Below are 1153433 nucleotides of genomic sequence, written 5' to 3'. Positions count from 1 at the left end.
TTCTGAAGAACAATGGAAGTGATCCGTAACATTTTTAAACTTCAGCAGAATACCCAAGAACAATGGAAGAGTACTGTAGCATTTATAAACTTCAGCAGAATTCCAAGAACAATGGAAGAGTTCCGTAGCATTTTTAAACTTCAGCAGAAATCCGAGAACAATGGAAGAGTTCCGCAGCAGTTTTAAACTTCACCAGAATTCCGAGAACAATGGAAGAGTTCCGTACCATTTTTAAACTTCACCAGAATTCCGAGAACAATGGAAGAGTTCCGTAGCATTTTTAAACTTCAGCAGAATTCTGAAGAACAATGGAAGAGTTCCGTAGCATTTTTAAACTTCAGTAGAATTAAGAATAACAATGGAAGAGTTCCGTAGCATTTTTAAACTTCACCAGAATTCCGTGAACAATGGAAGAGTTCCGTAGCATTTTTAAACTTCAGCAGAATTCCGAAGAACAAAGAAAGTGTTCCGTAGCATTTTTAAACTTCAGCAGATTTCCGAAGAACAATGGAAGAGTTCCGTAGCATTTTTAAACTTCAGCAGAATTCTGCAAAGCAATGGAAGAGTTCCGTAGCATTTTTAAACTTCAGCAGAATTCCGAAGAACAATCGAAGAGATCCGTAGCATTTTTAAACTTCTGCAGAATTCCGAAGAACAATGGAAGAGTTCCGTAGCATTTTTAAACTTCAGCAGAATTCCGAAGAACAATGGAAGAGTTCCGTAGCCTTTTTAAACTTCGTCAGAATTCCGAAGAACAATGGAAAAGTTCCGTAACATTTTTATACTTCAGCAGAATTCCGAGAACAATGGAAGAGTTCCATAGCATTTTTAAACTTCAGCAGAATTCCGAAGAACAATGGAAGAGTTCCGTAGCATTTTTAAACTTCAGCAGAATTCCGAAGAACAATGGAAGAGTTCCGTAGCATTTTTAAACTTCAGCAGAATTCCGAGAACAATGGAAGAGTTCCGTAGCATTTTTAAACTTCACCAGAATTCCGAGAACAATGGAATAGTTCCGTAGCATTTTTAAACTTCAGCAGAATTCTGAGAACAATGGAAGAGTTCCGTAGCATTTTTAAACTTCAGCAGAATTCCGAAGAACAATGGAAGAGTTCCGAAGCATTTTTAAACTTCAGCAGAATTCCGAAGAACAATGGAAGAGTTCCGGTGCAGTTTTAGGCTTCATCAGAATTCCGAAGAAAAATGGAAGAGTTCCGTAGCATTTTTAAACTTCAGCAGAATTCAGAAGAACAATGTAAGAGTTCCGTAGCATTTTTAAACTTCATCAGAATTCCGAAGAACAATGGAAAAGTTCCGTAGCATTTTGAAACTTCAGCAGAATTCCGAAGAACAATGGAAGAGTTCCGTAGCATTTTTAAACTTCAGCAGAATTCCGAAGAACAATGGAAGTGTTCCATAGCATTTTTAAACTTCATCAGAATTCTGAAGAACAATGGAAATGATCCGTAACATTTTTAAACTTCAGCAGAATTCCCAAGAACAATGGAAGAGTACCATAGAATTTATAAACTTCAGAAGAATTCTGAGAACAATGGAAGAGTTCCGTAGCATTTTTTAACTTCTGCAGAATTCCGAAGAACAATGGAAGAGTTCCGTAGCATTTTTAAAATTCATCAGAATTCCAAAGAACAATGGAAAAGTTCCGTAGCATTTTTAAACTTCAGCAGAATTCCGAAGAACAATGGAAGAGTTCCGTAGCATTTTTAAACTTCAGCAGAATTCCGAGAACAATGGAAGAGTTCCGTAGCATTTTTAAACTTCACCAGAATTACGAGAACAATGGAAGAGTTCCGTAGCATTTTTAAACTTCAACAGAATTCCGAGAACAATGGAAGAGTTCCGTAGCATTTTTAAACTTCAGCAGAATTCCGAAGAACAATGGAAGAGTTCCTTAGCATTTTTAAACTTCATCAAAATTCCGAAGAACAATGGAAAAGTTCCGTAGCATTTTTAAACTTCAGCAGAATTCCGAAGAACAATGGAAGTGTTCCATAGCATTTTTAAACTTCATCAGAATTCTGAAGAACAATGGAAGTGATCCGTAACATTTTTAAACTTCAGCAGAATACCCAAGAACAATGGAAGAGTACCGTAGCATTTATAAACTTCCGCAGAATTCCAAGAACAATGGAAGAGTTCCGTAGCATTTTTAAACTTCAGCAGAAATCCGAGAACAATGGAAGAGTTCCGCAGCAGTTTTAAACTTCACCAGAATTCCGAGAACAATAGAAGAGTTCCGTACCATTTTTAAACTTCACCAGAATTCCGAGAACAATGAAAGAGTTCCGTAGCATTTTTAAACTTCACCAGAATTCCGAGAACAATGGAAGAGTTCCGTAGCATTTTTAAACTTCAGCAGAATTCCGAGAACAATGGAAGAGTTCCGTAGCATTTTTAAACTTCAGCAGAATTCCGAAGAACAATAGAAGAGTTCCGAAGCATTTTTAAACTTCAGCAGAATTCCGAACAACAATGGAAGAGTTCCGTTGCAGTTTTAGGCTTCATCAGAATTCCGAAGAACAATGGAAGAGTTCCGTAGCATTTTTAAACTTCAGCAGAATTCAGAAGAACAATGTAAGAGTTCCATAGCATTTTTAAACTTCATCAGAATTCCGAAGAACAATGGAAAAGTTCCGTAGCATTTTTAAACTTCATCAGAATTCCGAAGAACAATGGAAGAGTTCCGTAGCATTTTTAAACTTCAGCAGAATTCCGAAGAACAATGGAAGTGTTCCATAACATTTTTAAACTTCATCAGAATTCTGAAGAACAATGGAAATGATCCGTAACATTTTTAAACTTCAACAGAATTCCCAAGAACAATGGAAGAGTACCATAGAATTTATAAACTTCAGAAGAATTCTGAGAACAATGGAAGAGTTCCGTAGCATTTTTTAACTTCTGCAGAATTCCGAAGAACAATGGAAGAGTTCCGTAGCATTTTTAAACTTCAGCAGAATTCCGAAGAACAATGGAAGAGTTCCGTAGCATTTTTAAAATTCATCAGAATTCCAAAGAACAATGGAAAAGTTCCGTAGCATTTTTAAACTTCAGCAGAATTCTGAAGAACAATGGAAGAGTTCCGTAGCATTTTTAAACTTCAGCAGAATTCCGAAGAACAATGGAAGAGTTGCGTTGCAGTTTTAGGCTTCATCAGAATTCCGAAGAACAATGGAAGAGTTCCGTAGCATTTTTAAACTTCAGCAGAATTCAGAAGAACAATGTAAGAGTTCCGTAGCATTTTTAAACTTCAGCAGAATTCCGAAGAACAATGGAAGAGTTCCGTAGCATTTTTAAGCTTCAGCAGAATTCCGAAGAACAATGGAAGAGTTCCGTTGCAGTTTTAAACTTCATCAGAATTCAGAAGAACAATGGAAGAGTTCCGTAGCATTTTTAAACTTCAGCAGAACTCAGAAGAACAATGGAAGAGTTCCGTAGCATTTTTAAACTTCAGCAGAATTCCGAAGAACAATGGAAGAGTTCCGTAGCATTTTTAAACTTCAGTAGAATTAAGAATAACAATGGAAGAGTTCCGTAGCATTTTTAAACTTCAGCAGAATTCTGCAAAGCAATGGAAGAGTTCCGTAGCATTTTTAAACTTCAGCAGAATTCCGAAGAAAAATCGAAGAGTTCCGTAGCATTTTTAAACTTCAGCAGAATTCCGAAGAACAATGGAGGAGTTCCGTAGCATTTTTAAACTTCAGCAGAATTCCGAAGAACAATGGAAATGATCCGTAACATTTTTAAACTTCAGCGGAATTCCGAAGAACAATGGAAGAGTACCATAGAATTTATAAACTTCAGAAGAATTCTGAGAACAATGGAAGAGTTCCGTAGCATTTTTAAACTTCACAAGAATTCCACGAACAATGGAAGAGTTCCGTAGCATTTTTTAACTTCTGCAGAATTCCGAAGAACAATGGAAGAGTTCCGTAGCATTTTTAAACTTCAGCAGAATTCCGAAGAACAATGGAAGAGTTCCGTAGCATTTTTAAAATTCATCAGAATTCCAAAGAACAATGGAAAAGTTCCGTAGCATTTTTAAACTTCAGCAGAATTCCGAAGAACAATGGAAGAGTTCCGTAGCATTTTTAAACTTCAGCAGAATTCCGAGAACAATGGAAGAGTTCCGTAGCATTTTTAAACTTCACCAGAATTACTAGAACAATGGAAGAGTTCCGTAGCATTTTTAAACTTCAACAGAATTCCGAGAACAATGGAAGAGTTCCGTAGCATTTTTAAACTTCAGCAGAATTCCGAAGAACAATGGAAGAGTTCCGTAGCATTTTTAAACTTCACCAGAATTCCGAAGAACAATGGAAAAGTTCCGTAGCATTTTTAAACTTCACCAGAATTCCGAGAACAATGGAAGAGTTCCGTAGCATTTTTAAACTTCACCAGAATTACGAGAACAATGGAAGAGTTCTGTAGCATTTTTAAACTTCAACAGAATTCCGAGAACAATGGAAGAGTTCCGTAGCATTTTTAAACTTCAGCAGAATTCCGAAGAACAATGGAAGAGTTCCGTAGCATTTTTAAACTTCATCAGAATTCCGAAGAACAATGGAAAAGTTCCGTATCATTTTTAAACTTCAGCAGAATTCCGAAGAACAATGGAAGAGTTCCGTAGCATTTTTAAACTTCAGCAGAATTCCGAAGAACAATGGAAGTGTTCCATAGCATTTTTAAACTTCATCAGAATTCTGAAGAACAATGGAAGTGATCCGTAACATTTTTAAACTTCAGCAGAATACCCAAGAACAATGGAAGAGTACCGTAGCATTTATAAACTTCCGCAGAATTCCAAGAACAATGGAAGAGTTCCGTAGCATTTTTAAACTTCAGCAGAAATCCGAGAACAATGGAAGAGTTCCGCAGCAGTTTTAAACTTCACCAGAATTCCGAGAACAATAGAAGAGTTCCGTACCATTTTTAAACTTCACCAGAATTCCGAGAACAATGAAAGAGTTCCGTAGCATTTTTAAACTTCACCAGAATTCCGAGAACAATGGAAGAGTTCCGTAGCATTTTTAAACTTCAGCAGAATTCCGAGAACAATGGAAGAGTTCCGTAGCATTTTTAAACTTCAGCAGAATTCCGAAGAACAATAGAAGAGTTCCGAAGCATTTTTAAACTTCAGCAGAATTCCGAACAACAATGGAAGAGTTCCGTTGCAGTTTTAGGCTTCATCAGAATTCCGAAGAACAATGGAAGAGTTCCGTAGCATTTTTAAACTTCAGCAGAATTCAGAAGAACAATGTAAGAGTTCCATAGCATTTTTAAACTTCATCAGAATTCCGAAGAACAATGGAAAAGTTCCGTAGCATTTTTAAACTTTATCAGAATTCCGAAGAACAATGGAAGAGTTCCGTAGCATTTTTAAACTTCAGCAGAATTCCGAAGAACAATGGAAGTGTTCCATAGCATTTTTAAACTTCATCAGAATTCTGAAGAACAATGGAAATGATCCGTAACATTTTTAAACTTCAGCAGAATTCCCAAGAACAATGGAAGAGTACCATAGAATTTATAAACTTCAGAAGAATTCTGAGAACAATGGAAGAGTTCCGTAGCATTTTTTAACTTCTGCAGAATTCCGAAGAACAATGGAAGAGTTCCGTAGCATTTTTAAACTTCAGCAGAATTCCGAAGAACAATGGAAGAGTTCCGTAGCATTTTTAAAATTCATCAGAATTCCAAAGAACAATGGAAAAGTTCCGTAGCATTTTTAAACTTCAGCAGAATTCTGAAGAACAATGGAAGAGTTCCGTAGCATTTTTAAACTTCAGCAGAATTCCGAAGAACAATGGAAGAGTTGCGTTGCAGTTTTAGGCTTCATCAGAATTCCGAAGAACAATGGAAGAGTTCCGTAGCATTTTTAAACTTCAGCAGAATTCAGAAGAACAATGTAAGAGTTCCGTAGCATTTTTAAACTTCAGCAGAATTCCGAAGAACAATGGAAGAGTTCCGTAGCATTTTTAAGCTTCAGCAGAATTCCGAAGAACAATGGAAGAGTTCCGTTGCAGTTTTAAACTTCATCAGAATTCCGAAGAACAATGGAAGAGTTCCGTAGCATTTTTAAACTTCAGCAGAACTCAGAAGAACAATGGAAGAGTTCCGTAGCATTTTTAAACTTCAGCAGAATTCCGAAGAACAATGGAAGCGTTCCGTAGCATTTTTAAACTTCAGTAGAATTAAGAATAACAATGGAAGAGTTCCGTAGCATTTTTAAACTTCAGCAGAATTCTGCAAAGCAATGGAAGAGTTCCGTAGCATTTTTAAACTTCAGCAGAATTCCGAAGAAAAATCGAAGAGTTCCGTAGCATTTTTAAACTTCAGCAGAATTCCGAAGAACAATGGAGGAGTTCCGTAGCATTTTTAAACTTCAGCAGAATTCCGAAGAACAATGGAAATGATCCGTAACATTTTTAAACTTCAGCGGAATTCCGAAGAACAATGGAAGAGTACCATAGAATTTATAAACTTCAGAAGAATTCTGAGAACAATGGAAGAGTTCCGTAGCATTTTTAAACTTCACAAGAATTCCACGAACAATGGAAGAGTTCCGTAGCATTTTTTAACTTCTGCAGAATTCCGAAGAACAATGGAAGAGTTCCGTAGCATTTTTAAACTTCAGCAGAATTCCGAAGAACAATGGAAGAGTTCCGTAGCATTTTTAAAATTCATCAGAATTCCAAAGAACAATGGAAAAGTTCCGTAGCATTTTTAAACTTCAGCAGAATTCCGAAGAACAATGGAAGAGTTCCGTAGCATTTTTAAACTTCAGCAGAATTCCGAGAACAATGGAAGAGTTCCGTAGCATTTTTAAACTTCACCAGAATTACTAGAACAATGGAAGAGTTCCGTAGCATTTTTAAACTTCAACAGAATTCCGAGAACAATGGAAGAGTTCCGTAGCATTTTTAAACTTCAGCAGAATTCCGAAGAACAATGGAAGAGTTCCGTAGCATTTTTAAACTTCATCAGAATTCCGAAGAACAATGGAAAAGTTCCGTAGCATTTTTAAACTTCACCAGAATTCCGAGAACAATGGAAGAGTTCCGTAGCATTTTTAAACTTCACCAGAATTACGAGAACAATGGAAGAGTTCTGTAGCATTTTTAAACTTCAACAGAATTCCGAGAACAATGGAAGAGTTCCGTAGCATTTTTAAACTTCAGCAGAATTCCGAAGAACAATGGAAGAGTTCCGTAGCATTTTTAAACTTCATCAGAATTCCGAAGAACAATGGAAAAGTTCCGTATCATTTTTAAACTTCAGCAGAATTCCGAAGAACAATGGAAGAGTTCCGTAGCATTTTTAAACTTCAGCAGAATTCCGAAGAACAATGGAAGTGTTCCATAGCATTTTTAAACTTCATCAGAATTCTGAAGAACAATGGAAGTGATCCGTAACATTTTTAAACTTCAGCAGAATACCCAAGAACAATGGAAGAGTACCGTAGCATTTATAAACTTCAGCAGAATTCTGAGAACAATGGAAGAGTTCCGTAGCATTTTAAACTTCAACAGAATTCCACGAACAATGGAAGAGTTCTGCAGCATTTTTAAACTTCAGCAGAAATCCGAGAACAATGGAAGAGTTCCGCAGCAGTTTTAAACTTCACCAGAATTCCGAGAACAATGGAAGAGTTCCGTACCATTTTTAAACTTCACCAGAATTCCGAGAACAATGGAAGAGTTCCGTACCATTTTTAAACTTCACCAGAATTCCCAGAACAATGGAAGAGTTCCGTAGCATTTTTAAACTTCAGCAGAATTCTGAAGAACAATGGAAGAGTTCCGTAGCATTTTTAAACTTCAGCAGAATTGCGAAGAACAATGGAAGTGTTCCATAGCATTTTTAAACTTCATCAGAATTCTGAAGAACAATGGAAGTGATCCGTAACATTTTTAAACTTCAGCAGAATTCCCAAGAACAATGGAAGAGTACCATAGAATTTATAAACTTCAGAAGAATTCTGAGAACAATGGAAGAGTTCCGTAGCATTTTTTAACTTCTGCAGAATTCCGAAGAACAATGGAAGAGTTCCGTAGCATTTTTAAAATTCATCAGAATTCCAAAGAACAATGGAAAAGTTCCGTAGCATTTTTAAACTTCAGCAGAATTCCGAAGAACAATGGAAGAGTTCCGTAGCATTTTTAAACTTCAGCAGAATTCCGAGAACAATGGAAGAGTTCCGTAGCATTTTTAAACTTCACCAGAATTACGAGAACAATGGAAGAGTTCCGTAGCATTTTTAAACTTCAACAGAATTCCGAGAACAATGGAAGAGTTCCGTAGCATTTTTAAACTTCAGCAGAATTCCGAAGAACAATGGAAGAGTTCCGTAGCATTTTTAAACTTCATCAAAATTCCGAAGAACAATGGAAAAGTTCCGTAGCATTTTTAAACTTCAGCAGAATTCCGAAGAACAATGGAAGAGTTCCGTAGCATTTTTAAACTTCAGCAGAATTCCGAAGAACAATGGAAGTGTTCCATAGCATTTTTAAACTTCATCAGAATTCTGAAGAACAATGGAAGTGATCCGTAACATTTTTAAACTTCAGCAGAATACCCAAGAACAATGGAAGAGTACCGTAGCATTTATAAACTTCCTCAGAATTCCAAGAACAATGGAAGAGTTCCGTAGCATTTTTAAACTTCAGCAGAAATCCGAGAACAATGGAAGAGTTCCGTAGCATTTTTAAACTTCACCAGAATTCCGAGAACAATGGAAGAGTTCCGTAGCATTTTTAAACTTCAGCAGAATTCCGAGAACAATGGAAGAGTTCCGTAGCATTTTTAAACTTCAGCAGAATTCCGAAGAACAATAGAAGAGTTCCGAAGCATTTTTAAACTTCAGCAGAATTCCGAAGAACAATGGAAGAGTTCCGTTGCAGTTTTAGGCTTCATCAGAATTCCGAAGAACAATGGAAGAGTTCCGTAGCATTTTTAAACTTCAGCAGAATTCAGAAGAACAATGTAAGAGTTCCATAGCATTTTTAAACTTCATCAGAATTCCGAAGAACAATGGAAAAGTTCCGTAGCATTTTTAAACTTCATCAGAATTCCGAAGAACAATGGAAGAGTTCCGTAGCATTTTTAAACTTCAGCAGAATTCCGAAGAACAATGGAAGTGTTCCATAGCATTTTTAAACTTCATCAGAATTCTGAAGAACAATGGAAATGATCCGTAACATTTTTAAACTTCAGCAGAATTCCCAAGAACAATGGAAGAGTACCATAGAATTTATAAACTTCAGAAGAATTCTGAGAACAATGGAAGAGTTCCGTAGCATTTTTTAACTTCTGCAGAATTCCGAAGAACAATGGAAGAGTTCCGTAGCATTTTTAAACTTCAGCAGAATTCCGAAGAACAATGGAAGAGTTCCGTAGCATTTTTAAAATTCATCAGAATTCCAAAGAACAATGGAAAAGTTCCGTAGCATTTTTAAACTTCAGCAGAATTCCGAAGAACAATGGAAGAGTTCCGTAGCATTTTTAAACTTCAGCAGAATTCCGAAGAACAATGGAAGAGTTGCGTTGCAGTTTTAGGCTTCATCAGAATTCCGAAGAACAATGGAAGAGTTCCGTAGCATTTTTAAACTTCAGCAGAATTCAGAAGAACAATGTAAGAGTTCCGTAGCATTTTTAAACTTCAGCAGAATTCCAAAGAACAATGGAAGAGTTCCGTAGCATTTTTAATCTTCAGCAGAATTCCGAAGAACAATGGAAGAGTTCCGTTGCAGTTTTAAACTTCATCAGAATTCCGAAGAACAATGGAAGAGTTCCGTAGCATTTTTAAACTTCAGCAGAACTCAGAAGAACAATGGAAGAGTTCCGTACCATTTTTAAACTTCAGCAGAATTCCGAAGAACAATGGAAGAGTTCCGTAGCATTTTTAAACTTCAGTAGAATTAAGAATAACAATGGAAGAGTTCCGTAGCATTTTTAAACTTCAGCAGAATTCTGCAAAGCAATGGAAGAGTTCCGTAGCATTTTTAAACTTCAGCAGAATTCCGAAGAAAAATCGAAGAGTTCCGTAGCATTTTGAAACTTCAGCAGAATTCCGAAGAACAATGGACGAGTTCCGTAGCATTTTTAAACTTCAGCAGAATTCCGAAGAACAATGGAAATGATCCGTAACATTTTTAAACTTCAGCAGAATTCCCAAGAACAATGGAAGAGTACCATAGAATTTATAAACTTCAGAAGAATTCTGAGAACAATGGAAGAGTTCCGTAGCATTTTTAAACTTCACAAGAATTCCACGAACAATGGAAGAGTTCCGTAGCATTTTTTAACTTCTGCAGAATTCCGAAGAACAATGGAAGAGTTCCATAGCATTTTTAAACTTCAGCAGAATTCCGAAGAACAATGGAAGAGTTCCGTAGCATTTTTAAAATTCATCAGAATTCCAAAGAACAATGGAAAAGTTCCGTAGCATTTTTAAACTTCAGCAGAATTCCGAAGAACAATGGAAGAGTTCCGTAGCATTTTTAAACTTCAGCAGAATTCCGAGAACAATGGAAGAGTTCCGTAGCATTTTTAAACTTCACCAGAATTACTAGAACAATGGAAGAGTTCCGTAGCATTTTTAAACTTCAACAGAATTCCGAGAACAATGGAAGAGTTCCGTAGCATTTTTAAACTTCAGCAGAATTCCGAAGAACAATGGAAGAGTTCCGTAGCATTTTTAAACTTCATCAGAATTCCGAAGAACAATGGAAAAGTTCCGTAGCATTTTTAAACTTCACCAGAATTCCGAGAACAATGGAAGAGTTCCGTAGCATTTTTAAACTTCACCAGAATTACGAGAACAATGGAAGAGTTCTGTAGCATTTTTAAACTTCAACAGAATTCCGAGAACAATGGAAGAGTTCCGTAGCATTTTTAAACTTCAGCAGAATTCCGAAGAACAATGGAAGAGTTCCGTAGCATTTTTAAACTTCATCAGAATTCCGAAGAACAATGGAAAAGTTCCGTATCATTTTTAAACTTCAGCAGAATTCCGAAGAACAATGGAAGAGTTCCGTAGCATTTTTAAACTTCAGCAGAATTCCGAAGAACAATGGAAGTGTTCCATAGCATTTTTAAACTTCATCAGAATTCTGAAGAACAATGGAAGTGATCCGTAACATTTTTAAACTTCAGCAGAATACCAAAGAACAATGGAAGAGTACCGTAGCATTTATAAACTTCAGCAGAATTCTGAGAACAATGGAAGAGTTCCGTAGCATTTTAAACTTCAACAGAATTCCACGAACAATGGAAGAGTTCCGCAGCATTTTTAAACTTCAGCAGAAATCCGAGAACAATGGAAGAGTTCCGCAGCAGTTTTAAACTTCACCAGAATTCCGAGAACAATGGAAGAGTTCCGTACCATTTTTAAACTTCACCAGAATTCCGAGAACAATGGAAGAGTTCCGTACCATTTTTAAACTTCACCAGAATTCCCAGAACAATGGAAGAGTTCCGTAGCATTTTTAAACTTCAGCAGAATTCTGAAGAACAATGGAAGAGTTCCGTAGCATTTTTAAACTTCAGCAGAATTGCGAAGAACAATGGAAGTGTTCCATAGCATTTTTAAACTTCATCAGAATTCTGAAGAACAATGGAAGTGATCCGTAACATTTTTAAACTTCAGCAGAATACCCAAGAACAATGGAAGAGTACCGTAGCATTTATAAACTTCAGCAGAATTCTGAGAACAATGGAAGAGTTCCGTAGCATTTTAAACTTCAACAGAATTCCAAGAACAATGGAAGAGTTCCGTAGCATTTTTAAACTTCAGCAGAAATCCGAGAACAATGGAAGAGTTCCGCAGCAGTTTTAAACTTCACCAGAATTCCGAGAACAATGGAAGAGTTCCGTACCATTTTTAAGCTTCACCAGAATTCCGAGAACAATGGAAGAGTTCCGTAGCATTTTTAAACTTCAACAGAATTCCGAGAACAATGGAAGAGTTCCGTAGCATTTTTAAACTTCAGCAGAATTCCGAAGAACAATGGAAGAGTTCCGTAGCATTTTTAAGCTTCACCAGAATTACGAGAACAATGGAAGAGTTCCGTAGCATTTTTAAACTTCAACAGAATTCCGAGAACAATGGAAGAGTTCCGTAGCATTTTTAAACTTCAGCAGAATTCCGAAGAACAATGGAAGAGTTCCGTAGCATTTTTAAACTTCATCAGAATTCCGAAGAACAATGGAAAAGTTCCGTAGCATTTTTAAACTTCAGCAGAATTCCGAAGAACAATGGAAGAGTTCCGTAGCACTTTTAAACTTCAGCAGAATTCCAAGAACAATGGAAGTGTTCCATAGCATTTTTAAACTTCATCAGAATTCTGAAGAACAATGGAAGTGATCCGTAACATTTTTAAACTTCAGCAGAATACCCAAGAACAATGGAAGAGTACCGTAGCATTTATAAACTTCAGCAGAATTCTGAGAACAATGGAAGAGTTCCGTAGCATTTTAAACTTCAACAGAATTCCAAGAACAATGGAAGAGTTCCGTAGCATTTTTAAACTTCAGCAGAAATCCGAGTACAATGGAAGAGTTCCGCAGCAGTTTTAAACTTCACCAGAATTCCGAGAACAATGGAAGAGTTCCGTACCATTTTTAAACTTCACCAGAATTCCGAGAACAATGGAAGAGTTCCGTACCATTTTTAAACTTCACCAGAATTCCCAGAACAATGGAAGAGTTCCGTAGCATTTTTAAACTTCAGCAGAATTCTGAAGAACAATGGAAGAGTTCCGTAGCATTTTTAAACTTCAGCAGAATTGTGAAGAACAATGGAAGTGTTCCATAGCATTTTTAAACTTCATCAGAATTCTGAAGAACAATGGAAGTGATCCGTAACATTTTTAAACTTCAGCAGAATACCCAAGAACAATGGAAGAGTACCGTAGCATTTATAAACTTCAGCAGAATTCTGAGAACAATGGAAAAGTTCCGTAGCATTTTAAACTTCAACAGAATTCCAAGAACAATGGAAGAGTTCCGTAGCATTTTTAAACTTCAGCAGAAATCCGAGAACAATGGAAGAGTTCCGCAGCAGTTTTAAACTTCACCAGAATTCCGAGAACAATGGAAGAGTTCCGTACCATTTTTAAGCTTCACCAGAATTCCGAGAACAATGGAAGAGTTCCGTAGCATTTTTAAACTTCAACAGAATTCCGAGAACAATGGAAGAGTTCCGTAGCATTTTTAAACTTCAGCAGAATTCCGAAGAACAATGGAAGAGTTCCGTAGCATTTTTAAACTTCACCAGAATTACGAGAACAATGGAAGAGTTCCGTAGCATTTTTAAACTTCAACAGAATTCCGAGAACAATGGAAGAGTTCCGTAGCATTTTTAAACTTCAGCAGAATTCCGAAGAACAATGGAAGAGTTCCGTAGCATTTTTAAACTTCATCAGAATTCTGAAGAACAATGGAAAAGTTCCGTAGCATTTTTAAACTTCAGCAGAATTCTGAAGAACAATGGAAGAGTTCCGTAGCATTTTTAAACTTCAGCAGAATTGCGAAGAACAATGGAAGTGTTCCATAGCATTTTTAAACTTCATCAGAATTCTGAAGAACAATGGAAGTGATCCGTAACATTTTTAAACTTCAGCAGAATACCCAAGAACAATGGAAGAGTACCGTAGCATTTATAAACTTCAGCAGAATTCTGAGAACAATGGAAGAGTTCCGTAGCATTTTAAACTTCAACAGAATTCCAAGAACAATGGAAGAGTTCCGTAGCATTTTTAAACTTCAGCAGAAATCCGAGAACAATGGAAGAGTTCCGCAGCAGTTTTAAACTTCACCAGAATTCCGAGAACAATGGAAGAGTTCCGTACCATTTTTAAGCTTCACCAGAATTCCGAGAACAATGGAAGAGTTCCGTAGCATTTTTAAACTTCACCAGAATTCCGAGAACAATGGAAGTGTTCCGTAGCATTTTTAAACTTCAGCAGAATTCCGAAGAACAATGGAAGAGTTCCGTAGCATTTTTAAACTTCAGCAGAATTCTGAAGAACAATGGAAGAGTTCCGTAGCATTTTTAAACTTCAGTAGAATTAAGAATAACAATGGAAGAGTTCCGTAGCATTTTTAAACTTCACCAGAATTCCGTGAACAATGGAAGAGTACCGTAGCATTTTTAAACTTCAGCAGAATTCCGAAGAACAAAGAAAGTGTTCCGTAGCATTTTTAAACTTCAGCAGATTTCCGAAGAACAATGGAAGAGTTCCGTAGCATTTTTAAACTTCAGCAGAATTCTGCAAAGCAATGGAAGAGTTCCGTAGCATTTTTAAACTTCAGCAGAATTCCGAAGAACAATCGAAGAGATCCGTAGCATTTTTAAACTTCTGCAGAATTCCGAAGAACAATGGAAGAGTTCCGTAGCATTTTTAAACTTCAGCAGAATTCTGAAGAACAATGAAAGAGTTCCGTAGCCTTTTTAAACTTCGTCAGAATTCCGAAGAACAATGGAAAAGTTGCGTAACATTTTTATACTTCAGCAGAATTCCGAGAACAATGGAAGAGTTCCATAGCATTTTTAAACTTCAGCAGAATTCCGAAGAACAATGGAAGAGTTCCGTAGCATTTTTAAACTTCAGCAGAATTCCGAGAACAATGGAAGAGTTCCGTAGCATTTTTAAACTTCAGCAGAATTCCGAGAACAATGGAAGAGTTCCGTAGCATTTTTAAACTTCAGCAGAATTCTGAGAACAATGGAAGAGTTCCGTAGCATTTTTAAACTTCAGCAGAATTCCGAAGAACAATGGAAGTGTTCCGAAGCATTTTTAGACTTCAGCAGAATTCCGAAGAACAATGGAAGAGTTCCGTAGCATTTTTAAACTTCAGCAGAAATCCGAGAACAATGGAAGAGTTCCGCAGCAGTTTTAAACTTCACCAGAATTCCGAGAACAATAGAAGAGTTCCGTACCATTTTTAAACTTCACCAGAATTCCGAGAACAATGAAAGAGTTCCGTAGCATTTTTAAACTTCACCAGAATTCCGAGAACAATGGAAGAGTTCCGTAGCATTTTTAAACTTCAGCAGAATTCCGAGAACAATGGAAGAGTTCCGTAGCATTTTTAAGCTTCAGCAGAATTCCGAAGAACAATAGAAGAGTTCCGAAGCATTTTTAAACTTCAGCAGAATTCCGAAGAACAATGGAAGAGTTCCGTTGCAGTTTTAGGCTTCATCAGAATTCCGAAGAACAATGGAAGAGTTCCGTAGCATTTTTAAACTTCAGCAGAATTCAGAAGAACAATGTAAGAGTTCCATAGCATTTTTAAACTTCATCAGAATTCCGAAGAACAATGGAAAAGTTCCGTAGCATTTTTAAACTTCATCAGAATTCCGAAGAACAATGGAAGAGTTCCGTAGCATTTTTAAACTTCAGCAGAATTCCGAAGAACAATGGAAGTGTTCCATAGCATTTTTAAACTTCATCAGAATTCTGAAGAACAATGGAAATTATCCGTAACATTTTTAAACTTCAGCAGAATTCCCAAGAACAATGGAAGAGTACCATAGAATTTATAAACTTCAGAAGAATTCTGAGAACAATGGAAGAGTTCCGTAGCATTTTTTAACTTCTGCAGAATTCCGAAGAACAATGGAAGAGTTCCGTAGCATTTTTAAACTTCAGCAGAATTCCGAAGAACAATGGAAGAGTTCCGTAGCATTTTTAAAATTCATCAGAATTCCAAAGAACAATGGAAAAGTTCCGTAGCATTTTTAAACTTCAGCAGAATTCCGAAGAACAATGGAAGAGTTCCGTAGCATTTTTAAACTTCAGCAGAATTCCGAAGAACAATGGAAGAGTTGCGTTGCAGTTTTAGGCTTCATCAGAATTCCGAAGAACAATGGAAGAGTTCCGTAGCATTTTTAAACTTCAGCAGAATTCAGAAGAACAATGTAAGAGTTCCGTAGCATTTTTAAACTTCAGCAGAATTCCGAAGAACAATGGAAGAGTTCAGTAGCATTTTTAAACTTCAGCAGAATTCCGAAGAACAATAGAAGAGTTCCGTTGCAGTTTTAAACTTCATCAGAATTCCGAAGAACAATGGAAGAGTTCCGTAGCATTTTTAAACTTCAGCAGAACTCAGAAGAACAATGGAAGAATTCCGTAGCATTTTTAAACTTCAGCAGAATTCCGAAGAACAATGGAAGAGTTCCGTAGCATTTTTAAACTTCAGTAGAATTAAGAATAAGAATGGAAGAGTTCCGTAGCATTTTTAAACTTCAGCAGAATTCTGCAAAGCAATGGAAGAGTTCTGTAGCATTTTTAAACTTCAGCAGAATTCCGAAGAAAAATCGAAGAGTTCCGTAGCATTTTTAAACTTCAGCAGAATTCCGAAGAACAATGGAGGAGTTCCGTAGCATTTTTAAACTTCAGCAGAATTCCGAAGAACAATGGAAATGATCCGTAACATTTTTAAACTTCAGCAGAATTCCCAAGAACAATGGAAGAGTACCATAGAATTTATAAACTTCAGAAGAATTCTGAGAACAATGGAAGAGTTCCGTAGCATTTTTAAACTTCACAAGAATTCCACGAACAATGGAAGAGTTCCGTAGCATTTTTTAACTTCTGCAGAATTCCGAAGAACAATGGAAGAGTTCCGTAGCATTTTTAAACTTCAGCAGAATTCCGAAGAACAATGGAAGAGTTCCGTAGCATTTTTAAAATTCATCAGAATTCCAAAGAACAATGGAAAAGTTCCGTAGCATTTTTAAACTTCAGCAGAATTCCGAAGAACAATGGAAGAGTTCCGTAGCATTTTTAAACTTCAGCAGAATTCCGAGAACAATGGAAGAGTTCCGTAGCATTTTTAAACTTCACCAGAATTACTAGAACAATGGAAGAGTTCCGTAGCATTTTTAAACTTCAACAGAATTCCGAGAACAATGGAAGAGTTCCGTAGCATTTTTAAACTTCAGCAGAATTCCGAAGAACAATGGAAGAGTTCCGTAGCATTTTTAAACTTCATCAGAATTCCGAAGAACAATGGAAAAGTTCTGTAGCATTTTTAAACTTCACCAGAATTCCGAGAACAATGGAAGAGTTCCGTAGCATTTTTAAACTTCACCAGAATTACGAGAACAATGGAAGAGTTCTGTAGCATTTTTAAACTTCAACAGAATTCCGAGAACAATGGAAGAGTTCCGTAGCATTTTTAAACTTCAGCAGAATTCCGAAGAACAATGGAAGAGTTCCGTAGCATTTTTAAACTTCATCAGAATTCCGAAGAACAATGGAAAAGTTCCGTATCATTTTTAAACTTCAGCAGAATTCCGAAGAACAATGGAAGAGTTCCGTAGCATTTTTAAACTTCAGCAGAATTCCGAAGAACAATGGAAGTGTTCCATAGCATTTTTAAACTTCATCAGAATTCTGAAGAACAATGGAAGTGATCCGTAACATTTTTAAACTTCAGCAGAATACCAAAGAACAATGGAAGAGTACCGTAGCATTTATAAACTTCAGCAGAATTCTGAGAACAATGGAAGAGTTCCGTAGCATTTTAAACTTCAACAGAATTCCACGAACAATGGAAGAGTTCCGCAGCATTTTTAAACTTCAGCAGAAATCCGAGAACAATGGAAGAGTTCCGCAGCAGTTTTAAACTTCACCAGAATTCCGAGAACAATGGAAGAGTTCCGTACCATTTTTAAACTTCAGCAGAATTCCGAGAACAATGGAAGAGTTCCGTACCATTTTTAAACTTCACCAGAATTCCCAGAACAATGGAAGAGTTCCGTAGCATTTTTAAACTTCAGCAGAATTCTGAAGAACAATGGAAGAGTTCCGTAGCATTTTTAAACTTCAGCAGTATTGCGAAGAACAATGGAAGTGTTCCATAGCATTTTTAAACTTCATCAGAATTCTGAAGAACAATGGAAGTGATCCGTAACATTTTTAAACTTCAGCAGAATACCCAAGAACAATGGAAGAGTACCGTAGCATTTATAAACTTCAGCAGAATTCTGAGAACAATGGAAGAGTTCCGTAGCATTTTAAACTTCAACAGAATTCCAAGAACAATGGAAGAGTTCCGTAGCATTTTTAAACTTCAGCAGAAATCCGAGAACAATGGAAGAGTTCCGCAGCAGTTTTAAACTTCACCAGAATTCCGAGAACAATGGAAGAGTTCCGTACCATTTTTAAGCTTCACCAGAATTCCGAGAACAATGGAAGAGTTCCGTAGCATTTTTAAACTTCAACAGAATTCCGAGAACAATGGAAGAGTTCCGTAGCATTTTTAAACTTCAGCAGAATTCCGAAGAACAATGGAAGAGTTCCGTAGCATTTTTAAACTTCACCAGAATTACGAGAACAATGGAAGAGTTCCGTAGCATTTTTAAACTTCAACAGAATTCCGAGAACAATGGAAGAGTTCCGTAGCATTTTTAAACTTCAGCAGAATTCCGAAGAACAATGGAAGAGTTCCGTAGCATTTTTAAACTTCATCAGAATTCCGAAGAACAATGGAAAAGTTCCGTAGCATTTTTAAACTTCATCAGAATTCCGAAGAACAATGGAAGAGTTCCGTAGCATTTTTAAACTTCAGCAGAATTCCAAGAACAATGGAAGTGTTCCATAGCATTTTTAAACTTCATCAGAATTCTGAAGAACAATGGAAGTGATCCGTAACATTTTTAAACTTCAGCAGAATACCCAAGAACAATGGAAGAGTACCGTAGCATTTATAAACTTCAGCAGAATTCTGAGAACAATGGAAGAGTTCCGTAGCATTTTAAACTTCAACAGAATTCCAAGAACAATGGAAGAGTTCCGTAGCATTTTTAAACTTCAGCAGAAATCCGAGTACAATGGAAGAGTTCCGCAGCAGTTTTAAACTTCACCAGAATTCCGAGAACAATGGAAGAGTTCCGTACCATTTTTAAACTTCACCAGAATTCCGAGAACAATGGAAGAGTTCCGTACCATTTTTAAACTTCACCAGAATTCCCAGAACAATGGAAGAGTTCCGTAGCATTTTTAAACTTCAGCAGAATTCTGAAGAACAATGCAAGAGTTCCGTAGCATTTTTAAACTTCAGCAGAATTGTGAAGAACAATGGAAGTGTTCCATAGCATTTTTAAACTTCATCAGAATTCTGAAGAACAATGGAAGTGATCCGTAACATTTTTAAACTTCAGCAGAATACCCAAGAACAATGGAAGAGTACCGTAGCATTTATAAACTTCAGCAGAATTCTGAGAACAATGGAAAAGTTCCGTAGCATTTTAAACTTCAACAGAATTCCAAGAACAATGGAAGAGTTCCGTAGCATTTTTAAACTTCAGCAGAAATCCGAGAACAATGGAAGAGTTCCGCAGCAGTTTTAAACTTCACCAGAATTCCGAGAACAATGGAAGAGTTCCGTACCATTTTTAAGCTTCACCAGAATTCCGAGAACAATGGAAGAGTTCCGTAGCATTTTTAAACTTCAACAGAATTCCGAGAACAATGGAAGAGTTCCGTAGCATTTTTAAACTTCAGCAGAATTCCGAAGAACAATGGAAGAGTTCCGTAGCATTTTTAAACTTCACCAGAATTACGAGAACAATGGAAGAGTTCCGTAGCATTTTTAAACTTCAACAGAATTCCGAGAACAATGGAAGAGTTCCGTAGCATTTTTAAACTTCAGCAGAATTCCGAAGAACAATGGAAGAGTTCCGTAGCATTTTTAAACTTCATCAGAATTCTGAAGAACAATGGAAAAGTTCCGTAGCATTTTTAAACTTCAGCAGAATTCCGAAGAACAATGGAAGAGTTCCGTAGCATTTTTAAACTTCAGCAGAATTCCGAAGAACAATGGAAGTGTTCCATAGCATTTTTAAACTTCATCAGAATTCTGAAGAACAATGGAAGTGATCCGTAACATTTTTAAACTTCAGCAGAATACCCAAGAACAATGGAAGAGTACCGTAGCATTTATAAACTTCAGCAGAATTCTGAGAACAATGGAAGAGTTCCGTAGCATTTTAAACTTCAACAGAATTCCAAAAACAATGGAAGAGTTCCGTAGCATTTTTAAACTTCAGCAGAAATCCGAGAACAATGGAAGAGTTCCGCAGCAGTTTTAAACTTCACCAGAATTCCGAGAACAATGGAAGAGTTCCGTACCATTTTTAAACTTCACCAGAATTCCGAGAACAATGGAAGAGTTCCGTACCATTTTTAAACTTCACCAGAATTCCCAGAACAATGGAAGAGTTCCGTAGCATTTTTAAACTTCAGCAGAATTCTGAAGAACAATGGAAGAGTTCCGTAGCATTTTTAAACTTCAGCAGAATTGCGAAGAACAATGGAAGTGTTCCATAGCATTTTTAAACTTCATCAGAATTCTGAAGAACAATGGAAGTGATCCGTAACATTTTTAAACTTCAGCAGAATACCCAAGAACAATGGAAGAGTACCGTAGCATTTATAAACTTCAGCAGAATTCTGAGAACAATGGAAGAGTTCCGTAGCATTTTAAACTTCAACAGAATTCCAAGAACAATGGAAGAGTTCCGTAGCATTTTTAAACTTCAGCAGAAATCCGAGAACAATGGAAGAGTTCCGCAGCAGTTTTAAACTTCACCAGAATTCCGAGAACAATGGAAGAGTTCCGTACCATTTTTAAGCTTCACCAGAATTCCGAGAACAATGGAAGAGTTCCGTAGCATTTATAAACTTCACCAGAATTCCGAGAACAATGGAAGTGTTCCGTAGCATTTTTAAACTTCAGCAGAATTCCGAAGAACAATGGAAGAGTTCCGTAGCATTTTTAAACTTCAGCAGAATTCTGAAGAACAATGGAAGAGTTCCGTAGCATTTTTAAACTTCAGTAGAATTAAGAATAACAATGGAAGAGTTCCGTAGCATTTTTAAACTTCACCAGAATTCCGTGAACAATGGAAGAGTACCGTAGCATTTTTAAACTTCAGCAGAATTCCGAAGAACAAAGAAAGTGTTCCGTAGCATTTTTAAACTTCAGCAGATTTCCGAAGAACAATGGAAGAGTTCCGTAGCATTTTTAAACTTCAGCAGAATTCTGCAAAGCAATGGAAGAGTTCCGTAGCATTTTTAAACTTCAGCAGAATTCCGAAGAACAATCGAAGAGATCCGTAGCATTTTTAAACTTCTGCAGAATTCCGAAGAACAATGGAAGAGTTCCGTAGCATTTTTAAACTTCAGCAGAATTCTGAAGAACAATGGAAGAGTCCCGTAGCCTTTTTAAACTTCGTCAGAATTCCGAAGAACAATGGAAAAGTTCCGTAACATTTTTATACTTCAGCAGAATTCCGAGAACAATGGAAGAGTTCCATAGCATTTTTAAACTTCAGCAGAATTCCGAAGAACAATGGAAGAGTTCCGTAGCATTTTTAAACTTCAGCAGAATTCCGAAGAACAATGGAAGAGTTCCGTAGCATTTTTAAACTTCAGCAGAATTCCGAGAACAATGGAAGAGTTCCGTAGCATTTTTAAACTTCACCAGAATTCCAAGAACAATGGAAGAGTTCCGTAGCATTTTTAAACTTCAGCAGAATTCTGAGAACAATGGAAGAGTTCCGTAGCATTTTTAAACTTCAGCAGAATTCCGAAGAACAATGGAAGAGTTCCGAAGCATTTTTAAACTTCAGCAGAATTCCGAAGAACAATGGAAGAGTTCCGGTGCAGTTTTAGGCTTCATCAGAATTCCGAAGAAAAATGGAAGAGTTCCGTAGCATTTTTAAACTTCAGCAGAATTCAGAAGAACAATGTAAGAGTTCCGTAGCATTTTTAAACTTCATCAGAATTCCGAAGAACAATGGAAAAGTTCCGTAGCATTTTTAAACTTCAGCAGAATTCCAAAGAACAATGGAAGAGTTCCGTAGCATTTTTAAACTTCAGCAGAATTCCGAAGAACAATGGAAGTGTTCCATAGCATTTTTAAACTTCATCAGAATTCTGAAGAACAATGGAAATGATCCGTAACATTTTTAAACTTCAGCAGAATTCCCAAGAACAATGGAAGAGTACCATAGAATTTATAAACTTCAGAAGAATTCTGAGAACAATGGAAGAGTTCCGTAGCATTTTTTAACTTCTGCAGAATTCCGAAGAACAATGGAAGAGTTCCGTAGCATTTTTAAAATTCATCAGAATTCCAAAGAACAATGGAAAAGTTCCGTAGCATTTTTAAACTTCAGCAGAATTCCGAAGAACAATGGAAGAGTTCCGTAGCATTTTTAAACTTCAGCAGAATTCCGAGAACAATGGAAGAGTTCCGTAGCATTTTTAAACTTCACCAGAATTACGAGAACAATGGAAGAGTTCCGTAGCATTTTTAAACTTCAACAGAATTCCGAGAACAATGGAAGAGTTCCGTAGCATTTTTAAACTTCAGCAGAATTCCGAAGAACAATGGAAGAGTTCCGTAGCATTTTTAAACTTCATCAAAATTCCGAAGAACAATGGAAAAGTTCCGTAGCATTTTTAAACTTCAGCAGAATTCCGAAGAACAATGGAAGAGTTCCGTAGCATTTTTAAACTTCAGCAGAATTCCGAAGAACAATGGAAGTGTTCCATAGCATTTTTAAACTTCATCAGAATTCTGAAGAACAATGGAAGTGATCCGTAACATTTTTAAACTTCAGCAGAATACCCAAGAACAATGGAAGAGTACCGTAGCATTTATAAACTTCCGCAGAATTCCAAGAACAATGGAAGAGTTCCGTAGCATTTTTAAACTTCAGCAGAAATCCGAGAACAATGGAAGAGTTCCGCAGCAGTTTTAAAATTTATCAGAATTCCAAAGAACAATGGAAAAGTTCCGTAGCATTTTTAAACTTCAGCAGAATTCCGAAGAACAATGGAAGAGTTCCGTAGCATTTTTAAACTTCAGCAGAATTCCGAAGAACAATGGAAGAGTTGCGTTGCAGTTTTAGGCTTCATCAGAATTCCGAAGAACAATGGAAGAGTTCCGTAGCATTTTTAAACTTCAGCAGAATTCAGAAGAACAATGTACGAGTTCCGTAGCATTTTTAAACTTCAGTAGAATTCCGAAGAACAATGGAAGAGTTCCGTAGCATTTTTAAACTTCAGCAGAATTCCGAAGAACAATGGAAGAGTTCCGTTGCAGTTTTAAACTTCATCAGAATTCCGAAGAACAATGGAAGAGTTCCGTTGCAGTTTTAAACTTCATCAGAATTCCGAAGAACAATGGAAGAGTTCCGTAGCATTTTTAAACTTCAGCAGAACTCAGAAGAACAATGGAAGAGTTCCGTAGCATTTTTAAACTTCAGCAGAATTCCGAAGAACAATGGAAGAGTTCCGTAGCATTTTTAAACTTCAGTAGAATTAAGAATAACAATGGAAGAGTTCCGTAGCATTTTTAAACTTCAGCAGAATTCTGCAAAGCAATGGAAGAGTTCCGTAGCATTTTTAAACTTCAGCAGAATTCCGAAGAAAAATCGAAGAGTTCCGTAGCATTTTTAAACTTCAGCAGAATTCCGAAGAACAATGGAGGAGTTCCGTAGCATTTTTAAACTTCAGCAGAATTCCGAAGAACAATGGAAATGATCCGTAACATTTTTAAACTTCAGCAGAATTCCCAAGAACAATGGAAGAGTACCATAGAATTTATAAACTTCAGAAGAATTCTGAGAACAATGGAAGAGTTCCGTAGCATTTTTAAACTTCACAAGAATTCCACGAACAATGGAAGAGTTCCGTAGCATTTTTTAACTTCTGCAGAATTCCGAAGAACAATGGAAGAGTTCCGTAGCATTTTTAAACTTCAACAGAATTCCGAGAACAATGGAAGAGTTCCGTAGCATTTTTAAACTTCAGCAGAATTCCGAAGAACAATGGAAGAGTTCCGTAGCATTTTTAAACTTCATCAGAATTCCGAAGAACAATGGAAAAGTTCCGTAGCATTTTTAAACTTCACCAGAATTACGAGAACAATGGAAAAGTTCTGTAGCATTTTTAAACTTCAACAGAATTCCGAGAACAATGGAAGAGTTCCGTAGCATTTTTAAACTTCACCAGAATTACGAGAACAATGGAAAAGTTCTGTAGCATTTTTAAACTTCAACAGAATTCCGAGAACAATGGAAGAGTTCCGTAGCATTTTTAAACTTCAGCAGAATTCCGAAGAACAATGGAAGAGTTCCGTAGCATTTTTAAACTTCATCAGAATTCCGAAGAACAATGGAAAAGTTCAGTATCATTTTTAAACTTCAGCAGAATTCCGAAGAACAATGGAAGAGTTCCGTAGCATTTTTAAACTTCAGCAGAATTCCGAAGAACAATGGAAGTGTTCCATAGCATTTTTAAACTTCATCAGAATTCTGAAGAACAATGGAAGTGATCCGTAACATTTTTAAACTTCAGCAGAATACCCAAGAACAATGGAAGAGTACCGTAGCATTTATAAACTTCAGCAGAATTCTGAGAACAATGGAAGAGTTCCGTAGCATTTTAAACTTCAACAGAATTCCACGAACAATGGAAGAGTTCCGCAGCATTTTTAAACTTCAGCAGAAATCCGAGAACAATGGAAGAGTTCCGCAGCAGTTTTAAACTTCACCAGAATTCCGAGAACAATGGAAGAGTTCCGTACCATTTTTAAATTCACCAGAATTCCGAGAACAATGGAAGAGTTCCGTACCATTTTTAAACTTCAACAGAATTCCCAGAACAATGGAAGAGTTCCGTAGCATTTTTAAACTTCAGCAGAATTCTGAAGAACAATGGAAGAGTTCCGTAGCATTTTTAAACTTCAGCAGAATTGCGAAGAACAATGGAAGTGTTCCATAGCATTTTTAAACTTCATCAGAATTCTGAAGAACAATGGAAGTGATCCGTAACATTTTTAAACTTCAGCAGAATACCCAAGAACAATGGAAGAGTACCGTAGCATTTATAAATTTCAGCAGAATTCTGAGAACAATGGAAGAGTTCCGTAGCATTTTAAACTTCAACAGAATTCCAAGAACAATGGAAGAGTTCCGTAGCATTTTTAAACTTCAGCAGAAATCCGAGAACAATGGAAGAGTTCCGCAGCAGTTTTAAACTTCACCAGAATTCCGAGAACAATGGAAGAGTTCCGTACCATTTTTAAGCTTCACCAGAATTCCGAGAACAATGGAAGAGTTCCGTAGCATTTTTAAACTTCAACAGAATTCCGAGAACAATGGAAGAGTTCCGTAGCATTTTTAAACTTCAGCAGAATTCCGAAGAACAATGGAAGAGTTCCGTAGCATTTTTAAACTTCACCAGAATTACGAGAACAATGGAAGAGTTCCGTAGCATTTTTAAACTTCAACAGAATTCCGAGAACAATGGAAGAGTTCCGTAGCATTTTTAAACTTCAGCAGAATTCCGAAGAACAATGGAAGAGTTCCGTAGCATTTTTAAACTTCATCAGAATTCCGAAGAACAATGGAAAAGTTCCGTAGCATTTTTAAACTTCAGCAGAATTCCGAAGAACAATGGAAGAGTTCCGTAGCATTTTTAAACTTCAGCAGAATTCCAAGAACAATGGAAGTGTTCCATAGCATTTTTAAACTTCATCAGAATTCTGAAGAACAATGGAAGTGATCCGTAACATTTTTAAACTTCAGCAGAATACCCAAGAACAATGGAAGAGTACCGTAGCATTTATAAACTTCAGCAGAATTCTGAGAACAATGGAAGAGTTCCGTAGCATTTTAAACTTCAACAGAATTCCAAGAACAATGGAAGAGTTCCGTAGCATTTTTAAACTTCAGCAGAAATCCGAGAACAATGGAAGAGTTCCGCAGCAGTTTTAAACTTCACCAGAATTCCGAGAACAATGGAAGAGTTCCGTACCATTTTTTAACTACACCAGAATTCCGAGAACAATGGAAGAGTTCCGTACCATTTTTAAACTTCACCAGAATTCCCAGAACAATGGAAGAGTTCCGTAGCATTTTTAAACTTCAGCAGAATTCTGAAGAACAATGGAAGAGTTCCGTAGCATTTTTAAACTTCAGCAGAATTGTGAAGAACAATGGAAGTGTTCCATAGCATTTTTAAACTTCATCAGAATTCTGAAGAACAATGGAAGTGATCCGTAACATTTTTAAACTTCAGCAGAATACCCAAGAACAATGGAAGAGTACCGTAGCATTTATAAACTTCAGCAGAATTCTGAGAACAATGGAAAAGTTCCGTAGCATTTTAAACTTCAACAGAATTCCAAGAACAATGGAAGAGTTCCGTAGCATTTTTAAACTTCAGCAGAAATCCGAAAACAATGGAAGAGTTCCGCAGCAGTTTTAAACTTCACCAGAATTCCGAGAACAATGGAAGAGTTCCGTACCATTTTTAAGCTTCACCAGAATTCCGAGAACAATGGAAGAGTTCCGTAGCATTTTTAAACTTCAACAGAATTCCGAGAACAATGGAAGAGTTCCGTAGCATTTTTAAACTTCAGCAGAATTCCGAAGAACAATGGAAGAGTTCCGTAGCATTTTTAAACTTCACCAGAATTCCGAGAACAATGGAAGAGTTCCGTAGCATTTTTAAACTTCAGCAGAATTCCGAAGAACAATGGAAGAGTTCCGTAGCATTTTTAAACTTCATCAGAATTCCGAAGAACAATGGAAAAGTTCCGTAGCATTTTTAAACTTCAGCAGAATTCCGAAGAACAATGGAAGAGTTCCGTAGCATTTTTAAACTTCAGCAGAATTCCGAAGAACAATGGAAGTGTTCCATAGAATTTTTAAACTTCATCAGAATTCTGAAGAACAATGGAAGTGATCCGTAACATTTTTAAACTTCAGCAGAATACCCAAGAACAATGGAAGAGAAGCGTAGCATTTATAAACTTCAGCAGAAGTCTGAGAACAATGGAAGAGTTCCGTAGCATTTTAAACTTCAACAGAATTCCAAGAACAATGGAAGAGTTCCGTAGCATTTTTAAACTTCAGCAGAAATCCGAGAACAATGGAAGAGTTCCGCAGCAGTTTTAAACTTCACCAGAATTCCGAGAACAATGGAAGAGTTCCGTACCATTTTTAAACTTCACCAGAATTCCGAGAACAATGGAAGAGTTCCGTACCATTTTTAAACTTCACCAGAATTCCCAGAACAATGGAAGAGTTCCGTAGCATTTTTAAACTTCAGCAGAATTCTGAAGAACAATGGAAGAGTTCCATAGCATTTTTAAACTTCAGCAGAATTGCGAAGAACAATGGAAGTGTTCCATAGCATTTTTAAACTTCAGCAGAATACCCAAGAACAATGGAAGAGTACCGTAGCATTTATAAACTTCAGCAGAATTCTGAGAACAATGGAAGAGTTCCGTAGCATTTTAAACTTCAACAGAATTCCAAGAACAATGGAAGAGTTCTGTAGCATTTTTAAACTTCAGCAGAAATCCGAGAACAATGGAAGAGTTCCGCAGCAGTTTTAAACTTCACCAGAATTCCGAGAACAATGGAAGAGTTCCGTACCATTTTTAAGCTTCACCAGAATTCCGAGAACAATGGAAGAGTTCCGTAGCATTTTTAAACTTCACCAGAATTCCGAGAACAATGGAAGTGTTCCGTAGCATTTTTAAACTTCAGCAGAATTCCGAAGAACAATGGAAGAGTTCCGTAGCATTTTTAAACTTCAGTAGAATTAAGAATAACAATGGAAGAGTTCCGTAGCATTTTTAAACTTCACCAGAATTCCGAAGAACAAAGAAAGTGTTCCGTAGCATTTTTAAACTTCAGCAGATTTCCGAAGAACAATGGAAGAGTTCCGTAGCATTTTTAAACTTCAGCAGAATTCCGAAGAACAATGGAAGAGTTCCGTAGCATTTTTAAACTTCAGTAGAATTAAGAATAACAATGGAAGAGTTCCGTAGCATTTTTAAACTTCAGCAGAATTCCGAAGAACAAAGAAAGTGTTCCGTAGCATTTTTAAACTTCAGCAGATTTCCGAAGAACAATGGAAGAGTTCCGTAGCATTTTTAAACTTCAGCAGAATTCTGCAAAACAATGTAAGAGTTCCGTAGCATTTTTAATCTTCAGCAGAATTCCGAAGAACAATCGAAGAGTTCCGTAGCATTTTTAAACTTCAGCAGAATTCCGAAAAACAATGGAAGAGTTCAGTAGCATTTTTAAACTTCAGCAGAATTCCGAAGAACAATGGAAATGATCCGTAACATTTTTAAACTTCAGCAGAATTCCCAAGAACAATGGAAGAGTACCATAGAATTTATAAACTTCAGAAGAATTCTGAGAACAATGGAAGAGTTCCGTAGCATTTTTAAACTTCACCAGAATTCCACGAACAATGGAAGAGTTCCGTAGCATTTTTAAACTTCAGCAGAATTCCGAAGAACAATGGAAGAGTTCCGTAGCATTTTTAAAATTCATCCAAATTCCAAAGAACAATGGAAAAGTTCCGTAGCATTTTTAAACTTCAGCAGAATTCCGAAGAACAATGGAAGAGTTCCGTAGCATTTTTAAACTTCAGCAGAATTCCGAGAACAATGGAAGAGTTCCGTAGCATTTTTAAACTTCACCAGAATTACGAGAACAATGGAAGAGTTCCGTAGCATTTTTAAACTTCAGCAGAATTCCGAAGAACAATGGAAGAGTTCCGTAGCATTTTTAAACTTCACCAGAATTACGAGAACAATGGAAGAGTTCCGTAGCATTTTTAAACTTCAACAGAATTCCGAGAACAATGGAAGAGTTCCGTAGCATTTTTAAACTTCAGCAGAATTCCGAAGAACAATGGAAGAGTTCCGTAGCATTTTTAAACTTCATCAGAATTCCGAAGAACAATGGAAAAGTTCCGTAGCATTTTTAAACTTCAGCAGAATTCCGAAGAACAATGGAAGAGTTCCGTAGCATTTTTAAACTTCAGCAGAATTCCGAAGAACAATGGAAGTGTTCCATAGCATTTTTAAACTTCATCAGAATTCTGAAGAACAATGGAAGTGATCCGTAACATTTTTAAACTTCAGCAGAATACCCAAGAACAATGGAAGAGTACCGTAGCATTTATAACTTCAGCAGAATTCTGAGAACAATGGAAGAGTTCCGTAGCATTTTAAACTTCAACAGAATTCCAAGAACAATGGAAGAGTTCCGTAGCATTTTTAAACTTCAGCAGAAATCCGAGAACAATGGAAGAGTTCCGCAGCAGTTTTAAACTTCACCAGAATTCCGAGAACAATGGAAGAGTTCCGTACCATTTTTAAACTTCACCAGAATTCCGAGAACAATGGAAGAGTTCCGTACCATTTTTAAACTTCACCAGAATTCCCAGAACAATGGAAGAGTTCCGTAGCATTTTTAAACTTCAGCAGAATTCTGAAGAACAATGGAAGAGTTCCATAGCATTTTTAAACTTCAGCAGAATTGCGAAGAACAATGGAAGTGTTCCATACCATTTTTAAACTTCATCAGAATTCTGAAGAACAATGGAAGTGATCCGTAACATTTTTAAACTTCAGCAGAATACCCAAGAACAATGGAAGAGTACCGTAGCATTTATAAACTTCAGCAGAATTCTGAGAACAATGGAAGAGTTCCGTAGCATTTTAAACTTCAACAGAATTCCAAGAACAATGGAAGAGTTCCGTAGCATTTTTAAACTTCAGCAGAAATCCGAGAACAATGGAAGAGTTCCGCAGCAGTTTTAAACTTCACCAGAATTCCGAGAACAATGGAAGAGTTCCGTACCATTTTTAAGCTTCACCAGAATTCCGAGAACAATGGAAGAGTTCCGTAGCATTTTTAAACTTCACTAGAATTCCGAGAACAATGGAAGTGTTCCGTAGCATTTTTAAACTTCAGCAGAATTCCGAAGAACAATGGAAGAGTTCCGTAGCATTTTTAAACTTCACCAGAATTCCGAAGAACAAAGAAAGTGTTCCGTAGCATTTTTAAACTTCAGCAGATTTCCGAAGAACAATGGAAGAGTTCCGTAGCATTTTTAAACTTCAGCAGAATTCCGAAGAACAATGGAAGAGTTCCGTAGCATTTTTAAACTTCAGTAGAATTAAGAATAACAATGGAAGAGTTCCGTAGCATTTTTAAACTTCAGCAGAATTCCGAAGAACAAAGAAAGTGTTCCGTAGCATTTTTAAACTTCAGCAGATTTCCGAAGAACAATGGAAGAGTTCCGTAGCATTTTTAAACTTCAGCAGAATTCTGCAAAACAATGTAAGAGTTCCGTAGCATTTTTAATCTTCAGCAGAATTCCGAAGAACAATCGAAGAGTTCCGTAGCATTTTTAAACTTCAGCAGAATTCCGAAAAACAATGGAAGAGTTCAGTAGCATTTTTAAACTTCAGCAGAATTCCGAAGAACAATGGAAATGATCCGTAACATTTTTAAACTTCAGCAGAATTCCCAAGAACAATGGAAGAGTACCATAGAATTTATAAACTTCAGAAGAATGCTGAGAACAATGGAAGAGTTCCGTAGCATTTTTAAACTTCACCAGAATTCCACGAACAATGGAAGAGTTCCGTAGCATTTTTAAAATTCATCCAAATTCCAAAGAACAATGGAAAAGTTCCGTAGCATTTTTAAACTTCAGCAGAATTCCGAAGAACAATGGAAGAGTTCCGTAGCATTTTTAAACTTCAGCAGAATTCCGAGAACAATGGAAGAGTTCCGTAGCATTTTTAAACTTCACCAGAATTACGAGAACAATGGAAGAGTTCCGTAGCATTTTTAAACTTCAGCAGAATTCCGAAGAACAATGGAAGAGTTCCGTAGCATTTTTAAACTTCACCAGAATTACGAGAACAATGGAAGAGTTCCGTAGCATTTTTAAACTTCAACAGAATTCCGAGAACAATGGAAGAGTTCCGTAGCATTTTTAAACTTCAGCAGAATTCCGAAGAACAATGGAAGAGTTCCGTAGCATTTTTAAACTTCATCAGAATTCCGAAGAACAATGGAAAAGTTCCGTAGCATTTTTAAACTTCAGCAGAATTCCGAAGAACAATGGAAGAGTTCCGTAGCATTTTTAAACTTCAGCAGAATTCCGAAGAACAATGGAAGTGTTCCATAGCATTTTTAAACTTCATCAGAATTCTGAAGAACAATGGAAGTGATCCGTAACATTTTTAAACTTCAGCAGAATACCCAAGAACAATGGAAGAGTACCGTAGCATTTATAACTTCAGCAGAATTCTGAGAACAATGGAAGAGTTCCGTAGCATTTTAAACTTCAACAGAATTCCAAGAACAATGGAAGAGTTCCGTAGCATTTTTAAACTTCAGCAGAAATCCGAGAACAATGGAAGAGTTCCGCAGCAGTTTTAAACTTCACCAGAATTCCGAGAACAATGGAAGAGTTCCGTACCATTTTTAAACTTCACCAGAATTCCGAGAACAATGGAAGAGTTCCGTACCATTTTTAAACTTCACCAGAATTCCCAGAACAATGGAAGAGTTCCGTAGCATTTTTAAACTTCAGCAGAATTCTGAAGAACAATGGAAGAGTTCCATAGCATTTTTAAACTTCAGCAGAATTGCGAAGAACAATGGAAGTGTTCCATAGCATTTTTAAACTTCATCAGAATTCTGAAGAACAATGGAAGTGATCCGTAACATTTTTAAACTTCAGCAGAATACCCAAGAACAATGGAAGAGTACCGTAGCATTTATAAACTTCAGCAGAATTCTGAGAACAATGGAAGAGTTCCGTAGCATTTTAAACTTCAACAGAATTCCAAGAACAATGGAAGAGTTCCGTAGCATTTTTAAACTTCAGCAGAAATCCGAGAACAATGGAAGAGTTCCGCAGCAGTTTTAAACTTCACCAGAATTCCGAGAACAATGGAAGAGTTCCGTACCATTTTTAAGCTTCACCAGAATTCCGAGAACAATGGAAGAGTTCCGTAGCATTTTTAAACTTCACTAGAATTCCGAGAACAATGGAAGTGTTCCGTAGCATTTTTAAACTTCAGCAGAATTCCGAAGAACAATGGAAGAGTTCCGTAGCATTTTTAAACTTCAGTAGAATTAAGAATAACAATGGAAGAGTTCCGTAGCATTTTTAAACTTCACCAGAATTCCGAAGAACAAAGAAAGTGTTCCGTAGCATTTTTAAACTTCAGCAGATTTCCGAAGAACAATGGAAGAGTTCCGTAGCATTTTTAAACTTCAGCAGAATTCCGAAGAACAATGGAAGAGTTCTGTAGCATTTTTAAACTTCAGTAGAATTAAGAATAACAATGGAAGAGTTCCGTAGCATTTTTAAACTTCAGCAGAATTCCGAAGAACAAAGAAAGTGTTCCGTAGCATTTTTAAACTTCAGCAGATTTCCGAAGAACAATGGAAGAGTTCCGTAGCATTTTTAAACTTCAGCAGAATTCTGCAAAACAATGGAAGAGTTCCGTAGCATTTTTAAACTTCAGCAGAATTCCGAAGAACAATCGAAGAGTTCCGTAGCATTTTTAAACTTCAGCAGAATTCCGAAAAACAATGGAAGAGTTCCGTAGCATTTTTAAACTTCAGCAGAATTCCGAAGAACAATGGAAATGATCCGTAACATTTTTAAACTTCAGCAGAATTCCCAAGAACAATGGAAGAGTACCATAGAATTTATAAACTTCAGAAGAATTCTGAGAACAATGGAAGAGTTCCGTAGCATTTTTAAACTTCACCAGAATTCCACGAACAATGGAAGAGTTCCGTAGCATTTTTAAACTTCAGCAGAATTCCGAAGAACAATGGAAGAGTTCCGTAGCATTTTTAAAATTCATCCAAATTCCAAAGAACAATGGAAAAGTTCCGTAGCATTTTTAAACTTCAGCAGAATTCCGAAGAACAATGGAAGAGTTCCGTAGCATTTTTAAACTTCAGCAGAATTCCGAGAACAATGGAAGAGTTCCGTAGCATTTTTAAACTTCACCAGAATTACGAGAACAATGGAAGAGTTCCGTAGCATTTTTAAACTTCAACAGAATTCCGATAACAATGGAAGAGTTCCGTAGCATTTTTAAACTTCAGCAGAATTCCAAAGAACAATGGAAGAGTTCCGTAGCATTTTTAAACTTCATCAGAATTCCGAAGAACAATGGAAAAGTTCCGTAGCATTTTTAAACTTCAGCGGAATTCCGAAGAACAATGGAAGAGTTCCGTAGCATTTTTAAACTTCAGCAGAATTCCGAAGAACAATGGAAGTGTTCCATAGCATTTTTAAACTTCATCAGAATTCTGAAGAACAATGGAAATGATCCGTAACATTTTTAAACTTCAGCAGAATTCCAAAGAAAAATGGAAGAGTACCATAGAATTTATAAACTTCAGAAGAATTCTGAGAACAATGGAAGAGTTCCGTAGCATTTTTTAACTTCTGCAGAATTCCGAAGAACAATGGAAGAGTTCCGTAGCATTTTTAAACTTCAGCAGAATTCCGAAGAACAATGGAAGAGTTCCGTAGCATTTTTAAAATTCATCAGAATTCCAAAGAACAATGGAAAAGTTCCGTAGCATTTTTAAACTTCAGCAGAATTCCGAAGAACAATGGAAGAGTTCCGTAGCATTTTTAAACTTCAGCAGAATTCCGAGAACAATGGAAGAGTTCCGTAGCATTTTTAAACTTCAGTAGAATTAAGAATAACAATGGAAGAGTTCCGTAGCATTTTTAAACTTCACCAGAATTCCGAAGAACAAAGAAAGTGTTCCGTAGCATTTTTAAACTTCAGCAGATTTCCGAAGAACAATGGAAGAGTTCCGTAGCATTTTTAAACTTCAGCAGAATTCCGAAGAACAATGGAAGAGTTCCGTAGCATTTTTAAACTTCAGTAGAATTAGGAATAACAATGGAAGAGTTCCGTAGCATTTTTAAACTTCAGCAGAATTCCGAAGAACAAAGAAAGTGTTCCGTAGCATTTTTAAACTTCAGCAGATTTCCGAAGAACAATGGAAGAGTTCCGTAGCATTTTTAAACTTCAGCAGAATTCTGCAAAACAATGGAAGAGTTCCGTAGCATTTTTAAACTTCAGCAGAATTCCGAAGAACAATCGAAGAGTTCCGTAGCATTTTTAAACTTCAGCAGAATTCCGAAAAACAATGGAAGATTACCGTAGCATTTTTAAACTTCAGCAGAATTCCGAAGAACAATGGAAATGATCCGTAACATTTTTAAACTTCAGCAGAATTCCCAAGAACAATGGAAGAGTACCATAGAATTTATAAACTTCAGAAGAATTCTGAGAACAATGGAAGAGTTCCGTAGCATTTTTAAACTTCACCAGAATTCCACGAACAATGGAAGAGTTCCGTAGCATTTTTAAACTTCAGCAGAATTCCGAAGAACAATGGAAGAGTTCCGTAGCATTTTTAAAATTCATCCAAATTCCAAGGAACAATGGAAAAGTTCCGTAGCATTTTTAAACTTCAGCAGAATTCCGAAGAACAATGGAAGAGTTCCGTAGCATTTTTAAACTTCAGCAGAATTCCGAGAACAATGGAAGAGTTCCGTAGCATTTTTAAACTTCACCAGAATTACGAGAACAATGCAAGAGTTCCGTAGCATTTTTAAACTTCAACAGAATTCCGATAACAATGGAAGAGTTCCGTAGCATTTTTAAACTTCAGCAGAATTCCAAAGAACAATGGAAGAGTTCCGTAGCATTTTTAAACTTCATCAGAATTCCGAAGAACAATGGAAAAGTTCCGTAACATTTTTAAACTTCAGCAGAATTCCGAAGAACAATGGAAGAGTTCCGTAGCATTTTTAAACTTCAGCAGAATTCCGAAGAACAATGGAAGTGTTCCATAGCATTTTTAAACTTCATCAGAATTCTGAAGAACAATGGAAATGATCCGTAACCTTTTTAAACTTCAGCAGAATTCCCAAGAAAAATGGAAGAGTACCATAGAATCTATAAACTTCAGAAGAATTCTGAGAACAATGGAAGAGTTCCGTAGCATTTTTTAACTTCTGCAGAATTCCGAAGAACAATGGAAGAGTTCCGTAGCATTTTTAAACTTCAGCAGAATTCCGAAGAACAATGGAAGAGTTCCGTAGCATTTTTAAAATTCATCAGAATTCCAAAGAACAATGGAAAAGTTCCGTAGCATTTTTAAACTTCAGCAGAATTCCGAAGAACAATGGAAGAGTTCCGTAGCATTTTTAAACTTCAGCAGAATTCCGAGAACAATGGAAGAGTTCCGTAGCATTTTTAAACTTCACCAGAATTACGAGAACAATGGAAGAGTTCCGTAGCATTTTTAAACTTCAACAGAATTCCGAGAACAATGGAAGAGTTCCGTAGCATTTTTAAACTTCAGCAGAATTCCGAAGAACAATGGAAGAGTTCCGTAGCATTTTTAAACTTCATCAAAATTCCGAAGAACAATGGAAAAGTTCCGTAGCATTTTTAAAGTTCAGCAGAATTCCGAAGAACAATGGAAGAGTTCCGTAGCATTTTTAAACTTCAGCAGAATTCCGAAGAACAATGGAAGTGTTCCATAGCATTTTTAAACTTCATCAGAATTCTGAAGAATAATGGAAGTGATCCGTAACATTTTTAAACTTCAGCAGAATACCCAAGAACAATGGAAGAGTACCGTAGCATTTATAAACTTCAGCAGAATTCCAAGAACAATGGAAGAGTTCCGTAGCATTTATAAACTTCAGCAGAATTCTGAGAACAATGGAAGAGTTCCGTAGTATTTTAAACTTCAACAGAATTCCAAGAACAATGGAAGAGTTCCGTAGCATTTTTAAACTTCAGCAGAAATCCGAGAACAATGGAAGAGTTCCGCAGCAGTTTTAAACTTCACCAGAATTCCGAAGAACAAAGAAAGTGTTCCGTAGCATTTTTAAACTTCAGCAGATTTCCGAAGAACAATGGAAGAGTTCCGTAGCATTTTTAAACTTCAGCAGAATTCCGAAGAACAATGGAAGAGTTCCGTAGCATTTTTAAACTTCAGTAGAATTAAGAATAACAATGGAAGAGTTCCGTAGCATTTTTAAACTTCAGCAGAATTCCGAAGAACAAAGAAAGTGTTCCGTAGCATTTTTAAACTTCAGCAGATTTCCGAAGAACAATGGAAGAGTTCCGTAGCATTTTTAAACTTCAGCAGAATTCTGCAAAACAATGGAAGAGTTCCGTAGCATTTTTAAACTTCAGCAGAATTCCGAAGAACAATCGAAGTGTTCCGTAGCATTTTTAAACTTCAGCAGAATTCCGAAAAACAATGGAAGAGTTCCGTAGCATTTTTAAACTTCAGCAGAATTCCGAAGAACAATGGAAATGATCGGTAACATTTTTAAACTTCAGCAGAATTCCCAAGAACAATGGAAGAGTACCATAGAATTTATAAGCTTCAGAAGAATTCTGAGAACAATGGAAGAGTTCCGTAGCATTTTTAAACTTCACCAGAATTCCACGAACAATGGAAGAGTTCCGTAGCATTTTTAAACTTCAGCAGAATTCCGAAGAACAATGGAAGAGTTCCGTAGCATTTTTAAAATTCATCCAAATTCCAAAGAACAATGGAAAAGTTCCGTAGCATTTTTAAACTTCAGCAGAATTCCGAAGAACAATGGAATAGTTCCGTAGCATTTTTAAACTTCAGCAGAATTCCGAGAACAATGGAAGAGTTCCGTAGCATTTTTAAACTTCACCAGAATTACGAGAACAATGGAAGAGTTCCGTAGCATTTTTAAACTTCAACAGAATTCCGATAACAATGGAAGAGTTCCGTAGCATTTTTAAACTTCAGCAGAATTCCGAAGAACAATGGAAGAGTTCCGTAGCATTTTTAAACTTCATCAGAATTCCGAAGAGCAATGGAAAAGTTCCGTAGCATTTTTAAACTTCAGCAGAATTCCGAAGAACAATGGAAGAGTTCCGTAGCATTTTTAAACTTCAGCAGAATTCCGAAGAACAATGGAAGTGTTCCATATCATTTTTAAACTTCATCAGAATTCTGAAGAACAATGGAAATGATCCGTAACATTTTTAAACTTCAGCAGAATTCCCAAGAACAATGGAAGAGTACCATAGAATTTATAAACTTCAGAACAATTCTGAGAACAATGGAAGAGTTCCGTAGCATTTTTTAACTTCTGCAGAATTCCGAAGAACAATGGAAGAGTTCGGTAGCATTTTTAAACTTCAGCAGAATTCCGAAGAACAATGGAAGAGTTCCGTAGCATTTTTAAAATTCATCAGAATTCCAAAGAACAATGGAAAAGTTCCGTAGCATTTTTAAGCTTCAGCAGAATTCCGAAAAACAATGGAAGAGTTCCGTAGCATTTTTAAACTTCAGTAGAATTAAGAATAACAATGGAAGAGTTCCGTAGCATTTTTAAACTTCAGCAGAATTCCGAAGAACAAAGAAAGTGTTCCGTAGCATTTTTAAACTTCAGCAGATTTCCGAAGAACAATGGAAGAGTTCCGTAGCATTTTTAAACTTCAGCAGAATTCTGCAAAACAATGGAAGAGTTCCGTAGCATTTTTAAACTTCAGCAGAATTCCGAAGAACAATCGAAGTGTTCCGTAGCATTTTTAAACTTCAGCAGAATTCCGAAAAACAATGGAAGAGTTCCGTAGCATTTTTAAACTTCAGCAGAATTCCGAAGAACAATGGAAATGATCGGTAACATTTTTAAACTTCAGCAGAATTCCCAAGAACAATGGAAGAGTACCATAGAATTTATAAACTTCAGAAGAATTCTGAGAACAATGGAAGAGTTCCGTAGCATTTTTAAACTTCAACAGAATTCCACGAACAATGGAAGAGTTCCGTAGCATTTTTAAACTTCAGCAGAATTCCGAAGAACAATGGAAGAGTTCCGTAGCATTTTTAAAATTCATCCAAATTCCAAAGAACAATGGAAAAGTTCCGTAGCATTTTTAAACTTCAGCAGAATTCCGAAGAACAATGGAAGAGTTCCGTAGCATTTTTAAACTTCAGCAGAATTCCGAGAACAATGGAAGAGTTCCGTAGCATTTTTAAACTTCACCAGAATTACGAGAACAATGGAAGAGTTCCGTAGCATTTTTAAACTTCAACAGAATTCCGATAACAATGGAAGAGTTCCGTAGCATTTTTAAACTTCAGCAGAATTCCGAAGAACAATGGAAGAGTTCCGTAGCATTTTTAAACTTCATCAGAATTCCGAAGAGCAATGGAAAAGTTCCGTAGCATTTTTAAACTTCAGCAGAATTCCGAAGAACAATGGAAGAGTTCCGTAGCATTTTTAAACTTCAGCAGAATTCCGAAGAACAATGGAAGTGTTCCATAGCATTTTTAAACTTCATCAGAATTCTGAAGAACAATGGAAATGATCCGTAACATTTTTAAACTTCAGCATAATTCCCAAGAACAATGGAAGAGTACCATAGAATTTATAAACTTCAGAAGAATTCTGAGAACAATGGAAGAGTTCCGTAGCATTTTTTAACTTCTGCAGAATTCCGAAGAACAATGGAAGAGTTCCGTAGCATTTTTAAACTTTAGCAGAATTCCGAAGAACAATGGAAGAGTTCCGTAGCATTTTTAAAATTCATCAGAATTCCAAAGAACAATGGAAAAGTTCCGTAGCATTTTTAAACTTCAGCAGAATTCCGAAGAACAATGGAAGAGTTCCGTAGCATTTTTAAACTTCAGCAGAATTCCGAGAACAATGGAAGAGTTCCGTAGCATTTTTAAACTTCACCAGAATTACGAGAACAATGGAAGAGTTCCGTAGCATTTTTAAACTTCAACAGAATTCCGAGAACAATGGAAGAGTTCCGTAGCATTTTTAAACTTCAGCAGAATTCCGAAGAACAATGGAAGAGTTCCGTAGCATTTTTAAACTTCATCAAAATTCCAAAGAACAATGGAAAAGTTCCGTAGCATTTTTAAACTTCAGCAGAATTCCGAAGAACAATGGAAGAGTTCCGTAGCATTTTTAAACTTCAGCAGAATTCCGAAGAACAATGGAAGTGTTCCATAGCATTTTTAAACTTCATCAGAATTCTGAAGAACAATGGAAGTGATCCGTAACATTTTTAAACTTCAGCAGAATACCCAAGAACAATGGAAGTGTACCGTAGCATTTATAAACTTCAGCAGAATTCCAAGAACAATGGAAGAGTTCCGTAGCATTTATAAACTTCAGCAGAATTCTGAGAACAATGGAAGAGTTCCGTAGTATTTTAAACTTCAACAGAATTCCAAGAACAATGGAAGAGTTCCGTAGCATTTTTAAACTTCAGCAGAAATCCGAGAACAATGGAAGAGTTCCGCAGCAGTTTTCAACTTCACCAGAATTCCGAGAACAATGGAAGAGTTCCGTACCATTTTGAAGCTTCACCAGAATTCCGAGAACAATGGAAGAGTTCCGTAGCATTTTTAAACTTCACCAGAATTCCGAGAACAATGGAAGAGTTCCGAAGCATTTTTAAACTTCAGTAGAATTAAGAATAACAATGGAAGAGTTCCGTAGCATTTTTAAACTTCACCAGAATTCCGTGAACAATGGAAGAGTTCCGTAGCATTTTTAAACTTAAGCAGAATTCCGAAGAACAAAGAAAGTGTTCCGTAGCATTTTTAAACTTCAGCAGATTTCCGAAGAACAATGGAAGAGTTCCGTAGCATTTTTAAACTTCAGCAGAATTCTGCAAAACAATGGAAGAGTTCCGTAGCATTTTTAAACTTCAGCAGAATTCCGAAGAACAATCGAAGAGTTCCGTAGCATTTTTAAACTTCAGCAGAATTCGGAAAAACAATGGAAGAGTTCCGTAGTATTTTTAAACTTCAGCAGAATTCCGAAGAACAATGGAAATGATCCGTAACATTTTTAAACTTCAGCAGAATTCCCAAGAACAATGGAAGAGTACCATAGAAGTTATAAACTTCAGAAGAATTCTGAGAACAATGGAAGAGTTCCGTAGCATTTTTAAACTTCACCAGAATTCCACGAACAATGGAAGAGTTCGGTAGCATTTTTTAACTTCTGCAGAATTCTGAAGAACAATGGAAGAGTTCCGTAGCATTTTTAAACTTCAGCAGAATTCCGAAGAACAATGGAAGAGTTCCGTAACATTTTTAAAAATCATCAGAATTCCAAAGAACAATGGAAAAGTTCCGTAGCATTTTTAAACTTCAGCAGAATTCCGAGAACAATGGAAGAGTTCTGTAGCATTTTTAAACTTCACCAGAATTACGAGAACAATGGTAGAGTTCCGTAGCATTTTTAAACTTCAACAGAATTCCGAGAACAATGGAAGAGTTCCGTAGCATTTTTAAACTTCAGCAGAATTCCGAAGAACAATGGAAGAGTTCCGTAGCATTTTTAAACTTCATCAGAATTCCGAAGAACAATGAAAAAGTTCCGTAGCATTTTTGTACTTCAGCAGAATTCCGAAGAACAATGGAAGAGTTCCGTAGCATTTTTAAACTTCAGCAGAATTCCGAAGAACAATGGAAGTGTTCCATAGCATTTTTAAACTTCATCAGAATTCTGAAGAACAATGGAAATGATCCGTAACATTTTTAAACTTCAGCAGAATTCCCAAGAACAATGGAAGAGTACCATAGAATTTATAAACTTCAGAAGAATTCTGAGAACAATGGAAGAGTTCCGTAGCATTTTTTAACTTCTGCAGAATTCCGAAGAACAATGGAAGAGTTCCGTAGCATTTTTAAACTTCAGCAGAATTCCGAAGAACAATGGAAGAGTTCCGTAGCATTTTTAAAATTCATCAGAATTCCAAAGAACAATGGAAAAGTTCCGTAGCATTTTTAAACTTCAGCAGAATTCCGAAGAACAATGGAAGAGTTCCGTAGCATTTTTAAACTTCAGCAGAATTCCGAGAACAATAGAAGAGTTCCGTAGCATTTTTAAACTTCACCAGAATCACGAGAACAATGGAAGAGTTCCGTAGCATTTTTAAACTTCACCAGAATTACGAGAACAATGGAAGAGTTCCGTAGCATTTTTAAACTTCAACAGAATTACGAGAACAATGAAAGAGTTCCGTAGCATTTTTAAACTTCACAAAATTCCGAAGAACAATGGAAAAGTTCCGTAGCATTTTTAAACTTCAGCAGAATTCCGAAGAACAATGGAAGAGTTCCGTAGCATTTTTAAACTTCAGCAGAATTCCGAAGAACAATGGAAGTGTTCCATAGCATTTTTAAACTTCATCAGAATTCTGAAGAACAATGGAAGTGATCCGTAACATTTTTAAACTTCAGCAGAATACCCAAGAACAATGGAAGAGTACAGTAGCATTTATAAACTTCAGCAGAATTCCAAGAACAATGGAAGAGTTCCGTAGCATTTTTAAACTTCAGCAGAATTCCGAAGAACAATGGAAGAGTTCCGTAGCATTTTTAAACTTCAGCAGAATTCCGAGAACAATGGAAGAGTTCCGTAGCATTTTTAAACTTCACCAGAATTACGAGAACAATGCAAGAGTTCCGTAGCATTTTTAAACTTCAACAGAATTCCGATAACAATGGAAGAGTTCCGTAGCATTTTTAAACTTCAGCAGAATTCCAAAGAACAATGGAAGAGTTCCGTAGCATTTTTAAACTTCATCAGAATTCCGAAGAACAATGGAAAAGTTCCGTAACATTTTTAAACTTCAGCAGAATTCCGAAGAACAATGGAAGAGTTCCGTAGCATTTTTAAACTTCAGCAGAATTCCGAAGAACAATGGAAGTGTTCCATAGCATTTTTAAACTTCATCAGAATTCTGAAGAACAATGGAAATGATCCGTAACATTTTTAAACTTCAGCAGAATTCCCAAGAAAAATGGAAGAGTACCATAGAATCTATAAACTTCAGAAGAATTCTGAGAACAATGGAAGAGTTCCGTAGCATTTTTAAACTTCAGCAGAATTCTGAAGAACAATGGAAGAGTTCCGTAGCATTTTTAAAATTCATCAGAATTCCAAAGAACAATGGAAAAGTTCCGTAGCATTTTTAAACTTCAGCAGAATTCCGAAGAACAATGGAAGAGTTCCGTAGCATTTTTAAACTTCAGCAGAATTCCGAGAACAATGGAAGAGTTCCGTAGCATTTTTAAACTTCACCAGAATTACGAGAACAATGGAAGAGTTCCGTAGCATTTTTAAACTTCAACAGAATTCCGAGAACAATGGAAGAGTTCCGTAGCATTTTTAAACTTCAGCAGAATTCCGAAGAACAATGGAAGAGTTCCGTAGCATTTTTAAACTTCATCAAAATTCCGAAGAACAATGGAAAAGTTCCGTAGCATTTTTAAAGTTCAGCAGAATTCCGAGGAACAATGGAAGAGTTCCGTAGCATTTTTAAACTTCAGCAGAATTCCGAAGAACAATGGAAGTGTTCCATAGCATTTTTAAACTTCATCAGAATTCTGAAGAATAATGGAAGTGATCCGTAACATTTTTAAACTTCAGCAGAATACCCAAGAACAATGGAAGAGTACCGTAGCATTTATAAACTTCAGCAGAATTCCAAGAACAATGGAAGAGTTCCGTAGCATTTATAAACTTCAGCAGAATTCTGAGAACAATGGAAGAGTTCCGTAGTATTTTAAACTTCAACAGAATTCCAAGAACAATGGAAGAGTTCCCTAGCATTTTTAAACTTCAGCAGAAATCCGAGAACAATGGAAGAGTTCTGCAGCAGTTTTAAACTTCACCAGAATTCCGAAGAACAAAGAAAGTGTTCCGTAGCATTTTTAAACTTCAGCAGAATTCCGAAAAACAATGGAAGAGTTCCGTAGCATTTTTAAACTTCAGCAGAATTCCGAAGAACAATGGAAATGATCGGTAACATTTTTAAACTTCAGCAGAATTCCCAAGAACAATGGAAGAGTACCATAGAATTTATAAACTTCAGAAGAATTCTGAGAACAATGGAAGAGTTCCGTAGCATTTTTAAACTTCACCAGAATTCCACGAACAATGGAAGAGTTCCGTAGCATTTTTAAACTTCAGCAGAATTCCGAAGAACAATGGAAGAGTTCCGTAGCATTTTTAAAATTCATCCAAATTCCAAAGAACAATGGAAAAGTTCCGTAGCATTTTTAAACTTCAGCAGAATTCCGAAGAACAATGGAATAGTTCCGTAGCATTTTTAAACTTCAGCAGAATTCCGAGAACAATGGAAGAGTTCCGTAGCATTTTTAAACTTCACCAGAATTACGAGAACAATGGAAGAGTTCCGTAGCATTTTTAAACTTCAACAGAATTCCGATAACAATGGAAGAGTTCCGTAGCATTTTTAAACTTCAGCAGAATTCCGAAGAACAATGGAAGAGTTCCGTAGCATTTTTAAACTTCATCAGAATTCCGAAGAGCAATGGAAAAGTTCCGTAGCATTTTTAAACTTCAGCAGAATTCCGAAGAACAATGGAAGAGTTCCGTAGCATTTTTAAACTTCAGCAGAATTCCGAAGAACAATGGAAGTGTTCCATAGCATTTTTAAACTTCATCAGAATTCTGAAGAACAATGGAAATGATCCGTAACATTTTTAAACTTCAGCAGAATTCCCAAGAACAATGGAAGAGTACCATAGAATTTATAAACTTCAGAACAATTCTGAGAACAATGGAAGAGTTCCGTAGCATTTTTTAACTTCTGCAGAATTCCGAAGAACAATGGAAGAGTTCGGTAGCATTTTTAAACTTCAGCAGAATTCCGAAGAACAATGGAAGAGTTCCGTAGCATTTTTAAAATTCATCAGAATTCCAAAGAACAATGGAAAAGTTCCGTAGCATTTTTAAACTTCAGCAGAATTCCGAAAAACAATGGAAGAGTTCCGTAGCATTTTTAAACTTCAGTAGAATTAAGAATAACAATGGAAGAGTTCCGTAGCATTTTTAAACTTCAGCAGAATTCCGAAGAACAAAGAAAGTGTTCCGTAGCATTTTTAAACTTCAGCAGATTTCCGAAGAACAATGGAAGAGTTCCGTAGCATTTTTAAACTTCAGCAGAATTCTGCAAAACAATGGAAGAGTTCCGTAGCATTTTTAAACTTCAGCAGAATTCCGAAGAACAATCGAAGTGTTCCGTAGCATTTTTAAACTTCAGCAGAATTCCGAAAAACAATGGAAGAGTTCCGTAGCATTTTTAAACTTCAGCAGAATTCCGAAGAACAATGGAAATGATCGGTAACATTTTTAAACTTCAGCAGAATTCCCAAGAACAATGGAAGAGTACCATAGAATTTATAAACTTCAGAAGAATTCTGAGAACAATGGAAGAGTTCCGTAGCATTTTTAAACTTCACCAGAATTCCACGAACAATGGAAGAGTTCCGTAGCATTTTTAAACTTCAGCAGAATTCCGAAGAACAATGGAAGAGTTCCGTAGCATTTTTAAAATTCATCCAAATTCCAAAGAACAATGGAAAAGTTCCGTAGCATTTTTAAACTTCAGCAGAATTCCGAAAAACAATGGAAGAGTTCCGTAGCATTTTTAAACTTCAGCAGAATTCCGAGAACAATGGAAGAGTTCCGTAGCATTTTTAAACTTCACCAGAATTACGAGAACAATGGAAGAGTTCCGTAGCATTTTTAAACTTCAACAGAATTCCGATAACAATGGAAGAGTTCCGTAGCATTTTTAAACTTCAGCAGAATTCCGAAGAACAATGGAAGAGTTCCGTAGCATTTTTAAACTTCATCAGAATTCCGAAGAGCAATGGAAAAGTTCCGTAGCATTTTTAAACTTCAGCAGAATTCCGAAGAACAATGGAAGAGTTCCGTAGCATTTTTAAACTTCAGCAGAATTCCGAAGAACAATGGAAGTGTTCCATAGCATTTTTAAACTTCATCAGAATTCTGAAGAACAATGGAAATGATCCGTAACATTTTTAAACTTCAGCATAATTCCCAAGAACAATGGAAGAGTACCATAGAATTTATAAACTTCAGAAGAATTCTGAGAACAATGGAAGAGTTCCGTAGCATTTTTTAACTTCTGCAGAATTCCGAAGAACAATGGAAGAGTTCCGTAGCATTTTTAAACTTCAGCAGAATTCCGAAGAACAATGGAAGAGTTCCGTAGCATTTTTAAAATTCATCAGAATTCCAAAGAACAATGGAAAAGTTCCGTAGCATTTTTAAACTTCAGCAGAATTCCGAAGAACAATGGAAGAGTTCCGTAGCATTTTTAAACTTCAGCAGAATTCCGAGAACAATGGAAGAGTTCCGTAGCATTTTTAAACTTCACCAGAATTACGAGAACAATGGAAGAGTTCCGTAGCATTTTTAAACTTCAACAGAATTCCGAGAACAATGGAAGAGTTCCGTAGCATTTTTAAACTTCAGCAGAATTCCGAAGAACAATGGAAGAGTTCCGTAGCATTTTTAAACTTCATCAAAATTCCGAAGAACAATGGAAAAGTTCCGTAGCATTTTTAAACTTCAGCAGAATTCCGAAGAACAATGGAAGAGTTCCGTAGCATTTTTAAACTTCAGCAGAATTCCGAAGAACAATGGAAGTGTTCCATAGCATTTTTAAACTTCATCAGAATTCTGAAGAACAATGGAAGTGATCCGTAACATTTTTAAACTTCAGCAGAATACCCAAGAACAATGGAAGTGTACCGTAGCATTTATAAACTTCAGCAGAATTCCAAGAACAATGGAAGAGTTCCGTAGCATTTATAAACTTCAGCAGAATTCTGAGAACAATGGAAGAGTTCCGTAGTATTTTAAACTTCAACAGAATTCCAAGAACAATGGAAGAGTTCCGTAGCATTTTTAAACTTCAGCAGAAATCCGAGAACAATGGAAGAGTTCCGCAGCAGTTTTCAACTTCACCAGAATTCCGAGAACAATGGAAGAGTTCCGTACCATTTTTAAGCTTCACCAGAATTCCGAGAACAATGGAAGAGTTCCGTAGCATTTTTAAACTTCACCAGAATTCCGAGAACAATGGAAGAGTTCCGTAGCATTTTTAAACTTCAGTAGAATTAAGAATAACAATGGAAGAGTTCCGTAGCATTTTTAAACTTCACCAGAATTCCGTGAACAATGGAAGAGTTCCGTAGCATTTTTAAACTTAAGCAGAATTCCGAAGAACAAAGAAAGTGTTCCGTAGCATTTTTAAACTTCAGCAGAAATCCGAGAACAATGGAAGAGTTCCGCAGCAGTTTTAAATTTCACCAGAATTCCGAGAACAATGGAAGAGTTCCGTACCATTTTTAAACTTCACCAGAATTCCGAGAACAATGGAAGAGTTCCATAGCATTTTTAAACTTCAGCAGAATTCTGAAGAACAATGGAAGAGTTCCGTAGCATTTTTAAACTTCAGTAGAATTAAGAATAACAATGGAAGAGTTCCGTAGCATTTTTAAACTTCACCAGAATTCCGTGAACAATGGAAGAGTTCCATAGCATTTTTAAACTTCAGCAGAATTCCGAAGAACAAAGAAAGTGTTCCGTAGCATTTTTAAACTTCAGCAGATTTCCGAAGAACAATGGAAGAGTTCCGTAGCATTTTTAAACTTCAGCAGAATTCCGAAGAACAATCGAAGAGTTCCGTAGCATTTTTAAACTTCTGCAGAATTCCGAAGAACAATGGAAGAGTTCCGTAGCATTTTTAAACTTCAGCAGAATTCCGAAGAACAATGGAAGAGTTCCGTAGCCTTTTTAAACTTCGTCAGAATTCCGAAGAACAATGGAAAAGTTCCGTAACATTTTTATACTTCAGCAGAATTCCGAGAACAATGGAAGAGTTCCATAGCATTTTTAAACTTCAGCAGAATTCCGAAGAACAATGGAAGAGTTCCGTAGCATTTTTAAACTTCAGCAGAATTCCGAAGAACAATGGAAGAGTCCCGTAGCATTTTTAAACTTCAGCAGAATTCCGAGAACAATGGAAGAGTTCCGTAGCATTTTTAAACTTCACCAGAATTCCGAGAACAATGGAAGAGTTCCGTAGCATTTTTAAACTTCAGCAGAATTCTGAGAACAATGGAAGAGTTCCGTAGCATTTTTAAACTTCAGCAGAATTCCGAAGAACAATGGAAGAGTTCCGAAGCATTTTTAAACTTCAGTAGAATTCCGAAGAACAATGGAAGAGTTCCGTTGCAGTTTTAGGCTTCATCAGAATTCCGAAGAACAATGGAAGAGTTCCGTAGCATTTTTAAACTTCAGCAGAATTCAGAAGAACAATGTAAGAGTTCCGTAGCATTTTTAAACTTCAGCAGAATTCCGAAGAACAATGGAAATGATCCGTAACATTTTTAAACTTCAGCAGAATTCCCAAGAACAATGGAAGAGTACTATAGAATTTATAAACTTCAGAAGAATTCTGAGAACAATGGAAGAGTTCCGTAGCATTTTTATACTTCACCAGAATTCCACGAACAATGGAAGAGTTCGGTAGCATTTTTTAACTTCTGCAGAATTCTGAAGAACAATGGAAGAGTTCCGTAGCATTTTTAAACTTCAGCAGAATTCCGAAGAACAATGGAAGAGTTCCGTAACATTTTTAAAAATCATCAGAATTCCAAAGAACAATGGAAAAGTTCCGTAGCATTTTTAAACTTCAGCAGAATTCCGAGAACAATGGAAGAGTTCTGTAGCATTTTTAAACTTCACCAGAATTACGAGAACAATGGTAGAGTTCCGTAGCATTTTTAAACTTCAACAGAATTCCGAGAACAATGGAAGAGTTCTGTAGCATTTTTAAACTTCAGCAGAATTCCGAAGAACAATGGAAGAGTTCCGTAGCATTTTTAAACTTAATCAGAATTCCGAAGAACAATGAAAAAGTTCCGTAGCATTTTTGTACTTCAGCAGAATTCCGAAGAACAATGGAAGAGTTCCGTAGCATTTTTAAACTTCAGCAGAATTCCGAAGAACAATGGAAGTGTTCCATAGCATTTTTAAATTTCATCAGAATTCTGAAGAACAATGGAAATGATCCGTAACATTTTTAAACTTCAGCAGAATTCCCAAGAACAATGGAAGAGTACCATAGAATTTATAAACTTCAGAAGAATTCTGAGAACAATGGAAGAGTTCCGTAGCATTTTTTAACTTCTGCAGAATTCCGAAGAACAATGGAAGAGTTCCGTAGCATTTTTAAACTTCAGCAGAATTCCGAAGAACAATGGAAGAGTTCCGTAGCATTTTTAAAATTCATCAGAATTCCAAAGAACAATGGAAAAGTTCCGTAGCATTTTTAAACTTCAGCAGAATTCCGAAGAACAATGGAAGAGTTCCGTAGCATTTTTAAACTTCAGCAGAATTCCGAGAACAATAGAAGAGTTCCGTAGCATTTTTAAACTTCACCAGAATTACGAGAACAATGGAAGAGTTCCGTAGCATTTTTAAACTTCACCAGAATTACGAGAACAATGGAAGAGTTCCGTAGCATTTTTAAACTTCAACAGAATTACGAGAACAATGAAAGAGTTCCGTAGCATTTTTAAACTTCACAAAATTCCGAAGAACAATGGAAAAGTTCCGTAGCATTTTTAAACTTCAGCAGAATTCCGAAGAACAATGGAAGAGTTCCGTAGCATTTTTAAACTTCAGCAGAATTCCGAAGAACAATGGAAGTGTTCCATAGCATTTTTAAACTTCATCAGAATTCTGAAGAACAATGGAAGTGATCCGTAACATGTTTAAACTTCAGTAGAATACCCAAGAACAATGGAAGAGTACCGTAGCATTTATAAACTTCAGCAGAATTCCAAGAACAATGGAAGAGTTCCGTAGCATTTTTAAACTTCAGCAGAAATCCGAGAACAATGGAAGAGTTCCGCAGCAGTTTTAAATTTCACCAGAATTCCGAGAACAATGGAAGAGTTCCGTACCATTTTTAAACTTCACCAGAATTCCGAGAACAATGGAAGAGTTCCATAGCATTTTTAAACTTCAGCAGAATTCTGAAGAACAATGGAAGAGTTCCGTAGCATTTTTAAACTTCAGTAGAATTAAGAATAACAATGGAAGAGTTCCGTAGCATTTTTAAACTTCACCAGAATTCCGTGAACAATGGAAGAGTTCCATAGCATTTTTAAACTTCAGCAGAATTCCGAAGAACAAAGAAAGTGTTCCGTAGCATTTTTAAACTTCAGCAGATTTCCGAAGAACAATGGAAGAGTTCCGTAGCATTTTTAAACTTCAGCAGAATTCCGAAGAACAATCGAAGAGTTCCGTAGCATTTTTAAACTTCTGCAGAATTCCGAAGAACAATGGAAGAGTTCCGTAGCATTTTTAAACTTCAGCAGAATTCCGAAGAACAATGGAAGAGTTCCGTAGCCTTTTTAAACTTCGTCAGAATTCCGAAGAACAATGGAAAAGTTCCGTAACATTTTTATACTTCAGCAGAATTCCGAGAACAATGGAAGAGTTCCATAGCATTTTTAAAGTTCAGCAGAATTCCGAAGAACAATGGAAGAGTTCCGTAGCATTTTTAAACTTCAGCAGAATTCCGAAGAACAATGGAAGAGTCCCGTAGCATTTTTAAACTTCAGCAGAATTCCGAGAACAATGGAAGAGTTCCGTAGCATTTTTAAACTTCACCAGAATTCCGAGAACAATGGAAGAGTTCCGTAGCATTTTTAAACTTCAGCAGAATTCTGAGAACAATGGAAGAGTTCCGTAGCATTTTTAAACTTCAGCAGAATTCCGAAGAACAATGGAAGAGTTCCGAAGCATTTTTAAACTTCAGTAGAATTCCGAAGAACAATGGAAGAGTTCCGTTGCAGTTTTAGGCTTCATCAGAATTCCGAAGAACAATGGAAGAGTTCCGTAGCATTTTTAAACTTCAGCAGAATTCAGAAGAACAATGTACGAGTTCCGTAGCATTTTTAAACTTCATCAGAATTCCGAAGAACAATGGAAAAGTTCCGTAGCATTTTTAAACTTCAGCAGAATTCCGAAGAACAATGGAAGAGTTCCGTAGCATTTTTAAACTTCAGCAGAATTCCGAAGAACAATGGAAGTGTTCCATAGCATTTTTAAACTTCATCAGAATTCTGAAGAACAATGGAAATGATCCGTAACATTTTTAAACTTCAGCAGAATTCCCAAGAACAATGGAAGAGTACCATAGAATTTATAAACTTCAGAAGAATTCTGAGAACAATGGAAGAGTTCCGTAGCATTTTTTAACTTCTGCAGAATTCCGAAGAACAATGGAAGAGTTCCGTAGCATTTTTAAAATTCATCAGAATTCCAAAGAACAATGGAAAAGTTCTGTAGCATTTTTAAACTTCAGCAGAATTCCGAAGAACAATGGAAGAGTTCCGTAGCATTTTTAAACTTCAGCAGAATTCCGAAGAACAATGGAAGAGTTCCGTAGCATTTTTAAACTTCAGCAGAATTCCGAGAACAATGGAAGAGTTCCGTAGCATTTTTAAACATCACCAGAATTACGAGAACAATGGAATAGTTCCGTAGCATTTTTAAACTTCAACAGAATTCCGAGAACAATGGAAGAGTTCCGTAGCATTTTTAAACTTCAGCAGAATTCCGAAGAACAATGGAAGAGTTCCGTAGCATTTTTAAACTTCATCAAAATTCCGAAGAACAATGGAAAAGTTCCGTAGCATTTTTAAACTTCAGCAGAATTCCGAAGAACAATGGAAGAGTTCCGTAGCATTTTTAAACTTCAGCACAATTCCGAAGAACAATGGAAGCGTTCCATAGCATTTTTAAACTTCATCAGAATTCTGAAGAACAATGGAAGTGAGCCGTAACATTTTTAAACTTCAGCAGAATACCCAAGAACAATGGAAGAGTACCGTAGCATTTATAAACTTCCGCAGAATTCCAAGAACAATGGAAGAGTTCCGTAGCATTTTTAAACTTCAGCAGAAATCCGAGAACAATGGAAGAGTTCCGCAGCAGTTTTAAACTTCACCAGAATTCCGAGAACAATAGAAGAGTTCCGTACCATTTTTAAACTTCACCAGAATTCCGAGAACAATGAAAGAGTTCCGTAGCATTTTTAAACTTCACCAGAATTCCGAGAACAATGGAAGAGTTCCGTAGCATTTTTAAACTTCAGCAGAATTCCGAGAACAATGGAAGAGTTCCGTAGCATTTTTAAACTTCAGCAGAATTCCGAAGAACAATGGAAGAGTTCCGAAGCATTTTTAAACTTCAGCAGAATTCCGAAGAACAATGGAAGAGTTCCGTTGCAGTTTTAGGCTTCATCAGAATTCCGAAGAACAATGGAAGAGTTCCGTAGCATTTTTAAACTTCAGCAGAATTCAGAAGAACAATGTAAGAGTTCCGTAGCATTTTTAAACTTCATCAGAATTCCGAAGAACAATGGAAAAGTTCCGTAGCATTTTTAAACTTCAGCAGAATTCCGAAGAACAATGGAAGAGTTCCGTAGCATTTTTAAACTTCAGCAGAATTCCGAAGAACAATGGAAGTGTTCCATAGCATTTTTAAACTTCATCAGAATTCTGAAGAACAATGGAAATGATCGGTAACATTTTTAAACTTCAGCAGAATTCCCAAGAACAATGGAAGAGTACCATAGAATTTATAAACTTCAGAAGAATTCTGAGAACAATGGAAGAGTTCCGTAGCATTTTTTAACTTCTGCAGAATTCCGAAGAACAATGGAAGAGTTCCATAGCATTTTTAAACTTCAGCAGAATTCCGAAGAACAATGGAAGAGTTCCGTAGCATTTTTAAACTTCACCAGAATTCCGTGAACAATGGAAGAGTTCCGTAGCATTTTTAAACTTCAGCAGAATTCCGAAGAACAATGGAAGAGTTCCGTAGCATTTTTAAACTTCAGCAGAATTCCGAAGAACAATGGAAGAGTTCCATAGCATTTTTAAACTTCAGCAGAATTCAGAAGAACAATGTAAGAGTTCCGTAGCATTTTTGAACTTCAGCAGAATTCCGAAGAACAATGGAAGAGTTCCGTAGCATTTTTAAACTTCAGCAGAATTCCGAAGAACAATGGAAGAGTTCCGTTGCAGTTTTAAACTTCATCAGAATTCCGAAGAACAATAGAAGAGTTCCGTAGCATTTTTAAACTTCAGCAGAACTCAGAAGAACAATGGAAGAGTTCCGTAGCATTTTTAAACTTCAGCAGAATTCCGAAGAACAATGGAAGAGTTCCGTAGCATTTTTAAACTTCAGTAGAATTAAGAATAACAATGGAAGAGTTCCGTAGCATTTTTAAACTTCACCAGAATTCCGTGAAGAATGGAAGAGTTCCGTAGCATTTTTAAACTTCAGCAGAATTCCGAAGAACAAAGAAAGTGTTCCGTAGCATTTTTAAACTTCAGCAGATTTCCGAAGAACAATGGAAGAGTTCCGTAGCATTTTTAAACTTCAGCAGAATTCTGCAAAGCAATGGAAGAGTTCCGTAGCATTTTTAAACTTCAGCAGAATTCCGAAGAACAATCGAAGAGTTCCGTAGCATTTTTAAACTTCAGCAGAATTCTGAAGACCAATGGAAGAGTTCCATAGCATTTTTAAACTTCAGCAGAATTCCGAAGAACAATGGAAATGATCCGTAACATTTTTAAACTTCAGCAGAATTCCCAAGAACAATGGAAGAGTACCATAGAATTTATAAACTTCAGAAGAATTCTGAGAACAATGGAAGAGTTCCGTAGCATTTTTAAACTTCACCAGAATTCCACGAACAATGGAAGAGTTCCGAAGCATTTTTTAACTTCTGCAGAATTCCGAAGAACAATGGAAGAGTTCCGTAGCATTTTTAAACTTCAGCAGAATTCCGAAGAACAATGGAAGAGTTCCGTAGCATTTTTAAAATTCATCAGAATTCCAAAGAACAATGGAAAAGTTCCGTAGCATTTTTAAACTTCAGCAGAATTCCGAAGAACAATGGAAGAGTTCCGTAGCATTTTTAAACTTCAGCAGAATTCCGAGAACAATGGAAGAGTTCCGTAGCATTTTTAAACTTCACCAGAATTACGAGAACAATGGAAGAGTTCCGTAGCATTTTTAAACTTCAACAGAATTCCGAGAACAATGGAAGAGTTTCGTAGCATTTTTAAACTTCAGCAGAATTCCGAAGAACAATGGAAGAGTTCCGTAGCATTTTTAAACTTCATCAGAATTCCGAAGAATAATGGAAAAGTTCCGTAGCATTTTTAAACTTCACCAGAATTCCGAGAACAATGGAAGAGTTCCGTAGCATTTTTAAACTTCACCAGAATTACGAGAACAATGGAAGAGTTCCGTAGCATTTTTAAACTTCAACAGGATTCCGAGAACAATGGAAGAGTTCCGTAGCATTTTTAAACTTCAGCAGAATTCCGAAGAACAATGGAAGAGTTCCGTAGCATTTTTAAACTTCATCAGAATTCCGAAGAACAATGGATAAGTTCCGTAGCATTTTTAAACTTCACCAGAATTCCGAGAACAATGGAAGAGTTCCGTAGCATTTTTAAACTTCAGCAGAATTCCGAGAACAATGGAAGAGTTCCGTAGCATTTTTAAACTTCAGCAGAATTCCGAAGAACAATGGAAGAGTTCCGAAGCATTTTTAAACTTCAGCAGAATTCCGAAGAACAATGGAAGAGTTCCGTTGCAGTTTTAGGCTTCATGAGAATTCCGAAGAACAATGGAAGAGTTCCGTAGCATTTTTAAACTTCAGCAGAATTCAGAAGAACAATGTAAGAGTTCCGTAGCATTTTTAAACTTCAGCAGAATTCCAAAGAACAATGGAAGAGTTCCGTAGCATTTTTAAACTTCAGCAGAATTCCGAAGAACAATGGAAGAGTTCCGTTGCAGTTTTAAACTTCATCAGAATTCTGAAGAACAATGGAAGAGTTCCGTAGCATTTTTAAACTTCAGCAGAACTCAGAAGAACAATGGAAGAGTTCCGTAGCATTTTTAAACTTCAGCAGAATTCCGAAGAACAATGGTAGAGTTCCGTAGCATTTTTAAACTTCAGTAGAATTAAGAATAACAATGGAAGAGTTCCGTAGCATTTTTAAACTTCACCAGAATACCGTGAAGAATGGAAGAGTTCCGTAGCATTTTTAAACTTCAGCAGAATTCTGAAGAACAAAGAAAGTGTTCCGTAGCATTTTTAAACTTCAGCAGATTTCCGAAGAACAATGGAAGAGTTCCGTAGCATTTTTAAACTTCAGCAGAATTCTGCAAAGCAATGGAAGAGTTCCGTAGCATTTTTAAACTTCAGCAGAATTCCGAAGAACAATCGAAGAGTTCCGTAGCATTTTTAAACTTCAGCAGAATTCCGAAGAACAATGGAAGAGTTCCGTAGCATTTTTAAACTTCAGCAGAATTCCGAAGAACAATGGAAATGATCCGTAACATTTTTAAACTTCAGCAGAATTCCCAAGAACAATGGAAGAGTACCATAGAATTTATAAACTTCAGAAGAATTCTGAGAACAATGGAAGAGTTCCGTAGCATTTTTAAACTTCACCAGAATTCCACGAACAATGGAAGAGTTCCGTAGCATTTTTTAACTTCTGCAGAATTCCGAAGAACAATGGAAGAGTTCCGTAGCATTTTTAAACTTCAGCAGAATTCCGAGAACAATGGAAGGGTTCCGTAGCATTTTTAAAATTCATCAGAATTCCAAAGAACAATGGAAAAGTTCCGTAGCATTTTTAAACTTCAGCAGAATTCCGAAGAACAATGGAAGAGTTCCGTAGCATTTTTAAACTTCAGCAGAATTCCGAGAACAATGGAAGAGTTCCGTAGCATTTTTAAACTTCACCAGAATTACGAGAACAATGGAAGAGTTCCGTAGCATTTTTAAACTTCAACAGAATTCCGAGAACAATGGAAGAGTTCCGTAGCATTTTTAAACTTCAGCAGAATTCCGAAGAACAATGGAAGAGTTCCGTAGCATTTTTAAACTTCATCAGAATTCCGAAGAACAATGGAAAAGTTCCGTAGCATTTTTAAACTTCACCAGAATTCCGAGAACAATGGAAGAGTTCCGTAGCATTTTTAAACTTCACCAGAATTACGAGAACAATGGAAGAGTTCCGTAGCATTTTTAAACTTCAACAGAATTCCAAGAACAATGGAAGAGTTCCGTAGCATTTTTAAACTTCAGCAGAATTCCGAAGAACAATGGAAGAGTTCCGTAGCATTTTTAAACTTCATCAGAATTCCGAAGAACAATGGAAAAGTTCCGTAGCATTTTTAAACTTCAGCAGAATTCCGAAGAACAATGGAAGAGTTCCGTAGCATTTTTAAACTTCAGCAGAATTCCGAAGAACAATGGAAGTGTTCCATAGCATTTTTAAACTTCATCAGAATTCTGAAGAACAATGGAAGTGATCCGTAACATTTTTAAACTTCAGCAGAATACCCAAGAACAATGGAAGAGTACCGTAGCATTTATAAACTTCAGCAGAATTCTGAGAACAATGGAAGAGTTCCGTAGCATTTTAAACTTCAACAGAATTCCAAGAACAATGGAAGAGTTCCGTAGCATTTTTAAACTTCAGCAGAAATACGAGAACAATGGAAGAGTTCCGCAGCAGTTTTAAACTTCACCAGAATTCCGAGAACAATGGAAGAGTTCCGTACCATTTTTAAACTTCACCAGAATTCCGAGAACAATGGAAGAGTTCCGTACCAGTTTTAAACTTCACCAGAATTCCGAGAACAATGGAAGAGTTCCGTAGCATTTTTAAACTTCAGCAGAATTCTGAAGAACAATGGAAGAGTTCCGTAGCATTTTTAAACTTCAGCAGAATTGCGAAGAACAATGGAAGTGTTCCGTAGCATTTTTAAACTTCATCAGAATTCTGAAGAACAATGGAAGTGATCCGTAACATTTTTAAACTTCAGCAGAATACCCAAGAACAATGGAAGAGTTACGTAGCATTTTTAAACTTCAGCAGAAATCCAAGAACAATGGAAGAGTTCCGCAGCAGTTTTAAACTTCACCAGAAATCCTAGAACAATGGAAGAGTTCCGTACCATTTTTAAGCTTCACCAGAATTCCGAGAACAATGGAAGAGTTCCGTAGCATTTTTAAACTTCACCAGAATTCCGAGAACAATGGAAGAGTTCCGTAGCATTTTTAAACTTCAGCAGAATTCCGAAGAACAATGGAAGAGTTCCGTAGCATTTTTAAACTTCAGTAGAATTAAGAATAACAATGGAAGAGTTCCGTAGCATTTTTAAACTTCACCAGAATTCCGTGAACAATGGAAGAGTTCCGTAGCATTTTTAAACTTCAGCAGAATTCCGAAGAACAATGGAAGAGTTCCGTAGCATTTTTAAACTTCAGCAGAATTCCGAAGAACAATGGAAGAGTTCCGTAGCATTTTTAAACTTCAGCAGAATTCAGAAGAACAATGTAAGAGTTCCGTAGCATTTTTAAACTTCAGCAGAATTCCGAAGAACAATGGAAGAGTTCCGTAGCATTTTTAAACTTCAGCAGAATTCCGAAGAACAATGGAAGAGTTCCGTTGCAGTTTTAAACTTCATCAGAATTCCGAAGAACAATGGAAGAGTTCCGTAGCATTTTTAAACTTCAGCAGAACTCAGAAGAACAATGGAAGAGTTCCGTAGCATTTTTAAACTTCAGCAGAATTCCGAAGAACAATGGAAGAGTTCCGTAGCATTTTTAAACTTCAGTAGAATTAAGAATAACAATGGAAGAGTTCCGTAGCATTTTTAAACTTCACCAGAATTCCGTGAAGAATGGAAGAGTTCCGTAGCATTTTTAAACTTCAGCAGAATTCCGAAGAACAAAGAAAGTGTTCCGTAGCATTTTTAAACTTCAGCAGATTTCCGAAGAACAATGGAAGAGTTCCGTAGCATTTTTAAACTTCAGCAGAATTCTGCAAAGCAATGGAAGAGTTCCGTAGCATTTTTAAACTTCAGCAGAATTCCGAAGAACAATCGAAGAGTTCCGTAGCATTTTTAAACTTCAGCAGAATTCCGAAGAACAATGGAAGAGTTCCGTAGCATTTTTAAACTTCAGCAGAATTCCGAAGAACAATGGAAATGATCCGTAACATTTTTAAACTTCAGCAGAATTCCCAAGAACAATGGAAAAGTACCAAAGAATTTATAAACTTCAGAAGAATTCTGAGAACAAGTTCTCAGAAGAGTTCCGTAGCATTTTTAAACTTCACCAGAATTCCACAAACAATTTAAGAGTTCCGTAGCATTTTTTAACTTCTGCAGAATTCCGAAGAACAATGGAAGAGTTCCGTAGCATTTTTAAACTTCAGCAGAATTCCGAAGAACAATGGAAGAGTTCCGTAGCATTTTTAAAATTCATCAGAATTCCAAAGAACAATGGAAAAGTTCCGTAGCATTTTTAAACTTCAGCAGAATTCCGAAGAACAATGGAAGAGTTCCGTAGCATTTTTAAACTTCAGCAGAATTCCGAGAACAATGGAAGAGTTCCGTAGCATTTTTAAACTTCACCAGAATTACGAGAACAATGGAAGAGTTCCGTAGCATTTTTAAACTTCAACAGAATTCCGAGAACAATGGAAGAGTTCCGTAGCATTTTTAAACTTCAGCAGAATTCCGAAGAACAATGGAAGAGTTCCGTAGCATTTTTAAACTTCATCAGAATTCCGAAGAACAATGGAAAAGTTCCGTAGCAATTTTTAAACTTCAGCAGAATTCCGAAGAACAATGGAAGAGTTCCGTAGCATTTTTAAACTTCAGCAGAATTCCGAAGAACAATGGAAGTGTTCCATAGCATTTTTAAACTTCATCAGAATTCTGAAGAACAATGGAAGTGATCCGTAACATTTTTAAACTTCAGCAGAATACCCAAGAACAATGGAAGAGTACCGTAGCATTTATAAACTTCAGCAGAATTCTGAGAACAATGGAAGAGATCCGTAGCATTTTAAACTTCAACAGAATTCCAAGAACAATGGAAGAGTACCGTAGCATTTTTAAACTTCAGCAGAAATCCGAGAACAATGGAAGAGTTCCGCAGCAGTTTTAAACTTCACCAGAATTCCGAGAACAATGGAAGAGTTCCGTACCATTTTTAAACTTCACCAGAATTCCGAGAACAATGGAAGAGTTCCGTATCATTTTTAAACTTCACCAGAATTCCGAGAACAATGGAAGAGTTCCGTAGCATTTTTAAACTTCAGCAGAATTCTGAAGAACAATGGATGAGTTCCGTAGCATTTTTAAACTTCAGCAGAATTGCGAAGAACAATGGAAGTGTTCTATAGCATTTTTAAACTTCATCAGAATTCTGAAGAACAATGGAAGTGATCCGTAACATTTTTAAACTTCAGCAGAATACCCAAGAACAATGGAAGAGTTCCGTAGCATTTTTAAACTTCAGCAGAAATCCGAGAACAATGGAAGAGTTCCGCAGCAGTTTTAAACTTCACCAGAATTCCGAGAACAATGGAAGAGTTCCGTACCATTTTTAAGCTTCACCAGAATTCCGAGAACAATGGAAGAGTTCCGTAGCATTTTTAAACTTCACCAGAATTCCGAGAACAATGGAAGAGTTCCGTAGCATTTTTAAACTTCAGCAGAATTCCGAAGAACAATGGAAGAGTTCCGTAGCATTTTTAAACTTCAGTAGAATTAAGAATAACAACGGAAGAGTTCCGTAGCATTTTTAAACTTCACCAGAATTCCGTGAACAATGGAAGAGTTCCGTAGCATTTTTAAACTTCAGCAGAATTCCGAAGAACAATGGAAGAGTTCCGTAGCATTTTTAAACTTCAGCAGAATTCCGAAGAACAATGGAAGAGTTCCGTAGCATTTTTAAACTTCAGCAGAATTCAGAAGAACAATGTAAGAGTTCCGTAGCATTTTTAAACTTCAGCAGAATTCCGTAGAACAATGGAAGAGTTCCGTAGCATTTTTAAACTTCAGCAGAATTCTGAAGAACAATGGAAGAGTTCCGTTGCAGTTTTAAACTTCATCAGAATTCCGAAGAACAATGGAAGAGTTCCGTAGCATTTTTAAACTTCAGCAGAACTCAGAAGAACAATGGAAGAGTTCCGTAGCATTTTTAAACTTCAGCAGAATTCCGAAGAACAATGGAAGAGTTCCGTAGCATTTTTAAACTTCAGTAGAATTAAGAATAACAATGGAAGAGTTCCGTAGCATTTTTAAACTTCACCAGAATTCCGTGAAGAATGGAAGAGTTCCGTAGCATTTTTAAACTTCAGCAGAATTCCGAAGAACAAAGAAAGTGTTCCGTAGCATTTTTAAACTTCAGCAGATTTCCGAAGAACAATGGAAGAGTTCCGTAGCATTTTTAAACTTCAGCAGAATTCTGCAAAGCAATGGAAGAGTTCCGTAGCATTTTTAAACTTCAGCAGAATTCCGAAGAAAAATCGAAGAGTTCCGTAGCATTTTTAAACTTCAGCAGAATTCCGAAGAACAATGGAAGAGTTCCGTAGCATTTTTAAACTTCAGCAGAATTCCGAAGAACAATGGAAATGATCCGTAACATTTTTAAACTTCAGCAGAATTCCCAAGAACAATGGAAGAGTACCATAGAATTTATAAACTTCAGAAGAATTCTGAGAACAATGGAAGAGTTCCGTAGCATTTTTAAACTTCAGCAGAATTCCACGAACAATGGAAGAGTTCCGTAGCATTTTTTAACTTCTGCAGAATTCCGAAGAACAATGGAAGAGTTCCGTAGCATTTTTAAACTTCAGCAGAATTCCGAAGAACAATGGAAGAGTTCCGTAGCATTTTTAAAATTCATCAGAATTCCAAAGAACAATGGAAAAGTTCCGTAGCATTTTTAAACTTCAGCAGAATTCCGAAGAACAATGGAAGAGTTCCGTAGCATTTTTAAACTTCAGCAGAATTCCGAGAACAATGGAAGAGTTCCGTAGCATTTTTAAACTTCACCAGAATTACGAGAACAATGGAAGAGTTCCGTAGCATTTTTAAACTTCAACAGAATTCCGAGAACAATGGAAGAGTTCCGTAGCATTTTTAAACTTCAGCAGAATTCCGAAGAACAATGGAAGAGTTCCGTAGCATTTTTAAACTTCATCAGAATTCCGAAGAACAATGGAAAAGTTCCGTAGCATTTTTAAACTTCAGCAGAATTCCGAAGAACAATGGAAGAGTTCCGTAGCATTTTTAAACTTCAGCAGAATTCCGAAGAACAATGGAAGTGTTCCATAGCATTTTTAAACTTCATCAGAATTCTGAAGAACAATGGAAGTGATCCGTAACATTTTTAAACTTCAGCAGAATACCCAAGAACAATGGAAGAGTACCGTAGCATTTATAAACTTCAGCAGAATTCTGAGAACAATGGAAGAGTTCCGTAGCATTTTAAACTTCAACAGAATTCCAAGAACAATGGAAGAGTTCCGTAGCATTTTTAAACTTCAGCAGAAATCCGAGAACAATGGAAGAGTTCCGCAGCAGTTTTAAACTTCACCAGAATTCCGAGAACAATGGAAGAGTTCCGTACCATTTTTAAACTTCACCAGAATTCCGAGAACAATGGAAGAGTTCCGTACCATTTTTAAACTTCACCAGAATTCCGAGAACAATGGAAGAGTTCCGTAGCATTTTTAAACTTCAGTAGAATTCTGAAGAACAATGGAAGAGTTCCGTAGCATTTTTAAACTTCAGCAGAATTGCGAAGAACAATGGAAGTGTTCCATAGCATTTTTAAACTTCATCAGAATTCTGAAGAACAATGGAAGTGATCCGTAACATTTTTAAACTTCATCAGAATACCCAAGAACAATGGAAGAGTACCGTAGCATTTATAAACTTCAGCAGAATTCCAAGAACAATGGAAGAGTTCCGTAGCATTTTAAACTTCAACAGAATTCCAAGAACAATGGAAGAGTTCCGTAGCATTTTTAAACTTCAGCAGAAATCCGAGAACAATGGAAGAGTTCCGCAGCAGTTTTAAACTTCACCAGAATTCTGAGAACAATGGAAGAGTTCCGTACCATTTTTAAGCTTCACCAGAATTCCGAGAACAATGGAAGAGTTCCGTAGCATTTTTAAACTTCACCAGAATTCCGAGAACAATGGAAGAGTTCCGTAGCATTTTTAAACTTCAGCAGAATTCCGAAGAACAATGGAAGATTTCCGTAGCATTTTTAAACTTCAGTAGAATTAAGAATAACAATGGAAGAGTTCCGTAGCATTTTTAAACTTCACCAGAATTCCGTGAACAATGGAAGAGTTCCGTAGCATTTTTAAACTTCAGCAGAATTCCGAAGAACAATGGAAGAGTTCCGTAGCATTTTTAAACTTCAGCAGAATTCCGAAGAACAATGGAAAAGTTCCGTAGCATTTTTAAACTTCAGCAGAATTCCGATGAACAATGGAAGAGTTCCGTAGCATTTTTAAACTTCAGCAGAATTCCGAAGAACAATGGAAGTGTTCCATAGCATTTTTAAACTTCATCAGAATTCTGAAGAACAATGGAAATGATCCGTAACATTTTTAAACTTCAGCAGAATTCCCAAGAACAATGGAAGAGTACCATAGAATTTATAAACTTCAGAAGAATTCTGAGAACAATGGAAGAGTTCCGTAGCATTTTTTAACTTCTGCAGAATTCCGAAGAACAATGGAAGAGTTCCGTAGCATTTTTAAACTTCAGCAGAATTCCGAAGAACAATGGAAGAGTTCCGTAGCATTTTTAAAATTCATCAGAATTCCAAAGAACAATGGAAAAGTTCCGTAGCATTTTTAAACTTCAGCAGAATTCCAAAGAACAATGGAAGAGTTCCGTAGCATTTTTAAACTTCAGCAGAATTCCGAGAACAATGGAAGAGTTCCGTAGCATTTTTAAACTTCACCAGAATTACGAGAACAATGGAAGAGTACCATAGAATTTATAAACTTCAGAAGAATTCTGAGAACAATGGAAGAGTTCCGTAGCATTTTTAAACTTCACCAGAATTCCACGAACAATGGAAGAGTTCCGTAGCATTTTTTAACTTCTGCAGAATTCCGAAGAACAATGGAAGAGTTCCGTAGCATTTTTAAACTTCAGCAGAATTCCGAAGAACAATGGAAGAGTTCCGTAGCATTTTTAAAATTCATCAGAATTCCAAAGAACAATGGAAAAGTTCCGTAGCATTTTTAAACTTCAGCAGAATTCCGAAGAACAATGGAAGAGTTCCGTAGCATTTTTAAACTTCAGCAGAATTCCGAGAACAATGGAAGAGTTCCGTAGCATTTTTAAACTTCACCAGAATTACGAGAACAATGGAAGAGTTCCGTAGCATTTTTAAACTTCAACAGAATTCCGAGAACAATGGAAGAGTTCCGTAGCATTTTTAAACTTCAGCAGAATTCCGAAGAACAATGGAAGAGTTCCGTAGCATTTTTAAACTTCATCAGAATTCCGAAGAACAATGGAAAAGTTCCGTAGCATTTTTAAACTTCAGCAGAATTCCGAAGAACAATGGAAGAGTTCCGTAGCATTTTTAAACTTCAGCAGAATTCCGAAGAACAATGGAAGTGTTCCATAGCATTTTTAAACTTCATCAGAATTCTGAAGAACAATGGAAGTGATCCGTAACATTTTTAAACTTCAGCAGAATACCCAAGAACAATGGAAGAGTACCGTAGCATTTATAAACTTCAGCAGAATTCTGAGAACAATGGAAGTGTTCCGTAGCATTTTAAACTTCAACATAATTCCAAGAACAATGGAAGAGTTCCGTAGCATTTTTAAACTTCAGCAGAAATCCGAGAACAATGGAAGAGTTCCGCAGCAGTTTTAAACTTCACCAGAATTCCGAGAACAATGGAAGAGTTCCGTACCATTTTTAAACTTCACCAGAATTCCGAGAACAATGGAAGAGTTCCGTACCATTTTTAAACTTCACCAGAATTCCGAGAACAATGGAAGAGTTCCGTAGCATTTTTAAACTTCAGCAGAATTCTGAAGAACAATGGAAGAGTTCCGTAGCATTTTTAAACTTCAGCAGAATTGCGAAGAACAATGGAAGTGTTCCATAGCATTTTTAAACTTCATCAGAATTCTGAAGAACAATGGAAGTGATCCGTAACATTTTTAAACTTCAGCAGAATACCCAAGAACAATGGAAGAGTACCGTAGCATTTATAAACTTCAGCAGAATTCCAAGAACAATGGAAGAGTTCCGTAGCATTTTAAACTTCAACAGAATTCCAAGAACAATGGAAGAGTTCCGCAGCATTTTTAAACTTCAGCAGAAATCCGAGAACAATGGAAGAGTTCCGCAGCAGTTTTAAACTTCACCAGAATTCCGAGAACAATGGAAGAGTTCCGTACCATTTTTAAGCTTCACCAGAATTCCGAGAACAATGGAAGAGTTCCGTAGCATTTTTAAACTTCACCAGAATTCCGAGAACAATGGAAGAGTTCCGTAGCATTTTTAAACTTCAGCAGAATTCCGAAGAACAATGGAAGATATCCGTAGCATTTTTAAACTTCAGTAGAATTAAGAATAACAATGGAAGAGTTCCGTAGCATTTTTAAACTTCACCAGAATTCCGTGAACAATGGAAGAGTTCCGTAGCATTTTTAAACTTCAGCAGAATTCCGAAGAACAATGGAAGAGTTCCGTAGCATTTTTAAACTTCAGCAGAATTCCGAAGAACAATGGAAAAGTTCCGTAGCATTTTTAAACTTCAGCAGAATTCCGAAGAACAATGGAAGAGTTCCGTAGCATTTTTAAACTTCAGCAGAATTCCGAAGAACAATGGAAGTGTTCCATAGCATTTTTAAACTTCATCAGAATTCTGAAGAACAATGGAAATGATCCGTAACATTTTTAAACTTCAGCAGAATTCCCAAGAACAATGGAAGAGTACCATAGAATTTATAAACTTCAGAAGAATTCTGAGAACAATGGAAGAGTTCCGTAGCATTTTTTAACTTCTGCAGAATTCCGAAGAACAATGGAAGAGTTCCGTAGCATTTTTAAACTTCAGCAGAATTCCGAAGAACAATGGAAGAGTTCCGTAGCATTTTTAAAATTCATCAGAATTCCAAAGAACAATGGAAAAGTTCCGTAGCATTTTTAAACTTCAGCAGAATTCCAAAGAACAATGGAAGAGTTCCGTAGCATTTTTAAACTTCAGCAGAATTCCGAGAACAATGGAAGAGTTCCGTAGCATTTTTAAACTTCACCAGAATTACGAGAACAATGGAAGAGTTCCGTAGCATTTTTAAACTTCAACAGAATTCCGAGAACAATGGAAGAGTTCCGTAGCATTTTTAAACTTCAGCAGAATTCCGAAGAACAATGGAAGAGTTCCGTAGCATTTTTAAACTTCATCAGAATTCCGAAGAACAATGGAAAAGTTCCGTAGCATTTTTAAACTTCAGCAGAATTCCGAAGAACAATGGAAGAGTTCCGTAGCATTTTTAAACTTCAGCAGAATTCCGAAGAACAATGGAATTGTTCCATAGCATTTTTAAACTTCATCAGAATTCTGAAGAACAATGGAAGTGATCCGTAACATTTTTAAACTTCAGCAGAATACCCAAGAACAATGGAAGAGTACCGTAGCATTTATAAACTTCAGCAGAATTCCAAGAACAATGGAAGAATTCCGTAGCATTTTTAAACTTCAGCAGAAATCCGAGAACAATGGAAGAGTTCCGCAGCAGTTTTAAACTTCACCAGAATTCCGAGAACAATGGAAGAGTTCCGTACCATTTTTAAACTTCACCAGAATTCCGAGAACAATGGAAGAGTTCCGTAGCATTTTTAAACTACAGCAGAATTCTGAAGAACAATGGAAGAGTTCCGTAGCATTTTTAAACTTCAGCAGAATTCCGAAGAACAATGGAAGAGTTCCTTTGCAGTTCTAAGCTTCATCAGAATTCCGAAGAACAATGGAAGAGTTTCGTAGCATTTTTAAACTTCAGCAGAATTCAGAAGAACAATGGAAGAGTTCCGTAGCATTTTTAAACTTCAGCAGAATTCCGAAGAACAATGGAAGAGTTCAGTAGCATTTTTAAACTTCAGCAGAATTAAGAATAACAATGGAAGAGTTCTGTAGCATTTTTAAACTTCACCAGAATTCCGTGAACAATGGAAGAGTTCCGTAGCATTTTCAAACTTCAGCAGAATTCCGAAGAACAAAGGAAGTGTTCCGTAGCATTTTTAAACTTCAGCAGTATTCTGAAGAACAATGGAAGAGTTCTGTAGCATTTTCAAACTTCAGAAGAATTCCGAGAACAATGGAAGAGTTCCACAGCATTTTTTAACTTCAGCAGAATTCCGAAAAACAATGGAAGAGTTCCGTAGCATTTTTAAACTTCAGCAGAATTCCGAAGAACAATGGAAGAGTTCCGTAGCATTTTTAAACTTCAGCAGAATTCCGAAGAACAATGGAAGAGTTCCGTAGCATTTTTAAATTACAGCAGAATTCCGAAGGACAATGGAAGAGTTCCGTAGCATTTTTAAACTTCAGCAGAATTCCGAGAACAATGGATGAGTACCGCAGCATTTTTAAACTTCACCAGAATTCCGAGAACAATGGAAGAGTTCCGTAGCATTTTTAATCTTCAGCAGAATTCCGAAGAACAATGGAAGAGTTCCGTAGCATTTTTAAACTTCAGCAGAATTCCAAAGAACAATGGAAGAGTTCCGTTGCAGTTTTAAATTTCATCAGAATTCCGAAGAACAATGGAAGAGTTCCGTAGCCTTTTTAAACTTCAGCAGAACTCAGAAGAACAATGGAAGAGTCCCGTAGCATTTTTAAACTTCAGCAGAATTCCGAAGAACAATGGAAGAGTTCTGTAGCATTTTTAAACTTCACCAGAATACTGTGAACAATGGAAGAGTTCTGTAGCATTTTTAAACTTCAGCAGAATTGCGAAGAACAAAGGAAGTGTTCCGTACCATTGTTAAACTTCAGCAGAATTCCGAAGAACAATGGAAGAGTTCCGTAGCATTTTTAAACTTCACCAGAATTCCAAGAACAATGGAAGAGTTCCGTAGCATTTTTAAACTTCTGCAGAATTCCGAAGAACAATGGAAGAGTTCCGTAGCATTTTTTAACTTCAGCAGAATTCAGAAGAACAATGGAAGAGTTCCGTAGCCTTTTTAAACTTCGTCAGAATTCCGAAGAACAATGGAAAAGTTCCGTACCATTTTTAAACTTCAGCAGAATTCCGAAGAACAATGGAAGAGTTCCGTAGCATTTTTAAACTTCAGCAGAATTCCGAGAACAATGGATGAGTTCCGTAGCATTTTTAAACTTCACCAGAATTCCGAGAACAATGGAAGAGTTACGTAGCATTTTTAAACTTCACCAGAATTCCGAGAACAATGGAAGAGTTCCGTAGCATTTTTAAACTTCACCAGAATTCCGAGAACAATGGAAGAGTTCCGTAGCCTTTTTAAACTTCAGCAGAACTCAGAAGAACAATGGAAGAGTCCCGTAGCATTTTTAAACTTCAGCAGAATTCCGAAGAACAATGGAAGAGTTCCGTAGCATTTTTAAACTTCAGTAGAATTAAAAATAACAATGGAAGAGTTCTGTAGCATTTTTAAACTTCACCAGAATACCGTGAACAATGGAAGAGTTCTGTAGCATTTTTAAACTTCAGCAGAATTCCGAGAACAATGGAAGAGTTCCGTAGCATTTTTAAACTTCACCAGAATTCCGAGAACAATGGAAGAGTTCCGTAGCATTTTTAAACTTCACCAGAATTCCGAGAACAATGGAAGAGTTCCGTAGCCTTTTTAAACTTAAGCAGAACTCAGAAGAACAATGGAAGAGTCCCGTAGCATTTTTAAACTTCAGCAGAATTCCGAAGAACAATGGAAGAGTTCCGTAGCATTTTTAAACTTCAGTAGAATTAAAAATAACAATGGAAGAGTTCTGTAGCATTTTTAAACTTCACCAGAATACCGTGAACAATGGAAGAGTTCTGTAGTATTTTTAAACTTCAGCAGAATTCCGAAGAACAAAGGAAGTGTTCCGTACCATTTTTAAACTTCAGCAGAATTCCGAAGAACAATGGAAGAGTTCCGTAGCATTTTTAAACTTCAGCAGAATTCCGAGAACAATGGATGAGTTCCGTAGCATTTTTATACTTCACCAGAATTCCGAGAACAATGGAAGAGTTCCGTAGCATTTTTAAACTTCAGCAGAATTCCGAAAACAATGGAAGAGTTCCGTAGCATTTTTAAACTTCACCAGAATTCCGAGAACAATGGAAGAGTTCCGTAGCATTTTTAAACTTCAGCAGAATTCCGTGAACAATGGAAGAGTTCCGTAGCATTTTTAAACTTCAGCAGAATTCCGAAGAACAATGGAAGAGTTCCGTAGCATTTTTAAACTTCAGCAGAATTCCGAAGAACAATGGAAGAGTTCCGTTGCAGTTTTAAGCTTCATCAGAATTCCGAAGAACAATGGAAGAGTTCCGTAGCATTTTTAAACTTCAGCAGAATTCAGAAGAACAATGGAAGAGTTCCGTAGCATTTTTAAACTTCAGCAGAATTCCGAAGAACAATGGAAGAGTTCCGTAGCATTTTTAAACTTCAGCAGAATTCCCAAGAACAATGGAAGAGTTCCGCAGCAGTTTTTAACTTCACCAGAATTCCGAGAACAATGGAAGAGTTCCGTATCATTTTTAAACTTCACCAGAATTCCGAGAACAATGGAAGAGTTCCGTAGCATTTTTAAACTTCAGCTGAATTCTGAAGAACAATGGAAAAGTTCCGTAGCATTTTTAAACTTAAGCAGAATTCCGAAGAACAATGGAAGAGTTCCGTTGCAGTTCTAAGCTTCATCAGAATTCCGAAGAACAATGGAAGAGTTTCGTAGCATTTTTAAACTTCAGCAGAATTCAGAAGAACAATGGAAGAGTTCCGTAGCATTTTTAAACTTCAGCAGAATTCCGAAGAACAATGGAAGAGTTCCGTAGCATTTTTAAACTTCAGCAGAATTAAGAATAACAATGGAAGAGTTCCGTAGCATTTTTAAACTTCACCAGAATTCCGTGAACAATGGAAGAGTTCCGTAGCATTTTTAAACTTCAGCAGAATTCCGAAGAACAAAGGAAGAGTTCCGTAGCATTTTCAAACTTCAGAAGAATTCCGAGAACAATGGAAGAGTTCCGTAGCATTTTCAAACTTCAGAAGAATTCCGAGAACAATGGAAGAGTTCCACAGCATTTTTAAACTTCAGCAGAATTCCGAAGAACAATGGAAGAGTTCCGTAGCATTTTTAAACTTCAGCAGAATTCCGAAGAACAATGGAAGAGTTCCGTAGCATTTTTAAATTACAGCAGAATTCCGAAGAACAATGGAAGAGTTCCGTAGCATTTTTAAACTTCAGCAGAATTCCGAGAACAATGGATGAGTTCCGCAGCATTTCTAAACTTCACCAGAATTCCGAGAACAATGGAAGAGTTCCGTAGCATTTTTAAACTTCAGCAGAATTCCGAAGAACAATGGAAGAGTTCCGTAGCATTTTTAAACTTCAGCAGAATTCCAAAGAACAATGGAAGAGTACTGTTGCAGTTTTAAACTTCATCAGAATTCCGAAGAACAATGGAAGAGTTCCGTAGCCTTTTTAAACTTCAGCAGAACTCAGAAGAACAATGGAAGAGTCCCGTAGCATTTTTAAACTTCAGCAGAATTCCGAAGAACAATGGAAGAGTTCCGTAGCATTTTTAAACTTCACCAGAATACCGTGAACAATGGAAGAGTTCTGTAGCATTTTTAAACTTCAGCAGAATTCCGAATAACAAAGGAAGTGTTCCGTAGCATTTTTAAACTTCAGCAGAATTCTGAAGAACAATGGAAGAGTTCTGTAGCATTTTTAAACTTCAGAAGAATTCCGAGAAAAATGGAAGAGTTCCGTAGCATTTTTAAACTTCAGCAGAATTCCGCAAAACAATGGAAGAGTTCCGTAGCATTTTTAAACTTCAGCAGAATTCCAAAGAACAATGGAAGAGTTCCGTAGCATTTTTAAACTTCAGCAGAATTCCGAAGAACAATGGAATTGATCCGTAACATTTTTAAACTTCAGCAGAATTCCCAAGAACAATGGAAGAGCACCGTAGAATTTATAAGCTTCAGCAGAATTCTGAGAACAATGGAAGAGTTCCGTAGCATTTTTAAACTTCACCAGAATTCCAGGAACAATGGAAGAGTTCCGTAGCATTTTTAAACTTCTGCAGAATTCCGAAGAATAATGGAAGAGTTCCGTAGCATTTTTAAACTTCAGCAGAATTCCGAAGAACAATGGAAGAGTTCCGTAGCATTTTTAAACTTCAGCAGAATTCCGGGAACAATGGATGAGTTCCGTAGCATTTTTAAACTTCACCAGAATTCCGAGAACAATGGAAGAGTTCCGTAGCATTTTTAAACTTCAGCAGAATTCCGAGAACAATGGAAGAGTTCCGTAGCATTTTTAAACTTCACCAGAATTCCGAGAACAATGGAAGAGTTCCGTAGCATTTTTAAACTTCAGCAGAATTCCGAGAACAATGGAAGAGTTCCGTAGCATTTTTAAACTTCAGCAGAATTCCGAGAACAATGGAAGAGTTCCGTAGCATTTTTAAACTTCAGCAGAATTCCGAAGAACAATGGAAGAGTTCCGTTGCAGTTTTAAGCTTCATCAGAATTCCGAAGAACAATGGAAGAGTTCCGTAGCATTTTTAAACTTCAGCAGAATTCAGAAGAACAATGGAAGAGTTCCGTAGCATTTTTAAACTTCAGCAGAATTCCGAAGAACAATGGAAGAGTTCCGTAGCATTTTTAAACTTCAGCAGAATTCCGAAGAACAATGGAAGAGTTCCGCAGCAGTTTTTAACTTCACCAGAATTCCGAGAACAATGGAAGAGTTCCGTACCATTTTTAAACTTCACCAGAATTCCGAGAACAATGGAAGAGTTCCGTAGCATTTTTAAACTTCAGCTGAATTCTGAAGAACAATGGAAAAGTTCGGTAGCATTTTTAAACTTCAGCAGAATTCCGAAGAACAATGGAAGAGTTCCGTTGCAGTTCTAAGCTTCATCAGAATTCCGAAGAACAATGGAAGAGTTTCGTAGCATTTTTAAACTTCAGCAGAATTCAGAAGAACAATGGAAGAGTTCCGTAGCATTTTTAAACTTCAGCAGAATTCCGAAGAACAATGGAAGAGTTCCTTAGCATTTTTAAACTTCAGCAGAATTAAGAATAACAATGGAAGAGTTCCGTAGCATTTTTAAACTTCACCAGAATTCCGTGAACAATGGAAGAGTTCCGTAGCATTTTTAAACTTCAGCAGAATTCCGAAGAACAAAGGAAGAGTTCCGTAGCATTTTCAAACTTCAGAAGAATTCCGAGAACAATGGAACAGTTCCGTAGCATTTTCAAACTTCAGAAGAATTCCGAGAACAATGGAAGAGTTCCACAGCATTTTTAAACTTCAGCAGAATTCCGAAGAACAATGGAAGAGTTCCGTAGCATTTTTAAACTTCAGCAGAATTCAGAAGAACAATGGAAGAGTTCCGTAGCATTTTTAAATTACAGCAGAATTCCGAAGAACAATGGAAGAGTTCCGTAGCATTTTTAAACTTCAGCAGAATTCCGAGAACAATGGATGAGTTCCGCAGCATTTTTAAACTTCACCAGAATTCCGAGAACAATGGAAGAGTTCCGTAGCATTTTTAAACTTCAGCAGAATTCTGAAGAACAATGGAAGAGTTCCGTAGCATTTTTAAACTTCAGCAGAATTCCGAAGAACAATGGAAGAGTTCTGTTGCAGTTTTAAACTTCATCAGAATTCCGAAGAACAATGGAAGAGTTCCGAAGCCTTTTTAAACTTCAGCAGAACTCAGAAGAACAATGGAAGAGTCCCGTAGCATTTTTAAACTTCAGCAGAATTCCGAAGAACAATGGAAGAGTTCCGTAGCATTTTTAAACTTCACCAGAATACCGTGAACAATGGAAGAGTTCTGTAGCATTTTTAAACTTCAGCAGAATTCCGAATAACAAAGGAAGTGTTCCGTAGCATTTTTAAACTTCAGCAGAATTCTGAAGAACAATGGAAGAGTTCTGTAGCATTTTTAAACTTCAGAAGAATTCCGAGAAAAATGGAAGAGTTCCGTAGCATTTTTAAACTTCAGCAGAATTCCGCAAAACAATGGAAGAGTTCCGTAGCATTTTTAAACTTCAGCAGAATTCCAAAGAACAATGGAAGAGTTCCGTAGCATTTTTAAACTTCAGCAGAATTCCGAAGAACAATGGAATTGATCCGTAACATTTTTAAACTTCAGCAGAATTCCCAAGAACAATGGAAGAGCACCGTAGAATTTATAAGCTTCAGCAGAATTCTGAGAACAATGGAAGAGTTCCGTAGCATTTTTAACTTCACCAGAATTCCAAGAACAATGGAAGAGTTCCGTAGCATTTTTAAACTTCTGCAGAATTCCGAAGAATAATGGAAGAGTTCCGTAGCATTTTTAAACTTCAGCAGAATTCCGAAGAACATTGGAAGAGTTCCGTAGCATTTTTAAACTTCAGCTGAATTCTGAAGAACAATGGAAAAGTTCCGTAGCATTTTTAAACTTCAGCAGATTTCCGAAGAACAATGGAAGAGTTCCGCAGCAGTTTTTAACTTCACCAGAATTCCGAGAACAATGGAAGAGTTCCGTACCATTTTTAAACTTCACCAGAATTCCGAGAACAATGGAAGAATTCCGTAGCATTTTTAAACTTCACCAGAATTCCGAGAACAATGGAAGAATTCCGTAGCATTTTTAAACTTCAGCAGAATTCCGAAGAACAATGGAAGAGTTCCGTTGCAGTTCTAAGCTTCATCAGAATTCCGAAGAACAATGGAAGAGTTTCGTAGCATTTTTAAACTTCAGCAGAATTCAGAAGAACAATGGAAGAGTTCCGTAGCATTTTTAAACTTCAGCAGAATTCCGAAGAACAATGGAAGAGTTCCGTAGCATTTTTAAACTTCAGCAGAATTAAGAATAACAATGGAAGAGTTCCGTAGCATTTTTAAACTTCACCAGAATTCCGTGAACAATGGAAGAGTTCCGTAGCATTTTTAAACTTCAGCAGAATTCCGAAGAACAAAGGAAGAGTTCCGTAGCATTTTCAAACTTCAGAAGAATTCCGAGAACAATGGAAGAGTTCCGTAGCATTTTTAAACTTCAGCAGAATTCCGAAGAACAATGGAATTGATCCGTAACATTTTTAAACTTCAGCAGAATTCCCAAGAACAATGGAAGAGCACCGTAGAATTTACAAGCTTCAGCAGAATTCTGAGAACAATGGAAGAGTTCCGTAGCATTTTTAAACTTCACCAGAATTCCAAGAACAATGGAAGAGTTCCGTAGCATTTTTAAACTTCTGCAGAATTCCGAAGAATAATGGAAGAGTTCCGTAGCATTTTTAAACTTCAGCAGAATTCCGAAGAACAATGGAAGAGTTCCGTAGCCTTTTTAAACTTCGTCAGAATTCCGAAGAACAATGGAAAAGTTCCGTACCATTTTTAAACTTCAGCAGAATTCCGAAGAACAATGGAAGAGTTCCGTAGCATTTTTAAACTTCAGCAGAATTCCGAGAACAATGGATGGGTTCCGTAGCATTTTTAAACTTCTGCAGAATTCCGAAGAATAATGGAAGAGTTCCGTAGCATTTTTAAACTTCAGCAGAATTCCGAAGAAGAATGGAAGAGTTCCGTAGCCTTTTTAAACTTCGTCAGAATTCCGAAGAACAATGGAAAAGTTCCGTAGCATTTTTAAACTTCAGCAGAATTCCGAAGAACAATGGAAGAGTTCCGTACCATTTTTAAACTTCACCAGAATTCCGAGAACAATGGAAGAGTTCCGTAGCATTTTTAAACTTCAGCTGAATTCTGAAGAACAATGGAAAAGTTCCGTAGCATTTTTAAACTTAAGCAGAATTCCGAAGAACAATGGAAGAGTTCCGTTGCAGTTCTAAGCTTCATCAGAATTTCGAAGAACAATGGAAGAGTTTCGTAGCATTTTTAAACTTCAGCAGAATTCAGAAGAACAATGGAAGAGTTCCGTAGCATTTTTAAACTTCAGCAGAATTCCGAAGAACAATGGAAGAGTTCCGTAGCATTTTTAAACTTCAGCAGAATTAAGAATAACAATGGAAGAGTTCCGTAGCATTTTTAAACTTCACCAGAATTCCGTGAACAATGGAAGAGTTCCGTAGCATTTTTAAACTTCAGCAGAATTCCGAAGAACAAAGGAAGAGTTCCGTAGCATTTTCAAACTTCAGAAGAATTCCGAGAACAATGGAAGAGTTCCGTAGCATTTTCAAACTTCAGAAGAATTCCGAGAACAATGGAAGAGTTCCACAGCATTTTTAAACTTCAGCAGAATTCAGAAGAACAATGGAAGAGTTCCGTAGCATTTTTAAACTTCAGCAGAATTCCGAAGAACAATGGAAGAGTTCCGTAGCATTTTTAAATTACAGCAGAATTCCGAAGAACAATGGAAGAGTTCCGTAGCATTTTTAAACTTCAGCAGAATTCCGAGAACAATGGATGAGTTCCGCAGCATTTTTAAACTTCACCAGAATTACGAGAACAATGGAAGAGTTCCGTAGCTTTTTTAAACTTCAGCAGAATTCCGAAGAACAATGGAAGAGTTCCGTAGCATTTTTAAACTTCAGCAGAATTCCGAAGAACAATGGAAGAGTTCTGTTGCAGTTTTAAACTTCATCAGAATTCCGAAGAACAATGGAAGAGTTCCGTAGCCTTTTTAAACTTCAGCAGAACTCAGAAGAACAATGGAAGAGTCCCGTAGCATTTTTAAACTTCAGCAGAATTCCGAAGAACAATGGAAGAGTTCCGTAGCATTTTTAAACTTCACCAGAATACCGTGAACAATGGAAGAGTTCTGTAGCATTTTTAAACTTCAGCAGAATTCCGAATAACAAAGGAAGTGTTCCGTAGCATTTTTAAACTTCAGCAGAATTCTGAAGAACAATGGAAGAGTTCTGTAGCATTTTTAAACTTCAGAAGAATTCCGAGAAAAATGGAAGAGTTCCGTAGCATTTTTAAACTTCAGCAGAATTCCGCAAAACAATGGAAGAGTTACGTAGCATTTTTAAACTTCAGCAGAATTCCAAAGAACAATGGAAGAGTTCCGTAGCATTTTTAAACTTCAGCAGAATTCCGAAGAACAATGGAATTGATCCGTAACATTTTTAAACTTCAGCAGAATTCCCAAGAACAATGGAAGAGCACCGTAGAATTTATAAGCTTCAGCAGAATTCTGAGAACAATGGAAGAGTTCCGTAGCATTTTTAAACTTCACCAGAATTCCAAGAACAATGGAAGAGTTCCGTAGCATTTTTAAACTTCTGCAGAATTCCGAAGAATAATGGAAGAGTTCCGTAGCATTTTTAAACTTCAGCAGAATTCCGAAGAACAATGGAAGAGTTCCGTAGCATTTTTAAACTTCAGCAGAATTCCGAGAACAATGGAAGAGTTCCGTAGCATTTTTAAACTTCAGCAGAATTCCGAGAACAATGGAAGAGTTCCGTAGCATTTTTAAACTTCATCAGAATTCCGAGAACAATGGAAGAGTTCCGTAGCATTTTTAAACTTCAGCAGAATTCCGAGAACAATGGAAGAGTTCCGTAGCATTTTTAAACTTCAGCAGAATTCCGAAGAAAAATGGAAGAGTTCCGTAGCATTTTTAAACTTCAGCAGAATTCCGAAGAACAATGGAAGAGTTCCGTTGCAGTTTTAAGCTTCATCAGAATTCCGAAGAACAATGGAAGAGTTCCGTAGCATTTTTAAACTTCAGCAGAATTCAGAAGAACAATGGAAGAGTTCTGTAGCATTTTTAAACTTCAGCAGAATTCCGAAGAACAATGGAAGAGTTCCGTAGCATTTTTAAACTTCAGCAGAATTCCGAAGAACAATGGAAGAGTTCCGCAGCAGTTTTTAACTTCACCAGAATTCCGAGAACAATGGAAGAGTTCCGTACCATTTTTAAACTTCACCAGAATTCCGAGAACAATGGAAGAGTTCCGTAGCATTTTTAAACTTCAGCTGAATTCTGAAGAACAATGGAAAAGTTCCGTAGCATTTTTAAACTTCAGCAGAATTCTGAAGAACAATGGAAGAGTTCCGTTGCAGTTCTAAGCTTCATCAGAATTCCGAAGAACAATGGAAGAGTTTCGTAGCATTTTTAAACTTCAGCAGAATTCAGAAGAACAATGGAAGAGTTCCGTAGCATTTTTAAACTTCAGCAGAATTCCGAAGAACAATGGAAGAGTTCCGTAGCATTTTTAAACTTCAGCAGAATTCCAAAGAACAATGGAAGAGTTCCGTAGCATTTTTAAACTTCAGCAGAATTCCGAAGAACAATGGAATTGATCCGTAACATTTTTAAACTTCAGCAGAATTCCCAAGATTAATGGAAGAGCACCGTAGAATTTATAAGCTTCAGCAGAATTCTGAGAACAATGGAAGAGTTCCGTAGCATTTTTAAACTTCACCAGAATTCCAAGAACAATGGAAGAGTTCCGTAGCATTTTTAAACTTCTGCAGAATTCCGAAGAATAATGGAAGAGTTCCGTAGCATTTTTAAACTTCAGCAGAATTCCGAAGAACAATGGAAGAGTTCCGTAGCATTTTTAAACTTCAGCTGAATTCTGAAGAACAATGGAAAAGTTCCGTAGCATTTTTAAACTTCACCAGAATTCCGAGAACAATGGAAGAATTCCGTAGCATTTTTAAACTTCAGCAGAATTCCGAAGAACAATGGAAGAGTTCCGTTGCAGTTCTAAGCTTCATCAGAATTCCGAAGAACAATGGAAGAGTTTCGTAGCATTTTTAAACTTCAGCAGAATTCAGAAGAACAATGGAAGAGTTCCGTAGCATTTTTAAACTTCAGCAGAATTCCGAAGAACAATGGAAGAGTTCCGTAGCATTTTTAAACTTCAGCAGAATTAAGAATAACAATGGAAGAGTTCCGTAGCATTTTTAAACTTCACCAGAATTCCGTGAACAATGGAAGAGTTCCGTAGCATTTTTAAACTTCAGCAGAATTCCGAAGAACAAAGGAAGAGTTCCGTAGCATTTTCAAACTTCAGAAGAATTCTGAGAACAATGGAAGAGTTCCGTAGCATTTTCCAACTTCAGAAGAATTCCGAGAACAATGGAAGAGTTCCACAGCATTTTTAAACTTCAGCAGAATTCCGAAGAACAATGGAAGAGTTCCGTAGCATTTTTAAACTTCAGCAGAATTCCGAAGAACAATGGAAGAGTTCCGTAGCATTTTTAAATTACAGCAGAATTCCGAAGAACAATGGAAGAGTTCCGTAGCATTTTTAAACTTCAGCAGAATTCCGAGAACAATGGATGAGTTCCGCAGCATTTTTAAACTTCACCAGAATTCCGAGAACAATGGAAGAGTTCCGTAGCATTTTTAAACTTCAGCAGAATTCCGAAGAAAAATGGAAGAGTTCCGTAGCATTTTTAAACTTCAGCAGAATTCCGAAGAACAATGGAAGAGTTCTGTTGCAGTTTTAAACTTCATCAGAATTCCGAAGAACAATGGAAGAGATCCGTAGCCTTTTTAAACTTCAGCAGAACTCAGAAGAACAATGGAAGAGTCCCGTAGCATTTTTAAACTTCAGCAGAATTCCGAAGAACAATGGAAGAGTTCCGTAGCATTTTTAAACTTCACCAGAATACCGTGAACAATGGAAGAGTTCTGTAGCATTTTTAAACTTCAGCAGAATTCCGAATAACAAAGGAAGTGTTCCGTAGCATTTTTAAACTTCAGCAGAATTCTGAAGAACAATGGAAGAGTTCTGTAGCATTTTTAAACTTCAGAAGAATTCCGAGAAAAATGGAAGAGTTCCGTAGCATTTTTAAACTTCAGCAGAATTCCGCAAAACAATGGAAGAGTTCCGTAGCATTTTTAAACTTCAGCAGAATTCCGAAGAACAATGGAATTGATCCGTAACATTTTTAAACTTCAGCAGAATTCCCAAGAACAATGGAAGAGCACCGTAGAATTTATAAGCTTCAGCAGAATTCTGAGAACAATGGAAGAGTTCCGTAGCATTTTTAAACTTCACCAGAATTCCAAGAACAATGGAAGAGTTCCGTAGCATTTTTAAACTTCTGCAGAATTCCGAAGAATAATGGAAGAGTTCCGTAGCATTTTTAAACTTCAGCAGAATTCCGAAGAACAATGGAAGAGTTCCGTAGCATTTTTAAACTTCAGCAGAATTCCGAGAACAATGGATGAGTTCCGTAGCATTTTTAAACTTCACCAGAATTCAGAGAACAATGGAAGAGTTCCGTAGCATTTTTAAACTTCAGCAGAATTCCGAGAACAATGGAAGAGTTCCGTAGCATTTTTAAACTTCACCAGAATTCCGAGAACAATGGAAGAGTTCCGTAGCATTTTTAAACTTCAGCAGAATTCCGAGAACAATGGAAGAGTTCCGTAGCATTTTTAAACTTCAGCAGAATTCCGAAGAACAATGGAAGAGTTCCGTAGCATTTTTAAACTTCAGCAGAATTCCGAAGAACAATGGAAGAGTTCCGTTGCAGTTTTAAGCTTCATCAGAATTCCGAAGAACAATGGAAGAGTTCCGTAGCATTTTTAAACTTCAGCAGAATTCAGAAGAACAATGGAAGAGTTCCGTAGCATTTTTAAACTTCAGCAGAATTCCGAAGAACAATGGAAGAGTTCCGTAGCATTTTTAAACTTCAGCAGAATTCCGAAGAACAATGGAAGAGTTCCGCAGCAGTTTTTAACTTCACCAGAATTCCGAGAACAATGGAAGAGTTCCGTACCATTTTTAAACTTCACCAGAATTCCGAGAACAATGGAAGAGTTCCGTAGCATTTTTAAACTTCAGCTATATTCTGAAGAACAATGGAAAAGTTCCGTAGCATTTTTAAACTTCAGCAGAATTCCGAAGAACAATGGAAGAGTTCCGTTGCAGTTCTAAGCTTCATCAGAATTCCGAAGAACAATGGAAGAGTTTCGTAGCATTTTTAAACTTCAGCAAAATTCAGAAGAACAATGGAAGAGTTCCGTAGCATTTTTAAACTTCAGCAGAATTCCGAAGAACAATGGAAGAGTTCCGTAGCATTTTTAAACTTCAGCAGAATTAAGAATAACAATGGAAGAGTTCCGTAGCATTTTTAAACTTCACCAGAATTCCGTGAACAATGGAAGAGTTCCGTAGCATTTTTAAACTTCAGCAGAATTCCGAAGAACAAAGGAAGAGTTCCGTAGCATTTTCAAACTTCAGAAGAATTCCGAGAACAATGGAAGAGTTCCGTAGCATTTTCAAACTTCAGAAGAATTCCGAGAACAATGGAAGTGTTCCACAGCATTTTTAAACTTCAGCAGAATTCCGAAGAACAATGGAAGAGTTCCGTAGCATTTTTAAACTTCAGCAGAATTCCGAAGAACAATGGAAGAGTTCCGTAGCATTTTTAAATTACAGCAGAATTCCGAAGAACAATGGAAGAGTTCCGTAGCATTTTTAAACTTCAGCAGAATTCCGAGAACAATGGATGAGTTCCGCAGCATTTTTAAACTTCACCAGAATTCCGAGAACAATGGAAGAGTTCCGTAGCATTTTTAAACTTCAGCAGAATTCCGAAGAACAATGGAAGAGTTCCGTAGCATTTTTAAACTTCAGCAGAATTCCGAAGAACAATGGAAGAGTTCTGTTGCAGTTTTAAACTTCATCAGAATTCCGAAGAACAATGGAAGAGTTCCGAAGCCTTTTTAAACTTCAGCAGAACTCAGAAGAACAATGGAAGAGTCCCGTAACATTTTTAAACTTCAGCAGAATTCCGAAGAACAATGGAAGAGTTCCGTAGCATTTTTAAACTTCACCAGAATACCGTGAACAATGGAAGAGTTCTGTAGCATTTTTAAACTTCAGCAGAATTCCGAATAACAAAGGAAGTGTTCCGTAGCATTTTTAAACTTCAGCAGAATTCTGAAGAACAATGGAAGAGTTCTGTAGCATTTTTAAACTTCAGAAGAATTCCGAGAAAAATGGAAGAGTTCCGTAGCATTTTTAAACTTCAGCAGAATTCCGCAAAACAATGGAAGAGTTCCGTAGCATTTTTAAACTTCAGCAGAATTCCAAAGAACAATGGAAGAGTTCCGTAGCATTTTTAAACTTCAGCAGAATTCCGAAGAACAATGGAATTGATCCGTAACATTTTTAAACTTCAGCAGAATTCCCAAGAACAATGGAAGAGCACCGTAGAATTTATAAGCTTCAGCAGAATTCTGAGAACAATGGAAGAGTTCCGTAGCATTTTTAAACTTCACCAGAATTCCAAGAACAATGGAAGAGTTCCGTAGCATTTTTAAACTTCTGCAGAATTCCGAAGAATAATGGAAGAGTTCCGTAGCATTTTTAAACTTCAGCAGAATTCCGAAGAACAATGGAAGAGTTCCGTAGCATTTTTAAACTTCAGCTGAATTCTGAAGAACAATGTAAAAGTTCCGTAGCATTTTTAAACTTCAGCAGATTTCCGAAGAACAATGGAAGAGTTCCGCAGCAGTTTTTAACTTCACCAGAATTCCGAGAACAATGGAAGAGTTCCGTACCATTTTTAAACTTCACCAGAATTCCGAGAACAATGGAAGAATTCCGTAGCATTTTTAAACTTCACCAGAATTCCGAGAACAATGGTAGAATTCCGTAGCATTTTTAAACTTCAGCAGAATTCCGAAGAACAATGGAAGAGTTCCGTTGCAGTTCTAAGATTCATCAGAATTCCGAAGAACAATGGAAGAGTTTCGTAGCATTTTTAAACTTCAGCAGAATTCAGAAGAACAATGGAAGAGTTCCGTAGCATTTTTAAACTTCAGCAGAATTCCGAAGAACAATGGAAGAGTTCCGTAGCATTTTTAAACTTCAGCAGAATTAAGAATAACAATGGAAGAGTTCCGTAGCATTTTTAAACTTCACCAGAATTCCGTGAACAATGGAAGAGTTCCGTAGCATTTTTAAACTTCAGCAGAATTCCGAAGAACAAAGGAAGAGTTCCGTAGCATTTTCAAACTTCAGAAGAATTCCAAGAACAATGGAAGAGTTCCGTAGCATTTTCAAACTTCAGAAGAATTCCGAGAACAATGGAAGAGTTCCACAGCATTTTTAAACTTCAGCAGAATTCCGAAGAACAATGGAAGAGTTCCGTAGCATTTTTAAACTTCAGCAGAATTCCGAAGAACAATGGAAGAGTTCCGTAGCATTTTTAAATTACAGCAGAATTCCGAAGAACAATGGAAGAGTTCCGTAGCATTTTTAAACTTCAGCAGAATTCCGAGAACAATGGATGAGTTCCGCAGCATTTTTAAACTTCACCAGAATTCCGAGAACAATGGAAGAGTTCCGTAGCATTTTTAAACTTCAGCAGAATTCCGAAGAACAATGGAAGAGTTCCGTAGCATTTTTAAACTTCAGCAGAATTCCGAAGAACAATGGAAGAGTTCTGTTGCAGTTTTAAACTTCATCAGAATTCCGAAGAACAATGGAAGAGTTCCGTAGCCTTTTTAAACTTCAGCAGAACTCAGAAGAACAATGGAAGAGTCCCGTAGCATTTTTAAACTTCAGCAGAATTCCGAAGAACAATGGAAGAGTTCCGTAGCATTTTTAAACTTCACCAGAATACCGTGAACAATGGAAGAGTTCTGTAGCATTTTTAAACTTCAGCAGAATTCCGAATAACAAAGGAAGTGTTCCGTAGCATTTTTAAACTTCAGCAGAATTCTGAAGAACAATGGAAGAGTTCTGTAGCATTTTTAAACTTCAGAAGAATTCCGAGAAAAATGGAAGAGTTCCGTAGCATTTTTAAACTTCAGCAGAATTCCGCAAAACAATGGAAGAGTTCCGTAGCATTTTTAAACTTCAGCAGAATTCCGAAGAACAATGGAAGAGTTCCGTTGCAGTTCTAAGCTTCATCAGAATTCCGAAGAACAATGGAAGAGTTTCGTAGCATTTTTAAACTTCAGCAGAATTCAGAAGAACAATGGAAGAGTTCCGTAGCATTTTTAAACTTCAGCAGAATTCCGAAGAACAATGGAAGAGTTCCGTAGCATTTTTAAACTTCAGCAGAATTAAGAATAACAATGGAAGAGTTCTGTAGCATTTTTAAACTTCACCAGAATTCCGTGAACAATGGAAGAGTTCCGTAGCATTTTTAAACTTCAGCAGAATTCCGAAGAACAAAGGAAGAGTTCCGTAGCATTTTCAAACTTCAGAAGAATTCCGAGAACAATGGAAGAGTTCCGTAGCATTTTCAAACTTCAGAAGAATTCCGAGAACAATGGAAGAGTTCCACAGCATTTTTAAACTTCAGCAGAATTCCGAAGAACAATGGAAGAGTTCCGTAGCATTTTTAAACTTCAGCAGAATTCCGAAGAACAATGGAAGAGTTCCGTAGCATTTTTAAATTACAGCAGAATTCCGAAGAACAATGGAAGAGTTCCGTAGCATTTTTAAACTTCAGCAGAATTCCGAGAACAATGGATGAGTTCCGCAGCATTTTTAAACTTCACCAGAATTCCGAGAACAATGGAAGAGTTCCGTAGCATTTTTAAACTTCAGCAGAATTCCGAAGAACAATGGAAGAGTTCCGTAGCATTTTTAAACTTCAGCAGAATTCCGAAGAACAATGGAAGAGTTCTGTTGCAGTTTTAAACTTCATCAGAAATCCGAAGAACAATGGAAGAGTTCCAAAGCCTTTTTAAACTTCAGCAGAACTCAGAAGAACAATGGAAGAGTCCCGTAGCATTTTTAAACTTCAGCAGAATTCCGAAGAACAATGGAAGAGTTCCGTAGCATTTTTAAACTTCACCAGAATACCGTGAACAATGGAAGAGTTCTGTAGCATTTTTAAACTTCAGCAGAATTCCGAATAACAAAGGAAGTGTTCCGTAGCATTTTTAAACTTCAGCAGAATTCTGAAGAACAATGGAAGAGTTCTGTAGCATTTTTAAACTTCAGAAGAATTCCGAGAAAAATGGAAGAGTTCCGTAGCATTTTTAAACTTCAGCAGAATTCCGCAAAACAATGGAAGAGTTCCGTAGCATTTTTAAACTTCAGCAGAATTCCAAAGAACAATGGAAGAGTTCCGTAGCATTTTTAAACTTCAGCAGAATTCCGAAGAACAATGGAATTGATCCGTAACATTTTTAAACTTCAGCAGAATTCCCAAGAACAATGGAAGAGCACCGTAGAATTTATAAGCTTCAGCAGAATTCTGAGAACAATGGAAGAGTTCCGTAGCATTTTTAAACTTCACCAGAATTCCAAGAACAATGGAAGAGTTCCGTAGCATTTTTAAACTTCTGCAGAATTCCGAAGAATAATGGAAGAGTTCCGTAGCATTTTTAAACTTCAGCAGAATTCCGAAGAACAATGGAAGAGTTCCGTAGCATTTTTAAACTTCAGCTGAATTCTGAAGAACAATGGAAAAGTTCCGTAGCATTTTTAAACTTCAGCAGATTTCCGAAGAACAATGGAAGAGTTCCGCAGCAGTTTTTAACTTCACCAGAATTCCGAGAACAATGGAAGAGTTCCGTACCATTTTTAAACTTCACCAGAATTCCGAGAACAATGGAAGAATTCCGTAGCATTTTTAAACTTCACCAGAATTCCGAGAACAATGGAAGAATTCCGTAGCATTTTTAAACTTCAGCAGAATTCCGAAGAACAATGGAAGAGTTCCGTTGCAGTTCTAAGCTTCATCAGAATTCCGAAGAACAATGGAAGAGTTTCGTAGCATTTTTAAACTTCAGCAGAATTCAGAAGAACAATGGAAGAGTTCCGTAGCATTTTTAAACTTCAGCAGAATTCCGAAGAACAATGGAAGAGTTCCGTAGCATTTTTAAACTTAAGCAGAATTAAGAATAACAATGGAAGAGTTCCGTAGCATTTTTAAACTTCACCAGAATTCCGTGAACAATGGAAGAGTTCCGTAGCATTTTTAAACTTCAGCAGAATTCCGAAGAACAAAGGAAGAGTTCCGTAGCATTTTCAAACTTCAGAAGAATTCCGAGAACAATGGAAGAGTTCCATAGCATTTTCAAACTTCAGAAGAATTCCGAGAACAATGGAAGAGTTCCACAGCATTTTTAAACTTCAGCAGAATTCCGAAGAACAATGGAAGAGTTCCGTAGCATTTTTAAACTTCAGCAGAATTCCGAAGAACAATGGAAGAGTTCCGTAGCATTTTTAAATTACAGCAGAATTCCGAAGAACAATGGAAGAGTTCCGTAGCATTTTTAAACTTCAGCAGAATTCCGAGAACAATGGATGAGTTCCGCAGCATTTTTAAACTTCACCAGAATTCCGAGAACAATGGAAGAGTTCCGTAGCATTTTTAAACTTCAGCAGAATTCCGAAGAACAATGGAAGAGTTCCGTAGCATTTTTAAACTTCAGCAGAATTCCGAAGAACAATGGAAGAGTTCTGTTGCAGTTTTAAACTTCATCAGAATTCCGAAGAACAATGGAAGAGTTCCGTAGCCTTTTTAAACTTCAGCAGAACTCAGAAGAACAATGGAAGAGTCCCGTAGCATTTTTAAACTTCAGCAGAATTCCGAAGAACAATGGAAGAGTTCCGTAGCATTTTTAAACTTCACCAGAATACCGTGAACAATGGAAGAGTTCTGTAGCATTTTTAAACTTCAGCAGAATTCCGAATAACAAAGGAAGTGTTCCGTAGCATTTTTAAACTTCAGCAGAATTCTGAAGAACAATGGAAGAGTTCTGTAGCATTTTTAAACTTCAGAAGAATTCCGAGAAAAATGGAAGAGTTCCGTAGCATTTTTAAACTTCAGCAGAATTCCGCAAAACAATGGAAGAGTTCCGTAGCATTTTTAAACTTCAGCAGAATTCCGAAGAACAATGGAATTGATCTGTAACATTTTTAAACTTCAGCAGAATTCCCAAGAACAATGGAAGAGCACCGTAGAATTTATATGCTTCAGCAGAATTCTGAGAACAATGGAAGAGTTCCGTAGCATTTTTAAACTTCACCAGAATTCCAAGAACAATGGAAGAGTTCCGTAGCATTTTTAAACTTATGCAGAATTCCGAAGAATAATGGAAGAGTTCCGTAGCATTTTTAAACTTCAGCAGAATTCCGAAGAACAATGGAAGAGTTCCGTAGCCTTTTTAAACTTCGTCAGAATTCCGAAGAACAATGGAAAAGTTCCGTACCATTTTTAAACTTCAGCAGAATTCCGAAGAACAATGGAAGAGTTCCGTAGCATTTTTAAACTTCAGCAGAATTCCGAGAACAATGGATGGGTTCCGTAGCATTTTTAAACTTCTGCAGAATTCCGAAGAATAATGGAAGAGTTCCGTAGCATTTTTAAACTTCAGCAGAATTCCGAAGAACAATGGAAGAGTTCCGTAGCCTTTTTAAACTTCGTCAGAATTCCAAAGAACAATGGAAAAGTTCCGTACCATTTTTAAACTTCAGCAGAATTCCGAAGAACAATGGAAGAGTTCCGTAGCATTTTTAAACTTCAGCAGAATTCCGAGAACAATGGATGGGTTCCGTAGCATTTTTAAACTTCACCAGAATTCCGAGAACAATGGAAGAGTTCCGTAGCATTTTTAAACTTCAGCAGAATTCCGAAGAACAATGGAAGAGTTCCGTAGCATTTTTAAACTTCAGCAGAATTCCGAGAACAATGGAAGAGTTCCGTAGCATTTTTAAACTTCACCAGAATTCCGAGAACAATGGAAGAGTTCCGTAGCATTTTTTAACTTCAGCAGAATTCCGAGAACAATGGAAGAGTTCCGTAGCATTTTTAAACTTCAGCAGAATTCCGAAGAACAATGGAAGAGTTCCGTAGCATTTTTAAACTTCAGCAGAATTCCGAAGAACAATGGAAGAGTTCCGTTGCAGTTTTAAGCTTCATCAGAATTCCGAAGAACAATGGAAGAGTTCCGTAGCATTTTTAAACTTCAGCAGAATTCCGAAGAACAACGTAAGAGTTCCGTGCATTTTTAAACTTCAGCAGAATTCCGAAGAACAATAGAAGAGTTCCGTAGCATTTTTAAACTTCAGCAGAAATCCAAAGAACAATGGAAGAGTTCCGTAGCATTTTTAAACTTCAGCAGAATTCCGAAGAACAATGGAAGAGTTCCGTTGCAGTTTTAAACTTCACCAGAATGCCGAAGAACAATGGAAGAGTTCCGCAGCATTTTTAAACTTCAGCAGAACTCAGAAGAACAATGGAAGAGTTCCGTAGCATTTTTAAACTTCAGCAGAACTCAGAAGAACAATGGAAGAGTTCCGTAGCATTTTTAAACTTCAGCAGAATTCCAAAGAACAATGGAAGAGTTCCGTAGCATTTTTAAACTTCAGCAGAATTCCGAAGAACAATGGAAGAGTTCCGTAGCATTTTTAAACTTCAGCAGAATTCCAAAGAACAATGGAAGAGTTCCGTAGCATTTTTAAACTTCAGCAGAATTCTGAAGAACAATGGAATTGATCCGTAACATTTTTACACTTCAGCAGAATTCCCAAGAACAATGGAAGAGCACCGTAGAATTTATAAAATTCAGCAGAATTCTGAGAACAATGGAAGAGTTCCGTAGCATTTTTAAACTTCACCAGAATTCCAAGAACAATGGAAGAGTTCCGTAGCATTTTTAAACTTCTGCAGAATTCCGAAGAACAATGGAAGAGTTCCGTAGCATTTTTAAACTTCAGCAGAATTCCGAAGAACAATGGAAGAGTTCCGTAGCCTTTTTAAACTTCGTCAGAATTCCGAAGAACAATGGAAAAGTTCCGTACCATTTTTAAACTTCAGCAGAATTCCGAAGAACAATGGAAGAGTTCCGTAGCATTTTTAAACTTCAGCAGAATTCTGAGAACAATGGATGAGTTCCGTAGCATTTTTAAACTTCACCAGAATTTCGAGAACAATGGAAGAGTTCCGTAGCATTTTTAAACTTCACCAGAATTCCGAGAACAATGGAAGAGTTCCATAGCATTTTTAAACTACAGCAGAATTCCGAAGAACAATGGAAGAGTTCCGTAGCATTTTTAAACTTCAGCAGAATTCCGAAGAACAATGGAAGAGTTCCGTAGCATTTTTAAACTTCAGCAGAATTCCGAGAACAATGGAAGAGTTCCGTAGCATTTTTAAACTTCACCAGAATTCCGAGAACAATGGAAGAGTTCCGTAGCATTTTTTAACTTCAGCAGAATTCCGAGAACAATGGAAGAGTTCCGTAGCATTTTTAAACTTCAGCAGAATTCCGAAGAACAATGGAAGAGTTCCGTTGCAGTTTTAAGCTTCATCAGAATTCCGAAGAACAATGGAAGAGTTCCGTAGCATTTTTAAACTTCAGCAGAATTCAGAAGAACAATGTAAGAGTTCCGTAGCATTTTTAAACTTCAGCAGAATTCCGAAGAACAATGGAAGAGTTCCGTTGCAGTTTTAAGCTTCATCAGAATTCCGAAGAACAATGGAAGAGTTCCGTAGCATTTTTAAACTTCAGCAGAATTCCGAAGAACAATGGAAGAGTTCCGTTGCAGTTTTAAACTTCATCAGAATTCCGAAGAACAATGGAGGAGTTGCGCAGCATTTTTAAACTTCAACAGAACTCAGAAGAACAATGGAAGAGTTCCGTAGCATTTTTAAACTTCAGCAGAATTCCAAAGAACAATGGAAGAGTTCCGTAGCATATTTAAACTTCAGCAGAATTCCAAAGAACAATGGAAATGATCCGTAACATTTTTAAACTTCAGCAGAATTCCCAAGAACAATGGAAGAGTACCGTAGAATTTATAAACTTCAGCAGAATTCTGAGAACAATGGAAGAGTTCCATAGCATTTTTAAACTTCACCAGAATTCCGAAGAACAATGGAAGAGTTCCGTAGCATTTTTAAACTTCAGCAGAATTCCGAAGAACAATGGAAGTGTTACATAGCATTTTTAAACTTCAGCAGAATTCTGAAGAACAATGGAAGAGTTCCTTAGCATTTTTAAACTTCATTAGAATTCCGAAGAACAATGGAAAAGTTCCGTAGCATTTTTAAACTTCAGCAGAATTCCGAAGAACAATGGAAGAGTTCCGTAGCATTTTTAAACTTCAGCAGAATTCCGGGAACAATGGAAGAGTTCAGTAGCATTTTTAAACTTCACCAGAATTCCGAGAACAATGGAAGAGTTCCGTAGCATTTTTAAACTTCAACAGAATTCCAAGAACAATGGAAGAGTTCCGTAGCATTTTTAAACTTCAGCAGAATTCCGAAGAACAATGGAAGAGTTCCGTAGCATTTTTAAACTTCAGCAGAATTCTGAAGAACAATGGAAGAGTTCCGTTGCAGTTTTAAACTTCATCAGAATTCCGAAGAACAATGGAAGAGTTCCGTAGCCTTTTTAAACTTCAGCAGAACTCAGAAGAACAATGGAAGAGTCCCGTAGCATTTTTAAACTTTGAACAATGGAAGAGTTCCGTAGCATTTTTAAACTTCACCAGAATACCGTGAACAATGGAAGAGTTCTGTAGCATTTTTAAACTTCAGCAGAATTCCGAAGAACAAAGGAAGTTTTCCGTAGCATTTTTAAACTTCAGCAGAATTCTGAAGAACAAGAGAAGAGTTCTGTAGCATTTTTAAACTTCAGAAGAATTCCGCAAAACAATGGAAGAGTTCCGTAGCATTTTTAAACTTCAGCAGAATTCCGAAGAACAATGGATGAGTTCCGTAGCATTTTTAAACTTCAGCAGAATTCTAAGAACAATGGAAGAGTTCCGTAGGATTTTTAAACTTCAGCAGAATTCTGAAGAACAATGGAATTGATCCGTAACATTTTTAAACTTCAGCAGAATTCCCAAGAACAATGGAAGGGCACCGTAGAATTTATAAGCTTCAGCAGAATTCTGAGAACAATGGAAGAGTTCCGTAGCATTTTTAAACTTCACCAGAATTCCAAGAACAATGGAAGAGTTCCGTAGCATTTTTAAACTTCTGCAGAATTCCGAAGAATAATGGAAGAGTTCCGTAGCATTTTTAAACTTCAGCAGAATTCCGAAGAACAATGGAAGAGTTCCGTAGCCTTTTTAAACTTCGTCAGAATTCCGAAGAACAATGGAAAAGTTCCGTACCATTTTTAAACTTCAGCAGAATTCCGAAGAACAATGGAAGAGTTCCGTAGCATTTTTAAACTTCAGCAGAATTCCGAGAACAATGGATGGGTTCCGTAGCATTTTTAAACTTCTGCAGAATTCCGAAGAATAATGGAAGAGTTCCGTAGCATTTTTAAACTTCAGCAGAATTCCGAAGAACAATGGAAGAGTTCCGTAGCCTTTTTAAACTTCATCAGAATTCCGAAGAACAATGGAAAAGTTCCGTACCATTTTTAAACTTCAGCAGAATTCCGAAGAACAATGGAAGAGTTCCGTAGCATTTTTAAACTTCAGCAGAATTCCGAGAACAATGGATGGGTTCCGTAGCATTTTTAAACTTCACCAGAATTCCGAGAACAATGGAAGAGTTCCGTAGCATTTTTAAACTTCAGCAGAATTCCGAGAACAATGGAAGAGTTCCATAGCATTTTTAAACTTCAGCAGAATTCCGAAGAACAATGGAAGAGTTCCGTAGCATTTTTAAACTTCAGCAGAATTCCGAAGAACAATGGAAGAGTTCCGTAGCATTTTTAAACTTCAGCAGAATTCCGAGAACAATGGAAGAGTTCCGTAGCATTTTTAAACTTCACCAGAATTCCGAGAACAATGGAAGAGTTCCGTAGCATTTTTAAACTTCAGCAGAATTCCGAAGAACAATGGAAGAGTTCCGTAGCATTTTTAAACTTCAGCAGAATTCCGGGAACAATGGAAGAGTTCAGTAGCATTTTTAAACTTCACCAGAATTCCGAGAACAATGGAAGAGTTCCGTAGCATTTTTAAACTTCAACAGAATTCCAAGAACAATGAAAGAGTTCCGTAGCATTTTTAAACTTCAGCAGAATTCCGAAGAACAATGGAAGAGTTCCGTAGCATTTTTAAACTTCAGCAGAATTCTGAAGAACAATGGAAGAGTTCCGTTGCAGTTTTAAACTTCATCAGAATTCCGAAGAACAATGGAAGAGTTCCGTAGCCTTTTTAAACTTCAGCAGAACTCAGAAGAACAATGGAAGAGTCCCGTAGCATTTTTAAACTTCAACAGAATTCCGAAGAACAATGGAAGAGTTCCGTAGCATTTTTAAACTTCACCAGAATACCGTGAACAATGGAAGAGTTCTGTAGCATTTTTAAACTTCAGCAGAATTCCGAAGAACAAAGGAAGTTTTCCGTAGCATTTTTAAACTTCAGCAGAATTCTGAAGAACAAGAGAAGAGTTCTGTAGCATTTTTAAACTTCAGAAGAATTCCGCAAAACAATGGAAGAGTTCCGTAGCATTTTTAAACTTCAGCAGAATTCCGAAGAACAATGGATGAGTTCCGTAGCATTTTTAAACTTCAGCAGAATTCTAAGAACAATGGAAGAGTTCCGTAGGATTTTTAAACTTCAGCAGAATTCTGAAGAACAATGGAATTGATCCGTAACATTTTTAAACTTCAGCAGAATTCCCAAGAACAATAGAAGGGCACCGTAGAATTTATAAGCTTCAGCAGAATTCTGAGAACAATGGAAGAGTTCCGTAGCATTTTTAAACTTCACCAGAATTCCAAGAACAATGGAAGAGTTCCGTAGCATTTTTAAACTTCTGCAGAATTCCGAAGAACAATGGAAGAGTTCCGTAGCATTTTTAAACTTCAGCAGAATTCCGAAGAACAATGGAAGAGTTCCGTAGCCTTTTTAAACTTCGTCAGAATTCCGAAGAACAATGGAAAAGTTCCGTACCATTTTTAAACTTCAGCAGAATTCCGAAGAACAATGGAAGAGTTCCGTAGCATTTTTAAACTTCAGCAGAATTCCGAGAACAATGGATGAGTTCCGTAGCATTTTTAAACTTCACCAGAATTCCGAGAACAATGGAAGAGTTCCGTAGCATTTTTAAACTTCACCAGAATTCCGAGAACAATGGAAGAGTTCCATAGCATTTTTAAACATCAGCAGAATTCCGAAGAACAATGGAAGAGTTCCGTAGCATTTTTAAACTTCAGCAGAATTCCGAAGAACAATGGAAGAGTTCCGTAGCATTTTTAAACTTCAGAAGAATTCCAAGAACAATGGAAGAGTTCCGTAGCATTTTTAAACTTCAGCAGAATTCCGAAGAACAATGGAAGAGTTCCGCAGCATTTTTAAACTTCAGCAGAATTCCGAAGAACAATGGAAGAGTTCCGTAGCCTTTTTAAACTTCGTCAGAATTCCGAAGAACAATGGAAAAGTTCCGTACCATTTTTAAACTTCAGCAGAATTCCGAAGAACAATGGAAGAGTTCCGTAGCATTTTTAAACTTCAGCAGAATTCTGAGAACAATCGATGAGTTCCGTAGCATTTTTAAACTTCACCAGAATTTCGAGAACAATGGAAGAGTTCCGTAGCATTTTTAAACTTCACCAGAATTCCGAGAACAATGGAAGAGTTCCATAGCATTTTTAAACTACAGCAGAATTCCGAAGAACAATGGAAGAGTTCCGTAGCATTTTTAAACTTCAGCAGAATTTCGAAGAACAATGGAAGAGTTCCGTAGCATTTTTAAACTTCAGCAGAATTCCGAGAACAATGGAAGAGTTCCGTAGCATTTTTAAACTTCACCAGAATTCCGAGAACAATGGAAGAGTTCCGTAGCATTTTTTAACTTCAGCAGAATTCCGAGAACAATGGAAGAGTTCCGTAGCATTTTTAAACTTCAGCAGAATTCCAAAGAACAATGGAAGAGTTCCGTTGCAGTTTTAAGCTTCATCAGAATTCCGAAGAACAATGGAAGAGTTCCGTAGCATTTTTAAACTTCAGCAGAATTCAGAAGAACAATGTAAGAGTTCCGTAGCATTTTTAAACTTCAGCAGAATTCCGAAGAACAATGGAAGAGTTCCGTTGCAGTTTTAAGCTTCATCAGAATTCCGAAGAACAATGGAAGAGTTCCGTAGCATTTTTAAACTTCAGCAGAATTCCGAAGAACAATGGAAGAGTTCCGTTGCAGTTTTAAACTTCATCAGAATTCCGAAGAACAATGGAGGAGTTGCGCAGCATTTTTAAACTTCAACAGAACTCAGAAGAACAATGGAAGAGTTCCGTAGCATTTTTAAACTTCAGCAGAATTCCAAAGAACAATGGAAGAGTTCCGTAGCATATTTAAACTTCAGCAGAATTCCAAAGAACAATGGAAATGATCCGTAACATTTTTAAACTTCAGCAGAATTCCCAAGAACAATGGAAGAGTACCGTAGAATTTATAAACTTCAGCAGAATTCTGAGAACAATGGAAGAGTTCCATAGCATTTTTAAACTTCACCAGAATTCCGAAGAACAATGGAAGAGTTCCGTAGCATTTTTAAACTTCAGCAGAATTCCGAAGAACAATGGAAGTGTTACATAGCATTTTTAAACTTCAGCAGAATTCTGAAGAACAATGGAAGAGTTCCTTAGCATTTTTAAACTTCATTAGAATTCCGAAGAACAATGGAAAAGTTCCGTAGCATTTTTAAACTTCAGCAGAATTCCGAAGAACAATGGAAGAGTTCCGTAGCATTTTTAAACTTCAGCAGAATTCCGGGAACAATGGAAGAGTTCAGTAGCATTTTTAAACTTCACCAGAATTCCGAGAACAATGGAAGAGTTCCGTAGCATTTTTAAACTTCAACAGAATTCCAAGAACAATGGAAGAGTTCCGTAGCATTTTTAAACTTCAGCAGAATTCCGAAGAACAATGGAAGAGTTCCGTAGCATTTTTAAACTTCAGCAGAATTCTGAAGAACAATGGAAGAGTTCCGTTGCAGTTTTAAACTTCATCAGAATTCCGAAGAACAATGGAAGAGTTCCGTAGCCTTTTTAAACTTCAGCAGAACTCAGAAGAACAATGGAAGAGTCCCGTAGCATTTTTAAACTTTGAACAATGGAAGAGTTCCGTAGCATTTTTAAACTTCACCAGAATACCGTGAACAATGGAAGAGTTCTGTAGCATTTTTAAACTTCAGCAGAATTCCGAAGAACAAAGGAAGTTTTCCGTAGCATTTTTAAACTTCAGCAGAATTCTGAAGAACAAGAGAAGAGTTCTGTAGCATTTTTAAACTTCAGAAGAATTCCGCAAAACAATGGAAGAGTTCCGTAGCATTTTTAAACTTCAGCAGAATTCCGAAGAACAATGGATGAGTTCCGTAGCATTTTTAAACTTCAGCAGAATTCTAAGAACAATGGAAGAGTTCCGTAGGATTTTTAAACTTCAGCAGAATTCTGAAGAACAATGGAATTGATCCGTAACATTTTTAAACTTCAGCAGAATTCCCAAGAACAATGGAAGGGCACCGTAGAATTTATAAGCTTCAGCAGAATTCTGAGAACAATGGAAGAGTTCCGTAGCATTTTTAAACTTCACCAGAATTCCAAGAACAATGGAAGAGTTCCGTAGCATTTTTAAACTTCTGCAGAATTCCGAAGAATAATGGAAGAGTTCCGTAGCATTTTTAAACTTCAGCAGAATTCCGAAGAACAATGGAAGAGTTCCGTAGCCTTTTTAAACTTCTTCAGAATTCCGAAGAACAATGGAAAAGTTCCGTACCATTTTTAAACTTCAGCAGAATTCCGAAGAACAATGGAAGAGTTCCGTAGCATTTTTAAACTTCAGCAGAATTCCGAGAACAATGGATGGGTTCTGTAGCATTTTTAAACTTCTGCAGAATTCCGAAGAATAATGGAAGAGTTCCGTAGCATTTTTAAACTTCAGCAGAATTCCGAAGAACAATGGAAGAGTTCCGTAGCCTTTTTAAACTTCGTCAGAATTCCGAAGAACAATGGAAAAGTTCCGTACCATTTTTAAACTTCAGCAGAATTCCGAAGAACAATGGAAGAGTTCCGTAGCATTTTTAAACTTCAGCAGAATTCCGAGAACAATGGATGGGTTCCGTAGCATTTTTAAACTTCACCAGAATTCCGAGAACAATGGAAGAGTTCCGTAGCATTTTTAAACTTCAGCAGAATTCCGAGAACAATGGAAGAGTTCCATAGCATTTTTAAACTTCAGCAGAATTCCGAAGAACAATGGAAGAGTTCCGTAGCATTTTTAAACTTCAGCAGAATTCCGAAGAACAATGGAAGAGTTCCGTAGCATTTTTAAACTTCAGCAGAATTCCGAGAACAATGGAAGAGTTCCGTAGCATTTTTAAACTTCACCAGAATTCCGAGAACAATGGAAGAGTTCCGTAGCATTTTTAAACTTCAGCAGAATTCCGAAGAACAATGGAAGAGTTCCGTAGCATTTTTAAACTTCAGCAGAATTCCGGGAACAATGGAAGAGTTCAGTAGCATTTTTAAACTTCACCAGAATTCCGAGAACAATGGAAGAGTTCCGTAGCATTTTTAAACTTCAACAGAATTCCAAGAACAATGGAAGAGTTCCGTAGCATTTTTAAACTTCAGCAGAATTCCGAAGAACAATGGAAGAGTTCCGTAGCATTTTTAAACTTCAGCAGAATTCTGAAGAACAATGGAAGAGTTCCGTTGCAGTTTTAAACTTCATCAGAATTCCGAAGAACAATGGAAGAGTTCCGTAGCCTTTTTAAACTTCAGCAGAACTCAGAAGAACAATGGAAGAGTTCCGTTGCAGTTTTAAACTTCATCAGAATTCCGAAGAACAATGGAAGAGTTTCGTAGCCTTTTTAAACTTCAGCAGAACTCAGAAGAACAATGGAAGAGTCCCGTAGCATTTTTAAACTTCAGCAGAATTCCGAAGAACAATGGAAGAGTTCCGTAGCATTTTTAAACTTCACCAGAATACCGTGAACAATGGAAGATTTCGGTAGCATTTTTAAACTTCAGCAGAATTCCGAAGAACAAAGGAAGTGTTCCGTAGCATTTTTAATCTTCAGCAGAATTCTGAAGAACAAGAGAAGAGTTCTGTAGCATTTTTAAACTTCAGCAGAATTCCGAAGAACAAAGGAAGTGTTCCGTAGCATTTTTAAACTTCAGCAGTATTCTGAAGAACAATGTAAGAGTTCCGTAGCATTTTCAAACTTCAGAAGAATTCCGAGAACAATGGAAGAGTTCCACAGCATTTTTAAACTTCAGCAGAATTCCGAAAAGCAATGGAAGAGTTCCGTAGCATTTTTAAACTTCAGCAGAATTCCGAAGAACAATGGAAGAGTTCCGTAGCATTTTTAAACTTCATCAGAATTCCGAAGAACAATGGAAGAGTTCCGTAGCATTTTTAAATTACAGCAGAATTCCGAAGAACAATGGAAGAGTTCCGCAGCATTTTTAAACTTCAGCAGAATTCCAAGAACAATGGATGAGTTCCGCAGCATTTTTAAACTTCACCAGAATTCCGAGAACAATGGAAGAGTTCCGTAGCATTTTTAAACTTCAGCAGAATTCCGAAGAACAATGGAAGAGTTCCGTAGCATTTTTAAACTTCAGCAGAATTCCGAAGAACAATGGAAGAGTTCCGTTGCAGTTTTAAACTTCATCAGAATTCCGAAGAACAATGGAAGAGTTCCGTAGCCTTTTTAAACTTCAGCAGAACTCAGAAGAACAATGGAAGAGTCCCGTAGCAATTTTAAACTTTAGCAGAATTCCGAAGAACAATGGAAGAGTTCCGTCGCATTTTTAAACTTCACCAGAATACCGTGAACAATGGAAGAGTTCTGTAGCATTTTTAAACTTCAGCAGAATTCCGAAGAACAAAGGAAGTGTTCCGTAGCATTTTTAAACTTCAGCAGAATTCTGAAGAACAAGAGAAGAGTTCTGTAGCATTTTTAAACTTCAGAAGAATTCCGCAAAACAATGGAAGAGTTCCGTAGCATTTTTAAACTTCAGCAAAATTCCGAAGAACAATGGATGAGTTCCGTAGCATTTTTAAACTTCAGCAGAATTCCGAAGAAAAATGGAAGAGATCCGTAGCATTTTTAAACTTCAGCAGAATTCCGAAGAACAATGGAATTGATCCGTAACATTTTTAAACTTCAGCAGAATTCCCAAGAACAATGGAAGAGCACCGTAGAATTTATAAGCTTCAGCAGAATTCTGAGAACAATGGAAGAGTTCCGTAGCATTTTTAAACTTCACCAGAATTCCAATAACAATGGAAGAGTTCCGTAGCATTTTTAAACTTCTGCAGAATTCCGAAGAACAATGGAAGAGTTCCGTAGCATTTTTAAACTTCAGCAGAATTCATAAGAACAATGGAAGAGTTCCGTAGCCTTTTTAAACTTCGTCAGCATTCCGAAGAACAATGGAAAAGTTCCGTACCATTTTTAAACTTCAGCAGAATTCCGAAGAACAATGGAAGAGTTCCGTAGCATTTCTAAACTTCAGCAGAATTCCGAGAACAATGGATGAGTTCCGTAGCATTTTTAAACTTCACCAGAATTCCGAGAACAATGGAAGAGTTCCGTAGCATTTTTAAACTTCAGCAGAATTCAGAAGAACAATGGAAGAGTTCCATAGCATTTTTAAACTTCAGCTGAATTCCGAAGAACAATGGAAGTGTTCCGTAGCATTTTTAAACTTCAGCAGAATTAAGAATACAATGGAAGAGTTCCATAGCATTTTTAAACTTCAGCAGAATTCCGAAGAACAATGGAAGAGTTCCGTAGCATTTTTAAACTTCAGCAGAATTCCGAAGAACAATGGAAGAGTTCCGTAGCATTTTTAAACTTCAGCAGAATTCCGAGAACAATGGAAGAGTTCCGTAGCATTTTTAAACTTCAGCAGAATTCCGAAGAACAATGGAAGAGTTCCGTAGCATTTTTAAACTTCAGCAGAATTCCGAAGAACAATGGAAGAGTTCCGTTGCAGTTTTAAACTTCATCAGAATTCCGAAGAGCAATGGAAGAGTTCCGCAGCATTTTTAAACTTCAGCAGAACTCAGAAGAACAATGGAAGAGTTCCGTAGCATTTTTAAACTTCAGCAGAATTCCGAAGAACAATGGAAGAGTTCCGTAGCATTTTTAAACTTCATCAGAATTCCGATGATCAATGGAAAAGTTCCGTAGCATTTTTAAACTTCAGCAGAATTCCGAAGAACAATGGAAGAGTTCCATAGCATTTTTAAACTTCAGCAGAATTCCGAGAACAATGGAAGAGTTCCGTTGCAGTTTTGAACTTCATCAGAATTCCGAAGAACAATGGAAGAGTTCCGTAGCCTTTTTAAACTTCAGCAGAACTCAGAAGAACAATGGAAGAGTCCCGTAGCAATTTTAAACTTCAGCAGAATTCCGAAGAACAATGGAAGAGTTCCGTAGCATTTTTAAACTTCACCAGAATACCGTGAACAATGGAAGAGTTCTGTAGCATTTTTAAACTTCAGCAGAATTCCGAAGAACAATGGAAGAGTTCCGTTGCAGTTTTAAACTTCATCAGAATTCCGAAGAACAATGGAAGAGTTCCTTAGCCTTTTTAAACTTCAGCAGAACTCAGAAGAACAATGGAAGAGTCCCGTAGCAATTTTAAACTTCAGCAGAATTCTGAAGAACAATGGAAGAGTTCCGTAGCATTTTTAAACTTAACAAGAATACCGTGAACAATGAAAGAGTTCTGTAGCATTTTTAAACTTCAGCAGAATTCCGAAGAACAAAGGAAGTGTTCCGTAGCATTTTTAAACTTCAGCAGAATTCTGAAGAACAAGAGAAGAGTTCTGTAGCATTTTTAAACTTCAGAAGAATTCAGCAAAACAATGGAAGAGTTCCGTAGCATTTTTAAACTTCAGAATTCCGAAGAACAATGGATGAGTTCCGTAGCATTTTTAAACTTCAGCAGAATTCCGAAGAACAATGGAAGAGTTCCGTAGCATTTTTAAACTTCAGCAGAATTCCGAAGAACAATGGAATTGATTCGTAACATTTTTAAACTTCAGCAGAATTCCCAAGAAAAATGGAAGAGCACCGTAGAATTTATAAGCTTCAGCAGAATTCTGAGAACAATGGAAGAGTTCCGTAGCATTTTTAAACTTCAGCAGAATTCCGAAGAACAATGGAAGAGTTCCGTAGCATTTTTAAATTACAGCAGAATTCCGAAGAACAATGGAAGAGTTCCGCAGCATTTTTAAACTTCAGCAGAATTCCAAGAACAATGGATGAGTTCCGCAGCATTTTTAAACTTCACCAGAATTCCGAGAACAATGGAAGAGTTCCGTAGCATTTTTAAACTTCAGCAGAATTCCGAAGAACAATGGAAGAGTTCCGTAGCATTTTTAAACTTCAGCAGAACTCAAAAGAACAATGGAAGAGTCCCGTAGCAATTTTAAACTTCAGCAGAATTCCGAAGAACAATGGAAGAGTTCCGTAGCATTTTTAAACTTCACCAGAATACCGTGAACAATGGAAGAGTTCTGTAGCATTTTTAAACTTCAGAAGAATTCCGAAGAACAAAGGAAGTGTTCCGTAGCAATTTTAAACTTCAGCAGAATTCTGAAGAACAAGAGAAGAGTTCTGTAGCATTTTTAAACTTCAGAAGAATTCCGCAAAACAATGGAAGAGTTCCGTAGCATTTTTAAACTTCAGCAAAATTCCGAAGAACAATGGATGAGTTCCGTAGCATTTTTAAACTTCAGCAGAATTCCGAAGAAAAATGGAAGAGATCCGTAGCATTTTTAAACTTCAGCAGAATTCCGAAGAACAATGGAATTGATCCGTAACATTTTTAAACTTCAGCAGAATTCCCAAGAACAATGGAAGAGTTCCGTAGCATTTTTAAACTTCACCAGAATTCCAATAACAATGGAAGAGTTCCGTAGCATTTTTAAACTTCTGCAGAATTCCGAAGAACAATGGAAGAGTTCCGTAGCATTTTTAAACTTCAGCAGAATTCCGAAGAACAATGGAAGAGTTCCGTAGCCTTTTTAAACTTCGTCAGCATTCCGAAGAACAATGGAAAAGTTCCGTACCATTTTTAAACTTCAGCAGAATTCCGAAGAACAATGGAAGAGTTCCGTAGCATTTTTAAACTTCAGCAGAATTCCGAGAACAATGGATGAGTTCCGTAGCATTTTTAAACTTCACCAGAATTCCGAGAACAATGGAAGAGTTCCGTAGCATTTTTAAACTTCAGCAGAATTCAGAAGAACAATGGAAGAGTTCCATAGCATTTTTAAACTTCAGCAGAATTCCGAAGAACAATGGAAGTGTTCCGTAGCATTTTTAAACTTCAGCAGAATTAAGAAAACAATGGAAGAGTTCCATAGCATTTTTAAACTTCAGCAGAATTCCGAAGAACAATGGAAGAGTTCCGTAGCATTTTTAAACTTCAGCAGAATTCCGAAGAACAATGGAAGAGTTCCGTAGCATTTTTAAACTTCAGCAGAATTCCGAGAACAATGGAAGAGTTCCGTAGCATTTTTAAACTTCAGCAGAATTCCGAAGAACAATGGAAGAGTTCCGTAGCATTTTTAAACTTCAGCAGAATTCCGAAGAACAATGGAAGAGTTCCGTTGCAGTTTTAAACTTCATCAGAATTCCGAAGAGCAATGGAAGAGTTCCGCAGCATTTTTAAACTTCAGCAGAACTCAGAAGAAAAATGGAAGAGTTCCGTAGCATTTTTAAACTTCAGCAGAATTCCGAAGAACAATGGAAGAGTTCCGTAGCATTTTTAAACTTCATCAGAATTCCGAAGAACAATGGAAAAGTTCCGTAGCATTTTTAAACTTCAGCAGAATTCCGAAGAACAATGGAAGAGTTCCATAGCATTTTTAAACTTCAGCAGAATTCCGAGAACAATGGAAGAGTTCTGTTGCAGTTTTGAACTTCATCAGAATTCCGAAGAACAATGGAAGAGTTCCGTAGCCTTTTTAAACTTCAGCAGAACTCAGAAGAACAATGGAAGAGTCCCGTAGCAATTTTAAACTTCAGCAGAATTCCGAAGAACAATGGAAGAGTTCCGTAGCATTTTTAAACTTCACCAGAATACCGTGAACAATGGAAGAGTTCTGTAGCATTTTTAAACTTCAGCAGAATTCCGAAGAACAATGGAAGAGTTCCGTTGCAGTTTTAAACTTCATCAGAATTCCGAAGAACAATGGAAGAGTTCCTTAGCCTTTTTAAACTTCAGCAGAACTCAGAAGAAAAATGGAAGAGTCCCGTAGCAATTTTAAACTTCAGCAGAATTCTGAAGAACAATGGAAGAGTTCCGTTGCATTTTTAAACTTCACCAGAATTCCAAGAACAATGGAAGAGTTCCGTAGCATTTTTAAACTTCTGAAGAATTCTGGAGAACAAGAGAAGAGTTCTGTAGCATTTTTAAACTTCAGAAGAATTCAGCAAAACAATGGAAGAGTTCCGTAGCATTTTTAAACTTCAGAATTCCGAAGAACAATGGATGAGTTCCGTAGCATTTTTAAACTTCAGCAGAATTCCGAAGAACAATGGAAGAGTTCCGTAGCATTTTTAAACTTCAGCAGAATTCCGAAGAACAATGGAATTGATTCGTAACAATTTTAAACTTCAGCAGAATTCCCAAGAACAATGGAAGAGCACCGTAGAATTTATAAGCTTCAGCAGAATTCTGAGAACAATGGAAGAGTTCCGTAGCATTTTTAAACTTCACCAGAATTCCAAGAACAATGGAAGAGTTCCGTAGCATTTTTAAACTTCTGCAGAATTCCGAAGAACAATGGAAGAGTTCCGTAGCATTTTTAAACTTCAGCAGAATTCCGAAGAACAATGGAAGAGTTCCGTAGCCTTTTTAAACTTCGTCAGAATTCCGAAGAACAATGGAAAAGTTCCGTACCATTTTTAAACTTCAGCAGAATTCCGAAGAACAATGGAAGAGTTCCGTAGCATTTTTAAACTTCAGCAGAATTCCGAGAACAATGGATGAGTTCCGTAGCATTTTTAAACTTCACCAGAATTCCGAGAACAATGGAAGAGTTCCGTAGCATTTTTAAACTTCACCAGAATTCCGAGAACAATGGAAGAGTTCCGTAGCATTTTTAAACTTCAGCAGAATTCCGAAGAACAATGGAAGAGTTCCGTAGCATTTTTAAACTTCAGCAGAATTCCGAAGAACAATGGAAGAGTTCCGTTGCAGTTTTAAACTTCATCAGAATTCCGAAGAACAATGGAAGAGTTCCGCAGCATTTTTAAACTTCAGCAGAATTAAGAATAACAATGGAAGAGTTCCGTAGCATTTTTAAACTTCAGCAGAATTCCGAAGAACAATGGAAGAGTTCCGTAGCATTTTTAAATTACAGCAGAATTCCGAAGAACAATGGAAGAGTTTCGTAGCATTTTTAAACTTCAGCAGAATTAAGAATAACAATGGAAGAGTTCCGTAGCATTTTTAAACTTCAGCAGAATTAAGAATAACAATGGAAGGGTTCCGTAGCATTTTTAAACTTCAGCAGAACTCAGAAGAACAATGGAAGAGTTCCGTAGCATTTTTAAACTTCAGCAGAATTCCGAAGAACAATCGAAGAGTTCCGTAGTATTTTTAAACTTCAGCAGAATTCCGAAGAACAATGGAAGAGTTCCATAGCATATTTAAACTTCAGCAGAATTCCGAAGAACAATGGAAATGATCCGTAACATTTTTAAACTTCAGCAGAATTCACAAGAACAATGGAAGAGTACCGTAGAATTTATAAACTTCAGCAGAATTCTGAGAACAATGGAAGAGTTCCGTAGCATTTTTAAACTTCACCAGAATTCCAAGAACAATGGACGAGTTCCGTAGCATTTTTAAACTTCTGCAGAATTCCGAAGAACAATGGAAGAGTTCCGTAGCATTTTTAAACTTCATCAGAATTCCGAAGAACAATGGAAGAGTTCCGTAGCATTTTTAAACTTCATCAGAATTCCGAAGAACAATGGAAAATTTCCGTAGCATTTTTAAACTTCAGCAGAATTCCAAAGAAAAATGGAAGAGTTCCATAGCATTTTTAAACTTCAGCAGAATTCCGAGAACAATGGAAGAGTTCCGTAGCATTTTTAAACTTCACCAGAATTCCGAGAACAATGGAAGAGCTCCGTAGCATTTTTAAACTTCAACAGAATTCCGAGAACAATGGAAGAGTTCCGTAGCATTTTTAAACTTCAGCAGAATTCCGAAGAACAATGGAAGAGTTCCATAGCAATTTTAAACTTCACCCGAATTCCGAAGAACAATGGAAGAGTTCCGTAGCATTTTTAAACTTCAGCAGAATTATGAATAGCAATGGAAGAGTTCCGTAGCATTTTTAAACTTCAGCAGAATTCCGTGAACAATAGAAGAGTTCCGTAGCATTTTTAAACTTCAGCAGAATTCAGAAGAACAATGGAAGAGTTCCATAGCATTTTTAAACTTCAGCAGAATTCCTAAGAACAATGGAAGAGTTCTGTAGCATTTGTAAACTTCAGCAGAATTAAGAATAACAATGGAAGAGTTCCGTAGCATTTTTAAACTTCACCAGAATTCCGTGAACAATGGAAGAGTTCCGTAGCATTTTTAAACTTCAGCAGAATTCCGAAGAACAAAGGAAGTGTTCCGTAGCATTTTTAAACTTCAGCAGTATTCTAAAGAACAATGGAAGAGTTCAGTAGCATTTTCAAACTTCAGAAGAATTCCGAGAACAATGGAAGAGCTCCACAGCATTTTTAAACTTCAGCAGAATTCTGAAAAACAATGGAAGAGTTCCGTAGCATTTTTAAACTTCAGCAGAATTCTGAAGAACAAGAGAAGAGTTCTGAAGCATTTTTAAACTTCAGAAGAATTCCGCAAAACAATGGAAGAGTTCCGTAGCATTTTTAAACTTCAGCAGAATTCCGAAGAACAATGGAAGAGTTCCATAGCAATTTTAAACTTCACCCGAATTCCGAAGAACAATGGAAGAGTTCCGTAGCATTTTTAAACTTCAGCAGAATTATGAATAGCAATGGAAGAGTTCCGTAGCATTTTTAAACTTCAGCAGAATTCCGTGAACAATGGAAGAGTTCCGTAGCATTTTTAAACTTCAGCAGAATTCAGAAGAACAATGGAAGAGTTCCATAGCATTTTCAAACTTCAGCAGAATTCCGAAGAACAATGGAAGAGTTCTGTAGCATTTGTAAACTTCAGCAGAATTAAGAATAACAATGGAAGAGTTCCGTAGCATTTTTAAACTTCACCAGAATTCCGTGAACAATGGAAGAGTTCCGTAGCATTTTTAAACTTCAGCAGAATTCCGAAGAACAAAGGAAGTGTTCCGTAGCATTTTTAAACTTCAGCAGTATTCTGAAGAACAATGGAAGAGTTCCGTAGCATTTTCAAACTTCAGAAGAATTCCGAGAACAATGGAAGAGCTCCACAGCATTTTTAAACTTCAGCAGAATTCTGAAAAACAATGGAAGAGTTCCGTAGCATTTTTAAACTTCAGCAGAATTCTGAAGAACAAGAAAAGAGTTCTGTAGCATTTTTAAACTTCAGAAGAATTCCGCAAAACAATGGAAGAGTTCCGTAGCATTTTTAAACTTCAGCAGAATTCCGAAGAACAATGGATGAGTTCTGTAGCATTTTTAAACTTCAGCAGAATTCCGAAGAACAATGGAAGAGTTCCGTAGCATTTTTAAACTTCAGCAGAATTCCAAAGAACAATGGAATTGATCCGTAACATTTTTAAACTTCAGCAGAATTCCCAAGAACAATGGAAGAGCACCGTAGAATTTATGAGCTTCAGCAGAATTCTGAGAACAATGGAAGAGTTCCGTAGCATTTTTAAACTTCACCAGAATTCCAAGAACAATTCAAGAGTTCCGTAGCATTTTTAAACTTCTGCAGAATTCCGAAGAACAATGGAAAAGTTCCGTAGCATTTTTAAACTTCAGCAGAATTCCGAAGAACAATGGAAGAGTTCCGTAGCCTTTTTAAACTTCGTCAGAATTCCGAAGAACAATGGAAAAGTTCCGTACCATTTTTAAACTTCAGCAGAATTCCGAAGAGCAATGGAAGAGTTCCGTAGCATTTTTAAACTTCAGCAGAATTCCGAGAACAATGGATGAGTTCCGTAGCATTTTTAAACTTCAGCAGAATTCCGAGAACATTGGAAGAGTTCCATAGCATTTTTAAACTTCACCAGAATTCCGAGAACAATGGAAGAGTTCCATAGCATTTTTAAACTTCAGCAGAATTCCGAAGAACAATGGAAGAGTTCCGTAGCATTTGTAAACTTCAGCAGAATTCCGAAGAACAATGAAAGAGTTCCATTGCAGTTTTAAACTTCATCAGAATTCCGAAGAACAATGGAAGAGTTCCGCAGCATTTTTAAACTTCAGCAGAATTAAGAATAACAATGGAAGAGTTCCGTAGCATTTTTAAACTTCAGCAGAATTCCAAAGAACAATGGAAGAGTTCCGTAGCATTTTTAAATTACAGCAGAATTCCGAAAAACAATGGAAGAGTTCCGTAGCATTTTTAAACTTCAGCAGAATTAAGAATAACAATGGAAGAGTTCCGTAGCATTTTTAAACTTCATCAGAATTCCGAAGAACAATGGAAGAGTTCCGCAGCATTTTTAAACTTCAGCAGAATTAAGAATAACAATGGAAGAGTTCCGTAGCATTTTTAAACTTCAGCAGAATTCCGAAAAACAATGGAAGAGTTCCGTAGCATTTTTAAATTACAGCAGAATTCCGAAGAACAATGGAAGAGTTCCGTAGCATTTTTAAACTTCAGCAGAATTCCAAGAACAATGGATGAGTTCCGCAGCATTTTTAAACTTCACCAGAATTCCGAGAACAATGGAAGAGTTCCGTAGCATTTTTAAACTTCAGCAGAATTCCGAGGAACAATGGAAGAGTTCCGTAGCATTTTTAAACTTCAGCAGAATTCCGAAGAACAATGGAAGAGTTCCGTTGCAGTTTTAAACTTCATCAGAATTCCGAAGAACAATGGAAGAGTTCCTTAGCCTTTTTAAACTTCAGCAGAACTCAGAAGAACAATGGAAGTGTCCCATAGCAATTTTAAACTTCAGCAGAATTCTGAAGAACAATGGAAGAGTTCCGTAGCATTTTTAAACTTCACAAGAATACCGTGAACAATGAAAGAGTTCTGTAGCATTTTTAAACTTCAGCAGAATTCCGAAGAACAAAGGAAGTGTTCCGTAGCATTTTTAAACTTCAGCAGAATTCTGAAGAACAAGAGAAGAGTTCTGTAGCATTTTTAAACTTCAGAAGAATTCAGCAAAACAATGGAAGAGTTCCGTAGCATTTTTAAACTTCAGAATTCCGAAGAACAATGGGTGAGTTCCGTAGCATTTTTAAACTTCAGCAGAATTCCGAAGAACAATGGAAGAGTTCCGTAGCATTTTTAAACTTCAGCAGAATTCCGAAGAACAATGGAAGAGTTCCATAGCATTTTTAAACTTCAGCAGAATTCCGAGAACAATGGAAGAGTTCCGTAGCATTTTTAAACTTCACCAGAATTCCGAGAACAATGGAAGTGTTCCGTAGCATTTTTAAACTTCAACAGAATTCCGAGAACAATGGAAGAGTTCCGTAGCATTTTTAAACTTCAGAATTCAGAAGAACAATGGAAGAGTTCCATAGCATTTTTAAACTTCAGCAGAATTCCGAAGAACAATGGAAGAGTTCCGTAGCATTTTTAAACTTCAGCAGAATTAAGAATAACAATGGAAGAGTTCCGTGGCATTTTTAAACTTCACCAGAATTCCGTGAACAATGGAACAGTTCTGTAGCATTTTTAAACTTCAGCAGAATTCAGAAGAACAATGGAAGAGTTCCATAGCATTTTTAATCTTCAGCAGAATTCCGAAGAACAATGGAAGAGTTCCGTAGCATTTGTAAACTTCAGCAGAATTAAGAATAACAATGGAAGAGTTCCGTAGCATATTTAAACTTCAGCAGAATTCCGAAGAACAATGGAAATGATCCGTAACATTTTTAAACTTCAGCAGAATTCCGAAGAACAATGGAAGAGTTCTGTAGCATTTGTAAACTTCAGCAGAATTAAGAATAACAATGGAAGAGTTCCGTAGCATTTTTAAACTTCACCAGAATTCCGTGAACAATGGAAGAGTTCCGTAGCATTTTTAAACTTCAGCAGAATTCCGAAAAACAATGGAAGAGTTCCGTAGCATTTTTAAACTTCAGCAGAATTCTGAAGAACAAGAGAAGAGTTCTGTAGCATTTTTAAACTTCAGAAGAATTCCGCAAAACAATGGAAGAGTTCCGTAGCATTTTTAAACTTCAGCAGAATTCCGAAGAACAATGGATGAGTTCTGTAGCATTTTTAAATTTCAGCAGAATTCCGAAGAACAATGGAAGAGTTCCGTAGCATTTTTAAACTTCAGCAGAATTCCAAAGAACAATGGAATTGATCCGTAACATTTTTAAACTTCAGCAGAATTCCCAAGAACAATGGAAGAGCACCGTAGAATTTATGAGCTTCAGCAGAATTCTGAGAACAATGGAAGAGTTCCATAGCATTTTTAAACTTCACCAGAATTCCAAGAACAATGGAAGAGTTCCATAGCATTTTTAAACTTCAGCAGAATTCCGAAGAAAAATGGAAGAGTTCCGTAGCATTTTTAAACTTCAGCAGAATTCCGAAGAACAATGGAAGAGTTCCGTAGCCTTTTTAAACTTCGTCAGAATTCCGAAGAACAATGGAAAAGTTCCGTACCATTTTTAAACTTCAGCAGAATTCCGAAGAGCAATGGAAGAGTTCCGTAGCATTTTTAAACTTCAGCAGAATTCCAAGAACAATGGATGAGTTCCGTAGCATTTTTAAACTTCAGCAGAATTCCGAGAACAATGGAAGAGTTCCGTAGCATTTTTAAACTTCACCAGAATTCCGAGAACAATGGAAGAGTTCCGTAGCATTTTTAAACTTCAGCAGAATTCCGAAGAACAATGGAAGAGTTCCGTAGCATTTGTAAACTTCAGCAGAATTCCGAAGAACAATGGAAGAGTTCCGTTGCAGTTTTAAACTTCATCAGAATTCCGAAGAACAATGGAAGACTTCCGCAGCATTTTTAAACTTCAGCAGAATTAAGAATAACAATGGAAGAGTTCCCTAGCATTTTTAAACTTCAGCAGAATTCCGAAGAACAATGGAAGAGTTCCGTAGCATTTTTAAATTACAGCAGAATTCCGAAAAACAATGGAAGAGTTCCGTAGCATTTTTAAACTTCAGCAGAATTAAGAAAAACAATGGAAGAGTTCGGTAGCATTTTTAAACTTCAGCAGAACTCAGAAGAACAATGGAAGAGTTCCGTAGCATTTTTAAACTTCAGCAGAATTCCGAAGAACAATCGAAGAGTTCCGTAGCATTTTTAAACTTCAGCAGAATTCCGAAGAACAATGGAAGAGTTCCGTAGCATATTTAAACTTCAGCAGAATTCCGAAGAACAATGGAAATGATCCGTAACATTTTTAAACTTCAGCAGAATTCCCAAGAACAATGGAAGAGTACCGTAGAATTTATAAACTTCAGCAGAATTCTGAGAACAATGGAAGAGTTCCGTAGCATTTTTAAACTTCACCAGAATTCCAAGAACAATGGAAAAGTTCCATAGCATTTTTAAACTTCTGCAGAATTCCGAAGAACAATGGAAGAGTTCCGTAGCATTTTTAAACTTCATCAGAATTCCGAAGAACAATGGAAGAGTTCCGCAGCATTTTTAAACTTCAGCAGAATTAAGAATAACAATGGAAGAGTTCCGTAGCATTTTTAAACTTCAGCAGAATTCCGAAGAACAATGGAAGAGTTCCGTAGCATTTTTAAATTACAGCAGAATTCTGAAGAACAATGGAAGAGTTCCGTAGCATTTTTAAACTTCAGCAGAATTAAGAATAACAATGGAAGAGTTCCGTAGCATTTTTAAACTTCAACAGAACTCAGAAGAACAATGGAAGAGTTCCGTAGCATTTTTAAACTTCAGCAGAATTCCGAAGAACAATCGAAGAGTTCCGTAGCATTTTTAAACTTCAGCAGAATTCCGAAGAACAATGGAAGAGTTCCGTAGCATATTTAAACTTCAGCAGAATTCCGAAGAACAATGGAAATGATCCGTAACATTTTTAAACTTCAGCAGAATTCCCAAGAACAATGGAAGAATTCCGTAGAATTTATAAACTTCAGCAGAATTCTGAGAACAATGGAAGAGTTCCGTAGCATTTTTAAACTTCACCAGAATTCCAAGAACAATGGAAGAGTTCCGTAGCATTTTTAAACTACTGCAGAATTCCGAAGAACAATGGAAGAGTTCCGTAGCATTTTTAAACTTCAGCAGAATTCCAAAGAACAATGGAAGAGTTCCGTAGCATTTTTAAACTTCAGCAGAATTCCGAGAACAATGGAAGAGTTCCGTAGCATTTTTAAACTTCAGCAGAATTCAGAAGAACAATGGAAGAGTTCCATAGCATTTTTAAACTTCAGCAGAATTCCGAAGAACAATGGAAGAGTTCCGTAGCATTTTTAAACTTCAGCAGAATTAAGAATAACAATGGAAGAGTTCCGTAGCATTTTTAAACTTCACCAGAATTCCGTGAACAATGGAAGAGTTCCGTAGCATTTTTAAACTTCAGCAGAATTCAGAAGAACAATGGAAGAGTTCCATAGCATTTTTAAACTTCAGCAGAATTCCGAAGAACAATGGAAGAGTTCCGTAGCATTTGTAAACTTCAGCAGAATTAAGAATAACAATGGAAGAGTTCCGTAGCATTTTTAAACTTCACCAGAATTCCGTGAACAATGGAAGAGTTCCGTAGCATTTTTAAACTTCAGCAGAATTCCGAAGAACAAAGGAAGTGTTCCGTAGCATTTTTAAATTTCAGCAGTATTCTGAAGAACAATGGAAGAGTTCCGTAGCATTTTCAAACTTCAGAAGAATTCCGAGAACAATGGAAGAGCTCCACAGCATTTTTAAACTTCAGCAGAATTCCGAAAAACAATGGGAGAGTTCCGTAGCATTTTTAAACTTCAGCAGAATTCCGAAGAACAATGGAAGAGTTCCGTTGCAGTTTTAAACTTCATCAGAAATCCGAAGAACAATGGAAGAGTTCCACAGCATTTTTAAACTTCAGCAGAACTCAGAAGAACAATGGAAGAGTTCCGTAGCATTTTTAAACTTCACCAGAATTCCGAGAACAATGGAAGAGTTCCGTAGCATTTTTAAACTTCAGCAGAATTCCGAAGAACAATGGAAGTGTTCCGTAGCATTTTTAAACTTCAGCAGAATTCCGAAGAACAATGGAAGAGTTCCGTTGCAGTTTTAAACTTCATCAGAATTCCGAAGAACAATGGAAGAGTTCCGTAGCATTTTTAAACTTCAGCAGAATTCCGAAGAACAATGGAAGAGTTCCGTAGCATTTTTAAACTTCACCAGAATACAGTGAACAATGGAAGAGTTCTGTAGCATTTTTAAACTTCAGCAGAATTCCGAAGAACAAAGGAAGTGTTCCGTAGCATTTTTAAACTTCAGCAGAATTCTGAAGAACAAGAGAAGAGTTCTGTAGCATTTTTAAACTTCAGCAGAATTCCGAAGAACAAAGGAAGTGTTCCGTAGCATTTTTAAACTTCAGCAGTATTCTGAAGAACAATGGAAGAGCTCCGTAGCATTTTCAAACTTCAGAAGAATTCCAAGAACAATGGAAGAGTTCCACAGCATTTTTAAACTTCAGCAGAATTCCGAAAAACAATGGAAGAGTTCCATAGCATTTTTAAACTTCAGCAGAATTCCGAAGAACAATGGAAGAGTTCCGTAGCATTTTTAAACTTCAGCAGAATTCCGAAGAACAATGGAAGAGTTCCGTAGCATTTTTAAATTACAGCAGAATTCCGAATAACAATGGAAGAGTTCCGTAGCATTTTTAAACTTCAGCAGAATTCCAAGAACAATGGATGAGTTCCGCAGCATTTTTAAACTTCACCAGAATTCCGAGAACAATGGAAGAGTTCCGTAGCATTTTTAAACTTCAGCAGAATTCCGAAGAACAATGGAAGAGTTCCGTAGCATTTTTAAACTTCAGCAGAATTCCGAAGAACAATGGAAGAGTTCCGTTGCAGTTTTAAACTTCATCAGAATTCCGAAGAACAATGGAAGAGTTCCGTAGCCTTTTTAAACTTCAGCAGAACTCAGAAGAACAATGGAAGAGTCCCGTAGCAATTTTAAACTTCAGCAGAATTCTGAAGAACAATGGAAGAGTTCCGTAGCATTTTTAAACTTCACCAGAATACCGTGAACAATGGAAGAGTTCTGTAGCATTTTTAAACTTCAGCAGAATTCCGAAGAACAAAGGAAGTGTTCCGGAGCATTTTTAAACTTCAGCAGAATTCTGAAGAACAAGAGAAGAGTTCTCTAGCATTTATAAACTTCAGAAGAATTCCGCAAAACAATGGAAGAGTTACGTAGCATTTTTAAACTTCAGCAGAATTCCGAAGAACAATGGAAGAGTTCCGTAGCATTTTTAAACTTCACCAGAATACCGTGAACAATGGAAGAGTTCTGTAGCATTTTTAAACTTCAGCAGAATTCCGAAGAACAAAGGAAGTGTTCCGTAGGATTTTTAAACTTCAGCAGAATTCTGAAGAACAATGGAAGAGTTCTGTAGCATTTTCAAACTTCAGAAGAATTCCGAGAACAATGGAAGAGCTCCACAGCATTTTTAAACTTCAGCAGAATTCCGAAGAACAATGGAAGAGTTCCGTAGCATTTTTAAACTTCAGCAGAATTCCGAAGAACAATGGAATTGATCCGTAACATTTTTAAACTTCTGCAGAATTCCGAAGAACAATGGAAGAGTTCTGTAGCATTTTTAAACTTCAGCAGAATTCCGAAGAACAATGGAAGAGTTCCGTAGCCTTTTTAAACTTCGTCAGAATTCCGAAGAACAATGGAAGAGTTCCGTAGCATTTTTAAACTTCACCAGAATTCCGAGAACAATGAAAGAGTTCCGTAGCATTTTCAAACTTCACCAGAATTCCGAGAACAATGGAAGAGTTCCATAGCATTTTTAAACTTCTGTAGAATTCCGAAGAACAATGGAAGAGTTCCGTAGCATTTTTAAACTTCAGCAGAATTCCGAAGAACAATGGAAGAGTTCCGTTGCAGTTTTAAACTTCATCAGAATTCCGAAGAACAATGGAAGAGTTCCACAGCATTTTTAAACTTCAGCAGAACTCAGAAGAACAATGGAAGAGTTCCGTAGCATTTTTATACTTCAGCAGAATTCCGAAGAACAATCGAAGAGTTGCGTAGCATTTTTAAACTTCAGCAGAATTCCGAAGAACAATGGAAGAGTTCCGTAGCATGTTTAAACTTCAGCAGAATTCCGAAGAACAATGGAAATGATCCGTAACATTTTTAAACTTCAGCAGAATTCCCAAGAACAATGGAAGAGTACCGTAGAATTTATAAGCTTCAGCAGAATTCTGAGAACAATGGAAGAGTTCCGTAGCATTTTTAAACTTCACCAGAATTCCAAGAACAATGGAAGAGTTCCGTAGCATTTTTAAACTTCTGCAGAATTCCGAAGAACAATGGAAGAGTTCCGTAGCATTTTTAAACTTCAGCAGAATTCCGAAGAACAATGGAAGAGTTCCACAGCATTTTTAAACTTCAGCAGAATTCCGAAGAACAATGGAAGAGTTCCGTAGCATTTTCAAACTTCAGCAGAATTCCGAAGAACAATGGAATTGATCCGTAACATTTTTAAACTTCAGCAGAATTCCCAAGAACAATGGAAGAGCACCGTAGAATTTATAAGCTTCAGCAGAATTCTGAGAACAATGGAAGAGTTCCGTAGCATTTTTAAACTTCACCAGAATTCCAAGATCAATGGAAGAGTTCCGTTGCAGTTTTAAACTTCATCAGAATTCCGAAGAACAATGGAAGAGTTCCGTAGCCTTTTTAAACTTCAGCAGAACTCAGAAGAACAATGGAAGAGTCCCGTAGCATTTTTAAACTTCAACAGAATTCCGAAGAACAATGGAAGAGTTCCGTAGCATTTTTAAACTTCACCAGAATACCGTGAACAATGGAAGAGTTCTGTAGCATTTTTAAACTTCAGCAGAATTCCGAAGAACAAAGGAACTGTTCCGTAGCATTTTTAAACTTCAGCAGAATTCTGAAGAACAAGAGAAGAGTTCTGTAGCATTTTTAAACTTCAGCAGTATTCTGAAGAACAATGAAAGAGTTCCGTAGCATTTTTAAACTTCACCAGAATTCCGAGAACAATGGAAGAGTTCCATAGCATTTTTAAACTTCTGTAGAATTCCGAAGAACAATGGAAGAGTTCCGTAGCATTTTTAAACTTCAGCAGAATTCCGAAGAACAATGGAAGAGTTCCGTTGAAGTTTTAAACTTCATCAGAATTCCGAAGAACAATGGAAGAGTTCCACAGCATTTTTAAACTTCAGCAGAACTCAGAAGAACAATGGAAGAGTTCCGTAGCATTTTTATACTTCAGCAGAATTCCGAAGAACAATCGAAGAGTTGCGTAGCATTTTTAAACTTCAGCAGAATTCCGAAGAACAATGGAAGAGTTCCGTAGCATGTTTAAACTTCAGCAGAATTCCGAAGAACAATGGAAATGATCCGTAACATTTTTAAACTTCAGCAGAATTCCCAAGAACAATGGAAGAGTACCGTAGAATTTATAAACTTCATCAGAAATCTGAGAACAATGGAAGAGTTCCGTAGCATTTTTAAACTTCACCAGAATTCCAAGAACAATGGAAGAGTTCCGTAGCATTTTTAAACTTCTGCAGAATTCCGAAGAACAATGGAAGAGTTCCGTAGCATTTTTAAACTTCAGCAGAATTCCGAAGAACAATGGAAGAGTTCCACAGCATTTTTAAACTTCAGCAGAATTCCGAAGAACAATGGAAGAGTTCCGTAGCATTTTCAAACTTCAGCAGAATTCCGAAGAACAATGGAATTGATCCGTAACATTTTTAAACTTCAGCAGAATTCCCAAGAACAATGGAAGAGCACCGTAGAATTTATAAGCTTCAGCAGAATTCTGAGAACAATGGAAGAGTTCCGTAGCATTTTTAAACTTCACCAGAATTCCAAGATCAATGGATGAGTTCCGTTGCAGTTTTAAACTTCATCAGAATTCCGAAGAACAATGGAAGAGTTCCGTAGCCTTTTTAAACTTCAGCAGAACTCAGAAGAACAATGGAAGAGTCCCGTAGCATTTTTAAACTTCAACAGAATTCCGAAGAACAATGGAAGAGTTCCGTAGCATTTTTAAACTTCACCAGAATACCGTGAACAATGGAAGAGTTCTGTAGCATTTTTAAATTTCAGCAGACATCCGAAGAACAAAGGAACTGTTCCGTAGCATTTTTAAACTTCAGCAGAATTCTGAAGAACAAGAGAAGAGTTCTGTAGCATTTTTAAACTTCAGCAGTATTCTGAAGAACAATGGAAGAGTTCCGTAGCATTTTCAAACTTCAGAAGAATTCCGAGAACAATGGAAGAGTTCCACAGCATTTTTAAACTTCAGCAGAATTCTGAAAAATAATGGAAGAGTTCCATAGCATTTTTAAACTTCAGCAGAATTCCGAAGAACAATGGAAGAGTTCCGTAGCATTTTTAAACTTCAGCAGAATTCCGAAGAACAATGGAAGAGTTCCGTAGCATTTTTTAATTACAGCAGAATTCCGAATAACAATGGAAGAGTTCCGTAGCATTTTTAAACTTCAGCAGAATTCCAAGAACAATGGATGAGTTCCGCAGCATTTTTAAACTTCACCAGAATTCCGAGAACAATGGAAGAGTTCCGTAGCATTTTTAAACTTCAGCAGAATTCCGAAGAACAATGGAAGAGTTCCGTAGCATTTTTAAACTTCAGCAGAATTCCGAAGAACAATGGAAGAGTTCCGTTGCAGTTTTAAACTTCATCAGAATTCCGAAGAACAATGGAAGAGTTCCGTAGCCTTTCTAAACTTCAGCAGAACTCAGAAGAACAATGGAAGAGTCCCGTAGCAATTTTAAACTTCAGCAGAATTCCGAAGAACAATGGAAGAGTTCCGTAGCATTTTTAAACTTCACCAGAATACCGTGAACAATGGAAGAGTTCTGTAGCATTTTAAACTTCAGCAGAATTCCGAAGAACAAAGGCAGTGTTCCGTAGCATTTTTAAACTTCAGCAGAATTCTGAAGAACAAGAGAAGAGTTCTGTAGCATTTATAAACTTCAGAAGAATTCCGCAAAACAATGGAAGAGTTACGTAGCATTTTTAAACTTCAGCAGAATTCCGAAGAACAATGGAAGAGTTCCGTAGCATTTTTAAACTTCACCAGAATACCGTGAACAATGGAAGAGTTCTGTAGCATTTTTAAACTTCAGCAGAATTCCGAAGAACAAAGGAAGTGTTCCGTAGCATTTTTAAACTTCAGCAGAATTCTGAAGAACAATGGAAGAGTTCCGTAGCATTTTCAAACTTCAGAAGAATTCCGAGAACAATGGAATAGCTCCACAGCATTTTTAAACTTCTGCAGAATTCCGAAAAACAATGGAAGAGTTCCGTAGCATTTTTAAACTTCAGCAGAATTCCGAAGAACAATGGAAGAGTTCCGTTGCAGTTTTAAACTTCATCAGAATTCCGAAGAACAATTGAAGAGTTCCACAGCATTTTTAAACTTCAGCAGAACTCAGAAGAACAATGGAAGAGTTCCGTAGCATTTTTAAACTTCAGCAGAATTCCGAGAACAATGGATGAGTTCCGCAGTCATTTTTAAACTTCACCAGAATTCCGAAAACAATGGAAGAGTTCCGTAGCATTTTTAAACTTCAGCAGAATTCTGAAGAACAAGAGAAGAGTTCTGCAGCATTTTTAAACTTCAGAAGAATTCCGAGAAAAATGGAAGAGTTCCGTAGCATTTTTAAACTTCAGCAGAATTCCGCAAAACAATGAAAGAGTTCTGTAGCATTTTTAAACTTCAGCAGAATTCCGAAGAACAATGGAAGAGTTCCGTAGCATTTTTAAACTTCAGCAGAATTCCGAAGAACAATGGAAGAGTTCCGTAGCATTTTTAAACTTCAGCAGAATTCCGAAGAACAATGGAATTGATCCGTAACATTTTTAAACTTCAGCAGAATTCCCAAGAACAATGGAAGAGCACCGTAGAATTCATAAGCTTCAGCAGAATTCTGAGAACAATGGAAGAGTTCCGTAGCATTTTTAAACTTCACCAGAATTCCAAGAACGATGGAAGAGTTCCGTAGCATTTTTAAACTTCTGCAGAATTCCGAAGAACAATGAAAGAATTCCGTAGCATTTTTAAACTTCAGCAGAATTCCGAAGAACAATGGAAGAGTTCCGTAGCATTTTTAAACTTCAGCAGAATTCCGAGAACAATGGATGAGTTCCGTAGCATTTTTAAACTTCACCAGAATTCCGAGAACAATGGAAGAGTTCCGTAGCATTTTTCAACTTCACCAGAATTCCAAGAACAATGGAAGAGTTCCATAGCATTTTTAAACTTCAGCAGAATTCCGAAGAACAATGGAAGAGTTCCGTAGCATTTTTAAACTTCAGCAGAATTCCGAAGAACAATGGAAGAGTTCCGTTGCAGTTTTAAACTTCATCAGAATTCCGAAGAACAATGGAAGAGTTCCGCAGCATTTTTAAACTTCAGCAGAACTCAGAAGAACAATGGAAGAGTTCCGTAGCATTTTTAAACTTCAGCAGAATTCCGAAGAACAATCGAACAGTTCCGTAGCATTTTTAAACTTCAGCAGAATTCCGAAGAACAATGGAAGAGTTCTGTAGCATATTTAAACTTCAGCAGAATTCCGAAGAACAATGGAAATGATCCGTAACATTTTTAAACTTCAGCAGAATTCCCAAGAACAATGGAAGAGTACCGCAGAATTTATAAGCTTCAGCAGAATTCTGAGAATAATGGAAGAGTTCCGTAGCATTTTTAAACTTCATCAGAATTCCAAAGAACAATGGAAAAGTTCCGTAGCATTTTTAAACTTCAGCAGAATTCCGAAGAACAATGGAAGAGTTCCATAGCATTTTTAAACTTCAGCAGAATTCCAAGAACAATGGAAGAGTTCCGTAGCATTTTTAAACTTCACCAGAATTGCGAGAACAATGGAAGAGTTCCGTAGCATTTTTAAACTTTAGCAGAATTCAGAAGAACAATGGATGAGTTCCATAGCATTTTTAAACTTCAGCAGAATTCCGAAGAACAATGGAAGAGTTCTGTAGCATTTTTAAACTTCAGCAGAATTAAGAATAACAATGGAAGAGTTCCGTAGCATTTTTAAACTTCAGCAGAATTCCGAGAACAATGGAAGAGTTCCGTAGCATTTTTAAACTTCAGCATAATTCCGAAGAACAAAGGAAGTGTTCCGTAGCATTTTTAAACTTCAGCAGTATTCTGAAGAACAATGGAAGAGTTCCGAAGCATTTTCAAACTTCAGAAGAATTCCGAGAACAATGGAAGAGTTCCACAGCATTTTTAAACTTCAGCAGAATTCCGAAAAACAATGGAAGAGTTCCGTAGCATTTTTAAACTTCAGCAGAATTCCGAAGAACAATGGAAGAGTTCCGTAGCATTTTTAAACTTCAGCAGAATTCCGAAGAACAATGGAAGAGTTCCGTAGCTTTTTTAAATTACAGCAGAATTCCGAAGAACAATGGAAAAGTTCCGTAGCATTTTTAAACTTCAGCAGAATTCCGAAGAACAATGGAAGAGTTCCGTAGCATTTTTAAATTACAGCAGAATTCCGAAGAACAATGGAAGAGTTCGGTAGCATTTTTAAACTTCAGCAGAATTCCGAGAACAATGGATGAGTTCCGCAGAATTTTAAACTTCACCAGAATTCCGAGAACAATGGAAGAGTTCCGTAGCATTTTTAAACTTCAGCAGAATTCCGTAGAACAATGGAAGAGTTCCGTAGCATTTGTAAACTTCAGCAGAATCCCGAAGAACAATGGAAGAGATCCGTTGCAGTTTTAAACTTCATCAGAATTCCGAAGAACAATGGAAGAGTTCCGTAGCCTTTTCAAACTTCAGCAGAACTCAGAAGAACAATGGAAGAGTCCCGTAGCATTTTTAAACTTCAGCAGAATTCCGAAGAACAATGGAATTGATCCGTAACATTTTTAAACTTCAGCAGAATTCCCAAGAACAATGGAAGAGCACCGTAGAATTTATAAGCTTCAGCAGAATTCTGAGAACAATGGAAGAGTTCCGTAGCATTTTTAAACTTCACCAGAATTCCAAGAACAATGGAAGAGTTCCGTAGAATTTTTAAACTTCTGCAGAATTCCGAAGAACAATGGAAGAGTTCCGTAGCATTTTTAAACTTCAGCAGAATTCCGAAGAACAATGGAAGAGTTCCGTAGCATTTTTAAACTTCGTCAGAATTCCGAAGAACAATGGGAAAGTTCCGTACCATTTTTAAACTTCAGCAGAATTCCGAAGAACAATGGAAGAGTTCCGTAGCATTTTTAAACTTCAGCAGAATTCCGAGAACAATGGATGAGTTCCGTAGCATTTTTAAACTTCACCAGAATTCCGAGAACAATGAAAGAGTTCCGTAGCATTTTTAAACTTCACCAGAATTCCGAGAACAATGGAAGAGTTCCATAGCATTTTTAAACTTCTGCAGAATTCCGAAGAACAATGGAAGAGTTCCGTAGCATTTTTAAACTTCACCAGAATTCCGTGAACAATGGAAGAGCTCCGTAGCATTTTCAAACTTCAGCAGAATTCCGAAGAACAATGGAATTGATCCGTAACATTTTTAAACTTCAGCAGAATTCCCAAGAACAATGGAAGAGCACCGTAGAATTTATAAGCTTCAGCAGAATTCTGAGAACAATGGAAGAGTTCCGTAGCATTTTTAAACTTCACCAGAATTCCAAGAACAATGGAAGAGTTCCGTAGCATTTTTAAACTTCTGCAGAATTTCGAAGAACAATGGAAGAGTTCCGTAGCATTTTTAAACTTCAGCAGAATTCCGAAGAACAATGGAAGAGTTCCGTAGCATTTTTAAACTTCAGCAGAATTCCGAAGAACAATGGAAGAGTTCCGTAGCTTTTTTAAATTACAGCAGAATTCCGAAGAACAATGGAAAAGTTCCGTAGCATTTTTAAACTTCAGCAGAATTCCGAAGAACAATGGAAGAGTTCCGTAGCATTTTTAAATTACAGCAGAATTCCGAAGAACAATGGAAGAGTTCGGTAGCATTTTTAAACTTCAGCAGAATTCCGAGAACAATGGATGAGTTCCGCAGAATTTTAAACTTCACCAGAATTCCGAGAACAATGGAAGAGTTCCGTAGCATTTTTAAACTTCAGCAGAATTCCGTAGAACAATGGAAGAGTTCCGTAGCATTTGTAAACTTCAGCAGAATCCCGAAGAACAATGGAAGAGATCCGTTGCAGTTTTAAACTTCATCAGAATTCCGAAGAACAATGGAAGAGTTCCGTAGCCTTTTCAAACTTCAGCAGAACTCAGAAGAACAATGGAAGAGTCCCGTAGCATTTTTAAACTTCAGCAGAATTCCGAAGAACAATGGAATTGATCCGTAACATTTTTAAACTTCAGCAGAATTCCCAAGAACAATGGAAGAGCACCGTAGAATTTATAAGCTTCAGCAGAATTCTGAGAACAATGGAAGAGTTCCGTAGCATTTTTAAACTTCACCAGAATTCCAAGAACAATGGAAGAGTTCCGTAGCATTTTTAAACTTCTGCAGAATTCCGAAGAACAATGGAAGAGTTCCGTAGCATTTTTAAACTTCAGCAGAATTCCGAAGAACAATGGAAGAGTTCCGTAGCATTTTTAAACTTCGTCAGAATTCCGAAGAACAATGGGAAAGTTCCGTACCATTTTTAAACTTCAGCAGAATTCCGAAGAACAATGGAAGAGTTCCGTAGCATTTTTAAACTTCAGCAGAATTCCGAGAACAATGGATGAGTTCCGTAGCATTTTTAAACTTCACCAGAATTCCGAGAACAATGAAAGAGTTCCGTAGCATTTTTAAACTTCACCAGAATTCCGAGAACAATGGAAGAGTTCCATAGCATTTTTAAACTTCTGCAGAATTCCGAAGAACAATGGAAGAGTTCCGTAGCATTTTTAAACTTCACCAGAATTCCGTGAACAATGGAAGAGCTCCGTAGCATTTTCAAGCTTCAGCAGAATTCCGAAGAACAATGGAATTGATCCGTAACATTTTTAAACTTCAGCAGAATTCCCAAGAACAATGGAAGAGCACCGTAGAATTTATAAGCTTCAGCAGAATTCTGAGAACAATGGAAGAGTTCCGTAGCATTTTTAAACTTCACCAGAATTCCAAGAACAATGGAAGAGTTCCGTAGCATTTTTAAACTTCTGCAGAATTTCGAAGAACAATGGAAGAGTTCCGTAGCATTTTTAAACTTCAGCAGAATTCCAAAGAACAATGGAAGAGTTCCGTAGCCTTTTAAAACTTCGTCAGAATTCCGAAGAACAATGGAAAAGTTCCGTACCATTTTTAAACTTCAGCAGAATTCCGAAGAACAATGGAAGAGTTCCGTAGCATTTTTAAACTTCAGCAGAATTCCGAGAACAATGGATGAGTTCCGTAGCATTTTTAAACTTCACCAGAATTCCGAGAACAATGGAAGAGTTCCGTAGCATTTTTAAACTTCACCAGAATTCCGAGAACAATGGAAGAGTTCCATAGCATTTTTAAACTTCAACAGAATTCCGAAGAACAATAGAAGAGTTCCGTAGCATTTTTAAACTTCAGCAGAATTCCGAAGAACAATGGAAGAGTTCCGTTGCAGTTTTAAACTTCATCAGAATTCCGAAGAACAATGGAAGAGTTCCGCAGCATTTTTAAACTTCAGCAGAACTCAGAAGAACAATGGAAGAGTTCCGTAGCATTTTTAAACTTCAGCAGAATTCCGAAGAACAATCGAAGAGTTCCGTAGCATTTTTAAACTTCAGCAGAATTCCAAAGAACAATGGAAGAGTTCCGTAGCATATTTAAACTTCAGCAGAATTCCGAAGAACAATGGAAATGATCCGTAACATTTTTAAACTTCAGCAGAATTCCCAAGAACAATGGAAGAGTACCGTAGAATTTATAAACTTCAGCAGAATTCTGAGAACAATGGAAGAGTTCCGTAGCATTTTTAAACTTCACCAGAATTCCAAGAACAATGGAAGAGTTCTGTAGCATTTTTAAACTTCTGCAGAATTCCGAAAAACAATGGAAGAGTTCCGTAGCATTTTTAAACTTCAGCAGAATTCCGAAGAACAATGGAAAAGTTCCGTAGCATTTTTAAACTTCAGCAGAATTCCGAAGAAAAATGGAAGAGTTCCGTAGCATTCTTAAACTTCTGCAGAATTCCGAAAAACAATGGAAGAGTTCCGTAGCATTTTTAAACTTCAGCAGAATTCCGAAGAACAATGGAAGAGTTCCGTAGCATTTTTAAACTTCATCAGAATTCCGAAGAACAATGGAAAAGTTCCGTAGCATTTTTAAACTTCAGCCGAATTCCGAAGAAAAATGGAAGAGTTCCGTAGCATTTTTAAACTTCATCAGAATTCCGAAGAACAATGGAAAAGTTCCGTAGCATTTTTAAACTTCAGCAGAATTCCGAAGAAAAATGGAAGAGTTCCGTAGCATTTTTAAACTTCAGCAGAATTCCGAGAACAATGGAAGAGTTCCGTAGCATTTTTAAACTTCACCAGAATACCGTGAACAATGGAAGAGTTCTGTAGCATTTTTAAACTTCAGCAGAATTCCGAAGAACAAAGGAAGTGTTCCGTAGCATTTTTAAACTTCAGCAGTATTCTGAAGAACAATGGAAGAGTTCCGTAGCATTTTCAAACTTCAAAAGAATTCCGAGAACAATGGAAGAGTTCCACAGCATTTTTAAACTTCGGCAGAATTCCGAAAAACAATGGAAGAGTTCCGTAGCATTTTTAAACTTCAGCAGAATTCCGAAGAACAATGGAAGAGTTCCGTAGCATTTTTAAACTTCAGTAGAATTCCGAAGAACAATGGAAGAGTTCCGTAGCATTTTTAAATTACAGCAGAATTCCGAAGAACAATTGAAGAGTTCCGTAGCATGTTTAAACTTCAGCAGAATTAAGAATAACAATGGAAGAGTTCCGTAGCATTTTTAAACTTCAGCAGAACTCAGAAGAACAATGGAAGAGTTCTGTAACATTTTTAAACTTCAGCAGAATTCCGAAGAACAATCAAAGAGTTCCGTAGCATTTTTAAACTTCAGCAGAATTCCGAAGAACAATGGAAGAGTTCCGTAGCATATTTAAACTTCAGCAGAATTCCGAAGAACAATGGAAATGATCCGTAACATTTTTAAACTTCAGCAGAATTCCCAAGAACAATGGAAGAGTACCGTAGCATTTATAAACTTCAGCAGAATTCTGAGAACAATGGAAGAGTTCCGTAGCATTTTTAAACTTCACCAGAATTCCAAGAACAATGGAAGATTTCCGTAGCATTTTTAAACTTCTGCAGAATTCCGAAGAACAATGGAAGAGTTCCGTAGCATTTTTAAACTTCAGCAGAATTCCGAAGAACAATGGAAGAGTTCCGTAGCATTTTTAAACTTCATCAGAATTCTGAAGAACAATGGAAAAGTTCCGTAGCATTTTTAAACTTCAGCAGAATTCCGAAGAACAATGGAAGAGTTCCATAGCATTTTTAAACTTCAGCAGAATTCTGAGAACAAAGGAAGAGTTCCGTAGCATTTTTAAACTTCACCAGAATTCCGAGAACAATGGAAGAGTTCCGTAGCATTTTTAAACTTCAACAGAATTCCGAGAACAATGGAAGAGTTCCGTAGCATTTTTAAACTTCAGCAGAATTCAGAAGAACAATGGAAGAGTTCCATAGCATTTTTAAACTTCAGCAGAATTCCGAAGAACAATGGAAGAGTTCCGTAGCATTTTTAAACTTCCGCAGAATTAAGAATAACCATGGAAGAGTTCCGTAGCATTTTTAAACTTCACCAGAATTCCGTGAACAATGGAAGAGTTCCGTAGCATTTTTAAACTTCAGCAGAATTCAGAAGAACAATGGAAGAGTTCCATAGCATTTTTAGACTTCAGCAGAATTCCGAAGAACAATGGAAGAGTTCCGTAGCATTTGTAAACTTCAGCAGAATTAAGAATAACAATGGAAGAGTTCCGTAGCATTTTTAAACTTCACCAGAATTCCGTGAACATTGGAAGAGTTCCGTAGCATTTTTAAACTTCAGCAGAATTCCGAAGAACAAAGGAAGTGTTCCGTAGCATTTTTAAACTTCAGCAGTATTCTGAAGAACAATGGAAGAGTTCCGTAGCATTTTCAAACTTCAGAAGAATTCCAAGAACAATGGAAGAGCTTCACAGCATTCTTAAACTTCAGCAGAATTCCGAAAAACAATGGAAGAGTTCCGTAGCATTTTTAAACTTCAGCAGAATTCCGAAGAACAATGGAAGAGTTCCGTAGCATTTTTAAATTACAGCAGAATTCCGAAGAACAATGGAAGAGTTCTGTAGCATTTTTAAACTTCAGCAGAATTCCGAGAACAATGGATGAGTTCGCAGTCATTTTTAAACTTCAGCAGAATTCCGAGAACAATGGAAGAGTTCCGTAGCATTTTTAAACTTCAGCAGAATTCCGAAGAACAATGGAAGTGTTCCGTAGCATTTTTAAACTTCAGCAGAATTCCGAAGAACAATGGAAGAGTTCCGTTGCAGTTTTAAACTTCATCAGAATTCCGAAGAACAATGGAAGAGTTCCGTAGCCTTTTTAAACTTCAGCAGAACTCAGAAGAACAATGGAAGAGTCCCGTAGCATTTTTAAACTTCAGCAGAATTCCGAAGAACAATGGAAGAGTTCCGTAGCATTTTTAAACTTCACCAGAATACCGTGAACAATGGAAGAGTTCTGTAGCATTTTTAAACTTCAGCAGAATTCGGAAGAACAAAGGAAGTGTTCCGTAGCATTTTTAAACTTCAGCAGAATTCTGAAGAACAAGAGAAGAGTTCTGTAGCATTTTTAAACTTCAGCAGAATTCCGAAGAACAAAGGAAGTGTTCCGTAGCATTTTTAAACTTCAGCAGTATTCTGAAGAACAATGGAAGAGTTCCGTAGCATTTTCAAACTTCAGAAGAATTCCGAAAACAATGGAAGAGTTCCACAGCATTTTTAAACTTCAGCAGAATTCCGAAAAACAATGGAAGAGTTCCATAGCATTTTTAAACTTCAGCAGAATTCCGAAGAACAATGGAAGAGTTCCGTAGCATTTTTAAATTACAGCAGAATTCCGAAGAACAATGGAAGAGTTCCGTAGCATTTTTAAACTTCATCAGAATTCCAAGAACAATGGATGAGTTCCGCAGCATTTTTAAACTTCACCAGAATTCCGAGAACAATGGAAGAGTTCCGTAGCATTTTTAAACTTCAGCAGAATTCCGAAGAACAATGGAAGAGTTCCGTAGCATTTTTCAACTTCAGCAGAATTCCGAAGAACAATGGAAGAGTTCCGTTGCAATTTTAAACTTCATCAGAATTCCAAAGAACAATGGAAGAGTTCCGTAGCCTTTTTAAACTTCAGCAGAACTCAGAAGAACAATGGAAGTGTCCCGTAGCAATTTTAAACTTCAGCAGAATTCCGAAGAACAATGGAAGAGTTCCGTAGCATTTTTAAACTTCACCAGAATACCGTGAACAATGGAAGAGTTCTGTAGCATTTTTAAACTTCAGCAGAATTCCGAAGAACAAAGGAAGTGTTCCGTAGCATTTTTAAACTTCAGCAGAATTCTGAAGAACAAGAGAAGAGTTCTGTAGCATTTATAAACTTCAGAAGAATTCCGCAAAACAAGGGAAGAGTTCCGTAGCATTTTTAAACTTCAGCAGAATTCCGAAGAACAATGGATGAGTTCCGTAGCATTTTTAAACTTCAGCAGAATTCCGAAGAACAATGGAAAAGTTCCGTAGCATTTTTAAACTTCAGCAGAATTCCGAAGAACAATGGAATTGATCCGTAACATTTTTAAACTTCAGCAGAATTCCCAAGAACAATGGAAGAGCACCGTAGAATTTATAAGCTTCAGCAGAATTCTGAGAACAATGGAAGAGTTCCGTAGCATTTTTAAACTTCACCAGAATTCCAAGAACAATGGAAGAGTTCCGTAGCATTTTTAAACTTCTGCAGAATTCCGAAGAACAATGGAAGAATTCCGTAGCATTTTTAAACTTCAGCAGAATTCCGAAGAACAATGGAAGAGTTCCGTAGCCTTTTTAAACTTCGTCAGAATTCCGAACAACAATGGGAAAGTTCCGTACCATTTTTAAACTTCAGCAGAATTCCGAAGAACAATGGAAGAGTTCCGTAGCATTTTTAAACTTCAGCAGAATTCCGAGAACAATGGATGAGTTCCGTAGCATTTTTAAACTTCACCAGAATTCCGAGAACAATGAAAGAGTTCCATAGCATTTTTAAACTTCACCAGAATTCCAAGAACAATGGAAGAGTTCCATAGCATTTTTAAACTTCTGCAGAATTCCAAAGAACAATGGAAGAGTTCCGTAGCATTTTTAAACTTCACCAGAATTCCGTGAACAATGGAAGAGCTCCGTAGCATTTTCAAACTTCAGCAGAATTCCGAAGAACAATGGAATTGATCCGTAACATTTTTAAACTTCAGCAGAATTCCCAAGAACAATGGAAGAGCACCGTAGAATTTATAAGCTTCAGCAGAATTCTGAGAACAATGGAAGAGTTCCGTAGCATTTTTAAACTTCACCAGAATTCCAAGAACAATGGAAGAGTTCCGTAGCATTTTTAAACTTCTGCAGAATTTCGAAGAACAATGGAAGAGTTCCGTAGCATTTTTAAACTTCAGCAGAATTCCGAAGAACAATGGAAGAGTTCCGTAGCCTTTTAAAACTTCGTCAGAATTCCGAAGAACAATGGAAAAGTTCCGTACCATTTTTAAACTTCAGCAGAATTCCGAAGAACAATGGAAGAGTTCCGTAGCATTTTTAAACTTCAGCAGAATTCCGAGAACAATGGATGAGTTCCGTAGCATTTTTAAACTTCACCAGAATTCCGAGAACAATGGAAGAGTTCCGTAGCATTTTTAAACTTCACCAGAATTCCGAGAAGAATGGAAGAGTTCCATAGCATTTTTAAACTTTAGCAGAATTCCGAAGAACAATAGAAGAGTTCCGTAGCATTTTTAAACTTCAGCAGAATTCCGAAGAACAATGGAAGAGTTCCGTTGCAGTTTTAAACTTCATCAGAATTCCGAAGAACAATGGAAGAGTTCCGCAGCATTTTTAAACTTCAGCAGAACTCAGAAGAACAATGGAAGAGTTCCGTAGCATTTTTAAACTTCAGCAGAATTCCGAAGAACAATCGAAGAGTTCCGTAGCATTTTTAAACTTCAGCAGAATTCCAAAGAACAATGGAAGAGTTCCGTAGCATATTTAAACTTCAGCAGAATTCCGAAGAACAATGGAAATGATCCGTAACATTTTTAAACTTCAGCAGAATTCCCAAGAACAATGGAAGAGTACCGTAGAATTTATAAACTTCAGCAGAATTCTGAGAACAATGGAAGAGTTCCGTAGCATTTTTAAACTTCACCAGAATTCCCAAGAACAATGGAAGAGTACCGTAGAATTTATAAACTTCAGAAGAATTCCGCAAAACAAGGGAAGAGTTCCGTAGCATTTTTAAACTTCAGCAGAATTCCCAAGAACAATGGAAGAGCACCGTAGAATTTATAAGCTTCAGCAGAATTCTGAGAACAATGGAAGAGTTCCGTAGCATTTTTAAACTTCACCAGAATTCCAAGAACAATGGAAGAGTTCCGTAGCATTTTTAAACTTCTGCAGAATTCCGAAGAACAATGGAAGAATTCCGTAGCATTTTTAAACTTCAGCAGAATTCCGAAGAACAATGGAAGAGTTCCGTAGCCTTTTTAAACTTCGTCAGAATTCCGAAGAACAATGGGAAAGTTCCGTACCATTTTTAAACTTCAGCAGAATTCCGAAGAACAATGGAAGAGTTCCGTAGCATTTTTAAACTTCAGCAGAATTCCGAGAACAATGGATGAGTTCCGTAGCATTTTTAAACTTCACCAGAATTCCGAGAACAATGAAAGAGTTCCGTAGCATTTTTAAACTTCACCAGAATTCCGAGAACAATGGAAGAGTTCCATAGCATTTTTAAACTTCTGCAGAATTCCAAAGAACAATGGAAGAGTTCCGTAGCATTTTTAAACTTCACTAGAATTCCGTGAACAATGGAAGAGCTCCGTAGCATTTTCAAACTTCAGCAGAATTCCGAAGAACAATGGAAGAGTTCCATAGCATTTTTAAACTTCAGCAGAATTCCGAAGAACAATAGAAGAGTTCCGTAGCATTTTTAAACTTCAGCAGAATTCCGAAGAACAATGGAAGAGTTCCGTTGCAGTTTTAAACTTCATCAGAATTCCGAAGAACAATGGAAGAGTTCCGCAGCATTTTTAAACTTCAGCAGAACTCAGAAGAACAATGGAAGAGTTCCGTAGCATTTTTAAACTTCAGCAGAATTCCGAAGAACAATCGAAGAGTTCCGTAGCATTTTTAAACTTCAGCAGAATTCCAAAGAACAATGGAAGAGTTCCGTAGCATATTTAAACTTCAGCAGAATTCCGAAGAACAATGGAAATGATCCGTAACATTTTTAAACTTCAGCAGAATTCCCAAGAACAATGGAAGAGTACCGTAGAATTTATAAACTTCAGCAGAATTCTGAGAACAATGGAAGAGTTCCGTAGCATTTTTAAACTTCACCAGAATTCCAAGAACAATGGAAGAGTTCCGTAGCATTTTTAAACTTCTGCAGAATTCCGAAAAACAATGGAAGAGTTCCGTAGCATTTTTAAACTTCAGCAGAATTCCGAAGAACAATGGAAGAGTTCCGTAGCATTTTTAAACTTCATCAGAATTCCGAAGAACAATGGAAAAGTTCCGTAGCATTTTTAAACTTCAGCAGAATTCCGAAGAAAAATGGAAGAGTTCCGTAGCATTTTTAAACTTCAGCAGAATTCCGAGAACAATGGAAGAGTTCCGTAGCATTTTTAAACTTCACCAGAATTCCGAGAACAATGGAAGAGTTCCGAAGCATTTTTAAACTTCAGCAGAATTCAGAAGAACAATGGAAGAGTTCCATAGCATTTTTAAACTTCAGCAGAATTCCAAAGAACAATGGAAGAGTTCCGTAGCATTTTTAAACTTCACCAGAATTCCGTGAACAATGGAAGAGTTCCGTAGCATTTTTAAACTTCAGCAGAATTCCGAAGAACAATGGAAGAGTTCCGTAGCATTTTCAAACTTCAGCAGAATTCCCAAGAACAATGGAAGAGCACCGTAGAATTTATAAGCTTCAGCAGAATTCTGAGAACAATGAAAGAGTTCCGTAGCATTTTTAAACTTCACCAGAATTCCAAGAACAATGGAAGAGTTCCGTAGCATTTTTAAACTTCTGCAGAATTCCGAAGAACAATGGAAGAGTTCCGTAGCATTTTTAAACTTCAGCAGAATTCCGAAGAACAATGGAAGAGTTCCGTAGCCTTTTTAAACTTCGTCAGAATTCCGAAGAACAATGGAAAAGTTCCGTACCATTTTTAAACTTCAGCAGAATTCTGAAGAACAATGGAAGAGTTCCGTAGCATTTTTAAACTTCAGCAGAATTCCGAGAACAATGGATGAGTTCCGTAGCATTTTTAAACTTCACCAGATTTCCGAGAACAATGGAAGAATTCCGTAGCATTTTTAAACTTCACCAGAATTCCGAGAACAATGGAAGAGTTCCATAGCATTTTTAAACTTCAGCAGAATTCCGAAGAACAATAGAAGAGTTCCGTAGCATTTTTAAACTTCAGCAGAATTCCGAAGAACAATGGAAGAGTTCCGTAGCATTTTTAAACTTCAGCAGAATTCCGAGAACAATGGATGAGTTCCGTAGCATTTTTAAACTTCACCAGAATTCCGAGAACAATGAAAGAGTTCCGTAGCATTTTTAAACTACACCAGAATTCCGAGAACAATGGAAGAGTTCCATAGCATTTTTAAACTTCTGCAGAATTCCAAAGAACAATGGAAGAGTTCCGTAGCATTTTTAAACTTCACTAGAATTCCGTGAACAATGGAAGAGCTCCGTAGCATTTTCAAACTTCAGCAGAATTCCGAAGAACAATGGAAGAGTTCCATAGCATTTTTAAACTTCAGCAGAATTCCGAAGAACAATAGAAGAGTTCCGTAGCATTTTTAAACTTCAGCAGAATTCCGAAGAACAATGGAAGAGTTCCGTTGCAGTTTTAAACTTCATCAGAATTCCGAAGAACAATGGAAGAGTTCCGCAGCATTTTTAAACTTCAGCAGAACTCAGAAGAACAATGGAAGAGTTCCGTAGCATTTTTAAACTTCAGCAGAATTCCGAAGAACAATCGAAGAGTTCCGTAGCATTTTTAAACTTCAGCAGAATTCCAAAGAACAATGGAAGAGTTCCGTAGCATATTTAAACTTCAGCAGAATTCCGAAGAACAATGGAAATGATCCGTAACATTTTTAAACTTCATCAGAATTCCCAAGAACAATGGAAGAGTACCGTAGAATTTATAAACTTCAGCAGAATTCTGAGAACAATGGAAGAGTTCCGTAGCATTTTTAAACTTCACCAGAATTCCAAGAACAATGGAAGAGTTCCGTAGCATTTTTAAACTTCTGCAGAATTCCGAAAAACAATGGAAGAGTTCCGTAGCATTTTTAAACTTCAGCAGAATTCCGAAGAACAATGGAAGAGTTCCGTAGCATTTTTAAACTTCATCAGAATTCCGAAGAACAATGGAAAAGTTCTGTAGCATTTTTAAACTTCAGCAGAATTCCGAAGAAAAATGGAAGAGTTCCGTAGCATTTTTAAACTTCAGCAGAATTCCGAGAACAATGGAAGAGTTCCGTAGCATTTTTAAACTTCACCAGAATTCCGAGAACAATGGAAGAGTTCCGAAGCATTTTTAAACTTCAGCAGAATTCAGAAGAACAATGGAAGAGTTCCATAGCATTTTTAAACTTCAGCAGAATTCCAAAGAACAATGGAAGAGTTCCGTAGCATTTTTAAACTTCACCAGAATTCCGTGAACAATGGAAGAGTTCCGTAGCATTTTTAAACTTCAGCAGAATTCCGAAGAACAAAGGAAGTGTTCCGTAGCATTTTTAAACTTCAGCAGAATTCCGAAGAACAATGGAAGAGTTCCGTAGCATTTTCAAACTTCAGCAGAATTCCCAAGAACAATGGAAGAGCACCGTAGAATTTATAAGCTTCAGCAGAATTCTGAGAACAATGAAAGAGTTCCGTAGCATTTTTAAACTTCACCAGAATTCCAAGAACAATGGAAGAGTTCCGTAGCATTTTTAAACTTCTGCAGAATTCCGAAGAACAATGGAAGAGTTCCGTAGCATTTTTAAACTTCAGCAGAATTCCGAAGAACAATGGAAGAGTTCCGTAGCCTTTTTAAACTTCGTCAGAATTCCGAAGAACAATGGAAAAGTTCCGTACCATTTTTAAACTTCAGCAGAATTCTGAAGAACAATGGAAGAGTTCCGTAGCATTTTTAAACTTCAGCAGAATTCCGAGAACAATGGATGAGTTCCGTAGCATTTTTAAACTTCACCAGATTTCCGAGAACAATGGAAGAATTCCGTAGCATTTTTAAACTTCACCAGAATTCCGAGAACAATGGAAGAGTTCCATAGCATTTTTAAACTTCAGCAGAATTCCGAAGAACAATAGAAGAGTTCCGTAGCATTTTTAAACTTCAGCAGAATTCCGAAGAACAATGGAAGAGTTCCGTTGCAGTTTTAAACTTCATCAGAATTCCGAAGAACAATGGAAGAGTTCCGCAGCATTTTTAAACTTCAGCAGAACTCAGAAGAACAATGGAAGAGTTCCGTAGCATTTTTAAACTTCAGCAGAATTCCAAAGAACAATCGAAGAGTTCCGTAGCATTTTTAAACTTCAGCAGAATTCCAAAGAACAATGGAAGAGTTCCGTAGTATATTTAAACTTCAGCAGAATTCCGAAGAACAATGGAAATGATCCGTAATATTTTTAAACTTCAGCAGAATTCCCAAGAACAATGGAAGAGTACCGTAGAATTCATAAACTTCAGCAGAATTCTGAGAACAATGGAAGAGTTCCGTAGCATTTTTAAACTTCACCAGAATTCCAAGAACAATGGAAGAGTTCCGTAGCATTTTTAAACTTCTGCAGAATTCCGAAGAACAATGGAAGAGTTCCGTAGCATTTTTAAACTTCAGCAGAATTCCGAAGAACAATGGAAGAGTTCCGTAGCATTTTTAAACTTCATCAGAATTCCGAAGAACAATGGAAAAGTTCCGTAGCATTTTTAAACTTCAGCAGAATTCCGAAGAACAATGGAAGAGTTCCATAGCATTTTTAAACTTCAGCAGAATTCCGAGAACAATGGAAGAGTTCCGTAGCATTTTTAAACTTCACCAGAATTCCGAGAACAATGGAAGAGTTCCGTAGCATTTTTAAACTTCAACAGAATTCCGAGAACAATGGAAGAGTTCCGTAGCATTTTTAAACTTCAGCAGAATTCAGAAGAACAATGGAAGAGTTCCATAGCATTTTTAAACTTCAGCAGAATTCCAAAGAACAATGGAAGAGTTCCTTAGCATTTTTAAACTTCACCAGAATTCCGTGAACAATGGAAGTGTTCCGTAGCATTTTCAAACTTCAGCAGAATTCCGAAGAACAATGGAATTGATCCGTAACATTTTTAAACTTCAGCAGAATTCCCAAGAACAATGGAAGAGCACCGTAGAATTTATAAGCTTCAGCAGAATTCTGAGAACAATGGAAGAGTTCCGTAGCATTTTTAAACTTCACCAGAATTCCAAGAACAATGGAAGAGTTCCGTAGCATTTTTAAACTTCTGCAGAATTCCGAAGAACAATGGAAGAGTTCCGTAGCATTTTTAAACTTCAGCAGAATTCCGAAGAACAATGGAAGAGTTCCGTAGCCTTTTTAAACTTCGTCAGAATTCCGAAGAACAATGGAAAAGTTCCGTACCATTTTTAAACTTCAGCAGAATTCCGAAGAACAATGGAAGAGTTCCGTAGCATTTTTAAACTTCAGCAGAATTCCGAGAACAATGGATGAGTTCCGCAGCATTTTTAAACTTCACCAGAATTCCGAGAACAATGGAAGAGTTCCGTAGCATTTTTAAACTTCACCAGAATACCGAGAACAATGGAAGATTTCCATAGCATTTTTAAACTTCAGCAGAATTCCGAAGAACAATAGAAGAGTTCCGTAGCATTTTTAAACTTCAGCAGAATTCCGAAGAACAATGTAAGAGTTCCGTTGCAGTTTTAAACTTCATCAGAATTCCGAAGAACAATGGAAGTGTTCCGCAGCATTTTTAAACTTCAGCAGAACTCAGAAGAACAATGGAAGAGTTCCGTAGCATTTTTAAACTTCAGCAGAATTCCGAAGAACAATCGAAGAGTTCCGTAGCATTTTTAAACTTCAGCAGAATTCCAAAGAACAATGGAAGAGTTCCGTAGAATATTTAAACTTCAGCAGAATTCCGAAGAACAATGGAAATGATCCGTAACATTTTTAAACTTCAGCAGAATTCCCAAGAACAATGGAAGAGTACCGTAGAATTTATAAACTTCAGCAGAATTCTGAGAACAATGGAAGAGTTCCGTAGCATTTTTAAACTTCACCAGAATTCCAAGAACAATGGAAGAGTTCCGTAGCATTTTTAAACTTCTGCAGAATTCCGAAGAACAATGGAAGAGTTCCGTAGCATTTTTAAACTTCAGCAGAATTCCGAACAACAATGGAAGAGTTCCACAGCATTTTTAAACTTCAGCAGAATTCCGAAGAACAATGGAAGAGTTCCGTAGTATTTTCTAACTTCAGCAGAATTCCAAAGAACAATGGAATTGATCCGTAACATTTTTAAACTTCAGCAGAATTCCCAAGAACAATGGAAGAGTTCCGTAGCATTTTTAAACTTCAGCAGAATTCCGAGAACAATGGAAGAGTTCCGTAGCATTTTTAAACTTCACCAGAATTCAGAGAACAATGGAAGAGTTCCGAAGCATTTTTAAACTTTAGCAGAATTCAGAAGAACAATGGAAGAGTTCCATAGCATTTTTAAACTTCAGCAGAATTCCAAAGAACAATGGAAGAGTTCCGTAGCATTTTTAAACTTCACCAGAATTCCGTGAACAATGGAAGAGTTCCGTAGCATTTTTAAACTTCAGCAGAATTCCGAAGAACAAAGGAAGTGTTCCGTAGCATTTTTAAACTTCAGCAGAATTCCGAAGAACAATGGAAGAGTTCCGTAGCATTTTCAAACTTCAGCAGAATTCCCAAGAACAATGGAAGAGCACCGTAGAATTTATAAGCTTCAGCAGAATTCTGAGAACAATGGAAGAGTTCCGTAGCATTTTTAAACTTCACCAGAATTCCAAGAACAATGGAAGAGTTCCGTAGCATTTTTAAACTTCTGCAGAATTCCGAAGAACAATGGAAGAGTTCCGTAGCATTTTTAAACTTCAGCAGAATTCTGAAGAACAATGGAAGAGTTCCGTAGCCTTTTTAAACTTCGTCAGAATTCCGAAGAACAATGGAAAAGTTCCGTACCATTTTTAAACTTCAGCAGAATTCCGAAGAACAATGGAAGAGTTCCGTAGCATTTTTAAACTTCAGCAGAATTCCGAGAACAATGGATGAGTTCCGTAGCATTTTTAAACTTCACCAGATTTCCGAGAACAATGGAAGAATTCCGTGGCATTTTTAAACTTCACCAGAATTCCGAGAACAATGGAAGAGTTCCATAGCATTTTTAAACTTCAGCAGAAATCCGAAGAACAATAGAAGAGTTCCGTAGCATTTTTAAACTTCAGCAGAATTCCGAAGAACAATGGAAGAGTTCCGTTGCAGTTTTAAACTTCATCAGAATTCCGAAGAACAATGGAAGAGTTCCGCAGCATTTTTAAACTTCAGCAGAACTCAGAAGAACAATGGAAGAGTTCCGTAGCATTTTTAAACTTCAGCAGAATTCCGAAGAACAATCGAAGAGTTCCGTAGCATTTTTAAACTTCAGCAGAATTCCAAAGAACAATGGAAGAGTTCCGTAGCATATTTAAACTTCAGCAGAATTCCGAAGAACAATGGAAATGATCCGTAATATTTTTAAACTTCAGCAGAATTCCCAAGAACAATGGAAGAGTACCGTAGAATTCATAAACTTCAGCAGAATTCTGAGAACAATGGAAGAGTTCCGTAGCATTTTTAAACTTCACCAGAATTCCAAGAACAATGGAAGAGTTCCGTAGCATTTTTAAACTTCTGCAGAATTCCGAAGAACAATGGAAGAGTTCCGTAGCATTTTTAAACTTCAGCAGAATTCCGAAGAACAATGGAAGAGTTCCGTAGCATTTTTAAACTTCATCAGAATTCCGAAGAACAATGGAAAAGTTCCGTAGCATTTTTAAACTTCAGCAGAATTCCGAAGAACAATGGAAGAGTTCCATAGCATTTTTAAACTTCAGCAGAATTCCGAGAACAATGGAAGAGTTCCGTAGCATTTTTAAACTTCAGCAGAATTCAGAAGAACAATGGAAGAGTTCCATAGCATTTTTAAACTTCAGCAGAATTCCAAAGAACAATGGAAGAGTTCCGTAGCATTTTTAAACTTCACCAGAATTCCGTGAACAATGGAAGAGTTCCGTAGCATTTTCAAACTTCAGCAGAATTCCGAAGAACAATGGAATTGATCCGTAACATTTTTAAACTTCAGCAGAATTCCCAAGAACAATGGAAGAGCACCGTAGAATTTATAAGCTTCAGCAGAATTCTGAGAACAATGGAAGAGTTCCGTAGCATTTTTAAACTTCACCAGAATTCCAAGAACAATGGAAGAGTTCCGTAGCATTTTTAAACTTCTGCAGAATTCCGAAGAACAATGGAAGAGTTCCGTAGCATTTTTAAACTTCAGCAGAATTCCGAAGAACAATGGAAGAGTTCCGTAGCCTTTTTAAACTTCGTCAGAATTCCGAAGAACAATGGAAAAGTTCCGTACCATTTTTAAACTTCAGCAGAATTCCGAAGAACAATGGAAGAGTTCCGTAGCATTTTTAAACTTCAGCAGAATTCCGAGAACAAAAGAAGAGTTCCGTAGCATTTTTAAACTTCACCAGAATTCCGAGAACAATGGAAGAGTTCCGTAGCATTTTTAAACTTCACCAGAATTCCGAGAACAATGGAAGATTTCCATAGCATTTTTAAACTTCAGCAGAATTCCGAAGAACAATAGAAGAGTTCCGTAGCATTTTTAAACTTCAGCAGAATTCCGAAGAACAATGGAAGAGTTCCGTTGCAGTTTTAAACTTCATCAGAATTCCGAAGAACAATGGAAGAGTTCCGCAGCATTTTTAAACTTCAGCAGAACTCAGAAGAACAATGGAAGAGTTCCGTAGCATTTTTAAACTTCAGCAGAATTCCGAAGAACAATCGAAGAGTTCCGTAGCATTTTTAAACTTCAGCAGAATTCCAAAGAACAATGGAAGAGTTCCGTAGCATATTTAAACTTCAGCAGAATTCCGAAGAACAATGGAAATGATCCGTAACATTTTTAAACTTCATCAGAATTCCCAAGAACAATGGAAGAGTACCGTAGAATTTATAAACTTCAGCAGAATTCTGAGAACAATGGAAGAGTTCCGTAGCATTTTTAAACTTCACCAGAATTCCAAGAACAATGGAAGAGTTCCGTAGCATTTTTAAACTTCTGCAGAATTCCAAAGAACAATGGAAGAGTTCCGTAGCATTTTTAAACTTCAGCAGAATTCCGAAGAACAATGGAAGAGTTCCGTAGCATTTTTAAACTTCATCAGAATTCCGAAGAACAATGGAAAAGTTCCATAGCATTTTTAAACTTCAGCAGAATTCCGAAGAACAATGGAAGAGTTCCATAGCATTTTTAAACTTCAGCAGAATTCCGAGAACAATGGAAGAGTTCCGTAGCATTTTTAAACTTCACCAGAATTCCGAGAACAATGGAAGAGTTCCGTAGCATTTTTAAACTTCAACAGAATTCCGAGAACAATGGAAGAGTTCCGTAGCATTTTTAAACTTCAGCAGAATTCCGAAGAACAATGGAAGAGTTCCGTAGCATTTTTAAACTTCATCAGAATTCCGAAGAACAATGGAAAAGTTCCGTAGCATTTTTAAACTTCAGCAGAATTCCGAAGAACAATGGAAGAGTTCCATAGCATTTTTAAACTTCAGCAGAATTCCGAGAACAATGGAAGAGTTCCGTAGCATTTTTAAACTTCAGCAGAATTCAGAAGAACAATGGAAGAGTTCCATAGCATTTTTAAACTTCAGCAGAATTCCAAAGAACAATGGAAGAGTTCCGTAGCATTTTTAAACTTCACCAGAATTCCGTGAACAATGGAAGAGTTCCGTAGCATTTTCAAACTTCAGCAGAATTCCGAAGAACAATGGAATTGATCCGTAACATTTTTAAACTTCAGCAGAATTCCCAAGAACAATGGAAGAGCACCGTAGAATTTATAAGCTTCAGCAGAATTCTGAGAACAATGGAAGAGTTCCGTAGCATTTTTAAACTTCACCAGAATTCCAAGAACAATGGAAGAGTTCCGTAGCATTTTTAAACTTCTGCAGAATTCCGAAGAACAATGGAAGCGTTCCGTAGCATTTTTAAACTTCAGCAGAATTCCGAAGAACAATGGAAGAGTTCCGTAGCCTTTTTAAACTTCGTCAGAATTCCGAAGAACAATGGAAAAGTTCCGTACCATTTTTAAACTTCAGCAGAATTCCGAAGAACAATGGAAGAGTTCCGTAGCATTTTTAAACTTCAGCAGAATTCCGAGAACAAAAGAAGAGTTCCGTAGCATTTTTAAACTTCACCAGAATTCCGAGAACAATGGAAGAGTTCCGTAGCATTTTTAAACTTCACCAGAATTCCGAGAACAATGGAAGATTTCCATAGCATTTTTAAACTTCAGCAGAATTCCGAAGAACAATAGAAGAGTTCCGTAGCATTTTTAAACTTCAGCAGAATTCCGAAGAACAATGTAAGAGTTCCGTTGCAGTTTTAAACTTCATCAGAATTCCGAAGAACAATGGAAGTGTTCCGCAGCATTTTTAAACTTCAGCAGAACTCAGAAGAACAATGGAAGAGTTCCGTAGCATTTTTAAACTTCAGCAGAATTCCGAAGAACAATCGAAGAGTTCCGTAGCATTTTTAAACTTCAGCAGAATTCCAAAGAACAATGGAAGAGTTCCGTAGAATATTTAAACTTCAGCAGAATTCCGAAGAACAATGGAAATGATCCGTAACATTTTTAAACTTCAGCAGAATTCCCAAGAACAATGGAAGAGTACCGTAGAATTTATAAACTTCAGCAGAATTCTGAGAACAATGGAAGAGTTCCGTAGCATTTTTAAACTTCACCAGAATTCCAAGAACAATGGAAGAGTTCCGTAGCATTTTTAAACTTCTGCAGAATTCCGAAGAACAATGGAAGAGTTCCGTAGCATTTTTAAACTTCAGCAGAATTCCGAACAACAATGGAAGAGTTCCACAGCATTTTTAAACTTCAGCAGAATTCCGAAGAACAATGGAAGAGTTCCGTAGTATTTTCTAACTTCAGCAGAATTCCAAAGAACAATGGAATTGATCCGTAACATTTTTAAACTTCAGCAGAATTCCCAAGAACAATGGAAGAGTTCCGTAGCATTTTTAAACTTCAGCAGAATTCCGAGAACAATGGAAGAGTTCCGTAGCATTTTTAAACTTCACCAGAATTCCGAGAACAATGGAAGAGTTCCGAAGCATTTTTAAACTTTAGCAGAATTCAGAAGAACAATGGAAGAGTTCCATAGCATTTTTAAACTTCAGCAGAATTCCAAAGAACAATGGAAGAGTTCCGTAGCATTTTTAAACTTCACCAGAATTCCGTGAACAATGGAAGAGTTCCGTAGCATTTTTAAACTTCAGCAGAATTCCGAAGAACAAAGGAAGTGTTCCGTAGCATTTTTAAACTTCAGCAGAATTCCGAAGAACAATGGAAGAGTTCCGTAGCATTTTCAAACTTCAGCAGAATTCCCAAGAACAATGGAAGAGCACCGTAGAATTTATAAGCTTCAGCAGAATTCTGAGAACAATGGAAGAGTTCCGTAGCATTTTTAAACTTCACCAGAATTCCAAGAACAATGGAAGAGTTCCGTAGCATTTTTAAACTTCTGCAGAATTCCGAAGAACAATGGAAGAGTTCCGTAGCATTTTTAAACTTCAGCAGAATTCTGAAGAACAATGGAAGAGTTCCGTAGCCTTTTTAAACTTCGTCAGAATTCCGAAGAACAATGGAAAAGTTCCGTACCATTTTTAAACTTCAGCAGAATTCCGAAGAACAATGGAAGAGTTCCGTAGCATTTTTAAACTTCAGCAGAATTCCGAGAACAATGGATGAGTTCCGTAGCATTTTTAAACTTCACCAGATTTCCGAGAACAATGGAAGAATTCCGTGGCATTTTTAAACTTCACCAGAATTCCGAGAACAATGGAAGAGTTCCATAGCATTTTTAAACTTCAGCAGAAATCCGAAGAACAATAGAAGAGTTCCGTAGCATTTTTAAACTTCAGCAGAATTCCGAAGAACAATGGAAGAGTTCCGTTGCAGTTTTAAACTTCATCAGAATTCCGAAGAACAATGGAAGAGTTCCGCAGCATTTTTAAACTTCAGCAGAACTCAGAAGAACAATGGAAGAGTTCCGTAGCATTTTTAAACTTCAGCAGAATTCCGAAGAACAATCGAAGAGTTCCGTAGCATTTTTAAACTTCAGCAGAATTCCAAAGAACAATGGAAGAGTTCCGTAGCATATTTAAACTTCAGCAGAATTCCGAAGAACAATGGAAATGATCCGTAATATTTTTAAACTTCAGCAGAATTCCCAAGAACAATGGAAGAGTACCGTAGAATTCATAAACTTCAGCAGAATTCTGAGAACAATGGAAGAGTTCCGTAGCATTTTTAAACTTCACCAGAATTCCAAGAACAATGGAAGGGTTCCGTAACATTTTTAAACTTCTGCAGAATTCCGAAGAACAATGGAAGAGTTCCGTAGCATTTTTAAACTTCAGCAGAATTCCGAAGAACAATGGAAGAGTTCCGTAGCATTTTTAAACTTCATCAGAATTCCGAAGAACAATGGAAAAGTTCCGTAGCATTTTTAAACTTCAGCAGAATTCCGAAGAACAATGGAAGAGTTCCATAGCATTTTTAAACTTCAGCAGAATTCCGAGAACAATGGAAGAGTTCCGTAGCATTTTTAAACTTCAGCAGAATTCAGAAGAACAATGGAAGAGTTCCATAGCATTTTTAAACTTCAGCAGAATTCCAAAGAACAATGGAAGAGTTCCGTAGCATTTTTAAACTTCACCAGAATTCCGTGAACAATGGAAGAGTTCCGTAGCATTTTCAAACTTCAGCAGAATTCCGAAGAACAATGGAATTGATCCGTAACATTTTTAAACTTCAGCAGAATTCCCAAGAACAATGGAAGAGCACCGTAGAATTTATAAGCTTCAGCAGAATTCTGAGAACAATGGAAGAGTTCCGTAGCATTTTTAAACTTCACCAGAATTCCAAGAACAATGGAAGAGTTCCGTAGCATTTTTAAACTTCTGCAGAATTCCGAAGAACAATGGAAGAGTTCCGTAGCATTTTTAAACTTCAGCAGAATTCCGAAGAACAATGGAAGAGTTCCGTAGCCTTTTTAAACTTCGTCAGAATTCCGAAGAACAATGGAAAAGTTCCGTACCATTTTTAAACTTCAGCAGAATTCCGAAGAACAATGGAAGAGTTCCGTAGCATTTTTAAACTTCAGCAGAATTCCGAGAACAAAAGAAGAGTTCCGTAGCATTTTTAAACTTCACCAGAATTCCGAGAACAATGGAAGAGTTCCGTAGCATTTTTAAACTTCACCAGAATTCCGAGAACAATGGAAGATTTCCATAGCATTTTTAAACTTCAGCAGAATTCCGAAGAACAATAGAAGAGTTCCGTAGCATTTTTAAACTTCAGCAGAATTCCGAAGAACAATGGAAGAGTTCCGTTGCAGTTTTAAACTTCATCAGAATTCCGAAGAACAATGGAAGAGTTCCGCAGCATTTTTAAACTTCAGCAGAACTCAGAAGAACAATGGAAGAGTTCCGTAGCATTTTTAAACTTCAGCAGAATTCCGAAGAACAATCGAAGAGTTCCGTAGCATTTTTAAACTTCAGCAGAATTCCAAAGAACAATGGAAGAGTTCCGTAGCATATTTAAACTTCAGCAGAATTCCGAAGAACAATGGAAATGATCCGTAACATTTTTAAACTTCATCAGAATTCCCAAGAACAATGGAAGAGTACCGTAGAATTTATAAACTTCAGCAGAATTCTGAGAACAATGGAAGAGTTCCGTAGCATTTTTAAACTTCACCAGAATTCCAAGAACAATGGAAGAGTTCCGTAGCATTTTTAAACTTCTGCAGAATTCCAAAGAACAATGGAAGAGTTCCGTAGCATTTTTAAACTTCAGCAGAATTCCGAAGAACAATGGAAGAGTTCCGTAGCATTTTTAAACTTCATCAGAATTCCGAAGAACAATGGAAAAGTTCCATAGCATTTTTAAACTTCAGCAGAATTCCGAAGAACAATGGAAGAGTTCCATAGCATTTTTAAACTTCAGCAGAATTCCGAGAACAATGGAAGAGTTCCGTAGCATTTTTAAACTTCACCAGAATTCCGAGAACAATGGAAGAGTTCCGTAGCATTTTTAAACTTCAACAGAATTCCGAGAACAATGGAAGAGTTCCGTAGCATTTTTAAACTTCAGCAGAATTCCGAAGAACAATGGAAGAGTTCCGTAGCATTTTTAAACTTCATCAGAATTCCGAAGAACAATGGAAAAGTTCCGTAGCATTTTTAAACTTCAGCAGAATTCCGAAGAACAATGGAAGAGTTCCATAGCATTTTTAAACTTCAGCAGAATTCCGAGAACAATGGAAGAGTTCCGTAGCATTTTTAAACTTCAGCAGAATTCAGAAGAACAATGGAAGAGTTCCATAGCATTTTTAAACTTCAGCAGAATTCCAAAGAACAATGGAAGAGTTCCGTAGCATTTTTAAACTTCACCAGAATTCCGTGAACAATGGAAGAGTTCCGTAGCATTTTCAAACTTCAGCAGAATTCCGAAGAACAATGGAATTGATCCGTAACATTTTTAAACTTCAGCAGAATTCCCAAGAACAATGGAAGAGCACCGTAGAATTTATAAGCTTCAGCAGAATTCTGAGAACAATGGAAGAGTTCCGTAGCATTTTTAAACTTCACCAGAATTCCAAGAACAATGGAAGAGTTCCGTAGCATTTTTAAACTTCTGCAGAATTCCGAAGAACAATGGAAGAGTTCCGTAGCATTTTTAAACTTCAGCAGAATTCCGAAGAACAATGGAAGAGTTCCGTAGCCTTTTTAAACTTCGTCAGAATTCCGAAGAACAATGGAAAAGTTCCGTACCATTTTTAAACTTCAGCAGAATTCCGAAGAACAATGGAAGAGTTCCGTAGCATTTTTAAACTTCAGCAGAATTCCGAGAACAAAAGAAGAGTTCCGTAGCATTTTTAAACTTCACCAGAATTCCGAGAACAATGGAAGAGTTCCGTAGCATTTTTAAACTTCACCAGAATTCCGAGAACAATGGAAGATTTCCATAGCATTTTTAAACTTCAGCAGAATTCCGAAGAACAATAGAAGAGTTCCGTAGCATTTTTAAACTTCAGCAGAATTCCGAAGAACAATGGAAGAGTTCCGTTGCAGTTTTAAACTTCATCAGAATTCCGAAGAACAATGGAAGAGTTCCGCAGCATTTTTAAACTTCAGCAGAACTCAGAAGAACAATGGAAGAGTTCCGTAGCATTTTTAAACTTCAGCAGAATTCCGAAGAACAATCGAAGAGTTCCGTAGCATTTTTAAACTTCAGCAGAATTCCAAAGAACAATGGAAGAGTTCCGTAGCATATTTAAACTTCAGCAGAATTCCGAAGAACAATGGAAATGATCCGTAACATTTTTAAACTTCATCAGAATTCCCAAGAACAATGGAAGAGTACCGTAGAATTTATAAACTTCAGCAGAATTCTGAGAACAATGGAAGAGTTCCGTAGCATTTTTAAACTTCACCAGAATTCCAAGAACAATGGAAGAGTTCCGTAGCATTTTTAATCTTCTGCAGAATTCCAAAGAACAATGGAAGAGTTCCGTAGCATTTTTAAACTTCAGCAGAATTCCGAAGAACAATGGAAGAGTTCCGTAGCATTTTTAAACTTCATCAGAATTCCAAAGAACAATGGAAAAGTTCCATAGCATTTTTAAACTTCAGCAGAATTCCGAAGAACAATGGAAGAGTTCCATAGCATTTTTAAACTTCAGCAGAATTCCGAGAACAATGGAAGCGTTCCGTAGCATTTTTAAACTTCACCAGAATTCCGAGAACAATGGAAGAGTTCCGTAGCATTTTTAAACTTCAACAGAATTCCGAGAACAATGGAAGAGTTCCGTAGCATTTTTAAACTTCAGCAGAATTCAGAAGAACAATGGAAGAGTTCCATAGCATTTTTAAACTTCAGCAGAATTCCAAAGAACAATGGAAGAGTTCCGTAGCATTTTTAAACTTCACCAGAATTCCATGAACAATGGAAGAGTTCCGTAGCATTTTTAAACTTCAGCAGAATTCCGAAGAACAAAGGAAGTGTTCCGTAGCATTTTTAAACTTCAGCAGAATTCCGAAGAACAATGGAAGAGTTCCGTAGCATTTTTAAACTTCACCAGAATTCCAAGAACAATGGAAGAGTTCCATAGCATTTTTAAACTTCTGCAGAATTCCGAAGAACAATGGAAGAGTTCCGTAGCATTTTTAAACTTCAGCAGAATTCCGAACAACAATGGAAGAGTTCCACAGCATTTTTAAACTTCAGCAGAATTCCGAAGAACAATGGAAGAGTTCCGTAGCATTTTCTAACTTCAGCAGAATTCCAAAGAACAATGGAATTGATCCGTAACATTTTTAAACTTCAGCAGAATTCCCAAGAACAATGGAAGAGTTCCGTAGCATTTTTAAACTTCAGCAGAATTCCGAGAACAATGGAAGAGTTCCGTAGCATTTTTAAACTTCACCAGAATTCCGAGAACAATGGAAGAGTTCCGAAGCATTTTTAAACTTTAGCAGAATTCAGAAGAACAATGGAAGAGTTCCATAGCATTTTTAAACTTCAGCAGAATTCCAAAGAACAATGGAAGAGTTCCGTAGCATTTTTAAACTTCACCAGAATTCCGTGAACAATGGAAGAGTTCCGTAGCATTTTTAAACTTCAGCAGAATTCCGAAGAACAAAGGAAGTGTTCCGTAGCATTTTTAAACTTCAGCAGAATTCCGAAGAACAATGGAAGAGTTCCGTAGCATTTTCAAACTTCAGCAGAATTCCCAAGAACAATGGAAGAGCACCGTAGAATTTATAAGCTTCAGCAGAATTCTGAGAACAATGGAAGAGTTCCGTAGCATTTTTAAACTTCACCAGAATTCCAAGAACAATGGAAGAGTTCCGTAGCATTTTTAAACTTCTGCAGAATTCCGAAGAACAATGGAAGAGTTCCGTAGCATTTTTAAACTTCAGCAGAATTCCGAAGAACAATGGAAGTGTTCCGTAGCCTTTTTAAACTTCGTCAGAATTCCGAAGAACAATGGAAAAGTTCCGTACCATTTTTAAACTTCAGCAGAATTCCGAAGAACAATGGAAGAGTTCCGTAGCATTTTTAAACTTCAGCAGAATTCCGAGAACAATGGATGAGTTCCGTAGCATTTTTAAACTTCACCAGATTTCCGAGAACAATGGAAGAATTCCGTGGCATTTTTAAACTTCACCAGAATTCCGAGAACAATGGAAGAGTTCCATAGCATTTTTAAACTTCAGCAGAAATCCGAAGAACAATAGAAGAGTTCCGTAGCATTTTTAAACTTCAGCAGAATTCCGAAGAACAATGGAAGAGTTCCGTTGCAGTTTTAAACTTCATCAGAATTCCGAAGAACAATGGAAGAGTTCCGCAGCATTTTTAAACTTCAGCAGAACTCAGAAGTACAATGGAAGAGTTCCGTAGCATTTTTAAACTTCAGCAGAATTCCGAAGAACAATCGAAGAGTTCCGTAGCATTTTTAAACTTCAGCAGAATTCCAAAGAACAATGGAAGAGTTCCGTAGCATATTTAAACTTCAGCAGAATTCCGAAGAACAATGGAAATGATCCGTAATATTTTTAAACTTCAGCAGAATTCCCAAGAACAATGGAAGAGTACCGTAGAATTCATAAACTTCAGCAGAATTCTGAGAACAATGGAAGAGTTCCGTAGCATTTTTAAACTTCACCAGAATTCCAAGAACAATGGAAGAGTTCCGTAGCATTTTTAAACTTCTGCAGAATTCCGAAGAACAATGGAAGAGTTCCGTAGCATTTTTAAACTTCAGTAGAATTCCGAAGAACAATGGAAGAGTTCCGTAGCATTTTTAAACTTCATCAGAATTCCGAAGAACAATGGAAAAGTTCCGTAGCATTTTTAAACTTCAGCAGAATTCCGAAGAACAATGGAAGAGTTCCATAGCATTTTTAAACTTCAGCAGAATTCCGAGAACAATGGAAGAGTTCCGTAGCATTTTTAAACTTCAGCAGAATTCAGAAGAACAATGGAAGAGTTCCATAGCATTTTTAAACTTCAGCAGAATTCCAAAGAACAATGGAAGAGTTCCGTAGCATTTTTAAACTTCACCAGAATTCCGTGAACAATGGAAGAGTTCCGTAGCATTTTCAAACTTCAGCAGAATTCCGAAGAACAATGGAATTGATCCGTAACATTTTTAAACTTCAGCAGAATTCCCAAGAACAATGGAAGAGCACCGTAGAATTTATAAGCTTCAGCAGAATTCTGAGAACAATGGAAGAGTTCCGTAGCATTTTTAAACTTCACCAGAATTCCAAGAACAATGGAAGAGTTCCGTAGCATTTTTAAACTTCTGCAGAATTCCGAAGAACAATGGAAGAGTTCCGTAGCATTTTTAAACTTCAGCAGAATTCCGAAGAACAATGGAAGAGTTCCGTAGCCTTTTTAAACTTCGTCAGAATTCCGAAGAACAATGGAAAAGTTCCGTACCATTTTTAAACTTCAGCAGAATTCCGAAGAACAATGGAAGAGTTCCGTAGCATTTTTAAACTTCAGCAGAATTCCGAGAACAAAAGAAGAGTTCCGTAGCATTTTTAAACTTCACCAGAATTCCGAGAACAATGGAAGAGTTCCGTAGCATTTTTAAACTTCACCAGAATTCCGAGAACAATGGAAGATTTCCATAGCATTTTTAAACTTCAGCAGAATTCCGAAGAACAATAGAAGAGTTCCGTAGCATTTTTAAATTTCAGCAGAATTCCGAAGAACAATGGAAGAGTTCCGTTGCAGTTTTAAACTTCATCAGAATTCCGAAGAACAATGGAAGAGTTCCGCAGCATTTTTAAACTTCAGCAGAACTCAGAAGAACAATGGAAGAGTTCCGTAGCATTTTTAAACTTCAGCAGAATTCCGAAGAACAATCGAAGAGTTCCGTAGCATTTTTAAACTTCAGCAGAATTCCAAAGAACAATGGAAGAGTTCCGTAGCATATTTAAACTTCAGCAGAATTCCGAAGAACAATGGAAATGATCCGTAACATTTTTAAACTTCAGCAGAATTCCCAAGAACAATGGAAGAGTATCGTAGAATTTATAAACTTCAGCAGAATTCTGAGAACAATGGAAGAGTTCCGTAGCATTTTTAAACTTCACCAGAATTCCAAGAACAATGGAAGAGTTCCGTAGCATTTTTAAACTTCAGCAGAATTCCGAAGAACAATGGAAGAGTTCCGTAGCATTTTTAAACTTCATCAGAATTCCGAAGAACAATGGAAAAGTTCCATAGCATTTTTAAACTTCAGCAGAATTCCGAAGAACAATGGAAGAGTTCCATAGCATTTTTAAACTTCAGCAGAATTCCGAGAACAATGGAAGAGTTCCGTAGCATTTTTAAACTTCACCAGAATTCCGAGAACAATGGAAGAGTTCCGTAGCATTTTTAAACTTCAACAGAATTCCGAGAACAATGGAAGAGTTCCGTAGCATTTTTAAACTTCAGCAGAATTCAGAAGAACAATGGAAGAGTTCCATAGCATTTTTAAACTTCAGCAGAATTCCAAAGAACAATGGAAGAGTTCCGTAGCATTTTTAAACTTCACCAGAATTCCATGAACAATGGAAGAGTTCCGTAGCATTTTTAAACTTCAGCAGAATTCCGAAGAACAAAGGAAGTGTTCCGTAGCATTTTTAAACTTCAGCAGAATTCCGAAGAACAATGGAAGAGTTCCGTAGCATTTTCAAACTTCAGCAGAATTCCCAAGAACAATGGAAGAGAACCGTAGAATTTATAAGCTTCAGCAGAATTCTGAGTACAATGGAAGAGTTCCGTAGCATTTTTAAACTTCACCAGAATTCCAAGAACAATGGAAGAGTTCCGTAGCATTTTTAAACTTCTGCAGAATTCCGAAGAACAATGGAAGAGTTCCGTAGCATTTTTAAACTTCGTCAGAATTCCGAAGAACAATGGAAAAGTTCCGTACCATTTTTAAACTTCAGCAGAATTCCGAAGAACAATGGAAGAGTTCCGTAGCATTTTTAAACTTCAGCAGAATTCCGAGAACAATGGATGAGTTCCGTAGCATTTTTAAACTTCACCAGATTTCCGAGAACAATGGAAGAATTCCGTAGCATTTTTAAACTTCACCAGAATTCCGAGAACAATGGAAGAGTTCCATAGCATTTTTAAACTTCAGCAGAATTCCGAAGAACAATAGAAGAGTTCCGTAGCATTTTTAAACTTCAGCAGAATTCCGAAGAACAATGGAAGAGTTCCGTTGCAGTTTTAAACTTCATCAGAATTCCGAAGAACAATGGAAGAGTTCCGCAGCATTTTTAAACTTCAGCAGAACTCAGAAGAACAATGGAAGAGTTCCGTAGCATTTTTAAACTTCAGCAGAATTCCGAAGAACAATCGAAGAGTTCCGTAGTATTTTTAAACTTCAGCAGAATTCCAAAGAACAATGGAAGAGTTCCGTAGCATATTTAAACTTCAGCAGAATTCCGAAGAACAATGGAAATGATCCGTAATATTTTTAAACTTCAGCAGAATTCCCAAGAACAATGGAAGAGTACCATAGAATTCATAAACTTCAGCAGAATTCTGAGAACAGTGGAAGAGTTCCGTAGCATTTTTAAACTTCACCAGAATTCCAAGAACAATGGAAGAGTTCCGTAGCATTTTTAAACTTCTGCAGAATTCCGAAGAACAATGGAAGAGTTCCGTAGCATTTTTAAACTTCAGCAGAATTCCGAAGAACAATGGAAGAGTTCCGTAGCATTTTTAAACTTCATCAGAATTCCGAAGAACAATGGAAAAGTTCCGTAGCATTTTTAAACTTCAGCAGAATTCCGAAGAACAATGGAAGAGTTCCATAGCATTTTTAAACTTCAGCAGAATTCCGAGAACAATGGAAGAGTTCTGTAGCATTTTTAAACTTCACCAGAATTCCGAGAACAATGGAAGAGTTCCGTAGCATTTTTAAACTTCAACAGAATTCCGAGAACAATGGAAGAGTTCCGTAGCATTTTTAAACTTCAGCAGAATTCAGAAGAACAATGGAAGAGTTCCATAGCATTTTTAAACTTCAGCAGAATTCCAAAGAACAATGGAAGAGTTCCGTAGCATTTTTAAACTTCACCAGAATTCCGTGAACAATGGAAGAGTTCCGTAGCATTTTCAAACTTCAGCAGAATTCCGAAGAACAATGGAATTGATCCGTAACATTTTTAAACTTCAGCAGAATTCCCAAGAACAATGGAAGAGCACCGTAGAATTTATAAGCTTCAGCAGAATTCTGAGAACAATGGAAGAGTTCCGTAGCATTTTTAAACTTCACCAGAATTCCAAGAACAATGGAAGAGTTCCGTAGCATTTTTAAACTTCGTCAGAATTCCGAAGAACAATGGAAAAGTTCCGTACCATTTTTAAACTTCAGCAGAATTCCGAAGAACAATGGAAGAGTTCCGTAGCATTTTTAAACTTCAGCAGAATTCCGAGAACAATGGATGAGTTCCGTAGCATTTTTAAACTTCACCAGAATTCCGAGAACAATGGAAGAGTTCCGTAGCATTTTTAAACTTCACCAGAATTCCGAGAACAATGGAAGATTTCCATAGCATTTTTAAACTTCAGCAGAATTCCGAAGAACAATAGAAGAGTTCCGTAGCATTTTTAAACTTCAGCAGAATTCCGAAGAACAATGGAAGAGTTCCGTTGCAGTTTTAAACTTCATCAAGATTCCGAAGAACAATGGAAGAGTTCCGCAGCATTTTTAAACTTCAGCAGAACTCAGAAGAACAATGGAAGAGTTCCGTAGCATTTTTAAACTTCAGCAGAATTCCGAAGAACAATCGAAGAGTTCCGTAGCATTTTTAAACTTCAGCAGAATTCCAAAGAACAATGGAAGAGTTCCGTAGCATATTTAAACTTCAGCAGAATTCCGAAGAACAATGGAAATGATCCGTAACATTTTTAAACTTCAGCAGAATTCCCAAGAACAATGGAAGAGTACCGTAGAATTTATAAACTTCAGCAGAATTCTGAGAACAATGGAAGAGTTCCGTAGCATTTTTAAACTTCACCAGAATTCCAAGAACAATGGAAGAGTTCCGTAGCATTTTTAAACTTCTGCAGAATTCCGAAGAACAATGGAAGAGTTCCGTAGCATTTTTAAACTTCAGCAGAATTCCGAAGAACAATGGAAGAGTTCCGTAGCATTTTTAAACTTCATCAGAATTCCGAAGAACAATGGAAAAGTTCCGTAGCATTTTTAAACTTCAGCAGAATTCCGAAGAACAATGGAAGAGTTCCATAGCATTTTTAAACTTCAGCAGAATTCCGAGAACAATGGAAGAGTTCCGTAGCATTTTTAAACTTCACTAGAATTCCGAGAACAATGGAAGAATTCCGTAGCATTTTTAAACTTCAACAGAATTCCGAGAACAATGGAAGAGTTCCGTAGCATTTTTAAACTTCAGCAGAATTCAGAAGAACAATGGAAGAGTTCCATAGCATTTTTAAACTTCAGCAGAATTCCAAAGAACAATGGAAGAGTTCTGTAGCATTTTTAAACTTCACCAGAATTCCGTGAACAATGGAAGAGTTCCGTAGCATTTTTAAACTTCAGCAGAATTCCGAAGAACAAAGGATGTGTTCCGTACCATTTTTAAACTTCAGCAGTATTCTGAAGAACAATGGAAGAGTTCCGTAGCATTTTCAAACTTCAGAAGAATTCCGAGAACAATGGAAGAGTTCCACAGCATTTTTAAACTTCAGCAGAATTCCGAAAAACAATGGAAGAGTTCCGTAGCATTTTTAAACTTCAGCAGAATTCCGAAGAACAATGGAAGAGTTCCGTAGCATTTTTAAACTTCAGCAGAATTCCGAAGAACAATGGAAGAGTTCCATAGCATTTTTAAATTACAGCAGAATTCCGAAGAACAATGGAAGAGTTCCGTAGCATTTTTAAACTTCAGCAGAATTCCAAGAACAATGGATGAGTTCCGCAGCATTTTTAAACTTCACCAGAATTCCGAGAACAATGGAAGAATTCCATAGCATTTTTAAACTTCAGCAGAATTCCGAAGAACAATGGAAGAGTTCCGTAGCCTTTTTAAACTTCAGCAGAATTCCGAAGAACAATGGAAGAGTTCCGTTGCAGTTTTAAACTTCAGCAGAATTCCGAAGAACAATGGAAGAGTTCCGTAGCCTTTTTAAACTTCAGCAGAACTCAGAAGAACAATGGAAGAGTCCCGTAGCATTTTTAAACTTCAGCAGAATTCCGAAGAACAATGGAAGAGTTCCGTAGCATTTTTAAACTTCACCAGAATACCGTGAACAATGGAAGAGTTCTGTAGCATTTTTAAACTTCAGCAGAATTCCGAAGAACAAAGGAAGTGTTCCGTAGCATTTTTAAACTTCAGCAGAATTCTGAAGAGCAAGAGAGTTCTGTAGCATTTTTAAACTTCAGAAGAATTCCGCAAAACAATGGAAGAGTTCCGTAGCATTTTTAAACTTCAGCAGAATTCCGAAGAACATTGGATGAGTTCCGTAGCATTTTTAAACTTCAGCAGAATTCCGAAGAACAATGGAAAAGTTCCGTAGCATTTTTAAACTTCAGCAGAATTCCGAAGAACAATGGAATTGATCCGTAACATTTTTAAACTTCAGCAGAATTCCCAAGAACAATGGAAGAGCACCGTAGAATTTATAAGCTTCAGCAGAATTCTGAGAACAATGGAAGAGTTCTGTAGCATTTTTAAACTTCTGCAGAATTCCAAGAACAATGGAAGAGTTCCGTAGCATTTTTAAACTTCTGCAGAATTCCGAAGAACAATGGAAGAGTTCCGTAGCATTTTTAAACTTCATCAGAATTCCGAAGAACAATGGAAGAGTTCCGTAGCCTTTTTAAACTTCGTCAGAATTCCGAAGAACAATGGAAAAGTTCCGTACCATTTTTAAACTTCAGCAGAATTCCGAAGAACAATGGAAGAATTCCGCAGCATTTTTAAACTTCAGCAGAATTCCGAGAACAATGGATGAGTTCCGTAGCATTTTTAAACTTCACCAGAATTCCGAGAACAATGGAAGAGTTCCGTAGCATTTTTCAACTTCACCAGAATTCCGAGAACAATGGAAGAGTTCCATAGCATTTTTAAACTTCAGCAGAATTCCGAAGAACAATGGAAGAGTTCCGTAGCATTTTTAAACTTCAGCAGAATTCCGAAGAACAATGGAAGAGTTCCGTTGCAGTTTTAAACTTCATCAGAATTCCGAAGAACAATGGAAGAGTTCCGCAGCATTTTTAAACTTCAGCAGAACTCAGAAGAACAATGGAAGAGTTCCGTAGCATTTTTAAACTTCAGCAGAATTCCGAAGAACAATCGAAGAGTTCCGTAGCATTTTTAAACTTCAGCAGAATTCCGAAGAACAATGGAAGAGTTCCTTAGCATATTTAAACTTCAGCCGAATTCCAAAGAACAATGGAAATGATCCGTAACATTTTTAAACTTCAGCAGAATTCCCAAGAACAATGGAAGAGTACCGTAGAATTTATAAACTTCAGCAGAATTCTGAGAACAATGGAAGAGTTCCATAGCATTTTTAAACTTCACCAGAATTCCAAGAACAATGGAAGAGATCCGTAGCATTTTTAAACTTCTGCAGAATTCCGAAGAACAATGGAAGAGTTCCGTAGCATTTTTAAACTTCAGCAGAATTCCGAAGAACAATGGAAGAGTTCCGTAGCATTTTTAAACTTCATCAGAATTACGAAGAACAATGGAAAAGTTCCGTAGCATTTTTAAACTTCAGCAGAATTCCGAAGAACAATGGAAGAGTTCCATAGCATTTTTAAACTTCAGCAGAATTCCGAGAACAATGGAAGAGTTCCGTAGCATTTTTAAACTTCACTAGAATTCCGAGAACAATGGAAGAGTTCCGTAGCATTTTTAAACTTCAACAGAATTCCGAGAACAATGGAAGAGTTCCGTAGCATTTTTAAACTTCAGCAGAATTCAGAAGAACAATGGAAGAGTTCCATAGCATTTTTAAACTTCAGCAGAATTCCAAAGAACAATGGAAGAGTTCCGTAGCATTTTTAAACTTCACCAGAATTCCGTGAACAATGGAAGAGTTCCGTAGCATTTTTAAACTTCAGCAGAATTCCGAAGAACAAAGGATGTGTTCCGTACCATTTTTAAACTTCAGCAGTATTCTGAAGAACAATGGAAGAGTTCCGTAGCATTTTCAAACTTCAGAAGAATTCGAGAACAATGGAAGAGTTCCACAGCATTTTTAAACTTCAGCAGAATTCTGAAAAACAATGGAAGAGTTCCGTAGCATTTTTAAACTTCAGCAGAATTCCGAAGAACAATGGAAGAGTTCCGTAGCATTTTTAAACTTCAGCAGAATTCCGAAGAACAATGGAAGAGTTCCGTAGCATTTTTAAATTACAGCAAAATTCCGAAGAACAATGGAAGAGTTCCGTAGCATTTTTAAACTTCAGCAGAATTCCAAGAACAATGGATGAGTTCCGCAGCATTTTTAAACTTCACCAGAATTCCGAGAACAATGGAAGAATTCCATAGCATTTTTAAACTTCAGCAGAATTCCGAAGAACAATGGAAGAGTTCCGTAGCCTTTTTAAACTTCAGCAGAATTCCGAAGAACAATGGAAGAGTTCCGTTGCAGTTTTAAAGTTCAGCAGAATTCCGAAGAACAATGGAAGAGTTCCGTAGCCTTTTTAAACTTCAGCAGAACTCAGAAGAACAATGGAAGAGTCCCGTAGCATTTTTAAACTTCAGCAGAATTCCGAAGAACAATGGAAGAGTTCCGTAGCATTTTTAAACTTCACCAGAATACCGTGAACAATGGAAGAGTTCTGTAGCATTTTTAAACTTCAGCAGAATTCCGAAGAACAAAGGAAGTGTTCCGTAGCATTTTTAAACTTCAGCAGAATTCTGAAGAGCAAGAGAGTTCTGTAGCATTTTTAAACTTCAGAAGAATTCCGCAAAACAATGGAAGAGTTCCGTAGCATTTTTAAACTTCAGCAGAATTCCGAAGAACATTGGATGAGTTCCGTAGCATTTTTAAACTTCAGCAGAATTCCGAAGAACAATGGAAAAGTTCCGTAGCATTTTTAAACTTCAGCAGAATTCCGAAGAACAATGGAATTGATCCGTAACATTTTTAAACTTCAGCAGAATTCCCAAGAACAATGGAAGAGCACCGTAGAATTTATAAGCTTCAGCAGAATTCTGAGAACAATGGAAGAGTTCTGTAGCATTTTTAAACTTCTGCAGAATTCCAAGAACAATGGAAGAGTTCCGTAGCATTTTTAAACTTCTGCAGAATTCCGAAGAACAATGGAAGAGTTCCGTAGCATTTTTAAACTTCAGCAGAATTCCGAAGAACAATGGAAGAGTTCCGTAGCCTTTTTAAACTTCGTCAGAATTCCGAAGAACAATGGAAAAGTTCCGTACCATTTTTAAACTTCAGCAGAATTCCGAAGAACAATGGAAGAATTCTGCAGCATTTTTAAACTTCAGCAGAATTCCGAGAACAATGGATGAGTTCCGTAGCATTTTTAAACTTCACCAGAATTCCGAGAACAATGGAAGAGTTCCGTAGCATTTTTCAACTTCACCAGAATTCCGAGAACAATGGAAGAGTTCCATAGCATTTTTAAACTTCAGCAGAATTCCGAAGAACAATGGAAGAGTTCCGTAGCATTTTTAAACTTCAGCAGAATTCCGAAGAACAATGGAAGAGTTCCGTTGCAGTTTTAAACTTCATCAGAATTCCGAAGAACAATGGAAGAGTTCCGCAGCATTTTTAAACTTCAGCAGAACTCAGAAGAACAATGGAAGAGTTCCGTAGCATTTTTAAACTTCAGCAGAATTCCGAAGAAAAATCGAAGAGTTCCGTAGCATTTTTAAACTTCAGCAGAATTCCGAAGAACAATGGAAGAGTTCCTTAGCATATTTAAACTTCAGCCGAATTCCAAAGAACAATGGAAATGATCCGTAACATTTTTAAACTTCAGCAGAATTCCCAAGAACAATGGAAGAGTACCGTAGAATTTGTAAACTTCAGCAGAATTCTGAGAACAATGGAAGAGTTCCATAGCATTTTTAAACTTCACCAGAATTCCAAGAACAATGGAAGAGATCCGTAGCATTTTTAAACTTCTGCAGAATTCCGAAGAACAATGGAAGAGTTCCGTAGCATTTTTAAACTTCAGCAGAATTCCGAAGAACAATGGAAGAGTTCCGTAGCATTTTTAAACTTCATCAGAATTCCGAAGAACAATGGAAAAGTTCCGTAGCATTATTAAACTTCAGCAGAATTCCGAAGAACAATGGAAGAGTTCCATAGCATTTTTAAACTTCAGCAGAATTCTGAGAACAATGGAAGAGTTCCGTAGCATTTTTAAACTTCACCAGAATTCCGAGAACAATGGAAGAGTTCCGTAGCATTTTTAAACTTTATCAGAATTCAGAAGAACAATGGATGAGTTCCATAGCATTTTTAAACTTCAGCAGAATTCCGAAGAACAATGGAAGAGTTCCGTAGCATTTTTAAACTTCAGCAGAATTAAGAATAACAATGGAAGAGTTCCGTAGCATTTTTAAACTTCACCAGAATTCCGTGAACAATGGAAGAGTTCCGTAGCATTTTTAAACTTCAGCAGAATTCCGAAGAACAAAGGAAGTGTTCCATAGCATTTTTAAACTTCAGCAGTATTCTGAAGAACAATGGAAGAGTTCCGTAGCATTTTCAAACTTCAGAAGAATTCCGAGAACAATGGAAGAGTTCCACAGCATTTTTAAACTTCAGCAGAATTCCGAAAAACAATGGAAGAGTTCCGTAGCATTTTTAAACTTCAGCAGAATTCCGAAGAACAATGGAAGAGTTCCGTAGCATTTTTAAATTAAAGCAGAGTTCCGAAGAACAATGGAAGAGTTTGGTAGCATTTTTAAACTTCAGCAGAATTCCGAGAACAATGGATGAGTTCCGCAGCATTTTTAACTTCACCAGAATTCCGAGAACAATGGAAGAGTTCCGTAGCATTTTTAAACTTCAGCAGAATTCCGAAGAACAATGGAAGAGTTCCGTAGCATTTTTAAACTTCAGCAGAATTCCGAAGAACAATGGAAGAGTTCCGTTGCAGTTTTAAACTTCATCAGAATTCCGAAGAACAATGGAAGAGTTCCGCAGCATTTTTAAACTTCAGCAGAACTCAGAAGAACAATGGAAGAGTTCCGTAGCATTTTTAAACTTCAGCAGAATTCCGAAGAACAATCGAAGAGTTCCGTAGCATTTTTAAACTTCAGCAGAATTCCGAAGAACAATGGAAGAGTTCCTTAGCATATTTAAACTTCAGCAGAATTCCGAAGAACAATGGAAATGATCCGTAACATTTTTAAACTTCAGCAGAATTCCCAAGAAAAATGGAAGAGTACCGTAGAATTTATAAACTTCAGCAGAATTCTGAGAATAATGGAAGAGTTCCATAGCATTTTTAAACTTCACCAGAATTCCAAGAACAATGGAAGAGATCCGTAGCATTTTTAAACTTCTGCAGAATTCCGAAGAACAATGGAAGAGTTCCGTAGCATTTTTAAACTTCAGCAGAATTCCGAAGAACAATGGAAGAGTTCCGTAGCATTTTTAAACTTCATCAGAATTCCGAAGAACAATGGAAAAGTTCCGTAGCATTATTAAACTTCAGCAGAATTCCGAAGAACAATGGAAGAGTTCCATAGCATTTTTAAACTTCAGCAGAATTCTGAGAACAATGGAAGAGTTCCGTAGCATTTTTAAACTTCACCAGAATTCCGAGAACAATGGAAGAGTTCCGTAGCATTTTTAAACTTTAGCAGAATTCAGAAGAACAATGGATGAGTTCCATAGCATTTTTAAACTTCAGCAGAATTCCGAAGAACAATGGAAGAGTTCCGTACCATTTTTAAACTTCAGCAGAATTAAGAATAACAATGGAAGAGTTCCGTAGCATTTTTAAACTTCACCAGAATTCCGTGAACAATGGAAGAGTTCCGTAGCATTTTTAAACTTCAGCAGAATTCCGAAGAACAAAGGAAGTGTTCCGTAGCATTTTTAAACTTCAGCAGTATTCTGAAGAACAATGAAAGAGTTCCGTAGCATTTTCAAACTTCAGAAGAATTCCGAGAACAATGGAAGAGTTCCACAGCATTTTTAAACTTCAGCAGAATTCCGAAAAACAATGGAAGAGTTCCGTAGCATTTTTAAACTTCAGCAGAATTCCGAAGAACAATGGAAGAGTTCCGTAGCATTTTTAAACTTCAGCAGAATTCCGAAGAACAATGGAAGAGATCCGTAGCATTTTTAAACTTCAGCAGAATTCCGAAGAACAATGGAATTGATCCGTAACATTTTTAAACTTCAGCAGAATTCCCAAGAACAATGGAAGAGCACCATAGAATTTATAAGCTTCAGCAGAATTCTGAGAACAATGGAAGAGTTCCGTAGCATTTTTAAACTTCACCAGAATTCCAAGAACGATGGAAGAGTTCCGTAGCATTTTTAAACTTCTGCAGAATTCCGAAGAACAATGAAAGAGTTCCGTAGCATTTTTAAACTTCAGCAGAATTCCGAAGAACAATGGAAGAGTTCCGTAGCCTTTTTAAACTACGTCAGAATTCCGAAGAACAATGGAAAAGTTCCGTACCATTTTTAAACTTCAGCAGAATTCCGAAGAACAATGGAAGAGTTCCGTAGCATTTTTAAACTTCAGCAGAATTCCGAGAACAATGGATGAGTTCCGTAGCATTTTTAAACTTCACCAGAATTCCGAGAATAATGGAAGAGTTCCGTAGCATTTTTCAACTTCACCAGAATTCCGAGAACAATGGAAGAGTTCCATAGCATTTTTAAACTTCAGCAGAATTCCGAAGAACAATGCAAGAGTTCCGTAGCATTTTTAAACTTCAGCAGAATTCCAAAGAACAATGGAAATGATCCGTAACATTTTTAAACTTCAGCAGAATTCCCAAGAACAATGGAAGAGCACCGCAGAATTTATAAACTTCACCAGAATTCTGAGAATAATGGAAGAGTTCCGTAGCATTTTTAAACTTCACCAGAATTCCAAGAACAATGGAAGAGTTCCGTAGCATTTTTAAACTTCTGCAGAATTCCGAAGAACAATGGAAGAGTTCCGTAGCATTTTTAAACTTCATCAGAATGCCAAAGAACAATGGAAAAGTTCCGTAGCATTTTTAAACTTCAGCAGAATTCCGAAGAACAATGGAAGAGTTCCATAGCATTTTTAAACTTCAGTAGAATTCCGAGAACAATGGAAGAGTTCCGTAGCATTTTTAAACTTCACCAGAATTCCGAGAACAATGGAAGAGTTCCGTAGCATTTTTAAACATTAGCAGAATTCAGAAGAACAATGGAAGAGTTCCATAGCATTTTTAAACTTCAGCAGAATTCCGAAGAACAATGGAAGAGTTCCGTAGCATTTTTAAACTTCACCAGAATTCCGTGAACAATTGAAGAGTTCCGTAGCATTTTTAAACTTCAGCAGAATTCCGAAGAACAAAGGAAGTGTTCCGTAGCATTTTTAAACTTCAGCAGTATTCTGAAGAACAATGGAAGAGTTCCGTAGCATTTTCAAACTTCAGAAGAATTCCGAGAACAATGGAAGAGTTCCACAGCATTTTTAAACTTCAGCAGAATTCCAAAAAACAATGGAAGAGTTCCGTAGCATTTTTAAACTTCAGCAGAATTCCGAAGAACAATGGAAGAGTTCCGTAGCATTTTTAAACTTCAGCAGAATTCCGAAGAACAATGGAAGAGTTCCGTAGCTTTTTGAAATTACAGCAGAATTCCGAAGAACAATGGAAAAGTTCCGTAGCATTTTTAAACTTCAGCAGAATTCCGAAGAACAATGGAAGAGTTCCGTAGCATTTTTAAACTTCATCAGAATGCCAAAGAACAATGGAAAAGTTCCGTACCATTTTTAAACTTCAGCAGAATTCCGAAGAACAATGGAAGAGTTCCATAGCATTTTTAAACTTCAGCAGAATTCCGAGAACAATGGAAGAGTTCCGTAGCGTTTTTAAACTTCAGCAGAATTCCGAAGAACAATGGAATTGATCCGTAACATTTTTAAACTTCAGCAGAATTCCCAAGAACAATGGAAGAGCACCATAGAATTTATAAGCTTCAGCAGAATTCTGAGAACAATGGAAGAGTTCCGCAGCATTTTTAAACTTCAACAGAATTCCAAGAACGATGGAAGAGTTCCGTAGCATTTTTAAACTTCTGCAGAATTCCGAAGAACAATGAAAGAGTTCCGTAGCATATTTAAACTTCAGCAGAATTCCGAAGAACAATGGAAGAGTTCCGTAGCCTTTTTAAACTACGTCAGAATTCCGAAGAACAATGGAAAAGTTCCGTACCATTTTTAAACTTCAGCAGAATTCCGAAGAACAATGGAAGAGTTCCGTAGCATTTTTAAACTTCAGCAGAATTCCGAGAACAATGGATGAGTTCCGTAGCATTTTTAAACTTCACCAGAATTCCGAGAATAATGGAAGAGTTCCGTAGCATTTTTCAACTTCACCAGAATTCCGAGAACAATGGAAGAGTTCCATAGCATTTTTAAACTTCAGCAGAATTCCGAAGAACAATGCAAGAGTTCCGTAGCATTTTTAAACTTCAGCAGAATTCCAAAGACCAATGGAAATGATCCGTAACATTTTTAAACTTCAGCAGAATTCCCAAGAACAATGGAAGAGTACCGCAGAATTTATAAACTTCACCAGAATTCTGAGAATAATGGAAGAGTTCCGTAGCATTTTTAAACTTCACCAGAATTCCAAGAACAATGGAAGAGTTCCGTAGCATTTTTAAACTTCTGCAGAATTCCGAAGAACAATGGAAGAGTTCCGTAGCATTTTTAAACTTCATCAGAATGCCAAAGAACAATGGAAAAGTTCCGTACCATTTTTAAACTTCAGCAGAATTCGGAAGAACAATGGAAGAGTTCCATAGCATTTTTAAACTTCACCAGAATTCCGAGAACAATGGAAGAGTTCCGTAGCATTTTTAAACATTAGCAGAATTCAGAAGAACAATGGAAGAGTTCCATAGCATTTTTAAACTTCAGCAGAATTCCGAAGAACAATGGAAGAGTTCCGTAGCATTTTTAAACTTCACCAGAATTCCGTGAACAATGGAAGAGTTCCGTAGCATTTTTAAACTTCAGCAGAATTCCGAAGAACAAAGGAAGTGTTCCGTAGCATTTTTAAACTTCAGCAGTATTCTGAAGAACAATGGAAGAGTTCCGTAGCATTTTCAAACTTCAGAAGAATTCCGAGAACAATGGAAGAGTTCCACAGCATTTTTAAACTTCAGCAGAATTCCAAAAACAATGGAAGAGTTCCGTAGCATTTTTAAACTTCAGCAGAATTCCGAAGAACAATGGAAGAGTTCCGTAGCATTTTTAAACTTCAGCAGAATTCCGAAGAACAATGGAAGAGTTCCGTAGCTTTTTGAAATTACAGCAGAATTCCGAAGAACAATGGAAAAGTTCCGTAGCATTTTTAAACTTCAGCAGAATTCCGAAGAACAATGGAAGAGTTCCGTAGCATTTTTAAACTTCATCAGAATGCCAAAGAACAATGGAAAAGTTCCGTACCATTTTTAAACTTCAGCAGAATTCCGAAGAACAATGGAAGAGTTCCATAGCATTTTTAAACTTCAGCAGAATTCCGAGAACAATGGAAGAGTTCCGTAGCATTTTTAAACTTCACCAGAATTCCGAGAACAATGGAAGAGTTCCGTAGCATTTTTAAACATTAGCAGAATTCAGAAGAACAATGGAAGAGTTCCATAGCATTTTTAAACTTCAGCAGAATTCCGAAGAACAATGGAAGAGTTCCGTAGCATTTTTAAACTTCACCAGAATTCCGTGAACAATGGAAGAGTTCCGTAGCATTTTTAAACTTCAGCAGAATTCCGAAGAACAAAGGAAGTGTTCCGTAGCATTTTTAAACTTCAGCAGTATTCTGAAGAACAATGGAAGAGTTCCGTAGCATTTTCAAACTTCAGAAGAATTCCGAGAACAATGGAAGAGTTCCACAGCATTTTTAAACTTCAGCAGAATTCCAAAAAACAATGGAAGAGTTCCGTAGCATTTTTAAACTTCAGCAGAATTCCGAAGAACAATGGAAGAGTTCCGTAGCATTTTTAAACTTCAGCAGAATTCCGAAGAACAATGGAAGAGTTCCGTAGCTTTTTGAAATTACAGCAGAATTCCGAAGAACAATGGAAAAGTTCCGTAGCATTTTTAAACTTCAGCAGAATTCCGAAGAACAATGGAAGAGTTCCATAGCATTTTTAAACTTCAGCAGAATTCCGAGAACAATGGAAGAGTTCCGTAGCATTTTTAAACTTCACCAGAATTCCGAGAACAATGGAAGAGTTCCGTAGCATTTTTAAACTTTAGCAGAATTCAGAAGAACAATGGAGGAGTTCCGTAGCATTTTTAAACTTCAGCAGAATTCCGAAGAACAATGGAAGAGTTCCGTAGCATTTTTAAATTACAGCAGAATTCCGAAGAACAATGGAAGAGTTCGGTAGCATTTTTAAACTTCAGCAGAATTCCGAGAACAATGGATGAGTTCCGCAGAATTTTAAACTTCACCAGAATTCCGAGAACAATGGAAGAGTTCCGTAGCATTTTTAAACTTCAGCAGAATTCCGAAGAACAATGGAAGAGTTCCGTAGCATTTTTAAACTTCAGCAGAATTCCGAAGAACAATGGAAGAGATCCGTTGCAGTTTTAAACTTCATCAGAATTCCGAAGAACAATGGAAGAGTTCCGTAGCCTTTTTAAACTTCAGCAGAACTCAGAAGAACAATGGAAGAGTCCCGTAGCATTTTTAAACTTCAGCAGAATTCCGAAGAACAATGGAAGAGTTCCGTAGCATTTTTAAACTTCACCAGAATACCGTGAACAATGGAAGAGTTCTGTAGCATTTTTAAACTTCAGCAGAATTCCGAAGAACAAAGGAAGTGTTCCGTAGCATTTTTAAACTTCAGCAGAATTCTGAAGAACAAGAGAAGAGTTCTGTAGCATTTTTAAACTTCAGAAGAATTCCGAGAAAAATGGAAGAGTTCCGTACCATTTTTAAACTTCAGCAGAATTCCGAAGAACAATGGAAAAGTTCCGTAGCATTATTAAACTTCAGCAGAATTCCGAAGAACAATGGAAGAGTTCCATAGCATTTTTAAACTTCAGCAGAATTCTGAGAACAATGGAAGAGTTCCGTAGCATTTTTAAACTTCACCAGAATTCCGAGAACAATGGAAGAGTTCCGTAGCATTTTTAAACTTTAGCAGAATTCAGAAGAACAATGGAAGAGTTCCGTAGCATTTTTAAACTTCAGCAGAATTCCGAAGAACAATGGAAGAGTTCCGTAGCATTTTTAAACTTCAGCAGAATTAAGAATAACAATGGAAGAGTTCCGTAGCATTTTTAAACTTCACCAGAATTCCGTAAACAATGGAAGAGTTCCGTAGCATTTTTAAACTTCAGCAGAATTCCGAAGAACAAAGGAAGTGTTCCGTAGCATTTTTAAACTTCAGCAGTATTCTGAAGAACAATGGAAGAGTTCCGTAGCATTTTCAAACTTCAGAAGAATTCCGAGAACAATGGAAGGGTTCCACAGCATTTTTAAACTTCAGCAGAATTCCGAAAAACAATGGAAGAGTTACGTAGCATTTTTAAACTTCAGCAGAATTCCGTAGAACAATGGAAGAGTTCCGTAGCATTTTTAAACTTCAGCAGAATTCCGAAGAACAATGGAAGAGTTCCGTAGCATTTTTAAATTACAGCAGAGTTCCGAAGAACAATGGAAGAGTTCAGTAGCATTTTTAAACTTCAGCAGAATTCCGAGAACAATGGATGAGTTCCGCAGCATTTTTAAACTTCACCAGAATTCCGAGAACAATGGAAGAGTTCCGTAGCATTTTTAAACTTCAGCAGAATTCCGAAGAACAATGGAAGAGTTCCGTAGCATTTTTAAACTTCAGCAGAATTCCGAAGAAAAATGGAAGAGTTCCGTTGCAGTTTTAAACTTCATCAGAATTCCGAAGAACAATGGAAGAGTTCCGTAGCCTTTTTAAACTTCAGCAGAACTCAGAAGAACAATGGAAGAGTCCCGTAGCATTTTTAAACTTCAGCAGAATTCAGAAGAACAATGGAAGAGTTCCGTAGCAGTTTTAAACTTCACCAGAATACCGTGAACAATGGAAGAGTTCTGTAGCATTTTTAAACTTCAGCAGAATTCCAAAGAACAAAGGAAGTGTTCCGTAGCATTTTTAAACTTCAGCAGAATTCTGAAGAACAAGAGAAGAGTTCCGTAGCATTTTTAAACTTCAGCAGAATTCCGCAAAACAATGGAAGAGTTCTGTAGCATTTTTAAACTTCAGCAGAATTCCAAAGAACAATGTAATTGATCCGTAACATTTTTAAACTTCAGCAGAATTCCCAAGAACAATGGAAGAGCACCGTAGAATTTATAAGCTTCAGCAGAATTCTGAGAACAATGAAAGAGTTCAGCAGCATTTTTAAACTTCACCAGAATTCCAAGAACGATGGAAGAGTTCCGTAGCATTTTTAAACTTCTGCAGAATTCCGAAGAACGATGAAAGAGTTCCGTAGCATTTTTAAACTTCAGCAGAATTCCGAAGAACAATGGAAGAGTTCCGTAGCCTTTTTAAACTTCAGCAGAATTCCGAAGAACAATGGAAGAGTTCCGTAGCCTTTTTAAACTACGTCAGAATTCCGAAGAACAATGGAAAAGTTCCGTACCATTTTTAAACTTCAGCAGAATTTCGAAGAACAATGGAAGAGTTCCGTAGCATTTTTAAACTTCAGCAGAATTCCGAGAACAATGGACGAGTTCCGTAGCATTTTTAAACTTCACCAGAATTCCGAGAATAATGGAAGAGTTATGTAGCATTTTTCAACTTCACCAGAATTCCGAGAACAATGGAAGAGTTCCATAGCATTTTTAAACTTCAGCAGAATTCCGAAGAACAATGCAAGAGTTCCGTAGCATTTTTAAACTTCATCAGAATGCCAAAGAACAATGGAAAAGTTCCGTACCATTTTTAAACTTCAGCAGAATTCCGAAGAACAATGGAAGAGTTCCATAGCATTTTTAAACTTCAGCAGAATTCCGAGAACAATGGAAGAGTTCCGTAGCATTTTTAAACTTCACCAGAATTCCGAGAACAATGGAAGAGTTCCGTAGCATTTTTAAACATTAGCAGAATTCAGAAGAACAATGGAAGAGTTCCATAGCATTTTTAAACTTCAGCAGAATTCCGAAGAACAATGGAAGAGTTCCGTAGCATTTTTAAACTTCACCAGAATTCCGTGAACAATGGAAGAGTTCCGTAGCATTTTTAAACTTCAGCAGAATTCCGAAGAACAAAGGAAGTGTTCCGTAGCATTTTTAAACTTCAGCAGTATTCTGAAGAACAATGGAAGAGTTCCGTAGCATTTTCAAACTTCAGAAGAATTCCGAGAACAATGGAAGAGTTCCACAGCATTTTTAAACTTCAGCAGAATTCCAAAAAACAATGGAAGAGTTCCGTAGCATTTTTAAACTTCAGCAGAATTCCGAAGAACAATGGAAGAGTTCCGCAGCATTTTTAAACTTCAGCAGAATTCCGAAGAACAATGGAAGAGTTCCGTAGCTTTTTTAAATTACAGCAGAATTCCGAAGAACAATGGAAAAGTTCCGTAGCATTTTTAAACTTCACCAGAATACCGTGAACAATGGAAGAGTTCTGTAGCATTTTTAAACTTCAGCAGAATTCCGAAGAACAAAGGAAGTGTTCCGTAGCATTTTTAAACTTCAGCAGAATTCTGAAGAACAAGAGAAGAGTTCTGTAGCATTTTTAAACTTCAGAAGAATTCCGAGAAAAATGGAAGAGTTCCGTACCATTTTTAAACTTCAGCAGAATTCCGAAGAACAATGGAAGAGTTCCGTAGCATTTTTAAACTTCAGCAGAATTCCGAGAACAATGTATGAGTTCCTTAGCATTTTTAAACTTCACCAGAATTCCGAGAACAATGGAAGAGTTCCGTAGCATTTTTAAAATTCACCAGAATTCCGAGAACAATGGAAGAGTTCCATAGCATTTTTAAACTTCAGCAGAATTCCGAAGAACAATGGAAGAGTTCCATTGCAGTTTTAAGCTACATCAGAATTCTGAAGAACAATGGAAGAGTTCCGTAGCATTTTTAAACTTCAGCAGAATTCAGAAGAACAATGTAAGAGTTCCGTTGCATTTTTAAACTTCAGCAGAATTCCGAAGAACAATGGAAGAGTTCCGTAGCATTTTTAAACTTCAGCAGAATTCCGAAGAACAATGGAATAGTTCCGTTGCAGTTTTAAACTTCATCAGAATTTCGAAGAACAATGGAAGTGTTCCGCAGCATTTTTAAACTTCAGCAGAATTCCGAAGAACAATCGAAGAGTTCCGTAGCATTTTTAAACTTCACCAGAATACCGTGAACAATGGAAGAGTTCTGTAGCATTTTTAAACTTCAGCAGAATTCCGAAGAACAAAGGAAGTGTTCCGTAGCATTTTTAAACTTCAGCAGAATTCTGAAGAACAAGAGAAGAGTTCTGTAGCATTTTTAAACTTCAGAAGAATTCCGAGAAAAATGGAAGAGTTCCGTACCATTTTTAAACTTCAGCAGAATTCCGAAGAACAATGGAAAAGTTCCGTAGCATTATTAAACTTCAGCAGAATTCCGAAGAACAATGGAAGAGTTCCGTAGCATTTTTAAACTTCAGCAGAATTCCGAAGAACAATGGAATAGTTCCGTTGCAGTTTTAAACTTCATCAGAATTTCGAAGAACAATGGAAGTGTTCCGCAGCATTTTTAAACTTCAGCAGAATTCCGAAGAACAATGGAAGAGTTCCGTAGCATTTTTAAACTTCACCAGAATACCGTGAACAATGGAAGAGTTCTGTAGCATTTTTAAACTTCAGCAGAATTCCGAAGAACAAAGGAAGTGTTCCGTAGCATTTTTAAACTTCAGCAGAATTCTGAAGAACAAGAGAAGAGTTCTGTAGCATTTTTAAACTTCAGAAGAATTCCGAGAAAAATGGAAGAGTTCCGTACCATTTTTAAACTTCAGCAGAATTCCGAAGAACAATGGAAAAGTTCCGTAGCATTATTAAACTTCAGCAGAATTCCGAAGAACAATGGAAGAGTTCCATAGCATTTTTAAACTTCAGCAGAATTCTGAGAACAATGGAAGAGTTCCGTAGCATTTTTAAACTTCACCAGAATTCCGAGAACAATGGAAGAGTTCCGTAGCATTTTTAAACTTTAGCAGAATTCAGAAGAACAATGGAAGAGTTCCGTAGCATTTTTAAACTTCAGCAGAATTCCGAAGAACAATGGAAGAGTTCCGTAGCATTTTTAAACTTCAGCAGAATTAAGAATAACAATGGAAGAGTTCCGTAGCATTTTTAAACTTCACCAGAATTCCGTAAACAATGGAAGAGTTCCGTAGCATTTTTAAACTTCAGCAGAATTCCGAAGAACAAAGGAAGTGTTCCGTAGCATTTTTAAACTTCAGCAGTATTCTGAAGAACAATGGAAGAGTTCCGTAGCATTTTCAAACTTCAGAAGAATTCCGAGAACAATGGAAGGGTTCCACAGCATTTTTAAACTTCAGCAGAATTCCGAAAAACAATGGAAGAGTTACGTAGCATTTTTAAACTTCAGCAGAATTCCGTAGAACAATGGAAGAGTTCCGTAGCATTTTTAAACTTCAGCAGAATTCCGAAGAACAATGGAAGAGTTCCGTAGCATTTTTAAATTACAGCAGAGTTCCGAAGAACAATGGAAGAGTTCAGTAGCATTTTTAAACTTCAGCAGAATTCCGAGAACAATGGATGAGTTCCGCAGCATTTTTAAACTTCACCAGAATTCCGAGAACAATGGAAGAGTTCCGTAGCATTTTTAAACTTCAGCAGAATTCCGAAGAACAATGGAAGAGTTCCGTAGCATTTTTAAACTTCAGCAGAATTCCGAAGAAAAATGGAAGAGTTCCGTTGCAGTTTTAAACTTCATCAGAATTCCGAAGAACAATGGAAGAGTTCCGTAGCCTTTTTAAACTTCAGCAGAACTCAGAAGAACAATGGAAGAGTCCCGTAGCATTTTTAAACTTCAGCAGAATTCAGAAGAACAATGGAAGAGTTCCGTAGCAGTTTTAAACTTCACCAGAATACCGTGAACAATGGAAGAGTTCTGTAGCATTTTTAAACTTCAGCAGAATTCCAAAGAACAAAGGAAGTGTTCCGTAGCATTTTTAAACTTCAGCAGAATTCTGAAGAACAAGAGAAGAGTTCCGTAGCATTTTTAAACTTCAGCAGAATTCCGCAAAACAATGGAAGAGTTCTGTAGCATTTTTAAACTTCAGCAGAATTCCAAAGAACAATGTAATTGATCCGTAACATTTTTAAACTTCAGCAGAATTCCCAAGAACAATGGAAGAGCACCGTAGAATTTATAAGCTTCAGCAGAATTCTGAGAACAATGAAAGAGTTCAGCAGCATTTTTAAACTTCACCAGAATTCCAAGAACGATGGAAGAGTTCCGTAGCATTTTTAAACTTCTGCAGAATTCCGAAGAACGATGAAAGAGTTCCGTAGCATTTTTAAACTTCAGCAGAATTCCGAAGAACAATGGAAGAGTTCCGTAGCCTTTTTAAACTTCAGCAGAATTCCGAAGAACAATGGAAGAGTTCCGTAGCCTTTTTAAACTACGTCAGAATTCCGAAGAACAATGGAAAAGTTCCGTACCATTTTTAAACTTCAGCAGAATTTCGAAGAACAATGGAAGAGTTCCGTAGCATTTTTAAACTTCAGCAGAATTCCGAGAACAATGGACGAGTTCCGTAGCATTTTTAAACTTCACCAGAATTCCGAGAATAATGGAAGAGTTATGTAGCATTTTTCAACTTCACCAGAATTCCGAGAACAATGGAAGAGTTCCATAGCATTTTTAAACTTCAGCAGAATTCCGAAGAACAATGCAAGAGTTCCGTAGCATTTTTAAACTTCATCAGAATGCCAAAGAACAATGGAAAAGTTCCGTACCATTTTTAAACTTCAGCAGAATTCCGAAGAACAATGGAAGAGTTCCATAGCATTTTTAAACTTCAGCAGAATTCCGAGAACAATGGAAGAGTTCCGTAGCATTTTTAAACTTCACCAGAATTCCGAGAACAATGGAAGAGTTCCGTAGCATTTTTAAACATTAGCAGAATTCAGAAGAACAATGGAAGAGTTCCATAGCATTTTTAAACTTCAGCAGAATTCCGAAGAACAATGGAAGAGTTCCGTAGCATTTTTAAACTTCACCAGAATTCCGTGAACAATGGAAGAGTTCCGTAGCATTTTTAAACTTCAGCAGAATTCCGAAGAACAAAGGAAGTGTTCCGTAGCATTTTTAAACTTCAGCAGTATTCTGAAGAACAATGGAAGAGTTCCGTAGCATTTTCAAACTTCAGAAGAATTCCGAGAACAATGGAAGAGTTCCACAGCATTTTTAAACTTCAGCAGAATTCCAAAAAACAATGGAAGAGTTCCGTAGCATTTTTAAACTTCAGCAGAATTCCGAAGAACAATGGAAGAGTTCCGCAGCATTTTTAAACTTCAGCAGAATTCCGAAGAACAATGGAAGAGTTCCGTAGCTTTTTTAAATTACAGCAGAATTCCGAAGAACAATGGAAAAGTTCCGTAGCATTTTTAAACTTCACCAGAATACCGTGAACAATGGAAGAGTTCTGTAGCATTTTTAAACTTCAGCAGAATTCCGAAGAACAAAGGAAGTGTTCCGTAGCATTTTTAAACTTCAGCAGAATTCTGAAGAACAAGAGAAGAGTTCTGTAGCATTTTTAAACTTCAGAAGAATTCCGAGAAAAATGGAAGAGTTCCGTACCATTTTTAAACTTCAGCAGAATTCCGAAGAACAATGGAAGAGTTCCGTAGCATTTTTAAACTTCAGCAGAATTCCGAGAACAATGTATGAGTTCCTTAGCATTTTTAAACTTCACCAGAATTCCGAGAACAATGGAAGAGTTCCGTAGCATTTTTAAAATTCACCAGAATTCCGAGAACAATGGAAGAGTTCCATAGCATTTTTAAACTTCAGCAGAATTCCGAAGAACAATGGAAGAGTTCCATTGCAGTTTTAAGCTACATCAGAATTCTGAAGAACAATGGAAGAGTTCCGTAGCATTTTTAAACTTCAGCAGAATTCAGAAGAACAATGTAAGAGTTCCGTTGCATTTTTAAACTTCAGCAGAATTCCGAAGAACAATGGAAGAGTTCCGTAGCATTTTTAAACTTCAGCAGAATTCCGAAGAACAATGGAATAGTTCCGTTGCAGTTTTAAACTTCATCAGAATTTCGAAGAACAATGGAAGTGTTCCGCAGCATTTTTAAACTTCAGCAGAATTCCGAAGAACAATCGAAGAGTTCCATAGCATTTTTAAACTTCAGCAGAATTCCGAAGAACAATGGAAGAGTTCCGTAGCATATTTAAACTTCAGCAGAATTCCAAAGAACAATGGAAATGATCCGTAACATTTTTAAACTTCAGCAGAATTCCCAAGAACAATGGAAGAATACCGTAGAATTTATAAACTTCAGCAGAATTCTGAGAACAATGGAAGAGTTCCGTAGCATTTTTAAACTTCACCAGAATTCCAAGAACAATGGAAGAGTTCCGTAGCATTTTTAAACTTCTTCAGAATTCCGAAGAACAATGGAAGAGTTCCGTAGCATTTTTAAACTTCAGCAGAATTCCGAAGAACAATGGAAGAGTTCCGTAGCATTTTTAAACTTCATCAGAATTCCGAAGAACAATGGAAAAGTTCTGTAGCATTTCTAATCTTCAGCAGTATTCTGAAGAACAATGGAAGAGTTCCGTAGCATTTTCAAACTTCAGAAGAATTCCGAGAACAATGGAAGAGTTCCACAGCATTTTTAAACTTCAGCAGAATTCCGAAAAACAATGGAAGAGTTCCGTAGCATTTTTAAACTTCAGCAGAATTCCGAAGAACAATGGAAGAGTTCCGTAGCATTTTTAAACTTCAGCAGAATTCCGAAGAACAATGGAAGAGTTCCATAGCATTTTTAAATTACAGCAGAATTCCGAAGAACAATGGAAGAGTTCCGTAGCATTTTTAAACTTCAGCAGAATTCCGAGAACAATGGATGAGTTCCGCAGCATTTTTAAACTTCACCAGAATTCCGAGGAACAATGGAAGAGTTCTGTAGCATTTTTAAACTTCACCAGAATACCGTGAACAATGGAAGAGTTCTGTAGCATTTTTAAACTTCAGCAGAATTCCGAAGAACAAAGGAATTGTTCCGTAGCATTTTTAAACTTCAGCAGAATTCTGAAGAACAAGAGAAGAGTTCTGTAGTATTTTTAAACTTCAGAAGAATTCCGAGAAAAATGGAAGAGTTCCGTAGCATTTTTAAACTTCAGCAGAATTCCGCAAAACAATGGAAGAGTTCCGTAGCATTTTTAAACTTCAGCAGAATTCCGAAGAACAATGGAAGAGTTCCGCAGCATTTTTAAACTTCAGCAGAATTCCGAAGAACAATGGAAGAGTTCCGTAGCATTTTTAAACTTAAGCAGAATTCCGAAGAACAATGGAAGAGTTCCGTAGCTTTTTTAAATTACAGCAGAATTCCGAAGAACAATGGAAAAGTTCCGTAGCATTTTTAAACTTCAGCAGAATTCCGAAGAACAATGGAAGAGTTCCATAGCATTTTTAAACTTCAGCAGAATTCCGAGAACACTGGAAGAGTTCCGTAGCATTTTTAAACTTCACCAGAATTCCGAGAACAATGGAAGAGTTCCGTAGCATTTTTAAACTTTAGCAGAATTCAGAAGAAAATGAAGGAGTTCCGTAGCATTTTTAAACTTCAGCAGAATTCCGAAGAACAATGGAAGAGTTCCGTAGCATTTTTAAACTTCAGCAGAATTCCGAAGAACAATGGAAGAGTTCCATAGCATTTTTAAACTTCAGCAGAATTCCGAGAACACTGGAAGAGTTCCGTAGCATTTTTAAACTTCACCAGAATTCCGAGAACAATGGAAGAGTTCCGTAGCATTTTTAAACTTTAGCAGAATTCAGAAGAACAATGGAGGAGTTCCGTAGCATTTTTAAACTTCAGCAGAATTCCGAAGAACAATGGAAGAGTTCCGTAGCATTTTTAAACTTCACCAGAATACCGTGAACAATGGAAGAGTTCTGTAGCATTTTTAAACTTCAGCAGAATTCCGAAGAACAAAGGGAAGTGTTCCGTAGCATTTTTAAACTTCAGCAGAATTCTGAAGAACAAGAGAAGAGTTCTGTAGCATTTTTAAACTTCAGAAGAATTCCGAGAAAAATGGAAGAGTTCCGTACCATTTTTAAACTTCAGCAGAATTCCGAAGAACAATGGAAGAGTTCCGTAGCATTTTTAAACTTCAGCAGAATTCCGAGAACAATGTATGAGTTCCTTAGCATTTTTAAACTTCACCAGAATTCCGAGAACAATGGAAGAGTTCCGTAGCATTTTTAAAATTCACCAGAATTCCGAGAACAATGGAAGAGTTCCATAGCATTTTTAAACTTCAGCAGAATTCCGAAGCACAATGGAAGAGTTCCATTGCAGTTTTAAGCTTCATCAGAATTCTGAAGAACAATGGAAGAGTTCCGTAGCATTTTTAAACTTCTTCAGAATTCCGAAGAACAATGGAAGAGTTCCGTAGCATTTTTAAACTTCAGCAGAATTCCGAAGAACAATGGAAGAGTTCCGTAGCATTTTTAAACTTCATCAGAATTCCGAAGAACAATGGAAAAGTTCTGTAGCATTTCTAATCTTCAGCAGTATTCTGAAGAACAATGGAAGAGTTCCGTAGCATTTTCAAACTTCAGAAGAATTCCGAGAACAATGGAAGAGTTCCACAGCATTTTTAAACTTCAGCAGAATTCCGAAAAACAATGGAAGAGTTCCGTAGCATTTTTAAACTTCAGCAGAATTCCGAAGAACAATGGAAGAGTTCCGTAGCATTTTTAAACTTCAGCAGAATTCCGAAGAACAAAGGAAGAGTTCCATAGCATTTTTAAATTACAGCAGAATTCCGAAGAACAATGGAAGAGTTCCGTAGCATTTTTAAACTTCAGCAGAATTCCGAGAACAATGGATGAGTTCCGCAGCATTTTTAAACTTCACCAGAATTCCGAGGAACAATGTAAGAGTTCTGTAGCATTTTTAAACTTCACCAGAATACCGTGAACAATGGAAGAGTTCTGTAGCATTTTTAAACTTCAGCAGAATTCCGAAGAACAAAGGAATTGTTCCGTAGCATTTTTAAACTTCAGCAGAATTCTGAAGAACAAGAGAAGAGTTCTGTAGTATTTTTAAACTTCAGAAGAATTCCGAGAAAAATGGAAGAGTTCCGTAGCATTTTTAAACTTCAGCAGAATTCCGCAAAACAATGGAAAAGTTCCGTAGCATTTTTAAACTTCAGCAGAATTCCGAAGAACAATGGAAGAGTTCCGCAGCATTTTTAAACTTCAGCAGAATTCCGAAGAACAATGGAAGAGTTCCGTAGCATTTTTAAACTTAAGCAGAATTCCGAAGAACAATGGAAGAGTTCCGTAGCTTTTTTAAATTACAGCAGAATTCCGAAGAACAATGGAAAAGTTCCGTAGCATTTTTAAACTTCAGCAGAATTCCGAAGAACAATGGAAGAGTTCCATAGCATTTTTAAACTTCAGCAGAATTCCGAGAACACTGGAAGAGTTCCGTAGCATTTTTAAACTTCACCAGAATTCCGAGAACAATGGAAGAGTTCCGTAGCATTTTTAAACTTTAGCAGAATTCAGAAGAAAATGGAGGAGTTCCGTAGCATTTTTAAACTTCAGCAGAATACCGTGAACAAAGGAAGAGTTCTGTAGCATTTTTAAACTTCAGCAGAATTCCGAAGAACAAAGGAAGTGTTCCGTAGCATTTTTAAACTTCAGCAGAATTCTGAAGAACAAGAGAAGAGTTCTGTAGCATTTTTAAACTTCAGAAGAATTCCGAGAAAAATGGAAGAGTTCCGTACCATTTTTAAACTTCAGCAGAATTCCGAAGAACAATGGAAGAGTTCCGTAGCATTTTTAAACTTCAGCAGAATTCCGAGAACAATGTATGAGTTCCTTAGCATTTTTAAACTTCACCAGAATTCCGAGAACAATGGAAGAGTTCCGTAGCATTTTTAAAATTCACCAGAATTCCGAGAACAATGGAAGAGTTCCATAGCATTTTTAAACTTCAGCAGAATTCCGAAGAACAATGGAAGAGTTCCATTGCAGTTTTAAGCTTCATCAGAATTCTGAAGAACAATGGAAGAGTTCCGTAGCATTTTTAAACTTCAGCAGAATTCAGAAGAACAATGTAAGAGTTCCGTTGCATTTTTAAACTTCAGCAGAATTCCGAAGAACAATGGAAGAGTTCCGTAGCATTTTTAAACTTCAGCAGAATTCCGAAGAACAATGGAATAGTTCCGTTGCAGTTTTAAACTTCATCAGAATTCCGAAGAACAATGGAAGTGTTCCGCAGCATTTTTAAACTTCAGCAGAATTCCGAAGAACAATCGAAGAGTTCCATAGCATTTTTAAACTTCAGCAGAATTTCGAAGAACAATGGAAGAGTTCCGTAGCATATTTAAACTTCAGCAGAATTCCGAAGAACAATGGAAATGATCCGTAACATTTTTAAACTTCAGCAGAATTTCCAAGAACAATGGAAGAATACCGTAGAATTTATAAACTTCAGCAGAATTCTGAGAACAATGGAAGAGTTCCGTAGCATTTTTAAACTTCACCAGAATTCCAAGAACAATGGAAGAGTTCCGTAGCATTTTTAAACTTCTTCAGAATTCCGAAGAACAATGGAAGAGTTCCGTAGCATTTTTAAACTTCAGCAGAATTCCGAAGAACAATGGAAGAGTTCCGTAGCATTTTTAAACTTCATCAGAATTCCGAAGAACAATGGAAAAGTTCTGTAGCATTTCTAATCTTCAGCAGTATTCTGAAGAACAATGGAAGAGTTCCGTAGCATTTTCAAACTTCAGAAGAATTCCGAGAACAATGGAAGAGTTCCACAGCATTTTTAAACTTCAGCAGAATTCCGAAAAACAATGGAAGAGTTCCGTAGCATTTTTAAACTTCAGCAGAATTCCGAAGAACAATGGAAGAGTTCCGTAGCATTTTTAAACTTCAGCAGAATTCCGAAGAACAATGGAAGAGTTCCATAGCATTTTTAAATTACAGCAGAATTCCGAAGAACAATGGAAGAGTTCCGTAGCATTTTTAAACTTCAGCAGAATTCCGAGAACAATGGATGAGTTCTGCAGCATTTTTAAACTTCACCAGAATTCCGAGGAACAATGGAAGAGTTCTGTAGCATTTTTAAACTTCACCAGAATACCGTGAACAATGGAAGAGTTCTGTAGCATTTTTAAACTTCAGCAGAATTCCGAAGAACAAAGGAATTGTTCCGTAGCATTTTTAAACTTCAGCAGAATTCTGAAGAACAAGAGAAGAGTTCTGTAGTATTTTTAAACTTCAGAAGAATTCTGAGAAAAATGGAAGAGTTCCGTAGCATTTTTAAACTTCAGCAGAATTCCGCAAAACAATGGAAGAGTTCCGTAGCATTTTTAAACTTCAGCAGAATTCCGAAGAACAATGGAAGAGTTCCGCAGCATTTTTAAACTTCAGCAGAATTCCGAAGAACAATGGAAGAGTTCCGTAGCATTTTTAAACTTAAGCAGAATTCCGAAGAACAATGGAATTGATCCGTAACATTTTTAAACTTCAGCAGAATTCCCAAGAAAAATGGAAGAGCACCGTAGAATTTATAAGCTTCAGCAGAATTCTGAGAACAATGGAAGAGTTCCGTAGCATTTTTAAACTTCACAGGAATTCCAAGAACAATGGAAGAGTTCCGTAGCATTTTTAAACTTCAGCAGAATTCCGAAGAACAATGGAAGAGTTCCGTAGCATTTTTAAACTTCAGCAGAATTCCGAAAACAATGGAAGAGTTCCGTAGCATTTTTAAACTTCAGCAGAATTCCGAGAACAATGGAAGAGTTCCGTAGCATTTTTAAACTTCAGCAGAATTCCGAAGAACAATGGAAGAGCTCCGTAGCATTTTTAAACTTCAGCAGAATTCCGAGAACAATGGAAGAGTTCCATAGCATTTTTAAGCTTCAGCAGAATTCCGAGAACAATGGAAGAGTTCCGTAGCATTTTTAAACTTCAGCAGAATTCCGAAGAACAATGGAAGAGTTCCGTAGCATTTTTAAACTTCAGTAGAATTCAGAAGAACAATGTAAGAGTTCCGTAGCATTTTTAATCTTCAGCAGAATTCCGAAGAACAATGGAAGAGTTCCGTAGCATTTTTAAACTTCAGCAGAATTCCGAAGAACAATGGAAGAGTTCCGTTGCAGTTTTAAACTTCAGCAGAATTCCGAAGAACAAAGGAAGTGTTCCGTAGCATTTTTAAACTTCAGCAGTATTCTGAAGAACAATGGAAGAGTTCCGTAGCATTTTCAGACTTCAGAAGAATTCCGAGAACAATGGAAGAGTTCCACAGCATTTTTAAACTTCAGCAGAATTCCAAAAAACAATGGAAGAGTTCCGTAGCATTTTTAAACTTCAGCAGAATTCCGAAGAACAATGGAAGAGTTCCGTAGCATTTTTAAACTTCAGCAGAATTCCGAAGAACAATGGAAGAGTTCCGTAGCTTTTTTAAATTACAGCAGAATTCCGAAGAACAATGGAAAAGTTCCGTAGCATTTTTAAACTTCAGCAGAATTCCGAAGAACAATGGAAGAGTTCCATAGCATTTTTAAACTTCAGCAGAATTCCGAGAACACTGGAAGAGTTCCGTAGCATTTTTAAACTTCACCAGAATTCCGAGAACAATGGAAGAGTTCCGTAGCATTTTTAAACTTTAGCAGAATTCAGAAGAACAATGGAGGAGTTCCGTAGCATTTTTAAACTTCAGCAGAATTCCGAAGAACAATGGAAGAGTTCCGTAGCATTTTTAAACTTCACCAGAATACCGTGAACAATGGAAGAGTTCTGTAGCATTTTTAAACTTCAGCAGAATTCCGAAGAACAAAGGGAAGTGTTCCGTAGCATTTTTAAACTTCAGCAGAATTCTGAAGAACAAGAGAAGAGTTCTGTAGCATTTTTAAACTTCAGAAGAATTCCGAGAAAAATGGAAGAGTTCCGTACCATTTTTAAACTTCAGCAGAATTCCGAAGAACAATGGAAGAGTTCCGTAGCATTTTTAAACTTCAGCAGAATTCCGAGAACAATGTATGAGTTCCTTAGCATTTTTAAACTTCACCAGAATTCCGAGAACAATGGAAGAGTTCCGTAGCATTTTTAAAATTCACCAGAATTCCGAGAACAATGGAAGAGTTCCATAGCATTTTTAAACTTCAGCAGAATTCCGAAGAACAATGGAAGAGTTCCATTGCAGTTTTAAGCTTCATCAGAATTCTGAAGAACAATGGAAGAGTTCCGTAGCATTTTTAAACTTCAGCAGAATTCAGAAGAACAATGTAAGAGTTCCGTAGCATTTTTAAACTTCAGCAGAATTCCGAAGAACAATGGAAGAGTTCCGTAGCATTTTTAAACTTCAGCAGAATTCCGAAGAACAATGGAATAGTTCCGTTGCAGTTTTAAACTTCATCAGAATTCCGAAGAACAATGGAAGTGTTCCGCAGCATTTTTAAACTTCAGCAGAATTCCGAAGAACAATCGAAGAGTTCCATAGCATTTTTAAACTTCAGCAGAATTCCGAAGAACAATGGAAGAGTTCCGTAGCATATTTAAACTTCAGCAGAATTCCGAAGAACAATGGAAATGATCCGTAACATTTTTAAACTTCAGCTGAATTCCCAAGAACAATGGAAGAATACCGGAGAATTTATAAACTTCAGCAGAATTCTGAGAACAATGGAAGAGTTCCGTAGTATTTTTAAACTTCACCAGAATTCCAAGAACAATGGAAGAGTTCCGTAGCATTTTTAAACTTCTTCAGAATTCCGAAGAACAATGGAAGAGTTCCGTAGCATTTTTAAACTTCAGCAGAATTCCGAAGAACAATGGAAGAGTTCCGTAGCATTTTTAAACTTCATCAGAATTCCAAAGAACAATGGAAAAGTTCTGTAGCATTTCTAATCTTCAGCAGTATTCTGAAGAACAATGGAAGAGTTCCGTAGCATTTTCAAACTTCAGAAGAATTCCGAGAACAATGGAAGAGTTCCACAGCATTTTTAAACTTCAGCAGAATTCCGAAAAACAATGGAAGAGTTCCGTAGCATTTTTAAACTTCAGCAGAATTCCGAAGAACAATGGAAGAGTTCCGTAGCATTTTTAAACTTCAGCAGAATTCCGAAGAACAATGGAAGAGTTCCATAGCATTTTTAAATTACAGCAGAATTCCGAAGAACAATGGAAGAGTTCCGTAGCATTTTTAAACTTCAGCAGAATTCCGAGAACAATGGATGAGTTCCGCAGCATTTTTAAACTTCACCAGAATTCCGAGGAACAATGGAAGAGTTCTGTAGCATTTTTAAACTTCACCAGAATACCGTGAACAATGGAAGAGTTCTGTAGCATTTTTAAACTTCAGCAGAATTCCGAAGAACAAAGGAATTGTTCCGTAGCATTTTTAAACTTCAGCAGAATTCTGAAGAACAAGAGAAGAGTTCTGTAGTATTTTTAAACTTCAGAAGAATTCCGAGAAAAATGGAAGAGTTCCGTAGCATTTTTAAACTTCAGCAGAATTCCGCAAAACAATGGAAGAGTTCCGTAGCATTTTTAAACTTCAGCAGAATTCCGAAGAACAATGGAAGAGTTCCGCAGCATTTTTAAACTTCAGCAGAATTCCGAAGAACAATGGAAGAGTTCCGTAGCATTTTTAAACTTAAGCAGAATTCCGAAGAACAATGGAAGAGTTCCGTAGCTTTTTTAAATTACAGCAGAATTCCGAAGAACAATGGAAAAGTTCCGTAGCATTTTTAAACTTCAGCAGAATTCCGAAGAACAATGGAAGAGTTCCATAGCATTTTTAAACTTCAGCAGAATTCCGAGAACACTGGAAGAGTTCCGTAGCATTTTTAAACTTCACCAGAATTCCGAGAACAATGGAAGAGTTCCGTAGCATTTTTAAACTTTAGCAGAATTCAGAAGAAAATGAAGGAGTTCCGTAGCATTTTTAAACTTCAGCAGAATTCCGAAGAACAATGGAAGAGTTCCGTAGCATTTTTAAACTTCACCAGAATACCGTGAACAATGGAAGAGTTCTGTAGCATTTTTAAACTTCAGCAGAATTCCGAAGAACAAAGGAAGTGTTCCGTAGAATTTTTAAACTTCAGCAGAATTCTGAAGAACAAGAGAAGAGTTCTGTAGCATTTTTAAACTTCAGAAGAATTCCGAGAAAAATGGAAGAGTTCCGTACCATTTTTAAACTTCAGCAGAATTCCGAAGAACAATGGAAGAGTTCCGTAGCATTTTTAAACTTCAGCAGAATTCCGAGAACAATGTATGAGTTCCTTAGCATTTTTAAACTTCACCAGAATTCCGAGAACAATGGAAGAGTTCCGTAGCATTTTTAAAATTCACCAGAATTCCAAGAACAAAGGAATTGTTCCGTAGCATTTTTAAACTTCAGCAGAATTCTGAAGAACAAGAGAAGAGTTCTGTAGTATTTTTAAACTTCAGAAGAATTCTGAGAAAAATGGAAGAGTTCCGTAGCATTTTTAAACTTCAGCAGAATTCCGCAAAACAATGGAAGAGTTCCGTAGCATTTTTAAACTTCAGCAGAATTCCGAAGAACAATGGAAGAGTTCCGCAGCATTTTTAAACTTCAGCAGAATTCCGAAGAACAATGGAAGAGTTCCGTAGCATTTTTAAACTTAAGCAGAATTCCGAAGAACAATGGAATTGATCCGTAACATTTTTAAACTTCAGCAGAATTCCCAAGAAAAATGGAAGAGCACCGTAGAATTTATAAGCTTCAGCAGAATTCTGAGAACAATGGAAGAGTTCCGTAGCATTTTTAAACTTCACAGGAATTCCAAGAACAATGGAAGAGTTCCGTAGCATTTTTAAACTTCAGCAGAATTCCGAAGAACAATGGAAGAGTTCCGTAGCATTTTTAAACTTCAGCAGAATTCCGAAAACAATGGAAGAGTTCCGTAGCATTTTTAAACTTCAGCAGAATTCCGAGAACAATGGAAGAGTTCCGTAGCATTTTTAAACTTCAGCAGAATTCCGAAGAACAATGGAAGAGCTCCGTAGCATTTTTAAACTTCAGCAGAATTCCGAGAACAATGGAAGAGTTCCATAGCATTTTTAAGCTTCAGCAGAATTCCGAGAACAATGGAAGAGTTCCGTAGCATTTTTAAACTTCAGCAGAATTCCGAAGAACAATGGAAGAGTTCCGTAGCATTTTTAAACTTCAGTAGAATTCAGAAGAACAATGTAAGAGTTCCGTAGCATTTTTAATCTTCAGCAGAATTCCGAAGAACAATGGAAGAGTTCCGTAGCATTTTTAAACTTCAGCAGAATTCCGAAGAACAATGGAAGAGTTCCGTTGCAGTTTTAAACTTCAGCAGAATTCCGAAGAACAAAGGAAGTGTTCCGTAGCATTTTTAAACTTCAGCAGTATTCTGAAGAACAATGGAAGAGTTCCGTAGCATTTTCAGACTTCAGAAGAATTCCGAGAACAATGGAAGAGTTCCACAGCATTTTTAAACTTCAGCAGAATTCCAAAAAACAATGGAAGAGTTCCGTAGCATTTTTAAACTTCAGCAGAATTCCGAAGAACAATGGAAGAGTTCCGTAGCATTTTTAAACTTCAGCAGAATTCCGAAGAACAATGGAAGAGTTCCGTAGCTTTTTTAAATTACAGCAGAATTCCGAAGAACAATGGAAAAGTTCCGTAGCATTTTTAAACTTCAGCAGAATTCCGAAGAACAATGGAAGAGTTCCATAGCATTTTTAAACTTCAGCAGAATTCCGAGAACACTGGAAGAGTTCCGTAGCATTTTTAAACTTCACCAGAATTCCGAGAACAATGGAAGAGTTCCGTAGCATTTTTAAACTTTAGCAGAATTCAGAAGAACAATGGAGGAGTTCCGTAGCATTTTTAAACTTCAGCAGAATTCCGAAGAACAATGGAAGAGTTCCGTAGCATTTTTAAACTTCACCAGAATACCGTGAACAATGGAAGAGTTCTGTAGCATTTTTAAACTTCAGCAGAATTCCGAAGAACAAAGGGAAGTGTTCCGTAGCATTTTTAAACTTCAGCAGAATTCTGAAGAACAAGAGAAGAGTTCTGTAGCATTTTTAAACTTCAGAAGAATTCCGAGAAAAATGGAAGAGTTCCGTACCATTTTTAAACTTCAGCAGAATTCCGAAGAACAATGGAAGAGTTCCGTAGCATTTTTAAACTTCAGCAGAATTCCGAGAACAATGTATGAGTTCCTTAGCATTTTTAAACTTCACCAGAATTCCGAGAACAATGGAAGAGTTCCGTAGCATTTTTAAAATTCACCAGAATTCCGAGAACAATGGAAGAGTTCCATAGCATTTTTAAACTTCAGCAGAATTCCGAAGAACAATGGAAGAGTTCCATTGCAGTTTTAAGCTTCATCAGAATTCTGAAGAACAATGGAAGAGTTCCGTAGCATTTTTAAACTTCAGCAGAATTCAGAAGAACAATGTAAGAGTTCCGTAGCATTTTTAAACTTCAGCAGAATTCCGAAGAACAATGGAAGAGTTCCGTAGCATTTTTAAACTTCAGCAGAATTCCGAAGAACAATGGAATAGTTCCGTTGCAGTTTTAAACTTCATCAGAATTCCGAAGAACAATGGAAGTGTTCCGCAGCATTTTTAAACTTCAGCAGAATTCCGAAGAAAAATCGAAGAGTTCCATAGCATTTTTAAACTTCAGCAGAATTCCGAAGAACAATGGAAGAGTTCCGTAGCATATTTAAACTTCAGCAGAATTCCGAAGAACAATGGAAATGATCCGTAACATTTTTAAACTTCAGCTGAATTCCCAAGAACAATGGAAGAATACCGGAGAATTTATAAACTTCAGCAGAATTCTGAGAACAATGGAAGAGTTCCGTAGTATTTTTAAACTTCACCAGAATTCCAAGAACAATGGAAGAGTTCCGTAGCATTTTTAAACTTCTTCAGAATTCCGAAGAACAATGGAAGAGTTCCGTAGCATTTTTAAACTTCAGCAGAATTCCGAAGAACAATGGAAGAGTTCCGTAGCATTTTTAAACTTCATCAGAATTCCGAAGAACAATGGAAAAGTTCTGTAGCATTTCTAATCTTCAGCAGTATTCTGAAGAACAATGGAAGAGTTCCGTAGCATTTTCAAACTTCAGAAGAATTCCGAGAACAATGGAAGAGTTCCACAGCATTTTTAAACTTCAGCAGAATTCCGAAAAACAATGGAAGAGTTCCGTAGCATTTTTAAACTTCAGCAGAATTCCGAAGAACAATGGAAGAGTTCCGTAGCATTTTTAAACTTCAGCAGAATTCCGAAGAACAATGGAAGAGTTCCATAGCATTTTTAAATTACAGCAGAATTCCGAAGAACAATGGAAGAGTTCCGTAGCATTTTTAAACTTCAGCAGAATTCCGAGAACAATGGATGAGTTCCGCAGCATTTTTAAACTTCACCAGAATTCCGAGGAACAATGGAAGAGTTCTGTAGCATTTTTAAACTTCACCAGAATACCGTGAACAATGGAAAAGTTCTGTAGCATTTTTAAACTTCAGCAGAATTCCGAAGAACAAAGGAATTGTTCCGTAGCATTTTTAAACTTCAGCAGAATTCTGAAGAACAAGAGAAGAGTTCTGTAGTATTTTTAAACTTCAGAAGAATTCCGAGAAAAATGGAAGAGTTCCGTAGCATTTTTAAACTTCAGCAGAATTCCGCAAAACAATGGAAGAGTTCCGTAGCATTTTTAAACTTCAGCAGAATTCCGAAGAACAATGGAAGAGTTCCGCAGCATTTTTAAACTTCAGCAGAATTCCGAAGAACAATGGAAGAGTTCCGTAGCATTTTTAAACTTAAGCAGAATTCCGAAGAACAATGGAAGAGTTCCGTAGCTTTTTTAAATTACAGCAGAATTCCGAAGAACAATGGAAAAGTTCCGTAGCATTTTTAAACTTCAGCAGAATTCCGAAGAACAATGGAAGAGTTCCATAGCATTTTTAAACTTCAGCAGAATTCCGAGAACACTGGAAGAGTTCCGTAGCATTTTTAAACTTCACCAGAATTCCGAGAACAATGGAAGAGTTCCGTAGCATTTTTAAACTTTAGCAGAATTCAGAAGAAAATGAAGGAGTTCCGTAGCATTTTTAAACTTCAGCAGAATTCCGAAGAACAATGGAAGAGTTCCGTAGCATTTTTAAACTTCACCAGAATACCGTGAACAATGGAAGAGTTCTGTAGCATTTTTAAACTTCAGCAGAATTCCGAAGAACAAAGGAAGTGTTCCGTAGCATTTTTAAACTTCAGCAGAATTCTGAAGAACAAGAGAAGAGTTCTGTAGCATTTTTAAACTTCAGAAGAATTCCGAGAAAAATGGAAGAGTTCCGTACCATTTTTAAACTTCAGCAGAATTCCGAAGAACAATGGAAGAGTTCCGTAGCATTTTTAAACTTCAGCAGAATTCCGAGAACAATGTATGAGTTCCTTAGCATTTTTAAACTTCACCAGAATTCCGAGAACAATGGAAGAGTTCCGTAGCATTTTTAAAATTCACCAGAATTCCGAGAACAATGGAAGAGTTCCATAGCATTTTTAAACTTCAGCAGAATTCCGAAGAACAATGGAAGAGTTCCATTGCAGTTTTAAGCTTCATCAGAATTCTGAAGAACAATGGAAGAGTTCCGTAGCATTTTTAAACTTCTTCAGAATTCCGAAGAACAATGGAAGAGTTCCGTAGCATTTTTAAACTTCAGCAGAATTCCGAAGAACAATGGAAGAGTTCCGTAGCATTTTTAAACTTCATCAGAATTCCGAAGAACAATGGAAAAGTTCTGTAGCATTTCTAATCTTCAGCAGTATTCTGAAGAACAATGGAAGAGTTCCGTAGCATTTTCAAACTTCAGAAGAATTCCGAGAACAATGGAAGAGTTCCACAGCATTTTTAAACTTCAGCAGAATTCCGAAAAACAATGGAAGAGTTCCGTAGCATTTTTAAACTTCAGCAGAATTCCGAAGAACAATGGAAGAGTTCCGTAGCATTTTTAAACTTCAGCAGAATTCCGAAGAACAAAGGAAGAGTTCCATAGCATTTTTAAATTACAGCAGAATTCCGAAGAACAATGGAAGAGTTCCGTAGCATTTTTAAACTTCAGCAGAATTCCGAGAACAATGGATGAGTTCCGCAGCATTTTTAAACTTCACCAGAATTCCGAGGAACAATGAAAGAGTTCTGTAGCATTTTTAAACTTCACCAGAATACCGTGAACAATGGAAGAGTTCTGTAGCATTTTTAAACTTCAGCAGAATTCCGAAGAACAAAGGAATTGTTCCGTAGCATTTTTAAACTTCAGCAGAATTCTGAAGAACAAGAGAAGAGTTCTGTAGTATTTTTAAACTTCAGAAGAATTCCGAGAAAAATGGAAGAGTTCCGTAGCATTTTTAAACTTCAGCAGAATTCCGCAAAACAATGGAAAAGTTCCGTAGCATTTTTAAACTTCAGCAGAATTCCGAAGAACAATGGAAGAGTTCCGCAGCATTTTTAAACTTCAGCAGAATTCCGAAGAACAATGGAAGAGTTCCGTAGCATTTTTAAACTTAAGCAGAATTCCGAAGAACAATGGAAGAGTTCCGTAGCATTTTTAAACTTCAGCAGAATTCCGAGAACACTGGAAGAGTTCCGTAGCATTTTTAAACTTCACCAGAATTCCGAGAACAATGGAAGAGTTCCGTAGCATTTTTAAACTTTAGCAGAATTCAGAAGAAAATAGAGGAGTTCCGTAGCATTTTTAAACTTCAGCAGAATTCCGAAGAACAATGGAAGAGTTCCGTAGCATTTTTAAACTTCACCAGAATACCGTGAACAAAGGAAGAGTTCTGTAGCATTTTTAAACTTCAGCAGAATTCCGAAGAACAAAGGAAGTGTTCCGTAGCATTTTTAAACTTCAGCAGAATTCTGAAGAACAAGAGAAGAGTTCTGTAGCATTTTTAAACTTCAGAAGAATTCCGAGAAAAATGGAAGAGTTCCGTACCATTTTTAAACTTCAGCAGAATTCCGAAGAACAATGGAAGAGTTCCGTAGCATTTTTAAACTTCAGCAGAATTCCGAGAACAATGTATGAGTTCCTTAGCATTTTTAAACTTCACCAGAATTCCGAGAACAATGGAAGAGTTCCGTAGCATTTTTAAAATTCACCAGAATTCCGAGAACAATGGAAGAGTTCCATAGCATTTTTAAACTTCAGCAGAATTCCGAAGAACAATGGAAGAGTTCCATTGCAGTTTTAAGCTTCATCAGAATTCTGAAGAACAATGGAAGAGTTCCGTAGCATTTTTAAACTTCAGCAGAATTCAGAAGAACAATGTAAGAGTTCCGTTGCATTTTTAAACTTCAGCAGAATTCCGAAGAACAGTGGAAGAGTTCCGTAGCATTTTTAAACTTCAGCAGAATTCCGAAGAACAATGGAATAGTTCCGTTGCAGTTTTAAACTTCATCAGAATTCCGAAGAACAATGGAAGTGTTCCGCAGCATTTTTAAACTTCAGCAGAATTCCGAAGAACAATGGAAGAGTTCCATAGCATTTTTAAACTTCAGCAGAATTTCGAAGAACAATGGAAGAGTTCCGTAGCATATTTAAACTTCAGCAGAATTCCGAAGAACAATGGAAATGATCCGTAACATTTTTAAACTTCAGCAGAATTCCCAAGAACAATGGAAGAATACCGTAGAATTTATAAACTTCAGCAGAATTCTGAGAACAATGGAAGTGTTCCGTAGCATTTTTAAACTTCACCAGAATTCCAAGAACAATGGAAGAGTTCCGTAGCATTTTTAAACTTCTTCAGAATTCCGAAGAACAATGGAAGAGTTCCGTAGCATTTTTAAACTTCAGCAGAATTCCGAAGAACAATGGAAGAGTTCCGTAGCATTTTTAAACTTCATCAGAATTCCGAAGAACAATGGAAAAGTTCTGTAGCATTTCTAATCTTCAGCAGTATTCTGAAGAACAATGGAAGAGTTCCGTAGCATTTTCAAACTTCAGAAGAATTCCGAGAACAATGGAAGAGTTCCGTAGCATTTTCAAACTTCAGAAGAATTCCGAGAACAATGGAAGAGTTCCACAGCATTTTTAAACTTCAGCAGAATTCCGAAAAACAATGGAAGAGTTCCGTAGCATTTTTAAACTTCAGCAGAATTCCGAAGAACAATGGAAGAGTTCCGTAGCATTTTTAAACTTCAGCAGAATTCCGAAGAACAATGGAAGAGTTCCATAGCATTTTTAAATTACAGCAGAATTCCGAAGAACAATGGAAGAGTTCCGTAGCATTTTTAAACTTCAGCAGAATTCCGAGAACAATGGATGAGTTCTGCAGCATTTTTAAACTTCACCAGAATTCCGAGGAACAATGGAAGAGTTCTGTAGCATTTTTAAACTTCACCAGAATACCGTGAACAATGGAAGAGTTCTGTAGCATTTTTAAACTTCAGCAGAATTCCGAAGAACAAAGGAATTGTTCCGTAGCATTTTTAAACTTCAGCAGAATACTGAAGAACAAGAGAAGAGTTCTGTAGTATTTTTAAACTTCAGAAGAATTCTGAGAAAAATGGAAGAGTTCCGTAGCATTTTTAAACTTCAGCAGAATTCCGCAAAACAATGGAAGAGTTCCGTAGCATTTTTAAACTTCAGCAGAATTCCGAAGAACAATGGAAGAGTTCCGCAGCATTTTTAAACTTCAGCAGAATTCCGAAGAACAATGGAAGAGTTCCGTAGCATTTTTAAACTTAAGCAGAATTCCGAAGAACAATGGAATTGATCCGTAACATTTTTAAACTTCAGCAGAATTCCCAAGAAAAATGGAAGAGCACCGTAGAATTTATAAGCTTCAGCAGAATTATGAGAACAATGGAAGAGTTCCGTAGCATTTTTAAACTTCACAGGAATTCCAAGAACAATGGAAGAGTTCCGTAGCATTTTTAAACTTCAGCAGAATTCTGAAGAACAAGAGAAGAGTTCTGTAGCATTTTTAAACTTCAGAAGAATTCCGAGAAAAATGGAAGAGTTCCGTACCATTTTTAAACTTCAGCAGAATTCCGAAGAACAATGGAAGAGTTCCGTAGCATTTTTAAACTTCAGCAGAATTCCGAGAACAATGTATGAGTTCCTTAGCATTTTTAAACTTCACCAGAATTCCGAGAACAATGGAAGAGTTCCGTAGCATTTTTAAAATTCACCAGAATTCCGAGAACAATGGAAGAGTTCCATAGCATTTTTAAACTTCAGCAGAATTCCGAAGAACAATGGAAGAGTTCCATTGCAGTTTTAAGCTTCATCAGAATTCTGAAGAACAATGGAAGAGTTCCGTAGCATTTTTAAACTTCAGCAGAATTCAGAAGAACAATGTAAGAGTTCCGTTGCATTTTTAAACTTCAGCAGAATTCCGAAGAACAATGGAAGAGTTCCGTAGCATTTTTAAACTTCAGCAGAATTCCGAAGAACAATGGAATAGTTCCGTTGCAGTTTTAAACTTCATCAGAATTCCGAAGAACAATGGAAGTGTTCCGCAGCATTTTTAAACTTCAGCAGAATTCCGAAGAACAATGGAAGAGTTCCATAGCATTTTTAAACTTCAGCAGAATTTCGAAGAACAATGGAAGAGTTCCGTAGCATATTTAAACTTCAGCAGAATTCCGAAGAACAATGGAAATGATCCGTAACATTTTTAAACTTCAGCAGAATTCCCAAGAACAATGGAAGAATACCGTAGAATTTATAAACTTCAGCAGAATTCTGAGAACAATGGAAGTGTTCCGTAGCATTTTTAAACTTCACCAGAATTCCAAGAACAATGGAAGAGTTCCGTAGCATTTTTAAACTTCTTCAGAATTCCGAAGAACAATGGAAGAGTTCCGTAGCATTTTTAAACTTCAGCAGAATTCCGAAGAACAATGGAAGAGTTCCGTAGCATTTTTAAACTTCATCAGAATTCCGAAGAACAATGGAAAAGTTCTGTAGCATTTCTAATCTTCAGCAGTATTCTGAAGAACAATGGAAGAGTTCCGTAGCATTTTCAAACTTCAGAAGAATTCCGAGAACAATGGAAGAGTTCCGTAGCATTTTCAAACTTCAGAAGAATTCCGAGAACAATGGAAGAGTTCCACAGCATTTTTAAACTTCAGCAGAATTCCGAAAAACAATGGAAGAGTTCCGTAGCATTTTTAAACTTCAGCAGAATTCCGAAGAACAATGGAAGAGTTCCGTAGCATTTTTAAACTTCAGCAGAATTCCGAAGAACAATGGAAGAGTTCCATAGCATTTTTAAATTACAGCAGAATTCCGAAGAACAATGGAAGAGTTCCGTAGCATTTTTAAACTTCAGCAGAATTCCGAGAACAATGGATGAGTTCTGCAGCATTTTTAAACTTCACCAGAATTCCGAGGAACAATGGAAGAGTTCTGTAGCATTTTTAAACTTCACCAGAATACCGTGAACAATGGAAGAGTTCTGTAGCATTTTTAAACTTCAGCAGAATTCCGAAGAACAAAGGAATTGTTCCGTAGCATTTTTAAACTTCAGCAGAATACTGAAGAACAAGAGAAGAGTTCTGTAGTATTTTTAAACTTCAGAAGAATTCTGAGAAAAATGGAAGAGTTCCGTAGCATTTTTAAACTTCAGCAGAATTCCGCAAAACAATGGAAGAGTTCCGTAGCATTTTTAAACTTCAGCAGAATTCCGAAGAACAATGGAAGAGTTCCGCAGCATTTTTAAACTTCAGCAGAATTCCGAAGAACAATGGAAGAGTTCCGTAGCATTTTTAAACTTAAGCAGAATTCCGAAGAACAATGGAATTGATCCGTAACATTTTTAAACTTCAGCAGAATTCCCAAGAAAAATGGAAGAGCACCGTAGAATTTATAAGCTTCAGCAGAATTATGAGAACAATGGAAGAGTTCCGTAGCATTTTTAAACTTCACAGGAATTCCAAGAACAATGGAAGAGTTCCGTAGCATTTTTAAACTTCAGCAGAATTCCGAAGAACAATGGAAGAGTTCCGTAGCATTTTTAAACTTCAGCAGAATTCCGAAAACAATGGAAGAGTTCCGTAGCATTTTTAAACTTCAGCAGAATTCCGAGAACAATGGAAGAGTTCCGTAGCATTTTTAAACTTCAGCAGAATTCCGAAGAACAATGGAAGAGCTCCGTAGCATTTTTAAACTTCAGCAGAATTCCGAGAACAATGGAAGAGTTCCATAGCATTTTTAAGCTTCAGCAGAATTCCGAGAACAATGGAAGAGTTCCGTAGCATTTTTAAACTTCAGCAGAATTCCGAAGAACAATGGAAGAGTTCCGTAGCATTTTTAAACTTCAGTAGAATTCAGAAGAACAATGTAAGAGTTCCGTAGCATTTTTAATCTTCAGCAGAATTCCGAAGAACAATGGAAGAGTTCCGTAGCATTTTTAAACTTCAGCAGAATTCCGAAGAACAATGGAAGAGTTCCGTTGCAGTTTTAAACTTCAGCAGAATTCCGAAGAACAAAGGAAGTGTTCCGTAGCATTTTTAAACTTCAGCAGTATTCTGAAGAACAATGGAAGAGTTCCGTAGCATTTTCAGACTTCAGAAGAATTCCGAGAACAATGGAAGAGTTCCACAGCATTTTTAAACTTCAGCAGAATTCCAAAAAACAATGGAAGAGTTCCGTAGCATTTTTAAACTTCAGCAGAATTCCGAAGAACAATGGAAGAGTTCCGTAGCATTTTTAAACTTCAGCAGAATTCCGAAGAACAATGGAAGAGTTCCGTAGCTTTTTTAAATTACAGCAGAATTCCGAAGAACAATGGAAAAGTTCCGTAGCATTTTTAAACTTCAGCAGAATTCAGAAGAACAATGTAAGAGTTCCGTAGCATTTTTAAACTTCAGCAGAATTCCGAAGAACAATGGAAGAGTTCCGTAGCATTTTTAAACTTCAGCAGAATTCCGAAGAACAATGGAATAGTTCCGTTGCAGTTTTAAACTTCATCAGAATTCCGAAGAACAATGGAAGTGTTCCGCAGCATTTTTAAACTTCAGCAGAATTCCGAAGAACAATCGAAGAGTTCCATAGCATTTTTAAACTTCAGCAGAATTCCGAAGAACAATGGAAGAGTTCCGTAGCATATTTAAACTTCAGCAGAATTCCGAAGAACAATGGAAATGATCCGTAACATTTTTAAACTTCAGCTGAATTCCCAAGAACAATGGAAGAATACCGGAGAATTTATAAACTTCAGCAGAATTCTGAGAACAATGGAAGAGTTCCGTAGTATTTTTAAACTTCACCAGAATTCCAAGAACAATGGAAGAGTTCCGTAGCATTTTTAAACTTCTTCAGAATTCCGAAGAACAATGGAAGAGTTCCGTAGCATTTTTAAACTTCAGCAGAATTCCGAAGAACAATGGAAGAGTTCCGTAGCATTTTTAAACTTCATCAGAATTCCGAAGAACAATGGAAAAGTTCTGTAGCATTTGTAATCTTCAGCAGTATTCTGAAGAACAATGGAAGAGTTCCGTAGCATTTTCAAACTTCAGAAGAATTCCGAGAACAATGGAAGAGTTCCACAGCATTTTTAAACTTCAGCAGAATTCCGAAAAACAATGGAAGAGTTCCGTAGCATTTTTAAACTTCAGCAGAATTCCAAAGAACAATGGAAGAGTTCCGTAGCATTTTTAAACTTCAGCAGAATTCCGAAGAACAATGGAAGAGTTCCATAGCATTTTTAAATTACAGCAGAATTCCGAAGAACAATGGAAGAGTTCCGTAGCATTTTTAAACTTCAGCAGAATTCCGAGAACAATGGATTATTTCCGCAGCATTTTTAAACTTCACCAGAATTCCGAGGAACAATGGAAGAGTTCTGTAGCATTTTTAAACTTCACCAGAATACCGTGAACAATGGAAGAGTTCTGTAGCATTTTTAAACTTCAGCAGAATTCCGAAGAACAAAGGAATTGTTCCGTAGCATTTTTAAACTTCAGCAGAATTCTGAAGAACAAGAGAAGAGTTCTGTAGTATTTTTAAACTTCAGAAGAATTCCGAGAAAAATGGAAGAGTTCTGTAGCATTTTTAAACTTCAGCAGAATTCCGCAAAACAATGGAAGAGTTCCGTAGCATTTTTAAACTTCAGCAGAATTCCGAAGAACAATGGAAGAGTTCCGCAGCATTTTTAAACTTCAGCAGAATTCCGAAGAACAATGGAAGAGTTCCGTAGCATTTTTAAACTTAAGCAGAATTCCGAACAACAATGGAATTGATCTGTAACATTTTTAAACTTCAGCAGAATTCCCAAGAAAAATGGAAGAGCACCGTAGAATTTATAAGCTTCAGCAGAATTCTGAGAACAATGGAAGAGTTCCGTAGCATTTTTAAACTTCACAGGAATTCCAAGAACAATGGAAGAGTTCCGTAGCATTTTTAAACTTCAGCAGAATTCCGAAGAACAATGGAAGAGTTCCGTAGCATTTTTAAACTTCAGCAGAATTCCGAGAACAATGGAAGAGTTCCGTAGCATTTTTAAACTTCAGCAGAATTCCGAGAACAATGGAAGAGTTCCGTAGCATTTTTAAACTTCAGCAGAATTCCGAAGAACAATGGAAGAGCTCCGTAGCATTTTTAAACTTCAGCAGAATTCCGAGAACAATGGAAGAGTTCCATAGCATTTTTAAACTTCAGCAGAATTCCGAGAACAATGGAAGAGTTCCGTAGCATTTTTAAACTTCAGCAGAATTCCGAAGAACAATGGAAGAGTTCCGTAGCATTTTTAAACTTCAGCAGAATTCCGAAGAACAATGTAAGAGTTGCATAGCATTTTTAAACTTCAGCAGAATTCCGAAGAACAATGGAAGAGTTCCGTAGCATTTTTAAACTTCAGCAGAATTCCGAAGAACAATGGAAGAGTTCCGTTGCAGTTTTAAACTTCATCAGAATTCCGAAGAACAATGGAAGTGTTCCGCAGCATTTTTAAACTTCAGTAGAACTCAGAAGAACAAGGGGAGAGTTCCGTAGCATATTTAAACTTCAGCAGAATTCCGAAGAACAATGGAAATGATCCGTAACATTTTTAAACTTCAGCAGAATTCCCAAGAACAATGGAAGAGTACCGTAGAATTTATAAACTTCAGCAGAATTCTGAGAACAATGGAAGAGTTCCGTAGCATTTTTAAACTTCTGCAGAATTCCGAAGAACAATGGAAGAGTTCCGTAGCATTTTTAAACTTCAGCAGAATTCCGAAGAACAATGGAAGAGTTCCGTAGCATTTTTAAACTTCATCAGAATTCCGAAGAACAATGGAAAAATTCTGTAGCATTTTTAAACTTCAGCAGAATTCCGAAGAACAATGGAAGAGTTCCGTAGCATTTTTAAACTTCAGCAGAATTCCTAGAACAAAGGAAGAGTTCCGTAGCATTTTTAAACTTCACCAGATTTCCGAGAACAATGGAAGAGTTCCGTAGCATTTTTAAACTTCAACAGAATTCCGAGAACAATGGAAGAGTTCCGTAGCATTTTTTAACTTCAGCAGAATTCCGAAGAACAATGGAAGAGTTCCGTATCATTTTTAAACTTCATCAGAATTCCGAAGAACAATGGAAAAGTTCCGTAGCATTTTTAAACTTCATCAGAATTCCGAAGAACAATGGAAAAGTTCCGTAGCATTTTTAAACTTCAGCAGAATTCCGAGAACAATGGAAGAGCTCCGTAGCATTTTTAAACTTCACCAGAATTCCGAGAACAATGGAAGAGTTCCGTAGCATTTTTAAACTTCAGCAGAATTCCGAAGAACAATGGAAGAGTTCCATAGCATTTTTAAATTACAGCAGAATTCCGAAGAACAATGGAAGAGTTCCGTAGCATTTTTAAACTTCAGCAGAATTCCGAGAACAATGGATGAGTTCCGCAGCATTTTTAAACTTCACCAGAATTCCGAGGAACAATGGAAGAGTTCTGTAGCATTTTTAAACTTCACCAGAATACCGTGAACAATGGAAGAGTTCTGTAGCATTTTTAAACTTCAGCAGAATTCCGAAGAACAATGGAAGAGTTCCGCAGCATTTTTAAACTTCAGCAGAATTCCGAAGAACAATGGAAGAGTTCCGTAGCATTTTTAAACTTAAGCAGAATTCCGAAGAACAATGGAATTGATCCGTAACATTTTTAAACTTCTGCAGAATTCCCAAGAAAAATGGAAGAGCACCGTAGAATTTATAAGCTTCATCAGAATTCTGAGAACAATGGAAGAGTTCCGTAGCATTTTTAAACTTCACAGGAATTCCAAGAACAATGGAAGAGTTCCGTAGCATTTTTAAACTTCAGCAGAATTCCGAAGAACAATGGAAGAGTTCCGTAGCATTTTTAAACTTCAGCAGAATTCCGAGAACAATGGAAGAGTTCCATAGCATTTTTAAACTTCAGCAGAATTCCGAGAACAATGGAAGAGTTCCGTAGCATTTTTAAACTTCAGCAGAATTCCGAAGAACAATGGAAGAGCTCCGTAGCATTTTTAAACTTCAGCAGAATTCCGAGAACAATGGAAGAGTTCCATAGCATTTTTAAACTTCAGCAGAATTCCGAGAACAATGGAAGAGTTCCGTAGCATTTTTAAACTTCAGCAGAATTCCGAAGAACAATGGAAGAGTTCCGTAGCATTTTTAAACTTCAGCAGAATTCTGAAGAACAAGAGAAGAGTTCCGTTGCAGTTTTAAGCTTCATCAGAATTCCGAAGAACAATGGAAAAGTTCCGTAGCATTTTTAAACTTCAGCAGAATTCCGAGAACAATGGAAGAGCTCCGTAGCATTTTTAAACTTCACCAGAATTCCGAGAACAATGGAAGAGTTCCGTAGCATTTTTAAACTTCAGCAGAATTCCGAAGAACAATGGAAGAGTTCCATAGCATTTTTAAATTACAGCAGAATTCCGAAGAACAATGGAAGAGTTCCGTAGCATTTTTAAACTTCAGCAGAATTCCGAGAACAATGGATGAGTTCCGCAGCATTTTTAAACTTCACCAGAATTCCGAGGAACAATGGAAGAGTTCTGTAGCATTTTTAAACTTCACCAGAATACCGTGAACAATGGAAGAGTTCTGTAGCATTTTTAAACTTCAGCAGAATTCCGAAGAACAAAGGAATTGTTCCGTAGCATTTTTAAACTTCAGCAGAATTCTGAAGAACAAGAGAAGAGTTCTGTAGTATTTTTAAACTTCAGAAGAATTCCGAGAAAAATGGAAGAGTTCCGTAGCATTTTTAAACTTCAGCAGAATTCCACAAAACAATGGAAGAGTTCCGTAGCATTTTTAAACTTCAGCAGAATTCCGAAGAACAATGGAAGAGTTCCGCAGCATTTTTAAACTTCAGCAGAATTCCGAAGAACAATGGAAGAGTTCCGTAGCATTTTTAAACTTAAGCAGAATTCCGAAGAACAATGGAATTGATCCGTAACATTTTTAAACTTCAGCAGAATTCCCAAGAAAAATGGAAGAGCACCGTAGAATTTATAAGCTTCATCAGAATTCTGAGAACAATGGAAGAGTTCCGTAGCATTTTTAAACTTCACAGGAATTCCAAGAACAATGGAAGAGTTCCGTAGCATTTTTAAACTTCAGCAGAATTCCGAAGAACAATGGAAGAGTTCCGTAGCATTTTTAAACTTCAGCAGAATTCCGAGAACAATGGAAGAGTTCCGTAGCATTTTTAAACTTCAGCAGAATTCCGAAGAACAATGGAAGAGCTCCGTAGCATTTTTAAACTTCAGCAGAATTCCGAGAACAATGGAAGAGTTCCATAGCATTTTTAAACTTCAGCAGAATTCCGAGAACAATGGAAGAGTTCCGTAGCATTTTTAAACTTCAGCAGAATTCCGAAGAACAATGGAAGAGTTCCGTAGCATTTTTAAACTTCAGCAGAATTCTGAAGAACAAGAGAAGAGTTCCGTTGCAGTTTTAAGCTTCATCAGAATTCCGAAGAACAATGGAAGAGTTCTGTAGCATTTTTAAACTTCAGCAGAATTCAGAAGAACAATGTAAGAGTTCCGTAGCATTTTTAATTTTCAGCAGAATTCCGAAAAACAATGGAAGAGTTCCGTAGCATTTTTAAACTTCAGCAGAATTCCGAAGAACAATGGAAGATTCCGTTGCAGTTTTAAACTTCATCAGAATTCCGAAGAACAATGGAAGTGTTCCGCAGCATTTTTAAACTTCAGTAGAACTCAGAAGAACAAGGGAAGAGTTCCGTAGCATATTTAAACTTCAGCAGAATTCCGAAGAACAATGGAAATGATCCGTAACATTTTTAAACTTCAGCAGAATTCCCAAGAACAATGGAAGAGTACCGTAGAATTTATAAACTTCAGCAGAATTCTGAGAACAATGGAAGAGTTCCGTAGCATTTTTAAACTTCACCAGAATTCCAAGAACAATGGAAGAGTTCCGTAGCATTTTTAAACTTCTGCAGAATTCTGAAGAACAATGGAAGAGTTCCGTAGCATTTTTAAACTTCAGCAGAATTCCGAAGAACAATGGAAGAGTTCCGTAGAATTTTTAAACTTCATCAGAATTCCGAAGAACAATGGAAAAATTCTGTAGCATTTTTAAACTTCAGCAGAATTCCGAAGAACAATGGAAGAGTTCCGTAGCATTTTTAAACTTCAGCAGAATTCCTAGAACAATGGAAGAGTTCCGTAGCATTTTTAAACTTCACCAGATTTCCGAGAACAATGGAAGAGTTCCGTAGCATTTTTAAACTTCAACAGAATTCCGAGAACAATGAAAGAGTTCCGTAGCATTTTTTAACTTCAGCAGAATTCCGAAGAACAATAGAAGAGTTCCGTATCTTTTTTAAACTTCATCAGAATTCCGAAGAACAAAGGAAAAGTTCCGTAGCATTTTTAAACTTCATCAGAATTCCGAAGAACAATGGAAAAGTTCCGTAGCATTTTTAAACTTCAGCAGAATTCCGAGAACAATGGAAGAGCTCCGTAGCATTTTTAAACTTCACCAGAATTCCGAGAACAATGGAAGAGTTCCGTAGCATTTTTAAACTTCAACAGAATTCCGAGAACAATGGAAGAGTTCCGTAGCATTTTTAAACTTCAGCAGAATTCCGAAGAACAATGGAAGAGTTCCGTAGCATTTTTAAACTTCATCAGAATTCCGAAGAACAATGGAAATATTCCGTAGCATTTTTAAACTTCAGCAGAATTCCGATGAACAATGGAAGAGTTCCGTAGCATTTTTAAACTTCAGCAGAATTCCGAAGAACAATGGAAGAGTTCCGTTGCAGTTCTAAGCTTCATCAGAATTTCAAAGAACAATGGAAGAGTTCCGTAGCATTTTTAAACTTCAGCAGAATTAAGAATAACAATGGAAGAGTTCCGTAGCATTTTTAAACTTCACCAGAATTCCGTGAACAATGGAAGAGTTCCGTAGCATTTTTAAACTTCAGCAGAATTCTGAAGAACAAAGGAAGTGTTCCGTAGCATTTTTAAACTTCAGCAGTATTCTGAAGAACAATGGAAGAGTTCTGTAGCATTTTCAAACTTCAGAAGAATTCCGAGAACAATGGAAGAGTTCCGTAGCATTTTTAAACTTCAACAGAATTCCGAGAACAATGGAAGAGTTCCGTAGCATTTTTAAACTTCAGCAGAATTCCGATGAACAATGGAAGAGTTCCGTAGCATTTTTAAACTTCATCAGAATTCCGAAGAACAATGGAAATATTCCGTAGCATTTTTAAACTTCAGCAGAATTCCGATGAACAATGGAAGAGATCCGTAGCATTTTTAAACTTCAGCAGAATTCCGAAGAACAATGAAAGAGTTCCGTTGCAGTTCTAAGCTTCATCAGAATTCCAAAGAACAATGGAAGAGTTCCGTAGCATTTTTAAACTTCAGCAGAATTAAGAATAACAATGGAAGAGTTCCGTAGCATTTTTAAACTTCACCAGAATTCCGTGAACAATGGAAGAGTTCCGTAGCATTTTTAAACTTCAGCAGAATTCCGAAGAACAAATTAAGTGTTCCGTAGCATTTTTAAACTTCAGCAGTATTCTGAAGAACAATGGAAGAGTTCCGTAGCATTTTCAAACTTCAGAAGAATTCCGAGAACAATGGAAGAGTTCCACAGCATTTTTAAACTTCAGCAGAATTCCGAAAAACAATGGAAGAGTTCCGTAGCATTTTTAAACTTCAGCGGAATTCCGAAGAACAATGGAAGAGTTCCATAGCATTTTTAAACTTCAGCAGAATTCCGAAGAACAATGGAAGAGTTCCATAGCATTTTTAAATTACAGCAGAATTCCGAAGAACAATGGAAGAGTTCCGTAGCATTTTTAAACTTCAGCAGAATTCCGAGAACAATGGATGAGTTCCTCAGCATTTTTAAACTTCACCAGAATTCCGAGGAGCAATGGAAGAGTTCTGTAGCATTTTTAAACTTCACCAGAATATCGTGAACAATGGAAGAGTTCTGTAGCATTTTTAAACTTCAGCAGAATTCCGAAGAATAAAGGAATTGTTCCGTAGTATTTTTAAACTTCAGCAGATTTCTGAAGAACAAGAGAAGAGTTCTGTACTATTTTTAAACTTCAGAAGAATTCCAAGAAAAATGGAAGAGTTCCGTAGCATTTTTAAACTTCAGCAGAATTCCGCAAAACAATGGAAGAGTTCCGTAGCATTTTTAAACTTCAGCAGAATTCCGAAGAACAATGGAAGAGTTCCGCAGCATTTTTAAACTTCAGAAGAATTCCGAAGAACAATGGAAGAGTTCCGTAGCATTTTTAAACTTAAGCAGAATTCCGAAGAACAATGGAATTGATCCGTAACATTTTTAAACTTCAGCAGAATTCCCAAGAATAATGGAAGAGCACCGTAGAATTTATAAGCTTCAGCAGAATTCTGAGAACAATGGAAGAGTTCCGTAGCATTTTTAAACTTCACAGGAATTCCAAGAACAATGGAAGAGTTCCGTAGCATTTTTAAACTTCGGCAGAATTCCGAAGAACAATGGAATAGTTCCGTAGCATTTTTAAACTTCAGCAGAATTCCGAGAACAATGGAAGAGTTCCGTAGCATTTTTAAACTTCACCAGAATTCCGAGAACAATGGAAGAGTTCCGTAGCATTTTTAAACTTCAGCAGAATTCCGAGAACAATGGAAGAGTTCCGTAGCATTTTTAAACTTCAGCAGAATTCCGAAGAACAATGGAAGAGTTCCGTAGCATTTTTAAACTTCTGCAGAATTCCGAAGAACAATGGAAGAGTTCCGTTGCAGTTTTAAGCTTCATCAGAATTCCGAAGAACAATGGAAGAGTTCCGTAGCATTTTTAAACTTCAGCCGAATTCAGAAGAACAATGTAAGAGTTCCGTAGCATTTTTAAACTTCAGCAGAATTCCAAAGAACAATGGAAGAGTTCCGTAGCATTTTTAAACTTCAGCAGAATTCCAAAGAACAATGGAAGAGTTCCGTTGCAGTTTTAAACTTCATCAGAATTCCGAAGAACAATGGAAGTGTTCCGCAGCATTTTTAAACTTCAGTAGAACTCAGAAGAACAAGGGAAGAGTTCCGTAGCATATTTAAACTTCAGCAGAATTCCGAAGAACAATGGAAATGATCCGTAACATTTTTAAACTTCAGCAGAATTCCCAAGAACAATGGAAGAGTACCGTAGAATTTATAAACTTCAGCAGAATTCTGAGAACAAAAGAAGAGTTCCGTCGCATTTTTAAACTTCACCAGAATTCCAAGAACAATGGAAGAGTTCCGTAGCATTTTTAAACTTCTGCAGAATTCCGAAGAACAATGGAAGAGTTTCGTAGCATTTTTAAACTTCAGCAGAATTCTGAAGAACAATGGAAGAGTTCCGTAGCATTTTTAAACTTCATCAGAATTCCGAAGAACAATGGAAAAATTCTGTAGCATTTTTAAACTTCAGCAGAATTCCGAAGAACAATGGAAGAGTTCCGTAGCATTTTTAAACTTCAGCAGAATTCCGAGAACAATGGAAGAGTTCCGTAGCATTTTTAAACTTCACCAGAATTCCGAGAACAATGGAAGAGTTCCGTAGCATTTTTAAACTTCAACAGAATTCTGAGAACAATGTAAGAGTTCCGTAGCATTTTTAAACTTCAGCAGAATTCCGAAGAACAATGGAAGAGTTCCGTAGCATTTTTAAACTTCATCAGAATTCCGAAGAACAATGGAAAAGTTCCGTAGTATTTTTAAACTTCAGCAGAAATCCGAAGAACAATGGAAGAGTTCCGTAGCATTTTTAAACTTCAGCAGAATTAAGAATAACAATGGAAGAGTTCCGTAGCATTTTTAAACTTCAGCAGAATTCCGAAGAACAATGGAAGAGTTCCGTTGCAGTTTTTAACTTCATCAGAATTCCGAAGAACAAAGGAAGTGTTCCGTAGCATTTTTAAACTTCAGCAGTATTCTGAAGAACAATGGAAGAGTTCTGTAGCATTTTCAAACTTCAGAAGAATTCCGAGAACAATGGAAGAGTTCCGTAGCATTTTTAAACTTCAACAGAATTCCGAGAACAATGGAAGAGTTCCGTAGCATTTTTAAATTTCAGCAGAATTCCGATGAACAATGGAAGAGTTCCGTAGCATTTTTAAACTTCATCAGAATTCCGAAAAACAATGGAAATATTCCGTAGCATTTTTAAACTTCAGCAGAATTCCGATGAACAATGGAAGAGATCCGTAGCATTTTTAAACTTCAGCAGAATTCCGAAGAACAAGGGAAGAGTTCCGTTGCAGTTCTAAGCTTCATCAGAATTCCAAAGAACAATGGAAGAGTTCCGTAGCATTTTTAAACTTCAGCAGAATTAAGAATAACAATGGAAGAGTTCCGTAGCATTTTTAAACTTCAGCGGAATTCCGAAGAACAATGGAAGAGTTCCGTAGCATTTTTAAACTTCAGCAGAATTCCGAAGAACAATGGAAGAGTTCCATAGCATTTTTAAATTACAGCAGAATTCCGAAGAACAATGGAAGAGTTCCGTAGCATTTTTAAACTTCAGCAGATTTCCGAGAACAATGGATGAGTTCCTCAGCATTTTTAAACTTCACCAGAATTCCGAGGAACAATGGAAGAGTTCTGTAGCATTTTTAAACTTCACCAGAATATCGTGAACAATGGAAGAGTTCTGTAGCATTTTTAAACTTCAGCAGAATTCCGAAGAATAAAGGAATTGTTCCGTAGTATTTTTAAACTTCAGCAGAATTCCCAAGAACAATGGACGAGCACCGTAGAATTTATAAGCTTCAGCAGAATTCTGAGAACAATGGAAGAGTTCCGTAGCATTTTTAAACTTCACAGGAATTCCAAGAACAATGGAAGAGTTCCGTAGCATTTTTAAACTTCGGCAGAATTCCGAAGAACAATGGAATAGTTCCGTAGCATTTTTAAACTTCAGCAGAATTCCGAGAACAATGGAAGAGTTCCGTAGCATTTTTAAACTTCACCAGAATTCCGAGAACAATGGAAGAGTTCCGTAGCATTTTTAAACTTCAGCAGAATTCCGAGAACAATGGAAGAGTTCCGTAGCATTTTTAAACTTCAGCAGAATTCCGAAGAACAATGGAAGAGTTCCGTAGCATTTTTAAACTTCAGCAGAATTCCGAAGAACAATGGAAGAGTTCCGTTGCAGTTTTAAGCTTCATCAGAATTCCGAAGAACAATGAAAGAGTTCCGTAGCATTTTTAAACTTCAGCCAAATTCAGAAGAACAATGTAAGAGTTCCGTAGGATTTTTAAACTTCAGCAGAATTCCAAAGAACAATGGAAGAGTTCCATAGCATTTTTAAACTTCAGCAGAATTCCGAAGAACAATGGAAGAGTTCCGTTGCAGTTTTAAACTTCATCGGAATTCCGAAGAACAATGGAAGTGTTCCGCAGCATTTTTAAACTTCAGTAGAACTCAGAAGAACAAGGAAAGAGTTCCGTAGCATATTTAAACTTCAGCAGAATTCCGAAGAACAATGGAAATGATCCGTAACATTTTTAAACCTCAGCAGAATTCCCAAGAACAATGGAAGAGTACCGTAGAATTTATAAACTTCAGCAGAATTCTGAGAACAAAGGAAGAGTTCCGTAGCATTTTTAAACTTCACCAGAATTCCAAGAACAATGGAAGAGTTCCGTAGCATTTTTAAACTTCTGCAGAATTCCGAAGAACAATGGAAGAGTTCCGTAGCATTTTTAAACTTCAGCAGAATTCTGAAGAACAATGGAAGAGTTCCGTAGCATTTTTAAACTTCATCAGAATTCCGAAGAACAATGGAAAAATTCTGTAGCATTTTTAAACTTCAGCAGAAATCCGAAGAACAATGGAAGAGTTCCGTAGCATTTTTAAACTTCAGCAGAATTCCGAGAACAATGGAAGAGTTCCGTAGCATTTTTAAACTTCACCAGAATTCCGAGAACAATGCAAGAGTTTCGTAGCATTTTTAAACTTCAACAGAATTCTGAGAACAATGGAAGAGTTCCGTAGCATTTTTAAACTTCAGCAGAATTCCGAAGAACAATGGAAGAGTTCCGTAGCATTTTTAAACTTCATCAGAATTCCGAAGAGCAATGGAAAAGTTCCGTAGTATTTTTAAACTTCAGCAGAAATCCGAAGAACAATGGAAGAGTTCTGTAGCATTTTTAAACTTCAGCAGAATTAAGAATAACAATGGAAGTGTTCCGTAGCATTTTTAAACTTCAGCAGAATTCCGAAGAACAATGGAAGAGTTCCGTTGCAGTTTTTAACTTCATCAGAATTCCGAAGAACAAAGGAAGTGTTCCGTAGCATTTTTAAACTTCAGCAGTATTCTGAAGAACAATGGAAGAGTTCTGTAGCATTTTCAAACTTCAGAAGAATTCCGAGAACAATGGAAGAGTTCCACAGTATTTTAAAACTTCAGCAGAATTCCGAAAAACAATGGAAGAGTTCCGTAGCATTTTTAAACTTCAGCAGAATTCCAAAGGACAATGGAAGAGTTCCGTAGCATTTTTAAACTTCAGCAGAATTCCGAAGAACAATGGAAGAGTTCCGTAGCATTTTTAAATTACAGCAGAATTCCGAAGAACAATGGAAGAGTTCCGTAGCATTTTTAAACTTCAGCAGAATTCCGAGAACAATGGATGAGTTCCGCAGCATTTTTAAACTTCACCAGAATTCCGAGGAACAATGGAAGAGTTCTGTAGCATTTTTAAACTTCAGCAGAATTCCGAAGAACAATGGAAGAGTTCCGTAGCATTTTTAAACTTCAGCAGAATTCCGAAGAACAATGGAAGAGTTCCGTTGCAGTTTTAAACTTCATCAGAATTCCGAAGAACAATGGAAGAGTTCCGTAGCATTTTTAAACTTCAGCAGAGCTCAGAAGAACAATGAAGAGTCCCGTAGCATTTTTAAACTTCAGCAGAATTCCGAAGAACAATGGAAGAGTTCCGTAGCATTTTTAAACTTCAGTAGAATTAAAAATAACAATGGAAGAGTTCCGTAGCATTTTTAAACTTCACCAGAATACCGTGAACAATGGAAGAGTTCTGCAGCATTTTTAAACTTCAGCAGAATTCCGAAGAACAAAGGAAGTGTTCCGTAGCATTTTTAAACTTCAGCAGAATTCTGAAGAACAAGAGAAGAGTTCTGTAGCATTTTTAAACTTCAGAAGATTTCCGAGAAAAATGGAAGAGTTCCGTAGCATTTTTAAACTTCAGCAGAATTCCGCAAAACAATGGAAGAGTTCCGTAGCATTTTTAAACTTCAGCAGAATTCCGAAGAACAATGGAAGAGTTCCATAGCATTTTTAAACTTCAGCAGAATTCCGAGAACAATGGATGAGTTCCGTAGCATTTTTAAACTTCACCAGAATTCTGAGAACAATGGAAGAGTTCCGTAGCATTTTTAAACTTCACCAGAATTCCGAGAACAATGGAAGAGTTCCATAGCATTTTTAAACTTCACCAGAATTCCGAAGAACAATGGAACAGTTCCATAGCATTTTTAAGCTTCAGCAGAATTCCGAAGAACAATGAAAGAGTTCCGTAGCATTTATAAACTTCAGCAGAATTCCGAGAACAATGGAAGAGTTCCGTAGCATTTTTAAACTTCAGCAGAATTCTGAAGAACAATGGAAGAGTTCCATAGCATTTTTAAATTACAGCAAAATTCCGAAGAACAATGGAAGAGTTCCGTAGCATTTTTAAACTTCAGCAGAATTCTGAGAACAATGGATGAGTTCCGCAGCATTTTTAAACTTCACCAGAATTCCGAGAAACAATGGAAGAGTTCCGTAGCATTTTTAAACTTCACCAGAATACCGTGAACAATGGAAGAGTTCTGTACCATTTTTAAACTTCAGCAGAATTCTGAAGAACAAAGGAATTGTTCCGTAGCATTTTTAAACTTCAGCAGAATTCTGAAGAACAAGAGAAGAGTTCTGTAGTATTTTTAAACTTCAGAAGAATTCCGAGAAAAATGGAAGAGTTCCGTAGCATTTTTAAACTTCATCAGAATTCCGAAGAACAATGGAAAAATTCTGTAGCATTTTTAAACTTCAGCAGAAATCCGAAGAACAATGGAAGAGTTCCGTAGCATTTTTAAACTTCAGCAGAATTCCGAGAACAATGGAAGAGTTCCGTAGCATTTTTAAACTTCACCAGAATTCCGAGAACAATGCAAGAGTTTCGTAGCATTTTTAAACTTCAACAGAATTCTGAGAACAATGGAAGAGTTCCGTAGCATTTTTAAACTTCAGCAGAATTCCGAAGAACAATGGAAGAGTTCCGTAGCATTTTTAAACTTCATCAGAATTCCGAAGAGCAATGGAAAAGTTCCGTAGTATTTTTAAACTTCAGCAGAAATCCGAAGAACAATGGAAGAGTTCTGTAGCATTTTTAAACTTCAGCAGAATTAAGAATAACAATGGAAGTGTTCCGTAGCATTTTTAAACTTCAGCAGAATTCCGAAGAACAATGGAAGAGTTCCGTTGCAGTTTTTAACTTCATCAGAATTCCGAAGAACAAAGGAAGTGTTCCGTAGCATTTTTAAACTTCAGCAGTATTCTGAAGAACAATGGAAGAGTTCTGTAGCATTTTCAAACTTCAGAAGAATTCCGAGAACAATGAAAGAGTTCCACAGTATTTTTAAACTTCAGCAGAATTCCGAAAAACAATGGAAGAGTTCCGTAGCATTTTTAAACTTCAGCAGAATTCCAAAGGACAATGGAAGAGTTCCGTAGCATTTTTAAACTTCAGCAGAATTCCGAAGAACAATGGAAGAGTTCCATAGCATTTTTAAATTACAGCAGAATTCCGAAGAACAATGGAAGAGTTCCGTAGCATTTTTAAACTTCAGCAGAATTCCGAGAACAATGGATGAGTTCCGCAGCATTTTTAAACTTCACCAGAATTCCGAGGAACAATGGAAGAGTTCTGTAGCATTTTTAAACTTCAGCAGAATTCCGAAGAACAATGGAAGAGTTCCGTAGCATTTTTAAACTTCAGCAGAATTCCGAGAACAATGGAAGAGTTCCGTAGCATTTTTAAACTTCACCAGAATTCCGAGAACAATGCAAGAGTTTCGTAGCATTTTTAAACTTCAACAGAATTCTGAGAACAATGGAAGAGTTCCGTAGCATTTTTAAACTTCAGCAGAATTCCGAAGAACAATGGAAGAGTTCCGTAGCATTTTTAAACTTCATCAGAATTCCGAAGAGCAATGGAAAAGTTCCGTAGTATTTTTAAACTTCAGCAGAAATCCGAAGAACAATGGAAGAGTTCTGTAGCATTTTTAAACTTCAGCAGAATTAAGAATAACAATGGAAGTGTTCCGTAGCATTTTTAAACTTCAGCAGAATTCCGAAGAACAATGGAAGAGTTCCGTTGCAGTTTTTAACTTCATCAGAATTCCGAAGAACAAAGGAAGTGTTCCGTAGCATTTTTAAACTTCAGCAGTATTCTGAAGAACAATGGAAGAGTTCTGTAGCATTTTCAAACTTCAGAAGAATTCCGAGAACAATGAAAGAGTTCCACAGTATTTTTAAACTTCAGCAGAATTCCGAAAAACAATGGAAGAGTTCCGTAGCATTTTTAAACTTCAGAATTCCAAAGGACAATGGAAGAGTTCCGTAGCATTTTTAAACTTCAGCAGAATTCCGAAGAACAATGGAAGAGTTCCGTAGCATTTTTAAATTACAGCAGAATTCCGAAGAACAATGGAAGAGTTCCGTAGCATTTTTAAACTTCAGCAGAATTCCGAGAACAATGGATGAGTTCCGCAGCATTTTTAAACTTCACCAGAATTCCGAGGAACAATGGAAGAGTTCTGTAGCATTTTTAAACTTCAGCAGAATTCCGAAGAACAATGGAAGAGTTCCGTAGCATTTTTAAACTTCAGCAGAATTCCGAAGAACAATGGAAGAGTTCCGTTGCAGTTTTAAACTTCATCAGAATTCCGAAGAACAATGGAAGAGTTCCGTAGCATTTCTAAACTTCAGCAGAGCTCAGAAGAACAATGAAGAGTCCCGTAGCATTTTTAAACTTCAGCAGAATTAAAAATAACAATGGAAGAGTTCCGTAGCATTTTTAAACTTCACCAGAATACCGTGAACAATGGAAGAGTTCTGCAGCATTTTTAAACTTCAGCAGAATTCCGAAGAACAAAGGAAGTGTTCCGTAGCATTTTTAAATTTCAGCAGAATTCTGAAGAACAAGAGAAGAGTTCTGTAGCATTTTTAAACTTCAGAAGAATTCCGAGAAAAATGGAAGAGTTCCGTAGCATTTTTAAACTTCAGCAGAATTCCGCAAAACAATGGAAGAGTTCCGTAGCATTTTTAAACTTCAGCAGAATTCCGAAGAACAATGGAAGAGTTCCATAGCATTTTTAAACTTCAGCAGAATTCCGAGAACAATGGATGAGTTCCGTAGCATTTTTAAACTTCACCAGAATTCTGAGAACAATGGAAGAGTTCCGTAGCATTTTTAAACTTCACCAGAATTCCGAGAACAATGGAAGAGTTCCATAGCATTTTTAAACTTCACCAGAATTCCGAAGAACAATGGAACAGTTCCATAGCATTTTTAAGCTTCAGCAGAATTCCGAAGAACAATGAAAGAGTTCCGTAGCATTTATAAACTTCAGCAGAATTCCGAGAACAATGGAAGAGTTCCGTAGCATTTTTAAACTTCAGCAGAATTCTGAAGAACAATGGAAGAGTTCCATAGCATTTTTAAATTACAGCAAAATTCCGAAGAACAATGGAAGAGTTCCGTAGCATTTTTAAACTTCAGCAGAATTCTGAGAACAATGGATGAGTTCCGCAGCATTTTTAAGCTTCACCAGAATTCCGAGGAACAATGGAAGAGTTCCGTAGCATTTTTAAACTTCACCAGAATACCGTGAACAATGGAAGAGTTCTGTACCATTTTTAAACTTCAGCAGAATTCTGAAGAACAAAGGAATTGTTCCGTAGCATTTTTAAACTTCAGCAGAATTCTGAAGAACAAGAGAAGAGTTCTGTAGTATTTTTAAACTTCAGAAGAATTCCAAGAAAAATGGAAGAGTTCCGTAGCATTTTTAAACTTCAGCAGAATTCCGCAAAACAATGGAAGAGTTCCGTAGCATTTTTAAACTTCAGCAGAATTCCGAAGAACAATGGAAGAGTTCCGCAGCATTTTTAAACTTCAGCAGAATTCCGAAGAACAATGGAAGAGTTCCGTAGCATTTTTAAACTTCAGCAGAATTCGCAAGAACAATGGAAGAGCACCGTAGAATTTATAAGCTTCAGCAGAATTCTGAGAACAATGGAAGAGTTCCGTAGCATTTTTAAACTTCACAGGAATTCCAAGAACAATGGAAGAGTTCCGTAGCATTTTTAAACTTCGGCAGAATTCCGAAGAACAATGGAATAGTTCCGTAGCATTTTTAAACTTCAGCAGAATTCCGAGAACAATGGAAGAGTTCCGTAGCATTTTTAAACTTCACCAGAATTCCGAGAACAATGGAAGAGTTCCGAAGCATTTTTAAACTTCAGCAGAATTCCGAGAACAATGGAAGAGTTTCGTAGCATTTTTAAACTTCAGCAGAATTCCGAAGAACAATGGAAGAGTTCCGTAGCATTTTTAAACTTCAGCAGAATTCCGAAGAACAATGGAAGAGTTCCGTTGCAGTTTTAAGCTTCATCAGAATTCCGAAGAACAATGGAAGAGTTCCGTAGCATTTTTAAACTTCAGCAGAATTCAGAAGAACAATGTAAGAGTTCCGTAGCATTTTTAAACTTCAGCAGAATTCAGAAGAACAATGGAAGAGTTCCGTAGCATTTTTAAACTTCAGCAGAATTCCGAAGAACAATGGAAGAGTTCCGTTGCAGTTTTTAACTTCATCAGAATTCCGAAGAACAAGGGAAGTGTTCCGCAGCATTTTTAAACTTCAGTAGAACTCAGAAGAACAAGGGAAGAGTTCCGTAGCATATTTAAACTTCAGCAGAATTCTGAAGAACAATGGAAATGATCCGTAACATTTTTAAACTTCAGCAGAATTCCCAAGAACAATGGAAGAGTACCGTAGAATTTATAAACTTCAGCAGAATTCTGAGAACAATGGAAGAGTTCCGTAGCATTTTTAAACTTCACCAGAATTCCAAGAACAATGGAAGAGTTCCGTAGCATTTTTAAACTTCTGCAGAATTCCGAAGAAGAATGGAAGAGTTCCGTAGCATTTTTAAACTTCAGCAGAATTCCGAAGAACAATGGAAGAGTTCCGTAGCATTTTTAAACTTCACCAGAATTCCGAGAACAATGGAAGAGTTCCATAGCATTTTTAAACTTCAGCAGAATTCCGAGAACAATGGAAGAGTTTCCTAGCATTTTTAAACTTCAGCAGAATTCCGAAGAACAATGGAAGAGTTCCGTTGCATTTTTAAACTTCAGCAGAATTCCGAAGAACAATGGAAGAGTTCCGTTGCAGTTTTAAGCTTCATCAGAATTCCGAAGAACAATGGAAGAGTTCCGTAGCATTTTTAAACTTCAGCAGAATTCAGAAGAACAATGTAAGAGTTCCGTAGCATTTTTAAACTTCAGCAGAATTCCGAAGAACAATGGAAGAGTTCCGTAGCATTTTTAAACTTCAGCAGAATTCCGAAGAACAATGGAAGAGTTCCGTTGCAGTTTTTAACTTCATCAGAATTCCGAAGAACACGGGAAGTGTTCCGCAGCATTTTTAAACTTCAGTAGAACTCAGAAGAACAAGGGAAGAGTTCCGTAGCATATTTAAACTTCAGCAGAATTCCGAAGAACAATGGAAATGATCCGTAACATTTTTAAACTTCAGCAGAATTCCCAAGAACAATGGAAGAGTACCGTAGAATTTATAAACTTCAGCAGAATTCTGAGAACAATGGAAGAGTTCCGTAGCATTTTTAAACTTCACCAGAATTCCAAGAACAATGGAAGAGTTCCGTAGCATTTTTAAACTTCTGCAGAATTCCGAAGAACAATGGAAGAGTTCCGTAGCATTTTTAAACTTCAGCAGAATTCTGAAGAACAATGGAAGAGTTCCGTAGCATTTTTAAACTTCATCAGAATTCCGAAGAACAATGGAAAAATTCTGGAGCATTTTTAAACTTCAGCAGAATTCCGAAGAACAATGGAAGAGTTCCGTAGCATTTTTAAACTTCAGCAGAATTCCGAGAATAATGGAAGAGTTCCGTAGCATTTTTAAACTTCAACAGAATTCCGAGAACAATGGAAGAGTTCCGTAGCATTTTTAAACTTCAACAGAATTCTGAGAACAATGGAAGAGTTCCGTAGCATTTTTAAACTTCAGCAGAATTCCGAAGAACAATGGAAGAGTTCCGTAGCATTTTTAAACTTCATCAGAATTCCGAAGAACAATGGAAAAGTTCCGTAGCATTTTTAAACTTCAGCAGAATTCTGAAGAACAATGGAAGAGTTCCGTAGCATTTTTAAACTTCAGCAGAATTAAGAATAACAATGGAACAGTTCCGTAGCATTTTTAAACTTCACCAGAATTCCGTGAACAATGGAAGAGTTCCGTAGCATTTTTAAACTTCAGTAGAATTAAAAATAACAATGGAAGAGTTCCGTAGCATTTTTAAACTTCACCAGAATACCGTGAACAATGGAAGAGTTCTGCAGCATTTTTAAAATTCAGCAGAATTCCGAAGAACAAAGGAAGTGTTCCGTAGCATTTTTAAACTTCAGCAGAATTCTGAAGAACAAGAGAAGAGTTCTGTAGCATTTTTAAACTTCAGAAGAATTCCGAGAAAAATGGAAGAGTTCCGTAGCATTTTTAAACTTCAGCAGAATTCCGCAAAACAATGGAAGAGTTCCGTAGCATTTTTAAACTTCACCAGAATTCCGAGAACAATGGAAGAGTTCCATAGCATTTTTAACTTCAGCAGAATTCCGAAGAACAATGGAACAGTTCCATAGCATTTTTAAGCTTCAGCACAATTCCGAAGAACAATGGAAGAGTTCCGTAGCATTTATAAACTTCAGCAGAATTCCGAGAACAATGGAAGAGTTCCGTAGCATTTTTAAACTTCAGCAGAATTCCGAAGAACAATGGAAGAGTTCCATAGCATTTTTAAATTACAGCAGAATTCCGAAGAACAATGGAAGAGTTCCGTAGCATTTTTAAACTTCAGCAGAATTCCGAGAACAATGGATGAGTTCCGTAGCACTTTTAAACTTCACCAGAATTCCGAGGAACAATGGAAGAGTTCCGTAGCATTTTTAAACTTCACCAGAATACCGTGAACAATGGAAGAGTTCTGTACCATTATTAAACTTCAGCAGAATTCCGAAGAACAAAGGAATTGTTCCGTAGCATTTTCAAACTTCAGCAGAATTCTGAAGAACAAGAGAAGAGTTCTGTAGTATTTTTAAACTTCAGAAGAATTCCGAGAAAAATGGAAGAGTTCTGTAGCATTTTTAAACTTCAGCAGAATTCCGCAAAACAATGGAAGAGTTCCGTAGCATTTTTAAACTTCAGCAGAATTCCGAAGAACAATGGAAGAGTTCCGCAGCATTTTTAAACTTCAGCAGAATTCCGAAGAACAATGGAAGAGTTCCGTAGCATTTTTAAACTTAGCAGAATTCCGAAGAACAATGGAATTGATCCGTAACATTTTTAAACTTCAGCAGAATTCCCAAGAACAATGGAAGAGCACCGTAGAATTTATAAGCTTCAGCAGAATTCTGAGAACAATGGAAGAGTTCCGTAACATTTTTAAACTTCACAGGAATTCCAAGAACAATGGAAGAGTTCCGTAGCATTTTTAAACTTCGGCAGAATTCCGAAGAACAATGGAATAGTTCCGTAGCATTTTTAAACTTCAGCAGAATTCCGAAGAACAATGGAAGAGTTCCGTTGCAGTTTTAAGCTTCATCAGAATTCCGAAGAACAATGGAAGAGTTCCGTAGCATTTTTAAACTTCAGCAGAATTCAGAAGAACAATGTAAGAGTTCCGTAGCATTTTTAAACTTCAGCAGAATTCCGAAGAACAATGGAAGAGTTCCGTAGCATTTTTAAACTTCAGCAGAATTCCGAAGAACAATGGAAGAGTTCCGTTGCAGTTTTTAACTTCATCAGAATTCCGAAGAACAAGGGAAGTGTTCCGCAGCATTTTTAAACTTCAGTAGAACTCAGAAGAACAAGGGAAGAGTTCCGTAGCATATTTAAACTTCAGCAGAATTCCGAAGAACAATGGAATTGATCCGTAATATTTTTAAACTTCAGCAGAATTCCCAAGAACAATGGAAGAGTACCGTAGAATTTATAAACTTCAGTAGAATTCTGAGAACAATGGAAGAGTTCCGTAGCATTTTTAAACTTCACCAGAATTCCAAGAACAATGGAAGAGTTCCGTAGCATTTTTAAACTTCTGCAGAATTCCGAAGAACAATGGAAGAGTTCCGTAGCATTTTTAAACTTCAGCAGAATTCTGAAGAACAATGGAAGAGTTCCGTAGCATTTTTAAACTTCATCAGAATTCCGAAGAACAATGGAAAAATTCTGTAGCATTTTTAAACTACAGCAGAATTCCGAAGAACAATGGAAGAGTTCCGTAGCATTTTTAAACTTCAGCAGAATTCCGAGAACAATGGAAGAGTTCCGCAGCATTTTTAAACTTCAACAGAATTCCGAGAACAATGGAAGAGTTCCGTAGCATTTTTAAACTTCAACAGAATTCTGAGAACAATGGAAGAGTTCCGTAGCATTTTTAAACTTCAGCAGAATTCCGAAGAACAATGGAAGAGTTCCGTAGCATTTTTAAACTTCATCAGAATTCCGAAGAACAATGGAAAAGTTCCGTAGCATTTTTAAACTTCAGCAGAATTCCAAGAACAATGGAAGAATTCCGTAGCATTTTTAAACTTCTGCAGAATTCCGAAGAACAATGGAAGAGTTCCGTAGCATTTTTAAACTTCAGCAGAATTCCGAAGAACAATAGAAGAGTTCCGTAGCCTTTTTAAACTTCATCAGAATTCCGAAGAACAATGGAAAAGTTCCGTAGCATTTTTAAACTTCAGCAGAATTCCGAAGAACAATGGAAGAGTTCCGTAGCATTTTTAAACTTCAGCAGAATTAAGAATAACAATGGAACAGTTCCGTAGCATTTTTAAACTTCACCAGAATTCCGTGAACAATGGAAGAGTTCCGTAGCATTTTTAAACTTCAGCAGAATTCCGAAGAACAAAGGAAGTGTTCCGTAGCATTTTTAAACTTCAGCAGTATTCTGAAGAACAATGGAAGAGTTCTGTAGCATTTTCAAACTTCAGAAGAATTCCGAGAACAATGGAAGAGTTCCACAGAATTTTTAAACTTCAGCAGAATTCCGAAAAAAAATGGAAGAGTTCTGTAGCATTTTTAAACTTCAGCAGAATTCCAAAGAACAATGGAAGAGTTCCGTAGCATTTTTAAACTTCAGCAGAATTCCGAAGAACAATGGAAGAGTTCCGTAGCATTTTTAAATTACAGCAGAATTCCGAAGAACAATGGAAGAGTTCCGTAGCATTTTTAAACTTCACCAGAATTCCGAGAACAATGGATGAGTTCCGCAGCATTTATAAACTTCACCAGAATTCCGAGGAACAATGGAAGAGTTCTGTAGCATTTTTAAACTTCAGCAGAATTCCGAAGAACAATGGAAGAGTTCCGTAGCATTTTTAAACTTCAACAGAATTCTGAGAACAATGGAAGAGTTCCGTAGCATTTTTAAACTTCAGCAGAATTCCGAAGAACAATGGAAGAGTTCCGTAGCATTTTTAAACTTCATCAGAATTCCGAAGAACAATGGAAAAGTTCCGTAGCACTTTTAAACTTCAGCAGAATTCCGAAGAACAATGGAAGAGTTCCGTAGCATTTTTAAACTTCGGCAGAATTCTGAAGAACAATGGAATAGTTCCGTAGCATTTTTAAACTTCAGCAGAATTCCGAGAACAATGGAAGAGTTCCGTAGCATTTTTAAACTTCACCAGAATTCCGAGAACAATGGAAGAGTTCCGAAGCATTTTTAAACTTCAGCAGAATTCCGAGAACAATGGAAGAGTTTCGTAGCATTTTTAAACTTCAGCAGAATTCCGAAGAACAATGGAAGAGTTCCGTAGCATTTTTAAACTTCAGCAGAATTCCGAAGAACAATGGAAGAGTTCCGTTGCAGTTTTAAGCTTCATCAGAATTCCGAAGAACAATGGAAGAGTTCCGTAGCATTTTTAAACTTCAGCAGAATTCAGAAGAACAATGTAAGAGTTCCGTAGCATTTTTAAACTTCAGCAGAATTCCGAAGAACAATGGAAGAGTTCCGTAGCATTTTTAAACTTCAGCAGAATTCCGAAGAACAATGGAAGAGTTCCGTTGCAGTTTTTAACTTCATCAGAATTCCGAAGAACAAGGGAAGTGTTCCGCAGCATTTTTAAACTTCAGTAGAACTCAGAAGAACAAGAGAAGAGTTCCGTAGCATATTTAAACTTCAGCAGAATTCCGAAGAACAATGGAAATGATCCGTAACATTTTTAAACTTCAGCAGAATTCCCAAGAACAATGGAAGAGTACCTTAGAATTTATAAACTTCAGCAGAATTCTGAGAACAATGGAAGAGTTCCGTAGCATTTTTAAACTTCACCAGAATTCCAAGAACAATGGAAGAGTTCCGTAGCATTTTTAAACTTCTGCAGAATTCCGAAGAAGAATGGAAGAGTTCCGTAGCATTTTTAAACTTCAGCAGAATTCCGAAGAACAATGGAAGAGTTCCGTAGCATTTTTAAACTTCACCAGAATTCCGAGAACAATGGAAGAGTTCCATAGCATTTTTAAACTTCAGCAGAATTCCGAGAACAATGGAAGAGTTTCCTAGCATTTTTAAACTTCAGCAGAATTCCGAAGAACAATGGAAGAGTTCCGTTGCATTTTTAAACTTCAGCAGAATTCCGAAGAACAATGGAAGAGTTCCGTTGCAGTTTTAAGCTTCATCAGAATTCCGAAGAACAATGGAAGAGTTCCGTAGCATTTTTAAACTTCAGCAGAATTCAGAAGAACAATGTAAGAGTTCCGTAGCATTTTTAAACTTCAGCAGAATTCCGAAGAACAATGGAAGAGTACCGTAGCATTTTTAAACTTCAGCAGAATTCCGAAGAACAATGGAAGAGTTCCGTTGCAGTTTTTAACTTCATCAGAATTCCGAAGAACACGGGAAGTGTTCCGCAGCATTTTTAAACTTCAGTAGAACTCAGAAGAACAAGGGAAGAGTTCCGTAGCATATTTAAACTTCAGCAGAATTCCGAAGAACAATGGAAATGATCCGTAACATTTTTAAACTTCAGCAGAATTCCCAAGAACAATGGAAGAGTACCGTAGAATTTATAAACTTCAGCAGAATTCTGAGAACAATGGAAGAGTTCCGTAGCATTTTTAAACTTCACCAGAATTCCAAGAACAATGGAAGAGTTCCGTAGCATTTTTAAACTTCAGCAGAATTCTGAAGAACAATGGAAGAGTTCCGTAGCATTTTTAAACTTCATCAGAATTCCGAAGAACAATGGAAAAATTCTGGAGCATTTTTAAACTTCAGCAGAATTCCGAAGAACAATGGAAGAGTTCCGTAGCATTTTTAAACTTCAGCAGAATTCCGAGAATAATGGAAGAGTTCCGTAGCATTTTTAAACTTCAACAGAATTCCGAGAACAATGGAAGAGTTCCGTAGCATTTTTAAACTTCAACAGAATTCTGAGAACAATGGAAGAGTTCCGTAGCATTTTTAAACTTCAGCAGAATTCCGAAGAACAATGGAAGAGTTCCGTAGCATTTTTAAACTTCATCAGAATTCCGAAGAACAATGGAAAAGTTCCGTAGCATTTTTAAACTTCAGCAGAATTCTGAAGAACAATGGAAGAGTTCCGTAGCATTTTTAAACTTCAGCAGAATTAAGAATAACAATGGAACAGTTCCGTAGCATTTTTAAACTTCACCAGAATTCCGTGAACAATGGAAGAGTTCCGTAGCATTTTTAAACTTCAGTAGAATTAAAAATAACAATGGAAGAGTTCCGTAGCATTTTTAAACTTCACCAGAATACCGTGAACAATGGAAGAGTTCTGCAGCATTTTTAAAATTCAGCAGAATTCCGAAGAACAAAGGAAGTGTTCCGTAGCATTTTTAAACTTCAGCAGAATTCTGAAGAACAAGAGAAGAGTTCTGTAGCATTTTTAAACTTCAGAAGAATTCCGAGAAAAATGGAAGAGTTCCGTAGCATTTTTAAACTTTAGCAGAATTCCGCAAAACAATGGAAGAGTTCCGTAGCATTTTTAAACTTCACCAGAATTCCGAGAACAATGGAAGAGTTCCATAGCATTTTTAACTTCAGCAGAATTCCGAAGAACAATGGAACAGTTCCATAGCATTTTTAAGCTTCAGCACAATTCCGAAGAACAATGGAAGAGTTCCGTAGCATTTTTAAATTACAGCAGAATTCCGAAGAACAATGGAAGAGTTCCATAGCATTTTTAAATTACAGCAGAATTCCGAAGAACAATGGAAGAGTTCCGTAGCATTTTTAAACTTCAGCAGAATTCCGAGAACAATGGATGAGTTCCGCAGCACTTTTAAACTTCACCAGAATTCCGAGGAACAATGGAAGAGTTCCGTAGCATTTTTAAACTTCACCAGAATACCGTGAACAATGGAAGAGTTCTGTACCATTTTTAAACTTCAGCAGAATTCCGAAGAACAAAGGAATTGTTCCGTAGCATTTTCAAACTTCAGCAGAATTCTGAAGAACAAGAGAAGAGTTCTGTAGTATTTTTAAACTTCAGAAGAATTCCGAGAAAAATGGAAGAGTTCCGTAGCATTTTTAAACTTCAGCAGAATTCCGCAAAACAATGGAAGAGTTCCGTAGCATTTTTAAACTTCAGCAGAATTCCGAAGAACAATGGAAGAGTTCCGCAGCATTTTTAAACTTCAGAAGAATTCCGAAGAACAATGGAAGAGTTCCGTAGCATTTTTAAACTTAAGCAGAATTCCGAAGAACAATGGAATTGATCCGTAACATTTTTAAACTTCAGCAGAATTCCCAAGAACAATGGAAGAGCACCGTAGAATTTATAAGCTTCAGCAGAATTCTGAGAACAATGGAAGAGTTCCGTAACATTTTTAAACTTCACAGGAATTCCAAGAACAATGGAAGAGTTCCGTAGCATTTTTAAACTTCGGCAGAATTCCGAAGAACAATGGAATAGTTCCGTAGCATTTTTAAACTTCAGCAGAATTCCGAGAACAATGGAAGAGTTCCGTAGCATTTTTAAACTTCACCAGAATTCCGAGAACAATGGAAGAGTTCCATAGCATTTTTAAACTTCAGCAGAATTCCGAGAACAATGGAAGAGTTCCGTAGCATTTTTAAACTGCAGCAGAATTCCGAAGAACAATGGAAGAGTTCCGTAGCATTTTTAAACTTCAGCAGAATTCCGAAGAACAATGGAAGAGTTCCGTTGCAGTTTTAAGCTTCATCAGAATTCCGAAGAACAATGGAAGAGTTCCGTAGCATTTTTAAACTTCAGCAGAATTCAGAAGAACAATGTAAGAGTTCCGTAGCATTTTTAAACTTCAGCAGAATTCCGAAGAACAATGGAAGAGTTCCGTAGCATTTTTAAACTTCAGTAGAATTCCGAAGAACAATGGAAGAGTTCCGTTGCAGTTTTTAACTTCATCAGAATTCCGAAGAACAAGGGAAGTGTTCCGCAGCATTTTTAAACTTCAGTAGAACTCAGAAGAACAAGGGAAGAGTTCCGTAGCATATTTAAACTTCAGCAGAATTCCGAAGAACAATGGAAATGATCCGTAATATTTTTAAACTTCAGCAGAATTCCCAAGAACAATGGAAGAGTACCGTAGAATTTATAAACTTCAGCAGAATTCTGAGAACAATGGAAGAGTTCCGTAGCATTTTTAAACTTCATCAGAATTCCAAGAACAATGGAAGAGTTCCGTAGCATTTTTAAACTTCTGCAGAATTCCGAAGAACAATGGAAGAGTTCCGTAGCATTTTTAAACTTCAGCAGAATTCTGAAGAACAATGGAAGAGTTCCGTAGCATTTTTAAACTTCATCAGAATTCCGAAGAACAATGGAAAAATTCTGTAGCATTTTTAAACTTCAGCAGAATTCCGAAGAACAATGGAAGAGTTCCGTAGCATTTTTAAACTTCAGCAGAATTCCGAGAACAATGGAAGAGTTCCGCAGCATTTTTAAACTTCAACAGAATTCCGAGAACAATGGAAGAGTTCTGTAGCATTTTTAAACTTCAAAAGAATTCTGAGAACAATGCAAGAGTTCCGTAGCATTTTTAAACTTCAGCAGAATTCCGAAGAACAATGGAAGAGTTCCTTAGCATTTTTAAACTTCATCAGAATTCCGAAGAACAATGGAAAAGTTCCGTAGCATTTTTAAACTTCAGCAGAATTCCAAGAACAATGGAAGAATTCCGTAGCATTTTTAAACTTCTGCAGAATTCCGAAGAACAATGGAAGAGTTCCGTAGCATTTTTAAACTTCAGCAGAATTCCGAAGAACAATAGAAGAGTTCCGTAGCCATTTTAAACTTCATCAGAATTCCGAAGAACAATGGAAAAGTTCCGTAGCATTTTTAAACTTCAGCAGAATTCCGAAGAACAATGGAAGAGTTCCGTAGCATTTTTAAACTTCAGCAGAATTAAGAATAACAATGGAACAGTTCCGTAGCATTTTTAAACTTCACCAGAATTCCGTGAACAATGGAAGAGTTCCGTAGCATTTTTAAACTTCAGCAGAATTCCGAAGAACAAAGGAAGTGTTCCGTAGCATTTTTAAACTTCAGCAGTATTCTGAAGAACAATGGAAGAGTTCTGTAGCATTTTCAAACTTCAGAAGAATTCCGAGAACAATGGAAGAGTTCCACAGAATTTTTAAACTTCAGCAGAATTCCGAAAAACAATGGAAGAGTTCTGTAGCATTTTTAAACTTCAGCAAAATTCCAAAGAACAATGGAAGAGTTCCGTAGCATTTTTAAACTTCAGCAGAATTCCGAAAAACAATGGAAGAGTTCCGTAGCATTTTTAAATTACAGCAGAATTCCGAAGAACAATGGAAGAGTTCCGTAGCATTTTTAAACTTCACCAGAATTCCGAGAACAATGGATGAGTTCCGCAGCATTTTTAAACTTCACCAGAATTCCGAGGAACAATGGAAGAGTTCCGTAGCATTTTTAAACTTCAGCAGAATTCCGAAGAACAATGGAAGAGTTCCGTAGCATTTTTAAACTTCAACAGAATTCTGAGAACAATGGAAGAGTTCCGTAGCATTTTTAAACTTCAGCAGAATTCCGAAGAACAATGGAAGAGTTCCGTAGCATTTTTAAACTTCAGCAGAATTAAGAATAACAATGGAACAGTTCCGTAGCATTTTTAAACTTCACCAGAATTCCGTGAACAATGGAAGAGTTCCGTAGCATTTTTAAACTTCAGTAGAACTCAGAAGAACAAGGGAAGAGTTCCGTAGCATATTTAAACTTCAGCAGAATTCCGAAGAACAATGGAAATGATCCGTAATATTTTTAAACTTCAGCAGAATTCCCAAGAACAATGGAAGAGTACCGTAGAATTTATAAACTTCAGCAGAATTCTGAGAACAATGGAAGAGTTCCGTAGCATTTTTAAACTTCACCAGAATTCCAAGAACAATGGAAGAGTTCCGTAGCATTTTTAAACTTCTGCAGAATTCCGAAGAACAATGGAAGAGTTCCGTAGCATTTTTAAACTTCAGCAGAATTCTGAAGAACAATAGAAGAGTTCCGTAGCATTTTTAAACTTCATCAGAATTCCGAAGAACAATGGAAAAATTCTGTAGCATTTTTAAACTTCAGCAGAATTCCGAAGAACAATGGAAGAGTTCCGTAGCATTTTTAAACTTCAGCAGAATTCCGAGAACAATGGAAGAGTTCCGTAGCATTTTTAAACTTCACCAGAATTCCGAGAACAATGGAAGAGTTCCATAGCATTTTTAAACTTCAGCAGAATTCCGAGAACAATGGAAGAGTTCCGTAGCATTTTTAAACTGCAGCAGAATTCCGAAGAACAATGGAAGAGTTCCGTAGCATTTTTAAACTTCAGCAGAATTCCGAAGAACAATGGAAGAGTTCCGTTGCAGTTTTAAGCTTCATCAGAATTCCGAAGAACAATGGAAGAGTTCCGTAGCATTTTTAAACTTCAGCAGAATTCAGAAGAACAATGTAAGAGTTCCGTAGCATTTTTAAACTTCAGCAGAATTCCGAAGAACAATGGAAGAGTTCCGTAGCATTTTTAAACTTCAGTAGAATTCCGAAGAACAATGGAAGAGTTCCGTTGCAGTTTTTAACTTCATCAGAATTCCGAAGAACAAGGGAAGTGTTCCGCAGCATTTTTAAACTTCAGTAGAACTCAGAAGAACAAGGGAAGAGTTCCGTAGCATATTTAAACTTCAGCAGAATTCCGAAGAACAATGGAAATGATCCGTAATATTTTTAAACTTCAGCAGAATTCCCAAGAACAATGGAAGAGTACCGTAGAATTTATAAACTTCAGCAGAATTCTGAGAACAATGGAAGAGTTCCGTAGCATTTTTAAACTTCATCAGAATTCCAAGAACAATGGAAGAGTTCCGTAGCATTTTTAAACTTCTGCAGAATTCCGAAGAACAATGGAAGAGTTCCGTAGCATTTTTAAACTTCAGCAGAATTCTGAAGAACAATGGAAGAGTTCCGTAGCATTTTTAAACTTCATCAGAATTCCGAAGAACAATGGAAAAATTCTGTAGCATTTTTAAACTTCAGCAGAATTCCGAAGAACAATGGAAGAGTTCCGTAGCATTTTTAAACTTCAGCAGAATTCCGAGAACAATGGAAGAGTTCCGCAGCATTTTTAAACTTCAACAGAATTCCGAGAACAATGGAAGAGTTCTGTAGCATTTTTAAACTTCAAAAGAATTCTGAGAACAATGCAAGAGTTCCGTAGCATTTTTAAACTTCAGCAGAATTCCGAAGAACAATGGAAGAGTTCCTTAGCATTTTTAAACTTCATCAGAATTCCGAAGAACAATGGAAAAGTTCCGTAGCATTTTTAAACTTCAGCAGAATTCCAAGAACAATGGAAGAATTCCGTAGCATTTTTAAACTTCTGCAGAATTCCGAAGAACAATGGAAGAGTTCCGTAGCATTTTTAAACTTCAGCAGAATTCCGAAGAACAATAGAAGAGTTCCGTAGCCATTTTAAACTTCATCAGAATTCCGAAGAACAATGGAAAAGTTCCGTAGCATTTTTAAACTTCAGCAGAATTCCGAAGAACAATGGAAGAGTTCCGTAGCATTTTTAAACTTCAGCAGAATTAAGAATAACAATGGAACAGTTCCGTAGCATTTTTAAACTTCACCAGAATTCCGTGAACAATGGAAGAGTTCCGTAGCATTTTTAAACTTCAGCAGAATTCCGAAGAACAAAGGAAGTGTTCCGTAGCATTTTTAAACTTCAGCAGTATTCTGAAGAACAATGGAAGAGTTCTGTAGCATTTTCAAACTTCAGAAGAATTCCGAGAACAATGGAAGAGTTCCACAGAATTTTTAAACTTCAGCAGAATTCCGAAAAACAATGGAAGAGTTCTGTAGCATTTTTAAACTTCAGCAAAATTCCAAAGAACAATGGAAGAGTTCCGTAGCATTTTTAAACTTCAGCAGAATTCCGAAAAACAATGGAAGAGTTCCGTAGCATTTTTAAATTACAGCAGAATTCCGAAGAACAATGGAAGAGTTCCGTAGCATTTTTAAACTTCACCAGAATTCCGAGAACAATGGATGAGTTCCGCAGCATTTTTAAACTTCACCAGAATTCCGAGGAACAATGGAAGAGTTCCGTAGCATTTTTAAACTTCAGCAGAATTCCGAAGAACAATGGAAGAGTTCCGTAGCATTTTTAAACTTCAACAGAATTCTGAGAACAATGGAAGAGTTCCGTAGCATTTTTAAACTTCAGCAGAATTCCGAAGAACAATGGAAGAGTTCCGTAGCATTTTTAAACTTCAGCAGAATTAAGAATAACAATGGAACAGTTCCGTAGCATTTTTAAACTTCACCAGAATTCCGTGAACAATGGAAGAGTTCCGTAGCATTTTTAAACTTCAGTAGAACTCAGAAGAACAAGGGAAGAGTTCCGTAGCATATTTAAACTTCAGCAGAATTCCGAAGAACAATGGAAATGATCCGTAATATTTTTAAACTTCAGCAGAATTCCCAAGAACAATGGAAGAGTACCGTAGAATTTATAAACTTCAGCAGAATTCTGAGAACAATGGAAGAGTTCCGTAGCATTTTTAAACTTCACCAGAATTCCAAGAACAATGGAAGAGTTCCGTAGCATTTTTAAACTTCTGCAGAATTCCGAAGAACAATGGAAGAGTTCCGTAGCATTTTTAAACTTCAGCAGAATTCTGAAGAACAATAGAAGAGTTCCGTAGCATTTTTAAACTTCATCAGAATTCCGAAGAACAATGGAAAAATTCTGTAGCATTTTTAAACTTCAGCAGAATTCCGAAGAACAATGGAAGAGTTCCGTAGCATTTTTAAACTTCAGCAGAATTCCGAGAACAATGGAAGAGTTCCGCAGCATTTTTAAACTTCAACAGAATTCCGAGAACAATGGAAGAGTTCCGTAGCATTTTTAAACTTCAACAGAATTCTGAGAACAATGGAAGAGTTCCGTAGCATTTTTAAACTTCAGCAGAATTCCGAAGAACAATGGAAGAGTTCCGTAGCATTTTTAAACTTCATCAGAATTCCGAAGAACAATGGAAAAGTTCCGTAGCATTTTTAAACTTCAGCAGAATTCCAAGAACAATGGAAGAATTCCGTAGCATTTTTAAACTTCTGCAGAATTCCGAAGAACAATGGAAGAGTTCCGTAGCATTTTTAAACTTCAGCAGAATTCCGAAGAACAATGGAAGAGTTCCGTAGCATTTTTAAACTTCATCAGAATTCCGAAGAACAATGGAAAAGTTCCGTAGCATTTTTAAACTTCAGCAGAATTCCGAAGAACAATGGAAGAGTTCCGTAGCATTTTTAAACTTCAGCAGAATTAAGAATAACAATGGAACAGTTCCGTAGCATTTTTAAACTTCACCAGAATTCCGTGAACAATGGAAGAGTTCCGTAGCATTTTTAAACTTCAGTAGAATTAAAAATAACAATGGAAGAGTTCCGTAGCATTTTTAAACTTCACCAGAATACCGTGAACAATGGAAGAGTTCTGCAGCATTTTTAAAATTCAGCAGAATTCCAAAGAACAAAGGAAGTGTTCCGTAGCATTTTTAAACTTCAGCAGAATTCTGAAGAACAAGAGAAGAGTTCTGTAGCATTTTTAAACTTCAGAAGAATTCCGAGAAAAATGGAAGAGTTCCGTAGCATTTTTAAACTTCAGCAGAATTCCGCAAAACAATGGAAGAGTTCCGTAGCATTTTTAAACTTCAGCAGAATTCCGAAGAACAATGGAAGAGTTCCGTAGCATTTTTAAACTTCAGCAGAATTCCGAAGAACAATGGAAGACTTCCGTAGCATTTTTAAACTTAAGCAGAATTCCGAAGAACATTGGAATTGATCCGTAACATTTTTAAACTTCAGCAGAATTCCCAAGAACAATGGAAGAGCACCGTAGAATTTATAAGCTTCAGCAGAATTCTGAGAACAATGGAAGAGTTCCGTAGCATTTTTAAACTTCACCAGAATTCCATGAACAATGGAAGAATTCCGTAGCATTTTTAAACTTCTGCAGAATTCCGAAGAACAATGGAAGAGTTCCGTGGCATTTTTAAACTTCAGCAGAATTCCGAAGAACAATGGAAGAGTTCCGTAGCCTTTTTAAACTTCATCAGAATTCCGAAGAACAATGGAAAAGTTCCGTACCATTTTTAAACTTCAGCAGAATTCCGAGAACAATGGAAGAGTTCCGTAGCATTTTTAAACTTCAGCAGAATTCCGAGAACAATGGATGAGTTCCGTAGCATTTTTAAACTTCACCAGAATTCCGAGAACAATGGAAGAGATCCGTAGCATTTTTAAACTTCACCAGAATTCCGAGAACAATGGAAGAGTTCCATAGCATTTTTAAACTTCAGCAGAATTCCGAAGAACAATGGAACAGTTCCATAGCATTTTTAAACTTCAGCAGAATTCCGAAGAACAATGGAAGAGTTCCGTAGCATTTATAAACTTCAGCAGAATTCCGAGAACAGTGGAAGAGTTCCGTAGCATTTTTAAACTTCAGCAGAATTCCGAAGAACAATGGAAGAGTTCCATAGCATTTTTAAATTACAGCAGAATTCCGAAGAACAATGGAAGAGTTCCGTAGCATTTTTAAACTTCAGCAGAATTCCGAGAACAATGGATGAGTTCCGCAGCACTTTTAAACTTCACCAGAATTCCGAGGAACAATGGAAGAGTTCCGTAGCATTTTTAAACTTCACCAGAATACCGTGAACAATGGAAGACTTCTGTACCATTTTTAAACTTCAGCAGAATTCCGAAGAACAAAGGAATTGTTCCGGAGCATTTTTACACTTCAGCAGAATTCTGAAGAACAAGAGAAGAGTTCTGTAGTATTTTTAAACTTCAGAAGAATTCCGAGAAAAATGGAAGAGTTCCGTAGCATTTTTAAACTTCAGCAGAATTCCGCAAAACAATGGAAGAGTTCCGTAGCATTTTTAAACTTCAGCAGAATTCCGAAGAACAATGGAAGAGTTCCGCAGCATTTTTAAACTTCAGCAGAATTCCGAAGAACAATGGAAGAGTTCCGTAGCATTTTTAAACTTAAGCAAAATTCCGAAGAACAATGGAATTGATCCGTAACATTTTTAAACTTCAGCAGAATTCCGAAGAACAATGGAAGAGCACCGTAGAATTTATAAGCTTCAGCAGAATTCTGAGAACAATGGAAGAGTTCCGTAGCATTTTTAAACTTCACAGGAATTCCAAGAACAATGGAAGAGTTCCGTAGCATTTTTAAACTTCGGCAGAATTCCGAAGAACAATGGAATAGTTCCGTAGCATTTTTAAACTTCAGCAGAATTCCGAGAACAATGGAAGAGTTCCGTAGCATTTTTCAACTACACCAGAATTCCGAGAACAATGGAAGAGTTCCGTAGCATTTTTAAACTTCAGCAGAATTCCGAGAACAATGGAAGAGTTCCGTAGCCTTTTTAAACTTCAGCAGAATTCCGAAGAACAATGGAAGAGTTCCGTAGCATTTTTAAACTTCAGCAGAATTCCGAAGAACAATGGAAGAGTTCCGTTGCAGTTTTAACCTTCATCAGAATTCCGAAGAACAATGGAAGAGTTCCGTAGCATTTTTAAACTTCAGCAGAATTCAGAAGAACAATGTAAGAGTTCCGTAGCATTTTTAAACTTCAGCAGAATTCCGAAGAACAATGGAAGAGTTCCGTAGCATTTTTAAACTTCAGCAGAATTCCGAAGAACAATGGAAGAGTTCCATTGCAGTTTTTAACTTCATCAGAATTCCGAAGAACAAGGGAAGTGTTCCGCAGCATTTTTAAACTTCAGTAGAACTCAGAAGAACAAGGGAAGAGTTCCGTAGCATATTTAAACTTCAGCAGAATTCCGAAGAACAATGGAAATGATCCGTAATATTTTTAAACTTCAGCAGAATTCCCAAGAACAATGGAAGAGTACCGTAGAATTTATAAACTTCAGCAGAATTCTGAGAACAATGGATGAGTTCCGTAGCATTTTTAAACTTCACCAGAATTCCAAGAACAATGGAAGAGTTCCGTAGCATTTTTAAACTTCTGCAGAATTCCGAAGAACAATGGAAGAGTTCCGTAGCATTTTTAAACTTCAGCAGAATTCTGAAGAACAATGGAAGAGTTCCGTAGCATTTTTAAACTTCATCAGAATTCCGAAGAACAATGGAAAAATTCTGTAGAATTTTTAAACTTCAGCAGAATTCCGAAGAACAATGGAAGAGTTCCGTAGCATTTTTAAACTTCAGCAGAATTCCGAGAACAATGGAAGAGTTCCGCAGCATTTTTAAACTTCAACAGAATTCCGAGAACAATGGAAGAGTTCCGTAGCATTTTTAAACTTCAACAGAATTCTGAGAACAATGGAAGAGTTCCGTAACATTTTTAAACTTCAGCAGAATTCCGAAGAACAATGGAAGAGTTCCGTAGCATTTTTAAACTTCATCAGAATTCCGAAGAACAATGGAAAAGTTCCGTAGCATTTTTAAACTTCAGCAGAATTCCGAAGAACAATGGAAGAGTTCCGTAGCATTTTTAAACTTCAGCAGAATTAAGAATAACAATGGAACAGTTCCGTAGCATTTTTAAACTTCACCAGAATTCCGTGAACAATGGAAGAGTTCCGTAGCATTTTTAAACTTCAGCAGAATTCCGAAGAACAAAGGAAGTGTTCCGTAGCATTTTTAAACTTCAGCAGTATTCTGAAGAACAATGGAAGAGTTCTGTAGCATTTTCAAACTTCAGAAGAATTCCGAGAACAATGGAAGAGTTCCACAGCATTTTTAAACTTCAGCAGAATTCCGAAAAACAATGGAAGAGTTCCGTAGCATTTTTAAATTACAGCAGAATTCCGAAGAACAATGGAAGAGTTCCGTAGCATTTTTAAACTTCAGCAGAATTCCGAGAACAATGGATGAGTTCCGCAGCATTTTTAAACTTCACCAGAATTCCGAGGAACAATGGAAGAGTTCTGTAGCATTTTTAAACTTCAGCATAATTCCGAAGAACACTGGAAGAGTTCCGTAGCATTTTTAAACTTCAGCAGAATTCCGAAGAACAATGGAAGAGTTCCGTTGCAGATTTAAACTTCATCAGAATTCCGAAGAACAATGGAAGAGTTCCGTAGCATTTTTAAACTTCAGCAGAACTCAGAAGAACAATGAAGAGTCCCGTAGCATTTTTAAACTTCAGCAGAATTCCAAAGAACAATGGAAGAGTTCCGTAGCATTTTTAAACTTCGGTAGAATTAAAAATAACAATGGAAGAGTTCCGTAGCATTTTTAAACTTCACCAGAATACCGTGAACAATGGAAGAGTTCTGTAGCATTTTTAAACTTCAGCAGAATTCCGAAGAACAAAGGAAGTGTTCCGTAGCATTTTTATACTTCAGCAGAATTCTGGAGAACAAGAGAAGAATTCTGTAGCATTTTTAAACTTCAGAAGAATTCCGAGAAAAATGGAAGAGTTCCGTAGCATTTTTAAACTTCAGCAGAATTCCGCAAAACAATGGAAGAGTTCCGTAGCATTTTTAAACTTCAGCAGAATTCCGAAGAACAATGAAAGAGTTCCGTAGCATTTTTAAACTTCAGCAGAATTCCGAAGAACAATGGAAGACTTCCGTAGCATTTTTAAACTTAAGCAGAATTCCGAAGAACAATGGAATTGATCCGTAACATTTTTAAACTTCAGCAGAATTCCCAAGAACAATGGAAGAGCACCGTAGAATTTATAAGCTTCAGCAGAATTCTGAGAACAATGGAAGAGTTCTGTAGCATTTTTAAACTTCACCAGAATTCCAAGAACAATGGAAGAGTTCCGTAGCATTTTTAAACTTCTGCAGAATTCTGAAGAACAATGGAAGAGTTCCGTAGCATTTTTAAACTTTAGCAGAATTCCGAAGAACAATGGAAGAGTTCCGTAGCCTTTTTAAACTTCATCAGAATTCCGAAGAACAATGGAAAAGTTCCATACTATTTTTAAACTTCAGCAGAATTCCGAAGAACAATGGAAGAGTTCCGTAGCATTTTTAAACTTCAGCAGAATTCCGAGAACAATGAATGAGTTCCGTAGCATTTTTAAACTTCACCAGAATTCCGAGAACAATGGAAGAGTTCCGTAGCATTTTTAAACTTCACCAGAATTCCGAGAACAATGGAAGAGTTCCATAGCATTTTTAAACTTCAGCAGAATTCCGAAGAACAATGGAACAGTTCCATAGCATTTTTAAGCTTCAGCAGAATTCCGAAGAACAATGGAAGAGTTCCGTAGCATTTTTAAACTTCGGCAGAATTCCGAAGAACAATGGAATTGATCCGTAACATTTTTAAACTTCAGCAGAATTCCCAAGAACAATGGAAGAGCACCGTAGAATTTATAAGCTTCAGCAGAATTCTGAGAACAATGGAAGAGTTCCGTAGCATTTTTAAACTTCACCAGAATTCCAAGAACAATCGAAGAGTTCCGTAGCATTTTTAAACTTCTGCAGAATTCCGAAGAACAATGGAAGAGTTCCGTAGCATTTTTAAACTTCAGCAGAATTCCGAAGAACAATGGAAGAGTTCCGTAGCCTTTTTAAACTTCATCAGAATTCCGAAGAACAATGGAAAAGTTCCGTACCATTTTTAAACTTCAGCAGAATTCCGAAGAACAATGGAAGAGTTCCGTAGCATTTTTAAACTTCAGCAGAATTCCGAGAACAATGGATGAGTTCCGTAGCATTTTTAAACGTCACCAGAATTCCGAGAACAATGGAAGAGTTCCGTAGCATTTTTAAACTTCACCATAATTCCGAGAACAATGGAAGAGTTCCATAGCATTTTTAAACTTCAGCAGAATTCCGAAGAACAATGGAACAGTTCCATAGCATTTTTAAGCTTCAGCAGAATTCTGAAGAACAATGGAAGAGTTCCGTAGCATTTTTAAACTTCAGCAGAATTCTGAGAACAATGGAAGAGTTCTGTAGCATTTTTAAACTTCACCAGAATTCCGAGAACAATGGAAGAGTTCTGTAGCATTTTTAAACTTCAGCAGAATTCCGAGAACAATGGAAGAGTTCCGTAGCATTTTTAAACTTCAGCAGAATTCCGAAGAACAATGGAAGAGTTCCGTAGCATTTTTAAACTTCAGCAGAATTCCAAACAACAATGGAAGAGTTCCGTTGCAGTTTTAAGCTTCATCAGAGTTCCGAAGAACAATGGAAGAGTTCCGTAGCATTTTTAAACTTCAGCAGAATTCAGAAGAACAATGTAAGAGTTCCATAGCATTTTTAAACTTCAGCAGAATTCCGAAGAACAATGGAAGAGTTCCGTAGCATTTTTAAACTTCAGCAGAATTCTGAAGAACAATGGAAGAGTTCCGTTGCAGTTTTAAACTTCATCAGAATTCCGAAGAACAATGGAAGAGTTCCGCAGCATTTTTAAACTTCAGCAGAACTCAGAAGAACAATGGAAGAGTTCCGTAGCATTTTTAAACTTCAGCAGAATTCCGAAGAACAATCGAAGAGTTCCATAGCATTTTTAAACTTCAGCAGAATTCCGAAGAACAATGGAAGAGTTCCGTAGCATTTTTAAACTTCAGCAGAATTCCGAAGAACAATGGAAATGATCCGTAAGATTTTTAAACTTCAGCAGAATTTCGAAGAACAAAGGAATTGTTCCGTAGCATTTTTAAACTTCAGCAGAATTCTGAAGAACAAGAGAAGAGTTCTGTAGTATTTTTAAACTTCAGAAGAATTCCGAGAAAAATGGAAGAGTTCCGTAGCATTTTTAAACTTCAGCAGAATTCCGCAAAACAATGGAAGAGTTCCGTAGCATTTTTAAACTTCAGCAGAATTCCGAAGAACAATGGAAGAGTTCCGCAGCATTTTTAAACTTCAGCAGAATTCCGAAGAACAATGGAAGAGTTCGGTAGCATTTTTAAACTTAAGCAGAATTCCGAAGAACAATGGAATTGATCCGTAACATTTTTAAACTTCAGCAGAATTCCCAAGAACAATGGAAGAGCACAGTAGAATTTATAAGCTTCAGCAGAATTCTGAGAACAATGGAAGAGTTCCGTAGCATTTTTAAACTTCACAGGAATTCCAAGAACAATGGAAGAGTTCCGTAGCATTTTTAAACTTCGGCAGAATTCCGAAGAACAATGGAATAGTTCCGTAGCATTTTTAAACTTCAGCAGAATTCCGAGAACAATGGAAGAGTTCCGTAGCATTTTTAAACTTCACCAGAATTCCGAGAACAATGGAAGAGTTCCGTAGCATTTTTAAACTTCAGCAGAATTCCGAAAACAATGGAAGAGTTCCGTAGCATTTTTAAACTTCAGCAGAATTCCGAAGAACAATGGAAGAGTTCCGTAGCATTTTTAAACTTCAGCAGAATTCCGAGAACAATGGATGAGTTCCGCAGCATTTTTAAACTTCACCAGAATTCCGAGGAACAATGGAAGAGTTCTGTAGCATTTTTAAACTTCAGCATAATTCCGAAGAACACTGGAAGAGTTCCGTAGCATTTTTAAACTTCAGCAGAATTCCGAAGAACAATGGAAGAGTTCCGTTGCAGATTTAAACTTCATCAGAATTCCGAAGAACAATGGAAGAGTTCCGTAGCATTTTTAAACTTCAGCAGAACTCAGAAGAACAATGAAGAGTCCCGTAGCATTTTTAAACTTCAGCAGAATTCCAAAGAACAATGGAAGAGTTCCGTAGCATTTTTAAACTTCGGTAGAATTAAAAATAACAATGGAAGAGTTCCGTAGCATTTTTAAACTTCACCAGAATACCGTGAACAATGGAAGAGTTCTGTAGCATTTTTAAACTTCAGCAGAATTCCGAAGAACAAAGGAAGTGTTCCGTAGCATTTTTATACTTCAGCAGAATTCTGGAGAACAAGAGAAGAATTCTGTAGCATTTTTAAACTTCAGAAGAATTCCGAGAAAAATGGAAGAGTTCCGTAGCATTTTTAAACTTCAGCAGAATTCCGCAAAACAATGGAAGAGTTCCGTAGCATTTTTAAACTTCAGCAGAATTCCGAAGAACAATGAAAGAGTTCCGTAGCATTTTTAAACTTCAGCAGAATTCCGAAGAACAATGGAAGACTTCCGTAGCATTTTTAAACTTAAGCAGAATTCCGAAGAACAATGGAATTGATCCGTAACATTTTTAAACTTCAGCAGAATTCCCAAGAACAATGGAAGAGCACAGTAGAATTTATAAGCTTCAGCAGAATTCTGAGAACAATGGAAGAGTTCCGTAGCATTTTTAAACTTCACCAGAATTCCAAGAACAATGGAAGAGTTCCGTAGCATTTTTAAACTTCAGCAGAATTCCCAAGAACAATGGAAGAGCACCGTAGAATTTATAAGCTTCAGCAGAATTCTGAGAACAATGGAAGAGTTCTGTAGCATTTTTAAACTTCACCAGAATTCCAAGAACAATGGAAGAGTTCCGTAGCATTTTTAAACTTCTGCAGAATTCTGAAGAACAATGGAAGAGTTCCGTAGCATTTTTAAACTTTAGCAGAATTCCGAAGAACAATGGAAGAGTTCCGTAGCCTTTTTAAACTTCATCAGAATTCCGAAGAACAATGGAAAAGTTCCATACTATTTTTAAACTTCAGCAGAATTCCGAAGAACAATGGAAGAGTTCCGTAGCATTTTTAAACTTCAGCAGAATTCCGAGAACAATGAATGAGTTCCGTAGCATTTTTAAACTTCACCAGAATTCCGAGAACAATGGAAGAGTTCCGTAGCATTTTTAAACTTCACCAGAATTCCGAGAACAATGGAAGAGTTCCATAGCATTTTTAAACTTCAGCAGAATTCCGAAGAACAATGGAACAGTTCCATAGCATTTTTAAGCTTCAGCAGAATTCCGAAGAACAATGGAAGAGTTCCGTAGCATTTTTAAACTTCGGCAGAATTCCGAAGAACAATGGAATTGATCCGTAACATTTTTAAACTTCAGCAGAATTCCCAAGAACAATGGAAGAGCACCGTAGAATTTATAAGCTTCAGCAGAATTCTGAGAACAATGGAAGAGTTCCGTAGCATTTTTAAACTTCACCAGAATTCCAAGAACAATCGAAGAGTTCCGTAGCATTTTTAAACTTCTGCAGAATTCCGAAGAACAATGGAAGAGTTCCGTAGCATTTTTAAACTTCAGCAGAATTCCAAAGAACAATGGAAGAGTTCCGTAGCCTTTTTAAACTTCATCAGAATTCCGAAGAACAATGGAAAAGTTCCGTACCATTTTTAAACTTCAGCAGAATTCCGAAGAACAATGGAAGAGTTCCGTAGCATTTTTAAACTTCAGCAGAATTCCGAGAACAATGGATGAGTTCCGTAGCATTTTTAAACGTCACCAGAATTCCGAGAACAATGGAAGAGTTCCGTAGCATTTTTAAACTTCACCATAATTCCGAGAACAATGGAAGAGTTCCATAGCATTTTTAAACTTCAGCAGAATTCCGAAGAACAATGGAACAGTTCCATAGCATTTTTAAGCTTCAGCAGAATTCTGAAGAACAATGGAAGAGTTCCGTAGCATTTTTAAACTTCAGCAGAATTCTGAGAACAATGGAAGAGTTCTGTAGCATTTTTAAACTTCACCAGAATTCCGAGAACAATGGAAGAGTTCTGTAGCATTTTTAAACTTCAGCAGAATTCCGAGAACAATGGAAGAGTTCCGTAGCATTTTTAAACTTCAGCAGAATTCCGAAGAACAATGGAAGAGTTCCGTAGCATTTTTAAACTTCAGCAGAATTCCAAACAACAATGGAAGAGTTCCGTTGCAGTTTTAAGCTTCATCAGAGTTCCGAAGAACAATGGAAGAGTTCCGTAGCATTTTTAAACTTCAGCAGAATTCAGAAGAACAATGTAAGAGTTCCATAGCATTTTTAAACTTCAGCAGAATTCCGAAGAACAATGGAAGAGTTCCGTAGCATTTTTAAACTTCAGCAGAATTCTGAAGAACAATGGAAGAGTTCCGTTGCAGTTTTAAACTTCATCAGAATTCCGAAGAACAATGGAAGAGTTCCGCAGCATTTTTAAACTTCAGCAGAACTCAGAAGAACAATGGAAGAGTTCCGTAGCATTTTTAAACTTCAGCAGAATTCCGAAGAACAATCGAAGAGTTCCATAGCATTTTTAAACTTCAGCAGAATTCCGAAGAACAATGGAAGAGTTCCGTAGCATTTTTAAACTTCAGCAGAATTCCGAAGAACAATGGAAATGATCCGTAAGATTTTTAAACTTCAGCAGAATTTCGAAGAACAAAGGAATTGTTCCGTAGCATTTTTAAACTTCAGCAGAATTCTGAAGAACAAGAGAAGAGTTCTGTAGTATTTTTAAACTTCAGAAGAATTCCGAGAAAAATGGAAGAGTTCCGTAGCATTTTTAAACTTCAGCAGAATTCCGCAAAACAATGGAAGGGTTCCGTAGCATTTTTAAACTTCAGCAGAATTCCGAAGAACAATGGAAGAGTTCCGCAGCATTTTTAAACTTCAGCAGAATTCCGAAGAACAATGGAAGAGTTCGGTAGCATTTTTAAACTTAAGCAGAATTCCGAAGAACAATGGAATTGATCCGTAACATTTTTAAACTTCAGCAGAATTCCCAAGAACAATGGAAGAGCACAGTAGAATTTATAAGCTTCAGCAGAATTCTGAGAACAATGGAAGAGTTCCGTAGCATTTTTAAACTTCACAGGAATTCCAAGAACAATGGAAGAGTTCCGTAGCATTTTTAAACTTCGGCAGAATTCCGAAGAACAATGGAATAGTTCCGTAGCATTTTTAAACTTCAGCAGAATTCCGAGAACAATGGAAGAGTTCCGTAGCATTTTTAAACTTCACCAGAATTCCGAGAACAATGGAAGAGTTCCGTAGCATTTTTAAACTTCAGCAGAATTCCGAAAACAATGGAAGAGTTCCGTAGCATTTTTAAACTTCAGCAGAATTCCGAAGAACAATGGAAGAGTTCCGTAGCATTTTTAAATTTCAGCAGAATTCCGAAGAACAATGGAAGAGTTCCGTTGCAGTTTTAAGCTTCACCAGAATTCCGAGAACAATGGAAGAGTTCCATAGCATTTTTAAACTTCAGCAGAATTCCGAAGAACAATGGAACAGTTCCATAGCATTTTTAAGCTTCAGCAGAATTCTGAAGAACAATGGAAGAGTTCCGTAGCATTTTTAAACTTCAGCAGAATTCTGAGAACAATGGAAGAGTTCTGTAGCATTTTTAAACTTCACCAGAATTCCGAGAACAATGGAAGAGTTCTGTAGCATTTTTAAACTTCAGCAGAATTCCGAGAACAATGGAAGAGTTCCGTAGCATTTTTAAACTTCAGCAGAATTCCGAAGAACAATGGAAGAGTTCCGTAGCATTTTTAAACTTCAGCAGAATTCCAAACAACAATGGAAGAGTTCCGTTGCAGTTTTAAGCTTCATCAGAGTTCCGAAGAACAATGGAAGAGTTCCGTAGCATTTTTAAACTTCAGCAGAATTCAGAAGAACAATGTAAGAGTTCCATAGCATTTTTAAACTTCAGCAGAATTCCGAAGAACAATGGAAGAGTTCCGTAGCATTTTTAAACTTCAGCAGAATTCTGAAGAACAATGGAAGAGTTCCGTTGCAGTTTTAAACTTCATCAGAATTCCGAAGAACAATGCAAGAGTTCCGCAGCATTTTTAAACTTCAGCAGAACTCAGAAGAACAATGGAAGAGTTCCGTAGCATTTTTAAACTTCAGCAGAATTCCGAAGAACAATCGAAGAGTTCCATAGCATTTTTAAACTTCAGCAGAATTCCGAAGAACAATGGAAGAGTTCCGTAGCATTTTTAAACTTCAGCAGAATTCCGAAGAACAATGGAAATGATCCGTAAGATTTTTAAACTTCAGCAGAATTTCGAAGAACAAAGGAATTGTTCCGTAGCATTTTTAAACTTCAGCAGAATTCTGAAGAACAAGAGAAGAGTTCTGTAGTATTTTTAAACTTCAGAAGAATTCCGAGAAAAATGGAAGAGTTCCGTAGCATTTTTAAACTTCAGCAGAATTCCGCAAAACAATGGAAGAGTTCCGTAGCATTTTTAAACTTCAGCAGAATTCCGAAGAACAATGGAAGAGTTCCGCAGCATTTTTAAACTTCAGCAGAATTCCGAAGAACAATGGAAGAGTTCGGTAGCATTTTTAAACTTAAGCAGAATTCCGAAGAACAATGGAATTGATCCGTAACATTTTTAAACTTCAGCAGAATTCCCAAGAACAATGGAAGAGCACATTAGAATTTATAAGCTTCAGCAGAATTCTGAGAACAATGGAAGAGTTCCGTAGCATTTTTAAACTTCACAGGAATTCCAAGAACAATGGAAGAGTTCCGTAGCATTTTTAAACTTCGGCAGAATTCCGAAGAACAATGGAATAGTTCCGTAGCATTTTTAAACTTCAGCAGAATTCCGAGAACAATGGAAGAGTTCCGTAGCATTTTTAAACTTCACCAGAATTCCGAGAACAATGGAAGAGTTCCGTAGCATTTTTAAACTTCAGCAGAATTCCGAAAACAATGGAAGAGTTCCGTAGCATTTTTAAACTTCAGCAGAATTCCGAAGAACAATGGAAGAGTTCCGTAGCATTTTTAAATTTCAGCAGAATTCCGAAGAACAATGGAAGAGTTCCGTTGCAGTTTTAAGCTTCATCAGAATTCCGAAGAACAATGGAAGAGTTCCGTAGCATTTTTAAACTTCAGCAGAATTCAGAAGAACAATGTAAGAGTTCCGTAGCATTTTTAAACTTCAGCAGAATTCCGAAGAACAATGGAAGAGTTCCGTAGCATTTTTAAACTTCAGCAGAATTCCGACGAACAATGGAAGAGTTCCGTAGCATTTTTAAACTTCAGCAGAATTCCCAAGAACAATGGAAGAGTACCGTAGAATTTATAAACTTCAGCAGAATTCTGAGAACAATGGAAGAGTTCCGTAGCATTTTTAAACTTCACCAGAATTCCAAGAACAATGGAAGAGTTCCGTAGCATTTTTAAACTTCTGCAGAATTCCGAAGAACAATGGAAGAGTTCCGTAGCATTTTTAAACTTCAGCAGAATTCTGAAGAACAATGGAAGAGTTCCGTAGCATTTTTAAACTTCATCAGAATTCCGAAGAAAAATGGAAAAATTCTGTAGCATTTTTAAACTTCAGCAGAATTCCGAAGAACAATGGAAGAGTTCCGTAGCATTTTTAAACTTCAGCAGAATTCCGAGAACAATGGAAGAGTTCCGCAGCATTTTTAAACTTCAACAGAATTCCGAGAACAATGGAAGAGTTCCGTAGCATTTTTAAACTTCAACAGAATTCTGAGAACAATGGAAGAGTTCCGTAGCATTTTTAAACTTCAGCAGAATTCCGAAGAACAATGGAAGAGTTCCGTTGCATTTTTAAACTTCATCAGAATTCCGAAGAACAATGGAAAAGTTCCGTAGCATTTTTAAACTTCAGCAGAATTCCGAAGAACAATGGAAGAGTTCCGTAGCATTTTTAAACTTCAGCAGAATTAAGAATAACAATGGAACAGTTCCGTAGCATTTTTAAACTTCACCAGAATTCCGTGAACAATGGAAGAGTTCCGTAGCATTTTTAAACTTCAGCAGAGTTCCGAAGAACAAAGGAAGTGTTCCGTAGCATTTTTAAACTTCAGCAGTATTCTGAAGAACAATGGAAGAGTTCTGTAGGATTTTCAAACTTCAGAAGAATTCCGAGAACAATGGAAGAGTTCCACAGCATTTTTAAACTTCAGCAGAATTCCGAAAAACAATGGAAGAGTTCCGTAGCATTTTTAAACTTCAGCAGAATTCCAAAGAACAATGGAAGAGTTCCGTAGCATTTTTAAACTTCAGCAGAATTCCGAAGAACAATGGAAGAGTTCCGTAGCATTTTTAAATTACAGCAGAATTCCGAAGAACAATGGAAGAGTTCCGTAGCATTTTTAAACTTCAGCAGAATTCCGAGAACAATGGATGAGTTCCGCAGCATTTTTAAACTTCACCAGAATTCCGAGGAACAATGGAAGAGTTCTGTAGCATTTTTAAACTTCAGCAGAATTCCGAAGAACAATGGAAGAGTTCCGTAGCATTTTTAAACTTCAGCAGAATTCCGAGAACAATGGATGAGTTCCGTAGCATTTTTAAACGTCACCAGAATTCCGAGAACAATGGAAGAGTTCCGTAGCATTTTTAAACTTCACCAGAATTCCGAGAACAATGGAAGAGTTCCGTAGCATTTTTAAACTTCAGCAGAATTCCGAAGAACAATGGAAGAGTTCCGTAGCATTTTTAAACTTCAGCAGAATTCCAAACAACAATGGAAGAGTTCCGTTGCAGTTTTAAGCTTCATCAGAGTTCCGAAGAACAATGGAAGAGTTCCGTAGCATTTTTAAACTTCAGCAGAATTCAGAAGAACAATGTAAGAGTTCCATAGCATTTTTAAACTTCAGCAGAATTCCGAAGAACAATGGAAGAGTTCCGTAGCATTTTTAAACTTCAGCAGAATTCTGAAGAACAATGGAAGAGTTCCGTTGCAGTTTTAAACTTCATCAGAATTCCGAAGAACAATGGAAGAGTTCCGCAGCATTTTTAAACTTCAGCAGAACTCAGAAGAACAATGGAAGAGTTCCGTAGCATTTTTAAACTTCAGCAGAATTCCGAAGAACAATCGAAGAGTTCCATAGCATTTGTAAACTTCAGCAGAATTCCGAAGAACAATGGAAGAGTTCCGTAGCATTTTTAAACTTCAGCAGAATTCCGAAGAACAATGGAAATGATCCGTAACATTTTTAAACTTCAGCAGAATTCCGAAGAACAAAGGAATTGTTCCGTAGCATTTTTAAACTTCAGCAGAATTCTGAAGAACAAGAGAAGAGTTCTGTAGTATTTTTAAACTTCAGAAGAATTCCGAGAAAAATGGAAGAGTTCCGTAGCATTTTTAAACTTCAGCAGAATTCCGCAAAACAATGGAAGAGTTCCGTAGCATTTTTAAACTTCAGCAGAATTCCGAAGAACAATGGAAGAGTTCCGCAGCATTTTTAAACTTCAGCAGAATTCCTAAGAACAATGGAAGAGTTCCGTAGCATTTTTAAACTTAAGCAGAATTCCGAAGAACAATGGAATTGATCCGTAACATTTTTAAACTTCAGCAGAATTCCCAAGAACAATGGAAGAGCACAGTAGAATTTATAAGCTTCAGCAGAATTCTGAGAACAATGGAAGAGTTCCGTAGCATTTTTAAACTTCACCAGAATTCCAAGAACAATGGAAGAGTTCCGTAGCATTTTTAAACTTCATCAGAATTCCGAAGAACAATGGAAGAGTTCCGTAGCATTTTTAAACTTCAGCAGAATTCCGAAGAACAATGGAAGAGTTCCGTAGCCTTTTTAAACTTCATCAGAATTCCGAAGAACAATGGAAAAGTTCCATACTATTTTTAAACTTCAGCAGAATTCCGAAGAACAATGGAAGAGTTCCGTAGCATTTTTAAACTTCAGCAGAATTCCGAGAACAATGGATGAGTTCCGTAGCATTTTTAAACTTCACCAGAATTCCGAGAACAATGGAAGAGTTCCATAGCATTTTTAAACTTCAGCAGAATTCCGAAGAACAATGGAACAGTTCCATAGCATTTTTAAGCTTCAGCAGAATTCCGAAGAACAATGGAAGAGTTCCGTAGCATTTTTAAACTTCAGCAGAATTCCGAGAACAATGGAAGAGTTCCGCAGCATTTTTAAACTTCACCAGAATTCCGAGGAACAATGGAAGAGTTCTGTAGCATTTTTAAACTTCAGCAGAATTCCGAAGAACAATGGAAGAGTTCCGTAGCATTTTTAAACTTCACCAGAATTCCGAGGAACAATGGAAGAGTTCTGTAGCATTTTTAAACTTCAGCAGAATTCCGAAGAACAATGGAAGAGTTCCGTAGCATTTTTAAACTTCAGCAGAATTCCGAGAACAATGGATGAGTTCCGTAGCATTTTTAAACGTCACCAGAATTCCGAGAACAATGGAAGAGTTCCGTAGCATTTTTAAACTTCACCAGAATTCCGAGAACAATGGAAGAGTTCCGTAGCATTTTTAAACTTCAGCAGAATTCCGAAGAACAATGGAAGAGTTCCGTAGCATTTTTAAACTTCAGCAGAATTCCAAACAACAATGGAAGAGTTCCGTTGCAGTTTTAAGCTTCATCAGAGTTCCGAAGAACAATGGAAGAGTTCCGTAGCATTTTTAAACTTCAGCAGAATTCAGAAGAACAATGTAAGAGTTCCATAGCATTTTTAAACTTCAGCAGAATTCCGAAGAACAATGGAAGAGTTCCGTAGCATTTTTAAACTTCAGCAGAATTCTGAAGAACAATGGAAGAGTTCCGTTGCAGTTTTAAACTTCATCAGAATTCCGAAGAACAATGGAAGAGTTCCGCAGCATTTTTAAACTTCAGCAGAACTCAGAAGAACAATGGAAGAGTTCCGTAGCATTTTTAAACTTCAGCAGAATTCCGAAGAACAATCGAAGAGTTCCATAGCATTTGTAAACTTCAGCAGAATTCCGAAGAACAATGGAAGAGTTCCGTAGCATTTTTAAACTTCAGCAGAATTCCGAAGAACAATGGAAATGATCCGTAACATTTTTAAACTTCAGCAGAATTCCGAAGAACAAAGGAATTGTTCCGTAGCATTTTTAAACTTCAGCAGAATTCTGAAGAACAAGAGAAGAGTTCTGTAGTATTTTTAAACTTCAGAAGAATTCCGAGAAAAATGGAAGAGTTCCGTAGCATTTTTAAACTTCAGCAGAATTCCGCAAAACAATGGAAGAGTTCCGTAGCATTTTTAAACTTCAGCAGAATTCCGAAGAACAATGGAAGAGTTCCGCAGCATTTTTAAACTTCAGCAGAATTCCTAAGAACAATGGAAGAGTTCCGTAGCATTTTTAAACTTAAGCAGAATTCCGAAGAACAATGGAATTGATCCGTAACATTTTTAAACTTCAGCAGAATTCCCAAGAACAATGGAAGAGCACAGTAGAATTTATAAGCTTCAGCAGAATTCTGAGAACAATGGAAGAGTTCCGTAGCATTTTTAAACTTCACCAGAATTCCAAGAACAATGGAAGAGTTCCGTAGCATTTTTAAACTTCATCAGAATTCCGAAGAACAATGGAAGAGTTCCGTAGCATTTTTAAACTTCAGCAGAATTCCGAAGAACAATGGAAGAGTTCCGTAGCCTTTTTAAACTTCATCAGAATTCCGAAGAACAATGGAAAAGTTCCATACTATTTTTAAACTTCAGCAGAATTCCGAAGAACAATGGAAGAGTTCCGTAGCATTTTTAAACTTCAGCAGAATTCCGAGAACAATGGATGAGTTCCGTAGCATTTTTAAACTTCACCAGAATTCCGAGAACAATGGAAGAGTTCCATAGCATTTTTAAACTTCAGCAGAATTCCGAAGAACAATGGAACAGTTCCATAGCATTTTTAAGCTTCAGCAGAATTCCGAAGAACAATGGAAGAGTTCCGTAGCATTTTTAAACTTCAGCAGAATTCCGAGAACAATGGAAGAGTTCCGCAGCATTTTTAAACTTCACCAGAATTCCGAGGAACAATGGAAGAGTTCTGTAGCATTTTTAAACTTCAGCAGAATTCCGAAGAACAATGGAAGAGTTCCGTAGCATTTTTAAACTTCAGCAGAATTCCGAAGAACAATGGAAGAGTTCCGTTGCAGTTTTAAACTTCATCAGAATTCCGAAGAACAATGGAAGAGTTCCGTAGCATTTTTAAACTTCAGCAGAATTCCGAAGAACAATGGAAGAGTTCCGTAGCATTTTTAAATTACAGCAGAATTCCGAAGAACAATGGAAGAGTTCCGTAGCATTTTTAAACTTCAGCAGAATTCCGAGAACAATGGATGAGTTCCGCAGCATTTTTAAACTTCACCAGAATTCCGAGGAACAATGGAAGAGTTCTGTAGCATTTTTAAACTTCAGCAGAATTCCGAAGAACAATGGAAGTGTTCCGTAGCATTTTTAAACTTCAGCAGAATTCCGAAGAACAATGGAAGAGTTCCGTTGCAGTTTTAAACTTCAGCAGAATTCCGAAGAACAATGGAAGTGTTCCGTAGCATTTTTAAACTTCAGCAGAATTCCGAAGAACAATGGAAGAGTTCCGTTGCAGTTTTAAACTTCAGCAGAATTCCGAAGAACAATGGAATTGATCCGTAACATTTTTAAACTTCAGCAGAATTCCCAAGAACAATGGAAGAGCACCGTAGAATTTATAAGCTTCAGCAGAATTCTGAGAACAATGGAAGAGTTCCGTAGCATTTTTAAACTTCACCAGAATTCCAAGAATAATGGAAGAGTTCCGTAGCATTTTTAAACTTCTGCAGAATTCCGAAGAACAATGGAAGAGTTCCGTAGCATTTTTAAACTTCAGCAGAATTCCGAAGAACAATGGAAGAGTTCCGTAGCCTTTTTAAACTTCATCAGAATTCCGAAGAACAATGGAAAAGTTCCGTACCATTTTTAAACTTCAGCAGAATTCCGAAGAACAATGGAAGAGTTCCGTAGCATTTTTAAACTTCAGCAGAATTCCGAGAACAATGGATGAGTTCCGTAGCATTTTTAAACGTCACCAGAATTCCGAGAACAATGGAAGAGTTCCGTAGCATTTTTAAACTTCACCAGAATTCCGAGAACAATGGAAGAGTTCCATAGCATTTTTAAACTTCAGCAGAATTCCGAAGAACAATGGAACAGTTCCATAGCATTTTTAAGCTTCAGCAGAATTCTGAAGAACAATGGAAGAGTTCCGTAGCATTTTTAAACTTCAGCAGAATTCCGAGAACAATGGAAGAGTTCTGTAGCATTTTTAAACTTCACCAGAATTCCGAGAACAATGGAAGAGTTCCGTAGCATTTTTAAACTTCAGCAGAATTCCGAGAACAATGGAAGAGTTCCGTAGCATTTTTAAACTTCAGCAGAATTCCGAAGAACAATGGAAGAGTTCCGTAGCATTTTTAAACTTCAGCAGAATTCCGAACAACAACGGAAGAGTTCCGTTGCAGTTTTAAGCTTCATCAGAGTTCCGAAGAACAATGGAAGAGTTCCGTAGCATTTTTAAACTTCAGCAGAATTCAGAAGAACAATATAAGAGTTCCATAGCATTTTTAAACTTCAGCAGAATTCCGAAGAACAATGGAAGAGTTCCGTAGCATTTTTAAACTTCAGCAGAATTCTGAAGAACAATGGAAGAGTTCCGTTGCAGTTTTAAACTTCATCAGAATTCCGAAGAACAATGGAAGAGTTCCGCAGCATTTTTAAACTTCAGCAGAACTCAGAAGAACAATGGAAGAGTTCCGTAGAATTTTTAAACTTCAGCAGAATTCCGAAGAACAATCGAAGAGTTCCATAGCATTTTTAAACTTCAGCAGAATTCCGAAGTACAATGGAAGAGTTCCGTAGCATTTTTAAACTTCAGCAGAATTCCGAAGAACAATGGAAATGATCCGTAACATTTTTAAACTTCAGCAGAATTCCGAAGAACAAAGGAATTGTTCCGTAGCATTTTTAAACTTCAGCAGAATTCTGAAGAACAAGAGAAGAGTTCTGTAGTATTTTTAAACTTCGGAAGAATTCCGAGAAAAATGGAAGAGTTCCGTAGCATTTTTAAACTTCAGCAGAATTCCGCAAAACAATGGAAGAGTTCCGTAGCATTTTTAAACTTCAGCAGAATTCCGAAGAACAATGGAAGAGTTCCGCAGCATTTTTAAACTTCAGCAGAATTCCGAAGAACAATGGACGAGTTCCGTAGCATTTTTAAACTTAAGCAGAATTCCGAAGAACAATGGAATTGATCCGTAACATTTTTAAACTTCAGCAGAATTCCCAAGAACAATGGAAGAGCACCGTAGAATTTATAAGCTTCAGCAGAATTCTGAGAACAATGGAAGAGTTCCGTAGCATTTTTAAACTTCACAGGAATTCCAAGAACAATGGAAGAGTTCCGTAGCATTTTTAAACTTCGGCAGAATTCCGAAGAACAATGGAATAGTTCCGTAGCATTTTTAAACTTCAGCAGAATTCCGAGAACAATGGAAGAGTTCCGTAGCATTTTTAAACTTCACCAGAATTCCGGGAACAATGGAAGAGTTCCGTAGCATTTTTAAACTTCAGCAGAATTCCGAAAACAATGGAAGAGTTCCGTAGCATTTTTAAACTTCAGCAGAATTCCGAAGAACAATGGAAGAGTTCCGTAGCGTTTTTAAACTTCAGCAGAATTCCGAAGAACAATGGAAGAGTTCCGTTGCAGTTTTAAGCTTCATCAGAATTCCGAAGAACAATGGAAGAGTTCCGTAGCATTTTTAAACTTCAGCAGAATTCAGAAGAACAATGTAAGAGTTCCGTAGCATTTTTAAACTTCAGCAGAATTCCGAAGAACAATGGAAGAGTTCCGTAGCATTTTTAAACTTCAGCAGAATTCCGAAGAACAATGGAAGAGTTCCGTAGCATTTTTAAGCTTCAGCAGAATTCCCAAGAACAATGGAAGAGTACCGTAGAATTTATAACCTTCAGCAGAATTCTGAGAACAATGGAAGAGTTCCGTAGCATTTTTAAACTTCACCAGAATTCCAAGAACAATGGAAGAGTTACGTAGCATTTTTAAACTTCTGCAGAATTCCGAAGAACAATGGAAGAGTTCCGTAGCATTTTTAAACTTCAGCAGAATTCTGAAGAACAATGGAAGAGTTCCGTAGCATTTTTAAACTTCATCAGAATTCCGAAGAACAATGGAAAAATTCTGTAGCATTTTTAAACTTCAGCAGAATTCCGAAGAACAATGGAAGAGTTCCGTAGCATTTTTAAACTTCAGCAGAATTCCGAGAACAATGGAAGAGTTCCGCAGCATTTTTAAACTTCAACAGAATTCCGAGAACAATGGAAGAGTTCCGTAGCATTTTTAAACTTCAACAGAATTCTGAGAACAATGGAAGAGTTCCGTAGCATTTTTAAACTTCAGCAGAATTCCGAAGAACAATGGAAGAGTTCCGTAGCATTTTTAAACTTCATCAGAATTCCGAAGAACAATGGAAAAGTTCCGTAGCATTTTTAAACTTCAGCAGAATTCTGAAGAACAATGGAAGAGTTCCGTAGCATTTTTAAACTTCAGCAGAATTAAGAATAACAATGGAACAGTTCCGTAGCATTTTTAAACTTCACCAGAATTCCGTGAACAATGGAAGAGTTCCGTAGCATTTTTAAACTTCAGCAGAATTCCGAAGAACAAAGGAAGTGTTCCGTAGCATTTTTAAACTTCAGCAGTATTCTGAAGAACAATGGAAGAGTTCTGTAGCATTTTCAAACTTCAGAAGAATTCCGAGAACAATGGAAGAGTTCCACAGCATTTTTAAACTTCAGCAGAATTCCGAAAAACAATGGAAGAGTTCCGTAGCATTTTTAAACTTCAGCAGAATTCCAAAGAACAATGGAAGAGTTCCGTAGCATTTTTAAACTTCAGCAGAATTCCGAAGAACAATGGAATTGATCCGTAACATTTTTAAACTTCAGCAGAATTCCCAAGAACAATGGAAGAGCACCGTAGAATTTATAAGCTTCAGCAGAATTCTCCGAACAATGGAAGAGTTCCGTAGCATTTTTAAACTTCACAGGACTTCCAAGAACAATGGAAGAGTTCCGTAGCATTTTTAAACTTCGGCAGAATTCCGAAGAACAATGGAATAGTTCCATAGCATTTTTAAACTTCAGCAGAATTCCGAGAACAATGGAAGAGTTCCGTAGCATTTTTAAACTTCACCAGAATTCCGAGAACAATGGAAGAGTTCCGTAGCATTTTTAAACTTCAGCAGAATTCCGAAAACAATGGAAGAGTTCCGTAGCATTTTTAAACTTCAGCAGAATTCCGAAGAACAATGGAAGAGTTCCGTAGCATTTTTAAACTTCAGCAGAATTCCGAAGAACAATGGAAGAGTTCCGTAGCATTTTTAAACTTCAGCAGAATTCCGAAGAACAATGGAAGAGTTCCGTTGCAGTTTTAAACTTCAGCAGAATTCCTAAGAACAATGGAATTGATCCGTAACATTTTTAAACTTCAGCAGAATTCCCAAGAACAATGGAAGAGCACCGTAGAATTTATAAGCTTCAGCAGAATTCTGAGAACAATGGAAGAGTTCCGTAGCATTTTTAAACTTCACCAGAATTCCAAGAATAATGGAAGAGTTCCATAGCATTTTTAAACTTCTGCAGAATTCCGAAGAACAATGGAAGAGTTCCGTAGCATTTTTAAACTTCAGCAGAATTCCGAAGAACAATGGAAGAGTTCCGTAGCCTTTTTAAACTTCATCAGAATTCCGAAGAACAATGGAAAGGTTCCGTACCATTTTTAAACTTCAGCAGAATTCCGAAGAACAATGGAAGAGTTCCGTAGCATTTTTAAACTTCAGCAGAATTCCGAGAACAATGGATGAGTTCCGTAGCATTTTTAAACGTCACCAGAATTCCGAGAACAATGGAAGAGTTCCGTAGCATTTTTAAACTTCACCAGAATTCCGAGAACAATGGAAGAGTTCCATAGCATTTTTAAACTACAGCAGAATTCCGAAGAACAATGGAACAGTTCCATAGCATTTTTAAGCTTCAGCAGAATTCTGAAGAACAATGGAAGAGTTCCGTAGCATTTTTAAACTTCAGCAGAATTCCGAGAACAATGGAAGAGTTCTGTAGCATTTTTAAACTTCACCAGAATTCCGAGAACAATGGAAGAGTTCCGTAGCATTTTTAAACTTCAGCAGAATTCCGAGAACAATGGAAGAGTTCCGTAGCATTTTTAAACTTCAGCAGAATTCCGAAGAACAATGGAAGAGTTCCGTAGCATTTTTAAACTTCAGCAGAATTCCGAACAACAACGGAAGAGTTCCGTTGCAGTTTTAAGCTTCATCAGAGTTCCGAAGAACAATGGAAGAGTTCCGTAGCATTTTTAAACTTCAGCAGAATTCAGAAGAACAATATAAGAGTTCCATAGCATTTTTAAACTTCAGCAGAATTCCGAAGAACAATGGAAGAGTTCTGTAGCATTTTTAAACTTCAGCAGAATTCTGAAGAACAATGGAAGAGTTCCGTTGCAGTTTTAAACTTCATCAGAATTCCGAAGAACAATGGAAGAGTTCCGCAGCATTTTTAAACTTCAGCAGAACTCAGAAGAACAATGGAAGAGTTCCGTAGAATTTTTAAACTTCAGCAGAATTCCGAAGAACAATCGAAGAGTTCCATAGCATTTTTAAACTTCAGCAGAATTCCGAAGAACAATGGAAGAGTTCCGTAGCATTTTTAAACTTCAGCAGAATTCCGAAGAACAATGGAAATGATCCGTAACATTTTTAAACTTCAGCAGAATTCCGAAGAACAAAGGAATTGTTCCGTAGCATTTTTAAACTTCAGCAGAATTCTGAAGAACAAGAGAAGAGTTCTGTAGTATTTTTAAACTTCGGAAGAATTCCGAGAAAAATGGAAGAGTTCCGTAGCATTTTTAAACTTCAGCAGAATTCCGCAAAACAATGGAAGAGTTCCGTAGCATTTTTAAACTTCAGCAGAATTCCGAAGAACAATGGAAGAGTTCCGCAGCATTTTTAAACTTCAGCAGAATTCCGAAGAACAATGGACGAGTTCCGTAGCATTTTTAAACTTAAGCAGAATTCCGAAGAACAATGGAATTGATCCGTAACATTTTTAAACTTCAGCAGAATTCCCAAGAACAATGGAAGAGCACCGTAGAATTTATAAGCTTCAGCAGAATTCTGAGAACAATGGAAGAGTTCCGTAGCATTTTTAAACTTCACAGGAATTCCAAGAACAATGGAAGAGTTCCGTAGCATTTTTAAACTTCGGCAGAATTCCGAAGAACAATGGAATAGTTCCGTAGCATTTTTAAACTTCAGCAGAATTCCGAGAACAATGGAAGAGTTCCGTAGCATTTTTAAACTTCACCAGAATTCCGAGAACAATGGAAGAGTTCCGTAGCATTTTTAAACTTCAGCAGAATTCCGAAAACAATGGAAGAGTTCCGTAGCATTTTTAAACTTCAGCAGAATTCCGAAGAACAATGGAAGAGTTCCGTAGCGTTTTTAAACTTCAGCAGAATTCCGAAGAACAATGGAAGAGTTCCGTTGCAGTTTTAAGCTTCATCAGAATTCCGAAGAACAATGGAAGAGTTCCGTAGCATTTTTAAACTTCAGCAGAATTCAGAAGAACAATGTAAGAGTTCCGTAGCATTTTTAAACTTCAGCAGAATTCCGAAGAACAATGGAAGAGTTCCGTAGCATTTTTAAACTTCAGCAGAATTCCGAAGAACAATGGAAGAGTTCCGTAGCATTTTTAAGCTTCAGCAGAATTCCCAAGAACAATGGAAGAGTACCGTAGAATTTATAAACTTCAGCAGAATTCTGAGAACAATGGAAGAGTTCCGTAGCATTTTTAAACTTCACCAGAATTCCAAGAACAATGGAAGAGTTACGTAGCATTTTTAAACTTCTGCAGAATTCCGAAGAACAATGGAAGAGTTCCGTAGCATTTTTAAACTTCAGCAGAATTCTGAAGAACAATGGAAGAGTTCCGTAGCATTTTTAAACTTCATCAGAATTCCGAAGAACAATGGAAAAATTCTGTAGCATTTTTAAACTTCAGCAGAATTCCGAAGAACAATGGAAGAGTTCCGTAGCATTTTTAAACTTCAGCAGAATTCCGAGAACAATGGAAGAGTTCCGCAGCATTTTTAAACTTCAACAGAATTCCGAGAACAATGGAAGAGTTCCGTAGCATTTTTAAACTTCAACAGAATTCTGAGAACAATGGAAGAGTTCCGTAGCATTTTTAAACTTCAGCAGAATTCCGAAGAACAATGGAAGAGTTCCGTAGCATTTTTAAACTTCATCAGAATTCCGAAGAACAATGGAAAAGTTCCGTAGCATTTTTAAACTTCAGCAGAATTCCGAAGAACAATGGAAGAGTTCCGTAGCATTTTTAAACTTCAGCAGAATTAAGAATAACAATGGAACAGTTCCGTAGCATTTTTAAACTTCACCAGAATTCCGTGAACAATGGAAGAGTTCCGTAGCATTTTTAAACTTCAGCAGAATTCCGAAGAACAAAGGAAGTGTTCCGTAGCATTTTTAAACTTCAGCAGTATTCTGAAGAACAATGGAAGAGTTCTGTAGCATTTTCAAACTTCAGAAGAATTCCGAGAACAATGGAAGAGTTCCACAGCATTTTTAAACTTCAGCAGAATTCCGAAAAACAATGGAAGAGTTCCGTAGCATTTTTAAACTTCAGCAGAATTCCAAAGAACAATGGAAGAGTTCCGTAGCATTTTTAAACTTCAGCAGAATTCCGAAGAACAATGGAATTGATCCGTAACATTTTTAAACTTCAGCAGAATTCCCAAGAACAATGGAAGAGCACCGTAGAATTTATAAGCTTCAGCAGAATTCTCCGAACAATGGAAGAGTTCCGTAGCATTTTTAAACTTCACAGGACTTCCAAGAACAATGGAAGAGTTCCGTAGCATTTTTAAACTTCGGCAGAATTCCGAAGAACAATGGAATAGTTCCATAGCATTTTTAAACTTCAGCAGAATTCCGAGAACAATGGAAGAGTTCCGTAGCATTTTTAAACTTCACCAGAATTCCGAGAACAATGGAAGAGTTCCGTAGCATTTTTAAACTTCAGCAGAATTCCGAAAACAATGGAAGAGTTCCGTAGCATTTTTAAACTTCAGCAGAATTCCGAAGAACAATGGAAGAGTTCCGTAGCATTTTTAAACTTCAGCAGAATTCCGAAGAACAATGGAAGAGTTCCGTTGCAGTTTTAAGCTTCATCAGAATTCCGAAGAACAATGGAAGAGTTCCGTAGCATTTTTAAACTTCAGCAGAATTCAGAAGAACAATGTAAGAGTTCCGTAGCATTTTTAAACTTCAGCAGAATTCCGAAGAACAATGGAAGAGTTCCGTAGCATTTTTAAACTTCAGCAGAATTCCAAAGAACAATGGAAGAGTTCCGTTGCAGTTTTTAACTTCATGAGAATTCCGAAGAACAAGGGAAGTGTTCCGCAGCATTTTTAAACTTCAGTAGAACTCAGAAGAACAAGGGAAGAGTTCCGTAGCATATTTAAACTTCAGCAGAATTCCGAAGAACAATGGAAATTATCCGTAATATTTTTAAACTTCAGCAGAATTCCCAAGAACAATGGAAGAGTACCGTAGAATTTATAAACTTCAGCAGAATTCTGAGAACAATGGAAGAGTTCCGTAGCATTTTTAAACTTCACCAGAATTCCAAGAACAATGGAAGAGTTCCGTAGCATTTTTAAACTTCTGCAGAATTCCGAAGAACAATGGAAGAGTTCCGTAGCATTTTTAAACTTCAGCAGAATTCTGAAGAACAATGGAAGAGTTCCGTAGCATTTTTAAACTTCATCAGAATTCCGAAGAACAATGGAAAAATTCTGTAGCATTTTTAAACTTCAGCAGAATTCCGAAGAACAATGGAAGAGTTCCGTAGCATTTTTAAACTTCAGCAGAATTCCGAGAACAATGGAAGAGTTCCGCAGCATTTTTAAACTTCAACAGAATTCCGAGAACAATGGAAGAGTTCCGTAGCATTTTTAAACTTCAACAGAATTCTGAGAACAATGGAAGAGTTCCGTAGCATTTTTAAACTTCAGCAGAATTCCGAAGAACAATGGAAGAGTTCCGTAGCATTTTTAAACTTCATCAGAATTCCGAAGAACAATGTAAAAGTTCCGTAGCATTTTTAAACTTCAGCAGAATTCCGAAGAACAATGGAAGACTTCCGTAGCATTTTTAAACTTCAGCAGAATTAAGAATAACAATGGAACAGTTCCGTAGCATTTTTAAACTTCACCAGAATTCCGTGAACAATGGAAGAGTTCCGTAGCATTTTTAAACTTCAGCAGAATTCCGAAGAACAAAGGAAGTGTTCCGTAGCATTTTTAAACTTCAGCAGTATTCTGAAGAACAATGGAAGAGTTCCGTAGCATTTTCAAACTTCAGAAGAATTCCGAGAACAATGGAAGAGTTCCACAGCATTTTTAAACTTCAGCAGAATTCCGAAAAACAATGGAAGAGTTCCGTAGCATTTTTAAACTTCAGCAGAATTCCGAAGAACAATGGAAGAGTTCCGTAGCATTTTTAAATTACAGCAGAATCCCGAAGAACAATGGAAGAGTTCCGTAGCATTTTTAATCTTCAGCAGAATTCCGAGAACAATGGATGAGTTCCGCAGCATTTTTAAACTTCACCAGAATTCCGAGGAACAATGGAAGAGTTCTGTAGCATTTTTAAACTTCAGCAGAATTCCGAAGAACAATGGAAGAGTTCCGTAGCATTTTTAAACTTCAGCAGAATTCCGAAGAACAATGGAAGAGTTCCGTTGCAGTTTTAAACTTCATCAGAATTCCGAAGAACAATGGAAGAGTTCCGTAGCATTTTTAAACTTCAGCAGAACTCAGAAGAACAATGAAGAGTCCCATAGCATTTTTAAACTTCAGCAGAATTCCAAAGAACAATGGAAGAGTTCCGTAGCATTTTTAAACTTCAGTAGAATTAAAAATAACAATGGAAGAGTTCCGTAGCATTTTTAAACTTCACCAGAATACGGTGAACAATGGAAGAGTTCTGTAGCATTTTTAAACTTCAGCAGAATTCCGAAGAACAAAGGAAGTGTTCCGTAGCATTTTTAAACTTCAGCAGAATTCTGAAGAACAAGAGAAGAATTCTGTAGCATTTTTAAACTTCAGAAGAATTCCGAGAAAAATGGAAGAGTTCCGTAGCATTTTTAAACTTCAGCAGAATTCCGCAAAACAATGGAAGAGTTCCGTAGCATTTTTAAACTTCAGCAGAATTCCGAAGAACAATGAAAGAGTTTCGTAGCATTTTTAAACTTCAGCAGAATTCCGAAGAACAATGGAAGACTTCCGTAGCATTTTTAAACTTAAGCAGAATTCCGAAGAACAATGGAATTGATCCGTAACATTTTTAAACTTCAGCAGAATTCCCAAGAACAATGGAAGAGCACCGTAGAATTTATAAGCTTCAGCAGAATTCTGAGAACAATGGAAGAGTTCCGTAGCATTTTTAAACTTCACCAGAATACCAAGAACAATGGAAGAGTTCCGTAGCATTTTTAAACTTCTGCAGAATTCCGAAGAACAATGGAAGAGTTCCGTAGCATTTTTAAACTTCAGCAGAATTCCGAAGAACAATGGAAGAGTTCCGTAGCCTTTTTAAACTTCATCAGAATTCCGAAGAACAATGGAAGAGTTCCGTAGCATTTTTAAATTACAGCAGAATCCCGAAGAACAATGGAAGAGTTCCGTAGCATTTTTAATCTTCAGCAGAATTCCGAGAACAATGGATGAGTTCCGCAGCATTTTTAAACTTCACCAGAATTCCGAGGAACAATGGAAGAGTTCTGTAGCATTTTTAAACTTCAGCAGAATTCCGAAGAACAATGGAAGAGTTCCGTAGCATTTTTAAACTTCAGCAGAATTCCGAAGAACAATGGAAGAGTTCCGTTGCAGTTTTAAACTTCATCAGAATTCCGAAGAACAATGGAAGAGTTCCGTAGCATTTTTAAACTTCAGCAGAACTCAGAAGAACAATGAAGAGTCCCATAGCATTTTTAAACTTCAGCAGAATTCCAAAGAACAATGGAAGAGTTCCGTAGCATTTTTAAACTTCAGTAGAATTAAAAATAACAATGGAAGAGTTCCGTAGCATTTTTAAACTTCACCAGAATACGGTGAACAATGGAAGAGTTCTGTAGCATTTTTAAACTTCAGCAGAATTCCGAAGAACAAAGGAAGTGTTCCGTAGCATTTTTAAACTTCAGCAGAATTCCAAAGAACAATGGAAGAGTTCCGTAGCATTTTTAAACTTCAGTAGAATTAAAAATAACAATGGAAGAGTTCCGTAGCATTTTTAAACTTCACCAGAATACGGTGAACAATGGAAGAGTTCTGTAGCATTTTTAAACTTCAGCAGAATTCCAAAGAACAATGGAAGAGTTCCGTAGCATTTTTAAACTTCAGTAGAATTAAAAATAACAATGGAAGAGTTCCGTAGCATTTTTAAACTTCACCAGAATACGGTGAACAATGGAAGAGTTCTGTAGCATTTTTAAACTTCAGAAGAATTCCGAGAAAAATGGAAGAGTTCCGTAGCATTTTTAAACTTCAGCAGAATTCCGCAAAACAATGGAAGAGTTCCGTAGCATTTTTAAACTTCAGCAGAATTCCGAAGAACAATGAAAGAGTTTCGTAGCATTTTTAAACTTCAGCAGAATTCCGAAGAACAATGGAAGACTTCCGTAGCATTTTTAAACTTAAGCAGAATTCCGAAGAACAATGGAATTGATCCGTAACATTTTTAAACTTCAGCAGAATTCCCAAGAACAATGGAAGAGCACCGTAGAATTTATAAGCTTCAGCAGAATTCTGAGAACAATGGAAGAGTTCCGTAGCATTTTTAAACTTCACCAGAATACCAAGAACAATGGAAGAGTTCCGTAGCATTTTTAAACTTCTGCAGAATTCCGAAGAACAATGGAAGAGTTCCGTAGCATTTTTAAACTTCAGCAGAATTCCGAAGAACAATGGAAGAGTTCCGTAGCCTTTTTAAACTTCATCAGAATTCCGAAGAACAATGGAAAAGTTCCATACTATTTTTAAACTTCAGCAGAATTCCGAAGAACAATGGAAGAGTTCCGTAGCATTTTTAAACTTCAGCAGAATTCCGAGAACAATGGATGAGTTCCGTAGCATTTTTAAACTTCACCAGAATTCCGAGAACAATGGAAGAGTTCCGTAGCATTTTTAAACTTCACCAGAATTCCGAGAACAATGGAACAGTTCCATAGCATTTTTAAACTTCAGCAGAATTCCGAAGAACAATGGAACAGTTCCATAGCATTTTTAAGCTTCAGCAGAATTCCGAAGAACAATGGAAGAGTTCCGTAGCATTTTTAAACTTCAGCAGAATTCCGAAGAACAATGGAATTGATCCGTAACATTTTTAAACTTCAGCAGAATTCCCAAGAACAATGGAAGAGCACCGTAGAATTTATAAGCTTCAGCAGAATTCTGAGAACAATAGAAGAGTTCCATAGCATTTTTAAACTTCACCAGAATTCCAAGAACAATGGAAGAGTTCCGTAGCATTTTTAAACTTCTGCAGAATTCCGAAGAACAATGGAAGAGTTCCGTAGCATTTTTAAACTTCAGCAGAATTCCGATGAACAATGGAAGAGTTCCGTAGCCTTTTTAAACTTCATCAGAATTCCGAAGAACAATGGAAAAGTTCCGTACCATTTTTAAACTTCAGCAGAATTCCGAAGAACAATGGAAGAGTTCCGTAGCATTTTTAAACTTCAGCAGAATTCCGAGAACAATGGATGAGTTCCGTAGCATTTTTAAACGTCACCAGAATTCCGAGAACAATGGAAGAGTTCCGTAGCATTTTTAAACTTCACCAGAATTCCGAGAACAATGGAAGAGTTCCATAGCATTTTTAAACTTCAGCAGAATTCCGAAGAACAATGGAAGAGTTCCGTAGCATTTTTAAACTTCTGCAGAATTCCGAACAACAATGGAAGAGTTCCGTTGCAGTTTTAAGCTTCATCAGAGTTCCGAAGAACAATTGAAGAGTTCCGTAGCATTTTTAAACTTCAGCAGAACTCAGAAGAACAATGTAAGAGTTCCATAGCATTTTTAAACTTCAGCAGAATTCCAAAGAACAATGGAAGAGTTCCGTAGCATTTTTAAACTTAAGCAGAATTCTGAAGAACAATGGAAGAGTTCCGTTGCAGTTTTAAACTTCATCAGAATTCCGAAGAACAATGGAAGAGTTCCGCAGCATTTTTAAACTTCAGCAGAACTCAGAAGAACAATGGAAGAGGTCCGTAGCATTTTTAAACTTCAGCAGAATTCCGAAGAACAATCGAAGAGTTTCATAGCATTTTTAAACTTCAGTAGAATTCCGAAGAACAATGGAAGAGTTCCGTAGCATTTTTAAATTACAGCAGAATTCCGAAGAACAATGGAAGAGTTCCGTAGCATTTTTAAACTTCAGCAGAATTCCGAGAACAATGGATGAGTTCCGCAGCATTTTTAAACTTCACCAGAATTCCGAGGAACAATGGAAGAGTTCTGTAGCATTTTTAAACTTCAGCAGAATTCCGAAGAACAATGGAAGAGTTCCGTAGCATTTTTAAACTTCAGCAGAATTCCGAGAACAATGGAAGAGTTCCGTAGCATTTTTAAACGTCACCAGAATTCCGAGAACAATGGAAGAGTTCCGTAGCATTTTTAAACTTCACCAGAATTCCGAGAACAATGGAAGAGTTCCGTAGCATTTTTAAACTTCAGCAGAATTCCGAAGAACAATGGAAGAGTTCCGTAGCATTTTTAAACTTCAGCAGAATTCCAAACAACAATGGAAGAGTTCCGTTGCAGTTTTAAGCTTCATCAGAGTTCCGAAGAACAATGGAAGAGTTCCGTAGCATTTTTAAACTTCAGCAGAATTCAGAAGAACAATGTAAGAGTTCCATAGCATTTTTAAACTTCAGCAGAATTCCGAAGAACAATGGAAGAGTTCCGTAGCATTTTTAAACTTCAGCAGAATTCTGAAGAACAATGGAAGAGTTCCGTTGCAGTTTTAAACTTCATCAGAATTCCGAAGAACAATGGAAGAGTTCCGCAGCATTTTTAAACTTCAGCAGAACTCAGAAGAACAATGGAAGAGTTCCGTAGCATTTTTAAACTTCAGCAGAATTCTGAAGAACAATCGAAGAGTTCCATAGCATTTTTAAACTTCAGCAGAATTCCGAAGAGCAATGGAAGAGTTCCGTAGCATTTTTAAACTTCAGCAGAATTCCGAAGAACAATGGAAATGATCCGTAACATTTTTAAACTTCAGCAGAATTCCGAAGAACAAAGGAATTGTTCCATAGCATTTTTAAACTTCAGCAGAATTCTGAAGAACAAGAGAAGAGTTCTGTAGTATTTTTAAACTTCAGAAGAATTCCGAGAAAAATGGAAGAGTTCCGTAGCATTTTTAAACTTCAGCAGAATTCCGCAAAACAATGGAAGAGTTCCGTAGCATTTTTAAACTTCAGCAGAATTCCGAAGAACAATGGAAGAGTTCCGCAGCATTTTTAAACTTCAGCAGAATTCCTAAGAACAATGGAAGAGTTCCGTAGCATTTTTAAACTTAAGCAGAATTCCGAAGAACAATGGAATTGATCCGTAACATTTTTAAACTTCAGCAGAATTCCCAAGAACAATGGAAGAGCACAGTAGAATTTATAAGCTTCAGCAGAATTCTGAGAACAATGGAAGAGTTCCGTAGCATTTTTAAACTTCACAGGAATTCCAAGAACAATGGAAGAGTTCCGTAGCATTTTTAAACTTCGGCAGAATTCCGAAGAACAATGCAATAGTTCCGTAGCATTTTTAAACTTCAGCACAATTCCGAGAACAATGGAAGAGTTCCGTAGCATTTTTAAACTTCACCAGAATTCCGAGAACAATGGAAGAGTTCCGTAGCATTTTTAAACTTCAGCAGAATTCCGAAAACAATGGAAGAGTTCCGTAGCATTTTTAAACTTCAGCAGAATTCCGAAGAACAATGGAAGAGTTCCGTAGCATTTTTAAACTTCAGCAGAATTCCGAAGAACAATGGAAGAGTTCCGTTGCAGTTTTAAGCTTCATCAGAATTCCGAAGAACAATGGAAGAGTTCCGTAGCATTTTTAAACTTCAGCAGAATTCAGAAGAACAATGTAAGAGTTCCGTAGCATTTTTAAACTACAGCAGAATTCCGAAGAACAATGGAAGAGTTCCGTAGCATTTTTAAACTTCAGCAGAATTCCGAAGAACAATGGAAGAGTTCCGTAGCATTTTTAAACTTCAGCAGAATTCCCAAGAACAATGGAAGAGTACCGTAGAATTTACAAACTTCAGCAGAATTCTGAGAACAGTGGAAGAGTTCCGTAGCATTTTTAAACTTCACCAGAATTCCAAGAACAATGGAAGAGTTCCGTAGCATTTTTAAACTTCTGCAGAATTCCGAAGAACAATGGAAGAGTTCCGTAGCATTTTTAAACTTCAGCAGAATTCTGAAGAACAATGGAAGAGTTGCGTAGCATTTTTAAACTTCATCAGAATTCCGAAGAACAATGGAAAAATTCTGTAGCATTTTTAAACTTCAGCAGAATTCCGAAGAACAATGGAAGAGTTCCGTAGCATTTTTAAACTTCAGCAGAATTCCGAGAACAATGGAAGAGTTCCGCAGCATTTTTAAACTTCAACAGAATTCCGAGAACAATGGAAGAGTTCCGTAGCATTTTTAAACTTCAACAGAATTCTGAGAACAATGGAAGAGTTCCGTAGCATTTTTAAACTTCAGCAGAATTCCGAAGAACAATGGAAGAGTTCCGTTGCAGTTTTAAACTTCATCAGAATTCCGAAGAACAATGGAAGAGTTCCGTAGCATTTTTAAACTTCAGCAGAATTCCGAAGAACAATGGAAGAGTTCCGTAGCATTTTTAAATTACAGCAGAATTCCGAAGAACAATGGAAGAGTTCCGTAGCATTTTTAAACTTCAGCAGAATTCCGAGAACAATGGATGAGTTCCGCAGCATTTTTAAACTTCACCAGAATTCCGAGGAACAATGGAAGAGTTCTGTAGCATTTTTAAACTTCAGCAGAATTCCGAAGAACAATGGAAGAGTTCCGTTGCAGTTTTAAACTTCATCAGAATTCCGAAGAACAATGGAAGAGTTCCGTAGCATTTTTAAACTTCAGCAGAATTCCAAAGAACAATGGAAGAGTTCCGTAGCATTTTTAAACTTCAGTAGAATTAAAAATAACAATGGAAGAGTTCCGTAGCATTTTTAAACTTCACCAGAATACCGTGAACAAATGGAGAGTTCTGTAGCATTTTTAAACTTCAGCAGAATTCCGAAGAACAAAGGAAGTGTTCCGTAGCATTTTTAAACTTCAGCAGAATTCTGAAGAACAAGAGAAGAATTCTGTAGCATTTTTAAACTTCAGAAGAATTCCGAGAAAAATGGAAGAGTTCCGTAGCATTTTTAAACTTCATCAGAATTCCGCAAAACAATGGAAGAGTTCCGTAGCATTTTTAAACTTCAGCAGAACTCCGAAGAACAATGAAAGAGTTCCGTAGCATTTTTAAACTTCAGCAGAATTCCGAAGAACAATGGAAGACTTCCGTAGCATTTTTAAACTTAAGCAGAATTCCGAAGAACAATGGAATTGATCCGTAACATTTTTAAACTTCAGCAGAATTCCCAAGAACAATGGAAGAGCACCGTAGAATTTATAAGCTTCAGCAGAATTCTGAGAACAATGGAAGAGTTCCGTAGCATTTTTAAACTTCACCAGAATTCCAAGAACAATGGAAGAGTTCCGTAGCATTTTTAAACTTCTGCAGAATTCCGAAGAACAATGGAAGAATTCCGTAGCATTTTTAAACTTCAGCAGAATTCCGAAGAACAATGGAAGAGTTCCGTAGCCTTTTTAAACTTCATCAGAATTCCGAAGAACAATGGAAAAGTTCCATACTATTTTTAAACTTCAGCAGAATTCCGAAGAACAATGGAAGAGTTCCGTAGCATTTTTAAACTTCAGCAGAATTCCGAGAACAATGGATGAGTTCCGTAGCATTTTTAAACTTCACCAGAATTCCGAGAACAATGGAAGAGTTCCATAGCATTTTTAAACTTCAGGAGAATTCCGAAGAACAATGGAACAGTTCCATAGCATTTTTAAGCTTCAGCAGAATTCCGAAGAACAATGGAAGAGTTCCGTAGCATTTTTAAACTTCAGCAGAATTCCGAGAACAATGGAAGAGTTCCGCAGCATTTTTAAACTTCACCAGAATTCCGAGGAACAATGGAAGAGTTCTGTAGCATTTTTAAACTTCAGCAGAATTCCGAAGAACAATGGAAGAGTTCCGTAGCATTTCTAAACTTCAGCAGAACTCCGAAGAACAATGGAAGAGTTCCGTTGCAGTTTTAAACTTCATCAGAATTCCGAAGAACAATGGAAGAGTTCCGTAGCATTTTTAAACTTCAGCAGAATTCCGAAGAACAATGGAAGAGTTCCGTAGCATTTTTAAATTACAGCAGAATTCCGAAGAACAATGGAAGAGTTCCGTAGCATTTTTAAACTTCAGCAGAATTCCGAGAACAATGGATGAGTTCCGCAGCATTTTTAAACTTCACCAGAATTCCGAGGAACAATGGAAGAGTTCTGTAGCATTTTTAAACTTCAGCAGAATTCCGAAGAACAATGGAAGAGTTCCGTAGCATTTTTAAACTTCAGCAGAATTCCGAAGAACAATGGAAGAGTTCCGTTGCAGTTTTAAATTTCATCAGAATTCCGAAGAACAATGGAAGAGTTCCGTAGCATTTTTAAACTTCAGCAGAACTCAGAAGAACAATGAAGAGTCCCGTAGCATTTTTAAACTTCAGCAGAATTCCAAAGAACAATGGAAGAGTTCCGTAGCATTTTTAAACTTCAGTAGAATTAAAAATAACAATGGAAGAGTTCCGTAGCATTTTTAAACTTCACCAGAATACCGTGAACAATGGAAGAGTTCTGTAGCATTTTTAAACTTCAGCAGAATTCCGAAGAACAAAGGAAGTGTTCCGTAGCATTTTTAAACTTCAGCAGAATTCTGAAGAACAAGAGAAGAATTCTGTAGCATTTTTAAACTTCAGAAGAATTCCAAGAAAAATGGAAGAGTTCCGTAGCATTTTTAAACTTCAGCAGAATTCCGCAAAACAATGGAAGAGTTCTGTAGCATTTTTAAACTTCAGCAGAATTCCGAAGAACAATGAAAGAGTTCCGTAGCATTTTTAAACTTCAGCAGAATTCCGAAGAACAATGGAAGACTTCCGTAGCATTTTTAAACTTAAGCAGAATTCCGAAGAACAATGGAATTGATCCGTAACATTTTTAAACTTCAGCAGAATTCCCAAGAACAATGGAAGAGCACCGTATAATTTATAAGCTTCAGCAGAATTCTGAGAACAATGGAAGAGTTCCGTAGCATTTTTAAACTTCACCAGAATTCCAAGAACAATGGAAGAGTTCCGTAGCATTTTTAAACTTCTGCAGAATTCCGAAGAACAATGGAAGAGTTCCGTAGCATTTTTAAACTTCAGCAGAATTCCGAAGAACAATGGAAGAGTTCCGTAGCTTTTTTAAACTTCATCAGAATTCCGAAGAACAATGGAAAAGTTCCATACTATTTTTAAACTTCAGCAGAATTCCGAAGAACAATGGAAGAGTTCCGTAGCATTTTTAAACTTCAGCAGAATTCCGAGAACAATGGATGAGTTCCGTAGCATTTTTAAACTTCACCAGAATTCCGAGAACAATGGAAGAGTTCCGTAGCATTTTTAAACTTCACCAGAATTCCGAGAACAATGGAAGAGTTCCATAGCATTTTTAAACTTCAGCAGAGTTCCGAAGAACAATGGAACAGTTCCATAGCATTTTTAAGCTTCAGCAGAATTCCGAAGAACAATGGAAGAGTTCCGTAGCATTTTTAAACTTCAGCAGAATTCCGAAGAACAATGGAATTGATCCGTAACATTTTTAAACTTCAGCAGAATTCCCAAGAACAATGGTAGAGCACCGTAGAATTTATAAGCTTCAGCAGAATTCTGAGAACAATGGAAGAGTTCCGTAGCATTTTTAAACTTCACCAGAATTCCAAGAACAATGGAAGAGTTCCGTAGCATTTTTAAACTTCTGCAGAATTCCGAAGAACAATGGAAGAGTTCCATAGCATTTTTAAACTTCAGCAGAATTCCGAAGAACAATGGAAGAGTTCCGTAGCCTTTTTAAACTTCATCAGAATTCCGAAGAACAATGGAAGAGTTCCGTAGCATTTTTAAACTTCAGCAGAATTCCGAGAACAATGGATGAGTTCCGTAGCATTTTTAAACGTCACCAGAATTCCGAGAACAATGGAAGAGTTCCGTAGCATTTTTAAACTTCACCAGAATTCCGAGAACAATGCAAGAGTTCCATAGCATTTTTAAACTTCAGCAGAATTCCGAAGAACAATGGAACAGTTCCATAGCATTTTTAAGCTTCAGCAGAATTCTGAAGAACAATGGAAGAGTTCCGTAGCATTTTTAAACTTCAGCAGAATTCCGAGAACAATGGAAGAGTTCTGTAGCATTTTTAAACTTCACCAGAATTCCGAGAACAATGGAAGAGTTCCGTAGCATTTTTAAACTTCAGCAGAATTCCGAGAACAATGGAAGAGTTCCGTAGCATTTTTAAACTTCAGCAGAATTCCGAAGAACAATGGAAGAGTTCCGTAGCATTTTTAAACTTCAGCAGAATTCCGTGAACAATGGAAGAGTTCCGTTGCAGTTTTAAGCTTCATCAGAGTTCCGAAGAACAATGGAAGAGTTCCGTAGCATTTTTAAACTTCAGCAGAATTCAGAAGAACAATATAAGAGTTCCATAGCATTTTTAAACTTCAGCAGAATTCCGAAGAACAATGGAAGAGTTCCGTAGCATTTTTACACTTCAGCAGAATTCTGAAGAACAATGGAAGAGTTCCGTTGCAGTTTTAAACTTCATCAGAATTCCGAAGAACAATGGAAGAGTTCCGCAGCATTTTTAAACTTCAGCAGAACTCAGAAGAACAATGGAAGAGTTCCGTAGAATTTTTAAACTTCAGCAGAATTCCGAAGAACAATCGAAGAGTTCCATAGCATTTTTAAACTTCAGCAGAATTCCGAAGAACAATGGAAGAGTTCCGTAGCATTTTTAAACTTCAGCAGAATTCCGAAGAACAAAGGAATTGTTCCGTAGCATTTTTAAACTTCAGCAGAATTCTGAAGAACAAGAGAAGAGTTCTGTAGTATTTTTAAACTTCAGAAGAATTCCGAGAAAAATGGAAGAGTTCCGTAGCATTTTTAAACTTCAGCAGAATTCCGCAAAACAATGGAAGAGTTCCGTAGCATTTTTAAACTTCAGCAGAATTCCGAAGAACAATGGAAGAGTTCCGCAGCATTTTTAAACTTCAGCAGAATTCCGAAGAACAATGGACGAGTTCCGTAGCATTTTTAAACTTAAGCAGAATTCCGAAGAACAATGGAATTGATCCGTAACATTTTTAAACTTCAGCAGAATTCCCAAGAACAATGGAAGAGCACCGTAGAATTTATAAGCTTCAGCAGAATTCTGAGAACAATGGAAGAGTTCCGTAGCATTTTTAAACTTCACAGAAATTCCAAGAACAATGGAAGAGTTCCGTAGCATTTTTAAACTTCGGCAGAATTCCGAAGAACAATGGAATAGTTCCGTAGCATTTTTAAACTTCAGCAGAATTCCGAGAACAATGGAAGAGTTCCGTAGCATTTTTAAACTTCACCAGAATTCCGAGAACAATGGAAGAGTTCCGTAGCATTTTTAAACTTCAGCAGAATTCCGAAAACAATGGAAGAGTTCCGTAGCATTTTTAAACTTCAGCAGAATTCCGAAGAACAATGGAAGAGTTCCGTAGCGTTTTTAAACTTCAGCAGAATTCCGAAGAACAATGGAAGAGTTCCGTTGCAGTTTTAAGCTTCATCAGAATTCCGAAGAACAATGGAAGAGTTCCGTAGCATTTTTAAACTTCAGCAGAATTCAGAAGAACAATGTAAGAGTTCCGTAGCATTTTTAAACTTCAGCAGAATTCCGAAGAACAATGGAAGAGTTCCGTAGCATTTTTAAACTTCAGCAGAATTCCGAAGAACAATGGAAGAGTTCCGTAGCATTTTTAAACTTCAGCAGAATTCCCAAGAACAATGGAAGAGTACCGTAGAATTTATAAACTTCAGCAGAATTCTGAGAACAATGGAAGAGTTCCGTAGCATTTTTAAACTTCACCAGAATTCCAAGAACAATGGAAGAGTTACGTAGCATTTTTAAACTTCTGCAGAATTCCGAAGAACAATGGAAGAGTTCCGTAGCATTTTTAAACTTCAGCAGAATTCTGAAGAACAATGGAAGAGTTCCGTAGCATTTTTAAACTTCATCAGAATTCCGAAGAACAATGGAAAAATTCTGTAGCATTTTTAAACTTCAGCAGAATTCCGAAGAACAATGGAAGAGTTCCGTAGCATTTTTAAACTTCAGCAGAATTCCGAGAACAATGGAAGAGTTCCGCAGCATTTTTAAACTTCAACAGAATTCCGAGAACAATGGAAGAGTTCCGTAGCATTTTTAAACTTCAACAGAATTCTGAGAACAATGGAAGAGTTCCGTAGCATTTTTAAACTTCAGCAGAATTCCGAAGAACAATGGAAGAGTTCCGTAGCATTTTTAAACTTCATCAGAATTCCGAAGAACAATGGAAAAGTTCCGTAGCATTTTTAAACTTCAGCAGAATTCCGAAGAACAATGGAAGAGTTCCGTAGCATTTTTAAACTTCAGCAGAATTAAGAATAACAATGGAACAGTTCCGTAGCATTTTTAAACTTCACCAGAATTCCGTGAACAATGGAAGAGTTCCGTAGCATTTTTAAACTTCAGCAGAATTCCGAAGAACAAAGGAAGTGTTCCGTAGCATTTTTAAACTTCAGCAGTATTCTGAAGAACAATGGAAGAGTTCTGTAGCATTTTCAAACTTCAGAAGAATTCCGAGAACAATGGAAGAGTTCCACAGCATTTTTAAACTTCAGCAGAATTCCGAAAAACAATGGAAGAGTTCCGTAGCATTTTTAAACTTCAGCAGAATTCCAAAGAACAATGGAAGAGTTCCGTAGCATTTTTAAACTTCAGCAGAATTCCGAAGAACAATGGAAGAGTTCCATAGCATTTTTAAATTACAGCAGAATTCCGAAGAACAATGGAAGAGTTCCGTAGCATTTTTAAACTTCAGCAGAATTCCGAGAACAATGGATGAGTTCCGCAGCATTTTTAAACTTCACCAGAATTCCGAGGAACAATGGAAGAGTTCTGTAGCATTTTTAAACTTCAGCAGAATTCCGAAGAACAATGGAAGAGTTCCGTAGCATTTTTAAACTTCAGCAGAATTCCGAAGAACAATGGAAGAGTTCCGTTGCAGTTTTAAACTTCATCAGAATTCCGAAGAACAATGGAAGAGTTCCGTAGCATTTTTAAACTTCAGCAGAACTCAGAAGAACAATGAAGAGTCACGTAGCATTTTTAAACTTCAGCAGAATTCCAAAGAACAATGGAAGAGTTCCGTAGCATTTTTAAACTTCAGTAGAATTAAAAATAACAATGGAAGAGTTCCGTAGCATTTTTAAACTTCACCAGAATACGGTGAACAATGGAAGAGTTCTGTAGCATTTTTAAACTTCAGCAGAATTCCGAAGAACAAAGGAAGTGTTCCGTAGCATTTTTAAACTTCAGCAGAATTCTGAAGAACAAGAGAAGAATTCTGTAGCATTTTTAAACTTCAGAAGAATTCCGAGAAAAATGGAAGAGTTCCGTAGCATTTTTAAACTTCAGCAGAATTCCCAAGAACAATGGAAGAGCACCGTAGAATTTATAAGCTTCAGCAGAATTCTGAGAACAATAGAAGAGTTCCGTAGCATTTTTAAACTTCACCAGAATTCCAAGAACAATGGAAGAGTTCCGTAGCATTTTTAAACTTCTGCAGAATTCCGAAGAACAATGGAAGAGTTCCGTAGCATTTTTAAACTTCAGCAGAATTCCGAAGAACAATGGAAGAGTTCCGTAGCCTTTTTAAACTTCATCAGAATTCCGAAGAACAATGGAAAAGTTCCATACTATTTTTAAACTTCAGCAGAATTCCGAAGAACAATGGAAGAGTTCCGTAGCATTTTTAAACTTCAGCAGAATTCCGAGAACAATGGATGAGTTCCGTAGCATTTTTAAACTTCACCAGAATTCCGAGAACAATGGAAGAGTTCCGTAGCATTTTTAAACTTCACCAGAATTCCGAGAACAATGGAAGAGTTCCATAGCATTTTTAAACTTCAGCAGAATTCCGAAGAACAATGGAACAGTTCCATAGCATTTTTAAGCTTCAGCAGAATTCCGAAGAACAATGGAAGAGTTCCGTAGCATTTTTAAACTTCAGCAGAATTCCGAAGAACAATGGAATTGTTCCGTAACATTTTTAAACTTCAGCAGAATTCCCAAGAACAATGGAAGAGCACCGTAGAATTTATAAGCTTCAGCAGAATTCTGAGAACAATGGAAGAGTTCCGTAGCATTTTTAAACTTCAGCAGAATTCCAAGAACAATGGAAGAGTTCCGTAGCATTTTTAAACTTCTGCAGAATTCCGAAGAACAATGGAAGAGTTCCGTAGCATTTTTAAACTTCAGCAGAATTCCGAAGAACAATGGAAGAGTTCCGTAGCCTTTTTAAACTTCATCAGAATTCCGAAGAACAATGGAAAAGTTCCGTACCATTTTTAAACTTCAGCAGAATTCCGAAGAACAATGGAAGAGTTCCGTAGCATTTTTAAACTTCAGCAGAATTCCGAGAACAATGGATGAGTTCCGTAGCATTTTTAAACGTCACCAGAATTCCGAGAACAATGGAAGAGTTCCGTAGCATTTTTAAACTTCAGCAGAATTCCGAAGAACAATGGAACAGTTCCATAGCATTTTTAAGCTTCAGCAGAATTCTGAAGAACAATGGAAGAGTTCCATAGCATTTTTAAACTTCAGCAGAAATCCGAGAACAATGGAAGAGTTCTGTAGCATTTTTAAACTTCAACAGAATTCCGAGAACAATGGAAGAGTTCCGTAGCAATTTTAAACTTCAGCAGAATTCCGAGAACAATGGAAGAGTTCCGTAGCATTTTTAAACTTCAGCAGAATTCCGAAGAACAATGGAAGAGTTCCGTAGCATTTTTAAACTTCAGCAGAATTCGGAACAACAATGGAAGAGTTCCGTTGCAGTTTTAAGCTTCATCAGAGTTCCGAAGAACAATGGAAGAGTTCCGTAGCATTTTTAAACTTCAGCAGAATTCAGAAGAACAATGTAAGAGTTCCATAGCATTTTTAAACTTCAGCAGAATTCCGAAGAACAATGGAAGAGTTCCGTAGCATTTTTAAACTTCAGCAGAATTCTGAAGAAAAATGGAAGAGTTCCGTTGCAGTTTTAAACTTCATCAGAATTCCGAAGAACAATGGAAGAGTTCTGCAGCATTTTTAAACTTCAGCAGAACTCAGAAGAACAATGGAAGAGTTCCGTAGCATTTTTAAACTTCAGCAGAATTCCGAAGAACAATGGAAGAGTTCCATAGCATTTTTAATCTTCAGCAGAATTCCGAGAACAATGGATGAGTTCCGTAGCATTTTTAAAGTTCACCAGAATTCCGAGAACAATGGAAGAGTTCCGTAGCATTTTTAAACTTCACCAGAATTCCGAGAACAATGGAAGAGTTCCATAGCATTTTTAAACTTCAGCAGAATTCCGAAGAACAATGGAACAGTTCCATAGCATTTTTAAGCTTCAGCAGAATTCCGAAGAACAATGGAAGAGTTCCGTAGCATTTTTAAACTTCAGCAGAATTCCGAAGAACAATGGAATTGATCCGTAACATTTTTAAACTTCAGCAGAATTCCCAAGAACAATGGAAGAGCACCGTAGAATTTTTAAACTTCACCAGAATTCCAAGAACAATGGAAGAGTTCCGTAGCATTTTTAAACTTCTGCAGAATTCCGAAGAACAATGGAAGAGTTCCGTAGCATTTTTAAACTTCAGCAGAATTCCGAAGAACAATGGAAGAGTTCCGTAGCCTTTTTAAACTTCATCAGAATTCCGAAGAACAATGGAAAAGTTCCGTACCATTTTTAAACTTCAGCAGAATTCCGAAGAACAATGGAAGAGTTCCGTAGCATTTTTAAACTTCAGCAGAATTCCGAGAACAATGGATGAGTTCCGTAGCATTTTTAAACGTCACCAGAATTCCGAGAACAATGGAAGAGTTCCGTAGCATTTTTAAACTTCACCAGAATTCCGAGAACAATGGAAGAGTTCCATAGCATTTTTAAACTTCAGCAGAATTCCGAAGAACAATGGAACAGTTCCATAGCATTTTTAAGCTTCAGCAGAATTCTGAAGAACAATGGAAGAGTTCCGTAGCATTTTTAAACTTCAGCAGAATTCCGAGAACAATGGAAGAGTTCTGTAGCATTTTTAAACTTCACCAGAATTCCGAGAACAATGGAAGAGTTCCGTAGCATTTTTAAACTTCAGCAGAATTCCGAGAACAATGGAAGAGTTCCGTAGCATTTTTAAACTTCAGCAGAATTCCGAAGAACAATGGAAGAGTTCCGTAGCATTTTTAAACTTCAGCAGAATTCCAAACAACAATGGAAGAGTTCCGTTGCAGTTTTAAGCTTCATCAGAGTTCCGAAGAACAATGGAAGAGTTCCGTAGCATTTTTAAACTTCAGCAGAATTCAGAAGAACAATGTAAGAGTTCCATAGCATTTTTAAACTTCAGCAGAATTCCGAAGAACAATGGAAGAGTTCCGTAGCATTTTTAAACTTCAGCAGAATTCTGAAGAAAAATGGAAGAGTTCCGTTGCAGTTTTAAACTTCATCAGAATTCCGAAGAACAATGGAAGAGTTCTGCAGCATTTTTAAACTTCAGCAGAACTCAGAAGAACAATGGAAGAGTTCCGTAGCATTTTTAAACTTCAGCAGAATTCCGAAGAACAATCGATGAGTTCCATAGCATTTTTAAACTTCAGCAGAATTCCGAAGAACAATGGAAGAGTTCCGTAGCATTTTTAAACTTCAGCAGAATTCCGAAGAACAATGGAAATGATCCGTAACATTTTTAAACTTCAGCAGAATTCCGAAGAACAAAGGAATTGTTTCGTAGCATTTTTAAACTTCAGCAGAATTCTGAAGAACAAGAGAAGGGTTCTGTAGTATTTTTAAACTTCAGAAGAATTCCGAGAAAAATGGAAGAGTTCCGTAGCATTTTTAAACTTCAGCAGAATTCCGAAAAACAATGGAAGAGTTCCGTAGCATTTTTAAACTTCAGCAGAATTCCGAAGAACAATGGAATTGATCCGTAACATTTTTAAACTTCAGCAGAATTCCCAAGAACAATGGAAGAGCACCGTAGAATTTATAAGCTTCAGCAGAATTCTCCGAACAATGGAAGAGTTCCGTAGCATTTTTAAACTTCACAGGAATTCCAAGAACAATGGAAGAGTTCCGTAGCATTTTTAAACTTCGGCAGAATTCCGAAGAACAATGGAATAGTTCCGTAGCATTTTTAAACTTCAGCAGAATTCCGAGAACAATGGAAGAGTTCCGTAGCATTTTTAAACTTCACCAGAATTCCGAGAACAATGGAAGAGTTCCGTAGCATTTTTAAACTTCAGCAGAATTCCGAAAACAATGGAAGAGTTCCGTAGCATTTTTAAACTTCAGCAGAATTCCGAAGAACAATGGAAGAGTTCCGTAGCATTTTTAAACTTCAGCAGAATTCCGAAAAACAATGGAAGAGTTCCGTTGCAGTTTTAAGCTTCATCAGAATTCCAAAGAACAATGGAAGAGTTCCGTAGCATTTTTAAACTTCAGCAGAACTCAGAAGAACAAGGGAAGTGTTCCGCAGCATTTTTAAACTTCAGTAGAACTCAGAAGAACAAGTGAAGAGTTCCGTAGCATATTTAAACTTCAGCAGAATTCCGAAGAACAATGGAAATGATCCGTAATATTTTTAAACTTCAGCAGAATTCCCAAGAACAATGGAAGAGTACCGTAGAATTTATAAACTTCAGCAGAATTCTGAGAACAATGGAAGAGTTCCGTAGCATTTTTAAACTTCACCAGAATTCCAAGAACAATGGAAGAGTTCCGTAGCATTTTTAAACTTCTGCAGAATTCCGAAGAACAATGGAAGAGTTCCGTAGCATTTTTAAACTTCAGCAGAATTCTGAAGAACAATGGAAGAGTTCCGTAGCATTTTTAAACTTCATCAGAATTCCGAAGAACAATGGAAAAATTCTGTAGCATTTTTAAACTTCAGCAGAATTCCGAAGAACAATGGAAGAGTTCCGTAGCATTTTTAAACTTCAGCAGAATTCCGAGAACAATGGAAGAGTTCCGCAGCATTTTTAAACTTCAACAGAATTCCGAGAACAATGGAAGAGTTCCGTAGCATTTTTAAACTTCAACAGAATTCTGAGAACAATGGAAGAGTTCCGTAGCATTTTTAAACTTCAGCAGAATTCCGAAGAACAATGGAAGAGTTCCGTAGCATTTTTAAACTTCATCAGAATTCCGAAGAACAATGTAAAAGTTCCGTAGCATTTTTAAACTTCAGCAGAATTCCGAAGAACAATGGAAGAGTTCCGTAGCATTTTTAAACTTCAGCAGAATTAAGAATAACAATGGAACAGTTCCGTAGCATTTTTAAACTTCACCAGAATTCCGTGAACAATGGAAGAGTTCCGTAGCATTTTTAAACTTCAGCAGAATTCCGAAGAACAAAGGAAGTGTTCCGTAGCATTTTTAAACTTCAGCAGTATTCTGAAGAACAATGGAAGAGTTCTGTAGCATTTTCAAACTTCAGAAGAATTCCGAAAACAATGGAAGAGTTCCACAGCATTTTTAAACTTCAGCAGAATTCCGAAAAACAATGGAAGAGTTCCGTAGCATTTTTGAACTTCAGCAGAATTCCAAAGAACAATGGAAGAGTTCCGTAGCATTTTTAAACTTCAGCAGAATTCCGAAGAACAATGGAAGAGTTCCGTAGCATTTTTAAATTACAGCAGAATCCCGAAGAACAATGGAAGAGTTCCGTAGCATTTTTAATCTTCAGCAGAATTCCGAGAACAATGGATGAGTTCCGCAGCATTTTTAAACTTCACCAGAATTCCGAGGAACAATGGAAGAGTTCCGTAGCATTTTTAAACTTCAGCAGAATTCCAAAGAACAATGGAAGAGTTCCGTAGCATTTTTAAACTTCAGCAGAATTCCGAGGAACAATGGAAGAGTTCTGTAGCATTTTTAAACTTCAGCAGAATTCCGAAGAACAATGGAAGAGTTCCGTAGCGTTTTTAAACTTCAGCAGAATTCCGAAGAACAATGGAAGAGTTCCGTTGCAGTTTTAAACTTCATCAGAATTCCGAAGAACAATGGAAGAGTTCCGTAGCATTTTTAAACTTCAGCAGAACTCAGAAGAACAATGAAGAGTCCCATAGCATTTTTAAACTTCAGCAGAATTCCAAAGAACAATGGAAGAGTTCCGTAGCATTTTTAAACTTCAGTAGAATTAAAAATAACAATGGAAGAGTTCCGTAGCATTTTTAAACTTCACCAGAATACGGTGAACAATGGAAGAGTTCTGTAGCATTTTTAAACTTCAGCAGAATTCCGAAGAACAAAGGAAGTGTTCCGTAGCATTTTTAAACTTCAGCAGAATTCTGAAGAACAAGAGAAGAATTCTGTAGCATTTTTAAACTTCAGAAGAATTCCGAGAAAAATGGAAGAGTTCCGTAGCATTTTTAAACTTCAGCAGAATTCCGCAAAACAATGGAAGAGTTCCGTAGCATTTTTAAACTTCAGCAGAATTCCGAAGAACAATGAAAGAGTTCCGTAGCATTTTTAAACTTCAGCAGAATTCCGAAGAACAATGGAAGACTTCCGTAGCATTTTTAAACTTAAGCAGAATTCCGAAGAACAATGGAATTGATCCGTAACATTTTTAAACTTCAGCAGAATTCCCAAGAACAATGGAAGAGCACCGTAGAATTTATAAGCTTCAGCAGAATTCTGAGAACAATGGAAGAGTTCCGTAGCATTTTTAAACTTCACCAGAATACCAAGAACAATGGAAGAGTTCCGTAGCAGTTTTAAACTTCTGCAGAATTCCGAAGAACAATGGAAGAGTTCCGTAGCATTTTTAAACTTCAGCAGAATTCCGAAGAACAATGGAAGAGTTCCGTAGCCTTTTTAAACTTCATCAGAATTCCGAAGAACAATGGAAAAGTTCCATACTATTTTTAAACTTCAGCAGAATTCCGAAGAACAATGGAAGAGTTCCGTAGCATTTTTAAACTTCAGCAGAATTCCGAGAACAATGGATGAGTTCCGTAGCATTTTTAAACTTCACCACAATTCCGAGAACAATGGAAGAGTTCCGTAGCATTTTTAAACTTCACCAGAATTCCGAGAACAATGGAAGAGTTCCATAGCATTTTTAAACTTCAGCAGAATTCCGAAGAACAATGGAACAGTTCCATAGCATTTTTAAGCTTCAGCAGAATTCCGAAGAACAATGGAAGAGTTCCGTAGCATTTTTAAACTTCAGCAGAATTCCGAAGAACAATGGAATTGATCCGTAACATTTTTAAACTTCAGCAGAATTCCCAAGAACAATGGAAGAGCACCGTAGAATTTATAAGCTTCAGCAGAATTCTGAGAACAATGGAAGAGTTCCATAGCATTTTTAAACTTCACCAGAATTCCAAGAACAATGGAAGAGTTCCGTAGCATTTTTAAACTTCTGCAGAATTCCGAAGAACAATGGAAGAGTTCTGTAGCATTTTTAAACTTCAGCAGAATTCCGAAGAACAATGGAAGAGTTCCGTAGCCTTTTTAAACTTCATCAGAATTCCGAAGAACAATGGAAAAGTTCCGTACCATTTTTAAACTTCAGCAGAATTCCCAAGAACAATGGAAGAGCACCGTAGAATTTATAAGCTTCAGCAGAATTCTCCGAACAATGGAAGAGTTCCGTAGCATTTTTAAACTTCACAGGAATTCCAAGAACAATGGAAGAGTTCCGTAGCATTTTTAAACTTCGGCAGAATTCCGAAGAACAATGGAATAGTTCCGTAGCATTTTTAAACTTCAGCAGAATTCCGAGAACAATGGAAGAGTTCCGTAGCATTTTTAAACTTCACCAGAATTCCGAGAACAATGGAAGAGTTCCGTAGCATTTTTAAACTTCAGCAGAATTCCGAAAACAATGGAAGAGTTCCGTAGCATTTTTAAACTTCAGCAAAATTCCGAAGAACAATGGAAGAGTTCCGTAGCATTTTTAAACTTCAGCAGAATTCCGAAGAACAATGGAAGAGTTCCGTTGCAGTTTTAAGCTTCATCAGAATTCCGAAGAACAATGGAAGAGTTCCGTAGCATTTTTAAACTTCATCAGAATTCCGAAGAACAAGGGAAGTGTTCCGCAGCATTTTTAAACTTCAGTAGAACTCAGAAGAACAAGGGAACAGTTCCGTAGCATATTTAAACTTCAGCAGAATTCCGAAGAACAATGGAAATGATCCGTAATATTTTTAAACTTCAGCAGAATTCCCAAGAACAATGGAAGAGTACCGTAGAATTTATAAACTTCAGCAGAATTCTGAGAACAATGGAAGAGTTCCGTAGCATTTTTAAACTTCACCAGAATTCCAAGAACAATGGAAGAGTTCCGTAGCATTTTTAAACTTCTGCAGAATTCCGAAGAACAATGGAAGAGTTCCGTAGCATTTTTAAACTTCAGCAGAATTCTGAAGAACAATGGAAGAGTTCCGTAGCATTTTTAAACTTCATCAGAATTCCGAAGAACAATGGAAAAATTCTGTAGCATTTTTAAACTTCAGCAGAATTCCGAAGAACAATGGAAGAGTTCCGTAGCATTTTTAAACTTCAGCAGAATTCCGAGAACAATGGAAGAGTTCCGCAGCATTTTTAAACTTCAACAGAATTCCGAGAACAATGGAAGAGTTCCGTAGCATTTTTAAACTTCAACAGAATTCTGAGAACAATGGAAGAGTTCCGTAGCATTTTTAAACTTCAGCAGAATTCCGAAGAACAATGGAAGAGTTCCGTAGCATTTTTAAACTTCATCAGAATTCCGAAGAACAATGGAAAAGTTCCGTAGCATTTTTAAACTTCAGCAGAATTCCGAAGAACAATGGAAGAGTTCCGTAGCATTTTTAAACTTCAGCAGAATTAAGAATAACAATGGAACAGTTCCGTAGCATTTTTAAACTTCACCAGAATTCCGTAAACAATGGAAGAGTTCCGTAGCATTTTTAAACTTCAGCAGAATTCCGAAGAACAAAGGAAGTGTTCCGTAGCATTTTTAAACTTCAGCAGTATTCTGAAGAACAATGGAAGAGTTCTGTAGCATTTTCAAACTTCAGAAGAATTCCGAGAACAATGGAAGAGTTCCACAGCATTTTTAAACTTCAGCAGAATTCCGAAAAACAATGGAAGAGTTCCGTAGCATTTTTAAACTTCAGCAGAATTCCAAAGAACAATGGAAGAGTTCCGTAGCATTTTTAAACTTCAGCAGAATTCCGAAGAACAATGGAAGAGTTCCGTAGCATTTTTAAATTACAGCAGAATCCCGAAGAACAATGGAAGAGTTCCGTAGCATTTTTAATCTTCAGCAGAATTCCGAGAACAATGGATGAGTTCCGCAGCATTTTTAAACTTCACCAGAATTCCGAGGAACAATGGAAGAGTTCTGTAGCATTTTTAAACTTCAGCAGAATTCCGAAGAACAATGGAAGAGTTCCGTAGCATTTTTAAACTTCAGCAGAATTCCGAAGAACAATGCAAGAGTTCCGTTGCAGTTTTAAACTTCATCAGAATTCCGAAGAACAATGGAAGAGTTCCGTAGCATTTTTAAACTTCAGCAGAACTCAGAAGAACAATGAAGAGTCCCATAGTATTTTTAAACTTCAGCAGAATTCCAAAGAACAATGGAAGAGTTCCGTAGCATTTTTAAACTTCAGTAGAATTAAAAATAACAATGGAAGAGTTCCGTAGCATTTTTAAACTTCACCAGAATACGGTGAACAATGGAAGAGTTCTGTAGCATTTTTAAACTTCAGCAGAATTCCGAAGAACAAAGGAAGTGTTCCGTAGCATTTTTAAACTTCAGCAGAATTCTGAAGAACAAGAGAAGAATTCTGTAGCATTTTTAAACTTCAGAAGAATTCCGAGAAAAATGGAAGAGTTCCGTAGCATTTTTAAACTTCAGCAGAATTCCGCAAAACAATGGAAGAGTTCCGTAGCATTTTTAAACTTCAGCAGAATTCCGAAGAACAATGAAAGAGTTCCGTAGCATTTTTAAACTTCAGCAGAATTCCGAAGAACAATGGAAGACTTCCGTAGCATTTTTAAACTTAAGCAGAATTCCGAAGAACAATGGAATTGATCCGTAACATTTTTAAACTTCAGCAGAATTCCCAAGAACAATGGAAGAGCACCGTAGAATTTATAAGCTTCAGCAGAATTCTGAGAACAATGGAAGAGTTCCGTAGCATTTTTAAACTTCACCAGAATTCCAAGAACAATGGAAGCGTTCCGTAGCATTTTTAAACTTCTGCAGAATTCCGAAGAACAATGGAAGAGTTCCGTAGCATTTTTAAACTTCAGCAGAATTCCGAAGAACAATGGAAGAGTTCCGTAGCCTTTTTAAACTTCATCAGAATTCCGAAGAACAATGGAAAAGTTCCATACTATTTTTAAACTTCAGCAGAATTCCGAAGAACAATGGAAGAGTTCCGTAGCATTTTTAAACTTCAGCAGAATTCCGAGAACAATGGATGAGTTCCGTAGCATTTTTAAACTTCAGCAGAATTCCGAAGAACAATGAAAGAGTTCCGTAGCATTTTTAAACTTCAGCAGAATTCCGAAGAACAATGGAAGACTTCCGTAGCATTTTTAAACTTCAGCAGAATTCCGAAGAATAATGGAAGTGTTACGTTGCAGTTCTAAGCTTCATCAGAATTCCGAAGAACAATGGAAGAGTTCCGTAGCATTTTTAAACTTCAGCAGAATTCCGAAGAACAATGGAAGAGTTCCGTAGCATTTTTAAACTTCAGCAGAATTAAGAATAACAATGGAAGAGTTCCGTAGCATTTTTAAACTTCACCAGAATTCCGAGAACAATGGAAGAGTTCCGTAGCATTTTTAAACTTCACCAGAATTCCGAGAACAATGGAAGAGTTCCATAGCATTTTTAAACTTCAGCAGAATTCCGAAGAACAAAGGAACAGTTCCATAGCATTTTTAAGCTTCAGCAGAATTCCGAAGAACAATGGAAGAGTACCGTAGCATTTTTAAACTTCAGCAGAATTCCGAGAACAATGGAAGAGTTCCGTAGCATTTTTAAACTTCACCAGAATTCCGAGAACAATGGAAGAGTTCCGTAGCATTTTTAAACTTCAGCAGAATTCCGAGAACAATGGAAGAGTTCCGTAGCATTTTTAAACTTCAGCAGAATTCCGAAGAACAATGGAAGAGTTCCGTAGCATTTTTAAACTTCAGAAGAATTCCGAAGAACAATGGAAGAGTTCCGTTGCAGTTTTAAGCTTCATCTGAATTCCGAAGAACAATGGAAGAGTTCCGTAGCATTTTTAAACTTCAGCAGAATTCAGAAGAACAATGTAAAAGTTCCATAGCATTTTTAAACTTCAGCAGAATTCCGAAGAACAATGGAAGAGTTCCGTAGCATTTTTAAGCTTCAGCAGAATTCCGAAGAACAATGGAAGAGTTCCGTAGCAGTTTTAAACTTCATCAGAATTCCGAAGAACAATGGAAGAGTTCCGCAGCATTTTTAAACGTCAGCAGAATTCCGAAGAACAATGGAAATGATCAGTAACATTTTTAAACTTCAGCAGAATTCCCAAGAACAATGGAAAAGTACCGTAGAATTTATAAACTTCAGCAGAATTCTGAGAACAATGGAAGATTTCCGTAGCATTTTTAAACTTCAACAGAATTCCAAGAACAATGGAAGAGTTCCGTAGCATTTTTAAACTTCTGCAGAATTCCGAAGAACAATGGAAGAGTTCCGTAGCATTTTTAAACTTCAGTAGAATTAAAAATAACAATGGAAGAGTTCCGTAGCATTTTTAAACGTCATCAGAATTCTGAAGAACAATGGAAGTGATCCGTAACATTTTTAAACTTCAACAGAATACCCAAGAACAATGGAAGAGTACCGTAGCATTTATAAACTTCAGCAGGATTCTGAGAACAATGGAAGAGTTCCGTAGCATTTTTAAACTTCAACAGAATTCCAAGAACAATGGAAGAGTTCCGTAGCATTTTTAAACTTCTGCAGAATTCCAAAGAACAATGGAAGAGTTCTGTAGTATTTTTAAACTTCAGCAGAATTCTGAAGAACAATGGAAGAGTTCCGTAGCATTTTTAAACTTCATCAGAATTCCGAAGAACAATGGAAGAGTTCCGCAGCAGTTTTAAACTTCACCAGAATTCCGAGAACAATGGAAGAGTTCCGTAGCATTTTTAAACTTCACCAGAATTCCGAGAACAATGGAAGAGTTCCGTAGCATTTTTAAACTTCAACAGAATTCTGAAGAACAAGGGAAGAGTTCCATAGCATTTTTAAACTTCAGCAGAATTCCGAAGAACAATGGAAGTGTTCCGTTGCAGTTCTAAGCTTCATCAGAATTCCGAAGAACAATGGAAGAGTTCCGTAGCATTTTTAAACTTCAGCAGAATTCAGAAGAACAATGGAAGAGTTCTGTAGCATTTTTAAACTTCAGCAGAATTCCGAAGAACAATGGAAAAGTTCCGTACCATTTTTAAACTTCACCAGAATTCCGAAGAACAATGGAAGAGTTCCGTAGCATTTTTAAACTTCAGCAGAATTCCGAAGAACAATGGAAGAGTTCCGTAGCATTTTTAAACTTCAGTAGAATGAAAAATAACAATGGAAGGGTTCCGTAGCATTTTTAAACTTCATCAGAATTCTGAAGAACAATGGAAGTGATCCGTAACATTTTTAAACTTCAGCAGAATACCCAAGAACAATGGAAGAGTACCGTAGAATTTATAAACTTCAGCAGAATTCTGAGAACAATGGAAGATTTTCGTAGCATTTTTAAACGTCAACAGAATTCCAAGAACAATGGAAGAGTTCCGTAGCATTTTTAAACTTCTGCAGAATTCCGAAGAACAATGGAAGAGTTCCGTAGCATTTTTAAACTTCAGTAGAATTAAAAATAACAATGGAAGAGTTCCGTAGCATTTTTAAACTTCATCAGAATTCTGAAGAACAATGGAAGTGATCCGTAACATTTTTAAACTTCAGCAGAATACCCAAGAACAATGGAAGAGTACCGTAGCATTTATAAACTTCAGCAGGATTCTGAGAACAATGGAAGAGTTCCGTAGCATTTTTAAACTTCAACAGAATTCCAAGAACAATGGAAGAGTTCCGTAGCATTTTTAAACTTCTGCAGAATTCCAAAGAACAATGGAAGAGTTCTGTAGCATTTTTAAACTTCAGCAGAATTCTGAAGAACAATGGAAGAGTTCCGTAGCATTTTTAAACTTCATCAGAATTCAGAAGAACAATGGAAGAGTTCCGCAGCAGTTTTAAACTTCACCAGAATTCCGAGAACAATGGAAGAGTTCCGTAGCATTTTTAAACTTCACCAGAATTCCGAGAACAATGGAAGAGTTCCGTAGCATTTCTAAACTTCAACAGAATTCTGAAGAACAATGGAAGAGTTCCATAGCATTTTTAAACTTCAGCAGAATTCCGAAGAACAATGGAAGTGTTCCGTTGCAGTTCTAAGCTTCATCAGAATTCCGAAGAACAATGGAAGAGTTCCGTAGCATTTTTAAACTTCAGCAGAATTCAGAAGAACAATGGAAGAGTTCCGTAGCATTTTTAAACTTCAGCAGAATTCCGAAGAACAATGGAAGAGTTCCGAAGCATTTTTAAACTTCAGCAGAATTAAGAATAACAATGGAAGAGCTCCGTAGCATTTTTAAACTTCAACAGAATTCCGTGAACAATGGAAGAGTTCCGTAGCATTTTTAAACTTCAGCAGAATTCCGAAGAACAAAGGAAGTGTTCCGTATCATTTTTAAACTTCAGCAGCATTCTGAAGAACAATGGAAGAGTTCCGTAGCATTTTCAAACTTCAGAAGAATTTCGAGAACAACGGAAGAGTTCCACAGCATTTTTAAACTTCAGCAGAATTCAGAAGAACAATGGAAGAGTTCCGTAGCATTTTTAAACTTCAGCAGAATTCCCAAGAACAATGGAAGAGCACCGTAGAATTTATTAGCTTCAGCAGAATTCTGAGAACAATGGAAGAGTTCCGTAGCATTTTTAAACTTCTCCAGAATTCCAAGAACAATGGAAGAGTTCCGTAGCATTTTTAAACTTCTGCAGAATTCCGAAGAACAATGGAAGAGTTCCGTAGCATTTTTAAACTTCAGCAGAATTCCGAAGAAAAATGGAAGAGTTCCGTAGCCTTTTTAAACTTCGTCAGAATTCCGAAGAACAATGGAAAAGTTCCGTACCATTTTTAAACTTCAGCAGAATTCCGAAGAACAATGGAAGAGTTCCGTAGCATTTTTAAACTTCAGCAGAATTCCGAAGAACAATGGAAGAGTTCCGTCGCATTTTTAAACTTCAGTAGAATGAAAAATAACAATGGAAGGGTTCCGTAGCATTTTTAAACTTCATCAGAATTCTGAAGAACAATGGAAGTGATCCGTAACATTTTTAAACTTCAGCAGAATACCCAAGAACAATGGAAGAGTACCGTAGAATTTATAAACTTCAGCAGAATTCTGAGAACAATGGAAGATTTCTGTAGCATTTTTAAACTTCAACAGAATTCCAAGAACAATGGAAGAGTTCCGTAGCATTTTTAAACTTCTGCAGAATTCCGAAGAACAATGGAAGAGTTCCGTAGCATTTTTAAACTTCAGTAGAATTAAAAATAACAATGGAAGAGTTCCGTAGCATTTTTAAACTTCATCAGAATTCTGAAGAACAATGGAAGTGATCCGTAACATTTTTAAACTTCAGCAGAATACCCAAGAACAATGGAAGAGTACCGTAGCATTTATAAACTTCAGCAGGATTCTGAGAACAATGGAAGAGTTCCGAAGCATTTTTAAACTTCAACAGAATTCCAAGAACAATGGAAGAGTTCCGTAGCATTTTTAAACTTCTCCAGCATTCCAAAGAACAATGGAAGAGTTCTGTAGCATTTTTAAACTTCAGCAGAATTCTGAAGAACAATGGAAGAGTTCCGTAGCATTTTTAAACTTCATCAGAATTCCGAAGAACAATGGAAGAGTTCCGTAGCATTTTTAAACTTCACCAGAATTCTGAAGAACAATGGAAGAGTTCCATAGCATTTTTAAACTTCAGCAGAATTCCGAAGAACAATGGAAGTGTTCCGTTGCAGTTCTAAGCTTCATCAGAATTCCGAAGAACAATGGAAGAGTTCCGTAGCATTTTTAAACTTCAGCAGAATTCAGAAGAACAATGGAAGAGTTCCGTAGCATTTTTAAACTTCAGCAGAATTCCGAAGAACAATGGAAGAGTTCCGTAGCATTTTTAAACTTCAGCAGAATTAAGAATAACAATGGAAGAGCTCCGTAGCATTTTTAAACTTCAACAGAATTCCGTGAACAATGGAAGAGTTCCGTAGCATTTTTAAACTTCAGCAGAATTCCGAAGAACAAAGGAAGTGTTCCGTATCATTTTTAAACTTCAGCAGCATTCTGAAGAACAATGGAAGAGTTCCGTAGCATTTTCAAACTTCAGAAGAATTTCGAGAACAATGGAAGAGTTCCACAGCATTTTTAAACTTCAGCAGAATTCAGAAGAACAATGGAAGAGTTCCGTAGCATTTTTAAACTTCAGCAGAAATCCGAAGAACAAAGGAACAGTTCCATAGCATTTTTAAGCTTCAGCAGAATTCCGAAGAACAATGGAAGAGTACCGTAGCATTTTTAAACTTCTCCAGCATTCCAAAGAACAATGGAAGAGTTCTGTAGCATTTTTAAACTTCAGCAGAATTCTGAAGAACAATGGAAGAGTTCCGTAGCATTTTTAAACTTCATCAGAATTCCGAAGAACAATGGAAGAGTTCCGTAGCATTTTTAAACTTCACCAGAATTCTGAAGAACAATGGAAGAGTTCCATAGCATTTTTAAACTTCAGCAGAATTCCGAAGAACAATGGAAGTGTTCCGTTGCAGTTCTAAGCTTCATCAGAATTCCGAAGAACAATGGAAGAGTTCCGTAGCATTTTTAAACTTCATCAGAATTCCGAAGAACAATGGAAGAGTTCCGTAGCATTTTTAAACTTCACCAGAATTCTGAAGAACAATGGAAGAGTTCCATAGCATTTTTAAACTTCAGCAGAATTCCGAAGAACAATGGAAGTGTTCCGTTGCAGTTCTAAGCTTCATCAGAATTCCGAAGAACAATGGAAGAGTTCCGTAGCATTTTTAAACTTCAGCAGAATTCAGAAGAACAATGGAAGAGTTCCGTAGCATTTTTAAACTTCAGCAGAATTCCGAAGAACAATGGAAGAGTTCCGTAGCATTTTTAAACTTCAGCAGAATTAAGAATAACAATGGAAGAGCTCCGTAGCATTTTTAAACTTCAACAGAATTCCTTGAACAATGGAAGAGTTCCGTAGCATTTTTAAACTTCAGCAGAATTCCGAAGAACAAAGGAAGTGTTCCGTATCATTTTTAAACTTCAGCAGCATTCTGAAGAACAATGGAAGAGTTCCGTAGCATTTTCAAACTTCAGAAGAATTTCGAGAACAATGGAAGAGTTCCACAGCATTTTTAAACTTCAGCAGAATTCAGAAGAACAATGGAAGAGTTCCGTAGCATTTTTAAACTTCAGCAGAATTCCGTAGAACAAAGGAACAGTTCCATAGCATTTTTAAGCTTCAGCAGAATTCCGAAGAACAATGGAAGAGTACCGTAGCATTTTTAAACTTCAGCAGAATTCCGAGAACAATGGAAGAGTTCCGTAGCATTTTTAAACTTCACCAGAATTCCGAGAACAATGGAAGAGTTCCGTAGCATTTTTAAACTTCAGCAGAATTCCGAGAACAATGGAAGAGTTCCGTAGCATTTTTAAACTTCAGCAGAATTCCGAAGAACAATGGAAGAGTTTCGTAGCATTTTTAAACTTCAGAAGAATTCCGAAGAACAATGGAAGAGTTCCGTTGCAGTTTTAAGCTTCATCTGAATTCCGAAGAACAATGGAAGAGTTCCGTAGCATTTTTAAACTTCAGCAGAATTCAGAAGAACAATGTAAAAGTTCCATAGCATTTTTAAACTTCAGCAGAATTCCGAAGAACAATGGAAGAGTTCTGTAGCATTTTTAAGCTTCAGCAGAATTCGGAAGAACAATGGAAGAGTTCCGTAGCAGTTTTAAACTTCATCAGAATTCCGAAGAACAATGGAAGCGTTCCGCAGCATTTTTAAACTTCAGCAGAATTCCGAAGAACAATGGAAATGATCAGTAACATTTTTAAACTTCAGCAGAATTCCCAAGAACAATGGAAAAGTACCGTAGAATTTATAAACTTCAGCAGAATTCTGAGAACAATGGAAGATTTCCGTAGCATTTTTAAACTTCAACAGAATTCCAGTTTTAAACTTCTGCAGAATTCCGAAGAACAATGGAAGAGTTCCGTAGCATTTTTAAACTTCAGTAGAATTAAAAATAACAATGGAAGAGTTCCGTAGCATTTTTAAACTTCATCAGAATTCTGAAGAACAATGGAAGTGATCCGTAACATTTTTAAACTTCAGCAGAATACCCAAGAACAATGGAAGAGTACCGTAGCATTTATAAACTTCAGCAGGATTCTGAGAACAATGGAAGAGTTCCGTAGCATTTTTAAACTTCACCAGAATTCTGAAGAACAATGGAAGAGTTCCATAGCATTTTTAAACTTCAGCAGAATTCCGAAGAACAATGGAAGTGTTCCGTTGCAGTTCTAAGCTTCATCAGAATTCCGAAGAACAATGGAAGAGTTCCGTAGCATTTTTAAACTTCATCAGAATTCCGAAGAACAATGGAAGAGTTCCGTAGCATTTTTAAACTTCACCAGAATTCTGAAGAACAATGGAAGAGTTCCATAGCATTTTTAAACTTCAGCAGAATTCCGAAGAACAATGGAAGTGTTCCGTTGCAGTTCTAAGCTTCATCAGAATTCCGAAGAACAATGGAAGAGTTCCGTAGCATTTTTAAACTTCAGCAGAATTCAGAAGAACAATGGAAGAGTTCCGTAGCATTTTTAAACTTCAGCAGAATTCCGAAGAACAATGGAAGAGTTCCGTAGCATTTTTAAACTTCAGCAGAATTAAGAATAACAATGGAAGAGCTCCGTAGCATTTTTAAACTTCAACAGAATTCCGTGAACAATGGAAGAGTTCCGTAGCATTTTTAAACTTCAGCAGAATTCCGAAGAACAAAGGAAGTGTTCCGTATCATTTTTAAACTTCAGCAGCATTCTGAAGAACAATGGAAGAGTTCCGTAGCATTTTCAAACTTCAGAAGAATTTCGAGAACAATGGAAGAGTTCCACAGCATTTTTAAACTTCAGCAGAATTCAGAAGAACAATGGAAGAGTTCCGTAGCATTTTTAAACTTCAGCAGAATTCCGAAGAACAAAGGAACAGTTCCATAGCATTTTTAAGCTTCAGCAGAATTCCGAAGAACAATGGAAGAGTACCGTAGCATTTTTAAACTTCAGCAGAATTCCGAGAACAATGGAAGAGTTCCGTAGCATTTTTAAACTTCACCAGAATTCCGAGAACAATGGAAGAGTTCCGTAGCATTTTTAAACTTCAGCAGAATTCCGAGAACAATGGAAGAGTTCCGTAGCATTTTTAAACTTCAGCAGAATTCCGAAGAACAATGGAAGAGTTTCGTAGCATTTTTAAACTTCAGAAGAATTCCGAAGAACAATGGAAGAGTTCCGTTGCAGTTTTAAGCTTCATCTGAATTCCGAAGAACAATGGAAGAGTTCCGTAGCATTTTTAAACTTCAGCAGAATTCAGAAGAACAATGTAAAAGTTCCATAGCATTTTTAAACTTCAGCAGAATTCCGAAGAACAATGGAAGAGTTCTGTAGCATTTTTAAGCTTCAGCAGAATTCGGAAGAACAATGGAAGAGTTCCGTAGCAGTTTTAAACTTCATCAGAATTCCGAAGAACAATGGAAGCGTTCCGCAGCATTTTTAAACTTCAGCAGAATTCCGAAGAACAATGGAAATGATCAGTAACATTTTTAAACTTCAGCAGAATTCCCAAGAACAATGGAAAAGTACCGTAGAATTTATAAACTTCAGCAGAATTCTGAGAACAATGGAAGATTTCCGTAGCATTTTTAAACTTCAACAGAATTCCAGTTTTAAACTTCTGCAGAATTCCGAAGAACAATGGAAGAGTTCCGTAGCATTTTTAAACTTCAGTAGAATTAAAAATAACAATGGAAGAGTTCCGTAGCATTTTTAAACTTCATCAGAATTCTGAAGAACAATGGAAGTGATCCGTAACATTTTTAAACTTCAGCAGAATACCCAAGAACAATGGAAGAGTACCGTAGCATTTATAAACTTCAGCAGGATTCTGAGAACAATGGAAGAGTTCCGTAGCATTTTTAAACTTCAACAGAATTCCAAGAACAATGGAAGAGTTCCGTAGCATTTTTAAACTTCTGCAGAATTCCAAAGAACAATGGAAGAGTTCTGTAGTATTTTTTAAGTTCAGCAGAATTCTGAAGAACAATGGAAGAGTTCCGTAGCATTTTAAACTTCATCAGAATTCCGAAGAACAATGGAAGAGTTCCGCAGCAGTTTTAAACTTCACCAGAATTCCGAGAACAATGGAAGAGTTCCGTAGCATTTTTAAACTTCACCAGAATTCCGAGAACAATGGAAGAGTTCCGTAGCATTTTTAAACTTCAACAGAATTCTGAAGAACAAGGGAAGAGTTCCATAGCATTTTTAAACTTCAGCAGAATTCCGAAGAACAATGGAAGTGTTCCGTTGCAGTTCTAAGCTTCATCAGAATTCCGAAGAACAATGGAAGAGTTCCGTAGCATTTTTAAACTTCAGCAGAATTCAGAAGAACAATGGAAGAGTTCCGTAGCATTTTTAAACTTCAGCAGAATTCCGAAGAACAATGGAAAAGTTCCGTACCATTTTTAAACTTCAGCAGAATTCCGAAGAACAATGGAAGAGTTCCGTAGCATTTTTAAACTTCAGCAGAATTCCGAAGAACAATGGAAGAGTTCCGTAGCATTTTTAAACTTCAGCAGAATTAAGAATAACAATGGAAGAGCTCCGTAGCATTTTTAAACTTCAACAGAATTCCGTGAACAATGGAAGAGTTCCGTAGCATTTTTAAACTTCAGCAGAATTCCGAAGAACAAAGGAAGTGTTCCGTATCATTTTTAAACTTCAGCAGCATTCTGAAGAACAATGGAAGAGTTCCGTAGCATTTTCAAACTTCAGAAGAATTTCGAGAACAATGGAAGAGTTCCACAGCATTTTTAAACTTCAGCACAATTCAGAAGAACAATGGAAGAGTTCCGTAGCATTTTTAAACTTCAGCAGAATTCCCAAGAACAATGGAAGAGCACCGTAGAATTTATTAGCTTCAGCAGAATTCTGAGAACAATGGAAGAGTTCCACAGCATTTTTAAACTTCAGCAGAATTAAGAATATCAATGGAAGAGTTCCGTAGCATTTTTAAACTTCACCAGAATTCCGTGAACAATGGAAGAGTTCCGTAGCATTTTTAAACTTCAGCAGAATTCCGAAGAACAAAGGAAGTGTTCCGTAGCATTTTTAAACTTCAGCAGAATTCTGAAGAACAATGCAAGAGTTCCGTAGCATTTTTAAAATTTAGAAGAATTCCGAGAACAATGAAAAATTTCCGTAGCATTTTTAAACTTCAGCAGAATTCCGAAAAACAATGGAAGAGTTCCGTAGCATTTTTAAATTTCAGCAGAGTTCCAAAGAACAATGGAAGAGTTCCGTAGCATTTTTAAACTTCAGCAGAATTCCGAAGAACAATGGAAGATTTCCATAGCATTTTTAAACTTCAGCAGAATTCCGAGAACAATGGAAGTGTTCCGTAGCATTTTTAAACCTCAGCAGAATTGCGAGAACAATGGAAGAGTTCCGTAGCATTTTTAAACTTCATCAGAATTCCGAAGAACAATGGAAGTGTTCCGTGGCATTTTTAAACTTCAGCAGAATTCCAAAGAACAATGGAGGAGTTCCGTAGCATTTTTAAACTTCAGCAGAATTCCGAAGAACAATGGAAGAGTTCCGTAGCATTTTTAAACTTCAGCAGAATTCCAAAGAACAATTGAAGAGTTCCGTAGCACTTTTAAACTTCAGCAGAATTCCGAACAACAAGGGAAGAGTTCCGTAGCATTTTTAAACTTCACATGAATTCCGAGAACAATGGAAGAGTTCCTTAGCATTTTTAAACTTCAGCAGCATTCCGAAGAACAATGGAAGAGTTCCGTAGCATTTTTAAACTTCAGCAGAATTCTGAAGAACAATGGAAGTGTTCCGTAGCATTTTTAATTTTCAGCAGAATTCCGAAGAACAATGGAAGAGTTCCGTAGCTTTTTTAAACTTCAGCAGCATTCTGAAGAACAATGGAAAAGTTCCGTAGCATTTTTAAACTTCAGCAGAATTCCGAAGAACAATGGAAGAGTTCCGTAGCATTTTTAAACTTCAGCAGAATTCCGAAGAACAATGGAAGAGTTCCGTAGCATTCTTAAACTTCAGAAGAATTCCGAAGAACAGTGGAAGAGTTCCGTAGCATTTTTAAACTTCAGCAGAATTCTGAAGAACAATGGAAGAGTTCCATAGCATTTTTAAGTTACAGCAGATTTCCGAAGAACAATGGAAGAGTTTCGTAGCATTTTTAAATTACAGCAGAATTCCGAAGAACAATGGAAGAGTTCCGTAGCATTTTTAAATTACAGCAGAATTCCGAAGAACAATGGAAGAGTTCCGTAGCATTTTTAAACTTCAGCAGAATTCCGAAGAACAATGGAAAAGTTCTGTGGCATTTTTAAACTTCATCAGAATTCCGAAGAACAATGGAAGAGTTCCGTAGCATATTTAAACTTCACCAGAATTCCGAAGAACAATGGTAGAGTTCCGTAGCATTTTTAAACTTCACCAGAATTCCGAGAACAATGGAAGAGTTCCGTAGCATTTTTAAACTTCAGCAGAATTGCGAGAACAATGGAAGAATTCCGAAGCATTTTTAAACTTCACCAGAATTCCGAAGAACAATGGAAAAGTTCCGTAGCATTTTTAAACTTCAGCAGTATTCCGAAGAACAATGGAAGAGTTCCGTAGCATTTTTAAACTTCAGCAGCATTCCGAGAACAATGGAAGAGTTCCGTAGCATTTTTAAACTTCACCAGAATTCCGAGAACAATGGAAGAGTTCCATAGCATTTTTAAACTTCAGCAGAATTCCGAAGAACAATGGAAGAGTTCCGTAGCATTTTTAAATTACAGCGGAATTCCGAAGAACAATGGAAGAGTTCCGTAGCATTTTTAAACTTCAGCAGAATTCCGAAGAACAATGGAAGAGTTCCGTGGCATTTTTAAACTTCATCAGAATTCCGAAGAACAATGGAAGAGTTCCGTAGCATATTTAAACTTCACCAGAATTCCGAAGAACAATGGTAGAGTTCCGTAGCATTTTTAAACTTCACCAGAATTCCGAGAACAATGGAAGAGTTCCGTAGCATTTTTAAACTTCAGCAGAATTGCGAGAACAATGGAAGAATTCCGTAGCATTTTTAAACTTCACCAGAATTCTGAGAACAATGTAAGAGTTCCGTAACATTTTTAAACTTCTGCAGAATTCCGAAGAACAATGGAAGAGTTCCGTAGCAGTTTTAAACTTCATCAGAATTCCGAAGAACAATGGAAGAGTTCCGTAGCAGTTTTAAACTTCATCAGAATTCCGAAGAACAATGGAAGAGTTACAAAGCATTTTTAAACTTCAGCAGAATTCCGAAGAATAATGGAAGAAATCCATAGCATTTTTAAACTTCACCAGAATTCTGAGAACAATGTAAGAGTACCGTAGCATTTTTAAACTTCAGAAGAATTCCGAGAACAATGGAAAAGTTCCGTAGCATTTTTAAACTTCATCAGAATTCCAAAGAACAATCGAAGAGTTCCGTAGCACTTTTAAACTTCAGCAGAATTCCGAAGAACAAGGGAAGAGTTCAGTAGCATTTTTAAACTTCACATGAATTCCGAGAACAATGGAAGAGTTCCTTAGCATTTTTAAACTTCAGCAGAATTCCGAAGAACAATGGAAGAGTTCCGTAGCATTTTTAAACTTCAGCAGAATTCTGAAGAACAATGGAAGTGTTCCGTAGCATTTTTAATCTCCAGCAGAATTCCGAAGATCAATGGAAGAGTTCCGTAGCTTTTTTAAACTTCAGCAGCATTCCGAAGATCAATGGAAGTGTTCCGTATCATTTTTAATCCTCAGCAGAATTCCGAGAACAATGGAAGAGTTCCGTAGCATTTTTAAACTTCAGCAGAATTCCGAAGAACAATGGAAGAGTTCCGTAGCATTTTTAAACTTCAGCAAAATTCCAAAGAACAATGGAAGAGTTCCATAGCATTTTTAAGTTACAGCAGATTTCCGAAGAACAATGGAAGAGTTCTGTAGCATTTTTAAATTACAGCAGAATTCCGAAGAACAATGGAAGAGTTCCATAGCATTTTTAAAGTACAGCAGAATTCTGAACAACAATGGAAGTGATCCGTAACATTTTTAAACTTCAGCAGAATTCCGACGAACAATGGAAGAATTCTGTAGCATTTTTAAACTTCAGCAGAATTGCGAGAACAATGGAAGAATTCTGTAGCATTTTTAAACTTCACCAGAATTCCGAGAACAATGGAAGAGTTCCGTAACATTTTTAAACTTCTGCAGAATTCCGAAGAACAATGGAAGAGTTCCGTAGCAGTTTTAAACTTCAGCAGAATTCCGAAGAACAATGGAAGAGTTCCGTAGCATTTTTAAACTTCAGCAAAATTAAGAATAACAATGGAAGAGTTCCGTAGCATTTTTAAACTTCACCAGAATTCCGTGAACAATGGAAGAGTTCCGTAGCATTTTTAAACTTCAGCAGAATTCCGAAGAACAAAAGAAGTGTTCCGTAGCATTTTTAAACTTCAGCAGAATTCTGTAGAACAATGGAAGAGTACCGTAGCATTTTTAAACTTCAGAAGAATTCCGAGAACAATGGAAGAGTTCCGTAGCAGCTTTAAACTTCAGCAGAATTCCGAAAAACAATGGAAGAGTTCCGTAGCATTTTTAAACTTCAGCAGAATTCCGAAGAACAATGGAAGAGTTCCGTAGCATTTTTAAACTTCAGCAGAATTCTGAGAACAAAGGAAGAGTTCCGTAGCATTTTTAAACTTCACCAGAATTCCGAGAAAAATGGAAGAGTTCCGCAGCATTTTTAAACTTCTGCAGAATTCCGAAGAACAATGGAAGAATTCCGTAGCATTTTTAAACTTCAGCAGAATTCCGAGAACAATGGAAGAGATCCGTAGCATTTTTAAACTTCAGCAGAATTCCGAAGAACAGTAGAAGTGTTCCGTAGCATTTTTAAACTTCAGCAGAATTCCGAAGAACAATGGAAGAGTTCCGTAGCATTTTTAAACTTCAGCAGAATTCTGGGAACAATGGAAGAGTTCCGTAGCATTTTTAAACTTCACCAGAATTGCGAGAAAAATGGATTTGTTCCGTAGCATTTTTAAACTTCTGCAGAATTCCGAAGAGCAATGGAAGAGTTCCGTAGCATTTTTAAACTTCAGCAGAATTCCGAAGAACAATGGAAGAGTTCCGTAGCATTTTTAAACTTCATCAGAATTCCGAAGAACAATGGAAAAGTTCCGTAGCATATTTAAACTTCAGCAGAATTCAGAAGAACAATGGAAGAGTTCCGTAGCATTTTTAAACTTCACCAGAATTCCGAGAACAATGGAAGAGTTCCGTAGCATTTTTAAACTTCACCAGAATTCCGAGAACAATGGAAGAGTTCCATAGCATTTTTAAACTTCAGCAGAATTCCAATGAACAATGGAAGTGTTCCGTAGCATTTTTAAACTTCAGCAGAATTCCGAAGAACAATGGAAGAGTTCCGTTGCAGTTTTAAACTTCATCAGAATTCCGAGGAACAATGGAAGAGTTCAGTAGCATTTTTAAACTTCAGCAGAATTCCGAAGAACAATGGAAGAGTTCTGTAGCATTTTTAAACTTCAGCAGAATTAAGAATATCAATGGAAGAGTTCCGTAGCATTTTTAAACTTCACCAGAATTCCGTGAACAATGGAAGAGTTCCGTAGCATTTTTAAACTTCAGCAGAATTCCGAAGAACAAAGGAAGTGTTCCGTAGCATTTTTAAACTTCAGCAGAATTCTGAAGAACAATGCAAGAGTTCCGTAGCATTTTTAAAATTTAGAAGAATTCCGAGAACAATGAAAAAGTTCCGTAGCATTTTTAAACTTCAGCAGAATTCCGAAGAACAAAGGAAGTGTTCCGTAGCATTTTTAAACTTCAGCAGAATTCTGAAGAACAATGCAAGAGTTCCGTAGCATTTTTAAAATTTAGAAGAATTCCGAGAACAACGAAAAAGTTCCGTAGCATTTTTAAACTTCAGCAGAATTCCGAAAAACAATGGAAGAGTTCCGTAGCATTTTTAAATTTCAGCAGAGTTCCGAAGAACAATGGAAGAGTTCCGTAGCATTTTTAAACTTCAGCAGAATTCCGAAGAACAATGGAAGAGTTCCATAGCATTTTTAAACTTCAGCAGAATTCCGAGAACAATGGAAGTGTTCCGTAGCATTTTTAAACCTCAGCAGAATTGCGAGAACAATGGAAGAGTTCCGTAGCATTTTTAAACTTCATCAGAATTCCGAAGAACAATGGAAGTGTTCCGTGGCATTTTTAAACTTCAGCAGAATTCCAAAGAACAATGGAGGAGTTCCGTAGCATTTTTAAACTTCAGCAGAATTCCGAAGAACAATGGAAGAGTTCCGTAGCATTTTTAAACTTCAGCAGAATTCCAAAGAACAATGGAAGAGTTCCGTAGCACTTTTAAACTTCAGCAGAATTCCGAACAACAAGGGAAGAGTTCCGTAGCATTTTTAAACTTCACATGAATTCCGAGAACAATGGAAGAGTTCCTTAGCATTTTTAAACTTCAGCAGCATTCCGAAGAACAATGGAAGAGTTCCGTAGCATTTTTAAACTTCAGCAGAATTCTGAAGAACAATGGAAGTGTTCCGTAGCATTTTTAATTTTCAGCAGAATTCCGAAGAACAATGGAAGAGTTCCGTAGCTTTTTTTAAACTTCAGCAGCATTCTGAAGAACAATGGAAAAGTTCCGTAGCATTTTTAAACTTCAGCAGAATTCCGAAGAACAATGGAAGAGTTCCGTAGCATTTTTAAACTTCAGCAGAATTCCGAAGAACAATGGAAGAGTTCCGTAGCATTCTTAAACTTCAGAAGAATTCCGAAGAACAGTGGAAGAGTTCCATAGCATTTTTAAGTTACAGCAGATTTCCGAAGAACAATGGAAGAGTTTCGTAGCATTTTTAAATTACAGCAGAATTCCGAAGAACAATGGAAGAGTTCCGTAGCATTTTTAAATTACAGCAGAATTCCGAAGAACAATGGAAGAGTTCCGTAGAATTTTTAAACTTCAGCAGAATTCCGAAGAACAATGGAAGAGTTCCGTGGCATTTTTAAACTTCATCAGAATTCCGAAGAACAATGGAAGAGTTCCGTAACATATTTAAACTTCACCAGAATTCCGAAGAACAATGGAAGAGTTCCGTAGCATTTTTAAACTTCACCAGAATTCCGAGAACAATGGAAGAGTTCCGTAGCATTTTTAAACTTCAGCAGAATTCCGAAGAACAATGTAAGTGTTAAGTAGCATTTTTAATCTTCAGCACAATTCCGAAGAACATTGGAAGAGTTCCGTAACATTTTTAAACTTCAGCAGAATTCCGAAGAACAATGGAAGAGTTCCGTAGCATTTTTAAACTTCAGCAGAATTCCGAGAACAATGGAAGTGTTCCGTAGTATTTTTAAACTTCAGCTGAATTCCGAAGAAAAATGGAAGAGTTCCGTAGCATTTTTAAACTTCAGCAGATTTTCGAAGAACAATGGAAGAGTTCCGTAGCACTTTTGAACTTCAGCAGAATTCTAAAGAACAATGGAAGAGTTACGTATCATTTTTAAACTTCAGCAGAATTCCGAGAAAAATGGAAGAGTTCCGTAGCATTTTTAAACTTCAGCAGAATTCCGAAGAACAATGGAAGAGTTCCGTAGCATTTTTAAACTTCAGCAGAATTCCGAGAACAATGGAAGTGTTCCGTAGTATTTTTAAACTTCAGCTGAATTCCGAAGAACAATGGAAGTGTTCCTTAGCATTTTTAAACTTCAGCACAATTCCGAAGAACAATGAAAGATTTCCGTAGCATTTTAAAACTTCAGCAGAATTCCAAAGAACAATGGAAGAATTATGTAGCATTTTTAAACTTCAGCAGTATTCCGAAGAACAAACTTCGGTTGTCTGTTAAGCAATTGTCTTTGGTGTATGGCATTGTCTGTTAAGCAGTTGTCTTTGGTGTATGGCATTGTCTGTTAAGCAGTTGTCTTTGGAGTATGGCATTGTCTGTTAAGCAGTTGTCTATGGTGTATGGCAGTGTCTGTTAAGCAGTTGTCTTTGGTGTATGGCATTGATGGTTAAGCAGTTGTCTTTTTGTATTGCGTTGCCTGATAAGCAGTTGTCTTTGGTGTATGGCAGTGTCTGTTAAGCAGTTGTCTTTGGTGTATGGCATTGTCTGTTAAGAAGTTGTCTTTGGTGTATGGCATTGCCTGTTAAGCAGTTGTCTTTGGTGTATGGCATTGCCTGTTAAGCAGTTGTCCTTAGTGTATGGCATTGTCTGTTAAGCAGTTGTCTTTGGTGTATGGCACTGTCTGTTGAGCAGTTGTCTTTAGTGTATGGCGTTGCCTGTTAAGCAGTTGTCTTTGGTGTACTGCAATGCCTGTTAAGCAATTGTCTTTGGTGTATGGCATTGTCTGTTAAGAAGTTGTCTTTAGTGTATGGCAGTGTCTGTTAAGCAGTGGTCTTTGGTGCACGGCGTTGACTGTTAAACAGTTTCCTTTGGTGTATGGCGTTGTTTGTTAAGCAGTTGTCTTTGGTGTATGGCATTCCCTGTTAAGCAGTTGATTTAGTGTATGGCATTGCCTGTTAAGCAGTTATCTGTGGTGTATGGCATTGCCTGTTAAGCAGTTGTCTTTCGTGTATGGCCTTGTCTGTTAAGAAGTTGTCTTTAGTGTATGGCAATGTCTGTTACGCAGTTGTCTTTGGTGTATGGCATTTTCTGTTAAGCAGTTGTCTTTAGTGTATGGCATTGCCTGTTAAGCAGTTGTCTTTGGTGTATGGCATTGCCTGTTAAGCAGTTGTCTTTGGTGTATGGCATTGTCTATTAAGCAGTTGTCTTTGGTGTGTGGCATTGTCTGCTAAGCAGTTGACTTTGGTGTATGGCATTGTCTGTTAAGCAGTTGTCTTTGGTGTATGGCAGTGTCTGTTAAGCAGTTGTCTTTGGTGTATGGTGTTGCCTGTTAAGCAGTTTTCTTTGGTGTATGGCATTGTCTGTTAAGCAGTTGTCTTTGGTGTATGGCATTGCCTGTCAAGTAGTTGTCTTTAGTGTGTTGCATTGCCTGTTAAGCAGTTGTCTTTGGTGTATGGCATTGTCTGTTAAGCAGTTGTCTTTGGTGTATGGCATTGCCTGTTAAGCAGTTGTCTTTGGTGTATGACATTGCTTGTTAAGCGTTTGTCATTGGTGTATGGCATTGCCTGTTAAGTAGTTGTCTTTGGTGTATGGCATTGTCTGTTAAGCAGTTGTCTTTGGTGTATGGCATTGCCTGTTAAGCAGTTGTCTTTAGTGTATGTCATTGCCTGTTAAGCAGTTGTCTTTGGTGTATGGCATTGTCTGTTAAGCAGTTGTCTTTGGTGTATGGCATTGTCTGTTAAGCAGTTGTCTTTGGTGTATGGCATTGTCTTTTAAGAAGTTGTCTTTGGTGTATGGCAGTGTGTGTTAAGCAGTTGTCTTTGGTGTATGGCAGTGTCTGTTAAGCAGTTGTCTTTGGTGTATGGCATTGTCTGTTAAGCAGTTGTCCTTGGTGTATGGCATTGTCTGTTATGCACTTGTCTTTGGTGCATGGCATTGTTTGTTAAGCAGTTGTCTTTAGTGTATGGCATTGCCTGTTAAGCAGTTGACTTTAGTGTATGGCATTGTTATGCAGTTGTCTTTGGTGCATGGCATTGCCTATAAAGCAGTTGTCTTTGGTATATGGCATTGCCTGTTAAGCAGTTGTCTTTAGTGTATGACATTGTCTGTTAAGCAGTTGTCTTTGGTGTATGGCATTGCCTGTTAAGCAGTTGTCTTTGGTGTATGGCATTGTCTGTTAAGCAGTTGTCCTTGGTGGATGGCATTGTCTGTTATGCAGTTGTCTTTGGTGCATGGCATTGTCTGTTAAGCAGTTGTCTTTGGTGTATGGCATTGCCTGTTAAGCAGCTGTCTTTGGTGTATGGCATTGCCTGTTAAGCAGTTGTCTTTGGTGTATGGCATTGTCTGTTAAGCAGTTGTCTTTAGTGTATGGCATTGTCTTTTAAGCAGTTGTCTTTGGTGTATGGCAGTGTCTGTTAAGCAGTTGTCTTTGGTGTATGGCAGTGTCTGTTAAGCAGTTGTCTTTGGTGTATGGCATTGTCTGTTAAGCAGTTGTCCTTGGTGTATGGCATTGTCTGTTATGCAGTTGTCTTTGGTGCATGGCATTGTCTGTTAAGCAGTTGTCCTTAATGTATGGCATTGCCTGTTAAGCAGTTGACTTTAGGGTATGGCATTGTCTGTTATGCAGTTGTCTTTGGTGCATGGCATTGCCTGTTAAGCAGTTGTCTTTGGTGTATGGCATTGCCTGTTAAGCAGTTGTGTTTAGTGTATGGCAGTGTCTGTTAAGCAGTTGTCTTTGGTGTATGGTGTTGCCTGTTAAGCAGTTGTCTATGGTGTATGCCATTGTCTGTTAAGCAGTTGTCTTTGGTGTATGGCATTGCCTGTTAAGCAGTTGTGTTTAGTGTATGGCAGTGTCTGTTAAGCAGTTGTCTTTGGTGTATGGTGTTGCCTGTTAAGCAGTTGTCTATGGTGTATGCCATTGTCTGTTAAGCAGTTGTCCTTGGTGGATGGCATTGTCTGTTATGCAGTTGTCTTTGGTGCATGGCATTGTCTGTTAAGCAGTTGTTTTTGGTGTATGGCATTGCCTGTTAAGCAGTTGTCTTTGGTGTATGGCATTGCCTGTTAAGCAGTTGTCTTTGGTGTATGGCGTTGTCTGTTAAGCAGTTGTCTTTGGTGTATGGCGTTGTCTGTTAAGCAGTTGTCTTTCGTGTATGGCATTGCCTGTTAAGCAGTTGTCTTTGGTATATGCCTTTTTCTGTTAAGCAGTTGTCTTTGGTGTATTGCATTGCCTGTTAAGCAGTTGTCTTTGGTGTTTGGCATTGCCTGTTAAGCAGTTGTCTTTGGTGTATGGCATTGTCTGTTAAGCAGTTGTCTTTGGTGTATGGCGTTGTCTGTTAAGCAGTTGTCTTTGGTGTATGGCATTGCCTGTTAAGCAGTTGTCTTTGGTGTATGGCATTGCCTGTTAAGCAGTTGTCTTTGGTGTATGGCATTGCCTGTTAAGTAGTAGTCTTTGGTGTCTGGTAGTGTCTGTTAAGCAGTTGTCTTTGGTGTATGGCATTGCCAGTTAAGCAGTTGTCTTTGGTGTATGGCATTGCCTGTTAAGTAGTAGTCTTTGGTGTATGGCATTGTCTGTTAAGCAGTTGTCTTTGGTGTATGGCATTGCCAGTTAAGCAGTTGTCTTTGGTGTATGGCATTGTCTGTTAAGCAGTTGTCTTTGGTGTATGGCATTGTCTGTTAAGCAGTTGTCTTTGGTGTATGGCATTGCCTGTTAAGCTGTTGTCTTTGGTGTATGGCATTGCTGTTAAGCTGTTGTCTTTGGTGTATGGCATTGTCTGTTAAGCAGTTTTATTTGGTGTATGGCATTGTCTGTTAAGCAGTTGTCTTTGGTGTATGGCATTGTCTGTTAAGCAGTTGTCTTTGATGTATGTCATTGCCTGTTAAGCAGTTGTCTTTGGTGTATGGCATTGCTGTTAAGCTGTTGTCTTTGGTGTATGGCATTGCTGTTATGCAGTTTTCTTTGGTGTATGGCATTGTCTGTTAAGCAGTTGTTCTTGGTGTATGGCATTGTCTGTAATGCAGTTTTCTTTGGTGCATGGCATTGCCTGTTAAGCAGTTGTCTTTGGTGTATGGTGTTGCCTGTTAAGCAGTTGTCTTTAGTGTATGGCAGTGTCTGTAAAGCAGTTGTCTTTGGTGTATGGCATTGTCTGTTAAGCAGTTGTCTTTGGTGTATGGCATTGTCTGTTAAGCAGTTGTCTTTGGTGTATGGCATTGTCTGTTAAGCAGTTGTCTTTGGTGTCTGGCAGTGTCTGTTAAGCAGTTGTCTTTGGTGTATGGCAGTGTCTGTTAAGCAGTTGTCTTTGGTGTATGGCGTTGTCTGTTAAGCAGTTGTCTTTGGTGTTTGGCATTGCCTGTTAAGCAGTTGTCTTTGGTATATGGCTTTTTCTGTTAAGCAGTTGTCTTTGGTGTATTGCATTGCCTGTTAAGCAGTTGTCTTCGGTGTATGACATTGCCTGTTAAGCAGCTGTCTTTGGTGTAAGGCGTTGTCTGCTAAGCAGTTGTCTTTGGTGTATGGCATTGCCTGCTAAGCAGTTGTCTTTGGTGTATGGCATTGTCTGTTAAGCAGTTGTCTTTGGTGTATGACATTGCCTGTTAAACAGTTGTCTTTGGTGTAAGGCTTTGTCTGTTAAGCAGTTGTCTTTGGTGTTTGGCATTGTCTGTTAAGCAGTTGTCTTTGGTGTATGGCATTGTCTGTTAAGCAGTTGTCTTTGGTGTATGACATTGCCTGTTAAGTAGTAGTCTTTGGTGTCTGGTAGTGTCTGTTAAGCAGTTGTCTTTGGTGTACAGCATTGCCTGTTAAGCAGTTGTCTTTGGTGTATGCTGTTGCCTGTTAAGCAGTTTTCTTTGGTGTATGGCATTGTCTGTTAAGCAGTTGTCTTTGGTGTATGGCATTGCCTGTCAAGCAGTTGTCTTTGGTGTATGGCATTGCCTGTTAAGCAGTTGTCTTTGGTGTATGGCATTGTCTGTTAAGCAGTTGTGTTTGGTGTATGGCATTGCCTGTTAAGCAGTTGTCTTTGGTATATTGCTTTTTCTGTTAAGCAGTTGTCTTTGGTGTATTGCATTGCCTGTTAAGCAGTTGTCTTCGGTGTATGACATTGCCTGTTAAGCAGTTGTCTTTGGTGTAAGGCGTTGTCTGTTAAGCAGTTGTCTTTGGTGTATGGCATTGTCTGTTAAGCAGTTGTCTTTGGTGTATGGCATTGCCTGTTAAGCAGTTGTCTTTGGTGTATGGCATTGCCTGTTAAGTAGTAGTCTTTGGTGTCTGGTAGTGTCTGTTAAGCAGTTGTCTTTGGTGTATGGCGTTGTCTGTTAAGCAGTTGTCTTTGGTGTATGGCATTGCCTGTTAAGCAGTTGTCTTTGGTGTATGGCGTTGTCTGTTAAGCAGTTTTCTTTGGTGTATGGCATTGCCTGTAAAGCAGTTGTCTTTGGTGTATGGCTTTGTCTGTTAAGCAGTTTTCTTTGGTGTATGGCTTTGTCTGTTAAGCAGTTTTCTTTGGTGTATGGCATTGTCTGTTAAACAGTTCTCTTTGGTGTAAGGCTTTGTCTGTTAAGCAGTTGTCTTTGGTGTATGGCATTGCCTGTTAAGCAGTTGTCTTTGGTGTATGGCATTGTCTGTTAAGCAGTTCTCTTTGGAGTAAGGCGTTGTCTTTTAAGCAGTTGTCTTTGGTGTATGGCATTGTCTGTTAAGCAGTTGTCTTTGGTGTATGGAATTGCCTGTTAAGCAGTTATCTTTGGTGTATGGCATTGTCTGTTAAGCAGTTTTCTTTAGTGTATGGCAAAGTCTGTTACGCAGTTGTCTTTGGTGTATGGCATTGTCAGTTAAGCAGTTGTCCTTGGTGTATGGCATTGTCTGTTATGCAGTTGTCTTTGGTGCATGGCATTGTCTGTTAAGCAGTTGTCTTTAGTGTATGGCATTGCCTGTTAAGCAGTTGTGTTTTGTGTATGGCATTACCTGTTAATTAGTTGTCTTTGGTGTATGGCATTGTCTGTTAAGCAGTTGTCTTTGGTGTATGGCGTTGTCTGTTAAGCAGTAGTCTTTAGTGTATGGCGTTGTCCGTTAAGCAGTTGTCTTTGGTGTATGGCATTGTCTGTTAAGCAGTTGTCTTTGGTGTATGGCATTGCATGTTAAGCAGTTGTCCTTAGTGTATGGCGTTGTCTGTTAAGCAGTTGTCTTTAGTGTATGGCGTTGTCTGTTAAGCAGTTGTCTTTGGTGTATGGCGTTGTCTGTTAAGCAGTTGTCTTTAGTGTATGGCGTTGTCTGTTAAGCAGTTGTCTTTGGTGCATGGCATTGTCTGTTAAGCAGTTGTCTTTGGTGTATGGCATTGTCTTTTAAGCAGTTGTCTTTAGTGTATGGCATTGTATGTTACGCAGTTGTCTTTAGTGTATGGCATTGTCTGTTAAGCAGTTGTCTTTGGTGTATGGCATTGTCTGTTAAGCAGTTGTCTTTGGTGTATGGCATTGTCTTTTAAGCAGTTGTCTTAGGTGTATTGCATTGCCTGTAAAGGAGTTGTCTTTGGTGAATGGCATTTTCTGTTAATAAGTTGTCTTTAGTGTATGGCAGTGTCTGTTAAGCAGTGGTCTTTGGTGTTTGGCATTGTCTGTTAAGCAGTTGTCTTTGGTGTATGGCATTGATGGTTAAGCAGTTGTCTTTGGTGTATGGCGTTGCCTGATAAGCAGTTGTCTTTGGTGTATGGCAGTGTCTGTTAAGCAGCTGTCTTTGCTGTATGGCATTGTCTATTAAGCAGTTGTCTTTGGTGTATGGCATTGCCTGTTAAGCAGTTGTCTTTGGTGTATGGCATTGCCTGTTAAGCAGTTGTCTTTGGTGTATGGCATTGTCTGTTAAGCAGTTGTCTTTGCTGTATGGCACTGTCTGTTGAGCAGTTGTCTTTAGTGTATGGCATTGCCTGTTAAGCAGTTGTCTTTGGTGTATGGCATTGCTTGTTAAGCAGTTGTCTTTGGTGTATGGCATTGTCTGTTAAGAACTTGTCTTTAGTCTATGGCAGTGTATGTTAAGCAGTTGTCTTTGGTGTACGGCGTTGACTGTTAAACAGTTTTCTTTCGTGTATGGTGTTGTATGTTAAGCAGTTGTCTTTGGTGTATGGCATTGTCTGTTAAGCAGTTGTCTTTGGTGTATGGCATTGCCTGTTAAGCAGTTGTCTTTGGTGTATGGCATTGCCTGTTAAGTAGTTGTCTTTGGTGTATGGCATTGCCTGTTAAGAAGTTGTCTTTGGTGTATGGCATTGCCTGTTTACCAGTTTTCTTTGGTGTATGCCAGTGTCTGTTAAGCAGTTTTCTTTGGTGTATGGCATTGTCTGTTAAGCAGTTGTCTTTCGTGTATGGCATAGCCTGTCAAGCAGCTGTCTTTAGTGTATGGCACTGCCTGTTAAGCAGTTGTCTTTGGTGTATGGCAGTGTCTGTTAAGCAGTTGTCTTTGGTGTATGGCAGTGTCTGTTAAGCAGTTGTCTTTGGTGTATGGCAGTGTCTGTTAAGCAGTTGTCTTTGGTGTATGGCGTTGTCTGTTAAGCAGTTGTCTTTGGTGTATGGCATTGCCTGTTAAGCAGTTGTCTTTGGTATATGGCTTTTTCTGTTAAGCAGTTGTCTTTGGTGTATTGCATTGCCTGTTAAGCAGCTGTCTTTGGTGTAAGGCGTTGTCTGTTAAGCAGTTGTCTTTGGTGTATGGCATTGTCTGTTAAGCAGTTGTCCTTAGTGTATGGCATTGCCTGTTAAGCAGTTGTCTTTGGTGTATGGCGTTGTCTGTTAAGCAGTTGTCTTTGGTGTATGGCGTTGTCTGTTAAGCAGTTGTCTTAAGTGTATGGCGTTGTCTGTTAAGCAGTTGTCTTTGGTGTATGGCATTGTCTGTTAAGCAGTTGTCTTTGGTGTATGGCATTGTCTTTTAAGCAGTTGTCTTTAGTGTATGGCATTGTATGTTAAGCAGTTGTCTTTAGTGTATGGCATTGTCTGTTAAGCAGTTGTCTTTGGTGTATGGCATTGTCTGTTAAGCAGTTGTCTTTGGTGTACGGCATTGTCTTTTAAGCAGTTGTCTTAGGTGTATTGCATTGCCTGTAAAGCAGTTGTCTTTGGTGAATGGCATTTTCTGTTAATAAGTTGTCTTTAGTGTATGGCAGTGTCTGTTAAGCAGTGGTCTTTGGTGTTTGGCATTGTCTGTTGAGCAGTTGTCTTCAGTGTATGGCATTGCCTGTTAAGCAGTTGTCTTTGGTGTATGGCATTGCCTGTTAAGCATTTGTCTTTGGTATATGGCTTTTTCTGTTAAGCAGTTGTCTTTGGTGTATTGCATTGCCTGTTAAGCAGTTGTCTTCGGTGTATGACATTGCCTGTTAAGCAGCTGTCTTTGGTGTAAGGCGTTTTCTGTTAAGCAGTTGTCTTTGGTGTATGGCATTGCCTGTTAAGCAGTTGTCTTTGGTGTATGGCATTGTCTGTTAAGTAGTAGCCTTTGGTGTCTGGTAGTGTCTGTTAAGCAGTTGTCTTTGGTGTACAGCATTACCTGTTAAGCAGTTGTCTTTGGTGTATGCTGTTGCCTGTTAAGCAGTTTTCTTTGGTGTATGGCATTGTCTGTTAAGCAGTTGTCTTTGGTGTATGGCATTGCCTGTCAAGCAGTTGTCTTTGGTGTATGGCATTGCCTGTTAAGCAGTTGTCTTTGGTGTATGGCATTGTCTGTTAAGCAGTTGTGTTTGGTGTATGGCATTGCCTGTTAAGCAGTTGTCTTTGGTGTATGGCATTGCCTGTTAAGCAGTTGTCTTTGGTGTATGGCATTGCCTGTTAAGCAGTTGTCTTTGGTGTATGGCATTGCCTGTTAAGCAGTTGTCTTCGGTGTATGACATTGCCTGTTAAGCAGTTGTCTTTGGTGTAAGGCGTTGTCTGTTAAGCAGTTGTCTTTGGTGTATGGCATTGTCTGTTAAGCAGTTGTCTTTGGTGTATGGCATTGTCTGTTAAGCAGTTGTCTCTGGTATATGGCTTTTTCTGTTAAGCAGTTGTCTTTGGTGTATTGCATTGCCTGTTAAGCTGTTGTCTTCGGTGTATGACATTGCCTGTTAAGCAGTTGTCTTTGGTGTATGGCATTGTCTGTTAAGCAGTTGTCTTTGGTATATGGCATTGTCTGTTAAGCAGTTGTCTTTGGTGTTTGGCATTGTCTGTTAAGCAGTTGTCTTTGGTGTATGGCATTGCCTGTTAAGCAGTTGTCTTTGGTGTATGGCATTGCCTGTTAAGTAGTAGTCTTTGGTGTTTGGTAGTGTCTGTTAAGCAGTTGTCTTTGGTGTATAGCACTGCCTGTTAAGCAGTTGTCTTTGGTGTATGGTGTTGCCTGTTAAGCAGTTTTCTTTGGTGTATGGCATTGTCTGTTAAGCAGTTGTCTTTGGTGTATGGCATTGCCTGTCAAGCAGTTGTCTTTAGTGTATGGCATTGCCTGTTAAGCAGTTGTCTTTGGTGTATGGCATTGTCTGTTAAGCAGTTGTCTTTGGTGTATGGCATTGCCTGTTAAGCAGTTGTCTTTGGTATATGGCATTGCCTGTTAAGCAGTTGTCTTTGGGGTATGGCATTGCCTGTTAAGAATTTGTCTTTGGTGTATGGCATTGCCTGTTTAGCAGTTGGCTTTGGTGTATGCTGTTGCCTGTTAAGCAGTTTTCTTTGGTGTATGGCATTGTCTGTTAAGCAGTAGTCTTTGGTGTATGGCATTGCCTGTCAAGCAGTTGTCTTTAGTGTATGGCATTGCCTGTTAAGCAGTTGTGTTTGGTGTATGGCATTGCCTGTTAAGCAGTTGTCTTTGGTGTATGGCATTGCCTGTTAAGCAGTTGTTTTTGGTGTATGGCATTGCCTGTTAAGCAGTTGTCATTGGTGTATGGCATTGCCTGTTAAGCAGTTGTCTTTGGTGTATGGCATTGTCTGTTAAGCAGTTGTCTTTGGTGTATGGCATTGTCTGTTAAGCAGTTGTCTTTGGTGTGTGGCATTGCCTGTTAAGCAGTTGTCTTTAATGTATGTCATTGCCTGTTAAGCAGTTGTCTTTGGTGTGTGGCATTGTCTGCTAAGCAGTTGTCTTTGGTGTATGGCGTTACCTGTTAAGCAGTTGTCTTTGGTGTATGGCAGTGTCTGTTAAGCAGTTGTCTTTGGTGTATGGTGTTGCCTGTTAAGCAGTTTTCTTTGGTGTATGGCATTGTCTGTTAAGCAGTTGTCTTTGGTGTATGGCATAGCCTGTCAAGCAGCTGTCTTTAGTGTATGGCACTGCCTGTTAAGCAGTTGTCTTTGGTGTATGGCAGTGTCTGTTAAGCAGTTGTCTTTGGTGTATGGCAGTGTCTGTTAAGCAGTTGTCTTTGGTGTATGGCGTTGTCTGTTAAGCAGTTGTCTTTGGTGTATGGCATTGCCTGTTAAGCAGTTGTCTTTGGTATATGGCTTTTTCTGTTAAGCAGTTGTCTTTGGTGTATGGCATTGTCTGTTAAGCAGTTGTCTTTGGTGTATGGCATTGCCTGTTAAGCAGTTGTCTTTGGTATATGGCTTATTCTGTTAAGCAGTTGTCTTTGGTCTATTGCATTGCCTGTTAAGCTGTTTTCTTCGGTGTATGACATTGCCTGTTAAGTAGTAGTCTTTGGTGTCTGGTAGTGTCTGTTAAGCAGTTGTCTTTGGTGTATAGCATTGCCTGTTAAGCAGTTGTCTTTGGTGTATGGCATTGTCTGTTAAGCAGTTGTCTTTGGTGTATGGCATTGCCTGTTAAGCAGTTGTCTTTGGTGTATAGCATTGCCTGTTAAGTAGTTGTCTTTGGTGTATGGCATTGCCTGTTAAGAAGTTGTCTTTGGTGTATGGCATTGCCTGTTTAGCAGTTTTCTTTGGTGTATGGCAGTGTCTGTTAAGCAGTTTTCTTTGCTGTATGGCATTGTCTGTTAAGCAGTTGTCTTTGGTGTATGGCATTGCCTGTCAAGCAGCTGTCTTTGGTGTATGGCATTGCCTGTTAAGCAGTTGTCTTTGGTGTATGGCATTGCCTGATAAGTAGTAGTCTTTGGTGTCTGGTAGTGTCTGTTAAGCAGTTGTCTCTGGTATATGGCTTTTTCTGTTAAGCAGTTGTCTTTGGTGTATGGCATTGTCTGTTAAGCAGTTGTCTTTGGTGCATGGCGTTGTCTGTTAAGCAGTTGTCTTTGGTGTATGGCATTGCCTGTTAAGCTGTTGTCTTCGGTGTATGACATTGCCTGTTAAGCAGTTGTCTTTGGTGTATGGCATTGTCTGTTAAGCAGTTGTCTTTGGTGTTTGGCATTGTCTGTTAAGCAGTTGTCTTTGGTGTTTGGTAGTGTCTGTTAAGCAGTTGTCTTTGGTGTATAGCATTGCCTGTTAAGCAGTTGTCTTTGGTGTATGGTGTTGCCTGTTAAGCAGTTTTCTTTGGTGTATGGCATTGTCTGTTAAGCAGTTGTCTTTGGTGTATGGCAGTGTCTGTTAAGCAGTTGTCTTTAGTTTATGGCATTGCCTGTTAAGCAGTTGTCTTTGGTGTATGGCATTGCCAGTTAAGCAGTTGTCTTTGGTGTATGGCATTGTCTGTTAAGCACTTGTCTTTGGTGTATGGCATTGCCTGTTCAGCAGTTGTCTTTGGTGTATGGCAGTGACTGTTAAGCAGTTGTCTTTGGTGTATGGCATTGCCTGTTAAGCAGTTGTCTTTGGTATATGGCATTGCCTGTTAAGCAGTTGTCTTTGGTGTATGGCATTGCCTGTTAAGAATTTGTCTTTGGTGTATGGCATTGCCTGTTTAGCAGTTGTCTTTGGTGTATGGTCTTGCCTGTTAAGCAGTTTTCTTTGGTGTATGGCATTGTCTGTTAAGCAGTTGTCTTTGGTGTATGGCATTGCCTGTCAAGCAGTTGTCTTTAGTGTATGGCATTGCCTGATAAGCAGTTGTGTTTGTTGTATGGCATTGCCTGTTAAGCAGTTGTCTTTGGTGTATGGCATTGCCTGTTAAGCAGTTGTCATTGGTGTATGGCATTGTCTGTTAAGCAGTTGTCTTTGGTGTATGGCATTGTCTGTTAAGCAGTTGTCTTTGGTGTATGGCATTGCCTGTTAAGCAGTTGTCTTTAATGTATGGCATTGCCTGTTAAGAATTTGTCTTTGGTGTATGGCATTGCCTGTTTAGCAGTTGTCTTTGGTGTATGGTGTTGCCTGTTAAGCAGTTTTCTTTGGTGTATGGCATTGTCTGTTAAGCAGTTGTCATCGGTGTATGGCATTGCCTGTCAAGTAGTTGTCTTTAGTGTATGGCATTGCCTGTTAAGCAGTTGTGTTTGGTGTATGGCATTGCCTGTTAAGCAGTTGTCTTTGGTGTATGGCATTGCCTGTTAAGCAGTTGTTTTTGGTGTATGGCATTGCCTGTTAAGCAGTTGTCATTGGTGTATGGCATTGCCTGTTAAGCAGTTGTCATTGGTGTATGGCATTGCCTGTTAAGCAGTTGTCTTTGGTGTACGGCATTGTCTTTTAAGCAGTTGTCTTAGGTGTATTGCATTGCCTGTAAAGCAGTTGTCTTTGGTGAATGGCATTTTCTGTTAATAAGTTGTCTTTAGTGTATGGCAGTGTCTGTTAAGCAGTGGTCTTTGGTGTTTGGCATTGTCTGTTGAGCAGTTGTCTTCAGTGTATGGCATTGCCTGTTAAGCAGTTGTCTTTGGTGTATGGCATTGCCTGTTAAGCATTTGTCTTTGGTATATGGCTTTTTCTGTTAAGCAGTTGTCTTTGGTGTATTGCATTGCCTGTTAAGCAGTTGTCTTCGGTGTATGACATTGCCTGTTAAGCAGCTGTCTTTGGTGTAAGGCGTTTTCTGTTAAGCAGTTGTCTTTGGTGTATGGCATTGCCTGTTAAGCAGTTGTCTTTGGTGTATGGCATTGTCTGTTAAGTAGTAGCCTTTGGTGTCTGGTAGTGTCTGTTAAGCAGTTGTCTTTGGTGTACAGCATTACCTGTTAAGCAGTTGTCTTTGGTGTATGCTGTTGCCTGTTAAGCAGTTTTCTTTGGTGTATGGCATTGTCTGTTAAGCAGTTGTCTTTGGTGTATGGCATTGCCTGTCAAGCAGTTGTCTTTGGTGTATGGCATTGCCTGTTAAGCAGTTGTCTTTGGTGTATGGCATTGTCTGTTAAGCAGTTGTGTTTGGTGTATGGCATTGCCTGTTAAGCAGTTGTCTTTGGTGTATGGCATTGCCTGTTAAGCAGTTGTCTTTGGTGTATGGCATTGCCTGTTAAGCAGTTGTCTTTGGTGTATGGCATTGCCTGTTAAGCAGTTGTCTTCGGTGTATGACATTGCCTGTTAAGCAGTTGTCTTTGGTGTAAGGCGTTGTCTGTTAAGCAGTTGTCTTTGGTGTATGGCATTGTCTGTTAAGCAGTTGTCTTTGGTGTATGGCATTGTCTGTTAAGCAGTTGTCTCTGGTATATGGCTTTTTCTGTTAAGCAGTTGTCTTTGGTGTATTGCATTGCCTGTTAAGCTGTTGTCTTCGGTGTATGACATTGCCTGTTAAGCAGTTGTCTTTGGTGTATGGCATTGTCTGTTAAGCAGTTGTCTTTGGTATATGGCATTGTCTGTTAAGCAGTTGTCTTTGGTGTTTGGCATTGTCTGTTAAGCAGTTGTCTTTGGTGTATGGCATTGCCTGTTAAGCAGTTGTCTTTGGTGTATGGCATTGCCTGTTAAGTAGTAGTCTTTGGTGTTTGGTAGTGTCTGTTAAGCAGTTGTCTTTGGTGTATAGCACTGCCTGTTAAGCAGTTGTCTTTGGTGTATGGTGTTGCCTGTTAAGCAGTTTTCTTTGGTGTATGGCATTGTCTGTTAAGCAGTTGTCTTTGGTGTATGGCATTGCCTGTCAAGCAGTTGTCTTTAGTGTATGGCATTGCCTGTTAAGCAGTTGTCTTTGGTGTATGGCATTGTCTGTTAAGCAGTTGTCTTTGGTGTATGGCATTGCCTGTTAAGCAGTTGTCTTTGGTATATGGCATTGCCTGTTAAGCAGTTGTCTTTGGGGTATGGCATTGCCTGTTAAGAATTTGTCTTTGGTGTATGGCATTGCCTGTTTAGCAGTTGGCTTTGGTGTATGCTGTTGCCTGTTAAGCAGTTTTCTTTGGTGTATGGCATTGTCTGTTAAGCAGTAGTCTTTGGTGTATGGCATTGCCTGTCAAGCAGTTGTCTTTAGTGTATGGCATTGCCTGTTAAGCAGTTGTGTTTGGTGTATGGCATTGCCTGTTAAGCAGTTGTCTTTGGTGTATGGCATTGCCTGTTAAGCAGTTGTTTTTGGTGTATGGCATTGCCTGTTAAGCAGTTGTCATTGGTGTATGGCATTGCCTGTTAAGCAGTTGTCTTTGGTGTATGGCATTGTCTGTTAAGCAGTTGTCTTTGGTGTATGGCATTGTCTGTTAAGCAGTTGTCTTTGGTGTGTGGCATTGCCTGTTAAGCAGTTGTCTTTAATGTATGTCATTGCCTGTTAAGCAGTTGTCTTTGGTGTGTGGCATTGTCTGCTAAGCAGTTGTCTTTGGTGTATGGCGTTACCTGTTAAGCAGTTGTCTTTGGTGTATGGCAGTGTCTGTTAAGCAGTTGTCTTTGGTGTATGGTGTTGCCTGTTAAGCAGTTTTCTTTGGTGTATGGCATTGTCTGTTAAGCAGTTGTCTTTGGTGTATGGCATAGCCTGTCAAGCAGCTGTCTTTAGTGTATGGCACTGCCTGTTAAGCAGTTGTCTTTGGTGTATGGCAGTGTCTGTTAAGCAGTTGTCTTTGGTGTATGGCAGTGTCTGTTAAGCAGTTGTCTTTGGTGTATGGCGTTGTCTGTTAAGCAGTTGTCTTTGGTGTATGGCATTGCCTGTTAAGCAGTTGTCTTTGGTATATGGCTTTTTCTGTTAAGCAGTTGTCTTTGGTGTATGGCATTGTCTGTTAAGCAGTTGTCTTTGGTGTATGGCATTGCCTGTTAAGCAGTTGTCTTTGGTATATGGCTTATTCTGTTAAGCAGTTGTCTTTGGTCTATTGCATTGCCTGTTAAGCTGTTTTCTTCGGTGTATGACATTGCCTGTTAAGTAGTAGTCTTTGGTGTCTGGTAGTGTCTGTTAAGCAGTTGTCTTTGGTGTATAGCATTGCCTGTTAAGCAGTTGTCTTTGGTGTATGGCATTGTCTGTTAAGCAGTTGTCTTTGGTGTATGGCATTGCCTGTTAAGCAGTTGTCTTTGGTGTATAGCATTGCCTGTTAAGTAGTTGTCTTTGGTGTATGGCATTGCCTGTTAAGAAGTTGTCTTTGGTGTATGGCATTGCCTGTTTAGCAGTTTTCTTTGGTGTATGGCAGTGTCTGTTAAGCAGTTTTCTTTGGTGTATGGCATTGTCTGTTAAGCAGTTGTCTTTGGTGTATGGCATTGCCTGTCAAGCAGCTGTCTTTGGTGTATGGCATTGCCTGTTAAGCAGTTGTCTTTGGTGTATGGCATTGCCTGATAAGTAGTAGTCTTTGGTGTCTGGTAGTGTCTGTTAAGCAGTTGTCTCTGGTATATGGCTTTTTCTGTTAAGCAGTTGTCTTTGGTGTATGGCATTGTCTGTTAAGCAGTTGTCTTTGGTGCATGGCGTTGTCTGTTAAGCAGTTGTCTTTGGTGTATGGCATTGCCTGTTAAGCTGTTGTCTTCGGTGTATGACATTGCCTGTTAAGCAGTTGTCTTTGGTGTATGGCATTGTCTGTTAAGCAGTTGTCTTTGGTGTTTGGCATTGTCTGTTAAGCAGTTGTCTTTGGTGTTTGGTAGTGTCTGTTAAGCAGTTGTCTTTGGTGTATAGCATTGCCTGTTAAGCAGTTGTCTTTGGTGTATGGTGTTGCCTGTTAAGCAGTTTTCTTTGGTGTATGGCATTGTCTGTTAAGCAGTTGTCTTTGGTGTATGGCAGTGTCTGTTAAGCAGTTGTCTTTAGTTTATGGCATTGCCTGTTAAGCAGTTGTCTTTGGTGTATGGCATTGCCAGTTAAGCAGTTGTCTTTGGTGTATGGCATTGTCTGTTAAGCACTTGTCTTTGGTGTATGGCATTGCCTGTTCAGCAGTTGTCTTTGGTGTATGGCAGTGACTGTTAAGCAGTTGTCTTTGGTGTATGGCATTGCCTGTTAAGCAGTTGTCTTTGGTATATGGCATTGCCTGTTAAGCAGTTGTCTTTGGTGTATGGCATTGCCTGTTAAGAATTTGTCTTTGGTGTATGGCATTGCCTGTTTAGCAGTTGTCTTTGGTGTATGGTCTTGCCTGTTAAGCAGTTTTCTTTGGTGTATGGCATTGTCTGTTAAGCAGTTGTCTTTGGTGTATGGCATTGCCTGTCAAGCAGTTGTCTTTAGTGTATGGCATTGCCTGATAAGCAGTTGTGTTTGTTGTATGGCATTGCCTGTTAAGCAGTTGTCTTTGGTGTATGGCATTGCCTGTTAAGCAGTTGTCATTGGTGTATGGCATTGTCTGTTAAGCAGTTGTCTTTGGTGTATGGCATTGTCTGTTAAGCAGTTGTCTTTGGTGTATGGCATTGCCTGTTAAGCAGTTGTCTTTAATGTATGGCATTGCCTGTTAAGAATTTGTCTTTGGTGTATGGCATTGCCTGTTTAGCAGTTGTCTTTGGTGTTTGGTGTTGCCTGTTAAGCAGTTTTCTTTGGTGTATGGCATTGTCTGTTAAGCAGTTGTCATCGGTGTATGGCATTGCCTGTCAAGTAGTTGTCTTTAGTGTATGGCATTGCCTGTTAAGCAGTTGTGTTTGGTGTATGGCATTGCCTGTTAAGCAGTTGTCTTTGGTGTATGGCATTGCCTGTTAAGCAGTTGTTTTTGGTGTATGGCATTGCCTCTTAAGCAGTTGTCATTGGTGTATGGCATTGCCTGTTAAGCAGTTGTCTTTGGTGTATGGCATTGTCTGTTAAGCAGTTGTCTTTGGTGCATGGCATTGTCTGTTAAGCAGTTGTCTTTGGTGTATGGCATTGCCTGTTAAGCAGTTGTCTTTGGTGTATGGCATTGTCTGTTAAGCAGTTGTCTTTGGTGTATGGCATTGCCTGTTAAGCAGTTGTCTTTGGTGTGTGGCATTGTCTGCTAAGCAGTTGTCTTTGGTGTATGGCGTTACCTGTTAAGCAGTTGTCTTTGGTGTATGGCAGTGTCTGTTAAGCAGTTGTCTTTGGTGTATGGTGTTGCCTGTTAAGCAGTTTTCTTTGGTGTATGGCATTGTCTGTTAAGCAGTTGTCTTTGGTGTATGGTATAGCCTGTCAAGCAGCTGTCTTTAGTGTATGGCACTGCCTGTTAAGCAGTTGTCTTTGGTGTATGGCAGTGTCTGTTAAGCAGTTGTCTTTGGTGTATGGCATTGTCTGTTAAGCAGTTGTCTTTGGTGTATGGCAGTGTCTGTTAAGCAGTTGTCTTTGGTGTATGGCAGTGACTGTTAAGCAGTTGACTTTGGTGTATGGCGTTGTCTGTTAAGCAGTTGTCTTTGGTGTATGGCATTGCCTGTTAAGCAGTTGTCTTTGGTACATGCCTTTTTCTGTTAAGCAGTTGTCTTTGGTGTATGGCATTGTCTGCTAAGCAGTTGTCTTTGGTGTATGGCATTGTCTGTTAAGCAGTTGTCTTTGGTGTATGACATTGCCTGTTAAACAGTTGTCTTTGGTGTATGGCATTGCCTGTTAAGCAGTTGTCTTTGGTATATGGCTTTTTCTGTTAAGCAGTTGTCTTTGGTGTATGGCATTGTCTGCTAAGCAGTTGTCTTTGGTGTATGGCATTGTCTGTTAAGCAGTTGTCTTTGGTGTATGACATTGCCTGTTAAGCAGTTGTCTTTGGTGTATGGCATTGTCTGTTAAGCAGTTGTCTTTGGTGTATGGCATTGCCTGTTAAGCAGTTGTCTTTGGTGTATGGCATTGCCTGTTAAGCAGTTGTCTTTGGTATATGGCTTTTTCTGTTAAGCAGTTGTCTTTGGTGTATTGCATTGCCTGTTAAGCAGTTGTCTTCGGTGTATGACATTGCCTGTTAAGCAGTTGTCTTTGGTGTAAGGCGTTGTCTGTTAAGCAGTTGTCTTTGGTGTATTGCATTGCCTGTTAAGCAGTTGTCTTCGGTGTATGGCATTGCCTGTTAAGCAGTTGTCTTTGGTATATGGCTTTTTCTGTTAAGCAGTTGTCTTTGGTGTATGGCATTGTCTGCTAAGCAGTTGTCTTTGGTGTATGGCATTGTCTGTTAAGCAGTTGTCTTTGGTGTATGACATTGCCTGTTAAACAGTTGTCTTTGGTGTATGGCATTGCCTGTTAAGCAGTTGTCTTTGGTATATGGCTTTTTCTGTTAAGCAGTTGTCTTTGGTGTATGGCATTGTCTGCTAAGCAGTTGTCTTTGGTGTATGGCATTGTCTGTTAAGCAGTTGTCTTTGGTGTATGACATTGCCTGTTAAGCAGTTGTCTTTGGTGTATGGCATTGTCTGTTAAGCAGTTGTCTTTGGTGTATGGCATTGCCTGTTAAGCAGTTGTCTTTGGTGTATGGCATTGCCTGTTAAGCAGTTGTCTTTGGTGTATGGCATTGCCTGTTAAGCAGTTGTCTTCGGTGTATGACATTGCCTGTTAAGCAGTTGTCTTTGGTGTAAGGCGTTGTCTGTTAAGCAGTTGTCTTTGGTGTATTGCATTGCCTGTTAAGCAGTTGTCTTCGGTGTATGACATTGCCTGTTAAGCAGTTGTCTTTGGTGTATTGCATTGCCTGTTAAGCAGTTGTCTTCGGTGTATGGCATTGCCTGTTAAGCAGTTGTCTTTGGTATATGGCTTTTTCTGTTAAGCAGTTGTCTTTGGTGTATGGCATTGTCTGCTAAGCAGTTGTCTTTGGTGTATGGCATTGTCTGTTAAGCAGTTGTCTTTGGTGTATGACATTGCCTGTTAAACAGTTGTCTTTGGTGTATGGTATTGCCTGTTAAGCAGTTGTCTTTGGTATATGGCTTTTTCTGTTAAGCAGTTGTCTTTGGTGTATGGCATTGTCTGCTAAGCAGTTGTCTTTGGTGTATGGCATTGTCTGTTAAGCAGTTGTCTTTGGTGTATGACATTGCCTGTTAAGCAGTTGTCTTTGGTGTATGGCATTGTCTGTTAAGCAGTTGTCTTTGGTGTATGGCATAGCCTGTCAAGCAGCTGTCTTTAGTGTATGGCACTGCCTGTTAAGCAGTTGTCTTTGGTGTATGGCAGTGTCTGTTAAGCAGTTGTCTTTGGTGTATGGCAGTGTCTGTTAAGCAGTTGTCTTTGGTGTATGGCGTTGTCTGTTAAGCAGTTGTCTTTGGTGTATGGCATTGCCTGTTAAGCAGTTGTCTTTGGTATATGGCTTTTTCTGTTAAGCAGTTGTCTTTGGTGTATGGCGTTGCCTGTCAAGCAGCTGTCTTTAGTGTATGGCACTGCCTGTTAAGCAGTTGTCTTTGGTGTATGGCAGTGTCTGTTAAGCAGTTGTCTTTGGTGTATGGCAGTGTCTGTTAAGCAGTTGTCTTTGGTGTATGGCGTTGTCTGTTAAGCAGTTGTCTTTGGTGTATGGCATTGCCTGTTAAGCAGTTGTCTTTGGTATATGGCTTTTTCTGTTAAGCAGTTGTCTTTGGTGTATGGCATTGTCTGTTATGCAGTTGTCTTTGGTGTATGGCATTGCCTTTTAAGCAGTTGTCTTTGGTATATGGCTTATTCTGTTAAGCAGTTGTCTTTGGTCTATTGCATTGCCTGTTAAGCTGTTGTCTTCGGTGTATGACATTGCCTGTTAAGTAGTAGTCTTTGGTGTCTGGTAGTGTCTGTTAAGCAGTTGTCTTTGGTGTATAGCATTGCCTGTTAAGCAGTTGTCTTTGGTGTATGGCATTGTCTGTTAAGCAGTTGTCTTTGGTGTATGGCATTGCCTGTTAAGCAGTTGTCTTTGGTGTATAGCATTGCCTGTTAAGTAGTTGTCTTTGGTGTATGGCATTGCCTGTTAAGAAGTTGTCTTTGGTGTATGGCATTGCCTGTTTAGCAGTTTTCTTTGGTGTATGGCAGTGTCTGTTAAGCAGTTTTCTTTGGTGTATGGCATTGTCTGTTAAGCAGTTGTCTTTGGTGTATGGCATTGCCTGTCAAGCAGCTGTCTTTAGTGTATGGCACTGCCTGTTAAGCAGTTGTCTTTGGTGTAAGGCGTTGTCTGTTAAGCAGTTGTCTTTGGTGTTTGGCATTGTCTGTTAAGCAGTTGTCTTTGGTGTTTGGCATTGCCTGTTAAGCAGTTGTCTTTGGTGTGTGGCATTGTCTGCTAAGCAGTTGTCTTTGGTGTATGGCGTTACCTGTTAAGCAGTTGTCTTTGGTGTATGGCAGTGTCTGTTAAGCAGTTGTCTTTGGTGTATGGTGTTGCCTGTTAAGCAGTTTTCTTTGGTGTATGGCATTGTCTGTTAAGCAGTTGTCTTTGGTGTATGGTATAGCCTGTCAAGCAGCTGTCTTTAGTGTATGGCACTGCCTGTTAAGCAGTTGTCTTTGGTGTATGGCAGTGTCTGTTAAGCAGTTGTCTTTGGTGTATGGCATTGTCTGTTAAGCAGTTGTCTTTGGTGTATGGCAGTGTTTGTTAAGCAGTTGTCTTTGGTGTATGGCAGTGTCTGTTAAGCAGTTGTCTTTGGTGTATGGCGTTGTCTGTTAAGCAGTTGTCTTTGGTGTATGGCATTGCCTGTTAAGCAGTTGTCTTTGGTATATGGCTTTTTCTGTTAAGCAGTTGTCTTTGGTGTATGGCATTGTCTGCTAAGCAGTTGTCTTTGGTGTATGGCATTGTCTGTTAAGCAGTTGTCTTTGGTGTATGACATTGCCTGTTAAGCAGTTGTCTTTGGTGTATGGCATTGTCTGTTAAGCAGTTGTCTTTGGTGTATGGCATTGCCTGTTAAGCAGTTGTCTTTGGTGTATGGCATTGCCTGTTAAGCAGTTGTCTTTGGTATATGGCTTTTTCTGTTAAGCAGTTGTCTTTGGTGTATTGCATTGCCTGTTAAGCAGTTGTCTTCGGTGTATGACATTGCCTGTTAAGCAGTTGTCTTTGGTGTAAGGCGTTGTCTGTTAAGCAGTTGTCTTTGGTGTATTGCATTGCCTGTTAAGCAGTTGTCTTCGGTGTATGGCATTGCCTGTTAAGCAGTTGTCTTTGGTGTATTGCATTGCCTGTTAAGCAGTTGTCTTCGGTGTATGACATTGCCTGTTAAGCAGTTGTCTTTGGTGTAAGGCGTTGTCTGTTAAGCAGTTGTCTTTGGTGTATTGCATTGCCTGTTAAGCAGTTGTCTTCGGTGTATGGCATTGCCTGTTAAGCAGTTGTCTTTGGTATATGGCTTTTTCTGTTAAGCAGTTGTCTTTGGTGTATGGCATTGTCTGCTAAGCAGTTGTCTTTGGTGTATGGCATTGTCTGTTAAGCAGTTGTCTTTGGTGTATGACATTGCCTGTTAAGCAGTTGTCTTTGGTGTATGGCATTGTCTGTTAAGCAGTTGTATTTGGTGTATGGCATTGCCTGTTAAGCAGATGTGTTTAGTGTATGGCATTGCCTGTTAAGCAGTTGTCTTTGGTATATGGCTTTTTCTGTTAAGCAGTTGTCTTTGGTGTATTGCATTGCCTGTTAAGCAGTTGTCTTCGGTGTATGACATTGCCTGTTAAGCAGTTGTCTTTGGTGTAAGGCGTTGTCTGTTAAGCAGTTGTCTTTGGTGTATTGCATTGCCTGTTAAGCAGTTGTCTTCGGTGTATGACATTGCCTGTTAAGCAGTTGTCTTTGGTGTATTGCATTGCCTGTTAAGCAGCTGTCTTCGGTGTATGACATTGCCTGTTAAGCAGTTGTCTTTGGTGTAAGGCGTTGTCTGTTAAGCAGTTGTCTTTGGTGTATTGCATTGCCTGTTAAGCAGTTGTCTTCGGTGTATGGCATTGCCTGTTAAGCAGTTGTCTTTGGTATATGGCTTTTTCTGTTAAGCAGTTGTCTTTGGTGTATGGCATTGTCTGCTAATCAGTTGTCTTTGGTGTATGGCATTGTCTGTTAAGCAGTTGTCTTTGGTGTATGACATTGCCTGTTAAACAGTTGTCTTTGGTGTATGGCATTGCCTGTTAAGCAGTTGTCTTTGGTATATGGCTTTTTCTGTTAAGCAGTTGTCTTTGGTGTATGGCATTGTCTGCTAAGCAGTTGTCTTTGGTGTATGGCATTGTCTGTTAAGCAGTTGTCTTTGGTGTATGACATTGCCTGTTAAGCAGTTGTCTTTGGTGTATGGCATTGTCTGTTAAGCAGTTGTCTTTGGTGTATGGCATAGCCTGTCAAGCAGCTGTCTTTAGTGTATGGCACTGCCTGTTAAGCAGTTGTCTTTGGTGTATGGCAGTGTCTGTTAAGCAGTTGTCTTTGGTGTATGGCAGTGTCTGTTAAGCAGTTGTCTTTGGTGTATGGCGTTGTCTGTTAAGCAGTTGTCTTTGGTGTATGGCATTGCCTGTTAAGCAGTTGTCTTTGGTATATGGCTTTTTCTGTTAAGCAGTTGTCTTTGGTGTATGGCGTTGCCTGTCAAGCAGCTGTCTTTAGTGTATGGCACTGCCTGTTAAGCAGTTGTCTTTGGTGTATGGCAGTGTCTGTTAAGCAGTTGTCTTTGGTGTATGGCAGTGTCTGTTAAGCAGTTGTCTTTTGTGTATGGCGTTGTCTGTTAAGCAGTTGTCTTTGGTGTATGGCATTGCCTGTTAAGCAGTTGTCTTTGGTATATGGCTTTTTCTGTTAAGCAGTTGTCTTTGGTGTATGGCATTGTCTGTTAAGCAGTTGTCTTTGGTGTATGGCATTGCCTGTTAAGCAGTTGTCTTTGGTATATGGCTTATTCTGTTAAGCAGTTGTCTTTGGTGTATGGCGTTGCCTGTCAAGCAGCTGTCTTTAGTGTATGGCACTGCCTGTTAAGCAGTTGTCTTTGGTGTATGGCAGTGTCTGTTAAGCAGTTGTCTTTGGTGTATGGCACTGCCTGTTAAGTAGTAGTCTTTGGTGTCTGGTAGTGTCTGTTAAGCAGTTGTCTTTGGTGTATAGCATTGCCTGTTAAGCAGTTGTCTTTGGTGTATGGCATTGTCTGTTAAGCAGTTGTCTTTGGTGTATGGCATTGCCTGTTAAGCAGTTGTCTTTGGTGTATAGCATTGCCTGTTAAGTAGTTGTCTTTGGTGTATGGCATTGCCTGTTAAGAAGTTGTCTTTGGTGTATGGCATTGCCTGTTTAGCAGTTTTCTTTGGTGTATGGCAGTGTCTGTTAAGCAGTTTTCTTTGGTGTATGGCATTGTCTGTTAAGCAGTTGTCTTTGGTGTATGGCATTGCCTGTCAAGCAGCTGTCTTTAGTGTATGGCACTGCCTGTTAAGCAGTTGTCTTTGGTGTAAGGCGTTGTCTGTTAAGCAGTTGTCTTTGGTGTTTGGCATTGTCTGTTAAGCAGTTGTCTTTGGTGTATGGCATTGCCTGTTAAGTAGTAGTCTTTGGTGTCTGGTAGTGTCTGTTAAGCAGTTGTCTTTGGTGTATAGCATTGCCTGTTAAGCAGTTGTCTTTTGTGTATGGCATTGTCTGTTAAGCAGTTGTCTTTGGTGTATGGCATTGCCTGTTAAGCAGTTGTCTTTGGTGTATGGTGTTGCCTGTTAAGCAGTTGTCTTTGGTGTATGGCATTGTCTGTTAAGCAGTTGTCTTTGGTGTATGGCATTGCCTGTCAAGTAGCTGTCTTTAGTGTATGGCACTGCCTGTTAAGCAATTGTCTTTGGTGTATGGCAGTGTCTGTTAAGCAGTTGTCTTTGGTGTATGGCAGTGTCTGTTTAGCAGTTGTCTTTGGTGTATGGCGTTGTCTGTTAAGCAGTTGTCTTTGGTGTATGGCATTGCCTGTTGAGCAGTTGTCTTTGGTATATGGCTTTTTCTGTTAAGCAATTGTCTTTGGTGTATTGCATTGCCTGTTAAGCAGTTGTCTTCGGTGTATGACATTGCCTGTTAAGCAGCTGTCTTTGGTGTAAGGCGTTGTCTGTTAAGCAGTTGTCTTTGGTGTATGGCATTGCCTGTTAAGCAGTTGTCTTTGGTGTATGGCATTGCCTGTTAAGCAGTTGTCTTTGGTGTATGGCATTGTCTGTTAAGCAGTTGTCTTTGGTGTTTGACATTGTCTGTTAAGCAGTTGTCTTTGGTGTATGGCATTGTCTGTTAAGCAGTGGTCTTTGGTGTATGGCATTGCCTGTTAAGCAGTTGTCTTTGGTGTATGGCATTGCCTGTTAAGTAGTAGTCTTTGGTGTCTGGTAGTGTCTGTTAAGCAGTTGTCTTTGGTGTATGCTGTTGCCTGTTAAGCAGTTTTCTTTGGTGTATGGCATTGTCTGTTAAGCAGTTGTCTTTTGTGTATGGCATTGCCTGTCAAGCAGTTGTCTTTGGTGTATGGCATTGCCTGTTAAGCAGTTGTCTTTGGTGTATGGCAATGTCTGTTAAGCAGTTGTGTTTGGTGTATGGCATTGCCTGTTAAGCAGTTGTCTTTGGTATATGGCTTTTTCTGTTAAGCAGTTGTCTTTGGTGTATTGCATTGCCTGTTAAGCAGTTGTCTTCGGTGTATGACATTGCCTGTTAAGCAGTTGTCTTTGGTGTAAGGCGTTGTCTGTTAAGCAGTTGTCTTTGGTGTATGGCATTGTCTGTTAAGCAGTTGTCTTTGGTGTATGGCATTGCCTGTTAAGCAGTTGTCTTTGGTGTATGGCATTGCCTGATAAGTAGTAGTCTTTGGTGTCTGGTAGTGTCTGTTAAGCAGTTGTCTCTGGTATATGGCTTTTTCTGTTAAGCAGTTGTCTTTGGTGCATGGCATTGTCTGTTAAGCAGTTGTCTTTGGTGTATGGCATTGCCTGTTAAGCAGTTGTCTTTAGTGTATGGCATTGTCTGTTAAGCAGTTGTCTTTGGTGCATGGCGTTGTCTGTTAAGCAGTTGTCTTTGGTGTATGGCATGGCCTGTTAAGCTGTTGTCTTCGGTGTATGACATTGCCTGTTAAGCAGTTGTCTTTGGTGTATGGCATTGTCTGTTAAGCAGTTGTCTTTGGTGTTTGGCATTGTCTGTTAAGCAGTTGTCTTTGGTGTTTGGTAGTGTCTGTTAAGCAGTTGTCTTTGGTGTATAGCATTGCCTGTTAAGCAGTTGTCTTTGGTGTATGGTGTTGCCTGTTAAGCAGTTTTCTTTGGTGTATGGCATTGTCTGTTAAGCAGTTGTCTTTGGTGTATGGCAGTGTCTGTTAAGCAGTTGTCTTTAGTTTATGGCATTGCCTGTTAAGCAGTTGTCTTTGGTGTATGGCATTGCCAGTTAAGCAGTTGTCTTTGGTGTATGGCATTGTCTGTTAAGCAGTTGTCTTTGGTGTATGGCATTGCCTGTTAAGCAGTTGTCTTTGGTGTATGGCAGTGACTGTTAAGCAGTTGTCTTTGGTGTATGGCATTGACTCTTAAGCAGTTGTCTTTGGTGTATGGCATTGTCTGTTAAGCAGTTGTCTTTGGTGTATGGTCTTGCCTGTTAAGCAGTTTTCTTTGGTGTATAGCATTGTCTGTTAAGCAGTTGTCTTTGGTGTATGGCATTGCCTGTCAAGCAGTTGTCTTTAGTGTATGGCATTGCCTGATAAGCAGTTGTGTTTGTTGTATGGCATTGCCTGTTAAGCAGTTGTCTTTGGTGTATGGCATTGCCTGTTAAGCAGTTGTTTTTGGTGTATGGCATTGCCTGTTAAGCAGTTGTCATTGGTGTATGGCATTGCCTGTTAAGCAGTTGTCTTTGGTGTATGGCATTGTCTGTTAAGCAGTTGTCTTTGGTGTATGGCATTGTCTGTTAAGCAGTTGTCTTTGGTGTAAGGCATTGCCTGTTAAGCAGTTGTCTTTAATGTATGGCATTGCCTGTTAAGAATTTGTCTTTGGTGTATGGCATTGCCTGTTTAGCAGTTGTCTTTGGTGTATGGTGTTGCCTGTTAAGCAGTTTTCTTTGGTGTATGGCATTGTCTGTTAAGCAGTTGTCATTGGTGTATGGCATTGCCTGTCAAGCAGTTGTCTTTAGTGTATGGCATTGCCTGTTAAGCAGTTGTGTTTGGTGTATGGCATTGCCTGTTAAGCAGTTGTCTTTGGTGTATGGCATTGCCTGTTAAGCAGTTCTTTTTGGTGTATGGCATTGCCTGTTAAGCAGTTGTCATTGATGTATGGCATTGCCTGTTAAGCAGTTGTCTTTGGTGTATGGCATTGTCTGTTAAGCAGTTGTCTTTGGTGTATGGCATTGTCTGTTAAGCAGTTGTCTTTGGTGTATGGCATTGCCTGTTAAGCAGTTGTCTTTGGTGTATGGCATTGTCTGTTAAGCAGTTGTCTTTGGTGTATGGCATTGCCTGTTAAGCAGTTGTCTTTGGTGTGTGGCATTGTCTGCTAAGCAGTTGTCTTTGGTGTATGGCGTTACCTGTTAAGCAGTTGTCTTTGGTGTATGGCAGTGTCTGTTAAGCAGTTGTCTTTGGTGTATGGTGTTGCCTGTTAAGCAGTTTTCTTTGGTGTATGGCATTGTCTGTTAAGCAGTTGTCTTTAGTGTATGGCACTGCCTGTTAAGCAGTTGTCTTTGGTGTATGGCAGTGTCTGTTAAGCAGTTGTCTTTGGTGTATGGCAGTGTCTGTTAAGCAGTTGTCTTTGGTGTATGGCATTGTCTGTTAAGCAGTTGTCTTTGGTGTATGGCAGTGTCTGTTAAGCAGTTGTCTTTGGTGTATGGCATTGCCTGTTAAGCAGTTGTCTTTGGTGTATGGCATTGCCTGTTAAGTAGTTGTCTTTGGTGTATGGCATTGCCTGTTAAGAAGTTGTCTTTGGTGTATGGCATTGCCTGTTTACCAGTTTTCTTTGGTGTATGCCAGTGTCTGTTAAGCAGTTTTCTTTGGTGTATGGCATTGTCTGTTAAGCAGTTGTCTTTCGTGTATGGCATAGCCTGTCAAGCAGCTGTCTTTAGTGTATGGCACTGCCTGTTAAGCAGTTGTCTTTGGTGTATGGCAGTGTCTGTTAAGCAGTTGTCTTTGGTGTATGGCAGTGTCTGTTAAGCAGTTGTCTTTGGTGTATGGCAGTGTCTGTTAAGCAGTTGTCTTTGGTGTATGGCGTTGTCTGTTAAGCAGTTGTCTTTGGTGTATGGCATTGCCTGTTAAGCAGTTGTCTTTGGTATATGGCTTTTTCTGTTAAGCAGTTGTCTTTGGTGTATTGCATTGCCTGTTAAGCAGCTGTCTTTGGTGTAAGGCGTTGTCTGTTAAGCAGTTGTCTTTGGTGTATGGCATTGTCTGTTAAGCAGTTGTCCTTAGTGTATGGCATTGCCTGTTAAGCAGTTCTTTTTGGTGTATGGCATTGCCTGTTAAGCAGTTGTCATTGATGTATGGCATTGCCTGTTAAGCAGTTGTCTTTGGTGTATGGCATTGTCTGTTAAGCAGTTGTCTTTGGTGTATGGCATTGTCTGTTAAGCAGTTGTCTTTGGTGTATGGCATTGCCTGTTAAGCAGTTGTCTTTGGTGTATGGCATTGTCTGTTAATCAGTTGTCTTTGGTGTATGGCATTGCCTGTTAAGCAGTTGTCTTTGGTGTGTGGCATTGTCTGCTAAGCAGTTGTCTTTGGTGTATGGCGTTACCTGTTAAGCAGTTGTCTTTGGTGTATGGCAGTGTCTGTTAAGCAGTTGTCTTTGGTGTATGGTGTTGCCTGTTAAGCAGTTTTCTTTGGTGTATGGCATTGTCTGTTAAGCAGTTGTCTTTGGTGTATGGCATTGCCTGTTAAGCAGTTGTCTTTGGTGTATAGCATTGTCTGTTAAGCAGTTGTCTTTAGTGTATGGCACTGCCTGTTAAGCAGTTGTCTTTGGTGTATGGCAGTGTCTGTTAAGCAGTTGTCTTTGGTGTATGGCAGTGTCTGTTAAGCAGTTGTCTTTGGTGTATGGCATTGTCTGTTAAGCAGTTGTCTTTGGTGTATGGCAGTGTCTGTTAAGCAGTTGTCTTTGGTGTATGGCAGTGTCTGTTAAGCAGTTTTCTTTGGTGTATGGCAGTGTCTGTTAAGCAGTTGTCTTTGGTGTATGGCATTGCCTGTTAAGCAGTTGTCTTTGGTGTATAGCATTGTCTGTTAAGCAGTTGTCTTTAGTGTATGGCACTGCCTGTTAAGCAGTTGTCTTTGGTGTATGGCAGTGTCTGTTAAGCAGTTGTCTTTGGTGTATGGCAGTGTCTGTTAAGCAGTTGTCTTTGGTGTATGGCATTGTCTGTTAAGCAGTTGTCTTTGGTGTATGGCAGTGTCTGTTAAGCAGTTGTCTTTGGTGTATGGCATTGCCTGTTAAGCAGTTGTCTTTGGTGTATGGCATTGCCTGTTAAGTAGTTGTCTTTGGTGTATGGCATTGCCTGTTAAGAAGTTGTCTTTGGTGTATGGCATTGCCTGTTTACCAGTTTTCTTTGGTGTATGCCAGTGTCTGTTAAGCAGTTTTCTTTGGTGTATGGCATTGTCTGTTAAGCAGTTGTCTTTCGTGTATGGCATAGCCTGTCAAGCAGCTGTCTTTAGTGTATGGCACTGCCTGTTAAGCAGTTGTCTTTGGTGTATGGCAGTGTCTGTTAAGCAGTTGTCTTTGGTGTATGGCCGTGTCTGTTAAGCAGTTGTCTTTGGTGTATGGCAGTGTCTGTTAAGCAGTTGTCTTTGGTGTATGGCGTTGTCTGTTAAGCAGTTGTCTTTGGTGTATGGAATTGCCTGTTAAGCAGTTGTCTTTGGTATATGGCTTTTTCTGTTAAGCAGTTGTCTTTGGTGTATTGCATTGCCTGTTAAGCAGCTGTCTTTGGTGTAAGGCGTTGTCTGTTAAGCAGTTGTCTTTGGTGTATGGCATTGTCTGTTAAGCAGTTGTCCTTAGTGTATGGCATTGCCTGTTAAGCAGTTGTCTTTGGTGTATGGCGTTGTCTGTTAAGCAGTTGTCTTTGGTGTATGGCATTGTCTGTTAAGCAGTTGTCTTAAGTGTATGGCGTTGTCTGTTAAGCAGTTGTCTTTGGTGTATGGCATTGTCTGTTAAGCAGTTGTCTTTGGTGTATGCCATTGTCTTTTAAGCAGTTGTCTTTAGTGTATGGCATTGTATGTTAAGAAGTTGTCTTTAGTGTATGGCATTGTCTGTTAAGCAGTTGTCTTTGGTGTATGGCATTGTCTGTTAAGCAGTTGTCTTTGGTGTATGGCATTGTCTTTTAAGCAGTTGTCTTAGGTGTATTGCATTGCCTGTAAAGCAGTTGTCTTTGGTGAATGGCATTTTCTGTTAATAAGTTGTCTTTAGTGTATGGCAGTGTCTGTTAAGCAGTGGTCTTTGGTGTTTGGCATTGTCTGTTGAGCAGTTGTCTTCAGTGTATGGCATTGCCTGTTAATCAGTTGTCTTTGGTGTATGGCATTGCCTGTTAAGCATTTGTCTTTGGTATATGGCTTTTTCTGTTAAGCAGTTGTCTTTGGTGTATTGCATTGCCTGTTAAGCAGTTGTCTTCGGTGTATGACATTGCCTGTTAAGCAGCTGTCTTTCGTGTATGGCATAGCCTGTCAAGCAGCTGTCTTTAGTGTATGGCACTGCCTGTTAAGCAGTTGTCTTTGGTGTATGGCAGTGTCTGTTAAGCAGTTGTCTTTGGTGTATGGCAGTGTCTGTTAAGCAGTTGTCTTTGGTGTATGGCAGTGTCTGTTAAGCAGTTGTCTTTGGTGTATGGCGTTGTCTGTTAAGCAGTTCTCTTTGGTGTATGGCATTGCCTGTTAAGCAGTTGTCTTTGGTATATGGCTTTTTCTGTTAAGCAGTTGTCTTTGGTGTATTGCATTGCCTGTTAAGCAGCTGTCTTTGGTGTAAGGCGTTGTCTGTTAAGCAGTTGTCTTTGGTGTATGGCATTGTCTGTTAAGCAGTTGTCCTTAGTGTATGGCATTGCCTGTTAAGCAGTTCTTTTTGGTGTATGGCATTGCCTGTTAAGCAGTTGTCATTGATGTATGGCATTGCCTGTTAAGCAGTTGTCTTTGGTGTATGGCATTGTCTGTTAAGCAGTTGTCTTTGGTGTATGGCATTGTCTGTTAAGCAGTTGTCTTTGGTGTATGGCATTGCCTGTTAAGCAGTTGTCTTTAGTGTATGGCATTGTCTGTTAAGCAGTTGTCTTTGGTGTATGGCATTGCCTGTTAAGCAGTTGTCTTTGGTGTGTGGCATTGTCTGCTAAGCAGTTGTCTTTGGTGTATGGCGTTACCTGTTAAGCAGTTGTCTTTGGTGTATGGCAGTGTCTGTTAAGCAGTTGTCTTTGGTGTATGGTGTTGCCTGTTAAGCAGTTTTCTTTGGTGTATGGCATTGTCTGTTAAGCAGTTGTCTTTAGTGTATGGCACTGCCTGTTAAGCAGTTGTCTTTGGTGTATGGCAGTGTCTGTTAATCAGTTGTCTTTGGTGTATGGCAGTGTCTGTTAAGCAGTTGTCTTTGGTGTATGGCATTGTCTGTTAAGCAGTTGTCTTTGGTGTATGGCAGTGTCTGTTAAGCAGTTGTCTTTGGTGTATGGCATTGCCTGTTAAGCAGTTGTCTTTGGTGTATGGCATTGCCTGTTAAGTAGTTGTCTTTGGTGTATGGCATTGCCTGTTAAGAAGTTGTCTTTGGTGTATGGCATTGCCTGTTTACCAGTTTTCTTTGGTGTATGCCAGTGTCTGTTAAGCAGTTTTCTTTGGTGTATGGCATTGTCTGTTAAGCAGTTGTCTTTCGTGTATGGCATAGCCTGTCAAGCAGCTGTCTTTAGTGTATGGCACTGCCTGTTAAGCAGTTGTCTTTGGTGTATGGCAGTGTCTGTTAAGCAGTTGTCTTTGGTGTATGGCAGTGTCTGTTAAGCAGTTGTCTTTGGTGTATGGCAGTGTCTGTTAAGCAGTTGTCTTTGGTGTATGGCGTTGTCTGTTAAGCAGTTGTCTTTGGTGTATGGCATTGCCTGTTAAGCAGTTGTCTTTGGTATATGGCTTTTTCTGTTAAGCAGTTGTCTTTGGTGTATTGCATTGACTGTTAAGCAGCTGTCTTTGGTGTAAGGCGTTGTCTGTTAAGCAGTTGTCTTTGGTGTATGGCATTGTCTGTTAAGCAGTTGTCCTTAGTGTATGGCATTGCCTGTTAAGCAGTTGTCTTTGGTGTATGGCGTTGTCTGTTAAGCAGTTGTCTTTGGTGTATGGCATTGTCTGTTAAGCAGTTGTCTTAAGTGTATGGCGTTGTCTGTTAAGCAGTTGTCTTTGGTGTATGGCATTGTCTGTTAAGCAGTTGTCTTTGGTGTATGCCATTGTCTTTTAAGCAGTTGTCTTTAGTGTATGGCATTGTATGTTAAGCAGTTGTCTTTAGTGTATGGCATTGTCTGTTAAGCAGTTGTCTTTGGTGTATGGCATTGTCTGTTAAGCAGTTGTCTTTGGTGTATGGCATTGTCTTTTAAGCAGTTGTCTTAGGTGTATTGCATTGCCTGTAAAGCAGTTGTCTTTGGTGAATGGCATTTTCTGTTAATAAGTTGTCTTTAGTGTATGGCAGTGTCTGTTAAGCAGTGGTCTTTGGTGTTTGGCATTGTCTGTTGAGCAGTTGTCTTCAGTGTATGGCATTGCCTGTTAATCAGTTGTCTTTGGTGTATGGCATTGCCTGTTAAGCATTTGTCTTTGGTATATGGCTTTTTCTGTTAAGCAGTTGTCTTTGGTGTATTGCATTGCCTGTTAAGCAGTTGTCTTCGGTGTATGACATTGCCTGTTAAGCAGCTGTCTTTGGTGTAAGGCGTTTTCTGTTAAGCAGTTGTCTTTGGTGTATGGCATTGCCTGTTAAGCAGTTGTCTTTGGTGTATGGCATTGTCTGTTAAGCAGTTGTCTTTGGTGTATGACATTGCCTGTTAAGTAGTAGCCTTTGGTGTCTGGTAGTGTGTGTTAAGCAGTTGTCTTTGGTGTACAGCATTGCCTGTTAAGCAGTTGTCTTTGGTGTATGCTGTTGCCTGTTAAGCAGTTTTCTTTGGTGTATGGCATTGTCTGTTAAGCAGTTGTCTTTGGTGTATGGCATTGCCTGTCAAGCAGTTGTCTTTGGTGTATGGCATTGCCTGTTAAGCAGTTGTCTTTGGTGTATGGCATTGTCTGTTAAGCAGTTGTGTTTGGTGTATGGCATTGCCTGTTAAGCAGTTGTCTTTGGTGTATGGCATTGCCTGTTAAGCAGTTGTCTTTGGTGTATGGCATTGTCTGTTAAGCAGTTGTCTTTGGTGTATGGCATTGCCTGTTAAGCAGTTGTCTTCGGTGTATGACATTGCCTGTTAAGCAGTTGTCTTTGGTGTAAGGCGTTGTCTGTTAAGCAGTTGTCTTTGGTGTATGGCATTGTCTGTTAAGCAGTTGTCTTTGGTGTATGGCATTGTCTGTTAAGCAGTTGTCTCTGGTATATGGCTTTTTCTGTTAAGCAGTTGTCTTTGGTGTATTGCATTGCCTGTTAAGCTGTTGTCTTCGGTGTATGACATTGCCTGTTAAGCAGTTGTCTTTGGTGTATGGCATTGTCTGTTAAGCAGTTGTCTTTGGTATATGGCATTGTCTGTTAAGCAGTTGTCTTTGGTGTTTGGCATTGTCTGTTAAGCAGTTGTCTTTGGTGTATGGCATTGCCTGTTAAGCAGTTGTCTTTGGTGTATGGCATTGCCTGTTAAGTAGTAGTCTTTGGTGTTTGGTAATGTCTGTTAAGCAGTTGTCTTTGGTGTATAGCACTGCCTGTTAAGCAGTTGTCTTTGGTGTATGGTGTTGCCTGTTAAGCAGTTTTCTTTGGTGTATGGCATTGTCTGTTAAGCAGTTGTCTTTGGTGTATGGCATTGCCTGTCAAGCAGTTGTCTTTAGTGTATGGCATTGCCTGTTAAGCAGTTGTCTTTGGTGTATGGCATTGTCTGTTAAGCAGTTGTCTTTGGTGTATGGCATTGCCTGTTAAGCAGTTGTCTTTGGTATATGGCATTGCCTGTTAAGCAGTTGTCTTTGGGGTATGGCATTGCCTGTTAAGAATTTGTCTTTGGTGTATGGCATTGCCTGTTTAGCAGTTGGCTTTGGTGTATGCTGTTGCCTGTTAAGCAGTTTTCTTTGGTGTATGGCATTGTCTGTTAAGCAGTAGTCTTTGGTGTATGGCATTGCCTGTCAAGCAGTTGTCTTTAGTGTATGGCATTGCCTGTTAAGCAGTTGTGTTTGGTGTATGGCATTGCCTGTTAAGCAGTTGTCTTTGGTGTATGGCATTGCCTGTTAAGCAGTTGTTTTTGGTGTATGGCATTGCCTGTTAAGCAGTTGTCATTGGTGTATGGCATTGCCTGTTAAGCAGTTGTCTTTGGTGTATGGCATTGTCTGTTAAGCAGTTGTCTTTGGTGTATGGCATTGTCTGTTAAGCAGTTGTCTTTGGTGTGTGGCATTGCCTGTTAAGCAGTTGTCTTTAATGTATGTCATTGCCTGTTAAGCAGTTGTCTTTGGTGTGTGGCATTGTCTGCTAAGCAGTTGTCTTTGGTGTATGGCGTTACCTGTTAAGCAGTTGTCTTTGGTGTATGGCATTGTCTGTTAAGCAGTTGTCTTTGGTGTATGGCATAGCCTGTCAAGCAGCTGTCTTTAGTGTATGGCACTGCCTGTTAAGCAGTTGTCTTTGGTGTATGGCAGTGTCTGTTAAGCAGTTGTCTTTGGTGTATGGCAGTGTCTGTTAAGCAGTTGTCTTTGGTGTATGGCGTTGTCTGTTAAGCAGTTGTCTTTGGTGTATGGCATTGCCTGTTAAGCAGTTGTCTTTGGTATATGGCTTTTTCTGTTAAGCAGTTGTCTTTGGTGTATGGCATTGTCTGTTAAGCAGTTGTCTTTGGTGTATGGCATTGCCTGTTAAGCAGTTGTCTTTGGTGTATGGCTTATTCTGTTAAGCAGTTGTCTTTGGTCTATTGCATTGCCTGTTAAGCTGTTGTCTTCGGTGTATGACATTGCCTGTTAAGTAGTAGTCTTTGGTGTCTGGTAGTGTCTGTTAAGCAGTTGTCTTTGGTGTATAGCATTGCCTGTTAAGCAGTTGTCTTTGGTGTATAGCATTGTCTGTTAAGCAGTTGTCTTTGGTGTATGGCATTGCCTGTTAAGCAGTTGTCTTTGGTGTATAGCATTGCCTGTTAAGTAGTTGTCTTTGGTGTATGGCATTGCCTGTTAAGAAGTTGTCTTTGGTGTATGGCATTGCCTGTTTAGCAGTTTTCTTTGGTGTATGGCAGTGTCTGTTAAGCAGTTTTCTTTGGTGTATGGCATTGTCTGTTAAGCAGTTGTCTTTGGTGTATGGCATTGCCTGTCAAGCAGCTGTCTTTAGTGTATGGCACTGCCTGTTAAGCAGTTGTCTTTGGAGTAAGGCGTTGTCTGTTAAGCAGTTGTCTTTGGTGTTTGGCACTGTCTGTTAAGCAGTTGTCTTTGGTGTATGGCATTGCCTGTTAAGTAGTAGTCTTTGGTGTCTGGTAGTGTCTGTTAAGCAGTTGTCTTTGGTGTATAGCATTGCCTGTTAAGCAGTTGTCTTTGGTGTATGGCATTGTCTGTTAAGAAGTTGTCTTTGGTGTATGGCATTGCCTGTTAAGCAGTTGTCTTTGGTGTATAGCATTGCCTGTTAAGTAGTTGTCTTTGGTGTATGGCATTGCCTGTTAAGAAGTTGTCTTTGGTGTATGGCATTGCCTGTTTAGCAGTTTTCTTTGGTGTATGGCAGTGTCTGTTAAGCAGTTTTCTTTGGTGTATGGCATTGTCTGTTAAGCAGTTGTCTTTGGTGTATGGCATTGCCTGTCAAGCAGCTGTCTTTAGTGTATGGCACTGCCTGTTAAGCAGTTGTCTTTGGTGTATGGCATTGCCTGTTAAGCAGTTGTCTTTGGTGTATGGCATTGCCTGATAAGTAGTAGTCTTTGGTGTCTGGTAGTGTCTGTTAAGCAGTTGTCTCTGGTATATGGCTTTTTCTGTTAAGCAGTTGTCTTTGGTGCATGGCATTGTCTGTTAAGCAGTTGTCTTTGGTGTATGGCATTGCCTGTTAAGCAGTTGTCTTTAGTGTATGGCATTGTCTGTTAAGCAGTTGTCTTTGGTGCATGGCGTTGTCTGTTAAGCAGTTGTCTTTGGTGTATGGCATGGCCTGTTAAGCTGTTGTCTTCGGTGTATGACATTGCCTGTTAAGCAGTTGTCTTTGGTGTATGGCATTGTCTGTTAAGCAGTTGTCTTTGGTGTTTGGCATTGTCTGTTAAGCAGTTGTCTTTGGTGTTTGGTAGTGTCTGTTAAGCAGTTGTCTTTGGTGTATAGCATTGCCTGTTAAGCAGTTGTCTTTGGTGTATGGTGTTGCCTGTTAAGCAGTTTTCTTTGGTGTATGGCATTGTCTGTTAAGCAGTTGTCTTTGGTGTATGGCAGTGTCTGTTAAGCAGTTGTCTTTAGTTTATGGCATTGCCTGTTAAGCAGTTGTCTTTGGTGTATGGCATTGCCAGTTAAGCAGTTGTCTTTGGTGTATGGCATTGTCTGTTAAGCAGTTGTCTTTGGTGTATGGCATTGCCTGTTAAGCAGTTGTCTTTGGTGTATGGCAGTGACTGTTAAGCAGTTGTCTTTGGTGTATGGCATTGACTGTTAAGCAGTTGTCTTTGGTATATGGCATTGCCTGTTAAGCAGTTGTCTTTGGTGTATGGCATTGCCAGTTAAGCAGTTGTCTTTGGTGTATGGCATTGTCTGTTAAGCAGTTGTCTTTGGTGTATGGCATTGCCTGTTAAGCAGTTGTCTTTGGTGTATGGCAGTGACTGTTAAGCAGTTGTCTTTGGTGTATGGCATTGACTCTTAAGCAGTTGTCTTTGGTGTATGGCATTGTCTGTTAAGCAGTTGTCTTTGGTGTATGGTCTTGCCTGTTAAGCAGTTTTCTTTGGTGTATAGCATTGTCTGTTAAGCAGTTGTCTTTGGTGTATGGCATTGCCTGTCAAGCAGTTGTCTTTAGTGTATGGCATTGCCTGATAAGCAGTTGTGTTTGTTGTATGGCATTGCCTGTTAAGCAGTTGTCTTTGGTGTATGGCATTGCCTGTTAAGCAGTTGTTTTTGGTGTATGGCATTGCCTGTTAAGCAGTTGTCATTGGTGTATGGCATTGCCTGTTAAGCAGTTGTCTTTGGTGTATGGCATTGTCTGTTAAGCAGTTGTCTTTGGTGTATGGCATTGTCTGTTAAGCAGTTGTCTTTGGTGTAAGGCATTGCCTGTTAAGCAGTTGTCTTTAATGTATGGCATTGCCTGTTAAGAATTTGTCTTTGGTGTATGGCATTGCCTGTTTAGCAGTTGTCTTTGGTGTATGGTGTTGCCTGTTAAGCAGTTTTCTTTGGTGTATGGCATTGTCTGTTAAGCAGTTGTCATTGGTGTATGGCATTGCCTGTCAAGCAGTTGTCTTTAGTGTATGGCATTGCCTGTTAAGCAGTTGTGTTTGGTGTATGGCATTGCCTGTTAAGCAGTTGTCTTTGGTGTATGGCATTGCCTGTTAAGCAGTTCTTTTTGGTGTATGGCATTGCCTGTTAAGCAGTTGTCATTGATGTATGGCATTGCCTGTTAAGCAGTTGTCTTTGGTGTATGGCATTGTCTGTTAAGCAGTTGTCTTTGGTGTATGGCATTGTCTGTTAAGCAGTTGTCTTTGGTGTATGGCATTGCCTGTTAAGCAGTTGTCTTTGGTGTATGGCATTGTCTGTTAAGCAGTTGTCTTTGGTGTATGGCATTGCCTGTTAAGCAGTTGTCTTTGGTGTGTGGCATTGTCTGCTAAGCAGTTGTCTTTGGTGTATGGCGTTACCTGTTAAGCAGTTGTCTTTGGTGTATGGCAGTGTCTGTTAAGCAGTTGTCTTTGGTGTATGGTGTTGCCTGTTAAGCAGTTTTCTTTGGTGTATGGCATTGTCTGTTAAGCAGTTGTCTTTAGTGTATGGCACTGCCTGTTAAGCAGTTGTCTTTGGTGTATGGCAGTGTCTGTTAAGCAGTTGTCTTTGGTGTATGGCAGTGTCTGTTAAGCAGTTGTCTTTGGTGTATGGCATTGTCTGTTAAGCAGTTGTCTTTGGTGTATGGCAGTGTCTGTTAAGCAGTTGTCTTTGGTGTATGGCATTGCCTGTTAAGCAGTTGTCTTTGGTGTATGGCATTGCCTGTTAAGTAGTTGTCTTTGGTGTATGGCATTGCCTGTTAAGAAGTTGTCTTTGGTGTATGGCATTGCCTGTTTACCAGTTTTCTTTGGTGTATGCCAGTGTCTGTTAAGCAGTTTTCTTTGGTGTATGGCATTGTCTGTTAAGCAGTTGTCTTTCGTGTATGGCATAGCCTGTCAAGCAGCTGTCTTTAGTGTATGGCACTGCCTGTTAAGCAGTTGTCTTTGGTGTATGGCAGTGTCTGTTAAGCAGTTGTCTTTGGTGTATGGCAGTGTCTGTTAAGCAGTTGTCTTTGGTGTATGGCAGTGTCTGTTAAGCAGTTGTCTTTGGTGTATGGCGTTGTCTGTTAAGCAGTTGTCTTTGGTGTATGGCATTGCCTGTTAAGCAGTTGTCTTTGGTATATGGCTTTTTCTGTTAAGCAGTTGTCTTTGGTGTATTGCATTGCCTGTTAAGCAGCTGTCTTTGGTGTAAGGCGTTGTCTGTTAAGCAGTTGTCTTTGGTGTATGGCATTGTCTGTTAAGCAGTTGTCCTTAGTGTATGGCATTGCCTGTTAAGCAGTTCTTTTTGGTGTATGGCATTGCCTGTTAAGCAGTTGTCATTGATGTATGGCATTGCCTGTTAAGCAGTTGTCTTTGGTGTATGGCATTGTCTGTTAAGCAGTTGTCTTTGGTGTATGGCATTGTCTGTTAAGCAGTTGTCTTTGGTGTATGGCATTGCCTGTTAAGCAGTTGTCTTTGGTGTATGGCATTGTCTGTTAATCAGTTGTCTTTGGTGTATGGCATTGCCTGTTAAGCAGTTGTCTTTGGTGTGTGGCATTGTCTGCTAAGCAGTTGTCTTTGGTGTATGGCGTTACCTGTTAAGCAGTTGTCTTTGGTGTATGGCAGTGTCTGTTAAGCAGTTGTCTTTGGTGTATGGTGTTGCCTGTTAAGCAGTTTTCTTTGGTGTATGGCATTGTCTGTTAAGCAGTTGTCTTTGGTGTATGGCATTGCCTGTTAAGCAGTTGTCTTTGGTGTATAGCATTGTCTGTTAAGCAGTTGTCTTTAGTGTATGGCACTGCCTGTTAAGCAGTTGTCTTTGGTGTATGGCAGTGTCTGTTAAGCAGTTGTCTTTGGTGTATGGCAGTGTCTGTTAAGCAGTTGTCTTTGGTGTATGGCATTGTCTGTTAAGCAGTTGTCTTTGGTGTATGGCAGTGTCTGTTAAGCAGTTGTCTTTGGTGTATGGCAGTGTCTGTTAAGCAGTTTTCTTTGGTGTATGGCAGTGTCTGTTAAGCAGTTGTCTTTGGTGTATGGCATTGCCTGTTAAGCAGTTGTCTTTGGTGTATAGCATTGTCTGTTAAGCAGTTGTCTTTAGTGTATGGCACTGCCTGTTAAGCAGTTGTCTTTGGTGTATGGCAGTGTCTGTTAAGCAGTTGTCTTTGGTGTATGGCAGTGTCTGTTAAGCAGTTGTCTTTGGTGTATGGCATTGTCTGTTAAGCAGTTGTCTTTGGTGTATGGCAGTGTCTGTTAAGCAGTTGTCTTTGGTGTATGGCATTGCCTGTTAAGCAGTTGTCTTTGGTGTATGGCATTGCCTGTTAAGTAGTTGTCTTTGGTGTATGGCATTGCCTGTTAAGAAGTTGTCTTTGGTGTATGGCATTGCCTGTTTACCAGTTTTCTTTGGTGTATGCCAGTGTCTGTTAAGCAGTTTTCTTTGGTGTATGGCATTGTCTGTTAAGCAGTTGTCTTTCGTGTATGGCATAGCCTGTCAAGCAGCTGTCTTTAGTGTATGGCACTGCCTGTTAAGCAGTTGTCTTTGGTGTATGGCAGTGTCTGTTAAGCAGTTGTCTTTGGTGTATGGCCGTGTCTGTTAAGCAGTTGTCTTTGGTGTATGGCAGTGTCTGTTAAGCAGTTGTCTTTGGTGTATGGCGTTGTCTGTTAAGCAGTTGTCTTTGGTGTATGGAATTGCCTGTTAAGCAGTTGTCTTTGGTATATGGCTTTTTCTGTTAAGCAGTTGTCTTTGGTGTATTGCATTGCCTGTTAAGCAGCTGTCTTTGGTGTAAGGCGTTGTCTGTTAAGCAGTTGTCTTTGGTGTATGGCATTGTCTGTTAAGCAGTTGTCCTTAGTGTATGGCATTGCCTGTTAAGCAGTTGTCTTTGGTGTATGGCGTTGTCTGTTAAGCAGTTGTCTTTGGTGTATGGCATTGTCTGTTAAGCAGTTGTCTTAAGTGTATGGCGTTGTCTGTTAAGCAGTTGTCTTTGGTGTATGGCATTGTCTGTTAAGCAGTTGTCTTTGGTGTATGCCATTGTCTTTTAAGCAGTTGTCTTTAGTGTATGGCATTGTATGTTAAGAAGTTGTCTTTAGTGTATGGCATTGTCTGTTAAGCAGTTGTCTTTGGTGTATGGCATTGTCTGTTAAGCAGTTGTCTTTGGTGTATGGCATTGTCTTTTAAGCAGTTGTCTTAGGTGTATTGCATTGCCTGTAAAGCAGTTGTCTTTGGTGAATGGCATTTTCTGTTAATAAGTTGTCTTTAGTGTATGGCAGTGTCTGTTAAGCAGTGGTCTTTGGTGTTTGGCATTGTCTGTTGAGCAGTTGTCTTCAGTGTATGGCATTGCCTGTTAATCAGTTGTCTTTGGTGTATGGCATTGCCTGTTAAGCATTTGTCTTTGGTATATGGCTTTTTCTGTTAAGCAGTTGTCTTTGGTGTATTGCATTGCCTGTTAAGCAGTTGTCTTCGGTGTATGACATTGCCTGTTAAGCAGCTGTCTTTCGTGTATGGCATAGCCTGTCAAGCAGCTGTCTTTAGTGTATGGCACTGCCTGTTAAGCAGTTGTCTTTGGTGTATGGCAGTGTCTGTTAAGCAGTTGTCTTTGGTGTATGGCAGTGTCTGTTAAGCAGTTGTCTTTGGTGTATGGCAGTGTCTGTTAAGCAGTTGTCTTTGGTGTATGGCGTTGTCTGTTAAGCAGTTCTCTTTGGTGTATGGCATTGCCTGTTAAGCAGTTGTCTTTGGTATATGGCTTTTTCTGTTAAGCAGTTGTCTTTGGTGTATTGCATTGCCTGTTAAGCAGCTGTCTTTGGTGTAAGGCGTTGTCTGTTAAGCAGTTGTCTTTGGTGTATGGCATTGTCTGTTAAGCAGTTGTCCTTAGTGTATGGCATTGCCTGTTAAGCAGTTCTTTTTGGTGTATGGCATTGCCTGTTAAGCAGTTGTCATTGATGTATGGCATTGCCTGTTAAGCAGTTGTCTTTGGTGTATGGCATTGTCTGTTAAGCAGTTGTCTTTGGTGTATGGCATTGTCTGTTAAGCAGTTGTCTTTGGTGTATGGCATTGCCTGTTAAGCAGTTGTCTTTAGTGTATGGCATTGTCTGTTAAGCAGTTGTCTTTGGTGTATGGCATTGCCTGTTAAGCAGTTGTCTTTGGTGTGTGGCATTGTCTGCTAAGCAGTTGTCTTTGGTGTATGGCGTTACCTGTTAAGCAGTTGTCTTTGGTGTATGGCAGTGTCTGTTAAGCAGTTGTCTTTGGTGTATGGTGTTGCCTGTTAAGCAGTTTTCTTTGGTGTATGGCATTGTCTGTTAAGCAGTTGTCTTTAGTGTATGGCACTGCCTGTTAAGCAGTTGTCTTTGGTGTATGGCAGTGTCTGTTAATCAGTTGTCTTTGGTGTATGGCAGTGTCTGTTAAGCAGTTGTCTTTGGTGTATGGCATTGTCTGTTAAGCAGTTGTCTTTGGTGTATGGCAGTGTCTGTTAAGCAGTTGTCTTTGGTGTATGGCATTGCCTGTTAAGCAGTTGTCTTTGGTGTATGGCATTGCCTGTTAAGTAGTTGTCTTTGGTGTATGGCATTGCCTGTTAAGAAGTTGTCTTTGGTGTATGGCATTGCCTGTTTACCAGTTTTCTTTGGTGTATGCCAGTGTCTGTTAAGCAGTTTTCTTTGGTGTATGGCATTGTCTGTTAAGCAGTTGTCTTTCGTGTATGGCATAGCCTGTCAAGCAGCTGTCTTTAGTGTATGGCACTGCCTGTTAAGCAGTTGTCTTTGGTGTATGGCAGTGTCTGTTAAGCAGTTGTCTTTGGTGTATGGCAGTGTCTGTTAAGCAGTTGTCTTTGGTGTATGGCAGTGTCTGTTAAGCAGTTGTCTTTGGTGTATGGCGTTGTCTGTTAAGCAGTTGTCTTTGGTGTATGGCATTGCCTGTTAAGCAGTTGTCTTTGGTATATGGCTTTTTCTGTTAAGCAGTTGTCTTTGGTGTATTGCATTGACTGTTAAGCAGCTGTCTTTGGTGTAAGGCGTTGTCTGTTAAGCAGTTGTCTTTGGTGTATGGCATTGTCTGTTAAGCAGTTGTCCTTAGTGTATGGCATTGCCTGTTAAGCAGTTGTCTTTGGTGTATGGCGTTGTCTGTTAAGCAGTTGTCTTTGGTGTATGGCATTGTCTGTTAAGCAGTTGTCTTAAGTGTATGGCGTTGTCTGTTAAGCAGTTGTCTTTGGTGTATGGCATTGTCTGTTAAGCAGTTGTCTTTGGTGTATGCCATTGTCTTTTAAGCAGTTGTCTTTAGTGTATGGCATTGTATGTTAAGCAGTTGTCTTTAGTGTATGGCATTGTCTGTTAAGCAGTTGTCTTTGGTGTATGGCATTGTCTGTTAAGCAGTTGTCTTTGGTGTATGGCATTGTCTTTTAAGCAGTTGTCTTAGGTGTATTGCATTGCCTGTAAAGCAGTTGTCTTTGGTGAATGGCATTTTCTGTTAATAAGTTGTCTTTAGTGTATGGCAGTGTCTGTTAAGCAGTGGTCTTTGGTGTTTGGCATTGTCTGTTGAGCAGTTGTCTTCAGTGTATGGCATTGCCTGTTAATCAGTTGTCTTTGGTGTATGGCATTGCCTGTTAAGCATTTGTCTTTGGTATATGGCTTTTTCTGTTAAGCAGTTGTCTTTGGTGTATTGCATTGCCTGTTAAGCAGTTGTCTTCGGTGTATGACATTGCCTGTTAAGCAGCTGTCTTTGGTGTAAGGCGTTTTCTGTTAAGCAGTTGTCTTTGGTGTATGGCATTGCCTGTTAAGCAGTTGTCTTTGGTGTATGGCATTGTCTGTTAAGCAGTTGTCTTTGGTGTATGACATTGCCTGTTAAGTAGTAGCCTTTGGTGTCTGGTAGTGTGTGTTAAGCAGTTGTCTTTGGTGTACAGCATTGCCTGTTAAGCAGTTGTCTTTGGTGTATGCTGTTGCCTGTTAAGCAGTTTTCTTTGGTGTATGGCATTGTCTGTTAAGCAGTTGTCTTTGGTGTATGGCATTGCCTGTCAAGCAGTTGTCTTTGGTGTATGGCATTGCCTGTTAAGCAGTTGTCTTTGGTGTATGGCATTGTCTGTTAAGCAGTTGTGTTTGGTGTATGGCATTGCCTGTTAAGCAGTTGTCTTTGGTGTATGGCATTGCCTGTTAAGCAGTTGTCTTTGGTGTATGGCATTGTCTGTTAAGCAGTTGTCTTTGGTGTATGGCATTGCCTGTTAAGCAGTTGTCTTCGGTGTATGACATTGCCTGTTAAGCAGTTGTCTTTGGTGTAAGGCGTTGTCTGTTAAGCAGTTGTCTTTGGTGTATGGCATTGTCTGTTAAGCAGTTGTCTTTGGTGTATGGCATTGTCTGTTAAGCAGTTGTCTCTGGTATATGGCTTTTTCTGTTAAGCAGTTGTCTTTGGTGTATTGCATTGCCTGTTAAGCTGTTGTCTTCGGTGTATGACATTGCCTGTTAAGCAGTTGTCTTTGGTGTATGGCATTGTCTGTTAAGCAGTTGTCTTTGGTATATGGCATTGTCTGTTAAGCAGTTGTCTTTGGTGTTTGGCATTGTCTGTTAAGCAGTTGTCTTTGGTGTATGGCATTGCCTGTTAAGCAGTTGTCTTTGGTGTATGGCATTGCCTGTTAAGTAGTAGTCTTTGGTGTTTGGTAATGTCTGTTAAGCAGTTGTCTTTGGTGTATAGCACTGCCTGTTAAGCAGTTGTCTTTGGTGTATGGTGTTGCCTGTTAAGCAGTTTTCTTTGGTGTATGGCATTGTCTGTTAAGCAGTTGTCTTTGGTGTATGGCATTGCCTGTCAAGCAGTTGTCTTTAGTGTATGGCATTGCCTGTTAAGCAGTTGTCTTTGGTGTATGGCATTGTCTGTTAAGCAGTTGTCTTTGGTGTATGGCATTGCCTGTTAAGCAGTTGTCTTTGGTATATGGCATTGCCTGTTAAGCAGTTGTCTTTGGGGTATGGCATTGCCTGTTAAGAATTTGTCTTTGGTGTATGGCATTGCCTGTTTAGCAGTTGGCTTTGGTGTATGCTGTTGCCTGTTAAGCAGTTTTCTTTGGTGTATGGCATTGTCTGTTAAGCAGTAGTCTTTGGTGTATGGCATTGCCTGTCAAGCAGTTGTCTTTAGTGTATGGCATTGCCTGTTAAGCAGTTGTGTTTGGTGTATGGCATTGCCTGTTAAGCAGTTGTCTTTGGTGTATGGCATTGCCTGTTAAGCAGTTGTTTTTGGTGTATGGCATTGCCTGTTAAGCAGTTGTCATTGGTGTATGGCATTGCCTGTTAAGCAGTTGTCTTTGGTGTATGGCATTGTCTGTTAAGCAGTTGTCTTTGGTGTATGGCATTGTCTGTTAAGCAGTTGTCTTTGGTGTGTGGCATTGCCTGTTAAGCAGTTGTCTTTAATGTATGTCATTGCCTGTTAAGCAGTTGTCTTTGGTGTGTGGCATTGTCTGCTAAGCAGTTGTCTTTGGTGTATGGCGTTACCTGTTAAGCAGTTGTCTTTGGTGTATGGCATTGTCTGTTAAGCAGTTGTCTTTGGTGTATGGCATAGCCTGTCAAGCAGCTGTCTTTAGTGTATGGCACTGCCTGTTAAGCAGTTGTCTTTGGTGTATGGCAGTGTCTGTTAAGCAGTTGTCTTTGGTGTATGGCAGTGTCTGTTAAGCAGTTGTCTTTGGTGTATGGCGTTGTCTGTTAAGCAGTTGTCTTTGGTGTATGGCATTGCCTGTTAAGCAGTTGTCTTTGGTATATGGCTTTTTCTGTTAAGCAGTTGTCTTTGGTGTATGGCATTGTCTGTTAAGCAGTTGTCTTTGGTGTATGGCATTGCCTGTTAAGCAGTTGTCTTTGGTGTATGGCTTATTCTGTTAAGCAGTTGTCTTTGGTCTATTGCATTGCCTGTTAAGCTGTTGTCTTCGGTGTATGACATTGCCTGTTAAGTAGTAGTCTTTGGTGTCTGGTAGTGTCTGTTAAGCAGTTGTCTTTGGTGTATAGCATTGCCTGTTAAGCAGTTGTCTTTGGTGTATAGCATTGTCTGTTAAGCAGTTGTCTTTGGTGTATGGCATTGCCTGTTAAGCAGTTGTCTTTGGTGTATAGCATTGCCTGTTAAGTAGTTGTCTTTGGTGTATGGCATTGCCTGTTAAGAAGTTGTCTTTGGTGTATGGCATTGCCTGTTTAGCAGTTTTCTTTGGTGTATGGCAGTGTCTGTTAAGCAGTTTTCTTTGGTGTATGGCATTGTCTGTTAAGCAGTTGTCTTTGGTGTATGGCATTGCCTGTCAAGCAGCTGTCTTTAGTGTATGGCACTGCCTGTTAAGCAGTTGTCTTTGGAGTAAGGCGTTGTCTGTTAAGCAGTTGTCTTTGGTGTTTGGCACTGTCTGTTAAGCAGTTGTCTTTGGTGTATGGCATTGCCTGTTAAGTAGTAGTCTTTGGTGTCTGGTAGTGTCTGTTAAGCAGTTGTCTTTGGTGTATAGCATTGCCTGTTAAGCAGTTGTCTTTGGTGTATGGCATTGTCTGTTAAGAAGTTGTCTTTGGTGTATGGCATTGCCTGTTAAGCAGTTGTCTTTGGTGTATAGCATTGCCTGTTAAGTAGTTGTCTTTGGTGTATGGCATTGCCTGTTAAGAAGTTGTCTTTGGTGTATGGCATTGCCTGTTTAGCAGTTTTCTTTGGTGTATGGCAGTGTCTGTTAAGCAGTTTTCTTTGGTGTATGGCATTGTCTGTTAAGCAGTTGTCTTTGGTGTATGGCATTGCCTGTCAAGCAGCTGTCTTTAGTGTATGGCACTGCCTGTTAAGCAGTTGTCTTTGGTGTATGGCAGTGTCTGTTAAGCAGTTGTCTTTGGTGTATGGCAGTGTCTGTATAGCAGTTGTCTTTGGTGTATGGCGTTGTCTGTTAAGCAGTTGTCTTTGGTGTATGGCATTGCCTGTTGAGCAGTTGTCTTTGGTATATGGCTTTTTCTGTTAAGCAGTTGTCTTTGGTGTATTGCATTGCCTGTTAAGCAGTTGTCTTCGGTGTATGACATTGCCTGTTAAGCAGCTGTCTTTGGTGTAAGGCGTTGTCTGTTAAGCAGTTGTCTTTGGTGTATGGCATTGCCTGTTAAGCAGTTGTCTTTGGTGTATGGCATTGCCTGTTAAGCAGTTGTCTTTGGTGTATGGCATTGTCTGTTAAGCAGTTGTCTTTGGTGTTTGACATTGTCTGTTAAGCAGTTGTCTTTGGTGTATGGCATTGTCTGTTAAGCAGTGGTCTTTGGTGTATGGCATTGCCTGTTAAGCAGTTGTCTTTGGTGTATGGCATTGCCTGTTAAGTAGTAGTCTTTGGTGTCTGGTAGTGTCTGTTAAGCAGTTGTCTTTGGTGTACAGCATTGCCTGTTAAGCAGTTGTCTTTGGTGTATGCTGTTGCCTGTTAAGCAGTTTTCTTTGGTGTATGGCATTGTCTGTTAAGCAGTTGTCTTTGGTGTATGGCATTGCCTGTCAAGCAGTTGTCTTTGGTGTATGGCAATGTCTGTTAAGCAGTTGTGTTTGGTGTATGGCATTGCCTGTTAAGCAGTTGTCTTTGGTATATGGCTTTTTCTGTTAAGCAGTTGTCTTTGGTGTATTGCATTGCCTGTTAAGCAGTTGTCTTCGGTGTATGACATTGCCTGTTAAGCAGTTGTCTTTGGTGTAAGGCGTTGTCTGTTAAGCAGTTGTCTTTGGTGTATGGCATTGCCTGTTAAGCAGTTGTCTTTGGTGTATGGCAATGTCTGTTAAGCAGTTGTGTTTGGTGTATGGCATTGCCTGTTAAGCAGTTGTCTTTGGTATATGGCTTTTTCTGTTAAGCAGTTGTCTTTGGTGTATTGCATTGCCTGTTAAGCAGTTGTCTTCGGTGTATGACATTGCCTGTTAAGCAGTTGTCTTTGGTGTAAGGCGTTGTCTGTTAAGCAGTTGTCTTTGGTGTATGGCATTGTCTGTTAAGCAGTTGCCTTTGGTGTATGGCATTGCCTGTTAAGCAGTTGTCTTTGGTGTATGGCATTGCCTGATAAGTAGTAGTCTTTGGTGTCTGGTAGTGTCTGTTAAGCAGTTGTCTCTGGTATATGGCTTTTTCTGTTAAGCAGTTGTCTTTGGTGTATGGCATTGTCTGTTAAGCAGTTGTCTTTGGTGCATGGCGTTGTCTTTTAAGCAGTTGTCTTTGGTGTATGGCATTGCCTGTTAAGCTGTTGTCTTCGGTGTATGACATTGCCTGTTAAGCAGTTGTCTTTGGTGTATGGCATTGTCTGTTAAGCAGTTGTCTTTGGTGTTTGGCATTGTCTGTTAAGCAGTTGTCTTTGGTGTTTGGTAGTGTCTGTTAAGCAGTTGTCTTTGGTGTATAGCATTGCCTGTTAAGCAGTTGTCTTTGGTGTATGGTGTTGCCTGTTAAGCAGTTTTCTTTGGTGTATGGCATTGTCTGTTAAGCAGTTGTCTTTGGTGTATGGCAGTGTCTGTTAAGCAGTTGTCTTTAGTTTATGGCATTGCCTGATAAGCAGTTGTCTTTGGTGTATGGCATTGCCAGTTAAGCAGTTGTCTTTGGTGTATGGCATTGTCTGTTAAGCACTTGTCTTTGGTGTATGGCATTGCCTGTTCAGCAGTTGTCTTTGGTGTATGGCAGTGACTGTTAAGCAGTTGTCTTTGGTGTATGGCATTGCCTGTTAAGCAGTTGTCTTTGGTATATGGCATTGCCTGTTAAGCAGTTGTCTTTGGTGTATGGCATTGCCTGTTAAGAATTTGTCTTTGGTGTATGGCATAGCCTGTTTAGCAGTTGTCTTTGGTGTATGGTCTTGCCTGTTAAGCAGTTTTCTTTGGTGTATGGCATTGTCTGTTAAGCAGTTGTCTTTGGTGTATGGCATTGCCTGTCAAGCAGTTGTCTTTAGTGTATGGCATTGCCTGATAAGCAGTTGTGTTTGTTGTATGGCATTGCCTGTTAAGCAGTTGTCTTTGGTGTATGGCATTGCCTGTTAAGCAGTTGTCATTGGTGTATGGCATTGCCTGTTAAGCAGTTGTCTTTGGTGTATGGCATTGTCTGTTAAGCAGTTGTCTTTGGTGTATGGCATTGTCTGTTAAGCAGTTGTCTTTGGTGTATGGCATTGCCTGTTAAGCAGTTGTCTTTAATGTATGGCATTGCCTGTTAAGAATTTGTCTTTGGTGTATGGCATTGCCTGTTTAGCAGTTGTCTTTGGTGTATGGTGTTGCCTGTTAAGCAGTTTTCTTTGGTGTATGGCATTGTCTGTTAAGCAGTTGTCATCGGTGTATGGCATTGCCTGTCAAGCAGTTGTCTTTAGTGTATGGCATTGCCTGTTAAGCAGTTGTGTTTGGTGTATGGCATTGCCTGTTAAGCAGTTGTCTTTGGTGTATGGCATTGCCTGTTAAGCAGTTGTTTTTGGTGTATGGCATTGCCTGTTAAGCAGTTGTCATTGGTGTATGGCATTGCCTGTTAAGCAGTTGTCTTTGGTGTATGGCATTGTCTGTTAAGCAGTTGTCTTTGGTGCATGGCATTGTCTGTTAAGCAGTTGTCTTTGGTGTATGGCATTGCCTGTTAAGCAATTGTCTTTGGTGTATGGCATTGTCTGTTAAGCAGTTGTCTTTGGTGTATGGCATTGCCTGTTAAGCAGTTGTCTTTGGTGTGTGGCATTGTCTGCTAAGCAGTTGTCTTTGGTGTATGGCGTTACCTGTTAAGCAGTTGTCTTTGGTGTATGGCAGTGTCTGTTAAGCAGTTGTCTTTGGTGTATGGTGTTGCCTGTTAAGCAGTTTTCTTTGGTGTATGGCATTGTCTGTTAAGCAGTTGTCTTTGGTGTATGGTATAGCCTGTCAAGCAGCTGTCTTTAGTGTATGGCACTGCCTGTTAAGCAGTTGTCTTTGGTGTATGGCAGTGTCTGTTAAGCAGTTGTCTTTGGTGTATGGCATTGTCTGTTAAGCAGTTGTCTTTGGTGTATGGCAGTGTCTGTTAAGCAGTTGTCTTTGGTGTATGGCAGTGTATGTTAAGCAGTTGACTTTGGTGTATGGCGTTGTCTGTTAAGCAGTTGTCTTTGGTGTATGGCATTGCCTGTTAAGCAGTTGTCTTTGGTACATGCCTTTTTCTGTTAAGCAGTTGTCTTTGGTGTATGGCATTGTCTGCTAAGCAGTTGTCTTTGGTGTATGGCATTGTCTGTTAAGCAGTTGTCTTTGGTGTATGACATTGCCTGTTAAACAGTTGTCTTTGGTGTATGGCATTGCCTGTTAAGCAGTTGTCTTTGGTATATGGCTTTTTCTGTTAAGCAGTTGTCTTTGGTGTATGGCATTGTCTGCTAAGCAGTTGTCTTTGGTGTATGGCATTGTCTGTTAAGCAGTTGTCTTTGGTGTATGACATTGCCTGTTAAGCAGTTGTCTTTGGTGTATGGCATTGTCTGTTAAGCAGTTGTCTTTGGTGTATGGCATTGCCTGTTAAGCAGTTGTCTTTGGTGTATGGCATTGCCTGTTAAGCAGTTGTCTTTGGTATATGGCTTTTTCTGTTAAGCAGTTGTCTTTGGTGTATTGCATTGCCTGTTAAGCAGTTGTCTTCGGTGTATGACATTGCCTGTTAAGCAGTTGTCTTTGGTGTAAGGCGTTGTCTGTTAAGCAGTTGTCTTTGGTGTATTGCATTGCCTGTTAAGCAGTTGTCTTCGGTGTATGGCATTGCCTGTTAAGCAGTTGTCTTTGGTATATGGCTTTTTCTGTTAAGCAGTTGTCTTTGGTGTATGGCATTGTCTGCTAAGCAGTTGTCTTTGGTGTATGGCATTGTCTGTTAAGCAGTTGTCTTTGGTGTATGACATTGCCTGTTAAACAGTTGTCTTTGGTGTATGGCATTGCCTGTTAAGCAGTTGTCTTTGGTATATGGCTTTTTCTGTTAAGCAGTTGTCTTTGGTGTATGGCATTGTCTGCTAAGCAGTTGTCTTTGGTGTATGGCATTGTCTGTTAAGCAGTTGTCTTTGGTGTATGACATTGCCTGTTAAGCAGTTGTCTTTGGTGTATGGCATTGTCTGTTAAGCAGTTGTCTTTGGTGTATGGCATTGCCTGTTAAGCAGTTGTCTTTGGTGTATGGCATTGCCTGTTAAGCAGTTGTCTTTGGTGTATTGCATTGCCTGTTAAGCAGTTGTCTTCGGTGTATGACATTGCCTGTTAAGCAGTTGTCTTTGGTGTAAGGCGTTGTCTGTTAAGCAGTTGTCTTTGGTGTATTGCATTGCCTGTTAAGCAGTTGTCTTCGGTGTATGACATTGCCTGTTAAGCAGTTGTCTTTGGTGTATTGCATTGCCTGTTAAGCAGTTGTCTTCGGTGTATGACATTGCCTGTTAAGCAGTTGTCTTTGGTGTAAGGCGTTGTCTGTTAAGCAGTTGTCTTTGGTGTATTGCATTGCCTGTTAAGCAGTTGTCTTCGGTGTATGGCATTGCCTGTTAAGCAGTTGTCTTTGGTATATGGCTTTTTCTGTTAAGCAGTTGTCTTTGGTGTATGGCACTGCCTGTTAAGCAGTTGTCTTTGGTGTTTGGCATTGTCTGTTAAGCAGTTGTCTTTGGTGTTTGGCATTGCCTGTTAAGCAGTTGTCTTTGGTGTGTGGCATTGTCTGCTAAGCAGTTGTCTTTGGTGTATGGCGTTACCTGTTAAGCAGTTGTCTTTGGTGTATGGCAGTGTCTGTTAAGCAGTTGTCTTTGGTGTATGGTGTTGCCTGTTAAGCAGTTTTCTTTGGTGTATGGCATTGTCTGTTAAGCAGTTGTCTTTGGTGTATGGTATAGCCTGTCAAGCAGCTGTCTTTAGTGTATGGCACTGCCTGTTAAGCAGTTGTCTTTGGTGTATGGCAGTGTCTGTTAAGCAGTTGTCTTTGGTGTATGGCATTGTCTGTTAAGCAGTTGTCTTTGGTGTATGGCAGTGTCTGTTAAGCAGTTGTCTTTGGTGTATGGCAGTGTCTGTTAAGCAGTTGTCTTTGGTGTATGGCGTTGTCTGTTAAGCAGTTGTCTTTGGTGTATGGCATTGCCTGTTAAGCAGTTGTCTTTGGTATATGGCTTTTTCTGTTAAGCAGTTGTCTTTGGTGTATGGCATTGTCTGCTAAGCAGTTGTCTTTGGTGTATGGCATTGTCTGTTAAGCAGTTGTCTTTGGTGTATGACATTGCCTGTTAAACAGTTGTCTTTGGTGTATGACATTGCCTGTTAAGCAGTTGTCTTTGGTATATGGCTTTTTCTGTTAAGCAGTTGTCTTTGGTGTATGGCATTGTCTGCTAAGCAGTTGTCTTTGGTGTATGGCATTGTCTGTTAAGCAGTTGTCTTTGGTGTATGACATTGCCTGTTAAGCAGTTGTCTTTGGTGTATGGCATTGTCTGTTAAGCAGTTGTCTTTGGTGTATGGCATTGCCTGTTAAGCAGTTGTCTTTGGTGTATGGCATTGCCTGTTAAGCAGTTGTCTTTGGTATATGGCTTTTTCTGTTAAGCAGTTGTCTTTGGTGTATTGCATTGCCTGTTAAGCAGTTGTCTTCGGTGTATGACATTGCCTGTTAAGCAGTTGTCTTTGGTGTAAGGCGTTGTCTGTTAAGCAGTTGTCTTTGGTGTATTGCATTGCCTGTTAAGCAGTTGTCTTCGGTGTATGGCATTGCCTGTTAAGCAGTTGTCTTTGGTATATGGCTTTTTCTGTTAAGCAGTTGTCTTTGGTGTATGGCATTGTCTGCTAAGCAGTTGTCTTTGGTGTCTGGCATTGTCTGTTAAGCAGTTGTCTTTGGTGTATGACATTGCCTGTTAAACAGTTGTCTTTGGTGTATGGCATTGCCTGTTAAGCAGTTGTCTTTGGTATATGGCTTTTTCTGTTAAGCAGTTGTCTTTGGTGTATGGCATTGTCTGCTAAGCAGTTGTCTTTGGTGTATGGCATTGTCTGTTAAGCAGTTGTCTTTGGTGTATGACATTGACTGTTAAGCAGTTGTCTTTGGTGTATGGTATTGTCTGTTAAGCAGTTGTCTTTGGTGTATGGCATTGCCTGTTAAGCAGTTGTCTTTAGTGTATGGCATTGCCTGTTAAGCAGTTGTCTTTGGTATATGGCTTTTTCTGTTAAGCAGTTGTCTTTGGTGTATTGCATTGCCTGTTAAGCAGTTGTCTTCGGTGTATGACATTGCCTGTTAAGCAGTTGTCTTTGGTGTAAGGCGTTGTCTGTTAAGCAGTTGTCTTTGGTGTATTGCATTGCCTGTTAAGCAGTTGTCTTCGGTGTATGACATTGCCTGTTAAGCAGTTGTCTTTGGTGTATTGCATTGCCTGTTAAGCAGTTGTCTTCGGTGTATGACATTGCCTGTTAAGCAGTTGTCTTTGGTGTAAGGCGTTGTCTGTTAAGCAGTTGTCTTTGGTGTATTGCATTGCCTGTTAAGCAGTTGTCTTCGGTGTATGGCATTGCCTGTTAAGCAGTTGTCTTTGGTATATGGCTTTTTCTGTTAAGCAGTTGTCTTTGGTGTATGGCATTGTCTGCTAAGCAGTTGTCTTTGGTGTATGGCATTGTATGTTAAGCAGTTGTCTTTGGTGTATGACATTGCCTGTTAAACAGTAGTCTTTGGTGTATGGCATTGCCTGTTAAGCAGTTGTCTTTGGTATATGGCTTTTTCTGTTAAGCAGTTGTCTTTGGTGTATGGCATTGTCTGCTAAGCAGTTGTCTTTGGTGTATGGCATTGTCTGTTAAGCAGTTGTCTTTGGTGTATGACATTTCCTGTTAAGCAGTTGTCTTTGGTGTATGGCATTGTCTGTTAAGCAGTTGTCTTTGGTGTATGGCATAGCCTGTCAAGCAGCTGTCTTTAGTGTATGGCACTGCCTGTTAAGCAGTTGTCTTTGGTGTATGGCAGTGTCTGTTAAGCAGTTGTCTTTGGTGTATGGCAGTGTCTGTTAAGCAGTTGTCTTTGGTGTATGGCGTTGTCTGTTAAGCAGTTGTCTTTGGTGTATGGCATTGCCTGTTAAGCAGTTGTCTTTGGTATATGGCTTTTTCTGTTAAGCAGTTGTCTTTGGTGTATGGCGTTGCCTGTCAAGCAGCTGTCTTTAGTGTATGGCACTGCCTGTTAAGCAGTTGTCTTTGGTGTATGGCAGTGTCTGTTAAGCAGTTGTCTTTGGTGTATGGCAGTGTCTGTTAAGCAGTTGTCTTTGGTGTATGGCGTTGTCTGTTAAGCAGTTGTCTTTGGTGTATGGCATTGCCTGTTAAGCAGTTGTCTTTGGTATATGGCTTTTTCTGTTAAGCAGTTGTCTTTGGTGTATGGCATTGTCTGTTAAGCAGTTGTCTTTGGTGTATGGCATTGCCTGTTAAGCAGTTGTCTTTGGTATATGGCTTATTCTGTTAAGCAGTTGTCTTTGGTCTATTGCATTGCCTGTTAAGCTGTTGTCTTCGGTGTATGACATTGCCTGTTAAGTAGTAGTCTTTGGTGTCTGGTAGTGTCTGTTAAGCAGTTGTCTTTGGTGTATAGCATTGCCTGTTAAGCAGTTGTCTTTGGTGTATGGCATTGTCTGTTAAGCAGTTGTCTTTGGTGTATGGCATTGCCTGTTAAGCAGTTGTCTTTGGTGTATAGCATTGCCTGTTAAGTAGTTGTCTTTGGTGTATGGCATTGCCTGTTAAGAAGTTGTCTTTGGTGTATGGCATTGCCTGTTTAGCAGTTTTCTTTGGTGTATGGCAGTGTCTGTTAAGCAGTTTTCTTTGGTGTATGGCATTGTCTGTTAAGCAGTTGTCTTTGGTGTATGGCATTGCCTGTCAAGCAGCTGTCTTTAGTGTATGGCACTGCCTGTTAAGCAGTTGTCTTTGGTGTAAGGCGTTGTCTGTTAAGCAGTTGTCTTTGGTGTTTGGCATTGTCTGTTAAGCAGTTGTCTTTGGTGTATGGCATTGCCTGTTAAGTAGTAGTCTTTGGTGTCTGGTAGTGTCTGTTAAGCAGTTGTCTTTGGTGTATAGCATTGCCTGTTAAGCAGTTGTCTTTGGTGTATGGCATTGTCTGTTAAGCAGTTGTCTTTGGTGTATGGCATTGCCTGTTAAGCAGTTGTCTTTGGTGTATAGCATTGGCTGTTAAGTAGTTGTCTTTGGTGTATGGCATTGCCTGTTAAGAAGTTATCTTTGGTGTATGGTGTTGCCTGTTAAGCAGTTTTCTTTGGTGTATGGCATTGTCTGTTAAGCAGTTGTCTTTGGTGTATGGCATTGCCTGTCAAGCAGTTGTCTTTAGTGTATGGCATTGCCTGTTAAGCAGTTGTCTTTGGTGTATCGCATTGTCTGTTAAGCAGTTGTCTTTGGTGTATGGCATTGACTGTTAAGCAGTTGTCTTTGGTGTATGGTGTTGCCTGTTAAGCAGTTGTCTTTGGTGTATGGCATTGTCTGTTAAGCAGTTGTCTTTGGTGTATGGCATTGCCTGTCAAGTAGCTGTCTTTAGTGTATGGCACTGCCTGTTAAGCAGTTGTCTTTGGTGTATGGCAGTGTCTGTTAAGCAGTTGTCTTTGGTGTATGGCAGTGTCTGTTTAGCAGTTGTCTTTGGTGTATGGCGTTGTCTGTTAAGCAGTTGTCTTTGGTGTATGGCATTGCCTGTTGAGCAGTTATCTTTGGTATATGGCTTTTTCTGTTAAGCAATTGTCTTTGGTGTATTGCATTGCCTGTTAAGCAGTTGTCTTCGGTGTATGACATTGCCTGTTAAGCAGCTGTCTTTGGTGTAAGGCGTTGTCTGTTAAGCAGTTGTCTTTGGTGTATGGCATTGCCTGTTAAGCAGTTGTCTTTGGTGTATGGCATTGCCTGTTAAGCAGTTGTCTTTGGTGTATGGCATTGTCTGTTAAGCAGTTGTCTTTGGTGTTTGACATTGTCTGTTAAGCAGTTGTCTTTGGTGTATGGCATTGTCTGTTAAGCAGTGGTCTTTGGTGTATGGCATTGCCTGTTAAGCAGTTGTCTTTGGTGTATGGCATTGCCTGTTAAGTAGTAGTCTTTGGTGTCTGGTAGTGTCTGTTAAGCAGTTGTCTTTGGTGTATGCTGTTGCCTGTTAAGCAGTTTTCTTTGGTGTATGGCATTGTCTGTTAAGCAGTTGTCTTTTGTGTATGGCATTGCCTGTCAAGCAGTTGTATTTGGTGTATGGCATTGCCTGTTAAGCAGTTGTCTTTGGTGTATGGCAATGTCTGTTAAGCAGTTGTGTTTGGTGTATGGCATTGCCTGTTAAGCAGTTGTCTTTGGTATATGGCTTTTTCTGTTAAGCAGTTGTCTTTGGTGTATTGCATTGCCTGTTAAGCAGTTGTCTTCGGTGTATGACATTGCCTGTTAAGCAGTTGTCTTTGGTGTAAGGCGTTGTCTGTTAAGCAGTTGTCTTTGGTGTATGGCATTGTCTGTTAAGCAGTTGTCTTTGGTGTATGGCATTGCCTGTTAAGCAGTTGTCTTTGGTGTATGGCATTGCCTGATAAGTAGTAGTCTTTGGTGTCTGGTAGTGTCTGTTAAGCAGTTGTCTCTGGTATATGGCTTTTTCTGTTAAGCAGTTGTCTTTGGTGTATGGCATTGTCTGTTAAGCAGTTGTCTTTGGTGCATGGCGTTGTCTGTTAAGCAGTTGTCTTTGGTGTATGGCATGGCCTGTTAAGCTGTTGTCTTCGGTGTATGACATTGCCTGTTAAGCAGTTGTCTTTGGTGTATGGCATTGTCTGTTAAGCAGTTGTCTTTGGTGTTTGGCATTGTCTGTTAAGCAGTTGTCTTTGGTGTTTGGTAGTGTCTGTTAAGCAGTTGTCTTTGGTGTATAGCATTGCCTGTTAAGCAGTTGTCTTTGGTGTATGGTGTTGCCTGTTAAGCAGTTTTCTTTGGTGTATGGCATTGTCTGTTAAGCAGTTGTCTTTGGTGTATGGCAGTGTCTGTTAAGCAGTTGTCTTTAGTTTATGGCATTGCCTGTTAAGCAGTTGTCTTTGGTGTATGGCATTGCCAGTTAAGCAGTTATCTTTGGTGTATGGCATTGTCTGTTAAGCAGTTGTCTTTGGTGTATGGCATTGCCTGTTAAGCAGTTGTCTTTGGTGTATGGCAGTGACTGTTAAGCAGTTGTCTTTGGTGTATGGCATTGACTGTTAAGCAGTTGTCTTTGGTATATGGCATTGCCTGTTAAGCAGTTGTCTTTGGTGTATGGCATTGCCAGTTAAGCAGTTGTCTTTGGTGTATGGCATTGTCTGTTAAGCAGTTGTCTTTGGTGTATGGCATTGCCTGTTAAGCAGTTGTCTTTGGTGTATGGCAGTGACTGTTAAGCAGTTGTCTTTGGGGTATGGCATTGACTCTTAAGCAGTTGTCTTTGGTGTATGGCATTGTCTGTTAAGCAGTTGTCTTTGGTGTATGGTCTTGCCTGTTAAGCAGTTTTCTTTGGTGTATAGCATTGTCTGTTAAGCAGTTGTCTTTGGTGTATGGCAGTGACTGTTAAGCAGTTGTCTTTGGTGTATGGCATTGTCTGTTAAGCAGTTGTCTTTGGTGTATGGCATTGCCTGTTAAGCAGTTGTCTTTGGTGTATGGCATTGCCTGTTAAGCAGTTGTTTTTGGTGTATGGCATTGCCTGTTAAGCAGTTGTCATTGGTGTATGGCATTGCCTGTTAAGCAGTTGTCTTTGGTGTATGGCATTGTCTGTTAAGCAGTTGTCTTTGGTGTATGGCATTGTCTGTTAAGCAGTTGTCTTTGGTGTATGGCATTGCCTGTTAAGCAGTTGTCTTTAATGTATGGCATTGCCTGTTAAGAATTTGTCTTTGGTGTATGGCATTGCCTGTTTAGCAGTTGTCTTTGGTGTATGGTGTTGCCTGTTAAGCAGTTTTCTTTGGTGTATGGCATTGTCTGTTAAGCAGTTGTCATTGGTGTATGGCATTGTCTGTCAAGCAGTTGTCTTTAGTGTATGGCATTGCCTGTTAAGCAGTTGTGTTTGGTGTATGGCATTGCCTGTTAAGCAGTTGTCTTTGGTGTATGGCATTGCCTGTTAAGCAGTTCTTTTTGGTGTATGGCATTGCCTGTTAAGCAGTTGTCATTGATGTATGGCATTGCCTGTTAAGCAGTTGTCTTTGGTGTATGGCATTGTCTGTTAAGCAGTTGTCTTTGGTGTATGGCATTGTCTGTTTAGCAGTTGTCTTTGGTGTATGGCATTGCCTGTTAAGCAGTTGTCTTTGGTGTATGGCATTGTCTGTTAAGCAGTTGTCTTTGGTGTATGGCATTGCCTGTTAAGCAGTTGTCTTTGGTGTGTGGCATTGTCTGCTAAGCAGTTGTCTTTGGTGTATGGCGTTACCTGTTAAGCAGTTGTCTTTGGTGTATGGCAGTGTCTGTTAAGCAGTTGTCTTTGGTGTATGGTGTTGCCTGTTAAGCAGTTTTCTTTGGTGTATGGCATTGTCTGTTAAGCAGTTGTCTTTAGTGTATGGCACTGCCTGTTAAGCAGTTGTCTTTGGTGTATGGCAGTGTCTGTTAAGCAGTTGTCTTTGGTGTATGGCAGTGTCTGTTAAGCAGTTGTCTTTGGTGTATGGCATTGTCTGTTAAGCAGTTGTCTTTGGTGTATGGCAGTGTCTGTTAAGCAGTTGTCTTTGGTGTATGGCAGTGTCTGTTAAGCAGTTGTCTTTGGTGTATGGCGTTGTCTGTTAAGCAGTTGTCTTTGGTGTATGGCGTTGTCTGTTAAGCAGTTGTCTTTGGTGTATGGCGTTGTCTGTTAAGCAGTTGTCTTTGGTGTATGGCATTGCCTGTTAAGCAGTTGTCTTTGGTGTATAGCATTGCCTGTTAAGTAGTTGTCTTTGGTGTATGGCATTGCCTGTTAAGAAGTTGTCTTTGGTGTATGGCATTGCCTGTTTAGCAGTTTTCTTTGGTGTATGGCAGTGTCTGTTAAGCAGTTTTCTTTGGTGTATGGCATTGTCTGTTAAGCAGTTGTCTTTGGTGTATGGCATTGCCTGTCAAGCAGCTGTCTTTAGTGTATGGCACTGCCTGTTAAGCAGTTGTCTTTGGTGTAAGGCGTTGTCTGTTAAGCAGTTGTCTTTGGTGTTTGGCATTGTCTGTTAAGCAGTTGTCTTTGGTGTATGGCATTGCCTGTTAAGTAGTAGTCTTTGGTGTCTGGTAGTGTCTGTTAAGCAGTTGTCTTTGGTGTATAGCATTGCCTGTTAAGCAGTTGTCTTTGGTGTATGGCATTGTCTGTTAAGCAGTTGTCTTTGGTGTATGGCATTGCCTGTTAAGCAGTTGTCTTTGGTGTATAGCATTGGCTGTTAAGTAGTTGTCTTTGGTGTATGGCATTGCCTGTTAAGAAGTTATCTTTGGTGTATGGTGTTGCCTGTTAAGCAGTTTTCTTTGGTGTATGGCATTGTCTGTTAAGCAGTTGTCTTTGGTGTATGGCATTGCCTGTCAAGCAGTTGTCTTTAGTGTATGGCATTGCCTGTTAAGCAGTTGTCTTTGGTGTATCGCATTGTCTGTTAAGCAGTTGTCTTTGGTGTATGGCATTGACTGTTAAGCAGTTGTCTTTGGTGTATGGTGTTGCCTGTTAAGCAGTTGTCTTTGGTGTATGGCATTGTCTGTTAAGCAGTTGTCTTTGGTGTATGGCATTGCCTGTCAAGTAGCTGTCTTTAGTGTATGGCACTGCCTGTTAAGCAGTTGTCTTTGGTGTATGGCAGTGTCTGTTAAGCAGTTGTCTTTGGTGTATGGCAGTGTCTGTTTAGCAGTTGTCTTTGGTGTATGGCGTTGTCTGTTAAGCAGTTGTCTTTGGTGTATGGCATTGCCTGTTGAGCAGTTATCTTTGGTATATGGCTTTTTCTGTTAAGCAATTGTCTTTGGTGTATTGCATTGCCTGTTAAGCAGTTGTCTTCGGTGTATGACATTGCCTGTTAAGCAGCTGTCTTTGGTGTAAGGCGTTGTCTGTTAAGCAGTTGTCTTTGGTGTATGGCATTGCCTGTTAAGCAGTTGTCTTTGGTGTATGGCATTGCCTGTTAAGCAGTTGTCTTTGGTGTATGGCATTGTCTGTTAAGCAGTTGTCTTTGGTGTTTGACATTGTCTGTTAAGCAGTTGTCTTTGGTGTATGGCATTGTCTGTTAAGCAGTGGTCTTTGGTGTATGGCATTGCCTGTTAAGCAGTTGTCTTTGGTGTATGGCATTGCCTGTTAAGTAGTAGTCTTTGGTGTCTGGTAGTGTCTGTTAAGCAGTTGTCTTTGGTGTATGCTGTTGCCTGTTAAGCAGTTTTCTTTGGTGTATGGCATTGTCTGTTAAGCAGTTGTCTTTTGTGTATGGCATTGCCTGTCAAGCAGTTGTATTTGGTGTATGGCATTGCCTGTTAAGCAGTTGTCTTTGGTGTATGGCAATGTCTGTTAAGCAGTTGTGTTTGGTGTATGGCATTGCCTGTTAAGCAGTTGTCTTTGGTATATGGCTTTTTCTGTTAAGCAGTTGTCTTTGGTGTATTGCATTGCCTGTTAAGCAGTTGTCTTCGGTGTATGACATTGCCTGTTAAGCAGTTGTCTTTGGTGTAAGGCGTTGTCTGTTAAGCAGTTGTCTTTGGTGTATGGCATTGTCTGTTAAGCAGTTGTCTTTGGTGTATGGCATTGCCTGTTAAGCAGTTGTCTTTGGTGTATGGCATTGCCTGATAAGTAGTAGTCTTTGGTGTCTGGTAGTGTCTGTTAAGCAGTTGTCTCTGGTATATGGCTTTTTCTGTTAAGCAGTTGTCTTTGGTGTATGGCATTGTCTGTTAAGCAGTTGTCTTTGGTGCATGGCGTTGTCTGTTAAGCAGTTGTCTTTGGTGTATGGCATGGCCTGTTAAGCTGTTGTCTTCGGTGTATGACATTGCCTGTTAAGCAGTTGTCTTTGGTGTATGGCATTGTCTGTTAAGCAGTTGTCTTTGGTGTTTGGCATTGTCTGTTAAGCAGTTGTCTTTGGTGTTTGGTAGTGTCTGTTAAGCAGTTGTCTTTGGTGTATAGCATTGCCTGTTAAGCAGTTGTCTTTGGTGTATGGTGTTGCCTGTTAAGCAGTTTTCTTTGGTGTATGGCATTGTCTGTTAAGCAGTTGTCTTTGGTGTATGGCAGTGTCTGTTAAGCAGTTGTCTTTAGTTTATGGCATTGCCTGTTAAGCAGTTGTCTTTGGTGTATGGCATTGCCAGTTAAGCAGTTGTCTTTGGTGTATGGCATTGTCTGTTAAGCAGTTGTCTTTGGTGTATGGCATTGCCTGTTAAGCAGTTGTCTTTGGTGTATGGCAGTGACTGTTAAGCAGTTGTCTTTGGTGTATGGCATTGACTGTTAAGCAGTTGTCTTTGGTATATGGCATTGCCTGTTAAGCAGTTGTCTTTGGTGTATGGCATTGCCAGTTAAGCAGTTGTCTTTGGTGTATGGCATTGTCTGTTAAGCAGTTGTCTTTGGTGTATGGCATTGCCTGTTAAGCAGTTGTCTTTGGTGTATGGCAGTGACTGTTAAGCAGTTGTCTTTGGGGTATGGCATTGACTCTTAAGCAGTTGTCTTTGGTGTATGGCATTGTCTGTTAAGCAGTTGTCTTTGGTGTATGGTCTTGCCTGTTAAGCAGTTTTCTTTGGTGTATAGCATTGTCTGTTAAGCAGTTGTCTTTGGTGTATGGCAGTGACTGTTAAGCAGTTGTCTTTGGTGTATGGCATTGTCTGTTAAGCAGTTGTCTTTGGTGTATGGCATTGCCTGTTAAGCAGTTGTCTTTGGTGTATGGCATTGCCTGTTAAGCAGTTGTTTTTGGTGTATGGCATTGCCTGTTAAGCAGTTGTCATTGGTGTATGGCATTGCCTGTTAAGCAGTTGTCTTTGGTGTATGGCATTGTCTGTTAAGCAGTTGTCTTTGGTGTATGGCATTGTCTGTTAAGCAGTTGTCTTTGGTGTATGGCATTGCCTGTTAAGCAGTTGTCTTTAATGTATGGCATTGCCTGTTAAGAATTTGTCTTTGGTGTATGGCATTGCCTGTTTAGCAGTTGTCTTTGGTGTATGGTGTTGCCTGTTAAGCAGTTTTCTTTGGTGTATGGCATTGTCTGTTAAGCAGTTGTCATTGGTGTATGGCATTGTCTGTCAAGCAGTTGTCTTTAGTGTATGGCATTGCCTGTTAAGCAGTTGTGTTTGGTGTATGGCATTGCCTGTTAAGCAGTTGTCTTTGGTGTATGGCATTGCCTGTTAAGCAGTTCTTTTTGGTGTATGGCATTGCCTGTTAAGCAGTTGTCATTGATGTATGGCATTGCCTGTTAAGCAGTTGTCTTTGGTGTATGGCATTGTCTGTTAAGCAGTTGTCTTTGGTGTATGGCATTGTCTGTTTAGCAGTTGTCTTTGGTGTATGGCATTGCCTGTTAAGCAGTTGTCTTTGGTGTATGGCATTGTCTGTTAAGCAGTTGTCTTTGGTGTATGGCATTGCCTGTTAAGCAGTTGTCTTTGGTGTGTGGCATTGTCTGCTAAGCAGTTGTCTTTGGTGTATGGCGTTACCTGTTAAGCAGTTGTCTTTGGTGTATGGCAGTGTCTGTTAAGCAGTTGTCTTTGGTGTATGGTGTTGCCTGTTAAGCAGTTTTCTTTGGTGTATGGCATTGTCTGTTAAGCAGTTGTCTTTAGTGTATGGCACTGCCTGTTAAGCAGTTGTCTTTGGTGTATGGCAGTGTCTGTTAAGCAGTTGTCTTTGGTGTATGGCAGTGTCTGTTAAGCAGTTGTCTTTGGTGTATGGCATTGTCTGTTAAGCAGTTGTCTTTGGTGTATGGCAGTGTCTGTTAAGCAGTTGTCTTTGGTGTATGGCAGTGTCTGTTAAGCAGTTGTCTTTGGTGTATGGCGTTGTCTGTTAAGCAGTTGTCTTTGGTGTATGGCGTTGTCTGTTAAGCAGTTGTCTTTGGTGTATGGCGTTGTCTGTTAAGCAGTTGTCTTTGGTGTATGGCATTGCCTGTTAAGCAGTTGTCTTTGGTGTATGGCGTTGTCTGTTAAGCAGTTGTCTTTGGTGTATGGCATTGCCTGTTAAGCAGTTGTCTTTGGTATATGGCTTTTTCTGTTAAGCAGTTGTCTTTGGTGTATGGCATTGTCTGCTAAGCAGTTGTCTTTGGTGTATGGCATTGTCTGTTAAGCAGTTGTCTTTGGTGTATGACATTGCCTGTTAAACAGTTGTCTTTGGTGTATGGCATTGCCTGTTAAGCAGTTGTCTTTGGTATATGGCTTTTTCTGTTAAGCAGTTGTCTTTGGTGTATGGCATTGTCTGCTAAGCAGTTGTCTTTGGTGTATGGCATTGTCTGTTAAGCAGTTGTCTTTGGTGTATGACATTGCCTGTTAAGCAGTTGTCTTTGGTGTATGGCATTGTCTGTTAAGCAGTTGTCTTTGGTGTATGGCATTGCCTGTTAAGCAGTTGTCTTTGGTGTAAGGCGTTGTCTGTTAAGCAGTTGTCTTTGGTGTATTGCATTGCCTGTTAAGCAGTTGTCTTTGGTGTAAGGCGTTGTCTGTTAAGCAGTTGTCTTTGGTGTATTGCATTGCCTGTTAAGCAGTTGTCTTCGGTGTATGACATTGCCTGTTAAGCAGTTGTCTTTGGTGTATTGCATTGCCTGTTAAGCAGTTGTCTTCGGTGTATGACATTGCCTGTTAAGCAGTTGTCTTTGGTGTAAGGCGTTGTCTGTTAAGCAGTTGTCTTTGGTGTATTGCATTGCCTGTTAAGCAGTTGTCTTCGGTGTATGGCATTGCCTGTTAAGCAGTTGTCTTTGGTATATAGCTTTTTCTGTTAAGCAGTTGTCTTTGGTGTATGGCATTGTCTGCTAAGCAGTTGTCTTTGGTGTATGGCATTGTCTGTTAAGCAGTTGTCTTTGGTGTATGACATTGCCTGTTAAACAGTTGTCTTTGGTGTATGGCATTGCCTGTTAAGCAGTTGTCTTTGGTGTATGGCATTGCCTGTTAAGCAGTTGTCTTTGGTGTATGGCATTGCCTGTTAAGCAGTTGTCTTTGGTATATGGCTTTTTCTGTTAAGCAGTTGTCTTTGGTGTATTGCATTGCCTGTTAAGCAGTTGTCTTCGGTGTATGACATTGCCTGTTAAGCAGTTGTCTTTGGTGTAAGGCGTTGTCTGTTAAGCAGTTGTCTTTGGTGTATTGCATTGCCTGTTAAGCAGTTGTCTTCGGTGTATGACATTGCCTGTTAAGCAGTTGTCTTTGGTGTATGGCATTGTCTGTTAAGCAGTTGTCTTTGGTTTATGGCATTGTCTGTTAAGCAGTTGTCTTTGGTGTATGGCATTGCCTGTTAAGCAGTTGTCTTTGGTGTATGGCATTGCCTGTTAAGTAGTTGTCTTTGGTGTAAGGCGTTGTCTGTTAAGCAGTTGTCTTTGGTGTCTGGTAGTGTCTGTTAAGCAGTTGTCTTTGGTAGATGGCTTTTTCTGTTAAGCAGTTGTCTTTGGTGTAAGGCGTTGTCTGTTAAGCAGTTGTCTTTGGTGTATGGCATTGTCTGTTAAGCAGTTGTCTTTGGTGTATAGCATTGCCTGTTAAGCAGTTATCTTTGGTGTATGGTGTTGCCTGTTAAGCAGTTTTCTTTGGTGTATGGCATTGTCTGTTAAGCAGTTGTCTTTGGTGTATGGCATTGCCTGTCAAGCAGTTGTCTTTAGTGTATGGCATTGCCTGTTAAGCAGTTGTCTTTGGTGTATCGCATTGTCTGTTAAGCAGTTGTCTTTGGTGTATGGCATTGCCTGTTGAGCAGTTGTCTTTGGTATATGGCTTTTTCTGTTAAGCAATTGTCTTTGGTGTATTGCATTGCCTGTTAAGCAGTTGTCTTCGGTGTATGACATTGCCTGTTAAGCAGTTGTCTTTGGTGTATGGCATTGCCTGTTAAGCAGTTGTCTTTGATGTATGGCATTGTCTGTTAAGCAGTTGTCTTTGGTGTTTGACATTGTCTGTTAAGCAGTTGTCTTTGGTGTATGGCATTGTCTGTTAAGCAGTGGTCTTTGGTGTATGGCATTGCCTGTTAAGCAGTTGTCTTTGGTGTATGGCATTGCCTGTTAAGTAGTAGTCTTTGGTGTCTGGTAGTGTCTGTTAAGCAGTTGTCTTTGGTGTATGCTGTTGCCTGTTAAGCAGTTTTCTTTGGTGTATGGCATTGTCTGTTAAGCAGTTGTCTTTTGTGTATGGCATTGCCTGTCAAGCAGTTGTATTTGGTGTATGGCATTGCCTGTTAAGCAGTTGTCTTTGGTGTATGGCAATGTCTGTTAAGCAGTTGTGTTTGGTGTATGGCATTGCCTGTTAAGCAGTTGTCTTTGGTATATGGCTTTTTCTGTTAAGCAGTTGTCTTTGGTGTATTGCATTGCCTGTTAAGCAGTTGTCTTCGGTGTATGACATTGCCTGTTAAGCAGTTGTCTTTGGTGTAAGGCGTTGTCTGTTAAGCAGTTGTCTTTGGTGTATGGCATTGTCTGTTAAGCAGTTGTCTTTGGTGTATGGCATTGCCTGTTAAGCAGTTGTCTTTGGTGTATGGCATTGCCTGATAAGTAGAAGTCTTTGGTGTCTGGTAGTGTCTGTTAAGCAGTTGTCTCTGGTATATGGCTTTTTCTGTTAAGCAGTTGTCTTTGGTGTATGGCATTGTCTGTTAAGCAGTTGTCTTTGGTGCATGGCGTTGTCTGTTAAGCAGTTGTCTTTGGTGTATGGCATGGCCTGTTAAGCTGTTGTCTTCGGTGTATGACATTGCCTGTTAAGCAGTTGTCTTTGGTGTATGGCATTGTCTGTTAAGCAGTTGTCTTTGGTGTTTGGCATTGTCTGTTAAGCAGTTGTCTTTGGTGTTTGGTAGTGTCTGTTAAGCAGTTGTCTTTGGTGTATATCATTGCCTGTTAAGCAGTTGTCTTTGGTGTATGGTGTTGCCTGTTAAGCAGTTTTCTTTGGTGTATGGCATTGTCTGTTAAGCAGTTGTCTTTGGTGTATGGCAGTGTCTGTTAAGCAGTTGTCTTTAGTTTATGGCATTGCCTGTTAAGCAGTTGTCTTTGGTGTATGGCATTGCCAGTTAAGCAGTTGTCTTTGGTGTATGGCATTGTCTGTTAAGCAGTTGTCTTTGGTGTATGGCATTGCCTGTTAAGCAGTTGTCTTTGGTGTATGGCAGTGACTGTTAAGCAGTTGTCTTTGGTGTATGGCATTGACTGTTAAGCAGTTGTCTTTGGTATATGGCATTGCCTGTTAAGCAGTTGTCTTTGGTGTATGGCATTGCCAGTTAAGCAGTTGTCTTTGGTGTATGGCATTGTCTGTTAAGCAGTTGTCTTTGGTTTATGGCATTGCCTGTTAAGCAGTTGTCTTTGGTGTATGGCAGTGACTGTTAAGCAGTTGTCTTTGGTGTATGGCATTGACTCTTAAGCAGTTGTCTTTGGTGTATGGCATTGTCTGTTAAGCAGTTGTCTTTGGTGTATGGTCTTGCCTGTTAAGCAGTTTTCTTTGGTGTATAGCATTGTCTGTTAAGCAGTTGTCTTTGATGTATGGCATTGCCTGTCAAGCAGTTGTCTTTAGTGTATGGCATTGCCTGATAAGCAGTTGTGTTTGTTGTATGGCATTGCCTGTTAAGCAGTTGTCTTTGGTGTATGGCATTGCCTGTTAAGCAGTTGTTTTTGGTGTATGGCATTGCCTGTTAAGCAGTTGTCATTGGTGTATGGCATTGCCTGTTAAGCAGTTGTCTTTGGTGTATGGCATTGTCTGTTAAGCAGTTGTCTTTGGTGTATGGCATTGTCTGTTAAGCAGTTGTCTTTGGTGTATGGCATTGCCTGTTAAGCAGTTGTCTTTAATGTATGGCATTGCCTGTTAAGAATTTGTCTTTGGTGTATGGCATTGCCTGTTTAGCAGTTGTCTTTGGTGTATGGTGTTGCCTGTTAAGCAGTTTTCTTTGGTGTATGGCATTGTCTGTTAAGCAGTTGTCATTGGTGTATGGCATTGTCTGTCAAGCAGTTGTCTTTAGTGTATGGCATTGCCTGTTAAGCAGTTGTGTTTGGTGTATGGCATTGCCTGTTAAGCAGTTGTCTTTGGTGTATGGCATTGCCTGTTAAGCAGTTCTTTTTGGTGTATGGCATTGCCTGTTAAGCAGTTGTCATTGATGTATGACATTGCCTGTTAAGCAGTTGTCTTTGGTGTATGGCATTGTCTGTTAAGCAGTTGTCTTTGGTGTATGGCATTGTCTGTTTAGCAGTTGTCTTTGGTGTATGGCATTGCCTGTTAAGCAGTTGTCTTTGGTGTATGGCATTGTCTGTTAAGCAGTTGTCTTTGGTGTATGGCATTGCCTGTTAAGCAGTTGTCTTTGGTGTGTGGCATTGTCTGCTAAGCAGTTGTCTTTGGTGTATGGCGTTACCTGTTAAGCAGTTGTCTTTGGTGTATGGCAGTGTCTGTTAAGCAGTTGTCTTTGGTGTATGGTGTTGCCTGTTAAGCAGTTTTCTTTGGTGTATGGCATTGTCTGTTAAGCAGTTGTCTTTAGTGTATGGCACTGCCTGTTAAGCAGTTGTCTTTGGTGTATGGCAGTGTCTGTTAAGCAGTTGTCTTTGGTGAATGGCAGTGTCTGTTAAGCAGTTGTCTTTGGTGTATGGCATTGTCTGTTAAGCAGTTGTCTTTGGTGTATGGCAGTGTCTGTTAAGCAGTTGTCTTTGGTGTATGGCAGTGTCTGTTAAGCAGTTGTCTTTGGTGTATGGCGTTGTCTGTTAAGCAGTTGTCTTTGGTGTATGGCGTTGTCTGTTAAGCAGTTGTCTTTGGTGTATGGCGTTGTCTGTTAAGCAGTTGTCTTTGGTGTATGGCATTGCCTGTTAAGCAGTTGTCTTTGGTGTATGGCGTTGTCTGTTAAGCAGTTGTCTTTGGTGTATGGCATTGCCTGTTAAGCAGTTGTCTTTGGTATATGGCTTTTTCTGTTAAGCAGTTGTCTTTGGTGTATGGCATTGTCTGCTAAGCAGTTGTCTTTGGTGTATGGCATTGTCTGTTAAGCAGTTGTCTTTGGTGTATGACATTGCCTGTTAAACAGTTGTCTTTGGTGTATGGCATTGCCTGTTAAGCAGTTGTCTTTGGTATATGGCTTTTTCTGTTAAGCAGTTGTCTTTGGTGTATGGCATTGTCTGCTAAGCAGTTGTCTTTGGTGTATGGCATTGTCTGTTAAGCAGTTGTCTTTGGTGTATGACATTGCCTGTTAAGCAGTTGTCTTTGGTGTATGGCATTGTCTGTTAAGCAGTTGTCTTTGGTGTATGGCATTGCCTGTTAAGCAGTTGTCTTTGGTGTAAGGCGTTGTCTGTTAAGCAGTTGTCTTTGGTGTATTGCATTGCCTGTTAAGCAGTTGTCTTTGGTGTAAGGCGTTGTCTGTTAAGCAGTTGTCTTTGGTGTATTGCATTGCCTGTTAAGCAGTTGTCTTCGGTGTATGACATTGCCTGTTAAGCAGTTGTCTTTGGTGTATTGCATTGCCTGTTAAGCAGTTGTCTTCGGTGTATGACATTGCCTGTTAAGCAGTTGTCTTTGGTGTAAGGCGTTGTCTGTTAAGCAGTTGTCTTTGGTGTATTGCATTGCCTGTTAAGCAGTTGTCTTCGGTGTATGGCATTGCCTGTTAAGCAGTTGTCTTTGGTATATGGCTTTTTCTGTTAAGCAGTTGTCTTTGGTGTATGGCATTGTCTGCTAAGCAGTTGTCTTTGGTGTATGGCATTGTCTTTTAAGCAGTTGTCTTTGGTGTATGACATTGCCTGTTAAACAGTTGTCTTTGGTGTATGGCATTGCCTGTTAAGCAGTTGTCTTTGGTGTATGGCATTGCCTGTTAAGCAGTTGTCTTTGGTGTATGGCATTGCCTGTTAAGCAGTTGTCTTTGGTATATGGCTTTTTCTGTTAAGCAGTTGTCTTTGGTGTATTGCATTGCCTGTTAAGCAGTTGTCTTCGGTGTATGACATTGCCTGTTAAGCAGTTGTCTTTGGTGTAAGGCGTTGTCTGTTAAGCAGTTGTCTTTGGTGTATTGCATTGCCTGTTAAGCAGTTGTCTTCGGTGTATGACATTGCCTGTTAAGCAGTTGTCTTTGGTGTATGGCATTGTCTGTTAAGCAGTTGTCTTTGGTTTATGGCATTGTCTGTTAAGCAGTTGTCTTTGGTGTATGGCATTGCCTGTTAAGCAGTTGTCTTTGGTGTATGGCATTGCCTGTTAAGTAGTTGTCTTTGGTGTAAGGCGTTGTCTGTTAAGCAGTTGTCTTTGGTGTCTGGTAGTGTCTGTTAAGCAGTTGTCTTTGGTAGATGGCTTTTTCTGTTAAGCAGTTGTCTTTGGTGTAAGGCGTTGTCTGTTAAGCAGTTGTCTTTGGTGTATGGCATTGTCTGTTAAGCAGTTGTCTTTGGTGTATAGCATTGCCTGTTAAGCAGTTATCTTTGGTGTATGGTGTTGCCTGTTAAGCAGTTTTCTTTGGTGTATGGCATTGTCTGTTAAGCAGTTGTCTTTGGTGTATGGCATTGCCTGTCAAGCAGTTGTCTTTAGTGTATGGCATTGCCTGTTAAGCAGTTGTCTTTGGTGTATCGCATTGTCTGTTAAGCAGTTGTCTTTGGTGTATGGCATTGCCTGTTGAGCAGTTGTCTTTGGTATATGGCTTTTTCTGTTAAGCAATTGTCTTTGGTGTATTGCATTGCCTGTTAAGCAGTTGTCTTCGGTGTATGACATTGCCTGTTAAGCAGCTGTCTTTGGTGTAAGGCGTTGTCTGTTAAGCAGTTGTCTTTGGTGTATGGCATTGCCTGTTAAGCAGTTGTCTTTGGTGTATGGCATTGCCTGTTAAGCAGTTGTCTTTGGTGTATGGCATTGTCTGTTAAGCAGTTGTCTTTGGTGTTTAACATTGTCTGTTAAGCAGTTGTCTTTGGTGTATGGCATTGTCTGTTAAGCAGTGGTCTTTGGTGTATGGCATTGCCTGTTAAGCAGTTGTCTTTGGTGTATGGCATTGCCTGTTAAGTAGTAGTCTTTGGTGTCTGGTAGTGTCTGTTAAGCAGTTGTCTTTGGTGTATGCTGTTGCCTGTTAAGCAGTTTTCTTTGGTGTATGGCATTGTCTGTTAAGCAGTTGTCTTTTGTGTATGGCATTGCCTGTCAAGCAGTTGTATTTGGTGTATGGCATTGCCTGTTAAGCAGTTGTCTTTGGTGTATGGCAATGTCTGTTAAGCAGTTGTGTTTGGTGTATGGCATTGCCTGTTAAGCAGTTGTCTTTGGTATATGGCTTTTTCTGTTAAGCAGTTGTCTTTGGTGTATTGCATTGCCTGTTAAGCAGTTGTCTTCGGTGTATGACATTGCCTGTTAAGCAGTTGTCTTTGGTGTAAGGCGTTGTCTGTTAAGCAGTTGTCTTTGGTGTATGGCATTGTCTGTTAAGCAGTTGTCTTTGGTGTATGGCATTGCCTGTTAAGCAGTTGTCTTTGGTGTATGGCATTGCCTGATAAGTAGAAGTCTTTGGTGTCTGGTAGTGTCTGTTAAGCAGTTGTCTCTGGTATATGGCTTTTTCTGTTAAGCAGTTGTCTTTGGTGTATGGCATTGTCTGTTAAGCAGTTGTCTTTGGTGCATGGCGTTGTCTGTTAAGCAGTTGTCTTTGGTGTATGGCATGGCCTGTTAAGCTGTCGTCTTCGGTGTATGACATTGCCTGTTAAGCAGTTGTCTTTGGTGTATGGCATTGTCTGTTAAGCAGTTGTCTTTGGTGTTTGGCATTGTCTGTTAAGCAGTTGTCTTTGGTGTTTGGTAGTGTCTGTTAAGCAGTTGTCTTTGGTGTATAGCATTGCCTGTTAAGCAGTTGTCTTTGGTGTATGGTGTTGCCTGTTAAGCAGTTTTCTTTGGTGTATGGCATTGTCTGTTAAGCAGTTGTCTTTGGTGTATGGCAGTGTCTGTTAAGCAGTTGTCTTTAGTTTATGGCATTGCCTGTTAAGCAGTTGTCTTTGGTGTATGGCATTGCCAGTTAAGCAGTTGTCTTTGGTGTATGGCATTGTCTGTTAAGCAGTTGTCTTTGGTGTATGGCATTGCCTGTTAAGCAGCTGTCTTTGGTGTATGGCAGTGACTGTTAAGCAGTTGTCTTTGGTGTATGGCATTGACTGTTAAGCAGTTGTCTTTGGTATATGGCATTGCCTGTTAAGCAGTTGTCTTTGGTGTATGGCATTGCCAGTTAAGCAGTTGTCTTTGGTGTATGGCATTGTCTGTTAAGCAGTTGTCTTTGGTGTATGGCATTGCCTGTTAAGCAGTTGTCTTTGGTGTATGGCAGTGACTGTTAAGCAGTTGTCTTTGGTGTATGGCATTGACTCTTAAGCAGTTGTCTTTGGTGTATGGCATTGTCTGTTAAGCAGTTGTCTTTGGTGTATGGTCTTGCCTGTTAAGCAGTTTTCTTTGGTGTATAGCATTGTCTGTTAAGCAGTTGTCTTTGGTGTATGGCATTGCCTGTCAAGCAGTTGTCTTTAGTGTATGGCATTGCCTGATAAGCAGTTGTGTTTGTTGTATGGCATTGCCTGTTAAGCAGTTGTCTTTGGTGTATGGCATTGCCTGTTAAGCAGTTGTTTTTGGTGTATGGCATTGCCTGTTAAGCAGTTGTCATTGGTGTATGGCATTGCCTGTTAAGCAGTTGTCTTTGGTGTATGGCATTGTCTGTTAAGCAGTTGTCTTTGGTGTATGGCATTGTCTGTTAAGCAGTTGTCTTTGGTGTATGGCATTGCCTGTTAAGCAGTTGTCTTTAATGTATGGCATTGCCTGTTAAGAATTTGTCTTTGGTGTATGGCATTGCCTGTTTAGCAGTTGTCTTTGGTGTATGGTGTTGCCTGTTAAGCAGTTTTCTTTGGTGTATGGCATTGTCTGTTAAGCAGTTGTCATTGGTGTATGGCATTGTCTGTCAAGCAGTTGTCTTTAGTGTATGGCATTGCCTGTTAAGCAGTTGTGTTTGGTGTATGGCATTGCCTGTTAAGCAGTTGTCTTTGGTGTATGGCATTGCCTGTTAAGCAGTTCTTTTTGGTGTATGGCATTGCCTGTTAAGCAGTTGTCATTGATGTATGGCATTGCCTGTTAAGCAGTTGTCTTTGGTGTATGGCATTGTCTGTTAAGCAGTTGTCTTTGGTGTATGGCATTGTCTGTTTAGCAGTTGTCTTTGGTGTATGGCATTGCCTGTTAAGCAGTTGTCTTTGGTGTATGGCATTGTCTGTTAAGCAGTTGTCTTTGGTGTATGGCATTGCCTGTTAAGCGGTTGTCTTTGGTGTGTGGCATTGTCTGCTAAGCAGTTGTCTTTGGTGTATGGCGTTACCTGTTAAGCAGTTGTCTTTGGTGTATGGCAGTGTCTGTTAAGCAGTTGTCTTTGGTGTATGGTGTTGCCTGTTAAGCAGTTTTCTTTGGTGTATGGCATTGTCTGTTAAGCAGTTGTCTTTAGTGTATGGCACTGCCTGTTAAGCAGTTGTCTTTGGTGTATGGCAGTGTCTGTTAAGCAGTTGTCTTTGGTGTATGGCAGTGTCTGTTAAGCAGTTGTCTTTGGTGTATGGCATTGTCTGTTAAGCAGTTGTCTTTGGTGTATGGCAGTGTCTGTTAAGCAGTTGTCTTTGGTGTATGGCAGTGTCTGTTAAGCAGTTGTCTTTGGTGTATGGCGTTGTCTGTTAAGCAGTTGTCTTTGGTGTATGGCGTTGTCTGTTAAGCAGTTGTCTTTGGTGTATGGCGTTGTCTGTTAAGCAGTTGTCTTTGGTGTATGGCATTGCCTGTTAAGCAGTTGTCTTTGGTGTATGGCGTTGTCTGTTAAGCAGTTGTCTTTGGTGTATGGCATTGCCTGTTAAGCAGTTGTCTTTGGTATATGGCTTTTTCTGTTAAGCAGTTGTCTTTGGTGTATGGCATTGTCTGCTAAGCATTTGTCTTTGGTGTATGGCATTGTCTGTTAAGCAGTTGTCTTTGGTGTATGACATTGCCTGTTAAACAGTTGTCTTTGGTGTATGGCATTGCCTGTTAAGCAGTTGTCTTTGGTATATGGCTTTTTCTGTTAAGCAGTTGTCTTTGGTGTATGGCATTGTCTGCTAAGCAGTTGTCTTTGGTGTATGGCATTGTCTGTTAAGCAGTTGTCTTTGGTGTATGACATTGCCTGTTAAGCAGTTGTCTTTGGTGTATGGCATTGTCTGTTAAGCAGTTGTCTTTGGTGTATGGCATTGCCTGTTAAGCAGTTGTCTTTGGTGTAAGGCGTTGTCTGTTAAGCAGTTGTCTTTGGTGTATTGCATTGCCTGTTAAGCAGTTGTCTTTGGTGTAAGGCGTTGTCTGTTAAGCAGTTGTCTTTGGTGTATTGCATTGCCTGTTAAGCAGTTGTCTACGGTGTATGACATTGCCTGTTAAGCAGTTGTCTTTGGTGTATTGCATTGCCTGTTAAGCAGTTGTCTTCGGTGTATGACATTGCCTGTTAAGCAGTTGTCTTTGGTGTAAGGCGTTGTCTGTTAAGCAGTTGTCTTTGGTGTATTGCATTGCCTGTTAAGCAGTTGTCTTCGGTGTATGGCATTGCCTGTTAAGCAGTTGTCTTTGGTATATGGCTTTTTCTGTTAAGCAGTTGTCTTTGGTGTATGGCATTGTCTGCTAAGCAGTTGTCTTTGGTGTATGGCATTGTCTGTTAAGCAGTTGTCTTTGGTGTATGACATTGCCTGTTAAACAGTTGTCTTTGGTGTATGGCATTGCCTGTTAAGCAGTTGTCTTTGGTGTAGGGCATTGCCTGTTAAGCAGTTGTCTTTGGTGTATGGCATTGCCTGTTAAGCAGTTGTCTTTGGTATATGGCTTTTTCTGTTAAGCAGTTGTCTTTGGTGTATTGCATTGCCTGTTAAGCAGTTGTCTTCGGTGTATGACATTGCCTGTTAAGCAGTTGTCTTTGGTGTAAGGCGTTGTCTGTTAAGCAGTTGTCTTTGGTGTATTGCATTGCCTGTTAAGCAGTTGTCTTCGGTGTATGACATTGCCTGTTAAGCAGTTGTCTTTGGTGTATGGCATTGTCTGTTAAGCAGTTGTCTTTGGTTTATGGCATTGTCTGTTAAGCAGTTGTCTTTGGTGTATGGCATTGCCTGTTAAGCAGTTGTCTTTGGTGTATGGCATTGCCTGTTAAGTAGTTGTCTTTGGTGTAAGGCGTTGTCTGTTAAGCAGTTGTCTTTGGTGTCTGGTAGTGTCTGTTAAGCAGTTGTCTTTGGTAGATGGCTTTTTCTGTTAAGCAGTTGTCTTTGGTGTAAGGCGTTGTCTGTTAAGCAGTTGTCTTTGGTGTATGGCATTGTCTGTTAAGCAGTTGTCTTTGGTGTATAGCATTGCCTGTTAAGCAGTTATCTTTGGTGTATGGTGTTGCCTGTTAAGCAGTTTTCTTTGGTGTATGGCATTGTCTGTTAAGCAGTTGTCTTTGGTGTATGGCATTGCCTGTCAAGCAGTTGTCTTTAGTGTATGGCATTGCCTGTTAAGCAGTTGTCTTTGGTGTATCGCATTGTCTGTTAAGCAGTTGTCTTTGGTGTATGGCATTGACTGTTAAGCAGTTGTCTTTGGTGTATGGTGTTGCCTGTTAAGCAGTTGTCTTTGGTGTATGGCATTGTCTGTTAAGCAGTTGTCTTTGGTGTATGGCATTGCCTGTCAAGCAGTTGTCTTTAGTGTATGGCATTGCCTGTTAAGCAGTTGTCTTTGGTGTATCGCATTGTCTGTTAAGCAGTTGTCTTTGGTGTATGGCATTGCCTGTTAAGCAGTTGTCTTTGGTGTATGGCATTGACTGTTAAGCAGTTGTCTTTGGTGTATGGCATTGCCTGTTAAGAAGTTGTCTTTGGTGTATGGCATTGCCTGTTTAGCAGTTGTCTTTGGTGTATGGTGTTGCCTGTTAAGCAGTTTCTTTGGTGTATGGCATTGTCTGTTAAGCAGTTTTCTTTGGTGTATGGCAGTGTCTGTTAAGCAGTTGTCTTTGGTGTATGGCATTGTCTGTTAAGCAGTTGTCTTTGGTGTATGGCAGTGTCTGTTATGCAGTTGTCTTTGGTGTATGGCATTGCCTGTCAAGCAGTTGTCTTTAGTGTATGGCATTGCCTGTTAAGCAGTTGTATTTGGTGTATGGCATTGTCTGTTAAGCAGTTGTCTTTGGTGTCTGGTAGTGTCTGTTAAGCAGTTGTCTTTGGTGTATGGCAGTGCCTGTTAAGCAGTTGTATTTGGTGTATGGCATTGTCTGTTAAGCAGTTGTCTTTGGTGTCTGGTAGTGTCTGTTAAGCAGTTGTCTTTGGTGTATAGCATTGCCTGTTAAGCAGTTATCTTTGGTGTATGGTGTTGCCTGTTAAGCAGTTTTCTTTGGTGTATGGCATTGTCTGTTAAGCAGTTGTCTTTGGTGTATGGCATTGCCTGTCAAGCAGTTGTCTTTAGTGTATGGCATTGCCTGTTAAGCAGTTGTCTTTGGTGTATGGCATTGTCTGTTAAGCAGTTGTCTTTGGTGTATGGCATTGCCTGTTAAGCAGTTGTCTTTGGTGTATGGCATTGACTGTTAAGCAGTTGTCTTTGGTGTATGGCATTGCCTGTTAAGAAGTTGTCTTTGGTGTATGGCATTGGCTGTTTAGCAGTTGTCTTTGGTGTATGTTGTTGCCTGTTAAGCAGTTTCTTTGGTGTATGGCATTGTCTGTTAAGCAGTTGTCTTTGGTGTATGGCATTGTCTGTTAAGCAGTTGTCTTTGGTGTATGGCAGTGTCTGTTATGCAGTTGTCTTTGGTGTATGGCATTGCCTGTCAAGCAGTTGTCTTTAGTGTATGGCATTGCCTGTTAAGCAGTTGTATTTGGTGTATGGCATTCTCTGTTAAGCAGTTGTATTTGGTGTATAGCACTGTCTGTTGAGAAGTTGTCTTTAGTGTATGGCATTGCCTGTTAAGCAGTTGTCTTTGGTGTATTGCATTGCCTGTTAAGCAGTTGTCTTTGGTGTATGGCATTGTCTGTTAAGAACTTGTCTTTAGTCTATGGCAGTGTATGTTAAGCAGTGGTCTTTGGTGTACGGCATTGACTGTTAAACAGTTTTCTTTGGTGTATGGCGTTGTATGTTAAGTAGTTGTCTTTGGTGTATGGCATTCCCTGTTAAGCAGTTGTCTTTAGTGTATGGCATTGCCTGTTAAGCAGTTATCTTTGGTGTATGGCATTGCCTCTTAAGCAGTTGTCTTTAGTGTATGGCAAAGTCTGTTACACAGTTGTCTTTGGTGTATGGCAAAGTCTGTTACACAGTTGTCTTTGGTGTATGGCATTGTCTGTTAAGCAGTTGTCTTTAGTGTATGGCATTGCCTGTTAAGCATTTGTCTTTGGTGTATGGCATTGCCTGTTAAGCAGTTGTCTTTGGTGTATGGCATTGTCTGTTAAGCAGTTGTCTTTGGTGTATGGCATTGTCTGCTAAGCAGTTGTCTTTGGTGTATGGCGTTGCCTGTTAAGCAGTTGTCTTTGGTGTATGGCAGTGTCTGTTAAGCAGTTGTCTTTGGTTTATGGTGTTGCCTGTTAAGCAGTTTTCTTTGGTGTATGGCATTGTCTGTTAAGCAGTTGTCTTTGGTGTATGGCATAGCCTGTCAAGAAGTTGTCTTTAGTGTATGGAACTGCCTGTTAAGCAGTTGTATTTGGTGTATGGCATTGCCTGTAAAGCAGTTGCCTTTGGTGTATGGCATTGCCTGTTAAGTAGTAGTCTTTGGTGTATGGCATTGTCTGTTAAGCAGTAGTCTTTGGTGTATGGCATTGTCTGTTAAGCAGTTGTCTTTGGTGTATGGCACTGTCTGTTAAGCAGTTGTCTTTGGTGTATGGCATTGTCTGTTAAGCAGTTGTCTTTGGTGTATTGCATTGTCTGTTAAGCAGTTGTCTTTGGTGTATGGCACTGTCTGTTAAGCAGCTGTCTTTGGTGTATGGCATTGCTTGTTAAGCAGTTGTCCTTAGTGTATGGCATTATCTGTTAAGCAGTTGTCTTTGGTGTATGGCATTGCCTGTTAAGCAGTTGTCTTTGGTGTATGGCACTGTCTGTTAAGCAGTTGTCTTTGGTGTATGGCATTCTCTGTTAAGCAGTTGTCTTTGGTGTATTTCAGTGTCTGATAAACAGTTGACTTTGGTGTATGGCAATGCCTTTTAAGCAGTTGTCTTTGGTGTTTGGCAGTGTCTATTACGCAGTTGTCTTTGGTGTATGGCATTGTCTGTTAAGCAGTTGTCTTTGGTGTATGGCATTGTCTGTTAAGCAGTTGTCTTTGGGGTATGGCATTTTCTGTTAAGCAGTTGTCTTTGGTGTATGGCATAGTCTGTTAAGCAGTTGTCTGTGGTGTATAGCATTGTCTGTTAAGCAGTTGTCTTTGTTGTATGGCATTGCCTGTTAAGCAGTTGTCTTTGGTGTATGGCATTGCCTGTTAAGCAGTTGTCTTTGGTGTATGGCATTGTCTGTTAAGCAGTTGTCTTTGGTGTATGGCATTGTCTTTTAAGCAGTTGTCTTTGGTGTATGGCATTGTCTGTTCAGCAGTTGTCCTTGGGGTATGGCATTGTCTGTTATGCAGTTGTCTTTGGTGCATGGCATTGTCTGTTAAGCAGTTGTCTTTGGTGTATGGCATTGCCTGCTAAGCAGTTGTCTTTGGTGTGTGGCATTACCTGTTAAGCAGTTGTCTTTGGTGTATGGCATTGTCTGTTAAGCAGTTGTCTTTAGTGTATGGCATTGCCTGTTAAGCAGTTGTCTTTGGTGTATGGCATTGTCTGTTAAGCAGTTGTCTTTGGTGTATGGCATTGTCTGTTAAGCAGTTGTCTTTGGTGTATGGCATTGCCTGTTAAGCAGTTGTCTTTGGTGTATGGCGTTATCTGTTAAGCAGTTGTCTTTGGTATATGGCATTGTCTGTTAAGCAGTTGTCTTTGGTGTATGGCATTGCCTGTAAAGCAGTTGTCTTTGGTGTATGGCATTGCCTGTTAAGCAGTTGTCATTGGTGTATGGCATTGCCTGTTAAGCAGTTGTCTTTGGTGTATGGCATTGTCCGTTAAGCAGTTGTCTTTGGTGTATGGCATTGTCTGTTAAGCAGTTGTCTTTGGTGTTTGGCATTGCCTGTTAAGCAATTGTCTTTGGTGTATGGCATTGTCCGTTAAGCAGTTGTCTGTGGTGTATGGCATTGTCTGTTAAGCAGTTGTCTTTGGTGTATGGCATTGTCTGTTAAGCAGTTGTCTTTGGTGTATGGCATTGCCTGTTAAGCAGTTGTCTTTGGTGTATGGCATTGTCTGTTAAGCAGTTGTCTTTGGTGTATGGCAGTGTCTGTTAAGCAGTTGTCTTTAGTGTATGTCATTGTCTGTTAAGCAGTTGTCTTTGGTGTATGGCGTTGTCTGTTAAGCAGTTGTCTTTGGTGTATGGCATTGTCTGTTAAGCAGTTGTCCTTGGTGTATGGCATTGTCTGTTATGCAGTTGTCTTTGGTGCATGGCATTGTCTGTTAAGCAGTTGTCTTTAGTGTATGGCAATGCCTGTTAAGCAGTTGTCTTTAGTGTATGGCATTGTCTGTTATGCAGTTGTCTTTGGTGCATGGCATTGTCTGTTAAGCAGTTGTCTTTAGTGTATGGCAGTGTCTGTTAAGCAGTTGTCTTTGGTGTATGGCAGTGTCTGTTAAGCAGTTGTCCTTGGTGTATGGCGTTGTCTGTTAAGCAGTTGTCTTTGGTGTATGGCGTTGTCTGTTAAGCAGTTGTACTTGGTGTATGGCATTGTCTGTTAAGCAGTTCTCCTTGGTGTATGGCGTTGTCTGTTATGCAGTTGTCTTTGGTGCATGGCATTGTCTGTTAAGCAGTTGTCTTTAGTGTATGGCATTGCCTGTTAAGCAGTTGTCTTTGGTGTATGGCATTGTCTGTTAAGCAGTTCTCCTTGGTGTATGGCATTGTCTGTTAAGCAGTTGTCTTTGGTGTATGGCGTTGTCTGTTAAGCAGTTGTCTTTGGTGTATGGCGTTGTCTGTCAAGCAGTTGTCCTTGGTGTATGGCATTGTCTGTTATGCAGTTGTCTTTGGTGCATGGCATTGTCTGTTAAGCAGTTGTCTTTAGTGTATGGCAATGCCTGTTAAGCAGTTGTCTTTAGTGTATGGCATTGTCTGTTATGCAGTTGTCTTTGGTGCATGGCATTGTCTGTTAAGCAGTTGTCTTTAGTGTATGGCAGTGTCTGTTAAGCAGTTGTCTTTGGTGTATGGCATTGCCTGTTAAGCAGTTGTCTTTGGTGTATGGCATTGTCTGTTAAGCAGTTCTCCTTGGTGTATGGCATTGTCTGTTATGCCGTTGTCTTTGGTGCATGGCATTGTCTGTTAAGCAGTTGTCTTTGGTGTATGGCATTGACTGTTAAGCAGTTGTCTTTGGTGTATGGCATTGCCTGTTAAGCAGTTGTCTCTGGTAAATGTTCTTTTTTGTTAAGCAGTTGTCTTTGGTGTATCGCATTGCCTGTTAAGCAGTTGTCTTTGGTGTATGGCATTACCTCTTAATCAGTTGTCTTTGGTATATGGCATTGCCTGTTAAGCAGTTGTCTTTGGTGTAATGCGTTGTCTGTTAAGCAGTTGTCTTTGGTGTATGGCATTGTCTGTTAAGCAGTTGTCTTTGGTATATGGCATTGTCTGTTAAGCAGTTGTCTTTAGTGTATGTCATTGTCTGTTAAGCAGTTGTCTTTGGTGTATGGCGTTGTCTGTTAAGCAGTTGTCTTTGGTGTATGGCATTGTCTGTTAAGCAGTTGTCCTTGGTGTATGGCATTGTCTGTTATGCAGTTGTCTTTGGTGCATGGCATTGTCTGTTAAGCAGTTGTCTTTAGTGTATGGCAATGCCTGTTAAGCAGTTGTCTTTAGTGTATGGCATTGTCTGTTATGCAGTTGTCTTTGGTGCATGGCATTGTCTGTTAAGCAGTTGTCTTTAGTGTATGGCAGTGTCTGTTAAGCAGTTGTCTTTGGTGTATGGCAGTGTCTGTTAAGCAGTTGTCTTTGGTGTATGGCGTTGTCTGTTAAGCAGTTGTCTTTGGTGTATGGCGTTGTCTGTTAAGCAGTTGTACTTGGTGTATGGCATTGTCTGTTAAGCAGTTCTCCTTGGTGTATGGCGTTGTCTGTTATGCAGTTGTCTTTGGTGCATGGCATTGTCTGTTAAGCAGTTGTCTTTAGTGTATGGCATTGCCTGTTAAGCAGTTGTCTTTGGTGTATGGCATTGTCTGTTAAGCAGTTCTCCTTGGTGTATGGCATTGTCTGTTAAGCAGTTGTCTTTGGTGTATGGCGTTGTCTGTTAAGCAGTTGTCTTTGGTGTATGGCGTTGTCTGTCAAGCAGTTGTCCTTGGTGTATGGCATTGTCTGTTATGCAGTTGTCTTTGGTGCATGGCATTGTCTGTTAAGCAGTTGTCTTTAGTGTATGGCAATGCCTGTTAAGCAGTTGTCTTTAGTGTATGGCATTGTCTGTTATGCAGTTGTCTTTGGTGCATGGCATTGTCTGTTAAGCAGTTGTCTTTAGTGTATGGCAATGCCTGTTAAGCAGTTGTCTTTAGTGTATGGCATTGCCTGTTAAGCAGTTGTCTTTGGTGTATGGCATTGTCTGTTAAGCAGTTGTCTTTAGTGTATGGCATTGTCTGTTAAGCAGTTGTCTTTAGTGTATGGCAGTGTCTGTTAAGCAGTTGTCTTTGGTGTATGGCATTGCCTGTTAAGCAGTTGTCTTTGGTGTATGGCATTGTCTGTTAAGCAGTTCTCCTTGGTGTATGGCATTGTCTGTTATGCCGTTGTCTTTGGTGCATGGCATTGTCTGTTAAGCAGTTGTCTTTGGTGTATGGCATTGACTGTTAAGCAGTTGTCTTTGGTGTATGGCATTGCCTGTTAAGCAGTTGTCTCTGGTAAATGTTCTTTTTTGTTAAGCAGTTGTCTTTGGTGTATCGCATTGCCTGTTAAGCAGTTGTCTTTGGTGTATGGCATTACCTCTTAATCAGTTGTCTTTGGTATATGGCATTGCCTGTTAAGCAGTTGTCTTTGGTGTAATGCGTTGTCTGTTAAGCAGTTGTCTTTGGTGTATGGCATTGTCTGTTAAGCAGTTGTCTTTGGTGTATGGCATTGTCTGTTAAGCAGTTGTCTTTGGTGTATGGCATTGTCTGTTAAGCAGTTGTCTTTGGTGTATGCAATTGCCTGTTAAGCAGTTGTCTTTGGTGTATGGCATTGTCTGTTAAGCAGTTGTCCTTGGTGTATGGCATTGTCTGTTATGCAGTTGTCTTTGGTGCATGGCAATGTCTGTTAAGCAGTTGTCTTTATTGTATGGCAATGCATGTTAAGCAGTTGTCTTTAGTGTATGGCATTGTCTGTTATGCAGTTGTCTTTGGTGTATGGCATTGTCTGTTAAGCAGTTGTCTTTAGTGTATGGCAGTGTCTGTTAAGCAGTTGTCTTTGGTGTATGGCATTGCCTGTTAAGCAGTTGTCTTTGGTGTATGGCATTGTCTGTTAAGCAGTTGTCCTTGGTGTATGGCATTGTCTGTTAAGCAGTTGTCTTTGGTGTATGGCATTGCCTGTTAAGCAGTTGTCTTTGGTGTATGGCATTGTCTGTTAAGCAGTTGTCTTTGGTGTATGGCATTGCCTGTTAATCAGTTGTCTTTGGTGTATGGCATTGTCTGTTAAGCAGTTGTCTTTGGTGCATGGCATTGTCTGTTAAGCAGTTGTCCTTGGTGTATGGTAGTGTCTGTTAAGCAGTTGTCTTTGGTGTATGGCATTGTCTGTTAAGCAGTTGTCTTTGGTGTATGGCTTTGTCTGTTAAGCAGTTGTCTTTGGTGTATGGCATTGCCTGTTAAGCAGTTGTCTTTGGTGTATGGCATTGTCTGTTAAGCAGTTGTCTTTGGTGTATGGCATTGTCTGTTAATCAGTTGTCTTTGGTGTATGGCATTGTCTGTTAAGCAGTTGTCTTTGGTGCATGGCATTGTCTGTTAAGCAATTGTCTTTGGTGTATGGCATTGTCTGTTAAGCAGTTGTCTTTGGTGTATGGCATTGCCTGTTAAGCAGTTGTCTTTGGTGTATGGCATTGTCTGTTAAACAGTTGTCTTTGGTGTATGGCATTGCCTGTTAAGCAGTTGTCTTTGGTGTATGGCATTGTCTGTTAAGCAGTTGTCTTTGGTGTATGGCATTGTCTGTTAAGCAGTTGTCTTTGGTGTATGGCATTGTCTGTTAAGCAGTTGTCTTTGGTGTATGGCATTGTCTGTTAAGCAGTTGTCTTTGGTGTATGGCATTGCCTGTTAAGCAGTTGTCTTTGGTGTATGGCATTGTCTGTTAAGCAGTTGTCTTTGGTGTATGGCACTGTCTGTTAAGCAGTTGTCTTTAGTGTATGGCATTGCCTGTTAAGCAGTTGTCTTTGGTGTATGGCATTGCCTGTTAAGCAGTTGTCTTTGGTGTATGGCATTGCCTGTTAAGCAGTTGTCTTTGGTGTATGGCATTGCCTGTTATGCATTTGTCTTTGGTGTATGGTGTTGTCTGTTAAGCAGTAGTCTTTGGTGTATGGCATTGCCTGTTAAGCAGTTGTCTTTGGTAAATGGCTTTTTTTGTTAAGCAGTTGTGTTTGTTGTATCGCATTGCCTGTTAAGCAGTAGTCTTTGGTGTCAGGTAGTGTCTGTTAAGCAGTTGTCTTTGGTGTATGGCATTGCCTGTTAAGCAGTTGTCTTTGGTGTATGACATTGCCTGTTAAGCAGTTGTCTTTGGTGCATGGCATTGCCTGTTAAGCAGTTGTCTTTGGTGTATGACATTGCCTGTTAAGCAGTTGTCTTTGGTGTATGGCGTTGCCTGTTAAGCAGTTGTCTTTGGTGTATGGCAGTGTCTGTTAAGCAGTTGTCTTTGGTGTTTGGCATTTTCTGTTAAGCAGTTGTCTTTGGTGTATGGCGTTGTCTGTTAAGCAGCTGTCTTTGGTGTATGGCATTGCCTGTTAAGCAGTTGTCTTTGGTGTATGGCAGTGTCTGTTAAGCAGTTGTCTTTGGTGTATGGCATTGCCTGTTAAGCAGTTGTCTTTGGTGTATGGCATTCTCTGTTAAGCAGTTGTCTTTGGTGTATGGCATTGTCTGTTAAGCAGTTGTCTTTGGTGTATGGCATTGTCTGTTAAGAAGTTGTCTTTGGTGTATGGCATTGTCTGTTAAGCAGTTTTCTTTGGTGTATGGCATTGTCTGTTAAGCAGTTGTCTTTGGTGTATGGCATTGCCTTTTAAGCAGTTGTCTTTGGTGTATGGCAGTGTCTATTAGGCAGTTGTCTTTGGTGTATGGCATTGTCTGTTAAGCAGTTTTCTTTGGTGTATGGCATTGCCTGTTAAGCAGTTGTCTTTAGTGTATGGCATTGCCTGTTAAGCAGTAGTCTTTGGTGTATGGCATTGCCTGTTAAGCAGTTGTCTTTGGTGTATGGCATTGTCTGTTAAGCAGTTGTCCTTGGTGTATGGCATTGTCTGTTAAGCAGTTGTCTTTGGTGCATGGCATTGTCTGTTAAGCAGTTGTCTTTGGTGTATGGCATTGCCTGTTAAGCAGTTGTCTTTGGTGTATGGCATTGTCTGTTAAGCAGTTGTCTTTGGTGTATGGCATTGCCTGTTAAGCAGTTGTCTTTGGTGTATGGCATTGTCTGTTAAGCAGTTGTCTTTGGTGTATGGCATTGCCTGTTAATCAGTTGTCTTTGGTGTATGGCATTGTCTGTTAAGCAGTTGTCTTTGGTGCATGGCATTGTCTGTTAAGCAGTTGTCCTTGGTGTATGGTAGTGTCTGTTAAGCAGTTGTCTTTGGTGTATGGCATTGTCTGTTAAGCAGTTGTCTTTGGTGTATGGCTTTGTCTGTTAAGCAGTTGTCTTTGGTGTATGGCATTGCCTGTTAAGCAGTTGTCTTTGGTGTATGGCATTGTCTGTTAAGCAGTTGTCTTTGGTGTATGGCATTGTCTGTTAATCAGTTGTCTTTGGTGTATGGCATTGTCTGTTAAGCAGTTGTCTTTGGTGCATGGCATTGTCTGTTAAGGATTTGTCTTTGGTGTATGGCATTGCCTGTTAAGCAGTTGTCTTTGGTGTATGGCATTGTCTGTTAAACAGTTGTCTTTGGTGTATGGCATTGCCTGTTAAGCAGTTGTCTTTGGTGTATGGCATTGTCTGTTAAGCAGTTGTCTTTGGTGTATGGCATTGTCGGTTAAGCAGTTGTCTTTGGTGTATGGCATTGTCTGTTAAGCAGTTGTCTTTGGTGTATGGCATTGCCTGTTAAGCAGTTGTCTTTGGTGTATGGCATTGTCTGTTAAGCAGTTGTCTTTGGTGTATGGCACTGTCTGTTAAGCAGTTGTCTTTAGTGTATGGCATTGCCTGTTAAGCAGTTGTCTTTGGTGTATGGCATTGCCTGTTAAGCAGTTGTCTTTGGTGTATGGCATTGCCTGTTATGCATTTGTCTTTGGTGTATGGCATTGCCTGTTAAGCAGTTGTCTTTGGTAAATGGCTTTTTTTGTTAAGCAGTTGTGTTTGTTGTATCGCATTGCCTGTTAAGCAGTTGTCTTTGGTGTATGGCATTGCCTGTTAAGCAGTAGTCTTTGGTGTCAGGTAGTGTCTGTTAAGCAGTTGTCTTTGGTGTATGGCATTGCCTGTTAAGCAGTTGTCTTTGGTGTATGACATTGCCTGTTAAGCAGTTGTCTTTGGTGCATGGCATTGCCTGTTAAGCAGTTGTCTTTGGTGTATGACATTGCCTGTTAAGCAGTTGTCTTTGGTGTATGGCGTTGCCTGTTAAGCAGTTGTCTTTGGTGTATGGCAGTGTCTGTTAAGCAGTTGTCTTTGGTGTTTGGCATTTTCTGTTAAGCAGTTGTCTTTGGTGTATGGCGCTGTCTGTTAAGCAGCTGTCTTTGGTGTATGGCATTGCCTGTTAAGCAGTTGTCTTTGGTGTATGGCAGTGTCTGTTAAGCAGTTGTCTTTGGTGTATGGCATTGCCTGTTAAGCAGTTGTCTTTGGTGTATGGCATTCTCTGTTAAGCAGTTGTCTTTGGTGTATGGCAGTGTCTGTTAAGTAGTAGTCTTTGGTGTATGGCAGTGTCTGTTAAGAAGTTGTCTTTGGTGTATGGCATTGTCTGTTAAGCAGTTTTCTTTGGTGTATGGCATTGTCTGTTAAGCAGTTGTCTTTGGTGTATGGCATTGCCTTTTAAGCAGTTGTCTTTGGTGCATGGCAGTGTCTATTAGGCAGTTGTCTTTGGTGTATGGCATTGTCTGTTAAGCAGTTTTCTTTGGTGTATGGCATTGCCTGTTAAGCAGTTGTCTTTAGTGTATGGCATTGCCTGTTAAGCAGTAGTCTTTGGTGTATGGCATTGCCTGTTAAGCAGTTGTCTTTGGTGTATGGCGTTGCCTGTTAAGCAGTTGTCTTTGGTGTATGGGGTTGTCTGTTAAGCAGTTGTCTTTGGTGTATGGCATTGCCAGTTAAGCAGTTGTCTTTGGTGTATGGCGTTGTCTGTTAAGCAGTTGTCTTTGGTGTATGGCATTGCCTGTTAAGCAGTTGTCTTTGGTGTATGGCATTGTCTGTTAAGCAGTTGTCTTTGGTGTATGGCAGTGTCTGTTAATCAGTTGTCTTTGGTGTATGGCATTGCCTGTTAAGCAGTTGTCTTTGGTGTATGGCATTGTCTGTTAAGCAGTTGTCTTTGGTGTATGGCATTGTCTGTTAAGCAGTTGTCTTTGGTGTATTTCAGTGTCTGATAAGCAGTTGTCTTTGGTGTATGGCATTGTCTGTTAAGCAGTTGTCTTTGGTGTATTTCAGTGTCTGATAAGCAGTTGTCTTTAGTGTATGGCATTGCCTGTTAAGCAGTAGTCTTTGGTGTATGGCATTGTCTGTTAAGCAGTTGTCTTTGGTGTATGGCGTTGCCTGTTAAGCAGTTGTCTTTGGTGTATGGGGTTGTCTGTTAAGCAGTTGTCTTTGGTGTATGGCATTGCCAGTTAAGCAGTTGTCTTTGGTGTATGGCGTTGTCTGTTAAGCAGTTGTCTTTGGTGTATGGCATTGCCTGTTAAGCAGTTGTCTTTGGTGTATGGCATTGTCTGTTAAGCAGTTGTCTTTGGTGTATGGCAGTGTCTGTTAAGCAGTTGTCTTTGGTGTATGGCATTGCCTGTTAAGCAGTTGTCTTTGGTGTATGGCATTGTCTGTTAAGCAGTTGTCTTTGGTGTATGGCATTGTCTGTTAAGCAGTTGTCTTTGGTGTATTTCAGTGTCTGATAAGCAGTTGTCTTTGGTGTATGGCATTGTCTGTTATGCAGTTTTCTTTGGTGTATGGCATTGTCTGTTAAGCAGTTGTCTTTGGTGTATGGCATTGCCTTTTAAGCAGTTGTCTTTGGTGTATGGCATTGTCTGTTAAGCAGTTGTCTTTGGTGTATGGCATTGTCTGTTAAGCAGTTGTCTTTGGTGTATGGCATTGCCTGTTACGCAGTTGTCTTTGGAGTATGGCAGTGTCTGTTAAGCAGTTGTCTTTGGTGTATGGCATTGCCTGTTAAGCAGTTGTCTTTGGTGTATGGCATTGTCTGTTAAGCAGTTGTCTTTGGTGTATTTCAGGTTCTGATAAGCAGTTGTCTTTGGTGTATTGCATTGTCTGTTAAGCAGTTTTCTTTGGTGTATGGCATTGTCTGTTAAGCAGTTGTCTTTGGTGTATGGCATTGCCTTTTAAGCAGTTGTCTTTGGTGTATGGCATTGTCTGTTATGCAGTTGTCTTTGGTGTAAGGCGTTGCCTGTTAAGCAGTTGTCTTAGGTGTGTGGCGTTGTCTGTTAAGCAGTTGTCTTTGGTGTATGGCATTGTCTGTTAAGCAGTTGTCTTTGGTGTATGGCGTTGTCTGTTAAGCAGTTTTCTTTGGTGTATGGCATTGTCTGTTAAGCATTTTTCTCTGGTGTATGGCATTGTCTGTTAAGCAGTTTTCTTTGGTGTATGGCATTGCCTGTTAAGCAGTTGTCTTTGTTGTGTGGCTTTGTCTGTTAAGCAGTTTTCTTTGGTGTATGGCATTGCCTGTTAAGCAGTTGTCTTTGTTGTGTGGCTTTGTCTGTTAAGCAGTTGTCTTTTGTGTATGGCATTGCCTGTTAAGCAGTTGTCTTTGGTGTATGGCAGTGTCTGTTAATCAGTTGTCTTTGGTGTATGGCATTGTCTGTTAAGCAGTTGTCTTTGGTGTATGGCGTTGTCTGTTAAGCAGTTTTCTTTGGTGTATGGCATTGCCTGTTAAGCAGTTGTCTTTGGTGTACGGCGTTGTCTGTTAAGCAGTTGTCTTTGGTGTATGGCATTGCCTGTTAAGCAGTTGTCTTTGGTGTATGGCGTTGTCTGTTATGCAGTTGTCTTTGGTGTATGGCATTGCCTGTTAAGCAGTTGTCTTTGTTGTGTGGCTTTGTCTGTTAAGCAGTTGTCTTTTGTGTATGGCATTGCCTGTTAAGCAGTTGTCTTTGGTGTATGGCAGTGTCTGTTAATCAGTTGTCTTTGGTGTATGGCATTGTCTGTTAAGCAGTTGTCTTTGGTGTATGGCGTTGTCTGTTAAGCAGTTGTCTTTGGTGTATGGCATTGCCTGTTAAGCAGTTGTCTTTGGTGTACGGCGTTGTCTGTTAAGCAGTTGTCTTTGGTGTATGGCATTGCCTGTTAAGCAGTTGTCTTTGGTGTATGGCGTTGTCTGTTATGCAGTTGTCTTTGGTGTATGGCATTGCCTGTTAAGCAGTTGTCTTTGGTGTACGGCGTTGTCTGTTAAGCAGTTGTCTTTGGTGTATGGCAGACCTGGGCAAACTGCGGCCCGCGGGCCACATCCGGCCCTTTGACCGCTTCTGTGTGGCCCGCTGACACAGTCAGCCAGACGCAGGAGAAAGCCTGAGCTATTATCTTACTCAGACTCAGCATTCTGATTGTAGCTCCGCCCCCCTGTGGATGCCATCTTCTCATTGGTGGATGTGGGGATGCTCAGTTCCTTGCTTGCAGAGCAGAGCTACTGTAATGTCTTCAGGTCAGGAGTGTTCAAGAAGAGGGAAACTTGGACTACTACACCCATCTGCTGCACATAGTGGGCAAGTGACATCTAAGTTGAGCCCCATGGTGTAAAATAACAGCTAGGAGCTGACATTGTGTCTACTGTGCTGATCAGTTCACAGCACAGCACTGCCTCCTTTCTCAGACCGCAGTTTACACTCAGTGAGAGCAGCTAATTATCTGCAGCTTACTGAGTCTTCCCCTGGCAGCTCAGACTGATCGGAGAGAACATTTGCATTCCTAGTGAATGACTCCAACAGTGAAGTGCCCCTCCTCACCTGGGATATTCTATGTGCTCCCCAAACTGCACCCCACATACTCTGCTGCCTCTCCACCTTTGAGTGAGGGTTAACCCTTACCTCACCCTTTACACTGAGCTTTTGAGTTATTGCGCTGTGTTCTATGTCCTGTGCAGGTGAGGTAAGTGTTAAGCTCCTCACAATGCTCCCTGCTGTGATCTGTGACTTATCACAGCCATAGACTTTAATAAAGATCCCCCCCACCTGCCTGTTACCTCCTGCCCCACATGTGATGTGGATCTATGCATGTGGAACAGGGGTGGGCAAACAACTTTTTTTTTCCACATGCTCCCAATTTATGTATTGATTGATCAATTGCCAATGCTTGCTATGATAAACTTTATTGTAGCAAGTATTATCAGGGTGTGTTCACACAACTGTATTTTCGGTCCTAGTGCTTTTCGTGAAAAAAATAAAATAAACCTGACTTCACACGGACAGGACTAGTAGCAATGCTTTGCAATTGAGCTATTCAGATTACAGTTTAAGTCCATGGCCCCACTATCAGTATTTGGCAGAATTTTTTTCTCAGGAGTGGGAGCCAAAACCAGGTGAGGAACAATCAGAGAATAATAGAAGATATAATAGAAACAAGTCACCAGTTCTGCATTTATCACCCACTCCTGAGAAAAAATACTGACTGAATACTGATAGTGGGGCCGTGGCCTAACACAGACCAAGTATCCGTGTGAAAAAGATCACAGCACACACCAGTTTCTTCTGTGTATCGGATAACACTCACTTATTGAAGTCAGAGTTTGCAAAAAAAAAATTGAATCACATATTAATCATCTGTATGGCATCTGATTTTTACAGATACATTTCGATTACAATCATACGAAACTGTATTTGTTTTTGTACATTTTATTCACTTCTGATATATAAAAATGGATCACAATACAGATGATAAAAATAGTCTGCCTTTCTGGATGACAATCATGACATCGCTCGTGTAAACGTAATCATATAATCACCTTCTTTTTATAAAGCGATAAAATTAATATTGAGCAGAATTAAAGGGGCGGCCTAAAACAGAAGGTAAATTTCATACTAAATGTCTATTTAATTCAATCCAATCACTTATCTAGTACAGTTCAATTAAAAATTCGCTACAGTTTCCTCTGTACTCTAACTTCTTGTTTGTTTTTTCTCATCCAATGATGTTTTGTTGAGAATTCCAGTGCATTTTGGGATACTCACATGGGACGTCATCAAGGGGAAAAGGATGCGATCACTGACGCTGCTTTCCTCACATTTAAACGAAGCACCATCAGTGACCTCTGTTTCGGAGTCTGGGTTAGTCCCTGCTTGCTGCGTGGTGTCCTTACAATTTCCACTGACAGCACACTCTCTTGCTGGCTCATCACTTCTCTTTAGAGCCAGCAAGGGAGTGCACTGTCACTGTTCATTCAAAGGAATATAGTGCCGGGAGCTCATACTGTCCATAGGTCATAATTTATAACCGATGCATTATCAGTAGAGCAGGGACTAGCCCAACCTCTGAAACAGACATAATTGATGCCACTTAATTTCATGGAGGGGGCAGAAACTGCGGAAGTGACCACAGCTACTACCACCTTATGACGTCCTGTGTGAGTATTCCAAACAAAATGCCATTGCAGGTTAAAAAAAAAAGACTGGAAGTCAGACTAGAGAGGGTATATTAGGGAATTTTCAATTGAAGTATATAAAAAAAGGAGATTAGAAAATTACATTATTTAGATAAATGTTTAGAATGAAATTCACCTTTGGTTTCGGACCACCCCTTTAAGTTCAGTCGACTGGTTCGGCCCTCAAAAGCAGTGCCAGTTTGTCATGTGGCCCCTTGGGAAAATTAATTGCCCACCCCTGGTGTATGGCATAGTTTGTTAAGCAGTTGTCTGTGGTGTATAGCATTGTCTGTTAAGCAGTTGTCTTTGGTGTATGGCATTGTCTGTTAAGCAGTTGTCTTTGGTGTATGGCATTGCCTGTTAAGCAGTTGTCTTTGGTGTATGGCGTTGTCTGTTAAGCAGTTGTCTTTGGTGTATGGCATTGCCTGTTAAGCAGTTGTCTTTGGTGTATGGCATTGTCTGTTAAGCAGTTGTCTTTGGTGTATGGCGTTGTCTGTTAAGCAGTTGTCTTTGGTGTATGGCATTGCCTGTTAAGCAGTTGTCTTTGGTGTATGGCGTTGTCTGTTAAGCAGTTGTCTTTGGTGTATGGCATTGCCTGTTAAGCAGTTGTCTTTGGTGTATGGCGTTGTCTGTTAAGCAGTTGTCTTTGGTGTATGGCATTGTCTGTTAAGCAGTTGTCTTTGGTGTATGGCATTGTCTGTTAAGCAGTTGTCTTTGGTGTATGGCAGTGTCTGTTAAGCAGTTGTCTTTGGTGTATGGAATTGCTTGTTAAGCAGTTGTCTTTGGTGTATGGCATTGCCTGTTAAGCAGTTGTCTTTGGTGTATGGCATTGTTAAGCAGTTGTCTTCGGTGTATTTCATTGTCTGATAAGCAGTTGTCTTTGGTGTATGGCATTGTCTGTTAAGCAGTTTTCTTTGGTGTATGGCATTGTCTGTTAAGCAGCTGTCTTTGGTGTATGGCATTGCCTTTTAAGCAGTTGTCTTTGGTGTATGGCAGTGTCTATTAGGCAGTTGTGTTTGGTGTATGGCATTGTCTGTTATGCAGTTGTCTTTAGTGTATGGCATTGCCTGTTAAGCAGTTGTCTTTGGTGTATGGCATTGTCTGTTAAGCAGCTGTCTTTGGTGTATGGTGTTGCCTGTTAAGCAGTTGTCTTTGGTGTATGGAGTTGTCTGTTAAGCAGTTGTCTTTGGTGTATGGCATTGTCTGTTAAGCAGTTGTCTTTGGTGTATGGCGTTGTCTGTTAAGCAGTTTTCTTTGGTGTATGGCATTGCCTGTTAAGCAGTTGTCTTTGGTGTATGGCTTTGTCTGTTAAGCTGTTGTCTTTGGTGTATGGCATTGTCTGTTAAGCAGTTGTCTTTGGTGTATGGCATTGCCTGTTAAGCAGTTGTCTTTGGTGTATGGCATTGCCTGTTAAGCAGTTGTCTTTGGTGTATGGCATTGTCTGTTAAGCAGTTGTCTGTGGTGTATGGCATTGTCTGTTAAGCAGTTGTCTGTGGTGTAAGGAATTGCCTGTTAAGCAGTTGTCTTTGGTGTATGGCATTGTCTGTTAAGCAGTTGTCTGTGGTGTATGGCATTGTCTGTTAAGCAGTTGTCTTTCTTGTATGGCATTGTCTGTTAAGCAGTTGTCTTTGGTGTATGGCATTGCCTGTTAAGCAGTTGTCTTTGGTGTATGGCATTGTCTGTTAAGCAGTTGTCTTTGGTGTATGGCATTGCCTGTTAAGCAGTTGTCTTTGGTGTATGGCAGTGTCTGTTAAGCAGTTGTCTTTGGTGTATGGAATTGCTTGTTAAGCAGTTGTCTTTGGTGTATGGCATTGCCTGTTAAGCAGTTGTCTTTGGTGTATGGCATTGTTAAGCAGTTGTCTTCGGTGTATTTCATTGTCTGATAAGCAGTTGTCTTTGGTGTATGGCATTGTCTGTAAAGCAGTTTTCTTTGGTGTATGGCATTGTCTGTTAAGCAGCTGTCTTTGGTGTATGGCATTGCCTTTTAAGCAGTTGTCTTTGGTGTATGGCAGTGTCTATTAGGCAGTTGTGTTTGGTGTATGGCATTGTCTGTTATGCAGTTGTCTTTAGTGTATGGCATTGCCTGTTAAGCAGTTGTCTTTGGTGTATGGCATTGTCTGTTAAGCAGCTGTCTTTGGTGTATGGTGTTGCCTGTTAAGCAGTTGTCTTTGGTGTATGGAGTTGTCTGTTAAGCAGTTGTCTTTGGTGTATGGCGTTGTCTGTTAAGCAGTTTTCTTTGGTGTATGGCGTTGCCTGTTAAGCAGTTGTCTTTGGTGTATGGCTTTGTCTGTTAAGCTGTTGTCTTTGGTGTATGGCATTGTCTGTTAAGCAGTTGTCTTTGGTGTATGGCATTGCCTGTTAAGCAGTTGTCTTTGGTGTATGGCATTGCCTGTTAAGCAGTTGTCTTTGGTGTATGGCATTGTCTGTTAAGCAGTTCTCTTTGGTGTAAGGAATTGCCTGTTAAGCAGTTGTCTTTGGTGTATGGCATTGTCTGTTAAGCAGTTGTCTGTGGTGTATGGCATTGTCTGTTAAGCAGTTGTCTTTCTTGTATGGCATTGTCTGTTAAGCAGTTGTCTTTGGTGTATGGCATTGCCTGTTAAGCAGTTGTCTTTGGTGTATGGCATTGCCTGTTAAGCAGTTGTCTTTGGTGTATGGCAGGGTCTGTTAAAGCAGTTGTCTTTGGTGTATGTCATTGCCTGTTAAGCAGTTGTGTTTGGTGTATGGCATTGTCTGTTAAGCAGTTGTCTTTGGTGTATGGCATTGCCTGTTAAGCAGTTGACTTTGGTGTATGGCATTGTCTGTTAAGTAGTTGTCTTTGGTGTATGGCATTGCCTTTTAAGCAGTTGTCTTTGGTGTATGGCATTGTCTGTTAAGCAGTTGTCCTTGGTGTATGGCATTGTCTGTTATGCAGTTGTCTTTGGTGCATGGCATTGTCTGTTAAGCAGTTGTCTTTAGTGTATGGCATTGCCTGTTAAGCAGTTGTCTTTAGTGTATGGCATTGACTGTTAAGCAGTTGTCTTTGGTGTATGGCATTGCCTGTTAAGCAGTTGTCTTTGGTGTATGGCGTTGTCTGTTAAGCAGTTGTCTTTGGTGTATGGCATTGCCTGTTAAGCAGTTGTCTTTGGTATATGGCTTTTTCTGTTAAGCAGTTGTCTTTGGTGTATGGCATTGTCTAATAAGCAGTTGTCTTTGGTGTAAGGCGTTGTCTGTTAAGCAGTTGTCTTTGGTGTATGGCATTGTCTGTTAAGCAGTTGTCTTTGGTGTATGGCATTGCCTGTTAAGCAGTTATCTTTGGTGTAAGGAATTGCCTGTTAAGAAGTTGTCTTTGGTGTATGGCATTGCCTGTTAAGCATTTGTCTTTGGTGTATGGCATTGCCTGTTAAGCAGTTGTCTTTGGTGTATGGCTTTTTCTGTTAAGCAGTTCTCTTTGGTGTATTGCATTGTCTGTTAAGCAGTTTTCTTTGGTGTATGGCATTGTCTGTTAAGCATTTTTCTCTGGTGTATGGCATTGTCTGTTAAGCAGTTGTCTTTGGTGTATGGCATTGCCTGTTAAGCAGTTGTCTTTGGTGTATGCCTTTGCCTGTTAAGCAGTTGTCTTTGGTGTATGGCATTGCCTGTTAAGCAGTTGTCTTTGGTGTATGGCATTGCCTGTTAAGCAGTTGTCTTTGGTGTATGGCATTGTCTGTTAAGCAGTTGTCTTTGGTGTATGGCATTGTCTGTTAAGCAGTTGTCTTTGGTGTATGTCATTGCCTGTTAAGCAGTTGTCTTTGGTGTATGGCATTGCCTGTTAAGCAGTTGTCTTTGCTGTATGGCATTGTCTGTTAAGCAGTTGTCTTTGGTGTATGGCTTTGTCTATTAAGCAGTTGTCTTTGGTGTATGGCATTGTCGGTTAAGCAGTTGTCTTTAGAGTATGGCATTGTCTGTTATGCAGTTGTCTTTGGTGTATGGCATTGTCTGTTAAGCAGTTGTCTTTGGTGTATGTCATTGCCTGTTAAGCAGTTGTCTTTGGTGTATGGCATTGCCTGTTAAGCAGTTGTCTTTGGTGTATGGCATTGTCTGTTAAGCAGTTCTCTTTGGTGTAAGGAATTGCCTGTTAAGCAGTTGTCTTTGGTGTATGGCATTGTCTGTTAAGCAGTTGTCTGTGGTGTATGGCATTGTCTGTTAAGCAGTTGTCTTTCTTGTATGGCATTGTCTGTTAAGCAGTTGTCTTTGGTGTATGGCATTGCCTGTTAAGCAGTTGTCTTTGGTGTATGGCATTGTCTATTAAGCAGTTGTCTTTGGTGTATGGCATTGCCTGTTAAGCAGTTGTCTTTGGTGTATGGCAGTGTCTGTTAAGCAGTTGTCTTTGGTGTATGGAATTGCTTGTTAAGCAGTTGTCTTTGGTGTATGGCATTGCCTGTTAAGCAGTTGTCTTTGGTGTATGGCATTGTTAAGCAGTTGTCTTCGGTGTATTTCATTGTCTGATAAGCAGTTGTCTTTGGTGTATGGCATTGTCTGTTAAGCAGTTTTCTTTGGTGTATGGCATTGTCTGTTAAGCAGCTGTCTTTGGTGTATGGCATTGCCTTTTAAGCAGTTGTCTTTGGTGTATGGCAGTGTCTATTAGGCAGTTGTGTTTGGTGTATGGCATTGTCTGTTATGCAGTTGTCTTTAGTGTATGGCATTGCCTGTTAAGCAGTTGTCTTTGGTGTATGGCATTGTCTGTTAAGCAGCTGTCTTTGGTGTATGGTGTTGCCTGTTAAGCAGTTGTCTTTGGTGTATGGAGTTGTCTGTTAAGCAGTTGTCTTTGGTGTATGGCATTGTCTGTTAAGCAGTTGTCTTTGGTGTATGGCGTTGTCTGTTAAGCAGTTTTCTTTGGTGTATGGCATTGCCTGTTAAGCAGTTGTCTTTGGTGTATGGCTTTGTCTGTTAAGCTGTTGTCTTTGGTGTATGGCATTGTCTGTTAAGCAGTTGTCTTTGGTGTATGGCATTGCCTGTTAAGCAGTTGTCTTTGGTGTATGGCATTGCCTGTTAAGCAGTTGTCTTTGGTGTATGGCATTGTCTGTTAAGCAGTTCTCTTTGGTGTAAGGAATTGCCTGTTAAGCAGTTGTCTTTGGTGTATGGCATTGTCTGTTAAGCAGTTGTCTGTGGTGTATGGCATTGTCTGTTAAGCAGTTGTCTTTCTTGTATGGCATTGTCTGTTAAGCAGTTGTCTTTGGTGTATGGCATTGCCTGTTAAGCAGTTGTCTTTGGTGTATGGCATTGCCTGTTAAGCAGTTGTCTTTGGTGTATGGCAGGGTCTGTTAAAGCAGTTGTCTTTGGTGTATGTCATTGCCTGTTAAGCAGTTGTGTTTGGTGTATGGCATTGTCTGTTAAGCAGTTGTCTTTGGTGTATGGCATTGCCTGTTAAGCAGTTGTCTTTGGTGTATGGCATTGTCTGTTAAGTAGTTGTCTTTGGTGTATGGCATTGCCTTTTAAGCAGTTGTCTTTGGTGTATGGCATTGTCTGTTAAAAAGTTGTCCTTGGTGTATGGCATTGTCTGTTATGCAGTTGTCTTTGGTGCATGGCATTGTCTGTTAAGCAGTTGTCTTTAGTGTATGGCATTGCCTGTTAAGCAGTTGTCTTTAGTGTATGGCATTGACTGTTAAGCAGTTGTCTTTGGTGTATGGCATTGCCTGTTAAGCAGTTGTCTTTGGTGTATGGCGTTGTCTGTTAAGCAGTTGTCTTTGGTGTATGGCATTGCCTGTTAAGCAGTTGACTTTGGTATATGGCTTTTTCTGTTAAGCAGTTGTCTTCGGTGTATAGCATTGCCTGTTAAGCAGTTGTCTTTGGTGTATGGCATTGTCTAATAAGCAGTTGTCTTTGGTGTAAGGCGTTGTCTGTTAAGCAGTTGTCTTTGGTGTATGGCATTGTCTGTTAAGCAGTTGTCTTTGGTGTATGGCATTGCCTGTTAAGCAGTTATCTTTGGTGTAAGGCATTGCCTGTTAAGAAGTTGTCTTTGGTGTATGGCATTGCCTGTTAAGCATTTGTCTTTGGTGTATTGCATTGTCTGTTAAGCCGTTTTCTTTGGTGTATGGCATTGTCTGTTAAGCATTTTTCTCTGGTGTATGGCATTGTCTGTTAAGCAGTTGTCTTTGGTGTATGGCATTGTCTGTTAAGCATTTTTCTCTGGTGTATGGCATTGTCTGTTAAGCAGTTGTCTTTGGTGTATGGCATTGCCTGTTAAGCAGTTGTCTTTGGTGTATGCCTTTGCCTGTTAAGCAGTTGTCTTTGGTGTATGGCATTGCCTGTTAAGCAGTTGTCTTTGGTGTATGGCAGTGTCTGTTAAGCAGTTGTCTTTGGTGTATGGCATTGTCTGTTAAGCAGTTGTCTTTGGTGTATGGCATTGTCTGTTAAGCAGTTGTCTTTGGTGTATGGCATTGTCTGTTAAGCAGTTGTCTTTGGTGTATGGCATTGTCTGTTAAGCAGTTGTCTTTGGTGTATGGCATTGCCTGTTATGCAGTTGTCTTTGGTGTATGGCATTGTCTGTTAAGCAGTTGTCTTTGGTGTATGGCTGTGTCTGTTAAGCAGTTGTCTTTGGTTTATGGCATTGCCTGTTAAGCAGTTGTTTGGTGACTGGTAGAGTCTGTTAAGCAGTTGTCTTTGGTATATGGCGTTGCCTGATAAGCAGTTGTCTTTGGTGTATGGCATTGCCTGTTAAGCAGTTGTCTTTGGTGTATGGCATTGTCTGTTAAGCATTTGCCTTTCGTGTATGGCATTGCCTGTTAAGCAGTTGTCTTTGGTGTTTGGCGTTGTCTGTTTAGCAGTTGTCTTTGGTGTATGGCATTGTCGGTTAAGCAGTTGTCTTTAGTGTATGGCATTGACTGTTAAGCAGTTGTCTTTGGTGTATGGCATTGCCTGTTAAGCAGTTGTTTCATGTCTGGTAGTGTCTGTTAAGCAGATGTCTTTGGTGTATTGCGTTGCCTGATAAGCAGTTGTCTTTGGTGTATGGCATTGTCTGTTAAGAAGTTGTCTTTGCTGCATGGCATTGCCTGTTAAGCAGTTGTCTTTGGTTTATGGCATTGTCTGTTAAGCAGTTGTCTTTGGTGTATGGCATTGCCTGTTAAGCAGTTGTCTTTGATGTATGGCATTGTCTGTAAAGCAGTTGTCTTTGGTGTATGGCATTGCCTGTTAAGCAGTTGTCTTTGCTGTATGGCATTGTCTGTAAAGCAGTTGTCTTTAGTGTATGGCGTTGTCTGTTATGCAGTTGTCTTTGGTGTATGGCATTGTCTGTTAAGCAGTTGTCTTTGGTGTATGGCATTGCCTGTTAAGCAGTTGTCTTTGGTGTATGGCATTGCCTGTTAAGCAGTTGTCTTTGGTGTATGGCATTGTCTGTTAAGCAGTTGTCTTTGGTGTATGGCATTGCCTGTTAAGCAGTTGTCTTTGGTGTATCGCATTGCCTGTTAAGCAGTTGTCTTTGGTGTATGGCATTGTCTGTTAAGCAGTTGTCTTTGGTGTATGGAATTGTCTGTTAAGCAGTAGTCTTTGGTGTATGGCATTGCCTGTTAAGCAGAGGTCTTTGGTGTATGGCATTGTCTGTTAAGCAGTTGTCTTTGGTGTATGGCATTGCCTGTTAAGCAGTTGTCTTTAGTGTATGGCATTGTCTGTTAAGCAGTTGTCTTTGACTTATGGCAGTGTCTGTTAAGCAGTTGTCTTTGGTGTTTGGCATTGTCTGTTAAGCAGTTTTCTTTGGTGTATGGCATTGTCTGTTAAGCAGTTTTCTTTGGTGTATGGCATTGCCTTTTAAGCAGTTGTATTTGGTGTATGGCATTGTCTGTTAGGCAGCTGTCTATGGTGTATGGCAGTGTCAGTAAAGCAGTTGTCTTTGGTGCATGGCATTGCCTGTTAAGCAGTTGTCTTTAGTGTATGGCATTGTCTGTTAAGCAGTTGTCTTTGAGTTATGGCAGTGTCTGTTAAGCAGTTGTCTTTGGTGTTTGGCATTGTCTGTTAAGCAGTTTTTCTTTGGTGTATGGCATTGTCTGTTAAGCAGTTTTCTTTGGTGTATGGCATTGCCTTTTAAGCAGTTGTATTTGGTGTATGGCATTGTCTGTTAGGCAGCTGTCTATGGTGTATGGCAGTGTCTGTTATGCAGTTGTGTTTAGTGTATGGCATTGCCTGCTGATCAGTTGTCTTTGGTGTATGGCTTTGCCTGTTAAACAGTTGTCTTTGGTGTATGGCTTTGTCATTTAAGCAGTTGTCTTTGGTGTATTGCATTGTCTGTTAAGCAGTTTTCTTTGGTGTATGACATTGTCTGTTAAGCAGTTTTCTTTGGTGTATGGCATTGTCTGTTAAGCAGTTGTCTTTCGTGTATGGCATTGCCTGATAAGCAGTTGTCTTTGGTGTATGGCAGTGTCTGTTAAGCAGTTGTCTTTGGTGTATGGCATTGTCTGTTAAACAGTTGTCTTTGGTGTATGGCATTGCCTGTTAAGCAGTAGTCTTTGGTGTATGGCATTGCCTGTTAAGCAGTTGTCTTTGGTGTATGGCATTGCCTGTTAAGCAGTTGTCTTTGGTGTATGGCATTGTCTGTTAAGCAGTTGTCTTTGGTGTATGGCGTTGTCTTTTATGCAGTTGTCTTTGGTGTACGGCATTGTCTGTTAAGCAGTTGTCTTTGGTGTATGGCATTGTCTGTTAAGCAGTTGTCTTTGATGTATGGCATTGCCTGTTAAGCAGTTGTCTTTAGTGTATGGCATTGTCTGTTAAGCAGTTGTCTTTGGTGTATGGCATTGCCTGTTAAGCAGTTGTCTTTTGTGTATGGCATTGTCTGTTAAGCAGTTGTCTTTGGTGTATGGCGTTGTCTTTTATGCAGTTGTCTTTGGTGTACGGCATTGTCTGTTAAGCAGTTGTCTTTGGTGTATGGCATTGTCTGTTAAGCAGTTGTCTTTGATGTATGGCATTGCCTGTTAAGCAGTTGTCTTTAGTGTATGGCATTGTCTGTTAAGCAGTTGTCTTTGGTGTATGGCATTGCCTGTTAAGCAGTTGTCTTTTGTGTATGGCATTGTCTGTTAAGCAGTTGTCCTTGGTGTGTGGCATTGCCTGTTAAGCAGTTGTCTTTGGTGTATGGCATTGCCTGTTAAGCAGTTGTCTTTGGTGTATGGCATTGCCTGTTAAGCAGTTGTCTTTGGTGTATGGCATTGTCTGTTAAGCAGTTGTCTTTGGTGTATGGAATTGTCTGTTAAGCAGTAGTCTTTGGTGTATGGCATTGCCTGTTAAGCAGTTGTCTTTGGTGTATGGCATTGTCTGTTAAGCAGTTGTCTTTGGTGTATGGCATTGCCTGTTAAGCAGTTGTCTTTAGTGTATGGCATTGTCTGTTAAGCAGTTGTCTTTGACTTATGGCAGTGTCTGTTAAGCAGTTGTCTTTGGTGTTTGGCATTGTCTGTTAAGCAGTTTTCTTTGGTGTATGGCATTGTCTGTTAAGCAGTTTTCTTTGGTGTATGGCATTGTCTGTTAAGCAGTTTTCTTTGGTGTATGGCATTGCCTTTTAAGCAGTTGTATTTGGTGTATGGCATTGTCTGTTAGGCAGCTGTCTATGGTGTATGGCATTGTCTGTTATGCAGTTGTGTTTAGTGTATGGCATTGCCTGCTAATCAGTTGTCTTTGGTGTATGGCTTTGCCTGTTAAACAGTTGTCTTTGGTGTATGGCATTACCTGTTAAGCAGTTGTCTTTGGTGTATGGCTTTGTCATTTAAGCAGTTGTCTTTGGTGTATTGCATTGTCTGTTAAGCAGTTTTCTTTGGTGTATGACATTGTCTGTTAAGCAGTTTTCTTTGGTGTATGGCATTGTCTGTTAAGCAGTTGTCTTTGGTGTATGGCATTGCCTGTTAAGCAGTTGTCTTTGGTGTATGCCATTGCCTGTTAAGCAGTTGTCTTTGGTGTATGGCATTGCCTGATAAGCAGTTGTCTTTGGTGTATGGCAGTGTCTGTTAAGCAGTTGTCTTTGGTGTATGGCATTGTCTGTTAAACAGTTGTCTTTGGTGTATGGCATTGTCTGTTAAGCAGTAGTCTTTGGTGTATGGCATTGCCTGTTAAGCAGTTGTCTTTGGTGTATGGCATTGCCTGTTAAGCAGTTGTCTTTGGTGTATGGCATTGTCTGTTAAGCAGTTGTCTTTGGTGTATGGCGTTGTCTTTTATGCAGTTGTCTTTGGTGTACGGCATTGTCTGTTAAGGAGTTGTCTTTGGTGTATGGCATTGTCTGTTAAGCAGTTGTCTTTGATGTATGGCATTGCCTGTTAAGCAGTTGTCTTTGCTGTATGGCATTGTCTGTAAAGCAGTTGTCTTTAGTGTATGGCGTTGTCTGTTATGCAGTTGTCTTTGGTGTATGGCATTGTCTGTTAAGCAGTTGTCTTTGGTGTATGGCATTGCCTGTTAAGCAGTTGTCTTTGGTGTATGGCATTGCCTGTTAAGCAGTTGTCTTTGGTGTATGGCATTGTCTGTTAAGCAGTTGTCTTTGGTGTATGGCATTGCCTGTTAAGCAGTTGTCTTTGGTGTATGGCATTGCCTGTTAAGCAGTTGTCTTTGGTGTATGGCATTGTCTGTTAAGCAGTTGTCTTTGGTGTATGGAATTGTCTGTTAAGCAGTAGTCTTTGGTGTATGGCATTGCCTGTTAAGCAGAGGTCTTTGGTGTATGGCATTGTCTGTTAAGCAGTTGTCTTTGGTGTATGGCATTGCCTGTTAAGCAGTTGTCTTTAGTGTATGGCATTGTCTGTTAAGCAGTTGTCTTTGACTTATGGCAGTGTCTGTTAAGCAGTTGTCTTTGGTGTTTGGCATTGTCTGTTAAGCAGTTTTCTTTGGTGTATGGCATTGTCTGTTAAGCAGTTTTCTTTGGTGTATGGCATTGCCTTTTAAGCAGTTGTACTTGGTGTATGGCATTGTCTGTTAGGCAGCTGTCTATGGTGTATGGCAGTGTCAGTTAAGCAGTTGTCTTTGGTGTATGGCATTGCCTGTTAAGCAGTTGTCTTTAGTGTTTGGCATTGTCTGTTAAGCAGTTGTCTTTGACTTATGGCAGTGTCTGTTAAGCAGTTGTCTTTGGTGTTTGGCATTGTCTGTTAAGCAGTTTTTCTTTGGTGTATGGCATTGTCTGTTAAGCAGTTTTCTTTGGTGTATGGCATTGCCTTTTAAGCAGTTGTATTTGGTGTATGGCATTGTCTGTTAGGCAGCTGTCTATGGTGTATGGCAGTGTCTGTTATGCAGTTGTGTTTAGTGTATGGCATTGCCTGCTAATCAGTTGTCTTTGGTGTATGGCTTTGCCTGTTAAACAGTTGTCTTTGGTGTATGGCTTTGTCATTTAAGCAGTTGTCTTTGGTGTATTGCATTGTCTGTTAAGCAGTTTTCTTTGGTGTATGACATTGTCTGTTAAGCAGTTTTCTTTGGTGTATGGCATTGTCTGTTAAGCAGTTGTCTTTGGTGTATGGCATTGCCTGATAAGCAGTTGTCTTTGGTGTATGGCAGTGTCTGTTAAGCAGTTGTCTTTGGTGTATGGCATTGTCTGTTAAACAGTTGTCTTTGGTGTATGGCATTGTCTGTTAAGCAGTAGTCTTTGGTGTATGGCATTGCCTGTTAAGCAGTTGTCTTTGGTGTATGGCATTGCCTGTTAAGCAGTTGTCTTTGGTGTATGGCATTGCCTGTTAAGCAGTTGTCTTTGGTGTATGGCATTGCCTGTTAAGCAGTTGTCTTTAGTGTATGGCATTGTCTGTTAAGCAGTTGTCTTTGGTGTATGGCATTGCCTGTTAAGCAGTTGTCTTTTGTGTATGGCATTGTGTGTTAAGCAGTTGTCTTTGGTGTATGGCGTTGTCTTTTATGCAGTTGTCTTTGGTGTACGGCATTGTCTGTTAAGCAGTTGTCTTTGGTGTATGGCATTGTCTGTTAAGCAGTTGTCTTTGATGTATGGCATGGCCTGTTAAGCAGTTGTCTTTAGTGTATGGCATTGTCTGTTAAGCAGTTGTCTTTGGTGTATGGCATTGCCTGTTAAGCAGTTGTCTTTTGTGTATGGCATTGTCTGTTAAGCAGTTGTCCTTGGTGTGTGGCATTGCCTGTTAAGCAGTTGTCTTTGGTGTAAGGCATTGCCTGTTAAGCAGTTGTCTTTGGTGTATGGCATTGTCTGTTAAGCAGTTGTCTTTGGTGTATGGCATTGCCTGTTAAGCAGTTGTCTTTGGTGTATGGCATTGCCTGTTAAGCAGTTGTCTTTGGTGTATGGCATTGTCTGTTAAGCAGTTGTCTTTGGTGTATGGAATTGTCTGTTAAGCAGTAGTCTTTGGTGTATGGCATTGCCTGTTAAGCAGTTGTCTTTGGTGTATGGCATTGTCTGTTAAGCAGTTGTCTTTGGTGTATGGCATTGCCTGTTAAGCAGTTGTCTTTAGTGTATGGCATTGTCTGTTAAGCAGTTGTCTTTGACTTATGGCAGTGTCTGTTAAGCAGTTGTCTTTGGTGTTTGGCATTGTCTGTTAAGCAGTTTTCTTTGCTGTATGGCATTGTCTGTTAAGCAGTTTTCTTTGGTGTATGGTATTGTCTGTTAAGCAGTTTTCTTTGGTGTATGGCATTGCCTTTTAAGCAGTTGTATTTGGTGTATGGCATTGTCTGTTAGGCAGCTGTCTATGGTGTATGGCATTGTCTGTTATGCAGTTGTGTTTAGTGTATGGCATTGCCTGCTAATCAGTTGTCTTTGGTGTATGGCTTTGCCTGTTAAACAGTTGTCTTTGGTGTATGGCATTACCTGTTAAGCAGTTGTCTTTGGTGTATGGCTTTGTCATTTAAGCAGTTGTCTTTGGTGTATTGCATTGTCTGTTAAGCAGTTTTCTTTGGTGTATGACATTGTCTGTTAAGCAGTTTTCTTTGGTGTATGGCATTGTCTGTTAAGCAGTTGTCTTTGGTGTATGGCATTGCCTGTTAAGCAGTTGTCTTTGGTGTATGCCATTGCCTGTTAAGCAGTTGTCTTTGGTGTATGGCATTGCCTGATAAGCAGTTGTCTTTGGTGTATGGCAGTGTCTGTTAAGCAGTTGTCTTTGGTGTATGGCATTGTCTGTTAAACAGTTGTCTTTGGTGTATGGCATTGTCTGTTAAGCAGTAGTCTTTGGTGTATGGCATTGCCTGTTAAGCAGTTGTCTTTGGTGTATGGCATTGCCTGTTAAGCAGTTGTCTTTGGTGTATGGCATTGTCTGTTAAGCAGTTGTCTTTGGTGTACGGCGTTGTCTTTTATGCAGTTGTCTTTGGTGTACGGCATTGTCTGTTAAGCAGTTGTCTTTGGTGTATGGCATTGTCTGTTAAGCAGTTGTCTTTGATGTATGGCATTGCCTGTTAAGCAGTTGTCTTTAGTGTATGGCATTGTCTGTTAAGCAGTTGTCTTTGGTGTATGGCATTGCCTGTTAAGCAGTTGTCTTTTGTGTATGGCATTGTCTGTTAAGCAGTTGTCCTTGGTGTGTGGCATTGCCTGTTAAGCAGTTGTCTTTGGTGTATGGCATTGCCTGTTAAGCAGTTGTCTTTGGTGTATGGCATTGTCTGTTAAGCAGTTGTCTTTGGTGTATGGCATTGCCTGTTAAGCAGTTGTCTTTGGTGTATGGCATTGCCTGTTAAGCAGTTGTCTTTGGTGTATGGCATTGCCTGTTAAGCAGTTGTCTTTGGTGTATGGAATTGTCTGCTAAGCAGTTGTCTTTGGTGTATGGAATTGCCTGCTAAGCAGTTGTCTTTGGTGTATGGCATTGCCTGTTAAGCAGTTGTCTTTGGTGTATGGCATTGTCTGTTAAGCAGTTGTCTTTGGTGTATGGCATTGCCTGTTAAGCAGTTGTCTTTGGTGTATGGCATTGCCTGTTAAGCAGTTGTCTTTGGTGTATGGCATTGTCTGTTAAGCAGTTGTCTTTGGTGTATGGAATTGTCTGTTAAGCAGTTGTCTTTGGTGTATGGCATTGCCTGTTAAGCAGTTGTCTTTAGTGTATGGCATTGTCTGTTATGCAGTAGTCTTTGCTGTATGGTATTGTCTGTTAAGCAGTTGTCTTTGGCTTATGGCAGTGTCTGTTAAGCAGTTGTCTTTGGTGTTTGGCATTGTCTGTTAAGCAGTTTTCTTTGGTGTATGGCATTGTCTGTTAAGCAGTTTTCTTTGGTGTATGGCATTGCCTGTTAAGCAGTTCTCTTTGGTGTATGGCATTGTCTGTTAAGCAGTTGTCTTTAGTGTATGGAATTGTATGTTAAGCAGTTGTCTTTGGTGTATGGCATTGCCTGTTAAGCAGTTGTCTTTAGTGTATGGCATTGTCTGTTATGCAGTAGTCTTTGCTGTATGGTATTGTCTGTTAAGCAGATGTCTTTGACTTATGGCAGTGTCTGTTAAGCAGTTGTCTTTGGTGTTTGGCATTGTCTGTTAAGCAGTTGTCTTTGGTGTATGGCCTTGTCTGTTAAGCAGTTGTCTTTGGTGTATGACATTGCCTGTTAAGCAGTTGTCTTTGGTGTATGACATTGCCTGTTAAGCAGTTGTCTTTGGTGTATGGCATTGTCTGTTAAGCAGTTGTCTTTGGTGTATGGCATTGTCTGTTAAGCAGTTGTTTTTGGTGTATGGCATTGCCTGTTAAGCAGTTGTCTTGGTGTATGGCATTGTCTGTTAAGCAGTTGTCTTTGGTGTATGGCATTGTCTGTTAAGCAGTTGTCTTTAGTGTATGGCATTGTCTGTTAAGCAGTTGTCTTTGGTGCATGGCATTGCCTGTTAAGCAGTTGTCTTTGGTGTATGGCATTGCCTGTTAAGCAGTTGTCTTTGGTGTATGGCATTGTCTGTTAAGCAGTTGTCTTTGGTGTATGGCATTGTCTGTTAAGCAGTTGTCTTTGGTGTATGACATTGCCTGTTAAGCAGTTGTCTTTGGTGTATGGCATTGTCTGTTAAGCAGTTGTCTTTGGTGTATGGAATTGTCTGTTAAGCAGTTGTCTTTGGTGTATGGCATTGCCTGTTAAGCAGTTGTCTTTGGTGTATGGCATTGTCTGTTAAGCAGTTGTCTTTGGTGTATGGAATTGTCTTTTAAGCAGTTGTCTTTGGTGTATGGAATTGTTTGTTAAGCAGTTGTCTTTGGTGTATGGCATTGTCTGTTAAGCAGTTGTCTTTGCTGTATGGTATTGTCTGTTAAGCAGCTGTATTTGGCTTATGGCACTGTCTGTTAAGCAGTTGTCTTTGGTGTATGGCATTGTCTGTTAAGCAGTTGTCTTTGGTGTATGGCATTGCCTGTTAAGCAGTTGCCTTTGGTGTATGGCATTGTCTGTTAAGCAGTTGTCTTTGGTGTTTGGCATTGTCTGTTAAGCAGTTGTCTTTGGTGTATGGCGTTGCCTGTTAAGCAGTTGTCTTTGGTGTATGGCTTTGTCTGTTAAGCAGTTGTCTTTGGTGTATATCCACAGAGGACCGGACGCCGGAGTCTGAGGCTGTGTGGATTGCATATCCAACAGCAGATACTGCAAGGCAGGAGATTGCAGGTCTCCTGGCCCGACAGAAGCCCGGAGGCTCAGCCACACGAAAAGACCCGTACCGCCACAGAGGAGCGAGGAATACACAAGGTCCGAGTCGCCAGCCATACGGTTGAGCGCAGGCCTCCAACTTCACCTGGCCAGGAGGACTCTAGGATTCTTCCCAGACTGATCAGGCCCTCATCACTAGCCGGTACTCCCGTTGGGGCCCATATAATTGCCAGCAGTAAAGACCCTGGGACTGCACTGCAAAGACTCTGTGTTGTCATTACTGATACCTTGCACTACCACCACCATCATCCATACACGCTGCCCTGAAGCTCCACTCTTCCTGTGGGGAGTTACATCACCTTGCTGCACATACCACCAGCTTCAGCGGACTGCTCCGCAGCTGCGGTTCCCAATAACCGCATTCCACAGGTGGTGTAGTCGGACTATACATAACAGATATAGATAAACTACCCTTAGATTGACCACCTGGGTCACGGACCGGGTCATCGCCACGGTGACTACAATCCCCAGCATCTACAGGCCCGGTTCCGGGTACCCCATGGCCCAGGGGGCGTGTCAACTTTGGCGTAGTCGGCAGGATCTCATGCCCACTACCACCGGGTACTGCGCGCCTTCACAGACTGTGTCTAATACCGTGGTGAAGATTTCCCGCCATTTGTTGCCGTTTTCCCGCCATTGTCCGCCATTTTCGAGTCGCCGCGCGAGAAGAAGAGGGGCGTGATCGCTGGAAACACACGAAGTCTAAAGCCCTGCCCTACACACGGACACAGCGCCAGGTCCTGGAAGGAGCCACAGTGAACGCTGACGTAAGACGCGTGCGACGCCAGGTCCTCGACAGAGACCATCGCCTGCGGAAGGAAGGTAGGCCACGGTTCACTAGGGGGTAGGAAGACGCCCGATATGGAGGGAACTTCAACCACCGGCGCGGCCGCTGCCGCGGTAATGCCATTCTCCATGCCATATATACCGGGGGCGGCGTGGTTGCCCCAGTACTCAGGAGAGTCGCACACCCTGAGTGACTTCAAGGAGAGACTAAGCAGTTTATTTAAAGTATACCCCCTGTCCGAGGAGCAGAAAGTGAGCATCCTCGTAGGCCAGTTGATTGGTGCAGCCCAGAGAGAAGTAAAATCCTGGTCAGCAAGAGAAAAAGGGACTGTAAAAGAGATACTGGCCCACCAAAAGGACACTTTTGACACCCGTACTACGGCAGAGATAAAGATGAAGTTTTATGGGTGCAAACAACGGTCGCAGGACAGTGTACGGGACTATGCTTTAAACCTGCAGGAGACGCTGAGGGCCATCAAACAAGTAGACCCTGACAGTGTGCGTGATGAAAACAGGCTGTTAACTGAGCAATTTATTGAGGGTTTACTGTCCAGCGCCCACCGCACCCAGCTGCGCATAATGGCTCTGCAAAACCCTGACTTGGACTTTGCTCAATTTAAAGACAGGGCCATCCGGGTGCTACAGGAACCAGCACAAGGGGGCGCTACAGCTCACCGGCGCCCGGCTATCACCTACCACCAGGAGGTGGCACCCTTTTCCCCTGAGCCTGTAGGAGCTGATGCACAGACTCTGGACAATGCCCCGTCTACAGACCTGCACCATCAGGTCCAAGAGTTAACTAAAAGTGTAGCTACGCTAACCAAAATTGTGCAGGCCTTGCAGGTGTATCCCAAAGGAAAGATCCAGCTGGCTTCCAGTCCGGAGGACGTCCCTTGGCGCCGAGAGAAGAGGATTCCACCATCCAGAGAGAGGAACAGCGACCTCTACGACCAGGACAGACAACCCATCTCCCGCCGCTGCAACCAGCCAGGACATTATGCAAGGTACTGTCATTTAAACGAGCAAAATCTGGGGCAGAGGGCCAACCCCCAGGTGTAAGACCACCAGGCCCATCAAGCTGGCTAGACAAATATGTGGGTGGACGACCAGTCCTACCTATCGTGCTGGACGGCTTTCCAATGAGCGTGTTGCTGGACACTGGGTCCCAGGTGACCACCATCCCCTACATTCTTTTCAAATGGTTCTGGCCTGATTCGGACATTACCCTCCGTCCAGACGAACATTTGAGTATTTATGCTAGCAATGGTCTACCCGTACCTCAGGTGGGGTACAAAGAAGTGACCATAAAGGTTGGCAAAGTCAAACTGCCAGCACAAGGACTGATTATTGTCGACATTGATCGCCGAGAAAGTCATCCCATGATAACCTTAGGCACTAATGTCATTGAAAATTGTCTTGCAGAAATAATTGTCTTGTTACAGCAGGTTGCGGAGACCGCCAGTTCCAGCCAGCAGCGGGTTCTACAAAGAGAGATCAGAGCCCTGATGAAAAGACAACAGGTAGAACTGTCTGGTGGTGAAATTGGCAGTGTCAGGATGAGTGACCCATTCCCTATTGCCATGCCCCCAAGAAGTGAAATGCTGATATGGTGCCGGGCAGCAATAGGTCTCCGGGGTAGAGATTACCAGGCCCTGGTAGAGCCCGTCTACTCTGACAGTAGGCCCACCATTTTGACAGCCAGGGGAGTGGTTGATGTCCGCCAAGGGAGAGTGCCAGTCCGCATCCTGAACATTGGGGAAAAAGAAGTTCACTTTCCCCGGTATGCCACCCTAGCCAAGCTAATTACCGTCAAGCAAAATGCTATAAAAACAGTGGAACCCTTACCTCCATCCAACCAGGCAGAGGGTAATGGTTCCGAGGGACAGATGGAGGACTGGTGTCAGAAGCTGCATGTGGGCACTGACTCCACCCCTCAACACCAAAAACAAGGAGTATACCGGGTGGTGCAAGAGTATGAAAGGGTCTTCAGTAAACACCCACTCGACTTTGGGCAGGTAAAGGGGGTTCAACACCATATCCCCACGGGAGACAATCCACCCATTAAAGAAAGGTACCGGACTGTACCGCCAGCACACTACCAAAATGCCAAAGGGATGTTGCGAGAGATGAAGGAGGCTGGGGTAATAAGTAGTGTTGAGCCACCCCCGTAGTGTTCGAGTTCGGTTCGGTTCGTCGAACACCCGTGTGTTCGCCGAACTGTTCGTCGAACTGTTCGTCGAACACCTTCGAACACCGTTAAAACCAATGGCAGGCAAACAAAAACACATAGAAACACATAGAAAACACCTTCAAAGGTGTCCAAAAGCTGACAAACTGCTCAGAAGACACAACTAACACATGGAAAAGTGACAAGTACATATAGTCATGCGAAAATAAAAGAGGTGGAGGAGTAAAAGGAGGGGGAGACACAGATATAGGCATGTCATGCCCTTCTAAAATCCAAAAAGTGAGAAGCCGACACGGCCAGTCCGCTCCTGCCCGTGCCACCTCCGTGTCGCCGGGTTTGTGCCAGAGCCGCGGTGAACCCTGACGGCCAGCCCCCCTCTCCCAATACTGGTGCCTGTCCGCTGGTGGGTCGAGCGAGCCCCCCTGTGGTGGAGGCAGCTCTAAGCTTTTTAATTTAAATTGTCTCTCTAATTTGAATGAATACACTTTAAATCCATTTACAAGGATCTATTGGAGGGCAAGTCTCATGCCAGCAGCCGCGTAATTCCAGCTCCAGTAGCGTCCACTAAAGCTGCTGCAGTTAAAAAGTTTTTATAAGGATCGAGCTCGGTTGTCCACCGCAAGGCATCCTACTGCCAGTCCCAGCCCCTATGCCTTGGGGTGCCTCCTGATGCTCTTCACTGAGTATCCCATGGTCCCGAAGCATTTCCTTTGAAAAAATTAAGTGTCCAAACTACAGGTGGTGTAGCTTGCTTAACAGCCGGGATAATCCGCTGACTAGCAGACACTGCTACTAGGCACAAAGTATTTCCTGGGCTAGATGCAGTTAAAAATTTGTAATTAGATACTCTCGTTGGATGCTGAGAAAGCATTCCATAGAGTCTCCTGGCACGCCATATATGATTCTCTTAAAAAGCTTGGGGTAGGGGTCTAGGGGACCCTTTTATAGCCAAAATCACGGCCCTGTATCGCAATACGTCACCTAGGCTGAAGATAAATGGAACTGTAGCACCCTGAGGGCTCGGTTGCTACAGACGTATTGCACCTCACCCAGAGGTGTGATATCTCACTCTCAGGTAAGGATGGAGTGTGGATCAGGACCCAACACCTGCATGCATTACACCACATTGCCGTGGGGCAGGGCGACCAATATGCCCCTGAGATGGGCACGACAGTCCCTGTCCCTGGCTGGAGTGGGGGGAGGGAACACTGAGGAAGGGGAACCCTGTAGTGCAGGAGCAGGGAGGAAGCAGTTCCTGGGTGCATTGAGAAGGGAGTATAAAAGGTGGGCACCATCTTAGTTCAGTGCAGAGAAGTCTGAGCAGAAGTGGCAGGGAGCAGGGGCTCTGCATGAGCTCTGCTCCGGAGGCGGGCCTAGTAACAGAGGCCCAGGCCTGGAAGAGGGAGAAGGAAGGAAGAGGAGCGGAGAAGGCTCCAGGAACGAGGAATGAAGGGATCCCAGGGGTGCGGACGGGCGAGTCGCCACCGCACGCCCGAATCCACCTGCGTGGAGGGGTCAGGCCAAAGGGGGAGACCGGTCCCCGAACTAGTGGAGGCAGGAAACGACCCTCAGCTAGAAACCGGAGGCTCTGACATTTTATGTGGCGCAGCCCCTCGCTACACCCGCTAGGAAGGCACCACATAGGGTCAGGGAAACTGGCGCCAAGTTTACCAAGAGGAGGCCCGAGGCAGCCGGACAAAAGTGTTGGTAAGAAAGGCCAGACAAAGGACACACAAAGGGGGTCCTGTGAAGTGCTCCAAAGTTATCTGGGAGTTGTCTGAGCCCCTCACCTGGTGAGCACAGTACGACGTGGGCAGCCGTTACCTGCAGACGTGGTCTGGATAATAAGAACTGTGAGTAAAGGCCCTGGACTGCATCACTGACTCCGTGTCGTTACTGCTGCTGCCCTGCACCATCACCCCCATCCTCCGCATACACTGCCCTGAGGCTATACTCCTCCCGTGGGGAGTTATGCTACGCTCTGCTGCACCCACAACACCAGCCTCAGCGGTCTGCCCTGGAGCGGCGGTTCACTCTGACCGCAATCCACGGGTGGCGTAGTCGGACATTTAAACATCAAAACCACATAAATAGTTCCGCCACTGGTTTGACCGCCCTGAGCCACGGAACCGGGTCGCCGCCACGAAGACTACAACCACCAGCATCCACCAAAAAGGGTCCGGCTCCGGGTGTCCCAAGGCCCAGGGGGTGCGTCAGAACATTTTCATCACCTTTCACAATCACCAATGGGACAAGGCAGGGATGTCCTCTGTCCCCTCTCTTATACATCCTAGTGACGGAGCACCTGCTCTCATCAATTCGCCATAAACCCAATATTAGGTGGATTGAGGTGGGAGGCACCGAGTACAAGTGCTCTCTATTTGCTGATGATGTCCTAGTATATATCACTCAATCACATATATCCATCCATGCTGTTATGGCTGAAATAGATCACTTTGTTACATGGTAAAATTTTAAAATCAATGCAGCGAAGTCTGAGGCCCTCGATGTCTCCCTCCCTAAATCCATATAGGATTCCATCCAGTCCAACTTTCCCTTTGCCTGGCCCTCACAGGGTATCAAATACTTAGGAATTCCTATTCATAGAGACCTCTCCCATCTATGTTATCTTAATTTTGGGCCCTTTATTGAACAATTCCATACAGACCACGGTTGGCAAGTTAGAACTGTAAGATTCACTACGTGAACCGCTGGTGTTTTGTGGAAAAGCACATGTACACCGCGTTCCAAATTATTATGCAAAAAGTGTTTAGGAGTGATAAGGGAAGAATTTGTTTGTTTGTCAGTTAAACTCATTGATGGTGATGTGTGTCAGGGCTCTTTATATCACTGTAAGCAATTGCAGACACCTGTGCTAATTAGTTTGGCAGGTGTGTCCAATGAAAGGCAAGACTACTTAAGAAGGCTCTCTCACATTATTAAGCAGCCTACATCTTCTGCCAAAATGGGAAAGAAAAAGGATGTGTCGGCTGCTGAGAAGCAACAAATTGTGGAGTGTTTAGGTCAAGGCATGACTACAATCAACATTGTGCGATGATCACGATGAAGTGTCTTGGCAATCAAGAAGTATGTAGCTGATTCACAGTACACACGTGTGCGTGCTGATAAGGGCAAATTGAGGACTCTTTCCTACAGGCAATTACGTCAGGTTGAAAGAGCAGCGGCAAAAAAGCCTTGTCATAGCAGCAGACAAGTTTTTGAAGCTGCTTGTGCCTCCAACGTCCCCCGAACAACAAGATGCAGGGTCCTTCAGAGGTTTGCAGCTGTGCATACGCCATCCTGTCGACCTCCTCTATCCACTTCACACAAGCAGAAACGGCTCCAGTGGGCCAAACATTACATGAAGACTGATTTCAAAACTGTTTTGTTCACGGATGAGTGCCGTGCAGCGCTCGATGGTCCAGATGGATGGAGTGGAGGATGGCTGGTTGATGGACACCCCACGCAAACACGGCTACAGCGCCAACAAGGAGGAGGTGGAGTAATGTTTTGGGCTGGAATCATGGGGAGAGAGATTGTCGGCCCCTTTAGGATCCCTGAAGGCGCTAAAGATGAACTCCATAATGTATGTGGATTTTCTCAAACAGCACTTCCTGCCATGGTTCAAGAAGAAGAACCGTGTATTTCACAGCAAGATCATTTTTCTGCATGATAATGCACCATCTCATGCTGCACATAAAACATCTGCATCTCTGGCTGATATGGGCATAAAAGGGGACAAACTTATGGTGTGACCCCCATGCTCCCCTGACCTCTACCCCATTCAGAACCTTTGGAGCATCATTAAAAGGAGTGTCTATGATGGCGGGAGGCAGTTCACATCTAAGCAACAGCTCTGGGAGGGTATTCTGTCCTCATGCAAAACAATTGAAGCAGAAACCATCCAAAACCTGACAAATTCAATGGACGAGAGAGTTCAGAAGCTCCTTTTGAACAAAGGGTCCTATGTGAAAATGTAACATCACCTAGAATAAAGTTTTGAGTTGAAAACTGTTTGATTTCAGTTTCTAACAACCTGCTAATGCTTATAATTTCAAAAATGACCATTTTTTTGGTCTTTATTAAAATGAACAGGTTGATCGAAAAGTTTGGGGGATCTAAGAGTGTGGCAACCCAGTAGTCATGATTACTTCGAATTCTGACAATATGAGGGTCATGCTGCAGGTAGTGCAGCAAGAAGGCACTTATGTGTCTTGCGCATCTCGGAGCCCCAAAATTATTTTCCGGGCTAGATGCAGCTAAAAATTATTTTTAATTTTAAATCTGGTGGAGCTTATTATAGATGGCCTAATAGGATCAGTGCTGCACACTGCTACAAAGCCCAAATTATTTTCCAGTCAAGATACAGATAAACATGATTAGTAATTTGAAAGCTTAAAACGTTTGGTAGGGTGATTTTAACCAATCATCAAGCTTTTACTCTCCCCAGGATGACACAGGGGTAGAAAAGTCGTTTCGGATCCATGATTTGTTCATCTTTATGAACGTGAGTCTGTCTACATTATCAGTGGAGAGCCGCGTGCGCTTATCTGTCAGCACACCACCAGCAGCGCTGAACACACGTTCAGACAGAACGCTGGCAGCGGGGCATGACAAGATCTCCAAGGCGTAAGTGGCTAGCTCCGGCCATTTATCCAGATTGGAAGCCCAAAAAGAGCAAGGGTCCAGTGACACAGTCATGGCTTCAATGTTTACTTGGAGATACTCCTGTACCATCGTCTCTAGGCGTTGACTATGTGTCAGACTTCTTGTCTCCTGTGGCCTTGCAAAGGATGGGCTAAAAAAGTGGTGAAATGATTCCGCAAAATTGATGTTACCAGCAGATACTGTGGTTCTGTTACGGTTTGAGTGCTGAACACTTGACGGTCCCACGGTTGGCAAGTTGGAACTGTGAGATTCACTACGTGCACCACTGGTATTTTGTGGAAAAGCACATGTAAGATTCTGCAACAGTCTCTGCTGATACTCCTGCATGCGTGTATCCCTTTCTATGGCAGGAATAATTTCTGCAAATTTACTTTTGTACTGGGGATCTAACAGTGTGGCAACCCAGTAGTCAGGATTATTTCTAATTCTCACAATTCGAGGGTCATGTTGCAGGTAGTGCAGCAAGAAGGCACTCATGTGTGTTGTGCATCCAGGAGCACCAAGTCCCTGTTGTGTTGGTGGCGAGGTAACAATCATGCTTCCTTCCTCTGTCCTCTCCCCCCAACCTCGCACAACAGAAATGTGATCAAGGTCTCCCTCATCTGATGAGTCTTCCATCAGTTCGTCCTCCACTTCTTCCTGGGCTCCTGCACCTTCCTCACTAGTTTGGCTGCTACCATGCGCCCTGGTAAAACCATCTCCCCCACCCTCACATGCCTGCCGCCTTGGTGCTGCCGACCGTCTGGACCTTGCAGATGTTAGCCCTTCTGCATACAACTCCTCCTCCTCTACTTCCTCCACCTCCTCTTGTGCCACCACCTGACTCCGAATTCTGTTTAACATGTGCTCCAGCATGTAAATCACCGGAATAGTCATGCTGATAATGGCATCGTCAGCACTAAACATCTTCGTCGCCATTTCAAAACTGTGCAGAAGGGTGCATAGGTCCCTGATCTGAGACCACTCCTCCAGCGTGATTTGCCCCACCTCTGAATCTCGTTGGCCCAGGCTATACGTCAGAACATATTGCACCAGGGCTTGTCGGTGCTGCCACAGTCGCTGCAACATGTGCAGAGTTGAATTCCACCGGGTAGGCACATCGCATTTTAGCCGGTGAAGTGGCAGGCCCAACGACTTCTGTAGAGATGTAAGTCGCTGAGCTGCGGGATGCGAACGGTGGAAGTGAGCACACAGCGACCGTGCCCTCTGCAGAAGGCCATCTAGTCTGGGATAGTGGGCTAAAAATTGCTGGACAACCAGGTTCAACACGTGAGCCATACAAGGCACGTGTGTGACATTGCCCCGGCGAAGGGCCGCACCCAGGTTTGCAGCATTGTCGCACACGGCCTTCCCTGGTTTCAGGTCCAGTGGAGATAACCATTCATGAAATTGGTTCTCCAGAGCTGACCACAACTCCTCAGCTGTGTGACTCACATTTCCCAGACATTTCAATGTAAAAACCGCCTGATGACGTTGAGCCCTACTGCCAGCATAGTAAGGAGGTGTGCAGGATCCCTTCTGCGCAGTTAGAAAGCTTGTGGCATGACCAGACAGGCTTTGGGTGCAGGTGGAAGACCGAGAGGAGGTTGAGGAGGCAGAAGCAGTGGAGGAACTTTGACATAAAGAGGATTGACGCACAACTCGTGGGGACGGCAAGACTTGGACAGCAGCCCCTTGTCCTGCTGTCACCATAGTTACCCAGTGCCCAGTCAGCGACATGTAACGCCCCTGTCCATGCCTACTCGTCCAAGTGTCTGTGGTGAAATGCACCCTGTCACACACAGAGTTTCTCAAAGAAGCGGTGATGTTGTGTGCGACATGCTGGTGGAGCGCAGGCACACCTTTCTTTGAGAAGTAGTGCCGACTGGGCATCTGGTACTGGGGCACTGCGACGGACATAAGGTCTCGAAAATCCTCTGTGTGCACCAGGCGGAAAGGCAGCATTTCTGTAGCCAAGAGCTTGCAGATGGTGAAATTCAACCTCTTAGCTTTCTCATGGCTAGGAGGAAATGGTCTTTTACTTGTCCACATCTGAGGGACCGAGGTCTGGCTATTGTGCTTAGACGGGGTTGATAAGGGTGTCCCCGGCAAACTGCCGGTCTGTGAGGAAGATGCAGGCGGACATGTTAGGTTGCCTTCATCCAAAGGTGGTGCTATCGATGTCGGACAGCGCTCAACACCAGCTGGTGTTACCACCTCCAAAGAAAATGATGACCTGCCAATCACGCTGGCTGTTGCGGGTAAAGAGGTGGCAGGTCTGCGCCCCAAAACAGGTGTGACTGCTGTCCCCCCAGTCACAGAGGATGAAGAGGCCGCGGATGCACAAGATATGGCAGACGGTGGTTGGCCCGGCCGGCTAGGCCGCATTGTAGCACACTGAGCTTCCCACTGCAACTTATGCTTCATGTCCATGTGCCGGTTCATGCATGAAGTACTCAAACTATGTATTTTTTGGCCTCTACTTAGCTTTTGCTGACAAATGTTACAGATAACACGAGTTGGGTCATCTTTATCGATCTGAAAAAATGCCCAGGCTATGCAAGGCTTAGCACCCATGCGACCTGAAGAGCCACCACGACTTGTGGTGAGAGGCAGAGTTGTGTTTGAGGATGCAGTTGTTGACGTGCTTCCAGTACTACGTCTCTGTCCAGGAAGGCGCAACCTGACCTCGTCGTCACTAGCATCTTCCTCCACCTCCTCTGCTGACCTCATCTCTTGGCTGACTGTGGGTTGACAGTAAGTGGGATCTCCGACCTCATCATCATCACCCTGTGCGTTATCACACCCGTCGTCCTCAGAGCCAACCTGTTCCTGCCCTGACAAAAAACTAAAGTTGTCGCTCCAATCAGGTATTTGAGTCTTATCATCGTCTTCCTCATTGTCTCCACCAACAGGAGTTACAGTTTGGGAATGAGGGTCTACATTATGGTCAGAACCTTCTGCGTCTGGTCCTGGATCCGACTCATAAAGATTCTGGGCATCAGTGCAGATCATTTCCTCGTCTGGATTCACAGAAGCGCTGGAGTCGACCTCTGATTCCCAGGCTATAGTATGAGTAAACAGCTCTGCAGACTCAACCATCTGTTCTACCTCATACTCAGACGGGCAGCTGGAGATTTGGGAGCTGTGAGGAAGCAAGTGCGATTTGGGTGACACCTTTGAGGACTGGAGTATTTGTGATGTTGAAGTTGATGTGGAGGAGAGCCCACTTAAAGGAACACTTGATATCCGTTGAAGCACCTGCTGTTTTTGTGCCTCATCTGGAATTTGTAGCGATTGGCGTGGCCGTAAGAAAGGGATCTTATCACATTGTCCGCTAAAAGAAGTAGACATTTTAGTTTGGCTGGAAGATGGTCTTTCTTCTGCAGATGTTACTGTTGCTTTAACACCTACCCCACGGACACAACCTTTTTTCCCCTTCCCAACACGCCTATTCCCCTTTCCACCAGCAGCAGGCCTTTTTCCACTCATTTTGGTGGTTAACTAATTCACAACTCTGGAGTTGTTTGCACAAAAAAACAATGGATGGTAACCGAGCAGAGCTGAGTGGCCAAACTGTGGTATTAGGCCAAAACTATTGGTTGGGTTAGATGCAGAAAAAAATTATTTTGAATTTGCAGCCTGATGGAGGTCAGTATAGATGGACTAATAGAGAAAGTCCGACACACTACTAGAAGGCCAAATATTTTTTCAGAGGTAGATGCAGAAAAAAATATATTCAGTTTGCAACCTGATGGAGGTCAGTATAGATGGACTAATACAACAAGTCCCGCACACAGCTAGAAGCCCAAATATTTTTTCAGAGGTACTGTAGATGCAGATAAAAATTATTTTTAATTTGCAACCTGATGGAGGTCAGTATAGATGGACTAATAGAGAAAGTCCGACACACTACTAGAAGGCCAAATATTTTTTCAGAGGTAGATGCAGAAAAAAATATATTCAGTTTGCAACCTGATGGAGGTCAGTATAGATGGACTAATACAACAAGTCCCACACACAGCTAGAAGCCCAAATATTTTTTCAGAGGTACTGTAGATGCAGATAAAAATTAGTTTTAATTTGCAACCTGATCGAGGTCAGTATAGATGGACTAATAGAGAAAGTCCGACACACTACTAGAAGGCCAAATATTTTTTCAGAGCTAGATGCAGAAAAAAATTATATTCAGTTTGCAACCTGATGGAGGTCAGTATAGATGGATTAATAGAACAAGACCCACACACAGCTAGAAGCCCAATATTTTTTCAGAGGTAGATGCAGAAAAAAATATATTCAGTTTGCAACCTGATGGAGGTCAGTATAGATGGACTAATAGAACAAGTCCCACACACTGCTAGAAGCCCAAATATTTTTTCAGAGGTACTGTAGATGCAGATAAAAATTAGTTTTAATTTGCAACCTGATGGAGGTCAGTATAGATGGACTAATAGAGAAAGTCCGACACACTACTAGAAGGCCAAATATTTTTTCAGAGGTAGATGCAGAAAAAAATATATTCAGTTTGCAACCTGATGGAGGTCAGTATAGATGGACTAATACAACAAGTCCCACACACAGCTAGAAGCCCAAATATTTTTTCAGAGGTACTGTAGATGCAGATAAAAATTAGTTTTAATTTGCAACCTGATGGAGGTCAGTATAGATGGACTAATAGAGAAAGTCCGACACACTACTAGAAGGCCAAATATTTTTTCAGAGCTAGATGCAGAAAAAAATTATATTCAGTTTGCAACCTGATGGAGGTCAGTATAGATGGACTAATAGAGAAAGTCCGACACACTACTAGAAGGCCAAATATTTTTTCAGAGGTAGATGCAGAAAAAAATATATTCAGTTTGCAACCTGATGGAGGTCAGTATAGATGGATTAATAGAACAAGACCCACACACAGCTAGAAGCCCAATATTTTTTCAGAGGTAGATGCAGAAAAAACTATATTCAGTTTGCAACCTGATGGAGGTCAGTATAGATGGACTAATAGAACAAGTCCCACACACTGCTAGAAGCCCAAATATTTTTTCAGAGGTACTGTAGATGCAGATAAAAATTAGTTTTAATTTGCAACCTGATGGAGGTCAGTATAGATGGACTAATAGAGAAAGTCCGACACACTACTAGAAGGCCAAATATTTTTTCAGAGGTAGATGCAGAAAAAAATATATTCAGTTTGCAACCTGATGGAGGTCAGTATAGATGGATTAATAGAACAAGACCCACACACAGCTAGAAGCCCAATATTTTTTCAGAGGTAGATGCAGAAAAAAATATATTCAGTTTGCAACCTGATGGAGGTCAGTATAGATGGACTAATAGAACAAGTCCCACACACTGCTAGAAGCCCAAATATTTTTTCAGAGGTACTGTAGATGCAGATAAAAATTAGTTTTAATTTGCAACCTGATGGAGGTCAGTATAGATGGACTAATAGAGAAAGTCCGACACACTACTAGAAGGCCAAATATTTTTTCAGAGGTAGATGCAGAAAAAAATATATTCAGTTTGCAACCTGATGGAGGTCAGTATAGATGGATTAATAGAACAAGACCCACACACAGCTAGAAGCCCAATATTTTTTCAGAGGTAGATGCAGAAAAAAATATATTCAGTTTGCAACCTGATGGAGGTCAGTATAGATGGACTAATAGAACAAGTCCCACACACTGCTAGAAGCCCAAATATTTTTTCAGAGGTACTGTAGATGCAGATAAAAATTAGTTTTAATTTGCAACCTGATGGAGGTCAGTATAGATGGACTAATAGAATGATGCTATGCCCAAAAGATTTTACTTCACTAGGTGCAGTAAAAAAATTGGTATTCTATACACAGGTGGTATATCTTGCAACACAGATAGGCTACTCCACTGACTAACACACTCTGCAATAGGCCAAAAAGGATTAGCTTTGCTAGATTCAGCCAAATGCTGTGAAAAAAACTTGCACAGCACTGGCACAGACCTGCCTGGCAAAAACTGATAGGAACTCATGTAACCTAGTCCTGAAAAGGACTGCAATTACAATTAGTCTTTACTCCCACAACCGATCTATTTAAGAGCACAGACCTCCCTGATAAAAGTCGTAGGAAATGCTGTAACCTAGTCCTTAAAAGGACTGCAATCACAACTATTCCCTACTCCCAAGCTATCTGTATATTTGTGCGAAAATTGGCTTGAAATTAACAAGGTATAGCGCACACAGCAACAGCGGTGCCGTCTAACACGCAGCTGCAGCAGTGAGAAAATGGTGGCGACGGGGAAAATGGCTTGGTCTTATAGGGCAAGGACATGTGACATACACTGCCAATGACACATGCCCTTGCTTGTGTGAAAAAAAGCACTTCGCTCCGTGTGTGCGCTGCTGATAGGCTGACAGATTGCACCTCCCCACTGTAAATGCGGGAAAGAGAAAAAAAAATGGAGATCTTCATTGTTCCTGCAGAGATCCATCCCCTGCCCCTCCCCCCACCCCGCTGTACACTCAAACTGCGTATTAACATTAATTTTCATCATTACTGAGAAAAAATCCAGTTATGATTTTGGTGCACGAACAGTTATCGAACATAACCTCGAACAGCCGAATTTTTCTCAAATTGTTCGTGTTCGCCGAACGGCTCGAACACCGCCCAAAACAGCTCGAATTTGAGATTGGCGAACAGTTCGAGTAGAACAACGCTCATCTCTAGTAATAAGAGACAGTTGTAGCCCCTGGGCAGCTCCATTAGTTCTTGTAAAGAAAAAGGATGGCACAATGAGAATGTGTGTAGAGTAGAGGCAAATTAACCGCATAACACATAAACATGCATACCCGCTACCCAGGATAGAGGAGTCACTAGCTGCGTTAAAATCTGCTAATTATTTCTCTACTTTGGATCTTACTAGTGGGTATAGGCAGGTTCCTGTAGCAGAGGCGGATAAGGAGAAGACCGCATTCACCACCCCGATGGGCCTCAGCGAGTTCACCTACATGCCATTCGGGCTCTGCAACGCCCCAGGAACCTTCCAGCGGTTGATGGAGTGGGGTCTAGGGCATAAGAATTTCGAGACAGTCCTGCTGTACCTGGATGATGTCATAGTATACTCCAAGACATATGAGGATCATCTGAAGCACCTGGCGGAAGTGTTTGAAGCCCTGGCTGGCTTTGGCCTGAAGGTGAAGCCGTCTAAATGCCACCTGCTGAAGCCCAAAGTACAGTACTTAGGACATGTGGTAAGCGCTGACGGTGTAGCACCAGACCCCGATAAGATCACCGTAATCAAGGACTGGCCGAGACCTTCCACCATCAAAGAAGTGCGGCAGTTCCTCGGGTTGGTAGGCTACTACCGAAGGTTTATACCAGGCTTCACCAAGATGGCGGCACCCATGCAGGACCTCCTGATAGGCCAGTCCAGGAAGGCCAAGAACCAGAAACCACCATTCAAATGGGGCAAGCTGGAAGATGAGTCCTTCACCAGGTTGAAGATGACCCTAACAGGAGACGAGGTCCTGGCCTACCCTGATTATGGCCAACCCTTCATCCTTCACACGGACGCGAGGAACGTGGGACTAGGAGCGGTGCTGTCCCAGATCCAGCAAGGCAGAGAAAGGGTGATCGCCTACGCCAGCAGGAAGCTCCGGCCCACAGAAAGAAACCCAGAGAACTACAGCTCCTTCAAGTTGGAGTTTCTTGCCATCGTCTGGGCTGTGACTGAGAGCTTCAAACATTATCTCGCCTCTTCCAAATTCACTGTGTACACGGATAATAACCCGCTGACACACCTGGACACTGCAAAACTTGGTGCCCTGGAACAAAGATGGATGGTCCGACTGTCTAATTACGAATTCACCATCAAGTACCGGGCTGGGCACAAGAATGCAAACGCAGATGCGCTGTCCAGAATTCCTAACTTGCCAGACGAGGGAGAAGACCCAGAGGAGCTGGAAGAGATAGAAATCCCCGCGTTCCACCGCCATGGGAAAAAGCAGTGCTCCCATTGTGTGAAGAACAGGTGTTCATCCAACAGAGAAGCCACATTCAATCCATTGCCCCACCATGGATGGGCAGAAACACAAGACAGTGACCCGGCTGTTTTCCTAGTCAAAGAGTTGCCGACACAAGCTGACTCATACCCTGATTCAGATGCTCCAGAAGAGACCAAACAGCTGTGGAAAGAAAAGAGCAAGCTGTTCATCTATGAAGGGAAGCTGTGTCGAAGAACTGTCAACTCCCGGACACCTGAGCTGGTCTGGCAGGTGGTAGTCCCGAGGCGAGATGCGTCTATGGTCCTGGAAGCGTACCACGATGGAGCGGGACATTTTGGATGGAAGAAGCTGGAAGTCATGCTACGTGAACGGTTCTATTGGGTTGGCATGAGGAAAGCAGTCGAGAGGTGGCGTCGAGAATGCGGACCATGCAACCTGAGAAGAAAAGACCGTGACAGCCAGAGGGCTCCCCTGCAGCCCATCATCACCAAGCAGCGACTCGAACTGGTAGCCCTGGACCATGTGAAGCTATCCCCGAGCAGGTCAGGCTAAGTCTACGCTCTCACCATCGTAGACCACTACTCCCGGTTCCTGGTAGTAGTGAGAGTCAAGGACCAAACGGCTCAGACAGCAGCCAGAGCTTTCCAACAACACTTCTGCCGCCCGCATGGTTACCCAGAACGTGTGCTAACTGACCAAGGTCCGGCCTTCAAAGCAGAAGTATTCCAGGAATTCTGCAACCTGTACGGCTGCAAGAAGATCCGTACAACGCCTTATCATTCCCAGACCAACGAGATGTGTGAAAAGATGAATCAGGTGGTGATAGACCTACTGAAGACGTTGCCCCTGGAGGAACGCAGCCTGTGGCCAGAAAAGTTGCCAGACCTGGTGGATCTCTACAATCACATTCCAGTGAATTCCACCAACTGCACACCTGCTTACCTGATGAGAGCAAGACCTGGTAAGCTGCCCATCGATCTGGATATGGGAGTTCTGACACCAGAGGACACCTCACCAGATGCGGATTGAGATACTGAGCGGAAACTACAATACCGTAAGGTACAGGAAAGTGTTGAAAGAAGTCTGTCCCAAGCAAGAGAAAGGCAAGAGAGGACTTACAATCAACATGCACCAGCTGCCCCCTTGTCACCAGGAAAGCAAGTCCTAAAGAGAAAAAGGCAGCTCCATAAATTGGATGACCAGTGGGAAAAAGAGCCGTATACCATTCTACCATCAAGTCATGATAACACCAAGGTGTACCTCATAAGTAAGGATGGAGGAGAAACGACAGCAACAGTTTCCAGAGACCACCTGAAGAAATGTCCTGAGCAACTACAGCATGCTGAAGAAGGCCAAGGTATCCCTCAACCCGCAGAGGAAGTGGAAGAAATGGTCAGCACAGTACTCGGAGAATTTTCCCGGTCATGGACGCAAGTGAATAATGCCATTGTTGTGCCAGTCCTTACATTTATCCAACCAGCCCCTCAGGGAGCTGTAGAAGTCCCAGTAGAGTTGGAAGAACCATTGGCCCCAGAAACAGAAGATTCCTCATCGGCAGACCAGGAGAATCTACCCTCTGCTAGTAGCGAACCTGTCGTACCCACAGTAAGCCAAAGGATCCATGCGGAGCTGCCCAACCTACCAGAGACACCTCCAAACACCTGTAGTGTGGTGAACATTGAACCCAGCACACCAGGGGTAAATACAGGGGACCAAGGTAGAACACAGATAGACAGTGTGTTACGTAGATCTACCAGAAGCACCAGAGGTCAAATCCCTGCTCGCTGGAGGATTTAGATGTAACCCATAACTGTAGTATTGCAAATGTTGAAATGTTTTATATGTGTGTACTGATTATGTTTTTCCAGTTACCCGACAGGGTTCAAAGACTTTCAGGTTATGGACAGTGAGTAACCAAAAACTTGCCCTGTAAATAGTTGCACCTATAAAGTGCCCCCCTTGCAACAGACCGCGGAACAAAAATCTGTCTGGAGTGGTCCCACTTGTGGTCCAACTGGACTGCCTAAGCCTTGCAGCCACGCCCAAAGTCAACTTTGGGGTTTGTTTTGGACAGGTCCCCCATTCTACAACTGTACCTTGTTTGGGTGAAATGGACACCTGGTTACGGATGATACCGTGACCTATAAGGACTGTAATGCCTGTAAATATGTTCATGTATTGTTATTTCTATTGTTTATTGTTATCTGTTATATTTTTGCAAAATATGCTCATTCCCAGAGTATTGAAATTTACTAGGGGGGAATGTGGCACCCCAGAGGGTCTGGTTGCCACAGTGGTAGTAATACCATGTCTGGGAGCAAAGCAGGAGTTTCCTGGGCAGGAACACATTACATGCAACACCTCCTGCCCCAGACCAGATTGGGGAGGATCCTGCCCTTTATAACTGGATCTGGAGGCGGGGTTAGGGAGTCTGAGTCTAGAGTTCAGTGTGTGGAGTCAAGTAGGACATGAAGGAGTAAAGAGCCAGGGACTGGAGTTGGAGTTAGCTCGTCCTGGATAGTATCCACAGAGGACCGGACGCCGGAGTCTGACGCTGTGGGCATTGCATACCCAGCAGCAGATACCGCAGGGCAGGAGATTGCAGGTTTCCTGGCCCAACAGAAGCCCGGAGGCTCAGCCACACGAAAGGACCCGTACCGCCACAGAGGAGAGAGGAATACACAAGGCCCGAGTCGCCAGCCATACGGGTGAGTGCAGCACGTTACACTCAGGGACGTGGGCTACAACATGACTATAAGCGGGATAGCCCAAAAAGTATAGTCAGAACGGCAGGCCTACAGCTTCACCTGGCCAGGAGGACTCTAGGATTGTTCCCAGACTGATCAGGCCCTCATCACTAGCCGGTACTCCCGTTGGGGCCCATATAATTGCCAACAGTAAAGACCCAGGGACTGCACTGCAAAGACTCCATGTTGTCATTACTGATACCTTGCACTACCACCACCATCATCAATACACGCTGCCCTGAAGCTCCACTCTTCCTGTGGGGAGTTACATCACCTTGCTGCACATACCACCAGCTTCAGCGGACTGCTTCGCAGTGGCGGTTCCCAATAACCGCATTCCACAGGTGGCTTAGTCGGACTATACATAACAGATATACATAAACTACCCTTAGATTGACCACCTGGGTCACGAACCAGGTCACCGCCACGGTGACTACAACCCCCAGCATCTACAGGCTCTGGGTACCCCACGGCCCAGGGGGCGCATCACCGGCTGTTCATCTATAGAGAGAAGCTGTGCCAGAGGTACGTCAACCCTGAAACCCTTGAGATGGTATGGCAGATTGTAGTGCCCAAGACAGATATCCAGATGGTGTTGGAAGCCTACCACGATCAGGAGAGGCACTTTGGCTGGAAGAAGCTAGAAACCCTGCTGAAGTGTTGGTTTTATTGGGTAGGAATGCGCAGTTCCATTGAGAGGTGGTGCTGGAATTGTGTACCCTGTAGCCTCAGAAGAAATGACTACAGCAGCCAGAAGGCACCACTGCAACCCATCAAGACAACTCGACCTTTGGAGATCGTGGCCATGGATCATGTCAAGCTGTCACCCAGCAGGTCAGGATATTCCTATGCCCTGACCATGGTGGATCACTACTCTCGGTTCCTGGTGGTCGCCCCCCGTCAAGGATCTAACGGCAGAAACTGCGGCGAAGACGTTTCAGGCGTACTTCTGCAGGCCCCATGGAAACCCGGAGCAGGTCCTGATGGATCAAGGCCCAGCCTTCGCGGCTGAATTGTTCAAGGAGTTCTGCCATCTGTACGGGTGTAAAAAGATCCAGACCACACCGTACCACCCCCAAACCAACGGTCTCTGTGAAAAGATGAATAACATCGTCATCGACCTGCTGAAGACCTTACCACTAGAGGAGAGAAATCAGTGGCCAGACGTACTACTTGACCTGGTAGATCTGTACAACCACATACCTGTGAGTTCCACCAATTGTACTCCAGCATATCTCATGCGAGCCAGACCCAGGAAGTTGCCCATGGACCTGGAGCTAGGTGTAGTGGAACCAGAAGCAGATATGTCCACTGAGGACTGGGACACGACAAGACAGGAGCAGTACAGAAGAGTACAGGCCTGTGTCGAAGACAGTCTCACTCATGTGAGGGACAAGCAGGAAGCAAACTACAATAAAAGTGCGCCCGCAGAACCCTTCACACCAGGAGAAGTGGTGTTAAAAAGAAAAAGGAGAAACCACAAACTTGATGACCAGTGGGAGAGAGAACCCTACACTGTGTTAAATTCAAGATTTGGTAACAGGAAAACCTGTCTAATTACTAAGAACGGAGGAAGAACGACTGCAATGCTATCTAGAGACCATCTGAAGTTATGTCCAGACCTGCTAAAGCCCCAAGAAGAAGTGCCTCTCACCGTACTGGAGGAGCCTAAAGAAGCAGTACTCCATACTGACTTAGGAGATTTCCCGGCAGATTGGCCTCAACTAGGAGGAGCAGTAATAATACCTGTGATCCACTTCTTTCAACAGGCAGAAGACCCTCCACAGCAAGTAGAGCCTGTAAGTGCTTCATAGAATCATAGAATGGTAGAGTTGGAAGGGACCTCCTGGGTCATCTGGTCCAACCCCCTGCTCAAAGCAGGATTCACTAGATCATCTCAGACAGATGTCTGTCCAGCCTCTGTTTGAAGACGTCCATTGAAGGGGAACTCACCACCTCTCGTGGCAGCCTGTTCCACTCATTAATCACCCTGTCAAAAAGTTTTTTCTAATATCTAATCTGTGTCTCCTCCCATTTAGTTTCATCCCATTGCTTCTAGTCTTTCCTTGTGCAAATGAGAATAAAGATGATCCTTCTACAATGTGACAGCCCTTGACATATTTGTAGACAGCTATTAAGTCTCCTCTCAGTCTTCTTTTTTGCAAGCTAAACATTCCCAAATCCTGCAAACATTCCTCATAGGACATGGTTTACAGACCAGTCACCATTCTGGTCGCTCTTCTCTGAACTTGCTCCAGTTTGTCTATGTCTTTTTTAAAATGTGGTGCCCAAAACTGTACACAGTATTCCAGATGAGGTCTGACCAAAGAGGAGTAAAGACCGATAATGACTTCACGTGATCTAGACTGTATGCTTCTGTTAATACATCCCAGAATTGTATTTGCCTTTTTTGCTGCTGCATCACACTGTTGACTCATGTTCAGTCTATGATCTATTAGTATACCTAAGTCTTTTTCACATGTACTGTTGCTTAGCTCTATTCCTCCCATTCTGTATATGCTTTTTTCATTTTTATTGCCCAGATGTAGTACTTTGCATTTTTCCCTGTTAAAAACCATTCTGTTGGTTGCTGCCCACTGCTCCAGTTTATTTAGGTCTTTTTGAATCCTCTCTCTCTCTTCTCTAGTATTAGCTATCCCTCCTAGCTTTGTGTCATCAGCAAATTTAATCAGTTTACCCTCAATTCCTTCATCTAAATCATTGATAAAGATGTTGAACAATACAGGTCCCAGGACGGAGCCCTGTGGTACCCCACTTGAGACATTCATCCAGCTGGATGTGAAGCCATTTACAACCACCCTTTGAGTCCGATCACTAAGCCAGTTATGAATCCACCTAACAGTTGCCTGGTCCATTGCATACTTGGTCATTTTTTCAATAAGGATGGTGTGAGATACTTTGTCAAATGCTTTGCTGAAGTCAAGATATACCATATTTACAGCATTTCCCTGATCCACCCAGTCAGTGATTCTGTCATAGAAGGAAATTAAGTTAGTCTGACATGACTTGTTAGTTACAAACCCATGCTGACTCTGATTAATCACTTCATTCTTATCCATGTACTTACATACATGTTGTTTAATAATTTGTTCAAAGATCTTTCCTGGTATAGAAGTCAGACTCACCGGCCTATAGTTCCCTGGGTCCACCTTCTTCCCCTTTTTGAAGATAGGAACAACATTTGCTCTTCTCCAGTCTTCTGGGACTTCTCCTGTTCTCCAAGAATTTTCAAAGATTATGGAGAGTGGTTCTAAAATTTCTTCTACGATCTCCTTCAGTACTCTGGGGTGTAATTCATCTGGACCTGGAGACTTGAACTCATTTATGTTAGCTAAATATTCCCTCACAATCTTTCTGTTTACAGATAACTTGGATTCCTCTATTCCTTTAAAAGGACAGTGAAGATCAGTTGATGTTACATTTTCTTTCTGAGAGAAAACAGATGCAAAATAGGAATTAAAAAGTTCGGCCTTCTCAACATCCTCTCTTACCATTTCTCCATTTTCATCCTGTAAAAATCCTATAGCATCTTTGACTTTTCTTTTACTTTTGACATACCCCCAAAATCCTTTTTTATTGCTTTTGACTTCTCTTGCAAGCCTTAATTCATTGTCAGCTTTAGCTAACCTGATACGTGCCCTACAGGATCTGCAGACTGCATTATAATCTTCTTTAGATATGCCTCCCTCTTTCCATTTAATAAACATTTCTTTCTTTCTTTTTAGCATGTGTTTAAGTTCTGTGTTCATCCATCCTGGTTTCCTTAAATGCTTCCCATTCTTCCTACTTTTCGGGATTGTTAACGATTGTGCTTTGAGAATCTCATTTTTAAAAATTTCCCATCCTTCCTGGACATTTTTGTCCTTAAGGACATCCAGCCATTGGATCCCTCCTATTCTCTTGCTGAGTCTCTTAAAATCTGCCTTTCTAAAATCTAACCTTGAAGTTTGAGTCTTCACATGTCTTCCTCCTCTAGTTATCCAAAATTCTATAATAGCATGATCGCTGCCTCCTAGGGTCCCAGCCACCTTTACCTCCTCAACCATTTCCTCCCTGTTTATAAGGATTAGATCCAAAGTAACAGATCCCCTTGTTTTCTCCCCTACCTTTTGGAAGATAAAGTTGTCAGCAAGAGAGGATAAGAATTTGCTTGACCTGTTAGTTTTACTTGAGAGAGATTCCCAACAAATGTCTGGATAGTTGAAATCTCCCATGACCACTACGTCATATTTTTTGGAGAACTTGGTCATTTGATACATAAAGAGTTCATCCATATCTTCAGCTTGCCCAGGTGGCCTGTAGTAAATGCCTACAATGGTGTCCTTTCCGTTGTTCTCTCCTTGTATTCTTACCCAAACAGTTTCCACAGAACTCCCAGTCTCTGAAGCTTCAATCTCTGTGCAGATATACGCTTTTCTAACATACAATGCAACACCTCCTCCTCGTTTATCAAGTCTGTTTCTTGCAAATAAGTTGTATCCTTTTAGCCTTTTATTCCAATCATGTGTATCGTCCCACCAAGTTTCAGTGATTCCAATGACATCATATTCCTTTTCCTGCATTAGTAGTTCCAATTCTCCTTGTTTGTTGCCCATGCTTTGTGCATCTGTATAAAAACATTTTAGTTTGTGATTGGTTTCTCTTCCTCCCATATTTTTATTATTTAGATTTTTTTGTCTTTGTTCTTCTTTTCCACTTCCAGTAGCAGAGATCTCAATAGTATTTGTCAGCTGTATGGCTTTTTCTGGCCTTTTGCTTCCCTTCCCACATTGTTCTAGTTTAAAGCTCTTCTGATGAGTGTAGCAAGGCGACTTCCAAATACATGTTTTCCAGTCTTCGTAAGGTGCACCCCATCTCTAGCAAGTAGTCCATCGTATAGGTAATTCATTCCGTGATCCAGAAATCCAAATCCTTGTTGACGGCACCATCGACGTAGCCAGTTGTTCACCTGTAGAATCTCATTCCACCTCATTGTTCCATGGCCATCCACTGGGAGGATGGATGAGAAGACCACCTGCGCTCCCAATTCTTTCACTTTCTTGCCTAAGTCTTCAAAGTCACTGCAGATGGTTTCCAGGTCTTTTCCTGCGGTGTCATTTGTCCCCACATGTATTAGCAGGAATGGGTAGTGATCTGTAGGTCTGAAGAGTCTTGATATTCTGTCAGACACATCTTTAATTTTTGCTCCTGGAAGACAGCACATTTCTCTTGAGGTTATGTCTGGTCTGCAGATAGCGGCCTCTGTTCCTCTTAACAGGGAATCCCCCATGACCACCACTCTCCGTTTTTTCTTCACAACATTATTCTTTCTCCATCCAGGAGGATTCTGAGGGCTTACAAGGTTATTCATTGCTGGCAAAGTCTTATTTTGCTGTATTTCTTCATGGTTCTCCTGCGTGAGAGCCTGGTACTGGTTCCTGAGCAGTATGGGTGCTGACTGCCTCTCGATCCTCCTGCTTCTGTGGGTCACATGCTTCCATTCCTCTGTTTCGTCAGGTGCAGTTCGAATTTCTTCTCTTTCTGAATCATGAAGAGATAATTCTGCTCTGTCTAAGAACTCTTCACCTTCCTTAATGATTTTCAAGGTAGTTAACCTCTCTTCTAGATTTCGCAACTTTTCCTCCAACAGGGACACAAGCTTGCATTTCTGGCATGTGAAGTTTTGCTTTTCCACTGGCAAGTCTGTGAACATGTAGCAGGATATGCAGCTCACCAAATGGCTCCTGGACTCTTCCATGTTCTTATTGTTAATGTTCTGAAAACCGGCGCGCGGTTTACCGATGTCCTCTTTTCAGCTCCAACAGCCAAAATCCAGTGTTCTTTGAGCTCACGGAGACTCTTCACTTACCCCAAAATGCAGTGGGAATATGCAAATTATCTCCTCAGGACTCCTCCCCTGGTTTACCGATGTCCTCTTTTCAGCTCCAACAGCCAAAATCCAGTGTTCTTTGAGCTCGCGGAGACTCTTCACTTACCCCAAAATGCAGTGGGAATATGCAAATTATCTCCTCAGGACTCCTCACCTGGTTTACCGATGTCCTCTTTTCAGCTCCAACAGCCAAAATCCAGTGTTCTTTGAGCTCGCGGAGACTCTTCACTTACCCCAAAATGCAGTGGGAATATGCAAATTATCTCCTCAGGACTCCTCCCCTGGTTTACCGATGTCCTCTTTTCAGCTCCAACAGCCAAAATCCAGTGTTCTTTGAGCTCGCGGAGACTCTTCACTTACCCCAAAATGCAGTGGGAATATGCAAATTATCTCCTCAGGGCTCCTCCCCTGGTTTACCGATGTCCTCTTTTCAGCTCCAACAGCCAAAATCCAGTGTTCTTTGAGCTCGCGGAGACTCTTCACTTACCCCAAAATGCAGTGGGAATATGCAAATTATCTCCTCAGGACTCCTCCCCTGGTTTCAGAAGAGCCTGCTCAAGAAGAATCCCCGGTTGGAGCAGAGCAAGAAGGCCCAGCCAATGGTATACTTGCCAGTCCCTTAGAGAGGTTAAGGCAACCCTGCAGTTCCCCAGCACTTAGAACTGACAGAATGGGAGGTAGTGCAAATACTAGTGCCTCATGCATCCCAGTACCACGTAGGTCGACACGTAGCACACGAGGTCAGACCCCTGTCAGATACAGAGAGTAAAGAAGGAACCTCTGACAGAGTAAATAGTGCCCCTGGGGTATTATGTTGTGTATTTTCATGTATGTATTTTTTAACTTGTGTTTTGCTTTATAATGGACAATTTAAGTGAAATGGACACTTTTCCTTGTTGCCTTTAGTTACCCGTAAGGGTACATACAGAACTTAGTGGCTGAGGAGTATGTGCAGCCCAAAAACTGATTCTTGTAAATAATTGCACTCCCTGGAGTGCCCCTTTATGTGACCTCAGAAGAAAAACCTGTCTGGAGTGACACTAACGGAGGTCCAACTCAGGATCGCCATGCCCTGCAGCCACCCCAGGGCCTACGTTGAGGGTTTGGGACAGGTCCCTCAAGCTATCAAATACTATGCCCTGTGAGATGGACATCCTGTCAGGGAACCTCACCAAAAGAGACTTGAATTCTGAGGTTGCTTATTGTACATATGTCTATTTATTATTTATAATGTTTATTAGGTAACGTTCAAGCAAGTGCCTCCCATAAAGGGAAGATTGTTATTATTGTTGTTATAAAAAGTACTTCAGTCCGGGAGTACTGAGCTTTGCTAGGGGGGAATGTGGCGCCCTGCTGTGCATTGGTGCCACAGATCCTAGAGGGGTGCATGAACAGATTCTTCCACAAGAGACCCTCATAGCATACACACACCTCCACCTTCCACCTCAGACCACCAGAGGGAGCCGTTAGGGATATAAAAAGGGAAGGTGGAGTTAGGCAGTCAGTCTGGAGAACAGTTTCCTCCGGGACAGAGCTAGTTCCAGTCTGTGAGGATCCAGTCTGTAGAAGGAAGCCTGTGGAGAGGAGCTCCTGCAGTAGCCATCCTGCAGTGGAGCATAGTCCAGACTCATTGAGCTCAGGTAGTGAGCCCAAGGCGTGCCGACGCCATAAGAGCGGTGAAGAGTAGCGAGGCCTACTGCCAGTGTGAAGCCTAGTGAGGGCCCCGAGCAGGCCGAAGGCAAGAGGAGTAAGCGAGCTACATAGGGGGCAGAGGAGCTTAACCAGCTCACCCCACAAGCATTTACCGGACACCGGGTCCGTGTCTGCAAGGATCTCTAGGACCAGCAGAAACAACTGGGATCCCTGGCGAACTACATGTCCCAGGAATACCAAAAACTGACCGTAATACCAGGGTCAGGAGTCACTGAGGCCCAAGAAACCAGGGAGTGTGAACTCCAACAGAAGGCCCTACCACCAGGTCAGCAGGTGCAAGACAGAGACCAAGTTAGGCCTAGCTTCAGGCAGGTCATAAACTTACTAGGAAAAGGCAAGAAACAGGAGGCCCCACACCCGCTCACTGGGGAGAGTCCTGAAATGCACCCTTCACCCTACAGTACCCCGGATCGTGCCTGAAAACACCACAAGTAAAGGTACTGAAGTGAACTGTCGTGTGTGTGCCTATTCTTCCTTTGACCCGGCTGGGTCCCCTCTGTCCTGCATCCCTTCTCCTACGCTGCCCTGAGGCCCCGCTTCACCTGTGGGGAGCAGAACCAACTAAGCTGCCCGACCACCGGCCTCAGAGGACTGTAGCAGCGCTGGTGAGTCTCACCAGACACCACAGGTGGCGTCACGAACTTTCCCCTTTTCCCATACACCTTTCCCCCAATTCCTTGCTTTTTTTAAGAGTGACCCCAGGGTACGGCCCCGGGAGCCGGCCACCACGGCATCCCCCAAAACTAACAGCAAGGCCCGGGCGCCGAGTCCCCATCCCTTGGGGGCGCCACAAATGTTCATCACAATTTTCAGATTTATATTTTTAAAATAATTAGAAAACCATGTGTCATTTCCTTTACACTTCATAAATACTTGCTATTTTATGTTGGTATATCACATATAATCCCAATCAAATACATTTAAGTTTGTGGTTGAAATATGAAAAAATGTGGAAAGGTTTGACTAGCCCAGGGGATGGGGATGAGTCGGTACCCGGGCCTTTGCCTCGCCTTGGTGATGTCGCGGTGGTCGGCTCCCGGGCCCGTACCCCGGGGTCACTCTTTAAAAGGGTGGATATTTGTTTATTTTATAAAAGTTTGTGACGCCACCTGTGGTTTCTGGTGAGAATCACCAGTGCTGCGGCAGCCCACTGACGCCGGTGATAAGGCAGCTCGATGGTATAGCTCCCCACAGGTGGAGCTTGGCCTCAGGGCAGCGTACGGAGAGGGGGATGCAGGACAGGCGAGACCCAGCCGGGTCAGAGCAAGAATGGGGACGGACACGATAGTCACTTCAGTACCTTTTACTGATGGAAAATCAGGCACATCCCGGAGCACTGTAGGGTGAAGGGTGCATATCAGGATCCTCCCCAATGAGCAGGTGTAGGGCCTCCTGTTTCTTGCCTCTGCGTAGTAAGTTTTTGACCTGCCTGGAGCTAGGCCTAACTTGGTCTCTGCCCTGCGCTGGCTGACCATGTGGTAGGACCTTTTCTCGGGGTACACGCTCTTCAGCTTGCGGGGCCTATGAGTCTCCTGGCTCTGTTACGTATCAGCACTTTAGCAATCCTGGGACTTGTAGTTCTCCAGGGATTCCGGTTATACCTTACTGGGTAGTAGAGATCCCGGCAAGCTTCGGACCCGGTGTCCGGTAAATTATTCGGAGTGAGCTAGGTAAGCTCCTCTGCCCCCTATGTACTAACTCTCCACTAGAGATGAGCGTTGTTCTACTCGAACTGTTCGCCAATCTCAAATTCGAGCTGTTTTCGGCGGTGTTCGAGCCGTTCGGCGAACACGAACAATTTGAGAAAAATTCGGCTGTTCGAGGTTATGTTCGATAACTGTTCGTGCACCAAAATCATAACTGGATTTTTTCTCAGTAATGATGAAAATTAATGTTAATACGCAGTTTGAGTGCACAGCGGGGTGGGGGAGGGGCAGGGGATGGATCTCTGCAGGAACAATGAAGATCTCCATTTTTTTTTTCTCTTTCCCGCATTTACAGTGGGGAGGTGCAATCTGTCAGCCTATCAGCAGCGCACACACGGAGCGAAGTGCTTTTTTTCACACAAGAAAGGGCATGTGTCATTGGCAGTGTATGTCACATGTCCTTGCCCTATAAGACCAAGCCATTTTCCCCGTCGCCACCATTTTCAAACTGCTGCAGCTGCGTGTTAGACGGCACCGTTGTTGCTGTGTGCGCTATACCTTGTTAATTTCAAGCCAATTTTCGCACAAATCTACAGATAGCTTGGGAGTAGGAAATAGTTGTGATTGCAGTCCTTTTAAGCACTAGGTTACAGCATTTCCTACGACTTTTATCAGGCAGGTCTGTGCTCTTAAATAGATAGATTGTGGGAGTAAAGACTAATTGTAATTGGAGTCCTTTTCAGGACTAGGTTACATCAGTTCCTATCAGTTTTTGCCAGGCAGGTCTGTGCCAGTGCTGTGCAAGTTTTTTTCACAGCATTTGGCTGAATCTAGCAAAGCTAATCCTTTTTGGCCTATTGCAGAGTGTGTTAGTCAGTGGAGTAGCCTATCTGTGTTGCAAGATATACCACCTGTGTATAGAATACCAATTTTTTTACTGCACCTAGTGAAGTAAAATCTTTTGGGCATAGCATCATTCTATTAGTCCATCTATACTGACCTCCATCAGGTTGCAAATTGAATATAATTTTTTTCTGCATCTAGCTCTGAAAAAATATTGGGCTTCTAGCTGTGTGTGGGACTTGTTGTATTAGTCCATCTATACTGACCTCCAACAGGTTGCAAACTGAATATATTTTTTTCTGCATCTACCTCTGAAAAAATATTGGGCTTCTAGCTGTGTATGGGACTTGTTCTATTAATCCATCTATACAGACCTCCATCAGGTTGCAAACTGAATATATTTTTTTCTGCATCTACCTCTGAAAAAATATTGGCCTTCTAGCTGTGTGTGGGACTTGTTGTATTAGTCCATCTATGCTGACCTCCATCAGGTTGCAAACTGAATATATTTTTTTCTGCATCTACCTCTGAAAAAATATTGGGCTTCTAGCTGTGTGTGGGACTTGTTCTATTAATCCATCTATACAGACCTCCATCAGGTTGCAAACTGAATATATTTTTTTCTGCATCTACCTCTGAAAAAATATTGGGCTTCTAGCTGTGTGTGGGACTTGTTGTATTAGTCCATCTATACTGACCTCCATCAGGTTGCAAACTGAATATATTTTTTTCTGCATCTACCTCTGAAAAAATATTGGGCTTCTAGCTGTGTGTGGGACTTGTTCTATTAATCCATCTATACAGACCTCCATCAGGTTGCAAACTGAATATATTTTTTTCTGCATCTACCTCTGAAAAAATATTGGGCTTCTAGCTGTGTGTGGGACTTGTTGTATTAGTCCATCTATACTGACCTCCATCAGGTTGCAAACTGAATATATTTTTTTCTGCATCTACCTCTGAAAAAATATTGGGCTTCTAGCTGTGTGTGGGACTTGTTCTATTAATCCATCTATACAGACCTCCATCAGGTTGCAAACTGAATATATTTTTTTCTGCATCTACCTCTGAAAAAATATTGGGCTTCTAGCTGTGTGTGGGACTTGTTGTATTAGTCCATCTATACTGACCTCCATCAGGTTGCAAATTAAAAATAATTTTTATCTGCATCTACAGTACCTCTGAAAAAATATTTGGGCTTCTAGCAGTGTGTGGGACTTGTTCTATTAGTCCATCTATACTGACCTCCATCAGGTTGCAAATTGAATATAATTTTTATCTGCATCTAGCTCTGAAAAAATATTTGGCCTTCTAGCAGTGTGTGGGACTTTCTCTATTAGTCCATCTATACTGACCTCCATCAGGTTGCAAATTGAATATAATTTTTATCTGCATCTAGCTCTGAAAAAATATTTCGCCTTCTAGCAGTGTGTGGGATTTTCTCTATTAGTCCATCTATACTGACCTCCATTAGGTTGCAAATTAAAAATAATTTTTATCTGTATCTACCTCTGAAAAAATATTTGGGCTTCTAGCTGTGTGTGGGACTTGTTCTATTACTCCATCTATACTGACCTCCATCAGGTTGCAAACTGAATATATTTTTTTCTGCATCTACCTCTGAAAAAATATTGGGCTTCTAGCTGTTTGTGGGACTTGTTGTATTAGTCCATCTATACTGACCTCCATCAGGTTGCAAATTAAAAATAATTTTTATCTGCATCTACAGTACCTCTGAAAAAATATTTGGGCTTCTAGCTGTGTGTGGGACTTGTTCTATTAGTCCATCTATACTGACCTCCATCAGGTTGCAAATTGAATATAATTTTTATCTGCATCTAGCTCTGAAAAAATATTTGGCCTTCTAGCAGTGTGTGGGACTTTTTCTATTAGTCCATCTATACTGACCTCCATCAGGTTGCAAATTAAAAATAATTTTTATCTGCATCTAGCTCTGAAAAAATATTTGGCCTTCTAGCAGTGTGTGGGACTTTCTCTATTAGTCCATCTATACTGACCTCCATCAGGTTGCAAATTAAAAATAATTTTTATCTGCATCTACCTCTGAAAAAATATTTGGGCTTCTAGCTGTGTGTGGGACTTGTTCTATTAATCCATCTATACTGACCTCCATCAGGTTGCAAACTGAATATATTTTTTTCTGCATCGACCTCTGAAAAAATATTGGGCTTCTAGCTGTGTGTGGGACTTGTTGTATTAGTCCATCTATACTGACCTCCATCAGGTTGCAAATTAAAAATAATTTTTATCTGCATCTACAGTACCTCTGAAAAAATATTTGGGCTTCTAGCTGTGTGTGGGACTTGTTCTATTAGTCCATCTATACTGACCTCCATCAGGTTGCAAACTGAATATATTTTTTTCTGCATCGACCTCTGAAAAAATATTGGGCTTCTAGCTGTGTGTGGGACTTGTTGTATTAGTCCATCTATACTGACCTCCATCAGGTTGCAAATTAAAAATAATTTTTATCTGCATCTACAGTACCTCTGAAAAAATATTTGGGCTTCTAGCTGTGTGTGGGACTTGTTCTATTAGTCCATCTATACTGACCTCCATCAGGTTGCAAATTGAATATAATTTTTATCTGCATCTAGCTCTGAAAAAATATTTGGCCTTCTAGCAGTGTGTGGGACTTTCTCTATTAGTCCATCTATACTGACCTCCATCAGGTTGCAAATTAAAAATAATTTTTATCTGCATCTAGCTCTGAAAAAATATTTGGCCTTCTAGCAGTGTGTGGGACTTTCTCTATTAGTCCATCTATACTGACCTCCATCAGGTTGCAAATTAAAAATAATTTTTATCTGCATCTACCTCTGAAAAAATATTTGGGCTTCTAGCTGTGTGTGGGACTTGTTCTATTAATCCATCTATACAGACCTCCATCAGGTTGCAAACTGAATATAATTTTTTTCTGCATCTAGCTCTGAAAAAATATTTGGCCTTCTAGCAGTGTGTGGGACTTGTTCTATTAGTCCACCTATACTGACCTCCATCAGGTTGCAAATTTAAAATAATTTTTTGTCTGCATCTAGCTCTGAAAAAATATTTGGCCTTCTAGCAGTGTGTGGGACTTTCTCTATTAGTCCATCTATACTGACCTCCATCAGGTTGCAAACTGAATATATTTTTTTTCTGCATCTACCTCTGAAAAAATATTGGGCTTGTAGCTGTGTGTGGGACTTGTTCTATTAATCCATCTATACAGACCTCCATCAGGTTGCAAACTGAATAAAAAATTTTTCTGCATCTACCTCTGAAAAAATATTTGGGCTTCTAGCTGTGTGTGGGATTGTTCTATTAGTCCATCTATACTGACCTCCATCAGGTTGCAAATTGAATATAATTTTTTTCTGCATCTAACCCAGCCAATAGTTTTGGCCTAATACCACAGTTTGGCCACTCAGCTCTGCTCGGTTCCCATCCATTGTTTTTTTGTTCAAACAACTCCAGCGTTGTGAATTAGTTAACCACCAAAATGAGTGGAAAAAGGCCTGCTGCTGGTGGAAAGGGGAATAGGCGTGTTGGGAAGGGGAAAAAAGGTTGTGTCCGTGGGGTAGGTGTTAAAGCAACAGTAACATCTGCAGAAGAAAGACCATCTTCCAGCCAAACTAAAATGTCTACTTCTTTTAGCGGACAATGTGATAAGATCCCTTTCTTACGGCCAGGCCAATCGCTACAAATTCCAGATGAGGCACAAAAACAGCAGGTGCTTCAACGGATATCAAGTGCTTCTTTAAGTGGGCTCTCCTCCACATCAACTTCAACATCACAAATACTCCAGTCCTCAAAGGTGTCACCCCAATCGCACTTGCTTCCTCACAGCTCCCAAATCTCCAGCTGCCCGTCTGAGTATGAGGTAGAACAGATGGTTGAGTCTGCAGAGCTGTTTACTCATACTATAGCCTGGGAATCAGAGGTCGACTCCAGCGCTTCTGTGAATCCAGACGAGGAAATGATCTGCACTGATGCCCAGAATCTTTATGAGTCGGATCCAGGACCAGACGCAGAAGGTTCTGACCATAATGTAGACCCTCATTCCCAAACTGTAACTCCTGTTGGTGGAGACAATGAGGAAGACGATGATGAGACTCAAATACCTGATTGGAGCGACAACTTTAGTTTTTTGTCAGGGCAGGAACAGGTTGGCTCTGAGGACGACGGGTGTGATAACGCACAGGGTGATGATGATGAGGTTGGAGATCCCACTTACTGTCAACCCACAGTCAGCCAAGAGATGAGGTCAGCAGAGGAGGTGGAGGAAGATGCTAGTGACGACGAGGTCAGGTTGCGCCTTCCTGGACAGAGACGTAGTACTGGAAGCACGTCAACAACTGCATCCTCAAACACAACTCTGCCTCTCACCACAAGTCGTGGTGGCTCTTCAGGTCGCATGGGTGCTAAGCCTTGCATAGCCTGGGCATTTTTTCAGATCGATAAAAATGACCCAACTCGTGTTATCTGTAACATTTGTCAGCAAAAGCTAAGTAGAGGCCAAAAAATACATAGTTTGAGTACTTCATGCATGAACCGGCACATGGACATGAAGCATAAGTTGAAGTGGGAAGCTCAGTGTGCTACAATGCGGCCTAGCCGGCCGGGCCAACCACCGTCTGCCATATCTTGTGCATCCGCGGCCTCTTCATCCTCTGTGACTGGGGGGACAGCAGTCACACCTGTTTTGGGGCGCAGACCTGCCACCTCTTTACCCGCAACAGCCAGCGTGATTGGCAGGTCATCATTTTCTTTGGAGGTGGTAACACCAGCTGGTGTTGAGCGCTGTCCGACATCGATAGCACCACCTTTGGATCAAGGCAACCTAACATGTCCGCCTGCATCTTCCTCACAGACCGGCAGTTTGCCGGGGACACCCTTATCAACCCCGTCTAAGCACAATAGCCAGCCCTCGGTCCCTCAGATGTGGACAAGTAAAAGACCATTTCCTCCTAGCCATGAGAAAGCTAAGAGGTTGAATTTCACCATCTGCAAGCTCTTGGCTACAGAAATGCTGCCTTTCCGCCTGGTGGACACAGAGGATTTTCGATACCTTATGTCCGTCGCAGTGCCCCAGTACCAGATGCCCAGTCGGCACTACTTCTCAAAGAAAGGTGTGCCTGCGCTCCACCAGCATGTCGCACACAACATCACCGCTTCTTTGAGAAACTCTGTGTGTGACAGGGTGCATTTCACCACAGACACTTGGACGAGTAGGCATGGACAGGGGCGTTACATGTCGCTGACTGGGCACTGGGTAACTATGGTGACAGCAGGACAAGGGGCTCCTGTCCAAGTCTTGCCGTCCCCACGAGTTGTGCGTCAATCCTCTTTATGTCAAAGTTCCTCCACTGCTTCTGCCTCCTCAACCTCCTCTCGGTCTTCCACCTGCACCCAAAGCCTGTCTGGTCATGCCACAAGCTTTCTAACTGCGCAGAAGGGATCCTGCACACCTCCTTACTATGCTGGCAGTAGGGCTCAACGTCATCAGGCGGTTTTTACATTGAAATGTCTGGGAAATGTGAGTCACACAGCTGAGGAGTTGTGGTCAGCTCTGTAGAACCAATTTCATGAATGGTTGTCTCCACTGGACCTGAAACCAGGGAAGGCCGTGTGCGACAATGCTGCAAACCTGGGTGCGGCCCTTCGCCGGGGCAATGTCACACACGTGCCTTGTATGGCTCACGTGTTGAACCTGGTTGTCCAGCAATTTTTAGCCCACTATCCGAGACTAGATGGCCTTCTGCAGAGGGCACGGTCGCTGTGTGCTCACTTCCGCCGTTCGCATCCCGCAGCTCAGCGACTTACATCTCTACAGAAGTCGTTGGGCCTGCCACTTCACCGGCTAAAATGCGATGTGCCTACCCGGTGGAATTCAACGCTGCACATGTTGCAGCGACTGTGGCAGCACCGACAAGCCCTGGTGCAATACGTTCTGACGTATAGCCTGGGCCAACGAGATCCAGAGGTGGGGCAAATCACGCTGGAGGAGTGGTCTCAGATCAGGGACCTATGCACCCTTCTGCACAGTTTTGAAATGATTAGAAAAAAATGTAAGAAAAAATATATGTGTGAATGTGTCTATTATGTCATAGAACCTATATATGTGACACATAAACTAGATATAGTATAAAATATAACATTTATTGATGATAATTTAAAAATACATAATAAGAAATGGGGAAAGGAATCACAAAAGAGAAAAAGGGCCACACAGGTAAGTATCAGCAGTACTCAGATGAACATGCGCAAAAATGACAAGAATGTCTCAACCAATTCTCCACATGAAGTGTTAAAGTATTATATATGCAGGTAATAAAGTGGAACAGTGATAAAGTGCAATGTGCTGATATACTTCCCACAATATTAAATGTATAGAGAATAACAGACAAAATGAGAATGGTGTACAAAGATTAGACATATGTTACATGCTAGGCTGGTACTGACCCGAGAGGCCTGGATCCAACGCGCGTTTCGCCGGAGCTTTCACAAGGATAACAAGGATATCCTTGTGAAAGCTCCGGCGAAACGCGCGTTGGATCCAGGCCTCTCGGGTCAGTACCAGCCTAGCATGTAACATATGTCTAATCTTTGTACACCATTCTCATTTTGTCTGTTATTCTCTATACATTTAATATTGTGGGAAGTATATCAGCACATTGCACTTTATCACTGTTCCACTTTATTACCTGCATATATAATACTTTAATACTTCATGTGGAGAATTGGTTGAGACATTCTTGTCATTTTTGCGCATGTTCATCTGAGTACTGCTGATACTTACCTGTGTGGCCCTTTTTCTCTTTTGTGATTCCTTTCCCCATTTCTTATTATGTATTTTTAAATTATCATCAATAAATGTTATATTTTATACTATATCTAGTTTATGTGTCACATATATAGGTTCTACAGTTTTGAAATGGCGACGAAGATGTTTAGTGCTGACGATGCCATTATCAGCATGACTATTCCGGTGATTTACATGCTGGAGCACATGTTAAACAGAATTCGGAGTCAGGTGGTGGCACAAGAGGAGGTGGAGGAAGTAGAGGAGGAGTTGTATGCGGAAGGGCTAACATCTGCAAGGTCCAGACGGTCGGCAGCACCAAGGCGGCAGGCATGTGAGGGTGGGGGAGATGGTTTTACCAGGGCGCATGGTAGCAGCCAAACTAGTGAGGAAGGTGCAGGAGCCCAGGAAGAAGTGGAGGACGAACTGATGGAAGACTCATCAGATGAGGGAGACCTTGATCACATTTCTGTTGTGCGAGGTTGGGGGGAGAGGACAGAGGAAGGAAGCATGATTGTTACCTCGCCACCAACACAACAGGGACTTGGTGCTCCTGGATGCACAACACACATGAGTGCCTTCTTGCTGCACTACCTGCAACATGACTCTCGAATTGTGAGAATTAGAAATAATCCTGACTACTGGGTTGCCACACTGTTAGATCCCCGGTACAAAAGTAAATTTGCAGAAATTATTCCTGCCATAGAAAGGGATGCACGCATGCAGGAGTATCAGCAGAGACTGTTGCAGAATCTTACATGTGCTTTTCTACAAAATACCAGTGGTGCACGTAGTGAATCTCACAGTTCCAACTTGCCAACCGTGGGACCGTCAAGTGTTCAGCACTCAAACCGTAACAGAACCACAGTATCTGCTGGTAACATCAATTTTGCGGAATCATTTCACCACTTTTTTAGCCCATCCTTTGCAAGGCCACAGGAGACAAGAAGTCTGACACATAGTCAACGCCTAGAGACGATGGTACAGGAGTATCTCCAAGTAAACATTGAAGCCATGACTGTGTCACTGGACCCTTGCTCTTTTTGGGCTTCCAATCTGGATAAATGGCCGGAGCTAGCCACTTACGCCTTGGAGATCTTGTCATGCCCCGCAGCCAGCGTTCTGTCTGAACGTGTGTTCAGCGCTGCTGGTGGTGTGCTGACAGATAAGCGCACGCGGCTCTCCACTGATAATGTAGACAGACTCACGTTCATAAAGATGAACAAATCATGGATCCGAAACGACTTTTCTACCCCTGTGTCATCCTGGGGAGAGTAAAAGCTTGATGAGTGGTTAAAATCACCCTACCAACCGTTTTAAGCTTTCTAATTACTAATCATGTTTATCTGTATCTTGGCTGGAAAATAATTTGGGCTTTGTAGCAGTGTGCAGCACTGATTCTATTAGGCCATCTATAATAAGCTCCACCAGATTTAAAATTACTAATCATGTTTATCTGTATCTTGACTGGAAAATAATTTGGGCTTTGTAGCAGTGTGCAGCACTGATCCTATTAGGCCATCTATACTAAAGCTTCACCAGATTTAAAATTAATAATAATTTTTAGCTGCATCTAGCCCGGAAAATAATTTTGGGGCTCCGAGATGCGCAAGACACATAAGTGCCTTCTTGCTGCACTATCTGCAGCATGACCCTCATATTGTCAGAATTCAAAGTAATCATGACTACTGGGTTGCCACACTCTTAGATCCCCCAAACTTTTCGATCAACCTTTTCATTTTAATAAAGACCAAAAAAATGGTCATTTTTGAAATTATAAGCATTAGCAGGTTGTTAGAAACTGAAATCAAACAGTTTTCAACTCAAAACTTTATTCTAGGTGATGTTACATTTTCACATAGGACCCCTTGTTCGAAAGGAGCTTCTGAACTCTCTCGGCCATTGAATTTGTCAGGTTTTGGATGGTTTCTGCTTCAATTGTTTTGCATGAGAACAGAATACCCTCCCAGAGCTGTTGCTTAGATGTGAACTGCCTCCCGCCATCATAGACACTCCTTTTAATGATGCTCCAAAGGTTCTGAATGGGGTAGAGGTCAGGGGAGCATGGGGGTCACACCATAAGTTTGTCCCCTTTTATGCCCATATCAGCCAGAGATGCAGATGTTTTATGTGCAGCATGAGATGGTGCATTATCATGCAAAAAAATGATCTTGCTGTGAAATACACGGTTCTTCTTCTTGAACCATGGCAGGAAGTGCTGTTTGAGAAAATCCACATACATTATGGAGTTCATCTTTAGCGCCTTCAGGGATCCTAAAGGGGCCGACAATCTCTCTCCCCATGATTCCAGCCCAAAACATTACTCCACCTCCTCCTTGTTGGCGCTGTAGCCGTGTTTGCGTGGGGTGTCCATCAACCAGCCATCCTCCACTCCATCCATCTGGACCATCGAGCGCTGCACGGCACTCATCCGTGAACAAAACAGTTTTGAAATCAGTCTTCATGTAATGTTTGGCCCACTGGAGCCGTTTCTGCTTGTGTGAAGTGGATAGAGGAGGTCGACAGGATGGCGTATGCACAGCTGCAAACCTCTGAAGGACCCTGCATCTTGTTGTTCGGGGGACGTTGGAGGCACCAGCAGCTTCAAAAACTTGTCTGCTGCTATGACAAGGCTTTTTTGCCGCTGCTCTTTCAACCTGACGTAATTGCCTGTAGGAAAGAGTCCTCAATTTGCCCTTATCAGCACGCACACGTGTGTACTGTGAATCAGCTACATACTTCTTGATTGCCAAGATACTTCATCCTGATCATCGCACAATGTTGATTGTAGTCATGCCTTGACCTAAACACTCCACAATTTGTTGCTTCTCAGCAGCCGACACATCCTTTTTCTTTCCCATTTTGGCAGAAAATGTAGGCTGCTTAATAATGTGAGACAGCCTTCTTAAGTAGTCTTGCCTTTCATTGGACACACCTGCCAAACTAATTAGCACAGGTGTCTGCAATTGCTTACAGTGATATAAAGAGCCCTGACACACATCACCATCAATGAGTTTAACTGACAAACAAACAAATTCTTCCCTTATCACTCCTAAACACTTTTTGCATAATAATTTGGAACACAGTGTACATGTGCTTTTCCACAAAACACCAGTGGTTCACGTAGTGAATCTTACAGTTCTAACTTGCCAACCGTGGTCTGTATGGAGTTGTTCAATAAAGGGCCCAAAATTAAGATAACATAGATGGGAGAGGTCTCTATGAATAGGAATTCCTAAGTATTTGATACCCTGTGAGGGCCAGGCAAAGGGAAAGTTGGACTGGATGGAATCCTATATGGATTTGGGGAGGGAGACATCGAGGGCCTCAGACTTCGCTGCATTGATTTTAAAATTTGACCATGTAACAAAGTGATCTATTTCAGCCATAACAGCATGGATGGATATATCTGATTGAGTGATATATACTAGGACATCATCAGCAAATAGAGAGCACTTGTACTCGGTGCCTCCCACCTCAATCCACCTAATATTGGGGTTATGGCGAATTGATGAGAGCAGGTGCTCCGTCACTAGGATGTATAAGAGAGGGGACAGAGAACATCCCTGCCTTGTCCCATTGGTGATTGTGAAAGGTGATGAAAATGTTCTGACGCGCCCCCTGGGCCTTGGGACACCCGGAGCCGGACCCTTTTTGGTGGATGCTGGTGGTTGTAGTCTCCGTGGAGGCGACCCGGTTCCGTGGCTCAGGGCGGTCAAACCAGTGGCGGAACTATTTATGTGGTTTTGATGTTTAAATGTCCGACTACGCCACCCGTGGATTGCGGTCAGAGTGAACCGCCGCTCCAGGGCAGACCGCTGAGGCTGGTGTTGTGGGTGCAGCAGAGCGTAGCATAACTCCCCACGGGAGGAGTATAGCCTCAGGGCAGTGTATGCGGAGGATGGGGGTGATGGTGCAGGGCAGCAGCAGTAACGACACGGAGTCAGTGATGCAGTCCAGGGCCTTTACTCACAGTTCTTATTATCCAGACCACGTCTGCAGGTAACGGCTGCCCACGTCGTACTGTGCTCACCAGGTGAGGGGCTCAGACAACTCCCAGATAACTTTGGAGCGCTTCACAGGACCCCCTTTGTGTGTCCTTTGTCTGGCCTTTCTTACCAACCCTTCTGTCCGGCTGTCTCGGGCCTCCTCTTGGTAAACTTGGCGCCAGTTTCCCTGACCCTATGTGGTGCCTTCCTAGCGGGTGTAGCGAGGGGCTGCACCACATACAATGTCACAGCCTCCTGTTTCTAGCTGAGGGTCGTTTCCTGCCTCCACTAGTTTCGGGGACCGGTCTCCCCCTTTGGCCTGACCCCTCCACGCAGGTGGATTCGGGCGTGCGGTGGCGACTCGCCCGTCCGCACCCCTGGGATCCCTTCGTTCCTCGTTCCTGGAGCCTTCTCCGCTCCTCTTCCTTCCTTCTCCCTCTTCCAGGCCTGGGCCTCTGTTACTAGGCCCGCCTCCGGAGCAGAGCTCATGCAGAGCCCCTGCTCCCTGCCACTTCTGCTCAGACTTCTCTGCACTGAACTAAGATGGTGCCCACCTTTTATACTCCCTTCTCAATGCACCCAGGAACTGCTTCCTCCCTGCTCCTGCACTACAGGGTTCCCCTTCCTCAGTGTTCCCTCCCCCCACTCCAGCCAGGGACAGGGACTGTCGTGCCCATCTCAGGGGCATATTGGTCGCCCTGCCCCACGGCAATGTGGTGTAATGCATGCAGGTGTCGGGTCCTGATCCACACTACATCCTTACCTGAGAGTGAGATATCACACCTCTGGGTGAGGTGCAATACCTCTGTAGCAACCGAGCCCTCAGGGTGCTATAGTTCCATTTATCTTCAGCCTAGGTGACGTATTGTGATGCAGGACCGTGATTTTGGCTATAAAAGGGTCCCCTAGACCCCTACCCCAAGCTTTTTAAGAGAATCATATATGGCGTGCCAGGAGACTCTATGGAATGCTTTCTCAGCATCCAACGAGAGTATCTAATTACAAATTTTTAACTGCATCTAGCCCAGGAAATACTTTGTGCCTAGTAGCAGTGTCTGCTAGTCAGCGGATTATCCCGGCTGTTAAGCAAGCTACACCACCTGTAGTTTGGACACTTAATTTTTTCAAAGGAAATGCTTCTGGACCACGGGATACTCAGTGAAGAGCATCAGGAGGCACCCCAAGGCATAGGGGCTGGGACTGGCAGTAGGATGCCTTGCGGTGGACAGCCGAGCTCGATCCTTATAAAAGCTTTTTAACTGCAGCAGCTTTAGTGGACGCTACTGGAGCTGGAATTACGCGGCTGCTGGCATGAGACTTGCCCTCCAATAGATCCTTGTAAATGGATTTAAAGTGTATTCATTCAAATTAGAGAGACAATTTAAATTAAAAAGCTTAGAGCTGCCTCCACCACAGGGGGGCTCGCTCGACCCACCAGCGGACAGGCACCAGTATTGGGAGAGGGGGGCTGGCCGTCAGGGTTCACCGCGGCTCTGGCACAAACCCGGCGACGCGGAGGTGGCACGGGCAGGAGCGGACTGAACGTGTCGGCTTCTCACTTTTTGGATTTTAGAAGGGCATGACATGCCTATATCTGTGTCTCCCCCTCCTTTTACTCCTCCACCTCTTTTCTTTTCGCATGACTATATGTACTTGTCACTTTTCCATGTGTTAGTTGTGTCTTCTGAGCAGTTTGTCAGCTTTTGGACACCTTTGAAGGTGTTTTCTATGTGTTTCTATGTGTTTTTGTTTGCCTGCCATTGGTTTTAACGGTGTTCGAAGGTGTTCGACGAACAGTTCGACGAACAGTTCGGCGAACACACGGGTGTTCGACGAACCGAACCGAACTCGAACACTACGGGGGTGGCTCAACACTACTCTCCACTCGCCTTCGGCCTACTCGGGCCCTCACTAGGCTACTCACACTAACGGCAGCTTGCCGCGCTTCACCGATCTTATGGTGCCGGCACACCTAAAGCTCACTATTCTGAGCTACAACTGAGTCTGGACTGTGCTCCACTGCAGACTGACCTCTCTCAGGATTCTGTTACTGCAGAAACTCTCTCAACAGACTGACTGAGCTCGACTCTGTATTCAGATGTGTACTAGCTGAATTCTCCAGAGGAACTGAACTGCATGGCTCCACCTTCCCTATTTATATCCCTAACGGGCTCCCCCTGCTGGTCTGAGGTGGAAGGTGGAGATGTGTGAATGTTTATGGGGGCCTCTTGTGGAGGAATCCATCAATGCACTCTTCTAGGATCTGTGATACCAAGCGCAGCTGGGCGTCACAGGTTCACTGGGTATGAATACTTTTTCAAGGCACTGTATATCGGTGACCAGATGTTTTGGGTGACACACAGAATAGCATTGTGGGGTGCATTTGGTTCTCCAGGTCACAGGTTGTGTTCATCTCATTTAAAAAGAAGATAATCATTAGATGATACTAGTCGGTAGAAAGGAACTAGTTGGTAATTGGCAACACATCAACACATTTATTATGTCATTAATTGCAGTGGAGGAGTGTGGTTTGGGATGTAAACCCCTATAAAAAAAACTTTGTGTCAGATCAGGCAAATTACAATATATTTGTCATTCGCATCAGTGATTTCTATGAATGGATGAGATTGCTTAACCAAGACTGTGGCGACTGTGGTGCCTCTGGCTAATGATCAATGTGAAATGATATGACCACCCAAATCAGTGTTTTCTTAGTAGAAGGAGACTGTCCCTAGATATGGGTGTCTCTTAGAGACCTAATAAATTGACAACTTGGCTTTGCAGATACAGTTGAAACCAGAAGTTTCCATACAGTACACTATATAAAAAGACACATCTGCATGTTTTTCTCAATATCTGACATGAAATCAGAATAAACGTTTCCCGTTTTAGATCAATTAGGATTACCAAAATTTTTAATATTTGCCAAATGTCAGAATAATGAGAGAGAGAGAATGTTTAAAGGCATTTTTATTACTTACTACAAAGTCGAAAGTTTACATATACTAAGATTACAATGCCTTTAAACAATTCTGGATTGCCCATATGATGATGTCATGTGTTTGGAAGATTCTGATTTTTTTGGCAACATCTGAGTTAATCAGAGACACGCCTGTGTCTTCTTTTCTCATGATGCCATTTATTTTGTGAAGTGCACCAGTCCCTCCTGCAGCAAAACAACCCTACAACATGATGCTGCCACCCTGATGTTTTACAGATGGGATGGTGTTCTTATTTAGAAGGTGTGTATAAGGCTGCGTGCACACGATGCGTTTTTCATGCGTTTATGCTGCGGAATTTCCGCAGCGGAAACGCATCAAAAACGCATGGTAATCCGCACCCCATGGTCCCCAATGGCATTCCGCAATGTCAATGCACATGCTGCGGATTTTTCCGCAGCGTTTCTGCAGCGCAAATAAATCCGCAGCATGTTCATTAATTTTGCGGAAGCGCAGCCATTGACTTGCATTGAGACGCATAATATCCCCGTCTGTACATTTGTACAAGCGGATAACATGCGTCTCAATGTGCGGATGGTACCGAGTTCTGGAGGAGAGAAGGCTCTCATCCAGACCTGGGTACCATTGTACCTGTAAAAAAAAGAATAAAATAAAAAATAAAGTTTATACTCACCTGTCCGGCGGCTTCTCTCTACATGCCGGCAGCGCTTCTCCTTCCAGGACCTGAGATGGCGTCGCGGTCATGTGACCGCAGGCTGTCTCGCGATGTGCCGGCAACCCGGAAGAAGCCAGGACGAGCGCGGCAGCACACGCGGCGGGGGATCGGTGGTAAGTATAGCTTTATTTTTTTTATTTTTTAAGGTCACACTGTATAAATCCATGCCGTTTGCATGGATTTATACAGTGTGACCTAGTTGTCAAGCACTTTCCAAGTGATGCTATCGCCTGGAAAGTGCTTGTCAGTCCGCATGCGGAAACACATGCGTTAACGCATGTGGGTACGCATGTGCATCCGCATGTATTCCGCATGTATTCTGCAGGAAAAACACATGCACAATCTGCATGCGTTTTTTCTGCAGGGAGATGCATAAATGCTGCAGAAATTTTCTGCTTCATTTCTGCATCGTGGGCACATAGCCTAACAGTTTACACTTTCAACATGTCAAAAAATTGTGATCACCTAGGTCTGCTGCCTCTTGAATCTGATGAAGGAGAACAGCAGTAACCATTTCATAACAAAACGCCTGGGTCAGTCCGTTCTGTATATTGCCCTGGATTGTGTTTTTAAAGGTGCCATTTGTATGGCACCGGTAATTCCACTAGTGGAGAACCAAAATGCTGCAAAGGTCACTGATATAAAAATGTTACATTCTGGTCTGAAACTGCCCCAACTGCAACCTCTTTCATCGGGCGTCACCACTCTTACACTGTGGATGGCACTGTTGATGCAAGTGTGGTGCATGCATCCAAGCATATTAGTGAGGCTGGGGCTGGTGGTGATGTCCAGCTGAAGAGTCTGTGGACCCGGTTCATCAAAGCTAAGCTAAGTGGCTAGCGCCAAGAGTGTTTGTGAGAGCCCTTTTAAAAGATGCAAAAACTCCATGAACCGTCCCCTGTAACAACTTTTTCTAACTTTGGAAAACCAGAATTGGTTACCTCCATATAATAAAATGTTGGATTCACAGTTTCACTGCCAGTCAAGAGCTCATGTACTATGGTATCTAATTAATACTTTTGAGATATGCTCTGGCATTTTTAAACAGGAGCTGAAAAGGAGCTTACTGTTTTCATATTTTAGCAAAAAATTTTTTTTATAAAACTACTTTAATCATGCCTTAGACTAAGTCCATTGCCCACAGCCCTGCTCACTGCAGATATACTCCTCAGCCCCTCAGCTTCCTACCTCTTCTCCTTGCCCACAGCCCTGATCACAGCAGCTGTCCTCCTCAGCCCCTCAGCTTCCTACCTCTTCTCCTTGCCCACACCCCGGCTCACCGCAGCTGTCCTCCTCAGCCCCTCAGCTTCCTACCTCTTCGCCTTGCCCACACCCCTGCTCACCGCAGCTGTCCTCCTCAGCCCCTCAGCTACCTACCTCTTCTCCTTGCCCACACCCCTGCTCACCGCAGCTGTCCTCCTCAGCCCCTCAGCTACCTACCTCTTCTCCTTGCCCACACCCCTGCTCACCACAGCTGTCCTCCTCAGCCCCACAGCTTCCGATTCCTTCCCCTTGCCCACAGACCTGCTCACCGCAGCTGTCCTCCTCAGCCCCTCAGCTTCCTACCTCTTCTCCTTGCCCACAGCCCTGCTCACCGCAGCTGTCCTCCTCAGCCCCTCTGCTTCCTATTCCTTCCCCTTGCCCACAGACCTGCTCACCGCAGCTGTCCTCCTCAGCCCCTCAGCTTCCTACCTCTTCTCCTTGCCCACACCCCTGCTCACCGCAACTGTCCTCCTCAGCCCCTCAGCTTCCTACCTCTTCTCCTTGCCCAAAGCCATGCTCACCGCAGCTGTCCTCCTCAGCCCCTCAGCTTCCTACCTCTTCTCCTTGCCCACAGCCCTGCTCACCGCAGCTGTCCTCCTCAGCCCCTCAGCTTCCTATTCCTTCCCCTTGCCCACAGACCTGCTCACCGCAGCTGTCCTCCTCAGCCCCTCAGCTTCCTACCTCTTCTCCTTGCCCACAGCCCTGCTCACCGCAGCTGTCCTCCTCAGCCCCTCAGCTTCCTACCTCTTCTCCTTGCCCACACCCCTGCTCACCGCAACTGTCCTCCTCAGCCCCTCAGCTTCCTACCTCTTCTCCTTGCCCACAGCCATGCTCACCGCAGCTGTCCTCCTCAGCTCCTCAGCTTCCTACCTCTTCTCTTTGCCCACAGCCCTCCTCACCGCAGCTGTCCTCCTCAGCCCCTCAGCTTCCTACCTCTTCTACTTGCCCACACCCCTGCTCATAGCAACTGTCCTCCTCAGCCCCTCAGCTTCCTACCTCTTCTCCTTGCCCACAGCCCTGGTCACCGCAGTTGTCCTCCTCAGCCCCTCAGCTTCCTACCTCTTGTAACGGGTCCGGGAGGCGGAACCTCTGAGCTACTATACAAGGGGGCGGCCCTTGTAAGGGAGCGGGTGGCAGTCTCTGGGTGAACGGACAGGGAGTTACGGCAAGTGATCAGGGCAGTCTCTGGGTAAGGGGTAGGTACGACCTGTGATGGCAGAGCCTCCGGGTAGGCTAGCAGGCAGATGGTAGATGTGTGCTCCCAGGTGAGCAAGCGAGAGTCTCTGGAATAGCAGGTGGTCACGGCACGTGACGGCGGAACCTCCAGGCTGGCAGGCAGGTAGGTAACGGAGAAGCGCTCCCAGGTGAGCGGGAAAGAGTCTCTGGAATAGCTGGTGGTCACTGCACGTGACAACGGGACCTCCGGGCTGGCAAGCAGGCAGGTAACGGAGATGCGCTCCCAGGTGAGCGGGCAAGAGTCTCTGAGATAGCTGGTGGTCACAGCACGTGACAACGGAGCCTCCGGGCTGGCAAGCAGGCAGATAACGGAGAAGCGCTCCCAGGTGAGCGGGCAAGCTGGTCCATAGACAGACTGACCGGAGTAGTAAGGCAGACCGTCGGACCTCAGGCAAGCAGGCAGGTAGCTGATATGCGCTCCCAGGTGAGCGGGCAGGCTGGTCCTTTAGACAGACTGACAGGAGTAGTAAGGCAGACCGTCGGACCTCAGACTGGCAGACAGGTAACAAGTATTCAGGCAGGAATCAGGCAGGTAACTAGCAGGAAACTGGCAACGGGACCTGAGGGCTGAAGCACAGGTGAGACACAGGTGCAAACAACATTGCTCGGGCACCTCCATTTTGGAGGAGGTGCCTTATATATGATGAAGTCCTCCGGCCATTGGCCGGGGACTCTTTAGGGCGGCGCGCGCGGCCCCTTTAAGAGGAGGGAAGCGCGCGCGCGCGCGCCCTAAGCACAGGGGCCGGGAAGGAGCGCGCGCTGAGAGCAGAGCAGGAGGAGGACGCCGGGACGGAGCGCGCGCTGACAGCAGAGCAGGAGGAGGACGCCGGGACGGAGCGCGCGCTGACAGCAGAGCGGGGAGAGGACGCTGGGACGGAGCGCGCGCTGACAGCAGAGCGGTGAGGGGAGCAGCGTCCCTGCCTAGCAGAGGGCAGGGACGCCAGTGCTACAGTACCCCCCCCTTTAGGCCCCCCCTTTTTTAGGCCAGACAGAAATTTAGCTAGGATGAGAGGGGCATGGATATTCTCCCGGGGCTCCCACGTTCTCTCCTCAGGACCAAACCCCCTCCAATCTACCAAGAAAAAGGTCTTTCCTCTTACCCTTTTGGTGGCAAGAATGTTCTCTACCTCAAACTCGTCCTCAGCAGAAACCGGAGCAAGAGGCGTACCTGTAGACTTAGAAAAAGAGTTAAGTACCACAGGTTTGAGGAGAGATACATGGAAGGAGTTAGGGATCCGTAAGTTGGCCGGGAGTTTCAATTTATAGGCCACCGGGTTGATCTGACTGATAACCTCCAGTGGGCCGATGAACCGAGGCCCCAACTTATAGGAAGGGATCTTGAGCCGGACATATTTGGACGAGAGCCAGACTTTATCCCCAGGACGGAATTGAGGAGGATCCAGACGTCCTTTGTCAGCGTGCCTTTTCATACGCTCGGATGACAGAAGGAGTGCGGACCGGGTACTCTCCCATATGGAGGAAGACTCGCTCTCGTGATTGTTGTACGAGAATTCGGCCCATGGCAGGAGATCCACCCAGTCAGAATGGTGAGCATTAACGAAGTGCCGGAGGTAACTGGTCAGGTTCTGATTGATCCGCTCCACTTGACCATTAGACTGTGGGTGGTAAGCGGAGGAGAAGTCCAGAGTGACGTCTAGCAATTTACAAGTGGCTCTCCAGAAACGAGAAGTGAACTGTACTCCTCGATCCGACACGATGTGACGGGGCAGGCCATGAAGACGGAAGATGTGGCGGATAAAGACTCTAGCCAGCTCGGGTGCAGACGGAAGACCTGGCAGGGGAATGAAGTGAGCCATCTTGGAAAAGCGGTCAGCGACCACCCAAATGACCGTACAACCGGCAGAGACGGGCAGATCAGTTACGAAGTCCATCGCTATATGCTGCCAGGGGGCAGCAGGTGCTGGCAGAGGAAGAAGGCGGCCGGCCGACAGGTGTCTCGGAACCTTGTTGCGGGCGCAGGACACACAGGCAGAAACAAAGTCCATAACATCCTTGTGCAGGTTAGGCCACCAGTAGTGCCGGGTAATAAGCTGGAGGGTCTTTTTCTGACCGGCGTGGCCAGCTAGTTTAGACGAATGACCCCAGTGTAGGATCCTCTCCCGATCAGGTACCGATACGAACGTCTTACCAGGAGGGAGACAATTTAGACTCACGGGGGCCACCTGCATTACTCTGGCGGGATCGATGGGGCAGTCACATGGTCTATGAGGTGGTAATGTCTCTGCCTCCTCCATATCAAAGACATCAGCACAAGACCAATAAGGAATCGGAAGTCCAGGTAGATTAGCTGGGATAGGAGAGGGACGGACGGAATGGACGGGAACCAGACAGGTTTTATGACAGTCTTGTCCCCAGCGAAGGACTTCTCCGGTTTGCCAGTCAAGCACGGGTGCATGTCTCTGGAGCCAAGGCAGACCTAGCAAGAGGGCGTGAGAGAGTCCAGGCAGAACGTGAAGGGAGATACTCTCTGAATGCAGCATACCCACTTGCAGAGTAATGGATTCGGTGATGAATTGGATGGGGCGAGATAAGAGGCCCCCATCCACGGCAACAACAGACAAGGGTACAGCCAGAGGTTTGGTGGGGATGCGGTATTTCTCCACCAGGGACAGTGAAATAAGATTTCCGGCTGCTCCAGAGTCAAGTTGGGCTAGTTCGGAATAACGATTCTCCCCGCAGATGATTGAGACAGACAGCAGCAGGGATGGAGAGGATTTATTTTTGTCTAGATCAAGTCCTCTGAGCGAACCTAGACACAGGCGTTCTCCCGACCTCTCCGGGCAGGCACGGATCCGATGCTCCTTACTGCCACAGTAGAAGCAGCTCCCCTCGGCACGGCGAAAGTCCTGACGGGATTTGACCATCTTGGTCTGGTCGACCTGCATAGGCTCAGGAGAGTGTACCTGGGGAGAAACGGAAGGAGTGACGGGTTTCAGAAAAGTAGGAACCAGACGTGGAAGCCCCTTTTCACGGGTGACCTCTTTGGCACGTTCCTGGAACCGTAGGTCAATCCGGGTGGCAAGAGTTATTAGGTCATCGAGAGTGGTAGGAATGTCCCGACCAGCAAGTTCATCTTTAATACGGCCGGACAGACCCTCCCAGAAGACGGATACCAGAGCTTCGTTATCCCAGGCCAGCTCCGAGGCAAGGGTACGGAACCGTATGGCATATTGACCCACGGTGAGGCTTCCCTGACGGAGGCGTAGCAGAGATGATGCGGATGAGGTCCTCCGTCCGGGTTCGTCGAAGGCTTTCCGGAAAGCCGTGAGAAAGGCAGGCAAGTCGGACACCAGGGGGTCTCCTCTCTCCCATAGAGGATTTAGCCAGGCCAGAGCCTCCCCGGTGAGATGGGACATGATGAATGCAATTTTGGCTCGGTCGGAGTTAAACTGGTGGGACAATAGTTCAAAATGCAGGGTGCACTGATTTATGAAGCCCCGAGCCAGGACGGAGTCGCCTCCGAAGCGAGGAGGTGCAGAGAGCCGGGGTCCGGAAAAGGATACCATGGTACTGGCCGTAGTTGCAGGATCAGACAGGGTGTTCAGGCGAGTATTAACATTCCGCAGATGACCCAGGATGGCCTCCTGTTGGGACTTCTGACGGGACAGTTCAAGACAGAGGTCCGAGAGCGAGGGAGCTTGGGTGCCACCGGGTTCCATGGCCCGAGCAAACTGTAACGGGTCCGGGAGGCGGAACCTCTGAGCTACTATACAAGGGGGCGGCCCTTGTAAGGGAGCGGGTGGCAGTCTCTGGGTGAACGGACAGGGAGTTACGGCAAGTGATCAGGGCAGTCTCTGGGTAAGGGGTAGGTACGACCTGTGATGGCAGAGCCTCCGGGTAGGCTAGCAGGCAGATGGTAGATGTGTGCTCCCAGGTGAGCAAGCGAGAGTCTCTGGAATAGCAGGTGGTCACGGCACGTGACGGCGGAACCTCCAGGCTGGCAGGCAGGTAGGTAACGGAGAAGCGCTCCCAGGTGAGCGGGAAAGAGTCTCTGGAATAGCTGGTGGTCACTGCACGTGACAACGGGACCTCCGGGCTGGCAAGCAGGCAGGTAACGGAGATGCGCTCCCAGGTGAGCGGGCAAGAGTCTCTGAGATAGCTGGTGGTCACAGCACGTGACAACGGAGCCTCCGGGCTGGCAAGCAGGCAGATAACGGAGAAGCGCTCCCAGGTGAGCGGGCAAGCTGGTCCATAGACAGACTGACCGGAGTAGTAAGGCAGACTGTCGGACCTCAGGCAAGCAGGCAGGTAGCTGATATGCGCTCCCAGGTGAGCGGGCAGGCTGGTCCTTTAGACAGACTGACAGGAGTAGTAAGGCAGACCGTCGGACCTCAGACTGGCAGACAGGTAACAAGTATTCAGGCAGGAATCAGGCAGGTAACTAGCAGGAAACTGGCAACGGGACCTGAGGGCTGAAGCACAGGTGAGACACAGGTGCAAACAACATTGCTCGGGCACCTCCATTTTGGAGGAGGTGCCTTATATATGATGAAGTCCTCCGGCCATTGGCCGGGGACTCTTTAGGGCGGCGCGCGTGGCCCCTTTAAGAGGAGGGAAGCGCGCGCGCGCGCGCCCTAAGCACAGGGGCCGAGAAGGAGCGCGCGCTGAGAGCAGAGCAGGAGGAGGACGCCGGGACGGAGCGCGCGCTGACAGCAGAGCAGGAGGAGGACGCCGGGACGGAGCGCGCGCTGACAGCAGAGCGGGGAGAGGACGCCGGGACGGAGCGCGCGCTGACAGCAGAGCGGTGAGGGGAGCAGCGTCCCTGCCTAGCAGAGGGCAGGGACGCCAGTGCTACACCTCTTTGCCTTGCCAACACCCCTGCTCACCACAGCTGTCCTCCTCAGCCCCTCAGCTGCCTACCTCTTCGCCTTGCCAACACCCCTGCTCACCGCAGCTGTCCTCCTCAGCCCCTCAGCTTCCTACTTCTTCCCCTTGCCCAAAGCCCTGCTCACCGCAGCTGTCTTCCTCAGCCCCTCAGCTTCCTACCTCTTCTCCTTGCCCACAGCCCTGCTCACCGTAGCTGTCCTCCTCAGCCCCTCAGCTTCCTACCTCTTCTCCTTGCCCACACCCCTGCTCACCGCAGCTGTCCTCCTCAGCCCCTCAGCTTCCTACCTCTTCTCCTTGCCCACACCCCTGCTCACCGCAGCTGTCCTCCTCAGCCCCTCAGCTACCTACCTCTTCTCCTTGCCCACACCCCTGCTCACCGCAGCTGTCCTCCTCAGCCCCTCAGCTTCCTACTCCTTCCCCTTGCCCACAGCCCTGCTCACCGCAGCTGTCTTCCTCAGCCCCTCAGCTTCCTACCTCTTCTCCTTGCCCACAGCCCTGCTCACCGTAGCTGTTCTCCTCAGCCCCTCAGCTTCCTACCTCTTCTCCTTGCCCACACCCCTGCTCACCGCAGCTGTCCTCCTCAGCCCTTCAGCTTCCTACCCCTTCCCCTTGACAACAGCCCTGCTCACCGCAGCTGTCCTCCTCAGCCCCTCAGCTTCCTACCTCTTCTCCTTGCCCACAGCCCTGCTCACCGCAGCTGTCCTCCTCAGCCCCTCAGCTTCCTACCTCTTCTCCTTGCCCACACCCCTGCTCACCGCAGCTGTCCTCCTCAGCCCCTCAGCTTCCGACCTCTTCTCCTTGCCCACAGCCCTGCTCACCGCAGCTGTCCTCCTCAGCCCCTCAGCTTCCTACCTCTTCTCCTTGCCCACACCCCTGCTCACCGCAGCTGTCCTCCTCAGCCTCCTACCTCTTCTCTTTGCCCACTGCCCAGCTCATCGCAGCTGTCCTCCTCAGCCCCTCAGCTTCCTACCTCTTCTACTTGCCCACAGCCCAGCTCACCGCAGCTGTCCTCCTCAGCCCCTCAGCTTCCTACCTCTTCTCCTTGCCCACAGCCCTGCTCACTGCAGCTGTCCTCCTCAGCCCCTCATCTTCCTACCTCTTCGCCTTGCCAACACCCCTGCTCACCGCAGCTGTCCTCCTCAGCCACTCAGCTTCCTACCTCTTCTCCTTACCCACACCCCTGCTCACAGCAGCTATCCTCCTCAGCCCCTCAGCTTTCTACCTCTCAGCCTATAGCCTCTCTGTGCAGCTCCTCTGTCCCATCCTCCCTCAGCTGCTCTCTGACTGCTGTCTGACAGCAGCATCCCCTCAGTCCCCTTGTGCTCTAGAAGTACTCAGCTCAAGTGCCCTCTCTCCTTGTGTCACTTTCCTCTACTTTTCTCATAGCCACACCAAGTGCCAAGCAGCCCAGAATCAGCCTGACGACAGCTATTGGGCTAAGTATCGCACTATTAGGCTGCATGCCCACTATGCGTTTTTCAAGCGTTTTTGCTGCGGAATTTCTGCAGCGAAAATGGTTAAAAAACGCTTGATAATACGTGCTCCATGGTCCCCAATGACAAACCTCATGTGCTGTGCACATGCTGCGGAAATTTCCGCTGCGGATTATCATTGCGGAAAAATACGCATCAATTGTTGCCATTGACTTGCATTGAAACGCATAATATCCGTGTCAGTACATTTGTATACACGGATATTATGCGTTTCTATGTGCAGATGGTACCCGGGTGTGGATGAGAGGAGACTCATCCAGACCCAGGTACCATAGTACCTGTTAAAAAAGAATTTCAAATAAAAAATAAAGATTATACTTACCTTCCGATGTCCTCCCGGGGTTTTCTCCCCTCCGTCTGGTCTTCTCTATGGGTCTCGGTGTTGTGAAGGACCTGCCATGATGTCATTGAGTCATGTGACCTGTCACATGACTCAATGACGTCACCGCAGGTCCTTCACACCACCGTGAGCCGCCCAAGACACCAGACCCATCGGAGAGAACATCGGGAGGACATCGGAAGGTGAGTATAAAATTATTTTTTTATTTTTTACCATTCTTATTCTTTTTTTAACTAACTTGTTCACACTATATAAAATCCATGCCGGTTGCATGGATTTATATAGTGGGACCAAGTTGTCAAGAACTTTTCCAAGTGATGCTAAAATCGCTTGGAAAAGCGCTTGATAACCTGCATGCAGAAATGCTGCAAAAAAACGCTCGACAAACGCTTCTACCTGGCTGGAAAAACACATGAAAAAACCGCATTCGTTTTTCCTGCAGGGAGAAGCGTAAAAAATCTGCAGCATTTCTGCATCGTGGGCACATAGCCTCATAAACCCCTTGATTGCTGTAGGGATAGTAGGTGATAGGCGGGTGGTTTGTAATTAATGTTTGTATGCTTTTAGGCAAGTGGGTGGGAAGTATAATTAGGTTATTGGTGGGGTTAATTGTATATCCGTATTGTGTGCTATTGTTAATATTATTGTGTACTGTGGAAATTGGTAGTATATTAACTGTAGACTTGTGTGTAATAAATGTATTTTATTGATACACGGTTTCGTCTCAGTTAGTCGCCGTTAGTATCACATATAGCAAAGGAATCAGAGTAGTAACAGGTGAGGTATTAGCGGGATACCGATTATTAATAGTCAAGCCTGACATTAATAATTAATATACGGAACACCACCCTGTAACATAAGGGCAGACATTATGGCGCCTATACTTACCCCCAGCTCATAGGTGGATCTGCCGGCTCTGCCATCCTCAGGGTCTTAATGAAATGTACTTTTTAAGACTGCGGCTCTCATTTTACACTTACATCTGGAGGATGTGCAGGTCCACTAGTTGTAAGCTCTTGTGTTCTCCATAGGACAAATTTTCCCTATTTAGAAAAAAAAAAAAAAATCCGGCCTCCTGCCACCCCTTAATAGCCGGCCATCTCTCACCTTTTTCCCCACTCCTATGACAACACTGTCATAAGTATGAGGAAATCCAACTGCCGGTAATGGTAGATTTATCATAGGCAAGTGCAAGATGTTGTTTAAAAAAAAAAATCCAACCTCCTCCACCCCTTAATAGCCGGCCATCACGCACCTCAGTATTTCATCATTGCCCAAGACAGCACCAAAAATTGGAGCTAAAATGAGCAGGAGGAAATCCTATTACCGGTCAGTGAAAAATATTTGGCACATGCCTATGATTGGAATAAAGCGCAGATATTAGTAACATTGTAACGTAGGTTGAAGAAAGACCTCGGTCCATCAAGTTCAACTTTCCTCCCCCAATTGTACTCCGTACACTAACACTACACTAACTTACTAACTAACTGGCACTAGACCTCACAAATGTATTATTATTATTATTATTATTATTATTACCATTTTTATCATTGCTGCACTATAACAATTAAGAATGTACCCGTTTATCATTTAATTTTTAAATTAGTTTTATATTTTGTATTACTCTTGTGATTCTAATAATGGTATTACTAGAATCCCTATGCCTAAATCTGTTGATCCAGAAGAAGGCAAAAACCCCAGGACACCTAACGCCAATTTGCATCACGGGGAAAAATTCCTTATTGACCCCGAGAAAAGGCGATCAGTCCTAGAACCCTGGATCAAACCTAATTATGATTCTAATTATGTAATTACCGTACTATTACCGTACGACATGTACTACTATAGGTGTAACATTTTGTCTAATTTAACTGTAACCCTGAATGTTATGTGTATCGAGGAAATCGTCCAGCCCTTTTTTGAAAGCTGTTATAGTGTCTGCCATCACTACCTCTTGTGGTCGGCATTCCACAGTCCCACTGCTCTGACTGTAAAAAACCCTTTCCTGTTTAGGTGCCTTAAAAAATGGAAATATTCAAATTACACGTTTAACCCACTTCATTCTGTTGTTATTTACAGATACAACTAAAAACTCTTACATTTTTCTTATATTAAAAAGCTTTGCAGGTTTTTTTGTTTTGTTTAACTATATAGATGTTCCATGAGAAGGCTCAATGGCTTCTGGAATGGGTACCCCTGGCATGGACTGGAATGACATTGGCATGGGTGTCTTCACGGGACTTTGATGAAATAGTCCTCCATTCTTACCCCCAGCTCATAGGTGGATCTGCCGGCTCTGCCATCCTCAGGGTCTTAACAAAATGTACTTTTTAGGACTGCGGCTCTCATTTTACACTTACATCTGGAGGATGTGCAAGTCCACTAGTTGTAAGCTCTTGTGTTCTCCATAGGACAAATTTTCCCTATTAAAAAAAAAAAAAAAAAAATCCGGCCTCCTGCCACCCCTTAATAGCCGGCCATCTCTCACCTTTTTCCCCACTCCTATGACAACACTGTCATAAGTATGAGGAAATCCAACTGCCGGTAATGGTAGATTTATCATAGGCAAGTGCAAGATGTTGTTAAAAAAAAAAATCCGGCCTCCTGCCACCCCTTAATAGCCGGCCATCACGCACCTCAGTATTTCATCATTGCCCAAGACAGCACCAAAAAATGCAGCTAAAATGAGCAGGAGGAAATCCTATTACCGGTCAGTGAAAAATGTTTGGCACATGCCTATGATTGGAATAAAGCGCAGATATTAGTAACATTGTAACATTGGTTGAAGAAAGACCTCGGTCCATCAAGTTCAACTTTCCTCCCCCAATTGTACTCCGTACACTAACACTACACTGACTTACTAACTAACTGGCACTAGGCCTCACAAATGTATTATTATTATTATTATTATTATTATTATTAATATTATTATTACCATTTTTATCATTGCTGCACTATAACAATTAAGAATGTACCCATTTATAATTTCATTTTTTAAATTAATTTTATATTTTGTATTACTCTTGTGATTCTAATAATGGTATTACTAGAATCCCTATGCCTAAATCTGTTGATCCAGAAGAAGGCAAAAACCCCAGGACACCTAACGCCAATTTGCATCACAGGGAAAAATTCCTTCTTGACCCCGGGAAAAGGCGATCAGTCCTAGAACCCTGGATCAAACCTAATTATGTTATTACTAGTTATATATTTAATATTACACTACTTATTGTACTACTGCAGTTATTAATTAATTTGTTTTTATTTTTATAAATGTGACTATTTGATATCGTTACTATTATTAACATCCTGCTATCTTATTACAGTATTATTCTAACTTTCCTATCACTACTAATACTACCCTATGCCTACATTGTTGATCCAGAAGAAGGCAAAAACCCCAGGACACCTTCAGCCAATTTGTGTCACAGGGGAAAAATCCCTTCTTGACCCCGAAAATAGGCGATCAGTCCTGGAACCCTGGATCAAAGATCAAACCTAATTATGATACTAATTATGTAATTACTATTATGGTATTAAATGTACTTCTATAGGTGTAACATTTTGTCTAATTTAACTGTAACCCTCAATGTTATGTGTATCGAGGAAATCATCCAGCCCCTTTTTTGAAAGCTGTTATAGTGTCTGCCATCACTGCTTATTGTGGTAGGGAATTCCACAGTCCCACTGCCCTGACTGTAAAGAACCCTTTCCTGTTTAGGTGCCTTAAAAAATGGGAATATTCAAAATACACTTTTAACCCACTTCATTCTGTTGTTATTTACAGATGTAAGAAAAATGTAAGAGGTTTTAGTTGCATTAAAAAGCTTTGCAGGTTTTTTTGCTTTGTTTAACTATATAGATGTTCCATGAGAAGGCTCAATGGCTTCTGGAATGGGTACCCCTGGCATGGACTGGAATGACATTGGCATGGGTGTCTTCACGGGACTTTGATGAAATAGTCCTCCATTCTTACCCCCAGCTCATAGGTGGATCTGCCGGCTCTGCCATCCTCAGGGTCTTAATGAAATGTACTTTTTAAGACTGCGGCTCTCATTTTACACTTACATCTGGAGGATGTGCAAGTCCACTAGCTGTAAGCTCTTGTGTTCTCCATAGGCCAAATTTTCCCTATTTAAAAAAAAAAAAAAAATCCGGCCTCCTGCCACCCCTTAATAGCCGGCCATCTCTCACCTTTTTCCCCACTCCTATGACAACACTGTCATAAGTATGAGGAAATCCAACTGCCGGTAATGGTAGATTTATCATAGGCAAGTGCAAGATGTTGTTAAAAAAAAAAAAATCCGGCCTCCTGCCACCCCTTAATAGCCGGCCATCACGCACCTCAGTATTTCATCGTTGCCCAAGACAGCACCAAAAATTGGAGCTAAAATGAGCAGGAGGAAATCCTATTACCGGTCAGTGAAAAATGTTTGGCACATGCCTATGATTGGAATAAAGCGCAGATATTATGGCGCTTATTCTTACCGCCAGCCCATAGGTGGATCTGCTGGCTCCGTCATTCTCTGTGTCTTCATTCGGGGTCCCTCGACGTCTCCATGGTCACCTTCATTCTTGCAGCGTTTGTTCCAGTGATGTCCAGTCTTCTGATTTTCAGTCTTCCGGAGGCTCAGGTGGGCCGCTCGCTCTGATGACTATAGAGCTGGGGTCTGCTCAAGGGTTTCCAAGTTGACAAATGAAAATCCCTCAAACAATGCCTGGTCCTTTGTTGATATAGGTGCTGTGGCCTCTGCTGCTTCTAGTTTCTCCAGATGGAATGGTTTATGACGACGGGGAGGCTCAGATGGCTATAAAGGAAAAAAGGAATTATAACATTAAAATTATGACTTTATATCAGAGTCTCCGTTAAAAACAAGTTGTGTTGATTGAAAACTAGTAAAATAATAGACACAAAGATTTTAATACTAAGAAACCATATCTGCTCATATACTTACTACAGGGACGTATGGTGGAGGCAGTTTCAGGGCTTCCACAGAGACCCAGTCGATACGCTGAAAAAACCTGTGCTTTCTGATGTTACCGTTGGCTCCTAAGCGACTGGCAGGATCTTTCTGAAGGAGCTAATAAAGATAAAACCAAAATCCATGAATGTAAACTGGAGAGAAAATGATGACTACTATGCAGAGATGAGCAAATCCACTTGATGCAAACTGAATTTGTGTTGAATTTTTGTGAATCTGATGAACCTGGTGAATTTCAACAATTTGTGATTTGCTTCTTGGGAATCACCTAAAATAATTGCAGACAATTTTCATACAGTATTACTAAAAATTACATCAGCCAGAGAAGACTTATAGGACCTCTGATGTAAGCCGTCCAGGCTTCACCATAATGCTTTAAGGTGTCACATCACATGTTATAGCACAATCAGGAGGGACTATCATAGCCTGTATGAAAGCCAAAGCAATGAATGTAGGAGTCATTTTGTGGTGAATCTGGATAGGGAGAGCACATCACAGCTTAGCAGTAGAGATTGAGAGAGAAAGACATAAAACAGTAAAAGACTGCACAGATAGTATGTGACAGCACAGCAGTAAAGAACGGTTACCACAAGTTTACCCATTTATGTTGAGTACTTGCGATTTTAACATTTTTGGGAAAAAATTGGAACAAGCTGGTTAATTTGAATTTCAAAAGGTTTGCTCATCTCTACAACTATAACATTGTATACATCATAGTACTAATGACTGTTAAGACAACTGACCTGTTTAATGATGTTCCTGATGCCGGAGGATTTATCGTTGAGTGTCTGATGGTAGGCGCACTCATCGGTAACCATTTCTTTTAAGATGACACCAAAAGAATACCAGTCTACTCCGGCGTTATACTCCTTCCCAGCCAAAATCTACATAAAGAAGAAGAAAATAGATAAAGAGTTGGTCAAAAAGTTCCATATCTTCAGTGTAACAAAGTTCTCAGCATAATAATTGTAAGACTATGTAATATAGTGAGAGTGGATGATTCCTCTGGTTGTGGCATCACTTGAATATTATGATTACTACACTAATGACTGAAAGGAGCCATGCTGCTCTTCTGAGCTCCAGAACCTTTGTGGGCTGACTTGTAACTCTTTGGGTCTCTAATGCTGGCAAAACATATAGCATGATCATGTATTGTGGCCGGACTCACAGATTCCGGAGAGATCATCTAATGTGTATGGAGACATCCCAATTCAGCTCAAACACTGGATGCTGAATTTCAGTGCCCGATCCTTTGTGTCTGGCATGGTCATACTCCCCCCTCCCATTCAGAACGCATGTACACTCAGCTGAGGCAAGCTGCCTATCTAATGTGTATGGCATGCCAGATGTCAATGTCAGAATGTCCCATTTACTGTAATGGACATTTGTTGGATTATGTGTGTGATCCAGACAGACATACAATTATAGTATGAAAAAAAGAGAAAATCCTTGTTCTTCTCACCTCAGGAGCCATGTAACCGGCAGTTCCAGCGTATCCAGTGGCTGTTCGGTCTCCATGCATGTTGTCAATTGAGAGACCGAAATCTGTGATCTTAATATGGCCCGTTTCAGCCACCAAGATGTTCTCGGGCTTGAGGTCTCTGTGGATGACGCCCTTTGAGTGGAGATGTTGGATTCCACAGACGAGTTCAGCGGCATAGAATCTGACAGAGAGACAAGAAATTAGTGACTGTCTACAGAAATACAAGAAATCCTGCCCTATCCATAGTGTAATAAAGTGGCCGGTCAGGATTCTGTCCAGGTTCTGATGACTAATATATTGCTTTAGTCTAATCCATATTGCCATCAAAGAGCAATCAATACTGATGACAGAACTGCTGTTTATATATACTGTATATTTCTATTCGTGTATAATTACATAAAAATAAAACTTTACCTTGCACTGGGGATGTCAAGCTGCCCCTTCATCAGTAAGTAGCTGTAAAAGTCCCCGCAGCTCACGTATTCCAGACCAAGGAGCAAATGCAGCTGTTGTACAGAGCAGAGATATAGGTGAATTGCCAGATTATTACAGTACCTACACATCTACTACAGAATAGGACAGAATAACTATAGGCTACATGGTAAATGCCTGTCTGATTGTCCAGATACAAACATAGAGACATAACTATAGTAGGTACATGTGTTGCAGTCGCACTTAGCCCTGGAGCCTATGGGGCCAAAATATCCTTTTGGCCCATAAGAGAACACCAGTACTATTAAAGATCTGTAATGGTTGGGGGCCATGTTGGAAATTTTTCATTGGGGCTGTAATGCAGCGGCTTGCGGCATTACTGTAATGGTCCAGGGTGTGTTTTGGCCGACCATGTACCTCCCGAGGTGACTGATCACATGACTGTGACATCGCACAGGTCCTGTGCATACAGAAGGTCTGATCACATGACTGTGACATCAGCACAGGTCCTGTGTGTGCACTAGAGGATATATAAACCCTGGTAGATTTGAGACAGGTGTGAAAGGCGTGAGGCCTGTTCCCGTGTGTGGGACACCGTTAGCCTGGAGAGGCTTAGTGAGGCCTAGTGAAGCCTGAAAGGCAGAGGCTGGATCCTTACGTGTAAGCGATACCAGTAGTGTTGGAGGGCCAGAAGCTTGGAAGGCAAGAGTCCTGGAAGGCAGAGGCTGGATGTTAGGTGAGAAAACATACCAGTAGCCTTTGAAGGAACGAGGGCTGGAGACCCCCATCTGGGCAGCTGTAAAGCCACAGTGATGGCAGAACAAATCTGACTGAAGCAGCTAAAACCGGGCAAAGGTAAAGCACTGCATTATATGGACGCTGATATAAGTGACTTTGCTGATGGCTGTAACTGGAGCCAAGTGGGCCTGTCTGCCACTTGAAAGGCTCCTGGACATTATATGTGTATGTCGGCGAGCCACTGAGTTGGACTCGGTGATAAGCAGTAGTGAAGTGTAATAAACTGCTGGATTGTGAAATACTGGAAAACGTGGCTGGTGTGCTTTAATTGACCCGATGCAGCGAGTGTCCCCCAGCATGATGACTAGCGCTGCCTTACAGGGTCTATAAACTTCAAGCAACGCCACTATACACATATACACATACAGTATATACTCACACACATGCACATGTACTGTATGTACACACCAATGTGTAAGTGTGTCTATATACAGGGTCGGACTGGGGCACCGGGACACCGGAGAATTCTCCGGTGGGCCCGGGTCCTCAGCGGGCCCCCGAGCAGGACACACGGGTGCCCCTGGTTAACATGGCCGCCGGTGCTCCGCACTGCAAGGGCCTGGAGGGTCAGGGGGGCCCTTGCAGTGCGGCTGATGAAGGCAATCTGGCCTGGTTCTCGGTCCCATGGGCAGATTGCCCTCATCCTGTGCGGCAGGCAAGGAGCGATCCCTCCAGCTCCACTGCCGACAGGAGGAAAATGGCAGCATAGCTGCAGGGATCCGTCCTCACCTCTGCTTTCTGCCCGGCGTTTCCTCCCTCACACAGGCTCGCGCTGCTTGATGACGTCATCATGCAGCATGAGTCTGTGTCAGGGAGAAAGATGCCGGGCAGGAAGCAGAGGACAGTGCTGCGGGGGAGCGCGCTGAGAGACAAGTTTTGGGGTTTTTTGAGGGAGAGCAATGGTGATTGAGGAGGTGGGGGGAGATATGACATGGTGGGGGATATATGGCATGGCAATGGGGGAGGTGGGGGGAGATATGCATGGCATGGTGATGGAGGAGGTAGGGGGAGATATGACATGGCATTAGTGATAGAGGAGGTGGGGGAGATATGGCAATGATGGTGGAGCAGGTGGGGGGAGAAATGGCAATGATGATGGAGTAGGAGGGGGGAGATATGGCAATGATGACGGAGCAGGTTGGGGGAGATATGGCAATGATGACAGGGCAGGTGGGGGAGATATGGCAATGATGATGGAGCAGGTGGGGGGAGATATGGCAATGATGGAGGTGGTGGGGGGAGATATGGCAATGATGATGGAGGTGGTGGGGGGAGATATGGCAATGATGGAGAAGGTGGGGGAGATATGACAATGTTGGAGAAGGTGGGGGAGAGCAATGATTGGGATGGGGAAGAGCAATTATGGAGGTAGGAGAGAGAAATGATGGGGAATTATTTGGACGCTATTTGCTGTTAATATCTGGTCTGGTCATGGCATGGTGGTATTTCTCCCTTGTATGTAGTAATATTCGGTCACTATGGGGTGGTAATATCTGGTCTGGTCAAGGTGTGGTGATATTTCTACCTTGTATGTGGTATTATTCGGTCACTATGTGGTGGTAATATGTGGTCTGGTCATGGTTTAGTGGTATTTCTCCCTTGCATGTGGTATTATTCGGTCACTATGTGGTGGTAATATGTAGTCCAGTCATGGTGTGGCAGTGTTTCTCCCTTGTATGTGGTACTGTTTGTGTTGGTAAAGTGGATTGTGTTGTGTATGGCAGTCATCTGTTCTCTCTGATATTAATTAGGAGAAGATTCTTTGTTTCCATTAGTGATTAATTAAATACTTGGAACAAGATGCACTTACAGGGGTTCTCCGATGAAAACAAGTAATCACCTCTCCACAGGATAAGTGATAAGTTATTGATTAGTGGGGGTCTGAATGCTGGGACCTGCACCGATTGGTAGAATGTGGAGCTTTTATCCCCATTAGACTGGAGCTCATGTGCGACTTGACCACTGATCCATTCATTCCCTCAATGGCTGTTCTTGTTTTTTTTCTGGAAACCCCAAAGAGAATGAAGGGAGCTGCAGTCAGACGTCCCACCTGCCGCTGCATTTTAAAATGGGGATAAGTGTCCTGACAGGGATAAAACTTCCCCATTCTTCTGATCGGTGCGGTTTCCAATGTTCGGACCCAAACGATCAGTCAGTTATCACCTATCCCGTGGAGCCCTTGGATCGGTGATAACTTGTTTTAACCAAAGAACCCCTTTACTGCAAACTACCGTAATTGTACATCCTAGTTATAGCATGTGCACAGTAGATGTGCAGGAGCCGCCTGTGATTTACAGCAGACGCTCCACTATAACGGGGATATCGGCTATCAGGTATTTACATATAGCTGTAGGGTGGGCCCTGAGGATCAATTCCTCCTGTGGGACCCAGACACCCCAGTCCGACACTGTATATATATATATATATATATATATATGTATATATATATATACGAGAGATGCCATTAAAATGGTATTGGTTGTATATCTCATACTTATGTTCAAAGATATATTGACCTCTAGAACCATGCCACTACTACAAGCCCAACAGGCACATGCTCACTGGGCTGCAGCCCTCACCTACATTGTGGGCCATCGGCCGTGGTTTTGCAGCTGCTGGCCTTTTAATATTTTTTCATGTCCATGTCGTGTGTACCCGCCCATGCGCGCCCATGCACGACGCACACGCACAGCGTTCAGTACACCGCAGTGGCGTACTCTTTGCCAGGCCTAGTGCCAGATAGTGTTATCAGGATGTTCTTGGTAGAAGGGGCTACCGCTCTCTGCGCGCCGGCTCCTTACTTTCCTGCAGGCTCATCTTCAAGCTCTGGGAGGGCTGCATGCTACACTGATTCATCTCCAGGCTATGGATGAGTTAACAAGCTGAGGCCATGTAATGTATGTACATCAGCCCCAGTGTATCCTACTGTATATGATGTGTATACATCAGCCCCAGTGTATCCTATGTGATGTACATACTGTACATCAGCACCTGTATATCCTATATGATGTATATACATCAGCCCCAGTGTATTCTATACGATGTATATACTGTACATTAGCTCCAGTATCTCTTATATGATATATATACATCAGCCCTAGTGTATCCTATATGATGTTTGTACATCAGCCCCAGTGTATCCTATATGATGTATATACTCTACATTAGCACCCGTATAACCTTTAAGATGTACTATATATACATCAGCCCCAGTGTATCCTATATGATGTTTGTACATCAGCATGTCACAAGGAGGTTTTCTCTAACATCACAAACTGTGATGGCGGCGTCCAAGTCTGTGGATTCCACAGATTCATATACTGCTCCTTGTAACTCCATTGATAGCTATGGTCAGTGCAGGGTGACTAGGGCATCGACTCTTAGAGCTGCAGCTCCTTGGCAGGTGAGCAAAAGTTAGTCTTTGCTGGGCTGAGGTTGTTGACTGCCTTTGATCACATGCTAGAGGAGAACCAGTCGTGTCTGCTGTTTCTCCATTTAAGCCGGCTGTGCTTTGCTGGCAATGCCAGTATCGTTTTTCTCTATCCTGTTCTGGAAAGGTGAACACATACTGGTTTAGTGGTTATTGCTAAAGTTGTTGCAAGCGTTGTTTGGTAACCCTTTCCTTTTTCCCTAGGTGTCTTTATATTACTTTGTTGCCTCTCGGGCTTTAGACTTTATATTCCTTTGTGTATTTCCCTGAGAGCGTGTTGTGTGACTGTGCTTCAGTTCTGTCCTATCTTGTTTTGTATTCCCCCCATACACTGTACAAACTAGTGCTGCTTAGGAGCATAGTAAGGAACGAGGCTCGGGCATCTCCACATTCAGGAGTAATCCTGGGAACAGAAATAGCTAGGGACCCCGAGCCTGAGGGTCAGAATAGGAGCACACTTGCTATCCCACAGTCACACCATGACACAGCCCCAGTGTATTCTATATGATGTATATATATCGGCCCCAGCGTATCCTATATGATCTATGTACATCACTCCCAAGGTATCCTATATGATGCATATACACTGGCACAAGCGTATCCTATATGATGTATATACATAGTCTCCAGCATATCCTATGTAATGTATGTACATCATCACCAGTGTATCCTACATGACGTATATACATCAGCCCCAGTGTATCTTATATTATGTATACTGATCAGCCCCAGCATCCTATATGATGTACAGGTGCATCTCACTAAATTAGAATATCATCAAAAGTTAATTTATTTCAGTTCTTCAATGCAAAAAGTGAAACTCCTATATTATATAGAGTCATTACACACAGAGTGATCTATTTCAAGTGTTTATTTCTGTTAATGTTGATGATTATGGCTTACAGCCAATGAACAAAAGTCATTATCTCAGTAAATTAGAATACTTTACAGCAACAACAGCTTGAAAAATGTTTTTAAAATCCGAAATGTTGGCCTACTGAAATGTATGTTCATTAAATGCACTCAATACTTGGTCGGGGCTCCTTTTGCATCAATTACTGCATCAATGCGGCAATGTGGCATGGAGGCGATCAGCCTGTGGCCCTGCTGAGGTGTTATGGAAGCCCAGGTTGCTTTGATAGCAGCCATCAGCTCGTCTGCATTGTTGGGTCTGGTGTCTCTCATTTCCTCTTGACAATACCCGATAGATTCTCAGGCCAATCAAGCTCAGTGATACTGTTGTTTTTAAACCAGGTATTGGTATTTTTGGCAGTGTGGACAGGTGCCAAGTAGGGTTGAGCGAGTATGTTCTGACCGAGTGTGCTCGGGCCGAGCTCCGAGTATTTACAGCTGCTCGGTGATGAGGTTAAATCGCTCCCATGTGCATGATTTGCAACTGTTTAACTGCTTTATTACATGTGAGGAATGTGTAAGAAATAGACATTCTTCACATGTAATAAAGCTGTCAAACAGTTGCAAATCATGCACACAGGAGCGATTTAACCTTATCACCGAGCAGCTGTAAATACTCGGAGCTCGGCCCGAGCATAGTCGGCGAAAGGGTTAATAGAACATACTCGCTCAACACTAGTGTCAAGTCCTGCTGGAGAATGAAATTTCCATCTCCAAAAAGCTTGTCGGCAGAGGGAAGCATGAAGTGCTCTAAAATTTCCTGGTAGACGGCTGCGCTGACTTTGGTCTTGATAAAACACAGTGGACCTACACCAGCAGATGACATGGCTCCCCAAACCATCACCGATTGTGGAAACTTCACACTAGACCTCAAGCAGCTTGGATTGTGGCCTCTCCACTCTTCCTCCAGACTCTGGGACCTTGATTTCCAAATGAAAATTGGAACTCTGGGACCTTGTGGAGTGTGTCAATGACTGCCTTCTGGACATCTGTCATGTCAGCAGTCTTCCCTATGATTGTGGAGCCTTCTGAAACAGACTAAGGGTATGTGCACACGATGCAGAAATGAAGCAGAAAATTTCTGCATCATTTCTGCATCTCCCTGGCAGAAAAAACGCATGCAGATTGTGCATGCGTTTTTCCTGCAGAATACATGCGGATCCACATGCAGATTCACATGCGTTTCCGCATGCAGATTGACAAGCGCTTTCCAGGCGATGTTAGCATCACCTGGAAAGTGCTTGATAACTAGGTCACACTATATAAATCCATGCAAACAGCATGGATTTATACAGTGTGAACCGAGAGAGTGTATATACTTACCTCCGATGGCCCGCGCTGTCCTGCTCACTCCGTTCTCCCGGCTGCCGGCAACTTTGAATTGAAAGACCTGCCGACGTCAGCGTCACGTGACCCGTCACATGACTCTGACGTCACCGCAGGTCCTACAACTCACTGCAAGTGCCGGGAACCAAGCGGGAGCGGTGCGCGGGCCGACAGAAGGTAAGAATACATTTATTTTTTATTTTATTCTTCTTTTTACAGCTTTTTTAATGATACCTGGGTGTGGATGAGACTCTCCTCTCCTCCACACCCGGGTACCATCCGCACATTAGAACGCACCAATTACGCAAGTACAAATGCTGTCTTGCGGAATTGGCGCGTTCTAATGCAAGTCAATGGCGGCGAAATCGCCGCGTTTCCGCAAATTTAATTGACATGCTGCGGATTTTTGACCGCAGCGTTAACGCTGCGGAAAAATCCGCATCATGGGCACAGCACATGCGGATTTCCATTGGGGAACATTGCTTCCCTTCTACCATGCGTTTTTCATGCGTTTCCGCGGCGTTTACGCAACTGCAAAAACGCCGCGGAAACGCATGAAATACGCATCGTGTGAACACAGCCTAAGGGACCTTTTAAATGCTTAGGAAGCCTTTGCATGTGTTTTTTTGTTAATTATTTTAATTCACTGAGATAATGGCTTTTGTGTTTTCATTGGCTGTAAGCCATAATCATCAACATTAACAGAAATAAACACGTGAAATAGATCACTCTGTTTGTAATGACTCTATATAATATACTAGATGGTGGCCCGATTCTAACGCATCGGGTATTCTAGAATATGTCTCCCGACGGTGGCGTACTTATTTTAAATCTGCCGCCAATTGGCCGGAGACCGTGTTTAAATTTGGCGCCACAATCGCAGATTGGTCGCCGCGGGCGGCCGCGAGCAATCAGCAGAGCGGTGTTTAAATTTGGCGCTGAAATAGCTGATTGGTCGCGGCCGGTGGCTGCGACCAATCAGCGAACCGTGTTAGTGAGGACCGGGGAGCATCCACCTGCCTTATAATGCCCCAAGCAGGTTGTCACTTCCCCCTCCCCCATATAATGCCCCATGCAGGATGTCACATCGCCCCCTCCCTTATAATGCCCCATGCAGGATGTCACCCCCCCTCCCTTATAATGCCCCATGCAGGATGTCACTCCCCCCCATATAATGCCCCATGCAGGATGTCACATCCCCCCCTCCTTTATAATGCCCCATGCAGGATGTCACATCCCCCCCTCCTTTATAATGCCCCAAGAAGGATGTCACATCCCCCCCATATAATGGCCCATGCAGGATAATGCCCCATGCAGGATGTCACATCCCCCCTCCCTTATAATGCCCCTTGCAGGATGTCACATCCCCCCTGTATAATGCCCCATGCAGGATGTCACATTCCCCCCTTCTTTATAATGCCCCATGCAGGAAGTCACATCCCTCCTATAGAATGCCCCATGCAGGAAGTCACATCCACCCTATATAATACCCCATGCAGGAAGTCACATCCCCCCTATATAATGCCCCATGGAGGAAGTCACATCCCCTCCATAGTGCCTCATGCAGGATGTCACATTCCCCCCACCCTTATAATGCCCCATGCAGGATGTCACTCCCCCCCCACCATATAAATGCCCCATGCAGGATGTCACCACCCCCCTTATAATGCCCCATGGAGGAAGTCTCATCCCCCCTCCCTTATAATGCACCATGCAGGGAGTGACATCCCCCCTATATAATGCCCCATGGAGGAAGTCACATCCCCCCCATAGTGCCCCATGCAGGATGTCACATCCCCCCCTCCCTTATAATGCCCCATGCAGGAAGTCACATCCCCCCTATATAATACCCCATGCAGGATGTCACATCCCCCCCATAGTGGCCCATGCAGGATGTCACACCCCCCCTCGCTTATAATGGCCCCTCCACGATGTCACACACCCCCACCCCACCATTTAATGCCCTATGCCCCCATACAATAAAAAAAAATCCAATACTCAGCTGCTGCTCCGGACTCCAGCGTAGCCGGCATCTTCCCGCTGCGCGCTGTGACCGCTCAGGAGAGAGTGCAGTGTAAAGACGTCACCGAGCCCTCTGACCTGAGACGTCACAGAGCGGCAGTGGAAGACACAGGAGCTGCTGCGGAGGCACAGCGAGGGGTAAGTATGGCGCCGGGTGCTGGGGCCCTGAGCAAGCGGGGGGAGGGGAGGGGGGGAGAGGGGAGAGGAGCGGAGAGGGGAGGAGAGGAGAGGGGAGGGGGGGCGTCACACTTGCCGTCGGGAGATAAGCGGCCGTAGCCGCTGATCTCCCGACGGTAGCCGCATGGAGGTCAGCGGCGCCTCCGGTCAGGGGACTTATGCTGCGAGCAGCCGGCTGCATCTCCCGGCCGCATCGCCGCTGACCTCCGTGCGGCAGATGAGCCGCTAACGGCCGCCATCTTTTTCTGAAATGCCGCGTTGCTGATTGGCCGCGCCAGACCAATCACCGACGCGGGATTTCCTGAACAGAAGGACAGACAGATTGACAGACGGGATAAGACAATTATATTAATGACTCTATATAATATATGAGTTTCACTTTTTGTATTGAAGAACTGAAATAAATTAACTTCTTGATGATATTATAATTTAGTGAGATGCACCTATATATACATCGACCCCAGTGTATCCCATGTGATGTATATACATCGTCCCCAACGTATCCTATGTGATGTATATACATTGTCCCCAACGTATCCTATATGATGTATATACACAGGGGTGGATTAAGAGTAGCCAGGGCCCCGGGCAGTTTAAAAGGTGTGCCCACCCCCCCCGCAGGTACCGGATGTATCACGTGACATGTGACATGATCCCCTTTGATAGATCATGTGATTGGTCATGTGATCAACACACAGATGTTCTGATCACATCTATAGACAGAGAATGAGGAAAAAAAATTTCCATAACATAGCACTATATATAGTAGATCAGGGTGGCAGATTAATTTTCCGGAGGGGCCACATGAGAGATCGTGACTGTTATGTAGGCCGATCCAATAGGCTGAAATTAATTCTGCTCCATATTAATATTAACAAAATAATTTAAAAAAATTATATTAATTGTATGACTTAATATTGAGCAGAATTAAGTATGCTGACATCCCTCTATATACAGTATGAGCCCCCGCATAGCTCCCTAGATACAGTATGAGCGCCCGCATAGCTCCCTAGATACAGTATGAGCCCCCGCATAGCCCCTCTATATACAGTATGAGCCCCCACATAGCCTCCTATATACAGTATGAGTCCCGCATAGCTCCCTAGATACAGTATGAGCCCCTGCAGAGCCCTGTACATATAGTATGAGCCCCCACACAGCCCCCTACATACAGTATGAGCCCCCACATAGCCCTGTACATACAGTATGAGCCCACACACTGCCACCTACATACAGTATGAGCCCCTACATAGTTATTTAGATACAAAATGAGTCTGCACATAGCCCCTATATACAGTATGAGCCCGCACATAGCTCCTTATATACAATATGAGCCTGCACATAGCTCCCTATATACAGTGTGAGCCCGCACATAGCTCCCTATATACAGTATGAGCCCGCACATAGCGGTCTAGATACAGTATGAGCCCCCGCAGAGCCCTGTACATATAGTATGAGCCCCCACACCCCCCCTACATACAGTATGAGCCCCCGCATAGCCCTGTACATATAGTATGAGCCCACACACTGCCACCTACATACAGTATGAGCCCCTACATAGTTACTTAGATACAATATGAGCCCGCACATAGCTTCCTATATACAATATGAGCCCGCACATAGCTTCCTATATACAATATGAGCCCGCACATAGCTCCCTATATACAGTATGAGCCCGCACATAGCTCCCTATATACAGTATGAGCCCGCACATAGCTCCCTTCTCTGATCGACTGTCGGTTCCACAGCAAGCTCAGAGAATGGTCGACTCCCACTCTGGGGGCGGCAAATTGCAGCTGCCTGGGAGACACCTCTGACCACCGCATGAGGTGGCCCGAAGGCACCCCCCTGACGGCTGTACCCAGGTCACATGCCCCTCCTCTTCCCCTAGGTACGGCCCTGTAGAGTCTATATGAGAATACATGACTATCTATAATATAATCAGGGATGTGTCCGTCTGTCCGAAGCCTCTATAGACTGTGCACGCAATGCGCCTGCACAGTCTGGCCGGAGACAGAAGAACACATCAGATGTTACAGGTGACAGGGAGGAGGACGAGGATAAAGGATTGTAATGACGGAGATCACGTCATACTGCCATCTTCGGCGCCATTAGGACACATACCTTGATGTCCGGCGAGGTTGGAGGAGTGTGGCGTTGTGGTTCATGCATGCGCAGGTGCGAACTCTGGCGCCACACTCCTTCAGCCTTGCCGGTGTTCGAGGATGCGCTGCAAGCGAGAGGGGAAAAGGCGAGTAGGAGTGTTGTTTTTTTTTGTATGGATGGAAGAATATCAGAGCAGGCAAGATGGGGGAACATATACCAGGATGGGGGATAAGGATGGGGAGGGAGCATATACCAGGATGGGGAGGGAGCATATACCAGGATGGGGAGGGAGCATATACCAGGATGGGGGAGCATTTGGTTTTAGTAATGGGGTCTGGCCCGACGCCGGTTCAGTCATTACTTTGAGTATACAGAGCAACCCCTGTAATCCTGGCCCTGACTGACAGCCTGTCTCAATGTAGAGTCAGTGTCAGTCAGGGCCGGGGGCTCGGTTGCAGAGGATGCTCTGTATACTCAGAGTGGTGACCGAACCGGCACTGCCCTCATGACTGAAACCGAATGCTGGCGGAGTAGAATAAAGATCATTTTCTCCCCACTGCATTCAGCTACTGGGCAGTATAAAAACGCTGTTTACCTGAACGCAGGTTAATAGCGTTATTTCCGATGAAAGGAACCCTTTAATTTTGTAGCACATTACTTCAATGAAATGGTGCCGGAGTCAGTGCATGCGCTTACCACGCTATCCAGCGCCATTTTATTGAAGTGTTTATGAGAATTCGCAGACACAGTGTCTTAAAAAAAATGGCGCCAGAAATGTACCACTAAAAATGCTTGTGACCCGGGTGTAAAACGGGTTCAATAGCTAGTATAATATACTGTGATACAGACATTAGATGTTATACTATACACATTATTATATCCCATCTCATGTCTGTACCACAGTATTATATACACTAATCTGTTTACTGGATGTGACATTTTGTACAGGGATATACACTGTACTGATCACACCTGCCTACAGGACCTCACATATCATATATGGATCAGTACAGTATGTGATGTCCTGCAGGTTCAGGGTTGATCAGTCAGTGCAGGATCCTCTATGCAATGTCTGTGGTCGCTCTGCTGGGGCTCAGTGGGATTTATTACAGGACTCTGAATTTTCCTGCAGATCTGGTGATGCTGGAGCCGATGACCCAGAGTGACCTGATCTGCAGCAACGATGAAAGTCCTGCAATAACTTATACAGAGCCCTATCAGAGCGGCCGCTGAACTGACACTATGGAATCTTATGCAAACTCATCAGGAGGGGAGCAGCATCCTGCAGCCCCCTCCTCACTCCACACATCTTCTCCAGACCTCATATTTACCGCCATTCACTGACCTGATCCACCAGCTCCTCTCCCGCAGGATAAAGAAGCTCCACGCGCTGCTGTGTGATGTCAGCCCTGGAGACGCAGCACACAGCGCGCAGGGTGCGTGTCTGCCTCCCTGTGATGTGGCCGGCGTCTAAAAGGTACAGTGCGGTCCCCCTGCCAAACCTGCCCCTGCCTCTGCACAAAACATTATAATGAGGGCAATCTGGCCATGGGTCCCCCTGAAGCCTCGGGCCCCGGGCGGTAGCCCAAATTGCCTTCATTATAATCCGTATATACATCAGCCCCAGTGTATCCCATGTGATGTATATACATCGTTCCCAGCGTATCCCATCTGATGTATATACATCGGCCCCAGTGTATCCTATGTGATGTATATAGATCGCCCCCAGCACATCCCCTCAGAAGTATATACATCGGCCCCATTGTATCCTATGTAATGTATACATATCATCCCCAGTGTATCCTATGTAATGTATATGCATCGGCCCCAGATTATACTATCTGATGTAAACAGCATAATTAAGTGCTGTATTTAGTGTGGACCTGTGTATATAGCATGTAGTGAGGTGCTGTGTGTAATATATAGTGTAGATGTGATGTGAATATAATATGTGTGTATAGCATATAGTGTGGGCTGCACATTTTATATAAAAGGCACATCTCTACACTATATAGTATACACACAGCTCCATACCATGTTTTATAACCCAGTATATAGTGTGGAGCTCTGTATATATTGTGGACTTCCCACTAAAAGTTATGTACTCAGGCACAGCACCACACTAAATAACTATATACACAGCTCCATAGTTCATACTATAATATATATACTATAATATTTACTACATGTATATACAATGGTCCCAGTGTTTGTGTGGGTATATATATATATATATATATATATATATATATATATATATATATATATATATATATATTTATTTAGATGTTTGTAGCATATATTTTGGAGCTATGTATGCTGTGTATAATTCTCCCTATGGCCACGGCCCCACTATCAGTATTTGGTCAGTATTCGGTCAGTATTTTTTCTCAGGAGTTGGAGACAAAACCAGGAGTGGGTGATAAATCCAGAATTGGTGACTTGTTTCTATTATACCTTTTCTCTGATTGTTCCTCACCTGGTTTTGGCTCCCACTCCTGAGAAAATATACTGACCAAATACTGATAGTGGGGCCGTGGCCTTACACACAGTATATATAGGACATGAGAAGTGGTACTTTGCAGTGTACTGTATATATACAGAATAATACAGATACTGACAATTGCAACCAGCATACAGACAGAAGTGGTACTGTGCAGTGTATACTGTATATACAGAATAATACAGATACTGCGGAAATAATACTGACCGAATACTGACCAAATACTGATAGTGAGGCTGTGGCCTAAGTCTCAGTATCTGTATTATTCTGCATATTTACACTGCACAGTGCCACTTCTCCTGCCCTGTATACTGGGTGTAATTCTCAGTATCTTTATTATTCTGTATATATACACTGCACAGTACCACTTCTCTTGTCCTGTATACTTGGTGTAATTCTTAGTATCTGTATTATTCTGTATATATACACTGCACAGTGCCACTTCTCCTGTCCTGTATACTGGGTGTAATTCTCAGTATCTGCATTATTCTGTATATATACACTGCACAGTACCACTTCTCCTGCTCTGTATACTGATGTAAATCTCAGTATCTGTATTATTCTGTGTATATAAATTGACTGCAATATTCTCAGTATCTGTATTAATCTGTATATATACACTGCACAGTACTACTTCTCCCGTCTTGTATACTGGTTTTAATTCTCAGTATCTGTATTATTCTGTGTATATACTGTATATAGACTGTATATAGACTGCACAGTACCACTTCTCCTGTCCTGTATACTGGGTGTAATTTTCAGTATTTGTATTATTCTGTGTATATACTGTATATAGACTGTATATACACTGCACAGTACCACTTCTCCTGCCCTGTATACTGGGTGTAATTATCAGTATCTTTATTATTCTGTATATATACACTGCACAGTACCACTTCTCCTGCCCTGTATACTGATGTAAATCTCAGTATCTGTATTATTCTGTGTATATAAATTGACTGCAATATTCTCAGTATCTGTATTAATCTGTATATATACACTGCACAGTACTACTTCTCCCGTCTTGTATACTGGTTTTAATTCTCAGTATCTGTATTATTCTGTGTATATACTGTATATAGACTGCACAGTACCACTTCTCCTGTCCTGTATACGGAGTGTAATTTTCAGTATTTGGATTATTCTGTATACATATAGACTGCACAGTGCCATTTCCTCTCTCCTATTCTTGGAGAGGCTGTATTACAGTTAGGTAGAGTCATTATTGGTTTATAATTTTCTACATTCCTATGGGCAAATAAAAATACATTTTGAAATCCTGTTTAAATGGGTTATCCCAAGTTTGGAAGTTATCCCCCTTCTTATGGATAGGGGATGACTTTCTGATCACTGCGGACCTAACCACTGGGACCACCATGATCCAGAGAAACGGAACTGTGAAAAGATAAATGGAGCTGTGGTTGATGATGCGCACTGCTGCGCCATTCACGTGGGGCTCGTCAAATAACTCCTTTAAGAGAGTGCTGAGGGCATGACCAAGAAAAGTAACACATAGGTGCGCTTGTACACATCTGTAGATGGACAAAGACAGCGGTGCACACAGCGCGCAGCGCAAAGTTTACCCTTATGTACAGCACCATACATAAAATGGCACTATATAAAATAGAGCAGGGGTGGGAGATTAATTTTCCCAAGGGGCCACATGAGAGACCATGATTGTTGTGGAGACCAAACCAATAGGCTGAAATTAATTCTGCTCAATGTTAATATTAACATATTAATTATAATTATTTTTTATAATATAATATTTAATAATAATAAATAATAACTTAATATTGAGCACAATTAAGTATGCTGACATCCCCCTATATACAGTATGAGCCCTCCCACATCACCCCCTACATACAGTATGAGCCACCACATAGCCCCCTACATACAGTAAGAGCCCCACATAGCTCCTTATATACAGTGTGAGCCCCCAGATAGCGCCTTAGATACAGTATGAGCCTCCATATAGCCTCCTATATACAGTATGAGCCTCCACATAGCCTCCCATATACAGTATGAGCCTGCGCATAGCTCCCTAGATACAGTATGAGCCCCCATATAGCTCTCTAGATACAGTATGAACCCTCGCATAGCTCCCTAGATACAGTAGATACAGTATGAACCCTCGCATAGCTCCCAGGATACAGTAGATACAGTATGAACCCTCGCATAGCTCCCAGGATACAGTAGATACAGTATGAACCCTCGCATAGCTCCCTAGACACAGTAGATACAGTATGAACCCTCGCATAGCTCCCAGGATACAGTAGATACAGTATGAACCCTCGCATAGCTCCCAGGATACAGTAGATACAGTATGAACCCTCGCATAGCTCCCTAGACACAGTAGATACAGTATGAACCCTCGCATAGATCCCTAGACACAGTAGATACAGTATGAACCCTCGCATAGCTCCCAGGATACAGTAGATACAGTATGAACCCTCGCATAGCTCCCTAGACACAGTAGATACAGTATGAACCCTCGCATAGCTCCCTAGACACAGTAGATACAGTATGAACCCTCGCATAGCTCCCAGGATACAGTAGATACAGTATGAACCCTCGCATAGCTCCCTAGACACAGTAGATACAGTATGAACCCTCGCATAGCTCCATAGATACAGTATGAGCCCCGTGCATAGCTCCCAAGATACAGTATGAGACCTCGCATAGACTCCTAGATACAGTATGAGACCCTGCATAGCCTCCTAGATACAGTATGAGCCCCGTGCATAGCTCCCAAGATACAGTATGAGCCCCCGCATAGACTCCTAGATACAGTATGAGACCCCGCATAGCCTCCTAGATACAGTATGAGACCCTACATAGCCCCTAGATACAGTATGAGACCCCACATAGCCTCCTAGATACAGTATGAGACCCCGCATAGCCTCCTACATACAGTATGAGACCCCACATAGCCTCCTAGATACAGTATGAGCCCCGTGCATAGCTCCCAAGATACAGTATGAGACCCCACATAGCCTCCTAGATACAGTATGAGCCCCTGCATAGCCTCCTAGATACAGTATGAGACCCCACATAGCCTCCTAGATACAGTATGAGACCCCGCATAGCCTCCTAGATACAGTATGAGACCCCACATAGCCTCCTAGATACAGTATGAGCCCCTGCATAGCCTCCTAGATACAGTATGAGCCCCTGCATAGCCTCCTAGATACAGTATGAGACCCCGCATAGCCTCCTAGATACAGTATGAGACCCCACATAGCCTCCTAGATACAGTATGAGCCCCTGCATAGCCTCCTAGATACAGTATGAGCCCCGTGCATAGCTCCCAAGATACAGTATGAGAACCCACATAGCCTCCTAGATACAGTATGAGCCCCTGCATAGCCTCCTAGATACAGTATGAGCCCCCGCATAGCCTCCTAGATACAGTATGAGCCCCTGCATAGCTTTTTGGTATTAATCTAAATTGAATACATTTTTAATTTTTAAATGGATAAATTTGTTAGCTAGTTATTACTAATCCTCAGATATACATCAGTTTTTTGTACACTGGTCCACACGCACATGTAGACACACACACAGGCAGTCATACACAAACACACACGCAGTCACACACATACACACACATGCAGTCACGCACATACACACACATGCAGTCATGCATATACACACACATGCAGTCACGCACATACACACACATGCAGTCACGCACATACACACACATGCAGTCATGCACATACACACACATACACACACATGCAGTCACGCACATACACACACATATGCAGTCACACACATACACACACACGCAGCCACACACATACACACACATGCAGTCACGCACATACACACACATATACACACATGCAGTCACACACATACACACACATGCAGTAACGCACATACACACACATGCAGTCACGCACATACACACACACGCAGCCACACACATACACACACATGCAGTCACGCACATACACACACATATGCAGTCACACACATACACACACACGCAGCCACACACATACACACACATGCAGTCACGCACATACACACACATACGCAGTCACACACATACACACACACGCAGCCACACACATACACACACACATGCAGTCACACACATACACATGCATGCAGTCACGCACATACACACACATGCAGTCACACACATACACATGCATGCAGTCACGCACATACACACACAGGCAGTCACGCACATACACACACATGCAGTCACGCACATACACACACATGCAGTCACACACATACACACACATGCAGTCACGCACATACACACACATGCAGTCAGGCACATACACACACATGCAGTCAGGCACATACACACACATGCAGTCACACACATACACACACATGCAGTCACACACATACACACACATGCAGTCACGCACATACACACACACGCAGTCACGCACATACACACACACGCAGTCACACACATACACACACATGCAGTCACGCACATACACACACATGCAGTCACGCACATACACACACATGCAGCCACTCACATACACACATGCAGTCATGCACATACACACACATGCAGTCATGCACATACACACACATGCAGTCACGCACATACACACACATGCAGTCACGCACATACACACACATGCAGTCACGCACATACACACACATGCAGTCACACACATACACACACACGCAGTCACGCACATACACACACATGCAGTCACGCACATACACACACATGCAGTCACGCACATACACACACACGCAGTCACGCACACACACACACGCAGTCACGCACATACACACATGCAGTCATGCACATACACACACATGCAGTCACACACATACACACACATGCAGTCACACACATACACACACATGCAGTCACGCACATACACACACATGCAGTCACGCACATACACACACATGCAGTCACACATACACACACATGCAGTCACGCACATACACACATGCAGTCACACACAGACACACACGCGCAGTCATTCACATACACACACATGCAGTAACGCACATACACACACATGCAGTAACGCACATACACACACATGCAGTCACACACATACACACACATGCAGTCACGCACATACACACACATGCAGTCACGCACATACACACACATGCAGTCACGCACATACACACACATGCAGTCACGCACATACACACACATACGCAGTCACGCACATACACACACACGCAGTCACGCACATACACACATGCAGTCACACACAGACACACACGCGCAGTCATGCACATACACACACATGCAGTCACGCACATACACACACATGCAGTCACGCACATACACACACATACGCAGTCACACACATACACACACACGCAGTCACGCACATGCACACATGCAGTCACACACAGACACACACGCGCAGTCATGCACATACACACACATGCAGTCACACACATACACACACATGCAGTCACACACATACACACACATACGCAGTCACACACATACACACACACGCAGTCACTCACATACACACATGCAGTCACACACAGACACACAAGCGCAGTCATGCACATACACACACATGCAGTCACGCACATACACACACATGCAGTCACGCACATACACACACATGCAGTCACGCACATACACACATGCAGTCACACACAGACACACACGCGCAGTCATGCACATACACACACATGCAGTCACGCACATACACACACATGCAGTCACACACATACACACACACGCAGTCACGCACATACACACACATGCAGTAACGCACATACACACACATGCAGTCACGCACATATACACACATGCAGTCACACACATACACACACATGCAGTCACGCACATACACACACATGCAGTCACGCACATACACACACATGCAGTCACACACATACACACACATGCAGTCACACACATACACACACATGCAGTCACGCACATACACACACATGCAGTCACGCACATACACACACATACGCAGTCACACACATACACACACACGCAGTCACGCACATACACACATGCAGTCACGCACAGACACACACGCGCAGTCATGCACATACACACACATGCAGTTACGCACATACACACACATACGCAGTCACGCACATACACACACACGCAGTCACGCACATACACACACATGCAGTCACACACATACACACACATGCAGTCACACACATACACACACATGCAGTCACGCACATACACACACATGCAGTCACACACATACACACACATGCAGTCACGCACATACATACACATGCAGTCACGCACATACACACACATACGCAGTCACACACATACACACACACGCAGTCACGCACATACACACATGCAGTCACACACAGACACACACGCGCAGTCATGCACATACACACACATGCAGTTACGCACATACACACACATACGCAGTCACGCACATACACACACACGCAGTCACGCACATACACACACATGCAGTCACACACATACACATACATGCAGTCACACACATACACACACATGCAGTCACGCACATACACACACATGCAGTCACACACATACACACACATGCAGTCACACACATACACACACATGCAGTCACGCACATACATACACATGCAGTCACGCACATACACACACATACGCAGTCACACACATACACACACACGCAGTCACGCACATACACACATGCAGTCACACACAGACACACACGCGCAGTCATGCACATACACACACATGCAGTTACGCACATACACACACATACGCAGTCACGCACATACACAGTCACGCACAAATGCATGCAGTCTTGCAAATACACAAACATGCAGTCAACACTCAGTCACGCACACACGTAGTCTTGTACACACATGCAGTCTTTTACACAAGCAGTCACATACACTCACGCGGTCATGCACACAGTCAGACACCAGCAGGCATGCGCACACATGGTCATACACACACGGTCATGCACATGCAGTCACGCATATACGCACACGGAGTCACGTATACACATGCAGACTTGCACATATACGGGTCGCAGAAATGTGCGCACACAAACATATACAGACATATACAAAGACACATACAGACATAAACATATTTGAAGACATACAGAAAAATACATGTAAACAGACATATCACATATTACAACTGTGCTGGTCTCAGAGATGGTCTTCAATGTCCAAGGGCTACTAAATGGATTTGATGCTTACATTCATGTGATAATTTACCCCATACTGTAAATAATACTAATATTAGTGGTTTCCCTGGGAAGAAGCTAAACCACCCTAGCCACCGGTCTGAGGGTCCTTGGGATACTACAATTTAGGGTAAGCGGTCATAGGCCCTTTGGTCCATTATTCTGATACTTATACATTTGCTGATGGTGGCCCTGGGAGTTGGTATTTTAGTGGCACACTTAGTCTTATACTCTCACCACTTGCCCTATATAGATTACCTGGGTCAACCTGTTACCACTAGCCTAAAACACCCCGCTTTTCCCAGCCTATACCTTGCATAGAGCTATATATAATCTCTGATTAGTTTTCCCCTGGGGGGTTTCCTTACACTTACCCCTATGCACACGGTTTTTGTCTTTATTGTCTATTTGCTATTATGTATACATGTGTATTTAATAAAGATTTTGTCATATTTTTGCATAAGAAACTCCTAGTTTCTCTGTTTTTTTTCCAAATGATACTAATATTAGTGGTTTCCATAGGAGCATCAGGACCTAAGATGTTATTATACAGATGAGGGAACACTGCGAAAAATGTAATAATCTATAGTAAGGGGTATATTGGGCCTCATTTACCCCAAAAATGTCCTTGTTACCCATCCCAAGAAGTCAGAGCTCAGTGTAATGAGTACAATGCCGCACGTTACTAAATCATTGTGACGTCTATAAACATGGACCAGTGCATCCTACTGTAAACTCTAGACATATTAGCTGTCATCCAAAGAGCACCATGACCTAAAGAATCAGGGGAATCTTGGGGTGATGGCTGATAAATCTGCTTTTTAAAAATAAAATAAATAAAAAAATTGAGGTTTTATTACTATTGATAACAAAGCCAATTTTAATAACAGACAGTATTTCTGAATAAGGCCTAATGTTACCCCTACTATTGTTAAAATATTAGCTATCACCCCAAAGCCAAAACCAGGTGAGGAACAATCAGAAAAAGGTATAATAGAAACAAGTCACCAATTCTGCATTTATCACCCACTCCTGGTCTTGGCTCCCACTCCTGAGAAAAAATACTGACCGAATACTGACCAAATACTGATAGTGGGGCCGTGGCCTAAGAGCTAAAGTCGGTCTCAGGGGGTAGGTAAGCCTTTCTATCATGCTCTCCCACTGCTAACTTATAAAGGAGGCAGAAAAGCGTTTGTCGACATATGATGTAATGGCTCCTCCAATGTCAGGTCTCTATGTATGGAGCAGGTTCAGGAGCTGAGCCCGCATCATACTGGGCAGATGCCTGTACACATAACACCGACAATGAATGGGGTATAGCTACACATTCAGGAAAAAAATAGATGTGTAGAATCATTAAGGTCCACTGGACCACAATTCAAGTATGAAATGACCTACAACAATCCAGTAAGGATTAAATAATACAGCAGACATAATGGAGTAAATCCTTTATTTGGATAAATCAGTGATCAGACATAGAAAAATACGTTAAAAAACATGTAATTGACAACTATACATTAAAACACACGTGGGGTGTAGAGACACAGCCTATGTATTGAATAGTGGTTCTCCCTAGGATGCACATATATTGGATTTCATCCAGTAAATACATGAATACAAGTAAATTAACACCATTGATATATTAAATACATAAAGTGCATGTGCAGATATATATATGTATATACCAGAATAACATCAAAGAGAAAAACAGTACATCTAATATAATAAATAGGAAAAATCTCATATAATTCTTGTGACACATAACTTGAATATATGGCCGTAATAATGTACATAGTGCAAAAGTCATTGGCCAACATAAGAATAAATATCAGGATATATTGAAGAAATAAAGATGGGATTAGCCAAATCCAGAGGCAGTATGGCATGAGCGGGGTAGGGCTGTGTGACCTCCACCCACAGGCGTTCTGCTCGCGGTTCTACAGGGAGATGCCTGTACACAGCCGGCATCTGTAACCGCAGCCATCAGAGATTGTTCTGATCGCTGCTGTTACACTGATCACTGGCTGCGGATGGGTTATCATGGCAGCTGACTATGAGAACTACTAGGATGAGTGTAAAAATAAATGTTCCTGTGCTGAGATAATCTTATAAATGTGCCCCTGCTGTGTACTGTGTAATGGCCGTGTCTGACCGTGCTGGACAATGGTCTGATCATACCACAGCTCCTGGGCAGGAGGAAGCAAAAGAGGATACAGACAGGATCACAAAGGATTATTTCTTTCAGGAAAAATATTGCTTAAAAACAGACAGCAAAATGTTTTACCTCACAAAATGAATCAGCTGTGATCCCGTGTTGTAATGTCTGTATACTCTTTTGTGTCCTCCCCTGCCCAGGAGCTGTGGTATGATCAGACCATGGCCCTGTAAGGTCAGACACATCCATTACACAGTACAAACCAGGGGCACATTTATAAGATTATCTCAGCACAGGAACATGTTTTTAACACATCCAATTGTAGAACTTATTTTTACTCCAAGATCTATTAGTTAAAATGTACTTTGTTTGTGGAAAAACCCTTTAAATTCCATAAGAGGACTGAAAAAATAAAGTAAACATACATAAAAACGTGTCAAAAATATAAACCAAATAAAAAATTATAATAATTTGAATCAACCCCTTTCCTTTATTAAGTATAAAAAAAAATAATTATATTATTATCAAAATATTCAATTAAGTGTGTTTTTGGCCGACACACTTTCCTAACAAAAGGCAATAAAATGTGATCAAAACATCTCCCCACCTCACAAAAAAAGAATAAAACATTTGCAGGTCTTAGAAAATGGACGCACAAACCCAATGTTTTTTTATTTACAAATGTTCAAATTTTTTTCATCACTAGTTTTGAGCATTCTGATACTGTAATATCGGGTATCAGCCGATATTCGCGGTATCGGAATTCCGATACTTAATTCCGATACTTTTACAATATCGAATACCGGAATCGGAAGTTCCCATAATGCCTGCGCTCTGCAGTGTTTCTGAAGGATCACAAGCTGGATGGCAGCACTCAGCTGAGATCCAGCCTGTCATCAGAATGCCATCCCAGCGTGGGAGAATTCTCCTGATCGTTTAAAAGCCGGCGGGCGGTAAAAAGCCGCCGGCTTTTAAACAATCACACAGCCCCATACTGCTTCCCTGCAGCCTCCCACCCGATCCTCCGCTCCCCTCGCCACCTCCCATCCCGATCGTAAGTTAGGACTGGGCGGGGAGCGCAGCACCAAGGAGCGGGGAGCGAAGGACCCGGGCGGGGAAGTCGGCAGTGAAAAGACTTCACCGCCGGCTTTCCCGTTCTGTGCTGCGCTTTCCCGCCGGTTATTTCAAATGAACAGCTGAGGTATCAGGTGATGCTGATCAGCTGTTCATTTGAAGTAGCCGCGGTGCCCTCAGAGGGTTCATGTGAGTTCATGCTTGACTGCATTGTATGAACTCACATGAACTTTCCCACGGTCGCACAGGTCAGCCTCACCTCCCAGACGATCAGCCCGTCATGACTGGTGTGTGTGGGTGTTTGTGCGTGTGTCTGCGAGTGTGTGCGGGGTGTCTGTGCGATGTCTGCGGGTGTGTGCGGTGTCTGTGCGATGTGTGCGGGTGTGCGCGGTGTCTGTGCGATGTCTGCGGTGTCTGTGCGATGTCTGCGAGTGTGTGCGGTGTCTGTGCGATGTCTGCGAGTGTGTGCGGTGTCTGTGCGATGTCTGCGGGTGTGTGCGGTGTCTGTGCGATGTCTGCGGGTGTGTGCGGTGTCTGTACGATGTCTGCGGGTGTGTGCGGTGTCTGTGCGATGTCTGCGGGTGTGTGCGTGCAGGCAGACATAGGCCGATGTGACACTACTACTCCCATCGGCCTATGTCTGTCCCCCGTCCACTCGTGCCAGCAGGATCAGCTCGATGGGAGCAGTAGTTCCCATCAGCCTGATCCTGCTATTTAAATTGCCCTACTGTGTCCCCAATAAATTTTAAATACATGTCATTGGTGGCCAGTGGTAGCCTACAATAAATTAGCTCATACATTACCTGTCCCCGCCGATCGCCACCTAAAATAAAGTAAAAAATAAAAAACTACACCTATACTCACCTAGACACCTAATTCGCCGAAGCCATCGATCTCCTGTAATAAAATATAAAATAATAAACCACAACCTTATCCTTACCCCTCCGTAGTAGTCCACGAGTGTCCCACGATGATCTCCAGTTTAGAGCAGCCACATAGAATGTGACCGCTCTAAACCGCTGCCGCCGCTAGAATGACGGGGCCGTAAAGCAGCCCCGTCATTGCATAAGCGGGTTCGCCGGAGTTCAGGCAGCGCTGCTCCGGTTAGCTCCTTTACGGCCCTGCTGTATCGTAAGAAATTCCCACGGTACAGCACTGCCGTAAAGGAGGTCTCCGGAGCTGCGCTGCCTGAATGCACTCCGGTGACCTCAGTCAGTGGCTCCCGCTGCCGGGAGCGGACGTGTTCCCGGCAGTGCGAGCTTACAGCAGCCATGCACAGCTGTCACCATCTCCAGATGTGACAGCTGTGCATGGGAGATCAGCGCAGGAACGTGGACAGGTAACTCTTTTTTTTTAGTAAACTAAGAATTAAATAAAATTGTGTGTTTTATTTCAAATAAATTATTTTTTCTGGGTGTAGTGTGTGTTTTTTCTTTTTAACACTTTGTAGGTTAGTAATGGGGGTGTCTTATAGACGCCCATCATTACTAACCTGGGCTTCATGGCAGCTGGCGCTGACATGAACCCCAACCCTATTACCCCCTGCCACCGCACCAGGGCAGCGTGGAAGAGCGAGGCTAAGTGACAGAGTTGTCGCATCCTATGGATGCGTCATTTCTGGGGCGGCTGACGGCTGGTGTTTCTAGCCTGGGAGGGGGCCAATATTCATGGCACCCTTCCTGGGCTATTAATATCAGCCCCCAGCTGTCTGCCTAGCCTTTGCTAGCTATTAAATAGGGGGTCCCCCATTTTAATAGCTAGTAAAGGCTAGGTATTCAGCTGGGGGCTGATATTAGTAGTCTGGGAAGCTCCGTGGGTATTACCCACTTCCCAGGCTTCAAACATCTGCCCCAGCCGTCTGCTTAACCTCCGCTAGAGCCTAAAATTATGGGGGATCCCACGCCAATTTTATTTTAAATAAATCCTTTATTTTAACACTAAATGACATTTGAGGAGTTAATAAAGATGCAGTCCCTAAATTATTATTTATTTTTTAATTAATTTTTCCCAAAAATTTTGACATGGGCTTTGCCATATTTTTGTATGCCAGCCAGGTACAGCATCCAGCTTCTATGAATGCGTCATTTTCCGGGGTGGCTGCGGACTGCAATTTGCACCGGGGGGGGCAGAAAGCTTGGGCCTCCCTGCGCTGCAGATTCCTGCCCCCAGCTGCCTAGTTGTACCTGGCTGGACACACAAATAGGGCGAAGCCCCACATATTTTTTTTTTTAATTATTTCAAGAAATTCATGAAATAATAAAGAAAAAAAGGGCTTCCCTATATTGTTGTGTCCGGCCAGGTACAAATAGGCAGCTGGTGGTTGGGGGCAGCCCGTTCCTGCCTGCTGTACCTGACTGGACACAAATATAGTGCGAAGCCCCACGTCAATTTTTTTTAATTATTTCAGGAAATTCATGAAATAATTAAAAAAAAAATGATGTGGGGCTTCGCCCTATATTTGTGTCCAGTCAGGTACAGCAGGCAGGAACGGGCTGCCCCCAACCACCAGCTGCCTATTTGTACCTGGTTGGACACAACAATATAAGGAAGGCCTTTTTTTCTTAATTATTTCATGAATTTCATGAAATAATTAAAAAAAAAAATATGTGGGGCTTCGCCCTATTTTTGTGTCCAGCCAGGTACAACTAGGCAGCTGGGGGCTGGAATCTGCAGCGCAGGGAGGCCCAAGCTTTCTGCCCCCCCCCGCTGCAAATTGCAGTCCGCAGCCACCCCGGAAAATGGCGCGTTCATAGAAGCGCCATCATCTGGCGCTGTACCCAACTCATCCAGGGCCCTGGTGCGGTGGCTCACTGGGTAATAAAGGGGTTAGGGCCAGCTTGGCATTATCAGCTGGCCCTAAGCCCGAAATTCATGGGGTCACGCCAATATTAGACATGACCACCATGAATTTCTAGTAAAGTATTTAAAAAAAACACAACACCCAGAAAAAAGTCCTTTAATTGAAATAAACACACAATTCTTTATTGTTCTAAATTAAACTATACTTACTCATCCCGCAGACACTGAGAAGTGCAGGCATGCTTGCGCTCCTCAGTGTCTCTCTGTGACGGCATAAAGATGAGCCGAGGTCATGTCCAATGAACTCAGCTCACCTCATGCACGTCACTGACAGCGTGGGAAAATTCTCCTGCACTCAGCGCTTCAGCTGAGAATTTTCCCACGCTGTCAGTGACGTGAATGAGGTGAGGTCATGTCCAATGCACTCAGCTCACCTCATGCACGTCACTGACAGCGTGGGAAAATTCTCACGCTGAAGCGCTGAGTGCAGGAGAATTCTCCCACGCTGTCAGTGACGTGCATGAGGTGAGCTGAGTTCATTGGACATGACCTCGGCTCATCTGGATGCCGTCACAGAGAGACACTGAAGAGCACAAGCATGCCTGCGCTTCTCAGTGTCTGCGGGATGACAGGCTGGATGGCAGCGTTCTGCTGCGGTCCAGCCTGTCATCTCGATGTAGCAGAGCTGAAGCTGTCCTGGGAACCATGGAAAGGTAAGGATGAGGTTGCTTTATTATTTTTTTTTACTGCAGGAGATCGTTGGCTTCAGCTGGAATGGGCGTGATGGTAAGTAGAGTTTAATTTAGAACAATAAAGAATTGTGTGTTTATTTCAATTAAAGGACTTTATTCTGGGTGTTTGTGGTTTTTTTTTTAACTTTGACTATGGGGTTAGTAATGGGGGTGTCTTATAGACGCCTCTCCATTACTAACCTGGGCTTGATGTCAGCTGGCATTATAAGCTGACATCAACCCCAACCCTATTACTCCACTGCCACCGCTACAGGGCAGTGGGAAGAGCGAGGCTAAGTGCCAGAATTGGCGCATCCTATGGATGCGCCATTTCTGGGGCGGCTGTCGGCTGGTGTTTCTAGCCTGGGAGGGGGCCAATATTCATGGCACCCTTCCTGAGATATTAATATCAGCCCCCAGCTGTCTGCCTAGCCTTTGCTAGCTATTAAATTAGGGGGGACCCCACGTCATTTTTTTGAGGGGGTCCCCCATTTTAATAGCTAGTAAAGGCTAGGTATTCAGCTGGGGGCTCATATTAGTAGCCTGGGAAGCTCCGTGGGTATTACCCCCTTCCCAGGCTTCAAACATCTGCCCCAGCCGTCTGCTTAACCTCCGCTAGAGACTAAAATTAAGGGGAACCCCACGCCAATTTTTTTTTAAATAAATCCTTTATTTTAACACTAAATGACAAGTACAGTAATCAACACTGTCACTGTACTTCATATATATGTGACTGACATGTTTCTATCTATCTAATCTATGTGTGAAGCTCTATTTTTTCTGTTGTAAATTGTCGGGTAAAGGTGTATGCCGCTGATGAATTGCCGGCTTTTCGCGTAATACATTCTACATTATTCTTAGTTGTTTTACTTCATGTAGAATTAACCCACAAGGAAAGAAAGGGTTTATTTTCATTCCGATATTTGTGTCCCATTGACTTGCATTGGTTTCCGGTATCGGAATCGGCGATATCCGATACTTTTTGGGTATCGGTCCGATCCAATCCGATACGATATTTCCTGATATCGGAAGGTATCGCTCAACACTACTGATAAGTCCAAATTTGAGATCTTTTGTTCCAACCACTGTGACTTTGTGCGACGCAGAAAAGGTGAACGGATGGACTCTACATGCCTGGTTCCCACCGTGAAGCATGGAGGAGGAGGTGTGATGGTGTGGGGGTGCTTTGCTGGTGACACTGTTGGGGATTTATTCAAAATTGAAGGCATACTGAACCAGCATGGCTACCACAGCATCTTGCAGCGGCATGCTATTCCAACCGGTTTGCGTTTAGTTGGACCATCATTTATTTTTCAACAGGACAATGACCCCAAACACACCTCCAGGCTGTGTAAGGGCTATTTGACCAAGGAGGAGAGTGATGGGGTGCTACGCCAGATGACCTGGCCTCCACAGTCACCAGACCTGAACCCAATCGAGATGGTTTGGGGTGAGCTGGACCGCAGAGTGAAGGCAAAAGGGCCAACAAGTTCTAAGCATCTCTGGGAACTCCTTCAAGATTGTTAGAAGACCATTTCCCGTGACTACCTCTTGAAGCTCATCAAGAGAATGCCAAGAGTGTGCAAAGCAGTCATCAAAGCAAAAGGTGGCTACTTGAAAGAACCTAGAATATAATATAATATTTTCAGTTGTTTCACACTTTTTTGTTAAGTATATAATTCCACATGTGTTAATTCATACTTTTGATGCCTTTAGTGTGAATGTACAATTTTCATAGTCATGAAAATGCAGAAAAATCTTTAAATAAACTTTTGGTCTGTACTGTATATATAATATAACGCTACAAGCCTCCCTCTGTCTGAAGCCTTTAAAGACTTGGCAAGTGCTACATGCCTGCGCAGTCTGGCTCTAGACAGAAGAACCTATTACGTTACAGGTAAGAGGAGTGTATGGCGCCGGAGATTGCGGTATGCGTAGACACTGAACACATACCGCGATCTCCGGCGCCATACTCACCTGACCGGGAGGAGCGTTGCAGCGGCGTTTCTCTTCTCGCCGGAGACCAGGGCAGGAGTGAAGGTGTTGGAATCGGCACATGTGCATAACTCTATCCGGCGCCATTTTACTGAAGACATATTTGCAGTGTGTCTTCAGCAAAATGCCGTTGAACAGCACGGTATGGGCACGTGCGTATTCTGGCGCCGCACTGCTCCCCCGGCAGAACAGGATACAGTAGCACTGGAGCACAGGGAAGAAAGGTGAGTATGTGTTTATTTTTTTGTATGTGTGCACCGTGAAAGGGATGAGGGGTGCCATACATACCAGGAATGGGGTGTGACGGGCACCATACATGCCAGGAAAGGGGTATGAGGGGTACCATACATACCAGGAAAGGGGTGTGAGGGGACCACGCATACCAGGATTGGGGGATGAGGGGTACAATGCATACCAGGATTTGGGGGGTGACTGAACCATGAAAACCAGGATTGGGAGGTGAGGGGTGCCATACATACCAGGATTGGGGGGTGAGGGGTGCCATACATACCAGGATTGGGGGGTGAGGGGTGCCATGCATACCAGGATAGGAAAGTGGGGTTCCATGCATACCAGAATAGGGATGAGGGGTACCATGCATACCAGGATTGGGGGATGAGGGGACCATGCATACCAGGATTGGGGGATGAGGGGACCATGCATACCAGGATTGGGGGATGAGGGGACCATGCATACCAGGATTGGGGGATGAGGAGGCCATACATACCAGGATTGGGGATGAGAGAGTCATGCATACCAGGATTGGGGATGAGAGAGCCATGCATACCAGGATGGGGGATGAGGAGGCCATACATACCAGGATGGGGGGGATGAGGGGTGCCATACATACCCGGATTGGGATGAGGGGTGCCATGTATACCAAGATGAGGGGTACCATAAATACCAGAATAGGAATGAGGGGTACCATGCATACCAGGATGAGGGATGGGTTGCCATGCATACCAGGATGAGGGGTAACATACATAACAGGATAGGGATGAGGTGTGCCATAAATACCAAGATGAGGGATGGGGTGCCATGCACATCAGGAAGAGGGATTGAGTGCCATACATACCAGGATTGGCGAATGAGCGGTGCCATACATACCAGGATGAGAGATGGGGTGCCATGCATACCGGATTGGGATGAGGGGGTGCCATGCATACCCGGATTGGGGTGAGGGGGTGCCATGCATACCCGGAGTGGGGAGAGGGGACAGGATGGGGGCAGCACAAATACCAGTGGGGGGCAGAACATACCAGCATGGGAGACCATATACCAATAAAACTGCTCGCCACCCGGGTGTAGAACAGGTTCAATAGCTAGTGTGTGTGTGTATATATTATATATATATATATATATATATATATATATATATATATATATATATATATATATATATATATATATATATATATATATATATATATATTTATAATATGGTTGCCAAAAATAAAAAATCCTAATGATTGCACAGATACGTAGCACAATGTGAATGTTAATCTATATAATTGACATTAACTAAGGGGAAATGTAAGCGTCTGTAGAACTACTAAAAGGATATCTTCATAGTGTGACAAAGTCTCTGGTAGTGTGTCAGAAGGGAGGTATGTGTCGCTGAGACTCTTAGACTCAGTGATGTGAAAACATGCAAGTTCTCATGCAGTAGGTGCAGAGAGAGTTAATAGAACCACATTTACAAGGGAATGTTTTCAGTGGATAATGAAAGTGTAGGGAGGAACGTTATCCACCTTCATTCCAATCAGGGGAGTGTCTGGGCTTTAAATAGTCAGCCCTGACACTCAGGTGTGTTCAGTACCTGGGGAAACTTTGTTCCAGGAAGGAGCTAGCACATGCTGTGATGAACCTGTGTGTAGCTAATTGTGAGTGGCCAGACCTTGGCCGAGATAAGGACTCTGCTGAAAGTTCTGAAAGTTTAGCATTTTGTTTTGTCTCTTTAGCTGAATGGGCTGTGTTTTTATTTATGGACTCAAGGGTAGTTTATGACTGCTAAATAAACTAACCTGAGAATTTAAAGAGACAGTATCTTGTATTTTACCAACGCATACAGCCGAGCTTGTCGCTATACCACAATAGACTCACAAGCCCAAGTGGGTACACATATATAGTATATAATATTAAGCTCTATAAGGAATCTCCTATAAAATAAAACATCCAAAATGGATGTTTTGGGGGACCCTGATGAAGCAAGGACGAAAGGTACATTGGTGCACATAGGACCACATCCCACATTTACTCACTTGGACATTTAAGTTGCCTTGTAACTACTGCTCCTCCATTTTGAATGTATTATTTTATAGGAGATTCTTTACAGAGTTTAATATTATATACTATATATGTGTACTCACTTGGGCTTGTGAGTGTAAGAAGCTATCTTCTTAGTTCTAAAAACACTTACATTTCCCCTTGGTTATTGTCAACTATATAGATTAACATTCACATTGTGCTACATATGCGTGCAATCATTAGGATTTTTTTTGGCAAGTTATAGGCATATATCTAATATATATAATTGTCTTATCCCATCTGTCTGTCTGTCCAGAAAATCCCGCGTCACTGATTGGCCGCGGCCGGACCAATCAGCGACGCGGGATTTCAGAAAAAAGATGGCGGCCGTTAGCGGCTCATCTGCCGCACGGAGGTCAGCAGGGATGCAGCCGGGAGATGACCGGCGGCGCCGCTGACCTCCATGCGGCTACCGTCGGGAGATCAGCAGCTAGGACCGCTGATCTCCCGACGGTAAGTGTGAAGGGAGGACCGGCGCCGCCGGTCGGGATACTTCTGCTGCAAGCAGCCGGTCATCTCCCGCAGCGCCGCTCCCCGGTCCTCACTAATACAATTCGCTGATTGGTCGCGGCCAATCAGCGATATTGGCGCCAAATTTAAAACCGCTGTGCTGATTGCGCCCGGTGTACCGCATTCATATTCTAGAATACCCGATGCGTTTGAATCCGCACACCATCTAGTATATATATATATATATATATATTCACTACTGTCTCTATATATGTGATACTCATGTGTTGGTGACTTGGGGTCCTCCAATGTTATACTCTGTAGAATTGTCTTTTAATTTTTGCAATATTTATTTTAGCATCAATAAGCACCTATTGTTTCATTTTGGTGGTATCTACAGTCATATATATGTATATACATACAGCAATATATATACTGTATAAGATCTGATGTCTGTAGTCACAGTATGTCAGCAATGTACAGTATGTACTTTATTGTGCACTGACATTAGATCATATATGCCCTGGACTGATCCTGCACCGACTACCAGACATCACATTGTATAGATGGCAGTATAGATATAATCTGTGATGTCCTGTACAGGGCCGGCTCCAGGTTTTCGTAGGCTCAAAAGAGTCTCAGTGGCCCCTTTAACACATACCACAATTCATGATGCACAGATAAGGCGGAGAAATATAGATATAGTACAATGCCAAAGATTTCACTTACCGTATTTTTCGGACTATAAAGACGCACTTTTTTCCCTCCAAAATGTTAGCTACGGTGTGTGCCGGCTATGAAGGAGAGTGAAGTCACTGCTCCCCGCGCACACAGTCCCGGCATGGGGAGCAGTGACTTCTGGCAGCTGATCTCTCCTTGTGAGCCACGCATGGCAGTGATGTCATGCGCGGTTCACATGGAGAGATCAGTGCGGGCAGACAGGACGCAGCGCTGGAGGAGAGAAGAAAGGTGAGTATCAGTGGTTTTTGTTTTTTTTTATGTGCAGCATGATAAGGATTAGGGGGACCATGCATACCAGGATAAGGATGAGGGGGCCATACATACCAGGGTAACGCTGAGGGGGCCATACATACCAGGGTAACGCTGAGGGGGCCACACATACCAGGGTAACGCTGAGGGGGCCATACATACCAGGGTAACGCTGAGGGGGCCATGTGCAGCATGATGGGGATTAGAGGTGCCATACATACCAGGACAGGGATGAGGGGTGCCATGCATACCACTATACCAGGTGTGGCAAGTCGACTCGCTCGGCTCTCCTGGAGGCAGACTCAGGACACACGTTCTCAGGTTTTCCTCCCTGCTGGTTTATTATCAGCCATAAACTCATGCAGGTTTCACAGGAAAAACAAACATGACCCCTCTGGGTTAAACGAAAAAAAACAAAACAAAGTAAAACTCAGTCCATAGATGAGCGGGTTCCGCCCGCTCTCGGTAGCATAAACTGCACTGCTAAAGTCCATGTGAAAAGCTCTGCAGCTTCCACAATACTGTCTGGAGACTTCCCTCTCCCAGACCACACTCCAGAGAAAAAAAAAAGGGACTGAGCTTTTACACATTGCTCAGCCACACCCTGAGGGGAGGTAGGGGGAATGGCGTCCCGCCCTCTTTGCCATTCCCATAAAACCGCACACCCTTTAACAGAGTAAGCCTACCAGCATATAACACGCTGGCAGAAAAATAAAGTCGGTCTTAGTTCACACAGGAGAGCATCCTGAGTGACACATACCTCCCCTCACATATAAAACCAGTGACACTGTCACACAGGGTAAGGATGAGGGGTGCCATGCATACCGGGACAGGGATGAGGGGTGCCATGCATACCGGGATAGGGATGAGGGGTGCCATGCATACCGGGACAGGGATGAGGGGTGCCATGCATACCGGGATAGGGATGAGGGGTGCCATGCATACCGGGATAGGGATGAGGGGTGCCATGCATACAGGGATAGGGATGAGGGGTGCCATGCATACAGGGATAGGGATGAGGGGTGCCATGCATACCAGGATGGGGATGGGGACCACGTATAAAAGGGGGGGGGCATATATACCAGGATGGGGGATATTGTCAGAATTGGGGGACATTACCCCTATACCAGTGTCAGCAGAAGACCCCCTCCCCCTTAAAAGTGCATCATGAACACATTTTTGGCTTAAATTTTTTTTTTATTATTTTCCTCCTCTAAAACCTAGGTGCGTCTTATGGTCCGGTGCATCTTATAGTCCGAAAAATACGGTACTTCTTACATTACATGAGTGATATCTATTGTAAATTCTATAATAGCTCAGAAACCGACGAATCCTCACAGTGCATGGGGCGTGTCATGGGGGGATTCAAAAGTTTTCATTTTAGACTGTACATTATAGTCCTCCAAACAGTATTGTGGGCACCACATAGTCCTCCATACAGTATTATGGGCACTACATAGTACTCCATACAGTATTATGGGCACCACATAGTCCTCTATACAGAATGGGCTCCATACTGAATAATGGACCCCATATAATGTTCCATACAGAATAATAGGCCCCATATAATGCTCTATACAGAATAATGAACCCCATATAATGCTCATTACACCATAATTGACCCCATATATTACTCCATGCAGAATAATGGGCGTCATGTAATATACCATACAGAATAATGGGCCCCATATAATGCTCCATAGAGAATGGGCCCCATATAATGCTCCATAGAGAATGGGCCCCATATAATGCTCCATAGAGAATGGGCCCCATATAATGCTCCATAGAGAATGGGCCCCATATAATGCTCCATAGAGAATGGGCCCCATATAATGCTCCATAGAGAATGGGTCCCATATAATGCTCCATAGAGAATGGGCTCCATACATAAAAAAATAAATAAAATACTCACCTCTCCTCATACCCTGCTGGCTACAGGTCCTGTCTCTTCAACACTGAGACGTCACAGAGTCAGAAGACGCAGAGGAGACTGGACCTGCGGCCAGCAGGGTATGACGAGAGGTGAGTATTTCAAACACCGTAAAGCACGGGGGGGGGGGGGGGGTTACACCGGGCCCCCCCAACTCACAGGCCCAATAGCGTTCCAGTGTCCCCAACTGTGAGTGGGGCCCCCCTCTTGCCCAGGGCCCTGGCACTTGCCCTGGTGCAATGGGTGGTTATGCCGGCTCTGGCCCTGTAGCTGGTGCAGGATCAGTCTGGGGCAGGGGTCTGTATAGTAAGGTCTGAAGTGTCTCGATCTCAGGTCCGATGTGATTTGAACATTCATACAGATCGAGAGCCGATGATCTCACACTGACAGCACGACCCCAACCTGCTTGAAGGGTCCATCTGCTACAATAAATCTTTCTGATCCTCAGCAGAGCGACCATAGATAACATTCAGGATCTGGCCCTGGACTTGTCAGGAGGTGAGCAGCGTCCTGCCACTTCCACACTCTACAAAAAGTATAAATCTCCTGTCCTGACCACTATCCGGCCCCACTATCAGTATTTGGTCAGTATATTTTCTCAGGAGTGGGAACCAAAACCAGGTCAGTAACAATCAGAGAAAAGGTATAATAGAAACAAGTCACCAATTCCGCATTTATCACCAACTCCTGGTTTTGTCTCCCACTCCTGTGAAAAAATACTGACCGAATACTGACCAAATACTGATAGTGGGGTCGTGGCCTTACAAGAATCAAAGATGTCTGCCCTCTCGTACTGCTCAGCGGCTGAAGCTTCTCTCCGGCAGGCATAAGAACGTGGCCTGTGCCGGCTGTTCTGGGCTGCAGATGCCCAGCTGGCACATGTACACAATGAAAGATACAGGGCCGCCCTGCAGTCTGTAAAGAAGCAGCTGCTTGGCGACCGGCTTGGAGGGCATGTGCCCCTCTGGCCCACCTCGCCCCTGGTCAATATGATACCATCTTTTTCATTAGTTGGTGAGGTTAGAAGAAATTTCACTCCAAGACAGTGGATTTTGTACTTTATTCCAGTATATTTATACATAGAAAACATGGCAATGAAAAACAAGTAGATGCACGTGCATAAAAATGTCCCAACATTAATTAAAAAAAGCCTTTAAGATACAGATAATACTTGTATACAAAAATATTAACACATTCTCAAATTGTATATAAAGTGCACAAAAGTCAATAGCCCTGACATATAGTGTACACAGGGTCCCCCCACATGGTATACACAAAATACAATGTCATCCAGGAAATAACAAAAAATAAATACATTTAATCTATTCTGAAATCCCATGTCTATACAAGATAATAATATGTAAAATTCTACAGTGTCAAAGAAATGAGCTAGAGACTACTACATGGCGATGATGCCTCCAAACAAGATAATGCCCAGCTAATGCTGTAAATGATACAAATATTACCAGTCACCCAATTAGACACATGAGGTCCAGGCAAGTGATTTTCTACAGTTCATTGACCTCTATGATGACATCTAATATTTTCAATCATTTATACAGCGGGGTACATTGGGGCTCATTAATAAATCTGCTCACTAGAAAACTAGTTGCCCATACTAACCAATTAGAGCTCAGCTAAGGTTGTTTTAACTGACCTGGAAAAGTAAAAGCTGTTCTGTGATTGGCTGGGATAAGTAAAAAGGCTGTTTTAATAAATGATTCCCAATGTACCAAGCCCCGCCATAAATGTTATTGATTACAGTAGGGGCCACAATATCCCATGTGTATAGTCATCACATTCATCTTATTATCTGCGGTTACCTTGGGACATGCTACATTGAGATGTAAGAAGATGATATCAGTGGGGTCCATGAGGCAGAGCAGTGTGTGGTACGTGTGACATTTCCTAATATCGAGCAATCAATACTGTACCTTGGTCTGGAATGCAAAGTCTGCGTGGACAAGGAAGGGGCTCCCAGATGCCAGCTGTAAAACCCGTCGCTCCACCATCACACGCTCATCACCGTCAGCAAGCAGGGCTCTTTTGCCGATGATCTTAACAGCAAAATGTTTGCGGGTAAATGAATCTTCCGCCAGCAGGACCGTTCCATAGCATCCCCGGCCAAGCACTTGATGGAATAATAATCTCCTCTTGATGGTATCAGAGACTGTGCTTTTGGAGCTGGTTGGCCGAACACCGCTGCTTCCTTCAGCTTCTTCAGCCTTCTGCTTTAGATCCATGGGTTTCTGTCCTAATGTAATTCTTCTTCTTTTCTTCTCCTTTTTGTCCCCTGATGAGATGAAGATGGCTCCTCTCTTCTTGGCTCCCATCTTCTGACTTTCTACTTTCTCCTTTTCTTCCACTTCTTCTTTCTTCTGGACAGGTTGTTTTGTCCTGTTGACTGAAGACTTCCTCTCATCATCAGATGTGTCATGGGAAGGTCTTAGTCTCTTCGCTCCTTCTCTCCTCACCACGTTCTCCTCTACTTCTTCTTTCTTCTGGACTGGTGGTTTTGTCCTGTTGACTGAAGACTTCCTCTCATCATCAGATGTGTCATGGGAAGGTCTTCGTGTCTTCACTCTTTCTCTGCTCACCACAATCTCCTCCTCTTTTATATCCATATTATTGCTTTGCTTAGAGTTAGCTGACATCTCCTCCACTGTTGTTGGTCAATTCCAACTGTCACTTCAAACTGTCACTCAGTGCACTTCATATGGAATCATCATGCATGCACCACCACTGGTCATGTGATCAGCATCTGACCAATGATATTTAAGAGATAAATGAACATTAGCTGAGATTAAATATTCAGGTAATATTCAGCTATTCTGTGGAACACAAGGTGCCACATTTACTAATAGTAATAGAACTGCACTAAGTCGCCAATTTAATTTACATTGTTACTACAGAGCATCAGATGAATGTAATATAATAAATATTAGCAAGATGTATGATTTCCATCCACTCTATGTATCATAGAAATACAGATGTACTATCTTTTTATATAGAGATGTAGCAGAAGCCATCCTGATTGTTTGCAGCATGCTATGGTGATAGAGAAGCATGCATGACTGTGCCATGCAAATGGTGAGGAGCACCAAAATGGGACATATGATTCACGTAGCCAGGGGCGTAATGTCCGCGGTCGCAGTGGCAGTCACTGCGACCGGGCCCAGGGGGGGTTGGGGCTTGTAAATGCCAGCAGAAATTTCAACAGGATGTGTGTATCGCAGTGCACAGTCGCTTCGGGTCCGTGCGTGACAAATCAGGGGCTGGGGAGTCTGGGGCCCACCAGGGACATTGACTCCAGGGGCCCACCCGGGCCCACCCACCCTTCAGCTATTTGCAAATACCTGTTAGCCGTTATACCCATTATATTGGCGGCTCCTGCCCATCACTGTGCCCTCACCAGAACTGCGATGTACAATTACTGTAGTTTGCATTAAAGGGTTTTTATTGGTGAAAACAAGTTCTCAGCGATGCACAGGTTGGGAAGGTGATCACTTATTTATTGGTGGAATCCGCACTGTCAGAAGATTGTGGCACTTTGAGTATTTGGTGAGATTTTTACCTCTGTATTTATAAGACAAAACCAGGAGTGGAGCAATCCGAGGTAATGTTTTATTCATTTCTCACCCACTCCTGGTTTTGTCTTATAAATACAGGTGAAAATCTCACCAAATGCCAACTTGCTTTCTCTGGTGAACCTCTGTAACTGCATCTCTGCTGCTGTGTAATAGTCACAGGGCAGGGAGGGGTTAAACATCCAAGTATTTAATATCTATTGGAAATAAAGAGGTTTCCCCTTATTGATATCAGATAAAACAAATGACCAACCACAATCCACTCTACCAAGACCAATATTACCAGATAGAAGGCAGAAATACCACCACACCGTGACCAGATCACATATTACCACCACATAGTGCCCAAATAATGCCACATACAAGGCACAAATACCGCCACACCATGACCAAAGCACATAATACCACCACATAGTGATCAAATGCTACCAGATACAAGGTATAAATACTGACACACCATGAGACCACATATTACCACCACATAGTGACTGAATAATACCACATAGAAGGGACAAATATCGTCATGTCATGACCAAAGCACATAATGCCACCACATAGTGACAAATAATGCTAAAATAATAAAAATGTAAAAAAGCTCAGTATATTGGGTCCGTGTACAGGTTATACAGTGATCACCAGTGACATTATACACAGAAGCTCTGTATATAGTGTCAGTGTACAGGTAATGCAATGATGACCATTGATATTATACACAGGAGCTCTGTATATAGTGTACAGGTAATACAGTGATCACCAGTGACATTATGCACAGGAGCTCTGTATATAGTGTCAGGGTGTGTGTGTATAGGTAATACACATACTCACCAGTGATGTCTCTAGGTGAAGTTCTTTATCTGCAGACCGATATATCACATCTTCTATGCAGGACTTATCTCTGCAGAAAATAACATAGTTAGCTATAACTGATCACTTCCAGAGCACAAGCCACACTTTTCCCAAGATTTCTACACTGCATGAAATGACAAAATGCAACATAGTGCCGCACTACACAGTAAAAATAAAACACAAAATACATTTAGGGACTCCATCTTTAATTAAAAAAAAACATCATGAGAGATCAGAGATTATGGGGCCCAGTCAGGGATCGTACATAGAAATCATGTGGATCAGTCAGGGGCGTATACAGAAATCATGGGGCCATTCAGGTTAGGGGTGTAAATAGAGATCATGGGGCCCAGTCAGAGCCGTGCATAGAGATCATGGGGCCCAGTCAGCGGCGTACATAGAGATCATGGGGCCAATCAGGTTAGGGGTGTACATAGAGATCATGGGGCCCCCTCAGCGGCGTACATAGAGATCATGGGGCCCAGTCAGCGGAGTACATAGAGATCATGGGGCCTAGTCAGCGGCGTACAAAGAGATCATAGGGCCCAGTCAGCGGTGTACATAGAGATCATGGGGCCCAGTCAGCGGTGTACATAGAGATCATGGGGCCCAGTCAGCGGTGTACATAGAGATCATGGGGCCCAGTCAGCGGTGTACATAGAGATCATGGGGCCCAGTCAGCGGCGTACAAAGAGATCATGGGGCCCAGTCAGCGGCGTACAAAGAGATCATGGGGCCCAGTCAGCGGCGTACATAGAGATCATGGGGCCGAGTCAGCGGCGTACATAGAGATCATGGGGCCCTATGAGGTGAGGCTCTCACCTCCTCAGGGAGCTCTCACAGGGCATCACAGGCCTTAGTATGAAGCAATACTAGAAGACTTGTGGAATTGCTTCATACTAAGGCCTGTGATGCCCTGTGGGAGCTCCTGAGGGCACCATACTGGGGAGGTGAGATCCTCACTTGGCAGTAGTAGGAGCAGCATCTCCATAGTGTGGCATTCACATCACACTACATGCTGCACTGTACAGGACTCCCAGCCGGCAGCAGGACAGATGAGGAGGTAACTGTCTGGGACCAGCGCCGGACTGGAGTACCTGGGGCCCACCAGGAAAAATCAATCTTGGGGCCCACCAGCACCATGCAGTTACCGTATATAGGAATAACATAAGTCCACAAACTCTTTCAAAATGAATCAACTTTATTAACCAATAAATCTCTGCTGCTGTGTAGTAGTCACAACACAGGGAGAGGTTAAACATCCAAGTATTTAATATGTATTGCAAATAAAGAATGTTCCCATTCTTAATATCCGAAAAAACAAATGACTGACAACCATCCACTATACCTAGACTAATAATACCATATAGAAGAGAGAAATACCGCCACACCATGACCAGAACACATACCACCACATAGTGATCAAATATTACCAAGTACAAGGTATATATACTGCCACACCATGAGAAGACCACATATTACCACAAAATAGTGACTGTCTGAATAATACCACATACAAGGGACAAATACCGCCACGCCATGACCATGGCACATAATGGCACCAGATAGTGACTGATAATGAAAATGTAAAAAAGCTCTGTATATAGAGTCAGTGTACAGATAATGTAGAGATTATCAGTGACATTATACACGGGAGCTCTGTGTATAGTGTCAGTGTAGAGGTAATACAGTGATCATCAGTGACATTATACACAGGAGCTCTGTATATAGTGTCAGTGTACAGGTAATACAGTGATCACCAGTGACATTATACACAGGAGCTCTGTATATAGTGTCAGTGTAGAGGTAATACAGTGATCACCAGTGACATTATACACAGGAGCTCTGTATATAGTGTCAGTGTACAGGTAATACAGTGATCACCAGTGACATTATACATAGGAGCTCTGTATATAGTGTCAGTGTACAGGAAATACAGGGATCACCAGTGACATTATACACAGGAGCTCTGTGTTTGGTGTCAGTGTACAGGTAATACAGTGTTCACCAGTGACATTATACACAGGAGCTCTGTATATAGTGTCAGTGTACAGGTAATATAGTGATGACCAGTGACATTATGCATAGGAGCTCTGTATATAGTGTCAGTGTACAGGTAATATAGTGATCACCAGTGACATTATGCACAGGAGCTCTGTATATAGTGTCAGTGTACAGGTAATATAGTGATCACCAGTGACATTATACACAGGAGCTCTGTATATAGTGTCAGTGTACAGGTAATACAGTGATCACCAGTGACATTATACACAGGAGCTCTGTATATAGTGTCAGTGTACAGGAAATACAGTGATCACCAGTGACATTATGCACAGGAGCTATGTATATAGTGTCAGTGTACAGGTAATATAGTGATCACCAGTGACATTATACACAGGAGCTCTGTATATAGTGTCAGTGTACAGGTAATATAGTGATCACCAGTGACATTATACACAGGAGCTCTGTATATAGTGTCAGTGTGTGTGTGTATAGGTAATACACATACTCACCAGTGATGTCTCTAGGTGAAGTTCTTTATCTGCAGACCGATATATCACATCTTCTATGCAGGACTTATCTCTGCAGAAAATAACATAGTTAGCTATAACTGATCACTTGCAGAGCACAAGCCACACTTTTCCCAAGATTTCTACACTGCATGAAATGACAAAATGCAACATAGTGCCGCACTACACAGTAAAAATAAAACACAAAATACATTTAGGGACTCCATCTTTAATTAAAAAAAAACATCATGAGAGATCAGAGATTATGGGGCCCAGTCAGGGATCGTACATAGAAATCATGTGGCCCAGTCAGGGGCGTATACAGAAATCATGGGGCCAATCAGGTTAGGGGTGTACATAGAGATCATGGGGCCCAGTCAGCGGCGTGCATAGAGATCATGGGGCCCAGTCAGCGGCGTACATAGAGATCATGGGGCCCAGTCAGCGGAGTACATAGAGATCATGGGGCCCAGTCAGCGGCATACATAGAGATCATGGGGCCCAGTCAGCGGTGTACATAGAGATCATGAGGCCGAGTCAGCGGCGTACATAGAGATCATGGGGCCCAGTCAGCGGCGTACATAGAGATCATGGGGCCCAGTCAGGGATCGTACATAGAGATCATGGGGCCCTATGAGGTGAGGCTCTCACCTCCTCAGGGAGCTCTCACAGGGCATCACAGGCCTTAGTATGAAGCAATACTAGAAGACTTGTGGAATTGCTTCATACTAAGGCCTGTGATGCCCTGTGGGAGCTCCTGAGGGCACCATACTGGGGAGGTGAGATCCTCACTTGGCAGTAGTAGGAGCAGCATCTCCATAGTGTGGCATTCACATCACACTACATGCTGCGCTGTACAGGACTCCCAGCCGGCAGCAGGACAGATGAGGAGGTAACTGTCTGGGACCAGCGCCGGACTGGAGTACCTGGGGCCCACCAGGAAAAAATCAATCTTGGGGCCCACCAGCACCATGCAGTTACCGTATATAGGAATAACATAAGTCCACAAACTCTTTCAAAATGAATCAACTTTATTAACCAATAAATCTCTGCTGCTGTGTAGTAGTCACAACACAGGGAGAGGTTAAACATCCAAGTATTTAATATTTATTGCAAATAAAGAATGTTCCCATTCTTAATATCCGAAAAAACAAATGACTGACAACCATCCACTATACCTAGACTAATAATACCATATAGAAGAGAGAAATACCGCCACACCATGACCAGAACACATACCACCACATAGTGATCAAATACTACCAAGTACAAGGTATATATACTGCCACACCATGAGAAGACCACATATTACCACAAAATAGTGACTGTCTGAATAATACCACATACAAGGGACAAATACCGCCACGCCATGACCATGGCACATAATGGCACCAGATAGTGACTGATAATGAAAATGTAAAAAAGCTCTGTATATAGAGTCAGTGTACAGATAATGTAGAGATTATCAGTGACATTACACACAGGAGCTCTGTGTATAGTGTCAGTGTACAGGTAATACAGTGATCATCAGTGACATTATACACAGGAGCTCTGTATATAGTGTCAGTGTACAGCTAATATAGTGTTCACCAGTGACATTATACACAGGAGCTCTGTATATAGTGTCAGTGTACAGGTAATACAGTGATCACCAGTGACATTATACATAGGAGCTCTGTATATAGTGTCAGTGTACAGGAATACAGGAAATACAGGGATCACCAGTGACATTATACACAGGAGCTCTGTGTTTGGTGTCAGTGTACAGGTAACACAGTGTTCACCAGTGACATTATACACAGGAGCTCTGTATATAGTGTCAGTGTACAGGTAATATAGTGATCACCAGTGACATTATGCACAGGAGCTCTGTATATAGTGTCAGTGTACAGGTAATATAGTGATCACCAGTGACATTATGCACAGGAGCTCTGTATATAGTGTCAGTGTACAGGTAATATAGTGATCACCAGTGACATTATACACAGGAGCTCTGTATATAGTGTCAGTTTACAGGTAATATAGTGATCACCAGTGACATTATACACAGGAGCTCTGTGTATGGTGTCAGTGTACAGGTAATACAGGGATCACCAGTGACATTATGCACAGCTCTGTATATAGTGTCAGCGTGTGTGTGTATAGGAAATACAGGGATCACCAGTGACATTATACACAGGAGCTCTGTATATAGTGTCAGTGTACAGGTAATACAGTGATCACCAGTGACATTATGCACAGGAGCTCTGTATATAGTGTCAGTGTGTGTGTGTGTATAGGTAATACACATACTCACCAGTGATGTCTCTAGGTGAAGTTCTTTAACTGCAGACCGATATATCACATCTTTTATACAGGACTTATCTCTGCAGAAAATAACATAGTTAGCTATAACTGATCACTTCCAGAGCACAATCCACACTTTTCCCAAGATTTCTACACTGCATGAAATGACAAAAAAAGAAACATAGCACTGCACTACACAGTAACAGTGCTCCAGTGTCATTCTGTGCCTGCTCATCTGTCAGCAGACATATTTGTCTGATGGCAAAGATCTAAGAGAGATGAAGACAGAAGACCTATGGATTCCGTTGGGAGTGAGGGTTTTTCTTTATTAAAGATGGAGTCCCTAAATGTGTTTTATTTTTAATAAAAAAAAAAAAAAATTCTGTCTTTTTTTTTCTGTTTACTAGAAATTGATGGTGGCTATGTCTAATTTGGCGTGAAACCATGAATTTCGGGCTTAGTACCAGCTGATAAGGCAAAGCTGGCCTGGTACTAACCCTATTATTACCCAGGGTGCCACTCACCACCAGGGCCGCTGGAAGAGCCGGGTAAAGCACCTGGAAATGGTGCCATGATGAATGCGCCATTTTCAGGGATGGCTGTGGGCTGCAATTTTCAGCGTGGAGGGCCAAGAACGCTTGGGCCTTACCATGCTGTGAATCCCAGCCCCCAGCTGCCTGGTTTTATCTGGCTGGCGATCAACATATAGCGGGAAAAAAAAAAGTTAAGTTTAAAACAAATATTCGGCTTCTCTGTCTTTTGATCGCCAGCCAAGGTAAAGCCAGGCAGCTGGGGGTGGCAGTACGTAGCTGTCTGCTTTATCTGCGGTGAGAATCAAAAATTCGTTTTTAAAATTTTCTTTTCACACTTCTATATGTGACAGACCCAACAGTCAATCGCAGATGCTGTCAAAGAGGATGGGCTTCTGTGATTGGCTGTTTGAGTAATGTACAATCAGCCCATACATTCTAGTATGGTACTATGTATGGGCTGCTTTCAGGTTACTCAAGCAGCCAATCACAGACGCCCATTCTCTGTGTCAGCCTCTGTGATTGGCTGTTGGGACTGTCACACATATAGAAGTGTGAAAATAAATAAATAATAAAACAAAAATGACATAGCGCTCTGCAGAAATTTTGATTTTCAGCGCAGGCAGAGGTGGCAGCCCGTAGCTGTCTGCTTTATCTGCCTGGTTTTACCTTGACTGGCGATCAAAAGTCAGGAAAGCCCAATGTTTTTTTTTATTTAAAAAAATAATTAAAAAAAAAAATGCGTGGGCTCCCGCCATATTTTGATCGGGGGGGCTGGGGGCTGGGATTCTCAGCATGGTAGGGCCCAAGCATTCTGGGACCCCCACGCTGAAAATGGCAGCCTGCAGCCACCCCTGGAATTGGCGCATTCATCGTAGCGCCATTTCCAGGCACTTTATCCGGCTCTTCCAACGGCCCTGGTGGGGGGTGGCACGCTGGGTAATAATGGAGTTAATACCAGCTTTGTATTATCAGCTGGCACTAAGCCTGAAATTCATGGAGTCACGCCAAACTACACATGGCCACCATGAATTTCCAGTAAACAGAAAAAAACACAACACAATTTTTTAATAAAAATAAAACACAAAACACATGTAGGGACTCCATCTTTAATTAAAAACAAAATCCTCGCTCTGACGTAATCCATGGATCTTCTGTCTCCAGCTCTGCTACATCTTTGCCATTAGACAAATATGCCTGCTGACAGAGATGAGCAGGCACAGAATGACACTAGAACACAGTTGTCAGAGAAGTGCTCAGCTGGCCTCCAGCCGCCGACCATGTTTTGCTGTGCGTTGCAAATAATGCATACTTTCAAACGCATGCCTATTTTTGCTATGCAAGTCTACGGTACATTGCGTCTGCGCTGATTTACAACGGATGCGTTGTAACGCACAGCATAAACGCAATGTTAACCCAGCCTAACAGCAGCGAGAAGGGGAGACGGAGCCCTGGAGACCACCTAGTCAGTCTACTGGTGGTACTATCATGCCCATTGCCCAGTATGTACTGCCAGCCTCTGTGGTATTAGCATTCAAGATCACATGGCATGTCCTGCCAGCCAGCCACTGGTGTTAGTACTAGCATGATAGTACCACACCACCAGTGGCTGGGCAATGGGCATGCATGATGGTACCACCAGTGGCTGGCAGGACATGCTGGGCATGATTCATGCCTAGTATGTCCTGCCAGCCTCCTTGGTACTATCATGCCCACCCACTATGTCCTGCCAGCCCCTGATGATAGTACCTGCTGCTGGGCATAGTACCAGTAACCAGAGGCTGGCAGCAGGACATGCTGGGCAATGGGCATGATGATAATCATGCCCATTGTCCAGTAGTATTTACTGCCAGCCCCGGCCAGGGGTCCTCCCAGTCACCCCTCCCCCTTATCCCTTCCTCCTCTCCCGGCCCCCGTTTCATACTCACGCGTCGAGATGAGCTGCAGCCGCTGCCTGGAGCGACGCAGGGTCCGTACTCCACAGCGCGCACAGGAAGCAGTCCCAGGGCAATGACGTCATCACCCTGAGACTGACCTCCTGCGCACGCGCCGGCAGTGTCGCGCTGCGCAGAGGAGGCAGAGGGCCCATCACTAATCATATCGGCAGTGCTGCGAACCGGGGGGGGGGCCCTCTGTTCTCTGTACAGGGGTGTAGGGGGCGGGGCCATCGGGACCCGGGGGTTTTCCCGATCCTCCGGTGGGCCAGTCCCCCCTGCAGAGGGGCATATGTATACATGCAGGTCGGCCACATCCCAGTGGTGCAGACACATCCACACTGCTCCCTGTATACTTGTGCACTGCCGTCTGCTGCAGTGGTAGGAGCCGCCTGAATGCATCTTCTTCCTGCCGGAGAGGAGCTTGTGGGCCTGTGCGGTGAGGAGGTGGACGCTGCGCACCTCCTGAGAAGTATATGGCACTCCATGTATCTGTGCACATAGTATACCACTCTAGTGTATAGCAGAAAGGAGACAGCGACCAGAAGAGTCCAGGCATGTGGGTGATGCTAATAATTATTATATTGATAACCAGGTGGAAGAGGAGGAAATGCAAAAAAAGGGGGGAATTAACTATACGCAAAGGGGACGTCGAGACAGGAATTACAATTAACACCAGTGGGAATGGATCACGATTAGAACAGCAAAGGGATAATACAGAGAATCAAGCCACAAATTAATCCAGTATATAAAAATATATATACATATCATTAGTTAGATATATCTGTACATATGATTGTTTAATTATCATAAACTTTACATAAAGTGCAAGTGCCTCCAAAGAATAAATCTACATAAATTATATATCTCATATGTGAACAAATACAGGTGTTTCTCACTAAATTAGAATATAATCAAACAGTTATTGTTTATTTCTGTTAATGCTGATGATTATGGCTATACGAGTTTCACTTTTTTGTATTGAAGAGCTGAAATAAATTAACTTTTTGATGATATTCTATTTTAGTGAGATGCACCTGTATATGTATATATACAAGGGCTGGTCCCTTATTATTTGGATGTCGGTGTGAATCCTGTAGAGAGTAGTGCACTGACTTGGGCATATGTGCTGTTGACAGATATGTATTTGTATCCACTTTAAGCATTTTTAAAAAAGGTGACCACATGTGCATTGTACTCACGCTATAGCAGATGCAGATCCCACTCCTGATTGGCGTCCACCCGATGTATGTTTCGGCTTCTTGTCTTCGTCAGGGGGTGGCATCATTCAGAAAGAGCTAAGAGTTAAACGGCCAACTATAGCCAATCAGGATGGAGGTATGTCTCCACCAACCAATGGGTGCTGAGGAGGCGTGGTGCGATACACAACGCGCACCAACGCTACGAGGAAACTATGTGACCTGTGATGCTGCGAGCACGTGTCACGGGTGTGTTGCCACGAAGATCGTCACGAGTACACAGCCTGACTTCTCGCAGCTGACTTGTTGGTGCTTTGTGTTTCTCGGCAGTGAGGGAGTTAATTCTCTCTCTCTCTCTGGGCTAGATGAGGTCCAGCCTCGCCCAGCTGCAATCAATACTTCTGTAGTGAGACTCCTTCATATACCTGCTGGTCTGTTTGGGAGGTGTCGGTGAAAGCATTTCATTCTGACTGACAGAGCGGATTGTGGTGTTTGGAGTTGCTGAGATAAGTGTATTTGGAAGTGTTTTTTCCCTTTCCTCTCTTTATCATTTATCTCCTTTCCCGTTGGTTTTCCCTCTGTTGTAGTTGAGAAGTTGTTTGTATGCAAGGTGGTTTTGGTTTTTCCCTTGTACTGTCTCGTTCGTCTAAATACTGTGTTTGGGCATATTATTTCTTGTTCCCTTTGGTTGTGATCGGGGTCCTTCTCAGGACTAGATTACTGAGGTGCAGGGATCTTCAGGAGGTAGGGGTTACGCTGGCGGCCTGGACCTCTGTACCTTTAACAGTACCTCCAGGTTGAGGGATTAGTCAGGGCCCCAGCTTAGGGTCAGCTTAGGCCCCCTACCTCCAGTATACAGAGACAGCGTGACAGCACGTGATGGAGACACTTGATCGGGGGTCACGGGGCACATATAGATACAGTCGGGGAGGATGATGTGGAGACGTTCATGTGTATTGCCTCTTCAGCAGACATCTAATCTACTGATTGAGTGTGGATATATCGGATAATGTGGAAAATCTTCTTAATTTATAATGATGGATAACGAGTATAGGTTACATATTACAGCAATACACAGGAATAGGGGGTAGTGAGTGTTACATGTATATAAGCATAGGCGGATTATAATGAGGACGATCTGGGCTACCGCCCGGGGCCCCGGACCTCCAGGGGGCTCCGGGGTGTCTATGGCCAGATTGTCCTCATTATATGTGCGGCGCCACGGCACATACCGGCAGACAGTGGGGGGGGGGGCCCAGGATCGCTCCCCCAGCAGCGGCACATAGCCGCTGCTTCTTCTTCGGCCGGGCCAGCACTGCAGCAGTTAACTTCCCTGTGCTGGCCCGGCCGCGTCACTGCTAGGAGACACGGCCCTGTGCGCGGCCGTGTCTCCTAGCTGTGACGTCACGCAGTGCGCACCCGGCCTGCAGTGCTGCACCGGAAAAGAGCTGGAGCCGAGTCGGGGGATGGTGAGTGTGTGTGTGTATGTATATGTATGTATGTGTGTGTGTGTGTGCAGGCAGATGTCATTGTGTGATGTCTGTTTATATGTATTTTTATGTTTCAAATGTGTTTATGCGTGTCTGTATATGTTTGTGTGTGCGTGACTGCGTGCGGCCTCCTGCTGAGTATAGATGGCGCCGTGCGGCCTCCTGCTGTCTCTGGGGGGGCGCCGTGCGGCCTCCCGCTGTGTATAGATGGCGCTGTGCGGCCTCCTGCTGTCTCTGGGGGGGGGGCGCCGTGCAGCCTCCCGCTGTGTATAGATGGCGCCGTGCGGCCTACTACTGTCTCTTGGGGGGAGGGCGCCGTGTAGCCTCCCGCTGTGTATATATGGCGCCGTGCAGCCTCCCGCTGTGTATAGATTGCGCCGTGCGGCCTCCCGCTGTGTATAGATGGCATTGTGCGGCCCCCTGTGTATAGATGGCATCGTGCGGCCTTCCGATGTTTATAGGTGGCGCCGTGGGGCCTCCCGCTGTGTAAAGGTGGCGCCGTGCGGCCTCCCGCTGTGTATAGGTGGCGCCGCCCGCTGTGCATAGGTGGCGCCGTGCGGCCTCCCGCTGTGTATAGGTGGCGCCTCCCGCTGTGTATAGGTGGCGCCGTGCTGCCTCCCGCTGTGTATAGGTGGCGCCGTGCTGCCTCCCGCTGTGTATAGGTGGCGCCGTGCTGCCTCCCGCTGTGTATAGGTGGCGCCGTGCGGCCTCCCGCTGTGTATAGGTGGCGCCGTGCGGCCTCCTGCTGAGTATAGATGGCGACGTGTGGCCTTCTGCTGTCTTTGGGGTCGGATGCGCCGTGCGGCCTCCTGCTGAGTATAGATGGCGCCGTGCGACCTCCTGCTATCTCTGTGAGGGGGGCGCTGTGCGGCCTCCCGCTGTGTATAGATTGCGCCGTGCGGCCTCCTGCTCTCTCTGGGGGGGGCGCTGTGGGCCTCCCGCTGTGTATAGGTGGCGCCGTGTGGCCTCCCGCTGTGTATAGATGGCGCCGTGCGGCCTCCCGCTGTGTATAGATGGCGCCGTGCGGCCTCCCGCTGTGTATAGATGGCTACGTGCGGCCTCCCGCTGTGTATAGATGGCTACGTGCGGCCTCCCGCTGTGTATAGATGGCTACGTGCGGCCTCCCGCTGTGTATAGATGGCTACGTGCGGCCTCCCGCTGTGTATAGATGGCTACGTGCGGCCTCCCACTGTGTATAGATGGCTACGTGCGGCCTCCTGCTGTGTATAGATGGCTACGTGCGGCCTCCAGCTGTGTATAGATGGTTACGTGTGCTCAATATTGAGTCATACAATTAATGTAAGGCTATGTGCCCACGATGCAGAAATGCTCCGGATTTTTTTTGAGCGTTTCCGCATCTCCCTGGCAGAAAAAACGCATGTGGATTGTACATGCGGATTGTACATGCTTTTTTCCTGCCTGGGACTTGCTGATGTGAAGCGTTCTTCACTTGCATTTCCGCATGCGGGTTGACAAGCGCTTTCCAAGCGATTTTAGCATTACTTGGAAAGTGCTTGACAACTTGGTCACACTATATAAATACATGCAACCGGCATGGATTTATATAGTGTGACCATAAAAGAATGGTAAAAAATAAATATATAATTACCTTCTGATGGCCTGCCGACGTCAGCGGTCGCGTGACCCGTCACATGACTAAATGACGTCACGGCAGGTCCTTTTCAGACCATCGTGAGCTGCCGGCAAGCCAGGACGCATCGGATAAAGACACCGGGGGCCATCAGAAGGTAAGTATAATATTTATTTTTTATTTTATTCTTTTTTTACAGGTTCTATGGTACCCGGGTCCGGAGGACAGTCTCCTCTTCTCCAAACCTGGGTACCATCCGCACATTGAAGCGCATGGATTCTGCATGTACAGATGCAGTGATGCGGATTCCTTGTGTTCTAATGCAAGTCAATGGCGGCGAAAGCGCCGCGCTTCCGCAAAATAATTGGTAGTGCAGCGGATTTTTCCGCAATGATAATTCGCAGCGGAAATTTACACAGCATGTGCACAGCACATGCGGATTATCATTGGGGAACATGGCCGACCTTCTACCAAGCGTTTTTAAGCGTTTCTGCAGCGGAATTGCCACCGCGGAAACGCTTAAAAAACGCATAGTGGGCACACAGCCTGAAAAAAATTATTATAATTAATATTGTGTTCTCCCCGCCTCAGTCCTCACAGCACAACGCAGAACACGAGCTCCTCATCACCAGTCCTCCTGTCCCGGCACAATGTGCGCACTGCTGCAGCTGCAGGTGGAATAGTGTCCACTGGACTGAGAAGGCCCCGCCCCTTCCGGTGACATCATGATTCCATGAAATCACTCCTCCCCCTCAAGAAATCAACTCCAATCTAGACACTCCCCTGTTGCTGAGGCGTGGTGACGCTGTAGCTGGGTGATTGCAGTCAGAGTAGTGGTGTTTGGCGTCTGTACTACAGGTAAGAAGATGGGAATGTGCCAAGGTGATTACTACATTCAGGACAATAAGTAGCTAGCTGTAGGTGTGCAGAATCCCACTCCCAATATTGTCAGGGTCTTGCACCCCCTCGTGTCGTGGGCTGTCAGGCTCCCGCACCCCCTCGTGTCGTGGGCTGCCAGGCTCCCGCACCCCCTCGTGCTGTGGGCTGTCAGGCTCCCCACCCCCTCATGTCGTGGGCTGCCAGGCTCCCGCACCCCCTCGTGTCGTGGGCTGTCAGGCTCCCGCACCCCCTCGTGTCGTGGGCTGCCAGGCTCCCGCACCCCCTCGTGTCGTGGGCTGTCAGGCTCCCGCACCCCCTCGTGTCGTGGGCTGTCAGGCTCCCGCACCCCCTCGTGTCGTGGGCTGTCAGGCTCCCGCACCCCCTCGTGTCGTGGGCTGTCAGGCTCCCGCACCCCCTCGTGTCGTGGGCTGTCAGGCTCCCGCACCCCCTCGTGTCGTGGGCTGTCAGGCTCCCGCACCCCCTCGTGTCGTGGGCTGTCAGGCTCCCGCACCCCCTCGTGTCGTGGGCTGGCAGGCTCCCGCACCCCCTCGTGTCGTGGGCTGGCAGGCTCCCGCACCCCCTCGTGTCGTGGGCTGTCGGGGCTCCCGCACCCCCTCGTGTCGTGGGCTGGCAGGCTCCCGCACCCCCTCGTGTCGTGGGCTGGCAGGCTCCTGCACCCCCTCGTGTCGTGGGCTGGCAGGCTCCCGCACCCCCTCGTGTCGTGGGCTGGCAGGCTCCCGCACCCCCTCGTGTCGTGGGCTGTCGGGGCTCCCGCACCCCCTCGTGTCATGGGCTGTCGGGGCTCCCGCACCCCCTCGTGTCTTGGGCTGTCGAGGCTCCCGCAACCCCTCGTGTCTTGGGCTGTCAGGCTCCCGCAACCCCTCGTGTCTTGGGCTGTCAGGCTCCCGCAACCCCTCGTGTCTTGGGCTGCCAGGCTCCTGCACCCCCTCGTGTCGTGGGCTGTCAGGCTCCCGCACCCCCTCGTGTCATGGGCTGTCAGGCTCCCGCACCCCCTCGTGTCGTGGGCTGTCAGGCTCCCGCACCCCCTCGTGTCGTGGGCTGCCAGGCTCCCGCACCCCCTCTTGTCGTGGGCTGCCAGGCTCCCGCACCCCCTCTTGTCGTGGGCTGCCAGGCTCCCGCACCCCCTCGTGTCGAGGGCTGTCAGGCTCCCGCACCCCCTCATGTCGTCGGCTGTCGGGCTCCCGCACTCTCGCCTTGTCGTCTGTGGAGAAGATTAATACATATTTTCATTTTTCAGGTTTTCTCTTATAAAACAAGATCTCTGAGCTTCTGTCTTTGACCGAAAAAATGGCCTCTGACAAGTCGCTGCTGTCTGCAGAAATGAACACAAACATGGAGGAAGCGCTGTATGAACAGATGCTGATGAAGGTACGAAGATGAATTGGAGAGGCCAGCAATCACCGGGTGAATGTCTCCTCCGTCAGCCGCCGGGGGCGCGGCAGTCTCCAACATTTACCTAATGTGTATTGTTGGCTTTAGACCCCTCACAGTTGTACTATTTTGGTGCAGGAAAAATCAGTTTGCAGAACCATCCTGTTCATGTTACTCACTGATTCTCACTTGTTGCCTCATTTCAGGCCAAACAGGAGATGGAGAGCAGAATACCGAACTTACCAGAAAGCAGAGAGATCAGACCCCAGCCGGGTGAGATGGGCGTCCTCTGATTATTATCCAGATTACTTTGTGCATATTATGTGACAGATACCACAGTGGGGCAGTGGGGTCTTATTGACTGCAACGGTCACATGATGCAACCAACGTGGGGGGTCACATAATTTCTTATGCAGTTGATTACATGTAAATGCTGCTTGGCTTTTGCCGATTTTATTGTGTTTTTGTTCACTTTTTGTTTTTATTTCTGTGTTAGGTTTCTGCATTAAAACTCGCACATCCAAAAATACCAAAATCTTTATTAACATCTGCAAGTCGAACCAGATCCCAGCAGCCCCGGACCTGACGGAGCAGGAGTTAGTCAGCATCCTGGAATCTGATGATCCCTCCGGCTATCGAGTCCCCATGAGCCTTGGAGAGCCCCACGTTGAAGTTGATAATAGTACGTTTTTTTTTAATACAGCGCTTCTCTTTTTAAAGGGATAGTCCAGAGATATCCTTAAAGGGGTTAAAATAGCAAGTATTACAACTTACTAATCCTCAATGGTCAAAGGTGCCATCTCCACAGGTTCTGGTAGGTCCACTTCCAGTCTGCGGAATAAAGTTTGACATCTTGTTGTTGACTTTTGAACTTTTTTGGTTTAGATTTGGGACTTAGAGGGATTGTCCACTACTTGGATTCCCCTTTAAGAACTTATACCACTTATTCATAGCAGCCCTACTAAGGTCAATGGATTGAGTCGGCACCGCAAAGTATCTAAGTCCTGGTGCACTTTGTCCTACAGGTAGAGGCGGCTGCTCGGCGTACGACATAGTGATTAATGGCACCTTCTTTGAGAAAATTACGGTAACTGCAATTGCTTATTCCGACATACGAGCTGTCTGCTCTCCTTTGTGTCAGCTCCTTACTTTGTATTTTTTTTATTAGAATAATGAGCTTTTCAGGGAATTTTTTATCACCGTGGCCATGGAGGGACTAGAGAACAAGTACGAAATGGAGCTGTCAAGAGGTAACGACCGCATCACTGATCTTTTCCTTGATTTTTCCATCGACCACACAAGGACTTGTTCTTTCGTGGAGCAAGTTTACCATATAATATATTGAACATTTTTATGTACCAACCTGTTGTATGGCACCGTATCAAATGCCTTTGAAAAGTCCAGATAGACAACATCCACTAAGTTTCCCTGGTCCAACCTGAACTTACCTCCCCATAGAATCTTTTCAGATTAGTTTGCAGGACAGATCCCTCATAATCATATGTTTAGGTTATTCTTATTGAGGTGCTCCAGGTTAGTATCTCTTAGAAAACCCTCAAAGTTGTTGCCCACAGTACAAGTTAAACTTACCGACCTATAAATTCCAGGCTCAGATGTTATCCCCTTCTTGAATATTGGTACCACATTTGCTATGTGGGTGTAACCCTGGTGGATATGGACCCACTGCCCCACGGGAGGGTTGTGACTAGGTGTCTACTGGGTCTCCACTAGAACCTCTGGTGGTGAGGATAGACTGGGCCTCCGGTAGACACCAGGTACCACTTCAGTGCAGTTCCCGGGACTGCAGCAGCATTCCGGAGGTACCAGGGTACCAGACTCAGGAGAGCGAAGACAAGGACTAGGTCAGACAGTCCGAGATCAGGGCAGGAAGCACAGGTTCAGGATAGAGAAAAATGGCAAGGGGGACAGGGGTTTTTGATACCAGAAAACTCCTTTAACGCTTGCAACCTCTGTTGCTTGACTGCTACTCAAACAGTCAAATCAGTCAGTAAGAATTTAGGGAACTTCCATGGCGATATTTTGCATCAGTATTTGTTAGCAGACGCCAGGAGTGGATCCAAAACAGAAGAGGTGAAAGTGTTTCAGTTACTATTTTTCACTGTGTTTGTTCCCCTCTGGTTTTCAGCTTACAAATACTGATGTAAATTAGTGCCCAAAATACTCACTGTGTGAATGAGACGAGGAAGCTGCTTGTAGTACTGTAATAGAAGTCCTTATTCTGAGGATGAGTTCTGTAATTCTTGTCTTCTCTGCTCCATCAAACTCCCCAGAGCAGGGGCAACCCCTGGAGCAAAACTTCTGGCGGCAGATGTCCAGACGTATGACTCAGTGATGTGTGATGGACCCCGACTCCCAAACAAAATGAATCAGACACATACAAAATAAATACACAAATCATTGCAATTAGGTGTCAAACGTTCTCAACTTTATTTAAATTTACATGACACCGAAAATGGCACAACCCTCGACTCACGAAGAGTCACCCTCCAGCTCTCAGGAGAGGAAAACCCCCTGTGGAGGAAACCTCTAGGGAACCATGGCTGGAGGGCTGCCCTTCCCTTGGGCTTAGAGAGTTAGTGCCGATATATGACGGAGTTTTAGAATTTCTACATATTTACAGAGAACGACATAACAAATATAGACTATTAATGTGATAAACTGGATGTGGGAGAGATCTGGCTGCGATATCTGTCACCACATTTATTGCTGGAACGAATTTAGTTGATCTGATTTCCCAGGTGGATCTACCACTTCTCCCTTACAGATCCAGCTCCGTCTCTCAAGATGTTGGGTACTTGGTTACAGGGGTTGCTCATTATGGATAACCCCTAATAGGATGAGTATCCCCTCCCCCTCCCAATTTATCACCCATTAAAGTCAAGGATCCATCTATGAACTCCCAAAGAAGAGCAGCTCTTTGTACATAGTAACAGAAGGGGATCCTGTTTTGGGGACCCCCCCTCTGTTACCTTCCCTTCCCCCCGGGGTGTCTAAGAAGACAACCCCTTTCCCTGCTAGAACCTCCAAATTACACCAACATTGGCACATTACGTGGGGTGGTCAAGCTCAAGGTCCTCAGGCGCATCATCATTAATGGCGCTGATCATGGCAGCGCGGCATTCTTTTATGGAATCTTCTTTATGACACTTGTTTATGCCCTCACAATAGTTGTCATGGTTACTACAAGGGCTATTACTGATGCAGGGTCCAAGTATTAACCCTTTCATCATTGGTAATTCACTTTCATTATGGAGGCAAATAACTGCACTTGTTACCAAGCAGGAGTCTTATCATTACGGCTTCCCTTAGGCACCATAAGAAATAAAGATTATAGAACATACGTACAAGTGTTTCAGGAGTGTTTTGCACTTTTTAGATCCATAGATTGGGCTTATAACTAGCACTTTACAAAGCGGAAAATTAAGAGGAAATTACTTGTAAAATAATATTATAGGGAATTGCATTTCAAGCATTTTCCTAATGTGCATTCTGCATACTTGCATAGTTACCGTATATTCCGGCGTATAAGACGACTTTTGAAGACTGAAAAATCTTCTGTCTAGTCTGGGGTCGTCTTATACGCCGGTAATGCTTTTGAACTTTCAGAAATTGACATGCGGGGATACTCTGGGGGTGTTAATAAGCTGCCGTGGCCGTATCCCTGCCATGTCGGAGTTAATATAAGGTGGAGGGAGTTAAAATATGGTGGCGGTAGGTCCAGACGGTCAGCGCTTCTGTGCTGAAACTGACACATCGCTGCGTATTCCCAGCTCCGGACACAGCGCAGGGCTTCTGTGCCGACAGCTTTCACTTGTCACAGAAGCGCTGCGCTGTGTCCGGAGCTGGGAAGTTCGCATCGCTTCTGTGACAATATATGAAAAGCCGGCAATTCAGCAGCGGCATAAGCCGGCACCCGACAATTTAGAATAGAAAGAATAGAGCTTCAAACATAGATTAGATAGATAGAAACATGTCAGTCACATATATATGAAGTACAGTGACAGTGCTGGTTACTGTACTTGTCATCTAGTGTAAAGGATTTATTAAAACAAATAATAGTGTTTTCATGCACCGTCTCTTTAAAAAAGCCGGCCGGCAATTCAGCATCTGTACCCGACAATTTATAACAGACAGAATAGAGCTTCACACATAGATTAGATAGAGAGAAACATGTCAGTCACATATATATGAAGTACAGTGACAGTGCTGGTTACTGTACTTGTCATCTAGTGTTAAAATAACGGATTTATTAAAAAAAAAATTGGCGTGGGGTTCCCCTTAATTTTAGTCTCTAGCGGAGGTTAAGCAGACAGCTGGGGCAAATGTTTGAAGCCTGGGAAGGGGGTAATACCCGCGGAGCTTCCCAGACTACTAATATCAGCCCCCAGCTGAATACCTAGCCTTTACTAGCTATTAAAATGGGGGACCCCCCCAAAAAAATGACGTGGGGTCCCCCCTATTTTAATAGCTAGCAAAGGCTAGGCAGACAGCTGGAGGCTGATATTAATAGCCCAGGAAGGGTACCATGAATATTGGCCCCCTCCCAGGCGAGAAACACCAGCCGTCAGCCGCCCCAGAAATGGCGCATCCATAGGATGCGCCAATTCTGGCACTTAGCCTCGCTCTTCCCACTGCCCTGTAGCGGTGGCAGGGGGTAATAGGGCTGGGGTTGATGTCAGCTTATAATGCCAGCTGACATCAAGCCCAGGTTAGTAATGGAGAGGCGTCTATAAGACACCCCCATTACTAACCCCATAGTCAAAGTTAAAACAAACACAAACACCCAGAATAAAGTCCTTTAATTGAAATAAAGACACAATCCTTTATTGTTCTAAATTAAACCATACTTACCGTCACGCCCATTCCAGCTGAAGCCAACGATCTCCTGCAATAAAAGAAAAATAATAAAGCAACCTCATCCTTACCTTTCCATGGTTCCCAGGACAGCTTCAGCTCTGCTACATCGAGATGACAGGCTGGACCGCAGCAGAACGCTGCCATCCAGCCTGTCATCCCGCAGACACTGAGAAGCGCAGGCATGCTTGCGCTCCTCAGTGTCTGACTGTGACGGCATCCAGATGAGCCGACAATGAACTCAGCTCACCTCCTGGACGTCCGTCACTGACAGCGTGCGAAACTTCTACTGCGCATGCGGGGAGCAGGAGAATTTTCCCACGCTGTCAGTGACGTGCATGAGGTGAGCCGAGTTCATTGGACATGATCTCGGCTCATCTGGATGCCGTCGCAGTCAGACACTGAGGAGCACAAGCATGCCTGCGCTTCTCAGTGTCTGCCGCATGGCAAGCTGAACGGCAGCGTTCTGCTGCGGTGCAGCCTGTCATGTGAATGTAGCAGAGCTGGACCGGTCCTGGGAACCATGGAGAGGTAAGGATGAGGTTGCTTTATTATTTTACTTTTATTGCAGGAGATCGTTGGCTTCAGCTGGAATGGGCGTGATGGTAAGTATGGTTTAATTTAGAACATTAAAAAATTGTGTCTTTATTTCAATTAAAGGACTTTATTCTGGGTGTTTTTTTTTTTTTAATTACTTTACTAGAAATTCATGGTGTTCATGTCTAATATTGGCGTGACCCCATGAATTTCGGGCTTAGGGCCAGCTGATAATGCCAAGCTGGCCTTAACCCCTTTATTACCCAGTGAGCCACCGCACCAGGGCCCTGGATGAGTTGGGTACAGCGCCAGAAGATGGCGCTTCTATGAACGCGCCATTTTCCGGGGTGGCTGCGGACTGCAATTTGCAGCGGGTGGGGCCCAGAAAGCTTGGGCCTCCCTGCGCTGCAGATTCCAGCCCCCAGCTGCCTAGATGTACCTGGCTGGACACAAAAATAGGGCGAAGCCCCACTTATTTTTTTTTTTAATTATTTCATGAAATATTTAAAAAAAAAAAAAAGGGCTTCCCTATATTATTGTGTCCGGCCAGGTACAAATAGGCAGCTGGTGGTTGGGGGCAGCCCGTTCCTGCCTGCTGTACCTGGCTGGACACAAAAATATGGCGAAGCCCCACGTCAACATTTTTGGGAAAAATTAATTACAATATTAATAATTTAGGGACTGCATCTGTATTAACCCCTCAATTGTCATTTAGTGTTAAAATAAAGGATTTTTTAAAAAGAAAATTGGCGTGGGATCCACCATCATTATAGTCTCTAGCGGAGGTTAAGCAGACGGCTGGGGCAGATGTTTGAAGTCTGGGAAGAGGGTAATACCCACGGAGCTTCCCAGGCTACTAATATCAGCCCCCAGCTGAATACCTAGCCTTTACTAGCTATTAGAATGGGGGACCCCCCCAAAAAATGACGTGGGGTCCCCCCTATTTTAATATGTTTATGAGTGACAGTTTTCCTGCTATATACCTGCATGTCATAAGAATTTAAATTAAAAAAGGACCATGTTAAATTCAAATCTGTTTTTTTAAAATTTTTACCGGTGTTTGGTATGCGTTGGAAAAGGGGTAGTCTTATACGGTGAATATATCCTAAACTCTATATTTTAACAGGAAAGTAGGGGGGTCGTCTTATACACCAGGTCGTCTTATACGCCGGAATATACGGTACATAGACCAAGGACATTAAAGTTAAAACTTTTTCAACCTATCTCCAAAGTTATACATTTTCTATTACTAGATTATTTATAACCCACAATGTCATGTTTTGTTAAAGTATCCAGCCCTTCTATAAATGCTGTTATACTATCTGCCATTACTATATCTTGTGGTTGGCATTCCACAGTCTGACTGCTCTAACTGTAAAGAATCCTTTCCTATTAAGTTGCCAGAATCGCTTCTCCTCCGCTTGTTACGAATGTTCCTGGTGCTTTGTAAGGTCCTGGAAAGTGATAAGTCATGTGCCAGTACTATGCATTGACCACATATGTATTTATACATATAAATGTATATTTATGAAGGAGATGATAATTACCCTTCATAGAGGTGTTATGATCATTCATAAATTGCTTTCATAGGTTTGATCTCCAGGATTAGGAGAGATTTGGGGTGTAAACGTAATAAACAATGAGTAAAACATCAAAGCAAACGAAAAAGGGTTTGTGACCCAAACTGGTAGGTGAGACCGGCTAGCCCCATATTATATCACAACCAGGTTTCGCCTGAGGAGGGCAGCACTAATGAGTCCTCAGGAGCGCATAACCCTGAAATATGCAGCGATTCTACACTACCCATTATAAAAGGGTTTAATATGCTACTTACTACCATGTTTTAGCTAAGATACAAGGCATACTTGTAAGGAGAGATGAAAAAGGTGATGGGGGACAACATATAAATATACTGAGGAACTCTATACACTAGTGGCCAAAATTGAGGCAACACCCCCAAGATTTATGAATTTTTAGCATTTTGCAAATACAAATACAAATTTCATGAATGTTTTTGATTTCACAGTAAAGTTTTTAAGTAGAAATAAAATCTCATATAGAAACACAATATTAGCTGGAAATTTGTTCATTTGTCAACAAATTGGACACTATTGTCACTCAGATGACTGTGGGAGAAAAGCCATTGATTTGTCCTATTTTCATATCTAACACTAAATGTTAATACTCAGTTGGACAGCCCTCGGCCTTGATGACTGCCTGGCATCTACTTGGCATGCTATCTACCAGTTTGTGTAAATCAGATGGTGTGATGATATGAAGCCATGATTTGATGATGGCTGCAATGAGTTCCTGCTTGCGTGAAGCCCGCTGTTTTGACACCGCTCTTTTGAGCCGAGCCCAGAGATTCTCAATAGGATTGAGATCTGGGCTGTTTCCTGGCCAATTCAATAGCTGGACATTTTTGTCCTTGAACCAAGAGAGACATTTTTTAGCTGTATGGCATGGGGCTCCATCTTAAAATAAACGGTGTCCCTTCACTAAATACATCATGTGCCGAAGGAATGAGTTTAGGCTGAAGGACGTCCTTGATGTACTTTTCAGCATTAACTGTTTCTTCAATTACCTGCAGCCGACCACCTGCATCTCTGGACACGCAGCCCCCTACCATAACACTCAGAGGAGGCTTCATGGTGGGTACTGTACCCTCTGGCAACCAGTCCTCTCCAGGTCGTCGTCGAACGTAGCGGACACCGTCGCTGCCAAAGATGGATAGGCGTGTCTCATCGCTCCATATAACATTTCTCAATTGTTCAATGGTCCATTTACAATGTTCTTTGGCCCCTGCAGACGTTTCTGACGCTGTGAGGCATTCAGAAATGGCTTTTTACCTGGTATTCTGGCTCTTAACCCTGCATTTACCAATCGTCGTCGAACCGTCCGATCAGACACTGTCACTCCGGTGTTGACAAGCTCCTTGTTGATGTTAACAGCCATTTATTTCCTGTTATTTAGGGCGATTCTAACAATTCTTCTATCAGTCTGAGGACTTGTAGCCTTCTTCCTTTCTCTACCTGGTTTATTCTTTATCGAACCAGTCTCTTGAAACCGCTTACACACTTTGAGAACGAAAACATGTAATTGCTTACCTTCTGATGACAAACTGGCTTTAAAATATAAAAACCGCATTTTAATCGCACAATATCTGTCTTACAACCCACACCCAGGTCACTATAAACCAACATAGAATACATATGGCAGAAGAGGGCGTGTGTACAAGTAAGTAGGTCAGTGAAATCCTCCATTAAATATTGGTGATGGTGAAAAACTGAAAGTGTTGCCTCAATTTTGGCCACTGGTGTATAACACAAAATATAAACAAAAAAGAAAGGGAAGAACATTTCTGCACAAAAAACGTGTTGCTCGGCAGGAAAATCCCGTTGATGTTGCGTTTTTTGAGATTTTTTTTTCCCTTTCTTTAGAAACGCTGCAAAAATACTGAAAGAATAGACATGAAACTGCTTCAAATCTGCAAGGATTCACTTTTCCTGCTTTTCCTGGTACTAGCAATCATAGCTTTTTTGGGAACTTGGAGCTCTATATTACAAATATGTCCATCCCTCCAGTTGAAAGAAATTAACATTTTCCTGGAGGGAAGTTTATATTTTACATTATGTCAGTTTTTGTCTATCGATGATAAAGTGCAGTTTGCTGCAATTTTTATTGTGACATATACCCAAATCATTCATGAAAATATTTCACATTCAACGCGCGTCGGGCGGGCCTGCGTCCTCTCACATGCCAGGGCTGAGTTTCAGTTCCAGTCCGACCCTGTTAATCATCTATGGTTTCCCTTCAGAGTGGAAAATGCTGAAAAATCGGAAGTTCCTGGAATCCATTTTTGAACAGAATATCAGAACCAAATCAAAACCGATGATTCATAATAGGGGTAAGTCCCAACTCTAAGGTACAAGTCTATGGCATACAGTCTGTAAAAGACGACAGAGTAGGGTGCTGTTGAGCATCGACGGCTTCTTCTCTGATGTTCCTCGCTCATCCATGCAGTACATAGTCGGCCATTCAATTGATTGGATATCTTATAATACCACATTTCCCCTAGGGACACAAAGTATGACGAGCGCCACTCCTCCTGGTGATAGGTTATACCCAACAGATGGGGCAGCGCCACTCCTCGTGGTGATGGGTTACACCCAACAGATGGGGGAGCGCCACTCCTCGTGGTGATGGGTTACACCCAACAGATGGGGGAGCTCCAATCCTCTTGGTGATGGGTTACACCCAACAGATGGGGGAGCCCCACTCCTCGTGGTGATGGGTTAAACCCAACAGATGGGGGAAGTTGCAGAATGGCTTGTTATGGTGCAAGAACAATGTGGACATTGTTTTTTTTTTGTTTTTGTTTTAACTATTATGCCTTTATGTTCTTTATTTTTTTCCTACAGACCCTCCCAGCTAACTCCAAGCAAGTCCCTAATCTCAGAAGTTGAAAGGTTTGGGTTTCTTTGAGGTTTAATGCATGCATTTACTTTTTTTAGAATCCCATCTTACAAAAGATATAGGATATCCAACTTCTTGGACTCCAAGAATAAGGGGGCTGCAGCCTGGAAGTAACCCCGCTGCCCTTATTAAAGAATATGCTGGTGTGGGTCAGCTACCCGGATTTTCACTGTGCAGGAGAACTGCAGCTAAGCCCATTCACTTTGCTGGATCTATGCTGTCGTTCCGCTGCACAGTGGAGGCCATGATGCCGATGTGCAGGGAATGACTGTGAAAGGGGCTGTTCCTCATTACCAGCATCAGTGCCCCTTTATTATATTAGAGATCGACCCCAACAGATCATAAATTGATGGTGTACCCTTGCAATATACTGCTGCCTTCCTTTTTTTTATCAGTTCACCCGTGAAACCAGATTACATGATTGTGGCGGAACCTCCTGTAGGACACCCAAGTTTTCTGGTGGCTGAAATCTCTTTACCTAAAGTGGTGAGACCCTTAGATGTGGTTTAGGATTGTGACCTTTTTGTATTTCATGTGATTTCCAATAGTCTTCCCTTATTAAAAGTCTGTGCCAACCTCGTGCTACCGGTCCTCCTCTGCCAACTTTTATCATCACAGCTTTGATGTGTCCACAGTAGCCAATTGCTGGCAGCTGTGATACATTTACTGGATGATGATGATATAATTTTTATTTTCATACCATGGTGGGTTGTTTGCAAGCTGTTGGAATGGGAAAGAAGATCTCTGTAAACAACTCTGTCAGCAGAGAACGACTGTTCAAACCAAGCACAGACGCCCAGTGCTTCACGGCGGGACCAGTCATTTATATAAGCCTCCCCCCCTGCTTGTTTCCCCTCCATCTCCACCATCACCTCTTCTTTGACAGTTCTGGCTTCATAGATCCAGAGAGGAGATAGAGGGAAAACAAGCTGGTGGGAAGATGTATATATTATTATTATTATTATTTAATTATATAGTGCCATTGATTCCATGGTGCTGGTGCATATAAATGATGTTATAATGATGATATAAATGATGAAAGAGGCTTGTTGCAATAGTGTAGAACACGCCGCTCTTTATTTTTTCTATATTAATGCGACATTTGGAGGAATCGCACAGAAAATGCTTTAAATGTATTTATTTTTTAATTTGATTTTTCTCATGTCCATGATTCACATTGCGTTAAATGAGGCATAATGAAGATTAAGAATGTTTCAGCTAATGTAGCTTTCATCAGACAGGATAATGTAGCTTAAGGGGACCCACTTGGTTAAATATAGGGGTCAGTTCTGGTCTTCCCAAAAAGCAGATTAAGTAGTCACCACACAGGAATCTGGTGATTACTGGGTTTGCTTTTGGGGACCCCAGATTTCTTCATATAACCGAGTGGGCCTTCTGCCTAATGAAGGCTACATTATCTGAAATTCTGGTACCATTCATTATGCCTCACTTAAAGGGGTTGCCTGGCACTTTAATATTGATGACCTATCCTAAGGATATTCCATTAGTATTAAAGTGGTGGACAACCCCTTTTAATGCAGTGTGAATCCTAAAAAATATTTTTCAGCATTTTCTGTGAGCAGTTCCTCCACGTGTCAGATTTAATGTAGGAGACGTGTGGAGCTACACAGTAACTTCTAGTTGGCCACGTATCAAGATAAAAGTTTAGATTTTTGTGCACTTGTTGGTTACAACTTTCTTTCCCGTACAGAAGCATTCAGCGACATAAGCGTTGTTACCACGCTGGTCTTCTCTTTACAGTCTTCTGCTAGATCTCTTGTGTTGGACTTGGGTGAAGACAGAATAGTCGGACGTCCCGATTTGTATCATCTAGACGTCTTCATTCCTTACAATATCATCCAAGAACAAAGTGGAGCTCAGTTCAACAAGGACAGTAAGGTGAGACAATTAAGCAAAGCTGGACATGTCTTATAGCCCATTCTGAAATCTCCTTCTTAAAGAGGTTCTCTGAGAAAATGTATAAAATAAAATTTTAAAAAATGTATACATTTATTTAGCAAAAATAAATTGTTTTAATTAGTGAATAATTCTATGTGAATACTTTTATGCCCAAAAATGGCAAAAGTATTCTCGGAGTGATACCTTTATTGGCTAACCAGAAAAAAAAAATATATATGCAAGCTTTCAGAGCACAGAGGCTCCTTCTTCAGGCAATATTACAAATGAATTCATAACATTTGTAATCCTGCCTGAAGAAGGAGCCTGTGTGCTCTGTAAGTTTGCATATATATATTTTTTTTTCTGGTTAGCCAATAAAGGGATCACTCCGAGAATACTTTTGCCATTTTTGGGCATAAAATTATTTCCATCAAATTTTCTGGCTAACACGGTACCACAATATAAATTTGTATTGTACATCACAATTAGGGGATAATAATTGTGTATGGACATAATGGCCAACGATGTCAGCAGCCATCCATCCTAGATGGGTGAAAGTAAACTGTTTGAGACGGACTTCTCTGACCTACCTGTCGGAATAAAGAACGTGCATCTATGTCATCGATTGACTGACTGATCACGTCCATGAGTCAACATGTTGTAAACCTGTCATGATGAGTGAGCAGATAGGATGCTGCCCCTCACCCTGACAGGAACTTATCTATCACAACATATAGTTGCCCAGAGACATCTGAATGCATCGGCTTTCCTTTATGCCATTCATCAAACATGTCGTATATTTTGTGTATAGCGAGTCACAAGCCTCGCACTGCTCTGCGTCTTATCATTTGGTTCTATGAGCTGCAGTAAAACGTGACGTATATTCCAGGTGCTGACGATCACAATGCCGGTCCAGCCAGCATAGCGGTGGGCTCAGAAGATCAGCTTTGGAAAGCGTTCCTCTTATATAGATCCAGTGGATCCTACTTACATTCGCTGCTGTTTACATTGTATGGTTACAATTCTATTTAGACTTCAATATGACTCCAGAATAAATTTTTGTCTTTCTTATACTTGCCGTATATTTTTCCCAAGGAGGGGGTTTAGGTATTGTGCTTTTTTTTTTTTATTTCTACTGCAATATTTCATAATATCTGTGAATAAGTCTTGAAAATAATTTGCATTGAAAAGGTTGAGATCCTCTGAATCTACAGGGATTTTTAGGAATTAAAAATCTACAGCAGTAAATCTGCAGCAGAATTTACATTTTGCACCATGTCTGGATTTAGTAGCAGCTGCCCCTTTAAATGGAATATGTCAGCAGGTTTTTGCTATCCCATTTGAGAGCAGCATAATCCGAGGCCCTGATTCCAACGATGTATCACTTACTGGGCTGCTTGGTGTTATTTTGATAAAATTGCAGTTTTTTTTTTCTCATGCAGATCTCTGAATGCTGAGCTCTGTATAATAACCCCACCCACACCACTGATTGGCCGCTTTCTGTGTACACTGTATATAAACTGCCAATCAGTGGTGGGGGGCGTGGTTGGACTACCTGGCTGCAGGTTTACTAGTCCTCTAGTGATAATCTTCTGCTAATAAAAGTGTGATTTTTATAAAAACTACAACCAGCAGCCCTGTAAGTGAGACGTCCCTAGAATCAGGGTCTTTGTCTCTACATCATGCTGCTCTCAACAACAACCAATATATAGTACATCCGACAAGGGGTCAATGTGTTAAAAAAGACCTTTATTATAACAATTTGGGTACATGGCGGGAAAGAAAAGAGCACACACACATATATATAGTAATACCATATAATAGTGAGGAGGTATAATGTAAATATTTGAATTGCAGAGACACCAGGGCTAAATAGTAGTAGCTCCAATTGTGCTAATGCATACTGATAGTATATCCTAGGTCACATAGTAAAAGGATATAATCCCAAATAATAAAAGCCAATATAGGCATTCCCAAGATAATGACCTTTTGGTATATATATATCAAGGGATGTATTATATCCAAGTAGGTTAATTCCCAAGTAACAATAATGTTGTATTGGATTCATTCATACCTGGTATATATTGTCTGCACGTCTTGCAATAGCTCTGGGCTCGGTGGTCCTACTCCTAGTGTGGCGCTCACCCCATCATGCTGCTCTCAGAATAGCCAAGAAAAACCTGCTGACAGATTCCCTTTACAAATAGCTGAAATGGCTCCTAGATACCAGAGAAGGAAAACGTTATTAAAACGGTTTTGTTTCCTAAATAGAAAAGCAAATTAAACACCACTGGATAATGTGGTGTGTGAAACCGTCCATTGGATTGCTGTTTCGGGTGGGCTCAGGAGCAGAGCCCCCATCCTACACAGCTGACATCTTGCTGTAACAGCAGCGGCCAGAGCGGAGCGTCAATCACTGCTGTTTAACCATTTATATGCCGTCAATCACTGATGGCAAGTTAAATAGCGCAATCACCGGTACGCTATGCAATGTTACTAGAATTTTTTTTTTTACTTTTCCATTTCCTTGAATTACTTGTTGTGATTTGCGGATCCATTGACTGGCCACGTGGAAGGGCTGCAGCCGATCATTCATGTCCGTAGCAGATACACATTTACATGTGTAAATAGGCCCTTATAGAAATCAATCAATAGAACGTATACCTGGATATCCAGGTTTATCCTTTGCATACATTTAAAGAGGTATAAGTCATGGCATATTACTAGGATGTCATTCTTGGGGGTCTGACAGCCTAATTTAGAAAGAAGTGGATGCATTATTTTTTTCACGCTCCCAATTTAACAATTTGAGTACAGTTGGATCTATTGTTTTTTTTATTTTTTGCACTGTGGGTGGGTGGTTGGGAGCACAGCTGTGCAGGAAAAAAAAAGCTTACAGGTTCTCAATTCCTTCATTCTTGGGATCGGTGGCGGAACCACAGGTCGGACCATCGCCAATCAAGATATTATATCCCTTCACACTCATCATTGCTCACAATTAACAATTTGAGTACGTGTATTTTTTTAGGGTATTTTTTTTAGGGTATTTTTGCTCAATGGGTGGGAGCACAACTGTGCAGGAAAAAAAGCTGATAGGTTCCCCATTTCTTCATTCTCAGAATCAGTGGATGGAACATCGCCAATCACAATATTATATCCTTCACACTAATCGTTGCTCCCAATTATCAATTTGAGTACGGTTATACCTATTGTTTTTTTAGGGTTTTTTTTTTGCACTGTGGGTGGTTGGGAGCACAGCTGTGCAGGAAAAAAAAAGCTGATAGGTTCCCCATTCCTTCATTCTCAGGATCAGTGGTGGAACCAGAGGGTGGATCATCTCCAATCAAAATATTATATTATTCACAATAATCATTGCTCCTAGTTAACAATTTGAGTACGGTTGAACTCATTGTGTTTTTTTAGGGTTTTTTTTTTTTTTTTGCACTATGGGTGCAAGTTATAGTAATATGTGTCACCGTAAAAAAAAAACTATTAGTGTCTCCTGATTGTTCAGACACAAATATATCTGTTGAAAATAGTCTGGTATTCACCACTAAATTATAACTGTGGTTTTGCTGTTCCACGGTAAAAAATCTCTATTATCCTGCTTTTGGCATTTTTTGCCGCAAAGAAAAACAGTAGTAGTGTCTCCTGATTGTTCAGACACAAATATATCTGTTGAAAATAGTCTGGTATACACCACTAAATTATAACTGTGGTTTTGCTGTTCCACGGTAAAAATCTCTATTATCCTGATCTTGGCATTTTTTGCCGTAAAAAAAAACTAATAGTGTCTCCCTGATTTTTCAGACACAAATATATCTGTTGAAAATAGTCTGGTGTGGGCCCGAGAAATACAAGTGTGGTTTTGCAGTTCCACGGGTCAAATCTTTGTATTATCCACTTTTGGGCCATTTTTACCTAAAAATAAACAGTTTGAGTGTGTCGCTCATTGTTCAGCCGCAAATATATCTATTCAAAATTTTCTGGTATACCCCAGTAAACAATAACTGTGGTTTTGCCATTCCACGGTAAAAATCTCTATTCTTCACCTTTTGGTATTTTTTCCGTAAAGAAAAACAGTAATAGTTTCTCCCTGATTGTTTAGTTTGTTTAAAAGAGTCGGGTGTAGGCCAGAGAAATAGAACTGTGATTTTCCTCTTCCACGGTTCTAATCTACTTTATTACCCTTTTTCCATTGATAGTGCGAGTGTAAGCTATTTTACTTACTTTACAATGGGCAAGGCGCGTGGCAAGGGACATGGAAGTGGACGTTCTGGTGATGGTACATGCAGAGGACGGGGCCGTGGCCAAGGTGAAAATGTGCCACAACCAACAGCCATATCTTCTCGCTCCCACTTCTTGACCGAATTACTAGGGAAGCACAGAACAACACCAGTATTGCGAACTGATCAGTGTGAACAGGTTATTAATTGGATAGCAGACCACCACTTCCGGTCTGTCTTCCACACGGTCAACTCTTAGTAGCCGTGAGTCTCGACCGCATACTCCTCCTCACCCTGATGCTCCTTCCTCCCACCATGCCGAGTATCGTCAGACAGCAACTGATCCCACACTTGGACACTCTGAAGAGCTGTTCACTGGTCCATTTCCAGATTTGTGCCCCTCGCCTGCTCCGCTTGAAGTGGTGGAAGAGGAGATCCCATGTAGAGATGCCCAAATATTTGAACAGCCACGGCCACAGGAAGTCAACGCTGGCAATTTGTCACAAGAGGTTGACGATGACGAAACACAATTGCCAAGAAGTGAGGAGGAGGATCGTGGTGCGCAAGTGGAAGAGGAGGAGGTGGTGGATGATCTAGTAACTGACCCAACGTGGCAGGAGGACATGCAGAGCAAGGCCAGCAGCAGACCGGGTGAGGGAGACAGAGTACCCCAACAGGCAGGAAGAAGCAGTGTGGTGGCCGCACACAGAAGGCCGGCAACAGTTCCCCGTAACACCAACACGAGGGACGTTGCCAGTACAACCTGTGGGTCTTCCAGAGTCTGGAATTTTTTTAAAGACTCTGCTGATAACCCCAAAAAGGCCATTTGTACCACCTGCCATGCCAGCATCAGCAGGGGTGACAAAACTACCAGCCTGACCACCACCAGCATGATCAGGCACATGGCAGTAAAGCACCCGACTTTGTGGGGCGAACCCCAGGGTCCACGACCAGTGTCAGCAGGTGTCACCTGTTGTGTGTGCATGGCAATCCCCTGTCCATACTGCATGCAAAGATGCCCCCTCCTCTCAGTCTTTATGGCAGTCTCTCAAGTGTGTGCAAAGCAGTCATCAAAGCAAAAGGTGGCTACTTTGAAGAATCTAGAATATAAGACATATTTTCAGTTGTTTCACACTTTTTTGTTAAGTATATAATTCCACATGTGTTAATTCATAGTTTTGATGCCTTCAGTGTGAATGTACAATTTTCATAGTCATGAAAATACAGAAAAATCTTTAAATGAGAAGGTGTGTCCAAACTTTTGGTCTGTACTGTATGTACCATCTTGACCAACTTTGAGGAGTCCACCAAGATGGTGAGTGGCGATGACTCCATCATTAGCGTCAGCATTCCACTTGTCTGTCTTTTGCAATGCTCTCTGCAGAGAATTAAAGAGGAGGCATTGCAGCCAGAGTATGATGAGATGGATCAAGAAGCCGTAGCGGTCGATTACACACAGCCCAGCCTCATCTCATCCCAACGTGCATTGGGGGACAATGAGGGAGAGGAGGAGGAGGAAGAACAGGAGCTTGTATCATGCGCTGTAGGCGGTAGTACCTGTACAACTGTCATACCGTCGGTTCAGCGTGGGTGGCCTGAGGACAGGGGGGAGGAGGAGGAGGAGAGCATGGTCATTCGTCATCTTGGTGTGGACACGGAAGTCTTGCCCGTTACCAGTCTGGCGCGCATGGCTGACTTTCTTACTCTGCCTTAACCGTGACCCTCGCGTTGTCAAAATGTTGGGTGACAGTCATTACTGGTTGGTGACACTTTTAGACCCCCGCTACAAGGAGAATGTTCACTCTCTTATTCCTGAGGTGGAGAGGTCTACAAAAATGGGGCAGTACCAGAAGGCCCTTGCTGCAGAACTGTTAAAAAAAAATTCCCATCTGAAGACACTAGCGGCAGAGGTCAGAGTTCGTTGACCAACCAAGGCGTACAAGCGAGAGAGAGGCAACTCCAATCCAGCAGAGGCAGGGGAACACTGTCAACATTCTGGGACAGTTTTCTGAGACCTGCCCAGCTTACAGGCCCTGAGGCGCGGGGTACTCTCACAAGGAGTGGAAAGTTTCAAAAGATGGTGAGGGAGTACCTTGCCGACCGTACCAGCGTCCTCTGTGATTCCTCTGTGTCTTTTAATTATTGGGTATCCAAGCTGGACACTTGGAATGAAATCGCTCTGTACACCTTGGAGGTCCTGGCCTGCCCTGCCGCTAGCGTGTTATCGGAGCGTGTTTTTAGTGCTGCTGGGGTAATTATAACTGATAAGCGCACTCGCCTGTCAACTGACAATGCTGACAAGCTGACCCTTATCAAAATGAACAAGAGCTGGATTGGCCAAGACTTCTCATCACCACCAAATGACAGCAGAGTAACATAAAGTCAAATCCACTGTGTTATTTCGGGAGGTGTATTCAAATGCACCACTTCACACCCACACATGGGTATACGCTTCCTGATTTCGGCTGTTTTATGTTCTTCTCCTTATCCTCAGCCTCCACCACCACTATACCACCAGGGTGACCGTGGTCCGTGTTGCCATTATTGAAAGTTCCTCAGTCCTTATTTTTGTCAGCTTTTGCTTGGAAGGCATAAGCAAAGACTGTGGGAGACCCACTCCCCAATAATGGGAATAATATATTTAAAATGCTGTACTGTATGGCTCTTGTAAGGGGCATTAAAAGCGTCTTGTTAAGCTACTGCGACCTCCACCACTATTCCGAGGAGCATGAAAAGCATCTTGTTAAGCTACTGTGACCTCCACCACTTTTCCGAGGGCCATTAAAAGCGTCTTGTTAAGCTACTGGGGCGTCCACCACTTTTCCGAGGAGCATTAAAACCGTCTTGTTAATCTACTGGGACTTCCACGTCTCTTCCAAGGGGCATTCAAACCGTCTTGTTAAGCTACTGCGATCTCCACCACTTTTCCGAGGGGCATTAAAAACGTCTTGTTAAGCTAGTTGGACCTCCACGTCTCTTCCAAGGGGAATTCAAACTGTCTTGTTAAGCTACTGGGACATCCACGTCTCTTCCAAGGGGCATTCAAACCGTCTTGGTAAGCTACTGCGACCTCCACCTCTTTTTCGAGAAGCATTAAAACCGTCTTGCTAAGCTACTGGGACCTCCACGTCTCTTCCAAGGGGCATTAAAAGCGTCTTTTTAAGGTACTGGTACCTCCATGTCTCTTCCAAGGGGCATTCAAACCGTCTTGTTAAGCTACTGGGACCTGCAGCACTTTTCCAAGGGGCATTCAAACAGTCTTGTTAAGCTACTGCGAACTCCACCACTTTTCCAAGGGGCATTAAAACCGTCTTGTTAAGCTACTGGGACCTCCACCACTTTTCCGAGGGGCATTAAAAGCATCTTGTTAAGCTATTGGGACCTCCACCACTTTTCTGAGGAGCATTAAAACCGTCCTGTTAAGCTACTGGGACCTCCACGTCTCTTCCAAGGGGCATTCAAACAGTCTTGTTAAGCTACTTAGACCTCTACGTCTCTTCTGAGGACATTAATAGCGTCTTGTTAAGCTACTGTGACCTCCACCACTTTTCCGAGGGGCATTAAAAGCATCTTGTTAAGCTATTGGGACCTCCACCACTTTTCTGAGGAGCATTAAAACCGTCCTGTTAAGCTACTGGGACCTCCACGTCTCTTCCAAGGAGCATTCTGACCGTCTTGCTAAGCTACTGCGACCTCCACCACTTTGGCGAGGGGCATTAAAACCGACTTCTTAAGCTACTGGGACCTCCACGTCTCTTCAAAGGGGCATTCAAACCGTCTTGTTAAGCTATTGGGACCTAAACGTCTCTTCCAAGGGGCATTCAAACCGTCTTGTTAAGCTACTGCGACCTCCACCACTATTCAAAGGGGCATTAAAACCGTCTTGTTAAGCTACTGGGACCTCCACCACTTTTCCGAGGGACATTAAAACAGTCTTGTTAAGCTACTGGGACCTCCACGTCTCTTCCAAGGGGCATTCAAACCGTCTTGTTAAGCTACTGGGACCTCCACTTCTCTTCTGAGGGGCATTAAAAGCGACGTGTTAAGCTACTGTGACCTCCACCACTTTTCCGAGGGGCATTAAAACAGTCTTGTTAAGCTACTGGGACCTCAACGTCTCTTCCAAGGGGCATTCAAACCGTCTTGTTAAGCTACTGGGACCTCCATGTCTCTACCAAGGGGCATTCAAACCGTCTTGTTAAGCTACTGCGACCTCCACCACTTTTTCGAGGGGCAGTAAAACCGTCTTATTAAGCTACTGGGTCCTCCACCACTTTTCCGAGAAGCATTAAAACCGTCTTGTTAAGCTACTGGGACCTCCACGTCTCTTCCAAGGGGCATTCAAGCCGTCTTGTTAAGCTCCTGGGACCTCCACGTCTCTTCCAAGGGGCATTCAAACAGTCTTGTTAAGCTACTTAGACCTCCACGTCTCTTCTGAGGACATTAATAGCGTCTTGTTAAGCTACTGTGACCTCCACCACTTTTCCGAGGGGCATTCAAACAGTCTTGTTAAGCTACTGGGACCTCCACGTCTCTTCCAAGGGGCATTCAAAGCGTCATGTTAAGCTACTGGGACCTCCACCACTTTTCCGAGGAGCATTAAAACCATCTTGTTAAGCTACTGGGACCTCCACCACTTTTCCGAGGAGCATTAAAACCATCTTGTTAAGCTACTGTGACCTCCACGTCTCTTCCAAGGGGCATTCTGACCGTCTTGCTAAGCTACTGCGACCTCCACCACTTTGGCAAGGGGCATTCAAACCGTCTTGTTAAGCTACTGGGACCTAAACGACTCTTCCAAGGGGCATTCAAACCGTCTTGTTAAGCTACTGCGACCTCCACCACTATTCAAAGGGGCATTAAAACCGTCTTGTTAAGCTACTGGGACCTCCACCACTTTTCCGAGGGGCATTAAAACCGTCTTTTTAAGCTACTGGGAACTCAACGTCTCTTCCAAGGGGCATTCAAACCGTCTTGTTAAGCTACTGCGACCTCCACCACTTTTTCAAGGGGCAGTAAAAGCGTCTTATTAAGCTACTGGGTCCTCCACCACTTTTCCGAGAAGCATTAAAACCGTCTTGTTAAGCTACTGGGACCTCCACGTCTCTTCCAAGGGGCATTCAAGCCGTCTTGTTAAGCTCCTGGGACCTCCACGTCTCTTCCAAGGGGCATTCAAACCATCTTGTTAAGCTACTGGGACCTCCACGTCTCTTCTGAGAGGCATTAAAAGCGTCTTGTTAAGCTACTGTGACCTCCACCACTTTTCCGAGGGGCATTAAAACCGTCTTGTTAAGCTACTGGGACCTCCATGTCTCTTCCAAGGGGCATTCAAACCGTCTTGTTAAGCTACTGGGACCTCCACCACTTATCTGCGGGGCATTAAAAGCGTCTTGTTAAGCTACTGTGACCTCCACCACTTTTTCGAGGGGCATTAAAACCGTCTTGTTAAGCTACTGGGACCTCCACGTCTCTTCCGAGGGGCATTCAAACCGTCTTGTTAAGCTACTGGGACCTCCACCACTTTTCCGAGGGGCATTGAAAGCATCTTGTTAAGCTACTGGGACCTCCACCACTTTTCTGAGGAGCATTTAAACCATCTTGTTAAGCTACTGGGACCTCCACGTCTCTTCCAAGGGGCATTCAAACCGTCTTGTTAAGCTACTGGGAACTCCACGTCTCTTCTGAGGGGCATTAAAAGCGTCTTGTTAAGCTACTGTGACCTCCACCACTTTTCCGAGGGGCATTAAAACCGTCTTGTTAAGATACTGGGACCTCCACGTCTCTTCCGAGGGGCATTCAAACCGTCTTGTTAAGCTACTTGGACCTCCATGTCTCTTCCGAGGGGCATTAAAAGCGTCTTGTTAAGCTACTGTGACCTCCACCACTTTTCCGAGGGGCAATCAAACCGTCTTGTTAAGCTACTGGGACCTCCTCCACTTTTCTGAGGAGCATTAAAACCGTCTTGTTAAGCTACTGGGACCTCCACGTCTCTTCCAAGGGGCATTCAAACCGTCTTGTTGAGCTACTGTGACCGCCACCACTTTTCCAAGGGGCATTAAAACCGTCTTGTTAAGCTACTGGGATCTCCACTTTCCTTCTGAGGGGCATTAAAAGCTTTTTCTTAAGCTACTGTGACCTCCACCACTTTTCCGAGGGGCATTAAAACCGTCTTGTTAAGCTACTGGGACCTCCACCACTTTACCAAGGGGTATTAACACCGTCTTGTTAAGCTACTGGGACCTCCACATCTCTTTTGAGGGGCATTAAAAGTGTCTTGTTAAACCACTCTGAACTCCACAGCTCTTCCAAGGGGCATTGATATGTTGTTTTTAATTAACTCTAACCTCCACGACTCTTCGAACGGGCATTGCATTTCCTCTTAATATAATGTTTGTAATATACTGTACTGCATGGCTCTTGTAAGGGGCACTGCAAGTTCCTCCGTCCTAATTTTTGGCATCTTTTGCTTGGAAGGCATAAGCAAAGACTATGGGAGACCCACTCCCCAATAATGGGAATAATGTTTGTAATATGCTGTACTGCATGGCTCTTGTAAGGGGCATTGCAAGTTCCTCCGTCCTAATTTTTGGCAGCTTTTGCTTGGAAGGCATAAGGAAAGACTATGGGAGACACATTCCCAATAATGGGAATAATGTTTGTAATATGCTGTACTGCATGGCTCGTGTAATGGGCATTGCTAGTTCCTCCGTCCTAATTTTTGGCAGCTTTTGCTTGGAAGGCATAAGCAAATACTATGGGAGACCCACTCCCCAATAATGGGAATAATGTTTGTACTATGCTGTACTGTATGGCTCTTGGAAGGGGCATTCAAATCGTGTGGGTAAGCTACTGGGACCTCCACGTCTTTTCCGAGGGGCATTAAAACCATCTTGTTAAGCTACTGTGACCTCCACGTCTGTTCAAAGGGACATCAAAAGTCTTCTTAAGCCACTCTGAACTCCACAGCTCTTCCTAGGGGCATTTAAATGTTGTTTTTAATTACCTCTTACCTCCACGACTCTTCCAACGGACATTGCATTTCCTCCTAATTTTAGTCAGCTTTTGCTTTTCAATGCAAAGGCGAAAACTAAGGGAGACCCACTCCCCAATAGTGGGTAGAAGGTTTTTAGTACGCTGTAATCCATGTCTGTTTCAAGGGGCATTGCAGTTCCTCATAATTTTTGGAAAGCCTTCCATTCACTGCTTAGGCCAACAGTGTACAGGAGACCCAGTTGCTATAAATGGAAAAAAACGGTTTAGTTAAGGCCCTCTGACCTCCATGTCATTTCCAAGGTACATTGGAGTGCCTCGAAATTTTTGGTAGGCATTGCACTCACTGTATGCCCTATAACTGTGTAGCCAAACTGCTCCTTTTGTTACAGAAACATATCCTACAAGACATATGTGGTTGACTGGCCTGATATTGATGTGAATGGTCCCTGTTCCTCCTGCTCTTTCTCCTTTGCCACCACCTCATCCATCATTCATCACCTGAAGCTTTGTTTTAACGGGAGTCATAGAACTGGGATAGTAGCAGGAAAACATCCAGCAATCCTCGGAGGAGGTAGGATATGCGCGAAAACGCTGACCACCTCAGGCCTAGCCGCTACTACATACATGCGCTTGCATTCCAACAAAACAAAGCAGATGCTAACTTGTATCACCATCATCATGGTCCTCACCTTGTCACTCTCAACTCCCCTGATGGAGAAGCCAGGGCCCACCGGAGGAGTCTGGTTCTCTGGTGGGCTCGTCCAATGCTGCCCTAAAGCAGGCCAGGCTAAGAAAAGTGTGTGGGGGGATGTTCCAAGGAGAAATAGGGGCGACTGGGGACCGTTTATGGACACCCGGCTGCCCCCAGGCGGCTGGGGACCGTGTGTGAACACCCGTCCGCGGGGCGGCTGGGGACCGAGTATGGACTCCCGGCCGCCCCCTGGCGGCTGGGGACCGAGTGTGGACACCTGGCAGCCGGGCGGCTGGGGACTGAGTATGGATTACAGGCCGCCAATGCTGCCTTGACGCGGTGGTCAGATTCCGCCTCCACGTGCCTAAAAAGGCCCAATTTCAAGTGCAAGCAAGCAAGCAGTATGGTATTGCAGCCTGGCGGTGGGTGGGTGGATGGCAGGCTGCACACTTCGCTTGCATTCCAAGAAAACAAAGCAGATGCTAACTTGTATCATCATCATCATGGTCCTCACCTTGTCACTCTCAACTCCCCTGATGGAGAAGCCAGGGCCCACCGGAGGAGTCTGGTTCTCTGGTGGGCTCGTCCAATGCTGCCCTAAAGCAGGCCGGGCTAAGAAAAGTGTGTGGGGGGATGTTTCAAGGAGAAATAGGGGCGGCTGGGGGCCGTTTATGGACACCCGGCTGCCCCCAGGCGGCTGGGGACCGAGTATGGACACCCGGCCGCCCCCTGGCGGTTGGGGACCGAGTGTGGACACCCCGCCGCCGGGCGGCTGGGGACTGAGTATGGATACCAGGCCGCCAACGCTGCCATGACATGGTGGCCAGATTCCGCCTCCACATGCCTAAAAGGCCCAATTTCAAGTGCAAGCAAGCAGTATGGTATTGCAGCCTGGGGGTGGGTGGGTGGTTGGCTGCATATTTGCGCTTGCATTGCAAGGAATGGGAGAGGTACAATTGAACCCTGCCCTGGGACAAGAACTTGCACGGGGATAGTTGCAAGTCTGCATCTTCTGATGCTTCAAGGATGACTTCTGATGGGCACACTTTTAGGCAGTGACCGGGGAGTCAGAGATGCTTCCAGGGGTCTTCCCCATGCTGTTCCCATGTCTTTTCAGCACTGTATGCATGTGTCACACAGCACATGGCCAGATAAGGTTGTAAAATGTTAAAATTACATTTCCCGGTATATGCATTTGTCACGGTTGAAGCAATACAAAAGTGCAAAAACACATTAAAAATGCCACTTGTGAACATAGCCCAAGGTGTGGAGGAGTATTTTTTTTTTTGTTATTTATTTTACCTTATACACGAGTCTTTACCCTGGAAAGGAACTTCCTTAACTGAAAGCAGTTTCAGTTTCGTTTTTGAACGTTTTATTGTGAGCCCTTAAAAGTGGCTTAATACCTCTGACCACGTTGTTGACAGCAGTGACCTGGGGGTCAGAAATGCTTCCTGGGGCGATCCCCATGCTGTCCCCATGTCATTTTAGCACTGTCACTATCGTTTTGGGCACTTGTTAGGCTTTTAACAGACAGCCGGGGATGCCGCCGCGAAAATTCTCGGGTCTCCCATTGACTAACATTGGGCTCGTGGCTCAGGTCGAGCAACCGAGTATCATGGCGAGCTCGGCCCGAGCTTCGAGCCCCCGAGCATTTTAGTGCTCGCTCTTCACTACTAAATACCCTTCATTATTTATTATTTTTGCACTTTGCGATTTACCCATTCACTTCCGGTTACTTGGGTATTTTGCTTGTCTTTGGTTTTTCTTTGTCTAGTGGCCTTGTGTGAACATACATTTACATTTTGCATGCACATCAATTTATGTTTCAGTTCAGACTTCTAGGTTTTTTCTTTGTAGTTCAGTGTGCTTTAGTACATATAAGGGTGTGGCCGCCCTTTGTCTGAGCTGAAATGTTTATTCTGCCTCAGGTCTATGCTTCTACTAGGGGGTCAGTCTCTCTGCCCTTATCCATATGTACGTCACTTGACAAATGGTAAGGTTTTAATATTAGAGTTAGGACTGTCCAATAAGGGTTGCCGTGACGTGGCGGTATAGCTTTTGCATTATTTTTATCAAAATTATGTTAACTAAATACCCTTCATTATTTATTATTTTTGCACTTTGCGATTTACCCATTCACTTCCGGTTACTTGGGTATTTTGCTTGTCTTTGGTTTTTCTTTGTCTAGTGGCCTTGTGTGAACATACATTTACATTTTGCATGCACATCAATTTATGTTTCAGTTCAGACTTCTAGGTTTTTTCTTTATATGCTATATATGCTGTATGTGCGGGAAGGGAGCTTGTATGTACACTGCTTGCTATGTATGGGGGAGGGAAGCTGTCGGACAAAGAGGGGTCCTGCAAACATCCAACTAATGGCCCCCCATATATATTACAGGAAGGTAGGTCAAACCCAAGGATTTTTGCTGGAGCAGCCGACCATGTGCTGTGTATGGGGCCATCTCCCCCACACATATAACCACATTCATGTATATGGGGGAGTCGGGATGTGTTGTGTGGACAAGCGTCCGGTCTAAAGCTAACTAGTGTATGGGCACCTGAGACTAAGGCAAGTTATCATCCAGAAAGTCTTTCTCCAGCCTGCTGAAAAAATGCCGGATAGAGAAAGGCTTTTATCACCTAAGCCAGATCTCACAGGAGGGGAATCAAGAAGAAAAAAGGAGAAATGTAAAATAAGACACAAGTCCAGACAGTTGTCATCCAAAACTTTATCTGGTATCGACCAAGAAAATTACAATCAGTAAAAGTATAATCCACATTTAGGAAAAACACAGATGAGCTGCGGGACCATCGCTTCTTCTTCTGGGACTTTTTGGCGGACAGGTTGCTCTGCTGTCGGAGGCCTTTCTTGTTCTTGGACTTCTCCTTCATGTGGATTCTGAAGACTAGGAGGCTCCTGAGGGTCCATCTCTCCTGCCGGCAGCTCAGAGTGACTTGGAGATATGTTTCCTTCAGTCCAGGAAAGCAAGAGAGGAAAAAGATGAATGTGATGTAATAACAAGACAAACCTAAAAAAAAACATGTATAAAAAATCATGTAACTGCAAACTGCACAAAAATGACCCCAATAACGTAAGTGCTGTAGTATTAAAGAACCTGCAAAACGAGTGGTGTGAAAAGACCTGGGACTTGTCAGGAATATGTAATGTTTTGTCTAAAATGACAAAAAAAAAGAAAAGATTCAAGGGATCAGCAGCATTTTATAACAGGTAAAAAATGTACAAATTTGTGACAAGTGACCGGTATTAAGTATTGTGGATGATAACCAGACGTTTATTTCAAATGAAGAGTTTAATGAACATTTTGTATTCGGCCAATTGTAACCTTCCCGGAAATGTCTGCGCCGGTGATAAAATCTACTTACTAATAGAGCTCCCGACTGGACACAAAGAACTGCAGCTCATGGAGGAATGAAGCTTCTTTCCTTCTCAGCCAAGAACTTCTTATACCAGTCCCGTACGGCCTCTATCATGTGCTGATATCTAGCAGAAAGAGAAAAAATCAATTATAAACTAAATAAAATTTATTAAAGAAAAAAAAACCTCCTGCGAACATGAAGCATTTGTAGCAAAGCACAGCCATTATTTACAGAGCACAATTGTTTTACTTTATTCTATATTAGTGGCCGCTCTGTGCAAAAACTTGTGGGAAATTACTGCAGCACTAATATTGTCCGTCCAGAGAGCACCCAAGTATTCCCCAATTTCTGACTCCACCGCCCGATTGCCCCCACAAGCACAATGCTGCACCGCTGTCACCTGCCTGGTACAGGCTCCTTTATAGGGTCCTTTCAGCTGTTGTTCACCAAGATGTGAAGTAATCTGAGTACAGGGTTTCCCATGTCTGAGTGCAGGGGTGGAGAGCAGAGAGGATCAGACAGGGACAGGCCCATACACAGACTGCTGGTATATAGAGGACAAATCTCACTGAACAGCAGCTACAAGAAGCTTCTGGATGGGGGCAGTGGGGGTGAGACAGCACTTCAGCAACGTGTTTGGGAGAGAAGGAAGAAAATAAGCAAATGAAGAAAATTTATAAAGTTCACAAGTCTGCAATGTGAGGAGGATAATTACATGAAGAAAACCCTCAAGGTGCAGCGTCCGCAACCGGAAAACCGCCCCAAGGTCCACCTGTGTCATCAGCGCCCCCCTGCTGGACCCCTAATCAGTTGTACTGCAGACTCTGATGATTGATAGTGACACTAGGTCAGCTCTTTCCCAATGGCGGCACTAGCTGACCATCCTGTGGATAGGACAGGTGCCGGATTATTCAGTCCTTTCCCTCTTCCCCAACGTGAAGCAAACATCCCCCTGACCAGGCAAACATCCCCCTGACCAGGCAAACATCCCCCTGACCAGACAAACATCCCCCTGACCAGGCAAACATCCCCCTGACCAGGCAAACATCCCCCTGACCAGGCAAACATCCCCCTGACCAGGCAAACATCCCTCTGACCAGGCAAACATACAACCCCTTTTTTTCTTTCCCATTTTACTTGCTTTATTAATTTCACCTCCAACATTACTGACAACTCCAAGTTCAATAGTTTGATAGTCTCATCTCCTGCCTTTGTATGTGGAGGAGGCAATAAACAGCCGTATACATCCTAAACCTGTCACAAGGACTTTCTCTGCAACTCCCTACTCTCAGCTGTCCCCCTGTAACAATCCACCTTTTTCTCTTTCTCGCTCATACATTTCAGACACTTTATTAACATGTTAATCATATTTCCAAACTTACTGCATTCCACTTCATCTGATCATACATCACCGTTTAAAAGAATCACAATCACTTACTTGTCTGCTGCGGTAATTCTTGGATTGTTTTCTTGCTGTTGCTTGGTCTTATTTTGCTGTTTGCTGTCCTTAAACCACCATCTGCCGCACAGTGTCCACATCTTGTTCCACCGGGTCGCTCTTTTGATCCCTGCAACAACACACTATGCGAGTATGACTTCACATGTGACATTTCCAAGTCCCTTGACCATTGTGGTGTCAATGGAGTACCCCTTTTCTCGTTATCATGCCACCGAAGCACACCATTTCCCGCTAGCATGCCACCGTAGCACACCTTTTCCCGTTGGCTTGCCACTGGAGCACGCCACTTTCCCGTTGGCTTGCCACCGGAGCACGCCACTTTCCCGTTGGCTTGCCACCGGAGCACGCCACTTTCCCGCTGGCTTGCCACCGGAGCACGCCACAGTCCCGTTGGCTTGTCACCGGAGCACGCCACTGTCCCGTTGGCTTGCCACCGGAGCACGCCACTTTCCCGTTGGCTTGCCACCGGAGCACGCCACTTTCCCGTTGGCTTGCCACCGGAGCACGCCACTTTCCCGTTGGCTTGCCACCGGAGCACGCCACTTTCCCGTTGGCTTGCCACCGGAGCACGCCACTTTCCCGTTGGCTTGCCACCGGAGCACGCCACTTTCCCGTTGGCTTGCCACCGGAGCACGCCACTGTCCCGTTGGCTTGCCACCGGAGCACGCCACTGTCCCGTTGGCTTGCCACCGGAGCACGCCACTGTCCCGTTGGCTTGCCACCGGAGCACGCCACTGTCCCGTTGGCTTGCCACCGGAGCACGCCACTGTCCCGTTGGCTTGCCACCGGAGCACGCCACTGTCCCGTTGGCTTACCACCGGAGCACGCCACTTTCCCGTTGGCTTGCCACCGGAGCACGCCACTTTCCCGTTGGCTTGCCACCGGAGCACGCCACTTTCCCGTTGGCTTGCCACCGGAGCACGCCACTTTCCCGTTGGCTTGCCACCGGAGCACGCCACTTTCCCGTTGGCTTGCCACCGGAGCACGCCACTTTCCCGTTGGCTTGCCACCGGAGCACGCCACTTTCCCGCTGGCTTGCCACCGGAGCACGCCACAGTCCCGCTGGCTTGCCACCGGAGCACGCCACAGTCCCGCTGGCTTGCCACCGGAGCACGCCACTTTCCCGTTGGCTTGCCACCGGAGCACGCCACTGTCCCGTTGGCTTGCCACCGGAGCACGCCACTTTCCCGTTGGCTTGCCACCGGAGCACGCCACTTTCCCGTTGGCTTGCCACCGGAGCACGCCACTTTCCCGTTGGCTTGCCACCGGAGCACGCCACTTTCCCGTTGGCTTGCCACCGGAGCACGCCACTGTCCCGTTGGCTTGACACCGGAGCACGCCACTTTCCCGTTGGCTTGCCACCGGAGCACGCCACTTTCCCGTTGGCTTGCCACCGGAGCACGCCACTTTCCCGTTGGCTTGCCACCGGAGCACGCCACTTTCCCGTTGGCTTGCCACCGGAGCACGCCACAGTCCCGTTGGCTTGCCACCGGAGCACGCCACAGTCCCGTTGGCTTGCCACCGGAGCACGCCACAGTCCCGTTGGCTTGCCACCGGAGCACGCCACTTTCCCGTTGGCTTGCCACCGGAGCACGCCACTTTCCCGTTGGCTTGCCACCGGAGCACGCCACTTTCCCGTTGGCTTGCCACCGGAGCACGCCACTGTCCCGTTGGCTTGCCACCGGAGCACGCCACTGTCCCGTTGGCTTGCCACCGGAGCAAGCCACTGTCCCGTTGGCTTGCCACCGGAGCAAGCCACTGTCCCGTTGGCTTGCCACCGGAGCAAGCCACTGTCCTGTTGGCTTGCCACCGGAGCACGCCACTGTCCCGTTGGCTTGCCACCGGAGCACGCCACTGTCCCGTTGGCTTGCCACCGGAGCACGCCACTGTCCCGTTGGCTTGCCACCGGAGCACGCCACTTTCCCGTTGGCTTGCCACCGGAGCACGCCACTTTCCCGTTGGCTTGCCCCCGGAGCACGCCACTTTCCCGTTGGCTGGCCACCGGAGCACGCCACAGTCCCGTTGGCTTGCCCCCGGAGCACGCCACTTTCCCGTTGGCTTGCCCCCGGAGCACGCCACTTTCCCGTTGGCTTGCCCCCGGAGCACGCCACTTTCCCGTTGGCTTGCCCCCGGAGCACGCCACTTTCCCGTTGGCTTGCCACCGGAGCACGCCACTTTCCCGTTGGCTTGCCACCGGAGCACGCCACAGTCCCGTTGGCTTGCCACCGGAGCACGCCACTTTCCCGTTGGCTTGCCACCGGAGCACGCCACTTTCCCGTTGGCTTGCAACCGGAGCACGCCACTTTCCCGTTGGCTTGCCACCGGAGCACGCCACTGTCCCGTTGGCTTGCCACCGGAGCACGCCACTGTCCCGTTGGCTTGCCACCGGAGCACGCCACTGTCCCGTTGGCTTGCCACCGGAGCACGCCACTGTCCCGGAGCACACCACTTTCCCGTTGGCTTGCCACCGGAGCACGCCACTGTCCCGTTGGCTTGCCACCGGAGCACGCCACTGTCCCGGAGCACGCCACTTTCCCGTTGGCTTGCCACCGGAGCACGCCACTGTCCCGTTGGCTTGCCACCGGAGCACGCCACTGTCCCGTTGGCTTGCCACCGGAGCACGCCACTGTCCCGTTGGCTTGCCACCGGAGCACGCCACAGTCCCGTTGGCTTGCCACCGGAGCACGCCACAGTCCCGTTGGCTTGCCACCGGAGCACGCCACTTTCCCGTTGGCTTGCCACCGGAGCACGCCACTTTCCCGTTGGCTTGCCACCGGAGCACGCCACTTTCCTGTTGGCTTGCCACCGAAGCACGCCACTGTCCCGTTGGCTTGCCACCGGAGCACGCCACTTTCCCGTTGGCTTGCCACCGGAGCACGCCACTGTCCCGTTGGCTTGCCACCGGAGCACGCCACTGTCCCGTTGGCTTGCCACCGGAGCACGCCACTGTCCCGTTGGCTTGCCACCGGAGCACGCCACTGTCCCGTTGGCTTGCCACCGGAGCACGCCACTGTCCCGTTGGCTTGCCACCGGAGCACGCCACTGTCCCGTTGGCTTGCCACCGGTGCACGCCACTTTCCCGTTGGCTTGCCACCGGTGCACGCCACTTTCCCGTTGGCTTGCCAGCGGAGCACGCCACTTTCCCGTTGGCTTGCCAGCGGAGCACGCCACTTTCCCGTTGGCTTGCCACCGGAGCACGCCACTGTCCCGTTGGCTTGCCACCGGAGCACGCCACTGTCCCGTTGGCTTGCCACCGGAGCACGCCACTGTACCGGAGCACGCCACTTTCCCGTTGGCTTGCCACCGGAGCACGCCACTGTCCCGTTGGCTTGCCACCGGAGCACGCCACTGTCCCAGAGCACGCCACTTTCCCGTTGGCTTGCCACCGGAGCACGCCACTGTCCCGTTGGCTTGCCACCGGAGCACGCCACTGTCCCGTTGGCTTGCCACCGGAGCACGCCACAGTCCCGTTGGCTTGCCACCGGAGCACGCCACAGTCCCGTTGGCTTGCCACCGGAGCACGCCACAGTCCCGTTGGCTTGCCACCGGAGCACGCCACTTTCCCGTTGGCTTGCCACCGGAGCACGCCACTTTCCCGTTGGCTTGCCACCGGAGCACGCCACTTTCCCGTTGGCTTGCCACCGGAGCACGCCACTTTCCCGTTGGCTTGCCACCGGAGCACGCCACTTTCCCGTTGGCTTGCCACCGGAGCACGCCACTTTCCCGTTGGCTTGCCACCGGAGCACGCCACTGTCCCGTTGGCTTGCCACCGGAGCACGCCACTGTCCCGTTGGCTTGCCACCGGAGCACGCCACTGTCCCGTTGGCTTGCCACCGGAGCACGCCACTGTCCCGTTGGCTTGCCACCGGAGCACGCCACTGTCCCGTTGGCTTGCCACCGGATCACGCCACTGTCCCGTTGGCTTGCCACCGGATCACGCCACTGTCCCGCTGGCTTGCCACCGGATCACGCCACTTTCCCGCTGGCTTGCCACCGGAGCACTCCACAGTCCCGCTGGCTTGCCACCGGAGCACGCCACTTTCCCGTTGGCTTGCCACCGGAGCACGCCACTTTCCCGTTGGCTTGCCACCGGAGCACGCCACTTTCCCGCTGGCTTGCCACCGGAGCACGCCACTTTCCCGCTGGCTTGCCACCGGAGCACGCCACTTTCCCGCTGGCTTGCCACCGGAGCACGCCACAGTCCCGCTGGCTTGCCACCGGAGCACGCCACTTTCCCGTTGGCTTGCCACCGGAGCACGCCACTTTCCCGTTGGCTTGCCACCGGAGCACGCCACTTTCCCGTTGGCTTGCCACCGGAGCACGCCACTTTCCCGTTGGCTTGCCACCGGAGCACGCCACTGTCCCGTTGGCTTGCCACCGGAGCACGCCACTTTCCCGTTGGCTTGCCACCGGAGCACGCCACAGTCCCGTTGGCTTGCCACCGGAGCACGCCACTTTCCCGTTGGCTTGCCACCGGAGCACGCCACTTTCCCGTTGGCTTGCCACCGGAGCACGCCACTGTCCCGTTGGCTTGCCACCGGAGCACGCCACTGTCCCGTTGGCTTGCCACCGGAGCACGCCACTTTCCCGTTGGCTTGCCACCGGAGCACGCCACTTTCCCGTTGGCTTGCCACCGGAGCACGCCACTTTCCCGCTGGCTTGCCACCGGAGCACGCCACTTTCCCGCTGGCTTGCCACCGGAGCAAGCCACTTTCCCGCTGGCTTGCCACCGGAGCACGCCACTTTCCCGCTGGCTTGCCACCGGAGCACGCCACTTTCCCGTTGGCTTGGCACCGGAGCACGCCACTTTCCCGTTGGCTTGGCACCGGAGCACGCCACTTTCCCGTTGGCTTGCCACCGGAGCACGCCACTTTCCCGTTGGCTTGCCACCGGAGCACGCCACTTTCCCGTTGGCTTGCCACCGGAGCACGCCACTGTCCCGTTGGCTTGCCACCGGAGCACGCCACTGTCCCGTTGGCTTGCCACCGGAGCACGCCACTTTCCCGTTGGCTTGCCACCGGAGCACGCCACTGTCCCGTTGGCTTGCCACCGGAGCACGCCACTGTCCCGTTGGCTTGCCACCGGAGCACGCCACTTTCCCGTTGGCTTGCCACCGGAGCACGCCACTTTCCCGTTGGCTTGCCACCGGAGCACGCCACTTTCCCGTTGGCTTGCCACCGGAGCACGCCACAGTCCCGTTGGCTTGCCACCGGAGCACGCCACAGTCCCGTTGGCTTGCCACCGGAGCACGCCACAGTCCCGTTGGCTTGCCACCGGAGCACGCCACTTTCCCGTTGGCTTGCCACCGGAGCACGCCACTTTCCCGTTGGCTTGCCACCGGAGCACGCCACTTTCCCGTTGGCTTGCCACCGGAGCACGCCACTTTCCCGTTGGCTTGCCACCGGAGCACGCCACTTTCCCGTTGGCTTGCCACCGGAGCACGCCACTTTCCCGTTGGCTTGCCACCGGAGCACGCCACTTTCCCGTTGGCTTGCCACCGGAGCACGCCACTGTCCCGTTGGCTTGCCACCGGAGCACGCCACTGTCCCGTTGGCTTGCCACCGGAGCACGCCACTGTCCCGTTGGCTTGCCACCGGAGCACGCCACTGTCCCGTTGGCTTGCCACCGGATCACGCCACTGTCCCGTTGGCTTGCCACCGGATCACGCCACTGTCCCGCTGGCTTGCCACCGGATCACGCCACTTTCCCGCTGGCTTGCCACCGGAGCACTCCACAGTCCCGTTGGCTTGCCACCGGAGCACGCCACTTTCCCGTTGGCTTGCCACCGGAGCACGCCACTTTCCCGTTGGCTTGCCACCGGAGCACGCCACTTTCCCGCTGGCTTGCCACCGGAGCACGCCACTTTCCCGCTGGCTTGCCACCGGAGCACGCCACTTTCCCGCTGGCTTGCCACCGGAGCACGCCACAGTCCCGCTGGCTTGCCACCGGAGCACGCCACTTTCCCGTTGGCTTGCCACCGGAGCACGCCACTTTCCCGTTGGCTTGCCACCGGAGCACGCCACTTTCCCGTTGGCTTGCCACCGGAGCACGCCACTGTCCCGTTGGCTTGCCACCGGAGCACGCCACTTTCCCGTTGGCTTGCCACCGGAGCACGCCACTTTCCCGTTGGCTTGCCACCGGAGCACGCCACAGTCCCGTTGGCTTGCCACCGGAGCACGCCACTTTCCCGTTGGCTTGCCACCGGAGCACGCCACTTTCCCGTTGGCTTGCCACCGGAGCACGCCACTGTCCCGTTGGCTTGCCACCGGAGCACGCCACTGTCCCGTTGGCTTGCCACCGGAGCACGCCACTTTCCCGTTGGCTTGCCACCGGAGCACGCCACTTTCCCGTTGGCTTGCCACCGGAGCACGCCACTTTCCCGTTGGCTTGCCACCGGAGCACGCCACTTTCCCGTTGGCTTGCCACCGGAGCACGCCACTTTCCCGTTGGCTTGCCACCGGAGCACGCCACTTTCCCGCTGGCTTGCCACCGGAGCACGCCACTTTCCCGCTGGCTTGCCACCGGAGCAAGCCACTTTCCCGCTGGCTTGCCACCGGAGCACGCCACTTTCCCGCTGGCTTGCCACCGGAGCACGCCACTTTCCCGCTGGCTTGCCACCGGAGCACGCCACTTTCCCGTTGGCTTGCCACCGGAGCACGCCACTTTCCCGTTGGCTTGCCACCGGAGCACGCCACTTTCCCGTTGGCTTGCCACCGGAGCACGCCACTTTCCCGTTGGCTTGCCACCGGAGCACGCCACTGTCCCGTTGGCTTGCCACCGGAGCACGCCACTGTCCCGTTGGCTTGCCACCGGAGCACGCCACTTTCCCGTTGGCTTGCCACCGGAGCACGCCACTGTCCCGTTGGCTTGCCACCGGAGCACGCCACTGTCCCGTTGGCTTGCCACCGGAGCACGCCACTTTCCCGTTGGCTTGCCACCGGAGCACGCCACTTTCCCGTTGGCTTGCCACCGGAGCACGCCACTTTCCCGTTGGCTTGCCACCGGAGCACGCCACTTTCCCGTTGGCTTGCCACCGGAGCACGCCACTTTCCCGTTGGCTTGCCACCGGAGCACGCCACTTTCCCGTTGGCTTGCCACCGGAGCACGCCACAGTCCCGTTGGCTTGCCACCGGAGCACGCCACTTTCCCGTTGGCTTGCCACCGGAGCACGCCACTTTCCCGTTGGCTTGCCACCGGAGCACGCCACTTTCCCGTTGGCTTGCCACCGGAGCACGCCACTGTCCCGTTGGCTTGCCACCGGAGCAAGCCACTGTCCCGTTGGCTTGCCACCGGAGCAAGCCACTGTCCCGTTGGCTTGCCACCGGAGCAAGCCACTGTCCCGTTGGCTTGCCACCGGAGCACGCCACTGTCCCGTTGGCTTGCCACCGGAGCACGCCACTGTCCCGTTGGCTTGCCACCGGAGCACGCCACTGTCCCGTTGGCTTGCCACCGGAGCACGCCACTGTCCCGTTGGCTTGCCACCGGAGCACGCCACTGTCCCGTTGGCTTGCCACCGGAGCACGCCACTTTCCCGTTGGCTTGCCACCGGAGCACGCCACTTTCCCGTTGGCTTGCCACCGGAGCACGCCACTTTCCCGTTGGCTTGCCACCGGAGCACGCCACTTTCCCGTTGGCTTGCCACCGGAGCACGCCACTTTCCCGTTGGCTTGCCACCGGAGCACGCCACTTTCCCGTTGGCTTGCCACCGGAGCACGCCACTTTCCCGCTGGCTTGCCACCGGAGCACGCCATCATCCATTTAATAAAATGGGCCACACTTAGCTTTTTCTTTTATATAATGGGCCCATATAGTTTTTCATTGAATATATTGGGCCCTACACTGACAGCGTGGGAAAATTCTCACGCTGAAGCGCTGAGTGCAGGAGAATTCTCCCACGCTGTCAGTGACGTGCATGAGGTGAGCTGAGTTCATTGGACATGACCTCGGCTCATCTGGATGCCGTCACAGAGAGACACTGAAGAGCACAAGCATGCCTGCGCTTCTCAGTGTCTGCGGGATGACAGGCTGAGTGCCATACATACCAGGATTGGCGAATGAGCGGTGCCATACATACCAGGATGAGAGATGGGGTGCCATGCATACCGGATTGGGATGAGGGGGTGCCATGCATACCCGGATTGGGGTGAGGGGGTGCCATGCATACCCGGAGTGGGGAGAGGGGACAGGATGGGGGCAGCACAAATACCAGTGGGGGGCAGAACATACCAGCATGGGAGACCATATACCAATAAAACTGCTCGCCACCCGGGTGTAGAACAGGTTCAATAGCTAGTGTGTGTGTGTATATATTATATATATATATATATATATATATATATATATATATATATATATATATATTTATAATATGGTTGCCAAAAATAAAAAATCCTAATGATTGCACAGATACGTAGCACAATGTGAATGTTAATCTATATAATTGACATTAACTAAGGGGAAATGTAAGCGTCTGTAGAACTACTAAAAGGATATCTTCATAGTGTGACAAAGTCTCTGGTAGTGTGTCAGAAGGGAGGTATGTGTCGCTGAGACTCTTAGACTCAGTGATGTGAAAACATGCAAGTTCTCATGCAGTAGGTGCAGAGAGAGTTAATAGAACCACATTTACAAGGGAATGTTTTCAGTGGATAATGAAAGTGTAGGGAGGAACGTTATCCACCTTCATTCCAATCAGGGGAGTGTCTGGGCTTTAAATAGTCAGCCCTGACACTCAGGTGTGTTCAGTACCTGGGGAAACTTTGTTCCAGGAAGGAGCTAGCACATGCTGTGATGAACCTGTGTGTAGCTAATTGTGAGTGGCCAGACCTTGGCCGAGATAAGGACTCTGCTGAAAGTTCTGAAAGTTTAGCATTTTGTTTTGTCTCTTTAGCTGAATGGGCTGTGTTTTTATTTATGGACTCAAGGGTAGTTTATGACTGCTAAATAAACTAACCTGAGAATTTAAAGAGACAGTATCTTGTATTTTACCAACGCATACAGCCGAGCTTGTCGCTATACCACAATAGACTCACAAGCCCAAGTGGGTACACATATATAGTATATAATATTAAGCTCTATAAGGAATCTCCTATAAAATAAAACATCCAAAATGGATGTTTTGGGGGACCCTGATGAAGCAAGGACGAAAGGTACATTGGTGCACATAGGACCACATCCCACATTTACTCACTTGGACATTTAAGTTGCCTTGTAACTACTGCTCCTCCATTTTGAATGTATTATTTTATAGGAGATTCTTTACAGAGTTTAATATTATATACTATATATGTGTACTCACTTGGGCTTGTGAGTGTAAGAAGCTATCTTCTTAGTAGTTCTAAAAACACTTACATTTCCCCTTGGTTATTGTCAACTATATAGATTAACATTCACATTGTGCTACATATGCGTGCAATCATTAGGATTTTTTTTGGCAAGTTATAGGCATATATCTAATATATATAATTGTCTTATCCCATCTGTCTGTCTGTCCAGAAAATCCCGCGTCACTGATTGGCCGCGGCCGGACCAATCAGCGACGCGGGATTTCAGAATAAAGATGGCGGCCGTTAGCGGCTCATCTGCCGCACGGAGGTCAGCAGGGATGCAGCCGGGAGATGACCGGCGGCGCCGCTGACCTCCATGCGGCTACCGTCGGGAGATCAGCAGCTAGGACCGCTGATCTCCCGACGGTAAGTGTGAAGGGAGGACCGGCGCCGCCGGTCGGGATACTTCTGCTGCAAGCAGCCGGTCATCTCCCGCAGCGCCGCTCCCCGGTCCTCACTAATACAATTCGCTGATTGGTCGCGGCCAATCAGCGATATTGGCGCCAAATTTAAAACCGCTGTGCTGATTGCGCCCGGTGTACCGCATTCATATTCTAGAATACCCGATGCGTTTGAATCCGCACACCATCTAGTATATATATATATATATTCACTACTGTCTCTATATATGTGATACTCATGTGTTGGTGACTTGGGGTCCTCCAATGTTATACTCTGTAGAATTGTCTTTTAATTTTTGCAATATTTATTTTAGCATCAATAAGCACCTATTGTTTCATTTTGGTGGTATCTACAGTCATATATATGTATATACATACAGCAATATATATACTGTATAAGATCTGATGTCTGTAGTCACAGTATGTCAGCAATGTACAGTATGTACTTTATTGTGCACTGACATTAGATCATATATGCCCTGGACTGATCCTGCACCGACTACCAGACATCACATTGTATAGATGGCAGTATAGATATAATCTGTGATGTCCTGTACAGGGCCGGCTCCAGGTTTTCGTAGGCTCAAAAGAGTCTCAGTGGCCCCTTTAACACATACCACAATTCATGATGCACAGATAAGGCGGAGAAATATAGATATAGTACAATGCCAAAGATTTCACTTACCGTATTTTTCGGACTATAAAGACGCACTTTTTTCCCTCCAAAATGTTAGCTACGGTGTGTGCCGGCTATGAAGGAGAGTGAAGTCACTGCTCCCCGCGCACACAGTCCCGGCATGGGGAGCAGTGACTTCTGGCAGCTGATCTCTCCTTGTGAGCCACGCATGGCAGTGATGTCATGCGCGGTTCACATGGAGAGATCAGTGCGGGCAGACAGGACGCAGCGCTGGAGGAGAGAAGAAAGGTGAGTATCAGTGGTTTTTGTTTTTTTTTATGTGCAGCATGATGGGGATTAGGGGGACCATGCATACCAGGATAAGGATTAGGGGGACCATGCATACCAGGATAAGGATGAGGGGGCCATACATACCAGGGTAACGCTGAGGGGGCCATACATACCAGGGTAACGCTGAGGGGGCCATGTGCAGCATGATGGGGATTAGAGGTGCCATACATACCAGGACAGGGATGAGGGGTGCCATGCATACCACTATACCAGGTGTGGCAAGTCGACTCGCTCGGCTCTCCTGGAGGCAGACTCAGGACACACGTTCTCAGGTTTTCCTCCCTGCTGGTTTATTATCAGCCATAAACTCATGCAGGTTTCACAGGAAAAACAAACATGACCCCTCTGGGTTAAACGAAAAAAAACAAAACAAAGTAAAACTCAGTCCATAGATGAGCGGGTTCCGCCCGCTCTCGGTAGCATAAACTGCACTGCTAAAGTCCATGTGAAAAGCTCTGCAGCTTCCACAATACTGTCTGGAGACTTCCCTCTCCCAGACCACACTCCAGAGAAAAAAAAAAGGGACTGAGCTTTTACACATTGCTCAGCCACACCCTGAGGGGAGGTAGGGGGAATGGCGTCCCGCCCTCTTTGCCATTCCCATAAAACCGCACACCCTTTAACAGAGTAAGCCTACCAGCATATAACACGCTGGCAGAAAAATAAAGTCGGTCTTAGTTCACACAGGAGAGCATCCTGAGTGACACATACCTCCCCTCACATATAAAACCAGTGACACTGTCACACAGGGTAAGGATGAGGGGTGCCATGCATACCGGGACAGGGATGAGGGGTGCCATGCATACCGGGATAGGGATGAGGGGTGCCATGCATACCGGGACAGGGATGAGGGGTGCCATGCATACCGGGATAGGGATGAGGGGTGCCATGCATACCGGGATAGGGATGAGGGGTGCCATGCATACAGGGATAGGGATGAGGGGTGCCATGCATACAGGGATAGGGATGAGGGGTGCCATGCATACCAGGATGGGGATGGGGACCACGTATAAAAGGGGGGGGGCATATATACCAGGATGGGGGATATTGTCAGAATTGGGGGACATTACCCCTATACCAGTGTCAGCAGAAGACCCCCTCCCCCTTAAAAGTGCATCATGAACACATTTTTGGCTTAAATTTTTTTTTTATTATTTTCCTCCTCTAAAACCTAGGTGCGTCTTATGGTCCGGTGCATCTTATAGTCCGAAAAATACGGTACTTCTTACATTACATGAGTGATATCTATTGTAAATTCTATAATAACTCAGAAACCGGCGAATCCTCACAGTGCATGGGGCGTGTCATGGGGGGATTCAAAAGTTTTCATTTTAGACTGTACATTATAGTCCTCCAAACAGTATTGTGGGCACCACATAGTCCTCCATACAGTATTATGGGCACTACATAGTACTCCATACAGTATTATGGGCACCACATAGTCCTCTATACAGAATGGGCTCCATACTGAATAATGGACCCCATATAATGTTCCATACAGAATAATAGGCCCCATATAATGCTCTATACAGAATAATGAACCCCATATAATGCTCATTACACCATAATTGACCCCATATATTACTCCATGCAGAATAATGGGCGTCATGTAATATACCATACAGAATAATGGGCCCCATATAATGCTCCATAGAGAATGGGCCCCATATAATGCTCCATAGAGAATGGGCCCCATATAATGCTCCATAGAGAATGGGCCCCATATAATGCTCCATAGAGAATGGGCCCCATATAATGCTCCATAGAGAATGGGCCCCATATAATGCTCCATAGAGAATGGGTCCCATATAATGCTCCATAGAGAATGGGCTCCATACATAAAAAAATAAATAAAATACTCACCTCTCCTCATACCCTGCTGGCTACAGGTCCTGTCTCTTCAACACTGAGACGTCACAGAGTCAGAAGACGCAGAGGAGACTGGACCTGCGGCCAGCAGGGTATGACGAGAGGTGAGTATTTCAAACACCGTAAAGCACGGGGGGGGGGGGGGGGGGGTTACACCGGGCCCCCCCAACTCACAGGCCCAATAGCGTTCCAGTGTCCCCAACTGTGAGTGGGGCCCCCCTCTTGCCCAGGGCCCTGGCACTTGCCCTGGTGCAATGGGTGGTTATGCCGGCTCTGGCCCTGTAGCTGGTGCAGGATCAGTCTGGGGCAGGGGTCTGTATAGTAAGGTCTGAAGTGTCTCGATCTCAGGTCCGATGTGATTTGAACATTCATACAGATCGAGAGCCGATGATCTCACACTGACAGCACGACCCCAACCTGCTTGAAGGGTCCATCTGCTACAATAAATCTTTCTGATCCTCAGCAGAGCGACCATAGATAACATTCAGGATCTGGCCCTGGACTTGTCAGGAGGTGAGCAGCATCCTGCCACTTCCACACTCTACAAAAAGTATAAATCTCCTGTCCCGACCACTATCCGGAGCTCAGGCTAAGGCCACGGCCCCACTATCAGTATTTGGTCAGTATATTTTCTCAGGGGTGGGAACCAAAACCAGGTCAGTAACAATCAGAGAAAAGGTATAATAGAAACAAGTCACCAATTCTGCATTTATCACCAACTCCTGGTTTTGTCTCCCACTCCTGTGAAAAAATACTGACCGAATACTGACCAAATACTGATAGTGGGGTCGTGGCCTTACAAGAATCAAAGATGTCTGCCCTCTCGTACTGCTCAGCGGCTGAAGCTTCTCTCCGGCAGGCATAAGACCGTGGCCTGTGCCGGCTGTTCTGGGCTGCAGATGCCCAGCTGGCACATGTACACAATGAAAGAGACAGGGCCGCCCTGCAGTCTGTAAAGAAGCAGCTGCTTGGCGACCGGCCTGGAGGGCATGTGCCCCTCTGGCCCACCTCGCCCCTGGTCAATATGATACCATCTTTTTCATTAGTTGGTGAGGTTAGAAGAAATTTCACTCCAAGACAGTGGATTTTGTACTTTATTCCAGTATATTTATACATAGAAAACATGGCAATGAAAAACAAGTAGATGCACGTGCATAAAAATGTCCCAACATTAATTAAAAAAAGCCTTTAAGATACAGATAATACTTGTATACAAAAATATTAACACATTCTCAAATTGTATATAAAGTGCACAAAAGTCAATAGCCCTGACATATAGTGTACACAGGGTCCCCCCCATATGGTATACACAAAATACAATGTCATCCAGGAAATAACAAAAAATAAATACATTTAATCTATTCTAAAATCCCATGTCTATACAAGATAATAATATGTAAAATTCTACAGTGTCAAAGAAATGAGCTAGAGACTACTACATGGCGATGATGCCTCCAAACAAGATAATGCCCAGCTAATGCTGTAAATCATACAAATATTACCAGTCACCCAATTAGAAACATGAGGTCCGGGCAAGTGATTTTCTACAGTTCATTGACCTCTATGATGACATCTAATATTTTCAATCATTTATACAGCGGGGTACATTGGGGCTCATTAATAAATCTGCTCACTAGAAAACTAGTTGCCCATACTAACCAATTAGAGCTCAGCTAAGGTTGTTTTAACTGACCTGGAAAAGTAAAAGCTGTTCTGTGATTGGCTGGGATAAGTAAAAAGGCTGTTTTAATAAATGATTCCCAATGTACCAAGCCCCGCCATAAATGTTATTGATTACAGTAGGGGCCACAATATCCCATGTGTATAGTCATCACATTCATCTTATTATCTGCGGTTACCTTGGGACATGCTACATTGAGATGTAAAAAGATGATATCAGTGGGGTCCATGAGGCAGAGCAGTGTGTGGTACGTGTGACATTTCCTAATATCGAGCAATCAATACTGTACCTTGGTCTGGAATGCAAAGTCTGCGTGGACAAGGAAGGGGCTCCCAGATGCCAGCTGTAAAACCCGTCGCTCCACCATCACACGCTCATCACCGTCAGCAAGCAGGGCTCTTTTGCCGATGATCTTAACAGCAAAATGTTTGCGGGTAAATGAATCTTCCGCCAGCAGGACCGTTCCATAGCATCCCCGGCCAAGCACTTGATGGAATAATAATCTCCTCTTGATGGTATCAGAGACTGTGCTTTTGGAGCTGGTTGGCCGAACACCGCTGCTTCCTTCAGCTTCTTCAGCCTTCTGCTTTAGATCCATGGGTTTCTGTCCTAATGTAATTCTTCTTCTTTTCTTCTCCTTTTTGTCCCCTGATGAGATGAAGATGGCTCCTCTCTTCTTGGCTCCCATCTTCTGACTTTCTACTTTCTCCTTTTCTTCCACTTCTTCTTTCTTCTGGACAGGTTGTTTTGTCCTGTTGACTGAAGACTTCCTCTCATCATCAGATGTGTCATGGGAAGGTCTTAGTCTCTTCGCTCCTTCTCTCCTCACCACGTTCTCCTCTACTTCTTCTTTCTTCTGGACTGGTGGTTTTGTCCTGTTGACTGAAGACTTCCTCTCATCATCAGATGTGTCATGGGAAGGTCTTCGTGTCTTCACTCTTTCTCTGCTCACCACAATCTCCTCCTCTTTTATATCCATATTATTGCTTTGCTTAGAGTTAGCTGACATCTCCTCCACTGTTGTTGGTCAATTCCAACTGTCACTTCAAACTGTCACTCAGTGCACTTCATATGGAATCATCATGCATGCACCACCACTGGTCATGTGATCAGCATCTGACCAATGATATTTAAGAGATAAATGAACATTAGCTGAGATTAAATATTCAGGTAATATTCAGCTATTCTGTGGAACACAAGGTGCCACATTTACTAATAGTAATAGAACTGCACTAAGTCGCCAATTTAATTTACATTGTTACTACAGAGCATCAGATCAATGTAATATAATAAATATTAGCAAGATGTATGATTTCCATCCACTCTACGTATCATAGAAATACAGATGTACTATCTTTTTATATAGAGATGTAGCAGAAGCCATCCTGATTGTTTGCAGCATGCTATGGTGATAGAGAAGCATGCATGACTGTGCCATGCAAATGGTGAGGAGCACCAAAATGGGACATATGATTCACGTAGCCAGGGGCGTAATGTCCGCGGTCGCAGTGGCAGTCACTGCGACCGGGCCCAGGGGGGGTTGGGGCTTGTAAATGCCAGCAGAAATTTCAACAGGATGTGTGTATCGCAGTGCACAGTCGCTTCGGGTCCGTGCGTGACAAATCAGGGGCTGGGGAGTCTGGGGCCCACCAGGGACATTGACTCCAGGGGCCCACCCGGGCCCACCCACCCTTCAGCTATTTGCAAATACCTGTTAGCCGTTATACCCATTATATTGGCGGCTCCTGCCCATCACTGTGCCCTCACCAGAACTGCGATGTACAATTACTGTAGTTTGCATTAAAGGGTTTTTATTGGTGAAAACAAGTTCTCAGCGATGCACAGGTTGGGAAGGTGATCACTTATTTATTGGTGGAATCCGCACTGTCAGAAGATTGTGGCACTTTGACTATTTGGTGAGATTTTTACCTCTGTATTTATAAGACAAAACCAGGAGTGGAGCAATCCGAGGTAATGTTTTATTCATTTCTCACCCACTCCTGGTTTTGTCTTATAAATACAGGTGAAAATCTCACCAAATGCCAACTTGCTTTCTCTGGTGAACCTCTGTAACTGCATCTCTGCTGCTGTGTAATAGTCACAGGGCAGGGAGGGGTTAAACATCCAAGTATTTAATATCTATTGGAAATAAAGAGGTTTCCCCTTATTGATATCAGATAAAACAAATGACCAACCACAATCCACTCTACCAAGACCAATATTACCAGATAGAAGGCAGAAATACCACCACACCGTGACCAGATCACATATTACCACCACATAGTGCCCAAATAATGCCACATACAAGGCACAAATACCGCCACACCATGACCAAAGCACATAATACCACCACATAGTGATCAAATGCTACCAGATACAAGGTATAAATACTGACACACCATGAGACCACATATTACCACCACATAGTGACTGAATAATACCACATAGAAGGGACAAATATCGTCATGTCATGACCAAAGCACATAATGCCACCACATAGTGACAAATAATGCTAAAATAATAAAAATGTAAAAAAGCTCAGTATATTGGGTCCGTGTACAGGTTATACAGTGATCACCAGTGACATTATACACAGAAGCTCTGTATATAGTGTCAGTGTACAGGTAATGCAATGATGACCATTGATATTATACACAGGAGCTCTGTATATAGTGTACAGGTAATACAGTGATCACCAGTGACATTATGCACAGGAGCTCTGTATATAGTGTCAGTGTGTGTGTGTATAGGTAATACACATACTCACCAGTGATGTCTCTAGGTGAAGTTCTTTATCTGCAGACCGATATATCACATCTTCTATGCAGGACTTATCTCTGCAGAAAATAACATAGTTAGCTATAACTGATCACTTCCAGAGCACAAGCCACACTTTTCCCAAGATTTCTACACTGCATGAAATGACAAAATGCAACATAGTGCCGCACTACACAGTAAAAATAAAACACAAAATACATTTAGGGACTCCATCTTTAATTAAAAAAAAACATCATGAGAGATCAGAGATTATGGGGCCCAGTCAGGGATCGTACATAGAAATCATGTGGATCAGTCAGGGGCGTATACAGAAATCATGGGGCCATTCAGGTTAGGGGTGTAAATAGAGATCATGGGGCCCAGTCAGAGCCGTGCATAGAGATCATGGGGCCCAGTCAGCGGCGTACATAGAGATCATGGGGCCAATCAGGTTAGGGGTGTACATAGAGATCATGGGGCCCCCTCAGCGGCGTACATAGAGATCATGGGGCCCAGTCAGCGGAGTACATAGAGATCATGGGGCCTAGTCAGCGGCGTACAAAGAGATCATGGGGCCCAGTCAGCGGTGTACATAGAGATCATGGGGCCCAGTCAGCGGTGTACATAGAGATCATGGGGCCCAGTCAGCGGTGTACATAGAGATCATGGGGCCCAGTCAGCGGCGTACAAAGAGATCATGGGGCCCAGTCAGCGGCGTACAAAGAGATCATGGGGCCCAGTCAGCGGCGTACATAGAGATCATGGGGCCGAGTCAGCGGCGTACATAGAGATCATGGGGCCCTATGAGGTGAGGCTCTCACCTCCTCAGGGAGCTCTCACAGGGCATCACAGGCCTTAGTATGAAGCAATACTAGAAGACTTGTGGAATTGCTTCATACTAAGGCCTGTGATGCCCTGTGGGAGCTCCTGAGGGCACCATACTGGGGAGGTGAGATCCTCACTTGGCAGTAGTAGGAGCAGCATCTCCATAGTGTGGCATTCACATCACACTACATGCTGCACTGTACAGGACTCCCAGCCGGCAGCAGGACAGATGAGGAGGTAACTGTCTGGGACCAGCGCCGGACTGGAGTACCTGGGGCCCACCAGGAAAAATCAATCTTGGGGCCCACCAGCACCATGCAGTTACCGTATATAGGAATAACATAAGTCCACAAACTCTTTCAAAATGAATCAACTTTATTAACCAATAAATCTCTGCTGCTGTGTAGTAGTCACAACACAGGGAGAGGTTAAACATCCAAGTATTTAATATGTATTGCAAATAAAGAATGTTCCCATTCTTAATATCCGAAAAAACAAATGACTGACAACCATCCACTATACCTAGACTAATAATACCATATAGAAGAGAGAAATACCGCCACACCATGACCAGAACACATACCACCACATAGTGATCAAATATTACCAAGTACAAGGTATATATACTGCCACACCATGAGACCACATATTACCACCACATAGTGACTGTCTGAATAATACCACATACAAGGGACAAATACCGCCACGCCATGACCATGGCACATAATGGCACCAGATAGTGACTGATAATGAAAATGTAAAAAAGCTCTGTATATAGAGTCAGTGTACAGATAATGTAGAGATTATCAGTGACATTATACACGGGAGCTCTGTGTATAGTGTCAGTGTAGAGGTAATACAGTGATCATCAGTGACATTATACACAGGAGCTCTGTATATAGTGTCAGTGTACAGGTAATACAGTGTTCACCAGTGACATTATACACAGGAGCTCTGTATATAGTGTCAGTGTACAGGTAATATAGTGATGACCAGTGACATTATGCATAGGAGCTCTGTATATACTGTCAGTGTACAGGTAATATAGTGATCACCAGTGACATTATGCACAGGAGCTCTGTATATAGTGTCAGTGTACAGGTAATATAGTGATCACCAGTGACATTATACACAGGAGCTCTGTATATAGTGTCAGTGTACAGGAAATATAGTGATCACCAGTGACATTATGCACAGGAGCTCTGTATATAGTGTCAGTGTACAGGTAATATAGTGATCACCAGTGACATTATACACAGGAGCTCTGTATATAGTGTCAGTGTACAGGTAATATAGTGATCACCAGTGACATTATACACAGGAGCTCTGTATATAGTGTCAGTGTGTGTGTGTATAGGTAATACACATACTCACCAGTGATGTCTCTAGGTGAAGTTCTTTATCTGCAGACCGATATATCACATCTTCTATGCAGGACTTATCTCTGCAGAAAATAACATAGTTAGCTATAACTGATCACTTGCAGAGCACAAGCCACACTTTTCCCAAGATTTCTACACTGCATGAAATGACAAAATGCAACATAGTGCCGCACTACACAGTAAAAATAAAACACAAAATACATTTAGGGACTCCATCTTTAATTAAAAGAAAACATCATGAGAGATCAGAGATTATGGGGCCCAGTCAGGGATCGTACATAGAAATCATGTGGCCCAGTCAGGGGCGTATACAGAAATCATGGGGCCAATCAGGTTAGGGGTGTACATAGAGATCATGGGGCCCAGTCAGCGGCGTGCATAGAGATCATGGGGCCCAGTCAGCGGCGTACATAGAGATCATGGGGCCAATCAGGTTAGGGGTATACATAGAGATCATGGGGCCCCCTCAGCGGCGTACATAGAGATCATGGGGCCCAGTCAGCGGAGTACATAGAGATCATGGGGCCCAGTCAGCGGCATACATAGAGATCATGGGGCCCAGTCAGCGGTGTACATAGAGATCATGAGGCCGAGTCAGCGGCGTACATAGAGATCATGGGGCCCAGTCAGCGGCGTACATAGAGATCATGGGGCCCAGTCAGGGATCGTACATAGAGATCATGGGGCCCTATGAGGTGAGGCTCTCACCTCCTCAGGGAGCTCTCACAGGGCATCACAGGCCTTAGTATGAAGCAATACTAGAAGACTTGTGGAATTGCTTCATACTAAGGCCTGTGATGCCCTGTGGGAGCTCCTGAGGGCACCATACTGGGGAGGTGAGATCCTCACTTGGCAGTAGTAGGAGCAGCATCTCCATAGTGTGGCATTCACATCACACTACATGCTGCACTGTACAGGACTCCCAGCCGGCAGCAGGACAGATGAGGAGGTAACTGGGACCAGCGCCGGACTGGAGTACCTGGGGCCCACCAGGAAAAAATCAATCTTGGGGCCCACCAGCACCATGCAGTTACCGTATATAGGAATAACATAAGTCCACAAACTCTTTCAAAATGAATCAACTTTATTAACCAATAAATCTCTGCTGCTGTGTAGTAGTCACAACACAGGGAGAGGTTAAACATCCAAGTATTTAATATTTATTGCAAATAAAGAATGTTCCCATTCTTAATATCCGAAAAAACAAATGACTGACAACCATCCACTATACCTAGACTAATAATACCATATAGAAGAGAGAAATACCGCCACACCATGACCAGAACACATACCACCACATAGTGATCAAATACTACCAAGTACAAGGTATATATACTGCCACACCATGAGAAGACCACATATTACCACAAAATAGTGACTGTCTGAATAATACCACATACAAGGGACAAATACCGCCACGCCATGACCATGGCACATAATGGCACCAGATAGTGACTGATAATGAAAATGTAAAAAAGCTCTGTATATAGAGTCAGTGTACAGATAATGTAGAGATTATCAGTGACATTACACACAGGAGCTCTGTGTATAGTGTCAGTGTACAGGTAATACAGTGATCATCAGTGACATTATACACAGGAGCTCTGTATATAGTGTCAGTGTACAGCTAATATAGTGTTCACCAGTGACATTATACACAGGAGCTCTGTATATAGTGTCAGTGTACAGGTAATACAGTGATCACCAGTGACATTATACATAGGAGCTCTGTATATAGTGTCAGTGTACAGGAATACAGGAAATACAGGGATCACCAGTGACATTATACACAGGAGCTCTGTGTTTGGTGTCAGTGTACAGGTAACACAGTGTTCACCAGTGACATTATACACAGGAGCTCTGTATATAGTGTCAGTGTACAGGTAATATAGTGATCACCAGTGACATTATGCACAGGAGCTCTGTATATAGTGTCAGTGTACAGGTAATATAGTGATCACCAGTGACATTATGCACAGGAGCTCTGTATATAGTGTCAGTGTACAGGTAATATAGTGATCACCAGTGACATTATACACAGGAGCTCTGTATATAGTGTCAGTTTACAGGTAATATAGTGATCACCAGTGACATTATACACAGGAGCTCTGTGTATGGTGTCAGTGTACAGGTAATACAGGGATCACCAGTGACATTATGCACAGCTCTGTATATAGTGTCAGTGTGTGTGTGTATAGGAAATACAGGGATCACCAGTGACATTATACACAGGAGCTCTGTATATAGTATCAGTGTACAGGTAATACAGTGATCACCAGTGACATTATGCACAGGAGCTCTGTATATAGTGTCAGTGTGTGTGTGTGTATAGGTAATACACATACTCACCAGTGATGTCTCTAGGTGAAGTTCTTTAACTGCAGACCGATATATCACATCTTTTATACAGGACTTATCTCTGCAGAAAATAACATAGTTAGCTATAACTGATCACTTCCAGAGCACAATCCACACTTTTCCCAAGATTTCTACACTGCATGAAATGACAAAAAAAGAAACATAGCACTGCACTACACAGTAACAGTGCTCCAGTGTCATTCTGTGCCTGCTCATCTGTCAGCAGACATATTTGTCTGATGGCAAAGATCTAAGAGAGATGAAGACAGAAGACCTATGGATTCCGTTGGGAGTGAGGGTTTTTCTTTATTAAAGATGGAGTCCCTAAATGTGTTTTATTTTTAATAAAAAAAAAAAAAAAATTCTGTCTTTTTTTTTTCTGTTTACTAGAAATTGATGGTGGCTATGTCTAATTTGGCGTGAAACCATGAATTTCGGGCTTAGTACCAGCTGATAAGGCAAAGCTGGCCTGGTACTAACCCTATTATTACCCAGGGTGCCACTCACCACCAGGGCCGCTGGAAGAGCCGGGTAAAGCACCTGGAAATGGTGCCATGATGAATGCGCCATTTTCAGGGGTGGCTGCGGGCTGCGATTTTCAGCGTGGAGGGCCAAGAACGCTTGGGCCTTACCATGCTGTGAATCCCAGCCCCCAGCTGCCTGGTTTTATCTGGCTGGCGATCAACATATAGCGGGAAAAAAAAAAGTTAAGTTTAAAACAAATATTCGGCTTCTCTGTCTTTTGATCGCCAGCCAAGGTAAAGCCAGGCAGCTGGGGGTGGCAGTACGTAGCTGTCTGCTTTATCTGCGGTGAGAATCAAAAATTCGTTTTTAAAATTTTCTTTTCACACTTCTATATGTGACAGACCCAACAGTCAATCGCAGATGCTGTCAAAGAGGATGGGCTTCTGTGATTGGCTGTTTGAGTAATGTACAATCAGCCCATACATTCTAGTATGGTACTATGTATGGGCTGCTTTCAGGTTACTCAAGCAGCCAATCACAGACGCCCATTCTCTGTGTCAGCCTCTGTGATTGGCTGTTGGGACTGTCACACATATAGAAGTGTGAAAATAAATAAATAATAAAACAAAAATGACATAGCGCTCTGCAGAAATTTTGATTCTCAGCGCAGGTAGAGGTGGCAGCCCGTAGCTGTCTGCTTTATCTGCCTGGTTTTACCTTGACTGGCGATCAAAAGTCAGGAAAGCCCAATGTTTTTTTTTATTTAAAAAAATAATTAAAAAAAAAAATGCGTGGGCTCCCGCCATATTTTGATCGGGGGGGCTGGGGGCTGGGATTCTCAGCATGGTAGGGCCCAAGCATTCTGGGCCCCCCACGCTGAAAATGGCAGCCTGCAGCCACCCCTGGAATTGGCGCATTCATCGTAGCGCCATTTCCAGGCACTTTATCCGGCTCTTCCAACGGCCCTGGTGGGGGGTGGCACGCTGGGTAATAATGGAGTTAATACCAGCTTTGTATTATCAGCTGGCACTAAGCCTGAAATTCATGGAGTCACGCCAAACTACACATGGCCACCATGAATTTCCAGTAAACAGAAAAAAACACAACACAATTTTTTAATAAAAATAAAACACAAAACACATGTAGGGACTCCATCTTTAATTAAAAACAAAATCCTCGCTCTGACGTAATCCACGGATCTTCTGTCTCCAGCTCTGCTACATCTTTGCCATTAGACAAATATGCCTGCTGACAGAGATGAGCAGGCACAGAATGACACTAGAACCCAGTTGTCAGAGAAGTGCTCAGCTGGCCTCCAGCCGCCGACCATGTTTTCCTGTGCGTTGCAAATAATGCATACTTTCAAACACATGCCTATTTTTGCTATGCAAGTCTACGGTACATTGCGTCTGCGCTGATTTACAACGGATGCGTTGTAACGCACAGCATAAACGCAATGTTAACCCAGCCTAACAGCAGCGAGAAGGGGAGACGGAGCCCTGGAGACCGCGTAGTCAGTCTACTGGTGGTACTATCATGCCCATTGCCCAGTATGTACTGCCAGCCTCTGTGGTATTAGCATTCAAGATCACATGGCATGTCCTGCCAGCCAGCCACTGGTGTTAGTACTAGCATGATAGTACCACACCACCAGTGGCTGGGCAATGGGCATGCATGATGGTACCACCAGTGGCTGGCAGGACATGCTGGGCATGATTCATGCCTAGTATGTCCTGCCAGCCTCCTTGGTACTATCATGCCCACCCACTATGTCCTGCCAGCCCCTGGTGATAGTACATGCTGCTGGGCATAGTACCAGTAACCAGAGGCTGGCAGCAGGACATGCTGGGCAATGGGCATGATGATAATCATGCCCATTGTCCAGTAGTATTTACTGCCAGCCCCGGCCAGGGGTCCTCCCAGTCACCCCTCCCCCTTATCCCTTCCTCCTCTCCCGGCCCCCGTTTCATACTCACGCGTCGAGATGAGCTGCAGCCGCTGCCTGGAGCGACGCAGGGTCCGTACTCCACAGCGCGCACAGGAAGCAGTCCCAGGGCAATGACGTCATCACACTGAGACTGACCTCCTGCGCACGCGCCGGCAGTGTCGCGCTGCGCAGAGGAGGCAGAGGGCCCATCACTAATCATATCGGCAGTGCTGCGAACCGGGGGGGGCCCTCTGTTCTCTGTACAGGGCCCAGGGGGGTAGGGGGCGGGGCCATCGGGACCCGGGGGTTTTCCCGATCCTCCGGTGGGCCAGTCCCCCCTGCAGAGGGGCATATGTATACATGCAGGTCGGGCACACCCCAGTGGTGCAGACACATCCACACTGCACCCTGTATACTTGTGCACTGCCGTCTGCTGCAGTGGTAGGAGCCGCCTGAATGCATCTTCTTCCTGCCGGAGAGGAGCTTGTGGGCCTGTGCGGTGAGGAGGTGGACGCTGCGCACCTCCTGAGAAGTATATGGCACTCCATGTATCTGTGCACATAGTATACCACTCTAGTATATAGCAGAAAGGAGACATCGACCAGAAGAGTCCAGGCATGTGGGTGATGCACATAATTATTATATTGATAACCAGGTGGAAGAGGAGGAAATGCAAAAAAAGGGGGGAATTAACTATACGCAAAGGGGACGTCGAGACAGGAATTACAATTAACACCAGTGGGAATGGATCATGATTAGAACAGCAAAGGGATAATACAGAGAATCAAGCCACAAATTAATCCAGTATATAAAAATATATATACATATCATTAGTTAGATATATCTGTACATATGATTGTTTAATTATCATAAACTTTACATAAAGTGCAAGTGCCTCCAAAGAATAAATCTACATAAATTATATATCTCATATGTGAACAAATACAGGTGTTTCTCACTAAATTAGAATATAATCAAACAGTTATTGTTTATTTCTGTTAATGCTGATGATTATGGCTATACGAGTTTCACTTTTTTGTATTGAAGAGCTGAAATAAATTAACTTTTTGATGATATTCTATTTTAGTGAGATGCACCTGTATATGTATATATACAAGGGCTGGTCCCTTATTATTTGGATGTCGGTGTGAATCCTGTAGAGAGTAGTGCACTGACTTGGGCATATGTGCTGTTGACAGATATGTATTTGTATCCACTTTAAGCATTTTTAAAAAAGGTGACCACATGTGCATTGTACTCACGCTATAGCAGATGCAGATCCCACTCCTGATTGGCGTCCACCCGATGTATGTTTCGGCTTCTTGTCTTCGTCAGGGGGTGGCATCATTCAGAAAGAGCTAAGAGTTAAACGGCCAACTATAGCCAATCAGGATGGAGGTATGTCTCCACCAACCAATGGGTGCTGAGGAGGCGTGGTGCGATACACAACGCGCACCAACGCTACGAGGAAACTATGTGACCTGTGATGCTGCGAGCACGTGTCACGGGTGTGTTGCCACGAAGATCGTCACGAGTACACAGCCTGACTTCTCGCAGCTGACTTGTTGGTGCTTTGTGTTTCTCGGCAGTGAGGGAGTTAATTCTCTCTCTCTGGGCTAGATGAGGTCCAGCCTCGCCCAGCTGCAATCAATACTTCTGTAGTGAGACTCCTTCATATACCTGCTGGTCTGTTTGGGAGGTGTCGGTGAAAGCATTTCATTCTGACTGACAGAGCGGATTGTGGTGTTTGGAGTTGCTGAGATAAGTGTATTTGGAAGTGTTTTTTCCCTTTCCTCTCTTTATCATTTATCTCCTTTCCCGTTGGTTTTCCCTCTGTTGTAGTTGAGAAGTTGTTTGTATGCAAGGTGGTTTTGGTTTTTCCCTTGTACTGTCTCGTTCGTCTAAATACTGTGTTTGGGCATATTATTTCTTGTTCCCTTTGGTTGTGATCGGGGTCCTTCTCAGGACTAGATTACTGAGGTGCAGGGATCTTCAGGAGGTAGGGGTTACGCTGGCGGCCTGGACCTCTGTACCTTTAACAGTACCTCCAGGTTGAGGGATTAGTCAGGGCCCCAGCTTAGGGTCAGCTTAGGCCCCCTACCTCCAGTATACAGAGACAGCGTGACAGCACGTGATGGAGACACTTGATCGGGGGTCACGGGGCACATATAGATACAGTCGGGGAGGATGATGTGGAGACGTTCATGTGTATTGCCTCTTCAGCAGACATCTAATCTACTGATTGAGTGTGGATATATCGGATAATGTGGAAAATCTTCTTAATTTATAATGATGGATAACGAGTATAGGTTACATATTACAGCAATACACAGGAATAGGGGGTAGTGAGTGTTACATGTATATAAGCATAGGCGGATTATAATGAGGACGATCTGGGCTACCGCCCGGGGCCCCGGACCTCCAGGGGGCTCCGGGGTGTCTATGGCCAGATTGTCCTCATTATATGTGCGGCGCCACGGCACATACCGGCAGACAGTGGGGGGGGGGGCCCAGGATCGCTCCCCCAGCAGCGGCACATAGCCGCTGCTTCTTCTTCGGCCGGGCCAGCACTGCAGCAGTTAACTGCCCTGTGCGCGGCCGTGTCTCCTAGCTGTGACGTCACGCAGTGCGCACCCGGCCTGCAGTGCTGCACCGGAAAAGAGCTGGAGCCGAGTCGGGGGATGGTGAGTGTGTGTGTGTATGTATATGTATGTATGTGTGTGTGTGTGCAGGCAGATGTCATTGTGTGATGTCTGTTTATATGTATTTTTATGTTTCAAATGTGTTTATGCGTGTCTGTATATGTTTGTGTGTGCGTGACTGCGTGCGGCCTCCTGCTGAGTATAGATGGCGCCGTGCGGCCTCCTGCTGTCTCTGGGGGGGCGCCGTGCGGCCTCCCGCTGTGTATAGATGGCGCTGTGCGGCCTCCTGCTGTCTCTGGGGGGGGGCGCCGTGCAGCCTCCCGCTGTGTATAGATGGCGCCGTGCGGCCTACTGCTGTCTCTTGGGGGGAGGGCGCCGTGTAGCCTCCCGCTGTGTATATATGGCGCCGTGCAGCCTCCCGCTGTGTATAGATTGCGCCGTGCGGCCTCCCGCTGTGTATAGATGGCATTGTGCGGCCCCCTGTGTATAGATGGCATCGTGCGGCCTTCCGATGTTTATAGGTGGCGCCGTGGGGCCTCCCGCTGTGTAAAGGTGGCGCCGTGCGGCCTCCCGCTGTGTATAGGTGGCGCCGCCCGCTGTGCATAGGTGGCGCCGTGCGGCCTCCCGCTGTGTATAGGTGGCGCCTCCCGCTGTGTATAGGTGGCGCCGTGCTGCCTCCCGCTGTGTATAGGTGGCGCCGTGCTGCCTCCCGCTGTGTATAGGTGGCGCCGTGCTGCCTCCCGCTGTGTATAGGTGGCGCCGTGCGGCCTCCCGCTGTGTATAGGTGGCGCCGTGCGGCCTCCCGCTGTGTATAGGTGGCGCCGTGCGGCCTCCTGCTGAGTATAGATGGCGACGTGTGGCCTCCTGCTGTCTTTGGAGTCGGGTGCGCCGTGCGGCCTCCTGCTGAGTATAGATGGCGCCGTGCGACCTCCTGCTATCTCTGTGATGGGGGCGCTGTGCGGCCTCCTGCTGTGTATAGATTGCGCCGTGCGGCCTCCTGCTCTCTCTGGGGGGGGCGCTGTGGGCCTCCCGCTGTGTATAGGTGGCGCCGTGTGGCCTCCCGCTGTGTATAGATGGCGCCGTGCGGCCTCCCGCTGTGTATAGATGGCGCCGTGCGGCCTCCCGCTGTGTATAGATGGCGCCGTGCGGCCTCCCGCTGTGTATAGATGGCTACGTGCGGCCTCCCGCTGTGTATAGATGGCTACGTGCGGCCTCCCGCTGTGTATAGATGGCTACGTGCGGCCTCCCGCTGTGTATAGATGGCTACGTGCGGCCTCCCGCTGTGTATAGATGGCTACGTGCGGCCTCCCGCTGTGTATAGATGGCTACGTGCGGCCTCCCGCTGTGTATAGATGGCTACGTGCGGCCTCCTGCTGTGTATAGATGGCTACGTGCGGCCTCCAGCTGTGTATAGATGGTTACGTGTGCTCAATATTGAGTCATACAATTAATGTAAGCCTATGTGCCCACGATGCAGAAATGCTCCGGATTTTTTTTGAGCGTTTCCGCATCTCCCTGGCAGAAAAAACGCATGTGGATTGTACATGCGGATTGTACATGCTTTTTTCCTGCCTGGGACTTGCTGATGTGAAGCGTTCTTCACTTGCATTTCCGCATGCGGGTTGACAAGCGCTTTCCAAGCGATTTTAGCATTACTTGGAAAGTGCTTGACAACTTGGTCACACTATATAAATACATGCAACCGGCATGGATTTATATAGTGTGACCATAAAAGAATGGTAAAAAATAAATATATAATTACCTTCTGATGGCCTGCCGACGTCAGCGGTCGCGTGACCCGTCACATGACTAAATGACGTCACGGCAGGTCCTTTTCAGACCATCGTGAGCTGCCGGCAAGCCAGGACGCATCGGATAAAGACACCGGGGGCCATCAGAAGGTAAGTATAATATTTATTTTTTATTTTATTCTTTTTTTACAGGTTCTATGGTACCCGGGTCCGGAGGACAGTCTCCTCTTCTCCAAACCCGGGTACCATCCGCACATTGAAGCGCATGGATTCTGCATGTACAGATGCAGTGATGCGGATTCCTTGTGTTCTAATGCAAGTCAATGGCGGCGAAAGCGCCGCGCTTCCGCAAAATAATTGGTAGTGCAGCGGATTTTTCCGCAATGATAATTCGCAGCGGAAATTTACACAGCATGTGCACAGCACATGCGGATTATCATTGGGGAACATGGCAGACCTTCTACCAAGCGTTTTTAAGCGTTTCTGCAGCGGAATTGCCACCGCGGAAACGCTTAAAAAACGCATAGTGGGCACACAGCCTGAAAAAAATTATTATAATTAATATTGTGTTCTCCCCGCCTCAGTCCTCACAGCACAACGCAGAACACGAGCTCCTCATCACCAGTCCTCCTGTCCCGGCACAATGTGCGCACTGCTGCAGCAGCAGGTGGAATAGTGTCCACTGGACTGAGAAGGCCCCGCCCCTTCCGGTGACATCATGATTCCATGAAATCACTCCTCCCCCTCAAGAAATCAACTCCAATCTAGACACTCCCCTGTTGCTGAGGCGTGGTGACGCTGTAGCTGGGTGATTTCAGTCAGAGTAGTGGTGTTTGGCGTCTGTACTACAGGTAAGAAGATGGGAATGTGCCAAGGTGATTACTACATTCAGGACAATAAGTAGCTAGCTGTAGGTGTGCAGAATCCCACTCCCAATATTGTCAGGGTCTTGCACCCCCTCGTGTCGTGGGCTGTCAGGCTCCCGCACCCCCTCGTGTCGTGGGCTGCCAGGCTCCCGCACCCCCTCGTGCTGTGGGCTGTCAGGCTCCCCACCCCCTCATGTCGTGGGCTGCCAGGCTCCCGCACCCCCTCGTGTCGTGGGCTGTCAGGCTCCCGCACCCCCTCGTGTCGTGGGCTGCCAGGCTCCCGCACCCCCTCGTGTCGTGGGCTGTCAGGCTCCCGCACCCCCTCGTGTCGTGGGCTGTCAGGCTCCCGCACCCCCTCGTGTCGTGGGCTGTCAGGCTCCCGCACCCCCTCGTGTCGTGGGCTGTCAGGCTCCCGCACCCCCTCGTGTCGTGGGCTGTCAGGCTCCCGCACCCCCTCGTGTCGTGGGCTGTCAGGCTCCCGCACCCCCTCGTGTCGTGGGCTGTCAGGCTCCCGCACCCCCTCGTGTCGTGGGCTGTCAGGCTCCCGCACCCCCTCGTGTCGTGGGCTGGCAGGCTCCCGCACCCCCTCGTGTCGTGGGCTGGCAGGCTCCTGCACCCCCTCGTGTCGTGGGCTGTCGGGGCTCCCGCACCCCCTCGTGTCATGGGCTGTCGGGGCTCCCGCACCCCCTCGTGTCTTGGGCTGTCGAGGATCCCGCAACCCCTCGTGTCTTGGGCTGTCAGGCTCCCGCAACCCCTCGTGTCTTGGGCTGTCAGGCTCCCGCAACCCCTCGTGTCGTGGGCTGCCAGGCTCCTGCACCCCCTCGTGTCGTGGGCTGGCAGGCTCCCGCACCCCCTCGTGTCGTGGGCTGGCAGGCTCCCGCACCCCCTCGTGTCGTGGGCTGTCGGGGCTCCCGCACCCCCTCGTGTCATGGGCTGTCGGGGCTCCCGCACCCCCTCGTGTCTTGGGCTGTCGAGGCTCCCGCAACCCCTCGTGTCTTGGGCTGTCAGGCTCCCGCAACCCCTCGTGTCTTGGGCTGTCAGGCTCCCGCAACCCCTCGTGTCTTGGGCTGCCAGGCTCCTGCACCCCCTCGTGTCGTGGGCTGTCAGGCTCCCGCACCCCCTCGTGTCGTGGGCTGTCAGGCTCCCGCACCCCCTCGTGTCGTGGGCTGTCAGGCTCCCGCACCCCCTCGTGTCGTGGGCTGCCAGGCTCCCGCACCCCCTCGTGTCGTGGGCTGCCAGGCTCCCGCACCCCCTCTTGTCGTGGGCTGCCAGGCTCCCGCACCCCCTCTTGTCGTGGGCTGCCAGGCTCCCGCACCCCCTCGTGTCGAGGGCTGTCAGGCTCCCGCACCCCCTCATGTCGTCGGCTGTCGGGCTCCCGCACTCTCGCCTTGTCGTCTGTGGAGAAGATTAATACATATTTTCATTTTTCAGGTTTTCTCTTATAAAACAAGATCTCTGAGCTTCTGTCTTTGACCGAAAAAATGGCCTCTGACAAGTCGCTGCTGTCTGCAGAAATGAACACAAACATGGAGGAAGCGCTGTATGAACAGATGCTGATGAAGGTACGAAGATGAATTGGAGAGGCCAGCAATCACCGGGTGAATGTCTCCTCCGTCAGCCGCCGGGGGCGCGGCAGTCTCCAACATTTACCTAATGTGTATTGTTGGCTTTAGACCCCTCACAGTTGTACTATTTTGGTGCAGGAAAAATCAGTTTGCAGAACCATCCTGTTCATGTTACTCACTGATTCTCACTTGTTGCCTCATTTCAGGCCAAACAGGAGATGGAGAGCAGAATACCGAACTTACCAGAAAGCAGAGAGATCAGACCCCAGCCGGGTGAGATGGGCGTCCTCTGATTATTATCCAGATTACTTTGTGCATATTATGTGACAGATACCACAGTGGGGCAGTGGGGTCTTATTGACTGCAACGGTCACATGATGCAACCAACGTGGGGGGTCACATAATTTCTTATGCAGTTGATTACATGTAAATGCTGCTTGGCTTTTGCCGATTTTATTGTGTTTTTGTTCACTTTTTGTTTTTATTTCTGTGTTAGGTTTCTGCATTAAAACTCGCACATCCAAAAATACCAAAATCTTTATTAACATCTGCAAGTCGAACCAGATCCCAGCAGCCCCGGACCTGACGGAGCAGGAGTTAGTCAGCATCCTGGAATCTGATGATCCCTCCGGCTATCGAGTCCCCATGAGCCTTGGAGAGCCCCACGTTGAAGTTGATAATAGTACGTTTTTTTTTAATACAGCGCTTCTCTTTTTAAAGGGATAGTCCAGAGATATCCTTAAAGGGGTTAAAATAGCAAGTATTACAACTTACTAATCCTCAATGGTCAAAGGTGCCATCTCCACAGGTTCTGGTAGGTCCACTTCCAGTCTGCGGAATAAAGTTTGACATCTTGTTGTTGACTTTTGAACTTTTTTGGTTTAGATTTGGGACTTAGAGGGATTGTCCACTACTTGGATTCCCCTTTAAGAACTTATACCACTTATTCATAGCAGCCCTACTAAGGTCAATGGATTGAGTCGGCACCGCAAAGTATCTAAGTCCTGGTGCACTTTGTCCTACAGGTAGAGGCGGCTGCTCGGCGTACGACATAGTGATTAATGGCACCTTCTTTGAGAAAATTACGGTAACTGCAATTGCTTATTCCGACATACGAGCTGTCTGCTCTCCTTTGTGTCAGCTCCTTACTTTGTATTTTTTTTATTAGAATAATGAGCTTTTCAGGGAATTTTTTATCACCGTGGCCATGGAGGGACTAGAGAACAAGTACGAAATGGAGCTGTCAAGAGGTAACGACCGCATCACTGATCTTTTCCTTGATTTTTCCATCGACCACACAAGGACTTGTTCTTTCGTGGAGCAAGTTTACCATATAATATATTGAACATTTTTATGTACCAACCTGTTGTATGGCACCGTATCAAATGCCTTTGAAAAGTCCAGATAGACAACATCCACTAAGTTTCCCTGGTCCAACCTGAACTTACCTCCCCATAGAATCTTTTCAGATTAGTTTGCAGGACAGATCCCTCATAATCATATGTTTAGGTTATTCTTATTGAGGTGCTCCAGGTTAGTATCTCTTAGAAAACCCTCAAAGTTGTTGCCCACAGTACAAGTTAAACTTACCGACCTATAAATTCCAGGCTCAGATGTTATCCCCTTCTTGAATATTGGTACCACATTTGCTATGTGGGTGTAACCCTGGTGGATATGGACCCACTGCCCCACGGGAGGGTTGTGACTAGGTGTCTACTGGGTCTCCACTAGAACCTCTGGTGGTGAGGATAGACTGGGCCTCCGGTAGACACCAGGTACCACTTCAGTGCAGTTCCCGGGACTGCAGCAGCATTCCGGAGGTACCAGGGTACCAGACTCAGGAGAGCGAAGACAAGGACTAGGTCAGACAGTCCGAGATCAGGGCAGGAAGCACAGGTTCAGGATAGAGAAAAATGGCAAGGGGGACAGGGGTTTTTGATACCAGAAAACTCCTTTAACGCTTGCAACCTCTGTTGCTTGACTGCTACTCAAACAGTCAAATCAGTCAGTAAGAATTTAGGGAACTTCCATGGCGATATTTTGCATCAGTATTTGTTAGCAGACGCCAGGAGTGGATCCAAAACAGAAGAGGTGAAAGTGTTTCAGTTACTATTTTTCACTGTGTTTGTTCCCCTCTGGTTTTCAGCTTACAAATACTGATGTAAATTAGTGCCCAAAATACTCACTGTGTGAATGAGACGAGGAAGCTGCTTGTAGTACTGTAATAGAAGTCCTTATTCTGAGGATGAGTTCTGTAATTCTTGTCTTCTCTGCTCCATCAAACTCCCCAGAGCAGGGGCAACCCCTGGAGCAAAACTTCTGGCGGCAGATGTCCAGACGTATGACTCAGTGATGTGTGATGGACCCCGACTCCCAAACAAAATGAATCAGACACATACAAAATAAATACACAAATCATTGCAATTAGGTGTCAAACGTTCTCAACTTTATTTAAATTTACATGACACCGAAAATGGCACAACCCTCGACTCACGAAGAGTCACCCTCCAGCTCTCAGGAGAGGAAAACCCCCTGTGGAGGAAACCTCTAGGGAACCATGGCTGGAGGGCTGCCCTTCCCTTGGGCTTAGAGAGTTAGTGCCGATATATGACGGAGTTTTAGAATTTCTACATATTTACAGAGAACGACATAACAAATATAGACTATTAATGTGATAAACTGGATGTGGGAGAGATCTGGCTGCGATATCTGTCACCACATTTATTGCTGGAACGAATTTAGTTGATCTGATTTCCCAGGTGGATCTACCACTTCTCCCTTACAGATCCAGCTCCGTCTCTCAAGATGTTGGGTACTTGGTTACAGGGGTTGCTCATTATGGATAACCCCTAATAGGATGAGTATCCCCTCCCCCTCCCAATTTATCACCCATTAAAGTCAAGGATCCATCTATGAACTCCCAAAGAAGAGCAGCTCTTTGTACATAGTAACAGAAGGGGATCCTGTTTTGGGGACCCCCCCTCTGTTACCTTCCCTTCCCCCCGGGGTGTCTAAGAAGACAACCCCTTTCCCTGCTAGAACCTCCAAATTACACCAACATTGGCACATTACGTGGGGTGGTCAAGCTCAAGGTCCTCAGGCGCATCATCAGTAATGGCGCTGATCATGGCAGCGCGGCATTCTTTTATGGAATCTTCTTTATGACACTTGTTTATGCCCTCACAATAGTTGTCATGGTTACTACAAGGGCTATTACTGATGCAGGGTCCAAGTATTAACCCTTTCATCATTGGTAATTCACTTTCATTATGGAGGCAAATAACTGCACTTGTTACCAAGCAGGAGTCTTATCATTACGGCTTCCCTTAGGCACCATAAGAAATAAAGATTATAGAACATACGTACAAGTGTTTCAGGAGTGTTTTGCACTTTTTAGATCCATAGATTGGGCTTATAACTAGCACTTTACAAAGCGGAAAATTAAGAGGAAATTACTTGTAAAATAATATTATAGGGAATTGCATTTCAAGCATTTTCCTAATGTGCATTCTGCATACTTGCATAGTTACCGTATATTCCGGCGTATAAGACGACTTTTGAAGACTGAAAAATCTTCTGTCTAGTCTGGGGTCGTCTTATACGCCGGTAATGCTTTTGAACTTTCAGAAATTGACATGCGGGGATACTCTGGGGGTGTTAATAAGCTGCCGTGGCCGTATCCCTGCCATGTCGGAGTTAATATAAGGTGGAGGGAGTTAAAATATGGTGGCGGTAGGTCCAGACGGTCAGCGCTTCTGTGCTGAAACTGACACATCGCTGCGTATTCCCAGCTCCGGACACAGCGCAGGGCTTCTGTGCCGACAGCTTTCACTTGTCACAGAAGCGCTGCGCTGTGTCCGGAGCTGGGAAGTTCGCATCGCTTCTGTGACAATATATGAAAAGCCGGCAATTCAGCAGCGGCATAAGCCGGCACCCGACAATTTAGAATAGAAAGAATAGAGCTTCAAACATAGATTAGATAGATAGAAACATGTCAGTCACATATATATGAAGTACAGTGACAGTGCTGGTTACTGTACTTGTCATCTAGTGTAAAGGATTTATTAAAACAAATAATAGTGTTTTCATGCACCGTCTCTTTAAAAAAGCCGGCCGGCAATTCAGCATCTGTACCCGACAATTTATAACAGACAGAATAGAGCTTCACACATAGATTAGATAGAGAGAAACATGTCAGTCACATATATATGAAGTACAGTGACAGTGCTGGTTACTGTACTTGTCATCTAGTGTTAAAATAACGGATTTATTAAAAAAAAAATTGGCGTGGGGTTCCCCTTAATTTTAGTCTCTAGCGGAGGTTAAGCAGACAGCTGGGGCAAATGTTTGAAGCCTGGGAAGGGGGTAATACCCGCGGAGCTTCCCAGACTACTAATATCAGCCCCCAGCTGAATACCTAGCCTTTACTAGCTATTAAAATGGGGGACCCCCCCAAAAAAATGACGTGGGGTCCCCCCTATTTTAATAGCTAGCAAAGGCTAGGCAGACAGCTGGAGGCTGATATTAATAGCCCAGGAAGGGTGCCATGAATATTGGCCCCCTCCCAGGCGAGAAACACCAGCCGTCAGCCGCCCCAGAAATGGCGCATCCATAGGATGCGCCAATTCTGGCACTTAGCCTCGCTCTTCCCACTGCCCTGTAGCGGTGGCAGGGGGTAATAGGGCTGGGGTTGATGTCAGCTTATAATGACAGCTGACATCAAGCCCAGGTTAGTAATGGAGAGGCGTCTATAAGACACCCCCATTACTAACCCCATAGTCAAAGTTAAAACAAACACAAACACCCAGAATAAAGTCCTTTAATTGAAATAAAGACACAATCCTTTATTGTTCTAAATTAAACCATACTTACCGTCACGCCCATTCCAGCTGAAGCCAACGATCTCCTGCAATAAAAGAAAAATAATAAAGCAACCTCATCCTTACCTTTCCATGGTTCCCAGGACAGCTTCAGCTCTGCTACATCGAGATGACAGGCTGGACCGCAGCAGAACGCTGCCATCCAGCCTGTCATCCCGCAGACACTGAGAAGCGCAGGCATGCTTGCGCTCCTCAGTGTCTGACTGTGACGGCATCCAGATGAGCCGACAATGAACTCAGCTCACCTCCTGGACGTCCGTCACTGACAGCGTGGGAAACTTCTACTGCGCATGCGGGGAGCAGGAGAATTTTCCCACGCTGTCAGTGACGTGCATGAGGTGAGCTGAGTTCATTGGACATGATCTCGGCTCATCTGGATGCCGTCGCAGTCAGACACTGAGGAGCACAAGCATGCCTGCGCTTCTCAGTGTCTGCCGCATGGCAAGCTGAACGGCAGCGTTCTGCTGCGGTGCAGCCTGTCATGTGAATGTAGCAGAGCTGGACCGGTCCTGGGAACCATGGAGAGGTAAGGATGAGGTTGCTTTATTATTTTACTTTTATTGCAGGAGATCGTTGGCTTCAGCTGGAATGGGCGTGATGGTAAGTATGGTTTAATTTAGAACATTAAAAAATTGTGTCTTTATTTCAATTAAAGGACTTTATTCTGGGTGTTTTTTTTTTTTTAATTACTTTACTAGAAATTCATGGTGTTCATGTCTAATATTGGCGTGACCCCATGAATTTCGGGCTTAGGGCCAGCTGATAATGCCAAGCTGGCCTTAACCCCTTTATTACCCAGTGAGCCACCGCACCAGGGCCCTGGATGAGTTGGGTACAGCGCCAGAAGATGGCGCTTCTATGAACGCGCCATTTTCCGGGGTGGCTGCGGACTGCAATTTGCAGCGGGTGGGGCCCAGAAAGCTTGGGCCTCCCTGCGCTGCAGATTCCAGCCCCCAGCTGCCTAGTTGTACCTGGCTGGACACAAAAATAGGGCGAAGCCCCACGTATTTTTTTTTTTTATTATTTCATGAAATATTTAAAAAAAAAAAAAAAGGGCTTCCCTATATTATTGTGTCCGGCCAGGTACAAATAGGCAGCTGGTGGTTGGGGGCAGCCCGTTCCTGCCTGCTGTACCTGGCTGGACACAAAAATATGGCGAAGCCCCACGTCAACATTTTTGGGAAAAATTAATTACAATATTAATAATTTAGGGACTGCATCTGTATTAACCCCTCAATTGTCATTTAGTGTTAAAATAAAGGATTTTTTAAAAAGAAAATTGGCGTGGGATCCACCATCATTATAGTCTCTAGCGGAGGTTAAGCAGACGGCTGGGGCAGATGTTTGAAGTCTGGGAAGAGGGTAATACCCACGGAGCTTCCCAGGCTACTAATATCAGCCTCCAGCTGAATACCTAGCCTTTACTAGCTATTAGAATGGGGGACCCCCCCAAAAAAATGACGTGGGGTCCCCCCTATTTTAATATGTTTATGAGTGACAGTTTTCCTGCTCTATACCTGCATGTCCTAAGAATTTAAATTAAAAAAGGACCATGTTAAATTCAAATCTGTTTTTTTTTAATTTTTACCGGTGTTTGGTATGCGTTGGAAAAGGGGTAGTCTTATACGGTGAATATATCCTAAACTCTATATTTTAACAGGAAAGTAGGGGGGTCGTCTTATACACCAGGTCGTCTTATACGCCGGAATATACGGTACATAGACCAAGGACATTAAAGTTAAAACTTTTTCAACCTATCTCCAAAGTTATACATTTTCTATTACTAGATTATTTATAACCCACAATGTCATGTTTTGTTAAAGTATCCAGCCCTTCTATAAATGCTGTTATACTATCTGCCATTACTATATCTTGTGGTTGGCATTCCACAGTCTGACTGCTCTAACTGTAAAGAATCCTTTCCTATTAAGTTGCCAGAATCGCTTCTCCTCCGCTTGTTACGAATGTTCCTGGTGCTTTGTAAGGTCCTGGAAAGTGATAAGTCATGTGCCAGTACTATGCATTGACCACATATGTATTTATACATATAAATGTATATTTATGAAGGAGATGATAATTACCCTTCATAGAGGTGTTATGATCATTCATAAATTGCTTTCATAGGTTTGATCTCCAGGATTAGGAGAGATTTGGGGTGTAAACGTAATAAACAATGAGTAAAACATCAAAGCAAACGAAAAAGGGTTTGTGACCCAAACTGGTAGGTGAGACCGGCTAGCCCCATATTATATCACAACCAGGTTTCGCCTGAGGAGGGCAGCACTAATGAGTCCTCAGGAGCGCATAACCCTGAAATATGCAGCGATTCTACACTACCCATTATAAAAGGGTTTAATATGCTACTTACTACCATGTTTTAGCTAAGATACAAGGCATACTTGTAAGGAGAGATGAAAAAGGTGATGGGGGACAACATATAAATATACTGAGGAACTCTATACACTAGTGGCCAAAATTGAGGCAACACCCCCAAGATTTATGAATTTTTAGCATTTTGCAAATACAAATACAAATTTCATGAATGTTTTTGATTTCACAGTAAAGTTTTTAAGTAGAAATAAAATCTCATATAGAAACACAATATTAGCTGGAAATTTGTTCATTTGTCAACAAATTGGACACTATTATCACTCAGATGACTGTGGGAGAAAAGCCATTGATTTGTCCTATTTTCATATCTAACACTAAATGTTAATACTCAGTTGGACAGCCCTCGGCCTTGATGACTGCCTGGCATCTACTTGGCATGCTATCTACCAGTTTGTGTAAATCAGATGGTGTGATGATATGAAGCCATGATTTGATGATGGCTGCAATGAGTTCCTGCTTGTGTGAAGCCCGCTGTTTTGACACCGCTCTTTTGAGCCGAGCCCAGAGATTCTCAGTAGGATTGAGATCTGGGCTGTTTCCTGGCCAATTCAATAGCTGGACATTTTTGTCCTTGAACCAAGAGAGACATTTTTTAGCTGTATGGCATGGGGCTCCATCTTAAAATAAACGGTGTCCCTTCACTAAATACATCATGTGCCGAAGGAATGAGTTTAGGCTGAAGGACGTCCTTGATGTACTTTTCAGCATTAACTGTTCCTTCAATTACCTGCAGCCGACCACCTGCATCTCTGGACACGCAGCCCCCTACCATAACACTCAGAGGAGGCTTCATGGTGGGTACTGTACCCTCTGGCAACCAGTCCTCTCCAGGTCGTCGTCGAACGTAGCGGACACCGTCGCTGCCAAAGATGGATAGGCGTGTCTCATCGCTCCATATAACATTTCTCCATTGTTCAATGGTCCATTTACAATGTTCTTTGGCCCCTGCAGACGTTTCTGACGCTGTGAGGCATTCAGAAATGGCTTTTTACCTGGTATTCTGGCTCTTAACCCTGCATTTACCAATCGTCGTCGAACCGTCCGATCAGACACTGTCACTCCGGTGTTGACAAGCTCCTTGTTGATGTTAACAGCCGTTTATTTCCTGTTATTTAGGGCGATTCTAACAATTCTTCTATCAGTCTGAGGACTTGTAGCCTTCTTCCTTTCTCTACCTGGTTTATTCTTTATCGAACCAGTCTCTTGAAACCGCTTACACACTTTGAGAACGAAAACATGTAATTGCTTACCTTCTGATGACAAACTGGCTTTAAAATATAAAAACCGCCTTTTAATCGCACAATATCTGTCTTACAACCCACACCCAGGTCACTATAAACCAACATAGAATACATATGGCAGAAGAGGGCGTGTGTACAAGTAAGTAGGTCAGTGAAATCCTCCATTAAATATTGGTGATGGTGAAAAACTGAAAGTGTTGCCTCAATTTTGGCCACTGGTGTATAACACAAAATATAAACAAAAAAGAAAGGGAAGAACATTTCTGCACAAAAAACGTGTTGCTCGGCAGGAAAATCCCGTTGATGTTGCGTTTTTTGAGATTTTTTTTTCCCTTTCTTTAGAAACGCTGCAAAAATACTGAAAGAATAGACATGAAACTGCTTCAAATCTGCAAGGATTCACTTTTCCTGCTTTTCCTGGTACTAGCAATCATAGCTTTTTTGGGAACTTGGAGCTCTATATTACAAATATGTCCATCCCTCCAGTTGAAAGAAATTAACATTTTCCTGGAGGGAAGTTTATATTTTACATTATGTCAGTTTTTGTCTATCGATGATAAAGTGCAGTTTGCTGCAATTTTTATTGTGACATATACCCAAATCATTCATGAAAATATTTCACATTCAACGCGCGTCGGGCGGGCCTGCGTCCTCTCACATGCCAGGGCTGAGTTTCAGTTCCAGTCCGACCCTGTTAATCATCTATGGTTTCCCTTCAGAGTGGAAAATGCTGAAAAATCGGAAGTTCCTGGAATCCATTTTTGAACAGAATATCAGAACCAAATCAAAACCGATGATTCATAATAGGGGTAAGTCCCAACTCTAAGGTACAAGTCTATGGCATACAGTCTGTAAAAGACGACAGAGTAGGGTGCTGTTGAGCATCGACGGCTTCTTCTCTGATGTTCCTCGCTCATCCATGCAGTACATAGTCGGCCATTCAATTGATTGGATATCTTATAATACCACATTTCCCCTAGGGACACAAAGTATGACGAGCGCCACTCCTCCTGGTGATAGGTTATACCCAACAGATGGGGCAGCGCCACTCCTCGTGGTGATGGGTTACACCCAACAGATGGGGGAGCGCCACTCCTCGTGGTGATGGGTTACACCCAACAGATGGGGGAGCTCCAATCCTCTTGGTGATGGGTTACACCCAACAGATGGGGGAGCCCCACTCCTCGTGGTGATGGGTTAAACCCAACAGATGGGGGAAGTTGCAGAATGGCTTGTTATGGTGCAAGAACAATGTGGACATTGTTTTTTTTTTTGTTTTTGTTTTAACTATTATGCCTTTATGTTCTTTATTTTTTTCCTACAGACCCTCCCAGCTAACTCCAAGCAAGTCCCTAATCTCAGAAGTTGAAAGGTTTGGGTTTCTTTGAGGTTTAATGCATGCATTTACTTTTTTTAGAATCCCATCTTACAAAAGATATAGGATATCCAACTTCTTGGACTCCAAGAAAAAGGGGGCTGCAGCCTGGAAGTAACCCCGCTGCCCTTATTAAAGAATATGCTGGTGTGGGTCAGCTACCCGGATTTTCACTGTGCAGGAGAACTGCAGCTAAGCCCATTCACTTTGCTGGATCTATGCTGTCGTTCCGCTGCACAGTGGAGGCCATGATGCCGATGTGCAGGGAATGACTGTGAAAGGGGCTGTTCCTCATTACCAGCATCAGTGCCCCTTTATTATATTAGAGATCGACCCCAACAGATCATAAATTGATGGTGTACCCTTGCAATATACTGCTGCCTTCCTTTTTTTTATCAGTTCACCCGTGAAACCAGATTACATGATTGTGGCGGAACCTCCTGTAGGACACCCAAGTTTTCTGGTGGCTGAAATCTCTTTACCTAAAGTGGTGAGACCCTTAGATGTGGTTTAGGATTGTGACCTTTTTGTATTTCATGTGATTTCCAATAGTCTTCCCTTATTAAAAGTCTGTGCCAACCTCGTGCTACCGGTCCTCCTCTGCCAACTTTTATCATCACAGCTTTGATGTGTCCACAGTAGCCAATTGCTGGCAGCTGTGATACATTTACTGGATGATGATGATATAATTTTTATTTTCATACCATGGTGGGTTGTTTGCAAGCTGTTGGAATGGGAAAGAAGATCTCTGTAAACAACTCTGTCAGCAGAGAACGACTGTTCAAACCAAGCACAGACGCCCAGTGCTTCACGGCGGGACCAGTCATTTATATAAGCCTCCCCCCCTGCTTGTTTCCCCTCCATCTCCACCATCACCTCTTCTTTGACAGTTCTGGCTTCATAGATCCAGAGAGGAGATAGAGGGAAAACAAGCTGGTGGGAAGATGTATATATTATTATTATTATTTAATTATATAGTGCCATTGATTCCATGGTGCTGCTGCATATAAATGATGTTATAATGATGATATAAATGATGAAAGAGGCTTGTTGCAATAGTGTAGAACACGCCGCTCTTTATTTTTTCTATATTAATGCGACATTTGGAGGAATCGCACAGAAAATGCTTTAAATGTATTTATTTTTTAATTTGATTTTTCTCATGTCCATGATTCACATTGCGTTAAATGAGGCATAATGAAAATTAAGAATGTTTCAGCTAATGTAGCCTTCATCAGACAGGATAATGTAGCTTGAGGGGACCCACTTGGTTAAATATAGGGGTCAGTTCTGGTCTTCCCAAAAAGCAGATGAAGTAGTCACCACACGGGAATCTGGTGATTACGGGGTTTGCTTTTGGGGACCCCAGATTTCTTCATATAACCGAGTGGGCCTTCTGCCTAATGAAGGCTACATTATCTGAAATTCTGGTACCATTCATTATGCCTCACTTAAAGGGGTTGTCTGGCACTTTAATATTGATGACCTATCCTAAGGATATTCCATTAGTATTAAAGTGAAGGACAACCCCTTTTAATGCAGTGTGAATCCTAAAAAATATTTTTCAGCATTTTCTGTGAGCAGTTCCTCCACGTGTCAGATTTAATGTAGGAGACGTGTGGAGCTACACAGTAACTTCTAGTTGGCCACGTATCAAGATAAAAGTTTAGATTTTTGTGCACTTGTTGGTTACAACTTTCTTTCCCGTACAGAAGCATTCAGCGACATAAGCGTTGTTACCACGCTGGTCTTCTCTTTACAGTCTTCTGCTAGATCTCTTGTGTTGGACTTGGGTGAAGACAGAATAGTCGGACGTCCCGATTTGTATCATCTAGACGTCTTCATTCCTTACAATATCATCCAAGAACAAAGTGGAGCTCAGTTCAACAAGGACAGTAAGGTGAGACAATTAAGCAAAGCTGGACATGTCTTATAGCCCATTCTGAAATCTCCTTCTTAAAGAGGTTCTCTGAGAAAATGTATAAAATAAAATTTTAAAAAATGTATACATTTATTTAGCAAAAATAAATTGTTTTAATTAGTGAATAATTCTATGTGAATACTTTTATGCCCAAAAATGGCAAAAGTATTCTTGGAGTGATACCTTTATTGGCTAACCAGAAAAAAAAAAAATATATGCAAGCTTTCAGAGCACAGAGGCTCCTTCTTCAGGCAATATTACAAATGAATTCATAACATTTGTAATCCTGCCTGAAGAAGGAGCCTGTGTGCTCTGTAAGTTTGCATATATATATATTTTTTTCTGGTTAGCCAATAAAGGGATCACTCCGAGAATACTTTTGCCATTTTTGGGCATAAAATTATTTCCATCAAATTTTCTGGCTAACACGGTACCACAATATAAATTTGTATTGTACATCACAATTAGGGGATAATAATTGTGTATGGACATAATGGCCAACGATGTCAGCAGCCATCCATCCTAGATGGGTGAAAGTAAACTGTTTGAGACGGACTTCTCTGACCTACCTGTCGGAATCAAGAACGTGCATCTATGTCATCGATTGACTGACTGATCACGTCCATGAGTCAACATGCTGTAAACCTGTCATGATGAGTGAGCAGATAGGATGCTGCCCCTCACCCTGACAGGAACTTATCTATCACAACATATAGTTGCCCAGAGACATCTGAATGCATCGGCTTTCCTTTATGCCATTCATCAAACATGTCGTATATTTTGTGTATAGCGAGTCACAAGCCTCGCACTGCTCTGCGTCTTATCATTTGGTTCTATGAGCTGCAGTAAAACGTGACGTATATTCCAGGTGCTGACGATCACAATGCCGGTCCAGCCAGCATAGCGGTGGGCTCAGAAGATCAGCTTTGGAAAGCGTTCCTCTTATATAGATCCAGTGGATCCTACTTACATTCGCTGCTGTTTACATTGTATGGTTACAATTCTATTTAGACTTCAATATGACTCCAGAATAAATTTTTGTCTTTCTTATACTTGCCGTATATTTTTCCCAAGGAGGGGGTTTAGGTATTGTGCTTTTTTTTTTTTATTTCTACTGCAATATTTCATAATATCTGTGAATAAGTCTTGAAAATAATTTGCATTGAAAAGGTTGAGATCCTCTGAATCTACAGGGATTTTTAGGAATTAAAAATCTACAGCAGTAAATCTGCAGCAGAATTTACATTTTGCACCATGTCTGGATTTAGTAGCAGCTGCCCCTTTAAATGGAATATGTCAGCAGGTTTTTGCTATCCCATTTGAGAGCAGCATAATCCGAGGCCCTGATTCCAACGATGTATCACTTACTGGGCTGCTTGGTGTTATTTTGATAAAATTGCAGTTTTTTTTTTCTCATGCAGATCTCTGAATGCTGAGCTCTGTATAATAACCCCACCCACACCACTGATTGGCCGCTTTCTGTGTACACTGTATATAAACTGCCAATCAGTGGTGGGGGGCGTGGTTGGACTACCTGGCTGCAGGTTTACTAGTCCTCTAGTGATAATCTTCTGCTAATAAAAGTGTGATTTTTATAAAAACTACAACCAGCAGCCCTGTAAGTGAGACGTCCCTAGAATCAGGGTCTTTGTCTCTACATCATGCTGCTCTCAACAACAACCAATATATAGTACATCCGACAAGGGGTCAATGTGTTAAAAAAGACCTTTATTATAACAATTTGGGTACATGGCGGGAAAGAAAAGAGCACACACACATATATATAGTAATACCATATAATAGTGAGGAGGTATAATGTAAATATTTGAATTGCAGAGACACCAGGGCTAAATAGTAGTAGCTCCAATTGTGCTAATGCATACTGATAGTATATCCTAGGTCACATAGTAAAAGGATATAATCCCAAATAATAAAAGCCAATATAGGCATTCCCAAGATAATGACCTTTTGGTATATATATATCAAGGGATGTATTATATCCAAGTAGGTTAATTCCCAAGTAACAATAATGTTGTATTGGATTCATTCATACCTGGTATATATTGTCTGCACGTCTTGCAATAGCTCTGGGCTCGGTGGTCCTACTCCTAGTGTGGCGCTCACCCCATCATGCTGCTCTCAGAATAGCCAAGAAAAACCTGCTGACAGATTCCCTTTACAAATAGCTGAAATGGCTCCTAGATACCAGAGAAGGAAAACGTTATTAAAACGGTTTTGTTTCCTAAATAGAAAAGCAAATTAAACACCACTGGATAATGTGGTGTGTGAAACCGTCCATTGGATTGCTGTTTCGGGTGGGCTCAGGAGCAGAGCCCCCATCCTACACAGCTGACATCTTGCTGTAACAGCAGCGGCCAGAGCGGAGCGTCAATCACTGCTGTTTAACCATTTATATGCCGTCAATCACTGATGGCAAGTTAAATAGCGCAATCGCCGGTACGCTATGCAATGTTACTAGAATTTTTTTTTTTACTTTTCCATTTCCTTGAATTACTTGTTGTGATTTGCGGATCCATTGACTGGCCAAGTGGAAGGGCTGCAGCCGATCATTCATGTCCGTAGCAGATACACATTTACATGTGTAAATAGGCCCTTATAGAAATCAATCAATAGAACGTATACCTGGATATCCAGGTTTATCCTTTGCATACATTTAAAGAGGTATAAGTCATGGCATATTACTAGGATGTCATTCTTGGGGGTCTGACAGCCTAATTTAGAAAGAAGTGGATGCATTATTTTTTTCACGCTCCCAATTTAACAATTTGAGTACAGTTGGATCTATTGTTTTTTTTATTTTTTGCACTATGGGTGGGTGTTTGGGAGCACAGCTGTGCAGGAAAAAAAAAGCTTATAGGTTCTCAATTCCTTCATTCTTGGGATCGGTGGCGGAACCACAGGTCGGACCATCGCCAATCAAGATATTATATCCCTTCACACTCATCATTGCTCACAATTAACAATTTGAGTACGTGTATTTTTTTAGGGTATTTTTTTTAGGGTATTTTTGCTCAATGGGTGGGAGCACAACTGTGCAGGAAAAAAAGCTGATAGGTTCCCCATTTCTTCATTCTCAGAATCAGTGGATGGAACATCGCCAATCACAATATTATATCCTTCACACTAATCGTTGCTCCCAATTATCAATTTGGGTACGGTTATACCTATTGTTTTTTTAGGGTTTTTTTTTTGCACTGTGGGTGGTTGGGAGCACAGCTGTGCAGGAAAAAAAAAGCTGATAGGTTCCCCATTCCTTCATTCTCAGGATCAGTGGTGGAACCAGAGGGTGGATCATCTCCAATCAAAATATTATATTATTCACAATAATCATTGCTCCTAGTTAACAATTTGAGTACGGTTGAACCCATTGTGTTTTTTTAGGGTTTTTTTTTTTTTTTTGCACTATGGGTGCAAGTTATAGTAATATGTGTCACCGTAAAAAAAAAACTATTAGTGTCTCCTGATTGTTCAGACACAAATATATCTGTTGAAAATAGTCTGGTATTCACCACTAAATTATAACTGTGGTTTTGCTGTTCCACGGTAAAAAATCTCTATTATCCTGCTTTTGGCATTTTTTGCCGCAAAGAAAAACAGTAGTAGTGTCTCCTGATTGTTCAGACACAAATATATCTGTTGAAAATAGTCTGGTATACACCACTAAATTATAACTGTGGTTTTGCTGTTCCACGGTAAAAATCTCTATTATCCTGATCTTGGCATTTTTTGCCGTAAAAAAAAACTAATAGTGTCTCCCTGATTTTTCAGACACAAATATATCTGTTGAAAATAGTCTGGTGTGGGCCCGAGAAATACAAGTGTGGTTTTGCAGTTCCACGGGTCAAATCTTTGTATTATCCACTTTTGGGCCATTTTTACCTAAAAATAAACAGTTTGAGTGTGTCGCTCATTGTTCAGCCGCAAATATATCTATTCAAAATTTTCTGGTATACCCCAGTAAACAATAACTGTGGTTTTGCCATTCCACGGTAAAAATCTCTATTCTTCACCTTTTGGTATTTTTTCCGTAAAGAAAAACAGTAATAGTTTCTCCCTGATTGTTTAGTTTGTTTAAAAGAGTCGGGTGTAGGCCAGAGAAATAGAACTGTGATTTTCCTCTTCCACGGTTCTAATCTACTTTATTACCCTTTTTCCATTGATAGTGCGAGTGTAAGCTATTTTACTTACTTTACAATGGGCAAGGCGCGTGGCAAGGGACATGGAAGTGGACGTTCTGGTGATGGTACATGCAGAGGACGGGGCCGTGGCCAAGGTGAAAATGTGCCACAACCAACAGCCATATCTTCTCGCTCCCACTTCTTGACCGAATTACTAGGGAAGCACAGAACAACACCAGTATTGCGAACTGATCAGTGTGAACAGGTTATTAATTGGATAGCAGACCACCACTTCCGGTCTGTCTTCCACACGGTCAACTCTTAGTAGCCGTGAGTCTCGACCGCATACTCCTCCTCACCCTGATGCTCCTTCCTCCCACCATGCCGAGTATCGTCAGACAGCAACTGATCCCACACTTGGACACTCTGAAGAGCTGTTCACTGGTCCATTTCCAGATTTGTGCCCCTCGCCTGCTCCGCTTGAAGTGGTGGAAGAGGAGATCCCATGTAGAGATGCCCAAATATTTGAACAGCCACGGCCACAGGAAGTCAACGCTGGCAATTTGTCACAAGAGGTTGACGATGACGAAACACAATTGCCAAGAAGTGAGGAGGAGGATCGTGGTGCGCAAGTGGAAGAGGAGGAGGTGGTGGATGATCTAGTAACTGACCCAACGTGGCAGGAGGACATGCAGAGCAAGGCCAGCAGCAGACCGGGTGAGGGAGACAGAGTACCCCAACAGGCAGGAAGAAGCAGTGTGGTGGCCGCACACAGAAGGCCGGCAACAGTTCCCCGTAACACCAACACGAGGGACGTTGCCAGTACAACCTGTGGGTCTTCCAGAGTCTGGAATTTTTTTAAAGACTCTGCTGATAACCCCAAAAAGGCCATTTGTACCACCTGCCATGCCAGCATCAGCAGGGGTGACAAAACTACCAGCCTGACCACCACCAGCATGATCAGGCACATGGCAGTAAAGCACCCGACTTTGTGGGGCGAACCCCAGGGTCCACGACCAGTGTCAGCAGGTGTCACCTGTTGTGTGTGCATGGCAATCCCCTGTCCATACTGCATGCAAAGATGCCCCCTCCTCTCAGTCTTTATGGCAGTCTCTCAAGTGTGTGCAAAGCAGTCATCAAAGCAAAAGGTGGCTACTTTGAAGAATCTAGAATATAAGACATATTTTCAGTTGTTTCACACTTTTTTGTTAAGTATATAATTCCACATGTGTTAATTCATAGTTTTGATGCCTTCAGTGTGAATGTACAATTTTCATAGTCATGAAAATACAGAAAAATCTTTAAATGAGAAGGTGTGTCCAAACTTTTGGTCTGTACTGTATGTACCATCTTGACCAACTTTGAGGAGTCCACCAAGATGGTGAGTGGCGATGACTCCATCATTAGCGTCAGCATTCCACTTGTCTGTCTTTTGCAATGCTCTCTGCAGAGAATTAAAGAGGAGGCATTGCAGCCAGAGTATGATGAGATGGATCAAGAAGCCGTAGCGGTCGATTACACACAGCCCAGCCTCATCTCATCCCAACGTGCATTGGGGGACAATGAGGGAGAGGAGGAGGAGGAAGAACAGGAGCTTGTATCATGCGCTGTAGGCGGTAGTACCTGTACAACTGTCATACCGTCGGTTCAGCGTGGGTGGCCTGAGGACAGGGGGGAGGAGGAGGAGGAGAGCATGGTCATTCGTCATCTTGGTGTGGACACGGAAGTCTTGCCCGTTACCAGTCTGGCGCGCATGGCTGACTTTCTTACTCTGCCTTAACCGTGACCCTCGCGTTGTCAAAATGTTGGGTGACAGTCATTACTGGTTGGTGACACTTTTAGACCCCCGCTACAAGGAGAACGTTCACTCTCTTATTCCTGAGGTGGAGAGGTCTACAAAAATGGGGCAGTACCAGAAGGCCCTTGCTGCAGAACTGTTAAAAAAAAATTCCCATCTGAAGACACTAGCGGCAGAGGTCAGAGTTCGTTGACCAACCAAGGCGTACAAGCGAGAGAGAGGCAACTCCAATCCAGCAGAGGCAGGGGAACACTGTCAACATTCTGGGACAGTTTTCTGAGACCTGCCCAGCTTACAGGCCCTGAGGCGCGGGGTACTCTCACAAGGAGTGGAAAGTTTCAAAAGATGGTGAGGGAGTACCTTGCCGACCGTACCAGCGTCCTCTGTGATTCCTCTGTGCCTTTTAATTATTGGGTATCCAAGCTGGACACTTGGAATGAAATCGCTCTGTACACCTTGGAGGTCCTGGCCTGCCCTGCCGCTAGCGTGTTATCGGAGCGTGTTTTTAGTGCTGCTGGGGTAATTATAACTGATAAGCGCACTCGCCTGTCAACTGACAATGCTGACAAGCTGACCCTTATCAAAATGAACAAGAGCTGGATTGGCCAAGACTTCTCATCACCACCAAATGACAGCAGAGTAACATAAAGTCAAATCCACTGTGTTATTTCGGGAGGTGTATTCAAATGCACCACTTCACACCCACACATGGGTATACGCTTCCTCATTTCGGCTGTTTTATGTTCTTCTCCTTATCCTCAGCCTCCACCACCACTATACCACCAGGGTGACCGTGGTCCGTGTTGCCATTATTGAAAGTTCCTCAGTCCTTATTTTTGTCAGCTTTTGCTTGGAAGGCATAAGCAAAGACTGTGGGAGACCCACTCCCCAATAATGGGAATAATATATTTAAAATGCTGTACTGTATGGCTCTTGTAAGGGGCATTAAAAGCGTCTTGTTAAGCTACTGCGACCTCCACCACTATTCCGAGGAGCATGAAAAGCATCTTGTTAAGCTACTGTGACCTCCACCACTTTTCCGAGGGCCATTAAAAGCGTCTTGTTAAGCTACTGGGACGTCCACCACTTTTCCGAGGAGCATTAAAACCGTCTTGTTAATCTACTGGGACTTCCACGTCTCTTCCAAGGGGCATTCAAACCGTCTTGTTAAGCTACTGCGATCTCCACCACTTTTCCGAGGGGCATTAAAAACGTCTTGTTAAGCTAGTTGGACCTCCACGTCTCTTCCAAGGGGAATTCAAACTGTCTTGTTAAGCTACTGGGACATCCACGTCTCTTCCAAGGGGCATTCAAACCGTCTTGGTAACCTACTGCGACCTCCACCTCTTTTTCGAGAAGCATTAAAACCGTCTTGCTAAGCTACTGGGACCTCCACGTCTCTTCCAAGGGGCATTAAAAGCGTCTTTTTAAGGTACTGGTACCTCCATGTCTCTTCCAAGGGGCATTCAAACCGTCTTGTTAAGCTACTGGGACCTGCAGCACTTTTCCAAGGGGCATTCAAACAGTCTTGTTAAGCTACTGCGAACTCCACCACTTTTCCAAGGGGCATTAAAACCGTCTTGTTAAGCTACTGGGACCTCCACCACTTTTCCGAGGGGCATTAAAAGCATCTTGTTAAGCTATTGGGACCTCCACCACTTTTCTGAGGAGCATTAAAACCGTCCTGTTAAGCTACTGGGACCTCCACGTCTCTTCCAAGGGCATTCAAACAGTCTTGTTAAGCTACTTAGACCTCTACGTCTCTTCTGAGGACATTAATAGCGTCTTGTTAAGCTACTGTGACCTCCACCACTTTTCCGAGGGGCATAAAAAGCATCTTGTTAAGCTATTGGGACCTCCACCACTTTTCTGAGGAGCATTAAAACCGTCCTGTTAAGCTACTGGGACCTCCACGTCTCTTCCAAGGAGCATTCTGACCGTCTTGCTAAGCTACTGCGACCTCCACCACTTTGGCGAGGGGCATTAAAACCGACTTCTTAAGCTACTGGGACCTCCACGTCTCTTCAAAGGGGCATTCAAACCGTCTTGTTAAGCTATTGGGACCTAAACGTCTCTTCCAAGGGGCATTCAAACCGTCTTGTTAAGCTACTGCGACCTCCACCACTATTCAAAGGGGCATTAAAACCGTCTTGTTAAGCTACTGGGACCTCCACCACTTTTCCGAGGGACATTAAAACAGTCTTGTTAAGCTACTGGGACCTCCACGTCTCTTCCAAGGGGCATTCAAACCGTCTTGTTAAGCTACTGGGACCTCCACTTCTCTTCTGAGGGGCATTAAAAGCGACGTGTTAAGCTACTGTGACCTCCACCACTTTTCCGAGGGGCATTAAAACAGTCTTGTTAAGCTACTGGGACCTCAACGTCTCTTCCAAGGGGCATTCAAACCGTCTTGTTAAGCTACTGGGACCTCCATGTCTCTACCAAGGGGCATTCAAACCGTCTTGTTAAGCTACTGCGACCTCCACCACTTTTTCGAGGGGCAGTAAAACCGTCTTATTAAGCTACTGGGTCCTCCACCACTTTTCCGAGAAGCATTAAAACCGTCTTGTTAAGCTACTGGGACCTCCACGTCTCTTCCAAGGGGCATTCAAGCCGTCTTGTTAAGCTCCTGGGACCTCCACGTCTCTTCCAAGGGGCATTCAAACAGTCTTGTTAAGCTACTTAGACCTCCACGTCTCTTCTGAGGACATTAATAGCGTCTTGTTAAGCTACTGTGACCTCCACCACTTTTCCGAGGGGCATTCAAACAGTCTTGTTAAGCTACTGGGACCTCCACGTCTCTTCCAAGGGGCATTCAAAGCGTCATGTTAAGCTACTGGGACCTCCACCACTTTTCCGAGGAGCATTAAAACCATCTTGTTAAGCTACTGGGACCTCTACCACTTTTCCGAGGAGCATTAAAACCATCTTGTTAAGCTACTGTGACCTCCACGTCTCTTCCAAGGGGCATTCTGACCGTCTTGCTAAGCTACTGCGACCTCCACCACTTTGGCAAGGGGCATTCAAACCGTCTTGTTAAGCTACTGGGACCTAAACGACTCTTCCAAGGGGCATTCAAACCGTCTTGTTAAGCTACTGCGACCTCCACCACTATTCAAAGGGGCATTAAAACCGTCTTGTTAAGCTACTGGGACCTCCACCACTTTTCCGAGGGGCATTAAAACCGTCTTTTTAAGCTACTGGGACCTCAACGTCTCTTCCAAGGGGCATTCAAACCGTCTTGTTAAGCTACTGCGACCTCCACCACTTTTTCAAGGGGCAGTAAAAGCGTCTTATTAAGCTACTGGGTCCTCCACCACTTTTCCGAGAAGCATTAAAACCGTCTTGTTAAGCTACTGGGACCTCCACGTCTCTTCCAAGGGGCATTCAAGCCGTCTTGTTAAGCTCCTGGGACCTCCACGTCTCTTCCAAGGGGCATTCAAACCATCTTGTTAAGCTACTGGGACCTCCACGTCTCTTCTGAGAGGCATTAAAAGCGTCTTGTTAAGCTACTGTGACCTCCACCACTTTTCCGAGGGGCATTAAAACCGTCTTGTTAAGCTACTGGGACCTCCATGTCTCTTCCAAGGGGCATTCAAACCGTCTTGTTAAGCTACTGGGACCTCCACCACTTATCTGCGGGGCATTAAAAGCGTCTTGTTAAGCTACTGTGACCTCCACCACTTTTTCGAGGGGCATTAAAACCGTCTTGTTAAGCTACTGGGACCTCCACGTCTCTTCCGAGGGGCATTCAAACCGTCTTGTTAAGCTACTGGGACCTCCACCACTTTTCCGAGGGGCATTGAAAGCATCTTGTTAAGCTACTGGGACCTCCACCACTTTTCTGAGGAGCATTTAAACCATCTTGTTAAGCTACTGGGACCTCCACGTCTCTTCCAAGGGGCATTCAAACCGTCTTGTTAAGCTACTGGGAACTCCACGTCTCTTCTGAGGGGCATTAAAAGCATCTTGTTAAGCTACTGTGACCTCCACCACTTTTCCGAGGGGCATTAAAACCGTCTTGTTAAGATACTGGGACCTCCACGTCTCTTCCGAGGGGCATTCAAACCGTCTTGTTAAGCTACTTGGACCTCCACGTCTCTTCCGAGGGGCATTAAAAGCGTCTTGTTAAGCTACTGTGACCTCCACCACTTTTCCGAGGGGCAATCAAACCGTCTTGTTAAGCTACTGGGACCTCCTCCACTTTTCTGAGGAGCATTAAAACCGTCTTGTTAAGCTACTGGGACCTCCACGTCTCTTCCAAGGGGCATTCAAACCGTCTTGTTGAGCTACTGTGACCGCCACCACTTTTCCAAGGGGCATTAAAACCGTCTTGTTAAGCTACTGGGATCTCCACTTTCCTTCTGAGGGGCATTAAAAGCTTTTTCTTAAGCTACTGTGACCTCCACCACTTTTCCGAGGGGCATTAAAACCGTCTTGTTAAGCTACTGGGACCTACACCACTTTACCAAGGGGTATTAACACCGTCTTGTTAAGCTACTGGGACCTCCACATCTCTTTTGAGGGGCATTAAAAGTGTCTTGTTAAACCACTCTGAACTCCACAGCTCTTCCAAGGGGCATTGATATGTTGTTTTTAATTAACTCTAACCTCCACGACTCTTCGAACGGGCATTGCATTTCCTCTTAATATAATGTTTGTAATATACTGTACTGCATGGCTCTTGTAAGGGGCACTGCAAGTTCCTCCGTCCTAATTTTTGGCATCTTTTGCTTGGAAGGCATAAGCAAAGACTATGGGAGACCCACTCCCCAATAATGGGAATAATGTTTGTAATATGCTGTACTGCATGGCTCTTGTAAGGGGCATTGCAAGTTCCTCCGTCCTAATTTTTGGCAGCTTTTGCTTGGAAGGCATAAGGAAAGACTATGGGAGACACATTCCCAATAATGGGAATAATGTTTGTAATATGCTGTACTGCATGGCTCGTGTAATGGGCATTGCTAGTTCCTCCGTCCTAATTTTTGGCATCTTTTGCTTGGAAGGCATAAGCAAAGACTATGGGAGACCCACTCCCCAATAATGGGAATAATGTTTGTAATATGCTGTACTGCATGGCTCTTGTAAGGGGCATTGCAAGTTCCTCCGTCCTAATTTTTGGCAGCTTTTGCTTGGAAGGCATAAGGAAAGACTATGGGAGACACATTCCCAATAATGGGAATAATGTTTGTAATATGCTGTACTGCATGGCTCGTGTAATGGGCATTGCTAGTTCCTCCGTCCTAATTTTTGGCAGCTTTTGCTTGGAAGGCATAAGCAAATACTATGGGAGACCCACTCCCCAATAATGGGAATAATGTTTGTACTATGCTGTACTGTATGGCTCTTGGAAGGGGCATTCAAATCGTCTGGGTAAGCTACTGGGACCTCCACGTCTTTTCCGAGGGGCATTAAAACCATCTTGTTAAGCTACTGTGACCTCCACGTCTGTTCAAAGGGACATCAAAAGTCTTCTTAAGCCACTCTGAACTCCACAGCTCTTCCTAGGGGCATTGAAATGTTGTTTTTAATTACCTCTTACCTCCACGACTCTTCCAACGGACATTGCATTTCCTCCTAATTTTAGTCAGCTTTTGCTTTTCAATGCAAAGGCGAAAACTAAGGGAGACCCACTCCCCAATAGTGGGTAGAAGGTTTTTAGTACGCTGTAATCCATGTCTGTTTCAAGGGGCATTGCAGTTCCTCATAATTTTTGGAAAGCCTTCCATTCACTGCTTAGGCCAACAGTGTACAGGAGACCCAGTTGCTATAAATGGAAAAAAACGGTTTAGTTAAGGCCCTCTGACCTCCATGTCATTTCCAAGGTACATTGGAGTGCCTCGAAATTTTTGGTAGGCATTGCACTCACTGTATGCCCTATAACTGTGTAGCCAAACTGCTCCTTTTGTTACAGAAACATATCCTACAAGACATATGTGGTTGACTGGCCTGATATTGATGTGAATGGTCCCTGTTCCTCCTGCTCTTTCTCCTTTGCCACCACCTCATCCATCATTCATCACCTGAAGCTTTGTTTTAACGGGAGTCATAGAACTGGGATAGTAGCAGGAAAACATCCAGCAATCCTCGGAGGAGGTAGGATATGCGCGAAAACGCTGACCACCTCAGGCCTAGCCGCTACTACATACATGCGCTTGCATTCCAACAAAACAAAGCAGATGCTAACTTGTATCACCATCATCATGGTCCTCACCTTGTCACTCTCAACTCCCCTGATGGAGAAGCCAGGGCCCACCGGAGGAGTCTGGTTCTCTGGTGGGCTCGTCCAATGCTGCCCTAAAGCAGGCCAGGCTAAGAAAAGTGTGTGGGGGGATGTTCCAAGGAGAAATAGGGGCGACTGGGGACCGTTTATGGACACCCGGCTGCCCCCAGGCGGCTGGGGACCGTGTGTGAACACCCGTCCGCGGGGCGGCTGGGGACCGAGTATGGACTCCCGGCCGCCCCCTGGCGGCTGGGGACCGAGTGTGGACACCTGGCAGCCGGGCGGCTGGGGACTGAGTATGGATTACAGGCCGCCAATGCTGCCTTGACGCGGTGGTCAGATTCCGCCTCCACGTGCCTAAAAAGGCCCAATTTCAAGTGCAAGCAAGCAAGCAGTATGGTATTGCAGCCTGGCGGTGGGTGGGTGGATGGCAGGCTGCACACTTCGCTTGCATTCCAAGAAAACAAAGCAGATGCTAACTTGTATCATCATCATCATGGTCCTCACCTTGTCACTCTCAACTCCCCTGATGGAGAAGCCAGGGCCCACCGGAGGAGTCTGGTTCTCTGGTGGGCTCGTCCAATGCTGCCCTAAAGCAGGCCGGGCTAAGAAAAGTGTGTGGGGGGATGTTTCAAGGAGAAATAGGGGCGGCTGGGGGCCGTTTATGGACACCCGGCTGCCCCCAGGCGGCTGGGGACCGAGTATGGACACCCGGCCGCCCCCTGGCGGTTGGGGACCGAGTGTGGACACCCCGCCGCCGGGCGGCTGGGGACTGAGTATGGATACCAGGCCGCCAACGCTGCCATGACATGGTGGCCAGATTCCGCCTCCACATGCCTAAAAGGCCCAATTTCAAGTGCAAGCAAGCAGTATGGTATTGCAGCCTGGGGGTGGGTGGGTGGTTGGCTGCATATTTGCGCTTGCATTGCAAGGAATGGGAGAGGTACAATTGAACCCTGCCCTGGGACAAGAACTTGCACGGGGATAGTTGCAAGTCTGTATCTTCTGATGCTTCAAGGATGACTTCTGATGGGCACACTTTTAGGCAGTGACCGGGGAGTCAGAGATGCTTCCAGGGGTCTTCCCCATGCTGTTCCCATGTCTTTTCAGCACTGTATGCATGTGTCACACAGCACATGGCCAGATAAGGTTGTAAAATGTTAAAATGACATTTCCCGGTGAATGCATTTGTCACGGTTGAAGCAATACAAAAGTGCAAAAACACATTAAAAATGCCACTTGTGAACATAGCCCAAGGTGTGGAGGAGTATTTTTTTTTTGTTATTTATTTTACCTTATACACGAGTCTTTACCCTGGAAAGGAACTTCCTTAACTGAAAGCAGTTTCAGTTTCGTTTTTGAACGTTTTATTGTGAGCCCTTAAAAGTGGCTTAATACCTCTGACCACGTTGTTGACAGCAGTGACCTGGGGGTCAGAAATGCTTCCTGGGGCGATCCCCATGCTGTCCCCATGTCATTTTAGCACTGTCACTATCGTTTTGGGCACTTGTTAGGCTTTTAACAGACAGCCGGGGATGCCGCCGCGAAAATTCTCGGGTCTCCCATTGACTAACATTGGGCTCGTGGCTCAGGTCGAGCAACCGAGTATCATGGCGAGCTCGGCCCGAGCTTCGAGCCCCCGAGCATTTTAGTGCTCGCTCTTCACTACTAAATACCCTTCATTATTTATTATTTTTGCACTTTGCGATTTACCCATTCACTTCCGGTTACTTGGGTATTTTGCTTGTCTTTGGTTTTTCTTTGTCTAGTGGCCTTGTGTGAACATACATTTACATTTTGCATGCACATCAATTTATGTTTCAGTTCAGACTTCTAGGTTTTTTCTTTGTAGTTCAGTGTGCTTTAGTACATATAAGGGTGTGGCCGCCCTTTGTCTGAGCTGAAATGTTTATTCTGCCTCAGGTCTATGCTTCTACTAGGGGGTCAGTCTCTCTGCCCTTATCCATATGTACGTCACTTGACAAATGGTAAGGTTTTATTATTAGAGTTAGGACTGTCCCATAAGGGTTGCCGTGACGTGGCGGTATAGCTTTTGCATTATTTTTATCAAAATTATGTTAACTAAATACCCTTCATTATTTATTATTTTTGCACTTTGCGATTTACCCATTCACTTCCGGTTACTTGGGTATTTTGCTTGTCTTTGGTTTTTCTTTGTCTAGTGGCCTTGTGTGAACATACATTTACATTTTGCATGCACATCAATTTATGTTTCAGTTCAGACTTCTAGGTTTTTTCTTTATATGCTATATATGCTGTATGTGCGGGAAGGGAGCTTGTATGTACACTGCTTGCTATGTATGGGGGAGGGAAGCTGTCGGACAAAGAGGGGTCCTGCAAACATCCAACTAATGGCCCCCCATATATATTACAGGAAGGTAGGTCAAACCCAAGGATTTTTGCTGGAGCAGCCGACCATGTGCTGTGTATGGGGCCATCTCCCCCACACATATAACCACATTCATGTATATGGGGGAGTCGGGATGTGTTGTGTGGACAAGCGTCCGGTCTAAAGCTAACTAGTGTATGGGCACCTGAGACTAAGGCAAGTTATCATCCAGAAAGTCTTTCTCCAGCCTGCTGAAAAAATGCCGGATAGAGAAAGGCTTTTATCACCTAAGCCAGATCTCACAGGAGGGGAATCAAGAAGAAAAAAGGAGAAATGTAAAATAAGACACAAGTCCAGACAGTTGTCATCCAAAACTTTATCTGGTATCGACCAAGAAAATTACAATCAGTAAAAGTATAATCCACATTTAGGAAAAACACAGATGAGCTGCGGGACCATCGCTTCTTCTTCTGGGACTTTTTGGCGGACAGGTTGCTCTGCTGTCGGAGGCCTTTCTTGTTCTTGGACTTCTCCTTCATGTGGATTCTGAAGACTAGGAGGCTCCTGAGGGTCCATCTCTCCTGCCGGCAGCTCAGAATTACTTGGAGATATGTTTCCTTCAGTCCAGGAAAGCAAGAGAGGAAAAAGATGAATGTGATGTAATAACAAGACAAACCTAAAAAAAAACATGTATAAAAAATCATGTAACTGCAAACTGCACAAAAATGACCCCAATAACGTAAGTGCTGTAGTATTAAAGAACCTGCAAAACGAGTGGTGTGAAAAGACCTGGGACTTGTCAGGAATATGTAATGTTTTGTCTAAAATGACAAAAAAAAAGAAAAGATTCAAGGGATCAGCAGCATTTTATAACAGGTAAAAAATGTACAAATTTGTGACAAGTGACCGGTATTAAGTATTGTGGATGATAACCAGACGTTTATTTCAAATGAAGAGTTTAATGAACATTTTGTATTCGGCCAATTGGAACCTTCCCGGAAATGTCTGCGCCGGTGATAAAATCTACTTACTAATAGAGTTCCCGACTGGACACAAAGAACTGCAGCTCATGGAGGAATGAAGCTTCTTTCCTTCTCAGCCAAGAACTTCTTATACCAGTCCCGTACGGCCTCTATCATGTGCTGATATCTAGCAGAAAGAGAAAAAATCAATTATAAACTAAATAAAATTTATTAAAGAAAAAAAAACCTCCTGCGAACATGAAGCATTTGTAGCAAAGCACAGCCATTATTTACAGAGCACAATTGTTTTACTTTATTCTATATTAGTGGCCGCTCTGTGCAAAAACTTGTGGGAAATTACTGCAGCACTAATATTGTCCGTCCAGAGAGCACCCAAGTATTCCCCAATTTCTGACTCCACCGCCCGATTGCCCCCACAAGCACAATGCTGCACCGCTGTCACCTGCCTGGTACAGGCTCCTTTATAGGGTCCTTTCAGCTGTTGTTCACCAAGATGTGAAGTAATCTGAGTACAGGGTTTCCCATGTCTGAGTGCAGGGGTGGAGAGCAGAGAGGATCAGACAGGGACAGGCCCATACACAGACTGCTGGTATATAGAGGACAAATCTCGCTGAACAGCAGCTACAAGAAGCTTCTGGATGGGGGCAGTGGGGGTGAGACAGCACTTCAGCAACGTGTTTGGGAGAGAAGGAAGAAAATAAGCAAATGAAGAATATTTATAAAGTTCACAAGTCTGCAATGTGAGGAGGATAATTACATGAAGAAAACCCTCAAGGTGCAGCGTCCGCAACCGGAAAACCGCCCCAAGGTCCACCTGTGTCATCAGCGCCCCCCTGCTGGACCCCTAATCAGTTGTACTGCAGACTCTGATGATTGATAGTGACACTAGGTCAGCTCTTTCCCAATGGCGGCACTAGCTGACCATCCTGTGGATAGGACAGGTGCCGGATTATTCAGTCCTTTCCCTCTTCCCCAACGTGAAGCAAACATCCCTCTGACCAGACAAACATCCCCCTGACCAGACAAACATCCCCCTGACCAGGCAAACATCCCCCTGACCAGACAAACATCCCCCTGACCAGGCAAACATCCCCCTGACCAGGCAAACATCCCCCTGACCAGGCAAACATCCCTCTGACCAGGCAAACATACAACCCCTTTTTTTCTTTCCCATTTTACTTGCTTTATTAATTTCACCTCCAACATTACTGACAACTCCAAGTTCAATAGTTTGATAGTCTCATCTCCTGCCTTTGTATGTGGAGGAGGCAATAAACAGCCGTATACATCCTAAACCTGTCACAAGGACTTTCTCTGCAACTCCCTACTCTCAGCTGTCCCCCTGTAACAATCCACCTTTTTCTCTTTCTCGCTCATACATTTCAGACACTTTATTAACATGTTAATCATATTTCCAAACTTACTGCATTCCACTTCATCTGATCATACATCACCGTTTAAAAGAATCACAATCACTTACTTGTCTGCTGCGGTAATTCTTGGATTGTTTTCTTGCTGTTGCTTGGTCTTATTTTGCTGTTTGCTGTCCTTAAACCACCATCTGCCGCACAGTGTCCACATCTTGTTCCACCGGGTCGCTCTTTTGATCCCTGCAACAACAGACACTATGCGAGTATGACTTCACATGTGACATTTCCAAGTCCCTTGACCATTGTGGTGCCAATGGAGTACCCCTTTTCTCGTTATCATGCCACCGAAGCACACCATTTCCCGCTAGCATGCCACCGTAGCACACCTTTTCCCGTTGGCTTGCCACTGGAGCACGCCACTTTCCCGTTGGCTTGCCACCGGAGCACGCCACTTTCCCGTTGGCTTGCCACCGGAGCACGCCACTTTCCCGCTGGCTTGCCACCGGAGCACGCCACAGTCCCGTTGGCTTGTCACCGGAGCACGCCACTGTCCCGTTGGCTTGCCACCGGAGCACGCCACTTTCCCGTTGGCTTGCCACCGGAGCACGCCACTTTCCCGTTGGCTTGCCACCGGAGCACGCCACTTTCCCGTTGGCTTGCCACCGGAGCACGCCACTTTCCCGTTGGCTTGCCACCGGAGCACACCACTTTCCCGTTGGCTTGCCACCGGAGCACGCCACTGTCCCGTTGGCTTGCCACCGGAGCACGCCACTGTCCCGTTGGCTTGCCACCGGAGCACGCCACTGTCCCGTTGGCTTGCCACCGGAGCACGCCACTTTGCCGTTGGCTTGCCACCGGAGCACGCCACTTTCCCGTTGGCTTGCCACCGGAGCATGCCACTTTCCCGTTGGCTTGCCACCGGAGCACGCCACTTTCCCGTTGGCTTGCCACCGGAGCACGCCACTTTCCCGTTGGCTTGCCACCGGAGCACGCCACAGTCCCGTTGGCTTGCCACCGGAGCACGCCACTTTCCCGTTGGCTTGCCACCGGAGCACGCCACTTTCCCGTTGGCTTGCCACCGGAGCACGCCACTTTCCCGTTGGCTTGCCACCGGAGCACGCCACTTTCCCGTTGGCTTGCCACCGGAGCACGCCACTTTCCCGTTGGCTTGCCACCGGAGCACGCCACTTTCCCGTTGGCTTGCCACCGGAGCACGCCACTTTAACGTTGGCTTGCCACCGGAGCACGCCACAGTCCCGTTGGCTTGCCACCGGAGCACGCCACAGTCCCGTTGGCTTGCCACCGGAGCACGCCACTTTCCCGTTGGCTTGCCACCGGAGCACGCCACTTTTCCGTTGGCTTGCCACCGGAGCACGCCACTTTCCCGTTGGCTTGCCACCGGAGCACGCCACTGTCCCGTTGGCTTGCCACCGGAGCACGCCACTGTCCCGTTGGCTTGCCACCGGAGCACGCCACTGTCCCGTTGGCTTGCCACCGGAGCACGCCACTGTCCCGTTGGCTTGCCACCGGAGCACGCCACTGTCCCGTTGGCTTGCCACCGGAGCACGCCACTGTCCCGTTGGCTTGCCACCGGAGCACGCCACTTTCCCGTTGGCTTGCCACCGGAGCACGCCACTTTCCCGTTGGCTTGCCACCGGAGCACGCCACTTTCCCGTTGGCTTGCCCCCGGAGCACGCCACTTTCCCGTTGGCTTGCCCCCGGAGCACGCCACTTTCCCGTTGGCTTGCCCCCGGAGCACGCCACTTTCCCGTTGGCTTGCCACCGGAGCACGCCACTTTCCCGTTGGCTTGCCACCGGAGCACGCCACTTTCCCGTTGGCTTGCCACCGGAGCACGCCACTTTCCCGTTGGCTTGCCACCGGAGCACGCCACTTTCCCGTTGCCTTGCCACCGGAGCACGCCACTTTCCCGTTGGCTTGCCACCGGAGCACGCCACTTTCCCGTTGGCTTGCCACCGGAGCACGCCACTTTCCCGTTGGCTTGCCACCGGAGCACGCCACTTTCCCGTTGGCTTGCCACCGGAGCACGCCACTTTCCCGTTGGCTTGCCACCGGAGCACGCCACTTTCCCGTTGGCTTGCCACCGGAGCACGCCACTTTCCCGTTGGCTTGCCACCGGAGCACGCCACTTTCCCGTTGGCTTGCCACCGGAGCACGCCACTTTCCCGTTGGCTTGCCACCGTAGCACGCCACTTTTCCGTTGGCTTGCCACCGGAGCACGCCACTTTTCCGTTGGCTTGCCACCGGAGCACGCCACTGTCCCGTTGGCTTGCCACCGGAGCACGCCACTGTCCCGTTGGCTTGCCACCGGAGCACGCCACTGTCCCGTTGGCTTGCCACCGGAGCACGCCACTGTCCCGTTGGCTTGCCACCGGAGCACGCCACTGTCCCGTTGGCTTGCCACCGGAGCACGCCACTGTCCCGTTGGCTTGCCACCGGAGCACGCCACTGTCCCGTTGGCTTGCCACCGGAGCACGCCACTGTCCCGTTGGCTTGCCACCGGAGCACGCCACTTTCCCGTTGGCTTGCCACCGGAGCACGCCACTTTCCCGTTGGCTTGCCACCGGAGCACGCCACTTTCCCGTTGGCTTGTCCCCGGAGCACGCCACTTTCCCGTTGGCTTGCCCCCGGAGGACGCCACTTTCCCGTTGGCTTGCCCCCGGAGGACGCCATTTTCCCGTTGGCTTGCCACCGGAGCACGCCACTTTCCCGTTGGCTTGCCACCGGAGCACGCCACTTTCCCGTTGGCTTGCCACCGGAGCACGCCACTTTCCCGTTGGCTTGCCACCGGAGCACGCCACTTTCCCGTTGGCTTGCCACCGGAGCACGCCACTTTCCCGTTGGCTTGCCACCGGAGCACGCCACTTTCCCGTTGGCTTGCCACCGGAGCACGCCACTTTCCCGTTGGCTTGCCACCGGAGCACGCCACTTTCTCGTTGGCTTGCCACCGGAGCACGCCACTTTTCCGTTGGCTTGCCACCGGAGCACGCCACTTTTCCGTTGGCTTGCCACCGGAGCACGCCACTTTTCCGTTGGCTTGCCACCGGAGCACGCCACTGTCCCGTTGGCTTGCCACCGGAGCACGCCACTGTCCCGTTGGCTTGCCACCGGAGCACGCCACTGTCCCGTTGGCTTGCCACCGGAGCACGCCACTGTCCCGTTGGCTTGCCACCGGAGCACGCCACTGTCCCGTTGGCTTGCCAACGGAGCACGCCACTGTCCCGTTGGCTTGCCACCGGAGCACGCCACTGTCCCGTTGGCTTGCCACCGGAGCACGCCACTGTCCCGTTGGCTTGCCACCGGTGCACGCCACTTTCCCGTTGGCTTGCCACCGGTGCACGCCACTTTCCCGTTGGCTTGCCAGCGGAGCACGCCACTTTCCCGTTGGCTTGCCAGCGGAGCACGCCACTTTCCCGTTGGCTTGCCACCGGAGCACGCCACTGTCCCGTTGGCTTGCCACCGGAGCACGCCACTGTCCCGTTGGCTTGCCACCGGAGCACGCAACTGTCCCGTTGGCTTGCCACCGGAGCACGCCACTGTCCCGGAGCACGCCACTTTCCCGTTGGCTTGCCACCGGAGCACGCCACTGTCCCGTTGGCTTGCCACCGGAGCACGCCACTGTCCCGGAGCACGCCACTTTCCCGTTGGCTTGCCACCGGAGCACGCCACTGTCCCGTTGGCTTGCCACCGGAGCACGCCACTGTCCCGTTGGCTTGCCACCGGAGCACGCCACAGTCCCGTTGGCTTGCCACCGGAGCACGCCACAGTCCCGTTGGCTTGCCACCGGAGCACGCCACAGTCCCGTTGGCTTGCCACCGGAGCACGCCACAGTCCCGTTGGCTTGGCACCGGAGCACGCCACAGTCCCGTTGGCTTGCCACCGGAGCACGCCACAGTCCCGTTGGCTTGCCACCAGAGCACGCCACAGTCCCGTTGGCTTGCCACCGGAGCACGCCACAGTCCCGTTGGCTTGCCACCGGAGCACGCCACTTTCCCGTTGGCTTGCCACCGGAGCACGCCACTTTCCCGTTGGCTTGCCACCGGAGCACGCCACTTTCCCGTTGGCTTGCCACCGGAGCACGCCACTTTCCCGTTGGCTTGCCACCGGAGCACGCCACTTTCCCGTTGGCTTGCCACCGGAGCACGCCACTTTCCCGTTGGCTTGCCACCGGAGCACGCCACTTTCCCGTTGGCTTGCCACCGGAGCACGCCACTTTCCCGTTGGCTTGCCACCGGAGCACGCCACTTTCCCGTTGGCTTGCCATCGGAGCACGCCACTTTCCCGTTGGCTTGCCACCGGAGCACGCCACTGTCCCGTTGGCTTGCCACCGGAGCACGCCACTGTCCCGTTGGCTTGCCACCGGAGCACGCCACTGTCCCGTTGGCTTGCCACCGGAGCACGCCACTGTCCCGTTGGCTTGCCACCGGAGCACGCCACTTTCCCGTTGGCTTGCCACCGGATCACGCCACTGTCCCGTTGGCTTGCCACCGGATCACGCCACTGTCCCGTTGGCTTCCCACCGGATCACGCCACTTTCCCGCTGGCTTGCCACCGGAGCACTCCACAGTCCCGTTGGCTTGCCACCGGAGCACGCCACTTTCCCGTTGGCTTGCCCCCGGAGCACGCCACTTTCCCGTTGGCTTGCCCCCGGAGCACGCCACTTTCCCGTTGGCTTGCCCCCGGAGCACGCCACTTTCCCGTTGGCTTGCCCCCGGAGCACGCCACAGTCCCGTTGGCTTGCCCCCGGAGCACGCCACTTTCCCGTTGGCTTGCCCCCGGAGCACGCCACTTTCCCGTTGGCTTGCCCCCGGAGCACGCCACTTTCCCGTTGGCTTGCCCCCGGAGCACGCCACTTTCCCGTTGGCTTGCCCCCGGAGCACGCCACTTTCCCGTTGGCTTGCCACCGGAGCACGCCACTTTCCCGTTGGCTTGCCACCGGAGCACGCCACAGTCCCGTTGGCTTGCCACCGGAGCACGCCACTTTTCCGTTGGCTTGCCACCGGAGCACGCCACTTTCCCGTTGGCTTGCCACCGGAGCACGCCACTTTCCCGTTGGCTTGCCACCGGAGCACGCCACTGTCCCGTTGGCTTGCCACCGGAGCACGCCACTGTCCCGTTGGCTTGCCACCGGAGCACGCCACTGTCCCGTTGGCTTGCCACCGGAGCACGCCACTGTCCCGGAGCACGCCACTTTCCCGTTGGCTTGCCACCGGAGCACGCCACTGTCCCGTTGGCTTGCCACCGGAGCACGCCACTGTCCCGGAGCACGCCACTTTCCCGTTGGCTTGCCACCGGAGCACGCCACTGTCCCGTTGGCTTGCCACCGGAGCACGCCACTGTCCCGTTGGCTTGCCACCGGAGCACGCCACTGTCCCGTTGGCTTGCCACCGGAGCACGCCACAGTCCCGTTGGCTTGCCACCGGAGCACGCCACAGTCCCGTTGGCTTGCCACCGGAGCACGCCACAGTCCCGTTGGCTTGCCACCGGAGCACGCCACAGTCCCGTTGGCTTGCCACCGGAGCACGCCACTTTCCCGTTGGCTTGCCACCGGAGCACGCCACTTTCCCGTTGGCTTGCCACCGGAGCACGCCACTTTCCCGTTGGCTTGCCACCGGAGCACGCCACTGTCCCGTTGGCTTGCCACCGGAGCACGCCACTTTCCCGTTGGCTTGCCACCGGAGCACGCCACTGTCCCGTTGGCTTGCCACCGGAGCACGCCACTGTCCCGTTGGCTTGCCACCGGAGCACGCCACTGTCCCATTGGCTTGCCAACGGAGCACGCCACTGTCCCGTTGGCTTGCCACCGGAGCACGCCACTGTCCCGTTGGCTTGCCACCGGAGCACGCCACTGTCCCGTTGGCTTGCCACCGGTGCACGCCACTTTCCCGTTGGCTTGCCACCGGTGCACGCCACTTTCCCGTTGGCTTGCCACCGGTGCACGCCACTTTCCCGTTGGCTTGCCAGCGGAGCACGCCACTTTCCCGTTGGCTTGCCACCGGAGCACGCCACTGTCCCGTTGGCTTGCCACCGGAGCACGCCACTGTCCCGTTGGCTTGCCACCGGAGCACGCCACTGTCCCGTTGGCTTGCCACCGGAGCACGCCACTGTCCCGGAGCACGCCACTTTCCCGTTGGCTTGCCACCGGAGCACGCCACTGTCCCGTTGGCTTGCCACCGGAGCACGCCACTGTCCCGGAGCACGCCACTTTCCCGTTGGCTTGCCACCGGAGCACGCCACTGTCCCGTTGGCTTGCCACCGGAGCACGCCACTGTCCCGTTGGCTTGCCACCGGAGCACGCCACAGTCCCGTTGGCTTGCCATCGGAGCACGCCACAGTCCCGTTGGCTTGCCACCGGAGCACGCCACAGTCCCGTTGGCTTGCCACCGGAGCACGCCACAGTCCCGTTGGCTTGCCACCGGAGCACGCCACAGTCCCGTTGGCTTGCCACCGGAGCACGCCACAGTCCCGTTGGCTTGCCACCGGAGCACGCCACAGTCCCGTTGGCTTGCCACCGGAGCACGCCACTTTCCCGTTGGCTTGCCACCGGAGCACGCCACTTTCCCGTTGGCTTGCCACCGGAGCACGCCACTTTCCCGTTGGCTTGCCACCGGAGCACGCCACTGTCCCGTTGGCTTGCCACCGGAGCACGCCACTGTCCCGTTGGCTTGCCACCGGAGCACGCCACTGTCCCGTTGGCTTGCCACCGGAGCACGCCACTGTCCCGTTGGCTTGCCACCGGAGCACGCCACTGTCCCGTTGGCTTGCCACCGGAGCACGCCACTTTCCCGTTGGCTTGCCACCGGATCACGCCACTGTCCCGTTGGCTTGCCACCGGATCACGCCACTGTCCCGTTGGCTTCCCACCGGATCACGCCACTTTCCCGCTGGCTTGCCACCGGAGCACTCCACAGTCCCGTTGGCTTGCCACCGGAGCACGCCACTTTCCCGTTGGCTTGCCCCCGGAGCACGCCACTTTCCCGTTGGCTTGCCCCCGGAGCACGCCACTTTCCCGTTGGCTTGCCCCCGGAGCACGCCACTTTCCCGTTGGCTTGCCCCCGGAGCACGCCACAGTCCCGTTGGCTTGCCCCCGGAGCACGCCACTTTCCCGTTGGCTTGCCCCCGGAGCACGCCACTTTCCCGTTGGCTTGCCCCCGGAGCACGCCACTTTCCCGTTGGCTTGCCCCCGGAGCACGCCACTTTCCCGTTGGCTTGCCCCCGGAGCACGCCACTTTCCCGTTGGCTTGCCACCGGAGCACGCCACTTTCCCGTTGGCTTGCCACCGGAGCACGCCACAGTCCCGTTGGCTTGCCACCGGAGCACGCCACTTTTCCGTTGGCTTGCCACCGGAGCACGCCACTTTCCCGTTGGCTTGCCACCGGAGCACGCCACTTTCCCGTTGGCTTGCCACCGGAGCACGCCACTGTCCCGTTGGCTTGCCACCGGAGCACGCCACTGTCCCGTTGGCTTGCCACCGGAGCACGCCACTGTCCCGTTGGCTTGCCACCGGAGCACGCCACTGTCCCGGAGCACGCCACTTTCCCGTTGGCTTGCCACCGGAGCACGCCACTGTCCCGTTGGCTTGCCACCGGAGCACGCCACTGTCCCGGAGCACGCCACTTTCCCGTTGGCTTGCCACCGGAGCACGCCACTGTCCCGTTGGCTTGCCACCGGAGCACGCCACTGTCCCGTTGGCTTGCCACCGGAGCACGCCACTGTCCCGTTGGCTTGCCACCGGAGCACGCCACTGTCCCGTTGGCTTGCCACCGGAGCACGCCACAGTCCCGTTGGCTTGCCACCGGAGCACGCCACAGTCCCGTTGGCTTGCCACCGGAGCACGCCACAGTCCCGTTGGCTTGCCACCGGAGCACGCCACTTTCCCGTTGGCTTGCCACCGGAGCACGCCACTTTCCCGTTGGCTTGCCACCGGAGTACGCCACTTTCCCGTTGGCTTGCCACCGGAGCACGCCACTGTCCCGTTGGCTTGCCACCGGAGCACGCCACTTTCCCGTTGGCTTGCCACCGGAGCACGCCACTGTCCCGTTGGCTTGCCACCGGAGCACGCCACTGTCCCGTTGGCTTGCCACCGGAGCACGCCACTGTCCCGTTGGCTTGCCACCGTAGCACGCCACTGTCCCGTTGGCTTGCCAACGGAGCACGCCACTGTCCCGTTGGCTTGCCACCGGAGCACGCCACTGTCCCGTTGGCTTGCCACCGGAGCACGCCACTGTCCCGTTGGCTTGCCACCGGTGCACGCCACTTTCCCGTTGGCTTGCCACCGGTGCACGCCACTTTCCCGTTGGCTTGCCACCGGTGCACGCCACTTTCCCGTTGGCTTGCCAGCGGAGCACGCCACTTTCCCGTTGGCTTGCCACCGGAGCACGCCACTGTCCCGTTGGCTTGCCACCGGAGCACGCCACTGTCCCGTTGGCTTGCCACCGGAGCACGCCACTGTCCCGTTGGCTTGCCACCGGAGCACGCCACTGTCCCGGGGCACGCCACTTTCCCGTTGGCTTGCCACCGGAGCACGCCACTGTCCCGTTGGCTTGCCACCGGAGCACGCCACTGTCCCGGAGCACGCCACTTTCCCGTTGGCTTGCCACCGGAGCACGCCACTGTCCCGTTGGCTTGCCACCGGAGCACGCCACTGTCCCGTTGGCTTGCCACCGGAGCACGCCACAGTCCCGTTGGCTTGCCATCGGAGCACGCCACAGTCCCGTTGGCTTGCCACCGGAGCACGCCACAGTCCCGTTGGCTTGCCACCGGAGCACGCCACAGTCCCGTTGGCTTGCCACCGGAGCACGCCACAGTCCCGTTGGCTTGCCACGGGAGCACGCCACAGTCCCGTTGGCTTGCCACCGGAGCACGCCACAGTCCCGTTGGCTTGCCACCGGAGCACGCCACAGTCCCGTTGGCTTGCCACCGGAGCACGCCACAGTCCCGTTGGCTTGCCACCGGAGCACGCCACTTTCCCGTTGGCTTGCCACCGGAGCACGCCACTTTCCCGTTGGCTTGCCACCTGAGCACGCCACTTTCCCGTTGGCTTGCCACCGGAGCACGCCACTTTCCCGTTGGCTTGCCACCGGAGCACGCCACTTTCCCGTTGGCTTGCCACCGGAGCACGCCACTTTCCCGTTGGCTTGCCACCGGAGCACGCCACTTTCCCGTTGGCTTGCCACCGGAGCACGCCACTTTCCCGTTGGCTTGCCACCGGAGCACGCCACTTTCCCGTTGGCTTGCCACCGGAGCACGCCACTTTCCCGTTGGCTTGCCACCGGAGCACGCCACTTTCCCGTTGGCTTGCCACCGGAGCACGCCACAGTCCCGTTGGCTTGCCACCGGAGCACGCCACAGTCCCGTTGGCTTGCCACCGGAGCACGCCACAGTCCCGTTGGCTTGCCACCGGAGCACGCCACTTTCCCGTTGGCTTGCCACCGGAGCACGCCACTTTCCCGTTGGCTTGCCACCGGAGCACGCCACTTTCCCGTTGGCTTGCCACCGGAGCACGCCACTTTCCCGTTGGCTTGCCACCGGAGCACGCCACTTTCCCGTTGGCTTGCCACCGGAGCACGCCACTTTCCCGTTGGCTTGCCACCGGAGCACGCCACTTTCCCGTTGGCTTGCCACCGGAGCACGCCACTTTCCCGTTGGCTTGCCACCGGAGCACGCCACTTTCCCGTTGGCTTGCCACCGGAGCACGCCACTGTCCCGTTGGCTTGCCACCGGAGCACGCCACTGTCCCGTTGGCTTGCCACCGGAGCACGCCACTGTCCCGTTGGCTTGCCACCGGAGCACGCCACTGTCCCGTTGGCTTGCCACCGGAGCACGCCACTTTCCCGTTGGCTTGCCACCGGATCACGCCACTGTCCCGTTGGCTTGCCACCGGATCACGCCACTGTCCCGTTGGCTTGCCACCGGATCACGCCACTTTCCCGCTGGCTTGCCACCGGAGCACTCCACAGTCCCGTTGGCTTGCCACCGGAGCACGCCACTTTCCCGTTGGCTTGCCACCGGAGCACGCCACTTTCCCGTTGGCTTGCCACCGGAGCACGCCACTTTCCCGCTGGCTTGCCACCGGAGCACGCCACTTTCCCGCTGGCTTGCCACCGGAGCACGCCACTTTCCCGCTGGCTTGCCACCGGAGCACGCCACAGTCCCGTTGGCTTGCCACCGGAGCACGCCACAGTCCCGTTGGCTTGCCACCGGAGCACGCCACTTTCCCGTTGGCTTGCCACCGGAGCACGCCACTTTCCCGTTGGCTTGCCACCGGAGCACGCCACTTTCCCGTTGGCTTGCCACCGGAGCACGCCACTTTCCCGTTGGCTTGCCACCGGAGCACGCCACTTTCCCGTTGGCTTGCCACCGGAGCACGCCACTGTCCCGTTGGCTTGCCACCGGAGCACGCCACTTTCCCGTTGGCTTGCCACCGGAGCACGCCACTTTCCCGTTGGCTTGCCACCGGAGCACGCCACAGTCCCGTTGGCTTGCCACCGGAGCACGCCACTTTCCCGTTGGCTTGCCACCGGAGCACGCCACTTTCCCGTTGGCTTGCCACCGGAGCACGCCACTGTCCCGTTGGCTTGCCACCGGAGCACGCCACTGTCCCGTTGGCTTGCCACCGGAGCACGCCACTTTCCCGTTGGCTTGCCACCGGAGCACGCCACTTTCCCGTTGGCTTGCCACCGGAGCACGCCACTTTCCCGTTGGCTTGCCACCGGAGGACGCCACTGTCCCGTTGGCTTGCCACCGGAGCACGCCACTTTCCAGTTGGCTTGCCACCGGAGCACGCCACTTTCCCGTTGGCTTGCCACCGGAGCACGCCACTTTCCCGTTGGCTTGCCACCGGAGCACGCCACTTTCCCGTTGGCTTGCCACCGGAGCACGCCACTTTCCCGTTGGCTTGCCACCGGAGCACGCCACTGTCCCGTTGGCTTGCCACCGGAGCACGCCACTGTCCCGTTGGCTTGCCACCGGAGCACGCCACTTTCCCGTTGGCTTGCCACCGGAGCACGCCACTTTCCCGTTGGCTTGCCACCGGAGCACGCCACTTTCCCGTTGGCTTGCCACCGGAGCACGCCACTTTCCCGTTGGCTTGCCACCGGAGCACGCCACTTTCCCGTTGGCTTGCCACCGGAGCACGCCACTTTCCCGTTGGCTTGCCACCGGAGCACGCCACTTTCCCGTTGGCTTGCCACCGGAGCACGCCACTTTCCCGTTGGCTTGCCACCGGAGCACGCCACTTTCCCGTTGGCTTGCCACCGGAGCACGCCACTTTCCCGTTGGCTTGCCACCGGAGCACGCCACTTTCCCGTTGGCTTGCCACCGGAGCACGCCACAGTCCCGTTGGCTTGCCACCGGAGCACGCCACAGTCCCGTTGGCTTGCCACCGGAGCACGCCACAGTCCCGTTGGCTTGCCACCGGAGCACGCCACTTTCCCGTTGGCTTGCCACCGGAGCACGCCACTTTCCCGTTGGCTTGCCACCGGAGCACGCCACTTTCCCGTTGGCTTGCCACCGGAGCACGCCACTGTCCCGTTGGCTTGCCACCGGAGCACGCCACTGTCCCGTTGGCTTGCCACCGGAGCACGCCACTGTCCCGTTGGCTTGCCACCGGAGCAAGCCACTGTCCCGTTGGCTTGCCACCGGAGCACGCCACTGTCCCGTTGGCTTGCCACCGGAGCACGCCACTGTTCCGTTGGCTTGCCACCGGAGCACGCCACTGTCCCGTTGGCTTGCCACCGGAGCACGCCACTGTCCCGTTGGCTTGCCACCGGAGCACGCCACTTTCCCGTTGGCTTGCCACCGGAGCACGCCACTTTCCCGTTGGCTTGCCACCGGAGCACGCCACTTTCCCGTTGGCTTGCCACCGGAGCACGCCACTTTCCCGTTGGCTTGCCACCGGAGCACGCCACTTTCCCGTTGGCTTGCCACCGGAGCACGCCACTTTCCCGTTGGCTTGCCACCGGAGCACGCCACTTTCCCGTTGGCTTGCCACCGGAGCACGCCACTTTCCCGTTGGCTTGCCACCGGAGCACGCCACTTTCCCGTTGGCTTGCCACCGGAGCACGCCACTTTCCCGTTGGCTTGCCACCGGAGCACGCCACTTTCCCGTTGGCTTGCCACCGGAGCACGCCACTTTCCCGTTGGCTTGCCACCGGAGCACGCCACTGTCCCGTTGGCTTGCCACCGGAGCACGCCACTGTCCCGTTGGCTTGCCACCGGAGCACGCCACTGTCCCGTTGGCTTGCCCCCGGAGCACGCCACTGTCCCGTTGGCTTGCCCCCGGAGCACGCCACTGTCCCGTTGGCTTGCCCCCGGAGCACGCCACTTTCCCGTTGGCTTGCCCCCGGAGCACGCCACTTTCCCGTTGGCTTGCCCCCGGAGCACGCCACTTTCCCGTTGGCTTGCCCCCGGAGCACGCCACTTTCCCGTTGGCTTGCCCCCGGAGCACGCCACTTTCCCGTTGGCTTGCCCCCGGAGCACGCCACTTTCCCGTTGGCTTGCCCCCGGAGCACGCCACTTTCCCGTTGGCTGGCCCCCGGAGCACGCCACTTTCCCGTTGGCTGGCCACCGGAGCACGCCACTTTCCCGTTGGCTTGCCCCCGGAGCACGCCACTTTCCCGTTGGCTTGCCCCCGGAGCACGCCACTTTCCCGTTGGCTTGCCCCCGGAGCACGCCACTTTCCCGTTGGCTTGCCCCCGGAGCACGCCACAGTCCCGTTGGCTTGCCACCGGAGCACGCCACTTTCCCGTTGGCTTGCCACCGGAGCACGCCACAGTCCCGTTGGCTTGCCACCGGAGCACGCCACTTTCCCGTTGGCTTGCCACCGGAGCACGCCACTTTCCCGTTGGCTTGCCACCGGAGCACGCCACTTTCCCGTTGGCTTGCCACCGGAGCACGCCACTGTCCCGTTGGCTTGCCACCGGAGCACGCCACTGTCCCGTTGGCTTGCCACCGGAGCACGCCACTGTCCCGTTGGCTTGCCACCGGAGCACGCCACTGTCCCGGAGCACGCCACTTTCCCGTTGGCTTGCCACCGGAGCACGCCACTGTCCCGTTGGCTTGCCACCGGAGCACGCCACTTTCCCGTTGGCTTGCCACCGGAGCACGCCACTTTCCCGTTGGCTTGCCACCGGAGCACGCCACTTTCCCGTTGGCTTGCCACCGGAGGACGCCACTGTCCCGTTGGCTTGCCACCGGAGCACGCCACTTTCCAGTTGGCTTGCCACCGGAGCACGCCACTTTCCCGTTGGCTTGCCACCGGAGCACGCCACTTTCCCGTTGGCTTGCCACCGGAGCACGCCACTTTCCCGTTGGCTTGCCACCGGAGCACGCCACTTTCCCGTTGGCTTGCCACCGGAGCACGCCACTGTCCCGTTGGCTTGCCACCGGAGCACGCCACTGTCCCGTTGGCTTGCCACCGGAGCACGCCACTTTCCCGTTGGCTTGCCACCGGAGCACGCCACTTTCCCGTTGGCTTGCCACCGGAGCACGCCACTTTCCCGTTGGCTTGCCACCGGAGCACGCCACTTTCCCGTTGGCTTGCCACCGGAGCACGCCACTTTCCCGTTGGCTTGCCACCGGAGCACGCCACTTTCCCGTTGGCTTGCCACCGGAGCACGCCACTTTCCCGTTGGCTTGCCACCGGAGCACGCCACTTTCCCGTTGGCTTGCCACCGGAGCACGCCACTTTCCCGTTGGCTTGCCACCGGAGCACGCCACTTTCCCGTTGGCTTGCCACCGGAGCACGCCACTTTCCCGTTGGCTTGCCACCGGAGCACGCCACAGTCCCGTTGGCTTGCCACCGGAGCACGCCACAGTCCCGTTGGCTTGCCACCGGAGCACGCCACAGTCCCGTTGGCTTGCCACCGGAGCACGCCACTTTCCCGTTGGCTTGCCACCGGAGCACGCCACTTTCCCGTTGGCTTGCCACCGGAGCACGCCACTTTCCCGTTGGCTTGCCACCGGAGCACGCCACTGTCCCGTTGGCTTGCCACCGGAGCACGCCACTGTCCCGTTGGCTTGCCACCGGAGCACGCCACTGTCCCGTTGGCTTGCCACCGGAGCACGCCACTGTCCCGTTGGCTTGCCACCGGAGCACGCCACTGTCCCGTTGGCTTGCCACCGGAGCACGCCACTGTTCCGTTGGCTTGCCACCGGAGCACGCCACTGTCCCGTTGGCTTGCCACCGGAGCACGCCACTGTCCCGTTGGCTTGCCACCGGAGCACGCCACTTTCCCGTTGGCTTGCCACCGGAGCACGCCACTTTCCCGTTGGCTTGCCACCGGAGCACGCCACTTTCCCGTTGGCTTGCCACCGGAGCACGCCACTTTCCCGTTGGCTTGCCACCGGAGCACGCCACTTTCCCGTTGGCTTGCCACCGGAGCACGCCACTTTCCCGTTGGCTTGCCACCGGAGCACGCCACTTTCCCGTTGGCTTGCCACCGGAGCACGCCACTTTCCCGTTGGCTTGCCACCGGAGCACGCCACTTTCCCGTTGGCTTGCCACCGGAGCACGCCACTTTCCCGTTGGCTTGCCACCGGAGCACGCCACTTTCCCGTTGGCTTGCCACCGGAGCACGCCACTTTCCCGTTGGCTTGCCACCGGAGCACGCCACTTTCCCGTTGGCTTGCCACCGGAGCACGCCACTGTCCCGTTGGCTTGCCACCGGAGCACGCCACTGTCCCGTTGGCTTGCCACCGGAGCACGCCACTGTCCCGTTGGCTTGCCCCCGGAGCACGCCACTGTCCCGTTGGCTTGCCCCCGGAGCACGCCACTGTCCCGTTGGCTTGCCCCCGGAGCACGCCACTTTCCCGTTGGCTTGCCCCCGGAGCACGCCACTTTCCCGTTGGCTTGCCCCCGGAGCACGCCACTTTCCCGTTGGCTTGCCCCCGGAGCACGCCACTTTCCCGTTGGCTTGCCCCCGGAGCACGCCACTTTCCCGTTGGCTGGCCCCCGGAGCACGCCACTTTCCCGTTGGCTGGCCACCGGAGCACGCCACAGTCCCGTTGGCTTGCCCCCGGAGCACGCCACTTTCCCGTTGGCTTGCCCCCGGAGCACGCCACTTTCCCGTTGGCTTGCCCCCGGAGCACGCCACTTTCCCGTTGGCTTGCCCCCGGAGCACGCCACTTTCCCGTTGGCTTGCCCCCGGAGCACGCCACTTTCCCGTTGGCTTGCCCCCGGAGCACGCCACTTTCCCGTTGGCTTGCCACCGGAGCACGCCACTTTCCCGTTGGCTTGCCACCGGAGCACGCCACAGTCCCGTTGGCTTGCCACCGGAGCACGCCACTTTCCCGTTGGCTTGCCACCGGAGCACGCCACTTTCCCGTTGGCTTGCCACCGGAGCACGCCACTGTCCCGTTGGCTTGCCACCGGAGCACGCCACTGTCCCGTTGGCTTGCCACCGGAGCACGCCACTGTCCCGTTGGCTTGCCACCGGAGCACGCCACTGTCCCGGAGCACGCCACTTTCCCGTTGGCTTGCCACCGGAGCACGCCACTGTCCCGTTGGCTTGCCACCGGAGCACGCCACTTTCCCGTTGGCTTGCCACCGGAGCACGCCACTTTCCCGTTGGCTTGCCACCGGAGCACGCCACTTTCCCGTTGGCTTGCCACCGGAGCACGCCACTTTCCCGTTGGCTTGCCACCGGAGCACGCCACTTTCCCGTTGGCTTGCCACCGGAGCACGCCACTTTCCCGTTGGCTTGCCACCGGAGCACGCCACTTTCCCGTTGGCTTGCCACCGGAGCACGCCACTTTCCCGTTGGCTTGCCACCGGAGCACGCCACAGTCCCGTTGGCTTGCCACCGGAGCACGCCACAGTCCCGTTGGCTTGCCACCGGAGCACGCCACTTTCCCGTTGGCTTGCCACCGGAGCACGCCACTTTCCCGTTGGCTTGCCACCGGAGCACGCCACTTTCCCGTTGGCTTGCCACCGGAGCACGCCACTTTCCCGTTGGCTTGCCACCGGAGCACGCCACTGTCCCGTTGGCTTGCCACCGGAGCACGCCACTGTCCCGTTGGCTTGCCACCGGAGCACGCCACTGTCCCGTTGGCTTGCCACCGGAGCACGCCACTGTCCCGTTGGCTTGCCACCGGAGCACGCCACTGTTCCGTTGGCTTGCCACCGGAGCACGCCACTGTCCCGTTGGCTTGCCACTGGAGCACGCCACTGTCCCGTTGGCTTGCCACCGGAGCACGCCACTTTCCCGTTGGCTTGCCACCGGAGCACGCCACTTTCCCGTTGGCTTGCCACCGGAGCACGCCACTTTCCCGTTGGCTTGCCACCGGAGCACGCCACTTTCCCGTTGGCTTGCCACCGGAGCACGCCACTTTCCCGTTGGCTTGCCACCGGAGCACGCCACTTTCCCGTTGGCTTGCCACCGGAGCACGCCACTTTCCCGTTGGCTTGCCACCGGAGCACGCCACTTTCCCGTTGGCTTGCCACCGGAGCACGCCACTTTCCCGTTGGCTTGCCACCGGAGCACGCCACTTTCCCGTTGGCTTGCCACCGGAGCACGCCACTGTCCCGTTGGCTTGCCACCGGAGCACGCCACTGTCCCGTTGGCTTGCCACCGGAGCACGCCACTGTCCCGTTGGCTTGCCCCCGGAGCACGCCACTGTCCCGTTGGCTTGCCCCCGGAGCACGCCACTTTCCCGTTGGCTTGCCCCCGGAGCACGCCACTTTCCCGTTGGCTTGCCCCCGGAGCACGCCACTTTCCCGTTGGCTTGCCCCCGGAGCACGCCACTTTCCCGTTGGCTTGCCCCCGGAGCACGCCACTTTCCCGTTGGCTGGCCCCCGGAGCACGCCACTTTCCCGTTGGCTGGCCACCGGAGCACGCCACAGTCCCGTTGGCTTGCCCCCGGAGCACGCCACTTTCCCGTTGGCTTGCCCCCGGAGCACGCCACTTTCCCGTTGGCTTGCCCCCGGAGCACGCCACTTTCCCGTTGGCTTGCCCCCGGAGCACGCCACTTTCCCGTTGGCTTGCCCCCGGAGCACGCCACTTTCCCGTTGGCTTGCCCCCGGAGCACGCCACTTTCCCGTTGGCTTGCCCCCGGAGCACGCCACTTTCCCGTTGGCTTGCCACCGGAGCACGCCACAGTCCCGTTGGCTTGCCACCGGAGCACGCCACTTTCCCGTTGGCTTGCCACCGGAGCACGCCACTTTCCCGTTGGCTTGCCACCGGAGCACGCCACTGTCCCGTTGGCTTGCCACCGGAGCACGCCACTGTCCCGTTGGCTTGCCACCGGAGCACGCCACTGTCCCGTTGGCTTGCCACCGGAGCACGCCACTGTCCCGGAGCACGCCACTTTCCCGTTGGCTTGCCACCGGAGCACGCCACTGTCCCGTTGGCTTGCCACCGGAGCACGCCACTTTCCCGTTGGCTTGCCACCGGAGCACGCCACTGTCCCGTTGGCTTGCCACCGGAGCACGCCACTGTCCCGTTGGCTTGCCACCGGAGCACGCCACTGTCCCGTTGGCTTGCCACCGGAGCACGCCACTGTCCCGTTGGCTTGCCACCGGAGCACGCCACAGTCCCGTTGGCTTGCCACCGGAGCACGCCACAGTCCCGTTGGCTTGCCACCGGAGCACGCCACAGTCCCGTTGGCTTGCCACCGGAGCACGCCACTTTCCCGTTGGCTTGCCACCGGAGCACGCCACTTTCCCGTTGGCTTGCCACCGGAGCACGCCACTTTCCCGTTGGCTTGCCACCGGAGCACGCCACTGTCCCGTTGGCTTGCCACCGGAGCACGCCACTGTCCCGTTGGCTTGCCACCGGAGCACGCCACTGTCCCGTTGGCTTGCCACCGGAGCACGCCACTGTCCCGTTGGCTTGCCACCGGAGCACGCCACTGTCCCGTTGGCTTGCCACCGGAGCACGCCACTGTCCCGTTGGCTTGCCACCGGAGCACGCCACTGTCCCGTTGGCTTGCCACCGGAGCACGCCACTGTCCCGTTGGCTTGCCACCGGAGCACGCCACTGTCCCGTTGGCTTGCCACCGGTGCACGCCACTTTCCCGTTGGCTTGCCACCGGTGCACGCCACTTTCCCGTTGGCTTGCCAGCGGAGCACGCCACTTTCCCGTTGGCTTGCCAGCGGAGCACGCCACTTTCCCGTTGGCTTGCCACCGGAGCACGCCACTGTCCCGTTGGCTTGCCACCGGAGCACGCCACTGTCCCGTTGGCTTGCCACCGGAGCACGCCACTGTCCCGTTGGCTTGCCACCGGAGCACGCCACTGTCCCGGAGCACGCCACTTTCCCGTTGGCTTGCCACCGGAGCATGCCACTGTCCCTTTGGCTTGCCACCGGAGCACGCCACTGTCCCGGAGCACGCCACTTTCCCGTTGGCTTGCCACCGGAGCACGCCACTGTCCCGTTGGCTTGCCACCGGAGCACGCCACTGTCCCGTTGGCTTGCCACCGGAGCACGCCACAGTCCCGTTGGCTTGCCATCGGAGCACGCCACAGTCCCGTTGGCTTGCCACCGGAGCACGCCACAGTCCCGTTGGCTTGCCACCGGAGCACGCCACAGTCCCGTTGGCTTGCCACCGGAGCACGCCACAGTCCCGTTGGCTTGCCACCGGAGCACGCCACAGTCCCGTTGGCTTGCCACCGGAGCACGCCACAGTCCCGTTGGCTTGCCACCGGAGCACGCCACAGTCCCGTTGGCTTGCCACCGGAGCACGCCACAGTCCCGTTGGCTTGCCACCGGAGCACGCCACTTTCCCGTTGGCTTGCCACCGGAGCACGCCACTTTCCCGTTGGCTTGCCACCGGAGCACGCCACTTTCCCGTTGGCTTGCCACCGGAGCACGCCACTTTCCCGTTGGCTTGCCACCGGAGCACGCCACTTTCCCGTTGGCTTGCCACCGGAGCACGCCACTTTCCCGTTGGCTTGCCACCGGAGCACGCCACTTTCCCGTTGGCTTGCCACCGGAGCACGCCACTTTCCCGTTGGCTTGCCACCGGAGCACGCCACTTTCCCGTTGGCTTGCCACCGGAGCACGCCACTTTCCCGTTGGCTTGCCACCGGAGCACGCCACTTTCCCGTTGGCTTGCCACCGGAGCACGCCACTGTCCCGTTGGCTTGCCACCGGAGCACGCCACTGTCCCGTTGGCTTGCCACCGGAGCACGCCACTGTCCCGTTGGCTTGCCACCGGAGCACGCCACTGTCCCGTTGGCTTGCCACCGGAGCACGCCACTTTCCCGTTGGCTTGCCACCGGATCACGCCACTGTCCCGTTGGCTTGCCACCGGATCACGCCACTGTCCCGTTGGCTTGCCACCGGATCACGCCACTTTCCCGCTGGCTTGCCACCGGAGCACTCCACAGTCCCGTTGGCTTGCCACCGGAGCACGCCACTTTCCCGTTGGCTTGCCACCGGAGCACGCCACTTTCCCGTTGGCTTGCCACCGGAGCACGCCACTTTCCCGCTGGCTTGCCACCGGAACACGCCACTTTCCCGCTGGCTTGCCACCGGAGCACGCCACTTTCCCGCTGGCTTGCCACCGGAGCACGCCACAGTCCCGTTGGCTTGCCACCGGAGCACGCCACAGTCCCGTTGGCTTGCCACCGGAGCACGCCACAGTCCCGTTGGCTTGCCACCGGAGCACGCCACTTTCCCGTTGGCTTGCCACCGGAGCACGCCACTTTCCCGTTGGCTTGCCACCGGAGCACGCCACTTTCCCGTTGGCTTGCCACCGGAGCACGCCACTTTCCCGTTGGCTTGCCACCGGAGCACGCCACTGTCCCGTTGGCTTGCCACCGGAGCACGCCACTTTCCCGTTGGCTTGCCACCGGAGCACGCCACTTTCCCGTTGGCTTGCCACCGGAGCACGCCACTGTCCCGGAGCACGCCACTTTCCCGTTGGCTTGCCACCGGAGCACGCCACTGTCCCGTTGGCTTGCCACCGGAGCACGCCACTGTCCCGTTGGCTTGCCACCGGAGCACGCCACAGTCCCGTTGGCTTGCCATCGGAGCACGCCACAGTCCCGTTGGCTTGCCACCGGAGCACGCCACAGTCCCGTTGGCTTGCCACCGGAGCACGCCACAGTCCCGTTGGCTTGCCACCGGAGCACGCCACAGTCCCGTTGGCTTGCCACCGGAGCACGCCACAGTCCCGTTGGCTTGCCACCGGAGCACGCCACAGTCCCGTTGGCTTGCCACCGGAGCACGCCACAGTCCCGTTGGCTTGCCACCGGAGCACGCCACTTTCCCGTTGGCTTGCCACCGGAGCACGCCACTTTCCCGTTGGCTTGCCACCGGAGCACGCCACTTTCCCGTTGGCTTGCTACCGGAGCACGCCACTTTCCCGTTGGCTTGCCACCGGAGCACGCCACTTTCCCGTTGGCTTGCCACCGGAGCACGCCACTTTCCCGTTGGCTTGCCACCGGAGCACGCCACTTTCCCGTTGGCTTGCCACCGGAGCACGCCACTTTCCCGTTGGCTTGCCACCGGAGCACGCCACTTTCCCGTTGGCTTGCCACCGGAGCACGCCACTGTCCCGTTGGCTTGCCACCGGAGCACGCCACTGTCCCGTTGGCTTGCCACCGGAGCACGCCACTGTCCCGTTGGCTTGCCACCGGAGCACGCCACTGTCCCGTTGGCTTGCCACCGGAGCACGCCACTTTCCCGTTGGCTTGCCACCGGATCACGCCACTGTCCCGTTGGCTTGCCACCGGATCACGCCACTGTCCCGTTGGCTTGCCACCGGATCACGCCACTTTCCCGCTGGCTTGCCACCGGAGCACTCCACAGTCCCGTTGGCTTGCCACCGGAGCACGCCACTTTCCCGTTGGCTTGCCACCGGAGCACGCCACTTTCCCGCTGGCTTGCCACCAGAGCACGCCACTTTCCCGCTGGCTTGCCACCGGAGCACGCCACTTTCCCGCTGGCTTGCCACCGGAGCACGCCACAGTCCCGTTGGCTTGCCACCGGAGCACGCCACAGTCCCGTTGGCTTGCCACCGGAGCACGCCACTTTCCCGTTGGCTTGCCACCGGAGCACGCCACTTTCCCGTTGGCTTGCCACCGGAGCACGCCACTTTCCCGTTGGCTTGCCACCGGAGCACGCCACTTTCCCGTTGGCTTGCCACCGGAGCACGCCACTTTCCCGTTGGCTTGCCACCGGAGCACGCCACTGTCCCGTTGGCTTGCCACCGGAGCACGCCACTGTCCCGTTGGCTTGCCACCGGAGCACGCCACTTTCCCGTTGGCTTGCCACCGGAGCACGCCACAGTCCCGTTGGCTTGCCACCGGAGCACGCCACTTTCCCGTTGGCTTGCCACCGGAGCAAGCCACTTTCCCGTTGGCTTGCCACCGGAGCACGCCACTGTCCCGTTGGCTTGCCACCGGAGCACGCCACTGTCCCGTTGGCTTGCCACCGGAGCACGCCACTGTCCCGTTGGCTTGCCACCGGAGCACGCCACTGTCCCGTTGGCTTGCCACCGGAGCACGCCACTTTCCCGTTGGCTTGCCACCGGAGCACGCCACTTTCCCGTTGGCTTGCCACCGGAGCACGCCACTTTCCCGTTGGCTTGCCACCGGAGCACGCCACTTTCCCGTTGGCTTGCCACCGGAGCACGCCACTTTCCCGTTGGCTTGCCACCGGAGCACGCCACTTTCTCGTTGGCTTGCCACCGGAGCACGCCACTTTCCCGTTGGCTTGCCACCGGAGCACGCCACTTTCCCGCTGGCTTGCCACCGGAGCAAGCCACTTTCCCGCTGGCTTGCCACCGGAGCAAGCCACAGTCCCGCTGGCTTGCCACCGGAGCACGCCACTTTCCCGTTGGCTTGCCACCGGAGCACGCCACTTTCCCGTTGGCTTGCCACCGGAGCACGCCACTTTCCCGTTGGCTTGCCACCGGAGCACGCCACTTTCCCGTTGGCTTGCCACCGGAGAACGCCACTGTCCCGTTGGCTTGCCACCGGAGCACGCCACTTTCCCGTTGGCTTGCCACCGGAGCACGCCACTTTCCCGTTGGCTTGCCACCGGAGCACGCCACTTTCCCGTTGGCTTGCCACCGGAGCACGCCACTTTCCCGTTGGCTTGCCACCGGAGCACGCCACTTTCCCGTTGGCTTGCCACCGGAGCACGCCACTTTCCCGTTGGCTTGCCACCGGAGCACGCCACTGTCCCGTTGGCTTGCCACCGGAGCACGCCACTGTCCCGTTGGCTTGCCACCGGAGCACGCCACTTTCCCGTTGGCTTGCCACCGGAGCACGCCACTTTCCCGTTGGCTTGCCACCGGAGCACGCCACTTTCCCGTTGGCTTGCCACCGGAGCACGCCACTTTCCCGTTGGCTTGCCACCGGAGCACGCCACTTTCCCGTTGGCTTGCCACCGGAGCACGCCACTTTCCCGTTGGCTTGCCACCGGAGCACGCCACTTTCCCGTTGGCTTGCCACCGGAGCACGCCACTTTCCCGTTGGCTTGCCACCGGAGCACGCCACTTTCCCGTTGGCTTGCCACCGGAGCACGCCACAGTCCCGTTGGCTTGCCACCGGAGCACGCCACAGTCCCGTTGGCTTGCCACCGGAGCACGCCACAGTCCCGTTGGCTTGCCACCGGAGCACGCCACAGTCCCGTTGGCTTGCCACCGGAGCACGCCACTTTCCCGTTGGCTTGCCACCGGAGCACGCCACTTTCCCGTTGGCTTGCCACCGGAGCACGCCACTTTCCCGTTGGCTTGCCACCGGAGCACGCCACTGTCCCGTTGGCTTGCCACCGGAGCAAGCCACTGTCCCGTTGGCTTGCCACCGGAGCAAGCCACTGTCCCGTTGGCTTGCCACCGGAGCAAGCCACTGTCCCGTTGGCTTGCCACCGGAGCAAGCCACTGTCCCGTTGGCTTGCCACCGGAGCACGCCACTGTCCCGTTGGCTTGCCACCGGAGCACGCCACTGTCCCGTTGGCTTGCCACCGGAGCACGCCACTGTCCCGTTGGCTTGCCACCGGAGCACGCCACTGTCCCGTTGGCTTGCCACCGGAGCACGCCACTGTCGCGTTGGCTTGCCACCGGAGCACGCCACTTTCCCGTTGGCTTGCCACCGGAGCACGCCACTTTCCCGTTGGCTTGCCACCGGAGCACGCCACTTTCCCGTTGGCTTGCCACCGGAGCACGCCACTTTCCCGTTGGCTTGCCACCGGAGCACGCCACTTTCCCTTTGGCTTGCCACCGGAGCACGCCACTTTCCCGTTGGCTTGCCACCGGAGCACGCCACTTTCCCGTTGGCTTGCCACCTGAGCACGCCACTTTCCCGTTGGCTTGCCACCGGAGCACGCCACTTTCCCGCTGGCTTGCCACCGGAGCACGCCATCATCCATTTAATAAAATGGGCCACACTTAGCTTTTTCTTTTATATAATGGGCCCATATAGTTTTTCATTGAATATATTGGGCCCTACATAACCTTACATTTAATATATATAATCGTCTTATCATGTCTGTCTGTCTGTCCTTCTGTCCAGGAAGTCCTGCGTCGCTGATTGGTCCGACCGTGGTCAATCAGCGACATGGGATTTCAGAAAAAGATGGCGGCCATTAGCAGCTCATCTGCCGCACGGAGGTTAGCGGCGATGTAGCCGGGAGATGACCGGCGCTAGCCGGTCAACTCCCGGTTGCTCGCAGCAGAAGTACCCCGACCAGCGGCGCCGCTGACCTCCATGCGGCTACCGTCGGGAGATCAGCGGTTAGGGCCGCTGATCTTCCGACGGAAAGTGTGAAGGGAGGACCGGGGAGCGGCACCACCGGTCGGGATACTTCTGCTGCGAGCAGCCGGTCATTTCCCGGCTGCTCGCAGTGGAAGTACCCGCACAGGCAGCGCCGCTTCCCTGTCCTCACTAATACGATTCGGCGGCCACGACCAATCAGCGATATTGGCTCCAAATTTAAACACCGCTCTGCACAGAAGTCAGTAGCGATGCAGCCGGTCAACTCCCGGTTACTCGCAGCAGAAGTACCCCGACCAGCGGCGCCGCTGACCTCCATGCAGCTACCGTCGGGAGATCAGCAGTTAGGGCCGCTGATCTTCCGACGGAAAGTGTGAAGGGAGGACCGGGGAGCGGCGCCACCGGTCGGGATACTTCTGCTGCGAGCAGCCGGTCATTTCCCAGCTGCTCGCAGTGGAAGTGCCCGCACAGGCAGCGCCGCTCCCCTGTACTCACTAATACGATTCGGCGGCCACGACCAATCAGCGATATTGGCTTCAAATTTAAACACCGCTCTGCACAGAGGTCAGTGGCGATGCAGCCGGTCATCTCCCGGCTGCTCGCAGCAGAAGTACCCCGACCTGCGGCGCCGCTGACCTCCATGCGGCTACCGTCGCTAGATCAGAGGCTAAGGTCGCTGATCTCCCGACGGCAAGTGTGAAGGGAGGACCGGGGTTGGGATACTTCTGCTGCGAGCAGCCGGTGATCTCCCGGCTGCTCACAGTGGAAGTACCCGCTCCCCGGTTCTCACTAATACGATTCGCTGATTGGTCGCGGCCGCCAGCCGTGACCAATCACCGGTTTTGGCGCCAAATTTAAACATGCTCTCCGGTCCTCACTAACACGGTTCGCTGATTGGTCGCGGCCGGCCGCATACATATTCTAGAATACCCGATGAGTTAGAATCGGGCCACCATCTAGTTTAATATAATGGGCCACAAATTGCCTTCTAGTTATTACAAGAGGTCCTGCATAGTCTTCCATTTATTTTAATAGGCCCCATATAACCTTTCAGCATCTGAAACAACGGATACTGAAAGCCTGTGCTAGCATTTCTTCTGCGGTGTTGCTATCAGTGTGTCAAGAGTGGGAGAAGAGGGTTGCATTGACAATCCAACACAATGGGCAGCACTTTAAACACATTTTATAAATGGTCATAAACTTGTAAAAAATTCATGAAAGAATAAAGTTATGTTAAAACCAGCACACCATTGTATTTTCTTGTGAAATTCTCAATGAGTTTGATGTGTCACATCACCCTCTTCCCATTGAAAAAAATAAAGTTAGATCCAAAATGGCCGACTTCAAAATGGCCGCCATAGTCACCACCCATCTGGAAAAGTTTCCCCCTCCCATATACTAATGTGCCATAAACAGGAAGTTGACATCACCAACCATTCCCATTTAATTTAGGTGTATCCATATAAATAGCCCACCCTGTATTATTACCATTTTTATTATTGCTGTACATACTGTAGCTTTTCATTTAATTTATTGGGCCCCATATAGGCTTCCATTTAATATAATGGGCCCCACATAGCCTTCCATTTAATTTAATGGGGTCCACATAGCCTTCCATTTAATTTAATGGGGTCCACATAGCCTTCCATTTTATTTAATGGGGCCCACATATGTTTTTATTTAATATAAAGAGCCCCACATAAGCCCCTAATTAATATAATGGGCCCCACCTTGCTTTCCATATAAAATAATGGGTCCCACATAGCCCTCCCTTTTGTTATGATGAGCCTTACATATCACACCATTTCCCGATGGTCTGCCACCGAAGTACACCATTGGCTGCTGGGGTGCCACTGGAACACACTCTTTACAGTTGGGGTGCCAAAAGAGCACACCTTTCACCATTAGCATGCCACCGGAGTACACTTTTTGCCACTGGCATGCCACTGAAGCACACCCTTTACCATTGGAGTACCATCGGGCACACCCTTTACCGTTGGTGTGCCATCGGAGAACTCTATTTCCCGTAGGCCTATCAGAGGGGCCCAATATGTGACCTTTTTTGCTTACCACCGGGGCACCCATCTTGGGCTTTTTAGCTTCCACCGGGGTGCACTCTTTGGCCTTTTAGCTTACCACCGGGGCACCCAACTTGGGCTTTTTAACTGCGACCGGGGTACACTCTGACCATTTTGCTTACCACCGGGGCACTCATTTTAGGCTTTTTTAGCCTGCCACCGGGGTGCACTTTTTGGCCTTATTGCTTACCACTGGGGCGCACTCTAGGGCTTTTTAGCCTACCACCAGGGTACATTCTTTGGCCTTATTGCTTATCACTGGGGCGCACTCTAGGGCTGCTCAGTCTGCCACCAGAGTCTACTCTTTGGCCTTTTTGCCATTGGTGTGCCACCAGAGCACACCCTATGACGTTGGAGTGCCACCGGAGAACACCCTTTACCTTTGGAGTGCCACCGGAACACACAATTTGCCATTGGCAAAAGTATAATGGACCCCCACATAGAATTCTATAAAGTATAATGGCCCCCACATAGCCCTCTATATAGTATAATGAGCCGCACATTGCCTTCCATGTACTATAATTTAATTTATTGAACCCCACATAACCGTCAATTTAATATAATAGGCCACACTGGACTCCATTTAATATATTGGACCTGACATAGCCTTCCATTTAATAAAATGGGGCCAAAATATCCCTCTATTTAATATAATGGGCACCAAAAAGCCTTCCATGTTTTATATTGGGCACCACATAGCCCTCTATTTAATACAATTGGCCCCACTTAACCTTCCATTTAAAATATTGGGCCCCACATAGCTTTACATTTAATTTACTGGGCTCCATATAGGCTTCCATTTAATATAATGGGCCCCACATAACCCTCCATTTAATATAATGGTCCCCACATTGCCTTCCATTTATTATAATGGAGCCAAGATACATCTCTATTTAATATAATGGACAAAACACAGGCTTCCATTTAATATAATTGGCGCTACATAGCCCTTTATTTGATAAATGCGCCTCACATAGCCCTCCATATAATATTATGGGCCCCGCAACGCTTTCCATTTAATTTAATAGGCCTCACATAGCCCTCAATTTAATACAGAGGGCCCCACAAAACCTTCCAGATAACACAGTGGGCCCCAATATAGCTTTCTTTTTAATGTATTGGTCCCCACATAGCCCTCTATTTAATATAATGGGCCTCACATAGCCTTCCATTAAATATCATGGGCCCCATATAGAATTTATCATATACGTAGATGTCCCTTTAAGATAACGGGCCCCACATAGCTTTCCCTTTAATATAATGGGCCCCACATAGATTTTATTATTATATAATGGGCCCCACATAGCTTTCCCTTTAATATAATAGGCCCCACATAGCTTTCTCTTTAATATAATGGGCCCCACATAGCTTTCCCTTTAATATAATGGGCCCCACATAGCTTTCCCTTTAATATAATGGGCCCCACATAGCTTTCTCTTTAATATAATGGGCCCCACATAGCTCTCTCTTTAATATAATGGGCCCTACATAGCCATCCATTTAATATAATGGGCCCTACGTAGATGTCCCTTTAATATAATGGGCCCCACATAGCTTTCCCTTTAATATAATGGGCACCACATAGATTTTATTATTATATAATGGGCCCCACATAGCTTTCACTTTAATATAATGGGCCCCACATAGCTTTCTCTTTAATATAATGGGCCCCACATAGCTTTCTCTTTAATAAAATGGGCCCCACATAGCTTTCTCTTTAATATAATGGGCCGCACATAGCTTTCCCTTTAATATAATGGGCCCCACATAGCTTTCCCTTTAATATAATGGGCCCAACATAGCTTTCCCTTTAATATAATGGGCCCCACATAGCTTTTTCTTTAATATAATGGGCCCCACATAGCTTTTTCTTTAATATAATGGGCCCCACATAGCTTTCTCTTTAATATAATGGGCCCCACATAGCTTTCTCTTTAATATAATGGGCCGCACATAGCTTTCTCTTTAATATAATGGGCCCACATAGCTTTCTCTTTAATATAATGGGCCCCACATAGCTTTCTCTTTAACATAATGGGCCCCACATAGCTTTCCCTTTAATATAATGGGCCCCACATAGCTTTCTCTTTAATATAATGGGCCCCACATAGCTTTCTCTTTAATATAATGGGCCCCACATAGCTTTCTCTTTAATATAATGGGCCCCACATAGCTTTCTCTTTAATATAATGGGCCCCACATAGCTTTCTCTTTAATATAATGGGCCCCACATAGCTTTCCCTTTAATATAATGGGCCCCACATAGCTTTCTCTTTAATATAATGGGCCCCACATAGCTTTCTCTTTAATATAATGGGCCCCACATAGCTTTCCCTTTAATATAATGGGCCCCACATAGCTTTCTCTTTAATATAATGGGCCCCACATAGCTTTCTCTTTAATATAATGGGCCCCACATAGCTTTCTCTTTAATATAATGGGCCCCACATAGCTTTCTCTTTAATATAATGGGCCCCTCATAGCTTTCCCTTTAATATAATGGGCCCCACATAGCTTTCCCCTTAATATAATTGGCCCCACATAGCTTTCCCTTTAATATAATTGGCCCCACATAGCTTTCCCTTTAATATAATGGGCACCACATAGATTTATTATAATATTATGGACCCCACATAGATTTATTATAATATTATGGATCCCACATAGATTTATTATAATATAATGGGCCCCACATATCCGTCCCTTTAATATTATGGACCCCACATAGATTTATTATAATATTATGGACCCCACATAGATTTATTATAATATTATGGACCCCACATAGATTTATTATAATATTATGGACCCCACATAGATTTATTATAATATAATGGGCCCCACATATCCGTCCCTTTAATATTACGGACCCCACATAGATTTATTATAATATTATGGACCCCACATAGATTTATTATAATATTATGGACCCCACATAGATTTATTATAATATTATGGACCGCACATAGATTTATTATAATATAATGGGCCCCACATAGATTTATTATAATATAATGGGCCCCACCTAACCCTCCAGTTTATACACTGCAGTCGCTCTCTTTCTTCTCTTCTTTACCTAGTCCAGTCTTTCGTGACGACTTCCCGCCATGATTCGTCTTTGCAGTTTGCTGTCCAGGTTTCGGCTGCTCCGCACTTTTCAGCAGATCACCGCACTCCTGAAAAACAAAAATGTTACAAATATAAGCGACTTAAATAAATAATGCCGCCCACTGTGCCACCAAATGCAAATATGTGCCACACTGTGCCCATGAGTATATCATTCACCGCAATGAAGTCTGCTCCACTGAGAATATAAATCAGTCACTAGCTTGTGCCCCCGTTATAAATAGTGTTGAGCGAGCACTAAAATGCTCGGGTGCTCGAAGCTCGGCCCGAGCTCGCCATGATACTCGGGTGCTCGACCCGAGCAACGAGCCCATGTTAGTCTATGGGAGACCCGAGCATTTTTGCGGAGGCACCCCCGGCAGTCTGTAGAAAGCCTAAAAAGTGCCCAAAATGATAGTGACAGTGCTCAGATGACATGGGGACAGCATGGGGATCGCCCCAGGAAGCATTTCTGACCCCCAGGTCACTGTTGTCAACAACGTGGTCAGAGGTATTAAGCCACTTTTACAGGCTCATAAGAAAATGTTTAAAAACGAAAGTGAAACTTTTTTCCTGTGAAATATGTTAAGGAATTTCTTTTCCAGGGTAAAGACTTGTGTATAAGGTAAAATAAATAACCAAAAACAAAAATACTCCTCCACACCTTGGGCTATGTTCACAAGTAGCATTTTTTATGCGTTTTTGCACTTTTGTATTGCTTTCAACTGTGACAAATGCATTCACCGGGAAATGTCATTTTAACATTTTACAACCTTATCTGGCCATGTGCTGTGTGACACATGCATACAGTGCTGAAAAGACATGGAAACAGCATGGGGAAGACCCCTGGAAGGATCTCTGACTCCCAGGTCACTGCCTAAAAGTGTGCCCATCAGAAGTGATCCTTGCCGCATCAGAAGATGCAGACTTGCAACTATCCCCGTGCAAGTCCTTGTCCCAGGGCAGTGTTCAATTGTACCTCCCCCATTCCTTGCAATGCAAGCGCAAATATGCAGCCAACCACCCACCCACCCCCAGGCTGCAATACCATACTGCTAGCTTGCACTTGAAATTGGGCCTTTTAGTTTTGAGGAGGCCGAAGCTGGCCACTACCTCATGGCTGCTTCGGCAGCGAGGCATCCATACTCAGTCCCCAGCCGCCCGGCGGCCGGGTGTCCACACCTGGTCCCCAGCCGCCTGGGGGCGGCGGGGTGTCCATAGACGGTCCCCAGCCACCCCGATTTCTCCGCGGAACATCCCCACACACTTTTCTTAGACTGGCCTGCTTTAGGGCAGCATTGGATGAGCCCACTAGAGAACCCGACTCCATCAGGGGAGGTGAGAATGCCAAGGTGGGGAGCATGATGATGATAGAAGTTAGCATCTGCTTTGTTTTGTTGGAATGCAAGCATAAGTGTGCAACCTGCCACCAACCCACCCCGAGGCTGCAATACCATACTGCTAGCATGCGTGCACTTGAAATTGGGCCTTTTAGGCATGTGGAGGCCAGAGCTGGCCACTACCTCATGGCTGCTTCGGCAGCGAGGTATCGATACTCAGTCCCCAGCCGCCCGGCGGCCGGGTGTCCATGCTCGTTCCCCAGCCGCCAGGGGGCGGCCGGGTGTCCACACTCGGTCCCCAGCCGCCCCGCGGCCAGGTGTCCATAAACGGTTCCAAGCCGCCCCGATTTCTCCGCGGAACATCCCCACACACTTTTCTTAGACTGGCCTGCTTTAGGGCAGCATTGGACGAGCTCACCAAAGAACCCGACTTCTCCGGTGGGCCCTGGCTTCTCTATCAGGGGAGTTGAGAGTGCCAAGGTGAGGAGCATGATGAGGATGATAGAAGTTAGCATCTGCTTTGTTTTCAAGGAATGCAAGCGCATGTATGTAGTAGTGGCTAGGCCTGAGGTGGTCAGCGTTTTGGCGCATATCCTACCTCCTCCGTGGATTGCTGGATGTTTTCCTGCTACTATCCAAGTTCTATGACTCTCGTTAAAACAAAGCTTCAAGTGATAAATGATGGATGAGGTAGTGGCAAAGGAGAAAGAGCAGGAGGAACAGGGACCATTCACATCAATATCAGGCCAGTCAACCACATATGTCTTGTAGGATATGTTTCTGTAACAAAAGGAGCGGTTTGGCTACACAGTTATAGGGCATACAGTGAGTGCAATGCCTACCAAAACTTTTGAGGCACTCCAATGCCCCTTGGAAATGACATGGAGGTCAGAGGGCCTTAACTAAACCTTTTTTTCCATTTATGGCAACTGGGTCTCCTGTGCACTGTTGGCCTAAGCAGTGAATGGAAGGCTTTCCAAAAATTATAAGGAACTGCAATGCCCCTGGAAACAGACGTGGATTACAGCGTACTAAAAACCTTCTACCCATTATTGGGGAGTGTGTCTCCCTTAGTTTTCACCTTTGCATTGAAAAGCAAAAGCTGACTAAAATTAGGAGGAAATGCAATGCCCGTTGGAAGAGTCGTGGAGATTAGAGGTAAGGTAATTAAAAACAACATTTCAATGCCCCTTGGAAGAGCTGTGGAGTTCAGAGTGGCTTAAGAAGACGCTTTTAATGCCCCTTTGAAGAGACGTGGAGGTCACAGTAGCTTAACAAGACGGTTTTAATGCCCCTTACAAGAGCCATACAGTACAGCATCTTAAAAACATTATTCCCATTATTGGGGAGTGGGTCTCCCATAGTATTTGCTTATGCCTTCCAAGCAAAAGCTTCCAAAAATTATGAGAAAATGCAATGCCCGTTCGAAGAGTCGTGGAGGTCCCAGTAGCTTAACAAGACGCTTTTAATGCCCCTCAGAAGAGACGTGGAGGTCAGAGTGGCATAACAAGACGGTTTTAATGCCCCTTACAAGACACGTGGAGGTCAGAGTGGTATAACAAGACGCTTTTAATGCCCCTCAGAAGAGACGTGGAGGTCAGAGTGGTATAACAAGACGGTTTTAATGCCCCTTACAAGAGACGTGGAGGTCAGAGTGGTATAACAAGATGGTTTTAATGCCCCTCAGAAGAGACGTGGAGGTCAGAGTGGTATAACAAGACGGTTTTAATGCCCCTCTGAAGAGACGTGGAGGTCAGAGTGGTATAACAAGACGGTTTTAATGCCCCTTACAAGACACGTGGAGGTCAGAGTGGTATAACAAGACGGTTTTAATGCCCCTTACAAGACACGTGGAGGTCAGAGTGGTATAACAAGACTCTTTTAATGCCCCTTACAAGAGACGTGGAGGTCAGAGTGGTATAACAAGACGGTTTTAATGCCCCTTACAAGAGACGCTCATTATTCTGGCATTTGGCAAATATTAAAAATGATGGTAATCCTAATTGACCTAAAATGGGAAAGGTTTATTATGATTTCATGTCAGATATTGAGAAAAACCTGCAGATGTGTCTATTTATACAGTGTATGGAAACTTCTGATTTCAACTGTGTGTATATATATATATATATATATATATGTATAATATATACACGGCGAAGCTCACACAACACAACACCCACAGCAGAGGAACGGGCTGCACACACACCTGCTCCTGTCAGTGCTGTGAGCGCTCCTCATATCGCTGCTGGCTCCGCCTCTCATATCGCTGCTGGCTCCGCCCCTCATGTCGCTGCTGGCTCCGCCCCTCATATCGCTGCTGGCTCTGCCCCTCACATCGCTGCTGGCTCCGCCCCTCATATCGCTGCTGGCTCCGCCCCTCACATCGCTGCTGGCTCCGCCCATCAGCCGCTCACAGTCCTCAGCAATATGGAGACATCCGCACTGATCAGAATCCTTGGGGGCGTGGCCTGTCACTGTAGTCACACAAGGGTTGTCATGGAGATCTCAAGGGAAGGCAGGTGGGCGGGGCTTAGAGCAGGAAGTAGAAGCCGTGCAGTGTGATTGGCTCCTTACCTTCTGCCAGTAATGGAGCAGATATATGGCTCCTATATAATGGAAGGGGCTCAGGAGGGGTTCCCCACCCAAAAGGTCAGGGGATAAATAATACTGGACATGAACGAGGGCAGGAGGACATTATTCTATATTGTAAGAAATCTGATTTCTTCTTTCCTCACAGTTTTTCCTGTGCAAGGCCACATGTATTGTGCGATAATCTGTGAATATGGGGGGATCTGCTCCTCACATCCACATCAATCCCCCCACGTCTGAGCTCTCCCTTACAGGGGTCTTCTGCTCTGCACATTGATGCCGTATCCATGGAGATGACATCATGGCCGGTACATGCGGATCTCCCCGATGGGACCCTCATGTATCTGGAGGACGAGGCACTGCTGCTCCTCGGGGAGAGGGGGCACAATTCCTGTACACATGATACAGGGGCTTCTGCCATCTCTGGGCTGAGAATAATGCTGGCAGCGCGCAGTCTACATGATGTGAGGATTACAAGTCTGCAGTCACAGAGAGTCACACAGATGACTGCAGGCCTTCAGCTTCACACCGGACAATCCCTTTAAATACATGTATATTGGTCTAAAAATACGTTTTACTATTTTGCTTCTTGTAACATTTGCTCTGTTCGGCCTTTACCAGCTTTTTGTTTCCCAGCAGCACATTGATGGCTGCAGAATGAGTTAACTTGAGATTCAGCCAGTGAGCTCCTTATGATGTGGAGTTTCCAGCTCTTTTATTTCTGCGATGATTTATGACTGCATCAGAGATCAGCCCAACTTTCATGCTGGTCTGTGAACATAATCAGCACAGAGAAGGTCAGAATGAGCTCACTGATAAATTCTCAGTGAGCTCATTCTGCAACTAGCAATGCAAAGGAAATAAAAAAGCCAAATTGTTTATGAAACGTTATTGAAAAAAATATTTGTATGTATATATTTAGCCCAAAATGTCTGAGTGTCCATATCCTTAGTACCAGCACAGCTGAGGATTTGGTATAATCAGGGGCGTACATAGGACGCAGAAGTTCTAATTGGGCCCCCCCCCCCCCCCCCAGCAACAAAAATGTAAATAATTGTCGGGGTCGCAGAAGATCAGATCTCACAACCTTCCAGCCTTTACATAGTAATTTTCCTCCTGCTGAAGTCCTAGATCCCTTTTTCATTGCCCATAAAGTGTGGTGCCAACAAAAGTGCCCCCCAAACACGGTATGATACCCCCATGGTGAATTCCTCCATATGCGCAGTATAATGACCCTACTGTACCCGACCTCAACTCCCAGGGTAAAGTATGATCCCCCAACTGCCCCACACCTCTCCACACTCCATAGAGTATAATGCACTCAGTATAAGACTCTCGCCATGGTTCTCCACACAGTATAAGGCACTCGCCATGGTCCTCCACGCAGTATAATGCACTCCCTCGTGGTCCTCCACGCAGTATAATGCACTCCCACGTGTTCCGCCACGCAGTATAATGCACTCCCTCGTGGTCCTCCACACAGTACAATGCACTCCCCGTGGTCCTCCACACAGTACAATGCACTCCCTCGTGGTCCTCCACGCAGTATAATGCACTCCCCATGGTCCTCCACGCAGTATAATGCACTCCCACGTGGTCCTCCACACAGTATAATGCACTCCCCCATGGTCCTTCACACAGTACCATGCACTCCCCCATGGTCCTCCACACAGTACAATGCACTCCCCCATGGTCCTCCACACAGTACAATGTACTCCCCCATGGTCCTCCACACAGTATAAAGCCCCCGTCTCACATAGCGATATCGCTAGTGAGATCGCTGCTGTGTCACGGTTTTGGTGACTCACCAGCGACCTCACCAGCGATGTCGCTATGTGTGACACTTTGCAGCGATCAGGCCCCTGCTGTGAGGTCGCTGATCGCTGCAAAGTATCCTGGACCATTTTTTGGTCGTTGGCCTCCCGCTGCCAGCACACATCGCTGTGTGTGACCAGCGGGACCAACGATCTGGCTGGTAACTATGGTAAACATCGGGTTACTATGGGCACGCGCGCACTTAGTAACCCGCTGTTTACCATGGATACCACTCTGCTACGGTGCGCGGAGGCTACCGTTCACCTTATCAGAGTCGTATCCATGATAAACAGCGGGTTACTAGGGGCACACGCGCACTTAGTAACCCGATGTTTACCATAGTTACCAGCCTGCTCCTGCTTAAGCAGCAGGCTGGTAACAGGAGCAGGACATCGTGGAACGATTCTTTCCACGATATCGCTGCTCCCCTGATCGCTGGTGAGCCTGCCTGTTTGACAGCTCCCCAGCGATGTATTAGCGATGCAGCAACGATCCCTGACAGGTCGTATCGTTGTCGGGATCGCTGCTGCATCGCTTAGTGTGACGGGGCCTTAAGACACTCGCCATGGTTCTCCACTCAGTATAATGCATTCCCCCATGATCCTGTATGCAGTATAATGCAGCCCCCCATAGGGTAAAATGCAGCCCCCCCCCACCCGTAGGGTAAAATGCAGCCCCAGTTCTCCAGTATTATCAGTACACACTGATTTAAAAATAAATGCATACTTACCGCTCCTCGTTCCCTGCTGCTTCAGTCTCTGCAGCTGATCACCTCAGCAGCTGCCAGCTCCACTGTCTGACACAGCGTGGCGCGTCATCATGCCGCTGCGTCAGACGCAGAGGAGGAATGATGGGAGAGGGAGTGTCACATGATGCTCCCTCCTCCAGGTTTTCGTGGGCCCCGGGCGAAAGAGTCTCAGTGGCCCCTTTAACACATCCAACCATTCATGATGCACAGATACAGCAGAGAAATTATAGATATAGTACAATGCCAAAAATGTCACTGACTTCTTACATTTCATGAGTGATATCTACTGTAAATTCTACAATAGCTTAGAAACCGGTGAATCCTCACAGCGCACAGTGCAGACCGGACAGTATAGTCCTCCATACAGTGTTATGGCACCACATAGTCCTCCATACAGTATTATGAGCCCTATATAATGCTCCATACAAAACACTGGATCCCATATAATTCACCATAGAGAATACTGCCTGGTCCCCATGTAATGCCATATGGACCCCATACAGAGGCCCCACAAGCCCGCTGCATCCTCCCCGGGGCCCCCACAAGCCGGCTGCATCCCCCCAGGGCCCCCCTCAAGCCTGCATCACCCCCCCCAGAGCCCCCACATGCCTGCAGCATCCCCCCCATAGACCCCACAAGCCTGCAGCATCCCCCCCAGAGCACCCACAAGCCCACAGCATCCCCTCCAGGGCCCCACAAGCCCGCAGAATCCCCCCCAGGGCCCCACAAGCCCGCAGCATCCCCTTAGGGCCCCCACAAGCCCGCAGCATCCCCCCGGGGCCCCCACAAGCCCTGGACCGTACCTGCATCACCACCAGTAAAGGTATTGAAGTTTACCCTTGTGTGTGTGCCTGTACTTCCTATGGAACCGTCCTGCCATCTCCCTCCTGCTTCCACCATCTTTCTACACCTCTACACTGCCCTGAGGCCTGCTCTACCTGTGGGGAGCCGTCCCATCATAGCTGCCCCTAACATCAGCCTCAGTGGACTGTCGCAGCGCTGGTATCCTCTTACCAGAATCCACAGGTGGCGTCACGACAATTTCCCCTATAAGCATTCCCCCCCCCCTTTGAGTGACCGCCCTGGGCCACGGACTGGGCCAGCCACCGTGATATCCCCCGGCAACCAGAGGCCCGGCTGCCGAGTGCCCCACGGCCCTGGGGGCGAGTCACTATGCACAGTGGTTCATGAATTAATATTCACAGTGACCCTCCATCCTGTGATTAAAAGGGTCCGTACATTTGACACCTCCGTCTGACTCCCACAGTCTCCTCCGCACAGATCGATATTAAGATGGCCACCGCAATGGCATGGGGAGTGCAGCGGTGAGTCCAGAGCGCAGCTCCTCGCTCTAAAATGCCCATCAGAAAGAAGAGGTCAGACATTTATTTTCTATGAGCGCTCTATTATCCTATTTATCAAACATCAGCACTACAAGAATCCGTCCTGAGCCGTGCTGGGATCTTTGAACGTGGGCCCCCGGGAGGATCGGGCCCCTCATGGTGGAGCAGATCACACTCATTATAATCCATCACTGATAGAAGATACATAAACAACAACACAGGATGATTGTAAAACAGTGAGGTAATATTTTATTGAGCCACCAAACACACAATAAACACATCGAACAGTCCCAGCAAATACCTAATATGGTGCAAATTACAGAGTCTCACCCTTCCGCTGACTTGCTGGGATTAAAGCAGCTGCCAATCCGAGGGGCTTCTGGGGCTGACTACCCCCACCAATGGCACCCCCACCAAAGAGCACCCACAAAGAGGAGGAAACAACAAGCTTAGAAAGCAGACAGTCCATTGAGGTACGTGGCCAGGAGACCAGAAAGTTCCAACCTGGCTTCTCCGAACATATCCATGGAACTAGGTGACTGGAAGGTCCCGACTTGGCTTTTTCCGAGCATATTCACGAGTTCCAGGTGGCCGGAGTGTCCCAACCTGGCTACTCCAAACATCTCCATGGGACCAGGTGACTGGTGGGTCCCAACCTGGTTTTCCCAGATGTATCCATGGGTTCTATAGTAGTCAATGGAGCAGATTTGTATTCCTCCAGCCGGGGCTGTGGTCCCTTAAGCTGGCATCCTGTAGAAACCAAATCTGTGTCCCTCTTAATGGATTCATGGTGTTCTGTAGAGCTGTCCCATAGAGTGTTCCTGGCAGTGGTTTTGTAAAAAGTCTCCTTTATGTAGTTCACAACTGTCGTTCTTTATGACTTCATTCACAGGTCAAGAGAAAGGGGTGGTGTTACTAATTCCCATTACTGGAGCATCCACAGTTCATCCCCCAATGTTGACTTGCAAACATTGCAAACATTGAAGGATAAACTATAAATTCCGAAACAATGCAAGTCAACAAATTGCATGGACTTATAAAATGGTAATCAACATATTTAGCAAACATCCATTGTTCAAAGAGCCTGCGTCCCTGTATTGCAAAGATAACAGTACAATAAACCAGAAGAGTTGATATAAGAGGTAAATAACCATTTATCAATTAACAAATATCACCTCAACCTAAAAGATGAGTCAACATTCAGACTCATGACAAAAGATCATGTGCGTTGACCAACCGAAGAAAGAAACACATAAATTCAATAGTTAATAATTCAGGCAATAGTCTATCATTCTGGGCCTATGGAATTTACATCTGGATAATTACGATTAAATGCTGTGTCGTCACAGGCCCCTTTAGTTTTAGGGACTGGCAGGGGTCCTTTACAGTTGCTCTCCCACTAGTTCATCCTTCTTTCCTTTACTCCGTTTCAATAAAATATTTGGAAATATACAAAGTAAAAACTCAAATATAATTTTTTTTCTTACATTAAAACTAGATTTTATTAAAATAAACTCCCAAAAAACAAGAACAAAAAAACTAAACCTGATTAACATCGCAGAGAACAACAACCCAAACTGTACAACGATCACATGATTTATCCGGCACGAAAAACAGCATCAAGAATAAAATAGTAATAATTAATGGCAAAATTGTAGCTTTTGTTCATTTTGTCTCTATACTGCACGATAAACGCTGGAAAGAAAAAATATAAGAACCATTCCTGGGGTTTTGCCATTGAATGCTGGAAAAAATAAAAAAACATCAGCAGAATTGTTTTTTATTAATCTCACGCAAAAGAAAAATGGAATAAAAATTATAAAAACGTCTGTTCCCCAAAATGTTACCAGTGAATCCTATAGCTGCTCCGCATGGACCCAAACTGGTAAACTAAAACCTCCTGCATGCCCCGTGTGTGTGTATGTGTATATATATATATATATATACATACACATATATATATACTCCTCTGTACTATATACACGACAGAGCTCACACACCACAACACGCTCCGCTGCGGCGCCACAAAAAGAGCGGACCGGGCTGCACACACACCTGCTCCTGTCACCTGTATACACAGTTGAAACCAGAAATTTACATACACTATATAAATGTTAGAACCCTCCTGTTTGTTTTTTCCATCTTGTGTTTCGCGGTCACGTGACCATCTGCCTTTATATTCCAGCTCCGCCCTTTTGGCTGTGTTGGACTTCAGTGTTGTTTGACTGCTTTGCTAGCCAGGTGCTTCTGTGCCTTTCTCTGTCAGTTCGCTTGGTCCTTCTGGGACCTCTAGTACCTTTTTGTCAGTTTATCTTTTTGTGTTCTGTAACAACTTCTCTGTTTAGGAGATGTCCCATTTTTGTTCCAGTCCTTAGTTCTTTTTGGGACCCCTCTCCTTTATGCTATAGGTCTTCGTTCAGACTAGCCGAGGACTAAGGCGGGTCTGTTCGCTAGGAACAGGCAGCCCGCTACATCGTAGGGATTCAGCTTAGTCTTACTGTAGGGATAGCTTTCTCCTTTCTTTCCTTAGTACTTGCTGCAGATCATAACAATAAAAAGACACATCTGCATGTTTTTCTCAATATCTGACATGAAATCAGAATAAACCTTCCCGTTTTAGGTCAATTAGGATTACCATAATTTTTAAGATTTGCCAAATGCCAGAATAATAAGAGAGAGAGAGAATGTTTTAAAGCATTTTTATTACTTACTGCAAAGTCATAAGTTTACATACACTAATATTGCTATACCTTTAAACAATTCTGGACTGCCCATATGATGATGTCATGTGTTTGGAAACTTCTGATAGTTTTTTTGGCAACATCTCAGTTAATTAGAGACACACCTGTGGATGTATTTTAATGCACACCTGAAACACACTGCTTCTTTGTGTAGCATCATGGGAAAGTCTAAAGAAATCAACCAAGATATCAGGAAGAGAATTGTGGACTTGCACAAGTCTGGCTCATCCTTGGGTACAATTTCAAGATACCTGAAGGTGTCTCGTTAATCTGTACAAACAATTATATGCAAGTACAAACAAGATGGGAATGTCCAGCCATCATACCGCTCAGGAAGGAGACGGGTTCTGTGTCCCAGACATGAACGTGCTTTGGTCCGATATGTGCATATCAAGGACAAAAGCAAAAGATCTTGTGAAGATGATAGGGAAAGCTGATAAGATTGTGTCAATATCCCCAGTGAAATGAGTACTGTATCAATATAGGCTGAAAGGCCACTGTGCCAGGAAGAAGCCATTACTCCAATAGAAAGATAAAAAAGCCAGATTAATGTTTGCAAATGCACACAGGAACAAAGACCTTAATTTTTGGAGACATGTCCCGTGGTCTGATGAAACTAAAATTGAACTTTTTGGGCATAGTGACCATCGTTACTTTTGGAAGAAAAAAGGAGAAGCTTGGAAGCCTAAGAACACCATCCCAACTGTGAAACATGGGGGTGGCAGCATCATGTGGGGTTGATTTCCTGTAGAAGGGACTGGCGATAGCGCCCCTCACAGGCATCACGTGACCTCCCGGCTGCAGCCGGCTCTTTCTTCCGCTGATGTCACGTCAAATGAGGGGTGACATTAGTGTCGCGGACCAGGCGGTGGATGCTGGGCTGTGGGCGGGGGTTACCCCGCGCGTCCCACCCAGCATCCTCCGCGCCCCACTCCCAATGAATGAGGAGAGGGAAAGAGGTAAACTATTGACTTAGCAGTAAGTAATAAAAATGTCCTAAAACATTCTCTCTCTCTCATTATTCTGGCATTTGGCAAATATTAAAAATGATGGTAATCCTAATTGACCTAAAATGGGAAAGGTTTATTCTGATTTCATGTCAGATATTGAGAAAAACCTGCAGATGTGTCTATTTATACAGTGTATGGAAACTTCTGATTTCACCTGTGTATATATATATATATATGTGTGTATATTATATACACGGCGAAGCTCACACACCACAACACCCACAGCAGAGGAACTGGCTGCACACACACCTGCTCCTGTCAGTGCTGTGAGCGCCCCTCATATCGCTGCTGGCTCCGCCCCTCATATCGCTGCTGGCTCCGCCCCTCATATCGCTGCTGGCTCCGCCCCTCATATCGCTGCTGGCTCCGCCCCTCATATCGCTGCTGGCTCCGCCCCTCATATCGCTGCTGGCTCCGCCTCTCATATCGCTGCTGGCTCCGCCCCTCATATCACTGCTGGCTCTGCCCCTCATATCGCTGCTGGCTCCGCCCCTCATATCGCTGCTGGCTCCGCCCATCATATCGCTGCTGGCTCTGCCCCTCATATCGCTGCTGGCTCCGCCCATCATATCGCTGCTGGCTCCGCCCCTCATATCGCTGCTGGCTCCGCCCCTCATATCGCTGCTGGCTCTGCCCCTCATATCGCTGATGGCTCCGCCCCTCATATCGCTGCTGGCTCCGCCCCTCACATCGCTGCTGGCTCCGCCTCTCATATCGCTGCTGGCTCCGCCCCTCATGTCGCTGCTGGCTCCGCCCCTCATATCGCTACTGGCTCTGCCCCTCATATCGCTGCTGGCTCCGCCCATCAGCCGCTCACAGTCCTCAGCAATATGGAGACGTCCGCACTGATCAGAATCCTCGGGGGCGTGGCCTGTCACTGTAGTCACACAAGGGTTGTCATGGAGATCTCAAGGGAAGGCAGGTGGGCGGGGCTTAGAGCAGGAAGTAGAAGCCGTGCAGTGTGATTGGCTCCTTACCTTCTGCCAGTAATGGAGCAGATATATGGCTCCTATATAATGGAGGGGGCTCAGGAGGGGTTCCCCACCCAAAAGGTCAGGGGATAAATAATACTGGACATGAGCGAGGGCAGGAGGACATTATTCTATATTGTAAGAAATCTGATTTCTTCTTTCCTCACAGTTTTTCCTGTGCAAGGCCACATGTATTGTGCGATAATCTGTGAATATGGGGGGGATCTGCTCCTCACATCCACATCAATCCCCCCACGTCTGAGCTCTCCCTTACAGGGGTCTTCTGCTCTGCACATTGATGCCGTATCCATGGAGATGACATCATGGCCGGTACATGCGGATCTCCCCGATGGGACCCTCATGTATCTGGAGGACGAGGCACTGCTGCTCCTCGGGAAGAGGGGGCACAATTCCTGTACACATGATACAGGGGCTTCTGTCATCTCTGGGCTGAGAATAATGCTGGCAGCGCGCAGTCTACATGATGTGAGGATTACAAGTCTGCAGTCACAGAGAGTCACACAGATGACTGCAGCCTTCAGCTTCACACCGGACAATCCCTTTAAATACATGTATATTGGTCTAAAAATACTTTTTACTATTTCTCTTCATGTAACATTTGCTCTGTTCGGCCTTTACCCGCTTTTTGTTTCCCAGCAGCACATTGATGGCTGCAGAATGAGTTAACTTGAGATTCAGTCAGTGAGCTCCTTACGAAGTGGAGTTTCCAGCTCTTTTATTTCTGCGATGATTTATGACTGCATCAGAGATCAGCCCAACTTTCATGCTGGTCTGTGAACATAATCAGCACAGAGAAGGTCAGAATGAGCTCACTGATAAATTCTCAGTGAGCTCATTCTGCAACTAGCAATGCAAAGGAAATAAAAAAGCCAAATTGTTTATGAAACGTTATTGAAAAAATATTTGTATGTATATATTTAGCCCAAAATGTCTGAGTGTCCATATCCTTAGTACCAGCACAGCTGAGGATTTGGTACAATCAGGGGCGGACATAGGAATCATGGGGCCCCATAGCAGAAGTTCTAATTGGGCCCCCCCCCCCCAACAAAAAAATTAAAAAATGTAAATAATTGTCGGGGTCACAGAAGAGCAGATCTCACAACCTTCCAACCTATACATAGTAATTTTCCTCCTGCTGAAGTCCTAGATCCCTTTTTCATTGCCCATAAAGTGTGGTGCCAACAAAAGTGCCCCCCAAAAATGGTATGATACCCTCATGGTGAATTCCTCCATATGTATAATGACCCTACTGTACTCCACCTCAACTCCCAGGGTAAAGTATGATGACACCAACACAGTATGATCCCCCAACTGCCCCACACCTCTCCATACTCCATAGAGTACAATGCACTCGCCATGGTCCTCCACACAGTATAAGACTCTCGCCATGGTCCTCCACACAGTATAAGGCACTCGCCATGGTGCTCCACGCAGTATAATACACTCCCCATGGTCCTCCACGCAGTATAATGCACTCCCTCGTGGTCCTCCACGCAGTATAATGCACTCCCTCGTGGTCCTCCACACAGTATAATGCACTCCCTCGTGGTCCTCCACGAAGTATAATGCACTCCCACGTGGTCCTCCACACAGTACAATGCACTCCCCGTGGTCCTCCACGCAGTATAATGCACTCCCTCGTGGTCCTCCACACAGTATAATGCACTCCCTCGTGGTCCTCCACGAAGTATAATGCACTCCCACGTGGTCCTCCACACAGTATAATGCACTCCCCCATGGTCCTCCACACAATACAATGCACTCCCCCATGGTCCTCCACCCAGTACAATGCACTCCCCCATGGTCCTCCACACAGTATAAGACTCTCACCATGGTCCTCCACACAGTATAAGGCACTCGCCATGGTCCTCCACGCAGTATAATACACTCCCCATGGTCCTCCACGCAGTATAATGCACTCCCTCGTGGTCCTTCATGCAGTATAATGCACTCCCTCGTGGTCCTCCACGCGGTATAATGCACTCCCCCATGGTCCTCCACACAATACAATGCACTCCCCCATGGTCCTCCACCCAGTACAATGCACTCCCCCATGGTCCTCCACACAGTATAAGACTCTCACCATGGTCCTCCACACAGTATAAGGCACTCGCCATGGTCCTCCACGCAGTATAATACACTCCCCATAGTCCTCCACGCGGTATAATGCACTCCCTCGTGGTCCTTTATGCAGTATAATGCACTCCCTCGTGGTCCTCCACGCGGTATAATGCACTCCCACGTGGTCCTCCAGTATTATCAGTACACACTGATTTAAAAATAAATACATACTTACCGCTCCTCGTTCCCTGCTGCTTCAGTCTCTGCAGCTGATCACCTCAGCAGCTGCCAGCTCCACTGTCTGACACAGCGTGGCGCGTCATCATGCCGCTGCGTCAGACGCAGAGGAGGAATGATGGGAGAGTGAGTGTCACATGATGCTCTCTCCTCCAGGTTTTCGTGGGCCCCGGGCGAAAGAGTCTCAGTGGCCCCTTTAACACATCCAACCATTCATGATGCACAGATACAGCAGAGAAATTATAGATATAGATATAGTACAATGCCAAACATTTCACTGACTTCTTACATTTCATGAGTGATATCTTTTGTAAATTCTACAATAGCTCAGAAACCGGTGAATCCTCACAGCGCACAGTGCAGACCGGACAGTATAGTCCTCCATACAGTGTTATGGCACCACTAAGTCCTCCATACAATATTATGAGCACCACATAGTCCTCCATACAGTATTATGAGCCCCATATAATGCTCCATACAAAATACTGGATCCCATATAATTCACCATAGAGAATACTGCCTGGTCCCCATGTAATGCCATATGCAGGCTGGACCCCATACAGAGGCCCCACAAGCCCGCTGCATCCCCCCCCAGGGCCCCCACAAGCCTGCAGCACCCCCCCTAGAGGACCCACAAGCTTGCAGCATCCCCCCCAGAGCCCCCACAAGCCCACAGCATCCCCCCCAGAGCACCCACAAGCCCGCAGCATCCCCCCCAGGGCCCCACAAGCCCGCAGCATCCCCCCCAGGGCCCCACAAGCCCGCAGCATCCCCCCCAGAGCACCCACAAGCCCACAGCATCCCCTGAGGGCCCCCACAAGCACGCATTATCCCTGCATTATTCCCCAGAGCCCCCTAAGATCTCCACAAGCATTAATTAACCCCACCAGACTGCCCTCCAGCATTAACCTCCCCAAATCCCTCACTCGCAAGTATCAAGCCCCCTCACCCCAAAAACAACAAGAAGAAAAGACATCAGACCAGCAATTAATAGAACAATCTCCTGTTTCTCAGCTTAGGATACTGACCTCCTCCTGCAGCTTCACCGGCAGCTCTGTCTCTGCATGAGACTCTGGCATCTGGTGCTAAACTAGAACACGCCCCCGGAAATGACATCATACCTGGAAGGATCCCATACATTCTAGCGTCTAGGACACGGGAAGAGGTAAGTATTGTGCCGGCCGGGGCCCTGAGCAGGCGGGGGGGCCCATAGTGCGCCGGGATGCCCGATGGTGAGTAAGCCCCCCGCCTGCTCAGGGCCCCGCCTCTTGCCTGGGTGCAGGAGGGGGACCCGATGCGGGGGTACACAGTGCAGGCGACTGCTATGGGGCCCCCCCAGCTCACGGGCCCCATAGCAGTCGCGTGGCCTGCCGCCATTGGCGGGACGTCACTGGGTACAATGGTGTCTGGCCTGGACAATCCTCTGTAAGGGAAACCAAGTCCGAACTGATAGATTTTCCCTGCACTGATACATTGTAGCAAACGGTCAGGACAGGAGGGGGATCGTCTAGACTGAATACCATTGTAATAAATGCTCCGCTGCTGTCAGGATTAGATTTTTTTCAGGTTCTGGATATTAACAAGAATGATTTTATTCTCAGACAACAAGCAGAGATCTTACAAATGGCAGAAAAGTGGAATAATCCTTCATTGCAGAGAGGAGAACTTTCCTCCTGTATCCGGCGGATCGTCCTGTGGCTGAGAACAGTCTTTGCGGAGCGATTCCTCCCTATGAGGGGAACGTCGGCGCGGTGGAGCTGCTGTATCAGCCACGGAGGGGAATGAAGAGCAAGAAAGATTTATCCCTCATCCTGGAGGATCCGGAACTGAAGACTGCGGAGATCAAAGCTGAAGGTGAAGCCACATGTGATCTGTATACATCGGCAGAGGGGTCGTCACATGAGGAAATCCCCCCATATATATGGAGATGGCGATCTGTGGGGGCCGGACACAGAATGGGTGTGTGGTGTAACCAAAGAGAACACTAAGTCAGCACAGGAGCTGTGTACACAAAACGGAAGCATTCTGCAAAGTTACTTTATTCTCTTTATCCCCTTCCTGACATCCGCAGAATTTAAGTGTCGCAATTCCAATGAGTTGTGGATTTTTGATTCAAGTTGCCCAACGGGACCAAAAAATAATGTGATAGAAAAGTATTAAAATTGAAATTTATATATATAAAAAAAATCCTTTGAAATTTCCTACCTCCATTTGTCAATACAAAGCAAGACTAAAAGATTATATATATATATTTATTTATTTAGTATTGACACACTGACAAAAAGTCCGATCTATCACATCATAAATATATTAACCCCTACAGCAAATGCCCAACAGCAAAGATAATCTAAACACCCAATTTTTTTTTCTTTTTGGGTAATTTTACCTCCCAAAAAATGCATCAAAAAGAGATGAAAAGTTTGTAGACGGCAGAGAATGGCATCAATAACCCCCGCAGGCCGGCGAGCAGAAAGCGAACCTCGCCCAGATTCATCAGCAGAAACATGGAACAGATGCCGGGTCTCACAAAATGGTGACACAATACCGGGTTATTTATTACTGTTTGGTGACACCATAATACGGCAATTCTGGCTTCTTAATTTATTTTTCCACTATTTAACGTGCGGTTTAAATAATTTGGGCTTTGATAGGTCGGACTTTTACAGACACGACAATATAAAATGTTTCTTTTTTAATTTCTTTTTTTTTACCTCGGAAAATAGGGGTGATTTAACATTTTTGTTTATTTTTTTTCCTTTATAAAACTTTTTTCTTTTTTTTCCATTTTTACTTTATTTTTTTATGTCCCCTTAGGGCACTAGAACCTGCGATCTCTTGACTGCTTATTCTATATACAGTAATCCTCTAGTAATGCAGTATACAGTTTATAAGATTAAGTTCAGACTGTGGATGAACTTCACAGGAGTACCAAGATGGCAGCCATGCAGGCCTTCACCATTCCCCTGACTGCCATTGTCATCCATTTCCTGGCGATAGCTCAATTTAAATGCCGCTGTTGGCTCAGGTGGCCACAGTCTACTCAAGTCGCTGCTGTCGGCTCAGGTCACCGCTGTTCTGGGCTGGCTGGCAAATTGCACACAGTAGCAACCCATCCTTACTGAGTTTTATCTGTGGCTGATTCAGAAAGTGAGTAAAGGTTACAAAGCTTTAAAAGATAAAGCCGGTGTTATGATCTAATAGTTGAGGTCAAATGCCAACTAGATTCTCATCCACTTCTATCAGTGGCCTACTCAGAGAGGTGTCTGAGACTCTAGTCAGCATGTGACCAGGCTCGGACTGGCCTGCTGGGGAATTCCCCGGTGGGCTCCACTGCAGGGCCAGCACTGACAAGAGAAGGAAGGCTCCTCCCACTCCTACCCTAGCACAGCTATGCACTTGTCTATACATCGTATGCTGTGTGTGTGGGGGTGTGTGGTTTGACTTGTCTATATACCGTATGCTGTGTGTGGGGGGGACTTGTCTATATACTGTATGCTGTGTGTGGGGGACTTGTCTATATACCGTATGCTGTGTGTGTGGGGGGGGACTTGTCTATATACCGTATGCTGTGTGTGGGGGACTTGTCTATAGACTGTATGCTGTGTGTGTGTGTGGGGGACTTGTCTATATACCGTATGCTGTGTGTGGGGGGGACTTGTCTATATACTGTATGCTGTGTGTGGGGGACTTGTCTATATACCGTATGCTGTGTGTGGGGTGGACTTGTCTATAGACTGTATGCTGTGTGTGGGGGACTTGTCTATATACCGTATGCTGTGTGTGTGGGGGGGGGCTTGTCTATATACCGTATGCTGTGTGTGGGGGACTTGTCTATATACTGTATGCTGTGTGTGGGGGACTTGTCTATATACCGTATGCTGTGTGTGGGGGACTTGTCTATATACCGTATGCTGTGTGTGGGGGACTTGTCTATATACTGTATGCTGTGTGTGGGGGACTTGTCTATATACCGTATGCTGTGTGTGGGGGACTTGTCTATATACCGTATGCTGTGTGTGGGAGACTTGTCTATATACTGTATGCTGTGTGTGGGGGACTTGTCTATATACTGTATGCTGTGTGTGGGGGACTTGTCTATATACTGTATGCTGTGTGGGGGACTTGTCTATATACCGTATGCTGTGTGTGGGGGACTTGTCTATATACCGTATGCTGTGTGTGGGGGACTTGTCTATATACTGTATGCTGTGTGGGGGGGACTTGTCTATATACCGTATGCTGTGTATGGGGGACTTGTCTATATACCGTATGCTGTGTGTGGGGAACTTGTCTATATACTGTATGCTGTGTGTGGGGGACTTGTCTATATACTGTATGCTGTGTGTGGGGGACTTGTCTATATACCGTATGCTGTGTGTGGGGACTTGTCCATATACTGTATGCTGTGTGTGGGGGACTTGTCTATATACCGTATGCTGTGTGTGGGGGACTTGTCTATATACCGTATGCTGTGTGTGGGGGACTTGTCTATATACCGTATGCTGTGTGTGGGGGACTTGTCTATATACCGTATGCTGTGTGTGGGGGACTTGTCTATATACCGTATGCTGTGTGTGGGGGACTTGTCTATATACCGTATGCTGTGTGTGGGGGACTTGTCTATATACCGTATGCTGTGTATGGGGGACTTGTCTACATACCGTATGCTGTGTGTGGGGGACTTGTCTATATACCGTATGCTGTGTGTGGGGGACTTGTCTATATACCGTATGCTGTGTGGGGGGGACTTGTCTATATACCGTATGCTGTGTGGGGGGGACTTGTCTATATACCGTATGCTGTGTGTGGGGGACTTGTCTATATACCGTATGCTGTGTGGGGGGGACTTGTCTATATACCGTATGCTGTGTGAGGGGGACTTGTCTATATACCGTATGCTGTGTGGGGGGGACTTGTCTATATACCGTATGCTGTGTGTGGGGGACTTGTCTATATATCGTATGCTGTGTGGGGGGGACTTGTCTATATACCGTATGCTGTGTGTGGGGGACTTGTCTATATACTGTATGCTGTGTGTGGGGGACTTGTCTATATACCGTATGCTGTGTGAGGGGGACTTGTCTATATACTGTATGCTGTGTGGGGGGGACTTGTCTATATACCGTATGTTGTGTGGGGGGGGGACTTGTCTATATACCGTATGCTGTGTGGGGGGGACTTGTCTATATACCGTATGGGGGGGACTTGTCTATATACCGTATGCTGTGTGGGGGGGACTTGTGTATATACTGTATGCTGTGTGTGGGGGACTTGTCTATATACCGTATGCTGTGTGGGGGGGACTTGTCTATATACTGTATGCTGTGTGTGGGGGACTTGTCTATATACCGTATGCTGTGTGTGGGGGACTTGTCTATATACTGTATACTGTGTGTGGGGGACTTGTCTATATACCGTATGCTGTGTGTGGGGGACTTGTCTATATACTGTATACTGTGTGTGGGGGACTTGTCTATATACTGTATGCTGTGTGTGGGGGACTTGTCTATATACCGTATGCTGTGTGTGGGGGACTTGTCTATATACCGTATGCTGTGTGTGGGGGACTTGTCTATATACCGTATGCTGTGTGGGGGGGACTTGTCTATATACCGTATGCTGTGTGGGGGACTTGTCTATATACTGTATGCTGTGTGGGGGGACTTGTCTATATACTGTATGCTGTGTGTGGGGGACTAGTCTATATACTGTATGCTGTGTGTGGGGGACTTGTCTATATACCGTATGCTGTGTGTGGGGGACTTGTCTATATACCGTATGCTGTGTGGGGGGGACTTGTGTATATACTGTATGCTGTGTGTGTGGGGGACTAGTCTATATACTGTATGCTTTGTGTGCGGGACTTGTCTATATACTGTATGCTGTGTGTGGGGGACTTGTCTATATACCGTATGCTGTGTGGGGGGGACTTGTGTATATACTGTATGCTGTGTGTGGGGGACTTGTCTATATACTGTATGCTGTGTGTCGGGGACTTGTCTATATACTGTATGCTGTGTGGGGGGGACTTGTCTATATACCGTATGCTGTGTGGGGGACTTGTCTATATATTGTATGCTGTGTGTGGGGGACTTGTCTATATACCGTATGCTGTGTGTGGGGGACTTGTCTATATACTGTATGCTGTGTGGGGGACTTGTCTATATATTGTATGCTGTGTGTGGGGGACTTGTCTATATACCGTATGCTGTGTGTGGGGGACTTGTCTATATACCGTATGCTGTGTGGGGGGGACTTGTCTATATACTGTATGCTGTGTGGGGGGGGACTTGTCTATATACTGTATGCTGTGTGTGGGGGACTTGTCTATATACTGTATGCTGTGTGTGGGGGACTTGTCTATATACCGTATGCTGTGTGTGGGGGACTTTTCTATATACCGTATGCTGTGTGGGGGAATTGTCTATATACCGTATGCTGTGTGGGGGACTTGTCTATATATTGTATGCTGTGTGTGGGGGACTTGTCTATATACTGTATGCTGTGTGTGGGGGACTTGTCTATATACCGTATGCTGTGTGTGGGGGACTTGTCTATATACTGTATGCTGTGTATGGGGGACTTGTCTATATACCGTATGCTGTGTATGGGGGACTTGTCTATATACCGTATGCTGTGTGTGGGGGGACTTGTCTATATACCGTATGCTGTGTGTGGGGGACTTGTCTATATACCGTATGCTGTGTGTGGGGGACTTGTCTATATACCGTATGCTGTGTGTGGGGGACTTGTCTATATACTGTATGCTGTGTGTGGGGGACTTGTCTATATACCGTATGCTGTGTGTGGGGACTTGTCTATATACCGTATGCTGTGTGTGGGGGACTTGTCTATATACTGTATGCTGTGTGGGGGGGACTTGTCTATATACCGTATGCTGTGTGTGGGGACTTGTCTATATACCGTATGCTGTGTGTGGGGGACTTGTCTATATACTGTATGCTGTGTGTGGGGGACTTGTCTATATACCGTATGCTGTGTGTGGGGGACTTGTCTATATACCGTATGCTGTGTGTGGGGACTTGTCTATATACCGTATGCTGTGTGTGGGGGACTTGTCTATATACTGTATGCTGTGTGGGGGGGACTTGTCTATATACCGTATGCTGTGTGGGGGGGACTTGTCTATATACTGTATGCTGTGTGTGGGGGACTTGTCTATATACTGTATGCTGTGTGGGGGGACTTGTCTATATACCGTATGCTGTGTGGGGGGGACTTGTCTATATACTGTATGCTGTGTGTGGGGGGGACTTGTCTATATACCGTATGCTGTGTGGGGGGAATTGTCTATATACCGTATGCTGTGTGGGGGGACTTGTCTATATACCGTATGCTGTGTGGGGGGGACTTGTCTATATACCGTATGCTGTGTGTGGGGGACTTGTCTATATACCGTATGGTGTGTGTGGGGAACTTGTCTATATACTGTATGCTGTGTGTGGGGGACTTGTCTATATACCGTATGCTGTGTGTGGGGGACTTGTCTATATACTGTATGCTGTGTTGGGGACTTGTCTATATACCGTATGCTGTGTGTGGGGGACTTGTCTATATACTGTATGCTGTGTGGGGGGGGACTTGTCTATATACCGTATGTTGTGTGTGGGGGACTTGTCTATATACCGTATGCTGTGTGTGGGGGACTTGTCTATATACTGTATGCTGTGTTGGGGACTTGTCTATATACCGTATGCTGTGTGTGGGGGACTTGTCTATATACTGAATGCTGTGTGGGGGGGGACTTGTCTATATACCGTATGTTGTGTGTGGGGGACTTGTCTATATACCGTATGCTGTGTGGTGGGGGAGGGGGTGCTGGACTTGGTTCTCTTTGCTATATATGGGGGAGCGGGGACCTGGATAAATATGCTATACATGGAGGACAGGATCTTGGCTATATACTTTGTGTGGGGGAGCGGGGACCTGGATAAATATGCTATACATGGAGGAGGGGATCTTGGCTATATACTTTGTGTGGGGGAGGGAGACCTGGATAAATATGCTATACATGGAGGAGGGGATCTTGGCTATATACTTTGTGTGGGGGAGCGGGGACCTGGATAAATATGCTATACATGGAGGAGGGGATCTTGGCTATATACTTTGTGTGGGGGAGCGGGGACCCGGATAAATATGCTATACATGGAGGAGGGGATCTTGTCTATATACTGTGTGTGGGGGAGCGGGGGCCTGGCTATATACTTTGTGTGGGGGAGCGGGGACCTGGATAAATATGCTATACATGGAGGAGGGGACCTTGGCTATATACTTTGTGTGGGGGAGCGGGGACCTTGTCTATATACTTTGTGTGGGGGAGCTGGGACCTTGTCTATATACTTTGTGTGGGGGAGCGGGGACCTGGCTATATACTGTGTGTGGGGGAGAGGGGACCTGGATATATACTTTGTGTGGGGGAGCGGGGACCTGGCTATATACTGTGTGTGGGGGAGCGGGGACCTGGCTATATACTTTGTGTGGGGGAGCGGGGACCTGGCTATATACTGTGTGTGGGGGAGCGGGGACCTGGCTATATACTGTGTGTGGGGGAGCGGGGACCTGGCTATATGTGGTAGGTGTGGGGCAGTTGATGTTACGGGGGCAGCTTTATTGTGAATGTATATGTAGTGGGTACAATGTGGAGGACTCTTTATAGATCACAGACATCATATGTGCTGATCAGGAGCCTTTCTGTGAATGCGATGTGTCAGGTCAGAGCTGCACTATTGCTAGATGATCTTGTGGGTGAACGTCTCATTCAGACGTCTGTTTTTTTACATCCATGTTATTGACAGACATAATACGCACCTTTATCATCTATGGGGCAGCTCACATATCCATATATATATATATTTTTTTATTTGCATATAGTAACAAACATTGATACAATTCGGATCGATCCCTTTGATGAAAATCAGTTTTGTTTTTTTTCCTTTTTTTCTAATGTACCAGAAAACTACAGATGTCTGAATGAGGCCTGAAGATCTGTTCAAATGTGGCAGATTGTTCCTGGAGGATTTCCATAGAAAATCAGAGCAAATTAGCAAAAATCCGCAAGAAAATCCACAACAGCAAATTTGCACTTCATGATTTTGGTGCAGATCTTTCTGGTAATTCACTGTGGAAAACAGCAGCGTGTAAAATAAAAAGAAATAAACTTGCTGGGAGCTGTAGTCCCTCACCACATACTGCAGTGCTGTTATGACGAAGTGATGGTGAACTGTGTATCTAATCCTATCCTGTGTGATACTGTTTGCTGAGCCATGTATCTAATCCCGCCCTGTGCGATACTGTCTGCTGAGCCGTGTATCTAATCCTCTCCTGTGTGATACTGTCTGCTGAGCTGTGTATCTAATCCACTCCTGTGTGATACTGTCTGCTGAGCTGTGTATCTAATCCTCTAATGTGTGATACTGTCTGCTGAGCTGTGTATCTAATGCCGCCCTGTGCGATACTGTCTGCTGAGCCGTGTATCTAATCCTCTCCTGGTGAAACTGTGTGCTGAGCTGTGTATCTAATCCTCTCCTGTGTGATACTGTCTGCTGAGCTGTGTATCTAATCCTCTAATGTGTGATACTGTCTGCTGAGCTGTGTATCTAATCGTCTCCTGTGTGATACTGTCTGATGAACTGTGTATCTAATCCTATCCTGTGTGATACTGTCTGCTGAGCTGTGTATCTAATCCTCTAATGTGTGATACTGTCTGCTGAGCTGTGTATCTAATCGTCTCCTGTGTGATACCGTCTGCTGAGCTGTGTATCTAATCCTCTCCTGTGTGATACTGTCTGCTGAGCCGTGTATCTAATCCACTCCTGTGTGATACTGTCTGCTGAGCTGTGTATCTAATCCTATCCTGTGTGATACTGTCTGATGAACTGTGTATCTAATCCTATCCTGTGTGATACTGTCTGCTGAGCTGTGTATCTAATCCTCTAATGTGTGATACTGTCTGCTGAGCTGTGTATCTAATCGTCTCCTGTGTGATACCGTCTGCTGAGCTGTGTATCTAATCCTCTCCTGTGTGATACTGTCTGCTGAGCCGTGTATCTAATCCACTCCTGTGTGATACTGTCTGCTGAGCGGTGTATCTAATCCTATCCTGTGTGATACTGTCTGCTGAGCTGTGTATCTAATCGTCTCCTGTGTGATACTGTCTGATGAACTGTGTATCTAATCCTATCCTGTGTGATACTGTCTGCTGAGCTGTGTATCTAATCCTCTAATGTGTGATACTGTCTGCTGAGCTGTGTATCTAATCGTCTCCTGTGTGATACCGTCTGCTGAGCTGTGTATCTAATCCTCTCCTGTGTGATACTGTCTGCTGAGCCGTGTATCTAATCCACTCCTGTGTGATACCGTCTGCTGAGCTGTGTATCTAATCCTCTCCTGTGTGATACTGTCTGCTGAGCCGTGTATCTAATCCACTCCTGTGTGATACTGTCTGCTGAGCTGTGTATCTAATCCTATCCTGTGTGATACTGTCTGCTGAGCTGTGTATCTAATCCTATCCTGTGTGATACTGTCTCCTGAACTGTGTATCTAATCCTCTCCTGTGCGATACTGTCTGCTGAGCCGTGTATCTAATCCACTCCTGTGTGATACTGTCTGCTGAGCTGTGTATCTAATCCTATGCTGTGTGATACTGTCAGCTGAGCTGTGTATCTAATCCTCTCCTGTGTGATACTGTCTGCTGAGCCGTGTATCTAATCCTCTGTGTAATACTGTGTGTTGAGCCGTGTATCTAATCCTCTCCTGTGTGATACTGTCTGCTGAGCAGTGTATCTAATCTTATCCTGTGTGATACTGTCTGCTGAGCTGTGTATCTAATCCCCTCCTGTGTGATACTGTCTGCTGAGCTGTGTATCTAATCCTCTCCTGTGTGATACTGTCTGCTGAGCTGTGTATCTAATCCTATCCTGTGTGATACTCTCTGCTGAGCTGTGTATCTAATCCCCTCCTGTGTGATACTGTCTGCTGAGCTGTGTATCTAATCCCCTCCTGTGTGATACTGTCTGTTGAGCCGTGTATCTAATCCTATGCTGTGTGATACTGTCTGCTGATCTGTGTATCTAAACCTATGCTGTGTATCTCATCCTCTCCTGTGTGATACTGTCTCCTGAGCTGTGTATCTAATCCTCTCCTGTGTGATACTGTCTGCTGAGCTATGTATCTAATCCTGTGTGATAATGTCTGCTGAGCTGTGCATCTAATCCTATCCTGTGTGATACTATCCGCAGAGCAGTGTATCTAATCCTCTCCTGTGTGATAATGTCTGCTGAGCCGTGTATCTAATCCTCTCCTGTGTGATACTGTCTGCTGAGCCGTGTATCTAATCCTATCCTGTGTGATACTGTCTACTGAGTTGTGTATCTAATCCTATCCTGTGTGATACTGTCTGCTGAGTCGTGTATCTAATCCCGCCCTGTGCGATACTGTCTGCTGAGCCGTGTATCTAATCCTCTCCTGTGTGATACTGTCTGCTGAGCTGTGTATCTAATCCTCTCCTGTGTGATACTGTCTGATGAGCTGTGTATCTAATCCTCTCCTGTGTGATACTGCCTACTGAGCTGTGCATCTAATCCTATCCTGTGTGATACTGTCTACTGAGCTGTGTATCTAATCCTATCCTGTGTGATACTGTCTGCTGAGTCGTGTATCTAATCCCGCCCTGTGCGATACTGTCTGCTGAGCCGTGTATCTAATCCACTCCTGTGTGATACTGTCAGCTGAGCTGTGTATCTAATCCTCTCCTGTGTGATACTGTCTGCTGAGCCGTGTATCTAATCCTCTCCTGTGTGATACTGCCTACTGAGCTGTGCATCTAATCCTCTCCTGTGTGATACCGTCTGCTGAGCTGTGTATCTAATCCTCTCCTGTGTGATACTGTCTGCTGAGCCGTGTATCTAATCCTCTCCTGTGTGATACTGCCTACTGAGCTGTGCATCTAATCCTATCCTGTGCGATACCATCTGCTGAGCTGTGTATCTAATCCTATCCTGTGTGATACCATCTGCTGAGCTGTGTATCTAATCCTATCCTGTGTGATACTGTCTGATGAGCTGTGTATCTAATCCACTTCTGTGTGATACTGTCTGCTGAGCTGTGTATCTAATCCTATCCTGTGTGATACTATCTGCTGAGCTGTGTATCTAATCCTCTCCTGTGTGATACTGTCTGCTGAGCTGTGTATCTAATCCTCTCCTGTGTGATACTGTCAGCTGAGCTGTGTATCTAATCCTCTCCTGTGTGATACTGTCTGCTGAGCTGTGTATCTAATCCTCTCCTGTGTGATACTGTCTGCTGAGCTGTGTATCTAATCCTCTCCTGTGTGATACTGTCAGCTGAGCTGTGTATCTAATCCTCTCCTGTGTGATACTGTCTGCTGAGCCGTGTATCTAATCCTGTCCTGTGTGATACTGTCTGATGAGCTGTGTATCTAATCCTCTCCTGTGTGATACTGTCTGCTGAGCTGTGTATCTAATCCTGTCCCGTGTGATACTGTCTGATGAGCTATGTATCTAATCCTCTCCTGTGCGATACTGTCTGCTGAGCTGTGTATCTAATCCTCTCCTGTGTGATACTGTCTGCTGAGCTGTGCATCTAATCCTATCCTGTGTGATACTATCTGCTGAGCTGTGTATCTAATCCTCTCCTGTGTGATACTGTCTGCTGAGCCGTGTATCTAATCCTCTCCTGTGTGATACTGTCTGCTGAGCTGTGTATCTAATCTTCTCCTGTGTGATACTGTCTGCTGAGCCGTGTATCTAATCCTACCCTGTGTGATACTGTCTGCTGAACCGTGTATCTAATACTGCCCTATGTGATACTGTCTGCTGAGCAGTGTATCTAATCCTATCCTGTGTGATACCATCTGCTGAGCTGTGTATCTAATCCTCTCCTGTGTGATACTGTCTGCTGAGCTGTGTATCTAATCCTGTCCTGTGTGATACTGTCTGCTGAGCCGTGTATCTAATCCTATGCTGTGTGATACTGTCTGCTGAGCTGTGTATCTAATCCTGTCCTGTGTGATACTGTCTGCAGAGCAGTGTATCTAATCTTATCCTGTGTGATACTGTCTGCTGAGCTGTGTATCTAATCTTATCCTGTGTGATACTGTCTGCTGAGCTGTGTATGTAATCTTATCCTGTGTGATACTGTCTGCTGAGCTGTGTATCTAATCCCCTCCTGTGTGATACTGTCTGCTGAGCTGTGTATCTAATCCCCTCCTGTGTGATACTGTGTGTTGAGCCGTGTATCTAATCCTATGCTGTGTGATACTGTCTGCTGAGCTGTGTATCTCAACCTATGCTGTGTATCTCATCCTCTCCTGTGTGATACTGTCTGCTGAGCTGTGTATCTAATCCTCTCCTGTGTGATACTGTCTGCTGAGCTATGTATCTAATCCTGTGTGATACTGTCTGCTGAGCTGTGTATCTAATTCTCTCCTGTGTGATACCGTCTGCTGAGCTGTGTATCTAATACTCTCCTGTGTGATACTGTCTGCTGAGCAGTGTATCTAATACTCTCCTGTGTGATACTGTCTGCTGAGCTGTGCATCTAATCCTATCCTGTGTGATACTATCCGCAGAGCAGTGTATCTAATCTTATCCTGTGTGATACTGTCTACTGAGCTGTGTATCTAATCCCCTCCTGTGTGATACTGTCTGCTGAGCTGTGTATCTAATCCCCTCCTGTGTGATACTGTCTGCTGAACCGTGTATCTAATCCTATGCTGTGTGATACTGTCTGCTGAACTGTGTATCTAATCCTATGCTGTGTATCTAATCCTACCCTGTGTGATACTGTCTGCTGAGCTGTGTGTCTAATCCTATCCTGTGTGATACTGTCTGCTGAGCCGTGTATCTAATCCTCTCCTTTGTGATAATGTCTGCTGAGCCGTGTATCTAATCCTCTCCTGTGTGATACTGTCTGCTGAGCTGTGTATCTAATCCTATCCTGTGTGATACTGTCTGCTGAGTCGTGTATCTAATCCCGCCCTGTGCGATACTGTCTGCTGAGCCGTGTATCTAATCCACTCCTGTGTGATACTGTCAGCTGAGCTGTGTATCTAATCCTCTCCTGTGTGATACTATCTGATGAGCTGTGTATCTAATCCTCTCCTGTGTGATACTGCCTACTGAGCTGTGCATCTAATCCTATCCTCTGTGATACTGTCTACTGAGCTGTGTATCTAATCCTATCCTGTTTGATACTGTCTGCTGAGTCGTGTATCTAATCCCTCTCTGTGCGATACTGTCTGCTGAGCCGTGTATCTAATCCACTCCTGTGTGATACTGTCAGCTGAGCTGTGTATCTAATCCTCTCCTGTGTGATACTGTCTGCTGAGCCGTGTATCTAATCCTCTCCTGTGTGAAACTGCCTACTGAGCTGTGCATCTAATCCTATCCTGTGTGATACCATCAGCTGAGCAGTGTATCTAATCCTATCCTGTGTGATACCATCTGCTGAGCTGTGTATCTAATCCTATCCTGTGTGATACTGTCTGCTGAGCTGTGTATCTAATCCACTCCTGTGTGATACTGTCTGCTGAGCTGTGTATCTAATCCTATCCTGTGTGATACTATCTCCTGAGCTGTGTATCTAATCCTCTCCTGTGTGATACTGTCTGCTGAGCTGTGTATCTAATCCTCTCCTGTGTGATACTGTCAGCTGAGCTGTGTATCTAATCCTCTCCTGTGTGATACTGTCAGCTGAGCTGTGTATCTAATCCTCTCCTGTGTGATACTGTCTGCTGAGCTGTGTATCTAATCCTGTCCTGTGTGATACTGTCTGATGAGCTATGTATCTAATCCTCTCCTGTGCGATACTGTCTGCTGAGCTGTGTATCTAATAATCTCCTGTGTGATACTGTCAGCTGAGCTGTGTATCTAATCCTCTCCTGTGCGATACTGTCTGCTGAGCTGTGTATCTAATCCTCTCCTGTGTGATACTGTCTGCTGAGCCGTGTATCTAATCCTCTCCTGTGTGATACTGTCTGCTGAGCTGTGTATCTAATCTTCTCCTGTGTGATACTGTCTGCTGAGCCGTGTATCTAATCCTACCCTGTGTGATACTGTCTGCTGAACCGTGTATCTAATACTGCCCTGTGTGATACTGTCTGCTGAGCAGTGTATCTAATCCTATCCTGTGTGATACCATCTGCTGAGCTGTGTATCTAATCCTCTCCTGTGTGATACTGTCTGCTGAGCTGTGTATCTAATCCTGTCCTGTGTGATACTGTCTGCTGAGCCGTGTATCTAATCCTATGCTGTGTGATACTGTCTGCTGAGCTGTGTATCTAATCCTGTCCTGTGTGATACTGTCTGCAGAGCAGTGTATCTAATCTTATCCTGTGTGATACTGTCTGCTGAGCTGTGTATCTAATCTTATCCTGTGTGATACTGTCTGCTGAGCTGTGTATGTAATCTTATCCTGTGTGATACTGTCTGCTGAGCTGTGTATCTAATCCCCTCCTGTGTGATACTGTCTGCTGAGCTGTGTATCTAATCCCCTCCTGTGTGATACTGTGTGTTGAGCCGTGTATCTAATCCTATGCTGTGTGATACTGTCTGCTGAGCTGTGTATCTCAACCTATGCTGTGTATCTCATCCTCTCCTGTGTGATACTGTCTGCTGAGCTGTGTATCTAATCCTCTCCTGTGTGATACTGTCTGCTGAGCTATGTATCTAATCCTGTGTGATACTGTCTGCTGAGCTGTGTATCTAATTCTCTCCTGTGTGATACCGTCTGCTGAGCTGTGTATCTAATACTCTCCTGTGTGATACTGTCTGCTGAGCAGTGTATCTAATACTCTCCTGTGTGATACTGTCTGCTGAGCTGTGCATCTAATCCTATCCTGTGTGATACTATCCGCAGAGCAGTGTATCTAATCTTATCCTGTGTGATACTGTCTACTGAGCTGTGTATCTAATCCCCTCCTGTGTGATACTGTCTGCTGAGCTGTGTATCTAATCCCCTCCTGTGTGATACTGTCTGCTGAACTGTGTATCTAATCCTATGCTGTGTGATACTGTCTGCTGAACTGTGTATCTAATCCTATGCTGTGTATCTAATCCTACCCTGTGTGATACTGTCTGCTGAGCTGTGTGTCTAATCCTATCCTGTGTGATACTGTCTGCTGAGCCGTGTATCTAATCCTCTCCTTTGTGATAATGTCTGCTGAGCCGTGTATCTAATCCTCTCCTGTGTGATACTGTCTGCTGAGCTGTGTATCTAATCCTATCCTGTGTGATACTGTCTGCTGAGTCGTGTATCTAATCCCGCCCTGTGCGATACTGTCTGCTGAGCCGTGTATCTAATCCACTCCTGTGTGATACTGTCAGCTGAGCTGTGTATCTAATCCTCTCCTGTGTGATACTATCTGATGAGCTGTGTATCTAATCCTCTCCTGTGTGATACTGCCTACTGAGCTGTGCATCTAATCCTATCCTCTGTGATACTGTCTACTGAGCTGTGTATCTAATCCTATCCTGTTTGATACTGTCTGCTGAGTCGTGTATCTAATCCCTCTCTGTGCGATACTGTCTGCTGAGCCGTGTATCTAATCCACTCCTGTGTGATACTGTCAGCTGAGCTGTGTATCTAATCCTCTCCTGTGTGATACTGTCTGCTGAGCCGTGTATCTAATCCTCTCCTGTGTGAAACTGCCTACTGAGCTGTGCATCTAATCCTATCCTGTGTGATACCATCAGCTGAGCAGTGTATCTAATCCTATCCTGTGTGATACCATCTGCTGAGCTGTGTATCTAATCCTATCCTGTGTGATACTGTCTGCTGAGCTGTGTATCTAATCCACTCCTGTGTGATACTGTCTGCTGAGCTGTGTATCTAATCATATCCTGTGTGATACTATCTCCTGAGCTGTGTATCTAATCCTCTCCTGTGTGATACTGTCTGCTGAGCTGTGTATCTAATCCTCTCCTGTGTGATACTGTCAGCTGAGCTGTGTATCTAATCCTCTCCTGTGTGATACTGTCAGCTGAGCTGTGTATCTAATCCTCTCCTGTGTGATACTGTCTGCTGAGCTGTGTATCTAATCCTGTCCTGTGTGATACTGTCTGATGAGCTATGTATCTAATCCTCTCCTGTGCGATACTGTCTGCTGAGCTGTGTATCTAATAATCTCCTGTGTGATACTGTCAGCTGAGCTGTGTATCTAATCCTCTCCTGTGCGATACTGTCTGCTGAGCTGTGTATCTAATCCTCTCCTGTGTGATACTGTCAGCTGAGCTGTGTATCTAATCCTCTCCTGTGTGATACTGTATGCTGAGCCGTGTATCTAATCCTGTCCTGTGTGATACTGTCTGATGAGCTGTGTATCTAATCCTCTCCTGTGTGATACTGTCTGCTGAGCTGTGTATCTAATCCTGTCCTGTGCGATACTGTCTGATGAGCTATGTATCTAATCCTCTCCTGTGCGATACTGTCTGATGAGCCGTGTATCTAATCCTCTCCTGTGTGATACTGTCTGCTGAGCTGTGCATCTAATCCTATCCTGTGTGATACTATCTGCTGAGCAGTGTATCTAATCCTCTCCTGTGTGATACTGTCTGCTGAGCCGTGTATCTAATCCTCTCCTGTGTGATACTGTCTGCTGAGCTGTGTATCTAATCCTCTCCTGTGTGATACTGTCTGCTGAGCCGTGTATCTAATCCTACCCTGTGTGATACTGTCTGCTGAACCGTGTATCTAATCCTGCCCTGTGTGATACTGTCTGCTGAGCAGTGTATCTAATCCTATCCTGTGTGATACCATCTGCTGAGCTATGTATCTAATCCTCTCCTGTGTGATACTGTGTGCTGAGCTGTGTATCTAATCCTCTCCTGTGTGATACTGTCTGCTGAGCCATGTATCTAATCCTCTCCTGTGTGATACTGTCTGCTGAGCTGTGTATCAAATCCTTTCCTGTGTGATACTGTCTGCTGAGCCGTGTATCTAATCCTATGCTGTGTGATACTGTCTACTGAGCTGTGTATCTAATCCTGTCCTGTGTGATACTGTCTGATGAGCTATGTATCTAATCCTCTCCTGTGCGATACTGTCTGATGAGCCGTGTATCTAATCCTCTCCTGTGTGATACTGTCTGCTGAGCTGTGCATCTAATCCTATCCTGTGTGATACTATCTGCTGAGCAGTGTATCTAATCCTCTCCTGTGTGATACTGTCTGCTGAGCCGTATATCTAATCCTCTCCTGTGTGATACTGTCTGCTGAGCTGTGTATCTAATCCTCTCCTGCGTGATACTGTCTGCTGAGCCGTGTATCTAATCCTACCCTGTGTGATACTGTCTGCTGAACCGTGTATCTAATCCTGCCCTGTGTGATACTGTCTGCTGAGCAGTGTATCTAATCCTATCCTGTGTGATACCATCTGCTGAGCTGTGTATCTAATCCTCTCCTGTGTGATACTGTCTGCTGAGCTTTGTATCTAATTCTATGCTGTGCTAAACTGTCTACTGAGATGTGTATCTAATCCTATCCTGTGTGATACCATCTGCTGAGCCATGTAACTAATCCTCTCCTGTGTGATACTGTCTGCTGAGCCCTGTATCTAGTCATATCCTGTGTGATACCATCTGCTGAGCTGTGTATCTAATCCTATCCTTTGTGATACTGTCTGCTGAGCTGTGTATCTAATCCTCTCCTGTGTGATACTATCTGCTGAGCAGTGTATCTAATCCTCTCCTGTGTGATACCATCTGCTGAGCAGTGTATCTAATCCTATCCTGTGTGATACTGTCTGCTGAGCTGTGTATCTAATCCTCTCCTGTGTGATACTGTGTGCTGAGCTGTGTATCTAATCCTATCCTATGTGATACTGTCTGCTGAGCAGTGTATCTAATACTCTCCTGTGTGATACCGTCTGCTGAGCTGTGTATCTAATCCTGTCCTGTGTGATACAGTCCGCTGAGCTATGTATCTAATCCTCTCCTGTGCGATATTGTCTGCTGAGCTGTGTATCTAATTCTCTCCTGTGTGATACTGTCTGCTGAGCTGTGCATCTAATCCTATCCTGTGTGATACTATCTGCTGAGCAGTGTATCTAATCCTATCCTGTGTGATACTGTCTGCTGAGCCGTGTATCTAATCCCGCCCTGTGCGATACTGTCTGCTGAGCCGTGGATCTAATCCACTCCTGTGTGATACTGTCTGCTGAGCTGTGTATCTAATCCCGCCCTGTGCGATACTGTCTGCTGAGCCGTGTATCTAATCCACTCCTGTGTGATACTGTCTGATGAACTGTGTATCCAATCCTATCCTGTGTGATACTGTCTGCTGAGCCGTGTATCTAATCCCGCCCTGTGCGATACCGTCTGCTGAGCAGTGTATCTAATCCTCTCCGGTGTGATACCGGCTGCTGAGCTGTGTATCTAATCCTCTCCTGTGCGATACTCTCTGCTGAGCTGTGTATCTAATCCTTTCCTGTGTGATACTGTGTGCTGAGCTGTGTATGTAATCCTCTGTGTGATACTGTCTGATGAGCTGTGTATCTAATCCTGTCCTGTGTGATACTGTCTGCTGAGCTGTGTATCTAATCCTCTCCTGTGTGATACTGTCTGATGAACTGTGTATCTAATCCTATCCTGTGTGATACTGTCTGCTGAGCCGTGTATCTAATCCCGCCCTGTGCGATACTGTCTGCTGAGCCGTGTATCTAATCCACCCGTGTGATACAGTCTGCTGAGCTGTGTATCTAATCCTATGCTGTGTGATACTGTCTGCTGACCTGTGTTTCTAATCCTCTCCTGTGTGATACTGTCAGCTGATCTGTGTATCTAATCCTTTCCTGTGTGATACTGTCTGCTGAGCTGTGTATCTAATCCTCTCCTGTGTGATACTGTCAGCTGAGCTGTGTATCTAATCCTCTCCTGTGTGATACTGTCTGCTGAGCTGTGTATCTAATCCTCTCCTGCGTGATACTGTCTGCTGAGCCGTGTATCTAATCCTACCCTGTGTGATATTGTCTGCTGAACCGTGTATCTAATCCTGCCCTGTGTGATACTGTCTGCTGAGCAGTGTATCTAATCCTATCCTGTGTGATACCATCTGCTGAGCTGTGTATCTAATCCTCTCCTGTGTGATACTGTCTGCTGAGCTTTGTATCTAATTCTATGCTGTGCTAAACTGTCTACTGAGATGTGTATCTAATCCTATCCTGTGTGATACCATCTGCTGAGCCATGTAACTAATCCTCTCCTGTGTGATACTGTCTGCTGAGCCCTGTATCTAATCATATCCTGTGTGATACCATCTGCTGAGCAGTGTATCTAAACCTATCCTGTGTGATACCAGCTGCTGAGCTGTGTATCTAATCCTATCCTTTGTGATACTGTCTGCTGAGCTGTGTATCTAATCCTCTCCTGTGTGATACTATCTGCTGAGCAGTGTATCTAATCCTCTCCTGTGTGATACCATCTGCTGAGCAGTGTATCTAATCCTATCCTGTGTGATACTGTCTGCTGAGCTGTGTATCTAATCCTCTCCTGTGTGATACTGTGTGCTGAGCTGTGTATCTAATCCTATCCTATGTGATACTGTCTGCTGAGCAGTGTATCTAATACTCTCCTGTGTGATACCGTCTGCTGAGCTGTGTATCTAATCCTGTCCTGTGTGATACAGTCCGCTGAGCTATGTATCTAATCCTCTCCTGTGCGATATTGTCTGCTGAGCTGTGTATCTAATTCTCTCCTGTGTGATACTGTCTGCTGAGCTGTGCATCTAATCCTATCCTGTGTGATACTATCTGCTGAGCAGTGTATCTAATCCTATCCTGTGTGATACTGTCTGCTGAGCCGTGTATCTAATCCCGCCCTGTGCGATACTGTCTGCTGAGCCGTGGATCTAATCCACTCCTGTGTGATACTGTCTGCTGAGCTGTGTATCTAATCCCACCCTGTGCGATACTGTCTGCTGAGCCGTGTATCTAATCCACTCCTGTGTGATACTGTCTGATGAACTGTGTATCCAATCCTATCCTGTGTGATACTGTCTGCTGAGCCGTGTATCTAATCCCGCCCTGTGCGATACCGTCTGCTGAGCAGTGTATCTAATCCTCTCCGGTGTGATACCGGCTGCTGAGCTGTGTATCTAATCCTCTCCTGTGCGATACTCTCTGCTGAGCTGTGTATCTAATCCTTTCCTGTGTGATACTGTGTGCTGAGCTGTGTATGTAATCCTCTGTATGATACTGTCTGATGAGCTGTGTATCTAATCCTGTCCTGTGTGATACTGTCTGCTGAGCTGTGTATCTAATCCTCTCCTGTGTGATACTGTCTGATGAACTGTGTATCTAATCCTATCCTGTGTGATACTGTCTGCTGAGCCGTGTATCTAATCCCGCCCTGTGCGATACTGTCTGCTGAGCCGTGTATCTAATCCACCCGTGTGATACAGTCTGCTGAGCTGTGTATCTAATCCTATGCTGTGTGATACTGTCTGCTGACCTGTGTTTCTAATCCTCTCCTGTGTGATACTGTCAGCTGATCTGTGTATCTAATCCTTTCCTGTGTGATACTGTCTGCTGAGCTGTGTATCTAATCCTCTCCTGTGTGATACTGTCAGCTGAGCTGTGTATCTAATCCTCTCCTGTGTGATACTGTCTGCTGAGCTGTGTATCTAATCCTCTCCTGCGTGATACTGTCTGTTGAGCCGTGTATCTAATCCTACCCTGTGTGATACTGTCTGCTGAACCGTGTATCTAATCCTGCCCTGTGTGATACTGTCTGCTGAGCAGTGTATCTAATCCTATCCTGTGTGATACCATCTGCTGAGCTGTGTATCTAATCCTCTCCTGTGTGATACTGTCTGCTGAGCTTTGTATCTAATTCTATGCTGTGCTAAACTGTCTACTGAGATGTGTATCTAATCCTATCCTGTGTGATACCATCTGCTGAGCCATGTAACTAATCCTCTCCTGTGTGATACTGTCTGCTGAGCCCTGTATCTAATCATATCCTGTGTGATACCATCTGCTGAGCAGTGTATCTAAACCTATCCTGTGTGATACCAGCTGCTGAGCTGTGTATCTAATCCTATCCTTTGTGATACTGTCTGCTGAGCTGTGTATCTAATCCTCTCCTGTGTGATACTATCTGCTGAGCAGTGTATCTAATCCTCTCCTGTGTGATACCATCTGCTGAGCAGTGTATCTAATCCTATCCTGTGTGATACTGTCTGCTGAGCTGTGTATCTAATCCTCTCCTGTGTGATACTGTGTGCTGAGCTGTGTATCTAATCCTATCCTATGTGATACTGTCTGCTGAGCAGTGTATCTAATACTCTCCTGTGTGATACCGTCTGCTGAGCTGTGTATCTAATCCTGTCCTGTGTGATACAGTCCGCTGAGCTATGTATCTAATCCTCTCCTGTGCGATATTGTCTGCTGAGCTGTGTATCTAATCCTCTCCTGTGTGATACCATCTGCTGAGCTGTGTATCTAATCCCGCCCTGTGCGATACTGTCTGCTGAGCCGTGTATCTAATCCACTCCTGTGTGATACTGTCTGATGAACTGTGTATCCAATCCTATCCTGTGTGATACTGTCTGCTGAGCCGTGTATCTAATCCCGCCCTGTGCGATACCGTCTGCTGAGCAGTGTATCTAATCCTCTCCTGTGTGATACCGGCTGCTGAGCTGTGTATCTAATCCTCTCCTGTGCGATACTCTCTGCTGAGCTGTGTATCTAATCCTTTCCTGTGTGATACTGTGTGCTGAGCTGTGTATGTAATCCTCTGTGTGATACTGTCTGATGAGCTGTGTATCTAATCCTGTCCTGTGTGATACTGTCTGCTGAGCTGTGTATCTAATCCTCTCCTGTGTGATACTGTCTGATGAACTGTGTATCTAATCCTATCCTGTGTGATACTGTCTGCTGAGCCGTGTATCTAATCCCGCCCTGTGCGATACTGTCTGCTGAGCCGTGTATCTAATCCACCCGTGTGATACAGTCTGCTGAGCTGTGTATCTAATCCTATGCTGTGTGATACTGTCTGCTGAGCTGTGTTTCTAATCCTCTCCTGTGTGATACTGTCAGCTGAGCTGTGTATCTAATCCTCTCCTGTGTGATACTGTCTGCTGAGCTGTGTATCTAATCCTCTCCTGTGTGATACTGTCAGCTGAGCTGTGTATCTAATCCTCTCCTGTGTGATACTGTCAGCTGAGCTGTGTATCTAATCCTCTCCTGTGTGATACTGTCTGATGAGCTGTGTATCTAATCCTCTCCTGTGTGACTCTGTCTGCTGAGCCGTGTATCTAATCCTCTCCTGTGTGATACTGTGTGCTGAGCCGTGTATCTAATCCTCTCCTGTGTGATACTGTGTGCTGAGATGTGTATCTTATCCTATCCTGTGTGATACTGTCTGATGAACTGTGTATCTAATCCTATCTTGTGTGATACCGTCTGCTGAGTCGTGTATCTAATCCCGCCCTGTGCGATACTGTCTGCTGAGCCGTGTATCTAATCCACTCCTGTGTGATACTGTCTGATGAACTGTGTATCTAATCCTCTCCTGTGTGATACTGTCTGCTGAGCTGTGTATCTAATCCTCTCCTGTGTGATACTGTCTGCTGAGCTGTTTATCTAATCCTCTCCTTTGTGATACTGTCTGCTGAGCTGTGTATCTAATCTTGTCCTGTGTGATACCGTCTGCTGAGCTATGCATCTAATCCTGTCCTGTGTGATACCGTCTGCTGAGCAGTGTATCTAATCTTATCCTGTGATACTGTCTGCTGAGCTGTGTATCTAATCCCCTCCTGTGTGATTCTGTCTGCTGAGCCGTGTATCTAATCCTATGCTGTGTGATACTGTCTGCTGAGCTGTGTATCTAATCCTATGCTGTGTATCTAATCATCTCCTGTGTGATAATGTCTGCTGAGCCGTGTATCTAATCCTATCCTGTGTGATACTGTCTGCTGAGCTGTGTATCTAATCCTATCCTGTGTAATACCATCTCCTGAGCAGTGTATCTAATCCTATCCTGTGTGATACTGTCTGCTGAGCTGTGTATCTAATCCTCTCCTGTGTGATACTGTGTGCTGAGCTGTGTATCTAATCCTATCCTGTGTGATACTGTCTGCTGAGCTGTGTATCTAATACTCTCCTGTGTGATACCGTCTGCTGAGCTGTGTATCTAATCCTGTCCTGTGTGATACAGTCCGCTGAGCTATGTATCTAATCCTCTCCTTTGTGATATTGTTTGCTGAGCTGTGTATCTAATCCTCTCCTGTGTGATACTGTCTGCTGAGCTGTGCATCTAATCCTATCCTGTGTGATACTATCTGCTGAGCAGTGTGTCTAATCCTTTCCTGTGCGATACTGTCTGCTGAGCTGTGTATCTAATCCTCTCCTGTGTGATACTGTCTGCTGAGCAGTGTATCTAATCTTATACTGTGTGATACTGTCTCCTGAACTGTGTATCTAATCCCCTCCTGTGTGATACTGTCTGCTGAGCAGTGTATCTAATCCTCTCCTGTGTGATACTGTCTGCTGAGCTGTGTATCTAATCCTATCCTGTGTAATACCATCTGCTGAGCAGTGTATCTAATCCTATCCTGTGTGATACTGTCTGCTGAGCTGTGTATCTAATCCTCTCCTGTGTGATACTGTGTGCTGAGCTGTGTATCTAATCCTATCCTGTGTGATACTGTCTGCTGAGCTGTGTATCTAATACTCTCCTGTGTGATACCGTCTGCTGAGCTGTGTATCTAATCCTGTCCTGTGTGATACAGTCCGCTGAGCTATGTATCTAATCCTCTCCTTTGTGATATTGTTTGCTGAGCTGTGTATCTAATCCTCTCCTGTGTGATACTGTCTGCTGAGCTGTGCATCTAATCCTATCCTGTGTGATACTATCTGCTGAGCAGTGTGTCTAATCCTTTCCTGTGCGATACTGTCTGCTGAGCTGTGTATCTAATCCTCTCCTGTGTGATACTGTCTGCTGAGCAGTGTATCTAATCTTATACTGTGTGATACTGTCTCCTGAACTGTGTATCTAATCCCCTCCTGTGTGATACTGTCTGCTGAGCAGTGTATCTAATCCTCTCCTGTGTGATACTGTCTGCTGAGCTGTGTATCTAATCCTCTCCTGTGTGATACTGTCTGCTGAGCCGTGTATCTAATCCTATGCTGTGTGATACTGTCTGCTGAGCTGTGTATCTAATCCCCTCCTGTGTGATACTGTCTGTTGAGCTGTGTATCTAATCCTCTCCTGTGTGATACTGTCTGCTGAGCCGTGTATCTAATCTTATACTGTGTGGTACTGTCTGCTGAGCTGTGTATCTAATCCCCTACTGTGTGATACTGTCTGCTGAGCTGTATATCTAATCCTGTCCTGTGTGATACTGTCTGCTGAGCTGTATCTCTAATCCTACCCTGTGTGATACTGTCTGCTGAGCTGTGTATCTAATCCTGTCCTGTGTGATACTGTCTGCTGAGCTGTGTATCTAATGCACTCCTGTGTGATACTGTCTGCTGAGCTGTGTATCTAATCCTACCCTGTATGATACTGTCTACTGAGCTGTGTATCTAATCCTGTCCTGTGTGATACTGTCTGCTGAGCCGTGTATCTAATCCCCTCCTGTGCGATACTTTCTGCTGAACTGTGTATCTAATCCTCTCCTGTGTGATACTGTCTGCTGAGCAGTGTATCTAATCTTATACTGTGTGATACTGTCTCCTGAGCTGTGTATCTAATCCCCTCCTGTGTGATACTGTCTGCTGAGCTGTGTATCTAATCCTCTCCTGTGTGATACTGTCTGCTGAACCGTGTATCTAATCCTATGCTGTGTGATACTGTCTGCTGAGCAGTGTATCTAATCTTATACTGTGTGAGTGTCTGCTGAGCTGTGTATCTAATCCTATGCTGTGTGATACTGTCTGCTGAGCAGTGTATCTAATCTTTTACTGTGTGATACTGTCTGCTGAGCCGTGTATCTAATCCTATGCTGTGGGATACTGTCTGCTGAGCAGTGTATCTAATCTTATACTGTGTGAGTGTCTGCTGAGCTGTGTATCTAATCCTATGCTGTGTGATATTGTCTGCTGAGCAGTGTATCTAATCTTTTACTGTGTGATACTGTCTGCTGAGCCGTGTATCTAATCCTATGCTGTGTGATACTGTCTGCTGAGCCGTGTATCTAATCCTATCCGGTGTGATACTGTCTGCTGAGCTGTGTTTCTAATCCTCTCCTGTGTGATACTGTCTGCTGAGCCATATATCTAATCCTCTCCTGTGTGATACTATCTGCAGAGCAGTGTATCTAATCCTCTACTGTGTGATACTGTCTGCTGAGCCATGTATCTAATCCTCTCCTGTGTGATACTGTCTGCTGAGCCGTGTATCTAATCCTCTGTGTAATACTGTGTGTTGAGCCGTGTATCTAATCCTCTCCTGTGTGATACTGTCTGCTGAGCTGTGTATCTAATACTCTCCTGTGTGATACTGTCTGCTGAGCTGTGTATCTAATCTTATCCTGTGTGATACTGTCTGCTGAGCTGTGTATCTAATCCCCTCCTGTGTGATACTGTCAGATGAGCTGTGTCTCTAATCCTCTCCTGTGTGATACTGTCTGCTGCGCCGTGTACCTAATCCTATGCTGTGTGATACTGTCTGCTGAGCTGTGTATCTTATCCTATGCTGTGTATCTAATCCTCTCCTGTGTGATACTGTCTACTGAGCCGTGTATCTAATCCTCTCCTATGTGATACTGTCTACTGAGCCGTGTATCTAATCCTATCCTGTGTGATACTGTCTGGTGAGCTGTGTATCTAATCCTGTCCTGTGTGATACTGTCTGCTGAGCTGTGTATCTAATCCTATGCTGTGTATCTAATCATCTCCTGTGTGATGTCTGCTGAGCCGTGTATCTAATCCTATACTGTGTAATACCATCTGCTGAGCAGTGTATCTAATCCTCTCCTGTGTGATACTGTCTGCTGAGCTGTGTATCTAATCCTCTCCTGTGTGATACTGTCTGCTGAGCCGTGTATCTAATCCTCTCCTGTGTGATACTGTGTGCTGAGCCGTGTATCTAATCCTCTCCTGTGCGTTACTGTCTGCTCAGCTGTGTATCTAATCCTCTCCTGTGTGATACTGTCTGCTGAGCCGTGTATCTAATCCCATCCTGTGTGATACTGTCTGCTGAGCTGTGTATCTAATCATGTAATGTGTGATACTGTCTGCTGAGCTGTCTATCTAATCGTCTCCTGTGTGATACTGTCTGATGAACTGTGTATCTAATCCTATCTTTCGTGATACTGTCTGCTGAGCCGTGTATCTAATCCACTCCTGTGTGATACTGTCTGATGAACTGTGTATCTAATCCTGTCCTATGTGATACTGTCAGCTGAGCTGTGTATCTAATCCTCTCCTGTGTGATACTGTCTGCTGAGCTGTGCATCTAATCCTGTCCTGTGTGATACCGTCTGCTGAGCTATGTATCTAATCCTTTCCTGTGTGATACTGTCTGCTGAGCTGTATCTCTAATCCTACCCTGTGTGATACTGTCTGTGGAGCCGTGTATCTAATCCTCTCCTGTGCGATACCGTCTGCTGAGCTGTGTATCTAATCCTCTCCTGTGCGATACTGTCTGCTGAGCAGTGTATCTAATCTTATACTGTGTGATACTGTCTGCTGAGCTGTGTATCTAATCCTCTCCTGTGTGATACTGTCTGCTGAGCTGTGTATCTAATCCTCTCCTGTGTGATACTGTCTGCTGAGATGTGTATCTAATCCTCTCCTGTGTGATACTGTCTGCTGAGCCGTGTATCTAATCCTATGCTGTGATAATCTGCTGAGCAGTGTATCTAATCTTATACTGTGTGATACTGTCTTCTGAGCTGTGTATCTAATTCCCTCCTGTGTGATACTGTCTGCTGAGCTGTGTATCTAATCCTCTCCTGTGTGATACTGTCTGCTGAGCAGTGTATCTAATCTTATACTGTGTGGTACTGTCTGCTGAGCTGTGTATCTAATCCCCTCCTGTGTGATACTGTCTGCTGAGCCGTGTATCTAATCCCCTCCTGTGTGATACTGTCTGCTGAGCCGTGTATCTAATCCCCTCCTGTGTGATACCGTCTGCTGAGCTATGTATCTAATCCTGTCCTGTGTGATACTGTTTGCTGAGCTGTGTATCTAATCCTCTCCTGTGTGATAATGTCTGCTGAGCTGTGTATCTAATCCTGTCCTGTGTGATACCGTCTGCTGAGCTGTGTATCTAATCCTACCCTGTGTGATACTGTCTGCTGAGCTATGTATCTAATCCTGTCCTGTGTGATACTGTCTGCTGAGCCGTGCATCTAATCCTATCTTGAGTGATACTGTCTGCTGAGCCGTGTATCTAATCCTCTCCTGTGTCATACTGTCTGCTGAGCTGTGTATCTAATCCTCTCCTGTATGATACTGTCTGCTGAGCCGTGTATCTAATCCTCTCCTGTGTGATACCATCTGCTGAGCCGTGTGTCTAATCCTCTCCTGTGTGATACTGTCTGCTGAGCCATGTATCTAATCCTCTCCTGTGTGATACTGTCTACTGAGCATTGTATCTAATCCTCTCCTGTGTGATACTGTCTGCTGAGCCGTGTATCTAATCCTCTCCTGTGTGATACCGTCTGCTGAGCCGTGTATCTAATCCTCTCCTGTGTGATACTGTCTGCTGAGCCGTGTATCCAATCTTCTCCTGTGTGATACTGTCTGCTGAGCTGTGTATCTAATCCTCTCCTGTGTGATACTGTCTGATGAACTGTGTATCTAATCCTATCCTGTGTGATACTGTCTGCTGAGCCGTGTATCTAATCCCGCCCTGTGCGATACTGTCTGCTGAGCCGTGTATCTAATCCACCCGTGTGATACAGTCTGCTGAGCTGTGTATCTAATCCTATGCTGTGTGATACTGTCTGCTGAGCTGTGTTTCTAATCCTCTCCTGTGTGATACTGTCAGCTGAGCTGTGTATCTAATCCTCTCCTGTGTGATACTGTCTGCTGAGCTGTGTATCTAATCCTCTCCTGTGTGATACTGTCAGCTGAGCTGTGTATCTAATCCTCTCCTGTGTGATACTGTCAGCTGAGCTGTGTATCTAATCCTCTCCTGTGTGATACTGTCAGCTGAGCTGTGTATCTAATCCTCTCCTGTGTGATACTGTCTGATGAGCTGTGTATCTAATCCTCTCCTGTGTGACTCTGTCTGCTGAGCCGTGTATCTAATCCTCTCCTGTGTGATACTGTGTGCTGAGCCGTGTATCTAATCCTCTCCTGTGTGATACTGTGTGCTGAGATGTGTATCTTATCCTATCCTGTGTGATACTGTCTAATGAACTGTGTATCTAATCCTATCTTGTGTGATACCGTCTGCTGAGTCGTGTATCTAATCCCGCCCTGTGCGATACTGTCTGCTGAGCCGTGTATCTAATCCACTCCTGTGTGATACTGTCTGATGAACTGTGTATCTAATCCTCTCCTGTGTGATACTGTCTGCTGAGCTGTGTATCTAATCCTCTCCTGTGTGATACTGTCTGCTGAGCTGTTTATCTAATCCTCTCCTTTGTGATACTGTCTGCTGAGCTGTGTATCTAATCTTGTCCTGTGTGATACCGTCTGCTGAGCTATGCATCTAATCATGTCCTGTGTGATACCGTCTGCTGAGCAGTGTATCTAATCTTATCCTGTGATACTGTCTGCTGAGCTGTGTATCTAATCCCCTCCTGTGTGATTCTGTCTGCTGAGCCGTGTATCTAATCCTATGCTGTGTGATACTGTCTGCTGAGCTGTGTATCTAATCCTATGCTGTGTATCTAATCATCTCCTGTGTGATAATGTCTGCTGAGCCGTGTATCTAATCCTATCCTGTGTGATACTGTCTGCTGAGCTGTGTATCTAATCCTATCCTGTGTAATACCATCTGCTGAGCAGTGTATCTAATCCTATCCTGTGTGATACTGTCTGCTGAGCTGTGTATCTAATCCTCTCCTGTGTGATACTGTGTGCTGAGCTGTGTATCTAATCCTATCCTATGTGATACTGTCTGCTGAGCAGTGTATCTAATACTCTCCTGTGTGATACCGTCTGCTGAGCTGTGTATCTAATCCTGTCCTGTGTGATACAGTCCGCTGAGCTATGTATCTAATCATCTTCTTTGTGATATTGTCTGCTGAGCTGTGTATCTAATCCTCTCCTGTGTGATACTGTCTGCTGAGCTGTGCATCTAATTCTATCCTGTGTGATACTATCTGCTGAGCAGTGTGTCTAATCCTTTCCTGTGCGATACTGTCTGCTGAGCTGTGTATCTAATCCTCTCCTGTGTGATACTGTCTGCTGAGCAGTGTATCTAATCTTATACTGTGTGATACTGTCTCCTGAACTGTGTATCTAATCCCCTCCTGTGTGATACTGTCTGCTGAGCAGTGTATCTAATCCTCTCCTGTGTGATACTGTCTGCTGAGCTGTGTATCTAATCCTCTCATGTGTGATACTGTCTGCTGAGCCGTGTATCTAATCCTATGCTGTTTGATACTGTCTGCTGAGCTGTGTATCTAATCCCCTCCTGTGTGATACTGTCTGCTGAGCTGTGTATCTAATCCTCTCCTGTGTGATACTGTCTGCTGAGCCGTGTATCTAATCTTATACTGTGTGGTACTGTCTGCTGAGCTGTGTATCTAATCCCCTACTGTGTGATACTGTCAGCTGAGCTGTGTATCTAATCCTCTCCTGTGTGATACTGTCTGCTGAGCTGTGTATCTAATCCTCTCCTGTGTGATACTGTCAGCTGAGCTGTGTATCTAATCCTCTCCTGTGTGATACTGTCAGCTGAGCTGTGTATCTAATCCTCTCCTGTGTGATACTGTCAGCTGAGCTGTGTATCTAATCCTCTCCTGTGTGATACTGTCTGATGAGCTGTGTATCTAATCCTCTCCTGTGTGACTCTGTCTGCTGAGCCGTGTATCTAATCCTCTCCTGTGTGATACTGTGTGCTGAGCCGTGTATCTAATCCTCTCCTGTGTGATACTGTGTGCTGAGATGTGTATCTTATCCTATCCTGTGTGATACTGTCTGATGAACTGTGTATCTAATCCTATCTTGTGTGATACCGTCTGCTGAGTCGTGTATCTAATCCCGCCCTGTGCGATACTGTCTGCTGAGCCGTGTATCTAATCCACTCCTGTGTGATACTGTCTGATGAACTGTGTATCTAATCCTCTCCTGTGTGATACTGTCTGCTGAGCTGTGTATCTAATCCTCTCCTGTGTGATACTGTCTGCTGAGCTGTTTATCTAATCCTCTCCTTTGTGATACTGTCTGCTGAGCTGTGTATCTAATCTTGTCCTGTGTGATACCGTCTGCTGAGCTATGCATCTAATCATGTCCTGTGTGATACCGTCTGCTGAGCAGTGTATCTAATCTTATCCTGTGATACTGTCTGCTGAGCTGTGTATCTAATCCCCTCCTGTGTGATTCTGTCTGCTGAGCCGTGTATCTAATCCTATGCTGTGTGATACTGTCTGCTGAGCTGTGTATCTAATCCTATGCTGTGTATCTAATCATCTCCTGTGTGATAATGTCTGCTGAGCCGTGTATCTAATCCTATCCTGTGTGATACTGTCTGCTGAGCTGTGTATCTAATCCTATCCTGTGTAATACCATCTGCTGAGCAGTGTATCTAATCCTATCCTGTGTGATACTGTCTGCTGAGCTGTGTATCTAATCCTCTCCTGTGTGATACTGTGTGCTGAGCTGTGTATCTAATCCTATCCTATGTGATACTGTCTGCTGAGCAGTGTATCTAATACTCTCCTGTGTGATACCGTCTGCTGAGCTGTGTATCTAATCCTGTCCTGTGTGATACAGTCCGCTGAGCTATGTATCTAATCCTCTTCTTTGTGATATTGTCTGCTGAGCTGTGTATCTAATCCTCTCCTGTGTGATACTGTCTGCTGAGCTGTGCATCTAATTCTATCCTGTGTGATACTATCTGCTGAGCAGTGTGTCTAATCCTTTCCTGTGCGATACTGTCTGCTGAGCTGTGTATCTAATCCTCTCCTGTGTGATACTGTCTGCTGAGCAGTGTATCTAATCTTATACTGTGTGATACTGTCTCCTGAACTGTGTATCTAATCCCCTCCTGTGTGATACTGTCTGCTGAGCAGTGTATCTAATCCTCTCCTGTGTGATACTGTCTGCTGAGCTGTGTATCTAATCCTCTCATGTGTGATACTGTCTGCTGAGCCGTGTATCTAATCCTATGCTGTTTGATACTGTCTGCTGAGCTGTGTATCTAATCCCCTCCTGTGTGATACTGTCTGCTGAGCTGTGTATCTAATCCTCTCCTGTGTGATACTGTCTGCTGAGCCGTGTATCTAATCTTATACTGTGTGGTACTGTCTGCTGAGCTGTGTATCTAATCCCCTACTGTGTGATACTGTCAGCTGAGCTGTGTATCTAATCCTCTCCTGTGTGATACTGTCTGCTGAGCTGTGTATCTAATCCTCTCCTGTGTGATACTGTCAGCTGAGCTGTGTATCTAATCCTCTCCTGTGTGATACTGTCAGCTGAGCTGTGTATCTAATCCTCTCCTGTGTGATACTGTCAGCTGAGCTGTGTATCTAATCCTCTCCTGTGTGATACTGTCTGATGAGCTGTGTATCTAATCCTCTCCTGTGTGACTCTGTCTGCTGAGCCGTGTATCTAATCCTCTCCTGTGTGATACTGTGTGCTGAGCCGTGTATCTAATCCTCTCCTGTGTGATACTGTGTGCTGAGATGTGTATCTTATCCTATCCTGTGTGATACTGTCTGATGAACTGTGTATCTAATCCTATCTTGTGTGATACCGTCTGCTGAGTCGTGTATCTAATCCCGCCCTGTGCGATACTGTCTGCTGAGCCGTGTATCTAATCCACTCCTGTGTGATACTGTCTGATGAACTGTGTATCTAATCCTCTCCTGTGTGATACTGTCTGCTGAGCTGTGTATCTAATCCTCTCCTGTGTGATACTGTCTGCTGAGCTGTTTATCTAATCCTCTCCTTTGTGATACTGTCTGCTGAGCTGTGTATCTAATCTTGTCCTGTGTGATACCGTCTGCTGAGCTATGCATCTAATCATGTCCTGTGTGATACCGTCTGCTGAGCAGTGTATCTAATCTTATCCTGTGATACTGTCTGCTGAGCTGTGTATCTAATCCCCTCCTGTGTGATTCTGTCTGCTGAGCCGTGTATCTAATCCTATGCTGTGTGATACTGTCTGCTGAGCTGTGTATCTAATCCTATGCTGTGTATCTAATCATCTCCTGTGTGATAATGTCTGCTGAGCCGTGTATCTAATCCTATCCTGTGTGATACTGTCTGCTGAGCTGTGTATCTAATCCTATCCTGTGTAATACCATCTGCTGAGCAGTGTATCTAATCCTATCCTGTGTGATACTGTCTGCTGAGCTGTGTATCTAATCCTCTCCTGTGTGATACTGTGTGCTGAGCTGTGTATCTAATCCTATCCTATGTGATACTGTCTGCTGAGCAGTGTATCTAATACTCTCCTGTGTGATACCGTCTGCTGAGCTGTGTATCTAATCCTGTCCTGTGTGATACAGTCCGCTGAGCTATGTATCTAATCCTCTTCTTTGTGATATTGTCTGCTGAGCTGTGTATCTAATCCTCTCCTGTGTGATACTGTCTGCTGAGCTGTGCATCTAATTCTATCCTGTGTGATACTATCTGCTGAGCAGTGTGTCTAATCCTTTCCTGTGCGATACTGTCTGCTGAGCTGTGTATCTAATCCTCTCCTGTGTGATACTGTCTGCTGAGCAGTGTATCTAATCTTATACTGTGTGATACTGTCTCCTGAACTGTGTATCTAATCCCCTCCTGTGTGATACTGTCTGCTGAGCAGTGTATCTAATCCTCTCCTGTGTGATACTGTCTGCTGAGCTGTGTATCTAATCCTCTCATGTGTGATACTGTCTGCTGAGCCGTGTATCTAATCCTATGCTGTTTGATACTGTCTGCTGAGCTGTGTATCTAATCCCCTCCTGTGTGATACTGTCTGCTGAGCTGTGTATCTAATCCTCTCCTGTGTGATACTGTCTGCTGAGCCGTGTATCTAATCTTATACTGTGTGGTACTGTCTGCTGAGCTGTGTATCTAATCCCCTACTGTGTGATACTGTCTGCTGAGCTGTATATCTAATCCTGTCCTGTGTGATACTGTCTGCTGAGCCGTGTATCTAATCATCTCCTGTGTGATACTGTCTGCTGAGCTGTATCTCTAATCCTACCCTGTGTGATACTGTCTGCTGAGCTGTGTATCTAATCCTCTCCTGTGTGATACTGTCTGCTGAGCTGTATCTCTAATCCTACCCTGTGTGATACTGTCTGCTGAGCTGTGTATCTAATCCTGTCCTGTGTGATACTGTCTGCTGAGCTGTGTATCTAATGCACTCCTGTGTGATACTGTCTGCTGAGCTGTGTATCTAATCCTACCCTGTATGATACTGTCTACTGAGCTGTGTATCTAATCCTGTCCTGTGTAATACTGTCTGCTGAGCCGTGTATCTAATCCCCTCCTGTGCGATACTTTCTGCTGAACTGTGTATCTAATCCTCTCCTGTGTGATACTGTCTGCTGAGCAGTGTATCTAATCTTATACTGTGTGATACTGTCTCCTGAGCTGTGTATCTAATCCCCTCCTGTGTGATACTGTCTGCTGAGCTGTGTATCTAATCCTCTCCTGTGTGATACTGTCTGCTGAACCGTGTATCTAATCCTATGCTGTGTGATACTGTCTGCTGAGCAGTGTATCTAATCTTATACTGTGTGATACTGTCTGCTGAGCTGTGTATCTAATCCTCTCCTGTGTGATACTGTCTGCTGAGCTGTGTATCTAATCCTATGCTGTGTGATACTGTCTCCTGAGCTGTGTATCTAATCCTCTCCTGTGTGATACTGTCTGCTGAGCTGTGTATCTAATCCTCTCCTGTGTGATACTGTCTGCTGAGCTGTGTATCTAATCCTCTCCTGTGTGATACTGTCTGCTGAGCTGTGTATCTAATCCTATGCTGTGTGATACTGTCTGCTGAGCAGTGTATCTAATCTTTTACTGTGTGATACTGTCTGCTGAGCCGTGTATCTAATCCTATGCTGTGGGATACTGTCTGCTGAGCAGTGTATCTAATCTTATACTGTGTGAGTGTCTGCTGAGCTGTGTATCTAATCCTATGCTGTGTGATACTGTCTGCTGAGCAGTGTATCTAATCTTTTACTGTGTGATACTGTCTGCTGAGCCGTGTATCTAATCCTATGCTGTGTGATACTGTCTGCTGAGCAGTGTATCGAATCTTATACTGTGTTATATTGTCTGCTGAGCCATGTATCTAATCCTCTCCTGTGTGATACTGTCTGCTGAGCTGTGTTTCTAATCCTCTCCTGTGTGATACTGTCTGCTGAGCCATGTATCTAATCCTCTCCTGTGTGATACTATCTGCAGAGCAGTGTATCTAATCCTCTACTGTGTGATACTGTCTGCTGAGCCATGTATCTAATCCTCTCCTGTGTGATACTGTCTGCTGAGCCGTGTATCTAATCCTCTGTGTAATACTGTGTGTTGAGCCGTGTATCTAATCCTCTCCTGTGTGATACTGTCTGCTGAGCTGTGTATCTAATACTCTCCTGTGTGATACTGTCTGCTGAGCTGTGTATCTAATCTTATCCTGTGTGATACTATCTGCTGAGCCGTGTATCTAATCCTCTCCTGTGTGATACTGTCTGCTGCGCCGTGTACCTAATCCTATGCTGTGTGATACTGTCTGCTGAGCTGTGTATCTTATCCTATGCTGTGTATCTAATCCTCTCCTGTGTGATACTGTCTACTGAGCCGTGTATCTAATCCTATCCTGTGTGATACTGTCTGGTGAGCTGTGTATCTAATCCTGTCCTGTGTGATACTGTCTGCTGAGCTGTGTATCTAATCCTATGCTGTGTATCTAATCATCTCCTGTGTGATAATGTCTGCTGAGCCGTGTATCTAATCCTATACTGTGTAATACCATCTGCTGAGCAGTGTATCTAATCCTCTCCTGTGTGATACTGTCTGCTGAGCTGTGTATCTAATCCTCTCCTGTGTGATACTGTCTGCTGAGCCGTGTATCTAATCCTCTCCTGTGTGATACTGTGTGCTGAGCTGTGTATCTAATCCTCTCCTGTGCGTTACTGTCTGCTCAGCTGTGTATCTAATCCTCTCCTGTGTGATACTGTCTGCTGAGCCGTGTATCTAATCACATCCTGTGTGATACTGTCTGCTGAGCTGTGTATCTAATCATGTAATGTGTGATACTGTCTGCTGAGCTGTCTATCTAATCGTCTCCTGTGTGATACTGTCTGATGAACTGTGTATCTAATCCTATCTTTCGTGATACTGCCTGCTGAGCCGTGTATCTAATCCACTCCTGTGTGATACTGTCTGATGAACTGTGTATCTAATCCTGTCCTATGTGATACTGTCAGCTGAGCTGTGTATCTAATCCTCTCCTGTGTGATACTGTCTGCTGAGCTGTGCATCTAATCCTGTCCTGTGTGATACCGTCTGCTGAGCTATGTATCTAATCCTTTCCTGTGTGATACTGTCTGCTGAGCTGTATCTCTAATCCTACCCTGTGTGATACTGTCTGTGGAGCCGTGTATCTAATCCTCTCCTGTGCGATACAGTCTGCTGAGCTGTGTATCTAATCCTCTCCTGTGCGATACTGTCTGCTGAGCAGTGTATCTAATCTTATACTGTGTGATACTGTCTGCTGAGCTGTGTATCTAATCCTCTCCTGTGTGATACTGTCTGCTGAGCTGTGTATCTAATCCTCTCCTGTGTGATACTGTCTGCTGAGATGTGTATCTAATCCTCTCCTGTGTGATACTGTCTGCTGAGCCGTGTATCTAATCCTATGCTGTGATAATCTGCTGAGCAGTGTATCTAATCTTATACTGTGTGATACTGTCTTCTGAGCTGTGTATCTAATTCCCTCCTGTGTGATACTGTCTGCTGAGCTGTGTATCTAATCCTCTCCTGTGTGATACTGTCTGCTGAGCAGTGTATCTAATCTTATACTGTGTGGTACTGTCTGCTGAGCTGTGTATCTAATCCCCTCCTGTGTGATACTGTCTGCTGAGCCGTGTATCTAATCCCCTCCTGTGTGATACTGTCTGCTGAGCCGTGTATCTAATCCCCTCCTGTGTGATACCGTCTGCTGAGCTATGTATCTAATCCTGTCCTGTGTGATACTGTTTGCTGAGCTGTGTATGTATCTAATCCCCTCCTGTGTGATAATGTCTGCTGAGCTGTGTATCTAATCCTCTCCTGTGTGATAATGTCTGCTGAGCTGTGTATCTAATCCTGTCCTGTGTGATACCGTCTGCTGAGCTGTGTATCTAATCCTACCCTGTGTGATACTGTCTGCTGAGCTATGTATCTAATCCTGTCCTGTGTGATACTGTCTGCTGAGCCGTGCATCTAATCCTATCTTGAGTGATACTATCTGCTGAGCCGTGTATCTAATCCTCTTCTGTGTGATACTGTCTGCTGAGCTGTGTATCTAATCCTACCCTGTATGATACTGTCTGCTGAGCCGTGTATCTAATCCTCTCCTGTGTCATACTGTCTGCTGAGCTGTGTATCTAATCCTCTCCTGTATGATACTGTCTGCTGAGCCGTGTATCTAATCCTCTCCTGTGTGATACCATCTGCTGAGCCGTGTGTCTAATCCTCTCCTGTGTGATACTGTCTGCTGAGCCATGTATCTAATCCTCTCCTGTGTGATACTGTCTACTGAGCATTGTATCTAATCCTCTCCTGTGTGATACTGTCTGCTGAGCCGTGTATCTAATCCTCTCCTGTGTGATACAGTCTGCTGAGCCGTGTATCTAATCCTCTCCTGTGTGATACTGTCTGCTGAGCCGTGTATCTAATCTTCTCCTGTGTGATACTGTCTGCTGAGCTGTGTATCTAATCCTATCCGGTGTGATACTGTCTGCTGAGCAGTGTATCTAATCTTCTCCTGTGTGATACTGTCTGCTGAGCTGTGTATCTAATCTTCTCCTGTGTGATACTGTCTGCTGAGCTGTGTATCTAATCCTATCCGGTGTGATACTGTCTGCTGAGCAGTGTATCTAATCTTCTCCTGTGTGATACTGTCTGCTGAGCTGTGTATCTAATCTTCTCCTGTGTGATACTGTCTGCTGAGCTGTGTATCTAATCTTCTCCTGTGTGATACTGTCTGCTGAGCTGTGTATCTAATCTTCTCCTGTGTGATACTGTCTGCTGAGCTGTGTATCTAATCCTATCCGGTGTGATACTGTCTGCTGAGCAGTGTATCTAATCCTCTCCTGTGTGATACTGTCTGCTGAGCAGTGTATCTAATCTTCTCCTGTGTGATACTGTCTGCTGAGCTGTGTATCTAATCTTCTCCTGTGTGATACTGTCTGCTGAGCTGTGTATCTAATCTTCTCCTGTGTGATACTGTCTGCTGAGCTGTGTATCTAATCCTATCCGGTGTGATACTGTCTGCTGAGCAGTGTATCTAATCTTCTCCTGTGTGATACTGTCTGCTGAGCTGTGTATCTAATCTTCTCCTGTGTGATACTGTCTGCTGAGCTGTGTATCTAATCTTCTCCTGTGTGATACTGTCTGCTGAGCTGTGTATCTAATCTTCTCCTGTGTGATACTGTCTGCTGAGCTGTGTATCTAATCTTCTCCTGTGTGATACTGTCTGCTGAGCTGTGTATCTAATCCTCTCCTGTGTGATACTGTCTGCTGAGCCGTGTATCTAACCCTATGCTGTGATAATCTGCTGAGCAGTGTATCTAATCTTATACTGTGTGATACTGTCTTCTGAGCTGTGTATCTAATCCCCTCCTGTTTGATACTGTCTGCTGAGCTGTGTATCTAATCCTCTCCTGTGTGATACTGTCTGCTGAGCAGTGTATCTAATCTTATACTGTGTGGTACTGTCTGCTGAGCTGTGTATCTAATCCTCTCCTGTGTGATACTGTCTACTGAGCATTGTATCTAATCCTCTCCTGTGTGATACTGTCTGCTGAGCAGTGTTTCTAATCGTCTCCTGTGTGATACTGTCTGCTGAGCTGTGTATCTAATCTTCTCCTGTGTGATACTGTCTACTGAGCTGTGTATCTAATCCTATTCGGTGTGATACTGTCTGCTGAGCTGTGTATCTAATCCTATTCGGTGTGATACTGTCTGCTGAGCTGTGTATCTAATCCTATCCGGTGTGATACTGTCTGCTGAGCTGTGTATCTAATCCTATCCGGTGTGATATTGTCTGCTGAGCTGTGTATCTAATCCTACCCTGTATGATACTGTCTGCTGAGCCGTGTATCTAATCCTCTCCTGTGTCATACTGTCTGCTGAGCCGTGTATCTAATCCTCTCCTGTGTGATACTGTCTGCTGAGCTGTGTATCTAATCCTCTCCTGTGTGATACTGTCTGCTGAGCCGTGTATCTAATCCTCTCCTGTGTGATACTGTCTGCTGAGCTGTATCTCTAATCCTCTCCTGTGTGATACCATCTGCTGAGCCGTGTATCTAATCCTCTCCTGTGTGATACTGTCTGCTGAGCCGTGTATCTAATCCTCTCCTGTGTGATACTGTCTGCTGAGCCGTGTATCTAATCCTTTCCTGTGTGATACTGTCTGCTGAGCAGTGTTTCTAATCCTCTCCTGTGTGATACTGTTTGCTGAGCCGTGTATCTAATCCTATGCTGTGTGATACTGTCTGCTGAGCCGTGTATCTAATCCTCTCCTATGTGATACTGTCTACTGAGCATTGTATCTAATCCTCTCCTGTGTTATACTGTCTACTGAGCAGTGTTTCTAATCCTCTCCTGTGTGATACTGTCTGCTGAGCTGTGTATCTAATCTTCTCCTGTGTGATACTGTCTGCTGAGCTGTGTATCTAATCCTATTCGGTGTGATACTGTCTGCTGAGCTGTGTATCTAATCCTATTCGGTGTGATACTGTCTGCTGAGCTGTGTATCTAATCCTATTCGGTGTGATACTGTCTGCTGAGCTGTGTATCTAATCCTATCCGGTGTGCTACTGTCTGCTGAGCTGTGTATCTAATCCTATCCGGTGTGATACTGTCTGCTGAGCTGTGTATCTAATCTTCGCCTGTGTGATACTGTCTGCTGAGCTGTGTATCTAATCTTCTCCTGTGTGATACTGTCTGCTGAGCTGTGTATCTAATCCTATCCGGTGTGATACTGTCTGCTGAGCTGTGTATCTAATCCTATCCGGTGTGATACTGTCTGCTGAGCTGTGTATCTAATCCTGTCCTGTGTGATACTGTCTGCTGAGCTGTGTATGTATCTAATCCCCTCCTGTGTGATAATGTCTGCTGAGCTGTGTATCTAATCCTCTCCTGTGTGATAATGTCTGCTGAGCTGTGTATCTAATCCTGTCCTGTGTGATACCGTCTGCTGAGCTGTGTATCTAATCCTCTCCTGTGTGATACTGTCTGCTGAGCAGTGTATCTAATCTTATACTGTGTGGTACTGTCTGCTGAGCTGTGTATCTAATCCTATCCGGTGTGATACTGTCTGCTGAGCCGTGTATCTAATCCTATCCGGTGTGATACTGTCTGCTGAGCTGTGTATCTAATCCTCTCCTGTGTGATACTGTCTGCTGAGCTGTGTATCTAATCCTATCCGGTGTGATACTGTCTGCTGAGCCGTGTATCTAATCCTATCCGGTGTGATACTGTCTGCTGAGCTGTGTATCTAATCCTCTCCTGTGTGATACTGTCTGCTGAGCCGTGTATCTAATCCTATTCGGTGTGATACTGTCTGCTGAGCTGTGTATCTAATCCTATCCGGTGTGATACTGTCTGCTGAGCTGTGTATCTAATCCTATCTGGTGTGATATTGTCTGCTGAGCTGTGTATCTAATCCTACCCTGTATGATACTGTCTGCTGAGCTGTGTATCTAATCCTCTCCTGTGTGATACTGTCTGCTGAGCCGTGTATCTAATCCTCTCCTGTGTCATACTGTCTGCTGAGCCGTGTATCTAATCCTCTCCTGTGTGATACTGTCTGCTGAGCTGTATCTCTAATCCTCTCCTGTGTGATACCATCTGCTGAGCCGTGTATCTAATCCTCTCCTGTGTGATACTGTCTGCTGAGCCGTGTATCTAATCCTCTCCTGTGTGATACTGTCTGCTGAGCCGTGTATCTAATCCTCTCCTGTGTGATACTGTCTGCTGAGCAGTGTTTCTAATCCTCTCCTGTGTGATACTGTTTGCTGAGCCGTGTATCTAATCCTATGCTGTGTGATACTGTCTGCTGAACTGTGTATCTAATCCTCTCCTATGTGATACTGTCTACTGAGCATTGTATCTAATCCTCTCCTGTGTGATACTGTCTACTGAGCAGTGTTTCTAATCCTCTCCTGTGTGATACTGTCTGCTGAGCTGTGTATCTAATCTTCTCCTGTGTGATACTGTCTGCTGAGCTGTGTATCTAATCCTATTCGGTGTGATACTGTCTGCTGAGCTGTGTATCTAATCCTATTCGGTGTGATACTGTCTGCTGAGCTGTGTATCTAATCCTATCCGGTGTGCTACTGTCTGCTGAGCTGTGTATCTAATCCTATCCGGTGTGATACTGTCTGCTGAGCTGTGTATCTAATCTTCGCCTGTGTGATACTGTCTGCTGAGCTGTGTATCTAATCTTCTCCTGTGTGATACTGTCTGCTGAGCTGTGTATCTAATCCTATCCGGTGTGATACTGTCTGCTGAGCTGTGTATCTAATCCTATCCGGTGTGATACTGTCTGCTGAGCTGTGTATCTAATCCTATCCGGTGTGATACTGTCTGCTGAGCTGTGTATCTAATCCTGTCCTGTGTGATACTGTCTGCTGAGCTGTGTATGTATCTAACCCCCTCCTGTGTGATAATGTCTGCTGAGCTGTGTATCTAATCCTCTCCTGTGTGATAATGTCTGCTGAGCTGTGTATCTAATCCTGTCCTGTGTGATACCGTCTGCTGAGCTGTGTATCTAATCCTCTCCTGTGTGATACTGTCTGCTGAGCAGTGTATCTAATCTTATACTGTGTGGTACTGTCTGCTGAGCTGTGTATCTAATCCTATCCGGTGTGATACTGTCTGCTGAGCCGTGTATCTAATCCTATCCGGTGTGATACTGTCTGCTGAGCTGTGTATCTAATCCTATTCGGTGTGATACTGTCTGCTGAGCTGTGTATCTAATCCTATCCGGTGTGATACTGTCTGCTGAGCTGTGTATCTAATCCTATCCGGTGTGATATTGTCTGCTGAGCTGTGTATCTAATCCTACCCTGTATGATACTGTCTGCTGAGCCGTGTATCTAATCCTCTCCTGTGTCATACTGTCTGCTGAGCCGTGTATCTAATCCTCTCCTGTGTGATACTGTCTGCTGAGCTGTGTATCTAATCCTCTCCTGTGTGATACTGTCTGCTGAGCCGTGTATCTAATCCTCTCCTGTGTCATACTGTCTGCTGAGCCGTGTATCTAATCCTCTCCTGTGTGATACTGTCTGCTGAGCTGTATCTCTAATCCTCTCCTGTGTGATACCATCTGCTGAGCCGTGTATCTAATCCTCTCCTGTGTGATACTGTCTGCTGAGCCGTGTATCTAATCCTCTCCTGTGTGATACTGTCTGCTGAGCCGTGTATCTAATCCTCTCCTGTGTGATACTGTCTGCTGAGCAGTGTTTCTAATCCTCTCCTGTGTGATACTGTTTGCTGAGCCGTGTATCTAATCCTATGCTGTGTGATACTGTCTGCTGAACTGTGTATCTAATCCTCTCCTATGTGATACTGTCTACTGAGCATTGTATCTAATCCTCTCCTGTGTGATACTGTCTACTGAGCAGTGTTTCTAATCCTCTCCTGTGTGATACTGTCTGCTGAGCTGTGTATCTAATCTTCTCCTGTGTGATACTGTCTGCTGAGCTGTGTATCTAATCCTATTCGGTGTGATACTGTCTGCTGAGCTGTGTATCTAATCCTATTCGGTGTGATACTGTCTGCTGAGCTGTGTATCTAATCCTATCCGGTGTGCTACTGTCTGCTGAGCTGTGTATCTAATCCTATCCGGTGTGATACTGTCTGCTGAGCTGTGTATCTAATCTTCGCCTGTGTGATACTGTCTGCTGAGCTGTGTATCTAATCTTCTCCTGTGTGATACTGTCTGCTGAGCTGTGTATCTAATCCTATCCGGTGTGATACTGTCTGCTGAGCTGTGTATCTAATCCTATCCGGTGTGATACTGTCTGCTGAGCTGTGTATCTAATCCTATCCGGTGTGATACTGTCTGCTGAGCTGTGTATCTAATCCTGTCCTGTGTGATACTGTCTGCTGAGCTGTGTATGTATCTAACCCCCTCCTGTGTGATAATGTCTGCTGAGCTGTGTATCTAATCCTCTCCTGTGTGATAATGTCTGCTGAGCTGTGTATCTAATCCTGTCCTGTGTGATACCGTCTGCTGAGCTGTGTATCTAATCCTCTCCTGTGTGATACTGTCTGCTGAGCAGTGTATCTAATCTTATACTGTGTGGTACTGTCTGCTGAGCTGTGTATCTAATCCTATCCGGTGTGATACTGTCTGCTGAGCCGTGTATCTAATCCTATCCGGTGTGATACTGTCTGCTGAGCTGTGTATCTAATCCTATTCGGTGTGATACTGTCTGCTGAGCTGTGTATCTAATCCTATCCGGTGTGATACTGTCTGCTGAGCTGTGTATCTAATCCTATCCGGTGTGATATTGTCTGCTGAGCTGTGTATCTAATCCTACCCTGTATGATACTGTCTGCTGAGCCGTGTATCTAATCCTCTCCTGTGTCATACTGTCTGCTGAGCCGTGTATCTAATCCTCTCCTGTGTGATACTGTCTGCTGAGCTGTGTATCTAATCCTCTCCTGTGTGATACTGTCTGCTGAGCCGTGTATCTAATCCTCTCCTGTGTCATACTGTCTGCTGAGCCGTGTATCTAATCCTCTCCTGTGTGATACTGTCTGCTGAGCTGTATCTCTAATCCTCTCCTGTGTGATACCATCTGCTGAGCCGTGTATCTAATCCTCTCCTGTGTGATACTGTCTGCTGAGCCGTGTATCTAATCCTCTCCTGTGTGATACTGTCTGCTGAGCCGTGTATCTAATCCTCTCCTGTGTGATACTGTCTGCTGAGCAGTGTTTCTAATCCTCTCCTGTGTGATACTGTTTCCTGAGCCGTGTATCTAATCCTATGCTGTGTGATACTGTCTGCTGAACTGTGTATCTAATCCTCTCCTGTGTGATACTGTCTACTGAGCAGTGTTTCTAATCCTATCCGGTGTGATACTGTCTGCTGAGCCGTGTATCTAATCCTCTCCTGTGTGATACTGTCTGCTGAGCTGTATCTCTAATCCTCTCCTGTGTGATACCATCTGCTGAGCCGTGTATCTAATCCTCTCCTGTGTAATACTGTCTGCTGAGCCGTGTATCTAATCCTCTCCTGTGTGATACTGTCTGCTGAGCCGTGTATCTAATCCTCTCCTGTGTGATACTGTCTGCTGAGCAGTGTTTCTAATCCTCTCCTGTGTGATACTGTTTGCTGAGCCGTGTATCTAATCCTATGCTGTGTGATACTGTCTGCTGAACTGTGTATCTAATCCTCTCCTATGTGATACTGTCTACTGAGCATTGTATCTAATCCTCTCCTGTGTGATACTGTCTGCTGAGCAGTGTTTCTAATCCTCTCCTGTGTGATACTGTGTGCTGAGCTGTGTATCTAATCTTCTCCTGTGTGATACTGTCTGCTGAGCTGTGTATCTAATCTTCTCCTGTGTGATACTGTCTGCTGAGCTGTGTATCTAATCCTATTCGGTGTGATACTGTCTGCTGAGCTGTGTATCTAATCCTATTCGGTGTGATACTGTCTGCTGAGCTGTGTATCTAATCCTGTCCTGTGTGATACTGTCTGCTGAGCTGTGTATGTATCTAATCCCCTCCTGTGTGATAATGTCTGCTGAGCTGTGTATCTAATCCTCTCCTGTGTGATAATGTCTGCTGAGCTGTGTATCTAATCCTCTCCTGTGTGATAATGTCTGCTGAGCTGTGTATCTAATCCTCTCCTGTGTGATACTGTCTGCTGAGCTGTGTATCTAATCCTATCCGGTGTGATACTGTCTGCTGAGCTGTGTATCTAATCCTATCCGATGTGATACTGTCTGCTGAGCTGTGTATCTAATCCTATCCGGTGTGATACTGTCTGCTGAGCTGTGTATCTAATCCTATCCGGTGTGATACTGTCTGCTGAGCTGTGTATCTAATCCTATCCGGTGTGATACTGTCTGCTGAGCTGTGTATCTAATCCTCTCCTGTGTGATACTGTCTGCTGAGCAGTGTATCTAATCCTCTCTCATGTTATGTCTTCATCTTTTAATATTTCTAACGGCACCAGGCAGGGATGCCCGCTTTCCCCTCTCCTTTTTATTCTTACACTAGAACCTTTACTACAAAAGCTCAGAGAGGAGGGGAGGATCGTTGGCATCAAATCAGCTGGTACTGAACATAAAATCGCAGCATACGCAGACGATCTACTTATCATGACCTCTAACCCGAGAATATCTGTCCCAGTTATCCTGACATTACTCAAGGAATACGGTGCACTATCAAATTTTAAGGTGAATCTTAGCAAATCTCAAGTCTTAAATATAAATATCCCAGAACCACAAAAAACACAAATGGCAATCGGGTCCCCCTTTACCTGGTCCCCCCCATCAATACGTTTCTTGGGAGTTGAGATTTCTCCAAACCTACAAGAACTTTATAAGTTAAACTTCCCACCGCTATTGCAGAAAATCCAGAAACTTACCCCCAACTGGAATATCTCATACATCTCCTGGTTGGGTAGGAAAAATCTCCTTAAATGTATGATATGGCCAAAAATAACTTATCTAGTGCAAGCCCTTCCAATCCACCTACCTAATTCTTTTTTCATTGACATACGAAAACTCCTCAGCCGTTTTCTGTGGCACAACCAAAAACCCAGACTTCCCTTACAAATATTATCCCTCCCACACTCTGAAGGAGGTATAGATCTGCCAGATCTAAAGATACTTCAACAAGCCACTCATCTCCAAAGAGTCGTGGATGGATCAGGCTCCCACCACAGAAGCAATGGATTAAAGTAGAAGAAACAATCCTTAAATTCCCCCTTAGACAGCTCATCCTCACGCCCTCAAGTAGTACTAGGTATACATCAATTAAAAACCCTTTCACCGCCACTACTTTTAAAATCTGGTCCAATCCCCATATAAGACAAATATGCTCCCCGTTTCCCTCCCCTCTCCTACAAGTTACAGACCTAGTTCTCTCCTTTCTCCAGCCCATAATGCCACAATACACAACTCAATTCGCAACTTGATAACACCACTCCAAAAAATTACAGATAATGGGGTCATGCCCTGCTTGGCAGAACTCAATCAAATGCTAGATACTATCTCTTTTCACCCCTTTATGTACCAGAAATTTATGTCTAACTTAAAACTAGTCTTTAAAACTCCAAATTATATTAGGGAAATGACTGATTTTGAAAAACTTATGGCTGCAAAAAAAAAAAAAAAAAGAACGTTATCAGCTCTACAAAAACAATTATGCCTAGCCAGAACCCCTAAGAAACTGCCATATGTAATGAAGTGGGAACAGGATCTGAATAGGCCTTTCACCCCATCTGAAATTAAAAGATGACTACTAGCACCTAAAGTCTCCTCTAGATGTGTTAGAGTACAAGAGAATGGCTATAAAGTTCTCTCCAGGTGGTATATGACTCCATCAAAACTTCAGAAATGTTACAAAGGACTTGATCCTAACTGCTGGAGATGCTCTTCTGATGTGGGCACTATGCTCCACATGTGGTGGAACTGTACATTGATTAAGCCCTTCTGGACAAAAATAATTCAAACTATTAATACAATTTTAAACTTGCAACTCGTGACCTCGCCGGAGATCTGCCTTCTGTTTCTGTTCCTAGATAACTTCCCTAAAATAAAATTAACCCTTCTTAGACAGCTCCTGGCCTCGGCTAAGTTACTTGTGACATCCTTATGGAAATCTGCGAAGACCCCAAATATCTCACTCTGGGAAATGAAGGTTGAACAAGTATACAGGCTAGAAGAATTGGCTAGTTGGGATGAAAAAAGGCATAAACAATTCTCGTTGATATGGCGTCCCTGGCACAAATATATTACAGACCGCACAATACTAACCTAAAATACTCAGATCGCTAGCCCATTCTAATCCCAACTCCCTCCCCCCCCTCCCATCATCTATATCTTTGTAGTCCCCCCCCTCCCATCATCTATATCTTTGTAGTCCCCCCCCCCCCTCCATCTCATCTCCCTCATCTCCCCGTTCATCCCACTTCCCTTTCAACCTTCCCCCCTTCTCCAGGTTTGTTTTTTTTTCTTTTTCTCTTCTGAAGTTTTTATTTCCAGGATATCACAATAAACCTTCTTGAATATGATAACATGTTATGTGACCACAATTTTGTACTACGACATGTTCAAAAGAATTGAACCTCTCTCTTATATTTTTTTTCTCTTCCGAAACGTGTCAATGTTTGGCTGAAATTTATGCAGTCTGGTCAATTTCTGCTCTTATAATCTATGTGATATCGTTATCTTTGATTTGTTTCATTAACAATGTGACTTTTCTTTGTTCAATTGTTAACCTTCTTTAAAAAAAACCTTAATAAAAAGATGTTTAAAAGAAAAGAATAAGCAGGACAAATAAAGGGTTTATCCAACATGTAAAACTAATTTGGAAGCTACAGTTAGGCTTTTAATAGGACTCTTTCAGCATGACTGTGCAAACCAAGCACAGGAGCTCACTGCCAATCATTTAACTACTGTTTTTCCACTATATGATTAGATATTAAGTGCAAATTGCTTGTTTCTTGGTAATGGCCGCATGCTTTTGCAAAAACTGTGCAGCCATTAACAATAAGTGAACCATTTGTAATTAATTTCTACCAGTACAGCTGAAAAAAGCTGTGATCTTTATGAAATGGGTTGTTAGCAGATGTACCTTGGTCGCACACATGCTATACTCATCAGGTGCTACATGAAACTCAAGCCTAAAGATGGCCGCGACACTCATGGGCCGCTGCATTGTGCTTGCCCCCCAGGCTAAAATTTGCCAGCCAATAATATGTGACTGGTATATCAAATACTGTGATACAGACATCAGATGTTTTACAGTAGATACACTGTCATATATATGACTACCAACATAAGGAGCATGAGTAATCCAAGACTTTATCACTACAGGCAACACCAAAACTATAGACACCACCAAAATGAAACAATAGGCGCTTATTGCCGCTAAAATAAATCTCTATTAAATATTGCAAAAATTAAAAGACAATCGTACAGAGTATAGCAATGGAGGATCACAAACACATGAGTATCACATTTATAGAGACATAGTAGTCACATATATATATATACAGTACAGACCAAAAGTTTGGACACACCTTCTCATTTAAAGATTTTTCTGTATTTTCTTGAGTATGAAAATTGTACATTCACACTGAAGGCATCAAAACTATGAATTAACACATGTGGAATTATATACTTAACAAAAAAGTGTGAAACAACTGAAAATATGTCTTACATTCTAGGTTCTTCAAAGTAGCCACCTTTTGCTTTGATGACTGCTTTGCACACTCTTGGCATTCTCTTGATGAGCTTCAAGAGGTAGTCACCGGAAATGGTTTTCACTTCACAGGTGTGCCCTGTCAGGTTTAATAAGTGGGATTTCTTGCCTTATAAATGGGGTTGGGACCATCAGTTGTGTTGTGCAGAAATCAGCTGGATACACAGCTGATAGTCCTACTGAATAGACTGTTAGCTGCTTTTTTCTTACCATAATACAAATTCTAAGTAAAGAAAAACGAGTGGCCATCATTACTTTAAGAAATGAAGGTCTGTCAGTCCGAAAAATTGGGAAAACTTTGAATGTATCCCCAAGTGCAGTTGCAAAACCCATCAAGAAAACAAAGAAACTGGCTCACATGAGGACCGCCCCAGGAAAGGGAGACCAAGAGTCACCTCAGCTTCTGAGGATAAGTTTATCCGAGTCACCAGTCTCAGAAATCGCAGGTTAACAGCAGCTCAGATTAGAGACCAGGTCAATGCCACACAGAGTTCTAGCAGCAGACACATCTCTACAACAACTGTTAAGAGGAGACTTTGTGCAGCAGGCCTTCATGGTAAAATAGCTGCTAGGAAACCACTGCTAAGGACAGGCAACAAGCAGAAGAGACTTGTTTGGGATAAGGAACACAAGGAATGGACATTAGACCAGTGGAAATCTGTGCTTAGGTCTGATAAGTCGAAATTTGAGATCTTTGGTTCCAACCACTGTGTTTTTGTGCGACGCAGAAAAGGTGAACGGATGGACTCTACATGCCTGGTTCCCACCGTGAAGCATGGAGGAGGAGGTGTGATGGTGTGGGGGTGCTTTGCTGGTGACACTGTTGGGGATTTATTCTAAATTTAAGGCATACTGAACCAGCATGGCTACCACAGCATCTTGCAGCGGCATGCTATTCCATCCGGTTTGCGTTTAGTTGGACCATCATTTATTTTTCAACAGGACAATGACCCCAAACACACCTCCAGGCTGTGTAAGGGCTATTTGACCAAGAAGGAGAGTGATGGGGTGCTACGCCAGATGACCTGGCCTCCACAGTCACCAGACCTGAACCCAATCGAGATGGTTTGGGGTGAGCTGGACCGCAGAGTGAAGGCAAAAAGGCCAACAAGTTCTAAGCATCTCTGGGAACTCCTTCAAGATTGTTGGAAGACCATTTCTGGTGACTCCCTCTTGAAGCTCATCAAGAGAATGCCAAGAGTGTGCAAAGCAGTCATCAAAGCAAAAGGTGGCTACTTTGAAGAACCTAGAATATAAGACATATTTTCAGTTGTTTCACACTTTTTTGTTAAGTATATAATTCCACATGTGTTAATTCATAGTTTTGATGCCTTCAGTGTGAATGTACAATATTCAGAGTCATGAAAATACAGAAAAATCTTTAAATAAACTTTTGGTCTGTACTGTAAATATAATATAACACTACAAGCCTCCCTCTGTCTGAAGCCTTTAAAGACTTGGCAAGTGCTACATGCCTGCGCAGTCTGGCTCTAGACAGAAGAACCCATTACGTTACAGGTAAGAGGAGTGTGTATGGCGCCGGAGATTGCGGTATGCGTAGACACTGAACACATACCGCGATCTCCGGCGCCATACTTACCTGACCGGGAGGAGCGTTGCAGCGGTGCTTCTCTTCTCGCCGGAGACCAGGGCAGGAGTGAAGGCGTTGGAATCGGCACATATGCATAGCTCTATCCGGCGCCATTTTACTGAAGACATATTTGCAGTGTGTCTTCAGCAAAATGGCGTTGAACAGCACGGTATGGGCACACGCGTACTCTGGCGCCGCACTGCTCCCCGGCAGAACAGGATACAGAAGCGCTGGAGCACAGGGAAGAAAGGTGAGTATGTGTTTATTTTTTTGTATCTGTGCACCGTGAAAGGGATGAGGGGTGCCATACATACCAGGAATGGGGTGTGACGGGTACCATACATACCAGGAAAGGGGTGTGAGGGGTACCATACATACCAGGAAAGGGGTGTGAGGGGTACAATGCATACCAGGATTTGGGGGCTGACTGAACCATGAAAACCAGGATTGGGGGGTGAGGGGTGCCATACATACCAGGATTGGGGGGTGAGGGGTGCCATATATACCAGGATTGGGGGGTGAGGGGTGCCATACATACCAGGATTTGGGGGGTGACTGAACCATGAAAACCAGGATTGGGGGTGAGGGGTGCCATACATACCAGGATTGGGGGGTGAGTGGTGCCATACATACCAGGAATGGGGGGTGAGGGGTACCATACATACCAGGAAAGGGGTGTGAGGGGACCATGCATACCAGGATTGGGGGATGAGGGGTACAATGCATACCAGGATTTGGGGGGTGACTGAACCATGAAAACCAGGATTGGGGGGTGAGGGATGCCATACATACCAGGATTGGGGGGTGAGGGGTGCCATACATACCAGGATTTGGGGGGTGACTGAACCATGAAAACCAGGATTGGGGGTGAGGGGTGCCATACATACCAGGATTGGGGGGTGAGTGGTGCCATACATACCAGGATTGGGGGGTGAGGGGTACCATGCATACAAGGATAGGAAAGTGGGGTTCTATGCATACCAGAATAGGGATGAGGGGTACCATGCATACCTGGATTGGGGGATGAGGGGACCATGCATACCTGGATTGGGGGATGAGGGGACCATGCATACCAGGATTGGGTGATGAGGGAACCATGCATACCAGGATTGGGGGATGAGGAGGCCATATGTACCAGGATTGGGGATGAGAGAGTCATGCATACCAGGAATGGGGATGAGAGAGCCATGCATACCAGGATGGGGGATGAGGAGGCCATACATACCAGGGTAACGCTGAGGGGGCCATGTGCAGCATGATGGGGATTAGAGGTGCCATACATACCAGGACAGGGATGAGGGGTGCCATGCATACCACTATACCAGGACAGGGATGAGGGGTGTCATGCATACCGGGACAGGGATGAGGGGTGCCATGCATACCGGGACAGGGATGAGGGGTGCCATGCATACCGGGACAGGGATGAGGGGTGCCATGCATACCGGGACAGGGATGAGGGGTGCCATGCATACCGGGACAGGGATGAGGGGTGCCATGCATACCGGGACAGGGATGAGGGGTGCCATGCATACCGGGATAGGGATGAGGGGTGCCATGCATACCGGGATAGGGATGAGGGGTGCCATGCATACCAGGATGGGGATGGGGACCACGTATAAAAGGAAGGGGGGGGGGCATATATACCAGGATGGGGGATATTGTCAGAATTGGGGGACATTACCCCTATACCAGTGTCAGCAGAAGACCCCCTCCCCCTTAAAGGTGCATCAGGAACACATTTTTGGCTTAAATTTTTTATTTTTATTTTCCTCCTCTAAAACCTAGGTGCGTCTTATGGTCCGGTGCATCTTATAGTCCGAAAAATACGGTACTTCTTACATTACATGAGTGATATCTATTGTAAATTCTATAATAGCTCAGAAACCGGCGAATCCTCACAGTGCATGGGGCGTGTCATGGGGGGATTCAAAAGTTTTCATTTTAGACTGTACATTATAGTCCTCCATACAGTAGTATGAGCACCACATAGTCCTCCATACAGTATTGTGGACACCACATAGTCCTCCATACAGTATTATGGGCACTACATAGCACTCCATACAGTATTATGGGCACCACATAGTCCTCTATACAGAATGGGCTCCATACTGAATAATGGACCCCATATAATGTTCCATACAGAATAATAGGCCCCATATAATGCTCTATACAGAATAATGAACCCCATATAATGCTCATTACACCATAATTGACCCCATATATTACTCCATGAAGAATAATGGGCGTCATGTAATGTGCCATACAGAATAATGGGCCCCATATAATGCTCCATAGAGAATGGGCCCCATATAATGCTCCATAGAGAATGGGCTCCATACATAAAAAATAAATAATAAAATACTCACCTCTCCTCATACCCTGCTGGCTACAGGTCCTGTCTCTTCAACACTGAGACGTGACAGAGTCAGAAGACGCAGAGGAGACTGGACCTGCGGCCAGCAGGGTATGACGAGAGGTGAATATTTCAAACACCGTAAAGCACGGGGGGGGGGGGGTTACACCGGGCCCCCCCAACTCACAGGCCCAATAGCGTTCCAGTGTCCCCAACTGTGAGTGGGGCCCCCCTCTTGCCCAGGGCCCTGGCACTTGCCCTGGTGCAATGGGTGGTTATGCCGGCTCTGGCCCTGTAGCTGGTGCAGGATCAGTCTGGGGCAGGGGTCTGTATAGTAAGGTCTGAAGTGTCTCGATCTCAGGTCCGATGTGATTTGAACATTCATACAGATCGAGAGCCGATGATCTCACACTGACAGCACGACCCCAACCTGCTTGAAGGGTCCATCTGCTACAATAAATCTTTCTGATCCTCAGCAGAGCGACCATAGATAACATTCAGGATCTGGCCCTGGACTTGTCAGGAGGTGAGCAGCATCCTGCCACTTCCACACTCTACAAAAAGTATAAATCTCCTGTCCAGACCACTATCCGGAGCTCAGGCTAAGGCCACGGCCCCACTATCAGTATCTGGTCAGTATATTTTCTCAGGAGTGGGAACCAAAACCAGGTCAGTAACAATCAGAGAAAAGGTATAATAGAAACAAGTCACCAATTCTGCATTTATCACCAACTCCTGGTTTTGTCTCCCACTCCTGTGAAAAAATACTGACCGAATACTGACCAAATACTGATAGTGGGGTCGTGGCCTTACAAGAATCAAAGATGTCTGCCCTCTCGTACTGCTCAGCGGCTGAAGCTTCTCTCCGGCAGGCATAAGAACGTGGCCTGTGCCGGCTGTTCTGGGCTGCAGATGCCCAGCTGGCACATGTACACAATGAAAGATACAGGGCCGCCCTGCATTCTGTAAAGAAGCAGCTGCTTGGCCACCGGCCTGGAGGGCATGTGCCCCTCTGGCCCACCTCGCCCCTGGTCAATATGATACCATCTTTTTCATTACTTGGTGAGGTTAGAAGAAATTTCACTCCAAGACAGTGGATTTTGTACTTTATTCCAGTATATTTATACATAGAAAACATGGCAATGAAAAACAAGTAGATGCACGTGCATAAAAATGTCCCAACATTAATTAAAAAAAACCTTTAAGATACAGATAATACTTGTATACAAAAATATTAACACATTCTCAAATTGTATATAAAGTGCACAAAAGTCAATAGCCCTGACATATAGTGTACACAGGGTCCCGTCCCCCACATGGTATACACAAAATACAATGTCATCCAGGAAATAACAAAGAATAACAAATACATTTAATCTATTCTGAAATCCCATGTCTATACAAGATAATAATATGTAAAATTCTACAGTGTCAAAGAAATGAGCTAGAGACTACTACATGGCGATGATGCCTACACACAAGATAATGCCCAGCTAATGCTGCAAATGATACAAATATTACCAGTCACCCAATTAGACACATGAGGTCCGGGCAAGTGATTTTCTACAGTTCATTGACCTCTATGATGACATCTAATATTTTCAATCATTTATACAGCGGGGTACATTGGGCCTCATTAATAAATCTGCTCACTAGAAAACTAGTTGCCCATACTAACCAATTAGAGCTCAGCTAAGGTTGTTTTAACGGACCTGGAAAAGTAAAAGCTGTTCTGTGATTGGCTGGGATAAGTAAAAAGGCTGTTTTAATAAATGATTCCCAATGTACCAAGCCCCGCCATAAATGTTATTGATTACAGTAGGGGCCACAATATCCCATGTGTATAGTCATCACATTCATCTTATTGTCTGCGGTTACCTTGGGACATGCTATATTGAAATGTAAGATGATATCAGTGGGGTCCATGAGGCAGAGCAGTGTGTGGTACGTGTGACATTTCCTAATATCGAGCAATCAATACTGTACCTTGGTCTGGAATGCAAAGTCTGCGTGGACAAGGAAGGGGCTCCCAGATGCCAGCTGTAAAACCCGTCGCTCCACCATCACACGCTCATCACCGTCAGCAAGCAGGGCTCTTTTGCCGATGATCTTAACAGCAAAATGTTTGCGGGTAGATGAATCTTCCGCCAGTTCCATAGCATCCCCGGCCAAGCACTTGATGGAATAATAATCTCCTCTTGATGGTATCAGAGACTGTGCTTTTGGAGCCGGTTGGCCGAACACCGCTGCTTCCTTCAGCTTCTTCAGCCTTCTGCTTTAGATCCATGGGTTTCTGTCCTAATGTAATCCTTCTTCTTTTCTTCTCCTTTTTGTCCCCTGATGAGATGAAGATGGCTCCTCTCTTCTTGGCTCCCATCTTCTGACTTTCTACCTTCTCCTTTTCTTCCACTTCTTCTTTCTTCTGGACTGGTTGTTTTGTCCTGTTGACTGAAGACTTCCTCTCATCATCAGATGTGTCATGGGAAGGTCTTAGTCTCTTCGCTCCTTCCCTCCTCACCACGTTCTCCTTTACTTCTTTCTTCTGGACTGGTGGTTTTGTCCTGTTGACTGAAGACTTCCTCTCATCATCAGATGTGTCATGGGAAGGTCTTCGTGTCTTCACTTTTTCTCTGCTCACCACAATCTCCTCCTCTTTTATATCCATATTATTGCTTTGCTTAGAGTTAGCCGACATCTCCTCCACTGTTGTTGGTCAATTCCAACTGTCACTTCCAACTGTCACTCAGTGCATTTCATATGGAATCATCATGCATGCACCACCACTGGTCATGTGATCAGCATCTGACCAATGATATTTAAGAGATAAATGAACATTAGCTGAGATTAAATATTCAGGTAATATTCAGATATTCTGTGGAACACAAGGTGCCACATTTACTAATAGTAATAGAACTGCACTAAGTCGCCAATTTAATTTACATTGTTACTACAGAGCATCAGATGAATGTAATATAATAAATATTAGCAAGATGTATGATTTCCATGCACTCTACGTATCATAGAAATACAGATATACTATCTTTTTATATAGCGATGTAGCAGAAGCCATCCTGATTGTTTGCAGCATGCTATGGTGATAGAGAAGCATGCATGACTGTGCCATGCAAATGGTGAGGAGCACCAAAATGGGACATATGATTCACGTAGCCAGGGGCGTAATGTCCGCGGTCGCAGTGGCAGTCACTGCGACCGGGCCCAGGGGGGGTTGGGGCTTGTAAACGGCAGCAGAAATTTCAACAGGATGTGTGTATCGCAGTGCACAGTCGCTTCGGGTCCGTGCGTGACAAATCAGGGGCTGGGGTGTCTGGGGCCCACCAGGGACATTGACTCCAGGGGCCCACCCGGGCCCACCCACCCTTCAGCTATTTGCAAATACCTGTTAGCCGTTATACCCATTATACTGGCGGCTCCTGCCCATCACTGTGCGCTCACCAGAACTGCGATGTACAATTACTGTAGTTTGCATTAAAGGGTTTTTATTGGTGAAAACAAGTTCTCAGCGATGCACAGGTTGGGAAGGTGATCACTTATTTATTGGTGGAATCCGCACTGTCAGAAGATTGTGGCACTTGAGTATTTGGTGAGATTTTTACCTCTGTATTTATAAGACAAAACCAGGAGTGGAGCAATCCGAGGTAATGTTTTATGCATTTCTCACCCACTCCTGGTTTTGTCTGATAAATACAGAGGTGAAAATCTCACCAAATGCCAACTTGCTTTCTCTGGTGAACCTCCGTAACTGCATCTCTGCTGCTGTGTAATAGTCACAGGGCAGGGAGGGGTTAAACATCTAAGTATTTAATATCTATTGGAAATAAAGAGGTTTCCCCTTATTGATATCAGATAAAACAAATGACCAATCACAATCCACTCTACCAAGACCAATATTACCAGATAGAAGGCAGAAATACCACCACACCGTGACCAGATCACATATTACCACCACATAGTGCCCAAATAATGCCACATACAAGGCACAAATACCGCCACACCATGACCAAAGCACATAATATCACCACATAGTGATCAAATGCTACCAGATACAAGGTATAAATACTGACACACCATGAGACCACATATTACCACCACATAGTGACTGAATAATACCACATAGAAGGGACAAATATCGTCATGTCATGACCAAAGCACATAATGCCACCACATATTGACAAATAATGCTAAAATAATAAAAATGTAAAAAAGCTCAGTATATTGGGTCAGTGTACAGGTTATACAGTGATCACCAGTGACATTATGCACAGGAGCTCTGTATATAGTGTACAGGTTATACAGTCATCACCAGTGACATTATACACAGAAGCTCTGTATATAGTGTCAGTGTACAGGTAATGCAATGATCACCATTGATATTATACACAGGAGCTCTGTATATAGTGTACAGGTAATACAGTGATCACCAGTGACATTATACACAGGAGCTCTGTATATAGTGTCAGTGTACAGGTAATACAGTGATCACCAGTGACATTATGCACAGGAGCTCTGTATATAGTGTCAGTGTGTGTGTGTATAGGTAATACACATACTCACCAGTGATGTCTCTAGGTGAAGTTCTTTATTTGCAGACCGATATATCACATCTTCTATGCAGGACTTATCTCTGCAGAAAATAACATAGTTAGCTATAACTGATCACTTCCAGAGCACAAGCCACACTTTTCACAAGATTTCTACACTGCATGAAATGACAAAATGCAACATAGTGCCGCACTACACAGTAAAAATAAAACACAAAATACATTTAGGGACTCCATCTTTAATAAAAAAAAAACATCATGAGAGATCAGAGATTATGGGGCCCAGTCAGGGATCGTACATAGAAATCATGTGGCCCAGTCAGGGGAGTATACAGAAATCATGGGGCCAATCAGGTTAGGGGTGTACATAGAGATCATGGGGCCCAGTCAGCGGCGTACATAGAGATCATGGGGCCAATCAAGTTAGGGGTGTACATAGAGATCATGGGGCCCCCTCAGCGGCGTACATAGAGATCATGGGGCCCAGTCAGCGGAGTACATAGAGATCATGGGGCCCAGTCAGCGGCGTACATAGAGATTATGGGGCCCAGTCAGGGATCGTACATAGAGATCATGGGGCCCAGTCAGCGGCGTACATAGAGATCATGGGGCCAATCAGGTTAGGGGTGTACATAGAGATCATGGGGCCCCCTCAGCGGCGTACATAGAGATCATGGGGCCCAGTCAGCGGAGTACATAGAGATCATGGGGCCCAGTCAGCGGCGTACATAGAGATCATGGGGCCCAGTCAGCGGTGTACACAGAGATCATGGGGCCCAGTCAGCGGCGTACATAGAGATCATGGGGCCGAGTCAGAGGCGTACATAGAGATCATGGGGCCAATCAGGTTAGGGGTGTACATAGAGATCATGGGGCCCCCTCAGCGGCGTACATAGAGATCATGGGGCCCAGTCAGCGGAGTACATAGAGATCATGGGGCCCAGTCAGCGGCGTACATAGAGATCATGGGGCCCAGTCAGCGGTGTACATAGAGATCATGGGGCCCAGTCAGCGGCGTACATAGAGATCATGGGGCCCAGTCAGCGGCGTACATAGAGATCATGGGGCCCAGTCAGGGATCGTACATAGAGATCATGGGGCCCTATGAGGTGAGGCTCTCACCTCCTAAGGGAGCTCTCACAGGGCATCACAGGCCTTAGTATGAAGCAATACTAGAAGACTTGTGGAATTGCTTCATACTAAGGCCTGTGATGCCCTGTGGGAGCTCCTGAGGGCACCATACTGGGGAGGTGAGATCCTCACTTAGCAGTAGTAGGAGCAGCATCTCCATAGTGTGGCATTCACATCACACTACATGCCGCACTGTACAGGACTCCCAGCCGGCAGCAGGACAGATGAGGAGGTAACTGTCTGGGACCAGCGCCGGACTGGAGTACCTGGGGCCCACCAGGAAAAAATCAATCTTGGGGCCCACCAGCACCATGCAGTTACCGTATATAGGAATAACATAAGTCCACAAACTCTTTCAAAATGAATCAACTTTATTAACCAATAAATCTCTGCTGCTGTGTAGTAGTCACAACACAGGGAGAGGTTAAACATCCAAGTATTTAATATGTATTGCAAATAAAGAATGTTCCCATTCTTAATATCCGAAAAAACAAATGACTGACAACAATCCACTATACCTAGACTAATAATACCATACAGAAGAGAGAAATACCGCCACACCATGACCAGAACACATACCACCACATAGTGATCAAATACTACCAAGTACAAGGTATATATACTGCCACACCATGAGAAGACCACATATTAGCACAACATAGTGACTGTCTGAATAATACCACATACAAGGGACAAATACCGCCACGCCATGACCATGGCACATAATGGCACCAGATAGTGACTGATAATGAAAATGTAAAAAAGCTCTGTATATAGAGTCAGTGTACAGATAATGTAGAGATTATCAGTGACATTATACACAGGAGCTCTGTGTATAGTGTCAGTGTAGAGGTAATATAGTGATCATCAGTGACATTATACACAGGAGCTCTGTATATAGTGTCAGTGTACAGGTAATACAGTGATCACCAGTGACATTATACATAGGAGCTCTGTATATAGTGTCAGTGTACAGGAAATACAGGGATCACCAGTGACATTATACACAGGAGCTCTGTATATAGTGTCAGTGTACATATAGTGATCACCAGTGACATTATGCATAGGAGCTCTGTATATAGTGTCAGTGTACAGGTAATATAGTGATCACCAGTGACATTATGCATAGGAGCTCTGTATATAGTGTCAGTGTACAGGTAATATAGTGATCACCAGTGACATTATGCACAGGAGCTCTGTATATAGTGTCAGTGTACAGGTAATATAGTGATCACCATTGACATTATACACAGGAGCTCTGTATATAGTGTCAGTGTACAGGTAATATAGTGATCACCAGTGACATTATACACAGGAGCTCTGTGTATGGTGTCAGTGTACAGGAGATAATTTGCATATTCCCACTGCATTTTGGGGTAAGTGAAGAGTCTCCGCAAGCTCGAAGAACACTGGATTTTGGCTGTTGGAGCTGAAAAGAGGACATCGGTAAACCAGGGGAGGAGTCCTGAGGAGATAATTTGCATATTCCCACTGCATTTTGGGGTAAGTGAAGAGTCTCCGCGAGCTCAAAGAACACTGGATTTTGGCTGTTGGAGCTGAAAAGAGGACATCGGTAAACCGCGCGCCGGTTTTGAAGCTTTTTTTTTAAGCTTTTTTCACTGTTTTCAGAACATTAACAGTAAGAACATGGAAGAGTCCAGGAGCCATTTGGTGAGCTGCATATCCTGCTACATGTTCACAGACTTGCCAGTGGAAAAGCCAAACTTCACATGCCAGAAATGCAAGCTTGTGTCCCTGTTGGAGGAAAAGTTGCGAAATCTAGAAGAGAGGTTAACTACCTTGAAAATCATTAAGGAAGGTGAAGAGTTCTTAGACAGAGCAGAATTATCTCTTCATGATTCAGAAAGAGAAGAAATTCGAACTGCACCTGAGGAAACAGAGGAATGTGTTATGCACACGCCCGGACTGACTGGCGTGTGCGGGTGTTGTGGTTCCACTGGACCATGGACCGGAGAGTGCCTGGAGGGGCGTGACTAAGTATCTGGCCGATCCGACCAAGGTGGCACGACGGCATACGACGCCAGTGCACCAGGGAGAAACCGGGCAGAGGGACCAGGTGCTACTCCAGGTCAAACTCCGGACACGGGGGTTGACCCACACTGGGATTACTGGAACAGGCAGGTTAGGCTGGCACAGACTGGTGGATGTAAGCAAACACGGCAGGTATGCAGATGGGTGGATACAGGCGAGTATGCAGGCAGGGAGGTACTGGCCGAAAGGACGGGCTGGAGCACAGAAAGGTTAAGACCCAGTACAGACTGGGTCACAGAACCGCAGATGCGGTAGACAACCACAGCAGAGAGGGAACGCCCGAAGCGGTGGGCAAGAACAGAGCAGGACGGGGCTGCAGGAGCAGCGAGCACAAGCAGGGCAGGACAGGACTGTCGGAGCAGCGGGCAGAAGCAGGACAGGACTGCCGGAGCAGCGGGCAGAAGCAGGGCAGGACAGGACTGCCGGAGCAGCGGGCAGAAGCAGGGCAGGACAGGACTGCCGGAGCAGTGAGCAAAAGGGTCAGAGCGGAGCAAGACTGCCGGAGCAGTGAGCAAAAGGGTCAGAGCGGAGCAAGGCTGCCGGAGCAGTGAGCAAAAGGGTCAGAGCGGAGCAAGGCTGCCGGAGCAGTGAGCAAGGAGTCAGAGCAGGACGGACAGGGCTCTGTTCACACGGAACAGACAGGAAGGGAAAGGCAGAGCCAGATACCCACAGGGTATTTGCAGTGAAGTAGCAAGTGGACCACAAACTCACAAACGGGAGTACAGAGACAACAAGCAGGAGTTAGGTACGAGTTCAGACTCTGCAGAAAAAGGAAAGGAACGGACATAGAGGCAAAACAGGTAAAGGATAGGAGAGAGTTCAGACTGGAACTGAGTGTACGGAAGAGACCGACACTGCAGCGGGATACAGGAGTGGGTCTGGGAATACGGCCCCCAGAGAGGCGGGACGAACAGGCAAGGAGCGAGTTCAGACAGGACAGACAAGATACAGGAACGGATCTAGGTAATCGGCCCCTAGAAGGCGGGAGGAACAGGCTAGGAGCGTGTTCAGACAGGCCTGGAAATACAGCCTCCAGGAAAGGCAGCAGGCAAGAGTACACAGACAGGACTCAGTTCAGACACGGGAACTGATACCACAAGGCAGGAGACATAGACAGGACTCAGTTCAGACACGGGAACTGATACTGCAAGACAGGAGAAATAGACAGGACTCAGTTCAGACAGGAACAGATACCGCAAGGCAGGGACACAAACAGGACTCTGTTCAGACGGGAACAGATACCGCAAGGCAGAGACACAAACAGGACTCTGTTCAGACGGGAACAGATACCGCAAGGCACAGACAGGCAGATCTAGGAATACGGCCCCTAGAAGGCGAAAGAACAGGCAAGAAGCGTGTTCACAAGAACAGACCACAGTTCAGACACAGAACTGGAAAACAGGCAGGAAAACAGGATAGGACCTGGCATGTCAAAGACAAAAAGCCGACTGACAGGACACAATGCTCAGGCGCCATCTTGAGGAAGAAGGTGGTATAAATACCCAAAGATGGACAGCAATAGGCTGAAGGTGCAACAGGGGCGTGTCCACAGCAGGTACAAGAAACAGGAAGTTCAGCGGGCGTCGCCCTATGCAGCCAAAACAGACAAACAGACAGCAAGGAGGGAAGCCAGAGAGACATTCTGGACTGGAGATCAAGTGCGCGCTCTTGCACAGTGGGAGATGGACCACCATGCAAGGACGCCGCCAGGTATGTTACAGAATGGAAGCATGTGACCCACAGAAGCAGGAGGATCGAGAGGCAGTCAGCACCCATACTGCTCAGGAACCAGTACCAGGCTCTCACGCAGGAGAACCATGAAGAAATACAGCAAGATAAGACTTTGCCAGCAATGAATAACCTTGTAAGCCCTCAGAATCCTCCTGGATGGAGAAAGAAGAATGTTGTGAAGAAAAAACGGAGAGTGGTGGTCATGGGGGATTCCCTGTTAAGAGGAACAGAGGCCGCTATCTGCAGACCAGACATAACCTCAAGAGAAATGTGCTGTCTTCCAGGAGCAAAAATTAAAGATGTGTCTGACAGGATATCAAGACTCTTCAGACCTACAGATCACTACCCATTCCTGCTAATACATGTGGGGACAAATGACACCGCAGGAAAGGACCTGGAAACCATCTGCAGTGACTTTGAAGACTTAGGCAAGAAAGTGAAAGAATTGGGAGCGCAGGTGGTCTTCTCATCCATCCTCCCAGTGGATGGCCATGGAACAATGAGGTGGAATAAGATTCTACAGGTGAACAACTGGCTACGTCGATGGTGCCGTCAACAAGGATTTGGATTTCTGGATCACGGAATGAATTACCTATACGATGGACTACTTGCTAGAGATGGGGTGCACCTTACGAAGACTGGAAAACATGTATTTGGAAGTCGCCTTGCTACACTCATCAGGAGAGCTTTAAACTAGAACAATGTGGGAAGGGAAGCAAAAGGCCAGAAAAAGTCATACAGCTGACAAATACTATTGAGATCTCTGCTACTGGAAGTGGAAAGGAAGAACAAAGACAAAACAATTTAAATAATAAAAATATGGGAGGAAGAGAAACCAATCACAAACTAAAATGTTTTTATACAAATGCACAAAGCATGGGCAACAAACAAGGAGAATTGGAACTACTAATGCAGGAAAAGGAATATGATGTCATTGGAATCACTGAAACTTGGTGGGACGATACACATGATTGGAATAAAAGGCTAAAAGGATACAACTTATTTGCAAGAAACAGACTTGATAAATGAAGAGGAGGTGTTGCATTGTATGTTAGAAAAGCGTATATCTGCACAGAGATTGAAGCTTCAGAGACTGGGAGTTCTGTGGAAACTGTTTGGGTAAGAATACAAGGAGAGAACAACGGAAAGGACACCATTGTAGGCATTTACTACAGGCCACCTGGGCAAGCTGAAGATATGGATGAACTCTTTATGTATCAAATGACCAAGTTCTCCAAAAAATATGACGTAGTGGTCATGGGAGATTTCAACTATCCAGACATTTGTTGGGAATCTCTCTCAAGTAAAACTAACAGGTCAAGCAAATTCTTATCCTCTCTTGCTGACAACTTTATCTTCCAAAAGGTAGGGGAGAAAACAAGGGGATCTGCTACTTTGGATCTAATCCTTATAAACAAGGAGGAAATGGCTGAGGAGGTAAAGGTGGCTGGGACCCTAGGAGGCAGCGATCATGCTATTATAGAATTTTGGATAACTAGAGGAGGAAGACATGTGAAGACTCAAACTTCAAGGTTAGATTTTAGAAAGGCAGATTTTAAGAGACTCAGAAAGAGAATAGGAGGGATCCAATGGCTGGATGTCCTTAAGGACAAAAATGTCCGGGAAGGATGGGAAATTTTTAAAAATGAGATTCTCAAAGCACAATCGTTAACAATACCGAAAAGTAGGAAGAATGGGAAGCATTTAAGGAAACCAGGATGGATGAACACAGAACTTAAACACATGCTAAAAAGAAAGAAAGAAATGTTTATTAAATGGAAAGAGGGAGGCATATCTAAAGAAGATTATAATGCAGTCTGCAGATCCTGCAGGGCACGTATCAGGTTAGCTAAAGCTGACAATGAATTAAGGCTTGCAAGAGATGTCAAAAGCAATAAAAAAGAATTTTGGGGGTATGTCAAAAGTAAAAGAAAAGTCAAAGATGCTATAGGATTTTTACAGGATGAAAATGGAGAAATGGTAAGAGAGGATGCTGAGAAGGCCGAACTTTTTAATTCCTATTTTGCATCTGTTTTCTCTCAGAAAGAAAATGTAACATCAACTGATCTTCACTGTCCTTTCAAAGGAATAGAAGAATCCAAGTTATCTGTAAACAGAAAGATTGTGAGGGAATATTTAGCTAACATAAATGAGTTCAAGTCTCCAGGTCCAGATGAATTACACCCCAGAGTACTGAAGGAGATCGTAGAAGAAATTTTAGAACCACTCTCCATAATCTTTGAAAATTCTTGGAGAACAGGAGAAGTCCCAGAAGACTGGAGAAGAGCAAATGTTGTTCCTATCTTCAAAAAGGGGAAGAAGGTGGACTCAGGCAACTATAGGCCGGTGAGTCTGACTTCTATACCAGGAAAAATCTTTGAACAAATTATTAAACAACATGTATGTAAGTACATGGATAAGAATGAAGTGATTAACCAGAGTCAGCATGGGTTTGTAACTAACAAGTCATGTCAGACTAACTTAATTTCCTTCTATGACAGAATCACTGACTGGGTGGATCAGGGAAATGCTGTAGATATAGTATATCTTGACTTCAGCAAAGCATTTGACAAAGTATCTCACACCATCCTTATTGAAAAAATGACCAAGTATGCAATGGACCAGGCAACTGTTAGGTGGATTCATAACTGGCTTAGTGATCGGACTCAAAGGGTGGTTGTAAATGGCTTCACATCCAGCTGGATGAATGTCTCAAGTGGGGTACCACAGGGCTCCGTCCTGGGACCTGTATTGTTCAACATCTTTATCAATGATTTAGATGAAGGAATTGAGGGTAAACTGATTAAATTTGCTGATGACACAAAGCTAGGAGGGATAGCTAATACTAGAGAAGAGAGAGAGAGGATTCAAAAAGACCTAAATAAACTGGAGCAGTGGGCAGCAAACAACAGAATGGTTTTTAACAGGGAAAAATGCAAAGTACTACATCTGGGCAATAAAAATGAAAAAAGCATATACAGAATGGGAGGAATAGAGCTAAGCAACAGTACATGTGAAAAAGACTTAGGTATACTAATAGATCATAGACTGAACATGAGTCAACAGTGTGATGCCGCAGCAAAAAAGGCAAATACAATTCTGGGATGTATTAACAGAAGCATACAGTCTAGATCACGTGAAGTCATTATCGGTCTTTACTCCTCTTTGGTCAGACCTCATCTGGAATACTGTGTACAGTTTTGGGCACCACATTTTAAAAAAGACATAGACAAACTGGAGCAAGTTCAGAGAAGAGCGACCAGAATGGTGACTGGTCTGCAGACTATGTCCTATGAGGAACGGTTGCAGGATTTGGGAATGTTTAGCTTGCAAAAAAGAAGACTGAGAGGAGACTTAATAGCTGTCTACAAATATGTCAAGGGCTGTCACATTGTAGAAGGATCATCTTTATTCTCATTTGCACAAGGAAAGACTAGAAGCAATGGGATGAAACTAAATGAGAGGAGACACAGATTAGATATTAGAAAAAACTTTTTGACAGTTAGGGTGATTAATGAGTGGAACAGGCTGCCATGAGAGGTGGTGAGTTCCCCTTCAATGGACGTCTTCAAACAGAGGCTGGACAGACATCTGTCTGAGATGATTTAGTGAATCCTGCTTTGAGCAGGGGGTTGGACCAGACGACCCAGGAGGTCCCTTCCAACTCTACCATTCTATGATTCTAATACAGGGATCACCAGTGACATTATGCACAGCTCTGTGTAACGGGTCTGGGAGGCGGAACCTCTGAGCAACTTATACAAGGGGGCGGTCCTTGTAAGGAAGCGGGTGGCGACCAGGGAAGACAGGCAGGTAGTCACAGCAGGTGACCGGGACAGTCTCTGGGTAAACGGGCAGGAGGTCACGGCAAGTGACCGGGACAGTCTCTGGGTAAACGGGCAGGAGGTCACAGCAAGTGACCGGGGCAGTCTCTGGGTGAACGGGCAGGAGGTCACGGCAAGTGACCGGGACAGTCTCTGGGTAAACGGGCAGGAGGTCACGGCAAGTGACCGGGACAGTCTCTGGATAAAGGGTAGGTACGACCTGTGACGGCTGAGCCTCCAGGTAGGCTAGCAGGCAGATGGCAGATGTGTGCTCCCAGGTGAGCAGGCGAGAGTCTCTGGATAAGCAGGTGGTCACAGCATGTGACGGCGGAGCCTCCAGGTAGGTTAACAGGCAGGTAGCAGATGAGCGCTCCCAGGTGAGCGGACCAGAGTCTCTGGACTGGCAGGTGGTCACAGCACGTGACGGCGGAGCCTCCAGGTAGGCTAACAGGCAGGTAGCACATGAGCGCTCCCAGGTGAGCGGGCAAGAGTCTCTGGACTGGCAGGTGGTCACAGCACGTGACGGCGGAGCCTCCAGGTAGGCTAACAGGCAGGTAGCAGATGAGCGCTCCCAGGTGAGCGGGCAAGAGTCTCTGGACTGGCAGGTGGTCACAGCACGTGACGGCGGAGCCACCAGGTAGGCTAGCAGACAGGTAGCAGGTGAGCGCTCCCAGGTGAGCGGGCAAGCTGGTCCATAGACAGACTGACAGATGTCGGAAGGCAGACCGTCGGACCTCAGGCTAGCAAGCAGGTAAGCGGAAAACAGGCAGGAATCAGACAGCAAACTGGCAGGAAACTGGCAGGTAACTGGCAGGTAACTGAAAACGGGACCTGAGGGCTGAAGCAGAGTAGTGAACAGTGCAACAACATTGCTCGGGCACCTCCATTTTGGAGGAGGTGCCTTATATATGGTGAAGTCCTCCGGCCATTGGCCGGGGACTCCTTAGGACGGCGCGCGCGGCCCCTTTAAGAGGGGGGGAGCGCGCGCGCCCTAAGCACCGTGGCCGGGAAGGAGCGCGCGCTGCCAGCAGAGCGGGAGGAGGACGCCGGGCTCGGAGCGGAGAGGTGAGGGGAACAGCGTCCCTGCCTAGCAGGAGGCAGGGACGCCGACGCTACACTCTGTATATAGTGTCAGTGTGTGTGTGTGTATAGGAAATACAGGGATCACCAGTGACATTATACACAGGAGCTCTGTATATAGTGTTAGTGTACAGGTAATACAGTGATCACCAGTGACATTATGCACAGGAGCTCTGTATATAGTGTCAGTGTGTGTGTGTATAGGTAATACACATACTCACCAGTGATGTCTCTAGGTGAAGTTCTTTAACTGCAGACTGATATATCACATCTTCTATACAGGACTTATTTCTGCAGAAAATAACCTAGTTAGATATAACTGATCACTTCCAGAGCACAATCCACACTTTTCCCAAGATTTCTACACTGCATGAAATGACAAAAAAAGAAACATAGCACTGCACTACACAGTAACAGTGCTCCAGTGTCATTCTGTGCCTGCTCATCTGTCAGCAGACATATTTGTCTGATGGCAAAGATCTAAGAGAGATGAAGACAGAAGACCTATGGATTACGTTGGGAGTGAGGATTTTTCTTTATTAAAGACGGAGTCCCTAAATGTGTTTTATTTTTAATAATAAAAAAAAAAAATTCTGTCTTTTTTTTTTCTGTTTACTAGAAATTGATGGTGGCTATGTCTAATTTGGCATGAAACCATGAATTTCGGGCTTAGTACCAGCTGATAAGGCAAAGATGGCCTGGTACTAACCCTATTATTACCCAGGGTGCCACTCACCACCAGGGCCGCTGGAAGAGCCGGGTAAAGCACCTAGAAATGGTGCCATGATGAATGCGCCATTTTCAGGGGTGGCTGCGGGCTGCGATTTTCAGCGTGGAGGGCCAAGAACGCTTGGGCCTTACCATGCTGCGAATCCCAGCCCCCAGCTGCCTGGTTTTATCTGGCTGGCGATCAACATATGGCGGGAAAAAAAAAAGTTAAGTTTAAAACAAATATTCGGCTTCTCTGTCTTTTGATCGCCAGCCAAGGTAAAGCCAGGCAGCTGGGGGTGGCAGTACGTAGCTGTCTGCTTTATCTGCAGTGAGAATCAAAAATTCGTTTTTAAAATTTTCTTTTCACACTTTTATATGTGACAGACCCAACAGTCAATCACAGATGCTGTCAAAGAGGATGGGCTTCTGTGATTGGCTGTTTGAGTAATGTACAATCAGCCCATACATTCTAGTATGGTACTATGTATGGGCTGCTTTCAGGTTACTCAAGCAGCCAGTCACAGACGCCCATTCTCTGTGTCAGCGTCTGTGATTAGCTGTTGGGACTGTCACACATATAGAAGTGTGAAAATAAATGAATAATAAAACAAAAATGACATAGCGCTCTGCAGAAATTTTGATTCTCAGCGCAGATAGAGGTGGCAGCCCGTAGCTGTCTGCTTTATCTGCCTGGTTTTACCTTGACTGGCGATCAAAAGTCAGGAAAGCCCAATGGTTTTTTTTAATTATTTAAAAAAATAATAAAAAAAAAAAATGCGTGGGCTCCCGCCATATTTTGATCGGGGCGGGGGGGCTGGGATTCTCAGCATGGTAAGGCCCAAGCATTCTGGGCCCCCCACGCTGAAAACGGCAGCCTGCAGCCACCCCTGGAATTGGCGCATTCATCGTAGCGCCATTTCCAGGCACTTTATCCGGCTCTTCCAACGGCCCTGGTGGGGGGTGGCACGCTGGGTAATACTGGGGTTAGTACCAGCTTTGTATTATCAGCTGGCACTAAGCCTGAAATTCATGGAGTCACGCCAAACTACACATGGCCACCATGAATTTCCAGTAAACAGAAAAAACACAACACAGAATTTTTTTTTTTATAAAAATAAAACACAAAACACATGTAGGGACTCCATCTTTAATTAAAAACAAAACCCTCGCTCTGACGTAATCCACGGATCTTCTGTCTCCAGCTCTGCTACATCTTTGCCATTAGACAAATATCAGAGATGAGCAGGCACAGAATAACACTAGACCCCAGCTGTCAGAGAAGCGCTCAGCAGGCCTCCAGCCGCCGACCATGTTTTCCTGATGATAATCATGCGCATTGTCCAGTAGTATTTACTGCCAGCCTCGGCCAGGGGTCCTCCCAGTCACCCCTCCCCCTCCCCGTTTCATACTAACTCGTCGAGATGAGCGGCAGCCGCTGCCTGGAGCGACGCAGGGTCCGCACTCCACAGCGCGCACAGGAAGCAGTCCCAGGGCGATGACGTCATCACCCTGAGACTGACCTCCTGCGCACGCGCCGGCAGTGTCGCGCTGCGCAGAGGAGGCAGAGGGCCCATCACTAATCATATCGGCAGTGCTGCGAATCGGGGGGGGCCCCTCTGTTCAGGGGGGTAGGGGGCGGGGCCATCGGGACCCGGGGGTTTTCCCGATCCTCCGGTGGGCCAGTCCCCCCTGCAGAGGGGCATATGTATATATGCAGGTCGGGCACATCCCAGTGGTGCAGACACATCCACACTGCACCCTGTATACTTGTGCACTGCCGTCTGCTGCAGTGGTAGGAGCCGCCTGAATGCATCTTCTTCCTGCCGGAGAGGAGCTTGTGGGCCTGTGCGGTGAGGAGGTGGACGCTGCGCACCTCCTGAGAAGTATATGGCACTCCATGTATCTGTGCACATAGTATACCACTCTAGTGTATAGCAGAAAGGAGACATCGACCAGAAGAGTCCAGGCATGTGGGTGATGCACATAATTATTATATTGATAACCAGGTGGAAGAGGAGGAAATGCAAAAAAAGGGGGGAATTAACTATACGCAAAGGGGACGTCGAGACAGGAATTACAATTAACACCAGTGGGAATACATATACAGATGCATCTCACTAAATTAGCATATCATCAAAAAGTTACTTTATTTCAGTTCTTCAATACAAAAAAGTGAAACTCGTATAGCCATAATCATCAGCATTAACAGAAATAAACAATAGATCACTCTGTAATGACTCTATATAATATATGAGGTTCACTTTTTGCATTGAAGAACTGAAATAAATTAATTTTTGATGATATTCTAATTTAGTGAGAAACACCTGTATTTGTTCACATATGAGATATATAATTTATATATATTTATACTTCGGAGCTACTGACGAAGACAAGAAGCCGAAACATACGTCGGGTGGACGCCAATCAGGAGTGGGATCTGCATCTGCTATAGCGTGAGTACAATGCACATGTGGTCTCCTTTTCTAAAAACGCTTAAAGTGGATACAAATACATATCTGTCAACAGCACATATGCCCAAGTCAGTGCACTACTCTCTACAGGATTCACACCGACATCCAAATAATAAGGGACCAGCCCTTATTACAATTAATTTTGTTTGTGGGAAAACCCCTTTAATACATATATCGAAATCGTGAAAATCAATAGTGAATATGTTTATATAAATATATAAAAGTGCAGTGACATGTGAACAATAAATAAAGGGTGAAAAATATATAAAATATATATAACAGAAAAAAAATGTATAAAATAATAAAATTTCAGGGACATGTGAACAATTAATAAAGGGGAAGGGAAGGAAAAAAAGGAGGGGAGAGGTGTGGACGGGAGGGTTGGAGAGAGGGAAAAGGTGAACGTGAGGAAAAACTAAAAAGATAATATTAATACATATATATACTGTAGAGAATTGTACTCACTCAGCCGTGTTAGAGGTAGGCACAGGATACTGTTTCTTTAAAAATGTCCAAGGCAAGTTTATTCAGACCTCATAAACCGCACTTGCAAAGTAAACAAAAGACAGCCTTGTCCAGCACAAAGTAACAAAACAGAAAATAACTAGTCCATACAATACAGCAGGTTCACCTGCTCACGGTCAGTGTCCTGTAGCACAGACACGCTGGAGGTCTCAACACCTCCAGCCACAGACACTGAATGAGAAACTCTGTCTCCATTTTATACACAGGCCCTTGGGTGGGGATATGTGAGCAGCCAATCCTTCCCAACTCTAATGACTGCTCGTAAAAACCAGCCCTGATATGCCCAATTAACTCTCTCTGGGTTTATATCACCGAAGCTACTAACCTTGGTAACGCATATCTCCCCTCAAGGACCTGTCCGGAAGCCATCTTACAACAATACATAATAACATAACAACGTAATTCTTTTATTAATATCCATATGTGTACTCTCTTAGTGTTTACACTAATAGCATGCTGCTGTAAGATGCTGTGGCAGCCATGCTGGTTCAGTATCCCTTCAATTTTGAATAAATCCCCAACAGTGTCACCAGCAAAGCACCCCCACACTATCACACCTCCTCCTCCATGCTTCACGGTGGGAACCAGGCATGTAGAGTCCATCCGTTCACCTTTTCTGCGTCGCACAAAGACACGGTGGTTGGAACCAAAGATCTCAAATTTGGATTCATCAGACCACAGCACAGATTTCCACTGGTCTAATGTCCATTCCTTGTGTTCTTTAGCCCAAACAAGTCTCTTCTGCTCGTTGCCTGTCCTTAGCAGTGGTTTCCTAGCAGCTATTTTACCATGAAGGCCTGCTGCACAAAGTTTCCTCTTAACAATTGTTGTAGAGATGTGTCTGCTGCTAGAACTCTGTGTGGCATTGACCTGGTCTCTAATCTGAGCTGCTGTTAACCTGCGATTTCTGAGGCTGGTGACTCGGATAAACTTATCCTCAGAAGCAGAGGTGACTCTTGGTCTTCCTTTCCTGGAGCGGTCCTCATGTGAGCCAGTTTCTTTGTAGCGCTTGATGGTTTTTGCAACTGCACTTGGGGACACATTCAAAGTTTGCCCAATTTTTTGGACTGACTGACCTTAATTTCTTAAAGTAATGATGGCCACTCATTTTTCTTTACTTAGCTGCTTTTTTCTTGCCATAATACAAATTCTAACAGTCTATTCAGTAGGACTATCAGCTGTGTATCCACCTGACTTCTTCACAACACAACTGATGGTCCCAACCCCATTTATAAGGCAAGAAATCCTACTTATTAAACCTGACAGGAAACACCTGTGAAGTGAAAACCATTTCCGGTGACTACCTCTTGAAGCTCATCAAGAGAATGCCAAGAGTGTGCAAAGCAGTCATCAAAGCAAAAGGTGGCTACTTTGTAGAACCTAGATTACATGACATATTTTCAGTTGTTTCACACTTTTTTGTTGAGTATATAATTCCACATGTGTTAATTCGTAGTTTTGATGCCTTCAGTGTGAATGTACAATTTTCAAAGTCAAGAAAATACAGAAAAATGTTTAAATGAGATGTGTCCAAACTTTTGGTCTGTACTGTACATACAATGTGTATAATGTATAACAGTATATCAAATCAGTCAGTCATATAAATCATATATTATCCTGTATATGTGAGGGCCTGTGCAGACGTTGCAGATTGTCGCAGATTTTTCTGCACAGATTTGTCACAAAACCTGAAGGGTTTCCGGATGTCAGCAGAGTGAAAGAGAATCCTGAAGTCTCATGCACATGTTGCTTATTTTTTCCTTACAGATTTAAATCTGCAGCATGTCAATTCTTTCAGAGTTTTTGCTGCAGATTTCACCCATACTAATGGGTGAGAAGAAGAACAGTGCACATTGACAGGAATCTACTGAGCATATATCAGAACTGACAACCAACACATGCTCGGTAAAGCAGGGACTAGCCCAGCCCCCGAAATGGAGGCCACTAATGACGCTTCATTTCAGGGAGTGGGCAAAGGCTGTGGCAATGACTGTAGCCTCTGCCCCCTGATGACGATTCGTTTCATCATCAAAGAGAAAGTAATATAAATAAATCAGAGTAGTGAGGGAAGGATAGGGAATTTTAAATTAAAGTATATTAGAAAAAAAGATCAGATTATGACATTAAATAGCTAGAGATTTAGGAGTAAAATAAAATTTGGTTTTGGACCACCCCTTTAATGAATCAGAGCCAATATAGATTGCCAATCATGGGCCAATTCTTTGTGCCAGAGAGCCCCTGGCGACAATACATGCTGATGGCCTATCAGAGGCCAGCAGCTGACGTCGGCATGCATGTGACGCGAGCATGGCAGTGACGTCATACACTCCTGTCGCCTGCCAAAGTCAGCTGCCGGCTTTACAAGAGGACGCTGCACGGCGGGAGAGCGAGGGGCAGGTGAGTATTTATTGACTTATTTTAAATCAGTGGTCATGTTAGTGACTCTCCCCCCAGGGCCGTGGGGTACTCAGCAGCCGGGCCTTATGGCTGCTTTCGGGGGAGAGATCACGGTGGCTGGCCCGTTGCCGTGACCCAGGGCGGTCAGTGCAAAAAGGGGATATTTATAGGGGATTTGTCGTGACGCCACCTGTGGTGTCTGGTGAGGATCACCAGCGCTGCGACAGTCCTCTGAGGCAGATGATAGGGCAGCTTGAGATGGAACGGCTCCCCACAGGTGGAGCAGGCCTCAGGGCAGTGTAGAATAAATGGAGGTGCGCTGGGCGTTGTAGTGCAGGGAGGGAAATGGCACCGGTGAAAGAAAGGAGCGGAGGCAGCTCAGTGCAGTCATCCAAGATTTACTCACAGTTCTTAGACAGTCCACAGGTGCACTGTACTGGTGCAAGCCTCCCGCGTTCACCGGGCAGGGGTTCAGTCCTTCCTCAGGCAGTCTGGGTGTACCTGGCAGAACCCCACTTTCTTATGTACCTCTCTAGACCGACTTCACGCTGGGTCTTACTCCCTCCTGCCCTGCGCTTCCCACTGTGAATCCTGTTCGGGTGGCTGCGAGGTCCCCCCTGTCCGTCGGAGTTGCACAGACCTGCTTGACCTTACTTGGATTGAAGTGGGGGTTTGGCTCCTGGCTATAGAAGTCAGAAGCCTCGGTTTTTCCAGCCGAGGCCTGAAGCTGCATGACTGGGCCAAGGGCCGGTCCCCTTCTTGCGGCCTAGATTCTCCTGACACTTGGCAGGTTCGGGGTGTACGAGTGGCGCCTGCACTCGCCGTACTCCCCTAGGATCCCTTCTACAGAACAGAGCTTACTCCCTGCTCCAATCCTGGGCCTCAGTCCTGGGCCCTTGTAGTGGAGCAGAGCTCCTACAGAGACTCTGCTCCCAGACTGTTCCTCTGAACCACACTCCTCAACTCCCTGCTCTTGTTAAGATGTCTACCTTTTTATATATCTACTGTATGAGTGCTCCCATAAACTACTTCCTCCACCGACACCCACTACTGGTTCCCCCTAACTTTGGGTTCCCCCCACCCCAGCCAGGGTCAGGGCTCAGCAGAAAACTACATTGCGTCTTGCCTCTCCTGCTGGCCTGGGGTAGTGTAGTGTTGGATGTAGGTGTTGGGGTTCCATGCAGCACTCCCTCCTTACCTGAGAGAAGGGAGACACCACACCTCTGGGTGAGGTGCAGTACCTCTGTGGCGACCGAACACTCAGGGGCGCCACACTACTACATGGATGACTTTGGAGATGCATTATACTTTATGGATGACTATGGGGCTGCATTATAGTACATGGATGATTATGGGCTGTGAATTATAATTTATGGATGACTATGGGCTGTGCATTATGTTTTATGGATGACTATGGGGTGCATTATATTTTATGGATGACTATGGGGGTGCATTATAGTACATGGATGACTATGGGCTGTGCATTATACGTTATGAATGACTATGGATTGTGCATTATAATTTATGGATGACTATGGGGTGCACTATACTACATGGATGACTATGGGCTGTACATTATACTTTATGGAGGACTAATGGCTGTGTATTATATTATATGAAGAATATGGGCTGTGTATTATGCTAATATGGATGACTATGGGCTGTGCAGTGTATTATATGGAGGACTATGGGATGTATTATACAATATAAAGGACTATGAGATGTCCATTATACTTCTTCTATGGAGCCCCGTGACTTTTATGTACGCCCCTGATGAGCATAGTTTATTTTCTTCTATACATTAAAGAACAGTAGCAGAATGGGGAAAATGTACCAGGATGAGGGATATACTGTATATACCAGAATGGGCCCGGGGTAAGGGACATATACCAGAATGGGCGATATAAATACCAGGATGGGGCCAGGATGAGGGACATATATACCAGGATGAGTGATATACGGTATATACCAGGATGGAGGACGCGCACATATATATATATATATATATATATATATATATATATATATATATATAAAATATAATAATTTATTCAAGATGGAAGGGGGGCCCGGTCCAGGTCTTGCACTTGGGCCCATAAGACTCTAGTTACGCCACTGCATGCAGCTATAACCAGTCAGTCAAATGGGTACATACAGTACTGTGCAATATTTTTAAACAGGTATGGAAAACTGCTGCAAAACAACATCAAAGCATCAGGTATACTTGCATACAGTTTTGTGAAGGACCTCAACAAGGAGACTGTTCCCAATATCTTGGCTCACTGAAAAATAACCACAGATCTTCTGTGGATGTAGGCTTGGACAAAAATACTTCTGTCTCTCTATGTAATCCAATACTGACTTGATGATTTTGAGATCAGTGTTCTGTGGGGGCCATATCATCACTTCCAGGTTCGTTGTTCTTTTTTATACTGTAGATAGTACTTAGTCACATTGGCTTTATGTTTGGAGTCATTGTCCTACTTGTTAGGAATTGTGGTTCTGTGCTCCCACCTGGGAATGGATCAAGTCCAGTGCTACGCTACTTCGGTCGCAGGGGCCACCATTGTCCTGACTCTGCAGGCGAAGCTACTACGCATGCAGGAAAACCGTCTCAATCTTATGGAGCATCGCGCTCTGGAGTAGTAGGATTTGTGAGGACGCGGGATGCCGTATCTCCCACTGATATAATGCCCGGTTAACATGGGATGCTGTGTTCCCCCGATTGCCAGGCAACACACGATACTGCGGTGTCTGGCACTAGGCAGTGGTGGGATTGGGTCCAAGCTGCTGTACAAGTTAGCAGGGAGTGGTTGTCTTGGGATGATTGAGAGGTATTCAACACCTGATCATTAGGCGGGCTATTTAAACCTGTTCCCTGCTCAGTCCTTTGCTGTTTATTACAGTTTAAATGTGCTGTGGTGGTGAGGGGTGCTATCATTATTAGTTGTTATCTTTCCAGCGTTTTGTCTTAGGAGTCTTCTCTTTCCCTTTTAATTTTTCCTAGGTGTTCTTATAGAGGTACCCACCCGGTTCTTGACTAAGCACCGGCCGTGTCATCAGACGCCAGCTGGCTGGCGACAGTGGACCTGGGAAGGCTCTGCCATAGTCCCCCTTCCATCACTGGGAGCTGAGTGAAAAGTGTTCCCGGTCCTAAAGAGCTCACCTAGCTGGGCAGCTTGCGCCAAGTGCGTCTGTCCCTGCGGATTTGCTGGTTTGGTGCCAGTCTTCCTGGGTCTTTCTGCGTTAGCGCATAACACTGCTGAATAATAAATTTAGAGCCAGTCAGACGCTTAACTGATGGTATTGCATGATGGATAATTATTAGTGTTGAGCGAGTATGTTCTGTTAACCCTTTCGGCGAGTATGCTTGGGCCGAGCACCGAGTAGTTACAGCTGCTCGGTGTTATGTTTAAATCACTCTCGTGTGCATGATTTGCGACTGTTTGACAGCTTTAGTACATGTAAGGAATGTCTATTTATTACACATTCCTCACATGTATTAAAGTTGTCATACTCGCCAAAAGTGTTAACAGGACATACTCGCTCAACACTAATAATTATCTGCTATATTTCTCTGCATTGAAGACACCATTAATGATGACCAAATCCCCAACTCCATTTGTTGAACTGGAGTTCCAAATATGCTAGGTCCCTCTGTAATGGTGTAGAAGATGTCTGAACACCCTCTCTGAAGACTCCTGACTGTATAGTTAGTGTGACCTGTGGTTTTATGTGTTTTATCCTTATGTAGGCTCCAGTTTTCCTCTGTACAGGGGTGGACATGGTTAACTGTAGGGCCAGTGTAACGGGTCTGGGAGGCGGAACCTCTGGGCTACTATACAAGGGAGCGGTCCTTGTAAGGGAGCGGGTGGCGACCAGGCAGGCAGTCACAGCAGGTGACCGGGACAGTCTCTGGGTGTACGGGCAGGAGGTAACGACAAGTGATCAGGGCAGTCTCTGGAAGAACGGGCTGGAGGTCACGGCAAGTGACCGGGGCAGTCTCTAGGTAAAGGGTAGGTACGACCTGAGATGGCTGAACCTCCAGGTAGGCTAGCAAGGCAGATGGAGAATGTGTGCTCCCAGGTGAGCAAGCGAGAGTCTCTGGAATAGCAGGTGGTCACAGCACGTGACGGCGGAGCCTCCAGGTAGGCAAGCAGGCAGGTAGCGGAGAAGCGCTCCCCGGTGAGCGGGCAAGAGTCTCTGGAATAGCTGGTGGTCACAGCACGTGACAGCGGAGCCTCCGGGCAGGCAGGTAGCGGAGAAGCGCTCCCAGGTGAGCGGGCAAGAGTCTGGAATAGCTGGTGGTCACAGCACGTGACAGCGGAGCCTCCGGGCAGGCAAGCAGGCAGGTAGCGGAGAAGCGCTCCCAGGTGAGCGGGCAAGCTGGTCCATAGACAGACTGACCGGAGTTGTAAGGCAGACCGTCGGACCTCAGGCAAGCAGGCAGGTAGCTGATGTGCGCTCCCAGGTGAGCGGGCAAGTTGGTCCTTAGACAGACTGACCGGAGTTGTAAGGCAGACCGTCGGACCTCAGGCAGGCAGGTAGGTAACAGGAAATCAGGCAGGATTAGGACAGCAAGCTGGCAGGAATCTGGCAGGTAACTGGCAACGGGACCTGAGGGCTGAAGCAGAGTAGAACGGTGCAACAACATTGCTCGGGCACCTCCATTTTGGAGGAGGTGCCTTATATATGGTAAAGTCCTCCGGCCATTGGCCGGGGACTCCTTAGGACGGCGCGCGCGGCCCCTTTAAGAGGGAGGGAGGGCGCGAGCGCGCGCCCTAAGCACAGTGGCCGGGAAGGAGCGCGCGCTGCCAGCAGAGCGGGAGAGGGACGCCGGGCACGGAGCAGAGCGGTGAGGGGAACAGCGTCCCTGCCTAGCAGAGGGCAGGGACGTCGGCACTACAGTACCCCCCCCCTTTAGGCCCCCCCTTTTTTAGGCCAGATAGAAATTTAGCTAGGATGAGAGGGGCATGGATGTTCTCCCGGGGCTCCCACGTTCTCTCCTCAGGACCAAACCCCTTCCAATCTACCAGAAAAAAGGTCTTTCCTCTTACCCTTTTGGTGGCAAGAATGTTCTCTACCTCAAACTCGTCCTCAGCAGAAACCGGAGCAGGAGGCGTACCTGTAGACTTGGAAAAAGAGTTAAGCACCACGGGTTTGAGGAGAGATACATGGAAGGAGTTAGGGATCCGTAAGTTGGCCGGGAGTTTCAATTTATAGGCCACCGGGTTGATCTGACTGATGACCTCCAGAGGACCGATGAACCGAGGCCCTAACTTGTAAGAAGGTATCTTGAGTCGAACATATTTAGATGAGAGCCAGATTTTATCTCCTGGACGAAATTGTGGAGGATCCAGGCGCTTTTTGTCAGCGTGTCTTTTCATACGCTCGGATGACAGAAGGAGTGCGGACCGGGTGCTCTCCCATATGGAGGAAAATTTGCTAACGAGAGATTCCGCAGCCGGGTTGTCCACAGAGGTGGAGACAGGAAAAGGAATCCGAGGATGCTGACCAAAGACTACAAAAAACGGGGATTTGGAGGAGGATTCGCTCTCGTGATTATTATAAGAGAACTCGGCCCATGGTAGGAGATCCACCCAGTCAGAATGGTGGGCATTAACGAAGTGCCGGAGGTAACTGGTCAGGTTCTGATTGATCCGCTCCACTTGACCATTGGACTGTGGGTGGTAAGCGGAAGAGAAGTCCAGGGTGACGTCTAGTAGTTTACAAGTGGCTCTCCAGAAACGTGAGGTGAACTGTACCCCACGATCCGACACGATGTGGAGGGGCAGGCCATGAAGACGGAAGATGTGGCGGATAAAGTCTTTAGCCAGCTCGGGTGCAGACGGAAGGCCTGGCAGGGGAATAAAGTGAGCCATCTTGGAAAAGCGGTCAGCGACCACCCAAATGACCGTACAACCGGCAGAGACGGGGAGATCAGTTATAAAGTCCATTGCTATATGCTGCCAGGGGGCAGCAGGTACAGGAAGCGGAAGGAGGCGTCCGGCTGGCAGATGTCTCGGGACTTTGTTGCGGGCGCAGGACACACAGGCAGAAACAAAGTTTATTATGTCCTTGTGCAGGGTAGGCCACCAATAGTGCCGGGCAATAAGCTGGAGGGTCTTTTTCTGACCGGCGTGGCCAGCTAGTTTAGACGAATGGCCCCAGTGTAGGATCTTCTCCCGATCAGGTACTGAAACAAACGTCTTACCGGGAGGGAGACGATTTAGACTCACGGGAGCCACCTGCATTACTCTGGCGGGATCGATGATATGTTTAGGTTCTTCCTCGAGATCGGACACCAGAAAGGATCGGGACAAGGCGTCTGCTTTGACGTTTTTGTCAGCCGGGCGAAAATGAAAAACAAAATCAAAGCGAGCAAAAAACAAGGACCACCGGGCTTGGCGCGGGTTAAGTCTCTGGGCATGCTGGAGGTAAGCCAAGTTCTTGTGGTCAGTGTAAATTATTACCGGATGAAGAGCCCCCTCGAGTAGGTAACGCCACTCCTCCAACGCCAGCTTGATGGCCAATAACTCTCGGTCTCCTATGGAATAGTTGCGCTCAGAAGAGGAGAAGAGTTTGGAGAAGAAGCCACAAGTTACCATTCTCCCGGAAGATGATTTTTGAGTAAGTACCGCTCCGGCTCCAGAGGAGGAGGCGTCAACTTCCAGGAAGAACTGCTTGTTGCCGTCCGGGCGATGCAGCACCGGGGCGGAAGAGAAGGCCTGTTTTAGGGAAAGAAAGGCCTCCTCTGCTTCGGGCGGCCACTCTTTGGGATTAGTACCCTTACGGGTGAGCGCGGAAATTGGGGCAGTCCGGGAAGAGAAGTGCGGGATGAAGAGGCGGTAATAGTTGGCGAAGCCCAGGAACCGTTGAATAGCCTTCAACCCCTCTGGTCGGGGCCATTTCTCGATGGCAGACAGTTTCTCAGGATCCATTTGTAGGCCGGTCTGAGAGATAATGTAGCCCAGAAACGGAAGCGAGGTCTGCTCAAAGAGGCACTTCTCATATTTAGCGTAGAGATGGTTCTGCCTGAGCCTGAGCAGGACCTGACGAACATCCCTCCGGTGAGTCTGGAGATCCGGAGAGAAGACCAAGATGTCGTCCAGGTACACCACTACGCAGGAGTAGAGAAGGTCCCGGAAGATGTCATTGACCAACTCTTGAAAGACGGCAGGAGCGTTACAGAGGCCAAAGGGCATTACCAGATATTCATAGTGGCCGTCCCGGGTGTTGAATGCCGTCTTCCATTCATCCCCCTGACGGATACGAACCAGGTTGTACGCCCCACGGAGGTCCAGTTTGGTGAAGATTCTAGCCCCCCTCAGACGATCAAATAACTCCGGAATGAGCGGAAGGGGGTACTTATTCTTCACCGTGATCTGGTTAAGGCCTCTATAGTCTATACAGGGACGGAGAGAGCCGTCCTTCTTTTTGACGAAAAAGAAGCCTGCTCCCGCCGGGGAGGTAGATTTCCGGATGAATCCCCTGGCCAGATTCTCCTCAATATATTCGGACATCGACCGGGTCTCAGCAGCGGATAATGGATAAATACGCCCACGGGGAGGAGAAGTACCAGGTAACAGGTCGATAGGGCAGTCGTATGGTCTATGAGGGGGTAGTGTCTCTGCCTCCTTTTTATTAAAGACATCAGCATAAGACCAATAAGGAATCGGAAGTCCAGGTAGATTAGCTGGGGTAGGAGAAGGACGGACGGGATGAACGGGAACCAGACAGGTCTTATGGCAGCCCTGTCCCCAGCGAAGGACTTCTCCGGTCTGCCAGTCAAGAACGGGTGCATGTTTCTGGAGCCAAGGTAGGCCTAGCAAGAGGGCGTGAGAGAGTCCAGGCAGAACATGGAAGGAGATACTTTCAGAATGCAGAATTCCCACCTGCAGAGTAATGGATTCGGTGATGAGTTGGATGGGGCGTGGTAAGAGCCCCCCATCCACGGCAGCAACAGACAAGGGTACAGCCAGAGGTTTGGTGGGGATGCGGTATTTCTCTACCAGGGACTGTGAAATAAGATTCCCGGCTGCTCCAGAGTCCAGTTGGGCTAGTTCAAAATAACGGTTCTCCCCGTAGACGATTGAAACTGACAACAGCAGGGATGGAGAGGATTTATTCTTGTCTAGGTGGACCTCTCTGAGCGAACCTAGACACAGGCGTTTCCCGACCTCTCCGGGCAGGCACGGATCCGGTGCTCCTTACTGCCACAGTAGAAGCAGGTCCCCTCGGCACGGCGTAAGTCCTGACGGGTCTTGACCATCTTGGTCTGGTCGACCTGCATAGGCTCAGGAGGGTGTACCTGGTTAGAGACAGAAGGAGTGACGGGTTTCTGAAAAGTAGGAGCTAGACGTGGTAACCTCCTCTCACAGGTGACCTCTCTGGCACGCTCCTGGAACCGTAGGTCAATCCGGGTGGCAAGAGTTATTAAGTCATCGAGAGTGGTAGGAATGTCCCGACCGGCAAGTTCATCTTTAATACGGCCGGACAGACCCTCCCAGAAGACGGAAACCAGAGCGTCGTTATCCCAGGCCAGCTCCGAGGCAAGGGTACGGAACCGTATGGCATATTGGCCCACGGTGAGACTTTCCTGACGGAGGCGTAGCAACGATGATGCGGATGAGGTCTTCCGTCCGGGTTTGTCGAAGACTTTCCGGAAAGCCGTGAGAAAAGCAGGCAAGTTGGACACCAGGGGGTCTCCTCTCTCCCATAGAGGATTTAGCCAGGCCAGGGCCTCCCCGGTGAGATGGGACATGATGAATGCAATTTTGGCTCGGTCGGAGTTAAACTGGTGGGACAATAGTTCAAAGTGCAGGGTGCACTGATTTATGAAGCCCCGAGCCTGGGCTGAGTCGCCTCCGAAGCGAGGAGGTGCAGAAAGCCGAGGTCCAGGGTAGGATATCATGGTGTTAGTGGACAGCGGAGCTGCCGGATTGCGAGACATGGCACTGGCGGAGGTTGTTGGTGGAACAGTCAGAGTGTCCAGGCGAGTATTGACATTCCGCAGGTGACCCAGGATGGACTCCTGTTGGGACCTTTGACGGGACAGTTCATGACACAGGTCCGAGAGCGAGGGAGCTTGGGTGCCACCGGGTTCCATGGCCCGAGCAAACTGTAACGGGTCTGGGAGGCGGAACCTCTGGGCTACTATACAAGGGAGCGGTCCTTGTAAGGGAGCGGGTGGCGACCAGGCAGGCAGTCACAGCAGGTGACCGGGACAGTCTCTGGGTGTACGGGCAGGAGGTAACGGCAAGTGATCAGGGCAGTCTCTGGAAGAACGGGCTGGAGGTCACGGCAAGTGACCGGGGCAGTCTCTAGGTAAAGGGTAGGTACGACCTGAGATGGCTGAACCTCCAGGTAGGCTAGCAAGGCAGATGGAGAATGTGTGCTCCCAGGTGAGCAAGCGAGAGTCTCTGGAATAGCAGGTGGTCACAGCACGTGACGGCGGAGCCTCCAGGTAGGCAAGCAGGCAGGTAGCGGAGAAGCGCTCCCCGGTGAGCGGGCAAGAGTCTCTGGAATAGCTGGTGGTCACAGCACGTGACAGCGGAGCCTCCGGGCAGGCAAGCAGGCAGGTAGCGGAGAAGCGCTCCCAGGTGAGCGGGCAAGAGTCTGGAATAGCTGGTGGTCACAGCACGTGACAGCGGAGCCTCCGGGCAGGCAAGCAGGCAGGTAGCGGAGAAGCGCTCCCAGGTGAGCGGGCAAGCTGGTCCATAGACAGACTGACCGGAGTTGTAAGGCAGACCGTCGGACCTCAGGCAAGCAGGCAGGTAGCTGATGTGCGCTCCCAGGTGAGCGGGCAAGTTGGTCCTTAGACAGACTGACCGGAGTTGTAAGGCAGACCGTCGGACCTCAGGCAGGCAGGCAGGTAACAGGAAATCAGGCAGGATTAGGACAGCAAGCTGGCAGGTAACTGGCAACGGGACCTGAGGGCTGAAGCAGAGTAGAACGGTGCAACAACATTGCTCGGGCACCTCCATTTTGGAGGAGGTGCCTTATATATGGTAAAGTCCTCCGGCCATTGGCAGGGGACTCCTTAGGACGGCGCGCGCGGCCCCTTTAAGAGGGAGGGAGGGCGCGCGCGCGCGCCCTAAGCACGGTGGCCGGGAAGGAGCGCGCGCTGCCAGCAGAGCGGGAGAGGGACGCCGGGCACGGAGCAGAGCGGTGAGGGGAACAGCGTCCCTGCCTAGCAGAGGGCAGGGACGCCGACACTACAGCCAGCCCATAGTTTGGGGAGGAGTAAGTGGGCACCAGGAGTTAGTTCCTGTTTTAATAGAGAGTCTGAGTAGAGCTGCAGAGAAGAAAGGACAACTTCAATCGGATCTAGCCATAATTTTGTGTGTGTGAAGAGCAGACATACTAGGGAATACATTTCAGCATTCAAGTAACAGTGGCAGCAGTACTCCATACCAAAGGCAAGTTGGGGTACCCACTGAAAAATAAATCATTTTAAAGCTAGTCTTAGTGTTAGCCAGACCTGGAGGTCTTTGTGAAGAAATATGGGATCAGCCAGGCTGGTACAATGGTCACAGCGCAATACATCGACCCATGTAGCCCTGTACTGGGAATATGAAGGCCCTCGGTGGAGCTTGTTGTTCATTTGCAAAGTTCTACACAAGTATTGCGCCACCGTCCTCAACCATCAAGTGTGAACCTCTGTCATACTATACAGATGAAAGTTTAAAGCATTATTCCTGCTACCCATTGTACATTTTTTCCAGACCTAGTAAATGACTTTATTTTCGTAAACATGTCTGTCTTCTTCTTTGCGGAGTTAAAAAGTCCCAGTGTCTCACCAACTGTGGCAGAACATAGTCTGAATGTGCCATCAGCTGAATCCGTAATATGTGCACACAACGAGGAGCCCCTTGTCTCGTCCCTTACACCTTCACCATACTTCATTGTTGCTTGCAGACCCTCTATATTGTTCCACTCTCCAGCCCTTTGACAAACTGTCTTCTGTGACCGGCAAATATTTCACATTTTTGCTCATTAGTCCATAGCCAAGGCTGACATTTTTATGCACCCTTGTTTCTATGACTAAGATATTGTTTTTGATTACAATTCTTCCTTGAAGATCACTTCTGGCCAGAACTTTGGATGGGATGGGAGCATTTTTGTGCCTGCTCTGTGCTCAGGCTTGGACTGGCCGACAGGAGAACAGGAGAATCCTCCAGTGGGCCCCTGTGCAGAGTGGCCACCACCCTCTTATATGAGCAGTACTTGGCACAATAAACTTTACTCACTATGTGCAGACAAAGGTAGCATCTTATTCATTTACCAATCTACCCAGTTCATTGTTATATAAATTTGTGATTGAGGATAATGTCACATTTGCATGTAGTTGAGAAGTGGGGCCCTAAAGTTGGACAGTGGGGGTCTCTGGCTCCAGTCAGACACTGCTTGTGTCTCTTGTATTCGGTGGCTCTGTGTCCCGGTCTTCAGTCTTCAAGCAGGTAGTTTGTTGTGTAGGACATACACTATTTTAGTGCCCTTCCCCTATCACAGAGATTGGTCTCCATAAGGCTGTGTGCCCACGATGCATTTTTAAACTTTTCCGCAGCGGCAAAAACGCTGCATAAACGCTTAAAAAACACTTGGTAGAAGGCCTGCCATGTTCCCCAATGATAATCCGCATGTACTGTGCACATGCTGCGGAAATTTCCCCTGCGGATTATCATTACGGAAAAAAATGCAGCACTACCAATTATTTTGCGGAAGTGCTGCGTTTTCGCCGCCATTTACTTGCATTAGATCGCATGGATTACGCATCACTGTATATGTAGATGCGCATTCCATGCGTTCTAATGTGTGGATCGTACCCAGGTCTAGAGAAGAGGAGACTCTCCTCCGGACCCTTGTACCATAGAAAACTGTAAAAAAAAAAAAGAATAAAATAAGTATATATTTATTTTTTACCTTCTGGCGGCCCCCGATGCGCTCCTCCTCTCATGCCGGCAGTTCGATGGACTGAAGGACCTGCGCTGACGTCATAGTCATGTGACGGGTCACGCGACACTGACGTCGGCAGGTCCTTCAGTGTAACATGATCTGCCGGCAGCCGGGACGGTGAAGCTAGACACCGGGGGCCATCGGAAGGTAAGTATATATTTATTTTTTGACATTCTCTTGGGTCACACTATATAAATCCATGCTGTTTGTATGGATTTATATAGTGTGACCAAGTTGTCAAGCACTTTCCAAGTGATGGTAAAATCGCTTGGAAAGCACTTGTCAACCCGCATGCGGAAATGCATGTGAAGAACGCTTCACATCCGCATGTCCCTGGCAGGAAAAACGCATGTACAATCCGCATGTACAATCCACATGTACAATCCGCATGCGTTTTTTCTGCCAGGGGAGATGCAGAAATGCTCAGGAAAAATCCGGAGCATTTCTGCATCGTGGGCACATTGTTAGAACCCTCCTGTTAGTTTTTGCTATCTTGTGTTTTGCGGTCACGTGACCATCTGCCTATATATTCCAGCTCCGCCCTTCTGGCTTTGCTGGACTTCAGTGTTGTTTGACTGTTTTGCTAGCCAGGTGCTTCGGTGCCTTTCTCTGTCAGTTTGCTTGGACCTCTAGTACTTTTTGTCAGTTTGTCTTTTGTGTTCTACAACAATTTCTGTTTAGGAGGTGTCCCATTTTTGTCCCAGCCCTTAGTGCTTTAGGGACCCCTCCCTTAATTCTATAGGTCTTTGTTCAGACTAGCCGAGGACGAAGGTGGGTCTGTTCACTAGGAACAGGCAGCCCGCTACATCGTAGGGATTCAGCTACGTCTTACTGTAAGGACAGCTTTCCCCTATCTTTCCTTAGTTCTTGTTGCAGATCACAACAGTAAGTCCAGCCCAAAAAAAAAACTAAAAGGAAAGAAATTCAGGGATCAGTATGGTTTCCGTCCAGGAGTTGGCTCAACGCCTGCAAGGATTGTCTCTGGAGGTGGCCAAGCTTCAGCAACACGTGAGTAGCTGTCCTGGAGCGCATTTTGTGGAACCGAAGGTAGGACTGCCTGATGTTTTTTATGGTAAACAGCAAGATTTTTTTCCTTTAAAAATGCTTGTTATATTTTTGTTTGAGACCAAGATCCTCTGGGAATGCATCACAGCGCATTGGTTTTATTATGTCACTTTTGCGCAAAGAACCACAGGGTTGGGCCTTTTCTCTCCAGCCTAATGATCCGTGTTTAAGTTCTGTTGAAGAATTTTTTTCTGCTATGGGGCTATTATATGACGATCCTGATCGAATCTCATCTGCTGAATCAGAACTTAGACGTTTGAATCAGAGGTCTGATGATGTTGAAAATTATTGCACACACATCAGGAAATGGGCTTCAGAAGTTAAGTGGAATGATTCGGCGCTTAGATGTTTATTTCTTGCTGGTCTGAGTGAAAGGGTTAAGGATTTGCTAATTGCATTCCCTGCACCTGAGACTCTGCAGGAGGCTATGCAGTTAGCTGTTCGTATAGACAGGAGACTGAGGTGCAGGCTCAATGACGTAAAGACTCCTGTAATGTCAGGTCCTAGTCCCCAGAAAATCTGCACTGACGGCGGGGAACCGATGGAGGTTGGGGAGATGTCACTCCACTCTCAGGAAAAAGACCGGAGATTCGCCGAGGGATTGTGTCTTTATTGTGGTAAAGGTGACCATTTGATTAAGTATTGTGAGCGTCGTTTAAGTAAAGAAAAAAAAAAGGTCAGTTACGCCCGTATAGCTTGTTTACGCTCTGCAGGAGTATTTCTTTCTGGGTGTACTACTCTGCAGGGAGATTTGATTGAATTTCAGGTATTTGTGGATTGTGGTTCAGCACTTAATGTGATTGATAAAGGGTTTTTGGAAAACCTTAAATTGAAATCCAAACCTTTGTCATCTCCTATTTCTGTGGTTGCAATTGATAACACTCCTTTGAAATGTATTACTCACAAGGTTGCTGCATTTTCTCTCACTATCAATGGAGTTCACCAAGAAATTTTGGACTTGGTTGTTTTGGATAATTTACCCTCTCCAGTTGTTCTAGGATTGCCTTGGTTAAAACTGCACAATCCTTTATTGGACTGGTCTACTAATGTGATTAAGTTTTGGAGTCCGAAGTGCTATGATAAATGTTGTAATGGTCGCTCTGCGGCTGTGGAAAAAGTGGAATTACCTGTACCTATTCAAGATTTTTGGAGGGTTTTTTTTGAGGAGTCGCAAGTTTTACCTCCTCATAGGGATTATGATTGCGCCATTGAGTTTGTTCCAGGTGCTACCCTTCCCAAAAGTCGCTTGTTTAATCTGACTATCCCTGAAAGAAAGGCCTTGGAGGAGTACAAAGAGACTAGCCTGGTTGCTGGTCACATTAGACCTTCTAAGTCGCCTGTGGCAGTCGGATTCTTCTTTGTTAAAAAAAAAGGACGGCGGTTTATGTCCATGTCTGGATTTTCGTGAAATTAATAAGATTACCGTACGCAATTCCTACCCATTACCGTTAATTCCTGACTTGTTTAACCAGTTAGTGGGAGACAAGTGGTTCTCCAAAATTGATCTCCGGGGGGCATACAATTTGTTACGTGTGAAGGAGGGTGATGAATGGAAAACTGCTTTTAAAACTCCGGTAGGTCATTTTGAGAATCTGGTGATGCCTTTTGGTCTTACCAATGCACCTGCATTTTTTCAGAACCCTATTAATGACATCCTGAGACCTCTGATTGGTAAGAATGTGGTTGTGTATTTGGATGACATTTGGATTTATTCACCAGATTTAGAGTCCCATTGGCAGAGCGTACGTGAAGTTTTGCAGTTATTGGGTGATATTTCACTCTTTGCTAATCTGGAGAAATGTGAGTTCGCTGTGCAGAAAATTAGTTTTTTGGGCTACATTGTCTCCAGCGAGGGCTTTGAATCATAGAATCATAGAATGGTAGAGTTGGAAGGGACCTCCTGGGTCATCTGGTCCAACCCCCTGCTCAAAGCAGGATTCACTAGATCATCTCAGACAGATGTCTGTCCAGCCTCTGTTGAGATGGACCCTGTGAAGGTTCAGGCTGTGCAGGAATGGCCTAGGCCTATTGGTTTGAAATCTATACAGAGATTTTTGGGTTTTGCCAATTATTACAGGAAATTCATTAACAATTTTTCTGTAATTGTTAAACCTCTAACCGATCTCACCAGGAAAGGTGCGAATACGGTCCAGTGGACTACTGAGGCCATTAAAGTTTTTGAGTATCTCAAAGAGAGGTTCAGTTCTGCCCCTATCCTTATGCAGCCTGATGAGACCAAGCCTTTTTTGGTCGAGGTCGATGCTTCATCGGTGGGGGTCGGAGCAGTTTTGTCTCAGGAGAACAAGGGTGGAGTACATCCTTGTGCCTTCTTTTCGAAAAAATTTTCGGAAACCGAACTGAATTATGATGTTGGAAATCGGGAGCTGCTGGCTATTAAACTCGCGTTTGAACATTGGCGTCATTTTTTGGAAGGCGCTAGATTTCCTATTCAGGTTTTCACAGATCATAAGAATTTGATTTATCTGGATGCTGCCAAGCGCTTGAATGCCCGTCAAGCTAGGTGGGCACTTTTTTTTTCTCGGTTTCATTTTTCTGTTACCTATTTCCCTGGTACTAAGAATGTTAAAGCCAATGCTTTATCTCGCAGCTTCTCTCCTACGGTCGGTGCCGAGGAGGAGGAGAGCATTTTACAGAAAGGAGTTGTGGTGGCGGCTTTGGACTCCGTTTTGGAGAATGGGATTCTGAAAGCTCAAGAAGATGCTCCATCTAACACTCCCCATGGGAGGTTGTTCGTGCCTGGAGCCTTTAGGAGAGATTTGTTTGTGGAGTGTCATGAGTCTCTGTTGGCAGGTCATCCAGGAATTTCGGAGACTAAGAGACTGATCAGTCGCAGTTTTTGGTGGCCTGGATGGCAGAAGGAAGTCATCAAGTGGGTGCGTCAGTGTACTGTGTGCGCTAGGTCAAAGGCTTCACATACTCCTGCTGCGGGGTTGCTTTGCCTTCTGGAGGTTCCTAGTGTGCCTTGGACGCATCTCACTATGGATTTTATTACTGATCTTCCTGTGTCCGAGGGTTTTACTGTCATCTGGGTGGTCGTGGACCGTTTTAGTAAGATGTGTCATTTGGTTCCATTCATTAAGTTGCCCTGCGCCAAGACACTCGCTAAGGCATTTGTTAAGGAGATTGTCAAGCTCCATGGCGTTCCCACGGATATTGTTTCTGATAGAGGACCTCAGTTTGTGGCTCGCTTTTGGCGTGCTTTTGGTGACAGGTTGGGAGTCCATTTGTCATTTTCGTCTGGTTATCATCCTGAGTCTAATGGACAGACTGAAAGAAAGAACCAGGATGTTGAGCAGTTTTTGCGTTGCTTTGTGGTGGACAATCAAGAGGTGTGGTCGGAGTTTCTGCCTCTCAAAGAATTTGCTCTTAACAGTCATACATCCTCCTCTGCTGGGTGTTCTCCTTTTTTTTTGTTGTACTGGGAGACATCCGTGTTTTGGTTCTTTCTCCAAATTGGGGTCGGCGGTGCCGGAGGAGGAGAATTTTTCCGGTGATTTAGAGAGAGTTTGGACTAATGTACGTTGTAACCTTCAAGAGGCTAACAAAAAGTCCAAGAAGTATTTTGACAGGAAACGTAAAGAGGTTTTGTTTACTGTGGGTGACATGATTTGGTTGTCCTTGAAGAACCTGCGTTTGAGGATTCCCTCTAAAAAACTGGGTCCTAAGTTTGTGGGTCCATTTAAAGTGCTTCAGGTTGTTAACCCGTCTGCTGTTAGGTTGGATGTCCCTACTTCCTGGAAGTTTAATCCTGTGATTCATGTTTCCTTCTTGAAAAAGGCTGACGTATCTAATAGGGACGCCACTGTCACAGTTCCTCCTGTGGTGGAAGACGGCGAATATGAAATTTCTCGTATTTTGAATTCTAGATGGCATAGAGGGAAATTACAGTATCTTGTCTCCTGGAAGGGTTTCGGTCCCAAAGACTACTCATGGGTAAGAACGGATGATGCCTCTGCTCCTAGGCTTGTTAAAGCTTTCCACAGGAGCTTTCCTGATAGGCCTGGGCCTGGAGGATCCTCATAGAAGAGGGGGTACTGTTAGAACCCTCCTGTTAGTTTTTGCTATCTTGTGTTTTGCGGTCACGTGACCACCTGCCTATATATTCCAGCTCTGCCCTTTTGGCTTTGCTGGACTTCAGTGTTGTTTCACTGTTTTGCTAGCCTGGTGCTTCGGTGCCTAGCTCTGTCAGTTTGCTTGGTCCTCTTGGACCTCTAGTACTTTTTGTCAATTTGTCTTTTGTGTTCTACAACAATTTCTGTTTAGAAAGTGTCCCATTTTTGTCCCAGTCCTTAGTTCTTTAGGAGCCCTTCCTTAATTCTATAGGTCTTCGTTCAGACTAGCCGAAGAAAAAGGTGGGTCTGTTCACTAGGAACAGGCAGATAGATAGATAGAGGGCTGCCACCAGGAATTTCAGGGCCCAATATTGGCAACATTTTCAAGCTCCCTTGAGACTCCGCCCAGGCTCCACCCCAGCTCCACCTCCACCCCTCGAAACTTCCACAGTCCCACCACCCAATCTTGGAAAAACTCCACTTCTGCACCACACCCTCACCAATCACAGATTTACAGTTCCCACTGAACCATATATCATATACATAGCCAGCAACTTTTGTTTTGGCCAAAAGATTTTTTAAATCAACCACCACGATAAGTTAGACTCTTTTGGCTGGGCCCTACTTTACTCTAACCTATTAAACCTTTCTTAAAATATCCAATACTCTTTTTAGGTATATTTTTATTTATTTTGCTTTAAAGGAATGTGTCACATAAATTTTTTAAAATGACTAATATCACATTCAAGGAACAAAAACCATCACACCATAGCCGGACCACAATTTACCATCACATAGTCACCAAATAATACCACATACAAGGTATACTGCCACACCATGACCAGACCACATATTACCACCACACAGTGATCAAATAATACCACATACAAGGAAAAAATACCGCCACACCATGGCCCGACCACATATTACCACCACATAGTGACCGAATAATACCACAAGCAAGGAACAAATACCACCACACCATGACCAGACCACATATTACCACCAAATGGTCACCAAATAATACCACATATACACTGTGTGCAGAATTATTAGGCAAATAAGTATTTTGATCACATGATACTTTTTATACATGTTGTCCTATTCCAAGCTGCATAAGTTTGAGAGCCAACTACCAATTAAGTAAATCTGGTGATGTGCATCTCTGTAATGAGGAGAGGTGTTGACTAATGACATCAACACCCTATATAAGGTGTGCTTAATTATTAGGCAACTTCCTTTCCTTTGGCAAAATGGGTCAGAAGAGAGATTTGACGGGCTCTGAAAAGTCCAAAATTGTTAGATGTTTTGCAGAGGGATGCAGCAATCTTGAAATTTCCAAACTTTTGAAGCGTGATCACCGAACAATCAAGCATTTTATGGCAAATAGCCAACAGGGTCGCAAGAAGCGTGTTGGCCAAAAAAGGCGCAAAATAACTGCCCATGAATTGAGGAAAATCAAGCGTGAAGCTGCCAAGATGCCATTCGCCACCAGCTTTGCCATATTTCAGAGCTGCAACATTACTGGAGTATCAAAAAGCACAAGGTGTGCGATACTCAGGGACATGGCTAAGGTAAGGAAGGCTGAAAAACGACCACCTTTGAACAAGAAACATAAGATAAAATGTCAAGAATGGGCCAAGAAATATCTTAAAACTGATTTTTCAAAGGTTTTATGGACTGATGAAATGAGAGTGACTCTTGATGGGCAAGATGGATGGGCCAGAGGCTGGATCAGTAAAGGGCAGAGAGCTCCACTTCGACTCAGACACCAGCAAGGTGGAGGTGGGGTACTGGTATGGGCTGGTATAATCAAAGATGAACTTATGGGACCTTTTCGGGTTGAGGATGGAGTGAAGCTCAACTCCCAGACCTACTGCCACTTTCTGGAAGACAACTTCTTCAAGCAGTGGTACAGGAAGAAGTCGGTATTGTTCAAAAAAAACATGATTTAAATGCAGGACAATGCTCCATCACATGCATCCAACTGCTCCACAGCGTGGCTGGCCAGTAAAGGTCTAAAAGAAGAAAAAATAATGACATGGCCCCCTTGTTCATCTGATCTGAACCTCATAGATTACCTGTGGTCCATCATAAAATGTGAGATCTACAGGGAGTGAAAACAGTACACCTCTCGGAACAGTGTCTGGGAGGCTGTGGTGGCTGCTGCACGCAATGTTGATCGAAAACAGATCAAGCAACTGACAGAATCTATGGATGGAAGGCTGTTGAGTGTCATCATAAAGAAAGGTGGCTATAATGATCACTAATTTTTTTGTTTTTGCATGTCAGAAATGTTTATTTCTAAATTTTGTGCACTGATATTGGTTTACCTGGTGAAAATAAACAAGTGAGATGGGATTATATTTGGTTTTTATTAAGTTGCCTAATAATTCTGCACAGTAATAGTTACCTGCACACACAGATATCCTCCTAAGATAGCCAAATCTAAAAAAACACACAGGAGCTCTGTATATAGTGTACAGGTAATACAATGATCACCAGTGACATTATACATAGGAGCTGTGTATATAGTGTACAGGTAATACAGTGATCACCAGTGACATTATACACAGGAGCTCTGCATATAGTTACAGGTAATACAGTGATCACCAGTGACATACACAGGAGCTCTGTACATTAGTATATAGTGTCATTGTACAGAGAACACACTGACTCACAAGTGACGTCTCTAGTTGAAGTCCTTCATCTTCGCTTTTTTTCACTTTCATCCAGCGCAGACCGACCTCACTTCTTCCAGCCAGGACTCGTCTCTGAATAAAATAGCACACAGTTATCTAGAGCACATTCCCCAAATTCTACATTACGCAGCTGAATACAGATGTGCACCCACCATTAATATATAATTAGTTATTATGCAACCCACTATTCCAAATACAAATTGTAATCCACCACGGCCCCCCACTAACTGTAAATAGCCACTTTCTCCACCCAATAAATATATAAATTAAATAGCACCTGTACTCTTTCCCAATTCATTACCAGTCACACTCCTGCATCCTCAACAACCCCCACTCTGTACCTCCCGCTCCCCCAATTCATTATATTTACATGAACCCCTCCACTCCAATTCATTATGTCATGTTCGTGCTCTCTCCCAACCTGTATTCATAATCATTTATTCTCCCCCACTCCCAATTCATCATTTGCTCTCCCCCACTCCCAATTCATTATTTGCTCTCCCCCACTCCCAATTCACCATTAGCTCTCCCCACCCCCCATTCAACATTTGCTCTCCCCACTCCAAATTCACCAATAGCTCTCCCCACTCCCAGTTCACCACTAGCTCTCCCCACCCCCCACTCCCAATTCACCATTTGCTCCCCCCATCCCCACTCCCCATTCACCATTTGCTCTCCCCACTCCCAACTCATCATTTGCTCTCCCCACTCCCAATTCACCATTTGTTCTCCCCACCCTCCACTCCCAATTCACCATTTGCTCTCCCCACCCTCCACTCCCAATTCACCATTTGCTCTCCCCACCCGCACTCCTAATTCACCATCTGCTCTCTACCCCCCACTTCCAATTCAACGTTTGCTCTCCCCACCCCCCACTCACTATTTGCTCCATTCACCATTTGCTCTCCCCACCCCCTATTCCCAATTCACCATTTGCTCTTCCCACCCCCAATTCATCATATGCTCTCCACATTCCCAATTCACCATTAGCTCTCACTACCGCTCCCTCCCAATTGACCATTTGCTCTCCCCACTCCCAATTTACCATTAGCTCTCCCCACCCCCACTCCCAATGCACCATTTGCTCTCCCCACCCCCCACTCCCAATTCACCATTTGCTCTCCCCACCCCCAATTCACCATTTGCTCTCCCCACCCCAACTTCATCATTTGCTCTCCCCACCCCCAATTCACCATGTGCTCTCCACACTCCCAATTCACAATTAGCTCTCCCCACTCACCTCTCTCAATTAATCATTTGCTCTCCCCACCCACTCCCAATTCATCATTTGCTCTCCCCAACCACTCCCAATTCATCATTTGTTCTCCTCACCCCCCCATTCAGCATATGCTCTCCCCACCCCCCACTTCCAATTCACCATGTACTCTCCCCACCCCCCAGATCATTATCTGCTCTCCCCACCCCCAATTCACCATGTTCTCTCCCCACCCCCCACTCGCAATTCACCATTTGCTCTCTCCACCCCCCACCTTCAATTCATAATTTGCTCTCCCCACCCACCATGTGCTCTCCCCACCCCCAATTAATAATGTGCTCTATCCACTCCTCACTCCCAATTCACCATGTGCTCTCCCCACCCCCCACTCCCAGTTCACCATGTGCTCTCCCTACCCCTTAATTCCAGTTCACCATGTGCTCTCCTCACCCCCCACTTCCAATTCTCCATGTGCTCTCCCCACCCCGACTCTCAGTTCATCATGAGCTCTCCCCACCCCCACTCCAAAATCATCATTTGCTCTCCCCACCCCCAATTCACCATGTGCTCTCTCCCCCCCCCACTCCCAATTCATCATGTGCTCTCCCCTTCCCCCACTCCCTATTCTCCAAGTGCTTTCCCCAACCTCCACTCCCAGTTCATCATGTGCTCTTCCCCAAGACCATTTAATTAATTCTATTAAAAATAAATAAATTGATACTAACCTTTCATATAATCCCCTGCAGCTGCACTTCTTTACTGGCATCTTGGCCCTCTATGCAGACGAGTACGCGATGATGTCATTGCGTACTCACCTTCACCAGCACGTCCCATAAGAGGCGGAGGGACTGCACGGCCGTTCAGTTTTTATGGCTGTGAGAGCTCCAAGGGTCTCGGCACACGATACCCCAGTGTCGGCACATAAGTAAGCAAAAAAGATGGTAGCACTTAATAGAAAATTACATAAAAAATGGTGTATTTATTGGCCCGTGTGAACAGGTGCCAATGTTTCGGCTCAAAAGCAAGTGGATTTTTAATGCAACCAAACAAGCCTCATCAGGTCTAAGAAATGTATTTATTTTAATAAAATAAACAGTTTGTATTGTGGAGTCTGCTCCACTTCAGAGTTATTACATATATTGGGATTAACTCTTTAACCCCTTCCCACTTAAGGTACTTTTTACTTTCCTGACCAAGCCAAATTTTTTAAACTAATATGTGCCATTTTATGTGGTAATAATTTTTTTCTTGACACATTGTAGTTTACGTTCGTGGTAAATTTAGGTCAATATGATAGACATTTATATAAAAAATATCGGAAATTTGACAAATATTTAGAAAAAGTCTAATTTTTGAACTTTGTATGCCAATGAAATGTCCCATCCCTCAGTTTTTCAGGACCATCTACACATTTGAAAAGATTTTTAGGGATCTATATGTCATGTATACACCTCAAAATATTCAAAACCGTATTCAGAAATTTTGTATAACCCACAGGGCTTCATGCAAAGTTAAATGAAAAATTACTTTTTATTATTATTATTATTAGCATGTGAAGGTATTTGCAAAGGGGGGTAGCAGAGGAATAGTGAGGCGAGAGATGAACCAGTCGAGCAGCAGAGTTGAGGATGGACTGGAGGGGTGCGAGAGTGTTAGCAGGTAGGCCACAGAGGAGGGTGTTGCAGTAGTCGAGGCGGGAGATGATGAGGGCATGAACAAGCAGTTTAGTAGATTGAGGGTTGAGGAAAGGATGGATTCTGGGAATACTTTTGAGCAGGAGGCCACAGGAGGTGGCAAGAGCTTGGATGTGGGGTTTGAAGGACAGGGCAGAGTCAAGGGTTACTCCGGGGACAGGGGAAAGTGTGATGTCATTTATTGTGATAGAAAGATCAGGTGGGGAAGATATGCGAGATGAAGGAAAGATGATGAGTTCAGTGTGCTGAAACAGTTGGCTTATCCTCGAGTATATACGGTATATACTTTAAACTGTAAAGTGTTAGTAACAAGGCAAATCAACAGTAGAACTAATATCAGTAAGCTTGGGATAGAAGAGAAAGTCTTTCACTATTTAACGTTAATGTTCTCTTCACAAAGGTGGTGTGCCCAGTCGTGTGAGTTTCCATGTAAGTTCTCTATGAAGCTCTGGCCCTAGCAGGGATCACTGGGTTTTCCGGCTAGGCCGCAAGTCTCTCTCTGATGTTCACTACTAGGACCAACCCTTCTCAATCACTGTGTTTCCACAAAGTAAAATAATAGGAGCTATACTCACCTCCGGTGCTGGCACCATTCCAGCTGGATCACTGAGGGGCTCCCGCAGGAACTGAGCAGTCAATGTCTTTGATCCTAGCTGTTATCTTTAATTAACGCCTTTGATGCCGCAACCTATAGTATCAGTGGCATCTAGGTTGTCAAATAAAGGTAGGGGACTCTTTTAGTCAACCAACTCACACAATGGCCCCCACAGCTGCAATTGTAAATCATGCCTCGCAGCATCGTGCAATAAAGCTCAACCAGTTCTGTAAAGGGACTAAAGTAAAAAAAGTAAAAAACAAAACGGTTTATAGAAATAAATAACACAAATCCCAGGTCCCGTTCTTTGATGTGGACTTGGGAACTGAGCCGACAAATGATGGCTGCATTATTCAGCCATCATCTGCCTCTAACAGATGCGAGTGGACGGAAGCGGCCGTTAACCTGTTATATGCCGCTAACTATCTGTGATGGCAGAATTTACAGCGACTGGTCCAGGTGGGGCACACTGTTCTAACTGTCCCTGCATCATGATTGTGGGGTGCCAAAGGGTTGTCATGACAGCTTGAGGTTTTCTGAACACCCCAGTGCTTGTCATGACAATACTCTGTAGTATCGGTGTCTCTGCGCCTTGACAGGCAGAGACGCCGTCCCTCTTACCGCCGCGCTCCCCGCCCGGCGTCCTCCGGCGCTCCTGCTTCTGCCGGCGCGCGCAGCTTCCCGAGCATTGTGCTTAGGGCGCGCACGCGCTCCCTCCCTCTTAAAGGGGCCGCGCACGCCGTCCTAAAGAGTCCCCGGCCAATGACCGGAGGACCTCTCATATAAAAGGCACCTCCTCCAAGATGGAGGTGCCCATGCAAGGTTGTAGCTTTGTGTGTTAAACTCTGCTTCAGCCCTCAGGTCCCGCTGCCAGCCTGACTACAAGTCCAGCCCACCAGCCTGACTACAAGTCCAGCCCGCCAGCCTGACTACAAGTCCAGCCCGCCAGCCTGACTACAAGTCCAGCCCGCCAGCCTGACTACAAGTCCAGCCCGCCAACCTGACTACTAGTCCAGTCTGCCAGCTTGTCTACTCTCCAGCCCGCCAGTCTGTCTACAGTCAAGTCCGCCAGTCTGTCTATGGGCCTTGCCCGCCTGCTTACCTGGAAGCACCTGCCTGTTACCTGCCGTGCCTACCAGCCAGCCTATCTGGAGGCTCCTGCTTGTTACCTGCTGTGTCTGCCAGTCCGCCTACCCGGATCACCCGTCAGCCTGCCTGCCGTGCTCATCTGCTGTACCGGTCAGTCCCTGCCTTCTGACCCGTGGGAGTCACCTGCTCTCATACAAGGTCGGTCCCAGAGTAGCACCTGGTCCCTCTGCTCGGTCCTTCCCTGGTCACAGAGTCGATTGAGCCGCCGTATGACCTTGGTCAGTCCGAGTTGACAGCTACTTACGCCCCTCTGGTCCCTCCTTGCACCACAGCGCAGAGGTTCCACCACCCGGATCCGTAACATACTCCTTTGAACACATGCCTGTGGAGAGTAGGAGACTGTGATTTTTGCTACATACTGAAGCAGGGCTGCCACCAGGAATTTCAGCACCCCATACTGGCAACATTTCCGGGCACCCTTGAGACTCCACACCAGCCCCGCCTCCACCCCTCAAACTTTCCACCGTCCCACCTCCCACTCTTGGAAAAACTCTGCTTCTGCACCTCGGTTTCACCAATCACACATAAACAGTTCCCATTGAACACCATATCACATACACAGCCATCAGCTTTTGTTTTGGCCAAAAGATTTTTTAAGCCTGCCACCACGACAAGGTAGACTCTTTTGGCAGGGCCCTACTCTACTCTAACCTATTAAACATTTCTTAAACTATCCAATATTCTTTTTAGGTATATTTTGCTTATTTTTCTTTAAGGGAATGAGTCACGTACATTTTTTAAACTAATTGAAACCAGATTGTGATCATTTTTTTATAATCTGTATTTCTGACTTCAGATTATTGTATCCTGTTTTCTTTACATTTATGGAAATCTGCTGTCTTGCCTGTTTGGAGATATGAACAATAGACATATGGATGTATATATATCACAAGACAAAACAGGGGACTCTAATTCCTAGGGAGAGTTTTCTATACATGTTCTCATGTTTAGTGACATGCAGATGTCATTGTGCAGGAAAGGGGAAGAGGTGAGCTGTGACACGACCTAATGTGAATGGTGAATTCTGTTATCTCTCATTGTAATCCTGCTGGCTATGATAATGAGGTGACTGCTGAAAAGGAATCTCTTCTGGACGTGTTATTCTATTAGAAAAGCAATTTCTGTTTATTTATTATTTATGATATAAGGGGTGACAAACTTTAAAGTAAATTCTTCCAAAAAGTTAAACTATGATTAAAAGGATTGCCAATTTTCTGGTTATTCTTGACCAATGTGTTTGAGATGATGATAAGGCACTTAGTATTATGGTCTTTCTTGAACTTCGGCACTAAATACGAAATATGGGAAATAGACTATATTTCTATGTTGAATTTCTGCATTAAGGGCCTTTTATTCATCTCACACACACATTGGTTAAGAATAACCAGAGCATGGTCAATGCCCTTAACATAAAAGTTTTGTAAAACATTCCCACTAAACATTTCGCTAATTAAATCTATTTTTCATAAGAGTCATTTAGTTAAATCATTTGGTCAATTATGTAAAGTGCAAAATTATAATGTAACAAAACAAAGACAAAACGTATAACCAATTAATACAATGAAAATAAGGTCATTTTGTGAGGTCAGAAAACATATTAAAACAACGATCTAAGGAAATGAACCATAATAATAAAGACGTATTTCCATAAATTCAAGAACAACAAACAATAGTGCGCTCTATCCTAAAAACTGAGCCCTAATATTAAATGGGTATTCCCATCTGGGGTACCGATAGTGCATCGCAGGGTCAGTCAGGTGCAGGTCTCAGAACTGAAACATTACTATCCGATCTGTTACATCTGTCTAATGCTAGGACTTTGGGTCAGTAATCCCGCAGTCAGGCTAGGACACTCATCCATAATACAGGGGAACATACATGGCAATAACACACTAATGTAAAACTGGCTGCAATGTAGAAGATGTGAAGATGCAAATTTACATGTATGGAACAGGCAGTCGTTTTACCTGCTGGTTAGAAAAATCCTTAATCAGGTCTTTAAAATTCAGGTGTCTGGCGAGCTCATGCTCAATTGACAGAAGGGCTCGGCTGTTTAACCGTTGTTCCGTCATTGTAGAATGCAGATAGTTCTTGAGAGTTTGCTAATGCTATCTCTCCTTCTGCTACTCAAAGTGGTTGGGTGATAAAAATTCTTGCAATACACACCTCTCCAAATCTTGAAGCTCGAGTTTGTAGATGGCGTTTAGTAAAGCCAGTGGACCCATGTTTTCTGTAAATGTAGCTTCATAAACTTTCCGAAGACGTTGCTACTCAGAAAGTAACGGTGATGTGAGATCTACCTGCTTTCCCATGGGTTGTTCCATCTCTTGCTATTATTTTGAATTATTTGGTTCTTTCCTAGAATGAGTGGTTAAGTATGAAACAGGTTCCTCCGCTATAATCCATTATCTTGACGATTTTCTTTTTGTGGGACCACCAGATTCCAGGTCCTGTCAATTTTTGCTGGACAATTTTATTTTTTTCGCGTCGTATTTTGGCGTTCCCTTATCCAGTGGAAAAACTTTTGCTACTACTTCGCTATCCTTTTTAGGAATTGAGATTAATTCCGTTGCCATGGTTTTTCACCTTCCCTCAGAAAAAAATTCAAAATTGCTGTCCCAGATTGAAGGATTTTGTTCTGTTCTCAAAGTAACACTATGTCAAATGCAGTCCATGCTAGGCCTCCTTAACTTTGCTTGCACAGTAATGCCTATGGGGAGAATTTTTTCCAGACGTTTATCCCTCTCGACCAAAAGCATCAAGCTTCCCCATCAAAGAATTCGGATAAAACCTCCTTTGAAAGCAGACTTGCTGGTTGGGAAGGAGTTCCTCTTGTCCTATAATGGATATACATGCTTTTAGTTATCGGAATTGACTAATGAGGATCTCTCCCTTTTTTCCGATGCCGCTGGATCTACTGATTTCAGTGTCATTTTTGGAGACCAATGGTGTGCCGAACCTTGGCCGGAATCTTGGCGCACTGAGGGCTGGGTTAAAAACCTTACTTGGTTAGAGTTATTTCCTATCATCACAGCCATTTCTTTATGGGGCCCATCCCTCAGGGATAAACGGATCTGTTATTGGACTGACAATATGAGTATTGTACACGCCATAAATCACTTGTCATCCTCATCTCCCCTGGTTATCAAATTACTCAGATTTCTGGTATTAAAATGCTTAAGTTTAAACATCTGGTTTTAAGCCCGCCATGTTCCGGGTACAAATAATGTCATTGCTGATTCTCTTTCTCGTTTCGATTGGCAGAAATTCCGGGAATGTTTCCCCGCGGCCAAACCAGAGGGGCATCCATGCCCATCCCTCATGTGGGAGGTGGTAGAGAAAGATTGATGGAGTTGGTGAGATCTTCAGTGGCCTCGTCTACATGGCGTTCTTACGGTAAGGCATGGAATGAGTGGCATAACCTATTTGGGGATAGATCAGCAGCAGCATCCGACGCTGTCCGTCTGGAGGTCACAATCGAATATTTACTTTACTTGCGTAGCATGGGTGTTTCAGGAGCCGTTGCACAGAACCGCCTATCTGATCTCGGTGTTTATTTTCACCTCTTAGGTTGGAACGATGTTACTAAGGTTTTCATCATTCGGCAGGCTATTATGGGTTGGAGGAGGGAGCACACTCGTCAGGGGAACAGACGGCCCATTTCTTTCAGTTTACTTACCCGCCTAATCAACCCACTCCCGCTGTCCGCTCTTCTCCTTTCAAGTCTGCTCTACTCTCTGCCGCTTTTTGACTCGCGTTTTTTGGATTGGTGCTTTGCGCATTAGTGAATTGGTGTCCCCATCCAAGCGCACTTCAGGAGGACTCCAGTATGATGGTGTCACTCCCTGTGACCGAGGTCTCCGTATCCACTTTCGGAAATCGAAAATTGACCCGTCCGGTATTTGTTCATGGGTTCCCCTTCTTACCATCCCCAGTCCTATTTGTCCTTTAACGCTTGTTAATAATTACTTATCGTTCTGGCGATCTGGTGACTCCTTTTTCTCACATGAGGATGGTTCTCCTCTTACGGTTTTTCAATTTCAATCCCTTTTTTGGAAATGTTTAGCTTTCGTAGGCCTTCCTCTCAAGGTATTTGGTACGTACTCCTTTAGGATAGCAGCTGCTACCGAAGCAGCCCGTGCTGGTTTGCCTAACTCCGAGATCCAGCGCATTGGTAGATGGCGTTCCTCCTGTTTTGCAAGATACATCAGACCGAATTTATTGCTTCACTAACTTTATTATCTCTTCATAGTTGGTGTAAAACACACAGTGAGGATACTGGGCCACTCCTACATCTTCTGGGCATCCCAAAGAGCAGAACGTCGACCAGGTGGCAGAGGTCTTGGGTTCCACGGCATCAACGTTTTTTGGAGAGGAATAAGAGGCTTGACCTGGCCTCAGGTTCTTCCCGAGGTGGTGCGGATAGCTGAGACTGCTTCCTCTCCCTTAATTCTAGTCCTGCATGCGGGCGGGAATGATCTCTGTTCCTTTCACCTAGCGGAGCTCCTCACAATCATGCGCTCCGACGTGGATAAATTCCACAGACTTTTTCCAGAGCTTACTCTGATTTGGTCAGAGGTCATGTCACGTGTTGCATGGCAGGGCGCGAGAGATGCGGCGGCAGTTGAACGTTCTGTGCGCACGCTTAATGCCCGCTTGTCCCGCTTTATCCGTTTTAAGGCCGGAGTGGTCATGAGGCATCACCAACTTGAGGGAGACAATTCCAGTCTTATGCTACCCGATGGAGTCCATCTGACGGAAATAGGGCTGGATACTTTTCACTCCGGTCTCCAGGATAGCATAGAACAAGCTTTTTACCAAATGGGTGGGGGCGGAGCGCAGTATAAATACTCCGCTCCTCCTTAGCGGTCATTTGCTCCATCTTGATGTTTTTTTCCGGTACGAAGTCTGACTTGCGCTGGGAGTCCAGCTGCGGCATATGGATTTGCACCCGTTTCAGCTGGCTAATAGTGCCTTAACTGAGTTTTATACCAGTTACGTACTGAGCACGTCCTTTTTGGCTGTGACCGACTTCTACCCATTAAAAGGAGTTTTGGTTAAGATCTGTGTGTTGTCGTTATTCCATGGGACTTTTTGAGGAAATATTGTTGTTGGGTCTCAGCAGTCTGCAGGGCACGTCAATCTTTAATTGAATGCCCCTTGACTGCTGTGCCCTGCTGAAGGGGTTAAATTGTGTGTCCCATGTTCTTTTTCTCCTCTCCTCCTGGCTTTCACCCAATAATCCTCTTCTTCCTCCCTCTTCCCCTCTTTATAAGTCCAGACCCTGTGTGAAGCCCAGCTGTGCTTGGTATCACAGATCCTAGAAGGGTGTATTGACGGATTCCTCCACAAGAGGCCCCCATAACCATTCACACATCTCCACCTTCCACCTCAGACGACCAGAGGGAGCCGTTAGGGATATATAAAGAAGGGAAGGTGGAGCCAGGCAGTCAGTTCCTGCAGAGTGAGACACAGAAACAGGTCAGTCTGCAGTGGAGCTCAGTGACTCAGCAATTCCTCTGGAGAGTTCAGTTAGTGCAAGCCTGAATACAGAGTTGAGCCCGGTTGAGTCGTAGCTCAGAATAGTGAGCTTAGGTGTGCCGGGCCATAAGATCGGTGAAGCGCGGCAAGCTGCCATTAGTGTGAGTAGCCTATTGAGGGCCCGAGTAGGCCGAAGGCGAGTAGAGAGAGTTAGTACATAGGGGGCAGAGGAGCTTAACTAGCTCACCCCGAAGAAGAATTTACCGGACACCGGGTCCGAAGCTTACCGGGATATCCATGACCCAGTAAGATATAACCGGAATCCCTGGAGAACTACAAGTCCCAGGATCGCTAAAGTGCTGATACCTACCAGAGCCAGGAGACACATAGGCCCCGTAGGTTGGGAGCATGCACTCCAAGAGAAGGCCCTACCACAAGGTCAGCCAGCGCAGGACAGAGACAAAGTTAGGCCTAGCTCCAGGCAGGTCAGAAACTTACTACGTAGAGGCAAGGAACAGGAGGCCCAAAACCCGCTCATTGGGGAGGATCCGGACATACACCCTTCACCCTACAGTGCTCCGGGGAGTGCCTGAATTTCCATCAGTAAAAGGTACTGAAGTGACTATTGTGTCTGTCCCTGTTCTGGCTCTGACGCGGCTGAGTCTCTCCGTCCTGCATACCCCGTCATACACTGCCCTGAGGCCTAGCTCCACCTGTGGGGAGCTATACCATCCAGCTGCCTTATCATCGGCCTCAGTGGACTGCGCAGCGCTGGTGATCCTCACCAGAAGCCACAGGTGGCGTCACGAACTTTTATAAACTTAACATCTATCAACGCCTTTTTAAAGAGAGACCCCAGAGTACGGGCCCGGGAGCCGACCACCGCGACCTCCTTAAGGCTAAAGGCCCGGGTAACCGAGTCTTCCCCCATCCCCTGGGCTAGTCACCTGCCTCTTCCTGCCTCTCTCCACACAAGCATGGGACCCGCAGTCTGCGTTTCCCACCACCCCTCCCCTTTTTTCCCATGTACAGTGTGTTTTGTTGGTATTATTTGGTTGTTCTGTATTTAAGTCACAGCAGCAGTCATTTGCTCTATCTTGATGTTTTTCTCCAGTACGAAGTATGATATGCGCCGGGAGTCCGGCAGTGGAATATGGATTTGTACCCGTTTCAGCTGGCCAATAGTGCCTTAACCGGGTTTTATACCAGTTACGCGCTGAGCACATCCTTTTTGGCTGTGAACGACCTCTAACCATTAAAAGGAGTTTTGGTTAAATTCTGTATGTTGTCGTTATTACATGGGACTTTTTGGGGAAATTTTGTTGCTGGGTCTCAGGAGTCATCTTACTACTGTTACTGGTAAAAATGATCATAGACATGTGCAATGTTGGTTAAAAAAAAATCTGGCCTCCTCCTCCCCTTAATAGCCGGCCATCGCACACCATGTTATTTCTTCTTAGCCCAAGACAGCACCAAAGACTGGAGCTGTTATGAGCAAGAGGAAATCCAATTACCAGTTAAGGTAAAATGTTCTGCACATGCCTATAAGTATAATGAAGCGCAGATGTTGTGGCGCTTATACTTACTGCCAGCGTATGAGTAGATCTGCTGGCATCTCTGTCTTTGGTGTCATATATTGGGATCCTCTGTCATTGCTATGCTTATCTTCATTATTAACTGCTAATTTAAAAAAAAAAAATCCGGCCTCCTTCCTCCCCTTAATAGCCGGCCATCACACACCTCTTCCCGACACCCATGACAGCACTTTCATGAGTGTGAGGAAATCTTACTACTGGTAATGGTAAAAATGATCATAGACATGTGCAATGTTAGTTAAAAAAAAAAATCCGGCCTCCTTCCTCCCCTTAATAGCCGGCCATCGCACACCATGTTATTTCTTCTTACCCCAAGACAGCACCGAAAGATGGAGCTGTCATGAGCAAGAGGAAATCCAATTACCGGTTAGTGTAAAATGTTCTGCACATGCCTATGAGTATAGTGAAGCGCAGATGTTGTGGCGCTTATACTTACTGCCAGCGCATGATTACATTGTCTGGCTTCTTCATCTTTGGGGTCTGTGTTTTGGGTCCCTCAGTGTCGTATCCATGGTCATCTTCATTCCAGCAGTGCTTTCAGATGATCATCAAAGTGATGTCCAATCTTCAGTTCTTCAAGGTCTTCTGGAGGCTGAGGAAGACAGCTGGCTCTGATGACTATGGAGCTGGTGTCTTGTCAAGGGTTTCCAAGTTGACAAAAGAAAATCCCTTGAACATGGCCTGGTCCTTTGCTGATAGAGGTGACTTTTTGGCCTCTGCTGCTTCTAATTTCTCCAGATGGTGTGGTCGAGAACTGTGATGAGCTTTAGATGGCTATAAAACAAACAAAAAAATAATTATTACCAAAATCTCAAACGTTCTGGAGAAGGATGATATGAAATGATCTGGACCATCAGACCAGGACCAGCAGCTCTGGATGATGTTGATTTTCCAATGTTAGGCTGTGTGCCCACGATGCGTTTTTAACGCGTTTCTGCAGCATTTTTGCAGCTGCGGAAACGCATTAAAAACGCATGGTAGAAGGGCAGCAATGATAATCCGCATGTGCTGTGCACATGCTGCGGAAATATCCGCTGTGGATTATCATTACGGAAAAAAACGCAGCACTACCAATTATTTTGCGGAAATGCTGCGTTTATCGCCGCCATTGACTTGCATTAGAATGCGCCAATTCCGCAAGACTGCATCTGTACTTGCGTAATTGGTGCGTTCTAATGTACGGATGGTACCCAGGACTAGAGGAGAGGAGACTCTCCTCCGGACCCAGGCACCATTAAAAAATCTGTAAAAAAAGAATAAAATAAAAAATAAATGTATATTTACCTTCCGGCGGCCCGCGCTGCGCTCCTACTTGCTTCCCGGCACTTTGCAGTGGATTGAAGGACCTGCGCTGACGTCAGAGACATGTGACGGGTCATGCGATGCTGACATCGGCAGGTCTTTCAATCCACTGCAAAGTGCCGGCACCGAGCGAAGGAAGCCAGCGCGGGCCATCGGAGGGTAAGTATACATTTGTTTTTTTGTTTTTTTAACCACTCTCTCGGGTCACACTATATAAATCCATGCAGTTTGCATGGATTTATATAGTGTGACCTAGTTGTCACAAGCACTTTCCAAGTGATGCTAAAATCGCTTGGAAAGCGCTTGTCAATCCGCATGCGGAAATGCATGTGAAGAACGCTTCACATCCGCATGTCCCCGGCAGGAAAAACGCATGTACAACCCGCATGTACGATCCGCATGTACGATCCGCATGTACGATCCGCATGTACGATCCGCATGTACAATCCGCATGTACAATCCGCATGTACAATCCGCATGTGTTTTTTTCTGCCAGGGAGATGCAGAAACGCTCAGGAAAAAATCCTGAGCATTTCTGCATCGTGGGCACATAGCCTAAGTGTCAGCGCTAACTAATACTTAACAGAGGTGCAATGTGATCTGGCCATATACTTACTACAGGGATGTGTGGTGGAGACACTTTCAGGGCTTCCACAGAGACCCAATCAATACACTGGAAAAACACGTGCTCTCGGATGTTACCATGGACTCCTAAGCGTCTGGCTGGATCTTTCTGTAGGAGCTAAAAACAAGAAAGTAAAACCCATGAAGGTAAGCGGTAGAGGCAATAAAACATTCTCACAACTTCACCATTTAAATGAATATTGTACAACCCATAGTACTAATAACCTGGAACTATACTGACCTGTTTAATGATGTCATCAATGCCGGAGGATGCCTCATCGAGTGTCAGATGGAACGTACACTCACTGGTAACCATATCTTTTAAGATGACACCAAGAGAATACCAGTCTACTCCGGCGTTATACTCCTCGCCAGCAAAAATCTATCATGGAAGAGAGAACAGAAAGGTCAAAATGTTAACATTCCCATGGACTGTAATTTTAGTGAAAACTAAATAGGAAAGCACTATTATCCCACCTCAGGAGCCATGTAACCTGCAGTCCCAGCGTATTCGGTGGCTGTTCGGTCTCCATGCATGTTGTCAATTGCGAGACCGAAATCTGTGATCTTAATATGGCCCGTTTCAGCCACCAAGATGTTCTCGGGCTTGAGGTCTCTGTGGATGACGCCCTTGGAGTGGAGGTACTGGATTCCACAGACCAGTTCAGCGGCATAGAATCTGACAGAAAGACATGAATGAGTGTAACTTTCCGAGGAGAAGACAAGAAACACAAAGATATTGCTTCCAGCCAATATTATCTACATTGACTGGACGATTAGAACAAGATGACCATATGCAGAACATACAACAAATCCTGCCAGATCCCACTGAAGAATAATGAGGCCACTCAGATTTCTGTCAATGTTCTGGTTAATTTCGCTGCAATCTACAATATTTTTATATTAAAAACACCAGAACCCAAAGGCAGATAATACAGCAGGGAAGTGAACGGATGAATGCTAGACATTTCTATACAGTTATGATCAGGTTTGTAGGTAACATAAAATGTACCTTGCGCTGGGGATGTCAAGCCGCCCCTTCTCCAGAAGGAAGGTGTTAAAGTCCCCGCAGCTCACGTATTCCAGACCAAGCAGCACACAGAGCTGGAGCACAGAAATACAGAAGTAGATTTGTATGCAGGTAAAGTGGCCAAAAGATCACAATATCTACACACCTACTACAGAATAGCTCCGTATAACTATAGGCCGCAGGATAAATGGAAGGTGGTCTACATGTCCCATGTAAGAAGGATTACATTTCACATGTCCCATCATTTGCTTCAATGTTCTAGCTGATGACCATGAGACACCTGTAATGACACCTTAGGGCTCATAATGATGCTCCTGTGGAGGGTCACTTAAATATGCGGATAAGTATAATGATTTTCTTCAGGGGCATACAGAGATAGAAAGAATTGCTGTACATTTTGTTCAGTTAATGTTCAATGTCCTTTTATGTCAGATATTTATAGGGGTGTCCTGTGATTACTGATGCACAGGGCAGGCATGGTGCCAGTATCTCTTCCCCCGCAGCATCTGGCAGATTTATTATAAAATGATTCTGGTTTATGGTAAAAACACGAGGTCAGACCTTGTACAACACTTTAATAAGTAAAAAATGGAGGCATGTTTTCATGAAACTAGCTTCACGTGGCAAGACTCCTTAGATATGGTGCTCGGATTGAATCATGTTTTTCAAAGCATTTAACTCAGACAAAAGAATGAAATCTTTGTGCCCGGAGTTCTCACTAGTTGTATCAGCAGAATAATATATCATACAGAAAATACTTACACATATCTTACTGACCAACAGTCAGGGAGGCCCGACTGGACTGGACGAGTGTAGACTGCAGTGCACAAAGCATGGCTGTTGTATACCCTAATCCAAGCTACAATAATACCAGGCCATAAAAGTGGTGGTCTGAAGGACATGATGCTCCATCTGTTAACCGGTTCAGGACCGCCCACTGTACCCAGGGTCCTGCAAGCGCTGCGGTTCCGGTGCAGAGCGATAGCTCTGACATGTGAGATCATGGGGACCTGATTGGATCAGGTCCCCATGATGTTAACCTGTTCCTATCTTCTAGATGAAGCGATCCATAGCGATCGCGGCATTTAAAAGATAGTGACACCGGTGGTCGGTGATCGGGACCCCCACATACCTTAGCAGCGAGGGGATCCTGATGCTGTGACCTCTGACCTCATCGAGACCTGATTGGCTCAGGTCTCAATGATGTCAGCGTCACACCAGCCAATCAGAGAGATCACTAGGGAAGTTTGTTTTAGCAACTAACTTTCCCGGGCGATCTGCCTGATAAATACACTGTTTCCCCTCCGATCTCAGTGAGAGAGCAGAGGAGAAACAGTGTGACAAGAGCTGTGTCAGCCTTGTCACTGTGAAAGTAAAAAAAAGAAAAAAAGAAAGTAAGAGTTAGGTTATGGTTAGTCAGTCCTGTCAGTCAGTCAGTCCTGTCAGGTCAGTCAGTCCTGTCAGGTCAGGTCAGTCCTGTCAGGTCAGGTCAGTCAGTCCTGTCAGGTCAGGTCAGTCAGTCCTGTCCCGTCAGTCCTGTCAGTCAGGTCAGTCTGGTCCGGTTAGTCCAGTCAGTCCGGTCCGGTCAGTCCAGTCCGGTTCGGTCAGTCCAGTCCGGTCAGTCCAGTCCGGTCAGTCCAGTCCGGTCAGTCCAGTCTGGTCAGTCCAGTCTGGTCAGTCCAGTCCAGTCAGTCCAGTCCAGTCCGGTCAGTCCAGTCCAGTCCGGTCAGTCCAGTCCAGTCCGGTCAGTCCAGTCTAGTCCGGTCAGTCCAGTCCAGTCCGGTCAGTCCAGTCCAGTCAAAAAATATAAAAAACAAATAAAATGGCCCGTCAGACTTATACCGCAGAGGAGGTGTATGCCCTGCTATGTTCTGACACTGACGACAGTGCAATCTCAGATGGAGATGTGGATTTTGAGGGCTTTAGTAGCGGTGACACTGAGAGCTCAGAAATGAGCAGTGATTCTGGTCCATCCTCAAGCCCAAGGACCAGTACAGCAATAGGGGCAAATAGCGCTACAGGAGAAACGTCTCCAAATCAGGGAACACTGCCCAGTACAAGCGCTGTCCCTGCTACTAGTGAATTGGCGCACGCCAGTGTACAAGGGGCTTTGCCACGTGATATAGCATTTCCCAGATGGGAGGCTTCGGATTCGGCTGCTCCATTCAGCCCTGATTTCAACGCCATTCCTGGTATAAATGTGGAGGTGGAAGATTTTGGACCAATTCATTTTTTTAATTTGTTTTTTACAGACAGCTTGCTAGAGCATATTGTCGTGCAAACAAATTTATACGCGTCCCAATTCATAAGCCAGAATCCCCGATGTTACTATGCTAGGGCAAATTTATGGACACCAACTAATGTCCCGGAAATAAAAAAAATTTTAGGACTTACATTTGCCATGGGGCTTGTTAAAAAACCGAGCATTCGATCCTACTGATCCAACCACCCTGTTCAAGCCACCCCTATGTTTTCAGTCGTTTTTCCTAGGACCTGTTATGAAATGCTCATGCGGTTTTGGCATTTTAACGACAATAGTCAATGCCTGCCCAGAAATGCCCCAGAACATGACAGGTTATATAAAATTAGACCCATCATTGAAAATTTGTCAGAAAAATTCTGAAGACTCTACACCCCAACACAAAATATTTCTATAGATGAGTCCCTTGTAAGGGCAAGGTTTGGAATAAAGCTCTATAAAATGTGCGAAAGTTCAACCGGATACACATCTGCTTTTCGCATATATGAGGGGAAAGATAGCCAACTAAACCCACCAGGATGCCCTACTTATCTGGGGACATCTGGAAAAATTGTTTGGGAGCTGATAAGTCCATTTTTTCAAAAAGGCTACAATCTATATGTGGACAATTATTACACCAGCATACCCCCATTTAAAAGTCTGGTTGAACACAACATCGGAGCTTGTGGGACCATTCGTAAAAACCGTCAGGGGATTCCACAACCATTGGTCAACCAAAAGTTCCAAAAGGGGCAGTCAGGGGCTGTACGCAACGGAGAGCTGCTTGCCTTGAAGTATAGGGATAAGAGGGATATTTTTGTCCTCAGCTCGATCCACACAGATGCCACAAGGGCCACTGTAGAATTTGGATCCACCACTCCGAAGCAAAAACCTGTGTCAGTCACTGACTACAACAAACACATGGGGGGTGTGGACCTTGCAGACCAGGTTTTACAGCCATGCCAGGTATCAAGAAAGTCCTATACCTGGTATAAAAAGTTGGTTATTTATTTGTTTCAGGTGGCCACATACAATTCTTTTGTGTTGTACAAAAAAGCAGGAAATTCAGATCCTTTTCTTGATTATCAAGAAAAGGTAATTGAAAATCTTGTTTTTGAAAGTGTTAGCCCCGCTCATCCATTAGAATCTGAGGATGTGAAAAGACTCACTGAGCGACATTTTATTGCACTTATTCCAGCAACGGAAACGAGAAGGAACCCCCAGAAAAGATGTTGTGTACGTACTAAGAGAGGAATGAGGCGTGATACCCGCTACTATTGCCCACAATGCCCATCATTGCCAGCCTTATGCGTCACTGACTGCTTTAAAATCTTCCACACAGAACCACGTTTTTAAACTGTAAAAATGTATCCCATTTTGTCATTCAAACATTTGGTTCATTTAGTGAATGACACATTCGAGTAGAGCTAACTTAATTTCCAGGGGTGGGGGTGGGGGGGGGTTCTCCAGAATCTAAACCTTCCATTGTGTGCTTGTTTCTGGAAATCATCCATTGAGTTAAAATGGTCACTAAACCCATAGATGAATTCCCAGAGGGGTGTCATTTCCAAAATGGGGTCACTTCAGGAGGGATTCTTTAGTTCTGGTACTTAGCGCCTCTGAAAAGTGCCAGAACAGCAGAATCCCCCCTGAAGTGACCACATTTTGGAAATGACACCTCTCTGGGAATTCATCTATGGGTTTAGTGACCATTTACCTATCTACTTATTTTCCCACCACTAGATTAATTTATACAGAGGAGTAGATTGTAAAATTCGGTCACTTGTTGGGGGTTTCTGAGTTTAGGCACCTCAGGGGCTCTCCAAATGCAACATGGCGTCCGCTATCGATTCCAGCCAAATTTCCATTCCAAAAGTCAAATGGCGCTCCTTACCTTCCGAGCCATGCCGTGCGCCCAAACAGTGGTTTTGCACCACATATGGGGTATCAGCGTGCTCAGGAGAAATTGCTCAACACATTTTGGAGTCCATTTTTTCCTGTTACCCTTGCAAAAATTAAAAAATATTGGGTCTAAGGTAATTTTTTGTGAAAAAAATTTAAATGTTCATTGTTTTCTTCCACATTCCAAAAATTCCCGTGAAGCACCTGAAGGGTTAATAAACTTCTTGAATGTGGTTTTGAGCACCTTGAGGGGTGCAGTTTTTAGAATGGTATCACTTTTGGGTATTTTCTGTCATAAAGGCCCCTCAAAGTCACTTCAAATAAGTTGTGGTCCCTAAAAAAATGTTTTTGTAAATTTTGTTGTAAAAATGAGAAATCGCTTGTCAACTTTTAACCCTTATAGCTTCCTAACAAAAAAAGTTTTGGTTCCAAAATTGTGCTGATGTGAAGTAGACATGTGGGAAATGTTATTTATTAACTATTTTGTGTGACATATCTCTCTGATTTAAGGGCATGAAAATTCAAAGTTTGAAAATTGCAAAATTTCCAAAATTTTCGCCAAATTTCCTATTTTTTCACAAATAAACGCAAGTGATGTCGAAGAAATTTTACCACTATCATGAAGTACAATATGTCACGAAAAAAACAGTCTCAGAATCAGGGGAATCCGTCGAAGCGTTCCAGAGTAATTACTTCATAAAGTGACAGTGGTCAGAATTGAAAAAATTGGATCGGTCACAAAGGCAAAAACAGGCTCTGACGCGAAGTGGTTAACGTAGCATCTCAGGTTCTCATACAACAAGTATTAGAAAAGCAGCTTTTCAAGAGGTTTCAGTAGACTTTGGCTGAGCATGGGACATTTGCTTACTTGTCTGGGAGATCTCTTTTTTTCTGGAAGCCGACCATCATTTTTAACACGATTGTCTAGAATTATATATATATGTGTGTATATGTTGCGCCCCTGTGGGTTCAGTCGCCACAGAGGTACTGCATCTCACCCAGAGGTGTGGTATCTCACTCTCAGGTAAGGATAGAGTGCTGCCCGGGACCCTAACACCTGCATCCAACACTACACTACTCCAGACCAGCAGGAGGGGCAAGATGCGTCGCTTCCCTGCTGAGCCCTGTCCCTGGCTGGAGTGGGGGGAACCAAAATAGGGGGAACCATGAAGTGGGTGCGGGTGGAGGAAGTAAATCAGGGGAGCTCAGTAAGAAATTATATAAAAAGAGGGTGGAACAATCTAGAAGGGTTCTTCAGTGAGAGGAAGAGTTGGGAGCAGGAGCTCTGTAGGAGCTCTGCTCAGGAGGAGGGCCTAGCCAGAGAGGCCCAAGACTGAAGAGAGAGAGAGAGGAGCAGGAGAAAGGCTCCAGGAGTGTGGAAGGGATCCCAGGGGTACGGGCAGTGCTGGAGGCCACCCGTATGCCCGAATCTGCCAGGCGGTGGAGGGATCAAGGCGCAGAGGGGACCGGCCCCTAACTAGTGAGTATTACAAAGTTCAACTAGGAACCGGAGGCTTCTGTACTTTCAGGGTGCAGTTGCCACATCCGCACTCAAGTCGCCAAAAAGGTAACCACATAGGATCCAGGGAACTCCAGGTTGCCCAGAAAGATCCGAGGATACCGGCTTGGGACATTGTTTGGCGAGGCGCAGGGCAAGAAGGGTGAGGGCCAGCGCAGAAAGACGGCTGAGAAGGTCATATAGAACGGGGTCCTGTCAGGCACTCTTGAAACACCTGGGAATTTGCTGAACCCCTGCCTGGTGAAAGCAGCGTGACGTGGGAGGTCATAGTCCGGAAAGTGTAACCTGAGGAACTAAACAACTGTGAGTAAACCCTGAAGACTGCACCCCACTGTCTGTGAATTATTCCGGCCGTGCCATCACCCCCTGCACTACAACTGCAACAGCAACATCTATAAAATCTCAGCACAGCCCTGGAGCTAAGCTCTACCTGTGGAGGGGTAAACCAACTCTGCTGCATTTACACCAGCTCCAGAGGACCTGCTCCGCAGCGGCGGCTCCATATAGCCGCATACCACAGGTGGCGTCACGAACTGTATATAAAAACTATAAATCCCCTGTAAATATCTCCTTTTATTGACCGCCCTGGGTCACGGACCGGGTCACCGCCACTGTGACATCTCCCCTGCACCGACCGGCCCGGCACCGAGTACCCCACGGCCAAGGGGGCGCGTCAATTTGGCGTCACGAACAGGATATGAACCCACCCGTTATCACCGGGTATTGTGCGCCTAGAGACTGTGTTTGATACTGAATGTGGCGCCCGCCCCAGAAGAACGGGCGCCATTATGTGCGTGATCAAAGACAACTAGAACTCACCTCCCATCGTGGGCTGGGTTCCAGATTATAACCAAAAGCGGGGCTCGCCCCAAGCAGCAGTGGCCATGTATGTAGATGTGTCCATCAAGGTGGGGGGGCCGTCCCTAGGTGTGGCCGACAGCAAGCAGCCATGGAACCGCCCCAGAAAGGGAAGAGGAGAGAAGAAACCTTGGAGACAGGGCGGAGTCTCCAGCAGTGCCAATAGACCGCACCCGGCAGGCAAGATGGAGGGAGGTGAGCCTGGAACTCCAGCCTGTGGCCTGCAGCAGCGCGAGACACCTCTCACCCTGGAGGAGGTGGTTTACAAATTGTCCTTGGAGGATGCGGAGTTCCTCCAAGCCGAGATGCAAGAACTAGGTCAGCGGGTGGAGAAGGCCCAGCAGGCTGCCGTCGCCGGCTGGAAGGAGGAGATGCTGGGGAAGATGATGACCAGGCAGCAGCCAGTGCTGCGTTCCACCAGCAGAGCCTCAGCCCCGGCGGAGCCGGATACGAACCAGGAGGCAGCGTGCAGCACAGGAGCAGCCGCGGGAGCAGATAAGAGGAGTCTCCCTGTCCCGCATGCTGACGGCGCTGACCTGCACTTGGGCCCCCTTGCGGAACCTCCGCACCCGGGAGCGTACACCCAGATCTGCTCCTCGGCCCGGAGTCTTCTACCCCGGGGGCTGGTGACTGTGGCGCCCGCTGCGCATGGTGCCACAGAACCCAGAAGGGTGCATGGATGGATTTCTCCACAAGAGGCCCTCATTACATACAAACACCTCCACCTTATACCAGCAGAGGGAGCCCTGATAGGGATATATAAAGGGAAGGTGGAGCCAGGCAGTTGAGTTTTCAGTTAGTTTTGAGTCTAGTTCAGTCAGTGTGAAGTTTGTGCTCAGTCAGAGAGAGAGCAGCACGCGGGTTGCTGTGTGAGGCAAGCTAGGCCTCCAGCAGCACTGAAGCCTAGTGAGGGCAGAGGAGCATAGTAAGCTCACCCCGATATATATACCGGACACCGGGTCCAAGCCTACAGGGACCCTTTACACCCAGTAGGGATAACCGGAATCCCAGGAGGACTACAAGTCCCTAGCAAACCTGAAGCCAGACACATACAGGACCAGGAACCACGAAGGCCCCGACGTCCAGGGAAAGTGGTTACCAACCGGAGGTCCTACTTCAGAGCAACAGGTGGAGTAAAAGCAGGACACATAAGCTAGGCCCAGTTGCAGGCTGGACAGGAGCTTACACCGAGGCAGACACGGATCAGGAGGCCTTATAACCACTCCCTGGGGAGAAGTCCAAAAGTGCGCCCTTCACCTGGAGTACCCTGGACTGTACCTAACAGTTGTACCAGTAAAGGTAACGAAGCAAAACCCCCTGTCTCTGTCCGTTACTCCTGCTGCGCCATCCTTCTCTCCCTGCACCACAACGCCCAGCGCACCATCCATCTATCTACCCTGGCCTGAGGCCCGCTCCGCCTGTGGGGAGCTGTACCATCTTTTGCTGCCTTGACACCTTCCTCAGAGGACTGTTGCAGCGCTGGTGACCTTCACCAGACACCACAGGTGGCGTCATGAACTCTCTGAACTTTTACTAATAATTGATACCCCTTTGTGCACTGATCGCCCTGGGCCAGCCACCATGATATACCCCCCTCAAACAGTACACCGCGGCCCTCGGGGACGAGTCATGACGAAGCCCTGCTCCTGGGCCCCCAGGCGGAAGTCCCTGACCCGGGCGCTGCTGATGAAACCCTGCTCCTGGGCCCCATGCAAAAGCCACCTGCTCCCACACCCGAATGGGTGTACGGGCGCGCGGCCTGGGACTGGTCCGCGGAGGTGGAAGACCAGAGCCTCCCACTGCTACCAGCTCCTAAGCCCTCAGCTCTCTACGGGAGAGAAGAGGACCAGTTCCTGTGGGATAACCCGGGGGAGGACCTCATGGGTTTTCCCCGGGAGACACGAAGGGAAGCTGCCCGACGGGAAGAGCACTGTCGGAGGGAGCTCTGGCAGCTGGACAAAGAGAGGCACATCCGGCGGGTGAACTGGGAGAAGATGGAGGCCCGTAATCTAGAGGAGAAGACCCGGGCCCGCAAAGCAAAGACGGCCACCACTAGTCCCCATGCAGAAGGGACTGTCGTGAAGTTCGACCTGGACGCCGGGTGGGGTTTCATCAGAGAGCCACAGGATGCGACGGATCTATTTGTTAATCGGAGGGACGTGGAGTCCCACCTGCAGCAAGGACATCCCGACCGAGACCAGTACCCTGGTGACCAAGTCACCTACACCATGCACAGAGGTGAGCGGGGCTGGTATGCTTCCCTGCTTAGCCCTGTCCCTGGCTGGAGTGGGGGGAACCAAAATAGGGGGAACCATGTAGTGGGTGTGGGTGCAGGAAGTAAATCAGGGGAGCTCAGTAAGAAGTGATATAAAAAGAGGGTGGAACAATCTAGAAGGGTTCTTCAGTGAGAGGAAGAATTGAGAGCAGGAGCTCTGCTCAGGAGGAGGGCCTAGCCAGAGAGGCCCAAGACTGAAGAGAGAGAGAGGAGCAGAAGAAAGGCTCCAGGAGCGTGGAAGGGATCCCAGGGGTACGGGCAGTGCTGGAGGCCACCCGTACACCCGAATGAGCCAGGCGGTGGAGGGATGAAGCCGCAGAGGGGATCGACCCCTAACTAGTGAGAATTACAAAGTTCAACTAGGAACCGGAGGCTTCTGTACTTTCAGGGTGCAGTTGCCACATCCGCACTCAAGTCGCCAAAAAGGTAACCACATAGGATCCAGGGAACTCCAGGTTGCCTAGAAAGATCCGAGGACACCGACTAGGGACATTGTTTGGCGAGGCACAGGGCAAGAAGGGTGAGGGCCAGCGCAGAAAGACGGCTGAGAAGGTCATATAGAACGGGGTCCTGTCAGGCACTCTTGAAATACTTGGGAGTTTGCTGCACCCCTGCCTGGTGAAAGCAGCGCGACGTGGGAGGTCGTAGTCCAGAAAGTGTAACCTGAGGAACTTAACAACTGTGAGTAAACCCTGAAGACTGCACCCCACTGTCTCTGTGAATTATTCCGGCCGCGCCATCACCCCCTGCACTACAACTGCAACAGCAACATCCATAACATCTCAGCACAGCCCTGGAGCTAAGCAGGGGGCGTCACGAACTGTATATAAAAACTATATATCCCCTGTAAATATCTCCTTTTATTGACCGCCCTGGGTCACGGACCGGGTCACCGCCACTGTGATATCTCCCCTGCACCGACCGGCCCTGCACTGAGTACCCCACGGCCCAGGGGGCGCGTCATATATTATAGCTATATTGATAGATATTTGATCACACCGAAATTGCTCAATGGCATCCGTAGGGATTAATTAATATTTAAAGGGAATCTGTCACTAAGTTTTGTTACCTCATCTGAGAGTAGCATGATGCAGGAAAAGGGACCATGATTTCAGGGATATATCAATTAGTTGACTGGGTACAGCAGTTGTGACACAGAGTTTATAGTTTATAGATGTAGCAGAGCTCAAAAGCTAACCCCACCCACACCACAGCTTTCTGTGTACATGTATATTGACAGTGAGCTGCTTATCACAGTAGGGGGCGCGATTGGACCAGGGCTCACATTAGCTGTAGTTCTGGCCGTGATAATCTCCTGATGATAAAACATTCATTGTATTGAAACAACAGCACACAGCCTAATATGTGACACATCACTGAAAGCGGTCACATTGCTGGGCTAGTGGAGTCACTCAATTGCAATTTACATAGGGATAGATCTACCTATCTGTAGCTACATAGGAGTGCAGCTCCAATAGCCTCACATTGTATAACTAACATAAAGCAAAATGCCTGCTATCCACTATCTAACTGTAGCGTCGGCATCCCTGCCTCCTGCTAGGCAGGGACGCCGTTTCCCTCACCTCTCCGCTCCGTGCCCGGCGGCTTCCTCCCTCTCTGCTGGCGCCGTCCTAAGGAGTCCCCGGCCAATGGCCGGAGGACCTCACCATATATTAGGCACCTCCCCCAAAATGGAGGTGCTCGAGCAATGTTGTTGCAAAGCCTTTCAACTCTGCATCAGCCCTCAGGTTCCGTTACCAGATACCAGCCAGTTACCTGCCAGATCTCTGCTTGATACCTACCTGATTCCTGTCTATCTGCTTGCATTCCTGCGGTCCGACAGTCTGCCTTCCAACACCTGTCAGTCTGTCTATGGATCTGCCCGCCCGCTCACCTGGGAGCGCTCACCTGCTACCTGCCTGCTAGCCTACTTGTAGGCTCTGCCGTCACTAGCCGTGACCACCTGCCTGTCCAGAGACTCCTGCCCGCTCACCTGGGAGCGCTCACCTGCTACCTGCCTGCTAGCCTACCTGGAGGCTCTGCCGTCACTTGCCGTGACCACCTGCCTGTCCAGAGACTCTTGCCCGCTCACCTGGGAGCGCTCACCTGCTACCTGCCAGCTAGCCTACCTGGAGGCTCTGCCGTCACTTGCCGTGACCACCTGCCTGTCCAGAGACTCTTGCCCGCTCACCTGGGAGAACTCACCTGCTACCTGCCTGCTAGCCTACCTGGAGGCTCTGCCGTCACTTGCCGTGACCACCTGCCTGTCCAGAGACTTTTGCCCGCTCACCTGGGAGCGCTCACCTGCTACCTGCCTGCTAGCCTATCTAGAGACTCTTTCCCTGCTGTCACTTGCCGTGACCACCTGCCTGTCTAGAGACTCTTATCCTGCTGTCACTTGCCGTGACCACCTGCCTGTCTAGAGACTCTTACCCTGCTGTCACTTGCCGTGACCATCCGCCTGCCAAGAGACAGTCCCCGTCACTAGCCGTGACCTCCTGCCCTTCTACCCAGAGACTGTCCCTGTCACTTGCCGTGACTACCTGCCCTTCTACCCAGAGACTGTCCCTGTCACTTGCCGTAACTACCTGACAGCCTTCCCTGGGAGCCACCCGCTTCCTTACAAGGACTGCCCCTTTGTATAGTTGCTCTGAGGTTCCACCTCCCAGACCCGTTAGTTTGCTCGGGCCATGGAACCTGGTGGCACCCAAGCTCCCTCGCTCTCGGACCTATGTCATGAACTTTCCGGTCAGAGGTCCCAACAGGAGTCCATCCTGAGCCACCTGCATAGTGTTAACTCCCGCCTGGACACACTGACTACCTCTTCGGGACCTGCTTCCAGTCGCATGACTCCTACCCCGGCAGCGTCGCTGCCCATCAATTCCATGGCATCTCTTCCCGGTCCCCGCCTCACCGCCCCGCCTCGTTTTGGCGGAGATCCCGGTCAGGCACGGGGCTTCATTAACCTGTGCACTCTGCACTTCGAACTGTTGGCACCCCAGTTTTCCACCAACCGAGTCAAAGTAGCCTTCATCATGTCCCATCTCACGGGGGAGGTGCTGGCTTGGCTAAATCCTTTATGGGAGAGAGGAGACCCCCTGGTGTCCAACCTGCCAGCCTTTCTCACGGCTTTCCGGAAGGTCTTCGACGAACCAGGACGGAAGACCTCATCCGCCTCATCTCTGCTACGCCTCCGCCAAGGAAGTCTCACCGTGGGCCAATATGCCATACGGTTCTGTACCCTTGCTTCGGAGCATGCCTGGGATAACGACGCCCTGGTGTCCGTCTTCTGGGAGGTTCTGTCTGGCCGTATTAAAGATGAACTCGCCGGTCGGGACATTCCTACCACTCTCGACGACTTAATTACACTTGCCACCCGGATTGACATCCGGTTCCATGAGCGCACCAAAGATGCCACCCATGAGAGGAGGTTTCCACGCCTTGCCCCTACCTTCCAGAGACCCGTCACTTCCTCCGTTACTCCCCCGGCGCACTCACCCGAGCCTATGCAGGTCGACCAGACCAAGATGGTCAAGACCCGTCAAGAATTACGCCGAGCCGAGGGGAGCTGCTTCTACTGTGCCAGTAAGGAGCACTGGATCCGTTCCTGCCCGGAGAGGTCGGGAAACGCCTGTGTCTAGGATCGCTCAGAGAGGTCGCCCTAGACAGAAATAAACCCTCCCCATCTCTAATGCTGTCGGTCTCTATCATCTGCGGGGAGAACCGTTATTTTGAACTGGCTCAACTTGACTCTGGAGCTGCCGGAAATCTCATTTCTCAGTCCCTGGTAGAGAAATACCGCATTCCCACCAAACCTCTGGCTGTACCCTTATCTGTCGCCGCCGTGGATGGGGGCCTCTTACCACATCCCATCCAACTCATCACCGAATCCATAACTCTGCAGGTGGGAATGCTGCACTCTGAGAGCATCTGCCTGGACTCTCTCACGCCCTCTTGCTAGGCCTACCTTGGCTCCAGAGACATGCACCCGTGCTTGATTGGCAGACCGGAGAAGTTCTTCGCTGGGGACAGGACTGCCATAAGACTTGTTTAGTTCCCGTTCATCCTGCTCGTCCTTCTCCTACCCCAGCCAATCTACCCGGCTTACTGGTTCCCTATTGGTCTTTTGCGGACGTCTTTAATAAAAGAGAAGCAGAGACATTACCCCCTCATAGACCATACGACTGCCCAATCGACCTGATGCCCGTGCTACTCCTCCCCGTGGGCGTATTTACCCTTTGTCCGCTGCTGAGACCCGGTCCATGTCTGAATATATTGAGGAGAATCAGGCCCGGGGATTTATCCGGAAATCGACCTCCCCGGTGGGAGCAGGCTTCTTCTTCGTCAAAAAGAAGGACGGCTCACTCCGTCCCTGTATAGACTATAGAGGCCTTAACCAGATCACAGTGAAAAATAAATACCCCCTTCCGCTCATTCCTGAATTATTTGACCATCTGAGGGGGCTAGAATCTTCACCAAGCTGGACCTCCGTGGGGCGTATAATCTGGTCCGTATGCGTCAGGGGGATGAATGGAAGACAGCATTCAACACCCGGGACGGCCACTATGAATACCTTGTAATGCCCTTCGGTCTCTGTAACGCTCCCGCCGTCTTTCAAGAGTTGGTCAATGACATCTTCCGTGACCTTCTCTACTCCTGCGTGGTGGTGTACCTGGACGACATCTTGGTCTTCTCTCCGGATCTTCTCACTCACCAGAGGGACGTTAGTCAGGTCCTGCTCAGGCTCAGGCAGAACCACCTCTACGCTAAATATGAGAAGTGCCTCTTTGAGCAGACCTCGCTTCCGTTTCTGGGCTACATAATCTCTCAGACCGGCCTACGAATGGATCCTGAGAAACTGTCTGCCATCCAGAAGTGGCCCCGACCAGAGGGGTTGAAGGCTATTCAGCGGTTCCTGGGCTTCGCCAACTACTACCGCCTCTTCATTCCGCACTTCTCTTCCCGGACTGCCCCTATCTCGGCGCTCACCCGTAAGGGAGCTAATCCCAGAGAATGGCCGCCCGAAGCAGAGGAGGCCTTCCTTTCCTTAAAACAAGCTTTATCCTCCGCCCCTGTGCTGCATCGTCCGGGCGGCAAAAACAATTCTTCCTAGAAGTCGACGCTTCCTCCTCCGGAGCCAGAGCGGTACTTACCCAAAAGTCGTCTTCCGGAAGAATGGTAACCTGCGGCTTCTTCTCCAAACTCTTCTCCTCTTCTGAGCGCAATTATTCTATAGGAGACCGAGAATTGTTGGCCATTAAGCTGGCAATGGAGGAGTGGCGTTACCTGCGCGAGGGGGCTCTTCACCCGGTAATAATTTACACGGACCACAAGAACTTGGCTTACCTCCAGAGTGCTCAGAGACTTAACCCGCGCCAAGCCCGGTGGTCCTTGTTCTTCGCCTGCTTTAATTTCATTCTTCATTTTCGCCCGGCTGACAAAAACATCAAAGCTGATGCCTTGTCCCGATCCTTTTTGGTCTCTGATCTTGAGGAGGAGCCTAAACACATCATCGACCCCGCCAAAGTAATGCAGGTGGCCCCCGTGAATCTAAATCGTCTTCCACCCGGTAAGACGTTCGTAACTGTACCTGATCGTGAGAAGGTTCTACACTGGGGTCACTCGTCCAAGCTAGCTGGCCACACTGGTCAGAAAAAGACCCTCCAGCTTATTACCCGGCATTACTGGTGGCCTACCCTGCACAAGAACGTAATAGACTTTGTTTCAGCCTGTGTGTCCTGCGCCCGCAACAAGGTTCCGAGACATCTGCCAGCCGGCCGTCTCCTTCCTCTTCCTGTACCTGCTGCCCCGTGGCAGCATATAGCTATGGACTTTATAACGGACCTCCCTGTCTCTGCCGGTTGTACGGTCATATGGGTGGTCGCTGACCGCTTTTCCAAAATGGCTCACTTTATTCCCCAGCTGGGTCTCCCGTCTGCATCAGAGTTAGCTAAAGACTTTATCCATCATGTCTTCCGTCTTCATGGTCTTCCTCTCCACATCGTATCCGACCGAGGGGTTCAGTTCACCTCTCGTTTTTGGCGAGCCATGTGTAAACTGCTGGGGGTCACCTTGGACTTTTCTTCTGCTTATCACCCACAGTCCAATGGCCAAGTAGAACGGATCAACCAAATTTTAACCAGCTTCCTCCGGCACTTTGTTAATGCTCACCATTCCGACTGGGTGGATCTTTTACCGTGGGCAGAATTTTCCTACAATAATCACGAGAGCAAATCTTCCTCCAAATCCCCGTTTTTTGTAGTCTTCGGTCAGCATCCTCGGATCCCGTTTCCCGTCTTCACCTCGGTGGACAATCCGGCTGCGGAATCTCTCGTTAACGAATTTTCCTCCATTTGGGAAAGTACCAGATCCGCACTTCTTCAGTCATCCGAGCGGATGAAAAAACAGGCTGACAAAAGACGTCTGGATCCACCACGTCCTGGAGATAAGGTCTGGCTCTCGTCCAAATATGTCCGGCTCAAGATTCCTTCCTACAAGTTAGGGCCTCGGTTCATCGGCCCACTGGAAGTTATCAAACAAATCAACCCGGTGGCCTATAAATTGAAACTCCCGGCCAATTTGCGGATTCCTAACTCCTTCCATGCATCTCTACTCAAACCCGTGGTACTTAACTCTTTTTCCATGTCTACAGGTACGCCTCCTGCTCCGGTTTCCGTTGAAAACGAGTTTGAGGTAGAGAACATTCTGGCCACCAAAAGGGTAAGAGGAAAGTCCTTTTTTCTAGTGGATTGGAAGGGGTTTGGTCCTGAGGAGAGAACATGGGAGCCCCGGGAGAACATCCATGCCCCTCTCATCCTTGATAAATTTCTCTCTGGCCTAAAAAAGGGGGGGCCTAAAGGGGGGGGTACTGTAGCGTCGGCGTCCCTGCCTCCTGCTAGGCAGGGACGCCGTTCCCCTCACCTCTCCGCTCGGTGCCCGGCGGCTTCCTCCCGCTCTGCTGGCAGCGCGCGCTGCTTCCCGGCCTCTGTGCTTAGGGCGCGTGCGCGCGCGCTCCCCCTCTCTTAAAGGGGCCGCGCGCGCCGTCCTAAGGAGTCCCCGGCCAATGGCCGGAGGACCTCACCATATATTAGGCACCTCCTCCAAAATGGAGGTGCCCGAGCAATGTTGTTGCAAAGCCTTTCAACTCTGCTTCAGCCCTCAGGTCCCGTTACCAGATACCTGCCAGATCTCTGCTTGATACCTACCTGATTCCTGTCTATCTGCTTGCATTCCTGCGGTCCGACAGTCTGCCTTCCAACACCTGTCAGTCTGTCTATGGATCTTCCCGACCACTCACCTGGGAGCGCTCACCTGCTACCTGCCTGCTAGCCTACCTGGAGGCTCTGCCGTCACTTGCCGTGACCACCTGCCTGTCCAGAGACTCTTGCCCGCTCACCTGGGAGCGCTCACCTGCTACCTGCCAGCTAGCCTACCTGGAGGCTCTGCCGTCACTTGCCGTGACCACCTGCCTGTCCAGAGACTCTTGCCCGCTCACCTGGGAGCGCTCACCTGCTACCTGCCTGCTAGCCTACCTGGAGGCTCTGCCGTCACTTGCCGTGACCACCTGCCTGTCCAGAGACTCTTGGAGAGCAGCTTGGAGAGAAGTTGGTACAATTATTAGAAAATGGAAGAAACACAAGATGACTGTCAATCTTCCTTAGTCTGGGGCTCCATGCAAGATCTCGCCTCATGAGATAATTCTGAGAAACGTCAAGAATGGGTCTTTCAGCATGACAATGACCCGAAATATACAGCCAAGGCAACTAAAGTGTGGCTCCGTAAGAAGCATTTCAAGGTCCTGGAGTGGCCTAGCCAGTCTCCAGACCTGAACCCAATAGAAAATCTTTGGAGGGAGCTGAAACTCAATGTTGCCCAGAGACAGCCCTGAAACCTGACAGATCTGGAGAAGATCTGTATGGGGGAAGGGGCCAAAATCCCTGCTGCAGAGCGTGCAAACCTGGTCAAGAACAACAGGAAACGTCTGACCTCTGTAATTGTAACAAAGGTTTCTGTAACAAATATTAAGTTCTGTTGTTCTATTGTATAAAAATTCTTATTTCATGCAATAATATACAAATGAATTATGTAAAAATCATACAAAGTAATTTTCTGGATTACTTTTAGATTCTGTCTCTCACAAGTGAAGTGACCTATGATAAAAATTACAGACCTCTCCATTCTTTGTAGGTGGGAAAATTTGCAAAATCGGCAAAGTATCAAATACTTATTTTCACCACTGTAGAAATGAGCACATACAGTACAGACCAAAAGTTTGGACACACCTTCTCATTTAAAGATTTTTCTGTATTTTCATGACTAGAAAAATTGTACATTCACACTGAAGGCATCAAAACTATGAATTAACACATGTGGAATTATATACTTAACAAAAAAGTGTGAAACAACTGAAAATATGTCTTATATTCTAGGTTCTTCAAAGTAGCCACCTTTTGCTCTGATGACTGCTTTGCACACTCTTGGCATTCTCTTGATGAGCTTCAAGAGGTAGTCACCGGAAATGGTCTTCCAACAATCTTGAAGGAGTTCCCAGAGTTGCTTAGCACTTGTTGGCCCTTTTGCCTTCACTCTGCGGTCCAGCTCATCCCAAACCATCTCGATTGGGTTCAGGTCTGGTGACTGTGGAGGCCAGGTCATCTGGCGTAGCACCCCATCACTCTCCTTCTTGGTCAAATAGCCCTTACACGGCCTGGATGTGTGTTTGGCGTCATTGTCCTGTTGAAAAACAAATGATGGTCCAACTAAACGCAAACCGGATGGAATAGCATGCCGCTGCAAGATACTTTGTTAGCCATGCTGGTTCAGTATGCCTTCAATTTTGATTAAATCCCCAACAGTGTCACCAGCAAAGCACCCCCACACCATCACACCTCCTCCTCCATGCTTCACGGTGGGAACCAGGCATGTAGAGTCCATCCATTCACCTTTTCTGCGTCGCACAAAGACACGGTGGTTGGAACCAAAAATCTCAAATTTGGACTCATCAGACCAAAGCACAGATTTCCACTGGTCTAATGTCCATTGCTTGTGTTCTTTAGCCCACACAAGTCTCTTCTGCTTGTTGCCTGTCCTTAGCAGTGGTTTCCTAGCAGCTATTTTACCATGAACACCTGCTGCACAAAGTCTCCTCTTAACAGTTGTTGAAGAGATGTGTCTGCTGCTAGAACTCTGTGTGGCATTGACCTGGTCTCTAATCTGAGCTGCTGTTAACCTGCAATTTCTGAGGCTAGTGACTCGGATAAACTTATCCTCAGAAGCAGAGGTGACTCTAGGTCTTCCTTTCCTGAGTCGGTCCTCATGTGAGCCAGTTTCTTTGTAGCGCTTGATGGTTTTTGCAACTGCACTTGGGGACACTTTCAAAGTTTGCCCAATTTTTCGGACTGACGGACCTTCATTTCTTAAAGTAATGATGGCCACTCGTTTTTCTTTACTTAGCTGCTTTTTTCTTGCCATAATACAAATTCTAACAGTCTATTCAGTAGGACTATCAGCTGTGTATCCACCAGACTTCTGCACAACACAACTGATGGTCCCAACCCTATTTATAAGCCAAGAAATCCCACTTATTAAACCTGACAGGGCACACCTGTGAAGTGAAAACCATTTCCGGTGACTACCTCTTGAAGCTCATCAAGAGAATGCCAAGAGTGTGCAAAGCAGTCATCAAAGCAAAAGGAGGCTACTTGGAAGAACCTAGAATATAAGACATATTTTCAGTTGTTTCACACTTTTTTGCTAAGTATATAATTCCACATGTGTTAATTCATAGTTTTGATGCCTTCAGTGTAAATGTACAATTTTCATAGTCTTGAAAATGCAGAAAAATCTTTAAATGCGAAGGTGTGTCCAAACTTTTGGTCTGTAATGTACATGTATATACATACAGCAATATATATACTGTATAAGATCTGATGTCTGTAGTCACAGTATGTCAGCAATGTACAGTATGTACTTTATTGTGCACTGACATTAGATCATATATGCCCTGGACTGATCCTGCACCGACTACCAGACATCACATTGTATAGATGGCAGTATAGATATAATCTGTGATGTCCTGTACAGGGCCGGCTCCAGGTTTTCGTAGGCTCAAAAGAGTCTCAGTGGGCCCCTTTAACACATACCACAATTCATGATGCACAGATAAGGCAGAGAAATATAGATATAGTACAATGCCAAAGATTTCACTTACCGTATTTTTCGGACTATAAGACGCACTTTGTTCCCTCCAAAATTTTAGCTACGCTGTGTGCCGGCTATGAAGGAGAGTGAAGTCACTGCTCCCGGCGCACACAGTCCCGGCATGGGGAGCAGTGACTTCCGGCAGCTGATCTCTCCTTGTGAGCCACGCATGGCAGTGATGTCATGCGCGGCTCACATGGAGAGATCAGTGCGGGCAGACAGGACGCAGCACTGGAGGAGAGAAGAAAGGTGAGCATCAGTGTTTATTTTTTTATGCGCAGCATGATGGGGATTAGGGGGACCATACATACCAGGATAAAGATGAGGGGGCCATACATACCAGGGTAACGCTGAGGGGGCCATACATACCAGGGTAACGCTGAGGGGACCATGTGCAGCATGATGGGGATTAGAGGTGCCATACATACCAGGACAGGGATGAGGGGTGCCATGCAAACCACTATACCAGGATAAGGATGAGGGGTGCCATGCATAACAGGGTAAGGATGAGGGGTGCCATGCATACCAGGGTAAGAATGAGGGGTGCCATGCATACCGGGACAGGAATGAGGGGTGCCATGCATACCGGGACAGGAATGAGGGGTGCCATGTATATCGGGACAGGGATGAGGGGTGCCATGCATACCGGGACAGGGATGAGGGTGCCATGCATACCGGGACAGGGATGAGGGGTGCCATGCATACCGGGACAGGGATGAGGGGTGCCATGCATACCGGGATAGGGATGAGGGGTGCCATGCATACCGGGATAGGGATGAGGGGTGCCATGCATACCGGGATAAGGATGAGGGGTTCCATGCATACCAGGATGGGGATGGGGACCACGTATAAAAGGAAGGGGGGGGCATATATACCAGGATGGGGGATATTGTCAGAATTGGGGGACATTACCCCTATACCAGTGTCAGCAGAAGACCCCCTCACCCTTTAAAGTGCATCAGGAACACATTTTTGGCTTAAATTTTTTTATTTTTATTTTCCTCCTCTAAAACCTAGGTGCGTCTTATGGTCCGGTGCATCTTATAGTCCGAAAAATACGGTACTTCTTACATTACATGAGTGATATCTATTGTAAATTCTATAATAGCTCAGAAACTGGCGAATCCTCACAGTGCATGGGGCGTGTCATGGGGGGATTCAAAAGTTTTCATTTTAGACTGTACATTATAGTCCTCCATACAGTATTATGGGCACCACATAGTCCTCCATACAGTATTATGGACACCACATAGTCCTCCATACAGTATTATGGGCACTACATAGTACTCCATACAGTATTATGGGCACCACATAGTCCTCTATACAGAATGGGCTCCATACTGAATAATGGACCCCATATAATGTTCCATACAGAATAATAGGCCCCATATAATGCTCATTACACCATAATTGACCCCATATATTACTCCATGCAGAATAATGGGCTTCATGTAATATGCCATACAGAATAATGGGCCCCATATAATGCTCCATAGAGAATGGGCCCCATATAATGCACCATAGAGAATGGGCCCCATATAATGCACCATAGAGAATGGGCCCCATATAATGCTCCATAGAGAATGGGCCCCATATAATGCTCCATAGAGAATGGGCCCCATATAATGCTCCATAGAGAATGGGCTCCATACATAAAAAATAAATAAAATACTCACCTCTCCTCATACCCTGCTGGCTACAGGTCCTGTCTCTTCAACACTGAGACGTCACAGAGTCAGAAGACGCAGAGGAGACTGGACCTGCGGCCAGCAGGGTATGACGAGAGGTGAGTATTTCAGACATCGTAAAGCACATGGTAACACCGGGCCCCCCCAACTCACAGGCCCAATAGCGTTCCAGTGTCCCCAACTGTGAGTGGGCCCCCCCCCCTCTTGCCCAGGGCCCTGGCACTTGCCCTGGTGCAATGGGTGGTTATGCCGGCTCTGGCCCTGTAGCTGGTGCAGGATCAGTCTGGGGCAGGGGTCTGTATAGTAAGGTCTGAAGTGTCTCGATCTCAGGTCCAATGTGATTTGAACATTCATACAGATCGAGAGCCGATGATCTCACACTGACAGCACGACCCCAACCTGCTTGAAGGGTCCATCTGCTACAATAAATCTTTCTGATCCTCAGCAGAGCGACCATAGATAACATTCAGGATCTGGCCCTGGACTTGTCAGGAGGTGAGCAGCATCCTGCCACTTCCACACTCTACAAAAAGTATAAATCTCCTGTCCTGACCACTATCCGGAGCTCAGGCTAAGGCCACGGCCCCACTATCAGTATTTGGTCAGTATATTTTCTCAGGAGTGGGAGCCAAAACCAGGTCAGTAACAATCAGAGAAAAGGTATAATAGAAACAAGTCACCAATTCTGCATTTATCACCAACTCCTGGTTTTGTCTCCCACTCCTGTGATAAAATACTGACCGAATACTGACCGAATACTGATAGTGGGGTCGTGGCCTTACAAGAATCAAAGATGTCTGCCCTCTCGTACTGCTCAGCGGCTGAAGCTTCTCTCCGGCAGGCATAAGAACGTGGCCTGTGCCGGTTGTTCTGGGCTGCAGATGCCCAGCTGGCACATGTACACAATGAAAGATACAGGGCCGCCCTGCAGTCTGTAAAGAAGCAGCTGCTTGGCGACCGGCTTGGAGGGCATGTGCCCCTCTGGCCCACCTCGCCCCTGGTCAATATGATACCATCTTTTTCATTAGTTGGTGAGGTTAGAAGAAATTTCACTCCAAGACAGTGGATTTTGTACTTTATTCCAGTATATTTATACATAGAAAACATGGCAATGAAAAACAAGTAGATGCACGTGCATAAAAATGTCCCAACATTAATTAAAAAAACCTTTAAGATACAGATAATACTTGTATACAAAAATATTAACACATTTTCAAATTGTATATAAAGTGCACAAAAGTCAATAGCCCTGACATATAGTGTACACAGGGTCCCCCACATGGTATACACAAAATACAATGTCATCCAGGAAATAACAAAAAATAACAAATACATTTAATCTATTCTGAAATCCCATGTCTATACAAGATAATAATATGTAAAATTCTACAGTGTCAAAGAAATGAGCTAGAGACTACTACATGGCGATGATGCCTACGAACAAGATAATGCCCAGCTAATGCTGTAAATGATACAAATATTACCAGTCACCCAATTAGACACATGAGGTCCGGGCAAGTGATTTTCTACAGTTCATTGACCTCTATGAAGACATCTAATATTTTCAATCATTTATAGAGCGGGATACATTGGGCCTCATTAATAAATCTGCTCACTAGAAAACTAGTTACCCATACTAACCAATTAGAGCTCAGCTAAGGTTGTTTTAACTGACCTGGAAAAGTAAAAGCTGTTCTGTGATTGGCTGGGATAAGTAAAAAGGTTGTTTTAATAAATGATTCCCAATGTACCAAGCCCCGCCATAAATGTTATTGATTACAGTAGGGGCCACAATATCCCATGTGTATAGTCATCACATTCATCTTATTGTCTGCGGTTACCTTGGGACATGCTATATTGAAATGTAAGATGATATCAGTGGGGTCCATGAGGCAGAGCAGTGTGTGGTACGTGTGACATTTCCTAATATCGAGCAATCAATACTGTACCTTGGTCTGGAATGCAAAGTCTGCGTGGACAAGGAAGGGGCTCCCAGATGCCAGCTGTAAAACCCGTCGCTCAACCATCACACGCTCATCACCGTCAGCAAGCAGGGCTCTTTTGCAGATGATCTTAACAGCAAAATGTTTGCGGGTAGATGAACCTTCCGCCAGCAGGACCGTTCCATAGCATCCCCGGCCAAGCACTTGATGGAATAATAATCTCCTCTTGATGGTATCAGAGACTGTGCTTTTGGAGCCGGTTGGCCGAACACCGCTGCTTCCTTCAGCTTCTTCAGCCTTCTGCTTTAGATCCATGGGTTTCTGTCCTAATGTAATCCTTCTTCTTTTCTTCTCCTTTTTGTCCCCTGATGAGATGAAGATGGCTCCTCTCTTCTTGGCTCCCATCTTCTGACTTTCTACCTCCTCCTTTTCTTCCACTTCTTCTTTCTTCTGGACTGGTTGTTTTGTCCTGTTGACTGAAGACTTCCTCTCATCATCAGATGTGTCATGGGAAGGTCTTAGTCTCTTCGCTCCTTCTCTCCTCACCACGTTCTCCTCTACTTCTTCTTTCTTCTGGACTGGTGGTTTTGTCCTGTTGACTGAAGACTTCCTCTCATCATCAGATGTGTCATGGAAAGGTCTTTGTGTCTTCACTCTTTCTCTGCTCACCACAATCTCCTCCTCTTTTATATCCATATTATTGCTTTGCTTAGAGTTGGCCGACATCTCCTCCACTGTTGTTGGTCAATTCCAACTGTCACTTCCAACTGTCACTCAGTGCACTTCATATGGAATCATCATGCATGCACCACCACTGGTCATGTGATCAGCATCTGACCAATGATATTTAAGAGATAAATGAACATTAGCTGAGATTAAATATTCAGGTAATATTCCGATATTCTGTGGAACACAAGGTGCCACATTTACTAATAGTAATAGAACTGCACTAAGTCGCCAATTTAATTTACATTGTTACTACAGAGCATCAGATGAATGTAATATAATAAATATTAGCAAGATGTATGATTTCCATCCACTCTACGTATCATAGAAATACAGATGTACTATCTTTTTATATAGAGATGTAGCAGAAGCCATCCTGATTGTTTGCAGCATGCTATGGTGATGGAGAAGCATGCATGACTGTGCCATGCAAATGGTGAGGAGCACCAAAATGGGACATATGATTCACGTAGCCAGGGGCGTAATGTCCGCGGTCGCAGTGGCAGTCACTGCGACCGGGCCCAGGGGGGGTTGGGGCTTGTAAACGCCAGCAGAAATTTCAACAGGATGTGTGTATCGCAGTGCACAGTCGCTTCGGGTCCGTGCGTGACAAATCAGGGGCGGACTGGGTCGGGGGCAGAGCCGGACTGGGGTGTCTGGGGCCCACCAGGGACATTGACTCCAGGGGTCCACCCACCCGGGCCCACCCTTCAGCTATTAGCAAATACCTGTTAGCCGTTATACCCATTATATTGGCGGCTCCTGCCCATCACTGTGCGCTCACCAGAACTGCGATGTACAATTACTGTAGTTTGCATTAAAGGGTTTTTATTGGTGAAAACAAGTTCTCAGCGATGCACAGGTTGGGAAGGTGATCACTTATTTATTGGTGGAATCCGCACTGTCAGAACATTGTGGCACTTTGAGTATTTGGTGAGATTTTTACCTCTGTATTTATAAGACAAAACCAGGAGTGGAGCAATCCGAGGTAATGTTTTATGCATTTCTCACCCACTCCTGGTTTTGTCTTATAAATACAGAGGTGAAAATCTCACTAAATGCCAACTTGCTTTCTCTGGTGAACCTCCGTAACTGCATCTCTGCTGCTGTGTAATAGTCACAGGGCAGGGAGGGGTTAAACATCCAAGTATTTAATATCTATTGGAAATAAAGAGGTTTCCCCTTATTGATATCAGATAAAACAAATGACCAACCACAATCCACTCTACCAAGACCAATATTACCAGATAGAAGGCAGAAATACTACCACACCGTGACCAGATCACATATTACCACCATATAGTGCCCAAATAATGCCACATACAAGACACAAATATCGCCACACTATGACCAAAGCACATAATACCACCACATAGTGATCAAATGCTACCAGATACAAGGTATAAATACTGACACACCATGAGACCACATATTACCACCACATAGTGACTGAATAATACCACATAGAAGGGACAAATATCGTCATGTCATGACCAAAGCACATAATGCCACCACATAGTGACAAATAATGCTAAAATAATAAAAATGTAAAAAAGCTCAGTATATTGGGTCAGTGTACAGGTTATACAGTGATCACCAGTGACATTATGCACAGGAGCTCTATATATAGTGTACAGGTTATACAGTCATCACCAGTGACATTATACACAGAAGCTCTGTATATAGTGTCAGTGTACAGGTAATGCAATGATCACCATTGATATTATACACAGAAGCTCTGTATATAGTGTACAGGTAATACAGTGATCACCAGTGACATTATGCACAGGAGCTCTGTATATAGTGTCAGTGTGTGTGTGTGTGTATAGGTAATACACATACTCACCAGTGATGTCTCTAGGTGAAGTTCTTTATCTGCAGACCGATATATCACATCTTTTATGCAGGACTTATCGCTGCAGAAAATAACATAGTTAGCTATAACTGATCTCTTCCAGAGCACAATCCACACTTTTCCCAAGATTTCTACACTGAATGAAATGACAAAATGCAACATAGTGCCGCACTACACAGTAAAAATAAAACACAAACTACATTTAGGGACTCCATCTTTAATAAAAAAAAATAAATCATGAGAGATCAGAGATTATGGGGCCCAGTTAGGGATCGTACATAGAAATCATGTGGCCCAGTCAGGGGCGTATATAGAAATCATGGGGCCAATCAGGTTAGGGGTGTACATAGAGATCATGGGGCCCAGTCAGCGGCGTACATAGAGATCATGGGGCCCAGTCAGGGCGTACATAGAGATCATGGGGCCAATCAGGTTAGGGGTGTACATAGAGATCATGGGGCCCCCTCAGCGGCGTACATAGAGATCATGGGGCCAAGTCAGCGGCATACATAGAGATCATGGGGCCCAGTCAGCGGCATACATAGAGATCATGGGGCCCCGTCAGGGATCGTACATAGAGATCATGGGGCCCTATGAGGTGAGGCTCTCACCTCCTCAGGGAGCTCTCACAGGGCATCACAGGCCTTAGTATGAAGCAATACTAGAAGACTTGTGGAATTGCTTCATACTAAGGCCTGTGATGCCCTGTGGGAGCTCCTGAGGGCACCATACTGGGGAGGTGAGATCCTCACTTGGCAGTAGTAGGAGCAGCATCTCCATAGTGTGGCATTCACATCACACTACATGCTGCACTGTACAGGACTCCCAGCCGGCAGCAGGACAGATGAGGAGGTAACTGTCTGGGACCAGTGCCGGACTGGAGTACCTGGGGCCCACCAGGAAAAAATCAATCTTGGGGCCCACCAGCACCATGCAGTTACCGTATATAGGAATAACATAAGTCCACAAACTCTTTCAAAATGAATCAACTTTATTAACCAATAAATCTCTGCTGCTGTGTAGTAGTCACAACACAGGGAGAGGTTAAACATCCAAGTATTTAATATGTATTGCAAATAAAGAATGTTCCCATTCTTAATATCCGAAAAAACAAATGACTGACAACAATCCACTATACCTAGACTAATAATACCATATAGAAGAGAGAAATACCGCCACACCATGACCAGAACACATACCACCACATAGTGATCAAATACTACCAAGTACAAGGTATATATACTGCCACACCATGAGAAGACCACATATTACAACCACATAGTGACTGTCTGAATAATACCACATACAAGGGACAAATACCGCCACGCCATGACCATGGCACATAATGGCACCAGATAGTGACTGATAATGAAAATGTAAAAAAGCTCTGTATGTAGAGTCAGTGTACAGTTAATGTAGAGATTATCAGTGACATTATACACAGGAGCTCTGTGTATAGTGTCAGTGTACAGATAATGTAGAGATTATCAGTGACATTATACACAGGAGCTCTGTGTATAGTGTCAGTGTAGAGGTAATATAGTGATTACCAGTGACATTATACACAGGAGCTCTGTATATAGTGTCAGTGTACAGGTAATATAGTGATTACCAGTGACATTATACACAGGAGCTCTGTGTATAGTGTCAGTGTAGAGGTAATACAGTGATCACCAGTGACATTATACACAGGAGCTCTGTATATAGTGTCAGTGTACAGGTAATATAGTGATCACCAGTGACATTATGCACAGGAGCTCTGTATATAGTGTCAGTGTACAGGTAATACAGTGATCACCAGTGACATTATACACAGGAGCTCTGTGTATGGTGTCAGTGTACAAGTAATACAGGGATCACCAGTGACATTATGCACAGCTCATTATATAGTGTCAGTGTGTGTGTGTATAGGAAATACAGGGATCACCAGTGACATTATACACAGGAGCTCTGTATATAGTGTCAGTGTACAGGTAATACAGTGATCACCAGTGACATTATGCACAGGAGCTCTGTATATAGTGTCAGTGTGTGTGTGTATAGGTAATACAGGGATCACCAGTGACATTATGCACAGGAGCTCCGTATATAGTGTCAGTGTGTGTGTGTGTGTGTGTATATAGGTAATACACATACTCACCAGTGATGTCTCTAGGTGAAGTTCTTTAACTGCAGACCGATATATCACATCTTCTATACAGGACTTATCTCTGCAGAAAATAACATAGTTAGCTATAACTGATCACTTCCAGAGCACAATCCACACTTTTCCCAAGATTTCTACACTGCATGAAATGACAAAAAAAGAAACATAGCACTGCACTACACAGTAACAGTGCTCCAGTGTCATTCTGTGCCTGCTCATCTGTCAGCAGACATATTTGTCTGATGGCAAAGATCTAAGAGAGATGAAGACAGAAGACCTATGGATTACGTTGGGAGTGAGGATTTTTCTTTATTAAAGATGGAGTCCCTAAATGTGTTTTATTTTTAATAAAAAAAAAAAAAATTCTGTCTTTTTTTTTCTGTTTACTAGAAATTGATGGTGGCTATGTCTAATTTGGCGTGAAACCATGAATTTCGGGCTTAGTACCAGCTGATAAGGCAAAGATGGCCTGGTACTAACCCTATTATTACCCAGGGTGCCACTCACCACCAGGGCTGCTGGAAGAGCCGGGTAAAGCACTTGGAAATGGTGCCATGATGAATGCGCCATTTTCAGGGGTGGCTGTGGGCTGCGATTTTCAGCGTGGAGGGCCAAGAACGCTTGGGCCTTACCATGCTGCGAATCCCAGCCCCCAGTTGCCTGGTTTTATCTGGCTGGCGATCAACATATGGTGGGAAAAAAAAAAGTTAAGTTTAAAACAAATATTCGGCTTCTCTGTCTTTTGATCGCCAGCCAAGGTAAAGCCAGGCAGCTGGGGGTGGCAGTACGTAGCTGTCTGCTTTATCTGCAGTGAGAATCAAAAATTCATTTTTAAAATTTTCTTTTCACACTTCTATATGTGACAGACCCAACAGTCAATCGCAGATGCTGTCAAAGAGGATGGGCTTCTGTGATTGGCTGTTTGAGTAATGTACAATCAGCCCATACATTCTAGTATGGTACTATGTATGGGCAGCTTTCAGGTTACTCAAGCAGCCAGTCACAGACGCCCATTCTCTGTGTCAGCGTCTGTGATTAGCTGTTGGGACTGTCACACATATAGAAGTGTGAAAATAAATAAATAATAAAACAAAAATGACATAGCGCTCTGCAGAATTTTTGATTCTCAGCGCAGATAGAGGTGGCAGCCCGTAGCTGTCTGCTTTATCTGCCTGGTTTTACCTTGACTGGTGATCAAAAGTCAGGAAAGCCCAATGTTTTTTTTTAATTATTTTAAAAAATTATTAAAAAAAAAAAATGCGTGGGCTCCCGCCATATTTTGATCGGGGGGGCTGGGATTCTCAGCATGGTAAGGCCCAAGCATTCTGGGCCCCCCACGCTGAAAATGGCAGCCTGCAGCCACCCCTGGAATTGGCGCATTCATCGTAGCGCCATTTCCAGGCACTTTATCCGGCTCTTCCAACGGCCCTGGTGGGGGGTGGCACGCTGGGTAATAATGGAGTTAATACCAGCTTTGTATTATCAGCTGGCACTAAGCCTGAAATTCATGGAGTCACGCCAAACTAGACATGGCCACCATGAATTTCCAGTAAACAGAAAAAAACACAACACAGAATTTTTTTTTTAATAAAAATAAAACACAAAACACATGTAGGGACTCCATCTTTAATAAAAAACAAAACCCTCGCTCTGACGTAATCCACGGATCTTCTGTCTCCAGCTCTGCTACATCTTTGCCATCAGACAAATATGCCGGCTGACAGATGAGCAGGCACAGAATGACACTAGAACCCAGTTGTCAGAGAAGTGCTCAGCTGGCCTCCAGCCGCCGACCATGTTTTCCTGTGCGTTGCAAATAATGCATACTTTCAAACACATGCCTATTTTTGCTATGCAAGTCTACGGTACATTGCGTCTGCGCTGATTTACAACGGATGCGTTGTAACGCACAGCATAAACGCAATGTTAACCCAGCCTAACAGCAGCGAGAAGGGGAGACGGAGCCCTGGAGACCGCCTAGTCAGTCTACTGGTGGTACTATCATGCCCATTGCCCAGTATGTACTGCCAGCCTCTGTGGTATTAGCATTCAAGCTCACATGGCATGTCCTGCCAGCCAGCCACTGGTGTTAGTACTAGCATGATAGTACCACACCACCAGTGGCTGGGCAATGGGCATGCATGATGGTAACACCAGTGGCTGGCAGGAAATGCTGGACATGATTCATGCCTAGTATGTCCTGCCAGCCTCCTTGGTACTATCATGCCCACCCACTATGTCCTGCCAGCCCCTGGTGATAGTACATGCTGCTGGGCATAGTACCAGTAACCAGAGGCTGGCAGCAGGACATGCTGGGCAATGGGCATGATGAGAACCATGCCCATTGCCCAGTAGTATTTACTGCCAGCCTCGGCCAGGGGTCCTCCCAGTCACCCCTCCCCCCTATCCCTTCCTCCCCCCCCCCCTCCCCGTTTCATACTGACGCGTCGAGATGAGCTGCAACCGCTGCCTGGAGCGACGCAGGGTCCGTACTCCACAGCGCGCACAGGAAGCAGTCCCAGGGCAATGACGTCATCACCCTGAGACTGACCTCCTGCTCACGCGCCGGCAGTGTCGCGCTGCGCAGAGGAGGCAGAGGGCCCATCACTAATCATATCGGCAGTGCTGCGAACCGGGGGGGGGCCCTCTGTTCTCTGTACAGGGCCCAGGGGGGTAGGGGGCGGGGCCATCGGGACCCGGGGGTTTTCCCGATCCTCCGGTGGGCCAGTCCCCCCTGCAGAGGGGCATATGTATATGTAGCACCCTGAGGATTCGGCTGCTACAGGGGTATTGCACCTCAACCCAGAGGTGTGATATTCCACTCCCGGGTAAGGATGGAGTGTGGAACTGAGCTCGGTAGGCTGCATGCACTACATACATCCCATTTCCGAGGAGCAGGCCGACGGTACTCCCACTTAGAAATGTGCAGGTACGACCGAGTCTGTTCCTGGCTGGAGTGGGAGGGGGGGTGGTACATCCCAAGTAGTGTAGGGGCAGATAGGGGGAGCAGCCTGGGTAAAGATAGGAGCTCATTGGGTGCTGGTCGCCTGAGCTCACACATAGAGGGTGTATATAAGGTGGGCACCATCAAAGAACAGGGTCAGTCAGTCAGTCAGTCTTTGCAGAGAAGAGGAGCAGAGCAGCCCCAGAGAGAGAGAGAGGAGAAAGCAAGAGAGACCCAGAGGGGGAAACAGAAGAGAGGACTCTGAGACCCCAAATCCAATCCCCGGGTGAAGAGTCGGCATCAGGGTACCGGAACCCAAGCTGGTGGGGGCAAAAGCACACCCTAGCCAGAGACCGGAGGCCGTGGGCAGCGTCTGCCACGGCCACCCACCACATCCACCCCGAAGGCATACCACGTGGAGGGTCAGGGAACCCAAGGCCAAGGGTCTCCCAACAGAAGGCCCGAGGGAGCTGGACCTGGGTGGATCACTAGTGGGGACGGCCAGAGAAAGGACAGAAGGAGAGCTCAGGGTCACGCTCCGGACTCGCTTGGGGGTTGGCTGGATCCAGGACCTGGTGGATGCAGCACGGCTCGGGAGGTCACTTGAAGCTGGAGTGACCGGAACATCAGCAGTGAGTAAATACCCTAAACTGCACAACCCGACTCTGTCTTCATTTAACACCTATGCTGCACCACCACAACCCCCATCCTCTGCACCTGACCCCCTGAGGCTATACCCCACCCGTTGGGGGTTATACCACCAAAAGCTGCACCAACACCATCAGCCTCAGCGGACCCTGCTGCAGCGGCGGCCATAGTGACCGCAATACAACGGGTGGCGTAGTCGACAATTAAGAACTTAATAACATCTGTAGGACTGCCACATACAACTGAGTTTGACACCCTGGGCACGGACCGGGTCATAGCCACTCGGAAGACTACAACTCCCATCTGATCCGGCTCCGGATATTCCCCTAAAGAATATGGCCCAGGGGGCGCGTCAACTTTGGCGTAGTCGGCAGGATTACGTGCCCGCAACACCCGGGTACTGCGTGCCTGAAGAAAAGAACGAGTTTACCTCAAAAAGAAGTCTCCTGCCGGTTCCGGAGGGTCCCCGCCATCGGACTCCATCAGAGATCGATTCCTGCCGGTTGTCCGCCATTAACAGCTTTTTCCCGCCATCTGCAGAGTTTCCCGCCACTGGGAAGCGATTCCCGCCATTTCCAAAGGTTTCCCGCCTTGGAAGAGCGGACGCCATTATGGGCGTGCCAGAGGGTGGCAAGAGGCCACCTCCCATCGTGGGCCAGGACCGAAAATGGCGCCAAAAGTGGAAACCGCCCCCACCAACAGAGACTGTGATGCTAGAGGTGTCTGTCAGCGTGAAAGAACAGCCCCTGGAGCTGACAGTCACCAAGTGGCCCCGGGACCGCCCTCGAGGTGGGAGGAGACGAAAGGAGAGAACAAAGATGGGTGCCGCCTGGAGCAGTCTAGAGCGAGCGCACCCGGAGGCAAGAAGCCTGGAGAAGAATATCGGAGGAGCTTACCCGGAGATGGCGAGAAAGCAGAGCAGCACCGGCCCGTTGGCCAGGAGCCTGCTAGAAACAGAGGAGGGAGAGCAGAGCAGCACCGGCCCGTTTGCCAGGAGCCTGCTGGAGACGACTGTAGGAGAGCAGAGCAGCACCGACCCGTTGGTCAGGAGCCTGCTGGAAACAACGACCCCACTAGGCCTAGTGGAGGTCCTAACACAGCTCCCCCGAAACCGGGAGTGTGCACAGACCGCTCTGGAGGGCCTCGCAAGGAGGATGGCCCGGGTGCAGCGAGAGACGTTGGCGGAGTGGAGCCGTGAGATGGCCCAGCAGACCGAGACCTGTCAGCGGAGCACGCCACCCGAGACGAGGAGACAGACCGCCTCTGAGGATGGCGCGGGAGGATTGAAGGCCGGAGACGGCGCCGAGAAGGGAGCCGAACGAGTGGAGGCAGGTAAAGGGGACGTCTATACCCCAAACCGGGAAACCGCGTACCTGCCCCAGCTCCCCGTCGCAGAGCCCGAAGTCTATCCTGCCGTGCCCGTCGCTGCAACGTCACCGCCGCAGACTAGGCCTCAAACGGGAGCCGCGACCCCTGTGACGTCACACGCCTCGACCCCGAGCGTGACCAAGCAGGAAGTACCACCAGCCTGGTCGCAAGGCCTAGTACCCCCGGGCGCCGCAGTACCAACAGCGCCCCCTACCTCCGCGGAGCCCCCGGCCTGGTCGCAGGGCCAAGTAGCTCAGGGCGCCGCAGTCCTTACGGTGCCCTTTACCTTCCAGATACCCCAGGCCTGGCCGCAAGGCCCGGGCAACCCGGGCGCTAACACCACCGCGCCCATAAGACCAAGAGTGCCGCATCTGGGAGAGGACCTGTACGCCCAGCATACGTGCCCGGATGGGCAGCCATTTATATGGCCACCGGAGTTCCACCATCCCCGACTCCGGAGAGAGAGACCCCTGGATGAACCCCTGATCCCGGCTCCAAAGCCCGTGAAGAGGATCTCGCCCCCGCTAGCGGAAGCGCAGTTTGAGTGGGACCCCACCGGAGAAGATCTTATGGGGTTCACTCAAGAGACTCGGGCAGCTGCAGCGGAGCGTGCTGAGTGCTGCCGCCAACAGCTCGAGGACTTCGAGAGGGAGCGGAGAGAGAGGCGGGTCCGGGAACAGCAAGCTCAAGTAAGGAGCGCGGAGCAGAAGAGCCGGGCCAGGAGAGACCCCCGTGCAGCGCATAGTCCCCGCACCACCGGGACTGTGATAAAGTTTAACCTGCAGCATGGGTGGGGCTTCATCCGAGACCACCACACCCTAGGCGACGTCTTCGTAACCAGGAGAGACGTTGAGTCCCACCTACCGGAGGGACACAGAGGTCGTGACCTTTACATCGGGGACGAGGTCACCTTCACCCGGCACAAGTGTGCCAAAGGACCCTACGCCCTCCATGTGCATCGCCTGACGGAGGAAGAGCTGCGGTGTGAGGAGGAAGAGCAAGAGGACCCGGACGGGTCTGAAGCCAAAGGTAACCATAAAGCAAGAGCAGGAGGACGCCGTCGCTAAGTACAGCGAAGCAGAAGCAGTATATAGTTGCCCGTCGGGGCACCGTGAACTGAAACTGAAACTGAAACTGTTGCTGCTAATATAGTCCCCGTTGGGACCAGCAAGTGTGAACTGTTACCCGTTTAACCCCTAAATCCCACTGACCGAGGACTGAGAACGGTCATTCCTCCCTAATACCTGGCCGAGGACTGAGAGCGGCCACTACCTTTTGTATATAGTTGCGCGTCCTAAAGCGCCCCCTACCGGTTTTATAGGAAAACCATTTGTCTAGAGAGACTGTCGCACTTTACCCGGTCACACGTTGCACAGTGACCGGAGGAGGAGCCAGAGGCGACGAGAATGTTTTATCTGAAAAGTTTTATGCTAATATATGTTGTTTTATATTTTTTATATGTTTATGCAAAAATTTGTATGTTTTTGGTGTTATGTCTTACAGCCCGAGGACGTGCTGTGATTTACCAGGGGGGAATGTAGCACCCTGAGGATTCGGCTGCTACAGGGGTATTGCACCTCAACCCAGAGGTGTGATATTCCACTCCCGGGTAAGGATGGAGTGTGGAACTGAGCTCGGTAGGCTGCATGCACTACATACATCCCATTTCCGAGGAGCAGGCCGACGGTACTCCCACTTAGAAATGTGCAGGTACGACCGAGTCTGTTCCTGGCTGGAGTGGGAGGGGGGGTGGTACATCCCAAGTAGTGTAGGGGCAGATAGGGGGAGCAGCCTGGGTAAAGATAGGAGCTCATTGGGTGCTGGTCGCCTGAGCTCACACATAGAGGGTGTATATAAGGTGGGCACCATCAAAGAACAGGGTCAGTCAGTCAGTCAGTCTTTGCAGAGAAGAGGAGCAGAGCAGCCCCAGAGAGAGAGAGAGGAGAAAGCAATAGAGACCCAGAGGGGGAAACAGAAGAGAGGACTCTGAGACCCCAAATCCAATCCCCGGGTGAAGAGTCGGCATCAGGGTACCGGAACCCAAGCTGGTGGGGGCAAAAGCACACCCTAGCCAGAGACCGGAGGCCGTGGGCAGCGTCTGCCATGGCCACCCACCACATCCACCCCGAAGGCATACCACGTGGAGGGTCAGGGAACCCAAGGCCAAGGGTCTCCCAACAGAAGGCCCGAGGGAGCTGGACCTGGGTGGATCACTAGTGGGGACGGCCAGAGAAAGGACAGAAGGAGAGCTCAGGGTCACGCTCCGGACTCGCTTGGGGGTTGGCTGGATCCAGGACCTGGTGGATGCAGCACGGCTCGGGAGGTCACTTGAAGCTGGAGTGACCGGAACATCAGCAGTGAGTAAATACCCTAAACTGCACAACCCGACTCTGTCTTCATTTAACACCTATGCTGCACCACCACAACCCCCATCCTCTGCACCTGACCCCCTGAGGCTATACCCCACCCGTTGGGGGTTATACCACCAAAAGCTGCACCAACACCATCAGCCTCAGCGGACCCTGCTGCAGCGGCGGCCATAGTGACCGCAATACAACGGGTGGCGTAGTCGACAATTAAGAACTTAATAACATCTGTAGGACTGCCACATACAACTGAGTTTGACACCCTGGGCACGGACCGGGTCATAGCCACTCGGAAGACTACAACTCCCATCTGATCCGGCTCCGGATATTCCCCTAAAGAATATGGCCCAGGGGGCGCGTCATATACATGCAGGTCGGGCACATCCCAGTGGTGCAGACACATCCACACTGCACCCTGTATACTTGTGCACTGCCGTCTGCTGCAGTGGTAGGAGCCGCCTGAATGCATCTTCTTCCTGCCGGAGAGGAGCTTGTGGGCCTGTGCGGTGAGGAGGTGGACGCTGCGCACCTCCTGAGAAGTATATGGCACTCCATGTATCTGTGCACATAGTATACCACTCTAGTATATAGCAGAAAGGAGACATCGACCAGAAGAGTCCAGGCATGTGGGTGATGCACATAATTATTATATTGATAACCAGGTGGAAGAGGAGGAAATGCAAAAAAAGGGGGAAATTAACTATACGCAAAGGGGACGTCGAGACAGGAATTACAACACCAGTGGGAATGGATCATGATTAGAACAGCAAAGGGATAATACAGAGAATCAAGCCACAAATTAATCCAGTATATAAATATATATATACATATCATTAGCTAGATATATCTGTACATATCATTGTTTAATTATCATAAACTTTACATAAAGTGCAAGTGCCTCCAAAGAATAAATCTACATAAATTATATATCTCATATGTGAACAAATACAGGTGTTTCTCACTAAATTAGAATATAAGCAAACAGTTATTGTTTATTTCTGTTAATGCTGATGATTATGGCTATACGAGTTTCACTTTTTTGTATTGAAGAACTGAAATAAAGTAACTTTTTGATGATATTCTAATTTAGTGAGATGCACCTGTATATGTATATATACAAGGGCTGGTCCCTTATTATTTGGATGTCGGTGTGAATCCTGTAGAGAGTAGTGCACTGATTTGGGCATATGTGCTGTTGACAGATATGTATTTGTATCCACTTTAAGCGTTTTTAAAAAAGGTGACCACATGTGCATTGTACTCACGCTATAGCAGATGCAGATCCCACTCCTAAATGGCGTCCACCCGACGTATGTTTCGGCTTCTTGTCTTCGTCAGGGGGTGGCATCATTTGGAAAGAGCTAAGAGTTAAATGGCCAACTATAGCCAATCAGGATGGAGGTATGTCTCCACCAACCAATGGGTGCTGAGGAGGCGTGGAGCGATACACAACGCGCACCAACGCTACGAGGCAACTACGGCGACATGTGACCTGTGACGCTGCGAGCACGTGATGGAGACACATGATCGGGGGTCACGGGGCACATATAGATACAGTCGGGGAGGATGATGTGGAGACGTTCATGTGTATTGCCTCTTCAGCAGACATCTAATCTACTGATTGAGTGTGGATATATCGGATAAAGTGGAAAATCTTCTTAATTTATAATGATGGATAACGAGTATAGGTTATATATTACAGCAATACACAGGAATAGGGGGTAGTGAGTGTTACATGTATATAAGCATAGGCGGATTATAATGAGGACGATCTGGGCTACCGCCCGGGGCCCCGAACTTCCAGGGGGCCCGGGGCTCCGGGGTGTCTATGGTCAGATTGTCCTCATTATATGTGCGGCGCCACGGCACATACCGGCAGACAGTGGGGGGGGCCCAGGATCGCTCCCCCAGCAGCGGCACACAGCCGCTGCTTCTTCTTCGGCCAGTTAACTTCCCTGTGCTGGCCCGGCCACGTCACTGCTAGGAGACACGGCCCTGTGCGCGGCCGTGTCTCCTAGCTGTGACATCACGCAGTGCGCAACCGGCCTGCGGTGCTGCACCGGAAAAGAGCTGGAGCCGAGTCGGGGGATGGTGAATGTGTGTGTGTGTATGTATATGTATGTATGTGTGTGTGTGTGCAGGCAGATGTCATTGTGTGATGTCTGTTTATATGTATTTTTGTGTTTCAAATGTGTTTATGCGTGTATGTATATGTCTGTATATGTTTGTGTGTGCGTGACTGCGTGCGGCCTCCTGCTGAGTATAGATGGCGCCGTGCGGCCTCCTGCTGTCTCTGGGGGGGCGCCGTGCGGCCTCCCGCTGTGTATAGATGGCGCCGTGCGTCCTCCTGCTGTCTCTGGGGGGGGGGCGCCGTGCGGCCTCCCGCTGTATATAGATGGCGCCGTGCGGCCTACTGCTGTCTCGGGGGGGGGGCGCCGTGCTGCCTCCCGCTGTGTATATATGGCGCCATGCAGCCTCCCGCTGTGTATAGATGGCGCCGTGCGGCCTCCCGCTGTGTATAGATGGCATTGTGCGGCCCCCTGTGTATAGATGGCATCGTGCGGCCTTCCGCTGTTTATAGGTTGCGCCGTGGGGCCTCCCGCTGTGTATAGGTGGCACCGTGCGGCCTCCTGCTGTGTATAGGTGGTGCCGCCCGCTGTGCATGGGTGGCGCCGTGCGGCCTCCCGCTGTGTATAGGTGGTGCCTCCCGCTGTGTATAGGTGGCGCCGTGCGGCCTCCCGCTGTGTATAGGTGGCGCCGTGCTGCCTCCCGCTGTGTATAGGTGGCGCCGTGCGGCCTCCCGCTGTGTATAGGTGGCGCCGTGCGGCCTCCCGCTGTGTATAGGTGACGCCGTGCGGCCTCCTGCTGAGTATAGATGGCGCCGTGCGGCCTCCTGCTGTCTTTGTGGTCGGGGGCGCCTGCTCAGTATATATGGCGCCGTGCGGCCTCCTGCTGTCTCTGTGGGGGGGGCGCTGTGCGGCCTCCCGCTGTGTATAGATTGCGCAGTGCGGCCTCCTGCTCTCTCTGGGGGGGGCGCTGTGGGCCTCCCGCTGTGTATAGGTGGCGCCGTGTGGCCTCCCGTTGTGTATAGATGGCGCCGTGCGGCCTCCCGCTGTGTATAGATGGCTATGTGCGGCCTCCTGCTGTGTATAGATGGCTACGTGCGGCCTCCCGCTGTGTATAGATGGCTACGTGCGGCCTCCCGCTGTGTATAGATGGCTTAGTGCGGCCTCCCGCTGTGTATAGATGGCTACGTGCGGCCTCCCGCTGTGTATAGATGGCTACGTGCGGCCTCCCGCTGTATATGGATGGCTACGTGCGACCTCCTGCTGTGTATAGATGGTTACGTGCGGCCTCCAGCTGTGTATAGATGGTTACGTGTGCTCAATATTGAGTCATACAATTAATGTAAGGCTATGTGCCCACGATGCAGAAATGCTCCGGATTTTTTTTGAGCGTTTCCGCATCTCCCTGGCAGAAAAAACGCATGTGGATTGTACATGTGGATTGTACATGCGGATTGTACATGCTTTTTTCCTGCCTGGGACTTGCTGATGTGAAGCGTTCTTCACTTGCATTTCCGCATGCGGGTTGACAAGCGCTTTCCAAGCAATTTTAGCATCACTTGGAAAGTGCTTGACAACTTGGTCACACTATATAAATACATGCAACCGGCATGGATTTATATAGTGTGACCATAAAAGAATGTTAAAAAATAAATATATAATTACCTTCTGATGGCCTGCCGACGTCAGCGGTCGCGTGACCCGTCACATGACTAAATGACATCACGGCAGGTCCTTTTCAGACCATCGCGAGCTGCTGGCAAGCCAGGACGCATCGGATAAAGACACCGGGGGCCATCAGAAGGTAAGTATAATATTTATTTTTTATTTTATTCTTTTTTTACAGGTTCTATGGTACCCGGGTCCGGAGGATAGTCTCCTCTTCTCCAAACCCGGGTACCATCCGCACATTGAAGCGCATGGATTCTGCATGTACAGATGCAGTGATGCAGATTCCATGTGTTCTAATGCAAGTCAATGGCGGCGAAAGCGCCGTGCTTCCACAAAATAATTGGTAGTGCAGCGGATTTTTCCGCAATGATAATCCGAAATTTACACAGCATGTGTACAGCACATGCGGATTATCATTGGGGAACATGGCAGACCTTCTATCAAGCGTTTTTAAGCGTTTCTGCAGCGGAATTGCCACCGCGGAAACGCTTAAAAAACGCATAGTGGGCACACAGCCTAAAAAAAATTTATTATAATTAATATTGTGTTCTCCCCGCCTCAGTCCTCACAGCACAACGCAGAACACGAGCTCCTCATCACCAGTCCTCCTGTCCCGACACAATGTGCGCACTGCTGCAGCTGCAGGTGGAATAGTGTCCACTGGACTGAGAAGGCCCCGCCCCTTCCGGTGACATCATGATTCCATGAAATCACTCCTCCCCCTCAAGAAATCAACTCCAATCTAGACACTCCCCTGTTGCTGAGGCGTGGTGACGCTGTAGCTGGGTGATTGCAGTCAGAGTAGTGGTGTTTGGCGTCTGTACTACAGGTAAGAAGATGGGAATGTGCCAAGGTGATTACTACATTCAGGACAATAAGTAGCTAGCTGTAGGTGTGCAGAATCCCACTCCCAATATTGTCAGGGTCTCGCACCCCCTCATGTCGTGGGCTGTCAGGCTCCCGCACCCCTTCATGTCGTGGGCTGTCAGGCTCCCGCACCCCCTCGTTTCGTGGGCTGTCAGGGTCTCGCAACCCCTCGTTTCGTGGGCTGTCAGGGTCTCGCACCCCCTCGTGTCGTGGGCTGTCAGGCTCCCGCACCCCTTCATGTCGTGGGCTGTCAGGCTCCCGCACCCCCTCGTGTCGTGGGCTGCCAGGCTCCCGCACCCCCTCGTGTCGTGGGCTGCCAGGCTCCCGCACCCCCTCGTGTCGTGGGCTGCCAGGCTCCCGCATCCCCTCGTGTCGTAGGCTGCCAGGCTCCCGCACCCCCTCGTGTCGTGGGCTGTCAGGCTCCCGCACCCCCTCGTGTCGAGGGCTGTCAGGCTCCCGCACCCCCTCGTGTCGTGGGCTGCCAGGCTCCCGCATCCCCTCGTGTCGTGGGCTGCCAGGCTCCCGCACCCCCTCGTGTCGTGGGCTGCCAGGCTCCCGCACCCCCTCGCGTCGAGGGCTGTCAGGCTCCCGCCCCCCGTCGTGTCGTGGGCTGTCAGGCTCCCGCACCCCCTCGTGTCGTGGGCTGTCAGGCTCCCGCACCCCCTCATGTCGTGGGCTGTCAGGCTCCCGCACCCCCTCTTGTCGTGGGCTGCCAGGCTCCCGCACCCCCTCTTGTCGTGGGCTGCCAGGCTCCAGCACCCCCTCGTGTCGAGGGCTGTCAGGCTCCCGCACCCCCTCATGTCGTCGGCTGTCAGGCTCCCGCACTCTCCCCTTGTCGTTGTCTGTGGAGAAGATTAATACATATTTTAATTTTTCAGGTTTTCTCTTATAAAACAAGATCTCTGAGCTTCTGTCTTTGACCGAAAAAATGGCGTCTGACAAGTCGCTGCTGTCTGCAGAAATGAACACAAACATGGAGGAAGCGCTGTATGAACAGATGCTGATGAAGGTACGAAAGATGAATTGGAGAGGCCAGCAATCACCGGGTGAATGTCTCCTCCGTCAGCCGCCGGGGGCGCGGCAGTCTCCAACATTTACCTAATGTGTATTGTTGGCTTTAGACCCCTCACAGTTGTACTATTTTGGTGCAGGAAAAATCAGTTTGCAGAACCATCCTGTTCATGTTGCTCACTGATTCTCACTTGTTGCCTCATTTCAGGCCAAATAGGAGATGCAGAGCAGAATACCGAACTTACCAGAAAGCAGAGAGATCAGACCCCAGCCGGGTGAGATGGGCGTCCTCTGATTATTATCCAGATTACTTTGTGCATATTATGTGACAGATACCACAGTGGGGCAGTGGGGTCTTATTGACTGCAACGGTCACATGATGCAACCAACGTGGGGGGTCACATAATTTCTTATGCAGTTGATTACATGTAAATGCTGCTTGGCTTTTGCCGATTTTATTGTGTTTTTGTTCACTTTTTGTTTTTATTTCTGTGTTAGGTTTCTGCATTAAAACTCGCACATCCAAAATTACCAAAATCTTTATTAACATCTGCAAGTCGAACCAGATCCCAGCGCCCCCGGACCCGACGGAGCAGGAGTTAGTCAGCATCCTGGAATCTGATGATCCCTCCGGCTATCGAGTCCCCATGAGCCTTGGAGAGCCCCACGTTGAAGTTGATAATAGTACGTTTTTTTTTAATACAGCGCTTCTCTTTTTAAAGGGATAGTCCAGAGATAGCCTTAAAGGGGTTAAAATAGCAAGTATTACAACTTACTAATCCTCAATGGTCAAAGGTGCCATCTCCACAGGTTCTGGTAGGTCCACTTCCAGTCTGCGGAATAAAGTTTGACATCTTGTTGTTGACTTTTGAACTTTTTTGGTTTAGATTTGGGACTTAGAGGGATTGTCCACTACTTGGATTCCCCTTTAAGAACTTATACCACTTATTCATAGCAGCCCTACTAAGGTCAATGGATTGAGTCGGCACCGCAAAGTATCTAAGTCCTGGTGCACTTTGTCCTACAGGTAGAGGCGGCTGCTCGGCGTACGACATAGTGATTAATGGCACCTTCTTTGAGAAAATTACGGTAACTGCAATTGCTTATTCCGACATACGAGCTGTCTGCTCTCCTTTGTGTCAGCTCCTTACTTTGTATTTTTTTTATTAGAATAATGAGCTTTTCATGGAATTTTTTATCACCATGGCCATGGAGGGACTAGAGAACAAGTACGAAATGGAGCTGTCAAGAGGTAACGACCGCATCACTGATCTTTTCCTTGATTTTTCCATCGACCACACAAGGACTTGTTCTTTCGTGGAGCAAGTTTACCATATAATATATTGAACATTTTTATGTACCAACCTGTTGTATGGCACCGTATCAAATGCCTTTGAAAAGTCCAGATAGACAACATCCACTAAGTTTCCCTGGTCCAACCTGAACTTACCTCCCCATAGAATCTTTTCAGATTAGTTTGCAGGACAGATCCCTCATAATCATATGTTTAGGTTATTCTTATTGAGGTGCTCCAGGTTAGTATCTCTTAGAAAACCCTCAAAGTTGTTGCCCACAGTACAAGTTAAACTGACCGACCTATAAATTCCAGGCTCAGATGTTATCCCCTTCTTGAATATGGGTACCACATTTGCTATGTGGGTGTAACCCTGGTGGATATGGACCCACTGCCCCACGGGAGGGTTGTGACTAGGTGTCTACTGGGTCTCCACTAGAACCTCTGGTGGTGAGGATAGACTGGGCCGCCGGTAGACACCAGGTACCATTTCAGTGCAGTTCCCGGGACTGCAGCAGCATTCCGGAGGTACCAGGGTACCAGACTCAGGAGAGCGAAGACAAGGACTAGGTCAGACAGTCTGAGATCAGGGCCGGAAGCACAGGTTCAGGATAAAGAAAAATGGCAAGGGGGACAGGGGTTTTTGATACCAGAAAACTCCTTTAACGCTTGCAACCTCTGTTGCTTGACTGCTACTCAAACAGTCAAATCAGTCAGTAAGAATTTAGGGAACTTCCATGGCGATATTTTGCATCAGTATTTGTTAGCAGACGCCAAGAGTGGATCCAAAACAGAAGAGGTGAAAGTGTTTCAGTTACTATTTTTCACTGTGTTTGTTCCCCTCTGGTTTTCAGCTTACAAATACTGATGTAAATTAGTGCCCAAAATACTCACTGTGTGAATGAGGCGAGGAAGCTGCTTGTAGTACTGTAATAGAAGTCCTTATTCTGAGGATGAGTTCTGTAATTCTTGTCTTCTCTGCTCCATCAAACTCCCCAGAGCAGGGGCAACCCCTGGATCAAAACTTCTGGCGGCAGATGTCCAGACGTATGACTCAGTGATGTGTGATGGACCCCGACTCCCAAACAAAATAAATCAGACACATACAAAATAAATACACAAATCATTGCAATTAGGTGTCAAACGTTCTCAACTTTATTTAAATTTACATGACACCGAAAATGGCACAACCCTCGACTCACGAAGAGTCACCCTCCAGCGCTCAGGAGAGGAAAACCCCCTGTGGAGGAAACCTCTAGGGAACCATGGCTGGAGGGCTGCCCTTCCCTTGGGCTTAGAGAGTTAGTGCCGATATATGACGGAGTTTTAGAATTTCTACATATTTACAGAGAACGACATAACAAATATAGACTATTAATGTGATAAACTGGATGTGGGAGAGATCTGGCTGCGATATCTGTCACCACATTTATTGCTGGAACGAATTTAGTTGATCTGATTTTCCAGGTGGATCTACCACTTCTCCCTAACAGATCCAGCTCCGTCTCTCAAGATGTTGGGTACTTGGTTACAGGGGTTGCTCATTATGGATAACCCCTAATAGGATGAGTATCCCCTCCCCCTCCCAATTTATCACCCATTAAAGTCAAGGATCCATCCATGAACTCCCAAAGAAGAGCAGCTATTTGTACATAGTAACAGAAGGGGATCCTGTTTTGGGGACCCCCCCTCTGTTACCTTCCCTTCCCCCCGGGGTGTCTAAGAAGACAACCCCTTTCCCTGCTAGAACCTCCAAATTACACCAACATTGGCACATTACGTGGGGTGGTCAAGCTCAAGGTCCTCAGGCGCATCATCAGTAATGGCGCTGATCATGGCAGCGCGGCATTCTTTTATGGAATCTTCTTTATGACACTTGTTTATGCCCTCACAATAGTTGTCATGGTTACTACAAGGGCTATTACTAGTGTTGAGCATTCTGATACTGAAATATCGGGTATCGGCCGATATTCGCGGTATCGGAATTCCGATACTTAATTCCGATACTTTTGCAATATCGTATACCGGAATCGGAAGTTCCCATAATGCAATGAGCCATTTTCATTTTATTCAGCCAATGAGGATCCTAAGAAGTGTGGGCACATCCTGTTAGGCATGTAGGCATCTTAACTAATGGCATGGCTGTGATTGGCTGCTGAAATTATGTCATGATGCACTATAAAAGCCGCCGCCGCCATTTTGAGCTCACTCTGCTGTGAATTCAGTTAGGGATAGGACGCTGTTGTTCTGAGGGACAGTTTTAGCTACCTATTTGGTCTATTCTGCTTTACCCAAGCTACTTTATAAATCGCTGTGCCTTGCAGTGCTAGTGCACAGTTCTCTGTGCTGTTCACCGCTTTCTGCAAGGTCTCTGTGTATGAGTGCAGCTCACCCTGTAGTGTGTGCTTCAGCCACGTCTGGTTATAGTGCACTCAGTGTGTGTCACTGCCTCATACATTGTCCTTTTTTGCCAATTCATAATTTTTCCTGATATCTCCTATTAGTGTGGTGGTTCCATCCGTATTCAGCTAAATTTGTTCCAAACACACTATATAGGAGTAGATAGAGAAATTTTTTTGGTCTTGCAGCGCTAGTGCACAGTGCTCTGCATCTGTACTGTTCACCGCTGTCTGCAAGGTCTGGTGTGTGAGTGCAGCTCACGCTGTAGTGTGTGCTTCAGCCACGTCTGGTTGTAGTGCACTCAGTGTGTGTCACTGCCTCATACATTGTCCTTTTTTGCCAATTCATAATTTTTCCTGATTTCTCCTATTAGTGTGGTGGTTCCATCCGTATTCAGCTAAATTGGTTCCAAACACACTATATAGGAGTAGTTAGAGGAGCCTTTCTGCAGCATTGGGCCCTGCAGCCCCAGCCAGATTAGTATTAGCCTATTTTTTGCAGCCTCATCTATTGCATTGTAGGTTACCTTCCTACATTGTAATAGCTACAAAAAGTTTGTGATACTATCGTTATTACATCTTTAGGCACATCCAGTGTCTTTTTGTGACAAAAAAAACCTAAATAAAGTTCACCAAACACTCCACTTTACAGTTGTGTAGGCCACATTAGCTCGTATTAAAGTCTAGTCCACACTTTATAAAATTAGTGTTTCTTATACCTGTTAGCAGCTGTTCAGGAATAAGCACACTAAGCCCTTAGTACTTTTCTGCCTATCTTTATCAGTCTACCAAGATGAAGAAGGCAGGGAGTAAGGCATGTGGGCGTGGGCGTGGAGTTTCTGCAGGGAGAGGACGTGAGGATTCTGTGCCTGCAGGGAGAGGACGTGGGGATTCTGTGCCTGCTGCGGGCACCAGTGACTCAGCATCCCCCAGTTTTACCAGGGAACAGTCCTTTATGCGCAGCTTTGTAGGAGCTAGCCGTACCCCACTGCTGCGGGAGGACCAAATTGAAGCCGTTGTCGGATGGATGGCAGCTAACGCATCGACTTCAATTAGTTCCAGATCCTCTCAGGTCCTGAGCACTGAAGAGCACCCATCTGTCTCTTCACCACCTGCCAAATTGCCCAGGCAGTCAGAGAGCCCTGGACAGGAGCCATCTCTACTTCTGTTCTCTGAATCTCTTGGCTTGGAAAGAGGGGGCCAGCCAAGCAGAATTCGAGAATTTGAAGAAGAGGTAGTATGCAGTGATGCGCAACCGTTTTGTCTCTCTGAATCTGAAGAAGCGGGTGGGCCAGTGCCTATGGTCAGCAGCACACCTCAGTACGCATCTGATGATGTGACTCAGGTGCCACTTTCTGGTGCGTACTGTGCTGTCGAGACTACCCAGGAGAAGCAGTTGTTTGAAGAGGGTGGTGTAGATGATGAGGTCCTTGACCCATCATGGCGTGAGGGACAGGAAGGTGGTGGGAGCAGCTCTGAGGAAGAGATTCCCCGAACAGCCCAAAAAGGAGGGAGAGGGAGGGGGCAGACTTGGTTGCCTGTAGCCTCCACTTCGGCACCCATTAGGAGCATGGCTCTTCCAAAATCCAAAGCGGGCGCTCCCAAGACTTGCAGTGCCTGGTCCTTTTTTGACACAGTTGCAGATGACATTTGCTTTGTCAAATGCAAGCTGTGTAATCAGAAGGTGAAAAGAGGGAAAAGTGTCAGCAACCTCAATACCACAAATATGGGGAAACATGTGCGGACCAAGCACGTGGTGGAGTTACATAAACACACTGAAGACCTAGGCCAACCTACAGCGCCACCTATCTCCTCTTCAGCTCGTGTTGTAGCCTCTTCCTCCAGCTCACACACAGCTGGTTCGGCTTCCTCACAGAATCGCCATGGAAGAATCTCTGGCACTGTTGTACAGAGACACAGTGTAATTCCACCCACAGCACCACTTTCCCAGTCATCCTCACACTCCCAGGCCAGTCTACAGCCATCGTTAGCACAGGCATGGGAGAAAAGGCGCCCATACTCGGCAAACCACCCCCGAAAACAGGCTCTGAATGCTGGCATTGCTAAACTACTGGCCCTTGAAATGCTATCATTCAGGCTGGTGGAGACTGACACATTCCGTAACTTTATGGCATTGGCAGTCCCACAATACAACGTGCCCAGCCGATTTTATTTCAGCAGGCAAGCCGTCCCTGCCCTGCAACATCATGTGGAGGGAAAAATTAAACATGCGCTACAAAACGCCGTCAGTAGCAAGGTCCACCTGACCACCGATGCGTGGACCAGTAAGCATGGACAGGGACGATACCTTTCCCTCACTGCCCATTGGGTAAATGTTGTGGAGCCGGGTACAGATCTTGAGAGTGGCGCTGTACGTGTTCTGCCAACTCCAAGGATTGCAGGAATCCAGTCTGTACACATTGACTCCTCCTCATACTGCAGTTCCTCTGAATCAGCGCTGCAGGAGCCGTCACGGTCTACCTCCACATCGACCCGTGAACGGTTACCTGTTATGGTGACCAATATGAGCACAGCCGTGGCCAAACGTCAACAGGCCGTATTAAAATTAATTTCTTTGGGGAATCGAAGCCACACAGCGCAGGAGCTCTGGAATGCCATCAAGCAGCAGAGCGACGTGTGGTTTGTGCCAGCGAATCTCCAGCCAGGCATGGTAGTGTGTGACAATGGCCGAAATCTGGTGGCAGCTCTGGGCCTAGGCAACCTCACACACATCCCATGTCTGGCACATGTGCTCAACTTGGTCGTGCAGAGTTTTTTGAGGGACTATCCGGATCTTGATGCACTGCTTCACAAGGTCCGCATAGAGTGCGCTCACTTGCGGCGTTCCAGCAATGCAAGATCACGCATTGCAGCTCTGCAGCGCCGATTACGTCTTCCGGAACATCGCATCATATGTGACCTACCCACCAGGTGGAATTCAACGTTACATATGTTGGAGAGGTTGTGTGAGCAGCAGGCAGCAGTAATGGAGTACCAGCTGCAGCAGGCGCAAAGAAGTCGCAGTGCACGCCGTTCACACTTCACCACCACTGAGTGGGCCTCTATGAAGGACATTTGCCACGTTTTGCGTGCCTTCGATTATTCCACGCGGATGGCGAGTGCAGATGATGCACTAGTCAGTATGACTATCCCCCTTATCTGCCTGCTTGAAAAAACACTGCAAGCACTAAGGGACGAGGTTTTGGAAGAGGTGGAGGATGAGGAGTCACAAATGCCATCTGCTTCTCTACAGTCTGCGCAACGTGGTTCCTCACAAAGGCCTAGGCAGGGGACACTTTGTGAGGAGGATGAGGAGGAGTCAATGGATGAGGAAGACATCTGTCCAGAGGAGGGAGGTACACAATGCTCTAGTAGTCAGTATCTAGAGCGAGGGTGGGGTGATGCAGAGCAGGCAGAGATCACGCCTCAAGCAGGGGACAGCGTTTCTTGGCCAGTTGGCAGTCTGCAGCACATGGTTGATTTCATGCTGCAGTGCCTGAGAAACGACCGCCGCATCGCCCACATTCTCAACACGGCTGATTATTGGGTGTCCACCCTCCTAGATCCTCGCTACCGGGACAACTTACAAAGCCTCATAACACCGTTGAACCGGGAGCGTAAAATGCGGGAGTACCAAGACGCACTGGTGCATTCCATCATGTTCTCCATTCCAACCGAGAGCAGTGCTGCTAGTGCTTTACAAAGCAGCTCAGTGCGTCGAGGCAGTGGAGGAAGCTCTGCACAAAGAGGGAGCAGAAGCAGCGCCTCAGCACAAGGCAAGACCAGTATGGCCGAAATGTGGCAAAGTTTTGTGTCCCCGCCGCCACAAATGTCTACACCATCACAGACGGCTCCAGTCAGCAGGAGGCAACGTTTCCGTCAGATGGTGACAGACTACATGTCTTGCCCTCTTAGTGTACTCCCAGACGGCTCTTCTCCCTTCAAGTTTTGGGTCTGTAAGCTAGATACATGGCCAGAGCTAAGTCAGTATGCATTGGAGGTGCTAGCTTGCCCTGCTGCTAGTGTATTATCGGAACGCGTCTTTAGTGCCGCAGGTGGTGTACTAACAGACCGTCGGATGCGACTATCCTCCGATAACGTTGACCGGCTTACTTTTCTCAAAATGAACAAGGCCTGGATCTCTCATGAATTTGCCAGTCCTCTTCCAGAATAAATAATTGTTGGCAAAAGTATCCAGGTCTCCTGTTCTGTTCATGTTTCTACCACCCGAACTGTAATCCCTGAGCTCCAACACCGCCAGTTGGCGCTCGGAAGTGCCGTCTGCACAGTCAACACTTGCTGCCGTGTCATTGGGGTTCAGTAACGTCAGCTGTTCCCCGGCTGTGCGGACGGCAATTTCTCCTGCTCTGTCCACATTCTCACTACTACAGATTTTAAAGTTGCTCCAATTACACCTCTGGCTTCCCTGTTTTCAGTATTATCCCTGAGCTCCAACACCGCCAGTTGGCGCTCGGAAGTGCCGTCTGCACAGTCAACACTTGCTGCCATGTCATTGGGGTTCAGTAACTTCAGCTGTTCCCCTGCTGTGCGGACGGCAATTTCTCCTGCTCTGTCCACATTCTCACTACTACAGATTTTAAAGTTGCTCCAATTACACCTCTGGCTCCTCTGTTTTCAGTATTATCCCTGAGCTCCAACACCGCCAGTTGGTGCTCGGAAGTGCCGTCTGCACAGTCAACACTTGCTGCCGTGTTATTGGGGTTCAGTAACGTCAGCTGTTCCCCTGCTGTGCGGACGGCAATTTCTCCTGCTCTGTCCACATTCTCACTACTACAGATTTTAAAGTTGCTCCAATTACACCTCTGGCTCCTCTGTTTTCAGTATTATCCCTGAGCTCCAACACCGCCAGTTGGCGCTCGGAAGTGCCGTCTGCACAGTCAACACTTGCTGCCGTGTTATTGGGGTTCAGTAACGTCAGCTGTTCCCCTGCTGTGCGGACGGCACTTTCTCCTGCTCTGTCCACATCCACTGTACTACTGATTTAAAATCTCCTCCAAATACACCTCTGGCTCCTCTGTTTTCAGTATTATCCCTGAGCTCCAACACCGCCAGTTGGCGCTCGGAAGTGCCGTCTGCACAGTCAACACTTGCTGCCATGTTATTGGGGTTCAGTAACGTCAGCTGTTCCCCTGCTGTGCGGACGGCAATTTCTCCTGCTCTGTCCACATCCACTGTACTACTGATTTAAAACCTCCTCCAAATACACCTCTGGCTCTTCTGTTTTCAGTATTATCCCTGAGCTCCAACACCGCCAGTTGGCGCTCGGAAGTGCCGTCTGCACAGTCAACACTTGCTGCCGTGTCATTGGGGTTCAGTAACGTCAGCTGTTCCCCTGCTGTGCGGACGGCAATTTCTCCTGCTCTGTCCACATTCTCACTACTACAGATTTTAAAGTTGCTCCAATTACACCTCTGGCTCCTCTGTTTTCAGTATTATCCCTGAGCTCCAACACCGCCAGTTGGTGCTCGGAAGTGCCGTCTGCACAGTCAACACTTGCTGCCGTGTTATTGGGGTTCAGTAACGTCAGCTGTTCCCCTGCTGTGCGGACGGCAATTTCTCCTGCTCTGTCCACATTCTCACTACTACAGATTTTAAAATTGCTCCAATTACACCTCTGGCTCCTCTGTTTTCAGTATTATCCCTGAGCTCCAACACCGCCAGTTGGTGCTCGGAAGTGCCGTCTGCACAGTCAACACTTGCTGCCGTGTTATTGGGGTTCAGTAACGTCAGCTGTTCCCCTGCTGTGCGGACGGCAATTTCTCCTGCTCGGTCCACATTCTCACTACTACTGATTTTAAAGTTGCTCCAATTATACCTCTGGCTCCTCTGTTTTCAGTATTATCCCTGAGCTCCAACACCGCCAGTTGGCGCTCGGAAGTGCCGTCTGCACAGTCAACACTTGCTGCCGTGTTATTGGGGTTCAGTAACGTCAGCTGTTCCCCTGCTGTGCGGACGGCACTTTCTCCTGCTCTGTCCACATCCACTGTACTACTGATTTAAAACCTCCTCCAAATACACCTCTGGCTCCTCTGTTTTCAGTATTATCCCTGAGCTCCAACACCGCCAGTTGGCGCTCGGAAGTGCCGTCTGCACAGTCAACACTTGCTGCCATGTTATTGGGGTTCAGTAACGTCAGCTGTTCCCCTGCTGTGCGGACGGCAATTTCTCCTGCTCTGTCCACATTCTCACTAATACAGATTTTAAAGTTGCTCCAATTACACCTCTGGCTCCTCTGTTTTCAGTATTATCCCTGAGCTCCAACACCGCCAGTTGGCGCTCGGAAGTGCCGTCTGCACAGTCAACACTTGCTGCCGTGTTATTGGGGTTCAGTAACGTCAGCTGTTCCCCTGCTGTGCGGACGGCAATTTCTCCTGCTCTGTCCACATCCACTGTACTACTGATTTAAAACCTCCTCCAAATACACCTCTGGCTCCTCTGTTTTCAGTATTATCCCTGAGCTCCAACACCGCCAGTTGGCGCTCGGAAGTGCCGTCTGCACAGTCAACACTTGCTGCCATGTTATTGGGGTTCGGTAACGTCAGCTGTTCCCCTGCTGTGCGGATGGCAATTTCTCCTGCTCTGTCCACATTCTCACTACTACAGATTTTAAAGTTGCTCCAATTACACCTCTGGCTCCTCTGTTTTCAGTATTATCCCTGAGCTCCAACACCGCCAGTTGGCGCTTGGATGTGCCGTCTGCACAGTCAACACTTGCTGCCGTGTTATTGGGGTTCAGTAACGTCAGCTGTTCCCCTGCTGTGCCGACGGCAATTTCTCCTGCTTTGTCCACATCCACTGTACTACTGATTTAAAACCTCCTCCAAATACACCTCTGGCTCCTCTGTTTTTAGTATTTACCCTGGGCTCCAATACCGCTAGTTGCTGCTCAGAAGTGCCGTCTGCACAGTCAACGCTTGCTCCAGTGTTATTGGGGTTCAGTAACGTCAGCTGTTCCCCTGCTGTGTGTCCGGCAAATTCTCCTGCTTTGTCCACATCCACTGTACTACTGATTTAAAAGTTGCTCCAATTACACCTCTGGCTCCACTCTGTTTTTAGTATTTACCCTGGGTTCCAGCACCGCCAGCTGGTTCTCGGTAGTTCCATTTGCTCTTGTACCTTCTACTACCCATCCGGGTTCCAGTACCGTCAGCTGGTTCTCGGCAGTGCCTTTGGATTAGGTGCCTCCTTCTCGGTATCCAAGTTCCACCAACGTCTGCTGGTTCTTGGTAGTGCTTTCTGGCACAGGTACCTCCTGCTTAGTAACCGAGTTCCAGTACCGTCAGCTGGTCTTCGGCAGTTCCATTGGCTCTTGTACCTTCTGCTACCCATCCGGGTTCCAGTACCGTCAGCTGGTCCTCGGTTGTTCCATTTGCTCTTGTACCTTCTACTACCCATCCGGGTTCCAGTACCGTCAGCTGGTTCTCGGCAGTGACTTTGGCACGGGTACTCCCTCCTGCCCAGCCTGGTTCCAGCACGCCAGCTGTTTCCGGGTAGTGTCAACGTCACTTTGCCTCCAATGCGTTGTCCTGTCGTGTTGCGGTCGGGTTAGCCGACTCTATGGTGCCTGCAATTTAGGTGACTCCTATGTGGGCTGAGGGATCAGGCAATGAAGGCTGGTTCCATAGTGCCAATAGGACAAGCACCCCCTGTAGGACTGTGGGTTTTGGTAACTGCGGCCGGCTCGCGGCCTTGAACTTTTTTTTACATGGGTACCTTCTGCTACCCATCCGGGTTCCAGTACCGTCAGCTGGTTCTCGGCAGTGCCTTTGGATTAGGTGCCTCCTTCTCGGTATCCAAGTTCCACCAATGTCTGCTGGTCCTTGGTAGTGCTTTCTGGCACAGGTACCTCCTGCTTAGTAACCGAGTTCCAGTACCGTCAGCTGGTCTTCGGCAGTTCCATTGGCTCTTGTACCTTCTGCTACCCATCCGGGTTCCAGTACCGTCAGCTGGTCCTCGGTAGTTCCATTTGCTCTTGTACCTTCTACTACCCATCCGGGTTCCAGTACCGTCAGCTGGTTCTCGGCAGTGACTTTGGCACGGGTACTCCCTCCTGCCCAGCCTGGTTCCAGCACGCCAGCTGTTTCCGGGTAGTGTCAACGTCACTTTGCCTCCAATGCGTTGTCCTGTCGTGTTGCAGTCGGGTTAGCCGAATCTATGGTGCCTGCAGTTTAGGTGACTCCTATGTGGGCTGCGGGATCAGGCAATGAAGGCTGGTTCCATAGTGCCAATAGGACAAGCACCCCCTGTAGGACTGTGGGTTTTGGTAACTGCGGCCGGCTCGCGGCCTTGAACTTTTTTTTACATGGGTACATTCTGCTACCCATCCGGGTTCCAGTACCGTCAGCTGGTTCTCGGCAGTGCCTTTGGATTAGGTGCCTCATTCTCGGTATCCAAGTTCCACCAACGTCTGCTGGTCCTTGGTAGTGCTTTCTGGCACAGGTACCTCCTGCTTAGTAACCGAGTTCCAGTACCGTCAGCTGGTCTTCGGCAGTTCCATTGGCTCTTGTTCCTTCTACTACCCATCCGGGTTCCAGTACCGTCAGCTGGTTCTCGGCAGTGTCTTTGGCACGGGTACTCCCTCCTGCCCAGCCTGGTTCCAGCACGCCAGCTGTTTCCGGGTAGTGTCAACGTCACTTTGCCTCCAATGCGTTGTCCTGTCGTGTTGCGGTCGGGTTAGCCGACTCTATGGTGCCTGCAGTTTAGGTGACTCCTATGTGGGCTGCGGGATCTGGCAATGAAGGCTGGTTCCATAGTGCCTATAGGACAAGCACCCCCTGTAGGACTGTGGGTTTTGGTAACTGCGGCCGGCTCACGGCCTTGAACTTTTTTTTACATGGGTACCTTCTGCTACCCATCCGGGTTCCAGTACCGTCAGCTGGTTCTCGGCAGTGCCTTTGGATTAGGTGCCTCCTTCTCGGTATCCAAGTTCCACCAACGTCTGCTGGTCCTTGGTAGTGCTTTCTGGCACAGGTACCTCCTGCTTAGTAACCGAGTTCCAGTACCGTCAGCTGGTCTTCGGCAGTTCCATTGGCTCTTGTACCTTCTGCTACCCATCCGGGTTCCAGTACCGTCAGCTGGTCCTCGGTAGTTCCATTTGCTCTTGTACCTTCTACTACCCATCCGGGTTCCAGTACCGTCAGCTGGTTCTCGGCAGTGACTTTGGCACGGGTACTCCCTCCTGCCCAGCCTGGTTCCAGCACGCCAGCTATTTCCGGGTAGTGTCAACGTCACTTTGCCTCCAATGCGTTGTCCTGTCGTGTTGCGGTCGGGTTAGCCGACTCTATGGTGCCTGCAGTTTAGGTGACTCCTATGTGGGCTGCGGGATCAGGCAATGAAGGCTGGTTCCATAGTGCCAATAAGACAAGCACCCCCTGTAGGACTGTGGGTTTTGGTAACTGCGGCCGGCTCGCGGCCTTGAACTTTTTTTTACATGGGTACCTTCTGCTACCCATCCGGGTTCCAGTACCGTCAGCTGGTTCTCGGCAGTGCCTTTGGATTAGGTGCCTCCTTCTCGGTATCCAAGTTCCACCAACGTCTGCTGGTCCTTGGTAGTGCTTTCTGGCACAGGTACCTCCTGCTTAGTAACCGAGTTCCAGTACCGTCAGTTGGTCTTCGGCAGTTCCATTGGCTCTTGTACCTTCTGCTACCCATCCGGGTTCCAGTACCGTCAGCTGGTTCTCGGTAGTTCCTCAGCTTTCTTGTACCTTCTGCTACATTTCCAAGTTCAAGCTTTTTGAAATGGTTCTTGGTAATCACTCTGGATCTCCCTGACGAGGACCCTGAAGACGAGGACCCTGAAGACCAACCCTAAGAAGACGAGGACCCCGAAGACAACGACCCTGAAGACGAAGACCCTGAAGAACACCCCGAAGAAGACGAGGACCCTGAAGACCACCCCGAAGAAGACGAGGACCCTGAAGACCACCCCGAAGAAGACGAGGACCCCGAAGACGAGGACCCAGAAGACCAACCCAAAGAAGACGAGGACCCCGAAGACGACGACCCCCGAAGACGACGACCCTGAAGACCACCCCGAAGAAGACCAAGAAGATGACCCTGAAGAAGTTGACCAAGAGGACAAAGAAGAGAAGACAAGCACCAAAATACAGAAGAACAAGAGACAGAAAACCAAGAAGCAGAAATACAAGAAGCTGCAGAACAAAAAGCGGAAGAACATTAAGCATAAGACTAAAAATCAGAGCAAAAGATAATATCTAAATTATAAGCAGAAGATGACTAAGCAGTGTATGGGGGTGAGTCCGTTCCTCCTCGTGGTGCCCCTGGAAAAGACCTGCTGCTGTAGGCCAAACTGAACGCGGACAAATCCTGTTGTAAATCTTTTGTGACGGGCAGAACGAAAGGTGTAATGTCCAACCTTTTATAGATAACAACTACAGGAATGCCTGCCACAAATAAGAATATGATGAAGAAGAAGAATATGAAGAAGATGAAGAAGTAGAATATGAAGAATGTAAAAAAAAGAATAATACGAAGAAGGTGAAGAAGAAGAAGATGAAGAAGGTGAAGAAGAAGAGGATGAAAAAGATGCTGAGGATGATGAAGGAGAAAGTGTGGGAGAAGTAAAAAAAAAGGTGAAGAGCATGGAAGTAGTGAAACATAAATATCTGACAAAATATAAAAATACTTAACATAGTCAATATTTCCGTAACTCAGAACGTCTTAAAAAAAATATTAATTCCTGCTATTCCATTTGATTGGGCTAAACCTCTATGCCTTTATTGTCTCCCCCACCTTCCCCAATACATTCTACATTATTCTTAGTTGTTTTCCTTCATGTAGAATTAACCTACAAGGAAAGAAAGGGTTTATTTTCATTCCGATATTTCTGTCCCATTGACTTGCATTGGTTTCCGGTATCGGAATCGGCGATATTCGATACTTTTTCGGTATCGGTCCGATCCAATCCGATCCGATATTTCCCGATATCGGAAGGTATCGCTCAACACTAGCTATTACTAATGCAGGGTCCAAGTATTAACCCTTTCATCATTGGTAATTCACTTTCATTATGGAGGCAAATAACTGCACTTGTTACCAAGCAGGAGTCTTATCATTACGGCTTCCCTTAGGCACCATAAGAAATAAAGATTATAGAACATACGTACAAGTGTTTCAGGAGTGTTTTGCACTTTTTAGATCCATAGATTGGGCTTATAACTAGCACTTTACAAAGCGGAAAATTAAGAGGAAATTACTTGTAAAATAATATTATAGGGAATTGCATTTCAAGCATTTTCCTAATGTGCATTCTGCATACTTGCATAGTTACATAGGTTGAAAAAGTTTTAACTTTAATGTCCTAGGTCTATCTCCAAAGTTATACATTTTCTATTACTAGATTATTTATAACCCACAATGTCATGTTTTGTTAAAAAAGTATCCAGCCCTTCTATAAATGCTGTTATACTATCTGCCATTACTATATCTTGTGGTTGGCATTCCACAGTCTGACTGCTCTAACTGTAAAGAATCCTTTCCTATTAAGTTGCCAGAATCGCCTCACCTCCGCTTGTTACGAATGTTCCTGGTGCTTTGTAAGGTCCTGGAAAGTGATAAGTCATGTGCCAGTACTATGCATTGACCACATATGTATTTATACATATAAATGTATATTTATGAAGGAGATGATAATTACCCTTCATAGAGGTGTTACGATCATTCATAAATTGCTTTCATAGGTTTGATCTCCAGGATTAGGAGAGATTTGGGGTGTAAACGTAATAAACAATGAGTAAAACATCAAAGCAAACGAAAAAGGGTTTGTGACCCAAACTGGTAGGTGAGACCGGCTAGCCCCATATTATACGAGGTCACAACCAGGTTTCGCCTGAGGAGGGCAGCACTAATGAGTCCTCAGGAGCGCATAACCCTGAAATATGCAGCGATTCTACACTGCCCATTATAAAAGGGTTTCATATGCTACTTACTACCATGTTTTAGCTAAGATACAAGGCATACTTGTAAGGAGAGATGAAAAAGGTGATGGGGGACAACATATAAATATACTGAGGAACTCTATACACTAGTGGCCAAAATTGAGGCAACACCCCCAAGATTTATTAATTTTTAGCATTTTGCCAATACAAATACAAATTTCATGAATGTTTTTGATTTCACAGTAAAGTTTTTAAGTAGAAATAAAATCTCATATAGAAACAATATTAGCAGGAAATTTGTTCATTTGTCAACAAATTGGACACTATTGTCACTCAGATGACTGTGGGAGAAAAGCCATTGATTTGTCCTATTTTCATATCTAACACTAAATGTTAATACTCAGTTGGATAGCCCTCGGCCTTGATGACTGCCTGGCATCTACTTGGCATGCTATCTACCAGTTTGTGTAAATCAGATGGTGTGATGATATGAAGCCATGATTTGATGATGGCTGCAGTGAGTTCCTGCTTGTGTGAAGCCCGCTGTTTTGACACCGCTCTTTTGAGCCGAGCCCAGAGATTCTCAATAGGATTGAGATCTGGGCTGTTTCCTGGCCAATTCAATAGCTGGACATTTTTGTCCTTGAACCAAGAGAGACATTTTTTAGCTGTATGGCATGGGGCTCCATCTTAAAATAAACGGTGTCCCTTCACCAAATACATCACGTGCCGAAGGAATGAGTTTAGGCTGAAGGACTTCCTTGATGTACTTTTCAGCATTAACTGTTTCTTCAATTACCTGCAGCCGACCACCTGCATCTCTGGACACGCAGCCCCCTACCATAACACTCAGAGGAGGCTTCATGGTGGGTACTGTACCCTCTGGCAACCAGTCCTCTCCAGGTCGTCGTCGAACGTAGCAGACACCGTCACTGCCAAAGATGGATATGCTTGTCTCATCGCTCCATATAACATTTCTCCATTGTTCAATGGTCCATTTACAATGTTCTTTGGCCCCTGCAGACGTTTCTGACGCTGTGAGGCATTCAGAAATGGCTTTTTACCTGGTATTCTGGCTCTTAACCCTGCGTTTACCAGTCGTCGTCGAACCGTCCGATCAGACACTGTCACTCCGGTGTTGACAAGCTCCTTGTTGATGTTAACAGCCGTTTATTTCCTGTTATTTAGGGCGATTCTAACAATTCTTCTATCAGTCTGAGGAGTTGTAGCCTTCTTCCTTTCTCTACCTGGTTTATTCTTTATCGAACCAGTCTCTTGAAACCGCTTACACACTTTGAGAACGAAAACATGTAATTGCTTACCTTCTGATGACAAACTGGCATTAAAATATAAAAACCGCATTTTAATCGCACAATATCTGTTTTACATCACACCCAGGTCACTATAAACCAACATAGACTACATATCGCAGAAGAGGGCGTGTGTACAAATAAGTAGGTCAGTGAAAACCTCCATTAAATATTGGTGATGGTGAAAAACTGAAGGTGTTGCCTCAATTTTGGCCACTGGTGTATAACACAAATTATAAACAAAAAAGAAAGGGAATTTCTGCACAAAAAACCTGTCGCTCGGCAGGAAAATCTCCTTGATATTGCGTTTTTTGAGATTTTTTTTTCCCGTTCTTTAGAAACGCTGCAAAAATACTGAAAGAATAGACATGAAACTGCTTCAAATCTGCAAGGATTCACTTTTCCTGGTACTATCAAACATAGCGTTTTTGGGAACTTGGAGCTCTATATTACAAATATATCCATCCCTCCAGTTGAAAGAAATTAACATTTTCCTGGAGGGAAGTTTATATTTTACATTATGTCAGTTTTTGTCTATCGATGATAAAGTGCAGTTTGCAGCAATTTTTATTGTGACATATACCCAAATCATTCACGAAAATATTTTACATTCAACGCGCGTCGGGCGGGCCTGCGTGCTCTCACATGCCAGAGCTGAGTTTCAGTTCCAGTCCGACCCTGTTAATCATCTATGGTTTCCCTTCAGAGTGGAAAATGCTGAAAAATCGGAAGTTCCTGGGATCCATTTTTGAACAGAATATCAGAACCAAATCAAAACCGATGATTCAGGAAATGGACATAATGGGGTAAGTCCCAACTCTAAGGTACAAGTCTATGGCATACAGTCTGTAAAAGACGACAGAGTAGGCTGCTGTTGAGCATCAGCGGCTTTTTCTCTGATGTTCCTCGCTCATCCATGTCTTATAATACCACATTTCCCCTAGGGACACAAAGTATGACGAGCGCCACTCCTTCTGGTGATAGGTTATACCCAACAGATGGGGCAGCGCCACTCCTCGTGGTGATGGGTTATACCCAACAGATGGGGGAGCGCCACTCCTTGAGGTGATGGGTTATACCCAACAGATGGGGGAGCGCCACTCCTCGTGGTGATGGGTTATACCCAACAGATGGGGGAGCCCCACTCCTCGTGGTGATGGGTTAAACTCAACAGATGGGGGAAGTTGCAGAATGGCTTGTTATGGTGCAAGAACAATGTGGACATTGTTTTTTTTTTGTTGTTTTAACTATTATGTCTTTATGTTCTTTATTTTTTTCCTACAGACCCTCCCAGCTAACTCCAAGCAAGTCCCTGATCTCAGAAGTTGAAAGGTTTGGGTTACTTTGAGCTTTAATGCATGCATTTACTTTTTTTAGAATCCCATCTTACGAAAAATATAGGATATCCAACTTCTTGGACTCCAAAAATAAGAGGGCTGCAGCCTGGAAGTAACCCCACTGCCCTTTTTAAAGAATATGCTGGTGTGGGGCAGCTACCCGGATATTCACTGTGCAGGAGAACTGCAGCTAAGCCCATTCACTTTGCTGGATCTATGCTGTCGTTCCGCTGCACAGTGGAGGTCATGATGCCAATGTGCAGGGAATGACTGTGACCTTTTTGTATTTCATGTGATTTCCAATAGTCTTCCCTTATTAAAAGTCTGTGCCAACCTCGTGCTACCGGTCCTCCTCTGCCAACTTTTATCATCACAGCTTTGATGTGTCCACAGTAGCCAATCGCTGGCAGCTGTGATACATTTACTGGATGATGATGATATAATTTTTATTTTCATACCATGGTGGGTTGTTTGCAAGCTGTTGGAATGGGAAAGAAGATCTCTGTAAACAACTCTGTCAGCAGAGAACGACTGTTCAAACCAAGCACAGACGCCCAGTGCTTCACGGCGGGACCAGTCATTTATATAAGCCTTCCCCCCTGCTTGTTTCCCCTCCATCTCCACCATCACCTCTTCTTTGACAGTTCTGGCTTCATAGATCCAGAGAGGAGATAGAGGGAAAACAAGCTGGTGGGAAGATGTATATATTATTATTGTTATTTAATTATATAGTGCCATTGATTCCATGGTGCTGGTGCATATAAATGATGTTATAATGATGATAGAAATGATGAAAGAGGCTTGTTGCAATAGTGTAGAACACGCCGCTCTTTATTTTTTCTATATTAATGCGACATTTGGAGGAATCGCACAGAAAATGCTTTAAATGTATTTATTTTTTAATTTGATTTTTCTCATGTCCATGATTCACATTGCGTTAAATGAGGCATAATGAAGATTAAGAATGTTTCAGCTAATGTAGCCTTCATCAGACAGGATAATGTAGCTTAAGGGGACCCACTTGGTTAAATATAGGGGTCAGTTCTGGTCTTCCCAAAAAGCAGATTAAGTAGTCACCACACGGGAATCTGGTGATTACGGGGTTTGCTTTTGGGGACCCCAGATTTCTTCATATAACCGAGTGGGCCTTCTGCCTAATGAAGGCTACATTATCTGAAATTCTGGTACCATTCATTATGCCTCACTTAAAGGGGTTGCCTGGCACTTTAATATTGATGACCTATCCTAAGGATATTCCATTAGTATTAAAGTGGTGGACAACCCCTTTTAATGCAGTGTGAATCCTAAAAAATATTTTTCAGCATTTTCTGTGAGCAGTTCCTCCACGTGTCAGATTTAATGTAGGAGACGTGTGGAGCTACACAGTAACTTCTAGTTGGCCACGTATCAAGATAAAAGTTTAGATTTTTGTGCACTTGTTGGTTACAACTTTCTTTCCCGTACAGAAGCATTCAGCGACATAAGCGTTGTTACCACTCTGGTCTTCTCTTTTCAGTCTTCTGCTAGATCTCTTGTGTTGGACTTGGGTGAAGACAGAATAGTCAGACGTCCCGATTTGTATCATCTAGACGTCTTCATTCCTTACAGTATTATCCAAGAACAAAGTGGAGCTCAGTTCAACAAGGACAGTAAGGTGAGACAATTAAGCAAAGCTGGACATGTCTTATAGCCCATTCTGAAATCTCCTTCTTAAAGAGGTTCTCTGAGAAAATGTATAAAATAAAATTTAAAAAAATGTATACATTTATTTAGCAAACATAAATTGTTTTAATTAGGGGATAATTCTATGTGAATACTTTTATGCCCAAAAATGGCAAAAGTATTCTCGGAGTGATACCTTTATTGGCTAACCAGAAATAAAATATATATGCAAGCTTTCAGAGCACAGAGGCTCCTTCTTCAGGCAATATTACACATGAATTCTTAACATTTGTAATCCTGCCTGAAGAAGGAGCCTCTGTGCTCTGTAAGTTTGCATATATATATTTTTTTTTCTGGTTAGCCAATAAAGGTATCACTCCGAGAATACTTTTGCCATTTTTGGGCATAAAATTATTTCCATCAAATTTTCTGGCTAACACGGTACCACAATATAAATTTGTATTGTACATCACAATTAGGGGATAATAATTGTGTATGGACATAATGGCCAACGATGTCAGCAGCCATCCATCCTAGATGGGTGAAAGTAAACTGTTTGAGACGGACTTCTCTGACCTACCTGTCGGAATCAAGAACGTGCATCTATGTCATCGTCATTGACTGACTGATCACGTCCATGAGTCAACATGTTGTAAACCTGTCATGATGAGTGAGCAGATAGGATGCTGCCCCTCACCCTGACAGGAACTTATCTATCACAACATATAGTTGCCCAGAGACATCTGAATGCATCGGCTTTCCTTTATGCCATTCATCAAACATGTCGTATATTTTGTGTATAGCGAGTCACAAGCCTCGCACTGCTCTGCGTCTTATCATTTGGTTCTATGAGCTGCAGTAAAACGTGACGTATATTCCAGGTGCTGATGATCACAATGCCGGTGCAGCCAGCATAGCGGTGGGCTCAGAAGATCAGCTTTGGAAAACGTTCCTCTTATATAGATCCAGTGGATCCTACTTACATTCGCTGCTGTTTACATTGTATGGTTACAATTCTATTTAGACTTCAATATGACTCCAGAATAAATTTTTGTCTTTCTTATACTTGCCGTATATTTTTCCCAAGGAGGGGGTTTAGGTATTGTGCTTTCTTTTTTATTTCTACTGTAATATTTCATAATATCTGTGAATAAGTCTTGAAAATAATTTGCATTGAAAAGGTTGAGATCCTCTGAATCTACAGGGATTTTTAGGAATTAAAAATCTACAGCAGTAAATCTGCAGCAGAATTTACATTTTGCACCATGTCTGGATTTAGTAGCAGCTGCCCCTTTAAATGGAATATGTCAGCAGGTTTTTGCTATCCCATTTGAGAGCAGCATAATCCGAGGCCCTGATTCCAACGATGTATCACTTACTGGGCTGCTTGGTGTTATTTTGATAAAATTGCAGTTTTTTTTTTCTCATGCAGATCTCTGAATGCTGAGCTCTGTATAATAACCCCACCCACACCACTGATTGGCCGCTTTCTGTGTACACTGTATATAAACTGCCAATCAGTGGTGGGGGGCGTGGTTGGACTACCTGGCTGCAGGTTTACTAGTCCTCTAGTGATAATCTTCTGCTAATAAAAGTGTGATTTTTATCAAAACTACAACAAGCAGCCCTGTAAGTGAGACGTCCCTAGAATCAGGGTCTTTGTCTCTACATCATGCTGCTCTCAACAACAACCAATATATAGTACATCCGACAAGGGGTCAATGTGTTAAAAAAGACCTTTATTATAACAATTTGGGTACATGGCGGGAAAGAAAAGAGCACACACACATATATATAGTAATACCATATAATAGTGAGGAGGTATAATGTAAATATTTGAATTGCAGAGACACCAGGGCTAAATAGTAGTAGCTCCAATTGTGCTAATGCATACTGATAGTATATCCTAGGTCACATAGTAAAAGGATATAATCCCAAATAATAAAAGCCAATATAGGCATTCCCAAGATAATGACCTTTTGGTATATACATATCAAGGGATGTATTATATCCAAGTAGGTTCATTCCCAAGTAACAATAATGTTGTATTGGATTCATTCATACCTGGTATATATTGTCTGCACGTCTTGCAATAGCTCTGGGCTCGGTGGTCCTACTCCTAGTGTGGCGCTCACCCCATCATGCTGCTCTCAGAATAGCCAAGAAAAACCTGCTGACAGATTCCCTTTACAAATAGCTGAAATGGCTCCTAGATACCAGAGAAGGAAAACGTTATTAAAACGGTTTTGTTTCCTCAATAGAAAAGCAAATTAAACACCACTGGATAATGTGGTGTGTGAAACCGTCCATTGGATTGCTGTTTCGGGTGGGCTCAGGAGCAGAGCCCCCATCCTACACAGCTGACATCTTGCTGTAACAGCAGCGGCCAGAGCGGAGCGTCAATCACTGCTGTTTAACCATTTATATGCCGTCAATCACTGATGGCAAGTTAAATAGCGCAATCACCGGTACGCTATGCAATGTTACTAGAATTTTTTTTTTTACTTTTCCATTTCCTTGAATTACTTGTTGTGATTTGCGGATCCATTGACTGGCCAAGTGGAAGGGCTGCAGCCGATCATTCATGTCTGTAACAGATACACATTTACGTGTGTAAATAGTCCCTTATAGAAATCAATCAATAGAACGTATACCTGGATATCCAGGTTTATCCTTTGCATACATTTAAAGAGGTATAAGTCATGGCATATTACTAGGATGTCATTCTTGGGGGTCTGACAGCCTAATTTAGAAAGAAGTGGATGCATTATTTTTTTCGCGCTCCCAATTTAACAATTTGAGTACAGTTGGATCTATTGTTTTTTTTATTTTTTGCACTATGGGTGGGTGGTTGGGAGCACAGCTGTGCAGGAAAAAAAAAGCTTATAGGTTCTCAATTCCTTCATTCTTGGGATCAGTGGCGGAACCACAGGTCGGACCATCGCCAATCAAGATATTATATCCCTTCACACTCATCATTGCTCACAATTAACAATTTGAGTACGTGCATTTTTTTAGGGTATTTTTTTAGGGTATTTTTGCTCAATGGGTGGGAGCACAACTGTGCAGGAAAAAAAGCTGATAGGTTCCCCATTTCTTCATTCTCAGAATCAGTGGATGGAACATCGCCAATCACAATATTATATCCTTCACACTAATCGTTGCTCCCAATTATCAATTTGAGTACGGTTATACCTATTGTTTTTTTAGGGTTTTTTTTGCACTGTGGGTGGTTGGGAGCACAGCTGTGCAGGAAAAAAAAAGCTGATAGGTTCCCCATTCCTTCATTCTCAGGATCAGTGGTGGAACCAGAGGGTGGATCATCTCCAATCAAAATATTATATTATTCACAATAATCATTGCTCCTAGTTAACAATTTGAGTACGGTTGAACCCATTGTGTTTTTTTAGGGTTTTTTTTTTTTTGCACTATGGGTGCAAGTTATAGTAATATGTGTCACCTTAAAAAAAAAACTAATAGTGTCTCCTGATTGTTCAGACACAAATATATCTGTTGAAAATAGTCTGGTATTCACCAGTAAATTATAACTGTGGTTTTGCTGTTCCACGGTAAAAAATCTCTATTATCCTGCTTTTGGCATTTTTTGCCGTAAAAAAAAACTAATAGTGTCTCCCTGATTTTTCAGACACAAATATATCTGTTGAAAATAGTCTGGTGTGGGCCCGAGAAATACAAGTGTGGTTTTGCAGTTCCACGGGTCAAATCTTTGTATTATCCACTTTTGGGCCATTTTTACCTAAAATTAAACAGTTTGAGTGTGTCGCTCATTGTTCAGCCGCAAATATATCTATTCAAAATTTTCTGGTATACCCCAGTAAACAATAACTGTGGTTTTGCCATTCCACGGTAAAAATCTCTATTATTCACCTTTTGGTATTTTTTCCGTAAAGAAAAACAGTAATAGTTTCTCCCTGATTGTTCAGATTGTTTAAAAGAGTCGGGTGTAGGCCAGAGAAATAGAACTGTGATTTTCCTCTTCCACGGTTCTAATCTACTTTATTACCCTTTTTCCATTGATAGTGCGAGTGTAAGCTATTTTACTTACTTTACAATGGGCAAGGCGCGTGGCAAGGGACATGGAAGTGGACGTTCTGGTGATGGTACATGCAGAGGACGGGGCCGTGGCCAAGGTGAAAATGTGCCACAACCAACAGCCATATCTTCTCGCTCCCACTTCTTGACCGAATTACTAGGGAAGCACAGAACAACACCAGTATTGCGAACTGATCAGTGTGAACAGGTTATTAATTGGATAGCAGACCACCACTTCCGGTCTGTCTTCCACACGGTCAACTCTTAGTAGCCGTGAGTCTCGACCGCATACTCCTCCTCACCCTGATGCTCCTTCCTCCCACCATGCCGAGTATCGTCAGACAGCAACTGATCCCACACTTGGACACTCTGAAGAGCTGTTCACTGGTCCATTTCCAGATTTGTGCCCCTCGCCTGCTCCGCTTGAAGTGGTGGAAGAGGAGATCCCATGTAGAGATGCCCAAATATTTGAACAGCCACGGCCACAGGAAGTCAACGCTGGCAATTTGTCACAAGAGGTTGACGATGACGAAACACAATTGCCAAGAAGTGAGGAGGAGGATCGTGGTGCGCAAGTGGAAGAGGAGGAGGTGGTGGATGATCTAGTAACTGACCCAACGTGGCAGGAGGACATGCAGAGCAAGGCCAGCAGCAGACCGGGTGAGGGAGACAGAGTACCCCAACAGGCAGGAAGAAGCAGTGTGGTGGCCGCACACAGAAGGCCGGCAACAGTTCCCCGTAACACCAACACGAGGGACGTTGCCAGTACAACCTGTGGGTCTTCCAGAGTCTGGAATTTTTTTAAAGACTCTGCTGATAACCCCAAAAAGGCCATTTGTACCACCTGCCATGCCAGCATCAGCAGGGGTGACAAAACTACCAGCCTGACCACCACCAGCATGATCAGGCACATGGCAGTAAAGCACCTGACTTTGTGGGGCGAACCCCAGGGTCCACGACCAGTGTCAGCAGGTGTCACCTGTTGTGTGTGCATGGCAATCCCCTGTCCATACTGCATGCAAAGATGCCCCCTCCTCTCAGTCTTTATGGCAGTCTCTCAAGTGTGTGCAAAGCAGTCATCAAAGCAAAAGGTGGCTACTTTGAAGAATCTAGAATATAAGACATATTTTCAGTTGTTTCACACTTTTTTGTTAAGTATATAATTCCACATGTGTTAATTCATAGTTTTGATGCCTTCAGTGTGAATGTACAATTTTCATAGTCATGAAAATACAGAAAAATCTTTAAATGAGAAGGTGTGTCCAAACTTTTGGTCTGTACTGTATGTACCATCTTGACCAACTTTGAGGAGTCCACCAAGATGGTGAGTGGCGATGACTCCATCATTAGCGTCAGCATTCCACTTGTCTGTCTTTTGCAATGCTCTCTGCAGAGAATTAAAGAGGAGGCATTGCAGCCAGAGTATGATGAGATGGATCAAGAAGCTGTAGCGGTCGATTACACACAGCCCAGCCTCATCTCATCCCAACGTGCATTGGGGGACAATGAGGGAGAGGAGGAGGAGGAAGAACAGGAGCTTGTATCATGCGCTGTAGGCCGTAGTACCTGTACAACTGTCATACCATCGGTTCAGCGTGGGTGGCCTGAGGACAGGGGGGAGGAGGAGGAGGAGAGCATGGTCATTCGTCATCTTGGTGTGGACACGGAAGTCTTGCCCGTTACCAGTCTGGCGCGCATGGCTGACTTTCTTACTCTGCCTTAACCGTGACCCTCGCGTTGTCAAAATGTTGGGTGACAGTCATTACTGGTTGGTGACACTTTTAGACCCCCGCTACAAGGAGAACGTTCACTCTCTTATTCCTGAGGTGGAGAGGTCTACAAAAATGGGGCAGTACCAGAAGGCCCTTGCTGCAGAACTGTTAAAAAAAAATTCCCATCTGAAGACACTAGCGGCAGAGGTCAGAGTTCGTTGACCAACCAAGGCGTACAAGCGAGAGAGAGGCAACTCCAATCCAGCAGAGGCAGGGGAACAATGTCAACATTCTGGGACAGTTTTCTGAGACCTGCCCAGCTTACAGGCCCTGAGGCGCGGGGTACTCTCACAAGGAGTGGAAAGTTTCAAAAGATGGAGAGCGAGTACCTTGCCGACCGTACCAGCGTCCTCCGTGATTCCTCTGTGCCTTTTAATTATTGGGTATCCAAGCTGGACACTTGGAATGAAATCGCTCTGTACACCTTGGAGGTCCTGGCCTGCCCTGCCGCTAGCGTGTTATCGGAGCGTGTTTTTAGTGCTGCTGGGGTAATTATAACTGATAAGCGCACTCGCCTGTCAACTGACAATGCTGACAAGCTGACCCTTATCAAAATGAACAAGAGCTGGATTGGGCCAGACTTCTCATCACCACCAAATGACAGCAGAGTAACATAAAGTCAAATCCACTGTGTTATTTCGGGAGGTGTATTCAAATGCACCACTTCACACCCACACATGGGTATACGCTTCCTCATTTCGGCTGTTTTATGTTCTTCTCCTTATCCTCAGCCTCCACCACCACTATACCACCAGGGTGACCGTGGTCCGTGTTGCCATTATTGAAAGTTCCTCAGTCCTTATTTTTGTCAGCTTTTGCTTGGAAGGCATAAGCAAAGACTGTGGGAGACCCACTCCCCAATAATGGGAATAATATATTTAAAATGCTGTACTGTATGGCTCTTGTAAGGGGCATTAAAAGCGTCTTGTTAAGCTACTGCGACCTCCACCACTATTCCGAGGAGCATGAAAAGCATCTTGTTAAGCTACTGTGACCTCCACCACTTTTCCGAGGGCCATTAAAAGCGTCTTGTTAAGCTACTGGGACGTCCACCACTTTTCCGAGGAGCATTAAAACCGTCTTGTTAATCTACTGGGACTTCCACGTCTCTTCCAAGGGGCATTCAAACCGTCTTGTTAAGCTACTGCGATCTCCACCACTTTTCCGAGGGGCATTAAAAACGTCTTGTTAAGCTAGTTGGACCTCCACGTCTCTTCCAAGGGGAATTCAAACTGTCTTGTTAAGCTACTGGGACATCCACGTCTCTTCCAAGGGGCATTCAAACCGTCTTGGTAAGCTACTGCGACCTCCACCTCTTTTTCGAGGGGCATTAAAAGCGTCTTATTAAGCTACTGGGACCTCCACCACTTTTCCGAGAAGCATTAAAACCGTCTTGCTAAGCTACTGGGACCTCCACGTCTCTTCCAAGGGGCATTAAAAGAGTCTTTTTAAGGTACTGGTACCTCCACGTCTCTTCCAAGGGGCATTCAAACCGTCTTGTTAAGCTACTGGGACCTGCACCACTTTTCCAAGGGGCATTCAAACAGTCTTGTTAAGCTACTGCGAACTCCACCACTTTTCCAAGGGGCATTAAAACCGTCTTGTTAAGCTACTGGGACCTCCACCACTTTTCCGAGGGGCATTAAAAGCATCTTGTTAAGCTATTGGGACCTCCACCACTTTTCTGAGGAGCATTAAAACCGTCTTGTTAAGCTACTGGGACCTCCACGTCTCTTCCAAAGGGCATTCAAACAGTCTTGTTAAGCTACTTAGACCTCCACGTCTCTTCTGAGGACATTAATAGCGTCTTGTTAAGCTACTGTGACCTCCACCACTTTTCCGAGGGGCATTCAAACTGTCTTGTTAAGCTACTGGGACCTCCACGTCTCTTCCAAGGGGCATTCAAACAGTCTTGTTAAGCTACTGGGACCTCCACGTCTCTTCCAAGGGGCATTCAAAGCGTCATGTTAAGCTACTGGGACCTCCACCACTTTTCCGAGGGGCATTAAAAGCATCTTGTTAAGCTACTGGGACGAGCATTAAAACCATCTTGTTAAGCTACTGGGACCTCCACCACTTTTCCGAGGAGCATTAAAACCATCTTGTTAAGCTACTGTGACCTCCACGTCTCTTCCAAGGAGCATTCTGACCGTCTTGCTAAGCTACTGCGACCTCCACCACTTTGGCGAGGGGCATTAAAACCGACTTGTTAAGCTACTGGGACCTCCACGTCTCTTCAAAGGGGCATTCAAACCGTCTTGTTAAGCTACTGGGACCTAAACGTCTCTTCCAAGGGGCATTCAAACCGTCTTGTTAAGCTACTGCGACCTCCACCACTATTCAAAGGGGCATTAAAACCGTCTTGTTAAGCTACTGGGACCTCCACCACTTTTCCGAGGGACATTAAAACAGTCTTGTTAAGCTACTGGGACCTCCACGTCTCTTCCAAGGGGCATTCAAACCGTCTTGTTAAGCTACTGGGACCTCCACTTCTCTTCTGAGGGGCATTAAAAGCGACGTGTTAAGCTACTGTGACCTCCACCACTTTTCCGAGGGGCATTAAAACAGTCTTGTTAAGCTACTGGGACCTCAACGTCTCTTCCAAGGGGCATTCAAACCGTCTTGTTAAGCTACTGGGACCTCCATGTCTCTACCAAGGGGCATTCAAAACGTCTTGTTAAGCTACTGCGACCTCCACCACTTTTTCGAGGGGCAGTAAAAGCGTCTTATTAAGCTACTGGGTCCTCCACCATTTTTCCGAGAAGCATTAAAACCGTCTTGTTAAGCTACTGGGACCTCCACGTCTCTTCCAAGGGGCATTCAAGCCGTCTTGTTAAGCTCCTGGGACCTCCACGTCTCTTCCAAGGGGCATTCAAACAGTCTTGTTAAGCTACTTAGACCTCCACGTCTCTTCTGAGGACATTAATAGCGTCTTGTTAAGCTACTGTGACCTCCACCACTTTTCCGAGAGGCATTCAAACCGTCTTGTTAAGCTACTGGGACCTCCACCACTTTTCCGAGGAGCATTAAAACCATCTTGTTAAGCTACTGGGACCTCCACCACTTTTCCGAGGAGCATTAAAACCATCTTGTTAAGCTACTGTGACCTCCACGTCTCTTCCAAGGGGCATTCTGACCGTCTTGCTAAGCTACTGCGACCTCCACCACTTTGGCAAGGGGCATTAAAACCGACTTGTTAAGCTACTGGGACCTCCACGTCTCTTCAAAGGGGCATTCAAACCGTCTTGTTAAGCTACTGGGACCTAAACGTCTCTTCCAAGGGGCATTCAAACCGTCTTGTTAAGCTACTGCGACCTCCACCACTATTCAAAGGGGCATTAAAACCGTCTTGTTAAGCTACTGGGACCTCCACCACTTTTCCGAGGGGCATTAAAACAGTCTTGTTAAGCTACTGGGACCTCCACGTCTCTTCCAAGGGGCATTCAAACCGTCTTTTTAAGCTACTGGGACCTCCACTTCTCTTCTGAGGGGCATTAAAAGCGACGTGTTAAGCTACTGTGACCTCCACCACTTTTCCGAGGGGCATTAAAACAGTCTTGTTAAGCTACTGGGACCTCAACGTCTCTTCCAAGGGGCATTCAAACCGTCTTGTTAAGCTACTGGGACCTCCATGTCTCTACCAAGGGGCATTCAAAACGTCTTGTTAAGCTACTGCGACCTCCACCACTTTTTCGAGGGGCAGTAAAAGCGTCTTATTAAGCTACTGGGTCCTCCACCATTTTTCCGAGAAGCATTAAAACCGTCTTGTTAAGCTACTGGGACCTCCACGTCTCTTCCAAGGGGCATTCAAGCCGTCTTGTTAAGCTCCTGGGACCTCCACGTCTCTTCCAAGGGGCATTCAAACAGTCTTGTTAAGCTACTTAGACCTCCACGTCTCTTCTGAGGACATTAATAGCGTCTTGTTAAGCTACTGTGACCTCCACCACTTTTCCGAGAGGCATTAAAACCGTCTTGTTAAGCTACTGGGACCTCCACCACTTTTCCGAGGAGCATTAAAACCATCTTGTTAAGCTACTGGGACCTCCACCACTTTTCCGAGGAGCATTAAAACCATCTTGTTAAGCTACTGTGACCTCCACGTCTCTTCCAAGGGGCATTCTGACCGTCTTGCTAAGCTACTGCGACCTCCACCACTTTGGCAAGGGGCATTAAAACCGACTTGTTAAGCTACTGGGACCTCCACGTCTCTTCAAAGGGGCATTCAAACCGTCTTGTTAAGCTACTGGGACCTAAACGTCTCTTCCAAGGGGCATTCAAACCGTCTTGTTAAGCTACTGCGACCTCCACCACTATTCAAAGGGGCATTAAAACCGTCTTGTTAAGCTACTGGGACCTCCACCACTTTTCCGAGGGGCATTAAAACAGTCTTGTTAAGCTACTGGGACCTCCACGTCTCTTCCAAGGGGCATTCAAACCGTCTTTTTAAGCTACTGGGACCTCCACTTCTCTTCTGAGGGGCATTAAAAGCGACGTGTTAAGCTACTGTGACCTCCACCACTTTTCCGAGGGGCATTAAAACCGTCTTTTTAAGCTACTGGGACCTCAACGTCTCTTCCAAGGGGCATTCAAACCGTCTTGTTAAGCTACTGGGACCTCCACGTCTCTACCAAGGGGCATTCAAACCGTCTTGTTAAGCTACTGCGACCTCCACCACTTTTTCAAGGGGCAGTAAAAGCGTCTTATTAATCTACTGGGTCCTCCACCACTTTTCCGAGAAGCATTAAAACCGTCTTGTTAAGCTACTGGGACCTCCACGTCTCTTCCAAGGGGCATTCAAGCCGTCTTGTTAAGCTCCTGGGACCTCCACGTCTCTTTCAAGGGGCATTCAAACCATCTTGTTAAGCTACTGGGACCTCCACGTCTCTTCTGAGAGGCATTAAAAGCGTCTTGTTAAGCTACTGTGACCTCCACCACTTTTCCGAGGGGCATTAAAACCGTCTTGTTAAGCTACTGGGACCTCCATGTCTCTTCCAAGGGGCATTCAAACCGTCTTGTTAAGCTACTGGGACCTCCACCACTTATCTGCGGGGCATTAAAAGCGTCTTGTTAAGCTACTGTGACCTCCACCACTTTTTCGAGGGGCATTAAAACCGTCTTGTTAAGCTACTGGGACCTCCACGTCTCTTCCGAGGGGCATTCAAACCGTCTTGTTAAGCTACTGGGACCTCCACGTCTCTTACAAGGGGCATTCAAACCATCTTGTTAAGCTACTGCAACCTCCACCACTTTTCCAAGGGGCATTAAAACCGTCTTGTTAAGCTACTGGGACCTCCACCACTTTTCCGAGGGGCATTGAAAGCATCTTGTTAAGCTACTGGGACCTCCACCACTTTTCTGAGGAGCATTTAAACCATCTTGTTAAGCTACTGGGACCTCCACGTCTCTTCCAAGGGGCATTCAAACCGTCTTGTTAAGCTACTGGGAACTCCACGTCTCTTCTGAGGGGCATTAAAAGCGTCTTGTTAAGCTACTGTGACCTCCACCACTTTTCCGAGGGGCATTAAAACCGTCTTGTTAAGATACTGGGACCTCCACGTCTCTTCCGAGGGGCATTCAAACCGTCTTGTTAAGCTACTTGGACCTCCACGTCTCTTCCGAGGGGCATTAAAAGCGTCTTGTTAAGCTACTGTGACCTCCACCACTTTTCCGAGGGGCATTAAAACCGTCTTGTTAAGCTACTGGGACCTCCTCCACTTTTCTGAGGAGCATTAAAACCGTCTTGTTAAGCTACTGGGACCTCCACGTCTCTTCCAAGGGGCATTCAAACCGTCTTGTTAAGCTACTGGGACCTCCACGTCTCTTCTGAGGGGCATTAATAGCGTCTTGTTGTGCTACTGTGACCGCCACCACTTTTCCAAGGGGCATTAAAACCGTCTTGTTAAGCTACTGGGATCTCCACTTTTCTTCTGAGGGGCATTAAAAGCTTTTTCTTAAGCTACTGAGACCTCCACCACATTTCCGAGGGGCATTAAAACCGTCTTATTAAGCTACTGGGACCTCCACCACTTTACCAAGGGGTATTAACACCGTCTTGTTAAGCTACTGGGACCTCCACATCTCTTTTGAGGGGCATTAAAAGTGTCTTGTTAAACCACTCTGAACTCCACAGCTCTTCCAAGGGGCATTGATATGTTGTTTTTAATTAACTCTAACCTCCACGACTCTTCGAACGGGCATTGCATTTCCTCTTAATATAATGTTTGTAATATGCTGTACTGCATGGCTCTTGTAAGGGGCACTGCAAGTTCCTCCGTCCTAATTTTTGGCATCTTTTGCTTGGAAGGCATAAGCAAAGACTATGGGAGACCCACTCCCCAATAATGGGAATAATGTTTGTAATATGCTGTACTGCATGGCTCTTGTAAGGGGCATTGCAAGTTCCTCCGTCCTAATTTTTGGCAGCTTTTGCTTGGAAGGCATAAGGAAAGACTATGGGAGACACATTCCCAATAATGGGAATAATGTTTGTAATATGCTGTACTGCATGGCTCGTGTAATGGGCATTGCTAGTTCCTCCGTCCTAATTTTTGGCAGCTTTTGCTTGGAAGGCATAAGCAAATACTATGGGAGACCCACTCCCCAATAATGGGAATAATGTTTGTACTATGCTGTACTGTATGGCTCTTGGAAGGGACATTCAAATCGTCTGGTTAAGCTACTGGGACCTCCACGTCTTTTCCGAGGGGCATTAAAACCATCTTGTTAAGCTACTGTGACCTCCACGTCTGTTCAAAGGGACATCAAAAGTCTTCTTAAGCCACTCTGAACTCCACAGCTCTTCCTAGGGGCATTGAAATGTTGTTTTTAATTACCTCTTACCTCCACGACTCTTCCAACGGACATTGCATTTCCTCCTAATTTTAGTCAGCTTTTGCTTTTCAATGCAAAGGCGAAAACTAAGGGAGACCCACTCCCCAATAGTGGGTAGAAGGTTTTTAGTACGCTGTAATCCATGTCTGTTTCAAGGGGCATTGCAGTTCCTCATAATTTTTGGAAAGCCTTCCATTCACTGCTTAGGCCAACAGTGTACAGGAGACCCAGTTGCTATAAATGGAAAAAAACGGTTTAGTTAAGGCCCTCTGACCTCCATGTCATTTCCAAGGTACATTGGAGTGCCTCGAAATTTTTGGTAGGCATTGCACTCACTGTATGCCCTATAACTGTGTAGCCAAACTGCTCCTTTTGTTACAGAAACATATCCTACAAGACATATGTGGTTGACTGGCCTGATATTGATGTGAATGGTCCCTGTTCCTCCTGCTCTTTCTCCTTTGCCACCACCTCATCCATCATTCATCACCTGAAGCTTTGTTTTAATGGGAGTCATAGAACTGGGATAGTAGCAGGAAAACATCCAGCAATCCTCGGAGGAGGTAGGATATGCGCGAAAACGCTGACCACCTCAGGCCTAGCCGCTACTACATACATGCGCTTGCATTCCAACAAAACAAAGGAGATGCTAACTTGTATCATCATCATCATGGTCCTCACCTTGTCACTCTCAACTCCCCTGATGGAGAAGCCAGGGCCCACCGGAGGAGTCTGGTTCTCTGGTGGGCTCGTCCAATGCTGCCCTAAAGCAGGCCAGGCTAAGAAAAGTGTGTGGGGGGATGTTCCAAGGAGAAATAGGGGCGACTGGGGACCGTTTATGGACACCCGGCTGCCCCCAGGCGGCTGGGGACCGTGTGTGAACACCCGGCCGCGGGGCGGCTGGGGACCGAGTATGGACTCCCGGCCGCCCCCTGGCGGCTGGGGACCGAGTGTGGACACCTGGCAGCCGGGCGGCTGGGGACTGAGTATGGATTACAGGCCGCCAATGCTGCCTTGACGCGGTGGTCAGATTCCGCCTCCACGTGCCTAAAAAGGCCCAATTTCAAGTGCAAGCAAGCAAGCAGTATGGTATTGCAGCCTGGCGGTGGGTGGGTGGATGGCAGGCTGCATACTTCGCTTGCATTCCAAGAAAACAAAGCAGATGCTAACTTGTATCATCATCATCATGGTCCTCACCTTGTCACTCTCAACTCCCCTGATGGAGAAGCCAGGGCCCACCGGAGGAGTCTGGTTCTCTGGTGGGCTCGTCCAATGCTGCCCTAAAGCAGGCCGGGCTAAGAAAAGTGTGTGGGGGGATGTTTCAAGGAGAAATAGGGGCGGCTGGGGGCCGTTTATGGACACCCGGCTGCCCCCAGGCGGCTGGGGACCGAGTATGGACACCCGGCCGCCCCCTGGCGGTTGGGGTCCGAGTGTGGACACCCCGCCGCCGGGCGGCTGGGGACTGAGTATGGATACCAGGCCGCCAATGCTGCCATGACATGGTGGCCAGATTCCGCCTCCACATGCCTAAAAGGCCCAATTTCAAGTGCAAGCAAGCAGTATGGTATTGCAGCCTGGGGGTGGGTGGGTGTTTGGCTGCATATTTGCGCTTGCATTGCAAGGAATGGGAGAGGTACAATTGAACCCTGCCCTGGGACAAGAACTTGCACGGGGATAATTGCAAGTCTGCATCTTCTGATGCTTCAAGGATGACTTCTGATGGGCACACTTTTAGGCAGTGACCGGGGAGTCAGAGATGCTTCCAGGGGTCTTCCCCATGCTGTCCCCATGTCTTTTCAGCACTGTATGCATGTGTCACACAGCACATGGCCAGATAAGGTTGTAAAATGTTAAAATGACATTTCCCGGTGAATGCATTTGTCACGGTTGAAGCAATACAAAAGTGCAAAAACGCATAAAAAATGCCACTTGTGAACATAGCCCAAGGTGTGGAGGAGTATTTTTTTTTTGTTATTTATTTTACCTTATACACGAGTCTTTACCCTGGAAAGGAACTTCCTTAACTGAAAGCAGTTTCAGTTTCGTTTTTGAACGTTTTATTGTGAGCCCTTAAAAGTGGCTTAATACCTCTGACCACGTTGTTGACAGCAGTGACCTGGGGGTCAGAAATGCTTCCTGGGGCGATCCCCATGCTGTCCCCATGTCATTTTAGCACTGTCACTATCGTTTTGGGCACTTGTTAGGCTTTTAACAGACAGCCGGGGATGCCGCCGCGAAAATTCTCGGGTCTCCCATTGACTAACATTGGGCTCGTGGCTCAGGTCGAGCAACCGAGTATCATGGCGAGCTCGGCCCGAGCTTCGAGCCCCCGAGCATTTTAGTGCTCGCTCTTCACTACTAAATACCCTTCATTATTTATTATTTTTGCACTTTGCGATTTACCCATTCACTTCCGGTTACTTGGGTATTTTGCTTGTCTTTGGTTTTTCTTTGTCTAGTGGCCTTGTGTGAACATACATTTACATTTTGCATGCACATCAAGTTATTTTTCAGTTCAGACTTCTAGGTTTTTTCTTTGTAGTTCAGTGTGCTTTAGTACATATAAGGGTGTGGCCGCCCTTTGTCTGAGCTGAAATGTTTATTCTGCCTCAGGTCTATGCTTCTACTAGGGGGTCAGTCTCTCTGCCCTTATCCATATGTACGTCACTTGACAAATGGTAAGGTTTTAATATTAGAGTTAGGACTGTCCCATAAGGGTTGCCGTGATGTGGCGGTATAGCTTTTGCATTATTTTTATCAAAATTATGTTAACTAAATACCCTTCATTATTTATTATTTTTGCACTTTGCGATTTACCCATTCACTTCCGGTTACTTGGGTATTTTGCTTGTCTTTGGTTTTTCTTTGTCTAGTGGCCTGGTGTGAACATGCATTTACATTTTGCATGTGTAGCACCCTGAGGATTCGGCTGCTACAGGGGTATTGCACCTCAACCCAGAGGTGTGATATTCCACTCCCGGGTAAGGATGGAGTGTGGAACTGAGCTCAGATAGACTGCATGCACTACATACATCCCATTCCAGAGGAGCAGGCCGACGGTACTCCCACTTAGAAATGTGCAGGTACAACCGAGCCTGTTCCTGGCTGGAGTGGGAGGGGGGTGGTACATCCCATGTAGTGTAGGGGCAGATAGGGGGAGCAGTCTGGGTAGTGATAGGAGCTCATTGGGTGCTGGTCACCTGAGCTCACACATAGAGGGATATATAAGGAGGGCACCAACTTAGATCAGAGTCAGACGCAGAGAGTCAGTCAGCTGCAGAGGACAAGTCTGATGCAGAGAGCAGGAAACAGCAGCCCTGGAGAGAGAGAGAGTGGAGCAGAGAAAGACCCAGAGGGGGAAGACTGAAGGGACCCAAGAACCCAAATTAGAGCACCGGGTGAGGAGTCAGCATCAGGGTACCGGAACCCAAGCTGGTGGGGGCAAAAACAATCCCCAGCCAGAGACCGGAGACCGTGGGCAGTGTCTGTCACGGTCACCCACCACATTCACCCCGAAGGCACACCACATGCAGGGTCAGGGAACCCAGGGCCAAGGGTGTCCCAAAAGAAGGCCCGAGGGAGCTGGACCTAGGTGAATCCCTGGTGGGGACGGCTGAAGAAAGGACAGAGGGAGAGCTCAGGGCCACGCTCCGGACTTGTTTGGGGGTTGGCTGGATCCAGGACCTGGTGGACGCAGCACGGCTCGGGTGGTCACTAGCAGCTGGAGTGACCGGAACATCAGCAGTAAGTAAACACCCTTAACTGCACAACCCGAGTCTGTCTTCATTGCCGGCTGCACCGCACCACCACAACCCCCATCCTCTGCGCCTGTCCCCTCTGAGGCTATACCCCTCCCGTTGGGGGTTATCCCACCAAGCTGCGCATCCACCATCAGCCTCAGCGGACCCTGCTGCAGCGGCGGCCACAGTGACCGCATCACAACGGGTGGCGTAGTCGACACAAAAGAACTTTAGTAACATCTGTAAAGCTGCCACATAACACTGAGCTTGACGCCCTGGGCACGGGACCGGGTCACAGCCGCTCGGAGACTACAACCCCCCATCTGATCCGGTGCCGGGTATTCCCCTCAAAAAGGAATATGTCCCAGGGGGCGCGTCAACTTTGGCGTAGTCGGCAGGATTACGTGCCCGCAACACCCGGGTACTGCGTGCCTGAAGAAAAGTGCAAGTTTACCTCAGAAAGAAGACTCCTGCCGGTTCCGGAGGGTCCACGCCATCGGACTCCATCACCAGTCGTTTCCCGCCGATTGTCCGCCATTTCCAGCTTGTTCCCGCCATCTGCAGAGTTTCCCGCCACTGGGCGACGCTTCCCGCCAAAACCGCAGATTTCCCGCCTTGGAAGAGCAGCGGACGCCATTATGGGCGTGCCAAAGGAGGGCAAGAGGCCACCTCCCATCGTGGGCCAGGACAGAAAATGGCGCCAAAAGTGGAAACCGCCCCCACCAACAGAGACTGTGATGCTGGAGGTGTCTGTCAGCGTGAAAGAACTCCCCCTGGAGCTGACAGTCACCGAGTTGCCCCGGGACCGCCCTCGAAGTGGGAGGAGACGAAAGAGAAGAGAAAAGATGGGTGTCGCTTGGAGCAGTCTGGAGCGAGCGCACCCGGAGGCAAGAGGTCTAACAAGGAGTAGCGGAGGAGCTCACCCGGAGATGGAGAGAAAGCAGAACAGCACCGGCCCGCTGGCCAGGAGTCTGCTACAGACCGAGGAAGGAGGGCAGAGCAGCACCGGCCCGCTGGCCAGGAGCCTGCCGGAAGCCGAGCAGAGCAGCACCGACCCGATGGTCAGGAGCCTGCTAGAGTCCACAACCCCGCTAGGTCTAGCGGAGATCCTAGCGCAGCTCCCCCGAGACCGGGAGTGTGCACAAACTGCCCTGGAGGGCCTCGCAAGGAGGATGGCCCGGGTACAGCGCGAGATACTGGCGGAGTGGAGCCGGGAGATGGCCCAGCAACCAGAGACCAGTCAACGGAGCACGCTACCCTGGAAGAGGAAGCAGACCGCCTCTGAGGATGGCGCGGGAGGACCCAAGGCCGGAGACGGCGCCGAGGAGGGAGCCGAACGCATGGAGGCAGGTAAAGGGGACGCCTATACCCCAAGCCGTGACACCGCTTACCTGCCCCAGCTCCCCGTCGCAGAGCCCGAAAGTCCCCCTGCTGTGCCCGTAGCCGCCAGGTCACCGCCATGGACTAGGCCCCGACCGGAAGCCGCCGCCGCGACCCCTGTGACGTCACACGCACCGACCCGGAGCGTGACAAAGCAGGAATTACCACCAGCCTGGTCGCAAGGCCTAGTACCCCCGGGCGCCGCACCACCAACAGCGCCCCCTACCTCCGCGGAGCCTCCGGCCTGGCCGCAAGGCCAGGTAGCCCAGGGCGCCGCCGTCCTAACGGTGCCCTTCACCTTCCAGGTGCCCCAGGCCTGGCCGCAAGGCCTGGGCAACCCGGGCGCCATCACCACCGCGCCCGCGCCCGCAATACCAAGGGTGCCACACCTGGGGGAGGACCTCTTCAGCCAGCTCACATGGCCGGACGGGCAGCCCTTCATCTGGCCCGAAGGATACCATGAGCTGGGGCGGCAACAGAGACGAGGGCCCTTGTGTGAGCCCCTGATCCCGGCTCCGAAGCCCGTGACTCGGGTCTCGCCTCCTTTGGAAGACGCACAGTTTGAGTGGGACCCCACCGGAGAAGATCTAATGGGGTTCACTCAGGAAACTCGGGCAGTCGCCGCTGAGCGGACTGAGTGTTGTCGTCAGCAGCTAGCAGAGTTTACGAGAGAACGGGAGGAGAGGCGGGCCAGAGAACAACAGGCCCAAATCCGGAGCGCGGAGCAGAAGAGCCGGACTAGGAGGAACCCCCGTGCAGCGCATTGTCCCCGCACCATCGGGACAGTGATAAAGTTCAACCCGCAGCATGGGTGGGGCTTTATTCGGGACCGTAACAACCGCGGTGACGTTTTTGTGACTCGCAGAGACGTCGAGTCCCACCTGCCGGAAGGTCACAAAGGCCGTGACCTCTACGTCGGAGACGAGGTCACTTTCACCCGGCACAAGTGTGCCAAAGGACCTTACGCCCTCCACGTACACCGCTTGACGGAGGAGGAGTTGCGGTACGGAGAGGAGGAGCCAGAGGACCCGGACGGGTCTGAAGCAACACCATATCAAGAAAGAGCAGGAGGAAGACGCCGTTGAGTGCGGCCGAGAAGTGATGTAAATAGTTACCCAATCGGGGTATAAAGGAACTGTTGCTGCTGCTAAAATAGTCCCCGTTGGGACCAGTGAACTGTTTTACCCGTTAACCCCTTCATCCTACAGGCTGAGGACTGTGAGCAGCCATTCCCTTTCCTCTAACTGGCCGAGGACTGAGAGCGGCCAACTTCCAACTTCCCTGTATATAGTTGCGCGTCCTAAAGCGCCCCCTACCGGTTTTATAGAAAACCAGTTTTTCTAAGAGACTGTCGCACGTTTCCCGGACACACGTTGCACAGTGTCCGGAGGAGGAACCAGAGACAAGAGAAGTCTACGAGAAAGTTTTATCTGATAAGATATGTTATATATATAATGTTTTATATGTTTATATGAAAAATTTGTATGTTTTGGTGTTTTATGTCTTTACAGCCCGAGGACGTGCTGTGATTTACCAGGGGGGAATGTAGCACCCTGAGGATTCGGCTGCTACAGGGGTATTGCACCTCAACCCAGAGGTGTGATATTCCACTCCCGGGTAAGGATGGAGTGTGGAACTGAGCTCAGATAGACTGCATGCACTACATACATCCCATTCCAGAGGAGCAGGCCGACGGTACTCCCACTTAGAAATGTGCAGGTACAACCGAGCCTGTTCCTGGCTGGAGTGGGAGGGGGGTGGTACATCCCATGTAGTGTAGGGGCAGATAGGGGGAGCAGTCTGGGTAGTGATAGGAGCTCATTGGGTGCTGGTCACCTGAGCTCACACATAGAGGGATATATAAGGAGGGCACCAACTTAGATCAGAGTCAGACGCAGAGAGTCAGTCAGCTGCAGAGGACAAGTCTGATGCAGAGAGCAGGAAACAGCAGCCCTGGAGAGAGAGAGAGTGGAGCAGAGAAAGACCCAGAGGGGGAAGACTGAAGGGACCCAAGAACCCAAATTAGAGCACCGGGTGAGGAGTCAGCATCAGGGTACCGGAACCCAAGCTGGTGGGGGCAAAAACAATCCCCAGCCAGAGACCGGAGACCGTGGGCAGTGTCTGTCACGGTCACCCACCACATTCACCCCGAAGGCACACCACATGCAGGGTCAGGGAACCCAGGGCCAAGGGTGTCCCAAAAGAAGGCCCGAGGGAGCTGGACCTAGGTGAATCCCTGGTGGGGACGGCTGAAGAAAGGACAGAGGGAGAGCTCAGGGCCACGCTCCGGACTTGTTTGGGGGTTGGCTGGATCCAGGACCTGGTGGACGCAGCACGGCTCGGGTGGTCACTAGCAGCTGGAGTGACCGGAACATCAGCAGTAAGTAAACACCCTTAACTGCACAACCCGAGTCTGTCTTCATTGCCGGCTGCACCGCACCACCACAACCCCCATCCTCTGCGCTTGTCCCCTCTGAGGCTATACCCCTCCCGTTGGGGGTTATCCCACCAAGCTGCGCATCCACCATCAGCCTCAGCGGACCCTGCTGCAGCGGCGGCCACAGTGACCGCATCACAACGGGTGGCGTAGTCGACACAAAAGAACTTTAGTAACATCTGTAAAGCTGCCACATAACACTGAGCTTGACGCCCTGGGCACGGGACCGGGTCACAGCCGCTCGGAGACTACAACCCCCCATCTGATCCGGTGCCGGGTATTCCCCTCAAAAAGGAATATGTCCCAGGGGGCGCGTCACATGCACATCAATTTATGTTTCAGTTCAGACTTCTAGGTTTTTTCTTTATATGCTATATATGCTGTATGTGCGGGAAGGGAGCTTGTATGTACACTGCTTGCTATGTATGGGGGAGGGAAGCTGTCGGACAAAGAGGGGTCCTGCAAACATCCAACTAATGGCCCCCCATATATATTACAGGAAGGTAGGTCAAACCCAAGGATTTTTGCTGGAGCAGCCGACCATGTGCTGTGTATGGGGCCATCTCCCCCACACATATAACCACATTCATGTATATGGGGGAGTCGGGATGTGTTGTGTGGACAAGCGTCCGGTCTAAAGCTAACTAGTGTATGGGCACCTGAGACTAAGGCAAGTTATCATCCAGAAAGTCTTTCTCCAGCCTGCTGAAAAAATGCCGGATAGAGAAAGGCTTTTATCACCTAAGCCAGATCTCACAGGAGGGGAATCAAGAAGAAAAAAGGAGAAATGTAAAATAAGACACAAGTCCAGACAGTTGTCATCCAAAACTTTATCTGGTATCGACCAAGAAAATTACAATCAGTAAAAGTATAATCCACATTTAGGAAAAACACAGATGAGCTGCGGGACCATCGCTTCTTCTTCTGGGACTTTTTGGCGGACAGGTTGCTCTGCTGTCGGAGGCCTTTCTTGTTCTTGGACTTCTCCTTCATGTGGATTCTGAAGACTAGGAGGCTCCTGAGGGTCCATCTCTCCTGCCGGCAGCTCAGAGTGACTTGGAGATATGTTTCCTTCAGTCCAGGAAAGCAAGAGAGGAAAAAGATGAATGTGATGTAATAACAAGACAAACCTAAAAAAAAACATGTATAAAAAATCATGTAACTGCAAACTGCACAAAAATGACCCCAATAACGTAAGTGCTGTAGCATTAAAGAATCTGCAAAACGAGTGGTGTGAAAAGACCTGGGACTTGTCAGGAATATGTAATGTTTTGTCTAAAATGACAAAAAAAAAGAAAAGATTCAAGGGATCAGCAGCATTTTATAACAGGTAAAAAATAAACAAATTTGTGACAAGTGATCGGTATTAAGTATTGTGGATGATAACCAGACGTTTATTTCAAATGAAGAGTTTAATGAACGTCTTGTATTTGGCCAATTGGAACCTTTCCGGAAATGTCTGCGCTGGTGATAAAATCTACTTACTAATAGAGTTCCCGACTGGACACAAAGAACTGCAGCTCATGGAGGAATGAAGCTTCTTTCCTTCTCAGCCAAGAACTTCTTATACCAGTCCCGTACGGCCTCTATCATGTGCTGATATCTAGCAGAAAGAGAAAAAATCAATTATAAACTAAATAAAATTTATTAAAGAAAAAAAAACCTCGTGCGAACATGAAGCATTTGTAGCAAAGCACAGCCATTATTTACAGGGCACAATTGTTTTACTTTATTCTATATTAGTGGCCGCTCTGTGCAAAAACTTGTGGGAAATTACTGCAGCACTAATATTGTCTATCCAGAGAGCACCCAAGTATTCCCCAATTTCTGACTCCACCGCCCGATTGCCCCCACAAGCACAATGCTGCACCGCTGTCACCTGCCTGGTACAGGCTCCTTTATAGGGTCCTTTCAGCTGTTGTTCACCAAGATGTGAAGTAATCCGAGTACAGGGTTTCCCATGTCTGAGTGCAGGGGTGGAGAGCAGAGAGGATCAGACAGGGACAGGCCCATACACAGACTGCTGGTATATAGAGGACAAATCTCGCTGAACAGCAGCTACAAGAAGCTTCTGGATGGGGGCAGTGGGGGTGAGACAGCACTTCAGCAACGTGTTTGGGAGAGAAGGAAGAAAATAAGCAAATGAAGAATATTTATAAAGTTCACAAGTCTGCAATGTGAGGAGGATAATTACATGAAGAAAACCCTCTAGGTGCAGCGTCGGCAACCGGAAAACCGCCCCAAGGTCCACCTGTGTCATCAGCGCCCCCCTGCTGGACCCCTAATCAGTTGTACTGCAGACTCAGATGATTGATAGTGACACTAGGTCAGCTCTTTCCCTATGGCGGCACTAGCTGACCATCCTGTGGATAGGACAGGTGCCGGATCATTCAGTCCTTTCCCTCTTCCCCAACGTGAAGCAAACATCCCTCTGACCAGACAAACATCCCCCTGACCAGACAAACATCCCCCTGACCAGACAAACATCCCCCTGACCAGGCAAACATCCCCCTGACCAGGCAAACATCCCCCAGACCAGGCAAACATCCCTCTGACCAGGCAAACATCCCTCTGACCAGGCAAACATACAACCCCTTATTTTCTTTCCCATTTTACTTCCTTTATTAATTTCTCCTCCAACATTACTGACAACTCCAAGTTCGATAGTTTGATAGTCTCATCTCCTGCCTTTGTATGTGGAGGAGACAATAAACAGCCGTATACATCCTAAACCTGTCACAAGGACTTTCTCTGCAACTCCCTACTCTCAGCTGTCCCCCTGTAACAATCCACCTTTTTCTCTGTCTCGCTCATACATTTCAGACACTTTATTAACATGTTAATCATATTTCTAAACTTACTGCATTCCACTTCATCTGATCATACATCACCGTTTAAAAGAATCACACTCACTTACTTGTCTGCTGCTGTAATTCTTGGATTGTTTTCTTGCTGTTACTTGGTCTTATTTTGCTGTTTGCTGTCCTTAAACCACCATCTGCCGCACAGTGTCCACATCTTGTTCCACCGGGTCGCTCTTTTGATCCCTGCAACAACAGACACTATGCGAGTATGACTTCACATGTGACATTTCCAAGTCCCTTTACCATTGTGGTGCCAATGGAGTACCCCTTTTCTCATTATCATGCCCCCGAAGCACACCATTTCCCGCTAGCATGCCACCGTAGCACACCTTTTCCCGTTAGTATGCCACCGGGCACACCTATTCCCGTTAGCATGCCATCGGAGCACACCTATTCCCGTTAGCATGCCACCGGAGCACACCTTTACCATTAGCATGTCACGTCTCCACGTCTCTTCCAAGGGGCATTCAAACCGTCTTGTTAAGCTACTGGGACCTCCACCACTTATCTGAGGGGCATTAAAAGCTTCTTGTTAAGCTGCTGTGACCTCCACCACTTTTTCGAGGGGCAATAAAACCGTCTTGTTAAGCTACTGGGACCTCCACGTCTCTTCCGAGGGGCATTCAAACCGTCTTGTTAAGCTACTGGGACCTCTACGTCTCTTCCAAGGGGCATTCAAACTGTTTTGTTAAGCTACTGCGACCTCCACGTCTCTACCAAGGGGCATTCAAACCGTCTTGTTAAGCTACTGCGACCTCCACCACTTTTTCGAGGGGCAGTAAAAGCGTCTTATTAAGCTACTGGGACCTCCACCACTTTTCTGAGAAGCATTAAAACCGTCTTGTTAAGCTACTGGGACCTCCACGTCTCTTCCAAGGGGCATTCAAACCGTCTTGTTAAGCTACTGCGACCTCCACTTCTCTTCTCAGGGGCATTAAAAGCGACTTGTTAAGCTACTGTGACCTCCACCACTTTTCCGAGGGGCATTAAAACCGTCTTGTTAAGCTACTGGGACCTCCACGTCTCTTCCAAGGGGCATTCAAACCGTCTTGTTAAGCTACTGGGACCTCCACGTCTCCACCAAGGGGCATTCAAACCGTCTTGTTAAGCTACTGCGACCGCCACCACTTTTTCGAGGGGCAGTAAAAGCGTCTTATTAAGCTACTGGGACCTCCACCACTTTTCCGAGAAGCATTAAAACCGTCTTCTTAAGCTACTGGGACCTCCACGTCTCTTCCAAGGGGCATTCAAACCATCTTGTTAAGCTACTGGGACCTCCACGTCTCTTCTGATAGGCATTAAAAGCATCTTGTTAAGCTACTGTGACCTCCACAACTTTTCCGAGGGGCATTAAAACCATCTTGTTAAGCTACTGGGACCTCCACGTCTCTTCCAAGGGGCATTCAAACCGTCTTGTTAAGCTACTGGGACCTCCACCACTTATCTGAGGGGCACTAAAAGTGTCTTGTTAAGCTGCTGTGACCTCCACCACTTTTTCAAGGGGCAATAAAACCGTCTTGTTAAGCTACTGGGACCTCCACGTCTCTTCCGAGGGGCATTCAAACCGTCTTGTTAAGCTACTGGGACCTCCACGTCTCTTCCAAGGGGCATTAAAACCGTCTTGTTAAGCTACTGCGACCTCCACCACTTTTCCAAGGGGCATTAAAACCGTCTTGTTAAGCTACTGTGACCTCCACCACTTTTCCGATGGGCATTAAAACCGTCTTGTTAAGCTACTGGGACCTCCACGTCTCTTCCAAGGGGCATTCAAACCGTCTTGTTAAGCTACTGGGACCTCCACGTCTCCACCAAGGGGCATTCAAACCGTCTTGTTAAGCTACTGCGACCTCCACCACTTTTTCGAGGGGCAGTAAAAGCGTCTTATTAAGCTACTGGGACCTCCACCACTTTTCCGAGAAGCATTAAAACCGTCTTGTTAAGCTACTGGGACCTCCACGTCTCTTCCAAGGGGCATTCAAACCATCTTGTTAAGCTACTGGGACCTCCACGTCTCTTCTGATAGGCATTAAAAGCATCTTGTTAAGCTACTGTGACCTCCACAACTTTTCCGAGGGGCATTAAAACCATGAGGGGCATTAAAACCATCTTGTTAAGCTACTGGGACCTCCACGTCTCTTCCAAGGGGCATTCAAACCGACTTGTTAAGCTACTGGGACCTCCACCACTTATCTGAGGGGCACTAAAAGTGTCTTGTTAAGCTGCTGTGACCTCCACCACTTTTTCAAGGGGCAATAAAACCGTCTTGTTAAGCTACTGGGACCTCCACGTCTCTTCCGAGGGGCATTCAAACCATCTTGTTAAGCTACTGGGACCTCCACGTCTCTTCCAAGGGGCATTCAAACCGTCTTGTTAAGCTACTGCGACCTCCACCACTTTTCCAAGGGGCATTAAAACCGTCTTGTTAAGCTTCTGGGACCTCCACCACTTTTCCAATGGGCATTGAAAGCATCTTGTTAAGCTACTGGGACCTCCACCACTTTTCTGAGGAGCATGAAAACCGTCTTGTTAAGCTACTGGGACCTCCACGTCTCTTCCAAGGGGCATTCAAACCGTCTTGTTAAGCTACTGGGACCTCCACGTCTCTTCTGAGGGACATTAAAAGCGTCTTGTTAAGCTACTGTGACCTCCACCACTTTTCCGAGGGGCATTAAAACCACCTTACTAAGATACTGGGACCTCCACGTCTCTTCCGAGGGGCATTCAAACCGTCTTGTTAAGCTACTGGGACCTCCACGTCTCTTCCAAGGGGCATTCAAACCGTCTTGTTAAGCTACTTGGACCTCCACGTCTCTTCCGAGGGGCATTAAAAGCGTCTTGTTAAGCTACTGTGACCTCCACCACTTTTCCGAGGAGCATTAAAACCGTCTTGTTAAGCTACTGGGACCTCCTCGTCTCTTCCAAGGGGCATTCAAACTGTCTTGTTAAGCTACTGGGACCTCCACTTCTCTTCTGAGGGGCATTAATAGTGTCTTGTTAAGCTACTGTGACCTCCACCACTTTTCCGAGGGGCATTTAAACCGGCCAGTTAAGCTACTGGGACCTCCACGTCTCTTCCAAGGAGCATTCAAACAGTCTTGTTAAGCTACTGGGACCTCTACCACGTTTCTGAGGGGCATTAAAATCATCTTGTTAAGTTATTGGGACCTCCACCACTTTTCTGAGGAGCATTAAAACCGTCTTGTTAAGCTGCTGGGACCTCCACGTCTCTTCTGAGGGGCATTAATCGCGTCTTGTTAAGCTACTGCGACCTCCACGTCTCTTCCAAGGGGCATTCAAACCGTCTTGTTAAGGTACTGGGACCTCCACGTCTCTTCCAAGGATCATTCAAACCGTCTTGTTAAGCTACTGCGACCTCCACCACTTTTCCAAGGGGCATTAAAACCATCTTGTTAAGCTACTAGGATCTCCACGTTTCTTCTGAGGGGCATTAAAAGCATCTTCTTAAGCTACTGTGACCTCCACTTTTCTGAGGGGCATTAAAACCATCTTGTTAAGCTATTGGGACCTCCACATCTCTTTTGAGGGGCATTAAAAGTGTCTTGTTAAACCACTCTGAACTCCACAACTCTTCCAAGGGGTATTGATATGTTGTTTTTAATTAACTCTAACCTCCACGACTCTTCGAACGGGCATTGCATTTCCTCTTAATTTTTGGCTGCTTTTTCTTGGAAGGCATAAGCAAATACTATGGGAGACCCACTCCCCAATAATGGGAATAATGTTTGTAATATGCTGTACTGCATGGCTCTTGTAAGGGGCACTGCAAGTTCCTCCGTCCTAATTTTTGGCAGCTTTTGCTTGGAAGGCATAAGCAAAGACTATGGGAGACCCACTCCCCAATAATGGGAATAATGTTTGGAATATGCTGTACTGCATGGCTCTTGTAAGGGGCATTGCAAGTTTCTCCATCCTAATTTTTGGCAGCTTTTGCTTGGAAGGCATAAGCTATGACTATGGGATACACACTCCCCAATAATGGGAATAATGTTTGTACTATGCTGTACTGTATGGCTCTTGGAATGGGCATTAAAAGCCCCTTTTCCGAGGGGCATTCAAAACGTCTGGTTAAGCTACTGGGACCTCCACGTCTTTTCCGAGGGGCATTAAAACCATCTTGTTAAGCTACTGTGACCTCCACGTCTGTTCAAAGGGACATCAAAAGTCTTCTTAAGCCACTCTGAACTCCACAGCTCTTCCTAGGGGCATTGAAATGTTGTTTTTAATTACCTCTAACCTCCACGACTCTTCCAACGGACATTGCATTTCCTCCTAATTTTAGTCAGCTTTTGCTTTTCAATGCAAAGGCGAAAACTAAGGGAGACCCACTCCCCAATAGTGGGTAGAAGGTTTTTAGTACGCTGTAATCCACGTCTGTTTCAAGGGGCATTGCAGTTCCTCATAATTTTTGGAAAGCCTTCCATTCACTGCTTAGGCCAACAGTGTACAGGAGACCCAGTTGATATAAATGGAAAAAACGGTTTAGTTAAGGCCCTCTGACCTCCATGTCATTTCCAAGGTACATTCGAGTGCCTCAAAACTTTTGGTAGGCATTGCACTCACTGTATGCCCTATAACTGTGTAGCCAAACCGCTCCTTTTGTTACAGAAACATATCCTACAAGACATATGTGGTTGACTGGCCTGATATTGATGTGAATGGTCCCTGTTCCTCCTGCTCTTTCTCCTTTGCCACCACCTCATCCATCATTCATCACCTGAAGCTTTGTTTTAATGGGAGTCATAGAACTGGGATAGTAGCAGGAAAACATCCAGCAATCCTCGGAGGAGGTAGGATATGCGCCAAAACGCTGACCACCTCAGGCCTAGCCGCTACTACATACATGCGCTTGCATTCCAAGAAAACAAAGCAGATGCTAACTTGTATCATCATCATCATGGTCCTCACCTTGGCACTCTCAACTCCCCTGATGGAGAAGCCAGGGCCCACCGGAGGAGTCTGGTTCTCTGGTGGGCTCGTCCAATGCTGCCCTAAAGCAGGCCAGGCTAAGAAAAGTGTGTGGGGGGGATGTTCCATGGAGAAATAGGGGCCCCTGGGGACCGTTTATGGACACCTGGCTGCCCCCAGGGGGCTGGGGACCGTGTGTGAACACCCGGCCGCGGGGCGGCTGGGGACCGAGTATGGACACCCGGACGCCCCCTGGCGGCTGGGGACCGAGTGTGAACACCTGGCAGCCGGGCGGCTGGGGACTGAGTATGGATTTCAGGCCGCCAACGCTGCCATGACTCGGTGGTCAGATTCCGCCTCCATGTGCCTAAAAAGGCCCAATTTCAAGTGCAAGCAAGTAGTATGGTAATGCAGCCTGGCGGTGGGTGGGTGGCAGGCTGCACACTTACGCTTGCATTCCAAGAAAACAAAGCAGATGCTAACTTGTATCATCATCATCATGGTCCTCACCTTGTCACTCTCAACTCCCCTGATGGAGAAGCCAGGGCCCACCGGAGGAGTCTGGTTCTCTGGTGGGCTCGTCCAATGCTGCCCTAAAGCAGGCAGGGCTAAGAAAAGTGTGTGAGGGGATGTTCCAAGGAGAAATAGGGGCGGCTGGGGACCGTTTATGGACACCCGGCTGCCCCCAGGCGGCTGGGGACTGAGTATGGACACCCGGCCGCCACCTGGCAGTTGGGGACCGAGTGTGGACACCCCGCCGCCGGGCAGCTGGGGACTGAGTATGGATACCAGGCCGCCAACGCTGCCATGACATGGTGGCCAGATTCCGCCTCCACATGCCTAAAAGGCCCAAGTTCAAGTGCAAGCAAGCAGTATGGTATTGCAGCCTGGGGGTGGGTGGGTGGTTGGCTGCATATTTGCGCTTGCATTGCAAGGAATGGGGGAGGTACAATTGAACCCTGCCCTGGGACAAGAACTTGCACGGGGATAGTTGCAAGTCTGCATCTTCTGATGCGGCAAGGATGACCTCTGATGGGCACACTTTTAGGCAGTGACCGGGGAGTCAGAGATGCTTCCAGGGGTCTTTCCCATGCTGTCCCCATGTCTTTTCAGCACTGTATGCATGTGTCACACAGCACATGGCCAGATAAGGTTGTAAAATGTTAAAATTACATTTCCCGGTGAATGCATTTGTCATGATTGAAGCAATACAAAAGTGCAAAAACGCATTAAAAATGCTACTTGTGAACATAGCCCAAGGTGTGGAGGAGTATTTTTTTTTGGGGTTATTTATTTTACCTTATACACAAGTCTTTACCCTGGAAAGGAACTTCCTTAACATATTTCACAGGAAAGCAGTTTCAGTTTAGTTTTTGAACGTTTTATTGTGAGCCCTTAAAAGTGGCTTAATACCTCTGACCACATTGTTGACAGCAGTGACCTGGGGGTCAGAAATGCTTCCTGGGGCGATCCCCATGCTGTCCCCATGTCATTTGAGCACTGTCACTATCGTTTTGGGCACTTGTTAGGCTTTTAAAAGACAGCCGGGGATGCCGCCGCGAAAATACTCGGGTCTCCCATAGACTAACATTGGGCTCGTGGTTCAGGTCGAGCACCCGAGTATCATGGCGAGCTCGGCCCGAACTTCGAGCACCCGAGCATTTTAGTGCTCGCTCTTCACTACTAAATACCCTTCATTATTTATTATTTTTGCACTTTGCGATTTACCCATTTACTTCCGGTTACTTGGGTATTTTGCTTGCCTTTGGTTTTTCTTTGTCTAGTGGCCTTATGTGAACATGCATTTAAATTTTGCCTGCAATTTATGTTTCAGTTCAGACTTCTAGTTTTTTTCTTTGTAGTTCAGTGTGCTTTAGTGCATATTAGGGTGTGGCCACCCTTTGTCTGAGCTGAATTGTTTATTCTGCCTCAGGTCTATGCTTCTACTAGGGGGTCAGTCTCTCTGCCCTTATCCATATGTACGTCACTTGACAAATGGTAAGGTTTTAATATTAGAGTTAGGACTGTCCCATAAGGGTTGCCGTGATGTGGCGGGATAGCTTTTGCATTATTTTTATCAAAATTATGTTAACTAAATACCCTTCATTATTTATTATTTTTGCACTTTGCGATTTACCCATTCACTTCCGGTTACTTGGGTATTTTGCTTCTCTTTGGTTTTTCTTTGTCTAGTGGCCTTGTGTGAACATGCATTTACATTTTGCATGCACATCAATTTATGTTTCAGTTCAGACTTCTAGGTTTTTTCTTTATATGCAATATATGCTGTATGTGCGGGAAGGGAGCTTGTATGTACACTGCTTGCTATGTGTGGGGGAGGGAAGCTGTCGGACAAAGAGGGGTCCTGCAAACATCCAACTAATGGCCCCCCATATATATTACAGGAAGGTAGGTCAAACCCAAGGATTTTTGCTGGAGCAGCCGACCATGTGCTGTGTATGGGGCCATCTCCCCCACACATATAACCACATTCATGTATATGGGGGAGTCGGGATGTGTTGTGTGGACAAGCGTCCGGTCTAAAGCTAACTAGTGTATGGGCACCTGAGACTAAGGCAAGTTATCATCCAGAAAGTCTTTCTCCAGCCTGCTGAAAAAATGCCGGATAGAGAAAGGCTTTTATCACCTAAGCCAGATCTCACAGGAGGGGAAGCAAGAAGAAAAAAGGATAAATGTAAAATAAGACACAAGTCCAGACAGTTGTCATCCAAAACTTTATCTGGTATCGACCAAGAAAATTACAATCAGTAAAAGTATAATCCACATTTAGGAAAAACACAGATGAGCTGCGTGACCATCGCTTCTTCTTCTGGGACTTTTTGGCGGACAGGTTGCTCTGCTGTCGGAGGCCTTTCTTGTTCTTGGACTTCTCCTTCATGTGGATTCTGAAGACTAGGAGGCTCCTGAGGGTCCATCTCTCCTGCCGGCAGCTCAGAGTGACTTGGAGATATGTTTCCTTCAGTCCAGGAAAGCAAGAGAGGAAAAAGATGAATGTGATGTAATAACAAGACAAAGCTAAAAAAAAACATGTATAAAAAATCATGTAACTGCAAACTGCACAAAAATGACCCCAATAACATAAGTGCTGTAGTATTAAAGAACCTGCAAAACGAGTGGTGTGAAAAGACCTGGGACTTGTCAGGAATATGTAATGTTTTGTCTAAAATGACAAAAAAAAGAAAAGATTCAAGGGATCAGCAGCATTTTATAACAGGTAAAAAATATACAAATTTGTGACAAGTGATCGGTATTAAGTATTGTGGATGATAACCAGACGTTTATTTCAAATGAAGAGTTTAATGAACGTCTTGTATTCGGCCAATTGGAACCTTCCCGGAAATGTCTGCACCGGTGATAAAATCTACTTACTAATAGAGTTCCCGACTGGACACAAAGAACTGCAGCTCATGGAGGAATGAAGCTTCTTTCCTTCTCAGCCAAGAACTTCTTATACCAGTCCCGTACGGCCTCTATCATGTCCTGATATCTAGCAGAAAGAGAAAAAATCAATTATAAACTAAATAAAATTTATTAAAGAAAAAAAAACCTCCTGCAAACATGAAGCATTTGTAGCAAAGCACAGCCATTATTTACAGGGCACAATTGTTTTACTTTATTCTATATTAGTGGCCGCTCTGTGCAAAAACTTGTGGGAAATTACTGCAGCACTAATATTGTCCACCCAGAGAGCACCCAAGTATTCCCCAATTTCTGACTCCACCGCCCGATTGCCCCCACAAGCACAATGCTGCACCGCTGTCACCTGCCTGGTACAGGCTCCTTTATAGGTTCCTTTCAGCTGTTGTTCACCAAGATGTGAAGTAATCCGAGTACAGGGTTTCCCATGTCTGAGTGCAGGGGTGGAGAGCAGAGAGGATCAGACAGGGACAGGCCCATACACAGACTGCTGGTATATAGAGGACAAATCTCACTGAACAGCAGCCACAAGAAGCTTCTGGATGGGGGCAGTGGGGGTGAGACAGCACTTCAGCAACGTGTTTGGGAGAGAAGGAAGAAAATAAGCAAATGAAGAAAATTTATAAAGTTCACAAGTCTGCAATGTGAGGAGGATAATTACATGAAGAAAACCCTCTAGGTGCAGCGTCCGCAACCGGATAACCGCCCCAAGGTCCACCTGTGTCATCAGCGCCCCCCTGCTGGACCCCTAATCAGTTGTACTGCAGACTCTGATGATTGATAGTGACACTAGGTCAGCTCTTTCCCAATGGCGGCACTAGCTGACCATCCTGTGGATAGGACAGGTGCCGGATCATTCAGTCCTTTCCCTCTTCCCCAACGTGAAGCAAACATCCCTCTGACCAGACAAACATCCCCCTGACCAGACAAACATCCCCCTGACCAGGCAAACATCCCCCTGACCAGGCAAACATCCCCCTGACCAGACAAACATCCCCCTGACCAGGCAAACATCCCCCTGACCAGACAAACATCCCCCTGACCAGGCAAACATCCCCCTGACCAGGCAAACATCCCCCTGACCAGACAAACATCCCCATGACCAGGCAAACATCCCTCTGACCAGGCAAACATACATCCCCTTTTTTTCTTTCCCATTTTACTTGCTTTATTAATTTTGCCTCCAACATTACTGACAACTCCAAGTTCAATAGATTGATAGTCTCATCTCCTGCCTTTGTATGTGGAGGCAATAAACAGCCGTATACATCCTAAACCTGTCACAAGGACTTTCTCTGCAACTCCCTACTCTCAGCTGTCCCCCTGTAACAATCCACCTTTTTCTCTTTCTCGCTCATACATTTCAGACACTTTATTAACATGTTAATCATATTTCCAAACTTACTGCATTCCACTTCATCTGATCATACATCACCGTTTAAAAGAATCACAATCACTTGTCTGCTGCGGTAATTCTTGGATTGTTTTCTTGCTGTTGCTTGGTCTTATTTTGCTGTTTGCTGTCCTTAAACCACCATCTGCCGCACAGTCTCCACATCTTGTTCCACCGGGTCGCTCTTTTGATCCCTGCAACAACAGACACTATGCGAGTATGACTTCACATGTGACATTTCCAAGTCCCTTGACCATTGTGGTGCCAATGGAGTACCCCTTTTCTCGTTATCATGCCACCGAAGCACCCCATTTCCCGCTAGCATGCCACCGTAGCACACCTTTTCCCATTAGTATGCCACCGGGCACACCTATTCCCGTTAGCATGCCATCGGAGCACACCTTTACCGTTAGAATGCCACTGGAGCACACCTTTACCATTAGCATGACACCGGAGCACACCTTTTCCCGTTGGCTTGCCACCGGAGCACGCCACTTTCCCGTTGGCTTGCCACCGGAGCACGCCACTTTCCCGTTGGCTTGCCACCGGAGCACGCCACTTTCCCGTTGGCTTGCCACCGGAGCACGCCACAGTCCCGTTGGCTTGCCATCGGAGCACGCCACTTTCCCGTTGGCTTGCCACCGGAGCACGCCACTTTCCCGTTGGCTTGCCACCGGAGCACGCCACTTTCCCGTTGGCTTGCCACCGGAGCACGCCACTTTCCCGTTGGCTTGCACCGGAGCATGCCACTTTCCCGCTGGCTTGCCACCGAAGCACGCCACAGTCCCGTTGGCTTGCCACCGGAGCACGCCACAGTCCCGTTGGCTTGCCACCGGAGCATGACACTTTCCCGTTGGCTTGCCACCGGAGCACGCCACTTTCCCGTTGGCTTGCCACCGAAGCACGCCAATTTCCCGTTGGCTTGCCACCGGAGCATGCCACTTTCCCGTTGGCTTGCCACCGGAGCACGCCACTTTCCTGTTGGCTTGCCACCGGAGCACGCCACTTTTCCGTTGGCTTGCCACCGGAGCACGCCACTTTCCCTTTGGCTTGCCACCGGAGCACGCCACTTTCCCGTTGGCTTGCCACCGGAGCACGCCACTTTCCCGTTGGCTTGCCACCGGAGCACGCCACTTTCCCGCTGGCTTGCCACCGAAGCACGCCACAGTCCCGTTGGCTTGCCACCGGAGCACGCCACAGTCCCGTTGGCTTGCCAGCGGAGTATGCCACTTTCCCGTTGGCTTGCCACCGGAGCACGCCACTTTCCCGTTGACTTGCCATCGGAGCACGCCACTTTCCCGTTGGCTTCCCACCGGAGCACGCCACTTTCCCGTTGGCTTGCCACCGGAGCACGCCACTTTCCCGTTGGCTTGCCACCGGAGCACGCCACTTTCCCGTTGGCTTGCCACCGGGCACGCCACTTTCCCGCTGGCTTGCCATCGGAGCACGCCATTTTCCCGTTGGCTTGCCACCGGAGCACGCCACTTTCCCGTTGGTTTGCCACCGGAGCACGCCACTTTCCCGTTGGCTTGCCACCGGAGCACGCCACTTTCCCGTTGGCTTGCCACCGGAGCACGCCACTTTCCCGTTGGCTTGCCACCGGAGCACGCCACTTTCCCGTTGGCTTGCCACCGGAGCACGCCACTGTCCCGTTGGCTTGCCACCGGAGTATGCCACTTTCCCGTTGGCTTGCCACTGGAGCACGCCACTTTCCCTTTGGCTTGCCACCGGAGCACGCCACTTTCCCGTTGGCTTGCCACCGGAGCACGCCACTTTCCCGTTGGCTTGCCATCGGAGCACGCCACTTTCCCGTTGGCTTGCCACCGGAGCACGCCACTTTCCCGTTGGCTTGCCACCGGAGCACGCCACTTTCCCTTTGGCTTGCCACCGGAGCACGCCACTTTCCCGTTGGCTTGCCACCGGAGCACGCCACTTTCCCGCTGGCTTGCCACCGAAGCACGCCACAGTCCCGTTGGCTTGCCACCGGAGCACGCCACAGTCCCGTTGGCTTGCAACCGGAGCATGCCACTTTCCCGTTGGCTTGCCACCGGAGCACGCCACTTTCCCGTTGGCTTGCCACCGAAGCACGCCACTTTCCCGTTGGCTTGCCACCGGAGCACGGCACTTTCCCGTTGGCTTGCCACCGGAGCATGCCACTTTCCCGTTGGCTTGCCACCGGAGCACGCCACTTTCCCGTTGGCTTGCCACCGGAGCACGCCACTTTCCCGTTGGCTTGCCACCGGAGCACGCCACTTTCCCGTTGGCTTGCCACCGGAGCACGCCACTTTCCCGTTGGCTTGCCACCGGAGCACGCCACTTTTCTGTTGGCTTGCCACCGGAGCACGCCACTTTCCCTTTGGCTTGCCACCGGAGCACGCCACTTTCCCTTTGGCTTGCCACCGGAGCACGCCACTTTCCCGTTGGCTTGCCACCGGAGCACGCCACTTTCCCGTTGGCTTGCCATCGGAGCACGCCACTTTCCCGTTGGCTTGCCACCGGAGCACGCCACTTTCCCGTTGGCTTGCCACCGGAGCACGCCACTTTCCCGTTGGCTTGCCACCGGAGCACGCCACTTTCCCGTTGGCTTGCCACTGGAGCACGCCACTTTCCCGCTGGCTTGCCATCGGAGCACGCCACTTTCCCGCTGGCTTGCCACCGGAGCACGCCACTTTCCCGTTGGCTTGCCACCGGAGCACGCCACTTTCCCGTTGGCTTGCCACCGGAGCACGCCACTTTCCCGTTGGCTTGCCACCGGAGCACGCCACAGTCCCGTTGGTTTGCCACCGGAGCACGCCACAGTCCCGTTGGCTTGCCACCGGAGCACGCCACTTTCCCGTTGGCTTGCCACCGGAGCACGCCACTTTCCCGTTGGCTTGCCACCGGAGCACGCCACTTTCCCGTTGGCTTGCCATCGGAGCACGCCACTTTCCCGTTGGCTTGCCACCGGAGCACGCCACTTTCCCGTTGGCTTGCCACCGGAGCACGCCACTTTCCCGTTGGCTTGCCACCGGAGCACGCCACTTTCCCGCTGGCTTGCCACCGGAGCACGCCACTTTCCCGCTGGCTTGCCACCGGAGCACGCCACTTTCCCGTTGGCTTGCCACCGGAGCACGCCACTTTCCCGTTGGCTTGCCACCGGAGCACGCCACTTTCCCGTTGGCTTGCCACCGGAGCACGCCACTTTCCCGTTGGCTTGCCACCGGAGCACGCCACTTTCCCGTTGGCTTGCCACCGGAGCACGCCACTTTCCCGTTGGCTTGCCACCGGAGCATGCCACTTTCCCGTTGGCTTGCCACCGGAGCACGCCACTTTTCCGTTGGCTTGCCACCGGAGCACGCCACTTTCCCGTTGGCTTGCCACCGGAGCACGCCACTTTCCCGCTGGCTTGCCACCGGAGCACGCCACTTTCCCGCTGGCTTGCCACCGAAGCACGCCACAGTCCCGTTGGCTTGCCACCGGAGCACGCCACAGTCCCGTTGGCTTGCCACCGGAGCACGCCACTTTCCCGTTGGCTTGCCACCGGAGCACGCCACTTTCCCGTTGGCTTGCCACCGAAGCACGCCACTTTCCCGTTGGCTTGCCACCGGAGCACGCCACTTTCCCGTTGGCTTGCCACCGGAGCACGCCACTTTCCCGTTGGCTTGCCACCGGAGCACGCCACTTTCCCGTTGGCTTGCCACCGGAGCACGCCACAGTCCCATTGGCTTGCCACCGGAGCACGCCACTTTCCCGTTGGCTTGCCACCGGAGCACGCCACTTTCCCGTTGGCTTGCCACCGGAGCACGTAACTTTCCCGTTGGCTTGCCACCGGAGCACGCCACAGTCCCGTTGGCTTGCCACCGGAGCACGCCACTTTCCCGTTGGCTTGCCACCGGAGCACGCCACTTTCCCATTGGCTTGCCACCGGAGCACGCCACTTTCCCGTTGGCTTGCCACCGGAGCACGCCACTTTCCCGTTGGCTTGCCACCGGAGCACGCCACAGTCCCGATGGCTTGCCACCGGAGCACGCCACTTTCCCATTGGCTTGCCACCGGAGCACGCCACTTTCCCGTTGGCTTGCCACCGGAACACGCCACTTTCCCGTTGGCTTGCCATCGGAGCACGCCACTTTCCCGTTGGCTTGCCACCGGAGCACGCCACTTTCCCGTTGGCTTGCCACCGGAGCACGCCACAGTCCCGTTGGCTTGCCACCGGAGCACGCCACTTTCCCGTTGGCTTGCCACCGGAGCACGCCACTTTCCCGTTGGCTTGCCACCGGAGCACGCCACTTTCCCGTTGGCTTGCCACCGGAGCACGCCACTTTCCCGTTGGCTTGCCACCGGAGCACGCCACTTTCCCGTTGGCTTGCCACCGGAGCACGCCACTTTCCCGTTGGCTTGGCACCGGAGCACGCCACTTTCCCGTTGGCTTGCCAACGGAGCACGCCACTTTCCCGTTGGCTTGCCACCGGAGCACGCCACTTTCCCGTTGGCTTGCCACCGGAGCACGCCACTTTCCCGTTGGCTTGCCACCGGAGCATGCCACTTTCCCGTTGGCTTGCCACCGGAGCACGCCACTTTCCCGTTGGCTTGCCACCGGAGCACGCCACTTTCCCGTTGGCTTACCACCGCAGCACGCCACTTTCCCGTTGGCTTGCCACCGGAGCACGCCACTTTCCCGTTGGCTTGCCACCGGAGCACGCCACAGTCCCGTTGGCTTGCCACCGGAGCACGCCACTTTCCCGTTGGCTTGCCACCGGAGCACGCCACTTTCCCGTTGGCTTGCCACCGGAGCACGCCACTTTCCCGTTGGCTTGCCACCGGAGCACGCCACTTTCCCGTTGGCTTGCCACCGGAGCACGCCACTTTCCCGCTGGCTTACCACCGGAGCACGCCACTTTCCCGCTGGCTTGCCACCGGAGCACGCCACTTTCCCGCTGGCTTGCCACTGCAGCACGCCACTTTCCCGTTGGCTTGCCACCGGAGCACGCCACTTTCCCGCTGGCTTGCCACCGGAGCACGCCACTTTCCCGCTAGCTTGCCACCGGAGCACGCCACTGTCCCGCTGGCTTGCCACCGGAAGCACGCCACTTTCCCGCTGGCTTGCCAAGGGAGCACGCCATCATCCATTTAATAAAATTGGCCACACTTAGCTTTTTCTTTTATATAATGGGCCCATATAGTTTTTCATTGAATATATTGGGCCCTACATAACCTTACATTTAATATATATAATCGTCTTATCATGTCTGTCTGTCTGTCCTTCTGTCCAGGAAGTCCTGCGTCGCTGATTGGTCCGACCGTGGTCAATCAGCGACGTGGGATTTCAGAAAAAGATGGTGGCCATTAGCAGCTCATCTGCCGCACGGAGGTCAGCGGCGATGTAGCCGGGAGATGACCGGCGCTAGCCGGTCAACTCCCGGTTGCTCGCAGCAGAAGTACCCCGACCAGCGGCGCCGCTGACCTCCATGCGGCTACCGTCGGGAGATCAGCGGTTAGGGCCGCTGATCTTCCGACGGAAAGTGTGAAGGGAGGACCGGGGAGCGGCGCCACCGGTCGGGATACTTCTGCTGCGAGCAGCCGGTCATTTCCCGGCTGCTCGCAGTGGAAGTACCCGCACAGGCAGCGCCGATCCCCTGTCCTCACTAATACGATTCGGCGGCCACGACCAATCAGCGATATTGGCTCCAAATTTAAACACCGCTCTGCATAGAGGTCAGTGGCGATGCAGCCGGTCATCTCCCGGCTGCTTGCAGCAGAAGTACCCCGAACTGCGGCGCCGCTGACCTCCATGCGGCTACCGTCGCTAGATCAGCGGCTAGGGCCGCTGATCTCCCGACGGCAAGTGTGAAGGGAGGACCGGGGAGCGGCGCCGCCGGTTGGGATACTTCTGCTGCGAGCAGCCGGTCATCTCCCGGCTGCTCACAGTGGAAGTACCCGCTCCCCGGTTCTCACTAATACGATTCACTGATTGGTTGCGGCCGCCAGCCGTGACCAATCACCGGTTTTGGCGCCAAATTTAAACATGCTCTCCGGTCCTCACTAACACGGTTCGCTGATTGGTCGCGGCCGGCCGCATACATATTCTAGAATACCCGATGAGTTAGAATCGGGCCACCATCTAGTTTAATATGATGGGCCACAAATTGCCTTCTAGTTATTACAAGAGGTCCTGCATAGTCTTCCATTTATTTTAATAGGCCGCATATAACCTTTCAGCATCTGAAACAACGGATACTGAAAGCCTGTGCTAGCATTTCTTCTGCGGTGTTGCTATCAGTGTGTCAAGAGTGGGAGAAGAGGGTTGCATTGACAATCCAACACAATGGGCAGCACTTTAAACACATTTTATAAGTGGTCATAAACTTGTAAAAAATTCATGAAAGAATAAAATTATGTTAAAACCAAGCACACCATTGTATTTTCTTATGAAATTCTCAATGAGTTTGATGTGTCACATCACCCTCTTCCCATTGAAAAAAATAAAGTTAGATCCAAAATGGCCGACTTCAAAATGGCCGCCATAGTCACCACCCATCTGGAAAAGTTTCCCCCTCCCATATACTAATGTGCCATAAACAGGAAGTTGACATCACCAACCATTCCCATTTAATTTAGGTGTATCCATATAAATAGCCCACCCTGTATTATTACCATTTTTATTATTGCTGTACATACTGTAGCTTTTCATTTAATTTATTGGGCCCCATATAGGCTTCCATTTAATATAATGGGCCCCACATAGCCTTCCATTTAATTTAATGGGGTCCACATAGCCTTCCATTTAATTTAATGGGGTCCACATAGCCTTCCATTTTATTTAATGGGACCCACATATGTTTTTATTTAATATAAAGAGCCCCACATAAGCCCCTAATTAATATAATGGGCCCCACCTTGTTTTCCATATAAAATAATGGGTCCCACATAGCCCTCCCTTTTGTTATGATGAGCCTTACATATCACACCATTTCCCGATGGTCTGCCACCGAAGTACACCATTGGCTGCTGGGGTGCCACTGGAACACACTCTTTACAGTTGGGGTGCCAACAGAGCACACCTTTCACCATTAGCATGCCACCGGAATACACTTTTTGCCACTGGCATGCCACTGAAGCACACCTTTTACCATTGGAGTACCATCGGGCACACCCTTTACCGTTGGTGTGCCATCGGAGAACTCTATTTCCCGTAGGCCTACCAGAGGGGCCCAATATGTGACCTTTTTTGCTTACCACCGGGGCACCCATCTTGGGCTTTTTAGCTTCCACCGGGGTGCACTCTTTGGCCTTTTAGCTTACCACCGGGGCACCCAACTTGGGCTTTTTAACTGCGACCGGGGTACACTCTGACCATTTTGCTTACCACCGGGGCACTCATTTTAGGCTTTTTTTAGCCTGCCACCGGGGTGCACTTTTTGGCCTTATTGCTTACCACTGGGGTGCACTCTAGGGCTTTTTAGCCTACCACCAGGGTACATTCTTTGGCCTTATTGCTTATCACTGGGGCGCACTCTAGGGCTGCTCAGTCTGCCACCAGAGTCTACTCTTTGGCCTTTTTGCCATTGGTGTGCCACCAGAGCACACCCTATGACGTTGGAGTGCCACCGGAGCACACCCTTTACCTTTGGAGTGCCACCGGAACACACAATTTGCCATTGGCAAAAGTATAATGGACCCCCACATAGAATTCTATAAAGTATAATGGCCCCCACATAGCCCTCTATATAGTATAATGAGCCGCACATTGCCTTCCATGTACTATAATTTAATTTATTGGGCTCCACATAGCTTTTCATTTAATTTATTGAACCCCACATAACCGTCAATTTAATATAATAGGCCGCACTGGACTCCATTTAATATATTGGACCTGACATAGCCTTCCATTTAATAAAATGGGGCCAAAATATCCCTCTATTTAATATAATGGGCACCAAAAAGCCTTCCATGTTTTATATTGGGCACCACATAGCCCTCTATTTAATACAATTGGCCCCACTTAACCTTCCATTTAAAATATTGGGCCCCACATAGCTTTACATTTAATTTACTGGGCTCCATATAGGCTTCCATTTAATATAATGGGCCCCACATAACCCTTCATTTAATATAATGGTCCCCACATTGCCTTCCATTTATTATAATGGAGCCAAGATACATCTCTATTTAATATAATGGACAAAACACAGGCTTCCATTTAATATAATTGGCGCTACATAGCCCTTTATTTGATAAATGCGCCTCACATAGCCCTCCATATAATATTATGGGCCCCGCAACGCTTTCCATTTAATTTAATAGGCCTCACATAGCCCTCAATTTAATACAGAGGGCCCCACAAAACCTTCCAGATAACATAGTGGGCCCCAATATAGCTTTCTTTTTAATGTATTGGTCCCCACATAGCTCTCTATTTAATATAATGGGCCTCACATAGCCTTCCATTAAATATCATGGGCCCCATATAGAATTTATCATATACGTAGATGTCCCTTTAAGATAACGGGCCCCACATAGCTTTCCCTTTAATATAATGGGCCCCACATAGATTTTATTATTATATAATGGGCCCCACATAGCTTTCCCTTTAATATAATGGGCCCCACATAGCTTTCTCTTTAATATAATGGGCCCCACATAGCTTTCCCTTTAATATAATGGGCCCCACATAGCTTTCTCTTTAATATAATGGGCCCCACATAGCTTTCCCTTTAATATAATCGGCCCCACATAGCTCTCTCTTTAATATAATGGGCCCCACATAGCCATCCATTTAATATAATGGGCCCTACGTAGATGTCCCTTTAAGATAACGGGCCCCACATAGCTTTCCCTTTAATATAATGGGCCCCACATAGCTTTCCCTTTAATATAATGGGCCCCACATAGCTTTCTCTTTAATATAATGGGCCCCACATAGCTTTCCCTTTAATATAATGGGCCCCACATAGCTTTCCCTTTAATATAATGGGCCCCACATAGCTTTCCCTTTAATATAATGGGCCCCACATAGCTTTTTCTTTAATATAATGGGCCCCACATAGCTTTTTCTTTAAAATAATGGGCCCCACATAGCTTTCCCTTTAATATAATGGGCCCCACATAGCTTTCTCTTTAATATAATGGGCCCCACATAGCTTTCTCTTTAATAAAATGGGCCCCACATAGCTTTCTCTTTAATATAATGGGCCGCACATAGCTTTCCCTTTAATATAATGGGCCCCACATAGCTTTCCCTTTAATATAATGGGCCCCACATAGCTTTCCCTTTAATATAATGGGCCCCACATAGCTTTTTCTTTAATATAATGGGCCCCACATAGCTTTTTCTTTAATATAATGGGCTGCACATAGCTTTCTCTTTAATATAATGGGCCCCACATAGCTTTCTCTTTAATATAATGGGCCGCACATAGCTTTCTCTTTAATATAATGGGCCGCACATAGCTTTCTCTTTAATATAATTGGCCCCACATAGCTTTCTCTTTAATATAATGGGCCCCACATAGCTTTCTCTTTAATATAATTGGCCCCACATAGCTTTCCCTTTAATATAATGGGCCCCACATAGCTTTCCCTTTAATATAATGGGCCCCACATAGCTTTCCCTTTAATATAATGGGCCCCACATAGCTTTTTCTTTAATATAATGGGCCCCACATAGCTTTTTCTTTAATATAATGGGCTGCACATAGCTTTGTCTTTAATATAATGGGCCCCACATAGCTTTCTCTTTAATATAATGGGCCGCACATAGCTTTCTCTTTAATATAATGGGCCGCACATAGCTTTCTCTTTAATATAATTGGCCCCACATAGCTTTCTCTTTAATATAATGGGCCCCACATAGCTTTCCCTTTAATATAATGGGCCCCACATAGCTTTCTCTTTAATATAATGGGCCCCACATAGCTTTCTCTTTAATATAATGGGCCCCACATAGCTTTCCCCTTAATATAATTGGCCCCACATAGCTTTCCCTTTAATATTATGGACCCCACGTAGATTTATTATAATATTATGGACCCCACATAGATTTTATTATTATATAATGGGCCCCACATATCCGTCCCTTTAATATTATGGACCCCACATAGATTTATTATAATATTATGGACCCCACATAGATTTTATTATTATATAATGGGCCCCACATATCCGTCCCTTTAATATTATGGACCCCACATAGATTTATTATAATATAATGGGCCCCACATAGATTTATTATAATATAATGGGCTCCACCTAACCCTCCAGTTTATACACTGCAGTCGCTCTCTTTCTTCTCTTCTTTACCTAGTCCAGTCTTTCGTGACGACTTCCCGCCATGATTCGTCTTTGCAGTTTGCTGTCCAGGTTTCGGCTGCTCCGCACTTTTCAGCAGATCACCGCACTCCTGAAAAACAAAAATGTTACAAATATAAGCGACTTAAATAAATAATGCCGCCCACTGTGCCACCAAATGCAAATATGTGCCACACTGTGCCCATGAGTATATCATTCACCGCAATGAATCCTGCTCCACTGAGAATATAAATCAGTCACTAGCTTGTGCTCCCATTATAAATAGTGTTGAGCGAGCACTAAAATGCTCGGGTGCTCGAAGCTCGGCCCGAGCTCGCCGTGATACTCGGGTGCTCGACCTGAGCAACGAGCCCATGTTAGTCTATGGGAGACCCGAGCATTTTTGCGGAGGCACCCCCGGCAGTCTGTAGAAAGCCTAAAAAGTGCCCAAAATGATAGTGACAGTGCTCAGATGACATGGGGACAGCATGGGGATCGCCCCAGGAAGCATTTCTGACCCCCAGGTCACTGTTGTCAACAACGTGGTCAGAGGTATTAAGCCACTTTTACAGGCTCATAAGAAAATGTTCAAAAACGAAAGTGAAACTTTTTTCCTGTGAAATATGTTAAGGAATTTCTTTTCCAGGGTAAAGACTTGTGTATAAGTTAAAATAAATAACCAAAAACAAAAATACTCCTCCACACCTTGGGCTATGTTCACAAGTAGCATTTTTTATGCGTTTTTGCACTTTTGTATTGCTTTCAACTGTGACAAATGCATTCACCGGGAAATGTCATTTTAACATTTTACAACCTTATCTGGCCATGTGCTGTGTGACACATGCATACAGTGCTGAAAAGACATGGGAACAGCATGGGGAAGACCCCTGGAAGGATCTCTGACTCCCAGGTCACTGCCTAAAAGTGTGCCCATCAGAAGTGATCCTTGCCGCATCAGAAGATGCAGACTTGCAACTATCCCCGTGCAAGTCCTTGTCCCAGGGCAGTGTTCAATTGTACCTCCCCCATTCCTTGCAATGCAAGCGCAAATATGCAGCCAACCACCCACCCACCCCCAGGCTGCAATACCATACTGCTAGCTTGCACTTGAAATTGGGCCTTTTAGTTTTGAGGAGGCCGAAGCTGGCCACTACCTCATGGCTGCTTCGGCAGCGAGGTATCCATACTCAGTCCCCAGCCGCCCGGCGGCCGGGTGTCCACACCTGGTCCCCAGCCGCCTGGGGGCGGCGGGGTGTCCATAGACGGTCCCCAGCCACCCCGATTTCTCTGCGGAACATCCCCACACACTTTTCTTAGACTGGCCTGCTTTAGGGCAGCATTGGACGAGCCCACTAGAGAACCCGACTCCATCAGGGGAGGTGAGAATGCCAAGGTGAGGAGCATGATGATGATAGAAGTTAGCATCTGCTTTGTTTTGTTGGAATGCAAGCATAAGTGTGCAACCTGCCACCAACCCACCCCGAGGCTGCAATACCATACTGCTAGCATGCGTGCACTTGAAATTGGGCCTTTTAGGCATGTGGAGGCCAGAGCTGGCCACTACCTCATGGCTACTTCGGCAGCGAGGTATCGATACTCAGTCCCCAGCCGCCCGGCGGCCGGGTGTCCATGCTCGGTCCCCAGCCGCCCCGCGGCCAGGTGTCCATAAACGGTTCCAAGCCGCCCCGATTTCTCCGCGGAACATCCCCACACACTTTTCTTAGACTGGCCTGCTTTAGGGCAGCATTGGACGAGCCCACCAAAGAACCCGACTTCTCCGGTGGGCCCTGGCTTCTCTATCAGGGGAGTTGAGAGTGCCAAGGTGAGGAGCATGATGAGGATGATAGAAGTTAGCATCTGCTTTGTTTTCAAGGAATGCAAGCGTCCTCTGTTTGGACGTCAAACAGAGGCTGGACAGACATCTGTCTGAGATGATTTAGTGAATCCTGCTTTGAGCAGGGGGTTAGACCAGATGACCCAGGAGGTCCCTTCCAACTCTACCATTCTATGATTCTATGTATGTAGTAGCGGCTAGGCCTGAGGTGGTCAGCGTTTTGGCGCATATCCTACCTCCTCCGAGGATTGCTGGATGTTTTCCTGCTACTATCCAAGTTCTATGACTCTCGTTAAAACAAAGCTTCAAGTGATAAATGATGGATGAGGTAGTGGCAAAGGAGAAAGAGCAGGAGGAACAGGGACCATTCACATCAATATCAGGCCAGTCAACCACATATGTCTTGTAGGATATGTTTCTGTAACAAAAGGAGCGGTTTGGCTACACAGTTATAGGGCATACAGTGAGTGCAATGCCTACCAAAACTTTTGAGGCACTCCAATGCCCCTTGGAAATGACATGGAGGTCAGAGGGCCTTAACTAAACCTTTTTTTCCATTTATGGCAACTGGGTCTCCTGTGCACTGTTGGCCTAAGCAGTGAATGGAAGGCTTTCCAAAAATTATAAGGAACTGCAATGCCCCTGGAAATAGATGTGGATTACAGCGTACTAAAAACCTTCTACCCATTATTGGGGAGTGTGTCTCCCTTAGTTTTCACCTTTGCATTGAAAAGCAAAAGCTGACTAAAATTAGGAGGAAATGCAATGCCCGTTGGAAGAGTCGTGGAGATTAGAGGTAAGGTAATTAAAAACAACATTTCAATGCCCCTTGGAAGAGCTGTGGAGTTCAGAGTGGCTTAAGAAGACGCTTTTAATGCCCCTTTGAAGAGACGTGGAGGTCACAGTAGCTTAACAAGACGGTTTTAATGCCCCTTACAAGAGCCATACAGTACAGCATCTTAAAAACATTATTCCCATTGTTGGGGAGTGGGTCTCCCATAGTATTTGCTTATGCCTTCCAAGCAAAAGCTTCCAAAAATTATGAGGAAATGCAATGCCCGTTCGAAGAGTCGTGGAGGTCCCAGTAGCTTAACAAGACGCTTTTAATGCCCCTCAGAAGAGACGTGGAGGTCAGAGTGGCATAACAAGACAGTTTTAATGCCCCTTACAAGACACGTGGAGGTCAGAGTGGTATAACAAGACGCTTTTAATGCCCCTCAGAAGAGACGTGGAGGTCAGAGTGGTATAACAAGACGGTTTTTATGCCCCTTACAAGAGACGTGGAGGTCAGAGTGGTATAACAAGATGGTTTTAATGCCCCTCAGAAGAGACGTGGAGGTCAGAGTGGTATAACAAGATGGTTTTAATGCCCCTCTGAAGAGACGTGGAGGTCAGAGTGGTATAACAAGACGGTTTTAATGCCCTTTACAAGACACGTGGAGGTCAGAGTGGTATAACAAGACGGTTTTAATGCCCCTTACAAGACACGTGGAGGTCAGAGTGGTATAACAAGACTTTTTTAATGCCCCTTACAAGAGACGCTCATTATTCTGGCATTTGGCAAATATTAAAAATGATGGTAATCCTAATTGACCTAAAATGGGAAAGGTTTATTCTGATTTCATGTCAGATATTGAGAAAAACATGCAGATGTGTCTATTTATACAGTGTATGGAAACTTCTGATTTCAACTGTGTATGTATGTATATATATATATATATATATATATATATGTGTATAATATATACACGGCGAAGCTCACACAACACAACACCCACAGCAGAGGAACGGGCTGCACACACACCTGCTCCTGTCAGTGCTGTGAGCGCCCCTCATATCGCTGCTGGCTCCGCCCCTCATATCGCTGCTGGCTCCGCCTCTCATATCACTGCTGGCTCCGCCCCTCATGTCGCTGCTGGCTCCGCCCCTCATGTCGCTGCTGGCTCCGCCCCTCATATCGCTGCTGGCTCCGCCCCTCATATCGCTGCTGGCTCCGCCCATCAGCCGCTCACAGTCCTCAGCAGTATGGAGACATCCGCACTGATCAGAATCCTCGGGGGCGTGGCCTGTCACTGTAGTCACACAAAGGTTGTCATGGAGATCTCAAGGGAAGGCAGGTGGGCGGGGCTTAGAGCAGGAAGTAGAAGCCGTGCAGTGTGATTGGCTCCTTACCTTCTGCCAGTAATGGAGCAGATATATGGCTCCTATATAATGGAGGGGGTTCAGGAGGGGTTCCCCACCCTAAAGGTCAGGGGATAAATAATACTGGACATGAACGAGGGCAGGAGGACATTATTCTATATTGTAAGAAATCTGATTTCTTCTTTCCTCACAGTTTTTCCTGTGCAAGGCCACATGTATTGTGCGATAATCTGTGAATATGGGGGGGATCTGCTCCTCACCTCCACATCAATCCCCCCACGTCTGAGCTCTCCCTTACAGGGGTCTTCTGCTCTGCACATTGATGCCGTATCCATGGAGATGACATCATGGCCGGTACATGCGGATCTCCCCGATGGGACCCTCATGTATCTGGAGGACGAGGCACTGCTGCTCCTCGGGGAGAGGGGGCACAATTCCTGTACACATGATACAGGGGCTTCTGCCATCTCTGGGCTGAGAATAATGCTGGCAGCGCGCAGTCTACATGATGTGAGGATTACAAGTCTGCAGTCACAGAGAGTCACACAGATGACTGCAGCCTTCAGCTTCACACCGGACAATCCCTTTAAATACATGTATATTGGTCTAAAAAGACTTTTTACTATTTTGCTTCATGTAACATTTGCTCTGTTCGGCCTTTACCAGCTTTTTGTTTCCCAGCAGCACATTGATGGCTGCAGAATGAGTTAACTTGAGATTCAGTCAGTGAGCTCCTTATGATCTGGAGTTTCCAGCTCTTTTGATGATTTATGACTGAATCAGAGATCAGCCCAACTTTCATGCTGGTATGTGAATATAATCAGCACAGAGAAGGTCAGAATGAGCTCACTGATAAATTCTCAGTGAGCTCATTCTGCAACTAGCAATGCAAAGGAAATAAAAAAGCCAAATTGTTTATGAAACGTTATTGAAAAAATATTTGTATGTATATGTAGCACCCTGAGGATTCGGCTGCTACAGGAGTATTGCACCTCAACCCAGAGGTGTGATATTCCACTCCCGGGCAAGGATGGAGAGTGGAACTGAGCTCGGTAGGCTGCATGCACTACATACATCCCATTTCCGAGGAGCAGACCGACGGTACTCCCACTTAGAAATGTGCAGGTACGACCGAGTCTGTTCCTGGCTGGAGTGGGAGGTGGGTGGTACATCCCATGTAGTGTAGGGGCAGATAGGGGGAGCAGCCTGGGTAAAGTTAGGAGCTCATTGGGTGCTGGTCACCTGAGCTCACACATAGAGGGTGTATATAAGGTGGGCACCAACTAGGATCAGGGTCAGATGCAGAGAGTCAGTCAGCTGCAGAGAACAAGTCAGGAGCAGAAGAGAGAAGAAAAGACCCAGAGTGAGAGAGGAGAAAAGAGAGAGACCCAGAGCACAGAAGAGAAGGACTCCAAGATCCCAACTAAAATCCCCGGGTGAAGAGTCGGCATCAGGGTACCGGAACCCAAGCTGGTGGGGGTAAAAACATTCCCCAGCCAGAGACCGGAGACCGTGGGCAGCGTTTGCCACGGTCACCCATCACATCCACCCCGAAGGCACACCACATGAAGGGTCAGGGAACCCAGGGCCAAGGGTGTCCCAACAGAAGGCCCGAGGGAGCTGGACCTAGGTGGATTACTGGTGGGGACGGCCAGAGAACGGGACAGAAAGAGAGCTCAGGGCCACGCTCCGGACTTGTTTGGGGGTTGGCTGGATCTAGGACCTGGTGGACGCAGCACGGCTCGGGTGGTCACTCGCAGCTGGAGTGACCAGTACAACATCTGCAGTAAGTAAACACCCTTAACTGCACAACCCGACTCTGTCTTCACTGCCGTCTGCACTACACCACCACAACCCCCATCCTCTGCACCTGTCCCCTCTGAGGCTATACCCCTCCCGTTGGGGGTTATCCCACCAAGCTGCGCACCCACCATCAGCCTCAGCGGACCCTGCTGCAGCGGCGGCCACAGTGACCGCATCACAACGGGTGGCGTAGTCGACACAAAAGAACTCTTAATAACATCTGTAGGACTGCCACATAACACTGAGTTTGACGCCCTGGGCACGGGCCGGGTCACAGCCGCTCGGAGACTACAACCCCCCCCATCTGATCCGGGGCCGGGTATTCCCCTCAAAAAGGAATATGTCCCAGGGGGCGCGTCAACTTTGGCGTAGTCGGCAGGATTACGTGCCCGCAACACCCGGGTACTGCGTGCCTGAAGAAAAGATCGCATTTACCTCAAAAAGAAGTCTCCTGCCGGTTCCGGAGGGTCCACGTCATCGGACCCCATCACCAGTCGTTTCCCGCCGATTGTCCGCCATTTCCAGCTTGTTCCCGCCATCTGCAGAGTTTCCCGCCACTGGGCGACGCTTCCCGCCAAATCCGAAGATTTCCCGCCTTGGAAGAGCAGCGGACGCCATTATGGGCGTGCCAAAGGAGGGCAGGAGGCCGCCTCCCATCGTGGGCCAGGACAGAAAATGGCGCCAAAAGTGGAAACCGCCCCCACCAACAGAGACTGTGATGCTGGAGGTGTCTGTCAGCGTGAAAGAACTGCCCCTGGAGCTGACAGTCACCGAGTTGCCCCGGGACCGCCCTCGAAGTGGGAGGAGACGAAAGAAAAGAGCGAAGATGGGTGCCGCCTGGAGCAGTCTGGAGCGAGCGCACCCGGAGGCAAGAAGTCTGGAGAGGAGTAGCAGTGAAGCTCACCCGGAGATGTCCAGAGAGCAGAGCAGCACCGGCCCGCTGGCCAGGAGCCTGCTGGAAGAAGAGCAGAGCAGCACCGACCCGTTGGTCAGGAGCCTGCTGGACACCACGACCCCACTAGGCCTAGTGGAGGTCCTTGCACAGCTCCCCCGAGACCGGGAGTGTGCACAGACTGCCCTGGAGGGCCTCGCACGGAGGATGGCCCGGGTACAGCGAGAGACATTGGCGGAGTGGAGCCGGGAGATGGCCCAGCAAACCAAGACCCGGAGCACGCCAGCCGAGATGAGGAAGGAGACCGCCTCTGAGGATGGCGCGGGAGGACCCAAGGCCGGAGACGGCGTCGAGGAGGGAGCCGAACGCATGGAGGCAGGTAAAGGGGATGCCTATACCCCAAGCCGTGACACCGCTTACCTGCCCCAGCTCCCCGTCGCAGAGCCCGAAAGTCCCCCTGCTGTGCCCGAAAACGCCATGTCACCGACGCAGACTAGGCCCCAACCGGAAGCCGCCGCCGCGACCCCTGTGACGTCACACGCCTCGACCCCGAGCGTGACCAAGCAGGAAGTACCACCAGCCTGGTCGCAGGGCCTAGAATTCCCGGGCGTCGCATCACCAACAGCGCCCCCTACCTCCGCAGAGCCTCCGGCCTGGTCGCAAGGCCAGGTAGCCCAGGGCGCCGCCGTATTAACGGTGCCCTTCACCTTCCAGGTGCCCCAGGCCTGGCCGCAAGGCCTGGGCAACCCGGGCGCCACCACCACCGCGCCCGCACCCGTAAAACCAAGGGTGCCGCGTCTGGGAGAGGACTTGTTTGCCCAGCACACGTGGCCGGACGGGCAGCCTTTCATCTGGCCCCAGAAGTATTACGAACTGGAGCACCAGAGGAGGGTTGGGGCCATGTGTGCACCCCTGATTCCGGCTCCGAAGCCCGTAATAAGGATCTCGCCCCCGCTAGCGGAAGCGCAGTTTGAGTGGGACCCCACCGGAGAAGATCTAATGGGGTTCACTCAGGAAACCAGGGCAGCTGCAGCGGAGCGTGCTGAGTGCTGCCGCCAACAGCTCGAGGAGTTTGCGAGGGAGCGGAGAGAGAGGCGGGTCCGGGAACAACAGGCCCAAATAAGGAGCGCCGAGCAGAAGAGCCGGACCAGGAGGGACCCCCGTGCAGCGCACAGTCCCCGTACCACCGGGACTGTAATAAAGTTCAACCAGCAGCACGGGTGGGGCTTCATTCGAGACAACAACACCCCCGGCGACGTCTTTGTCACGCGCAGAGACGTGGAATCCCATCTGCCGGAGGGGCACAGAGGTCGTGACCTCTACATCGGAGACGAGGTCACCTTTACCCGGCACAAGTGTGCCAAAGGACCTTACGCCCTCCACGTACACCGCCTGACGGAGGAGGAGTTGCAGTGCGGGGAGGAGGAGCAAGAGGACCCGGACGGGTCTGAAGTTACAACCAGCTATAAGCAAAGAGCAGGAGGAAGACGCCGTTGAGTGCGGCAGAGAAGTGATGTAAATAGTTACCCGACCGGGTACCAAAGAAACTGTTGATATATATATATATAGTCCCCGTTGGGACCAGCTGAGTGAACTGTTTACCCGTTAACCCCTTCATCCCACAGGCTGAGGACTGTGAGCAGCCATTCCCTTCCCTCTACCTGGCCGAGGACTGAGAGCGGCCAACTTCCCCTGTATATAGTTGCACTTCCTAAAGCGCCCCCTACCGGTTTTATAGGAAAACCAGTTTTTCTAAGAGACTGTCGCACTTTTCCCGGACACACGTTGCACAGTGTCCGGAGGAGGAACCTGAAACAAGAAACGACTACGAGAATGTTTATATGAAAAGTTTTATATATATAATGTTTTATATGTTTTATTATGTTTATATGAAAAAAAAAAAAAAAAAAATTTTGTATGTTTTGGTGTTTTTGTCTTTACAGCCCGAGGACGTGCTGTGATTTACCAGGGGGGAATGTAGCACCCTGAGGATTCGGCTGCTACAGGAGTATTGCACCTCAACCCAGAGGTGTGATATTCCACTCCCGGGCAAGGATGGAGAGTGGAACTGAGCTCGGTAGGCTGCATGCACTACATACATCCCATTTCCGAGGAGCAGACCGACGGTACTCCCACTTAGAAATGTGCAGGTACGACCGAGTCTGTTCCTGGCTGGAGTGGGAGGGGGGTGGTACATCCCATGTAGTGTAGGGGCAGATAGGGGGAGCAGCCTGGGTAAAGTTAGGAGCTCATTGGGTGCTGGTCACCTGAGCTCACACATAGAGGGTGTATATAAGGTGGGCACCAACTAGGATCAGGGTCAGATGCAGAGAGTCAGTCAGCTGCAGAGAACAAGTCAGGAGCAGAAGAGAGAAGAAAAGACCCAGAGTGAGAGAGGAGAAAAGAGAGAGACCCAGAGCACAGAAGAGAAGGACTCCAAGATCCCAACTAAAATCCCCGGGTGAAGAGTCGGCATCAGGGTACCGGAACCCAAGCTGGTGGGGGTAAAAACATTCCCCAGCCAGAGACCGGAGACCGTGGGCAGCGTTTGCCACGGTCACCCATCACATCCACCCCGAAGGCACACCACATGAAGGGTCAGGGAACCCAGGGCCAAGGGTGTCCCAACAGAAGGCCCGAGGGAGCTGGACCTAGGTGGATTACTGGTGGGGACGGCCAGAGAACGGGACAGAAAGAGAGCTCAGGGCCACGCTCCGGACTTGTTTGGGGGTTGGCTGGATCTAGGACCTGGTGGACGCAGCACGGCTCGGGTGGTCACTCGCAGCTGGAGTGACCAGTACAACATCTGCAGTAAGTAAACACCCTTAACTGCACAACCCGACTCTGTCTTCACTGCCGTCTGCACTACACCACCACAACCCCCATCCTCTGCACCTGTCCCCTCTGAGGCTATACCCCTCCCGTTGGGGGTTATCCCACCAAGCTGTGCACCCACCATCAGCCTCAGCGGACCCTGCTGCAGCGGCGGCCACAGTGACCGCATCACAACGGGTGGCGTAGTCGACACAAAAGAACTCTTAATAACATCTGTAGGACTGCCACATAACACTGAGTTTGACGCCCTGGGCACGGGCCGGGTCACAGCCGCTCGGAGACTACAACCCCCCCCCATCTGATCCGGGGCCGGGTATTCCCCTCAAAAAGGAATATGTCCCAGGGGGCGCGTCATATATATTTAGCCCAAAATGTCTGAGTGTCCATATCCTTAGTACCAGCACAGCTGAGGATTTGGTACAATCAGGGGCGTACATAGGACGCAGAAGTTCTAATTGGGCCCCCCCCCCCCAGCAACAAAAATGTAAATAATTGTCGGGGTCGCAGAAGATCAGATCTCACAACCTTCCAGCCTTTACATAGTAATTTTCCTCCTGCTGAAGTCCTAGATCCCTTTTTCATTGCCCATAAAGTGTGGTGCCAACAAAAGTGCCCCCCAAACACGGTATGATACCCCCATGGTGAATTCCTCCATATGCGCAGTATAATGACCCTACTGTACCCGACCTCAACTCCCAGGGTAAAGTATGATCCCCCAACTGCCCCACACCTCTCCACACTCCATAGAGTATAATGCACTCAGTATAAGACTCTCGCCATGGTTCTCCACACAGTATAAGGCACTCGCCATGGTCCTCCACGCAGTATAATGCACTCCCTCGTGGTCCTCCACGCAGTATAATGCACTCCCACGTGGTCCGCCACGCAGTATAATGCACTCCCTCGTGGTCCTCCACACAGTACAATGCACTCCCCGTGGTCCTTCACACAGTATAATGCACTCCCCCATGGTCCTCCACACAGTACCATGCACTCCCCCATGGTCCTCCACACAGTATAATGCACTCCCCCATGGTCCTCCACACTGTACAATGTACTCCCCCATGGTCCTCCACACAGTATAAAGCCCCCGTCTCACATAGCGATATCGCTAGCGAGATCGCTGCTGAGTCACGGTTTTGGTGACTCACCAGCGACCTCACCAGCGATGTCGCTATGTGTGACACTTTGCAACGATCAGGCCCCTGCTGTGAGGTTGCTGATCGCTGCAAAGTGTCCTGGACCATTTTTTGGTCATTGGCCTCCCGCTGGCCAGCACACATCGCTGTGTGTGACCAGCGGGAGCAACGATCTGGCTGGTAACCATGGTAAACATCGGGTTACTAGGGGCACGCGCGCACTTAGTAACCCGCTGTTTACCATGGATACCACTCTGCTACGGTGCGCTACCGTTCACCTTAGCAGAGTGGTATCCATGATAAACAGCGGGTTACTAGGGGCACACGCGCTCTTAGTAACCCGATGTTTACCATAGTTACCAGCCTGCTCCTGCTTAAGCAGCAGGCTGGTAACAGGAGCAGGACATCGTGGAACGATTCTTTCCACGATATCGCTGCTCCCCTGATCGCTGGTGAGCCTGCCTGTTTGACAGCTCACCAGCGATGTATTAGCGATGCAGCAACGATCCCTGACAGGTCGTATCGTTGTCGGGATCGCTGCTGCATCGCTTAGTGTGACGGGGCCTTAAGACACTCGCCATGGTTCTCCACTCAGTATAATGCATTCCCCCATGGTCCTGTACGCTGTATAATGCAGCCCCCCATAGGGTAAAATGCTGCCCCCCCCCACCCGTAGGGTAAAATGCAGCCCCAGTCCTCCAGTATTATCAGTACACAATGATTTAAAAACTAAATACATACTTACCGCTCCTCGTTCCCCGCTGCTTCAGTCTCTGCAGCTGATCACCTCAGCAGCTGCCAGCTCCACTGTCTGACACAGCGTGGCGCGTCATCATGCCGCTGCGTCAGACGCAGAGGAGGAATGATGGGAGAGGGAGTGTCACATGATGCTCCCTCCTCCAGGTTTTCGTGGGCCCCGGGCGAAAGAGTCTCAGTGGCCCCTTTAACACATCCAACCATTCATGATGCACAGATACAGCAGAGAAATTATAGATATAGACATAGTACAATGCCAAAAATTTCACTGACTTCTTACATTTCATGAGTGATATCTTTTGTAAATTTTACAATAGCTCAGAAACCGGTGAATCCTCACAGCGCACAGTGCAGACCGGACAGTATAGTCCTCCATACAGTGTTATGGCACCACATAGTACTCCATACAGTATTATGAGCCCTATATAATGCTCCATACAAAATACTGGATCCCATATAATTCACCATAGAGAATACTGCCTGGTCCCCATGTAATGCCATATGCAGGCTGGACCCCATACAGAGGCCCCACAAGCCCGCTGCATCCTCCCCGGGGCCCCCACAAGCCGGCTGCATCCCCCCAGGGCCCCCCTCAAGCCTGCATCACCCCCCCCAGAGCCCCCACATGCCTGCAGCATCCCCCCCATAGACACCACAAGCCTGCAGCATCCCCCCCAGAGCACCCACAAGCCCACAGCATCCCCTCCAGGGCCCCACAAGCCCGCAGAATCCCCCCAGGGCCCCACAAGCCCGCAGCATCCCCTTAGGGCCCCCACAAGCCCGCAGCATCCCCCCGGGGCCCCCACAAGCCCTGGACCGTACCTGCATCACCACCAGTAAAGGTATTGAAGTTTACCCTTGTGTGTGTGCCTGTACTTCCTCTGGAACCGTCCTGCCGTCTCCCTCCTGCTTCCACCATCTTTCTACACCTCTACACTGCCCTGAGGCCTGCTCTACCTGTGGGGAGCCGTCCCATCATAGCTGCCCCTAACATCAGCCTCAGTGGACTGTCGCAGCGCTGGTAACCTCTTACCAGAATCCACAGGTGGCGTCACGACAATTTCCCCTATAAGCATCCCCCCCCCTTTGAGTGACCGCCCTGGGCCACGGACTGGGCCAGCCACCGTGATATCCCCCGGCAACCAGAGGCCCGGCTGCCGAGTGCCCCACGGCCCTGGGGGCGAGTCACTATGCTATGCACAGTGGTTCATGAATTAATATTCACAGTGACCCTCCATCCTGTGATTAAAAGGGTCCGTACATTTGACACCTCCGTCTGACTCCCACAGTCTCCTCCGCACAGATCGATATTAAGATGGCCACCGCAATGGCATGGGGAGTGCAGCGGTGAGTCCAGAGCGCAGCTCCTCGCTCTAAAATGCCCATCAGAAAGAAGAGGTCAGACATTTATTTTCTATGAGCGCTCTATTATCCTATTTATCAAACATCAGCACTACAACAATCCGTCCTGAGCCGTGCTGGGATCTTTGAACATGGGCCCCCGGGAGGATCGGGCCCCTCATGGTGGAGCAGATCACACTCATTATAATCCATCACTGATAGAAGATACATAAACAACAACACAGGATGATTGTAAAACAGTGAGGTAATATTTTATTGAGCCACCAAACACACAATAAACATATCAAACAGTCCCAGCAAATACCTAATATGGTGCAAATTACAGAGTCTCACCCTTCCGCTGACTCGCTGGGATTAAAGCAGCTGCCAATCCGAGGGGCTTCTGGGGCTGACTACCCCCACCAATGGCACCCCCACCACAGAGCACCCACAAAGAGGAGGTAACAACAAGCTTAGAAAGCTGACAGTCCATTGAGGTACGTGGCCAGGAGACCAGAAAGTTCCAACCTGGCTTCTCCGAACATATCCATGGAACTAGGTGACCGGAAGGTCCCGACTTGGCTTTTTCCGAGCATATTCACGAGTTCCAGGTGGCCGGAGTGTCCCAACCTGGCTACTCCAAACATCTCCATGGGACCAGGTGACTGGTGGGTCCCAACCTGGTTTTCCCAGATGTATCCATGGGTTCTATAGTAGTCAATGGAGCAGATCTGTATTCCTCCAGCCAGGGCTGTGGTCCCTTAAGCTGGCATCCTGTAGAAACCAAATCTGTGTCCCTCTTAATGGATTCATGGTGTTCTATAGAGCTGTCCCATAGAGTGTTCCTGGCAGTGGTTTTGTAAAAAGACTCCTTTATGTAGTTTACAACTGTCCTTCTTCATGACTTCATCCACAGGTCAAGAGAAAGGGGTGGTGTTACTAATTCCCATTACTGGAGCATCCACAGTTCATCCCCCAATGTTGACTTGCAAACATTGCAAACATTGAAGGATAAACTATAAATTCCGAAACAATGCAAGTCAACAAATTGCATGGACTTATAAAATGGTAATCAACATATTTAGCAAACATCCATTGTTCAAAGAGCCTGCGTCCCTGTATTGCAAAGATAACAGTACAATAAACCAGAAGAGTTGATATAAGAGGTAAATAACCATTTATCAATTAACAAATATCACCTCAACCTACAAGATGAGTCAACATTCGGACTAATGACAAAAGATCATGTGCGTTGACCAACCGAAGAAAGAAACACATAAATTCAATAGTTAATAATTCAGGCAATAGTCTATCATTCTGGGCCTATGGAATTTACATCTGGATAATTACGATTAAATGCTGTGTCGTCACAGGCCCCTTTAGTTTTAGGGACTGGCAGGGGTCCTTTACAGTTGCTCTCCCACTAGTTCATCCTTCTTTCCTTTACTCCGTTTCAATAAAATATTTGGAAATATACAAAGTAAAAACTCAAATATAATTTTTTTTCTTACATTAAAACTAGATTTTATTAAAATAAACCCCCAAAAAACAAGAACAAAAAAACTAAACCTGATTAACATCGCAGAGAACAACAACCCAAACTGTACAACGATCACATGATTTATCCGGCACGAAAAACAGCATCAAGAATAAAATAGTAAGAATTAATGGCAAAATTGTAGCTTTTGTTCATTTTGTCTCTATACTGCACGATAAACGCTGGAAAGAAAAAATATAAGAACCATTCCTGGGGTTTTGCCATTGAATGCTGGAAAAAATAAAAAAACATCAGCAGAATTGTTTTTTTATTAATCTCACGCAAAAGAAAAATGGAATAAAAATTATAAAAACTTTGTCTGTTCCCCAAAATGTTACCAGTGAATCCTATAGCTGCTCCGCATGGACCCAAACTGGTAAACTAAAAACTCCTGCATGCCCCGTGTGTGTGTGTGTATGTGTGTGTATGTATATATATATATACATACACATATATATATACTCCTCTGTACTATATGCACGGCAGAGCTCACACACCACAACACGCTCCGCTGCGGCGCCACAAAAAGAGCGGACCTGGCTGCACACACACCTGCTCCTGTCACCTGTATACACAGTTGAAACCAGAAATTTACATACACTATATAAATGTTAGAACCCTCCTGTTTGTTTTTTCCATCTTGTGCTTTGCGGTCACAAGACCATCTGCCTTTATATTCCAGCTCCGCCCTTTTGGCTGTGTTGGACTTCAGTGTTGTTTGACTGCTTTGCTAGCCAGGTGCTTCTGTGCCTTTCTCTGTCAGTTCGCTTGGTCCTTCTGGGACCTCTAGTACCTTTTTGTCAGTTTATCTTTTTGTGTTCTGTAACAACTTCTCTGTTTAGGAGATGTCCCATTTTTGTTCCAGTCCTTAGTTCTTTTAGGGACCCCTCTCCTTTATGCTATAGGTCTTCGTTCAGACTAGCCGAGGACTAAGGCGGGTCTGTTCGCTAGGAACAGGCAGCCGCTACATCGTAGGGATTCAGCTTAGTCTTACTGTAGGGATAGCTTTCTCCCTTCTTTCCTTAGTACTTGTTGCAGATCATAACAATAAAAAGACACATCTGCATGTTTTTCTCAATATCTGACATGAAATCAGAATAAACCTTCACGTTTTAGGTCAATTAGGATTACCATCATTTTTAAGATTTGCCAAATGCCAGAATAATAAGAGAGAGAGAGAATGTTTTAAAGCATTTTTATTACTTACTGCAAAGTCATAAATTTACATACACTAATATTGCTATACCTTTAAAAAATTCTGGACTGCCCATATGATGATGTCATGTGTTTGGAAACTTCTGATAGCTTTTTTGGCAACATCTCAGTTAATTAGAGACACACCTGTGGATGTATTTTAATGCACACCTGAAACACACTGCTTCTTTGTGTAGCATCATGGGAAAGTCTAAAGAAATCAACCAAGATATCAGGAAGAGAATTGTGGACTTGCACAAGTCTGGCTCATCCTTGGGTACAATTTCAAGATACCTGAAGGTGTCTCGTTAATCTGTACAAACAATTATATGCAAGTACAAAAAAGATGGGAATGTCCAGCCATCATACCGCTCAGGAAGGAGACGGGTTCTGTGTCCCAGAGATGAACGTGCTTTGGTCCGATATGTGCATATCAAGGACAAAAGCAAAAGATCTTGTGAAGATGATAGGGGAAGCTAATAAGATTGTGTCTATATCCACAGTGAAATGAGTACTGTATCAATATAGGCTGAAAGGCCACTGTGCCAGGAAGAAGCCATTACTCCAAAAGAAAGATAAAAAAGCCAGATTAATGTTTGCAAATGCACACAGGAACAAAGACCTTAATTTTTGGAGACATGTCCCGTGGTCTGATGAAACTAAAACTGAACTTTTTGGGCATAGTGACCATCGTTACTTTTGGAAGAAAAAAGGAGAAGCTTGGAAGCCTAAGAACACCATCCCAACTGTGAAACATGGGGGAGGCAGCATCATGTGGGGTTGATTTCCTGTAGGAGGGACTGGCGATAGCGCCACTCACAGGCATCACGTGACCCCCCGGCTGCAGCCGGCTCTTTCTTCCGCTGATGTCACGTCAAATGAGGGGTGACATTAGTGTCGCGGACCCCACGGTGGATGCTAGGCTGTGGGCGGGGGTTACCCCGCGCGTCCCACCCAGCATCCTCCGCGCCCCACTCCCAATGAATGAGGAGAGGGAAAGAGGTAAACTTTTGACTTAGCAGTAAGTAATAAAAATGTCCTAAAACATTCTCTCTCTCCCATTATTCTGGCATTTGGCAAATATTAAAAATGATGGTAATCCTAATTGTCCTAAAATGGGAAAGGTTTATTCTGATTTCATGTCAGGTATTGAGAAAAACCTGCAGATGTGTCTATTTATACAGTGTATGGAAACTTCTGATTTCACCTGTGTATATATATATGTATATGTGTATAATATATACACGGCGAAGCTCACACACCACAACACCCACAGCAGAGGAACTGGCTGCACACACACCTGCTCCTGTCAGTGCTGAGAGCGCCCCTCATATCGCTGCTGGCTCCGCCCCTCATATCGCTGCTGGCTCCGCCCCTCATATCGCTGCTGGCTCCGCATCTCATATCACTGCTGGCTCCGCCCCTCACATCGCTGCTGGCTCCGCCCCTCATATCGCTGCTGGCTCCGACCCTCATATCGCTGCTGGCTCCGCCCCTCACATCGCTGCTGGCTCCGACCATCAGCCGCTCACAGTCCTCAGCAATATGGAGACATCCGCACTGATCAGAATCCTCGGGGGCGTGGCCTGTCACTGTAGTCACACAAGGGTTGTCATGGAGATCTCAAGGGAAGGCAGGTGGGCGGGGCTTAGAGCAGGAAGTAGAAGCCGTGCAGTGTGATTGGCTCCTTACCTTCTGCCAGTAATGGAGCAGATATATGGCTCCTATATAATGGAGGGGGCTCAGGAGGGGTTCCCCACCCTAAAGGTCAGGGGATAAATAATACTGGACATGAGCGAGGGCAGGAGGACATTATTCTATATTGTAAGAAATCTGATTTCTTCTTTCCTCACAGTTTTTCCTGTGCAAGGCCACATGTATTGTGCGATAATCTGTGAATATGGGGGGGATCTGCTCCTCACATCCACATCAATCCCCCCACGTCTGAGCTCTCCCTTACAGGGGTCTTCTGCTCTGCACATTGATGCCGTATCCATGGAGATGACATCATGGCCGGCACATGCGGATCTCCCCGATGGGACCCTCATGTATCTGGAGGACGAGGCACTGCTGCTCCTCGGGGAGAGGGGGCACAATTCCTGTACACATGATACAGGGGCTTCTGCCATCTCTGGGCTGAGAATAATGCTGGCAGCGCGCAGTCTACATGATGTGAGGATTACAAGTCTGCAGTCACAGAGAGTCACACAGATGACTGCAGGCCTTCAGCTTCACACCGGACAATCCCTTTAAATACATGTATATTGGTCTAAAAAGACTTTTTACTATTTTGCTTCATGTAACATTTGCTCTGTTCGGCCTTTACCAGCTTTTTGTTTCCCAGCAGCACATTGATGGCTGCAGAATGAGTTAACTTGAGATTCAGCCAGTGAGCTCCTTATGATCTGGAGTTTCCAGCTCTTTTATTTCTGCGATGATTTATGACTGCATCAGAGATCAGCCCAACTTTCATGCTGGTCTGTGAACATAATCAGCACAGAGAAGGTCAGAATGAGCTCACTGATAAATTCTCAGTGAGCTCATTCTGCAACTAGCAATGCAAAGGAAATAAAAAAGCCAAATTGTTTATGAAACGTTATTGAAAAAATATTTGTATGTATATATTTAGCCCAAAATGTCTGAGTGTCCATATCCTTAGTACCAGCACAGCTGATGATTTCGTACAATCAGGGGCGGACATAGGAATCATGGGGCCCCATAGCAGAAGTTCTAATTGGGCCCACCCCCCCAACAAAAATATGTAAAAATGTAAATAATTGTCGGGGTCACAGAAGAGCAGATCTCACAACCTTCCAGCCTTTACATAGTAATTTTCCTCCTGCTGAAGTCCTAGATCCCTTTTTCATTGCCCATAAAGTGTGGTGCCAACAAAAGTGCCCCCCAAACACGGTATGATACCCCCATGGTGAATTCCTCCATATGCGCAGTATAATGACCCTACTGTACCCCACCTCAACTCACAGGGTAAAGTATGACACCAACACAGTATGATCATACCAAATGTCCCACACCTCTCCACACTCCATAGAGTATAATGCACTCGCCATGGTCCTCCACACAGTATAAGACTTTCGCCATGGTCCTCCACACAGTATAAGGCACTCGCCATGGTCCTCCACGCAGTATAATGCACTCCCTCGTGGTCCTCCACGCAGTATAATGCACTCCCTTGTGGTCCTCCACGCAGTATAATGCACTCCCACGTGGTCCTCCACACAGTACAATGCACTCTCCGTGGTCCTCCACACAGCACAATGCACTCCTCCATGGTCCTCCACACAGTACAATGCACTCCCCCATGGTCCTCCACACAGTACAATGCACTCCCCCATGGTCCTCCACACAGTACAATGTACTCCCCCATGGTCCTCCACACAGTATAAGACACTCGCCATGGTTCTCCACTCAGTATAATGCATTCCCCCATGGTCCTGTACGCAGTATAATGCAGCCCCCCATAGGGTAAAATGCAGCCCCCCCTACCCGTAGGGTAAAATGCAGCCCCAGTCCTCCAGTATTATCAGTACACACTGATTTACAAATAAATACATACTTACCGCTCCTCGTTCCCTGCTGCTTCAGTCTCTGCAGCTGATCACCTCAGCAGCTGCCAGCTCCACTGTCTGGCACAGCGTGGCGCGTCATCATGCTGCTGCGTCAGACGCAGAGGAGGAATGAAGGGAGAGGGAGTGTCACATGATGCTCCCTCCTCCAGGTTTTCGTGGGCCCCGGGCGAAAGAGTCTCAGTGGCCCCTTTAACACATCCAACCATTCATGATGCACAGATACAGCAGAGAAATTATAGATATAGATATAGTACAATGCCAAACATTTCACTGACTTCTTACATTTCATGAGTGATATCTATTGTAAATTCTACAATAGCTCAGAAACCGGTGAATCCTCACAGCGCACAGTGCAGACCGGACAGTATAGTCCTCCATACAGTGTTATGGCACCACATAGTCCTCCATACAGTATTATGAGCCCCATATAATGCTCCATACAAAATACTGGATCCCATATAATTCACCATAGAGAATACTGCCTGGTCCCCATGTAATGCCATATGCAGGCTGGACCTCATACAGAGGCCCCACAAGCCCCCCACAAGCCTGCAGCATCCCCCCCAGAGCCCCCACAAGCCCGCAGCATCTCCCCCCAGAGCACCCACAAGCCGGCAGCATCCCCCCCAGAGCACCCACAAGCCCGCTGCATCCCCCCCAGAGCACCCACATGCCCGATGCATCCCCCCCAGGGCCCCCACAAGCCTGCTGCATCCCCCCGGGGCCCCCACAAGCCTGCAGCACACCCCCCCAGAGCTCCCACAAGCCCGCAGTATCCCCCAAGGGCCCCCACAAGCCCACAGCATCCCCCCCAGGGCCCCCACAAGCCCACAGCATCCCCCCACCAGAGCCCCCACAAGCTCACAGCATCCCCCCCCCAGAGCCCCCACAAGCTCGCAGCATCCCCGCCAGAGCCTCCACAAGCCCGCAGCATCCCCCCAGAGCACCCACAAGCCCGCAGCATCCCCCCCCAGAGCACCCACAAGCCCACAGCATCCCCCCAGGGCCCCACAAGCCCGCAGCATCCCCCCCAGAGCACCCACAAGCCCACAGCATCCCCCCAGGGCCCCACAAGCCCGCAGCATCCCCCCAGGGCCCCACAAGCCCGCAGCATCCCCCCCAGGGCCCCACAAGCCCACAGCATTCCCGCCCCAGAGCCCCCACAAGCCCACAGCATCCCCCCCAGGGCCCCACAAGCCTGCAGCATCCCCCCCAGAGCACCCACAAGCCCACAGCATCCCCCCAGGGCCCCACAAGCCCGCAGCATCCCCCCCAGGGCCCCACAAGCCCACAGCATTCACCCCCCCAGAGCCCCCACAAGCTCGCAGCATCCCCCCCAGAGCCCCCACAAGACCGCAGAGTCCCCCTTAGGGCCCCCCTAAGCCCGCAGCATCCCCCCCAGAGCCCTCACAACCCCGTAGCATCCCCTTAGGGCCCCCACAAGCACGCATTATCCCTGCATTATTCCCCAGAGCCCCCTAAGATCTCCACAAGCATTAATTAACCCCACCAGACTGCCCTCCAGCATTAACCCCCCCAAATCCCTCACTCGCAAGTATCAAGCCCCCTCACCCCAAAAACAACAAGAAGAAAAGACATCAGACCAGCAATTAATAGAACAATCTCCTGTTTCTCAGCTTAGGATACTGACCTCCTCCTGCAGCTTCACCGGCAGCTCTGTCTCTGCATGAGACTCTGGCGTCTGGTGCTGAACTAGAACACGCCCCCGGAAATGACATCACACCTGGAAGGATCCCATACATTCTAGTGTCTAGGGCACATGAAGAGGTAATTATTGTGACGGCCGGGGCCCTGAGCAGACGGGGGGGCCCATAGTGCGCGGGATGCCCGACGGCGAGTAAGCCCCCCGCCTGCTCAGGGCCCCGCCGCTTGCCTGGGTGCAGGAGGGGGACCCGATGCGGGGGTACACAGTGCAGGCGACTGCTATGGGGCCCCCCCAGCTCACGGGCCCCATAGCAGTCGCGTGGCCTGCCGCCATTGGCGGGACGCCACTCGGTACAATGGTGTCTGGCCTGGACAATCCTCTGTAAGGGAAACCAAGTCCGAACTGATACTTTTTCCCTGCACTGATACATTGTAGCAAACGGTCAGGACAGGAGGGGGATCGTCTAGACTGAATACCATTGTAATAAATGCTCCGCTGCTGTCAGGATTAGATTTTTTTCAGGTTCTGGATATTAACAAGAATGATTTTATTCTCAGACAACAAGCAGAGATCTTACAAATGGCAGAAAAGTTGAATAATCCTTCATTGCAGAGAGGAGAACTTTCCTCCTGTATCCGGCGGATCGTCCTGTGGCTGAGAACAGTCTTTGCGGAGCGATTCCTCCCTATGAGGGGAACGTCGGCGCGGTGGAGCTGCTGTATCAGCCACGGAGGGGAATGAAGAGCAAGAAAGATTTATCCCTCATCCTGGAGGATCCGGAACTGAAGACTGCGGAGATCAAAGCTGAAGGTGAAGCCACATGTGATCTGTATACATCGGCAGAGGGGTCGTCACATGAGGAAATCCCCCCATATATATGGAGATGGCGATCTGTGGGGGCCGGACACAGAATGGGTGTGTGGTGTAACCAAAGAGAACACTAAGTCAGCACAGGAGCTGTGTACACAAAACGGAAGCCTTCTGCAAAGTTACTTTATTCTCTTTATCCCCTTCCCGACATCCGCAGAATTTAAGTGTCGCAATTCCAATGAGTTGTGGATTTTTGGTTCAAGTTGCCCAACGGGACCAAAAAATAATGTGATAGAAAAGGATTAAAATTGAAATTTATATATATAAAAAAAATCCTTTTAAATTTCCTACCTCCATTTGTCAATACAAAGCAAGACTAAACGATTATATATATATATTTATTTATTTAGTATTGACACACTGACAAAAAGTCCGATCTATCACATCATAAATATATTAACCCCTACAGCAAATGGCCAACAGCAAAGATAATCTAAACACCCAATTTTTTTTTCTTTTTGGGTAATTTTACCTCCCAAAAAATGCATCAAAAAGAGATGAAAAGTTTGTAGACAGCAGAGAATGGCATCAATAACCCCCGCAGGTCGGCGAGCAGAAAGCGAACCTCGCCCAGATTCATCAGCAGAAACATGGAACAAATGCAGGGTCTCACAAAATGGTGACACAATACCGGGTTATTTATTACTGTTTGGTGACACCATAATACGGCAATTCTGGCTTCTTCATTTATTTTTCCGCTATTTAACGTGCGGTTTAAATAATTTGGGCTTTGATAGGTCGGACTTTTACAGACATGACAATATAAAATGTTTCTTTTTTAATTTCTTTTTTTGTTACCTTGGAAAATAGGGGTGATTTAACATTTTTGTTTATTTTTTTTCCTTTGTAAAACTTTTTTCTTTTTTTTCCATTTTTACTTTATTTTTTTATGTCCCCTTAGGGCACTTGAACCTGCAATCTCTTGACTGCTTATTCTATATACAGTAATCCTCTAGTAATGCAGTATACAGTTTATAAGATTAAGTCCAGACTGTGGATGAACTTCACAGGAGTACCAAGATGGCAGCCATGCAGGCCTTCACCATTCCCCTGACTGCCATTGTCATCCATTTCCTGGCGATAGCGCAATTTAAATGCCGCTGTTGGCTCAGGTGGCCACAGTCTACTCAAGTCGCTGCTGTCGGCTCAGGTCACCGCTGTTCTGGGCTGGCTGGCAAATTGCACACAGTAGCAACCCATCCTTACTGAGTTTTATCTGTGGCTGATTCATAAAGTGAGTAAAGGTTACAAAGCTTTAAAAAGATAAAGCCGGTGTTATGATATAATAGTTGAGGTCAAATGCCGACTAGATTCTCATCCACTTCTATCAGTGGGCTACTCAGAGAGGTGTCTGAGACTCTAGTCAGCATGTGACCAGGCACGGACTGGCCTGCTGGGGAATTCCCTGGTGGGCCCCACTGCAGGGCCAGCACTGACAAGAGAAGGAAGGCTCCTCCCACTCCTACCCTAGCACAGCTATGCACTTGTCTATATACCGTATGCTGTGTGTGTGGGGGTGTGTGGTTTGACTTGTCTATATACTGTATGCTGTGTGTGTGTGGGGGGGACTTGTCTATATACTGTATGCTGTGTATGGGGGACTTGTCTATATACCGTATGCTGTGTGTGGGGGACTTGTCTATATACTGTATGCTGTGTGTGGGGGACTTGTCTATATACTGTATGCTGTGTGTGGGGGGACTTGTCTATATACCGTATGCTGTGTGTGGGGGACTTGTCTATATACTGTATGCTCTGTGTGGGGAACTTGTCTATATACTGTATGCTGTGTGTGGGGGACTTGTCTATATACCGTATGCTGTGTGGGGGACTTGTCTATATACTGTATGCTCTGTGTGGGGAACTTGTCTATATACTGTATGCTGTGTGTGGGGGACTTGTCTATATACCGTATGCTGTGTGGGGGACTTGTCTATATACCGTATGCTGTGTGGGGGACTTGTCTATATACTGTATGCTGTGTGTGGGGGACTTGTCTATATACTGTATGCTGTGTGTGGGGGACTTGTCTATGTACTGTATGCTGTGTGGGGGGGGACTTGTCTATATACCGTATGCTGTGTGTGGGGGACTTGTCTATATACCGTATGCTGTGTGGGGGGGACTTGTCTATATACTGTTTGCTGTGTGGTGGGGACTTGTCTATATACCGTATGCTGTGTGTGGAGGACTTGTCTATATACTGTATGCTGTGTATGGGGGACTTGTCTATATACCGTATGCTGTGTGGGGGACTTGTCTATATACTGTATGCTGTGTGTGGGGGACTTGTCTATATACTGTATGCTGTGTGTGGGGGGGGGAGGGGGTGGGGGACTTGTCTATATACCGTATGCTGTGTGGGGGACTTGTCTATATACCTTATGCTGTGTGTGGGGAACTTGTCTGTATACTGTATGCTGTGTGGGGGACTTGTCTATATACCGTATGCTGTGTGTGGAGGGGGAGGGGGTGGGGGACTTGTCTATATACTGTATGCTGTGTGTGGGGAACTTGTCTATATACTGTATGCTGTGTGTGGGGGACTTGTCTATATACCGTATGCTGTGTATGGGGGACTTGTCTATATACCGTATGCTGTGTGTGGGGGACTTGTCTATATACCGTATGCTGTGTGTGGGGGACTTGTCTATATATCGTATGCTGTGTGTGGGGGACTTGTCTATATACCGTATGCTGTGTGTGGGGGACTTGTCTATATACCGTATGCTGTGTGGGGGGGACTTGTCTATATACTGTATGCTGTGTGGGGGTCTTGTCTATATACTGTATGCTGTGTGTGGGGGACTTGTCTATATACCGTATGCTGTGTGTGGGGGACTTGTCTATATACTGTATGCTGTGCATGGGGGACTTGTCTATATACTGTATGCTGTGTGTGGGGGACTTGTCTATATACTGTATGCTATGTGGGGGTCTTGTCTATATACTGTATGCTGTGTGTGGGGGACTTGTCTATATACCGTATGCTGTGTGTGGGGGACTTGTCTATATACCGTATGCTGTGTATGGGGGACTTATCTATATACTGTATGCTGTGTATGGGGGACTTGTCTATATACTGTATGCTGTGTATGGGGGACTTGTCTATATACTGTATGCTGTGTGTGGGGGACTTGTCTATATACTGTATGCTGTGTGTGGGGGACTTGTCTATATACCGTATGCTCTGTGTGGGGAACTTGTCTATATACTGTATGCTGTGTGTGGGGGACTTGTCTATATACTGTATGCTCTGTGTGGGGAACTTGTCTATATACTGTATGCTGTGTGTGGGGGACTTGTCTATATACCGTATGCTGTGTGTGGGGGACTTGTCTATATACTGTATGCTGTGTGTGGGGGACTTGTCTATATACCGTATGCTGTGTGTGGGGAACTTGTCTATATACTGTATGCTGTGTGTGGGAGACTTGTCTATATACTGTATGCTCTGTGTGGGGAACTTGTCTATATACTGTATGCTGTGTGTGGGGGACTTGTCTATATACTGTATGCTGTGTGGGGGACTTGTCTATATACTGTATGCTGTTTGGGGGACTTGTCTATATACTGTATGCTGTGTGGGGGACTTGTCTATATACCGTATGCTGTGTGTGGGGGACTTGTCTATATACCGTATGCTGTGTGTGGGGGACTTGTTTATATACTGTTTGCTGTGTGGTGGGGACTTGTCTATATACCGTATGCTGTGTATGGGGGACTTGTCTATATACTGTATGCTGTGTATGGGGGACTTGTCTATATACCGTATGCTGTGTGGGGGACTTGTCTATATACTGTATGCTGTGTGTGGGGGACTTGTCTATATACTGTATGCTGTGTGGGTGACTTGTCTATATACTGTATGCTGTGTGGGGGACTTGTCTATATACTGTATGCTCTGTGTGGGGAACTTGTCTATATACTGTATGCTGTGTGTGGGGAACTTGTCTATATACTGTATGCTGTGTGGGGGACTTGTCTATATACTGTATGCTGTGTGGGGGACTTGTCTATATACTGTATGCTGTGTGTGGGGAACTTGTCTATATACCGTATGCTGTGTGTGGGGGACTTGTCTATATACCGTATGCTGTGTGTGGGGGACTTGTCTATATATCGTATGCTGTGTGGGGGACTTGTCTATATACCGTATGCTGTGTGTGGGGGACTTGTCTATATACCGTATGCTGTGTGTGGGGGACTTGTCTATATACCGTATGCTGTGTGTGGGGGACTTGTCTATATATCGTATGCTGTGTGGGGGACTTGTCTATATACTGTATGCTGTGTGTGGGGGACTTGTCTATATACTGTATGCTGTGTGTGGGGGACTTGTCTATATACCGTATGCTGTGTGTGGGGGACTTGTCTATATACTGTATGCTGTGTGTGGGTCTTGTCTATATACTGTATGCTGTGTGTGGGGGACTTGTCTATATACCGTATGCTGTGTGTGTGGGCTTGTCTATATACCGTATGCTGTGAGGGGGACTTGTCTATATACTGTATGCTGTGTGATGGGAACTTGTCTATATACTGTATGCTGTGTGTGGGTGACTTGTCTATATACTGTATGCTGTGTGGGGGGGACTTGTCTATATACCGTATGCTGTGTGTGGGGGGGACTTGTCTATATACCGTATGCTGTGTGTGGGGGACTTGTCTATATACTGTATGCTGTGTGTGGGGGACTTGTCTATATACCGTATGCTGTGTGTGGGGGACTTGTCTATATACTGTATGCTGTGTGTGGGTCTTGTCTATATACTGTATGCTGTGTGTGGGGGACTTGTCTATATACCGTATGCTGTGTGTGTGGGCTTGTCTATATACCGTATGCTGTGAGGGGGACTTGTCTATATACTGTATGCTGTGTGTGGGGAACTTGTCTATATACTGTATGCTGTGTGTGGGTGACTTGTCTATATACTGTATGCTGTGTGGGGGGGACTTGTCTATATACCGTATGCTGTGTGTGGGGGGGACTTGTCTATATACCGTATGCTGTGTGGGGGGGACTTGTCTATATACCGTATGCTGTGTGTGGGGGACTTGTCTATATACTGTATGCTGTGTATGGGGGACTTGTCTATATACCGTATGCTGTGTGTGGGGGACTTGTCTATATACTGTATGCTGTGTGTGGGTGACTTGTCTATATACTGTATGCTGTGTGGGGGGGACTTGTCTATATACTGTATGCTGTGTGTGGGGGACTTGTCTATATACCATATGCTGTGTGTGTGGGGGACTTGTCTATATACCGTATACTGTGTGTGGGGGACTTGTCTATATACTGTATGTGTAGAGGACTTGTCTATATACCGTATGCTGTGTGGGGGTCTTGTCTATATACTGTATGCTGTGTGTGGGGGACTTGTCTATATACTGTATGCTGTGTGTGGGGGACTTGTCTATATACTGTATGCTGTGTATGGGGGACTTGTCTATTTACCGTATGCTGTGTGTGGGGGGGACTTGTCTATATACCGTATGCTGTGTGGGAGGGACTTGTCTATATACCGTATGCTGTGTGGGGGACTTGTCTATATACTGTATGCTGTGTCTGGGGGACTTGTCTATATACCGTATGCTGTGTGTGGGGGACTTGTCTATATACCGTATGCTGTGTGGGGGACTTGTCTATATACCGTATGCTGTGTGTGGGGGACTTGTCTATATACCGTATGCTGTGTGTGGGGGACTTGTCTATATACCGTATGCTGTGTGTGGGGGACTTGTCTATATACCGTATGCTGTGTGTGGGGGACTTGTCTATATACCGTATGCTGTGTGTGGGGGACTTGTCTATATACCGTATGCTGTGTGTGGGGTACTTGTCTATATACCGTATGCTGTGTGTAGGGTACTTGTCTATATACCGTATGCTGTGTGGGGGGGACTTGTCTATATACCGTATGCTGTGTGTGGGGGTCTTGTCTATATACCGTATGCTGTGTGTGGGGGACTTGTCTATATACTGTATGCTGTGTATGGGGGACTTGTCTATATACTGTATGCTGTGTGTGGGGGACTTGTCTATATACTGTATGCTGTGTGTGGGGGACTTGTCTATATACTGTATGCTGTGTGTGGGGGACTTGTCTATATACTGTATGCTGTGTGTGGGGGACTTGTCTATATACTGTATGCTGTGTGTGGGGGTCTTGTCTTTATACTGTATGCTGTGTGTGGGGGTCTTGTCTATATACCGTATGATGTGTGTGGGGGACTTGTCTATATACCGTATGCTGTGTGTGGGGGACTTGTCTATATACCGTATGCTGTGTGGGGGGGACTTGTCTATATACCGTATGCTGTGTGTGGGGGACTTGTCTATATACTGTGTGTGGGTCTTGTCTATATACTGTATGCTGTGTGTGGGGGACTTGTCTATATACCGTATGCTGTGTGTGGGGGCTTGTCTATATACCGTATGCTGTGAGGGGGACTTGTCTATATACTGTATGCTGTGTGTGGGGAACTTGTCTATATACTGTATGCTGTGTGTGGGTGACTTGTCTATATACTGTATGCTGTGTGGGGGGGACTTGTCTATATACCGTATGCTGTGTGTGGGGGGGACTTGTCTATATACCGTATGCTGTGTGGGGGGGACTTGTCTATATACCGTATGCTGTGTGTGGGGGACTTGTCTATATACTGTATGCTGTGTATGGGGGACTTGTCTATATACCGTATGCTGTGTGTGGGGGACTTGTCTATATACTGTATGCTGTGTGTGGGTGACTTGTCTATATACTGTATGCTGTGTGGGGGGGACTTGTCTATATACTGTATGCTGTGTGTGGGGGACTTGTCTATATACCATATGCTGTGTGTGTGGGGGACTTGTCTATATACCGTATACTGTGTGTGGGGGACTTGTCTATATACTGTATGTGTAGAGCACTTGTCTATATACCGTATGCTGTGTGGGGGTCTTGTCTATATACTGTATGCTGTGTGTGGGGGACTTGTCTATATACTGTATGCTGTGTGTGGGGGACTTGTCTATATACTGTATGCTGTGTATGGGGGACTTGTCTATTTACCGTATGCTGTGTGGGAGGGACTTGTCTATATACCGTATGCTGTGTGGGGGGGACTTGTCTATATACCGTATGCTGTGTGGGAGGGACTTGTCTATATACCGTATGCTGTGTGGGGGACTTGTCTATATACCGTATGCTGTGTGGGGTATTGTCTATATACTGTATGCTGTGTCTGGGGGACTTGTCTATATACCGTATGCTGTGTGTGGGGGACTTGTCTATATACCGTATGCTGTGTGGGGGACTTGTCTATATACCGTATGCTGTGTGTGGGGGACTTGTCTATATACCGTATGCTGTGTGGTGGGGGACTTGTCTATATACTGTATGCTGTGTGTGGGGGACTTGTCTATATACCGTATGCTGTGTGGGGGGAATTTTCTATATACTGTATGCTGTGTGTGGGGGACTTGTCTATATACCATATGCTGTGTGTGGGGGACTTGTCTATATATCGTATGCTGTGTGTGGGGGACTTGTCTATATACCGTATGCTGTGTGTGGGGGACTTGTCTATATACCGTATGCTGTGTGGGGGGGACTTGTCTATATACTGTATGCTGTGTGGGGGTCTTGTCTATATACTGTATGCTGTGTGTGGGGGACTTGTCTATATACCGTATGCTGTGTGTGGGGGACTTGTCTATATACTGTATGCTGTGCATGGGGGACTTGTCTATATACTGTATGCTGTGTGTGGGGGACTTGTCTATATACTGTATGCTATGTGGGGGTCTTGTCTATATACTGTATGCTGTGTGTGGGGGACTTGTCTATATACCGTATGCTGTGTGTGGGGGACTTGTCTATATACCGTATGCTGTGTATGGGGGACTTATCTATATACTGTATGCTGTGTATGGGGGACTTGTCTATATACTGTATGCTGTGTATGGGGGACTTGTCTATATACTGTATGCTGTGTGTGGGGGACTTGTCTATATACTGTATGCTGTGTGTGGGGGACTTGTCTATATACCGTATGCTCTGTGTGGGGAACTTGTCTATATACCGTATGCTGTGTGTGGGGGACTTGTCTATATACTGTATGCTCTGTGTGGGGAACTTGTCTATATACTGTATGCTGTGTGTGGGGGACTTGTCTATATACTGTATGCTGTGTGTGGGGGACTTGTCTAAATACTGTATGCTGTGTGTGGGGGACTTGTCTATATACCGTATGCTGTGTGTGGGGGACTTGTCTATATACTGTATGCTGTGTGTGGGGGCTTGTCTATATACCGTTTGCTGTGAGGGGGACTTGTCTATATACTGTATGCTGTGTGTGGGGAACTTGTCTATATACTGTATGCTGTGTGTGGGAGACTTGTCTATATACTGTATGCTCTGTGTGGGGAACTTGTCTATATACTGTATGCTGTGTGTGGGGGACTTGTCTATATACTGTATGCTGTGTGGGGGACTTGTCTATATACTGTATGCTGTTTGGGGGACTTGTCTATATACTGTATGCTGTGTGGGGGACTTGTCTATATACCGTATGCTGTGTGTGGGGGACTTGTCTATATACCGTATGCTGTGTGTGGGGGACTTGTCTATATACTGTTTGCTGTGTGGTGGGGACTTGTCTATATACCGTATGCTGTGTATGGGGGACTTGTCTATATACTGTATGCTGTGTATAGGGGACTTGTCTATATACCGTATGCTGTGTGGGGGACTTGTCTATATACTGTATGCTGTGTGTGGGGGACTTGTCTATATACTGTATGCTGTGTGGGTGACTTGTCTATATACTGTATGCTGTGTGGGGGACTTGTCTATATACTGTATGCTCTGTGTGGGGAACTTGTCTATATACTGTATGCTGTGTGTGGGGAACTTGTCTATATACTGTATGCTGTGTGGGGGACTTGTCTATATACTGTATGCTGTGTGGGGGACTTGTCTATATACTGTATGCTGTGTGTGGGGAACTTGTCTATATACCGTATGCTGTGTGTGGGGGACTTGTCTATATACCGTATGCTCTGTGTGGGGAACTTGTCTATATACTGTATGCTGTGTGTGGGGGACTTGTCTATATACTGTATGCTGTGTGTGGGGGACTTGTCTATATACTGTATGCTGTGTGTGGGGGACTTGTCTATATACCGTATGCTGTGTGTGGGGGACTTGTCTATATACTGTATGCTGTGTGTGGGGGCTTGTCTATATACCGTTTGCTGTGAGGGGGACTTGTCTATATACTGTATGCTGTGTGTGGGGAACTTGTCTATATACTGTATGCTGTGTGTGGGAGACTTGTCTATATACTGTATGCTCTGTGTGGGGAACTTGTCTATATACTGTATGCTGTGTGTGGGGGACTTGTCTATATACTGTATGCTGTGTGGGGGACTTGTCTATATACTGTATGCTGTTTGGGGGACTTGTCTATATACTGTATGCTGTGTGGGGGACTTGTCTATATACCGTATGCTGTGTGTGGGGGACTTGTCTATATACCGTATGCTGTGTGTGGGGGACTTGTCTATATACTGTTTGCTGTGTGGTGGGGACTTGTCTATATACCGTATGCTGTGTATGGGGGACTTGTCTATATACTGTATGCTGTGTATAGGGGACTTGTCTATATACCGTATGCTGTGTGGGGGACTTGTCTATATACTGTATGCTGTGTGTGGGGGACTTGTCTATATACTGTATGCTGTGTGGGTGACTTGTCTATATACTGTATGCTGTGTGGGGGACTTGTCTATATACTGTATGCTCTGTGTGGGGAACTTGTCTATATACTGTATGCTGTGTGTGGGGAACTTGTCTATATACTGTATGCTGTGTGGGGGACTTGTCTATATACTGTATGCTGTGTGGGGGACTTGTCTATATACTGTATGCTGTGTGTGGGGAACTTGTCTATATACCGTATGCTGTGTGTGGGGGACTTGTCTATATACCGTATGCTGTGTGTGGGGGACTTGTCTATATATCGTATGCTGTGTGGGGGACTTGTCTATATACCGTATGCTGTGTGTGGGGGACTTGTCTATATACCGTATGCTGTGTGTGGGGGACTTGTCTATATACCGTATGCTGTGTGTGGGGGACTTGTCTATATATCGTATGCTGTGTGGGGGACTTGTCTATATACCGTATGCTGTGTGTGGGGGACTTGTCTATATACTGTATGCTATGTGTGGGGGACTGGTCTATATACCGTATGCTGTGTGTGGGGGACTTGTCTATATACTGTATGCTGTGTGTGGGTCTTGTCTATATACTGTATGCTGTGTGTGGGGGACTTGTCTATATACCGTATGCTGTGTGTGTGGGCTTGTCTATATACCGTATGCTGTGAGGGGGACTTGTCTATATACTGTATGCTGTGTGTGGGGAACTTGTCTATATACTGTATGCTGTGTGTGGGTGACTTGTCTATATACTGTATGCTGTGTGGGGGGGACTTGTCTATATACCGTATGCTGTGTGTGGGGGGGACTTGTCTATATACCGTATGCTGTGTGGGGGGGACTTGTCTATATACCGTATGCTGTGTGTGGGGGACTTGTCTATATACTGTATGCTGTGTATGGGGGACTTGTCTATATACCGTATGCTGTGTGTGAGGGACTTGTCTATATACTGTATGCTGTGTGTGGGTGACTTGTCTATATACTGTATGCTGTGTGGGGGGGACTTGTCTATATACTGTATGCTGTGTGTGGGGGACTTGTCTATATACCATATGCTGTGTGTGTGGGGGACTTGTCTATATACCGTATACTGTGTGTGGGGGACTTGTCTATATACTGTATGTGTAGAGGACTTGTCTATATACCGTATGCTGTGTGGGGGTCTTGTCTATATACTGTATGCTGTGTGTGGGGGACTTGTCTATATACTGTATGCTGTGTGTGGGGGACTTGTCTATATACTGTATGCTGTGTATGGGGGACTTGTCTATTTACCGTATGCTGTGTGTGGGGGGGACTTGTCTATATACCGTATGCTGTGTGGGAGGGACTTGTCTATATACCGTATGCTGTGTGGGGGACTTGTCTATATACTGTATGCTGTGTCTGGGGGACTTGTCTATATACCGTATGCTGTGTGTGGGGGACTTGTCTATATACCGTATGCTGTGTGGGGGACTTGTCTATATACCGTATGCTGTGTGTGGGGGACTTGTCTATATACCGTATGCTGTGTGTGGGGGACTTGTCTATATACCGTATGCTGTGTGTGGGGGACTTGTCTATATACCGTATGCTGTGTGTGGGGGACTTGTCTATATACCGTATGCTGTGTGTGGGGGACTTGTCTATATACCGTATGCTGTGTGTGGGGTACTTGTCTATATACCGTATGCTGTGTGTAGGGTACTTGTCTATATACCATATGCTGTGTGGGGGGGACTTGTCTATATACCGTATGCTGTGTGTGGGGGTCTTGTCTATATACCGTATGCTGTGTGTGGGGGACTTGTCTATATACTGTATGCTGTGTGTGGGGGACTTGTCTATATACTGTATGCTGTGTGTGGGGGACTTGTCTATATACTGTATGCTGTGTGTGGGGGACTTGTCTATATACCATATGCTGTGTGGGGTACTTGTCTATATACCGTATGCTGTGTGGTGGGGGACTTGTCTATATACTGTATGCTGTGTGTGGGGGACTTGTCTATATACCGTATGCTGTGTGTGGGGGACTTGTCTATATACCGTATGCTGTGAGGGGTACTTGTCTATATACTGTATGCTGTGTGTGGGGAACTTGTCTATATACTGTATGCTGTGTGTGGGTGACTTGTCTATATACTGTATGCTGTGTGTGGGTGACTTGTCTATATACTGTATGCTGTGTGGGGGGGACTTGTCTATATACCGTATGCTGTGTGGGGGGGACTTGTCTATATACCGTATGCTGTGTGTGGGGGACTTGTCTATATACTGTATGCTGTGTATGGGGGACTTGCTATATACCGTATGCTGTGTGTGGGGGACTTGTCTATATACTGTATGCTGTGTGTGGGTGACTTGTCTATATACTGTATGCTGTGTGGGGGGGACTTGTCTATATACTGTATGCTGTGTGTGGGGGACTTGTCTATATACCATATGCTGTGTGTGTGGGGGACTTGTCTATATACCGTATACTGTGTGTGGTGGACTTGTCTATATACTGTATGTGTAGAGCACTTGTCTATATACCGTATGCTGTGTGGGGGTCTTGTCTATATACTGTATGCTGTGTGTGGGGGACTTGTCTATATACTGTATGCTGTGTGTGGGGGACTTGTCTATATACTGTATGCTGTGTATGGGGGACTTGTCTATTTACCGTATGCTGTGTGTGGGGGGGACTTGTCTATATACCCTATGCTGTGTGGGAGGGACTTGTCTATATACCGTATGCTGTGTGGGGGACTTGTCTATATACCGTATGCTGTGTGTGGGAGACTTGTCTATATACTGTATGCTGTGTGTGGGTGACTTGTCTATATACTGTATGCTGTGTGGGGGGGACTTGTCTATATACTGTATGCTGTGTGTGGGGGACTTGTCTATATACCATATGCTGTGTGTGTGGGGGACTTGTCTATATACTGTATGCTGTGTGTGGGGGACTTGTCTATATACCGTATGCTGTGTGGGGTACTTGTCTATATACCGTATGCTGTGTGCGGGGGACTTGTCTATATACTGTATGCTGTGTGTGGGGGACTTGTCTATATACTGTATGCTGTGTGTGGGGGACTTGTCTATATACCGTATGCTGTGTATGGGGGACTTGTCTATATACCGTATGCTGTGTGTGGGGGACTTGTCTATATACCGTATGCTGTGTGTGGGGGACTTGTCTATATACTGTATGCTGTGTGGGGGGGACTTGTCTATATTCTGTATGCTGTGTGTGGGGGACTTGTCTATATACCATATGCTGTGTGTGTGGGGGACTTGTCTATATACCGTATACTGTGTGTGGGGGACTTGTCTATATACTGTATGTGTAGAGGACTTGTCTATATACCGTATGCTGTGTGGGGGTCTTGTCTATATACTGTATGCTGTGTGTGGGGGACTTGTCTATATACTGTATGCTGTGTGTGGGGGACTTGTCTATTTACCGTATGCTGTGTGTGGGGGGGACTTGTCTATATACCGTATGCTGTGTGGGAGGGACTTGTCTATATACCGTATGCTGTGTGGGGGACTTGTCTATATACTGTATGCTGTGTCTGGGGGACTTGTCTATATACCGTATGCTGTGTGTGGGGGACTTGTCTATATACCGTATGCTGTGTGGGGGACTTGTCTATATACCGTATGCTGTGTGTGGGGGACTTGTCTATATACCGTATGCTGTGTGTGGGGGACTTGTCTATATACCGTATGCTGTGTGTGGGGGACTTGTCTATATACCGTATGCTGTGTGTGGGGGACTTGTCTATATACCGTATGCTGTGTGTGGGGGACTTGTCTATATACCGTATGCTGTGTGTGGGGTACTTGTCTATATACCGTATGCTGTGTGTAGTGTACTTGTCTATATACCGTATGCTGTGTGGGGGGGACTTGTCTATATACCGTATGCTGTGTGTGGGGGTCTTGTCTATATACCGTATGCTGTGTGTGGGGGACTTGTCTATATACTGTATGCTGTGTGTGGGGGACTTGTCTATATACTGTATGCTGTGTGTGGGGGACTTGTCTATATACTGTATGCTGTGTGTGGGGGACTTGTCTATATACTGTATGCTGTGTGTGGGGGTCTTGTCTTTATACTGTATGCTGTGTGTGGGGGTCTTGTCTATATACCGTATGATGTGTGTGGGGGACTTGTCTATATACCGTATGCTGTGTGTGGGGGACTTGTCTATATACCGTATGCTGTGTGGGGGGGACTTGTCTATATACCGTATGCTGTGTGGGGTACTTGTCTATATACCGTATGCTGTGTGGTGGGGGACTTGTCTATATACTGTATGCTGTGTGTGGGGGACTTGTCTATATACCGTATGCTGTGTGTGGGGGACTTGTCTATATACTGTGTGTGGGTCTTGTCTATATACTGTATGCTGTGTGTGGGGGACTTGTCTATATACCGTATGCTGTGTGTGGGGGCTTGTCTATATACCGTATGCTGTGAGGGGTACTTGTCTCTATACTGTATGCTGTGTGTGGGGAACTTGTCTATATACTGTATGCTGTGTGTGGGTGACTTGTCTATATACTGTATGCTGTGTGTGGGTGACTTGTCTATATACTGTATGCTGTGTGTGGGGGACTTGTCTATATACCATATGCTGTGTGTGTGGGGGACTTGTCTATATACCGTATACTGTGTGTGGGGGACTTGTCTATATACTGTATGTGTAGAGCACTTGTCTATATACCGTATGCTGTGTGGGGGTCTTGTCTATATACTGTATGCTGTGTGTGGGGGGGACTTGTCTATATACCGTATGCTGTGTGTGGGGGGGACTTGTCTATATACCGTATGCTGTGTGGGGGGGACTTGTCTATATACCGTATGCTGTGTGTGGGGGACTTGTCTATATACTGTATGCTGTGTATGGGGGACTTGTCTATATACCGTATGCTGTGTGTGGGGGACTTGTCTATATACTGTATGCTGTGTGTGGGTGACTTGTCTATATACTGTATGCTGTGTGGGGGGGACTTGTCTATATACTGTATGCTGTGTGTGGGGGACTTGTCTATATACCATATGCTGTGTGTGTGGGGGACTTGTCTATATACCGTATACTGTGTGTGGGGGACTTGTCTATATACTGTATGTGTAGAGCACTTGTCTATATACCGTATGCTGTGTGGGGGTCTTGTCTATATACTGTATGCTGTGTGTGGGGGACTTGTCTATATACTGTATGCTGTGTGTGGGGGACTTGTCTATATACTGTATGCTGTGTATGGGGGACTTGTCTATTTACCGTATGCTGTGTGTGGGGGGGACTTGTCTATATACCGTATGCTGTGTGGGAGGGACTTGTCTATATACCGTATGCTGTGTGGGGGACTTGTCTATATACCGTATGCTGTGTGGGGTATTGTCTATATACTGTATGCTGTGTCTGGGGGACTTGTCTATATACCGTATGCTGTGTGTGGGGGACTTGTCTATATACCGTATGCTGTGTGGTGGGGGACTTGTCTATATACTGTATGCTGTGTGTGGGGGACTTGTCTATATACCGTATGCTGTGTGGGGTACTTGTCTATATACCGTATGCTGTGTGCGGGGGACTTGTCTATATACTGTATGCTGTGTGTGGGGGACTTGTCTATATACTGTATGCTGTGTGTGGGGGACTTGTCTATATACCGTATGCTGTGTATGGGGGACTTGTCTATATACCGTATGCTGTGTGTGGGGGACTTGTCTATATACCGTATGCTGTGTGTGGGGGACTTGTCTATATACTGTATGCTGTGTGTGGGGGACTTGTCTATATACTGTATGCTGTGTATGGGGGACTTGTCTATATACCGTATGCTGTGTATGGGGGACTTGTTTATATACTGTATGCTGTGTATGGGGGACTTGTCTATATACCGTATGCTGTGTGTGGGGGACTTGTCTATATACCGTATGCTGTGTGGGGGGGACTTGTCTATATACCGTATGCTGTGTGGGGGGGACTTGTCTATATACCGTATGCTGTGTGTGGGGGTCTTGTCTATATACCGTATGCTGTGTGTGGGGGACTTGTCTATATACCGTATGCTGTGTGTGGGGGACTTGTCTATATACCGTATGCTGTGTGTGGGGGACTTGTCTATATACCGTATGCTGTGTGTGGGGGACTTGTCTATATACTGTATGCTGTGTATGGGGGACTTGTCTATATACCGTATGCTGTGTGTGGGGGACTTGTCAATATACCGTATGCTGTGTGTGGGGGACTTGTCTATATACTGTATGCTGTGTGTGGGGGACTTGTCTATATACCGTATGCTGTGTGTGGGGGACTTGTCTATATACCGTATGCTGTGTGGGGGGGACTTGTCTATATACCGTATGCTGTGTGGGGGGGACTTGTCTATATACCGTATGCTGTGTGTGGGGGTCTTGTCTATATACCGTATGCTGTGTGTGGGGGTCTTGTCTATATACTGTATGCTGTGTGTGGGGGTCTTGTCTATATACCGTATGCTCTGTGTGGGGAACTTGTCTATATACTGTATGCTGTGTGTGGGGGACTTGTCTATATACTGTATGCTGTGTGTGGCACTTGTCTATATACTGTATGCTGTTTGGGGGACTTGTCTATATACTGTATGCTGTGTGGGGGACTTGTCTATATACCGTATGCTGTGTGTGGGGGACTTGTCTATATACCGTATGCTGTGTGTGGGGGACTTGTCTATATACTGTTTGCTGTGTGGTGGGGACTTGTCTATATACCGTATGCTGTGTATGGGGGACTTGTCTATATACTGTATGCTGTGTATGGGGGACTTGTCTATATACCGTATGCTGTGTGGGGGACTTGTCTATATACTGTATGTTGTGTGTGGGGGACTTGTCTATATACTGTATGCTGTGTGGGTGACTTGTCTATATACTGTATGCTGTGTGGGGGACTTGTCTATATACTGTATGCTCTGTGTGGGGAACTTGTCTATATACTGTATGCTGTGTGTGGGGAACTTGTCTATATACTGTATGCTGTGTGGGGGACTTGTCTATTTACTGTATGCTGTGTGGGGGACTTGTCTATATACTGTATGCTGTGTGTGGGGAACTTGTCTATATACCGTATGCTGTGTGTGGGGGACTTGTCTATATACCGTATGCTGTGTGTGGGGGACTTGTCTATATATCGTATGCTGTGTGGGGGACTTGTCTATATACCGTATGCTGTGTGTGGGGGACTTGTCTATATACCGTATGCTGTGTGTGGGGTACTTGTCTATATATCGTATGCTGTGTGGGGGATTTGTCTATATACCGTATGCTGTGTGTGGGGGACTTGTCTATATACCGTATGCTGTGTGTGGGGGACTTGTCTATATACCGTATGCTGTGTGTGGGGGACTTGTCTATATATCGTATGCTGTGTGGGGGACTTGTCTATATACCGTATGCTGTGTGTGGGGGACTTGTCTATATACTGTATGCTGTGTGTGGGGGACTTGTCTATATACCGTATGCTGTGTGTGGGGGACTTGTCTATATACTGTATGCTGTGTGTGGGTCTTGTCTATATACTGTATGCTGTGTGTGGGGGACTTGTCTATATACCGTATGCTGTGTGTGTGGGCTTGTCTATATACCGTATGCTGTGAGGGGGACTTGTCTATATACTGTATGCTGTGTGTGGGGAACTTGTCTATATACTGTATGCTGTGTGTGGGTGACTTGTCTATATACTGTATGCTGTGTGGGGGGGACTTGTCTATATACCGTATGCTGTGTGTGGGGGGGACTTGTCTATATACCGTATGCTGTGTGGGGGGGACTTGTCTATATACCGTATGCTGTGTGTGGGGGACTTGTCTATATACTGTATGCTGTGTATGGGGGACTTGTCTATATACCGTATGCTGTTTGTGGGGGACTTGTCTATATACTGTATGCTGTGTGTGGGTGACTTGTCTATATACTGTATGCTGTGTGGGGGGGACTTGTCTATATACTGTATGCTGTGTGTGGGGGACTTGTCTATATACCATATGCTGTGTGTGTGGGGGACTTGTCTATATACCGTATACTGTGTGTGGGGGACTTGTCTATATACTGTATGTGTAGAGGACTTGTCTATATACCGTATGCTGTGTGGGGGTCTTGTCTATATACTGTATGCTGTGTGTGGGGGACTTGTCTATATACTGTATGCTGTGTGTGGGGGACTTGTCTATTTACCGTATGCTGTGTGTGGGGGGGACTTGTCTATATACCGTATGCTGTGTGGGAGGGACTTGTCTATATACCGTATGCTGTGTGGGGGACTTGTCTATATACTGTATGCTGTGTCTGGGGGACTTGTCTATATACCGTATGCTGTGTGTGGGGGACTTGTCTATATACCGTATGCTGTGTGGGGGACTTGTCTATATACCGTATGCTGTGTGTGGGGGACTTGTCTATATACCGTATGCTGTGTGTGGGGGACTTGTCTATATACCGTATGCTGTGTGTGGGGGACTTGTCTATATACCGTATGCTGTGTGTGGGGGACTTGTCTATATACCGTATGCTGTGTGTGGGGGACTTGTCTATATACCGTATGCTGTGTGTGGGGGACTTGTCTATATGCCGTATGCTGTGTGGGGGGGACTTGTCTATATACCGTATGCTGTGTGTAGGGTACTTGTCTATATACCGTATGCTGTGTGGGGGGGACTTGTCTATATACCGTATGCTGTGTGTGGGGGTCTTGTCTATATACCGTATGCTGTGTGTGGGGGACTTGTCTATATACTGTATGCTGTGTATGGGGGACTTGTCTATATACTGTATGCTGTGTGTGGGGGACTTGTCTATATACTGTATGCTGTGTGTGGGGGACTTGTCTATATACTGTATGCTGTGTGTGGGGGACTTGTCTATATACTGTATGCTGTGTGTGGGGGACTTGTCTATATACTGTATGCTGTGTGTGGGGGTCTTGTCTTTATACTGTATGCTGTGTGTGGGGGTCTTGTCTATATACCGTATGATGTGTGTGGGGGACTTGTCTATATACCGTATGCTGTGTGTGGGGGACTTGTCTATATACCGTATGCTGTGTGGGGGGGACTTGTCTATATACCGTATGCTGTGTGGGGTACTTGTCTATATACCGTATGCTGTGTGGTGGGGGACTTGTCTATATACTGTATGCTGTGTGTGGGGGACTTGTCTATATACCGTATGCTGTGTGTGGGGGACTTGTCTATATACTGTGTGTGGGTCTTGTCTATATACTGTATGCTGTGTGTGGGGGACTTGTCTATATACCGTATGCTGTGTGTGGGGGCTTGTCTATATACCGTATGCTGTGAGGGGGACTTGTCTATATACTGTATGCTGTGTGTGGGGAACTTGTCTATATACTGTATGCTGTGTGTGGGTGACTTGTCTATATACTGTATGCTGTGTGTGGGTGACTTGTCTATATACTGTATGCTGTGTGGGGGGGACTTGTCTATATACCGTATGCTGTGTGTGGGGGGGACTTGTCTATATACCGTATGCTGTGTGGGGGGGACTTGTCTATATACCGTATGCTGTGTGTGGGGGACTTGTCTATATACTGTATGCTGTGTATGGGGGACTTGTCTATATACCGTATGCTGTGTGTGGGGGACTTGTCTATATACTGTATGCTGTGTGTGGGTGACTTGTCTATATACTGTATGCTGTGTGGGGGGGACTTGTCTATATACTGTATGCTGTGTGTGGGGGACTTGTCTATATACCATATGCTGTGTGTGTGGGGGACTTGTCTATATACCGTATACTGTGTGTGGGGGACTTGTCTATATACTGTATGTGTAGAGCACTTGTCTATATACCGTATGCTGTGTGGGGGTCTTGTCTATATACTGTATGCTGTGTGTGGGGGACTTGTCTATATACTGTATGCTGTGTGTGGGGGACTTGTCTATATACTGTATGCTGTGTGTGGGGGACTTGTCTATATACTGTATGCTGTGTATGGGGGACTTGTCTATTTACCGTATGCTGTGTGTGGGGGGGACTTGTCTATATACCGTATGCTGTGTGGGAGGGACTTGTCTATATACCGTATGCTGTGTGGGGGACTTGTCTATATACCGTATGCTGTGTGGGGTATTGTCTATATACTGTATGCTGTGTCTGGGGGACTTGTCTATATACCGTATGCTGTGTGTGGGGGACTTGTCTATATACCGTATGCTGTGTGGGGGACTTGTCTATATACCGTATGCTGTGTGTGGGGGGGACTTGTCTATATACCGTATGCTGTGTGGGGGGGACTTGTCTATATACCGTATGCTGTGTGTGGGGGACTTGTCTATATAGTGTATGCTGTGTATGGGGGACTTGTCTATATACCGTATGCTGTGTGTGGGAGACTTGTCTATATACTGTATGCTGTGTGTGGGTGACTTGTCTATATACTGTATGCTGTGTGGGGGGGACTTGTCTATATACTGTATGCTGTGTGTGGGGGACTTGTCTATATACCATATGCTGTGTGTGTGGGGGACTTGTCTATATACCGTATACTGTGTGTGGGGGACTTGTCTATATACTGTATGTGTAGAGCACTTGTCTATATACCGTATGCTGTGTGGGGGTCTTGTCTATATACTGTATGCTGTGTGTGGGGGACTTGTCTATATACTGTATGCTGTGTGTGGGGGACTTGTCTATATACTGTATGCTGTGTATGGGGGACTTGTCTATTTACCGTATGCTGTGTGTGGGGGGGACTTGTCTATATACCGTATGCTGTGTGGGAGGGACTTGTCTATATACCGTATGCTGTGTGGGGGACTTGTCTATATACCGTATGCTGTGTGGGGTATTGTCTATATACTGTATGCTGTGTCTGGGGGACTTGTCTATATACCGTATGCTGTGTGTGGGGGACTTGTCTATATACCGTATGCTGTGTGGGGGACTTGTCTATATACCGTATGCTGTGTGTGGGGGACTTGTCTATATACCGTATGCTGTGTGGTGGGGGACTTGTCTATATACTGTATGCTGTGTGTGGGGGACTTGTCTATATACTGTATGCTGTGTGTGGGGGACTTGTCTATATACCGTATGCTGTGTGTGGGGGACTTGTCTATATACTGTATGCTGTGTGTGGGGGCTTGTCTATATACCGTTTGCTGTGAGGGGGACTTGTCTATATACTGTATGCTCTGTGTGGGGGACTTGTCTATATACTGTATGCTGTGTGTGGGGGACTTGTCTATATACCGTATGCTGTGTGGGGGGAATTGTCTATATACTGTATGCTGTGTGTGGGGGACTTGTCTATATACCGTATGCTGTGTGTGGGGGACTTGTCTATATATCGTATGCTGTGTGTGGGGGACTTGTCTATATACCGTATGCTGTGTGTGGGGGACTTGTCTATATACCGTATGCTGTGTGGGGGGGACTTGTCTATATACTGTATGCTGTGTGGGGGTCTTGTCTATATACTGTATGCTGTGTGTGGGGGACTTGTCTATATACCGTATGCTGTGTGTGGGGGACTTGTCTATATACTGTATGCTGTGCATGGGGGACTTGTCTATATACTGTATGCTGTGTGTGGGGGACTTGTCTATATACTGTATGCTATGTGGGGGTCTTGTCTATATACTGTATGCTGTGTGTGGGGGACTTGTCTATATACCGTATGCTGTGTGTGGGGGACTTGTCTATATACCGTATGCTGTGTATGGGGGACTTATCTATATACTGTATGCTGTGTATGGGGGACTTGTCTATATACTGTATGCTGTGTATGGGGGACTTGTCTATATACTGTATGCTGTGTGTGGGGGACTTGTCTATATACTGTATGCTGTGTGTGGGGGACTTGTCTATATACCGTATGCTCTGTGTGGGGAACTTGTCTATATACTGTATGCTGTGTGTGGGGGACTTGTCTATATACTGTATGCTCTGTGTGGGGAACTTGTCTATATACTGTATGCTGTGTGTGGGGGACTTGTCTATATACTGTATGCTGTGTGTGGGGGACTTGTCTATATACTGTATGCTGTGTGTGGGGGACTTGTCTATATACCGTATGCTGTGTGTGGGGGACTTGTCTATATACTGTATGCTGTGTGTGGGGGCTTGTCTATATACCGTTTGCTGTGAGGGGGACTTGTCTATATACTGTATGCTGTGTGTGGGGAACTTGTCTATATACTGTATGCTGTGTGTGGGAGACTTGTCTATATACTGTATGCTCTGTGTGGGGAACTTGTCTATATACTGTATGATGTGTGTGGGGGACTTGTCTATATACTGTATGCTGTGTGGGGGACTTGTCTATATACTGTATGCTGTTTGGGGGACTTGTCTATATACTGTATGCTGTGTGGGGGACTTGTCTATATACCGTATGCTGTGTGTGGGGGACTTGTCTATATACCGTATGCTGTGTGTGGGGGACTTGTCTATATACTGTTTGCTGTGTGGTGGGGACTTGTCTATATACCGTATGCTGTGTATGGGGCACTTGTCTATATACTGTATGCTGTGTATGGGGGACTTGTCTATATACCGTATGCTGTGTGGGAGACTTGTCTATATACTGTATGCTGTGTGTGGGGGACTTGTCTATATACTGTATGCTGTGTGGGTGACTTGTCTATATACTGTATGCTGTGTGGGGGACTTGTCTATATACTGAATGCTCTGTGTGGGGAACTTGTCTATATACTGTATGCTGTGTGTGGGGAACTTGTCTATATACTGTATGCTGTGTGGGGGACTTGTCTATATACTGTATGCTGTGTGTGGGGGGACTTGTCTATATACCGTATGCTGTGTGGGGGACTTGTCTATATACTGTATGCTGTGTGTGGGGAACTTGTCTATATACCGTATGCTGTGTGTGGGGGACTTGTCTATATACCGTATGCTGTGTGTGGAGGACTTGTCTATATATCGTATGCTGTGTGGGGGACTTGTCTATATACCGTATGCTGTGTGTGGGGGACTTGTCTATATATCGTATGCTGTGTGGGGGACTTGTCTATATACCGTATGCTGTGTGTGGGGGACTTGTCTATATACTGTATGCTGTGTGTGGGGGACTTGTCTATATACCGTATGCTGTGTGTGGGGGACTTGTCTATATACTGTATGCTGTGTGTGGGTCTTGTCTATATACTGTTTGCTGTGTGGTGGGGACTTGTCTATATACCGTATGCTGTGTGTGGGGGACTTGTCTATATACCGTATGCTGTGTGGGGGACTTGTCTATATACCGTATGCTGTGAGGGGGACTTGTCTATATACTGTATGCTGTGTGTGGGTCTTGTCTATATACTGTTTGCTGTGTGGTGGGGACTTGTCTATATACCGTATGCTGTGTGGGGGACTTGTCTATATACCGTATGCTGTGTGGGGGACTTGTCTATATACCGTATGCTGTGTGGGGGACTTGTCTATATACCGTATGCTGTGTGGGGGACTTGTCTATATACTGTATGCTGTGTGTGGGGGACTTGTCTATATACCGTATGCTGTGTGGGGGACTTGTCTATATACCGTATGCTGTGTGGGGGACTTGTCTATATACCGTATGCTGTGTGTGGGGGACTTGTCTATATACTGTATGCTGTGTGTGGGGGACTTGTCTATATACCGTATGCTGTGTGTGGGGGACTTGTCTATATACTGTATGCTGTGTGTGGGTCTTGTCTATATACTGTTTGCTGTGTGGTGGGGACTTGTCTATATACCGTATGCTGTGTGTGGGGGACTTGTCTATATACCGTATGCTGTGTGGGGGACTTGTCTATATACCGTATGCTGTGAGGGGGACTTGTCTATATACTGTATGCTGTGTGTGGGGAACTTGTCTATATACTGTATGCTGTGTGTGGGTGACTTGTCTATATACTGTATGCTGTGTGGGGGGGACTTGTCTATATACCGTATGCTGTGTGTGGGGGGGACTTGTCTATATACCGTATGCTGTGTGGGGGGGACTTGTCTATATACCGTATGCTGTGTGTGGGGGACTTGTCTATATACTGTATACTGTGTATGGGGGACTTGTCTATATACCGTATGCTGTGTGTGGGGGACTTGTCTATATACTGTATGCTGTGTGTGGGTGACTTGTCTATATACTGTATGCTGTGTGGGGGGGACTTGTCTATATACTGTATGCTGTGTGTGGGGGACTTGTCTATATACCATATGCTGTGTGTGTGGGGGACTTGTCTATATACCGTATACTGTGTGTCGGGGACTTGTCTATATACTGTATGTGTAGAGGACTTGTCTATATACCGTATGCTGTGTGGGGGTCTTGTCTATATACTGTATGCTGTGTGTGGGGGACTTGTCTATATACTGTATGCTGTGTGTGGGGGACTTGTCTATATACTGTATGCTGTGTATGGGGGACTTGTCTATTTACCGTATGCTGTGTGTGGGGGGACTTGTCTATATACCGTATGCTGTGTGGGAGGGACTTGTCTATATACCGTATGCTGTGTGGGGGACTTGTCTATATACTGTATGCTGTGTCTGGGGGACTTGTCTATATACCGTATGCTGTGTGTGGGGGACTTGTCTATATACTGTATGCTGTGTGGGGGACTTGTCTATATACCGTATGCTGTGTGTGGGGGACTTGTCTATATACCGTATGCTGTGTGTGGGGGACTTGTCTATATACCGTATGCTGTGTGTGGGGTACTTGTCTATATACCGTATGCTGTGTGTAGGGTACTTGTCTATATACCGTATGCTGTGTGGGGGGGACTTGTCTATATACCGTATGCTGTGTGTGGGGGTCTTGTCTATATACCGTATGCTGTGTGTGGGGGACTTGTCTATATACTGTATGCTGTGTGTGGGGGACTTGTCTATATACTGTATGCTGTGTGTGGGGGACTTGTCTATATACTGTATGCTGTGTGTGGGGGACTTGTCTATATACTGTATGCTGTGTGTGGGGGTCTTGTCTTTATACTGTATGCTGTGTGTGGGGGTCTTGTCTATATACCGTATGATGTGTGTGGGGGACTTGTCTATATACCGTATGCTGTGTGTGGGGGACTTGTCTATATACCGTATGCTGTGTGGGGGGGACTTGTCTATATACCGTATGCTGTGTGGGGTACTTGTCTATATACCGTATGCTGTGTGGTGGGGGACTTGTCTATATACTGTATGCTGTGTGTGGGGGACTTGTCTATATACCGTATGCTGTGTGTGGGGGACTTGTCTATATACTGTGTGTGGGTCTTGTCTATATACTGTATGCTGTGTGTGGGGGACTTGTCTATATACCGTATGCTGTGTGTGGGGGCTTGTCTATATACCGTATGCTGTGAGGGGTACTTGTCTATATACTGTATGCTGTGTGTGGGTGACTTGTCTATATACTGTATGCTGTGTGTGGGTGACTTGTCTATATACTGTATGCTGTGTGGGGGGGACTTGTCTATATACCGTATGCTGTGTGTGGGGGGGACTTGTCTATATACCGTATGCTGTGTGGGGGGGACTTGTCTATATACCGTATGCTGTGTGTGGGGGACTTGTCTATATACTGTATGCTGTGTATGGGGGACTTGTCTATATACCGTATGCTGTGTGTGGGGGACTTGTCTATATACTGTATGCTGTGTGTGGGTGACTTGTCTATATACTGTATGCTGTGTGGGGGGGACTTGTCTATATACTGTATGCTGTGTGTGGGGGACTTGTCTATATACCATATGCTGTGTGTGTGGGGGACTTGTCTATATACCGTATACTGTGTGTGGGGGACTTGTCTATATACTGTATGTGTAGAGCACTTGTCTATATACCGTATGCTGTGTGGGGGTCTTGTCTATATACTGTATGCTGTGTGTGGGGGACTTGTCTATATACTGTATGCTGTGTGTGGGGGACTTGTCTATATACTGTATGCTGTGTATGGGGGACTTGTCTATTTACCGTATGCTGTGTGTGGGGGGGACTTGTCTATATACCGTATGCTGTGTGGGAGGGACTTGTCTATATACCGTATGCTGTGTGGGGGACTTGTCTATATACCGTATGCTGTGTGGGGTATTGTCTATATACTGTATGCTGTGTCTGGGGGACTTGTCTATATACCGTATGCTGTGTGTGGGGGACTTGTCTATATACCGTATGCTGTGTGGGGGACTTGTCTATATACCATATGCTGTGTGTGGGGGACTTGTCTATATACTGTATGCTGTGTGTGGGGGACTTGTCTATATACCGTATGCTGTGTGGGGTACTTGTCTATATACCGTATGCTGTGTGCGGGGGACTTGTCTATATACTGTATGCTGTGTGTGGGGGACTTGTCTATATACTGTATGCTGTGTGTGGGGGACTTGTCTATATACCGTATGCTGTGTATGGGGGACTTGTCTATATACCGTATGCTGTGTGTGGGGGACTTGTCTATATACCGTATGCTGTGTGTGGGGGACTTGTCTATATACTGTATGCTGTGTGGGGGGGACTTGTCTATATACTGTATGCTGTGTGTGGGGGACTTGTCTATATACCATATGCTGTGTGTGTGGGGGACTTGTCTATATACCGTATACTGTGTGTGGGGGACTTGTCTATATACTGTATGTGTAGAGGACTTGTCTATATACCGTATACTGTGTGGGGGTCTTGTCTATATACTGTATGCTGTGTGTGGGGGACTTGTCTATATACTGTATGCTGTGTGTGGGGGACTTGTCTATATACTGTATGCTGTGTATGGGGGACTTGTCTATTTACCGTATGCTGTGTGTGGGGGGGACTTGTCTATATACCGTATGCTGTGTGGGAGGGACTTGTCTATATACCGTATGCTGTGTGGGGGACTTGTCTATATACTGTATGCTGTGTCTGGGGGACTTGTCTATATACCGTATGCTGTGTGTGGGGGACTTGTCTATATACCGTATGCTGTGTGGGGGACTTGTCTATATACCGTATGCTGTGTGTGGGGGACTTGTCTATATACCGTATGCTGTGTGTGGGGGACTTGTCTATATACCGTATGCTGTGTGTGGGGGACTTGTCTATATACCGTATGCTGTGTGTGGGGGACTTGTCTATATACCGTATGCTGTGTGTGGGGGACTTGTCTATATACCGTATGCTGTGTGTGGGGTACTTGTCTATATACCGTATGCTGTGTGTAGGGTACTTGTCTATATACCGTATGCTGTGTGGGGGGGACTTGTCTATATACCGTATGCTGTGTGTGGGGGTCTTGTCTATATACCGTATGCTGTGTGTGGGGGACTTGTCTATATACTGTATGCTGTGTGTGGGGGACTTGTCTATATACTGTATGCTGTGTGTGGGGGACTTGTCTATATACTGTATGCTGTGTGTGGGGGACTTGTCTATATACTGTATGCTGTGTGTGGGGGTCTTGTCTTTATACTGTATGCTGTGTGTGGGGGTCTTGTCTATATACCGTATGATGTGTGTGGGGGACTTGTCTATATACCGTATGCTGTGTGTGGGGGACTTGTCTATATACCGTATGCTGTGTGGGGGGGACTTGTCTATATACCGTATGCTGTGTGGGGTACTTGTCTATATACCGTATGCTGTGTGGTGGGGGACTTGTCTATATACTGTATGCTGTGTGTGGGGGACTTGTCTATATACCGTATGCTGTGTGTGGGGGACTTGTCTATATACTGTGTGTGGGTCTTGTCTATATACTGTATGCTGTGTGTGGGGGACTTGTCTATATACCGTATGTTGTGTGTGGGGGCTTGTCTATATACCGTATGCTGTGAGGGGTACTTGTCTATATACTGTATGCTGTGTGTGGGGAACTTGTCTATATACTGTATGCTGTGTGTGGGTGACTTGTCTATATACTGTATGCTGTGTGTGGGTGACTTGTCTATATACTGTATGCTGTGTGTGGGGGACTTGTTTATATACTGTATGCTGTGTATGGGGGACTTGTCTATATCCCGCATGCTGTGTGTGGGGGACTTGTTTATATACTGTATGCTGTGTATGGGGGACTTGTCTATATACCGTATGCTGTGTGTGGGGGACTTGTCTATATACCGTATGCTGTGTGGGGGGGACTTGTCTATATACCGTATGCTGTGTGGGGGGGACTTGTCTATATACCGTATGCTGTGTGTGGGGGTCTTGTCTATATACCGTATGCTGTGTGTGGGGGACTTGTCTATATACCGTATGCTGTGTGTGGGGGACTTGTCTATATACCGTATGCTGTGTGTGGGGGACTTGTCTATATACCGTATGCTGTGTGTGGGGGACTTGTCTATATACTGTATGCTGTGTATGGGGGACTTGTCTATATACCGTATGCTGTGTGTGGGGGACTTGTCAATATACCGTATGCTGTGTGTGGGGGACTTGTCTATATACTGTATGCTGTGTGTGGGGGACTTGTCTATATACCGTATGCTGTGTGTGGGGGACTTGTCTATATACCGTATGCTGTGTGGGGGGGACTTGTCTATATACCGTATGCTGTGTGGGGGGGACTTGTCTATATACCGTATGCTGTGTGTGGGGGTCTTGTCTATATACCGTATGCTGTGTGTGGGGGTCTTGTCTATATACTGTATGCTGTGTGTGGGGGTCTTGTCTATATACCGTATGCTGTGTGTGGGGGACTTGTCTATATACCGTATGCTGTGTGGGGGGGACTTGTCTATATACCGTATGCTGTGTGGGGTACTTGTCTATATACCGTATGCTGTGTGGTGGGGGACTTGTCTATATACTGTATGCTGTGTGTGGGGGACTTGTCTATATACCGTATGCTGTGTGTGGGGTACTTGTCTATATACCGTATGCTGTGTGTGGGGGTCTTGTCTATATACCGTATGCTGTGTGGTGGGGGCGGGGGTGCTGGACTTGGTTCTCTTTGCTATATGTGGGGGAGGGAGACCTGGATAAATATGCTATACATGGAGGAGGGGACCTTGGCTATATACTGTGTGTGGGGGAGCGGGGACCTGGCTATATACTGTGTGTGGGGGAGCGGGGACCTGGCTATATACTTTGTGTGGGGGAGCGGGGACCTTGGCTATATACTGTGTGTGGGGGAGCGGGGACCTGGCTATATTCTTTGTGTGGGGGAGCGGGGACCTGGATATATACTTTGTGTGGGGGAGCGGGGACCTGGATATATACTTTGTGTGGGGGAGCGGGGACCTGGCTATATACTTTGTGTGGGGGAGCGGGGACCTGGCTATATACTGTGTGTGGGGGAGCGGGGACCTGGCTATATACTGTGTGTGGGGGAGCGGGGACCTGGCTATATACTGTGTGTGGGGGAGCGGGGACCTGGCTATATACTGTGTGTGGGGGAGCGGGGACCTGGCTATATACTTTGTGTGGGGGAGCGGGGACCTGGCTATATGTGGTAGGTGTGGGGCAGTTGATGTTACGGGGGCAGCTTTATTGTGAATGTATATGTAGTGGGTACAATGTGGAGGACTCTTTATAGATCACAGACATCATATGTGCTGATCAGGAGCCTTTCTGTGAATGCGATGTGTCAGGTCAGAGCTGCACTATTGCTAGATGATCTTGTGGGTGAACGTCTCATTCAGACGTCTGTTTTTTTACATCCATGTTATTGACAGACATAATACGCACCTTTATCATCTATGGGGCAGTTCACATATCCATATATATATATATTTTTATTTTCATATAGTAACAAACATTGATACAATTCGGATCGATCCCTTTGATGAAAATCAGTTTTGTTTTTTTTTGCTTTTTTTTTAATGTACCAGAAAACTACAGATGTCTGAATGAGGCCTGAAGATCTGATCAAATGTGGCAGATTGTTCCTGGAGGATTTCCATAGAAAATCAGAGCAAATTAGCAAAAATCCACAAGAAAATCCACAACAGCAAATTTGCACTTCATGATTATGGTGCAGATCTTTCTGGTAATTCACTGTGGAAAACAGCAGCGTGTAAAATAAAAAGAAATAAACTTGCTGGGAGTTGTAGTCCCTCACCACATAGTGCAGTGTTATCATGACGCAGTGATGGTTTAGTTACATGACCGGTGCCTGCGCTGTCACTTGCTGGGAGTTGTAGTCCCTCACCACATACTGCAGTGCTATTATGACGCAGTGATGGTTTAGTTACATGATCGGTGCCTGTGCTGTCACTTGCTGGGAGTTGTAGTCCCTCACCACATACTGCAGTGCTATTATGATGCAGTGATGGTTTAGTTACATGATCGGAGCCTGCGCTGTCACTTGCTGGGAGTTGTAGTCCCTCACCACATACTGCAGTGCTATTATGATGCAGTGATGGTTTAGTTACATGATCGGAGCCTGCGCTGTCACTTGCTGGGAGTTGTAGTCCCTCACCACATACTGCAGTGCTATTATGATGCAGTGATGGTTTAGTTACATGACCGGTGCCTGTTCTGTCACTTGCTGGGAGTTGTAGTCCCTCACCACATACTGCAGTGCTATATGATGCAGTGATGGTTTAGTTACATGATCGGTGCCTGCACTGTCACTTGCTGGGAGTTGTAGTCCCTCACCACATACTGCAGTGCTATTATGATGCAGTGATGGTTTAGTTACATGATCGGTGCCTGCGCTGTCACTTGCTGGGAGTTGTAGTCCCTCACCACAAACTGCAATGCTATTATGATGCAGTGATGATTTAGTTACATGATCGGTGCCTGTGCTGTCACTTGCTGGGAGTTGTAGTCCCTCACCACATACTGCAGTGCTATTATGATGCAGTGATGGTTTAGTTACATGATCGGTGCCTGCGCTGTCACTTGCTGGGAGTTGTAGTCCCTCACCACATACTGCAGTGCTATTATGACGCAGTGATGGTTTAGTTACATGATCGGTGCCTGCGCTGTCACTTACTGGGAGTTGTAGTCCCTCACCACATACTGCAGTGCTATTATGACGCAGTGATGGTTTAGTTACATGACCGGTACCTGCGCTGTCACTTGCTGGGAGTTGTAGTCCCTCACCACATACTGCAGTGCTATTATGATGCAGTGATGGTTTATTTACATGATCGGTGCCTGCGCTGTCACTTGCTGGGAGTTGTAGTCCCTCACCACACACTGCAGGGCTATTATGATGCAGTGATGGTTTAGTTACATGATCGGTGCCTGCGCTGTCACTTGCTGGGAGTTGTAGTCCCTCACCACATACTGCAGTGCTATTATGATGCAGTGATGGTTTAGTTACATGATCGGTGCCTGTGCTGTCACTTGCTGGGAGTTGTAGTCCCTCACCACATACTGCAGTGCTATTATGACGCAGTGATGGTTTAGTTACATGATCGGTGCCTGCGCTGTCACTTGCTGGGAGTAGTAGTCCCTCACCACATACCGCTGAGCTATTATGACTCAGTGATGGTGAATTGTGTATCTAATCCTATCCTGTGTGATACTGTCTGCTGAGCCGTGTATCTAATCCCGCCCTGTGCGATACTGTCTGCTGAGCTGTATCTCTAATCCTCTTCTGTGTGATACTATCTGCTGAGCTGTGTATCCAATCCTGTCCTGTGCGATACTGTCTGCTGAGCTGTGCATCTAATCCTATCCTGTGTGATACTTTCTGCTGAGCAGTGTATCTAATCATCTCCTGTGTGATACTGTCTACTGAGCTGTGTATCTAATCCTCTCCTGTGTGATACTGTCTGCTGAGCTGTGTAGCTAATCCTCTCCTGTGTGATACTGTCTGCTGAGCCGTGTATCTAATCCTCTCCTGTGTGATACTGTCTGCTGAGCTGTGTATCTAATCTTATCCTGTGTGATACTGTCTGCTGAGCTGTGTATCTAATCCCCTCCTGTATGATACTGTCTGCTGAGCTGTGTATCTAATCCCCTCCTGTGTGATACTGTCTGCTGAGCCGTGTATCTAATCCTACCCTGTGTGATACTGTCTGCTGAGCTGTGTATCTAATCCTCTCCTGTGTGATACTGTCTACTGAGCCGTGTATATCATCCTCTCCTGTGTGATACTGTCTGCTGAGGTGTATCTCTAATCCTACCCTGTGTGATACTGTCTGCTGAGCCGTGTATCTAATCCTCTCCTGTGTGATACTGTCTGCTGAGGTGTCTATCTAATCCTCTCCTGTGTGATACTGTCTGCTGAGCCATGTATCTAATCCTCTCCTGTGTGATACTGTCAGCTGAGCTGTGTATCTAATCCTCTCCTGTGTGATACTGTCTGCTGAGCTGTATCTCTAATCCTACCCTGTGTGATACTGTCTGCTGAGCTGTATCTCTAATCCTCTCCTGTGTGATACTGTCTGCTGAGGTGTATCTCTAATCCTACCCTGTGTGATACTGTCTGCTGAGCCATGTATCTAATCCTCTCCTGTGTGATACTGTCTGCTGAGGTGTCTATCTAATCCTCTCCTGTGTGATACTGTCTGCTGAGCCATGTATCTAATCCTCTCCTGTGTGATACTGTCAGCTGAGCTGTGTATCTAATCCTCTCCTGTGTGATACTGTCTGCTGAGCCGTGTATCTAATCCTCTCCTGTGTAATACTGTGAGTTGAGCTGTGTATCTAATCCTCTCCTGTGTGATACTGTCTGCTGAGATGTGTATCTAATCCTCTCCTGTGTGATACTGTGTGCTGAGCTGTGTATCTAATCCTCTCCTGTGTAATACTGTGTGTTGAGCTGTGTATCTAATCCTCTCCTGTGTGATACTGTCTGCTGAGCTGTGTATCTAATACTCTCCTGTGTGATACTGTCTGCAGAGCAGTGTATCTAATCCTCTCCTGTGTGATACTGTCTGCTGAGCTGTGTATCTAATCCCCTCCTGTGTGATACTGTCAGCTGAGCTGTGTCTCCAATCCCCTCCTGTGTGATTCTGTCTGCTGAGTCATGTATCTAATCCTATGCTGTGTGATACCGTCTGCTGAGCTGTGTATCTAATCCTATGCTGTGTATCTAATCCTCTCCTGTGTATCTAATCCTCTCCTGTGTGATACTGTCTGCTGAGCCGTGTATCTAACCCTATGCTGTGTGATACTGTCTGCTGAGCCATGTATCTAATCCTCTCCTGTGCGATACTGTCTGCTGAGCAGTGTCTCTAATCCCCTGCTGTGTGATACTGTCCGCTGAGCCGTGTATCTAACCCTATGCTGTGTGATACTGTCTGCTGAGCTATGTATCTAATCCTATGCTGTGTATCTAATCCTCTCCTGTGTGATAATGTCTGCTGAGCCATGTATCTAATCCTCTCCTGTGTGATACTGTCTGCGGAGCCGTGTATCTAATCCTATCCTGTGTGATACTGTCTGCTGAGCTGTGTATCTAATCCTATCCAGTGTAATACCATCTGCTGAGCAGTGTATCTAATCCTATCCTGTGTGATACTGTCTGCTGAGCTGTGTATCTAATCCTCTCCTGTGTGATACTGTCTGCTGAGCCGTGTATCTAATCCTCTCCTGTGTGATACTGGTGTGCTGAGCTGTGTATCTAATCCTCTCCTGTGTGATACTTTCTGCTGAGCCATGTATCTAATTCTCTCCTGTGTGATACTGTCTGCTGAGCTGTGTATCTAATCCTCTCCTGTGTGATATTGTCTGCTGAGCCGTGTATCTAATCCTCTCCTGTGTGATACTGTCTGCTGAGCCGTGTATCTAATCCTCTCCTGTGTGATACTGTCTGCTGAGCTGTGTATCTAATCCTATCCTGTGTGATACTGTCTGCTGAGCTATGCATCTAATCCTGTCCTGTGTGATACCGTCTGCTGAGCCATGTATCTAATCCTTTCCTGTGTGATACTGTCTGGTGAGCTGTATCTCTAATCCTACCCTGTGTGATACTGTCTGCGGAGCCATGTATCTAATCCTCTCCTGTGCGATACCGTCTGCTGAGCAGTGTATCTAATCCTCTCCTGTGAGATACTGTCTGCTGAGCTGTGTATCTAATTCTCTCCTGTGTGATACTGTCTGCTGAGCAGTGTATCTAATCTTATACTGTGTGATACTGTCTCCTGAGCTGTGTATCTAATCTCCTCCTGTGTGATACTGTCTGCTGAGCTGTGTATCTAATCCTCTCCTGTGTGATACTGTCTGCTGAGCTGTGTATCTAATCCTATTGTCGTCACTGAATTTTGGGTCTTCTATCCTTTGGATTACGAGCTCGGAGAGAATGAAGACACAGGACAGGATGTTTGTGTCTAAACATACTCTAAAAACTTTATTACAAAACACAGGGCTAATATACACCCTAAAAGGCAGGAAACAGATTTGCCATATATGGTTCGATTATACAGTTTAGCTGAACAAGCGAAAAAAAGCTAGTTTCTGTATGCTTTAAAATATTTAATTAGACTTATCTAGTTAGCAAGGTCATTTCATCTTTCTGCAAGAACACATTATTGCTACAAGAAGAAACATCTGGCCAGGGAGTATACTTTATCTTCTCACAATGATACAAGAAGGAACATTCATAGCTGTTGTTTTCACCTAAAATAACTGTCAGACTTATATAGCATAGATTGGGCCTTTAAACTTGAGGGACTCCATCTTCTGCTATAACACTATCCTGTGTGATACTGTCTATTGAGCTGTGTATCTAATCCTATCCTGTGTGATACCATCTGCTGAGCTGTGTATCTAATCCCATCCTGTGTGATACTGTCTGATGAGCTGTGTATCTAATCCTATGCTGTGTGATACTGTCTGCTGAGCTGTGTATCTAATCCTATGCTGAGTGATACTGTCTGCTGAGCCGTGTATCTAATCCTCTCCTATGTGATACTGTCTGATGAACTGTGTATCTAATCCTCTCCTGTGTTCTACTGTCTGCTGAACTGTGTATCTAATCCTATGCTGTGTGATACTGTCTGCTGAGCTGTGTATCTAATCCTATGCTGTGTGATGCTGTCTGCTGAGCCGTGTATCTAATCCTTTCCTATGTGATACTGTCTGATGAACTGTGTATCTAATCCTCTCCTGTGTGATACTGTCTGCTGAGCTGTGTATCTAATCCACTCCTTTTTGATACTGTCTGCTGAGCTGTGTATCTAATCCTATGCTGTGTGATACTGTCTGCTGAGCTGTGTATCTAATCCTATGCTGTGTGATACTGTCTGCTGAGCCGTGTATCTAATCCTCTCCTATGTGATACTGTCTGATGAACTGTGTATCTAATCCTCTCCTGTGTTCTACTGTCTGCTGAGCTGTGTATCTAATCCTATGCTGTGTGATACTGTCTGCTGAGCCGTGTATCTAATCCTCTCCTGTGTGATACTGTCTGCTGAGCTGTGTATCTAATCTTATCCTGTGTGATACAGTCTGCTGAGCTGTGTATCTAATCCTCTCCTACGATAGTCCCTATCCACATTCTACAAGTACTCAATAACAGGCCCAGCCGATCTAACCTACCCGTCGCACCTGAGAAGGAAGATTAATTTCAATCATCAAATTTCTTTCTATGTTTTATGTTTTTATCATATTAGCCTGGTGCATTTTTAAAGAAATTTGTACACTAATCCTGGTGATGCATATCACCCTTTTAAAACTTTTTTTTTCCCACCCCCATATATTTTATATCTTAATAAAAGCTTCAAGCAAATTAAGTTATCCACCTCTGGTTTTCTTTCTCCAAACCCACTACCATTAGCGCGAATTTACACAATTATCTTAACCCTAGAACAAAAGATCCTCTAAAGCTAGACATCATGCTGCGATCCAAAGAAATTCAGGACAAAATGAGAAACAAAGTAATTGAGATCTATCAGTCTGGAAAAAGGTCTAAAGCCATTTCTAAAGATTTGGGACTCCAGCAAACCACAGTGGGAGTCATTATCCACAATAGGCGAAAATATGGAACAATGGTGAACTTTCCTAGGCGTGGCCGGCTGATCAAAATTACCCCAAGAGCGCAGCAACGACTCATCCAAGAGGTCACAAAAGACCCCACAACAACATCCAGAGAACTGCAGGTCTCACTTGCCTCAGTTAAGGACAGTGTTCATGACTCCACCATAAGAAAGAGACTGGGCAAAAATGACACGCATAGCAGAGTTCCAAGACAAAAACCACTGCTGAGCAATAAGAACAAAGGCTCATCTCAGTTTTGGCAGAAAACATCTTGATGATCGCCAAGACTTTTGGGAGAATACTCTGTGGACTGACAAGACAAAAGTTGAACTTTTTGGAAGGTGTATGTCCCATTACATCTGGCGTAGAAGTAACACTGCATTTCAAAAAAGGAACATCATACCAACAGTAAAATATGGTGGCGGTAGCGTGATGGTCTGGGACTGTTATGCTGCTTCAGGACCTGGAAGACTTGCTGTGGTAAATGGAACCATGAATTCTGCTGGTTAACCAAAAAATCCTGAAAGAGAATGTTCCGCCATCTGTTCATGACCTCAAGCTGAAGTGCACTTGGGTTATGCAGCAGGACAATGATCCAAAACACACTATTAAGTCCACCTCTGATTGGCTTAAGGAAAACAAAATTAAGACTTTGCAGTGGCTTAGTCAAAGTCCTGACCTTAAGAAAGCGGTTCATGCTCGGAAACCCTCCAATGTGGCTAAATTACAACAATTTTGCAAAGATGAGTGGGCAAAAATTCCTCCAGAGTGTTGTAAAAGACTCATTGCCAATTATCCCAAACACTTGATTGTAGTTGTTGTTGCTGAGGGTGCTTCAACCAGTTATTAGGTTTAGAGGGCAATCACTTTTTCACACAGGGCCCTGTAGGTTTGGATTTCTTTTTCCCTTAATAATTAGGGTCTTCATTTAAAAACTGCATTTTGTGGTTACTTGTGTTATCTTTGTCTAATATTAAAATTTGTTTTGAGATCTGAAATATTTAAGTATGACAAACATGCAAAAGAATGAGAAATCAGGAAGGGGCAAACAACTTTTCACACATACACATATACATATATATATATATTCATCCCACAATGTGACATTCATGGTAGAAGAGAGGGATTGGTAAGATGGGACAACCATTACAAACCAGCCACCTGATCAGACGTTATTGAACACCTTTCCAGAAGCTTTAATCAATCTTATCTACTGTTATTTTCTGAGGAGAGGAAGCAAATGTCCTAAAAATAAAAAAATATAAAAATGAAAGTTAAAAAAATAAAAATAAATAATCGGCTCACCTCCACTATGAGCATTTTTTGCTCTTCTAATAATCCAAGCTTTCCTAATTGTTCTTCTATTTGCTCCTGCGCCTTCATATTCCTCTCCAGCACAAATGATGCATGCTGGGGCTGTAAGAGCTGTAATAGAAGCCTAGAAGAACCATCAGAGGTCAGGCCCATCTGGTTACAGAAAGAACACAGATACACGCTGTATAAGACAATGGGATGGAAACAAGATTTTAAAAGGAGTTATCAAACACTTTTATACTCCACTGGATAGGTCATTAATATAAGATAGGTGGGGGTCCAACCCTCGGCCCCCCGATGATCAGCTGTCATCACCTCTGGCAAGATGCAGGCAATGTTCAAAGTGGAACAAAACCGCTCCGTACACTGCGGCCGCTGCCGGGTGCAGACCAGCTATTGAGGAGTACCGGAGGTGATCTGCAGCACCAGGCAGTGGCCACTGGGGTGCGCTCTGTTCACAAGTTACATCCGGCCGTTGCCAGAGCTATAAACAGCTTATTGGTGGGGAGCCAAGAGTCGGACCTACAACGATCTGATATAGACCACCTATTTTATGCATAAATCATCTGCATTAAAGTATTAGAGAACGTCTTTAAGAGCCCTGCATTTTCAGAGCCAGACTTCAGTCAACATCTAATAACCAATTACAATGTCTTTCTTAGGACTCGTTCACACGAATGTATTTTCAGTAGGAAAGTTGTCTGTGGAACAAATGGACGGCACTCAGACCAATGGAATTCAATGGGAAAGTGCAGAGGAGTCATTTTTCTTTTTTGTCACTGATCGAATCTGTGTGTGAGCAAAAAATAAAGAAAGAAAATGGCAGCATGTCCTCGTTTCATCCGTCAGACAAGATTCACCCATTCAAGTCTATGGGTACAGAAAAAAATCTGCTTTTTACAGATACATTGCAATCCTGTAGCCCTGGAATCTGTAAATGGTTAAAAAGCCAGATTAGATCTGGACTGCACATGGACGACAAGTGAGAAAAGAATTCTCCCACTTTTCTGGATGAAACTCTGAATGATATTTTATCTGCTTGTGTGAACAGGCCCTTAGAGGTCTCGACAAGACGGAGGAGCTGATCCAGAGTGTCCAGGTAAAGCTAGCAGTCCAGGTAATGGCGGATACGGAGGCAACCATCCACATCGTGCTCCATGCCCTTCTAATCTGACCTCCGTGACAGTGATGCTCAGTGTAAAGCCTGAGCTCAGGAGATGTGGGCTCGGACCCTGTTCAGACACACTGGAACTGATCAATCTCCATTCAACATTATGAACGTAAAACTGGAGCACTGGCCCCACTCAAATATATTGCATTATGGTCAAATCATTCCCTTTAGGAGCTGAGTGCTGTGTAATAGAGGAGGATAAGGCCCCCGTATACAGCAATCTATTCTCTGATAGGCGAGAGGGAAGAGACGTCATCTCCTCCTTTCTGATAATGTCCCCTGTATCCTGCTGACAGTGATTGTGCCATCCCAGCAGGTGACACTAGAGCCGCTCCCCGCTCTTAGGCTATGTGCCCATGTAAAACCGTCTGCCATGCCAAGCAATGTGAATTGGGATGTGCTGTGCACATGATGCGCTAATTAGCGCGCCGAATTCACATTGCGTTGCAAAACGCAGCATGACCATTTCTACCGCGATTACGCGTCCATTGAAAAGCAGCAAACCCGTGTGGCACCCAGGATGAAGAAGAGACTACAACTCCTCTTCATCCCGGCTACCAAGCGGTGAAAAAAAGAAATAAGTTAAAAATAAATAAACCTGTATACTCACCTCTCCGGTCTGCTCCCGGCGGCGTTCTCTCTCCTCGGCGTCCAGCGGTATACTTGCAGGACCTGCAGTGACGTCATCTAGTCAGCTGATGGTCACGCGACCGCTGATGTCAGAGGTCAGGTGATGGTCGCGTGACCATCAGCTGACTAAATGACGTCACCGCAGGTCCTGCCAGTATACCGCGGGACGCTGAAGAGAGAGAACGCTGCTGGGAGGAGACTGGAGAGGTGAGTATACAGGGTTTTTTTATTTTTAACTTTTTAATTCTTTTTTTTTACTATAGATGCAGCATTTAAAGCATCTAAGTTGGTCACACAATATAAATCCATGCCGGTTGCATGGATTTATATTGTGTGACCAACTTGTCAAGCACTTTTCCAAGTGATGCTCAAAATCACTTGGAAAAGTGCTTGAAAAAACGCTGAAAAAATGCTGAAAAAACACTTCTGTCTGGCAGAAAAAATGCATGTAAATCTGCATGCAAGTCTGCATATGTTTTTTTCTGCCAGAGAGAGGCAAAAACGCTCTGCATCAAATCTGCTACGTGGGCACATAGCCTTAGCGTGTATGTGCTGTACTTATCATTCAGGACTGTGCAAAGACCTGCCTGTGACCAAAAGAACAACAAGGCTGTGTGCACACGCTGCAGATTTGGTGCGTTTTTCAATGGAACAGGCTGCCACGAGAGGTGGTGAATTCTCCTTCAATGGAAGTCTTCAAACAGAGGCTGGACAGACATTTGTCTGAGATGGTTTAGTGAATCCTGCATTGAGCAGGGGTTGGACACTAGGACCCTGGAGGTTCCTCCAATTCTAATGTTCTAGGATTCTATGTATAAACACCAGCTGCAATCTTCCATGGAGAAGTAACTGTGGTTTCAGGAGAACTTGCAGCAGAAGGTCTGTGCCTTCCGCTAGCTCCTCCCCCTTCTGCTAGCTCCTCCCCCTTACTTCTTTAAGATGCTGAGAGAGTTCAGTATATAAATTGTAAGCTTGCGAGCAGGGCCCTCACTCCTCCTGTAACGGATAAAATGTGTTACATTGTAATGTTTTTATTGTCTGTACAGCTCCTTGCTTAATTGGAAAGTGCTGCAGAATATGGTGGTGCTATGGTAGAATAATCATTTTTATTTATATGTGCAGAGATGTTTCAGTTTTCACATTCACCACATGAGGGCAGCAGAGTACTATGCACAGAATAAGGTCAGACATAACAGTACCTGCATATTACATGTGCTGACTAATGAAAGATACTGCCACTTGCACTGGTATGGCTGACATCAGACTGTACGTGCGTCCGATAATGTCTGTGAGGGCGTATCTGTGCCCTGTTCCTCAGTCTCCTCTCGCTCTCCCTCTGAGCGCTGGTAAATAGGTGATGGTATCAGGGGGGAACAATGTCTACCTAGAACTGCACCCTTGGTCTGGGCCAACTACGCCCTCTTGTGGTAAGGGACAGTACCAATTAGTGAAGCGCTGCTAAGGGGCCATGTGTTTCTGAGTCAGGTCTCACAGTCTGGGGCCCATTCGTAACAGGACAATGGCAGACAATGTCCTCTGGTCTCCCACCTCAGCTCAAGTGAGGCCGCAACTCTGAGCATCGCGTAGGCCATGCTAATGGAGCTCAGCCAAACTCATCTGAAAATGGCCCATCAGCTTCTTGTAACCAAGAGGAGTCACACTGATGGCCCTCCATGCCGGGATGAGCCCTCTGTGTAGCTCGGAGCCCCCTTGGACACATACGCACCCAATGGCTGCCGGACATGCCCCCCCTACACAACACTTATTTTGTAAAGCATTCTGACTTTGCAGCGTTTTCCCACAACACTATATCAGCGCTGGTCCCAGGTGTTGGCAGCTCCATTCTCACATAGGTGGCACTGGCAGAAGGAGATCCTGGACCAATGCAAATATGACAACTTTTCCATACTATTATGCTCTAGTTAAAAAAAAAAGGTAAGTTTCATCCATTTTTACTTTTAAACATAATAAAGCAACTTTTTCTTCTCAAGTTGGAGAAATAATGTTTCCTATAATGTCTCCAATTCCATTCCCAGCAGTTCTGCGCTCTCCAGCGCTTCTTTGCGCCTCCCCAGACGTAGTAAGCCGCGCGCCTGACTTTCCTGGACGTCGCTCCTCATTGCGGTGTTTGCCGGCGGTATAAGTGCAGAGCAGTCGCTGGACACATTAAACGCCTTCTGAAAGGGAAGAAAGAGAACGGCCATTATCCTTCCTAAAAGAAAGGGATGGTGGCAGAATTCTTTTCAGATGTTTTAGCAAAGTCTTTTGGATTTATGGGCAAAGTCTTTCCTCCAAAACTGCAGAACTGATTTCTTGCAATTCTGCGAGTCTGATCATTCTATAAGGAAATCAACTAAGTGACAAATATATTGTTTTATTATAGTTCTGTGAGTACAAATCATTCCATAACCTTGGGTTCACCCTGGTATTACACACACAGCAAATGGTTGGCTGCTGTAAGGGGTTGTGGGGTCAGTGTGTAACTGCAGACTTATAAACCCTCCAGCGCAGAGACTGTGCACTGTGCGGAGTCGCTGGTTTCTGACCCGGGGACGGCGGGGATATATGCATTATACATACTCCCGGGCAGAACCCGACTAGTGGGCGCAGCTCCGCTCCAGAGGGGACTTGTACACACCAGTCTTCTGATTTGGAAGTGACAGTCAGTTTTTTGCTATTTGTATATTGTCTCTCTGACCGAGCGCTCCACCCTCCAGCCTGTGGCGGATTTAATTGCAGCAGGATCCTAGCTACCCATAAATGCAGGCTTTAGCCTAGCAGAGGATTCACATTACATCAGTTCCCAGCAAACCGGAAAGTGCCTTGTCGTTGGCTGCTGGGTTTGCATGAATTGGCCAAATTATGTGCTAAACATCTCCATTTTTTCTTATTATCTAAAGCAGTAATGACATTCAAATTCCATGTATTTCATGTTTCCATGCTTTAGCACTACAGAGTGGTACTTTGTCTTTATATCATGTGGCTTCTGCCACAGAAACAGCACGGCCATGCCAGCCACACATCTCCTGGATGCTCACTATGGTTATAGTGATATACTGTACTGCTGCTCCCAGGGCTGCCATTGCTGGCCCTACACTGGAGTCTCTGGGCAATGGGGGGCCAGTGAAGGGATTGACAGAGAGGAGAGGCGGGGGACACGTGGATTAGTTGGGCAGCAGAGTTTAGGATAGATTGGAGGTGTGCGAGTGGTAGAAGGGAGGCCACAGAGCAAGAGGTTGCAGTAGTCAAGGCAGGAGATGATGAGGGCGTGCACTAGTGTTTTTGCAGATTCCTGGTTGAGGAATGTGCGGATCCGGGAGATATTCTTTGAGTTGGAGTCGGAAGGAAGTGGAAAGGGCTTGGATATGTGGTTTAAAGGAGAGGTTAGAGTCCAGGGTTACCCTGAGGCAGCAGGCTTGCGGGACTAGGGAGATTGGGCAGCCATTGACTTTGATGGATAGGTCAGTTGGGGGGGGTTGAGTGAGACGGTGGAAAAATGATGAATTCAGTTTTGTCTATGTTAAGTTTTAGAAACCAGTCAGAGAAGAAGGATAAAATAGCGGACAGACATTGTGGGATTTTGGTTAGTAGGGAGGAGAAATCGGATTCAGAGAGGTAGATCTGTGTGTCATCAGCATAGAGGTGATACTGAAAGCCATGGGACCCTATGAGCTGTCCCAGGCCGAAGGTGTAGATGGAGAAGAGCAGGAGTCCTAGGACTGAACCTTGGGGGACACTGACAGATAGGGGGCGAGATGAGGAGGTGGTGTGTGAGTGGCAGACACTGAATGTCCGGTCAGTTAGGTATGAAGAGATCCAACATAGGACCAAGTCCGAGATGCCAAGAGATGAGAGTCTGTAGTAAGAGGGAATGGTCGACTGTGTCAAAGGCAGATGACAGGTCCAGGAGGAGGAGGACAGAGTAGTGTTGCTTGGATTTGACAGTTAGTAGGTCATTGGTGACTTTAGTCAGGGAAGTTTCAGTGGAGTGGTGCAGTCGGAAGCCAGATTGGAGGCGGTCAAAGAGGAGAGGTGGGAGGACAGTTCAGAATGGACGTGTTGTTCCAGTAGTTTTGAGCCATAGGGGAGAAGTGATATGCGGCGATAGCTAGACAGAGAGGATGGGTCAAGGGATGGCTTTTTGAGGATGGGTGTGATTGAGGCATGTTTGAAGCATGAGGGGAAGACACCAGTTGTTAGTGACAGGTTGAAAAGGTGGGTTAGGGTTGGGATGAGAATAGTGTTAAGGTTAGGGATGAGGTGGGACGGGACTGGGTCAAGTTTGCAGGTGGTGAGGTGTGACTTGGAGAGTAAAGAGGAGAGTTGATTGTCTGTAATGGTGGAGAAGCTGGTTTTGGAGGAGGATGGTTGAGTAGGTGTGAGGAGGGGCTGTGGGGACTTTAGTCAAAAGATTTGTCTGATAGTGTCAACCTTCTGCTTGAAGAATGTGGCAAAGTCTTTGGCTGAGATGAGAGGAGATGAAGGAGGCGCTGGGGGACGGAGGAGAGAACTGAAAGTTTTGAATAGCTGTTTAGGGTTGTGAGACAGGGAGGATATGAGAGATGAGAAGTATGTTTGTTTTGCTGCAGTAAGTGTGGACTTGAAGGTAGTGAGGGACTGTTAGAATGCAATGAAGTGCTCGTTGGAGTGGGACCTTTTCCATTTCCACTCAGCAACCCTGGAGGCCCTTCGCAGTTCTTTAGTCAGGTTGGTGTGCCAGGGTTGCCGGTTGAATGGGCGAGCTGTGATAAGTGTGAGGGGGCGACCGATTTGAGAGCTGCAGCTATTGAGTGAGGTGTTATATAAAGTGGCAGCAGCATTGGCATTGTGTAATGAACTTATTCCTGTGAGAGGGAGAACGGATTCAGAGATTGAGTGTAGGTCAAGGTGTTTGAGATTTCTGTGAGGGTGTGCAAGTTTGTGGAGTGTGGCTTGTGTACCTGGAGAGGAGAGGTAAGAGAATGTAAGTTGTGGTCAGAAAGAGGGAGAGGTGAGCTTGAGAGGTTAGATAGGGAACAGAGGAGGGTAAAGATGAGGTCCAGTGTGTGGCCATCTTTGTGAGTGGGGGCTGAAGACCATTGAGCAAGGCTGAAGGAGGAAGTGAGGAATAGAAGCTTCGAGACAGATGAGTGGGAAGTGTCAATGGGGATGTTGAAGTCACCCATGATGATAGTGGGGATGTCATCGGAAAGGAAATTAAGCAGCCAGGTGTTGAAGTGGTCAAAGAAGGTGGTGGCTAGTCCTGGGGAGCGGTAAAAGACAGCCAGTTGGAGGGGGGAGTAGATGAGCACACAGTGTACTTCAAAGGAGGGGAGAGTAATGGAGAGTGGCAGTGGGATATGGGTGAAGGAGCAGCTGCCTGACAGGAGAAAACCTACTCCTCCACCATGCTTGAAATTGGAGCGGGGTGTGTGAGAAAGATGGAATCCACCGTACGAAAGTGCAGCTGGGGACGGCGTGTCAGAGGTGGTGAGCCAAGTATCGGTGATGCCGATGAAGGAGAGTTTGTTAGTAATGAAAAGATCATGGATGTAGGAAAGTTTGTTGCACACAGAGCGAGCATTGCATAGAGCTCCTGTTAGTGGGACTGGGGAGGCGGGGGCTGGGTGGATGGGAATAAGGTTAGAAGGGTTGCGAGAGTTTGTGACAGATCGTGGATAGGAGGTGGAAGTGACTATATGACAGAAATACCCAACAGTGACAGCATTCTAAAAACTGCACCCCTCAAGGTGCTAAAAACAGCATTCAAGAAATTTATTAACCCTTCAGGTGCTTCACAGGAATTTTTGGAATGTGGAAGAAAAAAATGAACATTTAACATTTTTCACAAAAATGATCTTTTAGCCCCAAATTTTTTATTTTCACAAGGGTAAGAGGAGAAAATGGACCCCAAAACTTGTTGTGCAATTTCTCCTGAGTACGCCGATACCTGATATGTGGGGAAAAACCACTGTTTGCGTGCACGGCAGGGTTCAGAAGGGAAGGAGCACTGTGTGACTTTTTGAACGCAAAATTGGCTGGAATCGAGAGCGGACGCTATGTCGCATTTGGAGTGCCCCTGATGCACCTAAACAGTGGACATCCCCCACAAGTGACCCCATTTTGGAAACTAGACCCCCCAAGGATTTTATCAAGGGGTTGTTGTAGATCGGCTCACTTGGTTGCATATAGCAGTACACAGGAACATTGTCTCTTTAAATCTTCTGCTGGGTTTATTAAGAATGCAGCATAAACCACAGCACAGATAGGCCAGGAATGCCGTGTTTGTTTATGCTATCAGGAAAAACAAAACATAACGTATGGCACAGTCCTTGTTGCTACGAGTAACCGTCCGCTTCAGGAACAAACAACTCAAGGTTTGTCTTTCCTTCACATGACAAAACAGCTCAGAGCTGTTACCTCCAAACCCACCCTACACACAAATGCTCTAAAAGGCTGGGATTTTATCCTCTGACCTCCTTCCTTTCTACAGGTGTTTAACCACCTTAGAACTAAAGATGGCTGAGTAACCCCTTCGTGTGCTGGAACCTTTTTCCTATATTTAATTACTGGAGCTCCTAATCTCAGTGCTACACATCTTCCCTCCAGTACTTTGCCAGTGACTTTGTCACAGGGTATAGTGAACATTTGGAACCCAGAGGTACGACACAGAACACAGAGTTTGATAACATTATGTCATCATATTGAATATGTTGTCATTAGTCTTAAGCGCAAGTGCTCGCTACTTGAGTTTGCATCAGGTACTCAGGTATGAAACAAGTATCGCGGGGGCTCGAGTGACATGCTCGAGTCCCCGCCTCGCATGTTTCACGGTTTTTAGACACTCAAAAAAACAACAAAAAAAAACATGCAGGGATTGCCGATGCATAGCAGGCAATCCCCATGTGTTTTTTTCTTTTGGCTGTATAACAGCCGTGAAACATATGGGGCAGAGACTCGAGCATGTCACTTGAGCACCTGCGATACTCAGTGCATACCCGGCACCCGATGCATACTCAAGTAGCGAGCACTTGCGCTCAAGACTAGTCACCATATCGTCATCATTTTTTTTTTTTCTTTACTTTTGAAAAAATCCCAAACCTCAACAAACCCTAACCCTAAAACAACCCTAAGGCCAGGGCCCCATTATCAGTAATGGGTCAGTATTGGGTCAGTATTGTTTCTCAGGAGTGGGAGACAAAACCAGGAGAGGAACAATCAGAGAAAAGGTAGAATAGAAACAAGTCACCAACTCTGCATTTATCACCAACTCCTGGTTTTGGTTCCCACTCCTGAGAAAAAATACTGACTGAATACTGATAATGAGGCCGTGGTCTAACCGTAACTCTAATGCTAGAGCTTATTTTCTACGCTGTTCCTCGTGTGGTATAAGTGATTAGACGACTTTATTCTTCGGGTTGGTGCGATTACAACGATACCAGATTCATATTCATAAAAGACGCTTTTTTTGCAAAGACTAGTTTTTGCATCCCCATATTTTGATAGCTATAATTTTTCCATATTTCGGTCGAGAGAGTCATGTAAGGGCTTGTTTTTTGCGGGACAAGTTGACGGTTTTATTGGTATCATTTTCGGGCACGTGACATTTTTTGATCGCTTTCTACTCCTATTTTTGGGAGGCAGAAGAAACAAAAATCAACAATTCAGGAATTGTTTTTTTACGCTGTTCCACGTGTGGTAAAATTGATAAGGCAGCTTTATTCTTCGGGTCAGTACATTTACTGCTATACTACATTTATATAGTTTTTTTATGTGTTGGCGCTTTTACACAATAAAAATGCATCTGAATTGATGATATTTCGCCAACGAGGAATTGGTCTTCACATTCCGGAGTTCTGTTCATCATACTTATCTGAATAAATACCAGTGACAGGCTGCTGGATATTCATACAAGAGCTTTTTTGATATAGAGGTTTTTAAAATTAGTGGTTCCTCTCAATCCTTATATATTTATTATTGTTTTAAAGAAATTATATACACATTTTTTATTGTTCATATATGCACTGTAGCACTTTCATTAGCGTATGGAAAGTATGATCAATTGTTATTCACTTTGTGTCGTTTACTTTTAGTTCACAATCATATAAAGTACAGACCAAAAGTTTGGACACACCTCATTTAAAGATTTTTCTGTATTTTCATGACTATGAAAATTGTACATTCACACTGAAGGCATCAAAACTATGAATTAACACATGTGGAATTATATACTTAACAAAAAAGTGTGAAACAACTGAAAATATGTCTTATATTCTAGGTTCTTCAAAGTAGCCACCTTTTGCTTTGATGACTGCTTTGCACACTCTTGGCATTCTCTTGATGAGCTTCATCTTTTGGTCTGTACTGTATATCTATAGTAAATCTAGCAGTAATACCATTCAGGAGATATAGATATACATGTATACACTCGTTTTGTGAATAACTTTTTGTGCAGCACCACAGCAGCAGGTATACAGGTATAGGGAGCTCACATCTAATGATAGTGTTACAGTGATATTATAGCTGGGCCTTAACGGGAATCTGTCAGCAGGTTTTTGCTATGTAATCTGACAGCAGCATGATGTAGGGACAGAGACCCTGATTCCAGCGATGTGCCACTTACTGGGTGCAGCAATTGTGATAGAATCACACTTTTCTCTGTAGCAGAGCTCAGATGTTGAGCCCTGTATAACCCTGAACACACCATTGATTGGCAGCTTTCTATGTACACTGTATATTGACAGAAAGCCGCTAACCAGTGATGGCGGTGTGGTTGGACTAGGAGACACGAGACACCTAGTCTTGTAGTGATAACGTCCTGCTGATAAAATACTGATTGTATTAAAACAGCAAAACACACCCAGTAATTGACACATCACTGGAATCAGACTCTCTACCCTTAACCTGCTGAAAGATTAAGAATAACTGGTTCCCGAGAAGCATCGAAAATCTACTTCACAGTCAGGATCCAGCACCCGCTCAATAGCGCACATTTTCATCAGGCAGGTGTCGTCAGGGCACCTACGAGATCTGCAGCAGTCGTACAGCTGTATTACACAGTCCCGCTGCTGGAGGAGCTATTCCTGATCCTGGCAGTTTAACCCCTTATACCCCACCGTCAGTAGCAACCACAGCATCTAGATGGTTTGGACAGAAAGAGAGGGAGATACGATTACGGTGCAGAGGAGTTTCTATAGAAGTTGGGGTCCTAACAGTGACCCCCATGACTGACATCTTACTGCTCCTATTAGACCTTGACTGAAGAAAGGTCTATTAGGACACCGGTCAAAGTAATGTCACCTGCTCTGCAGCTATTAGAAATACCTAGGTCTGATTACTTTCCCATTTGCAAAATGTGATTTTGCGCTGCACCTACAGCAGCACTGTTTTCCCATCATCATCAGTGACAGGACCTCCAGCCTTTCCTGAGATTGATCAGTGGAGGAAGAAGCTTTCAGTTCCTTGTTCCACCATTCAGTTCACCTGTATGTCTCTGCTAACAGCTGATTGGACTGGTTAGTGCCACCAGCTGTGACATGCCACTGCCGCCTTGCACTGTGTGCGGGCACAGGAGGCTGAAGGAGGAGGGTCTGGCAGAAACTGGGTGTGGTGTTAGTTGTGACTTCATGACTAGTCTCCGAACAGAACACGAAAAGACTAGTTAGGATGTGACCAGGTCCTCCAAAATCAGGAGTGAGGCTGGTCACATGCTGAAGTATAGTATGTAGGCAACGGGGCAGAATGCTGACAGTGAGTATATTACAAGGGGTCAGCATTCTGCAACTTAGACACACACATTGAAGAGTATAAAAGCTCGGACAACCCCTTTAAAGAGGTATTCCAATTTTGTTAACACACACCATACACTTTTTGCACATAATGGTCCTAAGCCCAGAAGTAGCAGAATTCTCTACACTTGTCTCCATTAGTAGCAATGATATCACTCGATGCCTCGTAGTCCTCCAGCTGAGAAATTGTCATTTCTCATTACACAAAACTTCATTTATGGACATCTATGGTGATTTCTATGCCTGTGTGGATTGGATGGGCTGTTACCGACATCTGGTGAGAATTTCATGGCAATAGCACCTTTGGAAATATATTTCCTTAGAATAGTAGTGAGGTAGTGAGGTGATGAATACTTATTCCACCGCTGTTTGTTCAGGGAAATAGTCATGGGATAGCCGCCATAAGAAAGCTTGTCCAGCCGTCACTATTCCTCCTGCCCCCGCTATACACATGCACACTCCACAGCCAAGAGGGCATTTATTCTCACCAGAGAGATAGCCGCTGTCAGACGCCCTTATAAATGTACAGAGGCCACAGGTGCAACACCCCGGACCCCCTGACCACAACACCCCGGACCCCCTGACCACCAGGGCACAACACCCCGGACCCCCTGACCACCAGGCGGTCACTATGGGGGCTAATGGACTATGTTACTGGAGGAGAAAAGGATTTCTATAGAATCAGTAGGAAACACCCTGAAGGGTTTCTCTTTGCGGCTTTTCTCCAGGATTTTCCTCACCCGTCATTTATCGCTTCTCATTATTGCCAGAATCCCAGTGGGTGAGGACGATCCCGGACAGCGCCCCCAATAGTGAAGTACACCGAGGAGTTCACAAGATTCCTTTATATGTTGCAGGGGATTAAACATCCTGCAGATTGAGGGGTTGGGGTCCCCAGACCCCCAACAATCATGCAACAGACTTTATAGAAGCCCCTGAGCAGCAGAAGCAGTGAGCGGCTGCAGGAGCGTGCACACAGTGCGGTGTGAGGACCAGAGACTTTCTATGGAGTCCATACGCAATGTGCTGAGCGCTCTGGAAGGGAAATAACCTCTCTATTGGTGGTGGATCATTGGACCGCTGCAGACAATCAGTAGCTATAGATCGGCTGCAGACATCAAATTCTATATGTAGGTATGGGCTGAGTGTGGGATGGAAATACTGAACAGCCGCTGCTGATGCCCCCCTAGTCCTCCATGCTGCTGGTCGGGTCCCACCAGGCTCCTTTCCCAGTACTGTTGGCATGTGACTGCTGCAGACAAGTCAGTGGCCATACCTGCTACCACCACTGCTTGGATGGGGCAGGCACGAGCCAACAATGGAAGAAGAGAAGAAACCGGCGGGGACCCGGCCAGTTGGACCAAGGAATGGAGGGGGGGGATATCAGCAGAAGGGAGGAATGGAGGGGTGGGGGATATCAGCAGGAAGGAGGAATGGGTGGGTAATATCAGCAGCACAGAGGAAAGGAGGGGGGGTAATAACAGCAGCACAGAGGAATGGAGGGGGGGATAGCAGCAGCAGCACAGAGGAATGGAGGGGGGGATATCAGCAGCAGCACAGAGGAATGGAGGGGGGTAATATCAGCAGCACAGAGGAATGGAGGGGGGGATAGCAGCAGCACGGAGGAATGGAGGGGGATATCAGCAGCAGCACAGAGGAATGGAGGGGGGGATATCAGTAGCACGGAGGACTGAGGGGAGGGAGATCAGCAGGACGGAAGACTGAGGGGAGGGAGATCAGCAGGAGAGAGGGCGCAGGGGTATATCTCATAGCACACTGGGACCGAACCAACACTAACATTAACGGCAGAAATTACCGTTGATAAAATATTCAGCTATCAGAAAATAATATAATAACATTTATACCCATCACTGGAGTGTGCGTCCATATGTGCCACGGCCACTGGGCCAGGAGGAACAGCAGGAGGGTCCTTCACCTCCTCGTGTCTATTACTCAGGGGCTACTCACATCTTATAGGGTCACATTGTAACCCGGAATATAACGATCACAATGGCACAGAGCAACGCTGCAGCTAATCCCTAGTATATAACGATCACAATGGCACAGAGCGACGCTGCAGCTAATCCCTGGTATATAACGATCACAATGGCACAGAGCAACATTGCAGCTAATCCCTGGTATATAACGATCACAATGGCACAGAGCGTCGCTGCAGCTAATCCCTGGTATATAACGATCACAATGGCACAGAGCAACGCTGCAGCTAATCCCTGGTATATAACGATCACAATGGCACATAGTGACGCTGCAGCTAATCCCTGGTATATAACGATCACAATGGCACAGAACGACACTGCAGCTAATCCCTGGTATATAACGATCACAATGGCACAGAGCGACGCTGCAGTTAATCACTAGGACTTGGTTACAATCTGCTTCTTACAGCCAATCCCAGCTGTAGAATACTGGCAGATCAGCAGGTGATCGAGTCTCCCCGGGCACAGTGAGCGGCACAAGTCTCCCGGGCACTGGCAGCGTTACCAGGGCAGGTGCCAGTCTCACCCCATCACCCCAGACACCACACACTATGGGCATCTCCTCCTGCCAGCGTCCCTGGCACTGCTGCGCCCCCATCTGACCAGTATGTGCCCACATCACACAGGACCCATCACCTGCTGCCAGTCCCAGCTGCCATCGCCTCTGCCAGCAGCAATCAGCAGCCGTAGGCTTCTCAGCCTGGGACATGGGCTGCGGGCACGGGGCTGCTACTTACCTGTGCCCGCAGCAGCGGCCGGTGATGGATGGAGGCAGCGGTCAGACTCTGCCCGGCGCCCTGACAGGAGGGGCGGCTCACTGACAGGATCTCTCCGCGGAGTGTGGAGGAGACAGGGCGGCTGTGATCTCTGCTGCCCACAATCCACAGCGTTATATCAGACTGCAAGAGCAGAGGAGAGCAACATTCCAGCCTGGAAAAGTCTGCCGCCGCCTAGTGGCCAGCGACTTCACCTGCACGCTAGTATTGGCTGCAACAGCAGAGGTGCCCCGCCATCTAGCGGCCATGTGCGGTAATGTCGGCGCTGGACTTGCAGCGGAACATGGAGGGAAGGAGTGATGTGCTCTGCTGCTTGTCTGCTGGACCTTGTAGTTCTAATGGATGGGGAGGACATTGTCCCCAGGGTGTCCTGCACGTTAGTAGATGGCTGCAACAGGTCCTGGGTCACATAGTCCTATTGCTTCCTCTTTGCTTTCCAACTTTCTTATTTTTTTTACTTGCAGTGTTTGCTGTAGTTTTTATCCTTACTATTTTGGGGTCCATACTGTGAAGATCTGAGATGGTGCATTTCAATAATTACTTAGGCAGGTTAATAATAATAATGATTTTTATTTATATAGCGCCAACATATTCCGCAGCACTTTACAATTAAGCGGGGACATGTACATACAATAAGTTCAATACAAGGTAAGACAGTTTAAACTGTTACATGAGGAGAGAGGTCCCTGCTCCTAAGCTTACCATCTACAAGCAACACTATTTTATTCCTTACATTCATGGTAATACAGCAATTCCAGGTAAATGTCCAAAATACAATTGTCTCAGTCCACAAGATCCCCTCCCCGGGGAGGTAATTCCACTGCCTTTGTGCCAAGCGATACTCACTATCCCCCAACTTTTGGTTGGCCCACATATTTCGTATCTCCAGCAAGTATAGTCTGTAGTCACAGTCCACGATCCTCCATATGACACATAAAACGATAGAAGCAAAGGTATCCAGTAGCAACAGTCCTTTAAGAAAATGTATCAAATCCAGACAATGGATCAGGGATCCCACAACTGTAGCACATTTATTCAGCTCAGGTGGTAGCTGATCTCTACGCCATAAGCCATCGATTCATCCATGGTCCAGATCCTCAGACTAGATACTATCCCTTCAATGACATTCCACCAACTCTAACCATGTGGCTTCTTTTCTCCTTCACTGGGATCAGCCCTCTGAATGGACAGAACTGCTCTCACCCTCCCCCCCAAAGCTAGTGGAGGTATTTTTCTCAGGTCAAACACATCACCTGGGTCTACATGTGAGATTCCCTGTGGTGACGGCTCCGCTGGATATACTTTCAACAGTCACACAATGGGCCTATTATAATGCCTCAATAATACTGCCATACAGTGTTCAAATTAATTCCACCAAACAATCCCTAAATACCCACCATATGAAACCTCTAAAGAACAGTAACACATAATTACTAAAAACGACGATACAATAACTAAACAATGGCGCCATACAGTCCATAAGAAAATAATTCCATAAAGTGGTCAAATAATTCTGTCATAAAATAATACCGTACGGTGTTCAAAATGTTACATAGACTATAAAAATAGAAGCAATTACATTAGTATGAACAGAATTGTACAGTCCATAAAATGATGACACAAAGTTTCAGAATAATAGTATCCATAGTGCCAAAAAACTACTACCATATGCTGGCCAAATAATATAGCCACACAGTTCTATGGAAAATAGTGCAATACAGTGCACAAAATAATTCTACCCCACAGTCCATAAATACACGTCAGAAAGTCCCCAAATAATAGTGCTGTACAATACTGAAATACACCGGCCAAATAACTGTGCCATAGTCCTGACATCACACCGTAAAGTTTATTGTATTCAAGTTTTAAATATTAGTACAATACAAATCATTACCTAAAAATACTGTTATACCCTGGCCGAATAATTGATAAATTAATGTCCCAAATACTGCACAAACAGCATAAAACCTCCCATATCAGTGTCAGCTCCCATACTCCGGAGGGCCCAATTCCCAACAAAATAAGCAAAATGTTGTGACCCAGGGTTCTCTCTCTGTGGAAAAGCCGCAGCGTATTATAGCAGCAGGAAAGCGGATGGAAGTTTACAAAATGTAATCTGCACGCTGAAAATAAATGTCTCTGCTGATTTCATGCAGAAATTGTTTGCAATGTAGAATTAAAATCTGCATCATGTCAATGTATGTGACACATTTATGTGACGTCCCTTTAGCGTTTCCAAGCGTCTCCTGCCCATTAAACCCTAAAAGACAAACATCGCTCAAATGACGTGGATAGCATCCGAGTGCTGTGCATTTTCCTTACAAACTTTCACTCGAAGGGGCGAGTTTTATCTGCAAATCCGATGGAAAATGGATATATCCATGTTTTATCTTTGTGGACATTGTGAACATGATCATAAATTACAGCCCCAATTCCCAAAAAGTTGGAGCCGGGTGTAAAAATGGAAAGAAAACAAGAATGCAATGATTGGGAAATCTCTTATAGCCACATTTATTCACAACAGAACATAGATCACAGATCAGAGGGTGAACATCAGACATTTTCCATTTCATTTGAAAAACTTACCTAATGTAGAAATTGACGGCAGCAACACAACTCAAAATCAGGTCATGGTCATGTCTACCACTGTGTGGCATCTCCTCTTCTTTGTACAGCAGTCAGTAAACCTCCGGGTAGTGAGGAGACCAATTGTTGGAGTTTTGGGAGAGGAACATTGCCTCATTCTTGTCTGGTGTAGAATTCCAGCTGCTCCACAGTCCGGGGTCGTCTCTGCTGGATTTTTAGTTTCATAATGCCCCAAATGTTTTCTATTGGTGAAATATCTGGACTGCAGGCGGCCGGTTCATCACCCGGAATCCTCTATGAAGCCGTGCTGTTGTGATGGATGTGGTATGTGGTTTAGCATTGTCTTACTGAAATATACACTGCCTTCCCTGATATAGACATTGTCCGGATGGGACCATATATTGGTCTAAAACCTCTATATAATGCTCAGCATTGATAGTGCCTTTCATGTGTAAGCTGCCCCTGCCATAGACACTAATGTAACCCCATACCATCAGATGCCGGCTTCTGAACTCTGCCGATAACTAGCTGGAAGGTCCCTCTCCTCTTGAGTCGGTCGGACACTCCGTCCCTGGTGTCCATAAAGAATTTCAGATTTTGATCCATCTGCCACAGAACAGTTTTCCATTTTGCCTCAGTCCATTTTAAATGACCATTAGCCAGAGAAGACAGCAGCTTTTCTGGATTGTGTTGATCTATGACTTCTTCATGGCATGATCGAGCTTTCACTTGCATTTGTGGGTTGCACGGCAGACTGTGTATATAGACAATGGTTTCTGGAAGTATTCCTAACTCCAAATCAGGCCTGTTTTAATGCAGTTCCACCTCATGGAGGGCCCCTAGATCACAAGCATCTAATACGGACCGTAAGCCTTCTCGCTTGATGACATTTTGATGATATAGTGTATTGTAGATTTAAAGTCTTTGCAATTTTACACTGAAGAACATTTTTCTGAAATTGTTCCACAATTTTTAGATGCAGTTGTTCACAGATTGATGAACTTCTGACCATCTTTAAATCTGAGAGACTCTGCCTCTCTAACATACTCTTTTTATACAGACATGTGACTTAGTTGCAAATTGTTCCCCCAGCTGTTTGACATTAGTACTACTTACTTTTCCACACTTTTTTTTAACCCTAAAAGTTTTCCAAATCATTGCATTCTTTTACACAGTGTCCAAACCTTTTTTTTAAATCGGACAGTATAATGAGTATGTATTGAGACACAGATGTGTGAATGAGGCTGAATGACATCATGTTCCCACATGAAAAAACATATTTATTTCTGCTGCATTCTTTTCTGTATCTGTCCATGGCAAAATATGTAATAGTGATCTGCTGTAATTATCGCAATTTTGCTGCCTTTTTCTGTTTGTTATGCTATATGGTGCATTTTTTAAAGCATTTTTAGTAGAGAAATGCTGGGATTCTGCACTCAAATACATAATTTTTTTTATATGCATATTTCAGGCTCCACATAGAAGCCTAGAAATGCACAGCGCAACAGAATCTTTAACCACACAATGGCTGTGAGTTCTCATCCACTTTGCTAGAGATCTTAAAAGCAGCAGATTTTCAGAACAAAAAAGAAGGGGGGAAAATCACAGCGTTCCGCTACATGGGAACATTCCTTAGAGCAGGGGTCTCAAACTCAGCTGGGCATATGGGCCGCACACGGAAAAACATTTAATTTGGGGGGCCGCGTTATTTGCATGACAAAGTGACATTTTTAGTGATACTATTTTATTTTCTATACACCTTTTGAACTGGTCCTCATCTTGCAGACATGGTCTCCCATCCAGATTCGCCATATTGCAGACATGGTCACCCATCCAGGTCCTTCATATTGCAGACATGGTCCCCCATCCAGTACCCCTATATTGCAGACATGGTCTCCCATCCAGGTCCCTCATATTGCAGACATGGTCTCCCATCCAGGTCCCCCATATTGCAGACATGGTCTCCCATCCAGGTCCCCCATATTGCAGACATGGTTTCCCATCCAGGTCCCCCATATTGCAAAGTCTCCCATCCAGGTCCCCCATATTGCAGACATGGTCTCCCATTCAGGTCCCCCATATTGCAGACATGGTCCCCCATCCAGGTCCCCCATATTTCAGACATGGTCACCCATATTGCAGACATGGTCCCCATATTGCAGACATGATCCCCCATCCTGGTCCTTATCTTGCAGCCAGGTCCCCCCCATACTGCGCACAGGGTCCCCCCCCATACTGCGCACAGGGTCCCCCCCCATACTGCACACAGGGCCCGTTCCCCCATACTGCGCACAGGGTCCGTCCCCCCCATACTGCGCACAGGGTCCCCGTCCCCCTATACTGCACACAGGGTCCCCATTCCCCCCATACTGTGCTCAGCATCCCCGTCCCCCCATACTGCGCACAGTGCCCCCCCCATACTGAGCACTGTATTTCACATGACAGAGAAAAAAAAAAAGATTCTCACCAGTCCTCCATTCCCTCGGCGTCCTTTCTGCACCTGTGGCCCGCAGGTACAGACCCCGTAACGATCGCGGCTCTCTCCAGCAGCCGCCAACATCAGCGCTGTAGTGCAGTGTATTGCCGCGCAGAGACCGGCTCTCTGCACAGCAATACCAGTGCTAGCCGCCGGCCTATCAGAGGCCAGCAGCTGACATCTGCGCATGGCAGTGACGTCATACGCTGCTGCGCTGGGACGCAGATGTCAGTTGCTGGCCTCTGATAGTCCGGCGGCTGCCACTGGTATTGCTGTGCAGAGAGCCGGTCTCTGCGCAGCAATACACTGCACTACAGCGCTGATGTTGGCGGCTGCTGGAGAGAGCCGCGATCGTTACGGGGTCTGTACCTGCGGGCCACAGGTGCAGAAAGGACGCCGAGGGAATGGAGGACTGGTGAGAATCTTTTTTTTTTTCTCTGTCATGTGAAATACAGTGCTCAGTATGGGGGGGGCACTGTGCGGGCCGCGTGTTTGAGACCCCTGCCTTAGAGTATGTCTACATTCGGTGATTTTTTTCATGGAAAAATCTGACTTGTATTTGCACTTGAATCTATGTTTCAGAAATCCAAGCCGGACCCTCATATTCCTGCGGCGGGTCCCCACGCGGGTTAGTGTCATTCAGTTGGGCAAGTCTGACAGTGGCTACCTGCTGCACTTCCCAGCGAGAAACTGCTTCAATAAGAGATTTTTCACTTATTAAAGCATTTTTCACATCCAAAACCAAATGAACAGCAACATAGATTTCTTACTGAGATCAGTAGGATATGACTTGTGAGTAGAATTCATGTGGATTCTGATCAGAAATATGTGTCAAATTCTAAATAAAAATGTGCAGCAATGTACTCAGCACATAGCACTGCCTACTATGCCAGACCTGGGCAAACAGCAGCACGCAGCCAAAGAGTTTTATGTATTGGTCTCCCAAACCACTCCGCCACCCACCGTCTCACATTCACGGATATCTTCATCCTCACTGTGCAGCTCCCTGTCCCATCACTGAGCCTGTGCACCTGAGAGCGCTGCAGGTGTGATGACGTCACTACATGGCGCCAGCAGTGCCTCAGTAGACAGCGCAGACTGGAGCAGTGGGAGAATGGGGTTAGGAGAGTAAATTTTTTCAACATCTTTCTACAAGGGAAGGGGGGGACATAAAACTGAGTAAGGTGCTGTGTGGGGACAATACTGTGCAAGGAAACTGTATGAGTGCATAATACTGTTCAAGGGAACTGTGTGGGGACATAATACTGTGCAACAAGACTGTATAGGTTGTGGTAAACTGACTTGCTCGGCTCTCCAGAGGCAGACACAGGACACACGGTTCGGGTTAACTTCCTGCTGGTTTATTGTATGGCATAAACTTAAGCAGCGTTCCACAAAAATAAACAGGCCCTCTCCAGGTTAACGGGAAAACAAAAGATAAAGTATAGCAGAGTCCATTAGTGAGGCTTTGCCCACTCAAATTAGCACAGTGAAGTGCCCCAAACACCAGTCCTTCGATGTTGCTTTCTGGCTTCACCAAACACAGCCTGGAGACTTCACTCTCCAGAACACACACTACAGAAAAAAAAATAGTGACTGAGCATTTAAGCTTGCTCAGCTACACCCTGAGGGGACGTAGGGTGAATGACCTCCCACCCTCTTTGGCATTCACATAAAATCACACCCTTTAGGAATTAACCCCCAACATATAACATGCTGGAGGAAAGTTTGTAGGTTTCAGTTCACACAAGCTTGCAGCCGGAGTGACACATACCTCCCCTCGTATATTTTCCCCCTCTGCCCAAAGCCAGGGAATTGGGCATCTTAAGATACTAAACAGGTAATTCTAGAGAGGGCATCAGCGTTCCCGTGTAACCTCCCTGACCTATGCTCCACTTGAAAATTAAAGTCCTGCGGACCTAAGAACCATCTAGTTACCCTAGCATTTTTACCACTCTTTTCCCTCAACCACTTCAAAGGGGCATGGTTTGATACCAGTTTAAAATTTCGGCCTAGTAGGTAATATCTTGGTGTATCTACAGCCCATTTTATGGCTAAGCACTCCATTTCTACTATTGCATAGTTTTTCTCGCAGGACGAGAGCTTCTGGCTCAGATAGAGAATGGGATGTTCTTCCCCATTTGTCTCCTGAGAGATTACGGCGCCTAGGCCAACTTCTGAAGTGTCTGTCTGGACCACGAATTCTTTCTTCAAGTCTGATGCGACCAGGACCCGCTGCTTATACAGTGATAGCTTCAACTGTTGAAACGCTGTCTCTGTTTCCTCTGTCTACATCACCATGGTTGATCTTGTAGCCTTTTAGGAGATTTGTAAGTGGCGCGGCCATCATGGCAAAATTTCGGATAAACTACCGGTAATATCCCACAATCCCCAGGAACGCTCTCACTTGCTTCTTGGAGAGTGGTTGCGGCCAGTTCTGGATTGCCTCCACTTTATTGACTTGTGGCTTCATTTCACCTCTCCTGACGACATAGCCCAAGTACTTGGCCTCCTCCTTTCCAATGGCATATTTTCTCGGATTTATAGTAAACCCCACCTTCATCAGAGCATCCAGAGTGACCTGTACCTTAGGTAGATGACTAGCCCAGTCTGGGCTGAAGATCACAATGTCGTTAAGGTAGGCTGCGGCATACTTCTTATGTGGGGCTAGGACCCGATCCATAGCTCTCTGGAAGGTGGCTGGGGCCTCCTGCAGTCCGAACAGCATCCGAGTGTATTGGAAGCACCCATTAGGTGTCGAGAAAGCAGTCTTCTCCTTAGCAGTCTGGGACATGGGGATCTGACAGTAGCCCTTCGTCAGGTTGAGAGTGGTAATGTACCTCGCCGGTCCAAGCCTCTCGATGAGTTCGTCGACTCGGGGCATCAGATATGCGCCACACTTGGACACATCATTCAGTCGGCGGTAGTCGTTACAGAACCTCCACTGTCCGTTGGGTTTTGGCACGAGGACGAAGGGGCTTTGATCACCCGCTCTTCGACTCCTCTATCACCCCGAGGTCTAACATCCTCTTCTCCTCGGTTGAGATCACCTCTTAGTGTGCTTCAGGAATCTTGTAGGGCTTCAGGTTCACTCTTATATGCGGCTCTGTCAGCGCGTCATGCTCTACCATCTGAGTACGCCCCGGCAACTCCGAGAACAGGTCACGATTCCGCTGTAGCAGTTCTCTACACTGTTGCTTCTGGGCTGGCGATAGAGTCTCTGCTATAGTGACCTCTTCTACCTTGCCTTCAGGTGTGGCTCCCAGGCAAGGAGCTTCCACAGGTTCACAGTCTCGATACGGCTTGAGCAAGTTCACATGGTACACTTGGTGCGGCTTTCTTCGGCCAGTCTGGTGGACTTTATAATTCATTTCGCTGACTTTCTCCACCAACTTGTACGGGCCATGCCATTTGGCCAGGAACTTACTCTCGACTGTGGGGATTATTACCAGAACACGGTCCCCAGGCTGGTTCTCCCTCAGCCTTGCCTATCGGTTATAGACCCTTGCCTGGGTCCCCTGCGCCTGGAGGAGATGCGCCTTCACGATTGGCATCACTTTCACCATTCTTTCCTGCATCTGGGCAACATGTTCAATGATGCTCCGGTGTGGCGTAACCTCGGCTTCCCAGGTTTCCTTAGCGATATCCAGGATCCCTTGCGGATGTTGTCCATACAATAGCTCAAACGGCCAGCAGAGGCTTGCGGAACCTCCCTTACTGTAAAGAGCAGGAACGGTAACAGGTAGTCCCAGTCATGTCCATCCTTCTCTACGACTTTCTTGAGCATCGCTTTTAGGGTTTTATTAAAGCGCTCTACTAGGCCGTCTGTCTGCGGATGGAAAACGGAGGTTCGCAGCTGGGTAATCTGGAGGACCTTACACAGCTCCTTCATTGCCTTTCTCATGAATAGGGTCCCTTAATCGGCTAGTATTTCCTTCGGCAGACCGGTCCTGGTGAATATATTGACAAATTCTCTGGCTATGTACTTAGTCGATGAGTTCCTTAGTGGTACCGCTTCTGGATACCAGGTCACATAGTCCATGACCACCAGAATGTATTGGTGGCCCTGGGCTGATTTGACTAAGGGCCCCACTAGGTCCATTGCAATCCTCTCAAAGGGGACCTCTATCACAGGTAGTGGGATTAGTGGGCTACGGAAGTGGGAAGACGGAGTGGTTAACTGGCAGGTGGGACAGGACCTACAATAGTTTAGAATTTCTCTTTAACACCCTGGCCAATAAAACCTTCTCAATATCCTCTCCTGAGTTTTCTCGACCCCTAGGTGTCCCCCCAGAACATGTGAACGGGTCATATCTAATACCCTCCGTCGGTAGGGCCCCGGCACTAACAGCTGTTCCACTATCTCACCGCCCCTTAGTTTGGCCACCCGATATAACAACTCCCCCTGAACTGCAAAGTGGGGGAACCTGGTGTCGGCCCCCAGCTCTTGAGCAACCCCATTACATACAGTAACCTGGTCAAATGCCCCCTTTAAGGTCAGGTCCCGAACTTGAGCAGTCCCAAAGTTCTCTCCGGACACATCTAATTTAGGAAGCTCGGCCTCATCGGTCACCATCTCACCCTCATTGCCAGCAAGGATGCACAGTGGGAACTCATCCACTTGAGACTTCGTCGGGGGTTCTTCCCTAGGGACCAAGCTTTGGCCCATGCTACATAGTCCAGTTCCCTTTCCCCACAAGTCCCAAAACAAAGAAAAATCACATCCCAGTAATACGGGATATATCAGGTCCTTTACCACCCCGACCTCGTGGGACTGGGCACCACACTCTTTTCCCACTGTCACTGTGGCCACGGGGTAGTGCTTGGCGTCCCCATAGATTTACCGAACGCCACGGATTTGGTAGGGACCAACTGGTGGGGAAGGGTAGCTCTGATTAAGGTCACCAGACTCCCAGAGACCAACAACAAAAGACAGGGATCCAGCAACAGACATCCAAATGAGAATCTGAATGTGTATTAAAACTTCATGTTTATTAGAATTCCTTTAAAATCATGCTGTTAAAATTGTGGATCCAAGGGATTACGCGTTTCGAACAAAAATGTCCTTAGTCATAACCATGTCTGAGACAAATATGGTGCCAGAACCTCTGCCCACTGTTCTGGTGGAAGTGAATCCTGATCAGCCACCCTCTCAAAGACTGTCAGAAAGGCTTCTACATCATCCCAGGGGTCATCTTCTGCATGGCCCATCTTACCACCTTCCTGACGTGTGAGTCATCAGTCGGCCCAGGGGGTGGGGCGGTCGCTCTACCCTGGATGGCATCCACCAGAAACTGTATCTTCTGTTGCTGCTCCCGCTAGTGCTGCTGCTGCGCCTTTTGCTGCAACTGTTGCAGCAAGTTTGGTCGTCTCCTGTTGAGCTTGATGCTGCTGTAGCTCCCGGTGGTGCTGTAATTGTTGCAGGTGCTGCTGCTGTTGCTGCGCTTGGCTCTGGACTAAATGCTTAATAAGCTCCTCCATGTTGCCGGACATCTGTGGCTGGCTGACGGCCTTCACCCAGGACATCCACCATTCTCTATGGCAGGTACAGGTGTTCTGGAATCTTGCCCATATTCTCCACCAATTGTGGTAAAGCGACTTGCTAGGCTCTCCAGAGGCAGACACAGGACACATGGTTCGGGTTAACTTCCTGCTGGTTTATTGTATGGCATAAACTCCAGCAGTGTTCCACAAAAATAAACAGGCCCTCTCCGGGTTAATGGGAAAACAAAAGATAAAGTATAGCAGAGTCTATTAGCGAGGCTTTGCCCGCTCCAAGTAGCACAGTGAAGTGCCCCAAACACCAGTCCTTCGGTGTTGCTCTCTGGCTTCACCAAACACAGCCTGGAAAATTCACTCTCCAGACCACACACTACAGAAAAAAAAATAGTGACTGAGCATTTAAGCTTGCTCAGCTACACCCTGAGGGGACGTAGGGTGAATGACCTCCCACCCTCTTTGGCATTCACATAAAACCACACCCTTTAGTAATTAACCCCCAACATATAACATGCTGGAGGAAAGTTTGTAGGTTTCAGTTCACACAAGCTAGCAGCCGGAGTGACACATCCCTCATCTTGCATATAACACCAGTGACTCTGTCACAGGGTGCAGAATACTGTTTAAGGGAACTTTGTGGGGACAATACTGTGTAAGGGGGCTGTGTGAGCATATCGTTCCCCTTTGGAAGTGCATTGAGGTGAAGGGTGCATTGCTGGAAAAGGGGAAAAAAAAACAAAACAACTCTTTAAATCTATTAGTTTGCGAGTGTGAACGAGCTGAGTGTGTCCGCAGCGTAAGTGCGAATGAAAGTAAGTGTGTGACTTGTTTTTCAGTGAAGAGGTATTTGGGAATCCTGCAGAAAATATCTGTGTGAATTGCGGTGAGTGGCTGCATTGTGACCTGCTGAGTGGTTTTCTATCTGTTTAGTTTTATTGGGCTTTTTAAAACCTATTTCTCACTACAGTTTTAGTTTCTTAGTTTACTACCTGTGTATTTAAGGGTTAACTACATTGCACTAAAATCCTGAGGTGTAGCTTTACTCACAAGTAGTGTTGAGCATTCCGATACTGAAATATCGGGTATCGGCCGATATTCGCGGTATCGGAATTCCGATACTTAATTCCGATACTTTTACAATATCGAATACCGGAATCGGAAGTTCCCATAATGCCTGCGCTCTGCAGTGTCTCTGAAGGATGACAAGCTGGATGGCAGCGCACAGCTGCGATCCAGCCTGTCATCAGAATGCCATCCCAGCGTGGGAGAATTCTCCTGATTGTTTAAAAGCCGGCGCGCGGTAAAAAGCCGCCGGCTTTTAAACAATCACACAGCCCCATACTGCTTCCCCGCAGCCTCCCACCCCGATCCTCCGCTCCCCTCGCCACCTCCCATCCCGATCGTAAGTTAGGACCGGGCGGGGAGCGCAGCACCAAGGAGCGGGGAGCGAAGGACCCGGGCGGGGAAGCCGGCAGTGAAAAGACTTCACCGCCGGCTTTCCCGTTCTGTGCTGCGCTTTCCCGCCGTTTATTTCAAATGAACAGCTGAGGTATCAGGTGATGCTGATCAGCTGTTCATTTGAAGTAGCCGCGGTGCCCTCAGAGGGTTCATGTGAGTTCATGCTTGACTGCATTGCATGAACTCACATGAACTTTCCCACAGCCACACAGGTCAGCCTCACCTCCCAGACCGGTCATGATTGGTGTGTGTGGGTGTCTATGCGTGTGTCTGCGAGTGTGTGTGGGGTGTCTGTGCGGTGTCTGCGGGTGTGTGCGGTGTCTGTGCGGTGTCTGCGCGATGTCTGTGGGTGTGTGCGGTGTCTGTGCGATGTCTGCGTGTGTGTGTGCGATGTCTGCGGGTGTGTGCGATGTCTGCGGGTGTGCGCGGTGTCTGTGCGATGTCTGTGCGATGTCTGCGGGTGTGTGCGATGTCTGCGGGTGTGTGCGGTGTCTGTGCGATGTGTGCGGGTGTGTGCGTGCAGGCAGACATAGGCCGATGTGAAACTACTACTCCCATCGGCCTATGTCTGTCCCCCGTTCACTCGTGCCAGCAGGATCAGCTCGATGGGAGCAGTAGTTCCCATCAGCCTGATCCTGCTATTTAAATTGCCCTGTGTCCCCAATAAATTTTAAATACATGTCATTGGTGGCCAGTGGTTGCCTACAATAAATTAGTTCATACATTACCTGTCCCCGCCGATCGCCACCTAAAATAAAGTAAAAAATAAAAAACTACACCTATACTCACCTAGACACCTAATTCCCCGAAGCCATCGATCTCCTGTAATAAAATATAAAATAATAAACCACAACCTTATCCTTACCCCTCCGTAGTAGTCCACGAGTGTCCCACGATGATCTCCAGTTCAGAGCAGCCACATAGAATGTGACCGCTCTGAACCGCTGCCGCCGCTAGAATGATGGGGCCGTAAAGCAGCCCCGTCATTGCATAAGCGGGTTCGCCGGAGTTCAGGCAGCGCTGCTCCGGTCAGCTCCTTTATGGCCCTGCTGTATCGTGAGAAATTCCCACGGTACAGCACTGCCGTAAAGGAGGTCTCCGGAGCTGCGCTGCCTGAATGCACTCCGGTGACCTCAGTCAGTGGCTCCCGCTGCCGGGAGCGGACGTGTTCCCGGCAGTGTGAGCTTACAGCAGCCATGCACAGCTGTCACCATCTCCAGATGTGACAGCTGTACATGGGAGATCAGCGCAGGAACGTGGACAGGTAACTATTTTTTTTTAGTAAACTAAGAATTAAATAAAATGGTGTGTTTTATTTCAAATAAATTATTTTTTTCTGGGTGTAGTGTGTGTTTTTTATTTTTAACACTTTGTAGGTTAGTAATGGGGGTGTCTTATAGAAACCCATCATTACTAACCTGGGCTTCATGGCAGCTGGCGCTGACATGAACCCCAGCCCCATTACCCCCTGCCACCGCACCAGGGCAGCGTGGAAGAGCGAGGCTAAGTGCCAGAGTTGGCGCATCCTATGGATGCGCCATTTCTGGTGCGGCTGACGGCTGGTGTTTCTAGCCTGGGAGGGGGCCAATATTCATAGCACCCTTCCTGGGCTATTAATATCAGCCCCCAGCTGTCTGCCTAGCCTTTGCTAGCTATTAAAATAGGGGGGACCCCACGTCATTTTTTTGGGGGGGTCCCCCATTTTAATAGCTAGTAAAGGCTAGGTATTCAGCTGGGGGCTGATATTAGTAGTCTGGGAAGCTCCGTGGGTATTACCCCCTTCCCAGGCTTCAAACATCTGCCCCAGCCGTCTGCTTAACCTCCGCTAGAGACTAAAATTATGGGGCATCCCACGCCAATTTTTTTTTTAAATAAATCCTTTATTTTAACACTAAATGACATTTGAGGAGTTAATAAAGATGCAGTCCCTAAATTATTATTTATTTTTTAATTAATTTTTCCCAAAAATTTTGACGTGGGCTTTGCCATATTTCTGTATGCCAGCCAGGTACAGCATCCAGCTTCTATGAACGCGCCATTTTCTGGGGTGGCTGCGGACTGCAATTTGCAGTGGGGGTGAGGCCCAGAAAGCTTGGGTCTCCCTGCGCTGCAGATTCCATCCCCCAGCTGCCTAGTTGTACCTGACTGGACACAAAAATAGGGAGAAGCCCCACGTATTTTTTTTTTAAATTGTTTCATGAAATATTTTTTTTAAAAAAGGGCTTCCCGATATTGTTGTGTCCGGCCAGGTACAAATAGGCAGCTCGTGGTTGGGGGCAGCCCGTTCCTGCCTGCTGTACCTGGCTGGACACAAATATAGTGCGAAGCCCCACGTCAATTTTTTTTAATTATTTCAGGAAATTCATGAAATAATTAAAAAAAAATTGACGTGGGGCTTCGCACTATATTTGTGTCCAGCCAGGTACAGCAGGCAGGAACGGGCTGCGCCCAACCACCAGCTGCCTATTTGTACCTGGCCGGACACAACAATATAGGGAAGCCCTTTTTTTCTTAATTATTTCATGAATTTCATGAAATAATGAAAAAAAAAAATACGTGAAGCTTCGCCCTATTTTTGTGTCCACCCAGGTACAACTAGGCAGCTGGGGGCTGGAATCCGCAGCGCAGGGAGGCCCAAGCTTTCTGGGCCCCACCCGCTGCAAATTGCAGTCCGCAGCCGCCCCGGAAAATGGCGCGTTCATAGAAGCGCCATCTTCTGGCGCTGTACCCAACTCATCCAGGGCCCTGGTGCGGTGGCTCACTGGGTAATAAAGGGGTGAAAGCCAGCTTGGCATTATCAGCTGGCCCTAAGCCCGAAATTCATGGGGTCACGCCAATATTAGACATGACCACCATGAATTTCTAGTAAAGTATTTAAAAAAAACACAACACCCAGAATAAAGTCCTTTAATTGAAATAAAGACACAATTCTTTATTGTTCTAAATTAAACCATACTTACCATCACGCCCATTCCAGCTGAAGCCAACGATCTCCTGCAATAAAAGAAAAATAATAAACCAACATCATCCTTACCTTTCCATGGTTCCCACGACAGCTTCAGCTCTGCTACATCGAGATGACAGGCTGGACCGCAGCAGAACGCTGCCATCCAGCCTGTCATCCCGCAGGCACTGAGAAGCGCAGGCATGCTTGCGCTCCTCAGTGTCTCTCTGTGACGTCATCCAGATGAGCCGAGTTCATGTCCAATGAACTCAGCTCACCTCATGCACGTCACTGACAGCGTGGGAAAATTCTCACGCTGAAGCGCTGAGTGCAGGAGAATTTTCCCACGCTGTCAGTGACGTGCATGAGGTGAGCTGAGTTCATTGGACATGACCTCACCTCATTCACGTCACTGACAGCGTGGGAAAATTCTCACGCTGAAGCGCTGAGTGCAGGAGAATTTTCCCACGCTGTCAGTGACGTGCATGAGGTGAGCTGAGTTCATTGTCGGCTCATCTGGATGCCGTCACAGAGAGAAACTGAGGAGCGCAAGCATGCCTGCGCTTCTCAGTGTCTGCGGGATGACAGGCTGGATGGCAGCTTTCTCCTGCGGTCCAGCCTGTCATCTCGATGTAGCAGAGCTGGAGCCATCGTGGGAACCATGGGAAGGTAAGGATGAGGTTGCTTTATTATTTTTCTTTTATTGCAGGAGATCGTTGGCTTCAGCTGGAATGGGCGTGACGGTAAGTATGGTTTAATTTAGAACAATAAAGAATTGTGTGTTTATTTCAATTAAAGGACTTTATTCTGGGTGTTTTTTTTTTTTAACTTTGACTATGGGGTTAGTAATGGGGGTGTCTTATAGACGACTCTCCATTACTAACCTGGGCTTGATGTCAGCTGGTATTATAAGCTGACATCAACCCCAACCCTATTACCCCACTGCCACCGCTACAGGGCAGTGAGAAGAGCGAGGCTAAGTGCCAGAATTGGCGCATCCTATGGATGCGCCATTTCTGGGGCGGCTGACGGCTGGTGTTTCTAGCCTGGGAGGGGGCCAATATTCATGGCACCCTTCCTGGGCCCCCAGCTGTCTGCCTAGCCTTTGCTAGCTATTAAATTAGGGGGGACCCCACATCATTTTTTGGGGGGGGTCCCCCATTTTAATAGCTAGTAAACGCTAAGTATTCCGCTGGGGGCTGATATTAGCAGCCTGGGAAGCTCCGTGGGTATTACCCCCTTCCCAGGCTTCAAACATCTGCCCCAGCCGTCTGCTTAACCTCCGCTAGAGACTAAAATTAAGGGGAACCCCACGCCAATTTTTTTTTTAAATAAATCCTTTATTTTAACACTAAAGGACAAGTACAGTAAGCAACACTGTCACTGTACTTCATATATATGTGACTGACATGTTTCTATCTATCTAATCTATGTATGATTCTCTATTCCTTCTATTCTAAATTGTCGGGTACAGATGCTGAATTGCCGGCCGGCTTTCTTAAAGAGACGGTGCATTAAAACACTATTATTTTTTTAAATAAATCCTTTACACTAAATGACAAGTACAGTAAGCAACACTGTCACTGTACTTCATATATATGTGACTGACATGTTTCTATCTATCTAATCTATGTGTGAAGCTCTATTCTGTCTGTTATAAATTGTCGGGTACCGCTGCTGAATTGCCGGCCGGCTTTTTTAAAGAGACGGTGCATGAAAACACTAATATTTTTTTAAATAAATCCTTTGCACTAAATGACAAGTACATTAAGCAACACTGTCACTGTACTTCATATATATGTGACTGACATGTTTCTATCTATCTAATCTATGTGTGAAGCTCTATTCTTTCTGTTGTAAATTGTCGGGTACCGGTGTATGCGCTGATGAATTGCCGGCTTTTCGCATAATACATTCTACATTATTCTTAGTTGTTTTACTTCATGTAAAATTAACCTACAAGGAAAGAAAGGGTTTATTTTCATTCCGATATTTCTGTCCCATTGACTTGCATTGGTTTCCGGTATCGGAATCGGCGATATCCGATACTTTTTGAGTATCGGTCCGATCCAATCCGATACGATATTTCCTGATATCGGAAGGTATCGCTCAACACTACTCACAAGGGGTTAATTAAGGGGAAGGGGTCATAATTAAGGGTTTATAAGGGGCAGCTGGTTGGGCATCCAGTCCTTTGGAAGTGCATTGAGGTGAAGGGTGCATTGCTGGGAAAGGGGGAAAAAAAAAAAAAAAAACCTCTTTAAATCTCTTAGTTTGCGAGTGTGAACGAGCTGCGTGTGTCCGGAGAGTAAGTGCGAACGAAAGTAAGTGTGTGACTTGTTTTTCAGTGACTTGGATTCAGGGAGTTTGGAAGGGAGGACTTTGGACTGAATTGCTGACTGTATTTCATTAATTCTTTGCTTTTCTTTTTACTTATCATTCTGTCTATTGCAATCCCCATTAGGAAATGAGCTCCATTATTGACAATGCTATCCAGTCTACATCTTGCCGCATGTATGCAATCCTTGAACAGCCGGTCGAGGTTGCTTACTGCTGCGCTAGATGTGTGCACGTTGTGCGTTTGGAAACCCAGATACTGGATCTAAATGAGCAGCTGGCAACACTGAGATCCATTGACAACATGGAAAGGAGTCTGCTGCTCACTGAGCAGCAGCTCACTGGGGTATATGTGGGGTAGGGTGGTAGTCGGGAGCTGCAGGACAGTGAGGCCGTTAGTTGGGTGACAGTTAGAAGGGGGGGTAGAGGGAAGAGTGCCAGGGAGGCTAGTCCTGATCTGGCACACCCCAATACGTTTGCAAAGTTGGCAGATGAGGGGAGTGACGGTACAGGGGTAGCACTGCTGCAGCAAGGCACGTCCCCTGAAAGCCGGAGGAGTGTCAGCTCCAGTAAAGAGGGAAATAGAAGAGTAGGGCAGGCTAGGCAGGTGCTGGTAGTGGGGGACTCAATTATTAGGGGAACAGATAGGGCAATCTGTCACAAAGACAGGGATCGTCGAACAGTGTGCTGCCTACCTGGCGCTCGAGTCCGGCTCATCGTTGATCGGGTTGACAGATTACTGGGAGGGGCTGGTGAGGACCCAGCGGTCATGGTGCACATTGGCACAAATGACAAAGTTAAAGGTAGGTGGAAGGTCCTTAAAGATGATTTCAGGGAATTAGGCTGCAAGCTGAAAGCAAGTACCTCCAAGGTGGTATTCTCTGAAATACTACCGGTACCACGTGCCATGCCAGAGAGCCAACGGGAGATTAGGGAGATAAGTAAGTGGCTCAAGAACTGGTGTAGGAAGGAGGGATTTGGGTTCCTGGAGAACTGGGCCGACTTCTCAGTTGGCTACAGACTCTACGCTAGGGACCGGCTGCACCTTAATGGGGAGGGTGCAGCTGTGCTGGGGGAGAAAATGGCTAGAAGGTTGGAGGAGTGTTTAAACTAGGGATTGAGGGGAGGGTATTCATTTTATAGGTGGGGAAGATAGTGCAGATAGTGGCCTGGGCACAAGTAAAGAAATTGGGGGTGGGGTTAGAACAGTCAATAAAGTAAGAAGGAATAGAGGTACAGAGAGATACATAGAATGCATGTACACTAATGCCAGAAGCCTCACCAACAAAATGGAGGAATTAGAATTAATTTTGTTGGAAAATAATTATGACATGGTAGGGATATCTGAGACGTGGCTGGACGAGAGCCATGACTGGGCAGTTAATTTACAGGGCTATAGTCTGTTCAGAAATGACCGTACAAACAAGTGAGGGGGGGGGTGTTTATATGTAAAATCATCCTTAAAACCTGTTTTGCGGGAGGATATATGTGAATCTAATGAAAATTTAGAGTCCCTGTGGGTGGAGATAAGGGGAGGGGGAAAAAATAATAAATTACTGATAGGGGTTTGTTATAAGTCTCCAAAAATAAGGGAAGTAGCGGAGAATATCCTCGTAAAGCAAATAGATGAAGCAGCGACTCAAGGAGAAGTCATTATTATGGGAGACTTCAACTACCCTGAAATACATTGGGGGACAGAAACATGTAGCTCAAGCAAAGGTAATAGGTTTTTGACAACTATGAGAGACAATTACCTTTCACAACTGGTTCAGGACCCAACAAGAAGGGGGGCACTCCTAGACTTAATATTAACCAATAGGCCAGACCGCATATCAAATATACGAGTTGGGGGTCACTTGGGTAATAGTGATCACAAAATAATACGTTTTCATGTATCCTTTGATAAGATGTGTAGTAGAGGGGTTACAAGGATACTAAACTTCAGGAAGGCTAATTTCCAACGGTTGAGAGATGATCTTAGTGCAATAAACTGGGACGATATCCTGAGACATAAAGCTACACAAAGCAAATGGGAGACATTTATGAACATCCTGAATAGTACCTGTGCACAATATATACCCTTTGGGAATAAACATGCTAGAAATAGGAGGAAACCACTATGGCTAAATAGAGCTGTAAGGGACGCAATAAGTGACAAAAAGAAAGCATTTAGAGAACTAAAGCAAGTAGGTAGTGATGAGGCATTAAATAAATATAGAAAATGAAATAAATTATAATTATACGTTATAATACGTTTTCATGTAACCTTTGATAAGATGTGTAGTAGAGGGGTTACAAGGATACTAAACTTCAGGAAGGCTAATTTCCAACGGTTGAGAGATGATCTTAGTGCAATAAACTGGGACGATATCCTGAGACATAAAGCTACACAAAGCAAATGGGAGACATTTATGAACATCCTGAATAGTACCTGTGCACAATATATACCCTTTGGGAATAAACATGCTAGAAATAGGAGGAAACCACTATGGCTAAATAGAGCTGTAAGGGGCGCAATAAGTGACAAAAAGAAAGCATTTAGAGAACTAAAGCAAGTAGGTAGTGATGAGGCATTAAATAAATATAGAAAATTAAATAAATTATGTAAAAAACAAATCAAGGCAGCAAAGATTGAGGCAGAGAGAATCATTGCCAGAGAAAGTAAAAATAACCCCAAAATATTCTTTAACTACATAAATAGTAAAAAACTAAAAAATGATAGTGTTGACCCCCTTAAAAATAGTCTGGGTTAAATGGTGGATGAGGATGAGGAAAAAGCCAATATGCTAAATGATTTTTTTTCAACCGTATTTACACAAGAAAATTGCATTACAGAAAACATGATTAGTGATAACAAAAATTCTCCATTAAATGTCACTTGCTTAACCCAGCAGGAAGTACGGCGGCGTCTAAAAATCACTAAAGTTGACAAATCCCCGGGCCCGGATGGGATACACCCGCGAGTACTGCAGGAATTAAGTAACGTCATAGATAGACCATTATTTTTAATCTTTAAAGATTCCATAATAACAGGGTCTGTACCACAGGACTGGCGAATAGCAAATGTGGTGCCAATATTCAAAAAGGGGGCAAAAACTGAACTTGGAAAATATAAGCCGGTAAGCTTAACCTCTACTGTGGGTAAAATCCTGGAGGGTTTCCTAAGAGATGCTATAATAGAGTATCTGAAGAAGAATAACCTCATGACCCAATATCAACATGGGTTTACGAGGGACCGTTCCTGTCAAACTAATCTGATCAGTTTTTATGAGGAGGCAAGTTCTGTTCTGGACCAAGGAAATGCAGTGGTTGTTGTGTATATGGACTTTTCAAAAGCTTTTGATACGGGTCCACACAAAAGGTTGATACATAAAATGAGTACAATGGGGATAGGGGAAAATATATGTATGTGGGTTAAGAATTGGCTCAGTGATAGGAAACAAAGGGTGGTTATTAATGGAAAACACTCAGACTGGGTCTCAGTTAACAGTGGGGTACCACAGGGGTCAGTATTTGGCCCCCTTCTTTTTAACATATTTATTAATGACCTTGTAGGGGGCATACAGAGTAATATTTCAATATTTGCAGATGACACTAAACTCTGTAGGGTAATCAATACAGAGGAGGACAATTTTTTATTAGAGGAGGATCTATGTAAACTAGAAGCTTGGGCTGATAAATGGCAAATGAGCTTTAATGGGGATAAATGTAAGGTAATGCACTTGGGCAGAGGAAATAAAATGTATAATTATATGCTTAATTGTAAAACACTGTGCAAAACTGTAACTGAAAAAGACCTGGGTGTATTGGTGGACGACAAGCTCACGTTTAGTGGCCAGTGTCAGGCTGCTGCTGCAAAGGCAAATAAAATAATGGGATGCATTAAAAGAGGCATAGATGCTCATGAGGAGAACATAATTTTACCTCTATACAAGTCATTAGTGAGACCACACTTAGAATACTGTGTACAGTTCTGGTCTCCGTTGTATAAGAAAGACATAGTTGAACTAGAGCGGGTGCAGAGAAGAGCGACCAAGGCTATTAGAGGACTGGGGGGTCTGCAATACCAAGACAGGCTATTAGAGGACTGGGGGGTCTGCAATACCAAGACAGATTATTACACTTGGGGTTATTTACTGTGGAAAAAAGAAGGCTTAGGGGTGATCTTATTACTATGTACAAGTATATGAGGGGACAGTACAAAGACCTTTCTACTGATCTTTTTACTCTGAGGCCTGAGACGGGGACAAGGGGGCATCTTCTACGTCTGGAGGAAAGAAGGTTTAATCATAATCACAGACGGGATTCTTTACTGTAAGAGCAGTGAGACTATGGAACTCTCTGCCGCATGATGTTGTAATGAGTGATTCACTGTTAAAATTTAAGAAGGGCCTGGATGCCTTTCTTGAAAAGTATAATATTACAGGTTATAAATACTAGATTCCTTGATAGGGCGTTGATCCAGGGAACTAGTCTGATTGTCGTATGGAGTCGGGAATTTATTTTTTTTCCCCAATGTGGAGCTTAGTGTTTGCCACATGGTTTTTTTTTGCCATCCTCTGGATCAACATGTTAGGCTATGGGTTGAACTAGATGGACTTAGTCTTCCTTCAACCTTAAAAACTATGTTACTATGTAATATACCAGGAAGGGGGACATTAAATCAGAATGGGGACATTATATCAGAATGGGGAAATTATACCAGAATTGGGGACATTATACCAGAATAAGGGACACTATACCAGAATGGGGTACACCATACCCGGATGGGTGACACTATATCAGAATGATAATCACAATGATAATGTTATACCAGGATGGGGGACATTATATCACAATGATGATATTATACCAGTATGGGGAATATTATAGCAGCATGGGGACATTATGCCAGAACTAGAGATACTATACCAGGATGTGGGGCATTATACCAGCTTTGGGGACATTATAGCAGAATTGGGAGCATTACACCAGCATGGGGGATATTATACCAGGTTAGAGACATTATACCAAAAGGGGGACATTATGTCAGAATGGGGACACTATACCAGGATGGGGACATTAAATCAGAATGAAGGAAATTATGCCAGAATGGGGACATTACCAGACAGGGGCACAGGTGGGGGAAAATGTTATAGCATAAGGCCCAGCATGTGGGAGATTATTACAAGAATGAGCCAGGATGGGGGACATTACTATATAGGGAGAGAACACATGTAGCATCGGCATCCCTGCCCCCTGCTAGGCAGGGACGCCGTTCCCCTCACCTCTCCGCTCCGTGCCCGGCGGCTTCCTCCCGCTCTGCTGGCAGCACGCGCTGCTTCCCGGCCTCTGTGCTTAGGGCGCGCGCGCGCTCCCCCTCTCTTTAAGGGGCCCCGCGAGCCGTCCTAAGGAGTCCCCGGCTAATGGCCGGAGGACCTCACCATATATAAGGCACCTCCTCCAAACTGGAGGCGCCCGAGCAATGTTGTTGCAAAGCCTTTCAACTCTGCTTCAGCCCTCAGGTCCTGTTACCAGTTACCTGCCAGTTACCTGCCAGTCACCTGCCAGTCACCTGCCAGATTCCTGCCTGATACTTATCTATCTGAGGTCCAACAGTCTGCCTACCAGCCCTGCCAGTCTGTCTATGGATCAGTCTGCCCACTCACCTGGGAGCGCTCACCTGCTACCTGCCTGTTAGCCTACCTGGAGGCTCCGCCGTCACGTGCTGCAACCACCTGCCTGTCCAGAGACTCTTGCCCGCTCACCTAGGAGCGCTCACCTGCTACCTGCCTGCTAGCCTACCTGGAGGCTCTGCCGTCACGTGCCGTGACCACCTACCTGTCCAGAGACTCTTGCCCGCTCACCTGGGAGCGCTCATCTGCTACCTGCCTGCTAGCCTACCTGGAGCCGTCACTTGCTGTGACCACCGGCCTGTCCAGAGACTCTTGCCCGCTCACCTGGGAGCGTCCACCTGCTACCTGCCTGCTAGCCTACCTGGAGGTTCTGCCGTCACTTGCCGTGACCACCCGCCTGTCAAGAGACTGTCCCCGTCTCTTGCCGTGACCTCCTGCCCTTCTACCCAGAGACTGTCCCCGTCACTTGCCGTGACCTCCTGCCCTTCTACCCAGAGACTGTCCCCGTCACCTGCCGTCACCTCCTGCCCTTCTACCCAGAGACTATCCCCGTCACTAGCCGTGACTACCTGCCCGCCGTCCCTGGGAGCCAACCGCTTCCTTACAAGGACTGCTCCCTTGTATAGTTGCTCAGAGGTTCCACCTCCTAGACCTGTTACAACACATATATATTTATAGGATCCAGAACGCTACAAGGGCCCATACATCTGACCAACATGCAGGTGGGGGCCTATCAGACTCTAGTTACTCCACTGGATGGGACCAGATCATTTCCAGGACTCCTTGTTCTTTACATTGAAGATAATTCTTAATGACATTGGCTGTACGTTTGGGGTTGTTGTTCTGCTGAAGAAAACATTTGGATCCAATCAGACACCTCCCTGATGATATTGCATGATGGATAAGTATCTGCCTCTATATCTCAGCACTGAGGGAACCAATAATTCTGACCCAATTTCCACCTCCATTTGCTGAAATGCAGCCCCAAACTTACAGGACCCTCCACCGTGCTTATGTATCACTATTGCCCACAGACACTCATTATTGTACTGCTCTCCAGCCCTTCAGTGAACAAAATCTCTTCTGTAATAACAACATTTTTCATATTTTGACTCAACCGTCCAGAGCACATCCTGCCAATTTTCTACACCCTGGTTCCTCTGTTTTAATGCATAGTTGAGTCACTTGGCATTGTTTTGATGTGGAAGATATGGCTTTTTCGCCACAATTCTGCTATGAAGACCATTTCTGGCCAGTCTTCTCTGAGCAGTAGATGAGTGAAGCTGAGTCCCACTGGTTGCTGCCAGTTCTGAGCTGATGGCACTGCTGGACATCTTCCGCTTTTGAAGGAAAGTAACCATAATGTGTCATACATCTGCTGCACTAAGTTTCCTTGGCCGACCACTGCATCTACTGACCTCAACGTTGCACATTTTCTTGTGCTTCTTCATAAGTGCTTGAATGACACATCTTGAACCCTCAATCTGCTTTGACATTTATGCCTTAGAGACCTTGCTGATGTAGTATAACTTCCTTGTGTATTCTTGCTCAGTCTTGCCATGGTGTATGACCAGACACCTGACTGTATTATTACAAAATCCCTGACTTTGCGCAGGTGTACCTAGAAGAATTGATGCTATTTTAAAGAGAAAAGTTGGTCACACCAAATATTGATTGGATCTAGATTTTTCGTTTGTTCATTCACTTGTATTTTGTTAATTGATTAAATAAATCATTAACATTTCTATTTTTGAAGCGTTCTTACTTTACAGCATTTTTTCTACACCTTTCTAAAAATTATTTTTATGTGATTGTGTCTTTTATTTGCTCATTAATAATCTGATATATCTTTTGGTATTTTGTGTATAGTTGTTTTTTTGCTGTTGGGGTAAGTTGTAGGATATTGATTTCAGAGGGGTTTCCTGATCCTTTGATTGTAGGAATGAGTGATATATATGTGCTAATAAATTAGGACAAAACGCAGGAAATTTAGGAAAAAGCTGAACATCTCAGCAGTAATAACATGCTGATTGTGATGTCATGAAGATGACTTGAATTTCCACCAATCAGAGATCAGCATGTTTCAGGTCACCAAGATAGAAAAGTCCATGAAACACGGCCACTGTGAGGTCATAATGCTGATTAGAATTTCCACCAGTCAGAAAACAGAACCGCCCAGAAGAACCACCCAGGAGGTATGAGTCATCGCCACTGTGGGGTCATAATGCTGAGCAATCACAGAGCAGCCACACCCAGATTTTCCACCAATCAGAGAGCAGCCACACCCAGATTTTCCACCAATCAGAGATCAGCAGTGGGTATAAATAGCCGCTGCCGCCTGCCCGGCTTAGCCTTCCACTGGTTGGGTCTCTCTTTTTTTCTCTCTCTTGGTATCTCCCGGTATCTCTCCCTCCCCTCTCTCTTCTCTCTCTCTCTCTCTTTGACCCAACGGCCCTCTTAAGGGCTACCCCAAATGTGTAAAAGATAGAACCAATATTTGTGTTGTTTGTCCGTTTTATGAGCCTGTGATTAACCCCTTCCCACTCTTTGCCATATATATATATTATATACGTAGTATGTGCAGGTGGGCCTTAAATGGAATTTCCAGGACAAACATATTGATGGCCTATCCCCTGGTTAGCTCATTAATATCAGATTTGTGGGGGTCCGGCACGTGGCACCACCACTACTCAGTTGTTTGAAACTCTGGCATAGGTCAGATGTAAACATTGTTGAGGAGCTGAACATCACAGCTCTGGTCACTGTGTAGTAGCTGCTACCTGGTGCTGCAGATCAGCTCCTATTACATGAATATTAGCTGACTTGCAGGACCCACAGTACAGTGAATGGAGCAGTGATGTTCAGATCTTCAAACTATTTACATCTGAGCGTTGCAAACAACTGATTGGTAGAGCTAGTGCTGCGTGTCGGAGCCCACCGATCTGATATTGAAAACCCATCCCCAGGATGGCAGCTCAGTAGATACCATACCAAGATCGGGGACATCAGTGGCGTACCGCCAATGGCGGCAGGCCACGTGACTGCTATGGGACCCCTGGGCGCCCCATAGCAGTCCAGGGGCGGACATACCGCTGCCGGTGCAGCTGCGCCGGGGGGGCCGCCAGTGCAGCTGCTCCCTGCCAGCGGCAGGCAGGGAGCGATCCCTGCAGCTCCGCTGCTGACAGGAGGAGAATGGCAGCGGCGCTGAAGGGATTCCTCCTCTGCTTCCTCCCTGACCTAGGAGCGCGCAGCTTGATGATGTCATCATGCTGCGTGCGCCTGGGTTAGGTAGGAAGCTGCCGGCAACCAGGAGAATGCTGCAGGGGAGCGAGCTGAGGTAAGTTGTTGTTTTTTGGGGTTTTTTTTACCGCTGGGGAGGGGAGGTGGGGAGAGCAATGATGGGATGGTGGGGCTGAGGAGAGAAATAATGGGTCTGGGGAGAGAAATTATGGGATGGTGGGGCTGGGGAGAGCAATAATGGGTCTGGGGAGAGAAATTATGGGATGGTGGGGCTGGGCAGAGCAATAATGGGGCTTATGGGGTTGGGGAGAGGAATGATGGGGCTGGGGAGAGGAATGATGGGGCTGCGAAGAGCAATAATGGGGCTCATGGGGCTGGGGAGAGCAATGATGGGGTTAAGGAGAGCAAGGATGGGGCTGGGGAGAGCAATGATGGGGCTTATGGGGCTTGGGAGAGCAATGATGGGGCTGGGGAGAGCAATGATAGGGATGGTGGGGCTGGGGAGAGAAATGATGGGGCTGGAGTGAGCAATGATGGGATTGGTGGGGCTGGGGAGAGCAAATATGGTGATGGGGGCTGGGGAGAGCAATGGTGGGGATGGGGGGGCTGGGGAGAGCAATGATGGGGATGGTGGAGATGGGGAGAGCAGTGAACAATGATGGGGATAGTGGGGCTGGGGAGAGCAATGATGCGGATAGTGGGGCTGGGGCGAGCAATGATAGGGATGTGGGGAAGGAGAGAGCAATGACGGGTTGCTGGGAGAGAGCAATGATGGGAGTGCTGGGAGAGAGCAATGATGGGGGTGCTGTGACAGCAATGATGGTGCTGGGAGAGAGCAATAATCGGGGTGCTGGGAGAGAGCAATGATCGGGGTGCTGGTAGCGAGCAATGATGAGGGTGCTGGGAGAGAGAAATGATGAGGGTGCTGGGAGAGAGCAATGATGGGGTGCTGGGAGAGAGCAATGATGGGGGTGCTGGGAGAGAGCAATGACAGGGGGGCTGGGACAGACCAATGATAGAGATGCTGGGACAGAGCAATGATGGAGGTGGTGGGAGAGAGCAATTATGGGGGTTTCACTTTGCTTGTACTGTGAAGCCTTGTATGTTTTCCGTGTGCACATAGCCTTACAGTTAATTGGGAAGAGTCACAGAGACTGAATAATTTATATTATTGGCTGGTGGAGATTATAGTTAATGGGGGGCACAGTGCTGCTTATCACTTTATATTTTGATTACTAAGTGGATAATAGTATATTAATGGGGGGGTACATATCTGTAGTCAGTAGCGCAGTGTGAGGGAGATGCATGTACAATATATGTGATCTTGTTATTTTCTAGGCTGGAGATCATCGTGACAAGACGAGACGTGGCTGGGAGATGTCGACATGAAGGTCTGACCAGATGGAGAAGCAGCAGAAACCGACTCTGATCAGATGACACGTCTGCGGTAAGTGCCTGGATGTGAATATTATTCTGTATCTGCACTGTGTGACTTGGAGTGATAATGTTATCTGTAAAATCCCTTAGGCCACATTCTCACATTTGTGTGAAATGTCCGTGTGCTGCCAGATTTTTTTATCGGATGGTTCACGGACTCGTAGAGTTTTATAGATCCATTCACACATCCATGAAAATCACGGATCTGAGAATGAGATCTAAGAGGGTCAGAGAATGTCCTGTTCTGATCTGATTTTGAGGATTAGAATAGGACATGCTCAATGCGTCAGTAAAACAGGGCAGCACACCGACACTGCACACAGATGCAGGAATGTAGCCTTATTATGTATAGCACAGTCCCTTAGTATATAGTGTACTCACTTATTATGTATAGCGCCATCCTTAGTTATATAGTTTCCTCTTTTATTATGTATAACACTCTCCCTTATTATGTACCATTCTTTCTAGCTCTAGGAGGTCACAGTTGGGGGATCATACTATGTTGGGGTCAGCATACTTTGCCCTGGGAGTTGAGGTGGGGTACAGTAGGGTCATTATACTGCGCATGTGGAGGAATTCACCATGGGGGTATCACACTGTGTTTGGGGGGCACTTTTGTTGGCACCACACTTTATGGGGCAATGAAAGAGGAATCTAGGACTTCAGCAGGAGGAAAATGACTATGTAAAGGATGAAAAGTTGTGAGATCTGATCTTCTGTGACCCCGACAATTATTTACATTTTTTTGTGGGGGGTAGGGGGCCCATTTAGAGCTTCTTCTATGGGGCCCCATGATTCCTATGTACGCCCCTGGGGGACATTATGCCAGAATGGGGACATTATACCAGAATGGGGACATTATATCAGAACTAGGTCATTATGCCAGAATGTGAGACACTGTAACAGAATGGAGTGCATTGCACCAGGATGGGGGACATTAAACCAGGGCGAGGGACATTAAACCAGTATGATGGTCATTAAACCAGGATGGGGGGCATTATACCAGGATGGGGACATTATACCAGAATGGGGACACTATACTAGTATGGGGACTTTTTACCAAGATGAAGGACACTATATCAGAATGGGGACAATATATCAGAATGGGGACAATATACCAGGAAGGGGGACATTAAATCAGAATGGGGACATTATATCAGAATGGGGAAATTATACCAGAATTGGGGACATTATACCAGAATAAGGGACACTATACCAGAATGGGGTACACCATACCATGGGTGACACTATATCAGAATGGAGACATTATATCACAATAATGATGTTATACCAGGATGGGGGACATTATATCACAATGATAATATTATACCAGTATGGTGGATATTATAGCAGCATGGGGGACATTATACCAGAACTGGAGATACTATACCAGGATGTGGGGCATTATACCAGCTTTGGGGACATTATAGCAGAATTGGGAGCATTACACCAGCATGGGGGATATTATACCAGGTTAGAGACATTATACCAAAATGGGGACATTATATCACAATGGGGACACTATACCAGGATGGGGACATTAAACCAGAATGAAGAAAACGATGCCAGAATGGGGACATTACCAGACAGGGGCACAGGTGGGGGAAAATGTTATAGCATAAGGCCCAGCATGTGGGAGATTATTACAAGAAGGAGCCAGGATGGGGGACATTGCTACATAGGGAGAGAACACATATACTGTATCTTTATAGGATCCAGAACGCTACAAGGGCCCATACATCTGACCAAAATGCAGGTGGGAGCCTATCAGACTCTAGTTACTCCACTTGGTGGGACCAGATCATTTCCAGGACTCCTTGTTCTTTACATTGAAGATAATTCTTAATGACATTGGCTGTACGTTTGGGGTTGTTGTTCTGCTGAAGAAACATTTGGATCCAATCAGACACCTCCCTGATGATATTGCATGATGGATAAGTATCTGCCTCTATATCTCAACATTGAGGGAACCAATAATTCTAACCCAATTCCCACTTCCATTTGCTGAAATGCAGCCCCAAATTACAGGACCCTCCACCGTGATTATGGATCACTATTGCCCACAGACACTCATTATTGTACTGCTCTCCAGCCCTTCAGTGAACAAAATCTCTTCTGTAATAACAACATTTTTCATATTTGGACTCAACCGTCCAGAGCACATCCTGCCAATTTTCTACACCCTGGTTCCTCTGTTTTAATGCATAGTTGAGTCACTTGGCCTTGTTTTGATGTTGAAGATATGGCTTTTTCACCACAATTCTGCTATGAAGAGAACTTCTGGCCAGTCTTCTCTGAACTGTAGATGAGTGAAGCTGAGTCCCACTGGTTGCTGCCAGTTCTGAGCTGATGGCACTGCTGGACATCTTCCGCTTTTGAAGGAAAGTAACCATAATGTGTCATACATCTGCTGCACTAAGTTTCCTTGGCCGACCACTGCATCTACTGACCTCAACGTTGCACAATTTCTTGTGCTTCTTCATAAATGCTTGAATGACACATCTTGAACCCTCAATCTGCTTTGAAATTTGTGCCTTAGAGACCTTGCTGATGTAGTATAACTTCCTTGTGTATTCTTGCTCAGTCTTGCCATGGTGTATGACCAGACACCTGACTGTATTATTACAAAATCCCTGACTTTGCGCAGGTGTACCTGGAATAATTCATGCTGTTTTAAAGTGAAAAGTTGGTCACACCAAATATTAATTGGATCTAGATTTTTCGTTTGTTCATTCACTTTGTATTTTGTTAATTGATTAAATAAATCATTAACATTTCTATTTTTGAAGCGTTCTTACTTTACAGCATTTTTTCTACACCTTTCTAAAAATTATTTTTATGTGATAGTGTCTTTTATTTGCTCATTAATAATCTGATATATCTTTTGGTATTTTGTGTATAGTTGTTTTTTTGCTGTTGGGGTAAATTGTAGGATATTGATTTCAGAGTGGTTTCCTGATCCTTTGATTGTAGGAATGAGTGGTATATATGTGCTAATAAATTAGGACAAAACATAGGAAATTTAGGAAAAAACTGAACATCTCAGCAGTAATAACATGCTGATTGTGATGTCATGAAGATGACTTGAATTTCCACCAATCAGAGATCAGCATGTTTCAGGTCACCCAGATAGAACAGTCCATGAAACATGAGTCACGGCCACTGTGAGGTCATAATGCTGATTAGAATTTCCACCAGTCAGAAAACAGAACCGCCCAGAAGAACCACCCAGGAGGTATGAGTCATCGCCACTGTGAGGTCATAATGCTGAGCAATCACAGAGCAGCCACACCCAGATTTTCCACCAATCAGAGAGCAGCCACACCCAGATTTTCCACCAATCAGAGATCAGCAGTGGGTATAAATAGCCGCTACCACCTGCCCGGCTTAGCCTTGCACTGGTTGGGTCTCTCTTTTTTTCTCTCTCCTGGTATCTCCCGGTATCTCTCCCTCCCCTCTCTCTTCTCTCTCTCTCTTTGACCCAACGGCCCTCTTAAGGGCAACCCCAAATGTGTAAAAGATAGAACCAATATTTGTGTTGTTTGTCCGTTTGATGAGCCTGTGAGTAACCCCTTCCCACTCTTTGCCATATATATAAATATTATATACGTAGTATGTGCAGGTGGGCCTTAAATGGAATTTCCAGGACAAACATATTGATGGCCTATCCCCTGGTTAGCTCATTAATATCAGATTTGTGGGGGTCTGGCACGTGGCACCTCAACTACTCAGTTGTTTGAAACTCTGGCAGAGGTCAGATGTAAACATTGTTGTGGAGCTGAACATCACAGCTCTGGTCACTGTGTAGTGGCTGCTACCTGGTGCTGCAGATCAGCTCCTATTACATGAATATTAGCTGACTTGCAGGACCCACAATACAGTGAATGGAGCAGTGATGTTCAGATCTTCAAACTATTTACATCTGAGCGTTGCAAACAAGTGATGGGTAGAGCCAGTGCCGCGTGTCGGAGCCCACCGATCTGATATTGATAACCCATGCCCAGGATGGCAGCTCAGTAGATACCATACCAGGATGGGGGACATTATGCCAGAATGGGTACATTATACCAGAATGGAGACATTGTATCAGAATTAGGTCATTATGCCAGAATGTGAGACACTGTAACAGAATGGAGTGCATTGTACCAGGATGGGGGACATTAAACCAGTATGATGGTCATTAAACCAGGATGGGGGGCATTATACCAGGATGGGGACATTATACCAGAATGGGGACACTATTCTAGTATGGGGACATTTTATCAAGATGAAGGACACTATATCAGAATGGGGACAATATATCGGAAGGGGGACAACATACCAGGAAGGGGGACATTGAATCAGAATGGGGACATTATATCAGAATGGGGAAATTATACCAGAATTGGGGACATTATACCAGAATAAGGGACACTATACCAGAATGGGGTACACCATACCCGGATGGGTGACACTATATCAGAATGGGGACATTATATCACAATGATGATGTTATACCAGGATGGGGGACATTATATCACAACGATGATATTATACCAGTATGGGGTATATTATAGCAACATGGGGGACATAATGCCAGAACTGGAGATACTATACCAGGATGTGGGGCATTATACCAGCTTTGGGGACATTATAGCAGAATTGGGAGCATTACACCAGCATGGGGATATTATAACAGGTTAGAGACATTATACCAAAATGGGGACATTATATCAGAATGGGGACACTATACCAGGATGGGGACATTAAACCAGAATGAAGGAAATGATGCCAGAATGGGGACATTACCAGACAGGGGCACAGGTGGGGGAAAATGTTATAGCATAAGGCCCAGCATGTGGGAGATTATAACAAGAAGGAGCCAGGATGGGGGACATTGCTACATAGGTAGAGAACACATACTGTATCTTTATAGGATCCAGAACGCTACAAGGGCCCATACATCTGACCAACATGCAGGTGGGGGCCTATCAGACTCTAGTTACTCCACTGGGTGGGACCAAATCATTTCCAGGACTCCTTGTTCTTTACATTGAAGATAATTCTTAATGACATTGGCTGTACGTTTGGGATTGTTGTTCTGCTGAAGAAAACGTTTGGATCCAATCAGACACCTCCCTGATGATATTGCATGATGGATAAGTATCTGCCTCTATATCTCAGCATTGAGGGAACCAATAATTCTAACCCAATTCCCACTTCCATTTGCTGAAATGCAGCCCCAAACTTACAGGACCCTCCACCGTGCTTATGGATCACTATTGCCCACAGACACTCATTATTGTACTGCTCTCCAGCCCTTTAGTAAACAAAATCTCTTCTGTAATAACAACATTTTTCATATTTGGACTCAACCGTCCAGAGCACATCCTGCCAATTTTCTACACCCTGTTTCCCCTGTTTTAATGCATAGTTGAGTCACTTGGCCTTGTTTTGATGTGGAAGATATGGCTTTTTCACCACAATTCTGCTATGAAGAGAACTTCTGGCCAGTCTTCTCTGAACAGTAGATGAGTGAAGCTGAGTCCCACTGGTTGCTGCCAGTTCTGAGCTGATGGCACTGCTGGACATCTTCCGCTTTTAAAGGAAAGTAACCATAATGTGTCATACATCTGCTGCACTAAGTTTCCTTGGCCGACCACTGCATCTACTGACCTCAACGTTGCACAATTTCTTGTGCTTCTTCATAAGTGCTTGAATGACACATCTTGAACCCTCAATCTGCTTTGAAATTTGTGCCTTAGAGACCTTGCTGATGTAGTATAACTTCCTTGTGTATTCTTGCTCAGTCTTGCCATGGTGTATGACCAGACACCTGACTGTATTATTACAAAATCCCTGACTTTGCGCAGGTGTACCTGGAATAATTGATGCTGTTTTAAAGTGAAAAGTTGGTCACACCAAATATTAATTGGATCTAGATTTTTCGTTTGTTCATTCACTTTTTATTTTGTTAATTGATTAAATAAATCATTAACATTTCTATTTTTGAAGCGTTCTTACTTTACAGCATTTTTTCTACACCTTTCTAAAAAATATTTTTATGTGATAGTGTCTTTTATTTGCTCATTAATAATCTGACATATCTTTTGGTATTTTGTGTATAGTTGTTTTTTTGCTGTTGGGGTAAATTGTAGGATATTGATTTCAGAGTGGTTTCCTGATCCTTTGATTGTAGGAATGAGTGGTATATATGTGCTAATAAATTAGGAGAAAACATAGGAAAGTTAGGAAAAAACTGAACATCTCAGCAGTAATAACATGCTGATTGTGATGTCATGAAGATGACTTGAATTTCCACCAATCAGAGATCAGCATGTTTCAGGTCACCCAAATAGAACAGTCCATGAAACATGAGTCACGGCCACTGTGAGGTCATAATGCTGATTAGAATTTCCACCAGTCAGAAAACAGAACCGCCCAGAAGAACCACCCAGGAGGTATGAGTCATCGCCACTGTGAGGTCATAATGCTGAGCAATCACAGAGCAGCCACACCCAGATTTTCCACCAATCAGAGAGCAGCCACACCCAGATTTTCCACCAATCAGAGATCAGCAGTGGGTATAAATAGCCGCTACCACCTGCCCGGCTTAGCCTTGCACTGGTTGGGTCTCTCTTTTTTTCTCTCTCTTGGTATCTCCCGGTATCTCTCCCTCCTCTCTCTCTTCTCTCTCTCTCTCTCTTTGACCCAACGGCCCTCTTAAGGGCTACCCCAAATGTGTAAAAAATAGAACCAATATTTTTGCTGTTTGTCCGTTTTATGAGCCTGTGATTAACCCCTTCCCACTCTTTGCTATATATATATTATATACGTAGCATGTGCAGGTGGGCCTTAAATGGAATTTCCAGGACAAACATATTGATGGCCTATCCCCTGGTTAGCTCATTAATATCAGATTTGTGGGGGTCCGGCACGTGGCACCTCAACTACTCAGTTGTTTGAAACTCTGGCAGAGGTCAGATGTAAACATTGTTGTGGAGTTGAACATCACAGCTCTGGTCACTGTGTAGTGGCTGCTACCTGGTGCTGCAGATCAGCTCCTATTACATGAATATTAGCTGACTTGCAGGACCCACAGTTCAGTGAATGGAGCAGTGATGTTCAGATCTTCAAACTATTTACATCTGAGCGTTGCAAACAAGTGATGGGTAGAGCCAGTGCCGCGTGTCGGAGCCCACCGATCTGATATTGATAACCCATCCATAGGATGGCAGCTCAGTAGATACCATACCAGGATGGGGGACATTATGCCAGAATGGGTACATTATACCAGAATGGGGACATTGTATCAGAATTAGGTCATTATGCCAGAATGTGAGACACTGTAACAGAATGGAGTGCATTGTACCAGGATGGGGGACATTAAACCAGGGCGAGGGACATTAAACCAGTATGATGGTCATTAAACCAGGATGGGGGGCATTATACCAGGATGGGGACATTATACCAGAATGGGGACACTATTCTAGTATGGGGACATTTTACCAAGATGAAGGACACTATATCAGAATGGGGACAATATATCGGAAGGGGGACAACATACCAGGAAGGGGGACATTAAATCAGAATGGGGACATTATATCAGAATGGGGAAATTATACCAGAATTGGGGACATTATACCAGAATAAGGGACACTATACCAGAATGGGGTACACCATACCCGGATGGGTGATACTATATCAGAATGGGGACATTATATCACAATGATGATGTTATACCAGGATGGGGGACATTATATCACAACGATGATATTATACCAGTATGGGGTATATTATAGCAACATGGGGGACATAATGCCAGAACTGGAGATACTATACCAGGATGTGGGGCATTATACCAGCTTTGGGGACATTATAGCAGAATTGGGAGCATTACACCAGCATGGGGATATTATACCAGGTTAGAGACATTATACCAAAATGGGGACATTATATCAGAATGGGGACACTATACCAGGATGGGGACATTAAACCAGAATGAAGGAAATGATGCCAGAATGGGGACATTACCAGACAGGGGCACAGGTGGGGGAAAATGTTATAGCATAAGGCCCAGCATGTGGGAGATTATTACAAGAAGGAGCCAGGATGGGGGACATTGCTACATAGGGAGAGAACACATATACTGTATCTTTATAGGATCCAGAACGCTACAAGGGCCCATACATCTGACCAACATGCAGGTGGGGGCCTATCAGACTCTAGTTACTCCACTGGGTGGGACCATATCATTTCCAGGACTCCTTGTTCTTTACATTGAAGATAATTCTTAATGACATTGGCTGTACGTTTGGGGTTGTTGTTCTGCTGAAGAAAACATTTGGATCCAATTAGACACCTCCCTGATGAAATTGCATGATGGATAAGTATCTGCCTCTATATCTCAGCATTGAGGGAACCAATAATTCTAACCCAATTCCAACTTCCATTTGCTGAAAAGCAGCCCCAAACTTACAGGACCCTCCACCGTGCTTATGGATCACTATTGCCCACAGACACTCATTATTGTACTGCTCTCCAGCCCTTTAGTGAACAAAATCTCTTCTGTAATAACAACATTTTTCATATTTGGACTCAACCGTCCAGAGCACATCCTGCCAATTTTCTACACCCTGGTTCCTCTGTTTTAATGCATAGTTGAGTCACTTGGCCTTGTTTTGATGTGGAAGATATGGCTTTTTCACCACAATTCTGCTATGAAGAGAACTTCTGGCCAGTCTTCTCTGAACAGTAGATGAGTGAAGCTGAGTCCCACTGGTTGCTGCCAGTTCTGAGCTGATGGCACTGCTGGACATCTTCCGCTTTTGAAGGAAAGTAACCATAATGTGTCATACATCTGCTGCACTAAGTTTCCTTGGCCGACCACTGCATCTACTGACCTCAACGTTGCACAATTTCTTGTACTTCTTCATAAGTGCTTGAATGACACATCTTGAACCCTCAACCTGCTTTGAAATTTGTGCCTTAGAGACCTTGCTGATGTAGTATAACTTCCTTGTGTATTCTTGCTCAGTCTTGCCATGGTGTATGACCAGACACCTGACTGTATTATTACAAAATCCCTGACTTTGCGCAGGTGTACCTGGAATAATTGATGCTGTTTTAAAGTGAAAAGTTGGTCACACCAAATATTGATTGGATCTAGATTTTTCGTTTGTTCATTGATTAAATAAATCTTTAACATTTCTATTTTTGAAGCGTTCTTACTTTACAGCATTTTTTCTACACCTTTTTAAAAATTATTTTTATGTGATAGTGTCTTTTATTTGCTCATTAATAATCTGATATATCTTTTGGTATTTTGTGTATAGTTGTTTTTCTGCTGTTGGGGTAAATTGTAGGATATTGATTTCAGAGTGGTTTCCTGATCCTTTGATTGTAGGAATGAGTGGTATATATGTGCTAATAAATTAGGACAAAACATAGGAAATTTAGGAAAAAACTGAACATCTCAGCAGTAATAACATGCTGATTGTGATGTCATGAAGATGACTTCTTGAATTTCCACCAATCAGAGATCAGCATGTTTCAGGTCACCCAGATAGAACAGTCCATGAAACATGAGTCACGGCCACTGTGAGGTCATAATGCTGATTAGAATTTCCACCAGTCAGAAAACAGAACCGCCCAGAAGAACCACCCAGGAGGTATGAGTCATCGCAACTGTGAGGTCATAATGCTGAGCAATCACAGAGCAGCCACACCCAGATTTTCCACCAATCAGAGAGCAGCCACACCCAGATTTTCCACCAATCAGAGATCAGCAGTGGGTATAAATAGCCGCTACCACCTGCCCGGCTTAGCCTTGCACTGGTTGGGTCTCTCTTTTTTTCTCTCTCTTGGTATCTCCCGGTATTTCTCCCTCCCCTCTCTCTTCTCTCTCTCTCTCTCTTTGACCCAACGGCCCTATTAAGGGCTACCCCAAATTTGTAAAAGATAGAACCAATATTTGTGTTGTTTGTCCGTTTTATGAGCCTGTGATTAACCCCTTCCCACTCTTTGCCATATATATATATTATATACGTAGTATGTGCAGGTGGGCCTTAAACGGAATTTCCAGGACAAACATATTGATGGCCTATCCCCTGGTTAGCTCATTAATATCAGATTTGTGGGGGTCCGGCACGTGGCACCTCAACTACTCAGTTGTTTGAAACTCTGGCAGAGGTCAGATGTAAACATTGTTGTGGAGCTGAACATCACAGCTCTGGTCACTGTGTAGTGGCTGCTACCTGGTGCTGCAGATCAGCTCCTATTACATGAATATTAGATGACTTGCAGGACCCACAGTACAGTGAATGGAGCAGTGATGTTCAGATCTTCAACTATTTACATCTGAGCGTTGCAAACAAGTGATGGGTAGAGCCAGTGCCGCGTGTCGGAGCCCACCGATCTGATATTGATAACCCATCCCCAGGATGGCAGCTCAGTAGATACCATACCAGGATGGGGGACATTATGCCAGAATGGGTACATTATACCAGAATGGGGACATTGTATCAGAATTAGGTCATTATGCCAGAATGTGAGACACTGTAACAGAATGGAGTGCATTGTACCAGGATGGGGGACATTAAACCAGGGCGAGGGACATTAAACCAGTATGATGGTCATTAAACCAGGATGGGGGGGGGCATTATACCAGGATGGGGACATTATACCAGAATGGGGACACTATTCTAGTATGGGGACATTTTACCAAGATGAAGGACACTATATCAGAATGGGGACAATATATCGGAAGGGGGACAACATACCAGGAAGGGGGACATTAAATCAGAATTGGGACATTATATCAGAATGGGGAAATTATACCAGAATTGGGGACATTATACCAGAATAAGGGACACTATACCAGAATGGGGTACACCATACCTGGATGGGTGACACTATATCAGAATGGGGACATTATATCACAATGATGATGTTATACCAGGATGGGGGACATTATATCACAACGATGATATTATACCAGTATGCGGTATATTATAGCAACATAGGGGACATAATGCCAGAACTGGAGATACTATACCAGGATGTGGGGCATTATACCAGCTTTGGGGACATTATAGCAGAATTGGGAGCATTACACCAGCATGGGGATATTATACCAGGTTAGAGACATTATACCAAAATGGGGACATTATATCAGAATGGGGACACTATACCAGGATGGGGACATTAAACCAGAATGAAGGAAATGATGCCAGAATGGGGACATTACCAGACAGGGGCACAGGTGGGGGAAAATGTTATAGCATAAGGCCCAGCATGTGGGAGATTATTACAAGAAGGAGCCAGGATGGGGGACATTGCTACATAGGTAGAGAACACATATACTGTATCTTTATAGGATCCAGAACGCTACAAGGGCCCATACATCTGACCAACATGCAGGTGGGGGCCTATCAGACTCTAGTTACTCCACTGGGTGGGACCATATCATTTCCAGGACTCCTTGTTCTTTACATTGAAGATAATTCTTAATGACATTGGCTGTACGTTTGGGGTTGTTCTTCTGCTGAAGAAAACATTTGGATCCAATCAGACACCTCCCTGATGATATTGCATGATGGATAAGTATCTGCCTCTATATCTCAGCATTGAGGGAACCAATAATTCTAACCCAATTCCCACTTCCATTTGCTGAAATGCAGCCCCAAACTTACAGGACCCTCCACCGTGCTTATGGATCACTATTGCCCACAGACACTCATTATTGTACTGCTCTCCAGCCCTTTAGTGAACAAAATCTCTTCTGTAATAACAACATTTTTCATATTTTGACTCAACCGTCCAGAGCACATCCTGCCAATTTTCTACACCCTGGTTCCTCTGTTTTAATGCATAGTTGAGTCACTTGGCCTTGTTTTGATGTGGGAGATATGGCTTTTTCACCACAATTCTGCTATGAAGAGAACTTCTGGCCAGTCTTCTCTGAACAGTAGATGAGTGAAGCTGAGTCCCACTGGTTGCTGCCAGTTCTGAGCTGATGGCACTGCTGGACATCTTCCGCTTTTGAAGCAAAGTAACCATAATGTGTCATACATCTGCTGCACTAAGTTTCCTTGGCCGACCACTGCATCTACTGACCTCAACGTTGCACAATTTCTTGTGCTTCTTCATAAGTGCTTGAATGACACATCTTGAACCCTCAATCTGCTTTGATATTTGTGCCTTAGAGACCTTGCTGATGTAGTATAACTTCCTTGTGTATTCTTGCTCAGTCTTGCCATGGTGTATGACCAGACACCTGACTGTATTATTACAAAATCCCTGACTTTGCGCAGGTGTACCTGGAATAATTGATGCTGTTTTAAAGTGAAAAGTTGGTCACACCAAATATTAATTGGATCTAGATTTTTCGTTTGTTCATTTACTTGTATTTTGTTAATTGATTAAATAAATCATTAACATTTCTATTTTTGAAGCGTTCTTACTTTACAGCATTTTTTCTACACCTTTCTAAAAATTATTTTTATGTGATAGTGTCTTTTATTTGCTCATTAATAATCTGATATATCTTTTGGTATTTTGTGTATAGTTGTTTTTTTGTTGTTGGGGTAAATTGTAGGATATTGATTTCAGAGTCTTTTCCTGATCCTTTGATTGTAGGAATGAGTGGTATATATGTGCTAATAAATTAGGACAAAACATAGGAAATTTAGGAAAAAAGTGAACATCTCAGCAGTAGTGTTGAGTATTCCGATACTGAAATATCGAGTATCGGCCGATATTCGCGGTATCGGAATTCCGATACTTAATTCCTATACTTTTGCAATATCGTATACCGGAATCGGAAGTTCCCATAATGCAATGAGCCATTTTCATTTTATTCAGCCAATGAGGATCCTAAGAAGTGTGGGCACATCCTGTTAGGCATGTAGGCATCTTAACTAATGGCATGGCTGTGATTGGCTGCTGAAATGATGTCATGATGCACTATAAAAGCCGCCGCCGCCATTTTGAGCTCACTCTGCTGTGAATTCAGTTAGGGATAGGACGTGTTGATCTGAGGGACAGTTTTAGCTACCTATTTGGTCTATTCTGCTTTACCCAAGCTACTTTATAAATCGCTGTGCCTTGCAGCGCTAGTGCACAGTTCTCTGTGCTGTTCACCACTGTCTGCAAGGTCTGGTGTGTGAGTGCAGCTCACCCTGTAGTGTGTGCTTCAACCACGTCTGGTTGTAGTGCACTCAGTGTGTGTCACTGCCTCATACATTGTCCTTTTTTGCCAATTCTTAATTTTTCCTGATTTCTCCTATTAGTGTGGTGGTTCCATCCGTATTCAGCTAAATTGGTTCCAAACATACTATATAGGAGTAGTTAGAGGAGCCTTTCTGCAGCATTGGGCCCTGCAGCCCCAGCCAGATTAGTATTAGCCTATTTTTTGTAGCCTCATCTATTGCATTGTAGGTTACCTTCCTACATTGTAATAGCTACAAAAAGTTTGTGATACTATCGTTATTACATCTTTAGGCACATCCAGTGTCTTTTTGTGACAAAAAAAACCTAAATAAAGTTCACCAAACACTCCACTTTACAGTTGTGTAGGCCACATTAGCTCATATTAAAGTCTAGTCCACACTTTATAAAATTAGTGTTTCTTATACCTGTTAGCAGCTGTTCAGGAATAAGCACACTAAGCCCTTAGTACTTTTCTGCCTATCTTTATCAGTCTACCAAGATGAAGAAGGCAGGGAATAAGGCATGTGGTCGTGGGCGTGGGTGTGGAGTTTCTGCAGGGAGAGGACGTGAGGATTCTGTGCCTGCAGGGAGAGGACGTGGGGATTCTGTGCCTGCTGCGGGCACCAGTGACTCAGCATCCCCCAGTTTTACCAGGGAACAGTCCTTTATGCGCAGCTTTGTAGGAGCTAGCCGTACCCCACTGCTGCGGGAGGACCAAATTGAAGCCGTTGTCGGATGGATGGCAGCTAACGCATCGACTTCAATTAGTTCCAGATCCTCTCAGGTCCTGAGCACTGAAGAGCAACCATCTGTCTCTTCACCACCTGCCAAATTGCCCAGGCAGTCAGAGAGCCCTGGACAGGAGCCATCTCTACTTCTGTTCTCTGAATCTCTTGGCTTGGAAAAAGGGGGCCAGCCAAGCAGAATTCGAGAATTTGAAGAAGAGGTAGTATGCAGTGATGCGCAACCGTTTTGTCTCTCTGAATCTGAAGAGGCGGGTGGGCCAGTGCCTATGGTCAGCAGCACACCTCAGTACGCATCTGATGATGAGACTCAGGTGCCACTTTCTGGTGCATACTGTGCTGTTGAGACTACCCAGGAGAAGCAGTTGTTTGAAGAGGGTGGTGTAGATGATGAGGTCCTTGACCCATCATGGCGTGAGGGACAGGAAGGTGGTGGGAGCAGCTCTGAGGAAGAGATTCCCCGAACAGCCCAAAAAGGAGGGAGAGGGAGGGGGCAGACTTGGTTGCCTGTAGCCTCCACTTCGGCACCCATTAGGAGCATGGCTCTTCCAAAATCCAAAGCGGGCGCTCCCAAGACTTGCAGTGCCTGGTCCTTTTTTGACACAGTTGCAGATGACATTTGCTTTGTCAAATGCAAGCTGTGTAATCAGAAGGTGAAAAGAGGGAAAAGTGTCAGCAACCTCAATACCACAAATATGTGGAAACATGTGCGGACCAAGCACGTGGTGGAGTTACAAAAACACACTGAAGACCAAAGCCAACCTACAGCGCCACCTACCACCTCTTCAGTTCGTGTTGTAGCCTCTTCCTCCAGCTCACACACAGCTGGTTCGGCTTCCTCACAGGATCGCCATAGAAGAATCTCTGGCACTTTTGTACAGAGACACAGTGTAATTCCACCCACAGCACCACTTTCCCAGTCATCCTCACACTCCCAGGCCAGTCTACAGCCATCGTTAGCACAGGCATGGGAGAAAAGGCGCCCATACTCGGCAAACCACCCCCGAGCACAGGCTCTGAATGCTGGCATTGCTAAACTACTGGCCCTTGAAATGCTATCATTCAGGCTGGTGGAGACTGACACATTCCGTAACTTTATGGCATTGGCAGTCCCACAATACAACGTGCCCAGCCGCTTTTATTTCAGCAGGCAAGCTGTCCCTGCCCTGCAACGTCATGTGGAGGGAAAAATTAAACATGCGCTACAAAACGCCGTCAGTAGCAAGGTCCACCTGACCACCGATGCGTGGACCAGTAAGCATGGACAGGGACGATACCTTTCCCTCACTGCCCATTGGGTAAATGTTGTGGAGCCGGGTACAGATCTTGAGAGTGGCGCTGTACGTGTTCTGCCAACTCCAAGGATTGCAGGAATCAAGTCTGTACACATTGACTCCTCCTCATACTCCAGTTCCTCTGAATTAGCGCTGCAGGAGCCGTCACGGTCTACCTCCACATCGACCCGTGAACGGTTACCTGTTATGGTGACCAATATGAGCACAGCCGTGGCCAAACGTCAACAGGCCGTATTAAAATTAATTTCTTTAGGGAATCGAAGCCACACAGCGAATCTCCAGCCAGGCATGGTAGTGTGTGACAATGGCCGAAATCTGGTGGCAGCTCTGGGCCTAGGCAACCTCACTCACATCCCATGTCTGGCACATGTGCTCAACTTGGTCGTGCAGAGTTTTTTGAGGGACTATCCGGATCTTGATGCACTGCTTCACAAGGTCCGCATAGAGTGCGCTCACTTGCGGCGTTCCAGCAATGCAAGATCACGCATTGCAGCTCTGCAGCGCCGATTACGTCTTCCGGAACATCACATCATATGTGACCTACCCACCAGGTGGAATTCAACGTTACATATGTTGGAGAGGTTGTGTGAGCAGCAGGCAGCAGTAATGGAGTACCAGCTACAGCAGGCGCAAACAAGTCGCAGTGCGCGCAGTTCACACTTCACCACTACTGAGTGGGCCTCTATGAAGGACATTTGCCACGTTTTGCGTGCCTTCGATTATTCCACGCGGTTGGCGAGTGCAGATGATGCACTAGTCAGCATGACTATCCCCCTTATCTGCCTGCTTGAAAAAACACTGCAAGCACTAAGGGACGAGGTTTTGGAAGAGGTGGAGGATGAGGAGTCACAAATGCCATTTGCTTCTCTACAGTCTGCGCAACGTGGTTCCTCACAAAGGCCTAGGCAGGGGACACTTTGTGAGGAGGATGAGGAGGAGTCAATGGATGAGGAAGACATCTGTCCAGAGGAGGGAGGTACACAATGCTCTAGTAGTCAGTATCTAGAGCGAGGGTGGGGTGATGCAGAGCAGGCAGAGATCACGCCTCAAAGCAGGGGACAGCGTTTCTTGGCCAGTTGGCAGTCTGCAGCACATGGTTGATTTCATGCTGCAGTGCCTGAGAAACGACCGCCGCATCGCCCACATTCTCAACACGGCTGATTATTGGGTGTCCACCCTCCTAGATCCTCGCTACCGGGACAACTTACAAAGCCTCATAACACCGTTGAACCGGGAGCGTAAAATGCGGGAGTACCAAGACACACTGGTGCATTCCATCATGTTCTCCATTCCAACCGAGAGCAGTGCTGCTAGTGCTTTACAAAGCAGCTTAGTGCGTCGAGGCAGTGGAGAAAGCTCTGCACAAAAAGGGAGCAGAAGCAGCGCCTCAGCACAAGGCAAGACCAGTATGGCCGAAATGTGGCAAAGTTTTGTGTCCCCGCCGCCACAAATGTCTACACCATCACAGACGGCTCCAGTCAGCAGGAGGCAACGTTTCAGTCAGATGGTGACAGACTACATGTCTTGCCCTCTCAGTGTACTCCCAGACGGCTCTTCTCCCTTCAAGTTTTGGGTCTGTAAGCTGGATACATGGCCAGAGCTTAGTCAGTATGCATTGGACGTGCTAGCTTGCCCTGCTGCTAGTGTATTATCGGAACGCGTCTTTAGTGCCGCAGGTGGTGTACTAACAGACCGTCGCATGCGACTATCCTCCGATAACGTTGACCGGCTTACTTTTCTCAAAATGAACAAGGCCTGGATCTCTCATGAATTTGCCAGTCCTCTTCCAGAATAAATAATTGGTTGGCAACAGTATCCAGGTCTCCTGTTGTGTTCATGTTTCTACCACCTGAAATGGAATCCCTGAGCTCCAACACCGCCAGTTGGCGCTTGGAAGTGCCGTCTGCACAGTCAACACTTGCTGCCGTGTTATTGGGGTTCAGTAACGTCAGCTGTTCCCCTGCTGTGCGGACGGCAATTTCTCCTGCTCTGTCCACATTCTCACTACTACAGATTTTAAAGTTGCTCCAATTACACCTCTGGCTCCTCTGTTTTCAGTATTATCCCTGAGCTCCAACACCGCCAGTTGGCGCTCGGAAGTGCCGTCTGCACAGTCAACACTTGCTGCCATGTCATTGGGGTTCAGTAACGTCAGCTGTTCCCCTGCTGTGCGGACGGCAATTTCTCCTGCTCTGTCCACATTCTCACTACTACAGATTTTAAAGTTGCTCCAATTACACCTCTGGCTCCTCTGTTTTCAGTATTATCCCTGAGCTTCAACACCGCCAGTTGGCGCTCAGAAGTGCCGTCTGCACAGTCAACACTTGCTGCCGTGTCATTGGGGTTCAGTAACATCAGCTGTTCCCCTGCTGTGCGGACGGCAATTTCTCCTTCTCTGTCCACATTCTCACTACTACAGATTTTAAAGTTGCTCCAATTACACCTCTGGCTCCTCTGTTTTCAGTATTATCCCTGAGCTCCAACACCGCCAGTTGGCGCTCGGAAGTGCCGTCTGCACAGTCAACACTTGCTGCCGTGTTATTGGGGTTCAGTAACGTCAGTTGTTCCCCTGCTGTGCGGACGGCAATTTCTCCTGCTCTGTCCACATTCTCACTACTACTGATTTAAAACCTCCTCCAAATACACCTCTGGCTCCTCTGTTTTCAGTATTATCCCTGAGCTCCAACACCGCCAGTTGGCGCTCGGAAGTGCCGTCTGCACAGTCAACACTTGCTGCCGTGTTATTGGGGTTCAGTAACGTCAGCTGTTCCCCTGCTGTGCGGACGGCAATTTCTCCTGCTCTGTCCACATCCACTGTACTACTGATTTAAAACCTCCTCCAAATACACCTCTGGCTCCTCTGTTTTCAGTATTATCCCTGAGCTCCAACACCGCCAGTTGGCGCTCGGAAGTGCCGTCTGCACAGTCAACACTTGCTGCCGCGTTATTGGGGTTCGGTAACGTCAGCTGTTCCCCTGCTGTGCGGACGGCAATTTCTCCTGCTTTGTCCACATCCACTGTACTACTGATTTAAAACCTCCTCCAAATACACCTCTGGCTCCTCTGTTTTTAGTATTTACCCTGGGCTCCAATACCGCTAGTTGCTGCTCAGAAGTGCCGTCTGCACAGTCAACGCTTGCTCCAGTGTTATTGGGGTTCAGTAACGTCAGCTGCTCCCCTGCTGTGTGTCCGGCAAATTCTCCTTCTTTGTCCACATCCACTGTACTACGGATTTAAAACTTGCTCCAATTACACCTCTGGCTCCACTCTGTTTTTAGTATTCACCCTGGGTTCCAGCACCGCCAGCTGGTTCTCGGCAGTGCCTTTGGATTAGGTGCCTCCTTCTCGATATCCAAGTTCCACCAACATCCGCTGGTCCTTGGTAGTGCTTTCTGGCACAGGTACCTCCTGCTTAGTAACCGAGTTCCAGTACCGTCAGCTAGTTTTCGGCAGTTCCATTGGCTCTTGTACCTTCTGCTACCCATCCGGGTTCCAGTACCGTCAGCTGGTCCTCGGTAGTTCCATTTGCTCTTGTACCTTCTACTACCCATCCGGGTTCCAGTACCGTCAGCTGGTTCTCGGCAGTGACTTTGGCATGGGTACTCCCTCCTGCCCAGCCTGGTTCCAGCACGCCAGCTGTTTCCGGGTAGTGTCAACGTCACTTTGCCTCCAATGCGTTGTCCTGTCGTGTTGCGGTCGGGTTAGCCGACTCTATGGTGCCTGCAGTTTAGGTGACTCCTATGTGGGCTGCGTGATCTGGCAATGAAGGCTGGTTCCATAGTGCCAATAGGACAAGCACCCCCTGTAGGACTGTGGGTTTTGGTAACTGCGGCCGGCTCGCGGCCTTGAACTTTTTTTTACATGGGTACCTTCTGCTACCCATCCAGGTTCCAGTACCGTCAGCTGGTTCTCGGCAGTGCCTTTGGATTAGGTGCCTCCTTCTCGGTATCCAAGTTCCACCAACGTCTGCTGGTCCTTGGTAGTGCTTTCTGGCACAGGTACCTCCTGCTTAGTAACTGAGTTCCAGTACCGTCAGCTGGTCTTCGGCAGTTCCATTGGCTCTTGTACCTTCTGCTACCCATCCGGGTTCCAGTACCGTCAGCTGGTCCTCGGTAGTTCCTCAGCTTTCTTGTACCTTCTGCTACATTTCCAAGTTCAAGCTTTTTGAAATGGTTCTTGGTAATCACTCTAGATCTCCCTGACGAGGACCCTGAAGACGAGGACCCTGAAGACCAACCCTAAGAAGACCAAGAAGATGACCCTGAAGAAGTTGACCAAGAGGACAAAGAAGAGAAGACAAGCACCAAGATACAGAAGAACAAGAGACAGAAAACCAAGAAGCAGAAATACAAGAAGCTGCAGAACAAAAAGCGGAAGAACATTAAGCATAAGACTAAAAATCAGAGCAAAAGATAATATCTAAAGTATAAGCAGAAGATGACTAAGCAGTGTATGGGGGTGAGTCCGTTCCTCCTCGTGGTGCCCCTGGAAAAGACCTGCTGCTGCAGGCCAAACTGAACGCGGACAAATCCTGTTGTAAATCTTTTGTGACGGGCAGAACGAAAGGTGTAATGTCCAACCTTTTATAGATAACAACTACAGGAATGCCTGCCACAAATAAGAATATGATGAAGAAGAAGAATATGAAGAAGATGAAGAACTAGAATATGAAGAATGTAAAAAAAAAGAATAATACGAAGAAGGTGAAGAAGAAGAAGATGAAGAAGGTGAAGAAGAAGTGGATGAATAAGATGCTGAGGATGATGAAGGAGAAAGTGTGGGAGAAGTAAAAAAGAAGGTGAAGAGCATGGAAGTAGTGAAACATAAATATCTGACAAAATATAAAAATACTTAACATAGTCAACATTTCCGTAACTCAGAACGTCTTAAAAAAAATATTCATTCCTGCTATTCCATATGATTGGGCTAAACCTCTATGCCTTTATTGTCTGTCCCATTGACTTGCATTGGTTTTCGGTATCGGAATCGGCGATATCCTATACTTTTTCGGTATCGGTCCGATCCAATCCGATCCGACATTTCCCGATATCGGAAGGTATCGCTCAACACTACTCAGCAGTAATAACATGCTGATTGTGATGTCATGAAGATGACTTGAATTTACACCAATCAGAGATCAGCATGTTTCAGGTCACCCAGATAGAACAGTCCATGAAACATGAGTCACGGCCACCGTGAGGTCATAATGCTGATTAGAATTTCCACCAGTCAGAAAACAGAACCGCCCAGAAGAACCACCCAGGAGGTATGAGTCATCGCCACTGTGAGGTCATAATGCTGACCAATCACAGAGCAGCCACACCCAGATTTTCCACCAATCAGAGAGCAGCCACACCCAGATTTTCCACCAATCAGAGATCAGCAGTGGGTATAAATAGCCGCTACCACCTGCCCGGCTTAGCGTTGCACTGGTTGGGTCTCTCTTTTTTTCTCTCTCTTGGTATCTCCCGGTATCTCTCCCTCCCCTCTCTCTTCTCTGTCTCTCTTTGACCCAACGGCCCTCTTAAGGGCTACCCCAAATGTGTAAAAGATACAACCAATATTTGTGTTGTTTGTCCGTTTTATGAGCCTGTGATTAACCCCTTCCCACTCTTTGCCATATATATATATTATATACATAGTATGTGCAGGTGGGCCTTAAACGGAATTTCCAGGAGAAACATATTGATGGCCTATCCCCTGGTTAGCTCATTAATATCAGATTTGTGGGGGTCCGGCACGTGGCACCTCAACTACTCAGCTGTTTGAAACTCTGGCAGAGGTCAGATGTAAACATTGTTGTGGAGCTGAACATCACAGCTCTGGTCACTGTGTAGTGGCTGCTACCTGGTGCTGCAGATCAGCTCCTATTACATGAATATTAGCTGACTTGCAGGACCCACAGAACAGTCAATGGAGCAGTGATGTTCAGATCTTCAAACTATTTACATCTGAGCGTTGCAAACAAGTGATGGGTAGAGCCAGTGCCGCGTGTCGGAGCCCACCGATCTGATATTGATAACCCATCCCCAGGATGGCAGCTCAGTAGATACCATACCAGGATGGGGGACATTATGCCAGAATGGGTACATTATACCAGAATGGGGACATTGTATCAGAATTAGGTCATTATGCCAGAATGTGAGACCTTGTAAGAGAATGGAGTGCATTGTACCAGGATGGGGGACATTAAACCAGGGTGAGGGACATTAAACCAGTATGATGGTCATTAAACCAGGATGGGGGGGCATTATACCAGGATGGGGACATTATACCAGAATGGGGACACTATTCTAGTATGGGGACATTTTACCAAGATGAAGGACACTATATCAGAATGGGGACAATATATTGGAAGGGGGACAACATACCAGGAAGGGGGACATTAAATCAGAATGGGGACATTATATCAGAATGGGGAAATTATACCAGAATTGGGGACATTATACCAGAATAAGGGACACTATACCAGAATGGGGTACACCATACCCGGATGGGTGACACTATATCAGAATGGGGACATTATATCACAATGATGATGTTATACCAGGATGGGGGACATTATTAGTGTTGAGCCACCCCCGTAGTGTTCGAGTTCGGTTCGTCGAACACCCGTGTGTTCGCCGAACTGTTCGTCGAACTGTTCGTCGAACACCTTCGAACACCGTTAAAACCAATGGCAGGCAAACAAAAACACATAGAAACACATAGAAAACACCTTCAAAGGTGTCCAAAAGCTGACAAACTGCTCAGAAGACATAACTAACACATGGAAAAGTGACAAGTACATATAGTCATGCGAAAATAAAAGAGGTGGAGGAGTAAAAGGAGGGGGAGACACAGATATAGGCATGTCATGCCCTTCTAAAATCCAAAAAGTGAGAAGCCGACACGGCCAGTCCGCTCCTGCCCGTGCCACCTCCGTGTCGCCGGGTTTGTGCCAGAGCCGCGGTGAACCCTGACGGCCAGCCCCCCTCTCCCAATACTGGTGCCTGTCCGCTGGTGGGTCGAGCGAGCCCCCCTGTGGTGGAGGCAGCTCTAAGCTTTTTAATTTAAATTGTCTCTCTAATTTGAATGAATACACTTTAAATCCATTTACAAGGATCTATTGGAGGGCAAGTCTGATGCCAGCAGCCGCGTAATTCCAGCTCCAGTAGCGTCCACTAAAGCTGCTGCAGTTAAAAAGCTTTTATAAGGATCGAGCTCGGCTGTCCACCGCAAGGCATCCTACTGCCAGTCCCAGCCCCTATGCCTTGGGGTGCCTCCTGATGCTCTTCACTAAGTATCCCATGGTCCCGAATCATTTCCTTTGAAAAAATTAAGTGTCTAAGCTACAGGTGGTGTAGCTTGCTTAACAGCCGGGATAATCCGCTGACTAGCAGACACTGCTACTAGGCACAAAGTATTTCCTGGGCTAGATGCAGTTAAAAATTTGTAATTAGATACTCTCGTTGGATGCTGAGAAAGCATTCCATAGAGTCTCCTGGCACGCCATATATGATTCTCTTAAAAAACTTGGGGTAGGGGTCTAGGGGACCCTTTTATAGCCAAAATCACGGCCCTGTATCGCAATACGTCACCTAGGCTGAAGATAAATGGAACTGTAGCACCCTGAGGGCTCGGTTGCTACAGACGTATTGCACCTCACCCAGAGGTGTGATATCTCACTCTCAGGTAAGGATGGAGTGTGGATCAGGACCCGACACCTGCATGCATTACACCACATTGCCGTGGGGCAGGGCGACCAATATGCCCCTGAGATGGGCACGACAGTCCCTGTCCCTGGCTGGAGTGGGGGGAGGGAACACTGAGGAAGGGGAACCCTGTAGTGCAGGAGCAGGGAGGAAGCAGTTCCTGGGTGCATTGAGAAGGGAGTATAAAAGGTGGGCACCATCTTAGTTCAGTGCAGAGAAGTCTGAGCAGAAGTGGCAGGGAGCAGGGGCTCTGCATGAGCTCTGCTCCGGAGGCGGGCCTAGTAACAGAGGCCCAGGCCTGGAAGAGGGAGAAGGAAGGAAGAGGAGCGGAGAAGGCTCCAGGAACGAGGAATGAAGGGATCCCAGGGGTGCGGACGGGCGAGTCGCCACCGCACGCCCGAATCCACCTGCGTGGAGGGGTCAGGCCAAAGGGGGAGACCGGTCCCCGAACTAGTGGAGGCAGGAAACGACCCTCAGCTAGAAACCGGAGGCTCTGACATTTTATGTGGCGCAGCCCCTCGCTACACCCGCTAGGAAGGCACCACATAGGGTCAGGGAAACTGGCGCCAAGTTTACCAAGAGGAGGCCCGAGGCAGCCGGACAGAAGTGTTGGTAAGAAAGGCCAGACAAAGGACACACAAAGGGGGTCCTGTGAAGTGCTCCAAAGTTATCTGGGAGTTCTCTGAGCCCCTCACCTGGTGAGCACAGTACGACGTGGGCAGCCGTTACCTGCAGACGTGGTCTGGATAATAAGAACTGTGAGTAAAGGCCCTGGACTGCATCACTGACTCCGTGTCGTTACTGCTGCTGCCCTGCACCATCACCCCCATCCTCCGCATACACTGCCCTGAGGCTATACTCCTCCCGTGGGGAGTTATGCTACGCTCTGCTGCACCCACAACACCAGCCTCAGCTGTCTGCCCTGCAGCGGCGGTTCACTCTGACCGCAATCCACGGGTGGCGTAGTCGGACATTTAAACATCAAAACCACATAAATAGTTCCGCCACTGGTTTGACCGCCCTGAGCCACGGAACCGGGTCGCCGCCACGAAGACTACAACCACCAGCATCCACCAAAAAGGGTCCGGCTCCGGGTGTCCCAAGGCCCAGGGGGTGCGTCAGAACATTTTCATCACCTTTCACAATCACCAATGGGACAAGGCAGGGATGTCCTCTGTCCCCTCTCTTATACATCCTAGTGACGGAGCACCTGCTCTCATCAATTCGCCATAACCCCAATATTAGGTGGATTGAGGTGGGAGGCACCGAGTACAAGTGCTCTCTATTTGCTGATGATGTCCTAGTATATATCACTCAATCACATATATCCATCCCTGCTGTTATGGCTGAAATAGATCACTTTGTTACATGGTCAAATTTTAAAATCAATGCAGCGAAGTCTGAGGCCCTCGATGTCTCCCTCCCCAAATCCATATAGGATTCCATCCAGTCCAACTTTCCCTTTGCCTGTCCCTCACAGGGTATCAAATACTTAGGAATTCCTATTCATAGAGACCTCTCCCATCTATGTTATCTTAATTTTGGGCCCTTTATTGAACAACTCCATACAGACCACGGTTGGCAAGTTAGAACTGTAAGATTCACTACGTGAACCGCTGGTGTTTTGTGGAAAAGCACATGTACACTGCGTTCCAAATTATTATGCAAAAAGTGTTTAGGAGTGATAAGGGAAGAATTTGTTTGTTTGTCAGTTAAACTCATTGATGGTGATGTGTGTCAGGGCTCTTTATATCACTGTAAGCAATTGCAGACACCTGTGCTAATTAGTTTGGCAGGTGTGTCCAATGAAAGGCAAGACTACCTAAGAAGGCTCTCTCACATTATTAAGCAGCCTACATTTTCTGCCAAAATGGGAAAGAAAAAAGATGTGTCGGCTGCTGAGAAGCAACAAATTGTGGAGTGTTTAGGTCAAGGCATGACTACAATCAACATTGTGCGATGATCAGGATGAAGTGTCTTGGCAATCAAGAAGTATGTAGCTGATTCACAGTACACACGTGTGCGTGCTGATAAGGGCAAATTGAGGACTCTTTCCTACAGGCAATTACGTCAGGTTGAAAGAGCAGCGGCAAAAAAGCCTTGTCATAGCAGCAGACAAGTTTTTGAAGCTGCTTGTGCCTCCAACGTCCCCCGAACAACAAGATGCAGGGTCCTTCAGAGGTTTGCAGCTGTGCATACGCCATCCTGTCGACCTCCTCTATCCACTTCACACAAGCAGAAACGGCTCCAGTGGGCCAAACATTACATGAAGACTGATTTCAAAACAGTTTTGTTCACGGATGAGTGCCGTGCAGCGCTCGATGGTCCAGAAGGATGGAGTGGAGGATGGCTGGTTGATGGACACCCCACGCAAACACGGCTACAGCGCCAACAAGGAGGAGGTGGAGTAATGTTTTGGGCTGGAATCATGGGGAGAGAGATTGTCGGCCCCTTTAGGATCCCTGAAGGCGCTAAAGATGAACTCCATAATGTATGTGGATTTTCTCAAACAGCACTTCCTGCCATGGTTCAAGAAGAAGAACCGTGTATTTCACAGCAAGATCATTTTTCTGCATGATAATGCACCATCTCATGCTGCACATAAAACATCTGCATCTCTGGCTGATATGGGCATAAAAGGGGACAAACTTATGGTGTGACCCCCATGCTCCCCTGACCTCTACCCCATTCAGAACCTTTGGCGCATCATTAAAAGGAGTGTCTATGATGGCGGGAGGCAGTTCACATCTAAACAACAGCTCTGGGAGGGTATTCTGTCCTCATGCAAAACAATTGAAGCAGAAACCATCCAAAACCTGACAAATTCAATGGACGAGAGAGTTCAGAAGCTCCTTTCGAACAAGGGGTCCTATGTGAAAATGTAACATCACCTAGAATAAAGTTTTGAGTTGAAAACTGTTTGATTTCAGTTTCTAACAACCTGCTAATGCTTATAATTTCAAAAATGACCATTTTTTTGGTCTTTATTAAAATGAAAAGGTTGATCGAAAAGTTTGGGGGATCTAAGAGTGTGGCAACCCAGTAGTCATGATTACTTCGAATTCTGACAATATGAGGGTCATGCTGCAGGTAGTGCAGCAAGAAGGCACTTATGTGTCTTGCGCATCTCGGAGCCCCAAAATTATTTTCCGGGCTAGATGCAGCTAAAAATTATTTTTAATTTTAAATCTGGTGAAGCTTTAGTATAGATGGCCTAATAGGATCAGTGCTGCACACTGCTACAAAGCCCAAATTATTTTCCAGTCAAGATACAGATAAACATGATTAGTAATTTGAAAGCTTAAAACGGTTGGTAGGGTGATTTTAACCAATCATCAAGCTTTTACTCTCCCCAGGATGACACAGGGGTAGAAAAGTCGTTTCGGATCCATGATTTGTTCATCTTTATGAACGTGAGTCTGTCTACATTATCAGTGGAGAGCCGCGTGCGCTTATCTGTCAGCACACCACCAGCAGCGCTGAACACACGTTCAGACAGAACGCTGGCTGCGGGGCATGACAAGATCTCCAAGGCGTAAGTGGCTAGCTCCGGCCAATTATCCAGATTGGAAGCCCAAAAAGAGCAAGGGTCCAGTGACACAGTCGTGGCTTCAATGTTTACTTGGAGATACTCCTGTACCATCGTCTCTAGGCGTTGACTATGTGTCAGACTTCTTGTCTCCTGTGGCCTTGCAAAGGATGGGCTAAAAAAGTGGTGAAATGATTCCGCAAAATTGATGTTACCAGCAGATACTGTGGTTCTGTTACGGTTTGAGTGCTGAACACTTGACGGTCCCACGGTTGGCAAGTTGGAACTGTGAGATTCACTACGTGCACCACTGGTATTTTGTGGAAAAGCACATGTAAGATTCTGCAACAGTCTCTGCTGATACTCCTGCATGCGTGCATCCCTTTCTATGGCAGGAATAATTTCTGCAAATTTACTTTTGTACCGGGGATCTAACAGTGTGGCAACCCAGTAGTCAGGATTATTTCTAATTCTCACAATTCGAGGGTCATGTTGCAGGTAGTGCAGCAAGAAGGCACTCATGTGTGTTGCGCATCCAGGAGCACCAAGTCCCTGTTGTGTTGGTGGCAAGGTAACAATCATGCTTCCTTCCTCTGTCCTCTCCCCCCAACCTCGCACAACAGAAATGTGATCAAGGTCTCCCTCATCTGATGAGTCTTCCATCAGTTCGTCCTCCACTTCTTCCTGGGCTCCTGCACCTTCCTCACTAGTTTGGCTGCTACCATGCGCCCTGGTAAAACCATCTCCCCCACCCTCACATGCCTGCCGCCTTGGCGCTGCCGACCGTCTGGACCTTGCAGATGTTAGCCCTTCCGCATACAACTCCTCCTCCTCTACTTCCTCCACCTCCTCTTGTGCCACCACCTGACTCCGAATTCTGTTTAACATGTGCTCCAGCATGTAAATCACCGGAATAGTCATGCTGATAATGGCATCGTCAGCACTAAACATCTTCGTCGCCATTTCAAAACTGTGCAGAAGGGTGCATAGGTCCCTGATCTGAGACCACTCCTCCAGCGTGATTTGCCCCACCTCTGAATCTCGTTGGCCCAGGCTATACGTCAGAACGTATTGCACCAGGGCTTGTCGGTGCTGCCACAGTCGCTGCAACATGTGCAGAGTTGAATTCCACCGGGTAGGCACATCGCATTTTAGCCGGTGAAGTGGCAGGCCCAACGACTTCTGTAGAGATGTAAGTCGCTGAGCTGCGGGATGCGAACGGCGGAAGTGAGCACACAGCGACCGTGCCCTCTGCAGAAGGCCATCTAGTCTGGGATAGTGGGCTAAAAATTGCTGGACAACCAGGTTCAACACGTGAGCCATACAAGGCACGTGTGTGACATTGCCCCGGCGAAGGGCCGCACCCAGGTTTGCAGCATTGTCGCACACGGCCTTCCCTGGTTTCAGGTCCAGTGGAGACAACCATTCATGAAATTGGTTCTCCAGAGCTGACCACAACTCCTCAGCTGTGTGACTCACATTTCCCAGACATTTCAATGTAAAAACCGCCTGATGACGTTGAGCCCTACTGCCAGCATAGTAAGGAGGTGTGCAGGATCCCTTCTGCGCAGTTAGAAAGCTTGTGGCATGACCAGACAGGCTTTGGGTGCAGGTGGAAGACCGAGAGGAGGTTGAGGAGGCAGAAGCAGTGGAGGAACTTTGACATAAAGAGGATTGACGCACAACTCGTGGGGACGGCAAGACTTGGACAGCAGCCCCTTGTCCTGCTGTCACCATAGTTACCCAGTGCCCAGTCAGCGACATGTAACGCCCCTGTCCATGCCTACTCGTCCAAGTGTCTGTGGTGAAATGCACCCTGTCACACACAGAGTTTCTCAAAGAAGCGGTGATGTTGTGTGCGACATGCTGGTGGAGCGCAGGCACACCTTTCTTTGAGAAGTAGTGCCGACTGGGCATCTGGTACTGGGGCACTGCGACGGACATAAGGTCTCGAAAATCCTCTGTGTCCACCAGGCGGAAAGGCAGCATTTCTGTAGCCAAGAGCTTGCAGATGGTGAAATTCAACCTCTTAGCTTTCTCATGGCTAGGAGGAAATGGTCTTTTACTTGTCCACATCTGAGGGACCGAGGGCTGGCTATTGTGCTTAGACGGGGTTGATAAGGGTGTCCCCGGCAAACTGCCGGTCTGTGAGGAAGATGCAGGCGGACATGTTAGGTTGCCTTGATCCAAAGGTGGTGCTATCGATGTCGGACAGCGCTCAACACCAGCTGGTGTTCCCACCTCCAAAGAAAATGATGACCTGCCAATCACGCTGGCTGTTGCGGGTAAAGAGGTGGCAGGTCTGCGCCCCAAAACAGGTGTGACTGCTGTCCCCCCAGTCACAGAGGATGAAGAGGCCGCGGATGCACAAGATATGGCAGACGGTGGTTGGCCCGGCCGGCTAGACCGCATTGTAGCACACTGAGCTTCCCACTGCAACTTATGCTTCATGTCCATGTGCCGGTTCATGCATGAAGTACTCAAACTATGTATTTTTTGGCCTCTACTTAGCTTTTGCTGACAAATGTTACAGATAGCACGAGTTGGGTCATCTTTATCGATCTGAAAAAATGCCCAGGCTATGCAAGGCTTAGCACCCATGCGACCTGAAGAGCCACCACGACTTGTGGTGAGAGGCAGAGGTGTGTTTGAGGATGCAGTTGTTGACGTGCTTCCAGTACTACGTCTCTGTCCAGTAAGGCGCAACCTGACCTCGTCGTCACTAGCATCTTCCTCCACCTCCTCTGCTGACCTCATCTCTTGGCTGACTGTGGGTTGACAGTAAGTGGGATCTCCAACCTCATCATCATCACCCTGTGTGTTATCACACCCGTCGTCCTCAGAGCCAACCTGTTCCTGCCCTGACAAAAAACTAAAGTTGTCGCTCCAATCAGGTATTTGAGTCTTATCATCGTCTTCCTCATTGTCTCCACCAACAGGAGTTACAGTTTGGGAATGAGGGTCTACATTATGGTCAGAACCTTCTGCGTCTGGTCCTGGATCCGACTCATAAAGATTCTGGGCATCAGTGCATATCATTTCCTCGTCTGGATTCACAGAAGCGCTGGAGTCGACCTCTGATTCCCAGGCTATAGTATGAGTAAACAGCTCTGCAGACTCAACCATCTGTTCTACCTCATACTCAGACGGGCAGCTGGAGATTTGGGAGCTGTGAGGAAGCAAGTGCGATTTGGGTGACACCTTTGAGGACTGGAGTATTTGTGATGTTGAAGTTGATGTGGAGGAGAGCCCACTTAAAGGAGCACTTGATATCCGTTGAAGCACCTGCTGTTTTTGTGCCTCATCTGGAATTTGTAGCGATTGGCGTGGCCGTAAGAAAGGGATCTTATCACATTGTCCGCTAAAAGAAGTAAACATTTTAGTTTGGCTGGAAGATGGTCTTTCTTCTGCAGATGTTACTGTTGCTTTAACACCTACCCCACGGACACAACCTTTTTTCCCCTTCCCAACACGCCTATTCCCCTTTCCACCAGCAGCAGGCCTTTTTCCACTCATTTTGGTGGTTAACTAATTCACAACTCTGGAGTTGTTTGCACAAAAAAACAATGGATGGTAACCGAGCAGAGCTGAGTGGCCAAACTGTGGTATTAGGCCAAAACTATTGGCTGGGTTAGATGCAGAAAAAAATTATATTCAATTTGCAACCTGATGGAGGTCAGTATAGATGGACTAATACAACAAGTCCCACACACAGCTAGAAGCCCAATATTTTTTCAGAGGTAGATGCAGAAAAAAATATATTCAGTTTGCAACCTGATGGAGGTCAGTATAGATGGACTAATACAACAAGTCCCACACACAGCTAGAAGCCCAATATTTTTTCAGAGGTAGATGCAGAAAAAAATATATTCAGTTTGCAACCTGATGGAGGTCAGTATAGATGGACTAATACAAGTCCCACACACAGCTAGAAGCCCAAATATTTTTTCAGAGGTACTGTAGATGCAGATAAAAATTATTTTTAATTTGCAACCTGATGGAGGTCAGTATAGATGGACTAATAGAGAAAGTCCGACACACTACTAGAAGGCCAAATATTTTTTCAGAGCTAGATGCAGAAAAAAATTATATTCAGTTTGCAACCTGATGGAGGTCTGTATAGATGGATTAATAGAACAAGACCCACACACAGCTAGAAGCCCAATATTTTTTCAGAGGTAGATGCAGAAAAAAATATATTCAGTTTGCAACCTGATGGAGGTCAGTATAGATGGACTAATACAACAAGTCCCACACACAGCTAGAAGCCCAATATTTTTTCAGAGGTAGATGCAGAAAAAAATATATTCAGTTTGCAACTTGATGGAGGTCAGTATAGATGGACTAATACAACAAGTCCCACACACAGCTAGAAGCCCAAATATTTTTTCAGAGGTACTGTAGATGCAGATAAAAATTATTTTTAATTTGCAACCTGATGGAGGTCAGTATAGATGGACTAATAGAGAAAGTCCGACACACTACTAGAAGGCCAAATATTTTTTCAGAGCTAGATGCAGAAAAAAATTATATTCAGTTTGCAACCTGATGGAGGTCTGTATAGATGGATTAATAGAACAAGACCCACACACAGCTAGAAGCCCAATATTTTTTCAGAGGTAGATGCAGAAAAAAATATATTCAGTTTGCAACCTGATGGAGGTCAGTATAGATGGACTAATACAACAAGTCCCACACACTGCTAGAAGCCCAATATTTTTTCAGAGGTAGATGCAGAAAAAAATATATTCAGTTTGCAACCTGATGGAGGTCAGTATAGATGGACTAATACAACAAGTCCCACACACAGCTAGAAGCCCAATATTTTTTCAGAGGTAGATGCAGAAAAAAATATATTCAGTTTGCAACCTGATGGAGGTCAGTATAGATGGACTAATACAAGTCCCACACACAGCTAGAAGCCCAATATTTTTTCAGAGGTAGATGCAGAAAAAAATATATTCAGTTTGCAACCTGATGGAGGTCAGTATAGATGGACTAATACAACAAGTCCCACACACAGCTAGAAGCCCAAATATTTTTTCAGAGGTACTGTAGATGCAGATAAAAATTATTTTTAATTTGCAACCTGATGGAGGTCAGTATAGATGGACTAATAGAGAAAGTCCGACACACTACTAGAAGGCCAAATATTTTTTCAGAGGTAGATGCAGAAAAAAATTATATTCAGTTTGCAACCTGATGGAGGTCAGTATAGATGGATTAATAGAACAAGACCCACACACAGCTAGAAGCCCAATATTTTTTCAGAGGTAGATGCAGAAAAAAATATATTCAGTTTGCAACCTGATGGAGGTCAGTATAGATGGACTAATACAACAAGTCCCACACACTGCTAGAAGCCCAAATATTTTTTCAGAGGTAGATGCAGAAAAAAATATATTCAGTTTGCAACCTGATGGAGGTCAGTATAGGTGGACTAATAGAACAAGTCCCACACACTGCTAGAAGGCCAAATATTTTTTCAGAGCTAGATGCAGAAAAAAATTATATTCAGTTTGCAACCTGATGGAGGTCAGTATAGATGGATTAATAGAACAAGACCCACACACAGCTAGAAGCCCAATATTTTTTCAGAGGTAGATGCAGAAAAAAATTATATTCAGTTTGCAACCTGATGGAGGTCAGTATAGATGGATTAATAGAACAAGACCCACACACAGCTAGAAGCCCAATATTTTTTCAGAGCTAGATGCAGAAAAAAATTAGATTCAGTTTGCAACCTGATGGAGGTCAGTATAGATGGACTAATAGAATGATGCTATGCCCAAAAGATTTTACTTCACTAGGTGCAGTAAAAAAATTGGTATTCTATACACAGGTGTTATATCTTGCAACACAGATAGGCTACTCCACTGACTAACACACTCTGCAATAGGCCAAAAAGGATTAGCTTTGCTAGATTCAGCCAAATGCTGTGAAAAAAACTTGCACAGCACTGGCACAGACCTGCCTGGCAAAAACTGATAGGAACTGATGTAACCTAGTCCTGAAAAGGACTCCAATTACAATTAGTCTTTACTCCCACAACCTATCTATTTAAGAGCACAGACCTGCCTGATAAAAGTCGTAGGAAATGCTGTAACCTAGTCCTTAAAAGGACTGCAATCACAACTATTCCCTACTCCCAAGCTATCTGTATATTTGTGCGAAAATTGGCTTGAAATTAACAAGGTATAGCGCACACAGCAACAGCGGTGCCGTCTAACACGCAGCTGCAGCAGTGAGAAAATGGTGGCGACGGGGAAAATGGCTTGGTCTTATAGGGCAAGGACATGTGACATACACTGCCAATGACACATGCCCTTGCTTGTGTGAAAAAAAGCACTTCGCTCCGTGTGTGCGCTGCTGATAGGCTGACAGATTGCACCTCCCCACTGTAAATGCGGGAAAGAGAAAAAAAAATGGAGATCTTCATTGTTCCTGCAGAGATCCATCCCCTGCCCCTCCCCCCACCCCGCTGTACACTCAAACTGCGTATTAACATTAATTTTCATCATTACTGAGAAAAAATCCAGTTATGATTTTGGTGCACGAACAGTTATCGAACATAACCTCGAACAGCCGAATTTTTCTCAAATTGTTCGTGTTCGCCGAACGGCTCGAACACCGCCCAAAACAGCTCGAATTTGAGATTGGCGAACAGTTCGAGTAGAACAACGCTCATCTCTAGACATTATATCACAACAATGATATTATACCAGTATGGGGTATATTATAGCAACATAGGGGACATAATGCCAGAACTGGAGATACTATACCAGGATGTGGGGCATTATACCAGCTTTGGGGACATTATAGCAGAATTGGGAGCATTACACCAGCATGCGGATATTATACCAGGTTAGAGACATTATACCGAAATGGGGACATTATATCAGAATGGGGACACTATACCAGGATGGGGACATTAAACCAGAATGAAGGAAATGATGCCAGAATGGGGACATTACCAGACAGGGGCACAGGTGGGGGAAAATGTTATAGCATAAGGCCCAGCATGTGGGAGATTATTACAAGAAGGAGCCAGGATGGGGGACATTGCTACATAGGGAGAGAACACATATACTGTATCTTTATAGGATCCAGAACGCTACAAGGGCCCATACATCTGACCAACATGCAGGTGGGGGCCTATCAGACTCTAGTTACTCCACTGGGTGGGACCATATCATTTCCAGGACTCCTTGTTCTTTACATTGAAGATAATTCTTAATGACATTGGCTGTACGTTTGGGGTTGTTGTTCTGCTGAAGAAAACATTTGGATCCAATCAGACACCTCCTTGATGATATTGCATGATGGATAAGTATCTGCCTCTATATCTCAGCATTGAGGGAACCAATAATTCTAACCCAATTCCCACTTCCATTTGCTGAAATGCAGCCTCTAACTTACAGGACCCTCCACCGTGCTTATGGATCAATACTGCCCACAGACACTCATTATTGTACTGCTCTCCAGCCCTTTAGTGAACAAAATCTCTTCTGTAATAACAACATTTTTCATATTTTGACTCAACCGTCCAGAGCACATCCTGACAATTTTCTACACCCTGGTTCCTCTGTTTTAATGCATAGTTGAGTCACTTGGCCTTGTTTTGATGTGGGAGATATGGCTTTTTCACCACAATTCTGCTATGAAGAGAACTTCTAGCCAGTCTTCTCTGAACAGTAGATGAGTGAAGCTGAGTCCCACTGGTTGCTGCCAGTTCTGAGCTGATGGCACTGCTGGACATCTTCCGCTTTTGAAGGAAAGTAACCATAATGTGTCATACATCTGCTGCACAAAGTTTCCTTGGCCGACCACTGCATCTACTGACCTCAACGTTGCACAATTTCTTGTGCTTCTTCATAAGTGCTTGAATGACACATCTTGAACCCTCAATCTGCTTTGACATTTGTGCCTTAGAGACCTTGCTGAAGTAGTATAACTTCCTTGTGTATTCTTGCTCAGTCTTGCCATGGTGTATGACCAGACACCTGACTGTATTATTACAAAATCCCTGACTTTGCGCCGGTGTACCTGGAATAATTGATGCTGTTTTAAAGTGAAAAGTTGGTCACACCAAATATTAATTGGATCTAGATTTTTCGTTTGTTCATTCACTTGTATTTTGTTAATTGATTAAATAAATCATTAACATTTCTATTTTTGAAGCGTTCTTACTTTACAGCATTTTTTCTACACCTTTCTAAAAATTATTTTTATGTGATAGTGTCTTTTATTTGCTCATTAATAATCTGATATATCTTTTGGTATTTTGTGTATAGTTGTTTTTTTGTTGTTGGGGTAAATTGTAGGATATTGATTTCAGAGTCTTTTCCTGATCCTTTGATTGTAGGAATGAGTGGTATATATGTGCTAATAAATTAGGACAAAACATAGGAAATTTAGGAAAAAACTGAACATCTCAGCAGTAATAACATGCTGATTGTGATGTCATGAAGATGACTTGAATTTCCACCAATCAGAGATCAGCATGTTTCAGGTCACCCAGATAGAACAGTCCATGAAACATGAGTCACGGCCACTGTGAGGTCATAATGCTGATTAGAATTTCCACCAGTCAGAAAACAGAACCGCCCAGAAGAACCACCCAGGAGGTATGAGTCATCGCCACTGTGAGGTCATAATGCTGACCAATCACAGAGCAGCCACACACAGATTTTCCACCAATCAGAGAGCAGCCACACCCAGATTTTCCACCAATCAGAGATCAGCAGTGGGTATAAATAGCCGCTACCACCTGACCGGCTTAGCCTTGCACTGGTTGGGTCTCTCTTTTATTCTCTCTCTTGGTATCTCCTGGTATCTCTCCCTCCCCTTTCTCTTCTCTCTCTCTCTCTCTTTGACCCAACGGCCCTCTTAAGGTCTACCCCAAATGTGTAAAAGATAGAACCAATATTTGTGTTGTTTGTCCGTTTTATGAGCCTGTGATTAACCCCTTCCCACTCTTTGCCATATATATATATTATATACGTAGTATGTGCAGGTGGGCCTTAAACGGAATTTCCAGGACAAACATATTGATGGCCTATCCCCTGGTTAGCTCATTAATATCAGATTTGTGGGGGTCCGGCACGTGGCACCTCAACTACTCAGTTGTTTGAAACTCTTGCAGAGTTCAGATGTAAACATTGTTGTGGAGCTGAACATCACAGCTCTGGTCACTGTGTAGTGGCTGCTACCTGGTGCTGCAGATCAGCTCCTATTACATGAATATTAGCTGACTTGCAGGACCCACAGTACAGTGAATGGAGCAGTGATTTTCAGATTTTCAAACTATTTACATCTGAGCGTTGCAAACAAGTGATGGGTAGAGCCAGTGCCGCGTGTCGGAGCCTACCGATCTGATATTGATAACCCATCCCCAGGATGGCAGCTCAGTAGATACCATACCAGGATGGGGGACATTATGCCAGAATGTGTACATTATACCAGAATGGGGACATTGTATCAGAATTAGGTCATTATGCCAGAATGTGAGACACTGTAACAGAATGGAGTGCATTGTACCAGGATGGGGGACATTAAACCAGGGCAAGGGACATTAAACCAGTATGATGGTCATTAAACCAGGATGGGGGGCATTTTACCAGGATGGGGACATTATACCAGAATGGGGACACTATTCTAGTATGGGGACATTTTACCAAGAGGAAGGACACTATATCAGAATGGGGACAATATATCGGAAGGGGGACAACATACCAGGAAGGGGGGCATTAAATCAGAATGGGGACATTATATCAGAATGGGGAAATTATACCAGAATTGGGGACATTATACCAGAATAAGGGACACTATACCAGAATGGGGTACACCATACCCGGATGGGTGACACTATATCAGAATGGGGACATTATATCACAATGTTGATGTTATACCAGGATGGGGGACATTATATCACAAGGATGATATTATACCAGTATGGGGTATATTATAGCAACATGGGGGACATAATGCCAGAACTGGAGATACTATACCAGGATGTGGGGCATTATACCAGCTTTTGGGACATTATAGCAGAATTGGGAGCATTACACCAGCATGGGGATATTATACCAGATTAGAGACATTATACCAAAATGGGGACATTATATCAGAATGGGGACACTATACCAGGATGGGGACATTAAACCAGAATGAAGGAAATGATGCCAGAATGGGGACATTACCAGACAGGGTCACAGGTGGGGGAAAATGTTATAGCATAAGGCCCAGCATGTGGGAGATTATTACAAGAAGGAGCCAGGATGGGGGACATTGCTACATAGGGAGAGAACACATATGCTGTATCTTTATAGGATCCAGAACGCTACAAGGGCCCATACATCTGACCAACATGCAGGTGGGGGCCTATCAGACTCTAGTTACTCCACTGGGTGGGACCATATCATTTCCAGGACTCCTTGTTCTTTACATTGAAGATAATTCTTAATGACATTGGCTGTACGTTTGGGGTTGTTGTTCTGCTGAAGAAAACATTTGGATCCAATCAGACACCTCCCTGATGATATTGCATGATGGATAAGTATCTGCCTCTATATCTCAGCATTGAGGGAACCAATAATTCTAACCCAATTCCCACTTCCATTTCCTGAAATGCAGCCCTAAACTTACAGGACCCTCCACCGTGCTTATGGATCACTATTGCCCACAGACACTCATTATTGTACTGCTCTCCAGCCGTTTAGTGAACAAAATCTCTTCTGTAATAACAACATTTTTCATATTTTGACTCAACCGTCCAGAGCACATCCTGCCAATTTTCTACACCCTGGTTCCTCTGTTTTAATGCATAGTTGAGTCACTTGGCCTTGTTTTGATGTGGAAGATATGGCTTTTTCACCACAATTCTGCTATGAAGAGAACTTCTGGCCAGTCTTCTCTGAACAGTAGATGAGTGAAGCTGAGTCCCACTGGTTGCTGCCAGTTCTGAGCTGATGGCACTGCTGGACATCTTCCGCTTTTGAAGGAAAGTAACCATAATGTGTCATACATCTGCTGCACTAAGTTTCCTTGGCCGACCACTGCATCTACTGACCTCAACGTTGCACAATTTCTTGTGCTTCTTCATAAGTGCTTGAATGACACATCTTGAACCCTCAATCTGCTTTGAAATTTGTGCCTTAGAGACCTTGCTGATGTAGTATAACTTCCTTGTGTATTCTTGCTCAGTCTTGCCATGGTGTATGACCAGACACCTGACTGTATTATTACAAAATCCCTGACTTTGCGCAGGTGTACCTGGAATAATTGATGCTGTTTTAAAGTGAAAAGTTGGTCACACCAAATATTAATTGGATCTAGATTTTTCGTTTGTTCATTCACTTTGTATTTTGTTAATTGATTAAATAAATCATTAACATTTCTATTTTTGAAGCGTTTTTACTGTACAGCATTTTTTCTACACCTTTCTAAAAATTATTTTTATGTGATAGTGTCTTTTATTTGCTCATTCATAATCTGATATATCTTTTGGTATTTTGTGTATAGTTGTTTTTTTGCTGTTGGGGTAAATTGTAGGATATTGATTTCAGAGTGGTTTCCTGATCCTTTGATTGTAGGAATGAGTGGTATATATGTGCTAATAAATTAGGACAAAACATAGGAAATTTAGGAAAAAACTGAACATCTCAGCAGTAATAACATGCTGATTGTGATGTCATGAAGATGACTTGAATTTCCACCAATCAGAGATCAGCATGTTTCAGGTCACCCAGATAGAACAGTCCATGAAACATGAGTCACGGCCACTGTGAGGTCATAATGCTGATTAGAATTTCCACCAGTCAGAAAACAGAACCGCCCAGAAGAACCACCCAGGAGGTATGAGTCATCACCACTGTGAGGTCATAATGCTGACCAATCACAGAGCAGCCACACCCAGATTTTCCACCAATCAGAGAGCAGCCACACCCAGATTTTCCACCAATCAGAGATCAGCAGTGGGTATAAATAGCCGCTGCCGCCTGCCCGGCTTAGCCTTGCACTGGTTGGGTCTCTCTTTTTTTCTCTCTCTTGGTATCTCCCGGTATCTCTCCCTCCCCTTTCTCTTTTCTCTCTCTCTCTCTTTGACCCAACGGCCCTCTTAAGGGCTACCCCAAATGTGTAAAAGATAGAACCAATATTTGTGTTGTTTGTCCGTTTTATGAGCCTGTGATTAACCCCTTCCCACTCTTTGCCATATATATATATTATATACGTAGTATGTGCAGGTGGGCCTTAAACGGAATTTCCAGGACAAACATATTGATGGCCTATCCCCTGGTTAGCTCATTAATATCAGATTTGTGGGGGTCCGGCACGTGGCACCTCAACTACTCAGTTGTTTGAAACTCTGGCAGAGTTCAGATGTAAACATTGTTGTGGAGCTGAACATCACAGCTCTGGTCACTGTGTAGTGGCTGCTACCTGGTGCTGCAGATCAGCTCCTATTACATGAATATTAGCTGACTTGCAGGACCCACAGTACAGTGAATGGAACAGTGATGTTCAGATCTTCAAACTATTTACATCTGAGCGTTGCAAACAAGTGATGGGTAGAGCCAGTGCCGCGTGTCGGAGCCTACCGATCTGATATTGATAACCCATCCCCAGGATGGCAGCTCAGTAGATACCATACCAGGATGGGGGACATTATGCCAGAATGTGTACATTATACCAGAATGGGGACATTGTATCAGAATTAGGTCATTATGCCAGAATGTGAGACACTGTAACAGAATGGAGTGCATTGTACCAGGATGGGGGACATTAAACCAGGGCAAGGGACATTAAACCAGCATGATGGTCATTAAACCAGGATGGGGGGCATTTTACCAGGATGTGGACATTATACCAGAATGGGGACACTATTCTAGTATGGGGACATTTTACCAAGATGAAGGACACTATATCAGAATGGGGACAATATATCGGAAGGGGGACAACATACCAGGAAAGGGGACATTAAATCAGAATGGGGACATTATATCAGAATGGGGAAATTATACCAGAATTGGGGACATTATACCAGAATAAGGGACACTATACCAGAATGGGGTACACCATACCCGGATGGGTGACACTATATCAGAATGGGGACATTATATCACAATGATGATGTTATATCAGGATGGGGGACATTATATCACAACGATGATATTATACCAGTATGGGGTATATTATAGCAACATGGGGGACATAATGCCAGAACTGGAGATACTATACCAGGATGTGGGGCATTATACCAGCTTTGGGGACATTATAGCAGAATTGGGAGCATTACACCAGCATGGGGATATTATACCAGGTTAGATACATTATACCAAAATGGGGACATTATATCAGAATGGGGACACTATACCAGGATGGGGACATTAAACCAGAATGAAGGAAATGATGCCAGAATGGGGACATTACCAGACAGGGGCACAGGTGGGGGAAAATGTTATAGCATAAGGCCCAGCATGTGGGAGATTATTACAAGAAGGAGCCAGGATGGGGGACATTGCTAAATAGGGAGAGAACACATATACTGTATCTTTATAGGATCCAGAACGCTACAAGGGCCCATACATCTGACCAACATGCAGGTGGGGGCCTATCAGACTCTAGTTACTCCACTGGGTGGGACCATATCATTTCCTGGACTCCTTGTTCTTTACATTGAAGATAATTCTTAATGATAGTGGCTGTACGTTTGGGGTTGTTGTTCTGCTGAAGAAAACATTTGGATCCAATCAGACACCTCCCTGATGATATTGCATGATGGATAAGTATCTGCCTCTATATCTCAGCATTGAGGGAACCAATAATTCTAACCCAATTCCCACTTCCATTTGCTGAAATGCAGCCCCAAACTTACAGTACCCTCCACTGTGCTTATGGATCACTATTGCCCACAGACACTCATTATTGTACTGCTCTCCAGCCCTTAAGTGAACAAAATCTCTTCTGTAATAACAACATTTTTCATATTTTGACTCAACCGTCCAGAGCACATCCTGCCAATTTTCTACACCCTGGTTCCTCTGTTTTAATGCATAGTTGAGTCACTTGGCCTTGTTTTGATGTGGAACATATGGCTTTTTCACCACAATTCTGCTATGAAGAGAACTTCTGGCCAGTCTTCTCTGAACAGCAGATGAGTGAAGCTGAGTCCCACTGGTTGCTGCCAGTTCTGAGCTGATGGCACTGCTGGACATCTTCTGCTTTTGAAGAAAAGTAACCATAATGTGTCATACATCTGCTGCACTAAGTTTCCTTGGCCGACCACTGCATCTACTGACCTCAACGTTGCACAATTTCTTGTGCTTCTTCATAAGTGCTTGAATGACACATCTTGAACCCTCAATCTGCTTTGAAATTTGTGCCTTAGAGACCTTGCTGATGTAGTATAACTTCCTTGTGTATTCTTGCTCAGTCTTGCCATGGTGTATGACCAGACACCTGACTGTATTATTACAAAATCCCTGACTTTGCGCAGGTGTACCTGGAATAATTGATGTTGTTTTAAAGTGAAAAGTTGGTCACACCAAATATTAATTGGATCTAGATTTTTCGTTTGTTCATTCACTTTGCATTTTGTTAATTGATTAAATAAATCATTAACATTTCTATTTTTGAAGCGTTCTTACTTTACAGCATTTTTTCTACACCTTTCTAAAAATTATTTTTATGTGATAGTGTCTTTTATTTGCTCATTAATAATCTGATATATCTTTTGGTATTTTGTGTATAGTTGTTTTTTTGCTGTTGGGGTAAATTGTAGGATATTGATTTCAGAGTGGTTTCCTGATCCTTTGATTGTAGGAATGAGTGGTATATATGTGGTAATAAATTAGGACAAAACATAGGAAATTTAGGAAAAAACTGAACATCTCAGCAGTAATAACATGCTGATTGTGATGTCATGAAGATGACTTGAATTTCCACCAATCAGAGATCAGCATGTTTCAGGTCACCCAGATAGAACAGTCCATGAAACATGAGTCACGGCCACTGTGAGGTCATAATGCTGATTAGAATTTCCACCAGTCAGAAAACAGAACCGCCCAGAAGAACCACCCAGGAGGTATGAGTCATCGCCACTGTGAGGTCATAATGCTGACCAATCACAGAGCAGCCACACCCAGATTTTCCACCAATCAGAGAGCAGCCACACCCAGATTTTCCACCAATCAGAGATCAGGAGTGGATATAAATAGCTGCTACCACCTGCCGGGCTTAGCCTTGCACTGGTTGGGTCTCTCTTTTTTTCTCTCTCTTGGTATCTCCCGGTATCTCTCCCTCCCCTCTCTCTTCTCTCTCTCTCTCTCTTTGACCCAACGGCCCTCTTAAGGGCTACCCCAAATGTGTAAAAGATAGAACCAATATTTGTGTTGTTTGTCCGTTTATGAGCCTGTGATTAACCCCTTCCCACTCTTTGCCATATATATATATTATATACGTAGTATGTGCAGGTGGGCCTTAAACGGAATTTCCAGGACAAACATATTGATGGCCTATCCCCTGGTTAGCTCATTAATATCAGATTTGTGGGGGTCCGGGACGTGGCACCTCAACTACTCAGTTGTTTGAAACTCTGGCAGAGGTCAGATGTAAACATTGTTGTGGAGCTGAACATCACAGCTCTGGTCACTGTGTAGTGGCTGCTACCTGGTGCTGCAGATCAGCTCCTATTACATGAATATTAGCTGACTTGCAGGACCCACAGTACAGTGAATGGAGCAGTGATGTTCAGATCTTCAAACTATTTACATCTGAGCGTTGCAAACAAGTGATGGGTAGAGCCAGTGCCGCGTGTCGGAGCCCACCGATCTGATATTGATAACCCATCCCCAGGATGGCAGCTCAGTAGATACCATACCAGGATGGGGGACATTATGCCAGAATGGGTACATTATACCAGAATGGGGACATTGTATCAGAATTAGGTCATTATGCCAGAATGTGAGACACTGTAACAGAATGGAGTGCATTGTACCAGGATGGGGGACATTAAACCAGGGCGAGGGACATTAAACCAGTATGATGGTCATTAAACCAGGATGGGGGGCATTATACCAGGATGGGGACATTATACCAGAATGGGGACACTATTCTAGTATGGGGACATTTTACCAAGATGAAGGACACTATATCAGAATGCGGACAATATATCGGAAGGGGGACAACATACCAGGAAGGGGGACATTAAATCAGAATGGGGACATTATATCAGAATGGGGAAATTATACCAGAATTGGGGACATTATACCAGAATAAGGGACACTATACCAGAATGCGGTACACCATACCTGGATGGGTGACACTATATCAGAATGGGGACATTATATCACAATGATGATGTTATACCAGGATGGGGGACATTATATCACAACCATGATATTATACCAGTATGGGGTATATTATAGCAACATGGGGGACATAATGCCAGAACTGGAGATACTATACCAGGATGTGGGGCATTATACCAGCTTTGGGGACATTATAGCAGAATTGGGAGCATTACACCAGCATGGGGATATTATACCAGGTTAGAGACATTATACCAAAATGGGGACATTATATCAGAATGGGGACACTATACCAGGATGGGGACATTAAACCAGAATGAAGGAAATGATGCCAGAATGGGGACATTACCAGACAGGGGCACAGGTGGGGGAAAATGTTATAGCATAAGGCCCAGAATGTAGGAGATTATTACAAGAAGGAGCCAGGATGGGGGACATTGCTACATAGGGAGAGAACACATATATCTTTATAGGATCCAGAACGCTACAAGGGCCCATACATCTGACCAACATGCAGGTGGGGGCCTATCAGACTCTAGTTACTCCACTGGGTGTGACCATATCATTTCCAGGACTCCTTGTTCTTTACATTGAAGATAATTCTTAATGACATTGGCTGTACGTTTGGGGTTGTTGTTCTGCTGAAGAAAACATTTGGATCCAATCAGAGACCTCCCTGATGATATTGCATGATGGATAAGTATCTGCCTCTATATCTCAGCATTGAGGGAACCAATAATTCTAACCCAATTCCCACTTCCATTGGCTGAAATACAGCCCCAAACTTACAGGACCCTCCACCGTGCTTATGCATCAATATTGCCCACAGACACTGATTATTGTACTGCTCTCCAGCCCTTTAGTGAACAAAATCTCTTCTGTAATAACAACATTTTTCATATTTTGACTCAACCGTCCAGAGCACATCCTGCCAATTTTCTACACCCTGGTTCCTCTGTTTTAATGCATAGTTGAGTCACTTGGCCTTGTTTTGATGTCGAAGGTATGGCTTTTTCACCACAATTCTGCTATGAAGAGAACTTCTGGCCAGTCTTCTCTGAGCAGTAGATGAGTGAAGCTGAGTCCCACTGGTTGCTGCCAGTTCTGAGCTGATGGCACTGCTGGACATCTTCCGCTTTTGAAGGAAAGTAACCATAATGTGTCATACATCTGCTGCACTAAGTTTCCTTGGCCGACCACTGCATCTACTGCCCTCAACGTTGCACAATTTCTTGTGCTTCTTCATAAGTGCTTGAATGACACATCTTGAACCCTCAATCTGCTTTGAAATTTGTGCCTTAGAGACCTTGCTGATGCAGTATAACTTCCTTGTGTATTCTTGCTCAGTCTTGCCATGGTGTATGACCAGACACCTGACTGTATTATTACAAAATCCCTGACTTTGCGCAGGTGTACCTGGAATAATTTATGCTGTTTTAAAATGAAAAGTTGGTCACACCAAATATTAATTGGATCTAGATTTTTCGTTTGTTCATTCACTTTGTATTTTGTTAATTGATTAAATAAATCATTAACATTTCTATTTTTGAAGCGTTCTTACTTTACAGCATTTTTTCTACACCTTTCTAAAAATTATTTTTATGTGATAGTGTCTTTTATTTGCTCAATAATAATTTGATATATCTTTTGGTATTTTGTGTATAGTTGTTTTTTTGCTGTTGGGGTAAATTGTAGGATATTGATTTCAGAGTGGTTTCCTGATCCTTTGATTGTAGGAATGAGTGGTATATATGTGCTAATAAATTAGGACAAAACATAGGAAATTTAGGAAAAAACTGAACATCTCAGCAGTAATAACATGCTGATTGTGATGTCATGAAGATGACTTGAATTTCCACCAATCAGAGATCAGCATGTTTCAGGTCACCCAGATAGAACAGTCCATGAAACATGAGTCACGGCCACTGTGAGGTCATAATGCTGATTAGAATTTCCACCAGTCAGAAAACAGAACCGCCCAGAAGAACCACCCAGGAGGTATGAGTCATCGCCACTGTGAGGTCATAATGCTGACCAATCACAGAGCAGCCACACCCAGATTTTCCACCAGTCAGAGAGCAGCCACACCCAGATTTTACACCAATCAGAGATCAGCAGTGGGTGTAAATAGCCGCTGCCGCCTGCCCGGCTTAGCCTTGCACTGGTTGGGTCTCTCTTTTTTTCTCTCTCTTGGTATCTCCCGGTATCTCTCCCTCCCCTCTCTCTTCTCTCTCTCTCTCTCTTTAACCCAACGGCCCTCTTAAGGGCTACCCCAAATGTGTAAAAGATAGAACCAATATTTGTGTTGTTTGTCCATTTTATGAGCCTGTGATTAACCCCTTCCCACTCTTTGCCATATATATATATATTATATACGTAGTATGTGCAGGTGGGCCTGATATGAAATTTCCAGGACAAACATATTGATGGCCTATCCCCTGGTTAGCTCATTAATATCAGATTTGTGGGGGTCCGGCACATGGCACCTCAACTACTCAGTTGTTTGAAACTCTGGCAGAGGTCAAATGTAAACATTGTTATGGAGCTGAACATCACAGCTCTGGTCACTGTGTAGTGGCTGCTACCTGGTGCTGCAGATCAGCTCCTATTGCATGAATATTAGCTGACTTGCAGGACCCACAGTACAGTGAATGGAGCAGTGATGTTCAGATCTTCAAACTATTTACATCTGAGCGTTGCAAACAAGTGATGGGTAGAGCCAGTGCCACGTGTCGGAGCCCAACGATCTGATATTGATAACCCATCCCCAGGATGGCAGCTCAGTAGATACCATACCAGGATGGGGGACATTATGCCAGAATGGGTACATTATACCAGAATGGGGACATTGTATCAGAATTAGGTCATTATGCCAGAATGTGAGACACTGTACCAGGATGGGGGACATTAAACCAGGGCGAGGGACATTAAACCAGGGCGAGGGACATTAAACCAGTATGATGGTCATTAAACCAGGATGGGGGCATTATACCAGGATGGGGGGCATTTTACCAGAATGGGGACACTATTCTAGTATGGGGACATTTTACCAAGATGAAGGACACTATATCAGAATGGGGACAATATATCGGAAGGGGGACAACATACCAGGAATGGGGACATTAAATCAGAATGGGGACATTATATCAGAATGGGGAAATTATACCAGAATTGGGGACATTATACCAGAATAAGGAACACTATACCAGAATGGGGTACACCATACCCGGATGGGTGACACTATATCAGAATGGGGACATTATATCACAATGATGATGTTATACCAGGATGGGGGACATTATATCACAAGGATGATATTATACCAGTATGGGGTATATTATAGCAACATGGGGGACATAATGCCAGAACTGTAGATACTATACCAGGATGTGGGACATTATACCAGCTTTGGGGACATTATAGCAGAATTGGGAGCATTACACCAGCATGGGGATATTATACCAGGTTAGAGACATTATACCAAAATGGGGACATTATATCAGAATGGGGACACTATACCAGGATGGGGACATTAAACCAGAATGAAGGAAATGATGCCAGAATGGGGACATTACCAGACAGAGGCACAGGTGGGGGAAAATGTTATAGCATAAGGCCCAGCATGTGGGAGATTATTACAAGAAGGAGCCAGGATGGGGGACATTGCTACATAGGGAGAGAACACATATACTGTACCTTTATAGGATCCAGAACGCTACAAGGGCCCATACATCTGACCAACATGCAGGTGGGGGCCTATCAGACTCTAGTTACTCCACTGGGTGGGACCATATCATTTCCAGGACTCTTGTTCTTTACATTGAAGATAATTCTTAATGACATTGGCTGTACGTTTGGGGTTGTTGTTCTGCTGAAGAAAACATTTGGAACCAATCAGACACCTCCCTGATGATATTGCATGATGGATAAGTATCTGCCTCTATATCTCAGCATTGAGGGAACCAATAATTCTAACCCAATTCCCACCTCCATTTGCTGAAATGCAGCCCCAAACTTACAGGACCCTCCACCGTGCTTATGGATCACTATTGCCCACAGACACTCATTATTGTACTGCTCTCCAGCCCTTTAGTGAACAAAATCTCTTCTGTAATAACAACTTTTTTCATATTTGGACTCAACCGTCCAGAGCACATCCTGCCAAGTTTCTACACCCTGGTTCCTCTGTTTTAATGCATAGTTGAGTCACTTGGCCTTGTTTTGATGTGGAACATATGGCTTTTTCACCACAATTCTGATATGAAGAGAACTTCTGGCCAGTCTTCTCTGAACAGTAGATGAGTGAAGCTGAGTCCCACTGGTTGCTGCCAGTTCTGAGCTGATGGCACTGCTGGACATCTTCCGCTTTTGTAGGAAAGTAACCATAATGTGTCATACATCTGCTGCACTAAGTTTCCTCGGCCAACCACTGCATCTACTGACCTCAACGTTGCACAATTTCTTGCGCTTCTTCATAAGTGCTTGAATGACACATCTTGAACCCTCAATCTGCTTTGAAATTTGTGCCTTAGAGACCTTGCTGATGTAGTATAACTTCCTTGTGTATTCTTGCTCAGTCTTGCCATGGTGTATGACCAGACACCTGACTGTATTATTACAAAATCCCTGACTTTGCGCAGGTGTACCTGGAATAATTGATGCTGTTTTAAAGTGAAAAGTTGGTCACACCAAATATTAATTGGATCTAGATTTTTCGTTTGTTCATTCACTTTGTATTTTGTTAATTGATTAAATAAATCATTAACATTTCTATTTTTGAAGCGTTCTTACTTTACAGCATTTTTTCTACACCTTTCTAAAAATTATTTTTAGGTGATAGTGTCTTTTATTTGCTCATTAATAATCTGATATATCTTTTGGTATTTTGTGTATAGTTGTTTTTTTGCTGTTGGGGTAAATTGTAGGATATTGATTTCAGAGTGGTTTCCTGATCCTTTGATTGTAGGAATGAGTGGTATATATGTGCTAATAAATTAGGACAAAACATAGGAAATTTAGGAAAAAACTGAACATCTCAGCAGTAATAACATGCTGATTGTGATGTCATGAAGATGACTTGAATTTCCACCAATCAGAGATCAGCATGTTTCAGGTCACCCAGATAGAACAGTCCATGAAACATGAGTCACGGCCACTGTGAGGTCATAATGCTGATTAGAATTTCCACCAGTCAGAAAACAGAACCGCCCAGAAGAACCACCCAGGAGGTATGAGTCATCGCCACTGTGAGGTCATAATGCTGACGAATCACAGAGCAGCCACACCCAGATTTTCCACCAGTCAGAGAGCAGCCACACCCAGATTTTCCACCAATCAGAGATCAGCAGTGGGTATAAATAGCCGCTGCCGCCTGCCCGGCTTAGCCTTGCACTGGTTGGGTCTCTCTTTTTTTCTCTCTCTTGGTATCTCCCGGTATCTCTCCCTCCCCTCTCTCTTCTCTCTCTCTCTCTCTTTGACCCAACGGCCCTCTTAAGGGCTACCCCAAATGTGTAAAAGTTAGAACCAATATTTGTGTTGTTTGTCCGTTTTATGAGCCTGTGATTAACACCTTCCCACTCTTTGCCATATACATATATTATATACGTAGTATGTGCAGGTGGGCCTTAAACGGAATTTCCAGGACAAACATATTGATGGCCTATCCCCTGGTTAGCTCATTAATATCAGATTTGTGGGGGTCCGGCACGTGGCACCTCAACTACTCAGTTGTTTGAAACTCTGGCAGAGGTCAGATGTAAACATTGTTGTGGAGCTGAACTTCACAGCTCTGGTCACTGTGTAGTGGCTGCTACCTGGTGCTGCAGATCAGCTCCTATTACATGAATATTAGCTGACGTGCAGGACCCATAGTACAGTGAATGGAGCAGTGATGTTCAGATCTTCAAACTATTTACATCTGAGCGTTGCAAACAAGTGATGGGTAGAGCCAGTGCCGCGTGTCGGAGCCCACCGATCTGATATTGATAACCCATCCCCAGGATGGCAGCTCAGTAGATACCATACCAGGATGGGGGACATTATGCCAGAATGGGTACATTATACCAGAATGGGGACATTGTATCAGAATTAGGTCATTATACCAGAATGTGAGACACTGTAACAGAATGGAGTGCATTGTACCAGGATGGGGGACATTAAACCAGGGCGAGGGACATTAAACCAGTATGATGGTCATTAAACCAGGATGGGGGGCATTATACCAGGATGGGGACATTATACCAGAATGGGGACACTATTCTAGTATGGGGACATTTTACCAAGATGAAGGACACTATATCAGAATGCGGACAATATATCGGAAGGGGGACAACATACCAGGAAGGGGGACATTAAATCAGAATGGGGACATTATATCAGAATGGGGAAATTATACCAGAATTGGGGACATTATACCAGAATAAGGGACACTATACCAGAATGGGGTACACCATACCCGGATGGGTGACACTATATCAGAATGGGGACATTATATCACAATGATGATGTTATACCAGGATGGTTGACATTATATCACAACGATGATATTATACCAGTATGAGGTATATTATAGCAACATGGGGGACATAATGCCAGAACTGGAGATACTATACCAGGATGTGGGGCATTATACCAGCTTTGGGGACATTATAGCAGAATTGGGAGCATTACACCAGCATGGGGATATTATACCAGGTTAGAGACATTATACCAAAATGGGGACATTATATCAGAATGGGGACACTATACCAGGATGGGGACTTTAAACCAGAATGAAGTTAATGATGCCAGAATGGGGACATTGCCAGACAGGGGCACAGGTGGGGGAAAATGTTATAGCATAAGCCCAGCATGTGGGAGATTATTACAAGAAGGAGCCAGGATGGGGGACATTGCTACATAGGGAGAGAACACATATACTGTATCTTTATAGGATCCAGAACGCTGCAAGGGCCCATACATCTGACCAACATGCAGGTGGGGGCCTATCAGACTCTAGTTACTCCACTGGGTGGGACCATATCATTTCCAGGACTCCTTGTTCTTTACATTGAAGATAATTCTTAATGACATTGGCTGTACGTTTGGGGTTGTTGTTCTGCTGAAGAAACCATTTGGATCCAATCAGATACCTCCCTGATGATATTGCATGATGGATAAGTATGTGCCTCTATATCTCAGCATTGAGTGAACCAATAATTCTAACCCAATTCCCACTTCCATTTGCTGAAATGCAGCCCCAAACTTACAGGACCCTCCACCGTGCTTATGCATCACTATTGCCCACAGACACTCATTATTGTACTGCTCTCCAGCCCTTTAGTGAACAAAATCTTTTCTGTAATAACAACATTTTTCATATTTTGACTCAACCATCCAGAGCGCATCCTGCCAATTTTCTACACCCTGGTTCCTCTGTTTTAATGCATAGTTGAGTCACTTGGCCTTGTTTTGATGTGGAAGATATGGCTTTTTCACCACAACTCTGCTATGAAGAGAACTTCTGGCCAGTCTTCTCTGAGCAGTAGATGAGTGAAGCTGAGTCCCACTGGTTGCTGCCAGTTCTGAGCTGATGGCACTGCTGGACATCTTCCGCTTTTGAAGGAAAGTAACCATAATGTGTCATACATCTGCTGCACTAAGTTTCCTTGGCCGACCACTGCATCTACTGACCTCAACGTTGCACAATTTCTTGTGCTTCTTCATAAGTGCTTGAATGACACATCTTGAACCCTCAATCTGCTTTGAAATTTGTGCCTTAGAGACCTTGCTGATGTAGTATAACTTCCTTGTGTATTCTTGCTCAGTCTTGCCATGGTGTATGACCAGACACCTGACTGTATTATTACAAAATCCCTGACTTTGTGCAGGTGTACCTGGAATAATTGATGCTGTTTTAAAGTGAAAAGTTGGTCACACCAAATATTAATTGGATCTAGATTTTTCGTTTGTTCATTCACTTTGTATCACTTTGTATTTTGTTAATTGATTAAATAAATCATTAACATTTCTATTTTTGAAGCGTTCTTACTTTACAGCATTTTTTCTACACCTTTCTAAAAATTATTTTTATGTGATAGTGTCTTTTATTTGCTCATTAATAATCTGATATATCTTTTGGTATTTTGTGTATAGTTGTTTTTTTGCTGTTGGGGTAAATTGTAGGATATTGATTTCAGAGTGGTTTCCTGATCCTTTGATTGTAGGAATGAGTGGTATATATGTGGTAATAAATTAGGACAAAACATAGGAAATTTAAGAAAAAACTGAACATCTCAGCAGTAATAACATGCTGATTGTGATGTCATGAAGATGACTTGAATTTCCACCAATCAGAGATCAGCATGTTTCAGGTCACCCAGATAGAACAGTCCATGAAACATGAGTCACGGCCACTGTGAGGTCATAATGCTGATTAGAATTTCCACCAGTCAGAAAACAGAACCGCCCAGAAGAACCACCCAGGAGGTATGAGTCATCGCCACTGTGAGGTCATAATGCTGACCAATCACAGAGCAGCCACACCCTGATTTTCCACCAATCAGAGAGCAGCCACACCCAGATTTTCCACCAATCAGAGATCAGCAGTGGGTATAAATAGCCGCTACCACCTGCCGGGCTTAGCCTTGCACTGGTTGGGTCTCTCTTTTTTTCTCTCTCTTGGTATCTCCCGGTATCTCTCCCTCCCCTCTCTCTTCTATCTCTCTCTCTCTTTGACCCAACGGCCCTCTTAAGGGCTACCCCAAATGTGTAAAAGATAGAACCAATATTTGTGTTGTTTGTCCGTTTTATGAGCCTGTGATTAACCCCTTCCCACTCTTTGCCATATATATATATTATATACGTAGTATGTGCAGGTGGGCCTTAAACGGAATTTCCAGGACAAACATATTGATGGCCTATCCCCTTAAGTTAGCTCATTAATATCAGATTTGTGGGGGTCCGGCACGTGGCACCTCAACTACTCAGTTGTCTGAAACTCTGGCAGAGGTCAGATGTAAACATTGTTGTGGAGCTGAACATCACAGCTCTGGTCACTGTGTAGTGGCTGCTACCTGGTGCTGTAGATCAGCTCCTATTACATGAATATTAGCTGACTTGCAGGACCCACAGTGCAGTGAATGGAGCAGTGATGTTCAGATCTTCAAACTATTTACATCAGAGCGTTGCAAACAAGTGATGGGTAGAGCCAGTGCCGTGTGTCGGAGCCCACCGATCTGATATTGATAACCCATCCCCAGGATGGCAGCTCAGTAGATACCATACCAGGATGGGGGACATTATGCCAGAATGGGTACATTATACCAGAATGGGGACATTGTATCAGAATTAGGTCATTATGCCAGAATGTGAGACACTGTAACAGAATGGAGTGCATTGTACCAGGATGGGGGACATTAAACCAGGGCGAGGGACATTAAACCAGTATGATGGTCATTAAACCAGGATGGGGGGCATTATACCAGGATAGGGACATTATACCAGGATGGGGGACATTATGCCAGAATGGGTACATTATACCAGAATGGGGACATTGTATCAGAATTAGGTCATTATTCCAGAATGTGAGACACTGTAACAGAATGGAGTGCATTGTACCAGGATGGGGGACATTAAACCAGGGCGAGGGACATTAAACCAGGGCGAGGGACATTAAACCAGTATGATGGTCATTAAACCAGGATGGGGGGCATTATACCAGGATGGGGACATTATACCAGAATGGGGACACTATTCTAGTATGGGGACATTTTACCAAGATGAAGGACACTATATCAGAATGGGGACAATATATCGGAAGGGGGACAACATACCAGGAAGGGGGACATTAAATCAGAATGGGGACATTATATCAGAATGGGGAAATTATACCAGAATTGGGGACATTATACCAGAATAAGGGACACTATACCAGAATGGGGTACACCATACCCGGATGGGTGACACTATATCAGAATGGGGACATTATATCACAATGACGATGTTATACCAGTATGGGGGACATTATATCACAACGATGATATTATACCAGTATGGGGTATATTATAGCAACATGGGGGACATAATGCCAGAACTGGAGATACTATACCAGGATGTGGGGCATTATAACAGCTTTGGGGACATTATAGCAGAATTGGGAGCATTACACCAGCATGGGGATATTATACCAGGTTAGAGACATTATACCAAAATGGGGACATTATATCAGAATGGGGACACTATACCAGGATGGGGACATTAAACCAGAATGAAGGAAATGATGCCAGAATGGGGACATTACCAGACAGGGGCACAGGTGGGGGAAAATGTTATAGCATAAGGCCCAGCATGTGGGAGATTATTACAAGAAGGAACCAGGATGGGGGACATTGCTACATAGGGAGAGAACACATATACTGTATCTTTATAGGATCCAGAACGCTACAAGGGCCCATACATCTGACCATCATGCAGGTGGGGGCCTATCAGACTCTAGTTACTCCGCTGGGTGGGACCATATCATTTCCAGGACTCCTTGTTCTTTACATTGAAGATAATTCTTAATGACATTGGCTGTACGTTTGGGGTTGTTGTTCTGCTGAAGAAAAGATTTGGATCCAATCAGAGACCTCCTTGATGATATTGCATGATGGATAAGTATCTGCCTCTATATCTCAGCATTGAGGGAACCAATAATTCTAACCCAATTCCCACTTCCATTTGCTGAAATGCAGCCCCAAACTTACAGGACCCTCCACCGTGCTTATGCATCACTATTGCCCACAGACACTCATTATTGTACTGCTCTCCAGCCCTTTAGTGAACAAAATCTCTTCTGTAATAACAACATTTTTCATATTTGGACTCAACCGTCCAGAGCACATCCTGCCAATTTTCTACACCCTGGTTCCTCTGTTTTAATGCATAGTTGAGTCACTTGGCCTTGTTTTGATGTGGAAGATATGGCTTTTTCACCACAGTTCTGCTATGAAGAGAACTTCTGGCCAGTCTTCTCTGAACAGTAGATGAGTGAACCTGAGTCCCACTGGTTGCTGCCAGTTCTGAGCTGATGGCACTGCTGGACATCTTCCGCTTTTGAAGGAAAGTAACCATAATGTGTCATACATCTGCTGCACTAAGTTTCCTTGGCCGACCACTGCATCTACTGACCTCAACGTTGCACATTTTCTTGTGCTTCTTCATAATTGCTTGAATGACACATCTTGATCCCTCAATCTGCTTTGAAATTTGTGCCTTAGAGACCTTGCTGATGTAGTATAACTTCCTTGTGTATTCTTGCTCAGTCTTGCCATGGTGTATGACCAGACACCTGACTGTATTATTACAAAATCCCTGACTTTGCGCAGGTGTACCTGGAATAATTGATGCTGTTTTAAAGTGAAAAGTTGGTCACACCAAATATTAATTGGATCTAGATTTTTCGTTTGTTCATTCACTTTGTATTTTGTTAATTGATTAAATAAATCATTAACATTTCTATTTTTGAAGCGTTCTTACTTTACAGCATTTTTTCTACACCTTTCTAAAAATGATTTTTATGTGATTGTGTCTTTTATTTCCTCATTAATAATCTGATATATCTTTTGTCCATGAAACATGAGTCACGACCACTGTGAGGTCATAATGCTGATTAGAATTTCCACCAGTCAGAAAACAGAACCGCCCAGAAGAACCACCCAGGAGGTATGAGTCATCGCCAATTTGAGGTCATAATGCTGACCAATCACAGAGCAGCCACACCCAGATTTTCCACCAATCAGAGAGCAGCCACACCCAGATTTTCCACCAATCAGAGATCAGCAGTGGGTATAAATAGCCGCTACCACCTGCCCGGCTTAGCCTTGCACTGGTTGGGTCTCTCTTTTTTTCTCTCTCTTGGTATCTCCCGGTATCTCTCCCTCCCCTCTCTCTTCTCTCTCTCTCTCTCTTTGACCCAACGGCCCTCTTAAGGGCTACCCCAAATGTGTAAAAGATAGAACCAATATTTGTGTTGTTTGTCCGTTTTATGAGCCTGTGATTAACCCCTTCCAACTCTTTGCCATATATATATATTATATACGTAGTATGTGCAGGTGGGCCTTAAACGGAATTTCCAGGAAAACATATTGATGGCCTACCCCTGGTTAGCTCATTAATATCAGATTTGTGGGGGTCTGGCACGTGGCACCTCAACTACTCAGTTGTTTGAAACTCTGGCAGAGGTCAGATGTAAACATTGTTGTGGAGCTGAACATCACAGCTCTGGTCACTGTGTAGTGGCTGCTACCTGGTGCTGCAGATCAGCTCCTATTACATGAATATTTGCTGACTTGCAGGACCCACAGTACAGTGAATGGAGCAGTGATGTTCAGATCTTCAAACTATTTACATCTGAGCGTTGCAAACAAGTGATGGGTAGAGCCAGTGCCGCGTGTCGGAGCCCACCGATCTGATATTGATAACCCATCCCCAGGATGGCAGCTCAGTAGATACCATACCAGGATGGGGGACATTATGCCAGAATGGGTGCATTATACCAGAATGGGGACATTGCATCAGAATTAGGTCATTATGCCAGAATGTGAGACACTGTAACAGAATGGAGCGCATTGTACCAGGATGGGGGACATTAAACCAGGGCGAGGGACATTAAACCAGTATGATGGTCATTAAACAAGGATGGGGGGCATTATACCAGGATGGGGACATTATACCAGAATGAAGAAAGAAGGAATTCTGCGGTGTTAGTGAAGCGCTAGAACAACTAGACAGTGGATTAGGTTATAACACACAAACCTTTTATTGTTTAGTACGCTCTCTAACGCCACGACGCGTTTCGATAGCATACGCTATCTTCCTCAGGTAGATTAGAGAGCAAATGAAAGAGCAACCATTATATAGGGTAGGTGCACCAATCAAAGGACACTAACAATTATGACAACACAGGAAATACAAAACAGGAAGTTAAAAAAAAAAAAAAAAGTAAGTAAAAGAAATGAATATCATATAAATATGAATATAAATACTACATTAGATCAGCAGGTTAAAAGAGAGGATAAAACATGCCACAGTATACCCAATAATGTCATGATGTACTAAAAGCAGGGATTATGAATAAAATATAAAATTAATAAAAAAAAAAAAAAAAAAATGAAATAAAAACTAGTAATGCGTGAATAAGAACCAAGAGGGAAATAGGGTTAATGAATCGCATTCTCAATTGTTAAATTAAGGCCCTCAGGGGACAGAGTGCCCAATCTAAAAATCCAATAACTCTCACGATTAATTAAACGACCCAAGCTTTCAGTCGTGGTTTCAGCAATCTGATCAATGATTTTAAGCCTTAAGTCAGTAGGATCCTTATTATGCACCACAGAAAAATGTTTAGAAACGCTATGTAGAAGGAAACCACTACGAATGTTAGACCTATGATTATTCATCCGCGCATGCATGGCCTGTATCGTATGGCCCACGTATTGTAGGCCGCACGTACATTCAAGAAGATATACCACGAACATGGAGTGACAGTTTAAAAATTGTCTAATGGTATATGTTTTGCCAGTGGTATTCGAGGAGAAAGTCTTTGAACCACTAAAGATGCTCTGGCAACACATGCATTTTGGGGACCCACAAGAGAAACAACCACTGATCAAATTGCCCATGCTGGTAGATTGGGTTGGAGAGGATTCACATAGCGTATTGCTAGGAGCCACCATATTGCGGAGGTTCTTACCCCTTCTGAACACCACCCTTGGTTTATCAGGAAGGTGCCTAGAGAGGTCCGGATCGCTCTTAAAGATAAACCAGAATTTGTCTAGTAACTTCTGGATGTTCCTGTGAGACTGGTTATAAGTAGTCACCAGGCTCCAGTTACTCAACTCAGTAGCGTCATCAGGGTTTTTATCACTGGCCGAAGTCATACTCTTAACAATACTGTCTTGGGAACGGAGCTGGAGTTTTTTGATACAGGACTCTGGAGATAATGCTCTACATTTCTGAAAGGCATCACTCTGTAATTTCCGTGGATATCCTTTTTGCCTGAACCATTTGTTGAGGATTTTGGCCTCCAGGGCAAAATCAGAATTATTAGTGCAGTTTTTTCTGATCCTCCAGTATTGGCCATATGGTACGTTTCTGACCCATCTAGGGAGGTGTACACTGTCAAAGCAAAGGTAGCTGTTAACATCAACCTGTTTAAAATGGGTAGACGTGGACAACCTCCCCGACGAGTCAACCCGCACCAAAAGGTCCAAATAATGGAGGGCTGTTTCAGACACAGTTGCTGTAAAGGTAAGACCCCATGTATTCAAATTTAATTCTTCCACAAACATAGATGCCTCCTCTTTAGTCCCTGACCACAAAAAGAAGAGATCATCAATGAAACGCTTGTAGAGGAGAACATGTCCAGCTGCAGAGGGGGACTGCGCGATGAAGACAGACTCAAACACCCCCATAAGCAAGTTAGCGTAACTGGGGGCGAATCTCGTCCCCATCGCGCAGCCCCTCAACTGCTTGTAAACAGATGTCCCAAAAGTAAAAACATTATAGTTCAAAATGAATAGGATCCCCATCTTAAGAAATTCCTTCTGGTCGTCCAAGATAGTATCATCCATGGACAGAAAATGATCTACCGCACATATGCCTAGCTCATGAGGAATATTGGAATAAAGAGCTAAAGAGCTGTGACGTCTAAAGTCATCAGCAAACAACCTTGCACTGAAGGAACATCTCTAAGGTGTCTGATCAATTGGGATGAGTCCTTCAGATAGGACGCTAACTTAAGAACAAACTTTTGCAAAAAAAGGTCTATATAATGTGATAAGTTGCAAGTAATAGAACCTACCCCTGAAATTATGGGGCGGCCAGGAGGGTTTTTGGCGTCCTTATGGACTTTGGGCAGAAAATAGAAAAAAGGGGTCTGATACCTCAAGATGTTTAAAAATTTCATCTCTTTCTTATTTAAAATGCCTCGAGCATAGGCATTCTTAATAAGTTTATTGTAATTTATAAAAATAGAGACGGAAGGATCATTATCAAGTCTCTCATAGTAATTTACGTCGTCGAGAATTCGTTTACCTTCACTCAGATACCAAACGCGATTCATCACCACTATGCCCCCCCCTTATCCGCATTCTTTATAACAATCTCCCTAATTTCTCTTAGAGTATTAATAGCCTGCCTTTCCCCCGGAGTTAGATTATCTCTTTTTCTAATATTCGCAAAGGACCGGATTTCTTTTAAGGCTAAATGTTGGAAGGTTTCCAAGTGGGGGCCCCTATGATGTAAAGGGAAAAATTTACTGGTATTTTTTGGGTTCACATGTTGGAACCCATCTGTAAGAGGTTCATTAGGGGCACTCATCATATCAATTGGACCACATTTTTTGTGCTGCCTTTCTAAAATAAAATGGCGTTGAACAGTTAATTTCCTCATGTACTCATTAAAATCAAGATACAAGGTAAAGGGATTAGCCAGTGAGTTTGGGCAAAATGAAAGGCCCCTTTTAAGTAGTGACACTTGTTCCTCTGTGAGAGTAATATCGGAGATATTAAAAATCCCAGTGCACTCAGAGGAACAGTCAGAAAGGGATTTTAATTGATTTTCATCCTTTTCAATGTGAGATCTGTCGCCATCAACAGCTCGGCGGAAGCTTCGTCCACTGCCTCTGCATCCACGCCTCCTCTTTTTCTTTTTGGGTGGCGCCCTGGAGCCACCCGAAAAAACTGTGTAATTTTTGTGTTCTTGAGAGTCTTAGGAGAAGGAGATTTCCTTACTAATTCAACAGATGGCAACAAAGAATCATTAGCCACTACTTCTTGTAAAGGTACAATAAGATCCAGTGAGGAGGAAAAGTTCAACCTAGGAGGAGGTTTATTGAGGATTAGGTCAATCTCATTACCCCTTGATTCACTGCTTACTATCTCAATGTTTATTTTATTAGCTGAATCCTCAATAATTATTTCAGATGGGTGTAAAGGCATGGAGTCCTGTTGAGGATTCAAACACAATGCAGTTTTTGGGGCTATATTATCTATTATACTAGTTATTGGGAATATATAATCTCTTATAGGTGGCACAGCTGAAGGTACTGGTATAGCAGGAGGTTCTGGCAAAGGTTCAGGTAGAATTTGGTACATCGCTTCATCAAGTGGAGAAAGGGACTGTGTTTGGGTTTTTTGGGAATAAATAACTTCATGTGTAGTTAATAGGGATAAATTAAGGGAATCCGTATTACCTTGTGTGGAGACTAGTGGTTGTGAAAGGTCTAAACCAAAATCAAAAGTGGGGGAAATACATGGAACAGTAGATTCTGTCTCAATGGGGACTGGTGGATAAGGCAATATTACCGGAGCCCATAGCCGTGTATGGGGTGCAGAGGTGTCCAAATTAATTATAGTGTCATGTGATCTGTTCGTTACAAGTGATAATACCTTTTGAGTCCCTGGCATGGTATCATCCACCGTTTGCTTATGAAACAAGGAACCCTTCTTCAAAGTTTTTTTATGCAATTCGTAGAAATTCCTCTGTTTGTCCGTTTTTAGTACACTTAAGGAATTACTACTGGGTAATTGATCTAAATGCGATTCAACCCCCACTGACTTCTGTGAGATTTGGATTGGGACCTGTGGGCCTTCCAGTATCGGCTGTGGGGAGACCTCCATAAATTCATCTAAATCAGTGAAGCCCCTAACTCGTAAAAGTTTTGCCACCTTTTTTCTAATTATATCGTCCTCTAATTTACTTAGTCTTATTCTCAATTTGGAATCCAAATCCTTGTAATCCAAAGAAAAGGAATAATAGTCAATACTAGTTCTTAAAGAGACCATATCACTCAAGGCTTTTTCTGCTAAGGAAACCCTCTTCTGAATTAATAATTGTATCATCCCTAATGAGCATTGTAAGGAAAATTCATCCCAGAGTTTAGTAAAGTCAGGGTCCTGCGGGAAAGAGGACTTCTGAGATAAGCGCAAACCCTTAGGTGCTATGCCTTCGGATAAATAACGTTTCAAAAATATTGCATCAAGGTGATTCGTAATCTCTACTTTGCACTTATTCTCATATTCATGGAACAATTCCATCAGGTGTTTCTTATCCACTTCGCTTAAATGGTGAAGATCAATTAATTTGTGTGAGGATTTGGGTACACCACCAGGATCATCCAAAGCTTTGCATACTAGGAATTCCCTATGTGATTCCCGATTGGTCACATAAAAATCCATATCACTCAACTAGGATGTGGGGAAATGTAAATAAAAAATAAATTAAAAAAAAAAAAAAAAAAAAAAAATTCCTTCTTTCTTGATTGCTAATCTCCCCTGTGGAGAGCGGATATTGGATATTGATTTCAGAGTGGTTTCCTGATCCTTTAATTGTAGGAATGAGTGGTATATATGTGCTAATAAATTAGGACAAAACATAGGAAATTTAGGAAAAAACTGAACATTTCAGCAGTAATAACATGCTGATTGTGATGTCATGATGATGACTTGAATTTCCCCCAATCAGAGATCAGCATGTTTCAGGTCACCCAGATAGAACAGTCCATGAAACATGAGTCACGGCCACTGTGAGGTCATAATGCTGATTAGAATTTCCACCAGTCAGAAAACAGAACCGCCCAGAAGAACCACCCAGGAGGTATGAGTCATCGCCACTGTGAGGTCATAATGCTGACCAATCACAGAGCAGCCACACCCAGATTTTCCACATCAGAGAGCAGCCACACTCAGATTTTCCACCAATCAGAGATCACCAGTAGGTATAAATAGCCGCTACCACCTGCCCGGCTTAGCCTTGCACCGGTTGGGTCTCTCTTTTTTCTCTCTCTTGGTATCTCCCGGTATCTCTCCCTCCCCTCTCTCTTCTCTCTCTCTCTCTCTTTGACCCAACGGCCCTCTTAAGGGCTACCCCAAATGTGTAAAGATAGAACCAATATTTGTGTTGTTTGTCCGTTTTATGAGCCTGTGATTAACCCCCTCCCACTCTTTGCCATATATATATATATTATATACGTAGTATGTGCAGGTGGGCCTTAAACGGAATTTCCAGGACAAACATATTGATGGCCTATCCCCTGGTTAGCTCATTAATATCAGATTTGTGGGGGTCCGGCACGTGGCACCTCAACTACTCAGTTGTTTGAAACTCTGGCAGAGGTCAGATGTAAACATTGTTGTGGAGCTGAACATCACAGCTCTGGTCACTGTGTAGTGGCTGCTACCTGGTGCTGCAGATCAGCTCCTATTACATGAATATTAGTTGACTTGCAGGACCCACAGTACAGTGAATGGAGCAGTGATGTTCAAATCTTCAAACTATTTACATCTGAGCGTTGCAAACAAGTGATGGGTAGAGCCAGTGCCGCGTGTCGGAGCCCAACGATCTGATATTGATAACCCATCCCCAGGATGGCAGCTCAGTAGATACCATACCAGGATGGGGGACATTATGCCAGAATGGGTACATTATACCAGAATGGGGACATTGTATCAGAATTAGGTCATTATGCCAGAATGTGAGACACTGTAACAGAATGGAGTGCATTGTACCAGGATGGGGGACATTAAACCAGGGCGAGGGACATTAAACCAGTATGATGGTCATTAAACCAGGATGGGGGGCATTATACCAGGATGGGGACATTATACCAGAATGGGGACACTATTCTAGTATGGGGACATTTTACCAAGATGAAGGACACTATATCAGAATGGGGACAATATATCGGAAGGGGGACAACATACCAGGAAGGGGGACATTAAATGAGAATGGGGACATTATATCAGAATGGGGAAATTATACCAGAATTGGGGACATTATACCAGAATAAGGGACACTATACCAGAATGAGGTACACCATACCCAGATGGGTGACACTATATCAGAATAGGGACATTATATCACAATGATGATGTTATACCAGGATGGGGGACATTATATCACAACGATGATATCATACCAGTATGGGGTATATTATAGCAACATGGGGGACATAATGCCAGAACTGGAGATACTATACCAGGATGTGGGGCATTATACCAGCTTTGGGGACATTATAGCACAATTGGGAGCATTACACCAGCATGGAGATATTATACCAGGTTAGAGACATTATACCAAAATGGGGACATTATATCAGAATGGGGACACTATACCAGGATGGGGACATTAAACCAGAATGAAGGAAATGATGCCAGAATGGGGACATTACCAGACAGGGGCACAGGTGGGGGAAAATGTTATAGCATAAGGCCCAGCATGTGGGAGATTATTACAAGAAGGAGCCAGGATGGGGGACATTGCTACATAGGGAGAGAACACATATATCTTTATAGGATCCAGAACGCTACAAGGGCCCATACATCTGACCAACATGCAGGTGGGGGCCTATCAGACTCTAGTTACTCCACTGGGTGGGACCAGATCATTTCCAGGACTCCTTGTTCTTTACATTGAAGATAATTCTTAATGACATTGGCTGTACGTTTGGGGTTGTTGTTCTGCTGAAGAAAACATTTGGATCCAATCAGACACCTCCCTGATGATATTGCATGATGGATAAGTATCTTCCTCTATATCTCAGCATTGAAGGAACCAATAATTCTAACCCAATTCCCACTTCCATTTGCTGAAATGCAGCCCCAAACTTACAGGACCCTCCAACGTGCTTATGGATCACTATTGCCCACAGACACTCATTATTGTACTGCTCTCCAGCCCTTTAGTGAACAAAATCTCTTCTGTAATAACAACATTTTTCATATTTGGACTCAACCGTCCAGAGCACATCCTGCCAATTTTCTACACCCTGGTTCCTCTGTTTTAATGCATAGTTGAGTCACTTGGCCTTGTTTTGATGTGGAAGATATGGCTTTTTTGCCACAATTCTGCTATGAAGAGAACTTCTGGCCAGTCTTCTCTGAACAGTAGATGAGTGAAGCTGAGTCCCACTGGTTGCTGCCAGTTCTGAGCTGATGGCACTGCTGGACATCTTCCGCTTTTGAAGGAAAGTAACCATAATGTGTCATACATCTGCTGCACTAAGTTTCCTTGGCCGACCACTGCATCTACTGACCTCAACGTTGCACAATTTCTTGTGCATCTTCATAAGTGCTTGAATGACACATCTTGAACCCTCAATCTGCTTTGAAATTTGTGCCTTAGAGACCTTACTGATGTAGTATAACTTCCTTGTGTATTCTTGCTCAGTTTTGCCATGGTGTATGACCAGACACCTGACTGTATTATTACAAAATCCCTGACTTTGCGCAGATGTACCTGGAATAATTGATGCTGTTTTAAAGTGAAAAGTTGGTCACACCAAATATTGATTGGATCTAGATTTTTCGTTTGTTCATTCACTTTGTATTTTGTTAATTGATTAAATAAATCATTAACATTTCTATTTTTGAAGCGTTCTTACTTTACAGCATTTTTTCTACACCTTTCTAAAAATTATTTTTATGTGATAGTGTCTTTTATTTGCTCATTAGTAATCTGATATATCTTTTGGTATTTTGTGTATAGTTGTTTTTTTGCTGTTGGGGTAAATTGTAGGATATTGATTTCAGAGTGGTTTCCTGATCCTTTGATTGTAGGAATGAGTGGTATATATGTGCTAATAAATTAGGACAAAACATAGGAAATTTAGGAAAAAACTGAACAACTCAGCAGTAATAACATGCTGATTGTGATGTCATGAAGATGACTTGAATTTCCACCAATCAGAGATCAGCATGTTTCAGGTCACCCAGATAGAACAGTCCATGAAACATGAGTCACGGCCACTGTGAGGTCATAATGCTGATTAGAATTTCCACCAGTCAGAAAACAGAACCGCCCAGAAGAACCACCCAGGAGGTATGAGTCATCGCCACTGTGAGGTCATAATGCTGACCAATCACAGAGCAGCCACACCCAGATTTTCCACCAATCAGAGAGCAGCCACACCCAGATTTTCCACCAATCAGAGATCAGCAGTGGGTATAAATAGCCGCTACCACCTGCCCGGCTTAGCCTTGCACTGGTTGGGTCTCTCTTTTTTTCTCTCTCTTGGTATCTCCCGGTATCTCTCCCTCCCCTCTCTCTTCTCTCTCTCTCTCTTTGACCCAACGGCCCTCTTAAGGGCTACCCCAAATGTGTAAAAGATAGAACCAATATTTGTGTTGTTTGTCCGTTTTATGAGCCTGTGATTAACCCCTTCCCACTCTTTGCCATATATATATTATATACGTAGTATGTGCAGGTGGGCCTTAAACGGAATTTCCAGGACAAACATATTGATGGCCTATTCCCTGGTTAGCTCATTAATATCAGATTTGTGGGGGTCCGGCACATGGCACCTCAACTACTCAGTTGTTTGAAACTCTGGCAGAGGTCAGATGTAAACATTGTTGTGGAGCTGAACATCACAGCTCTGGTCACTGTGTAGTGGCTGCTACCTGGTGCTGCAGATCAGCTCCTATTACATGAATATTAGCTGACTTGCAGGACCCACAGTACAGTGAATGGAGCAGTGATGTTCAGATCTTCAAACTATTTACATCTGAGCGTTGCAAACAAGTGATGGGTAGAGCCAGTGCCGCGTGTCGGAGCCCACCGATCTGATATTGATAACCCATCCCCAGGATGGCAGCTCAGTAGATACCATACCAGGATGGGGACATTATCCCAGAATGGGTACATTATACCAGAATGGGGACATTGTATCAGAATTAGGTCATTATGCCAGAATGTGAGACACTGTAACAGAATGGAGTGCATTGTACCAGGATGGGGGACATTAAACCAGGGCGAGGGACATTAAACCAGTATGATGGTCATTAAACCAGGATGGGGGGCATTATACCAGGATGGGGACATTATACCAGAATGGGGACACTATAAAAGTATGGGGACATTTTACCAAGATGAAGGACACTATATCAGAATGGGGACATTATATCACAATGATGATGTTATACCAGTATGGGGGATATTATAGCAGCATGAAGGACAAGATGAAGTACACTATATCAGAATGGGGACAATATATCGGAAGGGGGACAACATACCAGGAAGGGGGACATTAAATCAGAATGGGAACATTATATCAGAATGGGGAAATTATACCAGAATTGGGGACATTATACCAGAATAAGGGACACTATACCAGAATGGGGTGAACCATACCCGGATGGGTGACACTATATCAGAATGGGGACATTATATCACAATGATGATGTTATACCAGGATGGGGGACATTATATCACAACGATGATATTATACCAGTATGGGGTATATTATAGCAACATGGGGGACATAATGCCAGAACTGGAGATACTATACCAGGATGTGGGGCATTATACCAGCTTTGGGGACATTATAGCAGAATTGGGAGCATTACACCAGCATGGGGGATATTATATCAGGTTATTGACATTATACCCAAATGGGGACATTATATCAGAATGGGGACACTATACCAGGATGGGGACATTAAACCAGAATGAAGGAAATGATGCCAGAATGGGGACATTACCAGACAGGGGCACAGGTAGGGGAAAATGTTACAGCATAAGGCCCAGCATGTGGGAGATTATTACAAGAAGGAGCCAGGATGGGGGACGTTACTACATAGGGAGAGAACACATATATCTTTATAGGATCCACAACGCTACAAGGGCCCATACATCTAACCAACATGCAGGTGGGGGCCTATCAGACTCTAGTTACTCCACTGGGTGGGACCAGATCATTTCCAGGACTCCTTGTTCTTTTCATTGAAGATAATTCTTAATGACATTGGCTGTACGTTTGGGGTTGTTGTTCTGCTGAAGAAAACATTTGGATCCAATCAGAGACCTCCCTGATGATATTGCATGATGGATAAGTATCTGCCTCTATATCTCAGCACTGAGGGAACCAATAATTCTGACCCAATTTCCACCTCCATTTGCTGAAATGTAGCCCCAAACTTACATGACCCTCCACTGTGCTTATGCATCACTATTGCCCACAGACACTCATTATTGTACTGCTCTCCAGCCCTTCAGTGAACAAAATCTCTTCTGTAATAACAGCATTTTTCATATTTTAACTCAACCGTCCAGAGGACATCCTGCCAATTTTCTACACCCTGGTTCCTCTGTTTTAATGCATAGTTGAGTCACTTGGCCTTGTTTTGATGTGGAAGATATGGCTTTTTTGCCACAATTCTGCTATGAAGACCACTTCTGGCTAGTCTTCTCTGAACAGTAGATGAGTGAAGCTGAGTCCCACTGGTTGCTGCCAGTTCTGAGCTGATGGCACTGCTGGACATCTTCCGCTTTTGAAGGAAAGTAACCATAATGTGTCATACATCTGCTGCACTAAGTTTCCTTGGCCGACCACTGCATCTACTGACCTCAACGTTGCACATTTTCTTGTGCTTCTTCATAAGTGCTTGAATGGCACATCTTGAACCCTCAATCTGCTTTGAAATTTGTGCCTTAGAGACCTTGCTGATGTAGTATAACTTCCTTGTGTATTCTTGCTCAGTCTTGCCATGGTGTATGACCAGACACCTGACTGTATTATTACAAAATCCCTGACTTTGCGCAGGTGTACCTAGAAGAATTGATGCTGTTTTAAAGTGAAAAGTTGGTCACACCAAATATTGATTGGATCTAGATTTTTCGTTTGTTCATTCACTTGTATTTTGTTAATTGATTAAATAAATCATTAACATTTCTATTTGTAAGGCGCTCTTACTTTACAGCATTTTTTCTACACCTTTCTAAAAATTATTTTTATGTGATTGTGTCTTTTATTTGCTCATTAATAATCTGATATATCTTTTGGTATTTTGTGTATAGTTGTTTTTTTACTGTTGGGGTAAATTGTAGGATATTGATTTCAGAGTGGTTTCCTGATCCTTTGATTGTAGGAGTGAGTGGTATATGTGTGCTAATAAATTAGGACAAAACGTAGGAAATTTAGGAAAAAACTGAACATCTCAGCAGTAGTGTTGAGCGAACATGCTCGACACTGCTCGGTACTCGCCCGAGCATCACGCTACTCGGGATGTTCGGCGAGCACCGAGCATTTCCGGGTTACTCTGGCGGGAGCTCGGGTCTCCGCCCTGCATGTTTGGCGCTCTTTACAGAGCCAATGAACATGCAGGGATTGCCAGCCAGTCACTGTAATGCTGCAGCCATGTTGGTTGTGGGCATTACAGTGATTGGCTGGCCGCACAGCGTCACCTCGAGTATTTAAAACCGGGCGCCGCCATCTTGGACACAGTCGCTCCAGATTAAACAGTGTAGGGACAGCGCTGCTGATTTAGGGAGAGATATAAACTGCGAAATAGTTAGTGTGGGGTCTGTAAAGGCTGCCAGAACAAACAAACAGTCCTTTTCAGGACTAATATCCATCCCAGATACCAGGCAGGCAGGCTGTATAGGAGACACAGTGGTTATACCAGCAAACGCTGCATTACAGTCCTGTGTGCTCCTGTTGCCGAAATTGCTGGACTTAGCACCAGGTGTCGGGGGCCAGGAAAAATCATTTTTTTTCATCTAAATCCTCCTTTTTTTTTCCTCCTTCACACTGTACAAATACCCGTCTTATTAACCTTTTGGTGTGTCGTCCCCCCCCCAAAAAAAAGCGTGTCTCTGATTTTTCAGACACAAATATAACTGTTGAAAATAGTCTGGTGTAGGCTAGAGAAACAGAAATGTTGTTTTGCACTTCCACGGTTCAAACCTCTGTATTATCCATTTTGGGCCATTTGTATCTAAAAAAAAAACAGTTTGAGTGTGTCGCCCACTGTTCAGCCGCAAATCTATATATTTAAAAAAGTCTGGTATACCCCAGTAAACAATAACTGTGGTTTTGCCATCCCACGGTAAAAAATCTCTATTCTTCAGGTTTTGGTATATTTTCCGTAAAGAAAAACAGTAGTGTCTCCTGACTGTTGTGACACAAAAATATATCTGTTGAAAATATTCTTGTGTAGGCCCGACATCCCAGTGTGGTTTCGCAGTTCCACGGGTCAAATCGCTGTACTATCCAGTTTTGGGCCTTTGGTATCTAAAAAAAAGCAGTTTGAGTGTGTCGCTCACTGTTCAACCGCAAATATCTCTATTTAAAAAAGTGTGGTATACCCCAGTAAACAATAACTGTGGTTTTGCCATCCCACAGTAAAAAATCTCTATTATTCAGCTTTTGGTAGTTTTTTCCGTAAAGAAAAACAGTAGTGTCTCCTGACTGTTGTGACACAAAAATATATCTGTTGAAAATAGTCTTGTGTAGGCCCGACATCCCAGTGTGGTTTCGCAGTTCCACGGGTCAAATCGCTGTACTATCCAGTTTTGGGCCTTTGGTATCTAAAAAAAAGCAGTTTAAGTGTGTTGCTCACTGTTCAGCCGCAAATATCTCTATTTAAAAAAGTGTGGTATACCCCAGTAAACAATAACTGTGGTTTTGCCATCCCACAGTAAAAAATCTCTATTATTCAGCTTTTGGTAGTTTTTTCCGTAAAGAAAAACAGTAGTGTCTCCTGACTGTTGTGACACAAAAATATATCTGTTGAAAATAGTCTTGTGTAGGCCCGACATCCCAGTGTGGTTTCGCAGTTCCACGGGTCAAATCGCTGTACTATCCAGTTTTGGGCCTTTGGTATCTAAAAAAAAGCAGTTTAAGTGTGTTGCTCACTGTTCAGCCGCAAATATCTCTATTTAAAAAAGTGTGGTATACCCTAGTAAACAATAACTGTGGTTTTGCCATCCCACAGTAAAAAATCTCTATTATTCAGCTTTTGGTAGTTTTTTCCGTAAAGAAAAACAGTAGTGTCTCCTGACTGTTGTGACATAAAAATATATCTGTTGAAAATAGTCTTGTGTAGGCCCGACATCCCAGTGTGGTTTCGCAGTTCCACGGGTCAAATCGCTGTACTATCCAGTTTTGGGCCTTTGGTATCTAAAAAAAAAGCAGTTTGAGTGTGTCGCTCACTGTTCAGCCGCAAATATCTCTATTTAAAAAAGTGAGGTATACCAAAGTAAACAATAACTGTGGTTTTCCTCTTCCACGGTTCTAATCTACTCTTTATTACCCTTTTTCCATTGATAGTGCAAGTGTAAGCTATTTTACTTCATTTACAATGGGCAAGGCGCGTGGCAAGGGACGTGGAAGTGGACGTTCTGGTGATGGTTCGTGCAGAGGACGGGGACGTGGCCAAGGTGAAAATGTGCCACAACCAACAGCCACATCTTCTCGCTCCCACTTCTTGACCAAATTACTAGGGAAGCACAGAACAACACCAGTATTGAGAACTGATCAGTGTGAACAGGTTATTAATTGGATAGCAGATAATACTTCCAGTCACCTGGGCACCACCACCTCCGGTCTGTCTTCCACACGGTCAACTCTTAGTAGCCGTGAGTCTTGACTGCATACTCCTCCTCACCCTGATGCTCCTTCCTCCCACCATGCCGAGTGTCGTCAGACAGCAAGTGATCCCACACTTGGACACTCTGAAGAGCTGTTCACTGGTCCATTTCCATATTTGGGCCCCTCGCCTGATACGCTTGAAGTGGTGGAAGAGGAGATCCCATGTTGCGATGCCCAAATATTTGAACAGCCACGGCCACAGGAAGTCGACGTTGGCAATCTGTCACAAGAGGTGGACGATGACGAGACACAATTGCCAGGAAGTGAGGAGGAGGATCGTGGTGCGCAAGTGGAAGAGGAGGAGGTGGTGGATGATCTAGTAACTGACCCAACGTGGAAGGAGGACATGCAGAGTGAGGCCAGCAGCACACAGGGGGAGGGAGGCAGAGTACCCCAACAGGCAGGAAGAAGCAGTGTGGTGGCCGCAGACAGAAGGCAGGCAACCATTCCCCGTAACACCAACACGAGGGACGTTGCCAGTACAAGGGGTAGGTCTTCCAGAGTCTGGAATTTTTTTAAAGACTCTGCTGATAACCCCAAAAAGGCCATATGTTCCACCTGCCATGCCAGCATCAGCAGGGGTGACAAAACTACCAGCCTGACCACCACCAGCATGATCAGGCACATGGCAGCAAAGCGCCCGACTTTGTGGAGCGAAACCCAGGGTCCACGACCAGTGTCAGCGGGTGTCACCACTGCTTCTTCCACTGTTGTGCGTGCAATAGAACCCCCTGTTGTGTGTGCAAGGCAATTCCCTGTCCATACTGCATGTAAAGATGCCCCCTCCTCTCAGTCTTCACTTGTTATGGCAGTTTCTCAAGAAACAGCATCAATGTCCACGTCCACGTCCCACCGCAGCGTTCAATTGTCCATATCCCAGACCTTTGAACGAAAGCGGAAATTCGCAGCTAACGCCCCACAGGCCACAGTCCTAAATTCGCACATTTCACGACTGCTTGCGTTGGAAATGCTGCCTTTTAGGCTGGTGGAGACGGAATCCTTCCGCAATCTTATGGCGGTGGCCGTCCCTCGGTACTCAGTCCCCAGCCGACGCTATTTTGCCTGGTGTGCCATCCCTGCACTACACAAGCACATGTCCCAAAGCATCTGCCAAGCCCTCAACAACGCAGTTACTGGGAGAGTCCACCTGACAACGGACACGTGGACAAGTGCTTGTGGCCAGGGACGTTACATCTCTCTGACGGCACACTGGGTAAACATAGTGGAAGCCGGGACCCAGTTGGACCTTGGGACGGAACACATCCTCCCCACACCGAGGATTGCGGGCCCTATGTCAGTCAGAGCTGCCCCCACAGTGTACAGCTCCTGCGCATCCTCCTCCTCCTCCTCCTCATGTTCAGCCTCCCTCTCAGATATCACCACATCAGTTACAAGCTGGAAGCATTGCAGTACTGCCTCCGCCAAGCGGCAACAGGCTGTGCTGAAACTCATAAGCTTAGGTGATAAACCTCACACTGCTTGTGAGTTGTGGACAGCTGTGAAAGAGCAGACAGATCTGTGGCTGAGACCGCTGAACCTACATCCCGGCATGGTCGTGTGTGACAATGGCCGTAACCTGGTGGCGGCTCTGAGGCGAGGTGAGATCACACACGTACCATGCCTGGCTCATGTGCTTAACCTCGTGGTTCAGCGGTTTCTTAAATCGTACCCCGAGTTGCCAGATCTGCTCGTGAAAGTACGCCGCCTGTCAGCTCATTTTCGCAAGTCGGCTACAGCTTCCGCCGCCCTTGCTGTGTTGCAGCAGCGTTTGCAGCTTCCGGCACACCGACTAGTGTGTGATGTCCCCACACGTTGGAACTCTACCCTCCACATGTTGCAAAGGATTTGTGAGCAGAAGAGAGCAGTTGTGGAGTACAAGTGTGGCACCCCAGGGGTCTGGTTTCCCACAGTAATGTAATGTTATGTCTGAGAGCAGGTGGGAGGTCCCTTGGTCAGGAATCCTATGCATGCCACACCTCCTGCCCAGTCCTGGGAGGGGAAGGACTTCCCCTGTATAAACCCGGGGCTGAGGCAGGGTTAGGAGTAGTAGAGAAGAGAAGCAGCATAGGAAGAAACAGCAGAAGCTCAGTGGGAGCAATACTACTACGAGTCAGGGGCTGGCAGCTGCAGAGCTCGCCCTGACTGAGAAGCTTTCTTACCGGACCCGGCGTCCGAGGCTGTGGGGACTAACTCTTACCCAGCAGCAGAAGCCGACCGGCAGGGGATTTCAGGTCCTCAGGCCCAGGAACCCGAAGGCACGGTCACACGCGTGGGACCAGCACCGCCATCGTGGAGCGGAAGCCATAGAAGGCCCCGAGTCACCGGCCATACGGGTGAGCACCACACGGTACACTCAGGGACGTGGGCAACTTATATCCGCTTCTAGCAAGGTAGCCAGAAGAGTACAGTCAGTTTGGGAGGCCTACAACTCCGCCTGGCCAGGGGAGATCCCATCTGCTCAAGGACTGACCAGGCCCCGTTCGCTAGCAAGTACTCCGGGAGGGTCTATCGTTGTTACCAGTAAAGACCCTGAATTACACCGCACCGTCTCTGAGTGGTTCCTGCTACCCCCATCTTCCATGTCGGCTGCCCTGAGGCCATACCCCTCCCGTTGGGGGTTATACTATCACGCTGCACAATTCTACACCGGCCTCAGCGGTCTGCCCTGCAGCGGCAGCTCCATAGCTGCAAATCAACGGGTGGCGTAGTCGACACTCAAATAACATCTATCAAGACTGCCACACACTGAGTTTGACTCCCTGGGCACGGACCGGGTCCCCGCCACTCGGAGACTACAACCCTCATCTGATCCGGTTCCGGGTAAGCCCCGTGCGCGAGACGCTGCGCGACACAGCAGGCCCAGGGGCGCGTCACAAGCTGCAACAAGGCCGTCGATATTCAGGTCAGACTCCACACATAAGACCTCAGGAGTGGACCTGGATGTTTGACATATGTACCATCCTGACAAACTTTGAGGAGGCCACCAAGATGGTGAGTGGCGATGACGCCATCATTAGTGTCAGCATCCCACTTGTCTGTCTTTTGCAACGCTCTCTGCAGAGAATTAAAGAGGAGGCATTGCAGCCAGAGTATGATGAGATGGATCAAGAAGCCGTAGCGGGCGATTACACACAGCCCAGCCTCATCTCATCCCAACGTGCATTGGGGGACAATGAGGGAGAGGAGGAGGAGGAAGAACAGGAGCTGCTATCATGCGTTGTAGACGGTAGTACCTGTACAAGTGTCATACCGTCGGTTCAGCGTGGGTGGCCTGAGCACAGGGGGGAGGAGGAAGAGGAGGAGGAGGAGGAGAGCATGGTCAGTCGTCATCTTGGTGAGGACACGGAAATCTTGCCCGTTACCAGTCTGGCACTCATGGCTGACTTTATGTTACGCTGCCTTAACCGTGACCCTCGCGTTGTCAAAATGTTGGGTGACAGTCATTACTGGTTGGTGACACTTGTGGACCCCCGCTACAAGGAGAACTTTCAGTCTCTTATTCCTGTGGTGGAGAGGTCTACAAAAATGGGGCAGTACCAGAAGGCCCTTGCTGCAGAACTCTTAAAAAAATTCCCATCTGAACACGCTAGCGGCAGAGGTCACAGTTCGTAGCCCAACCAAGGCGTACAGGCGAGAGAGATGCAACTCCAATCCAGCAGAGGCAGGGGAACACTGTCAACGTTCTGGTACAGTTTTCTGACACCCGCCCAGCTTACAGGCCCTGAGGCACGGGGTACTCTCACAAGGAGTGGAAAGTTTCAAAAGATGGTGAGGGAGTACCTTGCCGACCGTACCAGAGTCCTCCGTGATTCCTCTGTGCCTTTTAATTATTGGGTTTACAAGCTGGACACTTGGAATGAACTCGCTCTGTACGCCTTGGAGGTCCTGGCCTGCCCTGCCGCTAGCGTGTTATCGGAGCGTGTTTTTAGTGCCGCTGGGGGAATTATAACTGATAAGCGCACTCGCCTGTCAACTGACAATGCTGACAAGCTGACCCTTATCAAAATGAACAAGGGCTGGATTGGGCCAGACTTCTCATCACCACCAAATGACAGCAGAGTAACATAAAGTCAAATCCACTGTGTTATTTCGGGAGGTGTATTCACATGCACCGCTTCACACCCACACATGGGTATACGCTTCCTCGTTTCGGCTGTTTTATCTTCTTCTCCTTATCTTCAGCCTCCACCACCACTATACCACCAGGGTGCCAGCATTGCAAGTTCCTCCATCCTTATTTTTGGCAGCTTTTGCTTGCAAGGCATAAGCAAATACTATGGGACACCCACTCCCCAATAATGGGACTTATGTTTGTAATATGCTGTACTGCATGGCTCTTGTAAGGGTCATTGCAAGTTGCTCCATCCTAATTTTTGGCAACTTTTGCTTGGAAAGCATAAGCAAATACTATGGGAGACCCACTCCCCAATAATGGGACTTATGTTTGTAATATGCTGTACTGCATGTGACGCGCCCCCTGGGCCGTGTGTACACGTGTGTGGGATACCCGGTGCCGGGTCTCTGGGGTCTGTAGTCTCCGTGGCGGTGACCCGGTCCCATGGCTCAGGCTGGTCAAACCAGTGGCAGTCTTTCTTAGGTTTTGAGGTTAATTGTCCGACTGCGCCACCCGTGGATTGCGGTCAGGGAGTACCACGGCTGCGAGGCAGACCGCTGAGGCTGGTGTTGTGTGCGCAGCAGAGAATGGGATAACTCCCCACGGGAGGAGTATAGACTCAGGGCAGTGAGTGTGGATGATGGGGGTGATGGTGCACGAGCGCAGCAGGAACGACTCAGAGTCTTTGCAGTGCAGTTCAGGGTCTTTACTGATGATTATAAGGTAGACCCTCCCGGGAGTACTGGCTAGCATAAGAGGCCTGGTCAGTCTGTGAGCAAGCAGGAGTTCCCCTGGCCAGGTGGAGTTGTAGGCCTCCCCGTCTGTCTGCACTCTTCCTGGCTACCTTGCTGTAAGCGGGTAGAAGTACCCCACGTCCCTGCGTGCACCGTGTAGTGCTCACCCGTATGGCTGGTGACTTGGGGCCTTCTGTTAGCCTCCGCTCCACGACGGCGGTGCTGGTCCCTTGCTTGTGACTGAGCCTCCGGGCTTCTATGGCCAGAGGACCTGAAATCCCCTGCCGGCTGGTTTCTGCTGCTGGATATATAAGTCCTCACTGCCTCGGACTCCTGTGTCCGGTTCCTATTGTCTTCTGCCAGGGCGAGCTCTGCTCAGCTTCCAGCCCCTGGTCTTTAGCTCCTAGCTCCTACAGAACTCCTTGCTGTTACTTTCCCTTGCTCTCACTCTGACTCTGACTGTTCTCTGTTCTCTGACTCACTCAACCCTGCCCCAGATCCAGTTTATAAGGGCAGAATTCTCCCCTCCCAGGACTGGGGCAGGAGGATGTTGCATGTTTAAGGGATCCTGACCAGGAAACCTCCCACTTGCTCTCCGACGTAATGTCTCTATTACTGTGGTGACCAGACCCCTGGGGTGCCACACATGGCTCTTGTAAGGGGCATTGCAGCTCCTCATAATTTTTGGAAAGCCTTCCATTCACTGCTTAGGCCAACAGTGCACAGGAGACCCAGTTGCTATAAATGGAAAAAAAGGTTTAGTTAACGCTCTCTAACCTCCATGTCATTTCCAAGGGGCATTGGAATGCCTCGAAATTTTTGGTAGGTATTGCACTCACTGTATGCCCTATAACTGTGTAGCCGAACCGCTCCTTTTGTTACAGAAACATATCCTACAAGACATATCTGGTTGACTGGCCTGATATTGATGTGAATGGTCCCTGTCCCTCCTGCTCTTTCTCCTTTGCCACTACCTCATCCATCATTTATCACCTGAAGCTTTGTTTTAATGGGAGTCATAGAACTTGGATAGTAGCAGGAAAACATCCAGCAATCTTCGGAGGAGGTAGGATATGCGCCAAAACGCTGACCACCTCAGGCCTAGCCGCTACTACATACATGCGCTTGCATTACAACAAAACAAAGCAGATGCTAACTTCTATCATCCTCATCATGCTCCTCACCTTGGCACTCTCAACTCCCCTTATGGAGAAGCCAGGGCCCACCGGAGGAGTCTGATAGTCCGGTGGGCTCGGCCAATGCTGCCCTAAAGCAGGCCAGGCTAAGAAAAGTGTGGGAAAGGTTACCGGGACAAATAGGGGTGGCTGGGGACCGAGTATGGACACCCGGCCACCCCCTGGAGGCTGGGGAGCAAGCGGGGACACCCAGCCACCAGGCGGCTGGGGACTGAGTATGGATACCAGGCCGCCGACACAGCCATGGCGTGGTGGCCAGATTCCGCCTCCACATGCCTAAAAGACCCAATTTAAAGTGCAAGCAAGCAAGCAGTATGGTATTGCAGCCTGGGGGTGGGTGGGTGGCAGGCTGCATACTTGCGCTTGCATTGCAAGGAATGGGAGAGGTACAATTGAACACTGCCCTGGGACAAGGACTTTGAATGGGGATAGTTGCAAGTCTGCAACGACAGGTGCAAGGTGGGAGGCATCTTCGCATGTACCATGAACAGGGGTTTGGCATGCACACACTACAGCGGAATAGGCTCTCCTTCCCACTAAATGCACTGGGGAGGGCACGGGTAATGTTTTGGTATACGCGCTTAATCTTATGTATAAGGCACACCAGGACAAATAGGGGCGGCTGGGGACTGAGTATGGATACCTCGCTGCCGAAGCAGCCATGAGGTAGTGGCCAGCTTCGGCCTCCTCCAAACTAAAAGGCCCCATTTTAAGTGCAAGCTAGCAGTATGGAATTGCAGTCTGGGGGTGGGTGGGTGGCAGGCTGCACACTTACACTTGCATTAAAAGAAAACATAGCAGATGCTAACTTCTGTCATCATCATCATGCTCCTCACCTTGGCACTCTCAACTCCACCGATGGAGAAGTCAGGGCCCACCGGAGGAGTCTGGTTCTCTGGTGGGCTCGTCCAATGCTGCCTAAAGCAGGCCGGGCTAAGAAAAGTGTGTGGGGGGATGTTCCAAGGAGAAATAGGGGCGGCTGGGGACGGTTTATGGACACCCGGCTGCCCCCAGGCGGCTGGGGACCGTGTGTGGACACCCGGCCGCGGGGCGGCTGGGGACCGAGTATGGACACCCGGCCGCCGGGCAGCTGGGGACTGAGTATGGATTCCAGGCCGCCAACACAGCCATGACGTGGTGGCCAGATTCCGCCTCCACATGCCTAAAAGGCCCAATTTCAAGTTCAAGCAAGCAGTATGGTATTGCAGCCTGGGGGTGGGTGGGTGGCAGGCTGCATACTTGCGCTTGTATTGCAAGGAATGGGGGAGGTACAATTGAACACTGCCCTGGGACTAGAACTTGCATGGGGATAGTTGCAAGTCTGCATTTTCTGATGCGGCAAGGATCACTTATGATGGGCACACTTCTAGACAGTGACCTGGGAGTCAGAGATGCTTCCAGGGGTCTTCCCCATGCTGTTCCTATGTCTTTTCAGCACTTTATGCATGTGTCACACAGCACATGGCCAGATAAGGTTGTAAAATGTTAAAATGACATTTCCCGGTGAATGCATTTGTCATAGTTGAAAGCAATACAAAAGTGCAAAAACGCATAAAAAATGCTACTTGTGAACATAGCCGAAGGTGTGGAAGAGTATTTTTGTTTTTGGTCATTTATTTTAACTTATACACAAGTCTTTTCCCTGGAAAGGATGTTCCTTAACGTTTCACTTTCGTTTTTGAACGTTTTATTGTGAGCCCGTAAAAGTGGCTTAATACCTCTGACCACGTTGTTGACAGCAGTGACCTGGGGGTCAGAAATGCTTCCTGGGGCGATCCCCATGCGGTTCCCATGTCATTTGAGCACTGTCACTATCGTTTTGGGCACTTGTTAGGCTTTTAAAAGACTGCCGGGGGTGCCACCGCAAAAATGCTCGAGTCTCCCATAGACTAACATTGGGCTCGTTGCTCGGGTCGAGCACCCGAGTATCACGGCGAGCTCGGCCCGAGCTTGGAGCACCCGAGCATTTTAGTGCTCGCTCAACACTACTCAGCAGTAATAACATGCTGATTGTGATGTCATGAAGATGACTTGAATTTCCACCAATCAGAGATCAGCATGTTTCAGGTCACCCAGATAGAACAGTACATGAAACATGAGTCACGGCCACTGTGAGGTCATAAAGCTGATTAGAATTTCCACCAGTCAGAAAACAGAACCGCCCAGAACAACCACCAAGGAGGTATGAGTCATCGCCACTGTGAGGTCATAATGCTGACCAATCACAGAGCAGTCACACCCAGATTTTCCACCAATCAGAGAGCAGCCACACCCAGATTTTCCACCAATCAGAGATCAGCAGTGGGTATAAATAGCCGCTACCGCCTGCCCGGCTTAGCCTTGCACTGGTTGGGTCTCTCTTTTTTTCTCTCTCTCTTGGTATCTCCCGGTATCTCTCCCTCCCCTCTCTCTTCTCTCTCTCTCTTTGACCCAACGGCCCTCTTAAGGGCTACCCCAAATGTGTAAAAGATAGAACCAATATTTGTGTTGTTTGTCCGTTTTATGAGCCTGTGATTAACCCCTTCCCACTCTTTGCCATATATATATATATATATATATATATATATATATATATATATGTATATATATATTATATACATAGTATGTGTAGGTGGGCCTTAAAGGGAATTTCCAGGACAAACATATTGATGGCCTATCCCCTGATTAGCTCATTAATATCAGATTTGTGGGGGTCCGGCACGTGGGACCTCCACTACTCAATTGTTTGAAACTCTGGCAGAGGTCAGATGTAAACATTGTTGTGGAGCTGAACATCACAGATCTGGTCACTGTGTAGTGGCTGCTACCTGGTGCTGCAGATCAGCTCCTATTACATGAATATTAGATGACTTGCAGGACCCACAGTACAGTGAATGGAGCAGTGATGTTCAGATCTTCAAACTATTTACATCTGAGCGTTGCAAACAACTGATGGGTAGAGCCACTGCCGTGTGTCGGAGCCCACCGATCTGATATTGATAACCCATCCCCAGGATGGCAGCTCAGTAGATACCATATCAGGATGGGGGACATTATGCCAGAATGGGTACATTATACCAGAATGGGGACATTATATCAGAATTAGGTCATTATGCCAGAATGTGAGACACTGTAACAGAATGGAGTGTATTGTACCAGGATTGGGGACTTTAAACCAGGGCGAGGGACATTAAACCAGTATGATGGTCTTTAAACCAGGATGGGGGGCATTATACCAGAATGGGGACACTATACTAGTATGGGGACATTTTACCAAGATGAAGGACACTATATCAGAATGGGGACAATATATCAGAATGGGGACAATATACCAGGAAGGGGGACATTAAATCAGAATGGGGACATTATATCAGAATGGGGAAATTATACCAGAATTGGGGACATTATACCAGAATAAGGGACACTATACCAGAATGGGATACACCATACCCGGATGGGTGACACTATATCAGAATGGGGACATAATATCACAATGATAATGTTATACCAGGATGGGGGACACTATATCACAATGATGATATTATATCAGTATGGGGGATATTATAGCAGCATGGGGGACATTATGCCACAACTGGAGATACTATACCAGGATGTGGGGCATTATACCAGCTTTGGGGACATTATAGCAGAATTGGGAGCATTACACCAGCATGGGGATATTATACCAGGTTAGAGACATTATACCAAAATGGGGACATTATATCAGAATGGGGACACTATACCAGGATGGGGACATTAAACCAGAATGAAGGAAATGATTCCAGAATGGGGACATTACCAGACAGGGGCACAAGTGGGGGGAAATGTTATAGCATAAGGCCCAGCATGTGGGAGATTATTAGAAGAAGGAGCCAGGATGGGGGACATTACTACATAAGGAGAGAACACATATATCTTTATAGGATCCAGAACGCTACAAGGGCCCATACATCTGACCAACATGCAGGTGGGGGCCTATCAGACTCTAGTTACTCCACTTGGTGGGACCAGATCATTTCCAGGACTCCTTGTTCTTTACATTGAAGATAATTCTTAATGACATTGGCTGTACGTTTGGGGTTGTTGTTCTGCTGAAGAAAACATTTGGATCCAATCAGAGACCTCCCTGATCATATTGCATGATGGATAAGTATCTGCCTCTATATCTCATCATTGAGGGAATCAATAATTCTGACCCAATTTCCACCTCCATTTGCTGAAATGCAGCCCCAAACTTACAGGACCCTCCACCGTGCTTATGCATCACTATTGCCCAGACACTCATTATTGTACTGCTCTCCAGCCCTTCAGTGAACAAAATCTCGTCTGTAACAACAAAATTTTTCATATTTGGACTCAACCGTCCAGAGCACATCCTGCCAATTTTCTACACCCTGGTTCCTCTGTTTTAATGCATAGTTGAGTCACTTGGCCTTGTTTTGATGTGGAAGATATGGCTTTTTCACCACAATTCTGCTATGAAGAGAACTTCTGGCCAGTCTTCTCTGAACAGTAGATGAGTGAAGCTGAGTTCCACTGGTTGCTGCCAGTTCTGAGCTGATGGCACTGCTGGACATCTTCCGCTTTTGAAGGAAAGTAACCATAATGTGTCATACATCTGCTGCACTAAGTTTCCTTGGCCGACCACTGCATCTACTGACCTCAACGTTGCACATTTTCTTGTGCTTCTTCATAAGTGCTTGAATGGCACATCTTGAACCCTCAATCTGCTTTGAAATTTGTGCCTTAGAGACCTTGCTGATGTAGTATAACTTCCTTGTGTATTCTTGCTCAGTCTTGCCATGGTGTATGACCAGACACCTGACTGTATTATTACAAAATCCCTGACTTTGCGCAGGTGTACCTAGAAGAATTGATGCTGTTTTAAAGTGAAAAGTTGGTCACACCAAATATTGATTGGATCTAGATTTTTCGTTTGTTCATTCACTTTGTATTTTGTTAATTGATTAAATAAATCAATAACATTTCTATTTTTGAAGCGTTCCTTACTTTACAGCATTTTTTCTACACCTTTCTAAAAATTATTTTTATGTGATTGTGTCTTTTATTTGCTCATTAATAATCTGATATATCTTTTGGTATTTTGTGTATAGTTGTTTTTTTGCTGTTGGGGTAAATTGTAGGATATTGATTTCAGAGTGGTTTCCTGATCCTTTGATTGTAGGAATGAGTGGTATATATGTGCTAATAAATTAGGACAAAACGTAGGAAATTTAGGAAAAAACTGAACATCTCAGCAGTAATAACATGCTGATTGTGATGTCATGAAGATGACTTGAATTTCCACCAATCAGAGATCAGCATGTTTCAGGTCACCCAGATAGAACAGTCCATGAAACATGAGTCACGGCCACTGTGAGGTCATAATGCTGATTAGAATTTCCACCAGTCAGAAAACAGAACCGCCCAGAAGAACCACCCAGGAGGTATGAGTCATCGCAACTGTGAGGTCATAATGCTGACCAATCACAGAGCAGCCACACCCAAATTTCCCACCAATCAGAGAGCAGCCACGCCCAGATTTTCCACCAATCAGTGATCAGCAGTGGGTATAAATAGCCGCTGCCGCCTGCCCGGCTTAGCCTTGCACTGGTTGGGTCTCTCTTTTTTTCTCTCTCTTGGTATCTCCCGGTATCTCTCCCTCCCCTCTCTCTTCTCTCTCTCTCTCTCTCTGACCCAACGGCCCTCTTAAGGGCTACTCCAAATGCGTAAAAGATAGAACCAATATTTGTGTTGTTTGTCCGTTTTATGAGCCTGTGATTAACCCCTTCCCACTCTTTGCCATATATATATATTATATACATAGTATGTGCACGTGGGCCTTACATGGAATTTCCAGGACAAACATATTGATGGCCTATCCCCTGGTTAGCTCATTAATATCAGATTTGTGGGGGTCCAGCACGTGGCACCTCAACTACTCAGTTGTTTGAAACTCTGGCAGAGGTCAGATGTAAACATTGTTGAGGAGCTGAACATCACAGCTCTGGTCACTGTGTAGTGGCTGCTACCTGGTGCTGCAGATCAGCTCCTATTACATGAATATTAGCTGACTTGCAGGACCTACAGTTCAGTGAATGGAGCAGTGATGTTCAGATCTTCAAACTATTTACATCTGAGCGTTGCAAACAACTGATGGGTAGAGTCAGTGCCGCGTGTCGGAGCCCACCAATCTGATATTGATAACCCATCCCCAGGATGGCAGATCGATAGACACCATACCAGGATGGGGGACATTATGCAACAATGGGTACATTATACCAGAATGGGGACATTATGTCAGAATTAGGTCATTATGCCAGAATGTGAGACACTGTAACCGAATGGAGTGCATTGTACCAGGATGGGGGACATTAAACCAGGGCGAGGGACATTAAACCAGTATGATGGTCATTAAACCAGGATGGGGGGCATTATACCAGGATGGGGACATTATACCAGAATGGGGACACTATACTAGTATGGCGAAATTTTACCAAGATGAAGGACACTATATCAGAATGGGGACAATATATCAGAATGGGGACAATATACCAGGAAGGGGGGCATTAAATCAGAATGGGGACATTATATCAGAATGGGGAAATTATACCAGAATTGGGGACATTATACCAGAATAAGGGACACTATACCAGAATGGGGTACACCATACCCGGATGGGTGACACTATATCAGAATTGGGACATTATATCACAATGATGATGTTATACCAGGATGGTGGACATTATATCACAATGATGATATTATACCAGTATGGTGGATATTATAGCAGCATGGGGGACATTATGCCAGAACTGGAGATACTATAGCAGGATGTGGGGCATTATACCAGCTTTGGGGACATTATAGCAGAATTGGGAGCATTATACCAGCATGGGGGATATTATACAGGTTAGAGACATTATACCAAAATGGGGACATTATATCAGAATGGGGACACTATACCAGGATGGGGACATTAAACCAGAATGAAGGAAATGATGCCAGAATTGGTACATTACCAGACAGGGGCACAGGTGGGGGAAAATGTTATAGCATAAGGCCCAGCATGTGGGAGATTATTACAAGAAGGAGCCAGGATGGGGGACATTGCTACATAGGGAGAGAACACATATATCTTTATAGGATCCAGAACGCTACAAGGGCCCATACATCTGACCAACATGCAGGTGGGGGCCTATCAGACTCTCGTTACTCCACTGGGTGGGACCAGATCATTTCCAGGATTCCTTGTTCTTTACATTGAAGATAATTCTTAATGACATTGGCTGTACGTTTGGGGTTGTTGTTCTGCTGAAGAAAACATTTGGATCCAATCAGACACCTCCCTGATGATATTGCATGATGGATAAGTATGTGCCTCTATATCTCAGCATTGAGGGAACCAATAATTCTGACCCAATTTCCACCTCCATTTTCTGAAATGCAGCCCCAAACTTACAGGACCCTCCACCGTGCTTATGCATCACTATTGCCCACAGACACTCATTATTGTACTGCTCTCCAGCCCTTCAGTGAACAAAATCTCTTCTGTAATAACAACATTTTTCATATTTGGACTCAACCGTCCAGAGCACATCCTGCCAATTTTCTACACCCTGGTTCCTCTGTTTTAATGCATAGTTGAGTCACTTGGCCTTGTTTTGATGTGGAAGATATGGCTTTTTCGCCACAATTCTGCTATGAAGACCACTTCTAGCCAGTCTTCTCTGAACAGTAGATGAGTGAAGCTGAGTCCCACTGGTTGCTGCCAGTTCTGAGCTGATGGCACTGCTGGACATCTTCCGCTTTTGAAGGAAAGTAACCGTAATGTGTCATACATCTGCTGCACTAAGTTTCCTTGGCCGACCACTGCATCTACCGACCTCAACGTTGCACAATTTCTTGCTTCTTCATAAGTGCTTGAATGACACATCTTGAACCCTCAATCTGCTGTGAAATTTGTGCCTTAGAGACCTTGCTGATGTAGTATAACTTCCTTGTGTATTCTTGCTCAGTCTTGCCATGGTGTATGACCAGACACCTGACTGTATTATTACAAAATCCCTGATTTTGCGCAGGTGTACCTAGAATAATTGATGCTGTTTTAAAGTGAAAAGTTGGTCACACCAAATATTGATTGGACCTCGATTTTTCGTTTGTTCATTCACTTGTATTTTGTTAATTGATTAAATAAATCATTAACATTTCTATTTTTGAAGCGTTCTTACTTTACAGCATTTTTTCTACACCTTTCTAAAAAAATTTTTTATGTGATAGTGTCTTTTATTTGCTCATTAATAATCTGATATATCTTTTGGTATTTTGTGTATAGTTGTTTTTTTGCTGTTGGGGTAAATTGTAGGATATTGATTTCAGAGTGGTTTCCTGATCCTTTGATTGTAGGAATGAGTGGTATATATGTGGTAATAAATTAGGACAAAACGTAGGTAATTTAGGAAAAAACTGAACATCTCAGCAATAATAACATGGTGATTGTGATGTCATGATGATGACTTGAATTTCCCCCAATCAGAGATCAGCATGTTTCAGGTCACCCAGATAGAACAGTCCATGAAACATGAGTCACGGCCACTGTGAGGTCATAATGCTGATTAGAATTTCCACCAGCCAGAAAACAGAACCGCCGAGAATAACCACCCAGGAGGTATGAGTCATCGCCACTGTGAGGTCATAATACTGATCAATCACAGAGCAGCCACACCCAGATTTTCCACCAATCAGAGAGCAGCCACACCCAGATTTTCCACCAATCAGAGAGCAGCCACACCCAGATTTTCCACCAATCAGAGATCAGCAGTGGGTATAAATAGCCGCTGCCGCCTGCCCGGCTTAGCCTTGCACTTGTTGGGTCTCTCTTTTTTTCTCTCTCTTGGTATCTCCCGGTATCTCTCCCTCCCCTCTCTCTTCTCTCTCACTCTTTGACCCAACGGCCCTCTTAAGGGCTACCCCAAATGTGTAAAAGATAGAACCAATATTTGTGTTGTTTGTCCGTTTTATGAGCCTGTGATTAACCCCTTCCCACTCTTTGCCATATATATATTATATGCATAGTATGTGCAGGTGGGCCTAAAAGGGAATTTAAAGGACAAACATATTGATGGCCTATCCCCTGGTTAGCTCATTAATATCAGATTTGTTCGGGTCCGGCACGTGGCACCTCAACTACTCAGTTGTTTGAAACTCTGGCAGAAGTCAGATGTAAACATTGTTGAGGAGCCGAACATCACAGCTCTGGTCACTGTGTAGTGTCTGCTACCTGGTGCTGCAGATCAGCTCCTATTACATGAATATTAGCTGACTTGCAGGACCCACAGTACAGTGAATGGAGCAGTGATGTTCAGATCTTCAAACTATTTACATCTGAGCGTCGCAAACAAGTGATGGGTAGAGCCAGTGCCGCGTGTCGGAGCCCACCGTTCTGATATTGATAACCCATCCCCAGGATGGCAGCTCAGTAGATACCATACCAGGAGGGGGACATTATGCCAGAATGGATACATTATACCAGAATGGGGACATTATATCAGAATTAGGTCATTATGCCAGAATGTGAGATACTGTAACAGAATGGAGTACATTGTACCAGGATGGGGGACATTAAACCAGGGCGAGGGACATTAAACAGTATAATGGTCAATATACCAGGATGGGGACATTATACCAGATGGGGACACTATACTAGTATGGGGACATTTTACCAAGATGAAGGACACTATATCAGAATGGGGACAATATATCAGAATGGGGACAATATACCAGGAAGGGGGACATTAAATCAGAATGGGGACATTATATCAGAATGGGGAAATTATACCAGAATTGGGGACATTATACTAGAATAAGGGACATAATACCAGAATGGGTGACACTATATCAGAATGGGAACATTATATCACAATGATGATGTTATACCAGGATGGGGGACATTATATCACAATGATGATATTATACCAGTATAAGGGATATTATAGCAGCATGGGGGACATTATGCCAGAACTGGAGATACTATACCAGGATGTGGGGCATTATACCAGCTTTGGGGACATTATAGCAGAATTGGGAGCATTACACCATCATGGGGGATATTATACCAGATTAGAGATATTATACCAAAAGGGGGACATTATATCAGAATGGGGACACTATACCAGGATGTGGACATTAAACCAGAATGAAGGAAATGATGCCAGAATGGGGACATTACCAGACAGGGGCACAGGTGGGGGAAAATGTTATAGCATAAGGCCCAGCATGTGGGAGATTATTACAAGAAGGAGCCAGGATGGGGGACATTACTACATAGGGAGAGAACACATATACTGTATCTTTATAGGATCCAGAATGCTACAAGGGCCCATACATCTGACCAACATGCAGGTGGGGGCCTATCAGACTCTTGTTACTCCACTGGGTGGGACCAGATCATTTCCAGGACTCCTTGTTCTTTACATTAAAGATAATTCTTAATGACATTGGCTGTACGTTTGGGGTTGTTGTTCTGCTGAAGAAAACATTTGGATCCAATCAGACACCTCCCTGATGATATTGCATGATGGATAAGTATCTGCCTCTATATCTCAGCATTGAGGGAACCAATAATTCTAACCCAATTCCCACTTCCATTTGCTGAAATGCAGCCCCAATCTTACAGGACCCTCCACCGTGCTTATGGATAACTATTGCCCACAGACACTCATTATTGTACTGCTCTCCAGCCCTTCAGTGAACAAAATATCTTCTGTATTAACAACATTTTTCATATTTTGACTCAACCGTCCAGAGCACATCCTGCCAATTTTCTACACCCTGGTTCCTCTGTTTTAATGCATAGTTGAGTCACTTGGCCTTGTTTTGATGTGGAAGGTATGGCTTTTTCGCCACAATTCTGCTATGAAGACCACTTCTGGCCAGTCTTCTCTGAACAGTAGATGAGTGAAGCTGAGTCCCACTGGTTGCTGCCAGTTCTGAGCTGATGGCACTGCTGGACATCTTCCGCTTTTGAAGGAAAGTAACCATAATGTGTCATACATCTGCTGCACTAAGTTTCCTTGGCCGACCACTGCATCTATTGACCCCAACGTTGCACATTTTCTTGCTTCTTCATAAGTGCTTGAATGACACATCTTGAACCCTCAATCTGCTTTGAAATTTGTGCCTTAGAGACCTTGCTGATGTAGTATAACTTCCTTGTGTATTCTTGCTCAGTCTTGCAATGGTGTATGACCAGACACCTGACTGTATTATTACAAAATCCCTGACTTTGCGCAGGTGTACCTGGAATAATTGATGCTGTTTTAAAGTGAAAAGTTGGTCACACCAAATATTAATTGGATCTAGATTTTTCGTTTGTTCATTCACTTTGTATCACTTTGTATTTTGTTAATTGATTAAATAAATCATTAACATTTCTATTTTTGAAGCGTTCTTACTTTACAGCATTTTTTCTACACCTTTCTAAAAATTATTTTTATGTGATTGTGTCTTTTATTTGCTCATTAATAGTGTTGAGCGATACCTTCCGATATCAAGAAATATCGTATCGGATTGGATCGGACCGATACCCAAAAAGTATCGGATATCGCTGATTCCGATACCGGAAACCAATGCAAGTCAATGGGACACAAATATCGGAATGAAAATAAAACCTTTCTTTCCTTGCAGGTTAATTCTACATGAAGTAAAACAACTAAGAATAATGTTGAATGTATTACTCGAAAAGCCGGCAATTCAGCAGCGGCATACACCGGTACCCGACAATTTACAACAGAAAGAATAGAGCTTCACACATAGATTAGATAGATAGAAACATGTCAGTCAAATATATATGAAGTACTGTGACAGTGTTGCTTACTGTACTTGTCATTTAGTGTAAAGGATTTATTAAAAAAAATAATAGTGTTTTCATGCACTGTCTCTTTAAAAAAGCCGGCCGGCAATTCAGCAGCGGTACCCGACAATTTAGAATAGAAGGAATAGAGAATCACACATAGATTAGATAGATAGAAACATGTCAGTCACATATATAAGAAGTACAGTGACAGTGTTGATTACTGTACTTGTCATTTAGTGTTAAAATAAAGGATTTATTTAAAAAAAAAATGGCGTGGGGTTCCCCGTAATTTTAGGCTCTAGCGGAGGTTAAGCAGACGGCTGGGGCAGATGTTTAAAGCCTGGGAAGGGGGTAATACCCACGGAGCTTCCCAGGCTACTAATATCAGCCCCCAGCTGAATACCTAGCCTTTACTAGCTATTAAAATGGGAGACCCCCCAAAAAAATGACGTGGGGTCCCCCCTAATTTAATAGCTAGCAAAGGCTAGGCAGACAGCTGGGGGCCGATATTAATAGCCCAGGAAGGGTGCCATGAATATTGGCCCCCTCCCAGGCTAGAAACACCAGCCTTCAGCCGCCCCAGAAATGGCGCATCCATAGGATGCGCCAATTCTGGCACTTGGCCTCGCTCTTCCACGCTGCCCTGGTGCGGTGGCAGGGGGTAATAGTGGTGGGGTTCATGTCAGCGCCAGCTGCCATGAAGCCCAGGTTAGTAATGATGGGCGTCTATAAGACACCCCCATTACTAACCTACAAAGTGTTAAAAATAAAAAACACACTACACCCAGAAAAAAAATAATTTATTTGAAATAAAACACACCATTTTATTTAATTCTTAGTTTACTAAAAAAAAAAATAGTTACCTGTCCACGTTCCTGCGCTGATCTCCCATGCACAGCTGTCACATCTGGAGATGGTAAGCTCATGCTGCCGGGAACACGTCCGCTCCTGGCAGCGGGAGCCACTGACTGAGGTCACCGGAGTGCATTCAGTCAGCGCAGCTCCGGTGACCTCCTTTACGGCACTGCTGTACCGTGGGAATTTCTCACGGTACAGCGGGGCCGTAAAGCAGCTAACCGGAGCAGCGCTGCCTGAACTCCGGCGAACCCGCTTATGCAATGACGGGGCTGCTTTACGGCCCCATCATTCTAGCGGCGGCGGCGGTTCAGAGCGGTCACATTCTATGTGGCTGCTATAAACTGGAGATCTTCGTGGGACACTCGTGGACTACTACGGAGGGGTAAGGATAAGGTTGTGGTTTATTATTTTATATTTTATTACAGGAGATCGATGGCTTCGGGGAATTTGGTGTCTAGGTGAGTATAGGTGTATTTTTTTATTTTTTACTTTATTTTAGGTGGCGATCGGCGGGGACAGGTAATGTATGAACTAATTTATTTTAGGTAACCACTGGCCACCAATGACATGTATTTAAAATTTATTGGGGACTAAAAAAAAAAAAAAAATAAAACATGTATAGGGCCAAAATAACATATGGGGTAGTTTAAATAGCAGGATCAGGCTGATGGGAACTACTGCTCCCATCAAGCTGATCCTGCTGGCACAAGTGGACGGGGGACAGACATAGGCCGATGGGAGTAGTAGTGTCACATCGGCCTATGTTTGCCTGCACGCACACACCTACAGACATCGCACAGACACCGCGCACACACCCGGAGACATCGCACACACACCGCACACACACCACGCACACCCGCACACATCGCACAGACACCCCGCACACACCCGCAGACATCGCACAGACACCCACACACACCAATCATGACCGGTGAGGCTGACCTGTGCGGCCGTGGGAAAGTTCATGTGAGTTCATGCAATGCAGTCAAGCATGAACTCACATGAACCCTCTGAGGGCACCCGGCTACTTCAAATGAACAGCTGATCAGCATCACCTGATACCTCAGCTGTTCATTTGAAATAACTGGCGGGAAAGCGCAGCACAGAACGGGAAAGCCGGCGGTGAAGTCTTTTCACTGCCGGCTTCCCCGCCCGAGTCCTTCGCTCCCCGCTCCTTTGTGCTGCGCTCCCCGCCCGGTCCTAACTTACGATCGGGATGGGAGGTGGCGAGGGGAGCGGAGGATCGGGGTGGGAGGCTGCGGGGAAGCGAGTGTGGGGCTGTGCGATTGTTTAAAAGCCGGCGGCTTTTTACCGCCCGCCGGCTTTTAAACAATCAGGAGAATTCTCTCACGCTAGGATGGCATTCTGATGACAGGCTGGATCGCAGCTGAGCGCTGCCATCCAGCTTGTCATCCTTCAGAGACACTGCAGAGCGCAGGCATTATGGGAACTTCCGATTCCGGTATTCGATATTCTAAAAGTATCGGAATTAAGTATCAGAATTCCGATACCGCGAATATCGGCCGATACCCGATATTTCAGTATCGGAATGCTCAACACTAGTCATTAATAATCTGATATATCTTTTGGTATTTTGTGTATAGTTGTTATTTTGCTGTTGGGGTAAATTGTAGCATATTGATTTCAGAGTGGTTTCCTGATCCTTTGATTGTAGGAATGAGTGGTATATATGTGCTAATAAATTAGGACAAAACGTAGGAAATTTAGGAAAAAACTGAACATCTCAGCAGTAATAACATGCTGATTGTGATGTCATGAAGATGACTTGAATTTCCACCAATCAGAGATCAGCATGTTTCAGGTCACCCAGATAGAACAGTCTATGAAACATGAGTCACGGCCACTGTGAGGTCATAATGCTGATTAGAATTTCCACCAGTCAGAAAACAGAACCGCCCAGAAGAACCACCCAGGAGGTATGAGTCATCGCCACTGTGAGGTCATAATGCTGACCAATCACAGAGCAGCCACACCCAGATTTTCCACCAATCAGAGAGCAGCCACACCCAGATTTTCCACCAATCAGAGATCAGCAGTGGGTATAAATAGCCGCTGCCGCCTGCCTGGCTTAGCCTTGCACTGGTTGGGTCTCTCTTTTTTTCTCTCTCTTGGTATCTCCCGGTATCTCTCCCTCCCCTCTCTCTTCTCTCTCTCTCTCTCTTTGACCCAATGGCCCTCTTAAGGGCTACCCCAAATGTGTAAAGATAGAACCAATATTTGTGTTGTTTGTCCGTTTTATGAGCCTGTGATTAACCCCTTCCCACTCTTTGCCATATATATATTATATACATAGTATGTGCAGGTGGGCCTTAAAGGGAATTTCCAGGACAAACATATTGATGGCCTATCCCCTGGTTAGCTCATTAATATCAGATTTGTGGGGGTCCGGCACGTGGCACCTCCACTAATCAGCTGTTTGCAGCTTCGGCAGAGGTCAGATGTAAACATTGTTGTGGAGCTGAACATCACAGCTCTCGTCACTGTGTAGTGGCTGCTACCTGGTGCTGCAGATCAGCTCCTATTACATGAATATTAGATGACTTGCAGGACCCACAGTACAGTGAATGGAGCAGTGATGTTCAGATCTTCAAACTATTTACATCTGAGCGTTGCAAACAAGTGATGGGTAGAGCCAGTGCCGCGTGTCGGAGCCCACCGATCTGATATTGATATCCCATCCCCAGGATAAATCATCATTATTATACTACTGGAAACTCCATTAATGGATTGTCTGGGATTAATAACTCGAGCCCCTTCTTTAAGAAAAAACAGTCCCTAACTGGTCACAGGATAAATGTGGGATTTCAGGTCACCCATTTACTGCAATGTAGCTGGCAATGCCACCCAGCGGATCTAAGCAAGTCCCGGGGCCACAACAATATACAGTCAGTGCCCGAGTATAGGATGGAAGATTAAAAAAAAATCTTCAAAAATGTATTTAGTGTGAGGCATACATCAAAAATACAGGCAATGCTTTTCCTGACAACTCTGAGTTTTATAATGTGGAAAAAAACATTTAAAAAAACACTGTGTGAACATAACCCTAACTGCATTGTGACTGTGTATATACATATATAAGCTGCCCCTCCCCCACCATGTGAGCATTCTCAGCGTGTACTGACCAATTCTGTCCACCAGGTGGCAACAGCAGGAAATTACAGCGATGAGACAAGCACTGCATGACAGCCCCGCCCCAATCTGTCCTATACCAGACACGCCCCCTACCAACGCCCCTCCTCCGCTGCCATGACAACCGAATTATTTAATGGCAGAAAGAGAGACCTTATATGAGCAGAGAAGTAGCGGCCGGAGCGCGGGGTCCGCACAGGTGAGCGCCCCCTATAACACAGTGTATGTACTGCACGTCAGCTCTATGGCAGACTGTCACCTGTGCTGGATCCAGGACGTGTTACACTTATATCTGTGCAGAGACACAGAGGACGCAGCGGGGCCTGTAGCTATATATGTGTGTGTATATATACAGTATATATATATATATATGTGTGTATATATACAGTATATATATATGTGTGTGTGTGTGTATATATGTATACTGTATATGTGTGTGTGTATATATGTATACTGTATATGTGTGTGTGTATATATGTATACTGTATATGTGTGTGTGTGTATATATACAGTATATATATGTGTGTGTGTATATATGTATACTGTATGTGTGTGTATATGTATACTGTATATGTGTGTGTGTGTATATATACAGTATATATATATGTGTGTGTGTATATATACAGTTTATATATATATGTGTGTGTATATATACAGTATATATGTGTGTGTGTATATACAGTATATATATGTGTGTGTATATATACAGTATATATATGTGTGTGTGTGTATATATACAGTATATATATGTGTGTGTGTATATATGTATACTGTGTGTGTATATGTATACTGTATATGTGTGTGTGTATATATACAGTATATATATATGTGTGTGTATATACAGTATATATATGTGTGTGTGTATATATACAGTTTATATATATGTGTGTGTGTATATATACAGTATATATGTGTGTGTGTATATACAGTATATATATGTGTGTGTATATACAGTATATATATGTGTGTGTGTATATATACAGTATATATATGTGTGTGTGTATATATACAGTATATATATGTGTGTGTGTATATATATATACAGTATATATATGTGTGTGTATATATGTATACTGTATATGTGTGTGTATATGTATACTGTATATGTGTGTGTGTATATATACAGTATATATATATATGTGTGTGTGTATATGCTGTATTACTGTATATATGCGTGTATATATGTGTGTGTATATATGTATATTGTATATGGGTGTGTATATGTATACTGTATATGTGTGTGTATATATATGTATACTGTATATGTGTGTATATATATATGTATACTGTATGTGTATATATGTATACTGTATATGTGTGTGTATATGTATACTGTATATGTGTGTATATGTATACTGTATATGTGTGTGTATATATATGTATACTGTATATGTGTGTATATATATGTATACTGTATGTGTATATATGTATACTGTATATGTGTGTATATGTATACTGTATATGTGTATATATGTATACTGTATATGTGTGTGTATATGTATACTGTATATGGGTGTATATATGTATACTGTATATGTGTGTGTATATATATGTATACTGTATATATGTGTATATATATATATGTATACTGTATATGTGTGTATATATGTATACTGTATATGTGTGTGTATATATATGTATACTGTATATGTGTGTATATATATATGTATACTATATATGTGTGTATATATGTATACTGTATATGTGTGTGTATATATATGTATACTGTATATGTGTGTATATATGTATATATATGTATACTGTATATGTGTGTGTATATGTATACTGTATATGTGTGTATATATGTATACTGTATATGTGTGCATATATATGTATACTGTATATGTGTGTATATATGTATGTATATATATGTATATGTATACTGTATATGTGTGTGTATATGTATACTGTATATGTGTATATATGTATGTATATATATATGTATACTGTATATGTGTGTATATGTATACTGTATATGTGTGTATATGTATGTATATATATGTATACTGTATATGTGTGTGTATATGTATGTATATATGTATACTGTATATGTGTGTATATGTATACTGTATATGTGTGTATATATGTATACTGTATATGGGTGTATATATGTATACTGTATATGTATACTGTATATGTGTGTGTATATGTATACTGTATATGTGTGTATATATATGTATACTGTATATGTATGCATATATATGTATACTGTATATGTGTGTATATGTGTATACTGTATATGTGTGTGTATATATGTATACTGTATATGTGTGTATATGTATACTGTATATGTGTATTTATGTATACTGTATATGTGTGTATATGTATACTGTATATGTGTGTATATATGTATACTGTATATGTGTGTGTATATATGTACACTGTATATGTGTGTGTATATGTATACTGTGTGTATATGTATGTATATATATGTATACTGTATATGTGTATACTGTATATGTGTGTGTATATATGTATACTGCATATGTGTGTATATATGTACACTGTATATGTGTGTGTATATATGTATACTGTATATGGGTGTGTATATATGTATACTGTATATGGATGTATATATGTATACTGTATGTGTGTATATATATGTATACTGTATATGTGTGTGTGTATAAGTATACTGTATATGGGTGTATATATGTATACTGTATATGTGTGTGTATAAGTATACTGTATATGGGTGTATATATATGTATACTGTATATGGGTGTATATATATGTATACTGTATATGTGTGTGTATATATATGTATACTGTATATGTGTGTATATATATGTATACTGTATATGTGTGTGTATATGTATACTGTATATGGGTGTGTATATATGTATACTGTATATGGATGTATATATGTATACTGTATATGTGTGTATATATGTATACTGTATATGGGTGTGTATATATGTATACTGTATATGGATGTATATATGTATACTGTATGTGTGTATATATATGTATACTGTATATGGGTGTGTATATATGTATACTGTATATGTGTGTATATATGTATACTGTATATGGGTGTGTATATATGTATACTGTATATGGATGTATATATGTATACTGTATGTGTGTATATATATGTATACTGTATATGGGTGTGTATATATGTATACTGTATATGGATGTATATATGTATACTGTATGTGTGTATATATATGTATACTGTATATGGGTGTATATATGTATACTGTATATGTGTGTATATATGTATACTGTATATGGGTGTGTATATATGTATACTGTATATGGATGTATATATGTATACTGTATGTGTGTATATATATGTATACTGTATATGGGTGTATATATGTATACTGTATATGTGTGTATATATGTATACTGTATATGGGTGTGTATATATGTATACTGTATATGGATGTATATATGTATACTGTATGTGTGTATATATATGTATACTGTATATGTGTGTGTGTATAAGTATACTGTATATGGGTGTATATATGTATACTGTATATGTGTGTATATATGTACACTGTATATGTGTGTATATATGTACACTGTATATGTGTGTGTATATATGTATACTGTATATGGGTGTGTATATATGTATACTGTATATGGATGTATATATGTATACTGTATGTGTGTATATATATGTATACTGTATATGTGTGTGTGTATAAGTATACTGTATATGGGTGTATATATGTATACTGTATATGTGTGTGTGTATAAGTGTACTGTATATGGGTGTATATATGTATACTCTATATGGATGTATATATGTATACTGTATGTGTGTATATATATGTATACTGTATATGTGTGTGTATATATGTATACTGTATATGTGTGTATATATGTGTGTATATATATATGTATACTGTATATGTGTGTGTATATATATGTATACTGTATATGTGTGTATATGTGTATACTGTATATGTGTGTATATGTATACTGTATATGTGTGTGTATATATATATATATGTATACTGTATATGTGTATATATGTATACTGTATATGGGTGTATATATGTATACTGTATGTGTGTATATATGTATACTGTATATGTGTGTATATATATGTATACTGTATATGTGTGTATATATGTATACTGTATATGGGTGTATATATGTATACTGTATATGGATGTATATATATGTATACTGTATATGGGTGTATATATGTATACTGTATATGGGTGTGTGTATATATATGTATACTGTATATGTGTATATATGTATACTGTATGTGTGTATATATGTATACTGTATATGTGTGTATATGTGTATACTGTATATGTGTGTGTATATATATATACTGTATATGTGTGTATATATGTATACTGTATATGGGTGTATATATGTATACTGTATATGGATGTATATACAGTACAGACCAAAAGTTTGGACACACCTTCTCATTTAAAGATTTTTCTGTATTTTCATGACTTTGAAAATTGTACATTCACACTGAAGGCATCAAAACTATGAATTAACACATGTGGAATTATATACTTAACAAAAAAGTGTGAAACAATTGAAAATATGTCTTAGATTCTAGGTTCTTCAAAGTAGCCACCTTTTGCTTTGATGACTGCTTTGCACACTCTTGGCATTCTCTTGATGAGCTTCAAGAGGTAGTCATCGGAAATGGTTTTCACTTCACAGGTGTGCCCTGTCAGGTTTAATAAGTGGGATTTCTTGCCTTATAAAAGGGGTTGGGACCATCAGTTGTGTTGTGCACAAGTCAGGCGGATACACAGCTGATAGTCCTACTGAATAGACTGTTAGAATTTGTATTATGGCAAGAAAAAAGCAGCTAAGTAAAGAAAAACGAGTGGCCATCATTACTTTAAGAAATGAAGGTCAGTTAGTCCGAAAAATTGGGAAAACTTTGAAAGTGTCCCCATGTGCAGTTGCAAAAACCATCAAGCGCTACAAAGAAACTGGCTCACATGAGGACCGCCCAAGGAAAGGAAGACCAAGAGTCACCTCTGCTTCTGAGGATAAGTTTATCCGAGTCACCAGCCTCAGAAATCGCAGGTTAACAGCAGCTCAGATTAGAGACCAGGTCAATGCTACAATGAGTTCTAGCAGCAGACACATCTCTACAAGAGGAGACTTTGTGCAGCAGGCCGTCATGGTAAAATAGCTGCTATGAAACCACTGCTAAGGACAGGCAACAAGCAGAAGAGACAAGTTTGGGCTAAAGAACACAAGGAATGGACATTAGAGCAGTGGAAATCTGTGCTTTGGTCTGATGAGTCCAAATTTGAGATCTTTGGTTCCAACCACCGTGTCTTTGTGCGACGCAGAAAAGGTGAACGGATGGACTCTACATGTCTGGCTCCCACCGTGAAACATGGAGGAGGAGGTGTGATGGTGCGGGGGTACTTTGCTGGTGACACTGTTGGGGATTTATTCAAAATTGAAGGCATACTGAACCAGCATGGCTAAAACAGCATCTTGCAGCGGCATGCTATTCCATCCGGTTTGCGTTTAGTTGGACCATCATTTATTTTTCAACAGGACAATGACCCCAAACACACCTCCAGGCTGTGTAAGGGCTATTTGACCAAGAAGGAGAGTGATGGGGTGCTACGCCAGATGACCTGGCCTCCACAGTCACCAGACCTGAACCCAATCGAGATGGTTTGGGGTGAGCTGGACCGCAGAGTGAAGGCAAAAGGGCCAACAAGTGTTAAGCATCTCTGGGAACTCCTTCAAGATTGTTGGAAGACCATTTCCGGTGACTACCTCTTGAAACTCATCAAGAGAATGCCAAGAGTGTGCAAAGCAGTCATCAAAGCAAAAGGTGGCTACTTTGAAGAACCTAGAATATAAGACATATTTTCAGTTGTTTCACACTTTTTTGTTAAGTATATAATTCCACATGTGTTAATTCATAGTTTTAATGCCTTCAGTGTGAATGTACAATTTTCATAGTCATGAAAATACAGAAAAATCTTTAAATGAGAAGGTGTGTCCAAACTTTTGGTCTGTACTGTATATGTATACTGTATATGGGTGTATATATGTATACTGTATATGGGTGTGTGTATATATATGTATACTGTATGTGTGTATATATGTATACTGTATGTGTGTATATATGTGTATACTGTATATGTGTGTATACAGTGCCTACAAGTAGTATTCAACCCCCTGCAGGTTTAGCTGGTTTGATAAGATGCAAATAAGTTAGAGCTTTCAAACTGCAAACGAGAGTAGGTTTTATGAACAGAAGCATAAATCTTACAAACCAAAAAGTTATGTTGCTCAGTTGAATTTTATTACATTTTAAACATAAAAGTGTGGGTCAATTATTATACAACCCCTATGTTTAATATTTTGTGGAATAACCCTTGTTTGCAATTACAGCTAATAATCGTCTTTTATAAGACCTGATCAGGCCGGCACAGGTCTGTGGAGTTATCTTGGCCCACTCCTCCATGCAGATCTTCTCCAAGTTATCTAGGTTCTTTGGGTGTCTCATATGGACTTTATTCTTGAGCTCCTTCCACAAGTTTTCAATTGGGTTAAGGTCAGGAGACTGACTAGGCCACTCCAACACCTTGACTTTTTCCCTATTGAACCAGGCCTTGGTTTTCTTGGCTGTGTGCTTTGGGTCGTTGTCTTGTTGGAAGATGAAATTACGACCCATCTTAAGATCCTTGATGGAGGAGCGGAGGTTCTTGGCCAAAATCTCCAGGTAGGCCGTGCTATCCATCTTCCCATGGATGCGGACCAGATGGCCAGGCCCCTTGGCAGAGAAACAGCCCCACAGCATGATGCTGCCACCACCATGCTTGACTGTAGGGATGGTATTCTTGGGGTCGTATGCAGTGCCATCCAGTCTCCAAACGTCACATGTGTGGTTGGCACCAAAGATCTCGATCTTGGTCTCATCAGACCATAGAACCTTGAACCAGTCTGTCTCAGAGTCCTCCAAGTGATCATGAGCAAACTGTAGACGAGCCTTGACATGACGCTTTGAAAGTAAAGGTACCTTACGGGCTCGTCTGGAACGGAGACCATTGCGGTGGAGTACGTTACTTATGGTATTGACTGAAACCAATGTCCCCACTGCCATGAGATCTTCCCGGAGCTCCTTCCTTGTTGTCCTTGGGTTAGCCTTGACTCTTCGGACAAGCCTGGCCTCGGCACGGGAGGACACTTTCAAAGGCTGTCCTGGCCATGGAAGGCTAACAGTAGTTCCATAAGCCTTCCACTTACGGATGATGCTCCCAACAGTGGAGACAGGTAGGCCCAACTCCTTGGAAAGGGTTTTGTACCCCTTGCCAGCCTTGTGACCCTCCACGATCTTGTCTCTGATGGACTTGGAATGCTCCTTTGTCTTTCCCATGTTGACCATGTCTGAGTGCTGTTCACAAGTTTGGGGAGGGTCTTAAATAGTCAGAAAAGGCTGGCAAAAGAGATCTTTAATCCACACATGTGAAGCTCATTATTCTTGGTGCCTGAACTACTTCTTAATACTTTAGGGGGACCAAACAGAATTCTTGTGGTGTATACATATGTGTATGTATAATGTATATGCGTGTATATATATGTATACTGTATATGTGTATGTATAATGTATATGTGTATATATATATGTATACTGTATGTGGGTGTATATATGTATACTGTATGTGGGTGTATATATGTATACTGTATATATGTGTATATATGTATACTGTATATGTGTATATATATGTATACTGTATGTGTGTATATATGTATACTGTATATGGGTGTATATATGTACTGTATATGTGTGTGTATATGTATACTGTATGTGTGTGTATATATATGTATACTGTATATGGGTGTATATATGTACTGTATATGTGTGTATATGTATACTGTATATGTGTATATATGTATACTGTATATGTGTGTGTATATATGTATACTGTATGTGTGTGTATGTATGTATACTGTATATGTGTGTATATATATGTATACTCTATATGTGTGTGTATATATATGTATACTGTATGTGTGTGTATATATGTATACTGTATATGTGTATATATGTATACTGTATATGTGTGTGTATATATATATGTATACTGTATATGTGTGTATATATGTATACTGTATATGTGTGTATATATGTATACTGTATGTGTGTGTATATATATATGTATACTGTATATGTGTGTATATGAATACTGTATATGGGTGTATATATGTATACTGTATGTGTATATATATGTATACTGTATGTGTGTATATATATGTATACTGTATATGTGTGTGTATATGTATGTATACTGTATATGTGTGTATATATGTATACTGTATATGTGTGTATATATGTATACTGTATATGGGTGTATATATATATGTATACTGTATGTGTGTATATATGTATATTGTATATGTGTGTATATATATGTATACTGTATATGTGTGTATATATGTATACTGTATGTGTGTATATATGTATACTGTATGTGTGTATATATATGTATACTGTATATGTGTGTATATGTATACTGTATATGTGTGTGTATATACAGTACAGACCAAAGTTTGGACACACCTTCTCATTTAAAGATTTTTCTGTATTTTCATGACTATGAAAATTGTACATTCACACTGAAGGCATCAAAACTATGAATTAACACATGTGGAATTATATACTTAACAAAAAAGTGTGAAACAACTGAAAATATGTCTTATATTCTAGGTTCTTCAAAGAAGCCACCTTTTGTTTTGATGACTGCTGTGCACACTCTTGGCATTCTCTTGATGAGCTTCAAGAGGTAGTCACCGGAAATGGTTTTCACTTCACAGGTGTGCCCTGTCAGGTTTAATAAGTGGGATTTCTTGCCTTATAAATGGGGTTGGGACCATCAGTTGTGTTGTGCAGAAGTCTGGTGGAGACACAGCTGATAGTCCTACTGAATAGACTGTTAGAATTTGTGTTATAGCAAGAAAAAAGCAGCTAAGTAAAGAAAAACGAGTGGCCATCATTACTTTAAGAAATGAAGGTCAGTCAGTCTGAAAAATTGGGAAAACTTTGAAACTGTCCCCAAGTGCAGTTGCAAAAACCATCAAGCGCTACAAAGAAACTGGCTCACATGAGGACTGCCCCAGGAAAGGAAGACCAAGGGTCACCTCTGCTTCTGAGGATAAGTTTATCCGAGTCACCAGCCTCAGAAATCGCAGGTTAACAGCAGCTCAGATTAGAGACCAGGTCAACGACACACAGAGTTCTAGCAGCAGACACATCTCTTCAACAACTGTTAAGAGGAGACTTTGTGCAGCAGGCCTTCATGGTAAAATAGCTGCTAGGAAACCACTGCTAAGGACAGGCAACAAGCAGAAGAGACTTGTTTTGGCTAAAGAACACAAGGAATGGACATTAGACCAGTGGAAATCTGTGCTTTGGTCTGATGAGTCCAAATTTGAGATCTTTGATTCCAACCACCGTGTCTTTGTGCGATGCAGAAAAGGTGAACGGATGGACTCTACATGCCTGGTTCCCACCGTGAAGCATGGAGGAGGAGGTGTGATGGTGTGGGGGTGCTTTGCTGGTGACACTGTTGGGGATTTATTCAAAATTGAAGGCATGCTGAACCAGCATGGCTACCACAGCATCTTGCAGCGGCATGCTATTCCATCCGCTTTGCGTTTAGTAGGACCATCATTTATTTTTCAACAGGGCAATGACCCCAAACACACCTCCAGGCTGTGTAAGGACTATTTGACCAAGAAGGAGAGTGATGGGGTGCTACGCCAGATGACCTGAACCCAATCGAGATGGTTTAGGGTGAGCTGGACCGCAGAGTGAAGGCAAAAGGGCCAACAAGTGCTAAGCATCTCTGGGAACTCCTTCAAGATTGTTGGAAGACCATTTCCGGTGACTACCTCTTGAAGCTCATCAAGAGAATGCCAAGAGTGTGCAAAGCAGTCATCAAAGCAAAAGGTGGCTACTTTGAGGAACCTAGAATATAAGACATATTTTCAGTTGTTTCACACTTTTTTGTTAAGTATATTATTCCACATGTGTTAATTCATAGTTTTGATGCCTTCAGTGTGAATGTACAATTTCCATAGTCAAGAAAATACAGAAAAATCTTTAAATGAGAAGGTGTGTCCAAACTTTTGGTCTGTACTGTATATGTATACATGTATACTGTATATGTGTGTGTATATATATATGTATACATGTATACTCTATATGTGTGTGTATATGTATACTGTATATGTGTATATATATGTATACTATATATGTGTGCATATATGTATACTGTATATGTGTGTGTATATATGTATACTGTATGTATATATATGTATACTGTTTTTGGGTGTATATATGTATACTTTATATGTGTGTGTGTATATATACAGTATATGTGTGTGTGTATATATGTATACTGTATATGTGTGTATATATGTATACTGTATGTGTGTATATATGTATACTGTATATGTATAATGTATATGTGTGTGTATATGTATACTGTATATATGTGTGTATATGTATACTGTATATGTGTGTATATATGTATACTGTATGTATATATATATGTATACTGTATATGTGTGTCTATATATGTATACTGTATATGGGTGTATATATGTATACTGTATATGTGTGTGTATATGCATACTGTATATGTGTGTGTATATGTATACTGTATATGTGTGTGTATATATGTATATGACGCGCCCCCTGGGCCATATTCTTTAGGGGAATACCCGGAGCCGGATCAGATGGGGGTTGTAGTCTTCCGAGTGGCTGTGACCCGGTCCGTGCCCAGGGTGTCAAACTCAGTTGTATGTGGCAGTCCTACAGATGTTATTAAGTTCTTAATGTCGACTACGCCACCCGTTGTATTGCGGTCACTATGGCCGCCGCTGCAGCAGGGTCCGCTGAGGCTGATGGTGTTGGTGCAGCTTTTGATGGTATAACCCCCAACGGGTGGGGTATAGCCTCAGGGGGTCAGGTGCAGAGGATGGGGTTGTGGTGGTGCAGCGTAGATGGTAATGAAGACAGAGTCGGGTTGTGCAGTTTAGGGTATTTACTCACTGCTGATGTTCCGGTCACTCCAGCTTCAAGTGACCACCCGAGCCGTGCTGCGTCCACCAGGTCCTGGATCCAGCCAACCCCCAAGCAAGTCCGGAGCGTGACCCTGAGCTCTCCTTCTGTCCTTTCCTCTGGCCGTCCCCACTAGTGATCCACCTAGGTCCAGCTCCCTCGGGCCTTCTGTTGGGAGACCCTTGGCCTTGGGTTCCCTGACCCTCCACGTGGTCTGCCTTCGGGGTGGATATGGTGGGTGGCCGTGGCAGACGCTGCCCACGGCCTCCGGTCTCTGGCTAGGGTTTGCTTTTGCCCCCACCAGTTTGGGCTCCGGTACCCTACTGCCGACTCTTCACCCGGGGATAGAATTTGGGTTCTTAGAGTCTCTTCTTTTTACCCCCTCTGGGTCTCTCTTTCTTCTCCTCTCTCACTCTGGCTCAGGCCGCTCTGCTCCTCTGCTAAGACTGGCTGACTGACTGACCCTGCTCTTTGATGGTGCCCACCTTATATACTCCCTCTATGTGTGAGCTCAGGTGACCAGCACCCAATGAGCTCCTATCTTTACCCAGGCTGCTCCCCCTATCTGCCCCTACACTACTTGGGATGTACCACCCCCCTCCCACTCCAGCCAGGAACAGACTCGGTCGTACCTGCACATTTCTAAGTGGGAGTACCGTTGGTCTGTCCCCCGGAAATGGGATGTGTGTAGTGCATGCAGCCTACCGAGCTCAGTTCCACACTCCATCCTTACCCGGGAGTGGAATATCACACCTCTGGGTTGAGGTGCAATACCCCTGTAGCAGCCGAATCCTCAGGGTGCTACATTCCCCCCTGGTAAATCACAGCACGTCCTCGGGCTGTAAGACATAAATAACACCAAAACATACAAATTTTTGCATAAACATATAAAACATTATATATATATGACGCGCTCCTGGGCCTGTGTCGCGCTGCGCTGCGCACGCGGGAGCCTACCCGGAGCCGGATCAGTGGAGGGTTGTAGTCTCGTGGCGGTGACCCGGTCCGTGCCCAGGGAGTCAAACTAGACGGCAGTCTATTAGTAGTAAATAGTTGATGACTACGCCACCCGTTGAGAGCAGCCAGGGAGCTGCTGCTGCAGGGCAGACCGCTGAGGCCGGTGGTAGGATTGTGCAGCGTGATAGTATAACCCCCAACGGGAGGGGTATGGCCTCAGGGCAGCCGACGTGGATGATGGGGGTAGCAGGAACCACTCAGAGACGGTACGGTGTAGTTCAGGGTCTTTACTGGTAACAACGACAAACCCTCCCGGAGTACTTGCTAGCAAACGGGGCCTGGTCAGTCTTTGAGCAGATGGGATCTCCCCTGGCCAGGCGTAGTTGTAGGCCTCCCAAACTGACTGTACTCTTCTGGCTACCTTGCTAGAAGCTGATGTAAGTAACCCACGTCCCTGAGTGTACCGTGTGGTGCTCACCCGTATGGCCGGTGACTCGGGGCCTTCTAATGGCTTCCGCTCCACGATGGCGGTGCTGGTCCCACGCGTGTGACCGTGCCTTCGGGCTTCTGGGCCAGGGGACCTGAAATCCCCTGCCTGACGGATTCTGCTGCTGGGTAGGAGTTAGTCCCCACAGCCTCGGACTCCGGGTCCGGTAAAGAATCTTCTTAGTCAGGGCAAGCTCTGCAGCTGCCAGCCCCTGACTCCTTGTAAGCCTGCTGTTTCCTATGCTGCTTCTTGTCTCCACTCTCCTTGTCTCACTCACCCTGCCTCAGCCCCGGGTTTATACAGGGGAAGTTCTTCCCCTCCCAAGACTGGGCAGGAGGTGTGGCATGCACAGGATCCCTGACCAAAGGACCTCCCACCTGCTCTCAGACATAACATTACATTACTGTGGAAAACCAGACCCCTGGGGTGCCACATTCCCCCCTAGTGAAATTTAGTACTCCGGGACTAAACACATTTAGAAAAACATAACAAGGCAAAAAACATTAATAATACAATAAGAAAACATATAAAGATGGTTACGGCGTGTCCGCAACCGGGTGCAGTCTCTGAAAGAAGCAAGGTGTCCATTTCACCAACACAGGGAGACGTAACCAGGTAGGGGTCTGTCCTACCCCGAGTCCTTAACAGTCTCTAGTCCATCCTGGGTTACGCTCCAACTATGTACAAGGATTCCCGGTAAATCCACCAAGGTTTCCTAAAAACAACTGGAAACACAAAATTATACACAAGCAACAATACACAGATAAACATAAATAAAACTATTTTTACACTTCAAATTCTCCAGCGTGCGGGTAACTGGCCTCTAGTGGCCCTAGTGGACCTACGGAGCTGACTGTCTGGCCCTGAACTACAGGGTGGAGGAGCTGTCAAGGGTAAACTGGGCAGCTGTCTACCGGCTCTTTGTCTCACTAGGGGTACGGCAGGCTCACTATAAGCAGAGGGTTGATTCTCCTGTTCTACTCGTGTGGAGTCTTCTGCCTCCTGGACCGGCTGCTCTTCCAGCTCTACCCGTTGCTCCGTAGGTTCTTGGGATGATGGTTGGAGGAAGGTGAGTACGGGTACCACAACTGCACCATTGACTTGAGTCCAAGACCGAGGGAAGTCCCCGAGCACGGTACTAACCATATCTTCCCTTTCTCCCACGGGTCGATGGTCTTCTTGTTCCTCTTCAGGGTTCCTCAGTTGTTCGGGACACTTCTTCAGGTGGTCCCGGGATACAATGGCTGTGGTTTCCCCTCCATCTTTACTGATGGTACAGACCTTCGGGTTCTCGTGGCTTGAGGGCAGTACGGTGTACGGGTCCTTCTCCCACTGGTCGTCCAACTTGTGGAGCCGTCTCTTCCTCTTCAAGACCTGCTCTCCGGGTACCAGGGGAACAGCGGGAGCATACTGGTTGTAAGTTTTCTCTTGTCTTTCCCTAGCCTGACAGAGACTTCGCTCCACGCTCTCCTGTACTCTCCGGTACTGCTGCTGCCTCTCTGTGTCCCAGTCTGTTTCTGGTGAAGTGTCCTCGGGGGTCAGGACTCCCATTTCCAGGTCAACAGGTAACTTACCAGGTCTTGCCCTCATTAGGTAAGCCGGGGTACAGTTGGTGGAACCTACCGGGATGTGGTTGTATAGGTCCACCAGATCGGGCAACTTTTCAGGCCACAGACTGCGTTCTTCCAGGGGCAACGTTTTTAGAAGATCCATTACCACCTGGTTCATTTTTTCACAAAGTCCATTAGTTTGCGGATGGTAGGGTGTCGTCCTTATCTTCCGGCAGCCATACAGATTGCAGAATTCCTGAAAGACCTCCGCTTCAACGGCAGGTCCCTGGTCCGTCAGCACTTGGTCCGGGTACCCGTGTGGACGGCAGAAGTGCTGCTGGAAGGCTCTAGCTGCTGTTTGAGCCGTTAAGTCCTTGACGGGGACGACAACCAAGAACCGGGAGTAATGATCCACGATGGTTAACGCGTAGACGTAGCCACTTCTGCTTGGGGTCAGTTTTATATGATCCAAGGCTACCAGTTCCAACGGTTGCCGGGTGACGATGGACTGCAGGGGAGTCTTCTGGTTGGCCCGGTCCTTCCTTCTCAGATTGCACGGGCCACAGTCTCTGCACGACTTCTCGATGGTTCCCCTCATGCCTACCCAGTGGAACCGCTCGCGCAGCAGGAACTCCAGCTTTTTCCACCCGAAGTGTCCAGCTCCGTCGTGGTATGCCTCCATCACCATGGCTGCGTCTCTTCGTGGCACCACTACTTGCCAGAGTAGTTCATGCGTCCGGGAGTTGACCATTCTGCGGCACAACTTCCCCTTGTAAAGGAATAGTCGACTCTTCTCCGCCCATAGTTGTTTGGCTTCCTCCGGAGCGTCTGGTTCAAGGCGAGCCTCCGGCCGAGTCAGCATCTCCTTCACTAGTCGGACGGCAGGGTCGCTGTCTTGCGTTTCCGCCCAGTTGTAGTGGGGTAAGGGGTTCAACGTAGCAGCCTGCTTACCCCTTACCCGGTGGGAATACTGGATAGTCCCATGACGGTGGAACGCAGGGAGTTCAACTTCTTCCAGTCCCTCCGGATCTTCTCCTTCGTCCGGCAGGTTGGGCATCCTGGACAGGGCATCCGCGTTAGTATTGGAGCGTCCTGCCCGGTATTTGATTGTGAACTCGTAGTTGGACAGACGGGCCATCCACCTCTGCTCCAGGGCACCGAGTCTTGCCGTGTCCAGGTGTATCAACGGGTTGTTATCCGTGTATACGGTGAACCGGGAAGAAGCGAGGTAATGCCTAAAGCGCTCGGTGACTGCCCATACCACGGCCAGGAACTCTAACTTAAATGAGCTGTAATTCTCGGGGTTCCTTTCGGTGGGTCGCAGTTTTCGGCTGGCATAGGAGATTACTCGTTCTCTCCCCTGCTGAATCTGGGACAGTACGGCTCCTAGCCCGATGTTACTGGCGTCGGTGTAGAGGATGAAGGGCTGGCTATAGTCCGGGTACGCCAAGATTTCATCCCCCGTGAGGGCCATCTTCAGCTGGCGGAAGGACTCCTCTTCTAGCTCTTCCCATTTGAAGGGCGGCTTCTGGTTCTTGGCCTTCCGGGACTGGCCTATCAGGAGGTCCTGCATAGGCGCTGCCTTTTTGGTGAAACCGGGAATAAACCTTCGGTAGTAGCCTACCAACCCTAGGAACTGCCGCACTTCTTTTACGCTGGAGGGGCTTGGCCATCCCTTAATTGCGGTGATCTTATCGGGGTCGGGAGCCACTCCGTCAGCGCTCACCACGTGTCCCAGGTATTGCACCTTTGGTTTCAGGAGGTGACACTTGGAGGGTTTCACCTTTAGGCCGTAACTCGCCAGAGCTTCGAACACCTCCGCCAGGTGTTTCAGGTGGTCCTCATAAGTTTTGGAGTATACGATGACATCGTCCAGGTACAACAGGACCGTCTCAAAGTTTCTGTGGCCCAGACAGCACTCCATTAATCGTTGGAAGGTTCCTGGGGCGTTGCAGAGTCCGAACGGCATGCAGGTGAACTCGCTAAGTCCCATCGGGGTGGTGAATGCGGTCTTCTCCCGGTCCGCCTCTGCTACAGGAACCTGCCAGTACCCGCTAGTGAGATCCAAGGTAGAGAAGAAGTTAGCAGATCTTAAAGCAGCCAATGACTCCTCTATCCTTGGTAAGGGGTACGCATCCTTGTGTGTGATACGGTTGATTTTCCGGTAATCTACACACATCCTCATGGTGTTGTCTTTCTTTTTGACTAAAACTAGTGGGGCTGCCCAGGGGCTACAGCTATCCCGGATTACCCCAGCCTCCTTCATGTCTCGAAGCATCCCCTTGGCGTGTTGGTAGTGTGCAGGGGGTACGGGTCGATACCTCTCTTTTATGGGAGGATGATCTCCCGTGGGGATGCGGTGTTCTACCCCCTTGACCCGCCCAAAGTCTAACGGGTGTTTACTAAACACTCTCTCATACTCTTGAACCACCCGATAGACTCCTTGTTTCTGATGTGAGGGAGTGGAATCAGTACCCAAATGTAGTTGCTGACACCAGTCCTCCATGTCTTTCTTAGAGCCGTTACCTTCCTCCGGGTGAGATGGAGGCAAGGGTTCCACAGATTGTATAGAATTTTGATTAGTGGTATATAATTTGGCTAGCGTGGCATACCGGGGCAGGTACACTTCCCTCTCCCCGATATTTATTATGCGAATGGGCACCCTCCCATGGCGTACATTGACCACCCCCCGTGCTGTCAAAATGGTGGGCCTACTGTCTGAGTAAACTGGTTCCACCATTGCCTGGTAATCTCTTCCTCTCAGACCAATAGCTGCCCGGCACCAAATCATCATTTCACTTTTTGGGGGCATGGCAATAGGAAAAGGGTCACACATTCTTACGCTACCAATCTCACCGCCGGAGAGTTCCACTTGTTGCCGTTGCATCAGTGCCCGGATCTCTTTCTGGAGCACCCGCTGCTCGCCGGAGCTGGCGTTCTTGGCAACCTGCTGTAAAAGGAAAATCACCTCTGCAAGACAATTTTCAATTACGTTAGTTCCCAGAGTTATTTTTGGGTGACTCTCATGTTTATCAATATCTACAATGATCAGTCCCTGTGCGGCCAGTTCGACTCTACCGATTTTGAGGGCCACCTCTTTAAATCCGATCTGTGGCACGGGCTGGCCATTGCTGGCGATGATACTCAAGTCGTCGTCAGGGTAGTGGGTAATATCCGAGTCATTCCAGTACTGCTTGAAGAGCACGTACGGGATGGTGGTGACCTGTGACCCGGTATCCAGTAGGGCACTCATGGGAATGCCATCCAGTACCACAGGCAAGACTGGACGTCCTCCCACATATCTGTCGCGCCAGTTCGATGGGCCTGGTGATCTTTTTCCTGGGGGTTGGCCCTCTACCCCAGGTTGTGCCCGTTTAAAGAACAGTACCTTTCCATATGTCCGGATTGATTGCAGCGGCGGCAGATGGGTCGTCCGTCCTCGCTGTATCGGTCACTGGGTCTTCCTCTGGCCGGTGGGGTCCTCCTTGGTCGACGCCACGGGATGTCCTCCGGTCCGGATGCCAGCTGGATCTTCCCTGGGGTGGAAACCTGTAAAGACTGCACAGTTCGGGTTAGCGCAGCAACGCTCTTAGCTAGCTCTTGGACCTGATGGTGTAGGTCTGGAGCCGGGTCATTGTCCAAAGCCTGCGCATCAGCTCCCACAGGCCCTGCTGACAAGGGCGCCGCCTCCTGGTAGTAAGTGGTAGTGGGGCGTCTGTGGGTCACAACGCCACCTGGTGCCGGTTCTCGGAGCACCCGGATGGCTCTGTCCTTGAACTGTGCAAAGTCCAGATGGGGATCCTGTAAGGCCATTGCCCGCAACTGGGTTCGGTGGGCATTGCAATATAAACCCTCTATAAATTGTTCAGTCAACAGCCTGTCCTCGTTTCCCACCCCATCAGGGTCGGTCTGCTTTATGGCCCTCAGGGCCTCTTGTAGGTTTAGTGCATAGTCCCTTATACTCTCATGCGCTCGCTGCTTGCACCCGTAGAATCTAAGCTTAATCTCGGCTGAGGTGCGGGTATCAAAGGTGTCCTTCAGCCGGGTTAGTATCCCTGCGACAGTCTTCCTCCCAGGTGGCCAGGATTTTACTTCCCTTTTGGCTGCCCCGGTTAGTTGGGCCACCAGGATGCTCACTTTTTGCTCTTCTGTGAGGGGGTACACCTGGAAGAGGCTATCCAGCTTTTCTCTAAAGTCATGCAGGGTATGTGACTCCCCTGAGTACTGGGGTAGCCAGGCTGCTCCCGGGATATAGGGCATGGTGAAGGGCATAACTGCAGCAGCGGTAGCGCTGGCGGGGGTTGAGGCAGTGAAGCTCTCCTCCGTATCCGACATCTTCCTCCCCCCTAGTGGACCGTGGCCTACCTTGCGATGATCCTCTTCCGTAGGCCGCGGCTCCGCAGTGGATCGTCAGGGTTGAGGACCTTCCGTCGCGCTCCTGTGACGTCGGCGTCTGCTGGGCTCCTTCCAGGACCTTACGCAACGTCCGGACGTGAGGCGGGGCTTCAGTTCTCGCGCGCTTTCGGAGTCCACGCCCCTCTTCTTCCTGCGCGGCGTCCTCAAGATGGCGTCCAATGGCGGGAAAACTCCACGGATGGCGGGAAGAAGGTCGAAGATGGCGCCGGATGGCGGGAAAACTTCGCGGATGGCGGGAAGAAGGTAGAAGATGGCGCCGGATGGCGGGAAACCTTCACCACTGGTAAGTTTGAACAGTCTTTGCTTTTCAGGCACGCAGTACCCGGTGGTTGCGGGCACGAAATCCTGCCGACTACGCCAAAGTTGACGCGCTCCTGGGCCTGTGTCGCGCTGCGCTGCGCACGCGGGAGCCTACCCGGAGCCGGATCAGTGGAGGGTTGTAGTCTCGTGGCGGTGACCCGGTCCGTGCCCAGGGAGTCAAACTAGACGGCAGTCTATTAGTAGTAAATAGTTGATGACTACGCCACCCGTTGAGAGCAGCCAGGGAGCTGCTGCTGCAGGGCAGACCGCTGAGGCCGGTGGTAGGATTGTGCAGCGTGATAGTATAACCCCCAACGGGAGGGGTATGGCCTCAGGGCAGCCGACGTGGATGATGGGGGTAGCAGGAACCACTCAGAGACGGTACGGTGTAGTTCAGGGTCTTTACTGGTAACAACGACAGACCCTCCCGGAGTACTTGCTAGCAAACGGGGCCTGGTCAGTCTTTGAGCAGATGGGATCTCCCCTGGCCAGGCGTAGTTGTAGGCCTCCCAAACTGACTGTACTCTTCTGGCTACCTTGCTAGAAGCTGATGTAAGTAACCCACGTCCCTGAGTGTACCGTGTGGTGCTCACCCGTATGGCCGGTGACTCGGGGCCTTCTAATGGCTTCCGCTCCACGATGGCGGTGCTGGTCCCACGCGTGTGACCGTGCCTTCGGGCTTCTGGGCCAGGGGACCTGAAATCCCCTGCCTGACGGATTCTGCTGCTGGGTAGGAGTTAGTCCCCACAGCCTCGGACTCCGGGTCCGGTAAAGAATCTTCTTAGTCAGGGCAAGCTCTGCAGCTGCCAGCCCCTGACTCCTTGTAAGCCTGCTGTTTCCTATGCTGCTTCTTGTCTCCACTCTCCTTGTCTCACTCACCCTGCCTCAGCCCCGGGTTTATACAGGGGAAGTTCTTCCCCTCCCAAGACTGGGCAGGAGGTGTGGCATGCACAGGATCCCTGACCAAAGGACCTCCCACCTGCTCTCAGACATAACATTACATTACTGTGGAAAACCAGACCCCTGGGGTGCCACATATATATATATCAATAAAACTCTTCATATAAAACTTTCTCGTAGTCACTTCTTGCTTCTAGCTCCTCCTCCGGACACTGTGCAACGTGTGCCCAGGAAAAGTGCGACAGTCTTTTCTTAAAAACATGGTTTTCCTATAAAACCGGTAGGGGGCGCTTTAGGACGCGCAACTATATACAGGGACTATGGCCGCTCTCAGTCCTCGGCCAGGTATTAGGGATGAATGACCGCTCTCAGTCCTCGGTCAGTGGGATTTAGGGGTTAAACGGGTAAACAGTTCAATTCTCTGGTCCCAACGGGGACTATATTTTAACTAGCAGCAGTAACAGTTCACTGTGCCCCGACGGGCAACTATATACAGCTTCGGCTCCGCTGTACTTAACGACGGCGTCCTCCTGCTCTTTCTTTATGGTTACCTCTAACTCTTGTTTCAGACCCGTCCGGGTCCTCTTGTTCTTCCTCCTCACACCGCAGCTCTTCCTCCGTCAGGCGATGCACATGGAGGGCGTAAGGTCCTTTGGCACACTTGTGCCGGGTGAAGGTGACCTCGTCCCCGATGTAAAGGTCACGACCTCGGTGTCCCTCCGGTAGGTGGGACTCAACGTCTCTCCTGGTTACAAAGACGTCGCCTAGGGTGCGGTGGTCTCGGATGAAGCCCCACCCATGCTGCATGTTAAACTTAATCACAGTCCCGGTGGTGCGGGGACTATGCTCTGCACGGGGGTCTCTCCTGGCCCGGCTCTTCTGCTCCGCGCTCCTTATTTGAGCTTGCTGTTCCCGGACCCGCCTCTCTCTCCGCTCCCTCTCGAAGACCTCGAGCTGTTGGCGGCAGCACTCAGCACGCTCCGCTGCAGCTGCCCGAGTCTCTTGAGTGAACCCCATGAGATCTTCTCCGGTGGGGTCCCACTCAAACTGCGCTTCTGCTAGCGGGGGCGAGATCCTCTTGACGGGCTTTGGAGCCGGGATCAGGGGTTCATCCAGGGGTCTCTCTCTCCGGAGTCGGGGATGGTGAAACTCCGGTGGCCATATAAATGTCTGCCCATCCGGGCACGTATGCTGGGCGTACAGGTCCTCTCCCAGATGCGGCACTCTTGGTCTTATGGGCGCGGTGGTGTTAGCGCCCGGGTTGTCCGGGCCTTGCGGCCAGGCCTGGGGTATCTGGAAGGTGAAGGGCACCGTAAGGACGGCGGCGCCCTGGGCTACTTGGCCCTGCGACCAGGCCGGGGGCTCCGCGGAGGTAGGGGGCGCTGTTGGTATTGCGGCGCCCGGGGGTACTAGGCCTTGCGACCAGGCTGGTGGTACTTCCTGCTTGGTCACGCTCGGGGTCGGGGCGTGTGACGTCACAGGGGTCGCGGCTCCCGTTTGAGGCCTAGTCTGCGGCGGTGACGTTGCAGCGACGGGCACGGCAGGATAGACTTCGGGCTCTGCGACGGGGAGCTGGGGCAGGTACGCGGTTCCCCGGTTTGGGGTATAGACGTCCCCTTTACCTGCCTCCACTCGTTCGGCTCCCTTCTCGGCGCCGTCTCCGGCCTTCAATCCTCCCGCGCCATCCTCAGAGGCGGTCTGTTTCCTCGTCTCGGGTGGCGTGCTCCGCTGACAGGTCTCGGTCTGCTGGGCCATCTCACGGCTCCACTCCGCCAACGTCTCTCGCTGCACCCGGGCCATCCTCCTTGCGAGGCCCTCCAGAGCGGTCTGTGCACACTCCCGGTCTCGGGGAAGCTGTGCTAGGACCTCCACTAGGCCTAGTGGGGTCGTTGTTTCCAGCAGGCTCCTGACCAACGGGTCGGTGCTGCTCTGCTCTCTTTCCGTTGTCTCCAGCAGGCTCCTGGCCAACGGGCCGGTGCTGCTCTGCTCTTCCTCCTCTGTTTCTAGCAGGCTCCTGGCCAACGGGCCGGTGCTGCTCTGCTTTCTCGCCATCTCCGGGTAAGCTCCTCCGATATTCTTCTCCAGGCTTCTTGCCTCCGGGTGCGCTCTCTCCAGACTGCTCCAAGCGACACCCATCTTTGCTCTCTCCTTTCGTCTCCTCCCCCTTTGAGGGTGGTCCCGGGGCCACTTGGTGATTGTCAGCTCCAGGGGCTGTTCTTTCACGCTGACAGACACCTCTAGCATCACAGTCTCTGTTGGTGGGGGCGGTTTCCACTTTTGGCGCCATTTTCGGTCCTGGCCCACGATGGGAGGTGGCCTCTTGCCACCCTCTGGCACGCCCATAATGGCGTCCGCTCTTCCAAGGCGGGAAACCTTTGGAAATGGCGGGAACCGCTTCCCAGTGGCGGGAAACTCTGCAGATGGCGGGAAAAAGCTGTTAATGGCGGACAACCGGCGGGAATCGACTGGTGATGGGGTCCGATGGCGGGGACCCTCCGGAACCGGCAGGAGACTTCTTTTTGAGGTAAACTCGTTCTTTTCTTCAGGCACGCAGTACCCGGGTGTTGCGGGCACGTGATCCTGCCGACTACGCCAAAGTTGACGCGCCCCCTGGGCCATATTCTTTAGGGGAATACCCGGAGCCGGATCAGATGGGGGTTGTAGTCTTCCGAGTGGCTGTGACCCGGTCCGTGCCCAGGGTGTCAAACTCAGTTGTATGTGGCAGTCCTACAGATGTTATTAAGTTCTTAATGTCGACTACGCCACCCGTTGTATTGCGGTCACTATGGCCGCCGCTGCAGCAGGGTCCGCTGAGGCTGATGGTGTTGGTGCAGCTTTTGATGGTATAACCCCCAACGGGTGGGGTATAGCCTCAGGGGGTCAGGTGCAGAGGATGGGGGTTGTGGTGGTGCAGCGTAGATGGTAATGAAGACAGAGTCGGGTTGTGCAGTTTAGGGTATTTACTCACTGCTGATGTTCCGGTCACTCCAGCTTCAAGTGACCACCCGAGCCGTGCTGCGTCCACCAGGTCCTGGATCCAGCCAACCCCCAAGCAAGTCCGGAGCGTGACCCTGAGCTCTCCTTCTGTCCTTTCCTCTGGCCGTCCCCACTAGTGATCCACCTAGGTCCAGCTCCCTCGGGCCTTCTGTTGGGAGACCCTTGGCCTTGGGTTCCCTGACCCTCCACGTGGTCTGCCTTCGGGGTGGATATGGTGGGTGGCCGTGGCAGACGCTGCCCACGGCCTCCGGTCTCTGGCTAGGGTTTGCTTTTGCCCCCACCAGTTTGGGCTCCGGTACCCTACTGCCGACTCTTCACCCGGGGATAGAATTTGGGTTCTTAGAGTCTCTTCTTTTTACCCCCTCTGGGTCTCTCTTTCTTCTCCTCTCTCACTCTGGCTCAGGCCGCTCTGCTCCTCTGCTAAGACTGGCTGACTGACTGACCCTGCTCTTTGATGGTGCCCACCTTATATACTCCCTCTATGTGTGAGCTCAGGTGACCAGCACCCAATGAGCTCCTATCTTTACCCAGGCTGCTCCCCCTATCTGCCCCTACACTACTTGGGATGTACCACCCCCCTCCCACTCCAGCCAGGAACAGACTCGGTCGTACCTGCACATTTCTAAGTGGGAGTACCGTTGGTCTGTCCCCCGGAAATGGGATGTGTGTAGTGCATGCAGCCTACCGAGCTCAGTTCCACACTCCATCCTTACCCGGGAGTGGAATATCACACCTCTGGGTTGAGGTGCAATACCCCTGTAGCAGCCGAATCCTCAGGGTGCTACATATACTGTGTATGTGTGTATATATATGTATACTGTTTATGGGTGTATATATGTATACTGTATATGTGTATATATGTACACTGTATATGTGTCTATATATGTATACTGTATATGTATGTATATATGTATACTGTATATGTGTGTGTATATGTATACTGTATATGGGTGTGTGTATATATGTATACTGTATATGGGTGTGTATATATATGTATACTGTATGTGTGTATATATATATGTATACTGTATATGGGTGTATATATATATATGTATACTGTATGTATATATATATATATATATATGTATACTGTATATGTGTGTATATGTATACTGTATATGGGTGTATATATGTATACTGTATATGTTTATATATGTATACTGTATATGTGTGTGTATATATATATGTATACTGTATATGTGTGTATATATGTACACTGTATATGTGTGTGTATATATGTATACTGTATATGGGTGTGTATATGTATACTGTATATGTGTGTATATGTATACTGTATATATGTGTATATATATGTATACTGTATGTGTGTATATATATCTATACTGTATATGGGTGTGTATATATATGTATACTGTATATGGGTGTATATATATATACTGTTATATGTGTGTATATGTATACTGTTTATGTGTGTATATATATGTATACTGTTTATGGGTGTATATATGTATACTGTATATGTGTGTATATGTATACTGTATGTGTGTATATATGTATACTGTATGTGTGTATATATATATGTATACTGTATATGTGTGTGTATATATATATATGTATACTGTATATGGGTGTATATATGTATACTGTATATGTGTGTGTATATGTATACTGTATATGGGTGTATATATGTATACTGTATATGTGTGTGTGTATATATGTATACTGTATATGTGTGTATATGTATACTGTATATGTGTATATATATATATGTATACTGTATATGAGTGTGTATATAGGTGTATATATGTACACTGTATATGGGTGTATATATGTATACTGTATATGTGTATATATATATGTATACTGTATATGAGTGTGTATATAGGTGTATATATGTACACTGTATATGGGTGTATATATGTATACTGTATATGGGTGTGTATATATGTATACTGTATGTGTGTGTGTATATATATGTATACTGTATATGTGTATATATGTATACTGTATATGTGTGTATATATATGTATACTGTTTATGGGTGTATATATGTATACTGTATATGTGTATATATATATATATGAATACTGTATATGTGTATATATGTATACTGTATATGGGTGTGTATATATATGTATACTGTATATGGGTGTATATGTATACTGTATGTGTGTATATATATATGTATACTGTATGTGTGTATATATATATGTATACTGTATATGGGTGTATATATGTATACTGTATATGTATACTGTATATGTGTGTATATGTATACTGTATATGGGTGTATATGTATACTGTATATGTGTGTATATGTATACTGTATATGTGTGTATATATATGTATACTGTATATGTGTATATATATGTATAGAGTATATGGGTGTATATATGTATACTGTTTATGGGTGTATATATGTATACTGTTGATGTGTGTATATATATGTATACTGCATGTGTGTATATATGTATACTGTATATGTGTGTATATATATGTATACTGTTTATGGGTGTATATAAGTATACTGTATATGTGTATATATATGTATACTGTATATGTGTATATATGTATACTGTATGTGTGTATATATGTATACTGTATGTGTGTATATATATATGTATACTGTATATGTGTGTATATATATGTATACTGTATATGGGTGAATATATGTATACTGTATATGTGTGTGTATATGTATACTGTATATGGGTGTATATATGTATACTGTATATGTGTGTGTATATATATGTATACTGTATATGTGTATATATATATATATGTATACTGTATATGGGTGTATATATGTATACTGTATATGTGTATATATATATATGTATACTTTATATGGGTGTGTATATGGGTGTATATTTGTACACTGTATATGGGTGTATATATGTATACTGTATATGTGTATGTATATGTATACTGTATATGTGTGTGTATATATATGTATACTGTATATGTGTATATATGTATACTGTATATGTGTATATATGTATACTGTATATGTGTGTGTGTATATATGTATACTGTATATGTGTATATATATGTATACTGTATGTGTGTATGTATATGTATACTGTATATGTGTGTGTATATATATGTATACTGTATATGTGTATATATGTATACTGTATATGTGTGTATATATATGTATACTGTTTATGGGTGTATATATGTATACTGTATATGTGTATATATATATATATGTATACTGTATATGTGTATATATGTATACTGTATGTGTGTATATATGTATACTGTATGTGTGTATATATATATGTATACTGTATATGTGTGTGTATATATATGTATACTGTATATAGGTGTATATATGTATACTGTATATGTATACTGTATATGTGTGTGTATATGTATACTGTATATGGGTGTATATATGTATACTGTATATGTATACTGTATATGTATGTGTATATATGTATACTGTATATGTGTGTGTATATATGTATATGTATACTGTATATGTGTGTGTATATATATGTATACTGTATATATGTGTGTATATATATATGTATACTGTATATGTGTGTGTATATATATGTATACTGTTTATGGGTGTATATATGTATACTGTATATGTGTGTGTATATATATGTATACTGTATGTGTGTATATATATGTATACTGTATATGTGTGTGTATATATATATATGTATACTGTATGTGTGTATATATATGTATACTGTATATGGGTGTATATATATATGTATACTGTATGTGTGTATATATATGTATACTGTATACGGGTGTATATATATATGTATACTGTATATGTGTATATATATATACAGTATATGTGTGTGTATATATATGTATACTGTATATGTGTGTGTATATATATGTATACTGTATATGGGTGTATATATGTATGTATACTGTATGTGTGTATATATGTATACTGTATATGTGTGTGTATATATATGTATACTGTATATGTGTGTATATATATATGTATACTGTATGTGTGTATATATATGTATTCTGTATATGTGTGTATATGTATGTATACTGTATATGCGTGTGTATATATATGTATACTGTATATGTGTGTGTATATGTATACTGTATATGTGTGTATATGTATACTGTATATGGGTGTATATATGTATACTGTATATGGGTGTATATATATATGTATACTGTATATGTGTGTGTATATGTATACTGTATATGTGTGTATATATGTATACTGTATGTGTGTATATATATGTATACTGTATATGTGTGTGTATATGTATACTGTATATGTGTGTGTATATGTATACTGTATATGTGTGTATATATGTATACTGTATGTGTGTGTATATATGTATACTGTATGTGTGTGTATATATATGTATACTGTATATGTGTGTGTATATATGTATACTGTATGTGTGTGTATATATATGTATACTGTATATGTGTGTATATATATGTATACTGTATGTGTGTGTATATATATGTATACTGTATATGTGTATATATATGTATACTGTATATGGGTGTGTATATATATGTATACTGTATATATGTGTGTATATATGTATACTGTATGTGTGTGTATATATATGTATACTGTATATGTGTATATATATGTATACTGTATATGGGTGTGTATATATATGTATACTGTATGTGTGTATATATATGTATACCGTATGTGTGTATATATGTATACTGTATATGTGTGTGTATATATATGTATACTGTATATGTGTGTATATATATGTATACTGTATATGTGTGTGTATATATACTGTATATGTGTTTATATATATGTATACTGTATATGTGTGTGTATATATGTATACTGTATATGTGTGTGTATATATATGTATACTGTATATATGTGTATATATATATGTATACTGTATGTGTGTATATATATTTATACTGTATGTGTGTATATATATGTATACTGTATATGTGTGTATATGTATACTGTATATGGGTGTATATATGTACACTGTATATGTGTATATATATATATGTATACTGTTTATGTGTGTATATATATGTATACTGTATATGTGTGTGTATATATGTATACTGTATATGTGTGTATATATATGTATTCTGTTTATGGGTGTATCTATGTATAGTGTATATGTGTATATATGTATACTGTATATGTATACAGTATACATATATACACACACATATACAGTATACATATATACACCCATATACAGTATACATATATACACATACATATACAGTATACATATATACACCCATATACAGTACATATATATACACCCATATACAGTATACATATATACACACATATACAGTATACATATATATATACACACATATATAGTATACATATACACACATATACAGTATACATATACACACACATATACAGTATACATATATATACACCCATATACAGTATACATATACACACATATACAGTATACCTATATACACACATATACAGTATACATATATACACGCATATACAGTATACATACATATACACACATATACAGAATACATATATATACACACATACAGTATACATATATATATACACCCATATACAGTATACATATACACACACACATACAGGATACATATATATACACACCCATATACAGTATACATATATACACATATACAGTATACATATATATACACACATACAGTATACATATATATATACACCCATATACAGTATACATATATACACATACATATACAGTATACATATATACACCCATATACAGTATACATATATATACACCCATATACAGTATACATATATACACACATATACAGTATACATATATATACACACATATACAGTATACATATACACACACATATACAGTATACATATATACACACATATACAGTATACATATATACACCCATATACAGTATACATATACACACACACATATACAGTATACATATACACACACACATATACAGTATACATATATATATACACACATACAGTATACATATACACACACATATACAGTATACATATACACACATATACAGTATACATATATACACCCATATACAGTATACACATATATACACACATATACAGTATACATATATATATACACACATACAGTATACATATACACACACATATACAGTATACATATACACACATATACAGTATACATATATACACACATATACAGTATACATATATACACACACATATACAGTATACACATATGCACACATATACAGTATACATATATACACATATACAGTATACATATATACACCCATATACAGTATACATATACACACACACATATACAGTATACATATATATATACACACATATACAGTATACATATACCCACATATACAGTATACATATATACACACATATACAGTATACATATATACACACACATATACAGTATACACATATACAGTATACATATACACACATATACAGTATACATATACACACATATACAGTATACATATATACACACATATACAGTATACATATATACACACACATATACAGTATACACATATACACACATATACAGTATACATATATACACATATACAGTATACATATATACACCCATATACAGTATACATATACACACACACATATACAGTATACATACATATACACACACATATACAGTATACATATACACACATATACAGTATACATATACACACATATACAGTATACATATATACACACATATACAGTATACATATATACACACACATATACAGTATACACATATACACACATATACAGTATACATATACACACATATACAGTATACATATATACACCCATATACAGTATACATATACACACACACATATACAGTATACATATATATACACACATATACAGTATACATATACACACACATATACATTATACATATATACACACACATATACAGTATACACATATACACACATATACATATATATATATACATACATATACACGCACATATACAGTATACATATATATATACATACATATACACACAGTATACATATATACACACATATACAGTATACATATATATACACATATACAGTATACATATATATACACATATACAGTATACATATATACACACATATACAGTGTACATATATACACCCATATACAGTATACATATACACACACACATATACAGTATACATATATATACACACACATATACAGTATACATATACACACATATACAGTATACACATATACACACATATACAGTATACATATACACACACATATACAGTATACATGTATACACACATATACAGTATACACACATATACATATATATATATACACACATATACACACATATACATATATATACATACATATATACACACATATACAGTATACATATATATACACATATACAGTATACATATATACACATATACAGTATACATATACACACATATACAGTATACATATACACACACATATACAGTATATATATATACACACATATACAGTATACATATATACACACATATACAGTATACATACACACACATATACAGTATACACATATACACACATATACAGTATACATATATACACATATACAGTATACATATATATACACACACATATACAGTATACATATATACACATACAGTATACATATATATACACACACATATACAGTATACATATATATACACACCCATATACAGTATACATATATACACATATACAGTATACATATATATACCCATATACAGTATACATATATACACATATACAGTATACATATATACACCCATAAACAGTATACATATATATACACACATATACAGTATACATATATACACACATATACAGTATACATATATAAACACACATATATACACACATATACAGTATACATATATACACATACAGTATACATATATATATATACACACAGTATACATATATATATATATACACACACCCATATACAGTATACATATATATATACACACCCATATAGAGTATACAAATATACACACCCATATACAGTATACATATATACACACATACAGTATACATATATACACACACATATACAGTATACATATACACACCCATATACAGTATACATATATACACGCATATATACAGTAATACAGCATATACACACACACATATACTGTATATATACACACACACATATACAGTATACATATATACACACATACAGTATACATATATACACACACATATACAGTATACATATACACACCCATATACAGTATACATATATACACACACATATACAGTATGCATATATACACCCATATACAGTATACATATACACACACATATACAGTATACACATATACACACATATACAGTATACATATACAGTACAGACCAAAAGTTTGGACACACCTTCTCATTTAAAGATTTTTCTGTATTTTCATTACTATGAAAATTGTACATTCACACTGAAGGCATCAAAACTATGAATTAACACATGTGGAATAATATACTTAACAAAAAAGTGTGAAACAACTGAAAATATGTCTTATATTCTAGGTTCTTCAAAGTAGCCACCTTTTGCTTTGATGACTGCTTTGCACACTCTTGGCATTCTCTTGATGAGCTTCAAGAGGTAGTCACCGGAAATGGTCTTCCAACAATCTTGAAGGAGTTCCCAGAGATGCTTAGCACTTGTTGGCCCTTTTGCCTTCACTCTGCAGTCCAGCTCACCCCAAACCATCTTGATTGGGTTCAGGTCTGGTGACTGTGGAGGCCAGGTCATCTGGCGTAGCACCCCATCACTCTCCTTCTTGGTCAAATAGCCCTTACACAGCCTGGAGGTGTGTTTGGGGTCATTGTCCTGTTGAAAAATAAATGATGATCCAACTAAACGCAAACCGGATGGAATAGCATGCCACTGCAAGATGCTGTGGTAGCCATGCTGGTTCAGTATGCCTTCAATTTTGAATAAATCCCCAACAGTGTCACCAGCAAAGCACCCCCACACCATCACACCTCCTCCTCTATGCTTCACGGTGGAAACCAGGCATGTAGAGTCCATCCGTTCACCTTTTCTGCATCACACAAAGACACGGTGGTTGGAACCAAAGATCTCAAATTTAGACTCATCAGACCAAAGGACAGATTTCCACTGGTCTAATGTCCATTCCTTGTGTTGTTTAGCCCAAACAAGTCTCTTCTGCTTGTTGCCTGTCCTTAGCAGTGGTTTCCTAGCAGCTATTTTACCATGAAGGTCTGCTGCACAAAGTCTCCTCCTAACAGTTGTTGAAGAGATGTGTCTGCTGCTAGAACTGCTGTTAACCTGCGATTTCTGAGGCTGGTGACTCGGATAAACTTATCCTCAGAAGCAGAGGTGACTCTTGGTCTTCCTTTCCTGGGGCGGTCCTCATGTGAGCCAGTTTCTTTGTAGTGCTTGATGGTTTTTGCAACTGCACTTGGGGACACTTTCAAAGTTTGCCCAATTTTTCTCACTGACTGACCTTCATTTCTTTAAGTAATGATGGCCACTCGTTTTTCTTTACTTAGAATTTGTATTATGGCAAGAAAAAAGCAGCTAACAGTCTATTCAGTAGGACTATCAGCTGTGTATCCACCAGACTTCTGCACAACACAACTGATGGTCCCAACCCCATTTATAAGGCAAGAAATCCCACTTATTAAACCTGACAGGGCACACCTGTGAAGTGAAAACCATTTCCGGTGACTACCTCTTGAAGCTCATCAAGAGAATGCCAAGAGTGTGCAAAGCAGTCATCAAAGCAAAAGGTGGCTACTTTGAAGAACCTAGAATCTAAGACATATTTTCAGTTGTTTCACACTTTTTTGTTAAGTATATAATTCCACATGTGTTAATTCATAGCTTTGATGCCTTCAGTGTGAATGTACAATTTTCATAGTCATGAAAATACAGAAAAATCTTTAAATGAGAAGGTGTGTCCAAACTTTTGGTCTGTACTGTATATATACACACACATATATACACACATATACAGTATACATATTTACACATACAGTATACATATATATACACACCCATATACAGTATACATATATACACACCCTTATACAGTATACATATATACACACATACAGTATACATATATACACACACACATATACAGTATACTTATACACACCCATATACAGTATACATATATACACGCATATATACAGTAATACAGCATATACACACACACAAATATACTGTATATATACACACACATATACAGTATACATATACACACACATACAGTATACATATATACACACATATACAGTATACATATATACACACATATATACAGTATACATATATACACGCATATATACAGTAATACAGCATATACACACACACATATACTGTATATATACACACACACATATACAGTATACATATATATACACATATACAGTATACATATATACACAGTATAGATATACACACACACATATACAGTATACATATACACACATATATACTGTATATATACATATATACACACATATACAGTATACATATATACACACACATATACAGTATACATATATATACACACATATACAGTATACATATACACACACATATACAGTATACATATATATACACACATATACAGTATACATATATATACACACATACAGTATACATATATACACACATATACAGTATACATATATACACACATACAGTATACATATATACACACATATACAGTATACATATATATACACACATATACAGTATACATACAAACACGCATATATACAGTAATACAGCATATACACACACACATATACAGTATACATATACACACATATATACTGTATATATACATATATACACACATATATAGTATACATATACACACATATACAGTATACATATATACACACACATATACAGTATACATATATATACACACATATACAGTATACATATACACACATATACAGTATACATATATATACACACATACAGTATACATATATACACACATATACAGTATACATATATACACATATACAGTATACATATATATACACACCCATATACAGTATACATATATATGCACACATACAGTATACATATATACACACATACAGTATACATATATACACACATATACAGTATACATATATACACATATACAGTATACATATATACACCCATAAACAGTATACATATATATACACACATATACAGTATACGTATATACACACATATACAGTATACATATACACACACATATACAGTATACATATATACACACCCATATACAGTATACATATACACACATATACAGTGTACATATATACACCCATATACAGTATACATATATACACATATACAGTATACATATACACACACATGTACAGTATACATACACATATGCAGTATACATATACACACACATATACAGTATACATATATACACACACATATACAGTATACATATATACACACATATACAGTATACATATACACACACATATACAGTATACATATATATACACACATAGAGTATACATATATATACACACACATATACAGTATACATATATATACACACATACAGTATACATATATATACACACACATATACAGTATACATATATATACACACACATATACAGTATACATATACAGCGATATTGGCGCCAAATTTAAACACCGCTATGCTGATTGGTCACGGTTACCGGTCGCAAATAATCAGCATTATTGGCGCCAAATTTAAACACCGCTCTGCTGATTGGTCCCGGCCGTGACCAATCACCATTATTGGCGCCAAATTTAAATAACGCTGTGCTGATTGGTCGTGACCGCCGGCCGCAACCAATCAGCATTATTGGCGCCAAATTTAAACCCCGCTCTGCTGATTGGTCGCGTTCGCTGCCCGTGACCAATCAGCATTATTGGCGCCAAATTTAAACCCCGCTCTGCTGATTGGTCGTGTTCGCTGCCCGCGACCAATCAGCAATATTGGCGCCAAATTTAAACCCCGCTCTGCTGATTAGTCGCGACCGCCGGCCGTGACCAATCTGCGATATAGCCGCCAAGTTTTAACGCCGCTTTGGTGATTGGTCACGGTTGCCGGCCTCGACCAATCAGCGATTTTGGCGCCAAATTTAAACACCGCTCTGCTGATTGCGCCCTGTCGGCCGCATACATATTCTAGAATACCCGATGCATTAGAATCGGGCCACCATCTAGTGGGTGTATATATGTATACTGTATATGTGTATATATATATACTGTATATGTGTGTATATATATGTATACTGTATAAGTGTGTATATATGTATACTGTATATGTGTGTATGTATGTATACTGTATATGTGTGTGTATATGTATACTGTATGTGTGTGTGTATATATATGTATACTGTATATGGGTGTATATATGTATACTGTATATATGTGTATATATATATTTATACAGTATGTGGCTATATATATGTATACTGTATATGTGTATATATATTGTATATGTGTGTTTATATATGTATACTGTATATGTGTGTATATGTATACTGTATATGCGTGTATATATATGTATACTGTATATGTGTGTATATATGTATACTGTATGTGTGTGTGTATATATATGTATACTGTATATGGGTGTATATATGTATACTGTATATATGTGTATATATATATTTATACGGTATGTGTGTATATATATGTATACTGTATATGTGTATATATATTGTATATGTGTGTATATATATGTATACTGTATATGTGTGTATATGTATACTGTATATGGGTGTATATATGTATACTGTATGTGTGTATTTATATGTATACTGTATATGTGTGTGTATATATATGTATACTGTATATGGGTGTATATATGTATATACTGTATGTGTGTGTGTATATATGTATACTGTATATATGTGTGTATATGTATACTGTATATATGTGTATATATATTTATACTGTATGTCTGTATATATATGTATACTGTATATGTGTGTATATATATGTATACTGTATATATGTGTATATATGTATACTGTATGTGTGTATATATATGTATACTGTATATGTGTGTATATGTATACTGTATATGTGTGTGTATATATATGTATACTGTATATGTGTATGTATAATGTATATGGGTGTATATATATGTATACTGTATATGTGTGTATATATGTATACTGTATATGTGTATGTATAATGTATATGGGTGTATATATATGTATACTGTATATGTGTGTATATATATGTATACTGTATATGTGTGTATATATGTATAATGTATATGTGTGTATATATATGTATACTGTATATGTGTGTATATATGTATACTGTATATGTGTATGTATACTGTATATGTGTGTATATATATGTATACTGTATAAGTGTGTATTTTCATGACTATGAATTAACACATGTGGAATTATATAGTTAACAAAAAAGTGTGAAACAACTGAAAATATGTCTTATATTCTAGGTTCTTCAGAGTAGCCACCTTTTGCTTTGATGACTGCTTTGCACACTCTTGGCATTCTCTTGATGAGCTTCTAGAGGTAGTCACCGGAAATGGTCTTCACTTCACAGGTGTGACCTGTCAGGTTTAATATGATAAAGTGCTTTATTCTTTGTCAGGTCCAGGGGTCCTGTAGAATGTGAATCCCTGAGGAACAGCGTATCCTTGGCTTGTGCCAAGACAGAAGAAAAGTTGCTGAACACTTGGTACCCCAACGTGATCAATCTATTTGCCAATCAAGATGCCCTGCAGTTGATTAATGCGGACAAATTGGATTCCTTTTATAACTGCGTCTCGACACTTATGTCCAACCAGGTAAAGTCGGCAGCGAGATCCGTGATATATAAGGATTCATGTTCATTATTGTATCTCTGGATCAAACATAGACTCAGAGTGGTATTCCCATCTCATATATGTATGGCACTTCCACAGTCTGAGGACGCACATCCGGCTGAAGTATATTGCTGCGCAGGAACATGCCGGGTCCCTGAGCTGCAATGCATGCCGCCAGCCAAAGGCCGGTAGCTGATGTCGGCGTGCCAGTCACGAGCGACGCATGGAAGTGACGTCATGCGCTGCCTCTACCGGCACACTGAAATCAGCTACAGAAGAAGGCGCCGCATGTCGTGGGAGCGGAGGAAGGTAAGAAGAATCATTTATTTTTGTTTATTTAATGTATTGGAAAAGAACGACAGAACATTAAACCAGGAAAGGGCCAAGGATGGGGAGCATTATACAAGGAAGGGGCTCAGGGTGGGGAGAATTAGACAAGGAAGGGGCCCAGGATGGGGAGCATTATATAATGAAGGGGCCCAGGATGGGGAGCATTATACAAGGAAAGGGCCCAGGATGGGGGGAATTAGACAAGGAAGGGTTCCAGGATGGGGAGCATTATACAAGGAAGGTGCCCAGGATGGGGGGAATTAGACAAGGAAGGGTCCCAGGATGGGGAGCATTATACAAGGAAGTAGCTTAGGATGAGAAGCATTATACAAGGAAGGGTCCCAGGATGGGGAGAATTAGACAAGGAAGGGTCCCATGATGGGGAGCATTATACAAGGAAGTAGCCTAGGATGAGGAGCATTATACAAGGAAGGGGCGCAGGATGGGGAGCATTACACAAGGAAAGGTCGCAGGATGGGGAGCATTACACAAGGAAGGGGAGCATGATGGGGAGCATTATACAAGGAAGGGGCGCAGGATGGGGAGCATTACACAAGGAAGGGGTGCAAGATGGGGAGCATTATACAAGGAAGTAGCCTAGGATGAGGTGCATTACACAAGGAAGGAACGCAGGATGGGGAGCATTACACAAGGAAGGGGCGCAAGATGGGGAGCATTATACAAGGAAGGGGCGCAAGATGGGGAGCATTATACAAGGAAGGGGCGCAAGATGGGGAGCATTACACAAGGAAGGGGCGCAGGATGGGGAGCATTATACAAGGAAGGGGCGCATGATGGGGAGCATTTTACAAGGAAGGGGCCAAGGATGGGGAGCATTATACAAGGCAGGGGTTCAGGATGGGGGGCATTGTACAAGGAAGCAGCCCAGGATAGGGAGCATTATACCAGAATGGGGATCATTATACCATGACATGGGCCAGGATGAAGGACATTACACCAGGAAGGGCACAATGATGGAGGTCATTATACCAGAATGGGGCCTAGGATGGGGGACAGGATACCAGGATGGAAGACATTGTTATAGGATGTGGGATATTATACTAGGATAGGGGACATTGTTACAGGAAGGGGCCAGGATGGGGGACATTATTACAGTAAGAGGCCCTGGACCAAGGACATTATACCAGGAAGGAGCCCAGGATTGGGACATTATTGCTGAAAGGGGGCTCAGGATGGGCGGTATTATACACAGAAGTTGGATATTATAACAGGAAGAGGCCCAGGATAGGGGATATTATAACAGGAAGGGGTGCAGGATGGGGAACATTATACCAGGAAGGGGCCTAGAATGAGAGACATTATTATAGGATGGGGCTAGGGCTACGATGGGGGAGATTATTACAGGAAACATCCAAGGCAAGGGCGAACACGCGCATCATTATCGGATCTAGAATGCTACAAGGGCCCATAGGCATTATACAAGGAAGGTGCCCAGGATAGGGGGAATTAGACAAGGAAGGGTCCCAGGATGGGGAGCATTATACAAGGAAGTAGCCTAGGATGAGAAGCATTATACAAGGAAGGGTCCCAGGATGGGGAGAATTAGACAAGGAAGGGTCCCAAGATGGGGAGCATTAAACAAGGAAGTAGCCTAGGATGAGGAGCATTATACAAGGAAGGGGCGCAGGATAGGGAGCATTACACAAGGAAGGGGAGCAAGATGGAGAGCATTATACAAGGAAGGGGCGCAGGATGGGGAGCATTATACAAGGAAGGGGCGCATGATGGGGAGCATTATACAAGAAAGGGGCGCAGGATGGGGAGCATTACACAAGGCAGGGGTGCCAGATGGGGAGCATTACACAAGGAAGTAGCCTAGGATGAGATGCATTACACAAGGAAGGCGCGCAGGATGGGGAGCATTACACAAGGAAGGGGCGCAAGATGGGGAGCATTATACAAGGAAGGGGCGCAAGATGGGGAGCATTACACAAGGAAGGGGCGCAGGATGGGGAGCACTATACAAGGAAGGGGCGCATGATGGGGAGCATTATACAAGGAAGGGGCGCATGATGGGGAGCATTTTACAAGGAAGGGGCCAAGGATGGGGAGCATTATACAAGGCAGGGGTTCAGGATGGGGGGCATTGTACAAGGAAGCAGCCCAGGATAGGGAGCATTATACCAGAATGGGGATCATTATACCATGACATGGGCCAGGATGAAGGACATTACACCAGGAAGGGCACAATGATGGAGGTCATTATACCAGAATGGGGCCTAGGATGGGGGACAGGATACCAGGATGGAAGACATTGTTATAGGATGTGGGATATTATACTAGGATAGGGGACATTGTTACAGGAAGGGGCCAGGATGGGGGACATTATTACAGTAAGAGGCCCTGGACCAAGGACATTATACCAGGAAGGAGCCCAGGATTGGGACGTTATTGCTGAAAGGGGCTCAGGATGGGCGGTATTATACACAGAAGGTGGATATTATAACAGGAAGAGGCCCAGGATAGGGGATATTATAACAGGAAGGGGCGCAGGAAGGGGAACATTATACCAGGAAGGGGCCTAGAATGAGAGACATTATTATAGGATGGGGCTAGAGCTACGATGGGGGAGATTATTACAGGAAACATCCAAGGCAAGGGCGAACACGCGCATCATTATCGGATCTAGAATGCTATAAGGGCCCATAAATCTGACCAACATGCTGGTGGGGGCCCAGGTCCAAATTTTGCACATCTACAGGAACATGGCATAACAATATGTCATATGTTGGGAAGGGTTTAAGCTACAACACATTACATAGCCTCTTGCAGCTATATCAATGGAAAAATGAAAAATGTATGGCTTTTTGAAGACGGAAAGGAAAAAATGCAAAACAAAAAATGATCCGGTCCTGAAGGGATTAAGGATTTCCCACCCACAGTAAATGTTGTCACTCAGCTTTCTTCTCTTATGGCCCAGTCCGTCTCCCTGTTTTCTGCACCACTCTCGTAGTCATATATTTTTTCTCCTTATAAACACTAATATATACTTGCTGATTCTCCCCCCCACAGGTGAGAGACCTTCTGCAGAAAACTGTAGAAACTTTTGTCCGTTTATTTGATCTGATAGACGGGCAATTTTTACCAATCTTCAAAATGCAACTTACATTTGATGACGAGAAAATGGATTTCTATCCAAGCTTCCAGGACGTAGAAGAAGTTGTACTATTTATATTAACTCGGATCTCCAAGACCCTTCAGGTATCAGGATTTTTTTTTCAATGCTGACAACTTACTTTTTATAGTAGGTACATGTGTGGCTCACAGGTAAAAACTGCAGTAAAAAAAATTGGAAATTTGCTGCCACCATTTTGGAATATCACAGCAAAAAAAAAATATAGTACTGGCTGATTTACAATTCCTATTGGCTGTCACCTAGTATATGAGCGTCCGCAGCAGTATCCTCCGGTGGGCCCCCATGCAGGGATAGGACAACGAGTATATTGACTTTGTAATACACATTGCAAAAATATATGAGAATTATAAGTAGAAGAGTTGGGTAGCATAAACACTTTTACAGGCTCGGACTGGCCAACAGGAGAAATGGAGAATCCTCCGGTGGGCCCCCATGAAGGGATGGCTCTCCACTCCAGTCCCCTATTAAAGTGCACCTGTCAGCAGGAGTGTGCTCAGTAAACCACATACACTGTCAGGAGGGCGACATTACACAGAGTAAAATGATACCTTAGTTGATGAAATTCGTCCTGTGGTTCTTGTGTAATCTTTACTTTCAGTTTGGAAATAATGATACGCTTATGCTCCGGGGCGGCGTGTGGGGGCACTCTATCTGGTGCTCTGCTTACATATTCATCTGTATGCTCTTATGACAGCTCACTGATCGTCCACTGACCTGCCTCCTATTTTACCTAGCCCCGCACTACTAGATGCATTATGTAAAAGAGGAGGCAGGTCAGTGAAGGCACAATGAGCTGTCATAAGAGCATACAGATGAATATGTAAGCAGAGCACCAGATAGAGCGCCCCCCACAGGCCGCCCCGGAGCACGAGCGTATCATTATCTCCAAACTGAAAGTAAAGGTTACACAAGAACCACAGGACGGATTTAATCAACTAAGTTATCATTTTAATCAGTGTAGTGGCACCCACCTAACAATGTATGTGTTTTACTGAGCTCAATCCTGCTGACAGGTGCGCTTTAAATGTATAAGTGGTTAAATCTGAATTTTTGGGGTGACAGATGCCCTTTAAGCTCCCTTTAGTGGCCACTGAGGATACACAGCATGGCAGCTTTTATTTCATGTCTATGCTGAGGATATGGAGCTTTGTATGGAGTTTTTGATTTATTTATATCAAAATAGGTGGATGTTCAGGGGGTTTATATTAGAGACATCTGCAGTATTCATGTCACTTTATAGAACGTTCTTCTTTGTCCAGAACATTCAGACGGTGCAGCCGTGGCTTTCTGGTAGTAACACGGTTCAGATCATCGAGGCCAAACTCCCTGATTACATCTTTGATTCTGCCGCGCTGAAGCTGAAGGAGGCCGTCAGCCACAATCTACACCAGCCATTCAGGCATTTCCAAACCTACGGTAAGCGGGACGTGAATCATTAAAAGGATGATACATACGGTAAGCTGGACGTGAATCATTAAAGGGATGGTACATATGGTAAGCTGGACGTGAATCATTAAAGGGATGGTACATACGGTAAGCTTGACGTGAGTCATTAAAGGGATGGTACATACTGTAAGCTGGACGTGAATCATTATAGGGATGGTACATACAGTAAGCAGGACGTGAGTCTTTAAAGGGATGGTACATACGGTAAGCTGGCTGCGAATCATTAAAGGCATGGTACATACGGTAAGCTGGACATGAGTCATTACAGGGATGGTACATATGGTAAGCTGGCCGCGAATAATTAAAAGAATGGTACATACAGTAAGCTGGACGTGAATCGTAAGTATTAAAGCGATGGAACATATGGGAAGCTGGACGTGAATCTAGTATTAAAGGGATGGAACAATCACAATCAGAAATCTCCTGCCGGCGCTTGCAGCGTGATCTTCCTGTGGACGCTTTGATCCTGATACCTTTCTAAAAGCCATTGAACTCAGTGTTAGGGGTTCCCAGAGGTGTGATCCTCATCTATCAGACATTATCATGTAGAAATACTATATATCATTGGTCTAACAAGCACTGCAAAGAGGATCTGTCTCTAGATTTCACCATATAAATGTAGATTATCAAATTGATTTCTTAGACCTGATGAAGCCAGAGAACTCGCTTTCAAAAATCCATGTCCGATCAGCTGTATAATCCTCTTTGAAAGTTTTCTCCGCCCGATATTAAGATGAGTCTAGATACAACTATAAATTCTGTGTTATATTATTTGATAGTTGAAAGCTTCAGCTGGCTGGTGGATGGTTCAGCCGCGGAGAAAGTAGAAACTGTGTGCAAAGCAGTCATCAAAGCAAAAGGTGGCTACTTTGAAGAACCTAGAATATAAGACATATTTTCAGTTGTTTCACACTTTTTTGTTAAGTATATAATTCCACATGTGGTAATTCATAGTTTTGATGCCTTCAATGTGAATGTACAATTTTCATAGTCATGAAAATACAGAAAAATCTTTAAATGAGAAGGTGTGTCCAAACTTTTGGTCTGTACTGTATGTGTGATCATAATGTGTTTTTTTTTTTTACATATTGGACCTTCTTGCATATTATCTCGAACCGTCATTAAATTGACTCATCCCTGCACAGCAACACTGGCTTTGATGTTTCTAGTAAAAATCGACTGCTTATGCGCCGTTCATCATATGCAAGTTATCTAGGACTAGTCCAGCGGGACGTCACTTCCCACAAACAAATCCGACCTCAGATGCTGTGATCACACCCAAATCATGGCATCTTAGTCTCACCTGGCGAGGTGGATCTTCTAAGCCTCGGGTCTGGGTGGGCACACGGACCCCGGGTGTTGGTGTGGCAAGCAGGAAGGCACATGAGCAGCAAGGAATTGGCACTCAGGAATCTTGGGAGCTGCAGGATGGATGTAGCGTAACCCAGTAGGAATGGAAGAAAGTTAACGCAGAAGGTGGAGCACACCAAACAAAAGTCTAAAAACTCAATCCTAAGACCCAGGTGTGTGTCCTAATGGTCCATAAATAGCATTTAGGAGATTATGTCACTGAGCTACACAGGACAACCTGTAAAACCTGACGTGGAGCACAACACGGGGCAGCAGACCGAAGTGAAGGAAGCAGAGCTCGGATACCCAAGACAGGTGTATAATACTTAATTTCACATGCCCAATTTGCATATGACGGCCGGCACATAAAAAGTTTAGTCTTTTAAGGTAGAAACATTTTTGCCAGATATATACCGTGGATGTCAATGCAGGAATTTGGCATGCCTGAAGGACCTGACAGGTTCACTTTACGGGGACCCCCTTTGGTTCGTTTGAAGGGTCCCTTGACAATAAGCTGATCACAGCTGTAGTCGGGTGGACACAGCAACGAGGACTAAGTTGCAGGAATCATTTTCTTACCATTCCCATTAGAATTAATACTGTCCTAAGTCCTACAGAGCGAGGGGTGCAACGTGTCCGATAATAATTGAGGGTCGAATCAGAAATCTCCAGGGTAAACGAGACTGATTTATATTTGTATTCCAGTTTATAGAACAATTTCACACCCTGGCCAGAGATATCATGGGACGGCCCACCCGCGCTTACTTCACCATGGTACACCTCGACTACGATGACTTAAAGCAAGGCCTGGCTGACAAAGCAAAAAGCTTTGCAAATATATTACTAGATAGACTGGTGACAAATCACAGATTGGAGAATGAAGAGTGAGTAAAATCCTGGATTCAAGGAGGTTTCACAATAGAAAAAAATAATCTGTAATGGGCCTCTACCTGCCATGTGCCATTCAGGGGTCCTTGGGGCCAAGGTCAAGTGCTACTTCTGCTATGATTTCATACAGTGAGTTATAGATGCTGATGCTACAGTAAAAGTTAAGAATCTCACATTACTTTACTTATGATACCATAAAATATCATCACATTCCAGTATATAATATACAGGTGCATCTCACTAAATTAGAATATCATCAAAAAGTAAATTTATTTCAGTTCTTCAATACAAAAATTTAAATTCATATATTATATAGAGTCATTACAAACAGAGTGATCTATTTCACGTGATTATTTCTGTTAATGTTGATGATTATGGCTTACAGCCAATGAAAACACAAAAGTCATTATCTCAGTAAATTAGAATAATTAACAAATACACCTGCAAAGGCTTCCTAAGCTTTTAAAAAGTTCCCTTAGTCTGTTTCAGTAGGCTCCACAATTATTGGGAAGACTGGTGACTTGACAGATGTCCAGAAGGCAGTCATTGACACACTCCACAAGGTCTCAGAGTCTGGAGGAAGAGTGGAGAGGCCACAATCCAAGCTGCTGGAGGTCTAGTGTGAAGTTTCCACCATCAGTGATGGTTTGGGGAGCCATGTCATCTGCTGGTGTAGGTCCACTGTGTTTTATCAAGACCAAAGTCAGCGCAGCCGTCTACCAGGAAATTTTAGAGCACTTCATGCTTCCCTCTGCTTTTTGGAGATGGAAATGTCATTCTCCAGCAGGACTTGGCCCCTGTCCACACTGCCAAAAGTACCAATACCTGGTTTACACACAACAGTATCACTGTGCTTGATTGGCCAGTAAACTCGCCTGACCTTAACCCCATAGAGAATCTATTATAGAGAATCTATGGGGTATTGTCAAGAGGAAGATGAGAGACACCAGACCTAACAATGCAGACGAGCTGAAGGCTTCTATCAAAGCCACCTGGGCTTCCATAACACCTCAGCAGGGCCACAGGCTGATCGCCTCCATGCCACATTGCCGCATTGATGCAGTAATTGATGCAAAAGGAGCCCCGACCAAGTATTGAGTGCATTTAATGAACATACATTTCAGTAGGATAACATTTCAGATTTTAAAAACATTTTAAATCTGTTGCTATAAAGTATTCTAATTTACTGAGATAATAACTTTTGTGTTTTCATTGGCTGTAAGCCATAATCATCAACATTAACAGAAATAAACACTTGAAATAGATCCCTCTGTTTGTAATGACTCTATATGATATAGGAGTTTCACTTTTTGTATTGAAGAACTAAAATAAATTAACTTTTTGATGATATTCTAATTTAGTGAGATGCCCCTGTGTGTAATAATCTTTGCTTCGCTTAGGATCTGCATGGAATTTGAGAAAATCAAGGAACAAGCGTTAAAGGCTCCTGAAACTACTGAAGATGTAATAGAGGAGTTTGCGTTTGTGGAGCAGGCGAAGAATAAAAGCCTGGTAGAGCTAAAGTCCCGAATTGCTGTACGTACAGTACGTCCCTGGGTATAATTAGTGTAAAACATAATATATAGGATTATTCCGATATTTCTTGTGTCCTGGTTAATATGTATTTTTCCATATATAGGTCATGTCATACTAGCTATACTTACCAGTCCCCCTCCAGGTTTCAGTGATGAGATCCCCAACATGATCATGTGATTGCTGCAGCCTATCAGTGACTACGGTGGTAACCTGCTCCAGCCAGTGATTGGCTACAGAAATCACATGTCCACATAGAGCAGGAAGAACACAAACCGATGGAGGGAACTGGAGTTGTGGAGCATCAGTATAATTTTATAACCTAAGTTTTTGGAAAAAATATAATTGGTGCAACCCCTGTGATTGTAGATGCTAGATACATTAATACAGAGTGAGTTTCATTTGTTTCATTTTAGGAGTGTCAGCGGAGGATGAGTTATCTTCTAGATGTTCATTTATTTGTACCTGAAGATATCATCCTGAACTCAACAGTGTTACTGTGGCCAAAAAATATCAACCCAGTGTTTGATGAAAATGGGGTCTCGGGTGCCAGCCCCAATGAAGCAGCAGCCCCCTGCAGTGTCCAGGTAATTAAACGGGGCGCTCTGGGAGCGTTTTTTGATAACTGTTCCTTTCTAAAAGCTGATTGAAAACGGCAAGTATAAAGGAGAGGGCGAGCTGCTGGGGAAAAGAGAGAAGCTTATGCTGGAACTGGAGAAACTTTTGCGTCGGATGGAAGAATTTGCAGAGTGCTCTGAGCTGGATATGATGCAGCAGGTATGATAGTCACAGGCTGTGTTATAGTTTTCCCTCTTCTTATTTTCATTACTTTAAGACTCTTTTCATATTTGTACAGATTCTTTTTACCCAAAACGCATCATGGTTGTCGTGAACGATAATTTTTTTGTGCAACACAAAAGATCATTTCACCCGACGATCAAGTGTTTGGCCATTCGTCGGTGATTGGCAGCCTATTTATACTGCACAATTATCCTTAAACGAGCGTTCCTGGGAAGTAGTTATAAAATGCTCCCCAACTCTGGTTTGGAGTTGCATTAGGCTTTTTTTGTGTTGTTTCTTTTGGGGGGGTTCTATCCCTTTTTAAAGGCAAGAATCAAAAATATTGAGACTACAGCCAATAGTGTAACCTGAAGCTTCAATGCAAAATCTCCATTAGGGCCCCCAACTATTGCAGGTCTTTAATAGTAGTGATCTTCTCATATGAGTCAAAGAGACCTTTTGAGCCCCCCTTAGCTCCAGATGTGACTGCAACCCCTGCACGCACTGTAGTTACGCCCTTGACTGCAGCATTATTTTTTCTATACAAAAAAAACTATGAAAAAAACATAAACCCGACTGACCACCATTATCAGCCAGAACAGTCTTTATAGAGGCAGTCCCTAGTGCTTAACCTGAAGTGCAGTCAAACAAAGGCAGGTCAGAGGCAGTCATCACACCTGAGCACTGGCGTATGAAAGCATCCACTAGGCCTGAAATGTGTTGCGTCCAATAGGCCTGAAACGCGTTGCGTCCAATAGGCCTGAAACGCATTGCGTCCAATAGGCCTGAAACGCGTTGCGTCCAATAGGCCTGAAAGGCCTGAAAGTTACACCTCTGACATCAGCTGTCTATAAAGTGGAGCATATAGGAGTCTGTATTCTGCAAACGAGAAGTAAAGTTCACCGGTGAGAAGTCAGTCTCATACTGTAACTTGTGAATGTCTAACTCATTTTCTTTAATGGAGGCAGTCCGGTTAACCCTTTACTTATCTGTGTATTGTGCCTGGTTTCAGTAAGTGACAGATGTGAGGACTGTACAGAAGCGAATAGCAGACGCAGAGGAGGCGGTGGCTTATATTAACAAAGAAGAAGCACTGTATAAATGGGACCTTACAACATACCCTCAGCTGGATTCTTCAAAAGTCAACATTGAACCTTACCAGAAACTTTTTGCACTGATTTACAAATGGCAAAAAACTGAAAAAAAGTATATGCACCCCATTGGGGAATTCTGAGTTAACTCTTGGCATGCCGTTATTTATTAACACCATACGTGATCTGAAGTGGAGAGTAAATGGTACATTTAAACAAGCTGATAATCATTCCCAATTATCAGCCCGTGTAAATGTGCCTGTAATCACCCGATGAACAAGCAAAACACTAATTCGTTGGGAACTAATCATTTATGGCAGCAAAAAATCATCTTTAACTACAGCACTTCGCCCCTTGTAATGTTATAGGGACAAAGTATATCTAATAACCAATCGTTCTGTCCCCATCACTGTTCTTCGGTCCTGGAAATAACCAAGCGCCAAAAGTCTTGCATATATTACAAGGGGATTATGTGTTATTAAAGGGCTGTCCGGCCTTGGGGCACAAGTCTGCAGTCACTCCATGTGACTGCAGACATGTGAATCCTCACAGCATGTGTACTGTGCGCGTAATAAGGATTCTCCAGCATCGGGAGCACAGGCGTGTGACAGCAAGTATGTGATTTGCATATATACGGTCACATCCCAACTAGACATATCCGGCCTTGCTCAATGCAAGCACATTGAGTGGAGCCAGACACGTCTAGTCGGAATGTGGTCAGAAGTATGCAAATCACATACTTGTGGTCACATAACAGCCCGTTCCCGGCACCGGAAAATCCTCGCAGTGCGTGCAATGTGAGGATTTACAAGTCTGCAGTTACATAGACTGTAGACTTGTACCCCAAAGCCAGACAATCCCTTCTGCAAAATAGGAGATAAATGTATGATCGGTAGGGGTGCTCTAATACTGAGGACAGAGGTTCCAAAGTCTGCTGTGTGAATGGAGTGATCGTGCGCATGCATAGCCAGCACTCCATTCATGTCTATGGGAGCAGTCATGCGCATGCGTAACCATCACTCCCACAGATGCACACATGCTTCATTCACAAAGCTGTATCTAGGACCACCGCTTTCAAAACTGCTGGGGGCTGCAGCAGTCGGACTCCCAGTGATCAGACATTTATCAACAACCTTGTGGATAGGTGATTAAACATTATTTATGGGACAACCATAGCCATAGATGTAGAAGAGAAAAAAAGCAGAATAAACAGTAATAGATGAGCTAAAAACATGAAATTTATCAAAATATGTCTTGAAAAATCTCACGCTTCCAGGTGGATCGACGGCACTTTCCTTGACCTGAACGGAGAAAGCATGGAAGCCGAGGTGGACGAATTCTTCCGAGAGGTCTACAAGATGATGAAACTATTTCAGCAGAAGCAGAAGAAGTTAGAAGAGGAGAAGAAAAAGGCGGCTCAACACCGGACACTGTCTGAAGATAAGGATTCGGTGGACGAGGAAAAGAAGGAAAGCCGCATAGTTCTCATGTGTTCTGCCATCACAGAGCAAATCAAGGCTTTTAAGGTAGATGCATCAAATAATGGATATATCAGTAATCTGGGCCAGGTTTGCTGGAGCACGCTGTTACCTCCCAATCCCAGCCAACTTCAGCACAGTGGTTATTATCGAGACAGCAGCGGTGGTCAGTCTCCTAGGCAACGATCTGTAAACAAAAGAAAAGTGTTAATATCTCAAGAACGGCTGCAAATGTCAAGAAGCAGTAAATTGCAAAAGTGCAGGTTTTTACAATATCTATGAAGATGGGAATAACCCTTTAATTCATTTTTGGAGCCGTAATCCCGGGACACTGATTATGATTGACTCCTTTTCAGGAAAATATCCCTCTGGTGAGCATCCTTTGCAACCTATGCCCCTCCCATATATCCATCCTGGCCTCCATGTGTCCAGCCTGCCCCCCTTCATATATCCATTCTGTCCCATATATCTATATATATCTATATCATATATATATAAATATATATATATATATATATCTAACAGTTTTGATTTATATATATCCATCCTAGCCCCCCCATATTTGCATCCCACCCCACCCCATATATCTATCCAGGTCCCCACGTGTCCAGCTTGCCCCCCTTCACCTCCATGCGTTCATCCAGGTCCCCACGTGTCCAACTTGCCCCCCTTCACCTCCATGCGTCCATCCAGGTCCCTACGTGTCCAGCCTGCCCCCCCTTTAGCCCCATGCATCCATCCAGGTCCCCACGTGTCCATCCTGCCCCCCTTCAGCCCCATGCGTCCATCCAGGTCCCCACGTGTCCAGCCTGCCCCCCTTCAGCCCCATACATCCATCCAGGTCCCCACGTGTCCAGCCTGCCCCCCCTTCAGCCCCATGCGTCCATCCAGGTCCCCATGTGTCCAGCCTGCCCCCCCTTCAGCCCCATGCGTCCATCCAAGTCCCCACGTGTCCAGCCTGCCCCCCCTTTAGCCCCATGCGTCCATCCAGGTCCCCACGTGTCCAGCCTGCCCCCCCTTCAGCCCCATGCATCCATCCAGGTCCCCACTTGTCCAGCCTGCCCCCCCTTCAGCCCCATGCGTCCATCCATGTCCCCACGTGTCCAGCCTGACCTCCCTTCAGCCCCATGCGTCCATCCTTGTCCCCACGTGTCCAGCCTGCCCCCCCTTCAGCCCCATGCGTCCATCCAGGTACCCACGTGTCCATCCTGCCCCCCCTTCAGCCCCATGCGTCCATCCAGGTCCCCACGTGTCCAGCCTGCCCCCCCTTCAGCCCCATGCGTCCATCCAGGTCCCCATGTGTCCAGCCTGCCCCCCTTCAGCTCCATGCGACGATCCATGTCTCCACGTGTCCAGCCTGCCCCCCCTTCAGCCCCATGGGTCCATCCATGTCCCCACGTGTCCAGGTCTGCCCCCCCTTCAGCTCCATGCGTCCATCCATGTCACCACGTGCCCAGCCTGCCCCCCCTTCAGCCCCATGTGTCCATGCAGGTCTCCACGTGTCCAGCCTGCCCCCCCTTCAGCCCCATGCGTCCATCCAGGTACCCACGTGTCCATCCTGCCCCCCCTTCAGCCCCATGCGTCCATCCATGTCCCCACGAGTCCAGCCTGCTCCCTTCAGCCCCATGCGTCCATCCATGTCCCACGTGTCCAGCCTGCCCCCCCTTCAGCCCCATGTGTCCATCCATGTCACCATGTGTCCAGCCTGCCCCCCTTCAGCCCCATGCGTCCATCCATGTCCCCACGAGTCCAGCCTGCTCCCTTCAGCCCCATACGTCCATCCATGTCTCCACGTGTCCAGCCTGCCCCCCCTTCAGCCCCATGCGTCCATCCATGTCCCACGTGTCCAGCCTGCCCCCCCTTCAGCCCCATGTGTCCATCCATGTCACCATGTGTCCAGCCTGCCCCCCCTTCAGCCCCATGCGTCCATCCATGTCCCCACGAGTCCAGCCTGCTCCCTTCAGCCCCATACGTCCATCCATGTCTCCACGTGTCCAGCCTGCCCCCCCTTCAGCCCCATGCGTCCATCCATGTCCCCACGTGTTCAGCCTGCCCCCCCTTCAGCCCCATGCGTCCATCCATGTCCCCACATGTCCATCCTGCCCCCCCTTCAGCCCCATGCGTCCATCCATGTCCCCAATTGTCCAGCCTGCCCTCCCTTCAGCCCCATGCATCTATCCAGGTTCCCACGTGTCCAGCCTGCCCCCCTTCAGCCCCATGCATCCATCCATGTCCCCACGTGTCCAGCTTGCCCCCCCTTCAGCCCCATGCGTCCATCCATGTCTCCACGTGTCCAGCCTGCCCCCCCTTCAGCCCCATGCGTCCATCCATGTCCCCACGAGTCCAGCCTGCTCCCTTCAGCCCCATGCGTCCATCCATGTCCCCACGTGTCCAGCCTGCCCCCCCTTCAGCTCCAAGTGTCCATCCATGTCCCCACGTGTCCAACTTGCCCCCCCTTCAGCCCCATGCGTCCATCCATGTCCCCACATGTCCAGCCTGCCCCCCCTTCAGCCCCATGCGTCCATCCATGCATCCTGGGTAGGTGTTTATGCCCCTGCATCCATCCATCCTGGGTAGGTGTAAATGCCCCTACATCCATCCATCCTGGGTAGGTGTAAATGCCCCTCCAGCCATCCATCCTGGGTAGATGTATATGCTTTTACATTCATCCATCCATCCTCGGTAGGTGTATATGCCCCTCTATCCATACATCCATCCATCCTGGGTAGGTGTATATGCCCCGCCATCCATCCATCCATCCTGGATAGGTGTATATGCCCCTCCATCCATCCAATCTATCTATCTATCTATCTATCTTTCTATCCCTTCCTTTCTGATATAAGCTGCAATAATGCATTTGTCCTTTGCTACACCTTTGCACATACACCATATACCTAATCAGTGGCCTTGTTATCAGCTGCTACTCTTTTAATTCAACTGTCCCATCAGTTGGGTGTTGCTAAGTACCACGCATTTAAAAAAAATGTGGGGGCCGTTACGATTTCTTTAGTGAAATGCTGGCTCCCTCTGGTGGAGCACTGACTTCTTTAATTTTCTATCTGTGGATGAAAAAAAGATAAAAAAAGTTTGGTCTGAGATGTTGTTTTAAAGTGCTAGCTATGTCTGTCAATCAGAGCATCCTATTGGTTTTCACCCAGGCAGATAGATTGCTTGCAATAGATGTAATGAGTGAATGGAACAATGGAATAATGCAAGAGAATGGGACAATGGAACAATGGAATAATGGAAGAATGGAAGAATGGAACATCATTGCACGTGTCATAATGGGCTCCTAGCCTTTATCTGGCTGTGCTTCTGCAGTCAGCTACAGTCTGCAGGGAGCCTGCAGACTAGGAAGAAGGTGGACCGCCGCTTGTTTGTTCACTAATTAGTTATCCTCTCCCCATCCCCTTGTCTGCAGGTACATGGGACATTGGGGGGGAGGGGAGCATGTTTGAAAATAGGCAGACTCATGCAGATTAAAAATGCACGCTTGGGCTGCAGCTGCAACAAGCAGTAAAGTTGTGGGTTTTAAGATGACTATTGATGAACAACATGTCCTCCTAAGGGAAGTCTTTGTCCCTATCCCTACAATGGGTGCCTTCTTGAAGACAGGGTGCAGTCATAGGCCAAAACCAATTCAGGTTATCGCTTCTCGGCCTTTTGGCTAACATCAAGTGTAGTATATGTTCTCATTTAGTATATGTGCTTTGCTTTAACCAATATATTGTATTGCAATGTTATCTATCTATCTATCTTCCCACCTGCTTGTTTTCCCTCTATCCACACCCTCCTCTTCTTTGATTGACAGCTCTGGCTTCATAGAACCAGAGAAGGAAGGAGACAGAGGTAAAACAAACAGGTGGGAAGGTGTATATAAAGGACTGGCCCACGCCGTGATTCACGGAGCGCTTGTACTTGGTTTCAACAGTCATTCTGTGCTGACAGTCCCTTTAAAATCAGTGTTTCCCAAACTCCAGTCCTCACGGCCCCCCACAGGTCATGTCTTCAGGATTTCCATAGTATTGCACAGGTGAGAGAATTCCGGATTCCTTGATGATACTTTCATCACATGTGTAATACTGAGGAAATCCTGAAAACCTGACCTGTTGGGGGCCATGAGGACTGGAGTTTGGGAAACACTGCTTTAAATGGAGCGGTGCTGCAGTTTTATTATTCAGCAATTAGCAGGATCCCCCAACAATTTCTTAAGCAATGAGAAAATGCAGTCCCTAATGATGTCCTCTGACAATAAGCGGATCACGGACAGCAGATGCATTGGGTTCTGCATTTCTTGGAGAATGGGATGGGGCAGCTTCTGTCTTCTCAGTGATACAATCAGGAAGGAGATGCAGCGTGAGACAATCCCTGTCTAGATCTTTGATCTGATCATCAATACAGAGGGCTGATTGGTGAAGACAGAGGGAAAGGCTAATAAAATTATTTAAAAAAAACGTAGTTTTTCGGCTGGCGCTTCCTCTGGGGTCAGTATGCCAAGCCAACCTCATTGACTTCATAGCACTTGCCAGAGTGGGCAGACACGATTTTATTGCCTTTACACACGTCACCTCCACACAGGGCGATGCTGCTACGACGCCTCTGTAGTGATCAAACGTTGAGTCAAACAGCAGGGCTTTAAGAGGGCTGCCCTTTTCAATCTTGGGACAAAAACACAAAAATAAGACATCCTGTTAAGGGGGATAAAGGTAAGTAAACCGCGTTCAGTCCAGAGTGATGAATTAAAAAAGACAAAGTTTATTCCGCCATCACATAACGTTTCGACCTGTTATAGGTCTTTATCAAGTATATACAAAGACATACAGGGATACTGATCCCCTTTAAGGAAAATCAGTGGCCAGAACCCTTTAAATTCCCCTTAAATGGTCCAAAACTGAAACTGTGGGAACAATATAATCCACTTAGGGTTCAGCAAACTTACAGTCAAGGGTTTGATAAAATTATCTACACCCTTGTGTCTCCAGAAAGCATAGCGTACGTTCATGTGCTGAAAATGCCGACCAGTGCTGGAGTGAGCGGAGGTCCGCAGCTTGTGACACTCCTGCTGTAGTGAAACTACAGGTCCCAGCAGACTGACAGTCTCTCATCAAGTTATGCTGGGAGCCGCAGGTTCACAAATAGTGCTAGAGGATCCATGTCAGAAATATGAGGCTGCCACTAGGGTTTCTCCCACAAATATGTAATCGGACGTGGAGCAGATCTGCACGTGGATGAGCCATATTCTCTATCTGTGAACATACTACTCCTTCACTCAGATTCTAAGTGGTTCTGCAGCGCATCTGTGCAGAGCAAGCTGTCAATCAAAATCCGGGCCGGGTTTACAGCCGTCGCCCCTGATATAGCGAGCGGTGCTGTGATCCAAGACTGTAGCCGCTCCGTGCACAACGATGAGTGAAGGCCGGCGGCTGCAGGGAGGAAAGAAGTAAATTTTCTCCCGGTACCTACACTATCAATAAGGCGGCCAGGCAGCACTGTAACAATATTTATCTGCAGATTAACCCTATACCTGCAGGTACATAGCATTTTCCAAGGTGACAGGTCCCTTTAATAAAGAGAAGATGGATAGAGCCGCATTAGTCCGTACTCACGGTGGAAGCCTCCTGACAACTTCTTGAAGAACACTTTCCACATTTGTTCCAAGCTTCTCCTACATCTAATAGAAATAAACAGAGAAATGAATTTCTTAATACAGTTTAGAACTCGGCTACAACGAATCAGAAGAAATGAAACCTGTTTGAAGCTGACAAGCAATCAAGCCCCTCCGTAAGCCACACAGAACATGGCTACTTATGTCATCTGCAGGTGATTAAAGGAACCTGTCATGCTGAAATGGTATAAGATCTGTAGGGGGGTGTTGTAGAGCAGAGAAGTTGATCAGACTGATAGACATATCTGTGGGAAGAGAGTCAGCAAAACTGGCATTTTATGCAGTGAAAAGTCCTGCCGTATGTACACTAGTCCAGTGGGTGGTCCTACTAAGTGATTGACAGTTCCCTGTATGACCATGCAGGCAAAGATAGCTGTCAATCACTAGTAGGACCGCCCACTGGACTCATCTGTACAAACAGCAGGATTCCACTGAATAAATTGATACAGGAAAAACATCTATCTTTGTACCGTATTAGCCAGTAGATAGAAGAGTATTTAGATTTGAGAGTCCTCAGTGGTTGATACCATCTTTTCCGTTAGCCATTAAAAGGTAACAAATTGCAGGCTTTCCAGACTACTCAGGTCTCAGGTCTGCCTGATGAAGAAGCCCGAGTAGTCTGGAAAGCTTGCAATTTGTTACCATCTTTTCAGTTAGCCATTAAAGGTATCAACCACTGAGGACTCTCAAATCTAATGAATAAATTACAATTTATACTGAATCTTCTCCCACAAACCTATATATCGTTCTGCTCAGTTTCTCATGGATAAAACCTGTACATCTGAATGGGGCTTTAATGTTGTTATTACAATCATGTAACCGCAGATCACAAAATCTTTCATATGATCATTTTTTTAACACCTAAAACCCCAATGAATATTTATGTTTACTAAAGGATTCCTTTCCCATTCTTTTGGCAGCTCTTCTTTAGGTATGGACACAGACCGGCATCCGGCATAAAGACATCTGGAGACTTTTCCTTTTTCTGTGATATTGGATAATCTTCTTCATTTCTAACGCTTTAAATCTTTCAAATTCTTTCCGAAAAATGTATCATAAAGGGACTTTCTCAGGTCAGTTTTGCTTGTGGTTGTGTTACCATTATTTGTGCCAAATGTATCAAAGTGTTGCGCGATGTTTGATAAATGTTTATGTAGCACTTCCATCTATCTTTATTTATTTTACTCACTTATATGGCGCCATTAATTTAACAGCACTTTACAGACATTATCATCACTGTCCCCATCGGGGCTCACAATCTACATTCCCTAGCAGTATGTCTTTGGAGTGTGGGAGAAAACCGGAGAACCCGGAGGAAACCCACGCAAACACAGGGAGAACATACAAACTTCTTGCAGATGTCGTCCTTGGTGGGATTAGAACCCAGGATCCCAGTACTGCAAAACAACAATGCTAACCACTGAGCCACCGTGTATCTTTATCCACTTTTAACGTCACCCGTCGTTCTTAGACCTGTGTAGCTTACCAAGCCCAATTTCTAAAAGTTGCAAGAGTGTTGTAAAATAGGAAGCTGCACATTTTTGTGCAAAAATGATGCATCACAAAAGTTTTTTTTTTTTTTTGAACACCAAAAATTGATGTAAATTCCTCGCTACATTGCCCCTTTTCCAACCACATTTTGTAGAAAAAAAATAAAAAGACAAGGTACAGACAGCGGAGTGTGAACAAGAGTTTAGGGAGAGATGTACAGCTGGCACTGGCCTATAAAAGGGATTGTGTAATCGTACAAAACTAGCAAAAATGTAAAGTGCCTGGAAAACAAGGAACGTGCAATTTACCTCTTAGTAAAATCCTATGCTTTCTCAAGGACAGAGGAATTTTAATTTCATACTTTTTTTAATCAAATCATTTTTATTGAAAAACTCCAACTACAAATATTCCATCTTTCAAATAACATACATGACATAGTAATTCCATAGTAAAAATATGAACAAAGTATCTGAACTTCAATTCCCATAACCCACCCTAAACCCAAATCCCAACACTCCAGAGAGAACCATTTTCAGAGAAGTTCTAGAATAACGGACTATAGCATTCGTAGAAGGGGAAGAAGATAAAAAAGTGACTAACAAAGGGGTAGCAGCGTTTTAATGTTATCATTTACTGCTTGATGCCTGAGCTGGGGAGTGCACGCTGAAAACTGTTGCAGGCTGCTGTAATCACAGGACACAAGCAAACAGCATGGCATTTCCTATCAGCAGGGAGGAAGTAAAGGGAACAGTAATGAAAGTCTCCTCCTACTCCGCTCCATATTGAAATGAATAGTGTGCATCCTACAAATGAGATGCATACAGCAAACAATTGATTTTCCATACATAGGTTTTGAGTTGACCACTGGATATACACATGTGTATCACTAATTACCAGAACTGGAAATCGAAAAAAAAGACGAGCAAGTTTGGGGTGAATCCTGCCTTCATTACTGCACAGCCGCTCAGAGGGATCGGTACTAGGAACAGCAGGAGTGCCGGCGATGTTCACAGATTTACCTGCTGCGGGACTGAAGGAGTCTGATCGTGCTCGGCTCGAAGCTTTTTACCTTGTTTATGATAGGAATAATTGAAAGCTGTGCTTCAAAGGTGAGGAAGAAGTTTGCCACCGTTTGCGCTTGAATACCCTTAAGGGGGAAAAAATATATATATACATATATACAAATACTGAAACATATAAATGCATTAGAACATCAAACCCGGTGAACCGGTAAATGACTTGTCCTCCAGGGATACAGGCTACTGTCATTCAGTAATTATTTAATAGGAATTTTACATTTTATGTGATCACCATGCTAGAATGTAAATGGAGAAAAACACAACACAACTCCTCACCATATGAAGATATTTTGTGTTATAGAACAGGATTTCTGTGGAATAACAAGACTGATTTACTATGTATGCACCATAGCCTTCATTTGATGTCACTTACTTAGCACCAACACCTTGCCCCAACTCTGCAATCCCCAATATCAGTCCATGACCTCAATGGGGTCACTATAAAATTCTAAAGAGGACTGGTCATGTCTCTATTAGAAAATAGACAAACTTAGGATAGAAACAATATGAACATATACCCTGCTATAAGTAAGTAAAAGCAATAGGAAATATATATACTATAGGGTACTTAGTAAACATGGTTTTTGATTAAAAAAAAAAAGCCATCCCACCAGCGCCAAGGTGTACCCAGTCAGTTATGTGAAGTATATAATAAAATACACTTTAGTACAATATTAGTATCTTGTCCCTTTAAATCTGCAGCTACTTATGTCACCATGGTAACTGCATTCATACTCAGCCAATAGGATTGCTCGGTTTGAATTTGAAGAAAAAAAAAAAGTCCTATATGGTCAGTTTGTTCCATCTCATCTGAGTGTGAAGACAGACACCTGCGATCAGCGAGAGATTATAGGTATAAGACGTGATATAATATAACGGACGGAGCCACATCCCATCACACGCACTCAGCGACCACAACTGACAGGAATCAGCACATTTATCAGAGGAGAAGTCATTATTCCCCAACACATGATAAGTGACAACTTCTAGATCTGCTGGGAACCCAACTAATCCCTGCTAGTACCTCCCCGGCCACCGCTCCATTCATTCTCTATGCAGGAGAAAGCTGAGTACAGCGCCCCCCATAGAGAATGAACGGACCGGCGGTTGAACATTTGCACTTCGCTCACTTCTATCTATAAGTGCTGTTCTGCTGATTGGGTCATAGCGGCCAAACCCACCGATCTAAGAGTCATCACCTATCCAGAGATCAGTGAGAACTTGTTCCAACTAGACATCCCCTTTAATTGAAGAGATCACATATCTAACAGCCAATCCTATTCATTCCCAATCTTCCCTGTGCCCAGTAATGCCCCTGGGTATATCGCCAATATGAGCCAATCACCAAACCCTCTGCTGACTGTTCCTGATGTTTTATAGATTTTGGAGACGTTTCTACAAGAGAAGATATCAGCGGCCTCCATGGGGATGGGTTACTCTGCCAGCGATGGAGCAGGTAGTATCCACCAGCCTGTGATATCTCACCTTCCTCCATATTCTGCTGTTACATGCGTTTCTTCAGCTTTACCCCTTCCCAACAGAACCAATTGATGTTTTTTTTCTGTTTTTTCCTTCGCTTTTTCCAAGGGCTATAACTTTTTAATGTCTGTCCACATAGTGTGAGGTCTTGTTATTTTGTAGGATGAGCGGTACTTATAAATCACACCATTCATTTACCACATAGTACTAGAAAACGGGGAAAACATTCCAAGTGCAGTAAAAGTGCGAGGAAAAAAAAAGCCTGACACTGTTTTTCTGGGAAGGGTTTTAATGGCGCACATAGTGTGGTGAAAATGACCTGGTAATAGGATCCTACTCCTCAGTGTGATTACAGCAACACCAAACTTCTCCAATAGTTTTGGCAAAAGAAAAAAACTTTTTTTGATGGTGTCACCATTTTTTCTGAGACCCGTAACATTTTCGTTTTTCGGGTTGATGGAGCTGTGTGGGGGCTTATTTTTTGAAGGGCAAGAGGACTTTATTGATAACATTTTGGGACACATATGACATGGTCATCGCTTCTTACAGGGTTTTCTGCAGTATTGTGGCGAACGAAAAAAATGCAATTTTGGCTTTTTGATTTTTTTTCTGTGTTCACTGATCGTTTGTTTTTTATATTTGGATAGATTGTATTTCTATGAAAGAGACCATACCACAAATGTGTATATTTTTATTATCTTTATTTTTAGTGGGAGGTGAGCTGAACGTGTGGGGTTTTAATATTTTACACTTTTTTTTTTTTTTTTAATTTTCACTGCATTTGTATACATTATCTGATTGCTTGTGCTACAGCGATACCACAGTAATGCTCCATATAGCAAAATCACGGTCTTCTTTACAGCCCAAATGAAGCTTTATGATGACAGGCACGGAGGCTTCAGCAGACCCCCGGATGTCATAGCAGTCCATCTGTGCCCTGTGATCGCGTCACAGGAGCGCCGGTGGGCGCATGGAACGATGCATCCCAATGCCGGCGCGCTGTTAATGCTGCTGTTAGAGATTGACAGCAGCACTGAACAGGTTAACAGTGGTGAGCAGATCTTCGCTCCACTCGCAGCTCTTAGAGGCAGGTCCGGGTTGTTTGTCACAGCCATTATCTGCCATGTACGGGGCGAGCTGACTCTGCTCCATACACCCGCTACTGACTTATACCATACATGTACGGCAGATGTTGGTAAGGAGTTAAAGCGGTTGTCCAGCTTTGGGGCCATTTGTTTTTTTTACTTTAATGCAAGTATTTGGGGCTAAAATTGATTTCTGTCATTGAGTTTCATTAAAAATGTTGCGTTCTGTAGCATCTGTGCTGCACTGTCTATTCCTGGCTGCAAAATTAGCTAACTGAGAATCTATCAGTGAGCTCCTTCTGACAGTCTTAAGGGAGAGTGTGTAGATCTTTCATCTGTTTTTTTTTCCTGAGTGCCTTTTAGCTGATCTATGCCCAAAGAAAACATGAAACTTGAATGTGCAGGGAAGCAATAAGTCTGTAGTAACCAGTGAAAAATGAAACCTAAATGTAAAAAATTACTTTTAGTAATAAATAGATGGACATAAGAAAATACACACTGCTCAAAAAAATAAAGGGAACACTTAAACAACAGAATATAACTCCAAGTAAATCAAACTTCTGTGAAATCAAACTGTCCACTTAGGAAACAACACTGATTGACAATCAATTTCACATGCTGTTGTGCAAATGGAATAGACAATAGATGGAAATTATTGGCAATTATCAAGACACCCTCAATAAAGGAGTGGTTCTGCAGGTGGGGTCCACAGACCGCATCTCAGTACCAATGGTTTCTGGCTGATGTTTTGGTCACTTTTGAATGTTGGTTGTGCTTTCACACTCGTGGTAGCATGAGACGGACTCTACAACCCACAGAAGTTGCTCAGGTAGTGCAGCTCATCCAGGATGGCACATCAATGCGAGCTGTGGCAAGGAGGTTTGCTGTGTCTGTCAGCGTAGTGTTCACAGGCTGGAGGCGCTACCAGGAGACAGGCCAGTACACCAGGAGACGTGGAGGGGGCCGTAGAAGGGCAACAACCCAGCAGCAGGACCGCTACCCCCGCCTTTGTGCAAGGAGGAACAGGAGGAGCACTGCCAGAGCCCTGCAAAATGACCTCTAGCAGGCCACAAATGAGCATATGTCTGCACAAACGGTTAGAAACCGACTCCATGAGGGTGGTATGAGGGCCCGACGTCCACACATGGGGGTTGTGCTCACAACCCAACACCGTGCAGGACGCTTGGCATTTGCCACAGAACACCAGGATTGGCAAAGTCGCCACTGGCTCCCTGTGCTCTTCACAGATGAAAGCAGGGTCACACTGAGCACATGTGACAGACGTGACAGAGTCTGGAGACTCCGTGGAGAACGATCTGCTGCCTGCAATATCCTTCAGCATGACCGGTTTGGCAGTGGGTCAGTAATAGTGTGGGGTGGCATTTCTTTGGAGGGCCGCACAGCCCTCCATGTGCTCGCCAGAGGTAGCCTGACTGCCATTAGGTTAAGAGATGAGATCCTCAGACCCCTTGTGAGACCATATGCTGGTGCGGTTGGCACTGGGTTCATCCTAATACAGAACAATGCCAGACCTCATGTGGCTGGAGTGTGTCAGCCTCATTTTGACTTGCTTTAAGGACATTACATCAAAGTTGGATCAGCCTGTAGTGTGTTTTTCCGCTTTAATTTTGGGGGTGACTCCAAATCCAGGCCTCCATTGGTTAATAAATTTGATTTCCATTGATGATTTTGTATGAACATTTGCTAAAGAAGAACTGCGCCCAGCGGAGCCAAGCTGAAGGAAGAGAATGGACTTGATCTGACTTCAGACATTTTTTCAAGTTTACCCTCAGGAGGGGGCCAGTTCACTTTTTAGCTGGGTTAAAATACACTGCTCAAAAAAATAAAGGGAACACTCAAATAACACATCCTAGATCTGAATGAATGAAATATTCTCATTGAATACTTTGTTCTGTACAAAGTTGAATGTGCTGACAACAAAATCACACAAAAATCATCAATGGAAATCAAATTTATTAACCAATGGAGGCCTGGATTTGGAGTCACCCCCAAAATTTAAGTGGAAAAACACACTACAGGCTGATCCAACTTTGATGTAATGTCCTTAGAACAAGTCAAAATTAGGCTCAGTATTGTGTGGCCTCCACGTGCCTGTATGACCTCCCTACAATGCCTGGGCATGCTCCTGATGAGGTTGCGGATGGTCTCCTGTGGGATCTCCTCCCAGTCCTGGACTAAAGCATCCGCCAACTCCTGGACAGTCTGTGGTGCAATGTGATGTTGGTGGATGGAGCGAGACATGATGTCCCAGATGTGCTCAATCGGATTCAGCTCTGGGGAACAGGCGGGCCAGTCCATAGCTTTAAAGCCTTCATCTTGGAGGAACTGCTGACACACTCCAGCCACATGAGGTCTGGCATTGTCCTGCATTAGGAGGAACCCAGGGCCCACTGCACCAGCATATTGTCTCACAAGGGGCCTGAGGATCTCATCTCGGTACCTAATGGCAGTCAGGCTACCTCTGGCGAGCACATGGAGGGCTGTGCAGCCCTCCAAAGAAATGCCACTCCACACCATTACTGACCCACTGCCAAACCGGTCGTGCTGAAGGATGTTGCAGGCAGTAGATCACTCTCCACTGTGTCTCCAGACTCCGTCACGTCTGTCACATGTGCTCAGTGTGAACCTGCTTTCATCTGTGAAGAGCACAGGGAGCCAGTGGCGAGTTTGCCAATTCTGGTGTTCTGTGGCAAATGCCAAGCATCCTGCACAGTGTTGGGCTGTGAGCACAACCCCCATCTGTGGATGTCGGGCCCTCATACTACCCTCATGGAGTCAGCTCTAACCGTTTGTGCAGACACATACACATTTGTGGTCTGCTGGAGGTCATTTTGCAGGGCTCTGGCAGTGCTCCTCCTGTTGCTTCTTGCACAAAAGCGGAGGTAGCGGTCCTGCTCCTGGGTTGTTGCCCTCCTATGGCCCCCTCCACGTCTCCTGGTGTACTGGCCTGTCTCCTGGTAGCGTCTCCAGCCTCTGGACACTACGCTGACAGACACAGCAAACCTCCTTGCCACAGCTCTCACTGATGTGCCATCTTGGATGACCTGCACTACCTGAGCATCTTCTGTGGGTTGTAGAGTCCGTCTCATGCTACCACGAGTGTGAAAGCACAACCAACATTCAAAAGTGACCAAAACATCAGCCAGAAAGCACTGGTACTGAGATGTGGTCTGTGATCCCCACCTGCAGAACCAGTCCTTTATTGAGGATGTCTTGATAATTGCCAATAATTTCCATCTATTGTCTATTCCATTTGCACATCAGCATGTGAAATTGATTGTCAATCAGTGTTGTTTCCTAAGTGGACAGTTTGATTTCACAGAAGTTTGATTTACTTGGAGTTATATTCTGTTGTTTAAGTGTTCCCTTTATTTTTTTGAGCAGTGTATATAAAAAAAAAATTACTGCAGCTTTAATGCTATTTATTACGTCTCACCAGTAAGAACATGGCATAAGCGTAATTTAAAGGAAGAGGAGGACATTATTCACTCCAGTTTCCTGCGGCCCCTCGGGAGTGTAGGTTGCTGCACAGTACTCTGCATTCTGTGTAAAACAGGAAAAAACACTTTTACTTAGCGGGATGAGGGGAGCGCGGTGGTCAGTAGTGGCACTCTGTCAGTTGAGGATTGCTCCTAATATCTGGTTGTGTTTCCTGAGAAGAGGGGATCCACCAAAGAGGAGACCCACCGAAGAGGAGACCCACCAAAGAGGAGACCCACCGAAGAGGAGACCCACCGAAGAGGAGACCCACCGAAGAGGAGTCCCACCGAAGAGGAGACCCACCGAAGAGGAGACCCACCGAAGAGGAGTCCCACCGAAGAGGAGACCCACCGAAGAGGAGACCCACTGAAGAGGAGACCAAAGAGGAGACCCACCGAAGAGGAGACCCACCGAAGAGTAGACCGAAGAGGAGACCCGCCGAAGAGGAGACCCGCCGAAGAGGAGACCCGCCGAAGAGGAGTCCCACCGAAGAGGCGTCCCACCGAAGAGGAGACCCACCGAAGAGGAGACCCACCGAAGAGGAGTCCCACCGAAGAGGAGACCAAAGAGGAGACCCACCGAAGAGGAGACCCACTGAAGAGGAGACCCACTGAAGAGGAGACCCACCGAAGAGGAGTCCCACCGAAGAGGAGACCGAAGAAGAGTCCCACCGAAGAGGAGTCCCACCGAAGAGGAGACCGAAGAGGAGTCCCACCGAAGAGGAGACCCACCGAAGAGGAGTCCCACCGAAGAGGAGTCCCACCGAAGAGGAGACCGAAGAGGAGACCCACCGAAGAGGAGACCCGCCGAAGAGGAGTCCCGCCGAAGAGAAGTCCCACCGAAGAGGAGTCCCACTGAAGAGGAGACCCACCGAAGAGGAGTCCCACCGAAGAGGAGTCCCACCGAAGAGGAGACCCACCGAAGAGTAGACCCACCGAAGTGGAGTCCCACCGAAGAGGAGACCCACCGAAGAGGAGATCGAAGAGGAGACCCACCGAAGAGGAGTCCCACCGAAGAAGAGTCCCACCAAAGAGGAGTCCCACCGAAGAGGAGACCCACCGAAGAGGAGACCGAAGAGGAGACCCACCGAAGAGGAGTCCCACCGAAGAGGAGTCCCACCGAAGAGGAGACTGAAGAGGAGACCCACCGAAGAGGAGTCCCACCGAAGAGGAGACCGAATAGGAGACCCACCGAAGAGGAGACCCACCGAAGAGGAGACCCACCGAAGAGGAGTCCCACCGAAGAGGAGACCCACCGAAGAGGAGACCCACCGAAGAGGAGTCCCACCGAAGAGGAGTCCCACCGAAGAGGAGACCCACCGAAGAGGAGTCCCACCGAAGAGGAGACCAAAGAGGAGACCCATCGAAGAGGAGTCCCACCGAAGAGGAGTCCCACCGAAGAGGAGTCCCACCATAGAGGAGTCCCCCCGAAGAGGAGACCCACCGAAGAGGAGTCCCACCGAAGAGGAGTCCCCCCGAAGAGGAGTCCCACCGAAGAGGAGACCCACCGAAGAGGAGTCCCACCGAAGAGGAGTCCCACCGAAGAGGAGTCCCCCCGAAGAGGAGACCCACCGAAGAGGAGTCCCACCGAAGAGGAGTCCCACCGAAGAGGAGACCCACCGAAGAGGAGTCCCACCTAAGAGGAGTCCCACCTAAGAGGAGTCCCAGCGAAGAGGAGACCCACCGAAGAGTAGACCAAAGAGGAGACCCACCGAAGACGAGTCCCACCAAAGAGGAGACCCACCGAAGAGGAGTCCCACCGAAGAGGAGACCAAAGAGGAGACCCACCGAAGAGGAGTCCCACCGAAGACGAGACCCACTGAAGAGGAGTCCCACCGAAGAGGAGACCAAAGAGGAGACCCACCGAAGAGGAGTCCCACCGAAGAGGAGTCCTTCCGAAGAGGAGTCCCACCGAAGAGGAGACCCACTGAAGAGGAGTGTCACCGAAGAGGAGTCCCACCGAAGAGGAGTCCCACCAAAGAGGAGACCCACCGAAGGAGTCCCACCGAAGAGGAGTCCCACCGAAGAGGAGTACCACCGAAGAGGAGACCCACCGAAGAGTAGACCCACCGAAGTGGAGTCCCACCGAAGAGGAGACCCACCGAAGAGGAGTCCCACCGAAGAGGAGTCCCACCGAAGAGGAGACCCACCGAAGAGGAGTCCCACCGAAGAGGAGTCCCACCAAAGAGGAGACCCACCGAAGAGGAGACCCACCGAAGCGGAGACCGAAGAGGAGACCCACCGAAGAGGAGTCCCACCGAAGAGGAGACTGAAGAGGAGTCCCACCGAAGAGGAGTCCCGCCGAAGAGGAGACCGAATAGGAGACCCACCAAAGAGGAGACCCACCGAAGAGGAGACCCACCGAAGAGGAATCCCACCGAAGAGGAGTCCCACCGAAGAGGAGAACCACCGAAGAGGAGAACCACCGAAGAGGAGTCCCACCGAAGAGGAGTCCCACCGAAGAGGAGACCCACCGAAGAGGAGTCCCACCGAAGAGGAGACCCACCGAAGAGGAGTCCCACCGAAGAGGAGTCCCACCGAAGAGTAGACCGAAGAGGATTCACACCGAAGAGGAGACCCACCGAAGAGGAGTCCCACCGAAGAGGAGACCCACTGAAGAGGAGACCCACCGAAGAGGAGTCCCACCGAAGAGGAGTCCCACCGAAGAGGAGACCCACCGAAGAGGAGTCCCACCTAAGAGGAGTCCCACCGAAGAGGAGACCCACCGAAGAGGAGACCAAAGAGGAGACCCACCGAAGAGGAGTCCCACCGAAGAGGAGTCCCACCGAAGAGGAGACCCACCGAAGAGGAGTCCCACCGAAGAGGAGACCAAAGAGGAGACCCACCGAAGAGGAGTCCCACCGAAGAGGAGTCCCACCGAAGAGGAGTCCCACCGAAGAGGAGACCCACCGAAGAGGAGACCCACCGAATAGGAGTCCCACCGAAGAGGAGTCCCACCAAAGAGGAGACCCACCGAAGAGTAAACCGAAGAGGAGTCCCACCGAAGAGGAGTCCCACCGAAGAGTAGTCCCACCGAAGAGGAGACACACCGAAGAGAAGTCCCACCGAAGAGGAGACCCACCGAAGGAGTCCCACCGAAGAGGAGTCCCACCGAAGAGGAGACCCACCGAAGAGGAGTCCCACCGAGGAGGAGTCCCTCCAAAGAGGAGACCCACCGAAGAGTAGACCCACCGAAGTGGAGTCCCACCGAAGAGGAGACCCACCGAAGAGGAGACCGAAGAGGAGTCCCACCGAAGAGGAGACCCACCGAAGAGGAGACCCACCGAAGAGGAGTCCCACCAAAGAGGAGACCCACCGAAGAGGAGACCCACCGAAGAGGAGACCGAAGAGGAGACCCACCGAAGAGGAGTCCCACCGAAGAGGAGTCCCACCGAAGAGGAGTCCCACCGAAGAGGAGACCCACCGAAGAGTAGACCCACCGAAGTGGAGTCCCACCGAAGAGGAGACCCACCGAAGAGGAGACCCACCGAAGAAGAGTCCCACCGAAGAAGAGTCCCACCGAAAAAGAGTCCCACCGAAGAGGAGACCCACCGAAGAGGAGACCCACCGAAGAGGATTCCTACCGAAGAGGAGTCCCACCAAAGAGGAGACCCACCGAAGAGGAGACCCACCGAAGAGGAGTCCCACCGAAGAGGAGTCCCACCGAAGAGGAGACCCACTGAAGAGGAGTCCCACCGAAGAGGAGTCCCACCGAAGAGGAGACCCACAGAAGAGGAGTCCCACCGAAGAGGAGACCAAAGAGGAGACCCACCGAAGAGGAGTCCCACCGAAGAGGAGTCCCACCGAAGAGGAGACCCACCGAAGAGGAGTCCCCCCGAAGAGGAGTCCCACCGAAGAGGAGACCCACCGAAGAGGAGACCCACCGAAGAGGAGTCCCACCGAAGAGGAGTCCCACAGAAGAGGAGTCCCCCCGAAGAGGAGACCCACCGAAGAGGAGACCCACCGAAGAGGAGTCCCACCGAAGAGGAGTCCCACCTAAGAGGAGTCCCACCGAAGAGGAGACGCACCGAAGAGGAGACCAAAGAGGAGACCCACCGAAGAGGAGTCCCACCGAAGAGGAGTCCCACCGAAGAGGAGACCCACCGAAGAGGAGTCCCACCGAAGAGGAGACCAAAGAGGAGACCCACTGAAGAGGAGTCCCACCGAAGAGGAGTCCCTCCGTAGAGGAGTCCCACCGAAGAGGAGACCCACCGAAGAGGAGTCCCACCGAAGAGGAGACCCACCGAAGAGGAGACCCACCGAAGAGGAGTCCCACCGAAGAGGAGTCCCACCAAAGAGGAGACCCACCAAAGAGGAGACCCACCGAAGAGTAAACCGAAGAGGAGTCCCACCGAAGAGGAGTCCTACCGAAGAGGAGTCCCACCGAAGAGGAGACCCACCGAAGGAGTCCCACCGAAGAGGAGACCCACCGAAGAGGAGACCCACAGAAGAGGAGTCCCACCGAAGAGGAGTCCCACCGAAGAGAAGTCCCACCGAAGAGGAGACCCACCGAAGGAGTCCCACCGAAGAGGAGTCCCACCGAAGAGGAGACCCACCGAAGAGGAGTCCCACCGAGGAGGAGTCCCTCCGAAGAGGAGACCCACCGAAGAGTAGACCCACCGAAGTGGAGTCCCACCGAAGAGGAGACCCACCGAAGAGGAGACCGAAGAGGAGACCCACCGAAGAGGAGTCCCACCGAAGAGGAGACTCACCGAAGAGGAGACCCACCGAAGAGGAGTCCCACCAAAGAGGAGACCCACCGAAGAGGAGACCCACCGAAGAGGAGACCGAAGAGGAGACCCACCGAAGAGGAGTCCCACCGAAGAGGAGTCCCACCGAAGAGGAGTCCCACCGAAGAGTAGACCCACCAAAGTGCAGTCCCACCGAAGAGGAGACCCACCGAAGAGGAGACCCACCGAAGAGGAGTCCCACCGAAGAGGAGTCCCACCGAAGAAGAGTCCCACCGAAGAGGAGACCCACCAAAGAGGAGACCCACCAAAGAGGAGACCCACCGAAGAGGATTCCTACCGAAGAGGAGTCCCACCAAAGAGGAGACCCACCGAAGAGGAGACCCACCGAAGAGGAGTCCCACCGAAGAGGAGTCCCACCGAAGAGGAGACCCACCGAAGAGGAGTCCCACCGAAGAGGAGTCCCACCGAAGAGGAGACCCACAGAAGAGGAGTCCCACCGAAGAGGAGACCAAAGAGGAGTCCCACCGAAGAGGAGTCCCACCGAAGAGGAGACCCACCGAAGAGGAGTCCCACCGAAGAGGAGTCCTCCCGAAGAGGAGACCCACCGAAGAGGAGACCCACCGAAGAGGAGTCCCACCGAAGAGGAGTCCCACCTAAGAGGAGTCCCACCGAAGAGGAGACGCACCGAAGAGGAGACCAAAGAGGAGACCCACCGAAGAGGAGTCCCACCGAAGAGGAGACCCACCGAAGAGGAGTCCCACTGAAGAGGAGACCAAAGAGGAGACCCACCGAAGAGGAGTCCCTCCGAAGAGGAGTCCCACCGAAGAGGAGTCCCACCGAAGAGGAGACCCACCGAAGAGGAGACCCACCGAAGAGGAGTCCCACCGAAGAGGAGTCCCACCAAAGAGGAGACCCACCAAAGAGGAGACCCACCGAAGAGTAAACCGAAGAGGAGTCCCACCGAAGAGGAGTCCTACCGAAGAGGAGTCCCACCGAAGAGGAGACCCACCGAAGGAGTCCCATCGAAGAGGAGTCCCACCGAAGAGGAGACCCACCGAAGAGGAGACCCACCGAAGAGGAGTCCCACCGAAGAGGAGTCCCACCGAAGAGGAGACCCACCGAAGAGGAGACCCACCGAAGAGTAGACCCACCGAAGTGGAGTCCCACCGAAGAGGAGACCCACCGAAGAGGAGACCGAAGAGGAGACCCACCGAAGAGGAGTCCCACCGAAGAGGAGACCCACCGAAGAGGAGACCCACCGAAGAGGAGTCCCACCGAAGAGGAGTCCCACCAAAGAGGAGACCCACCGAAGAGGAGACCCACCGAAGCGGAGACCGAAGAGGAGACCCACCGAAGAGGAGTCCCACCGAAGAGGAGTCCCACCGAAGAGGAGTCCCACCGAAGAGGAGACTGAAGAGGAGTCCCACCGAAGAGGAGTCCCACCGAAGAGGAGTCCCACCGAAGAGGAGTCCCACCGAAGAGGAGACTGAAGAGGAGTCCCACCGAAGAGGAGTCCCACCGAAGAGGAGACCGAATAGGAGACCCACCGAAGAGGAGACCCACCGAAGAGGAGACCCACCGAAGAGGAGACCCACCGAAGAGGAGTCCCACCGAAGAGGAGTCCCACCGAAGAGGAGACCCACCGAAGAGGAGTCCCACCGAAGAGGAGTCCCACCGAAGAGGAGACCCACCAAAGAGGAGTCCCACCGAAGAGGAGACCCACCGAAGAGGAGTCCCACCGAAGAGGAGACCCACCGAAGAGGAGTCCCACCGAAGAGGAGTCCCACCGAAGAGTAGACCGAAGAGGATTCACACCGAAGAGGAGACCCACCGAAGAGGAGACCCACCAAAGAGGAGACCCATCGAAGAGGAGTCCCACCGAAGAGGAGTCCCACCGAAGAGGAGACCCACCGAAGAGGAGTAAAGAGGATTCACACCGAAGAGGAGACCCACCGAAGAGGAGTCCCACCGAAGAGGAGACCCACCGAAGAGGAGACCGAAGAGGAGTCCCACCGAAGAGGAGACCCACCGAAGAGGAGACCCACCGAAGAGGAGTCCCACCGAAGAGGAGACCCACCGAAGAGGAGTCCCTCCGAAGAGGAGACCCACCGTAGAGGAGACCCACCGAAGAGGAGTCCCACCGAAGAGGAGACCCACCGAAGAGGAGACCCACCGAAGAGGAGTCCCACCGAAGAGGAGTCCCACCGAAGAGGAGTCCCACCGAAGGGTAGACCCACCGAAGGGTAGACCCACCGAAGAGGAGACCCACCGAAGAGGAGACCGAAGGGGAGACCCACCGAAGAGGAGACCGAAGAGGACAGAACTGCACCTTAAGATCCCTTGGGGGAAAGGGATGGCCAAAGGCCAGAAAAGACAACAATCGATCCTACAACAAAAAGGAAGAAGCAGAGCCAGAACAACGTCCGCCATTACATCAACCGGTATTTGAGAGGAAAGAGGAACATCATGTGGACCATCCTGCTGGGACCTCTCTGCCGATAACATCATATGGCAATACCGGCTGGTAAGTATAAATCCACCAAAGTAATAATAGCAGGATAGTAGTAATATAGTGGTAGTATATCAGTATTAGTGTAATTTGAGTAATAATACTAGTGATAATAGTAAGAAAGTAATAAAATAACAGTAGTAATAGTAGTAGGTAGAATAGCAGTGTGATCCAGGGTTCTAGGACTGATCGCCTTTTCTCGGGGTCAAGAAGGAATTTTTCCGCTGTGACACAAATTGGCTGAAGGTGTCCTGAGGTTTTTGCCTTCTTTTGGATCAACACTCTAGGTACAGGGTAGTATTAGTAGCAATAGGAAAGAAGAATAATACCGTAATAAGATATCAGGTTATTATTATTAATAAATATAAACTAGCTATATCTATAGAAAGAACAAAGAGTAAATAAAAATAATTATAGACGTAGTTCAATCAATACTGTAATATTAAATAGTTATAGAAAAGTTAGAGTAGCACTTTAATAAGAAAGCAGGACATAAGACAAAATATATTAAAAAAACTATATTAAAAACAACTGTACTAGTACATTTAGTACAGTAATAGTAATTACATAACTAGTAACATAATTAGGTTTGATCCAAGGTTCTAGGACTAATCGCCTTTTCTCGGGGTCAAGAAGGAATTTTTTCCCTGTGACACAAATTGGCTGAAGGTGTCTTGAGGTTTTTACCTTCTTCTGGATCAACACTGTAGGTATAGGGCAGTATTAGTAGTGATAGGAAAGAAGAATAATACTGTAATAAGATAGCACAATGTTAAGTATAACCATATCAAATAGTTAGATTTATAAAAACAAATTAAAATAACTCCAGTAGTACAATAATTAGTGTAATATATAACTTGTAATAACATTATTAGGTTTGATCCAGGGTCCTAGGACTGATCGCCTTTTCCCGGGGTCAAGAAGGAATTTTTCCCGTGACACAAATTGGCGTTAGGTGTCCTGGGGTTTTTGCCTTCTTCTGGATCAACAGCTTTAGGCATAGGGATTTTAGTAATACCATTATTAGAATCACAAGAATAATAAAAAAAATTAGAATTTAATTTTTTTAATTAGTTTTATAACAGTTACAATTAATTGGATTAATGCAATAATAATAAATAGTAAAAATGGTGGTAATAATAATAAAAAAAATAGTCCCAGTTACTAAGTTAGTGTAGTGTTAGTGTAGGGACCCATCTGAAGAGGTCGCCTTGACGTTGGCAGATGGGCTCGCACAATTTACTCAAAATGTGCGCTAAGAACCTCATATTTCTATGTACAGGAGATCTAGCAGTAATTCCATTCAGGAGATAGATATCTGTGTACACACACATTTTGTTATATACTTTTGTGCAGCACACAGGGCAGGTATACAGGTACAGGGCGAGAGTGTTACAGTGATATTATAACTTGGCCTTAAGGATAAAATGCTGACAACTACAGATCCTGGAAACACATCCGAAACTAGACCTTGTAAGTAACTGGTTCCCAGCTAGTGGTGAGTATGTACAGGGCAGTCCGGTACCAGGACCCGCTCTATAGGACACATTATCATCAGGCAGGTCCTGTCAGGGCTCTTACAAGATCTGCGGCAGAAGTGTGGCTGTATAACACAGTCCTGCTCCTGCCTCAGCCACCGACAGTGGAGCCAACCCTGACCCTGGCAGTTTAATCCACTGTATGACACAGTAGGGGCTTCCACAGCATTTAGGCACTTTAGACAGGAGAGGGAGGCGCGATCATGGTGCCGATGAGTTTCTATGGCAGCCGAGATCTAACAATGGACCCCATGACGGCCATCTTACTGCTCCTATTAGACCCCGGCTGAGCAAAGGTCTATGAGGATGCCGGTGAGACTTATGTCGCCTGCTCTGCACATATTAGAAATGCCTAGGGCTGATTAGTTTGCCATTTGTAAATCTGATCCAGCAGCGCTGGGCTACCACTGATGTGATCAGGGCTATTGAGCTCCTAGATTGGACAGAGGAGCTCAGTCTTCAGCAGGAGCTGGCCGAGGAGAACGGAGCAACTTGCATGGGGCTGCTGCATAAGAAGCAACTCACAAGGTGGAGATTTACCCGGAGACGCGGTGCCCGGGCTGTGATCTGCTGTGCAGGCTGCATAGTCGATGCCTCCTAGGACCCGAACTTCACCCCTAACAGGCACAGCAGAGCTCGGACGGCTGCAAGTGAATGGAGAGCGGCTGATTAGTAACTGCTGCGTCTCCTGCAGCTCAGATAAGAGCCGTACAGAGCTGGGGCTCAGTAATGATGAATACGGGAAGTGTCCGCACCTCACATGTCCTATATGCGGCCTCCAGAGGTAAAGTCTCCCCTGTAACCAGCGCCTTCTCCCACCTTCTCTGCTGGCATGCTCCATTGCTTAAAGGGGATGTCTGAAGAAAACAAGTTATCACTTATCCACAGGCTCGGTGATCACTTACTGATCGTGGGGGTCTGACCGCTGCGAACCATCGTCTGATCGGGAAGGAGTGGAAAGTCAGGATTCAACTGCAGATCCATTCATTCTCTATGGGGCTCCAGAAAAGCCGAGCTCAGGGCTTGAATGCCACATAGGGAAGGAATGGAGCGGATCCTGGAGTAATAACATGTCCTCCTCTCCTCAGCTTTCTGTCTGTGTAAGTGGCTCAGCCCTTGTCTCCCCTTCTCACCGGCTTCTGTACTGGTCCCTGTAGACTTTCTCCTATGAGGAAGAGGAAACCCCTCTGCCCTTCTGTTCTCAGTCCTCTGTGGCTTTTCCCCATCGCTCAGTGCAGCCATTATATGTAATAAGGATCATTCTTGTCCGGCTTTCATCCTGCCCAGCTGACAAGATAATAAACATGTGAGGTGGAAGGTTCACAATTATTAGATGTGTTGTGAAAAGTCTCCACAGCAAATTCAGAGAAAACTGCAGGGTGACCGCTTGTGAAACCAGCACAAAATCCAGCGGACAGCGCCTCCCTGCCCCCCGCCGGTCTCTGTATCCTGGCATTCAGCTATTCCATTTGGTGCTTTTTCAGGGAGGAAAACAAAAATGTGATGTTCTTACACAGACGCCTGAAGACGCGACGTTCGCTGCTGTGACACCCAGCTGAGCTTGGTATCACAGATCCTAGAAGTGTGCATTGATGGATTCCTCCACAAGAGGCCCTCATAAGCATTCACACACCTCCACCTTCCACCTCAGACCACCAGAGGGAGACCGTTAGGTTGCGTGCCCACGTTGCGTATTACAAGCGTATATGCTGCGGGTAAAACGCATGTATATCCGCACCCCATGGTCCCCAATGGCATTCCGCAATGTCAATGCCCATGCTGCGGATTTTTCCGCAGCGTATATGCTGCGGTCAAAAATCCGCAGCATGTTCATTAATTTTGCGGAAGCGCAGCGGAATCAATGTGCGGATGGTACCCAAGTCTGGATGAGAGGAGACTCTCATCCAGACCTGGGTACCAAAGAACCTGTAAAAAAAAGAAAAAAATAAAGTTTATACTTATCTTCTGATGTTTTCCCTCCATCGCGCTGTTGTGTGAAGGACCTGCCACGTCATTGAGTCATGTGACCCATCACATGACTCAATGACTTGACCGCAGGTCCTGCACACAACAGCGTGAGCCGCTCAAGACTCCGGACGGGGCAGAGAATGCATCGGAAGGTGAGTATAAACTTTATTTTTTACCATTCTGATTCTTTTTTTTTAACTATTACTTGGTCACACTATATAAATCCATGCCGGTTGCATGGATTTATATAGTGTGAACAAGTTGTCAAGCACTTTTCCAAGTGATGCTTAAATCACTTGGAGAAGTGCTTGATAACCCGCATGCGGAAATGCATGCAAAGACGCTGCAAAGACGCCTCACAAACGCTTCTACCTGGCGGGAAAACCGCATGTAAAATCCGCATGCGATTTTCCCGTCAGGGATAAGAGTTAAAAATATGCTTCAGTTCCGCAACGTGGGCACTTAGCCTTAGGGATATATAAAGGGAAGGTGGAGCCAGGCAGCCCAGAAAGTGATTCAGCAGTTTCCTGCTCAGACACAGAAGGACTCAGTGCAGTCGAGCCAGAGCCTAGCAGTTCCTGCAGAAAGAGTTCAGTACAGTCTGTAGAGTGATTCCAGACTAGAACTCAGCTCCGGATAGAGAGCTAGGAGTGTGCCGACGCTCTGAGAGCGGCGAAGAAGAGCAGTGTCCCGGCTGCAGTGTGTGTTGCCTAGTGAGGGCCCCCAGAGGGGCCGAAGGCGAGTGGAGAGTGAGTACATAGGGGGCAGAGAAGCTTAATTAGCTCACCCTGAATCATTTTCCGGACACCGGGTCCGAAGCTTACCGGGATCTCTACGACCCAGTAAGGCATAACCGGAATCCCTGGAGAACTACAGGTCCCAGGATCGCTAGAGTGCTGATACGTAACAGAGCCGGGAGACACATAGGCCCCACAAGCTGAGGAGCGTGTACTCCAAGAAAAGGCCCTACCACAAGGTCAGCCAGCGCAGGACAGAGACAAAGTTAGGCCTAGCTCCAGGCAGGTCAGAAACTTACTACGCAGAGGCAAGAGACAGGAGGCCCTACACCCGCTCATTGGGGAGGATCCTGATATGCACCCTTCACCCTACAGTGCTCCGGGATGTGCCTGACTTTCCATCAGTAAAAGGTACTGAAGTGACTACCGTGTCCGTCCCCGTTCTTGCTCTGACCCGGCTGGGTCTTGCCTGTCCTGCATTCCCCTTGCATACGCTGCCCTGAGGCCTAGCTCCACCTGTGGGGAGCTATACCATCGAGCTGCCTTATCACCGGCCTCAGTGGACTGCCGCAGCGCTGGTGATTATCATCAGAAACCACAGGTGGCGTCACGAACTTTCATAAAATTAACAAACAACCACCCTTTTAAAGAGTGACCCCAGGGTACGGGCCCGGGAGCCGACCACCGCGACATCCCCAAGGCCAGGCAAAGGCCCGGGTACCGAGTCATCCCCATCCCCTGGGCTGGTCACTGCTTTTCATCATCCATGTTGGGCTGTTGTACGACGTGTGGACTACTCTGCTTGTTGGATTCTTCCATTACCACAAACACTGCCTTTATTTTGTGATTTCTGTGCCGCTTCCCATTTCTATTGGCAGCGTGATATACCAGCACGTGAGGGCTGCCACAATCATGTGTCAATAGGTTATTGATGGAGGCCGTGATACAGAGACCGTCCTGGACCAGGGAGGAGTTGGTACAGAAGCACCTAGAGAGGGGGGTACAGGGGCTTCATTTCAATTTTAAAACTTAGCTGGATTGTGTTTAGCTACAAGAATGGAAAGAAAAATAGAAAAAAAAAAATTAAGATTTTATTATTTGGCAAAATCGTCCATCAGAGGTTTGGCCACTACCAAAAAGTTTTTGATGAACTTACAGTAGCAGCTGGCGAAACCCAAAAAACTTTGTAACGCCTTTAAGTCCTGAATATAATACCAATCCAGTACCGTCCGGACTTTTGCCAGATCCATGCAAAAAACAGTGAATGATAAGAAATAACCCAAAAAAGGGACCTCCTGAATGGAGAACATAAATTATTTGTCAAACCAAAGAAATGTATTATCTTTGAGTATCTATAAGACCTGCCTGACATGTACCTGATGTGATACGAGGTGAATAAATTAGACTGTGGGGACCCCCAACGAAACCCCGACGCTCAGCCCCCCTACCGCCACCCCTTCCTTAACAATACAATAATGTAACTCTTACAACTGGATGGGTGAGGATCGGTCACAGCTTTATTAACTCTTTAACTCATTCCATTAGAAAGGCATTTTATTTCCAAAAATAATTTCGCTTGTTGCAGCATGCCCTGTGTCTCCACACCGGCAAGTTGGCCAACAAGAGCAACTTTCCAACATGTCCTTTCTATTTCAGGCCACGGAGGATCCTGCGTACTCGTATGCAGGACTCCAACCCCCACCCATCATCATTAACGCTTGCTCCACTCCGTCCTGGAGTCCTGACAGGAATATGTCCAGTCCAATATCCGTTAAATGAACACCGTCGGGCCATATGAGGCCAGCTTTATCTCCTTCCAGTTCTCGGTGTCTTATCACTACACCACCTCTTTCCTTTAAAAATTTTGCCATCCGAATATTTATTAGCCGCCTTGTCTGTTCGATGGCTGCACTGTCTCGCGCACCTCGCCATACCGCTCTCGGCACAATCTCTGACCATACTATAGTTCGTTTACTAAAAAATGCTCTGAAGCGCTCAGTGTCTAGCTTCATTATTGCCATTAGTTCTGCGCTCTTGTAATGACCGAAGTCGTTCCCCCCGGCGTGTATAGCTAAGATAACCGGACCTGTTGCTTCTCTCCCTATGTTGATTACCTCCATTAGTACCTGTGGCCATCGCAGGCCTCTAATACCTCTCCAGTTGAAATATGTGTCATGAAACCCCATATTCCTCCCGCCTGGGTGGACTGTCGCCCTTTTTTCTGCCCAGTATATGTACGAGTGGCCTATCACCCACACTGTTGGCTTATCGTCACCTGTAAAAGAAACAAACCACGTTAGGATAACAAGCCCGGTCTTATGTATCTCGCAAAACACACGGATCGCCATCTGCCTATCCTCTGCACTTCCAGACAGTCCTGCTCTAGCTGCTTCCGTGGCCACGCCTATGCGGAATGAGTGTGTCCCGTAATCTTTGGGGTGGTTCCCTGCTGATGTTAGGCATTTATTAAATATAAATTGGAACTGGTATCTTGATAATGGCGTTCCATCAATGTGTGATAGGAAGAAATTACTTTGTGGCTGATGGCTGTATATGTTTTTACTATTGTTACCGGACACAGTGTACTGTTTGTGGGTTTTAGAAGCACCCAAGTGCCCTTGCCCGCTGGGTCTGTTTTGGATTTGCGTATGCGTAGACGTATTGCATTATTGGCTATGACTACGTCCTGGTGTAAAAAGCCTCCACTGGTGGTGATTTTGGATCGAAGGACTAATTCGCTTATGCATAGCTCCCTGAAAAAGGCGATCACAAATGCAGTAGACAGTAGTGTTGCTTCAAATTGTGAGTGGCATGTTAATGGTGTTAGGGATATGATTTTTGAGAGCAGATTTAGTGACACAGGACGTCTGCACTCCTGACTTGGCTGACCTCTTTTCCACCCTTTTAAGGCTTGACTGATGATGAATCTTTTTGTCACATCTCCCCAATTCAGTAGTTGGAAATGAAATGCTACTCCGGTCCGCCACCGCTGCGCTGACGCCCCTGATATGCCCCTCATCATTAGCTGGTGGAGAAATTCTATGGTTACATCTAGTCTGGCTTGTTCACATTGGTTAACCCGTCTGCCTGCTACTAGTCGTATCCAGTCTTCCCATGCCTTACCGTATGCTTTCCACGTTGACGGGGCGACTGACGCTCTGATTAATGGCATCAGGTGTTCGCCACTAGATCCCATAGGGAGGGTGGGCAACTGGTGCCCGACGGGTGGGCGTTGGGGAGGAGCTCTCTCAAAACCTGCCAATTGAATTGTGATAAAGCGTTAGCAGCAGCGTTAGATCCCCCCTCCACATTGTGGCTAGCGCGGACCCATACATTGTGTTTTAGGCACAGGAATGCTATCCGGCGTAGTAGGCCTAGCACTGGGAGAAACGATGATGCCATCTTATTAATGCAGTGCGCTAGGCTGGTGTTATTTGTTATGAAGCGTATATTTTTGTTCGCTAGGTACGTGCCCCATATTTCTATGGCTACCACTATTGGGAAGAGTTCCAGGAGTGTCTGTTTTTTTGTTAACCCTTGTTCAGACCAATACAGAGGCCATAAGCCTGTGCACCACTGGTTATCTAGTATCGCTGCATATCCGCCCACTTCTGCTGCCCCGGTGAATAATTTTAGTTCAATGTTGGACTGTTCTGCTGACATAAATAACGTGTGACCATTGAATGATTGTAAGAAGATTTTCCACACCTCTAAGTCCGCCCGAAGCTGCCTGCTGATTCTGATTCTATGACTCGGTTTTAATGCACGTTTTGTTGCAAGGGATAAACGACGAGAGAAAACCCTTCCGACTGGCATCACCCGGCTCGCGAACACGAGGAGACCTAGTAACACTTGCATCTGCTGTAGTGTTACTTTCCGTACTGTGCAAAATCCCTCGATGAGGTGCAGTGTTTTTTGTATTTTTTCTGTTGGGAGGTGGAATAACCTTGCTGTGGTGTTGATTTTGATGCCTAAGAACGATAGCTTTGTTGTGGGGCCTATGTTTTTTGTAGGGCACAATGGGACTCCAAACCGTTGAAAGATGTTTGTGAATTCGTTAAGTAATGATTGGCATTGATTTGAGTCTTTGGGTCCGACGAATAGGAAGTCATCTAGGTAATGTGTGACGGACCTATTGCCGGTTTTGTACCTCAACACCCATTCTAGGAAGGAACTGAATAGTTCGAAGTAATAACAGATATTGAACAACCCATTGTGAGGCAAGTGTTGTAGAAGTATTCATTGTCCACTTGGCATCCCAGCAGGTGGTAGCAATTTGGGTGCACCGGTAGTAGGCGAAAGGCGGATTCTATGTCGGATTTAGCGAGCAGCACTCCGGGCCCCGCATCGTGTACTAACATTACTGCTCTGTCGAAAGACGCGTAGGAGACCGAGGCGTCTTCAGACGAAATACCGTCATTTACAGACTCTCCTTTTGGGTAAGATAAATGATGGATAAGCCGGAATGAACCTGGCTCTTTTTTGGGGATTATTCCCAGAGGGGAAACTCTTAGGTTACTGAATGGTGGTGTTGGGAAAGGGCCCGCCACTCTGCCTAGAGCTACTTCTTTTTGTATTTTTTGCCTAAGTTTTTCAGGGTGCTCTTTTGCAGATTTAAGGTTATTTGCAAAGGAGGGTGATTTATTAAGTTTGAAAGGGAGGAAAAAACTGTATGTGAAACCAAAACGTAACTGCCCCGCTGCGTCTTTCTTAGGATATTGGTCTAGCCAGGGGCCCATCGCGTTTACGCTCACCGGTGTCCTTGGATTCTGACTGTGGGAGTTTAATTGATAATTTGCTTGCGGGACGAGAACATCTTGCCGCGGGGTGGGCTGCACCACAGGCTGAGCATTCATGTTTGTATCTGCATAAGGCGTAGAAACGACAGCGTCCCTCATTGTACTGCCAGCAGGCCCCTGGTCTACGTACTACCACTGAATTTTGGCCTGCTGTTGCCTGTTGTCCAGTAGCCGTTGTTGGAAAGGGATGGTGTTTCTGTAACAGCATTAATCGCAACCATACGTCTGTAGCTTTTACCCCCCAGCCTAGCTGTGGTTGCAGGGCCAACCGCCTCCGGAACTCTTCATCCTAGCGCCACCATGCTGAACCGCCGTGGGCTTTGTACGAGTTATACACCGTATCCTGGTATATGAATAGTTCCGAGCAGCGTTCCGGATGCTTTTGGCCCATGATGCAACCCAGCACTGAAAACGCCTGTAACCAGTTACTCATTGTCTTCGCGACCTTTTGTCTATTTCTGTCGAATGGTCTGTCGGCTATCCTTTTCTCTTTGTCTATAGTATGTTGGTCAGCGGTTACAAGTGCCCAAATGTCGATGTAGTCATTATTCCATATTTTAATTCTGGTTTCCTTGTCTATGTGTGAGCCCAATGGGCTTATCCTGCAAAAGAATGCGTCCTTGTGTATGCTGGCTAATGGTGGAGTTGTTTTAGTAGAATTATGTATAGCGCCTGGTGGCACGGATAGTTGTTCGACTATGGCCTTAAGGGCCGCTATTAAGTTGGTGTTACTATTTCCCATTTCAGTTATACTTATATTGCACGCACCCATTCCTGCGGCTGGAGGAGGGACTCCGATGTGTGGAGGGACTCTGACACCAGTCTCGCTCGGGGTGAGCGGCGTGCCTCTGCTCTTAGACCTGCGTGAAATCGTTGCATCGTGCAGACTGTAAGCTCTGGAGGGTGCCATTGTATCGTTTCTGTCCCCCGGAGGACGGGATCGTTGGGGCTCGACATCTCTGATGCAGAGGATGGTGAGCGCCACCTTGAGGACCGCGACCTGTGACCCCTCCTGTGGGATGCCGATCTCCACTTTGCTTGTGACGACCGCTTCCTTCGCCGGTGACTTGTGTGCGATGGCGTAGATCTGTCGTCGGAGGAACTACAGCGAGTTCACCTAGAGTGAGTACGCCTGGAGTCTCTGTGTCCCTAAGGGTGTATGGGGGGTTCTGCGCAGTTTACATGTGTCCCGCCGGGACATGTCGATGCTATTTGTGGCCAGGGCGATGCTATAACGGAGTCAAGCACGTGTGTCGCTGCGCTATTATAGGGGTATATGGGGGAGGCGAGGATGGTCGCTGAAGTGTTTAGGCTCCGCATCGTGTCCATCAGGGGGGTATTGATACTGTGACTGGGCGCTGGATGGGCTGCGGTGATTACAGGGGCCGCAATGTCCCCAGGATGTGTAGTGTCATGTGTTCTGTTTTGGGAACTTTTTCTTTTATTTTTAATAGGAGTTTTTCTGTGGGGGATTGTTTGGGGGGGAAGCAGAGCACAGCCCCCGGCAGAGGATTCCTGTCCGGAGCTCTGCTCTGCCACAGCCCCTGCTGTGTGTTGAGGGGGCGGGGAATGGTTACTAAGTGGCCCGCAGCTTCTTCTGTGAGGCTTCGGGGTGCTGTGCCTAAAGCGCTCTGGAGGACGGGAGTGCCTGCTGGACCTCTGCCCTCCAGGGCGCTCCACGGCAGGATGCGGGACAGGAGTGTTAACGGGGGTGGGGAACAACAGGCTCTGTGCTGTCTCCAGCGCCGGCGGCAGGCAGGAGACCTGAATCCCCTCTGTGCCCGCCGCCGACATGGAAGACAGCCCGCACTCATTTATTAGTGCATAGGAGCCCTGCGCCCGCAGTGAGTGAGGCGCAGGGTCCACCGCCGCACTAGCTTCAGCTTCCTGCTCCGCCCCGCAGCATTCTGAACTGGGGGGCGTGACCTGTGGGGTCACGTGGGGCGGACACGTGCCCTGTACATGCGCATCGAGCGCTTCCTGCCCTCCAGCTCCGCCTCCCCCAACATGCCTCTCCAGCCTAGTGGAGTCACGCGCCCGCTTCCCTGCTCCGGCGCGCGACCGCAGAGAGGAACCCCCCAACCCCACGCCGGCGCGCGCTCGCCGCCCTGCACTGGCGTGCGGCCACCGGACCGCCACGGCTGCCCGCTTCCCCGAGTCAGCGAGCGCCCGCAGCACTACCGCAGCCGCCTACCGCCCCGGGTTGAGTGGCCCGATGAACACTGTAAAGTTGTGCGGATGCGGCGATCGGGTGAGGAAGGGGATCGGGACCAAGCCGCGGAAGTAATGCAGCCCCCCGTTCCAGATGACCCGACCGCCGTGGAGGGGACCGTTGTACCGTGGGCAATTGGAGTGGGTGAGTAGGCCCAAGTGGTGAGGGGACTGGGACTGGGGAATATGATGTTCCCATAAGGGGTTGAGGGCCAGGGGCAGGGTGATCTGGGGATTTAGATCTGGGGCCAGGGGGATGAGCGCTGAGCCCCGACATGAGAGCCTGTAACCAGCGCTCGCCCCCCTGTGCAAACCCAGCCTGGAGGGCCTCAGCAATCTGACCTGATCCTGAAATCTCCATGACGTTCGACTCCGGGACCAGCAAAGAAAGGAAGTAACGTGGGATGTCCCGGTGTTTATGTATCCATGGGACGGCTTGTAGCAGCCGTCCCTTTCGCTTCATTGGATCCTTCTGGGGGCTTCAGGATCACTGGTCAGAAAGGGGCAGTGAAGGGGGGGTCACCAATCGCCACGGCCCGGGGAGGGGCCACCACAGTCAGTGACTCCCTCCTTATTTAGTATGGAGTCTAACATTATGTCATCAAGATGGGTTTGTTGTGATCTACCTGCCAGATGAGTAAAAATGGGAGCATTAGTCAACCCAAATGCCATCACAAGGTTTTCATAGTGCCCCTCAGGAGTATTGAAGGCCGTCTTCCACTCATCTCCTCAATGTGAATGAGATTATAAGCCCCCCTGAGGTCTAGTTTAATAAAATTGTAGGAGCCAAATGGTTTTCTAAAGAGGTCTGGGATGAGAGGGAGAGGATATGCATGCCAGACCGTGATCTGATTAAACTCACAAAAATCAAGGCAGGGGTGCAACCCCTAGTCTTTTTTTTTTTTTGACAAAGAAAAACCCCACTGCAACGGGAGATGAAGAACGTCTTATATGGCCCTTTGGTAGACTTTCAGTGATCTAGTTTTTCATGGCCTGCCTCTCTGAACCAGAGATATTATATAACCTGCTTTTTGGCAGCTTGGCCCCAGGAATAATATTACCGACGCAATCATAAGGATGATGGGGAGGAAGTTCTTGACACCCCTGTTCAGAAAACACATTCCTGAAATCAGACCCACCATGGCTATCCGAGTGACCAAGCAGTGTTCTTGGCAATACTCGCTCCATTTTACCACCTCCCGAGTCTGCCAGTCTACGGCTAAGTGCCCACGATGCAGAAATGCTCTGGATTTTTCCTGAGCGTTTCTGCATCTCCCTGGCAGAAAAAATGCATGCGGATTTTACATGCGTTTTTCCTGCCAGGGACAAGCGTAAGTGAAGCGTTTTTTCACATGCGTTTCCGCATGCGGGTTGACAAGCGCTTTCCAAGCGATTTTAGCATCACTTGGAAAGTGCTTGACAACTTGGTCACACGATATAAATACATGCAACAGGCATGGATTTATATAGTGTGACCAAGTTAATAGTTGAAGAAAAAAGATTAAAAATGGTAAAAAAAAAAAAAAAAAACATTTTACTTACCTTCTGATGGCCCCTGGTCTCTTGTATGGCTCACGGTGGTGTGAAAGGACCTTCCATGACGTCATTTAGTCATGTGACAGGTCACGCGACCGCCGACGAGCCGTACAAGAGACTCGACTCAGCGGAGAAAAGACCGGGGGCCATCACAAGGTAAGTATAATGTATTTTTTTTTTTTTTTTTACAGGTACCATGGTACCCGGGTCTGGAGGAGAGTCTCCTCTTCTCCAGACCCGGGTACCATCCGCACGTTGAATCGCTTAATATCCGCATGTGCACATGTAGTCATGCGGATATTAAGCGATTCAATGCAAGTCAATGGAGGTAAAACGTCGCGATTACGCAAAATAACTGGTAGTGCTGCGGATTTTTCCGCACTGATAATGCGCAGCGGAAATTTCCGCAGCATGTGCACAGCACATGCTGATTATCATTGGGGAACATTGCAGACCTTCTACCAAGCGTTTAAGCGTTTCTGCAATGGAATTGCCGCTGCGGAAACGCTTAAAAGATAAAGTGGGCACACAACCTACCACAGGATTGTGCAGCGTAAACCAAGGTAGTCTAAGGACCACAGGAGAGGGCAAGCCCTCTAGCACATAACAGTCAATAAATTTTGAGTGCAAGGCCCCTACCTGCAGATGTAGCACACGAGCGATAAGAGTAAAATACCCCTAGCTCAAGGGTGCAGAGTCAATGGCGATTATGGGTGTTGAGCCAGAAAATTTATGAGGTTTGAGGTCCTGATCGAACCTAGCGTCGATCAAAATAAACCCCGCCCCACTGTCCAGAAAGGCAGAAATTACCACCATACTTTTGCCAAGATGGATCTTGGACGGTAAAAAAAAAAAAATTGTGACCTATCCACAGAGGAAATAAGTACACCCCCGAGTTGCCAATTCACCATGCAACTCAGGCGCCTTAGTTTTCTGGTGGGTGTTTAGGAATTTAGGAAAGACACACACACACACACACACACACACTCTCCCCCTTTCCGCCAAACTACAGTTGGACCAACAGAACAAGTCATAGAATCATAGAATGGTAGAGTTGGAAGGGACCTCGTGGGTCATCTGGTCCAACCCCCTGCTCAAAGCAGGATTCACTAGATCATCTCAGACAGATGTCTGTCCAGCCTCTGTTTGAAGACGTCCATTGAAGGGGAACTCACCACCTCTCGTGGCAGCCTGTTCCACTCATTAATCACCCTAACTGTCAAAAAGTTTTTTCTAATATCTAATCTGTGTCTCCTCCCATTTAGTTTCATCCCATTGCTTCTAGTCTTTCCTTGTGCAAATGAGAATAAAGATGATCCTTCTACAATGTGACAGCCCTTGACATATTTGTAGACAGCTATTAAGTCTCCTCTCAGTCTTCGTTTTTGCAAGCTAAACATTCCCAAATCCTGCAACCGTTCCTCATAGGACATGGTTTGCAGACCAGTCACCATTCTGGTCGCACTTCTCTGAACTTGCTCCAGTTTGTCTATGTCTTTTTTAAAATGTGGTGCCCAAAACTGTACACAGTATTCCACATGAGGTCTGACCAAAGAGGAGTAAAGACCGATAATGACTTCACGTGATCTAGACTGTATGCTTCTGTTAATACATCCCAGAATTGTATTTGCCTTTTTTGCTGCTGCATCACACTGTTGACTCATGTTCAGTCTATGATCTATTAGTATACCTAAGTCTTTTTCACATGTACTGTTGCTTAGCTCTATTCCTCCCATTCTGTATATGCTTTTTTCATTTTTATTGCCCAGATGTAGTACTTTGCATTTTTTGCAAGTCGCCACACCCAACAGCATGGGTTCTTCAGTTAACTCAAACCTAGGGGCCCTTGACCCCAGGCCCCCTGCAAATTGGAGTGTCTCCTTATGTCTCTGGCAATGACAGCGGTTAACACACAAACGCCTCTTCAAAACAACCAACACCTCTGACTCCAGAACTAGGCAGCATAAATCTAACACTGGCAATCCAAGATTGCCAGAGGCGAGTATATATAGGAGAGGGGAGAGGCCAACACTGAACAGCTGAGACCATCAATGCTGGAAAGCTCTAGCAGCTCTCAACTGAACAGATTAACCTTTGCACTGCTAGCAGAAACCTTCACGGTTTAATATGATAGTGAAGTGCTTCTAATCAGTGCAGGAGCTCAGACGTCGCAGTCTTCTGGCCCCTCTAGTTACGGTAAACCCGTGGTTCCTGGATTCCAGCGATGTGTCACTTACCGAGCTGCTTGATGCAGTGTTGATAAATTCCCTTTATTAGCTGCAGATGTTCTGCCTATGCACAGGGTACACAGAAAGCTGTCAATCAGTGGTGTGGGTGGGGCTATATATAGAGCTCATGAATGTGGAGGACTACATGGTAGCAGGTTTACTAGTCCGTGAGTGATAAAACTAAAACAAGCAGCCAGTTATTGACACATGGCTGGAATCAGAGTCTCTGTCTTTATATAATCAGAATCTAATAAGAGTATAGATGCAAGTGTACAATAAATCTGGAAGAATAAAGAAGTAATCAGTATATCATAAATTATATCTACCCTACAGGTAGCATATGCATTATAATTACATACAACGTCACTAAGGAAAAGTACCTTATTTGCGTCGACCACCAATAATACACCTTGGCAAGCAGAAAGGGACCTTGAAACTTCGTAGCTAAAATCAACATGACCCTACAAAAGTACAAAAACGTTAAAAGGGAAAACATGTTGGACAAATATGGATTGATGGATACAAGGCGCATTCTTAAATAACCATGTATAAATGTGAGGGGAGTCATTTCGTATGTAGATGGACAAAGAATACTGAGAGTTGGAAACATGTTGCTATGTTGCATAAATTTTTCACTTGAACCTTGTGGATTAATGGACTTTTAAAGATGAAATAATAAAGATGGATTTTATGGAGCTGGAGTTCCTTTTCTTTTTCCTGTGATTTACACACGTGTGGCCACACGATCTCCAGGCTTCAGCACACCGAGAGCCGCTGTGGGTGAGCTGGTGGTTTTTTTTCTATAGCATTCTTAAATAGGCTGTGCCAAGATCGCAACTTTTTGGCTATTCTGTGGGGGGAGTGACAACTGGGACCTCCAATGATCAGAAGAACAGATGTCTCACATCCCCTTTTTTAATGGAGTGGTGCCATTGTCTACGGGACTGATGGAGATAGCGGAGCTCTGAATTCGGCCATCTCCGGCAGCCCGTTACACTTTGAGTGGAGCAGCAGTGCACACGCTCATCGGCCAATCCATTGGCGTAATATGGCTCCTGCACCTGATTTCCTGTGATTGGGGTCCCAGAGATGGGTCCCCAGCTATTAGCAAGCAATCTGTTCTGTAGAAAAGTGATAAGTTGTAATCTGAGAGCAAACTCTTTCAATTTTAAAATATTGGATAGCTCTTCTGGACATCTATAATAAAAAAACAAAACAGTATTAAATCTACAGGGTCGGCCATTTATATGGATACACCTAAATTAAATGGGAATGGTTGGTGATATCAACCTGAAACAACGGATACTGGAAGCCTGTGCTAGCATTTCTTCTGCGGTGTTGCTATCAGTGTGTCAAGAGTGGGAGAAGAGGGTTGCATTGACAATCCAACACAATGGGCAGCACTTTGAACACATTTTATAAGTGGTTATAAACTTGTACAAAACTCATGAAAGAATAAAGTTACATTAAAACCAAACACACCATTGTTTTTCTTATGAAATTCTCAATAAGTTTGATGACCCTCTTCCCATTGAAAAAATAAAGTTGTATCCAAAATGGCCGCCATGGTCACCACCCATCTGGAAAAGTTTTCCCCCTCCCATATACCAATGTGGGACAAACAGGAAGATGATATCTCCAACCATTCCCATTTAATTTAGGTGTATCCATATAAATGGCCCACCCTGTGAAATAATAAATTATTATTATTATTATTGCAGCTGCTGCATTTTGTATAACTCATTCAGTATCTGAACATCTGCAACAAAAGCACAGAGAAGCAAATCAAGAAGAAACGTCACACTCACCGGAGTGTGGATCAGGTTCAGGAGATACTTCTTTCCCTCCTAAGTGTAAAACAGAGACGCAGTCTGGACCTTCACCGTAATCCGGGCTCCCTCTCCACCTGCAGCTTGTCCAGAACTTGCTTATTGGAGGCGGCTTTTGGAATACACCCTGAGGGAAGGAGCGAGACCCCAGAATCCACACTGTTAGCTCGTGGTGGCAGTGTCCCCCTCCATACTAGTCTGTCAAGGTTAGCTTGTTTCTGTGTTTTATATATGTATTTTATGTGTGTAAACCCTCTTCATGTGTACAGCAGCCTGGAATGAACGCTGCTTAAGAAATAAATAATAGAGTAAGGCCTCATTCAGACCACAGTGATTTCTCTTGTAGGTAAAAAAAAAAAAGACCGATTTTCATCAGCTTTGTTTTGCATCCGAGAAGTTCTAAACTTTGATTTGGATCAAAATCCGACAGGTCAACGTGTTTCGGTGAAAAATACGCGATCCGCAGAAATATGTGAACAGCCCTAGACTATAATAGATATGAGTTCTGTGAAAAACTAGGATCGAGCTCGTACCAGATCCAACATTTCATTCTATAAATCTACATAAATAATTAACGTGCCAAATTGCTTTTTTTTGTGTATGTTTTGCGTGTACGGAGGGAAAGTTCCCAGTGCTAGTGTCTATGGTGCTCCATTAGGCTAGGGCTACCTTGTGACTGTGTGTGGCGCTACTGATTGAGCAATAGCTCCAGTTCAAAGCAATACACTAATTTTAAAAGGAAATCTGTTTGACCTCAGATGTGGGCATGCAGGCCTTTGAAATGTAAATCTAAACCAATGGACACTTTTATATCTTCTACCTGTTGCTGCACTCCTAAGTAATTAGAATTTTGGTTCACATGCAAATGAGGAGTTAAGTCTCTGTCTCCTGAGATTATCTCCCACAGCAAGCATCCGTTCTCTTTAGGCTACGTTCCCATCGCTTTTGATGAGTTTTCGATGTTGCAGATTTTCTACAGCATTCCTGCACCTATTAAGTAAAATAGGTTACTTGTTTTTTTTTTCTTTAAATCTGTAACATCAAAAACTCACTGAAAGCTCGTGGTGGGAACTTAGCCTCAGTGTCAATGATAGCTCACAGTTTTTTGGCACGTCAGGCACCAGGCAAGGAAAATCAGACAGTAAGCTATCAATCAAGATAAAGAGGCTGGTGCTGGGCAGGGAAGCAACCTTGGAAGGCTGAGGCTCGGTAAGTGCTCCGTTACACCCAGAGCACTCAGAAATGCAGCAACAGATAAAAGATATAGAGGTGTCTATGGATTTAGCTTTCCAAATCCTGCATGGTCATGAATGGGAATTGGAGGGAGGGGTATATTTGATGGATTCCCTTAAATTATTAAATGGCAATTGCAGTTCACATAGTTGCATACTACTTAATCTTTAGCGCTACAAAAATTTGCACTTCAAGCACCAGTAAAAAAGATTCCTTAGAGGTATCTGGTCACTATTAGTGATGATCGAGTGTGTTCTATCAACCCCTTCGGCGAGCACGCTCGGGTGCTCGCTGAGTATTTTGGCATGCTCGGCATTTCTTTTAATGTCGCCGTGCCTGCAAGTGTCACGGCTGTTAGACAGCGTGCTCGCCGAAGGGGTTCATAGAACACGCTCGATCATCACTAGTCACTATACATGAGTATACCATAAAAAACAACATATTATATAGTGAATAACACAGACACTATTCAATACAGCAGGGTTGAGGTGTATTTTGTGGTACAAAATTGCAGTATTTTTGAATGACACCATTCATTTTACTGTGCAAGATATAGAAAAAAGGGTAATGAACTCCAAATAAAGTGAAATGGTGCAGAAAAAAAAAAAAAAAAAACATTTCACTGCTTTTAAAAAATTCTAAACTTTGTAAACAAATTGTTTGGCTCGTGTTTCAATTTTCTAAGACCGTTTTTAATACTTACCATTTTGGGGTACAACTTTTTGATTGCTCCATCAAATGAATAGTCATAAGTTACTTACCGGTAACGGGATTTTTCAGAGACCATGACAGCACCACGAGAGAGGGGATCCGCCCACCAAGGAGAGGAAACCTACAGGTTTAAAAGGGCGCCACCTCTCTCCCGCCTCAGTTTGGATTACAGAGCACTGAGAGGACCGCCAGGTTAATGAACACAGCAAACAATCACAACGTTGCCATACCACACGACACCTATTGAGTGTGAGATTATAATTTATAAAAGGGGAGTGCTCCCACAAAGGTGAAGGGAGGGAATGTAAGGGTGCTGTCATGGTCTCCGAAAAAATCCCATTACCGGTAAGTAACTTAAGATTTTATCGGTCGACCATGACAGCACCACGAGAGAATTACAGGGATGAAGTAATCTATTGAAGGACCACAGCCTGGAACACTCTTCTCCCAAAGGTGAGGTCAGCCGATACTATATAGGTTAGATATGGGTGTGTCTATGGAATGTAGAGGGACAGGACCAGGTAGCAGCCTTACATATGTCTTCTAATCAAGACACCTGTCTTCTCAGCCCAGGAGGTCGCCACAGCCCGGGTGGACTGAGCCTTCAACCCTCCTGGCACTTCCTTGCCGCTAGATGTATATGCTAGAGAAATGGCCTCCCTATTCCATCTAGCTATGGTGGACTTTGTGACATTAGACCGTTTTCTAGCCCCTTGGTAGGATATAAACAGCGAGTTATCTTTCCTAAAGCTTCTGGTAACTGAAAGGTACCTAACCACACATCTCCTCACGTCTAACGTATGTAACTCCGCCTCTTTCTGGTCACTAGGATTTGGACAAAAGGAGGGTAGGAGGACTTCCTGAAGTCTGTGGAAACGAGTGGCTACCTTAGGGAGAGAGAGAGTGATTTTTAGACTAGATCCTGCCTATCATCCAGAATTTGAGTAAACGGCGAGGCCATAGACAGGGCCTGGATGTCACTAATGCTCCTGGCCGAGGTTAAAGCTATTAACAAAGCGGTCTTAAGGGAGAGGGATTTAAGGGTTGCTGACTATTAGCTCAAACGGCGAGCTAGTCAAGGCCTTTAGAACCAAATTTAAATCCCAGGGAACCAAGCTGCTTTTAATAATAGGTCTAGATCTAAAAGCTGCCTTAATGAACTGAGAAACCCAGTAGTTACCCGCTAGATCACAGCTATATAGGGAACCCAAGGCAGAAACCTGAACTTTAAGGGTGCTGGTGGATAACCCTAGTTCAAGACCTTTTTGTAAAAACGCCAAGATTTTTCCTATTGGCGCCTTCCCCTCCCCCATCAACCCCAGGTTTTCTGCTGTGCATCAGGATGGTTACTAGACCTTGGGAAAAACCTTTCCGATTTAGCAGTGTCTTTTCAAGTTCCACACCGTCAAGTGGAGGCCAGTTGCTTGAGGAGATACGGAATCTCTGGAAGAAACCAAGGATCGGAGATGGACATGCTCCTCAGGCATGATAACCAGGGCCTCCTGGGCCTCAAGGGTGTCTGCTGGCTGGTATGGTCCTTCCTTCTGAGGTGACATGGGCCGCAGTCCCTGCTCCACTTCTCTATGGCCCTTCTCATACCGACCCAGTAGAACCGCTCTCTCAGTAGGAACTCCAGTTTCTTCCACCCGAAGTGCCCCGCTCTGTCATGGTAGGCCTCCAGGACCATTGCTGCATCTCGTCTTGGGACCACCACCTGCCAGGTCAGCTCGTGCGTCCGGTGGTTGACAAGCCTTCTGCACAGCTTACCTTCATAGAGGAATAGCCTGCTTTTCTCCTTCCATAACTGCTTGGCTTCCTCTGGAGCGTCCGGGCCAGGGCTAGAGTCCTCCTGGGTTAACATGTCTTGCACCAGGCGAATTGCAGGGTCACTATCTTGCGTTTCAGCCCAGCCGTGGTGGGGTAAGGGATTGAACATGATGGTGGTTAGGTCTTTGTCTCTTACCCGGTGAGAATACTGAGTGGCCCCATACCGGTGGAATGCAGGGAGCTCTACTTCCTCCAGCTCTTCTGAGTCTTCTTCTCCTTCAGGCAAGTGGGGCATCCTTGATAGGGCATCTGCGTTGGCGTTGGTTCTGCCTGCCCGGTATTTGATTGTGAAGTCATAATTTGATAGCCGGGCCATCCACCGCTGTTCCAGGGCACCAAGTCTTGCATTGTCTAGGTGTGTCAACGGGTTGTTGTCCGTGTACACAGTGAACTTTGCGGAGGCCAGGTAATGCTTGAAGCATTCCGTTACGGCCCACACCACTGCCAAGAATTCTAGCTTGAAGGAGCTGTAATTCTCCAGGTTTCTCTCGGTGGGCCTCAGCTTCCGGCTGGCGTACGCGATCACCCTTTCTCTGCCCTGTTGGTTTTGTGACAGTACGGCTCCCAGCCCCACATTACTGGCGTCTGTGTGGAGGATAAAAGGCTGGCCATAATCAGGGTAGGCCAGGATCTCATCCCCAGTGAGGGCCATCTTCAACTGGCGGAAGGACTCCTCTTCCGGCTTGTCCCACTTGAAGGGTGGCTTCTGGCTTCTGGACCTAGACTGTCCTATCAGGAGGTCCTGCATAGGGGCTGCCATCTTAGTGAACCCAGCGATGAACCTTCGGTAGTAGCCTACCAACCCGAGGAATTGCCTCACTTCTTTGATGTTAGAGGGGCTTGGCCAGCTCTTGAGGGCTCTCACTTTGTCGGGGTCGGGGGTTACTCCCTCAGCACTCACCACGTGCCCTAGGTACTGTACCTTCGGTTTCAACAGGTGACACTTTGAGGGTTTCACCTTCAGGCCATAGCCTGCCAGGTCTTCGAACACCTCGGCCAGGTGCTTTAGATGGTCCTCGTAAGTCTTCGAATAGACAATCACGTCGTCCAGGTACAGTAGGACCGTCTCGAAGTTTCGGTGCCCTAGACAGCATTCCATCAGCCTCTGGAAGGTCCCTGGTGTGTTGAAGAGCCCGAATGGCATACAGTTGAATTCGCTCAATCCCATCGGGGTGGTGAAGGCGGTCTTCTCCTTGTCAGCCTCTGCCACAGGAACCTGCCAGTACCCGCTAGTAAGGTCCAAAGTAGGAAAGAAGTTAGCTGATTTTAGGGCTGCTAAAGACTCCTCTACCCTAGGTAACAGGTACGCGTCTTTATGGGTGATACGATTGACCTTTCTATAGTCCACGCACATTCTCATGGTACCGTCTTTCTTTTTTACCAAAACTAAGGGAGCTGCCCAGGGGCTACAGCTATCTCTAATGACCCCAGCTTCTTTCATTTCTCTCAGCATGCCCTTTGCGTTCTGATAATGTGCAGGAGGTACAGGTCTGTGTCTCTCTTTTATTGGTGGGTGGCTCCCCGTGGGGATGTGGTGTTCTATCCCTTTTACTCTGCTGAAGTCTAGCGGGTGCTTACTAAAGATTCTCTCGTACTCCTGTACCACCCGGTAGACTCCTTGTTTTTTGTGCAGGGGAGTGGAGTCAGCACCCACATGGAGTTTCTGGCACCAGTCCTCCTTGTGTTTCTGGGAGCCATTACCCTCCACCGGTTAAGATGGAGGCAAGGGTTCCACGACCCTGATAGCATTGTGTTGGACGGCAAACAATTTGGCTAGTGTAGCATACCGGGGCAAGTAGACTTCCCTTTCCCCGATGTTTAAGATCCAGACGGGCACCCTTCCATGGCAGACATCAACCACCCCCCTGGCTGTCAAAATGGTGGGCCTGCTGTCTGAGTACACGGGTTCTACCATGGCTTGGTAGTCTCTCCCCCTTAACCCGATTGCAGTCCGACACCAGATCATCATTTCACTTTTGGGAGGCATGGCAATGGGGAACGGGTCGCTCATCCTCACGCTACCGATCTCACCACCAGACAGTTTTACCTGTTGCCGTCTCACCAGGGCCCTTATCTCCTTCTGGAGGACTCTCTGCTGGCTGGAACTAGCATTCATCACCACCTTCTGCAAAATCACAATTACTTCTGCAAGACAATTTTCAATCACGTTAGTACCCACAGTTATTTTAGGGTGACTTTCACGGCGATCAATGTCCACAATGATCACTCCCTGTGCCGGCAGTTCAACCTTACCAATCTTGATGGTCTTCTCTCTGAACCCCACTTGCGGCACAGGTTGGCCATTGCTGGCGATGATGCTTAAGTCATCGTCTGGATAACGGGTTATATCCGCGTCACTCCAGTACCGCTTGAAAAGTACATAGGGGTTGGTAGTCACTTGAGACCCGGTGTCCAGCAGTGCACTTATGGGGATACCGTCCAGCACTACGGGTAAGACCGGGCGTCCCCCCACGTACTTATCACGCCAATTAGACGGGCCTGATGACCTTATGCCTGGGGGTTGGCCCTCTGCCCCAGGTCGGACCCATTTAAAGTACAGTACCTTGCTATGTGTCCTGGCTGACTGCAACGGTGGCAAATCGGCTGTCCATCCTCAGTGTAACTGTCGGCGGGCCTCCCTCTGAACAACGGGATCCTCCTCTGTCGACGCCACGGGACATCCTCCGGACTGGAAGCCAGCTTGATGGGTCCTGACGGGTCCACCTGTAACGACTGTAAGGTCCTGGTCAATGCAGCAACACTCCTGGTTAGTTCCTGGACCTGATGGTGCAGGTCTGCAGGCGGGGATGGGTTTGAGGCCTGCGCATCAGCCCCCACAAGGTCTGCAGGGTAGGGCGCCGCCCCCTGATGGTAAGTAATGGCAGGGCGCCGGGAAGCTACAGCGCTACTTGGTGCGGGTTCTCGGAGCACCCGGATGTCCCTATCCTTGAACTGCGCAAAAGTCAAATCGGGGTTCTGAAGGGCCATGAGGCACAGCTGGGTTCTGGGGGCGCTGGACAGCAGACCTTCTATGAACTGGTCAGTCAACAGTTTATCGGTGTCCTGCACGCTACCAGGGTCAGCTTGCTTGATAGCTCTCAGGGCTTCTTGCAGGTTCAAGGCATAATCTCTGATACTATCCTGGGCTCGCTGCTTACAGCCATAGAACCGCATTTTGATTTCTGCTGAGGTATGGGTATCAAAGGTACTCCGCAACCGGGTCAGAATGTCCTTTACAGTCCTTTTCTCCTCATCTGACCATGATTTCACTTCCCGCTGGGCTGCACCGGTGAACTGCCCCGTCAGAATGCTCACTTTCTGTTCTTCTGTCAGGGGGTAAACTTTAAATAAACTGTGCAGTCTTTCCTTAAAGTCAGTCAATGTATGGGATTCCCCTGAGTATTGGGGCAGCCAGGCTGCTCCAGGGATGTAGGGCATGGAGAATGGCATCACCGCTGCTGCAGCCACGCTGGTGGTAGAGGGTCCCTCCGCGTCCGTCATCTTCCTCCCCCATAGTTAACCGTGGCCTACCTTCTGTTGATCCTCTTCCGTAGGCCGCGGCTCCGCTGGTGCTGCTCCCGACGAGGACCTTGCGTCGCGTCCTGGTGACGTCAGCGTCGCTCTCTCTCCTTCCAGGACCTTACGCAGCGTCGGTGAGTAGGGCGGGGCTTCAGGTCTCGCGCGGTTTGGACGTCCACGCCCCTCTTCTTCCCGCGCGGCGTCCTGAAGATGGCATCCGATGGCGGGAAAACGGCTGAAGATGGCGGGAAAATGGCTGAAGATGGCAGGAAACTGGCTGAAGATGGCGGGAAACGACTGAAGATGGCGGGAAACGGCTCTGGATAGCGGGAAACAAGGTACGCAAACAGCCCTTTCAGGCACGCAATACCCGTTTGTGGCGGGTTGGTCACAATCCTGCCGACTACGCCAAAAGCTGACTCGCCCCCTGGGCCGTGGGGCACTCGGGAACCGGGCTTCAGTGTGATGATGGGGGTAGTAGTGGCAACCCGATCCCGTGGCTAAGGGTGGTCAGACCATATGCTGTGGCAGCCTATTTGTAGGGTTTTGAATGTCCGACTACGCCACCCGTGGATTGCGGTCGGGGATGACCGCCGCTGCAAGGCAGACCGCTGAGGCTGATGTTGGTATGCAGCACTGGGATAGAATAGCTCCCCACGGGAAGAGTGTAGCCTCAGGGCAGATAATAGGATGCTGGGGGTGATGGTGCAGGCCGCAATAATAAAGGTCCAGAGTCTACTTCAAACAGTCCAGGGTCTTTATTGTAGGTAGTACTTATGACCCAACAGGAGTACAGGGTAGGAATGGGCCTGGGTGTCTGAGAACATTCGGGCGAGCCCCACTGGTCAGGGTGAGTGGGTAGGCCTACCGTTCTCTCTCTGCCCTTGCTGACTATCCCCCTTTTAGTGGTGTGATAGCCCACGTCCCTGAGCTGGCCGTGTACTACGCCTGTATGGCTTGCGACTCGGGCCTTAGGTACCTGTTGCTTCTCCGTGCTGTACCGGTCCCTCTGTGTGGCGGTGCCTCCAGGCTTCTCAGGCCAAGGGACCTAAAATCCCTCACAGGTAGGTTATCTGCTGCCGGGCTTGCAACCCTGACAGCCTCGGACCCCAGTGTCTGGTTGTGTAGTTCTCTCTCAGCCAGGACCGGCTCTCGTCGCCTCTGTCCCTGGCTTGCTGTTCCTCCTCAGCCTCCTTGACTCCTCAGCTGCTGCTGACCTGTCCCTCTCCTCTGGGAACCCTTCTGGATGCTTCAGAAGTGGGTCCTGGTCTCTCTAACCCTGTCCTCAGTTCCAGCTTTTATAGGGGCAGCCAGCTCTCCCTACTGGCCTGGGACAGGAGGTGCGGCATGCTAATTGTCCCTGACTAGGGAACCTCCCTCCTGCTCTCAGACACAGCCTTTAATACTTGTGGCATCCAGGCCTGGGGTGACACACATCCACAGCTAGGGGATTTAGGGAACACAAGATCTTTGTCTTCCGATTTAGTTTTGTGGCAAACAGATCTACCTGACCGGAGGGCCCCCCACCCCCCCATCTTCGGCTATTTGGGTAAAAATTCCTTGATTTAGTTCCCATTCCCCTTGCATCAGAAGATAGCAGCTTAGGAAATCTGCTCTGGTGTTTTCTTTTTCCCTTATATGGAGGGCCATCAGGGAAAGGAGGTGACTTTCTGTAATCTGGAAGAGATGATCTGTCACTCATCAGCAATCTTGACCATGTGTCCCCTGGTGGTTCACATATGCTACCGCAACTAGATTATCCAAGAGGATCTTTACATTCTGGCCCTGAAGGAAAGGTAAGAAATTATTCACCGCCTTGTCTACCGCCAGAAGTTCTTTTGCATTGGAGGAGAGACTCTTTTCGATATCTGACCAGGTCCCCTGGGCTCCCCACCCTCTGGGACTCGCATCTGTGGTAATTGTGCTAGTGACCCCAAGTACCCAGGGAACCCCTCGAGATTGGTGGCAGGATGAGCCTAACCTCTATAAAGATTTTACTGACCGGGGTGATAAGGACATCTTCCCTTCCAAGTGCCCCTTAAGAGAAACTTCATTATGTATCAGATCCCACTGTAAAACCCTGGAATGGTATTGTGCTCACAGAACCCCTGGGAAGCACGATATCAGGGTACCCAACAGGTACATTGCACCTCCAAGGGACATGACCGAATTTGCTATGGCTTTCTTCACCTGGCCCCTCATTTATTGTATTTTAGCTTCCGGGAGGTGGCATTCTTGAGATTCGCAATCCCCAAAAACGGCTGAACTGTCGAGTAATCTGGATCGTGTGCTCACGATTCCGGGCGAAATCCGTGACACAGTGACGGCAGGGTGAGATATGGAGTGTGTCAGCCTCATTTTGACTTGTTCTAAGGACATTACATCAAAGTTGGATAAGCCTGTAGTGTGTTTTTCAACTTAAATTTTGGGGGTGACTCCAAATCCAGGCCTCCATTGGTTAATAAATTTGATTTCCATTGATGATTTTGTATGAACATTTGCTAAAGAAGAACTGCGCCCAGCGGAGCCAAGCTGAAGGAAGAGAATGGACTTGATCTGACTTCAGACATTTTTTCAAGTTTCCCCTCAGGAGGGGGCCAGTTCACTTTTTAGCTGGGTTAAAATACACTGCTCAAAAAAATAAAGGGAACACTCAAATAACACATCCTAGATCTGAATGAATGAAATATTCTCATTGAATACTTTGTTCTGTACAAAGGTAAATGTGCTGACAACAAAATCACACAAAAATCATCAATGGAAATCAAATTTATTAACCAATGGAGGCCTGGATTTGGAGTCACCCCCAAAATTAAAGTGGAAAAACACACTACAGGCTGATCCAACTTTGATGTAATGTCCTTAAAACAAGTCAAAACGAGGCTCAGTGTTGTGTGTGGCCTCCACGTGCCTGTATGACCTCCCTACACCGCCTGGGCATGCTCCTGATGAGGTTGCGGATGGTCTCCTGTGGGATCTCCTCCCAGACCTGGACTAAAGCATCCGCCAGCTCCTGGACATTCTGTGGAGCACCGTGACGTTGATGGATGGAGCGAGACATGATGTCCCAGATGTGCTCAATCGGATTCAGGTCTGGGGAATGGGCGGGCCAGTCCATAGCTTCAATGCCTTCATCTTGCAGGAACTGCTGACACACTCCAGCCACATGAGGTCTGGCATTGTCCTGCATTAGGAGGAACCCAGGGCCAACCGCACCAGCATATTGTCTCACAAGGGGCCTGAGGATCTCATCTCGGTACCTAATGGCAGTCAGGCTACCTCTGGCGAGCACATGGAGGGCTGTGCGGCCCTCCAAAGAAATGCCACCCCACACCATTACTGACCCACTGCCAAACCGGTCGTGCTGAAGGATGTTGCAGGCAGCAGATCGCTCTCCACGGTGTCTCCAGACTCTGTCACGTCTGTCACATGTGCTCAGTGTGAACCTGCTTTCATCTGTGAAGAGCAAAGGGAGCCAGTGGCGAGTTTGCCAATTCTGGTTTTCTGTGGCAAATGCACAGTGTTGGGCTGTGAGCACAACCCTCATCTGTGGACGTCGGGCCCTCATACCACCCTCATGGAGTCAGTTCTAACCGTTTGTGCAGACACATGCACATTTGTGGCCTGCTGGAGGTCATTTTGCAGGGCTCTGGTAGTGCTCCTCCTGTTGCTCCTTGCACAAAGGCGGAGGTAGCAGTCCTGTTGCTGGGTTGTTGCCCTCCTACGGCCCCCTCCACGTCTCCTGGTGTACTGGCCTGTCTCCTGGTAGTGCCTCCAGCCTCTGGACACTACGCTGACAGACAAAGCAAACCTCCTTGCCACAGCTCTCACTGATGTGCCATCCTGGATGACCTGCACTACCTGAGCATCTTCTGTGGGTTGTAGAGTCCGTCTCATGCTACCACAAGTGTGAAAGCACAACCAACATTGAAAAGTGACCAAAACATCAGCCAGAAAGCACTGGTACTGAGATGTGGTCTGCGATCCCCACCTGCAGAACCACTCCTTTATTGAGGGTGTCTTGATAATTGCCAATAATTTCCATCTATTGTCTATTCCATTTGGACAACAGCATGTGAAATTGATTGTCAATCAGTGTTGTTTCCTAAGTGGACAGTTTGATTTCACAGAAGTTTGATTTACTTGGAGTTATATTCTGTTGTTTAAGTGTTCCCTTTATTTTTTTGAGCAGTGTATATAAAAAAATTACTGCAGCTTTAATGCTATTTATTACGTCTCAGGTAATTTTGTGACTAATACAGCATCAAAACTACCAAAAAGCTTAAATCTCCAATGGAAGCCGATAGCACCAGTGAGAACATGGCATAAGCGTAAATTAAAGGAAGAGGAGGACATTATTCACTCCAGTTTCCTGCGGCCCCTCGGGAGTATAGGTTGCTGCACAGTAGTCTGCATTCTGTGTAAAACAGGAAAAACGCTTTTACTTAGCGGGATGAGGGCATCGCGGTGGTCAGTAGTGACACTCTGTCAGTTGAGGATTGCTCCTATTATCTGGTTGTGTATCCTGAGAAGAGGAGACCCACCGAAGAGGAGACCGAAGAGGGGACCCAGAGAAGAGGAGAACGAAGAGGGGACCCACCGAAGAGGAGACGCAAGAGGAGACCCACCGAAGAGGAGACCCAGGAGGAGACCCACCGAAGAGGAGACCCAAGAGGAGACCCATCAAAGAGGAGACCCAAGAGGAGACGCACCGAAGAGGAGACCCACCGAAGAGGAGACCCACCGAAGAGGAGACCCACCGTAGAGTAGACCCACCGAAGAAGAGACCCACCGAAGAGGAGACCCACCATAGAGGAGACCCACCGTAGAGAAGACCCACCGAAGAGGAGACCCACCGAAGAGGAGACCCAATAGGAGACCCACCGAAGAGGAGACCCAAGAGGAGACCCACCGAAGAGGAGACCCAAGAGGAGACCCAACAAAGAGGAGACCCAAGAGGAGACTCACCCAAGAGGAGACCCAAGAGGAGACCCACCGAAGAGGAGACCCACCAAAGAGGAGACCCTCCGAAGAGGAGACCGAAGAGGAGACCCACCGAAGAGGAGACCCACCGAAGAGGAGACCGAAGAGGGGACCCACCGAAGAGGAGACCGAAGAGGGGACCCAGCGAAGAGGAGACCGAAGAGGGGACCCAGTGAAGAGGAGACCGAAGAGGGGACCCAGCGAAGAGGAGAACGAAGAGGGGACCCAGCGATGAGGAGACCCAAGAGGAGACCCACCCAAGAGGAGACCAAAGAGGAGACCCACTGAAGAGGAGACCCAATGAAGAGGAGACCCACCGAAGAGAAGACCGAAGAGGGGACCCAGCGAAGAGTAGACCGAAGAGGGGACCCAGCGAAGAGTAGACCGAAGAGGGGACCCAGCGAAGAGGAGACCGAAGAGGAGACCCAAGAGGAGACCCACCGAAGAGGAGACCCAAGAGGAGACCCACCCAAGAGGAGACCCAAGAGGAGACCCACCGAAGAGGAGACCCAAGAGGAGACCCACCGAAGAGGAGACCGAAGAGGAGACCCACCGAAGAGGATCACTCTGCAGCCTCCATTCTGTACAGTTTGGTGTTGAGTTGACTGGAATTCAGTTTTTCAAAAAGTTGCGGAGCCTCGCAGGGATAAACATAACAGAGCGCAGCCGACAGTCCTCATAATTTACCACATTGGATCGGAGTGGATTTTTTGAGGACCTCATTTTAGTAACTCCATTCTAGCTGATTTTCTAGTAAGCCGTCTAGATCGGAGTGGATTTTTTGAGGACCTCATTTTAGTAACTCCATTCTAGCTGATTCACCATTGAGCCATCTAGATCGGAGTGGATTTTTTGTGGACCTCTTTTAGCAACTCCATTCTGTACAGTTTCGTGCTGAAGTGACTGGAAATGAGTTTTTCGGAGAGTGGGCGGAGCCTCGCGGGGAGAAACGTAACAGAGCGCAGCCGAGAGAGTCCTCATAATTTACCACACTGGATCGGAGTGGCTTTTTTTGAGGACCTCATTTAGCAACTCCATTCTAGCTGATTCACTAGTGAGCCGTCTAGATTGGAGTGGATTTTTAGATGATCTCCCTGTAGTCTCCATTCTGTACAGTTCATTGCTGACCTGACTAGAATTGAGTTGCTGGAGCGATGTCCTCATAGGATCAAATCCAATCTAGACGGCTCATGACTGAAACATCGAGAATTGAGTTAATTCCAGGAGCTCCTCATAGATTCCAATCTAGTGGCATAGGAATTATAAATGGATGGATGTATTGTTACTTTTTGTGACATACATAATTACACACAGCACTGATTGTTCAGTTTTGCCCGAATTTGACTCTTACTGTATTTCCACCAATCACAGCCACAGCACCGACATTTCTGAAGAGTGGGCGGAGCTAGAGGACATTTATGTGATCATTTTTGCCACTTTTGTGATGTAAATTATGATAATGTTGTCGGCTGCGCTCCGTCACGCTCACGACCTCCCTGCATATGTTCACCCGCTCTTCAAAATGCTGGTGCTGACCAGGACTGGTGGACAGACAAGAAAAGTAACATTTTGTCAAACATGAACAATCAGAGCTTTGTGTAAGTTTTTAAACTATGAAAACTGATAATATAAAAAAAGCTATTTTTTTAATTTAACAAAAAAAAAAAAAGTGTCCCAGCTTTCTACCTCTCACCTTTTATTAATACTGGCATGCGAAATTTGTTTCTTCAAGAATTGTGGCAGTAATGTTGTATAATGTCTGCCAAGAAATAATAAAACAACCTGCAGCAACTCCAATCTATATGTCTCAGTACAGAGATGACAAGATTGAGCTGCTGCACTGAGGTCCATGATTTGGGGGCACAATGTACTGTGTATAAGGACGTCCACTGTACAGAAACTCCATTCTACAACCCCTGGCAAAAATTATGGAATCATCGGGCTCGGAGGATGTTCATTCAGTTGTTTAATGTTGTTGAAAAAAAGCAGATCACAGACATGGCACAAAACTAAAGTCATTTCAAATAGCAACTTTAGGGCTTTAAGAAACACTAAAAGAAATCAAGATTAAAAATGTGGTACTCAGTAAGGGTAATTTTTTTCAGACCAAGCAGAGGGAAAAAATTATGGAATCACTCAATTCTGAGGAAAAAATTATGGAATCACCCTGTAAATTTTCATTTCCAAAACTAACACCTGCATCAAATTAGATGTGTTCGTTAGTCTGCATCTAAAAAGGAGTGATCACACCTTGGAGAGCTGTTGCACCAAGTGGACTGACATGAATCATGGCTCCAACACAACAGATGTCAATTGAAACAAAGGAGAGGATTATAAAACTCTTAAAAGAAGGTAAATCGTCACGCAATGTTGCAAAAGCTGTTGGTTGTTCACAGTCAGCTGTATCTAAAATCTGGACCAAATACAAACAACATGGGAAGGTTGTTAATGGCAAACATACTGGTAGACCAAGGAAGATATCAAAGCATCAAGACCGGAAACTTAAAGCAATATGTCTCCAAAACAGGAAATGCACAACAAAACAAATAAGGAACGAATGGGAGGAAACTGGAGTCAATGTCTGTGACCGAACTGTAAGAAACCGCCTAAAGGAAATGGGATTTACATACAGAAAAGCTAAACATTAGCCATCATTAACACCTAAACAGAAAAAAACAAGGTTACAATGGGCTAAGGAAAAGCAATCGTGGACTGTGAATGACTGGATGAAAGTCATATTCAGTGACAAATCGAGAATCTGCATTGGGCAAGGTGATGATGCTGGAACTTTTGTTTGGTGCCGTTCCAATGAGATTTATAAAGATGACTGCATGAAGAGAACATGCAAATTTCCACAGTCATTGATGATATGGGGCTGCATGTCAGGTAAAGGCACTGGGGAGATGGCTGTCATTACATCTTCAATAAATGCCCAAGTTTACATTGATATTGTGGTCAGTTTTCTTATCCCATCAATTGAAAGGTTGTTTGGGGATGATGACATCATTTTTCAAGATGATAATGCATCCTGCCATAGAGCAAAAACTGTGAAAACATTCCTTGAAAGAAGACACATAAGGTCAATGTCATGGCCTGCAAATAGTCCGGATCTCAATCCAATTGAAAATCTTTGGTGGAAGTTGAAGAAAATGGTCCATGTCAAGGCTCCAACCTGCAAAGCTGATCTGGCAACAGCAATCAGAGAAAGTTGGAGCCAGATTGATGAAGAGTACTGTTTGTCACTCATTAAGTCCATGCCTCAGAGACTGCAAGCTGTTATTAAAGCCAGAGGTGGTGCAACAAAATACTAGTGATGTATTGGAGTGTTCTTTTGTGTGTTTGTTTTTCATGATTCCATATTTTTTTCCTCAGAATTGAGTGATTCCATAATTTTTTCCCTCTGATTGGTCTGAAAAAAATTACTCTTACTGAGTACCACATTTTTAATCTTGATTTCTTTTAGTGTTTCTTAAAGCCCTAAAGTTGCCATTTGAAATGACTTTAGTTTTGTGTCATGTCTGTGATCTGCTTTTTTTCAACATTAAACAACTGAATGAACATCCTCTGAGCCCAGTGATTCCATAATTTTTGCCAGGGGTTGTATACACCTTTTGATCACTTGTTTATAATATTTTTTGCAGATTTATTTATTTTCTGTTATGGGGTATAATAATTTTATAGGTTGGGTTATTACAGATGACCGATAACAAGTGTGCACTTTTTTGGCTTTATTTTAGTTTATTTATAAAAAAAAAACATTTTTATAGGCACTAAAACATTGAAGCCAATATTTAGATTTTTTTTTGTTTTCTTTTATATTTTAGCCCCTTTTTGTAATACGATCTTACTATTAGCGCCATGTTGTAGTTTTGGCCAACATCTTGTAGTAATGTCCCCATCATGGTCCCTATCTTGTGCTTATGTCCCCCATCATGGTCCTCATCTTGTTTTATTGTCCCCCATCATGGCCATCTTGTAGAAATATCCTCCAACCTGGTCCCCTTCTTGTAGCAATCTCACCATTCGGCTCCCTATCTCATAGTAACGTGTCCCTTCCTGGTCCCCTTTTTGTAGTAATGTCTCTTTGCAGTAATGTCAGGATCCTGATCCTCATCTTCTAGTCCTGTTCCCATCCTGGTCCCCTGCGGACATTAGCTGCTGGCCTGTGATTGACCCACAGTTGGCATTGGTAGAGCTGAGCAAAGAGCTTGTCTGTGCACGGCGCCTGCAATATGTTCCACTGAAAAAGTGCTGACGTGCCACAATCCTCCAGGTGTATGGTGCCTGCGGCCTGCATGAAGCAGCCCCTGTGGCCAAATGTTTGAGACCCCCACTCGAGTCTATAAAGCTACAGCTGCCAATCAAAATACAGGGTGCCATGATATACTGAGGGGCTGCCATTGGTTTGATTAGTTATTCTGTGATGACAGAGTCTCTTTACCCCCTGAGTGATTTCAGACCAATCACCTATTCTGTGGAGAAGTGATAAAGATTTACAAGACAGTGACTTGAAGGGTCAACGTGATATTTGACATTTTTCCTCAACATTTTATTTCAGTTCTATTTTCAAGCAGATCAGGGGGTGTTCATATCCTGAGACGACCATAAGCTGCCCCCAAAAAACTCACTGTCTTCACCGAGGGGTGCGCAGTTCAGGCATAAGAAAGGTATACTCAGTCTATAATATGGATATCCATGGAAAACGGAGGGCTTGTAGTGATCGATGGGTTATTGCATTGTGGGGTGTCTAGGTTCTGCTTGAAAGTATAAGGACATTCACAAATGAAAAAGATATAATACAAAGTTTACTTAAATCTTGCAAATGAGAAAACAGGTGTACTGGTGTGATAATTCTAATAATACAGGTGGATCTCACTAAAGTAGAATATCATCAAAAAGTTAATTTATTTCAGTTCTTCAATACAAAAAGTGAAACTCATATATTATATAGAGTCATTACAGACAGAGTGATCTATTTCAAGTGTTTATTTCTGTTACTGTTGATGATTATGGCTTACAGCCAATGAAAACACAAAAGTCATTATCTCAGTAAATTAGAATAATTAACAAAAAACACCTGCAAAGGCTTCCTAAGCATTTAACAAGGTCCCTTAGTCTGTTTCAGTAGGCTCCACAATCATGGGGAAGACTGCGACATGACAGATGTCCAGAAGGCAGACATTGACAAACTCCACAAGGTCTCAGAGTCTGGAGGAAGAGTGGAGAGGCCACAATCCAAGCTGCTTGAGGTCTAGTGTGAAGTTTCCACAATCAGTGATGGTTGAGGAGCCATGTCATCTGCTGGTGTAGGTCCACTGTGTTTTATCAAGACCAAAGTCAGTGCAGCCGTCTACCAGGACATTTTACAGCACTTCATGCTTCCCTCTGCTGACAAGCTTTTTGGAGATGGAAATGTCATTCTCCAGCAGGACTTGGCCCCTGTCTACACTGCCAAAAGTACCAATACCTGGTTTACACATAACAGTATCACTGTGCTTGATTGGCCAGTAAACTCGCCTGACCTTAACCCCATAGAGAATCTATTATAGAGAATCTATGGGGTATTGTCAAGAGGAAGATGAGAGACACCAGACCCAACAATGCAGATGAGCTGAAGGCTGCTATCAAAGCCACCTGGGCTTCCATAACCCCTCAGCAGTGCCACAGGCTGATCGCCTCCATGTCACATTGCTGCATTGATGCAGTAATTGATGTGTGGCACCCCAGGGGTCTGGTTTCCACAGTAATGTAATGTTATGTCTGAGAGCAGGTGGGAGGTCCTTTGGTCAGGGATCCTGTGCATGCCACACCTCCTGCCCAGTCTTGGGAGGGGAAGAACTTCCCCTATATAAACCCGGGGCTGAAGCAGGGTTAGTAGTCAAGGAGAGTAGAGACAAGAAACAGCAGAAGCAATACTACTACGAGTCAGGGGCTGGCAGCTGCAGAGCTCGCCCTGACTGAGAAGCTTTCTTACCGGACCCGGCGTCCGAGGCTGTGGGGACTAACTCTTACCCAGCAGCAGAAGCCGACCGGCAGGGGATTTCAGGTCCTCAGGCCCAGAAACCCGAAGGCACGGTCACACGCGTGGGACCAGCACCGCCATCGTGGAGCGGAAGCCATTAGAAGGCCCCGAGTCACCGGCCATACGGGTGAGCACCACACGGTACACTCAGGGACGTGGGCTACTTATATCCGCTTCTAGCAAGGTAGCCAGAAGAGTACAGTCAGTTTGGGAGGCCTACAACTCCGCCTGGCCAGGGGAGATCCCATCTGCTCAAGGACTGACCAGGCCCCGTTCACTAGCAAGTACTCCGGGAGGGTCTATCGTTGTTACCAGTAAAGACCCTGAATTACACCGCACCGTCTCTGAGTGGTTCCTGCTACCCCCATCATCCACATCTGCTGCCCTGAGGCCATACCCCTCCCGTTGGGGGTTATACCATCTACGCTGCACCATCCATCCACCGGCCTCAGCGGACTGTCCTGCAGCGGCAGCTCCATAGCTGCATTCAACGGGTGGCGTAGTCGTCCTACATCTACCGCTGTTACATCGCCGCTCAGTTTGACTCCCTGGGCACGGACCGGGTCACCGCCACGAGACTACAACCCTCAAGAGATCCGGCTCCGGGTAAGCTCCCGCTTGCGCAACGCAGCGCGACACAGGCCCAGGGGCGCGTCAACTTTGGCGTAGTCGGCAGGATTTCGTGCCCGCAACCACCGGGTACTGCGTGCCTGAAAAAGAGACTTTTCAAACTTACCTGTGGTGAAGATTCCCGCCATCCGGCGCCATCTTCAGCCTTCTTCCCGCCATCGGTGAAGTTTCCCGCCATCCGGCGCCATCTTCTGCCTTCTTCCCGCCATCCGTGGAGTTTTCCCGCCATTGGACGCCATCTTGAGGAAGCCGCGCGGGAAGAAGAGGGGCGTGGACTCCGAAAGCGCGCGAGAACTGAAGCCCCGCCTCACGTCCGGACGTTGCGTAAGGTCCTGGAAGGATCCCAGCAGACGCCGACGTCACAGGAGCGCGACGGAAGGTCCTCAACCCTGACGATCCACTGCGGAGCCGCGGCCTACGGAAGAGGATCATCGCAAGGTAGGCCACGGTCCACTAGGGGGGAGGAAGATGTCGGATACGGAGGAGAGCTTCACTGCCTCAACCCCCGCCAGCGCTACCGCTGCTGCAGTTATGCCCTTCACCATGCCCTATATCCCGGGAGCAGCTTGGCTACCCCAGTACTCAGGGGAGTCACATACCCTGCATGACTTTAGAGAAAAGCTGGATAGCCTCTTCCAGGTGTACCCCCTCACAGAAGAGCAAAAAGTGAGCATCCTGGTGGCCCAACTAACCGGGGCAGCCAAAAGGGAAGTAAAATCCTGGCCACCTGGGAGGAAGACTGTCGCAGGGATACTAACCCGGCTGAAGGACACCTTTGATACCCGCACCTCAGCCGAGATTAAGCTTAGATTCTACGGGTGCAAGCAGCGAGCGCATGAGAGTATAAGGGACTATGCACTAAACCTACAAGAGGCTCTGAGGGCCATTAAGCAGACCGACCCTGATGGAGTGGGAAATGAGGACAGGCTGTTGACCGAACAGTTTATAGAGGGACTGTATTGTAATACCCACCGAACCCAGTTGCGGGCAATGGCCTTACAGGATCCCCATCTGGGCTTTGCACAGTTCAAGGACAGAGCCATCCGGGTGCTCCGAGAACCGGCACCGGGTGGCGTTGTGACCCACAAGCGCCCTGCTATCACTTACCACCAGGAGGCGGCGCCCTTGTCGGCAGGGCCTGTGGGAGCTGATGCGCAGGCTTTGGACAATGACCCGGCTCCAGACCTACACCATCAGGTCCAAGAGCTAGCTAAGAGCGTTGCTGCGCTAACCCGAACTGTGCAGTCTTTACAGGCTTCCACCCCAGGGAAGATCCAGCTGGCATCCGGACCGGAGGACATCCCGTGGCGTCGACCAAGGAGGACCCCACTGGCCAGAGGAAGACCCAGTGACCGATACAGCGAGGACGGACGACCCATCTGCCGCCGCTGCAATCAACCTGGACATATGGCAAGGTACTGTTCTTTAAACGGGCACAACCTGGGGTAGAGGGCCAACCCCCAGGAAAAAGATCACCAGGCCCATCGAACTGGCGCGACAGATATGTGGGAGGACGTCCAGTCTTGCCTGTGGTACTGGATGGCATTCCCATGAGTGCCCTACTGGACACCGGGTCACAGGTCACCACCATCCCGTACGTGCTCTTTAAGCAGTACTGGAATGACTCGGATATTACCCGCTACCCTGACGACGACTTGAGTATCATCGCCAGCAATGGCCAGCCCGTGCCACAGATCAGATTTAAAGAGGTGACCATCAAAATCGGTAGAGTCGAACTGGCAGCACAGGGACTGATCATTGTAGATATTGACAAACATGAGAGTCACCCAAAAATAACTCTAGGAACTAATGTAATTGAAAATTGTCTTGCAGAGGTGATTTTCCTTTTACAGCAGGTTGCCAAGAACGCCAGCTCCGGCGAGCAGCGGGTGCTCCAGAAAGAGATCCGGGCACTGATGCGACGGCAACAGGTGGAACTCTCCGGCGGTGAGATTGGTAGCGTAAGAATGTGTGACCCTTTTCCTATTGCCATGCCCCCAAAAAGTGAAATGATGATTTGGTGCCGGGCAGCTATTGGTCTGAGAGGTAGAGATTACCAGGCAATGGTAGAACCAGTTTACTCGGACAGTAGGCCCACCATTTTGACAGCACGGGGGGTGGTTGATGTACGCCATGGGAGGGTGCCCGTTCGCATAATAAATATCGGGGAGAGGGAAGTGTACCTGCCCCGGTATGCCACGCTAGCCAAATTATATACCATTAACCAAAATTCTATACAATCTGTGGAACCCTTGCCTCCATCTCACCCGGAGGAAGGTAACGGCTCTAAGAAAAACATGGAGGACTGGTGTCAGCAACTACATCTGGGTACTGACTCCACTCCCGCACACCAGAAACAAGGAGTCTATCGGGTGGTTCAGGAGTACGAGAGAGTGTTCAGTAAACACCCGTTAGACTTCGGGCGAGTCAAGGGGGTAGAACACCACATCCCCACGGGAGACCATCCTCCTATAAAAGAGAGGTATCGACCCGTACCCCCTGCCCACTACCAACACGCCAAGGGGATGCTTAGAGACATGAAGGAGGCTGGGGTGATCAGGGATAGCTGTAGCCCCTGGGCAGCTCCACTAGTCTTAGTCCGAAAGAAAGACAACACCATGAGGATGTGTGTAGATTACCGGAAAATCAATCGTATCACACACAAGGATGCGTACCCCTTACCAAGGATAGAGGAGTCATTGGCTGCTTTAAGATCTGCTAACTTCTTCTCTACCTTGGATCTCACTAGCGGGTACTGGCAGGTTCCTGTAGCAGAGGCGGACCGGGAGAAGACCGCATTCACCACCCCGATGGGACTTAGCGAGTTCACCTGCATGCCGTTCGGACTCTGCAACGCACCGGGAACCTTCCAACGACTAATGGAGTGTTGTCTGGGCCACAGAAACTTCGAGACGGTCCTGTTGTACCTGGACGATGTCATCGTATATTCCAAGACGTATGAGGACCACCTGAAACACCTGGCGGAAGTGTTCGAAGCTCTGGCAAGTTACGGCCTAAAGGTGAAACCCTCCAAGTGTCACCTCCTGAAACCAAAGGTGCAGTACCTGGGACACGTGGTGAGCGCTGACGGAGTGGCTCCCGACCCTGATAAGATCACCGCAATTAAGGAATGGCCAAGCCCCTCCAGCGTAAAAGAAGTGCGGCAGTTCCTCGGGTTGGTAGGCTACTACCGAAGGTTTATTCCCGGTTTCACCAAAAAGGCAGCACCTATGCAGGACCTCCTGATAGGCCAGTCCCGGAAGGCCAAGAACCAGAAGCCGCCCTTCAAATGGGAGGAGCTGGAAGAAGAGTCCTTCCGCCAGCTGAAGATGGCCCTCACGGGGGACGAAATCCTGGCGTACCCGGATTATAGCCAGCCCTTTATCCTCTACACCGACGCCAGTAACATCGGGCTAGGAGCCGTACTGTCCCAGATCCAGCAGGGGAAGGAACGAGTAATCGCCTACGCCAGCCGAAAACTGCGACCCACCGAAAGGAACCCCGAGAATTACAGCTCATTTAAGCTAGAGTTCCTGGCCGTAGTATGGGCAGTCACCGAGCGCTTTAAGCATTACCTCGCTTCTTCCCGGTTCACCGTGTACACGGATAACAACCCGTTGACACACCTGGACACGGCAAGACTCGGTGCCCTGGAGCAGAGGTGGATGGCCCGTCTGTCCAACTACGAGTTCACAATCAAATACCGGGCAGGACGCTCCAATACCAACGCGGACGCCCTGTCCAGGATGCCCAACCTGCCGGACGGAGGAGAAGATCCGGAGGGACTGGAAGAAGTTGAACTCCCTGCGTTCCACCGTCATGGGACTATCCAGTATTCCCACCGGGTAAGGAGTAAGCAGGCTGCTACGTTGAACCCCTTACCCCACTACAACTGGGCGGAAACGCAAGACAGCGACCCTGCCGTCCGACTGGTGAAGGAGATGCTGACTCGGCCGGAGGCTCGCCTTGAACCAGACGCTCCGGAGGAAGCCAAACAACTATGGGCAGAGAAGAGTCGACTGTTCCTTTACAAAGGGAAGTTGTGCCGCAGAATGGTTAACTCCCGGACGCATGAATTACTCTGGCAAGTAGTGGTGCCACGAAGAGACGCAGCCATGGTGATGGAGGCATACCACGACGGAGCTGGACACTTCGGGTGGAAGAAGCTGGAGTTCCTGCTGCGCGAGCGGTTCCACTGGGTAGGCATGAGGGGAACCATCGAGAAGTGGTGCAGAGACTGTGGCCCGTGCAACCTGAGAAGGAAGGACCGTGCCAGCCAGAAGACTCCCCTGCAGTCCATCGTCACCCGGCAACCGTTGGGAACTGGTAGCCTTGGATCATGTAAAACTGACCCCAAGCAGAAGTGGCTACGTCTACGCGTTAACCATCGTGGATCATTACTCCCGGTTTCTGGTTGTCGTCCCCGTCAAGGACTTAACGGCTCAAACAGCAGCTAGAGCCTTCCCGCAGCACTTTTGCCGTCCACACGGGTACCCGGACCAAGTGCTGACGGACCAGGGACCTGCCTTTGAAGCGGAGGTCTTCCAGGAATTCTGCAATCTGTATGGCTGCCGGAAGATAAGGACGACACCCTACCATCCGCAAACTAATGGACTTTGTGAGAAAATGAACCAGGTGGTAATGGATCTTCTAAAAACGTTGCCCCTGGAAGAACGCAGTCTGTGGCCTGAGAAGTTGCCCGATCTGGTGGACCTATACAACCACATCCCGGTAGGTTCCACCAACTGTACCCCGGCTTACCTAATGAGGGCAAGACCTGGTAAGTTACCTGTTGACCTGGAAATGGGAGTCCTGACACCCGAGGACACTTCACCAGAAACAGACTGGGACACAGAGAGGCAGCAGCAGTACCGGAGAGTACAGGAGAGCGTGGAGCGAAGTCTCTGTCAGGCTAGGGAAAGACAAGAGAAAACTTACAACCAGTATGCTCCCGCTGTTCCCCTGGTACCCGGAGAGCAGGTCTTGAAGAGGAAGAGACGGCTCCACAAGTTGGACGACCAGTGGGAGAAGGACCCGTACACCGTACTGCCCTCAAGCCACGAGAACCCGAAGGTTTGTACCATCAGTAAAGACGGAGGGGAAACCACAGCCATTGTATCCCGGGACCACCTGAAGAAGTGTCCCGAACAACTGAGGAACCCTGAAGAGGAACAAGAAGACCATCGACCCGTAGAGGAAAGGGAAGATATGGTTAGTACTGTGCTCGGGGACTTCCCTCGGTCTTGGACTCAAGTCAATGGTGCAGTTGTGGTACCCGTACTCACCTTCCTCCAACCAGCATCCCAAGCACCTACGGAGCAACAGGTAGAGCTGGAAGAACAGCCGGTCCAGGAGGCAGAAGACTGCACACAAGCAGAACAGGAGGATCAACCCTCTGCTTATAGTGAGCCTGCCGTACCCCTAGTGAGACAAAGAGCCGGTAGACAGCTGCCCAGTTTACCCTTGACAGCTCCTACACCCTGTAGTTCAGGGCCAGACAGTCAGCTCCGTAGGTCCACTAGGGCCACTAGAGGCCAGTTACCCGCACGCTGGAGGATTTGAAGTGTATAAATTGTTTTATTTATGTTTATCTGTGTATTGTTGCTTGTGTATAATTTTGTGTTTCCAGTTATTTTTAGGAATCCTTGGTGGATTTACCGGGAATCCTTGTACATAGTTGGAGCGTAACCCAGGATGGACTAAAGACTGTTAAGGACTCGGGGTAGGACAGACCCCTACCTGGTTACGTCTCCCTGTTTTGGTGAAATGGACACCTTGCTTTCTTCAAAGACTGCACCCGGTTACGGACATGCCGTGACCACCTTTATGTGTTTCTTATTGTATTGTTATTGTTATATCTTGTTATGTTTTTCTAAAATGTGTTTAGTCCCGGAGTACTAAAATTTACTAGGGGGGAATGTGGCACCCCAGGGGTCTGGTTTCCACAGTAATGTAATGTTATGTCTGAGAGCAGGTGGGAGGTCCTTTGGTCAGGGATCCTGTGCATGCCACACCTCCTGCCCAGTCTTGGGAGGGGAAGAACTTCCCCTATATAAACCCGGGGCTGAAGCAGGGTTAGTAGTCAAGGAGAGTAGAGACAAGAAACAGCAGAAGCAATACTACTACGAGTCAGGGGCTGGCAGCTGCAGAGCTCGCCCTGACTGAGAAGCTTTCTTACCGGACCCGGCGTCCGATGCTGTGGGGACTAACTCTTACCCAGCAGCAGAAGCCGACCGGCAGGGGATTTCAGGTCCTCAGGCCCAGAAACCCGAAGGCACGGTCACACGCGTGGGACCAGCACCGCCATCGTGGAGCGGAAGCCATTAGAAGGCCCCGAGTCACCGGCCATACGGGTGAGCACCACACGGTACACTCAGGGACGTGGGCTACTTATATCCGCTTCTAGCAAGGTAGCCAGAAGAGTACAGTCAGTTTGGGAGGCCTACAACTCCGCCTGGCCAGGGGAGATCCCATCTGCTCAAGGACTGACCAGGCCCCGTTCACTAGCAAGTACTCCGGGAGGGTCTATCGTTGTTACCAGTAAAGACCCTGAATTACACCGCACCGTCTCTGAGTGGTTCCTGCTACCCCCATCATCCACATCTGCTGCCCTGAGGCCATACCCCTCCCGTTGGGGGTTATACCATCTACGCTGCACCATCCATCCACCGGCCTCAGCGGACTGTCCTGCAGCGGCAGCTCCATAGCTGCATTCAACGGGTGGCGTAGTCGTCCTACATCTACCGCTGTTACATCGCCGCTCAGTTTGACTCCCTGGGCACGGACCGGGTCACCGCCACGAGACTACAACCCTCAAGAGATCCGGCTCCGGGTAAGCTCCCGCGTGCGCAACGCAGCGCGACACAGGCCCAGGGGCGCGTCAGATGCAAAAGGAGCCCCGACCAAGTACTGAGGGCATTTACTGACCATACATTTCAGTAGGATAACATTTCGGATTTTAAAATAATTTTTCAAGCTGTTATAAAAGTATTCTAATTTACTGAGATAATGACTGTTGTGTTTTCATTGGCTGTAAGCCATAATCAACATTAACAAGAATAAACACTTGAAATAGATCACTCTGTGTGTAATGACTCAATATAGGAGTTTCACTTTTTGTATTGAAGAACTGACAAATTAACTTTTTGATGATATTCTAATTTAGTGAGATGCACCTGTAGATAAAAGGGTTTCTTAACTTGAATTGACGTCATAGCACAGACCTGCATCAACTCAGCTTAAACAGAACAAATCCATAGGACCCTATTCATCATAGTTTTTACTCCAGAATTCTGTTATAAAATGCTCAATCGTATAATTTGGATGCAACTGAAGGCTATGGAAAAACGTTGCAACTTTTTGCTTTCTAATGGCATTTTTATCGGTAAGTGGGCAGGGTTGTGATGACTGCTGTTTGGCAACTTCATCATGAGCAGCGGTGGTCGCTACAAATCCTACTCCAGTAAGTGGCATAGCATGGAGGCGCTGCCCAGCCATCAGACGCCTCTGATGAATATGTCTCTTAATGAATCAGGAGCTGCGTCTGACGCGCCCCCTGGGCCTGTGCTGTGCAGGGGGTTACCCGGAGCCGGGCCTTCTGTAAGATGCTGGGGGTTGTAGTCTCCGTGTGGCGGCGACCCGGTCTGTGCCCAGGGTGGTCAAACCAGTGGCAGTCTATTGGTATTGTAATTGTCCGACTACGCCACCCGTGGATTGCGGTCAGTGGGGACCGCCGCTGCGCTGCAGACCGCTGAGGCTGATGTTATATGCGCAGCCAGGAATGGAATGACTCCCCACGGGAGAAGTATTGCCTCAGGGCAGCTAGAGTGAATGTTGGGAGTGATGGTGTGAGCGTCCCAGTACTGATGGTGCTGGTGCGGCGATGAAACACAGAGATTTGTAATTGCAGTTTCCAATGCTTTACTCACAGTTGTTATTCTGGTCACTTGTGCACATGAGGGACCGCCTGAGCCGTGCTGCGTTCACCAGGCAAGGGGCTCGACCAACTCCCAGGCAATTCCAGAGCGTGGCACAGGGCTCCCTTCCTTTCCTTTCTCTGGCCGTCCCCACCAGTGACCCACCTTTGTCCAGCTCCCTCGGGCCTTCTCTTGGCGGAACCTGTCTCCAGTTTCCCTGACCCTATGCGGTATGCTTTCCTGGTGGATGTAGTGAGGGGTCGCACCAAGATGTGGTAACAACCTCCGGTCTTTGGCTGAGGAATCTGTTGCCTCCACCAATTTGGGTTCCGGTACCCTGCTCTGCCAACCCTTCACCCTGTATCTCCTGGGCATATGGGGTTCCTTCTGTCCTCGTGTCTCTGGGCCTTTCTCTGTGTTCCTTGCTTCCTTTCTCCTCTGTTCCAGTTCCTTTCTTACTTTCCTTTCTGTTCTTTCTTCTCTCTCTCAGGCTCCAGCCTTCTGACAAGGCCTGCCTGCGGAGCAGAGCCCATGCAGAAGCTCTGCTTCCTGTCTTCTCCTCTCACTCTTACTGTCTGAACTTCTAAGATGGTGCCCACCTTATATACCTCCTTCTAACACCCAAGCCCAGGTGACTAGCAACCAATGGGCTCCTACCTATGCCCAGAAACCCACCCCTACCTGCTCCTATACCACTGGGTATTCCACCCCCCGCCCCACTCCAGCCAGGGACAGATGCTGTCGTGCCTGCACTTCTGTCTAGTGGGAGCACCGTTGACCTGTCCCTCGGAAATGGGGTGTGTGTGGTGCATGCAGCTTACTGAGTCCTGGTCCACACTCCATCCTTACCCGGGAATGGAATATCACACCTCTGTTTCGAGGTGCAATACCCCTGTAGCAGCCGAGCCCTCGGGGTGCTACACGTCCTTCACCCCCGCCCTCTCATCAAGACATTAATCAGGTGCATAGTTCTTTTAAGGTGACAATGCAGCAATTTATCTCGAGTAGTTAATATTTTGTATGCATTTATGTACATAAATGACATAGCCGAGTGCTGTGATGGCCTATTTTTATTAGTCCCATACAGAATCCATGAATGGACGGACAGACCTGTACTAAGCATACGTGAAAATTATTTTATTAAACATGGACATAGTCTTTCCTAAGTAACATTGGGGTCCCTGGTGGTCCTAACCTCAGCAACTTATGTTTTATCCAATATGACAGTAACAGTGTGTCCCTCCCCAGCCTGTGTTCATGTACTCTATGTAATGTAACCTGCTTTAGTGTAAGGGGTGTAAGGCTATGTGCCCACGATGCAGAAATGCTCAGTTTCTGCATCTCCCTGGCAGAAAAAACGCATGCGGATTGTACATGCGGATTGTACATGCGGATTGTACATGCGGATTGTACATGTGGATTGTACATGCGGATTGTACATGCGGATTGTACATGTGGATTGTACATGCGGATTGTACATGCGGATTGTACATGTGGATTGTACATGCGGATTGTACATGCGGATTGTACATGTGGATTGTACATGCGGATTGTACATGTGGATTGTACATGCGGATTGTACATGCGGATTGTACTTGCGTTTTTCCTGCCAGAGACATGCGGATTGTACATGTGGATTGTACATGCGGATTGTACATGCGTTTTTCCTGCCAGGGACATGTGGATTGTACATGCGGATTGTACATGCGGATTGTACATGCGGATTGTACATGCGTTTTTCCTACCAGGGACATGCGGATTGTACATGCGGATTGTACATGTGGATTGTACATGCGGATTGTACATGCGGATTGTACATGTGGATTGTACATGTGGATTGTACATGCGGATTGTACATGTGGATTGTACATGTGGATTGTACATGCGGATTGTACATGCGTTTTTCCTGCCAGGGACATGCGGATTGTACATGCGGATTGTACATGCGGATTGTACATGCGTTTTTCCTGCCAGGGACATGCGGATTGTACATGCGGATTGTACATGTGGATTGTACATGCGGATTGTACATGCGGATTGTACATGTGGATTGTACATGTGGATTGTACATGTGGATTGTACATGTGGATTGCACATGCGGATTGTACATGCGGATTGTACATGCGGATTGTACATGCGGATTGTACATGTGTTTTTCCTGCCAGGGACATGCGGATGTGAAGCGTTCTTCACTTGCATTTCCGCATGCGGGTTGTCAAGCGCTTTCCAAGTGATTTTAGCATCACTTGGAAAGTGCTTGACAACTTGGTCACACTATATAAATCCATGCAACCGGCATGGATTTTTATAGTGTGACCGAAAGAATGGTAAAAAATAAATCTATACTTACCTTCTGATGGCCCCCTCTGTCTTGCTTCGCTCCGTCCTGGCTGCCGGCAGCTCGCGGTACACTGAAGGACCTGCCGTCACATGACTATGACGTCAGCGCAGGTCCTTCAGTCCACAGCGCGCTGCTGACAAGTGAAGACAAGGACACCGGGGGCCATCAGAAGGTAAATATAATATTTATTTTATTCTTTTTTTCACAGGTACTATGGTACCCGGGTCCGGAGGAGAGTCTCCTGTCCTCCACACCCGGGTACCATCCGCACATAGAAACGCATATTATCCGTGTGTGCAAATGCCAATGGCGGCAATTATGCTGCGTGTCCGCAAAATTAATGGACATGCTGCGTATTTTTCCGGAATGATAATCCGCAGCATGTGCACAGCACGGATTATCATTGGGGAACATGGCAGGCCTTCCATGCGTTTAAGCGTTTTTGCCGGTGCGGAAACGCTTAAACGCATGGTGGGCACACAGCCTAACAGCGTGTTCCTCCCCCGGCCTGTGTTCATGGACTGTAATGTAATCAGGCCTAGGTCAACATCTCTTGTTGCATCTAGAGGGTGTGAACCCTTCCCCCATCCAGGGGCTGATCCCAGTAGACAGAACAATACACTCATGTTTAGCCCAGTCAGTTGCGTGGTGCCTCCCGACGCTGGAGGGTCTCAGGCTGCGGCCAGATCCTCGTGGCGTGTGTGGATTGATAGAAGCTGCCACGTGGGATTGTGTTGTGTCCCTCATCTGCTGGATCCATTGAACTCATCCAAGGACTATTTCTATATTTTCCTGGCGGGAGGCGCCCCCGGACTTGTTTCTGCTGTTATATAGCAAAAACGAACCAAATACAGAGTATATGGCAAAGAATCAAAAAACTTTATTGTAAACAATATACAGAAAAGACATACATGATTAAAAAGGACGACACACAGACAACCAAACTGGGTGACACATATACAACATAATAATAGATGTTAAATATCTATTGGGACAAAGTGCAAGAAGTGCTCGTATTCAAGGCATTTATGCACTGGTACAAAATTATGGCATATTTCATCACTATGGATATGTACCACGTGCCATATGGCCTATAGTGCCCTGTGAAAAAATGCTAAAGAATTATATTGCACTCTTACCCATATTAGATCAGCACCCAGAATAAACAAGGACCCCAATGCGTGTTTCGCGTGGTATATCCTATGGCTTCCTCGGGGGGTGGGGGGGATTGTTTAATAGGACCTTCCATGTCTGTTTAAATATACTTTAGGGCCCGCAGTCTCGTGACCGGAACGGACCAATCATCTCCTGGTCCATCAGTGCATGCGCGCTGAACCGCCCGAGCCAGATGCATCATGTACGGCCATCAAGGTGAACCACACATGACAGGGAACCAGGACACGTTACCATGGCCCCCCAACATGCGCAGACACCATGCAGATGCCGTGCATGACGCAGAGGCAAGGGGAGGCACAGCACCCACGCCCTCGCCAAAAAGACCACAGCAATGCATTAAGACAAGTATAGTAACGCAACTACTTAATAATGCAAAAATGTGTTAGAGTAAGAAGTAATATTTTCCTATAATTGCAACACGATTCTGTCAGTACGAAAATCTATTTTCTTGGTCCAATTTAATTGTTGCTCGTAGTATCCTCATATTGATTAACCATATGTAGATGATCCATATAGATGGTGCAAAAAGGATTTTGGGGGTATGTCAAAAGTAAAAGAAAAGTCAAAGATGCTATAGGATTTTTACAGGATGAAAATGGAGAAATGGTAAGAGAGGATGTTGAGAAGGCCAAACTTTTTAATTCCTATTTTGCATCTGTTTTCTCTCAGAAAGAAAATGTAACATCAACTGATCTTCACTGTCCTTTTAAAGGAATAGAAGAATCCAAGTTATCTGTAAACAGAAAGATTGTGAGGGAATATTTAGCTAACATAAATGAGTTCAAGTCTCCAGGTCCAGATGAATTACACCCCAGAGTACTGAAGGAGATCGTAGAAGAAATTTTAGAACCACTCTCCATAATCTTTGAAAATTCTTGGAGAACAGGAGAAGTCCCAGAAGACTGGAGAAGAGCAAATGTTGTTCCTATCTTCAAAAAGGGGAAGAAGGTGGACCCAGGGAACTATAGGCCGGTGAGTCTGACTTCTATACCAGGAAAGATCTTTGAACAAATTATTAAACAACATGTATGTAAGTACCTGGATAAGAATGAAGTGATTAACCAGAGTCAGCATGGGTTTATAACTAACAAGTCATGTCAGACTAACTTAATTTCCTTCTATGACAGAATCACTGACTGGGTGGATCAGGGAAATGCTGTAGATATAGTATATCTTGACTTCAGCAAAGCATTTGACAAAGTATCTCACACCATCCTTATTGAAAAAATGACCAAGTATGCAATGGACCAGGCAACTGTTAGGTGGATTCATAACTGGCTTAGTGATCGGACTCAAAGGGTGATTGTAAATGGCTTCACATCCAGCTGGATGAATGTCTCAAGTGGGGTACCACAGGGCTCCGTCTTGGGACCTGTATTGTTCAACATCTTTATCAATGATTTAGATGAAGGAATTGAGGGTAAACTGATTAAATTTGCTGATGACACAAAGCTAGGAGGGATAGCTAATACTAGAGAAGAGAGAGAGAGGATTCAAAAAGACCTAAATAAACTGGAGCAGTGGGCAGCAACCAACAGAATGGTTTTTAACAGGGAAAAATGCAAAGTACTACATCTGGGCAATAAAAATGAAAAAAGCATATACAGAATGGGAGGAATAGAGCTAAGCAACAGTACATGTGAAAAAGATTTAGGTATACTAATAGATCATAGACTGAACATGAGTCAACAGTGTGATGCAGCAGCAAAAAAGGCAAATACAATTCCGGGATGTATTAACAGAAGCATACAGTCTAGATCACGTGAAGTCATTATTGGTCTTTACTCCTCTTTGGTCAGACCTCATCTGGAATACTGTGTACAGTTTTGGGCACCACATTTTAAAAAAGACATAGACAAACTGGAGCAAGTTCAGAGAAGAGCGACCAGAATGGTGACTGGTCTGCAAACCATGTCCTATGAGGAACGGTTGCAGGATTTGGGAATGTTTAGCTTGCAAAAAAGAAGACTGAGAGGAGACTTAATAGCTGTCTAC

At 44.4% G+C, this 1153433-nt stretch overlaps 1 pseudogene; it reads left to right on the top strand.

The window, feature by feature from the left end:
* The first annotated feature begins 1086382 nt into the window (after positions 1 to 1086382).
* LOC141229002 (U2 spliceosomal RNA) lies at positions 1086383 to 1086488 on the top strand (annotated as a pseudogene).
* The last annotated feature ends 66945 nt before the right edge of the window (positions 1086489 to 1153433 follow it).

This window comes from Phyllobates terribilis, unplaced genomic scaffold (genome assembly GCF_046119375.1).
Source record: "Phyllobates terribilis strain yellow unplaced genomic scaffold, ASM4611937v1 Scaffold_442__1_contigs__length_1511491, whole genome shotgun sequence".
Taxonomy (NCBI): Eukaryota; Metazoa; Chordata; class Amphibia; order Anura; family Dendrobatidae; genus Phyllobates; species Phyllobates terribilis.
Note: the sequence above shows the minus strand (reverse complement) of the source record. Positions and strands in the feature narration are given on the sequence as shown.